The 1,153,433-nt window shown below is 37.0% G+C and overlaps 3 protein-coding genes and 1 long non-coding RNA gene across 5 annotated transcripts; 3 read left to right on the top strand and 1 right to left on the bottom strand.

Moving 5' to 3' along the window:
* Nucleotides 1-109,905: 109,905 nt before the first annotated feature.
* Nucleotides 109,906-136,217, top strand: TMEM244 (transmembrane protein 244; the record flags this gene model as incomplete). Its single annotated transcript, XM_082668980.1, is given in 9 exon segments — nucleotides 109,906-109,938; nucleotides 127,131-127,216; nucleotides 129,086-129,159; nucleotides 132,555-132,581; nucleotides 132,584-132,676; nucleotides 134,244-134,272; nucleotides 134,276-134,288; nucleotides 136,122-136,144; nucleotides 136,146-136,217. Coding segments are annotated over 9 exon segments (450 nt in total).
* Nucleotides 136,218-226,884: 90,667 nt separating this feature from the next.
* Nucleotides 226,885-358,749, top strand: ARHGAP18 (Rho GTPase activating protein 18). Of its 2 annotated transcripts, none has more exons than XM_082668802.1 (15): nucleotides 226,885-227,042; nucleotides 300,224-300,420; nucleotides 303,846-304,084; nucleotides 307,773-307,836; nucleotides 312,116-312,294; nucleotides 322,342-322,507; nucleotides 324,667-324,758; nucleotides 328,994-329,071; nucleotides 332,705-332,864; nucleotides 335,235-335,317; nucleotides 339,624-339,830; nucleotides 340,879-341,019; nucleotides 351,886-352,010; nucleotides 355,605-355,666; nucleotides 357,239-358,749. In XM_082668802.1, exons 1-15 carry the CDS (start codon nucleotides 226,930-226,932, stop codon nucleotides 357,328-357,330), a joined length of 1,998 nt encoding a protein of 665 aa, XP_082524928.1. In that variant the 5' UTR covers nucleotides 226,885-226,929; the 3' UTR covers nucleotides 357,331-358,749. The 2 variants fall into 2 exon arrangements, with proteins under 2 accessions (XP_082524928.1, XP_082524927.1); XM_082668801.1 differs by having other exon boundaries at nucleotides 355,602-355,666.
* A 907-nt stretch (nucleotides 358,750-359,656) lies between these two features.
* LOC309831558 lies at nucleotides 359,657-415,393 on the top strand. Its single transcript, XR_014297600.1, has 5 exons — nucleotides 359,657-359,974; nucleotides 368,196-368,457; nucleotides 369,390-369,505; nucleotides 414,368-414,574; nucleotides 415,184-415,393. It is a non-coding gene; the product is annotated as an uncharacterized lncRNA (long non-coding RNA).
* LAMA2 (laminin subunit alpha 2) lies at nucleotides 400,175-1,006,890 on the bottom strand. The gene is made up of 63 exons (XM_082668794.1): nucleotides 1,006,701-1,006,890; nucleotides 850,195-850,365; nucleotides 844,056-844,168; nucleotides 799,668-799,910; nucleotides 745,506-745,685; nucleotides 742,504-742,593; nucleotides 740,997-741,114; nucleotides 735,501-735,679; nucleotides 729,418-729,517; nucleotides 719,605-719,765; nucleotides 706,981-707,121; nucleotides 704,450-704,623; nucleotides 659,177-659,278; nucleotides 657,572-657,783; nucleotides 648,877-648,988; nucleotides 643,192-643,305; nucleotides 636,960-637,087; nucleotides 626,952-627,038; nucleotides 618,952-619,163; nucleotides 613,963-614,069; nucleotides 608,445-608,625; nucleotides 605,459-605,595; nucleotides 593,551-593,787; nucleotides 591,598-591,741; nucleotides 589,697-589,876; nucleotides 589,402-589,590; nucleotides 589,185-589,318; nucleotides 585,090-585,207; nucleotides 577,799-577,933; nucleotides 565,849-565,973; nucleotides 559,456-559,542; nucleotides 555,437-555,630; nucleotides 537,515-537,657; nucleotides 534,071-534,169; nucleotides 521,770-521,881; nucleotides 516,817-516,979; nucleotides 515,300-515,510; nucleotides 508,260-508,376; nucleotides 507,400-507,563; nucleotides 505,920-506,058; nucleotides 487,279-487,381; nucleotides 477,994-478,110; nucleotides 476,361-476,543; nucleotides 471,557-471,711; nucleotides 464,843-464,986; nucleotides 463,702-463,835; nucleotides 461,671-461,830; nucleotides 458,567-458,691; nucleotides 454,123-454,285; nucleotides 453,300-453,444; nucleotides 446,867-447,005; nucleotides 441,516-441,636; nucleotides 438,859-439,035; nucleotides 435,076-435,224; nucleotides 430,297-430,473; nucleotides 429,890-430,058; nucleotides 420,223-420,335; nucleotides 419,713-419,902; nucleotides 417,620-417,775; nucleotides 414,914-415,067; nucleotides 412,332-412,462; nucleotides 403,355-403,577; nucleotides 400,175-401,827 (listed from the first exon to the last, which is right to left on the bottom strand). Exons 1-63 carry the CDS (start codon nucleotides 1,006,822-1,006,824, stop codon nucleotides 401,670-401,672), a joined length of 9,363 nt encoding a protein of 3,120 aa, XP_082524920.1. The 5' UTR covers nucleotides 1,006,825-1,006,890; the 3' UTR covers nucleotides 400,175-401,669.
* Nucleotides 1,006,891-1,153,433: the final 146,543 nt, after the last annotated feature.

Below are 1,153,433 nucleotides of genomic sequence, written 5' to 3'. Positions count from 1 at the left end.
TATGCCAATAAAATGGACAACCTGGAAGAAATGGACAAATTGTTAGACAGGTATTACCTTCCAAGACTTAACTGGGAAGAAACAGAAAGTATGAACAGACCAATCACAAATAATGAAATTGAAACAGTAATTAAAAATCTTCCAACAAACAAAAGTCCAGGACCAGATGGCTTCACAGGTGAATTCTATCAAACATTTAGAGAAGAGCTAACACCTATCCTCCTCAAACTCTTGCAAAAAATTGTAAAGGAAGGAACACTCCCAAACTCATTCTACGAGGCCACCATCACCCGGATACCAAAACCAGACAGAAATACTACAAAAAAGAAAATTACAGACGAACATCACTGATGAATATAGATGCAAAAATCCTCAACAAAATACTAGCAAAGAGAATCCAAAAACATATTAAAAGGATCATATACTATGATCAAGTGGGATTTATCCCAGGGATGCAAGGATTCTTCAATATATGAAAATCAATCAATGTGATATACCATATTAACAAATTGAACAATAAAAACCATATGATAATCTCAGTAGATGCAGAAAAAGCTTTTGACAAAATTCAACACCAATTTATGATAAAAACTCTGCAGAAAGTTGGCATAGAGGGAACCAACCTCAACATAACAAAGGCAATATATGACAAACCCACAGCAAACATCACTCTCAATGGTGAAAAACTGAAAGACTTTCCTCTAAGATCAGGAACAATACAAGGTTGTCCACTCTCGCCACTATCATTCAACATAGTTTTGGAAGTCCTAGCCGTGGCAATCAGAGAAGGAAAAGAAATAAAGGGAATACAAACTGGAAAAGAAGAAGTAAAACTGTCACTGTTTGCAGATGACATGATACTATACATAGAGAATGCTAAAGATGTCACCAGAAAACTACTAGAGCTAATCAATGAATTTGGTAAAGTTGCAGGATACAAAATTAATGCACAGAAATCTCTTGCATTCCTATACACTAACAATGAAAGATCAGAAAGAGAAATTAAGGTAACAATCCCATTCACCATTGCAACAAAAAGAAAAAAATACCTAGGAATAAATCTACCTAAGGAGGTAAAAGACCTGTGCTCAGAAAACTGTAAGACAGTGATGAAAGAAATCAAAGATGACACAAACAGATGGAGACGTATACCATGTTCTTGGATTGGAAGAATCAATATTGTGAAAATGACTATACTACCCAAAGCAATCTACAGATTCAATGCAATCCCTATCAAATTACCATTGGCATTTTTTACAGAACAAGAACAAAAAATCTTAAAATTTGTATAGAGATACAAAAGATCCTGAACAGCCAAGCAGTCTTGAGGGAAAAAAATGGAGCTGGAGGAATCAGACTCCCTGTTTCCAGACTATACTACAAAGCTACAGTAATCAAGACAATATGGTACTGGCACAAAAACAGAAATATAGATCAATGGAACAGGATAGAAAGCCCAGAGATAAATCCATGCACCTGTGGTCAACTAATCTATGATAGAGGAGGCAAGGATATACAATGGAGAAATGACAGTCTCTTTAATAAGTGGTGCTGGGAAAACTGGACAGCTACATGTAAAAGAATGAAATTAGAACACTCCCTAACACCATACACAAAAATAAACTCAAAATGGATTAAACACCTAAATGTAAGACCGGACACTATAAAACCCTTAGAGGAAAACATAGGAAGAACACTCTTTGACATAAATCACAGCAAGATCTTTTTTGATCCACCTCCTAGAGTAATGGAAATAAAAACAGAAATAAACAAATGGGACCTAATGAACCTTCAAAGCTTTTACACAGCAAAGGAAACTACAAACAAGACGAAAAGACAACCCTCAGAATGGGAGAAAATATTTGCAAACGAATCAACGGACAAAGGATTAATCTCCAAAATATATAAACAGCTCATGTAGCTCACTATTAAAAAGCAAGCAACCCAATCATAAAATGGGTAGAAGGCCTAAATAGACATCTCTCTAAAGAAGACATACAGATGGCCAAGAGGCAAATGAAAAGTTGCTCAGCATCACTAATTATTAGAGAAATGCAAATCAAAACTGCAATAAGGTATCACCTTACACTGGTTAGAATGGGCATCATCAGAAAATCTACAAACAACTAATGCTGGAGAGGGTGTGGAGAAAAGGGAACCCTCTTGCACTGTTGGTGGGAATGTAAGTTGATACAGCCACTATGGAGAACAGTATGGAGGTTCCTTAAAAAACTAAAAATATAATTACCATATGACCCAGCAATCCCACTACTGGGCATATACCCAGAGAAAACCATAATTCAAAAAGACACATGCACCCCAATGTTCACTGCAGTACTATTTACAATAGCCAGGTCATGGAAGCAACCTAAATGCCCATCGACAGATGAATGGAAAAAGAAGATGTGGTACATATATACAATGGAATATTACTCAACCATAAAAAGGAACAAAATTGGGTCATTTGTAAAGACGTGGATGGACCTAGAGACTGTCATACAGAGTGAAGTAAGTCAGAAAGAGAGAAACAAATATCATGTATTAAGACATATATGTGGAATCTAGAAAAATGGTACAGATGAACTGGTTTGCAAGGCAGAAAGAGACACAGATGTAGAGAACAAAAATATGGACACCAAGGGGGGAAAGTGGGTGGGGGTTGAACTGGGAGATTGGGATTGACATATATACATTAATATGTATAAAATACTTAACTAATTTAAAAAAAAGAATTGTTACTCCAATTCTCTGTTAGAATTAATAAGGGATTGGTAGTAAGAAGCGAGTCTAAGGAACACAGGGAGAGCAGATGTAAGGAATAGCCACTACCCTTGGGGCTGAGACACATGCCCAAGGGAGAGCTCGCACCCCTCAAAGCTGAGATCTAGACCACGTTAGAGAGGGCTCAGCATGGTTGACTGAATGGATGAGAACTCACGTGATGCCAGTCCAGTGGAACTTGCTGGAAACTCGCCCTCTGGAACTTGCCAGAAACCCACCCTTGAGAGTGCTGAGGAAAGCTGGCCATAGGAAAGTGTCTCGCCAGAGGCACTTTGCAGCAAAACCACCTGAGGGGTCTTCCAGGGGCAGCTGCTGGCCACTAGGTGCTGCAGGCTCCCATGCATTGCAAGAGTCTGGTGCGGGAGAAGCTCTGCACGCTGCAGAAGCCACACGCTGCAGAAGCTGCCTGTGCTTTAGGAAGCTGTCCACACAGTAGCAGCTTGCTAAGCTGGCACACCAGAACCAGGAAGCAAAACTCTTTCCTCCTGCAATGCCTCTCCATCGTCCTCCTCTGACATAACATTGTAGCAGCTGGCAAAGGAAGGGTATTTAAAGGGCCTGGCTCCATTTTCATGGAGCTGGCAAAAAGGATGAATTTGGAGTTACATGATAATAAATAAACTGACAAGATTATACCTAGAAGTGTTTCACATGTGTATGTCATACTATTAGGAAAGAATTCTACAGAAAGGAATGATCTCATCTGCTTCCTGGGGCTCGTTAGCAGGCACTATGGGACAGTCTCTTCGGGGCGCCAACGTATGAGAAATTGGCATCATAAGTCCTTAGGTCACTTCACCCAAGAGCCAAACTCCTGGCAGAGAATGGCCTAGCTTGGGTCTGGTGCCTACCTTTTGGTCAGGGTATCATGATATTCATGGTCCCACCAAAATTGCGATAAATGGGCCAAAAGCAAGCTTCCCCCAACTGTCTCCCCCCGCCCCCAACCAGTCAGACATGTAGTTATGGGAAAAATGCCATAGATGCTGGGTAATGAAAACTAACAGGTACCTTCAAGAGCAGGGGCTGGCAAACTCCAGCCTATGTGTCATATCTGGTTTGCCACATATTTTTGTATGACCTGTGAGCTAAGAAGGGTTTCCACATTTTTAAATGGCTGAAAAAAAACTCCAAAAGAATGACAATATTTTGTGACATATGAAAATTATATATATTCAAATTTTAGTGTCCATAAGTCCTGGCATACCTCATTTTACTTAGTTTCACTTTATTGCATTTCACAGATACTGTGGGGGTTTTTTGTTTGTTTGTTCGTTTTGTTTTGTTTTGTTTTGTTGATACTGTGCTTTTTATAAAGTAAAGGTTTGTGGCAACCGTGCACTGTCCGATGACAGTTAACAGTTTTCAGCAATAAAGCATTTTTTTAATCAAGGTATTATGGTTTTTTTAAACACAGGGCTACTGCTCACTTAATAGACTACAGTATAGTGTAAACATAATTTTATATGTACTGGGAGACCAAAAATTTTGTGTGACTCATTTTATTGAGATATTCACTTTATTGCAGTGGTCTTGGTGGTCTGGAACCGAACCCGCAATATCTCTGAGGTATACCAGTGAAGTTTTATTGGAACACAGGTGTATTTCTTTAAGTATTATTTATGGCTTTGTGCTTTCATGCTACAACGGCAGAGTTGTGTAGCCATGACAGCCCCTGTATGGCCCCCCGAGCCTAAAATATTTATAGTCCGGTCCTTTATAGAAAAATTTCCACACCTTACTCTAGAGTCTTTCTACTCAAAGTGTGATGTGGAAACTGGTATGCAGAGTATCAGGTCTCACTCCAGATCCACTCAGTTGAAATCCACACTCTTACAGGATTCCCAGGTGATACGTAGGCACACTGAAGTTAGAGAAGCACTGCCTTAGAGAAGATAAGTTTGATTCTGGGGTGGGGCCTGTTTTGTTATTGTGTTTGTTATTGTGTTTATCAATAGCCAATATATGTGAGGGCTTGTGCTTCACAGTCATTGTTAATTAGGCTCTTTTCTATTTTCACACATCACCAATATGTTAACTCTACCTTAGATAATAGAGGTTTATGGTAAGAATACCCAGGAGGCAAGGAAGAGCAAGATACTAGTTCACCTGGCCTCAGGAAGATGTGTGGGAGCCATTCACTAGAGTCAAAGGTCCAAACGTAGCCCTAGTGGTCACAGGAAGCTCTGGCGATCGAAAAGCTGCTGCAGATTGACAAGATGCTTAAGCCTCAACTACTCCGTCACCCTCTCGACCTTGGGTTTCTGCTTACTCAGAATTTCCACAATCTTTTACTTCTGACCATATGTAGGGGTCCCAGAGGGGTCTAGGTATTTTCAGTAATAGAATAGAATTGGATAGAAAATAGTATGTATTATATATAAAAAGAATAAGATAAGGACTAGTTTCATGGAATTTTGCTGCTGTGTGTGTGTGTGTGTGTGTGTGTGTTCTGGGTCACCGTGTAAAACATATTTCTACTATATTCAAGATGTTTGAAAGCCCTAAGAGACCATCAAGACTAATTCCAAAAGGCTCTACATCTCATCACACAGCCAAGCTCTTGAGATCATCCCTTATTTTTTCTGGGATTCTTACCTACATACAACGCTCTAATTTGGTCCAGTTTTGCACCCCCTTGCAGGTCCATCAACCCATTTTACCCTCCAATACTCATAGCATGTCATCAGTTGAATACTGTATGTCTTTGAACTCTTCTCTGAACCTTCTTTCTCTCACTGTAGCCTGACTCTTCCTTGAGGACTCAGCTTCCCCTAAAACCCTGACAAGTGATGATTGTTTAGTCTCCTGTATTCCACAGATCGTGTGGTCTTGAGGTAGGGTCAGGCATCCCACATCCTTGCTTCCCACTGCCATTTCTGGGAAAAAAAACCTGTTTCTTAAAACAAACAAATATGCAGAAATACCCAAAAAAGCCTATTTTGGGTGAGGCATATGCCATCTGATTCAGGGTTATTATACAGTGTCGTGCAGACAGAACATACACAAGGCTGGAGGACGATGGCTATGGCCAGAGGAAGGGCACCATTTTTAATTTGCACAGAGACATAAACCATTTGCTAAGCCCAGTTTCAGCAAAGCTGCATTTATCAACAGGGTGATTTTCTAATTTCTGTGAAGGCACCCACTGTATGGACAAGCAGCCATCCTGATAGACCACATCATCTCATTATTGTAGACATCTATAGTATTTCCTTCATTCACTGGAAATTTTACCCCTGAATTATTACCTTTCTCTCTACCACTATTGTAGTCATCATTCTTAGTAATATCAGTACCCATATAGGAACCAACTACCCATAATGTAACCACTTCCAAAATTTCAATTTCAGATATCTTGCTGTTAAACCACTCCCTGACACCTTCTAGACCACACCCTTTGGTATGTCTATTTCAACAATTCTTCAAGCCCACCAAGATCTCCCTTCAGTATCCACACCTTGGATGAAACCTCAATTCCTAGTGAAATCTGATTTTCTGTTTTTTCTTCTTTTTCATCCTAGATGCTGAAAGTGGCTAAAGGAAAACTGAGTGACTATACAGACTGTTGTCACTTTATATCATATCTCAAAAAATTCAAATATTCTCCCAAAATGATTTTGCAATGTTATTACATTTCCTTGATCTCTTTACTCCCTAAGACATCTATTTCATGCCTTCTCTTCTGTCTTTAAACCTCCAAAATATCTTCCCCATTTTCATCCTTAGCCTATGACTTTGCTTTACGTTTTATCCAGCAGGTATGTCCTCATTATCCCTTCACCAACCTACATTTCAAGGACTGTGGATGGTCTGAGATCTTACCCTACTTGTAAGCTAACAAGTTAGCTTACCACAGTGCCATGAAAGCCAGAAGACACATGACTCCTCGTCAGAGACAAAGAGCTTTATTACTCGTAGCATAGCAAACAACATGTGCGCCAGCATATTTACTCTCAGTTCCTGCTGTCCCATGTCCCTCACACATGAGCCCAGATGGATGCTTGTGCATGCTATTGGCTGTGTTACAGGAGAGGAGCCCTCAGACCAGGGACCTATATCTTTTATAATAGGCAGCAAGCTGGCCTACCTTCTTCTCCAGAGGGAGACAATATCATTATTTTCCAAGGCTGTTCATTATACCAACACCCTTGAAAAGATATCTGGAAACAAACAAGTCAATGCCTCTGTCTGCAAAATGTGCAAAACCATGAGCAACTCATGAATTGTCTCCCAATACTACTTGGTTCTGGACCATAGTCACTTTCCTGTCTATGTTCTCTAAAGCTTCTCTACAAATTCTCCTCTTACAGAGGGAATCCCATCTCTTTTGCCTACTCCTTGAGGTCTCTCTTTCAAGTTCTTTTCTCTACTGGATCATTCACATCAACTAAATGATGTAATAATTCCTATAATTTTTTTCAAAAGAGAAAGAAAAAAAAACCTCTTGACTTCATGTCTTCCTCCAACATCTGACTCGTTTGTCTTCTCTTCCTCAAAAAGTCATATATACTATCTCTTTCCTCAGTCTCATTTTCTTCACCTTCCACCTCTCATTTTATATTGAATCTACCCTAGTCAAGTTGTGCTCCCACCTCTCCACTGAAACTGTTCTTGTCAAAGCCATCAGTGAGGGACTTCCCTGTTGGCACAGTGGTTAAGAATCTGCCTTCCAATGTGGGGGACACAGGTTCGATCCCTGGTCCAGGAAGATCCCACATGCCACGGAGCAACTAAGCCCGTGTGCCACAACTACTGAGCCTGTGCTCTAGAGCCCGACAGCCACAACTACTGAGCCTGTGCTCCCCAACAAAAGAGAAGCCATCGCAATGAGAAGCCCATGCACTGCAACGAAGAGTAGCCCCCGCTCGCCGCAACTAGAGAAAGCCTGTGCACAGCAATGAAGACCCAATCCAGCCAAAAATACATACATAAAATAAATAAATATTTGTTTTAAAAAGCCATCAATGACCTCCACATTGCTTAATCTAATGGTCAATTCTGAAGTCTTATTTTAACTGACCTCTCAGCAACATTTGACACAGCTAATTAGTCTTGGTCTTCTTGAAACACTTTCTTCACTAATCCTCCCAATTTACCCTCCACATCACTGTCTGTCTGCCTCTCTTTAGTCTCCTTTATTCACTCCCATTGTGATCTCATCCTATGTGATGACTTTAAATACCATCCATACTCTGATGACTCCTAAGCGCATTTCTACTGCCTTACTCTCTTCCCAACCAAATATTCTTATATATGACTGTGTACTTACCTTTTTCTCTTAGATGCTTAAGTTTAACAGGGTCAAAAGTCAAAGTTTTAATCTACTAATTCCCTCCCTGACACCCTCTATAGATCTTAATTCTCCTACAGTCTTGCCTATTTCAATAAGGTCACCACCATTAACAAGGTGTTCCCACCAAAAACCTTGGAGCCTTCCCTGATTCCTTCTTTTCCTCACATTCCCATATATAATCCATCAACAAATCCTATGGATTTTACCTCCTAAATGTATTCAAAATCCACCATCTCCACAAACATTCTATTACAAGCTGCCATCATGTCTTCCATGAATAGACTTCTAACTTGCCCCCTATTCTAATCTCCATGCAGTATTCAGAGTGATAAAAACCCCCAGTGGCTTTCCATCACATTTAGAATAAAATCCCAGGTCCTTGCCATGGTCTACAAGGACTTCCGTAACGTACACCCCACCACCACCTCTCTGACTTCACTCTCCCCCTTCCTCACTACTTTCCAGCTACAGAAAACTCTCCCGGATTCTTCAAACACTTCACACATGCTCTCCCCACAGAACCTTCGCTTTTGAAGTTCCTTCCATGTGGAAGAGCCCTCCCCTGGATAACTGCATGATTCACTTTCTCACTTCTTTCAGATTTCTGCTCAAACGTCTCTTTAATAGAAAGGACTTGCTTGAACACCACATCCCAAAATAGCATAATCTGCCCATTACTCTCTATCCCCTCATCTGCTTTATGTCTCTTTGTGGTACTTAGCACTGACATTATATAGCTACTGAATTTCAGTGACTCTGAGATGTTATCAGTTGAAACATGTGCCATTATTTTATATACCCATCGAGAAAGAGAAATTCTGACAAATAAAATCACATCATCTTTCTTCTCACTTAGAATTTTTATTTTATATTAATTGGAAATGATCTTTTAGAATTATTTAGACTTTTCTTTTAAAAAAAATCATATATCCTTTATACACAGAAAGGAAACTATAAGCAAAATAAATCAATTAAATTCTGTCTAAGACATCTTTACATTCAGCATTTAATATTCTGATATATTCATCCACTCATACTCAATGTCACTGTTTTTCCACACACTATCTCACTAACAAAATGCAACACAGCTTCATCTACTTGTGGGTGTCTTCCTTTCCTAGGACCCATAAAGTAAGAAATATGGAATTGTGGTCATCCTTCAAATAATATTACTTGCTTCTCTAATATCACATTTATGTCTCATTGTTCTATTCCTGAGCCTGGCTGTCTACACAATAACTTTTCTTTTTCAGCTATATAAGAATACCACATTTTGGGCTTCCCTGGTGGCACAGTGGTTGAGAGTCCGCCTGCCGATGCAGGGGACGCGGGTTCGTGCCCCGGTCCGGGAAGATCCCACATGCCGTGGAGCGGCTGGGCCCGTGGGCCGTGGCCGCTGAGCCTGCATGTCCGGAGCCTGTGCTCCGCAACGGGAGAGGCCACAACAGTGAGAGGCCTGCGTACCGCCAAAAAAAAAAAAAAAAAAGAATACCACATTTTGAAGACATTTTCAGTATTTAAAGTGCGTACGTACAGTACCAACAATGCACATAATTCAGTTGTGTTTATAGTTCTAAACAGGTAACTAAGTTCACACAGGAAAACGACTCTGTGACTGCTCTCTGTCCAACTGTGGTTCTAAGATACCAATGACTGTAAAACGCATTCCATTTTCAGAAATTCTAAAATTTGACAAAAATGCATGTCTTCAAATCAATTAAATATAACACATGTTTGTCCCTCCCACCAGAATATGAGTACGAGGAGGGCAGGAAATAGTTTGGTGGTGTTCACTGATTATATTCTCATCATCTAGAAGAGTATTTAGAAAATAGTAGAAGCTCGAGAAGTGTCTGTTGAATAAATGGATAAACTTCTGCCTCCACTACTAAAAAAGGTAGCATTTTACACTTAAAATCCCCAAGACAGAGGATTCAATTGACTTAGTCACCATCCAGTGTCAGGTACCCCTGTTGGGGGGACGTTTATTTCTAGGCACCTCACAGATCGCTGATGAGCCATCTAGTCATTCACATATGTAGATGGCCATCACTGACACAGTCACCCACCTTAGAACCTTGTCTGCATTAACCATGGCTAGCAGCGGAAACCTAGAAAAAGACAGAAAATTCAGCCCTTAGAAATTCGTGAGATTTCATTACAACTGTGAAGCCTTCCAAAAGGTCCATGCAAGGCAAGTACTTCAAAGCCTCAAAGAAAAGTACAGAACAGCTGGAAAGCACCTCATCTGGTCTGCCTGATGACCATTTGTTTTTTCATTTAATCCCCACAACAACCATCTGAAGGAAAATTCTTTTCAACATTTTAGAGATAAGAAAATTAAATTAATAAAATGAATAGGTCTCTTATTCAAAGCAGCACAATGGCATATTTAATGCAGATTGTGTGTATTTCTACTTCATGATGCATCTTCCAGGTGCCAAGCATTGGGCTGAGGGATTTAATGGTGAATAAAAGCAACTGTGGATCCTGAGCTCATGGAACTTAGAGACACTGATCAAGGGAAACTTAGTCCCCATACTCAATGTACAACAAATATCAGAGTTCTCTAAATCTACTTAATTCTGACTGCAAGCATCTAGCCTACATTTCAGTGTCTCTTTTCCTGCCTACACACACTCATAGCCTAAGCTGTACAAAGGTGTTGGGGAATAAGGTTACACCAAGGCATCTGGCAGCCCTTGTACTCATCAGACTGTACTGGTTTTTGTTCAAGATATTCATTATCCCTTGTTCATATGGTCCTCTTCTGTCCAAAAGTTCTACATTTATCACAGTGGAAGTACAGGGATCTTTGTCTAAGCCAGAAACCCATGCCTGGATCCCTCCTCCTGAGGTATAACATGCAGCCACCCTTCTTCAGACCCTCACCACCCCTGAAACTGCCAGGGACCCACAGCCCCCCTCTCATTCACAATCTATAGAACTTCCTCTTCTTCTTGTCAGTCTCTCAAAATCACTTTTCTCCCCTGTAGCCACACTGCAAAATCCTTTCACTGGGCATTACCAAAAAAATGTCGACCTCAGGCATCTTTTGCCAAAATCTCTCATCAAGGAATTAAAAAGCCTGGCTACTTGCATGAAATAGTGTAAGAGAATACAGGTGAACAAATAAATCGGCAGTATGTTGGCAAGACATTATTCTGCCTGTCTTCTCATCCAGTTGTCCCCCAAGATATGACCCAGGTCCCTGTTCCAAATCGGGTTCTTCACATGGTCATGTACAAAGTGACACTTGCCTTGAGACTAAGCACTCGATTTTATTCCTAGCTGCTCAGAGACAAAGCCTCCCCTGTCCTGCTGTTTTACTTTCCTATAGAGTGCAGGTATCTCCAGGCCCAGGGTTATGTAACAATGTGAGAGGAGGAAGGCCAGAGGTACAAGGATTATCTGCGATTTCCTATAATTCTCAAATATTAAATTATGTTTACTATAAGCCTTATAAAGGTAGAAAATGACATATATTTTCATTTCATTTCATTTATATACAGTAGTTCCCGCCTTATCTGCAGGGCATACTTTCTAAGACCCCCAGTGGATGCCTGAAACTGCAGATAGTACTGAAAACTCTATATATACTATGTTTTTTCCTTTACATACAGACATACCTATGATAAAGTTTAATTTATAATTAGTCACAGAGAGATTAACAACAATAACTTAAAATAGAACAATTATAACAATATACTGTAATGATGGTTATGTGAATGTTGGGTGGTCTCTCTCTCAAAATATCTTATTGTACAAATTTTTTTTTTTTTTTTTTTGCGGTATGCGGGCCTCTCACTGCTGTGGCCTCTCCCGTTGCGGAGCACAGGTTCCGGACGCACAGGCTCAGCGGCCATGGCTCACGGGCCCAGCCGCTCCGCGGCATGTGGGATCCTCCCGGACCCGGGCACAAACCCACATCCCCTGCATCGGCAGGCGGACTCTCAACCACTGCGCCACCAGGGAAGCCCTTAGTGTACAAATTTAATGCCTTTTCCATTTTAAACAAGCACTTGTTACTCACTGTGGCCATTTCTTTTGCAGTTTGAGATATGACAGCAAAACTAGCACAAATTTCTTTTACCTTCTTCACCATTTCACGGATAGAAGATTCATTCTTACTGTGGAGTTCAGCAATCTCAGCAAAAGATTTTTTTTTCTTTCCTTATAAAGTCAAGAACTGTCACCTTTTCACTTAAAAGAAGCACTTTACGGCTTCTCTTTGGCGTATCTGAATTGCCAGCATCACTACTCTTGGGCTTTGGGGCCGTTATTAAGTACAATAAAGGTGACTTGAACACAAGCATTGCGATACCAAGGCAGTGGAACTGGTAACGGAGGGGCAGGTGGCTACTAAAGGACTAACAGGAGGGATACGCCGGACTAAAGGGTGATTCGCTTCCTGGGCGGGACATTGCAAGACCGCGCGAGATTTCAGCACGCTATTCAGAACCGCGCGCAGTTTACCATTTCATATTTTCAGACTGCAGTTGACCGTGGGTAAATGAAATCGTGGAAAGCGGAACAGCAGATAAGGAGGGACTTCTCTACCGCCTGATTGCAAAAGGAATTTAAGGCAGCTAAGGAATCTAAGGAAGATATTTAATGACAAACGTTGAAACAAAAGGGGTTGCTCCTTAACCTGAAAATTCAGTTTAGCAGAGTGGTTCATTCAAAATGTTCCAGTTAAGCAAGACTTAATTATGTTTGTATTTACTAATACAACATTTGTTCTTACTCATGCAGTGAAGAGGGTTCTTGAATGATTTGTCAAGCTAGAGAGAAAAAAGGTTTTGTTTTTTTTTTGCAACAAGGTAATTTGTGTTCTCCTGTTACTTTTCTAAATTTTCAGACATTTACTAAGCCACAAAAACTATGAGTGGAGAGGGAAGGTAGGCAATGTAAGTAACATGTTTTAAAATATATTACCTGGGCCAATCGTTTTTAGAACAATATAAACTAAAACACTCTACTTCATGTGGAGAGAATTGGTGCTAACAAGTTTTTTAAAAAGTCTTAGTTTTGGCTGAGGTAACAAAGACCAACAACAAAACAGTGGTTTCTAAAATCTCTGATGTTCTAAGGAAGGGGAGGTGCTAGACCACCCCTATGAAAACAGATTACTTAAACCCCTATTTCATTACCCACCGGAAGGCATAAACTTCTTGAAGTTAAAGATGCAGAGAGAGAGAGAGAATTTCTTTGGAGAATGTTGTTGCAATCTTTGGGGTTTCCCTGATCACACCTTGTGAGAAGGGGAAATGGTGCCTTGTCATTCTCCCTTTACCTTTAGCCAAGCTAGAGAGGGGGCTTTAAGGGAACCACTCAGAGAAGCTGACCTACGCTTTCCAAAGGTGAGGAGCACGAAGGCTGGTGGAAAAGCTGTACCTAGAGCAGCCCAAGGTGGCCAAGCAAGAGGGGGAAAGAGCTGTACTGGGAATTTCCTGTTTTTGCAGCAATAGTGGACACGGATTCATAAGTGGACTACATTTAGGCCATGTGGGAGGAAGCTAGCTTAGACACTTGTTGAATCAATTTCAATAGCAGTTCCTGGAAAGGAGTTCTGGTGATATGCTGGGACTAATGGACGAAGCATATGTAGCCTACAGGATTAGAGGCACTGCCTGTATCTGGGTGACTGCAGGGGAGGCCTCCAGTAAGAAGTGCCTTCAAGGAATCCAGGGAATCACCCCATTAGAGGATGTTACGGTTTGAATGTTTGTGTCCGCCCTGAAATTTATATGTTGAAATCCTTATGCCCACCGTGTTGATATTAAAAGGTGGGACATTTGGGAGGTGCTAGGTCCTGAGAGTAGAGCGTTCATGAATGGAATTAGTGCCCTTATGAAAGAAACCCCCTCAGCGCTCCCTAGCCAGGTTTATCCATGTTGTTGCATGCGGCAGAATGTACTCTCTTTTTTGAGGGAGCCAAATAATATTTCATCATATATACCACATTTTCTTTACCCATTCATCTGTCGATAGACAGTTGTGTGATTTTCATAAATTGCTTACTGTGAATAGTGCTGCAATGAACATGAAATTGCAGATATCTCTTCGAGATCCTGATTTCAATTCTTTTGGATAGATGCCCAGGAATAGGATTGTTGAATCATATGGTAGTTCTATTTTTAATTTTTGGAGGAATCTCTATACTGTTTCTGTAGTTGCTGCACCATTTTACATTCTCACCAACAGTGCAAGAGGGTTCTAGTTTCTCCACACCCTCACCAGCACCTTTTTGTTTTTTATAATAGCCATGCTAACATTTTGCTAAGAGAAATAAGCCATATATATAATGACAAATATTGCATGATTCCATTTATATGAGGAAGCTAAACTAGTCAAATTCATAAAAGCAGAAAGTGCCTGTAGTGAACATACTGTATTGTGCACTAAAAATTGACTAAGTGGGTAGATCTCATGTTAAGTGTTCTTACCACACACACACACACACACACAAAGCATGAGGGGGGGATGAGAAAACTTTTTCAGGTGATATGTTTATTACCTTTATTGTGGTATATGCATATGTCCAAACTCCTCAAATTGTACATATTAAATATATCTGGGGGCTTTGTATATCAATTAGAACTCAATAAAGCTATTTTTTTTAAAAAAAAGAGGCTTACTTAGTGTGAACTCTGCAGACTAATAGGTCACATCCTAATCCCATTCTTTTCATTCATACCAGGGATCTGACATTATCTCCTGGAAGGAATGTCAAAGAGCCTTGAATGACAATGTAACTGTATAATTACTTTCCTTTGTCCTTTTTCCCAGTTAAATGTTTTAGGAGGCTTAGGTTTTTTCCTACACATATTTCTGTCTTTTGTAGTCCTCGTCTTCATACCCTTTGCCACCACAACCTAAAATTTAGATAAATTGTGTTTTTTAAAAAATACTTTAGTTTTTAGAGCAGTTTTAGGGTCATGGTAAAATTGAGCAGAGAGTGCCCATATACTCCCTGAGAATTATACACATATAATTTTGTTATGTGTGTGTGTGTTATATATATGTTATGTGTGTGTGTGTTATATATATATATGTTATGTGTGTGTGTGTTATATACAATGTTTTCAAGATTCATCTGTGTTGTAGCATGTGTCAGAACTTCCTTCTTTTTTAAGGCTGAATAATATACCATTATGTATATGTGCCACACTTTGTTTATAAATTCATCTGACGGTAGACATTTGGGTTTTTTCCACCTTTAGGCTGTTGTGAATAAATTTTGTCACTTTGAGAGTCTTCCACTGACTACTTCCTTCCAAATAACACCTTCCTTAACACTTTCATCCCTCACTATGCCTATTACTGGGCTAGCTTTGGGCTCACTTTGGAATACTTTTCACCACATGACACTTATTAGTTCTTTATTCAGAAACTTTCAATGTTTTCTTAGCTCATCCAGAGTAAAAAATCCAAAGCTTTCCTTTCCCCATAAGACTGTCCACCATGAGATTTCAGAAAAAAGTTAATGTGTCCACAATGACAGCCATCCAAAGTTTCCCTTTATTCTTCACTGTCTGGAAAGGAGGTGTGTGCTACTTTTTAATGACAGAAAGATTCTGCTCTGCCTCACACCCTTTGATGGTTTCTCCTGCTTCTTAGATCCCACAGCCTGATCAGCATGAGTGCTGAGGAAACCCAAGACCACAATCAAGGAAACAACTCACTGTAGGGTATGTTTACTGTTGAGAATCAAATTAGTAGTGCAGAAAATCTACTGGGAAAATGTGTCAGAACACAGAGCAAAATACAAAGAGGTGGAATTAATGACGGAAAAAAAAACCCAGGAGGACAGATCCAGGAAACCCAACAAGGTATTAATTCAACATGTGGGACTTCTGGAACTCAGAAGGAGGCAAATTGGAAGTAGAAATTAAATTATGAGATAAAATTTCCCTGAGCAGCAAGAGACTGGAGGTACAAATTAACAAGGTTTACCAAATTTTAGGAATTTGGTAAACCTTTCACTTCTAACCATGTTGGATTCAGAGGAACCATGTTTACCTTCTCACATTAAATAACTAGAAAACCAGACAATGTATATGCAAACATGATCACTGAGAAAAAAGGAATCAAATGACATGAGCTCTATAAATGTCCCCACTTACACAGTTTGAATATCATATTGAAATTCCTGGAATTTAAGAACAAACAATTACAAGACAGAGAGAACAGAACATGTGGGAGAGTGAGAAAATAAAAACATTCTAATTCCCAGGTATGGGAAGGAGAGAAATAAATAAAGTATATAGGATTAGAGAGAGTTGTTATATTCTCATGATAGGTAAATATGGATTTAGTTATAGGCTTAATCACCAGCAGAATTTAGAGAAGAGAAGAAATTCTACATTACCAAATTTGAAAAAGCAATAAAGAAAATTGTGACATTGACAGAGTACGTAATAAAGAGAAGAAACAATGACAACAAGGTAAAATACCCAGAAAATGTATAATATAATGGAAGGAACACCAATTCTCACGAAATTTTTTATCATGGCCATATTAAAAATAATTTAAAAATGAAACTCATCTAAAGCAGTTGCAAGGAAACATTGAAAATCAAGATATGCGCAAAAGATACAGCAGGTAAATACAAACAGAATGCAGGTGTGAAAATATCAATATACAACAAAACCAAAACATTAAACATGAGTCATTACTTTTTTTCTTAAACATCTTTATTGGAGTATAATTGCTTTACAATGGTGTGTTAGTTTCTGCTTTATAACAAAGTGAATCAGCTATACATATACATATATCCCCATATCTCCTCCCTCTTGCATCTCCCTCCCACCCTCCCTATCCCACCCTTCTAGGTGGTCACAAAGCACTGAGCTGATCTCCCTGTGCTATGTGGCTGCTTCCCACTAGCTAGCATTTTACATTTGGTAGTGTATATATGTCCATGCCACTCTCTCATTTTGTCCCAGCTTACCCTTCCCCCTCCCCGTGTCCTCAAGTTCATTCTCTACATCTACGTCTTTATTCCTGTCCTACCCCTAGGTTCTTCAGAACCATTGTTTTTTAGATTCCATATATATGCGTTAACATACGGTATTTGTGAGTCATTATTTAATGGTGAGAGATACAATTCACCTAGACTCAGGAAAGTTTTGTCCCATAATTTAGGCATAATTTATGCACAAAATAACATATCCATCAATACATAAAAAGGTTTTATAAGTACAACTAGATATTTAAAGAAATATAGTGGAAGAATTTAATATATACCTTTTCTAGAATGTGATGGTTCAAGTAGATAAATAATAAATAAAGACATAGATTATTTTAATAACACAATCAACAAGCTATAAAAAAACGATGTCTTACATCAGAGAACATATATTCTCTGCTTAGATCCGTGGAACATGTATAAAAATTAATCATGTTCTCGGTCACAAAGAAAACAATAAATTCTATAAAGTAGAGATTTTACAGACTACATTTTCTGATAATAATTTAACACAGAGAGAAAAAAATAAATCATCAAAAAATTTAACTCCTTGGAAATGAAAATGTGCTATTTTTTTTAAAAAAAACCCTAAATCAAAGAAGAAATCTTAATTTAACCAAAGGGGGAGGAAAATGATCTAAAAAGAAAAGAACCCATAATACCAAAACCTATAGAACACAGTTAAGACAAAAGAAATGTTATAGTCTTAGAGGCTTTTATTAAAAATAAAAAGGAAGATTAAAGATAAATAAGAAAAGCATCCAACTTATATGAGAACAACAAAATAGCCTGAAAGAAAGCAGGAGGATTCCAAGTTCCATGAGAACAGGAACTTTCTTTTGCTTATTTCAACAAAATGTTCACTTACTTAGAATAGCACTCAGTAATTATCTGTGATATCAATAGAAAGAATAAATAAAAACAAAAGCTTGTGTTTTGTAAAGACCAGTCAATAAATAGTAGGTAAGTGCAAATTAGGACAAAAGGGATAAAATAAATTGTGCAAAATTAAGAATGACAAAGAAGATATAATTAGAGATAGGGATACAATTAAAATGACTATAAATGAATATTATGTGCAATTCTTTGGTAATGAACTTGAAAATCTAGAGAAACTAGATGATTTCCTGGAAAAAATATAACTACAGAAATAGCAGAAAGAGGCTTATTTCTTATACTTTCTTCATGGGCACTGAGACTTCTTGTTATTAGGTTGAGACCATAAGACTGAGATCCAGTCAAAGGAGTGAGAACACAAGTGATGTAAGCCACTTTCAGGGTCTGGCACCTAAAACTATCCTGCTCATTCCTCTAGTCCTTTTATCCGATGATTTTAGAAGACACATATTCCATATAGCATAGCTACAAGCTGAAAGATGGCTCTCTGACCATCTCAAACTATGAAGTGAGCCAGAATAAACTTTTAGCATGTTAAGCTTCTGATATTTAGTGTTTTGTTACTGCAGTGTAGCATAGCCTATTCTGACTAATACATTTACCACATTTGACCAAGAAGTAATAGAAACTTGAACAGAAGAAAAACGCTTGTAAGCATTTGGAAAGATAATAAAACTTAACCATTTGAAAAAGCACTGGATCCATATTGATTTTCAACTAATAGTAACAGTAAAAAAAACAAATATATAATCTTAATACTTATTTTGGTATTAATACGATTTAATTTACTTAATATTTATTTTAATATTAGCATTTGTAAGTACAGGCATACCTCGTTTTATTGCACTTCACTTTATTAAGCTTCACAGATACTGCAGTTTTTACAAACTGAAGGTTTGTGGCTACTCTGCCTCGAGCAAATCTATTGGTGCCATTCTTCCAACAGCTTTTGCTCACTTTGTGTCTCTGTGTCACATTTTGGTAATTCTCAAAACATTTCACACTTTTTCATTATTATTGTATTTATTATGGTGATCTGTAATAAGTGATCCTTGATGCTACTACTATGACTCATGGAAGGCTCAGATAATGCTTAGCATCTTTTAGCAATAAAGTATTTCTTAACTAAGGTACATTTTTTTAGACATAATGCTATTTCACACTTAATAGAGTATGGTAGGGTGTAAGCATAACTTTTATATGCACTGGTAAACCAAAACATTTGTGTGACTCACTTTATTGCAATATTTGCTCTATTGTGGTGGTCTGGAACAGAACCCATGATATCTCCGAGGTATGCCTGTAATAATATTTTTTATTTTTTAATTTAATGTTTAAATTTTAAAATTAATTTTATTGGAGTACAGTTGATATACAGTGTCATGCTAGCCTCCACTGCACAGCAAAGTGAACCAGCCATACACATACATATATCCACCCTTTCTCAGATTCTCTTCCCACATATGTGACCTCAGAGTATTGAGTATAGTTCCCTGTGCTATACAATAGGTCCTTGTTGGTTATCTATTTTAAATATAGTAGTGTGTATATTTCAATCCCAATCTCCCAATTTACTCCTTCCTCCCTACCCCCCGCCTGTACTAATCTTATTTTAACAATGCCAACTAGTATAAAGGAAAGCTTCTCAGTTCATTTTATGAAACTAATTTAAGCTTAACACCAATACCCAATATAGATAGTAGAGCAACAGGAGCAAAAGTCATATAGGCCAAATTTATTAATGAATGTAGATGTAAATTTTCTAAATAAATGATTAACAAATGAAACAGCAGAACATCAAAAAGAATGCTGCACAACCAAGCAGTTTGTTCCAGGATTGTGTGAATGATTCAAAATGAATTTTTTAATATAATCAATACATCAATAACTTAAAGAAAAAAGCCATGAATACATCACAGATGCTAAAAGTGTTTTAATAAAGAACTTCCTAATTTTAAGTGTAAAGTGGGAATTTAAAAAGTTACTGAAATATTATAAAGGTACTTACCGAAACAAACATGACTGTCATCTTAATCATGAAATATTGATGGCAGTTGAAAAAATTGGCAATATTGTAGAAATCTTAATCCAAAGGCCAGTTCCTCTATAATCAATAAATAGTCTCTAAAAGTTAAAAAGCTCAACTAGTAAAGATTCTTAACGTGGTACTCCCTAGGACAAAGACAATGCATACTTTATATATCCTAAATGTATTACTTTGACAGCTTTCAAACATATGTAATTTGTATCCCCTTCAAATTGCCTTTTTCAAATTTCCTAACTTTTGGTAAGGTCTATCTTCCCTGCCCCTTGGGAGCTTTAGGCATTTATCACATGTTATCACATGAAACTGTTGAGTCAGGCTTGATTCCTTGACTTATACAAAAACATCATTATCATATTCCAGCTTAATTGAGAAATACAAAACAGCTTAATATATTAATAGCTAAAATACACAGCATCTATTTTATAAATAAAGGATTGAGAAGACTAGCATAAATAAAGACACAATTTAATTCTCTCATTATTTTTCATTGCTCTAGACATTTTAGTTGTTGGATCTCTCATAACAATGTATTTAAACAAATGGGCTCCATAACTACCTTTGTGAGTTCCACAGGAGACAAATGGAATTTTATGAGTAAAACATAACATGTGAACAGAAGTTATTTATTATACTTTTGTTTTCCTAGATTAATAAAAATATTTAATCATGGTCCTACAAGTGTTCTTACAGAAGTATAAAATCATATAGAGTATCTGACCTAAAAGGGAATGGAGATATATCCAATATTTTTCTGATAACAGTAAGAAAAGAAAAGAAAAGATGCACTTTCTTCAGAGTAAAATTTCTTAGAGGAATCCTCAGGCCTTCCCTGAGCTAGAAACATGGAAGTTTCACTACATTCACTACAATGTTCTTCAGGCATGCTCAGTCATATCTAAATCTCAGTGATAGAAACACTTAGTCTTACACTGACACCATCATAATCTACACACAAAACACAGAAGAGAAAAATTGAAATCACCTATAATAGTAAGCACCAATAACATTTGAGTTTATTTTCTTTGGATACACACACACACACACACACACACACACACACACACACACACACACAATGAGTTTCCTCAAACTACCCAATCTGGAGTTTAATATAGGATCACTTCAGCAGTGTTACCTCTGTTTTGCTGCCTTGTGAAAGAGCAAGACCCCAGACCCTTGGAAAATCTTGCCTTGGTCCCAGTGTGTTTCTATGGTTTCCAGAGGGTGTCTCACAGGTGTCCAGCTGCCTGCCCAGGCAGCTCTGACATGGCAGGCCCCATGCCCCAGTGCTGTTTTGGCAGTGCCTAGCTGCTTTTTACTATCAAGAATTGCCTCGACACACTGAAGCCTTCAAAACTCCAAGCCAGGTGCAGGCCAGTCGAAAGGCAGAAAAGAAAGCACCCTTCACATTTTATCTTACAACTGTTGTGGGCACACTGAAAGTGCCTCAGGTGCTCCCCAAGCTTCACAAAGTCTTTACTTAAGCAGATCCTCCCACCTTTGCATAGAGTCCTCTGTCTCCCAAGACAAGCTCCAAGTCCATGGAGATGGAGCCTGGGCAGAAGCACGGCAGACACCCCTGGGCTCAGAATTACTGAAGCCTCTCACCCCAAGGCTTTGTCTTACAGTCAAATATGTTTTTCACAACTCCGTTTTCACTTAGAATGAATTATTTTCTAGGAGGTTCCTTCATTCCCCCAAGCAGACTGAAAGAAGCCCAGAAGGCCACCCACCAGTTCCTTAAGCCTGCATAGACTTGCTTACATCTCAGAAAGTGACACACAATCCTGGACCAAAACAGCCCTCATACCGCATTCACACTCAGATTCCATTTATTGTTTTTAAAAGTGGGATCCTGCTTATATAAAGTCTTTACCTTGCTTTTTAAAATTTAATACTATGTGACCCATGTTTTCTATGTCATTAAAAAGCCTTTCAGTTCTACATAGAATTCTGTTTTATGAACAAGCCATCATACATTTAACTAAATTCCAATTGCAAGACATGGAAGTTTCCAATTTTCCTGTAAAATGTAATTGCAGTGAGCATCCTTTAATAAAAATTCTTTGTGTTTCTGTGTGGTTATTTCTATAGAATAAACAGCAACATATAGAAATATTTTGTCTTGATCTGTACACCTAGTTGCCTTCCAGAAAGTTTGAAATAATTTTTATTTCCAGAAGTGTGAAAGAGTATCTAATACACTATGCTTTAGCCAACACGGATCACTATGTTTAATTAATTAATGTTTTAATTTTTTCCAATGTGCTAGAAAAAAAGTATCTTCTCTAAATTTATATTCCTTTTAATGTTGAAACTTTGAAAAACAAGTTTCAACATTTTCCCGTGTAGGTATTGGTCAGTTTTATTTTTTTCTTTTGTTAAAAAACATGTTTTTGCACTTTTTAAAAAAACATTGTCTCCAATTTCTCCATTGTTCTCCAGAACAGTTAGAAAAAATATTTAAATATAAGGGAAAATAAAGATGCACATAATTAAGTAAAGACTATCTTATTCACCAGTTTATGCTTTACCTGGTTTGAGAAATTAAAAATTAACAGTAGAGTTACGTCCTCATGAAACCCTCTTGATCACATTCCTCTCCTTCTTGACCCCTCACCCCAACCCAGAGGTAGGGTTTACACACACACACACACACACACACATGCACACACGTGCATGCATGCCCAAAATTCACACATTTACATATTCATGTAACATAAATATTATCATTTTCATAAACAGTATTGTACCTTATATATTCTTGTTATTGAAAATTTCCAATAGTATATAAAGGTTGTTAGAATAAGGAGCCCAGCATGCCTCTTCAACAATTACCAAGTCATTACAAATTTTACTTCAATTATACCCTCGAACCACCCACCCCTCCCCTGGATTATTTTGAAGCAAATCTCAGACAACTGCAAATGTCTCAGAATGTATCTTTAAAACATAAGGACTCTTTCAAAAACACACAGACAATATCACTGTCATACGTAAAAAAGTCAACAATTATTTTTATCAGAAAACATCAAGTATTCCAATTTCCAGTTACCTTATACTTTTTGTTTTTAGTTTCTTTATTGGAATAAAGATCAAGATAAAATCCACACATTGTGATTGGTTTCATTCATATTCTTTTATTCATTTTTATATTGGTGTTTTAATCCTTTTCATTGATTTTTAAGAATTGCTTATATAGTACACCTATTTCCCTGTTACACTGTTAATACTAATGTGCTGTTTGCCTTTACATTTCCTTAAGTTTTTGATTTGTAGAAGTTATTTTAAAACTTTTGATGATCAACTCAACTTCTCCCTTTTTGAGGTGTTTCTTAGGAAGACCCTTTTCACCCCAATATCAGATTTTCATCTATGCTTTGTGCTGATATTTTAATTTTTGTTTGTACATTTAACTCTATATCCAGAACTTAAAATTATGTTTAGTATATTATGAATTAGTGCTGCAACAGGACGATTTCCAAAATAGCATCTTTGTAGGGACATCCTCAATTTTCAGATGAGGAAACTGAATCTCGGAGATATTTTTTACAGAGCCAAATAAAACCTAGAATTTAAACCTCCCCCATTGCAAGCCAAGTCTATTGCTCTTACCTCTTCTTATTTTTCCGTCCAAACCATAAAGAAATGGGTGTGGATATCAATGATCTTTAGAATTTCTCAGCTATAGCGATTTTTTTAACATCTTTATTGGAGTATAATTGCTTACAATGTTGTGTTAGTATCTGCTGTATAACGAAGTGAATCACCTATACGTATACATATATCCCCATATCTCCTCCCTCTTGCGTCTCCCTCCCACCCTCCCTATCCACCCCTCTAGGTGGTCGCAAAGCACCGAGCTGATCTCCCTGTGTGATGCAGCTGCTTCCCACTAGCTATCTATTTTACATTTGGTAGCATATATATGTCAATGCTACTCTCTTACTTCGTCCCAGCTTACACTTCCCCCTCCCCGTGTCCTCAAGTCCATTCTCTATGTCTGCATCTTTATTCCTGTCCTGCCCCTAGATTCATCAGGACCTTATTTTTTTAAGCTTCCATATATATATGTGTTAGCATACAGTATGTTTTTCTCTTTCTGACTTACTTCACCCTGTATGACAGACTCTAGGTCCATCCACCTCACTACAAATAACTCAATTTCATTCTTTTTATGGCTGAGTAATATTCCATTGTACATATGTGCCACATCTTCTTTATTCATTCATCTGTCGATGGACACTTAGGTTGCTTCCATGTCCTGGCTATTGTATATAGTGCCGCAATGAACATTGTGGTACATGACTCTTTTTGAGTTATGGTTTTCTCAATCACACTATGCCCAGTAGTGTGATTGCTAGGTCATATGGTAATTCTATTTTTAGTTTTTTGAGGAACCTCCATACTGTTCTCAGTAGTGGCTGTATCAATTTACATTCCTACTAACAGTGCAAGAGGATTCCCTTTTCTCCACACCCTCTCCCGCATTTATTGTATGTAGATTTTTTGATGATGGCCACTCTGACCAGTGTGAGGCGATATCTCACTGTAGTTTTGTTTTTTTTTTTTTTGCGGTACGTGGGCTTCTCACCGTTGTGGTCTCTCCCCGTTGCGGAGCACAGGCTCTGGACGCACAGGCCCAGTGGCCATGGCTCATGGGCCTAGGCGCTCCATGGCATGTGGGATCTTCCTGGACCGGGGCACAAACCCGTGTCCCCTGCATCGGCAGGCGGACTCTCAACCACTGCGCCACCAGGGAAGCCCCTATTACCATTTTTTAAAAATTGTTTTGGGTCTGTTTTTGTAGGTCTTTTCCTTCTCTTGTGTTTCCTGCCTAGAGAAATTCCTTTAGCATTTGTTGTAAAGCTCTGAGCTATAGTGATTTCAAAAGCAATTTGCTTGAGGTGAACCTCAAACACTTCATCCCAGAAGAAAAGATTATTTTCCAGAACAAGAATATAGTTTTTATCCAGAAAACTGAAGGAATATTCCTGTGTTCTATACCAGGGTTTGTAATAGAGACAAATACAAAACATATAACTTTTTTCCACTATTTGGTAAAACAGAAGAAAAGTCTCTCCAAAATGTAGTTAATAATACTAAGCCTAACTGTTAGTGCTTACAACATGCCAAGTACTATTCTGAGGGTTTTACAAGCACTAATTCACCAGTCTCACAGAGCCTCACAGTACCTCTGTGATGTATGTTCTTTCTTTGAAATCCCCAATTTACAGGTGAGGAAACAGAGGCATGGAGAAAATAAGTAACTTACACAAGGTTTATTAAGAGATGGCAAGCAGTAGAGCTAGGATTTAAACTTTGGCAGCCTGGTTTTAGAATCTGCACAACCTGCTTATTATAGTAATTGTAATATGTGGTCCCAAGGCAGTGGTCACAGGTGCTAATCTGGCAGGAATAGGCTTTGGAGCAATCTTGAGTTCTCCATGCCTGGCAGATGTATTTAGTGGTACCAGCCAGGAAGACATATTCTTATTTCAAACAACGCTATGTCCTCTAACTGCCTGTCTACACCCACACCCTTGTCTCTTAGAATATATATATATATATATATATATATATATATATATATATATATATATATATAAAAATTCAAGGACACATCTGACAACCTCTAGAGAAAGTAGATCTCTAAAGAAAACAATTAGAACATGAGACCTTTAGCTACAAGTGTAGTTAAATAATGAGAGCAAGACTGAGCGAGAAAGAGAAGAGAGAGTAACACATGAAGTTGACAGTTTTATTGTTACCCCTAAGATACAAGGCTTATTACAGGCGATGAACTATATTGGCTTACAGTTTGAATTTTATTTTGATCAAAAGCAGATATTTTCTCAAGCAACCCCAGCCACAGCCTTTTCGGCGGAAAGACCAAATGGCTGGCTCATGTACCGTTGAATGTCTGAGTATGTTTGGGCAACTGAGTGCAATAGGAAAAAAGGCAGAAGTCAGCCTTTTTTGCTCCTGTATCAGCAGAAGAAATGAGTTTACATAATGGGCCCTTGAGATCGATAGGAAGAGCCCAAGTTACAAAGCTGCAGCCCGAGGCCCCATTTTGCATTGTCCCTCCATGGAGCTGCTAAACTTAAAAAACAAGAGAGAGAGATTAGTCACCAAGAGGAGAGTGAAAGCAGTTATATTTTGTAGAACGTTCTAACCACAGATGCCAGGTAGTGCCCACTGAATTTCAAGTTTGGACTAAATTACACATTTCAGAAGGACCCTCTTCCCTCCAAAGCCTGTGGCTGAATTATCTGGAGGAAGCTATGGCTGCTAAAAGCCACAGAGACTGTGATCCATTTATGCATCAAATTCCAACCTGCCATTTCATATTGAGGTAGCAAAGCAGTTTCAATGCTGGGACCTCCAAAAATCTGTGCACAAATACAGCCAGATATAAGGCGAAGGTGGTGGGGGAGGGATATGGCATCAGATAGCATCTTATCCTTTTTATAAGAGTGTTCTGGGAAACTTGAGGAAACCACTTAATTTCTCTGGGTCTTGGCTCCGTACACACACACAGGATAGTTTAACGAGACGTTAATTCATGTCTAGTCAAACTGATGTAGAATATTCAAAGGGATAAATGGGTAATTTCCAAGTACTTAATGCCAATATTTTGTGTTCTGAGTTTGTTGCATAAGGAGAAATAAATAGCTTTTCTGTGTCTTAGAAGTCTTCCTAAAAATATCTCCACTTGGATCTTTGGTGGGAGGTAGTTGGTTCTGCCCAAAATATGGGAGTTGTGGTGGGTGGGAAAGGATGGGCTCTAATGCTTGGACATGAGGGCGATGTATGGTTGGGGGAATGACTCAGTCCTGGGACAGGGTTGGATTCCCAGAGGTTGAGAAGGTAGAGGAGTAGTGACACCTCAAAGTGGTGAAGATCTATATTCTGTCACTACATGGCCCAGGATGTAGCAGAGCCAGCATGTGGATTCCTGGGCCTGAACACTAAGGGCTGTGCCTTCAGGACCACAGCAAACACCATAGTGGTTAGGGGCAGCATAGAGGGAGAGGATGTGGAGAGCAGCAGAATGGTCCAACTTTGATACAACATATGGTCAGTGAATATCTTAAAGGGTTATTAATCAGGTATTAATCAGGCTTCTCCAGAGGGGCAGTAAAACACACACACACACACACACACACACACACACACACACACTCATATGATTATAGTGGCTGGAAAGTTTGACATCTGTAGAGCAATACAACAACCTGGAAATTCAGGGAAGACTTGGTGTTGCAGTCTTGAGTCAGAAATCTCCAGTCTGGAAACTCAGACAGGATTCCTATGTTGCAGTCTTTATAGGCACAGTTACTGCTTCTTTGGGAAACCTCACTTTTTGTTCAGCTGATTGGATGAGGCCCACCGACATTTTGGAGAGTGATCTGCTTTACTCAAAGTTTACTGATTTATATATTAATCACATCCAAAAACAAAAACCCTTTGTAGCAAGATCTATTCTGGTGCTTGGCAAAACAACTAGCCATCATAGCTTAGCCAGATTGACAAAGTAACCATCACATGGACGATTATGATGGAAGGCCAGGAGTCCTCCCCCAATGTTCCCTGTTCTGTGTGTTACCCTGAATCAAGGAAGGGGTCAGCACTCCAAATGATAAAGAATAGATTTTCAACAATCCTAACAGGTTTAGGGCCTAGAAAGATTTGACTGGACTTGGAAAAATTAAGAAATTTTATTTTTTTCTTATGTACAAGGGTCATGGAGCAAATCCACAATAGTTATACATGTATGATGGAACTGAAAGATCTTCAAGGTAACTTCCATCTATAAACATCCCATGATTTCATGATGTTATGCTGCTCTGACAAGCCTGAGATATTCTATTAGGTTGTTCTGCTTTCCGTAGCAGTATTTTCCAGGTAAATTGGAATTATATATCCTATTTTCAAGAAAACAGTTGTTCACTTTTTCAGGTACAACCATTCTAAGTAGAGACTGGTGACAGCCAATTCTTAAAATAATTTAAAATGTTATTGGCAGCTCTTTACTTAATATGAAGTAGATATATTCAATTTTGTCAGAACTTGCAACCTGAAAACACTCCAGATTTCTCATAATAGTAAGAGGAAATTACTGCATATATCAATTAAAGTTTTATTCATAAGATAATAAGCCTTTTCATGAACAATCTCAGTAGGGCCTTATTTATATCATGGGATGTGGTAATAATCCATTAATTCCCATTCTGTGGTAATAATCACCTTCATATTAATCTGCAAAAAGAAGAAGTTAAGCACAAACTTCTAAGTCACAAAATTTATATCTGTAGTTTATGTTACAAGAAAATAGGAAAACATAAATTACAACAAAAGTAAACAAAAATATTTTTGCTAAGTCCAGCTTATCATCCACATAAGGCATATAAATAGCACAATCCCTGGCAAGACAAATAATATGTATTTACCTATGGTAAGATGTTGGGGAACAAATGGATTCAGCTATTAGGTTCAAAGACCCGTGGTTATTATTTTGCTGGAACAAAATAGAAAAGGACAATTTTACCCTTCTGTGGAAAGAAACAATCTTGTTCTAGGAAACCGGTGGCTTGCCAATTCACAGTTCTCCTCAACTCTGACGTTAAATTTTAAAACAACAAACAAACAAGCCCTACACACCTACACACTCCACCGATCCACACACCCACACACAGAATCTAATCAACATCTCTTTCCTTTGGAAAAGCACTAAAGGCCAGAAATGCTAATAAAGTTTACAACATAATGGTATGATCTGCGCTTCAGTTTATTACTCTAATAAGGGACACAAGAGCAAAGGAAGGAGGGGTGAAGCTATTCAAGCTGGTGCCCTAGAGTGGTAATGTAAGAAGTGATGCTTATGTTAGTTGTGAGACAGGGTGACAGTTTCTGCCATTGGCAACTAAAATCAGACTTCTTTCCACTTGCCTTTGTCTAAGCGATTGGAAGAACAGCATTAACAAGGGAAACCCCTTGTCTTAGTCTTGCCTCTGTCTGTGTCAATCTGCACCTAATCCTCCTCCTAATCCTCCTGACTCTCTGTATTTTTGGTTTGTGTGTAAAATAACTTATTCAGGTCTCCAATTAACCGATGTTTCTAGAATGTTTACTGTGATGGAGGCTATGCTATGTACTAAGGTAACAGCACATAGAGGGACACCCTCCTTTTTCTCACAAACAGTGACTTCAACAACAGTAATTCAGGTTTAACTACTGAAACAATATGCAGAGTGACATGAGAGCCTAATTCATTCCTTATTTTGTTCATCAAGTTATTTACGTATTGAAACTATCCTCTTTAGTTCAGTGTAAACAAATTTAAAAGTAGAGACAGGCGAAAAATGGTGGAAGAGTGCACGTGTATACCTTCTTCCTCACTCCCAATCCCTTAAGGAAACGACAGAAAAGATTTCATTTGTTTCTCAAGAATAAATCTATATCAGTGCTGGAAAATGAGAAAGGATATCCAGAAAATTTAAGTTCTAGGAAGACAAATAGAAACAAAATGGAATCAGGTTGATGAAGAAACAAGGTTAGAGAAAACCTCAGGCTAAAACACGGGCAAGAGAATATTTTACAGTGTTGAAGGAATTTCAGTGATTTTTTCCATGCTCAGAGTCAACACATTCTTGAAATAGCTAGGCTAGTTGGGCACCTTCTTTCTCTCTCCCTTCCCACTTATTCTGAGTGGCAGGGATTAGCAGTGTTTGTCCCTGGATAAAATCAGAAAAACCCTCTCTGGAGGATGAATAATCTGCCACAGGAGGACAAGCGTTCCTCAGAGAATTGCCTGCCTCGGAGAAGCCGAGCAGAGCTTGGGGGACTCCTCTGGAACTTTACCACAGATGCAAAGGGAAGAAAAAGGAAACGTGTCTAATGACGCTCATGGGACCCACCCTAAATTAAATCTCTCTTAATTTTGGTAACAGGAAGGGAGAGCTCATCAGCCTCCCTAGCTTCTTCTTGCCTAGAGTAAAACATGGCAGTTGGAATGCCCCACCAACTTCACACAGAACACAAGTCTCCTTTTTGGAGAAGGACTTATAGTTGGGGAAGTAAAGCAACGCAATTCAGAGGGGATCTTAGCCAGTTGCTTAGTTACTAGTTAACAAATCTTTGTCATGTCTGATTAAGATAAAAGTGAAAAGACAAAATTACCAACACAAGAAATGAATAAGGATGACTTTTATATAGTAAATTTGAAAATCTAGATGAAAGGGAAGGTTTTCTAGAAAATACAAAAGGTTATGTTTGACTGGAGAGGAAGTAGAAAACCTGGATAGACCAATAACCATAGAAGAGACTGGAAGGAGCCAAAGATCAATCTTAGAAAAGCACCAGTCTCAGATGGCTTTACAGGTGAGTTTTTCCAATCCTACTATGGGCATTTTTCCACATTTGTCTCTACATTTAATACAATTCCACTAAAAATTCCTACAGAAAGTTGGAAGAAAATTAGGAAAACATCCAAAAAGATTCCTTATGTAATTTAACTGGAAGATATTTAAATTTATCTGTAACAGAAAATTTGAAAAAGGAAAAGTTGAAAAAAGAACAGACACATATCAAAACATAATGTAAAGTTATGGTAGGTTTAACAGTATAGCATTATCCAAATAATAGAAAGGGGTGAGTAGAAAACAAGATCTGGGAACAGACTAATTAGGTATGAGAATTTAATTTATAGGAAAGATAGATTTTCAAATCAGTGGGTAATTATTAATCAATTCCATAACTGACAGGACAATTGGTTATTCATAATAGAGCTAGCTCTCAACATACAACATAGACATATACAAATAATTCTAGACTGTTTTAAAAGTTAAATCTTTAAAAATATATCAATGTATTTATAAACCAGAGAATTTTTTTATAGTCTTGGTGTGGTAAAGAACTTCCAAAACAATGCACAATATCTAGAAGCCATAAAGGAAAAGACTAACAGTGTTGACTGCTTAAAAATTAAAAGTTCATATGATAAAGATGCCATGGCTAAAGTTAAATCTGGGAGTTATCTGCAAAACATATAATGACAGATGAATAAATTGTTCCTACAAATTTATTTTTTAAAATAGGGTAAAAGCTCCAAGAGAAAAAAAAAGAAATATAAATGACAAATGAACAAATAAAGAGATGCCCATGCTCACTAATGAGGAGGGAAACACAAATTACAACAAGAATTTTTTGTTTTACTCTTCACATTGGCAAAAATTAAAAAGGATTGTTGATATCCAGGGTTGGCAAGGTTGTGTGGAAACAAACATTGCATATGGAATGGAGTTAAATTATTGCAGCTTTTTCTGAAGGACTCTTTTGTAATATTTGTTTAATATAGAAAAAATATCCTTACATGAGCATGAAGAAATATATACAGATATATTCATCGCAATATTTTTTAATAGTGAAAAGACTGCAAATAAAAATTTACCAATAGTTCAATTATGATACATCTATAATATGGAATGCTACACAGAACTTGATAAGTCTGTATGTAGTGATGTGGAACTATTTGTAACGTATATCTGTAAATTGAAAACAGTAAAGTTCTGTTTAATCCTTACACTTTGATCCCAATTATGTTAAAAGAAAAAAATCCCAACCTATACATTTTTGTATGAATGTGTATATGTACATAGAAAAAAAATCCAGAAAGATATGTAACACATTGTTAATGGTAATTTTGAGAAAGCAAGTTGGACTGTGGTAGCAGGAGGGTGTTGAAAGGTTATTCTATTTTTTTTTCACTGTGCATATGTATTTTTAAATAACGTTTTGTTAATATATTTTTAAATAATGAGTATACATTTATGCATTAATTCAAGTTGCAAAGCAATATATATAACCATGATACTAGTAAAATAAAAATAATAATAATTCAGGAGTTGTGTGAAACAGAACCTTGACTTTTTCATCCATATGATCTGTATTACTAGAATTTTTTTACAATAAAAATGCATTCATGTATTACTTGTATACTTTTAAAACTTAACTCATTAAAATATATAACCTTAATATATCAATACAAGATATATAGTTAAGTGACAGAACAAAAACAAATTGCAGAACAATACTTAACAGTGAGATTTCTGCAAAGGAAAAGTTCTGGAAGTTTACACACCAGATAAAAGGAAAATGTATTTGTGCACTATTATCATAATTCTCAAAAAAGAAAAAAATAGTAAAAAGAAAATCATACTTTGTACAAATTCAGAACCTATTGCTTAGCTACCTGGTTGCAGTGGGCAAAATTATAAGCATTGTCTAGCCCCTGCCCCAGTAATCAGAAGGGATTCAGAGGTTTTTCCAAGTTGACTCTGTACCCTGGTCACAGCTGATGGGCACAGAATTTGGGACCTGAGTCAAGCTGGGACAATTACCTGGTGTTTCAGTCAGTTTGGCCTGTTATAACAAAACATCATAGGGTAGGCAGCTTAAACAACATTTATTTCCCTCAGTTTTGAAGGCTGAGAAGTCCAAGATCAAGGCACCAGCAGATCCCATGCCTGGTGAGAGCCCGCTTCCTGGTTTGCAAATGGCTGTCTTCTCACTGTATCCTCTCAAGGCTGAGAGCAGAGGCAAGCTCTATGGTGTCTCTTCATATAAGGGCACTAATGCCATATGAGGGCTCCACCCTCATGACCTATTCACCTCCCAAAGGCCCCATCTCCAAATACTATCACACTGGGGATTAGAGTTTTGACTTATGAATTTTGGGGGCACACAAACATTCAGTCCCTAGCACCTAATGAATGGGACTGAGAGAGAATCCATTTCTCCATGTGGCTGAACCGGTGTGTATTTTCCTGTGGGTCTTGGAGCTGCAGGTATCATCCATCTTCTCTCACGCTGTGGACTGTGGAGCAGAGGTTGCTCAGTGGAGAAAGAAGCACGAATCAAGTGGCAGAGAGATGCTGAAATGAGACTTCTGGGAAAGAAGAGGACTTCCTACATTTCCACAAATCTTCGCAATTCTGGTTTCCAAAGTTCTTGGCCCTCAACTGCATTTCTCCTCTTGGGTTGAGGTCTTCGCTAACTTATTGTAAATTTCTCTTCTTCGCTGCTATTTGCAATCAGAGGAAGGTAATGTCATCATTTCCCTGTCTGACCATTTACGTTCCAGTAAATTGGGTTTGTCAGATTTTCCGATCCCTATGCTGTATCTATCCTATATAGATATAATCTGCTATTTGATACTATTTCAAAGTCGAAATAATGGAATCAGAGATAGATTTAAAATGAAAAATGTCCATGTGCAGGGCATTTTCTGGCTATCATTTTCTTCCTGTGTGCCAAAGTAGTAAACAATATTTAAAATTTTACACTATAGTCTTCCTGGGAGATTACTATAAATGCTGAAATATAAGGCAATGGCCCCCCCAAGTTCTCTTTCAGAAGTTATCTGTTTTATGATTGAGTTTCTACAAGAGTTCTCAGTTACTCTGTTCTAGACACACACACACAAAACGTGTTTGGTGAGGGCGAATTAGTCTGAAACATTGATCAATCAATTTTGGATGCTTATAGAAATCACCTGATAAAATCAGTAAAAAAGGACATAAAGAAATTTAACAGTCTTTTAGTCATTATTTTCTGAGCAGGGGGTGGAGTATGACTTCACAGTTGCAAGTTTTAGGTTAATGTGGACAAGACTTAAAAAAAAATAACTTAAACAGGAAGTATGGGATTACATTGTGGATGCCATCGCAGACCTACTACTTACAAAACAAATTTAAAAACTAATTAATGACATGTGAAAAAATAAAGGATACAAAATTAAATTTATAATCTGATACAAAATTTTAAAAACATTTAAAAATAAAACATACAGGAAAGATTGCAAAAATATTAGTCTGCAAATATTAATCTGAAATTAATTTTTCTTTAGATTTTTTCAATTTATTTACAGAAAGCATGTATTACTTTTGTAATCAGCAATTAATTATTAAGCATTAACATAAACTTCTTGAAAATATGATTCTAAGGGAGATTTCTGTGTACCTGATGGGATTAATGTATAACTTTCATACAGCTACAAACATGCTTTTATTTATGAATTTGAATTGAAATATTGAAAGTTATCTTCTTTATCTTCTGTTAGATATTTCCTGTTACCATGGGAACATTCAGGTAAATAGCAATGTTACAGAAAAATAATCTGTCCTAAAAATAATAATAATAATAATAATAATCTGTACTTAATCCACGTTAAGCTTCATTTTTTAAGAAGATTGACATATAGTATTTAAAATGTTTCAGCACACTTTGCAATTCTATACAACACAAAGTATTATTATTAAAATTGAGCCATCACTGGTATTTTCAGAAGTTATGGCATACTAAGTGAATGCTTAATAACTTAATTGGTCAGCAACTTGTTTGTATTTGTATGCCTAATGTAATTGTATTTTTCAAAATAAACCAAGTAGTTTATCTGTATTTAATTCAGATTAAGGTGATTTCAAAAATAAATAGAAAAAACTAATTACTTATTTCATATTAAAGTGGTTTAAAAATTAAGTAAAACAAATTTGAGGGGAAACCATATAGGGTTAAAATCAAACCAGATTTTTGAAATTGGTTTAGGGATCAGATATATTTTGTTGTTGTCACTTAATGGAAGGAAAAAAAAAAAGACTGAATCGTGTGCTAGATCAACTGTGTCCTCTCCAAAATGATGGTGAAGCACACAGTAGGTGCTCAATAGAGGCTGGGTGGTGAGCAACCTGAAATGTCTATAGGTTGCTGTGATCATCCATTCAGTTTCTCATGACTGTGTCTATGTTCATAGTGGCCCTTCAGCCTGGAATACCTTCTACCACCTTCTTGCCCCTCCTCCAAGTTATCCCCATCTCTCCAGTCCTCTAAATCACTTCTTTATCTCCAGGAGGTCCTCTCCCTTTGAAGGTCCCTTCTTCTAAAACCCTATGCTTACCTTTTCCCTGATACTTAGGTCACGTGATACTTTTAATACAGCTATTTCAACCCCCCAAGGGACAGTGGGCACAGAGGAGAACACAGTATAAGATCTTGGTCCCATTACACCTGGGAGTGTCAAGAGAGCAACTCCTATGTGCTCCAGGTATCTGACCTTTCAATGGGGCTGCCTTGACAGTCATTTTGATGCAGCCATTTTGACGCAGCCACTAGGATGCTGCGGTTTTGACTTCAGTCTTTGAAACAGTCCCTTGGGTGCAATGTGTTCCAAGGCAGGGACATTTTGATGAGACATTTAGATGAAGCCTTACCTCAGATTTTTCTTTTTAACAATCTGTATTACTAGGTAATGATAAAAACAAGCCACTTCATGCTATCCTTGGGAAAACTCATCCCATTTTTCCCTCTACGATAGGGCATAGTCTGTGATGGAGGGAGGCCAGAGATGAAAGGGGAACTGGGCTGGGACCGCTGGCAGAAGCACGGTCACACAGTCTTGTTTCCTGCACTCACTCATCTCAGAAAAGACCATCAATTATTCCAAGCAATGCGTCTACTCATCTCTGAGAATTCCCTTGCATCTTGAATGAGCTGCATAAAATGTTCTCATCTCTCCCTTAAAGTTAAAGACACCAGGGAGAAGAACATTTGGTCCACATATATGATCCTTGTTCTTTGGACTGGACAGCACAATAATGCTCAATTTCTGACATTCCTCTAGTAATACTAATAAAGCATAATTGCTATTGTAACAATTTATTATTAATCATAAATTTGCATTATTATTTCCTTAGAAGTTAACCCAATTCTATCATATTATAGGGAAAATATTTTTCATTTATAAAAGTAATACAAACCTGTAAACATTCAAATTATACTCAGTGAAGTGGAAAACGTAAATCTCTTATAATCTTGGTGAGCCTCGGGAGCAGAGTAAGGTTTAGGGGTGTTACATGCACTGCTCGGGAAAACAAGCAACAAAACCATGATTTCACATCTCTCCTAGGGCCAACCAAAAGTGTCCTCTGAATCAAAGCAACCTTTAAGCTGTATCAACATATCCAGCTTCATGAACAGTTCCCATGAAGATTCTAGGCTCTTCTCTTGCTTCACTCCACCCGTCCCCCTATACCTCTACCCTTTGTCATTGTCCTTGGCTTCTGAAGTTACCAGGGTACGTCTCACCTTAGGGCAGCTGGTGTCCCGGATGAGAACAATGGTGTCAATGTTGAGATGCTACCTTTCAGGGCTCCCAACTCCATCTCAAGGAGCATTGTTGGGTTCCCTCTCCCAGACACCAGGTCACCTTTGGCCACTCAAAGGACCTAAGAAGCACTGTGTGTGCTCCCCATTCCTTCCTTCTTCACTGTTTCTACTTGTCTCATGGAGCCCTTTGCTAAAACAGCTTCTTTGGCTTCTGACTGCTGTTCTTCTCTCCTTAAGACTCTGGAAAGAGTGCAGATAATCATTACAGAGAGAGAGGAGCTCTGGAGCATACTGCCTGGGCTTACATCTTGGCTATGACACCTGGGGCTGTGTGATCTTAGTTAAGTTCATTAATCTCTCTGTGCTTCTGCTTCCTCGTCTGCAAGATGGAAATAGGAGTTACAGCGCTTACTCCAACCACAGAGTCTGTCTCAGTGTGCTAGTTGTTGGGATGGGCTCTTGTGAAAAATAAACCAATTAAGACCACACAGAGTCCCTAGAACAGTGTCCAGACATGGGCAAACACTTAATAAATGTTAATTATTATTTTAAAAGGAAAAAAAGAAAAAAATCTAGTGGCCAGCGACAAGAATCCAGGTTGTCTCAGTCCTCACTTATCAAATTTGTTGTGCACCTGTGCACAACACGTGGTCCCAACAGGCTACCTTATATAATGAGACATCAGCCAGGATCCAGGTTTTACGTTTTCCTCTCCTCAACCAGGGCCATCCTGCTACATTATTCAGTTTCTTTTTATACCTCCCCTGCTAATCACAGAAAGTGTAATCTACCTTTCCCATCCATGTTTCCCCAGCACCGCGGCAGCAATGGACACACAGCAGTGCTGATAAGTGGATGAATGAATGGGTGGATGGATGGTGGTGGTGGTGTTTATATTGAAGCCATGAGTGCTGCCTCAAATACCTTCATCCAAGACTGCTCGGTTCCTGAAGTATATTTAAATGAATTTCATTTTATGAAAATTGTACTGGATCTAGAGTAGAATAAAAATAAAACATACAAGAGAACCTTCTTTTAAATGAGAAACTGAAAGGAAGAATATAAGGAAGATAATGAATAAAAATGCACATGTTTTCCCCAGAAAGACTGAACACCCAATGAATACTTTTTCCTCTTTAGGGTTTTGTTTCAATGTCATTATCCCACCATTTAGAGGATATGATGACTTATGGTCTTAAAATGAAACAGTATATCACTTAAGTCTTATTTTCATGAAGATATTTTCTTCTAATTAAATTCAATACCATCCACTAGAAGAATAGCTTATTCAACATGATACATAGAAACGCTTTTCCATGTAACAGAGAGCTCAAATAAACGGTTCATGTTTTTACTGCGAATCAAGGAAAAACACACTCTGGTTTTATAGGCTTTCTATAGGCAAGCATCTTCTCTTAAAGGAACAGTTTGGGCCTTATTTCACCAAGTGGAAAAGAAGCCTAAACCTGATTAGTTTACCATGGCTCATGATGAAACATAATCAGAGGGATGAAAATGGTTTTCAGTGAAAAAGATAGCGACCACCATTCTTTTAATTAGTGGCACAGAAGCCCTCTCAAACAAAGCAGGCAAATAAAATAAATAAATAAATAAATGAAAAAGAAAAAAACCCTTAGACACGCTTAAATTATTGATGGTAGGCCTCACCATGTTCTAGGGGTCTCTGTAATTTATTCAGCTAACGTCTAGGAAACCCGTGGATTGTGTCAAGCACAAGCTAAGCCCTGGAAATGTAAAGATGATGGAGAGAACACACAGGTGCTACTTTCAAGCGAATCACAGTCTAGTAATTTTGCACATTTCTTCTAGAAATGTGATCCAGTAAGAAACCTAAAGGGAAACACCTGTATGCATATATACACATAGCTCTGTTTATTCACTACAGAAACATATCTGTTGGCTGCTGATTTAGTCAAAAGTAACATAGTGAGAAAAATTGCATACGTAATCTATAATTTTTCTCCAGAAAGCTTCTATCCTGAATTCGTATCTGAGAGTGACAAACTCTACAGATAGTGATGGAGTAGTGTTAACGTAGCAATCATCTAAAACAACAGTTAGCCAGAGTGACACAAGTCTTGTTATCCAAACTCATCCTTAAATTTTCAAAGCTTTTTAAAAAATCATCTCAATTTTAAGATGATTAAGACATGGAGAAGGAACTATTTATGCAAAAACATACAGAGGAAAGATTCAAAGATTGGGATTGACATATATACACTACTGATACTATGTATAAAATAGATAACTAATGAGAACCTACTGTACAGCACAGGGAATTCTACTCAATGCTCTGTGGTGACCTAAATGAGAAGAAAATCCAAAAAAATGCGATATATGTATACGTGTAGCTGATTCACTTTGCTGTACAGTGTAGACTAACACAATATTGTAAAGCAACTATACTCCAATTTAAAAAAAAACAGAAAAAAATCACCTCAATTTTAAGATGATTAAGACATGGAGAGGAACTATTTATGTAAAAACATACAGAGGAAAGATTCAAAGTTAAAAAAAGTCACATCTAGTGCCCAGATCTTGGTTTCTAATAACATTCTCCAATTTAAAGAACCAGAGCTCCTGGGAGAGATGGCTGATTCTAACACTGGGGCAGGAAATATACAGGATGAACTTGGAGCATGTTGTAGTGCCAGAAAGTAAGGAAGTGTTCCAGAAAAAAAAAAAAAAAAAGGTTTTTTTTGTGTCAAAGAGACACAGAAGCCAAACTGAAGGCACTCGCCAATGGCCAAAACTGGAAAAATGCGAGCATCAGAATAAATAACAAAGTATTGGATTATAACCCAAATATAAAATAAATACCCGTGAGTCCCTATGAAATAAATAAATGTCTGATAAATAAACAAATGGAAGAGAAGAGACAAACATCTCATATAGAAGAATTCCAAATAATTTGTGTGCATAATTACCACTTAAACAGGCTAAGTATTAACTCCCTACCCTGTAAGTATGGGCTCTGCATGGTGACTTCCTTCCAAAGAATACTGTACGGAAAGAGAGGGAAAGTATAACTTTACGGTGAAGAAATCTGTTAAACACCACTCTGGCCAGGTGATCAAGGTCAACATCAACAGTGATAAGTTATGTGGATAGTATGTACCCTTGATGGGATATTATGAGGATGACACTTTCCCTTCGTGGTCTTCCTCTCAAAAAACCATAACCTCATTTTAATCATGAGAAAAACATCAGACAAACTCAAACTGAGGAACATTTAACAAGATACCTAACCAGTATTCTTTAAAACCATCGAAGTCTTCAAAAACAAGGGAAATCTGAGAAATTGTCACAGACAAGAGGAGCGTAAAAAGACGTGATGCCTCAATGTAATATGTAATCCTGGATGGGATCCTGGAACAGAAAAAAGGACGTTAGGTGAAAACTAAGGAAACTTGCATAAGGTATGGACTTTAGTTAGTAATAATGTATCAGTGTTTGCTTTTACATTCTGACAAACGTGCCAGAGTAAAGCAAGATATTAATGGAGGAAGCTGAGTACAGGGTACATGGGAATACTCTGTCCTACCTTTGCAACTTGCCTGTGAATCTGAAACTATTCTAAAATTTAAAATTTACTTTAAAATAAACAAAAATCAAATACCTAAAGTCAGTAAAGACTTAACACAATTATTTTCAATCAACAGTAATAGACCCATAAGTGCTAGAACAAGTAATAAAAATTGACATTATCCTTTATTCTATTTCCCATCTCGTTACTGGATTGTGTAATGTGCTTCAGTTTAGCACATGTCCCAAATATTTTGAAAACTAAATGATAATACAGAATTCTAATACAGTGACTTGTATCTTAGTACCTAAGTCTTCCCTGCATTTTTCTGGTCCCCACCCCACCTCCACGATTTCAGGGACTTTAGACATTTTGAAAAAGTTTTCTAGCCATATAGATGCTAAAGCTACTGAATATTTTAAATACACTTTCATAGCATGAATAATTTTCTCTGATTACTGTATTTTTTCCGTTTTCTCATGTGATTGACTACTATGGTATGGTATAGAAAGAATGTTAGAGGTCAAAACCACTCTGACTATAAAGAATGTGGTCACATTTTATGCAGACTTGAAATAGTGCAGAATAAGCACGTTTATGAGTTCCAAATTCATGAGCATAATTTGAAATGATGTTAATTCCTCAGATTAGAAGTCGATGAAGAATCATAATTCGAAAGCTGATGGATCGAATGCATTTTAAACTGTGTTTACATTACTCCCACATGGTGGCGCCACATCAGCGGTGTAAAGCATTGGCAAACCCTGAATTAGTCTTGAACTGACCGACTTTTGAGTTATATGACTTCATCAGGAACACAGCCTATAATCTAATTCTAGCCTTCATTTTACAGATGAGATAACTAGAGTCCAGAAAGGCAAATTACCTCCCCAAGTTCGCACAGCCGTATACTACTGAGCCGGGAATAGGATAGAATGTACTTTCCATTACTTGGTCCTGTACCATGTATATATATATTCACCTGCAGATTAATTTCTACAACAAAATTTTGTGGGGGAAATGTACTTCTTAATGTCACTATAAAGTACATGCATGTAAATAAATGTCCAAAATATATTCACTAAAATCATGACTAAGTACCATTATACTTCTTTAGGTTCCTGAAAGTTTCTATACTGTGGCTTTTGCTTAGCAAACTTTTGCTAATGCAAGGCAATTTAGGAGCCACTAAAAGAATGAAATAGAACTATACAAACTGACTTGGAGAGATTTTCACAAAGTATTGTCAAGTGAAAATATAAAAAATTTAAAAAATATATTAGCTTAATCCTACTTTTATAAACCAAATAATAATAAAAATTAAAATACCTCATATGGTATGTATATAAGTATACATGTCTGAAAATTATGTCAGTATAGAATTATTTGAATACAGTGAAAAATGTGGATGCTATATAAAGTCTTTAATATGAATTACCTTTGCAGGGAAAAGAAAGAGACTCACATGAGGGGAAAGTAGAAGAGAATGAAGAGAACGCCCAACAAAAACAAAAAAAATTTAGCACAAAATTCTTATATATGGTCACATTTATTCATTTATATAAAATTATAATTATGTGAATATATATATAAATATATACACTTAAATACTTTGTTTTAGAATAAACAAAAGTTACTTTAAATAAGGAAAAAGAAAAATGAAAACCTGGAAAAACTTTTGTGATAAAAATGACAGCTAAGATAGCTAATATCCTAAAAAATAAAATAAAAAACCTCCTACAGAGCAATGAAAAATACAACGAAAACAACAGCCTAATAGAAAAGTTGATAACCTAATACCTAAGACCACAAGAAAGCCATTTACATAAAAGAAAAATACAAATGCTTTTACATAAAAATGCTTATTCCCATTTGTAATCAGGGAAATGCAAATGAAAACCACAATGAAATTTTGTTTCAAATTCATCATATTGGCAAAAAATTTATATATCCTAATGCCACATTTTGGCAAGAATGAAAAACAACAGGAACTCTTCTATACTGCTGATGGGAGTATAAACTGGGGCAATCACTTCCAAAGCAATTTGGCAACGTGTAAAGTTGCAGATGCCAAACACTATGGCAGATCCACTCCCAGGTCTGTATATGCCATTACATGCGGATGAAGAGACATTTACAAGAATGGTTATAGCAGGATTGTCTGAAAGAGCAACAATTGGAGAAAAACGTAAATGAACATCAATAGTAAAATAAATTGTGATGTATTTATTCAGTGGAGTACTAAGCACGAAGATAAATGAATGGATTTGAGCTACATAGATGTCATGAATGCATTCTCACAAAATAATGTTGAGGATAAAAAACACACTGCAGAGGCATACATGCAGATAATACTGTATGACATTTAAAAACATGCAAACAAATTATATACACATACATGTAGTTTGGGAGCACATAAATGAGTTGTAAGACATTAAAAACACTAAATTCAGGGCAGCAAATGCTGCTGAAAAGAAGAAATAGGGAAATTCATCTAGAGAAAGGCACACAGTTGTCTTCATCTGATTGATGATGTATTTTTTAAAGCCAAATGGGATGTGCTTATGTTATTTTTTATTATCATTATATTTATATTTCTTATGTTTATAAGTATTTTACTAATCATATTCATATTACTTATTAACATTACTTTACAGTATTTTTAATACTCAACTCCCTCATAAGAGGCGTACTTATTAAGATGACACTGAGAAACTATTTTTCACTTATCACAATAGTAAAAATAAGCATTTTGATAATAAATTGTTCTGGAAAGGGTGCAGGGATACTAGTACTTTCAGGAACTGTTGGGAGAATACATTTGTAAAACTTCTATCTGTGAAACAATTTGACAATATTTAGCAAAATTAAGGGCATATACCGTACCATTTGACCTAACTCATTCACTGTTAGGAATGTACTCTTTAGAGACACTCAGGAAAGTACACAAGGACATGTATACAGAGCTATCCATTGCCTCATTGTGATAGCAAATGGCTAGAGACAACCCGAAGAACCTTCAGAACAGGCTGGTTAGAAAAAAATGATTCATCTAAACAAAGGATATTATGCAGGAGATGAAAAAGAACGAGGAACCACTGTATAAACTGATGTGGAATAGTGAATGGGGTGGGGGGAAGAGAAGTAAAGAACACCTCTCTGGTAATCTACCTTTTGGTAACACTGGTGGTCTCTACTACTTGAAACTGGGGCTTGGGGACAGACAGGAGAGACTGATTTTTCAATATTTCCATTCGTGTTTTGAATCTTGCATCTCATGTGTGTATTACCATCAAACTTCAAAAGGTTCAGAAGCACAATATTTTTTAAAAAAGATTAAAAATGAAACTAAAAACAAGAGACACCACTCATCCACTTCATTTCAAAGACAGCAATGGCACTTAAATTTTAATACTATCATGAAGGGGCATCAAATGTCTTATATCCAAGGCCTAAGGTTTCAATTAATTTAGAGTAAATGAGTAACAAAAGGAGGAAAGCTTCCTTAAAAAGTGGCATTGGTTGGCAAGCGCCAGGCCCAAGGGAGGAATCTCTTACCAAAACAGCAGACTTTCAACTCCTTCTCAGAAGGGAGTAGGGATCATAACTTTAATAATTCAAGCATAAACTTTAGTAATTTGAGTGAGGTCCTGCTATCAGAGTTTTAGAACCAATTAATTAAGCTAAATACCTGCTGTTCTGAAAAGACTTAACATCAACTTACAAATAATCACAAAATACACCATGATTCAATGAATGAAAAATAAGTAAGAAAATGAGGCATATATACATGTATTTTAAAAAACTTTTAAAATATTTATTTCTATACCATTTTAGAGGTTACTTTCCACTTATTAAAAAATATTGGCTATCTTTGCTGTGTTGTACAACACATCCCTGAGCCTATCTTACACCCAACACTTTGTACCTCTCACTCCCCTACCCCTATATTGCCCCCCCCACTGGTAACCACTAGTGTGTTCTCTGTATCTGTGAGTCTGCTTCTTTTATGCTATATTCACTAGCTTGTTATATTTTTTAGAGTCCACATATAAGTGATATCATACAGTATTTGCCTTTCTCTGTCCGACTTATTTCACTTAGCATAATGCCCTCAAATCCATCCATGTTGCTGCAAATGGCAAAATTTCATTTTTTATGCCTGAGTAGTATTCCACTGTGTGTGTGTGTATATATATATCATATATGTATGTGATATATATATACATACATATATATATGTATATATCACATCTTCTTTATCGATTCATTTTTTGATGGACACTTGGGTTGCTTCCATGTCTTGGCTATTGTAAATAATGCTGCTATGAACATTGGGGTGTATGTATCTTTTCGAATTAGTGTTTTTGGTATTTTCAGATATATACCCAGGAGTGGAATTGCCAGGTCATATGGTAGTTCTATTTTTATTATTCCTTTATTTCTTCTTATAGTTCTTATTAATTTTTAAAGGTGATTCTTCTCAAGAATATTTTTCACTTTAAAAGAATCACAGCTTTAAAATAAAAAGCTTTAGAAATAAATGCATTAAGAAACAGAAAGAATAATAGAAATACTAAGTAAATCTAAAAGTTGATTATTTGGAAACAAGAAAAGAAAACAATAAAATAAAGAAGACATTAGCTAATGCAACTAAGATAAGGGGAGAAATACACCATTAGGAAAGAAAATGGGAAAGTAATTCAAATAATTGTAAGGAGTTATTTTGCTCAGCTGTATGAAAAATAATTTGAAAACCTCTGAGAGACAGATTAATCTATAGGAAAATATAAATTATTAAAACTAACCACAGAAGAGGTAGAAAATGTAAATAAAAACAGAAAATGTAAAAAGAGCCCTCTTCTTCTCACTCTCCTCCCCCAAATCGTGCAAGGCCCAGGTATTTCATCAGGGTATTTTCTGAAACTTTAAAGAACAGAGAACTCCAATCTAATTAAACTGTTCCAGAACACAGACAAATTGGGAAAACTTCAAAATTCTTTACAAGAAACTAGGATAATATCATAAACCTGACAGAGATACTAATGGGAAACAACAGATCTATTTCACTTATCAGAACTGATTTTTTTTTAATTCTAAAAAATTAGTAAGTAAAATTGATCATTTTAAAAAGTAGTAATAGATCTTGACTAAATATGGATCACATCAGAAACATAAGAATGTTTCAGTATGAGCAAATCTAATAATATATTTCACTATATTGATAAATCAAATGAGAAAAATAATATACTCATCTTCACAGACGCTGAAAAAATATTTGATAAAATGTTAACATTTGTGATAAAAGTTCTTAATAAAATAAGACTAGATACATTAATTATTTTTTACTTGATAATAAGATAATTCAGCAAAGTCCCTGGGACATATCCTTTCTATAGACAAAGAGTAACCAGTTTGAAAATGTAATAGATAAAACGCAATAGCAACAAAAACATAGAATACTTGAGAACAGACTTAATAAGAAATGTGTAAAACTCTGTAAGGGCAAGCTTAAAATGCTACTAAAGGACCAAAAAGGCAGAAAGATGCACAAAGTGTACTCTAGTCTTAAAGAGAAAGACACATTATAAATATCACTATTGTGTCTAAAGTAATCTATCATTTTTTCATGATCTCAATTATATACCAATAAATCTTTTTAACTAAACAAGCTAGTAAACATCATATGTGAAGATAAGTATATGAAAATAACTAGGAAAATTCTGTGAAAAAAAATTTAGCCTTGGGGCAAGATTACCTACCAATTATAGTAATTAAAACAGTGTTGTACTGCCACATGTACACACAAAGAGACCAATGAATCCCCAAATAAAATTCAGTAAGTGATAGGAGGTGAGATTTCACATCACTGTGGAAAATTAGAATGTTCAATAAATAATTCTGGGATAACTGATATTTGAAAAAAGTAGTTGAATTTTCACCCCACCCCTTACATCAAAATAAATTTCAAAATGGGTCAAATATTCATAAATTAAAATAAAACTGTGACATTATTATAAGAAAATGGAAGGCCCTTTATGTAAACTCAGAGAAGAGAAAAACCTGCACGTCAAAATTTCTTTAGCCAAAATTCAAAGATATATACAAACTAGGAGAAAATACTTGTGTCATGTTATAGACAAAACGTTAACAGCTTCACATTTAAAAAGTTGCTACAAACGAATCATTTAAAAAGACCTTTAAACACACTAGAAAACAGAAACAGTCCAGTAATGAAAAAGAAAATACTTACAACTATTAAAATGTGAAAAGAAGTTCAATACCACCAAAAGAAACTTGCTAGTTGAAATGAAAGTGAGCTGTTTCTCATATTTCACCCTTATTCTGCGCAAGATCAACAGATTTGATAATACACAGTTTTGGCAAGGGTGTGGAGAAACCCATACACTGTTGTACAGACTCTCTGGAGGCTCTAGCATCCATTAAAATAAAAAATGTGCATGCTCCTTGGTACATCATTTTCATTTCCAATAATTATTTTTACGGGTATATTTGCACATGGGGACAATGAAATATGTACAAAGATAGTCACTGCAGCATTGTTTTTACCAGCAAAAGTCTGGAAACAGCCAAAATGTCTAACACAGGTGGACTGTTCAATAAATTGTGATACCAGAGTTCAATGAATATTTTAACTGAATGAGACAACTCTATGTTCGTTATGAAATGGTCCACAAAACACATTGTGACAATTTGTCTTGAAAAAAGTTTAATTCATATATGTAAATAAATTTGCGTAGGAGATCATATGTTCCTAGACTACCTCTGGAAGTCTTCAAAAGAAACTGGTATCAGTCATAGCCCTTGGGGGAATTTTGAGAGGCCGGGGGTTTGTGTCAGATGGAGAATTGTCTTTTATATATTATTTGGTATCTTCTGAATTTTGTACTATGTGTATGAATTGCACATTCAAAAATTAATGAACAGTAGATTTTTCAACGTATTCAAGAGCAGATAGGATTAGTATTGATAAGTAGAAGATTTTTTTCTGATCTCCTTATATCAAAGCACACGTGGTTTACTGTCTACTTTATTTGGATCCTGAGGAGTTAGTATCAGGAATAAGACTAGAATTATAGTACAAATAAGCATTGGGGAAAAATGTCAACTAGGAAAGGGCTTTGGAAATTCTGGAGATCCGTACATTGTTAGCTGTCATTATCGCCATTATCCTTCTTTAATAAAATACTTGATGGCTTTTATTATGTAACTTTAAAAAAGGAAACCCGTTCCCAAGTTTTCTGAACTCTTGAGTTATCTGATTCCAGGCAATTGTGGTTTTAAGTGCTAACTGAATTTTCTTCTCAGACCACATTAAGAAATCAGCAAAACCAGTCACCAGTAGATTCAGAAGGCTAGGAAGATAGTGGGGCATCTAAAAATCATGCCAGATGAGAAATGACTGAAGAAAATTACTTTTTTTTCTGTATAGCTTTAGAGGAAAGAGCTAGGATCAGTGAGTGTGGTTATAGGAAGCAGACTCTGACTTACTGTAAGATAGACATTTCCAGTGATGAGAACAATTTGAAAATTTACTGGACTCTTTTATCATTACTTGAGTTCGTTCCCTCTCTAGAAATGCTCAGACAACAGTATAGCAAGAAATTCCATGCACTTTATCAGTATCACCAGTCCACAATACAATTGTGTCTTTGAGCAAGACTTTAAAAAGAAAGTCCACTCCCTGCCCAATGTTTCTTACTCTATTACCTCATCTTCCAGGTCAAGGTATCCAGAATTATGACAGTTCAGCAATGAAGCAAATGTTTATCTCTTGTAAATTTAATTTACTCCTTTGACCTAAAAGATTCCTGGATAATGCTGTTACTGACACCCTAGAAGTTCAAAGATGTGGTCAGCACTATTTGTTATTTTTATGCTATGACCAAACTTCCTGAGGTTAATGGGCTTAGAAGACAGGGCATCATTTACCTAAACTTATTTAGCAAAAAAAAAAAAAAAAAAAAAAAAGGAGTGGAGGGTTAAAATTTATTCCCATTTGAAATTGTTTAATAGATAATCTTTTCATTCACTGTTTAGCTACACTCACAAAGGAAGAATGTCCCGAAGGTCCACATTTATAATTTAGTCTTGCCTCAGGAATGATCTCTATCCACTTACAAGAAAATCCAGACAGAGTATCTTCACATTACTCTCTAAAGATCAATAACCTGACTCACCATATCTCATAAAACTGGCTCTCCTATGTACTTTACTTATTTTGGCTATGACATCACTTTTCTTCCAGATGTCTAGGCTTTAAATCTAAACTTCCATATAGCCAGTTGTCAAGCTAACGATGAACCACAATTGATAAGATATATTTTGAGGCATCTGACGCTTTCCCCCCAATCCATCACAGCTACCATGATTCCTATCCTGTACCTGTTAACTGATTCCCAGTCCACCCAGGCACTGACCTCAGTTGTTTAGAGAGATGTGGTCCACCCTCATCAAGGACAGCCCAGGCACAGATTAGCCAGAGATGTGGGGAGTAAAAAACATCTGGGCCAATCAGCCATCACTTGCAGGAATTTTAGAACTAGAAAACCAACAGACTATTGCCAATTAGCTAGGGAAGCGGCAGCTGAGGGCTCACATGGAAGAGTCAGGGCTGCAGAATTCTGAGGCGTACGTGCAAGTTAAAGTTATGAGCTGGAAAACTCTGGGCAAGTACAGGAAGATGATCAAAAAGGCTGGAGAAGGAAGCAGACCTGCAGAGAGATGCAGAGGCAAGCAATGAGGTATCTCTTCAGACCCATGAAGAGCAGCCTTGGGACAAAGGTGGGTTTCCAACTCTAACTTCTAGAAGACCCATCTGAATTAATTATAGCTCTCTTCTTGAATTCTCAGCAATTGTTTGTATGCCTTCAGATACTCCTGCCCACCTTTGTTTCGGCTAGCTTAAATGGCTCTCTCCTCCTAGCAACCCAAAGAGTCCTAATTAAAACAATTTCTTTCACAGGATCCCAACATTTCCTTTCTATGGCCATCACTCTAGTTTAAGCCATCATGATCTTTCATTTCACCAAAACTATTGTAATAACCTCAACACTATTCTCCTAAAGACTAACAAAACTTTTTGCATCCATTTCCCTGTATCCTACCTCCAGGTTGATCTTCAAAAAGCCCAATTCCAATCACATCACTCCCTTGATCAGAAACCTTCCAGGGCTCTGTAGCATCTAGCAAATGAAGCAGAAAATACTATCATTAGTAGTTTTGTCTTCTACTACTTGTTAATACTCGTTCCTGCTCTCATTTGATTATCTGTTTTTGGTGTCTGGACAACAAAAGTACACTATTGTGGGTCTGGTCCACTTTATAGGATATACATATGTTCACTGTGCTCCATGGCCTACAGAAGTCTCTCATATTATTCTCTGCTTTTCAAGAGTACAGTGATATATTTCATGATTTCAAATGGCATAAGGATATTTATATATCTTCTAAGTCACTGCTCTTAAAAAGAAGTGCCCAAAATCTTTAAGTAACATTTGATTAGAAAATAATATAAGCTTTTTTAGATTAGCTATTGGCAAGTCATCTGTCAGTAAAATCCACCCTAAATTTTGCCTTTTCTTTGAGATTTTCCAGATTCATGAAGTTAGCTCGGATTTCTCTATCTACTAAATTCCAGTGTCTTTTTATCTCCTATGATACTTATTCCTCCTTACCTTATGCTTATTTTCACACTCATCCTAGCTTTCTTCTTAGGTTGTAACCTCTTTGAAGGCAGGCCTTTTGTTTAATTCACATTAATGGCCCCCTAAGAACCTAACATAGTTCTCTGTCCATAATAGTAATTCAATAAATAATTTGTGTTTAATTTTTTTAAACCTACATTGATCAAATAAATATGTCTGAGGAGTACACTGTCAATAACAAAGTTGATGCATCTACATCTATAGGGATTAAAATCTACTACTTAACAGAATGAACACACCAACTAATGTCAATTAGAGCACAGTGCTTTCTAAGTATGGCCAAGCCTTTAAATGGTATGGAGAAAAATTATTTGGCTCATAAAATCATTTTAATAATATTCTTCAAAGCATTGTAGAGTACTTGAGGGCAGGACAGAGATTCCTTCTGCCATCAGATGTCTTTCTGCTTGACTGAACTGCACCTGTGGTCCTTGAAGAATACCTTACATATTGGGGATTCTTCTAAAATGAGAATAAACGAATTACTATAAAAAAAATATAGAGCACTGGAGCCTGAAGGCTCTTTGGTGGGGCTAATGGCAGACTCTGGGAGGGTTCACACCAAGGAGTACTTCCCAGAACTTCTGTTGCCAATGTCCCTGTCCCCACAGTGAGCCACAGCTGTCCCCCACCTCTGCAGGAGAACTTCCAACACTAGCAGCTATGTGACTGACAGGGGTTTGGTGCTCTGGCCTGGTGTCAGGCCTGAGCTTCCAAGTTAGGAGTGCCGAGTTCAGGACATTGGACCCCCAGAGACCTCCTGGCCCCGTGTAATATCAATTGGTGAGAGCTCTCCCAGAGATCTCTGTCTCAACACAAAGATGCAGCTCCACCCAAAGGCCAGCAAGCACCAGGGCTGGACGCCCCATGCCAAACAACTAGCAAGACAGGAACACAACCTAACCCATTAGCAGAGAGGCTGCCTAAAATCACAATAAGGTCACAGACACCCCAAAACACACCACTGGACGTGGCCCTGCCCACCAGAAAGATAAGACCCAGCCCCACCCATCAGAACACAAGCTCCAGTCCCTTCCACTAGGAAGCCTACACAAGCCACTGAACCAACTTCACCCACTGGGGGCAGACACCATAAACAATGGGAACTACGAACCTGCCACCTGTGACCAGGAGACCCCAAACACAGTAGGTTTTAAAAAATGAGAAGACAGAGAAATATGCAGCAGAAGAAGGAGCAAGGTAAAAACCCATCAGACCCAACAAATGAAGAGGAAATACGCAATTTACCAGAAAAAGAATTCAGAGTAATGACAGTAAAGATGATCCAGAATCTTGGAAATAGAATGGAGAAAATACAAGAAACGTTTAACAAGGACCTAGAAGAACTAAAGAGCAAACAAACAATGACTAACAACACAATAAATGAAATTAAAAATTCTCTAGAAGGAATCAATGGCAGAAAAACTGAAGCAGAAGAATGGATAAGTGACATGGAGGATAAAACAGTGGAGATAACTACCACAGAGCAGAATAAAGAAAAAAGAATGGAAAGAATTGAGGACAGTCTCAGAGACCTCTGGGACAACATAAAACGCACCAATATTCTAATTATAGGGGTCCCAGAAGAAGAGAAAAACAAAGGGTCTGAGAAAATATTTGAAGAGATTATAGTTGAAAACTTCCCTAACATGGGAAAGGAAATAGAAAATCAAATCCAGGAAGTGCAGAGAGTCCCATACAGGATAAGTGCAAGGAGAAACACGCCAAGACACATATTAATCAAACTATCAAAAATTAAATACAAAGAAAAAATATTAAAAGCAGTAAGGGAATAACATACAAGGGAATCCCCATAAGGTTAACAGCTGATCTTTCAGCAGAAACTTTGCAAGCCAGAAGAGTATGGCAGGACATATTTAAAGTGATGAAAGGGAAAAACCTACAACCAAGATTGATTACTCTACCCAGCAAGCATCTCATTCAGATTTGACAGAGGAATTAAAACCTTTACAGACACAAAAATTAAGAGAATTCAACAGCACCACACGAGCTGTACAACAAATGCTAAAGGAAATTCCCTAGGCAGGAAACACAAGAGAAGGAAAAGACCTACAAAAACAAACCCAAACCAATTAAGAAAATGGTAATAGGAACATACATATCAATAATTACCTTAAACGTAAATGGATTAAATGCTCCAACCAAAAGACATAGACTGGCTGAATGGATACAAAAAAAAGACCAGTAATTATGCTGTCTACAACAACCCACTTCAGACCCAGGGACACATAGAGACTGAAAGTGAGGGGATGGAAAAAGATATTCCATGCAAATGGAAATCAAAAGAAAGCTGGAGTAGCAATTCTCATATCAGACAAAATAGACTTAAAATAAAGACTATTACAAGAGACAAAGAAAAACACAACATAATGATCAATAAGGATCAATCCAAGAAAAAGATATAACAATTGTAAATCTTTATGCACCTAACATAGGAGCACTTCAATATGTAAGGCAAATGCTAACAGCCATAAAAGGTGAATTCAACAGTAACACAGTCATAGTAGGGGACTTTTACAGCCCACTTTCAGTAGTGGACAGATCATCCAAAATGAACATCAATCAGGAAACCCAAGCTTTAAATAACACATTAGACAAGATGGACTTAATTGATATTTATAGGACATTCCATCCAAAAACAACAGAATATACTTTCTTCTCAAGTGCTCATGGAACATTCTCTAGGATAGATCATATCTTGGGTCATATATCAAGCCTTGGTAATTTTAAGAAAACTGAAATTGAATCAAGTATCATTTCTCACTGCAATACTATGAAACTAGATATCAACTGCAGGAAAAAATCAGTAAAAACTAAAAACACATGGAGGCTAAACATTATGCTACTAAATAACCAAGAGATCACTGAAGAAATCGAAGAGGAAATCAAAAAATACCTAGAAACAAATGACAATGAAAACACAACGACCCAAAACCTATCGGATGCAGCAAAAGCAGTTCTAAGAGGCAAATTTATAGTAATACAATCCTACCTCAAGAAACAAGAAACATCTCAAATAAACAATCTAACAGGGCTTCCCTGGGGGCACAGTGGTTGAGAATCTGCCTGGCAATGCAGGGGACACGGGTTCGAGCACTGGTCTGGGAAGATCCCACATGCCACGGAGCAACTAGGCCCATGAGCCACAATTACTGAGCCTGCGCCTCTGGCACCTGTGCTCCGCAACAAGAGAGGTGGGGGCTGGTGAGAGGCCTGTGCACCGCAATGAAGAGTGGCCCCCACTTGCCGCAACTAGAGAAAGCCCTCACACAGAAACGAAGACCCAACACATCCATAAATAAATAAATAAATAAATAAATAAAATTAAAACAAAACAATCTAACCTTACACCTAAAGCAATTAGAGAAAGAAGAACAAAAAAACGCCAAAGTTAGCAGAAGGAAAGAAATCATAAAGATCAGATCAGAAATAAATGAAAAAGAAATGAAGGAAACAATTGCAAAGATCAATAAAACTAAAAGCTGGTTCTTTGACAAGATAAACAAAGTTGATAAACCACTAGCCAGACTCATCAGGAAATAAGGGAGAAGACTTAAATTAACAAAATTAGAAATGAAAAGGAGAATTAAAAAGTGACACTGAAAAAATACAAAGGATCATGAGAGATTACTAAAAGCAACTACATGCCAATACAATGGACAACCTGGAAGAAATGGACAAATTCTTAGAAAAGTACAACCTTCCAAGACTGAACCAGGAAGAAATAGAAAATATAAACAGACCAATCACAAGCAGTGAAATTGAAACTGTGATTAAAAGTCTTCCACCAAACAAAAGCCCAGGACCAGATGGCTTCACAGAAGAATTCTATCCAACATTTAGAGAAGAGCTAACACCTATCCTTCTCAAACTCTTCCAAAATATAGCAGAGGGAGGAACACTCTCACACTCATTCTACGAGGCCACCATCACCCTGATACCAAAACTAAAGATGTCACAAAGAAAGAAAACTACAGGCCAATATCACTGATTAACATGCAGGCAAAAATCCTCAACAAAATACTAGCAAACAGAATCCAACAGCACATTAAAAGGATCATACACCATGATCAAGTGGGGTTTATCCCAGGAATGCAAGGATTCTTCAATATATGCAAATCAATCAATGTGATACACCATATTAACAAATTGAAGGATAAAAACCATATGATCATCTCAAGAGATGCAGAAAAAGCTTTTGACAAAATTCAACACCCATTTATGATAAAAGCCTTCCAGAAAGTAGGCATAGAGGGAACCTACCTCAACATAATAAAGGCCATATATGACGAACCCACAGCCAACACCATTCTCAGTGGTGAAAAACTGAAAGCACTTCCCCTAGATCAGGAACAAAACAAGGTTTCCCACTCTCACCACTATTATTCAACATACTTTTGGAAGTTTTAGCCACAGAAATCAGAGAAGAAAAAGAAATAAAAGGAATCCAAATCAGAAAAGAGGTAAAACTTTCACTGTTTGCAGATGACATGACACTATACATACAGAGTCCTAAAGACTCTACCAGAAAACTACTAGAGCTAATCAATGAATTTGGTGAAGTAGCAGGATACAAAATTAATGCTCAGAAATCTCTTGCATTCCTATACACTAACGATGAAAAATCTGAAAGTGAAATTAAGGAAACACTCCCATTTACCATTGCAACAAAAAGAATAAAATACCTAAGAATAAACCTACCTAGGGAGACAAAAGACCTGTATGCAGAAAACTATAAGACACTGATGAAAGAAATTGGATGATGCAAACAAATGGAGAGATATACCATGTTCTTGGATTGGAAGAATCAACATTGTGAAAATGACTACCCAAAGCAATCTACAGATGCAATGCAATCCCTATCAAACTACCAATGGCATTTTTTACAGAACTAGAACAAAAAATTTCACAATTTGTATGGAAACACAAAAGATCCTGAATAGCCAAAGCAATATTGAGAAAGAAAAACGGATCTGGAGGAATCAGGCTCCCAGACTTCAGCCTACACTCTAATGCTACAGTAATCAAGACAGCATAGTACTGGCACAAAAACAGAAATATAGATCAATGGAACAGGATAGAAAACCCAGAGATAAACCCACACACATATGGTCACTTATTTTTGATAAAGGAGGCAAGAATATACAATGGAGAAAAGACAGCGTCTTCAATAAGTGGTGCTGGGAAAACTGGACAGCTACATGTAAAAGAATGAAATTAGAACACTCCCTAACACCATACACAAAAATAAAGCCAAAATGGATTAAAAACGTAAATGTAAAGCCAGACACTCTAAAACTCTTAGAGGAAAACATAGGCAGAACACTCTATGACACAAATCACAGCAAGATCCTTTTTGACCCACCTCCTAGAGAAATGGAAATAAAAATAAAAATAAACAAATGGGGCCTAATGAAACTTAAAACATTTTGCACAGCAAAAGAAACCATAAAAAAGACAGAAAGACAACCCTCAGAATGGGAGAAAATATTTGCAAACCAAGCAACTGACAAAGGATTAATTTCCAAAATTTACAAGCAGCTCATGCACCTCAATATCAAAAAAACAAACAACCCAATCCACAAATGGGCAGAAGACCTAAACAGACATTTCTCCAAAGAAGGTATACAGATTGCCAACAAACACATGAAAGAATGCTCAACATCACTAATCATTAGAGAAATGCAAATCAAAACTACAATGAGGTATCACCTCACACCAGTCAGAATGGCCATCATCAAAAAATCTACAACAGTAAATGCTGGAGAGGGTGTGGAGAAAAGGGAACCCTCTTGCAGTGTTGGTGGGAATGTAAATTGATATAGTCACTATGGAGAATGGTATGGAGGTTCCTTAAAAAACTTAAAATAGGACTACCATACCACCCAGCAATCCCACTGCTTGGCATACACCCTGAGAAAACCATAATTCAAAAAGAGTCATGTACCACAATGTTCATTGCAGCTCTATTTACAATAGCCAGGACATGGAAGCAACCTAAGTGTCCATTGACAGATGAATGGATAAAGAAGATGTGGCACATATATACAATGGAATATTATTCAGCCATAAAAAGAGACAAAATTGAGTTATTTGTAGTGAGGTGGATGGACCTAGAGACTGTCATACAGAGTGAAGTCAGAAAGAGAAAAATAAATACCATATGCTAAAACGTATATATGCAATCTAAAAAAAAAAAAAGTTTTTAATGAACCTAGGGGCAGGACAGGAATAAAGACACAGACGCATAGAATGGACTTGAAGATGGGGAAAGGGAAGGGTAAGCTGGGACGAAGTGAGAGAGTAGCATTGACACATGTACACTACCAAATGTAAAATAGATAGCTAGTCGGAAGCAGCCGCATAGCACAGGGAGATCAGCTCGGTGCTGTGTGACGACCTAGAGGGGTGGGATAGGGAGGGTGGGAGGGAGACACAAGAGGGAGGGGATATGGGGATATATACATACACATATAGCTGATTCACTTTGTTATACAGCAGAAACTAACACAACATTGTAAAGCAATTATACTCCAATAAAGATGTTTAAAAAAGAGAAAGCATTGTAACTGTCAGGAAATGAGTATAGTAGATTTCAAAGAATATGATCTGATCAACAGAGCTAAAGATTAGTTCCGTATCTCCTCTCAAACCTTTGCAGAAAGTGCCCTCCTTCACCAACTCCAGAATATTTGCATTTTGCATGCCAACAGACCCCTTTCTTTTGTGCCTGCCAATTAGAACCGTGACTTCTTGGCCATTGAAATATTTGTAATTTTGAACCATTTAAAAAATATTTATTACCTAGCAACTGTTTACAAAGCATTGGGTTAGATCCTGTGCTGAATACAAAACATTCAAGATATCTGCTGTGTGCTAAAGAAAGGTGAAGCCTAATTGGGGAAACCAAATATAGGTAGCTGGAAAGATTGTATTATAGCATAGCTGTATGATTGTTCTATTACTGCAAAATAAACCACCTGTTATATGAATAAGCCAAAGACGACCCCTGTAAATTGGCCCCTATGTTGTTTACTTCTTCACAGCAGGCTGACCATTAGCTCAAAGCCTACTGGCACTAAACTCAAATTTTACACATCAATTAAAAATTATGTAGCCCAAATGAGCATAGTTTTAGCCATTTAGAGCCTGCTGCTTGGCATAAAATCCATGAACTGCACCCAATATCCGTTAGCCATATATAAGACAAGGCAAGGGGCTATAAAAGAGCCCAAGCTATTACTGCCCTTGTGAGCAGCTCACAACATTACTTAAAAGTGTAAGCCTGCTCTCTGATTTCCCTGTCCCCTAGAATTTCCTGTGTCCTCTTTCCCTTCTGAGTGGTGGCTTCATACCAGCTGCCACTGAAAGGTCCCCTGCCCTGAGGGACTTACACCTCAGTTTGTCAAAACACTCCCACCCCAAATAAAGCTTGTGTGTGCTATTGCCACCACATGGTCTTGTTTTTTTCTTGATGAGCCCTGAAATTCTCAAACGCACTACACCACCACAAAATGCAATGGTTTAAAAGAACAACAACATTTGACTCAGTCTGCAGTTTGGATACAGTGTAGTGGGGTGGCTTCTCTCTGATATACTTGGCTCCAACTGGAGGCTGCCAACCACAGGTCCCCTTGCGAGATGGATTCTTAACTCACATGATTCTGTTCTTCTCTCTCTTTTTCTACACATTGTAGCTCATCCTCTAGTGCTTTGCCACGTGGATTGGGCTACTTTACCTCAGGGCAGTCTCAGGATTGTCAGTCTTATTACATGGTGGCTGGCTTCCCTAAAACAAGCGTTGGAAGAGGCCCAGGAGAAAGCTACAAGGCTTCTTCTGACCCAGCCTCGGGATTCCCAGAATGACACTCAAGCACATTCTGTTTGTCAAACAAGTCATTAAGGACACCTCCAACTCAAGGAGAGGAAAATTAGACTCTACTTTTCAAAGGAAGAAGTAGCAAAGAATTTGCTGCCATCTTGAATCCACCACTGATTATTTATGTATTAATGTACAGTAATACAAACAAGAATTGCTTACATTCCCACCCAGGGTTTGGCAAGCTACAGCCTGTGGGCCAAATCTAGCCCATTTTGCTTGTTTTTATAAATAAAGTTTTATTGGGACACATCCACACTCATTTGTTTACATATTCTCTATGGCTGTTTTTGTGCTACAGCCACATAGTTGAGTAGTCCAAATCAAGACCCTGAAACTTGCACAGTCTGAGATCTAGGCCTTCACAGGATAAATTTGCTAACTCTTATATTCTAACATGTAGTTATGTCCTGCTAATGCATGATTTGAATTGCCTTTTTTTTTTTTCCAGGCTGCACCGTGTGGCATGAAGGATCTTAGTTCCCCAACCAGGGATGGAACCCGTGCCCCCTGCATTGGGAGTGTGGAGTCTTAACCACTGGACCACCAGGTAAGTCCCTGAATTGCTTTTTTAAAGTGTACTTGTTAATTACAGAAACTCCTCAGGAAAGGTCAATGACAAACTTGTAACTTCCACACTGCCAGAGGTGCACACAGAGCTACTGTCTGGAAAAGCAGTGAGTCAGTTTTATCTGTCATCAACAGATAGTGTCAACAGTTGTGCTTGTCCCTTTAGTCTTGACTACTCTCCTTGTGAGTTTACTGTGTGTTTGCTGAATGTTTGTTTAAAATGTTTTCAGCAATTACCCTATTATGACCAATGAGTGCAAAAAAGCAGTAAGTGTGTTAAAAGTGTAAGTAACAAGCTGTACACCAGAAATTAACACAACATTGTAAATCAACTATATTCCAATAAAAATTTTTTTAAAATGTGTAAGTAACAAAAGTGACACGTTTATGACAAAAAGTAAACATAATTTTAAAAGGAAAAGTGATACGAAAATGCATTTGCTATCTGTGCATACGGAATAAATCATTAGAAAGATATATTCTCAGGAAATAAGAGTGAATATTGCAACATGTGAAAAGTGCGTTGCTTTGTGATTGGCAATAACCAGCAGGCAAAGTGTAAGGATGGCACAATGAAAAAACACAGGTGAGGCTAAAGGAGCAATCTCGGAGCCTTGTATCTGTTAGCCTAACGTTTATTCTGGACATGATTTGTAGGGTTTGAAAATTTGAAGGCCAGCTAAGCACAGTGAAAAGAAAGGTCTTCAAACTTTGATGAAAGATATAATCCCATAGGTGCAAACCCCCACTGAAATCTGCACAATGTCAAAGTGAGGAGAGGGGTGAACATCACAAAAACAATTCTCTACATTGGCAGAGATCAACAAAGGGGAATGTTTCCCACTTCAGCAGACTTTCTGGGTACTCAAAACTGTTTGTTTTTTTTAAAAAAACCTATCTGACAGTATGAACGGGGTCAAGGAGGAAAAAAGAATGCCTACTTTCAAGCTACGAAGAAGCAACCGGCTTTCATTTGGTGAAAATCCTTCCATGAACTACGATGTTTTTTAGGACACCTGATATTCAACGTTTAAAAAAAATATATTTTCTGAATTTCAAGTCCTGTAGTTGAAACAAACAAGGAAACAGACAAGCAAAACACCACCACACTCAAATGTATGATATATCACATTTTGACCCAGTGACTTCTGAAAACATTAACTTTCACTGCAAACCTTGGAGTACATTTTTGATACAATTTGTGATTTGTTGTAATTTTATTTTTTTTAGGCTCCTTGCTTTCTTTCTTTTTTAACATCTTTATTGGAGTATTATTGCTTTACAATGGTGTGTTAGTTTCTGCTTTATAACAAAGTGAATCAGCTATACATATACATATATCCCCATATCCCCTCCCTCTTACATCTCCCTTCCACCCTCCATATCCCACCCCCTAGGTGGTCACAAAGCACCAAGCTGATCTCCCTGGGCTATGCGGCTGCTTCCCACTATCTATTTTACATTTGGTAGTGTATATATGTCCATGCCACTATCTCACTTCATCTCAGCTTACCCTTCCCCCTCACCATGTCCTCAAGTCCATTCTCTACATCTGTGTCTTTATTGCTGTCCTGGGCCTAGGTTCTTCAGAAGCTTTTTTTTTTTTTTTTTTGATTCCATATATATGTGTTAGCATATGGTATTTGTTTTTATCTTTCTGACTTACTTCACTCTGTATGACAGTCTCTAGGTCCATCCACCTCACTACAAATAATTCAATTTCATTTCTTTTTATCGCTGAGTAATATTCCATTGAATATATGTGTCACATCTTCTTTATCCATTCATCTATCGATGGACACTTAGGTTGCTTCCATGTCCTGGCTATTGTAAATAGGGCTGCAATGAACATTGTGGTACATGACTCTTTTTGAATTATGGTTTTCTCAGGGTATGTGCCCAGTAGTGTCATTGCTGGGACGTATGGTAGTCCTATTTTTAATTTTTTAAGGAAACTCCATACTGTTCTCCATAGCGACTGTATCAATTTACATTCCCACCAACACTGCAAGAGGGTTCCCTTTTCTCCACACCCTCTCCAGCATTTATTGTTTGTAGATTTTTTGATGATGGCCATTCTGACTGGTGTGAGGTGATACCTCATTGTAGTTTTGACTTGCATTTCTCTAATGATTAGACATGTTGAGCATTCTTTCATGTGTTTCCTGGCAATCTGCATATCTTCCTTGGAGAAATGTCTATTTAGGTCTTCTGCCCATTTGTGGATTGGGTTGTTTGGTTTTTTTCTATTAAGCTGCATGAGCTCCTTGTAAATTTTGGAAATTAAATCCTTTGTCAGTTGCTTCGTTTGCAAATATTTTCTCCCATTCTGAGAGTTATCTTTTCGTTTCTTTTATGGTTTCCTTTGATGTGTAAAAGCTTTTAACTTTCATTAGGTCCCATATGTTTATTTTTGTTTATTTCCATTTTTCTAGGAGGTGGGTCAAAAAGGATCTTGCTGTGATTTGTGTCATAGAGTGTTCTGCCTATGTTTTCCTCTAAGAGTTTTAGAGTGTCTGGCTTTACATTTAGGTCTTTAATCCATTTTGAGTTTATTTTGGTGTATGGTGTTAGGGAGTGTTCTAATTTCATTCTTTTGCAAGTAGCTGTCCAGTTTTCCCAGCACCACTTATTGAAGACGCTGTCTTTTCTCCATTGTATATTCTTGCCTCCTTTATCAAAAATAAGTGACCATATGTGTGTGGGTTTATCTGTCGGCATTCTATCCCGTTCCATTGATCTATATTTCTGTTTTTGTGCCAGTACCATGATGTCTTATTACTGTACCTTTGTAGTATAGTCTGAAGTCAGGGAGCCTGATTCCTCCAGCTCCGTTTTCCTTACTCAAGATTGCTTTGGCTATTCAGGGTCTTTTGTGTTTCCATACAAATTGTGAAATATTTTGTTCTAGTTCTGTAAAAAATGCCAGTGGTAGTTTGATAGGGATTGCATTGCATCTGTAGATTGCTTTGGGTAGTATAGTCATTTTCACAATGTTGGTTCTTCCAATCCAAGAACATGGTATATCTCTCCATTTGTTTGCATCATCCAATTTCTTTCATCAGTGTCTTATAGTTTTCTGCATACAGGTCTTTTGTCTCCCTAGGTAGGTTTATTCTTAGGTATTTTATTCTTTTTGTTGCAATGGTAAATGGGAGTGTTTCCTTAATTTCACTTTCAGATTTTTTCATCGTTAGTGTATAGGAATGCAAGAGATTTCTGTGCATTAATTTTGTATCCTGCTACTTCACCAAATTCATTGATTAGCTCTAGTAGTTTTCTGGTAGTCTTTAGGACTCTGTATGTATAGTATCATGTCATCTGCAAACAGTGAAAGTTTTACTTCTTTTCCAATTTGGATTCCTTTTCTTTCTCTTCTCTGATTACTGTGGCTAAAACTTCCAAAAGTATGTTGAATAACAGTGGTGAGAGTGAGCAACCTTATTTTGTTCCTGATCTAGGGGAAATGGTTTCAGATTTTCACCATTGTGAATGATGTTGGCTGTGGGTTTGTCATATATGGCCTTTATTATGTTGAGGCAGATTCCCTCTATGCCTACTTTCTGGAAGGCTTTTATCATAAATGGGTGTTGAATTTTGTCAAAAGCTTCTTCTGCATCTACTGAGATGATCGTATGGTTTTTATCCTTCAATTTGTTAATATGGTGTATCACATTGATTGATTTGCATATATTGAAGAATCCTTGCATTCCTGGGATAAACCCCACTTGATCATGGTGTATCATCCTTTTAATGTGCTGTTGGATTCTGTTTGCGAGCATTTTGTTGAGGATTTTTGCCTGCATGTTAATCAGTGATATTGACCTGTAGTTTTCTTTCTTTGTGACACCTTTGTCTGGTTTTGTTATTAGGGTGATAGTGGCCTCATAGAGTGAGTGTGGGAGTGTTCCTCCCTCTGCTATATTTTGGAAGAGTTTGAGAAGGATAGGTGCTAGCTCTTCTCTAAATGTTGGATAGAATTCTTCTGTGAAGCCATCAGGTCTGGGTTTTAGTTTGTTGGAAGATTTTTAATCACAGTTTCAATTTCACTGCTTTTGATTGGTCTGTTAGTATTTTCTATTTCTTCCTGGTTCAGTCTTGGAAGGTTGTACTTTTCTAAGAATTTGTCCATTTCTTCCAGGTTGTCCACTGTATTGGCATGTAGTTGCTTTTAGTAATCTCTCATGATCCTTTGTATTTCTTCAGTGTCACTTTTTAATTCTCCTTTTCATTTCTAATTTTGTTAATTTAAGTCTTCTCCCTTATTTTCTTGATGAGTCTGGCTAATGGTTTATCAATTTTGTTTATCTTCGCAAAGAACCAGCTTTTAGTTTGATTGATCTTTGCTATTGTGTCTTTCATGTCTTTTTTATTTCTGATATGAGTTTTATGATTTCTTTCTTTCTGCTAACTTTGGGGTTTTGTTCTTCTTTCTCTAATTGCTTTAGATGTATGGTTAGATTGTTTGAGATGTTTCTTGCTTCTTGAGGTAGGTTTGTATTGCTACAAACTTCCCTCTTAGAACTGCTTTTCCTGCATCCCATAGGTGTTGGGTTGTCATGTTTTCATTGTCCTTTTTTCCGAGATATTTTTTGATTTCCTCTTTGATTTCTTCAGTGATCTCTTGGTTATTAAGTAGTGTATTGTTTAGCCTCCATGTGTTTGTATTTTTTACATTTTTTCCCCTGTAATTGACATCAAGTCTCATAGGGTTGTGGTTTGAAAATATACTTGATACGATTTCAATTTTCTTAAATTTACCAAGGCTTGATTTTTCACCCAAGATATGATCTATCCTGGAGAATGTTCCATGAGCACTTGAGAAGAAAGTGTATTCTGCTGTTTTTGGATGGAATGTCCTAAAAATATCAATTAAGTCCATCTTTTTTAATATATCATTTAAAGCTTGGGTTTTCTTATTTATTTTCATTTTGGATGATCTGTCCGTTAATGAAAGTGGTGTGTTAAAGTCCCCTACTATGATTGTGTTACTGTCAATTTCCCCTTTTATGGCTGTTAGTATTTGCCTTATGTATTGAGGTGCTTCTATGTTGGGTGCATAAATATTTACAATTGTTATATCTTCTTCTTGGATTGATCCCTTGATCATTATGTAGTGTCCTTCTTTGCCTCTTGTAATAGTCTTTATTTTAAAGTCTATTTTCTCTCATATGAGAATTGCTACTCATATGAGAATTGCTACTTTCTTTTCATTTCCATTTGCGTTGAATATTTTTTTCCATCCCCACACTTCCAGTCTGTATGTGTCCCTAGGTCTGAAGTGGGCCTCTTGTAGACAGCATATATACAGGTCTTGTGTTTGTATCCATTTAGCCAGTCTGTATGTTTTGGTTGGACCACTTAATCCATTTACATTTAAGGTAATTAACTATATGTATTTTCCTATTACCATTTTCTTAACTGTTTTGGGTTTGTTTTTGTAGGTCTTTTCCTTCTCTTGTGTTTCCTGCCTAGAGAAGTTCTTTTCGTATTTGTTGTAAAGCTGGTTTGGTGGTGCTAATTTTTGCTTGTCTGTAAAGGTTTTAATTTCTCTGTCGAATCTCAATCAGATCCTTGCTGGGTAGAGTAATCTTGGTTGTAGGTTTTACCCTTTCACCACTTTAAATATGTCCTGCCACTCCCTTCTGGCTTGCAGAGTTTCTGCTGAAAGATCAGCTGTTAACCTTATGTGGATTCCCTTGTATGTAATTTGTTGCTTTTCCCTTGCTGCTTTTAATATTTTTTCTTTGTATTTAACTTTTGATAGTAGGATTAACATGTGTCTTGGCGTGTTTCTCCTTGGATTTATCCTGTATGGAACTCTCTGAGCTTCCTGGACTTGATTAACTATTTCCTTTCCCATATTAGGGAAGTTTTCAACTATAACCTCTTCAAATATTTTCTCAGTCCCTTTCTTTTTCTCTTCTACTTCTGGGACCCCTATAATTCGAATGTTGGAGCATTTAATTTAATGCATTTAACGGACCCCGGCCCGCCCCGGCGGGTGAGCAGACAAGCCTCTCGGGCTGGTGAGTGCTGGTCGGCACCGATCCTCTGTGCGGGAATCTCTCTGCTTTGCCCTCCGCACCCCTGTTGCTGTGCTGCGCTGTCCTCCGTGGCTCTGAAGCTTCCCCCCACAAGCCCCCATCTCCACCAGTGAAGGGGCTGCCTAGTGTGTGGAAACTTTTCCTCCTTCACAGCTCCCTGCCAGTGGCGCAGGTCCCATCTGTATTCTTTTGTCTCTGTTTTTTCTTTTTTCTTTTGCCCTACCCAGGTACGTGGGGAGTTTCTTGCCTTTTGCGAGGTCTGAGATCTTCTGCCAGCATTCAGTAGGTGTTCTGTAGGAGTTGTTCCACATGTAGATATATTTCTGATGTATTTGTGGGGAGGAAGGTGATCTCCACGTCTTACTCTTCTGCCATCTTGAAGGTCTCTCAATTCGTTGTTATTAAAAAGAATTTTATTAACAGCATCTACCTTTTTATTTTATAAATTGACATTTTTCTCGGTTTGATGCAACCAAAATAAACTACAGAAATATTTTGAAATCTGAAGACTTTCAGTGTCAACCATAACACTCAGACTTTCTTTTTGTGTGCATCAAAATAGCCTCATGGTTTTTATTGAATGACTTTACCATAAGTTCTCATAAAATATTATCTTCATCTTTTTTTTTAACATGGGGATTCCACATAATGTTTCCTTTGGGGAAAAGGTGTTCTACTATTTAAAGGCTTAAAAATCATGACTACAAATTACAGAAACTGTTGAAGATTTTTGAGCAGGAAAGTTACATAATGAAAGTGGTGTTTTGGGAATATATTAATCTGGTTCTATGTCAGATGGACTGCCCAGAGACCAGTTAAAAAGATACTGTGAACAGCGTCCTGTGAAGATAACCATTATAATACAATAGAAAGTTGAACTGAGACCTTTTATATCTATTGGAAATCATGAGAGGAATAAAACAAAGTGGTTGAAATATTATGTTTACGTACCAAATAGGCATACTGAAAGGCTTTTTCACCTTCAAGCTCTATGATTTCCTTTATTTTTACTTCAAATAAAAAATGTAAAGCAAGGAAAGAATTATACTGCAGAAAGTGTTCAGATAGATTCCTAATAAAGGGAAAAAGGACTTAGCAATTGTTACCCTACTTCATCTAAAATGCCTCCGGTTGGTTGAAGAGCACTGACTAGATATGAGAGCTTCTTTGAACTTTTTCTTTTTTTTATACAGCAGGTTCTTATTAGTCATCCACTTTATACACATCAGTGTATACATGTCAATCCCAATCGCCCAATTCATCACACCACCATCCCCACCCCGGCCGCTTTCCCCCCTTGGTGTCCATACGTTTGTTCTCTAACATCTGTGTCTCAATTTCTGCCCTGCAAACTGGTTCATCTGTACCATTTTTCTAGGTTCCACATATATGCATTAATATATGATATTTGTTTTTCTCTAGATATGAGAGCTTCTTTGAACTTTTAACAATGAAATTCTCCCCGGCTCCATTTTTAACCTCAAAAGTATTTTTTCTTGACTTTATAAAATTATTTTCAAAGATAACAAATATTCAAATATTCGATGTAGAAAAATTATAGAAATACATAGAAGCAAGCAAAAAATAAAATTACTTGTAAATTTACAGCCTAGATAGAATGGGTTTGGAAGCCTATATGCTTTTTAGTATATAGTCTTTTCAATATTATTCTATATAAATATATATGAATAAGGAAATAAGGTTCAAGTAAAATAGGATTATACTCTACGTTCTGCTAAATGTTTCAGGGAAACAATTGGCAACCAGGAAATAATTATTTGATAATTATCAATGCCCACAAATCTAACATGTGATTTTAAGCAGACTACCTTGGAATTTAAATTTAACTCAAATTATTGTCATAAGATGTGTAGGATCTCCAAAATAAAATAAAGTTCATTTGTATCTAATCATAGATTTTGAAGTTAAGTGTTTACAAACACCAATCCCTTTTTAACTTCAACACTGGCTTGGCCCCAATGTAACCAGAATTTGGTATCACAGGGTCCATCTGAGCATCTCCCCACATTGGAACGGAAATGGAGTTCCAATAGAGTATGTCTGTTTCCTCCCTCCAGATCATCACTAGTCCGTATTTCCAATTGCTGGTTTCAGCCAGGCATAGTTTTGCTGTCTCAAATCGGTGTCTTCTCCCACAATGCCCCCTCCTTGGTCACAGTCATCAAAACTTTGTTTCTCTCCATCCCAGTATTCTGCTTACCGATACTCCTACCACATGAGGCTACTGAACTCCTAGTGATTCAGTGACTGGCTCAAAGCACCTGATCAGTTACTGGCAGATCCAGGGCTTGACTCCTTGCTCCTGCATCTTTCTCCTGGCGTATGTTCAAGGGCTCTCACCACCACAACAATACCTTATATACTAAAGGGCCAACAATACAAATCCTGGAAATCCTCATTAACACAGTTCCACCTACAGCACTGATTTTGTGACATAAGACCTGACGACTGTGTGTGGCAAAGACACAAATTACATTAAAAAAAACCCAAAGCTCTTTTGAGTGATTCAAAATAGCACGTTATCTCTGTGAATTAAAACCAGACTATACTAGCCAACATCATTTTTTCAATTATCAGCTTGGCAATAATCAAAAAGTTGAACAACATTCTGCTTCCTAGACTATGGGGTGATAGGTATTTTCATACACTGCTAGTTGAAGGACAAAAGATACAACCCCCATGAAGGACATTTTGACAGTATTTTTAATAGTTACAAATGTATTTACCCTTTGACCCAGCAATCTTACTTCTGGGAATGTATCTTACTGACACATCTGCACACATCAAAATGATTTATGTCCAAGGTTATTCAATATTGCTTTGTTTGTAAAAGGAAAAGATTGGAAACAACCCAAGTTATCTATCAGCAGAGGAATGGTTAATTAAACTATGGTACATATGGTACATACACACAATGGAATATTAGGTATCTGTAAAAAACAGTGAGGAAGCAGGAGATGCACTGGTAAAGAAAGATATCCAGGAGGTATTGTTAAGTGTAAAACCCAAGGTGCAGAAGAAGGCCACATTTTATATAAGAAATGGAAGAAATAATATCAGCAGTTGATACAAGTAGTTAACCATGGGGGGGGGCATTGGGGAGTAGAGTGTGAGGTAGATGATGAGAAGGTGGTAAAAAATCTCAGTGTACACTTTGTTAAACTTTTCTTTCTTCATTTTTAAAACTCATTTGAATGTATTACCTATGAAAAATAAAAACTAAACACATTTTTGGTTTCACTGTTTTAGTTCAATGCAAGATCAGGAAGAGTCCCCTAATTTTTTTCTGGTTTAATCACTTTGAATAAGAACATTGAGGTATCTTCTTAGGTGAGCTTTCCTGGTACAAGAAAAAGGTAAAGAAAAGTATTAAATCAATGTACTGATAAATTCCCATGAAAATCATTTAGTAGTTTGCTTCTTTATGGCATTAAGAATCTAAGAAAATTCTAAGCTACTCTGACTTTTCTCACTTTTCTGTCTTTTCTGAAAAGAGTGGTAGGTCATCAAAGCTTCCCTACTCCAAATACACCTATGTTATGTCTTAAAAGAAGGCAAAACTAGTTAAACTTTGATATGGATAATCATTATTTCAGTAAATACCACAAAATAAGCAGGAAACTGTGACATGATTAAGCTGAGATGCAGAGAATTGTCAGATATATAAGAGTTTGTTTCTAAAAAGCTTGTTTATGCATCAGAGTAAAGTAGTAGCAATTTGAATAAAATAGATAGTTCAGATAAAACAGACATAATTCATTAACCTGATGGGATAATTTTCAAATTGACATTTTACATGTGACTACATTGATATGTTTTGCCTCTCACGGTAAGATTTTTCTAGTAGAATTATGAGTCCTGCTTCAAAGTAAGATTTCTTTTTTGTCCCATTTAGTTGTCATCTAATAGTTACTGGAATAGATGCTTAACTGTTATTGCTCAATTAACAAATCTCAGCACGGTATATAAGGAAACAAAATTAATTTGGGGCAGGATTTACACTTACTTTAAAGCCTGACACAAAGGCTTCAACAATTCAGTTTAGTGAGACTGAAAAACCAACGCAGGCCCCTTAGTTTGGTACTTGGTGTGCTCGAGGGGGAAATCCCAAAACCCTGGTATAGAACTGTAAGTTTAACAGAAGGCTACCTCCACCAGTCTCCCTCCCTAGCCACCCCCCACCCCAAATCATTTGTAATGCATCAGCTCTGGAGGCAAGGGTCATGGGATTAGATGTAGTCTCTTCCTACAAGTGCAACCTTCGTTAAGACACTTCGGTTCTCTGAGCGGCAGTACCTCTTCTGCGAGGCGGACGCGGTGAGACAGAAAGAGGATTCTCTAAATGAGTACTACCAGCATAGATGTTAAGCACCTAACAAAAGACCTCCAAGAGCCCTGGAGCTACCAACCACTTTACCTAACATTTCCAGCCCACCAGCCTCAATCAAGCCCCAGGACCCCAGGCTTGGGGGTGACAGACACCAGTGAGCCCCGGATGCAGTGCCCACACCCCCCTCCTTCCCCCAACCACGTGCTCCCCAGCGGTCATGGCCTCCTCACGCGGGGCAGAGCCGCACCTCCCTTGCCCCCAGCAACCAGCCGAGGCACTGGGGCCGAGGCTCGGTCGAGAGCTCCTGACCCTGAGGACCGAGGACAACGCCATGCTCAATCCATCCTCTCGTCCAGAAAGGAGGCCCAAGCCTCCTCACACCCCGAACCCACAAAACCTCCTGCACCACCAACCGCGGCGCTCAGCCTCAGGCACTCGCCTGGAATCAGAAGCCTACCAACTCACAAAACCCCAGAAAATAATTGTGCCCGGGGCTCCACCATGGGCCCCGCGTAACGCCGAACCCTCAGCCGGTCGGTTCCACGTTACCTCAGGCCCTGGGCCTCGGACCGCTGCCGCCCCAGGCTTCAGGCCGCCCCTCCTTCCCAACTCCCTCCGTGCTTCCGGCTCGCCCCTCCTGGGTCCCCATCCTGCAGGCGGCAGGACCCCGTCTGCTCGCTTCCCACTCCCTCAGGCCTCCAGCGTGCTTAGCTTTCCTCGCTAACCCAGGCCTCAGTGGGATCCCGCCCCCCCACCAAAGCCTGCAGGCCCTGCTCGGCCTCGCTCCAACACCCCAGCAGTTACCGAAAAGATAGTTCTGGGGCCTCAGGGGGCTCATGTCCATGTCCATCGAATCTTCCATGGGTTGGTAGCACGCACTTCGGTGGCAGAGAAAGTGGACGGAGATAAAAGACTACCGTTCGAAGGTACAGTCACGCAGGACGGAATCAGACCAGGGAAAGGACGCAGGCTCCCTGCGTACATATACAGCAACCTGGAGATCTTGCGAGAGCTCCTTAAGTCCCATCTCGGCACCTGTGCTCCAGAGCCCCCCTCCCCGCACGGTCGCCCTCCCGCGCAAGCGCTCTTCAACCTCACTCCTTTCTACCTCGCCCCCCACCTCCTCCAGGTACTTCTTGGGCTCCCACCGAGCATGCGCACTCGTACCCCGGCCCCACCCTTCCAACGCAGCCGCCGCCTGTGCGCACGCGTGCTTCCCCCCAAAGTAAGATTTCTATAATAAAATTGAAGCAGGGAAACACAGAGACATTAGACTGGAGATAGCATTAATGTTATATTTTCAGGATTATACATTATTATTAGCCATATTATTATTTAAAAAATGAAATGGAATGACCTATATGCAAAAAGAATCTAAAAAAGAGTGGATATATGTATATGAATAACTGATTCACTTTGCTGTACAGCAGAAAGTAACACAACCTTGTAAATCAACTATACTCCAATAAAAAAATGAACACTAGCTGTGTAATTCTTCAAAGGTCACTTAACCATCTCTGAGCCTCAGTTTCCTTACTTGTTCATGGGATGATAGTAACACCTTGTTCATAGGGTGCTGTAAGGAATAAATGAGATAATGTATTTGAAGTGGTGCTCAGACCATGCCTGGCATACTGTAAGTCCTCACTAAGTGGTACCTATTATTTTGATCTTATTTGAATGTCAACAATCCTATAAGATGGAATGTATTGGTTTTTACCATTTAGTCATATGTATGTATTACTAAACATATATGTATATATATATGTATCATTTATGATATCATGACATTATTGTTCTAATAACATAGAATAATACTTATAATTTGATAATTGTAAAATCGGGTTATGAAATTTAATGAATACTATGATAAAAAATGCCTAGTAAAATAACAGCAAGAAATATATAAGCATATTAACAGTGGAAATATTAGAGTAGTAAAACTGTTATTATCCTTTTATTTTCTCTATTTCCTAAATGTTTTGTAATATTTTTATAACTTTATAATGACAATAAAGGTAAACACAATAAACTTGCTGGGGGCAGAAATAAAGAAAATAAATTGTCAGAAAAAGAAATACCTTGATTCAGGTTATAACTGAGTGTCCAACCCCACCCCACCCCAAAACAAATATCCTACATATACTACCACAGCTGCGAGTAAACCCTTTAGGTTTGGGTATATAAAATGTACTTCTAGGGCGAGAGAGTGACTGTATCAGAAAATGCAAGGGAATATATAGTAGGAAGAAAGAAAAAAATTTACTATGTGTCAGATACTGCCAGTTGCCTACCCAACCTCTTTTCTTCTCTAGTGATAGAACCCCAATTATGTCATGATGGCAATGTAGTGTTAAAAAATACCTTCCTAGATTCCTTTGCAGCAAGGGCTGCCCATGTGTCCCACTTTATACAATGAAGTATAATTACAAGTCATTTGGACAGACTCAGTGGGCCTGCTCTCTTGGCTTTCTGCCCCTTCCTCCTTCTTCCTGCTGGCTATGCAGATATGTTGCCTGGTCACAGCAATCATTTTGCAATTGTGCTTATTAAAGTTACAAGCTAAGTATGGCAGGACAAAAAGTTTAAGTTTGGGTCCCTGTCAGCCTCATCAAGCAGTTGCACCTTCCTGGACCAGCCTTCTTGTTAGGTGAGAAAACTGAGTTCCTGAATGTGAAAGCTACCACGAGAATGTCCTGCTTTTTGCAGCCAAATAAATACTAATTGATACACATGAATTTCCAAGGATCAGAGGGAAAGACATCCTTTTGGGGGCGGGGCATAGTTGCTTTACAATTTTATGTTAGTTTCTGCTGTACAACGAAGTGAATCAAATATATGTATACATATATCCCCTCCCTCTTGGACCTCCCTCCAACACCCCCCATCCTACCCATCTAGGTCACCACAGAGCATCGATGCCCTGAGCTCCCTGTGCTATACAGCAGGTTCCCACTAGCTATCTATTTTACACGTGGTAGTGTATATATGTCAATCCTAATCTCCCAGTTCACCCTCCTCCCGTGTCCACACATCTGTTTTCTAGGTCTGCTTGTTTATTCCTGCCCTCCAAATTGGCTCATCAGTATCATTTTTCTAGATTCCTCATAAATGCGTTAACATACAATATTTGTTTTTCTCTTTCTGACTTACTTCACTCTGTATGACAGACTCTAGGTCCATCCACATCTCTGCAAATGACCCAATTTCGTTCCTTTTTATGGCTGCAAACCCTCTTGCACTGTTGGTGGGAATGTAAATCGATACAGCCACTATGGAGAACAGTATGGAGGTTCCTTTGAAAACTAAAAGTAGAACTACCATATGACCCAGCAATCCCACTTCTGGGCATATACCCAGAGAAAACCATAATTCAAAAAGACACATGCACCCCAATGTTCATTGCAGCACTATTCACAATAGCCAGGACATGGAAGCAACCTAAATGTCATCGACAGATGAATGGATAAAGGAGATGTGGTACATTATGCAATGGAAGACATCCTTTTTTGAACCATGGCTTACAAGAGGCAGAGTCAGAATTCAGATGAAACTTGAAATAGGCAACATTAGCTCTACTTTTTCACCAGGCAGCCTTTCATATGTGTGTGGGCTGTGTTTCTGCAATGTCATCCAGGACCCACTGTATTTGTGATCTTTTTTTTTAATGTAGAAAAGCCTACATTAGAAAGGCCCCTATGTGACATGCATTCTTTAACACCCTGAGTCTTGGTTTCCATGCAGCCCTGGATTGTGTGTGTGAATGTTAATCAGCCACGACTTGGGTTGCTTCAGGCAGAGGATGGTGTTCCACAGTGTAACACAGGAAGTAACACAGAATCAGTGATTTTTGCCAACAGGAAGACATACTTTCAAGGAATATTCTACCTGGAAGCTGTCTTCTTCCCCCCAAATTTATACTGGCCTATAAACACCCCCCGACTACAACAGAACAGAGATAGCTCAAAGAAAACCCCCAAAGAAAGAAGTCATTCCTGAATATAAGGAAACTGTGACCCGCCTGTTACAGAGGGACATCCTTCTGTTAGTAGAGTTAGCATTAGTGTTGGTGTGAGGCTGTTGTGAACAATTATGTGGTAAGTGAGAGTTAGAACTCACATCCAGGTGTACCTGACTCCCATGCTCCCACCACTACACACCATGGCTTCATTCTCCAACTGTTGACTAGGTTAAGGGTGAATCTCAAGCAGTTGTAGATAAGAGATGAAGAACTGTCAGCACAGCAATAGGATATGGCCATCCAACACAGACCTGAGGTCTAGAACACCCTCCCTTCAGCACAGCAGAGCAGAGAACCAAGGTGTCACACAGAGTCATATCCAGACCAGTGGATAATGAAGGACCACAACCTGCATTAGGAGAAATCTCACGTGGCAGAGCTGCCCCGTCTCCCCCTTCTTCCCATAGGTATGCATTCTCTGAGTTTGATCAAGTCATGATTGCTTAGTGAGAGAGACAAGAACGAGAATAACAAGCACAATCCTTTGCACAGAAATAAATGAACATGCACAGACAGCTCAACTGGAGAGGCATCATCTAATGTGGTAATGGGGGAGCCTCACATCATTTACCAGTCAGGGTCCTGGCAGGTAATAGATGGCACAATCACACTGAGTCATTTGCAGAGAGTTTAATAAAGGGACAATAGGCAAAGATGTGGGCAAGGTTTAGGAAAAACAGGAAGGGATGGAACAACAGCCTGAAACTTAAAGAAATCAGGAGCCTTCCACACTTCAGGTCTAAAGGGACAAGGGGAGACAGTACTCTGGACATAAGTGTGAACTTCCTGACAGGACCTAACTCCTTTGGGGGGAAAAGGCACTTGTTTGAGACAACCTGGTAGGTAGCAACTTGAGACAACTTGGTAGCTAGAGACAGGGAATAAATACCATGATTTCCCTTTTCTCTTACTCTTGATTTCCTGCTGTTATTTCCAGCACAAAACATGGTGGAAAAAGGTGGAGTATTATTCTTGAAGGACTAGCAGAAGATACCTGGTATATTCCAAATGGTTCTAATGAAGAGACTTCTAATGAGAACAATTACAGAGATTTCAGCAAGGTTAAGAGACATAAGACAGATGTTAGAGCAGCCAGGAACCAGCAACATTACCTCCCCTAGAGCTGAAGAAAACTTTTCCACAGTCACATAAACACACACTCCAATTTCCCTTGGCTTTATATCTCTCTCCAGCTATGGCTATCTCTTTCTGCCCCTTCCCATCAAACTTCTTAAAAACGTTTTCTTTACCCACAGTTTCCACTTCCTTTGCCACCACTCACTCCTTAATGCTTTCACCCATAAAATTGATCAATACTGTTCTTGCTAACATCTTTATGTCACAAATGCAGAGGACACCCATTAATCTCAGGGTTTGGGGTTACTACATGGCTGTGGTGATTGATCCTGACTATCAAGGACTGCTCTGCTACACCACAGATGTAACAAAGAGTATGTCTAGAATGCAGGAGATCCTCCAGGGATGCCTCTTAGTACTTCCATATCCTGTGATTAAGTCAATGGAAAACTACATCGACCCACAATACAGGCTGGGCTACTGATGGCCCAGACCCTTTAGGAATGAAGGTTTGGGTCATTCTGCCAGGCAAGGAGCCATGCCCATCTGAGGTGCTTGCTGAGGGCAAAAGGGAGAGAGAATGGGTATCAGAAGAAGGTAGTTATACCTACCAGCCATGACCATGTGACAGGTGCAGAAACAAGGACTGTAGTAGTTTTAAGTATTTCTTCCTTAATTAGGGGAGCTCTACCAGCTCCCATAATTGCACAAGACATAATCCCCATAATAAATCACTCAGAGTGGCTCTGATTCTCTGGTCAAGCCTAGAACCATATACCCTATATACTTGGGCATTTTTAAAAAATTCAGAAACAATCATTCAAAGTGTTTAGTTGACATGTATCTTTATTTATTATTTATTTATTTATTTATGGCTGCGTTGGGTCTTCATTGCTGTGCACAGGCTTCTCATTGCGGTGGCTTCTCTTGTTGTGGAGCACGGGCTCCAGGCACGCGGGCTTCAGTAGTTGTGGCGTGCGGGCTCAGTAGTTGTGGCTTACAGGCTCTAGAGTGCAGGCTCAGTAGTTGTGGTGCATGGGCTTAGTTGCTCCGCGGCATGTGGGATCTTCCCAGACCAGGGATCAAACTTGTGTCCCCTGAATTGGCAGGCGGATTCTTAACCACTGCACCACCAGGGAAGTCCCGACAAGTATCTTTAGTCTCATCAGTCTAAAGCAGCAGTTCTCCAGTTCTTTTTTTCTTTGGTCTTTCATGACACTGACATTTTTGAAGAATGTGGGCCAATTGTTTTGTAAATCTTTAACTTGGTTAGGTTATTCTTTCCTCATGAGTAGATTTTGGTTAAAGTTTTTGGCAGATGTACTGGATGAAAGGTACTGTTCTCTGCTCAGTGCTCACCTCAGGACACACTTGATCTGATGTCTCATTATTGATGATGTTAAGTTTGATCGCCTCATTAAGGTGATGTCTGCCAGATTTCACCTTTGAAAAGGTATCTTTTTCCTTCGAAATTAATAAATAACCTAGTGGATGACATTATAAGATTGTATGCACAACCTGTTCCCTATAATCTTTCACCTAATGATTTTAGCATACTAATTACTATAGAGGTTGCAAAACAGTGATTTGAAATTCCATCATTCATTTTTTATTAGGTGGCATTCTTTTGTGAAAAGCTTTCCATTCTCCCCACCCTCCTTTTAATGTTTTTGCTATCAGTATGAACTCATGGATTCTTTTTTTTTTTAATGCCATCCATTATAGTCCATTATGTCATTTTTCATTTTGTGCTCAAATTATCAAAAATTTAACCAGTAGGTGTTCCTTCACGAAGCAATTGTGTTCAATAATGTTCTATAAGTTTCTTTGAGAGAGTGTATACATCTTTTAATATATTTAATTCTAAATACTTCCATGTGTGTATTATTTAAGTGATATATTTTAATTTCACTTCGGTATGATTATTGCAGATATATAGTTATATAGCACACAATTTTGCATATATATTCATCAATCATTCTACATTCTATTATTAAGTTTAATAATTTGTACCCAGATTATTTTGACTTTCTGTTTACCCAACTATATTTTCTGAAAATGACAGTGATGTTAGTTCTTTCTAAGACTTATATATTTAATTTCATTTTTGTCTACTTGTACTGGTTAAAGTCTCTAATAAAATGCTGAAAAGAAGTGCTAGCAGGAATTCTCATCGAATTTCCAATATTAAAGAGAAAGATATTAACCTTCCAAGACTAGGAATTTTTGCTGTAGGGTTTGGTAGATACCCTCTATTGGATTAGTGATTTTCACTTCTATTACTAGTTTGTCAGGACAATATATTTTTTTAAATTATAAATGGATGTTGAATTTAATTAAACATTTTTAATCTGTTGAAATGCTCATGAGCTTTTTATCCTTCAATCTGTTGTTTGTGATAAATTGCATTAATTTATTTCCTAGTGTTAAACAAGTCCAACTTTAGTGGGTTAAGCCTAACTTATTGATATCTGTTATCTTTTTAAAGATTTTGTAACTATGTTCGTGAGTGGAATTGACCTTTAATTTTCCTTTCTGGTAGTGTGCTGGTCAGGTTTTTCTATGAAGGTTATGTTAGCCTACTAAAATGATTTGGGGAATCATTTTCATACATAAAATTATGTTTAAGAAGATAAGGACTTCTTCAAATATTTGATAGAACTCACATTTGGAGTCATACAGATCTGGGGATTTTTTGGTGTGGAAAATTCTTTAGTGATTCAAATTCCCTAGAAGAACTATATGAGAACTATTTTAGTTTTCTATTTCTTCTCTAGTCAATTTTAATAAGATGCATTTTTTCTAGGAATTTGTCTAAAATTTCAAATTTATCAGCATAAAATTGTTTATATTTTCTTATTAACTTTTTAATACAGCTAGTAATATGTCCCTCTTCCTTCCTGATAGTAATAATTTAATTCCCACTCTCTTTCTGTCACACACACACACACACACACACACACACACATTCAGTAATAATAGAATTTTGACAGTTTAATTAAACTTCTTGAAGAAACAACTTTTGGCAGAGTTTGTCCTCTTTATTGTGTTTTCTATTTAATTAATTTCTGTTCTTATCTTTATTATTTTCTTCCTCTTTTGAATTTATTTTGCTGGGTTTTTTCTATCTTCTTGTAATAGATTCTTAACTCATTAAATTTCAGCCCCTATTTTTCTAATATACACATTTAATGTTATACATTTTCTTCTAAGAACTACTTTACATTCTATAAGAATTAATTAGAAGTGACCCATGGGTTTGTTTGAAGCATATTTCTTAATTTATAAGCATGGGAATATTTCAAATACTCTTTAAAAAATGATTCCTAGTTTAACTGGATGTGATTAGAAAATGTACTTTTAATTATTTGTCCTTTGAAATGCGATGAAACTTATTTATTGCTCAATATATGGTAAATTTTTGAAAATATTTCATTTGTTCTTAAAAAGACTGTATTAAACAATGGTTGAATTTTTTTTTAGGTCAATTTTACTAATCTTATTTTCCAAATCTTATATAATCATATTTGTATTTTTTATCAATTGCTGAGAGAAGTGTGTTAAAATCATGTGGTATAATTGTTGATTTCTCTTTTTATTTCATTTAATTATTGTTTTTGAATAATAGAGTTTGAAGCACTATTATTAGGTGAAGACAAATATAAAATTGTTATATCATCCTGGTAAGTGAAACCTCTTAATAAATAAGAAGTAGTGATCTTTTCTCTAGTAATGTATTTTGCTTTAAAATTTGTATTATAAATGCTTCCTGGTATTTCTTTTTGCATCCCTTCATTTTCAATCTTTTGTATACATATGAGTTATGTTTTTTACCAACATCATGCAGTTGTATTTTTTATTCTTTCTGACAATCTCTGTCCTTTAAATGGCTCATGTAGTCTACTTACATTTGAAATAACTACTGTAGATATATACCTGGTGTAAATTTAGCATCTTATTTTGTACTTTCTATTTGTCTTACATATTGTGTTTACTTTTCCTTTTCTCTGTTTTCTTGAAATTGATTGTGTGGGAATGTGTATTTAAATCACTTTGTACTCTTTTTGTAACTTGAGATTTATTCACTCTTTTCCTTTAGTGGTTACCTCAGAAATTTTAAACTGTGTACTTAAAATCAACAAAAAATTAATCACTACTTTTACCTTCCTTACAGACAATATAAGATCCTTAGAACATTTTAAACTCAGTTTACTTCATCCTGATTCACATATTTTAGTTGTCATTTTTTTTACATTTACCTTTAGAAATTCCACTATTATTATTAGTTATACTTTCAATGCTCATGTAGATTTATTCACATATTTACCATTAATCTACATTTTTCATTCTTTTCAGTACCTAGGCCTACTTTCCTTATGCTGAAGTACATCCTTTAGAATTTTCTTTAGCAAATGTATACTGGTAGCAAGCTTGCACTGCATTTGTCTGAAAATGAACTTATTTTGCCTTTGCTCTTAAAAATCTATTTTCATTGGCCTTAAGTTGGTAGTCACTTTCTTTCAGCATATTGAAAATATCATTTCACTATTTTTCAGCTTCTGTTAATACTATTGAAAAATCAGTCTACCATTGATCTTTTGAAAATAACCTAACTGTATTGGGTTTAATGGTGTCCCTTAAATGTTCATCCAGAGCCTCAAAATGTGACCTTATTTGGAAAGACGGTTTTGCAGTTGTAATAAATTCAGGAGCTCAAGACAAAATCATCCTATATTTGGGGTGGACCCTAAATCTAGTGACTTTTGCCCTTAGAAGAAGAGGAGAGGACACACAGAGCCACAGAGAGGCAGATGCCATGTGAAGCAGGAGGCAAAGATTGGAGTGATGCAGCTCAAGCCAAGGAATGCCACAAATTGCTAGCTACCATGGGGAGCTAGGAGAAGGGCACCAAACAACTTCTTTCTTGGTGCTTCGAGAAAAAAGTCAACCCTGCCAACACCTTAATTTCAGACTTCTGGTCTCCAGAATTTTTGGAACTGTGATGGAATACATTTTTGTTGTTTTAAGCCACTCAGTTTGTGTCAATGTGTTATGGCAGCCCTAAGAAAATATGCTTTTATTTTTATGATTGCTTTAAGAATTATTTTCCTTTGTCTTCGGTATTCTGCAGCTTCACTGTGTTATATCTAACTGTGGGCTTCTTTTGATTTATCCTGCTTGGAATTTATTGAGTTACTTCTCAGGGTTCCCATTTTTTATTTGGTTTTGGTCTGGAAGTTTCGTACTCAGTTATTGTCCTTTCAGCTTTAAAGAGATTTTAAAAGATTTTTTTTTCTAGATGTTTTGACAGTTTTTAGTGGGAAAGTTGGTGTAATTATGGAAGAGAAGTCTGCCAGAGTGATCTTTTAATAACCAAATCAGATCATATCAATATTCTGCTTAATAGTCTCTAATGGCTATTTATTATGTTTATGCTCAAACCCCAAATCCCACCCCAGACCCTGGTGATCATGGAGGGGTCAAGTTCTTCCTTCTCCTCCTGGAACATTCTCTCCCCGGCAAGCTCTGCTCCCTGCCATGTTCCTGCAATATCTGCAGTGTGGCTGCAGAGGCTGTTCCCACTGTAGGGAGTCATTTCTGTTCTCTCTGTTATTATTTTCCCAGCTAAATCTTAATCATATTTCATCTTTTAATATTAGGATTCCAGGAGAAACAAAAGCTTTTACCAAAGGAATTAAGAATAACTGGTAGAGTTAATATTCACGTCAGAAAAGTTTCTCTATCTCTCACATCACGTCATGCAAATATAACTGTTTCTACCTCATTCAGTAAGTTAATTTCAATACATACTTATTGAGCACCTCTATATAACAAGTATTGTGCAGGAACTGGGGGTTCAAAGATGAATACAAAATGACGGTTTCACTTCAAGGGCTTCACAGTTTGTTGGGAAAGACAGATGATAAGCAAATAATTTTAATAACTTTTTGTTCAATAAAGGTCTGCAGAGAGAGTTGTGGATGCCCAGGAGAGGGGAAATTAGCCAAGCTTGGAGTTTTAAGGAAGAATTTCTCAATACCTTTCCACTAGGTCCTTTGCAGTCAACATCCCTGGAGTCTAGAGAAGAGTTTGTTCTGACTATACTGGGTAGCAGGAAAGGTAATTTTAGAACTAAAGATGGTTTTGTCCTTTGGCAAGAACATAATCATTTATATTACTTAATTTAGCCAAGAACTTTCTTTTTACACACAATAACTAATGAGTTGTCCATCCTGTCTCAACAGAGCAACTTGTAAAATAATGAAATTATTCGGTCTATTGACTGGCAAGTGGACTTTGCTAAACTTGTAAAGCAAAGTCGCCTCCATCTATCTCAGAAAAGAGTTACTCTGCTGACAATAGACCACTGATCTTCAAATTGGAGTTTGTGTGCACCTGGGAGCACCTGGAAACTTTCCAAGGCCCAGGAATAGAACTGTGATTTTTAAGGAAATCAGTTTCCAGATCTTCAACTTCCATATGTATGCTCTCCAAAAACTCTCTTCTGTGCTTTCCCATTTTCCATGTCTCCTTTTATCATCCCCTTCTCACACTTTCTGAAAGAAAAGTAAAGGACTCAACCTTTCCTGAATTGAATTTTGCTCTATTGTATTTTTCTTGGCTGAAAAACTTCACCAATAGAAAAGGAAGGGACAATTCCAAATATTGGTGAAAAGGTGAATAACTCAAATGATTGGTTAACAAATCTGTCTAAATAGGAGTTTCCTTAAAAAATTTTTTTCATCAAAATTAAATGAGACTCTAACAGAGTTCCTAATCAATAGATCATTAAAAAGTAATTTTTGATGATAGATCACTATGGATACAGTATTTGTTATGTAACTCACGAGTTCAAAGAATTGAATAACAGGGCCATAACAAATTCCCTTCCAGTTCTGTCTACTTACTTAACTGAAGTGTGTTTCTCAGTGCTTACATCTATAAAAATGAAAACTGGAAATATAAATTTACTGTTTTAATAATAAGTAATATTCATAGATATATATGATCTCATTTATCTCATTAAAAGATGTATTTCTGAGAAATTTTTAATGTTTAATGCATATTTATCAAAATTTATAATAAATGTTGTTTTGATCATTTTAACACTAATAATCAGAATGATAACTCAATCCAGATGGAATTTTTAACAGAGTTTCTGTTCACAAAATTTTTAAATGCAAACTGTACACATAAAGTGTTATAGACTAATAAAAGAATTCCAAGTATAAATATGCATCATAAATATATATGTTAAAGTTCTCATGAGGGAATTAGAAATATGTTTTGGAAGAGAAAAAGGAAAAAAACTAGATCTCTTACATTTAAGGAACACTTTGTTTGTATTTTTTTACATTTATATGGGTAGACAAAATTGCTTTGGTAAAAAATATTCCAATTAAAAGCAAAGCAAAAGGTCAGTGATCTCATATGAATACTATATCCTCTGCACTTTTGAAAAACTTTTTTAAAAAATTATTTTATTTATTTTTGGCTGCGTTGGGTCTTCGTTGCTGCACACGGGCTTTCTCTAGTTGTGGCAAGCAGGGGCCACCCTTCGTTGCTGTGCGCAGGTCTATTGTGGTGGCTTCGCTTGTTGCAGAGCACAGGCTCTAGGCACGCAGGCTCAGTAGTTGTGGCTCGCGGGCTCTATAGCACAGGCTCAGCAGTTGTGGCACACGGGCTTAGTTGCTCCGCGGCATGTGGGATCTTCCCGGACCCGGACTCGAACCCATGTCCCCTGCATTGGCAGGCAGATTCTTAACCACTGAGCCACCAGGGAAGCCCTGTCTTGTACATTTGAAAGTAGCTAAGAGAGTAGATCTTAAAAGTTCTCATCACAAGAAAAAAAACTTGTTAACAATGTATGGCGATGGATGTTAACTAGACTTACTGTGGTGATCATTTTATCATACATACAAATACTGAATCATTATGTTGTACACTTGAAACCATAATGTTGTATGTCAATTATATCTCAGTTAAAAATGAAAATAAATATAAAGTAGAAGAAATACTGAAAAAAAAGAGAGGGGGGAGAAAATGTTCACTCTCTTGATAGTGTTTATGGTTTTTAGCAGGATATGCATATGGGGAAACTTGTCAAAATGGATACTTTAAGCATACACAGTTTATTATATGACAATTATATCTCCATAAAGCTGCTAAAAAGAAAACTAAATAAAAACTTATTGACTAAATAAATAAATAAATGTGTTTGAGAGGATAGAAATATTTTCAAAATCGGCTAAGGACGTCCATGAGCAAAATCTTTGAAGTCCCTGGAGTAAAGGATGCCTCCTGACATGTTCCTTGCTTCACCTTGAAAAAGTCAAGCTTTCCAGGTACTGAAACTAGGTGCTGTATACAGTTCTCATCTTTTTAATATCCGAAAACTCTTTTGGTTAATAAAATGAAGTGTTTCTGCTTGTCTTTACACTAAGTATCAAATTCTGGAGGAAACAGATAGGAAGGTCAAGGGAACCATTTTTTCGAGAAAGTGTAACTCAGATCCAGTTTATATTTTAGTATGTGCTTATTTCTGTGACTTAGAAATAAAAGACAATCAATACGTTCTTTAAATCTACTCTATTATTCTAGGCTGAAAACATTTAATGCTACAAATATATCTGCACTTTAAATTACTCTTAGTGGTAATGCAGGTAAGACCTCACAAATATCAGTGTTTAAGGGAAATAGAAATTAAAAATGGAGTAAAGGATTATTTGGAGAAATGTCTATTTAGGTCTTCTGCCCATTTTTTGATTGGGTTGTTTGTTTTTCTGTTATTGAGTGTAATAATTCATTTTTATTGTATTTCCTGAAAGTATTAGCCCATGACTCATTAGGGGGAAAAAGCACACCAAAGAAAAAGTCCTTAGCCACAAATTATTTGAGAATCACTGAATTAAGAGATTTTCTGAGCCTCAGTCTCATCTCCTATGAAATACGAACCTCAATACTTTAGAAATATATTGTATGATTAAATAAAATCATAAGTAAAACCTTCTTAGACTATAGCAGTCATTCAATAAATGAAAGCTCTTTTTGTACATACATTTAGACTATTTAAATAATGATGTCTAACCACTATGATGCAAAGTACTGTCCTATATTCTTTAATTTATTAACTCATTTAATTCCCCAAGCCCTATGAGAAGGGTAATGTTATTGGCTTCATCTTATAGGTGAAGAGACTGAGGCCCAAAGTCATTGTAATAGTTGGTCTTCACTAGGTAATGCTGTGATAACAAACAACCTCAAAATTTCAGTAGCTTAAACAATACCTACTTATATCTCACTAATATTATATTCTGCCAGAATATAGCCATTTTCCTTAGCTCTTTTTATGAGTCTTCTCAGTCCAGGCTGAAGGAGTAGCCAGTTCTTACTGAGGACACATCATTTTCTTGGTAGAGGGAAAGATCAAGAGAAATGGTGGAAACCTACAACAGCTTTTAAAGCTGCTTGCTAGATATGGTATACATCATGTTTCCTCACATTCATGGTCAATCCCGAGATCAACAGTGTGAGGAATGGATTATCCTCTTACAGGAAGGGGAAATTATTATTTGGGAAGAATAATACAATCTACCACAGTTATACAACTTGTAGTTAGTTGTGCTAATATCCAAACCTGGCAGTCTAGCACCAGAGTCTGCATTCTTCAACATAACATCATATTTCTTATTTCTAAGAGGGTCAAATCAAATGGAGAAATAAAAACCCTAGGAGCACTTTTCTCCTTCTATTTTCAACATGCTATAGAAATTGATAACCATATAGAATACATGAAGCCAGACAAGAAGCCCTAGGACAAGTTCAAGGTCACTCAGGGCTATAGTGTTTTACCATCAATGTATCTTCAACCATAGAGAAGTGCCTTACTTGGAGAGCACAGATAAGGTACAGTATATGTCCATGTGCCAATTCCACAACAATGACAAATGTTAGGTTTTAAGACCAAATATCTGCTATCTTCATTGTTCAAAAAAAAAAAAGATTTCACTTAAGACGAAAGAAAGCTCAATTTCTCACCAAGTGCATTTGTCACTCTTTGTACCATTAGGCTTATGCTTCCTTAATACATAGATGATATTGTATTAACCGGATATTTTGCACTGTCTAGTGTAATATGCATATATGATATAGTGTATTTATAATTTTCTCTTTTGTATAATTCTATGTGTAGATTGTTTGCCACCTCGTGGCAGTTGTTTTCAATTCAAACATTAATATTCACGACCAATTTTAATTAGTTTGGCAATGTGCTTTTTTTTTTAAGGAAAGATCCCAAAGTCATAAAATGCTTAAAAATGTTGACAATGACATTATTCTGCTCTAGCAAACTTAAAAAAATACCTTGCAAATTTGGTTCATATTTAATCCTTGACAATGACAGATGAGGCAGTGTATTCAGAAGTCATTTCCTGTTGCAAGAAGAATGTAGAGAATGATAAAATGAACATTTCAATTTTTAATAAATAATGATAAGATGTTCTTTGGATGTGGTGGTTTTCTGTTTTGCGTTCAACATTGCTTAGCAAAATATACACACACAGTTGCAAAATTCATTGATTTATCACATGCACATTTTGGCCTATGTAACTCTAAGGATTTAATCATTGCTCCTGGTGATCATGTTTAAACTTTTAATATTTTATTAAAAGTTTTTATGCAGTCAAAATCTCATACAATCTGGGGCATCAGGGTTAGAATAATTCTCAAAAAATTGCAAATAAAAATAAGATATTAATTCACATCAATCAGACTAGCAAAAGTTAGTATCTGGTTAGTGAAAAATGTTGTGCATTGCTGGTAGAAATGTAGATCAGTGCAGACATTCAAGCCAGCAATATGACAACACTTAAGTATATGTTTATTCTAGCTTTTGCACAGCAAAGGAAATCATAAACAAAAAGAAAAAAAAACCCTACAGACCCCGAGAAAATGTTTGTAAACAATGTGACTGACAAGGGATTTCCAAAATATACAAACAGCTCATAAACTCAATAACAAAACAACCCAATCAAAAAATGGGCAGAAGACCTAAATAGACATTTCTCCAAAACAGACATCCAGATGGCCAATAAGCACATGAAAAGATGCTCAACATCACTAATTATTAGAGAAATGCAAATCAAAACTACAGTGAAGTATTACCTCATACCAGTCAAAATGGCCATCATTGAAAAGTCTACAAACAATAAATGCCAGAGAGGATATGAAGCAAAGGGAATCCTCCTACACTGTTGGTAGACATATAAACTGATGCAGCCACTATGGAAAACAGTATAGAGGCTCCTTAAAAAACTAAAAATAGAGTTACCATGTGATCCAGCAATCCCATTCCTGGGAATATATCCAGAGGAAACTCTAACTCAGTAAGATACATGCACCCCAATGATCATAGCAGCACTATTGACAATAACCAAGATATGGAAGCAACCTAAATGTCCATCGACAGATGAATGGATGAAGATGATGTGGCATATACATGCAACGGAATACTACTTAGCCATAAAAAGAATGAACTAATGCCATTTGCAGCAACATGGATGGACCTAAAGATTATCATACTAAGTGAAGTAAGTCAGACAGAGAAAGACAGTTAATACCGTATGATACCGTTTAAATGTGCAATCTAAAATATGATACAAATGAACTTATTCACAAAACAGGAACATACTCACAGACATAGAAAACAAATTTATGGTTACCAAAGGGGAAAGGGGGTGGAGGAGGGATAAATTAGGAGTTTGGGATTAGCAGATACAGACTACTACATATAAAATAGATAAACAACAAGGTCCTACTATATAGCACAGAGAACTGTATTTAATCTATTTAAGTAGAATAGAATAGTTGGGAAAAGAAGATGGAATTGGGAAATGGATATAAAAAGGAACAAGTGAAGGGATGAATTAATAACTCAACTAATAGGAAAGGGCCTTGCAGGGATCAGTGATGATAATGTGCCTTAAACTGAGAACCAGTGATGATGAAGATCAACTCAGTCTCTGAACATGAGGTCAAAATAATAATGATGCTTGTGTCAAATTTAAGATCAAATTTAAAAAACAAAATTTTCTCTTCGAAGCCAAGGAGATATTTCTCTCAGGTAGAAATGAATTTTATTTTAGCTGGATGATTTTTGTTTTGGGTTAACTGTAGACACCTGAAGCTATTTATATTTTAAGTTCACTGGGCAGTGAGATTTTGAATATAGTTATTAAATGAACCTTTTTTTTTTTTTTTTTTGCGGTACACGGGCCTCTCACTGTTGTGGCCTCTCCCGTTGCAGAGCACAGGCTCCGGACGCACAGGCTCAGCGGCCATGGCTCACGGGCCCAGCCGCTCTGCAGCATGTGGGATCTTCCCGAACTGGGGAACGAACCCATGTCCCATGCATCGGCAGGCGGACTCTCAACCACTGCACCACCAGGGAAGCCCATGAACAAAGTTTTGAGCTTAAGGGTAACAGTCTGATACAAACACTTGGTGGGGTATAGTGGGAAGAGAATAAAAGGGAACAGAGATAAAAAAATAGAGATATTTAAGGAGAGAAAGAGTTTAGGTCAGCATTTCTCAAAATTTGAGAGTCCTCTCTCGAGTGGAAAACCAATGCTGGGCTCGCTCTATAGAAAAAGATGGTGTTGTCAGAACTACATTTACTCTCTGCTTTGCAGACTCGCAGGAAACAGGAGCACATCTGCAAAGATATCCTGTGTTAAACAAATAAACCTGTTGACTTCACCTAACTTAGTGCTTCTCAGACCTACTTGACTAAGTCATCTTTGTTTCTACGAAAGAAAGCCATTAACATCTGCCAAATGTGCCTTTCATGGCCACTTGGGAAAACACTAGCTTAAGCAAACTCCCTACCACTATCCCTTCATTTTAACCTGTATTTTCCATTTCACCAGTCTTTGTAATGCTTATAACTTATACCGGTTTCCTTAAAAATACACACACACAATGGTAAAAGTACATGCTTATTGAAAAATGTTAAACAATAGAGAAGTAGATTTTGTCTCAAAAATGAGATCATACCATACATCCGGAGCTGTATTTTCCTTTTTCCGTTCAGTAGTAGATCCTTGTCAGTATATTCACACCACGTATTTTGTGCTTTTTCAACAGCCACAGAATATTCCAGAGTAGAGATGTAAATGACCCGAGGGCAGGTTTTAGTACCACGACGGGGAAACGGGGCAAACCCAGCTCACACAGATAGCCCTTTAGGGTAGGGACCCGGCAAAAGCTGCACCAGGCTAAGGGACATGTGGCCCTGGACAGCGAGAGAGAGTCACGAGGCAGCTTTAAACAGGAGGGAGGGGGAGGGTAAAGCTGTGAAAAAGGCAGTGAAATGAGAAGCCATGGATATTAGGAGTAGATCAGGGAGGAAAATGATACATGTATAGAAGCAAAACAACATTAAATATAGTTTTTGAATATTTGCAATATACCAGGTACTAGGCTAGGTGCTTTACATATATATTTTTTCTTAAATCTTCAGCACTCCCCCCTCAACCACATCTTGTGAGATAGGTATTAATATCTCCATTATACCTATGAGGAAACCAAGGATTCGAAAATTCAAGCAAGTTGGTGGAGGTCGTGATGCTAGCAAATGGCAGGCAGAGGTGACTCCCGAGTCTGTCCGACTTGAGCAGGCAGGACCCCACTTATTACCGCGTAGCTAGCACACACACCAGGGGAGAGAGGCTTTGACTGCTCCTTCTTGGTGGGGAGGGGCTGGAGTCACCGCTCAGGACCACACACGAGATGCGGGTGAGGGGTGTTAATATAAAGGTGGGAAAAATGCCTGATGCCTCTTTTCCTGCGCCTAGAGGTGGTTTTCTAATCTCTTTCCTTCCAAAGCCAGCTGAAGAATGTTACAAAACCATGTGGCTTGAAATTCTTTAAACTCACATTCTTCCGGTGTCTTCTCTACACTCCCTCACCAGCTTTCTCACCCTTCCGCAAAAAATAGTCACCGGCCTGCTACCTTCAGGAGGGTACTTTCCCTTCTCCAGCTTCCCATCGCGTGGAGCTCTCTCAGCGGCACCATCGGGACGGCCCCTAAGCATCTTCATCTCGTTAACCGTGAGTTCCTGGAGAGCGGAAAGAGCGACCTACTTTCTGCACGTAGGTGCAGTGCTTCACCTTGCTCTGCTTGGCACAGTGAGTGGCACAAGGGCAGGGCTCAGAAATGATTGTTGAATGGACGGTAAGACACCTGGCCACATTCAAGGCTGGAGGGGAAACAGGTGCGTGAGATGCTCTTCCTTGGTTTCCATGGGAATGACGTGAATGGGAAAGGCAAAATGACAGGAATGGACATAATGCTAAGATGATTCTCCAGGAAAGCAGCTAGAACGTGTGCAGCTCACTTTACAAAGTGAAAGAAAAATAACTGAAGTTGTCTATTTTCAAATGTTTTACTCAATGTTAGCCATCAATAGGTCAGGTATAAAGTAAAAGTGCAACCATATACCCTTTATATATACATATACATACATGCATTTGTACACATATACACATACAAATACATATAATCTTACAAATGGAATAACTATATATAAATATCTATATGTAGGGCTTCCCTGGTGGCGCAGTGGTTGAGAGTCTGCCTGCCGGTGCAGGGGACACAGGTTCGTGCCCCGGTCCGGGAAGATCCCACATGCCGCTGAGCGGCTGGGCCCGTGAGCCATGGCCGCTGAGCCTGCGCGTCCGGAACCTGTGCTCCGCAACGGGAGAGGCCACAACAGTGAGAGGCCCGCGTACCGCAAAAACAAAAACAAAAACAAACAAACAAACAAAAAATATATATATATGTAAACATCTATATAAAATATACTCTATAGGCCTCTAAGAAGCTTAATCATCTGTGTAGAAAAATCTAGCTCTAACTAGTATATACAGTTATAGTCATTGACATATCATGGTTTTATTTTATGAAACACTTCATCATAAATTAGTCCCTTCCATCTTGAGGGAAGATTTCCCACATTGGTGACTCATGTTACTTTGGTTTTATAACCTTTTGAGTAATATGATAATAGTAATGCTTAATTTGTATGTGCCTCTACAGACCTCTGAAAATCACTTAGGCAGTGTGGAACAGCAAATAGAGGCTTTATAATTTTAATTCCAGCTATGCTATTTCTGAAGTATGTGCATTTGGGTAAGTGCTAAGCTTTCATCTCTCTCTGTGTGAAGTATCTACCTTAAAACAGCCATTTTGAGGATTAAAGCAGGTAATCAACCAAAGAACCATACTACGCTCTCAAACGTTAGGGGTATTTCTATCCTCCCGCTTTTCTTCTCAATGACAATGAAAGTGTTAGGAACTAGGCATTGACATTCAATTAAGTTAAACCACATGGATTTATATATTTTGGCCTATTTTTATTGATTAGCAAAGTGAAGCTAAGATCGGTTGCCCAATTAGATGGTCTGTGTTGAAGTCAAGACTTGAATTTGTGTTTATTGTCGAGGGTCTTCTGTGCTGTATACTCTGACATTCAGCCTGCCCTGTGAGGAGAGGCGAGGAGAGGATGAAAGCAAGGAGCATTTTGAGGCTTGACGTGTCACAACATCTTTGGGGGTAGATCAAACTGTGTAGATGACAAAAGCGAGGCACAGAGAAGTCAAGTTAACTTGCCCGAGGTTATAACAAAGTTGGAAAGCACGAGTGGATAAAACTGGAAAGCCAGTTTTTTATATTCCAGAACTCTCTGTGGCTTCCTGTTATTGTTGTGACTTGTTTGACTTCCTATGGTTTGTATGCTGTAGCGATTTGCAACAATCCAGGGAAGATAAATTGAAGGCCTATCTGTGCCAACCTCCAAATATTTCAATTCAACCAACACTTCCTGAGCCCAAACAGCAAATGTTAACTCTCATTGTTTCCTCCATTCTACTCAATGCTCTCCTTACTCTCCTTCCTGATTACTGAAAATCTACCACTGGAAATTTAAACTTTGGATTAATGGTTAGCTCCTTGTTAAAATGCAGACATTTTTTCCCACATCAGTATCTTTTTTTTTTTCCCTCCGTATCAGTAATTTGTGCCTTAAAGTGAATTAGCTTGCCAGATCCTTGCCTGCATTGTGACAATGACAAGAAAGGAGTGCCACAGGCCAGTAAAAAATGAAAGGGAAGGTTGTGGAAACATTTTACAGGTCTGCCTCAAAGGACACCCTGACTTAATTCTCTGCTCAACTAGGCCTGTGTAGTCCCATAAAACATTTCGGGAAAGGATGTGGTGTGTGTACTTGGTAGAACATTGTGCAGTTGTTAAAATGATATTTTCAAAGAAAATTTAATGAAATGATAGAACACTCCTAATTATATCATTAACTGAAAAGAATAGAAACAAAAAATTGTGTTTACCACATGCTCGTAATTTTGTAACATGTGCATGTGTGTGCACATATGTGTCTGGGCATGTGAGTGTATGTGAACGTGTGTGTGTGTGTGTGTGTGTGTGTGTGTGTTAGTATTTTGGCTGAGTCAGAGATGAGACAACGTGAGCTTGGCTTGCAGTGTTCAACCCACCACCACCTGGCAGAAGTCCTCTGTGAGTTCAGGGCAAACCAGTCTTCTGCCTGTCATGAAATCTTCTAGGAGCTGTTGCTGATGAAATAGAAATAAAAGAACTCGAAACTGTACAGATGGGTGAAGATTAAAGGGCTCTGAGACCATCTACCTCCTTTCCATATCCCAGAGGTAAACTCAACATTTCTTGGGGTGACTTCCAGAAATGTATCCTCATGCAAGGATGGATCCCACCCCTATCATTTTTTTTAGATATATGGAATTATACTGCTCTGCATCATTTTACTTTCTACTCCATGGACTCATGGACTTTAATTTTTCATATCAGTATTTGTTTTATTTCACAAAAATTTTTATAATGCTTTCCATGTGCCAAGCCATCACCTAAGCACTTTGCAAACATTGAATCCTCATAACAACCTATGAGATGGGTACTGTTCTTGCGTCCATTTCGTAGACAAGCAAAGTGAGACATATAGAGATTATGATACCTGCTATAGATAACTTCAGCTGTAAGTGGTGGGGCCAGGTTTCAAACCCAGGTATGGTTCCAGAGTCTGCACTGAGCCTCCAGAATCGATTTCTAACCACCAAGCTAAGCCTCTGTTTGGTATGCACAGTGTATATAAATCTTGGTGTATATATAGACGTCATCCTTCTTAACAACTGGGTGATGTTTCATTGCATGAACAGCCACAATCTATAAATCTAATCTCCTATTTATAAGTACTTTAGTTGTTTTCAGATTTTTATTATTATAAAAAGTGTTACCAAAAAATCATTGCATTTATCATCTATCTCTGTATAAACGTGCAACGTAGCCTCAGGATAAATCATTGGCAGTGATGTTGCAAAATCAAAACGCAAATTGTTTAAACATTTGATAAATAATGCCAAATTATTTCAGAAAAATTTGTTATCAATCTTTCTCTTATTAACAGTCTATGAGGGACTTCCCTGGTGGCGCTGTGGTTAAGAATCCGCCTGCCAATGCAGGGGACACGGGTTTGAGCCCTGGTCCAGGAAGATCCCATGTGCCGTGGAGCAACTAAGCCCGTGCGCCACAACTACTGAGCCTGTGCTCTAGAGCTTGAGAGCCACAACTACTCAGCCCGTGTGCCACAACTACTGAAGCCCACGTGCCTAGAGCCTGTGCTCCGCAACAAAGAGAAGCCACTGCACCGCAATGAAGAGTAGTCCCCACGTGACGCAACTAGAGAAAGCCCGCGTGCAGCAACGAAGACCCAACACAGCCAAAAATAAATAAATAAATTTATTTAAAAAAAAAAAGTCTATGAGAATGCTTATTTTCTTCACACCCAAATGCTCTGGTTGCCAGTTTATCAACAAGGAAGGGGTGGAAGCTGAGATTGGTTTCTCACTATTTGTACTTGCATTTTAAAAATTACAAGTGAGTTGGGCATATTCTGTGTGTTTATTGAACAGATAATATTTTTCTTTCTATGAACTGCCTTTTATGTATTTTATCCCTTGCCAATTTCTCCAGTAAGTTCTTTTCTTATTGAGTATCAACTGCTTTTTGTTTTTGAAGGCTATTAGCCTTTGTCTGTCATACATAGTACATATATATTTACCCAGGTTGGAGGAAATCAGTGTCAGCCAAGTGAACATTGTGGAATTAGTAGTTTGAACACTTCCAGCAACATGGCATCAAGATGGGCAGTAACACATAATGAAGAAGTCATGGTGGCCCCCAGCATGTAAAAGTGCAGAGCTGAATATGTGCAGCAAGGCATCATGCCCAACCCTCCCAGAAGTTCCCAGAGGGGCTATGTCAGAGGTTCATCTCAGAAAAAGATTGAGCTTCCAACAAATCAAGTACGTTGAAAGAGGTTTAAGTACACTGAACATAGAAGGGTTTCTAATAAATGTGAAACTTGTTCTCAGTGGTAGCACAGAGCAGTGGCAAGACACATACTTTCAAGTCAGTCTGCCTAGACTGAAACAAGAGCTTAAATATTATTAGCTCTGGGCCAGTTATATAGTCTCTCCGTGTCTCAGTTTCTTCACTCATGGCTGGTGGGCGGAGGGTAGTTCCCACCCTAGATTGTGAAGATGATGTGATAGTGTATGGGAACTGCCCAGGTCAGGGCCTGTACCTTGGGAGTACTCAGTAAAGGACGGCAGATAGCAGCAGGGGAGGCCAAGAGGTCCATCTGAGGCATATTCTTCATGGAGACAAGATATTAAGGAGAATGACACCAAAATGTTAACAGCAGGTGTCTCCGGCTACTGGGATTGTGGGAATTCCATTTTCTTTTTTTAACTTGTCTGCATTTTCATTAGTGAATAAACATATACTTTTATCATCTGCATAAAATATTACTTTTAATAATCTTTTCCCTCCCGTAGACTTTGTTTATTGACCTCAATCAACTCTGATTTCTACCATGTTCCTCAGATTTATCAATCATATCTAGCTAGCTAGCTGCCTCTCCAGCCATGACCTTTGTCTACAAATAATTTATTAAATTCTAAACCGAAAACAGGTCCAGGGGAGGAAAAAAGAGAAAACAATGAAAAATACATGTAAGTATGTCCTAAGATCCAACAGAGCTGTTATATTTTGAGAACAGTTTTGGCTCTGAGCTTCCAGGAAGACAGAGCAATAAAAGAAAAAAGAAAGATTTTATTGTCTTTAGAGGAGAAAAAAAAAAAGTTCCCTGGGGAACTTTTCCCAGTTGAAGAGGCAGTAGGAGATAAAGCAGTCACTATTTTCAGAAATGGCAGTTCATACTAGTATTTCTTGAAATGTCTCTCAGTGAAAAGCAAAGTAACAACAAAACCCAGTTAAGACAATTGTGTAAGTCAATAAAATAGCATGGCCCAAGAACATGGCTTTTGGATAGTCAGAAATGATTAGAATGAGACTCTATAGTGACATGGAGACATTACTTGTCCTTCAAAGAAACCCACATAATTAGCATATTGCAACTCCTTCACCATAATGTTTTCATCTTTCTACTCTTGAGATATTGGCTTGAACCATAAATTTCATATATGTATGAATTATCTTGAGAACAAAATTATATTTTCTATTTTTGTTTTGTTATACCACACATAATACATTCAGCAATTTATATCTCACTAACTGCTTTGATCCAGCATCATATATATATTCCTTTTCATCTTTAGCTGTCGATATATGAATTTCAAACACAGTTTATTTTTAAATTTAGTTTTGATAGAATCAACTTGACGGTTTGAATCACATAAAGCTTTATGTGAAAATGTTACAGGTAAGGTCCTTTCATTGCATGAAATTCAGAAACGCTTTACTATCAAAAATTGGGATTGAAGTGTTCCTTTAACTTATGTCTTTTAATCACTTTGCATATTTAGTAAACACTTCAAATTGATGAGGTGCTGTCCTCATCAGATGTTTGATGTTAAAATTTAGTTATTGCTCTGATTTCCCTACATTGTGTGTTTTAAATCTGAAATTTAAAATAATCCCCAAGTTTACTTAGATATGATAAGAAGGGAGTTAAAAATACACAAAATCACCCCTTTTTACTTTCAGTTTGAAGCAAATGATCATAAATTACAACTACTTCGGTAACTCACCTAAATAATGAACATTACAATATTTTGAAGAAAAATCTATTCGTCCCTAACCAAGTGGGGGCAGGGAGGATTGATTTTTTTCCAGGAATGGTTTTATTGTTTTTACCCTGATATAAATCCAAGAAAAACCACAACTTCCTAAAATACTGCAAATTTGGGAGAGTGACACATTTATCTTTTTATCTCTGGTATAATTAGATAGATAATGATAGAAGATAGATAGATAGATAGAGGTGAAAGAAAGATGAAAGACAGAAAGAAAGACAGACAGAAAGAAAGAAAGAAAGAAAGAAGAAAGAAAAAATAGATTTCTTCTGTATCTATTTTATTAGTTGCCACTCTTTCATCAACTCGAATAATGGAGCCTTTTAATGCCTTATATTACGGTTTTCTTTTTTTCCAAATAGGTCTTAAACCTGCTCTCTAAAATGTAGAAAGAAAGTTACAACAATGTACTACACCTAGTAAATACTTATTAGGTTTGTTAGTGCCTTGTATTATTTTAACATATTTCCTCTTGACGTGGAAGAGTATTCCACCATCAAAATACTATAACCTGTGCAGGGCCGTATCTGAATGTATATTGACAGCTTGTTATTTAATTTGACTTTTATCACATGAGAACTGAAGTAATTTAAGATGTGGCATGAAATTTTGGATACCAATACAAATTCTTTTTACATTAATAAAATTTCTTTTTACACTAAAGCCTTGCTTCTTAGTCCAAGTGCCCTCTGAGAACAGCTGAGGGACCCCTTCAGGGTGAATCATGTTGTAATGAGGCTTCTCTGCCTTTCTGACAACTAACCTCCCTTGGAGGCTGACCCGAATGTAGTCACATAATGTTAAATTTCACTGTAGTAGACTGTGTGGTCTAAATTGTTATTAACAAAATGTCTGATATGAATCAAAGTAATTTTTTAAAACTAAGGTACAAATTTTAGGCTCTCATGAAATTTGAAGCACATTTTAGAAGCTAATTGAATAGCTGTATCATTAATACAAGCAACTTTTTCAGTGTTTTTCTGAAAGCAGCTCTGAAACAAAACTAAGATGAACTAAAGCCCTCTCTAAGTAGAAGAAGTTAGAAAATGAAGCAAATTTAATGAGACATAAACAAATCATTACTGCTAGTAAAAATACCAAGCTAGACTAAATAGCACTCAAATAGATGCAATAAAAACATTAGTCCAAATAATTCCTAAACTAGATGAATTGAAGGGTCTTATATAATAAATTTCTACCACTCTATGATGAGTATATATACTGACAGCTAACGGTTAGTGGGTGCTTGCCAGATGGCACACAAAAACCATATCATTGAATTCTCACGTAAACTCTCAGAGGTAGATGCTATTATATTCATGTTTTACGGGTGAGGAGACTGACATACAGAGAGGTTAAGCAAATTTCCCAAAGGTATGTGGTTATTAAGTGGTATACAGCCAGGATTTGAACCTGTAATCAGGCATCGTCGTCAAATATCTTAATCACCATATAGGCTAACCTGGCTCCTATCTATACTAATTAGTGGTATTTGCTTGCTGTAAACATAACTTACTACATGACAAACTAAGTAACTGTGGACCAGAAAGGTTAAGGGAATCATCCCAAGTCTTTTTTTTTCTTTTTCATCGCAAGTTTTTTGATTAGTTAGCAGCAAAGCCAAGCGTCCTGGTTTCCCTGTTCAGTGTGTTCCTCAAAACTGTGCTGCCTCCCAGTTATATGATATGTGAAGAAAACAGGAAAGTAAATTCAGAAAGATAATCTGTAAAATGACCACAGAATAATTAAACGTCACCAAAGTGAATCAATCGTTTCAATTTACATTGGCTGTCTGGGTGCTGCCCCACGCCCCCCAATCCGCACCCTGGTTTTCTATTCATCAGGACATTTTTAAAAGTCTCAAGATACTGATATGATTGAATTTCTTAGACATGTGTAATTCTGCCACAGTCCTGAGTTATGGCCATGGAGCGGACACACTTGCAGCTCACTCGTGAATGATTTTATTAGAAGTATGTTATTGTTTGGATCACAGATTAAGAAGGTAGGAGGAGCCTTCTGAGCTATTCATCTGACATCTTTTATTAATTTTAAATTAACGTAGAAATTAAAGTGAGTTGCTTTTATTAGAAAGAAAAATTGGTTTGGTAATTATCTGAATAGTCACTGGCTTGTGTTTTATTCTCAGATCATGGCTTGAGTTGTTTATATAACCTTCAGAAAGTCGATAAATCTCTCCCGGTCTAAATATAAAAATTATGAAGCTTAATTTCATCCTGCTTTCTGCCACTTAGCACTGCCCAACAGTTCTCCTGTGTGTAATGTGTTCCCCTTATCCGATGATATGGGATAAGCAGAGAAATCTGAGGAAGCATGATTGCACACAAGTTTAGCGGGGCTTTCCCCTTCCCACCCCAAATTCTAGGCCTTGGGTACTGTCCCTTTAAGACCCAGTGAGGCACAATTACAAACAATGGGGCTGAGACCTTGAAAAAGGACCCACCTTGCTACATTGCTGGTTATCAGTCACATAATCTTTCTATGATTATATGATTCTGATCTAGATTTAAATGTGCAAACCCATAGGCCTAGCAATTCCACTTTTAGTAAGTCACCATATACAAAGATTTATTCACAATCATAAAAGAATTCAAATCACAGCACCACTTAAAATAGTACAAGAGCAACAATTCCAACCAAATCTGTATATGGCAAAAGTCTAGCAATAAAGGATTTAAGTAAAATGATACTTCCATACTATGCAGTATTTTATAGTCATTTTAAATATAGTTGTTGGCACATGAAAACGGCAATAAATAGTTCACAAAATATCATCTCTATTTTTAAAAATGTTGTATTAATACTCTGAAATTTAATGAAGATTATAGTTGAGGGGTAAAATTATTGGTAGATTTTACTTCCTTCTTTGTGAATTTCCATATTCCCTTAATTTTCCTAAATGAATTTGACATATTTCCCACTCTTATCTCTAAGTACTAACTGAGTTACCACTAAATTCAGTTCATTTCTTGTCTAGATTCCCATCCTGGCCAGGTGCTACTGCCATGACATCTGTCATAGGTAATGGTGACCCATCACTCTTTCCTGGTCTCAGTTTGGCCTGTTTTGTTTGGGTTTGGTTTTGGTTGCCATTGTTTTGTCAATGTTCTCTTGGTAACGTCTACGGGAAGGCCGGATTGAAACCTTTTTCCCTTTCAGTAATTCTTGAGCATCTTACTCACCACTGTGAGTTAAGTGATTAAAAATTTATCCAAAGCAAAACTTTGGAGTAACAGAAAACAGGAGAAATCTTTCTCAATCAATATTACTAATGTTATGTATGTCAGAGTACATCATGTCACAGGGATGATCAGGTCTGTGAATGAATATTTATATAAACATTGACAAAGAAAGTGGTGTGTATAATATGATGACTTTCTCCAAAGTCTCCTTCTTACATAATAAATGTGCTCCCCAAACTAAGCAAGCATAAACAACAAATGGTGACCTTGTAATTGCAAGAAGGGACAAAAAGCTTCTTACAAGACAAATGTCCATTTGTAAAGTTTCTGACTGATAAGTTTAAGTCTCACATATACTAAACATTTAATGTCTTAGAGAAGGGTATAGGCGAGCTCTCTTGGAGGAAACTGTTTATCTGAATAGCTTCAGTTTTGCATGGGTTCAGTTTCATGCAATCAGGTTTCACTTCCTGTAAGAGATTGTTATTTTTTTAACCCATGATGAAAAAACTATGTCAGTTTATATCATAGCAATTTGTTCAAGCTAGCCTAATTTAATTAACATATCAGACCTGATCACACCTGGGGTTTTTATGCAGAACTTCAGATCGCCCAGGAATGTCATTGCCATGTGCAAACATAAATGTCCTGTGTTGGCACAAAACTTTCTATGTAAATTTGTATATATTCAACAGTGCTCAAGAGCTATTATGATTGAATTTCACAAGAACACCAGGCTGGAAATGCAAATACAGAACTTGTGGACTTATTTATGGAACACCTGTCTGCAACGTGGCTGTCTCCAACAGTATTATTGAATGGTTCTTTTCATAAATTTTGAATATGCTCAATTCTGTAAGATAGTATCTATTATAAATCCAGTAGTAGTTTGGGCTCATTTATTTCCAGGTAGTTTTCAAATGCTTCAAATTTGGTAAAACTCAAAAGAACTTCACCAAATATCCCCTACTCCCATCCATCTGGAAATACTCTTACCTCGAAGGGTAACTGAACCCTTCTACAGATACTTGCTAAATCTGTAATCAAGTTATCAGGGTGTTGTTTTATCTGCACTATTTAATTTCTAAGAAGCTGCAGAACTTATTTCTCAAACTGCTGCTGCTGTTTCTCCTCCTCTCCTTCTTTCAAATTACTGGAAAGATGTTCTCCCCAGTGTTAGGCAAAGCAAAATCTGGAGAGATCTGGAAAATTTGCTTTATTCCAAACTTAGATTCCATGAGGCTTTGAATGGGCCTAAATTTGGTCAAACCTGTTCTCTCATTCCTACCGTCAGCTTGTTTCAGAGTCATCTGGACTTGATTTTCAGAGAAGAACCTGGAGATCAAAGTTCAGCTGCACAACTTATGGTCAACCTAGTGCTTTACAGGGTTGTGCATACGCATGTGGGGTGTGTGTGTGTGTGTGTGTGTACATGCTAGGATGTGTCTTTAAATCAAAAACAAACTATACATTAAAACTAGTGATTATTCAAATCAAGTTTTAAGGCTCCTATCCCACCTCCCTTACTAACTCTGGGTTTGCACTGGAAGGAACAGTGGAAAACTGTCAGGAAATGGGTCTAAATGTTCCAAAAGTTTTTTTGGAACTATTTTTTAAGGCAGCAATCTATGCAGAGTCATTCCTTTCTGTAATTTCTTGGTCAAAGCAGCAATACCTTTACTGGCCTAAGTTACTTTTGAAAAGAGGATGACAAAAATCATTTTTTCACAGCTGCTTTTGCAGCACTATGTATATAGCAGTTATTCAAGAAATTTTAGTAAAATGAATGCTTGGCTAAATGAATGAATGATCTTGTCTAAAAAGATACTTGGAATTTTTTATGATTAGTACAATTTTGTATTCTTGTATATAATTAGACATTTTCATTTTAAAAATAAAATTTTATTTAAAATTTTGAAAAATTATACAAAATATTTTTCAAATTATATTACTGATTGCTACAAGTGATTCATTTTCCTTAACTTTAGTCATGGAAAAAAATTCTTTTGGTCCCTGGGCATCCTCTAAGCATATTATCTACCCAAAATGCTAATATTTAATGATATTTGCATTAGCAAGCCTCCAAAATGGCCCACAATCATCCACATCCCCTGGTATTCACATCCTTGGGTCATCTTCTCTTGCAATGAATCCAGGCTGGCCCTGTATCACCAACAGAGTTCAGAAGTGACAGTGTATAACTCTCAAGGTTGTCTGATCTCTCTTGGATCACTCACTCTGGGGGAAGCTAGCCACATATTATGAGGACACCAAAGCAGCCCTGTGGAGAGGCCCATATGGAGAGGAACTAAAGCACCTGACCAACTTGTCACACCTGTGAGGGAGCCACCTTGGAAGTAGGTCCTCAAGCCACAGTCAAGCCTTCAGATGACTGTTGCCCCAATCTGACTCCAGTTACAAAAGAGCTCTAAGTGACATCTAACCAACAGTGCCTTTCTTGAATTACTGACCTAGAATTTGTGAGCATAATAAATCATTATTTTATGCCATTAACTTTTGTGGTAATCTGTTATACTGTCATAGTAACTGGAACAATATTTAAATGTACACATATTCAGCAAATTTATAGATTTAATTCTCACTTTTAAGAGTATAGAAAATCGAAAGAAATTCCAAGATCAAGCACACACTTTAATCTTCCAACAATCTTCTATCGAATTTCTCTTCTTAGAAGAGTTTCTATAGGAAATGTATTCAATTCTGGACCATTTAATTCCTGGATGGGCTTTTCTAACCTTTAACTGCTTTGGTGCACTTACTTCTTATCCCTCTCTGAAGACATGCCCCTTTTTCCATCAATATCTATTGGCGCCCTTGGGTGTGATGAACTACATCTACTGAGTGAATGAATAAACGGATTAGTGGATAATGGGTGATAATATATAAACCAATGAGCAGATTTGGGTTCCTAATATGTGTCAGGTACTGTGTTAAATGTTTCACATATTATGTTCCATGTTTCCACTTCCATTACCCTTTTGTACATGTGCAGTCATTTTTGCAGTATTTCACATGCACTTCACCTTTCCAATAATCCAATGTATTCAGGGAACAAAAAGGACTCTCATGGACAAAGGGAGTTTGTTAGCATTTAGAGTCTCCCTGACATGATTTTCTTTTTAAGGATGTAATCAGCTTTTGGTTTGTGGAAAGAAAATCTGAGAACTACCCATTAACCAAGAGCTTCCACTTCCCCAAGAGACACAGGCTCCTTCTCTCAAAGAGCTTCATGCTTATGAGGAGACTGACAATGAACAACCAAAAGGAAAATTAGTACAAAGCAATGACTTCCATGCAGAGATGCAAAAGAAGAGAGATGGCTGCGTTAGAGGACGGATATCCTAAGATCTGAAAAATGTTGGCATCAGTGACAAAAAGCATGGATCTCTTTAAAGTGATATCTCGAGACAAAGATGGATATAATCAGGCATGCTGAAAGCAACAAGTTTTAGCCTCAGCGGTTTCTCAATGAAATCTAAAGAAGTCAATGGTGTATTCAACATTGAGAATACAAGAAAATTAAAGATTGTATAAAATGGATTAATGTACTGTTGAAAATTCTTTCCGAGAAAAAAAGAGGAAAAGAAAACATTACAGGCAGAAGGAGCACAGCATTGAGGCCACAAGGTAGGAAAGAGCTTGGCATATTGGGGACAAAATGAAGACCAACAGGAAAGAGAAGAGTGCACAAGGATGGTGTAAGATGAGGTCAGAGAGGTATACTGGCCCAGTCAGGGAGGCCTTTGTGCAACAGAATAAGAAATCAGAATCTTTTTTCTAAAAACAATGAAAAGCCAATGAGGACTTTTAAGCCAATGACATATTTCTAAAATATCCTTCTGGCTGCTCTGTGGTAAGTGGGATACTCTGCGGTGGGGGGTGGGGGGGGAATCAAAGCAGGGGTTGTAAGGAGACTCGTACAGCAGGATCGGGAGGGATGATGGTGGCTTGACCGTAGAGGCTGTAACACGGAGGAAAAGAAGTTGATCTATGCGAGGCATGCTTTGGAAGAAGATTCCGAGGAACTAGCTGATGGATTGCATGTGGGGGTCTATTGCTGCCTGCCAAACCTCAGCTGTTTTGGCACCGTCACCTTTCTGGCCTCTACAGCACTGTTTGTACAATCATTTAAAGCTTCACTGACCTTTCCCTTATTATTTTATAAAATAAAAATTGGAAAAAATGAAAAATGTTGCTATTAGTGATAAAGAGCATGCATCTTTTTAATGTGATATCTCGAGACCAAGATGGATATCATTAGGCATGCTGACAGTAACAAGTTTTACTCTCCACTGGTTTCTCAATGAAAACTAAAGCAGCCAACAGTGTATTCAACGTTGAGGAATACAAAAAAATTAAAGACTGTATGAAGTGGATTAATGTATTGTTGAAAACTGTTTCCAAAAGGTATATTTGTACTTTTTTGACCTCTCTATCATGTTTAAGTCTATTGCTCAACATTTGTACATTCTTGATAGCATTCATGTTTTCATGCTTTCAAATGTATATAGCCCTTGAGTAAATATCACATCCTAGTAAAAGACTATATATATTGATTATTACCCAAATACATTTATTCATGTATTAAAACTTCCTGAGTTTCTGCCTTGTTCTGGGCACTTTTCTATGTACTTCAGTTATAGAAATGAATAAACGAGGTCAAACACAGTCCTTGCCTTCATGGGGCTTATAATCTATAGTATATAAAAATAAGTAAACAGGCAATCACAATGGAAAGTGACGAGAGCCATGATGGGCAATGTTCAGGTTGCTGTAGGAACACAGGTAGAAGCACAAGCTAAGAAGGTGGGCCACTTGGGGTAGGAGGCAGCATTGGAAAATCCCCCTAGAGGAGGTGACCTCCAGGCTGAAACCCCAGTTCTCATCAGTAAGAACTGGTCACCTCCCTAAGAATGAGCCCAGCCATTCATTCAGCAGCCACAACTCAATGTAGCATCTTTTCTTCCCCTAACATGGCACATGTGTCTCATGTTAGACACTTCTAACATGGTAAAGAGACAACAATTGTATTTATTTTTAAAAACAGGCCCTGGAAAGAAAGTCAATTGTCAAGGCCAAAGATGGAGGTACAGATGAAGCAAACTGGTATAAGAAATTCATGGCTTTTAGCCAAGACAGAGAAATCTCTGCTATATTGAAAAGTGGTATATTGGGGTTCACAACGGCTCTGCTCTACAAGGCAACTGAGTTCCCTGTTGAGCTCTACATGGAAACACATAAAAGCAGACTGTAGAACAGATTCAGAAAGTACCAGAAACAGTAAAATGTACTTATCAAGTGAGAGAGATAAATCGCTACGTGTCTGAAAAGGTACATAGATGTTCACTTGTGGGTTTGCTTTTGTTTTGTGGGAAAATAGTATATTATGGTAGAATTTGCAAATTTTGACATTCACCGAGGGCTCAGGCTCTCCTCCTTGGAACCAAAAGGCCTTTATCCCCTTCAACTGGATATAATATTTCCTCTAAAGAAAGACTTATAGAAACCCAGCATTTGCATCTTCGGTCTCTCTTCCATCTTCTGAGTGAATCTACCTACTTTTGCATTGTTTGTCATCTCCAAGTTCCCCTTCCCTGCATATGATATGATATTACTAGAGTTAAGAAGCCAGAGGGACTGACTTTCAAATATTTCAAATGTTATTTATACAACTAATTTAGTTTCCCTAAGTAATAATGTACACACCCAGCAGGATCTGCTCTGTAAATGACTCCCCAGTTCACGTTGGATCCCACTTAAAAGCTGCCCTTATTACTAGCTTATTAGTCAGAAAGTGAAGAGCTTACGATAGATTTTATTATGCTCACAGGAGCTTTCCTTCTGGGGAGTTAGAACCCATCTGCAAAGTAAGAAAAAGTGAGTGTACTTACCCGGGGTCAAGAGCAAATCTGGAGGAAGTGAAGGTTTCTAATGTCCTTGCTTGTTTCCACAGTGTAAGTTTAAATTTTAGGTCTGTGGATTAAATACTACAAAGATTATCATCCTTTCCAGTCTCCATATTCATAAAAGCTCTCACTATGCATTCTATTCCTCTTCTTTACCTCTCTTTACAACTGAACATTGACTATTTAGAAAATGTCTGCCTTTATATAGTAGTTACTTCCTAAGCTATTATATGAATGTAGTTATTGAATAGGATCTTATATGAGTCCTGTATGAATGGGATGTTAGGATTTGATCCTCCAGAAAAAGGCATGGGGAAAAAAATGTTACACTAAGAACTTTGATAAGGCTGAAAAATATTTAATACAATGAAAACAACAGAACTGAGATTTTTTTCAATGTATTTTCCTCGTAAATCATTTTGTTGATGACTTTAAATGCTTATAAAGCAACTTGAAGCTTATTTTCACTTGTTAAAGTGCCAAAGTTTATATAAATCTGGCTCTGTCTTACCTGATATTAGAAGTGCCAGAAGGCTCTTAACTGCGATCTCAGCCGCAGAGTATCAGTTTACCGACATGCTGTGTAAGAAAAAGCCAAAAAAACCAAATAAACAAAAAGCGAGTAATGCACACAAACAGGCATTACAGTGTGTTTTTCTTAAAATAATATTTTAGTCATTGTTGTTGTTGATCTTAAGTTCCTTAGGTGAGTGAGAAAAATGGCCAGCAAATAATGCATTCCCTCCCCAGCCTCACCTCGTGCTCTGGCTGTATCTGTGGGCCTAGAGCATTTGTAGTCTGCAGAACTATTGCTCCTGTTTGATTGAGATTTGTGCTTAAACACCCATAGCCTGATCTCTTAAAACGCTGCTGCTTATCTGCAGAGCTTGCTAGTTGCTGTACAAGCAGTATCCCATGTCTTCGTTAAATTAGTTAGGTCATTTTCTTTTCTTTTCTTTTTTTTTTTTATTGTAGTGCAGTTAATAAAAATGAAAGAATTTGGCACTGTTTTGTGTCTACCAAAGCACCTCAGATTATTTCTCGAATGTTTTTGGTTGGATAAAATCTCAAATGTATCTTGCCAAGTGCCCTTTTCTCCATGACTTCCAAATCCATGCAAATTTCAGGGAAAATTTAGTCCGTATGTTTCTGATTCATTCACTCTTAACTCATCATATTGTTGTTTTCAAAAAACAATTTTATGTCCAAGAAACTCTAGGGGCATTTTTTTTTTATATATAATCTGTTTTTAGTCAAATTTCTCCCCAATTGGAGCATGGAAGTTGTGTATTTTCAAGTATTAAGTATTGAACTTGAACTTCCATCCACCCCCCCATTTTAACTTCAAATTATTCTTGTAAGAGGTAAGTTGCAATCAGAATATGGAGAATGTAAAATGACTGCACATTTCTGCCAGCAGCTGCCTTGCCAGAACCGAGGCTGACTCAATCAGCCAGAGCCTGCTGAACAAAGCCAAGTTCACCCCTGAAGTCTCAGGCGAACTTCCCTCTGCTGAGTCACCCCTTAAAGAGTTGCACTTGTGGATCTGAACCTGCCATTTTGTAAAAAGTGCGAGCTTAGGCACGTCTGAACCCTTTTGGAACAATGGAGTATCACAGTTGGTAACCATTATCTCTGGAAGGGGGAAAAGGTCTTTTTATAAATCATGTACTCTGCATCTACCACAGTATTGTTTGTTTACTTTTTTTTTTTTTTTTTTTTTGCGGTACGCGGGCCTCTCACTGTCTTGGCCTCTCCCGTTGCGGAGCACAGGCTCCAGACGCGCAGGCTCAGCGGCCATGGCTCACAGGCCCAGCCGCTCCGCGGCATGTGGGATCTTCCCAGACTGGGGCACGAACCCGTGGCCCCTGCATCGGCAGGTGGACTCTCAACCACTGCGCCACCAGGGAAGCCCTGTTTACTTTTTTACACACCATTTTAGGGTCATCAAATCACACTACAGAGGACTTTAGGTTTCATGCAAAAACACCAAAATGCTGAACACATTAACAAGTAAATAACAAATACATGTTTATGCATTGACTTCTAGTTGAAGCAATCTGGTTGGCATTTTCTCAAGGGAGTTATTTAAATTTTAAATGGAACAATATCTCATTTAGAGTTCTGCAAATATGCGAGGGCACAGAAGTAATTTATATGTACATGAAACTCTTCACTGAAGCACCTGGGTACTTGACAATAATTAAAATACAAAGTAGACTTATTAACTTTTCCTTTTAACTTTCTACCTTTTTGCTTCTTCGGGGAGAGTGAAAGGAAATTTCTAGGGTAGTCTGTCAAGTACCTAGAGGTCCTTTTTCCTACCACCACATAATGCCTGACGGCAGTTTGCACCTCCATCTCTTTCTGTTGCATCCTTCAGAAGCCCTGCTGTGATCTTCCCTTACACACTCATTGTCTATTTTCAGAATCAGTGTTTTTATTTCTTAAGCTATCAGTCCCTTTTCCCCAACTGCCAGAGACAACATTTATTTCACTTTAATGTCAGCAATATAATTAAGGAAACAGATGATAGAGGGTATAAAAATGATGGGAAGTGCTATAAATCAGAAATTTCCACAACATAGTTTCAACAATGACCTGGGTATGGATAATTCCCATACTTATATTGTTGGCCTCAGACCTCCACCCTTACCTCCATCATCATTAATTGTCTATGAGGACATGACTTACATAAGTGGCTCTCAAAGTGCAGTACCCAGAAACACAAACACTGGGTTCATCCCCAACCTGTGGAATCAGAAACTCTGGGAGTGGGTCCCAGCAATCTGTGTTTTATTAGCAAGACTTCCATGTGATTCTGATGCTTGCTGAAGTTTGAACTGGCCCTGAAACTTAATGTGTTGAATCCAACAGTTTGCTTCTCATTTCCTATTTTCTTAACCTCACCATTTTTATCAATAGTATCACAATCACCTTAACTTGTTGCCATCAAAATCTTGAAGTCACTTTTACTTTTTCATTTTGCCTTCTTTTCTAGTCCTCTATTATGAAGATGGCCCACTTCTGTACTCCAGGTGTTTTTAAAAATCTATTCCTTCTCACTTATTCTAGGCCCACAAAAATCAAATCCCAAGCCTTCTCCAACAAGCTAACCAACATTCTCTCTGTGGTCTTTTATTCTATCCTGCTATTAAAATAATTTTCCTCATATGATGATTTCATCTGTCACATCACTGCTCAAGAACACAGCTGTTTTATTTTGAACCAAAATACAATTCTCTTGTCTGTCTGTTGAGGCCTCCACCAATAAGCGGTCCTCCACTACCTTAGTCTCATTCCTCAGTTTCTAGCAAAGTAGATCTCACTGGCTTGTTCGCACTTCCCTTGTGCTTTACATTTCTCTTATCTGGAATGCTCTTCCTCTCTTTCCCACCACTCTGTGTTCTGTTCGTATTGGAAATCTAATTCGCATTCTTTGAAACAGGACTCTAATTTTATCATTCAGTATTTATTTTTACTCTGTGATCATTGTATTAAATTTGCCCTAACTTGTATGTTTCTTTCCCAGGCATTGCTTCAAATTGATACGATGTATATACTCTTCAGCTCTTTTCTATAACCTCTTCATGTTTATCCACCCTGTACTGCCCATTTCAGGTCCAGAACTATGGCTAACTGGATTAAAAGTAGGTAAAGTGAGATACTAAAACTCAAGTGTCCACATTTGCAGTTATTAGTAGCCCTGGCTTAGGTTCATGGGAGGGAGCATGAAAGTTACCATCTAATAAGGGTTTAAATATTCGTAACTAATTGGCCGTGCCAACTGTCTTTGATTCTGTGCCATTACTGTTTAGATGTACTGTCCCTTATTGTGACTTTATCTTTCAAGACACAATTTATTACTCCATAAATCTGAAACAATGAAATCAGTGTGTACTTGTATGTGTAGACATATATTTTCTTTTCAGCATGGACCCAAACCTAAAGGAAACTCCATTAAGACTATAAACAGAAAAAATTCACCTCAGTTTTGATGGGTATTTCCACGGCTTCCTGAAATAAAATAGAGCCTGTTTGTTCTTAATATTTTTTATGATTTAGTGATAGCCTGTAGAGTACTATATTTTAATTTCAAAAAGGCAGTGAACAACAGATGTGGTAGAAGGCGAGGAAAGGGAGAAATGGGTTAAAAGAAGCAGTCAAAACTAAAAATATACAGCACCGGGCTTCCAAAGCAAAGCCAACTATAATAAGAGGAACAGAAAGCATTAGTGGGAAACCGGTTTCATTCAACCCTGGCACAAGAGGCAAAGAATTTTACTTTTTACTTCTTACAGATAATTTGACTTTGTTAAAGCACACCTTTATCTTCACCATATCATTTAAAATTTTATTTGGAGTTCTATCATCAACACCAATCTTCAGATTCTTATGATTAAATTTGTACATCTCTGTAGTTTGTTAGCTATAGATCCAAAAATCTAAAAAGTTCTGAAAGCTAATTATTTTTCCAACTCTTACAGTGGTAGAAAATTACCTGACCTCAATTAATTTGGTGGCAAAACCTTACCTGAACTGACATAAAATTATTTACTCTTTTTATTTATCCCGCTTGAAGTGAATATTCATACATTTTGCTGCTCAAACAATGCATTTGAATACAGAGTGAAGTTCCAGTCCTCTTGGGAGTGTGATGTAATATATTATATGGATACTATTATCTGCCTAAAATTCAAATTTTTCTAAATTTGGAAACATATCTGGCCCCAGAGACTTAGGATTGCTGATTGCAGACCTGAATTAATTTTCTCTTCTGAATTTCTCCTCTGATTTCTCAGGAAGAAGTTTTAAATTATTTACTATTATCTTGAGAATATCTCTTTAATAACTTGGGTTTTTTTAAAGGTCTCTGCTATGAAGGAAGTAGCTAAATTAGGTTTTAACAAGGAACTCTGGATACAAGTTATACAAAGGGATAAAAACACTTTAAAACAAGATCAAATGTCAAGGGGCACAATTTAGAACCCAAGAGTGTAAAGAGTTTTCCATATTTTATTTCTTAACTTCCATATGGGTGTGCTGAATGAAAAGAAATATACATATGCACATGTACATATATACACACATACATATACACATACAATAGGTACACATGCATATATTTTATCAATCTAATGGCAAACTTGAAAAACAGAATTAGAGCTATTAAATGTGTGTGTATGTGCGTCTATATAATGCCATATTCTCACAACAGATCATATCAGTAGTTCAAATAAAAGATATTGTTGCAAATGCAACCACACACACACACACACACACTTTCCATACAATGTACTCTATTGGTCACTTAATTTTTCTAGTATAGTTGTAAAAAATTAGTACTTTTCAATATTTTATCCAGTGGGATGGTTATAATAAAATTAGTATTGGCTCCCAATGTATAGTGCCAACTTCCTGAGGGGATAGGTTTGGGGTGGATACTACTGAACTAAATAACTCCGATGGAGTCTGAGTTGTACACAAAACACTCTGAATGTGTTGGGAGTAGAGCAAGTGAGCACAGGGCCTTTGCTCTGCACTGGGTTATGACTCTCTGCCCTCTTTAGGGAGAAAGGCTGGCCGGCTGCTGTTACAAACAGGGCAAAGCTCTGGATTCAAACAGTGAATCAACATTTACTGAAGGTCCACCATTTGTCAAAATCTGAAGCAGATACTGGGAGCTGTTCCAAAGCTACCAGCAGGCATAAGAGCCTTTCTCTGCAAGAACTCACAATGTAAGTAGAGATTCAGGGCAGCCACATATTAATGCAATTATCTAAGACATATTAATAAGAGAGCACTGATAGTGTTATTAATATGCATTATGACAGTCAAACTTAAAACATTTCCAGAAAAAAAATATCAAGTACTGGGCTTGCTAAAGATACTCTTTTCACCTTTACCAGAGCCATACTCCTACGTATGGGGATATGTATTGCATTATGTGATCTATACAGAGGTTAAGAAGATACCGTAATGGGAAAAAAACTACAGAACACAGTTGAATTCCCATCTACAAGTGAGCACCAATCAAAAGATGGGGGGGTGGGGCTTCCCTGGTGCCGCAGTGGTTGAGAGTCTGCCTGCCGATGCAGGGGACACGGGTTCGTGCCCCGGTCCGGGAAGATCCCACATGCTGCAGAACGGCTGGGCCCGTGAGCCATGGCCGGTGAGCCTGCGCGTCCGGAGCCTGTGCTCTGCAACGGGAGAGGCCACAACAGTGAGAGGCCCGCGTACCGAAAAAAAAAAAAAAAAAAAAAAAGATGGGGGGATGAAACGTGGTAAATGCAGGACTGGTTATGGAGCTTTGGGGCACAGAGAGACATGGAGTTCCAGTACTGACTGCATCTTGGCAGTTCTTAAAAACATTTCACTGACTGTATAAAAGCCATTATTGGGGTTTCCCTGGTGGCGCAGTGGTTGAGTCCGCCTGCCGATGCAGGGGACACGGGTTCGTGCCCCGGTCCGGGAGGATCCCGCATGCCGCGGAGTGGCTGGGCCCGTGGGCCATGGCCGCTGGGCCTGCGCGTCCGGAGCCTGTGCTCCGCAATGGGAGAGGCCCCAACAGTGAGAGGCCCGCGTACCGCAAAAAAAAAAAAAAAAAGCCATTATTTTGGAGCATAAAAATCCTTCCGCTCCCAACAGAAAGTGAGAATTTTTATACTGCTTTGTCATGATGTGAAAGGGAGTAATGATGTCTTTCTCCATCAGTCTCTGATCTTTGCAAATGAAACAGAGAGGACAGGTCATGCTTTAACATGGATGGCAGCAGCCTCCTCTGGAGTCAACCTCAGGACTTCCTAAGTGAAAAGCCATGTCTCTAATTTAAGTATGAGACAGTAATTACTCTCACAGCCAGGGAGAATTTCAAGTCCCTACCTATTTGCAGCCCTGTCTAAAAACAATCAACTCCCCTTTCAAACTTGACCAAACTACAAATGGTATGAGAACTCAGTCACCTAATAAAGATGTTCATTTTGGCACTCAGTAGCTTATGCGTGGTTCACAGATGGCGTGTGTCTCATTTTTTGTGTAATCCAATCATCCTGAACTACTGAGTCTCACAGTCTTCAGGAGTAATTGCAAAGCTCACCGTGACAACTGTCTCTTCTTCCAGATGTCGATATAAGGAGTGTGGCTTTCACCACCTCTTTGACATAGAATGTGTACATGGCTCTCCAGGTCAGAGTGGCACCCAGCAAGGTAAAGAGAAATGACTTCTTTGCATTGCCTTTGAGTTACTGCCTAGCACTGGTATGAGCAAATATGTTCTATAAATGGCCTCTCTGTCTGTAGGCAACTTGTTTCACTTTTGGCTGGGTACCATGCAGAAAACATTCTGCAGTACTGCTCGCATTGTGTGGTAATGGTGGCAATATAGAGGCACCCGTGCCCAAGGAAAGATTCAAAAACATTTAAATAGGGGCTGTTACGGAGGTACCATTTTACTCACAGGCAAACTTTCTAGTATTAACACTTGCACTTCTGCTATCATTTTCTGAAATCATGACAGTTTGTCCTCAGTCTTTTTTTGGCAGGGGGTGGCTTTTACTTTTCCAACTTCTAAAGGATACAAGATTTTAAAGGCAAAATATTGAAACATTTTAAGCTGTAGGTTTGTTAGTTTCTTTTTCCCTTGAGGCTGGTGTTAACAGTTGTGTTTTATTTCAGTATAAAAATGCCCCTTTAAAAAAAAAATCAAAGCACCTAAAACAAGGAAATATGCAAAGCCTCAAAACAGCTGTGTAAATTCACATAGGCTTTGGGCCTATAAACATTCAGCCTTAAGGGAATGACACTCTGGAAAGTCTGATTTTTACTTAAAAATTGAATTATGATTATGAATTAGTGCTACACTCATTTCAGTAAAATATCAGCGCTGTGTGTATTTCCTTAAGCTTTTTCTGCTTACTGCCATCATCATAACATAGATCATCAGTAAGAAATGTTAAGTGTGGCAACAGCTAAGAAAAATCTTCTACGTCAGTAAAAACAATATGTTAGGCAAAGTCTTTTTTAAAAACTTATTTTTAAGAGGATTTTAAACTGTTCATAATTTATGCATAGTTTTGGATTTGAACTAGCAATAATAACTTTGCTGTAGAGATAAAAATTAAGACAATATCCTTTCCCTTAAGTAGCTTACATAAAGAATGAAGACTCCATATTTAGTCTGGGCTCACACACACACACACACACACACACTCTCTCTCTCTCTCTCTCTCTCTCTCTCTCTCTCTTTCCAGGGGAAATATCCAGGTAATTGCTGCAGTTCTTCACTCTTTTAGAATCCCAGAGCTTTATACGTAGAATCACAGCCTTAGAACATTAAACCAATAGTGAATACGTTCAAAATGGGAGAGTTGTTGAAAATCCAAATTCTCATGATAGATTCCTGTAAATTATGAGTTAACTTTTCTTAAGTCCTTGTTCACCGTCAATATTATCAGCACAGGAATTACTGATATGCTCATAAATTAATAGTAATAGCAAAACTGACCTTCATCTAAAGAGAATTCCAAATCTCAACAGACATTTATGGAGTGCGTGCAATGTGCCAAGCATTGGGCTAATTAAATCCCTCCTATCTCTACACTTTAAATGAGAGAAAAGCTGACTCAAGGGAAAGAGTTATGGCCAAAGGCTATTTAATTAATTTGTTGTCTGGGGAAATAGCACAGGAACTGGGAAGAAAGCCCAGGTATGAGAACTGCTAAGTTGTTGTTCAGGATACAACACATTGTTTTTCAGAACTCCAGTGGAAGACACATTTCAAAACTATATTCAGCTAATGTGAAACTATAATTCTAAAACAAATGTTGCATGTAAAAAGTCTCAGAGGCACAACACATGGCCTGCATTTCCTTATCGTTGTTGACCCCAATTGGAGAATTTCATCCCTACAGACATTTTCATAGTGAACTACCATCAGTAGGCTGGATACTGTGCTTTGATACTACAGGCAAGAGAGAAATCTCATGATTTCTCTAGGAATTGTCCAAAGAACCAAGCAGCAGGCTTTCACGTGGGGACAAGTTATTACCTGTTGAGCACATATAGTACTTAATGCTAGGAATCTTGTGTTCTGAATACAAAACCCCTATGAGATTTTACCTATATTTTAAAGTGGGCTTTCATTGTTTTTTTTTCCTTTTCTTCATTATTATTCAAAATATATTTCTTGAACACTTACCAAGGGCTAAGCAATATTTTGTGGCTGAAGGATCAAACATGAATAAATTGGTGTCTCTGTCTTTGAGAGTCTAGAGACATGGTCACCTCCATAAATAAGTATGCTACAACACGTGATCAAATCTGTAAGACATATGCATAATGCTATGAATGTAAAAGAAATAAGGAGGGGACTTCCCTGATGGCACCATGGTTAAGAACCCGCCTGCCAGTGCAGGGGCACGGGTTTGATCCCTGGTCCAGGAAGATCCCACATACCATGGAGCAACTAAGCCCATGCGCCACAGCTACTGAGCCTGCACTCTAGAGCCCGCAAGCCACAACTACTGAGCTCCTGTGCTGCAGCTACTGAAGCCTGTGCACCTAGAGCCCATGCTCCCCAACAAGAGAAGCCACAGCAATGAGAAGCCCACGCACCACAACGAAGAGTAGCCCCTGCTCACCACAACTGGAGAAAGCCCGCGCGCAGCAACGAAGACCCAACGCAGGCAAAAATAATAAATAAATAAATTTTAATAAATAAATAAATAAATAAGGAGGGATTGATTCTGTCCTTGAGTGAAGGGTGGAGTGTGAATATGATATATGAGCGAGATCTTGAAGAATACATAAGACATTTGCTCTGTAAAGCTGTTAGTTGGTTGGAACATTCTGCTTTGCAGAATCACATAACGTCTTCCAGTTTTCATAGAATAAATGGGGAAGGTTATTATAAAAGGACTAGGCCCAGTTTTCACAAGGGAATCCCCCTAAATCTGCAAAGATAGTATACTCTCAACTTACTTAAATTATTTCTGAGTATAGAAAAAGAAGAAAAGCCACAAGATACTTTTATGAAACAAGAATTATATTGTCATCTAAACCTTATAAAGATAGCACAAAAAATAAACTATAGATCAATCTCACTTATGAGTATGGAAATAAAAATCTAAATAACATATGAGCAAATAGAATCCAAGAATTCATCATAAAAATTAAATAGCATGACCAGGTGATATTATTCCAAAAATCTAAGAGGAAAATCATATGATCATCTTCACAGATGTTAAAGTGGCCTTTGACAAAAATTAACAACCATTCCTCATTATCAAAACATTGAATAAAATGTTGAATAGGAGCTGAACAATTTCTTCTTTAGTGTTAATATATGATTATAACTACACACACACATACACACACACACACACACACACACACACACAAAATGCAGTCCTAAAGTCAGTATGTTACTTACTAGCGAAGACTAGAGGCATTCACATTAAGGCCAAAAACAAGTCATGGATACCCACTAACTCCACTACTATTTAAAAATATATTAGAAGTGGCTGGTGTGTGTGTGTATGGCAGGGGCGGGGAATCAGTGAACCGCTTCGGTGGACACCCGAGACCTGGGTGGGGCTGCTTCCCAGGCGGCTCGTAGGCGTGCAGCAGGAAAGGAGGAGGAAAAGAATAGGACCAACCTCTGCGCCTTTGTAGGAGCCGCGACTCCCGCCTGCTGCTCTCCCGGCTCCGTACCGACCCTCCTTCCTCCAGGGACCTGAAGGCGGCGCGTGCCTTTTGCACGCGGTAAACAGAGGCTCGGAGCGTAGGTCAGCCGAGGTCACGCCCCGACCAGGGCCAAACGAATGGGGAATCCACTAAGCTTGAAGGCCCCGCCCAGGTCCCGCCCAGTTCACAGGGTGGGCGGGCTACAGTGAGCTGGAAGCTGGTGAGTGGGTGGGCTTCGGGCTGCCAGCCACTGGGAGCCTCGTTCTACTAGCCTCCGGACCCGGATGTAGAGGTTGCTGTCGTCCTAGGACTTTTCGCCTTCCGCTCTCTCTGCCTTAGAGTTTGGGGTACCGAGAGGTGAGTCATTCTTGGCCCTTGGTCCTCCTTAATCGAGACCAGGGATTGTGTGGAGCGCTTCTAATTTCTGGAACCGTACAGTAGGATGAGGTAAGGAAGGGCTTCCAGGCACAAGAACTAGCATGTGCCTATGCTTGGATGTGACACTGAACTGAGAAAGTTCTTGAAACCGCCAAGTCTAACTGTGTCTCTTGGGACCAGAGAGCAGGTGGGCGGGCATCAGCTGTGGAATGGCACCTGAGGAGCTGGGCCTTCTGAAGGTGGTGGGAGCCATAGAAGGTTTTTACTGAGGAGGGAGGTGGCCCAGCTCAGGTCTTTATAGCCTCTCTCTGGCTGCAGAGAGGAAAACAGACTGTGGGAGTGAGAGCTGATTGTTTCCCTAGTGTCCACTCAGCCATTTTTTCCTCTAACAAAATTCAGTGATGCATATTTTATTATTTTTACTTTTTTCTGGATTTAATTTGCTATATATTTTGTTAAGAATTTTTTCACCTGTATTAATTAGGACTATAGTCCTGTAATTACTATTTTTTTGTATTCATTAAAATTTTATATCAGTAAATAAATAATAATAAATAAAAGTGTAGTAGAGGCACTAGGCAATACAATCAGACTCAAACAATAGAGCCACGAGAATTAGAATAGAAGAAGTGAAACTATCTCTATTTACAGATGATATTGCAGTATATTTGGAAAAATACAAGACTGAAAACACTAATATAATTTTTAGAAATTCAGTAAAAGTAACAGAATATTAAACTAAAAACAAATATCATAAGCCTTTTTATACACAAACAGTAGCTGATTAGGTGATGTAACAGAAGATAAAACTTCAGTTTACATTAGTAGCAAAAAGAGAATTCATTTAAGGATAACTTAATAGAAAATGTGTAAAATCTATGTGAGGAAAAATTAAAATACTTTTGAAAAATATAAAAGAATTTGCATAACTTTGGGGATTTTTCTTGTTTTTGGATAGCATGAGTAAACATTATAAAGCTATAATTTATTCCCACCTTATTAATAAATCTAGCATGATCGTAATCAGAAAAACAAAAGATTACTTTATGTAGCTATTCAAATAGATTTTTGAAGTTTATATGGAAAAATAAACATAAAAATAGCCATGAGAACCCTAAAAAATGAACAATGAGGGATGGCTTTATTAAAACATACTATAAGCTTCTGTAATTAAAACTGTGATATTGAGGCTTCCTTGGTGGTGCAGTGGTTGAGAGTCCGCCTGCCGATGCAGGGGACAGGGGTTCGTGCCCCGGTCCGGGAAGATCCCACATGCCGCGGAGCGGCTAGGCCCGTGAGCCATGGCCGCTGAACCTGCGCGTCCGGAGCCTGTGCTCCGCAACGGGAGAGGCCACGACAGTGAGAGGCCCGCGTACCGAAAAAAAAAAAAAAAAAAAAAAAACTGTGATTACCGATCCTTGAATAGATAGAAAGAGAAAGTAATGGGAAAGAATAGAAAGCTCACAGGCAGATGAAAAATCACATGGAAATATAGTAATGAAAAAGGCAGTATCTCATTGGAATGTCAGATTGTGAGGGAAAGCAAAGAAGTACAAATAAAATGATGGGGATACATAAAATGAACACTGGAGCTATAAGTGCTCAAAGTGGTCAAATTTGGGACAGTTTTAGCATCAACAAAAATCATGGTATTAATGCATTTTAACATACTGAAAATATAAAAAAGAACATGTTACCAAAAATAGATGAATAATAAATACATAAGTTCAAGGGTAAGAAAGGAAATTATAGACGAGTGTGTACTAATATGTAGAGGAAAAAATAAAATGAGAAAATCACCATTTACAACACCAGTGTAAATAATTGATTCAGACAAGGTCTATCAATGGATGTGAAAAACTAATGGGTAAAAAGTTTTGAAGAAGCAGGGCATTCACATAGTCTCAAGTGCGGCCGTACAGATTACTTATCAACTGCAAAAGATTAACTGTACAATTAAAATAGGGAGATCTGGCAGACATCACCTTTACCAAGTGATCAAATAGACCACCACTAATAATGAGACAAAGTGATATTATGTATCTCCTCATGGGACACTTGGGAAATACACAATGTTACCTGTGTAGAATTCTTCCCCAGAGACTCTAATCATGAGGAAACTATCAGACAAATTCAGAATATGACACTAAAGAGCTATGGCAACCAAATGTAACATGTGAAAATTTAATTGATTCTAGGTTCTTCAGATTTTGAGGACAATTGGAGAAAGTTCAGTGTGGACTCTATATGAATCATATTTTGTATCCATGTAAAATTTCTTGTGTATGATAATAGTTTTGTGACTATATAGGAAATGTCCTTGCTCATCTGAGAGTTTGGGAAAAAAATACTTAAATTCTTTGAAAATTTTATTTTTACTTTTTACCATTGAGAAATAAATGTTTCAATTTCACTTTACCCTCTCATATTAGACCTAGTCATCTTTTTTGCAAAGGCTGTAGTTAAGTTTTGAGCCATTTAAAGGGGAAAATATGAATATTAATATAAAAAAAGATTTATTTTGAAAATATATTTTTGTGAAACACAAAATACGTTGGTATAATATAGTTTGAGATCTGTGTGCATAGATGAATGTTGTGCTACGTCCCAGTATCTATTGTTTAGCATATGAAATATCCCTATCAGGAATCTGCACTTGAAGAGGTTATCAGGCAGTTCAAAAATTACTATTAAAACCTATCCCAAAGACTTTGTTAATGAACATAAGAACAAGTTATTTTTTCCACTGGTGAAATGAGTGTTGTCAAAATATGCAAAATTGAGCACACCTCGCTATCCTTACCTGAACAAGGTTATGGAATCTGGGAAGTTCAGTAACCTAAATACCATCAGGGAAGCACCAGGATCTAGAGCTCCATGTTCTTGTATTGTACCCCTACTTCCTGGAGGAATATGTCAACTGATCTGGCCAGGGGAGGTATTCTGGCTTCAAGATGTCACTGTGACTGCCTCAGAGTAAACCCGACAAACCCAAGGTGTTTGTCAAAGAGACAGAGAGTGGAACTTCCCCAAGTTTTCAAAACAGGTTGCATAAATATCTTTTGTTTGTTTGCTAATAAATGCCAGTATATTTGGCACAGTTTTAAGAAGGACTTGCTATTATTGTAACATACAGAAATCTGGTTTTTTTCTTTCATTAGAAATTTATGAAATACAGAAAAGGGAGAAAGGAATACCCATGATTTCCACATCTAAAGACAAACACCATTAAGACATTCACGTTTCCTATCAGATTTATAGTTTTTAGACACTGAATTGAGGATATGGGAGAGAGGCCTAAAGCCTCCACTGACTTCCAATCACTGTAAGCTACAGATGTTGACCAAAGGAATTGATAGCAATTTGTTGTTGAATAGCAATTTAACCTAGATTTGTTTGAATCATGAATTATGGGGTTGTTTTTTTTTTGTTGTTGTTGTTTTGCTTCATGTTATTGTTTTCCAAATTTTCCACAATGACTCTTAGGTTGACAGTCAGATTTGTTTATATTTTTACCAAATACTTTGGGGACTGAATTAATGAATGTATATTATTTAAATAATCGCTAGAATTTAGAAAATCAAAGAGGCAGCTGGGGCCTCTTTAGTATTTTTGAACCTTTTGAACTTTAGAAGCTAGGAAAGAAATTGTGAAGGCCTGAATTGACTGAAAACTGCTAACCAGTACATGAAAACAAGAGAATTTACTTCATCTTCCCCTACCTGCCAGAACTACCTCAATCTTGGTAACCAACACTATCATATAGTTTTTTAAAAGTCTATATCGAACCTTGTTTTCCAGATGTTTCTCTTACTAATAGTGTAACAGCAGCAAATACATGAGAGGCCTGCTGGTTACTCTGCCTATTTCTGGGAAGTATTCTAGATACTGTCCCCATTTGTGGGGTACCTTTTACATAGGTTGCCATGCTTCGTATGACGTGAACTCTATAATTGGACATGCCTGTTTGCTTTAGAGAAGTTCATTTGACTCAAAGACAACCCCATCCACAGCCCAGCCAACTACCCACTGTCCATCAGCACCTGCTGATAACGGCTCAATCCAACCAGGCTGCCATATATCAGATAGTGATTGGTTTATCTAGTCAGATTTTCTCTCTCTCTCTCCCTCCCTCCCTCCCTCCCTCCCTGACACTCTCTCTCTCTCTCTTTTTGTATTTCCGTGAGAGGGAGTTGATTAGTTGAGAGAAGCGTTAAAAGGAAAAACACAGAGAGAAACAGAGACCAGAAGAGTTTAGTCCTAAGCATGTATTGGGTCTCCAGTGCCACTGTGTGCTTATCTTCTGAGTTGCTGTAGGTCCTGAATGGTGGCAAAGTATAGTTGAGCAGCTACTAAAAGTTTTCTCAATTGATTCTGAAAGTTTTTCAATTATAACCATTAAGAGGGCATGCTCTTTCTGTTACCTACAACTAGAGAAAGAGCGTAATGAACATATTGAAATTTGAAATATAATTTAAAATACTATCCTACAAATAATATTTATATAGCTTGCAGCATCTGCCATAGTTGTTGATATGATGAGTAGGTTGATGCTTTCTTTACTTCTTCAATGGGGATGGGGATGATATTTCCCCTACAGAATTTTAAATGCACTTAAATGACGCCTGTATAGTTAGAGTTAGAATTATCCTTCAAGATTAGGAATTCTTAATCTGGGATCCACAGTGGGCTTCTGAGGTTCTTAACAACATTGAATTTGCACACATTTTTTTTTGTGTATACGTGAGCATATCTATTTTTCTGCATAGTCCATAGTTTACATTAGCTCTTCAACAAGATAATGAGTGCAAAAGGGTTAAAAACACCACCACTTAATTTTACAGATAAAATATCACTCTGAGTAATTTGCCACAATCTAGCAATCTGTAACTGCTAGAGACTAGGTTTCTTACGTTCTTTCATTAAAACTTTAAAAATACAGTAATAAAAGAAGAAATGCTTTTACCATGTAAAGACAAACACCATTCAGACTTTTTATTTCTTACCAGAAATATATATTTGGGTTCAGAATCACAGTATGTATTTTGAAAATACATATTGATATATTGCTTTCTAATAGACTTGCACTAAATTCCACTCACATCAGCAGTCTAGAACAGTGAAGATTTTATTCACCAGAACAAGTTATTCTTTTTCAAAAAAGAAAACTATTTTGGCTGACTTGGTAGGAGCTCAGTATCGTCTCATTGTTTTAGTGTGCGTTTCTTTATTATTAGTGAAGTAAAAGATTTTATTTTTTTACTTCCATTGGAAATTTGTCTCATGTCCATCTTGTCCATTTACCTCAGGAATCCAGTTTTCTTAGCTGTCCATCCAATTCCCATTAAGAAATTCTGCCGCAGGAGGAAACTACAGGAGAAAGCTAGGTTTCTGTTTATCACCTGAGCTCGTTCCTATGTCCTCAGTAGATCTTTGCATTGGGATCATCTGAGAGATTTGTTAAAATGCAAGCACCTGGGTCCTATCCACTATCTACAGAATCCGAATATATAAGGTATGGGGTATGAGGAATTTGTACTTTTCACATGCAAACACTTTGTATTTCTTAAGAACAATAAAATTTGAGGACCACTTAAAGGACAGGTAGGCTGATATTAAATATGAAGAGTGTGGACCATTATGATTCTTACAGTCTATATCTTTATGAAACCTAGGTTATCTCTCTTCTGTGAGGTAGTTTTGCCCTTATAATCATAACCATAAAGTTTAATTTCTGCCTCAGAGTTAATAAACTTGGTATAAAATTGCAACTCTACCAGTGACCAGCTTTGTGAATATCCTTAATTTCTCTGAACCCCTCTTTATCTATAAGATTATAATCCTACCTCATGTGTTTATTTTGAAGGGTGAGCTAATGTATACAGTACAAGTATACTTTAAATGGTCATATAAATGTTGGATATACTTGCTTGTTCTAATTGTTTATGATAATTTTATCTGCCTCACTTCCTTTGTAATGCCAGAATGTCTGAAACAGCTTTGGGCACAATATCAGCACTTGATAATCATCTGCTGATTGATTACTATCTCGTTGTACTCAAAGATTGCTGTTATACGAGGCGGTGTTCTTTGCGGTCTGGGCTCTGACTAATAATAATGGATACTCCTTAAACAACTCGTGTGCAGACTGAAAGTCAGCCATGCTTCTATTAACCCTAAGACCATAATGAGTCATTCAATTCATTTCCTTGAGTACCTACTATGTGCCAGGAACCATGGCAAACACTAAAAATACATTAGTGAGCATAATGGACACATCCCTTCCCTCCCAATCCCTCCTAGATGAAATGGGATATCGTAGAGCAATTAGGTATCGTATCTTTTAGCAATTCCTTGAAGAAATTCCATAAAACAGCATGTGGAAGACATCCCATCAGAGTGTTATCAAATGGACAATAAGAGAAATTTAAGAGACAAATGAAGAGAAGAGTGAAAGGTGGCTATCAGTCGGAAGGATGGAATGAGTAGGTTTTCTTTTTTGAATTATTCCCAGTCAAACCAGTATAGGATCTGGCAAGACAGTTGAGTGAGTTATGCAGTTAGAGCGCTCAGGCTCCACTGATGTCCTCAGGGAGCCACCTGCACATACTCATACTCTGCCTGGTCCCAGTCTAGTCCTTACAAAGACACTGGTCCTGGTCTGGCAGGATTCTGAAACCTCAAATGAATACAACTTTCCTCTCTTAAATCTCCAGTTACAGTCAATTGCTACCCATATTCACACTAATGAGGGCTATGTTAGGGACAAAAGAGTGTTAGAGAGCACCCAACAGAGAATAATAAGCCAGGGAAAGCTTTTTGGAGGAACTGAGGTCTCAGCTGAGACCTGACAAGATGAGTGGGAGTTAGCTTTCCAAAGAGAGGAGGAGTTAATTTTAGACAAGGGGATATCATTGGACTTCCCTAGGAACAGAAAGTATCGATACTTAAGTATGGCTAGAGTGTCAAAGAGGAGGTGAACACAAAGGAAACAGCAGTACCTAAGAGTGACCTTCACAAAGGTACAAGACAATATTGAGAAATGAGTGTGTGTGTGTGTGTGTGTGAAACCGAAGAATTAGGTTTGCTGTAGCAGGAATGCAACCAAAAGGAAGATACAACGTTTAGCTAAATGCCTCCTGATTGATTGCCTTGGAGAATCCAACAGAACGACATGCCCTCCAGTCCCTGGGACTTTGCTGAGTCTGTGGAACTGCCCAGTGACTCTCTTCCCCAGGTCTCAATGGTCCAGAGTACATACTCATAAACCCCCTGAAACCGTGGTGTCCTTGACCCCAGAGGGGCACACAAGGCAAAGCGCCAGCATTTTTTTTCTTACCATAAATTATGGATAAGACTTCCTAGTGGGCAGTGTTGTGAGGATTAAAGGAAACGAGGTTTGCAAAGCCGCTAGCTCGGCTCTTGGCACATATAGATATTAAACAAGGGTGACCCCCTACACCATCCCCTAGGGAATAGGGATGTTCCTCAGTTTTTTTATTAATAAAATAATATTTTTAAAGTCTGTATAGATGTTCACTGGTTAAATAAATTTATTGAGAACTTTTTACAAAATTATTATGAACAAATAAGTGTATTAATGCAAATGTAAAAATAGAATGAATTCCATTTATCCATCACCTAGCTTCACAATTATCAACCAAATTCAATCTCGTTACATCTACACCCCCACCTATTCTCCCATCTTTTACTTTGAGGCTAACTCGGAAATCATATTATTTCATCTGCAAGTATTTCTGTATATACCTCTAAAAATAAGGACCCCCCAAAAAAATCACAATACCATGATAACACCTTAAAATATTAACCAGACTTCTTTAACATCAAATAGCCAGTCAACTTCAAATAGCCAAAAGTCACATAAATATATTTTTAATAGTTTGATTCAGGATCCAAATATATATTTTAAAAGAATAGGGCTTCCCTGGTGGTGCAGTGGTTGAGAGTCCACCTGCCGATGCAGGGGACACGGGTTCGTGCCCCGGTCCAGGAAGATTCCACATGCCGCGGAGCGGCTGGGCCCGTGAGCCATGGCTGCTGAGCCTGCGCGTTCGGAGCCTGTGCTCCGCAATGGGAGAGGCCACAACAGTGAGAGGCCCGTGTACCGCAAAAGAAAAAAAGAATAAATAAAAATTTTGGCACTAGCTATATATTGAGACTGCCACAAATTCTGGTTCTTATATATTGGATTTTCCTAAAGTGCGCTAATAATATTTGTACCAGAATGAAGTTATGTGTTCAGTCATTTGGGCAGCACTATTAAGTGCCTTTCCTTTGGTAATTCAATACCATTTTTTTCCTAACCCATCTCTGGCACTAAATAATGGTATGACTTTGGGCCATTCACTGAACCTATCCAAGTCTCAGTTTCCATAATTTTAAAAAGAAAGTGTTGAACTAGAATTGATTATTCAACATGCTTTTATTTCAAGCCTACCATGTGGAAGGCAGGACAGCCCAGGGTGAAGAGAGTTCTGATATCCAGCAAATCTGCACTGGAGCCCTGACACAGGCTACATGAGCTGGGATAAATTTAACCTCTCTTTGCCTCAGTTTCTAAATCTGTGAAATACAGATGATAGTTACCCAAATCCATAATGGTGGGGTAGGGGGAGGGGTGGATAAAATGAGAAAATATGGGTACAGTGCTTGGCACATAATAATCCCACAATAAATAGTAAGTGTAGTTAGACTCTCAAGTGTTTGGGGCAGGGTTGAGGGGTTAAGGCTGGAAGGAAAGGCAATGGTTAGAGCCACATTGTCTAATACAGTACCGACTGGCTATGCATCGCTATGGAGCACTTGAAAAGTGACTAGTTCAAGTTGAGATGTGTTGTAAGTAAAATCCACTCCGGGATTCTAAGATGTACTGTGAACAAACAAATAATAATAACTTTTAATATTTAAAATATATTGAAATTATATGTTGGATATATTGGGTTAAATAAAATGTTATTAAGATTAGTTCCATCCTTTATTTTTTACTTTTATGAAAGTGGCTAATAGAAAAATTTAAATGACATACATGTGGCTTGCATTATAAATATCTATTTATTTATGGAATATGTATGATTTATTTATAGATATCTGTTGGACAGAATGGGGCTAGATCGACTGCCCCTCTCCCTTAACCTCCACAACTTGTTGATTCTGTTTCCTCACTAGCTCGCACATTTGTCTTCTTCTCCATCTCCACCACTGGCTTAGAGTATTACAAACACATTTACTTTATTTTATGTTTTGCATTTTTAATCGAGATATAATTGGCATACAACACTGTGTTGGTTTAAGGGGCACAACAAGTTGATTTGATATATTTATATACTGCAATATGATTACCACCGGAGCATTAGCTAACACCTCTATCATGTCACAAAGTTATTTCTTTCAGTGCTTAATGGCCCCTCTCCAGTCTATACTGCTCCTTCTTAAATCTTTCACAGTCTCTCCTTGGCCTTCAAAGACATTGGAAGTTCCTCATCACAGCGTAAAATTCCCTTCATGATCTGACCCCAACTCTTTAAACTCTCTCCCTACCCTCCCCACCACCACCTCTTTGCAGGTACTCTCCTGCCTCAAGCAAAACCCCTCACCGTCATCCCAGCATAATTGTGAAGAGTTAGAGAGCAGGCTTTGAATCCCAGCTCTGCAATTTACTGACAAACTTTGAAAAAGTAACTAGACCTCTCTGAGCCTCATGATTCTTCTCTCTAAAAAAAAAAATAATAATAGACTTGAACTAAATGAATAGACTTGCCTTTCAGAATTTTTATGAGGATTTCATGAGAATGCATAGATGGTGCCAGGTACATAGCAAGCCCTCAATGAACGTTACTGCTGAACATTTTCTCCTGGAGAAGTATTCCTTGCTACCCCGCCTCCACACATACTAGTGTCTCCCTGGGGTTTCCACAGTACTCTGTACACTCCTCACCCCCAACTTTTCTCTCAGTGTTTTAGCTGTTCACCATTCTTGCCTCTAGATCAGTGGTCCTCAAAGCTTCATCTTAGAAGCAGCAGTGCTAGCATCCCCTGGGAAGTTGTTAGAAATGCAAATTCCTGGAGCCCACCCCAGAACTACCCCGACTCAGAAACTCTGGGGCTAGGGCCCAGAAATCTGTTTTAACAGGCCCTCAAGGTGAGTCTGATATTTATACATTTGAAAAACACTGCTACACTGGGTATGTATGCCTAAGACCACATCCAATTCATCTTACATTGCCACCCAGTCCAGTGACTATTTGTCAAATGAAAAAATGGATGAATGAATCCTGATGACAGGGTGAAGCCATCGAAGGATAGCCAGCAGGGGAATGTCATGGTCTGATTGCCTTTTAGAAAGTTACTTTTGTAGGCTGTGCAGAATACAGATTATAGGCAGAAGTAACCAGAGGCAATTGAATTTGCTTATAGGAAAATTATGATTTGAAAATCTAGATTTATTATTCAGGCAGAAAAAATAATTATTTACAAAAAGAGTGCCTTGTTTTTCAAAATATTCCTTTCAAAATAATTTTAAAATGCATTATTATATCATTCTATTTATATGTAGTCTTTTATAAATTTGTTGGGAAAAGTAGGTATATCTATATGTTGAATTTGTCAATAAATACATTCTCCCACAAATTATGATTCATTAAAAAAAATAGTTCCAAATATCTTACACAGATTTAGTATTTGTGGGTTTTCAAAGTATGTAGCACAATCCTCTGCTTGGATTATGAAAGCAAAATTCTATAGCAAGTGAGTATATTTAAAAATTAAAATGTTATTTAAATTTCAGTATTAACAGAAATAAGAATAGTTTCATGTTTGTTTGACCATATATTAGTATAGAGATTATGTATTATTTATCTTATTTTGCATGGAAATGCAATAAGCAATCATCTAGAAATATTTCAACTAGAGGCTATTAAATGCCCAAATTAAAAGAAAAACACATTGATATTAATGTACAGAATAAAGAGTAAGCAAACCAAAGACGTGTGACCCTCCAGCAAATTATTAGGCTGCAAAAGCCCCAAGGTTGCTCCCTGTCACAATACCATATTCCTTCAGCAGATTCTCACCTCAATAATTGGGCAGGAATTCATCCAACTTAAATATGGGCACAGTATCTGGACTTCCAACTCAGGTAAAGCTTTCATAGTTTCTCTTGACCTCTAAATCATCTTCTCTACAAGTGAGGGCTTTTTGTTATTTCCATTTTGATTCCTCTGCCTGGAGGACACTGTTAGTTGCCCACCCCACAGCAGCCCCCTCTCTTCTTTCTTCTTTGCTAAAAGAACTAATTTTTATTGTATTAAGGCAGTAGGTGCCTATCTCTGAGAGCAAAGTTCCCATGTTCGAAGCCTATCATGGTAAACTGCTTTTCCCTTTGCCTGTGGTAGTTCAGGAAGTGAGCACGTGACGAAGTGGAGGTCACTGAGACATCATGGAACATCTGATGGGGGCTTCTAGGAAAGATTTTTTATCCTCTAATGAAAGACAGAGAGCTGTGGGAAGAAGGTCTCCTTTACACTCATTCTTTTACTTCTTCCCTTAAAAAGCGTTGTGTCAGCTATCATGAAACCACAAGGCTATACAGGTCTTAAAAAATAAATGGGGTGTTGTTTAAGGGTACACATTTACAGCTAATAGTAAATAAGTCCTAGAGATCTAATGTGCAGGATAGTGAATATAGAATCATATTGTATTATAATTGTCATACTTGAAAAGAGACCAGATATTAATTATTCCAGCTACACACACAGAACTGATAATTATCTAACATGATAGAGGTGCTAATTATCACTACAATGGCAATCACATTACAGTATGTAAGTGTATCAAATCAACACGTATACACCTTAAATGTACACATGGTTAAATGTCAAATATATTTCAAGAAAAATAATAGTAAAATAAATTTTAAAAGGAAAGAATGAGGATAAGAGGAGACTAAGGATCATGAGGGAGGAAGGAATAGGGACAAGGAGTGGGAAATACTAAAGAGCAAAGGGAGGATGAGAATGATGGGCAGAGAGAGAAGGGACTTGCTGAGCAAAGGGTAGGAGGGGCTAAGAATGACGCGGGGATGGGGAGAGTGGGAGTGGGGTTCTGAAGGTCTCAGAACCCTGGAGTCTGGGTTTCTTATGGCCCTCTTAGGCCTAAGAGACAACCCATTTTTATAGTTGGAAGAAGTGAGTTCTTGGTAAAGCTGTAAATTTAGTCCATTCAGCCAGTTGGTTGCGGTGTACTCTGTGCTAACTTTCTTCTCTTCTAGCCTGTAGTGGAGGGCTCCATCTGTACCCCGGCCAATTAAAAGACTTGGTAAAGTTGGTGAATTGGTTATTCAGAGAAAATGAATAATTGTAAAGTGTTGACAAAACAAGATGACTTTTTAAAAGATTCAAAAGGAAAAAGAATAAACTGAAAAATTCCGATGTGAAATGCTAACATATTTATTATATTCACAAGACTGTATTTTAAAAGATTAATAGTGAGGTCCAGCACATTTTCAATTGCTCATTGGCTTTTAAAATGTTTATTCGCATGAACTGCCTGTTTATATACTTTGTCACTTTTTTCATTGGTTTTTCTGTCTCTTTTATGTTCGTATGTGTTTATATATTGTATTGAATAGATATCAGTCCTTTGCCTGTGATATATGTTGCAGATATTTTCTCCTGTTCTGTTTCTTGGCATTTAAGCCTTAAATTCATTTGAGGTTTATTTTGGTGTCTCGTGCAAGACTGGAATCTAATGGGATTTTCTATCTAGAAGTTAAACAATTTTCACAACACTATTTGTTGAATAATTCCTCTGTTCCCCATTCATCTGCGAGGTCTCCTTCTTAAGTCTCATATGTGGTAAGATCCATTTCAGGACCATCTATTGTGTTCTAGCCAATTACTCTGTAAATTCTTGCACAGGAGTTTAACTGTTGCTGTGTAATTTTATGTTTATACTTTTCAAAATTTCTTAGCCGTTCTCATATTTTTACTATCATGGCAGCTGAGATTTGGAATCATTTGGTCAAGTAAAAATATAAGTATTGGCACTTAGGAACTTGGTTGTGGTAGATGGAGAGCAGGTGGTGTGGGTTTATGTACTGCATTAATCCTTGCTACAAATATGTACTATGCCAGCCTCTCCCATCAGCAATACTTTCATTGTGTACTTTGAAGTCCTTCCCACCCCGTGGGTCTCCAAGCAAAGCAAGCCTAGCCAACGCTATCTAGCAGTCATTCATCGTCTTTTGTTTGTCAGACTCATTACCAACAACCATGTGAAAAAGCCCAGGCTATTGGAGCTCACCCCTGTGTTCTCTTCAGGTTGTTTCGCAGAACTTTCTCATATGTGTCATCCTCTTCTACACTGTGTACTACGTGGCTCTGGGCAGGTACTGGGTGATGCTCAAGTAAGTAGCACATCGCCTTCAAGCAATTCAAAAGTTCAGATACAATATGAAAGGAGTTCATACTGAATACTCAACATGTCTTTATAGAATAAATGATGCAAAATTTTTTAATGGTATATTTTCTTAATTTTTTTTAAAGTAAAATAAGCAAATGTGTCACCTTTGAAAATGGTAAAGGTAACAATCATGAAATGAAGTGAGTAGAACCAGGCAGGATTGTTCCTCTTACCTCTGGAGGATGATCATAGAAAGAAAGTGAAGCTATTACTCCCTGGGCTGATGTTGAATCAGAGGACGTTTGAACCAGAAGGGAATTTAGAGATAATCTACATCCAATTTAAATATGTTCTGATATATATTGGAAATAGCTTTGGACTGCGAGTCAAGAGATCTGCATTCCGGCCCACGTTCTCACTAATTTCCTGGATTATCGTGACTAAGCCAGAGAGCTTCTCTTACTTCAGTTATCTTCATTTGTCAAATGGAGGTAATAATCCAAAAGAGGGTTATCATGAGGACAAAGTAATACATGTATTTCTAAAGATACTTTTATGTAAGTGTGAGGCATGTTTACAGGTAATTTTTCTTGTCTTGCTATGGTTGAATTTTATTTTACAAATTTAGCTTGCCAATATGTTGATTTCCTTGAAATACATTATGTGTAGCTTCAAAGAGTTGCCTAGAAGTCGATTGTTTATACAATTGAATTTTATTGTGTAAGCAGGGAATTGGGGCCTTTCAATTTCAATGTGCAAATTAGGGCCCGGAAATGATGATACTGACTTTCGCAATGGGAATAATGTTATGAAGCTTGCTTGCAGGCAAACCCACTGAGGAGGAGTCTGGTTTTCACCCACAGTTTCAGCTATTGCCTGGGACTGGAGATGGCGAAGACAGTACCCGGAGCAGGGAGGAGCTGAGAATATTCAGGGTTCTCTGAACATGGGATTTCAAGAGTTTGTAGTTAATGGGAATCAGAGGTGAGAAATTTGAAGTAATCGGGCCTTAAAGCTCCAGGAGGCAGCTGACTGACCAGCTGCACGCAACTACAAACTCAGGCAAGGTATGAGATATGTAGTTTACAGATTCAGATTTAATTTTCATTTTCCTCTATTCTTAAATCGTTTTATTTATTTTTTTATTGAAGTATATAAAGTTGATTCACAATGTTGCGTTAGCTTCTTGTGTACCGCAAAGTGATTCAGATGTATCTATTTTTTTCAAATACTTTTCCAATATAGGTTATTACAAGATATTGAATATAGTTCCCTGTGCTATACAGTAGTAGGTCCTTGTTGTTTATTTTGTATATAGTGTGTGTATCTGCTAATCCCAAGCTCCTAACTTATCCCTCCCCCACACTTTCCCCTTTGGTAACTATAAATTTGTTTTCTATGTCTGTGTAGACTCAGATTTTAGAACAGGAAGGGATCTCAGAGATCAATTGCTTCAAGTTATAGATAAGAAACTGAAGCCCAGAGAGGTTAAGCAAACTGCCCAAGTTCATAGTTAACAGCACTGTCAGGACTAGAACCCGGGTCCTGTTGCTTCCCAGTCTATGCCCTCATCACAGTATTAGTTTTTTACCTCCCACATTTGATAGAAGGTCCCTCCAAGATTACAGCTGAGACCTCAAATACAATGAAGTCCACTTGGAGAACAAATTAGACTTAATTGGACAAAGAAAACAATGTGGATAAAGAGGTCATTTGGCTGCCATTCAGGTCGGCCAGTTTTCAAATGTGCCACAAAGTGATTAAAGCTGATGACTTACCCTTGTGTGGGAAGACTCGACGTGCAAAACCTTGACGTGCAAAGTTATGGACTGCCTCCTCCAGAGTAAACTATGTTCATTTGTAACATCTTCAGGGTGTATGTGTTGGATGTCCTGGCACCGTCTGACTTCAAAACAAATCCCTCATGGCTCAACACAAATTATAAAGGTAATTGGTTTTAGTTTTCCATCTTTGTTAGTTAGTGAACTAAATGCCTCCAAAAATCAAAATAGTTTTTGTTTTATAAAAATTTTAAAAATATCAGGCCTTCTTCTCAGCCATCTGTGTCCTATATCTGACTCCAAACATGTGGAAACGTGCCATCAAGATGTTTTAAGTGACTATTCCTAAAAGATGGGACAGGATGAAACAAGTGGATAGTTTTACTATATGAATTTTTATTTGGTGATATTATGGGTAAATTTTTGGTGCATTAAGTATTTTTCAAAGGAAAGGAGGAAGAATGGCTTAATATACTGATGTAGAAAGATATTTGTGAGATATGAAATGGAAAATGAAGACTACAAGACAGTTTGTATAGTGTAATTATTCATTTTTGTAGAGTAGAGTAAAACACATCATGTCAGTGGTAAGAAATCTGGAGAATTATGCAACAAACTGTTATCTCCCAGCTGGAATGACAGAGGACTTTCATTTTCTGCTTTGTATATTTCTGCTTCGTTTGATTTTTTTTCCTTCCCCAAAATAGTATAAAACTTGTTGCAAAGGAAAAATAAGAAAGAATATACTAGGAAAAAATTAACCTCTTTTAAATTTACCATTTTTGTTGAAGAAATAATTATTCTTAACATTCCGTTAAATTTCTTCCCACCTTTTTAAAAATGAATTGTGGATTCTTCAAACCGTGCAATTCTTTGGAAGAGCACTGGGCATCATTTTTTGGAACAAATATACAAATATACAAAAATTGGGCTTCCCTGGTGGCGCAGTGGTTGGGAGTCCGCCTGCCGATGCAGGGAACACGGGTTCGTGCCCCAGTCCGGGAAGATCCCACATGCCGCAGAGCGGCTGGGCCCGTGAGCCATGGCCGCTGAGCCTGCGCGTCCGGAGCCTGAGCTCCGCAACGGGAGAGGCCACAACAGTGAGAGGCCCGCGTACCACAAAAACAAACAAACAAACAAATATACAAAAATTGCCTGAAGCCAAATGTGACTTGTATAGGAAACTTGGTCAGCTAAAACTACTGAATTTAAATAAAAAGCTTCAGAACAGCCTCCTCAAATGGGTAACCTTGTTTTGTGCCAGTATTGATTCAATTTGGGATAGAGGAAGAGTATGTTAGGACAAGAAACTTTCATTCTAATGAGATACAAGAGTTCTAACATTCTATCTTAAATTTCTCTTCATGCATTTCCCTATTGAAGACTGAATTAACTTTTTTCTTTCAAGCCTATTCACAAATGATAAAGAAATAGTCACAGGAAAGAGTTAAGTATGGGTTGTGTGTGTGTTTGGGGTAGGGGGACAGATTTAAAATCCAACTGTTATTTAACTCTTGCCTTTGAGTCAGTCAGTTAAAGATAGGACAATGACACAGGCTTATTGGAGAAAGCTGTGTTTTGACATAGCGGAGATTAGTGAAGATCCTCAGGATGCCTGGCGCAGTTTATGTCGTTCTTTCCTCTCTCAAAACAACTAACATTTATACAAAGATATCAATAAACCCTTAGCCTATTAGATCTTTAGTTTTGGGCTTGAAGAGATAAGTGCCATAACTCTTCAAAGTTATTACTTTGAGAATCCAGACTTGTTTAATCTTGGAGATAAAATGTAAGAGCAATCTCAAAGCCTTGGGCATGTATTGAGGGTCAGGGCTCTTGTCTGTTTCAACAATTTTGTTACCCAGGAGATCAGGCTTAGCAAGGACACTGGAAAGTATGAGTCCAGTTAAGACATTTGACTACTAATATCTTTCCCGTGCATTACAGAGAATAGATTAAAAACTGCTTTCATCTTAAAATAAAATCCTCTCAACAATTTTTTGAGGTAGTTGAGATAGTACTCCATTTCCCAATTTATAGAGGAAGAATCAGACTAACCCAAAGGTTAAAATCCTGCTCAAGGTCATATCACTCTTAAGCTGTAAGGTGAGACTAGAACACTGGTATCCTGACTTCAAATTTTGGACTACGTCCTTTAAATCATGCTGTCTCTCATATCATAGACAAAGCATAATGCTTCTCTATCAATATATGCAAATACAGCTTGTTCAAGACTTGTTCGCTATCTCTAAGCAGCTGCAAGTTAACCAATAAAATCTGTAAATACTGGTAAAAGAGGCATCTCTATTTCCCTATAATAACATGGAAGCTCTGTGAACCACTGGTGGAAGCAGGAGTGGAAATGTGAGGGGAAGAGCTGGTGTCGATATGATACTGCCGTATAATTCCTTCCACAGCCTTGATTTTAGAGGGTGGACATACTGAAATTGTATTGCCATACGGTAGAAAAGGAGCTAGTATGAGTTCTCCATTCAACTTTTGAAACCTGTTGAGTTGAATTAAATAGAATTGAAGAGGAATAAGTGTGAGGTCTCTTAAAAGGCTGGCACCTGAGACTTGCTTACTTGCTTCATGTCTTACTCACCCACTAGGCAATTGCTGGCATGCCATTAATAAATTACTTATGCACAATAAAACATAATGTGACTGTTTTACTTTTTGCTTTGAAAAATATGGAGTTTGCCTGCCTAGACTGATCAATTCCTAAATTATATGAACATACCAATCATTTGCTGTGTTTTAAAAGGAAAGAAAGGTAATTTTTATGGAAAGTGATATCATTGTAAAGGGACCTTGGTGGGATATCGCATATATTTGTCATTTTAAAGTTTGATGGATCTCATCTTTGGAACCACCATAGTCTTAGAGATCCATATCAAAGTACATGACTCTTCACGTGTTCAAGGCTCTTAGAGATCTGTGGCACTGACCTGTAAATAACTAACTCTTTATACATGTTCAGGGACAGCACTGTGAAACAACTGGTAGATTTAGAAGGGTACCTCCATTCACATGAGTCATTTATGAGACGTTCTTTCATCCATGGTTATCCGTTATGTTTCCCAGATGACTATCTGAACATACTACTTTATTACAAAGACACAAAGGAACTCATTTCCAAGTTAGGCAATAACTGGTACCAAAGAAACGTTATTGTTCAATAAACTCTTTTAACATTTTTTTCTGAAAACCCAGAGCTGAATTTTTCATTAGTTTTTAATATATCTTCAAATGAGATTTGCAATCTAGTTACAGATCGGTGTGCATTGATTACGTTGTAACTTTTACCTTCTAAAATGCTAAGTATAAAGAATATAAAACAGAAATTATGTAGTTATTTTTCTATAAGTTCAACAATTATTCAGAGATGGAATATTTTAAAAGTTCTTATTCAAATATGAGGAGTGTTAAGAGATGGAACATTAAAAATTTCTTACGAAAATATTTTCGCAGAATAGGTTGTAGTGGTTCTGTTATTAATTGTATTCAGAATTATTAGTTGCTCTAATCCCAAATAATTCTATTCTCCTTTTGTTGCACTTCTTTTAATCTCATCAGAGGTCACCTACTTTGCGGATTGCTTTTTGTCCTGGTGGTAGAAGAATGGGTTTGGGATTATGGTATTTCAGTAACTATTCTTCATGTTGCCATCACTTCAACTGGTAAGCAAAATAAAATAAAGGAAACAAAATGTACTCAATCTGGATGTTGTACCTAAATCGATTCATAAGAGTAGAAGTTTGTTGTATGCATAGTGTCCTCTGATGGCTAAATAATAAAAACGAAAGATGAAAGTTCTTCACCTACTCCCCTCACTCCTTCTCCCCCACCAAGTTATTCTACCATTTCCTCAGAGAGGTTTTAATTAGCTACATCTTCCAACTCAAAAGTGTACTGAAATGTAGCAGTTTACTATTCTCCTTTCTCATTCAACTCATCATCAGTTGTACAGGGTTTGCCTCTTTTAGAATACTTTCCCTCCAGATCCTTTCTTGAGCAGAAATTGGCCAAAGGCTGGGACCTGGGACCTGAGGAAACGTGTATTTACAGGCTTGCAAACTTCCCAACAACTATTTTAACAAGAATATCAGGTTCTAAGACTAAAGCGTTTTTGTTTCTACTTGCGATCTTTGAAGTCAGAATAAGATGGATTCAAATTGCAGTCCTAACTTTTTATCAGGTGTGTAGTCTAAGGCAAGGCACAGCATCCCTTCCATTAGTTACCTCCTCTACAAACTGAGGCATACCTAGTGAAGTTTCAGTGAGAGTGAGAAAGTGTCTGACACGGTGTCTAGCCTGTAAAAATTACTAACAGGTAGTTTCATCCATTCCTTCATCCATTTATTCAAAATTTACCCTTCTATTGTAACTTTTTCCCTCTTACTGAATTCCATTATTAAAAAAAATACTAGTCAAACTATAGGTGGTAATCAAGCACAAGTTATAATTCAAAGTTATTACTTATTAACTACTTAAATATCACTCATATTTTCAGTGCCTTGATCTATTGATGGGTATAATCAGTCTCCAACTTAAGAACACACGGTTTTCAAATGAATTGCCACGTCTCAACATCAATGCTATTAGAAAATGCTGGTGTATCAATCTCCTAGCATCAATTTCCTCAGATGCAAACACTTTTAGTAGCTTGGAGAACCATTTAACCCCATCTCAAATTCTCTGTTTTACTTTGGGGCTTAAGTATTCCTGGAAGACAGCCATGGGATATTTGCAAAACGGTTTGGGAGCCTACTATGGCTCAGTCTTCAAAGTCAAGATAGGCAGTAGGTTTTCTGGATCCAGAAAAGTTACAAGTTGATTGTCTAACACCTGGCACATAGAAAACGCTTAACAAATATTGCTCAATAGATCTGATATCAGAGTGAAGTCGCTGAGAGCTCCAAAGAGAGCCAGGCAGTGAGGATTCAGGGCGGTGTTAGGATTATTCCTGCTGCATATTACTTCAAGTCGACTTTGTGAGCTGATCTGAGAACCTGACAATTCATGACCTCATTCCTAGGAGACGAGTTTCAAATACCTGACTTAACAAATGACCTTTCTAGACAATGACTTAGGTACAACTTTGGAGCTACTTGATTTCATGAATATGGGTAAGATTTCTCTTTGTTATGGAGATATGATTTGACCAAACTTAAGTATTTCTTCGTGAGTAAAACAATAATATATATTTTGAAAATGAACAAGACCTTTTTTTTTTTTCTGTTGCAGTTATGTTGGAATCCCCTTTGACATCACATTGATGGGCTGCTTTAGGTGTATATATATTATATATATATATATATATGAGATCCATGTGTTATATATATATATATGATACTTATATAATATAAATATATATTTATATATAATATATTTATTATATATTTATTATATAAATATATATTTATATATAAACTGGGGGCATAAAAATATTTTTATGTGGGTCAGATAATTGGGCCAGAAGACTACTCAAGGGTTTTATCATTCTAAAATTGTAGGGAATAAAACACTGGATATATATTTGCGACATATTCTTTTGGTTCTCTTTCTACATGAATAGTATTACTGTCTTTATAGTAGTACAAGAAGAAGGGAAACTATTTTATCTCATTAATTCTTTTCTGTCCACCAGTTGAACAACTGAATTCATCAATCACATATGTAGTAAGAAAATTAAACAAGTGAAAGTAGGCTTTTCTAAAGCTTTTTCTTTAGATTAAGCCAGACACTGACCACAAAATATTTTTAGATTTCCTCTTTTCAGTAAACTTGGCAGTAGGTTTTATCTAATTATTGTCATGCTTAGTAATGGAAATGCAGCACTTTACCACATTCTTTTCCTAAAGTCGAGTTATCTGTTTTTAGTACCAGTATTATTTATATTACTTACTAGCAGCCTTCACTCGAGTTTAATTCTCCACTTACCTTGCATATCCATAATTCTCCAATATTGTTTAGTGTGTACAGAAAACACTTGTGAACGTAGATGTTTTATTTTGCATAAGGCTTCCCAAGATGTTGATTTTTAATAAATCAGAAAAATGATACTAAAGAGATGCTTTATGAACCCAAGTGGAAATCATCTTTTCTCTATGAAAACAAGAACTTCTCTCTTTTGGGTTTTATTTACAATACCACAAAATTTATTGAGGCCTAGCCAACTAAGTCACATATCAAATGCAACCCTGATGACAAGGCGAGTCAACTTTGGCATAATGAAATAGCTAATAGAATTTGCTAAAATAGTTGGGTAACAATTTCAGTTTCAATAATCAAGTTTGGATTCCTCAGGCGACAGTTGCCAAATGATATCTGAGGTAGCCGCCTTTGATGTTTTTTTGAGTTAACAATTTAAAAATAAGAGAATAGTGGCTAAACATCTTGGAAATTCTATCTTGTGGTCTCACATTGGATGTGCGTCTTTGTATGAGGAAGTGGTCCTGTCAGGCCTGATTCACTAAGGACTCTTACCTCAGGGACTTTTATCTTTCATGGGAGTTATGCAGTTACTACCATGCAAGGAGCAACAGATTTATGGAAGCCCTGTAAGGCCTGACTAATATTTTAAAACAAACAAGAATCACTGGGCCAATGAAATCAGAGCTAAAGGCATTTTTATAAAACCAAATAGCTCAGGTAGGTGGAATTCTTGTTTTCAAAATCTTTTCGATACTCAAAAATATTTTCCACATAAGTAAGCATGTTTTCCTTTTATAATTAGAGGGGGAAAATACCTTATAAAGAGTATTTTAAAATAACAACACAAACAAATGGCAGGTCTCAGGAGCTAAAAGAATTGAAAATTGTAAATTCCTTGGCCTGTGCTTTGACTCCCTGCCTTTGAATTTCTGAGTTTTAAGAGCTCCTTACTATTAATTTGAGAGAACCATGCACCTATTCCCGAAGGAAGTTTTGAATTTCAATAATTTACCAGCACAGAATATATACCTACTCTACTTTAGCTGAATCTATAAACTCCTCTATTTCAAATGCTATGTCAGTTTCAGGAACATTATTTTAGTCATGACGATTGTTCTTATTCATAATCTCACCAATGAATTATTCATTATTAGTAGTTAACCAAAACTTCCCTTTCATTACTTGCAGGATTTGGCTTAATTTCAATGATAATGTGGAGACCAGATTTTAGCATACTGTTTGTTCAAAGATAATCTTATCTATCCAGATCTGGATGATTTTTAACAGAATAGCTGATTCTGTCTATGTTATTACATACATTGTATCCAGGCTCCGGACGCGCAGGCTCAGCGGCCATGGCTCACGGGCCCAGCTGCTCCGCGGCATGTGGGATCCTCCCGGACCGGGGCACGAACCCGTGTCCCCTGCATCGGCGGGCGGACTCCCAACCACTGCGCCACCAGGGAAGCCCCCAGGTAACCTTTTAAAATCTACTTTGTGTTGATCAGTTACTGGTTAGATAATTTAAGCTTCTCGTGCACATGTAAGTATGAAAATAATGGTGCTGTCTCCCTTGCTTCTGCCTCACATTTACTTATTCACACAGACATTTGTTTTCCATCCATTATTCCCATTCTTCCTGTAAATTTCCTTCAAAATGTTTGGTTATAGAAGTATCAAAATCTGTAACATTTAAATCAGCCAAGGGACCGTAAATCTCAATTACCAGTAACGATTTTTTTCGTCTTTAAAGGAAGGCAGGATAGGGTAGCTAGGAAATGGTCAGCATTATGATATTTCATTCCCCAATTAAAACACCATTGACAAGCGCAAAGAAGAGTGTCTTGTTAGTGATACAAAAAACTGAATCTTGCTCTGTGAAAAATGCAAGTATCGAACAAACCACAAATACACTGATGAAAAAGACTGCCCCATATTAGCTCACACTTGGAAGAAATTTACAGAAACATTAAAACTGCCTAAGTAAATTTGATAATTAAAAAAGATTTGGTTGATTAAGCACTTTTTAATATAATGAGAATTAAGTTACACTAGTAAATTAGAATAAGAATGTCTCCAGGGCTTCCCTGGTGGTGCAGTGGTTGAGAGTCCGCCTGCCGATGCAGGGGACACAGGTTCGTGCCCCGGTCCGGGAGGATCCCACATGCCACGAAGCGGCTGGGCCCATGAGCCATGGCCGCTGAGGCTGCGCGTCCGGAGCCTGTGCTCCGCAACGGGAGAGGCCACAGCAGTGAGAGGCCCGCGTATCGCAAAAAAAATAAAAATAAAAAAGAATGTCTCCAGATTCAGAGGACCTTAATATCTTGTCATTCTGTAGTATAGCTTAATTAGCATGTTTATTTCTAGGATTAGGAATCCATCTGCTCAGGTAATTACTATTATATTAATCTTTCTCTTTTTTTTTTCTCCTGATCACAAGAATAATCTGTGGTTTTCTTCTTTTACTCATTAAAATGATTCTCATTATCTATTTGACAACACCACTTAACACACAAAAATTAAAAATACAATTAGGATGCGTATTTTAGTTAAAAAGACTATGCATCTGACATATCAACTAAATATTCACTTTAGTTTTTATTGCTTTATACTATATATGAATTTCTCAAAGGTCAAGAGTCATGCTCATTTACTTCTTCAGTGTTCCACATAGAATCATAAGTTGGTAGAATCCTATCTTATATTTTGATGCATATTTTTCAGGCAAGACTGATACTATTTTCATATTTTAAATGCAATATTTTCTTATAACATTTTCATGAATATGCTCTAAAGTTATTATACCACGGTGATAGCTTATAATTAATTCACATATTTTAAAATAATGTTTTACTTAAAATAATTATTTCTTAAATGAATGAAACTATCTTTACTTTTGCTGACAGTGATCCCAAAATATATATGAGGACTAGATTCACATCTGCAGTCTAAAGATTAAACCCCTATCTAAAATTTTATGGGTTTTGTTCAACTGATTTACCTTAGTAGCTGAACTGATCAATTCAAAAGCTGGTATCACTGTAAAGCTGCAGAGATTATCCTATAGAAGTGAAAACACATATACTATATAATAGAGAATTTTATAACAAACATCTTAAGGTAAAATAAGGGCACTTCCTAAAGTTGTTGCTTCATAAACTTTATATACCTGAATTGCCAGGTAAATAAATCTATAACAGAAGCATCCATAGATGCTTTGTGTAAAAATTTTCAGAAAAGAGAGGAAATACAGTTTGGTTCATATGAAGATAACGTATTCTTCTATAGATTTCCACTGCAGAAAAAGGTCTCATAAAAGATGTAACATTTGGGAATATTCCACATTTTTAATAGAGGGCAATACAGTTATAACTTTTCCAAGTACTATGCCTTAACTTACATTAGCTCTTTCGTTTAGATTTTCCTTTATTCTATTTAAATGTTCCTGATAGTTTAGTAAAACTATCTCTAACCAAATCTTCTTTAAAAACAGAGATAATTACCATCTGACATTCTTCTTGGTGAAGAATATTCACCCTTCCCCATGTGCTCAATACTTCAAACAGGAAGGAAATATTATTCCAATAACTCTCTTAAATGACAACTGCACAAAATATCAGTTTATTAATCTAGCCGGTATTTTCAAAGCTGGTATCATATATGCTTGATTATCACAATAATATGTTTAAACATGTTGTTAATGGCTGTATATATCTCTATAATATAAATGCATTACAACTTATTTAACCATTTCCGTTTATTGATGCTTAAGTTTTGTATAATTTTTTCTCACATTAAGTAGGTAGACATTAGATAGCTCTTCAGATTCTCAGATAAAATGGATCACTAGAAGTGAAATTATTAGGCCATATGGTATCAATATCTTTTAATTATTGAAAAATATTTCCAAATTGCTGTCTACAATGTTCGACCCAAAGTATTCACCCAACAAAAGTATGAGAGTACCCATTTTACCATACCCTCCAACACTAAGAAGTATCATTTTTACACTGTTAATATGCATCTATTAAAATGATAATTTTGTAGCACATATCAACTCCTAGGCACTAGGAATGTTCAAGTGTAACATGGGTAAAGCATCACACCTAGTAGTTGTTCTATCTCTAACTAGCTGTTGTTGGGTAGATGTTGCTGGGTAGGGCATTAAAGGGTAAGGGATTTAAGCTATTTGAAAGCAGGGATATGGTTTTGTTCAATGCTATATATCCAGCTCCTAGAACAGTGTCTGAGTTGTATCAGACATATTAGATTCACAATCAAATGAGGAGGAAAAGCAAATACATTATTTTTCTTGCTTCAAAGCAGTTGGCTACACTCCTTCCAATTACTTGCACATTGGAAGACTCCCCTGGCACACCTGGAAAGGGATTGATTGTTGTACTGATCCAACCAGAGTCTTTAGTATCATAAGGAAAAGAGGAAGCATAGATTGCCCCTGGAGAAAGAGGATACCCAGTAACAAGGTAGTAAAATGTTAAACTGCATATAATTGGACACATTGTACCTTCATCATACTCATATTGAGAGCAGACTCAGCAAAAACATTTTCAACTCCCAAAGCACTGGTGAGTAATGCATATTTTACGCAAGATTTTTAGGAGAGATAGAGGAGAGGGTTGCATTGCACTCACCACAGCACACTTATCTCCTTATCTCCTCACTAGACATCCTGGCTTTCTTCTCTAGCTGCTGCCGCCAGCCGGGTCTCTGTTCTCTTCCTCACTTTTTCTCCATACAGCCTCTAAAAATACCCTATATGTTCCCAGCGAATCAGATTCTGACCACAGCTAATATATACTAGTAATATAAACAAAATCCTTACATTGCCTGAGGGACACCCATTCTTTGTTCTCCCATTATGTCCCTTCAGGGTATCACCCTAACCTATCCCAAATGACTTTCCAAAAATATTTACCTTCCAAAAGATATCTAGTCTCTTCTCAGAGCTAAATTTTGCCACTGGAATGGAAATAACTTTTTGTATGTTCTAGAGCATTTCTATCCAATAGAAGTTTCTTCTGCAATGATGAATCTGTGCCGTCCTATACAGTAGCCACTAGCTATATGTGGCTATTGAGCTCTTGAAATGTGGCTACCATGATTGAGGAATTGAATTTTAATTTAACGTTAATTAATTTAAATTTAAAACTAGCGGCTGGCTTCCCTGGTGGCGCAGTGGTTGAGAGTCTGCCTGCCGATGCAGGGGACACGGGTTCGTGCCCCGGTCCGGGAGGATCCCACATGCCGCGGAGCAGCTGGGCCCGTGAGCCATGGCCGCTGAGCCTGCGCGTCCGGAGCCTGTTCTCCGCAACGGGAGAGGCCACAACAGTGAGAGGCCCGCGTACCGCAAAAAAAAAAAACAAAAAAACAAAAAAAAACAAACTAGCGGCTGCTGTATTGGACAATAGGGGAGGATCTCCTCATTTACCAGGGAAACATGGTACCACCTGCAGATATTATAATTCAGCCCATCAGGCTGAGTTCAGGGCTGAGTTACTTAGTGCAAAAAGATCCACCCTCAAAGAAAGGAAAAAGTGCATAGAAAACCCAGAGATTGTCATCCCAGCCATGATGCATAAAGGCTGTGTGTACACTGTCTAGTAATGCACAGTGTGTTGGTGTCTTTATTTTTTTCACATAAAAAAATATAACTTCTATCTTAGACCTATGACTGAACCTGATTTATCTTCCCTTCATGAGTGTCTAGTATCAACAGATCTTAAATGTGAAAATGTGCTAGTCATGCTTTAAAAAAAAAAGAAAAGAAATTTTTAATCTTGAAACCTAGCCAAAATTTTGCTCATGGGACTCTGAGAGGGTACTCAGTAGTCGGATATGGGATTAGAATATTTAATTCAATATTCACTTATGAATATTGATACAAAAGTGGTACATATTAGCAAAAGAATCTATTCCACTTTTTATAAAATACAGCATGACCGAGTAGGCTTTATTTCAGGAATGCAAGGTTACTTCAAAAGTAGAAAAATTAATTACTATGTTACATAGTATATGGCATAATTACTATGCCATGTTAAAAACTGTAAGAAGAAAAATTGTATACATGATTATCTCCATCAATGCTGGGAAAAAATGCTCTTGAAAAAAGTCAACACCGTTTCCTGATAAAAATGCTTAAGATTATAATAACTGATACTTTCTTAACATGACAAAATATACATTCCTTAGTTCTAAAGCCAGTATCTTAATTAATGGCAAGACACTAAAGAAGAGGAACAAAGCAAAAGTTGGCCATTGTTTCCATTACCATCAACATTGTACTGGCAATGTCAACCAGGCAATTAGACAAAAGAAATCAGAGGCATAGGAACTGGAAAAGAAGAAAGAGAATTATCTCTATTTGCAGACGTTATGATCTTATACTTGGAAAACCCTAGAGAATCAATGATAAAACTCAAACAATCAAAGTATTGTAGCAGGCCTTAAAACTAACATGTAGAAATCAATAGCAGTTAGTTACAAAGTGATAACAGAGAACACAATGGTATAAAAAAACCCATTTACATTAGCAACAAAGAAGATAAAGTACCGGGAGTGGCCAAAGACCCTGAGCTCACCTCCTCCCACAGGCATACAAAAACTGCAACTATTTACAGAGCGATTAGTGATGAGGACAGCCTGAAGACTAGCCGAAAATATCCTCTACAACTAAGCATATAAAGAAGGAACTCCAGTGAGATGGGTATGAGGAGAGAGATGCGGTACAGTGAAGACCCACGTCCCGGGTGGGTGACCCACAAATGGGAGGATAGTTACAATCGCAGAGGTTCTCCCCAAGGAACAAGGAGTCTGAGCCCCGCATCAGGTTCCTCAGCCTGGGGGTCCTGCACTGGAAAGATGAGCCCCCAGAGCGTTTGGCTTTGAAGGCAGTGGGGTTTACTTTCGGGAGAACCAGAGGGATGTAGGAAATGGAGACTCCACTTTTAAAGGGCTCGCACAAAATCTCACACACTCTAAGACCTTGGGCAGATGCAGTAATTTAAAAGGAGCCTGGGTCAGACCCACTTGCTGATCTGGGACGCCCCCCCAGAGAGGCAGGAGGCAACTGGAACTCACCCTGGGGACACAGACAATGGTGGCAGCCATTTGGGGGAACTCGTTCTACCACAAGGACACCGATGCTGGTAAGTGTCATTTTGGAATTGTCCCTCTAGCTTATTAGTGCCAGGATCTGGCCCTGCCCACTAACCAGTTGGCAGCAGTTTGGGGATACCCCAGACCAAGTAGCTAAAGTAGCTAGCTGGACAGGGACCACCCATCAGCAGACCAGCTGCCCTGTTATCTCCTGAGCCCCCAGCCACCCCAGGACCCAGCCCCACCTACCAGTGGGCTGGCATTAGCCCTGGGACCCTGCTGTCAGCTTTTCGGACCCAGCCCTACCCACCATCAGGCTGATGCCAGCTCTGGGAACCCCAGACCCTGCAACCAGAGACCCCAGGACCAAGGTCCACTGACCAGTAGGCTGACAGTAGCCCCAGGACTCAGCTTCACCTACCACAGTGACCCACAGCTAGCCATTTTTCTATAAGTCTGATATGTCAAAATAGAGAAAAATTACTTTTAAAAAAAGAGAAAGAGAGATGGAGAATCCGAGAATTTAAGTGACTTGTCCATACAAAAGAGGCAAAGAAGGTGTCTGGGGTTCAAACTCCTGCTGTTTTCACCACACCTCCCTCTCTCCATGACAACTTTTTCACATCGTAGTAATGCACGTCTAGAAGAGGGAATGATTCCTAGAGAACTTTCTTGAACACTTCTATGAGTCCTGCTGGGATTCTAAGGCAACCAGCACAGGAGGCAGTAGAGTGGCCTGTACTAGAGACAGTCTTGGCAGCATGCCTTGGCCTCTAAGAACTTGTCTAGCTGTCCAAGATACGATGTCTAATAAGGAACAGTTGGACTGTCATTCTTCTAAGAACTCTGATCTGCTACAAGTACCTACCTCTGATCAGGAGCAATATCCACTCATGGTCATGATGGGGGCAGTGCCTTGATTGAAGAGGAGTTCCAGATAATGGTTTTGGATAGAATGACATGGCTCCTCTGCAGGTAGAGAGGAATAGCAAAGATTGACAGGTTGGCAGGCAGTCTGAGCTCAGGCTGCACCCCAGTGCTATTTGGGAACCAGAATACAAACCAAGAACCCCAGGCTGAGGAAGGTGTCCCCCTTCTGTGCTTCCTGTGCAATTTCTCATAATTGTACTTGCTACATTGCACCGCAGGTGTCAGTGTATACGCTTGTCTTGTACACACGATTCAAGCAACTTAAAGGCAGAGTCTGTTTCATTCATTGGACAAAAATCTATTGAGACCTGCACTGTGCCAGGCACTGTTTTCGGTGCTAGGAATAATACATCAGTGAACAATTTTTAGACAAAAATCTGCATCCTTAGGAAATGTACTTTCAACATCACATATTCAGCACCTAGAACAGTACCTGGAACATAGTAGGTGCTCAGCAATAAACAAGAAGATGTTCAGTTATAATGGGAGTTGTGGTGATTAGCATCATGGGCATTTAGGGATCTGTGGATCTCATCTCAGACACCTTGGAAACTAGGCACAGGTCAGAAGACTAATTCCAGTCCCCACTCCGGAGGTGATGCAGTTCCTGGGTCTGATATATTTGTAACTGCCTCTGAATCTGGAAGCTGAGTGTCTAGAGAAAAATTTTACTACCAGTAGTTGGGCAGAGCTCCAAGAAAAAAGGAATTGAGGGACAGTATGCAATATGTAATAGGATTGCTGTAGTTTGCAGAGTTGAATGTGAAGGACAGGAGGGGATTTTCAAAAACATATGGTCAGTCCTTTCCTCCTCCATTCTCCCCCGCCATGTTATTTTTTACTCTCCCTTGCAATAGCTGTTGTGTTCATTTCAGTCATACCTATGACAGGGATCTCACAATTTACTGACACAAGCATTCCATTCTGAGGAGCTGTCATCATTAACAAATTCCTCCTAAAGTCAAGCCAAACTTAATCTTCCTCTAGTTTCCTCACTGGTCCTGTTTCTGTCCTTTGAGACAACTCAAGAATTCTAATTGCTCTTTCTTATAATTTAGATATCAGAAAATCATTCTCTAATAGGTGAAGATGAGCTTAAATTTTCTCTTTATGAAAACATAAATGTATCCATCCTTTCCTCCTTTCCCTCTCTTGCAATGGAGCAAGTTTCCTTTCCCACCTCTGCAGTTCACCCTTCCACTTGTCCTCTGAATTTCATCCCTTCCCACTGGACTCAGTTCCCAGTTACTTTTCAGCCTATTCAGGTCACACTTCCACCCGCATCACACTCTTGAAACTCTTCTAGGGAAACTCAAGACCTCCTTCAGTTGTACACTCACGAGACATTTTTAGCGATGGTTTCATTTCAGCCCTCCATGGCATGGCATGGCATGTTGTGGCAGAGGCGCTGCTGACCACGTCCTCCCACTTGGCTGCCTTCCCTGTTCCTTCCCCCGCAGCTCCTCTTCAGCCTCATGGTGGGCACCTCTTCTTTTAGTCCTTGCGTAAGTATTGACTTCTTCAGGGTCCTGTCCTACACCCTCTTCCCACTCTACACTCTCTCCCTGGGGGATTTTATTCTCTCGCCTCACTTTGCTTCACACTTAATGAGTATAAGCTAATGACTCGTAAATATCTCTCTTCCAAATTACTTTCCGGGGCTCCAGATCTATTTATGCACCTATTTTTTAGACCTCTCCAAGAGAACACCCTACGAGTGCTCAAACTCAACACTTGCAGGATGGAAGCCTCCTGTGTTCCTTGTCAAGCCGGGAACCCAGGTGTCATTCTGGATTCCTCTCTCTTCTTGTCATCCCCTGCCCCACAGATCCACTCATCCCCAGCCCTGTCAAGCATGGGAGCTAAACATCTTGTCAGGCCATTCCACCACGATGGCTCTAGCTTTGATTCCTGCAATAGCCTCCAATGTTTTTTCTTCTCATTGGTCCTCCACTTTCTGTACAGAGCAATTCTTGTAAATGTGAATGGGGCTTCACCCCAGACCTACTGGGGTGTCTCTGCCTGGACAGGAGAATAAAGAGAAAATGCCTTCCTGGGAACAGCAGTACCCCTTAAGACCTTCAGCCTCATTTCCTTCCATTTTTCCATAGCATTTTGTGCTTTATCCATGGTAGTTTCCCAAATGTATTCTAATGTCTCACTTCTAGGTCTTTAGAAATGATGTTCCTTCTACCAGAATGCTTCTCAACAGGCCATGCCTCTTATCTATACCCCACCCCTTCCTAGGCAGCTACGGAGGCTTCTACTTACTCTGCTTGGTCTGAGCTTGGATGTTCCTTCAGAAAGATTTCTTTTATGCCTTCCTCATATCAGATCACTGACAGTATCCCTTCTGTGTATCCACACAGTTCCCTAGTCTTTTGCCATCAGAGCAGCTGCCACATTCCATTGGAAGTGGCTGTTTTCCTTAGCATTCTATAACCTGTGAGGGCAGGAATAAGTCTGCCTTGTTTACAGCTGTGTTCTGGAGTCTAGTACAGTAGTGACCTTAAATAGGTACTGATAATTACTACTAATTGAAAAATACATTTTTTAAAGATCCAATTTATGAACACATTCTCAAATCTCAGAGGAAAGCTTATTAAATTTTCTAAAGGAGTAGTTTTCAATTTACTTCTTGGAACACTGAGGTTTCCATGAAGATGCTTAAGGACTATGACAGTGGGAGAACAGGGGAGGTGGAGTGGCCAGCGTAACTTTTTACTGCTTTGTGTGCTAAAGGATTTTTGGTTTTCTAAAGCTATACTCTCATATATTCCAATACAGGGTATATGCCCATATAGCTGAATCCTCATTTGGGATACATGGTTGATGTATTAGTTTCCTGTTACTGCTGTAACAAATTACCACAAACTCAGTGGTTTAAAACAACACAAATTCATTATCTTGGTTCTGGAGGTGAGAAGTCTGAGATGAGTCTCACTGGACATCTTTGGAGGGCCATTGTTCAGTCTATCATAGATGGACCTCCTCTAAATGGATACGCACACATGCATCTTCTGGATTGTACATTGTCAGAAAGATGAAAGTCTACATCTTTCAGAAATTATCAAAGAAAGTCATGGGCCCTGCTAAAACATAAGTCACATCTCTAGTGAATTTAACTTAAAGAATCTATTTCAAATAACTTATTTACGTACACGTTTTCAGGATCATATCCAAATGCATAACATACTACTAGAGTAGATCAGTGTAAACTTTTGGGAAGGTAATTTGGAAAAAAGTATCAAAGTAGAAAACACATGTATACTTCAATTCAGAAATTCTACTGCTAGGACTTTTTCTTACAGACGTAATAGTAAAATCAAAAACTGCAAAAGAAGACCAGTTGTATGACTCATAGTACATTTATACAATGAGACATGACACAGTTATTATAAAGAATGAGGGTGATATATAGGTGTGCATAGAGAAAGACACTCAAGATAAGTTAAATGACAAAAGAGCAAGACAGGGTGCAAAGTCTGATCTGTCTGTGTAGTTTCAGAAAGGATTGTATATATGCTGGTTCCCAAACTAATTTGGAGGCAGAACACAAGAGAAGCCATTAATAGAGAGGGGGGATGGCAGAGGCAAGGAAAGAAGGCTCTTCAATTTATGCTTCTCCACCAACTAAATTTTCCTTTGTGGGTATGTATTACTTTATTTCATAAAAGAAGGTCAGAGGCAGTTAATACTAATAAATGATAATAACAGTAGAATCAGTAATAATGTTGCCAAGCTTGTCTATGTGCTTCACACAGTTATAAGCACCATACACAGATCCTTTTATTTAATTCTCACACCTCTATGAGATAGGAATCATTATTATACCCACGTGGCAGATGAGGAAATTCAGGCTCATGCAGATTAAGAAAATTGTTCAATGTCACACAGCTAGTAAAGGGAGAGCTCAGACTGAACTGAGGCCTATACGACGTAAACCAGTGTTCTCAACTGTTGCCCCTGTTTTCACTTTCTTGCTTATATTTTTTCATGTTAAAATAAAAATCCTATTAAGTATTATCACATATGTTTTAACACAGGTAAAAACTTTCTCAAATGTCAAAATTAAAAACTATCCTTTTCCCTAACATGTTGGACATCAAAACAGAAATCACTGTATCACAAAGACCCCAGATTTTTGAGGCTTAATTATGTTCAAAATGTGAAAAATATTTGAAAATTTTTAACGAGAAGCATTACTCAAAATGACGACATGGATAAACAGTTATAAGAAGGACAATACAAAGAAATAAAGAGGGGGAGAAATGCAAGCAGGGAGAAGAATAGAAAAAGAATGAGAAGAAAATTTAAGAGATTGTACTAACACGGGTGATTTACAGCTTTAAGGAAATGCGTTATAAAAGTAGTCTAGGCTATCATTTTTGACAGCTGTAATTTTTTTCCATTATATGCGCTAAAGAAATACTCTATTCCCATTACAGACAGAATGAGGTTGGGGTGTTTTTCGATGAGAAGATGATGCCGCTAAGTCGTATACAGCGTGCTTTATTACAATTGCTTCCACCTCCCAGCACCACTATCACTTTTTAGGGAAAATAATAACGAAAATAAATAAGCAACTCATCACCACTCCAGATTTGCATATAATCAAAAATAATTTGCCCAAACCTTTTCCAGGTGAAATTTTTAACTATCTCTGCCCACTCTATTCAATGTTTCATGAAGTTTCCAGTGTGAGCCAGTGTTTAGAGATCATTTTACTTACATGTGCCCTTCCTTTCTGATTTCTTCTACCCTGGCTGAATCTCTTAGGTTAATTTGCTTGCATTGTTGCTTTCCAAATGATCCCAGTGGGGTTCTAAGGGTGGTTATCAGGTAGTTCTCCAGAATCCCTAGGTTAAATTTAGTCTACGGGTGGTTAAGTTAATGGGTTCTGATTTAACAGTTGTTGACTAGTCTCTAGTCCATGGTTAACTACTAAACAGTCTGTGGGAAGAAAACAAATGGTGACCCATATACCACATAACTCAACATTTAAACAATAAAATCTATCAAACTGTTAAATAAAATATGTTTATCCCCCATCTTGACAAAAATATCTTAACAATAAGATTTTTACAAACATGTAAAACATGGTTGTTATATACCTGAAGAGAACAAGATTTCAAGAAAATGTAATTTTATTATTATTGTACAAGTTTGGGTGCTTCATTGATTGAGCTGGTGATGTTTCAGTGAGCAATGAAATGCTCCATAATTATAAATTATTATATAATTATTCCATACAATTTATTTTTCATGTCTTTACTTCAGGAAGAAAAATGCCAATTATGTTGTTAAAATCAGGATTTTCTTACAATTTGTGTTCTATTAACAGCAATGTCAAATTGAGTCACTGCAGTTCCATGACTACATTTAATTAATTTAAATTTGGGGAAACTACCCAGCTGAAAAATACCAAAAAAAAAAAATTAATAAAATTTACAATATACATACTTAGAAATGAAACAAAAATAGTATAAAATTTAAACATTATTAAAGAAAATTTTATGAAATATTTCATTTTCATCATATAACTTATGCAATGACTTTCACCATCTCTTATAGTAATATTTTTATTAAATCTTAATTTATATATAATTGCTGAGATTTTATTTGATTTGTTCAAAGTAGATCTAATAAAAATAATTTTATTTCATTTTCAACGTTTTGGTCAGTAATTAAATCTTTATTGAGTAAAGAATTTATATGTCCTGTTTGCAAATTTTATGTCAGTTATTGTCAATAAAATCTCACTTTTATTTTGAGTTTTTAAAAATTTAAGCAAGCTGCCTCTTTGAACATTTTCCTTTTTTATTATTTTATTTTGAAAATGTATTTATTTTTAAATTTATTTTTGGCTGCATTGGGTCTTCATTGCTGCACACAGACTTACTCTAGTTGCGGTGAACAAGGACTACTCTTTGTTGCGGTGGTGTGGGCTTCTCATTGTGGTGGCTTCTCTTGTTGCGGAGCATGGGCTCTAGGCGTGCGGGCTTCAGTAGTTGTGGAGTGTTGGCTCAGTAGTTGTGGCTCACGGGCTGTAGAGTGCAGGCTCAGTAGTTGTGGCGGATGGGCTTAGTTGCTCTGCGGCATGTGGGATCTCCCAGGACCAGGGCTTGAACCGTGTCCCCTGAATTGGCAGGCAGATTTTTAACCACTGCGCCACCAGGGAGTCCCTGAACATTTTTTATTTCTTTATGCTTTTCACCTTTTTCTCCCTAAGTTCTACTTTTGTATTTTCTATTTCTAGCATACTAGACACATAAACTCATTCTCACTAGCCTAAAGGATTAAGAAATAAAATGTCATTATATTCAAACTAAACTCAGCTTGACCTGTTTTCATTAAAAGTGGAAATTAAAATTTTGTCTATATGTTTTCAAAAATGTTATGTTATAAAGTATTCAAAATGGCATATAAAAACTAAAATGCAATATAAAATTATAATGATTAATACAAAGTTTAGTATAAAATTATTTAAATGAGCCTGAAATTATTTATTTGGGGGAAAATTAATAAAATCATATTTAATACTTTCACAAAAACCAAACTATTTGCAATTGCAGCTTTTAGTGTTCATCTAGTCATCATTTAAAAAATTTAGATTATGCTTTACTCATGTTCTGTCTAGACTTATGTATATGTAGATATAGATATGTACACAAACAAACATAAGAGTGATATAGACTATTTAATACTGCAGAATGTTCCCTGGGTGCCACATGCAATAGCGAATGCAGAAGATGAGGAAAGCAAGAGCATGGATGCTTGATACCACTGGGAAAGGCTATTTCATTCTGCAAGAGTCTAATGCAATAATCTTATTTGAGAGGAAGGATTTCACAAATTGGTTAATTTGCCTTTTCTATTTTCTACCTGCTTCCACGTACAAAATCCTCCCCACACTCAGAAGCAGTGTCAGCGACACGACCCACAAACCTTGACAGCACTCAGTGGTAGCCAGCATTTGTCTAGAGGATATAGGAAAAGAAATGTGCAGTGTTTCTCTGAGGATGAAAAGTGTTACTTCCAAGAGCAGATGTTTAGGATTATGGGTTCTACCACGTCAGCACTGAGTGCTGCACAGATGGCAAGTGACAGAAGTGCCCATGCGCTCGTTCACAGAAATTTGTGAAGTGCCAGGCCGAGGCCTTTCTTGCCCAAGTCCTAGGGGAAGATGGCTGGGAATCCTGTGCCCATGGTCTGACCCAACCATCACTGTGTCCCTAGGGCCTTTGTCAGGGCTGCTGCCCCCAGAGATACACCAGTCATCACGTAGAAGGTGTTTAGGACCAGACGCGATGACACGAGTAGCTCTTTCATAGTGAAAAGGGCTTGACTGGGTTTACATGTGTCTCTGACACACCAGAAATCATGCTTTTTCTATTATGGTAACAGTCTGCCTGCTGTTTCCTGCTGAGAGACCTCGGACAAACTAGTAATGCTCCAGTCTTGGTTTCCTCAGCTATAAAATGAGTTCAGTAAAACTACTTCCTAGAGTTGTTGTGAAGATTAGATTCGTTGATGAATAATAAATTGTCCATTGCCTCATAAATACCTATTTTTATTACTCCCAATATAGAATGTATCCCTCCACTCTCCACCCCACTATTCAACCAGTAAACTCCATCAATTCTCCCTGAAATACCCTCGGATAAGAAAACTAGATGGGTTGTTTTCTAAAGAAAGAAATCCTATGCCCAAAAATGTCACTCTGTTTCTCCCAACTCTGTAGGGAACAGTGACTGCCATTCTATGTCAATCCTAGACAAACTCAGCTTTCCCTCCCTGCCTGCACCCATGCTATCCCCTCACTGCTTGAGCAACTCCTTCAACTCTGCAGGGTACATCCATTTAAATTCCTGGACACAACCTGATCTAGGCCCTCAACCCCACCGAACAATCCAGTGTTATTTCACGTGCTGGCCCAGTGACTATTTCAGGTCTTGCCTGCCTCACTCAAATGTTCCACATCTCCTTATTCTCAGCAGATGACCCTGCTTCTTATTTCACAGTGAAGATAAATTCGTAAGATAGGAACTCTCTCAACCAAGCCTATAAAGTCAATTTCACTGTATCCATCGACATGGCCACCTTCTCTCTTCCTATTTAAGGGCACTTCTCCACTGAGCTCCTGATCCCATTTCCCTCAGTCCCTCGTGGATTTCCCATGATAAATTATTAGACTTCTCTACTTCAATTTCTCCCTTTTCACTAGGTCCTTTTCATCAGTATTTAATTATACTCATGCTTCTCTTTTCTTAAAACTGAAAAAGGAAAAAGAAACTTTCCCTAGACCCGTGCCCTGGTAGCTTCTATGTGATCTCTCCTCTTCTACAAACTCTACTTCTTGAATGATTTATCTCCATTTATTGTCTCAGTTTCTCCAACTCCCACACATTTTCCAAGCCATTTCTACCAGGTTTCACTTCACTAAAACTGCTCTCACCAACTTCTTCAAGGTCAGCCAACTTTTCAAGGTGTTGATTGACCTTGGGCAGTGTTAATATTGTGGATTCCTTTCTGCTTCTGGGAACACAGTCTTCTCATGACTGTCATGGCTTTTCCTTTCCTTTTTTTTCTTTTTTTTCTCTATATACCCAACAGTTTCTTCTCTGTCTCCCCTGCTGGCTTCTCCTCCGCTCACAGTTGTGAGACATGTAAGGTACTCTTCTAGATACTTTCTCTATTTACCCCTCACACTCTGACATGGCAAACTTATCCACTTCCACTCACAAGACAGAACACTGTCGGGACAATCCAGACCATCTTAGGAAGGGAAATTATTGGCTCACATAAGTGGGGAATTCAGAGAATGAAACTTGGCTCAATCCAAGAAGGTGACTAATCATAGTAAGAATCTGTCCTGTTTTCTCTGTCCCTTAGACCTGCTGTACACCGTGTTGTCTTCATTCTCAGCCAGGCTCTCTCCCTGAACAGCCAAGAGAGCCACAGGCAGCTCCAGACTTTCCTGGCCCAGAATTCTAGAAGGAAAAAGATGAACATTCTTCTCATATCCATTCCCACTTTTTCTAAAAGGCGTCTGGTAAACTCACCTCAGTTTACATGTTCATCCTGAACCGAGCACTGTGGCCATAGTGAGGGGGTATTTAGAGGGTCAATCGGGGTCCCATCCTTGCAGTGGCTGTAGAGCAGAGTGAGTCCCAGCCAACACACATGAATGTCCTCACAGGAACTCTGAGGGAGGGAAGGAGTTATTGGGCAAGGAAACAAAATACATATCCATGGCCTTATTTATCACTTTTTATCAATTTTTTGGTCTATAATTCCTAGCTTAATTATGGGTCTTGAGCTCTAGAACTTCATACCCAACAACCTCTCAGGCCTACCTCTTTTGGGGAAATGTATAGGCAAATTAACTGAAACAGTTCTAAAAGTGAACTCAGTATTTTCTCCCCTAAAATTTTCTCCTCCCCCTCAATCCTCTCCTTCAGCAAATGGCAGCACCATCTATCCACTTGCTCAAGCCAGATACCTAGTGTTCATCCTGGATGCCTCATGCTCTCCAGCTGGATATCCATATCTAACTTATTTTGAGATGCTGTGACTTAAATAGTTTATCTGTTGAAATCATTTCAAAGCATCTTTTCTGACCACAATGGCAGAAATCCATTAAATAGTTCATCTGTCCACTTCTTTCAATTTCCTCTACCATGATCCTGATTCAAGACCTCATCATTTTTGCATAGACTTCAAAAAAGTTTCCTAAATGATATGCCATTTTGGGCTCCTTTTTACCCCCCCTTTTTAAATTTAAAAAATGTTGAAGTTAATACATGTACATAAAGTAGCAAAAGATTTCACAAAATTTGTTATGAAAAACAACACTAGTCCCCTACTCATCCTTCCTTCATTTCCCTAGAGGGAGCAAACATCAACAATTTTAGCTGATCATTTAGGTATTTACCTACTAAATAATGAGCTGTATTGCTACTTTTTGATGTTTTCAATTTTAGGCGTTTCCTATTGACTTTCCCCCGGAAACGGTGAGGACTTTCTTTCGTTCTCTCTCTCTCTCTCTCTCTCTCTCTCTCTCTCTCTCTATATATATATATATATATATATATGCCTGTGTCATCCCCCTTTTTTCCAGTATAGCTGTATCATAATTTTGGCTTGATATGTTGGATTGACGTTCAATGTTGTACATTATTAAAACTATATAAAACTATTCACAGCTGAAGCTATTAATGATAGGGTTTTTTTTTCTTATTCCTACTTAATATAGGTCTTTCCTAAGTGGCTTCCTTCTGTTTTTCTTTTCTTTCTTTTTTTGGGGGGTTCTATATCTTTCATATTAGAGGCTCTTCTGAGATGCCTGTTAATGCCTGCTTGTCCATGCGTATTGAAAAGGGAGGGATGATTGGAAGCTCTGGCTCCGTGAGTGGGGCTTGTTATCTGTGAGATTCACTGTCAGGTGATCTGAGTGGGCCATTTAATTGTGGAGTCACTGATGTTGGTATTTTTAGGACTTTCCCCTGAGCCTGGGAATTTTCCCAAAGGAAACCATTCCGCTTTCCTGCCTTAGGAAGAAAGGCAGGCCTGGCTTTCAGCATCCTAGGAGCGGAGAATAAAGTCTCCAGGGTTCAGTATCCAGTCTGCTTACATCTTCTAATTGGCCCATTTTTTGTAGGTCAGGCCTTCTTCCAGACACCCATGCCTGGGTGTCTCCCAGTCAGAAAACTTCTCCCCAGAGAACAAGCCTGTAGTCTTTTCCTGGGTGGGTGAGAAACAGTTGCCCAGCTACGTGAAATGGAGGAGTGGATTTGACGGCTTCTTAAATAGATGTTAGACTAGTCCTTCAGTTTATTGAAGGAACAAATGCCACTTGCATTTAGAGAAAGTACAGCAAAGGGCTAGCCTGAGGGGAGGGGTAACCCTGGGAGAGGGTAACTGGGAGGGGTAACCCTGAGGAGAACGTAGTAAATCAAGACAAACTTATGACAGCAAAATATAAAGGTGTGCCAAAGTTCTGAGTCAGGAGAGATAAAACTGATTGAGAAACACAGGGACAAAGTTACAGGATGAATAGCAAGTTTGTCAGATGGGGAGAGAGAATGTCCTAAGACTCAATACGTGGAATGGGTTAAGTATTTGCGTTCTGCTGCAAGAAGGGTCATATATCTACTTTGGAGGAGTGTGCGATAGTTATAGATCGTGTCTACAGCCTGTTTTACATTTGGGGTTTTTAATAAATTGTAGTATTATATCATTTTTAGTTAAGATGTTACCCTATTCATATTTTTGGGGGGAAATGAGCATATTTTTATATTACAACCAAGAGGAACACATCTGGAAAGTATTTATGAAGGGAGATATGTGCTACTGGAAATAGATACTAATAATACATTTTAGTGGGAACTCATGGACATCTGTATCTGAAATGAATCATGGTGCTTCTTTTCCTATGTGTTGTATCTCCACTGCAGATTCAAACCCCAGGCAGGGAAAGGCTAGATAGTTTGGGTTTCAGTGCCCACCAAAAAAAGGTAGTTCCCCAAATAATAATAATAACAACAACAAAAATAATAGTAATAGTAATCGTAATATGCACCCTAATGCTCCATACATGGATTCACACCTAAAAATGTAACATCAATAAAATGTAAATAAAAACGTAAATTTTAAAAAAAGCGCTACAACTGTGTTTTCTTTTAGATGGGAATTCTCTTAATTACTACTAGAAACTCTGAGTCACCTCAAGCCAGTGTTTCTGTGCTTTATTTGCAAGTCATATGCTAGAGAATAGTTCTCAAGGGCCTGAAGGAAATGTATTTGTGAAATTCACTCTCCTTCCCTGATGTTACACATGACATTAGATGGGAAGGACACCCTCAATGGTTTCCTAGGGCACCAGAAAACTCCCACCTGTAGGCGCAGGGAAATTCTTCACATACGACCTTGTGCCACCTCAGTTTGAGGGCAATTTGTCTTTGGACTCATAGCCATAAAATGTCGGTTGCTATTTTCTTATACTATATTACTTTAGCATGACGAGCCAATGCCTTGCTTACCATTTAGCGCACAATGCCTTAATAAATAATTATCTCATTTCACCTACTTTAGAGAAGTTTATTTAAACATCTGTTAATGAATAGAATGTGCTAATTTTGTAAGTGTTCAATTACTCAGTTATAATACTTATTTCAGCCAAACAAAAAAATCATAGAAATCAAATTACATTTTTTTTTTAAAAGGAAAAATGCCAGGTCATGATGGTGTTGAGGGCCAGTACACTATCTCCGTTCTCGACTTTAGCTGCAATTGTTGTCATCTATATCTAAGTTCTACTCTTTTAAAACTTATATCAATTTTATTAATAAAAATAATTGGGTTCTACTGAATTTTATGAGTTTTTAATGCATTTATTATACATTTCTGAGTTTTACACCCAGACACCACTGACCCCTTCTATGAAAACAGAAGAAAGCTATATAATCAGGAATAGCATTCTTTTGTCAGACGATATAAATGTATTTTTAAGATCTTGTTACATATTTCCTTTTTGATCGTTAGAAAAATAGCACCCATTTACATTACCATCAGCCATAAAAGCATTTACCCTTTTCCTTGCAGCCCTGCCAACACTGAGCTAAATCATTTTTATGTCTCTAAGAACTGATGAACAGTAAACATCCAGAACCATTAATTTGCATACTAGACCTTCAAATTTCTATGCCAGTTTTCTTGTTGGAATTAAGACCTCTTAATACAGGATTTTGCCTGAGAAGAATTCAAGTTATTTACACAATTATACAACTCTGACCATTTCTGTATTCATTGTTTTCTTTAAAAGAAACCATTTGCAAAAATTCTAGATTACTACATTGTTTATTAACCTTTTCAAAGGTTTTTAGTCTTTTCACATGAACCATTTATTGGCCACATTGTATAATTTTGTCCTGATCTGAAGCTATTAAAATACTTTCAAGATTAATATCAAAATATTTTTAGAGTTTGCATAGATGTGGACAAATTAATGTGTTTTAATATCACCTTAAAAAAGAAAAGGTTTTCTTAAAATAGGGCAGTAACTGAAAATCTTTTTGATACAGAATTATAGAAATGATAAATAGAAGACAGCAAACATCATTTTAACATACACAGCTATACCCACAAGAAAGTGAGGGAAGTCTCCAGAGGACAAAAAGGAAAGGAAGGAAACAATACAAAAAGATTGTAAGTTGATACTTCAGCTTTCTTAGAGGGGTATGTGAATCCTGATGAACCAGACGCTTGGAAATTAACTGAGCATAAATCCATGCTGATATGGCATGTAGGGAATTGAGCCTACAAAAAGATAAGAAGTTAGAAATTATATACACATATGGGAAAGGGTAGACTAAAAGTTATCTGTCCCTAACATAGGTAGGTGACAATGAAAATTTCTGGTCTCGGCCAAGGCTCTAGTTGAAAATAGTTAATAATTCCTTGTAAATTTATAATCATGGACCTGATCACACAATTTTGAGGTTTAAATTGACATCATCTCTGTAGTCTGGGAACTACATACCAATAAATTAACATAAATATGCTCCTAGACTTTTTATAATCCTAGGATAACTGAAATCAAATCACATATGATTGCCATACATAAATCCTAGGAAGATAAACTCACATTCTAAAATTATAAGACACACATGGAAAAAGTCTACCATGAAAAAGATCAGCAGAGAAAAAAGATATGACTAGACCCCACCCCCAAGAACAGGATTATCAGACACAAGAATAAAATAAACAGTTAAATGATTAAAGTAGTAGAAACTAAACAAACAAGAACATGAGAAAGATGTTACTATGAAAATTGCCAAGCAAATTTTGAAAAGAAAAAATAAATTTGTAGAAAAGAAATATATAGTCACTAGAATTTAATAGTTATTGAATATATTAAACATAAGATTATATGAACATAGAGTGTTAGTGAATTGGTAGATTGTAATAAGAAAACTATCCTGAGGGCAACATGATAAAAAATAATGTGAAAGAGAAATGAACATACATGAAGGATAGAATGAGAAGGTTCAACATATGTGTAACTGGTACACCATGGGAAGACATTACTGAGAATAGAAGAGAGGCAAATTTTGTAAATGATATGAACATGGAACTCTTTAGAATTTAATAAAGGTAGGAGTCTAAGATTCAAAGTCAAAGCAAGTAGTCAGGAGGATAACAAACCTACATACTTACACTACTGAATCTCAGAAATAAAAAGAAGATATTAAGCAATGGGGCACAAAAAAACCCAGACTTATAAATAGCATCGATAACAGCAAGAAGACAATGGAATAATGTAGTCAAAATATTCAGAAAAAATAACTGAGACTCTAGATTTTATACCCAGATAAACTATCATTTAAATATGGTCTATTAGGATAATCAAGAGGAAATTTAGTTAGCAAATACTGCTGAATGAACTATTAAGGAAAGTACTACTTTCCTTAAGAAAGAACAGTAATTGCAAAAAGAAATAAGAGGCAAGAAGGAAAAAAACTTTTTTACATATTGGTAAACCTTAAAAAGTGGAGACTGAATACAAAAAAGAATAAGAAATATGATGACCAATTTGTAGCTATAAAACCAAGGTGATACGAATATACTGGGCAATATTAGCATGTAAGATATGAGGTGGATTGTTGTAGTTAAATCATTCTTCAGAAGGAGGAAAGAATAAGTTTTTAAAGTATTTTTAATATTTATTTTTAATTTACACAACAAATTCACTCTATTTGCTGTATATTATGAGTTTTGACAAACACACGGAGTCATGCAGCCAAACTACCATCAAGATGGAACAGAAGAGTTCCATTTCTCAAAAAATTCCATCATGACCCTCCTTTGTAGTCCGTTCGTCCCCATACTCCTAACCACTGGCAACCATAGATCTGTTCACCATCCCTGTAGTTTTGCCTCTTCCAGACTTCCATATAAATGGAATCACAGAGAATGTACCCTATTGTGTATGTAACATATACAATTGAGACTCATCCACATTGTTGCATACATCATTCTTCCAGTCTTTTTTATTCCTGAGTAGTAGTTTTGATAATTCCAACATCTGGTTGACTCAGGGTTAGCATCTGTTGATTATCTTTTCTGTTAAGTATTGGTCATATTTTTCTGGTATTTTTTTGTAAATTCAAATGTACCATGGGCATTTTGAATATTATGTTGTGAGAATTTGGGTCCTGTTAAAATCCTGTGGCGAATGTTGACTGATGTTAGCAATCAGGCAACATTCAAACGGAAAGTTCTATCTTGCAATCAGTTGACTGTGGTTGCATTGTCAGTTCAATTTTCAAAGCTTTGCTATACTGTGTTGTGTCTGAACTGCACATGCACCTCTCATGGGCCATTCTTGGAATTGTGTACTGTTTTATATTATGGTTAAGTTCTCAAACTCTTTGCTGTGCTTCTTTTTCCTGTTCTGTACATGCACAGATCAGGTGTAAGCTTGGTTTGTGTCAGGTCACACATATAATTAGGGAGTCCCCTTCCCCAGCTCTCTCATTTCAGGGATTTCTCCCATATTCTCAGGCTCTTAAGGTTCCTCTCTCTCAGTTCCTTTGGCCATAAAAGATGGCTCTACTATGCTTCTACAAGACAATCACATGTTTGTTTTATCTTTTTGTCCTTTGACCTATTATTGGAATTAGACATATTTCCTAATATTGACCTATTTTTGTATTCATCCAATGAACTCTACCTGGTCATGATATTTTATAGCATTAATACTGTTAAATTCAACACGTTAATATTTTCTTTAGGATTTTTGCATTAATATTTTCTCTCGCTCAATACACACACACAAACTGCTATGGATTGAAAATGCACCCCCAAAATTCATATGTCTAAGCACCAACTCTCAGTATCATGGTACTTGAAGATGAGGCCTTTGGAAAGTAATTAGGGTGGGACCCTCATGATGAGATTAGTGCCCTTATGACAAAAGACACCAGAGAACTTGCTCTCTCTATAATGTGAGAACACAGTGAGAAGGTGGCCATCTGCAAGCTAGGATGACAGCCCTCACCAAAACCTGACCATGCTGGCACCCTGATCTCTGCCTTCTAGCCTCCTGTTAGTTAAGCCATCCAGTCTATGGTATTTTGTTATGGCAGTATGAGCTGACTAATATACACATCCTATTGGTTCTGTTTCTCAGGAGAACCCTGACTGATGCAGATGCCTTCCTTCTTTCTCTATGCTCTGAAACAATTTAAATTACATTGAAATTCTCTGTGTTCTGAAAATTTGAAAAAAAATAATCCAAAAAACCATTTTTTATTTGGGGTTTCTCTGATTACTTCTGGGGTTTCTTATGGGGCTGTTCATCTGTTTAGGTTTTATATCTCTTCTGGAGTCAATTATTTTTAAATTTCTGTAAAATCATCTATTTCAGGTTTTCAAATTTGTTTGCATAGTTATGGAAAATATTGTTGTATAATATCTTATGCTTTCTTTTCAATTGTGGTTATTTCTGTCATTACTTTACCCCTTCAAAATGAGTGTATCACAGTGTGATTTCTAAATAATTTCAACTTGCATCTCTGTTCCTGCTCTTCATATCTTTGGTTTACCCCAGATGACATCTTTCAAACATCAATGATGTTACTGTCCTTCCTCCAAGGCTGTTGGTATACTTTTTGCTATTGTTTAATAATTTTTGTGTTTCAAATTAAGTTTTGTACCTCTGTTCCTACTCAGCTGTATTTCTCCAGATATTTCTTTTGTTTCCTTCATTTTTTTTCCCCATTTTTTTTCATGTGTGTGTTTGTTTCTTGGCATATTAGCTACCAATTTGTTTTTTAAAGGTGAATGGTTTTCATCTTTTTAGCAGCCTATATATTAATTTAATAAAACAAGGTAATAGAACCGGTGAAGGCTGACCTTGATCCTCTAACCACTTAACATATTCAGAATAGTTAACACTATTTTATAGTCAATATTAATCAATATTATTATTATAGAATATTCAGCATATTCCTAAATAAAAAATAATTAAAATTTTTGCTTAGTATTAAATATCTCAGATTAGAGAATCTTTGTGTAGTAGAGACTGCTAACTTTCCCTCAGTATCTCTTCTTCCTCTTTTTTAATAATAAAACCCCCTATCAGTTAGAGGCTACATGTCCCATTTTAACTTGCAGTAAGTTGTGCCCACGTGACTATGTTCTAGCCAATGGGATTGAGTGGAAGTGCAACCTCATTTCCTGCAAAGGGAATTAATTACCCTCTGCTTTCTTCCTTTTTTTATGTGGGCTGGAACTGAGAGGTGCTGCTCAAGGCAAAACTAGCATAGAGTGTCTTTGTTGAGATTTAAAAAGATGACCACTCCAGGAAGATAAAGATGTCCTTGCTTTGCCATCGGATTTGATTAAAACACTCACTTTGGACAGATGATTCACAACTTCAGACAAACTCATGACCAAAGCTGCCATTTCTTCCCCTTATCCCTAAGCCAATGCTACAGCAGAGTTTGGGCTAAATTTTGCCAGTGAGCTGTCTTCTACCGTGGGGACAAGAGGACACTCTAAGGAATGCCCAAGCAACAAGAAAGCAGAAACCTGAGTCCCTGGAAGACTTTATGAAGCAGAGCCTACCTCACAGATGTAACATGGGAAAGAAATCGATTTATGTCTTTTTTGAGCCACTGTATTTTGGGGTCTTATTGTTGTAGTAGCTAAGCCTATACTTTATACTTTGATTTCTCTTCTTCATGAAGTATTGATTTGATACTTGATATCGACTAAATAAATTCATCTCTTTATTCAACTCCCAAACTCATTCAGCACAGATAATACCTTCACCAAGAGATGAAATTCAGTCTTTGTCAGAATGTCACAGAAATGGATCTTGTGGACGCGTAGTGAAGCACATGCCTCCTGTTATATATCTGAGTCATTTTTATTTTGTTTTGTTTTTTCATTTTACTAAAATCTATGTGAAATGGGCATCATTCAGCTTACTAGGATAATTGCTTTTTTTTCTCAATGTATTTCTGAGTAGAATATTCTTCCTCTCAAAAGAAGGGAGGATTTTTTGCCCTAGTGATTCATGGAGGATTTCCAGTCAGTCAACCCCAAGGAAAATTCCAAGGGACTGCAAAAAGTTCATTTTTAGAAAATAGTGACTCTACAGATGTACAATGTGTCAATTGCCACTGTTGCAATTTTCCTTCTTTGTGCAAATGATGAAAATAACAGAAATAACTCCCTTCATGCCAACTAAATTTGGGCACACCTAGGGCTTGCAGACCAAGTGAGTTCTTTCAGTGCAGGATGCAATATTTATGTACATGCAGTACCACATTTTGATAAATGTTTGTTAAATACATAATATGAGCCAAACACTATGCTACACCTAAAATATAAAGATTATCCTTACCTTTGAAACACGTATCATCTGCTAGTGGAAGAGACGAATGAGTAAAGAGATAATTTTAATATAAAGTAGTTATTTTGCCAAAAGCGCTGTGCCTGTCAGTTATTAATTTATTGCCTCTCAGCTCCAAATCCATCATTCTTTGACTGCTTGTGATACTGAAATCTTTCTTTCCAGATGGCATGATGTTAAGCTTCGTCAGTAGAGGGCGCTGGAGGGACACTGCAGGAGGTAGGGATGCCTCTCCCTGGTTCCTGTGTGCATTCCAGCATTCGTGCTCCTGCAATGCTGGGCTAACATGCAGGATGTTCAGTGCAGCTCACCTTCAGTGAGTTTCAGCCACACCCCTGTAGAAGTCTTTTCAGTGAGTTCCAAAAGTGCCCCAATAGGATTTCCAGCAGTAAGTGCAGCAGTACTCCCCCAAGGCAGTTTGCAGGTGAGTTCTGGAGTCATCTTAGCTGAGTTCACACATCTTCCCATCTCCAGGCAGCAGCATCTGGAGAGTTCTACAGTCACTCCAGCTTCACATCAGTAAGTTCAGTGGCACATCCTCACGGCTGGATTCAGCTGGGTTCTGTGGGTGCCCAGAGGGTTCAACAAAACCTCTTTTAAAAAAAAAAATTGTATTGGGGTATAATTGATATACAATGTTGTGTTAGTTTCAGGTGTACAGCAAAGTGAATCTGTTATACAAATACATATATCCACTCTTTTTTAGATTCTTTCAACAATACCTCTTGCACGTGGTTCCCTGGCAATTTTTTGGCGAGTCCAGCCAGTATCCAGCCAGCTTCCCAGCCAGTACAACAGCGGCTTCCACAGGCAGCCTCCCAGCAAATCTCATCAGCACCCCAGCAGGCAATGTCCTACCAACTAGCCTCAGCCCACTAGCATCACTGCAGAAGCCTTCCGCCTTGTAAGTCACAGCCCCCCACAGTCCATGCCTGCAAGCCTCAGCTTGCTGACTATGGACCAGCGCTGTAAACTTCTCCACCATCCAGTGGGCAGCAACTACTTCAAAGAGGGCTGAGTCCCAGCCCTGGGGAGAGCCTCCTTCCTTGGATACTTCTTCAGCCTTGGGGTATTCTTTAGAGTTCTCTTTATTCCCTTTTGGTAGTTTTCTCTGAAAATAGTTAATAATTCTTTATATTAAGCCATCTCTTTTCAAATTGCTCTGGGGTTTCCATCTCCTTGCCGGGCTCTGACTTATAAACACTATTATTATATCTTACCCATAAATACACTGATTGACTTTAACAATAATACATAGCAATTCTTGCCGATACTGAATAAAGCTCATCTTTGCTGGAGAAACATCTGGCAGTCCGTTTGTTTTAGGTCAACACATATCACCTGAAAATGAATGCTGAGAAAATAGTGTATCATGCAAGAGAAAATTATTTTCCCTGTCAAGAACTGAAGTACATTATAAATTTAACTCAAAAGCTCGATAATCCACTGGCCTTGGGGATTAAGTTTGTGGAAAATGGAGTATTAAACAGCCAATGCTCAACTTTACTGCCTGACACTGGACACTGAAGTTTCTGAATAGAACTTCTGTGTGGAAACACACAGGCCCACAGGAGTGAGATGGAATTAATTCTTTTTAAAATGATTTTTAAAAAATTCTTTAAAAAATATGAATCATGGAATAGCACTTTCCATCTTCCAGAAGCAAGTTCTCATGGAATTGAGGAGGGCATTATCCCCATTACTTTTGTAAGGAGTTACTAATACTAAAGTTTGAGGTCACACATTCCAGAATTCAGCTCAGTAACACAGCAAATCACTTGGATCCTACCATGTGAAACATACAGTGGGACACAAAGACGAATCCAATTCCTGCCTTTAAGGAGTTTATCATCAGTAAGGAAGAGACTCACGTATATGACAAATAGAACTTAGGAGAAAATGCAGGATGAGGGCAGAGTGGACTGTGGGAGAGCAAAGGATACAGTTAGAGCAAGGAGTCCAGCTCAGCCAGAATGTAAAATGCATGGCAGAGTATAATGGGAGGCAAAGGTACAAACACAAATGGGTCAGGAGAAAGTTCTCAAGTGCTATGCTAAGAAATTGAGTTAATTCATGGACTTCCCTGGTGCCACAGTGGTTAAGAATCGGCCTGCCAATGCAGGAGACAGGTTCAATTCCTGGTCCGGGAAGATCCCATATGCCAGCGGAGCATCTAAGCCCCTGCACCACAACTACTGAGCCTGCACTCTAGAGCCCGTGAGCCACAACTACTGAGCCCAGGTGCCACAACTACTGAAGCCCACGTGCCTAGAGCTCGTGCTCCACAACAAGAGGAGCCACTGCAGTGAGAATCCCACATACCACAACAAAGAGTAGTCCCTGCTCGCCACAACTAGAAAGCCCACGTGCGGCAATGAAGACCCAATGCAGCCAAAAATAAAATAATAAATAAATAAATTTATTTTAAAAAAAGAAATTGAGTTAATTCTTAATCATTTTAACATTTTGATTAAGAAAGTGAAAAAAGCTTATCTCAGGAGGCTTTTGACTGCAGAGAAAACCCTATTTATTTATTTGCTGCATTGGGTCTTCGTTGCTGCACAGGGGCTTTCTCTAGCTGTGGCGAGCAGGGACTACTCTTCGTTGCGGTGCTCGGCCTTCTCATTGTGGCGGCTTCTCTTGTTGCGGAGCATGGGCTCTAGAGCGCAGGCTCAGCAGTTGTGGCACATAGGCTTAGCTGCTTCGTGGCATGTGGGATCTTCCCGGACCAGGGATTGAACCCGTGTCCCTGCATTGGCAGGTGGATTCTTAACTACTATGTCACCAGGAAAGTCCCAGGAAAACCCAATTTAGAGTGACTTTAATCAGATTTCATTAGCTCACATTCCAAAAAGTGAGGTAAGGTAGGCATCTGGATAAATGTGTCAATTCAATGATATTTACCAAAGACCCAGGTTTTCCATCTCTGCTTTTCACTTTGTACAACGTTGGCTTCTTTAAAAGGCTGATCTTCTCAAGGTGGAGTCTTTCTGCTTCCTTTTGGGCTCTGCTATCTTAACAGGGCGTGAGGGCTCCGGAGGAGTGGCTGCAGTCTCCACTGGTGAAGCACTGATGAACTTTGACACTTGACGGTCAGGCTTCAAACCTAGCTCCACCTATTAGCTCTATTATCTTGAGCTCTCAAAGCCTTGGTTTCATCATCAGACATGATAATATTCTATCCATATCCATGACCAATTATTGTTTGTGCCTGTTTTCTTTTGACATCAGCAAACATATTATACACTGTAAATTCGAAGTATAAAATTGTGATAAGTGCTATTAAAAGATGCTTCTTGTGGCAATGAAATGCAGTGTTTGTAAAGAACTTAGCTGTGCCTGGCAGAGAATAAGGTGCCAAAGAAATGATAGCTATGATTTTGTCATCAAAACAGAAATTCTTGGCTTTGATGATTTGGACATCCTGGGTAACCTGTGAGAACCAGCTTTACTGCAATTAATGAATAGCAAAAATTTGTAGGAGGTGAATGAGGGCAATGGTATAAGGAGTCTCTGCTATGAGATAAAATGAGTGGGTCCAAAGGGCCCATGGCAAGGGCAGATGTGCTTCGTTTTCTGTTTCTATTTCTATTCAGGACAAAGATGCAGGGATTAAAGACCATCTGTTTGTTCCACCCTGATTATTTGTACTTATTAGTACTTATTTATACTTATCAGGTTTGTACAAAAAGGTCTGCATCTTCCTTTCCAGTTATGAAATATTTGATTTGGTTATATGAAAATTTTATTTTTCCATCTGGAATCACTTCCCCTAGGAAATGTCCCTAAATTAACTCCACCAATTTTCTAATTGGTCACCCCAATTAGGACTCCCACCTGTGCCTTAATCTAAACGGAAAACAAGTGAAAACCAGTAATTGTGCAGATGTATACAATTGTATAGCCAGTGTTGTCTGTATGCTTAAGGAATTCACAGCTGGTGGTAGGTGGGACCTAATTTAGTTAAAGACAATCCAGAAAGTGTAATGATAAAAGTATGCTCTGGAGAGGCATGGGGGAGGGGAACCAGGAAGGGCTCTGGATTCCAGCAGCACCTGAGTCTTCAAGGGAGTGTGGAGGGTAGTCAGAGGATGGAGGAAGAGAGGGAGAGGGAGAGGAAGGGAAAGAGGGAGAAAGACAGGGAGAGAGACAGATATGGGGTGGTGGGGAGGGAAAGAACTTTCCTGACCTAAGGGATTGGATCAACGGGCCAAGGTGGCACCTGGTAAGGATTCAAGAAACGCCTGACTCCTAGCTCACCCATGTTTCCTGTCCAGACTCTCACAGGCCCAGCTTTCAGCCTATAGCTCCATTTCAGCCATGAAATCCTCTTGGATTCATCCTCCACAGACTTGGGAGAATTGACTTGCTAGAAGTTTTTCAAAACGAAATAACTGTGTTATGTGCAAACCATGGAGAGTCAATGTCCCTGATTTCAACATGATCTGGATTTGGCTCACCTTGGCAAAGAGCATCTTAGGAGGGCTGCAAGAGAGCAAAAGGGGATGGGTACACACACAGCACACAAAAATGAAAATCCTATTTAAAAGCCAATTTGCTTATGCACTGGACACTTATGACAAAAAATTAGCGTCATTGGGCCCAAACTGCAAAGCTGAGGTCAAGTTAGAATTAAGGTTCCTATCAAAATTCAAGAACTTAAGCCTTCCTGTAAATGCTATTTACAGATTAACTAACAAACCCACAATTCATTGTCACACCAGCATTTATGAGCACTTGCCATTCACCAAGCCCAGGAAAGAGGATTTGGCTTTACAATTCACGGATAAGCAACGTTTGTGCTTTCACGGAGCTTGCCATCTGAAAGAGTTAAATTTCAAAATGTTATTATAATATAGGTTAACATTTAAATTTTGAAAATTCCACAGTTTTATAAAAGACTTGTTTTTCTTAAAGTAATTATCTCTAGGCAAATTTCACTTGTGTAGAGTTCAATTAATTCATAGCACTTTGCTAGACTTTCAAATATTGGCAAATCCATACCCAGTTTTTGAGCTACAGCGATTTGCTGAGATTAAAACCCTTTTACTACCTAGACCACACACTTGACCCCAGAGTCAACTTAATTGTGTAGGGAGAGAGTTAAAGACTAAACATTACTGATAGCATTCAAACATCTCCATCAACCTATCAATCAAAAATATTTGCTAAGTGCAGTGCGATGTGTTTTTCTTTCTTTCTTTCTTTCTTTTTTTGGAAGGGGTAAGGTGGGGAGGAGGTCATCTCCCTGTTCTAGAAATTACCTCCATTAAATCTCACCCTCGGCCCACCTTTCGGTTCTCCCTTTCTCAGATCAGGAAAATAAGTTACACGTGCAAGGCCTAGTTGGAGCCTCGGCAGCCGAGCATGCTCAGTAGCTGGGGCCGCTCTGCGCTTATAACCGCGTTTGGCTCGCGCTGGGCTAGGAGGGGGACTGTGGAGGCTCTTGCGGCAGCTGGTCCTTGCTCCTGAAAGGCTGACCTCTGCCCTGTAACGTGCGGCTGTCCGAGCCTCAGCTGCGGCCGCGCAGCCGCGGGCTCCCTGGGAGTCCCGGCCGCAGCCGCTCTGCCGGCTCAGCAGCGCTGGTCTCGTGTTGCTGGTCCTCGTGCCCGCGCTTCAGCCCGATGCTTCTAGCAGCTGCTGGATGGTTGAGCACAAATGACAGGCTGCGGTTCACCGTAAAGGGAGAGTGAGAGCTGCTTCTCTTCGGAGCCAGAGAGAGGAGGTGTGTCAGGGCACCAGCTCCCTGGGAAGATTCTAGCCGCGGCTCAACATCGTCGCTTCCTTTTACACTTCTTGTCATCCAGGCGTTCCGTGCTCTTGACCTGGGAAAGATGGTTATAATAGTAACGAAGCTGGTGCACTGCTTTCATCTCAGGTAAGGAGAGCAGCTTTGAGTGCTTTTCTCTTTCCACTGCATTTAGTATTAGCTCCGAAACCCACAGCTGGGAAAGGTCTTTTAACTACTAGCCTTGTTCTCATGTTACAAGTTTGTTTTTAACGAAGTGTGGGAAAAAAGAGTTTTTGTGTGATTTAAAAAATCCTTTCGGGTTGGGGTTGAAAATAAGCATTAGTGTTCTTTCTTACCTCTGTTATTCTTGACCCTGTCCCTGACCTGTTGGTAAAATTTAAGCCTCTATTTGCAAGATGAGGTTAAGGGTACGTTTTTTTCCTTTTAAAGATGCCTGGGATATTCTAGGGAAGGGTACTTTCCATATAGGCAAACGGATATTTTAATTGGTAGTCTTTTCGGGATGATTATGATTTCAGTTACAGCCAAGAGAGGATAATTATTAATATTAAAATTGAACATCAACTTTGATAAGCATTGAACTTAAGCTGACCAAAGGAAATATTCATACTACGCACAGTCACCTGGTTATTTGTAAAAACAAAACAAGTGTTTGGGGTTTACGCTTGAGAAATAAATAGGAGCCCACAAATTTAAAGAAAAACACAAAATTAGCACCCTTCCTATTCTTTGAGTGTTGAGCAGGAGAGCGTCTACAGAATCGCCGGTTCAAAAGTAAAGAAACATTTTCAAAGTGTAGCTTTGTGGTTGCAAATTAACATTTTTGCTGGAAACTGTGGAGCCAACATCTTCAGATGGCTCTTCATATAAAGAAAAAAGAGGAGGTTTTCAAATGTAAACCCAAAACATTCAAATAAATGTATTTAGCTCAGTGCTACCAAAGAAAAACTATCCAAAACGCCATGTAATAATAGCTAGTTTCAATTTATGTTAATTTAGCTGGAGGTTTTGAGAGAAAGGATCAGTTTTCCAAGTCAATCCCAAATTAATAAGTTAATAGTAGCTCTACAAGTATTGCCTAACATTTGGCAATTATAATCAAATGGGGCAGAAGAATGTTTTCTTTATAATCTGGTGTCAGATTTCTTTATTTCCTGCTTAATCTAAAGATAAACTTATTAATAACAATTCATTTAAAACAGTATATGCTATTTTTCTAAGACATCAAAGGACTTTTTCTTATCAAAACCAAAATTCCCAAATTATAAATCTTGCAGTGATAAAGAGAAAGAAAAGACAAGGAAATACTTGATATTGAGTGGTAAATGCTTAACTGAAAAATAGTTGGAATCTCTGGACAGATTATTGCTTATAAAGTCGTCTTTTTAACATAGCTTAGCGTTTGTGATGCATTCCCTTGTGGGCCCATTTAACTTTGAACAAGTAAGCAGCCTCTAGGAAGAAAGGGTGAGGATTCAGGCTTGCGCAGAGCTAAAAATTTCTATTTCTAGTTTATTCTGGAGGGACACGAACACAGCTGCATTCAGTCAACTGACTTTGTTCTACAGATGGAACCAGGTTCTTTCAAGTCTCATTATTAGCCTTTGTTCTACAGATGGAACCAGGTTCTTTCAAGTCTCATTATTAGCCTGGGAGCTGGGAGAAATCCATTCCTTCCTCCCATTTTGGTGTGAATATCCTGACTGTATGCATTCTTAGCACCCCAAGTTCTGAGCTCTCAGTTGACCTGTGACAAGACATAATCTACCTGGGAACTCTGATGGTGATAGTCTGGTTTCTGACCTTTAGCTGTTCACGCTAGCTGAGTTTGCAGATCCTCAATCCAGGGGTCCCTCGGGCGAATTAACATAAGAAGCACCATTTTTAGAAGCTCCCAAGGACCCAGGATTTTACTGAGAAAAACTGTCTCTTAAGGCCTACTGCTGTTCTTAGTTTCTTTCAATGGATGGTTTCTGGGAAGTCCCCGCCCTCCCCCATTATCAGCAGTGATTATTCCTGTTCTGGTTAGACATTAAGTTTGTTCTAATGCTAAGAACCCCAGTCAGCAGCTGCCTAGAATGATGCCTTAATGATCAAAGAAGAAAACAGGGGAAAAGTCATTCCAACATTTGGATTTTGAGGAATAAGGAGACAGTTCTGTTTCTTTCTCCGCTTCTCTCCCCTCGCCTCCGATGATGACACACAATAAGGAGTAAAAGTCTCTTCCAGTGCAAAGTGAGGATGGTGCTGGGGCCGTGGCATCCTCTGTGTCTGCCACTATCCTGTCCCAGCCCCACTAGCCACCGCTGGTGTCTCTTCATACGAGATAGAAAAAAAAAATGTGAGTTTTACAAACTGCCTTAGAGTGAGTTGGTCTGTGAAACAAATGCTTGAAATAGAACAAATTTCATTTTCCCTTTTAACAGTTGAATAGTTCTAGAACTTCAGTCCTAATACGTATGTTGCCTTGTCTTTTCCTTTATTAAGGAAGAACATATGTCTGTCTCTATTTCTACCACTGTTTTTGAGGTAGACTCAACTAGTGTTTAGGATTAGAGCATGGCTCAGCTGTAGTTCATTCTCAAAGCCTAGATCAGTATATACCCCACTAATTTTTCAATAGAGGGACTACCTGATCAGAAATGTTTTATTTTAATAATAATATAGAACTTTTCCATCTATCCCCCATCAGATTTTTTGTAGCAGTCTAAAAAGAGCTAATCAACTATCTTGTATAGCATAAAAGGTGTTAGTCCTGGTCACTGGTTACTTTTGATTTAATAAATGAATGCCATTAATTAGGATGACTCTTAGCTTTGGTTTTAGCATCTCAAGGAGAGGAAAATTGTACCTATACAGAACTAGAAATACTCAAACAGTAACTGGAGTCTGGGCAGGAAGCCAGAAATATAAAACTTCTGGAGTTGATATATTCGTGTCCAAAATTCCAGGGATTCTGTGTCGTCTTCAAGGGCATAGTTAGTTTTCAGCCCAGCCAGCAACTTTCAGATTGTCACTTCTAGAAATTCAATTTGGGAACATAGGTACCTCCTAAGGTTTGAGGGTAATATTGTTTCTCTGTGACATATTTTCTGCAGAATTGCTCAGCAGTGTGGGGGGAGGACGGGCAGGGAGGAGGTAAGGGGAGTCTCTGCTGATATCTTTTCAAAGGTGCAAGCCTAGTTGGCCTCTGAATGTCTGCATTTCTTGGAACAAATCAGTCTATTTTCCACTCCCTCCTCCTACATCTTTAAGTTGCTTATATCATTGTGTTTGAATGTCTTGCTTTTATCAATTTTTAAAAAGTTGTAAGCTGTTGCAGAGTTAACCTGATGAATCTCTTAGAAACCTTCAGTTCTAAGAGACCCAATAAAGGCGTTCAAAAGAAGAGATGTAACTAAATCCCCATTTTCTGCTTCTACTACTGTATATCACACAAACTGGCAGTGGTGATGCCATGGTATGCTGAGAAGGAAAATGCACAATCTTAATCACTTCCTCAAGCACATTATAAAATAAACTTGAAGGCAATGTTCAGATAAAAGCTTTCCAGCTGATAACTTTTTTCCTCCTCCCTTACGAAAGGTTTATTGATCACCTCATCATGATGAGTGATACTCAGGATACTCATGTGATACTCATGTCCCCAAAGATAGTAAATCATAATCCCACCACCCAAACTTAATCACTTTAATATTTTTGGTATTTGTCCAATAGAAAACTTAGAAAATACAGGGACCTGTCCCCAGAAAAAATAAAATATTCCATAATCTTATCACTTAAATTTACAGATAATAGTTTTGGTATTCTACGAACTCTTTTTGAAGCCAATATATTATTTTTAGAAAACTAGTTTATTCTGGATATGCTGGCAAAAACATCTCTTTTGGCTTTAATCAACCGGAAAATGTCTGCTTTAAGTCTGAATGGAAAAACAAGTTCATGTGCCACAAGGTCACCTTATTAATTCATTAAATATTTTCCTGCACATCAGGGACTGGGGCTTTATGACCTGTGGTGTATGCTCTCTGAATAAACTGTCCCTTCCCATATCCCACATGTGTACCACTATATTCCTTGGGGTTAGCAAGGCTACATTTGACCCTCCGACCTAATATGTGCATTGTATTGTTCACTATACCTGCTTTCACAAAGACTTGGGTACTAGATCTCTCTTGTGTCATTTGTGGAGTCTTTCACTAAGGGTAGCCCAGTGAATGGCTAAAACGGCTAGGTTTGCCCTGGCCTGGAGAGGACCTAGAGAAACCCTGGGGCTGGGAGGACCAAACATTTATTTTTTTCTAAGTTTTGCCCTTAGGCCTTCAAGTTCACAGAGGTACTTATCAGTAAGGGAAGAACTGGGCTTCCTCCAGGCAGTGGATACCAGAAACATGAAAGGGAGAGATTTTGCAGTGGTCTCCAGTGAATCCCTGAGAATGTTCTCACTGCACCTCTTACTCTGTTTTCAGAATACATTTTATAGTGTGTCATATCTCAGTTATTAAAACTATTAGTACTTTTTGTTTGCATTGTATTTTCAGACTTTCAGGGTGCTGTCATATAGGTTACTCTATTAAACATTTGAGAACTATACTTCTTTATCTTCTCCCAAACACCTGAAATTCAACACAGACACAACAGACTAACGTTTATCTTTGCATTCCAAGCTTGCTTCTCCTGCTGTAATTCCTGACTTTATCTGGTCTAAAGTCTCCCAAGTGAGAAAGGGGAGAATCTCGTTTAGCTCTTTCTTCTCCTTCTGATTGGAAATAATGTCTATGCAAGTTCAGAAAAGCCTCTCAAATCTTTTCCTCCCATCCATTCTACTGGTCTCTGTTTTGGTTCAATCAACTCCTTCCATCTTTCCCTGGGTCTGTTAAGCATTCTCCTGTAATACTCCCCTCTTTGGTCCTCTGTGCTGCAGCCAGAGTGATCTAGTGGGGCTTTTTTAAAATTTAGGTGTTTGACCATGATGGTTTCCAGATTGTATGATACAGTGCTACATATCCGGATCATCTGTGAATTTCTCAGACATACAAGGTACATCTCAGTTTGCCTTCATTTTCTAAGTTTGTCGCCTTCCCTTTCTAATTGTTTTACCCCATGGTCTAGCTATGTTGATCTTTTCTTTTGTTTCTTTAATGTGTTAGTCTTGAGCCTTATACCTCTGTACCTGCTGTGTCCTGTACTGCAGTATCTTTCTCCTTTCTCTCCAAGTGTTGTATCCTATTCATTCCTGAAGATCCAGACCTAATTCATCTGTTTCTTAGCTTCTCCCGAAACATCTTAGCTTCTCCTGAAACAATCTGATTAATATTAAAGCCCTTTCTTGTTTTTCAGTAGCCACTCAATTAATGGTAGTTTATTCATTTCGTGTTAATACGCAATATATATTGTGTGCCTTCCACTTGCCAGATACTACATTAGTTCTTGAAGATACAGGAATGAAAAAAGATATGGACTTGTTCTCCATGAATATACAATCTAATGGCAAGACACCTCCAAAGTGAGAGACTCGACAGGGTCAAAGCAGGATGCTGTTTGGGGTCATTATTACTATTGTTATTACAGAGTTTGGTCCTTCTTTAGACCAGGCTTCTTTCTTCAGCCCTGTAGGCAATTAGTCCACTTAATCCTGAAACCGTTTGCAGAGGTCAGTGGATTAAAGGGCTAGATAGTGTGACTTATTGGAATAGAACTATCATGATTGGAACAACAATATAGTATCAGATGTCTCACTGGCATTATTTTTACATTCTAAGATTGCTCAACCAATAGTCCTATCAGATCTCTTTTCTCATTACCTGCATAGGGAATACTGTTTTTGTTTGTTTGTTTTAATAGACTTTCTTTTAGAGTACTTTTAGGTTCATAGCAAAATTGAGATGATGATACAGCCATTTATTTCCCATGTACTTCCTGCCCTGGCACATACGCAGCCTCTCCCATTATCAACATCCCCCATCAGAGTGATACATTTGTTACAATCGATGAACCTACATTGATACATCATAATCACCCAGAGTCCATACTTTACAATGGAGTTCACTCTTGGCGTTCTACTTTCTATGGGTTTGGACAATGTATAATGACACATATCTTATTATGATATCATGCAGAGTATTTTCGCGGCCCTAAAAGTACTCTGCGCTCTGCTTATTCATCCCTTTCTTCCCTCCCACCAACCCCTGGCAACCACTGATGCTTTTACTGTCTCCAGAATTTTGCCTCTTCCAGAATGTCATATAGTTGGAATCATATAGTATGTAGTCTTTTCAGATTGGCTTCTTTCATTTAGTAATACTCATTTGTTTCCCATTGTCTTTTCATGACCTAACAGCTCATTCTTTTTAGTGATGAATAATATTCCATTGTCTGGCTGTACCATAGTGCATTGTTTCTTTCTAATTATTTTTATTTTTTCTGCTGTTGGACTTGAGTCTCTGGGGGCGAGGGCTTTGATGTTTGGTTCCAGGCACATGGTATGCACCTAATTAACAGTTACTGTGTGAATAAGTGACGGGCACAACACTTTCCTCTTTCTCTCCTTTTCCTCATAGTCTGTCCTGCACCTGGAAGCAGCTTTCAGAGTGGATAAGTTTGTGTTCTTGGGAGAGAGTGCATTTCATTCTGTTTTTTCTCACCTAGTCTGCCATCACTTCTTAAACCCAGCAGTCAGCAAAGTACAGCTCTTGGGCCAAATCTGGCCTGACACCCGTTTTTGTAAATAAAGTTTTAATGGAACCCAACCACACCCATTCATTTGTGTATTGTGAATGGCAGAGGAGTGGTTGAGACAGAGACCATTTGACCTGCTGTGCAAAAAACATTTACTATCTGGCCTTTATAGCAAAAGTTCTCTGACCTCTGTGCTCACGTGGGAAGGAGCTGGTGGCTGAGATCAGGGTGGCAAAAGTGATTGCTTGTAGGAACTTTTCCAAAGTATCAGCTGTTAGATCCTTATATGGAGTAATATGTTTTTGAGATTTATTTCGACTTGTGTGTTGAAGGTAGAAACTGTTAAAAAAAAGAAGTCTGGTGATAGGTTTGGTAGCTTTTAGTGATCACAAGACAGATGGTTTTGACCTAAGCAATTTTTGGATTAAACAGCTATCCTTAAACTTTAACATGAATCAGAATCACCTGGAGGGCTTGTTAAACTGCAGAGTGTTTCCCCTCCCCCAGTGAATTCCTAATTCAGTAGGTCTGGGTGATGTTCCAGAAACTGCGATGAAACAGGTGCCCAGATGTTGCTAATGCTGCTGGTCTGGGGACCATACTTGGAGAACCACTAGTTTAGAGCAATATGGTTCTGAGCCTTAGTTGCATCTCAGAACCACCTGGGGAGTTTAGAGATTTTTATCTTAAAAACAAAACATGCTTGGGCCTCACCCCAGACTTAGCAAGTCAGAATTCCCAGAGCTGGTCTGTATTTCAAAAAGAATAATTCTGAAGACTACTTAATCGTCTTTCTTTTAGCACTGTCATATGGGCTTTGCTGGTTAAGGTGTACATGAGGTGTTTTGATAATAACATAAACTTATTTGACAGTAAGTTTAAAACAGCAATTAGATATAGATGTTACATTCTTAATTTTAAGTAAAACCATAAACTGGAATGTTGTATATGTATTACATTTTTCAGTGGACTGCAGAAAAACTATAGTCCAAAATGTACACTGAATTCAGCAAAATTATTTTTTTCTTAGTAAATTTGGAAAGTATTTGTAAATTTTGTTTTTTCACTGTGTAAAATTAATTGTAATTCTATACTTGATAATCTCCCTTTTCACTTTTCTTAAAAGTGTGTGGGGATAACCAGCAAGAACCTACTGTATAGCACAGAGAACTATACTCAATATTTTAATAACCTATAAGGAAAAAGAATCTGAAAAAGAATATATATATATATATATATGGAACACTTTGTATATAAGACTGAGTCACTTTGCTGTACGCCTGAAACTAACACAACATTGTAAATCAACTAATACTTCAATTTTGGGTGGGGAGTCCTGAACAGCTCACATTCTGCCATTCCTTCCATGGTTTCACTGTAGCAAATCTGAATGTTCAAGCGCCTTCTAAAAATGGCTAGAAAAAGCACAAGAGAGGTCTCCTTTCCTGGCTTTTCCTCCTCTGTCTTCAGAGAGAAAATATCCCTTACCATCTAGGTAGGTATCTTTTAAACAAAATAAAGCCTTGTTGCTCTGTACATGCTTTTGTTTAGAGATTTCGATTCCCCTCTACTGCCATTTCCGCATACTCTAGAGCTGTGTTCATTTTAATTTTGTTGATTGCTATTTGTAATGTTCTGAAGCTGAGTATTATGTCAGAATACAAATAAGGCAAAACAACCATGAAATAGTAAATGTCTAAGAACCACATCTTTGGCACTTTGGCTGCTAATGTAGTAGCCTCGCCAATCAGGAGCCGCACAAAGAACTCTTAAGCCCTGTGTTTAGGAAGGGCGAGCATTTCAGTCATGCCTTTGGCCTGCACTTAAAAAAAAAAAATCCCTTGGCCTTAAAAGGATAGGAATAAATAGCAAGATTCGGATTTATAGATCCCCAAAAGATACAACAAAATAGCCATCAACTTCTTTTTTTTTATTGAAGTATAGCTGATTCACAATGTTGTACCAATCTCTGCTGTACAGCAAATTGACTCAGTTATACACATGTATACATTCTTTTTTTGTATTCTTTTCCATTACGGTTTATCACAGGATACTGAAAACATTTTCCAGTGCTATACATTAGGACCTTGTTGTTTATCCACTCTCAATGTAATAGTTTGCATCTACCAACCCCAAATTCCCAGTCCATCCCTCTCCCTGCTCACCCCCTGGCAACCACAAGTCTGATCTCTATGTCTATGAGTTTGTTTCTGTTTTGTAGGTAGGTTCATTTGTGCCATATTCTAGATTCCACATATAGGTGATATCATATGGTATTTGTCTTTCTTGAAAGAGAAAGGGAAATAAAAGAAAATAATAAGTCAGAAATGACTTATTTCACTTAGTATGATAATCTCTAGTTGCATCCATGTTGCTGCAAATGGCATTATTTCGTTCTTTTTTATGGCTGAGTGGTATTCTGTTGTATGGCATCTTCTTTATCCATTCATCTGTTGATGAATGGATAAATAATTTTTTTCTGTTGATGGACATTTAGGTTGTTTCCATGTTTTGGCTATTGTGAACAGTGCTGCTGTGAACATAGGGATGCATGTATCTTTTTGAATTATAGTTTTGTCTGGATGCAGTCAGCTTCCTAAATTACATAATTCTATATTATAGAATCATGATGATTACTAACATGAAGTGTCAGAAGATGAATTTGACAAGTGGCTTAGCAAGAATCATGTTCCGAGGTATGGAAGAGCTCGTTTATTAAGGCATTTGGATTAATTCAAGTTTCAAGTCAGCTGTCTTAAGTGAAAATTTTCACACTCTTTTTTTTTCCATTTCATGAGAAGATTAGGGTACTTAGGAGCCATTGTGAGTTATGTAGAAATGAAGAACTTTTATTCTTTCCTTTTCATGAACCCATGGATGTCACTTGCGTATGCCTCAATCAGCTCTACAAAGTGGGCTTTTATTTGTAAGGACTCATTGTTACAGCCTCTAGAAGGCAATAGTGTCCAGGAGAACCCCAAAGTAATAATGTTAATTCATTATTCTATGTTCTTTTTGTTTAAGCACAGTCATTGGAAGAGCAACGGCTAGTTATTCAACTAGAAAAATTGATTAAAATAGAGACTCTTAATGATAATAACTTTTCTTAATGATGATTTTTTTATTACCTCATTACTTTTTGCCTTTTTGAACTTCATTTCTCAAGTGGAAATGTTCTAGATTCCTGCTTTATACATAAGCAGGGCCACTGTCATGGGCGTAGCTGAGGGCTCTCCTTGTTTTGAGAGCAAAACAAAGTACTTCTTGTTGCTTTTTGTTCTTGTTCATAGGAACGTTGTTTAGGTCAGTCGGCTCCCAAAATGAACATGCTTTGCCCACGCTTAGATGGGCCCTGTGCTTGGTTTAATGCTCTGCTGTCACCGTCTTTGAAGTGCTTAATATTTTCTGAGCAAGGGGCCCCATGTTTTTATTTTGCACTGGATCCCGTAACTAATGAAGTCAGTCCTGGCAACAGGAACTGTATCTTACTCATCTTTTATTTCCCTGCAGATTTTCAGCATCGTGCTGGGTGCACAGATGAGTAAATGAATGAATGAATGAGTGCTCCCTTTGTTCTGAGAGGAAAGCAAAGTAGTTCTTGTTTCTTTTTGCGTTGCTGATAGGAATGTGGTTTAGGGAAGTCGGTTCCCAAAGTGAATCTGCTTCAGACGTTGTGAGGGGGATGTTTGAGGCGTTGGCAGAAGTGGCAGTAGTGAATAAACTTTTAAAGAATACAGATTCTCTGGCCTCACTCTTCATCTTCCTGAGTCAAAATTTCCTGAGAATAAAGGTCAGGAATCTGTGCGTTTAAAAAACTCCTCAGGTCCTCTCGTACCTGGCCTGGACTGTGCTCTTCTCCCAAGGCTCTGCAAGGCCTGTAGGTCTGTGCCCAGTCGTGGATGTGGGTTTCTGGTTTGTCAAGGCTGTCAAGAAAAAGGCCTGTTTCAAGTGACATCAAGTATCAGTACAATTTAGGAGACAGTGGAGGATAAACCAGGCTAAGAATTAGCACAACACACCCAAGCTCAGGATGATACTGTGTGATAGCAGCGGGGCTACCATTTGTCCCATTGCTTATGTCCCATTGGAAGGGGCATGAGAGTCTGTGCAGTTTATGCTCACCAGCTCCCAAAGCATGAGGTGAAGGTTGGCGTTACAAACCATGCTGTAGCGTAAAGGACCAGCCTGTTACAGCCTGCTGGCCTTCTCTCAGGTTTGGCAAGATGAGATTTAGTTCCAAGTAGAGGTAACCAGGTGAATGCAGTATGGAAAGGCCAAAGAAATGGTCAGTCTAGTGCCTTCATGTGCAATTTGGACGTGGGCCTGCCCAGAAGTACTGTAGCTCTGGGGAAGGGGTGGTAGGGGTGGTAGGGGTGGAGCAGAGGGTGTCTAAAGGGGGCTGTGGATGTAGCCTTGTCCCTCCCTCACAGCATTAAATGATTCCCAGGTTTTTATTTAGAAGGCAAGGCTTCAGTGCAAGAGTGCATCTTGTGGATGTCATGATCAGAATGGGGCAGATGGGCTTCCCTGGTGGCACAGTGGTTAAGAATCTGCCAGCCAATGCAGGGGACATGGGTTCGAGCCCTGGTCCAGGAAGATCCCACATGCCGCAGAGCAACTAAGCCCGTGCGCCACAACTACTGAGCCTGTGTGCCACAACTACTGAAGCCCATGCACCTACAGCCTGTGCTCCACAGCAAGAGAAGCCACCGCAATGAGAAGCCCGCACACCACAACAAAGAGTAGTCCCCACTCACCACAATTAGAGAAAAGCCTGCGCGCAGCAACGAAGACCTAATGCAGCCAAAAATAAATAAATAAATAAATAAATTTAGAATGGGACAGGTGATGTGCATCTCGTAATGAAAGATGAAGTTGCTTACGAGACACAAGTCTCTCAATACATAAAGAACCTTGTAACTCCAGACGTGATGGAGATGTACAAAGCTCATGTTGCTGAATGAGAGCATCTAGTCTATGAAAAAACTCCTAAGAAAGAAGTTTCAAGAGGAGAGGTAAAAGGTGAAGTGTCTCCTGCCCAGGAGGAAAGTGGTGCCCTTTAAGAGCAAGCATCCTCAGAACTCAAGGGAGGCCCTTAACAGCTCAACATCAAACCATCCCTGTCTGCCCTTGACTATGAAGAGTTTTCACATTAAGAGATACTTGTTAGCTGAGGCAGGAGGAGATTGGTTATAGTGGGTGGAGTGGTGGACAAGACAACAACTAACAGCAAGGGATTAGGGATAAAAATTATCCAGAAAGAGAAAGTCATTTTTCAACTACCTGCATAATTTATTTTTATTACTTAGTAAATATATTTTCCCAGCACCTATTTTGTGTCAGATACTATTCCAGGCACTAGGATACAGGAGTGAGAAGAAGCGTTAATTCTTGATGTCATGGAACCTGAATTTTGATGGGATAAGAGAGACAGTTACTAAACATGTCAGCATTATGAGTGCTGTGAAGAGAAAGTGAATGGTGTGGGTGGAAGATTATGGACCTCACAATGGGTGGGCAGGGATGTGGGTGTGTCCTCCTCTCCCTTCCATGCCAAATGTAGTTGCTACACTAATGTGTTAACTTATCAAGAGCTCAGTTCCCTTATCTTAGGAACTAAGATGGAATTCACCTTCAGTGGCCAGGCCATTGAACAGTTTGGTTGTACAGGTTGACTTATGGGGGCTTAGACTGACTTTAGTGCTGTCTATCATGTCAGTACTATAATAACAAGTACCTTTCCAGTTGTTGGATGTGTGTTAATTGAGTGCTAAGAATGAAAAAGTGAACTAATATTACTGTCTTCCATTTTCTAATAAATATGTCTGGCTGACTTGAGGAAAATAAAAACAAAATGCCAAGCAGGTGATGTTTTTGTCTGCTAATATTTAGGCTGACTTTTGGCAGATTTCTCTCTTGTTTTACATTTACTGAAATACAGAAATTGAGACTGGCCAAATGAGTAAATGGTTAAAGTGATGACATTTTTAACATTAAATATTTAAATATTATAGGCTAAGAGAAGAATATGTAGAATTAATCAACAAGCGAGTTTTATAATATTGGATATTTTTGTTATAGATTTAAAGCATTGTATACTTTTATTGAGAAGTTAGACCCTGTGGGGTGATTTTTTTTCTTTACTCTAGACTTGTAGAAAATTTAAGCATCATTAAAACGACCAAATAGAATTAATATGTACATAAGAAGAGATATTTTTATAGCTCTTGAATAGAGAATTAGATAATACCAAAGCAAACTTTCGTTTATATGTAGATGATTTATTTATAATTTTAAAAATTATAGATGATATGGATGATTTATAATTTTTAGAACACTAAATAATTAGAGAATCCAACAGAAAAATCATAAGTAGATGTATTTTAAATTTTTTAAAAAACCCTAGATTTACCAACAAGATTCATGAAGTGGAAATATTTGTTTTAAACTCTGTAGAGTTTTTAGTATCTTGGACCATCTGATCTGATCTGATCACTCTCATTTTATATCTAGGGAAAACTGAGACTTAGATTAAACAATTTAGCATCTGGGGACTATTTCACTTTGAAGTGTTTACAGGACATGGTTTCAACCATTCGTAAGTGGAGAGGCCATTTAATACAGTAGTTATAAACATTCCTGGATTGGGATTGTGGTTATTGTTGTTTTCTCATACATGCTATAGCTCTGTGAACTTGGGTAAGTTACTTAATTTCTCTAAGGCTTCAGTTCCTCATCTGTATAGTTGGGAAAAATGGGGCATGCCGTCCTCCTTCCTTGGAATTAGGTGACAGAATGACCACAAGCACACAGCACAGTACGGGGCTTAGAGAAAGAAATCAGGGGAAATTGTTGTTATTGGTTAAACTAAAACAGAAATACTTCTGTCAAAAAGGGTCTTTCCGAAAGGTGACATTTTAAAACAATATATATTAGAAACACCAAAGATATAGACGTTTTCTTAGTTCTTTCTGATTAAGGAAATCAACTGTTATATTGTAGCAATCTTTTTCTTGAAAATTTAGGTTTATTTGAATATCAGTTAGTAGATCTACAAGTGTTATTAGTACTTAGGCCAAGTGGTTGACTTTTGCTTTAATTTACAGCTAATACTTAAATAACAGATAAATTATATAGCATTTGCTATGTGCCAGGTACATATATCAACATATTTAATCCCCACAAAAAACCCCCAATGAGATAGGTAATTATCACGATCCCTATGTGAGAGATGTTGAAACTTCACCCCACAGAAGTTAAGCGGGAAGTCTGGGGTCACTGGTCTCTGTGTGGAGAAGCTGGGGTTTGAGCCCCACCTATTGGCACTAGAGTCACTACTCTCACCCATCACACTGTGAGCACATCACAGGAGGAGGATTGCTAGTAAGGAGAAAGCAAGGGTACTCCAGTTACTGTACAAATCTGTGTTTGATTTGCCCAGGTGGGTTCTTATCCAACCAAGTATTGACTTCTGAGAACTCCATTCTGTGGGGATGCTCATACAATGGTAAAAGTGGCTGCCGTTAATTGACTGCTTACACGGATCATAAACTCTAATAGGGACTTTACATATTTCTTTTCTTTAAAATTCATAACAGCCCCCTGAGATAGATATGATGATGATACATGTGATGATGTCCATTTTACAGGTGATGAAACAGAGTCTGAGTGAAGTATGTAACTTTCTCCAAATCACAACTATTTGTCTCACTCCAAAGCCACTGTTATACTTAAGTTTCCATGATGAATATTGTGTATACCTCAGTTCTATGTCCCTGAAACTGTTAGTAAATGATGATGATTATGAACAGTAAATAGAGTAAGTCAACAGGGTGTTATGGAGAATGTCCCCCACTATCCCAGAATAATATATAATCCCATATCTAAGGATATTCAGTAATTATCTGTGTTACCTCCAGAAAGCAACGAGTCGCCTTCATATGAAAAATGAGGGTAGGGCTTTGGACTAGATGATCTCTTTCCAGAGTAGCCTTTCATCTTCCCAGCCAGGATGAGAATTTAGCTAAATATTCCCTTAAGTAACACTAGACGGCGCATGAGAACAAAAGAGTTGGGAGCCATTTATAGGATGCATGTAATCCCTATTTTGAAATAGAACAGAATTTATTTTCTGAAGTGAATCATTGATGATTTCAGTCTACTGATACCTAATGTAAGGAACACCTGACCTGATATTCTGCCAATATAACACTCTACCTTGTCTACAATTTGGAGCAGAACTTTGATAAATCTAAGCAGAAAGCCAATTCTTTATTTTCGGCAGAACATTAACCAAACAGATCTCCTGGCATTATTTCTATAAAGTAATTCTGGCCCTACCATAGCAAATTAAAGGAAATTGAATATCTGAAAGAGATGATACAGTCAAGGAATATTCCTATGAGCTCTATAAAATGAATTTTTATGCTTTCTTGGACATTGCAATGTATGTTACCAGGAATGCAGGCTTGTGACATTATGCAAAAGACACAAAGAAAATAGCCAAAAAGGGTACACATTTGTTCTCTAGAGGTATTTGTTTTTAGGTCATGAAACTTCCATACTTTGGGCTCTATTGATTCAATTTATTTGTTTTCAACTATTACTCATAATCTTTTTTTGAAAATTTCTTTTTCTGGTCATTGTGACTTCTTTGAGGAGTTACAGAGCCTAGTGAGACAGAGTAAAGCAAAAGGTAGAAAACAAAAGAAAGAAACTACAAGGGTGGAGACAAAGGATTCAGTATTCAGATGAGAAGCTCTAATGCAACCCAGGTCAATATAATTTCACATCATTTTCTGAATGTCTCTGAAAAAAATAAAAAATAATGGTGGATAGATGTGTTAGTTTAAGCCCAGTACTTTCAAATTAAAAAAAAAAAAATTGAAAGCGACACACTAGCCTGTGTTAATTTTTAAAAACAGCTTTCCAGGAGAGAAGAAAATAGCATCCTTAAGGAAATGCCTCATGAGTATCTTTGCTGTTCACAACTGCATAAACCATTAAGAGCTAACCAGCTGATGTAAAGACAGGTCAGTTGTTTTGAAGCAAGCTTAACAGTTAATTGATTGAGTGCTTACTGTGTGCTTAACATTTGCTGCTGTTTATTTGTATTATCTCATTTAATTTTCCCAACTGTTCTTTGAGGGGGGATTCATTTATTATCCTCACTTTGGGGATGAAAAGACTGAGGCTTAAGGGGGTAAGGTAATAAGCCCAGGGTCTTGTGGCTACTGATGGGAGGAGCCTGGTCTGTCTGATTCTTAAGGTCCAACTTTGCGCTTCCCTGGTGGCGCAGTGGTTAAGGATCCGCCTGCCAATGCAGGGGACACGAGTTTGATCCCTGGTCCGGGAAGATCCCATGTGATGTGGAGCAATGTGGAGCAACTAAGCCCATGCACCACAACTACTGAGCCTGCGCTCTAGAGCCTGCAAGCCACAACTGCTGAGCCTGCGTGCCACAACTACTGAAGCCAGTGTGCCTAGAGCCCATGCTCCACAACAAGAGGAGTCACCGCAACCAAGAGTAGCCCCCCCTCACCGCAACTAGAGAAAGCCCGTGCGCAGCAAGGAAGACCCAACGCAGCCAAAACTAAATAAATAAAATAATATATGTATATATATAAAAAATGATAGATACAAGTATACAAAATCAGGGCATGAACATGACTTGATAAATTAAGTAGGCTTAATTTCAATACTGCAATAAGAGGGACCTATTCAAATTCTCACCATTTGTTTCACACTCACACTTCAAGGGCATTTATGATCTCTCAAAACTGATCAGTTTTGTGCAAATAAACCATGTTTCTTTTAAAAAGACTTGTGCACTTGCCCAGGCTCAAAGATATTAAAATCTAGCACATAAAGCCCATTAGTAGAGGTAGAAATATAGGCAATATACTACTACAGCAACAACCATCAATTACAGTTAAGAATTTTTCTGTAACAACCAAATGGATAATCAAATATTGTAACAACTCAAGTATTACTAAGCAAAGTGCATTTCTACAGTATTCAGTGTTGCTATTCAGTTTCTAACTTAAAACAGCCTATGGTAACTGGTAGCAAAGAAAGTCCTTGCGATAGACTGCCTCTGCTTGGGAACTTATGATGTAATTATTGCATGCTGCTAATGTACCATCCAAATATGTTAGTATGATCTTCCCTTGAGAAAAGTGTGGCATGAGAGCCAGACTTATGCCATATTGTGAATTAATTGAAATATTCTTTAGATATCCTCTCCACGTTCTCGTCTTTCTCAGTCATACTCCAGTGTCTTCACCACCACCCCCAGCACAGGCCCACTGTTTCCCAGAGAAGCTTAGGCACCATGGGTCACTTAAAAGCTATTTCACCAGTGATTGTGATCCCTTGCGGGAAACATGATGCTTGAACTCAGGTTCTAATGTTACTAGCCAGATAAAGTGAACTTCCTTTTGATGTTTAGGGGCTGCTCTCTTGATTTGAACACAGTTCATTTTATTTTATTTATTTTAAATGAAAGATTTATTATTCATTTATTATATTTATTTTTGGCTGTGTTGGGTCTTCGTTGCTGCGTGCAGGCTTTCTCTAGCTGCGGCAAGTGGGGGCTACTCTTCATTGCAGTGGTGTGTGGGTCTCTCATCGCGGTGGCTTCTCTTGTTGAGGAGCACGGGCTCTAGGGCGTGCAGGCTTCAGTAGTTGTGGGTCGCGGGCTTAGTTGCTCTGCGGCATGTGGGATCTTCCCGAATCAGGGCTCGAACCAGTGTCCCCTACATTGGCAGGCGGATTCTTAACCACTGCGCCAGCAGGGAAGCCCACACCGTTCATTTTATTCAACTCCAAAACTGTATGCAACTCTCATGTATTGGTGATTAACCTGATCTTGATTACCTTAATTTTGAGAGGATGACATGAACATAAAAAATCTCAGGAAGGAAAATATATTTTGCTTAGGCTCCCAGATCACCCATGATATGGCAGCAGAGCCATGCCCACCAACATGCTGGCCTTGTGTCTAAGGAAGTTATCCATAAATAAAAGTTTTTTAGTCACTTAGGGGGTGAATGGGTGGAAGATTATTATGAAATATGTTATTTTGGCACAAGCTCAAGGGAGGCCTCGGAGAACAGGATGTGGTTCATTGTATGCTAAATCTGCTTTGAGATTAGCTAGGTGAAATCATGCAAGTCTCTTAACCTCTGTAGTCTCAGAACCTCATCACTAAAAGGTGAGGTGTGGGGTTTGATGTACTTAACATCTTTCTAAGCTCTAACCTTCTAGGATTTTTTTAGACTCCACACTTGAAGAGAGTAATCAAAAGTAGGGCATGCGATTTTAATCAAAGCCCAAAATTATTTCAGGACAGTGTTGTTATAATTAATATTCAGAAGTTCTTAGAGATACTTAGATGAAAGCTCAAAAGGAAAAATGATTATGGTTTAGCAAATTCAATGAGTAATTAATTGCAGATGACTAACGCTCTCCCTCCCGCTCTCCTTCCCCTTCAGGGGCACAGGAATAGGATAAGCAATAAAAGTGACTCAGATTCTTCCTGGCATGCCTGAAAGAGCCGAAGGAAATTTCTGACATGATTTAGCATGTGTAGTCTTCTATCCTTGTTAATTATTGTGAAATAGAATCTGCTTAATATCTAACAGTCCTTCTAACCTCATTTGTAATTCTGAACAGTCTAATAACATCCTTTGTCAACAGTGTCAAACAACCACAAATTTCATTTCACAGAGAAGTTGGTAGTACTCCATCTCTCCTGCTTCCTCAGTTCTTTATGGCGTCTGTATGATCTCACTTTTATGTGGAATCTAAAAAAGATGGAACTCATAGAAACAGACCAGATTTGTGGTTGCTGGAGGTGAGGGAAATGGGTGAAGGGGGTCAAAATGTACTAACTTCCCGGTATAAGATAAGTGAGCCCTAGAGATGTAACATGCAGCATAGTGGCTATACTTAATAATACTGTATTGTATATTTTAAAGTTGCTAGGGGAGTAGATCTTAAAAGTTCTCATCTTAAGAAAAAAATTGTAACTATGTGAGGCAGTGGATGTTAACTTATCATGGTGATCATTTACTGTATATACGTGTATCAATTCATTATGTTGTATACTATAAACTAATACAATGTTGTACGTCGGTTCTATCTCAATAAAACCAGGGACAAATTAGAGCAGTTGTTTGCTCAGTCTTAGAACAATATGATCTTCTTTTTCTAATGGGAGTGCTAGACAATGACAACAAAAATTCACACTTAATCCCAGTAAAAGTTTTAAGTAGAGCAGCATCGTCAAAAGCCGGATCAGTGGGTCCAAAATGGAAACTAGAATGAGAGGGGAGTGGACTAGAAGAGGTCTTAGCGGTTATTTGTTCATCTTTCTTTTCTTTTCACATATAAGGAAACTAAGACTAGAGAAGTTAGGCATTTGTTTATGGTCACATGACAGGTTAGTGTTAGAGCCAGAATGAGAACCTGGGATTCCTGACACCAAAGTTGATAATTCCCCTTCCACACTATATTGACTGTCTTTGCAGTAACTGGATACAGAGAAGAAAAATGGAAAGCAGATGATCTGCAAACTCTTTAATCCTGCTGAACTAGATGATTTTCGTGTTTGATTGCTGCTTTCAAAACCATAAGACTTAAAGGTCTGGTTTTGTGCATTACAGTGTGTATAGCATCTGAGTAATCTAATTATTACTTTCAGGAGAAACGATGTATGGAATTAACCATATTTTCTTCCTCGTGAGAAATAATTGTATTTTTAGATGTAGAATACTTGATGTTGACATTAATATTAAATAGAGTAATAACTTCTAGTGATACATTTGTGTGGTATGTGTGTTTGTGTGTAAGTGAAAGTAAAACCAAATGAATTATTAAGACAGGATGAGAACAGCCATGAAGTGAGACAGGCAGGCTCAGTGTCAGGACTCTAGCATAAGCCAAAGGCAGCAGTGCTAAGATGCACTCCGATTTCTACCTGCAGGCAACTTTTAATAAAACGGGAAACAGCGTCCGTTATAGTCTGGTATGAACTATAGGACCACATAAGGAAGGTTTCTTCTTAGTCACCATGTTTTTAACTCAGAGTGGATAGATGAGTTTTTGCAGTGGACCTGGTAAATTGGTGTCAGTCTGCAATAGCGTGAGAATACTCTATTTTTATCTCTCAAATCATCCTGGGGAAATTTATAGACAAACAGCTCTAGATCCCAACCAAGGTGATGGAACCACTGCAAAGTAAACCTCATCTTATGGAATCTACCCTAAAGGTAGATTTTCATTAATTAAGCAATTAGCAAAAATGGAGGATTGGAGGATTCATGTCCCTGTCTTGGGCACATTGTACCTGCTCTCACCTGGAATCCAGGAGGTTCCAGATGTGTCTCAATCCCAGTTTTACCACATACTCTCCATATAGAAATACCCACGTGTTTGGTAACTTCTCTGAGCCTGAATTGCCCCTATGTATGAGTTAGCATTAGGTAGAGTACCTGATGCACACCATAAATGTAAACCTGTCTAATGAATAATCGAATTAGTAGAGAAGAAAATAGACTGTGTAGAGGATGGCCTTTTTTTTTTTAAAAGCAGTACTGAAGTCTAAGGAATGAGCTTTATTGGAAAAGGGAAAATGTTGGAAAAAAGTGTTCAAGAATATGTGAATGTTCACTTCTCAAGATCTCCAAAGAATTGCTGGAACATAGTAAGAAGAGCTGGATTCTTTCAGGTCCCAGATCTTGTTGAATTATTAGTTTGCGCTGTAGCAAAGTTATCATTTCTTTTTCAAGAATTTGTTCCCTATGAAATTTTCCCTTAAGCAAAGCAGACGTTCTTAAAAAATCAAGATTTCTTTAGGACTTTTCCCCCTTGTATATTTGGGACTATATCATTGGAACTTAAAGTCCCCTAACCCTTGCAATTAACACCTTCCCATCTGATGTCCCCTATCTATTGGGAAGCCAAAGGCTAATGTGTTGCCCTTACAAATAAACCATAACCTGTGACATGCATTGCTTGAATGAAGCACTGGCCCAGAGTTAAATATTGAAAATCCACCAGTAGGCAGGCTGACTAGGAGTTATAAGTAGGTCTACGGGACATAGATATATAAAAGGTGATGCTAATTTTCTATTAAAACAGTGCAGACAAAGATGGAGAAGAAAGTATGGAAATAAGGCCAAGTGTTGCCAACTGAGAGTATGAGGTTTGAAAACAGCAGATCCTTTGACTCCCTGAAGAATGAAACTTTTGGTTATAGAAATTGGGTGGAGCACGGGTGATTCACTGCAGTCACTCCCCTCTTGTGTAAAAGCAGGTCATCAAGGATCAAAAGTCATTTTCATGCAATGTCTAGTCATTGATTTTTCCCTAAAATTAGTCCCATGGTCTCTTTTCTCTCTTTTTTTAATAGTAAAAAAATCCAACATGAAAAAACTAGTTTCATTTTTCTTGTGATTATGTAAAATACTGCTCATTGTAAAATATTCAAACGTAAAGAAATGTATGAAAGCTAAAATTGTTTCAAGATAACCACCATTACTATTTGAATGACCATCCTTTCATGATTCTCTTTATATCTGATGTTACTTGTTGTGTAACTTTTTTCTCATGGACAATCTTTTTTCCCTCACCTCTCCCCCAAGCCGTAACTGCTTTTGAAACAAAATAATACAGAAACAGGAAACCCATATTTACAGCCTGCTGTGTACCTTTCCATATCTGTCTTCATGCTCATCTAATCATATAGAAACATAATGGGCATAATGTATTTTGAAGTGTGTTGTTTTATAAAAAAATAAAAATCTTGTAATCCTAGAGCTTAAAACCTCTCCACACGTGAGTATAGAATGCTAGATTTTTATACATTTCTCTTTAATTTTTTATAGTTACCTCACTTGCACCCAATTCAACAGCATTTTTCTTGGCAATTTGCCTTTATAAAAGATTCCCAAGACTTTCAACTTAGTTCTCATAGAAACAATTATTTTTGAACTCATATTTTGTCAGTTTGAATAATATATAGTTAAATTACTTAATATAATAGGTCCAATTAGCCTGAATAGCTTCCTTATTCTTAGTAAACATATATCATTCAAATGGTGAGAGAAGAGCTCCATCAGCACAGACAGAAGCCTACAAGTTTCAAACCTTCTGCTTCTACCAGTGGGTTTTACATAGACCTGGGAGAACTCCTATTCTCCCAACACGTTTGGCTTTTGCTGAAGTGACAAGAGACCATACATGCTATTCTGTGTCTCCCCCCTAACCCTCACCCCTGTGGTATTATCCAGAGGTTCTTTTAAATTTGTGATTATATGAACAAGATTTGTTGAGAACGACCAAACACACTCTATTTACTATTTTCGCATACTTTAAATAATATACAGTGTTCTTTAAATAATGTATAATCTGATACCAGTAACCAATTTCTCTTCAGTTATGTTTTGATGATAAACCTTATTCAGTGGATCATGTATTATAGTTCTATTGACTCTCTTGCATGTTTCATAATTTGCTAATAAGATCTAATCTTTCCCTTGGTATATGTCACTCACTGAATCAGAGTCCTTATGATCTAGTCTGAGTCTTTGGCTACGGCACATGAGTCTCTTCTCCTACCTCCCAGAATAGCTTGAAGAATTACTGCAAAGTAACTTCATACCCATTATTTTGTGGATTATCCAGTCTAGAAATTACAATTAAAGTGGCAGGCCAGGGGTGCCAGTGTCTGGAATTGGGTCAGCTAGAAGGTAGGCTGGTTGGTATCTAAATCTGGCCTGTCAGAAGTGAAGTTTGGGGGAATTGGGCTAAGTTGTGAGGGACAGGCAGGGACACTGTCAACTCCAAGAAATCAACAGAAGGATGAGTCAGAAATTCGAGCTTAGAATCCTGTGGAGGGACAGTCATGGACCCAGGCAAAGAAAACTGCACAGTGAGGAAGCTAGAAGATCATTTTAATGAGTCCATTTTGTCAGAATCTAAACACTCGGCCTTAGTAGTAAATCAAGTAGCAGCGAAATAACGGCATTTGGTACTTTATTCGTTTGGAGAAAATTATGCCCTCATAATGAAAGGGCATGGCAAATCATGCAGAATTGTTTAAATAGATTTTACTTTATACTCCTCTCCTTAGTCATTTAGGTACCAGCAGAATTTATCTATTTGGTCCAAATCTTTACAGGAAAAGGAAGTGAGAAACGGAAGTGAGAGGTGTGTTGATGTCCGTTAATGTCTCTGTAGCTCGACTGTTTAGTAATTGCTCAGTGGGATAAAGAGGAAGCAGCTGATGGCTGCTCAGCCCCACTCGCTCATGCTAGATGAACTGGCTTCTTCTAATTTATGATCCTGGATTATCTGTCTACAAAAAGTAAGGGAAAAAAAATAGATCCATTAACTCGGTGTAGCCTATAACAGATCGTGGGGTAAAGTTTAAAAGTACAAAAATTCCTGGCCTTAGTTTCAATAAAAATAAGGTGATAGAAAAGACTACATTTATTGTCTCCTGCCAAATCATGATAGTAAATGGATCCTTTTTTCTTTATCTTTTTCACATTTGATTAACAAAAACAATAGCTATAAGATATGAACAGAGAAAATTATAGGAGGATTTTTTTGTGTTTGTTTTACAAAGTTGTTATTAATGCTGTTTACCTGCTATGCTGTACCTGTTTCTAGGAAAGTATCTTTTCTGTTTTAGGTATTAATTTCTTCTTCTTTGATCATTTTTCATCATAGTTACATGCTGCCTTACTTACAAGGGAAACCTGGAAAATCTTAGTTAAGCCAGTTAAAAAAATGCTTTAATTTTAAGGATGACAAAGATAAAAGTACCAGAATGTACTGGTCCATGTATTTATAAGTCATGTGAATGATGGATCAAGTTTAAATGTAATTGGTTTTTCGGCATATCTTATAAATACCAGAGCTTTTGATTGAGGATCTAGAATAAAGAAGCAGCTTGCCTATAAAGTTACGACTCCAGATTATTCTAAAACAAACCAGAAATGTTGTCCCCTTTGAAGAAAATTTATGAGGAGTAAACGCCTTAGGGATCTGTTGTTACAAGTATCTCTCATGGATCAAAATCTACTAGGAACCCCTCTACTGGGATATCTTTAGGAACAGGCTTATGAGCTACATAAAAATCTCTCTCACAGACAGTTCTTATGTGGTATGAGAATGTGTTTTATTGTAAACCAGTTAACTAACTTTATAGTCACTTGTGAGCTGTAAGCTGTCCCTTGCAATTTAAGTGGTACTAATGGGGATATAATTTGCAGCAATGCTTCTCTATTATCTGTAATTAAGGGGCTCTTTGTGTTTCAATTTCATAATAGAAACACGTGTCTTTTATAACTTTTTCACTTGTTTACTTTTTTTTACGCTCAGTTTTGTTTTCAGTTTCAGCTCAGCACATTTTAAAATTGCTCGTCTGTTCAAAGAAATTGGTTAAAAACGATTGTAGGTACTGTATTACTCTACTGTGCCTCCCCCCACCCCCCAGCAATCAGAAAAAAACAAAAAAACCTTCTAAATGTTTCTTGTATCCATTTGCTTTTTAAAAATTGTGGCAAAATATACATAATATAAAATTTATCATTTTAAACATTTTTAAGTGTACAATTCAGGGGCATTAAGTCCATTTGCTTTTTCACCTGGTAACAAATGGGGAAATCTGGAGTCATTCAGAAATACACTTTTAGTAAGAATTCTAATACCATAGATTTGTGGATAAAATAAGAAAATGGGTATCTTAATTTAACGGCTATTCCATTTCGGCTCACCTCCCTGAGACGTGCTTATATTATTTATTCATTCATTTAACCATTATTTGTTAAGAATCTCCCATCTGCCAGTCTACCTTAGTGCAAGACCAAAAGGAAAAAGTCCTACCCTCCAGAGATCTCACTTAGACCTGTGTGTAGGGAGTCACAGAAGAAGACAATCATAATATATTGAAGAAATGTCTAGAATGGAGAAGATTGGAATGTAAATGGAAGCCCTAGAGGCAGGTTTGCTCAAGCTTCCCCAGCAGAGCAGGTTTTACTCTAACGTGAAGGATGAGTAGGCACTGACCAGCTAGGGAGGCCAAAGACAGCAGGGTATTTATGCTGAGGAAGCAGCACGTGCCACGGCGTGGAGCCTGCGAGCCACCAGGGCATCTACGGGGATGGCAGTGGGCTTGCTGTGGTGGCAGACAGGTGTGTCTGTGGCAGAACATAGAGGTAGGATTAGACGGCTGAGGGGGACCGTCATGAAGGGCGCTGATCTGCTGGTGTTTCCAAAGAGTGGTCTTAGTTTGAGATGTTCTTAGTTGTTACTTGAGTTGGGAGTAGAAGAAGAGGGGCTTAGGTAGCCAAATCAGTTTGGGAAATGTTCGGTAAAAAACAGGTTTTTGTTTTCCATTTTAGGACTTAGAGCATTACTTTACTATGTGAATTCTGATTTTCCTAGGGTAAGAAATGGCATGGCCTGTTTCCTAAATACACAGACCATAGAACAACTGACCTCTCCCCAACCCTTCGTTGGGAAATGCTGCTGTAGTCCTTGGGGACCCATTAGAACACTTCATTATTTAGACTGAATCTGTTTCCACCCTACTTTCTCTGTAAGGCTATGGATCCTTTATGTATTGACTGTTTCCAAAAACCAGTGACTAAAATCAGGGATGCTCAAGGCTAAACACCCCCATCAGACTTAGTTATATTTTTCAATGTGATTGAAATGTACTTTGTAATTGTTGGACAGATCCATATTCCCTTTATTTCTTGAAAAAAGTCATCAAAAAAAATGTGTCTCAGTTGAGTTTCTTGTTTTATTGTTCATTTTGTTTTTTAATGAAAGATGAATTGATTAGAGTGCAATATTTTCTATGTTAAAGTGATCCTAGAATTTATGCTTAGAAATTCCTTGTTAAGTTGGATACAGCTCAATAGTAGAACAAATAAGTTATTTAGCCAATATAAAAAAAAATATTCTCTGTGGTTGGATTATGGATAATTAATTTTTTTGTGCTTATTTGGAAATTCTACATTTTCTACAATGAACAATTACTGCATGTGTATTAATACACATTAAGCTGTAATAAAAACTAGAAGTCAACAAGGAGTGTTTCTGCAAGGTTGCCATTCAGATTATGTCACTCGTCATATATTTTACTTTGGTCAAAAGAAGTTTGCAATCACAGTATGTTATTCATTTTACTCTTTATCACACAGTGTTTTATTTACTGCTTTATCTTCAGTACCTGATGGTAGACTTTCTTACGAAAATGCTGCAGGTTTTTTCTTTTAACTTTTTAAGGCATAGTTTATCTATAGCAACATGTAAATGTGTTAAGTGCACAGCTTGATGAATGTATACACGTGTATACATACACCTGTGTACCCATCAATAGGGATCAAGATAAAGTATATACCCATCATCCCGGAAAGTTCTCCTGTGCCGTTTTCAGATCCTGGTCCCAAATCGCCACGATTCTGACTTCTATCACCATATATTATTTTTGTCTATTATTAAACTTTATGTAAAATGGAATACATGTATGCTTTTGTGTCTGGCTTGTTTTCTGTATCTGGCTAGTATATGTTGCTTTTGAGATTCACCTGTATTGTTTCATGTAGCAATAGCTAAATTTTTTTTTTTTTTTTTTTACTGTTCATCATATGGAAATACCACAGTTTGTCCATTTTTCTGTAACTGGGCATTTGGATGGTTTCCAGGTTTCGACTGATATAAATAAAATGAGGGTCTCATCTAGATTTAGATTATTCAAGAAAGAAAAAAGACAATCAAAAGGAAATATCAGAGGCAAAATTTTTTTTCATTCACTCAGCTGATTTATCAAGGAGGAATGTAGTTTTAGAGGGTAAGGTTTTTTGGATACAAAGTGAATTATATCATTTCAACAAATATTTTTTGAGAAATTATTTTCATACTGCATGAAAACTTTATACAAATTTATTGTCTAGTATAGATAAGGCTAGTATACCAAACATCCATAATGTAAAATGCATGATAAATGCAATAAAAGAAACATATTCCGTTAAGGATTTAGAGAAGGAAACAGTCATATTTCTTAAGAAAATGGTTATATCATTTACTAAGATAGTGAAGTTGGGGGAAAATGGGGAATAGGGAGAAAATTATTTATTTGTTTTTATTATAAAATAGAGTGAGAAAGAGCAAGAGTGAGGCGGGGGGAGAAGAAAACATAAGAATAAGAATTGAGTAAACAGGAGTTAGTGAGCTAGAGGTGAGAACAGCATCATAGCACCTTCTGAAAGGTTGATCTCTGATTGGACTATCTTAGCATATGGTCCCGAAACCTGAACCCTTTAATGGATGGAATTCAGTGTGTCTGTGAACATGGACAGACAAAATTACAAATTTATTTTCACTAATGTCTCACTGAAATTGAATGATTTTTTAAAAATTTATTTATTACTTTATATTTTTTATTTTTGGCTGTGTTGGGTCTTCGTTGCTGCGCGGGGGCTTTCTCTAGTTGCGGTGAGCGGGGGCTACTTTTCGTTGTGGTGCGCGGGCTTGTCATTGCAGTGGCTTCTCTTGTTGCAGAGCACGGGCTCTAGGCACGCGGGCTTCAGTAGTTGTGGCGTACAGGCTCAGTAGTTATGGCTTGCGGGCTCCAGAGCACAGGCTCAGTAGTTGTGGCACACGGGCTTAGTTGCTCCGCGGCATGTGGGATCTTCCCGGACCAGGGCTCGAACCCGTGTCTCCTGAATTGGCAGGCGGATTCTTAACCACTGTGCCACCAGGGAAGTCCGAATGATTCTTTTAATTAAGAATGGAAGTAATAAATTATAGTAGTGTTAGTAGAACCTGTTATTTTGTCACCAGTAGATATGGCAGGTATTTTCATATCACATAACTGTTGCAAATATCTTAAAGCTTTTTGTGCTTATCATTACTTTTAAATTACGGAGATTGTAAGAACCATCATTAGATCTTGTTATTGAATGTACTGGTAAAGAAACAATTGTTACAATATCACAATTGTTTTTAACATTTTGATAATCGTCTTTTAAAGGGATTGATTTCATTTGTTATCCTGTTGATTTTATGTATTTAAAAAGATTATTCTGAGACAGTATCCAGAGATTTCATCATACTGACAGAGGGGTTCAAGGGTACAAAGTTTGAGGACCTCTGATTCAGAGACCATTCCTTGTGGGTACTTAGAGGCCATTGTCCTTTCAGAGCCTAATTTATTCTAAATGACACTCATGGAAGACTGAAGTAAAGATCAGAATGCCAGTTCATTAATTTGCAATAAGGGATAACTACCATGTAAAATTTACAGGGTTACAAGGAGAAATGCACAAAACTACAACCATTGTGGGAGAAGTTAACGTATCTCTCTGGGTAACTAATAGAATAAGCAGAGAGAGAAAAAACAAAAAACAAACCAGAAAACCAAGTAAAAATGTAGAGACTTTGAACAGCATGATTAGCAGCCCTGCCTGAACAAGCATATATGGTGCCCAGCAACAGCAGCATACACCTTCTTCTCAGCATATGCAAGACATTTGTTAAAACTGACTATATACTGGATAAAGGAGACGTTTCAACAGATTTCAAAGGATTGAAATCCTACAGAGTAAGTTCTCTGATCACGATTCAAATAAGCTAGAAATTAACAACAAAAAAGGGTATCCTCCTACACTGTTGGTGGGAATATAAATTGATAGAGCCACTATGGAGAACAGTATGGAGGTTCCTTAAAAAACTAAAAATAGAATTACCATATGATCTAACAATCCCACTACTGGGCATATACCCAGAGAAAACCACAATTCAAAAAGATACATGCACCCCAGTGTTCATTGCAGCACTACTTACAGTAGCCAGGTCATGGAAATAACCTAAATGCCCATCGACAGACAAATGGGTAAAGAAGTTGTGGAATGGAATGGAATATTACTCAGCCATAAAAAGGAACGAAATTGGGTCATTTGTAGAGATGTGGATGAATCTAGAGACTGTCATACAGAGTGAAGTAAGTCAGAAAGAGAAAAACAAATATCACATATTAACGCATGTATGTGGAACCTAGAAAACTGGTACAGATGAACCGGTTTGCAGGGCAGAAATTGAGACACAGATGTAGAGAACAAACATATGGACACAAGGGGGGAAAGCAGGGGAGTGGGGTGGTGGAGGGATGAATTGGGAGATTGGGATTGACATGTATGCACTGATGGGTATAAAATGGATGACTAATAAGAACCTGCTGTATAAAAAAATAAAGTAAAATTCAAAAAAAACTAGAAAAATCCCTATGGTTGGAAATAAATACACTTCTAATTAATTCTTGGATCTAATCTAAAATCAGGTAATACTTTGTACTGCATAATAATAAAAATACTGCATATTACTATTTGTGAGATGCAGTTAAACCTAAGGCCTGTTTAGAAGGCAACGTATGGCTTGGTATGCATATGTTAGAATAGAAGAAAGTCTGAATTTCAATGAGCTAAGCATCCCATGTGAGATACTGGAAAAAGACTAGCAAATTTAGCCTAAAAGCATAGAAGAAAAAAAGAGGATAACAGAAATTAATGACATAAAATATAAAAATACAATAAAGAACAATCATATATCCTAAAGCAGATTCTTTAAAGGACAAATGAAATGGATAACCTCTTGGTGAGTCTAAGATTAAGAAAAGAGAAGGCACAAGTAATCAATATCAAAGAAAACATGACATAACTATAAATCTTAAAGGTATTATAAATATAAGGGGATACCATGAATAACATACAAATTGAAAATTATACAAATTTGAAAATTTAGTTGAAATTAACATATTCCTAGTAAATGTAACTTCACAAAAGAAATAGGATATTGTCATCATCCTATAATTATTAAATAAGTTGAATTTGCTACTAAAACCTTTACACAAAGTATACCTTTAGCCCAGATAGCTTCATTGATGAATTCTACAAAACACTTAGAAAAATTCTCGTGTAATTTTTTTTAACTCTTGAGACAGTAGAAAAGGAGGGAACACTTGACATTTTTTATTAGATCAGAATTACCTTGATATCAAATGCTGAGAAGTTTATTACAAGAAATTGATATGATAATTTCTTTGCTTTTCTTTGTAGAATTGCCACCTAAGCACATGTGATAGTTTTCGACTGTGACTGTAACTAATTACAGTGAGTTTAGTGGCTTAAAACAATACAGATTTATTATCTTACAGTTCTATAGGTTAGAAATCCATTACAGGTCTCACTAGCTTACAATCAGTGTGTTAGTGGCCACATTGCTTTCCCGAGCTCTAGGGGAGAAACTGTCTTTTCCAGCTTCTAGAGGCTGTCAGCATTCCTTAGCTCTTGGCCCTGTTCCTGCTGCTCCAAAGCCAGTCAACAACAGCAATAGAATCGTTATCCACTGTGTCATTCTGACCTCCTCTTGTGCCTCCTTCTTCCACTGTTAAGGACCTTTGTGGCTCCAGTGGGCCTACCTAGATAATCAAGGATATTCTCCGTATTTGAAGGGCAGCTGATTAGCAAGTTTAATTCCATCTGCAGCCTTAATTTCCCTTTGCCGTGTAATGTAACATATTCCCAGATTCCAAGGATTAGGACACAGACTTCTTAGGAGGAGGACGTTCTTCTACCCACCACCGCATACATTCTTATCTGATTTATGACACTCGATACAAACGTCCTTGACAAAATTGCTAGCACACCAAGTCTGGCAACATATGAACAGGATAATGTGTAACAATCGAGTTGGGCTTACTCTAGAGATGTAACATTGGTTTACCATTTAAAGACAGTCAATCATTATAACTTACTACATTAACAGAAAAAAGGAGAAATATTATTTGATTGTCTATATTTGATAAAACTCAACTCTATGATTTTAAAAGTTTTTTTCACCTAGCAGAGTCCAGCTGACTGACCATACCAAGTGTTGACAATAGTGTGGAACAGTGGGAACTCACCTATACTGCTGAGGGAAGGTAGAGGTAGAAGACCTTTGGTGAACTGTTTGTTTGACATTATCTAAGTTGAAGATATGCATGTCCGTGACCCAGAAAAATATACAAAACAAGAATCTATTCCTCTGTGATTTATCACAATGCAAACATTCAAGTAACCACTACCGCGGTTAATAAATAGGATACTGCCGGCCCCCAGAAACCTGAGCCCTTTCCTTCTCACTCACCACCCGCTACTTGCTAAACTTATATGATAACCAATTCATTGCTTTTTTTTGGGTAGAACTGCCATCTAAGCACACATCCTTACAACCATGGTACAGTTTTACCTTTTCTTCTGCACTTTCTATGAATGTAAAGATGCAATATGTATTCTGTACTGCCTAGCTTTTTTTTTTTGCTTATAATTTATGCTCACCAGATTCATCCACATTGTTCAAATAAGTGTAGTTTATTCATTTTCATTGATGTACAGTGTTCCATTTTATGGAGAAACATAATTTATCCACTCTACTGTAAATAGAAGTTAGGGCTGTTTTCAATTTTTACCCATACAAATAATGTCTACGGATATTCTTGTATGTCTCCTGGTTCACTTGTGAACACATTACAATTGAGTATATTTTTCTTCTTGTGTATTATATTTGACTGGTTACAGGAACTGGAGTTTTCAGTAGACATGATCAATTCATACTCTGTAAAGTCAACTCAGAAACCATTTAACTGGCATGTTATTAGGGATCAGTGACACAGAAATAGGAAATTCTTGAAAGTCTGATTAACACAGTATCTCCTGGGCAGACCAACATGTGAAGCCATGCGAAAAGGTTCGTCAGCAAAAACAAGGGGTGCTAGAAGCATTAGGCTCGGGATGTCTCTCTGTGTGATGCGGTCTAGCCAACCTCCACGGTCAGCTGCTAAGGCTCTAGGCCCCCTGAATATCATTTGGATAGAAACTGCCATTTCCTATGCATCTGTCGGCTCCACCTGCTTTGCTCGAGCCTCTCCTCTCTCACTCCTTTGATCATTCTTTAGATATGTTAATAGGATTATAAATTTGTCCCACTGGCAGGGTCCTGCTGTCCTGAGGTTACTTTGGATCAGCAGACTTCTTGTTGCTGTCATTTTGTAAAGTCCTTTGAGATACCTTTCTGTAATCTTCACAGACTGATAGCATTGGCACATGGAGTTAAGATGTTGAAGGGATGCCCCAAAGAGAGAGATATCCAGCAGTAGACAGAATGCAAGACTGGCATATTAAAATGGAGAGAAATTGAGACTAGAAATCAAGGCTGCATGTCATCTCTACAGAAGTGATGATTTAAATTTTAGAGTAGAATGGCTACAACATGGATTTTCTATCAGTGTCTTTAACTTTTTAAAATCATACTCTTAGTTTGACAGAAAAACAATTTGCCATTTAAAACTTTTATATTTGCGAATGGATTATTCTAATATTGTTACCATGAAATTTTTTGTTGGTTATGGATGTTTTAAAACATTTTTCATTAGCGCTGTCAAATTATAGTGTAAACTGTTTGAAATCACTAAAATTATTTTAGTGTTTAGGGGACTCAGAATTTTACTAGTTCTTTTGAAGGACACTGCCTTGAATATGGGGGGGGGGAAGAACCGAAGGTACACAGAGTATAATTTTAGAATTTTATTTTATTATAAAAGTTGAATTCTGAGTCTACTTTTGGCCCTACTCTACCATTAGTAGTAGTATATCAAAACACAGCTAAAATGTAGATGTATTCAACATTGAACGAGTGAGTTTGAGATCTATGTTTTCATTCACATATTCTCTTATTCTGTAAATCTCCGTTTTATTCTTGAGCAGTGCCATAAAAATCCATATATTATAGACGGTCTCTCAGTAATCACATTCATTCTAGTTCTGTCATCTAGAGCAACACAAAATTCATTCTCTGTTCAATAAACTTTCAAATATTTGGAGTTATGTAATTTGAGCTATAAGAAAATTCAGTGGTCATCCCAACTCTTGCTTTGCAGATGACAGAAGAGTGATGCACTGAGATGATATTTTACCTAAAATCATATTCTCAGGTGGTAGCAGCCAACCGCTGCCAGAACCCCAGCCTCTACAATAGAGGCTGGGCTGTAGTCTGTTACACTGAGGCCATTGTAGCAGACTGAATAAGGTGTTAGGCTTTAAATGTAAGGCAGACCTGCAGAATGGTTTTACCTTCCCCATTGTCAATAATCTTGGGTGAGTATTTCCAGTCTTTGGTTTCTTTGTCTGTAAAATATAATATTACTTACCTCAAATGGTGGTTGTAAAGATTAAATGAGATAATGCACATAAATTATTTAGCACAATGCCTGGTGTATAATACACATTTGGTAAATGCCATTATTATTTTTTTGTTTAATTGAGATATAATTGACGTATAGCATTGTGGAAGTTTAAGGTGTACAGCATAATGACTGCTATTTCTGGATGTTTTTGTCCTTCTGAGGACAAGCATCCCTATTTCCTTCCACATTTTCTCGTATGATCTATTTTGGGAATTTCATACCATCCCAATCCTCTCTAGATGCACATTTTTCTTGAAATGTGATATTAGAGCAAATACAGTTTATTTAGCTCAGGGACAGAGCATGATATATCTGTCTTTAAGTCTTTAAGCTACTGGCAATGATTATAAAATATTTTAGGGCTTCTCTGGTGGCGCAGTGGTTCAGAGTCCGCCTGCCGATGTAGGGGACACAGGTTCGTGCCCCGGTCCGGGAAGATCCCACATGTTGCGGAGCAGCTGGGCCCGTGAGCCATGGCTGCTGAGCCTGCATGTCCAGAGCCTGTGCTCCACAACGGGAGAGGCCACAACAGTGAGAGGCCCACGTACCACAAAAAAAAGAAAAATTTTAGAACAATGAAAATTATAACTCACTTGTAAAATTCTCTGTGGAGTCACCTACATTTCCCAGTGTATGCTTTTCCTTTCTCCACTTGCATTATTCTTTGTCTTCTTTTCATAGTCCTAATAAAGGAAAACAAACACATCATGCTCTGGTTTAAAAAAAAAAAAAAAGAAAGAAAAAGGAAAACATGGAGCCATACAAGTATTAATGTCCTGAGAAATGGAGTAAAAAGAATCAAAGAAAAAAAATTTGTCAAAATTTTTTAGGTCTATTCATGGGTGACCATTAGCCATGATTTTGTCTTTCTCATTCTGGGCAGGGTAATTTCCAGATCTGTCTATCTCATTATTCCCACTACCTTAGTGTCAATATTTTGTTTGATTAGTGGTAAATACTAGTTATATTTTCCAATTATGGCTGTTTTAGATGAATGTGAGATGTGCTTATTAAATAATAATGGTGATTCCTCCTAAAACTTCTAGGTAAAACTTCATCTGAGGATGATGATTTTGTGTGGGTGTTAATTCCATGGGATGTATGGAGTGAATTGTGACTCGTGTATCTTTCCAATTGACTCCAGAATGTAAAACTGCCCTTTGAATTTGCCCCAGAAATTGATGATCATTCTAATTTGATAAACCATGTACATCCTGTAAGTGGGAGTTCACATGCTTCTTCAGAGCATAGAGGCTGAGATGTCTAGTTAGTCACTCTCCTCACCTACAGAATTGTTACTTTGTGTCAGGCCTCTCTTGGAGGCTGGGCATCCAAGACAGAAGAGGAGTTAGTTCACAGATGGACGGGTCTGGAAGTAACTCAGAGCCTCTAAGCAGCCTCACTTGGAATACGCCCGCTCTGTAGTCATTGCTGCTACAGGTTCTGTTCCCAATAACCTGACCTTGAACTTCCTTAGGTGACACGGATGAATATTCTTTATGCTTGTTGTATTCTGTATGCTTGATGTTGTATCATTGTTATTTTCAGAAGCAACATGATGGTAGTAGTTGAGAACTGGACTACTGGTTAGAGAGCAAGTTCCACTTCTGACTACTTGACTGTGCAACATCTGATAAGTTAACTGACCTTTCTGTTCCTGCGCTTCTTTGAAATGAGGGCAATCATACTTCTCTTAGAGGCTGCACAGCCTGGTCTTTAAATATCTGAACTGTGGAGCAAAGTGCGTGGGTTTGAACACCACCAGCTTAATCACTTAAGAGATCTGTGTGGTTTTAGGCAAATTGTTTACCCTTGCATGATGGATAAAAGGGAGATTAAAGAGACCAGTTGTCTCATACCATTATATGAAGATTAAGCACTTTACATATATTAACTAACTTAGAACAGTGTCCGGTACACAGTTATCACTCAAACACTAGCCATTGTTCTTTTCAGTGGTAGTGCCCCTCAGAGACAAAAGAAGATGGTGGATGAGAAAGGGGCTTTGAGCACTGAAGCTTTTGCTTTTATATTGGTATCTGGCCAACTAGATTGTGGGCTCCTTGAGGCCAGGAGCCTGGCTGTGTCTGTGCCACACGGGCACCCAGTACACTGGTGGCCATGAAGAGATGGGTGCGCAGGTGAGAGTTTCCTAAATGGACCAAAGACAAATACCCAACCCTCCTTTTTTCAGACTTTTTTGCTGAAGGGCTGAATGTTTGAAATTTTAATGTAAAATGTATTATTTTTTTCTGAACCCCTGAAATTGCTTTTATTGATGGCTGTCATGGTATTCTCATTTTCCCCTATTTTGACTAATCTCTGATGCTCTTCTTGCCAAATTTATGAAGTATTTATCTGGCTTGTCTCTGCGTAACTTGTGAACTACCAGGAAGGCTTTGTGACTCTCCTTGGTGAGTTGTAGCTCTGCTCCTAAGCCTCAATCCCGCAGTCTCTTCTGTGCAGTGTAAGATCACTCGGACATACCATGGTTGAGAAGAATAATGGAGTAAATGGAAAGAGTATGCATTGATGATGATGAACCAGGTCTGGGTGAGACCTGGTTTTGAATTCGTGGCCGCTTTTTGGTTGTGGAGTCTGAAGCCAGTTAAAATGGTGTTACTGATATTTAGGCCAGTCACATTGTTTGGGGCTGATTAAATGTAATGGTAGGCCTCCCTGGTAGCCCAGTGGTTGAGAGTCTGCCTGCCGATGCAGGGGACACGGGTTCGTGCCCCGGTCCGGGATGATCCCACATGCCGCGGAGCGGCTGGGCCCGTGAGCAATGGCCGCTGAGGCTGCGCGTCCGGAGCCTGTGCTCCGCAACGGGAGAGGCCACAGCAGTGAGAGGCCCGCGTACCGCAAAAAAAAAAAAAAAAAAATGTAATGGTATATATGAAGTACCTAACGCAGTACCTGGGAAAAAATAGACACATTAAATACTATTTCCCTTCTGCTTTAGAAATTAACCTGATGTCACCCAAACTTGCTTTGCTGATGATAAAGAATTCATTTGTTTCCGTTTGTCCTTCTGTGCTTCCAAGCTTCCTGTGCTGCAGAGGGAAGATTTTTGTCTTTTGGCCAGCAGGTGGCAATCACATTAAAGCTAAAAGTTCACCTCATTTTGGTAACTGGTAAGAATGTTGCCTCTTCATATTAATGCTTAATGGAAATGACATGTGGATGGAACACATTTGGCTCTGCAGTCACTCCTGGTGAAGGCATTTTTAATGCGAGGCCCCAGATCTAGAAGAATCATTTTCTTAAGGCTGCTTTTGATTTGAGTACCAGAGTACTACGGTCATACATCTCCTCAGAGGCTTGTCAGAGGAATCATCCGGATTTATGCAATATTGTGTTGAAAATAATGAATCTGTTCACTCGATTTGGCAGTTTAAAAAGCAGAGTAAAAAGCAAAGCCATCAATTGATAAAATAGAGCGGTTGTAAAAAGTCTATTTCATTTTATTTTTAATCTAGTTTTATGTGAATTTTGGGGGGTTTGCCCACTGTGAAATTGTGTGATTTTTAAATAAAGCACACCTTTTGACTAAAAAGACATGAAAAGGTATAAGCAGGATAGAACCCTTTGTAAATCCTGTCTTTGAGTCTTTGTTTTGTTTTACCTGTAAAGTGGGGGTAAAATTGCCATCACATATTGTTGGAAGGATTAAAGTAGAGGATGTATGAAAAGCACTTAGTAGGGTGCGTGGCACACAGTAAGCAAGCATAATAAATGGTACTACTGGGAATTCCCTGGCGGTCCAGTGGTTAGGACTTGGTGCTTTCACTGCAGGGGCCCAGGTTCGATCCCTGGTCAGGGAACTAAGATGCCGCAAACCTCGAAGCGTGGCCAAAAGAAAGGTACTATTTAGATGATTTATGTCATTATCACAGAAGGACTAAAGGTAGAAGGGATCCGAGGCCCCCTGTGATCTAACTAACCTTTTCTTTATACGGTGAGGAAACTGAGGCATAGAAAAGGTACCATGCACAAAGTCACAGAGATAATTAGCATTAACATCAGTTCTGGAAACCAGATCTCCTGAAGGCATTGTTTTTAACACTGATCGCTAGGTGAGTCATTAGCTCGTTCCGGCTGGACATGGATGCTGTAGAGAATGGCTGTCTAGGATTAGTTACTTCTTTTCTAGGGATTGTGGGCAGGGTAGTGGGCATGGCAGATGCTGCGATGGACTGCCTTTAGAAGAGAGGTCATGATCAAAGCACCGTCATGTGATACATGCGGCTGCTATCCTTTGAGATAAAGTCGACTCTAAACAGTAAGATAAACCCCTAATACCAGCTTCCTTTTCCAAAGCAAGTCCCTGCTGTGCCCGCTTTCTCTCAACAGGAAGACCAGACGTACTGGCCATTGTCTTTGAGGCATGTTCAGCATCCTGGGATTGTCAGGAATGGCTAAGTGTCACCACCACCACCTGTGTTCCAGGAAAAAGAGTTAGGAACACTAGTGGCTAAAGCTGCTATCCTGTGGCTCCCCTTAATGATTTGCAGTTTCCTGTAAAAGGGGCAAAACACCTGCCCCCTTATTTAGCTTGCTGCTCGCCACTCTTAGCCATCTAGTATCTCTAGAGGTCAGGGATTTGGGGACACTGTGCCTTGAATCAGTTGGTAGCTGTCACCATCGTATCTGTATAACCTGCCAATGTGGGAAGTGTGATCCGTCACACTGTCAGGGAAGTTCACGACATGATGTACCCTAGACCAATCGTGTCGGGGCTGGAGGGAGCACAGAGGTCCCCATGTGCCATGCAGCCCTTCGTTTTCTAAATCAGAAAATTCGGCAGGACTTCGCTGGGCTGTCACATCCAGAACGACTGCAGTTGTTTCTCCTTCCGTTTTTTTCCCCCACCAGTCCTTATACCTGGCAAAGATAATACTTTGGGCATCTTAATTCTAGCTGGAGATGTTCAAAACCCAACCAAAACATAAATGATGGTGTTTCAGAGCTGGCAGTAAGGGACTTAAGTACTCTGTCATGCGCTTGTACATATTCTGTAGTGGACTTGTTTCTTCCTTTTCCCTGACGCTTTTCCCATTTCAGGGCTGTCCCTCAGGTTTTTGTTAAACTGACAGAGCTTGGATTTACCACATTTCCTGAGACTATTCACATCAAAAATCACACCAAGACCACAGGGGAACAAGTAAAAGAAAATCTGAAACCCCTGGGATGTTACAGTTATAAGTAGAAGAGAGATTTGGGTGGGTAGCATACAGTTACCTTCTCAGAGATGCTCAACTCTGAATACCAGATGGATTGCTGCCCAGGATCCCTATAGACCTGAGGAAAGGATCCTGACTCGTGTAGTGTTTCTAGGCCAGATTCATGAGGCAAGAATGCATGAAGGATGTTTCTGGCTCGGGAATAATTTGCAATAGCTAAGTTAACATCTCTAATGTCTAGGCTTTACAAAGCAAAGGTCTTCTAAAATTAGATACTTGTAATTTATAATTAGGCTTAATTATAGTTGTTGATTAGTGAAGCCAGTGGTAGTTGAGTGCTGTGGGGGAATTACAGGCTTTGTGCTCTTCTCTTGATGTGTTTTTCTTACGTATCCTGTTGCTCAGTAAGATAAAGACAGATTGAGACTGTTGACAAATTAGTCAATTCTAGTATGATAGTGATTCTGGTTTCTTTAGGAAAGGGGAGGTGGAAGAACAGAGTGAAAATGGTTATTTTTCCTTCGTATTTCAGAATGCATCGTTGACACTGCTTCACAGGTGATATAGGGTTGTATTAACAATGATTGATTCAATAGAATAGCTTATTCTCACCACAGCATTTATCTTATCAGCCAAGAAACTGTTCTAGCAGGGATCCAGGTCTACTGCATTTCTCAATTATGCTGTTCTCAGGGTTTGCACTGACCCATCCATCCTCATCTGTGGGGAAGCAGGACTCTTGAGGCTTTTGTGTCCTGAGCCAGACCAGTGGCTTTGACATGGGTACTTCGGCATATTCAGTCAATAAATACTAATGAGTGACTGTGTCCAGACATTATATTGAAAGTATAGAGATGGTTAGAACTTTTTGCCCTCAAGGACCATATAATCTTATAGAGTCTTCGTGTGTGTTGCGTGTGTGCGTGTGTGTGTGTGTGTGTGTTGGGAGTGAGGGGGAAGGGGGAGTTACCAGAAATAACTTCAGTATAACAGGATGAGAGTTAGAATAGAGGACCAAGCATATTCTATGGGAACATGTTATTGGTGAAATTATCACATGTTGAAGTGTTGTTCATACTTCAGTAATTCAGCCTTTCTTTAGAATGTCCAAGGGAGATCTAAGTTACTGCCTAGAACTTCCTTGTGAGAAATAAAGGCTTTCACTCTTTAAAATGCTTGGCAAGTATGTGTCTTAATGGTACACATTTAACTAAAATGCCTGGAAAAAACAGCCTCAAATCCCTCTTATAGTGGGACAGGGTGCAGAGAGAAAAGGAAAGTAAGCAAGTAGGGCAAATGCTTGCTACGTAGCTGACTGATCCGGGGGATTTAGTTATTGGCACCAAGTATTATCTCACGGTAAGAGTAAGTCACCTTTGGAACAATCCTTTGTTATGAACCTAGAATTCATTATAATAAGATTCCAATGACTATATTATAACTTTAACACATACAAAGGCTGAGAAATATTAGTAGCTTAACTTTTCCCTGGAAAGAATAAGACTTGCTCACTACAGAGGGAATGTGTACAGCACTTGTATGATGAAATATGGGACCATGGTATTTCTCTTTCCAATGAAAATAAATGTGAGGGCGTCTTGTCTATTTAATTGTAAGACATACTAGTGTTCAGAGTACTGTAGCTCTGGTACTATGCTCAGCTGCTAGTAACTTGTGCTCCAGGTTTCCGTTAATGACACAACAATGCTCAAACTGACACAACACAAATCTGCTTGAGATTGGAACTTCTAACTGCACCATGATATTCCTTTTGACAGATGCCATGAGCAATATGCCTTAGTATAAAAAGACTGTATGATTGATTTAAAGTCAGGAGACATGGGTTCAAATGTGAACCCTTCTGGTTCTCTCTCTTATAAATTCCTTACTCTTTCTAACTAATCTTTCAGTTTCCTCATTTGTCAAACAGAGGCAAAGAAATGAGGATTAATTGAAAAGGAGTAAAATAGCACAGAGCAGCATATAATTGGCATTTAATAAATGCATTTTTTTTTCAGCTGGGGGAATCTAAGAATTTGCGCCCACTAGCTTTTTGTAAGTTGCTTATTTCATTCTTATTTAGCAATTTATTACCATCAACTACTACAGTGCCTGGCACTAGTAAGTGCATGGCAAAAGTATTTGCCGAATGAATAAACTGATGAGTATCCAATGAACATAGTCTCACAGAAAAATAAACCAATGAACTGGCAATAATTATGCCATGAGTGATCTTTTTTTTCTTTTTCATCCCCACCCCACCGGGGTTTTCCCCCCTTGGTGTCCATATGCTTGTTCTCTACATCTGTGTCTCAACTTCTGCCCTGCAAACCGGTTCATCTGTACCATTTTTCTAGGTTCCACATACATGCGTTAATATACGATATTTGTTTTTCTCTTTCTGACTTACTTCACTCTGTATGACAGTCTCTAGATCCATCCACATCTCAACAAATGACCCAATTTCGTTCCTTTTTAAGGTTGAGTAATATTCCATCGTATATATGTACCACATCTTTATCCATTCATCTGTCGATGGGCATGTAGGTTGCTTCCATGACCTGTCTATTGTAAATAATGCTGCAATGAACATTGGGGTGCATGTGTCTTTTTAAATTATGGTTTTCTCTGGGTATATGCCCAGTAGTGGGATTGCTGGGTCATATGGTAATTCTATTTTTAGTTTTTTAAGGAAACTCCATAGTGTTCTCCATAGTGGCTGTATCAATTTACATTCCCACCAACAGTGTAAGAGGGTTCCCTTTTCTCCACAACCTCTCCAGTATCTGTTGTTTGTAGATTTTCTGATGATGCCCATTCTAACTGGTGTGAGGTGATACCTCATTGGAGTTTTGATTTGCATTTTCTCTAATAATTAGTGATGCTGAGCAGCTTTTCATGTGCTTCTTGGCCATCTGTATATCTTCTTTGGAAAAATGTCTGTTTAGGTCTTCTGCCCATTTTTGGATTGGGTTGTTTGTTTCTTTAATATTGAGCTGCATGAGCTGTTTATATGTTTTGGAGATTAATCATTTGTCTGTTGATTTGTTTGCAAATATTTTCTCCAATTCTGAGGGCTGTCTTTTCATCTTGTTTATGGTTTCCTTTGCTGTGCAAAAGCTTTGAAGTTTCATTAGGTCCCATTTTTTTATTTTTGTTTTTATTTCCATTACTCTAGGAGGTGGATCCAAAAAGATCTTGCTGTGATTTATGTCAAAGAGTGTTCTTCCTATGTTTTCCTCTAAGAGTTTTATAGTGTCTGGTCTTACATTTAGGTCTTGAATCTATTTTGAGTTTATTTTTGTGTATGGTGTTAGGGAGTGTTCTAATTTCATTCTTTTACATGTAGCTGTCCAGTTTTCCCAGCATCACTTATTGAAGAGACTGTCTTTTCTCCATTGTATATCTTTGCCTCCTTTGTCATAGATTAGTTGACCATAGTTGCGTGAGTTTATCTCTGGGCTTTCTATCTTGTTCCACTGATACATGTTTCTGTTTTTGTGCCAGTACCATATTGTCTTGATCACTGTAGCTTTGCAGTATAGTCTGAAGTCAAGGAGTCTGATTCCTCCAGCTCCATTTTTCATTCTCAAGACTGCTTTGGCTATTCGAGGTCTTTTGTTTCTCCATACAAATCTTAAGATGATTTGTTCTAATTCTGTAAAAAAATGCCATTGGTAATTTGATAGGGATTGCGTTGAATCTGTAGGTTACTTTGGGTAGTATAGTCATTTTCACAATATTGATTCTTCCAACCCAAGAACATGGTATATCTCTCCATCTGTTTGTATCATCTTTAATTTCTTTCATCCGTGTCTTATAGTTTTCTGCATACAGGTCTTTTGTCTCCCTAGGTAGGTTTATTCCTAGGTATGTTATTCTTTTTGTTGCAATGGTAAATGGGAGTGTTTCCATAATGTCTCTTTCAGATTTTTCATCATTAGTTTATAGGAATGCAAGAGATTTCTGTGCATTAATTTTGTATCCTGCAACTTTACCAAATTCATTGATTACCTCTAGTAGTTTTCTGGTGGCATTCTTAGGATTCTGTATGTATAGTATCATGTCATCTGTAAACAGTGACAGTTTTACTTCTTTTCCAATTTTTATTCCTTTTATTTCTTTTTCTTCACTGATTGCGATGGCTAGGACTTCCAAAAGTATGTTGAATAATAGTGGTGAGAGTGGACATCCTTGTCTCGTTCCTGATCTTAGAGGAAATGCTTTCAGTTTTTCACCTTTGAGAAGGAAGATTGCTGTGATTTGTCATATATGGCCTTTATTATGTTGAGGTAGCTTCCCTCTATGCCCACTTTATGCAGAGTTTTTATCATAAATGGGTGTTGAATTTTGTCAAAAGCTTTTTCTGCATCTATTGAGATGATCATATGGTTTTTATTCTTCAGTTTGTTAATATGGTGTATCACATTGATTGATTTGCATATATTGAAGAATCCTTGCATCCCTGGGATAAATCCCACTTGATCATGGTGTATGATCCTTTTAATGTGTTGTTGGATTCTGTTTGGTAGTATTTTGTTGAGGATTTTTGCATCTATATTCATCAGTGATATTGGTCTGTAATTTTCTTTTTCTGTAGTATCTTTGTCTGGTTTTGGCATCAGGGTGATGGTGGCCTTATAGAATGAGTTTGGAAGTGTTCCTTCCTCTGCAGTTTTTTGGAAGAGTTTGAGAAGGATGGGTGTTAGCTCTTCTCTAAGTGTTTGATAGAATTCACCTGTGAAGCCACCTCGTCCTGGACTTCTGTTTGTTGGAAGATTTTTAATCACAGTTTCAATTTCATTACTTGTGATTGGTCTGTTCATCTTTTCTGTTTCTTCCTGGTTAAGTCTTGGAAGGTTATACCTTTCTAAGAATTTGTCCATATCTTCCAGGTTGTGCATTTTATTGGTATACAGTTGCTTGTAGTAGTCTCTTAGGATGCTTTGTATTTTTGCATGTCTGCTGTAACTTCTCCTTTTTCATTTCTAATTTTATTGATTTGAGTCCTCTCCCTCTTTTTCTTGATGAGTCTGGCTAATGGTTTATCAATTTTGTTTATTTTCTCAAAGGACCAGCTTTTCGTTTTGTTGATCTTTGCTATTGTTTTCTTTGTCTCTATTTCATTTATTTCTGCTGTGATCTTTATGATTTCTTTCCTTCTGCTAACTTTGGGTTTTGTTTGTTCTTCTTTCTCTAGTTCCTTTAGGTGTAAGGTTAGATTGTTTATTTGAGATTTTTCTTGTTTCTTGAGGTAGGCTTATATAGCTATAAACTTCCCTCTTAGAACTGCTTTTGCTGCATCCCATAGGTTTTGGATCATCGTGTTTTCATTGTCATTTGTCTCTAGGTATTTTTTGATTTCCTCTTTGATTTCTTCAGTGATCTCTTGGTTATTTAGTAACGTATTGTTTAGCGTCCATGTATTTGTGTTTTTTATGTTTTTTTCCCTGTCATTCATTTCTAATCTCGTAGTGTTGTCCTCAGAAAAGATGTTTGATATGATTTCAATTTTCTTAAATTTACAGAGGCTTGATTTGTGACCCAAGATGTGATCTATCCTGGAGCATGTTGCGTGTGCACTTGAGAAGAAAGTGTAATCTGCTGTTTTTGGATGGAATGTCCTATAAATATCAATTAAATCTATCTGGTCTATTGTGTCATTGAAAGCTTCTGTTTCCTTATTTATTTTCATTTAGGATCATCTGTCCATTGGTGTAAGTGAGGTGTTAAAGTCCCCCACTATTATTGTGCTGCTGTCGATTTCCTCTTTTATAGCTGTTAGCAGTTTCCTTATGTATTGAGGTGCTCCTATGTTGGGTGCATAAATATTTATAATTGTTATATCTTCTTCTTGGATTGATCCCTTGATCATTATGTAGTATCCTTCCTTGTCTCTTATAACCTTCTTTATTTGAAAGTCTATTTTATCTGATATGAGTATAGCTACTCCAGCTTTCTTTTGATTTCCATTTGCATGGAAAATCTTTTTCCAACCCCTCACTTTCAGTCTGTATGTGTCCCTTGGTCTGAAGTGGGTCACTTGTAGACAGCATATATATGGGTCTTGTTTTTGTATCCATTCAGCAAGCCTGTGTCTTTTGGTTGGAGCATTTAATCCATTCATGTTTAAGGTAATTATTGATATGTATGTTCCTATGACCATTTTCTTAATTGTTTTGGGTTTGTTTTTGTAGATCCTTTTCTTCTCTTGTGATTCCCACTTAGAGAAGTTCCTGTAGCATTTGTTGTTGAGCTGGTTTGGTGGTGCTGAATTCTCTTAGCTTTTGATTTCTCCTTGGGTTTCTCCTTGGATTTATCCTGTATGGGACTCACCGCGCTTCCTGGACTTGGGTGGCTATTTCCTTTCCCATGTTAGGGAAGTTTTTGACTATAATCTCTTCATATATTTTGTCTGGTCCTTTCTCTCTCTCTTCTCTTTCTGGGACCCCTACAATGCGAATGTTGTTGTGTTTAATGTTGTCCTAGAGTTCTTTTAGGCTGTCTTCATTTCTTTTCTTTCTTTTTTCTTTATCCTGTTCCGCAGTAGTGAATTCCACCATTCTGTCTTCCAGGTCACTTATCCGTTTTTCTTCCTCAGTTATTCTGCTATTGATTCCTTCTAGTGTAGTTTTCATTTCAGTTATTGTATTGTTCATCTGTGTTTGTTTGTTCTTTAATTCTTCTAGGTCTTTGTTAAACATTTCTTGCATATTCTCGATCCTTGCCTCCATTCTTTTTCTGAGGTCCTGGATCATCTTCACTATCATTATTCTGAATTCTTTTTCTGGAAGGTTGCCTATCTCCACTTCATTTAGTTGTTTTTCTGAGGTTTTATCTTGTTCCTTCATCTGGTACATAGCCCTCTGCCTTTTCATCTTGTCTGTCTTTCTGTTAATGTGGTTTTTTCCCCACAGGCTGCAAGATTGTGCCATGAGTGATCTTTTAGGGCCAATCTAGTGACCCTCACATTAATTCAGGAAGTGAATAGTTAAGAGAGAATTTTGCAACTATCACAAGGTAGTTAGATTAAAAAAAAAAAATGAAATCTTGCCATTTGCAGCAACATGGATGAACCTGGAGGGTGTTATGCTAAGTGAAATAAGTCAGCCAGAGAAACACCAATACTGTATGTTATCATTTTTATGACAACATCTAAAAAACAAAACAACAAATAAAATGAAACAGAAATAGGCTCACAGATACAGAGAACAAAATAGTGGTTGCCAGAAGAGAGAGGGGGTCGAGGGAGGGGTGATAAAATAGGTGAAGGGGATTAAGAGGAACAAACTATTAGTTATAAAATAGGTGAGTCACAAGGTTGTAATGTACAGCACGGGAAATATAGCCAATATTTTATCATAACTTTGGTGTGTAATCTATCAAAATATTGAATCACTATGTTGTATACCTGAAACTAATATAATATTGTAAGTCAACTGTACTTCAATTAAAAAAATGTAGTTAGGAATTTTCTTCTTATATTAATTAATTTAAAGTTTGCTGTATCAATTAACAGGACAGGTTATTGGCTTTGGTGTTAAGGAAGAAATGACTGTGTTTCTACCCGAAATCTGTCAGGCTACAATAAGTTCACTAGCTGGTATGAAACAGAAATCTGAAAGGAAGTAAACCATGTCCAGGACTTCCCTGGTGGTCCAGTGGTTAGCACTCAGTGCTTTCACTGCGGTGGCCTGGGTTCAGTCCCTGGTTGGGGAACTAAGTTTTGCAAGCTGCACAGTGCAGCCAAAAAAAAAAAAAAAAGTACACCATGTCCTTGCCAGATTACCCAGGGCACATCAGGTGGTTGCCAGGGCTTCCCTGGGGGTTCATGCACACTCCTAGAGAACAGGGAACCTTGTTCCAACAGGACTGACTCAGTGACAATGCTGGGGTGTGGGTCAACCAAAAGACGATCCCAAAGCCTTTCCAGGAGCCCAAAAACCAAACCAGGAACGTGATAGGTGTAGGAGGTGACATGCAAGGTCTGGAAGACTCCAGGGCAGCCTGGGGCAGGTTCCAATTAAGCCATGCCCCATTGCAAGGACTTCTGTGCCACTCTGAAAGGCCACAAGTCTTCTTTTTAAAGATGAAGAAGGATAAACAGATAACTCCGACTCTAGATTTCTTTATTTGGTTTTCATATTAAAGTTGGGAGTTTTGCATTGGAAGTCAGTCATTTGAAAGAGAGACAAGAGGTAACCACTGCAACTAACCAGCCTTTGTGTTCTGCAGAAGAGACTGAGGACTTGTCTCTGGAAGAACTGACTACTCCCTGCTTTGTGTTGCCTCCTGCCTTTGCAGTCTTCTGTCCTCATACCCAGAGCACTTACTTGATTGATATTTTTGTTGTTGTTGTTAACATTGATATTTTCTGGTAGCATGTTTGGTGACTTGATTGTTAGTTTTTGATAACATGGTCTTGAGAGTTGAGGCAGTGTTAAGCACATAGTAGTTAAATAAATATGTAATTTATTGACTGAATAATTGTATCAGTATCAAAGTTTTGTAATACTTGGCAAATCTTAAAAGAATCAAATTTGTGACCTTTTTGATGTAATTAAAAAAATAGTTCTATGAAATTGGGTCATTTGTAAAGATGTGGATGGACCTAGAGACTGTCATACAGAGTGAAGTAAGCCAGAAAGAGAAAAACAAATATCGTATATTATGTGGAATCTAGAAAAATGGTACAGATGAACTGGTTTACAAGGCAGAAATAGACACACAGATGTAGAGAACAAACATATGGACACCAAGGGGGGAAAGTGGGCCGGGGGCAGGGGGTCGGTGGTGGGGGGCAGTGGGTGGATTAAAAAAGAAAAAGGAAAAATGGTTCTACTTGGTCGTTCTATTTCTGTACTTTATTCTAAGCTGTATATTTGTTTCATTTCATTCACATTTGAACATCTGTGAAATTCTGATGCAACTTACAATTGGTGGTTTTCATAATATTATTGGCAGTATTTTTCTTTACTAGTGTTTTGCAAACTAATGAATGATGAATCTAAAAAGGAATATATTTCTTAGATTCGCTAAACTATAAAAATAATATATAAACGCATCTTAATAATGCATGTGCTGCCATATGCTCAAGATAGAATAATGGAAAAATGGGAAGAGCATGGATTTTACGTCACAGGAATTTTGTGAATCCTGGCTTTGCCTTTTTTAAAAATCTGAGCAGAGTTTGTCCTGACATTAATCTTTGAGTTGCAGTGTTCTCAGCTGTGCGATGGGAGTAATGCATTCATATTAGGGTTCTGTGCTAAATATATATTCAATGAGCAAATTCAGCAAATTCTTCCTTTTTTCTCTCAACCTCCTCCACCAGCTTGTTTGTGCTTTAGAACATCCCTGTCAGGTAGGAACACGTAACTTCCATTTAACTGGTTCAGAGACACAGGCTTAGCAGCATGAGTGAGTTAAAAGAAGGACCTCCCTGGAGCCTTTAATTTCCCACTATCCCTCAGTGCTCCATCAGACTTCTCACAGGTGACTATCCACATAGGTGAGAGCTTAGCCACTTTTTTGATAAATTTCCTTAGACAGCCTGTGTAACAGTTTTACACAATACCTTAATAACAATATCACACACTACTTCCTTTTTGGAAAGGATTTTACCTCTTGCCCTCATCCTGTAAACAAGGATGGGCCTCTATTTAAAGAAGAGGAAAAGGAAGAGGGAAGAGGATATTATATCACCTGGCCGAGCAATTTTTGAGCCAGATGTTTTCCTCATCTCATTGTTCACAGAAAATTGGTTCAAGGTGGTATAAACCACATATGCAAAAATTCGGATTCATAAATCAATTCACAGTATTCTTTGTTTGGATAGAGCAAACCTATGAGGATAGATTGAAATTAAAGATCAGTAATAGAACCTCAGGGCTTGGTGCAAAACCCAAAGCAAGTTATCAGGACTATACTATGATAGACCAATAGACTAATAGCCAATGGATATTAGACCTTCAGGCCTTAAAGATCCAGGGTGGAATCACTGGTAGGTGCTGTGGAAATTGCTTTTATATTTTCTCAGTTTGGTCTGAAAATATTCAATTATAAGATTTTTTTTTAGCCTCAGCATTTCCTTTTCTATTTGGTAATCACATTTTTAATTACACTGCAAATGGATCAAAGAACAAGGAAATTGACTTAGTTCAGTAATCAAATGTTATCAAACCAAAATGAAAAGAAAGTTGTGAGTGCCTTTTGTTTGAAATTGCAGTCAGGTTTCTGAGTGAGCCTAGCCTGCTTCCAGACTCTACCAAGGGCTAGCTCTGTGACTTGGGACACAGCTCAGATACATCTTAAACCTTTAGTGCCCCTGTGTATAAGATGGCAGATTAAGAGAGAACTTTTTTTTTTTTTTTTTTTTTGCGGTACGCGGGCCTCTCACTGTTGTGGCCTCTCCCGTTGCGGAGCACAGGCTCCAGACGCGCAGGCTCAGCGGCCATGGCTCATGCGCCCAGCCGCTCCGCGGCATGTGGAATCTTCCCGGACCGGGGCACGAACCTGTGTCCCCTGCATCGGCAGGTGGACTCTCAACCACTGCGCCACCAGGGAAGCCCAAGAGAGAACATATTTGAAAGGGCCTAACAAGTACCTGAAACTTGATAGTTGCTCAGAAAAGTCACCTTTCCCATCTTTCTTCTTCTCTTCCTTTTTAATCCCTCACTCTTGATTGAAAACTTTCATTGTCTGAAACAGTTTTGAAGGTTAACGGATCTAAGTGGACTCCCATTGTGGAAGTTGAGCATCCTTGAGAAATGGGTAAATGCTGCTACTCACCAATGAGGCAGGCACAAGAAAAACCCTTTGGGTAACCAGGGGAGAGTGGGAGAGCTGGCTAGAGACCCAAAGCTTTCCCTCACCTCCCAGCTGCCACCAGGTACTTCATCATCACATGTTGCCCGAGGCCTTCCTGCTGTGGGGACATGCCAGAGCTGTCCTCTAAACAACTTTGTTTTTAACCATTTGTATCTAACATCTAGTCTCCATTCATCTAGATTAGCACCCATAGGGTAATTTGGGACCCCTTCCTCTTCCACTCCCACTTCCACGTATCCACTGGTTCCTGATTCTGCTGCTGCAGTATCTGTGCATTGCCACTGCTAGAGGTGGCACGGATTAAGAAGGAAGATGAAGAACAGATAGGTCTGCCGCTGCTGTAATACTACAGCACCCTCCTAACTGATAAGCTCTACTATGATGGCCTAGTGGGTCTCTCTCTCCATCTTTTTCCTCCCATCCCTGCTATTTACAGCTACCATAATGTTCTTCCTTCTAGTATAGGTGATTTCGATACTCTCAGTAAACTTTGATTAATCCCCACTGCCTATGGGATGTAGACTAACTAGTTACAAGGTACTGGAAGTCCCTAAACATCTGGTGGGATTTATATATTTTTATGTTTAATCTTCCTATCCTGTCTCCCTTTTCCCATTTGCATTCTTCACAGCACTTGGGCTGTGAACACACCTTGACTTTGTACAAGCAGTCATCCAGGACCTGTGCCTTCGCCTCTTTTGTTCTATCTCCTTGTAAAAAGCCATGTTTTAACCCACCCTAATTCAAGACCTAATGGGTTGTTATTACTTGATGTGTGTTTAATACTATTTTCTTTGATTGTAAAGTAATCAATGTTTAATACAGAAAGCTTGGGGGAAAATGTGCACATTAATTGTGCCCTCTTCTTTGAAACCTTAATAGATCTTGGAATTATTTACCTCCTGTGAGTTGTTCCCTTAGCATTTGGGTATGCTTTATTTTTGCATTTACTATACAGTACACGTTTGTCCATCCTAGCTAAAAATGAACTCCTGGGGGCTGGGTTGTGTCTGACTCATTTATACCTCTCTTAGGTTATCTATTTGAAGGCAGCCAGTGTCTATGCAGTATAACCCCACATGTGACTTTAGTGGTGAAACCATGGGCTGTTGGAGAATTGTATTTCTTTTAGAGGCAGGCCTGCTAGTCTTCTTCAAAGTTCCCCAGCAGGCCATTGCTGGTGTCTAGTACCTGCTCTTGGGACATTTGAGGAGTCTCTGTTGGGCTCATTTTGTGCCTCTAGTTCACATGGAGGTGGTAGAATGTCTGCTCTGGACTAAAACCTTTGAAAAAGTCTTTTTAAGTGTTTGATGGTACCTCTATCAAGTTTCTTTTTATTATCCTCTAATATATGAATGCTTATAACAGACTGCATGGCAGTCTCTCTTGAAAGAAGACAAATCCTAGAGGGCTCTAACCATTTCGCTTTGTTTTCTCTAAGTGTTTACTTGTTCACCACAGCTTTATTTTGATGATCTTTGCAAGTATTACTTTTTTTTTTTTTTGCGGTACGCGGGCCTCTCACTGTTGTGGCCTCTCCCGTTGCGGAGCACAGGCTCCGGACGCGCAGGCTCAGCGGCCATGGCTCACGGGCCCAGCCGCTCCGCGGCATGTGGGATCTTTTCGGACTGGGGCACGAACCTGTGTCCCCTGCATCGGCAGGCGGACTCTCAACCACTGCGCCACCAGGGAAGCCCCCCAAGTATTACTTTTGAGAGGGGCAGACTTGCAGTAAGGAGAATTCTGATACATGTCTCATTTTTGTTACCAAAGTGTGACTCTGTTGCCTTGACTTGAATGCTTGATAACTTACAGTGGTAGAAATTTCAAGAACATCAGAGAGTGTGATTTAAACTCAAGTCTTAGAAGGTTATATTCAGCTTCTGGAAAAAAAAGAATTCTGTTTAAGAGGAAGAAGCAGTGTGATATAGGGTGTGTTAGAAAGAATAACCTACCTTTGTCACACTCTCTTCCTGCTTTTCTTCTGGCATGCCAATTTGTGGTAAAAGCTGTTTTTCATGAATATATGCAGTCTACAGTGTTTGTGGGCATTTGATGTATATGTAAAATGTATTGTGACATACTTGGAAGGATGATGACTGGAGGGAATTTTATTATATTTATTGTTACTTATTAATCCATACCTGCAGGAATGTGACATATCTAATATTAAACATATAATTTCACTATCGGGAAAGAAAGAATATGTATCTTACATACTTTTTTTTTTTCTTCTTTCTCTTCTTACATACTTTTACAGAAAAATACATAAATGAAATATAGTTAGCAGGAAGACAGGTTGATGACGGAAAATAATGTATTTTGTACTTTATGTAGTGGAATTCCAATTTTTTCACTATTTCAATTGTAGAGAACCTTCTGGATTTTGGGGGGTGGGCAGGTGGGATAGGAATTTTAAAGACATTATTTAGGAGTGATTCACAAGAACCAGATGTCAGTTCTTACAATCGAGACGTTTTGATTGAGCAGGGAACTGTGTCTGAGGCAGTGTCTGAACTTGAGCAGTTTATACTGTAAGAAAGTATATATTCTGGTGGCAGGATATGGCATTTTCCTCAATTGTTAGAGCCCTGAGTCTGTAATCATCTGCCTGACAGCTTTTGCCTAACCTTTTGTTCCATAGCAGCTGCTTTTATAACAGAAGTAGTTTGTAGTAGCTATATATAACCTCTGGACAACCTCAACACTGTAATTTTGAGTCTGTTTTAAAATTTCAGAAAGCCCAAATCCCCATGATTATAGCTATGTTCTTTGAGCCTTTGTAACAAGTCAGCTAGCCAAATTATTAAATAGAATGAAGGCAAATAACTCTCTTAGATATTTTCAGAGCATGTTTCAGGTGCACAAACCATTTGGGGCTAGGATGTTATGTGAGTAGCGCTTTCTCAATTAGCATTTGGATGAAAATCATTTATAGTAATGTCTAGAGCAATGGTTCTTCATCTTTTTTGGAGGCATATTGAGAATTCTGGAGGCATATGGACTCTGGTTCCAAAAAAAAAAAATCAGTATACACAATTATACTACAGTTGTTTTAAATAATTTACTTATTTCATTGGAAATTTATTCTTTCACAGCGAAGTAAATTTCCAATGAAATAAGCAAATTATAACCAACAAAGAAAATTCATTAAACCCAATGCAGTCAGTATATTATACCATAATTTTGCAGAGACAGAATGCTTTATTTCAATGATTCTAGATTGCATTAAGTGTAAAACAAATCAAGTTAATAGTTTTTTTTCTTTTTTTGGAAATAAATGTCTTGTTACCATATAAAAAGTCTGATTTCAAGGTAATACTAATTTTAAAAATGTTAAAATCTGTTTCTTAAAATTGAGGGAATATGGTCTAAACTTTTTTTAACCAGGAACTATGACTCACTTATTTGGAAAAAAAATTAATGGTTATTTCCAAAAAGCAAAAACAAAATCGCAACTGGTCAAACAAGAAACAAAGCAAATTCTTCCCAAAATAAATTTTAATAAAAAGACTGCTTTTCTACAAAGTAATGCACATAATTTCTTTTATATATAATTCCTTTGATTTTATTTTGATAACAATTCCTGAAAACTCTGGTTCTCAAAGGCATGTGGTAGCAGCATAGAAAATTAGAATTCATATAACTTGCTTTGCTGGACACAGGCCTGTGTCAAGACAGGCCTATCAAGAATCCTCTGAGACCCTGAGTTGGAGTCGTGTTAGGAAGTCAAGAATCGTTAACTCTGATTCATCTGAGTAGAAGTAACTTGAAAAAGAGTTCTCCTGAGATTTTTGCTTGTAGAGAAATTGAGAAGTTGTTGTCCTTCTCTATATCAGCATTCAGTTATGGCATTCAAAAATTTGTCTAGTATTTCAATTTCTGACTGTGGACATGGTGCCTACTTGTCCAAAACAGCTCTGCTTGTTCTACAGCTTTAAAAATGAAAATATTTGCTCATTCCACTGACCAGAAGTAATTACTTTTAAATGAGCCAAACTCCCTGATTAAATTCCTCTATGAGATTATCCTGAGGGTTTTCCTTTTCTCTTAAAACAAAACAAAACAAAGAAAAACTTCCCCATGAAATACAGTCAAACATGTCTAGACATTGTGTGGAAAACTAGTGAAGCCCTGTGTAATCTAAAGGATGGTAATATTTTTCTGTTATTTCTTGACACCCCCCTTTGAAAGGTTAGTGGGCAATGTCCACGCTCTGGTGATGTGGACAATTTACATGGTTCTAGAAATTTTTTGCCACCATTGTGTGCACATGTAGAGAGCAGTAATCCATATTGACATATGAATCTAATTTCTTCACCCCAGAAAGCAAAACCAGGGGTGTTGCCCAACATTCTATGTGCTCCTTCTGTAAACTAATCAATAGGACATTTTTTTCCAGTAAAATTATGCTTTACCATTTTTGGAGATATTTCTAACCTTAGAAATTTCCCAAAGGGCTTACAAAATAGAAAATTCTTCTCTGATAGCATCTGTGCAGTTTTAGCTAGTATTTTGGTCAATAAAGAGAATATAACTACTCCAGGACCTACTCTAAAACTTTAAGAAATAAAATTAAAACTTAGTAATTTTAGTTAAAATAAAAACTAAAACTTCAATAGAACTATAGTGCTTTCCTTAGATATTCAGCTTCCCCAAGTCTTCCCCAATCATTAGGACTTCTTTTACTTGACAAGGAGATAAACATTCTTTGTAATCTACTTCAGGACAAAGCTTTTGTACTGGAGCAAGTCTAAGTACTGCTATACTTCTAGATATTTCAAATTGAGTCTTGTTAATAAGCAAAATACTACCTTTCCAGAGTGTACCTACCTCCAGAATACACTTCACTCTTCTTGACTTGGTGCTCCTAAATGCAAGTGTTTGCAACACGGGTCCCATTGTATTCAGCAATGAAGAGAAAACCAAAGGAAAGTTTAGGGTCATTGCTTTTACTTATCGTGGCTAATTTCCAATTGAGGCTAGTTTTGACGTGAGGTTGGATTCACCATGAAGCTAAATGAAGTTAAACCTCCAGTCTTGCCCTTGCAAACCCCCTTCCAAAGCCCCGTGTCTAAGAAATTCTATAACTTTAGGGCCTATAAACTTAGATCTGTCTTTGCCTTAAAAAATTTATTTAATTAAAAGATAAAGGATGTTTATAATCATAACGGCCAAAGGACTTTCATTTCTATCAACGGAAACAGTTTTAGATATGATAGCATAATGGTGATGACCTTGTACAGTAGGATGTACACTGTGTCACAGTCCTCTAGTAATTTGACATAAAAAAGAAGTTTCGCGCTTCCCTGGTGGCGCAGTGGTTGAGAGTCTGCCTGCCGAGGCAGGGGACATGGGTTCGTGCCCCGGTCCGGGAAGATCCCACATGCCGCGGAGCGGCTGGACCCGTGAGCCATGGCCGCTGAGCCTGCACGTCCGGAGCCTGTGCTCCGCAAAGGGAGAGAGGCCACGACACTGAGAGGCCTGCGTACCGCAAAAAAAAAAAAAAAAGTTTCAAAGTACCGGGAAATAACTAATATGTTTGAGTCTGTTTGAATGTTCATCTCCACAGCATTGCATTTACATCAGTATTCCATTTGGTTAAACACTTCACATGTGCTGTAGATGATTTTACCTGCTTAATTATCCATGTGGAGTTTTTCATAAACAAAAGAGTCAGTTCCAGGACACCTGTGACCTTTACAGTGTTTAAGCCCTCAGGCTCAATGGTCATATAAACTCAGGTTTACATGTCCTAGTTCTGCCCCCTACTAGTGGGGTGACCTCACATTTCTCATCTCTAAAGTGGACAGAATTCTAATATTTATCTCTCAGGCTTGTTGTGACGATTAAATCAGAGACTGTGTGTACTACCTCTAGCAAAGAGCAAGCATCCGAACGTTAGGTGGTATTATTTATTGGTAGTAAACTCTTAACTGTAGGATCTTTTCCACATGTTTGCCAAGAAGCCTAAATTAGCCTCTGGCAATAGCAGTTAGAAATCATTCCAGGCATGGCTAGTATTTTCTCCCTGGAGGAATAGTTAAGAAAATAACTTTGAGAATAACGCAGAAATTTTTAGACCTGTCCAGAGGGAGGGAAAAGGCTTTTTCCTTGTTGCTCCAGAGACAGAATTAGTAATAATGAAGGCAATTTCCAAGGCAGTAAGTTTACATTCTGTGTACAGAATAATTCTCCGTCACAGCTCCTTAGTACAGAATTGACTTCCTTGCAAGCTCACAGAATTATTCCTACAAAAGCTTGATATCACATCAGGTAGGAGGTATTAGAACACGCCCTCTTCTTTAGTTAATAATGCTGTATGAATCTAGGTTTTATCACCTATGTAAAACTTTAACTTCACAGTTGATGATTAAGTTATCCAAGCTCTTGTTATATTATTGTAAGTTGAGTTTAGCCGTGCGGATTGAAAGGTCAGTTTTCACATTGCACTGTGTCCCTATACAGGCTTCCAATGATCTTATAGTGTTTGAGTATAAACATTCGCTTTAGTTAATTCCATTTAAAGTGACAGAAACCAATTAAGAAAATATTAGATAAATATGTTCATCTGTTGCAGTTTTGGTACCCTGCAAATATAATTCCATACTACTAAGTAGGCTCCTAAATCAAAATATGAAAACTAGTTAACACATTCTGTGATACTACTAGCTCTGAGGCTAAGAATTTTTTTTTTTTTTTTTTTTGCGGTACGCGGGCCTCTCACATCTTGCGGCCTCTCCCGTTGCGGAGCACAGGCTCCAGACGCGCAGGCTCAGCGGCCATGGCTCACGTGCCCAGCCGCTCCGCGGCACGTGGGATCTTCCTGGACCGGGGCACGAACCCATGTCCCCTGCCTCGGCAGGCAGATTCTCAACCACTGCGCCACCAGGGAAGCCCAAGAATTTTTTTTTTTTTCATTACTTTGAACATGGCTGTCAAATTATCTGAGGCTGCAGTGCTATCTCCACCCTATTTTTAACAACGGATTTGGGTATGTAAATTACAGCTTCCTTTTTCCTCCCTAGGTCATCCAGTTAGTCCCATTTGAAGGGAATGAATGAAATGAATGTTTAAACTGTCTTGATGTTGTTAATTACTTTGTGAGACATTTCATAACAGGAAAGTCTTTGGCATGCAGTGAGTGGCTTGGAATATTAACATCTTCAAGGACATTAGATTCTCAGTGTTTGTTTAAAGTGGTTGCAGAAGAGAGTAAAATAATACCTTTTTTTTGTTTTTTTCATAAAAGGTATCTCTATGAGGAAGGGTATGAGGGACAGACTAGCAAATTCTTGGTAGGGTTTTAGGTTTGAAACAGGAGTAGCCTTTCAAGAAAGCATTTAAAAAATAAATTTATATATTTTATTTATTTTTGGCTGCATTGGGTTTTCGTCACTGTGCGTGGGCTTTCTCTAGTTTCAGTGAGCGGGGGCTGCTCTTCGTTGCGGTGCACAGGCTTCTCATTGCAGTGGCTTCTCTTGTTGTGGAGCGCGGGCTCTAGGTGCGCGGGCTTCAGTAGTTGTGGCTTGCGGGCTCAGTAGTTGTGGCTCGCGGGCTCTAGAGCGCAGGCTCAGTAGTTGTGGCGCACAGACTTAGTTTCACCGCAGCATGTGGGATCCTTCCGGACCAGGGCTCGAACCTGTGTCCCCTGCATTGGCAGGCAGACTCTTAACCACTGTGCCACCAGGGAAGCCCCTCAAGAAAGCATTTTGGTAGTAAGGTTTGTGTCCGTGATGGTCATAAGAAAATTCTGAAAGTGGTTTTTCATCTATTGAATACTTGAGCCTATATTTGAAGCTAACTACACCAGGGTAGAAGCCTGCCAGCTGTCTCCCTGTGACAGACAACATTCTTAGACCAGTAACAACTGGGCTTATTAGGAGGAAAGGAAGAGGAGTCCAGAGGATTTCCATGTACCTGAAAGTTAAATTAGCAGGATTCAAATTTTATGTACCAAGCTATGTAAATCAATTTGTGCCACATTTTATTTTATGCCTCACAAAAATTAAAAAGCTTGGCTACTATGAACCCAAGTATTACTTTGAGCTAGTAAAATAGTTTCATTTTGATTTACACATTGTGATTTATTATTAAACAAATGGAGAGACTGTAGTCAGGCAAAGATATAACTTAATCATCATTTTGGTTAAGACTGGACAAAAGCTCCCTGTATCATAAATTGTCTCATGAGAGCTGGCAGCGCTCATGGCTGTCAACGGGCATGTGTGACACTGACTGAGGATATAGCAAAGGAAGAAGGAAAAATAGAAAAATAAAGAAGGTAAAAAGGAAGTCCAGGGAAGTAAGGGAAAGGATGGTGTGGGATGGAGAGAAAAACAGAGAGTAAAGAGTTTTTAAAAGCTAGAGTGTATGGCCTACCAGTAATTGTAGAAGGTAGTGATTCTTGGTTTTGTTTTGTTTTTTTAAATCTCAGAGCAGCTACGTAAAAAAGAAGGGTGAATGTGGGAACATTAATCATTTTTCCACATAAAGACATTAAAAAGAAATCATACACTCCAGTCAGCTTACCTTTTGCCTCTCTTCCTGTGCTTCTCATCTTGCCTGAACTGGTAAACATCGCATCATAGGATCATACTGGTATGTCCGTGGGGATCACTTGTCTAATATTACCAATTTAACTAAAAAAAAAATTACTGTACTTTCTAAGGACACATTAAATTCATTCAGTTCTTTACCAATCAGCATTCACTGAACATCCACTATGTGGAAAGTAAGTTAGATGTGGAAGGCCCAGAAAGGAATGACAGGGGGACCAGAGGGAAGGGTGTCTGGCAGAAGAGATGGAGAGACTTGTGTGGGTAAGGGAGCAAGAATGTTCAGTACTGTACACAAAGGTTTAGAACTGGTTCTGTTAGCAGTGGGGAACCAGTGGAAGTTTCATGGGGAGACATCAGTAGGGCTGTGCTTGGGTGTGCTAATAATGTGCCATATAACTTAGAGGAGGAGGCAGGAAAATGAGTTAAAGCGTTGTAAGATTGGAGTTAAGATCGAATTACAGGGTACAGAGAGGATTTAGGTAGTGGGGACGGAAAGGAGACAATGTGTAGAGCCCAGTGGAGGTATTAGTTGATACGCAAAGGTTGACCAGCTAATTGTGGAGTGGGGAGGGAGGAAGCTGTAATAAACTCTTTTTTAAGAAGACTTGTAAATGGGAGTTCACAGCAGATACCAAAGAGGATTTAAAAAAAATAATTTTTTGATACCTTAAGAGTGTGTAAGTGTGAATAAAGTATTTATTTCTCATGATCATTTTAAATAATTAAAAAAGTACAAACAGTATGTTTATGGAATGATGACGTTGAAAACTTATTTATGAGGAGGTTTAGACACAAATACTGATAGACCGTAAAAACCACCAACAAAACCCACTTCCGTTCAGGCTACTAGATATATAGAGGAGTGTAGAATTTTTTAGAGGAGAAAGGACGGAAACATCTCTTATATTTTTCATAACTTTTGCACTTGTTTCCTTATCTGCAGGACAAAGAACAGGATGGTGGTTAAAAAGAATGGAATTTAGCCTAGAATTCTGGGCAAATCTAGCTTCTGGCACAGAACAATTGTGTTATCTTAGACAAGGTACTTAATCTGCCCCTCAGCCTCACTTTCCTGCAGATGAGAGTGATACCCGTGTTATAAGGTGTGTTTGTGTGCGAGAGAAACAGATGGAGGGGGGAGGGGGAGAGGAAGAAGGAGGAAGAGGGAAGGGAGGGGGGGAGAGAGAGAGAGAGAGAGAGAGAGAGAGAGAGAGAGAATTCAACTGAATTGAATGAGATAATACATGTAAAACACCTGTCACAGAGAGAGCCTGGCATATAGTAAGTGCTCAACAAGTAACAGTAAGTACTTTTTTTTAAATTCTCAGCAGTGCCATTTAACAGTTTTGGTAGATGGGTCTCTTTTTGGTACTGAAGGGTATTTTGTTAAAAACAAAAGGTAAACTTGGCATTTGCTATGTGAAAGAAGATGGTATTCTAGGTACACATCTTTTTTATGAAGACATGTTAAACTCAACACAACATGTAGCCTTTCTCTTTTTTTTTTTTTTTTTTAATATTTATTTATTTAGGCTGTGCCGGGTCTCCCTTGCGGAGCACGGGCTTAGTTGTGGTATGTGGGATCTTAGTTCCCTGACCAGGGATTGAACCTGGGCCCCCGGCCTTGGGAGCTCGGAGTCCTAACCACTGGATCACCAGGGAAGTCCCCAGGAAGCCTTTCTTGTCACCTGTATGGCACAATTTTGCTGGGCAGGTTGATTGGGTTTTGCTATGGTTAATTTTAATGCTGACCTTGAAGGGATTAAGAAGAGCCCTTACTCCCGTTACATGAAGCGGCAGAAATTACCAGATGGAAACAGGAATTAAGAAGGGAAAAAAAGGCTCTGCAGTAATTCATTGTTTCCTAACCAAGACGGCTTGTGCTTACAACGTTGAGAGGCGGCTGCAACGTGGCTGTTTAATCAGATCAGAATAACTCGGGGGTGGGAGCAACTAGTACCCCCGCCACCCCCCACCCCTTAACTGCAACCTTTCGGACTGGGGTTGTCCCCGGGCTGCTGCCACGCTTTGAGTCACCGGTCTCCCCCTTGGAGAGTCGGCGGCCCCGCGCCGGAGAGGCCCCGCCCCTCCCTTGTGAATCGCTGGCCTTGGTGGGAGGAGCCGGCCGATGCTAATGAGCCGAGTTGCCGGGAGAGCCAGGAACTTCTTTCCCCTCCGCTGTGTCAGGATCGCAGAAATTATGCCCCTTCTCTCACCATGAGCTGGCTCTCCAGTTCCCAGGGAGTTGTGCTCACTGCCTACCACCCCAGCGGCAAGGACCAGGCCCTGGGGGGGAACCATGGCAAGGGAGGGGAGGAAGCCACCACGAGGTAAGCCCGGGCACCTGAAAGCTAGAGAACAAAACAAAGCCCTCTTACCTGCTCCGGGGAAAAAAGTGACAGGGAAGTTAGTGTGGGGAGAAAGGAACCAAAAGCCACAGGTCGCGCTAACCTCGTGCAGCAGCAGAAATCTTCGGCTGGGGTTTTCTGTACTTTGCACCTCACCTAATCCTGAAACCGCCTCTATGATGACTGGTGAAGACGGATAGGAAGGAACTGGGGCGATGGCTGTCAGGCTCCTTGCTCAGCAGGTGCATTTGCAAATGCTGAAAGATCAAATAACTATATTTGAAACACTTCCTGTGAGATGGAATTCTTGAATGGGCTCAAGGCCCAGCCACTGGAACTGCTGCTTGGGAACGGCGCCAACAAGCAGGAGGGCTGTTCGCTGTATTCTACAATCTGCTGTTGTTACAGTGTGATTCTTTCCCCCCTTCTTCTGGCTGAAAGCAAACTTCTTAGGCAGAGAGCCCAAGACACTGGCCTGGGGCAGTAGGTTTCACATTCTTTGGCGTATGTAGATTGTTTGTTGGTGGGGGAGCTTTCAAAAAGGTTTTGTCAGGAAGTAGTACTCTGCTGCTAGAGTGACCTGTGGTTAATGCTAAATCACTTTATAGGCAGATAGGGCGAATGTTCTATAGACCACTGAGGTGCAAAGAGTACCGTGTATCTGTGTACTTTGTTCTGTTTTTCCAAGCCTCCCCCCCCTTCCTTTCCTTAATGACCTTCTCACTAGCTGAACATTTTTACCTCCTGTCTTAGATAGAAATTGTAAATATTGGCCTAGAAGCTTGCAAACAGCAAATGCTAACCTAATAGGGTAGGATACTAAATTAGTTATCAGTAAGCACATTTCCTCCTTGATGTTTAATGTGATAATAAAACCTTCTTTGTTCTTTTGTGACTTATGCTTATGCCTTAAGCTGGAATAATGCCTTCTTTCATTTGTTTTAAAATCCCCAGATGTGGAGGAGGGGAATAAAAATCAATGGAACGGCTGTAATACTCTGCGCTAGATTCCCAGGCTGACCAGAATTTTTTCTCACGTTGCAACCACCATATGTATTCCATTGACTTAATTCATTTCCAAAGATAAAAGGGAACTGCTGCCTGTGCTTTGGATGTGTTATCATTTTATTTTGTGTGAGAGGGTCATAAAGTGTTCTCATCCATTTTTCTGTAGCACGCTAACGAGATAGTAACCTTTGAGCAGTAAGCAGACTGCAACGCCAACGCCTTACTGTCTGTAACTTGGACTCCCCTTGACGGTCAAAATGGCCAGAATTATGCAGACTTAGCACATGCTCCAGAGACTTTACTCTGGGATGGCCTGAGGATCTGAGCTGAATTTTGGGTCTTGATTGTGAGAGTGAAAAGAACCTTAGGGACTTTGAGTCCTGACCTCTCATTTTTACCTTGAGGACTCAAACCTCAGGGATTAGGCTGCTGCAAGGTCTGTTGTCGTAGGGCTTTGCCTGGGGCTGCATATTGAGATATGGAGCCTTTATCCGATGTTTGTGGTTTTGCAGCCTGTTGTGGGTGGCCTATACTTGAGTGGGTTGAGAGAACAAAAGAGAGGAACAGCTCATTCTCAACCTTGGCCAGAGCAGGATCATTCTCAACCTAGGCTAGCGCAAAATCGAGAGGGTGTAGGGTGGGCAGCTGCTCATACAGTGAGCGCACTCCATGGCGTGGTAGTGCCAGACCTGTTCCCAAGTGCCTCCCCCACTGGCTGCCATACTGCTTGCCCATACTGGCCCCAAATTCCTACCACTGAATTAGAGTCCTAGGCTGGAGAAGACGGGAGCCTTGGTTTGAGGGCTGGGGGGGAAGGAGAGAAAAGGGACAGTCCTTATTGGCTTTTACCCTTAAGCATGGAATCATTTATCAGATGACCTTAGTGTTTCTTTGGGAGGCACCTTCTTTAGCCTGGAGAGGTTGAGATATTGCTGTTGGGGCGGGAGGGGGGTGGTGGTGGGAGGAGGGATTTGAGGGTGGGATGGGATCAGGAGCCAGCCTTTAAAGATGGTGGTGAGGGGGCGGGGCCCAGGGCTTGGCTCTGGCCCGAGGTTGTCAGCTGTACTTGAAGCATTGGCAGGCAGCCCTGAGGTGCAAGTTTGGTGGTTGATGCCTATTTTAAAAAGCTCTTCAAAAGTCAAAACCAAACCAAAACAAACTGTGAAAAAGACAAAAGTTAGACTCTTGTGTTCCCATCTACCTATTCAGCAGTTGTTGAAGGGAGCACAGAAGTCTAACTTGGCTTATTGCAAGACTTTTTCTCCTAAATAATATGCACTTTGATGAACTACTTAATCAAATGTTTAGTTCAATAAGATGAACTCCTCTATATGCCATTTGAAAAGTATAAAGGATTATGTATATGATTTAGGATATTTATAGAAAGCATTTGAGTTTTAGTCCTATGTTACCAGGTCCTTTTTTAATTGTTGTTTTGGTCTTTGGGGAAGCTGCGATAGTCGGGAATTAATATTTTTGTAAGTTATCTGTTAGTCTAAAATTCCCTCCATTCCATTCCATTATCCCTCTTTATCAGGACACATTCATTGGATACCTGATTAAGGAATTCTTCCTACTCATGGTTAGACCGTCTCAAATATTTACAGAATTCTGTTTTCAATTTGTTTTGTTATATTTCTTCTTGAAAACATTAGGATTTGAAGAAATACGCTGACATTAGTTGTTCTGACTGACTTGTGCATAGTCAAATGTTTCCAGAGGAAACCACTTTTTATGAGTAGCTATATTTATAAGACTTTATTTACTTGTTAATTTTCAAGTAGGTTTCTTAATGTTTACTTTTGGAAAGCAGTTTTTCAAAGAATACTGCGTTTTGTCTATTCTTACTGTTTTCCCTTGACTTTCCCATCATTTTAAGAAAAACTATTGTTTGCTTCCTATCAGTTTTTGCTAATATTTGATAAACATTAATGTCAAATGGTATTTTTCTTATTAAACCTTTGAACTCTAGTTTCGTCTGAGATATTTTTATGTCTTCTATGAGTAAATGTATAGCATTCATCATGTAAGATCTTGTTTTGTTGACCCCGTTTGCCATTGGTGTTGGGCAAGCAGAACCGAGAGGCTTGGTTTATGTCATGATGACATAAACCCTGAAAATCTGGGCTCGGGGGCCAGCCTGCATGGGGTCACATCCCGATTGATTCTCCCACTCATTCTCAGTGTGGCCTTGGAAGGGTTATTTAAATCTCTACCTGTAAATTGAACTTCATATTAGCGCTCAGTTCACTGAGAGGATTAAGTGGAATGATCTAAAGCCCATAGAACAGTGCCTGGTTTATGGCTAGCTGCTGCTTGCTCTCACGCTAGATACAGAAAAGGAAAGAACTTATCGAGCTTTGTGGCATATCACATATTCTTCCTCATTTCAGAAGCATTTTCACAAATATCATTTTGTCACATGTTAAGAAACATGGGCATGATCCTTATGCTTAACTAAAAATGGCATAACTGAAAATTAACCATTGTGTAAAAGTTCAGGCCTGGCAGAGGGCTGCCATCGTCTAATGTCTTTCTTTTACGTGAATTTACAGCATTTTAAAAAACCTATGTACTGTATCATGCATAGAGTTCTTTCCGTCTGAATTTGTGTGTTATCTGAAATTTTATATATTTTTGGTGAAGGAAGGATGGCGAAGAATTGTTATATTGCAATTATGTCATAAGTGAACGACTGTTTCTTTTTATTTTTCCTAGCCTTATCATTGAAGGCGTGATTCCTCATTCTAATTTTGCAGGAGTTACTGACCAAATACATTTTTAACCTGTCCATATGGATAATTGTTTTCTAGATCAATCTAGTCCTCCGTGTGCTGGCATAAGAGTACTTTCTAAAAACTGATTTTTTTTTTACTGTGTCATTTAGAAGCCCTATTCATAACTTTCTCTTGAATTGTTAAAAGACACACCCAGTATTCTAACTGGGCAGGTCTTACCTTTATTTAGAGTTCTGTGATATTTGCCTTTTAACCGCCCTCATCTGTGAGGCATGTGATTTTTGTGGGCCTGTTTAAAGTTATCTTCATGGGACTTATATTAGGTGTATGCCTTTCAAGTATAAGGATTTATAAATCACAAGAACCCTACCTTCTTAAAAAAAAAAAAAAAAAAAACCTGCTGAAAACTTTCCTTGTCTTCCACGGTACTCTTACTTCTTTCATCACCTGCCTTTGTTTTTCTTTTCTAACGGGGGCTAGTGCTTATTTGAAGGTTTATGATTGCTCTTTTGGTGTTTAAGTTCTTAGTACTTGTCTTGTTTTTGAGAGTGTTGCAGCATGACGAACTCACAAAAATTGATGCTTTTAACGACGCACACGATGGCTTCTGGATTGCCTGGTAATTAGGCCTAAAGAGTTTTTAATGATTGGCCCACCAAAATGAATTATTTTTTCTCTTGTTTTAAAATTCCTCACTATCTGTACACCTGAGTATCATTTACAGGTTAGAAAAAGGACTCAGCATCCTAGAGGCCAAGGCCACACTTGTGTCAAGTGGAAGTCCCCTGTGCTCTATGGTCGTGGATCTGTGAGGTCTCACTCCCTTTGGTGGCCTTTGCTCTCCTACATCTTCTTGATTTGAATGCTGCCCAAAGGTCCTGAGAAGCCTCTCTACTTGTCACCCTTGTGGTGTCCCTGTGAGAGAGCTTGGAACAGCAGAAACTTGAGGCTTCCAGGCTGTTGCTTGGGTGGTGATGGAGTAGGGGATGGGAGTGGGCGGAGTTAGCAGCATGGTGTCCAAGCTTGGTTTGGGGAAGAAGGTGTGCTAGGCTGGGTGTGATGCCAGTCCTCTCCTGAACTCTCTCCTTTAGGTGATTACTGTCCTGACCTAAACCTTTCATTTCATACAAATACTCCGAGATGAAATGGTTTGTTGTCAAAGTTTTAGTCAGTATTGATTCTTTAATGACTTTGTTTTACTTTTGATAAGAGGAGACAGAAAATAAGAAGTTTTCTTATTTGAGGAGAGTGGGGATAAGTAAAGGTGTTGGGGGTGGATTAGGGAAGAGGAAGTAGAAGGGATGACGTCTGGATAATTCTGAAGACACATTCTTTTGACTTCTGTGTTTGTTGCTGTGAGCTGGCCAAGTTTATCCCTTTTTTTGCAGGAAGTAAACAGAAACCATGGAGATCTGTGTGGCCAGTTACTACATCTGGAGTCTTTTCTCTACTCAAGCCCACTAAGTATCTGAATTTTTGTGTTGGAAAAAATTGTGAAACGTCATCCACTTGACACATGCTCTTTCGGTAGTTGCTTTTGCAAAGAACACTTGTGTCTTTAGGGAAAATGACGTTTATTGCAGGCATCTGGGTCATAAGGAAGAGACCATATCCCCTGTCTTCTTCCCTCAGGACTGGTCACATGGCATGTTGCTCTCTTTTTGGGACTCTGTTCTTTTCTGTCCACTGGCTTTATAATCTCCTCATTTCGAGCTTGACCTTGGCTCTCAATGGATACCCCACCCTCGTCGCCCTCTATCATCTTACATCTCATAGCAAAGGGACGGACTAATTTCAAATTTTTGAAAGGGGATCAGGTTTGCCCAGTTAATTTTTTTGAACTGTCCCAGGAAGCCTATGATTTGACCATCTGGGGTCTTTTTAGAGAAGCAGAGTCTGTAGGCAGGGCAATTTCCCTCCAAAGGCAATGTGGCATCTTTGCTAAGCTGTTCAGAACTTACTTGATTCCTCATCTGTGAAATGAGTGTAATAATGCTCGGCTTCACAAGGTTCACTTTAAAGATCAAATGTGTAGCTTTTGAAAGGATTCAAAAAAAATGTGAACATCAGGAATATTATTACTAAATCCTTTTCAATACAATATCTTATCTTTTCCTTGGACATTTTGCTGAACCAGAATTGTCATATCGAACTTTTGGGTTTAATTTGCACTTTCCTTTTATGCTGTGCATTAAAATGTAAGTTCCTTGAGGATGGAGATCTTGCCTTATTTTGTCTCTTTACCTGGGTTTAGCAAAGTGCTTGACCTACTCTAGGCAGGTAATAAAAGTTTGAATGAATGAGTGTGAGAGGGAGTAGGGTGCAGTGATTACACCTACTTTGTGTAATCACTTTGGAACTGGACTCTCTGGGTCAGAGTCCTGGTTCTGTCATTTAATAGCTGTGTGATCTTGGGCAAGTTATTTAATGTCATAGAGCCTCAGTTTTTTCTTTTCCTTCTGCAAACTGGGCATAGTAATACCTAACTCAAGAGTTATTATGAGGATTGAATGAGTTAGTATATGTAACGTACTTAAAAGAGTGCTTGACATAAAGCACTGTGATTGTGATGATGCAGGGCAGTCAAAGACCTGTGGGTGAATTAATTTGGAAATACTGTTAGAAAGCATTTTTGAAATTGATTTGTAAGTGGTTCGGGAAAAGGATGCTTGCTTTAATACATATGCAATATAACTTCTTAATTTGAAAAATAATATTGTGGAATTAGTTTAAGATATTTATAAAAATATCTCAGATTATATTAATGTTAATAACTACTAAGAATACCAAAACAGTATCTTAAAAAGGGCTTAAAGGTATTGAACCCCTGTTAGGCACAGGTGACTGTTTTAAACAGCTTTGTGTAGTTTGGGTGGATATAAATTTCTAAATCGTTTGTGACTCTTAATAAGATGGAAAATCATCTTGTTTAGAGCAAGGAAAAGTTATTTTCTCATGTTCCTCAAAGACCGAATTGACTTTAGGTTATTTGAACACTTGTAGGTAAAAGTACTAGTATATCACCATACCTAAAGTTTTTGAAGACAGGATAATTTTTACGCTTTTTCTCCCTTAAAATATATTTGTGTAGTTTCTGAACAACTCTCTTTTTTTTTTTTTGCCCACGCCCTGCGGCTTTTGGGATCTTAGTTCCCTGACCAGGGATTGAAACTGGTTGGGAAACTGCCCCCTGCAGTGGAAGCGTGGAGTCCTAACCACTGGACAACCAGGGAAGTCCCTGAACATCTCTTGATCTTATAACCTAAAAGTGATGTTTCACGGAGCAGAGCTAAGCTGAGGGTGTGATATCCATGGTCCAGATCGCCACCCAGTTCCCCCGAGCCCCATCCCCTTTCTCATTTAGTGCGCACATTTAAAGACTATACTGTTGGTTTTTCTCTTCATCATATTATTATACATAATACATTAACTTTAAATGCCTACTGTGCACTGGGCCTACGCTAGGAAACTCTGTCCCCTTAGCCAGTTCTTCTCAAATCCCTCTCATACCTGCCTTTCAAATTGCTATTAGCTCGGTAGCTCCTGCTTACGAATGGCTCACAGGATCAGGCTGTTTTGCTTCCACCTCTAAGAGACTGGGGACTTTTTTGGTGGGAGTGGGAGTAACTGGAGGAAAGAAAGAGATAGTGAACTGGAGGGAGGAGGGAGATGTATGCCAGTGAGTAATGCAGTAGCCATTTTCCATAGGGGGAAAAACAGCATACGTGGTAATCAAATCCCAGAGAGCTGTAGATTCTCCAGTCGTGCCATTTTCTGGATTCGCGGAGTTCTTTTCACCTGCTGGAAAACTCAAAGCACCATATATTTGTGGCATTGTTGCTATGGGAGAATGTGTCCTGAGTTCCCAACAGCAGGTTTTGAAATACATTTTTCAAAACTAAATAAAATTTTCAAGTAACTTGGGGGTGACTGTTCTCTGTTGCCTCTTAGGATCTTTGTGAATTGAGACGTGACAGTGATGCTTTTTTCTGCTGCCTTTAGTTTCGTCTTACTCTGGTACGGTGTCCTTCTCAAGGTACATGAGAGCCCTGCACATGCCGATACGATATGTCTTTCCACAGGCCCTTAACATGTGCCCGTCTTCTGTTAGGGGGTATGCACTTGTCTAAGTTTGTCATTTATTTGGAAGATTTAGGAACATGGAAATTGATATATGTTCTTGTGACACTAGTTGAATCAGATTAGAACTGTAAAATGTAATTAACTTAATAAACTGGGAAATGCTTTAACATCATGCTACTGTGAAACTGAAGCTGTGTAGAAAAATATTGGAATTCACACTAACAAGAATTCTTGAAGTTTGGGTGGGTTGGCTGTAGAGATCTGGTTTATCTCTGAATGCTAACGTCTGTCAGATATCGTCTATGTTTTGGGAAAAAGAGTAAGAATTATTTATTGTTGATGAGCAGCATAAAATTGAAATCCTACCTAGAATGAGATTTGGGTAACTTAGAAAGGCATTAAAAATATGTAAATGTAGAATGTCTTAAAATTTAAATTATTTAAAAGAATCCTAACATGTATTTTAATAAACAACCATGAAGATTTTTGCTGGATGTATATGATAAGCCTAGAATAAAATAAATGTAAGAATTCCTGCCCTGAAGGAGCTTGCATTGTAATACAGATGGATTCTGAAACAGCGTTTTCAGTATCATATTTAGGAAACCATGGCATGGTTCCCGCTTTTGAGGTATAAAACTTTAAGATAATTTGTTATTGAATAATTAAGATTTGGTTTGAGTAAGAAAAGGTGAGCTGGCAACTGAAAGTTGAAAGGAACTTTGGCTATTTATAGGTGGTCTAGAAACATGTAACTCGATCAGCTTATTCTATAATTAATGTTTTGACTAGAGTTACTAAGTGTGTGTCTTTTCATTTCTCTCTGGTCCAAATAATACTGTCAAAGCCATGGCCCATCATCTTGATTGAAGTTATTTAGATCAAGGTAGAAGTAAATTTGAATGATGTCTTTATTTATTTTTAAGTAAATCATTGTTATTTTTAAAATTTATTATTAAAAATGGGGATATATATGCTTCAGTATATCCAGGCTAAAATTCTTTTGATTTATGGCATTTTTGAATCATTCTGGATTATAGTATAACTATATGATATCATCAGACTGGATATATTTAGGTAATTGTATAAGTGTATTAATCCCTTGCTCCCATTTTTTAGAGAAAGGTTTCTATACTTAAGGACCAATAGGGGCCTGGCAGGTTATATAATAAGTGAAGTGGATGATTGGAAAGTGCAGGCCTCAGAAGAATGTGGGTTTTGTTAGAAAATGTTAGCTAGAATTTTAAAAATACTGAGTAAGCCCCCCAAAATCCTGTCTGCAGGTTCGATCTGGCCCCGGTACCACCATTTGTGACCCCTATCCTGAAGGTCAAGGTGACTGTTTCAGTCGGCTGTTGCTGTGTAACATACCACCCCAAACTTAGTGACTTAAAATAACAATTTTCTCTCTTGATTCTGGAGGATCACAATCAAGTTCTTTCTTGGGGTCTGTCAGGCAAGATGGGCTGAGGCAAGGGGATCATCAGAGGCGTCTTCATGCACAGGTTTGACACCCGGGCTGGTGGGTCGTCTTTCTCCTTGTGCAGCTTCGCCACATGACTAGCTTGGGCTTCCTCATAGCATGGCAGAATCAGAGTAGTCAGACTTCCTACATTCTTGCTGGCTTATCCCAGAGTGAGCATTCTAGGAAGTCTAGGTGGAACCTGCCAGGTTTCTTGGGGCTTGGCCTCAGAAGTTACTCAATGCCACTTGGCCATATTCTGTTCGCCAATTAATCATATCCCGTCTCAAATTCAAGAGCATGGAGGAATAGGCTTCACCTCTCAGTCAGGGAATGGCTTACACAGCTTGGTAAAGAGGTCATCTTTGGCAATAAGCTACTCAGTTATTATTCCAGTCTCTCTGTATCTGGCCCTACCTGCTTTTCTGGTCTTATTGCCAACTCCTCTTAGAAACCTCTCTTCCCTGGAGCTTGGCTTTAAAATTCTCCATTAGTAAGTGTACACATCCTATGTGCGTTTATCCTTCTGCCTTGCTTTATTAGGCAAGTTTATATTGTAGAAATTTTTCTATTTACTAAGAACATAAATGCCTCAAGGGTGGGCTTGATTTTTTTTTTTTAATCCTAAGCACTAGATGGATTCAATACCCTGTATATAATAGGAATTCAACTATATTTGTGCATTGATAGATATTTTATATTTTGGAACGGTTGGGTTTTATGTTTGCAGGACAATTTAGTATAGAGCCTTTTTTTCTTTCCACCAGAAACAAAAAAAAACCTTAATTCTCAAAAACGTTTTTCACAAAAATGCTAAATTTGAATTTAGGCACAAGTGAATTTGAATTTGGAAAGAATAGAGTCCTGAGAAATGAGATCTTCCTTGTATAGAACATGTTCCCTCTATTTGATAGCAGCAGAGTTGCCAAAGGCCCTTGTTTGTTTACATCCAATGATATTTACTCTAAGGGACTATTGGACACAGATGTAGTATTTTGGAGTACGTAATCTTTTTGAGATCACATAGTACATATGGAAAACATCCCAGAGGCTATATAAAAATTAATTGCCAGTATTTGAGTTGCTTGCTTTTTCTACTCCCAGAATGTTAGTTAAATTTAGCAGTCGTCCAATAATTCTTATCATTGCGCCTTAGCATACCTAAATAGCATCACTGTAGGGTATCCTTTCTTTCTTGTTTAGAGACATTGCTTTACTATACCAGTTACTTAAATGGATTTGTCTCTTGCCACACTTCCTTCAAAGCAAAGAGGAAAATAAGTGGCTAGGACACCCTCTGAACTCTGGGTGGAGGTGGGGGGAGTGTTTTTCCCTTAAAGGAAGGAAATTTTTTAAAATTAGTACTTGAAGATTAGAATATGTATCTATTTCTTTAAAAATACTTTGTGTCTCCAGCTTAGAGCTGCCCCTGTTTTTGTGAGAACCTGCTGCATAAATTTTAGTTATTTGTCTATAGCAATGATGGTCATGTTTTATTCATCAGAGCACTTAATTCCTAAGATTTTAAGGTCATTTAAGAAACACATTTACACCAATTTTCCCGTCCCTATACTATTGATCGGAAATCATATCATCTCCATTTTGCAGGTAAAGGAAAGAGACTAATCCCTTTTGAGCTTAGTTTGAAGCTTGAAGCTTGAAAGCCAAGGCCAGGCTATGTGTCTTTAAAATGAAAGGCTTGTCCTAATAGCTTTTTACACATTTCAGGAGAGACTAATACTTTGTTAATCTGCTTAAAGCAAAATTTCTTTAATAAATAAGTGAAAGGAATAGAGCTCTGTTTCCCAAATTGTGTGTGAAATATTGTTACTAGGTGTTCTGTTGAAAAGGAGTTTCGTGGTCCAATATTTTAGTGTAAATAAAGTTTACTGCAAGACGCCTTGTAGCATATAATATTTTAGCTAGTATTTATGAATTGCTAAAAAAACCTGGTAGCAAGAAGCATATTTTAAATATTCTAAAGTTATTTGACCTAGGAGCCTCTTTTATTTTTTAATAACACTTGTTACCAATGTTCCAGGGAACACAATTTGTGAAATCCCAAAATATTGCTGTTTCTTTATAAGTGGAAAAATGTTCAAAAATTGTATACTTTGGAGTTAGGGACATATTTTGGGCTTTTTCTGTTGTGTTGGTAGTAGTGGTAGTAATAGGTTTTTAAAAATTACCCTTCTTCTGTGGCCACTATCTGTTTTATTGATACAAGCATACCTGTAAAAATCTCCCCTTGGTGAACATATTTCCACAGTAAGAATGTTTATTGCTTTTTAATACCCAAGCTTTATAGAATATACATCTTTTAATACAACATTTTTTAACTTATGTTTTTATAGAGAAAATTTATACGTATGCCTCCAAACCCAATAACGAAATTTTAAACACAAATGTGGAGGAAATAGCTCGAGTTACATTTTTAGTATAATGGGGACATCTTGAAAAACATACCCAGTGTCAATCAAGAGGATATATGCCACGTCACTGCTTGGAAATAACACTTAATCTTACTAATAGTTTGATCTTCAGTAAACAGCACTTAAGCATTTTACATTCAACATGATAGTTTGTTAATTGTGTATTGGAGTATTGCTGTGTGTTTTGTTTTGGAAAATGGGTTGAGGGTCCGGGGTAGATGTGTTATATGTTACTTTTTCTCCTTGAAAGAAGAGGACAACACCAGTGTTTTTTTCAGGGAAGGATTGCTGCCACTAAATTAGAGAGGCTATCTTAACTTATTTAACAGCCCAAGCAGGTAGGTGATATTACTCCCAGTTTACAAATGGAGAAATGGAGGTGGGGAGTGGTAGAGAACCTCACTTGAGGTCCTAGAGCTAAGTGGCAGGACTGGGATTTGAACCTGGGCAATCTGCTATCAGGGTCTTCACCACTGTGCTGTTTATAGAAATTATTTGTTTCCAACTTTTGTAAGCTGAATATGGTTTCTAGAAGTATATGCAGAGCAAGTTAAATTACAACAGAATGTTTGGTTGTCTGGTAGTTCGTGTGTGTGTTTATATATATTTATATAATAAAACTCTGCTGTCTTCATATTGAGAGAAGCTTCTGTGAATCTGGATTCTCAGCAATTCACTTAGGAGTAAAATAGGCACCTCGGGAGATAACCTTAACTGCTTTCAAACCCCAAGATACCATTTACTGCAATGAAGTAGTAAATAGTTTTACTAAATTCTGCTATTTAAGTAAATAATTTTGTGTGGCCTTGAGGTATCTCCTGGCATTTTGTGGTCAGCTATTCATGCAACTGGTGCAAATGGTATCACGGAGGAAAAGAAAAACAAATATTTATTGAGTACTCTCTGTTCAAAGCCCTTTAAAATGGACTTTGTTTAATCTTCATTAGGTGAGAATTACCATCCACATCTTAAGAAAGACAAAGCTCATGTACACAGAATAACTGGTCTGAGATCGTACAGCTTGTATATAGATCAATTGTGATTTGAACCTTGGTCATTTTCATCCTACTGACTGGTATAGAATAGGGGCCATTATCGTTTTTCTCCCTTCCAAGCACATGTGTCTGAATGACAGTGGGGCCTCAGTTCAAGGGTGGGATGTGTTCTGTGGCAGGCCCTGATCTGGGTCTTTCAGAGCAGCAGTCTGGACGTGCCGTGCTGCCTTGGGGGCCGCAGGAGCCATGGGGAAGTAAAGGAGAAAGCCCCAGGCCGGGACCTCTCTTCTCTCTCCATCAGTAGGCATTTGTAAACTGGAGACTCTCTTCACATGCATTGAAAAATCTCCCGACACCAGCATGACACAGTAATAAGATGTACCTTTAAAATACTGCCACCAAGACTTCCTTGGTGGCGCAGTGGTTAAGAATCTGCCTGCCCATGCAGGGGACACGGGTTCGAGCCCTGGTCCGGGAAGATCCCACGTGCCACGGAGCAACTAAGCCCTTGTGCCGCAACTACTGAGCCTGCACTCTAGAGCCCGTGAGCCACAACTACTGAGCCCTTGTGCCTAGAGCCCATGCTCCACAACAAGAGAAGCCACCGCAATGAGAAGTAGCCCCCCACTCGCCGCAACTAGAGAAAGCCCGCGCTCAGCAAGGAAGACCCAATGCAGCCAAAAATAAATAAATAAATAAAATTAAAAATAAATAAATAAAATACTGCCACCATCACCACTGTCATTGCTATTAGGTGGTTGTATTTTTCTATAAGGGCTCAATAATCAGATTTTCCTTAGTGCTAGAAAAGTAAGACAGTAAGACAGCTGTGAGGCTACATTGTCTCCAGGTCTTCCCCAACAGTCTAGGTGGTCTCAATACCCTTTCTGTCACATGAGAATTTTCCACTGAAATCCAAACGAGCCATTTTCTTTAACTGGGAAAGTGTGGAAATGTTGCAGTTGCTAATGAACAGCTCCTTTTCACTTAGTAAAGTCATCCAAACACTTCAGGGGGCTGCAAGGACATTAAAGTCTTGGCCTACCACAGACCCAAAAGTCTCAAAATAAAATGACCTATTTGGAGCGTCAAAAGCGCTTTTGATTAAATTACTGAAAATAAGGTGGTGAGGGCTGGCTGACTGGACAGTATATACTTAGAACTATCTTCTAGCCATGGATATTTTTCATAGCAAATAGATTTTCTTAGTTTATAACTACTAACCAAGTGATCAACTCAACCACAGCTCTTTCTGGAGCTTCTCCACGTTTAGGCAAAGTAATTTGAAACTTGTCCGAAAGCCAAAGGTTGGGGATTACCTTATTCTTGGTCCTAAACCTAGACCTGTTCTATAAATAGATTTTGATTTCCAGGCCAAGCTGTCCCTGCATGACATGTCCCCGTAAATGTCCCGTTGCCACAAATTGCTAATCTTAGCAAAAATAGAATTCTTTGTCCACTCAGAGCTTTCCTGGGATGCCATCTCAGTGCTGCTTTACCACACGGGAAAGCATGCACACATCACCCAAAGAAATCGATTTGTCTCCTAAGATTCTCTGCCTTCTAAAGCTGTCAGTACTTGACATTATACCCTTTCTCTGTACCCAGGCAAATGGTTTGCATGGAGCGATCTTCCAAAGCAGCCAAGTCTGCAGACCCAGTGCAGGGAGGAGAGGGAAGGGGGAAGGAAAATATGAACCCTGTGCTGCCGAGGAAACCAAGCATGATGGGATAGTCTTGAGAAAGGGGCCTGCTCAGGCAGGCTTAGCTCCATGGGCAACCTGCCTCTTTGGGGGAGAAGGAAGGAAGGAAGGAAGGGAGCATGCAGTTTGAAAAGAGTAAACCATTTCACAGTGTGAAAATTTGACAGAGAAGCCCAGGCTGCCCAGCCCTTCCTTGTCTCAGGCCAGTGGGTCCAGAGGCCTCAGGCTAGGGTAGGAGGGGTGCCCTGGGCTTCAGGGTCAAGAACAGAAAACTGGGCCTAGGCCTGGAAGAGGAGGAGAGCAGTTAAGGAAGTATGCGGCGATTGCTCCTGTGGCCTTACAGAGGTGCTGGCTGGCAATAGAGCTGGCCTGCAGGAGAAGCCAAGAACCCAGAAGGCCACGTGGGCTGACCAGGAGTGAGAGCATTAGGCTGCTGGGCAGAGCAGTTACCAGGGCTCTTGGCCACAGGGAAGTGTGTATGCAGCCTCTCAACAGCCTTTTGGGCAGAAAACAGACGATGGGCAGGAGAAGATTCCCGCAGTGACATGGGCCAGGTATTCACCAGAGACTATTTATTTGTGCCTTTGTAGGGTAATTCACATCTCCTCAATTACGCTTCCTGGGGACGTGGCCAGGGAAGCGTCTCTTCAGGTATACCTTTTATTTTTAATTGATAGTACTGAAATTTTAAACTATCTCGTAACATTTTGTTCTGTGAAGCATTAGCCAGTCACTTTTAAAGCTTGGAGAGAGTTGGTCTTTAAATTTCCACCTGGAATCCTAATCGTCCAAGCATCTTGAAGAAGTGATCGAAAGAGTGAATTTCATTAGGACAAACTAGCTTCCTGAGCAAAATGTTAAAATGCACAAAATTCATTGAAGGTTAGATAGATCTTTCCATGGAGATGGCTAAAGCAAAGATCTGCCTGACTGTGTCTCCCCGCCCTGCTCCCGTCCCTATCTGCTTGCTCTTTAAGGGGAGTTCCCCAGGCTTCTAAGGACCCCGTGCTGATAAGAGATGTGGCCAAAGTCTCTTTAAGGATGTAGTCCTTTGTCAAGGACTGGTTTAGGGAAAGTTTTAGTGTATTTGTGTTGCAGGTGACCATTTCTGGGTCATTGACTCCCTCTCCCTCACACACACACACTACTTCTTTCCTCATCTCATTTTTATTAATGAACTAAATTAAGGATTAAATAACCTGTTAAATTGTGAGGATTTTGTGCGCTGCTGTAACATGCCTTATGTTACTCATCAAAGAACAGCTTAAACTGAGCCCCATCTATAAATGACCAAGATGTAATGCAATTGTTACACTGCGTTTTCGTGTACCACTAGCATCTTTTTTCTGTCATTCAAGTAATTGGTATTGCAAAAATGATGATAGCATTGAAGTGAATTTACAATTTCAGAGATTTTAAGAAAATGTCCAAATATTGTGAAGCATATAAGATTTATCTGATCTCTCATGAATCTTCTAACTTGCGACGTATGTTTTTAAGCTCATAGCATGCAAAGTTTTCCTTCTTTTTCAGAGGAATATTAAATGCTACAAATCTACATAATGCTGTGTTATTGATATATCTCCTGGGACTTCCCTGGGGTTCTGCGGTTAAGACTCTGAGCTTCCATTGCAGGGATGTGGGTTCGATCCCTGGTTGGGGAACTAAGATCCCAGATGGTGTGTGGCGTGGCCAAAAAAAAAAGAAAAAAGATATATATCCTTTTCTCTATGCATGAACATTTTTTTAACATATAGACGTATTTATTTATTTTTGGCTGTGTTGGGTCTTCATTGCTGCTTGTGGGCTTTCTCTAGTTGCGGCGAGCGGGGGCTACTCTTTGTTGCAGTGCGTGGGCTTCTTATTGCGGTGGCTTGTCTTGTTGCGGAGCACGGGCTGTAGGCACGCGGGCTCAGTAGTTGTGGCTCGTGGGCTCTAGAGTGCAGGCTCAGTAGTTGCGGTGCACAGGCTTAGTTGCTCCGCGGCATGTGGGATCTTCCCAGGCGAGGGCTCAAACCCATGTTCCCTGCACTGGCAGGCAGATTCTTAACCAGTGTGCCACCAGGGAAGTCCCTGTGCATGAGCATTTTAAAGTGTTTATACTATTTAATATTTTATTTGCATTACGTCTTGGATAAAAAGTAAATAAGGACTATAATAATTATTTGTTTGAAAGCAAACCTTATCTATAGATTCTAAAATTATACTTGTGAGTAATGTAAACAATCAACTGTTTCTTTACTGTCTGAATTATCATCATTTTATTATATTTAGAACATGAATTCTTTTACACTTGGAGAATTTTATATGTTGTATGTAATGACAGGTGATTTGAGCCGAGGGTAAAATCTACCACTTTTGCTCAATCCACGGCAGATATTTAAGAGTTTTCCATTTTAAGTATAACATTTACAGGAATATATCTGATAAGCATGTATTTAATTCAGCAGTGATTTGATGCATTTTATTTTATTTTATTTTATTTTATTTTATGTTATTTTTTGCTGTATGTGGGCCTCTCACTGTTGTGGCCTCTTCCGTTGCGGAGCACAAGCTCTGGATGCACAGGCTCAGCGGCCATGGCTCACGGGCCCAGCCGCTCTGCGGCATGTGGGGTCTTCCCGGACCGGGGCACGAACCCGTGTCCCCTGCATCGGCAGGCAGACTCTCAACCACTGTGCCACCAGGGAAGCCCCGATTTTATGCATTTTAGTGGCATGTACCACTTTAGACGTTGCACATATATGAAGATAATATTAGTGCTTCATGAATTAGTCATTTGGTTAATTTTTACTTATAATTTCCGTATCAGTGATTTCACATACACACATACACATGAGTTTACATGGGCAGGAAATTTGTATTGATTTTGTGATTAATAAAATGTTATTAGGGACTTCCCTGGTGGTGCAGTGGTTAGGAAACCTGCCAGTGCAGGGGACACGGGTTTGAGCCCTGGTCTGGGAAGATCCCACATGCCGTGGAGCAACTAAGCCCGTGCGCCACAACTACTGAGCCTGCACTCTAGAGCCCGCAACCCACAACTACTGAGCCCGCGTGCCACAACTACTGAAGCCCACGTGCCTAGAGCCTATGTTCTGCAACAAGAGAAGCCACTGCAATGAGAAGCCCGCGCACCTTAATGAAGAGTAGCCCCCGCTCACTGCAACTAGAGAAGGCCCGTGGACAGCAACAAAGACCCAATGCAACCAAAAATAAATAAATAAAATTTCTTTAAAAATAAATAGATAAATCAAATGTTATTAATTGGACTGTTTAGCCAAAGCAGTCTGGTATGTTTGCTTATTAGCATTAGATTCATAATTTAAATTTATGAAATTATTTTAAAAACAAATTAACTGGCCCCCTTTTAAAATTAAATGGCAAGTTGACTTAAATGGTCAAAACTTCTTTGTAATTTCAGAATTCAGAATGAAAATCTGAAGGCTGGGATGACAGGAGTGAGGGCGGTAGAAAAAGAATTGTTTTTCCAGGGATGCTGTTTTCTCAGGTCCTCACGAAAAGCAAATGGAAAAATGTATGCTTTTTCCAAGTGATGAAAAAGAGGAATAGAAAGATATCTGTATGTATATATTTTGCCTTCACACTTGCACTGATTTCTGAAGTTACTCCAAAAGGACATCTTCATGCAGAATAATGTGTAAGTGGATTATCGTTCCTGTATCTTTCATGGAAGTACTCTGGTACTTTCAAATGCAAAAACAATAGCTGTCCATTTCTCCTTCCTGGGAGGAAGCTCCTATCTTCATCTGATAGGAGACCTGTTGCCTCTCACTGCCGGGTTTCTCCTTGTCTTTCATGCTAGAGATTGATAAATTTGTCCTAAGCTGCTGATGAGGCCTCAGAGGTCTGGCTGGGGAGCCATCATTAGTGATAACAGCTATTAATTCCTCTAGAAATTTAAAATTAGCCCCCTTGGTTGTGTTTGTTCAATAAATTTTAGACAAGGAAGGGTAACAGCAAGTACATTTTTGGATGTTGAAGAATTAGAATCTGCATCTTCTTGGCCTTGTGACATTGAGATCTTCAAGGAGATAGAAGGAAAATAGAAATTTTTATATTAGACAGTACTTAGATGCAGCACACTTAGAATCAGTTTCCTGAATCTCCAAAAGATGGAATCATTGTCACTGGTAGCAGCTCTATTTGTTTTCATTACCCAGTGTAGCAGCTGTCAATGATGAGACATCTTTAAAAACAAAAACAAAAATCCGTACTATGTTAACTCTTCTGTGAAGTGTGTTGAGCAGGTACTGTGTTCTGTCCTATGCTGGGTACACTGTGCTATTCAGAGAGAAAACCCTGTTGCGGAGTTTTCAAATTTCTGCTAAGGATGACGAGCCGTGTCACATGTTACAATCACTATAGGAAGTTACAGTCACTATAATAGAGGTTAAAACAAACCAACCAATAACCCTGCTATGGATGTCTGCAGAGGAAGGACATCTCACAGTCAACTAAGGACCCAAGAGAGTTTCAGGTTTCATCTTGTTGGAGTGGTTGGGTAGGATTTGGCTTTGGGGGAAGAAAGTAAATATATTGCGAGGAGAGAGAGGTTCAGATGGGTGTTAGTTCTATGAGGATTCTAGTTTGGCTAGAGGACAGGAGGTGGAAGGAAAGGCAAGAAGGGGAGGTTGAGGCCAATTTGTGGCAAGCCTTAAAGGTCAACCTTGACTGGGGAGTTGGGATTACTTTCAGTCAGTGGCTGCGTGTAACCTGCCCACTTTTCAGAATAGCCAACTGCTCCAGTATAGACCCTTGGTTCCCTTAAGCTGGGACAGATGTAACGGAATGGCATTGTGGTGAAAAGAAGGAGCTCGGGATTGTGAGACAGCGTGGTTTCATACCTTGAACCCATCACTTACTAATTATGTGACCTTGGGCAAGTTAACCTCGCTGTGTTTCAGTGGCGGTATGAGGATTAGATGAGGTAAACCACAGAAAGCGCACAGACCCATTGCAAATAACTGGGAAAAAAATAAAAGAAAAAGTTTGGTCGCTACTGTACCTCTTATGGCATCTTAGACAGTCTCCTCCCCTGTCTGTCCTATTATGAGCATAGCTCACAATAAGTCTGTCAGTGAATCCAGAGAGAGACAAAGTATGATGGGGAGATGGGGGAAATAGGTCAACACAGGTAAGATGTAGGTAAGAAGAAAGTATGGCATTTTGTATGAACTATCAGTAGTTACCTTTAGGTTCATTTCCTATAGTGAAGTCTGACTTCCTAGAACAAAGATGCTTGTCTGTCTCCTTCCCATATTCAGGGAAGAGAATGAAAGAAGTATCCTCAGGCTGGGGCGGCTTTGGTGGGCTTTGAGCCTGAGCTCGAACGTCCTGGTGAGTCCTATTGGTGCCTGAGTAGAAGATAGAGGTTATGGCTTGTCAGCCCTAGACAATCAGAAAACACTTTCTTGACTGTGGGATAAGGTCTCAGCTACAAGCTCTGTCAGTAGGTCCTCAGACCCCTAGTATTTCCAGAACTAACATTTGTAGTGTCTGTCGCTTGCAGTAACTTGGACGGTTGGAAACTGTGGTTGTTTAGAGTTTCTCTGAGATCCATGAACCTGAGTTGCAAGTCCTGAAGATATGGTGTGTAGAAACCAGGCTCTAACAAGAGCGGGGAATACCTGCCCGGCACCTGCAACCAATTGTCTTGAAGTGATGAAGCTGTGTGCTTATAAAGAATAGTTTTTTAGGGAGACAGTTTAGTGAAAGTTGACATGGCGACTCCCCTGACTTCTGAAAGAAATGTGAATATGGAGAAAGCCAGAAGTCTGTATAAATATTTCTGTGGTTGCAATTCTGAGGATTTTGGAAGCGTTCAGCTCATATCCAGGTGGTTGGCTTCCTTAGTATCCCAGGGAAGAGGCTGAGCTTGGAAGACACTAGCTCCCTGTGAGGGGCCAAGGAAATTCTGCGTAAGCCTCTGGCACTTGTCAGCTTACCTGACAGGGAACCTTTGGCCTGGCATCTTATTGGTGGAGTGCCAGGCTAGAAGCTACTGTCATTGGCCAGATTTTGAGGTGGGGTGGGCCTTCCAGGGCTCCTTGATAATCACCTGTGGACTGCTCAGGGAGCCTTGTGTGAATGGCTGAGAAGAGACAAGCTCACTAGGAGATGAGCAGGCCAGGCTGCAGAGGGCAAGTGCAAAGGACAGAACCAACCACTGGTAGTGGGGTTTGGCTCTAGTGGGAGTTAGTATTTCAGTTTGTGATGGCCCTTAATACACAAATGGACAAGATTCATTATCTAGAGAGGTGACTTGAAGAAATACTCAGGAGTTGAATTCTGAGAGGCTGCACTGCTCTGCAGGAGAGCTAGTTATTATAGCTTTTTGTAAAATATATGTTTACTTAATTTTCCTTTAGCACAGACTTTTTTTTTTTTTTTTTTAAACAGTGAGTCAACTTGTTTTTCATTTTGAAAGTTGTTGCCAGCATACTGGATTGTTGAGTCAAAGACGTTTCCTTGGTTTCCTAGGGAAAGGCTTGAGCAGGGAAGAGCATGACACAGTGGGGACGAAAACATCTCAGCCTCTCACTCTTGGGTTACTGTTACTTTTGAGGAACTCTAGTGTGGGCTCTATTAATCTTTGTATATAGGTCAGGGAGGGAATGAGAAGAAGTGGGAAGGAAAGAAAGCAACTTTGTATTTTTGAATGTGGCCTGACTGTATCAAAGGGTCACCAACAAGATTCCCACAGTTTATGGTTGCATGTAAGTATAATTCTTGGGAAGGCTGAGCTTTTTCAACGTATTTCAATAATATTTATTATGAAAAATAAATAATAGCTAACCTTCCCACGGTGCCCTGCGTTTGCCTAGTGCTGTCCTATCTACTTTACAATATCCTGTATGTGAATGTTGACTCCTGTACTTCACAGTACTGTGAGGGTCAGTATAATTTTGTCTCTGTTTTGCAATGGAAGAAGCTGCGGCACAGAGGCTCAGAAACTTGCTCGAGATGACACGCGAGGAAAGTAGTAGAGCAGAGCTGGGTTCAAAGCATCCTGGCAGTCTGGTTTCCAGAGTTTGTTGTCTTAGTGACTGCACGATGTCCAACTGTCCACAGACTGAGTTTGAGGCAGGAATGATGACTATTCTGTAGTCCCTTGCATACTGGATTTGCCCAATTTACTTTGGAAGTACCCATTCTACTTCTTTATGACCAGAAAGTGCCTTATTTAATAGTAGAAAATCTTAGTGCTGATATCCTCTGTACTTCTAAGAAGTACTTCTTACAGATCTCAGTGAAAAATGCCTCGCAGTAGTAGCTCTTGGCACTGGCAGGCGTTAGGTTGAATATTAGGCTGACATTCCTTGGCTTTCATGATGAGCTTTGGCTGAAGTGAGACCAATCTATGTGATGTATGTTAAATGTGAAAGTCACCAGATGGCAGGATGATCCAGCGTTGGGTATGTGAGTATGATGGGTGTGTGAGTGATAAGTTGGAGTTGCCCTAGTATGCTAAAACCTCCATAATGCTTCAAGTAGGTGGACACGTTTTGTGTGTGTTCCATGTGTGTCCATGAAGCTTACAAAGTAACACAGCATGGTAACATGCTCAGTTACGAAACCTCAAAAATTCGTCCAACAAAATAGCATTCTCCTTAGAGGAAACTTGGAAAGATAAATAAGACTGCAAAGAAGGAAATAAAGGTCACTTATACAACTACTCCAGAGCCAGCCACTATTGAAGTTTACTTTCCCTTTTTTTTTTTTTCCTGCACATGCATTCCTAGACATGCTCTCTTAAAGCAACAGTTGGGGTCATTAACATGTTGTTATTCTCCCAGTTAAATTTTAACCAAGGTGTAGAACGCAGGATGTTTCGCACATGCATTTTTGCCGGAGAAACCACAGCTATGTGACTATTTATAGTGTTTCTTAGCTATCTCATGCATCATTTCCTCTGGTACTTCCTCAGTGTCACTGGCAGTCCTGCTGCTGGTCTGTCTGTTCTCCACTCGTGACATCTGAGTCATCACTGACATCCCTCTCCCCAGGCTTCCTCATGGAGCCTGTTGCTGAGCTTGGCTATTTTCCTTCTCCCTGAAATTTCTCAGATCTGTACTTTATTTTTCAACTGCTGCCCCCCAGCCAGCCGTCTCAGTGCTGTCCAGTGCCTGTTTCTGGGCCTCAAGCTGCTTCTCTTTTCAATCCACACTTTAAAGTAATTTTCTCATAGCTGTTTTCTCAGCATCCTGTTCTTAGCAGAACTCCCACATGATAACACCTCTCTATTAGTTTCTGGTTGTCTCTACATCGTTTTCAGATTCTCGGTGACATCCTCCTTCACCTCATCCACTCCGTGCCAGGCAAAGACACACCTTGGTCCTTTGTTATTGCATTGTTCAAGGTAAACTGTGCTGGCCCTAGTGGAAATTGTGAAATAAGCAAAGTCTTTGCCATTTCCACCCTCTATTCTCCATTACATTTCTGACCCACAAAGGTTTTTCTTTCCTCCTACGTGTCTTTTGGTTTTTCTTCTTGTTCTATAATTCACACTTCTAGTCAGATATGAAAGGATCTGATATTGGTGGTTGATACTTGAATGAATGTGATCACGTATTTTTTTATGTGATCAAGTGTCTTTAATGAAATAAAGCTAGTGCAAGTAGATATAGTTTATTAAAAAAATGTACTTGGCTAATAAAAAGTTTGCAACTCTGTGTTGATACTCTCCACCCCAAATTAAAAACAAATTTTTTTTTCTAGTATACAAGTCTGGGAATAACTACTTTAAGCTATAGCAGTAAACAAGAAAAGAAGCGGAAGGGGGAGAGATAAAGAAATAAGACAGCCAGTAAGAGATAATAATATTAGCAAGCTATGTCCTTTGATAAAAGTGCATTATTATGAGTATGTTTTTCTTTGATAAAAATGCATGATGTGTGCTAATTAAAAAAAAACACATTCTCTTTGTGTTTTATTGTGTAGTCCTTCATTTCTTTTTTTTTTAACATCTTTATTGGAGTATAATTGCTTTACAATGGTCCTTTCTTTCTTCTCAGCTACATGTATATATTTATTGTATGCATCTTAGAATAATAACCATAACAGCATTGAGCCTGTTGTTTTCTTTATCCCTGAATATCAACGTCTAGTTAAGGCCAGGCATTCTGTGTACAGTCAATAAATGATTGCTGATTATACGACAGTGTTTTGGGACAAAATGATCTTTCTTTGTATCTCCAGTGTTTTAGTTTATTTTTACCCAACAGAATGAAAGGATTTGACTCTGTAACACCCGTATCAGAAATCCGTGTTTCAACAACTGCCTACAAAAAATGGTACCCAGTTGTTCACGAGGAGATTTCATTTGCAACCCGTACTGGCGGCAGCTAGGGGTTGATTCCTCTTGTTCTGATACTTGGCTTTAAGACCTCGTCTTTTGCTTTGGGGACTGGGCTAAAAAGGGAGCTAGCCTGAGACCACATGAAATGTGCTTCAGCGGCTATGTCAGTTTGCTGGCTTGGCAAAGAGAAATTGTATGGGTGGCTTTATATTCCAAAGCTGGAGCTATCTCTTTGTCCCTGGCATGCCTTCATACTCATAGACACCAATATTGTCCTTTCCTTGGTTCAGCCAAAACTGGGGAAGTGGGGAGAGGGGTGGAAGGACTTTTGTTTAGAAAGTATGTTGGGGGTTGAGGCAATGTCTGCTTTCAAATCCTGGATCTTCAGTGACCCTTTCTTTGAAACATTCTATGATTCTATAATTATGGTGTGCTCTATCGGTACAATTGTTGCATTATACATTTAATAAGTTAAAATGATTTCTATAAGAGAATATAGGTTTTTCACTGTAGTGGAAGGAGATTGTATGATAAGACAGTGGAGGAGAAACAATAGATGTATTATGTAGCTGCCTGGAACATCTACTTCCTGAAGGCAAGCCAGTAAATGAGGAAGGATAGCAGATTGCCAACCCATGGGCTTGCCCACTATGCTCTTGGAAAACAAGAAGGTGAAATTCAATGTTTTATGTCTTTGGATTGTCCCACAGTGATTGCCCTGCATCAGACAACACTTGACTAATAAATATCCTGTGGGTTTTAGTTTGTTATTCATTTTACATTTGCTTTCATGTTGTTGTTTTTTAAGCTAATGCAACGATGAAATGAATTGTTTTATTTATTCTGTTTATAAAAGCAATGTTAATAGCTCAAATAAAATGAAAATATGTTTGTAATGGCATCATAGCGTGTAAGGTAGTGTTTTTATTTTTGCTCCAGAGGCTAAGGACTGTATTTATGCACTAGTGCAGATCTGGAGTGAGAAGCAAGTAGGTGGAGCTTGTGTATAAGCAATTGTGGTTCATGTTACATTTTCTACATCAGGATGTTTTCATTTTTAGAGCCCACCCTTATTTATTAACAGTATTAAGAAATACTTCTGAAGGAAAAAAAATAACAAAACAAAGCAAAACAGAAAATATAAAAAGAAACAAAAAAATACTTATGAGTAAGAATTTTAGCTAAGGATCACTGCTTAGTGGACTGTGGAAGAGTAGAAATTCTCCATGTCCAGGTCACTAGAGAATGAGACAAGTCAGGATTATGATGGTCTATCATACGGTTCTACTCAAATAGCTTGGTCAGGAAAGCAATGATGTGGCCTATCCTGTGTTATTGCAACTGCTGAAGTGCAAAAGGCAGAAAGGTTCCTCAGTGATTTGCCTGGAAATCTTCAGTTTCTCTGGACCGTTCTTCTTGTCCATACAGTTTTGGCCTTAGACTTCTCAGCGTCTTTAGTCAAGACTTACTTTTGTAATTAGGGAAAAGTGACTAAGTAGATTGTCCCCAGAGTGAATTGCCATGCCACTTTTCCCATTCTGGAGACTAGAAAGGTTCCAGCTTGAGAGTTCCACCAGACCAGGCTTTGGCTTTGCCCAGGTTCACCTCTGGTCCTACAGACTCCTGAGGACCGGCCCTGTGTTGGGTTGCCTTACTGAACTTTTTTGGGCTCTTTCTTCCCATACTCAGTGTAGTGAAAAATCAAGCCACGTCCTGAAATGGGTAAGTGAAAGGTACAGGAGCTGTTTTGTAAGGATATTGGAGGTTATGGCTGAGGAGGCAGAAGAGAGGGAAAAAAAAACTAATATTACTTTGAACTTGTATGGTGCTTTCTAATCTGATGTAATTAAATTCTCACCATACACACATACATATAGCAGAAGAGTAAACCATCTTCATTTAGGGACCTGTATAGAGGCAGGTAAACTTGTTATCTAGATGTGTTTGGAGCAGATCTGTAAATGCTCTGGTTTAGTCACTTGGCTTTTTGCTTGTTGTGCTTTTTCACTCTTAGACTTTCTAGGTAGGTGTGGTAGTCAGATTTATGGTCTTAATTCCTGGAATCTGTGAAATTTTTTTTTAACATCTTTATTGGAGTATACTTGCTTTACAATGGTGTGTTAGTTTCTGCTTTATAACAAAGTGAATCAGTTATACATATACATATGTTCCCATATCTCTTCCCTCTTGAGTCTCCCTCCCTCCCACCCTCCCTATCCCACCACTCTAGATGGTCACAAAGCACCGAGCTGATCTCCCTGTGCTATGCGGCTGCTTCCCACTAGCTATCTATTTTACATTTGGTAGTGTATGTATGTCCATGCCACTCTCTCACTTTGTAACAGCTTGCCCTTCCCCCTCCCCATATCCTCAAGTCCATGCTTTAGTAGGTCTGTGTCTTGATTCCCGTCTTACCCCTAGGTTCTTCACGACCTTTTTTTTTTTTTTCCTTAGATTCCATATATATGTGTTAGCACACGGTATTTGTTTTTCTCTTTCTGACTTACTTCACTCTGTATGACAGACTCTAGGTCCATCCACCTCACTACAAATAACTCAATTTCATTTCTTTTTATGGCTGAGTAATATTCCATTGTATATATGTGCCACATCTTCTTTATCCATTCATCTGTTGATGTTTGCTTCCATGTCCTGGCTATTGTAAATAGGGCTGCAGTGAACATTTTGGTACATGACTCTTTTTCAATTACGGGTTTCTCAGGGTATATGCCCAGTAGTGGGATTGCTGGGTCATACAGTCATGTTTTTGTAGTTTTTTAAGGAACCTCCATACTGTTCTCCACAGTGGTTGTATCAACTTACATTCACACCAACAGTGCAAGAGTGTTCCCTTTTCTCCATACCCTCTCCAGCATTTATTGTTTCTAGATTTTTTGATGATGGCCATTCTGATCGGTGTGAGATGATATCTTATTGTAGTTTTGATTTGCATTTCTCTAATGATTAATGATGTTGAGCATTCTTTCATGTGTTTGTTGGCAATCTGTGTATCTTCTTTGGAGAAATGTCTATTTATGTCTTCTGCCCATTTTTGGATTGGGTTCTTTGTTTTTTTGTTATTCAGCTGCATGAGCTGCTTGTAAAATTTGGAGATGAATCCTTTGTCAGTTGCTTCATTGGAAATATTTCTCCCATTCTGAGGGTTGTCTTTTGGTCTTGTTTATGGTTTCCTTTGCTGTGCCAAAGCTTTGAAGTTTCATTAGGTCCCATTTGTTTATTTTTGTTTTTATTTCCATTTTTCTAGGAGGTGGGTCAAAAAGGATCTTGCTGTGATTTATGTCATAGAGTGTCCTGCCTATGTTTTCCTCTAAGAGTTTGATAGTGTCTGGCCTTACATTTAGGTCTTCAATCCATTTTGAGTTTATTTTTGTGTATGGTGTTAGGGAGTGTTCTAATTTCATACTTTTACATGTACCTGTCCAGTTTTCCCAGCACCACTTATTGAAGAGGCTGTCTTTTCTCCACTGTATATTCTTGCCTCCTTTATCAAAGATAAGGTGACCATATGTGCGTGAGTTTATCTCTGGGCTTTCTATCCTGTTCCATTGATCTATATTTCTGTTTTTGTGCCAGTACCATACTGTCTTGATTACTGTAGCTTTGTAGTATAGTCTGAAGTCAGGGAGCCTGATTCCTCCAGCTCCGTTTTTCGTTCTCAAGATTGCTTTGGCTATTCGGGGTCTTTTGTGTTTCCATACAAATTGTGAAATTTTTTGTTCTAGTTCTGTGAAAAATGCCAGTGGTAGTTTGATAGGGATTGCATTGAATCTGTAGATTGCTTTGGGTAGTAGAGTCATTTTCACAATGTTGATTCTTCCAATCCAAGAACACGGTATATCTCTCCATCTATTTGTATCATCTTTAATTTCTTTCATCAGTGTCTTATAATTTTCTGCATACAGGTCTTTTGTCTCCTTAGGTAGGTTTATTCCTAGGTATTTTATTCTTTTTGTTGCAATGGTAAATGGGAGTGTTTTCTTAATTTCACTTTCAGATTTTTTATCACTAGTGTATAAGAATGCCAGAGATTTCTGTGCATTAATTTTGTATCCTGCTACTTTACCAAATTCATTGACTAGCTCTAGTAGTTTTCTGGTAGCATCTTTAGGATTCTCTATGTACAGTATCATGTCATCTGCGAACAGTGACAGCTTTACTTCTTCTTTTCCAATTTGGATTCCTTTTATTTCCTTTTCTTCTCTGATTGCTGTGGCTAAAACTTCCAAAACTATGTTGAATAAGAGTAATGAGAGTGGGCAACCTTGTCTTGCTCCTGATCTTAGTGGAACTGGTTTCAGTTTTCATTATTGAGGATGATGTTGGCTGTGGGTTTGTCATATATGGCCTTTATTATGTTGAGGAAAGTTCCGTCTATGCCTACTTTCTGCAGGGTTTTTATCATAAATGGGTGTTGAATTTTGTCGAAAGCTTTCTCTGCATCTATTGAGATGATCATATGGTTTTTCTCCTTCAGTTTCTTAATATGGTGTATCACGCTGATTGATTTGCGTATATTGAAGAATCCTTGCATTCCTGGAATAAACCCCACTTGATCATGGTGTATGATCCTTTTAATGTGCTGTTGGATTCTGTTTGGTAGTATTTTGTTGAGGAGTTTTGCATCTATGTTCATCAGTGATATTGGCCTGTAGTTTTCTTTCTTTGTGACATCTTTGTCTGGTTTTGGTATCAGGGTGATGGTGGCCTCATAGAATGAGTTTGGGAGTGTTCCTCCCTCTGCTATATTTTGGAAGACTTTGAGAAGGATGGGTGTTAGCTCTTTTCCAAGTGTTTGATAGAATTTGCCATCTGGTCTTGGGGTTTTGTTTGTTGGAAGATTTTTAATCACAGTTTCAATTTCAGTGCTTGTGATTGGTCTGTTCATATTTTCTATTTCTTCCTGGTTCAGTCTCAGCAGGTTGTGCATTTCTAAGAATTTGTCCATTTCTTCCAGGTTGTCCATTTTATTGGCATAGAGTTGCTTGTAGTAATCTCTCATGATCCTTTGTATTTCTGCAGTGTCAGTTGTTACTTCTCCTTTTTCATTTCTAATTCTATTGATTTGAGACTTCTCCCTTTTTTTCTTGATGAGTCTGGCTAGTGGTTTATGAATTATGTTTACCTTCTCAAAGAACCAGCTTTTAGTTTTATTGATCTTTGCTATCGTTTCCTTCATTTCTTTTTCCTTTCTTTCTGATCTGATCTTTATGATTTCTTTCCTTCTGCTAACTTTGGGGTTTTTTTGTTCTTCTTTCTCTAATTGCTTTAGGTGCAAGGTTAGGTTGTTTATTTGAGATGTTTCCTGTTTCTTAAGGTAGGATTGTATTGCTATAAACTTCCCTCTTAGAACTGCTTTTGCTGCATCCCATAGGTTTTGGGTCATCGTGTCTCCATTGTCATTTGTTTCTAGGTATTTTTTGATTTCCTCTTAGATTTCTTCAGTGATCACTACGTTATTAAGTAGTGTATTGTTTAGCCTCCATGTGTTTGTATTTTTTACAGATCTTTTCCTGTAATTGATATCTAGTCTCATAGCGTTGTGGTCGGGAAAGATACTTGATACGATTTAAGTTTTCTTAAATTTACCAAGGCTAGATTTGTGATCCAAGATACGATCTATCCTGGAGAATGTTCCATGAGCACTTGAGAAAAATGTGTATTCTGTTGTTTTTGGATGGAATGTCCTATAAATATCAATTAAGTCCATCTTATTTAATGTATCATTTAAAGCTTGTGTTTCCTTATTTATTTTCATTTTGGATGATCTATTGGTGAAAGTGGGGTGTTAAAGTCCCCTACTATGATTGTGTTACTATCAATTTCCCCTTTTATGGCTGTTAGTATTTGCCTTATGTATTGAGGTGCTCCTATGTTGGGTGCATAAATATTTACAATTGTTATATCTTCTTCTTGGATTGATCCCTTGATCATTATGTAGTGTCCTTCTTTGTCTCTTGTAATAGTCTTTATTTTAAAGTCTATGTTGTCTGATATGAGAATTGCTACTCCAGCTTTCTTCTGATTTCCATTTGCATGGAATATCTTTTTCTATCCCCTCACTTTCAGTCTGTATGTGTCCCTAGGTCTGAAGTGGGTCTCTTGTAGACAGTATATATACAGGTCTTGTTTTTGTATCCATTCAGTCAGTCTGTGTCTTTTGGTGGGAGCACTTAATCCATTTACATTTAAGGTAATTATCAATATGTATGTTCCTATTCCCATATTCTTAATTGTTTTGGGTTTGTTATTGTAGGTCTTTTCCTTCTCTTGTGTTTCTTGCCTAGAGAAGTTCCTTTAGCATTTGTTGTAAAGGTGGTTTGGTGGTGCTAAACTCTCTCAGCTTTTGCTTGTCTGTAAAGGTTCTAATTTCCCCATCAAATCTGAATGAGATTCTTGCTGGGTAGAGTAATCTTGGTTGTCGGTTTTTCTCCTTCATCACTTTATATATGTCCTGCCGCTCCCTTCTGGCTTGCAGAGTTTCTGCTGGAAGATCAGCTGTTAACCTTATGGGGATTCCCTTGTGTGTTATTTGTTGCTTTTCCCTTGCTGCTTTTAATATGTTTTCTTTGTATTTAATTTTTGATAGTTTGATTAATATGTGTCTTGGCATGTTTCTCCTTGGATTTATCCTGTATGGGACTCTCTGTGCTTCCTGGACTTGATTAACTATTTCCTTTCCCATATTAGGGAAGTTTTCAACTATAATCTCTTCACATATTTTCTCAGTCCCTTTCTCTTTCTCTTCTTCTTCTGGGACCCCTATAATTCGAATGTTGGTGCATTTAATGTTGTCCCAGAGGTCTCTGAGACTGTCCTCAGTTCTTTTCTTCCTTTTTTCTTTATTCTGCTCTGCAGTAGTTATTTCCACTATTTTATCTTCCAGGTCCCTTATCCGTTCTTCTGCCTCAGTTATTCTGCTCTTGATCCCTTCTAGAGTATTTTTAATTGATTTATTGTGTTGTTCATCATTGCTTGTTTCCTCTTTAGTTCTTCTAGGTCCTTGGTAAATGTTTCTTGCATTTTCTCTATTCTATTTCCAAGATTTTGGATCATCCTTACTATCATTATTCTGAATTCTTTTTCAGGTAGGCTGCCTATTTCTTCTTCATTTGTTAAGTCTGGTGGGTTTTTACCTTGTGCCTTCATCTGCTGTGTGTTTTTCTGTCTTTTCATTTTGCTTATCTTACTGTGTTTGGGGTCTCCTTTTCTCAGGCTGCAGGTTCATAGTTCCCGTTGTTTTTGGTGTCTGTCCCCAGTGGCTAAGGTTGGTTCAGTGGGTTGTGTAGATTTCCTGGTGGAGGGACTAGTGCCTGTGTTCTTGTGGATGAGGCTGGATCTTGTCTTTCTGGTGGGCAGGTCCACGTCTGGTGGTGTGTTTTGGGGTGTCTGTGGCCTTATTATTATATTAGGCAGCCTCTCTGGTAATGGATGGGGCTGTGTTCCTGTCTTGCTAGTTGTTTGGCATAGGGTGTCCAGCACTGTAGCTTGCTGGTCATTGAATGAAGCTGGGTGTTGGAGTTGAGATGGAGATCTCTGGGAGATTTTTGCCATTTGATATTACGTGGACCTGGGAGGTCTGTTGTGGACCAGTGTCCTTAAGTTGGCTCTCCCACCTCAGAGGCACAGCCCTGAAGCCTGCCTGGAGCACCAAGAGACTGTTCTCCACACGGCTCGGAATAAAAGGGAGAAAAAATTAAAAAGAAAGAAAGAAAGAGGATAAAATAAAAATAAAGTAAGATAAAATAAAGGTTATTAAAATAAAAAATAATTATTAAGAAAAACATTTATAAAGTAAGAACAAACAAACAAACAAACAAAACCAACGGACAGAATGCTAGGACAAATGGTGAAAGGAAAGCTATACAGACAAAATCTCACACAGAAGCATACACATACACACTCACAAAAAGAGGAAAAGGGGAAAAAATAATCCATCTTGCTTCCGAAGTCCACCTCCTCAATTTGGGATGATTCGTTGTCTATTCACATATTCCACAGATGCAGAGTACTTGAGGTTGATTGTGGAGATTTAATCCGATGCTCCTGTGGCTGCTGGGAGAGATTTCCCTTTCTCTTCTTTGTTCGCACAGCTCCCGGAGTTCAGCTTTGGATTTGGCCCCGCCTCTGCGTGTAGGTCGCCTGAGGGCGTCTGTTCTTCGGTCAGACAGGATGGGGTTAAAGGAGTCGCTGACTAGGGGCCTCTGGCTCACTCAGGCCGGGGGAGGGAGGTGCACGGAGTGCGGGGCTAGCCTGCGGTGGCAGAGGCCAGCGTGACGTTGCACCAGCCTGAGACACGCCGTGCGTTCTCCCGGGGGAGTTTTCCCTGGATCATGGGACCCTGGCAGTGGCGGGCTGCACAGGGTCCCCGGAAGGGAGGTGTGGATAGTGACCTGTGCTCGCACACAGGCTTCTTGGTGGCGGCAGCAGCAGCCTTGGCGTCTCATGCCCGTCTCTGGGGTCCGCGCTTTTGGCCGCGGCTTGCGCCCGTCTCTGGAGCTCTTTTAAGCAGAACTCTTAATCCCTTCTCCTCGCGCACCAGGAAGCAAAGAGGCAAGAAAAAGTCTCTTGTCTCTTTGGCAACTCCAGACTTTTCCTGGACTCCCTCCCGGCTAGTGGCGCACTAATCCTTTCAGGCTATGTTCACGCCGCCAACCCCAGTCCTCTCCCTGGGATCTGACCTCCAAAGCCCGAGCCTCAGCTCCCAGCCCACGCCTGTCCCGGCGGTTGAGCAGACAAGCCTCTCGGGCTGGTGAGTGCTTGTCGGCACCGATCCTCTGTGCAGGAATCTCTCCGCTTTGCCCTCCGCACCCCTGTGGCTGCGCTCTCCTCCGTGGCTCCGAAGCTTCCCCCTCCGCCACACGCAGTCTCCGCCCGCGAAGGGGCTTCCTAGGGTGTGGAAACCTTTCCTCATTCACAGCTCCCTCCCACTGGTGCAGGTCCTGTCCCTCTTCTTTTGTCTCTGTTTATTCTTTTTTCGTTTGCCCTACCCAGGTACGTGGGGGAGTTTCTTGCCTTTTGGGAGGTCTGAGGTCTTCTGCCACTGTTCAGTGGGTGTTGTATAGGAGCAGTTCCATGTGTAGATGTATTTCTGATGTATCTGTGGGGAGGAAGGTGATCTCCGCGTCCTACTCTTCCGCCATCTTCTCCTGTCTCTGAAATTTTTTCTTTTAATATTTATTTATTTGGTTGCACCAGGTCTTAGTTGTGGCACGTGGGCTCCTTAGTTGCAGCAGGCAGTCTCCTTAGTTGTGGCACGTGGGCTCCTTAGTTGTGGCATGCATGTGGGATCTAGTTCCCTGACCAGGGACTGAACCGAGGCCCCCTGCATTGGGAGTGTGGAGTCTTAACCACTGTGCCACCAAGGAAGTCCCAGGAATATGTGAATCTTAATCTGTGAATCTTATTTAGGAAAAGGGTCTTTGGAGATGCAATTAAGTGAAGGATCTTGAGATGGGAGATTATCCCAGATTATTCATTTGGGCTCCAAATGCAATCACAGTCATCCCTATGAAAGACAGAGGGAGATTTCATGCACACACACACACACACACACACACACACACACAGAGACACACACACACACACACACACACACACACGGCATGTGAAAATGGAGGCAGAGATTGGAGTCAACAAGGCCACGAGCAAAGGAATGCTTGTCCCAACAGATGCTGCAAGAGGGGAGGAATGGATCCCTTAGAGGCTCTGGTGGGAGTTCGTCTCCATTGACACCTTGACCCCAGTGATCCTGATTTTGAACTTCTAGCCTCTAGAATTATGAGAGAGTAAATTGCTATTACTTTAAGCCACCAAGTTTGTAGTAATTAGCAGCCACAAGAAACTAATACAGTAGGGAAAGGACGTATAAATGAAATGGAAAGCAACTCGGTCAGGACTATACCATCAAATTTAATTTTTAGAAAGGATCCGCTTTTATTACTTATGCAGAATATACACTTTGAATGCAAACCTGGTCTAGTTTATTTTAATCCTGCTCATCAGATTAGCTTTGCAAAAGCAATGCCCTAATTGTGTCATGCTTGCTTGTCTGTATTCCCAACATGACTATCAATTTGGGATCCTGTTTGGCTTGTTTATAATTATTTCCACATTGCTTGACACATAGTAGTTTCTTAGTAAATATTTTCCAAATGAGTACATGCTTAAGTATGAGTATCTTTCTAATTAGGGCTCCAGTCTGCTTTTCAGGCTATATTTCTCCACCTCCCTCCCTCTCTCCTTCTCTCTCTCTCTCCCTCTCTCTCTCTCTCTCTCTCTCTCTCTCTCTCTCTCTCTCTCTCTCTCTCGGTACGTGTGTGTGTGTGTTGTGAAAAGCAAGTTGGGGAGATATAAATAATGAATAATAACTACAGTTTTCCTTATGAATAATAACTGTCCAGATGACAGATGGCACTGGAATAGACTGATTGTACAATATTAATTGGAACATTTTGTTTCATCTTTAGGAGAAGGAGGCAAATTAGGACAAATCAAATGTATATTAAGGATTTATTTTTAAAATGTACTTTAAAGTATATTTTTAGTAGCAGTATAGGTAAAACCCCATGTCTCCTATGCCTGCAGCATTCTGCAGAAGCAGTGAATGTTCAGAATAATGTCAGTGAGGCACTGTTCTTTCAAAGATAGGATGGTTTTAAAACATTTAAAAATAAACATTGAAACAAAGGTTTAGAGTAAAACTGTTGTACTAAGTTGAAATTAAAAATTCACTTGGTGAATTCTGAAACATTGCCCATCATCTGAAAGTAGTTTTCTGCTTATAGATTGTTGAATTTCATACTCAGGACCACATCCTGTCTAAGATGATCAAGTGGACTAGATGATTGATTTTGTTTCCTCAAATTTTATTGCAAAATATTTAAGCACTTAGAACTGTTTTTTTTTTTTTTTTTTTTTTTTGCGGTACACGGGCTTCTCACCGCCATGGCCTCTCCCGTTGTGGAGCACAGGCTCCGGACACGCAGGCTCAGCAGCCATGGCTCATGGGCCCAGCTGCTCTGCGGCATGTGGGATCTTCCCGGACCGGGGCATGAACCCGTATCCCCTGCATCGGCAGGTGGACTCCCAACCACTGCGCCACCAGGGAAGCCCTAGAACTGTTTTAAAATGGATTAGGATACACGTTAAGTCTTACATCCGGATTCAAAGTTTTAATTTAAAAAAGTTTAAAATTCCAAAGCTCAGGCCACACTCCAGACTAATTAAATCTCAATCCCTGGATGGCTCAGAGACGCCAGTAATTTTTTTTTTAAGCTCCCAGGTGATTGCAATGTGCAGACAAGTTTGAAAACTACTGTAAGATAATTATAGTCTAATATATGATCTACATTAAGGTTTCCACAGTATTTCCCTGGATGCCCTGTATAGCTGTTTTTGTTTCTAAACTATGATGTATTTGGTCGCAGTGTCTCTGCAAGGACAGGAATTTTTGTCTGTGCTGTTCATTGTATCCCCAGTGCCTGGAAGAAAGACTGGGCAGAGTCGGTCATTGAGAAATATTTGTAGATTTCATGAGCTTAATCCATGGCTCCTGTGTCTGGCTGGGCATCCACTGAGTGTGTTGTATATGACGGAGTGATGTCTTTAACTGTCTGGTTTTGCTTGAGCAAAAATGTGTCACACTGGATTTAGAAAAAGATTAATGGACCCATCTGGGTCCCTGGGGTTCAGTGGGGCACAGTTTGAAAAAAACCCCAGCTGCCCCTCCCTCAGGGTGAGTTCATATTCTTGTATGCACATTATCACCTTTCTTTCTTTCTTTTTATTTTTTTCCTGTACCAATGGGTTTAATTCATCTTTGTGAAAACTTGAAGCCAACATGGTAAAGAAAACATGGATGGCACTCAGTACACAAGTTTTATTTTTGACCTTTCAGCTATTGCTACCTTGCATTCCCTTTTCCCTTCACACATTAAAATTACTCATAAGTTTGATGGTGGTAGTATTACTGTGTGGGAAGCTTAAATTCTGGCTGATGGTAAAAGTGGTGAAATTTGGAAGCATAGGTTTTTGCAAGGTCAAGGAAAACGTGATGATACTTGGAAGAAGCTACTTGTGAATGGATTAATAACAGACAGGAAGATCGGGGATGTGTGTCCAGGCAAAAAGCCAGTGAACTTTTTAATGTACTCCTAGTGGTAACAAAATTCTAAGAAATATTTTAACCATTGTTATTTTGTGTCTGCCATGGAGTATTCCCCAAGCATCAATGTTCAATTTTAGGACAGCTCCGGGAGTTTGACAAATAGCACACCAAAGTCTAATCTAACCAAGAGGTAGAATCTAACTGGCTTGAAAATGGTACCTTATTTCTTTTAGAGCCAGAATTCTAAGTTGTCATGCTTCATGAAAGTAAGAGTTCACCAAACTGCCTAAAACTAGCTACTCATAATCATAAGCAAGTATGATTTTTATGAACAACACCAAAAAATCAGAGAAGACTATATGTCAACAAAAGTAACTTTATTTAAACTTGACCTTTGGCACTAGGACCCTGACACTCTCTTAATTTGCAGTTTTATTTTATTTTATTTTATCTTTTGGCCATAACTCGCGGCACATGGGAATCTTAGTTCCCCGACCATGGACTGAACCCACGCCCTCTGCAGTGGAAGTGTGTAGTCTTAATCACTGGACCGCCAGGGAAGTCCCTTAATTTGCAGTTTTAGATCTGGCCTTGTGATTTACTTAATTTAGGTTCAACGATATAAAAATTCAATGGTGTTATTCTCTCTGAATATCCTGTTTTCCTTTTTTTTTTTTTTTAGGAAAAATGTATAAGCAACTCTTCATCTGTTTTCAGATAAATCACTGATTCTTAGATAATTGTCGAGAATAATACTTTTACCTTGTAATCACAGATTTTTGTGTTTAAGGGAATTCAAGTGTCAGTTGGTCTAAACTCTTTCTTTTACACATGAGGAGATGGAGGTCAGGAGAGGTAAACCCACAGCCAGCTGGTGGTGGAACCAAGAACAGAACCTAGAATCACTGATGGATGTTCAGTGGATGCTGAAGGTTTCCAGCTGATGGTGGAAAGAACAGAGCCTGGAATCCCTGATGAACTTTGTTAAGTGCCTGCTGCAAGCACTTTGTTTTCCATGCGTTTGAAAGAGTATTATTGCAACAATCTAATATTGAAGTTCTACAAAGTGTAGCATTTATACATGGATGGGTAGAATGTTTTCATTCCGTCTTCATGAAGGATGGAAAAGGAGCGTTTTTAGCGTGAGCTCTAACAGAGTTGCTAAGGGTATGGAAACTCATAAACCATGCAGTGTGCATGGCACACACACCCCTTCTTAGAGGGTCATTGGTTGGTTTTGGATAGTTTGGTGGTTTCATTTGTGAAAATTCAATGACTAATACCTTTAGCTATATTTAATGGATTACCCAGTGATGTAGGTGCTATGGTGTTATTTGACCTGTTGCCCCCTCTGCAGTTCATGGGGGTCATTTAACCTTTATGAGTGGTCAGAAAGCAAAAGTAACAGTCCTTACCACTTTCACTTGTAAGAAGACATTGACTGCGTTTGCCACAGATTTATTACTTTCCTGTCTACTGCCGGGACACTGACCAACTGCGTCAGATGTGAGGACGCTTGGCCACATCTGCTCTCCCCGTTCTCTCCCACTTTTCTCACCATTCTGTAGCTTCTTCTGGAAGATAGCCAGGAAAGAGTCAGAGTTGAGTACTTGATGTTCTAGGTCAAGTGCTTGATCCCAATGACACTAACCAGGGTTTTTTCAGTGGCTCTGCTTTACATTTTCTGCAGAAATAAGAGCTGGCATTTAAACTGATCCCTGGCTACTTATTGGTCAGTCCTTCCACGAGATACAGTTGCTCCTCCGGTTGTTGGCAGGCATGAGCAGAGTGGGGTGGAGTAGGGCGATGTGAGGTGACTCTTGGTTGAAGGTGGAGTGGGAGTTGGGCTGGAATGGAGAGCTGTTTGATTGGCAGCACAGGTAGGCAAGGGACAGAGGGAGGGGAATTGATTACATGCCTCGTCCAAGGAACAAGGGGTGGGGAAAAGCAATTGAGTCTCTGCTTCTTATTCTTTCTGAAATACTTTCTCATATCTCTTATGGCTTTGAACCAAGGCTGTTTCCTTGGTTATAGATTGATTTCTGAGAAGTAGGACAGAGGGCAGGTGACTGTGCTATAAGAGATGCTCCAGAGAGAGATGCCGGTCTTTTTAGATGTCTATGTAAATACTTGTGTGGATTTTCTAGATTATAACACCAGATATCGGAATGCCAAAGCTGCTCGAACAGCCATTCTCATGGTAGATGTGGAAAATGAATTCCAGAGGAATGTATCTGGTTAGTGTCAGACTGAACTAACCTTCCTGTTGCCACTCAGCCTCTTACTTAGAGGTTGTAAGGTAAAGACGTTAGCCACCCGAGTGAGCCGAAGGTGGATTGCCTGGCGTCCAGATGCAGCTCTCCAACCTATGGTGTCATCTTGTCAAGTTACTTATCCACTTTGTCCCTCTGTTTCTCAACTGGCAAATCAGTAGCTAAGGTTGTTGTGAGGAGTAAATGCACAAACACCCGTGCAGATGTTTAAACAAGTTCCTGGCTGATGGTGATGGCTCAGTGAGTGCGAGCTACTGGGATTGTTGTTACTGTTATTCCTTATTGGCTATTTGACTCTCTTACTAGCAATTTTGTCACCATTTTAAAAATGAAAAGTAGAAGCGACATCTTATGAAAATAAAACTTATGAATTATTTATAGATTCAGTTGGCCACACATAATATGTGATAATGAGCTGATGTTATAAACAAAAAGGATTCATAGTTTAGGTCTTAGGCAGTGCCTCTACTGAGGGCCAACAATGCGTGTGTGTGTGTGTATATATATATATATATATATATACACACACACACATATATGTATGTATGTATATATACATATATAAATACATATATTTAAGAAAAACATATTTTCTTCATTTAGGCATGTTATAGAGAAATGTCAATATTATTCTTTTGTAATTTCCTAGAACCATAAAACTTAAAAACTTAAACAGATACTTTGTTCGCATTCTCTGCTCCCTTGATTTACAAGTAAGGAAGTAGGCCAGAGACAGAAGTGCCGTATTCACAATTACATAGTTAATAATACAGGCAGGCAGTTTCTGGCCTCTCTCCTTTAAGTCGTAGACATGTGTATACAGATCTTCACGTGTATCACTTGCCTAGCTAATATCTTACACTGCTTCAATATTGGATGGTTGTAATAATGAGAATTTTACTGAACACTTTTCATGGAGATAAAAATAGTTAATTGAAATTTTTAGACAGTTTATAAAATACTTCAATAAGGTATATTTCCTTAATGATGAAAGAGGAGTTAAAAGCCTGAGGCAGAGTTGGGAACAAGCTAAAAACAGACCAGTGACTAACAGCTTTTTCAAAGAGAGGAGTGTGTGTGTGTGTGTGAATTACTCTATCGGTCTAGAGATTAAGATACTGAGCCAGTATCTTTGAAACCTTTCCCTATTTTGTCGTTCAGGTGAATGGCTTTGGGAGAATATCTGCTTCCTTTTTTCCACATTTTGATTGTGTTTAAAATAGAGTAAAAAGTAACTTCAAAGGAGAGAAGTTTTTCAAAGGATAGAAACATCAGATTTTCAAGGCTGGTGAAGTACATTCAGTACAGTAGTGTGTACCTGCAGGTGTGAAATGAGTTAGCATTCTGGATTCTGACTCTGGTCTTCTCTTCAGATACCATTAAAAAGAGTCAAAGATAACATTAAAAAGAGTCAACGGGTGGTACATTAATGTAAATGAAGCAGATAGTAAAAATAAGTGTATGAAAAGAATGTAAATAATCTAATCTGGTGATTTAAGACATTTACCACCCAAAAGTGAATTTACCACCTAAGTGATTGAGGACTGAGAAATTGCAAGACGACAGATAACATGAGCTTGAAGACTGTGAATCATTGCTGATTAATTAACAATAGTTAAGGCATGTAAGGCACACTTCAGAAGTGTAAGAAATGATTGCAAATGAAATATTGTGATTTTTAGTTACTCTGTCCTTTTATATAGTCATAAAATAAAAATGAAAACCACTTGTAAAGTAAACCTGATTTGAAACCGAAATGCTATAAAACTTAAAAATCTTCATTTGAGATGTTTATTTGGTGGCCCCGTTTAAGGCTTTTTGGCAAGGCTAGAAAGCAAACTGGAGATGGTTATTGACTGAAAAAAACCTGAAATGACCAAGGGAAATAGGAACTGGATATTTGCATTAAATTTCCATTTAGTATGAAAATATGTTGCCAATAAAATATTTCCATTTTTAAGTACTGAATGAATGACAGTATGAAGCATAGTAGAATTATCCTTCTAACATTTGTCCAAAAGCATGTTTTTCAATATTATCAAAAGCATGTTTGTAAATATTATCAAATTACTCACTGGGCAGGAAGGGAGAGACCTGAGTTGCAGCCTTGTCTGTAACCAGTTACATGACCAGAGACTCTTCCCTTGCTTCTCTGGATTTCAGTTCCTTCATCTGTAAAGTAAAATGATTTGGCTAGGTCATCTAAAGATTTCTTTCATTTCTGTAAATCTATCATTGTTAATAATTTGAGAATTCAAAGATCAATGTGGGCCAAGAGTTTGAAAGCTTTGTTGAGGATATTAACAGGGACCAGATTTTGGAGGAAAGATAAAACTTGGTTTTTCAGAAAGAAGGCAGTCCACTTGGACATGCAGCATGAACAGAGACGTGATTGGAAGGGGCATCTTCATAATTTACTGCCTGATTATTATAAAAGCAGAATAGGTGGATTGAATCAGGGATTGACTCAGCAGATTTGGAGCAGCCATTTAAAGAACTTTTTAAGCAGCTAGAAGAAACTACATTGAATAGAATTATATTGTAGCTGATGAATATGAAATAACACAGGTCTGCTTAGATATGGAATTTAACATACTTACACTTCTGTGCAGCAAGGATTAAGGACAAAGCTGACAGTGGGGCATTAAAGCAAGACTTAACAGATGTATGATGGGCAGTGCTGAGGGAGCAGTGTCGAAAGTGTTCTGGTTGCTGAGAGAATGAGGTGTGTAGACGGAGGGACTGACATAATGGGCTGGTTGGGAACTGGAAGGTCCCAAAGACAGTCAGGAGGTTGGTTATGGTCCAAGAAGGGGAACACTGGGCATGTTCCTTGTGATATGAGTTAATAAGGCTCAGACTGTGACCATGCTAATGAGACTTGATGTGCAGTGGGAAAAAGTCAGCATACACTATTTAGGAAGAATGCAAGAGGTGTGGGGTCAGAGTAACACAGATGTTTCAATTCTAAGGGTGATGATTGCAGAGGGCAGGGGTGAAAAATCTGAGCTAGGAGTGGCAGGGGCAGGGGTTTTGTGTGTGTGTGTGTGTGCATGTGTGTGTTGATTATGAGTCTCATTTCTTTTTTTTTTTGAATTTTTTCTTATTAGTCATCAGTTTTATACACATCAGTGTATACATGTCAATACCAGTCTCCCAATTCATCCCCCCCCCCCCACCACTTTCCCCCCTTGGTGTCCATACGTTTGTTCTCTACATCTGTGTCTATTTCTGCCCTGCAAACTGGATCATCTGTACCATTTTTCTAGGTTCCACATAGATGTGTTAATATACGATATTTGTTTTTCTCTTTCTGACTTACTTCACTCTGACAGTCTCTAGATGCATCCACGTCTCTGCAAATGACCCAAGTTTGTTCCTGTTTATGGCTGAGTAATATTCCATTGTATATATGTACCACATCTTCTTTATCCATTCATCTGTTGATGGCATTTAGGTCGCTTCCATGTCCTGGCTATTGTAAATAGTGCTGCAATGAACATTGGGGTGCATGTGTCTTTTAGAATTATGGTTTTCTCTGGGTATATACCCAGTAGTGGGATTGCTGGGTCATATTGTAATTCTATTTTTAGTTTTCTAAGGAACCTCCATACTGTTCTCCATAGTGGCTGTATCAATTTACATTCCCACCAACAGTGCAAGAAGGTTCCCTTTTCTCCACACCCTCTCTAGCATTTGTTGTTTGTAGATTTTCTGATGATGCCCATTCTGACTGGTGTGAGGTGATACCTCATTGTAGTTTTGATTTCCATTTCTCTAATAATTAGTGATGTTGAGCAGCTTTTCATGTGCATCTTGGCCATCTGTATGTCTTCTTTGGAAAAATGTCTATTTAGATCTTCTGCCTGTTTTTAGATTGGGTTGTTTGTTTTTTTGATATTGAACTGCATGAGTTGTTTATATATTTTGGAGATTAACCTTTTGATGATTCATTTGCAAATATTTTCTCCAATTCTGAGGGCTGTCTTTTCGTCTTGTTTATGGTTTTCTTTGCTATGCAAAAGCTTTGAAGTTTCATTAGGTCCCATTTGTTTATTTTTATTTCCATTACTCTAGGAGGTGGATCACAAAAGATCTTGCTGTGATTTATGTCAAAGAGTGTTCTTCCTGTGTTTTCCTTTAAGAGTTTTATAGTGCCCGGTCTTACATTTAGATCTGTAATCCATTTTGAGTTTATTTTTGTGTATGGTGTTAGGGAGTATAGCTGTCCAGTTTTCCCAGCACCATTTAAAGAAGAGACTGTCTTTTCTCCATTGTATATCCTTGCCTCCTTTGTCATAGATTAGTTGACTATAGGTGCGTGGATTTATCGCTGGGCTTTCTGTCCTGTTCCATTGATCTATATTTCTGTTTTTGTTCCAGTACCATACTGTCTTGATCACTGTAGCTTTGTAGTATAGTCTGAAGTCAGGGAGTCTGATTCCTTCAGCTCCGTTTTTTTCCCTCAAGACTGCTTTGGCTATTTGGGGTCTTTTGTGTCTCCATACAAATTTTAAGATTTTTTTGTTCTACTTCTGTAAAAAATGCCATTGGTAATTTGATAGGGATTGCGTTGAATCTGTAGATTGCTTGGGTAGTATAGTCATTTTCACAATATTGATTCTTCCAACCCAAGAACATGGTGTATCTCTCCATCTGTTTGTATCATCTTTAATTTCTTTCATCTGTGTCTTATAATTTTCTGCATACAGCTCTTTTGTCTCCCTAGGTCGGTTTATTCGTAGGTATTTTATTCTTTTTGTTGCAGTGGTAAATGGGAGTGTTTCCTTAGTTTCTCTTTCAGATTTTTCATCATTAGTATATAGGAATACAAGAGATTTCTGTGCATTAATTTTGTATCCTGCAACTTTACCAAATTCATTGACTAGCTCTAGTAGTTTTCTGGTGTCATCTTTAGGATTCTGTATGTATAGTATCGTGTCATCTGCAAACAGTGACAGCTTTACTTCTTCTTTCCCAATTTGTATTCCTTTTATTTCTTTTCTTCTCTGATTGCCGTGGCTAGGACTTCTAAAGCTATGCTGAATAATAGTGGTGAGAGTGGACATCCTTGTCTCTTTCCTGATCTTAGAGGAAATGCTTTCAGTTTTTCACCATTGAGAATGATGTTTGCTGTGGGTTTCTCGTATATGGCCTTTATTATGTTGAAGTTGGTTCCCTCTATGCCTACTTTCTGGAGAGTTTTTGTCATAAATGGGTGTTTAATTTTGTCAAAAGCTTTTTCTGCATCTGTTGAGATGATCATATGGTTTTTATTCTTCCATTTGTTAATATGGTGTATCACATTGATTGATTTGCATATATTGAAGAATCCTTGCATCTCTGGGATAAATCCCTCTTGATCATGGTGTATGATCCTTTTAATGTGCTGTTGGATTCTGTTTGCTAGTATTTTGTTGAGGATTTTTGCATCTATATTCATCAGTGATATTGGTCTATAATTTTCTTTTTCTGTAGTATCTTTGTCTGGTTTTGGTATCAGGGTGATGGTGGCCTCATAGAATGAGTTTGGGAGTTTCCCTTCTTCTTCAGTTTTTGGAAGAGTTTGAGAAGGATGGGTGTTAGCTCTTCTCTAAATGTTTGATAGAATTCACCTGTGAGGCCATCTGGTCCTGGACTTTTGTTTGTTGGAAGATTTTTAATCACACTTTCAATTTCATTACTTGTGATTGGTCTGTTCATCTTTTCTGTTTCTTCCTGGTTAAGTCTTGGAAGGTTATACCTTTCTAAGAATTTGTCCATTTCTTCCAGGTTGTCCATTTTATTGGCATAGTGTTGCTTGTAGTAGTCTCTTAGGATGCTTTGTATTTCTGCCTTGTATGTTGTAACTTCTCCTTTTTCATTTCTAATTTTATTGATTTGAGTCCTCTCCCTCTTTTTCTTGATGAGTCTGGCTAATGGTTTATCAATTTTGTTTATCTTCTCAAAGGACCAGCTTTTAGTTTTATTGATCGTTGCTGTTGTTTTCTTTGTTTCTATTTCATCTGTTTCTGCTCTGATCTTTATGATTTCTTTCTTCTGCTAACTTTGGGTTTTGTTTGTTCTTCTTTCTCTAGTTCCTTTAGGTGTAACATTAGATTGTTTGAGATTTTTCTTGTTTCTTGAGGTAGGCTTATATAGCTATAAACTTCCGTCTTAGAACTGTTTTTGCTGCATCCCATAGGTTTTGGATCGTCATGTTTTCACTGTCATTTGTCTCTAGGTATTTTTTGATTTCCTCTTTGATTTCTTCAGTGATCTCTTGGTTATTTAGTAACGTATTGTTTAGCCTCCATGTATTTGTGTTTTTTACGTTTTTTTCCCTGTAATTCATTTCTATTCTCATAGCATTGTGGTCAGAAAAGATGCTTGATATGATTTCAGTTTTCTTAAATTTACTGTGGCTTGATTTGTGACCCAAGATGTGATCTATCCTGGAGAATGTTCTGTGCGCACTTGAGAAGAAAGTGTAATCTGCTGCTTTTGGATGGAATGTCCTATAAATATCAATTAAATCTATCTGATCTATTGTGTCATTGAAAGCCTCTGTGTCCTTATTTATTTTCATTTAGGATGATCTGTCTATTGGTGTAGGTGAGGTGTTAAATCCCCCACTATTATTGTGTTGCTGTTGATTTCTTCTTTTATAGCTGTTAGCAGTTTCCTTATGTATTGAGGTGCTCCTATGTTGGGTGCATATATATTTATAATTGTTATATCTTCTTCTTGGATTGATCCCTTGATCATTATGTAGTGTCCTTCCTTGTCTCTTGTCACATTCTTTATTTCAAAGTCTATTTTATCTGATATGAGAATTGCTACTCCAGCTTTCTTTTGATTTCCATCTGCATGGAATATCTTTTTCCATCCCCTCACTTTCAGTCTGTATGTGTCCCTCAGTCTGAAATGAGTCTCTTGTAGACAGCATATATATGGGTCTTGTTTTTGTATCCATTCAGCAAGCCTGTGTCTTTTGGTTGGAGCATTTAATCCATTCATGTTTTAGGTAATTATCGATATGTATGTTCCTATTACCATTTTCTTAATTGTATGGGGTTTGTTTTTGTAGATCGTTTTCTTCTCTTGTGATTCCCACTTAGAGAAGTTCCTTTAGCATTTGTTGTAGAGCTGGCTTGGTGGTGCTGAATTCTCTTAGCTTTTGCTTGTCTGTAAAGCTTTTGATTTCTCCAACGAATCTGAATGAGATCCTTGCTGGGTAGAGTAATCTTGGTTGTAGGTTCTTCCCTTTCATCACTTTAGGTATATCATTGCACTCCCTTCTAGCTTGTAGAGTTTCTGCTGAGAAATCAGCTGTTAACCTTATGGGAGTTCCCTTGCGTGTTATTTGTCATTTTTCCCTTGTTGCTTTCAATAATTTTTCTTTGTCTTTAATATTTGTCAATTTGATTACTATGTGTCTCGGCGTGTTTCTCCTTGGGTTTATCCCGTATGGGACTCGCTGTGCTTCCTGGACTTGGGTGGCTGTTTCCTTTCCCATGTTAGGGAAGTTTTCAACTATAATCTCTTCAAATATTTTCTTGGGTCCTTTCTCTGTCTTCTCCTTCTGGGACCCCTATAATGCGAATGTTGTTGCATTTAATGTTGTCCCAGAGGTCTCTTAGGCTGTCTTCATTTCTTTTCATTCTTTTTTCTTTATTCTGTTCCGCAGCCGTGAATTCCACCATTCTGTCTTCCAGGTCATTTATCTGTTCTTCTCCCTGAGTTATTCTGCTATTGATTCCTTCTAGTGTAGTTTTCATTTCAGTTATTGTATTGTTCATCTCTGTTTGTTTGTTCTTTAATTTTTCTAGATCTTTGTTAAACATTTCTTGAATCTTCTCACTCTTTGCCTCCATTATTTTTCCAAGGTCCTGAATCATCTTCACTATAATTATTCTGAATTCTTTTTCTGGAAGATTACTTATCTCCATTTCATTTAGGTTTTTTTCTGGGGTTTTATCTTGTTCCTTCATCTGGTATATAGCCCTCTGCCTTTTCATCTTGTCTGTCCTTCTGTGAATGTGGTTTTTGTTCCACAGGCTGCACGATTGTAGTTCTTCTTGCTTCTGCTGATGAGTCTCATTTCTGAAACCAGCTTTGTCATTGTCAGTAATCTGCTGGGAGTGTAATCACTTAACCTCTCAGGGCCTCTATATTGTCAAAGGCAAAATGAGGGGGAACAGTAGAACTGTGTCAGTACTTCTCAGTGGGGGCAGTATTATCCTCTTAAGGGCGTTTTGCAAATTTGTGAGGGTGTTTTATGTTGTCTTATTGTTTGTGGGGCAGGTTCCAGTTGTGTCAGACATCATACAGTTTCAGGACAGTCCTGCCAAACGAGGAATTATGTGGTGTCCGTCATTCCTTTAGAATGACCCAGTTGGCGTTCCTGAAGGATGTCATGTAAAAAAGTCTCATCTCTGCTTATCTTAGAAGGGTGAGCAGCTTAGTAGTCCACAGCAGAGCAGAGCAGTGGGGGGAAGGCCTAAAAAAGTAGAAGTTATAACTTCACACTCATTGTTCTTAGCTGCATCTGGATGATCCTCCTTTGGATGGGAAGTAGGTGGTGTAGGAGGCTTTTCAAACAATTTAGCTACCCACCAATGTGTCCCTCTCTTCTAGAAGTTTATTTTGTTATAAAATTATGACACAGTGCCATCACCCATCATTCGTGTGAAGGTCCTCTATCAGAGTACAAGAAAAATTGACCCGTGATGCGCGACCTTCCTTTTTATTTCAATAGGTGCACTGTTTGCCACTTTGGTTTTTAATTGGAGAGTAGCTCTATCTTTCAATTGTAAGCTTGTCTAATATATTAAAGCATATTGAAAATATTAAAACTGAAGTGATTATAGACATCGGCCATATGAGAAAATATGAATGTCAAAATAATGAGACATCCTTTAAAATGTAATGTGGGATTTCTTAGGTTTACATATTTTTAAATTTTTTTTTAAAGTTGGTTTTAGACCAGAGAAAGTTTGAACTTAACATCCAATATTAATGCTCACTATGGGCATAAATGAAATTCTGAGGGCATATTTTGGAGTCAAATTGAAGGGAAATTTTAATAAAAACTGTCCTTATTTCAGCCTAGAAAAGTGCTTTATTGGAAGCATTATTGCTTAAGTAGAAAAATTACAGAAAGTTTGAAAGAGAGATGTAAAATCAAGTGAAAATCAAGTTGTTAATGTAACTTGTATTTGTGGTGCTTAATGGGGACTGAGACTAAAATTTTGGTGAGATATTGAATACATTTGGCATAACTTTAATAATATTTGTTCAGTCTAGAAAATTTACTTAATATTGGAAAGCACAAATAAAAAAGCCCAATAAATTGCCTATGAAACCAGTGCCTGAAGATAGTTACATTAACATTTTGGTGCATATTATTTTAGTCGTTTTTTTTTTTTTATTGCTCTTTATAAACTGCCAGTTAAACATGAAGCCCAGTAGATGGGCTCCCGGGGGAGAGGAAGGATTGGACCTTCCTCTCCAGGAGCCCACAGCTTGTACTGCAGCCCGTCGTGTGATTGCTTTATTTCTCTGGACTTGAGCCACTCGCAGTGGTGGTGGTGGTGGTGCTGGTGTTGGTGGTGTTGCTATTTGTGGAATCATAGTCCTCGTTTCTTGAGTATCTACTCTTTAGTATTCGGCCCTTTATGTAAGCTATTTCCAGTCCTTATAGTAGCCCCGCAAGGTAGGTATTGTTATTTCATTTTACAGATAAGGAAAGGGATGTTCCAAAAGGTTAGGTGATTTGGCCAAGGCTCCACGTGCAGTGAGTGGCAGGGTTTAGACTCAAAGCCTTCATTTGTCCCTGCAGCGCCAGACTCTCAGGGCAGGGGTCCCATCAGAGGTGAGGACTGCTGGTGGGCCTTAGGGAAGGTAGGGAGGGTGTGAGGTTGGGTGGGGACTATGTAGATGAGGCTCTTGGGGCGGGAAAGGTGCCTGGGCTGAGGTGGGCTTGGCAAGCCAGTACTGTTCGGATGGGTTGGGTCCTTGATGACAGAAGTGGGAGATGGGCCTGAGGCCAGGTGGGGAAGACAGATGGGGCAGAGCTCAGAGGGTCTTGAGTGACAGCCTGGAGGGCCTGGGGACCTAATGAACGAGGCTACTCCTGTACTGTCTGATTTTATGGTTTACAAAGAGATTTAAAGGAGAATTTGGAGGTGATGAGACCTGTTGAATTCACAGAAGGTTTTTGTATATTTATTGGTGAATATTTGGATAAACTGATGGTTGGAGACTAACAGTTAAAGGTGCTTGTACATTTACACTTGCACATGCAGTGATAACCTTCTTCAATAAAAAAGGTGGTTCTGAAATAAATGACCACTGAAAACAGTGGGTTGATACCACGTCCCGGCTTGGGAAGCACAATTCTCTGTTTCTAGTAAAAGACTATTTGAATGAGGGAGAATGAATAGAAGCAAAACCAAATAAGCTTGTCACACGATGATAATTAACAAAAGGAAGAAAGGTAGTGTGACAAGGGAACTTCAAATATCTGTGGTATTCGTAAGTTGCGGACTTGCTTGAATTCCCAAGGTGCATATGAAGTACATTGGAGAAAAGAGATGGGCACTGTTCTGAACCTCATTCGTCATATTTCGTTTTTTTTTAAGATGTTGGGGGTAGGAGTTTATTAATTAATTTATTTATTTTTGCTGTGTTGGGTCTTCGTTTCTGTGCGAGGACTTTCTCTAGTTGTGGCAAATGGGGGCCACTCTTCATCGCGGTGCGCGGGCCTCTCACTGTTGTGGCCTCTCCCGTTGCGGAGCACAGGCTCCGGACGCGCAGGCTCAGTAGTTGTGGCTCACGGGCCTAGTTGCTCCGCGGCATGTGGGATCCTCCCAGACCAGGGCTCGAACCCGTGTCCCCTGAATTAGCAGGCAGATTCTCAACCACTGTGCCACCAGGGAAGCCCCCTTCCTTCTTCTGGATGGAAAGGGTACCCCTGACGCTATTCCTCCTCTTGCTTTTCCATTGTTCCTATTGTTCTATTGTCTCACCACCCTCCTCTCCCTTCTTGTTTCCAGCTTGTTCACACTCGCATATTTCTGACTGCCTGCTAACCCTCCTTCTCCTGGCTGAGAGCCCAGGCAGCATTATCAGCCCCCCGGGCTTCGCCAGGAGCCTGCCGGGAACCACTGAGGTTCTTGTCAGCTTCTCTTGCCCTTCACATATGTATTGCCTTCCGCTTGCCTGATCCTGGCCAGGGGATAACAGCCTGTACCGTGCTAGATACTCTGGATCTCAGTAACTGTTTCCTGAAGGAGTTCATTACTCACTGGAAGAAGAGAACCCTTCATGGGAGGACTTCCTCTTTAGGTATCTCTGGATTCAAAAAAATATCTATATGTATATTTTTCATTTCTTTTTCTGTAGACCTGGTTGATGCCTGACTCAATATTGTAGGCTTATAATTATTTTAAATTTACAAGTGTTCTGTGCAGAAAGCATTTATTAAAGACATATTAAGACTTTTGGCTTATGGGCCAAATAGGGTGGTAGTTCAATTCTGTCTATCCCTGAACAGCATTAAGAGATATCAGAGTTCTGGGCTTTCCTGGTGGCGCAGTGGTTAAGAATCTGCCTGCCAATGCAGGGGACATGGGTTCGAACGAGCCCTTGTCCGGGAAGATCCCACATGCTGTGGAGCAGCTAAGTCTGTGCATCACAACTACTGAGCCTGCGCTCTAGAGCCCTCCAGCCACAACTACTGAAGGCCGCGCGCCTAGAGCCGGTGCTGCACGACAAGAGAAGCCACTGCAGTGAGAAGCCCGCGCACTGCAATGAAGAGTAGCCGCTGCTCACCACGACTAGAGAAAGCCCGTGCGCAGCAACGAAGACCCAATGCAGTCAAAAATAAATAAATAAAATAAATTAAGAAAAAACAAAAAAGGAGATATCAGAGTTCTGAAAACGTCACCATGAGTTTTGAAAACATTGAGCAGTAGTGCCCACAAGATGGGGATGTTATTCCATGGCGGCAGTGGTGGGGGGAACCAGCTTTTTTTTTTTCTTGGTAAAATTGGGGTAGTGTCGGATTCCCCACTTTTCGAAATAGGAAGATAGTGGGGTTTTTTTTTTAATCTGAAAATAAGGAGCAATAATGCTTCTATAAGATGATTTTAATTTGTAAGTGCTTCAATATTTTGTGAAATTTGTTGGCATTGGTAACTTTCCCCATTCTATATGGGAGTTTGAATCTGTTTTTCCTAACAAAGGAATATTTGTAGATGAATTAGGTATTTGACCCGCAATATAAAAACTATGTGTCATCCCAGATTTAAGAGAAAAGGTATTAAGCATTGGCAAAGAACAGGAAATAGGCTTCTAACAGGTTTGGGAGAAAAGGATGGTGTTCCCTGTCAACAAAGAATTATAACCCCATTTGTGGGTTGAGATATACACACATGAAATGATTAGTGAGCCAGGCAGTGTTATTTATAACCGTATATGCATTTGTTTTTAATCTCTACCCTGTGGATTCCACAAAGGATTTGTGTCTGTTTGTATATGAGTATGTATAGACAGTGTGTACATCAATTTGTAATGAGGTGCCTTGTAAGAGAATTAGCGGGAGAAGGGAGGAAGCAGGCATTGGAGTCAGGGGGGGAAGGCTTCCCAGAGCAGGGAGCCTTCCAGGATGGGGCTGAACTGCCTGGAGAGGGCTGGGGCCTTCTTGGTGAGGGAAGACACATGAGCAAGCTAGCAGATGCTCCAACGGATATATATACGAGTGACCCTTGACCAACACAAGTTTGAATTGTGTGGGTGAATTTTTTCAATGGTCAATACTACCTGATCTGCAGTTGGTTGAATCCAAAGAAACAGAACCATGGTTACGGAGGAACCACAGATATGGAGGGCTGTGGCTATACACAGATTTTTCATTGCACGGAGGATCGGCAGCCCTAACCCCTGCTGTTGTTCGAGGGTCAGCTGTACAGTCGTAGTGGTGCGGTTGGACACCTGTCATTCTCTCGGCTGCCTGGCATCTGAGTTCCTGTCTGGTTTGGGAAATGCTTTGCTTTCTGAGCTTTGCTTGGAGGCAGAGCCCTCCTCTCGCTGAAAAATAGGGCAGTGCCTTGTGCTGCAGCCCTTGGTGGTGTGAGCTGCGTGGTCTGCTCTTGCACAGTGTCCCTGGGCCACTCCACGGCATGATCTGGGGCATTATTCCTGGCTGTTGGTCATTCTGGGAGCCACCTACTGGGTGACTTTTAATAAAATTCTCTTCTGCTTTGTCAGAGTTGATGTCTGTAACTTGCAGTCAGAAGCCCAGATAGTAATATGCAAACATCATTGGGCACTTCCCTTCGTGCCAAGAGAGTTTCATGTGTTTTATGGACATTCAAGTCTCACCACAACTCTGGAAGGAGGTAATGTTGGTCCCCAATTATAGCTGAAAAACTTGAGATTCAGAGAGGCTACGTAACTTGACCAAGGTCACAAGCCAAGCGGAGAGCTGGGATGTGATCCAGGCTTTTCTGACACGGAGACAGATCTTAACCTTTGTGATCTGTCTCCCACCCTCTGAGGAAAGCAGATCGTAACCGTTAACTACCTGTATGTATTTTGGAGTACTCTGTTATGAAAAGATTTTCCTCAAAGCACAGTTGAGGAAGGATTTGTCTCTCTTACCTGAGTATCAAAAATAGGATATGACAGGTACGGATTGTCATGGGTTAGAACATGGGATTAGAAGTGAGGTTTTCTCACCCATGGTCTGCTTTGCTTTGAGATGTTTGGTACTGGTATCAGGGCAGAGGGCAGACAGTAGATCCTGAAGGGCACGCATGTTTGGAGGAGGGACACGGGGAGGGAAGGGGTGGAAAGGAAAGAAGCTTATCACAAAGACTTTGTTAGGAGCTCTGCTTGTCACATCTTTAAATTTTTATAACTGCTGGGTATTCTGCCTAGAACAACCTGTACCCAGATATCTGCATGGCTAAACCTCCTCTACCCCCCACTTATTTCAGGTCTCTGTTCAAGTGTCTTATCAGAGAGATCTTCTCCTCCCGCCTCCCTCATTCTCTTAACCCACTTAATTTATTTTCATAGCACTTCTCATCACCTGACAGATGACACGTATTTTTATTTTCTCTCTCCTAACTGCTAAAATGTAAGCTCCATGAGAGCAGGGTCTTTGTTTTGCTCACTGCTGGATCTCCAGAATTTAGAAGGTACCTGGCATATAGTAGGTGCTCAGTAAATCATTTTGAGTAAATTAATGAATGTGAGGAAACTGAGGCTTTGAGAGTTTTATATAACTGGCCTAAGATCTCATGGAAAATGATGGAACTGTGTATTAAATTCTAGTCTATGTGACTCCTGAAATCCCTCATGTTCCTTCGTTTGCTAATGACTTTTGCTAATCTGGGAAGATGCCTATATTTGTACATGATTGAGGAAAGAGACATTGCACAGGATTTTTTAGTTAGCAAAGAAAATCTTAGGTAGCTAGCTAACTTTCCTCTTTTACAAATGAAGAAATGACCATGATGCATTGAGAGTTGGTGACATGATCAAAGTAATTCCACTATTTACTGATGGAGAAAGACCAGAAGCAAGATACCCCATCTCCTTGTTCAGTCCTATCCCCCTACACTCGCCTGCAGCATTCACTTTCTTCTTGATAAAGTGAGCCCTATCTTGATGCAGAATTCAGATATCATTCATTGGTGATGGGTGTGAAATAGTGGGTCATGTTAATTTAATGCCATAATATTAATGCAGTAAAGCAGAGACTGCAAACCAGATGCCTACAGGGACCAGCAGACAGCATAACAGTCAAGTGGGACCGGTGGGAACTATGGCAAACTGCCTGCCCAGAGAAACATGTTACAAGAGAAAAAGGTGGTAAACCAATCTAAAAATGTTTGAAACACCCTGCTGGCCAAACAAAACATTTCTGCCAGCCAGATCTAGCCTGCAGGCTCCCAGTTTGTGACTGCTGAAGTTTTAGTGTAAGTAGCTCTTTTCTTTCCAAAGGAGTAAGTTTCAATAAGTGGGGCGATGTCGGAGAATATGTGAAGTGGTGTCACTGTGGTTAATTGTTCTTTAGCCTAGCCAGAGGATCAGTGGGTTGGGCTGTCAAAGTTCACAGAGAGAAAATAATTATCAATAAAGGAGTAGTTATGGCCCGTCTTTATTACCCTGGTGATAAAGTTGAAGAGTAATGTGTTTTCTCTGTCATAATACCATCTGTCCTAATGGAAAGTACTTGGTTATGCTATTTACTGATTGAGAATCAGGAAATCTTCTTAGTGATTTGGCAGGGCTGTGAACTAGTACCTGTATGTCACTGGGCAGATCACCCAATTTTCTACTTTTTCTAATTCAGTATTCATGTCTGAATAATTAAGGGCTGGACTTTATAAGGCCTAGGAAAGAAAGAATTCAGAAGATCTCATGCAGGACTTAAACCCAGTTCTTTATCTTTGTCTCTAAAACAAACAAAAAACAACAACGGCAACAAAAACCAGTGTTGTCAGAGAGAAGAGAGACAAGAGAGACAGGGATTGGATGGTTTGTATATATCACTTATGTCTTTAAGCACACTGATAATAGCAGGGGATTTGCTGTGGTTCCTCTCACTTGCCAGCTGTGAAGCTCAAACAGATTGAGAATGATATGACTTGGTGATCTGTAGGGTCATTTCAGCTCTAAACTCCATCATAACTTGAATTAATGTTCCTGAGGACAGGTTTCAAAGGCTTCTACCATGTAGAGCATGGGTTCTGGAGCTACATGGCCTAGGTTGCAGTTTCTCTAAGCCTCAGTTTCCTCATCCTTAAAATGGGGATAATAGTGGTGACTACCTCATAGTCTTGCTGTTGTGATCATTGTTCTGGCAAATTATCAAATGCTCCTTTTATTCTTACCATGGAGCAACTGTATGGTGTAGATAGTAAAAATCAAATTTAATTCACATTTACATTTGAAATAAAGTATAAGAATTTCCCCTTTTTCCCAGCAGATATAGGGCTTTTAAATTTCTTGGTAGAAACTGATATGTGTTGGAATTAAAAGTTGGCAAGGTTATTTGAACCTTGATATGAGGGCAGTGTGGGTATGAGCTCTCGGTATTGGATTGGTACCAATTGATTAAGGCACAGAGGTAAAGATGAATGAATCTTGTATAAGATGGGTGTAGGTCCTGATGTTAACAAAAGAGTTAACTTTTGGATGTGTGGCTGGGTAGATGTGCCTGTGACCCCTCGCACAGTGAAACGGAAAGAAGGCTTGCACGTGTGGTTTTGGTATCCATCTCAAAGGAGATCATCTGATGCAACTTTGCAGTGAAGGGATGAGTTTATTACAGGAGAAGATGTTTTAGTAGCTTTCACGTGCTAATGCGAAGGGCCTCTGCACTGGAAGAACAAGTACACCTCTCCAGATCCATGCTGGAGCGTAATTAAGGCAAGAAGATGACAATAGACAAATTGCCTCTACTTCAAAAGGAGAGTGCGGGTTTACACTGAGTATTTGTTCCAAGGAGGCAAGAAGCAGGCATCGTGCCCTGAAGGTCCTTCATATCGGGCTGCCCTGGCTACTGAAAGAGCATCCTGTCCTCATCTGCTGCACTTTCATCTTCTGCCACGTTTGTATTCATGTGCGCAGTCCGCCACGTAAAAGCACAGCTTGTTATTCCGGGCTCTGCTTCTGTGACCTGAGGTAAAGCCAGATGAGAAAAATATATATATTGTAAGGCTTTTACGTGGAATGGTAGTCACGCACCCTGGTTTTGAGTCGTTTGGCATCTAGCAAGGAGCCTTCAGAGGGTCTTCCGCCTCAGGGAGCAGCAGCCTGCACTGGGTTTGAGAGGGACTCTCTTGGTTGCGGGTCTGGGTATGCTGGTCCTGTATGTGGCAACACCAGGCAGCGACGTCAGCGTCGCCTGGGAAACAGAGGGCACAGCAGACCACGTGGTGGACTTGAAATCAGCTCTAAACAGCTGTTGGATTCTGAACAAAACTTCAGGAAACTTGTTTGCTGGGTGAGCTGGTGGGATGAGGCAGTTGCGATAGGCGGAGGGTGGGGAACAGAGCATTGCTCATCCTGTTGTCAGGGAGTGCTTGGAAGCAACAAATGAATCTCACCTTCCTACTTAGCCACAGCTGGAAACCTCCTTGGAAGAGAGTGTCTTACTCTCAAGCCCCCTCATTACACAGCTGAGGAGACCGTGGCAAGTAGAGGGGAGATGCCCTGCCTGGTGTGAGGCCAGCCTAGAATCCAGACCTTCTGCTTCTGTCCCAGGTTCTGGTTACCTCTGCCCCAGCAAGCAGTGGCCCCGAAGTTTCCAGTGAATTCTGCTTCCACTCACGTCAAATTTGTTTTTCAGCATCTCTGAACATTAAGGCACGTCAGTGCAAATTTATCTGAATCATAAATAGAAGTTCTTTATAGCTTTACTGTGGATTCACCATTGTGGATCTTTCGTTGTTTTTAAAGGTTTTGTTTCCTTATTCTCTTCTTCCTCTTCTTCTTGAAGGTTCAGTTTTTATTTAATGTACTTAGCAAGATATCCTGTTTAAAGTTCTTTGTTTTCTGAGAGTAAGCTCTCATAGTCTTTAACTCTCATCTCTATGCTGATGACTTCTAAAATTATCCTGCCTTCAGTCAGTACCTCTTTCATGAGCTACTAATCTAGATTTTCAAATACTTTCAGCAGTTCTTTTCTAATTTGAATGTGCAAAAGGGTCACCTGGGAATCTTGGTAAAACGCGCATTGGGATTCAGCAGGCCTGGGATAGGGTCTGAGATTCTGCCTTTCCCACAAGCTTGATGCCACTGCTGCTAGTCCCAGGAACACACTTTATACCCAAAGGGTCATTAATTAAGGCACAGAGGTAAAGACAGATGAATCTTGTATAAGGTGGGTGTGAGCTCTAAGTATACAGTGTCACCCAAGGGTCTCTAACATAATTTCAAATTTAGCAGGTCCAAACTGAACTCATCACATTCTCTGTCCAACCTGCTCTGTGTTCTATATTCCCTCTCTCAGTTAATGATTGTCATGTATCCATCCAAGAACAAACTGTGGCATCATCTTGGTTTCTTCTGTGTCCTCCATCCTCTTTATCTGACTGGTCACCAAGGTCATTTGAGTCTACTGGAGAAAAGCTTCTTAAATTTGTCCTTTCACTTCTGTTTCTGTCAATGCCCTCTGGATTCAGATTCTCATCATCTCTCTGGAATCCCCTCACTCCAGAGCATCACAGCTCCAGGCTGTCTTACTATTTATTCTTCTTAAAAGTATGTTTCTGAAACACTAATTTGGAGTGACATTTGCTTGTTTAGAAACCTTCCCCTGTCGCATTCCAAGTGTTTCAATATGACAGGCAAGGTCCAGCACAATTTGGCTTCCTGCAATGCCTAACACCATCTCCCCCCGCCCCCAGCTGGTTGCAGTTCCCTGGAAGTCAGTATAATCCGTCTATATCAATCCACTCACAGTTCCCCAGGCTCACTGTGTATCTTTGCTCATATGGTTGCCACTGCCTTGAATGCCTTTCTCATCACGTTCTACCTAGCAGAATCCTGCTCAGCCTTCAAGCCCCAGCTCTTACCACTCTTCTATGAAGTCTTGACCACGTCTCCTCCTTAGAGCTTGTGACTTTTCTAATCTCTGCTTCCATAGCAGTTACCACTTGCAATATTGTTTTGGAGTTCATTGCACAGGTCTTCGTTGCCTCCTAAGTCGTAGGCCTATCTTGTCTGAAATACATCTACATTCCATAGTTTAGCATAGTGTGGAATAAAATAGGTTTTCCCTAAATGTTTGCTGAGTCACTGAAAAAGCAAATATCCTGTAGACAGACATGAAATTTTGCATGTTGGAAGTAGGAGGGAATTACATCACTCATACATATTGGGCTCTTTGAGGAGAACCTGCCTGCTGCCTCATTCTTCTGTAGCTGCGCTGTCAGTACAGTAGCCACCAGCCATCTGTGGCGACTGAGCACTTGAAATGTGGTTGGTCCAAACTGAGCTGTGATGCAGGCATAAGTTACAGGATTTTGAAGACTTAGAATGAAAAGAAAGCAAAAGATCTCTTTAACGTTTTTTTTTTTGTGGTACGCGGGCCTCTCACTGCTGTGGCCTCTTCCGTTGCAGAGCACAGGCTCTGGACGCGCAGGCTCAGCAGCCATGGCGCATGGGCCCAGCCGCTCTGCAGCATGTGGGATCTTCCCGGACCAGGGCATGAATCCGTGTCCCCTGCATCGGCAGGCGGACTCTCAACCACTGCGCCACCAGGGAAGCCCTCATTAACAGTTTTTATGGTGATTACATGTTGCAATGATAATATTTTGGGTATATTGGGTTAAATAAAGTATACCATTAAAATTATTTTTACCTGCCTCTTTTTTAATGTGGCCACTAGATAAATTTAAATTACCACTGTGGCTTGCCTTTTATTTCAATTAGATAGCACTGTTGTAAAATAACGATCTATTGTCACATTCAAAACAACTCAGGAAGGTTTCCTGCCACCCCCTCCCCCCGATTGTGCTTTTTATTTTTTTTAAACATCTTTATTGGAGTATAATTGCCTTACAATGGTGTGTTAGTTTCTGCTTTATAACAAAGTGAATCAGCTATACATATATCCCCATATCTCCTCCCTCTTGCGTCTCCCTCCCACCTTCCCTATCAATTGTGCTTTTTAACATTCTGTCAAGTATTTAATATTTATGGTTAAGTTTTCAATTATGAGTTACTGATTTAAAAATAAAATCATTTTTATGAAACTACTACCACTGAGTTCAGTTTTCCAAGTTGTAGTGTCTTTTGAGATGATTCTTTTGATTCTTACTGAGCTACTAAACTAAACCTCAGGAACTTTACCATATCTCACCTATGTTAATGTCACAAATCAATAAAAACTCAGAATGTTTATTTATTTATTTACCATGACCTATGGAGTAATAAGAAATGGGAAATGAGAAAGTTTATTATAAAATTTGTAATCCACGTCTTTAACCCTACTGCCTGCATAGTTTCTCAGTACTTCTGCTGGTTCAAAATCACATCCCTTACCATCATAAAAACCTCCTGCTTAATTAATTTTTCAGTGTTTAAAGCTTAAGGATTCCATAAAAGTTTTTTTTTGAGATGCCTGAAGCACTTGTTTTTCTAATTTTCTGTAGCCATAGAATCCTCTTGCAGTACATTCTTAAATGGATCTCCAAATAACGTATTTATCAAAGTGTCTATGGTTGAGGGGAGGGGTAAGTGGGGAGCCCAGACAGGCCCTTTCCATCACCTTAGTTTCTCTTTCTTTAAAAAAATGCACCTCTGGGAGTTCCCTGGTGGTCCAGTGGTTAGGGTTTGGCACTTTCACTCGGGTTCAATCCCTGGTCAGCAAACCGAGATCCCGCAAGCTGCAACGTGTGGCCAAAAACAAACAAACAAAAGGCAACTCCAAGGCAAAGCGGCTGGCTAAATTAAGACATTATACATGAAAAATCAGTGTGAACAGATGAATAGATTAAAATTATGTAATTTTTAGAATTGGAAGAGACTTGAGGTATTCTTCTTCTTGTTATAGGGTGAATTTTATGTGATGCTTACACAGTGAACAGTAGGGCTGGAGATAGGCCAACTTCTTCCATCTTCCAGTAGAATCTTCTTTTCTATGCTACCCTGCGATAATAGCCTAAGAAATACTCATTCCTGGGACATTAGTATGGCCAAACAGTGATGATAGCACCTGTGGTGGAGGGTAGGAACCTGTTGGAGATAAAGTGAGGGCATATATACCATGATTTCATGGAGCGGTAGCCCAAAGTGAGGATTAGGTGACCACTTAGGAGGTAGCCGGTAAATGTCAGTCTCTCTTCCCTCTGTACTCATTCCATAGCTTCTTGCAATTCACTGATTAGCGTTTAAAATGGCGCAATGAATTATGCAAAAGCTGTTTCTGCAGGAGGGACTGTCTTGCAGCCTAATGCAGCACAGATGGAAAGATCCTCTTTTAATCATTGTTCCCACAACACTTGGAAGCTTTTTGAGGAATAAGCACTCAGAAGTGGAAGTGAATGGGCTTCAACAGTAAGTGAATTCCTTCTGCAGAGAGGAACTGAAATGTATTTATGATGCAGAAGGTTGCCCTGTGTTTGAATGCTCATCCTTGTCATCTGAGATTCATGCTTAGAAGCCAAACGTCTCTTGAAATACTTGGGTTCGAGATGCTTCCACTGGAGGAATTACTTCTGCCCAGGCTGGCCCAACATGTATTATTATTTTTCTTCAGAAATGGTGGCGAGTATTTAAATACCAGTTCACTCCGTTCATGAAAATATGCAAATTACCTCTCTTTTTCTGATCTTTAGTCACTACTGAAGAGACTGAATTAGTTAGCATCCCCTTGCTTTTATTAGCATAATATTAATGCAGATCATTAGCAAAGGCTTTTTAAAAAAGAAAGCAGAAGCATCCATGGGAAGCAATTCACATGTAAAGCAACAGTGTTTAAGTCCTCAGTGAGGAAGAAGAAACATTTATGATTAGGTTTCTAACTTTGGTATCTGTGCCAAGGGCCACCCGCCGCAGCCCAAACAGGCACTTGCTTCTAAAATCACCTTCCCCTTGGAGATTTCACTTGCAGAGCAAGAACCAATTGGAAAAAGCCCAAAGGGAAAATTTCAGAACAAAGGTGATACACAGTTACCTGTATTATGATTCAGATGCCATTAAGAATGTGTACTATAGAGTATATTTCTAAGACACTGCTTTTTAAAATATAGGAGGAAAAAGTAAATGAATGTTATTCATTGGCCAATTCAAGATATGGTAAAGGACCGACTTAAAACTATTCCCAGCAAAGGGGTTAATATAAAGAGGACACTGGTTAATTCCTTCTTTGCTCAGAGGAAATGGGCTTAAATTAGAGGGAAGTAAAGTTGAATCAAATAACAGGAAGACATTGTTGGCTCTGGGGAGAGCTTTATAAAATTAGAATGAGGTATAGCAAGAGCCTGGAGTCTCCCTTCTTACCTCCTCTTACTGTGTTACAAACATTTTGTACACTTTCTGGCAACTGTGTCTGCCTGTGTCTAACTGGAGTGAGCACTACAGGATCTGCTGTCTGCACCAGTCATTTGCATGGAGCCCGTGCTGCCCTAGCTTGTTGTTTTCCTACGTGTTTTATCTCTTCTCATACCATGTAAGCTCTCAGGGATCAGAGTTGAGGCCCTGTGCTGCTTTGGATACCAGCATGTATAGTACCTTGCAGTGAATGAGGAGCCAGTATTTGTTGAATGAATGTATGAATCACAACTTGGTTACCTGTTTATTATTATCAAGCAAGAACCTAAGCTCTGTGGCATCATTCCACCAAAACACTGAAGTGTTGACTTCATCCCAATTCCACTGTTTTTTCCAGTGTCCACTTCATTACTTGAAATGGAAAATATACTTCATTATGTAGGTTAATTTCATTGTTAAACTATAACCACAATGATTTTTTAAAAAATGAAATTTAAGTAGGAAATTCTGCCCAATATCATAATGAAGACTGAGGATTAAATGTAGGCATTGTTGTTCAGTGAAACTTTCTGTTCACAAAGCTATTGGATTAAGAAATTTATATTCCTGTATTAGATTGGTTGGCATATGCTTAGAGTTTCACAATATTTCTAATAAAAGCTGCATATTTTACTTTATAGAACCAGCTTCAGCAAAACTAAAGTCCTTTATGAGGTGGGAACCCTTAAGAGTTGGCCCTCAGACACCTGAGTTGAAAAAGAAAAACAAAGAGCAAGAAAAAGTTCTAAGTCTTGGATCTTTACTGTGGAGTATCTGACAACCTAGGTCTTTCCGACAGCTTACCCTGACAAGATAGTAAAGGAAGTTCATCTTTTTTTAAAAAAATTATTATTATTTTATTTTATTTTTAAAAAACATCTTTATTGGAGTATAATTGCTTTACAATGTTGTGTTAGTTTCTGCTGTATAGCAAATAAAGGAAGTTCATCTTTGATCCCATCATCCTGCCTGGCTACCATGCCCTTGGTGCCCTGCACAACTACCACCTTCTGCCTTAGGGGCACTACATCCTCTTAGTCCTTTCATCTCCTCCTTGTAGTACTTACTCAGATTCTGTTCTGGTCTCAAGAGGCTCTGTTCTGTAGTCAGTGGCCCAATGGCTAATCTCTTCTGCAGTGTTAGCTTCCTGAGACAACACCTCTTTCTTCCACCTCTTCTTTCCTGGCAAGGAAGGGCATGGGTAACACACTTGGCTGGGATGTGAGTTCCTGGGAGCCTTGGCCAGTTCAGAATGTGGGAGTCAGGAAGGCAACTCAGCAGGTGACCTTTGGGAAAGAATTAGGTATCACTCTGTCTGGATTGTTTCTTTGTTGGGACTGGGCAGAAAGGAGAATCCATGTAGAGCAGTGGGGATAGCAGTAGAGAGCAAGAGGGGTGGCAGTGGAAAACTGGAGGTGGACGTCCTTGAGCTGGACCTTGATTTAGCGTCAGCTTTTTATAGAGAGCCAACAGCTTGGGTCGTGGCTAGGGAGGGAACTCTCAGGGACACTGGCTTCTTGTGGACTTCTTAGCTTGTTTCAAATTCCCACATGGAATGGCATTTTGGAACTGGATGCCATATTGCTTTTGGCTAAGTGCTGACATTGCTGCCCCATGTAAGTAACAGGTCAGTAGTAGGCGAGCATAAGCTCGGTGATAAGCTGGAGACGGAGGAGCTTCCTAAGAGGACCAAGGTAGGAATTCAACTGGGACAGGTTCATAAACTTCCAGTTTGGAGGATTTAATCCTCCCAGAATTTGATGTCCTGTGGGTGGCATTTACCAGAGCTCAGTGTGCCCGTAACTATGCCAGATGATGTGGTAATGCTAAGGAATAGCATTAGTTATGTTTTCTTATTAATATGTTTTCTTTCCCTTCTGCATTTCCTCCCCTCATTGCCTGTATGTTCCCATAATTCCTTCCCATAAAGCCCTTGCCCATCCCTCATGGTCACCTTAGATCTCTCTGCCCTCTGAGACCTGTTCCTGTCCTCTAAACAGAGCTTGGTGGCTTTGAGTGAAAACACTCGTTTTTGTGGGATTTTTGTTTTGTTTTGTTTTTCCTTCAAAAGTTAAGGTTAAAGCCCCCACCCCCAGGCAGTACTTTACCATTGGAAATTGCCTTTAGTTTCCCATGTTTTATTTTATATTTCATGTCTCTTTTAGGCTACTTACGTTCATATCTGACTTGTGTTGGGTCAGCTCAGATTCTAAAGCATACTAAGAAAAAAGAGGTCTCAGATAATCTCATTTACGAAGGAAAATTTATCCTGTAATATTCACATCGTCTACTTTGTAACTGACTCCTGAAGACATTTAGTGGAAAATATTACAGATGGATTGTTTCTAAGCTTGGCTAAATTATTTGAAAAGCCGGAAATTATTTCTTCACCACCCCCCTCCATCTCCTCAGTAGAGCTGACTTTTAGGACCTGGCTTATAAAAATACTTCCTGGCCTTCAGTACTTATCGGTGGAGCATTATAGCCTTTGAAGGTCACTTGGAGCTATCCATAAAATTACACTTTGCAGCCTAAGTGAAGTAGCTTTCTGTTTTCCTACCCAGGTATTTGCCACACTGTTGCTGCTGTTTTAAATTGTTCTGCTCTTACTACTCACCAGCATTACTTTGAAATGATGTAGAAGTGTGTATCCTCTCCCTTTTCATTGTGTAACATAAACACAGACATCTTTTCACTTTTAACATTTTTTTCCAGTGTTTGTCTATAGCGTTCCTTATGCTGTCTGGTGGAAGCTTGGTTTCATGCCCCTGGAGCCCCACTGAGATAGATGATTTCTCTACCTTATTGTAACAAATAATCACAAAGAACCAAAAAGAGTTTAATAATAATGCCCGCATCTTTTCCAAAGTATGTGCCCATGCATTTAGCTTCAGTTATTATCAAAAGGTTTTTTTTTTTAAATCCAACTTTGCCTTGTGTCCATGTTTTTATTGGCATAGGAAAATCGATGTTACTATGTATATAAAGTCTTACAGAAGGGCAAGAGGTTGGCCCGTAGAAATAAGTAAAACCAATATTTTATTCAACACTATTCCAATATTAAATTTAAAAAATATTAATGTTCATAGTTTTGTGTCTTATCGACATATATTTTGTTAGTACCTATATGGTGGCATTATGAATCAATAGCAACCTACTTTATGAATTGGAGGGGGATATCAGAAAACTGTAATTTGTCAATATTTAGTCAGTCAGCGCCCAGAATGAGATTCCTGGCCAACAGTTAAACATCTATCCTGGATCCTAGATCCTGAAGTATATTGTTATGTCTTGTATGTGAGAGAGTTGCACATTGATGAAAATTTATCTGTTTGTATTAATGTATTTTTAAGGCATATTGGTGAACTGTAATGCTGAGATTCTAAGCTAATAGAAGGCATGATGGGGACTTTGTGAATGACGAGTTCAAGCATATTAGAGAAGATGGGGAAGACTTTTGGTCTTCATTAGTGAATCCCTTTCTTCATTTCACCTCTGAAAATGTGTTGAGAACTCGATGAATTCCTCAGAAAGAGAAAAGCACAGCCCTGAAACCAAAAAGACAAAAATTTGATTTGTCAAAAGCAAAAAAAAAGAAAAAAAGGATAAAAGGTTGATGACAATTTGGGGTGCTGATAGCTACCTTTGAAGCCTCATGACTATTGTGAAACAAGAACCAGGCATTAGACGATTGTGGTGAGAAAGCTAGACTCCATCTCGGGAAAGAACAGCCTCAATTTTGGACCAGTGAGTGAGCTGCAGACAAATCCAGGAGGACTGTGACAAACAGTCACGGGCAGAAGGAGGGATCGCAGGATGGGCTGTGGAGGTAACCTCAAATTGTTGAGCTGAGTCTATGCAAATGGTTGTTTGGGTGGAGGGTGAGCTGGAGGTGAGTGGGTAGTGACAGAGAGGAAAGGAAATTCTTTCTGAGGAAGGAATGGTGAACCACAGCAGGGCTTGAGACAATGCTAAAGCATAGGTCATGACCCAGAGGCCCATGCTGGAGAGCTGTCTGGGCCGCTGGTTCAGTGAGGAACTGGAAAATTCCACGCATGCCTAGTTTCAGTGTCATTTATAATCTATTTCAAGATAAAGGCTTGAGTAGGTTGGTTGAACAGACATCTCTGATAAGGTGCCCAACATACACCAGGCATTCAACAAATATTTTAAAATTTATTTTAGAGATTAAGTTGACAGGATGAAACCAGGGAATGTGGTGGGCTTAACAAAATGTATGCCAGTGCTTGTTTGTGACTTAATATTAGGTACAGTATGATATGAAATTGGCCCTTTCTTTTGTATGTTTTTATTCCCTCATAAGGAAGGCTGCTTTCAAATTAAACACCCAAGAGTTACAGAGGCATAGAATAATTACCTATTAATTACCTTTTAGGGTTTCCTGATGACTGATTTCTTTACTGTCTACTTTTCATGTCCTTGTTTCATTCCTTTGTAGTTTTGTGCAATTAAATGAGAAACACCTTAGAAATTAAAAGGATGTTGTTGTTTCAGAAGCAGCCATAAATCAGTAATTAATAATTGAACAGTTCCCAAGCATCTGCTATGGCAAATGGATGGCTAAACCCAGGGATACCCAGATGAAAAAACAAACAAAAACCCCCAAACAAACAAACAAACAAAAAACTCTGCAGATCCTTGCAGCAAGGAACATACAGTGGAGTGGTAGAGATACAAGCATGAGTATCACAGTGCAGGATGTGGTCAGGATCGTGGGGAGACTGAAGGAGCGTGGATATGTCTTTCTTTATTCCAACCCCCATGGAGAAAGACACCAAGATATGAAATTGAGTAATGACAGCTGGAAAACAGATCCAGCTGGAGAGCCTATGCTCCGAATGCAAAGTGGCTGCTGGTGTTGAATCTCCAGATGGCTTGAAACTAACCAGAACAAGGAAAGGAGAGAGTTCTGGAGAAGAGCTGTGTCAGGTACATCCAAGTGTCGGGTAGATACAAGTCCTGGCGATGGAGAATTGAGTGGAGTGCATATGCAAACTCAGTTCGATATGCTTTGAACCAGTCTTCCAAGGTCTTGATATTTCATGTCAAGTCCCACTGCTGATCTCTTTACCCTCGTCTTGGAAAATGACTTAGACATTCAGATCCCTGGCTACCATTTGGCTACCTGTTGTTGAGTCTTGATGCCAATGGAGGAGGAAAAACTGCCTCCTGAGAGAGATTGCGGGAGCTCAAAACAAAGAGGATCTCACTTCTACCCAGAACCAAAGCTCGAAAATAAGAAAGACCGATGTCTGGTGGCCGGTGTTAGCCCATAACTTCCCCTTTACATACCCCACGTCTATACTTAAAAGGGAAGGGAGTTTTTCCAATTTGCTTTGGCTGCCTCATGACTCTCCCACATGCCCTTCTGTCTTGTGCCTTTTCTCCTTTCTTTCTACTAGACTTGGTGGTAGTCATTGCTGCCTATACCCCTATTCTTTTTTTTTTTTTAACATCTTTATTGGAGTATAATTGCTTTACAATGGTGTGTTAGTTCCTGCTTTATAACAAAGTGAGTCAGTTACACATATACATATGTTCCCATATCGCTTCCCTCTTGAGTCTCCCTCCCTCCCACCCTCCCTATCCCACCCCTCTAGGTGGTCACAAACCACCTAGCTGATCTCCCTGTGCTATGCGGCTGCTTCCCGCTAGCTATCTACCTTACGTTTGGTAGTGTATATATGTCCATGCCTCTCTCTCGCTTTGTCACAGCTTACCCTTCCCCCTACCTATATCCTCAAGTCCATTCTCTAGTAGGTCTGTGTCTTTATTCCTGTCTTACCGCTAGGCTCTTCATGACATTTTTTTTTCTTAAATACCATATATATGTGTTAGCATACGGTATTTGTTTTTCTCTTTCTGACTTCACTCTGTATGACAGACTCTAGGTCCATCCACCTCACTACAAATAACTCAATTTCGTTTCTTTTTATGGCTGAGTAATATTTCTCCATTGTATATATGTGCCACATCTTCTTAATCCATTCATCTGTCGATGGACACTTAGGTTGCTTTCATGTCCTGGCTATTGTAAATAGAGCTGCAATGAACATTTTGGTACATGGCTCTTTTTGAATTATGGTTTTCTCAGGGTATATGCCCAGTAGTGGGATTCCTGGGTCATATGGTAGTCTATTTGTAGTTTTTTAAGGAACCTCCATACTGTTCTCCATAGTGGCTGTATCAATTTACATTCCCACCAACAGTGCGAGAGTGTTCCCTCCCCTATTCTTTTAGTGATGTTCACATATGAATTGGTTCTACCATAGTTTTCTGTAAAAGTGAGAAAGCCAAGTTTTCATAGCTCTCTCTCAGCAGCGTCACTAATGGGCTTCTCTTCTCAGCTTTACTTAGGCAAAGTTAAGTAAATAGAGCATCATCAGTTCATTTGCTCATTGTTTTGCTGTGTGTCAAAATTGGGCGGACGCTCTGTGAAGACTACAGCAATGTGCTAGACGTATGTTAAGTGACGTTTATTTTTAAAGAAAAAGAAAGCTGAAAGAAATAATGGGTAAGTTTTATCCTTCCCCCACATGAAAGGGGTAAAATATGCAAAGGGTAAAAGTAAGTTTACTTGAAACGTGAAAACTAACTAATATATTTTAAAAATAATAGCAATTGGGTCAGGTCGAAGATGTGAGGAATCCTTTCCCTGGGCTCCGGAGGCTGCCTGGGAGTGGGGAGAGTGTGGGATTGCTTTCCAATCAACTTCTTACTGCCTTAAGGCACTGTCAGTGTTCTTTCTTTCTGGTGTCAGAGCCACTTCTAATAATTACTGCTTTCAGCTAAACAATAGTAGGCATTCACTTCCCAGGGAAAAATGACTTGGGTCATTCATAGGCCACAGCTCTTCATAGTCATTCAAATTCAGTGTAGGCTTATGGACAGGCCATTACGAGTATTAATAGCTTCACCATCTCACGATGGCAGTGATTACTTCTTTAATATCACTGACAAAAGAGAAAGATCTACACATCAGAAACACTTTTTTTACCCCCAGCCTAGAGATAATGTAGCTGGAGAGACAGAGTGAATTTTTAAAACATTAAAAAAATTTTAAACATCTTCAAAACAAAACTTTTTAAAAAATGGGTATATTTGAAGTTGTGCCCCAGCGTGGCACAAACCACTCTTTATAAAATGCATTGGAAAAGAATTCTCATGCATTTTAAAGAGGTATGATTTGACTGTTAAATGTATTTTTCTCTAGATAAGTGTAGTGGTCATTTTAAAATGTTAATTATAGACTGTGTGAACAAGATCACTCTTGGTTTTGCTGTGTGCAATATAAACTCACAAAGACTGGAGCATCAGACGTGAAAAAAGTAAATTCTGCCCTTTCTAGTCTATTTGGTATAATAGACCGAAAAAGAAATGAGGACACTAATCTTGGTTCAACCATCACTTTGCTGAGATTTTGAAGAAGACTTAACCCTGGCGCCTCATTACCTCATCTAGAAAATGATGGGATAGGTTTAAATCTCTAAGGTCTAATACCATTCTAAAATTTACACTTCAATAAATATGGCTTTATCTAAAATATACTTGGTCATTATGGTTTGATAAGTAATGATCTCAATAAGAACTTTTTTTTGGCACATTAAAAACAGAACAAAAAAACAAAACAAAAATAACCTTATTCTCTTATATCTCTCAACCCAGTCACTTCTTTTCCCGTGTTGGAAGTAAAAGTAGAATAAGGAGCATGAGAGTGTACGTGTAAGGATCTTGTAAGGAAAGAAAACAAATAAACAAAACCAAGTCCTAGCATCAAAGGACTTCACGAAAGCAGACTTGGGGCCACAGAAATGCCCGGGAAGGAGCAGGACCAGGAGACAGACTGAATATAAGTGTAGCAATATGATTCTTGATGGGGCAGGGTACAAAAAGTAGAGATTGCATCAGATTGTTAAATATGAGTTCAAAGAAATGTCCTAGTTCCAAATAAATGCCTTGAGATAATTGTAGGAAGAGGTACAGATCGATGACAAAGGAGCATTAAAGAAAATACATATTTTCAAATACACCGGGCAAAAGGGGAAGCTTAGACAGGATTTCTGCCCATTGTACATGGCGGATGAAAGCAAATGATGGGGGACTTCCCTGGTGGTGCAGTGCTTAAGAATCTGCCTGCCAACGCAGGAGACACAGGTTCGAGCCCTGGTCTGGGAAGATCCCACATGCTGCAGAGCAACTAAACCCGTGCGCCACAACTATTGAGCCCACATGCCACAACTACTGAAGCCTGGGCACCTAGAGCCCGTGCTCTGCAACAAGAGAAGCCACTGCAGTGGGAAGCCCGCGCACCGCAAGGAAGAGTAGCCCCCTCTCGCCGCAACTAGGGAAAGCCCGCACGCAGCAACGAACACCCAACACAGCCAAAAATAAATAAATAAAATAAATAAATTTATAAAAAAAAAAAGCAAATGATGGAAGACATTGGCAAGGTAGGGGTTTTTAAATAATGCTTTTATTCTTTGTCATTGTAGTATGAATTAAATATGGATATATCATTGGAATGAGTCCCAGTCTTGATGAAAGGCTGTAAAACTAAACTAAAATAAACAAAGAAGTAGGTCAAAGGTCATTAGGAAAGCATGTCTGTTTCTTTCAGTAAGGCTTTCTGGAGTGTTGCCCACAGAATTGAAAAGTGCTTTTTCAGATCCATTTGGTGTTTTTGAGAAATCCTGGAGCAGTGTTTTCAAAGTGTGGTTGTGGAACACCTGAGGCCCTTGAGACCCTTTCAGGGGTCTGGGAGATCAGAACTACTTTCATAATAACACTGAGATGTTACTGGCCTTTTTCATTCTCATTCTCTCCTGAGAATACAGTAGAGTTTCCCAGAAACTACATGACTTACAATATCTCAGAAGAGTAAATGCAGAGGCAGATGTGAGAATCCAGATGTTTTCTATTAAGCCAGACATTAAAGACAGTTTCAAAAATGTAAAACAATGCTACTTATCTCACTATTTTTTTGTCTTGGTTTGGAAAACATAGGGCTTCCCCCCTGCCCCAAATGTTATTTAAGATATTTATTCTTCTTATTCTTAAATTAATGAGTGTTTACATTTTTTTTGGTTTTAATATCTAATAGTGTCCATATCAGTGGATATATCTATCTCAAAAACACTCTGGAAGCAAGCCCTTGAAAATTTTTAAGTGTGTAGAGGAGGTCTGAGACCAAAGGTTTAAGAATGACTGTCCCTAGAGGATAAGTAATTTCTCTGAACCTTAGAAGAGGGCAAAGGTGACCTTATTAAACTATGGGAGTGGCAGTTATCTGTAGTTAGCAGTTACACAAATGTTAGCAATGATGCTAACTTGAGTGCCGCCTTCTTGGTTACCTCTGAGACACTTTAATAGGAATTCTTATTTGATAACTCACAACAGACAAAGCAGTGAAGGCTGTTGGCATTCTTTCCATTTTATAGATAGGAAAATGTTAGAATCAGAGAAGTGATTTTCCAAGGATCATGAAAAAAAGTTGAGCTGGAACCATTTGGTACTTATGAATCCTAGTCCTATGTGTTTTCCTGTTGTTTCACTGACTGCATTGGTGCTAGGACGAATCAAGAAATTTTCTTCTAGTGGACCACAGCATGGTGCATGGCAAACTCTTAACTCCTTGTGGAGGACAGCTTGTGTCAGATCACTTTAAGATCCTCTGCGACAAAAAAAAATAACAGGTATCACTAACACCCTGATGATATCAGTACATTTGAAATTCACTGGCCAGGTGGAAAAAATATTACAGAAAAATGGGATAAAATATACCTGGGGAAAATATAAGGAAACAAAACTCCAGTTTTTATCAACACAGCACGAGGACATGTCAGCAAGATAACACACCATGAAGGCCCATGGGGAGTCTGTAAAGTTGAGTATTTGCTGGTGATGCTATAGTGCCCATGGGAAAAAAGCCCGAGTGATAATACTGTGATGTATTAGAGCAAGACTTGTACAGTGGACTAGGAAGCATCTTCTCTTAGAGGACAGTGTCTAGTTCTGTAGTTATAGTTGTAAAAGGTGAGAAATGGGGGAGTTTTGGAAGAGTGGTCATGGATGTTTAGCACATGGGATGCTGGATGGGGAGTGAGGAAAAGCGAACAGAGAACCATCATTTGCTGGTAAGTCAGGCGGAGGTAATTAGTAGTTGCCTGTGGGGCAAAGCGTGTGTTTCTCTGATTTGAGCACCATGTGTTGCCTGGGATCTTTTGGAAATACAGAATATTTCTGCTGCATACTTCATTATGTCTAGCAGATGTTGCTTTTATGTTTTTGAGCCCAGTTTGCAGAATGAACATGGTGTCGTAAAACAATACTCCTAAAAACAGAAGAGAGGAAACTAGTTAACTGGCCTCTTACCAGGACAGTTTTAAGAAGGGCCAGACTTTTAGCCGTGGCCTGTCTGGAGTACAAAAGTGAGACTATTCTAAGAAGAAAAGCAGTGTCATGACATGTTTATTGATGTAAACTGTGAATAAAGAAGGTTCAGTCACATTTTTAGAGAAAATATAAACTATTCGGCAGCTGACTAAGGAGGGGACTGTCACTGGACGGTTGCCTCCTACCTACACTCCATCCCCTAATATTTAAAAAAATTGTTTTCTTGCAGCATTTGCCAGTGATCCAAAAAAAGGAAAAAAAAAATCCTCCTTTTCATGACTCAGTGTCTTCAGGTTGTTACAACAAACCTGTTCAGCTTTTGAATCTTATTAAAGTCAAAATATTGAGTTGATTCATCAGCACTAAGCGATTAGATTTTCGCTTTATGCGTGTTTTGAAAGCAGGGCTTGCTATAGAAGGTATATTTACATAACAACAATGTTGCTCAATGCCCTTGCATTTTTCTGCACATGCTCTTATCTTAATGGAAATTTACTGGAAAATTCTTGCCAGAATAAACACATTCCTTCAGGAGTGAAAGGCTTAATGTACTTTTCGTTCAACAGCACCACTTTCCTGTGAGCAGATAAACCAAATTATTTGGCATTAGTCATTATACTTCACACATTCCTCAGTTCTCATCATGATCTCCCGTGGGGCTAAGGGTTGTCGAAAATAGCAATAAAGTAGACAATCTTACATTATAATGAGAGGTAAAACAAAAGCAAGGAAGGGCGTCTATATATTTGACATGAAATAAACCAAAAATGAATCCGGCAAACACTGTAAATTAGCTTTAGCTATCCTGATAAAGCAGGATTAAGGAGTATGAACCAGAGATCAGTTGAGCTGGTGATCACAGAAATGAAAAATATAATTTACTTTTCATTTTTAAGAGAAAAGAGAGCTTTCTCGTTCACACTGTAACTTAAGAATCAGGAGTGTAAACCCTAAACTCGGGTGGTATCATGGCCACAGGGTGGGATACAAGGATGTAAACAGGAGTTGGGGCAGGGAGGGAGGAAGTGTCCTTTGAATTAAGGGATGGGGGCGGCAAACAATGGACAATGGAGGCTAGAGGAAAGAGATTCACACAAACATGTCTAGACTTCCTGCTGTTGGCCTTCATTCTAACGCCCACCCATCACCAGGCCAGGATTGCTGCTGGGGTGAGATTATAGGGATTGTTCCATCATTCATGCCACCAGCATTAATAAAGTATGTAATCAAGGCAGAGAGAACCATCTTTAAAGGGATAAAACTGGCTGATTAGCGCATTACGGTTAAGTAGTCAGTTATATTGCATTTATTTGCAACAATAGGAAATTAAGTTCTTTGACTTTTACTAAGTCAGTTAGAATTAAACTGCTGGGTAGATTCGACCAGAGTTTAGTGACCTTCTTCCTTATGCTGTATTAAATCCTACTATTTTAAATAACTATGGGAAAGGCCAGTTTAAATGTGAAAATGTTCACACACTATTAAAGAATTTTGTTTTGTTGCATTTCTTTTTATTTTCTCTATGTGCAGTAAGTAAAACCAGTCTAGCAGAGTATTACTTCCTAATGTCTTCTTGGGAGATAAAAAAGCAATTTGATATTAGAGTAACAAAACACTCATTCACTAGTTATTGTCTCCACTCAAATTGTATTTCTGAAAAATTATTGAATATAAAGGGGAAAAACCATAGCTGAAAAATTTCCTTCTTCAAGTAATAAGGCTTTTCCCTATCTCAATATAAACAATAATGAAGCAATTTAATATTTCTATTCTATATGGGTTTTTTTTTATTATTAGGCACTTTAATTCAATGTTAGTAGTAGGTAGGATATGACTTACAAAGAAAAAAATACAGTTGAAGTCATTAAAAAGTTTATTCACTTATCCTTTTCTTCATAGATTATATTTAACCAAATGTTTACAAGGTAATTCCTAACTACTTATTCAGAATTGCCAATAAATACATTTTTTACCATGTTTTAAAATATATGTAAGTAATGGGTACATTTATAAGTGTAAATATTAAAAGTTGCTTTCTAAAATAGAGTGTAACAGCAAACTTAATATACCATCCTTCTATTGATGTTTTGGTTCCAAAAAACAAACTTAAAATTCAAATGGTGCCTCATTCATTGATTGTGGATATTTGCTATGTAAGGGGTGATTGAGTTTGATTTTTAGGTATCAATGATAAATATGAAATACTGTGTAAAATTCAATCCCAATTTAATTAACCTCTAATCAAGATTTAACCTGTTGCTTTCTAAGAACAAATTTTCAGGTTTAAAGAAGCCTTAAAATAATTTAAGTGAAATGGAAATGGAAGAATATTTATCCCATTGCTGTTTGTTCTTTGCCATGCTTTTCCATAGAGGATAAAACTGTTCATTCTACAAGCGTATTATAATCAGTAGCCTCTCAAGATAAACAGTTTCAAAATACACATTTCTTTGGTTTTGTTTAGGAGAACTTGAGTTTCCAAATTCTCCAGCTCAGTACTGTGATATTTTAGAAATTGTACTACTTCCTCATGTACTAAGATGAACCGTGTTTTCTTTTGAATTTATAGTCGCAGATATGGCCAGTATACCATGAACCAGGAAATCACCAAAGTTATAGAAAGACCTCCATTTGATCGATCAAGTTCCCAGGATTCTTTGGATGAACTATCTATGGAAGATTATTGGACCGAGCTAGAAAATATCAAGAAATCCAGTGAGAACAGACAAGAAGATCAAGAGGTGGTGGTTGTCAAAGAGCCTGATGGTAATAATGAAATTAACAAAACTTTTTTCTCTTTTTTTCTTTTTCTCTCTCTCTCTTTTTTAATATGTATAGATGGGAAATGAATACATGGAAAGGAAGAGGAGGAAAAAAAATATTAAAGCTAGGAAAACCAGAAAAAGATAAATGGTAGCTGCCTTTCAACTTGAAAATGACTTAATTGTGGCAGATTTATAGATGCAGCTGACACATATAAGTGGCATAAGTAAATTCGCTTAGTTTTGGATGTGGCTAGAATCTTGTTGGCTAAGCTTGCTGTTTCATAGACTCTTAGAGTTAGACTAGAATTTTGAAATCATCTAAGCTTTATTTAAATTCCTTCTTTGATATCCTAGCCACATGGTCATTTGGCCTCTAGTGAGTATAGATGCTGATGATATGAGTATAGATGCTGCTTTTCCGTCAGCTTGAGCTGTTTCGGTGTTCTTTATTTTATTGATTTGCAATCTGCTCTACACTACCTTTTACTCACTTATTGTAGATCTGCCTTCTGGAAGATCAGAACAAGTCTGTTTTATTTTTTGCATGATAGCCTTTCAAATGGTTGAGGATAGTTGTCTTGTTACTAGCCAAGCAACTTTTTCTAGAAGGAAAGATTCACATAAATCCATCGTTGTTGGTGATTTGCAGACCTGTCCCAGTACTGGTCATCTTATCTTTCAAAGTATCATCCTCCAGATTGGCAGCAGTGCCACAGTTTAGCCAGCTAAGCTCAGGGTACAGATTCGGACAGTGGAAGATGGTATTAGCATTCTTAGCCTCCACATTTACTTCTTGTATTTGGTTCATAATTTCACTCAAGTCTCTTTCTAGCCGCATTTCCCACAGTCTCCACTACTGTATTTCATATTCTGGAAGAAGCATGTAAAACTTCACTTTTTTTTTCCCCTTAAATTTCATGTTTTCTTTTTTTTTTTTTTTTTTTTTTTGCTAATCTATTAAATTAGACACTAGGTTTCTGATGCCCAACTCTGGCATCCATTATATTAGCATTCTTTCTATGCCTTGTGCCAGCTATAAGTTTGTAAGTCAGTCTTTGGTGTATAAATTGATACAAATGCCAAGAAAGTAAGAGCCACAGTTAGTACCTTGGGACCCCACTGCTAGTAGTGACCTGTTTTTCAACAGAAGACTTTTTTTTATATATATAAATTTATTTATTTTTGACTGTGTTGGGTCTTTGTTGCTGTGTGCGGGCTTTCTCTGGTTGCGGGAGTGGGGACTGTTCTTCGTTGCGGTGCGTGGGCTTCTCACTGCGGTAGCTTCTCTTGTTGCGGAGCACGGGCTCTAGGTGCGCGGGCTTCAGTAGTTGTGGCTCGCGGGCTCTAGAGCGCAGGCTCAGTAGTTGTGGCGCACGGTCTTTGTTACTCCGCGGCATGTGGGATCTTCCCAGACCAGGGCTCGAACCCCGGTCCCCTGCATTGGCAGGCAGATTCTTAACCACTATGCCACCAGGGACGCTCTCAACAGAAGACTTCTTAATAATGCTAAATGACTTAGCATCAAGTTGTTTAATACTGAAATCTATCAATACATAAATAGGCTTTTCTCCTTTGCTATACCATTTGTTGAAAAAAAGCAACCGATAATACTTGAAAAAGAAAAGTTAGAGATTTTCCTTAATTTAACACTGATTTGTAAAAGAAAATTATAACCAACTCATTCTTTTATTTGGGTTCTCTTTCATTTTACTCTCATTCTTTCTCACTTTACCAATCCAGTTGAGCTTTTTGTGGTAATAGTGTCTCCCAACATTTCTGTCTCAATGTTTCAAGATGGCAGCAGCATACCAGCGGCCTGCTGAGTAAGGAGAAAACATTCTGCAGAAAGCAGCACTCGAGCCTGTTGCATAGCCATGTGTCCTTAGCTATTTCATAATTCTCCAAGGCTAAAATGGATTCATAGTGTTGTGATTATCAAGAAGAATTGGGACTGTTTCTATACACCCATGCCTTCTTTTTGACTTGAAATTGTTTGAATTTTACCTCTACTTTTTAATGGAACAAGTGACTCTATACTGTAATCTTGTTTACTTCCCTTATCATGGCAATATCAGCTTTTTTCTGGCCATTTGGTTTGATACACGTATACCGAGTTCTGCCTTAACAGCATTAATAGTCACGGCTGACTTTTTATGTCAGTAAACAGTTTTTGTTGTCTGGCATGCAGAATGCCTGGCACTGCCTTATGTTTCTTGAAGCCAAGGTTATTAATACTTTATTTCTGCCCTCATGGAGTTTAGATAGTAGAGAGGGATAGATGGGCACACCAGTCAGGGCTCCATCATGTGATATGGACTATAATAGAGCTCTGCAAAGTTCTTCCCATGTGACATTCTCACATGTGGTTATGAGGCACCCAGGGCAGCTGTGGTTTAGTTTACAGATGAGAAAACAGAGTCAGCTTGAGGCTAAGTGACCCGGCCAAAGTGACATGGCCATCAAGGTGCAGAAATGGGGTAAGGACACAGGTCTTTTGTGTCTCAAGTCCTTGATCTTTCAATTTCCTCTATAAACATGGAGCTTGGAGTGAATCTATTCTAGTTATCATTCAGTTTTTCTGTTAATCATCAACAGATCTTCCTTTTTTTTTTGGCCGCGCCGCCTGGCATATGGGATCTTAGTTCCCTGATCAGGGATTGAACCCGTGCTCCTGCAGTGGGAGCACAGAGTCTTAACCACTGGACTGCTAGGGAAGACCCGAATCGTCAATAGATCGTATACAACATTTGCTTTACTGTTTACTTCGTTTCAGTGTTTTGAATGGATTCAGTTGTTTAATTGGTTTCCTATAATAAGCTGTTTTGGTCTTTTTGCTGAAAATAGTGTGCTTTAAAAACAATTTGTGAAAAACATGACTTTGATGGGCTGACCTGGGGGGGTTAAAAAAATTAATTTGAAATTGATTAGTTCCTGATGTCCAGATGCTCTTTACTTCTTTTCCACACTCCCTGTCAGCTACAGCGAGCAGAGAAAACAAGCCTTTCCATCAGTTAGGGTTGGACTCGGGTAGTGCTGAATTTAAGCCAAGAAACAGGGCTTTAATGGCCATCCCCAGCATCGACTTCCTTCTGTAACTCGATGGAAGTAAGTTATCTTTTCATGGCTTGCTCATCTCTGGAAAGGGAACAGTATTATCTTCCCCTGGTTAATCTGCAGGGAAGTTATAGAGGTTAATCACATGTGAAGTCATTTAAAACTTTTAATTGAGTGTATATGAAATGGATCTAAAATTTGATATCTTTATGCCTGGAGTTTATGGCAGTTGTCCAAGTTTCAGATGATGATTCTTAGCACTGCGGTTTGGTTGTGATATAAGAGTTTCAGTAAGGGTTTTTAAACAGCTTAAAAAAATGTAAACGTTCTCATATTTTGTGATTTAAATACCATTCTTCTCTATTGTCTTAGAGGGAGAACTGGAAGAAGAGTGGCTTAAGGAGGCCGGTTTGTCCAATCTCTTTGGAGAGGCTGCTGGAGATAACCAAGAAAGCATGGTGTTTTTATCAACACTGACCCGGACGCAGGCGGCAGCTGTTCAGAAACGAGTAGAGACTGTCTCCCAGACCTTGAGGAAAAAAAACAAACAGTACCAGGTTCCTGACGTCAGAGACATATTTGCTCAACAGAGAGGGTCAAAAGAAAGGGAGGTAGGTTTTCTTTTTTGATAAAGCAAAGGAATAATTGCTTAGAATCAATTGAACCCATCCAGTTTAATTCAGATCATTAAAAACTTAATGGGCATGCGTATGCAAGGCGCTAAAGCTCCGTGCTCTCCATGGTCAGGAGGGACTTGACCCCTGTCCTTCTAGAAGTCATGCTGATGGGGCAGAAAATGAAACAAGTTACATTTCTCTGTGACAGTCCCTGTGTTAGGTGTCCTTGGAGCGTTAGGGATGGCCCCAACCTCCTAGGCAATGTGACGGCTAATTGTTACTTACAGAAAAGTCAGAGGTAGAGGATTCTTCCTTCTACGTTAACTCTTTTAGGAAAATTTGCTTTTTTTCTAGACTCACGTGGGGATGAATGGAAGTGGAACGTGAAGGAGCTAGTTGTAGCTGAATTATAAAGCAGGAACCCTGAACATGAAATAACTTCCCCTTTGCATCTAGCACGTAGCACGGTGCCTAGCACATAGAAGATTTGAGTAGATATTTGCTAAGATGATGAATTTATTAGTGGAAGCTGTTGGAGTCTGGTAGAGACTCTGGGGCTGATGGCTGTCAGGGGAGGCCTGGTACAAGTAGGAGATCTGTATGGCGTAGAACAGTGTGGCTCAGTACAGCCAGTTGGTAGGCTGCTAGTGGCTTGTCCAGGAGGACCTCAAGAGCTTGCACAAAATGTAAATTAATATCATCTGCTCCTTCAACAAGAAAGTCTTGCTACAAAGAGGAAAAAAAGGTCAGCTGAACTTAATGATGTTCTTAGGGTCAAAGTTGATCTATACTCTGGACTGTTCTCTGATGAAGTTGGAATAGCTCTGGTCTAGAAGACCCAGTTGGATGATTGGAGTGAGAACAAACAGAATGGATGTTGAACGATGATTGCAGTGATCATAATAGCAGTTATATTTGCTGCTGCCACTACTGAACACCTACTGTGCCGACTACTTTCCATGCGGTATCCCATTTCATCCTTAGAGCTGTCCTGTGAGTGAGGTATCATCGTTTCCGTTCTACAGGCTCATAGACTTTAAGGCACTTGCTCAGTGGTCCTGTAGATAGTAAATCCAGATTTGTCAGACTCTAAATAAGTGCTTTTAACCACTGTGCATCCTGCTACGTTTGGCTTTACATATAAGATTCTGATATTAGTAGTCTCAGTAAATACATGAGATGTATTTACACTATAAATAAAGGGTAACAAAAATCTTTAAAGGATGAGGGACTAAAATGGACTTATATTTAAGGTATCTTTCTGTCATATAGAGGTTTTTTGCTTTTTGTAGACATTTCATTCTTCCAAGAAATCCTTTATAGCTGCAGGTTCCTGCTCTATTTGCATGGTCAATTGTAGATCAAATCCAGTCCATTTTATAGGAGTTTTGGGGTGACTGGATTGCTCTAGGTAGGTCTCTGGCTGCTGTGAGGCAGTTACGTGCTTGCATACCACCCAGTCATTATTTGGGACATCCACTGGGGTTGAAGGACTGGACTTGGTTTCTAGCTGTAGGAAAATGAATAGTAAGGAAATATAGTATTATGACATTTCCTTCCCAATTAAAGAGCTCTCCCTGAGGGAGTTAAGAGGAAACAAAAGGGGGGGGGGCGCAGAGAGCTGAGCCTAAGCAAACCATGTACTGTGGGATTCCTGCCAGTCTCTAAGAGGATGTTGCTACTCAATGCTTCAAGCAACATTTTCCAGCAAATTCTTGGTAATGTCTAAACCACATGGTTTGAGTTCAAGGTAACTGGTGAGTTGTATCATCTGATGGAGTCAATAAGAGAGAAATAGCACAAGTAAATTAAAATAATGTTAACTTGCTTACACTTTATGCCTTTAATCGAAACACTGCCACCCATTAGAAATATGTCCCCCATCCCTCAAGCAGACATGGGCCAGCTATCTTTACTTGCAGTTCTTCTATTCTCAGATAAGTACAGTGGGCCCTCCATATCCCTGGGTTCTGCACCTGTGGATACGGAGGGCCGACTATACTGTGCCATTTTTTATAAGGGACTTGAGCATCCTCCAATGTTGATCCGCAAGGGCAGGGGTGGGGGGTGTCCTGGAACCAGTCTCTCACAGATACTGAGAGATGACTGTCCATATTCAGCTCTTCCGTTTCAAATGCTTCCTCTTGAAGCCCTTGCTGACACTGGGAAATATAATACAGAAATGAATACCATCTGCACTGTTATCTTCAATTGCTTAGGAAAACAATTCCAACCACATGCTCCAAAATACGTGTTCCTGTGTAAGATTAGAATTACTCACTGTGTGCCCTGTGCCGTGGAGTGCTGGCCTCCTGCAGGCTCGTGGGCGGAGGGAGGAGGATGGTATTGCCCTGCCTGAGGGGGACTGAAGTAGTGCCACGACTCTTGTACCACTTCTGTGATTGGTAGTCGCTCTACACTGACCTGGGTACCTCTAACCTCTAAGTAGAGCACCTCTGCGTACCTGCCCCGGTGCTTTTCTAGACTCTTCTTGGACTGCAGGTGGAGAGGGGAGTTCTCCTCTGCTAACACCTGAGTTGAAGTATGTGGGGAGGGGACTACAAAGGCTATCTTCTTTTGTATAGAGAGGAAAATCCAATGGAATGAGTATTTTAAAGACAGTTCATTCAAATAGACCTCTGTGTATGATTGACCTAGACTCCCCTTCCTGATTCCTGAATTCCTCCTGAAGCCTTACTTGGAAAGGAGGAAGTACAGCCTGGACACACTTACTGGTGAGAGGAGCCAGCCATGTTTTCCTGTGTCCATAAACCCTTGGAGGGCTGCATTCTTCAGGTGTCACTTCCCCAACCCCTCGAAAAAGGAGTTCCTTTGAATATCTAAGCTCTTATCACCTGCTTGGTAATTTAGTTTTAGTTGATCTCACATTTATTACTAGCTTTTTAAAAAAATATGAAGAATTCTATTTTATTACCTACATGTCAACTTATAATTTTATTTTATAACAGCGTTATTGAGAGATAATTCACCAAGTCGCCCACTTAAAGTTTACAATCCAGAGGTTTTTTGTGTAGTCACAGACTCACAACCATCCTCACCATCCATTTTAGCACCTTTTCATCATCTCCAAAAGGAAACCCATACCCGTTAGCAGTCATTCCTCATATTCCTCTCCTTACCCACTAGGCAACCACTAATTTGCTTTCTGTCTCTATGACTTTCCTATTCGGAAGATTTCGTAGAAATGAAATCACACAGTATGTGGTCCTTGTGACTGATTCCTTTCACTTAGTATAATGTTTTCAAGGTTCATCCATGTTGAGGCATGTACCTGTACTTTGTTTCCTTTTATTGCAGAATAATATTTCATTGTGTGGGTGGCTCACATTTTGTTTATCTACTCATCTGTTAATGGATATTGTTAACTTTTTGATATGTTTTCTTTTCCCTTCAATGTATAGCGGCGTTCTTGATGGCAGGGACACTCTTGATGTTGCCCTTATTCCCCACAGGGCTTAGCAGTGTGTCTTACAAGTTGTGGGTGATCACATGTTTATTGGATGATTGCTTGTTGATTATACCTGTAGTCCTTTTTTTCTGTGATTGATATAATTCTGAGTGCATTTCTTGTACTCTGAAGGTTAGTAATAGAGTTATTTCACAGTACCGTTTCTCTGGTTGTGAGGTGGAGATGACTAAATGGCCCATGTTCTATCTTTAGCCTCCAGATGGTGCAGAATCACAATCAGTCAGAACAGACGAAAACAAATACCAAGGAAAAGATGGTAAGTTGGACCCGTTCTCTTGTATTTTCTCATTTATTAGTATAACAAACAGATAAGACCTTTTAAAACATTCATCTTCAATTCTGGTAAGCAAATTCTATTCAGATACTCATATAAAGTACCCAAATAGATGATTACATAAGACTGAGCATATAGTTGGCCTTTGATTTTTTTTAAATACTTGTCTATGTCTATCTGTTCTAACATCTCTGTACATAGTCAGTTTTCCCAAATGCTTACCATGTGCCAGGTACTATGCAGAGATATTTACCTAATTTAATAAACTCAGGAGCTCTATGTAGTAAATATTGTTCTTAACCCATTCTACAAATGAGAGAAGTGAGGTTTACAGATGTAAAGTTACTTTCCCAAGGCCACACAGCTAGTAAGGGGAGCCAGTGAATTTGGAACCTCATTTTCAGATCTGAAGTTCTTAGCTCATAAATGGATTGCTTTTCAGAAAGTTTAGAAAAACTTTTTTTAAGTTAAGATTTTTTTTGGGGGGGGTCATTGATTACAACTCTCCTTTTCATTCCTTTTTCTGTATCTGTTATTTCAGAAATGGATTAGAAATTCAAGGCATGGATGAAAATAAATAGTAAGACTTTATTAGTACTTACCAAGAAAGAATTTAAAGCTATTTCATGGATTTACAAAAAGGAAAAATTTCTAAATTAAGGTCACAGATTTAATCCTCAGTGTGCTGTTACTTAAAAACTATAGCAGAGGTGGTTGGTGGCTGCCTGAATCCCGCTTGGGACTTTTCTTTTGTTTATGTCCTTAAGACCTGGCACCTGGAGTGTTCATGGCATTACTTGTGTTGTGTTTGGATTGGAAGTAGTGGAGGAAGAGTATCAGGTAGACTGTGGAGGCCTGGGAAGTGTTCCCAACCTTCCTATAAAAATCAAAGGTTAGTCCAAAATTACTGTGTACGGACATTTTGGAGTCTTGGAGCATCTAGTATCTTTATCCTTCCTTTCATACTTTTCTCAGAACTTCTCTCCTGCACCCCTGCCTTAAAATATATACACACACACGTATATGCATATATAAGTGTGTGCATGCGTGTGTATAGACACATACGTGTCTATATATTTATGTCTATAAAAGCACTTGATTTTTACTGTTCTGTGGAGATTTCTTTAGTTACATGTTTTATATCAGAATGAAATTACTGGATGTTTCCCTAAGTCTGTGTGCCAGTAGGCACTGAAGTGGCAAGCAGGCTGGAATAGCCAGTGCAGGCGGGCTAGAGAGCTGGGTCGTTAAGAGAGACAGATGAACCTTTTGTGCCAATATCAATATGCTTTGGGCTTTGGGGAAGAGCGACTGGCAATTGCTAAATGAATACTGAGGAAAACATTGTCCTTTCTTGGTGTTTTCCTCCTTTGCCAGAGATGGTGATGTAGGCTATATAAACAGAAGTTCTGGAAGACAAGTTCATTATAGCAGTCCCTTCCAGCCTAGCTTGCAGCAGCCGAGTGGAATGTGACAAACTTGCTGCCTGATTTACATCTGCTTTTGCTGGAATGCTATGAAGTGGGCATAGAGCCTCCAGTCAGAATAATAAGAGAATGTGTATAATGCCATCCAAGTCACTGAGTATTTACTACTGCACCTGTTCTGGGCAATGCCATGCTCTTTTGCTAGCCAGTGAATTAACCAGTGTTATGCAAACATTGAAAGGTTCTGAATGAAATGCATGGAAAATATTGTCTGGAGTTCAAAAGTGGAGCTCTTTCCATTTGAAATCTGTAAGTGTGAGCTACGTAGTCTATTTTAAATGTTTTCCCTACACTTAGGCTTTTACGCATGTTCAATCAAAGTTACTTACTCTAAATGAAAAATAAAATTTTAATGTTGCAAGCATTGTTGAATTTCAAATTAATTAATCTACTGCTAAGTATCAATCTTAACTTTTCATCAAATTATACAACTCTGTGTATATGAAAGTCCAATGTTTAATACATACATTTAGAAATACTAATAATGCCGAAATAACTTTTGAAACTTTTGTGTTATGTTTTCTTTTCCGAGTTCCAAAGAGGAGGGGAAATTATTTTTTAAAATAAAGATATGGATTATTTTGGACAATTGAAAAACTTTGAGTTTTGTAAAATATTTGTAACTCAGTGCTATTATCCACTTAAAAACCAAAGGAGAATAGATTAAATAAATTATATTATTTACACTTTTGGGCTTTAAGAGCCAAAAGGTTTATCTCAGCATTCTCTGTTAACGTTTCTCTTTGAGAGTAGATAACTGATTCATAGATACTTTTATTAATCAGTTAACTATTTCTTTTAGCAGTGCTCCTTTATCACCCCTGAAACTGTTTTTCCTGCTATCTGCCTTAACTGGAGTTACCATTTGATCCTTGAGCCTTTTCTATATTGTGTTTTTTATTTTTGCAAATTTTTGGAGGAACTTCATATGTATAAAATGTATTCTAACTTAATTATAATTCTTCTCCTCAGTTTTGAATTCAGCACAGAACATTTGTTTGTGTGTGTGGGGAGGTGGTATTTATTGTAGCTCTGACATGGGGCTGTTAAGGAGAAAAGGGAGTCGTTTTAACATTCTTGACCATAAACACTCAGCTTTTAGAAAGGTAGCTTCTAATTTAAGAAAATTTTCCTCTTAGAATGGTTTCCTAGGAAACCAACATACATATTCACAATAAAACATAAAGCAGTGTAAACCAGTGGGAATGTAAAACTCACATTGTGCTTTGACATTTAAGTTAATACTTTAAAAATTAATGGGAGAGAGGTCTAGTTATCCTAATTACAAAAAAGATTGTCACAGGCTGTTGGAAAAGCATAATGTGGCATAGATGGCAGCAGATAAATACAATCAAAGAGCTTTAAATTTTCTCTTATTTTTGGAATTCACATAGGTCCATTTTACTTACTTTCTTAACTGTGAGATGTCACCAGGGCCAGCTATGTAATTTGCAAGGCCCAGTGAAAACTGAAAATGTAGGGCTTCTTGTTCAAATTGCAAGACAGCAACAGTAGAACGTTAAACCCAACCTGGGGTCCCGCTGAGCACTACCTAAGTCCTACAACCACGAAGCCCGCACTGCTTACTGAATGAGAGTGAAAAAGGCTAGATTTAGATTTATCCGTATTTTCTTTTGAGTAAAACAGTTTTTCTGTGTGTTTTTGATTTAAATGACTATAAGTATAGAAAATATATAGAAGATAATACAAATACATTTTCTGAAGGCATCAGACTTTTAATAATATACGTATATATGACATATTTATTCAATTTTAAAATTAACTTTACCCTCCATCACCTTGCTGTGTTAGTATATAAGCATTTGAATGTACTATGTAAGCTTCCTGATGTAATCCAGAGCTGCCCACCATGAATTAAAGGTCTGCAATCAGAAAATAACAGTAATCCTGTCATTGATTCCAGGTTTTTATCTAGTGTGAGTTGTGTTAAAAACCAAAAACTTACCAAATAGCCAAATTTAGAAGTGTTTTCTTCCAAGCTTAAAGCCGACATTTTCAGCAAATAAGTTTTCAGGTGTTAATTTTTTTCCTGGAGGATTAACAACAAACAAACCAAGAAAATAATGTTAAATTTATTATAAACTGTTGATGTAAATACATGGAACTTATTTCATTAGATTTATAGTTGTAAGAGAGCTGTTATAATCTTTGTAATAATCTGGTGCAAAACCTGTTGCTTCTGGTACCAGATACCTCCAGACCTGACTCCCACAGTGCACATTGTTGGTGCTAACTTTTGTTTTGGAATTTTTACTATGATAGATAGGTAACATTCCAGAAAGGACATGCAGGGCATGGAAGAAATCTTTTTCAGGAATCTGTTCCACTGTAAGGAAATTAAATGGTATATCATAGTTTTAAGAGAGAGTAACACTAACCTCCTTCTCTTCTTTTTTTGCTTTTACTCTCCGAGTATAAAATAAAGCAATGATTAAGTCTACTAAATTTTTGTGAGGTTTTTCATTCAGAGCTTGAGATCACCCGTCAATGTTTTGGAACTGGACTCAGTCTAAGAATTGTGACCTTAGAGAAAGATTCCACAATTCAACTCTGGCTTTCTAGTCACCACCTTCTCTCCTCTACACCCCCATTCACCATTGGTAGAATTCCTTGAATATACTTTTTACTATTAAAATAACCGTTAATTATTGCTTATAGTAAATAGTACTTTTCCCAAAGGTTTATATGGTTGATGTATTAGAAGTTAAAAAAAGAAGTAGCCAAAGCACTTGAATCTTTTGTCTTTTTCCCAGATCAGGCATCTAGCCTAGTTGTTGGCGGAAAGGAGCTGACTCCATTGGTGCCTGAAGAGGCACCTGTCTCTGAAACAGACATCAACCTGGAGGTATCATTTGCAGAGCAAGCTGTCAATCAGAAAGAGAGCTCCAGAGAGAAAATCCAGAGGAGCAAAGGAGACGATGCCTTGTTACCTGTACGTAATACACTATTCAGATGTCATTATCAGAGTATATTTTTCATCAGCTTTTTATTTGGAAAATTTTAGGTCCTTAGAAAAGTTGAAAGAATAGTATAGCATACACTCCCAGCCTTCCTGTAGATCCATTTAACATTGTACAACCTTTACTTTCTTTTTACATCTATCTATCTATCTATGTATAGGTTATACTATAGACATATACTCACTTTTTTTTTTAGCCTAACAAAAGCATACAAAACAAAACACAGTTATAATGCTTAAGAAATTGAACATTAAAACAATAATTATATTTTAATATATGATCATATTAAAATGTTCCCAATTGTCACAATATTGTCCTTAATATCAATAGCTTCTCCCTTACTCCCACCTGGGATTCAAATGAGGGTCATGTGTTGCATTTAATGTCATATTTTTTTGGTTTCTTAAATCTAGATCAGATCCCTTGATTTTTCTTTAATATTTTGAAGAGTCCAAATCAAATTTCTGATTTTGTCTGTTCTTGGTGACTGAATTCACATTAAACATTTTTGGTCACACTACTGCCTAGATGATGTTTATGCCTCTCATTGCGTCATCAGAAGAGGGGCATGACATCAGATGGTCCCTTTACTGGAAATGGAATTTTGACCACTTGGTTAAGGAGACGTTCACCGGTTCTCCCCATCATAAAGATACCTTTTCCTATGTACAATTAATACTAATTTGCGATCCTTGAGACCGAGGGAATATCCTGCCGCCCAGTGGCTTCACCATGCATTTGTAATCCTTGCCTGAAACAATAATTAGACTAGTGTTTGAGAAACGGTGATTTTTCTCATTCTATTATTTCTTCTATATTGATTGGCTGGCAATCTTCCATAATAGTGCTTTTCCTCCCTTTTTTTTTTTTGAATATCACTATTCAAAAACTTCCTTTTTTTATTCAGTGTTTTATAACTCATTATTGTTTTTCTTTGATGCTTAAATTTACCCAGATTTGACAAAAGGGAGCCCTTCAAGCTGGTTCCTATGCCATTTAACATGTCCTCATTCTCTTACTCCTTTGCTTTCTAGTACAAGATGTTCCAGGCTCACCTTGTACTTTTCTCCTCTCAGATTAGAAGTAATCTGTTTCTTCAAGGAGTCCTTGTTTTTTCAGTAGCAGATTGTGTTTAGAAACCAACCTCTGTGTACTGAGTGTTCTCATTGCTACCGAATGTCTTATATTTTTAAAAAATACATTTACTGGTATAGATGAACGGGTTTGCAGGGCAGAAATTGAGACACAGATGTAGAGAACAAATGTATGGACACCATGGGGGAAAGCGGCGGGGGTGGTGGTGGAGGTGGTGTGATGAACTGGGAGATTGGGATTGACATGTATACACTGATGTGTATTAAATGGATGACTAATAAGAAAAAAAATACATTTACTTATTTTGTAGGATTTCACCACACAAAAGTTAAAAAGCATAGTATAATGAACTCCCCAATACTCACCACCTAGCCTCAACATTCATTTTCCCATGACTAGTCCTGTCCTATACATACCCCCAACCAGTTCCCTACTCTGTGTTACTTTGAAACACATCTCTGAATTATATTTTGCCATCTATAAATATTTCAGTATGTGTTTCAAAAAGATAAAGAAGGTTTTTTAAAAAACACATATCCAGGGCTTCCCTGGTGGCGCAGTGGTTAGGAATCCGGCTGCAAATGCAGGGGACACGGGTTCAAGCCCTGGTCTGGGAAGATGCCACATGCCATGGAGCAGCTAAGCCTGTGCGCCACAACTACTGAGCCTGTGCTCTAGAGCCTGCGAGCCACAGCTACTGAGCCCGTGTGCCACAACTATTGAAACCAGCATGCCCAGAGCCCATGCTCCTCAACAAGAGAAGCCACCGCAATGAGAAGCCCGTGCCCCGCAATGAAGAGTAGCCCCCGCTCGCCGCAACTAGAGAGAGCCCACGCAGCAACAAAGAAAGACCCAACGCAGCCAAAAATAAATAAAATAAATGAAAAAAAAACACCCCAAAATATATATCCATATTACTATTATTGTACCTTAAAAATTGCTAATAATTCTTAATTTCAAATATCTAATCAGTGTTCAAATTTCAAATTGAATCACAAATTTCATGATTTTTTTTTTTTTTAGTTTGTTTGAATCAGGATCCAGATAAGGTTCATACATTGCAGTTGGTTGATAATGCCTTTCAAGACTCGTAATCCCTTCCTCCCTCCCTCCTTCTGTCTCTGTGTGTCTCTCTCTTTCTCTGCCTCCTTCCCTCTCTCCCTTATTTCATTACCCTCCCTCTTTTTCCTTATCCTTTCTTCCATTCCTTTCTCCCTTTCTCCCTCCCTCAAAATTTGTTTGTTGAAGAAACATGGTTATTAAGTTTCTTGTTCTGTCCCCATGTTCTTCTGCTTCTTGTAAGTTGGTTGACTCTAGATTGATCAGACTCAGGCTCATTTTTTGGTCAAGACTACTTCATATGTGATCATGTATCAAGAGATTAAAAATATCTGGTTGTCTTTTGTGAAATTAGCAGCTGCTGCTGATCAATGCTTGGATCCTTTTGTTTATTGATGGTTACAAATTGATGTTCTAATTTCTTTTTTTCCTTTATTAATTTGAATACTTCTATTAAGAAAAATGTTCTCAAATGGGTTACTTCTTACTTTCATTTACCAGTCTTCAATTTTTTTTTTTTTGTTCCCTAGCATCTTTCATCAGTGACCAATTAGTGTTGTTTCATTTTAATTTTCTTGTAAAAATAGTATCTTAACTCATGGATGTAGACATATATATGACATGACCCTAGAGAAAATTTCTCATATGTTTCTGGTATATTTTCTGCTTCAGACTTAGAATTGTCTATTTCTGCAAGAAACTCTGATTCCATTTAGTAGGAATATACTTTTGTGACTATGTTCAAGACACTAGGAATGTTCCTTTCTCTGAGTTGGTCATTGCTTAAAGCCTTTTCAGAGGACAGAAGTACATCTGTGTCTTCTTTCTTCCATGCTGAGAATAGTGGTTTTCAGGATACAGCAGATAATACAATTAGAGTATCACATAATTATTTATGTGTTTTATCCTCCGTTAATGCACAGCATATCAACAATGTGATTACTAAGAAACAGTTTAAGCTTGTTTTTCTTTTCCTCAGTTGCTTGTATCCTTGGGATACATCCCAGAAGGACTGTAATAATCAAATTACTCTGCTTTAGGTCGTTTAGGATAGTGATTCTCCATATGGTTATGCCACCAACTGCATACCTGGTTGGGTTAATTAGTTTCATTTCATATTCAATGTTTAGTGATTGCTGTTTTGAAACTTAATTTTATTTTGTAAACATGTAAATTATTTAAGTGGTCCAAAAGTCAGAATTAAAAACAAGGTGTATAAGAAGTCTCACTTCTATACTTGCGCCATCACCCTCTTCTCTCCCTGCCCTTCACAGGTAAATTACCTTACAGGTAAATTTCTTTTAATTTTATGGTTTATCCTTCCATTGTTAGATAAATGGTAGCCCACTATACACACTTCATTATTTATTTACTTATATTTGACTTAGCAGTATGTCTTGGAGATCACTCCATAGTAGTAGAGAGAAATATTTCTTATTCCTTTTTATTTATGCATTGTACCCTGCTGTGAGGATGTATCGCAGTTTATTTAACCAACCACCTGATGGTGGACATCTAGGTTGTTTCCAGGCTTTATCATATATTTTTAAGAATCTATTTCTACGCCTTTTGGGAAAAGTAAAGGAGTATGCATGCATCATGTGGCCTAAAGAGATGATCCAGGCTCCAGACCATCCTTAGCAAAAGTATCTTTTAAAAGTGATGGTCTTCTGGGCTTCCCTGGTGGCGCAGTGGTTGAGAGTCCGCCTGCCGATGCAGGCGATGCGGGTTCGTGCCCCGGTCCGGGAGGATCCCACGTGCCGCAGAGCGACTGGGCCCGTGAGCCACGGCCGCTGAGCCTGCGCGTCCGGAGCCTGTGCTCCGTGGTGGGAGAGGCCACAACAGTGAGAGGCCCGCATACAGCAAAAAAAACAAACAAAAAAAAGTGATGGTCTAATATATCTCAACAGATGGAAGGGGGTTTAAGTGAAGGATGGTAGAGTCTAATTAAACAAGATGAAGACTTTGTTGACTTCTAAGTTGTTGATTCGAACAGTGGAATAAACTAGGAATTTTGTTCAGAAACTTAAAGACAAAACTTCCTCTCTCATTTTATTCTCTAACAAACTAATTTTTGCTCACCTGCTTTCTAGATTTTATTCACGTTGTGCCCCAAGCTTAAAATGACCTTCCCATTTCTACTTGTCTGTAGTTCCGTGTTTATCAAGGAAGCCTTATCCCATCCTTTGGGGTCTAGCTCAGTATCTAGCTTTACTGTTAGTGCTTTCCTGTTTGTGAACTTACATTAGATAAAATTTATAAAATCATTCTTTAAACTGTTAAGGTGCCATGCTTTTGATAATTATTGTCAATGTATCCATGTATTTATTTATTTTAATTTTTTTAAATTTAATTTTTATTTATTTATTTTTGGCTGTGTTGGGTCTTCGTTGCTGTGTGCGGACTTTCTCTAGTTGTGGCAAGCAGGGGCTACTCTTCGTTGTGGTGTGTAGGCTTCTCATTGTGGTGGCTTCTCTTGTTGCGGAGCACAGGCTCTAGGCGTGCAGGCTTTAGTAGTTGTGGCGCGCCGGCTCAGTAGTTGTGGCGCACGGGCTTAGTTGCTCTGCGGCATGTGGGATCTTCCTGGACCAGGCCTTGAACCCATGTCCCTGCATTGGCAGGTGGATTCTTAACCACTGCACCACCAGGGAAGCCCCTCCATGTATTTATTTATGCATATATGCTTCAGTTCATCTATACAACCATTTATTTATTTGTATACCTTCTAGAAGGCATGCGCATACTGTAAGCTTTCTACAGGTCATCAGCACGATTGGTGAAGTAAATATTTATACTCGTCACTCTGAGGTGAGAGTCTAAGCAGATAAAACCTCAAATTCCATTTCTACTCCATGCTCTCCTGCTTCTGTAAATAAGCAGTAGGCTTTATGTAATACATTGTTCTCTGTTGACCTCATTTTACATTCACTTCCTTTTTCTTATGGCATTGGGCAATCTTTGTTAATTCCTTATGATCTCTTACAGCAGATTCAAATTTCTCTCTTAAATTTGGAGATCAGGTTTTATAACCTTTAATGTGTGTGAAGATGAAAATTTAGCTGTTACTTATTGTTTTTTGTGTACCCATGATATCTTAGAAAGTATGCTCTGTAATTATTTTGTTCATTTATCGAATGATCTCTATGAGGTGGATATTATGATTCTTTTTCATACAAAAAAACAGGTTAGAGAGATTACATGGCATGCTAAGGCTTGGCTTCAGTGACTAAGCCTTTGAAGCTGGAGTTTTTCTGGAAGATCATGATGACATGTGCCCGCAAGGTATATGTGCATTTAATTTAGGTGTGAGTTTGTGTCCTTGTATTGGTGCTACTGACAACTTCTTCAGGATAGCTTGGGATGTTATACAAATAAGATTCTGGTTTGTTGAGTCCTTCATATACAATAGAAATTTAGTAGCACTCCTTTATCCTATCTTGGGAGACTAAAATCAGTAAGGCTTTATTTAGCAATTTTTAAGATCATAGCTTTGAAATGATAACTATGGTGAAGCCTATATTCTAGATGCATGCCTATATTTTCTTAAGTCTTTAGTGTCTTTTGGATTCTTACTGAATTATGTTTAATTCAAGTAAATTCATGTTTTATGGCAACTTTGGTTGTCTGGTAACAAAGCTCAGTGCATACTGAAGGCTAAAAACTTGCATGGGGGCTCAAGTTGGGGGTTTGTTAGAAAATGGAACATCTCTGGAGGAAGCAGAAGGACAGTGAAAGACATGTTAGTTCGGAACAGGGTGAGGAGACTGAAAACCTAAGGCAGACACACATTTGTACACAATGCAAAAGTAGGTGTGTAGGATCGTGATCCAGAATTGTCATGAGAAGTTTAAATTATGATTATTGCTCTCCATTTAAAAAAATAAATTTAAAAAACTGTGAGTTTGAAGTTTTCTAAAACTTCATTTATCTAGAAAAGTATTCATTCCCTAGGATGACAATGACTGAAACACTGTAATAAAATCCCATTTTTACACATGGAAGAATCTTAGATAAGAAATGAATTTCCTAGCAGATGATAAGAAGTCAGCTGTGGAAATTGACCGAGTAAGCGTAGATTCTCTTGCTTTCTGAATTGAAGCTAGAGTGACTTGATGAGTGAAAAAGTCTAGTCCGTCATTACTGATAAAGTGTCTAATGGGCCCCTCATACCTCAAGGCCTACAGAAGAGGGGTGCAGCCTGGGTGAGCTGCCTGATTAATTTATGGTAATGCATGGGAGCCAAGGACCTTATATGTTTTGAAAAATTTTATTTCATTCCTTTTTTAAAGCACACTTTTCAAAAGGTGAAGAGCTTTTCTTTTGCTGAAATCGCATTGCCTTCTCTTAGCCAACGAACTGAACCATCCAGTCTATTAACTAAACAAAAACGACGTGAAACTTCATAAATATTTAAAGCTGCTGCTATGAATTAAACATTGGGATAAAGAACTAACTCCTTTCATTAAGCACAATGTTAAATCAATAAATAAATAAAGCTCATGACATATTGCTAGGTAAATCCAATGTTTGAACTAATAATATTTCAGGTTTCTTTACACATTTACTTTGGGTAATGCTTTAAATAATTATATTACGTGTATTTGGTTTATTACAACAAAACCAACTGATTTTAATGAAACATTTAGGGCTTTTTCTAAATTAATAAATGGTTGGTAAATGGAATTGGTTCAGCCCTTAAGAAAACAAAACAATTAGCAGAACTCTGGGGCCAGGCGAGAAAAAAATGGGAAGAGTTTTGTGTGATTTTAAAAGTGAAGCCCAGTACAAATCCCAAAAAATTGGGGGAGCACCGAGCCAGTAACCCTGTACCTCACTGAGCTTGATTCTGTGCTTTTCTCCCTGTCTGGTGTGTGTCTTCATTCATTGAATACACTGGGACAGAACACCCGCAGTGTGTCAGGGCTGTGGTATAGCAGGGATACAGAGGTGATTAAGACATGGTTCCTGTCCTTGCGGGGTTCACAGTCCTACATCAACACTGATCAACCTAGATTCCTCCCTGCCTGCTGTGGGGGGCAGGGAAAATGGAGCAGAGCAGAATGGCCACTGAATTTAGGATTTAGAAGGTCTGAATTTGCTTCCATATATCACTGGCTATGTGGGCATTTTTAGTCTCTTAAAGAACCTCAGTTTCCCAACCTAGAATATGCTGTAATAATTTTTATCCCGTTGGAACTCTTGCAGAATAGAATGACAAACCATTTATGAAAGATGAGTGTTATTTTTGTCTTACCTTGCAGTAATAGTTAAAAGTCCAAACTGTGATATCTGGCTGCATGTTCTCGTTCTCAACCCCTAGGCACTGTACCATTAATGCTGGAAATTTTGCTGGAAATCCACTTTGGCTGCATATTAATGATATCTACTGCTGTTCTTTTAATATTCTTATAGGGAAAATGTATTACAAAAAGTTAAGAAAGATTTCTTTTCTCCTATAGTGGACTTTCTTGAGACTATAGCAGATTCCAAAGAAGGTTCTGTAGGAGGTTCTGTGGAGAACTTTAGAAGATTCTCTCTTGGAGCTGAGTTTGCTTGAAAGGAATTAGCTGCTCAACTGCCAAAAGTTGTAGGTTTTAGGAAATGCTCTAGGACAGTGACTCTCAAACATTTTGGCCCTATAACCCCTTTAGGCTCTTAAAAATTATTGAGGACCTCAAAAAGCTTTTGTCTTATCAGTCAGGAAGGATGTTGGTGTTGAGAATAACTACCACAGCTTCCAGTGCTCTGAAGAAACCTCAGACGCATGGCCTTCTGGCCAAGAATCTGTGATTTCATACTGTTGGAGCATTTGCTGTCTCCCTGGGGACTGCAGCTCTCTGTGTTTACTCTGGCTGACCCAAGAAAGAAGGCATACACAGATTTCTACGGGAGCTGTGATCCCATGGAAGATTTTGAGGAGACGAAGAAGGCTGGTACAAAGTGATTTTGGAATGTAAAGAATTTCTTTGGATTGAGTTCCATGGAAGTTGGTCACTGACCTGTGTTCCTGAGCTATGAAACGTGAATAAGTAGGCTAAGGAAAAGTTTCTCTTGATAAATAATTTAAAATACTGTGTATGTGAGGAGGGAGAGCTTTTCTTTATGTCAGTTATACCCATGGATATTTACCATGTTAGAAATTAAAATTGAAAAAATTTTAAACTATTAACCCATTTAAAATATATTAGTGTTATGGTGAACATAAATAACATTTTTATGCAAAATAGGCATATTTTCTAAAACAAATTATTAAGAAGTGTGCCATGGTTTTTCATTTTAGCAACTCTCTAATGTCTGGCTTGAGTTGACGTTAGTTGGATTCTCATATCTACTTCTGCGTTCAGTCTGTTGGCAATAACATGTCTTGTGAAAACTCTGGAAAACTCCACTGTGCATCATGAGAGAATGAGAGTGAAAAAGGCAAATAATGTCTTAGTATTAATTATTAAAATAGTGTTGACCTCTTAGACTCCTTGAAAAAAGTGTTGGGCACCTCTCTGGCTCCCTGGAGCACACCTTGAGAACTGCTATTTTAGGACACGTCTTTTGCAGTAGGTTTTAGACTATGAAGTGTTAATGATATGGCACAAAAATGAGCAAAGTAAAGGGAATAAAAGGGAATCAGTTGAATATCCTTGGCCATTAAATTAGGAAATCAAGGGCAAACCCAAGAGATACAACCTTCATAATAAGATTTTTATCAAACTATTAGAGAATGATCGTTGTTTTAGTAATTGGTAAATACAATGGGGCTGTCATTTGTAGTAAATACATTAGAGAAATTCATGTTCTTACTTTTTTTTCTTATTTTAATATATTTAATATTAAAAGAGGCTGAATAGGTAGTAGATAATATTTGAGAAAGGCACAAAACTACGAGAACACCACTTCCTTGCCTGTGATAGTGGTATATCTAAGTCTCAGCTTATTTATTCAGTGGTGAAAGTAATAGTAGCAGCAACCACGTAAAAGTGTTTGGGAAGTGCCAGGCCTTTAAACCTCACAACAGCCCTCTGAACTAGGTGGCCTTCCCCCTCCCCCTCCCCCTTCCTTCCCCTCTTCCGCTCTCGCCTTTCCCTCCCCTTCCTCTTTCCCCCTCCCCTTCTCCTTCCATTTCCCCCTTCCCTTCTCCCTTTCTCCTCCCCCTCCCCCAGCCCCCTCCCCCTTTCTTCCTCCCATTTTACAGAAAGGATGGTTAAAGAGTTGCCAGAAGTCAGACACAACTAGGCAGTAGCTAGATGACCGGTGGGCATCCTGGCTCTAAAGTCTTGCTTTTAGTCTCCCCTCTGCTCTCCCGCTCTCCCCAGTGCTATACAGCCCTTCTTCAGTACCTGCCTTATTTGGATTTTTATGACAGTATTACTATATATATCATATATCTGCATATATAATATTGTATATATAATGCCATGTATTACATATATAACAATGAATGATAATGTATATAAAGGGTACCTGGCACACACCAGTGGTTGCTCCTACTCTCTCATCTCCCACCTCCTCTCCGTCTTCCTCCTCATGGTTTGTCTTCACTTCTAATCTTTCTTGTCTCTTGAAGGTCAGTTAACTCGAGTTTTTTTTTTCTCCTTTGGTTTTTATTGTCTCTTGTTCTCTTGGCCACTGGTATTCACACTCCTGGCACATGGTCTGGTTCGTTGTCTGTCAGACTTCACATATTGACTCCCTGCAGGTTTGGGATCATCATCACAACAGGATTGTTCTTCATTCTGACCGGAGAAATTCTGCCAATTTCATTGTCACCACTCTGAGAATAACTTCTTTCTATAGTTACAATTTTGTTGTGTTCCATTAAAGAACGGGTTAGATACTGTAAATCCTTCCTATATTAATGGCATTTATTTTAGAGTTTCAGATTGCCAAAAGACAAAACAGGCACCACCAAGATTGGTGACCTGGCGCCCCAGGACATGAAGAAAGTTTGCCATTTAGCCTTAATTGAGCTGACCGCCCTCTATGATGTATTGGGTGTTGAACTGAAACAACAAAAAGCTGTGAAAATCAAAACAAAAGGTAATTTTGAAATGAAAAACAGTTGGATTTACTCCTGAAGTAGTAAGAATGAGCTTGGCTTTTTAGAAGTATTCTTCTGGGGAGTGGGAAACGCCTACAGAATAAACCAACACACGAATACATCTAAAGTTCAGACTCTAAAACATTCCCTTCAAAATTTTTGTAACTTGATAAAAATGCACTGTCTCCTTGATTATAGAAAATAAAGACACAATCAAATATTTAATTATCATAGAAGGAAATTAGAAGGAAATTCTGAATCAAGGATTCTTAACTCAAATGCTCTCTCCTTTGAAAACTGTATGTAAAAAGATCTGGTACATATACTTACTTATTTCTAAAACTGGATCTTGAAAAATGACTTTAAGATGGTTAATCCTGATCAATTACTTTTGCTTATTTATTTCATGGCAAATACATAGGCAGTTAGTAGTCTGTCCCTTTGTTCATTTGCATTCTACTTTTAACTTTTCTGCAAAAAATATTCTTCCCTCTATTAAGAAAATAATGCGACTGTGGCACACAATATCACTAAATTGTGCTTCTCACAGGTATGTGTAGTTTTTTTTTCCTTTGTAAGCAGCTTGCTTTACCCATTATATAAATAGACTTTATTTTTTATAGTATGATAGAGAACAGACACTTCCTCAGTTTCTGATTTTTCCAAGATTTTATTTGTCTGGAAATCCAGATAATTTTCTGTTGACACAGCTTTTCTGTTTAGGAATCTCTGACATCTCATTTAACTTTAAAGGTATCTCTTAAAGGGAAACCAAGAATGGGGATTATTGAGTTGCTATGGTAACAATAGCAAAGACAAGTATTCACCTGATTTTAAGTTTTAGAGGCAATTTCTCTGTAGGATTGAAGTGTACCTTCCCTTCAGGTCCTCTCTCCCATGCTGGGCCCCAGAAGACCTCATTCTGTGTTCTGTTCCTTTGAGTATTTTAGCTTAAGGCTTGGGATGGTGAATTTCTGAGTCAAATAGTTCTTCTGGTTTTCCACAAGTCCATTATAGATAATGAAGACTTCAGATGCTTTTTCAGAAGCTCATCACAAAGTCTTCTCCAGATACAAAATAGAAATATAAATAGTTGTGACTCAGTGTTCAAGACTTTAAAAGTGGCTTAAAGAGGTCTTTTAATTTTATGTTTTAGAATTGCCTCCTAGCAGAGAGAGAGATATGAAGCCATTCTCATTAAAAGCATCACTATTAATATTATAGATTTTCTTTCCATCTTTTTTATATTTTATCTAAGATATTTATCTTATAAACTAGACTTTTGACATTCTTAAAGATCACATTTTTCTTAGTTCCTAAACTAAAAGTTATTTACTGGGTTACTAGCATTCTGCTGAATGTCATCTCTATTGAGTGTCACAGTTTCCAATGTCTATTTTCGCATCACAGGATAATCCCCCGTTCCATGTTCACAAATGATTTATATCTCCCCTGATAATGTGTGTTACACTTCTGAGCTAACTATTCACTTAGTGATGGACGTGGGGTAGGAGGTTCTGGGGAGAAGCTATGCTCACATCAGACTGGAGGTATATAATTTTAATTTAGAAAAATTATCAATTATTACCTGTCATTTCTTCTGGAGTTATTCCCAAATATATAAAACTACAAATTTAAATTCACAAAGACCAAGTATAAACTATATTTTCTAAAGGGAAACATTTGTAGAACAAGCCCATAATGTTGGCTGATTTCTCAAAAAGCCAATATTTATATTTTGCTGTATTGTATTCAATAGAATGTAGAATGTCAGTTAAGTATGGAAGAGATGAGTGATATTTATTTTAAGCCAGAACTTTTGATTACATTTAGTAAATTATTTGCATATTTTGCATACTCCCACAGCACTCTATTTCTCATGTGTAACAGTTTATACTCTTCTAATTATTTTGGTGATGATTTGTAATCATTTGTTTAGTTGTCTTTACTTGCTAGATTGCTTTATAAGGCAGGGGCAGAATTTTCCAATTAGGTTGTGTGCACCTAATTGGTAGACAGTGTCACTCAGTCATTCACTTAGGTGCTCAATAAATAGTTGTTGGATCGAGTGACAATATCAGGAATCTGAAACCTTAACATTTTTTCATTAATATTTTATAGGTTGATGAAAGTGAAGAAATTTTATTTTTTGTTGCAGATTCTGGCCTTTTTTGTGTTCCATTGACAGTGCTGTTAGAACAAGATCAGAAGAAAGTACCAGGAACTCGAATACCCTTGATATTTCAAAAAGTAAGTAGGCCTGAATGGGTCAGCATAGAGAGAACATACTTGAGCTAATAGTGTTTTGGTTTTGTTCTTTTTGCATTCATACTATTTTAATATAGTTTTCCAGTTGTTATGCTCTTTTATTTTATACTTCGATTTTTCTATTCAGGAAACAAATTTGTTTCAAGGGCTTATAATTTTTATTTCATGGTGATGATTTCAGTGTTATTACTTGTAACTGTGATTACCTGGCATCATTTTTCTGTCTTATATTAGCTGGCTTTGTATAATTGAGATTTCAGTTCTATAATACATAGGAGTGGGAACTGCTGGTAAATTTCTAGGGAATTGAATCCTCATGAATATTCCACGCCTGTATGTATTTTCTAAGCTTTCCTATTTACAATGAGGATGTCCAATTTAATTTACTAGTGCCTACTTCGAAAGTAGACAAAGAAACCATAAAGTAGAATTAGAAAATGATTGCTAAACTATGAATTCACTTGTGTAGTCAACACTCAGTTATTCATAAGACAGTTATCTATGACAATATAGAAACTTCAGTCTAACCTCTGAGCCATCACTGTTTAGAAATACAGATTACATTTGATAAAAGACAGAGAATGCCCATGAGGAAGGTAGGTCAAATCAGTTATGGGCTACCCAAGATGCGGATTTTTGCAACAGCCCAGACATCTCACAGTTCCTGAAAGTTCTGGGGTAGCAAGAATGGCAGTGGGAACTTTCACAGTTGTTTGGCTCAACAAACTCATTCAATACTCAAGCTCAATCTACCTGGCACTAATTCTTCCATTATTCCAAGACAGTCATTTACTGTCTTACCTACTAAGCTCTGACTTCTTCAGTCCTCATATTCACCATTACATCCAAACCCGTGTCTCAGTGTTTCTCCTGATGGACCTTGTTCTACACAGCTTGTTCTACTCACCAGCTTCTGCCAGTCATTGTCTGCAGAACCTGTGTCTGTGTGGATAGTTGTCAGCGGTGTCTGTGAAAACAGAGAGATGCTAACAAACGTAGGCCATATTTTCAAATTCTTTTAATGGCAGTAAAAGGTGCGAGTTACTTATACACATGGACAAAGCAGGGATCTCAGCGGGATCCTTTCCAAGTGTATTTGGGTCCTCCAGAGAAACAGAACCAATAGGAGATTTTATCTCTTATCTGTCTGTCTGTCTGTCTGTCTATCTATCTATCTATCTATCTATCTAGAGAGATTCATCTTAAAGAATTGAGTTCTGTAGTTGTGGGACCTGGCAAGTCTGAATTATGTAAAGCAGGCCAGCAGGCTGGAAACACGGGCAAGGGTTAATGTTTCAGTGTCGAGTCCAGAACCTGCAGGCTGGAAACTCCTGTAGGGTTTCTGTGTTACAGTCTTGAGGCAGAATTCCTTCTACTTTGGGGAACCTCAGTCTGTGTTCTTACAGCCTTCAGCTGACTGGGTGAGGCCCACCCACGTTATGGAAAGTAGTTTGCTTTACTCAAAGTCTACTGATTAAATGTTAATCACATCTAAAAATACCTTCACAGCAACATCTAGACTGGTGTTTGACTGGTATTTGACAACTGGGCACTGTAGCCCAGCCAAGTTGACACATCAGATTCACTATCACATCAGCAAAGAGTAAGCTTTGGTCTTAACAGAAGTCAATGTTGCCTCCTGATCAGGCCCAGGATTGCATCCAGCCCCTTATCACTTTCTCTTGAAATTGTTTTCGTATTTATTTATTTATTTAGTTAGTTATTTTACATTTCTGGTCACTTCAACATTCTGGAGACTCAGACTGCCCACCAGTTTGAAGTCATTAGATAAGAGCCTTAAAGGTTTTTGGTTCATATAAAAAATAAAAGGGAACATACAGAGTTGTCTATTAGATAACACTCATCTGTTTGCATTCCCTCTGAATTATAAGCAAAAAAATCAGTGATTTATCATGAAAAATATTTTTTGATTTATCAGCTGACAACTCATTTAGGTATTCTGTTAATTTTGTAGAAAGGAAAGAATTGGAAACCACTGACTGGCAAACATGCTTATTACCATTCTTTAGAGGATTACATTTTCTCCGTTATTGAGAAATATACTTCAAAAGGGCTTTAACAAAGCTTATCTAATATCTGTAAATTGTATCTGTTCCTTTTTTTCCCTACTTAGAGGCACATTGTTTAAACCATATTCTCAGAAAGGGTTGGGGAAATAGAAATATTGTTAATTTTTATCTACGGCAAAATTCTGCCAAATTAGCAAATCCTATTTTCACCATCAAACTAATCAGCCAAATCAAAGATACTTTGTATCAAAAAAGTCTGACTTCATATTCATTAGTTCATAAATTCATATAAGTGTGTATTATCTATTTGGGGAAAGCCTGTGAACATTACTGATAAATTTTACACTGTATCTTATAAGATAAATTACTAACAGCAGCATGATTAAAATATATAGATCATTATAGTTATTCTCCATTTTTAAGTCTTGAAAGTAAAAGGAAAGCTGTAAAGCATTATTTATATTTTAACAATGACAATATAATGTGGTAGCAAAAAATGTTATTTTCAAAGTGAGAAATATGGGAAAACACCTGGCATTCCTTCAATGTATATATATATCTGTATCTATTGAATGCTGGTATTCAGCATTAGAGAATAATAAAAAGAATTCAAATATAAGAATGCAGAAAGTACTCTCATTCAGTTATTTAGAAATCATCAAATTTTCCTGTGTATTTAATAAAAGCAAAATTTATATACTGCTAAAAACTAATTTGGTCCAGCTACTAGCTAGCATACAATTTTATTTTTTGTTAATAGAACGTTTTAAACATTTTATAAGATGAATTAAAACAAAAATTACATGTACATTGAATAAATGTTGCTTGGTATTTTTTGATAAATTTGGTTTTAACTACTTTATTAAATAATGCTCATCTAATCTAAAATAATTCATGTAAAGATTTTTGCTGTGGGTTTTTATCCAGTGTAACTTGAAAAATGTCTTAGAAGTCATTCCAATTGAATATTTTAAAATCGTGTACTGCTTTGGTCAAAGATGCTTCTTTTTTCAGTTAATAATAAATCTTTGGGAGAATTTTGAGACTACTCTTTGCTTTATTCTTACCTGACTCCCTTAAGATCAGTGCATTCTTTGGCCATAATCCAGGGGTAGGAGAGGTGGGGTCATTAAAGAAAAATTGCCCTGTCTTCCAGTGCCTACATGCTCTAAGAGCCTTGGTAAATCATTAAAGGAGGTTTCCCTGAAACCTCCTCCTTATTTTAGCACTCTGGAAGATTTTATGCCTTAGAATATGCAGAGAGTATTATAGTAAGTTTGGGGCTGAGTGAAGAGTAGGTTTGTCTTTCTGAAGAAGGCAGTTGTGAAAGGAGGGGAATGGGTGGTAGGAAGGAAAACCTATATGATGCTAGGAAATGCTATATTTAAACTGAGGACAAAGAAATTATTTCTTTAAAATAGCAGAGCGCCCCCTAAAAAGCCTTTGTGTACTGCCCAGGGAATGCACATTCCAATTGGAAGTCTGCCAAGAAAATGACCACTTCTTTTATTATCTTCCTGGCGTCCAGTGTTATGTCATTTCTCCATTTGCCTCTTCTTGTGTGTTTCTGCTTTATTTTAAAACAAACAAACAAACAACCTTTGTTATTTTAATGGGGTTCTGGAGATAGAGAGATCTGTATGTATTCATCAGGCATTGGCTATGATTTAGAAGCCCTATACAAGAACTGTTTTTTTAATTTAAGTTTACCACCAAAAGCTTAAAGCTTAAAAAGGAATATTTGCAAGCATTTTTTTCCTTCATGTCATAAATAATTCTTTCTTTGAACAGACTAAAAAAGGGATGTAAATATGCAAATACTAGAATTTCATAAGATTTATTTGATGGCAGAACGTGTTTCTGGAAAAGCAGAAGAAATGCATGGTCTTGGTTGCTTTGAAGCAATGAACGTGGGTCAGTGTCTGTTTGGGATAGCACAGCTGTTGTGTGAAATTATACACTTTTCTTCCAAAGGACCCAACTTTTTCTAAATTACGATTAAAGTGTTGGGATGCATTGGCTTAAAGGATGGGTAGTGGTAGTGCAATAGCATTCAAAACTTGGTGAAATCCAGTTTACACGTCACTGTAATCAGTTTTCCTTTATTTATATATGAAATAGATGTTAAATTTGGGATTGTACCTGTTAAGAATGCCAAACTCAGAACGTTCTTCTGTTTATACACAGCTGATTTCTCGCATTGAAGAGGGAGGTTTGGAAACAGAAGGCCTCTTAAGGATACCTGGAGCTGCTGTTCGAATCAAGGTAATTTCTTGGTTCTAGTCATCTAAAACTTGTTTGTTTAATTATATTTTTTTAGAAGACAAAATAGACCAAAAACCTCTTAACATTCAGTTTATATTTAGTTTTTCTACAGGCTCTTCTGATTTTTGATTTTTTTTTTCAAAATCACCCTATTACCTGTAATATTACTGTGATGAGTAAAGAGACAAATGATTTTAATCTCTCTACTGTGCAGACGTAAAATAGGAACGAAAGTAAACAAGCAAAAGACAAGGGTAGGGCTTCCCTGGTGGCGCAGTGGTTGAGAGTCCGCCTGCCGATGCAGGGGACACGGGTTCGTGCCCCGGTCTGGGAGGATCCTACATGCCGTGGAGCGGCTGGGCCCGTGAGCTGTGGCCGCTGAGCCTGCGCGTCCGGAGCCTGTGCTCCACAACGGGAGAGGCCACAGCAGTGAGAGGCCCGTGTACCGCAAAAAAAAAAAAAAAAAAAAAGACAAGGGTAGTTCTGTCCTTCTGATGAAAAGAGAGCATGGTGAGTCAAAATATTAAGAGCGGGCTGGTGACAGATTTAGTCAGCGTGAGTAACAGCAAAAGATGAGTTGTTGTTGTTGTTTTTTTTTAAGGGCAGGATGATACACTCCACCAGGTGAGCAGAGTAGGAGACTTGACATTAGTTCCCCTACATTATCAGTCTTAGTGAACTGGCAAAATGAGACTGTCTAAACCACTCTCCTGACTGCTGCAGTTCTTTGGCTCACTGGATCCAAGGGTAGCCTGAGTCCGGCTTGTGAAAGAGGCAAGGGGATTCCCAGCCTTCCCAGTTGGAGTCCCCTATCTCCCTCCCCTGCTTTCTTTTCTCTCAAGATGACATTTCCTTCCCACTGTCCATGGATGCTGTGTACCTTCCTCCTTTCTCTGCTCCCCAACTCCTGTGCTAGGGAATAAAGTATCCAATGAATGCATGGTACAAGTAGAATTACCCTACAGATGATGCATACTTTGTACGCCTCCACAGGGTTTTGCAGTGTACAGGGGCCGCATACTTGGAATTGTAGCTCTATCTGGAAAATGTATCCAGGGAAAATTTGTGGTTAGCAGTCATTAACAACCTCCTTTATCCTTATCCTCCAAATTCAGCTCCAGCTCTAAAAAGGTAACACTTATTGCTGCCCACATCCCATATTTCCTCGTCCTGAATTTGTAAATCCAAGAAAAAATACGATGGGGGAAGAGATGTTCTCTGTTGGTTTCCTGAAGATATATTGTGTATGACATCTTTAGAGCTGGATCGGGAAGAAATGACTCTTGGTGGTTGTACACTCTCCTCGCCTGTGACTGTGGCTGTGATGCGTCCAGGACTGGATTACTGTTCATAGGTTCCACAGTTTGCATCACCTGCTGATTTCAATAAGCTTCCTCAGTTTAGGCGGACAGTTTCAGCCTACTTGCCTCTTACTACATAGTGATCTCAGTTTAATAGGATTTGAGTAACCTGATATATACCCTGCTCACAAATGTCATTCAGCTTGTGTCCCCTGGATCTGCTGTCTGGTGCACAGAGGTCCCTGAAACTGTTTTGGTGCTCTTGTAAGTTTGATACGTGGCCACTGTCTCACTTCATTTGCTGATACCTGCGGCAGTTTCACCACCAGTCCATCAGGGACATTGTGTGTGATTGGGAGATGAGTTCTGTTGAGAAGTACATTCTCTTACAGAGCAAGAGTCCCTCAGAAACCAGTAACGTGACTTCATACTACCCATCTCAGCAAGAATACCGCCTCTCAGGTCACTGTTCACGGCCCACATTAGCAGAATGTGATGGCCAACTCACAAGAGTCATAATCACGTTTACTTTGCCATACAAGAGTGGATATAATGCGGATTTTACATTTTGACCAGTTAGCTGGCAGAGGGATGAGTTCAACTATATGTACTTTCTTAGAAGGTCAATTAAGTGGATTCATCTGGCTCAACTCTTCAACACAGCCTCTTGTCACAGACTGAATGATGCCGCAGCTGGTCTGTTATAAATAATTTAAAGATAATGTGCAAAATTTTGGGTTGTCTTTCCTCTCCCCTCCCCACCACATTTCTTGGACTCTCCTGCCTCCCTCCCCCTCTCCCCTCCACCTCTGTCCTCCTGTCCTTCCCCTTCCCTTCTCTTTCCTCTTTTCCCTCTCCTTCCTTCTCTCTCCCCATTTCCCCTGCTCCCTCTTCCTCAGGCCTTCTCTCCTTTCCTTTCTTCCTTTCCTCCCTCCCCCTGCACCTTCTTGCATCCCTTTCTCCTTCCACCTTTCTTTCTCCTACCCCCAATTTCTGGGTTCACTTTCTTTTTTTTGCGGTACGCGGGCCTCTCACTGCTGTGGCCTCTCCCGTTGCGGAGCACAGGCTCCGGACGCGCAGGCTCAGCGGCCATGGCTCACGGGCCCAGCCGCTCCGCGGCATGTAGGATCTTCCCAGATTGGGGCACGAACCCGTGTCCCCTGCATCGGCAGGCGGACTCTCAACCACTGTGCCACCAGGGAAGCCCCTGGGTTCACCTTTTGTATTTCACCAATTACAAAAGTAATTGGGGTAGAGGATGGAATTGTGTTGGGAAGGGAAAGCGTAATAAATTTACCTTACAGGAAAAACAAAGAATGTTCCTTGGGAGAACAGTTTCAAATATTAGAAGGAAGTGACAGAAACTTGGAAGGACTTCTAACGTAATAGGATTTATGCCACAGTGAAAAAGCATATAGAAGGTAGTAATTATGAAACGAAATTGATTTATTATTAATAATTTGGCAAATTTTGTAGCGTCCCTGAGGTAAATGAACTATAGGTATTTCTAATTCTGCAAGGACTCCAGCTGCTTTTGGCAGCTGGCAGCAGCATGGCTGGGTCACTGACAGCCTGTGCATTTCAGACAGGTATACTGATGTATTTTCATGCCTCATTTGCTATAGAATTTGGTTTTCCATTTCCCAGAGGTGACTAATCAGAGGTGGCCTTCTGCTTTAGGTCCAGAGATTGATTATGTATTTTGTTACGTAACGTACTTCTAACTAATTTAAAACATAGACTTGTTTTCTTAATGATGTTTTAAAAGTTGGTGAAGGGCTTCCCTGGTGGCGCAGTGGTTGAGAGTCCGCCTGCCGATGCAGGGGACGCGGGTTCGTGCCCCGGTCCGGGAAGATCCCACATGCCGCGGAGCGGCTGGGCCCGTGAGCCATGGCCGCTGAGCCTGCGCGTCCGGAGCCTGTGCTCCGCAACGGGAGAGGCCACAGCAGGGAGAGGCCCGCATACTGCAAAAAAAAAAAAAAAAGTTGGTGAAAAATTATAGTATCTAAGTAAAGCCCCCAAATGTAAAGGCTGTTTTAACTAATATTTTAATTCAGTCTTTACTGCCTAAGGTTTGGTGCATGTCCAGGAACATGTGTAAAGTTTCAGAATTTTGGGCCTTAGGTATCATTTTCATTGGTGAAGTACACTTGGGGTGGGAGGAGGAGTATTTTTCTGAGTAATAGAGAAGTGTTGACCTTTAGTATTTTCAAATGTCTTTTCAAAAGAGTAGAATCTCTTATAAAGTGGGAAGTATATCAGTCTCAGAAGGAAAAAAAAAACACATGCACTTACTGGTAGTTTTTTTTTCTCTCTCTCTTCTGCCTTTCAGAATCTTTGCCAAGAACTGGAAGCAAAGTTTTATGAAGGGACTTTTAATTGGGAAAGTGTTAAGCAGCATGATGCCGCCAGCCTGCTGAAGCTCTTCATCCGGGAGCTGCCCCAGCCACTGCTCAGTGTAGAATATCTCAAAGCCTTTCAGGCTGTCCAGAGTAAGTGCTATCCCTGTTTGAAGCAGTCCTTGTGCTGGTGCCATCCATATTAATTGCTTTAGTGATACTTTGCGTCGCAAAGATAAATTTGGATAGACGTATTTACTCACTGATGTCAGCGAGTACTCAAATGCCACGTGATGTTTTCCTTTTCTTTTATAAATATACATCTCTGAGTAAATAGATGACAGAATGTTCTCTTTGGGTACGGATTAATTGCATGCCCTTTAAGCAATACAATATACATATTTTCATGTTAAAACCTGGAAACTTCACACTTCTTTTTTAATAGAATGAATCCCGTAAGCTCTGTGATACATTTTTCTTTCCAAGTGTTAAAAGCAACACTTACTGGAGAAGCTGTGGATTAACAGTTATCATAAAAGCACAAGGAGATACGGCAGAGTCTGTGATTATTTCCTGAAAAATTAACTTCTGAAATTGTCATGCAGAAACATGGAACAAATCATTTGGCTGCCTCATTGGTCAGGGGGCAACAAATTTCTCATGTCTTTACATTCTGTGGCCTTAGGCAAGCTCCAAATTAATGTCTCGAGTAGTTCTCAATTCCTTTCCAGTGAACAGAGAGAGCTGATGAGGTTCTTGTACTGTCATAATTATACCTTTTAGTCAGAGAGACCATCAAAAAAGGAAAAGTGCTGTCACCACATTCTAGTGACCAAACCATACTTTAAGTTCCAAATTGGAACACTTTTGAGAGTAAAAGGGAGGCACTATTAATGATTAGGCTGAACTAAAGTGTCAACCAGAACTGTTCCAGGCTATTCTTTTATTTTTTATTGAGGTATAATTGACATACAATATTATATTAGTTTCATATGTACAATGTAATGATTCGATATTTGTATATATTGCAAAATGATCATCATAATATGTCTACTTAACATCTGTCACCATACATAATTACAGAAACATTTTTGTTTGTGATGAGAACTTTTAAGATCTACTCTTAGTAACTTTCAAATATGCAATATAGTGTTATTAACTATAGTTGCCATGCTGTACATTATTTCCCCAGGACTTATTTATTTTATAACTGGAAGTTTGTACCTTTTTTTTTTTTTTTTTGCGGTATGCGGGCCTCTCACTGCTGTGGCCTCTCCCATTGCGGAGCACAGGCTCCGGACACGCAGGCTCAGCGGCCATGGCTCATGGACCCAGCCGCTCCGTGGCATGTGGGATCTTCCCAGACCGGGGCACGAACCCGTGTCCCCTGCATTGGCAGGCGGACTCTCAACCACTGCGCCACCAGGGAAACCCGGAAGTTTGTACCTTTTGACTCCCTTCACCCATTTCCCCCCGATCCCCACTACCTATGGTGATTCAGGTTGTTCCACCAATCTGTTCTCTGTATCTATGAGCTGTTTTGTTTTTGTTTTAGATTCCACATATAAGTGAGATCATAGGGTATTTGTCTTTCTCCATCTTATTTCACTTAGCATAATCCACTCAAGTTTCATCCATGTTGTTGCAGATGGCAAGATTTCATTTTTTTTAAATGGCTGAATGTTATTCCATTATGTTCCAGGCTATTCTTAAAGCATGTCGTATTGAGATGTTTCCCATGGGTTATCTCATATCATAGCATTTATTCAGAATTTTTAGGGAAACATGACTGAAATCATCTGTTTAAAATATTTTTTTTAATGGTTAAGTTGTGCTATTTTGCATGTATATTCCTTGGATGTGGATCAAAGGACCAAATTTATACCTGAAAAACAAATGCCAGAATGATTGCAGATATCCATGAGTATTACCTAATGGGATAAGGGCTACTGAAAATAAGAAGTATCAATGAAAATAATGTACCTCTTCAACTCTTCCATTGCTGGTTGGTCTTCTAGTTCATTCCACAAACATTTATTGAACACCTGTTGTGTTCTAGGCTCTGTTTTACATATTCCTGCTGGAATTGATGGACTCTTACCATGTACACCACGTAATTTGTTAACTCACCATTATACCAAACAAACTTCACTGTTGTGGGTCCACCCTGACACCATATCATAGAAGATCTGATCTCCTATGTCTTTACACTGGGGAATAATTATCACGTGGAAGTTAAAATTATTTCCAAAGCACTGTTGTGTGTCTGCAAACATAAGGCTGCCCGTCATACACTCATAGTTGGAAGTGAGCATTCTGAGAGAGAGAAAGCTCTATAGCAACAGCTGCTTCTCCTGATCTCCCCCAGACACGCTCCCAACAAGGCTTGCTGCTCAGGCATTGTGTCTCACATTTCACAGTGATGTTTATGCCAAAAAACTTTTTTCTTACAAAATGGAAAAAGAAAGTAAAGAGAAATGTTTGGTAAAGACATGCGTTCAGATGTATTTAATCTGTCTGCAGATCTTCCAACCAAGAAGCAACAACTACAGGCTTTGAACCTTCTTGTCATCCTCCTGCCCGATGCAAACAGAGACACACTCAAGGTCAGCTGGATTCATTTATGTTAAATATCCCTCAGAACTAAACAGAGTAATTTTTCATTATTTGTGGCAAAACAAAACGATGTTATCGTGGAGATGTTAGTAGTTGTCTATAAGGAAAAGACCTATTTTTAAGGGCAGATGGTGAAAGTCTTTAACTCTTTATTAATTTATTAACCAGGTTAGTCATGTTAATAGTATCATTAGGCGTTTTTTTGATTTTTTTTCAATTATAACATTTCTTCTACCAAAACAGGTGATTGAGGTTCATTTGTTAATAAAAACATGGGTGCCTTTTGTTTTTTTCTTCTTTCTATTTTCCTGCATTTTCCAAATTTTATCTGGTGAGCATATACTAGTAAGGTGAAAATTGAATGTTTTAAAAGAAAATTCTAAGGCTCATCAAATATAGCCCACCTAAAAAGGTTACATTTGTTTGTAGTTCCAAGCAGTAGAGTTTGAAATGTTATAATGATGATTTTGAAATGTTTGGTTAGCCAAGAGATAGGCCAACTCAAATAAATTCTAGTTATTTCTCTAATGGATTACCTTGAGTTTCTGATTTATATCATCATTTCAAAGTGATTTGGTCTGATATTCATATGATTAAATACCATTTACTGTGTATTGTCAGAGGCTTTCATAATAATCAGTGGATTGTTCCACATTGATTAATTTTCCTTAATGCAACCATTTATATAGTAGTTAGAAAAGGTTTAATTATACACTTTTATAAAAGAGAAAGAAATTTTCAAAATATAATTTAGAAAGAACATCTCCCGTATGTTTTGTTGTTGCCTTAAAAAAATTTTTTTTATACAGGTAAGGGTGAAACCCTTGCCCATTTACCCCCGATGGTTCTTTCTATGTAAAACGAAAAAAAATCATGTCAAAAAATTTCCTGTCAAGAAAACAAAACCACCCGTTGGTAAATCTTGGAAATGTCTTTCTGTACCTCATTAAGACTCCCTGAACTGAAGCTAGGTGAGCGAATTCCATGCCCGTGGAATGAATGTTAATACTCAACTTTTCTGGCTGAAGCAGTTGGTGAGGATTGCTGGAATAAAAACACTGCATTGCTGCAGGAGAACTTCCAAAGAGTTAGTTAGTCCCTTTACTAAGTCAGAAAATAATCTTTCGCTTCACTGATTAACTGAATGAATAACTGAGAAGGCAGGTTAGGTTTGGTTTTGGAGACAGAGGCCAACTCCAGAAAGGGTTGCATTCAAACACTGTGTGACCAGGGCTGCTGGGTATGGGTGTGTAGACTGTGGCTGAAATAAGGACCTCTGGCCCAGGATGAAGCGGGGACCGATTTTCAGTCTGTTCTCTGCTTGCCAGCCGTGCCCTTGACACAGGGCATCAACTACCTAGAAAGAGGAATTTAATCCATCTTTTTCTTTTTCACATAAAGGTGCCTGTCTGTGTGATGGCCCTGTGAATGATCAGTATAAGGTAGAAATTGAAAGACATGATTTACTTAAAATATGCCTGCATTCAGATGAGTTCAAGTAATTGTGGGAGGAAACGCTTATTTCGATATGGTTACTGTTGGGCGAGGTTCTAGAACTCGTTCTTGGATTTTGCCTTTAAAGTCCCAGGCACATTCTTTTAAGACAAAATCTGTTTAAAAGTGTACTTTTTAAAATTTTAAAGTAGTTTTAATTTTAGCATATAAGGTTACTGGGAGCACAATTGTATAAATAAGGTGGAAAATACTTTCTTGGGGTAAAAAATTGGAAAATGCCAAACAAGTAATTTTACTAATTTACTTAAGCTTTAGTAGCTTAATTAGCCAGCTCTGATGAAGGTTTCAAACAAGATTTCTAATAACAGAAGCACCAAAACAAGTATGCCATATATAAGAGAATAAACCATCTAAATTTAGTTCTCTAAAAGAGAAAGGAAACTTCATCACAAGGTAATTTCAGGAAGCTTAATGTGAACTTCCTCAGTTTTCCCAGTCCTATTGCCACTTTTTCCGTTGCCATTTGGAGGGATGGGATCATGTACATGACTTGTGTAGACTATTTCTACAGCATATCTAAGGGTTTGGAGGGACCATGTTAAATCCCATGTCCTGGTTTAAGTCTAGAGCAACAGCTGTCTTTAGGCAAGTTGCTTGACCAAGATTTTTTTTTAACCTTGGGTTATCGTGCATTTTGACCAATGATCACACCTACCCTTTGACTTGGAGGAATAACAAAGACTAATGTTAAGATATCAGTGGGGAATTCATGTTAATATAATTATTGGCATGTGTTTATCCTTTTTGTAGTTTTAAGAAGTTCATTGTATACATTTTCTTGCTTAATCCTGGCAGGCTAGGAGATTAGAATTCCCATTAAAATTCTCATTAAATTAAAACTACTTTAAAATTTTAAAAAGTACACATTTTATGAATGAGAAGACTTTAAAGAACAGGGATGCCAAAAAGGTTTATCCCAAGATCACACATAGCTAATAAGTAACTGTGCTAAGACTCAAACTGAGTTTTCAGAGAGTGGGTCCGGTGACACTTACATAACACCAGACTGGTGATAGATACATTTTTTTTTTTTTGTCCACACCTCGTGGCACGTGGGATCTTAGTTCCCTGACCAGGGATCAAACCCGTGCCCCCTGCATTGGAAGCACAGAGTCTTAACCAGTGGACCACCAGGGAAGTCCTGGTGATAGATACTTTTAAGAAAGGACAGTGCTTATAGATCAGATGAAGAGACAGTATATCCAAAGATGAAGTTCTTTCAGCAAAGGCTAGGTTAACATTTTATTAGTTTCATATCTACATATACACACACATATTCTAATATCCTGATAGTAATATTTTGAATAACTTTATTGTATTATGTACCCCACATTTAAGTGGTTTATTACCTAATCTCTGCAATTTATGCTTGTAAAGAAAGAGATACACTGGTCCCTGAATAATTATTCTGGTCTCTGGAATAAAATTAAATATTTTTTCCAAACCTTACCAATTAATCTTTTGTCCTCATTTGAGAAGGTGTTGTTTCTATATAACCTTATGCTTGGATTACAGTTTAACTTTGTGAGCACTGGACCAGAAATTAGATACATAAATCTCATTGTTAAATAGGCTATGCCTTTAGTTTGTTTCAAACTTTGAGGGTCTATATAGTATTAAACTGGACTCAAGATCAAGTTGTTAGAGCTTATAGGAATATTTTTTCCCCTGAAATCCTGTGAGAGATGAACAAAGTTTTTTTGTTTTTGTTTTGTTTTTCCATTTTGGCATAGTTTGTTTGAACTTTTTCAGGTAGGAGTTTTAGGCTAAGTATGATAACATGCTTCTTTTAATAGTTAAGAGTTCAGAAACAAAGCCAGATAGACAGGCAATTAAATTCCTTCTCCACCATGTGCTTGCTCTGTGACCTCTGGTAAGTTACATCCATTCTCTTAGACGCTATTTTCTCATCTGTATGATGGGGATCAATTACGGTATCTATTTCCAATCAGGATTAAGTGAGGTGATCTCTATGAAGTTCTTAAAACAATGCCTCGCCTGTAGAGATCATTGAATATCTGTGCAGTTATTGTTGTTAATGTTTCGGACCAAAATTGATTCAAGAAAGAAAGCAAAAGAAGAACTTAAAGCTTTATGCCCTAGCAGAAGGAGGGTGATCTAAGCTGCCGTGGCTTTTGTGGAAGGGCGCTCAGAGGACACATAAGTGTTGTCCATGGAGGTGGGAAGTGGGGGGGCATCAAACTGAGCATAAACTAGCCTGTTCTGGTGAAAAGCTTCTTTTCGTTCATTCATTTTTTTGAAAAAAATTATCTTCTCTTTGTCTCTATTTCCCCTTCCCCCCATCCCAGTCTCCATTCTTTTTGGATTTCAAGTCAGCCAGCTATTGAGTCCCTTAAAACAAACGCAACTGAGATTGAACGAGCCTTTTTAATGGATTTTTTTTTTAATATTTAGAGATAAAAGTACAGCACTTCCTGCAGCAAGTGAATACTTGTTTGATATTTTGAACTATTTTTCAGTGCTCCATGGCTTTGATAGGCAGGCGGTCTGACGCTTCTCCATCCCTCTCCCCACTGCCCAGCTCAGATGTGTGTCCTCTTGCCTCATTCCCCAGGGCCATAGTCCACAGCGGAAACACAGCACCAGCTCCGGGTGTGTTAAGCAATGGAGCAGCTTTGAGGACAAGGCCCACTGGATGTGGCTGGCTGACTGTGGTTATGCACAACTTATTATTTTTTTTAATAAACAAAAATCCCTGCAGTGCCTTAATCTCTTATCTTCATGTCTAACACAGGTCTCAAAGCGTTATTTCTGTTTCAGGCCCTGCTTGAATTTCTCCAAAGAGTCGTGGACAATAAAGAGAAAAATAAGATGACGGTCATGAATGTAGCAATGGTCATGGCCCCGAATCTCTTCATGTATCATACATTGGGTTTGAAGTCCAGTGAACAGCGAGAATTTGTAATGGCAGCTGGGATAGCTAATATCATGCACTTATTGATTAAGTATCAAAAACTTCTGTGGACAGTAAGTATATATTTTCAAGTTCTGTTAATGAGTGATGATATCTAGATTCTGAAGTCTTTTTATTGTTATAGTCTCTATAAAAAGGTAACCAATATAGGTGATTTCAAATGCTGTTAAAAAAATTGATGTCTACTTTTAAAAGTCTCAGTTTTTAAAATGCCTACATTAAGTGTTTCAGTTTGGTAACTTCTAAAATATTTTATTTTTGCTAATGGAATTTCTGAGGATTATTTTTTCCTGGATTATTGCTAGGTACCGGTCAGCTCTTGTTTATTGGTGAGTTTTTCTTTCTCTTTTGACAGGAGAGGCTAGCTGGTTATTAGAAGGGTATAGGTTAGTTGGAGGCTAGGTTGTAGATAGGTGGCTGCTAAAGGGACTAACTGCTGAGTTCGTGGTGCCTAATGCCCGTCACCTCAGGCAGTCTCCAGTCCTGGCGTAGAAGATGGTCACTATGTCCTTGAACTTCACCAAACCTCTCTTTTAAAATTAATCAATTAATTAATAGTTTGGCTGCGTTGGGTCTTCGTTGCTGTGTGCGGGCTTTCTCTAGTTGTGGCGAGCAGGGGCTACTCTTCATTGTGGTGCGCAGGCTTCTCTTGTTGCAGAGCACGGGCTCTAGGTGCACGGGCTTTAGTAGCTGCAGCACGCAGTCTCCCTAGTTGTGGCTCGTGGGCTCTAGGGTGCAGGCTCAGTAGCTGTGGTGCACGGGCTTAGCTGCTCTGTGGCATGTGATATCTTCCCGGACCAGGGCTCGAACCTGTGTTCCCTGCATTGGCAGGCGGATTTTTAACCACTGCACCAGGGAAGTCCCTAAGCTTCTTTTTGAACCTTACACAGTGGGTGGTAATTATCATCACCTGGATGCTCTGTACACATGGTAGGTAAGATGATGAATTTTTTTCCCACAGATTTAATGAATGGCATAGTCTTATCAAATAGACAGAGTCTTTACTTCTCTCCAAATATAAGAAATAAAGATAATTATTTCTATAGTTTAAAATGGTACTACTTCTTTTTCCTCCCCAAACTTAATTTCATTTCTCCATAGATTCCCAAGTTTATTGTCAACCAAGTGAGGAAACAAAACACTGAAAATCATAGAAAAGATAAAAAAGCCATGAAGAAATTGCTGAAGAAAATGGCTTATGACCGGGAAAAATATGAAAAGCAAGATAAGAGTGCAAATGATGTAAGAAAAACTTGAAGATATACGTAGTTATACAGATTGCAGTACTGTTTTTAATATCTTAGATACAACAAAGAGTTTTGAATGTTTTTGTAGGATGAATTTCTATACACTTAGTAGGCTCTGGTACTATATATAAGTTAAAGGCGTCAATAATGGTAGCTACGCTCCTATTAGTACTAATGATGAATACGGATAGTTGCACAGGTCTTGGTGACTCAGCATGTGAGCTGTTGTTAAGGAACAAAGGAAGATAGCAAGACAGGATTGTCTCAGCACACACCCACCCACACATAAACACACAGAGGACTCTGGAGATTCCAGTTGCCCACTAAATGTGTAATGTTTAGTAATTAAACAGTCCCTTGTGTGAACCATTGACCTTTTTTCCTTCAATTTTCTCATCTGTAAAATGAGGAAAAAAACTAACCCAGATAAACAAATAGGTCAATATTGGTGTAGTGCCTGAGATCTTTCCTAGACTTCAGTAAGTCCTTAAAGTGTCTTAACTGGAACTTAAGAATTTGGAGAGAGTTATGTTGGAATGCAGAAAATTAAACTGTTTCAAAAAAGGGATATTTAACTCTTAGTATTCATAAACTTCTGTAAGAGTATAGTAAGAACTGGGTTTACAATAATGAAATATACATGAAAACACATTCAGAAGAAGTGAGTTACCAAAGCTCTAACTTAAGATCATGAAATGCAAGGGTTTCTATTGTTCTATTTATGGTGAAGACACCCCTCCACCACCATCACCACCATAGAAGTTCCTCAGTTACATGCTGACATCTTGTGGAATAATGTGGAAATGCAATTATCAGCCTTTGATTTTTCTGCTTTGGCCTACCTAGGGATCCAGTAATCACACAAAATTTTTTTTTCTCCTTTATTTATTTATAGCTCTCACTCTTACAAAATAGCATTCTCCTGGCATTAAACTTTTTTTGGTCAATTTCAAAGTATCTTTAAAAGCATAAAATTTAATAAGTGGGAATTGTACATAGTGTTTATATTTTTTGAGAAATGCTATACAGGTTAGAAAGGATTTTTGAGATATCATTTTTGTTTAACTGAGAATGTTCTATTACCTCTAAAGATTATGAATACGTGAACCTCTTTTGTAGCCCTGATTATTCACATTAACTTAGGTGACTTTATATCCTTGTCTTTTTAATTAAGACCGTTATAATGTGATACTCTGAGGAACAGTGTGTATCTAAGAAAACAAAATCTGTGCTGTACCTTTTTAATAATAAGTCCTGAGACAAAAATTAAAATGTTACTTTTTTTGAAGATGGAACGTTTAAATTATTTTGTCATTTATAGAAAAATAGCATTAACTTGGATTTCTTTAGTTGGTACTTTGGGTTAAATAGAGGAGAGCTGGTCTGAGAATTCTGTCTGGACTAGTTAGAAGCTGTATTGTCAGTTTAAGGCTTGGGATTTAAGCCTGGATTTAACTCTCAGTTTCATCATGTATTAGGTGTCACTTAATCTTCGAGTTTTGGTGATCCCTTCTGAGAAATTCAGTGATGATTCTGACAAAATACTACTAAGAGCCTCCTTGGTGCTGAAGCCCCACTTCCTGTTAGGTCTTCCGAGGAGATGGGCCTGCTGCCCCCCTACAGGGAGCCAGAGAGGGATGTAGGAGGGTTGGGCTCAGAAGTGCTAGAGGTGTGTGATGGAGCCTGACCTGGGGACCCTGGGCTATCAGACAGGAAGTGGGCATCAGAGGGGCTTCACCAGAGAGTAGAGCAGAGGCATGAGAAACACATGTCAGGTGTTAAGTCTCCCTAGCAGAGGAGCTTCCTGGTAGAGTGGTCACCATCGGTGATGGTGGCCCACAGTGGAGGTCATGTACCTTGTCATTTCGGTTGAAAAAGTTTCATCAGTTGCCAGAGGTTTTTTCCAAGCTGCTATCATTTTCTTAGGGAGGAAAAATGTACCCAGGAAACAATTACAGGACAGCAAAGAAAGTAGAAGATAATGTCAAATACTATGCTTATGTGGTGAGTCACCAACTAATCAGTTTTCTACATAGGCTTCCATCAGTTGCCAGAATGTTAACTCGAAAAGATTTAACATGAAAGTCTGGACTTCCATCTTGACTTGACAGTTTGGAGGTGGGAGCATCCTCATGTCCCCTTGCCGTAGGGGACCTGTTTCCTGCAGGGTAACAATTGCCTGGATCCAAGTAGCAGCTCTTCCCTTTGGGTGGAACGTGAGCCATCTATGTTTCGATAAACTATCCCCTCCCACACTGTCCCCACATTTTTCCTGTTGGTTTGTGTTTTTTGACTCTCCCCACAAATCATTTGAATGAAACTGGCATGTTTTTTATTTGTTAAACAACTCTTTGATGTGTGGAATTGACACTTAGATAGGGAAGATAATAATTTCAACGTAGAGCCTGTTGAGTGTGAGGTGTGTGTTGGATATCTAAGTGGGGAGGACTGAGGGTGTTTGGAGGGAAAATTCAGTCATCCTGGCCAGTGAGGTACATGGAGGGGCAGGGGCAGAAGGAAGGCGGGAATGGGGCTCAGCAGGGAGCCAGGCTTCTCTTCTGTATGTGGCAGGGAACTGCCGAAAGCTGTGACCCCAGCAGTTACATGATTATATTTGCATTTTAGAACAGCTGTTACGATGGCAGGTGAGGGATACATTGGAGGAGTGTGAGAGAGGAGGTTTGGTAGGAGATGCCAGCTAATTTTATTTTTGATGGGAATATATAAACTGGTAGAATCCCTCTGGAGAGCAGTTGGCATGTGGCAAAATCTTGAAAACCATGCTCCTCATTGGACTTAGAAATTCCTTCAGAGGGGATAATCAGACGAGCATGCAAATAGTTATGCTTAAGTTCATTGCCATTTTCTGTATACCGGCCAAAATTAGAAATAATCCAAAGGGAAAGAGGTGGTTAGTTAAATATGTTATGGCATATCTATATAATGAAATACCATGAAAATGGACAAGGGTATATATTGGCATTGGAAGATATTTGTAATATGTTGAAAGAACAAGTTACAAATCAGTGAACAGTTCATTGCTGTATTTGTAAGGGGTAATAATTATCGTTATTTTGAATGCTCACCAGAGGCCAGGTATGCTGCTAAACATTTTACCAACATTTTATTTAATATTCATAGTAGTTTAGTTGGAGTTTATTATTAAAATAGTCTCTTTTTTTTTTTTTTTTTTTACAGATCAGGAAAGTGAGGCTCATCAATGTTAAGTAACTTACTTAAGTTTATCTAGATAGGAAGTGGTGGAGCTGTAATTTGAAACCAAGTCTATATGACTTTAAATCCAGGTCTCTCTAGTGTTATCCTCTCTTTCCCCATAGAGCACAGAAAAACTCCATCCCCAAATCCTGGGCTTATGTATAGTAATAAAATTGAACATATATTACTGCCATTATTAGGTATGTTTAATATATAGCTTTAAAAACAGTTCTGGGTTGAGCTAAGGCCCAGCAATGGGAATGGAAAGAAGTGTTGAATGTGAGCCAGTAAGACCCATATCAGTGAGATGGTGAAACTGATTAGATGTAAGGAATGTGCAAGAAGAAGGAATCTAGAATGACTTGCTGATTTTACTTTGGGTGATTTTATCATCAAGATAAAACATCCAACGAAAGGAACAGACTTTGATGAGATAGTCAGTTTTTGGCATTTGGGGTTGACATGCCTTTGTGAAAGTTGGCTATGTGGGCCTGAAGCTCAGAGGGTGGCCAGAGCTGGAGGTGTGCATTTGGGACCAACATAGAGATTGTAGTTGAAGGCACAGACTGGTTCCTGTTACACAAGTGGATATATGGGGTAAGAAATCAAAAAGGCAAAAACCCCAATGTTTAAGTAGTGGGCCATGGAAACGGAGCTGGTAGAAGAGGGCAAGAAATAATAGGAAGTAAGAGAAAGTTGAAAACTGTAGTGTTTTAGCCCCCGGGGGAAGAATAAAGTAATGGAGCTTGATCCGTAGTACCAAATGCTACAGAGAGGTTGAGTAAGGTTAGCCTTGGATAAGAGGTCCTCTAGATTTTGCATTTGAAAGGTTAGTTGTGACTTTCTCCAAAGCATTGTCTGTGACTATTGATGGAAGAAACCATGCTTTCTAGGGATTGAAATGTGAAAGACAAGAGATTATAGATCATGAGAATTCATCAAGGCAATATTTTTTTAAAGCCCTCTGTATGCTATTAATGTTAACTATATATAATTGGGCATTCATGTTATTAAGACATGCTTGACTAGGTAAATTAATAGTTTGAATCAGGTTGTAAGGAACACAATCTACTTAACAAGACCAATGTTTATAATGACTGCAGCATATTAATTATTTGGTACAAGTGTGAATTTCTTAAGTACTAATGAGACATCTATTAATTACAGCAAGAGGAAACACTTAGTGAAAAATAACATAATTGTAGACTATTTGAAAATAACCATTTTCTGATAGCCTTCAACTTGTAGTTGGGAATGCTATCTCTCTCACACACACACACACACACACACACACACACACACACACACACACACACACACACACACACACACACACACACACACACACACACGTATATACACATACGACATCAAACACCAGGAGTCATTTGGCTTGATATAGCCCTAGCTTTGCCGTTAACGAGACATTAATGGCAAATCATTTTCTCTCTCGGGGTCTCAGTTTCTTCTATAAAATGAGAGTAAGACCAGATTAATGGTGTTTAACCAGAAGTATACAATAGGGGCTTCTGTGCTATTATTTTAAAAAACAAAAAGCAAAAAACCATGCCTGTGCTGCTTCCCAGACCCACTGAATCAGAATCTCCCAGAGCAGTACCTGTACATGTGTATGTATAAAAACTGTCAGGGTAATTTTCCCCCCATTTGCTGTATATGTGTTTGTGTGCACATATATTTAATTTTATTATGGAAGTTTTCTAACATACACAAAGATAGAATAGTATATGAACCTCCATAAACCCATCACCAGCAATCACTCATATTTTTTTAATCCTGTTTCATCTTGTCTTCCACACCTTTTTTCCTTTTAGTATTTTTAAGGAAATCACAGACCTTTCATCATTTCACCCGTAATTACCTCAGACTGCATCCCTGTCTAAAAAGGCTCTAGGGCAGCTTTGATGAGCATCTGGTTATGAATTGCTGAATCATGCAGGTTTCAAGTCCATTGTGGACTTAGATCTGGGTGAGTTTTCTTCTGTCATTTAAGCTTACCTCTGAAAGTAAAAGGAAGCTGTACATTTATGAGAGAGCGTGAGCACAAAGTGGGGCTCTGTGAGATTCCGTGAAATAAGCCAGGCTGCTCACCACATCTGCCCTCATTGTAGAGGGAACAAAAGTTCTCTCTTCCTAAGGTGAGCTTCAGTGTTAACTCAGGATGATCTGCTGGTCACACCCTTAATTAACAGTCGAGAGCTTGAGCTTTAGAGAGCTTACAAGACTCTCTAAGAATTCCAAAATGATCTGGTAACGTTTTTAGGGTTTTGGACATGGAAAAGAAATCTGTTTCTCTCATCTTCTGCCATTCTCCAGAAGAATCCTGGAGTTGGCAGCAGTGCGGTGGAGACTCTGGGTCGTTTGTGGCCGAAGTTGTGTGTCTAGTCACAGCTCTGTTTAGAATTCCATCTCTGGTTTCACTTAACAGCTCTGACCCAGAGCATTGTCGCAGGTACAGTTTCAAGCATCTGCTTTAGGTCTGGAAACAGTGTCTGGATCTAGTTGGGGACTCATGTGGAAAATCAAATTACAATATCAAGCACAAAATCTTGTTTCTTTTTCAGACATTCTCTGATTTTTTTATAGTACTTAAATACCATATTAAAAGAGAAAAATATCACAACTTATTTCATTATCAATTAAGTGATTATTAATTTTGGAAGTTACTTCAGGCCCTTCTTTAATGTTCTCTGAATCTGTAAGTTGGATAAAAGTTTAAGCATTTGGATAACAAAAGGCCAGTTATAGTCAGAGCAGACAGTTCAAGACAACAGAAAACGACTTCTGTATCTCCACCTCCAAGTGAGGAATATGCCATTTTAGTTTAAGATACCCTGCTAAAATGTCCTTGTTAAATTTTCTAAAATGTGTGTTATATCTGGCCTTTATTTGAGAAAGTTATATGTCCAATTTGCCCTTTTGAACGTAAAAGGTTTTTTTTGTAGTATTAAAAAATGTCAGCTTTACATTTAAATTAGCTTTTAATTTAAAAGAAGAAATTAACATTTCTCCTGAGGGTCTGACATTAAATTTATGGCCTCTAGAGTGTAAAAATATGAGCAACACAGTATTTATCTACACCTTTTGAGAAAATACTAAAATCATTGTTTATTTTACCGGATAGTAAGAACTAAAATCCTATTTTTAAAAATATACTTTCGTTCAATGTGTAAAACATGTGAGGGCCGTATGAGATCATTTTCTCTATTTTAACAGTCTTTGCATGCATAAGAAATTAACTAACATTTTGTAAGTTGTAAAATCCTTTGTGACTAATTTTTAATGGCATGTTAGTCAGATACTGCTCTTCTCCAGTCCTGCTGTACATCATAAAACTTCAGCTCCCAAGCACACCAAAGAAATTTAAAAGTAAGGGACAGAGTCACAGCTGTTAAGGCAAAAAAAAAAAAAAAAAAAAGTGAAATAGGAAGGTTACAAAGATTATACTACTCACAGACTTAGTTATTTTTACGGCTCAAGCTAAGAACAGACGGTTTGGCTTAATGATCAGGCATGTTGCGTCTATTCAAAGCCTGGCAGCTCAGTGTAATTAGCATACTAATAGCTTTAGTATTCGATACACCATGATCCTGGAGCTTAATAGTAGTCGTCATACACTATTTAAATGAGAGCTTTGACATCATTTATTGTTTATCATCTTTAGTAAATATCATTTGGCCACCCTTGTCAAGAAATCCAGGGAAAACTTTCCAGAAACAACTTCTAAACACTTCATCTTTAACCATTGCACGTTACCAGTTAAACTAATTTCTCCTCCCACAGCAAAAGGCAGGGTAGATTCAAGTTGAGTCAGGCTGTTAATCTTTTTATTGTTGTGAGAATTTAGATGGGATGTATTACCACAGAAATAAACACTCTGAGAATTGTTACTGTTTCTCACACACAAACACACACACATACACGTGCACCGAGGGGAAGGGTGTGGGAAATGTTTAATTTCATAGCCATAAGAAACCTGTACACACGCCACTCCCCATATGCTGGCAAAAGCCAAAATACAGCAATTACCTGACTTTTCACATATGCATGAGAACTCTCAAGTGCCCTCAGAAGCTGGTACCTGGGCCTCTTCCTTCTAAACTAACAATCAGAGAGACTCTGGATTCCTGTGTCAGATGTGGTGCTATTGGGTACAACCCCTGACACCACCCTGATTTCAATGTTAGGTTTTATAAGAAATTATGGCCGTACTCTCCAAAGTATGATCCCTGACCTCATTTAGAAAGTATAGGCCATGGTCATATTGTTAGGGGTCTTTAGTTGTTCATGAGATGCCTTGGGGGAGAAGTGGCTGCATCCCCAAGCAGGTGCAGCTAATGTTGGTTACTCTCTGCAGGACCAAATGACTGAATTATCCCTTGTAGCATCTTTAAGTCCTTTCTTCTGTTCTCTTTCCCTCCCTGTCTTTTCCCAGTAGCAAGGGGAGTAGTAGTACCATGTGGTAGATAGAAGCAACTTAACTTGTTTCTTTCAGACAATATTCCTAAGACTATTTTCTGCTATTAAGGAAAATACTCATTGGTATAGTTTATTTTATTCTGGAGAAATTTTACTTTTATTAGCATACCATTTTTAGAGAGAAATTATATGTGTGTGTGTGTGTATATATATATATATATATATATATATATTTTTTTTTTTTTTTTTTTTTGGCCGTGCTGTGCAGCATGCGGGATCTAGTTCCCCAACCTGGGATTGAACCCATGCCCCTGGCATTGGGAGTGCAGAGTCTTAACCACTGGACCGCCAGGGAAGTCCCCAGTGAGAAATATTTTTGAGTGACTCATGTAATCAGTAAACATTGATAGATGCCTACAGATGTCACTCAGATATGTGTCATGTAACTAGAATACAGGTGTCATATATTAGAATCTCCATCATAAAAGAGATTCAGTGGAAAGAGGAAATTCCTCTTGATTCTATGGAGTCAGAAACCCTCCACGGAGTGTTTCATGCAGTTTGAGGTGTGTGAGCTGGGCCTTGAAAAATGGATAGGTAGCAGGGGATATTTCAGAAGGGGAGGAGAACATACGTCAAGATAGGAAAGCATGGTGTTTGTAGTGAATTTTGACTGTCCTTTTTTTATCCAAAGAATGGAATATGCCACAAGGAATAGTGGGGGAGGCAGGGAGCAGAGGAAGGTTGTTATATTCCTGAACTCTTTACAGCAACATATTATTTTTCTGGATCATTTTGCTTGTATAACTCATTTATTGTAGACCTTCTATATATAAAAACTTAATCATATCAACTTACTTCACTTTAAATGTCAGCATACGTTTGCCTGCCGTTTTTGATATTCTAGGGTTGTATAAGATGTAATTATGGAAACAGTTTTTGCTGCTATTACTTTCACCAAAGAAAGCCTCTGTGTAAGGATATTTGGCACTATGACTTGAGCAGAATTTCCTAACGTTTAAATCAGCATAAAGTAGATGTCGATCTGCAAACCCCAACCTGCTGTTTAGGACCCTCCTATAGTATAGTTATAACAATAGACTAACAGAATCCAAAATACTGGTACTTGTTTCCCTGAGTAGGCAAGGTGGATTGGATTTTATCAATACAGACTCAGTGCTTCAACTGTTGCTATTACAATTTTCGCTCCACCGTTCAAGTTGTCAGGCCCAGCTTATTGTTTTTCACCTCCTATGAGGAAACAGTTGAGGCCAGGACAGCAGGCAGAATGGCCACAGCAGGATATAAGCTAGAGATGAACCCCAAGGGAGAAGTGCATGTAGCGTAATCCCTGAGTTATAAGATACTTCATTGATTGAATAACTGCTTTGGAAAAAGGTAACAACACTACCACGTGAAATGCCCCATCCATTGTAAGAAGCAGCTCATTTTCCAAAATGCTACAGATGAAAATAAAATCTGTCTTAGAATCAAGGGAAAAGGCAAATTAGACCTGTAAACTAGAGGTGAGGTGGAGGTCAGAGACTAGGTAAGGTATCAGGCCAAACTACAAGCCCCAGAAATGGGAAGTCAACAAACCAAGCCAGGGGTCCAGGCTGGATGGGAGAGAGAGAGCAGGAATTGAGGGGTCTGGGCACAGGTTGGGATCAGGACGTCCTTTAGGGCTTGAGCTCAGTATCCCCAGGGAGAGGAGTCATACAAGGCTGCTAGGAATGCAGTCCCTCATCTAGTCTAGCAGAATGGTGAGCGGGCAGTACCACATGCTTTGTCTTTGACTGGCTTGGAGAGAATGCACCCTTTGGGGCTTCACCGAGTGGTCAGGTGAGGGCACAGCCTGTCTCTACAGGTTGAGCGTGTGTTTGTAGCCTCCAGGGAACGAAGCCATTGTCGTTCCGGGCACGCAGGCTCAGCGGCCATGGCTCGCCGGCCCAGCCGCTCTGCGGCATGTGGGATCTTCCCGGACCGGGGCACGAACCCGTGTTCCCTGCATCGGCAGGCGGATTCTCAACCACTGCGCCACCAGGGAAGCCCCTTTTGTCCCTTGATGGTCCTATGCAGTATTGCTTTTCTTTGTTATTCCTGCACTACATCTCAGATGTTACTGAGAAGCAGTCATATCTTTTGGGGGCACCTGCGTTTTTATGCAGCCTGATCTAAAAATCATCTTATTTTTGTTAAACGTTGCAAAGAATCACATTAATTCCATCTGTGATATATTTATACTTTGTTTAAAAAAAATACAAGACCATATACATTTAAAAATGATATTATGAGCACAAAAATAATATTGTGCAGGAAAGACTTGTGTCTTATTTATTTACTAGGTAAGTAGACTTAGCACAATGCCTGGTACTCAGTAGATGTTTAGTAAATTTTGGTTGAATTAAACAGGGTGTTTGTAGTGTTTAAAGCATTATGTTTAAACATAATTTGTGCGTGCTGTTTGGTCTAAGATCTGTTCAAGAACATATGGTTATAAATAATGAATTAGTATTTATTTTAGCAGAGCCGTTCGGACTTAATTAAGCCTAATATTTTGAATGCCATCGTTGATATTTTGGTATTACAATCCTCAAAATCTTTCTCTGATAACCTTCCAAATACATAAAATGTTCTTAACGTCTGTGGGCAAAGGATTTAGAGTGGGTCATCTCAAGTTCAAAGTATGCGGTCACAGTGTATGCTCGTCAGCCACGTGAGGAGCAGACACAATACAAATGTATTAGAAAAGTATGTTTCATTTATTTTAATACTCTCAGGGACAAAAATTTTTGTGAAATTTTGTGAATGCGCAGAAATGTTTTTTAAAATGCTTACATTGCAATAGCATGCAAAGTAACTTCTTTCTGATTCAATTTCATAAATTGCTACATGAAGAAGCACCCTCTAGTAGATAACACTCAGAAATCAGCACTTAATATGGCAGTAATGGTTATTGCTGTCATTCTTTACATCTTTAAGAATAATTAAGCATTACTGCACAGGCATTATGAAGTTCTCCTATCACCATTAAGAGGATATTTGAGGTTTGATGTAATTTAGCAAATTACATTATATAGTAGTTAAGGTTTTTATGTAGTGAAGTAAAATGCATAGTAGTTAAGCACACTTACCGTATAATGCATTGTACAGAGTTACATGTTCCAGCTGCTGCCAGCTTTGTTCCAGTGTCATTATTGCCTTGCAGGCTGACGTTCCTCAGGGAGTGATTCGAGTGCAAGCTCCCCATCTTTCGAAAGTTTCCATGGCAATACAGCTAACTGAAGAACTCAGAGCCAGTGATGTACTTGCCAGGTTTCTCAGCCAAGAAAGGTAGAGGCCTGTTTCGTTTTAATTATTCCATGGTATAATTCACTTGCTCTCTCTTTCCGTCCCCTCTCTTTTTTTTTTTTTTAAACTATGGCTGGTGTGAGGGCTTATTAATGTTGTCTTCCCGGCAGAAAACAAAAGCAGACTTAACAATTAGACTGTTGGAATGAGTTGAGTTCATTGGGTGTAGTTTGTGTTCAAGTGGAGCCTGTTTCGAACAGGAGGTCTGCGCACTCCTTCACTGTGCCCGCTGTGGGCTTGGTCCATGACGCCACTCAATATTCTCTCCAGAATATGGTGATTGGAGGTTAATTACTGTGTGTAGGCTGTTAGGAAAATCACTAATTAGGATACAGTGGGATTAAAAAAAACAAAAGGTACAACTTCTTCTAGGAAATATAATGAATACAAAGAAATGCTTAAATTTTAAAACAGAAGGTATAAAGACTTGAGAGGGGACAGCCGGTCCCTGGAGCTCTGAAGTCAGTAGGACAAAGCATTCTATCCTCAGTAGGAACGACCAAGCCTTCCCCTCTGTGTGCAGCTGGTGGGGCAGGAGTAGTCCTCTGAAGGTCATTGGCATCCCTCCCATGTACACTTGCAGAGACATTTTGCGATATCTTTTCTTGAATTTTAGGGGTTCGAACAGGGTATAGGCATTTCAGTGTTCAAATTCTTATTTTTAGCTAAAATTATATTTTAATGCTTCCCCCGCTCATTTCCACTCATTGAAATAAACGAATCTAATTTTTTTTTTCTTTTAAAGACAGGGACATCAGGGACGTTGGCCTCTTAGCTTCTGTCTACTCTGTCTCCCATAGAATTTCATCTCCTCAGTCTAACATTCAACTTTTTCTGCCAGAACTTCTCCAATTTTAATACAGAACCACATTATTTAATACGTGTCTGCTCTGTCTACAGCTCTCTGCTAGATGTTGGAAGGGTTATAAAAAATACTTTAAACTGTCTTCCCTCAGGGTTTGTAAATTGGGAGAAGAGATGAGCCCGTGCAGTTAACAGATGGTGATGAAATAAAAGAGTGTCTTAGTGCTAATTCTGGGCTTTCAGTAAGCCAGCATAAACTTCCCTTTCAACCATGCTCTGAAGGAAGTATTATCGTACTTCTGTTATACTGATAAGAAAACCAAGACTTTGCAAGGTCATGCGTTACATAGGTGGTGGAGTAGAGCTGAGTTCTAAATCTGTGGTTTCTGTCCCCCAAGGATGTCCTTTAACCCCTCTCCATACTGGCTCGAGCGCCTAGAGGCTATCATGAATCTGGAGGCCATTGGTGCAGAGTCTGGGACTAGATGGACTTTGGGGGGATTGAAGTCCTGGGCCAGTTGGAATTTTGGGGGATTAAGTTCTGGGAGCAGTTGGAATGTCTTGGATGTCTTTGCTCCCTAAAAGTTCTCTCCACTTCAAGGGAGTCAGTCCACAAAGGGTGTACTTGAAGATCTGGCCAGACTTCAGATATAAGCAGCTCTTCCAGGCTAGACATGGTTTAATTTACACAGCATTTACTTGCAGGACCCAAGTGCTCAATTTAATCTGTACTTGTGTTCCTCTACTTGTAGATGACACAAGGTGTGACTCTGAAGTTGTATGATATATTCCACTCTGACTTCAATATTTAGGGTAGAGTAGGATAATAGTAGGCATACTCTTATAAGAAAGCACCAGTTTTGTGACAGTTGCCATTTGCATATTTGGATTTTCTGCTTGTGGTGCTTTGCTACCCCCTTAAGTGGAATCCCTTCTTCTACCTCCCCCCTTCTTGCCGTCCTGCTTCACCCAGAGGGAAGTCTGGTAAGCATCTTGGTCCATTTGCCCTTTCCCCCCCAGTCCTCAGCCCTTTCCCTTATGCTTGGGGTTGCCGGAAGCAGATGATCTGGATCCAAATACCAGCTTTTCCTGAATCATCTTAGGCTAGTTTTTATAATCTCTCTAAGTCTCAGATTCCTCATTGTAAAAGTGGGCCTACATTATAGCCTTGTGATAATTAACTGGGAAAATGACCGTGAAGCACATAGCATTATCTGTCTGGGCCATCTAATAAGTGAAATTCTCAGTAAGTGTTTATGTGTATCTTCTTTCACCACTTTCCCCTCCTCCCATTTGCATTCCACTTGTATAGTGACAGTGGGAAACCCTACTTCCCTCCATCCTTTTCTTCCCCTTCTTCCTCTACTGAAGCCCAGAACACATGAGTGACATAAAATAAGTGCCCAGTGACTTCACCAGTCTTTGATAACGACTGTTGTCTTTTCTGTATGGATTTGTTGATTAGTATTAAGTGAAAGCTCATGTGTACCAGGAAATCCAGTTCAGGTTTCTTTAAAGTGGCATAAGAACATAGATACTCAAGAAGCAAAATCTGAGAACAATATCTGACTAGAATTTTTTTTTAGTCTGCCAAAACATTCCACTTGGTTTTCATGAAATAATGACTCTTTTTATACTCATAGTTTATTGGGTTATGTACTATATTTAAAATGAAAATATAATTATTACATTATTTAATTTCAAAAATAAGCATACGCCAGTTTGAAAACGAAGTGAATTGTCTCTTGGTCAGGATACAGCTTAGCAGGGCAGATCTTAAGCATGAGGACTCCCAGAGCCCTGAGCAGTCAGTGTGTCATGGACAGCAGAGTAGATGGAGCTGGATAACCAGATGAGCCATTAAATGGTTGATTAGGAAAGCCTCTATGTACTCTTTTTTTCTAATGGTTTGGATAAAAGTCAGACCTGGTTTTCTCTTCTCAATTCCAGGGAGTGTGTCCTCAGGGTCTTCTGTCAGTGGTTCACAAATCTTTCTGAGCATCAGAGTCCCACTAGAGAGCATTTAAAAACCACATTCTCGGGTTCATGTAGACAAATTAAATCAGAGTTTCTAGAGCCCTGGATCTGATTTTTAGCAGGTTTCCCAGATATAGAGATTTTTGTAAACCACTGAATTTTACCCATTTTTATTGTTTGAACCTAATGCTCTGGAGAGTTGATTCTTTGAAGAGTATAAACCTGTACGTGCGTCCTACTTGTAAAGTCTTCATAATGAGTATTTGCTTCTGTTTTGAGTGTATGTACCTCCCGTATTTGGACGGTCAGCACAGGGAGGTTTATGAACCATGTCCTAGTCTTTATATTCATCTTGCAGACTATTAGAGTGGTCAGCACAGCAAACCCGTGATAAATACCTATTGAATAAATACAATGTGAAAATTAAGGTGGAAACGTTACTTCTTAGAGTTTTATGAGGACCTTTTTGGTCCCTGTGCAAAATAGATGACCATATTAATAATTTTATTGGCAGCTAAAATGTTACTTTTCTTTTTAACTTTACAAATTTAGGTACTGATTTATTATTTCACCTTCAGGTGTACAGTTCCATTTGTTTATTTTAATTTACAGGCGTGACATTTTTATTACCTATTCAGCGCATTTAACAGATGGGAAAATACAAACGTGTAGATAATTACAGTATGTCTAAGTTATGAATTTTCCATACAAGCTAGAATTCCCCAAGGACATTAAAGTGATTTACTTGCAAGCTGTCTGATGATGCAACTAATCAGTTTGTTTTATCCCTAGTAGTGGGGTTGCCCAGACTCTCAAGAATGGGGACGTTTTTTTGTATGAAATTGGAGGAAATATTGGTAAGCGCTTTTTTGTTGTTGCTATTTATTTATTATTTTATTATTTTTGGCTGCATTGGGTCTTCGTTGCTGTGCGCGGGCTTTCTCTAGTTGCGGCGAGCAGGGGCTACTCTTCGTTGCGGTGCGCCGGCTTCTCATTGCAGTGGCTTCTCTTGTTGTGGAGCATGCGCTCTAGGTGCCTGGGCTTCGGTAGTTGCAGCATGTGGGCTCAGTAGTTGCCGCACGCAGGCCCTAAAGCTCACGGGCTTCAGTAGCTGTGGTGCACGGGCTTAGTTGCTCCGCGGCGTGTGGGATCTTCCCGGACCAGGGACTGAACCTGTGTCCCCTGCACTGGCAGGTGGATTCTTAACCACTGCACCACCAGGGAAGTCCCGGTAAGCACATTTTTTAAATCTTGCATTCCATATGCTGATTTGACATTGCCAGTGGTTATTATTTATGTCTTTGGGAGAGAAAAAGAAATTAGAAGTAAAATATAGCAAGCTGTAGATAGTTGATGAATATTGTGGATTTCCTTTTAGTGGTCTCACCTTTCTGTTCTGGCTCCTTAGAGCTTCTTTGTACAAATGCCCATCTATGTGGAACCTGAGCCAAAGGCAGGTTCTCTAAAACAGGAATAACTCCTAAAATGGTTAATGCAGTTTTTCAAAACTTTTTTCTTTTTTATACACTGATGGCACATCTTAATAAAGGAAGTAATTGAGCTCATTTAAGACCAAGATGACACTTTTATTATGGTACAGTACTAGATATATTTAGCGAAAGCAGAAGTTATTTTTGCCATTGTTGATTGCCTACTAAATAATATACATATGCATACATAAACATATTGTTAGCTTATGAAATAGAAATAAGATAAATGGATTCGTTTTGACCATGTCTCATATTTTATTTTCCCACGTGTAATTATCAATGGGTTGTCCTCATCTTCTTATTAAAATTCAACATAAACATTTTCTCTTATTTTGACCTTTAAAAAGGTAAGAGTGAAATTGTCAACAAATAAATGAAATGGTGTTTAATTCAAAAGAATAATTGAAAATATTTTAAGATACGTTTTTAGAATTTTTTTCTAGGACTTAAAAATTTTAGTAAATATTGAAAGTTGAATGCAAGAGTGTGACGACTCCTAAAAATTTAAATAAACCACAACTCCACTAGAACTCTGTATTGTTACCTGTATTAATCAAGATTATTAGGAAAAAAAAGATTAAGTATTAGTATATTTGATTTTGCATTTTGCTATTAGATATTGGGAATTAAGCATGGTTTCTTACTTAGGTCAATTCAAAACTGTTGCCACTCTTAATAAAGGTGAATAAGCTTTTAAGGAACCATTTAAAAGCCCATCACAGAATTTTCAACTTCCTAAATTAATTTGAAACCTGCACATTTAGGGAACTACTCAATCGACTTTTCCAGTATTTGGCCAAGCCTTATAATATTATGGGAGACAGGAAAAAATGAGAACTATTTCGAAGCGTAAGACTTGAGTTAAACCACTAGGCTTAAAGTTAAAATTGCATCCCTATCTCCCCACTGTATTAAACTGATGCAACATCTCTTTACTAGGGGAACGCTGCCTCGATGACGACACTTACATGAAGGATTTATATCAGCTCAACCCCAATGCTGAATGGGTTATAAAGTCAAAGCCATCATAGAAGTCTTAACGCTGCAAATAACCACAAGGACTCCCTTAGTCATATTTGCTGGGTCAAGAGTGTAAATAAAAGAAACAGTGGGACACTTTTATTATTCAAATGTACCTGACTCTTGAATAGTGACACACTCAAGCTTTAAAAAGTTATAGATTTGTGCTGCTGCCAGATTATGTTAATTATTTTTATTCATATTATCATTAGAAAACATCTCTGGAGTGAGAAGAAAGGGGCTTATTTAGCTTGGAGGCTATTTTCATACACTCTGTGGAATGTGTCCAGAAGTGACATCATTTTCTTTAAATGTGAAAATATGCTCTCTTCCCTCTCTTTTTTTCTCCTAAAATAATACATACAGTAATATATGCTTTTTCACCTTTCTCTCCTCCTGCCATCTGCCTTCCCCCAAATTGGTTTACTTTTCAACCAAAAAGGTAACAAATACCAGGTATGGCAAGTTGTAAGGGCAGTACCTGTTAAACCAGACTGAATTCAACAGTATTCCTGTCTCTATTGAACGTTAATATTTATCTCTTTGAATCATTTGTTCAAACAATAGCATCCCACTTCTTCCTGCTGTATCACATGAAGTGATTTGCATTTTTTTTCAGTTTATCTGACATATGTGCACAGAACTGTATCCACTATCAAGAAAATAGAACTGTCAGAAACTGCCAATTATTACTGCACCATTTAAGACTTACATACTCAGAATAAATAAAAAAATCCACGTGGAATAACTGGATTATGGATAACAAGAGAGTGAAAGCCAGATCACTTCACATATGCTGTAGTCTTCTCAATGAAACTTAAAAAGTCATAGCTGGCTTTACCTGTTGTCATATTAACAGTACAAATATGCATGATTGTATGATCCAGTAATTGTTGAGAATGTATTCTGCTGAAAGGGGAATTTTTTTTTTAACTCATAAATAAGTCAACAGTAAGAGTTATTCTTCTGGGTATGACACAGTCATATGAACAAGCTTTTGTTTGTGTCCTTATTTAAAATAATCAGAGCAAATTTATTACAATGCGGTGGAAAGGACTATTCCCAGGGATTTTAATGCACAAACCATATTGTGAAAAGAGATGAGCCTCTGTATGTAGATAAGAGGAATGAAGTGACAGAGAAATGTTCAATATTTTTTGAGTTTAGAGTGTAGTAAATAAAAGGTGATGTAAATAAATATTGCACAACTGTGTTTATGATACTTTTATTAGGACTTTAGGAAAAATTGCACATTCTCAGAAGCTCTTGATGTCACTCTAATTAGGAGGGAAAAACGCTGCTAATGAGAACAGTCGCAAATTTTAATTATAAGAGCAGCCTGTGGATATGATCACTTAAATATCTTTGTGGTGATTTGTGCCATTGCTTTTTTATTTAAAAAATTTTTATAATTAAATGCTTTTTTCTAAATTATCTTCTCTTGGAATTATTACTTTTAACCCTATCCGTTCATGAGTATAATAATGGACCATTTTTGTTTTTGTTAAAAGTCATTTCTACTTTTACTGTTCCTATTTATTGTTCCTGTGTAATTTTTAAAGTGGGAAGACACGTGGGAGATTTAAACTTGTTTCCTTTCTTTTTTTTTCCTTATGCAAATTTCTGTTCTTTAGGATTTTTCAAAACACACTGTATTCTATTTCTGATTTTGACAGTATATATTAATTTCTCAGTTAGTAAAATGTTTTATTAATATTTTCATTTAATGAAGACAATTAACAATATAAAAGCAAAATCAAGTGCTTAAAGCATTTTAGGGGTGCCCAACTTAAATAAAAGACAGGGGTGAATATGATTTAGATAAATGGCTGCGTAAAGCATGTGTCAACTAATTGTCACCACATTTACTACTCACGGCAGGGAGTGGGGAGACACAAGAGGCTTTTGATAATGAAAAAGTAGCAGATCTTGGTAAATAAACATGAAAATGCCACTTTATTTGAGTCCTTCTTAGAACTCATGACCTGCGTTCATTGACATTGAACAGTAAGTACTGCATTTAAATAACCAAGAAAAATGTCTATCTACACTTATAAAAGAGGAGAAACTTTATAGTGTATAATCTTAAATATAAATGCCCTTGCATTTTCCCAAATGCCTTTTCTGTAATTTTTCTTCTAGTGAATTTTAAATCTCTGGGTAGATTAGTTTTTATTCGTTTGTATGTGAGGGAAAATAAAAACAACAAATATATTTGCTTTGCCTCTCAAATATCCTAATTCTTAAGTTACTGGTGAAAAACAGAGAGCTGGTATTTATAGAAAACTGGTTGCCCTGTTAATGTTTTGGAAGTGCTTCCTCTTTTCTGGAGGGGGTTATTATGAGTCTTTACAATTGCACAATATTTGCTTACTCCTGCTGTAGAATTCAGTGTAAACTCCTTGCTAGCACTCTTTGGGAAAAGCAGTTTATTTTACTGACTTTATGGGATTTTTCATTACTATCTTTTCCTACTTTTTCAGATTACACTGGTTTGTACTTTCTTCCTCACTGTCCTGATTTCTCACCTATTGATCAGTAGGTGGCACTATTGGTCAGGAATTCCTTCGCAGCTAAACTTGGAAGTTTTGAAAGAGAACCTGAGTTCAGAGTATGCGGTTAAGACTCAGTGCCAGGCATCTGCAAGACAATTAGGTAAGAACAGCATGGATCTCTCTCAGATCACTGATTGTGAAAATTGTAAATAATAATTCCAGGGTTTCTATGTTCAGTCTGTTAGTCTGCTTTTATCCTTAACTTGTTGAGTGTAGAGGGAGGGTGGGAGGAGGGTTATCTGAGTCACAATTAAACGTTTTTTTAAAATTAATTAATTAACTTTTGGCTACATTGGGTCTTCGTTGCTGCACGGGCTTTCTCTAGTTGCAGTGAGCGGAGGTTACTCTTCGTTGCACGGGCTTCTCATTGCAGTGGCTTCTCTTGTTACGGATCACCGGCTCTAGGCGCACGGGCTTCAGTAGTTGTGGAGTGTGGGCTCAGTAGTTGTGGCTTGCGGGCTCTAGAGCGCAGGCTCAGTAGTTGTGGTGCACGGGCCTAGTTGCTCTGAGGCATGTGGGATCTTCCCGGACCAGGGCTCAAACCCGTGTCCCCTGCATTGGCAGGCAGACTCTTAACCACTGCACCACAAGGGAAGTCCCACACAATTAAATGTTTTGGCAATGTCTATTTCAAGCAGAAGGATCATGATAAGAGGAAGACAGTGAACCAGGAAATTAAAAAGAGAGATGTCTAAGAGGACATAATAACCTCTGTCTTTAGTGTATATGTGCTCGTTTCTTCATTCAACAAATATTTATTGGGTACCTACATGTATGTGCCAGACAGGCTCTACCCTTGAGGTACATCAGTGAGGAAAAGAGCTCTGCTCTTACGTTCCAGTGGAGGGAGACAAATAATTAAATAAAATGAATTAATAAGTACAGTCAGCCCTCCATATCCAGAGGTTTCAAGGATCAAAAATATTTGGATGTTTTCATGAATCCTCTACACGTTTGAGTCAGGAGAAGGCAGGGAGGCAACTACGAGAAATCTGCCTTTTATTCAGCATCTGAGGACTGCAGCTGCAGAGGGAAATTACTCAGTAAGGCAGAGGGCGTGTCCTGGCTTAGTAATAAAACAGTTTAGTAGTAAAGGCTCAGATATTCCATACATAAAGTACTCCAAGCAAGGTTAATGGGCAAGTGTAGACGCATTTAGCAGTGGACTGTGACGCAGAGCTACAGGATGAAGATTTGATCCAAATGAGAACAGATTCAGTTATTACAGGTAGGAAAACCTCAAGAAATTATCTTTTTGCAAAAGAAATAGTAAACGATTTAACAGTCTCCATATATGTTAGTGTTGCAAATGTATCATAATATGTAACATAATTGTGTAACAAAAATATCTACAGTAAATCTTTCAGTATTAAATGAATATGTATTTGGATAAAAAAAGAATCCAGAAGTTCCAAAATGCAAAATAAATTTGCACACTCTGGCAACTATTTACACAGCATTTTTATTGTAGTAGGCATTTTAAGTAATCTGGAGATGATTCAAAGTATGTGGGAGGATGTGCATAGGTTATATGCAAATACTGCACCATTTTATATAAGGCACTTGAGCATCCATGGGTTTTGGTATCTGCCAGGGTCCTGGAACCAATCCCCCGCCGATACAAAGGGATGACTGTAAATAAAATTACATGGTATGTTGAAAGCATGGAAATACAGTGGAGACAGAAAAAGGATGAGCAGGGAATGTGACAAATAACGGAGGGATAGGCTCATTCCAGTAGTAAACAGGGGGTCTCACTGAACATCTAAAAACTGAGCAAAAACTTGAAGGAAGTAAGGAACTTGCCACATGGATATCTGGAAGAAAGCATTCCAGACAGGGTATAACCAGAACAAGGACCCAAAGGCAGAAGTGTGCCTAGCTCACCAAAGATTAGCAAGGATGCCATCATGGCCGGAGTGGAGTGAGAGCCTGCGAAAGTAATGGATGAGGTCAGAGAGGGAACACCGGGGTGAGCGTGGGCGTGAGACCATGGAGGCCTTGTATCAGGGCGACCATAATTTATTCAAATTAAAACATTTTTGAGAGTGAAACAGGGCACTGTTGGTGAGGGCAGTAGCTGTGGAGTGATGAGAAGTGATCAGATTCTGCATATATATATATATATATATATATATATATATATTTTTTTTTTTTTTTTTTTTTTTTTTGCGGTATGCGGGCCTCTCACTGTTGTGGCCTCTCCCGTTGCGGAGCACAGGCTCCGGACGCACAGGCTCAGCAGCCATGGCTCACAGGCCCAGCCGCTCCGCGGCATGTGGGATCTTCCCGGACCGGGGCACGAACCCGTGTCCCCTGCATCGGCAGGCGGACTCTCAACCACTGCGCCACCAGGGAAGCCCTCTGCATATATTTTTGAAGGTAGAACCTGCCGGGTTTCTAGTAGGAGAGAGAAGGAGGATGCATTTTCAATTGAGAATAACCACAAGATTTTTGACGCGAGCAGTTGGAAGGATGGAGTTTCCAACTACAGAAATAGGGAAGAAAAGGGTAAATCAGGTGTTCTGAGGGAAGAGGGATTCAGGAGTTCATCATGGATGTATTGAATTTGAGGTGCCTATTGGACATTCAAGCAGCAATGTCAAGTAGGCAGTTATCTGTGCAGAAACTCAGGAGAGAGGTCTGGGCTGGAGTTACCGGCTTGTAAATGGACTTGAACCATGAGCTTGCGTGAGATCACCAAGGGAATGAGTGTGCATACAGTAGAAAAAATAACCAGGAGTGGAGCTTTGGAGCTACCCAACATTAGAGGTGAGAAAAAGAAGGAACCAAGAAAAAGATTGAAAAGAAGAGACCGTTGAGATAACCAAGAGATTGAGATGTGCCAGCAGCCAAGTGAAGAAAAGCTGTTGGGGAAAGGGGGTGATGCTGATGTCAGAGGCTACTTATGGCTCAGATGCAATAAAAGCTGGGAAGAGACTCCTGGACTTACCTATGTGAAGGTCATTGTTGACCTTGCTGTGCAGTTTAGGTAAAGTGATAGGGATGAAAGACTGATTAAAGTGGCGTTGAGAGGGCAGCTGCAGAAGAATCAAAGCCTGTGCGTATGGACAGCTCTTACAAGGAGTCTGCTACATAGGAACAAATAAATGAGATACTAGCAAGCAGAAGAAGTAAGAGGTGGTATAGAGAGGGCCTCGAATGCTGGGCTAAATGGTTTGGGGAATTTAGGCAGTTAAATACCGTTTGAAGAGGTGACATAGATACTGGAGCCAGCCTACCTGGGTTAACGAATGTGACCTAAGTAAGACAAGCTCCTTCCTTATGCCTCATTTTCTACTTTGTATAATGAGAATAAAAGGAATGTTTACTACTTAGAAGCTTACTAGAATGAGTCAATCCATATAAAAGGGCTCAGCAGTGTATTTTTGCCTGATAGTATTCAATAAAACTTGTATTTTTATTAGTGGTATTATGATCAGTATGATCAGCTGTCAGTCTTATTTGGGGTTATTGGTTTCAATGTCATAAAAGTTTTCCACCTGGAAATCGCTGGCGGTAACTCTTCCTCAGGGTATATAGGGCACTGTAAAGGGCAGAGAAATAATTCCAGAGCATCTTTTCTCTACTTGAAGTGAGTTCAGCTCCATTTTAAATATGATTTGTTTCATTTAAGGTAAATGAACTGGCATAAGGGACAGAGTTCTCTCCCTGCATCTGAGACCTAGATGCCCGGGAAGAAAACCGACCCTTAACTGGTTTATTTTCCATACTTGATACCTTGTTCACTCCTGCGACTGTCCTGGGCATCTTCAGTTGGTGTTCACTGCTCCTGCAGACAGAGGTCCTGCTACATTTTCTTGGCTTTTCTGGGTCTGTGATTTCTCAAATTTCCTATTTAATAAATATAGCAATGAGAATTTTCCTTCCATTCCAGTTGGCCTCACATCTTAGAATCTGGCTTTGGCATCTAGCTGGTTTGTTTTGTTTTGTTTTTTCCACTTCTGGCCTAAAGTATTGCATGGGGTAACTTGGCTCTGCTAGAAAGGGTTTCATATGAAACACTAGTACCCCCTCCCTCCATGTAATCATTTCTTAAACTCCTTAAGATGTCTTTGAAAGTTTCCATGGGCTGTTTCTGCACGTAGCTGCATACTGTATAAGAGAAGCAGATTGGCTGCAGAAAAGCTTCTTCCATGATCTTTCCGACTAAAGCCAATGTGCACTGGCTTTGTCACAAGCAAGCTTTTTATCTTGAGATTTCCAGTCTTGATTTCTCAACCAAAGGAGTTCAGATAAGCTTCAGAGAAAGCAGCCCCACTCTCTTCCATCTTTACTCCTCTTTTAATGTTCACCCCTTGTTGCACCAAGGCAGCTCAGTTCTGTCTCCTGTTGCATCTCCTATAACCTTTAGAAACTTATGGCTTTCATGTCATCTCTGCCTTAAGTCACTACCCCCTCCAGCCAGGGCCAAAGTGAACAAGGAATTTCCCAGGAAGGCAAGTTCATAAGGAGACTCACAGAGAGTGGCCCAATTCCAAACAGTCAGTTACAATTTTCTCTCTTTCATCGGACAGTTGCCTTGTCACAAATTAAAAAAAAAAAAAAAAGAGTGATTTAATCATTACTTGTTCCTTTAAAATGCTCATTTCAGTGGGAGGAATCTTGGGGCATCTTAGCTTTGGTTGCTTGTATCACCCAGTTTGCATTCAGCAATTCTACCGAGAATTCTACTGAGAACAAGAAGAATTAATCAACTATTGCGAGATTGTGCGTCACTTCTGTCCAAGAATCTTGAAACACATTCTAGGGACATGCATCATTCATCCTCATTCTTGTCTTCATGTTAAGGCGAGGGAAGCAATGCACATTCTTCATCATTAAGAAATGATTAGACATTACTAGATAATGCCTTAAAGCATACTATGAGTTCATTAGAAGATGTTATTATGATAAGGAATACTTTAAAGTTTCAGAAAGAACTGTAACTATTTGTTCCTCTTTCTTCTCCTTTCCTTTGCTTTCCAAGCATTTTAATGCTTGCTCTTGCTGCACTGTGGTTTATATTGTGGTAATGTGAAAACCAATCACACGGTATGATGCATTTTCACAGGAGATTACGTTTAGATTTGTGGGGAGCATTGATACAGGCTGGTGATAGGGAAGGTATTCTCAGCAAATGAATCTCTGATCTGAGGGAGGCAGAAATGGATGCAACTAACTCTATATTTTATTTATAGATAAAATATACTGGGGAGCATAGAGAAAGGGCACCGTTAATTGGGTAATTGTTAATGGAGGTCATGGTATTTAAGCTGGAAGCCCAGTTAGGATACCAAGGATTAGACCAGGCCTGAAAGGATGAGATTCAGAATTAGGCCTATGGCAATGAAAATGGGTGAGAATGGGTTATATTGATGTTGCAGAGTTGGGGTCAAGAGAACTGGATGATTCCACTGGATGGGGAGGAGATAGGTTTCCTAAAGACCCCTAGGAGTATTCTAATTTCATTCTTTTACATGTAGCTGTCCAGTTTTCCCAGCACCACTTATTGAAGAGGCTGTCTTTTCTCCACAGTATATTCTTGCCTCCTTTGTCATAGATTAGATGACCATAGGTGCCCGGGTTTATCTCTGGGCTTTCTGTCCTGTTCCATTGATCTATATTTCTGTTTTTGTGCCAGTACCATACTGTCCTGATTACTGTAGTTTGAGTATAGTCTGAAGTCAGGAAGCCTGATTCCTCCAGCTCCGTTTTTCTTTCTCAGTATTGCTTTGGCTGTTCGGGGTCTTTTGTGTTTCCATACAAATTGTAAAATTTTTTTGTCCTAATTTGAAAAATGCCATTGGTAATTTGATAGGGATTACATTGAACCTGTAGTATAGTCATTTTCACAATATTGATTCTTCCAATCCAGGAACATGGTATATCTCTCCATCTGTTTGTGTCATCTTTGATTTCTTTCAACAGTATCTTAAAGTTTTCTGAGTACAGGTCTTTTGCCTCCTTAGGTAGGTTTATTCCTAGGTATTTTATTCTTTTGTTGCAATGGTAAATGGGATACATAATACACAAATATAAACTCAAAATGGATTAAAGCCCTAAATATAAGGCCGGACACTATAAAACTCTTAGAGGAAAACATAGGCAGAACACTCTTTGATGTAAATCACAGCAAGATCTTTTTTTGACCCACCTCCTAGAGTAATAAAAAATAAACAAGCGGGACCTAATGAAACTTAAAAGCTTTTACACAGCAAAGGAAACCATAAACAAGAGGAAAAAACCCTCAGAATGGGAAAAAATATTTGGAAATGAGGCAACTGACAAGGGATTAACCTCCAAAATATACAAACAGCTCATGCAGCTCAATATCAAAAAAAACAACCCAATCAAAAAATGGGCAGAAGACCTAAATAGACATTTCTCCGAAGAAGACATACAGATGGCCAAGAGGCACATGAAATTACTAATTAGTAGAGAAAAGCAAGCCAAAACTACAATGACATATCACCTCACACCAGTCAGAATGGCCATCATCGAAAAATCTACAAACAATAAATGCTGGAGAGGGTGTGGAGAAAAGGGAACCCTCTTACACTGTTGGTGGGAATGTAAATTGATACAGCCACTATGGAGAACAGTAAGGAGGTTCCTTAAAAAACTAAAAATAGAACTACCATATGACCCAACAATCCCACTCCTGGGCATATACCCAGAGAAAACCATAATTCCAAAAGGTACATGCACCCCAGTGTTCATTGCAGCACTATTTACAACAGCCAGGACATGGAAGCAACCTAAATGTGCATCGACAGGCGAATGGATAAAGAAGATGTGGTACATATATACAATGGAATATTACTCAGCCATAAAAAGGAACGAAATTGGGTCATTTGCTGAGATGTGGATGGATCTAGAGACTGTCATACAGAGTGAAGTAAGTCAGAGAGAAACAAATATGGTATGTTAACGCATGTATGTGGAATCTAGAAAAATGGTATATACAGATGAACCTATTTGCAAAGCAGAAATAGAGACACAGATGTAGAGAACAAATGTATGGACACCAAGGTGGGAAGGGGAGGATGGGATGAATTGGGAGATTGGGATTGACATATATACACTACTATATATAAAATAGATAACTAATGAGAACCTACTGTATAGCACAGGGAACTGTACTCAGTGCTCTGTGGTGACCTAAACAGGAAGGAAATCCAAAAAGGAGGGGATATAGATATATACATATAGCTGATTAACTTTGCTGTACAGACAAACTAACACAACATTGTAAAGCAACTATACTCCAATTAAAAAAAAAAAGAAAAAAGACACCTAGGAGGAAATGGTGGTGCTTTGCATTGAGTCCTAGAAGAAGGTAAGTACTGGTTTGGGATGAAGGGATTGGGGCAAGAGAGAGGTGTGTATTATGGGTGTAGAAGGGAGAGAAAATGAGGATATGTTGAGGTGTGTGAAGAGCCTAAACAGTTGGAAATGAAACATCTTTTAAGTAAGATGTCTTTAAAAGGTGTATATTTAGAAAATGTGTGCATCAAGGTGATAGTTCAAGCCATTGAGGTGTACAGTCCTGAGGGCGTAGGGCCAAGAGAGGGCTAAGAACAACTTTGGGGTATACCTCCTTCCACTTAAAGGATCGTAAAGGAACAGATGCTTTGGAAGGAGCAGTTCAAACCATAGTAGTAGTAGTGTCAGAAGAGGAAGATCATTGGCATCAGGGAAGACAACAGGTCTAACAAGGAGGAAATGGTCACCTCTGTCAGATAATTGAAGATGAAGATTGATTAGAGACAAAGATTGGAGCTAAAGTTTACAAGTTCAAGGTTGACCTTCTAGAGGGCAGGTAGTTTTGAAGTGATGGGAACAGAAGCCTACTGGAGTAGGCCAAGATGTAAATAGGACTTGGAAGCTATGAGTTTAGTTGGGATTATTGAGGGGAAGGGAAAAAGGAAGACATTTTATCAAAGTTTTTTTTTCTCCTTTAATATTTTGCAGAGGAGAAACTTGATCATAAAATAGTTTTCACACATAATTTTCTAATATCTGATATTATCTGTATTTCTATACTTAGTTAATTCAAAAGCTTCTTGGTCCCTGTTATCTAAAATATTGCTCAAGTAATTGAATAACTTTCGAAGAAAACTGTACTAAAGGTGGAAAATTCCCCAAGAACTTTGCCAGTCCTTGGGAGAGATTATTTTTATTTAATTTTGATGATTTTTAAATTTAAGACTCTTTCCCAAGTTTAAAATCAAATGATGTTAAAGTAAGCATGTTTGGAAGCTCTTGTTAAAGGGGCTGATAACTCTGATATATTAAAGCTTGTTCCACATTAACAGCTCTGTCAAAAGTACCCTTGAGGACTTCCCTGGTGGCACAGTGGTTAAGAATCCGCCTGCCAATGCAGGGGACATGGGTTCGAGCTCTGGTCCGGGAAGATCCCACATGCCGTGGAGCAGCTGGGCCCGTGAGCCATGGCCGCTGAGCCTGCACGTCCGGAGCATGTGCTCTGCAACAGAAGAGGCCACAGCAGTGAGAGGCCCACATACCGCAAAAAAAAAAAAAAGAAAAAAAAAAAAGCATGACAGCTCTACATTAATAGTAAGATATTTTAAATTGTTTGTTTTTTCCTTGAACTTCTATTTCCATTGTACTTTCTCCTTATAAATTTATCCTAAAGTAACCTATTCAGTGGTACAGATTAATTCCATTTCTCTGCAACAAAAAAGTATATATATATTGAAGTTGATCAAACAACAAAACTATATCACAGATTTCGAGTTAATAAATACAAAATTTAAGTTTTATTGAAAATGGGTTTCTTAATGAGAAAAGGATTTTTAGTTTTTTTCTGTTTAATTATCCATGAATAGATATTACTTATTCCTAATAAATTTAGCATCTTCTTTCAAATATATATATATATATGTGCACTGAGAAACTTGTTTACATACAAATGTAAATTGGAATTTAAAAAATTAGTTATAGCAGTGACAGATTTTTAACTCCTTTAAAAGTTTATCACATGCCAAAAATCATAGCGATCTATCAGCAAAATTATTTGTAACGATCCACCAGCTAATAGGTCCTTCTTTATATTTATTGAAAACAAACAATTTGAAATAATCTGACTTGTGTATGGATTTGTTAGTCAGCTGTTATGGTAATTCATTCTGTCAATTTCTGAGAAATATGGCAGAAAAATTATTACTGAATCAAAGAGTATAAGAATATTTAAAGCTCTTGTTGCACATATTGTCAAAGTGAGGATGAAGAGGCATTTGGGTAGAAGTAAACTTGTATATGTATTTGAGATGTAAAAGGGGTTTCTCAAACTTTTACACCAAATATATGTAAGTACGAGATATATCTAAGTGTAATTTTTATGGAACTGTCAGTCGTTTGGCTAGGAAACTACATATGAGATAATAATAAAGAGTAAGAAAAATTAACTTATCTAGGTAGAGAAATGCAATGACTAAGATTCCAGAGATATATGGTTAGTAAAAAAAAAAAAACCCCAAATCTTTCAGTCCCAGGACAACATACAGTCAGCCTAGAAGGATCCTTTGGCATCTGACCTCAGACTGTAAGAAGGACTTGCAAATTTCTGAATGGGTGCAAAGGTGGCAGATGACTTTCAAGGATGGTAAGTACAAAGCCCAGGATTTGGGAGAAACATTAAATTCAAATTTAAGACATAAAATACATTACTAAAATGTACTACTCTAGGTCTGAACCTATAGTAGAAGCTTGGTAGACCTTTTGTGGGTTGTTCCATGAAGACAAAGACCTAGTGACCTGTTGTGACCAAAAAGCATATTGAGCATTTAGGCTTATCAAAAGAGATGCTAAAAAACAACAGACTACACCCTATGGAGCTTTAGTAAACTAACCTGTATGAGAAGTCTGGATACAGTAAATGAGGTAAGTTATAGGAACAAACTCTTTAAAGTGTACCCATCATTTTGTGAAAATTAGTTATGATGATGGCAATGGTGATTTTAATGGAACCAGAGCAAGTCCAGAGTAGGACTCGCAGCGATGGCCTGTGGGATGCTGTCAGTTGGAAAAGATTATGATTCTCAAGTGTGAATGTGTAGACTGAGAAGTGAAATCGTTATAAATCATAAAGTTGTATAAATTGTGGATTTGTGAACATGAAGTGAGCATCAAACTAAGGGTTAAGTTAGATAATGCGTCCAAGAATGAGATTGTCTACACACTGAGAACAGAGTATTTTCTCATCTGGTATCTGCAGTGTGTAATGTAGTAATTCACACATGGTAGGTGCCCAGTGAATGTTCATGATTGTTGATCTAAAACCAAGACTGCCAGTTATTTCTCCAGCAAAAATGGGTTTATTCGGGGTCAACAAAGAATTGTAATTCAGGGTTTGCAATCATGGTGAGCCCCATACAAGTTCCTAATGAAAATGGAAAGGAGAACTCTATTAAAGAGGGGAGAAATAAGTTGGGAGGGTTACAGAGTCCATTGAGGAATTGAGGGTTGGAAGTACAGTGGCTTTTTATTGGCTGAGTTGTGACAGTTTCTCATTGGCTGAGCTCTTCCCAGCAAGAGGAAATCTTTTCTTCTTCCTGTTGGGCCCTTCTATTGTCCTTGGGTGTGAGAGCTCCCCCTTCTGGTGGCCTTACTCTATTTTCATTGAGGTTTTGTTTATTAATTTTTACGTGACTAACAAACACTTAGAGATTACACGTATGTAATATAGGAGAATTCTAAAAGGATTCAAAGAAGGCAGGCAAGTTTAGCCATGGCAGGGACATAATTAACTAAAAGATGCTGGTATCTTTGTCATGTTTCAAGTTGTTGTTGGTGAAGATGTCCATGTCATCCCATTAGGCATTTGACAGGACTCGACCTGGTGGCTGGAGGCATTGTCCTGGAGTGGCCATTTTCTATTTAATTTATTTATTGTTCTTAGATATAAGCAATGTACTCAAGTATGTAAGATACAGTCTGTTTCTTCGAGAAATAATAGTGATGTTATTAGCCTTTATTGGGTAGTTACTTTGTACCTGGCAGTATATTATGTTTTATATACAGTGCAATCTAATTTTCACACCACACCTAAAAGTGATATTTTTATAGCCTATTTTACCAGTGAGGAACCTTCTCCACCAGGTCAATTAAGTGGCTGTACAAGGATTCAAACTGACCACAAAGCACATATCACTCACAGTGTGCAAAACGTTTACAGCCTGTTGCAGGAGATGAAACCAAATGCTCTGGGGATGAGAGAGAGGGATATATTACATTACCTGGAAGGGTAAGAAAGATTCCTCATGAGATGGCGCTGAGTTGGGTCAGTGACGAGGCAAAGCCTGTCATGCTCAGTACCTGCAGGCCCTGTAGCTCTGCAGATAAGTGATCACTCGTGACTACTTGCCTTTCTGCGACTACGTGCATGAGGCTTAGTTGATATGTCAACTGGGATTAACTCAACAATATAGCTGTGATGTTGTGATTTCTGATAAGAAATATACATTTGGTCTTCATTCCCATTTCTGGCACAGAGCTCCTAAAAACCCTTGAATTCCCTAAGGATGAGAGCCGTGAAGGTGTCTTTTGTTACGTTAATGAGGTGAATTGGAAAGCAGCAAGGGAGGGTGCTGGTAGCCAAGGGAACCAATCCTAATTAGAGGTTTGGAACTTTCAGTCCCACCCCCAGCCTCCAGGGTGGAGAGCGAGGCTAGGGATTCAGTTCAATCACCAATGGCCAGTGATTTTATCAATCATACCTATGTAATGGATCCTCCGTGAAAACCCAGAAGGAGGTGGTTTGGAGACCTTCCAGGTCGGTGAACCGGAAGGCTTTCCTGTGCCACTGTGACAGGCCCCAAATTCCATGGGGACAGAATCCCCTTTGTTCGGGACCTCACCCTATGAATCTCTTCATCTGGCTGTTGATTTGTACACTTTAATATCCTTTGTAAGAAGCAGGTAATCTAGTCAGTAAACTGCTTTCATGGTTTCACTCTAGCAAGTTAATCAAACCCAAGGAGGGGGTCTTAGGAACCTCTAATTTATAGCCAGTTGGTCAAAAGCATAGGTAACAACCTGAACTTGCAGTTGGCATCTGAAGTAGGAGTGGGGAGCAGTGTTGTAGGACTGAGCCCTTAACTGTGGGATCTGATGCTGTCTCCAGGTAGGCAGTGTCAGAAGTAAACTGAATTGTAGGACACCCAGCCGGTGTCAGAGAATTGCACAGTGGTATTGGAAAACCTACACATTGGAACTGGAGTTAGAATAATAATAGTATTGGTGATCTTTTTGAGGCAATAATGCTATGATTTCAAAGTGACTGGCTGAGGTTGAAAGAGACTCCAGATATCACAGTACCAGGCTTCTGTAACGTATGCCAACATTCATACATGTTCCCTGGTAAGGAATGAGCACAGACCAGAGTCTGAATAACCCCAACTTGATGTCATCTTGTAACCTTAACTAAGACCCGTACCCTTTACCATAGTAAAATACAATTTGTTTAAGACCTGTGAATCAGTGTGAATTCTGAACGGTCTCCAAACCCAATCCTTGAAGTTTGTGTTTGATTTCTTTTTCTAACCGGTAATCTCTAGAAAAAGGACATTCTACCCTGAGGAAAATCACAAGGAAACCCAGAGGAAGGATGTGGAAGAAATGGCAAACTGATTAATGTGTCTGAGTCTAGGGCACAGAAAATGAAGAGAGGGGCAAGGCAGACTGGACACACTTCTGGCATGTTTGTAATGTATGACCTGTCATGTCTAATTGGACCAAGGGTGGACACTTGAGATGGACATTCAGTTTTCCTGGGAATTTAGAATTTAGACTGAGCGTTCTCTTGTTAGTCTCCACACCCAGGTGGGATTGCATCTGGGACATTCAGAGTTTCCTTATCCCATGATGGGGACTGAGCAGAGAAAGGGAAGGTTTTCCAAAATCAGGAGAAGAGTATGTAATTGGTAGGCAGTAGAGAGCCACTGAGATCTTTTTTATTTGACAATGACCTGTAATCAGTCATCTAGTCTGCCAGAGACATCTAATACTTCTTAGTTCTGAAAATTGCTAAATTCACTGTGTGAAAGCTATTCTAAGGGCCTGCTCTAGCGTACTTTGCTGAGATGAAACCCAAGTACTTTTTTTCCACGGGAACTCAGCCTGAGTTCATGAGGCATCCAAAGGGAAGAATGACAGCCACGTGACTCTCCTACTTCCCTCCCTTCTGAAAAGGCTCAGTCATTTAAACACCTCTTCATTTGCTTATCCTGGACCTGGACTTATGCCTTGGCTTTCTTAAAATTATATTATTTCTTTGGTTTTTTCTTGACCATATGCAACTTACAAACCGTGGCTGTCCAAATCCATTGGAAAGCTCAGCAGCATGGGCCCTCTTAGGCTTGATAATATCTGAGATTGTCTTCAGAGCTTTATTGTTGACAACAGCAGTCTTGTTATTTATTTATTTATTTTTTTGCGGTACGCGGGCCTCTCACTGTTGTGGCCTCCCCCGCTGCGGAGCACAGGCTCCGGATGCGCAGGCCCTGCAGCCATGGCTCACGGGCCCAGCCGCTCCGCGGCATGTGGGATCTTCCTGGACCGGGGCACAAACTCGTGTCCCCTGCATCGGCAGGCAGACCCTCAACCACTGCGCCACCAGGGAAGCCCCGTGTCTTGTTATTTTTAAGGGGTTCTTTTTCATACACTGACAATGCCTTCTGGAGAAGGTTGCAAACAGCTTCTTACCACCTTTCACGTAAAGAGGGTTAATATGCCTATGTTTTCGCAGAGAGGGCAGCTGCGTCCCAGAGAGCACGGCCAGTGTTCTCATTTATCCTCCTCCTCCTAGTGTGCTTTCAGATTTCTGACGATAGGGAGCCCAGCACTCTGGGAAATGAGCTTCTCCTGGCACATAGGTACTGTCATTCTCTCGCGCCTACCTACTACCTACTTCTTCCCTTACGTGCTCTTAGCCAGCTCATTGTAAACACACTTCAATCCTTGCTTGATTAAGATTACTTGGTATTGACCTAACATTCCCTGTACTGTTTCCTTGCTGGCCTCTTTCCTGCTTCCCTCACCTTTTAAGATGCTATTTGCAATTCCTTGAAAGTTATTGAACTGATAAACATATAAGGAAAAAAGGCTGTAACAATTAATAACGTTAATAATAACAATAGCAACCATTTGGGTACTTAATCTGTGCCGTGAACTGTGTTAGCACTTTGTAAACATTGTCTCATTAAATTCTGACTAAGGCTCACAAGTGAGGTATTTCTATAATTATCTCGATTTTCAGAAAGAGTAGCTGAGACTCAGAGAGTTCAAGTGACTTTCCTAATGGTAAACCTAGTAAGTGACAAAGCCAGGACTTGAATCTACTTGTCCTGCCCAAGTCTATGCTTCTATACACAATACTATTATAACTCATTGCTTGGTGATACGAAATCATTTCTGAGAACCCTCAACATTGTTCATTTTCATAATATTTAGTCTTTGGCAGCCAAAATTCCCAGTGGTGATTTTGTTTCTCCTTGTTTTACTGTTATTGAAATCTGGGATCCAAGTTCTCTCCAAGCTCGTGGTCATCTCTTACTTCCTTTACCAGGAGGTATTTACAGACATGTTTTCTTTACCTAATCAGGCAGTGCAGAGGCCAGTGATTATGTCAATGTTTTATTGGTTTTTAAATACCTTGTGTTAGATGTAATTGAAACCTTACTTCCTTTTAAGCAGATTAGTGTAATTTTGTGTTAGGACCAGATAGCTAAAATCTGATTCAGAGTTACAACGCCAGTAACCAGCACAGCATATATGCTCTTTGCAATGCTTTATGTGTATTCTCATTGATTCATTGCAATAGCCAGGTGAGGTTGATAACAATTATGAGCTTCATTCTGCAGAGAAGAAGCTAAGACTCAATATAATAGCAAGCCACTATCACCTAGATTACTGCATCATTTTCCCAACTTGTCTTTTCACATATCCTCTTGCTCTCCCATTTTTTTCCCACATTATGTTTTAAAACTGTAAATCTGATCAGGCCATTTCCCTATGTAAGTCCCCTCAGTTGTCTCCAATTTTCCTTAGAATCCAGTCTGAAATCCTTAATGTGGCTTAAGAGAATTTCCACGTCTCACCCCTGACCAAGTTCTCAGCCTCATACTCACCTCTTTGCTCAAAGCTTATCTGACCCAATACTACTGGTTTTTATTCCATCTCCAGTATGTGCCTATTTAACAGAAGTTGTATGTCTGTCTCTCAAGTTATCTGAACAAAGCTCGATCTCCTATTGGCGTACTGGCAAATACAGTAGTTTCATCTCTTCAGTTGTTGCCTACTTGTGCTTCACATACTCCACCCACAAAAGTGTTTTCCACATGAGGTAGGCTGAATCATGGCCTCCCAAAGATGTCTGTGTCCTAATCCTCAGGACCTGTGAATGTTAGTTTATATAGCAAAAGGGACTTTACAGATGTGAATAAGTGAAGGACCTTGAGATGGGAAGATTGTGCTGGTTTATCTGAGTTGGCCTGATGTAATCACAAGGGTCTTCATAAGAGGAGGCGGGAGATTGAAGCAAGTAGTAGATGTGACAAGAGAAGCAAGAGTTTGGAGTAATGAGAGGAAGGGGCTGTGAGCCAAGGAAAGTAGACAACCCCTAAAGGCTAAAAAAGGCAAGGAAACATTCTCCCTGAAGCCTCCAGAAAGAACACACCCTGCTGACACCTTGATTTTAGACTTCTGACCTCCAGAACTATAAGCGAATCAGTTTGTGTTGTGCCACTAAGTTTGTGGTGATTTGTTAAAGTAGCAACAGAAAACTAACACACCACATAACCCAAATTTCAAGATTCTGCATAACTGAGAGACTGAAATTATTCACTCAGCAAACATCCATTCAGTGCCAGACAGTCTAACTAGGCTAATGCCCTTGTGGTCTTTATATTCTAATAGAGGGAGACAGAAAACAAAGAATAAATATCACATTGAAGTGATAAGTGCTATGTATTTAGAGAGAAAAAAAAAAGGAGAGCGCAATTTTAAATAACGTGGTCAGTGTGGTCCTCACTGAGAAAATGAGTAATGTGAAGGAGTTAGATATTTGGACTTAGGGAAGGGCATTCCCCAGGCAGATAGACAAAACAGTACAAAGACCATTAGAAGGGAATGCTCTTGGCATGTGCGTGGATGGGTAAAAAAAAGCCAGCGTGGCTAAGGCGGAGTGAGCCAGAGTAGAGTTGTAGGATGATGAGGTCAGAGAGATAATAGTGGAGCCAGTTCATGTAAGGCTTTTCCTTGAATAATATGCGTTAGTCTTGGAGGGTTTTGAACAGAGCCATAAGATGCATTGATGTAGGTTTTAAAAGAATCACTCTGTTGCTGTTTTGAAAATAAACTCAGAGCTGGGGGGTAAGGATGGGGATAACAAGAATGAAAACAAAGATCAGTGAGAAGGCTGTTGAAATAACCTAGGCAAGAGATACTGTTGGCTCAGACCAAAATGGTAGCATGGGATCAGTGAGAATTGGTCAGATTCTGGATGTATTTTGAAAGGTAGGGCCAATGAGATTTCTTGCCAGAATGGATGTGGACATGCAGCTACAAGATTTTTGGTCTAATCAAAGGGAGAATGGAATAGTCATTAACAAGGATTGGGGAAAACTATGTGTACAGCAATATTGAGAGCAAAGATCGGGAGTTCAGTTTGGGGCATGTTAATTTTGAGTCATGTTAACATCTAAGTGGAGGTGATGAGTGGCAGTTGGATATTAAAATCTGTCCATCAGGAGAGGTATGGGCTGGAGATACTTGTTTGGGATTTGACAGCATGTAGATAGCATTTTAAATGATGAAGCAAAAGAGAGTCCTAGGAGATGGAGGCAGGATAAGGGATATGCAGAGGCCTCCCCATAGGGATTGGAGTACAGGAAACAGAGTAACTGGGAAGTGTGAATTAGAAATGATTGCAACGTGTGTTGGGGAAAATCTATCTATATTACCTTAGGAAAATTAGTTGTCTATTTTCACATAGAGGGAGCTAGTGATTGTCTATGAGAAAAAAACACAGTTTTGCATCAAATCTTTTGCTCCCTTTTCTGATGAACTCTACCGACTGCAATATAAGGAGCCCACTTAGGTATCAGTCTTTGCATTTCTTATGCTTACAGCAGTAGTATCATTTTCCAGAGCCCCGTAAATCTCCACACGTCGTATTCGAAGATGTCTGTTCGTTAAGCAGTGAAACATCAGCACAGTGACTTGAAACGGGGATAATTTTGTGGTTCGGGGAATGGAATTCCTAAGTGCACGTTTTGTAGTCTCCCTCCTCATCCGACAGGTTGTTCTGCTCTGCTCTTTGGCTGGAATTGGATGATAGCACTTACCTTGTGTTTGGCACTTTATAGATTATGAAAATTTTTCATGTATACTCTCATTTATTCCTCCCAACAGTCTTAGGAAGAAGATAATACTATTCTCATTTAGAGATGAGGAAACTTAGGCTCAGAGGGGCAAAGCAATCTACCCAAGGTCATTGAGCAAATTTTGGACTTGAGTCAAACATAGAACCACCAGTTCTTCTCCTACTTCATTAAGATACATGAGAAGCTTTCAATTTATTAGCTTTTTTAAAAAAATCAGTTCAGAGTAAGAAAGAGGGCAAAGGACATTTTCTGGGCTTGTTAGAAATGGGTTTTACTAGCCATTAAAAAATGACGTGAGGTTGTATAAAATGTAATCTAAAGATAATTAAGCTATTATAAATTTCTTCTAGGAAATTACTCTTTCTTAGGTCTTGTGTGCTTCTCTCTTGCACAGATTAGTTAGCATATAGGACATAACTTTTCCTTGATTGTTCCCAAGCTGCCTTGAGATTGGTCGAAATTGGAAAGCATCATGAAAGAAGAAGAAGGAAGCCAGTGAAGAAGACTAGCTGTATGCCCCAGTTCACTGAAATGGGGCTTGCTAATGGTCTCCATTTTGTCCAGAAGTTTCCATCACTCTTACCTCTCATGTTTGCTAAAGTCTGTACTGTGTGAATTCCTCAAAGAAAACTAAAAAGCAATATCTTAAGTATTCTTGGATACATTTTCTGAGTATTGCTGATAAGGAGAGAGAACAGTAGATAAGGAGGGAGAACAGTACCAGAAGTGAGTGATGACCATTTTTGTTATAAACAAATTGCCATGGGGGCAGGTTTCCAACTTGATTATTTGCTGCCATGGATGAGAAGTTTGGCTTCATGAGGAAGAAGTGTGGGACTAATTTAGAGTATGAAAGAAAGGGGGAGGCTTTGGGGAGCAAAAGGGACATGATAGATAAAGCTAGTCCCGATGGTTGGGAACACTGTATGTGGAAAACATTCAAGGATGACTCCAGAAGGAGGTGGGGATATGGAAATGATACATTTATTAATAAGGTACATATGTAAGTGGAGATGAAACAATATATCCCAAATGACAGCATCTGAGTATATTTAGTTAGATGCTTGCATGTAAAAGAAATGAGATGTCAAGAGAGTTTGGTGATGGCATGACTCAGGAATAACCATTACAGAGAACAATTTGATAAAAATCGGCTGGTGGAGGGGGAACATATAGAAACTCAAAGAGAATTAAATTGAATATTGTCAACTTCCTATCCCAACTTCCACTCCCCAACTGTGTAAAGTTGTATTCAAGGTATTTATGGATTTGGAGAATATCATTGGTTTAGTGTAACCAATACGCCCAACTGAAATCAAGTAGGATATTCCTGAAATAATGAAGTGGGCATTCCATGGCACTTATAGTCGCCAAGGAGCCTACACCTATTTTACTATGTTTCCTAGGTTTATCTGTGACTGAAAATAATGGAAAACTGGTATATATTATACTTAGGTTAAGTTGAAAGATAGTGGAAGAAGATAATGGTAGCAATTAAAATTTCCATACAAATTTGTTCTATTATAAGAAACAGGAAACCAAATCTTAAGCTTTAGATCTAATATTTGGGAGAACACTGACTTAGAAATTAGAAGACAGCTTACTCCCAATGATTAGTTTGATGATATTGACCAAATCATTGAGTCTTACTTTTGTTATCAGTAACATGAGGATAATAAGCCTGCGTCAGTGAGTCAACCTGTTCAACAAACATCTCCTGGGCAAGCAGTGTCTGCCAGGCCCCGTGTTAGCCTTTGGGGATGCAAAGCGGTCTCTGCCCACAAGGACTTCAGGGTCCTCTGAATGATAGGATTGTTGTAAAGAGTAAATAGGTTTAATGAGATGCATATAACAACACTGTGCACATGGTGAGCCTCTGTGTAAATATAAGATAGTAGTATTTGTGTCAATGAGCCTTCATGAAGCATTGAATGTGATAGATCGTGTTCAGAACATAATGTTAAACCATTACAAGAGATCTTTGTTTCTAATTTTTCTTCCTGTTAAGTGTTTGTGTTTCTAAGCATAACTTCCTTGAAAACAAAGACATTCTAAAAAGCAATTAGAGTTTCATGCCCACGTCATGCTCTCTCTCTTTTTCTGTTATTTTGAAAATACTCACGCTGAAGGCGAGAAAGTGCCAGGAGGAAGCGCCAGGCAAACATCACAGCTGCCACGTACACAATGGCAGAAATTCACAGGCAAAATGCAACGCTGGGTATATTTTGAAGGTAGAACAAATAGGATTTTCTGATGGATTGGATATGAAGTGTGAGGGAAATATAAGATTCAAGAATGGTTCCAAAGATTTGGGCTTGAGAATCTAGAAGGATATGTTTGCCACCATTTAAGATGGGGAAGACTTCAGGGAGAGAAGGTTGGGAATAGACAGTGGTAGAGATCATATGTTTCACTTTGGGATATGTTAGATTTGAGATGTCTACTGGCTTCCAAGGGGAGACATTAGTTAGGCAGTTAAGACAGGCACATCTGAAGTTCAGGAGAGAGGTCTGGGTTGGAGGTCTTTTTGTATTTTTTTTTTTTTTTTGCGGTATGCAGGCCTCTCACTGTTGTGGCCTCTCCCGTTGCGGAGCACAGGCTCCGGACGCGCAGGCTCAGCGGCCATGGCTCACGGGCCCAGCCACTCCACGGCCTGTGGGATCTTCCCGGACCGGGGCACGAACCCGTGTCTCCTGCATCGGCAGGCGGACTCTCAACCACTGCGCCACCGGGGAAGCCCCAGATCCTTTCACTTTAATGTCTAATCTATCTATAGGTTACTACACTAGACTAGAGTCTTAAACTGCATTTCCTTTATTTATAGTCATCATGGGAAGTCAATTTGTCACTACTCTGGTCATGCACTGGAAAATTATATAATGAACACTGATTTTCTGTGTGCCATGGTGGAGGTGGATTATAGTGTCAAAATCAGGCCACTGATTTTGGTTGTGATACTGTCCAATGCAATTCAGAAATTCCTGATTGACCTTCACGTGATGAACTAATTTTTGCTGTTTCTCAGCATGATTTTCCGGGACTTTCACTAATTTGGCAATTTGAAGGATTGATCAAGTTAGAGTTCTATTCAAGTATCTGCTACAAAATATCAACTTGTGAATTTTTTTTAAAGGTCAAGGTACAGCTTTTACCGCAGTACACTTTATATAGAAATTAAAGTGATTCTTTTTACTTACCCCTCTTAGAGGTATCTAAGATGGCCAGAGATTTGGGGAAACTCTGTGAGTGAGGGAGGTGGAGCCTTTGAAGGGCCAGCATTCAGTGGGTTTAAGCCAACGATCACCATATGCAGAGAGCAGCCAGTGGCGGCAAGAGTGTTGTTAGGAAGATGGGCATGTGAGGCAGAAAAGTCAGGGATGAAGCAGCTCTTCTTTATGGGAAGCTCTGAGAACCTCTCTCTCTTCCTTCCCACCGAGGGGCTGTGTCAGGGATTGGTCCAACAGCAAACAGAAAACACACCAAAAAATTGAATAGAGGAAGTTTAATATAAAGAATTACCAGGGACTTTTGGGAATGAGGCATTGACTAATTCAAGCCACGAGAATGCTAACAAATAGCAAGAATAGCAGATACAGTAGCAGACATTGCCCCTGGTGCTAAGATGGGGCACCCCAGAAGGTGCCGGGTCTCGGAAGTCTGCAGGCTGCAGGGGCCTGGGATGCCGTAAAAGAGGAGATGCCAGGCCCACCAACTCTTCACGGAAAGGTGCTAAACAGTGGCCCTCCCCTAGGAAGCTCTCGGTGGTGGGGGCTTGGTGTGCTGAGAAGCCAGCCTCAGAGATGACGGCTCAGACACACCATCCTGGACCCTCAGCTGGGACGTCTCCTGAAGGCCGTATGCTGGGGAAGCTGCCACAGATAGGGGTCACTTGCTGCTGGCTGCTAGGCATTGCTGAAAAAAAGTCACACACTCTGCAGGAGCCCAACAAGCTGAACATGGTGGACCAGGCAGAGAAACCTCGTCCTCTTCTCCTGACAGTGTTGAACACCAGGCCACCCGGCAATGGAGAGAGATTTGCAGAATTCAGCCCTGATATTGCAGAGCATGGCAGGAAAAGTGAATCTGGAGCTGAGAGGTAATAAATGGATAGCTAACACTGCACTCTAGATATCTCCCCACCACCTCTCATCCCCTAAATGAGGGTGACCCTGTGCTCTTTGCTTTCTGAGGAAATTCTATTTAAATGAAAACATTTGCTGCAAGGTGCCTCTCATAGTGCTTAAAGCCTACTATGAGATTCAAAGTCTCTTAATGAAGAAAAAGACTTAGTGCACAGCCTAACATGCCCTGAACATAAAACAATTCCAGCTCTGTGCCAGGTGTCATTACTTTGGACAAGCCCTCACAACAATACCTAGAGGTTGAGCTGAGGCTCTGGTAGAGAACAGCAAGAAAGCAATTTAGAAAAGCAATAATAAAATGGATGGTGGCAGCCAAAGGCTATTCACAGGGAATTACCTTAAATATATTTGCCATTTTAGTTTTCTGGAGGGTTTTCTTTGTAATTACATGGAGGTCTCTAAGGACCTCTAGTTTCTTTATCAGCTCCTTCAAATTACATCTGTAGAAGACAAGGCGAATAGTTATTTAGGTCAGCATAGTTTTTGTATTTATTTTCTGCATATATTTCTTAACAAACAACATGAAAGAAAAGGAGCTTAGTCTTAACACAGAAAAGCTGAAATCTAGTTTTTAAAATAGGATTCTAGGCAATTGAAATCAAACCAGAACCTACACTTCTTCATCTACTTGGGAAAGAGATTACTTCTTCGGCAGAATTGGTAGATTTGCTGGTTTGTTATTTTCTGAGCTAAAGGTTCCTGCTCTCTGCACCCTGTTCCAGCACACTTACATGCCCACAAAGCAGTACAGCTATCGTAGTAACTACCCTGACAAGAAACCTGCACAAGCAGACAGAGTTAAGGCACTGTGTAGTTCAGTGCCCAGAAAGGATAGCAAGGAGGCAGTCAGAGCTGGAGATCATGGTTCCACATGCACTGGGATTCTCTGGTCTACACACAGTGATTGACTTGTCCACAACCCTTGCTTTCACTACTCCTGAAGGGGATGAAGAAGATAATCCAGGATGAAGGCAGAAGAAGCAATTTCCTCTTTGTTTAGAAGGGAATTTGGCTAGCATCTTTCAAACATGAAAAAGGACCCATAAGGGAGTTGTTCAAAATAATCAGCATGTAGCAATGGACAAACGGTAGTCTTTAGCAACTAAAAGAATGGTAAATTTGATGTTATATATATTTTACCAAAAAAAAAGCAATCAAAATGTAGGCAGCTAAAAAAAAAAAAGTGATTTCCAGGCAGTTAATAATAATGTCATTTTTCTGGAGTTTGTGATGTTTGTGGTCTTGTCAGCATCTTTTAATCTGTAATGACTTCTCATTCTAAATATTCACTTTATTAAGAGAAAGTATGGATTAAACACCACCCAGAAACTAAGAAACAGATTTTCCTTATATGAATAAATGAATATAAAGTGAAAATAAAATGAAAGTTTGGAATGAGGGAGGTTTTGGAGACATGAAAGGGACATCGCAAGAGTGAAGACAACCAAAAGAGAAGTCTGGTAGGTTTTACAGCCATTTTTTCTTTAAGGCAATTATATAAAGGGGAATATAACAAATTCTAGAATTTATATACACACACAGGAGACCTGTGTGTAACATCTTGAGTCACTGAATAAAAGAATCAAGTTTTTAGTACCCATTAAGCTCATCTTTAGGGAGATAATTCATTTAATAGATACTATCATCTCAGATATCCACCTGGATAACATCCTTCAAGAGCTTTTGAGAGATGAGTAATCTGATACTATATCTCTTATCATGTCTTATTTTGCTAGGAATTAGAGTGTGCTGATTTTTAAAAGCTCATTGTATATAAGACTTTTATAATAATAATTATCATTATTATCACTATTATTATTTGGCATAGAATGACAGGACTGCTTCAGGAACTAATAATCAACTGAATTACTTTTAAGATTGCCTGGTACAAACATTCCCAGGCTGGTAGTGACCAAAGCCCATTACTGTTGAACAGTTGTACAACAGACCACCATATTTATGTTTCCCTAGACTCAAGCCTGAAACAGGAAGAATTTTCTGCCTTGGGAGCCGCCTCTCTCTGATCCTTAACTTTTCCATAATTGTTTGCTTTTTCCCTAGCTACCTCTAATTTTTGTTGTTTTGCTAAAGTCCTGCTGTGCTATCATTACATGTGCCATGAAACTTGATCACTTAGCAGAGTTGGTTATAGCATACTCGGTACTAGGAGAGAAGGCATAATCAGAAATGTGTGGAATCAGCTTCCCCTACTGCATTAGCTGTTCCCCCAAAGGCAGTTAGACTCATTGGGAGCCTGTAATAATCCAGACCACCAGGGTACTACTTCATAAATTACTATTTCTTCATGGTAAGCTTTTCTCTTTGGTTGCAATTTCCGGGGCTGCTAGTGGTGACTGCTTGCAATATCCAAAAAAGAGAGAAAGTGGGGCAATGATAGGGAAATAATAGAAGCAGGATCCAGAGCTTGAAATAGCTTTAGGACAGCACTGCTGACTGTAAAGCATGGTCTACTGAGTGGAGTAATGTTAGATCTTTTATCCATCCATCCATCTGTTCACCCAGATGGCAGAATAAATAGTCTAAAAAAAACCTTGGCCATTATGGAAGGAAAGTTGTAAGATTAAATGTAAAAGGGATATATGTATATATACCCTAAATTGAGGTGTAAAAATTAATCATACAGTTACAGTACGGAGCACCCTACCTTAAGCAAATATGTGCATGTATAAATAACAGGTGATTAAAAACTCGACGTTACTCAAATAGCTGTTAAAAAGCTCTGTGATCATGTAAACAGAGTTAGAATCTCTATCTCAGTGTTTAAGAGTCATGTTTTCCTCAGGGATGTTTGATTTACATCAGGCCACTTGGTTCTGAAACCACATTTAAGAGGAGCATTGTACACTGGAATTCTCAAGCTGAAACTGGTCAGAAAGCTGTTGGAATGCGATACTGGGAGCTCTTGGTGGCTATCTTTCCAGTTTATGGAGATACTTTTCTGCAATATGAAAGACTAAAGCTGATAAATATAGAGACAGATATGGTTAGTCAGTCTTTGAAGTACCTTCATCAGGAATCCACACTGTTACAGGTGGAGGCTTAGCATTTTCAATATTATCAAAACCTTCATCCAAGAGATTGTTATTAGTTTAAGGGCCATTGGAAACACCTTCTTGGTGAAATGTGTCACGTTCAAGATAGATGTTTGGTTAGGAACATTGTACATACAGGTTCAAGGTACAGAAGTCCAGGTATCTCCGAAGACTTCTGCAATTACTATTGTGCTTGAGTTCTACAGTGCCATTGGACCTATGTTCCTCCAGTTCATGAGGAACCCAGCCACCTAAACTGGTGATAAGTCTAGGTAGTTTTGCCATGAGAATACTGTTTCTGTACTGGAGCAAGGTTTTCATGCAAGGTGCTGTGCGTCAAAGACCTCAGCATGCAGTTAGAAAGTTCTTGCTAATAAATGTTTGTCTTCTCTTCTGTGGGAGACTGGTGAGCAGCATTTGGCTCATGACTTGCTTTCTTTGTGATACGCCATCTGTTATTGAGGTTATATCTGTGTGGTATATGTGCTTATGTGTGGTATCAGCTGCTACCTACCTCAAGCCGCAGGAAGATAACATTTACCCCCCAAATCTGCTATTTGCTGAATGATCAAATTGACCCACATCTTTCTGCAACAAGGGGATGGGGTTTTAATACCAGGAGCAGAGATGGTGTTGAGGCTGCAGGCACCCTGCGTGGCAGGGTGCCAGAACTGGGCTCTGTTCATAAAGGTAAACGGGAAACTGCCCCATGGGGATGCCTTCCTAAACCAGGGCACATAAGACTCTCACCATGATAAGCGCTCAGTCAAAAACTACAAAACACTCAAGGCACTCTACCACCCTGAGATTGTTAGCTGGCACATAAATTGGGAGCATTCCTCTCAAAGAATTATAGATAATAGAGAAACTTAGAATAAGTTAAAATATGTGTCTTTAAAATGCTTAGAGATTCAGAAGAAGTTGAATACATAAAACAAGAAGAGGGTATTTTTTTTTAATTACAGGAAGATGTGATAAACAACAAAATTAAAATTTCAGAAATAAAAAGGCATTGAAATGAAAAATCAACAGATGAGATAAATGGTAGACTAACTTCACTGAAAAGAAAATTCATGAAACACAAAATAGAAGCTGAAGGAATCAGAATACAGTGGAAAGAAATAAAGAAATGGGACAGGTAGAGACAGATTTACCAGATTTATAAGGAAATAATGATGCTTATGTCTAGGCCCTTGCCCCTTCCAATAATATGCCCCTCTTTAGCAATGTGTTCATTTTAGTATATGTTTGTATAAAGTTTGCAGAAGTGAGATTTTAAACTGCAATTGGTTAATACTGCTATATCTTTCCATTCCAATTAGCCTCTCTCACACTTCCCTCATATTGGGAAGCATTGGAGTAGTTATGTACATTTTTGGGAAAGTTGACTTGGGAATATTTGGCTTGTGTTTGGTGGGATACACTTGTGTAGTTTGCAGCAACTTCTCTGTGTAGCTGAGTTACTGCAGGCATTCCTAGTTCCAGGATTACTCCTGCCACCACTGTGCCAAAATACCTAGGATCATGTCACTGAAAAACAGGGCCAGAGATGATTTCACGACAGAAAAAGGTCCTCTAGCCCCTGGCACTGGGACAGTAAGGATAATTAAGAAGAAGCAAGATTTGATATATGTGGAGTCAGAAGGTGGTCTTCCAGTTTATATACGAAAGAAACGTGCTAGCAGTTTTCCCCATATTTGACAACAATCCTAGACACAGATACTACTAATGATGAGTTGTGGCACTACAAGAAAACTGCTTAAAAACAAATTATCAACAATAAGAATCAAACTAGAGAACAGCAGACCAAAATATCCTTCTATTCCTTCAACTGAAAAAGATACTACATAATCATTGTCATAAAAGGATATGCAACCAAAAATGAAAGAGAAAAAATTATTATGGAGGTATTCCAGCAGTTAATATACAAATTATATTTTTCTAGAGTTTATTATGTTTGTAGTATTTGTCTGCTTTGTTTCGATTTATAATTTGTGTGATTTATTTTTTCATTATAAATAAATATTCACTTCATGTTCAATTTTCTGTTCATACTTCGTATTCTTTTTTAAAAAAAGACTCCCAGATTGTGGAAATTGCAGGTCCCCAAAACCTGGATCTGTCCGTATAAGTATGAAAGACTGGTTGAGCTGTGGAAGATAAAATGAGAAATTCCAATTTAAGTGGGATTCAAATGGAGAGAATAGGAGAATTTGGAAGAGGCAATATTTAAAGAGATGTGTTGGAGAATTTCCTCAAATTGCAAGAAAACTTAAGGCTTGTATTAAAAGGTACATTAAGTTCTGAACAGCACGAAGAAACCAAATCTTTACCTAAGTACGTTACAGTGAAACTACAGAATATCTTCAAAACCATCAGAGAGGGGGACTTCCCTGGTGGTACAGTGGTTAAGGATCCTCCTGCCAATGCAGGGAACACTGGTTCGAGCTCTGGTCCGGGAAGATCCCACATGCTGTGGAGCAACTAAGCCCTTGCGCCACAACTACTGAATCTGCGCCCTAGAGCCCGCGAGCCACAACTACTGAAGCCCATGCTCTTAGAGCCTGTGCTCCGCAACAAGAGAAGCCACAGCAATGAGAAGCCTGTGCACCGCAACAAAGAGTAGCCCCCGCTCGCTGCAACTAGAGAAAGCCCGTGCACAGCAATGAAGACCCAACGCAGCCATAAATAAATAAATAAATAATAATAATAAAACAATCAGAACAGAAAGAAAACTTACAAAGATGTCAATCAGAATAAAAACAGACTTCCCATCAGTGATAATTGATACAGAAGGACAATGAAATTGTATCTTCAAAGTGCTAAGGGAAAATGTTAACCCAGAATTCTGTACCCCAAACTATCATTCAGTGTTAAGAGTGAAAGAAAAACATTTCCAGACATTTAAAAACTAAGATGTTTACTTTCACTGAGCTACTTAAATAATATTCCTCAGCAAGAAAAACAAAAGAATCCAGAATGAAGAGGTGAAAGCCATGAAGAAATGGTAAACAAATGTTTTTAAACTAACGTATTTATTAAAAAAACAAACCCAAAACAACAACAGAGAAACAGCAACAGCCAATTTTGATGGATTTAAAAGCAAAATGGAAGTAAAACACTATACAGAAGTAACATAAAGGTGGAAAGGATGAAGATGGAACAGTCCAAGTTCTTTTAGACTGCTTTTTTTTCTAAATTAAATTTTGAGTTGAATATATTAAGGTTAAAGAATTAACCTTACATTTTAAAAATTAAGAAAATAAATTAGAAAGTATAATTGCAAAACCGTGGGAAATAAGAGAATTATTTATTCAACATAATGCAGGAAAAAAGGAGGGAAAGATGCAAAACCAAAGTCTGTGTGTCAGGTAAGCAGAAGGTATTATTTTTATTTAGAAATGAGACAAATGAGGCTCAGAGAGTTTAAATGATTCATCTAATATCAGACACCTAAGTGGTGGAAACCAGACTCTCATCTGCCTTTTAGGTAGATTATAGTTCTATCTCACTAAGCTATGTCTCTCCTTCACTTCTAAGAGGAACACACTCTGTAATATCTCTGACACATGGTTATATTTGAATACTTCCAAAGTAGCCCTCAGAGCAAATGTTCCCATCAAATATTTTCTTTCCACCCAGTCATCTCATCTCACACTCGTTGGTTTTGGTTGACACAGCCTTCTGAATACTTCACACGAAGCAGGAAATTTGTCCATTGTCCCTGTATCCTAACCTGCCCCAAATACAACTCTCACCTCCTGACCTTAGTAAATTACCTTACCATTGAAGCAAAACAAGGAGGAATTGAAATGATGTCAAGTAAGGCCTTTGCTTATAAACTCAATTTTATTTATGCTTTTTGGGTTTACCCAAAGAAATTTTTGTTGGATTTTGTGGTCGTTGGAGTTTCCTAAGAATAGAGCCCTCCAGAATTCAACTGTCAGGTGTTCTTTCCAGTAGAAGCTCAGCTTGCAAAACAGTGTCAGTGGCCTTTCCCCTTTCTGCAGCCACCTGGTCTTAAAGGGCGCTCGCTGCTCACCTTTGTGTCTGTGGTGTGCGGGTGAGAGGGGAGAGGCAGCGGGAGGCTGTGCTTAGCAGTGCTGGTGCTTTGCACCTTATTCAACTTGCTCCTTTTGTCTGCTAGACTCTATTACATTATCTATATTTTTATCTTTTACTTTGAGATTTTATCTTGCTTGATTTTATTCTACTCTATTACATGTATAAAGTTTTATTACTTATTGATGGCTGGAGAGTGATTTATTTTAACTGAATTATTTAAGCTCTAGAAATCTGGAAACATTCTGCTTTCTTTGAATTCCCAAATTGCAACCTGGCTAAGAGTACCTGGGTAAGAGGGCATATGTGATCTGATTAGTTAGTGATCTCTCAGTTACTGGAGCTGCATCTCTCTGAGAGCCAGTGCCTTTTTTGGAGTCATATAAGCTTGTTTAATGGACCAGTATGTTTTATTGAAATTGTGTGTGCACACATGTGTTCAAATAGTTTAATGATCTTTCATTCTACTCCTTTGGTGTGAGTGAGGCAAGTTTATATGCAAGCCATTGGGCTGACACAAAATAATCCCTTTACAGAAAAATAGGAAATACTTAATGTCTATAAATGCTCTCTATTTAATTCTTTGTTTCTCCTTCACTGTTCAAACCACTTCTTCCTTCACCAATCTACAGAAATAGCTTTTGTTGAGGTCATCACGTTGTCTACCGAAAGACTATCTTCTTTATCTTTCAGAAAAAACACATTCAGCACATCTCGAAACACTCTCCTCTCTTGTCTTTTCTGACATCACATTTTTTAAATGAATTTATTTATTTGGCTGCGTTGGGTCTTCGTTGCTGTGCGCAGGCTTTCTCTAGTTGCCGCCAGCGGGGGCTACTCTTTGTTGTGGTGCACGGTCTCCTCATTGCGGTGGCTTCTCTTGTTGCGGAGCACGGGCTCTAGGTGCACAGGCTTCAGTAGTTGTGGCTCACGGGTTTAGTTGCTCCGTGGCACGTGGGATCTTCCCGGACCAGGGATCGAACCCGTCTTCCCTGCATTGGCAGGCAGATTCTTAACCACTGTGCCACCAGGGAAGTCCCATTTTTCTTTAATTTTTAGTTTTTATATTTTTGGCCATGCCATGTGGCTTGTGGGATCTTAGCTCCCCAACCAGGGATTGAACCCAGGCCTTCGGCAGTAAGAGCATGGAGTCCTAAGCACTGGACCACCAGGGGGTTCCCTCTGACACCACATTTTCCTGAAATCTTTTTCTGCTCCTCATTCTACTTTGTTGACATCACCACTTCCGTGTCCAGCCTCTAAATGTGTTGGTTCTTCAAGCCTGGTCCTCAGTATCTCTGTCTCTGTTTCTCTCTCTCTCTCTCTCTCTCTCTGCTCTCTGCCTAGGAGATCTTACTAATCTCCATAGGTCCTTGAGTCCTTGCCTCTCAAATTCATATATCTTGCCCAGATCTTTTTTTTTAAGTGTAAGATTCACATGTCTAACTGCCAATGACTGACATATTCATGGGATGCTTCATATCTCAAATTCAACATGTTCATAAAGGAACATAGTTATTTTCCTCACCCATTATAGATACTGTTAGCCACCCATACATCTCTATCTTACATTTCCTACTGGCAGAATGCTGACTTTATTTTAACGGACAATTTTTAGAGCAATTTTAGGTTTACAGCAAGATTGAGTAGGAAGTACAGAGAATTCCCATTATGTCTTCTTCCCCTGCTCCCACCCTCCTCACCCCATACCGCCACACAATTTCCCCTGTGATGCGCATCTTGCATTAGAGTGGTACACTTGTAACAGTTGACGTAATGATATTAATAAATGATTATTAACTGAAGTACATAGGTTATATTAATGTTTATATTTGTGTTGGCTTTGACCAATGCATCATGTCATTTATTTTATTTTATTGCATTACTTACCTCTTTCTCCCCAAAGAATGAAAGAGACAAGGGAATCCATCCATATTATTCAACATAGGGTCTCCAGCACGTAGCCAATGTGTTACATGTAGGAGGCACTCAGTAGTAGGTGCTAGATGAAAGAGGAGCGATAAACTTCACTTTTTCTTATTTTTAATAGTCATGTCCATTGATCTTAATTTGGCATTCACCAAGATTAGATTTTTTAAATGAAAGGGTGACATAGTGGAAAGGCAGAGAAAGGGGGAGAATCAGAGAAAGAGAAAATGGTGGAAAAGGCATTTAATAATTTATCACACTATGAATATTACTACCTCATTTTAGAATGTTTGATCTAGAAAGCATACATGAAGGTTGTTATATGAGTTTTACAATTTTTATTCCATTTGGGAAAACAATCTACTTTAATTCAGTAGAGATGACTGTGGGTCCAGTGACCATATCCACTTGTATGTGTTCATAAAGTGTTTGCTGATAATGAGAAAGAGGTTACTGGGTTACTCTTCACTCTTTTTTTTTTTTTTAATTTCTGTATTTATTCATTTTTGGCTGGTTGGGTCTTCTTTGCTGCGCACGGGCTTTCTCTAATTGAGGCTAGCGGGGGCTACTCTTCATTGTGGTGTGTGGCCTTCTCATTTGCAGTGGCTTCTCTTGTTGCGGAGCATGGGCTCTAGGCACGTGGGCTTCAGTAGCTGTGGCACATGGGCTCAGTAGTTGTGGCTCATGGTCTCTACAGCGCACCTCAGTGATTGTGGCGCACAGGCTTAGTTGCTCCGTGGCATGTGGGATCTTCCCGGACCAGGGCTCGAACCCGTGTCCCCTGCACTGGCAGGCAGATTCTTAACCACTGTGCCACCAGGGAAGTCCCTACTCTTCACTCTTGAGAGATGTTTTTATTTAATATCTGTCTTACTGCCATGAGGAAAAGTAGCTTCATTAATTTTTCAGAAATACATTAGATTGAGTCAATTATAGACATTCTGTTAAGTAAATTCATTTTTTTCCTTCATATTTGCACTATGTGGACTGCAATAAACACAAACCAAGCATTTTGAGTAAACCTTTAAGTTATGGAGCAATTTAGATTGATTTATTTGGCAGGTGAGGTTCTTTAAAAGCAGGGGCAGATAGGATTTTAAAAACTCATTATCATTTAATCAGTGACTAAATATTTTTTGGTTGTGGTGATAAAACTTTCATTTATTTCATTTATCATATGTTTTTTGGAAGGATTCTATGAGACACTGCATAAATCTTATAATTTCTTTGGGAATATCAAAAAAGTGGTAATTTTAACATGCCAGTTTTTTTTTTTCAGTGCCTGTTTCTGTTGTTAGATATATTATCAAAATATGATCCTTTCATTCATCAGATCACATTCTGTAGGAGTCCAGGTTTCAGATCTCCCTGTTTGGATTACCTTTCCTTCCCTGAAAATCCCTCAAGGCCAAGTTCAAGTCTGTGATATAGTGATTTACCAATATTTACATATTTGGTCTTTGTCCATTTCTGGCACAGAGCTCCTAAAACCCTTGGAATTTCCCAGTTGTGAGAGCAATAAAAATTGTCTTTTGTTATGTTAATGAGGTGACCTTTGGAAAGCACCTAGGGACGGGGGCTGGTTGCCCAGAGAAACAAACATGTGATCTGAGGGTTGAAAGTTCCAGTCCCATATCCACCATCCTCGACCCCACCTCTGGGTTGGAGAGAGGAGATGAGGTTGTATCTGGCCAACAGCCAGCGATATAATCAATCATGACTATGTGATGAAGCTTCTATCAAAACCTAAGATGATGGGGTTCAGAGAGCTTACAGGCTGATGAACTCTTGGAGATTTGGGGAGAATGGCATGATCAGAGAGCATGGAGGCTTCATACCTCTTACCCCATACCTTGCCCTATGCATCTCTTCCATCCGTCTGTTCCTGAGTTTTATCCTTTTATAATAAACTGGTAATCTAGTAAGTAAAAGATTTCTCTGAGTTCTGTGAGTTGCTCTAGCAAATTAATTGAACCCAAGGAGGAGGTGGTCGGAACCTCTGAATCACAGGTGACAGCCTGGAATTGCGATTGCCATTTGAAGGGGATTGGGGTAGTTGTGCGCCGCTGAGCCTTTAACCTGTGGGATCTGACACCATCTCTAGGTAGATAGTGTTAGAACTAGTTAAATTGTAGGACACCCAGCTGGTGATATGGGGAAAAAAACCCACACATTGGACTCGGGTGCTGAGTCGAAGTTGGTGATCAGAAGTTGGATCAGAGTCAGAATTCCACCAGGGACTCAAAGCCTCTCCTAGCAGCCCCACAGAACCCCCTCTCCCCTGAACTTCTATGTACTCTAAATTTAGCACTGACTTTGTCTTGCTGCTGTGTGATAGTTGAACAGTTTTTTTTGAGTTTCTATGTAGTCAATCTCCCTATTCTCTGGGATCCCTCCTGCCTCAGCCACTGGGGAGGGTTATAAACAGGTATATTTGTCCTCTCTGATTCTTCCCATGGCCACACTGATTTGATCATAAGCGGTCAACACTGGATTCATGCTTAGCCAAAAATGCTTTCTGTTTAGGGAATTTCAAATTTGGATCAAGAGCATCTAGTCCTTCTCTGTGGGGTCCTTGAAAATGACTTTTGTAATCAGAAGTTGTCTATGTACAGGCGGCCGTAGCAGGGTATCCCATCTGGAAAGAGGGAAGAGTGAAGCAGCGACCCAGTGGGAAGCAGAGATGGAGGCAGAATAGCTGCTGGGGAACCTGAGGGTTTTCAGTCCTTGACCGCACGTCCTTATGAGGGGTCAGGCTTCTGTTGCTTCCTTGGTTTCCATGAAAACCCCTGATATTGTGATAATACACACCCTTGTGTTGCTTTGGCTGGTTTAATGGATTTACTTACACGCTAAAGAAACTTGGATAAGATATATGCTTCTCATTTCAACAGTGCCTGTATGTTTTAGGAGTTAAAAATGTTTGTGGAAAGAAAGATCTGGAATGATAGCTTTTCTCTCTCTTCTCAATGAGAACACTCCTAGGCTCACAATAACTACTTTTCAACTTAACTCGGCAAGTTCTATTTTTTAAAAGGCAATATAAACGTAAGAAAATAATAATCTACGACTTTACTTTCAGAAAGTATTGAACCTAAAATGAATATTTTCAATATAAAATCAGTGGTTCCAGGACTTCCTGGCTGGGTGACTTTGGACGTCACTTAATTATTTTAAGCCTCTGTCTTTTTCATATCTAAAACGGGGATGATGACAGCACTGCCATGAAGGGCTGCTGAGAAGACTAATTTGGAGATTGTGTTGTGCCCAGCACGTAGATGACGTGTCTGTTAGAACCGATTGTTCCAAGTGAGAGAAAACTCTGATAATTGGCTTTAACAACAGAAAACTGTCGTGCCACACGTAGTTGAAAAGACCAGAGTTACGACAACCTTCAGATGAGGTTTTACTCACTGACGATACGGTTTCTCCACTCTCCTTCATGCATTACCAGTCCCATCCTCAGATTCCATCCTGTGATCCCTCGGCAGATCTGGGCTCTCCTCTCATGTTAGCAAATTGGATGCAACAGTCCCAGCTATCACAGCCTTGTGCACACTATGCCTTAGCTCAAGAGAGAGGTTGTATATTTTCAAATGGGCCTAACAGAAAGCTCATTGATTCTCACTGGATTTCTTATCATCCCAGTCAATGTAAGCAGGAGAATGGGATGCGATTCACTGATGAATCACCCAAAACTAGCACCTATTTCTTCAGTAGGGATAGTGGGAAGGGTAGGTCCTCAAAAGTAAGAGGGATAGATTTGAGGCAGATGTCTTCTACAACTCAGCACATTCAGTAAATGTACCTTTTTTTTTTTTTCACCTTCAAAAGGATTTTAAAAACCTACACAAAATAGACCATATTATCTTCTCCAATATTTTATTTTGTATGAGTTCTCACAATTGTGTAACTTTCATTAGTTTGTATCTCAGTGTGGTTTTTAGAAAGGCATCCTAAGAAATATTTTATTCTTAATTGAAAGGTTGATCTGAACAACTTATTATTTGGCCTTTTAAAAAATTTCGGTAGGGTTTCTACTTTCCAGAGTCTTCTAAGAAAATGGAATTTTTGCAATTTTTTTTTTAATAAATTGATTTATTTTTGGCTGTGTTGGGTCTTCGTTTCTGTGCGAGGGCTTTCTCTAGTTGTGGCAAGCGGGGGCCACTCTTCATCGCGGTGCACGAGCCTGTCTCTGTTGCGGCCTCTCTTGTTGCGGAGCACAGGCTCCAGATGCGCAGGCTCAGTAGTTGTGGCTCATGGGCCCAGTTGCTCCGCGGCATGTGGGATCCTCCCAGACCAGGGCTCGAACCCGTGTCCCCTGCATTGGCAGGCAGATTCTCAACCACTGCGCCACCAGGGAAGCCCTTTGCAATGTTTTAATTAAAAAAAAATAACTCTTCATATTAATGTGCCTAATGTCTTTGGTTCCTGTTATATTCCTGTTCAATTATTCCTTCAAGCACTTTGTTCTCCCATGACTCTTCCTTTTTGTTACCACATCTTTTCAGAGATGAGCTTCTGGATACAACTGAACCTCTTGGTATCTGGTACCAAGAGTCAGAGCAGTCACATCTGGGAAGCTATTTATTAAGCTACACTTTTAAATATTCTAATGTAGTTTAAGAATTCAGTTTAATAGTGTACATTACATTGGCTTAAACCGATATAATTTGGATTAGTACCTAATTTTTACAAATTTGTTATTCTAATCTCCCTGAAAAAAATTTCCTTATCCCCATTCTTCTCTTCCCATTTTATCCTCCTATTTTATTGTTTCTGATCATCTCTACTTCAAATTTTTAAACTCGTAACCTACAGAAATACATTTTACATATACTTTACATTATGATCCAGCATATATACATATTCACACATACATATGTAAAACAAGTTTTACAAAACAATACTTACCGTACAATTCAACTTGATGTTGTCTATTCTGTTCTGTTCTATTCCATTCAACTTTATTATATATGTTGCTCCTTTATAATCCTGTTATTTGACCTCATGATCCACTGATGTGTCTCAACAATATAACTTGAAAATTATTGCTAAAGCAGTACTTCCTCACTGGGAGATTTTTACCCCACAGGGTTTTTATGATTGTACTCAAAGGAATTTTGTCTCATAAAGGCAAAATAGCAAATATTTCTATTCCCACTTAAAAGGGCATTATACAAAATAAAATAATTATTGAAATGTTTCCCTTAACTACACAGTTGAAAGCCCACTGGAGCACATCAAGTGACAGTACATGCCAGTAAATGAAAACCAGATAAACGTTATAATGATTCAGTTACACAGTTGTTTTACTACCCAACAGAGCAATTCTGGGTACCTTGATGTTTTGACTATTATGAAGTTAATTTTGGCAAATTTGCATCATCAGATGCATGATTTATATTCATCTGATAAAAATTTTTATATGATGCATTGTAATTGTCTCTAATATATTAGAAACCAGTTATGAGTGAAAATAAATTATTAAATTGTATCATTTATTTTTTATTTACTGGGACTAAACTATTCACAGTAACAATGTGTTATTTTTGAGAAGTGCCTGCATGGAGTAGTGTAAAAATTCCTCTTTTGATTGTCATTGAGAAACAAAAAATATCAAAATTAACCAATTGATATTTTAAAACACAAAAATATAAGAATTGCAAACATCAGATCATAGTTTTGACCCATTTCTGATGCTGTAACACATTACTAAAATTTCAAAGTATTTGTGTGCATTCTGTATATTGAGACCAAACAAAAGGAATTTATCAACAAATTTGCTGTTGCTTATATACTTATTTTTTTGTTTCTTTTTTGTTCACTAGGTTGTTGTATTTTTTAGATTCCACATGTAAGTTATATCATACAGTATCTGTCTTTCCCTGTCTGACTTATTTCACTTAGCATAATACCCTCCAAGTTCATCCAAGTTGTTGGAAATGGCAAAACTTCATTCTTTTTTGTGGCTGAGTAGTATTCCCCTGTATATATATATACTACATCTTTATCTACTCATCTGTTGATGGACATTTAGGTTGCTTCCATATCTTGGCTATTGTGTTGAATATAATGCTGCTATGAACATTGGGGTGTATGTATCTTTTCAAATTAGTGTTTTTGTTTTCTTTGGATATATACCCAGGAGTGGAATTGCTGCGTCATATGGTAGTTCTATTTTTAGTTTTTTGAGAAAATTCCATGCTGTTTTCCACAGTGGCTACACTAATTTACATTCCTACCAACAGTGTGCAAGGGTTTCCTTTTCTCCACATTCTTGCCAACATTTGTTATTTCACAAGAAATGTAGCAATGGAATCATAGGGTTAGGGAATTAAGAAAACTCAATTATAAATGAACAAATTGTGTGACCTGGATTTTTTAAATTAAGCTGGTTCCTCTTCCCCTGCTACAGTATAGTTTTCAAAAGGTTAAATATTCATGACCCTCAGGCAAATATAATGTGAACCCATGTCAAAGATTTTATTTAATTCATTAATTAATGAGGAAACCAGTAAGATGTTAAAACTGGTCTAAAGAGCATTTGAGAAGCTACAAACACCCACATAAGCAAAGGAATATTAGGATAAGATTTTTCAGTTAGATACAAAATTGTTACCTTTGGGGTTATCTCTGCCACCAAACAAAACAAACTATTTACATCTCTACTAGACAAAAATCTGCAAGAAATCTTTGACCCTATAGAGTTGTAAAATAGCCTAGTCAAAAGAAAGACAAGCCTGGTTCTGCACTGAAAGAACACTTAGCAATTTCTTTTGCCTATTGTCAAGTTCTGCATAATTTTTCTGACACCTGTTCTCTCAATATTTTTAATGTTGGAGTGTCCATAATCCTCTGTCTATACTCACTCCCTTAGTGAACTCAGTCAGTCTAGTGGTTATAAATTATATAAACATTTGGATGACTTCCATAGTTATATCTAAGTATAAATATTTAGACCTCTTTCCTCAACTCCAGACTTGTATATTCAACTGCCTATAGTACAGTGCTCTTAGATATCTAATGGACAGCTTAAATTCAACACATCTAAAACTAAACTCCTGCTTTTCCTTTCTATAAAAAGGCTATTATACCTATATCCCCTATCCCCCAATATTGGCTACTCTATCCTTTCAGATAAGCAGAAGTTATCAGTACCTTATTTTCTCACATTCTATAGGCAATCCTTCAGGAAATACCAATCCACCTTCAAAATATATCAGAATCTACTTCTCACCACCTCCACTGCCACCACCTCATATATCATTAGGTATGTCCCTGCAGAAGGGCTGAGCTCCAGGGAGACAACTTTCCCAAATAAAGCAGAGCTTTGATTTGTTCAAGGGCAAATGAATAGTTCTCTAAACCTGAATATACAAACTGGCTCTCCAGAAAACCTATTCTCCTGAAAAGTCCAGTAAGTGGTGTTATTGAATAGAACATTATTTCTGTGATTTATAATTGCTATCTAGCTATTCCTAATATCCCCAAGCATGTATAAACCAACTTCCTCTATTTAAGTATGTTGTGAAAATTCTTTTATATTTTTTTAAGTCTCGATTTTTTTTTTTTCTATTCACTTACATAAGTGATAATAGTCACTGTTCAAAACAATTGATTTCTCTGATGTACATGTCACTCTTCAGGGAACCTGAAATGTGCTGATGCTGTAGGTATGTACTTGTGTGTCTGTGCAGAAAGGCTTTGTGATAGCTTTCTGGGACTACCATAGCAAAGTACCACAGACTGGCTGGCTTAAACAACAGATATTAATTTTCTCACAATCCTAGAGGCTACAAGTCTCAGTTCAAGATGTCAGCAGGGCTGTTTTTTCCCTAGAGGCCTCTCTCCTTGGCTTATAGATGGCCCTCTTTTCTCTGTGTCTTCACGTGGTCTTCTCTCTAGCCCTGTCTGTGTCCTGATCTCTCCTTATAAGGACATCAGTCATGTTGGATTGTGGCCCACCCATTTGACTTCATCTTACCTTAACTACCTCTTGAAAGAACCCATTTCGAAATACAGTCACATTCTGAGGTACTGAGGGTTAGAACTTCAACACATGAATTTCGGAGGGAGATAATTCATGCCACACTTTCACTTCAGTAATGGGCACAGATGTCATGTTAACTTAGATAACTGGCACAAAAGCAAAAGAGAGATCTGAGTCACCAGCTTGCGTGTCAAGATTCCAAAATAATGGCATTCAGGGCCCAGCCTGGGGCATCCCTTACCTTCATGTGCCCTTTGGTTTGTGGTACCTACTAATCTCAGGTCCAGCAAATGAGTACAGTATATTTGTTTGTATTTCTCTCTTGACTCAACACAGATAAAAAGATTGAAAAACAGAGATAAAAAAGTTGCATCAGTAACAAGTCATATCTTTGCAAATGGTAGTGGAAAAGAAGACTACCTTCTGTACTTATGAAGACTGAGTATTGTGTTTTGTTTTCACGTTAATTGTAGATACCAATTTTATATACAAAATAATTCACTAACTCACATAAAATCAAGGGATTTTAAAATTTGTCAAAGTAGTCTTTTTCTCTGTTGTTAAGCAGAAAACCTAGAAGAGTTCTGTAGTTGGAGACAATAGGCTAAATCAAAGAAGGAGAAAACAGTTATGATTTTTAAAACCACTGAAGCTTTAAGTGTCTGCCAGTGTTCTGGTGATTTGGGGCTGAAATCTGCTCTGTTCCTTACTTTCCTTTGTCAGCAGTGTTCACCATGGCAACTTCAATAAAACTCCCCTCACAAATGTTTTTCTTCTAGAGTGCAAAGCACCTTTTTAAAGAAGGCCGACAACCTGGTAGGAATGGGTGTTCAGAAAAAATCAAATGAAAAGTATTCTGCTTTCTTCATGATTGCTGTAGGTGGCAGGAGGTGAGGACATTATACAGGGGATAAAGTTGGGTGAAAAAACATTTTACCTTGTTTTGAAATAAAAATTGTTTTTTTTGAGGTATAAAATTAGTTTAAAATATGTTAGAGAAACTTTTCCCTTTCACAACATTTCTTTATTTCTCATCTTAGAATTTGGACAAGCTTTGTCCATACAAATTCATGAGCCACTTTCGAATGTGGATTTTGTGTGGACAACTTTAGCCAATTACCTGATTTAGTGAAAGCTGCTCGGGTCCAGATCCATTTCTTGGGACTACTTTGGTAAACTTAAGTAATGTGGGATTTTGAGCACACCATTAAATCTCCCTGGGTGCCTTAGAATCACATTAGAATAAAGTGGAAATGTTTCGAAAATACCAATGCTAGGGCCTTACCCAGAGATGATATTTTAAGGTCTAGGTGATACTCAGATGTAAGATTTTTTCTTTTTAAGTACCCAAGGCAATTTTAATGTCTAGCTAGACTTAAGAATCACTGTATTTATTGATCTCAAAGAATCCTTCCAACTACATCTTTCTAAGGCACTGATGTACAAGTTGACTCCGGCAGGGCTTGACTTTGATAGGAGTGCTGATTAAGTACCTTTGCTTTCAAATTTATGTATCTTTTGTTTCAAGATTCAGGAAAGAATGGCATTAGCTTTTAATTTAGTAGCCTAGCATCTTTATTCCTGCTTCTCTATTCATTATCCAGAATAAGCCCAAAAGTCATGTCAGTGTCCAGTGCAGAAGTAATACCTTCACTTTCAAAACACATTGGTTTTCAAAGGATTTTATTGCTTAGAGGTTGGTCAAAAGGCATTAACTAGATACAATATTACATTATTTTCTTCTGTGTGTGAAAATGGCCAAGACAAAATTAACAGCAGATTTTTCAAATGACTCCACAATTCTTTGTTGCCACAGTGGATACCTTTTCTCTTAGAACAGTGGGTCTCAATCCTGATGGCCCTTCAGAATTGCCTGGGAAGCTTTTTAAAAATCTTCATGCTTAGGCTATCAGAATCGCTGGACCAGGCACCAGTTCTTTGAAAGCTTGCCTGGTAATTACAAAATGGAGCCAGGGCTGAGAACTGCTTGCTCTAGAATGAAGTTGTGTGGACAAATTGGGTCAAGCAACTGGCCAGTGATGAAATGCTAACAGTGTGTTAGCCATCTCCTTGATTAGAAACAGCACCTCCTTTTCCCCTGTGGATAACACTGTCAGAGATGATTATTCTTCTTTTGCTAAAATTACCACTGTGAGGAAAATCTATTCCTTTAAATGTTCAGCATTATTAGACTACAACTATTTCTACTGCAGGTGGCAAATGAAACGTTTCCTTAAGTTGATGAATAAAATCTAGGCCTGTCTTCTCACAGATCCCTTTGAAGATGATTGAAATAGTGGGTAAAAGAAGGAGAAAACACAGCAGTTTTTTTAGGACATTAATTTGTTAGGTTAAATTGCAACTCAAAAAGACCCAATGGTGTATGCCTTTTAAGTTTCAGCTTTGTTGTTTCCTCATAGGTAAAAACTGCATTTCAGCATTATTCCTCTGTGATTTTCCTCTGTAAATTGTGATAGTCACTGGAAACTTAAAGAGTCCAGAGCCTCAGTACTGTAGTATCAAATGTGTGCTAAATTGTCATTCTGGAGCTTGGTTCTGGTGTCTCCCCAAAGCCTATAAGTCATCATCAAACAAACAAATCAAGTAATTAAGCTCTCTGGCCTGAATCTGATCTATACTCTCCACCTTAAGCCTAAAAAGGTATCCATTCATGTAGCTAGTTAAATCCTCCAATAATGAATCTGGATCAGGGAAATGACTTGCTAATGCTTTTCGCAAACACGGGGAAAGGGAGCTCATTTCCTCCCATCACGCATCCGAAACCCACTGTGTTTTCAGTGGCCCGAAAGAAAGCCAAAGCTGACCTACATGGAAAAAGGATGACAGAAGTATTAATAGGAGTTAGTAAAAAAAGTGTTGCCTTCACAAATTACATCTGAGCTCTTCTTGAGATGACTCCAGGGCATGTTGCAAATTCAACAATTTATGATCAGTTGCCTTTTATCCTTAAAATCACGCAAAACAAGCAATTATTTAGAATGCAGTAAATGGTTTAATATTTATGGACTTGAGAAAGAACTTGAATTAAAATTCAGTCTGGGGTCTGAATTAGCACCATCAGAATACAGAAGGAATTTAATACGCATGCACAAATTAGTTTTAATAACATACATAAGTAAAATACATTTGTTTTACTTGATACGGTTGTTTTGGAGGACGCTTCTTGGAGTTGAACTTATTTTTATTAGTTGGCTGGGCATGATACAGGTTGAACACCCCTTAGTTCCAGGGCCTTGGCGAAATTTACCTCCAATGGCTTTCCCGTGCCTTTGGTGAGCCTTAGGGATCGGATGCAACCTCGGAAACGAATGTTGGTTGTCAGGCCAAACTGGTTGAGGCCCTCTGAAAAACCAAGCAGGGAGGGCTCAGTTTTGAAATTCAGCTACTATGTTAAGAGCATGCTTCAAAGTCAGCTGTTAGCTTAAGATGCAATGGGAATGCTATTTTACGTAAAGTTAGTGATTTTGTTCTTAGCTTTACTAACAGTTAAACTGGTAGAGAAACATCAACTTTTTTATAGTTATGTATTATGAAATATGGAGACATCTATAATTACACATTTGAAGACATCAAAGAATTTGGTTTGGAAGGGACAAGTTTACAGTTGTGAATTAAAATTATTAAATTTTATTTAATGAACCAAAGTAACTGATCAAATACTTTAAGTACTGAATTAGGACATGGACTTTTAATGGTGACTTTTTTACTTTCTTCCATTGTAAAGATAAATCCCAAATGGTTAAGTTTGTTGTGAACTCACACAAAATCTTTCTCTTCTTAAGGAGAGAGTCCCTTCTTTTAGCAGGCCTACTAGGTGCTAAGATCCCATTTCGTAGACTGTAAATGGAGAAGTATATTACCTCCTTCATAATACCTTGGGGTTTGTCCTGATTGAAGCAGGAGATATTTTCTTTTTGTCCCTGAATTTTTTTTTTTTTTTTTTTTGTCTGCGCCGTGAGGCATGCAGGATTCTAGTTCTCCGAGCCACCAGGGATCGAATCCATGCCCTCTACATTGGAAGCACAGAGTCCTAACCAGTGGACTGCCAGGGAATTCCCAGAAGGAGATATTTTCCAAAACCCAGGAGCAATTTTGGAAAGAGGAACTCAGAATTGGTCCCCATGACTTCTATATCTTTTCCATCATCAACTGCTGCTTAATATACATTTTGCTTGTTTTGTTAAGGAGAGGAGCTCTATATAAATGGGGACAAAGGTTTCTCTGGCCAAAATATTGAAAGACCATTCCAGCAGTCTCCATTACTACAGTATTTATTAAGAGGCTGTTAGCTTACTTCTTATCAAGTTGGGCACTCTTGTTTATAGGCACTTTGGGTAACTCTCTGTGGTTCACATGCTATATTTAATGTGCTGGAGAGGTATTTCTGAATGCAGATTTATTGCTTGGGTTTCTTTGTAATATAAACTCTATAATAGCCTAAGGGGGAAATTAGCTATGTTTAACCCAATGATTTCCAGAACTTGAGGAAATAAGTTCCATAACATTTAATGATTCCTCTGGTATATTAATTTTTAAAAAATGAGAAAGAACACCGATTCTGGCCCTGATTGCTGTTAAATGCCTCATATCTTTATAAGCCAAATGCATTTCCTCTAGCCTCCATCTCCCACGAATGAAATTTTGGAGGCAATCATGAAAAGTTCAGTCCCATGTGGTTTATGTAAGTAAAATGCTCATTTTACACACTAGAAATGTCAGATAATGTATTATTTATTGGAGCAGATTCTAAAGCTAGGAAGCAAGTATACTTAAGCACACATTCTTGAATGTATTTATAGAATATAAATGTGTTCAAAACCACTAACAAAACAGAGCAAAGATATTCTTGCTGGGGTAGGCAACACTCACCTGGGAACCCTCCAACAAACACGGGGTCATTTGTATCAGCGGATGTAGATGCTCGATTTGGGCTCTGGGCTTCCACCTGGTTCCCATCTACTGTCAGCTCGATTCGGTGCTTGACCTTGTTGGCCGTGACTTTATGCCACTGTCCGTCACACAAATGCCCTGGGATCCCAGCATCATAGACAGCAGTGAATCGGCCGGCGCCATTGTCCACATGAAACATAAGCTAGAAAGCAGGAAATTGAACAGCCACAGATGGTTTCATTGGAAGGGTGTCACGGTGGTTCACAGAGTAAAAATTATCTCTAGAAAAGTCATTAGCTGAAATAGTTTTAAATGAATAACTTAGGCATATTAAATTAAAAAAAAAAAACTTGACAGAAATTAAAATGCAGATTTAATGACCAGGAGTCACAAATTATGCTCTTTACTTTCGGACACTGTTGGGAGCAATAGGCAAGACCTATGAGGCTGGTAATAAATAACTCTGCTTTCAGAAAATGTGAAATACAATTTGAGGCTGGGTGACAAAAAAAGGATGTAGTATACACTGGGAAAAATTCTACCACAGATCTTTTTAGAGTGTGGGAGTTCTTAGGAATCTGGTTTACAAATTCATTTGAAAGGATGATTTTTTTTTTAAGATTTTGATGTTTTAATTGTATATTTTTTCCTTCACGGAATCTGTTTTATATATAGGATTGAGAGTTACATAAATTACATTTTGGGGCAAGTTTCATGTCACAGTTACTAAAGACTTTGAGCCAGAAGGCCAGTTCAATTCTTAACAATGAAGAACTTAGACTAGGAGTTCTTGTCTAAATGAGAAAAATCTGTTTTTAGTAACACAGAATGGGCCCTGAAACTTGAGATTGCAGAATTCTTTTGAAGCTGATGAAGAAAAGAAACATATTGAAACATTAAAAACAGTCAGTTTGGCAAAACATTTGACAAGGTAAAAGAAAAGAAATAGGGGTTTTAAAAAGAAGATTAAAAGTGCAAGTAAATAGGTGAAAAGTTTGTAAACTATACAGTGATGTAAATATTAGTTAAGATTTTGCTATATTCGGTGAAATTTGTAACAAGGGAATTTGGCATATAAAAAGAGCTTGGTGAGAAATCCATATGCATTGTGATGGAACTCAACACCCTGACAAGTTGCAGGGAACTGTGGTTATAATCAGGTGAAGAGCAACACTGACAAGATGCATTGAAACTGTGTGTTGAAAATCTGGCAAAACTATTATTTTTTTTTTTTTACATCTTTATTGGAGTATAATTGCTTTACAATGGTGTGTTAGTTTCTGCTTTATAACAAAGTGAATCAGTTATACATATACATATGTTCCCACATCTCTTCCCTCTTGCGTCTCCCTCCCTCCCACCCTCCCTATCCCACCCCTCTAGGTGGTCACAAAGCACCGAGCTGATCTCCTGTGCTATGCCGCTGCTTCCCACTAGCTATCTACCTTACGTTTGGTAGTGTATATATGTCCATGCCACTCTCTCAATTTGTCACAGCTTACCCTTCCCCCTCCCCATATCCTCAAGTCCATTCTGTAGTAGGTCTGTGTCTTTATTCCTGTCTTACCCCTAGGGTTTTAATGACATTTTTTTTTCTTAAATTCCATATATATGTGTTAGCATACGGTATTTGTATGACAGACTCTAGGTCCATCGACCTCATTATAAATAGCTCAATTTCGTTTCTTTTTATGGCTGAGTAATATTCCATTGTATATATGTGCCACATCTTCTTTATCCATTCATCCGATGATGGACACTTAGGTTGTTTCCATCTCCTGGCTATTGTAAATAGAACTGTAATGAACATTTTGGTACATGACTCTTTTTAAATTATGGTTTTCTCAGGGTATATGCCCAGTAGTGGGATTGCTGGGTCATATGGTAGTTCTATTTGTAGTTTTTTAAGGAACCTCCATACTGTTCTCCATAGTGGCTGTACCAATTCACATTCCCACCAGCAGTACAAGAGTGTTCCCTTTTCTCCACACCCTCGCCAGCATTTATTGTTTGTAGATTTCTTGATGGCCATTCTGACTGGTGTGAGATGATATCTCATTGTAGTTTTGATTTGCATTTCTCTAATGATTAATGATGTTGAGCATTCTTTCATGTGTTTGTTGGCAGTCTGTATATCTTCTCCGGAGAAATGTCTATTTAGGTCTTCTGCCCATTTTTGGATTGGGTTGTTTTTTTTTTTCTTATTGAGCTGCATGAGCTGCTTGTAAATTTTGGAGATTAATCCTTTGTCAGTTGCTTCATTTGCAAATCTTTTCTCCCATTCTAAGGGTTGTCTTTTGGTCTTGTTTATGGTTTCCTTTGCTGTGCAAAAGCTTTTAAGTTTCATTAGGTCCCATTTGTTTATTTTTGTTTTTATTTCCATTTCTCTAGGAGGTGGGTCAAAAAGGATCTTGCTGTGATTTGTGTCATAGAGTGTTCCGCCTATGTTGTCCTCTAAGAGTTTGATAGTTTCTGGCCTTACATTTAGGTCTTTAATCCATTTTGAGCTTATTTTTGTGTATGGTGTTAGGGAGTGATCTAATCTCATACTTTTACATGTACCTGTCCAGTTTTCCCAGCACCACTTATTGAAGAGGCTGTCCTTTCTCCACTGTACATTCCTGCCTCCTTTATCAAAGATAAGGTGACCATATTTGTGTGGGTTTATCTCTGGGCTTTCTATGCTGTTCCATTGATCTATATTTCTGTTTTTGTGCCAGTACCATACTGTCTTGATTACTGTAGCTTTGTAGTATAGTCTGAGGTCAGGGAGCCTGATTCCTCCAGCTCCGTTTTTCGTTCTCAAGATTGCTTTGGCTATTCGGGGTCTTTTGTGTTGCCATACAAATTGTGAAATTTTTCGTTCTAGTTCTGTGAAAAATACCATTGGTAGTTTGATAGGGATTGCACTGAATCTGTAGATTGCTTCGGGTAGTAGAGTTATTTTCACAATGTTGATTCTTCCAATCCAAGAACATGGTATATCTCTCCATCTATTTGTATCATCTTTAATTTCTTTCATCAGTGTCTTATAATTTTCTGCATACAGGTCTTTTGTCTCCTTAGGTAGGTTTATTCCTAGATATTTTATTCTTTTCGTTGCAATGGTAAATGGGAGTGTTTTCTTGATTTCACTTTCAGATTTTTCATCATTAGTGTATAGGAATGCCAGAGATTTCTGTGCATTAATTCTGTATCCTGCTACTTTACCAAATTCATTGATTAGCTCTAGTAGTTTTCTGGTAGCATCTTTAGGATTCTCTATGTGTAGTATCATGTCATCTGCAAACAGTGACAGCTTTACTTCTTCTTTTCTGATTTGGATTCCTTTTATTTCCTTTTCTTCTCTGATTGCTGTGGCTAAAACTTCCAAAACTATGTTGAATAAGAGTGGTGAGAGTGGCCAACCTTGTTCTGCTCCTGATCTTAGTGGAAATGCTTTCAGTTTTTCACCATTGAGGACGATGTTTGCTGTGGGTTTGTCATATATGGCCTTTATTATGTTGAGGAAAGTTCCCTCTATGCCTACTTTCTGCAGGTTTTTATCATAAATGGGTGTTGAATTTTGTCAGAAGCTTTCTGTGCATCTATTGAGATTGACCATATGGTTTTTCTCCTTCAATTTGTTAATATGGTGTATCACGCTGATTGATTTGTGTGTATTGAAGAATCCTTGCATTCCTGGAATAAACCCCACTTGATCATGGTGTATGATCCTTTTAATGTGTTGTTGGATTCTGTTTGCTAGTATTTTGTTGAGGAGTTTTGTATCTGTGTTCATCAGTGATATTGGCCTGTAGTTTTCTTTTTTGTGACATCCTTGTCTGGTTTTGGTATCAGGGTGATAGTGGCCTCATAGAATGAGTTTGGGAGTGTTCCTCCCTCTACTATATTTTGGATGAGTTTGAGAAGGATAGATGTTAGCTCTTCTCTAAGTGTTTGATAGAATTAGCCTGTGAAGCCATCTGGTCCTGGGCTTTTGTTTGTTGTAAGATTTTTAATCACAGTTTCCATTTCAGTGCTGTGATTGGTCTGTTCATATTTTCTTTTTCTTCCTGATTCAGTCTTGGCAGGTTGTGCATTTCTAAGAATTTGTCCATTTCTTCCAGGTTGTCCATTTGATTGGCATAGAATTGCTTGTAGTAGTCTCTTTGGATGATTTGTATTTCTGCAGTGTCAGTTGTTACTTCTCCTTTTTCATTTCTAATTCTATTGATTTGAGTCTTCTCCCTTTTTTTCTTGATGAGTCTGGCTAATGGTTTATCAATTTTGTTTATCTTCTCAAAGACCAGCTTTTAGTTTTATTGATCTTTGCTATCCTTTCCTTCATTTCTTTTTCCTTTCTTTCTGAACTGATCTTTATGATTTCTTTCCTTCTGCTAACTTTGGGGTTTTTTTGTTCTTCTTTCTCTAATTGCTTTAGGTGCAAGGTTAGGTTGTTTATTTGAGATGTTTCCTGTTTCTTAAGGTAGGATTGTATTGCTATAAACTTCCCTCTTAGAACTGCTTTTGCTGCATCCCATAGGTTTTGGGTCATCGTGTCTCCATTGTCATTTGTTTCTTGGTATTTTTTGATTTCCTCTTTGATGTCTTCAGTAATCACTTCGTTATTAAGTAGTGTATTGTTTAGCCTCCATGTGTTTGTATTTTTTACAGATCATTTCCTGTAATTGATATCTAGTCTCATAGCGTTGTGGTCAGAAAAGATACTTGATACAATTTCAATTTTCTTAAATTTATCAAGGCTTGATTTGTAACCCAAGATATGATCTATCCTGGAGAATGTTCCATGAGCACTTGAGAAAAATGTGTATTCTGTTGTTTTTGGATGGAATGTCCTATAAATATCAATTAAGTCCATCTTGTTTAATGTATCATTTAAAGCTTGTGTTTCCTTATTTATTTTCATTTTGGATGATCTGTCCATTGGTGAAAGTGGGGTGTTAAAGTCCCCTACTATGAAAGTGTTACTGTCGATTTCCCCTTTTATGGCTGTTAGTATTTGCCTTATGTGTTGAGGTGCTCCTATGTTGGGTGCATAAATATTTACAATTGTTATATCTTCTTCTTGGATCGATCCCTTGATCATTATGTAGTGGCCTTCTTTGTCTCTTCTAATAGTTTTTATTTTAAAGTCTATTTTGTCTGATATGAGAATTGCTACTCCTGCTTTCTTTTGGTTTCCATTTGCATGGAATATCTTTTTCCATCTCCTCACTTTCAGTCTGTATGTGTCCCTAGGTCTGAAGTGGGTCTCTTGTAGACAGCATATATATGGGTCTTTTTTTTGTATCCATTCAGCCAGTCTGTGTCTTTTGGTAGGAGCATTCAATCCATTTACATTTAAGGTAATTATTGATATGTATGTTCCTATTCCCATTTTCTTAATCGTTTAGGGTTTGTTATTATAGGTCTTTTCCTTCTCTTGTGTTTCTTGCCTAGAGAAGTTCCTTTAGCATTTGTTGTAGAGCTGGTTTGGTGGTGCTGAACTCTCTCAGCTTTTGCTTGTCTGTAAAGGTTTTAATTTCTCCACCAAATCTGAATGAGATCCTTGCTGGGTAGAGTAATCTTGGTTGTAGGTTTTCCTCCTTCATCACTTTAAATATGTCCTGCCAGTCCCTTCTGGCTTGCAGAGTTTCTGCTGGAAGATCAGCTGTTAACCTTATGAGGATTCCCTTGTGTGTTATTTGTTGTTTTTCCCTTGCTGCTTTTAATATGTTTTCTTTGTATTTAATTTTTGACAGTTTGATTAATATGTGTCTTGACGTGTTTCTCCTTGGATTTATCCTGTATGGGACTCTCTGTGCTTCCTAGACTTGATTAACTATTTCCTTTCCCATATTAGGGAAGTCTTCAACTATAATCTCTTCCAATATTTTCTCAGTCCCTTTCTTTTTGTCTTCTTCTTCTGGAACCCCTATAATTCGAATGTTGGTGCATTTAATGTTGTCCTGGAGGTCTCTGAGACTGTTCTCTGTTCTTTTTATTCTTTTTTCTTTATTCTGCTCTGCAGTAGTTATTTCCACTATTTTATCTTCCAGGTCACTTATCTGTTCTTCTGCCTCAGTTATTCTGCTATTGACCCCTTCTAGAGTATTTTTAATTTCATTTATTGTGTTGTTCATCGTTGCTTGTTTCATCTTTAGTTCTTCTAGGTCCCTGGTAAATGTTTCTTTCATTTTCTCTATTCTATTTCCAAGATTTTGGATCATCTTTACTATCATTATTCTGAATTCTTTTTCAGGTACACTGCCTATTTCCTCTTCATTTGTTAGGTCTGGTGGGTTTTTATCTTGCTCCTTCATCTGCTGTGTGTTTTTCTGTCTTCTCATTTTGCTTATCTTACTGTGTTTGGGGTCTCCTTTTCACAGGCTGCAGGTTCGTAGTTCCCATTGTTTTTGGTGTCTCTCCCCAGTGGCTAAAGTTGGTTCAGTAGGTTTTGTAGGCTTCCTGGTGAAGGGGACTAGTGCCTGTGTTCTGGTGGATAAGGCTGGATCTTGTCTTTCTGGTGGGTCCGTCCACGTCTGGTGGTGTGTTTTGGGGTGTCTGTGGACTTATTATGATTTTCGGCAGCCTCTCTGCTAATGGGTGGGGCTGTGTTCCTGTCTTGCTAGTTGTTTGGCATAGGGTGTCCAGCACTGTAGCTTGCTGGTCGTTGAGTGAAGCTGGGTGTTGGTGTTGAGATGGAGATATCTGGGAGATTTTCGCCGTTTGATATTACGTGGAGCTGGGAGGTGTCTTGTGGACCAGTGTCCTTAAGTTGGCTCTCCCACCTCAGAGGCACAGCACTGACTCCTGGCTGCAGCACCAAGAGCCTTTCATCCACACGGCTCAGAATAAAAGGGAGAAAAAGTAGAAAGAAAGAAAGAGGAGAAAAGAAAATAAAATAAAAGTAAAATAAAATAAAGTTATTAAAATAAAAAAATAGTTATTAAGAAAAAAATTTTTTTAAAAATGTAAAAAAAAACACGGACGGATAGAACTCTAGGACAGATGGTGAAAGCAAAGCTCTACAGACAAAATCTCACACAGAAGCATATACATACACACTCACAAAAAGAGAAGAAGGGGAAAAAATAATAAATCTTGCTCTCAAAGTCCAACTCCTCAATTTGGGATGATTTGTTGTCTATTCAGGTATTCCGCAGATGCAGGGTACATCAAGTTGATTGTGGAGATTTAATCCGCTGCTCCTGAGGCTGCTGGGAGAGATTTCCCTTTCTCTTCTTTGTTCTCACAGCTCCCAAGGGCTCAGCTTTGGATTTGGCCCCGCCTCTGCGTGTAGGTCGCCTGAGCGCGTCTGTTCTTCGCTCAGACAGGACGGGGTTAAAGGAGCCGCTGATTCGGGAGCTCTGGCTCACTCAGGCCGGGGTGAGGGAGGGGTATGGATGCGGGGCGAACCTGCGGCGGCAGAGTCCAGCGTGACATTGCACTGGCCTGAGGCGCGCCGTGCGTTCTCCCGGGGAAGTTGTCCCTGGATCCCGGGACCCTGGCAGTGGCGGGCTGCACAGGCTCCCGGGAGGGGAGGTGTGGATAGTGACCTGTGCTCGCACATAGGCTTCTTGGTGGTGGCAGCAGCAGCCTTAGCGTCTCATGCCCATCTCTGGGGTCTGCACTGTTAGCCGCGGCTCACGCCCGTCTCTGGAGCTCCTTTAAGCAGCGCTCTTAATCCCCTCTCCTCGCCCACCAGGAAACAAGGAGGGAAGAAAAAGTCTCTTGCCTCTTCGGCAGCTCCAGACTTTTTTTTTTCCTGTCAAAACTATTAAGTGTTGCTTATTCCCCCTTTTGTCTCTGTGCTCCTGGATCTTTTTGCTTTACTGCCTTTGAGGATGGTTTGAAGACTGAGAGGAAGGAGGGAAGGGGATAAGGAAAGCGTATTTTAGGTCAGTGTGTGGTTTTTCTTCTTGGGAGGCAACGGCACCCTAGGATTGGAAATGTGAACAGAGCTGAAGTATGATTCCTGTTGCAAAGGCAAATAGGAAACTTGTGAAATTGCTTGCTTTGCCTTCTTCTTTTTACCTGTGCCCTATAGTACAAAGTATATGAAAACTGGTTATCTCACTGCAGGCAGGGACAGAAAAGGCAGTTAGAATTAGATTATCCATTGTGAGTAAACCGGCACAATACTTTATATTCTACTAATATAACTTTATTATAAATTTGTTCTATTGTGCAATGGTATGTGGATGCTTTTAAATAAATTGAGCAATCAATATGTCAGCTAGACATCTTCATTTCTGAGAGGTGCCTACCCTAAGAGGCAAAGACTGATTTTAGACAATCTAAGCCCTTTTTTTCCCCACTGGAATTGATAGCTTCATAGAGCATGTATTCATAAAGAGGAGAATAATTTTACTTTTAACCACACAGTAACTAGCTTGAGATCCAAAACCACTTCGGCATTATTAGCATAGTTGGCTTACCATAGAATTAGCACATTTAAAGTTTACACTGGTCTACAAAATAAGTGTGTTGAAAACACACAAGAATTGAGATAATCCAGAAGGATGAAAAGATCCAATCTAGCTTTTTCCCAACAAAGACAAGAGCAGGGCTTCAAAATAGAGCAGACGTAGAGAATGGACTTGAGGACACGGGGAGGGGGAAGGGTAAGCTGGGACGAAGTGAGAGAGCAGCATTGACATATACACACTACCAAATGTAAAACGGATAGCTAGTGGGAAGCAGCCGCATAGCACAGGGAGATCAGCTCGGTGCTTTGTGACCACCTAGAGGGGTGGGATACGGAGGGTGGGAGGGAGGGAGACGCAAGAGGGAGGAGATATGAGGGTATATGTATACATATAGCTGATTCACTTTGTTATAAAGCAGAAACTAACACACCATTGTAGAGCAATTATACTCCAATAAAGATGTTAAAAATAAAATAGAGCTTTCTACATGTAAACGACAATATCGTGAAGAGAGCAGAAATGCTTAGACTGCTGATGCTTACCTTTTCAGCGATCATTTCAATACCCATTCCATCCATTTTCTGGCTGCTGATTCCCAGAAGAACTCCAGTGGTTCTAGTTGTGCGGAATTCAAATTCTACAAGAAGGTCCAATCCTACTTTGAACCCATCAACTGTAAAATGAAAACATTTTTAAAAAATTGTGGATTCGAGTTTAGGAACTGTTAATTCAAATTTGTACAATGCCATGGTTTTATTAGCTTTCAATTCATGTGTTAGACAACTATAAGTTCCAGACTTTCGTATGGCCTACACCTCCACCATTTATAGTTATTGCTTATTTTCTTGGCTGCCTTCCTTCCTAGAATATAAATTCTGTGAGGGCAAGGACTTTTCCTATATTGCTCACCATTTTATTTCTGTGCTCACCAAAGTATCTGACACATGGTGGAGGTCGAATATATATTTGTTGAATGAATGAATGAACACAGACTAAGATTGACTCAAAGAATCTCGCAGCCAGGTGTGATTGTCAGAAGTCTTGTTGCTGGATGAAGTCAAGCATTTCAGTGATTATTCAGTAAAATTTCACTGGGGCACTCTACATGGTACCACGATGATCTGAAAGGGCTCAAATATCCCCAGACATTTTATTTATAAAGAAAGGAATTACAAATACAATTTTGAAGGATAAGATTCTGGGACATAAATAGACTTTTCTAGTTCATCAAGTTAAGTCTTTATAATTTTCCATATTTGATTCATTGGTTTATTTAATCTTTTAGCAAGTATTTAAGACATGCTTCTTAGAAACAAAGTGATCCATTAAGATCAGGCTAGACTAGACCTGCATGAAATATTAGAGGAAAACTCATGGTAATTTTTTCCAGGTCTTCTATTTATTAAGCAAGAAATAAATGCTATGTGTAACCACAACTATCTCCAATGAAGGGAGGCAGCTGTTATGTGAAAGACTTTTTTCTTCTACTGAGAACCTTGATGAGTTTGAATGGACAAAGACGGGCTTAGGGCAGATTTTAAGAATAAAGGGTAGAAGAAGCTGGAATTTTCTGCAAAAGAAAACAATGATTTTGTTTCTGTTCCTCAAAGGAGGATAAGGAAAAGAGAGAAATAACATGAAGCCATTCAGCAGAGGATAGGGGGAATGAAGAAGCTATTAAACCCCCAGAAACTGGGTAGCTGGAAAGCTTTTAAGGACAAAGGTGTCAAAGGTTTAAATTGAAGTCGTATATTTTCCAGTAATGTAACCTCCTCTGACCACCCAAGTCTTATATAGATTGTATTACACTGTGTGTTGAGGTGATGGCAGGAGTTATTGGAAACTGGGGAAGTGGCTAATTTTCTGGTCCAGTTTGATCTCGAACCAAAAAAGCCCAGGCAGGATGGTAAGTTAATCTGTTAACTGCAGAACTTGAAGCTGAAGCTTGCCATCAATTTGACGAAGCTAATGCCAGCTATCTGAATTTGCAGAAAACTTGAGAAAAGCTTTGGGCTTTCACAGAACATGGAATTTGGGGTTCAACATAACCTCCAACATTTCAATATTTAACATACCCTGTGTTTCTCTGTTTTCTGCTTCTGCACAGGGGAAATTTCCCATGTATCCCCTGTTGGAGGGCCCTGCTCTTCCGTCTCCAACCTTTGCATGTGTGTTCAACTCATCTTTTAAACCTACCTCAAATGTCAATTCCTCCACAAAACCTTTCCTGATTTCCCCAAATTAATGTTTCCTTAAAATATCCACAGAACCTTGCTTGTGTGTCTTCTACAGTTTCTAGTTATTTTTTACTTGTCTTCTTGTGATTTCTGAGATAAAGAATCTTATCTATTGATAGCATGTTCTTGAAGGAAGGGAATGACATCTTATTTACTTCTGTTTCCCATGTTAACTTCTACATATTATGTACTCATTAATTTTTTTTCTAACCAGCAAATGCATGTTCCTATGGTAACCATAGGACTGATTCTATCTTAGAGTATGTTAATGTCAGATTTTTTTGTTATTATGTACAAGTGATTTCATATTTTTTCTTTCCAAATTGTACATTCACTGTTAGTGATCCAGACCTGCGCTGAAAATGCTCACTGGAACGGGGGGAGATACTTAAAGAAAGTCAGGGAAAGGTGCCAGTCATCATCTCCATCAGCAAGAAATGGGCACCAGTATGTGTACATTGTGTGTGAGGGGAGAGCATGAAATGGAGCCTTGCAAGGAACTGAAGAGAGGAAGCAAGGAAAATGCTGTCTCATCTCCAGAAAGAAAGGTAGATGGGGAAAACTAGAAAGTAGATACATTACATAATATAAACATATGAACCTTCTTGTAGAATTACATTTATTTTGCTATAATTGATCTCCAGGGAAGGAGATGGAATAAACTCGCCAGATAGCCTTTTACTTTATTTCTTCTATTCGTTCTTATCAGAATCGGACGTATTAATCTTTAAGAGGCATTTTTTTTATTACTTCTAAAAGTTTTAATTTCTGGTTTAAACAAAGGATGCTAGTTTCAGACCCCAGGGACTTTTATTTTCCCACACAAACAAGAAGTCAATATTTGGACCTAGTTAATATTCAACAGAAAGGATATGGAAGCACCTCACCTGCTTTGGCAAAACCCGTTCCGTCAAAATATGTTCCTTTCTGAGCATTTGCAAAACACGTCCCGACACGGTAGCTGGAGGTTGGCTGTTCAAGATCGGCAGGGGCTTCTGCCATCTGAAGATTCCTGATGCAGCCATCAATGCTGTAGGTCACCTAAACATTCAGGTCAGAAGAAACACATATCGGGTTTTAGCAGAAGTTTGCCTTTATGTGGAATGCAATCATTGGTAGGGGGTTCTGTGTGTATAAACATCTGCCGATTGTCCTAGGCCATCTCCAGAACTGCCTGGATCGGCACCATCAGCCCAGGCTTCAGAGCACAGGTGCAGAGAATCCGGTGTTGTGCTTCGCAACTAAGACAGCGGTCCCCATCCCCCAGGCGGCGGACTGGCCTGTTAGGAACCGGGCCGCACAGCAGGAGGTGAGGGGCGGGCGAACGAGTGAAGCTTCATCTGTATTTACAGCTGTTCCACATCGCTCGCATTACCACCTGAGCTCCGTCTCCTGTCAGCATTATGGTGAGTTGTATAATTATTTCATCATATATTATAATGTAATAATAATAGAAATAAAGTGCACGATAAATGTAATGCGCTTGAATCATCCCCAAACCATCTCCCCTGCCCCACGGTCCGTGGAAAAATTGTCTTCCACGAAACTGGTCCCTGGTGCCAAAAAGGTTGGGGACCGCTGAACTAGGATGTATCTAGCCTGGAATATGATTGTTTAGATATTCTAAATACTGCACACTACGTCTCTAGTGGGACCACTGGTTTGACAGACTCTGGGCCCCTATGGAAATTGTAACGTTTAATTAGTCTCTTATGTTTCTATTTCATGTTTCTAGTAACAGTTTATTAACCTTACTATATATACATTTTTTTCACAATCTATGTTCAAATTCTACTTGAAAAGATAATTAGGTTCGGTTCAGTGCTTCTTCCTTATGAAAATCTAAGGAAAGCAGTGGATACTTTCCTAAGAAAATGCACATACACATGAAACTTGAAAGCTTGGGTGACACATTCAAAGTTTAGGGATTTTAGAAATAAATCAATCATACTCTGCTTCATTGTATCTCATCTGGGTTAAGGGATGCAAGTTAATCACTCTTGCGACTCTCTGTTCAGAGACTCTCACTTTGATTGGCCTGCGTAGCACAGCCAATAGCTGTGAAGGGGAAGTAATATTGAACATCCACAAGAGGCGGCAAATACTGAGAACTGTAACCATCATGGACAATTGTCTTTGATGAAGAACGATGCTGCATCGTCACGTGTTCTGATTTGAGCATAGACATGAACCACACTCGTGTGTAGTGCATTTTCTAAAAGCACTAATCCCCTGTGCTTCTTAAAAGAGTGCTTTCCAAAGCCAACCAGGACACATGGTCTGACAAAAAATTATTTTGTGAATACTGATTGATTTACAAAATTTGTGAGGACTTTAAATTCTGACTCCAGTATTGGATAACAGTACTCTATATCAGGGATCCCCAGTCCCCATGGTACTGGTCTGTGGCCTGTTAGGAACCGGGCCGCACAGCAGGAGGTGGGCAGCAGACGAGTGAGCGAAGCTTCATCTGTATTTACAGCCGCTCCCCATTGCTTGCATTTCTGCCTGAGCTCTGCCTCCTGTCAAATCAGCGGCGGCATCAGATTCTCATAGGGGCGCGAACCCTACTGCGAACTGTGCGTGCGAGGGATCTAGGTTGCACGCTCCTTAAGAGAATCTAATGCCTGATGATCTGAGGTGGAGCTGAGGCAGTGACGCTAGCACTGGGGAGCGGCTGCAAATACAGGTTATCATTAGCAGAGAGGTCTAACTGCACAGAGACCGTAATAAATCAGCTGTTTGCAGACTCATATCAAAGCCCTAACAGTGAGTGGCAAGTGACAATGAAGCTGCATCTTACGGAGTAGACTGGACATAAGCAACATGCTTTGGGTGTCACTGTCTCCCATCACCCCCAGATGGGACCATCTAGTTGCAGGAAAACAAGCTCAGGGCTCCCACTGATTCTGCATTATGGTGAGTTGTATAATTATTTCATTATATATTACAAGGTAATAATAATAGAAATAAAGAGCACAGTAAATGTAATGTGCTTGAATCATCCCCAAAACAACCCTGTGCCACTCCACCTCCCCGCCCCGGGTCTGTGGAAAAACTGTCTTCCACAAAACTGGTCCCTGGTGCCAAAAAGGTTGGGGATCACTGCTCTAGATACTGCATCTCTCAATATTTGCTAAATGTCTAGTCCCGAAACAATACCATCAATATCATCATTATCATCTTCCTTGTTGTCTTAGTGCTTTCTGTATACTTGGTATTTTTCCAAGCACTTTAAGTATATTACCTCATTTAATCTTTCCATCAACCTTGCTTGTTTGGTTATTATTATTAAACTATTTTACAAAAGAGGGAACTTTTCAAAGAAAAATTAAGTAAGTTGCTCAGGATCGCACAGCTACTTAACAGTTAAGCACATATTCAAACCAAGGGAGTCTGGCTCCAGGGTCCACACTCTGTTTTGTAATATTGCCTCTCATAGTCAGATCTGTCTAGAAAATTTGTCACTTCTCAGAAAAGATGATTTCCTATTCATCTATAATTGGTCATGGGCCAATGTGACCTAATAATTCAAAATACATTCATGACTCAGGCAGCTGTTTAGGCCACAAAGAAACAAATTAGACACTCACTGGACCAATTCTTCGGGTAGTGTAGTTAATGGGTAGCCCGCCAATATACAGCATTCCCACAACATCCAGAATATCAGCTTTCTTGGGACTGATGGTTCTGTTGGAGGCACCGTCTACGTAAATAATTCCTTCTTGCTTAATTCGAACAATCTTAATCTACCAAAAGAAGAGGAGTCATTAACACCAATCATAGATAAATTTCAAATATGCAGAGTATAAAGCATAAGAACTTTTAGGATATTCCTTAGGAAAAAGTGAAACAACTTACTGAGGGCCTAATATGTGCTAAACCCATAATATAAGTGAAATTAAATCTGTTTACAGAATGTCTCAAAGTCTGTCTTTTCCATGAGTACCATCTCCAAAAGAGGAGAGAATCTTCCTGGGTGAGTTTTAGATTGAAGACTCTTCTGTAGTAGCCAAGTGAGCATCTGTATCAAGAGGTATGCTTGTTGTAAGGAAACTTGCAGATTGAGAGCCCTGTCATGAATTAAGTGGGCTGCAAAATTCATGTCCAAATTCAAAAGTTCATTGGTTTGATTGAGCAAAGCCTGGTCTTCCCAGCACCATTTCAGATATGCTACATCCCTCTGCTTAAGAGGCACTTCTCGTGCAGAACTGCAGGAATGCAGTGCATCCGGGCTTCACTGCCATTTCTGCAGCAGCTGATTAGTACAAAGTCAGGGAGGAAGATGGAAGGCTGACTGGGCTGAAATGACAGCAGCGGATTGAATTATTTTCTGGGGCAGAGTGAAATAAAAAGTGTGGAGACTAGCTTGAGCATAAAATCCTTGAGTCTGAATTTAGGAAAAGGAGCCTGTAACCCTGTGAAATGCTGGAGTACAATAATGGTTTAAAAACGAATCTACATCAGGATTAGAGTAATTTAAGACCTTATTTTACACTGATCTATTCTGGTTTTGGAAATAACTTTCTAAAAACCTGCAAGGATAAAATCCCTCCTTAATTTGGCTACTTAGCGTAATCCCAGCCTCATTGTAGCTCAACAATATGTCTTTTTCTCAAGTGTCATATTTATTATGCTATTAGCCAGAGATGAGAATAAACCTTAATGAGAGCTCCTGCATAAAGTATTTGCTAGTCATAAGCTCCCTAGAAAATTTCTTATTTCTAGATAACAAGTTAGTTGACTTTGCGTTTATATTGTATTTTTTCAGGTTCCTTGGCTTTCTATATGATACGACAAGTCCAAATATGTTAATATATAAAATCCAATATCTAATAATATCTTACTCTAAAAATTAAACATTTAATTTGTCCACCTAGGGAAGCTTTACTTGATAGGCTACCACAGGTGCAGAGACAAATTCCGAGTTTTCGTTTTAATCAGGCAGTATATTATCTACTTGCAGTCATGCCAAAGAGGACAGTAAGCTGGCAGGTGAGCCTTCTGTGCCCATAATAGTACTAGCTTCTGGGTGTAAGGCCAACGTTTAAAAAGTTGTTCCAAATGACTGTTTGTGGAAATGATACCCCAGAGGCCTTTAAACGGGAGGTAGCAGATTCTCAGACTCTTGGTGTGCTCAGACCACTATGGGGTGGGAGAGGGGGGAAGGCACAGGCATAGGGCCCATTTTAGGTTGCCAGCTTTTAAGCTGGTCAAATATTATTTCATAAAGAGAGGTTATTTTAGCACTTTAAAAATAGGAAAATATAATCTTAGAAGAAATATTATTCCTTTCAATTGAATACGTAGAGCTTTATGATTAACACACTCCATTGTCCCATAATAATAATAATACTTACTTAGAGTACTGGAAATGTCTTCAATTGCCTGGCCCTAGTTTGTGGACAGATGTTTGGGAACCACAGATGTACAGCAATGATGGAATCTTATAGCACCATGATGAGGCATGTAAGTGGTCGACTATAAACCTACCCAGGTTTGATCACGTCTTCCTAGGTTGGGCAGTTGTATATGGCACTTACTGTATTTTTGGCCTCGGCCACGTTCCAGTACCGCCAGAGTCAGTGTCTGCACTGGCAAGATAATACTGGCACCAGGGGAATGCCGATGGCTGCCACCCAGTAACCCCCTCGTAGGGCACTGCCAACATCCTGGGGACTATTACCTTGTGCCAATGGCCATTATTGATTTTGGTGGGGATCATGGTGTTGGTGTCACCACTTCCCAAGTCATAACTGAAGTAGGGCAATCCATTTCTCAGCTGAACTGTAGCAAAATCAGCATGATTGATCCGGGCCATGTAAAAGAGCAAGCCTGATTCAGCTTCGGTTCGCACTTCGAATTCAATGGTGAGACTGTGAAATAAAAGTATGCGAAGTAAAACAGAAGAATAAGAACGTTCTTATTCTAGGATACAGTGGCATCCGATCGTGGTGCTTTTTCATAAAGGATAGCAAAACCTTTTCCAAGGTGAGGACTATCTAGGTCTGCTGAGTTCCTCAGCTGGCTTCTCAGGCTCAGACAAATATTCATATAATTCTATTCTTCACAGTATTCAGTGAACTAAAAAAGCTCATCTCATTTATTAATAAATATAGTTAATTAAACTTGAATAAACAAATACTGAGTACTTCCATTTATCGGTTCTTGTCTAATATCTCAGAATAAATCATACCGGTTTTTAACTTTGGTGTCATCAAACGCGATTGCAATGTGACTGTTTCTCGAAAGCCCAAACTGTTTGCTCCCTGTCAGGAGAGCTGGTTCCGATTCTGCAGCACAAGGAGCCTGTAAAATACCAAGGAGAGAAGGAACAGAGATTTTGGACTCCATTCTTTAAAAATGTAATGCTGCTGTCTAATGGTTTCTTATATTTTAGTTTAATGTTCTTACAAAATCTCGTTTAAGTTCCTTAGAAATGAAAGCTGTCTCTTATTCATCGCTGTACTCTACTACATAGCAGGTACTTACTATTTATAGCGTACCTTTGCATTGCCAAAGGAATGGTGCTCAAAAATGTTCATTGATTAATGCATGTTTTCATTATCCTTTAAGGAACTCTATTATTTATATTTCTGAGCAAACTGGAATTTCCTTCTCACTTTTACTTCATTTATGAAGAGTTATATCGTTAGAAGATTGAACAGGGAAAATGACAAGCTTGCCACTGGGTTACAAGAGTAGAAAAATGTGTCCTTCTTGTCCTCCCCATTTCTCTCTCCCACCGGCTTACTTTTTCTTGAAAATTATCGGTGCTAGAAGGTTTCCATGAATTTAGACTTTCAAGCTGGTGTATCTCAACTTGCAAGTCAGCCCATTCAGGCTTAGCCCGTTGCTAGGCAACCCAGCACACTTTCTAATGTAACCTGCCATACACCATTTCAACTGCCACTGTTCAAAGATCAACTTCCTAGGGTGCTTACAAGGTAGAGCTCGCTGCAGGGCTAGCTTCAGAGGCAGGCTTCCTGTGTAGTCACTGAGCTTAATGCTCTGCTGTCACCATTTTGAAATTCTTAATAATTTTTGAACAAGGTACCCTGCATTTTCACTTGGCCCTGGGCCCTGCCAATTACATAGCCAGACCTGACTGGGTAGACCTTACTTGGCTACTGTAACCCTCAGCTCAATAGTTAATCAAGGCTCCTCAAATTACCAAAACCACAATTCCTTTCCTTGGTCTCTATTTTCACAGAAATAGCTCCGAGTACAAGCTGCTTAAGAAGTCTTTTACAACACAAAGTACGTGAGAAAATAAATAACCTGCCTGCTCTCAACAACACATCTGTTTTTAAAGATCTGCACTTAATAGCTGTGGAGCCACTGCCCCAGTGCGCGCTGACTCAGCAGAGGTTCCCAAACAGCCCAAGGCAGGCTTTCGATGCCGCATGCTCTCCCCAGGGGGTACCTTGGAGATGACTCCTCAGCGCACAGGAAATTTTTACTTGATGAGGAAAAGCCTTGCCCTCTTTTCTCTGGAGCTTAGTCAAATGGAGCACTCTGCCACAGCAGGTAAAAAGCTTTAAGTGTTTTGAAATGCTGTAAAATTGGGCTTTATGGAAGTATTTCCCTTCTTGCTTCCCAGGAGATGGTCAGTTACAAAGAGCAGACTGTGGCTGAAATTCACACAGATATGCAAAAACCCAGCGGGTAGAACAGGAACATGCTACTTATTCATACAGCTGAATGGGCCTCTCTTGGAATCAACATGTGACACCTTTCTTATTACCCTGACTGCAAAAAGAGCCCAAATGGAAAGGCCTTGGTAGCTTAATGTCTCAGCCTTCAATGATGCTATTAATAGAACTGGGAACATTTATCAACCTCTCACAATATTTCCTGTAGAGAGGACCGTCACAACACACGTAAGTAGCCTGCAGAAATCTCGAAGAGAATCCAACCTGCTGGGAGTCCATCAGGGGCAGAATTTAGCTAAAATATCTCTAAACCCTCAGCTCTGAAAAACTGAGGGATTGAAAAGGTCACTGGATGTGGAGGAATTAGGGAACTATAATGCATAGCCTAAAAGGAAACCACCAGCAGGTTATTTCTGTGTTCTTGTTAACATTGTCTAGTGGCTACATATATATGTTAATATAAAACAACTTTTCTCACGTAATTTTTTAAATTATGAAAGTGGCTATTGTAAAGAGTAGGTCTTTTATGGGTAGCAGCTATTTGTCGTGGAGACCTTTTGTCTTTACATGTTTGGGGTGTTGTGGCCTGAACACCATGCTAACCTTGCTTGCTGGTAGACTGGACACGTGATTTCCAACCCTGGTCTTGAGCTGAGCGGCTCTGCTACACGTTATCAGATTTTCTAGATGAAAAAGGCCCTGCTTACATTGTTTTAGAAAAACCTTTGACTTCCTAAGGGTCCTGTTTAGAAGCGTTACATGCTACATACACCCGCTTGAAATTCAGGAAGAGCAGTGTTACCCGGAGAGGCTTCTGCTTCACTTTTACAACAGGTGGATCCTGAGAAGCAGGTGGAAAACAGTGGCTAATAAAACCGTGTTCTCAGATTGGCCAGTTTTATAGAAGAGATGCATCACTCTATTAGGTAAATGCAAAGTATAAAGCCGTTATGTAAGTTCATTGTTCTTTAAGGACATCCGAGTTGACATTTACTGTCATCAATTTGCAGTGGGATGGATATTATGGAAACAGTTTAAATAAACTGTCTATCACCTTCCTTTACAAAACTGGCAGTTGAAAGAGGGCAGAGAGGTTCCAGTGTAAGAGGATTTTCTGTGTATCTACTTTAGGATTTAAATGGGAAGACAATTCTCCAACAGTCTCTGATCTGGTAATGTTTTTGGTGCAAGCCTAGATGTCTCCTCTCACTTGGTTAAGGGGAGGCGGGATGGATTGTGTCTGCTTTGCATCACTTTCCCTTGGGTGGATCTGAAACAAGGCCCGACATTCCCAGCAGGTTTGCCTGTTTGTTGTGCCTCTTCTTCCTTGTCCCTCACACCCCGCAGAGGGTGGAGCTCCTCACCTGGCCACTCAAGCAGCTCTTTTCCTTCTAATAGCATTTTTTTTTTTTTTTTTTTTTGTGGTACACGGGCCTCTTACTGTTGTGGCCTCTCCCGTTGTGGAGCACAGGCTCCGGATGCACAGGCCCAGTGGCCACAGCTCACAGGCCCAGCCGCTCCGGACCGGGGCACGAACCCATGTCCCCTGCATCGGCAGGCGGACTCTCAACCACTGCGCCACCAGGGAAGTCCCTAATAGCATTTTAAAGAGTGACCATGTGAGATGGAATAGAAAATGCCCCAAGGTTTGCACGACAATAAAATGATCTTGTCATTAAGGACATTTTCAACCCTGCTTCCCATAGAAATCTAAGCTAAGAGGAAGGATCTTCTAATGAGGTAATTTTAAGGAACCTTTAAAGAATGGCTGTTGAAAGATGAGTCGTCCTTCTCCAAGCCAGTGTGAGCTCGAGGGGAGGCATTGTCTTTATGGATGTGATACATGACCTGTGCTATTTTGGAAACACTTATCTCTGAAATGTGTTAAAACAATAATACAAATAGCAGTGGCTCATCAATCTCAGCATGTTACAATCCTGCCACCTTGTGGGGACTCTTTAAAGTACATATGGGGGAAAATAGAGGGCAGGATGTGCTTGCTCCTTATTTGTCTCTGCTTGGCAGGTGACAAGATGTGGGCAGACAAGACTTGGGTGGGGAGTCTAAATGTGGCCCTGCACCTGTTGCTGAGAACAGGGACACAGCTGGAGAGGATTCTGAAGGAAGCCATGCTGCCCATAGCCATGCTTACGCAAGTGGGCAGAGCCGCAGGTTAGTAATGGAGCTTAACATTTTCACCCTCATATTGTTAACTGATTTCAGATCAGAATAAAGCATGGTCATTTCCAACTGCTGATTGTTGGCTGACGTTTGGAAATGAGTTACTGGATTCAGGATGGCATATGATTGGTGGATAAGCATTCCTTGACTCTAGATTGGTGCAAAGTAGAGATTTCAGTTGCATTGATCAAAACTGGCATCTCTGTCCTTGAAAGCACCAAATGATGAATGATATAAAAATTGCATCATTGGAGTATAATCTGCAAAAATACTGGTTCACTATGCTGTACACCTGAAAATAATGTAATATTGTAACTCAACTATACTTCAATACAAAATTAATTTAAAATAGCATCATTTTCTTCTTTCATGAGTCAAAAATCCTCTAACAAATGTGGGCTAACATGACATCTGCGAAGTTGGGTGCTTCTTTGTGATGCTCTTTCAGCATGAATACTAAGCGGAAGATACTTTTTACGGCACTGACTTTAATATTCTGAAATACAAAATCCCTATTCAAGCTGTTTACTGAGAAACTGAGTTTAACTCCCTGCACATTAGCTTTTTTGCTAAGTAGTGGGCATTTGCTAACTCCCTGCATATAAGCTTTTTTGGTAAGTAGTGGGCATTTGCGGCACTATTTACACACTAATGCCTGAACAGTAATTCTTTGCAGTATGGAAAATGTATGTTTCCCCTTTAAATACATATCAGTATCCAACGGATTTATCCTTTGGCCGGGACTGTACTTAGCTTTTAAAATCACAGCATTCAATCTGCTGGAGGAAGAGCTTTCTTTTGCTCTATTCTTTCCTTCTCTGCTCCCTTCTTTCCCCCAACAACTCCGCAAGAGCCCCGAACAGCACAGGGACTCTTCCTGGCTGCTCTTCTTAGTTATTCACGTTTTAAAATTTGAAGTTCAAAGTTCAACTTTCCAATAAACTTCAAGTAAAAAAAACAAAAAACATGCAGCCAGCTTACTGTATACAAATCCACACAGGCCACGCTGGTTGTAAAGACTTGGTATAAACGCCGTATATACCTGCTGAGAACCTGTCACATTTTGACAATCTTCTGTAATACTAGAAGTCCACACGCTTAATCCCTCCCGTCCTCCACGAGAAACAGCCACAAATAAAACATGTAGAAATGTTTTATGCAGCTCTAAATGGGCTGAAGAATAAAAAGTATAAAGAGAAGACAGGGTATCACACTATCAAATGAGATAATACGCATAAAATATGCTCTCTGATCTGTGATGTTCTGGCATGTATTAATAATAGGATTGACATAATCCATTTCACAGGGCAGGGCTTTCTCAAGATACTCTTAAATTGCCCTGGAGGAGAGTGAATGTCGTCCTGTTGCTGTAAGCTGCTGGTGGGGAGGGGTACGATGGCATAAAGAAGAAAACTAAAGGAACTGAGAATAGGAGAGGGTTTCTGTCCACTGTGCTAGAACAAATAAAAACATATAGATAGGTAGTTCCCACTTCTGGAATTAGTGTGTAAGTCTTAATTCTTAAAATTCTGAATTCTGATCTTAAAAAAAGAAAAGAAAACGGTGAGAATTGAAAATGATAGGAGACTTGAGAGATAATAACCATATCATGTTGGAGTTTGTTTAAAAAGGAATGCTCACCCTCCTTTTCCTAGCGCTTGATCTCACCCTAACAGTGTGAAAGGTTAAACTAACTAGTTCCCTTAGAAGAAGAATGATGGAGTGTTACTGTGAGCCGGGCATGGTGCTGGGTGCTTTGCACACAGTGTATATAATTTAGTCCATGGTAATCCTCAGGGTAGATAATTATCCTCATTTTTCAGTGAGTTTACTTACATTTAGAGAGGACAGTAAGTTATTCAGTGAGCCCCCCTGAGTTCACTGAGTAAAGGTAGGTGGGTTATACCAAGACAGGCAGGCAGACCCGCATCGTGGATAACTTGGATTAAAGAAGACCCAGTTTATTTCCTCAGTGACTCTCAATGCAAAGGAGCTGAGAGGGGATCACGTACCATGTCCCTCTTCCCCAGTGAAGAAATCAGCTATATAACTGGATGTTGTGGAGGAATCAAGGTTGAAAGACCACTGCTTTTGTCTTTTTAAACATTTATGAAAGCAAAACACATTTAAGAATGTTTTTTGAAATGATGAAAATCATCTCTGGACCATATACCTCTGCTGTTAGCATCTGATGCATTTCTTGGAAAGGCTTTTCTTATGCATTTTTCTAGGTATTGATATAGACATGCTTATGCAGTATACAGAGTTTTATATCCTGTTTTCCCTACTTAACATAATGTCATAAGTATGTCATCCTCATTTTGTTTCAATTGAAAGATTTTAAGAGTATGGTGGCATATTAAAATTTGCATTTCATGGACCAGTTTTCACACTTCTAGGTACCACTACCCATTTTGTTTGGATGGAGTTTAACGGTGTCCCCTGCCATGCTTCTAATTTTCAGTCTTGGAAGCCAGCAGGTTGTGTTTGCAGCCCATATTGGCATTTATCCTGACTGACCTCTACACATATTTGCTTACTGTGGTATTTATGTTAATGTCTACTTTCTCAAATATGTCTCTCAGTTTCTCTTTCTTCCTCTTTCTCTGGTAGGCTCTTAATAAATATTTTTCATAAAATAAATGTCATAAATGTCTTATTCATCTTTGCATTTAGTAGCCTTTTAATAAATATTTGTCATGAAATAAATTGTCAAACCTTTAAGTAGCCTTTAAAAAGCCGACACTTCTCTCCACACACACGAAAAATAAAGAATGAAGATAAGGGAAAGAAATCAGATTAAAAGAGGAGATCTGTATGGTTTCATGATCTGAAACCCTGAAAATACAGTACAGCCCAATAGAGATGAAAAATTCTAAAATATGTAATTTTGACCACATAGTCATACATAATTATAACGTGCAAGATCTGATGTTCTATGAGTCTTTCTGTACCAATGCACGGGACCACTACTCAACCTCTCTCTTGCTTTTGTCTTATCTACTAAGTGGAATGCTCTTTTTTGGAGAAGTTAAAACATACACTGCTGAGAGAAAATGGAAACTGGAATGAGAACAGAAGGTTATAAGAAAACGTAAATGAGTTAAAATCTCCAGTCCAGATGGGAAAGTACCTTTGTTTTCAGAAAAAGGGAAAAAATGTGATCTCTAGAAACCACAGAAGGATATGCTTGAGACCTCCTATAAAAGAAAGTTTGTGTTTTAGAAATATAACGAAGAAAAGAAAGGTGATCACTGAGGACCAGCAGTGTTATTCACCAATAAACCAGACCAATTCAATGTGGACTGGCTGAGGGACCTGATTCAAGAGAAGTTCAAGTGATACAAGGGCCCTCAAGGTTTTGGTTGACCGAACATGGTACCTAATGATGAACTAATGGCATGATCCATCCGTGTAAAACATTAAAACATTCCCAGGTATATTAGTAGAATATGGTGACAGACCAGTGAAAGGAGCAACCCTGCTGTTCTCTGAACTGGGCACTCCACTTTGAGTAGTATGGTCTATTCTAGGTGCCATATTTTGAAAGAGATATTTCAAATGTAAGAATATTATCAGTGTGAATATGGGAATTAGAAATTAATTAAGGAGAATGCTTGAGATAATGGAATATTCAGCGTGGGAAAGGAGAACACTTAGCTGTTTTCAAATGCTTGAAGGGGTGTTTGTTAGAGAAGATATAATGTGTTTGGCTACAGAAACACAGTCATTACGTAGAGGTTATAGGGATGCAGTTTTACTTCATTATAACCAATGGCTTTCTAACGACTACAGCCTGCCTCATCATAACACTGGAAAATCCTCGTCAATGGAATGTTCAAGCAAAGGCTGTAAGTCCACATCAAGTATCATATAAAAAGATTCATGTATTAAGATGGAGATTGGACCAGCTGGTCTCTAGGGCTTCTGCTAATTACAATTTATAATTCTAAGTCAGTTGTTCAGAATTTAGGATCCACTTTCCTATAGAATCCAAATGGACATTTGGATCCAAGGTCAAAAACGTTTATTTTAACCATGGCGTTTTTAAATGCTTCAGTTGAAAACACTTTCCTGAGTCCAGGGAACAGACACGAGGGATAACAGTCTAGAGAACAGGACGTGAGGCAGAAGGGAGGGAGGATCATTAGCCTTCCCTTTGCTGGGGGAAATCGAGCATAAGGCCACGTTATGAAAGAGCTAAGGAGACATTCTACAGTCCACGTGGCAGATCTCAGTGAGGTCTTAGGAGAAAATCAACTCCTTGAACTAATCCCCATATGACTGACAGCCTTTCACTTGCTAGCTGTGCTGTGTGATTGTAGGTATTTTCTTCTGTGAACTGGGGCTAATAATACGTCCAATGATATAAATAAACATAAATAAAACAATAGCTTGTGAGAATCAAATGAAATAATGGACATACAGTGCCCGGCAGAATGCTGGACACATACTATATAGTTACTTAGTAAATGCAGGGATTCCTCACAGTATCTATGTGTGTGTGCTTCCTTCACTTTTCAAAGAAGTTCCACGTGCATTACCTCATTTGATTCTTACAATAATCCCATCGGCAGGCAAGGTAGGTGTAATACCCACATTTTACAGAGGAAGAAATGATGCTTGCAATAAATGGCCGGTTTTCCTAAAAGATGATTATTTGGCTTCACAAAGTGTTGCAGTGATAAGGAACCAGATTGTATAATCAGACCCACTGGATCAAAATTCCTATCCTGTCACTTACTGGCCGTGTCTGGGTGTATTACTTAGGCTAGCTAATTCTTACTAACTCAACTAAAAATGGGATGATCGTATATAGGTATATATTTTACACAGCTGTTGGGAAAATTACAATAATATTGGATAGAAATTGTTAAAAAGCAGTCATTAGGATCATTACTGTATAGTAATTATGCCATTTACTAAATGCTTAGTATATGCTAGGGGTTTAACAAGCATTTTTTAAAATCCTCATAATGACTCTGATATATGTGTTGTTAGTATATTCATTGTACAGATGAGGAAACTGGGGAATAGATTAGCCAAGTAGCTTTCCCACATTCATACAGATGGTAGGTTAGAGTGCTGGGATTTGAACCCAGGCAGGCTGACTCTGGAACCCACGCTCTAATCAAGGATATACTACCTCCAGTGCTATGAAATATTCTGTGTGTGTCTCTCTGTCACACAAACACATATACGTGTAATCATATTAGATACGCACATTTGCATAATGTTTAGAAACAATTTTAATTATGTATTACTGGTTTTAAAAAATAGAATACCAAATTGTATGCATGATATGCGATCTACTATGCAAAATGCAAATAAAAGGGGCTGAAAATCAATATGGTTGCCTCTGTGTGGTGCTATGGTAGGTGGGTTTTATTCTTGATTCTGTAGACATTTCTGTGCTAACTTTTCAACTGAAAACATGTGCCATTTTATAAACAGGAAAATTAAAGGAGAATAGATATATAAAAGAAAGTAATCCAAGGAAGATGTAAGGAGAAAAGGTTTTCATAGACAGGTGACTGTAAGGCCAGCAGGTCCGGGGAAGGGCCCAGGGAGCCAGACGGAACCCTGCCAAAGTGGCTGATGCAACCGACACCTGACATTGCCACACCACTCGGCCCCGGTCTTCCCGCTCCCCGAGGGGCGGAACCAACGGCTCTGAGCCTGATGTAACCGACACCTGACATTGCCACAACACCCGAGAGATTACCAAAAAAGGGCTGCTTCATACAGCAAGCGCCTCCCCTGCGTCCACCCCTATAAATTTTGTTCGCGCCCGCATTCGGGCGCGACTTCTCTGGCCCCTTTCTCTCGGACCAGTGAACCTCGCCCAGGAGCATTCCCAAATAAAGCTTGTTTAAGCTCTCCTCCGTTTCTTGGTGCCGTTCCTTACAGTGACCCTTCCTCTAATTCTAGCAGTAGAGTATACTAGATATCCTGAATAACCTTCATTCTGAAAATGACTAAAAACACAGCGTTAAAATGAGAAAGCAACGGGATATAAACACTTACATATGCCAGAACTGGGGTGGGTGCAGGTACGGCTGGGGTGGGAACTGGCTCTGGCTGGATAACTGTTTCAGCTGGAACTGCTCCATCTTCATCCTCAGGTGGTTTCTGATGGGCACAGCGACCGATGTCTGCATTTTTGAAGGATACAGGCTGTGCAAAGTCCATAGGGCTATGGGAATATAATTAAAATTCAATACTTTCTCCTATTTTTCATTGTCCTGCTTCCTTACCATGACATCAAATTTCCCCTTTCCCATTTTAAAGGTCATCAGTGCAATTAAAAAAAAAAAAATCTAACCTGAAGATCTTCACTGTTTCCTTCCCCCTATGGTTTTAGATAGTGTAGATGCAACAGTGATGCTCATACCAAAAAAAAAAAAAAATTAGTAACAAGGAGATTCACTTACACAGAGTTTATAACGAGGTTCCATATGCAGCCTTCAAAAGGAGGAATATTTCTGAGCGGGGAAGGTTGAAATTCAGGTGGAGCACCCCCGACGAAAAGCTTTTTAACTTCTATCGCCTGTTCTACTGTCAGATTTTGCACATGCCTTCTGTCTTCATCCACTTGAACAGTAAAGATGCTGATAAAACATTGAAAATAAACAAGTATAAAACACACAACGTCCAACACAACCAGAAATCCAACTCTTTCCTGCCACCCCGCACCCCTCCTTCCTGAAGCTTCTAAGACAGCCAAGTTTGACGATTAGGGATTCGACACTAAGCACACAGTACTGTTTCTCAGGATCTCATCCCTCTGCCTCCCTTGTAAACTCTCCTTGAGAGTTTCTGGAAACAAGGCAATGGTGCAGCTGCAAAACTAGCCTCTGGTGGTGGTTGACAACAGCGGCCTTACACGTGAGCCTGTGGAGCAGAGGCTTCTGTAAGGGGTAGTAATGTCTAAACGCAGGAGGTTCAGTCGGTTTAGCACAGCATGGGGTCACGTTTTGTTTCGCTCTTTCTTTCTTGCTTTGTGCTAGCTCTTATCTCCTTGCTAGGGAATAAACTGTACTCCCAGAGCTTAGATTGCAGGAATCAACAGCACACACTTACAGGATGTTTTATAAAGAACATAGCTGCTGGCTTTTGAATAGAAGAGGCAGGCCAGAGTACCATGCTAACTGTTCTCGGCAATGATTTTCCTTAGTGGCTGTTTCATTGATTTCCCTAATTTGCTTATGAGAGAGAACTCACACATTACTAATTGAACACCTCATGCTACTTATTCACTCTGTGGATCCTGGGGCACAGAATCAGGAGACAAAGAATTCTGCTGATGAAAATGACCAAAGGCATTTTCTCTTTTGTTCTAGAAGCAGGTTTTAAACTTTAGTCCCAGTAGTCAGCATGGGGCTCTTAGTCATAAGTGTTAGTCAATAGCCCGAGGATCATGAATGGATTGCTGAAAACTTATTTCACATCTGGGGAGAAAACCCTAAGTACTTAGGTGGAAAACTCAGTTCTAAAATGCCATTTTACTTGATTTTAGAAAGAAGAAAAACCACATGTCAAATTAGAAACAATAAACTAGGGCAAAGGTGCTCTGAAATGGCACTGAACAACTGGCCCACTTTGGGACAATTCAAATGTAAGAGAATAAGACAAAATAGATATTGTTGTGGCTCAAAATGTCATTATTCAGGAGGTGTAGAGGGAGCAGGTTGGGTTTAGTTTCAAAGGCAAAATAGGGGAAATGATACATTGATGTTTTGCCAGACTCTGGGCCAAGGACCATAGCAATGGTCCTTTCTTCCTGGATCATAGGGTGGAGATGTAGAATGAGCCTGAGCTTTCAGAAGGAAGAGACTGGAAGTAAGCACTAGTATGGAAGCTTACTAGCTGTGTGACCTTGGGCCAGTTACTTAATCTTGCTCAGTCTCATTTCATTCATTTATAAAATGAGGATAAGAACACCTATTTCGAACCATGGAAAGCATTAACTAAGGCATTGCGCTGAGTCTGTATTACTTAATAAGGGCATTGCTAGAAGACTATAGCTGAATCCAGTTTGTATTTTACATCCTAGGAGCATCAAATCTAGGTCATTTATTTAGTTCTTTGTAAATAGGGATATTACCTACATGTCCTCTCTGATTCTGGTGCATTTCCTTTTTAAAAAGTATTTATTCAAAAACTCTTTACTGTGGACCTACTATGTGCAAAAAGCATTATAAGAATCATTACATTACTATTAGTATTGTGATAGGTCAGCTGAATTTCCTTAAAATTTCAATAGTTGATTCTTGAAGTTTTATAATTAAATATTTTATTACTTAAATTCTATTTATTTGTATGGAATATTGATCTAAGATTTTTTTCAAACCACCACCAAATGAACTGCATACATGGTAAAAGATATTAAGAGAAGTGCCCTGATATTTGCAGTTTACATGAGAAACAAAATCTGAAATTTTTTAAGTTGATGGTAAGAAAGAAATATTTGGGTTGCACTGTCCAAACCATGATCCCTTTCTGGAAACCTCAAGTTACTCCTGAAATATTCGCTACAACTGTGTGGTCTTTAGCCTAATTCTGTACCTGTGTGTAGAATGCTTTCACGTAGGAGAATACCTACTTGCCTAAACGTCTACTCCAGGCTCTTAGGGTTTACTGTTTTCGTCCAGTTAGAACTACTGGCCACTGAGGTGGACTCCAGGTGGAAGATCAGAGGGCCAAGCAGTTATAAAAGGCAGAGGTCACTGGAGTACTAGGAAATTAGATACCAAAGTGAAGGGAGTGGAATTTTTGCAGAGGAAGGGGTAGAAAAGGAGAGAGAATGTGGGAGGATGGGTAAAGAGAGGCAGAGGGAGAGAAAAGGGCAAGAGTAATATTGAAAAGTTTGCCTCTCTGTTATGAGGTGGTATTAATGGTATTAAAATTGCCATCTTATCCAGAGTTTTAAGAAAAGAAATAACAGTTGACATTTATGGTCTAAATAGTGTTGGAAGAAAGCAAATATTTCCAAGTTAACAGGAGTATCATAATCAACATGAAGTAATACAAATCTCTGAGGTCACAAAAAGGGTAAGAATAAATAGCGGGTGAGCACAGATGGGGGTGTTAAAGTCAAGTATATCTGGGTTTAAATCCTGCCTCTGTTATTTACTACCTATGTGATTTTTGGCAAATTAGTTAATATATCCTCATCTGTGATGATATTAATACAGATCTCACATACATTTAGAATGACTAAAGGACATAATCTTTGTTTAGTATTTGACACACAGCATGCCATAGAATTGATATGAAGCATTAAAATATGTTTCTGGGAGATGTTCTTAGGGTCATTAGTGATCTCTAGTTAATCAGCTAATTGAAGTGCTCGCCTAAAGGATAGGTGATGATTGTTTTTTGACCTCAGAGTGCTGAATGAGACATTATGGTGCAAATGAGTTCTTGCTTTGCCACAGACTGCAGTGACAACCCACTAATATGTCCAATACATTATCCTTTAATTAACAGCGAATAGTAAAACTGTTTGTTTATATGGCCAATTAACTGAATGACCAGTTTTCAGGGGATGCACTATACACTGAGCTTAATCAAATAAAGGTTGGATTGATGGCCAACAGCTGTGAAGCTGGCATAATAAAATACCCTTCTTGAAGAGACACACCTGTTAAAAGGACACCTTAGCATAACATCATAATGCACTTGAGAATGTCAGAATTCTTTCTCTACAAAATAACATATTTGGGTGATTTTTTTTGTCAACTATATTTGTCAGATCTGCATTTGCTTCTTGAAGTTATTTAAAATTTAAAGACTTTAGAAAGTCTTTCCTACAATGAGAAGGACTAACATTTGGCAAAGGACCTGAAATCTAGTCTAGAAGACATGTAAAATCAGTATTCTAGAGCATTCCCTAAGATCCAAATGAGAAAATTCAGTTTGCATTCCTCTTCAGAGACCATGACTGCAATATGTGCCTATAAGATTAGTAAAAGTTCTTAGTTAGTCCAAATACTGATCCCTCATTTGTCTTAATCATGGTTTCTAAACATCTCAGTTAGAAGATATCTGCAAGAAGGCTTAGTATCAATTCATCCCACAACCTAATGCTCTATGTAATAGAAAAACATGAACCAAGGAGAGCTTCATCACTTACTTAGAAGAAAAGGCATTCTTATTACTTATTTAAACTGTTATCCACACAAGAGGATGATTAGAAAATGGAGGTCTTTAAGTACAGAATAACATCTGCTTACTTGAACTTTTGCTACATATTCATACTGCTGTTGTGTTTAAAAGTATTCTCTGTGTTTTGAGGTTTCATCAGATTTGCTTTCCAGTTCTCTTCTATTTCTTCAGTCTAATAAAATGGATTGTGGGTCTGGAGGTCTGAAGTCTCTGGGTTTCTGTTTTCTTTTTCTCTAATTGTTCTAAGTTCATTACCTCTCTGAGTTGTCATACAACATTTTTATGGAAAAAAAACCCAAATGACTTCCCCAATAAAGTAAGTATGAAGTACTGTAGCATTCTGAAGAAATGAGAAATCAGCTTATAACACTAATAAGCAATTCCCTGACTCAGGGCTGGGAAGCAGGTGCTCTGGTGGATCAGCAGAAAGGCAGCCACCGTGCACGGATGGCAGGACAGCAGCCTTCTCCCTTCCCTCTCTCAACTCTGTTCCCTCACGGAGCCGTCCCGCAGGGACCCAGCACACCTTGGCGGTGGGTGCGGGGGTAAGGGCCGGGGCCGAGGCATGCGCAGAACCGTGCTCCGTGGGTCCTGCAGCCGCGGGCCGCGCTCTGTATCTGTGACAGATTTTTAAGCAGCCGCCATAATTGCTTTGGAACCTGAATGAAACAGCAGCTGTCAAAGGCTGGCGGCTCCAGGGGAGCTGTTCTGTGCGTTTCACCACGCGCATGCCCTGCTTGAGGAGAGAGTATTCGAGAGGTGAGGAGGGAGTTTTCTCATCTACGCTTCAGAAGATGCATTTGGTTTTCCCAAAGGTGGAGAGGAGAACCACCCAGCATAAAAACGTTACGAACAAAACTCCTAAGGGTCAAGGGAAATGAGGTTCCCGAAGTATGAAATATAAAGAAGATGAAATTAAACTACTTGATAGTTTTGCAATGCATCGTATGTCCATACACACAAAGGTCCAGTAAAGGACTAAGGCGAGCAAAGGAGTTCGCGTTAGTTATGACAGTACAGTCAGTCGTTAGGACTATTGTTACCCTCTAGTTCTCTCTACATGAACAGAATGTTCTCTCCCGTCGTGAAACAGACTCGGCTCTGGTTTGACGGCAATTTTCCTCATTGTTCGTGCCCCTGTGGAGAGATGCACTTCCAGACGACCCTTGTTCAGGAATATCGCATAATAGGCCTGCAATAGCAAATGGTCATTGAAGATTAAAGAGGAGTCTCATCTATGACTTAGCTTAGTTCCCTGACAGAACTGCATATTCATCCGCTCTGAGATCTTACCTGAGAAGTTAAGACTCAGTATTTTCTTAAAAAGAGTATTTAAAGCAGCTGGAAATAGCTTTTTAATCATTTACCATTTTTGCTTGTTAGATCATGTGGCAAGTGGAGATAGTAACATAGCAGTCTCTGCAAAGCAGATCTGCAATGCTGAAAGGAACAGTTGTGCTGGCACTGGGCTTCTAACTCACAAATCCCATCAGGAAATAAAGAGTGTCAATAAAATCCCTCTCCCTTGTATTCACAAACAGACAGCTAGCTTCTGGGAATGAGGTCTGACTCCCAACCTCATGGCATTCTGAGTGTTTAGATTTCAATTCGTTCTCAGGGCTGGTGGAATAGATTGCTATCCACATGTAACTTGTCTCCCACATTTAGAAAGAAGGAAGACAATTTTTCATCCACAAACAGGACTGCTTTCTTTTTTCCACTGTTACTATAGAAACAGTATGGTTTTGAGATCAGTTTATGAACCCCAGGGAGCTTGAATGCAGTCCTTGTCCCCAAAGCTGACGCCACGCTTGCTCCCTTTCTTGTGGAGCAGGGGGGTGGCACCTGATACACGGTGATCACTTGGTCCTCTGCGAGTCACCTGAGGTAGTGGAGATGGTTTCATTCAAACATCATAACGTCTCCAATAACTTACAAAATCGTCTGTGCCGCGTCGTGTCCACCACAAAATGGCCAGAGGATCTGGATTAGTGCTTGCCATTCATCAAAAGGGGCAGCTGCCATCTACTCAATTACAATTTTTTTAGCTGACTGAGTTCTCAAACCCCTTTAGCAGAACATAATCACAAATGACCCTATGGGTATCAAAACTGGTAGCTTTGAAAACTAAAGTACGTCATTTAACCAGTATTGATTCTACGACAGACATGAACTGCTTAACATTGTTTCCTCTTTCAGATAGCATTGACAATGAGATTTTGAAAACTAGATACTCATTATCATTAAAATGTTGAAACATTAACATGTTATTTCTAATTTACTGTGTACTATAGTGCTTAATATTTTCTCATTTTAATTGTTTGAATGGGAACATGTTTTATTTTAAGAACTATCCTGAAAGCTGATGACTCAAGTCCATTTATTTAGTTCTGATGAGGAGAAATCTGGAAACGATGGCTGGTGCTCAATTATTTGACTGTGACCTAGGAAACACATATCCTTTAGTGAAACCTATTTCAGAATGTTTGATCTGGCCCTCTTATTATAACTAGCTTATCATTTGTAGCAGTGAGAAAATAATTTAATTTTTATGATTAAAACATAAAGGCTTTAAGAGAAGTTATATTTTATATTTATTCAGTGCTTATGCATAGTAAAAAATGAGATAAAATACCACTTTTTCTCCCTCTACTCTTCAAAAAATATTTTTTGTTTTTTTTTTCTTCCCAAAGAAATCCTTTTCTTCCCTAAGGTCAAAGGTTATCCTTTTATATTTTCTTCTAAACTTTTAAAACTTTTTTCCTTTCCTATGTAAGGCTTTAATTCATTGGGAATTTATTTTTCTGTCTGGCATGAAGTAGAAATTAGTTCATTTTTTTCTGTATGGATAACCAATTGCCCCAGAATCATTCACTGAAAGGGCCACTTTTTCCCTAATGATGTGCAATGCCACCTATTGCCAAATGTTGTTTCCATCTATACTTGGCTCTCTATTCTGTTCCACTGACACAGAGTTATCCATGAATTAACACCATACTCCCATGGTTCAAAACTCTAGCTTCTAATGTGCTGATATCTGCTAGGACAGTCCACCAACTTATTCTTCTATTTCAGGAGTTTCTTGGGCTTTCGATCTTTGATATAAATTTTAGAATTAGCTTGTCCTGATTTACAAAAAGATAAGGGTATTTTCATTGAAGGTGAATCTACATATCACTTTGTGGAGAACTGATATATTTTTAACACTGAGTCTTTCCATTAACATGTTGACTTTAATAAGTAGTCTGATGTAATTTTTCAATAAGTTTTGTAATTTTTTCCATATAGGCCTTACATTTGTTTTGTTAGATTTATTCTTAAATTATATACTTGTTCTTGTACTATATTTACTTGTTCTTTTGTTATTGTATTGGCTAAGACTGATACAGTGATAATATTCATCTTTTCTTGGGCTTGATTTCATAGAAAATGTTTATAATGTTTTCCTATCAAGAAGCCCCATCCTGTTCTTAGTTTATCAAGTCTTTTTTTGTTGTTGTTTTTAATCAGGAATGGTTGTTAAGTTTTACCAAAAGTTTTCTCTGCATTTATCAAAATGATTATATGATTTTAGATTTTCTAATATCAAGCCACATTTGTATTCCTGAGATATTGCAAATTACTCATGGTAATGCATCTTTGGATTTTATTTGCCAATACAGCTGACCTTTGAACAACACGGGGCGCTGACCCTCCGCACAGTCAAAAATCTGAGTATAAATTATAGTCAGCCCTCCTCATACACAGTTCCTCTGTATCAGATGTTCTGCATCCTCAGTTTCAACCAACCTCGGATCGTGTGGTACTGTTATATTTACTATTGAATAAAACCCGTGCATATCTGGACCTGTGCACTTCAAACTTGTGTTGTTCAAGGGTCAACCATATTTTGTTTAGTGTTTATTTTTTTTTGTGGGGGAAGAAAATGGTATTATTACATGACTACCCATTACTAAATTTTAAATGCTAAAAGTGATTTTAAAAAACGTATAATTACAAACAACACAACCTGATTTACAAGAATGCATGCATATTTAAGGCTATATTTGTAAAGCACTCTGTGCTTTGGCCATGGCATACTGGTAATTCCCAAGAATGCTTTCACTGAGAAAAATGAGATTAAATGGAAAAATGTATATCTTTAAAAATGTGACTGAAAGTATTGGAGGAATATCCATGCAGTAAAGAGTTATGGTGCCTAGATCAGGACAACTAAGAGACAGCTTTTAACAGAATCAAATGGCTAGGGGGTATGAAAACTAAAGCTCACAGCCCTACAAAACAGACACTGTGTAGGCTTTATTTTAATGTCACTAGTGTCCATGCCTGTGTTGGTTGTGTTCTCTTCACCTTCTCCTGCCCAGGTCCATTCTCTGCCTTCTCTCTGTCCAGAGAGGGTGCAGCAGGTTAGGCTCCAACAGACTGCATCACATTAGCTAGTGAAAATGGGAAGCTGATCCTAAAAAAATTAAAATTAAAATTTAAATTTAAGGGACTCCATCTGGTTATCTACAGATCTGGTAGGAAATTGGATTTAGAGAGAAGATTAACACAATGTGAATGTATTTTAAGCTTTCTCTCTTTATATATGCAAAACCCATATGAAATATGGATGTAAATACAGGTGTGTCTGTACCTAGAACTGACCAACAGGAAAATCCTAGTGGAGATAATTGTCCTAAGAAGATGCTAGTGGAAATAAATGATGCAAATCAAAAAATATAAAAACAATTTATAAACTGTAAATGCTTCACCTGAGTCTCTATAAAATAATCATTTTATATAAGCATTAGGGAAAATGCATTATTAGCTAGGTGTGAGGGTACCTGTCCAGTTTGCCTTCGTTTTCTCCTAGGTGGCGCTGGTGTCCCTCCACTTCCCAAGAGAATAATACCAGACTCATTCTTGGTGCTGAAGGACAGGTTGATTTCTGTTCCTACATCAATAGGCACAGGGGACAGCTCTACAAAACCAGGCTTCGGGAAGCTAACTGTGTAAACGTTCTTTGGGTAAAAGGAAAGAAGGGAAGAAAGCATTAGAAATGAACATTTAAATTAATTTCTCCATCTCACTCATCCTCCTCAATGCACTCAACGTTACTATGAAATACAGTGTCATTTTAGAACACATAAAAACCCACAGTTACATGGAGAGCTTAAGAGCAACCAAAGAAATATTATTTCTAGCTGTAACTGAATTTTCTGAGCAGTCTGAGTCAAAATAAAAATTTGGGCCTCTGCTTTTATTCTAGAACTTTTGATTTGAAATATAAAAGGTTATCACTGACAGGTAACATTTTCTTTTGGTTTAAATCTGTCTTGCTAAGTCTCCCTTGAAAACTCTCTAACTGATCCCTGGAATAACACCTACCAACTAACTGCTTATGTTTTATAGCTGAGTCTGACCATGGTCTCTGTCTGCATTCTTCCTCAGTGAAGAGCCCAAGGTAAAGATGTTTGCTGCTCTCAAGCATATAAAGACACTCTAGCGGAATTTTAAAAAAATCAGATACAATCTATATCTTAAAAATAAATAAACCAAATATTTCTTAGTCTGGTTTTCTTCTCAAAATGAAAGTAGTATCATTGTCCTTGCTGATAATAAAATTAAAACAGTAACATTTTAAACGGTAACAAAGTGCAAAAGGGAGAAAGTAAAAATCACCCCCATTCCAAAGCTGTGTAGAAGCATATAGCTTTTTCTAATCCATTCATTCACGCATGCATGCATGCATGTTTTCATTCACTCACTTTATCTTTTATACCTGCCCTCTTCCTCTCTCCTCCTGTCTATATTTAAACTGAATCATGACAGGCACGTTCATTTGTAACTTCTCTTTCTCACTTCACATGTGGAGGATATCTCTCTGTCAGTAAACACAGATCTCATCATCACTTATAATGGCAGGAGGTCATTCCATTGTATGAATGTGCTAGGACTTATTTAAGCATGGCCATGGAGTCGGGCATTTAGAGTGCTTAAAACATTCATTTAAAAAGTCCTGGATTTGGCTGGAGTGAAAACAAGGGATCCTTTAATGCAGGTTATTTCCCTCCACAGTGTTTCAGGCCCAGTTAAATGTGTTGTAAAAATGTATAATCTGTTTTTGATTCCAATTTTCAAATCATAGAATTTTGGATACTTCAGATAAAACTACTGTGCAGACTTTTCAATATTTATCAAATATTGAACTTTCTGCATCGTATTTTAGTTGCAAACAATTCCCAGTTATTGAAAAGTGCCTTTACAGAATCATCATTTCCACACATACAGGCTATCCATTTTCTGGACAGTTTTCCATCCTCATGCATATATCTTTTGCATGTGGACGAGAGTTAGGCTTTGGAAGATTAAAACTCTGAGTAAAAAGAGGCTAGTATGGATTCTTAGAGATTTGATTCTGTATGTACTTCCTTTTTCCTCATTCCCAAGCTTCTCAGTGTGGATGTCTATGGCTAATTCCAACTTGGAGACTGTAACTAGGCACAGTGAAGACCCTGAAAGTTCTGTTTCAGTCTTTAACCTCATGGCTCAGTGGTGATTTACTTTTTCTTTTTCCCCAAATCCCTTCATCTCCTATCACAATGCTTTAACATAATCTTAATTGGAGGAAGCAGCTAAAATGAATAGTTGTGTCACATCAGGGTAATTAAAAATTTGTAAGTATGATATATTTAACATTTTCTTTTTAAAACAAACTCATCACTTTTAGAATTCCCATAAAACTTTTACTAATATTTGCTGATGACGGTTGGATCTTGTTTACAGATATAATAAGAGCAGCGCTGTGACCTGTGTTCCTCTCTCCTGTGGATCAGCCTCTACTGAAGAGTCAGTGCAAAATAGTCACGTGGTATCAGGAAGCTTCTGGGCTGCTTTGGCAATAAAGAAAAGATACTGAAGATACCTGATAACAGGGTACTTTGCAGTCCCGTCAAAGCCAAGTCTTTGTAGATGGTTCCCACTATGTGCCATTTTCAAAGAAAAGGAGGTTTGACTTCTAAGCTGTGAACAAGATTCTATGCACTAATGATCATGGTGTAAACTATTACTTGCTATTTGTGTAAACTCCTAACACATTTCAGAAAAATAATTTAAGGCTACTAATAAAGCTATATAAAATACATGAAGATAAACTAAATCTAATGTAGATGACAAAAATGAGGAAAAGAGATAAGTAGTGTGGGAAAGGAAGAAGGAACCAGAAAAGGGATTAATATTAAAAATACATGCTATGAAGTGCTGTACGTGTGGGAAACTTGTTCACAATTTGGGGTCTCTATAATACTGTTCTCCTAAGTTCAGTTGATCATGAAAACTTATAGAAGTACTTCCATCTTGCTTTATCATTTATGCATAGCTAAGACTAGGGTCAGTAGGAATTGAAAATATATTAACAAGGACTGGTCCCTGTAATAGACCCAACCTAAGTAAGTGAAATCCGATATGAATGTATTTAGGAAGATATTAAGAAGAGACCAACCTCCAGTGAACATCCTTTGGTAACACCAACATAATCAGGGCTGCTAAGTATATTATATGGAGTTCTTGAAATTTCAATATCTCTGAGGCAGCCAGAATATTTCTTCAAATTTACTTCCGGCCTGTTGAAAAGTTAAATGGAAAACAAAAGCAATATCATTAGGGCAATGGCGGTATAGTGTGTGTGCCTAGTGGATGAAAGCCACATGGAGCAAAGTGCTGCACAGGCAGGCACGTCTCTCAGACTGTGCACACGCACACACATGCACCCAGCAAACTATGCTTCCCAAATTGCTGCACAGGCAGGCACGTCTCTCAGACTGTGCACATGCGCACACACGCACCCAGCAAATTATGCTTCCCAAATTGCTGCACAGGCAGGCACATCTCTCAGACTGTGCACACGTGCACACACGCACCCAGCAAACTATGCTTCCCGAATTGCTGCACAGGCAGGCACGTCTCTCAGACTGTGCACACGCACACACATGCACCCAGCAAACTATGCTTCCATTAGCTACTGGTTGGATAAGTGGATATGAGCACCATCCTGCACAAGGAGTCTTTATGTAGTTCTTCTTCCTCTCCTTTTAAAAAATAATCTCACCTATTGCATTTAAATACAAGGTACAGGAATTAACTGACTTCTTATGAAGTGCTTCATATGCATAATGAAATGTGTTTCTTTTTTTCCAACAAAGGGCAGAACTTGTATGGGACAGCATAATCAAAACTACATACTGACACAGTTAAATAAAATCTTGCTCAAAATTAAAAAAATATCTGGAAACATTGATTTTGAAAAGATAATATTTTCATTGAGACTTTTTTTGGGGGGGTGGTTAGCTGAAGAATAAGATAATGTCATATTTCTCTTTAAAGATTTTAAGTCAAATAAAACCTGAGAAACATTCTTTTGGATTACATAGTCTAAAAAAAAGATACTTTAAGATTAAGTTTACAGATTGACCCTAAAGTCCTTATTCTGTATTGCAGCAGTAACAAAATAAAGCAACCAGAGTCACGAAACATACATTTAATTTTTCCAATAAAGTTGAAAATGGCTTCAGTACCCAAATGACACTTGAATGTTTACTTTTTGCTCACTACTTCTTAAAAAGGGATAAACTTGCTAGCACGTAGTAAGTGCTCAATAAACATAAGCTAGCAGGATATTAATGGTGATGACACCTCTTTCATCTATAGCAGCACTATCCAGTAGAACTTTCTGTGATGATGGAAATATTCTTTTCTGCACTGTCCAAATCAGTAATTAGTAGCCATATATGGCTGCTGGCACTTGAAAAGTAGCTTGTGCCAATGAGAAACTGACTTTTTATTGTTATTTATTTATTTGGCGGCACCGTGCGGCATGCAGGGTCTTAGTTCCCCGACCCGGGATCAAACCCGTGCTCCCTGCATTGGGAGTATGGAGTCTTAACCACTGGACCACCAGGGAAGTTCCATTTTTAAAAAAATTTTCTTTAACTTAAATTTAAATAGCCACTGTGGCTAGTGGTTACCGTATTGAATAATGCAGGTCAACAACAATAGAAAAAGTAACACTTTTTTTTATGTTAATAAGCAACTCTAAAAACTGTCCAATCAACACCAAGATATTATATTTATTTGGATAATGGTTAATTCTCTCCTCACTGTCCCATGATGGCAGGATTCCTTTTTTTTGTCTTAATAAAAAACACATGACATGAGGACAAACAGGTAGGAAAGCAAATCAGACCCTGGGAGTGTGTATCAGGTGATTTATGTCATGCTGGGTATTTGTTCTATTTGTTTCTCTCTCTCTGGGACTGTTTTATTTTCTTTGATCATTTCCACTTGTTCCCAAGGTCTTCCCCTTCTGTTCAATTAGCTGGTTATTACAAAAAACATGCCAACTGGAGAGTGAGAATCTTGCTTATATTCTTCTTGTATAAAGTAAAGGAAATGGGTGGACTTCATTCTCAGTGTTCATTTGCTTCCATGTTTGCTTAGAGGAAGACTGATTTATCACAAGTTTCTCAGAGGTCTTATCAATCACTCCTACACAAAATAAATCACTCCTACAAGTTAGACACTTCATTGTTTCAGGGAAATACAAAGAATCATTTCAAAACACAATGATTTAGCAAGCTCGACATTATGAAAATCACAGGGTATAAGTAATCACATATGGTGATCAGATTCCTAATGAAAACCACAGGCCACTGTTTCCTCTGTTTGCCTCAGAGACAAAATTACAAAGCTACACAATGTCATTCCAGAGTTTTATTAGCATATATTTTCACTGAAAGCCAACCTCTGCTTTTCAGCCATCTCAGCAAACAGCACTTGATTGGTCTTATAACTGTATCGTGATTAAACAGCTTGGATTGTTTTTTTCACACTTTCATTTCTATATAGTCTGGTTTCTGGTATTAAAAGTCTAGCCTTTGCTTTAAAAATTTCTTAGATCAGCTCAGCTTCATTATGTCCTTTCGGGAAATTTGGCACCATTAGGTTTTGAAATACCAAAACACTCAGCTGTAGCTCTAGCCAGAGTTTGATCAGCCACTTACAGAGGGCCTGCTGCTTACAACGTCCATGCTAAAACCTCCTGCCTACAAATAGGAACTGAAATGCTCCTGAGAAGCTAGGATGACTGTCCGCAAGCTTCCTCGTCATTAATGCAAACACTTGTTTTACATATAGTATTTCCAGAGAAATACTGACTCCATAGCTAAATTCTAAATAAACATGGCAAGAAAGAAGCAGCTTTGTCAAGAGGTGCAAGGGCCATGTTAACGCTTGCATATTTGCAGGCTTGCAAAAAGCAACCAGGCAGTAGTACGCATTTGGGAGCACAGGTTGATTGTTCAGCAGACAGTACGGCACCTGGGAGACCAGAGTCTGAGGTTCAACCCAAGAGACCAGTTTGTTCCCCGGAGCTAGATTTCGCCCATAAACCTGTCCAGCTGCCCTTAGCGTGTGCTGCTGCATGTGTGCACCTGGCGGCGCTGTGCGTGGGTGGTTGAACAAATAAGCAGAGCAACTTTGTCATCACGGCTGGTGAACAAGTCAAATTGCAGTGATGGTGGGGAAGCAGCAGCATTTTTATAAGCAAAGGGCAGCATGAGAACTATCTCAGAATGCACTACTTGTTCGTGAAATGTACTGTGAATAAAGCTGCATAGGTGTCACTCTGCTTCTGCATCACTGCTTTATCTAAGAAGCCACATTTACCCAACCCATGCACTTGAAGAAGGCATGCATAAATTTAAATTTTACCTTGCTTTCATACTAGGTCAAAGGGAAGAGAAAAAAAATGATTTACTTATAATTGCATTTTCATTTAGTAAAACAATAAACTTAATCATAAATCTTTTAAAAAAGAAAGCATTTCATAGAGATCTACAAAGGAAAGGAATATAAAACATGAACAGAAAAGAAAACAGACATATACCCTTGACTACAGTGAAAACAGAGTCCAACGGTGACCATCTCCCACACTATTCTCTTGGAAATTTTTAATTTTGGAATTGAATTTAAAGCACTCATATTTATCATTCTTACAAATGGGAAAATGCCCAAGTGCTGCTATGCTGTAGTGTTCATGAGTAGCCTGTAAGGAGAGCTTATTGCCTCTTTGAACTTAATTTGAACTTAATATACATAAAAATAATTCATGTTCATCACATCTTTCGTACTTTATCATATTAAGATCCTGTTTGTAGGCAAAATTACAGCTAACTATGAATGCATGGCTCCTTGACTAGTCACAAATATATGTCTAAAGGCTGTTTTGAACTAATGTGCCCTGCCATAGAAATATTATAATTATGAAATGCTGTACTGTGAGAGTAAAAATACCTTGGCAGTAAAGACTCATCAGGTATGTAGTCTGCAAACTAATAATAAACCCATCTCAATGAAGTTAACATATACACTTTTGTAGATAATTCCTAAAAATCACTTTATGGTAATTAAAGCTACATTATCACAAGGATAAATGAAGCCACCTTTGGATAGCCTTATTCTGGGTACATTTAGTTCACTCCTAGAGAATTTAGTTAGTGATCTTGCAAAGTAAATCTTAGCCGTGAACAATTTGCTGGATCCCTAGTATTTAAATAGTACCTGAAACATAGTATTGATGCTCATCAAACACCTGTTGAATGGATAAATGGACTTTGGAGTAATAACTATGCCACTATTCAAATACATTTAATCTGCAGTGATTTCTCTGACCAGACACTTTAAATCTATATTCCTAATACAAATGCAATATCATGTGGATGAATGCAGAGCCAGGTTATCTGCACCATTAAAGCTTATCAGCTTATACCCTGATAGACTGGTAACTGGACAGGTGCCTGGTTTACGAGTTTAGATACAGAGAGGAGCAAACCTCTGTCTGAATACTCACTATCATAAAATGAGACTGAATTTCCACTGCTCATTTGAGAAATATGAAAATAATTGACCACCGTACTTTTCAGTTATTCTGAGACACTTCCTATCGTAATGTGTCTTTTTAGAGTAGAAACACCTAGACAGGACTTTTGCAACCATCAAAAGGTAACAAACTAAACAAAACAAAAATTAAAAACATGGTGGTCTGTATTTATAGTAAACTCTTACGGGTTAGCCACATCAATTCATCCCATTCTAATTAGATTTAATTAACATTTATTGAGCACCAAATACTCTATAACTTGTATTTATTATAGGTTGTTTTATAACAAGAAGGAAACTAATTAAATACCGCATGAAATATTTTCTGACACTTTTTAGTTACTTCTATTAATTTTTCGAACTAGTTAAACTACGAGCTAAATATATCTCCCTATCTGCTCTCTAAAAAACATACGTGAAATTTTAAAAAATGTTGACATGGGCACGAGAATAACTAATACCACTTTAGCATCAGGCATATGGAAAAGTTCCAAAATTATTATCATTGCTTGTGCTTAGCCATAAAATAGGTTATACTCACAGTGTCCTGGAACACTGACTAATTTTCAGAACACTAAGCAATGTCAGTGCACCGTTATCTCCAGTGAATGTGCAAGGAGAAAGGCAATTACATTCAACTCCAGTTTCTACCTTTAATAACTTTTATAATTCTTTTCATCCAGTGACTGTAAGGGAAACAGTAATTCCCATACATCTCTTCAACAAAGATATCAAATTAATCTTTAGTTTTTAAATCCTGGTGGTGTTATTGTAACATGCAACATGAATTTTTAGATTAGGCCTTTCTGCAACTAAAGGTTATGACATTCCTGTTGTAATTAAACTTCAGAACTCTAGTGAGCATAGTGGCCATTTAATTAAAACTTAATCCTTAGCTCTAAATATACACCAAATTACCTCAAATTTCTCAGTGTTGGCAGACCACCAAAATATATTTTGTCATCTGCTTTCAAGTCAAGACCGAAGTTGTTTCCAGGAGATGAAGTTGCTATGTTCTCCTCCTGGTTAGTATCTATATCTACAATTGATATGTTGGCTGCAAAGGAAAGAGGAAGTTTCACTTTTTATTTGCACAATACCAACCACATCTATATCATCACTGTTCCTTCAAGATAAATTTACTTTAATTCTCAAATTAACATTGACTTTCTCAAGCACATATACTATATGCAGCTATTTAATAATTGCAGAAACGACAATAACATCAATAAATACGTTGTTAAACGATCCACAAAGAAAGCACGAAAATAACAGCCTGAACACCAGTGAAGGTAAACTAATCAAGTTAAAAGAAAGAAGTGTAGATGGACAGCAGAGAAACAGTTGACATAGTTTTCCATAATATAGATAGGTAGTTAGAAAATAGGGTAATATAATTAACTAATGCTAAGATAAATATCTAATTAGAAATTAGATTATTCATTAGAAATATACAGAATTTGTGGTTCCTTCTGTAAATTTCAGTATCCACAGAAGTACTGGGGTTTAAGTTCATCCACAGAGTGATGTTGACAAGATGGCTGTGCATGGAAGTGAAGAGATGGGAATGTTTGTTTTGCAAGATAATGGGATCCACGTCCATTGTAAATTACATTTTAGTTGGGGGATGCTGCGTGTTTTGAGAGAGGTACCGTCTTCATGCCTTACTGCTTTTCTCTCAGGTGTCTAAAGGTTCTTCCAGTAGGATAAGAATTCAGAAACAGAAAGGAAAAAGGAAAAAAGAGAGGCTCTTCTCTGTTTAAACTGCTTTGTTCAGAGAGCAGATGGGAACACTTTATCTCATTGATTTTACCCTCTTCATTCTTAAGAGTCAAGCTAGGCTCCTTCTGAATTATGTGCTTTCTCACCATAACATTTGCCTAGGCCCAGCCTTTAGCTGCTAAATATATTTTGGATCCTTGATGCATACTGAGGCATTCGTTCATTAACATGACAAATTTGGCCTCTAAATCTTTGCCTGATATAAGATCTGGATTAGCAAGTGTCTAAAGATGGCCACTTGAACCAATGGATTATAAGGGCATTTCTAAATGTTTATTCTTTGGAACACTAGTTTCTTGGATGTTCCTGGGTCAAATAAATATGACAATCACTGGGTTAAGCAAAATTAAACATATGTCTTAATTTTATAGCTGCCCATATCTTTCAACATGCTAATATGTAATGGGACGCTCCAAAAGAGGGACACAGAGCACCAAGTATTTCCCAAGTTTGTTTGACCCTGGAACATTATTATTTTCTCTCAACTCATCATCTTTTAGAAGAGCGTTCTTTGAAAAATAAAAGAACTATCAAACCTGAAAATTCCATTGTAATCTGTAGTCCTTCCATTTCAAAAGAAGTATTTTCAATGAAACCAAACATAATTGCCTTATAAAAAATGTCCAAAATAAAATACCTAAACCTATTAACACCTCAAATCCTCAAAGCAGAATTTTGTAAAAATAAACAAACAAAAAATACCTCAAAAATAAGTTCCCAATTAAAAAAATATTCAGCAAGTTAAGATTTAAAAAATTAATTACTTTCTAGCACATATTAATTTCATACACACATATCTTTTTGACCAGACTGGTGGCTGAAATAAAAAATTTTTCATACATATTCTTTCTTATCCAGATCAGCAAAGAAGTTTTCATATAGGGCTGTTGACTGGAACATGAAAATAGCCTTTTTTTCTACAGACCTGGTATGTATTTTAATGGTGTCTGTGAAAATGAGATTCTCTCTCTATCACAGGCAAGCCAGAGACTGGAGGTAGCTTTCCTTCTTATCCCTGAGTGAATATATGCATTTTTAGAAATCATTCTAAGAAAAACTGATTAAAAAGCAGAAACACAATTGAACTGAAACTCACTGGCCCAAGTGTTAGCTTTGATAGAGAGACAGAGGATGGCATATTTTTACTGATTTAAAGGAAGCACTCTACCCTATCCTTTATGAGTGATAGCAATGAAGTGGGTTCTGCTATGGAATGCTAATACTTGCTTTTATTTCTTGCCCTATTTCTTTCCCTTATAGAATAGCCATTAACATAAAATTTTAGAGTTGATGAGTTCAGACATCATTTATGGGTAAGCAGGGAAATAAGGGTTTTATTAAATACTAGACACAGGGGCTTAACAAGTATTTTATAATCAATGCTATAAAGGAGTTGTTATAAAGGAATTGTTTTTACTTTGGTAATTCTTTTCTTCTCTCTCTTAGTCCACTGAAAATCTAAATGATCAATCTTGCATCCATATCAATGCACTTGAGGGGATAGGAAGCACTTCTATTAGTGACTGTGGTTCCACTAACTGTCTCTCAGGGAAGGTGGGGAATCCCTCCTGAAGGAGTGGATTTGAATTTCAAGGGACAGTGGCTTTTACAAACTAGCTGAGAATAAAGCAACTAATCTGGTATCTGAAAAGGAGCAATGGCCTTACTTGAGTTCCTGTCCCACTATTCCATGGATTCTGATCTTGCTAAAATCCAGTGCCCTCCCTACAACCAAACCCAATGGGGTCCTTTGATCCTTATCTTAATCCATATCTATGCAGTATGTGAGGTTAAAATTTCCATCCTTCTAGAATTTTCTTCTTTGACTTCCATAATGCCAACTTCTCCAAGCTTCTCTTGCCTTTCCAACATCATTCTCAGTCTCCTTCCCCTGGACCTATTTCTTTGAACACTTCTGAAACGCTGATGTTCCCTAATGTGCTTTCATTTGGCCACTTGTCAGGTTTCAGCTCTCGGGGTAGCTCAAGTTTATATTTACTTACCATATGTTGACAACTCAGAAATATATATGCCTGGACCTGATTTTTGCCTAAAAATCCACATTCAACAGGTGAGTCACTATATACATCCCCAGTTGATATTCCAAATTAAAATGGTTCTCTTTTTCCTCCCAGATCTGTATTATTTATTTTATTTGGTGGCACTACGACTCCCACCCAACCTCCTAAATTAGAGTCATCCTTTCTCCTCACCATTCCACATCTTACCAATCAACAGCCCTACTAATTTCATCTCCTAAATAACTCTAATAGCTGTCCTTCTTAAAATTTTTTAAATTTATTTTTTCTAATCTTCAATTTTTATTTTATTTTTGGCCACGCTGCATGGCTTGAAAGATCTCAGTTCCCCGACCAGGGATCGAACCCAGCCACGGCAGTGAAAGCCTGGAATCCTAACCACTAGGTCACCAGGGAACTCCCTCTGTCCTTTTTTTAAAAAAACACTTTTATCGAAGTAAAATTGACATAGTATAATTTGCCCATATTTAAAAATGTACAATTTGACAAGTTTTGAGATCTCTATACATCCATGAAATGATCACAGTCAAGAAATGAACATATCCATCACCCCAAAAGTTTCCTTTTGTCATCCTTCCTTCCAGTCCCTCCCTACAAAACCCAGTCAACAAATATCCTCTATCGGCTTCCTGTGACCATATGTTAGTTTATGTTTTCTATATAATTTCACATAAATGTACTTTTTTGTCTGCCTTCTTTTACTCAGAAAACTTATTTTGTTATTAATCCATTTTGTGTGCAAATTAATAGTTCATTTTTTTTAACCACTAAATACTATTCCATTGTGTGCATGTACAACAATTTGTATATCCATTCACCTGCTGATGGATGTTTATTTTTTGTTGTTTTGAGTATCACAAATAAAGGTGCTATGAACCTTCTGGTACAAGTCTCTGTATGGATATATGCTTTCACATATCTTAGGTGAATACTTAGGAGTGGATTGGTTGTTTCATGTGACAGGTCTATATTAAACTTTTGAAGAAACTGCCAACCTGTTTTCCAGTGTGGCTCTACCAATTTACATCCTCGTCAGCAGTGTATAAGAATTCCACTTACTTGACATCCTTGCCAGCCCTGGGTATGTTCAGTCTTTTTAATTTTAGACATTCTAGTAACCGTATAGTGGTATCACATGTGGATTCATTTTGCATTTCCTTACTGTCAAGTCCCACTGCAACTCTTATTTCAAGCCATCATTCATCTGTCTGAACTACTATTGTACCTAATTGGTCACCCTGCTTCCAGTTTAACCTGAAAATTTCCATTTCTTATTTCTCCTTTCTCTGATTATCTCCTTATAGCTCCCTTTGTGGGCTCTTCCTTTACTATACTGCTTCAATATTACTGTTTGCTCAAGGGCTTTGGATCACCTTATTCTAGATATGACTGTTTTGTTTTTCTCATCTCTATTAAGGTACAATGATTTAAAACATGAGGATGCTTTGTAGCTATCCATCTCTGCCCCAGAACTCTGCTAATCCTCAGATACACGTAACTAATTGCCTGTCAATTACACAGCTTCTCTAGGTTGCTAAGGATACTAAGAGTACCTTTAAAACAGCACATCCAAAATAGAACTCAGCATCTTTTCTAAAAAACTATGCTGCATTTTTCCTGTATCCAATAGCTTGGTAAATGGCACTGACATATTCTTTGTTATTTTAAGGAAAAAAAAAGGAATCATTTTTGATATCCTTTTTTAAAAAATCTTACTCTCTGCACTGAGTATATCATAAAGCTCCTCAATTTTAAAATGCTTAATATCTTTCAACTCCATTCTTTCCTATCCATTCTCATGGTTCCCTTCTCCTTGCTCCTCCCCTCGTTTTCCTGCAGACTGCAGGAGCATCTGAAATTGTCACCATCTACCCTCCAGTCTGCTGCTAAAGAAACTTTACTAAAACACAAATCTGATGGTGTCACATTCTTGATTAAAACTCTTAGTAGTTCCCTATCGATTTCAGGAAGACTTAAACTCATTAGTTTAGCTCATATGGCCCTTTATAAACTGACTCTGTATTCTCTCCAGCTTCATCTGATAATTTTCTGCCAACATTCATCCTGTTAGCCTATGGATTGACTTGTAGTTCCTAAAGCATTTCCCAAAGTGTGTTCAGCCAATGCTACTATGGCATGGAAAGATTCTGGTGATCAAAGAAGTCTGGGAAGTGTTGGATCAAACAAAGTTAAACATTCTTCTTAACTACTGTGCCGAGCCTCTAACATGCAAATGTAACTTACTCGGGAACAATGTATACAGACAACAGTATTCCAATTTATTTTATGAGTGCAAAACCAGTTTTTGTCCAAACTGAGGAGTTTCTCCAGGGTTTCCTGTTCCAAGGAAAAGCAGTTGGAACAAGATGTATAATGATGTATTATGCTCACTGAGCCCTTGAGGCTTTCATACAATGTTCACCTCTCTGAATTGTCCAAAGGTGCTTTTCACCCAGAGTACTCCTCAGCCCCTGCTCATGCCTCAGGGTGCTTCCTTGGGGGCTGACCTCTGGGTTTGACTTTGACGTTTCTCTCTTCTGAGATTCCTAGCCTGCTCTGCAGATCTCTACATGGCAATTAGATTTCTACTCTCTAACCGTTGACTCACTTGTCCATCTCCCCCATTAGACTGCAAGTTCCATAAAGACAAGGACTTACAGACTTCACTTAGTTCTTGCAGAGTATTTACTTGGTTCTTGGCAGATATATGTTAAGTGCAGGAATGAAAGACGGTGCAAAGTTATACCTAAATTTTCATGAAATGTCACACTGGCATGTTCAAAATGAATGAAGTCTAATTATATAAACAGAAGAATCTAAGTTTCACTTGCAGATATTGGTAATGCCATAGTACATAGAATTAGCAGAATTATACTAAGATAAAAATAGCAGTCCGCAAAGACCTAATAGGCTCGGATTTCTGTCTTGGTTGTGAGATCTTAGGTATATATGTCTGGGACCACATATAAGTTGGAGTCTACACTTTCCTTTCTGTAAACCAGAACAAAATACCTGCTTCAAGAGCAAATGAAATAATGTTTGTGAAAGTGTTTTGAAAATGTCCTGGAATCATAAAAATGTTACATTATTATTAATTATTAACTTGCACACACACAAATTTTTGGCATTTTCAAAAAATAAAGAACTGGTAGCTGTGCTCTATCCCCGCTACAAATTCTACCTGTGGGCCACTCTAAAGGAAACATCTTGGCAAAATGGGAAGAAAAGGAAAGCACACAAGATTTTCAAATCTACTACAGGATATAATTTTACAAGCTGTAAGACAGTTTTATGCTTTCAAATTAAGCTCTCAGTTTCAAAAGAAAATGACAGAGAACCATTTGGCTCTTCAATCAGTCATGTCTAACCCAAACCACCTATAAGCTAAGCCAAAGAAATGACTGTATCAATTTTTCACAGAATTTGTGAGTACCTAAGATAACAGACAGGGTCTTCCTCGTGATTAGGTACGTGGGAGCTTTGGATAGCATGATTAAGGCTCTGAGTGCATTATTACTATAGAAACTCACCTTGTTTTTGAGTTCTTGACAAGGTGAATGATTTCCATTTCCCATCATTATGGTTTTGATTGCTGACAACGGAAGCCATTCCTGAACCCAGATCATAGCTGACTTTTATGTGCCCATCAGTGAGCTCTACACTCATGAAATCTTTCTATTAATAGAGTAAAAACACACCAGTGATTAGATACACAGAGAAATATATGAGTATTCATTTTCTTTGTGGAGTTTATAATAGGGCTTTATGGCTAAATTACTGACTGTGTTGATCTGTAATTGAAATCCATTTTTGGATACAGAATTGGTGTTACTATTTTGTGAATGTTTGTGGGTGTGATATTATGGTGCAAATGGTCACAACGAAATTACTAGGATGTGTCCTTTTATGACAGGAGTAAAATTGGGTTCCTTTGAAAACATATTAAGCAAACTAAAGAGTACATTTCCTGAAAGAATTTACTAAGAAATATTGACCTGGAAAAAATAATGAGGCTCTTTAGAACAACCTTTTGACTTAGGTCTCTAGAAGAAGACTAAGGAATAGTTTTTCTGCTGCATGTTTCCATACCGGGGGAATCTTTACTGGGTGCTTCTCTTAAAGGATTATAAGGGAGTTATACTGAAAATAAATAAAAATTAAATTGTATCTGTAATTAAAGTTACTGATGGAAATACATAAACACTATGCACCACTCTTGGGTATTACATAGCCATCCCAGACTCCTTTGAACAATAACTGATAATTCAACAAAAGTGATAACTGCATTGGAACCTTACAGAAAAGAAGCAAGCATATTTTCAGTCATGAAAGATCAGCTGTGCAAATCTTTACCAGGTCTCGTGTGGCAAGGTACATCAGGAGAGCATTTGAAGAAAATGTCCTGAACTTGAACATGACAGTAGAGATGTTGGGGTACCAACGAATGGGGCGGCTGACTAATGCATAGCCTTCTCCATCAAACTGAATAGTCCCCTCACTATCTTCTACCTGCGGACTGAAGAGAGACATTTCACGTGAATCAGACGATGTCTACTTGGTCCATCAGTATTCAATATATCACACTGTCTTCTGAGACTGGACTGTAGGCTGTTGTAGGGCAGGAACCATCCCAGATACATCTTCCATCCTCCCCCTTCTCTCCAGCTCTACTGCCACCATCAGACCAAGTAACCACCATCTCTCACCTGACTTTATTAGGTGTTCAATAACTAGGTCACTGATGTTTTAACTACTTTTGCTGAAGTGCTTGGTGGCTAGTTATGTTAGTGTTTAAGTGTATTTTAGTGGTGTGAACTAGTGGGATTTTGGAATGGGCTGAGAATGCATTATTACATTTCCCAAATACATAACATAATAGGGAGTAGGGGTTGGCTGAAGAGTGAAGGTGGTTGAAAGGTACTAACTTAAAGTTGTAAGAAAAAAAAAGCCGTACCAGGATATAGGCTTCTATTCTCTGAACTCTTGCTATGCAGTAGGATTTTCTGGGACAGATTAGATTCAGATAATGAAGGGTTCCTCTAACTACGTGTGTTTGTTGATCTGTCTTCTTCACCAGGATGTAAGCTCTATGAAACCAAGTAGAGATTATGGGCCAGGCTCCATGCCAGGCACAAACTCAGAATCTAGTGTGGTACTTGGCTAATAGCAGAATCTGGTAGATATTTGTGGAATGAAAGGGATATTAGTAAAGCAAATTGCCTCACAGAGAATATATGTTCAATCAATATTGGTTGAATAATTAATGAATATCTAAAATAAGTCTTGTAAATATAACATTTAAAAAGATTTTTTTCAAATGAAAACTTATCATCTATCTATCTTATCTAATTGATGTTAAAAGAGTAAGTTTTGATTGTGGAGATATTTTTAAACTTTAAATATCTGCGTATTAGCTTATATTTGAATCTGTGAAATTGGAGTGTTGTATTAACTTGAGAAGAGAGGAGATATGAGAAATATTATAGTAATCTCATAAAATAACAAGAGGTTAGAATAGTATTTGCATGCAATCTTGGCTAATGAGAAAAATAATAGGGTATAAACATTAATGGCCTTGAGGAGGAGGAACTGTTACTCATTTTAGACAAGTTGGCTTTCTCTCTGTTTCTGGAAAAGGAGAAATAGAACTCTGAAGACAAAAGGAAGGGAAGAGTCTTAACTGTGCGTTTCACAGTCAGGTTTTTGTAAATTTAAGATACATCTAAATAGGTATAAGATCAGATGATGCCATATATTTTTTTTTCTAATGTACCCTTAAAAGATGCTTTTTCAATATTCATGAAACATGTTCACTGAGAGGTTGAGGGACTAAATCAGCCTATTAACAATATAATTTATGTGAATAAATCAGCTGAATAATTTTGGCCTTCCTTCATCATTATAACAAATCCATCAAAATCTAGAGCACCACATTTGAGGTAAGAAAATGTAATGTAGCATCTACTAAGGAGAAGTTCCATGAGGTTCTCAAATCCTAGGATTTTGCATGATATACTGCCATGCTACCAGTGACAATAGGGTGCGAGAGTCACCACTGACACTTTCCCGAGTGCTTTGGCCCAGTGCAGTGTTACTCACAAATTGAAGAGAAAAAAATACAAAACTTCGTATATAATGTCAGGAGAGGCACTGGAATAAAAAAATATATATCACATTTTATTTTCCTTGTAGGGAAACCCTGGGATATTTGTATCCTGGTGTTCTCATGCCCTTAATCTATTAATTTCCTCAACACACAATCGAAAAATTAGCAGAGTAGATGGCAGGTACCCTGGAGTCTGACGTGGAATTTCAGAAGTCACTTTAACACCTCAGGTTTCAGTGTCTCCACTCTGAGACGAAAGGGTTAGATCTACTCCAACTCTATTAGAGCTTCTACTCAAGCAGCAGGCAAATCTTCGAGCAAGAGTTTTGAACAAGAATAGCAAAACATACAGATGAAAATCAGCCTACTTCATTTAATTCATTAGCTAAAACCGGTAAATCTGGCTTCAAATTGTTGACTTGGAGGTGGGGGAAAAATGAATCTTTCCAGGTATAGACTCAATATTTCAACATCTAACATTATGCTAGAGTTTTCCTATTCATTTTCAATGCATTTACCAGGAAGAGTGACAATTCTTTTCTAATTAATAAATGCTAAGCTTCTTAACTTGCCTTTTGTTTCTCTTTTGAACCTGGATTTCTGGTCAAGTTAGGAAAGATTAATTATGCTATTTGGAACAGCCATGCTCTTCCATGTAAAGCTTGTTAACCATAGAACTAGATGAATATTGAAGTTTAGTATATTAATATTTCATCATTGTTTCAGTGTTCAGCTAAATACATTTTACTAGTAGCAGTTTTTTCCCTATTTTTTAAGAAAAATAAGATACACTTTTTTTACAGCCCTGACAGATATTCCTTTCTAAAACATTACAAAAATTATATCCTTTCTACTGACTACTGAATAAGTGCAAATTTCTAAAACTCACATTCCAAGATTTTCTACAAAATGTTCCTAGTCTGTGTCTTGTAGCCTTGTCTATTTCATCTCCCCCACTTTACCATTTCTGCTCTAAAAGTGCAACCATTAATTTTATGTTAAAATGTGTTATATGTTCTCCTGAAAAGAAAACAAACACCAGGAGTTCTAAAACATTTTTCCTAAAATTACCAAGGCTTATGGAAAAATAGGGCTAGGGCAAGCCACTCAAAATTTATGTGACTTTGTAATCAGAGCACTCACAAAAACAGTAACATTCTTGATCAAAATAGTAGTATAATTCAAAAACGTATATTAGAAATTTTTAAAATAAGGAATTATTTCAGTAAATGTAGAACTTTAGCCTATTATAATTATATTAATTCATATAATACTTTATATAATGAAGGCCCAAGATCTTTGCAGAATTGATAATTAGTGATGCTACAGTCTTAACACATAATATACACTGCTGAAAGGACATTTAAATACTTTAGACGTTTGTTTGATAATAAGCTTTGGAAAATCCTACTTAGAAATTTACCAAAGAAATGTTTACGGAAAAGTTGGTGTTGATTTGTGAGTAGTAGAATATTAATGTAGAGCTCATTGTCCTTGTATTGAAAGAATTTTACATACAACATTCTATATTAGATTTTATTGAAGATTATTAACAAAACCACTTTAAACTATGAATGGATCAGGCTTTCAAACTGTCCTCAATGCCATACTGAAAAGTCCATGATGACACAAAAAAAGTAGAAAGCTGAAAGTTAAAACTTTTGGAGAGGGAATATTTTTGGGCTACTTTCTTCTATAAAACTCTAGAGATGTTGAGAAGAAAATGTGAAGTATACTCTGCTACATTAATGGAGAATTTAGGTCCTAACAATGTACATGTTCCCTTTATACTGGAAATAAAAAATATAAACTCCTTAGCACCTAATGACGTTAGAGTTACTATGTATATATATTAAGCTTCCAGGTATTTAATTTAAATTTTATAGCTTTAACTAAGTATAATTAAAATTGTTGTAGGCTCAGATGATCAGTGGGCTTTAAGTTTTTTATGCAGAGAAATCCTCTATTTCTTCTTAATTGTTTTACATCCTCTATTCAGGTTTATATAAGAATATTTATATATGCTTTATATGCTTTTTAAATATCTTTGAATTCCAACATTCTAACCTCTATCTTATAATTGGTGATGTTTATTATGAAACTTTCTCCTGGTTTATCTTGACCTCTGCTTCTTAAGCAGAATCTTCAAGTCCCATGGGTTTCCACTTGAAAAGCACATACATGATGCTGTGTGTCATTTGAAAAATCCTGTGGGAGATAAAACCTGCAGTATCGTTCTGTATTTTCTTGTAAACACAAGCAGAGTGAATCCAGGCTCTGAGAGGCCTGAAGCTTAATCAGTTTAGGGAGACCTTTCCTTAAGTAAAAATAAATGATGACTACAGAATAGCCACAGACACGCAACACCTCCTGAACATGAAGGTAAGCTGGAGTGGAAGGAGATAGTAGTCTTAACTGATCGAGGCTAAAATGTCTTACCTTTGCAAATTTCACAAAAACACATGACCATGTCAAAGTACTAGGATACTTCCCAAATCCTTGGAAAGTGCCTGCACAAGTGAGGGAGGGGACTTAAAGTTTCTTAGCTTCCTGGTAAATCCACCTCTGAACACAATCACTTCAAACTTGTTGTATATCATCGACATGATAATAGAACACTGCACAATAAAATTAAAGCTTTTGTGATACACAGGCCTGATAGACCTTGGAAGAGTCCTCCTCTCCACTAACCTGACGGTACATCCTTTGCAGTCACCTTCTATCTCTCGGAAATTCCACAACCCTATAGGTTTGCTGTCAAAGTATGCTTCTCCCATACAGCCAGTGAATGTAATCACACGTACAGCATCAGCCTTCTGAAGAGAGAAACATATTTGTTAGAATTTAGAATTTCACAGAAAAATTAAGAGTACCCATGAGAGTTATTAGATGAGCAGCAGAATCTGGAGTAGTTATTACCTACTCTTTGTGAAAGTCTTGGTTGTGTACGTATCCATCTTTTAACCATATAATATCCTCATGGATCCTGGTTATTCTGTGCTTTACCAGTTTATCACCATTAGTAAGTGAACACTCCAAGCTTCCGACCTTAGGTAAACTGCTTATTCTGAGATTCTATTTTTTTTATTGGTCTGTAACATGAGATTATTAGGAGAAATAACTAAGAGAATTTATTTATGGTACCACATTCAGTGCCTGGCACAGAGAAGGTGTTTCATAAAAGTAAGTGTTCCTATCCACTAAGGAGATTTACGAGAAAGGGTACATACTGACTACATAAAGAGGAAAAAAGCTTGCATATTGATTACCCTATGATACTGCTGTCCCCAATTTTTCATTTCCTTTTACACCCAAGTAGGTTTCTAGGGCAGGAGAATGAAGGGACAGAGTAAATTTATAAGAGAAGGGTCCCTGTTGTTGTTGTTTGCAGGCATACACAGCACAGAGCCCGACATCGAATAGGGGCACAATAAATATTTGTTGAATGACAACTCTGGTGTCATTCTCACAGGGAAAGGTCTTTTATAAATTTTTATTTTATATTGGAGCATAGTTGATTAACAATGTTGTGTTAGTTTCAGGTGTACGGCAAAGTGATTCAGTTATACATATACATTTATCCCTTTTCAAATTTTTTCCCATTTAGGTTATTACAAAATATTGAGCAGCATTCCCTGTGTTATATAGTAGGTCCTTGTTGGTTATCTATTTTAAATATAGCAGTGTGTACATGTCAGTTCTGGGTATTTAGCAGTCAAGAAGGAGGGGAATGATCTGATCCACTCTAGAGAACCTTGCTGTAATTTGAACAACTATTCCTTTTAGCGTCAATATGTTACAATTCTACAACTTTAGAAGCACTTTGCCAAGGCGAATCCACATTTATCTGAATAACCTGGAAGGAGAAAGTGAATTGATATGTTTGGATTTTAGAAAAAATAGAAGATAGTCACTGAGTAGTTAAACATTTATAGTTATAATTTTAGGTTAAACTCATCAACACATACATCTTCCTACCGTTATGATCAAGTGGGGCACTGCCATGGAGAAGGAATGTTGTCAGACACTGACAAATACAAGTCAGGAACAGTCCTTGGAATTCTCTGTCATCTGTGGAAGCTTCTCTTAATTTTCCAGAGGTTGATTATCCTACCTGCGAATTGTATTTGCTTTTTGCTTTTCCTTCTTGCATCATAAAAACTATACTTGGGATATTTTCCTGCTCCTTTGAATTTTCACTAGCATGTTGATTTAATTACTTGTTTTCAGTTTTTTGGTTCATATTCTGGTATGGCAGAAGCCTTGAAACTCTTGGCCAAAATGATGAAGATTTTCTGTAGATTTCATTTGCTTGTGTTTTTTTTCCCCCTCAGACTGGCATAAATAAGTTTCTTTATGTCTAGTGACATCTGAATAATAAGAAGAATTATTTAAGGTGCAATTTAAGGTGTGACTACCGTATCTCAGGCATGTAATCTCGCTATTCATTGAGGTAGTAAAGGGTGGTGATTAAGAGTAGAGATTCTTGTGCCTGGTAACGAGTGTTCAAGTCCCAGTTCCACCACTGATGGCTGTGTGATCTTCGGTGAATCATTTAACTTCTCTCTTACTTAGAGTCCTTAACTATAAAATGAGGAGGATATTATCTACATTTTTGGGTTGTTATGAAAACTGTTAATTCATGTAAATTACTTAGAACATTACTTAGCAAATAGTAAGGGTTATATAAATGTTATAGAAGTTTATTATTGTATCCTACAATATGCAAGCAAGGTAGATACTTTTATCTCCCTTTCTAGTTAAGGAAACTGAAGCCCAAGAGGTTAAGTGACTTGCCTAAGGTCATATTTTCGTAAGTGATAGAGCAGGGAATTCAACCTGGATTTAATTTCAAAATTCATGTTTTTTTTGTATTACTCGGTGCTATCCCTATATTTATCTTTCTGAGGAGGAAAGAAAGTTGGCAGTATGACTATATATTACGATGTACCATATATATTTATATGCAGCTCTAAGAAATGAGGATGATTTTAGTGTGTAGCTGTGGAAACCATTCCAGTACTTTAGAGTCACATCTCATACACAAAGCAAATAAAACAACCTCACTCTATATGAAGGTTGAGTTCTCATAAATTTGGGGTCACCCTGGCTTTTCACATTTTCTGACTAATCTCATCCCAGGATGATTCCGCCAGACCCAGGATTACACATTGTACTTGGCTGTGCTCTTACATCTCACCCACAGGTCGTTTTCCAACACCTAACTCCACTTAATCAACACGAGCTTCTTTAAAATGCAGGCACTTTGCAATCTGAAATGCATAAGGACCTGTCACAAAGCAATTATGAATATTAAGTGCATTACTCGGTAAGAATGAGAAGAGCAACTTGAAAACTTTAAAAATCGGATCATGATCTGAAGGCTTATGGCTCCTGTGATATTTCCCAAGGTATTCATAAATCTTTTAATTAGATGTGAGTTTGAACTTTATAGCACTTTATATCAATAAATCATAAATTGATTCAGAAAATGAGGTATCTTTAGAAAACACTTTGCTCTTGAGGCAACTAAAATATCAAAAAATTGATGCCACAGATGAGGGCAAAACAACTGTTTAAGTAAATACACATAGGTTTAAAAAGACTGTGCTTCCAGATTGCATATTCAAGGAAGAAAATTCTTACTCAAAATATATTCATGTTTTCATAAAAACAAATTAAGTAAAAAGTGGTCAAGTTTTTGCAGTGCTTTATCATGTCTTTGCCCAAAGTCATCATGCCAGGAATTGTCTGCAGAGATTAAATAAACAGAATGGGGAAGAACAACACATTACCTTCAATTTCCCAGTCAAGCCACCAACAAACAGCATTGCGTTTGCGTCCACATCTAGAATAGTGTACCCTGGAGGTGACGCTGAATGGTATGTACTGGGCATAATGCTGGCTTTGGGTCCATCCAGAGCTCTCACGGAAATTGTTCCATTTCTCCCAGTTCTTCCAGGGTACGTGTTGAAATGAAATGAAAGAAAATACAGAAAATGAAGTAGGTATCACATTTCTGGTCACTTCAGATTTAAAAGATATAAAATGTAGAGATTTGTTTTGGAATATTTAAGAGATAGCTGGGTGTTTAGCTTCAAACATTCCAGATTCATTAAGCTGAAAATCAAAACCCAGAATCTGCTCTCTGCTATACGTTTACCATCAGATTCAACCAGGACCACTGAGCAATCTACCCTGATTCTGAATGTGTCCAGTGATAGATAGGAAATGACACAGCAACAATTAGCTGATGGAATTGCTGTTGGTTAAATGGAAAGTCTTTTTCCTCTTGCTTTACAAAACAATATGCTATTTACCTACATGGACTATTTAAACAAGTTTATATTACTTCATTCAGTCTAATTTAATTCAGCAAGTGAACCCCAAATAAGCCACGCTTCTGCATTATAAACTGCATAATTTCTCCTAAAATCCCTGATTATCTTGGATCCAAATTTGCTGAAGTAGTCTTCCTGGAATCATGCATCACTGATTGTTTGGCACACCATCTTAATGTGTACACTATAAAATCCAGGCTACAGAGTTGTGTATACAAATTGTACAGAAGAACTTCACATTTAGATTCAGTTAATAGACTTTTGGAAGCTATTATTATTGTATTTCATTTTCTTTTTTTAAATGATTGGTTCCCATGAGTTATTAAACATGAAAATCTGATCTTTTTCCGGAGACAAGCAGTCATAACAAAACTTTGTCATATTTCTCTCCCTACTGTCTCATTTTGGTAATCTTTTTATCTTTGAGGGTGCAGCATTAACTGAAATATGTAGAAACAATAGAATGAATTTATAAATAAGGTTCTTCTTTAAAAGAATACATCTTTTCTAATAGAAGAACTGTACTTTGCAAATATAAGTATTCTTAAGCCCAATAAAGTACTTAATCCCTCCCCCACCATCACACATGTAAGCATTTTATCTGTTGCTCTCTCCTCTCTCTCCCTCACACACACACACACACACACACACACACACACACACACTTTTATTTAAGATCTTAAAAAGGAATTGAAGATATTTCTTTTCATTAAGTTTTTTTTAAACTTTTAATTGTGAAAAAATTAAACATGTACACCCATAGAATGAAACTCTATGTATCTATCACCTAGATTCAACAATCACCAGATCTTCAAGTCTTCTTTACCCATCTCTGATCAACTTCCCTTGGCCTTTAACAAAACCTCTTGACTGTTAGCTGCTTTGTGTTTAGTAGGTAGTTGGGAATTAGAAAAAGAAGAGGAGAAAATGAAGAGGAAGTATTGAGGACAAGAATGGATTCTACAAGTAATCTGTACACTGTTAGAAGTTAATTAAATTAAAGCATCAAGGATAGAATTAATCAATTTCCTATTCCTTCCCACAAGTAGTGTGGACCTGACATATTTTATATTCATGCCAGCATTTAGATACTGCACCCACCTGTAGCCAAGACTGCTGTGTAGACTAGAAGAGGCACTTTGCACCAAAGACAGATACCAATGGCACCTCTTAGGCTCTGGATTGTACTGAATAAGGGCAACAGAAAACAACTTAACCTCAAAGTTTCTACAGGACAACCAGATGAGGAGGCCAAAAAGGACCGGTCATTCTGTTCAATACCTTGAAGATCTGTCAATTCCTAACATGTTCTACAAAGGTACCATTCACACACACTTATACATGTATATAATATATAACGTTCGTATATATGTGTGTGCGTACCTACATAGCTACCTTCTTGAAACAGAGATAAAATTTTTCTTATAAACTAGGAAACTACTTCAAAATTCTGTCAATGATCTTAATCTCTATTGAGTTAGTTACCTTGATGCCTCAATACGGTACCAATATGAGTCATCAATAGTCAAATCTGGATACTCGACACGTCCAACCCCGGATCCAACATCCCAGAGGAAGCTTACTTTGCCTTTACGCATCTCTATAGCCAGAAAGTCAATCTAGTGCAGAGAAACACAAAAACAATAGATATCAGATGTAAGGCACCCTGAAAGAGGAAGCCAGCCGAGTCTTTTCAACAGGTACCATTTTCAGATATATGAAATAATTAGAAGCCTCACAATAAAGATTCCCAAATAATATGATCTATTATTTCTACGATTAAATAATACTTTATTATTGTATCTTTACAATACAATGTCCATACACATGTTCATAGTGCTGAGGCAAATGTGTTAATTCAACCAATTCTAATTAGGTCTAACATTGAGACAAATGTCTTTTCTTGCACTGATACTTGTGGTAGAGATAAACACAAATATTTGGGTTCAGAATTCATTGTTTTCACCATGGGCACTGACGTTTTTGAGGGGCCAGGTATGCTTTTTCACCCAAGGTGATCCAAAATTTCTCACCTGATTTCCAAGTATTGATTTATGTGATAAGTGGTCTGTTGAAAAGTCTTGTTCATTTTGGAAGGTCTCCATGTGTATAAAGTCAAATGGGTCAAATGAAAGGAATTAGAAGTTTGAGGTGAGCTCTTTTAGATGCAATTTCTGTTATTTCAGTTTGAGTCATTAATTCAACATGAATCAGAAGAGTTTTCATTGGTAAGAAATAGTACACAATTTTCAGTTTCATTTCACATGAAAGTTCATTGTAATTTCTTAGTTAGAGAAAAATGTTTAAAAAGCCTCATTCCTATTAATCTTTCTTCTTAAATAGCTGGATCTGAAAATATACTTCAAAAATAAATGCTGGTATACTCACAAATGAAAGCAGATATGCCTAAACACTGTAAAAAGTTTTCATTTCATTTGCCTTCTAACTTCATTTGACACTTCAGAACTTGGTGAGGTAAGATTCTGAGGTTTTCGAATCTGAAAGGCTACCTTATTCAATTTTGGGACCATTATATTAGACTCTATACATGTCCCACACTACCAGGATTAACCTCTGACTATACACATACACAGTAGGCCAAAGAAAGGCTGAATGTTAGACTTACAAATTTGGCACTTCCAAGATAAAAAAGGAGGTTGTCCGCGACAGCCGTCTTTACGTTGACAATGATATTATTGTAGCTTCCTTTCTTGATTTCTGGCTTGTATGTTCGAATGCAGTCACCTCCCGAAGACACAGATACTTTGATCTTTAAGAAAAACGAGGTACAAAGAACCAAGACTAAATCTCTCAGAAAGTTTGAAGTAGCTCCCAATCACAAAGCCATCATCTTCTCTTCTTTGAAGTTATTTTTTCCATCAGCAAATGGTATCATTAAATGCCCATATGCAGACCCCATTATACTCATTAATGAGGGCACAGAAGAGCACCTTTCCACCAGTATTTTGACAATGAGCTGTTCACAGTCTCTCATGGCTTGTTAGCACGCCACTACTTTTTGAAGCATGCAACTAACAAATTCTTGCCTTCATAACTTACTCCTTTATGAATAGGGGAACATTCTCAAGAGGTGATTTTATATGAAGCTAATGGTATAGATCTTCATTCAGGTTGTTTAATGAAATTTTACAATTCAAATTTCAGTGATTTTGGTATCACTTAAAGTAGGAAACCATTTTTCTTTTAGGTTTTGAGAGGAGGTTACCTACCCTGCCATATTCTTACAGTTGAAAGAGGCCAACTAGATTTTGTTCCAGATGTTCTAACAATAAGAAGAATTATCATTCTACTCAGAACATACATTTCAGAATAAATTATACCTTTTTATTAAGTCACCAGGAAAAGGAACAGAAACAATTTCCAGTGACTATCATTACTAATGTATTTAACAGCTCCTTTTTCTTTTGACTAGTACTTTAAAAATTACTATAAATTGCTAAGATAGAAATTCCTATGTGACTAGAGCTGACACTGTTTGTACCAATTTGTACTTACACTTAGGGAGCCTTTCTTCAATCACAAATAACACTAGGTGATTATTCCATTTAATTTTCTTTGGTTCATGTATACTATCAAAAAGGTACTTTCAGGACAGCAATATTGTTGTTTGGACTCAGAGAGATTCTGTTACTTTGTTAGTGATAGTGTTCAAAGTAGGAGGCGGAGACACATACAAAACTTCTGTCACTGATTCAAATTCCTGGCTTCAGGCTTCAGGAAGCCTCTTGGCCCTCACTAGGGGTGAATTTCCATTTTCTCATCACTTATAGCACCTTGCACACTTTGGAGAAAGCCAACGGCTATTATTGTTACCTCCATAAAAGGGCTGTGCAAACTCCAAACAAGATAGCCTAGGACACCAAACCCGTCTCCATCTTATGGTGAGACAAGGAGGTGTCTTGAAGAGTCTAATAAGAGAGTAGGTGTTAGGCAGCGCCAGCACCCCTCTCCAAGGGTGGTACAGACTACACAGAGGACGTGCTGGATTCAAAATTGGTTGGATTCAAAAGAGAAAGCTAAGGAGAGATTTTTGGTTCTGACAAATATGTAAATTCACCTATGTTTGAGAACTCCCGGGGATATAGCAGATCTGTTGAATCTCCTGCGGATCCTGTGTAAGTCATATACTTGTACTGTTTCCTCGCCTAATCTGCTATCCAAATTGCATTTCCAAGCAAAGAAAACAGTGTGCTGGAAAGAAACAGGGGCTCACCCTAACGGAGTTCTGTGTGGGGCTGGGGCTGGAATAATCTAGGACGACTGCTGCTTAGACTGCTCTCCCTGTCCTTTCCTTCCCTCTAAGGGTGGGACCCAGACTGCCAACTGAGGAGCACAGTACTGGTCACCAGAGTGTTTGCTCTCTGCCCTGGAGAGTTAGTCTTCCTGCTTGTGTGCTTTTCAGTTAAGAAGGTAGCTCTTTGTTCCACAAAGGTAAGATAGGATTTCCCTTCTACATAAAATGCTAAGAGTAGATGAATCAGAATGACTTGCAAAAGAACACAGATCAAGTCCAGAAGGCTTGACAACAGATTTGTATCAAGGAATTTTTTCCCCTTTTCTTAATGAATTTTATTAGAAGGAATAATCTCAAAATAGAACTGATAATGGTTAAAATATCACACTGTACAATTTATTAGAGATTTTAAAAAAGATCAAACTGACTTAATAAAATTTATTTATTTATTTTTAACAGGAAAAAAAAAATGACTTGCAGAGAAACAGAACCGGGAAAGGTATAACTCATTTTTGTTATTTGTGATTAAACTAGCCATCATATGTTATTTTGGTTATTTCTTTTGTTATTACAAATAACTCATATGTGTTATAAAGAACACAATGTAGTAATACTCCTCGGTTACTGTTTAGAGAAGAAGTGACTGAATATGGGTGGAATGCATGACTGATCAGGATGTTTCTGCCCTTGCTTGGGTATACCTGGTAAAAATGGTAGGGGATTCCATGACTGGAGTGTTGAAAGTGGGGTTCTCAAAGCGTTGTAGACAGAGCACCAGTACTGAAGCCTAATTCAACTGATGAGACTCCACTGGAGGACTGAAAGTCTGAGTAGCCATTTTAGAACTAAGGGTGTTTAACATCTCTAGGAGTTAAAATTACTCTGCCTTATGGCATACTTTACATATCAAAAATATATGGATCTCTGAACAACATGGCATTGTTATACCCAATATGCCAGGAATTAATCTTGTAAAGTAACCTATTGCTCAACTCTTACACATTTTTATAAAAACCCTCTGGATTTTCTGTTCTCTGGCTTACAGTTTTGAATATATCCTCAGTATCTGAGATATTCAGGCAGCCCAAACTATCTGTAACCAGTCAATAGCTACTAATCTCTCTGTTTAAATACCTTGTGTTTTGTTTTCCAATTATATTGTTTTATATACCTTAAGACAAGTAAATCAAAGGACAATATTTATAAATTTCTCTAGAAGAAACCTCTGACATACAATCCTCTCATAAGAGGGGAGAGATTTCTGAAATACAAACATCCTCTTAAGATATTTGTTGCTATCAATTATTGTTATTTCTTTTTTGTGTGTGAATTTTTGAATTTTAATAAGCAGGCTCTTATTAGTTATCCATTATATACATATTAGTGTATATATGTCAATCCCAATCTCCCAATTCATCACACCACCACCCCCGCCACTAATTATTGTTATTTCTAATGTGAACTGTTAGTAAGACTTCTAAACAAAAATCACTAAGAAGTAGGTCTCTCTGACGCATTTCTCATACAACATTATTTACCAATTCGTCATCATGAACTCAAACATTATTGAGGATCTCATTATTATATCTATTGAATTTTCACTGCAGTTTTTCATCCAGTTAACTAGGTCATTCATTTAAAAAGAGTATCAGCCACTCAATTTCAGAGTCAACAACAAGGGGAAATCTACTTTAAAATAAATGTCTTTAATTTCTTGGTCATATTGAATATGTGTTAGGGCCACGTCCAGACACTCATGCCAGATTACAAATATATTTCTAAAATCGGGCAAATGTAATCTTCAATTAGTACAAAACCCATTTGAAAAAAACGTTGGCTGCTTACAAATTTATAACATCTTACAAAAAACAAAGAACTTTGTTGTAACTTCCATTTCTAAAGGTAGTTACAAATTTCCTTAAAAGGCACAGACAATGATTGTTTTTTCAAGCATGACTTTTATACCTTTCTTTCATTTTGTATTTTGAGACAGGTTTTATATATTTACATGCCAGAATTTTACCCTTCTTTCCAGGGGGGTAGGGGTGGGAAGAGGAAGCATTTATAACTGATGAATATATAGGCATATATTTAGATTTCTTTACAATGAAGAAATAATGAAAATGTACAGATTTCCCTGCTTGGTAACTAAGTCAGAAAATGTGGCTAAGTGTGGAATTCACAAGAGAACAGTTACTATGACTGCTTCTTCAAACTTAACATGGCAAAATACAGGAGGGATACATCAATCTCTTTCTTTCTCTTACCACTGCCACTGCTACAGTTGGGTCTCTTATTAAATTTGCTTCCTTCTTTCTAGTTTCTCTCATCTATCCCACAAACTACTTCTGGATTCATATTCAAAAATCACCGTTCTGATTATATTGCATTTCATGTTCAAGAACTTTCAGCTTCTCCTCACCAATGAGGTTTATCTCAGGTACAATTGTGGCTAAAAGAAACTGTTTAACTTACCATTCAACTTACCTGAGAAAACCTGGCCTCCGTTGAATTTTCTAGTTTAATGTTCACTCTAACAATAGTCTTGGCGAATTAGATTGTTCTGTCATGAAATGACCCTGAAACCTCCTTTTCTCACTGCCTTGGCTGAAGTCATTCCCTCTCCTCAGAATGTTCTCCTTCTTCACCTTCTCATCCCATGACCAGCACTATTCCATTTCAGAGCCTGGCTCATCCTTCCCTTCAGGAAATCTTCCCGCCCTGACTAGAGGTGATCTTTCCTTTCAGAAACTTAATAGCACTTCCCAGCGCTCATGGAATGTAGCACAATATTCTGCCTTATCTTAGAGTTATTTGTGTACATATCTTATTTCTTCTATGGTGTTGTAAACTATTCGAGTGGAAGAACATGCCTCACAGCATGTGACCTTGTGCATAGGAGATGCTTTTTCTGCACTGGTTAAATCTTTAAAAATCCAAACCTTGGAGTAACATCTGATTTCTTTTCACCTTGTGCTTCACATATACAATGCTCACCTGTCATCCTTACTGCCTGCAAGGTTCTCATATTGTAGTTCAATGTATGTCTTCTCAACCCTATCTGCTTCTTTTACTCTGAGTTTATGTACTTCATCTTCACTAATCTTTCTGTCATTTTCTAGGTTTCTCTTCAATTAGTCATGAATTCCTTTTCAAGGTTCAACCTGAACTTATTGTCTTGACCTGGTTTAAAGATATCAGGTATGTATAAGGAGGGAAAAGAATATACTGTCACTTGGGCATCATATTCTTGGCCACTTACTAAAAAAATAAGTTTATGGATTAAGAAAGGTTATTTCTGGTCATTTTGGCTTCACAGTTGCTTAAAAATAGAACTTTTTAGAACTACCATATGATCCAGCAATTCCACTCCTGGGTATATATCCGAAGAAAATGAAAACATTAATTTGAAAAGATACATGCACCCCAGTGTTCAGAGCAGCATTATTTACAATAGCCAAGATTTGGAAGCAAGCTACGTGTAAAGAAGATGTGGTATATATATTCAATGGATTATTACTCAGCCATAAAAACAAATGAAATTCTGCCATTTGCAACAATGTGAATGGACCTAGAGAATATTATACTTACTGAAATCAGACAGAAAAAGACATATACTCCATGTTATCACTTATATGTGGAATCTAAAAACTAAAACAAATGAATGTATATAACAGAAACAGACTCACAGATATAAAAAACAAACTAATGGTTACCAGTGGGGAGAAGAAAGGGGAAGGGGCAAGATACAGGTATGGGATTAAGAGATATAAACTACTATGCATAAAATAAATAAGCTACAAGCATATATTATACAGCCCAGGGAAATATAGCCATTATTTGTAATAACTTTAAATGGAGTATAGTCTATAAAAATATTGAATCACAATGTTGTACACCTGAAACTAATATAATACTGCCAATCAACTATATGTCAATAAAAATAAATAAATTTTAAAAATGGAATTTTTAAAATTGAAGTACAGTTGATTTACAATGTTTATTAGCTTCTGATGTACAGCAAAGTGATTCAGTTATATATGTGTGTATATATATACACATATATATATTCTTTTTCAGATCCTTTTCCATAATAGGTTATTACAAGATATTGAATATAGTTCCCTGTGCTATATAGTAGGATCCTGTTGTTTATCTATAATACATAAAATCATGCATATCTGTTAATCCCAAGCTCCTAATTTATCTCCCCTTTCCCTTTTGGTAACCATTAAGTTTGTTTTCTATGCTTGTGAGTCTGTTTCTGTTTTGTAAATAAGTTCATTTGTATCAAAAAATGGAATTTTTGAGATGCAAGGCTTGGGTATCTAAAAAGATTTCAGTTTAAGCCTGATAACATGAAAACTGTTATTTTTTTTCATTCTATTTCTACAAAGATCATAAGATGACTTCACAAGGTTAAAGTTTCATATTGGCATTTACAGTTCTGTCCTGGTTCATTAAGATGCTACCTTCTAGAAAGTTTTGCCTCTATCCTTATAGTCTTCTAACTGGGTTAATAAAGAGAAAAATTTTGAGACAAGTGAAGTATTTCCTATTCTTCCTCCAAAAAATTGTAGAAATTGTAAGCAAAATAATTTTTGGTTGCTTGTACTCAGACAAAAGAATATATAGAAAATAATAGTTCCTCTATGCTATTATTCCTTATAACCTTGTCCGTTCATTCCTTCTAACCTTGTCTGTTCATTCCTTCTACAGCCTCACTGGTTGGCCTGTTTTGCTTTCATTAAGAGCAAGGCTCTCTCATCCATGCCTTTTTAGTACACAAAAACCAGGCTTTCATTCTTACAGTTTGTATTAACTCTATTCAAACAATAATAAAATGTATCAGAACTTTCATTTCTAAAATAGTAAGTAGTGATTACTCTTCTCAAGAAATGTCTTTTGAAATTTATGGGAAAAATATCTAATCTTCCATTCCCCACCTCACCTGCAAATAGCTTCAAATTAAAGGAAAAGAACCAGAGATCATTCAACAGGATACACTGAAGGAAGGTATTCCTTCTGGGAATAACACCAAAAATTACAATCATTTACTGATAACTGAAAGCAGAAAGAGCTTACAGAATTGGCCTGCTTCCGGGCTTGGTTTATCAGTTCTTTTATCTCAGAGATGTTTTTCTTCAGGTTATCCTCAAGTTCCTTGATGGGTTTGAGTTTATCTATCAGTCGATCAGCTTCTTGTTCTAGATTTTTTACAGTGGCATCTGCATCTGCAACTGCATAGAACAAGATTAGCGCATACCATGCACTCACACGCATACACACACACAGACACAGACACGCATGCACATGCATGCACACACAGACACACATACACAGAAATGAAAATAGCAGTATGCTTAAGTAAATAATGGAAAAGATTTCATCTCATCCACACGACAAAAGCAAGCCCATGACAGTTGAAGCAGTTTGTGATGGCAAATGGAAATATTTTAGTTGGGACTCAAGCAGACCAGAGGAGGAGATGTTAGAAAAAGAAGGCCAACACTTTGGTTTCGTGATTGAGGTGAAAATTTGCATTGAAGATTGAGAATATGATGAATTAATTCAATGCTTAATTTCTAGCTTCAGCCCCAAAGCTAACCTTTATAGCATAGAACTTTAGTCATAGAATCAAGGAATTGGAGAAGCATCTGTAAAATGTCACCTAGTCTGTCCAAGCCAGAACTGTATTTAAATCAGGGTTCTCACACAAAATTGGTTTTCCTTCTTTTTCTCACTGTCTTTCTTTGTACATCTTAACGAGAAAAGCTATAAAAATGTCTTCTGAAAAACATCTCAATGTTGAACAATCCTTTGACTGAAGGCCTATATTATATTTTAATTAAATCTTTCATGCTGCAGTTCATTTTCATTTTGAAGAACAGTTGATTCTCCTGCTCTTTACATTAGGTTGAACCACATTAAACTGTCACTTTTGTAGTTAAAATTTAAAGAAGGTTGAATATTGACAATTTTAAAAGGGGTTTAACCCTAAAATAATTGAAGGTTATCACTGATCCTTAGACTTCCAGTTTGTGCTTTTCATAGGAGGGCAAATGACACATGGAAAATCAATTATTCTGTCCCTAGGATGCTGGCAGTCTTATCCAAACCATGTCATTAATTATCTGATCAAGTGTGTATTGTTCTGTTTTCTGTCACTGCGACCCTGATGAAAAAGAGAAACTGCTTAAGGTCCAAGGCTTTTGGCTCTGATGAACTATGAACGATCTGGGAATTAATCCTTAGGAATGAATCAGATGTGCTAGAAAGGAAGTAAGTTATTTTAAAACTCGGTTTTGAAGTAAGTATTTTGAACTCATGCTCATAAATATGAGTTATATAGTTAGTGATGTTTAAAAAGAACTTGGTCTATTATTTTATTTTATTTTATTTTAATAAATTTATTTATTTTATTTATTTATTTTTGGCTGCATTGGGTCTTCATTGCTGGGCGCAGACTTTCTCTAGTTGTAGCAAGCAGGAGCTACTCTTCGTTGCAGTGTGCGAGCTTCTTATTGCAGTAGATTCTCTTGCTGCAGAGCACGGGCTCTACATGTGTGGGCTTCAGTAGTTGTGGTGCAGGGGTCTAGTTGCTCCGCAGCATGTGGGATCCTCCAGGACCAGGGCTCGAACCTGTGTCCCCTGCATTGGCAGGCAGATTCTTAACTACTGCGCCACCAGGGAAGGCCCATGGTCTATTATTAACTTCAACTAATAGAGTTGCTAGATCAAGAACTGACTCTTCTGAAATGCAGGTTATTGAGGTCAAAGCTCTTGTTACATAACTGTATAGGTATTCAACATAAAGACAGTTACCCCTCCGTTTTTACACTTTAAATAAACCATTTATCCATTTTCTCCCTTCCTTTAATATTCCCCAATATTACTCTGATATTCTAAAAGTTATTCTAGAAGTGAGAAAAAGTGATTTAGATTTAGATTCATGAGAATGAAAAAAGGGCTATGCAGGGACTACTTAGACAAGTAATGGATCCTTTTCGTCTAAAGCTCCCAGAAGCTTTTATCAAATGTTTCAAAATGGAACCTGGAGGTCCCCCCATTCCCTACTTTTTTTCCCCCTCTATCTTCTGTAGCAGTCGAAGTCATATGGAAATTATCTTCTTGAGGTTTTAAAAATAAATAACCTGTGATATTGAGTCTGATGCTCTCTTGTGCAGTAGTTTTTGAAAACTTCTCACTTTCTTCCATAATTATTTGTGTGGATTTTAAAATCATGGCTGAAGACAGATTTTAATAACAATGTTTTACTAGAGAATTATCTATCTCTTTTAGGCTTTACAATTTATTAGCCTAGAGTTTTGCTAAGTCTTCTCTTACCTGCTAAATTTCTTCCCTTATCTTGTTATATCTCCTTCAGAACTTTGCCTATTTGTGCTTTATTTTTCTTTATTAAGCCTGTCAGGCATCTAAAATTTTTTATCTTTATATTCCTAAAGATATACCACTTGAATTTATCACATCTATTATTTTCTGTCTTCTAATTCATTAACTCTTTTTTATCTTCTTTCTTTTAGTTAATTTTATTTTGTCTGACTTAGAGTTGATTGCCTAAATTGTTTATTTCAATGCTTTTTAGTAATGTCATTGCATTCATTTTCCACTGAGGACCGCCTTCATCGTATTTCTGAGGTTTTGATATGCTGGATTTTATTATTACTATTTTCTATTTTTCAGTTTTATTTTAGACTTGGAATTTAAACTATGAAATTGTTTAAGACAGAATATTTTTATATTCCAGTGATTGCTCACTTGTTAAGATCTGATTTTATTAATTCCGTTTTATGCATCTCCAAATATAATGCTCTTGAAGTTGAGAATAATTACTTGTAAGGGGAGGAGTGAGCTTCAGGGGGGGACAGCAACAACAGCAATGTAGATTTTAATCTATTTTAATCCTGCTAGAAGGAAGTCATTTGGACTTCAGTGGCTGCATATATGTTATCAGAAGCATCATAATTTAGCTGAATCTGTGGGAGAATTCAATTTTCTACTTTTATATGGATAACAGATATTTCACTAACTTTTCAAACGCACAATTAAAATATTTATGTCAAATATATTCACATACTAACTTTTTGTAAGGAAAGATTCCTTTATTAATCCAGCATTAATACTGTGACACTGGAAAGAATAGCTATCTGATGTGTAAAGCAATACTAAAACATTGGAAACATGCAAAGCTGAAGCTTTTTGCAATAGGCAACCAAGCATAAAAATTACTAAAAGGTATGCAAGTAAACATATACATACTGATTTCTTCAGGTAATTTCATATGGAAGTAAAACAGAAAAATAGAAAATTCATGAGAAAATATTTTTAATAGGTATTATAAAGTAGTGATTATCAAAAAATAGAACTTTTCACAACAGGTGCTAATTACAAATTCACCCCATTTTAAGTCAAACTAGCGTCATCAAGTAAAAGTCCACAAAAACATGGCATTTAGCAGCCATTGTTCATATTAAAGGGAGCTTTATTATAACGTTCTAATAAGATAGAAACAGACCCAGTTTAATTAGTGTTTATAGATATTAACTATTTCTTTTGATAGATGATAGAATCATAAAAGTGAGATAAATATTATAAAAAGGCCACTCTCAGCTGAGAATCAATCTGAAAATGAATGAAATGATACCTTAACTTACAGAATAAAAGAGAGAGTGACATTTACTTTAAAACTTATTTTCATTCATTTCTTGGGGGGAAATATTGTGATTTGGCATGACTCTGAACCAGTTATTCAGATGGTATCTTTGAACTACAGGGGTAAGCTAACTCTGGGCTTACACAAGAAATAAATTTAAAACTATATATCTCTTCTTTTTTTTCCCTGAAGAAGTGAGGAGTGAAATCCTTCTCCCTAGCTCTGAAGTGCATGTCAGCTGTGTTTGTACTCTTCCTTGCTCAGGAAGGAGTCATGCTAGTTGTATCTATTATTTCATAGCATCATTAGCCTTTGATCTGAGGCAAAGGTGCTGAAAAATCAGGTTCCACTCCCCCGTCGAACAGCATCTGGATTATACAGTGTATAACGCCAATAACTGTGGTTTTGTTATTACACTCTACAAATGTTTTAATTCCCAATAAATATATTGGTGCTATATAAAGCGAGCTAATCTCTTGAGACTGACAAGTACAAAGAATCAAGCATCTCCTTTGGTGAAATCACATACTAAGATAACATTTTATCACTTGAAAGAATAAAAAATATTAGAAATCATAACGTTTATTGAGTATAATTAATAAATTATATTTAGTTCTCCCACATTTTCTTGTAAATCCTTGTTAACTCAATATAGTTTAATGCAATATACAAAAGATGTAAAGAAATATTCTTCTTGATAAACTAGATAAAAATTTTAATTTCCTGATAATGTTAACTAACCAGAATCTAAGTAATAAAATAATAATATTTTCCAATTTGAATGCATTTCAAATTGATCCCATTTAATATCCTGTTCTAACAGGATTGCTAATAAGACTGCTCCTTGACCTCTAGGTTCTATGGAATTTCACCAACTCCGAGGATATAATTTCCCAAGTATAACTACTTTCAATTACACTAAAGGATTTTAAAATATTTGGCATCGCTATACCAAATATCATGTAGATTTGAGAATTCCTAATTTCCTCTCAATTGGACGAAATCTGAATAAGATAAGCTCTAGTGCAGAGCTGGGAGTCTTGGATTCTGTGTCTGGAGCTGCACGCACTCAATTCCTGAGCCCAGTCTATGAAGGGAGGAGGGCAGACTACACCACTATGAGGGTCCCTTCCTGCTCTAACAGTTATGAGTCTAGGATACTTTTATAGTGTGAAGAAATAAATGACATAATCAAAGTGAAAAAGCACATCTTACTGTTCTTTGAAGGATCTTTTACCACGGCATTTGTTTTGGCTACGCTGTCTGCCAGTTGATTGTAATTTTTCTTCAGGCCATCAAGATTCTGGTGGAGATCTTTAATCTGTGCCAGTACATCTTTAGCTGTGTCGTTGGCTTGTCTTGCTTTGTCCTTAACAGCTTGCAGTTTAGCGGCTGTGTCTGTCAGCAGAAGATGGTATGAGAAACAAAGGGTCTGGAGTTATTGGCTTAATCCATGCTTGTCAAAGAGAGGCTGTGGCTGGCTGACCTCAGGGACACAGGCACAGAGGGAAAGGCTGAACTTTGTCTCATTCAGTCATAGCAAATGAAGTACATTTTTAGCTAAATTGAATTCTCTCAGGGACCTTTGCTATGAATACCTGATTAGCTCTTAAAATAGCAACATGATTGTTCTAAATGTTCATTGTGTAAGGGTATATTGTGATTTGCTGCTGAACATATTAAAGAGAGAAGTTTATCCACATGAATCAAACAGCTTCATCAAAAGTAGGTTTAATCTGCATTTCTGAGGCGGGATGGGGAGGGAATGAATGTGTTTCAATTTTAGTATAAAGAGACTTTTTCAGATATATTAGACCTTGTGTTTGTGTATTTTTATTTGTTTTCAGCATTGGAAATTTTCTATGTACATCTTTACTACTGAAGAGGTGACATGAAAATCGGGAAAGTTACTTAGAATTTTTAATGTTAAAAAAGTAAAAATCATTAAGGTTTTAATATTTCCTGTTTTCTGTAGATGTATGTGTTTCTTTCACCATAATTTGTATAAAAAACATATATATGTGCCTAATAGTATGTTGTAGATTAGTGGTTAAGACCACAGCCTCTGAAGTTAAACTGCGAGGTTCAAATCATATATGCCTCTTTTAACAATGGCCCTTAGTATCCCTAAGTTTGTCCCCTATAAACTGGAGATAACAATGCTATTTACCTTGTAGGATTAGTATGAGGATTACATACACTTAACATAAGCATATTGAATAAGCACTCAAAAAATGTTAGCAACCCTTGTTATTGTTATATCATGCTACTAAAATATAAAAATAGTATCCCTAAAAGAATAGTGCTTTCAGGAACTAATACGAAACATTAACTCCAAGTACGTGTAATAGGTAGAAAGATATTACAGACATGGTTCAATTCTTAATGTCAATGTTTTTGAAAGCTAAAACATTTAAGTAACAGAACTTTGCCAGTAAAGATATGCTGAAAGGCAGTTGGCTCTACGTATTACTGTAGGTACTGTAATAAGCTGCAATTGTGTACATCAACATTGTAGAGAATAGTGTTTGTATGATTTTATTTTTCCCACCAATATAAGATTTCCTGGGTCAAAACATGGAAGGACAATACAATAATAAGATGTCTATATTTTCCTTTTTGTAATTTATTCCAACGAATGTCAGCTAGGGTAACAAATGATAAATATCACAGTGTAAAGTACGATTTAGTTTCTCATTCTCACAAAGAAGAATTCATAAGTAAGAAAACTGTTATTGAATAGCCTGACAATGGTACAAATGTAGTGTTAGGGAAAAAAGGCATAAGTTAGAACATCCTTTAAGAGTTCATATCCACTGGCACGGTTTGCAGTGTCCTGAATGCTTACCATTTGGAATGGCTGATAACTTTTCCAAAGTGTCATTCAGAGCTCTCAGGAGATCCCTGTTTCTGACATTGGCATTGTCTAATCTGGTTGTCAAGCCATTCAGATGTTCATCATTTTCTGTGAACAGAAAACAAAAAAGGATGAAATAATTTTAATCATCTCTGAACTGATACATGGATATAAAATTTCAGGTTATTTTAATAAAAATTTAGTTAAAAGCAAGAAATTGATTTACTTTATTGGCATCTGTCCAAAAATATATTTCAGACCAGAATATAAAATATGTGTTTAAATGACCATTTGACACTTCAACATGTTCAACAATTACATTTTCTTCTTGGTATCTGATCTTTATTTGACTTAATTTGATGGTTTTCTATGGAGAAAAAACTTTGACAGATTTGGTCTTTTATTGCATTTATAATGATGCCCTCTTGACATCACTTCCATTATGTCATTATTTTAAAAATTTTATTACCAAAATGAATCACTGAATTAGCTTTTAAAAATCTCAAATAGATATGATTCTGCAATAGATTGCAGAATCTCCCAACTTTACTAAACATCACTTATTAACATTTATTTGAAAAAAACAAAAATCAAAAGAATGAATAAATAGCTTCTAGCACATTTCCAATTTTTTATAGAGAAAATAATATTTTATAAACTACTTCAAGCAGGCTTTATATAGGTCTTTTCTTGCTACTTTAGCATGCTTACTTTAAAATTAAAATATATTATTTACTATTACTAATGTAATATTACTACTGTAAATTTTCCAGCTTCTCTCCACTGATTTTTAACATGTCTGAATTTTAAGTTAGTTTGTATATAATGTATTTTATAGCAGATAAAAACTAGGAATGGAACAAGTAAGGCAGTTAATGATGGTGTGAGCGACAGTGTACTAAAATCTTTCATTTTATACCTGTTTGTGCTGGTTAAATCGTTTTCTCTGTGCAAATATTTTTGCTTTTTTATCTAAAACAGTAAAATAAATAAGCAACTTGGACTGGGGAGGACCGTTATTTGCCAACACCGAGACTGTTGTTTTCGTCATTTTCCTGGTACCCAGAGTGGGCAGACCAGGAGAGACTACATCTCACAGAACAGAGCCAGAACAGTGTTGATTTGATTGTGTGTCCACCCTTGTAGAGGTAGTGCATCTGGCTTCTTGCAGGAACCAAACAAGCCACTGGCAGCTTAGGGAACAATGCTTGCCTTTATTGGCCTTCATCTGGGAAGAATAGCAAAGGGAAGGGAATATAGATGGAGGATTCTTAACTGTCAGTGTACTGGGTGTGAAAAAGAGTACTGAACATATTAATTAATGATCCACTCCATTTCATATCAGGGTTTTATAGGCGGACAAATTACACCACTGTTATACTACAGCAATATAAGTACATAATATTGTTTGAGGCATCTGCTTTTAGGTTCCAAGCCAAAGGCCTAACATCACTGAAGAACAAAGCATAAAGTATTCCAGCAAAACGTGGCTCTAAAATATCAATATGTCCATTTCAGTCACTAAGATATTATTATTTTCAATTCTAGTCCTTCAAAATATACTTTCCAAGTAATTAGATTTTCTCCTCTGTCAATCACAATTCACTTTTCTTTTAATACTTCTGTTACTTTCACTGCACTAAAGTAAAATCTTTGACTAGGTTATGGAAAGAATACTTTCTGAAATAAAGACAGTATGATTATGACTGTGATAGCTATATGAATCCCCTAAGAATAGCTAAAGGCCGCTCTTTTGATATTAATTTAGAAGTCTTCATCAATTAAGGAAATAGAACGGTACAAATTTCATTTCTTAGTTTCTTGATTGTATTTGACTTTTTAAATAATGAAACATTTAAAATGTCCTGGCAAGCAAGATATACATGTACAGTTGCAAAAATCATTAATTTAAAGGGTATCACTTGGTTTACACTATTTTATGAATTCTGAATGCAAATACTGGCAGAATAATCAGGCCAATTATTCAGAAGAACGACTGATCTGAAGAACATTGTTACTGCCGTCCCTCAAGTTTCAAAGCAGTGATTTTGTTCCTCTTTTTCTGTACTAGAAAGTCAAGATGTGAATATTCTGAGCCTGTTCTGATTTCTTTGTTTCAGCTATTTGACTCTATTTTCTTGTTAATTTATCCTTTCTTACACTCTGGTCATTTTTTTCTGAAGTACTTTTTGGAATTTCTCAAACCAAGTCTAAACACTTTATAGCTTTGTCAGTCTAATTCTTTAGATGAATAGAAGTTGTATGCAGAAAAGAATTACAGATTTTAAAATGGAAAACTTACAAAATGTTAGCCATGAAAACCTAGAAAATAAGCACTCCAAGGCTGGCTTTAAATGCAAAGATATACGAGGCAGAGGTATCTATAATCAAAATGTAAGGAAGAACGCATGTGGTCCAGTTAGAATGGTAACATGGCCAAAGAAACAGAATTATTGGTAGTTAAAAAAATATCCAACCCAATTCTTTACTTGTAATTTTTGGAGAACAAGAAAAGGATCCAAATTATAATCATAGTGCATTTTCCGCTCCTTATCTCTTCAGTATTCATACCCATTAGCTGTAGCCAAGTCATTTATCTTCTCTCTAGATATCACACCTAACTAACCTCAAAGGTTACACACATGCTCCAGCTTTGGCTCTCCCTTTCTCATCCTCTCCTCCCACATCAGAAGACAAGTGTCCAGGAATGGGTTCGTCAGAGACAGAGCTCATAAAGTGAGGGGAAGAAGCAGAACAGCCAGGGTAGACTGTGAACATGCCTGACAATATCATTCCTCTTTGTTGCATAACCATTGACATTGAACCAGGTAGACATATTCAGAATGAAAATCACTAGACAGAGTTATATGTTACTTCCATTAATAATATGCATTTACTTATGTTGACCTCATTCCTTGTACTGTGCTAAATATATTAGAGTTTAGTTTACTTGGAACTGCTAACACTGAACTATGCTATGTAATATCTCAAAATAAAGCTATTACAAGTAAATCAGTTATACAGCAGAAACTAACACAACATTGTAAATCAACTATATTTCAATAAAAATTTAAAAATAAATTTAAAAAGCTATTACAAGTATTTCTTTGATCATTAATAATGCATTCTTTTACAAATTCTAGCCATTAGAGAAAGTAGTGTGGTGCAATGAAATTATTACAGGACTTGGAGCTGGAAGCTGCGTGTTCAAATGTCATTTCTATCCATTTTTACATGTGTAAAATGAAGATAACAACTTCCTTCATATGACTGATATGAGAAATAAATTGAAGGATGTATGAGAAAGTACTGGATTTATCACGGGCAGTTACTAAATAGTAACAAATAATTCATGTTGGTTTGATAATTTACATTGGTCTGATAATTGCCCTGGTCTGTTTGCCAGTTTTCAATAATATTATTTACGATTTGCTTTCTTCTTTGTTTAAACCGCATCATCCAGAAACTAAAGCTGTTAATTTTTCTATTATACGTTTTTAATATATGTATATAGCTCTCATTTTCAACTAAATATAAGAATGATTTTTATAGATTTTAATGGGAATGTTCTATTTTCACTGTTCACACCCATCTAGTTAAGTTCCTCAAATGCAATTTTTTATTTTTTATTAATATGAACAAAGCACAAATAAATACCTTGAGAGAATCCCTCATTCACAAGGGTGAAGTTTGTAGAAATGTTTTTAATTTTGAAGGGATCTAGTTAAATGGAATCTACTGCAAAATTACCATATAGATAACATTTTGCAAGAACAATTTTCATTACTGTGACATTTGTCTTATGAGCTACTTCTTGTACTCAATATCACTTCTGACTTTGCTCCTTTAGCAAAAAATGGAGAAATATCCTCTCTTTAAGATTTCTTTGTAAAAAAATTTTACAAGGCTACAAACCTGTTTCATCTTTTGTTCTAGAGGCTCCTTCTGAATTAGAGAACAGGTTAATCTCTGCAGTGCTTCTATCTGCAGTTCCGAAGCAGAAAGTTTGGAATAGGTAAGGGATCTGTATGAAGTCAGGTGGAAACCTTGATTTTGACCTTTCTGGTAATGAGAGATTCCTGCTACTCTCTTCCATTCACTCATTCTATATCAAATATTTGTTAGGGCCATGAGTTTTAACGTGTCACCTCTGCACCATGGCGAAAGCCCAGTTTTTGTCCAGCAGTGGTTAAAAGCATCAGCTTTGAAGCCTGACTAACTTGTTAAATTTTTGGCTCCACTATATTTATGAAGTTTATTCAATCTGTTAGTATTTCTTCGACTTAAGTGATTTTGCTTTAAATATCAAAGGGGGCCAACCGTACTAAATTATATAATATGTGATTGCTCTGTACAATTTATTAATTTTATTACATTATGTTTTTTTGGTTTTGTTTTGTTTTGTTTGCGGTACGCGGGCCTCTCACTGTTGTGGCCTCTCCCGTTGCGGAGCACAGGCTCCGGACGCGCAGGCTCAGCGGCCATGGCTCACGGGCCCAGCCGCTCCGCGGCATGTGGGATCTTCCCGGACTGGGGCATGAACCCGTGTCCCCTGCATCGGCAGGCGGACTCTCAACCACTGCGTCACCAGGGAAGCCCCTGCATTATGTTTTTACCTTTGGATATTTTAAGAACATAAGAGGTACAATTTCCCTCAAGTTACTTTACTATAATTTTTCATCCACTTATATAGTCCTTTGTCTTCTTAATATTGAGATTTCTAAGAACCTGCCCCTAGGTCAACCCCATGACTGAGTACAGGATCCCAACACCTGTGCAGAAGGAAGAGCAGCTGTGTAAGGAAGAAAGCTGGGTGAAATTCAGAGCCCTATTCCTGTCCCTAGCATTCTGTTAATTGATTTGATGAGGTTGCTACACCCAGTCTTTCCACTTTTGGGTACACCTAGCCTTCTTTCATGACATTATTCCTATGCTTCCCTTTCCCCAGTTGCTGTCACAAGTTTGCAAAGTGTCCTATCTCTGATTGCCTCTTTTGTCCAGACGTGCACCAGTGACTGTGTATGGGAACTTCTAAGATCACTTAATGGAGCCTGCGTTTATAGGAAGGCATATTACCGATAAACTTTGTCCTGATCTAAAAGTTCCAAGTCAGCTCTTGTTCAGCATGGGCACCGTGCTTTCTAGGTCCTCAACAGCTGTTAGCTGCAACTAACTGCACAGGCTCTTCCTCCCCACTACAGGGTTGTAGTAGAAGCCCAAGGAGAGGAGGAAGGGGAATTTGCCTGGTGGCGAGATCTCCAAAGACTTAAGATATCAGGATAGAGGGAGTCATCTCTTCAGCCAGTGGAATGAGAAATCAAAAGGACCAGATATCGAAAACTCCATGTGGTTCCTTTAGGGCAAGCTCTAAAGCCTGACTGTGGGCTTGCAGGCTCGTTTTGTTTTGGCCAGCAAGATATTCTAAAAGAAATGGACTTTAAACAACTTTAAGTAAGACAAGTACTCTCTCTGGTTCTAATAGTTCCTGCCCTTCTATGTTTGGCCACTATTTTGCCCCTTTTCCTTTTAACTCCTAAACCAAGCCCAACTTGGTTTTAATTTCTCAATTTCCTCTATTCACAAGGCTAAGGAGGAATAAAAACTCTGTATGAGGGATCAGCAATATCTACAGGAAAAGTCTGCTTTGTTCTTCAGACTACAGTAGGCTAGGGGATCCAGGCTTGGTTTTGTCCATTTAGTCCAAAATTATTTTTTGTCAGTGGAATGGATTTTGTTTCTTTTTCATATGCCTACCTATGGGAAGGCTGATTCTGGCAAATGGTAGTATGCAAATTCAAAAGGAGTATATATATGTATATTTTTGGCTGCGCCACACGGCTTCTGGGATATAGTTCCCCGACCAGGGATTGAACCCGCACCCTCGGTGCTGAAAGCATGAAGCCCTAACAACTGGATCCCAGGGAATTCCCAAAAAGAGTATATTTTTAATAATATAAAAATGCTTTATTTACTTTTTTGGGGGGGCAAGGAATAGCGACTTTATTTGGAAAGCCAGCAGACTGCGAAGACTAGTGTCCCACAATGTTTAACTCCTGAGTCATACTTTGGCTTAACATCACTGCAATATTCCTGTTTATTCTCTTTTTTCTAATCTGAGATAATAACATAGATTCTTAACAGGTTAGTAATTGCAAGTGTTATTATATTCATGATCGCAAAACCATTCTGATACACTTGTCTGGATTTAATGACTCAGTGTCTGGAGGATCAGAGTACAGAAGAAAAGTATGGATTAATTTGATTAAAGTAAATGTTTGGAATAATTCTGGCACTGCTCTGTAGTTTGGACAGCATCACATGTCATACAATTCACTGACTCCATATTCTTGGGCTTGGAAATAGATCTTTTTATTCCATATGCGTGTCGTCCATTTTATAGAAGTGTTATCCATTTGTTCATAAGTAATTAAATAATTTCACTTATTTTGGGCAAAGATGAAAAGTAGGGATAAATTAAGAAGTAAAATAAAGTTTAAAAGTTACTCTATATAAGGTATATAATTATAGAATCTTAGTATTTTCAGACTTCTAATGTACCATCCTCAGCTTCATTCCTTGCCTTGTACACATTCCATGAGAACCTCAACTAGCCCTTTTATTGACAAAAATCTTTTGTCAATCTGTAAAGTAGTATTAATTCACCCAGTGGCATTAATTTATCTTCTAACTCTTTCAATCATCAATTTGTACCAAGCCCCATATCCATCAACAAAACAATTTTTATCTCCATGGACGTTCAATCAATTCAATGTAGAATGGCTTCAAGTCTCAAATGCACAGAAGGGCGAATTTACTTTTAACAAATGTACATTCAAAAATTAAAAAGCAAAACAAATTGCTCCTGGAAAGTTCAGGTTCCCTCAAGGCACGGACAGCACAAAAATGGCAGGGAGAAGCTCTAAGTCATTCATGACTAAAGCTCATGAGCTAACTGGATTGTACTGAATCGAACAAGGAACAACTTAGAAATATGGAGTGCGTACTGGCCTCACCACTTTTATTCCTTCTAAGTCCAGGCACCATAGAGAGAGAAATGACTAAATCTCTATTTTTAATAGCTGCTGTAAAGTATTTTGCTCTGTAGGGCCTATTTCAGCAGTTCCTGGTGGTAATATATGGCATTTCCCTGATTAACAGCCATTTTATAACTTGTGTAATTGGCCACAAATCAGGGGAATGTCATAATGTAGCAAGAAAACATTCCTGTCTCCGTCAGAGCCTTGGCTTGGATTTCTGGAGGAATTATTACTTGAGTAGTTTGTGGGTTTTCATTACTTTAAATAATGTACTACCTGAAGTACAAAAAAAGACATTTAAACTAATGAACATTTCTGTCACCTAACCCCTTCTACCATGCCTGTCCTTAGATTTCTTTCTCCCTTGGAAAAAATTTCTTAAAAATCGGATTCTTTTTTCATTTTTATAACACCAGTATTTGTGGGGAAAGAGAGGCAAGGGCAGGGCTGGAAGTAGGGTGAGGTGACTCAGGCACTCCCCCCAGGTGTGAAATTCAAAGGGGCACCAAAAAATTCAGTGATCAAGGTAAAAATGTTTTAATGCAGTATTTTTTAAAAAATCAAAAAAGATCAATGATGAGCAAATATTAACATTTAAAATAAAAACAGGACCTGGGCTTCCCTGGTGGCACAGTGGTTGAGGGTCCGCCTGCCAATGCAGGGGACATGGGTTCGTGCCCCGGTCCGGGAAGATCCCACATGCGGCGGAGCGGCTGGGCCCGTGAGCCATGGCCGCTGAGCCTGTGCGTCCGGAGCCTGTGCTCCGCAGAGGGAGAGGCCACAACAGTGAGAGGCCCGCGTACCGCAAAAAAAAAAAAAAAACAAAAACAGGACCTAACTCTGCACTTGCATGGCTCAACCTCTCTCACCTCACCCTGATCCCAGCTCCGGCCAAGGACACTGGAGATGAAGGAGTGATGGCAAAGTAATGAGATCAACTCAACTTGCCCAAAAGAAAAATAGGGTTGACTCTATAGTTACTGTTCAGGTTGTAATAAGTGCAATCTCCTGCATAGGATTTTATATATATATAAGGGGTTGTATTTCATCTGTGATACGTAATCCAAAGCATTTACTATCAGAGTGCCATCTATAATGGAGAAAGAACGTGTAATTCCATACCAGCCTCTATTGGAGACTCTTCGTTTAAAGCATGACAAGTATAAATGATGATAAAAGCTCTTTTCTTTCTAAGATTAGTAAAGACCAACACCATTCTTTTATTTAAAAATATGCTTATTTCCTGATTTGAGATAGTCATTGTGATACTATACACTAGAAATACAAAGTTAAGAAGAAGACCCTGTGACTGTCCTCAAGAAGATGGAAGCCAAGTCCATGGCTGCAGTGATTTGATAAGTCTATGAGAAAGGGACGCACAGAGAAGAGGCATGTAATTCAGATGGGGTGCTAGGTTTCCCAGAGAAGATGACATTTGAGCTAAATCTTGAAGGTCTGGTAGAAGGCAGTTGGATGAAAAAGAAAGAAGGATGGTGAGAAGTTCCAAAGAGAAGAATGAACACTGTGGAATGTGGAGGCTTGAAATGGTAGCATGTTTTCAGAGGACATGAATGTTTCAGTAAGGTTGCAGAGCTGGATGCAAGACAGAAAAGGGTGAGTGAGACTGAAGATAGAAACAGGAGGCAATTAAATGAGAACAGGAGATATTCGAATGAAATAAAAATATAATAGCTTACCTAGAGTGTGGCTGTATTGAATAATACATTTTTAATGCAAAACCCATAATATATCAGGGTAGCTATATTATGCACTTTGATCCTTGAATTAGGAATAAAATACCTAAAAGTGTATTTAAAAGGTGAAAACTTTTCGAGACGTGCCCCACTAAATCGAAAGTTTCCCAAGGATATTTATATTACATCTGCCTGATTGATTCCTTTGTGACTATGATTTCTAAAGTCGAAAAAAAAAAAAGGTGGGGTTTGGTGCTCTTTAAAATTTATCATACATTAAAAGTTTCTATACTCTATATACAGATGAAATGATGCTATAGAAATTAGGTTTAAAAATTATGAAGTATTGCCCAGTGCAAAATGAGGTGTGAAGGCAAAATACTGTAAAACTGATGAGAGAGTTTACTTGCACTAAATCTAGATAGTAAAAACAATCATAAAAATTATGCTGCAACAATTACACTTTTCCAATAATGTGATAAAATATCCTACCAATTACAACTACAATTAAACTTAAAATAATAATAAAAAGTGGTCACACTAACCTTTTACATCATTTGCTAACTTCTTGGCTTCATTAAGAAACCCGAAGCTTTTCTGAAGAGAGCCTTTGGCACCTTCCTGTAATGAACCCTGAGGACCTGTTGCCTGTGGACAGAAAAAGAAGTGTCACATATCTAAAACAAAAGAATTATGGAGTAGAGATATCTAGCAGGCAATTGGTACACAGAGTTTACCTTCAGGAAAGCATTCCGGGCTACATATGCAGAATAATAAATTATCAGCACAGATTTGTGATTAAAGTCAGGAGACTGTTTATTGGGAGATGAGAAGAAAGCCTAGAATAGAACCCTTAGGAATCCCAACATTTAAAGGTAGGTACAGAAAGCTGGGCTGGCAAGGTGATTGAGATTCCAGAAAGGACAAAGAGAACCTAGGAAAGCATGATATTATGGAAATCAAGAGATACAGAAGTAGCTCAGAGTATGATGACTTGCTATGTTGCAAGGTCAAAACTGGTCAGTACTATCAAGTGCTGTCGAATGCTCAAGCAAATTAAGAACTAAGCACATCCTTGACTTTATCCCTAAGCACATTTCATTCAAGTTGTGGGGTAAGTCGGGAAGCATTTTCTGTCCCCTAGGTGTTGAAATGAGGAAGAACACTGCTTCTGTTTTGAAATGCATCTCAGAGTACTAGGGCAAAACAAAATCTTCTAAATGAAAATCTCTGAGCCACAGTCATCTCCTAGCAAAGATGGATTTGTTGAACCTTGGACTATAAGAGGTGACACAAAGATAATAGAGTGATATGGGAAAACGATCATTTAAATTGAACGTTTAGCTATCCATTTTAATAGTGTTTGCTCTTCAAGAATCATTACATAGTACGTTAATACCAAAAGATAAATCAAATAGGATCTTACCTGTAAATTTTAAATTGGAAGAGTATTTCAGGGTGCAAGACGAGCTAGAGAATGCTAAATAACTTACTGTTGAAGTTATAGATCTGAACTCAGGTTAGCCCAGACATAATATTCTTCAAATACATCTCCAGTGCCTTAATAACATTTTTTATCAGTCATATGATTTAAACATTAAACTAGGAGAGATTACAGAACTTGCTACTGTAGTGGCAAAATTTATTTTAAGGTGTTATTCCAACAGTTTTAAATAATCTATTGTTCATAGAACAGATTGATTATATAATACTATGACATCTACAAAGGGACATATAGGAAACATCTACATAAACAAAAAGAGACATTGTGCATTTATTTCTAGCACATGCAAAAAGAGCTGTGTGACAACCCTGACAAATTATTCTATGGGAAATGGACACTCTCTTCAACTGAGAACACATAAATTCTTAGTCCTGCAGTTTCCTGTGAGAAATTAGGTACAGTGACACCACATAAGTGTAATTTATTTTGAAAAAAAAGGAAGAGTGTCAACATAAATGGCACAAATCCAATGTACCTTACTCAAAAAAAATAAGCCTCCATTACCCACTCAGGTTCTATATTTGTTCCAAATTTATATGCCGTTCTTACTCCCTTGGTTATAGGTTTCCTGAATCAAAACAGATTAGAGAAAGGAAATTACAAAGAAAGAAGGATGAAGATTCTCTAAATAGGCACATGAAAACAGCCGAAGTGACAGCTGACAATCTATCTGACAATGAGGAAAGAGAAAACCAACAACTAGAGAGAAGAGTTTTTAAATCTCAGAAATCCACATCGATAAGGATGAAATAGGTTTCAGTAGATGCCAATATTATTGTAGTAAAATAACTAATGTTGATAATGATGATCCTGAACCATCAGGATAACACAGGTCATTCACAGTACAAGATGAAACCAGACAAAGCAAGCTTTCCCCATAGCCTTAACGTGTGAATTCCTCTCCACAAGAACATAATCTGGTGAGTGTCTAACAACCAACATCTTAGAGCTAATCTTGGATATGCAAAGTGAGGCATGGGAGTAAAGGAGGGAGAGAGAGTTGACTTGCTGTCCATGAGAAAATTAAAGAAATGAGGTAAGAGAGTAGAGAAGGGCCAGACAACATGTAAAGAGGCTAAAGTCTGAGCCGTGGAAATTGTGGAGGGATTAGGAACAGTGATGGGCAATATTTATTTTTTTCTACTTTCTTACACTCTTCAGCAGTTTTATTGAGGTATAAAAAAACTTCACATATTTAAAATTTACAATTTGATAAGTTTTGACATTTATTCACCCATGAAACTGCCAATCAAGGTAGAGAACATACCCATCATTTCTTTTCAATCCCTCCCTTCCACCCCTCCTTGTCTTCCCCCATCTCCACACACTGACCTGCTTTCCATCACTATTAGTTTGCATTTTATAGAATTTTATACAAATAGAATCATCTGGTATGTACTCTTCTTTTTGTCTGGCTTCTTTCATTCAGTGTAATTATTTTGATGTTTATCCATGTTGTGTGTGTATCAACATGTGATCCCTTTTTTATTTACGTGGATATGCCCCAACCTATTTATTCATTCATCTCTTGATGGACATTTGGATTATTTCCACCTTTGGCTATTCTAAATAGAGTTGCTATGAACATTTGTGTACACATCTTTGTATGAACATATGCTGATTTCTCTTGGAGTGGAAACCTCTAAGTGGAGTGGCTAGACTATCTGGCAGATGTATGTTTACATTTTTTAGAAACTATCAACATGTTTTCTAAATTATTTGTACTATTTTAAATTCTCACCAGCAGTGTATGACAGTTGTGTTTGCCTACATCCTTGTCACTACTTGATATAGTCAGTCTTTTAAAATTTTAGACATTCTAATAGGTGTGTACATCATTTGGTTTTAATTTGCATTTTCCTCATGACTAATAATGTTGAGCATCTTTTCCTGTGCTTATTTATTTATTCTTTGGCTAAGCATTCAAATTTTTTGTCCAAGTTTTAACTGGGTTTTTTGTTCTTATTGAGTTTTGAAAGATATTTATGCATAATATGACAAATCCTTCGTCATATATGTAATTTGCAAATATATTCTTCTAGTTTGTACCTTATCTTAATAAATGGTTGGATTTGATTTGTTTTAACATTGTCCATAATTTTTGCATCTATGTTCATGAGGGATATTGGTCTATAATTTTCTCATTTTTTTGGTAATGTCTTTGTCTGGTTTGTATCATAGTAATACTGGCTTCTTAGAATGAGATAGGACATATTTTCTCCTCTTCAATTCTCTGAAGAATTTATTATTTCTTTCTTAAATATTTGGTAGAATTGAATGACCAGTGAAGTCATTTGGAACTGAATTGTGTGTGTGTGTGTGCGCGCGCGCGCGCACGTGCACACATGTGCATATATGTGAGGGTTTTTAAACACAAATTTAATTCCTTAATGAGTATAGGGCTATTCAAGTTATTTATTTATGGATGAGTTTCAGTAGTTTGCGATTTTCAAAGAATTTGCCTATTTCATTCAAAATGTCTAATTTTTGGCATAAAGTTGTTCGTAATTTTCTCTTATTATCCTTTACTGTATGCAGAAGTTGCTGTGATTTCACCTCTTTTATTCCTGATATTGGATATCGGTGGCCTTTCTCAAGTTTTCTGATGAGTCTGACTAGATGATTATCAGTTCAATGGTCTTCCATTGGACCTTTGCACCATCATCCAGCAACACGACTGAATCCTGACTGAAGTCCATATGCTGATAAACTTCCCTGCTGCCAATTTCTTATCTTGCATTTATGAGTGTTGCCTACCTTTTGCTTCCAGACCTCTTGTCTTTCCTGTTTTTCAGGAGGCCAGTGATTTCTTCCTGGATTCTTAGTCAACTACTCCTTGCTCAGATGTAAGGAGGTGGGTGGTATACATGGGGGTGTAGGAGATATTGTAGCAACAAGGTAAGGAACAACAAGGAGACAGGGAATTTTGATGTGTGGATGGGAGAGCAAGTATTTCGGTTGCAAAGGACTGTAGATTTTATGAAGGGCAGTGTTAAGAAGTAAGGCTGTTAGGTAGTTTGGAGTCGGTTTCTGGAAAGTTTGAACGTTAGACTAAGGAAACTGGACAATAAGCAACATGGAGCCGTTAAAAGTTTCTGAGTAGGAATGTATGCTCAGAGCAATAGTCCAGAAGAGGAATTGGGCAGCTGTGTGGGACGAAAAGGAGGTATCAGTTGACTATTGTAATAGTATGAGCCAGAGAAAATAGAGTTGTAACCTTAGGCAAGGGCATTGGAAATGAGGTTTGGGTTCAAGAGATGTGGAGGAATAAGACACGTTTCAATGTTTCAAGAAGCACTTCAAAATATTAAAGTAAAGAGCTGATGGAGTACAACTGTCAGCTATAAGCAGTGTACTAACAATCCAGGTTTAAAAGACAAGTCTTTCATATGATAACAGAATGGAAAACACTAATACGTTATGGATGAACAGAACTGTTTCAATTCATTGGAATTTGGAGAGTTCATTTTCCAACATTGCTTAGTAAGTCACTGAAGCACATCAGCAATATCAGGACAGGTGATGAAGCAGCATTTTCCAAGCTAATTATACTTCATGCATATTTATAAGCATCACATCTGAGTTTCTGGGCTGTGTCTACAGCATATGTGAAATATAAATGAGGTTCTTAGACTTGCAAGATATTTTGTTACTTGCTTTTTAGAGACTGTATTTTTATAAATAATAAGTTCTTCTCTGTGTATATATACATATATGTATTTATAAATTATCTAAAACCTTTTATTATATCACACAAAATAGGATCTATTATTACATGTAGGTTGCTATATGTTTTATTAGCTAATAATCATTTATAGAAAATGTGAGATAATTTAAAACATCAGAGAAGGAAAGATACAGGAAAAAGGAAAATGATAAAGTCTACAAAGATTTAACAGAGGCTTGGCACTTAATTGGCTTTTAACACATGTTAGTTTTCTTCTTCCTACTATTTGTTAAGTATTCATAGTGACTTGTTTAGGCACCATGTCATTGACTAATAGATGAATGAATTGACTGATTTACCCAATAAAAGTTTTTAGCTCTCTCAAGCACCAGAGTAAGCTCTGATTATTCAAAGATCGAAAGACTCTGCCTTCTCTAATGGAACTGGAGTGGAGAGACAAACCAAAAAATCCTTATAAAGAAAATGATGATTGCCATAATGGAGTATGGAAATATCTAAGTGTTTTGTTGTCAGAGGAGGCTCTCTTAGGGGGAGGAGATGTGCAGGTGAGACCTAAAGTTAAGTTTATCAGGATGGTATACCCACACCCCACTGATGCATTATTTAAATAAGCAAATTTAAAAGTTATTGTTTATATTTCTTTCTATATTACATTTTTATTATTTTTCTAAATGTTCCTCTACTAACTTCTTTATTAGAGATAAATTTTCTGAATTCATTGAAAAAGTTGGTGCTAAGGAGAGATGCATAATTGTTTTTGTTTATTTTTATTTTCTAAAGAAAGTACTAGCTGAAAATTCATCAGCGTGGTTTACAGCCTATTCCATTACTTCCTCTTTATGAAATAATTTATTTTAGAAGACAAGTCTTGCACATTTCCAATGGGGATAATGTGTCAAGATAATATGTGACTTAGATGATTTTAAATTCAATATCTTTTTAATAAAGAAAACTGTTCAAAATGTGCAGAGGTATATGTAAGGGCTGATAATTAGCTGCAGTGGGTTTATGTAAAATATTTATCAGAAGAAATTTATATTTGGGCATGTTAGGCTGTTGTTAAAAATCGGGGAAAAATTTCTTACTATAATAAAATAAATTCTTAGAAGAAATGGTGGAATGTAGCCCTATATACATTTTAAAAGACATAACTTTTGAGAACACTGAAAAATGTGCAAGTGATGTTACTAGATATATTAAGCTACAAAACAGTTATGTAAAAATTACCCATTTGTACAAAAGCTATTTGCACAGGAAAAAGTATGGACAGATAAACAACATTATAAAAGTCGTTGTCTGCGGTTGGTGAGATTACACACATTTTACATTTTCTCCCTCTTGCTTGTCTGTATTTCCTATTTTGTTTTATAATGGACATGAACTGCTTTTGTAATAATTGAAAAGAGCATACACAATTTTTAAAAAAGAAAATCATTGTGTATTGATTTTAAAGGTGTTTTAATATAACCCATATTTTAAAAATCTACAGGATACTAAAATGAAATTATGAATCAAAAATGAGTTCAGAAAGAACCCAAAGAATGACTTTGGTCAGAAATCTGGTGAAAGAAAGGTTGTAGATCCTAGTATTGCATAATATCCTAAAATGGGACAGGGGTTAGATGAGTCTCTGGAGGACTGGAAGCAACTGAGCACACAAAGGAGACCAAGGGATGAAACAGAAAATCTCCAAAACTACTCATGAGAATTTAGAATTCATGACTGCGAATTTGCAGCTTGAGAACACCAAGAAAGACAATTGAGAGAGGATTTTAAAGTATATAACTAATTGAGAACAGGTTTTCACCAGTCACAGCATGAGAGCCATTGCTCCATCACCCTTGGGTGCCACTGGCTTGCTGCTGACAAGCTGTTGAGGGTAGGATGGGTGGGTACCACAAGGAGTCTTGATTTTGAGTACAGACAATGGATAAAGGTCTATTGAGTTAGAAAACCTCCTCAGAGGGCTTATTGCTTTCTTTCCATTTAATGTCCAGAATCAAACTCAACATGGCAATTTCAAACCTTGATTATTCATATATTTATTATTGTATTTATTCCTACTGGTGGAAATCTCAAATACCAGGTCTGAGAGCATTGCTGCCTTGAATAAAATTAGTTTAAATTTATATTGCATTATAGCATCACCCCAAAGAGTTTCTGTGTTGCTGACTGATGTAACAAACTTTTGATTTCATTTTTAATACTTTATGCCCTCAATTTTTAAATACGCCAAATTCTGGGTAATCAAATAGAAGTTTGTTATTCTGCTTCCAATAGATTTTCTTAAAGTTATTGATGCAAATGAGTGTATCATGTACAAAGAAAATCACTAAAGTCAGCTGGCTTGATGAATACCGTTTTCACACACAGATTCAATATTTTTCTACGTAACTTAGATCCTCACTGACTTTTTCATATTTGTTCTTGTGTGAATCAGTTCTTATATAAGTTGCTGAATTGCTGATGGAGAAAAAATGTTCACCAGTTTTATTGACAGATTCAATTGTCATACCTATTATGGATTATACTATTTCTCCATTAACACTACACTGGTACAAATTTTAAATCCCAATGATTATAGATATTAATAAGAAGTCAAAATTACTGTTTGAATGACTCCTAAGTAATCACTGGCAGAATAAAATACAAGATATATGAGAGTTAAAGTTTAAAACTTGACTGACACTATATTATATTGGGCCTTTTGAATGCAATGTGTATTCTGCCAATATTTGCACACTTCTTTATGTAGGAAATAAAAACTCAAAATGACCTTGCAAGTATTCTTTATGTATTTTGATTCATCCAATTACACAAAGCAAATATTAAATAAGACAGACTGAAAAGACGATATGACCACATTTCTAAATAGATACTCATTAGAAATACCTTAATGTTTACTCCTATTGTAAGATTCACAGTGTTTAACTATGTGATGTATTGACCAATAGCAGTGATATCAAAAGACTCTGGCTACAGATTAGGAACCAAGATGGCAGAGTAGAAGGACGTGCTCTCACTCCCTCTTGCGAGAACACCAGAATCACAACTAGCTGCTGGACAGTCATCGACAGGAAGACACTGGAACTCACCAAAAAAGACACCCCAATCCAAAGACAAAAGAGAAGCCACAATGAGGTGGTAGGAGGGGCACAATCACAGTAAAATCAAATCCCATAACTGCTGGGTAGGTGACTCACAGACTGGAGAACACTTATACCACAGAAGTGCACCCACTGGAGTGAAGGTTCTGAGCCCCACGTCAGGTTCCCAACCTGGGGGTCCGGCAATGGGGGAAGGAATTCCTAGAGAACCAGACTTTGAAGGCTGCTGGGATTTGATTGCAGGACTTTGACAGGACTGGGGGAAACAGAGACTCCACTCTTGGAGGGCATACACAAAGTAGTGTGCACACCGGGACCCAGGGGAAGGAGCAGTGACCCCAGGGGAGACTGAACCAGACCTACCTGGTAGTGTTGGAGGGTCTCCTGCAGAGGCAGGCAGTGGCTGTGTCTCACCGTGGGGAAAAGGACACTGGCAGCAGAAGTTCTGGGAAGTACTCCTTGGTGTAAGCCCTCCCAGAGTCCACCATTAGCCCCACCAAAGAGCCCAGGTAGGCTCCAGTGTTGGATTGCCTCAGGCCAAAGAACCAACAGGGAGGGAATGCAGCCCCACCCATCAGCAGTCAAGGGGATTATAGTTTTACTCAGCTCTGCTCACCAAAGCAACAGTCAGCTCTACCCACCACTAGTCCCTTCCATCAGGAAACCTGCATAAGCCTCTTAGATAGCCTCATCCACCAGAGGACAGACAGCAGAAGCAAGAAGAACGACAATACTGCAGCCTGTGGAACAAAAACCACATTCACAGAGAGATAGATAAGATGAAAAGGCAGAGGGCTATGTACCAGATGAAGGAACAAGATAAAACCCCAGAAAAACAACTAACTGAAGTGGAGATAGGCAACCTTCCAGAAAAAGAATTCAGAATAATGATAGTGAAGATGATCCAGGACCTCGAAAAAGAATAGAGGCAAAGATCAAGAAGATGCAAGAAATGTTTAACAAAGATCTAGAAGAATTAAAGAACAAACAAACAGAAATGAACAATACAATGACGGAAATGAAAACTACACTAGAGGGAATCAATAGCAGAATAACTGAGGCAGAAGAACGGATAAGTGATGTGAAAGAGAGAATGGTGGAATTCACTGCTGCAGAACAGAATAAAGAAAAAAGAATGAAAAAATGAAGACAGCATAAGAGACCTCTGGGACAACATTAAATGCAACATAATTCGCATTATAGGGGTCCCAGAAGGGGAAGAGAGAGAGAAAGGACCCAAGAAAATACTTGAAGAGATTATAGTCGAAAACTTCCCTAACATGGGAAAGAAAATAGCCACCTAAGTCCAGGAAGCTCAGAGAGTCCCATACAGGATAAACCCAAGAGAAACACACCGAGACACATAGTAATCAAACTGGCAAGAATTAAAAACAAACAAAAATTATTGAACGCAGCAACGGAAAAACGACAAATAACATACAAGGGAACTCCCATAGGGTTAACAGCTGATTTCTCAGCAGAAACTCTACAAGCCAGAAGGGAGTGGCATGATATACTTAAAGTGATGAAAGGGAAGAACCTACAACCAAGATTACCCTGCAAGGATCTCATTCAGATTCGATGGAGAGATCAAAAGCTTTACAAAGAAGCAAAGGCTAAGAGAATTCAGCACCACCAAAACAGCTCTACAACAAATGCTAAAGGAACTTCTCTAAGTGGGAAACACAAGAGATGAAAAGGACCTACAAAAACAAACCCAAAACAATTAAGAATATGGTCATAGGAAGATACATATTGATAATTACCTTAAACGTGAATGGATTAAATGCTCCCACCAAAAGACAGGCTTGCTGAATGGATACAAAAACAAGACCCATATATATGCTGTCTACAAGAGACCCACTTCAGACTTAGGGACACATACAGACTGAAAGGGAGAGGATGGAAAAAGATATTCCATTCAAATGGAAATCAAAAGAAAGCTGGAGTAGCAAAATCATATCAGATAAAAACGACTTTAAAATATAGAGGGTTAAAAGAGACAAGGAAGGACACTACATAATGATCAAGGTATCAATCCAAGAAGAAGATATAACAATTATAAATATATATGCACCCAACATAGGAGCACCTCAATACATAAGGCAACTGCTAACAGCTATAAAAGAGGTAACTGACAGTAACACAATAATAGTGGGGGACTTTAACACCTCACTTACACCAATAGACAGATCATCCAAAATGAAAATAAACAAGGAAACAGAAGCTTTAAATGACACAATAGACCAGATAGATTTAATTGATATTTATAGGACATTCCATCCAAAAACAGCAGATTACACTTTCTTCTCAAGTGCGCACAGAACATTCTCCGGGATAGATCACATCTTGGGTCACAAATCAAGCCACAGTAAATTTAAGAAAACTGAAATCATATCAAGCATCTTTTCTGACCACAATGCTATGAGATTAGAAATGAATTACAGGGAAAAAACCGTAAAAAACAGAAACACATGAAGGCTAAACAGTGCATTACTAAATAACCAAGAGACTGCTGAAATAATCAAAGAGGAAATCAAAAAATACCTAGAGACAAATGACAATGAAAACACGACGATCCAAAACCTATGGGATGCAGCAAAAGCAGTTCTAAGAGGGAAGTTTACAGTTATACAAGCCTACCTCAAGAAACAAGAAAAATCTCAAATAAACAATCTAATGTTACACCTAAAGGAACTACAGAAAGAAGAACAAACAAAACCCAAAGTTAGCAGAAGGAAAGAAACCATAAAGATCAGAGCAGAAATAAATGAAATAGAAACAAAGAAAACAACAGCACAGAGCAGTAAAACTAAAAGCTGGTCCTTTGAGAAGATAAACAAAACTGATAAACCATTAGCCAGACTCATCAAGAAAAAGAGGGAGAGGACTCAAATCAACAGAATTAGAAATGAAGAAGGAGAAGTTACAACAGACACCGCAGAAATACAAAGCATCCTAGGAGACTACTACAATCAACTCTATGGCAATAAAATGGACAACCTGGAAGAAATGCACACATTTTTAGAAAGGTATAACCTTCCAAGACTGAAGCAGGAAGAAATAGAAAATATGAACAGACCAATCACAAGTAATGAAATTGAAACTGTGATTAAATATCTTCCAACAAACAAAAGTCCAGGACCAGATGGCTTCACAGGTGAATTGTATCAAACATTTAGAGAAGAGCTAACACCCATCCTTCTCAAACTCTTCCAGAAAACTGCAGAGGAAGGAACACTCTCAGCTCATTCTATGAGGCCACCATCACCCTGATACCAAAACCAGACAAAGATACTACAAAAACAGAAAATTACAGACCAAAATCACTGATGAATATAGATGCAAAAATCCTCAACAAAGTACTAGCAAACAGAATCCAACAACACATTAAAAGCATCATACACCATGATCAGGTGGGATTTATCCCAGGGATGCAAGGATTCTTCAGTATACGTAGATCAATCAATGTGGTGGACCATATTGACAAACTGAAAAATAGAAACCGTATGATCATCTCAATAGATGCAAAAAAAGCTTTTCACAAAATTCAACACCCATTTATGATAAAATCTTTCCAGAAAGTGGGCATAGAGGGAACCTACCTCAACATAATAAAGGCCATATACGACAAACCCACAGCAAACATCATTCTCAATGGTGAAAAACTGAAAGCATTTCCTCTAAGATCAGGAACAAGACAAGGATGTCCACTCTCACCACTATTATTCAACATAGCTTTGGAAGTCCTAGCCATGGCAATCAGAGAAGAAAAATAAATAAAAGGAATACAGATTGGAAAAGAGGAAGTAAAGCTGTCACTGTTTGCAGATGACACGATACTATACATACAGAATCCTAAAGATGACACCAGAAAACTACTAGAGCTAGTCAATGAATTTGGTAAAGCTGCAGGATACAAAATTAATGCACAGAAATCTCTTGCATTCCTATACAATGATGAAAAATCTGAAAGAGAAACTAAGGAAACACTCCCATTTACTACTGCAACAAAAAGAATAAAATACCTAGGAATAAACCTACCTAGGGAGACAAAAGACCTGTATGCAGAAAACTATAAGACACTGATGAAAGAAATTAAAGATGATACAAACAGATGGTGAGATATGCCATGTTCTTGGATTGGAAGAATCAATATTGTGGAAATGACTATACTACCCAAAGCAATCTACAGATTCAGCAATCTACAGATTCAATGCAATCCCTATCAAATTACCAATGGAATTTTTTACAGAACTAGAACAAAAAAATCTTAAAATTTGTATGGAGACACAAAAGACCCCAAAGAGCCAAAGCAGTCTTGAGGGAAAAAAGCAGAGCTGGAGGAATCTGACTCCCTGACTTCAGACTATACTACAAAGCTACAGTAATCAAGACAATATGGTACTGGCACAAAAACAGAAATACAGATCAATGGAACAGGACAGAAAGCCCAGTGATAAATCCATGCACCTATAGTCAACTAATCTATGACAAAGGAGGCAAGGAAATACAATGGAGAAAAGACAGTCTCTTCAATAAATGGTGCTGGGAAAACTGGACAGCTACACTCCCTAACACCATACACAAAAATAAACTCAAAATGGTTTAGAGAGCTAAATGTAAGACCAGGCACTATAAAACTCTTAGAGTAAAACATAGGAAGAACAGTCTTTGACATAAATCACGGCAAGATCTTTTTTGATCCACCTCCTACAGTAATGGAAATAAAAACAAAAATAAAAAAATGGGACCTAATGAAACTTAAAAGCTGTTGCACGGCAAAGAAAACCATAAACAAGACGAAAAGATAACCCTCAGAATCTTCTGCTATCTTCTTTCCACAGCTTGATTAGGAAATTCTGGCACACCACTTGAACCTAATTCTAATCAATAAAAAAATCCTACAAGGCATCTACATTCAAATAAATATTCATAGATGATCTCAAACTAAGTAGGGAAAGAAAGTAATTTTATTTTTTCTTTGAAATTTTCTTCTCTATTCAACTTTCCTATCTCTCTTGGCAGTGTATATATCTTGTTCATTCTGAAAATCTGGAGCATCCTAACCTTTCTAGATTCCTAGTATCAATGTTTGGAGATGGCAGGGGGCAATTTACATTTAGTGATCAGCTACTATACACCAAGTATTACCTATATGAAAATCATGGAATATTACTTGTGAAATAGTGCAAATGAAATTCTCACGGAGTTATTCATGCTTCTGTCCCCTCAAGGTCTATTTTCAGCTTAAAATTTAATACTGGAGACATTATTTTCTGGTAAAAGGAAGTAGGAAGAGGAAAACACCACAGTCACTAAGCTGTGAAATGGTGGCAGCAGGCCACGGGAGCAGAATGCCCAGAGTAGAACGCAGGCAGAGATGCAACATCTTTCAAAGCCCCGGATGCTGCGGCTGTGCAGTTGGCATCTGACCCAAAGACTTTTCTCCCTAATTATTTTAAGATTTTGTTTTCTTTTTCTCTTTAGTTTCTGTAGTTTAACAATGATCTTTCCAGGTGTGGACTTATTTTATTTATTGTGATAGGCTTCCTTAACTTGAGAAATCATATCATATCCTTCACCAGCACTTGAAAATTTTCAGTATCTCTTTTACTATTACTATTCCCCATTCTCACCCTTTTCAACTTCTGGAACTCCTAATAGATTTGCGTTTCATTTTTACAATCTATATTCCTTGTTTCTTACACTCCTTTTATGTTTTACCATACTTGTTGCATTCTAGGCAATGTATTCAACTCTTTCTATTAACTCATTCTCTTTTCCTATATATTTTATTTTTAGAAATTTTATTTGCTTCTGTTACAAATTTCTGTAATCTTCTGTATTTTTTCTTTTTATCACTCTTTTCTATTCTTTTTAACATTTCAATACTTTTAAACACGTTTATTGTATATTCTCTTTCAGATTTTTGAATAACTTCAGGATCATGTTACATACTTTGCCTGCCTACCCTCTTTCCTACTTGATTATTTATACTGTATCTAAACAGACCACTTTCCTGTGTCCTTCTAGATGCTCTAGAGGTTGCAAGAACCAGGATCAGTTCCCTCCTCTCCCCATTAAAATTTTTAGCTTGGAAAGTCTTGTACCATATGGACTTCAACCCATATATAAATATATACAGTATAAATTTGGACTTCAATCCACAGGCTTATGGTTTTAGCAACTTATGAGAGACATTTTTCACCACTGGAGGCATGAAAAGTAACAAGGCTCCTTGGCATGTTCTGGGCTAGAAGGAGTGTTTGTTGATGAGAACAATTGTTTCCAAGTCTCACGGTTTTGCATACTTTCGATTAGTCAAAAAAGACTCCTTCTTTTGTAGGTTTAGGATGATATCTGTGATGTCTTCTCTCCCTGCCTGGGCTTTAAAATCCCAGTCCCTAGACATATGATCTATATTTATGTTCCAAATTCATTGAGTCACCAAGCTGCCAGCTCTAGAATGTGCTATTCTGTTTTACTCTCGTTTTTATTTTTAGATTTTCTTCTGTTTCCTCTTTTTTTTTTTTTTTTTTTTTTTTGTGGTACGCGGGCCTCTCACTGTTGTGGCCTCTCCCGTTGCGGAGCACAGGCTCCCGACGCGCAGGCTCAGCGGCCATGGTTCACGGGCCCAGCCGCTCTGCGGCATGTGGGATCTTCCCGGACTGGGGCACGAACCCGTGTCCCCTGCATTGGCAGGCGGACTCTCAACCACTGCGCCACCAGGGAAGCCCCTTGTTTCCTCTTTATAAAATAAAGTATGAGTTAAATTTTGGGGAGTTAGAATTTACCTAGCATTTCTGTGAATTTCTCACATTAGGATGGATCTGAATTAACTCAGACTGCCATGTTATCAGAGCTCCCTGACTTTTCTTTCTAGTACCCTTATTTTCTATCAGGGTTTTTCGCCCCACTGATCTGTCACATAAGAGTGAATTTACAAAAATCCAATTTATTCTGTAGACTCGACCCTAAAGCAAGAAAAAACTCCTTCAAGTTTTCTGAAGAAAAAACTTTGAGTTTCTATGGATTTTTACTCCCCTCATACTAAGGAATCAACAGTGGGAAGTCACTTACACAGTTCACGTATTTTTAGGATCAGGTGTCTAAGGCTTTAAACTTACTTAATTTTAGGTATATTTTCCTCCTGTCTAATATTTTTTTCAGAATTTCACCCCTCTCTTTAGTTCATCTAAAGCCTACATATCACTTACACAGCACTGTTCTTTACTATCTCTCACTATTATTGTTTCTATGAGAAAATGCATTACTTACAAATTGCGCTCACTTTCTTCTGTATTTTATATTATTTTTTCCTAGATGTGCCTGAGAAAGATCATGCCGAAGATATTTAGACTTATGGCTCCCAGGAGTGATGGGTAACTGTAGCAAGTGACAGAACTTGAATTTGGAGAATAAAGAGGAAGACCACATTGTGTACTGGTGTTGAGAGCAAGTATAAATTCTTCTCAATTTCTAGTGCTGATTCTTAGTGAAGATCAGACTAAACACTGAGACTGAGACTAATTGAGAAAGAGGATTCTGGATTAGAGGGTATTAAGGAATTTTGTTGGTGTGTGTTGGGATGGGGAGAGAGAGAGAGAGAGAGAGAGAGGGAGAGTTTCAGACAATAACAATGATTGCAGTGTAAAGAAGAGGGTATAGAAGAAAAAAGAAATCTTCAGGTGCTGTGAGAAGTGAAAAAGTGATTCTTTTTTTTTTTAATGGAAGATACCTAGGGAAGGTGAGGACTGCCTACATTTTCTACACTGAAGTATATATCACAGAGCACATTCTATTCACCTTGACAAAGGGAGAGAGGGAGAAAAGAAAGAAATGAAGGAAGGAGGAGAACATTTCAGAATAGATGGAGATTGTGTGATTATTGTTGTGTGATGATTCTTCAGGATCTTAAAGAACCAGATCTAAGGAATCCATTCTACATTAGACTTCCTTTTTGTTCCTTCCTTTTGTTTGCCATTTGGATATACCAGATTTAAGTGCAGAGCATCTAAGAACTTCCCAGTGAAAAGGGCAAAGGGTCTCATCTCCCAGTGCTACTGACACCGTGCCTATTGCCTCTGGTGGTCATCCCAAGGACCCAGCAGCACATAAAATCTACTTTTCATCTACTTCTAAAATCTGATCTGCTTGATAACATAGGTTTTAAGTTCACCTATGATCTGGAAACATTTTTTAAAGGTTTAATTCTCTGTTATTTTAGAGTCTGAGGACTTTTTACAGCATCAAAGCAATAAAGATTAGAAAAGAATTACTGGATCTTCATATTCTATTTTCTAAACGGTGACATATTTCCTTTCTCTTTCTCCTTGTGCCCACCAATGAGAGGCACAAAATGAGACGTTATCTTGGAGATCATGTGTAGGGAAAACAATCTTTTGTACCAATAATATAATAATAGTATTTATCTGCCTAGCACTAATAGAAATATAGTGTTTTTTCATAATGTCTGTTCCTAAAATAATATTTCATTTTGATATTTAAATAAATTATATATACAAGGGGCTGTTACTCTTCACATAGGAACTATACTACAACCTTGAATTGTTTATAACCTCCACCTGCTTATTATTTAATTAAAATAAAGGATCAACTTTTTTCTCATTCATATTTTCCTTTCAATTCCATTGTTGATTATGTGTGCACTACAAATAGGTAGACTTAAGCAGATTTTTAAAAGTGAAGTGGCTTTACAAATGCTGTCAATTATGCTTTGAGACTATTCCATATTCATTTGTTTCTTTCCCTATGGTATTTTCAATGCTTTTTTTCTTCTCACATTATCTTATGTCCATCTTCTTCACAGTAGTAACTGATTGCTTTATTGCTTGTCTAATATGTCTTTTTTCTCCTTGTATAAATTCCTGCTTTGTTTCTTTGTCCTTTGCTTCTAATTCATTGAAAACATTCTTCCTGCTTTGCAGGACTAGACTCAAATGACTCTTTCATACACAAATAATAAACTTAATCTTACTCTTCTGTGTTTATCTATAGCTCTAGCAATAATACCAGCTCTAACATTTATGGAATGCTAGTACTATCTAGGTAATTGTTCAATTTAATGGCAAATATATTTCTTTTCCAGTATAATAGAACTATATTATAATGAATTATTAAAATTAAAACTTTATTTATTCTGTTCTTGAAACATGGTCCAACAAACTTTCTGGCCAAATCAGTCTTCTGTGTGTTTGTTGTTAGCCACTTAATAAATCAGTGATTCTCTTTAGCTTTTACTTTGTAATTTTTCAGACACTTAATTATTTTTACATGGCTCATAGAGAAGGAATAACAATAACAAGGGGACATGCTGTAATGCAGTAAAACTTGTCCTAATTAAAACAAAAAACAACAACAAAAAACTTGTCCTAGCTCTATGTTTGAGTTTGGCTAGCCTATCATGTATAAGCATCAGTGTTGAGGAAAAGTGAATATTTCATGTTGGCCTGAATATGAGAGTCTCCTGAGTATAAAGTGATAGTATTAAATTTGGGTGAAAATAAACAGGTCTTTAACATAAAATGTTAGAAGTTCATAAAAATGAAGCAATGACAATAGTGAGGATTTTATTGGTACAAAATGTTGTAAATAGGTATGAAAAATGTCAATTAGAATGACATTCATTCATTTACTCACGAGTGTCTACTCTCTGTCAGGTACTGTGCTAAATGCTGAAAATGGTGATCCAATAAAACATGGGTCAGATGAAAATGGTGAACTTGAAGACTAGGATCTTTAAATAGATTTGAAAAATGGTTCCTTTTGAAAGGATAATTGAACATAGGGAAGTTTCTGTAATAACTGTGCCATGATTTTGAATAAGAAGTAAACAGAACATATGGTATTGGTAGAGCTCATTCCAGAGAAACCAAAACAGTACTAACTGCTGATGGAATATGATGCATCATTCACCATGACCATAAAATAAACCTGCTAAGAGTGTGGCAAATACCTCCAATACCCCTGAAATCCATGAAAGCATTGTGCTCAATACCAAAGCAAAGAAAATAGGGATCTGTTTCTTCAACACCCACTATTTATGCATATTTCATTCACAGTCAAGTGTCCAATCAAATTCTTTTTCTCCTGAAATTCTGATGTATTTGGGGGATTCTGTGTGAAGCCAAAGGAGTAAGTGATGGTTCTGAACATTTTAACTCACCACGTGCTTCCTATGAAATGAAATTTGACCTGAAATAGTATTACCAAGGTTTATCACATAACTTGGTTACAAAATGTTGCTCTACATGTAAAGGAAAAAGATTTGTTACTATTGAAGATACTCAGATAATGTGCTATACTTAGAACCCGAAAACTCTAAAATATTAATTGCAAATTTATTTTGAACAATGACAGCAGCCAAAAGTAGCTTTGAAGGTAAACATTTCAACTGGTAAAAACAGTATAATAGTTTAGAAATATATGATCTGGCGTATTTGTAAAATGTGCACCTTATAATCAAACTTTACATAGAATCAATCTGTATGTGACTATAAGCACTGGTGTTAATTTCCAAGGCACTTTCTTCCTGAAGGCATATGGAATAATAGTGATAAATTTCCCTGTTCAGAGTCTTATGTTTGACTGTTTTTCCTTTGCGAGTTGGTGGCACAAACTATTTGGCATCTGCGATAATTTCAAGACCCTTATTAATAGTGGAAATTAGTAGGTGACTGAGAAAAGAGTTTTGCTATGACTGAGAATTTATTTAGGATAAAATTTAAAAGGAGCCTTTGAAAATAATACAAAACAAATATTCTAATTTACTAGCATTTTCCAGAGCTTTGAGAAATTTAGTTCAGGTACTTATTCAAACAGATTGACCTCCATTCTCAGTACATAACGCTATTTGTTTCTTACCAGTTCTGTGGCTTCATGTGCAAGATCTTTGGCTTCTTTGGCAATTTTCTCAGCTTTATCAATATAGTCCTTAATATTGCTGTAAGCTTTGAAGGCTGCAGTGGCATTGAAGGAGATGTTTTTGGCCTCATCAAGGATTCTGTTGGGATTGCCCCCCAAAAGAACATCAGAGCAGTTGGTACTCAAATGAAGAACATCTTACTTATAACAAATATGGCTTCCAAATGATCATGGTCAGTATAATTATGTTAATTCCAAACCATAGTGAGGTATCTACTAATTGTATTATATTGTAGTTTTCAGTTTAAACTCATATTCCTAAATAATTAAGCAGTGAAATGCTGCCAACATATTTTTAAGTACCCATAGCATCCTCCAGAAGTTTCTGCAACCATGAGCACCACGCAAGTATGAGCAGTGAGACGATTCTTTATGTTATTTGTGAAGCACGCACAGGTTTCAGAGCACTTGTTCTATATTATTGGAATGAAGTTCACAAAATCTCTTTAGAGTAGGTGCACTTCTCAGATGAGGCCAAATGAGTCTCGGTTAAATTGCTTGTCTCAGGTCACATGACCAACATGTCACTAATTAGCTAATTAAGGACCTGGAGCCTGCCTCTGTTGACTTCTAGCTTACTGCTCCATTTACCACCCTTCATGATTAATTAGCAAAATGTTAAAAAATGTTGTAAAGTTGTTATAAAATGAATTGTATATAAATTTTTTCCAGGGTCTTCAAACATTAATATTTTCCTTTGTATCAAGAGTATTAAGTATTGAAACAGAACCTTACACATGGAGTATATTAAATACAGATTCATTTAGGAAAATTATTCTTGGGGCTAATACACCTATTTTGTTATGACAACCCTGAAATTGTAGGGGAAGCACACCAGTTATACCTAGAAGGCTGTTTACGAGTCAAACACACCTCACCAGTTGCCCCTCCCTCACTGACCCGTATAAGAATCCCAGTTCTAATGAGCTGTTATTTCACAGGGCAGTATGTAGTGCCTCCATGGAATGTGAAAGAAAAAACAAGACTTAAAGGCTATGTATGGAGCCACATTTTCAAAAGCCACCCTTTTAACAATAAATAGTTTGATTTCATTAAAAATATAAAACTGAAATTTGAAGCAGAATGTGTGTTTATACATTATTATTTAAAATGCTAATAAGGAAACTGCTGTGCTCTCCAATAAAGAACAGAAAATATTTTTTCTAAGTGTAGCCTAAGGCAATGTTCACTCCCCACCATGCCATATTTGAATCTACTTTTAACTCAGACTTTTGATGCTGCTCCAGTAGAGCTTTGCCCAGACCCTTCTAATTAGGCTTTTCCACAGAAAGGCCATGTAGCTCGTATGTGCATAATTACAGAAATCAAGCTTTGAAAGCAACTCTCTACCATTTCTGCTAGTCAAAACTTCTGGACAAGTGTCAAGATACATAGATATTTCCAACAACAAATGACATACCTATCAAGGACAGCAGATGAATCATTTAACTGAGCCGCATGGCTCTCAGCCTGGGACACCTTCTCAGCAAGCTTCCTGTCCTTTATTTCTTGGGAGAGATCATCTATTTTACCTTTCAGATCCTCAGACAGGGGTGGCAATTTAGTTTGAATGTCTTCAACATACTGATATGTAGAGAAAAGAAGGTATTTTAAGTAAGTGAATCCAAGCCTCCTCTCACTTATTAATTTCTCTTGGAGATCTAATTATACACACTTAGGTTTTTATGAAACTTCAAATTTACTAACCTAGCAAAAAAGAATAGAAAATAAAAGCTATTATTTAATGACAGAGATTAGAAAATATATGAAGGCAATTTATACCAAGAAGAACCTGACAATCTTTTTTAAAACATGCTACTCTGTAGCATAAATAATAGCCATTGGGATCTTTTACACTATTTGCATTTCTATTACCATTCATCACCACATATCAGTATCTACTGCGTTAGACAGTATGTTAAAAGTCTGTTTGCAGCTTTACATTTCTCTTTAAACTAATATTCTGTGAATACTGAAGCAGATTGTAAGTGCTATCCTAGGAACAAGAAATGCCCTTCATCACTGTGAAAAAAATACAGGTTGCTGTGAGTGTGTGAGTACCCTCACCAGACATTCACGTCTACTGAGAGAATAATGTGAAGTCCTAATTGTTACCAATGGGTGAGCACGGTCACAATAGAATAAGGCAAAAACAACTTTATACCCACAAGAAACTAACAGTATTTGCTTATACTACTGAGATTTCTCATTGATTCCCATTTATGAGAGCTTGTATCATTATCATCTTTCTTTTAACTTTGGGTTTCACCAAATACTCACGTCTATGACTGAGTTGATTTCATCTGCAAGACGGTTGGCTTCATCAAGTATGTCAGTGCCTTCTTTTAAAGTGTCCTCAGTTTGTCGTTTGCCACTTTCAATAGCCTCCTTCTTTTTCTGTAGGACAGTATAAACAAAACATCAAAATGCCCTTTGGGGAAAACCCTATCCAGCCCTGTATTCCTGGCTTTCCTAAGCTGTCTAAACAAGGCTTTGCAAACAAGATATGTCACGTTGACTGTGAGACTACATGAGAGTGCTATAGACTACCCAGCCAGCCCTCCAAGAGTTACTTTATTTAAATACCTGTACAGGTACTTTCTTCCTCCTATTGTGAGAAAGTCATGCAAGAGAAGAAAAGTTGTGTGATGGTAGCTGAGGAATTAAAAAATATTTTTAAAGTGAGATGCACATCCATTTTAACTGAAATGTAAGTACTGAATATGCATTGCTGAGCATGTGGTAGTACACTGAATTACATTGGAATGAGACATTAAATTCCAGAATCTATGTCCAAATGAATGTTTTGTGAGCATAAGTGTAAGCAGATTTATTCTATGGGAGTTCTGTAAAAATTGGAAGAAGTGGGATTTTATTTCTTTTTATTTTTAAAATAATTAATTAATTTTATTTTTGGCTACGTTGGGTTTTCGTTGTTGTGCGCGGGCTTTCTTTAGTTGTGGCGAGCGGGGTCTACTCTTCATTGTGGTGCACGGGCTTCTCTTGTTGCAGAGCATGGGCTCTGGGCGGGCAGGCTTCAGTAGTTGTGGTGCATGAGCTTAGTTGCTCTGCGGCATGTGGGAGCTTCCCGGACCAGAGCTTGAACCCGTGTCCCCTGACTTGGCAGGCGGATTCTTAACCACTGTGCCACCAGGGAAGCCCAGAAGTGGGATTTCAAAGGAAACTTAGGGAAAGTACTTTCCAAAAAAAAAGAGAAACTCTCACATGGAAGAATAAACTTAATGGACTGTTCCATAAAAAAGAGAGCAGACTCTAATTTTTCTTTGAAACTGATAGCTTGTCTCAAACCACATGAAACTCATTCCTAGTCTGGAAGAGTAAAATCAATGAGAAAGATATAGTGTTATTTCTCCGTTTGGAACATAATTTTGCCTTTTTTTTCTTTCTATTTCTGACTCATTCTTTCAATTACCTTTTTACCTGTGGATTTAACTGCATCAATTATAATTTTAAGCCTTTGCCACTTACGCTTTTTATATAAATAATAATGCTAGTTTATATATTCATTTAGATTTCAGTATGTGCCAGGTAATTTATAAGCTTTTCTCATTTAATTCTAAACTAACACACGTCCTGTGTTTATCACCTTTTAAATGAATAGAAAATTAAACAAGTTAAGTGATTTACCCAAGGTCACACAGTTAGTACAGTGTAGTTAAGATTTGAATCCCAGTCTACCTAATGATAGCGCTTCGGTCTTGAGGTGTGAAAGCACTGACTTTCCAATTGTGGAAATCACACTTCTTATTTGCACTGGATAGTGCTAATTTCACACCCTACTTTCCCTACCTCTTCACCAACCACTTCAATCTGCTGCCAGTACACACATCTTATTCCTGCCTCTGAGCCTTTACAGTTGCAGTTGCCTTCACCATGTGCCCTTCCCCAGTTCCTTGCCTTGTTTCCTCCTCCATTTAGCTTCATGTAAAATGCTTATTCTCTCAATACTCAAAATATGGCCCATTGACCAGCAGCATTGGCATCACCGGGAAGCTTCTTAGAAATGCACAATCTCAATGCCTTTTTGGGAACTACCAACTCAGAATCTGCATTTAACAAGAAGCCTAAGTGATTGATATACACAATAAAATTTGAGAGAAATTGGTTTAGAACACAGCCTGGCACACAGTGAACACTACAGAATTGTTAACTATTATAATTACCTTATCTTCTTTTCCCTAGAACTCATTTATCTGAATTGTATTTTATAGGGTGGCCATCGATTATAGAAACATAGATAATACGATTTTACTTTTTGTATAGATGGAACCATCTTGATTGCTTCTTCTAAGAGTTGCTAAAAGCACAGGCTATTTAATGATAAGCAGACACCAGTTCATCACAAGATGCATGCACAGGGAGGAGAGAAAATGTACAGCCCACTGAGCTGGACCTCGTGGACGAAGGATACCATTTAATTCATCAGGCAATACACTGAAAACAAGTCACTTATTATGCATATTAGCCCATGCTCCAGACTTTATGGCCATATTATATTCTTATTTATTGGTTTAGTGACTATCTTTCTCACTATAATATAAATTCCATAAAACAGTCTTTGTATCACTTTATCTTCAGTACCTAGAAGAGTTTCCTCAATAAATAGTTCTGTTTGCACTGGTGACTCTTGGTTCATTCAAAACTATCAATTTTAGCCCTTAGCTTTTTTTTTTTTTTTTTTTTTTTTTTTTTGTGGTACGCGGGCCTCTCACTGTTGTGGCCTCTCCCGTTGCGGAGCACAGGCTCCGGACGCGCAGGCTCAGCGGCCATGGCTCACGGGCCCAGCCGCTCCGCGGCATGTGGGATCTTCCTAGACCGGGGCACGAACCCGTGTCCCCTGCATCGGCAGGCGGACTCTCAACCACTGCGCCACCAGGGAAGCCCTAGCCCTTAGCTTCTGTATGAACTGATTTAAAATTGACCCTGGACAGACATTCAAGAAACTTTCTTTAGCATGGCTTGTTTGCATTTATGAATCAAGCTAACAAAATGCTGTATCAATAGGAGGGAGAATATTTCCACCTATATGTGAGGTGAAGAGCTACATTCATTTTGGTTTCAATTAAGCAGTGAGTTAGAATCTTTATAAAAGCTCTATTTGAGTCACTTTAAGGAATCCATTGTTATGCAAAGATCAAAATGTGCTTTTTTTTTTAAATCACACTGAAGCAGAAATGATGTAGGGATTAAAGAGATTTTCAGTGGTGGCTAGTTTCAGATTAGACACTAATGAAATCTAGGTTTGAACCAAGGAAAGATGAAGATTTGGAGCTCCTAAATATTGATAAAAGCATCGATATAACATTTATCTGTGTTTGCTTTATAGTACTTTCTTCATTGAGAAAGAACACTTCTGTTCTGTCTTGTGCCAGGTACTACTCTGCCCTGGAGATACAGTGGGCCAGAAGACATGTTTCTCATGGCTTTCTGGAGGGAAAAAAATTGAGTGAATATATTAATGTATACTTTTAATGATGAGTGCTATAAAAATAAATAAAGACAGGGAATGGATAGAGAAGGATGTAGGATATAAAATACTTAAAGATAGGAAGCTTTGAGGAGCAAACGGGGGGCTCATGTTTAGAGAGAATATTCTCCAAGTGTATACCACAAGCATAATTGTTAAGTGATTCTGATTAGACACCAAAGTTGTTGTATTTCTACTTTTAACTTCTAATTAGATCTTAATACATTCCAGACCTTTGTAAGTTTAATACCTGTTTTTTTTTTTTTTTGCTGAGGGGTGTTGCTGGGGGGTGGATTAAGAACTTACAAAAGTTATCTTCCTGTCTGTCTCTATCTAGCAACTCATTCTTCCCTTTCTTCCAGCTCCTTCCTGTTCAAGGTCATAATGGTAAACTTGGGGACAGACTGCTCAAAACACATTACTTTGCTTGATTGAATTGCTCATCTTCTCTTTGCCCCTCAGCCCACAGTTTCCTCTGCCTTTTCTCCATTGCTGGAAATGGCATTCTAACCCTGTCCCGCTCTAGAAAGTAGCATTCAAAGCCTTCTGTGATTTGGCTCCAAAGCCCCATTTTCAGAGCCATCTTCTGCTACAGACTTACGTAGCTTATGAACAAGTATCACTGCTCTATTCGACATTTCCTAAGATCATACTTGCAGAGCTCTGTGTTTCTGCTTATGCTGCTCCATCATTTCTATCAACTTCTATGATGCCATCATTTTGGTGTTTGATTCTCCCAGCCCATATTAATCACAGTGTTACGTATAATGAAAGGTTAAAATCCCTGAATTTTCAGGCAATCATAAGTTCTCTGAGGCCAGAAATCATTCCTAGTCAGCCTCTAACACCCTGGTTACCAATAGCATCTTGATAATGGTAGGTGTCTAACAGACATCTGCCTATTTTTCCTGCCTGCTTTCCTAGCCTTATATCACACTATTTTCCAATACAAAACCAATCCTCCAGTTTACATGAACCACTCAGAAAGTCCCCCAAATATAATTTTAATTCATGACTCCAATATTTCAATTGCTTCTGACAGATTTCAGGATAAAACCAAATTCCTCAGCTTCGTTCTCAGAATGCAGTTCTCTTATAACTCAAGGTCTGGACCCTCTCTGTCTTTGTTGGCTTTCTATCCCCTCACTAGTTCACAGGCAGTCTTTATTCCAATCCTATCAAATCACTGACATTTCTCCAAAATGTCTATATGTTTGCATGTTTTTTTTCTTATTTCTGGAATGTTCTTCCTCTTCTACTCTGACTCACTAGAGCTCACCCTTCAGGACTTAGCATACGTGTCAAGTCCTCTATGAAGCCCTTCCTAAATCCAGGGGTGATTTCGATGCCCTTCCTTTGCATACCTCCATGATAACTCCTGGAGTGTACAGACTAGTTTACTTGTGTGAGCCTCCCGCTAAATACAGGTCACCTGACATCATCAGAGGTGGTGTTTTATTTTTTATATCAGTGTCTTTAAAGCTTAAGGCTGCATCTGAACCATGGGTAGGATTTTAAGAACACAGGTTGCTCCCAGTTTCCGAGTTGATAGGTTTGGGGGGAACCTGAGAATCTGCATTATTAACAAGTGTCTAGGGGATGCTAACGCTGCTGTTCCAAGGACCACGCCATGGGGACCAGTGTTCGATATACTCGGTTTTGGTTTAGTACATTTCCTGAACTTAGGAGGGGTTTGATAAATGTTTTTAATAATAAACATTACATGCTTACTTCCTTAAATTAAAAAAAATGAGTTGGGTCTTAATAATATCACCTTTTTGTGGGCACAGGCTCAATGAAGTCATTTATTGAAAGCACAACTAATTAATCAAATGGATACAACATATCAGTTCTTTTAAATCTATATGTACATCAGATTAACCCAGGGGATGTTTTAGAATATGGACCCTGGACCACACCTCAGACCAGCTACCTCAGATTCTGGGTGGGAGCCCAGGGGATGCATCTGTTTAGCAAACTCTAAACAGGCGATGCTTTATTGGCCAGTCTAGCATCAACCTTGGCAATCAACCTTAATCAGCCTTGGCAAGCAACCTTAAATAAGCTCTGCCTTATTCATATTAATTTAGTCAGTTTATCTATTTATTCTAGTAAGTTTTAAACAAGCCTTTAGTTAAGCATCACGTGTAAAATGAAAATACAAGAAGGACAACTTACACTTCAATACTGACTACATAAGCTCCAGGCTTCTCTAGGGGTACCCAAGAATGATGGCTCTTGGTTTTAAACATCACTAAAATGAAGGAATAGCTAAAAGCACCATTTACTGTGCCACTACAACTCTTCTTGAAATACTTCCCAGATGCTTATTATAATTTCCACACAGGTTATTTTAATTTCTTAAACTGTTGCCATAAAATGGAGTGGTGCACCTCCGGGTAAGTTACACCACTGGTGTATCACCGAGCAAGATGAATCATGCGGAAGCCTGTGATATGAAGGCAGCCTAGCATCCTGCCTAACAAGACAGTGCTTCTTCTTTAATATTGCCAGCATGTCAGTAGATTCCAAATTGGTTAAGATTAGATACATCAGTGAGTCTCCTCAATCCTCTATCAAAATGACAAGGCTAAGTCCCAGGAGAGGGATCCAGAAAACAATTCTTTTAAAAAATTAATTCATCCTTTTGCTTCTTAATCCAAAGGAAAATGGAAAGAAACGAATGGATAAAAAAAATCCAGATTCTTTTTATTCAACTGTCATTCCATGAACAGTTTTGAGAGCATAATATATGCCAGAGAGTGTTCAGTTATAGCTGCAGGTAAAATTTTATGTTAGAAGAAATAAAGGTCTGCCACTGTTTTCAGATCTGTTGGGGTCAAATACTTTGAAAAGAACAAAGGTAAGTTTGTTTCTGGTGAGGAAGTTTAGTTTTTTTTAAATGCTAAATACAGGTTTGTGCCATCATATGAGCTGAATTCACTGTAGGGAGAAGTGATCAGTTTGCCATGTTAAATATTAAGAAAGAAATGAGAGAGAAAGGGAGAGAAAGGAAGGAGAGAAGGAAAGAAGGGAAGTAGGAAGGAAGGGAGAAAGGAAGGAATGGATGGAAGGCTCTGTTTTAGTTCTAGCTTCATTAACACTCTAAAAAAGGCAGAAGCTGCCTATCATTTCTTGAGGAGAGAACTCTCTCTTGTCTGAGGAAAAGGAGACAAAAATAACTCAGACTTGATCTGCTCATGTTAGTCCGTTGTAAAATATCATTTTCATAGAACATGTTGCAAAGAAGAAGAGAACCAAAATTTTCCCAGGCTCTGGTCTCTCAGTGAGCTGTTTCCTCTGTGCCCCAATTCCATTAGAAAATCCTCGGCACTTCTGTGATTTATGGCAGCCGGATGTCTAAACCCTGGTTTGTGGATCAGGTTGGGTGGACTGTACAATCATATGGTATTAGTATTTGAAGAAACTCTAGATATGCCCTAGTGTAATGCACTCATTGTATAGTTGAGAGACTGATGCTTTGAGACTTTAACTTACTCACACTAGTACTTCTAGTTAGTGGCACAGTTGTCGTTAAGACCAAGGACCCCTGACTCCCAGTAAAGATCTCATTCCACTGTACCATTCTGCCCTTAAAAATCTTAAATAGTTTAAGTTATCTAAATTGTATTTGATTATATGGGCAATGATCATTCATTAAAAAACAAAAAGAAGGCTCATTCCCCGTTCTGCTTCTTAGAAGTCTCCTTTCAGAGCTGTCACACTTGATTTCATGCGTGTGCATCAACTTGCATCAACTTGACTTACTCCGCCATGGTCAAACTCCCACCCCCTGCTCCCAGATTCAGATGAAAGAGCCTCTAAGACTCACCTCCAAAGCAGTCATGTTTTTCTGGTTTTCTGCAGATAAGCGATTAGCTTCTTTGATTTTATCTGTGGCTTCTCTCAACAGGTCCCAAGCATCATCAACCTTGCTTTTGTAGTCTGCCAGTTTCTCCCGGAGATCCTTCTCCATTTCTTCATTTTTCCCTCGGGATTCTCCAAACAGCTTCTTCACTTTCTTCAGAAGGGCTTCTGCAGCTCTATAAACACCCCAGCCCAATAAGAGACAATAAGCCCTTGCCACTGCCTCAGGGTTTATTGGTATTAAACAGTGTTACAAAGAAATGCTAACATTAAAAGTATGGAAAAATTAAAAACAATATTTAAGGCAGATTGACTGTGTGCTAAACCAAGTTGAAAACTGATAGCTGAAAAGTGGCAAGAGCATTTATAATTAAAACTAAAGAAGAAAAAACTCCACACATTTAAAATTGATTAGTAATATAACATTTTCACTTGGAAGGGATCTCATGTTATTCTCATAATCTGGCTGATGAAATCAGTTTTATGATTACTTCACACACCAAAAATAAAATCTACCTGATTAACCATGAGATATTTTCACTGTTACTTTGAATATAAGATATGAATATTGATATGTTTGGTTAGAAACTGAATATAGCGCCATGCTGTTGACATGCTAGTATGATATAATTTTGACCTACTTTTCTTTTCCTTTGAACTGAGTGTTCTGGGAGTTTCCTGGATTCAACTTAATGGTTTTCCTAAAGTGATAAGATCTGAGCCCTTTAAGGAAGGCTAAATATTTGAAGAACAGTAGTTCTCAAACTAAAAGGCATCATAATTCCCTGAAGAAGTTGCCAAAACAGATTGCTGGGCCCCATCCCCAAAGTTTCTGATTCAGTAGGTCTAGGGTGGGGTTTGATAATTTGTATTTCTAACAAGTTCTTAGGTGTTGCTAATGTTGCTGATTTAGTATGTACTATTTGATTATTAATAACACCATCACTTTGAAGTTAGCTGACTATGAATGTAAAAATGTATTTTTTTATTGAGTGTACGGTGACAGGAATTCATTGGCATTGTAAAATCACTATCATTAGTCACAACCTCAAATTCCCAAACTTTATTTCATAGTATTAGGCATGTATTATTTGACAAGTCTTCTAGTCAGTATTTCCTAAGATGACAAAATGTATAGGATGGCCTGTTAAATTCATAACTTTATTTATCCAAAGATATTTTTATTAAAACAAAAATAATTAATAGTTCTAAAGGCCCTAATAATGGAAATTAATAAAGCAAGACCATTAGCCTAATTGCAGAAGGGACAGCACCAAAAAAAGATCATTTACTTGATTATATATAGGTATAAACATGCCTTTGATCCATTTTAGAGCAAGACAAATGATAACTAAGTAGATGAAAAATAAATAAAGAACAAAGTATCTCCTACTGATACGTGATGGAAAATTTAGAAATCTCTAAACAACAATTTGGAAAGCTCAGTTTATCAAATGAAAAAGTAATAGAGCTTCTACTCACACCAACTCATCTTCAGCAACTTCCTTTTGTGTGTCTAGATTTTTCCTCCTCAGTTCTGTCATCATCTTATCAACTTCATTCTGAAGCTCTTGCAAATTTCTCTCAAAGGCCTTGTCTTGAATTCCTAGAGTTTCATTTAGTTTTACAGCTTTTTCACTTACAGCTGCAGGGGGTAAAACAAATTTTGCAAATTAGTAAACTAAATGCCACATGCAAAAATGGCACCCAGCATCTGCTCTTCCCCACCATCTCTAAGAGAAATGTTGTTTGTCATGGGTGTTCCTGCTGGGAAACAGAGAGGCAGTTGCTATAACAATCCATAACAAACAAGGAAATGTGACATATTTCTTCATATTACATTGCTTTTAGGGGACACAGTAATTAAAACACAGTGTTTCTACCCCAAAAGGAAGAAATAAAGTAAACAAATAGCTCAAACCTTCTTCAGGTAAAAGGTAAAAAATGAGACATGTAGCATAACACTTGGAAGCTGAAAATGCAAGGTCTGCATTGCTGATAAGACACAATCATATTCAATTTTAAAACCCTGAGTATAGAAACACTATCAGTGATGAGATCTCTCAAAACGAACCTGCCCTTGTACTTCCACGCAGTTCTGTGTTGATCTGTGTAAAGGAATGAGGAAAGGAGCCCCTATCTACGGACAGGCATTATGCATTAGGGCTCACAGATACCCTCCAGCAATAACAGCCGTCCTAAGAGTCTGTGTTTATTATACACTAAACAGGTTTTCAAACTGTGCTCTTTGGAATCTTAGGATTCTCCAGGCGCTTCAGGTATTCTACAAATGATATCTCTTCTGTCAAGAATCTGTTTTATAGGTTGGTGCTCTGGGCAAGTTTTCATTTGAAAAAAGAATTCTATGTCAAATAATAGTTTGAAAAATTGGTGAACTGAAACAGGTACACAGTTCTTAGTTTTAGACCAACTTTTCCTGAAGCGTGTTCTATGGAGCATTAATTTAGCAAGATGAAGAGAGGTGTTTTTCTGAACTCTTTTATCTTCTGAACACTATTTCTATTATATAATATTACCTATGAAAATCCCCAGAAAAAAGGCTATGGGTTGGCCAAGAGACATTTTCTACCATTCAAAGCTGTATCCTAAGACCTCTTTAAGACCTAAAGAATTTTCAAAACTCATTTCTATACTTGGAGAAACTTTTCTGATTAACACTGGTGGGAGCTGTTCCAAGGGTCATATGAACAGAGCTCCTGAAAAAAGTGCACATAGTTAGGCAAAGTAGACCAGCCATGGGGATGTGACATGGTGGGTTAGTACAGCGGTTCTGAAATGTGGTCCCCAAATTAGCAACCTCAGATCACCTGGGAACTTGTTAGAAATGTATATTCTCAGGTCCCATCACAGATCTATTGAGTCAAAAAGTCTGGGGTGTGGACCAGCAATTTGTGTTTTTAACAAGCCCTCCAGGATCTTCCGATGCACCTAGAGTTTGAGAATCTTGGGTTAGTAGAAGAAATTGAGTTTCAATCTCTAATTCTACCCTTTCCAAAATGCATCTTTCTAATTCTTTTTTAATTATAAATGTCTTTGGTTAGAAAATTGCTGCAGTCAACCTGTTATTTCTGATAACCATAGTTTAATCTGCAGAACAATCTAAATCAGGTCTTTTAAAGAACAAATATGGCCATTCTTAGCCCTGTGGTAGAAATTATTGCTCAGGTGCTATTCTTAGAAGTAGGTGAGGGTGCCTACTTTCTGGCTGACTACTTCATAGTCATCCCTTGACATATGCCAAAGAACCTTCTTAAGATTCCACCACTATGATTAGTAAGATATCACCTAGGCCATGTCATTCTTGTTAAGGAAACATGGTAACCATGGACTATTGATTGGAAAGCTCCTTGGTCCAGCAGACTATGGGGAAGCCATGCTAGAATGTTGATGATGAAATGTAAGAAGGTTTCTACTCTTTAGATTTCAAGAAAGGTAGTAGTAGATTTGGCTCTACTGATGATACAGCCCCATCCTTTGGTCTGAGTGCATGCCTATCTGTACAGTTGATTTTAACCAATTGTAGCATGTAAGTAACCAATGACATCATTTGTCTTCACATTTTTTTTTTAAATGAAAGGGATAAGCCCCACTTTCTAACCTGACAAAGCTGTATGTTTTTTCATTATTAAATGAATACATAAATGAACTTTGCTTAAAGACATTTTTGGAAATTTGATGGAATTTAGGTCCTGGGCCTAGGTGGTACTGAGGAAGGAAGGAATGTGAGATGCAGCCTCACTATTTCTTTTGTGGTCTAATCTCACAGCTAAATTTCTACAGAGAAGAATTTGGTGGAAAAAGAATGATGGAGTGAGAAAAGGAAAAGATGGATTGCATCATTTCTTTTAAATGAAAGCAATATGTAAGCAACCAGAAGAAATTATTAGGGTACACAAAAACTGCTTTAGCAAAATGATGCTATATTAAGAAAGCAGCATTATTTTAATAGAAGAGGTCTGATTGCTCCTTTGCTTCTATACATGGAATTTGGAACTTCTCTGAGTACTTTTAAACTAAAGATAAATGTGTTATGTAGTCTACTATTCCAAGATATACACTATCACTTCAGTATGTTTTCAACAGTATTAAAAATACTTGCAACATAAACACATCTTTTAAATTTAATTATCTTTTCTTTCTAACTTATTACAAAGGGAATTTAAAGTCGTTTAAAAATATCTTTAAAACAAGATAAAATAAATATAAAAGGAAATGGAGCAAAGATAAAAAAAATTAATGTAAATCAGGCAAAGAGTTACTAGACAGAAATGCATATGCTGGAACGCCCAGGGCAGTGGATCCTACATCTAGTGTTAAGCAGCTCAGTAGCCAATGCATCAGGATAAAAAGGAGTATTTTAAGAGGTATACAGGATCTATAACATACAAACTAAATAAATAAATTCCTCAGGAGAAGCAGAGCTGTTTTTAATGCTGAACCTGAGAAAAATATCCTATAATGGGTAAATTTATCATGAATGACTAATACTATTGAGACCTGAAGAACAGGAAAGAAGGGTGTCCAGCATTTCTTAAGTCTTATTATACATCAGAACATATGCTAATGGTTTATACAGACATCCAAGCCTTGTTATATATATGTAAACGCTTTATGATTTAACTCTGGCATATTCAAATTTGAATTTTCATGAAATTTTAATAGTTAGATTAATTCTGTCAAAGTTCTTTTACAAAGAGCTGTGGTTACCATTTTTGTTATCATTTACGTTAGTACCTGGTGGAAGAAGAGAGTAGTATTCATTTTGTCCTCGGGTATAGGATCACAGCTGTCCACATGGTACTTCACATGAATTAGAAAAAGGTGCCCCATTTGGACAGACACAGCCAGACCACCTGACTGATGCACAATGTAGGAAATGGGAGACACCTTTGATGACATAACCCCTTTCTTTGATAGACAGATTGTGGATGGTGAGCCAAGCCTGGGTTAAATATCATCTCCACTCTGCGCCATGCTGGTGCCTTTGTGGCACGCACAAAGATGTAGATACAGTAGGCAGTGCTGATACTGGAGTCTATCAGAAACGTGTATTAGGATTTATTCTTATGTAGCAACGTTTGATTGAAATGATCAAGATTAGTTCCTAGGATAGGCTGCTGGGTGTTAGTGTTTGAGACTGAGTTGGAAGGAAAAGGAAAGTCCCTGGAGTACTGACTAATGTCTTCAGGGATCCAGGTAGAGTGAATCTGTTCTAGCTGCAATGGGATTTTTTTGGTGGGAGGAAGGGAGGGTGGACACTTTCAAATAACATTACTGGAAAATAAAAACAGGGAAAGGACAACAACTTCATCTAGCAGAGGAGAAACCACAACGAGTTAACTGAGATTTTTTTGGTAGGAGTAACTTCTGTTTCGGATCCTGACACGTCTTGCCTGAGATTATGCCTCAGATTGAAACTCTGTTGTTTCTTGCTGTGGGGAATCTTTGGAATTTTCTGCCTCTTCTTGGCCAGTGATTCCTAAGACTGACCTGTCAGGATATGCCTTGAAGGTTCTCACGTCCTGATTTATTTGGCTATATTAGAAAGCAAAGTATCTAAAATGTATATACATTTTAGAAAGCAAAGTATCTAAAATGTATAGAGCAATAAAAATGTTTTATTTTTAAAGCAAAAAGAAAACACTTTTTCCTATTTTCTCAACATGCATGCATGTTTATCATATATTAGTAGATATTTAAGAACTAATGTTTTGTTGTTTTGTTTTTTGAGGGTTTTTTTTTTCTTTCTTTTTTCTTTTCTTTTCTTATCTGTTTTCTTTGGGTTTCTTAATCTGGGCTTTTGCCTAAAAATGGCTTCCACTTTGATTCTCAAATCAGATTGGTAGATGCCAAGAACTAACCCCTTGAGAATTGTGGACTAAATGCAGTAGAGCTTCTGGTAAGGTAGCACATCCAAATCCCAAGCAACAGATGTTCATTAAAAACTGGTACCAAGTATTTAAAAGCCATTTTGAGAAATTAAAGTGCTGCTTTAAGGCACTGAGCAGAACAATAAAATTAACTTTTTTTAAAAAATCAAGGACCTTTTAAATAGTTCTGAATACAAAAACAGCACCATAGCAGAAGATAAGTTGCCCATTAACTAATTTAATCATATTTGATCACAATAGCCATTCCTCAAGGATCAGAGCATTCATAAAGGAATGCATTCAATTTACTGCTATTTTGTACTCATAATTCCTAATTCACTGACTTCTGTCACAAATTTAACACTGTAGGCTGTAGATTCTCAGTTGATAATGCCCTTGAATATCTTGATCAAAAAACTTTTTAAAAATCCAACCCTCAAATTTAGAAATGTCATCTCTTACTAGAGAAATTCCAGTCCTGTGCAATCCTTTTTTTCTTTTCTTGTTAGGAGAAATAATGATTAAATTGTGAGTTTTCTAATACCTTCTGCGTGCTGGGCCAGGTCCTTAATGAATTCTCCTAAGGAGTTTGCTCTCGTGTTGGTCCTCTCTGCATCCTGTCCAGTTTGCTCGCCATCTGCTGTCACTTTGGTAGCCTAATGAACCAAATTCGGGAAAAGCATAATTAATAGAGATGATGAAGCTACAGCTAGATAAGCTCTCACCGGCTGCATTTTCTTTCAAATATTACTTTGAGCCAAAGGAAATTGATGAATTATTGATCAGATGTACTGGAAATGACGCCCGTGCTCAAATATACAATTAAACTTTATTACTTCTTCCATTAAATGGAAATCAGAGAGCTGTATTTGGTCTTTTTAAAACCCTCATTGTACGCAATGGCACAGTAGAAGCCATAAAGCAGAATTATTTTTGAAATATTTTGAAGGTACTATTGCCAAAAGTCTTTAATGGATTCTTCAGCCTGCACATGTTGCAGTTTTGTCCATATTTTATTTACTGAAAAAGTGTGGAGTGTAGCAATGATCTCTCGAAAGAGGCACAGACAACCTGTCTCAATCAGCTTGATCCTATAGATTCGGTTTAGATCAATACATTAATTAAAGAAACAAAGAAAGGGAATGCTTAGCTACTAAGTAGTAAATGCTTGTTTTATAACACTGTAAAGATCTAGTAAAATGTTAAAGAAGAATAAATGTTAACTTTCCCCATATGACATCACCAAAAAAGATTCCAGTAATCACAGGACCATATATTACTATCAACAAAATAGAACAGAACTCTACAACAGCCCCACCTCCCAAAGAATGTCCTCATATTGTTTCACCCTTATTCACATTGAAAGTATCACTTGACACAATGGAATCCATTTAATGTGTTCATAGTTAAGATATACCATATGTAATCAAATGGCATGTGTAACATTACAAGTTTCAGATACTACAAGGCTTAGAGCACCTTGTAATAGGTTTATACTTCGTTTTTTAATGTATATGCATATGCTAATAAATATGACTTCCTTTTCTAAAAAATAGGGATAATCTAACTACAGAAAATGAATCAAAGAATCACAAACTGCCTCAATACAATTTAAATAAAGGTTCAAGCTGGCAGAGTATTAATACTCCACAATCTTGTACCAGAGTGCTTGCATTTTAGACATGCCCAGAGAATCTAAGTTGTTTTATACGTAAACGGATTTTAAATAGAACTTAAGATAGAACTAACTGTCTGGCCAGCACAGAACATGGTAGGAGGTGCTGCAGGAATTATAGTGCATTTTATGATTTCCCAGGGGGCAATAAGAGGTTTACTCCAAGAAAGTTTTCAAGGTTTTAAATAAAAGGTAGAATATAAAGTCCAACCATTATCATCTAATTTCTCAACCTTCAAATATTACCACCACAAATAAAAGAATGAAAGGAAAAGAATCCAATGGAAGTTTAAAAAATTCCTCTTTATAGTTTCAGTATATATACAAAATGATTTGGCATGTGTTAATCAATATATTAGAATGCTCTGGATTAACTCTTCCACAACATTAATATTGGAATGATTTTCACTTTTAAATTCGAGGTCCAGTTGGGTCAAGAAACTCTACACATACACACCACACAAATGTATGCTCACATAATTTTTTAAATGTTGCTTTTGAATTACTAAGGTCAGCTGCTTAAGATGTTGGTCATCTAATCTGCTTTAGATGTTTGTCTAGACTGGATTTTACTGTGTTCTATAATATCTCTACTAATTTCACATATCACAGAATACTATAAGGGATTTGATCTACATTATTATCATCTTGCAATATCTTAAGAATTAATATACCACCAGCACTAGTATCACTTACTATACAGAAAATATACATTATAATTTGAACTAAAATTTATTTTTTGCTTCATCAGTATCTTATTTACATTACTAAAAGGTAATAATTCCCATAAATCTCATACCATCGAGCTTTCCAACTCTTGTATGCTCAAAGCATCTAATTTCTTGAAAATAAATGTATACTGATACACTCTCCTTTTAAAATTCTGGATGATCAAGATAATATTCATTGCCTTGACTTCTATTTATCAAGTTAATTTATAGAAAAATGTGTGAGAGTCATTGTTAACACACTCAGTACCAATAACATGAGTACTCCAATATTAAGATGTGAAGAATTCTACATGACCCATGGTAAGAAATAAGTCAAAAATGTTATAATTAAGACCCTATGCAATCAGCTTCCCTGGCTTCCTTTTATATGTAATATGCCAATCTCTTCCCTTCTTAGGGTCTTCTCATATTCTGTTGTCTTTGCCTGGAATGAGCTTCTGCTCAACACTTTAGTGGCTGGATCCTTGTCATCCATCAGCTTTCAGTTTAATAAGTATCTCTTCTTGGTGTGGCCATCCCCAGGGCACCTATCTAGGTTTCTCAGCTTCCTGCAGAAGAATATTTCCTTCATAGCTCCATGCATTTTAGAATTACTATTTACGTGTTGGCATACCTATGTAATGGCTACCTGACTAAAAAGTAAGCTCTAAGAGGACAAAAACTTGGTCTGTTTGCTCATCACTTTATATCCAGCTTCTAGTATGATATCTCACTTACAGCAAATATTGAATGAATGTTGTTAAATATATGACTAAACAATTTCCTAACTAATCTTGTCAACATTATTGCCATTCTTATTGCCTACTTATTGCCTACCTTTCCAGAAAAAGCTTTGTTCACACTACTGCTCCCTAACTCCTCTCCAATTATCCAAAATAAATCCAGCCCCCAAGATGATTCGCTTCCAACTTCACCTTCTCTGTGAAGGCATTCCCAATGATTTTGACCCATACACTCCTTTCTTAGATTTTCAAAAACCACTATCATTACCACTATTCGTGACTGTTGTGGGTAATTATTTTTTTAGGTGTTTCGTCATATCTATTGAATCGCAATCCTTGGGGGCTAGGGTTATATCTTATCTCTTTTGTATTCCTCCGAGTGCCAGGAACAGTGCCTGGCAAACTGTAGGGGGTCAAGGATGTTTGGTGATTGACTGATGTAGTAATAATCAAACAAACTATTCCTTTGAAGTTCTAAAGCCTGGTGGAGAAAGAAAAATCTCTTTCCATATGCCTTTCTGATACCATTCAAACTGGCCATATGCCTGGTTTTGCTTACCAGTGAATGTGGATGGCTGGGCATTTTTTCTGGACATTTTTCACAGCCTTATAGGAAGCTGCTGCTGAAGGGCTACAGCTGAGTGCTTAGGAGGAGAGCCAGGCCTGAGTGCCTCTGGTCCCAACCACACTCCATTCTAGTTAGTGGCCTTCTGATAATTCAAAACTAGTCTGCGATTGCACACCAAATACCACGCTGGTGGGGGTGAGTGGAGGTAGGGGCCGGGGGTGGGCAGAAATCTTTATGGCCAGCACAGTACTTACTAAGGGAGAAGATAGCCTTCCTTCTGCACAAAAAGAGCTTCCTCTCTTGGCTGCACTCCAGGAGAGGAGGAGATGTGAGATTCCTGGACCAAAAGGCATTGACTTATGATATTAGCCCTCTAAGAGGCGGGTTACACAGTCAGGCTCAGCTGTACCCCAGATTGATATGCGTGTTCAGAGGGCTGACAATACTCTTGTGTTTCGTTTACTCTTCCTGCCTTTAGAGATACATAGAGGGCATGATCTCTATTTTCACACTGGTGAGGATGAAGGTATAAAGAGGTTAAGTGACTTATCTGAACTCACACATATAGGAAATAGGGGACAAGACACAAATTTTCTGTCTCACAGCCTTGTATGCTGTCTGTATTAAACATTAACTTATGTTTGGCTAACATTCAGGAGGACTGGGAAGATACTTGAAAAAGTTAAGCATTCTGGGTGGGAGGAGGGACACGGCTCCAGCTTTTATGTATTTTAAGTGCATAAGCTTTAGGGTTTAGTAAACATATTTAAAAATCCATATCAGAATATCATATAGATACATTAAAAAAAAAATCATGTCCCTGGTGGCCCAGTGGTTAAGACTCTGCATTCCAGTGCAGGGGGTGCAGGGTTGATCCCTGGTCAGGGAACTAGGATCCCACATGCTGTGCGACGTGGTTAAAAAAAAAAAAAAAATCCTGTCTCATTACACAGTAATGAAGTTGAAGAGTCACCTTGTCAAAACCACCCAGGAGAGACTCCATAAAGGAAGGCAATTACAAATACACTATCACCTATGGGGAGTGGTGATAGATTGTAAAAAGTGAAATTTACAAAAATCAGTTTCAACCAGGACAGGCTATTGATAATGTTACAGATGAAGGCTACATAGTACATGATAGGAGCTGTCTGCCTGATTCAGTTTGGCTCTCCTTGTATTTTATTAACTTGCCATCCCCATCCCTTAGTCAGCTTCCTTCTAACTCACTATTATCTTGTCCTTTGAGTATTTGACAAATGTTTTCTCATTTATCCTAATATGTTGTACAATCTTCCTTTCATTCTCTATCTTAGATTTTCTTATTTTTACTTTCTCTTACCTCTGTTCTACATATTTCCAGTGTTCCTTTGTAAATGATAGCTCACACACTGCTTTGCATGTATCTCTCTTACCTTTGATTATCTTTTTTTACATTCAAGTTCACTCAACTAGGTATTTTTTCCTTTTATTTTTCTTTTATTTTCTTTGTGGGGTTTTTTTTTTTTTTGAGTATTTATATCTAGGCAGCACGCATTACCATTAGGCACACATTCATTTACTTCTGAACAATGTAGCTATTACTTTCTTACTTTAGCTCAAGCAGTTCTCACTGTGCCTCTTGAAATATGCACATAATTTTCTTGGTTGGATATTACTAGTGTCTTTCATTTTCCGCCTTCTTTATGTTAAAACTAGAACCTAATGGAGCAAATCTAACTACTGAGTAGACAACATTGCTTAGATGTCATCCACCTTTGCATTTGCAGAGGTTTTCTGCTGAATTTAAGTTTGAGATCTAATCATTTACATGATATTCTTTAGGGTCAACTTCAAACACTACCAGTTCTGTATATCCAAGGGTCAGTGAAGTACTAGGACAAGCTACTAGGACAGACAGAGCACAAAGATAGAGACAATCAACTGACCCTGGGGAATGATAATAAGTCAGTTCTATGTGAAATTTCTCCTTAAATATTTCAGGCGTCAGTTTTGAAAGTTCCAAATAAACAAATGTGATTTGTTATACATTATCTCTCTCTCTTTTAAAAAAAAATATTTTATTTACTTATTTTTTATACAGCAACTTCTTATTATCTATTCTATACATATTAGTGTATACATGTCAATCCCAATCCCCCAATTCATCCCACCACCACCACCACCACCTCCCTTGGTGTCCATACGTTTGTTCTCTACATCTGTGTGTCTATTTCTACCTTGCAAAACAGTTCATCTGTACCATTTTTCTAGATTCCACATATATGCATTAATATATATTTGTCTTTCTCTTTCTGACTTACTTCACTCTGTATGACAGTCTCTAGGTCTATCCACGTCTCTACAAATTCTCTCTCTTTTACAATATAACAGCAGAAATGAAAAACATTGTTGGAAACTTAAACCTTTTAAAACTATAAATAAGGCATTGTAAATATATATATGTGTGTGTGTATGTGTTTATATATATATATATAGTAGGCACTTAAATCATTTAAAAACTAGTTTCATCATTTTGGAAATGCCTCATCTTCATTTAAATTTGATTTTCAATATACAGTAAGAGACAAGGTAGATAAAGCTAAATTTTGATATTTTATATAGTTCAGTCTATTACATTGCATTTACCCCTTATGAAATATAAACAGTTAAGAGATGTTTATCAAAGAAAGCAAAATATTCAACTCAATATAATTATATGCCTGATTTTAGTGCATTTTAGAGAAATTCAAAATTAATGCTTATTGTAGGTTTCTATACCTTTCATTTATTTTTATGCTATTTTTAAAATTATTCACAATTAGTTAATTAATTAATTAAACAAATATTGACTGAACACCTCCTATATACATGATACTGGTGATACTGTGGTAAGGGGGAAAAAACCCCACACTTCCTGCTCTTTTGGAGTTTATAGTCTGGTGGGATAGAGAGGTATTTGTTTAATGATCATGAAAATAAATTATAACCACAAACTGAAGAAAAAGCACAGTGGTATAACACAATTATAAGAGGAATCACATCACACCTGGAATATCACAGAAGACTTGTGGTAGACTTCGAGGAGCTGAGCTTCAGAAAGTGAATTGGAATTAACAGAAGTTAACAAGATGTAGGAGGAAGTGATTTACTTCAAGGCTAAAGACAACATGTCCGGAAAGGCTCTGCGGGACAAAGTAATTGAAGGACACCGTGGCTGGAGTACAGATGGCCAGGGTCAAAGTGGTGTGAGATGTGGCCAAAGTGAGACTTTGGCCTTTATCTGAAGAGCAATGAGAAGCCAGGGGGACGAGTTTAAGCACTAGGGTGCCATGTTCAAATTTGGGGTAGCAAAAGTGCATTCTGGCTATACCTTGGAGAACAATCAAAGGAAAATAAGAATAAAAGCTGGACAAGCTAGAAAGCTAATCCCAAACTAAGGGCTGGATGAGAGTAGGGTAGTAAAGATGAGATCTATACACAGAAGTGGAACTCACTGTATTTGGTAATGGGTTAAAACTTATTTTTTAAGGAGGATGAGAAGGAAGAAAGTGGCATCAAAGAAGATTTCTAGGTTTCTGGCTTACATGTTCAATGCATCAGGGTCCAGATAACCAGAGCATGAGTTGGGGAAGAGATGAGGCTGGGGAATTAAGACCATGAGGAAAGAGCATCACATGTCAATGAACAAAATGGAGAATTTGAAGGAGGAGAGTGATGTGATCAGATCTGTGATTTAGAAAGTTCACTCTGCCGTAGGAATAATAATTGTTTGGAGTTAGATAAAGTTTAGGAAGAGAGGTAATAGAAGACCTCTGAATTGGGTTGGGGTAGAATGAAGAGCAACCATTCAGTTCTATTTTGGGAGACTGGTAAATATTGGAGGATAAATCATTGAGGTGTTCTAAACAGAAGAAAGTATGGGTTTTAAGAGGAAGACGGTGAGTTTAATTTGAGATGTCCAGTTGATAGTTAGGTACATAGGACTGAAACAGGAGAATGAAGTCTGTCTTGAGAATACGGACTTATTAATCATAAACATATATGTGGCGATCAAAGCCAAAAGAGAGGGTTTACAAAGTGAGAAGAGGTGTGGACTGAGGACTGGACCCCAAGAAAATCGACTTTTGAGGGATGGGCAGAGGAAGAGCTTGAAAATGAAAGGTCTGAGAATTAAGATAAAAGCAGAGAGGAGAGTATGTTAAGAAGGAAGATAGGGTCAAAAGTGCCAATTGCTGTAGGAAGTTCAAGTAAAATCAAGTTTCCACTGGATTTAGTGACCAGCTTGTCATTGATTACCTAGTTGAAATAGTTTTAGTAGCAGGCTGGGAGTGGAAATCTAGACTACAGTGGAGTGAGAAGTGAAAGCAGACCAAGTCTTTGAAAAAATTTGGCTGTGAAATGGAAGAGGGAGGTAAGGACAGTAGCTACAGAGGTATATGGAGTTGTCATCAAAAACATCTCAATATTCCACACTAATCATACTGTCTGACAGTATGAACATGTAACATATGATTGTCGTATTCAAAAAACATATTCCAAGGGGGAAATGGAATGACAATAAATTAAAATACATTGAAAAGGATACATAATTATGCAACATTTTGCATATGTAATATTTGACATTAAATTATATAAAATAAATGTTTAAAATGTTAATCTGGGGGAGGAATATTATTCTCTTTACCAAGGGCTATCAGAGAACTAAATTGCTTCATGAAAAAGATAAGCACAAAATATACAAGCACTTGCAGGACAGAAGGCAGCTCACACCAGCTATGCAGGATCAGACTCGCCAGATGTTTTAACAAACATAAAGAATGTACTAGTCGGGCTTCCCTGGTGGCACAGTGGTTGAGAGTCCGCCTGCCGATGCAGGGGACACGGGTTCGTGCCCCAGTCGTGGAAGATCCCACATGCCGCGGAGCAGCTGGGCCCGTAAGCCATGGCCACTGAGCCTGTGCGTCCGGAGCCTCTGCTCCGCAACGGAAGAGGCCAAAACAGTGAGAGGCCCGCGTACCGCAAAAAAATAAATAAATAAATAAATAAAGAATGTGCTAGTCATAAAATGACTCGCCAGCTAACAAAGTAGAGAAAAGGATTCTCAAAAAGATTGGCTGTAGCAGTGAAAGCACTTTCCAGAGGAAAGGGAACTGGAAGAACCGGGTACCTCTAGGCTCACCATAGTTTTCAATCTTAGCCGACATCGGAATCATCTGGAAGCTCTTGAAACTCCCAATGCTCATACTGTGCCTCAGACCAAATACATCACAACCTTTGTGGGTGAGACTGGGCACCACGTAACTCTAATGTGCACTCCTAGTTTAGGCACTATCTCCTCTAACGTAGCCATGGATAATAGGAAGTCATGGCCCCTGCACTTATACTCTGGGCCCAACTGCTGAATCATTCATGGCTGTGAGATAAAGGTACTGGGGGTCTCAGCCAATATTAGTGGATATTTATGTCATCTAGTCCTCTAGTTATGATTACATGTGTATCAATACACCTTTTGATTATCACGCTGATTGACCACAGGCAAAGAAAGAATTGATCATTTTGAATATTGAAGGTCTCCATGACAATCCTGTTTCTGGTGGGGACAAGGTTAATAAATAAGCAAGGATTTCTATTTCCTCCCCATCCTCACTTTATCAAGGAGATACTTACTTTTAGAAGTCTTATTTCTAGGCTTTCTATGTTACAAAATCTGAAGAATGGTCAGATAAAAATGGTATTGAAGTGTGGAAAGGCGGAAAAAGAGTAATGTTCCAGTGGAGAAATCTGGCAAATGCTACCTCAGTCAGGTGATCAAGATCAACATCAACAGTAATAAGACATATTGATTGCACGGGTTCTTAATATGACGTGATAAAATGATACCTTATCTCTGCGGTCTTCCCTACAAAAACCTATATGTCTATTCTGATCATGAGAAAAACATGAGGCAAACCCCAACTGAGGGACATCCTACAAAATACATGAACTTGTCAAAACTATCAAAATCATCAAGAACAAGGAAAGTCTAAGAAACTGGCACATTCTAGAAGCCATAGCCTAAGAAGACACGATGACTTAATGTAATATCCTGGATAGGATCCTGAAACAATACAAGGACATTAAGTAAAACTGAAGAAAAAGCAGAGTCTTTAGTTAATAATAATAATCAATATTAGTGCATTTGTTGTGATAGATAGATCATACCAAGATATTAGTAGGGAAAGTGGGTACGGAGTATATGGGAAATCTCTGTACTATCTTTGCAACAACTTTTCTGTAAATCTAAAGCTATTTAAAAATAAAAAAGTTTATTAAAAAATAGTATTGGAGGGCTTCCCTGGTGGCGCAGTGGTTGAGAGTCTGCCTGCCGATGCAGGGGACACGGGTTTGTGCCCTGGTCTGGGAAGATCCCACATGCCGCGGAGAGGCTGGGCCCGTGAGCCATGGCTGCTGAGCCTGCGCGTCCGGAGCCTGTGCTCCACAACGGGAGAGGCCACAACAGTGAGAGGCCCGTGTACCGCAAAAAAAAAAAAAAAAAAAAAAAAAAAATCTCAACATAGTATGTCACTAGGGAATTGTAAATTAAAACTAGAATGAGATATTACTACATACCTACTAGAATGGCCAAAATTCAGAACACTGACAACACCAAATGCTGGTGAGGATTCGGAGCAATAGGAACTCTTACTCATTGCTGCTGGGAATGCAAAATGGTACAGCCACTTTGGAAGACAGTTTGGAGATTTCTTACAAAACTAAACACACTCTTCCCATATGATCCAGCAATTGCACTCTTTGGTTTTCACACAAATGAATTGAAAACTTATATACTTGGATGTTTATAGCAGCTTTATTCATATTGCCAAAGCTTAAAAGCAACGAAGGTGTCCTTCAGTAGGTGAATGGATAAATAAACTTGGTACATCCAGAAAATGGAATACTACTCAGCACTAAAAAGAAATGAGCTATCAAGCCATCAAAAGACATTGAGGAAACATAAATGTATACTACTAAGTGAAAAAAGCCAATCTGAAAAGGTTACATACTGTATGACTCCAGCTATATGATATACAGAGACAGTAAAAAGATCAGTGGTTGCCAGGGGTTAAGGAAAGGGAGAGGTGAATAGGCAGACCATGGAGGACTTTTAGGGCAGTGAAACCACTCGAAATGATACTATAAAGGTGGAGACATGTCATTAAACATTTGTCAAAATCTATAGAATATACAATACCAAGAGTGAACCCAAAAGTAAACTATAGGCTTTGAGTGATGATGATTCGTCAGTGTAGATTCATCTATTGGAACAAACGTATCACTCTGGTGGAGGATGTTGATAATGCGGGAGGCTGTGCTTGTCTTGGGGCAGGGGGCATATGGGAAATTTCAGTATTTTCCAATCAATTTGGCTTTAAACTTCTCAAAAATACAAAGTCCATTTAAAAAAATTCAGTATGTGAGAGTCTGCTGGAAAGATGAAAGGATGCCGGTTAAGAAGTTATAAGGTAATAATAATAATAATATTAAAAGCTCAGATCATTTGGCTGTAATCAGCTCAGTGAGAGCAACAACAGTGTCAGTTTTGCTTATACCTCTTTCCCAGTGTCTGTCATTCTGTTATAGTGTCTAGAATATATTTGACCCTTAGTAAGGATTAATTAAATGAATGAATGAATGAAAGGCCTCTGTTCCATGGAATTTTCCCTAGTTACCCTTAACATTAAATTAATATTAAATTAATCCATTTGTGTGTATTTCTCAAGTACATTCCTTTATTTTATTTCATGCTGTGTTACATATTTACTTGCATTTGTCCCATATTACCCTCCACATACCTAAATACTTATATACACACACACACACACACACACACACACACACACACACACTCGAGATTGCAACCTCCTTGAAGACAGACTGAGCCTCATTTTTATCTTTCATCTGCCAACACTTAGCACTTGGGCTTTGTATGTGGTGAACATTCATATGTGCTGTTGAATTGAGATTACTTTGGCATGATCTGTTTAAAAATTCTTATTTAGTATTCACATAACCAATACAAAATTGTTAATTATTGAATTGATATGAGATAATTTGAACTCATTAATCAGATTAATATCTAACTACATTTGGCAAGAAACTCTGTTCTGTATTTGTACATTCCACATTGCTGGTAGGAGATTCTGAAAATGTGTTTAGTACGCTATTTGTAACATTAGGGCCATTGTTTAGCATCACGTGCTCAGAATCCCATTTGATTTCCCTGTGGAAATTCTCCTAAGCCAGCAGCAGCTTAGGTGGAAATAGTACTGGGTCAGTGGGAATCTGGAATCTGGGTCCTACTTAGCTCCTTGAATTTGGTGAAGTACGCGGCCATTGCTAATTCATCTCACTATCATGGCCTGAGGGATTTCTTCTTTAAAAAATGGACTAGATAATCTGTAAGAACCTTCTAGCTCCAATATTTTTTGTCATTTAAAGTTCTTTGATAATCAAACTGGATCCCTAAATTCCAGGCCAGTTTTTCAGTTCATGCATTTTTCTGGCCACAAGATGGCAGACTTTATGCTGTTTTCTTCATTCTGTATCAGGGAAAAGAACCTTAACCCTCTTGCAGTTTTGAAAATTAAAAACTCCCAATATCTTAAAAAGTCTGATAAACGCAACATGGACTTTACATTATGACTCTAAAAAGTGTCTTGAATGCTTTGGATTTTCATGATAAAGGACATTTCCTCTTTTGTGGGGGGATAATGATTTAGGCTGTATTTCTATACAAACACAAAAATCTTATGATGAGATCAAAGAGACTACAAGTATTTTCATTTGTTTTTCTTTTTCCTTACATATCAGAGCCAGGGCTTTGGGAATCCAGAATCAATAAAAACTTTACCATGGAAGCTACTGGATAGAGTACTCAAAATATACTGTCATTCTGATATTTTTAGCCATTGTCCTTGACACTTCCCAAGTATGTATCCCAATCTTTTCTTGTGCTACTGGGTTCTCAGATTTTATCTGTGGCAGAAGTAGCAAGTCAAAAATACATCTATTTCATGCACCAAATTGGGATTTAGGAAGAACAAGATTTGCATTTCAGAAATTTGAAGTAATTTTCCTTAATTATACATAATCTATCTGCTTTAAGAAGAAGCATGATTTTGCCAACTTACCCTGGTCAGAAGTTCATTCATTTCTGTCACCAGTGTGTTCAGATTGCCTTCTGCCAACTGAATGAGCCTCTCTGGGGCCCGCTGAGGTGAGAGCAAATGCTGAAAAAGATTTCATTCCATATGTTTTAGAGTAAATGGTCTTGCAGCGATCATGGGTTGAACATTTAACAGAACACATTTTTTCTTTATATACAAAGAACTTAGCCTTCTCACCTTCAGAGAAGAGAGAAAGAAACTATTTCAGCTGGGCACTTACAAAGCACCGTGCAGAATAATCTGGCAAATACTACAAACTGCTGCAATTTATTGAGACATTACTATGTTCCAGGTCTTTTTGTTTTGTTTTGTTTTTCATTGAGCTCTTACAACAGTTCTATGAGATAAATGCTATTTCATTTTGTATATAGAAAACTGTGGCTTAAAGAGACTTAAAAATTTATACAAGATTGCACAGCCAGTAAGGGGTAGAGTCAAGATGAACCTTGTCTGAGTCTTTAAGGCTCCCATTCTAATCAACAGAGATACAGTTTACAGGTTTATTACCTCTTTCTTTGAGGACAGGAGCCCTGACAGAAGGACCTGGCCAGACACTAACGAACTGCATGGCATCAATGTTGTAGGAGCTGCCCTGGCACTCACAGATGGGCCATTTTCCTCTCCTATTAAACATAATCAATCTCACCAAACACTAACAGTAGACAGCATCACTCTGTGAGAGTTATGAATGAAACAAAAGATGAGACCACTCCATAATCTTATCTAAATGCAGACGAAATCATGGTCTCTGTGCAGACCACAAAAGTACCTCAAATCCCATTTTCTGGCTAATATGAGTGACCACTGCCTCCTTATTAACTGTAGCTTTAGCCTCCCTTTTCTTCCCTCCTTCTAGATAAGATTCATTAGAATACTTAATTATGGAATTATTCCCACTGCCTAATAGTACCCAGTCCAACACAAACTCCTGCTTCCTTGAATCTGCCCCCAAATTCCCTAGCACAAACCCCCAATACTCTAAGTGATTCCTAATGCCCTGTTATTGAGACAGCCCCAATTCCCCACACTGTGTAGTGCCCCTTGTTGCAACAAGTTAGTAAACCCAACTTCGTTCTATCACATGTGTGTTTCTGGTCATCTCTGGCTGGAACCCAGGGAGCACTGACACAGTTAAAGGAACTGAACAAAGAGGGCACATGACTTGCTTAAGGATTTAGAATATCAAAGTGGGGTTCCAAATATCCAGATATTAAACAAGTTATGGAAGAAGAACACAAACAGAATCAAGAAAGACTGGAATTTAAGGAAAATCAAGGTCATTCTGACCAATACCCAGCCATAAGGAAATAGGTGACTGAACCCCAGGCTTGGTTGATGTCCACAGATTGGAACCTCTTTCAGAGGGCCCTTCAGTACTTCATCCACTGCTTAAGTTATTACTTTAAAATTATTTTACGTCCTACTGAAGTATTTGCTTCTCTAGTTTAATTTTCTTTCTTTGTATTCCTTCCATACATGATAACTGGTCAGCATTTTCTTTATTAGAACTCTTTGCACTCCTGAATGCTGGGCCTACAAAGTGAACTCGGATTCCTCTGCCTGGCTTTCATGATTGTCCTTCATATCACCCAGCCCCACTGAGGTCTCCAGCCTTATCTTTCACTAGCAGGCCTGACTTCTAATGTCTGCTGGACAGGCCTCGCTCATCCACACCTCTGCCTCTGCGCACGTGGCTCTCCTAGATTCAGTGGCAAGAGTATGTAAGGATGGGCTGGGGGTCAAGGAGACCTTGCTGCTGGTGGACTGAGCCCTTCTCTCTCTGAGCTGTGTGAAGGTAGTTTCATTCTTACAGGCCCTAAAGTTAAACTACCTCCTTCCACGTCCAAGCTCTGTACCTAGTAGCCATGTGACCTTGTCTCTGTGCCTCAGTGTCCCTACCCGGCTATCTGAGACAAACATAGCTAATACAGTACTCCTTTCCTACTTCTTGGAGTTTCTGTAAAATCTATGCATGATAATTCACAGAAGACTTTAGTCAATCGTCTAGCACAGAGATACTCATCAATAAATGCTATTCTTGCTATCATTATGATTGGTTTCTTCTTCTGGTAAATAAGGATAACAATACTTACTTTGAAGGCTGTGGTCTAAATTAAAGAATATATTCCCTAGAAGAATGTCCGCCAGTGCCTAGTGAATAAATCTTAGGTTTCTTCCTCCAGTCTTCACCAATAATTCTCTGCCTATTGAAATTGTTTCTATCCTTCAAGTTCTAACACAAATTACACTTTCATTAATGATGTATTCCCTGGTTACTCTGGATCTTATCTATTTCTCCAGTCTTTGAACTCTATTGTATGTCAAATGTCTATAAAGCACGTAGTAATTATGTATTTTTGCTAATTGTTTAACTATTTTTAAACCACATAGACTCTACGCTTCCTAAGGGTAGTGACTGCATTATAGGGGTCATGAAACCCCTGGGGAACCAAGTGCACTATTGGGGCTTTCCAGAGTTTCTTAATAAATATCCAGTAATTGACTGATAGCGTATAAGGAGTCACTTTTCACCTTTTTTTTTATTCAGGTGAAACAACTTCAATTTCCTTAACATTTCCTCTTTATCCCATTAACTACTGAAAGCTTTAAGGATGTCTTAGAATAGTGTTTCTCTTACAACAAAATTACTTCTTGTTGAAGTACTTTCAAAAGTCTCCTCATTCTCTAGTACAAAATTTTCACCTTGTGCTTTCATTTTGACAGTAAACTTAAATGTTAATGTAAGCATTTCTGGAACCCAGGCTGGGCACCTGAGAGACGCACTTGATCTTAGCACCTACATTTGCATGCCTGCTTGATCATATGGCAGATTGAGCACATAAATCACTTGTCAAGTGATGCTAAATGTCATCTCAGGACCCCTCACAAAGGGTTCTCTAGTTCAAATTGTGGAAAGGTAGGAGAACCGAGTTACCACATGTCACATGCTGATGAAAGAACCTATGTGGAAGTAGTCAGTGTGATATTCTTGTTGCAAGTAGCAATTTGCTTTCAGCAAAAATCATCTGTTATTTTATATTAATGTTTTTAATTTGAATTTCATTGGTTCTTTAGGCTTTTGTAAAGATTAATTTGTTTTGATTTTATAGAGCTATTAAGTATAAGGAGTTCATATCTGATTTTATGTTTGCACATATTTAAGGAACATAATAAAATTGATTCAGGCCAAACACTGGGGGTACATGAGCCTCTTTTTCCATAAGAGCAATCAGTAAATTATAGTTCTCAAGTTTGAAAAACACTGGTTTAGAAAGTCTTTGAATTTCCCTAATGGCTGCCTGCCTTGATTTGGGACAAAGGGAAGAGCATTTACCAATTATGGCAATTACCCCTTTGGAAGCTTCTGTCATTTTTACCCTGGCTCTTGCTGTTACTGCTCCAACCTACCTTGAGTTCCTGAGTCATATTTTCAAGACCATACAGAATTTTATAAGGAGCAGGCAGTGGGCCAGTGAGGTTGATGCTTGTGGCCATCTGTTCCAGGCGAGCCAAGTCACCGAGAAGAAGGCCGGTGCATTCATCTCCACAAACTGTGAAAGGGAAACAGCAAAGAATATTGACTTCTGCTAAGCATCCCAGGCAGATGTGCAAAGAGTTCAGCTATGAAATGTTTTATGGCCTAAGTATTATCCTGTGAAAGATGATGTTTCTCATCTCAGATAATTAATGCTTTCGAATGGATGACGGTTGATAAAAGATGAAAAGAACAACAAAAGAGCAGACATTCCTGTTGCCCAGAACCTGAAATAGGGATGATGATATAAACTGAGAAACCAAAGAGGACGAACAAATGGATTTTGAGGGTAAATGAGTGTACTGCCTAAGTACTAAAGGAGAGGTAAAACATGGACTATAACATTATAAATGCCCCAGAGAGTCGCACATGAACAATCTAGAGGAAATCTGTAATTGGCAATAAAATATGCTTTGGAATCTAAAAATGTATACATTGCCCCATTAGATTGCAATGTGGAGTGTCTATAGCAATTAGGTCTCTACGTGCTTCAGGTATTACATATTCAAAAACTGTATGACTCTTTAGCTTGACATCTATTGAGAAGAGTATTTTTAAAAGTCAAAAGAACTCTTCTTTTTACAATTTTTTTGTCATGATGAAATGTATTTATTTATTACTTACTCGTTCACTTACTTATGCATTTGCCAACTCTACCTCTTTAACTATTCAGCACATTATCACTCATGATTAGATGCAGTCCCACAAATTCCTACTTTGATGACTAACCTAATCCTGTTTTGTGGATAAATAATTGCCAAAAGGCAGGAAAACTTTATTCTTGAAGTAGCCAAGAGTGCTAGTGTTCTACCTACATTTTTTCAATGATTAGAAAGGGGGACTATTCAAATTTAGTGGTGGTGGAAGGGTGTTGGACGGTAGTAGGGTGGTGGAGAGAAACAATGGTTTCTTCACCATTATCACTTGAATCTCATAAATAGTAAAATTTCTAAAATTAAAAGACATTGATTCTTTTGGAGGCTTTATAAAATATACCTATTCAGTTTGGATTTTTAGTTCAAATTTTTTTTTTTTCACTCTTTGCATCAGAGTAATGAGATGTAGCTCTCCATGCCAAGAAGCACGTGCTACCACATTTATGATATGCGTTCGTGCATACAGTTCTAGCTTACGTTCTGCAGATAGAGGTATAAAAACTATACACGTGTTAGAAGAGAGGAAAATATATAACATGAAAAATACTGAGACCTGGAGCAGCTTTGGATCATGCCCCAAACTGGCAAGAATTCAATTAGTTCTCTAAACAGGACTCCCCTGAGCTGCCTAATGGAGAGAAAACCATTAACTGAAGCTTGTAAACACAGAGAAGTAGTACAGAGAGTGATTCTGTGATGGGACAGCAGTTAGAGGTGAGTTACAATATCCCTTCACAGGGATTAAACTGCCCCAGCAGGGCTTTTAATAAATCAGCTCCTTGCAGGTGACACCCGTAAGTGTTGAGTGTCACCTGCAGGGGCGCTGTAAGCTCCTGATGCCTTGCAAGCTGAGCGAACAAAGAGGCTTTGGGAGCTGGAGGTGGAATCTGAAACTAGAGCTGGATCTCTTCCTCTTCTAGCCAGAACGAAAGAGAATTTGCTCTGCATGGAAACTAAGTAAAAGGAAAAGAATGCTGTGGCTTCAAACCCTCAGTTCAATGCAAGTGCTTGAGAAGCTTCAACAGACCTCTTGACATGAAGTAATTGTAGAAAACACAACCTGGAACACAATTAGGTACCAAATTGACTATGTCTAAACACCAAGACCCTGTCTGATTCTCACACTTGAGTGGGTTTCAGAATCATCTGAGGGCTTTCTTAAATCACAGGAGGCTGGGCCATACCCCTAGCAGTTCTGATTCAAGAGGTGATCGAATCACCTGGTTTCTGATTCTCTGACTGATCACGTGCTTTTCCAACAAACTCCCAGGTGAACACTAATACTCTGGTCTGAGCACCACACTTTGAATAACTACTAGATCAACAGCAATGGCATGACCTGGAAGCTTGTTAGAAATACATAATCTTGGGCTCTATCCTAGATCTAGTGAAACAGAATCTGTGTTTTAGAAAGATTCCCATGTGACCTATGCATGTTAATGTTTGAAAAGCACTACTGTAGGTCAGTGGTTCTCCATCTTGGCTGCATACAAATCATGGCGATTTACAAAATACAGGTATCTAGGTGTTTCCCCTACCCACCTCCAGAGAATCTGATTTGATGGGTCTGTGGTGAGGCCCAGGCAACAGTATATTTAAGAGATTCCAGATGATCCTATCATATAGCCAGAGTTTAGAACCGTTGGGCCAGATAACAAACTTTAGGGATGCTCTATCCTAAAGGGAGCAAGGATTTGGAAGAGGTCATTTTACTTGCTGTCTCCTCTGCCGAGAACACTTCTTTCTTCATCTTCACCCATGTGACTCCTGGAGATCTAGGTCAAGTGCTCAAGTGTTACTTCCTCGGAGGAGAAGGCCCTGATGACTATGAAATTACTGTCCCCACCAACCACTACTGTATTCCCTTTGTCTTTTTATCTTAACACTCATGCACGTATAGGCTATCTTTTCATTTTATGTGTTTATATATTGTTTCTCTCTCCTCAGAGAGGGACCTTAATCAACTTTGGTCACAGTGCCTAAGAAAGTGTCTTGCACATAGTAAATAATCAATAAATATTTGCTTACTACTATCTTTGTGAAAGGAGAGCAAAAAATATTTTGGAGAAGATCAGGGAGTTACAAGGAGAGGACTGAGAGAAGAATAGAGAGAGGGAGAGAAAGAGACAGAGAAATAGAGATAAAAATATTGGCCAAATAGGAAATGTCTGAATGTGAGAACACTATACATGATACGAAATGAAGAATCACACAGATATGTGAAGAACAGAATAGTATAAAAACTATAGTTTTTATAGTTATAAAACTATAAAACATAGTATAAAAATGGCCAGAGAGGGAAAACTGTCTTGTGATTGGAGAGGCAGAAACTGACTCATGTCAAGGAGATGATTGCTATGATACCTGCATGAGGTAATATTGACACAGGAATTGGAATGGTATTGGAATGGAGGAATGGAGGGGAAGAAAAGATATACAAAACGTTAATAAAAGAAATGACACAGTTGGGTTACCGGCCAGATAAAGATGATGCTCATTTCTGGGGAGGAGGAAGGGTTAAAAGTGTTTACCATTTCTTTGCCGCTCCTCCCGTTAAGAGGTGGAGTCTATTCCCCCGCACATCCCCCTTTGAATCGGGGTTGGCTTTATGACAAACTCTGACCATCAGAATGCTTCAGAGGGACACTGAGCCTTAGCTTCAAGGAGTTTCGCAGTTTCTGCTTCCACACTTCTGGAATCCTGCTGCCTTGTGAAAAATCCCAGGCTAGCCTTCTTGAGGAAGAGAGGCAACATGAGCAACAGAGAGGCAGATCCAACATTCTAACTGAGGTCCTACCATGTGAATAAGGCCATCTAGGAACCCACACCACCGCATGATAACAAAAGAAGTATCCAAGGGGACCCTGTTCAAATTGCCAACCTACAGAATAGTGAGGATATATATAGTTGCTGTATATTCTCAACAACTATTAAATTTTGGAGTAGTAGCAATAGATAACTGATAAACTTTGTCAATTTTCACATGTGTGATTTAGAATGTGAATTCAGCTTAGAGACTTCAAGTTGCAATTCATAGGTTAAAAAGTATTAACAACAGTTCTTAATTTTATTAAAAGTTAAGAAGAATGTGAAGGTCCCTTTCCCACTGAATTCAAGTTCATCACTACTTTAAAAGTTCCATTCAAAGCACTGTGCTCTTTTTTCACTTTCAAGATCTTGAAAGATACTTGATAATATGACATCTCACTATGCTTTTTAGGGTAGGGTACGCTTCAGAAATACTTTGCTAGCTCTTTCTCTAATTTATCTATAATTCATAACCTACCCATTTCTAAGAGGAATTGAGTCAGCTCATTGATAATGGTATGGCTAGAGGCTCCTTACTGATGGTTCCAGAAATTTTCAGGGAAATGTTTTCTCAGTACTCTCAGTTTTCACTTCAGACAAGCAGAAATCAGGGACTGGAATGCAGAACTAGATCTGATTTACTGTAATACACTACAGAGTAAATTGGTGAGCTAAACTGATGCCAAGAGGCATGATGGATACGGAGTTTTCTGTCATTTATTCTACCTCCTGCCCATCTGTTTTGGTTCCTCATCTTCAGTTGTTGAAATGAAAATGTACTTAATTGCTCTTTCAAGGACTCATAATTCCATTTTATGTCTCTGTGTCCAAAGGTCTATTATTATCCCATGTCTTATGGTCTCCGTATCTGCTTTTGGGGGAACAAAGTACAAGCACATTTCCATAGATGAAAGGTAAGTTTTATAGTATGCTCCAAGTAATACACTAACATCTGTCCAAATGGGTCAGAAAGACTTATGAATTCGACAGCCATGGGATTTTTTTCAAAGCTTCTGTACAAGTCTAGTTCATGCAGTTATAAGATAAACACATGGGGAAGTGTGCCCTTTACATAATGGTTTGCTATTTTATCCTGACACAAAATATTTAACTTACACCACAAGCTACTTTTATTTGTCCTCAAAAAGTCTGAAATGTCTGGCAACAAACACTGGAAATGGGATGCAAATTAAAACCACGTTTAATTCACTATGATAGGGAAGATCTGAAGAGTGTATAGAGACAAGGAATATTCACATTATGTAAACAATTGTTCTTTGATAAGGGTGCAGTAACTGCTCAGTGTAAATTGACACCTATCTTATAATCAAGACCCCCAAGGAACCTCTCCAAACCATTCTCCTATTCAGCAATAGAGATAAGGTTATAAAATGAGATTCTGCCTGAAATGCATGGGAGCAAAAGCAAATATTTCAAGACTATGATTATATTTTACATGACTAAATGTTTTTGAGGTTTTGCTTATAAAAGTGTCAGGATAAATTTGTGTCTAATACTAGCAAATGCAATACTACATTCAGGTTGTTACAGCTGGGCACATGTAAGGGGCAAATCATGCAGCTTATATTACAGATCTTTCCGTTAGCAATTAGTACAAAATACTGCATTTCTACCAGAGTCCCCCATGCATAATAACTACTGGCTTACCGTCACAAAAAATTCACACACTGTATCCAAACCAAAGAAGCCAAAGCTGAAATGAGTGCACTGCATGTTTTTAAGAAGGCCAAACCTATTAACCAATTTTAGGTAAAGATACATAAATTGTCTGGCTCTAATCAAAAAGGGATCAAATGAGTAAATATACATTTCTAACAAAAGATAAAATTTGTGTGTTAATGTGTGTGTTTTAATTTAATTCTTCTACATTAAGGCCATTGATAATTCCTTGGGTATGGACTGTATATTTCTGTTTCCTCTTTCTTCTTCAAGAAGAAAGTTTTAGATTAGCATTTATTTAGGGCTTATTAAAATGGATTCAGTTATTCCATATTATTTATAGATAAATATCTTCTAAAATAAAAATGTGGTTTCAGACCCATTAAAAAGGCTTTTTTTTTTTTTTTTTTTTGCCTGTTAGTTCTTTGAATAGAGGGAAAGACTTTCTGTAGGTTTAGGATGAGGCTGATGAATTTATTCATGTACCAAGCAGTTGTGATATATATACATATATAAACATTAAATAAAATTATGTATATAAATATATATTAAAAATAAGTTCGATATGGTTCAAGTATGGTATAGCTCTTCAAAAAACAAATGGAAGCTTTGAAAGTATTATAAGTAATAATTGGACAGTAGCTTTTATCTATACAATATTCACTACATTGAAGACAATATGTTGTGTCTTGCCTTCATTATCTCATCTAATGTTTACAGCAATTCTATGAGATAAGTACTATTAATATCCTAATTTTAAAGATGAGAAAAAGAGTTACAATCATAGTGTTTATGAATCTATAAATAATGTATTTGAAGAACTTTAAGAGAAAACAAAAATGTAAGGTCACCGTAAAAGGGGTTTTCAGCGACTTGAAAAGCTAAGAATTATTAAAAAAAAAAAAACAGAATTTAGCCTAACCTAAGTATCTCATCAAAAACTGCTTCACTCAATGACCAGCAAGCTACAGTTCTGGACACCCTATGCCAAACAACTAGTAAGACAGGAACACAACCCCACCCATTAGCAGAGAGGCTGCCGAAAATCGTAATAAGGCCACAGACACCCCCCAAAACACCACAAGACGTGGACCTGCCCACAGGAAGACAAGATCCAGCCTCATCCACAAGAACACAGGCACTAGTGCCCTCCACCAGGAAGCCTACACAACCCACTGAACCAACCTTACCCACTGGGGGAAGAAACCAAAAACAACGGGAACAAAGAACCTGCAGCCTGCAAAAAGGAGACCCCAAACACAGTAAGATAAGAAAAATGAAGAGACAGAAAAACACACAGCAGAAGAAGGAGCAAGATAAAAACCCACCAGACCTAACAAACGAAGAGGAAATAGGCAGTCTACCTGAAAAAGAATTCAGAATAAGGACAGTAAAGATGATCCAAAATCTTGCAAATAGAATAGAGAAAATGCAAGAAACATTTACCAAGGACCTAGAAGAACTAAAGAAGAAACAAGCAATGATGAACAACACAATAAATGAAATTAAAAATACTCTAAAAGGGATCAATAGCAGAATAACTGAGGCAGAAGAACGGATAAGTGACCTGGAAGATAAAATAGTGGAAATAACTACTGCAGAGCAGAATAAAGAAAAAAGGAAGAAAAGAACTGAGGACAGCCTCAGAGACCTCTGGGACAACATTAAACGCACCAACATTCGAATTATAGGGGTCCCAGAAGAAGAAGAGAAAAAGAAAGGGACTGAGAAAATATTTGAAGAGATTATAGTTGAAAACTTCCCTAATATGGGAAAGGAAACAGTTAATCAAGTACAGGAAGCACAGAGAGTCCCACAGGATAAATCCAAGGAGAAACACGTCAAGACACATATTAATCAAACTATCAAAAATTAAATACAAAGAAAACATTAAAAGCAGCAAGGGAAAAACAACAAATAACACACAAGGGAATCCCCATAAAGTTAACAGCTGATCTTTCAGCAGAAACTCTGCAAGCCAGAAGGGACTGGCAGGACATATTTAAAGTGATGAAGGAGGAAAACCTACAACCAAGATTACTCTACCCAGCAAGGATCTCATTCAGATTTGATGGAGAAATTAAAACCTTTACAGACAAGCAAAAGCTGAGAGAGTTCAGCACCACCAAACCAGCTTTACAACAAATGCTAAAGGAACTTCTCTAGGCAAGAAACACAAGAGAAGGAAAAGACCTACAATAACAAACACAAAACAATTAAGAAAATGGGAATAGGAACATACATATCAATAATTACCTTAAATGTAAATGGATTAAATGCTCACACCAAAAGACACAGACTGGCTGAATGGATACAAAAACAAGACCCATATATATGCTGTCTACAAGAGACCCACTTCAGACCTAGGGACACATAGCAGACTGAAAGTGAGGGAATGGAAAAAGATATTCCATGCAAATGGAAACCAAAAGAAAGCTGGAGTAGCAATTCTCATATCAGACAACATAGACTTTAAAATAAAGACTATTAGAAGAGACAAAGAAGGACAATACATAATGATCAAGGGATCGATCCAAGAAGAAGATATAACAATTGTAAATATTTATGTACCCAACATAGGAGCACCTCTATACATAAGGCAAATACTAACAGCCATAAAAGGGGAAATCGACAGCAACACATTCATAGTAGGGGACTTTAACACCCCACTTTCACCAATGGACAGCTCATCCAAAATGAAAATAAATAAGGAAACACAAGCTTTAAATGATACATTAAACAAGACAGACTTAATTGATAATTATAGGACATTCCATCCAAACACAACAGAATACACATTTTTTTCAAGTGCTCAAAGAACATTCTCCAGGATAGATCATATCTTGGGTCACAAATCAAGCCTTGGTAAATTTAAGAAAATTGAAATTGTATCAAGTATCTTTTCCAACCACAATGCTATGAGACTAGATATAAATTACAGGAAAAAAAATGTAAAAGATATTAACACATGGAGGGTAAACAATACACTACTGAATAACTATGAGATCACTTAAGAAATCAAAGAGGAAATCAAAAAATACCTAGGAACAAATGACAATGGAGACACGACGACCCAAAAACTATGGGATGCAGCAAAAGCAGTTCTAAGAGGGAAGTTTATAGCAATACAATCCTACCTTAAGCAACAGGAAATATCTCGAATAAACCACCTAACCGTGCACCTAAAGCAATTAGAGAAAGAAGAACAAAAAAACCCCAAAATTAGCAGAAGGAAAGAAATCATAAAGATCAGATCAGAAATAAATGAAAAAGAAATGAAGGAAATGATAGCAAAGATCAATAAAACTAAAAGCTGGTTCTTTGAGAAGATAAACAAAATTGATAAACCATTATCCAGACTCATCAAGAAAAAAAGGGAGAAGACTCAAATCAATAGAATTAGAAATGAAAAAGGAGAAGTAAAAACTGACACTGCAGAAATACAACCGATCATGAGAGATTACTACAAGCAACTCTATCTCAATAAAATGGACAACCTGGAAGAAATGGACAAATTCTCAGAAATGCACAACCTGCCAAGACTGAATCAGGAAGAAATAGAAAATATGAACAAACCAATCACAAGCACTGAAACTGAAACTGCGATTAAAAATCTTCCAACAAACAAAACCCCAAGACCAGACGGCTTCACAGGCGAACTCTGTCAAACATTTAGAGAAGAGCTAACACCTATCCTTCTCAAACTCTTCCAAAATATAGCAGAGGGAGGAACACTCCCAAAATCATTCTACGAGGCCACCATCACCCTGATACCAAAACCAGACAAGGATGTCACAAAAAAGAAAACTACAGGCCAGTATCACTGATGAACACAGATACAAAACTCCTCAACAAAATACTAGCAAACAGAATCCAACAACACATTAAAAGGATCATACACCATGATCAAGTGGGGTTTATTTCAGGAATGCAAGGATTCTTCCATATAAGCAAATCAATCAATGTGATACACCATATTAACAAACTGAAGGAGAAAAACCATATGATCATCTCAACAGATGCAGAGAAAGCTTTCGACAAAATTCAACACCCATTTATGATAAAAACCCTGCAGAAAGTAGGCATAGAGGGAACTTTCCTCAACATAATAAAGGCCATATATGACAAACCCACAGCCAACATCATCCTCAATAATGAAAAATTGAAAGCATTTCCACTAAGATCAGGAGCAAGACAAGATTGGCCACTCTCACCACTCTTATTCAACATAGTTTTGGAAGTTTTAGCCACAGCAATCAGAGAAGAAAAGGAAATAAAAGGAATCTGAATCAGAAAAGAAGAAGTAAAGCTGTCACTGTTCGCAGATGCTACCAGAAAACTACTAGAGCTAGTTAATGAACTTGGTAAAGTAGCAGGATACATAATTAACGCACAGAAATCTCTGGCATTCCTACACACTAATGATGAAAAATCTGAAAGTGAAATTAAGAAAACACTCCCATTTGCCACTGCAACAAAAAGAATAAAATATCTAGGAATAAACCTACCTAAGGACACAAAAGACCTGAATGCAGAAAATTATAAGACACTGATGAAAGAAATTAAAGATGATACAAATAGATGGAGAGATATACCATGTTCTTGGATTGGAAGAATAAACACTGTGAAAATGACTCTAATACCCAAAGCAACCTACAGATTCAATGCAATCCCTATCAAACTATCACTGGCATTTTTCACAGAACTAGAACGAAAAATTTCACAATTTGTATGGAAACACAAAAGACCCCGAATAGCCAAAGCAATCTTGAGAACGAAAAACGGAGCTGGAGGAATCAGGCTCCCTGACTTTAGACTACACTACAAAGCTACAGTAATCAGGACAGTATGGTCCTGGCACAAAAACAGAAAGATAGATCAATGGAACAGGATAGAAAGCCCAGAGATAAATCCATGCACATATGGTCACCTTATCTTTGATAAAGGAGGCAGGAATGTACAGTGGAGAAAGGAGAGCCTCTTCAATAAGTGGTGCTGGGAGAACTGGACAGGTACATGTAAGAGTATGAGATTAGAACACTCCCTAACCCCACACACAAAAATAAACTCAAAATGGATTAAAGACCTAAATGTAAGGCCAGAAATTATCAAACTCTTAGAGGAAAACATAGGCAGAACACTCTATGACATATATCACAGCAAGATCCTTTCTGACCCACCTCCTAGAGAAATGGAAATAAAAACAAAAATAAACAAATGGGACCTAATGAAACTTCAAAGCTTTTGCACAGCAAAGGAAACCATAAACACGACCAAAGACAGATTGGAGAAAACAGTTGCAAATGAAGCAACTGACAAAGGATTATCTCCAAAACATAGAAGCAAATTATGCAGCTCAATAACAAAATACAAACAACCCAATCCAAAAATGGGCAGAAGACCTAAATAGACATTTCTCCAAAGAAGATATACAGATTGCCAACAAACACATGAAAGAATGCTCAACATCATTAATCATTAGAGAAATGCAAATCAAAACTACAATGAGATATCATCTCACACCAGTCAGAATGGCCATCATCAAGAAATCTACAAACAATAAATGCTGGCGAGGGTGTGGAGAAAAGGGAACACTCTTGCACTGCTGGTGGGAATGTGAATTGGTACAGCCACTATGGAGAACAGTATGGAGGTTCCTTAAAAAACTACAAATAGAACTACCATATGACCCAGCAATCCCACTACTGGGCATATACCCTGAGAAAACCATAATTCAAAAAGAGTCATGTACCAAAATGTTCATTGCAGCTCTATTTACAATAGTCAGGAGACGGAAGCAACCTAAGTGTCCATCATCGGATGAATGGATAAAGAAGATGTGGCACATATATACAATGGAATATTACTCAGTCATAAAAAGAAACGAAATTGAGTTATTTGTAGTGAGGTGGATGGACCTAGAGCCTGTCATACAGAGTGAAGTAAGTCAGAAAGAGAAAGACAAATACCGTATGCTAACACATATATATGAAATCTAAGAACAAAAATGTCATGAAGAACGTAGGCGTAAGACAGGAATAAAGACACAGACCTACTAGAGAATGGACTTGAGGACATGGGGAGGGGGAAGGGTAAGCTGGGACAAAGTGAGAGAGTGGCATGGACATATATACACTACCAAGTGTAAAGTGGATAGCTAGTGGGAAGCAGCCACATAGCACAGGGAGATCAGCTAGGTGCTCTGTGACCGCCTGGAGGGGTGGGATAAGGAGGGTGGGAGGGAGGGAGACGCAAGAGGGAAGAAATATGGGAACATATGTATATGTATACCTGATTCACTTTGTTATAAAGCAACAAGTAACACACCATTGTAAAGCAATTATACTCCAATAAAGATGTAATAAAAAAAATTATGAATTTAGTCTTAATCATATCTATGAGTAAAAATTTTACTGTTATACTTTGCCTCTTATTTTTCTAGTCAGTTCTTAACTTCAATTTGGAAAGGAAATATACTTGTCTAAATAGATTTGGCTCAATAAAATTACGCTCATGTTCAGAATTTCGAATTTAAAGAATAAAAGTGTTAAAATATTAAAATTAAATGAGCATTAAAATAATCTTCCTTATTACTGGTGAAACTGAGGGTAATCACAAGTTAGAGTCATTAAACTATTACTTTCTGAATCAATAATAAACTGTAACCTGCCTAAATTAAAAACAAAAACTGAGGAGCTACATAAAGCATCATGCTTTTGAAAAAACTGATCAAATAATAACCATGGTGATAAGAACAGCTAAAATTTATTGAACATGTATTATGCTTAGACACCACCTAATGTACATAGGACTTTATTTCCACTTTACAGATAATAAAATGAGGTTTAGAAAAGTTAGTTAATCGAATGTCACACAACTTTTATGTGGCCAGCCAGAATTCAAAGCGTCTATACCCCTTCACTATAGCATGCTTCCTTGCATTAGGAGATGGTCTGTTTCAAGGACACCACCGAACAGAAGATGATTAGACTACCTCATTTATAAGACTTCCAACTTTAAGGTGATGTGATCTATTTTTCTTCAAGGTTAATAAACTCCCTGGATTCTGCAGAGTGCAAATTGCAATCAAGTAGAGTTTACTCTCAAAATAAAGCCTGACTGAAAAGAAAAGAAATAGTGATCAGCCTCTTCTACACACAGTTCAACAGCACAAGTCCTTAATCTATTAATGGAACGGCTTTCTCAATGTGATATACAAACCACTGAGACTGATGGCCAATAAGAAAATTACCTGGAATCAGAGTGATAGTTGCTGTTCTACAGCATTGCTAGCCTTGACCAAGGCCGAGAAAGTTGCCAACAAGAAACTCAAAGCACCTTTCACTAACAAAATAGATGTGAAAAAGGTGTGAGGAGGGTGAACAGAAGTTACTTTTATAGCTATCCTGATGCCTGGATTTGAACAACATACCCCAGTTTAGAGTTGTAGAAAACTATAATAGCCATACTGGGCTTTGAATAGGAACTAGTACCTGGGGATTAAATGCGGACAGAGAGAGGATGGTGTTTAAAGGTTAGGATGGCGCTTCCCTGGTGGCGCAGTGGTTGAGAGTCTGCCTGCCGATGCAGCGGACACGGGTTCGTGCCCCGGTCCGGGAAGATCCCACATGCCGTGGAGCGGCTGGGCCCGTGAGCCATGGCCGCTGAGCCTGCGCATCCGGAGCCTGTGCTCCGCAATGGGAGAGGCCACAACAGTGAGAGGCCCGCGTACCGCAAAAACAAAACAACCAAAAAAAAGAGGTTAGGATGGAGTGTGATCACATGTCCAACAGAGCCTCACTCATTAAATAGCAAATGGAGGTCAACTGATGTTTTTTATCATCTTTTATTATAGAAAGTCCCATTTTCTTTACAGCAATCAACCACATTCCACTATTTTGTTCCTGCTCTCATATATAGGGGACAATAACTGCCATTAGTAATTATTTTTGATTATAAGAGTACTGCAGGGTTCTAGTGATAATACATAAGGGCCTCTGCATTACTGTGATAGATCTTTGTTGGCAACTGGCTATTGAAAACAATAATCTATATAAAACAGATAACTAACAAGGACCTACTGTATAGCACAGGGAACTATACTCAATATTTTGTAATAACCTATAAGGGAAAAAAATCTGAAAAAAAATATACATATATAAAATGGAATCACTGTGCTGTATACCTGAAACTAACAAGACTCTGTAAATCAACTAGGGTTCAATAAAATTAAAAAAAATAAAAACAACAATCTAGACTGTGTCTCTGCAGGTCAGTATGAAGTCAGGGTAAAACTTCAAACCTTGGGTTTTATCAAGTGTCTAGAAAGTGCACATTTTACAGAGTTAGTGCACTACCACATTTAGTTAGGCTTACCTTAGGTTACAGGTAAAAAAACCACAGTTTATGATTGCTTTTGCAACATTAGCAAGAAAAGCATCTTCTAAAATGTTATATTTTAGATAAATTGTGACTATAAATAATAAAGCTGATATATACCTAATATTTCATATGCTTTGAATAAAAATAGAAAGCATCAATATGATATTTATAAAATGATATTTCAGGCTCTCTTTACAGAATGACATCCTGCCAACAGCTACTAATTTTAAATTCTGTTCTTTAGGAGAATAATATATTTTACTACGCCACTCATAATCTATTTTAAACATTGTACAAATTGTTCAGTGTTAACTACTAGTCTGTAGAAAATAGGACATGAAAAAATCCAAGTTTTGTGCTTCCCAATACAAAACTTTACTATTAAATAAATAATGCTTTTCTTGCCGAGTCTCAGATTTCAGAAAGGCAGGTGGTTGTTCTCACTTCATAAAATGACTTGTAAATTATGAATGAGGGTTGAAAGAAGAAGTTGGATTTGTATTAACCTAACTTAGTAAGAAGTCCTGATTTGGGAAATCCAATAAAATAGCTACTCAGAACTCATCAACATCTGTAAAGAAAGAATGCATTGCAGAGCTCTCTCCAATTATCCCCACAAGAAAAAAATGAAAAGGCTTTGGAGGAAATCTGAGCACCCAGTTAGTGTGTCTTCTCATCTGCACAGAGGACAGGACTCCACTTGACCATCTCTGATGAATAAGAATCTATCATAACTACCATAACGTTTTTTTGGTTTTTTTGGCCGCACCATGTGGCTCATGGGATCTCAGTTCCCCAACCAGGGATCGAACCTGGGCCACAGCAGTGAAAGCTCTGAATCCTAACCACTAGACCACCAGGGAACTCCTGATAACTACCATAATGTTTTAAAACTTAGAGGAAAGAGTCTTAATGGTTAGCAGAGGGGAAAAAAAAATGTATGTACCTACTGACATTATACACATTAAATTTTTTTCATTTTTTAAGCCCATTTTATCTTTCTTCTTCATAGAGGTAAGATGGGCTCTAAGCCCAGAAGAAGTAAATGAATTAAGAACTGAAATAATTAATGTTGAATATATTGGGAAAACCATGTTTTCTTTTTGTGCCTTGCATTAACAGTCAGCATAGGGGTTAAGAAAGTAAGATTTTCAAGACAGATCTAGGTTCAAATCACAACTCTTTTGAAAAGTCAGGGTGAACCTTGGAAAGGTGACTTAAATCACCTAAATTCAGTTTTATTTATTTATTTATTTAAAATGTAAAAATTTTTGTTGGGGTATAGTTGATTTCAGTTTTTTTTTTGTTTGTTTTTTTTAAAATCACACTGTGGACATAATAATGTATGGGGACGTGGCAAGAATGAAAAGAACAGCATATAAAGCACTTAACATCATTTCTGACAAATGGAAGGCTCTCAACACGGGTGAACCTTTAAAGAATTACTACTGTGATGAATCCTGTGTGGCGGAAGGGGCTGTAGGGGATGCCTGGGATTGAAAGCAGATACGTTGGTCAGGTGTGCCCAGGCACTGAGTTGGTTTGGCGGGGTTGAGAACGTTGGTGGTTTGAATTTGGCTAACTATGAGAGACTCTTGTATCTAAATATTTCCTACTAAAGGCACAGACTATTCGTGTAAATTCTTCATGATAGTAATGGAATGCCCATGTATAAAAAGCCTGTGTCCTGCAAGAAACTCACTATTTTGGATCCAATAAAACCCTAGCTTGCTCTCTGGCAATTGTCCGTGGCAGCTATTAGTTTCTTTTAGAAATGTAGGTGGTCAAGAAAAGTTCTTTCATGCTTTCTGCATTTTCTCTGTGTCCTCTACAGCACAATTTAAAATTATTTGTTAAATAAATTAAGAGCATAAACTAACTATACATGGAGACTCCTTCCACCAATATGCAGCTCACCTGAGATACTGCAATGATCATGCCAATGTCATTTATCCTACATTTTTGGGGGGGTATACATATCCATGATGTAGGCCAAATTAAACTGTGTTTTCTAGAGAATGAACCAAAGAGAGAAGAATTAACTGTACAATACATGCTCCAGGCTCCAAAGAAGCTTTTCTCAGAAGACATTTCTCTGACTATATAAATATTCTCTTGCCAGAACCAGGCTACTTTCATCCACTCCCACTCACGGGCATTATAAAATTCTACTATAGGCACACGTGACAAAACAGGCCCTGCAGATCAAATGTGCTGGGTCAATCCATTCTTTGGTTTCTTGCTCTAAGTTAGTTTAAGGATATAGAAAGATAGAAGGAAAAGAAGAAGTAAAACTGTCACTGTTTGCAGATGACATGATGCTATATATAGAAAACCCTAAAGGCACTGCCCCAAAACTATTTGAACTCATCATTGAATTCAGTAAAGTGGTAGGACACAAAATTAATATACAGAAATCTATCGTATTTTTATATACTAACAACAAACTATTAGAAAGAGAAATTAAGAAAACAATCCCACTTACAATTGCATCAAAAAGAATAAAATACCTAGGTATAAATCTAACTAAGGAGGTAAAAGATCTATACTTGTAAAACTGTAAGACACTGGTTAAAGAAATTGAAGACAACACAAACAAATGGAAGGATATACCGTGCTTATGGATTGGAAGAGTATTGTTTAAATGACCATACTACCTAAAGCAATCTACAGATTTGATCTAATCTCTATCAGAATACAATGGCATTTTCCACAGAACTAGAACAAATGATTCTAAAATTTGTATGGAAAAACAAAATACATGAAAGAGCCAAAACAATCTTGAGAAAGAAGAGCAGAGCTGGAGGAATCAGGCTCCCTGACTTCAGACCCTACTGCAAAGCTACAGTTATCAAAACGGTATGGTACTGGCACAAAAATACACATATAGATTAATGCAACAAGGTAGAAAGCAAAGAAACCAACAAACTCATAGAAAAAGAGATCAGATTTTTCTGATCTCACCTCTAGAAAATTAATTACTTTAAAGTTCAAGGTCCGTTAGATTAGCATTTAGGTTAGGAATATCTATATATTACTTAGTTAAATATTTCCATATTAATAATTTAGTTTCAATAATATTAAAACTAGTTGGAGTACATTGGAAGTCCATTTCAATTATCATTAAAATATGCCATTTTACTTGAGAAGAGTGAATATGTATACACCAATAACTGAATACGATAACGTAAATGTATATTACATATTACACTTCATCTCTCCCCTCCCATCAACCTTGACACTTACTTTTATTTTAAATGCAATACACTTTCATCAAAGATTGTTGAAATACATAGAAAAAAAGTTTAAAAAGTTATATTCCCAAACATACCCAGTCTTTACCTTTTGGCATATCTAAAAAGCCAGCCTTAGCTTTTGAGGTAACTCATCAAACTAGAGCACAAACAAAAATTCTAGTTAAAAGGTTAAGCTTCAGACACACATAAGGTATTAAAACCAGAAATACTGGCCTGTGTAAATACATTAAAATAAATAAATATTGAAATAAAAGACACTTAAATAATTTCCATTTCTATTTGTTAGAAAGAATTAAGACCACTAATGTAAATTCCCTCAAGGAAAAGAATACCATAATATAACTGTCCTCTCTAAATTTATAAATAACTGTTTTAGATTAGAATTTATATAAGATCCAAGAATTCTATTTAACTACTGATATTCGATGTATGTTCAGTATGGCATTACTGAATCCAGAAGCAGTTATTAAAACAAAACAAAACATATGAGTAAAAACACCTGAGTTCATTGTCACTGCTTCCAGGTTCTGTAGGGCAAGAGAAAGTTACGAAGCAGGATGCCCATGGATTTCTGTAAAAACTCGGAAAAGAAAAGTCAGTTGTAATTCAAGCCTTACAGTGTCTGTCCAGCTGATTACAAATTCAGGAGGACTCTAAAAATATTTAATAAACCCAGACCTTTAATCTGTCACAAAGGCAATGTCAACTTTAGGTAAAACTGCAAACTCTGAGATGGGCAAAATAAAATAAAATCTGCCTCCGGGAGCTTTGCTGTAGGTCTTCAATGAACTGACTAAAGCATGCTGAGGATTTTCTCAGCTGTTCTCGGCTCAGGAGGTGGCGACAAAAACAGCAGGCAAACAGAAGAAGGTGGATAGATAGTGTCAGAGAAAATGAAGAGTAACACTAGCTATTGCAGAATAAGAAAAAAAAAAGTCAGTCTTTCCCATTGGAAATGAGATAGAAATGGAACCAAGGCCCCCAGAACTAATAGCTAAGTTAGTATACGTACAAACACACTCCATGCCCTCGCGCGCATGCCAGTGTTTGCAGCCGTCACACTTCTGCCCCGTGGCTCCGGGTCGGCACGTGCAGATCCCTGTGACAGGGTCACAGGGGACAGGCAGTGAGCCATGGGGGTCACACTCACATTCTTGGCAGGAGCCTCCGGGGCTGCTTGGGCTGCCGGTATAGCCAGGGGCACACCTGAATTTAAACAGTGACAAAGCAAAGGAGATTAATAGTAAGTCATGTCTCGAAATTGTTGTTGTGTGTGTGTGTATTGTTTGAATGAAACAAAATTGATATCAGAAGTCAATAGATCAGGGGTTAGCAAACTTTTCCTGTAAAGAACCAGACTGTAAATATTTTAGGCTTTGCAGGTCAAGAGGCAAAATCAAACTCATGCAGTGAAAGAAATTTTCAAACACTGTTGGTTGATGGAATTCAAAACATAATAATAGAATATAAATTGTTTTATAATAATAATCTACTAATGGAAAACCAAACTAATAATGAGAAAAATGGGATTCTTGTTGAGGTATCAAATTTACTTAACTAGGGCTCAAATTTACTTAACTAGGGCTCAAATTTATTGCTCTCTGTCATCAAAGTTTGCCCATAACCGCCATTCCCAGCTTGAGTGCCATACAGGATTAGTCAATGGGCCAAATTTTGTGGTCCATACTCTGCCCACTACTGCTCTAGATAATAAACTTTTTTTTGAAGGTTTCATTTTTAAATTAGAAATGAATAAAATTTTCTATTTACTCCTGGGCTTTCCTAGAAGCATGCATTTTAGAGATCAAAATGACCAAGGAATTCAACCCATTAATTTTACTAATGAGCAAAAAGAAGCAAGTGGCGATAAACTACTACATTTTCTATTTAATTCGACTGGTCTTTCCTTTCTACCACATCTTCCTCAAGATGGATTTTTCATTGTGTATCTCTGGAAGTGGGGTAATGTTATGCCAATAAAATATGTAACACCGACTTGAGAAATTAGAAAGGAAATCCAACTGGATGAAGCCAAATTGCCATCCACTCTCTTCTACCCGTCTGTGCAACCATTCATCTACGTATATACCACTGTCGGTTATGTTACTGGAAGTCTGATAACTTCACAAGATGCTGGCAAAACCATACGCTCTGGTTTACCCAGAATGGTCCCAGTTTGCCTGTTGTCCTGGCTTAAGTATTAAAAACATATTCTGTCTTTCCCTAGAGTATCCTGGATTGGAAAATAAATTATACACATAGCCTAAATATAATCAACGGTAAGAATTTTTGTTCAAGAGGAAAATATGGGAGGAAGCTGAGAGACAGTAGGAAATTGAAGGCAAAAGTTGTAAACACTAGCCAGATAATCCTGGACCATCTTTAGTGGCCTGGGATTGTAGAAACTTGCAGGCTTGTGAAAGTTAGTTCATCCCATGCTGGTTAGAAAAAGCAAAGCAAGAAGAAAATGATCTGTAACGTCAGGTTTTTATAGATTTATGGTTTTAATATTTTATTTCCAATGTGCTATTACAAATGCTCAATAAAAGTATCATTTAAATAAGCCCACTTAAATGGTTTCTTAACATTTTCAGGTGAAAGAATTCAATTCTAAGCAGGTTCAGAATGATTAAATGTTCAAAGAGTTTTAGTTACAAGAGTAACGAAGACAAAGCATGGGTAGGGGTTTCTACAATACAGTGACACTCAAGACATTTAAGCAGTTTTAGACCTGAGCTGATGAGTTTGGGCAGGTCATAAGGTGATTTAAATGATTTAAGAAGCTCTCAGAAGTGAAACAAATTTATTTGGAAGGTTACAATAAAAATTTAAGCAAGACCTTTGGATTAATTTAGCTGAATAAAAGCAATTTTTCAGGGAAATATGACCTGATCATTTATGTGTTAGAGATGATGAATGTGGAGCTGTAACAACATTTGAGAACTGCAAAAACAATTCAAGCCATTCCCATTTGATAGTGTATGACCCTGCTCATCTCTATGCTATATAAACTGTCACCTCTTATTGATTAAACATTTATGGATGTTAAAAAAGTAATTTTTCTATAATCACTCTGCCTTATGACAATAACTGTCATTTCAGTGTACCCTTCCAGTCTTTTCTATATACATGCTTTTATAGATAGTGGAAACTCCAATTTACAAATGTAGCTATAGTATCAAACATTTTTTCATAAATTATGGCAGATAATCCCCTTGGCATCCAGGGATGTTTTAGTCATCATCCTACTGGTGTTTACAAGGGCATGAAATGAATATTAGCCTAAGCATGAACACTAAAGCACGCTGGCTGACATTAAAATATACATATTCAAATGATGTATATATCTCCACAACAAATGGAAATGTTTTTGGATTTTGTACTGCTTTTAGTTATCTAATTGTTACAAATCTCTGTTGGCATGGAAATTGTGAAGGTACTGTTTTTTATATATATATATATATATATATATATATATATATATATATATGCAAGTAGTGGATATTGTGTTTAAAGTTACCACATACAGAATTATTTAGAAATATATTTTGCAAACTTATAGAAACAGAATTGGAATTTATAAAACGTGTTTAATTACTTAGTTACCTATTTATTTCCATTATTAACACAACCATTGCTGGTTATATTAAAAGACGATTCTTAAATTGATGATGATAATATTGGTTTATATTTGCAAAGAGACTCGTAATTTAAGGAAGTGCTCCTAGAAGAATCCAGCAAAGGAGTGGGTGAAGCAGGAAATGGAAAAGAAAGAATCCAGGCAATGGTGTGATTCCAGGTGAGGTCCCAGTCTTAGCCTAAGTCCATGGAAATCTCTGGAGCATAAATAGCATCTCAAGATTTGTTCAGCTTTCGGGCAAAGGAGCTGGACCTTTGTACTCCCACACTAGCGAGTCATTAGATCTGGGCCACTGGAGGAAGGCGTGGGGGGTAAATTCTCAGGCTTTTTTGCCTCTCCTATGGGAGAGGAGACCTCTATGTAGGTACTCAGGCAGGGTATCCTCCATTTACCTGATCTTCATAATGTCAGTGGAAAGTAGGTACAGTATCAGCTATTCTGATGTTATAAAAGAGAAAAATGAGACCCAGCAGTTTGTGGAGCTCAGCTATGTCCAAGGGTCTTTATAGAACTTTATACTGTTATCAATTACACTAAAATTATCATGTGTGTTTAATGTTAATAGTTAATATCAGTTGCTCTCCATTACCTTAGAAAGAATAAAAACCTACTAAAAATAGTGGTGATAAGCTTGAGTATCCAAGATACTGATCTTATAGAAAATATGCATCCAGAAAAATATAAATTACAACCTTCCTAGACAGTCAGTCTGGAATTCTGTTTCTTAACTTACCATTTGTATTACATGTTAGCATTCAATTTAATAACTACATACATGCATTATCAGAATTTGTAAAAAATATGGTGAGAGGAGGCATTTAAATACTATTGTTTGCGTGTTGAAAAGGAGAACCAAATAACACTTTAATGTTTCGTGGTTTTAATTAAGAATTCCTGATACCATTTATATTCTGAATTACGTGTATACTTGCTGATGTAGTGCCAGAGTGCTCAGAACAGTGATGTGCATGCAGTTAGTGCTAGCCAACAACTTCCAGTGAATTAAAATGAGAATTATGTGTGGCCAACTTTTTATTACTGTTAACTACAGATAAGCTTTTGGAAATTATTTATTTGTTCTTGTAAAATGCTCCCTCCCTCTGTCTCTCTCTCCCTCTCTAATCTATGTTGGAGTATATACATATATATATGCTAAAATATAAATTAGATAATTGTGAAATAATTTGGAATCTTAGAAAAAGTCTAAACAGATGGAAGTAAACAACTTTCTTTGGATAAAGTCTAAAGATATAAAAATACTTTTGAAAGCATATAAGCTACTAGAGAATATGAAAATAATGACATAAAAATAATGAATACTTTTCTACTATGATCTTTTATTATATGATCTCTATGCATCATTGCTCTAAATGTATCATGACTGTTCCTACCGTTCGCAGTACTGGCCTTCGTATTCTCGAGGGCAAGCTGTGCAGCGGTAATCATCCAGGCCTTCCGCGACACAAGAAGGGCTGAAACTGAATCAGAAAAGAAAGATTGCAAAAAATCTTTTGACTTATTTATTTTATACATTTAAGCAATTCTATCTATTAACTAGATGATTGGAACTATTTTTTGATGGTTAGAAATGGCATATTTATAATTATAAGTTTCTATTCAAGGGTAGGCTATCACAACTAAGTACTACTAATAATAGTCAGCAAATAAAGATGGTTGTTTTTTGATGAATTAACAATGCATCTCACCGACCATGTTAAAACTTTGAAATTTTAATAATTATGTGACAACCAGGAAAATATTAAACACCCAGAGAAAGTGTACTATTTTTCATGAATCAGAAGAAAAACATGATGAGAATTCCTGCATATTTGTCAGATAGTAGAATAAGTATTATTGAATATCTTTCAGGTTAAAAAAATGGGGACATAAAAGCTATATAATTTTTTTTCTAAAAAGCCCAAATTGCCACTGGCATTTCAATGCATGACGTGTGAATAGATGTTTCACTTAAAATAAAAGAGTGCCTTTTCTAATTTATATACAGATTTCAAGCTACATTTTACTTTAAACACAAAATAATGTGATCTAGTGTGAGGCAAGAAGAATGGAAATCTTTCTGCATGAAAATGAATAAGCTTTTCTGACAATTTTATAATCTCTTCTAGTAAGTAGGTCTCATATAACATGCCCTGTTTTCACTACAACACTGACAGACCACGGCCAGTCAGCCCTTCTCCAGGATTCTTGATCACCTTACACCACAAAAGAAATACTAGACAAGACTTGAAAACTAAACTATGCTAAAACGTAGTTTTGTATTGTTACAAACCTCTCTCAAATACAAGTAGTGCTTCATTCCCACTGGACAAAATGCATGGTACACTGGAAATTTAGGAAGAAAAGACACATATATTCGTTGCAAAATGGTAATGCTGCAAACACCATTTTCCTTTTTGTTGGTCTGCAAAAGCAGTTGATGCTGAAAAAGCAATAAAGTATATAGACCAGAGCTGCAACTCCTATTGGTCAGGTGCCATTAGGACACTATTTCAATTTTCTGTCTAATGCATTAAATCAATAGTACATGAATGAGTAATAAACTCTAACCTTTGCAAAATATGTGAACAAATTGATCAACTACTCACAACATCATTATTCAACAAATTATTTTTTTTGCCTTCACAAAAATAGACCCACAAATACATAATTGACACATTCTTGCAAGCTTCTAGCTCTTTTAACTCAGCTTGATGCTGAGTTCATCTGCGCGCGCACACACACGTGCACACACAAACTCATATACATATATAGGCACTTGGAAACAGATTTTTAGACATTCAAGGGAAATTCTACAGAGCCAACATAATTAAATTATATTCCTTTATAGTAACATATCTGTCTCAATTACTATGCAGGAATGTTATAATTCTCCTTGGATAGTAGATATAAATTTTTTTGAATTATGACATTATGGTGGACTAAACTTTTTCCTTACATCATATATAAGGACTTATGAAAGAGGAAGTAGGAATTACACCTTACTTGAGGTTAGAGTTTATTCTTTATGCTCCCAAATCCCTCATCTCCTCTCAATTTTCATACTGTCTGCAGGACCACTCAGAAATCCGACTGTTTTTCCTCTTGTAGGCCATCTTTTACATTCCGTTAGATTTGTTAATTCCAAGGTTGCTTCAACAGAATTTCTGAGATTTAGAGTCTGCTGCTCTGTGTCATCCCCTGTGGAGTCTACTGCAATGAATTAGCTTCTGGGATCCCACCCCCTTATCCCAGTTCACTGATTGCTCCTTTTCAGTCTCCTTTGCTGGATCTACATCATGTCCTTGACCTCTTAATATGCTTCACAGTTCAGCCTTTAGGTTTCTCCTATCCTGTCCTGTCCTTTCTCCCCTAAATGATCTCATTCAGTATTAAAAGGCTCTAAATACTGCATCTATCCTAACAGATCTAAAACTGAGCTCCTGTCCTCCAAAAAATACCGCTAACCATTCTATCATTTTCCCTGTCTCTGTCAATGGCCATACTTTGCTTACTTTGCTTCCATTTGCTCTGCCATAAACCACAGAGTCACCTTTGTCTCCTTTCTCTCACATTCCATAGGTATTCTATCTGCAAATGCTGCTGGTGTCACCATAATTAATTCATTGCATTATCCTGTTCTAAGCCACCTCTTGCCATTGGCAGATTTTTAGGCTTCAGGACGTTTAGTTACTCACTGGAGTTTCCCTGACTCCAACTCCTGTCACCCTTCCCCTGTCCCCATTCGCTCTGCTCCAGCTGCCCTGGATCCTTGCTGCCTACTAAGCGTGGCCTGTCTCCAGGCCAGTGCACTTATTTTTTCCTCTGGCTGGTCTGCTCTTCCTCCAGGTAGTCAGGTGACTCTCTCCATTACGTCATTCAAGGCTCTGAACAAGCCTCACCTGTTTGTTTGTGAAGATCTTCATCAAGCACCCTAACTAAAAGGGTACCCCATTCACTCCAGATTCACTGAGGCTGCTCTATTCTTTCCTGGTAGCACTTTCACTATCTCATATTACATTATATATCTATTTGTGATTTTTCAGCTTTATTAAAGTATAACTGGCAAAAAAAATTGTAATATATTTAAAGTGTACACGTGATGATTTGATACACGTGTATGGTGTGAAAGCATTCCCACCATCTAGATAATTAACATATCTATCACTTCATATATGTACCTTCCTTTGTGTGAGAATTCACAAGTTCTACTCTCCTAGTAAGTATCCATTACACAATAACGTATTATCAACTGTGGTCACTATGTTATGTATTAGATCCTTAGACCTTATTCATTTTATAACTGAAAGTTTGCACCCTTTTACCACCCTCTCCCAATTTCTCCCGTTCCCTGCTCCCTGGCAACTATCGTTGTACACTGTTTCCAAGAGTTTGTTCGTTTTTAGATTACACCCATATGTGAAACCATGCAGCTTTTTCTTTGTCTGGCAAAAACTGCTGAACACATTTGGAGAAGAAAAGCTCCGAGAAACTCAAACTTGGCCTCATTGTAGAAGGGAGGAGAGGGCATTGAGCCTGGAAAGAGGGGTCAGATTGCAGAGAGTTTCTAATACTCTGCTAAAATATCTGAGCTTTCCTTGGTAGGCAGTGGAAAACCCTTGAGGGTATGTGAGCAATGCTGTACTGTCACAATGGTTAAAAGTTTATTGTATTTGTTTTGGTAAGAGATATTGGAGACTTGAACTAATATGTGGGTGAGTTAGTAATCACTTACTCACCATCCTCCATCTATGAAGAGGGATATCTCAGCCTCCTCCATCTATGTTTCAGAATCTTTTTTTCTTATCTCAGGGAGAAGTGCTTCTCTTCTCATCATACATAGGTCTTTACTTTGTTAATGAATGTTCCAAACTTTATGTGATGACCTTAGGGGGTCACGAAATCACTTTAGTGGGTTTTGGCTAAAGTTTCTTCTAATAATACAAGAAAATAAAATTGAATAGAAGTTACAGTATATATTATATATGTATAGCTAGCTAGCTAGTTAGTTCGCTAGCTAGCTAGCTAGCTATATATCCACACACACATTTTTTGTGTTCTAGCTTATGATTAAAAAAAGGTTTTCTTACAGTGGTTGCAATCAATAAAGTTTGAAAGCCACTGAACTAGCCACTTTGATTTCATACTTGATTCTTACAGTGTCCTTTGTATAAAAATATACTTAAATTACGTAACTCATATAAAACAAAAGTGAAACAGATATGAAAACACTTTTTGTTGATCCTGCTAATCAATCGAGGTAGTACTATTTCTTTCCCTTCTTCACATTTCTTAGAGCTGTGCACTCACACCCACGTGACCTAATGTCTGCTTCCACTATTGATTGCCAAAATCCATCAGGGACCTGCACAGTTAATTGCCACTGAATGTACTTAGTCTCCCTTGGGAGAGCAGCATCCAATGCTCATTCTCTGCTGCTCTTTTCTCTCACTGTGTCAGTGGCAGTGTGGCCTTGGTTCCATTGCCTCCCTCACAGCTCTTGTCCTGGGTCTTCTTTCTCTTCTGACTTCTCTAATGTACATAGTCTTGTCTTTCCTTCTTTCCATGTGCTCCCCTTGAGTAACATGACCCTGGGGAATCTTATCTATAATTCATTTATTAACATATCACTTCCTTCATCTGCCCTCCCAATTTTCAGGTTTTGATTTCTTGTGGCTATTTGCATATTTCCATTCAGATAGACCTTTCATATCAATTTAACTTACTTGAAACATAAATTGTCTTTCTTCTATAGCAGCTCTCTCCTGGTTTCTATCTCACTTAATGACCCCACCATTTTGGGGGGTCAACCTGGCTACAAATCCCTGGCTTCAAATCCTGCTTTGCCTAAACCTGTCGTATCTAATTAGCTATCAACCCTGTAGAGCTGCATTCAACAATTTTCTCACATCCATCTCCTTGTCTCTATTCTTGTTGCTATTACCTACTTTCAGGTTCTAATTATCTTTTGCCTAAGCTAGTGCAATAGCTTTTTAATCAGTCTCTTTGCTTTTCTTATTTTCCTGTTTCAATTCATTACACTCAATTCCATCATAATAGTCTTCCTAAAGTGTGGCTCTCATCACATTAATCTTTTTTTTTGAATAAAAATGTGTAATGTTTCCTCATTACATAGAAAATTAAATAGCAATTTCTTAGACTGGTATTCATGGATTTCTACACTATGGCCTCCATTCTCTCATTCATTTTCTTCTGTAATTATGAAATTCTATTTGAACCCATGCTCCAAACTCTTAACAGTTCTTAAACATGATTTGAGTTTTCTGCTGCTAAGCTTTTGCTCCTTACATTTTCTACTATCTCCACCAGTAAAAACCCTCCAATCCACTGTAAATTTAATAATTTAAATACATTTTAAATTTATTATAAATACTCCTACTTCTTTAAATATGTTCTTTAAGTTTCCACAGTCAACTGTGGTACTTTGTGCCTTTGAATTCTCTTTATATCTCAGTTGACCTCTCTGAAGACACCCATTTTACTGTGAGCCTCTCCAAGAGGTGTTATGCTTCTTTTCTATATCTCCTGGAGCTTTTGCTATAGTCCGCCCAACAGGAAATTATAAAGTAATTATTGAATCTTTCTAATCCAGATCATTTATATTTTAATAAACAATAAACAGCATTCTCTTGTTCAAAATCTGGTCATCAGAGGTAGATTAGGGAAAGGAAAATGATATTTTTCATACACCTACCACTTGGTGCTTGGATGAACAAGAAGATCATGTATTTTATCCTCATCAATACACCACTTACCTAAAAATTTACATTTGAAACCCTATGCAAAACTTGTGACTCTGTTCAACCAAAAAGAGGTAATTACAGAGGAAAGGGAAACAATTACGTGAAAATGTTTGCAGAATGTAAACAAAGCCAGAGATGGAAAAAGAAACTTAGTGAGTATAGGTGGAAACAGTTCTTCATCTGAGTTGCTTTGTGCTTCTTATACACTCAAGATAAGGTGTCCAGGATTCTAATTCTGAACAAAGTGCCCTACATTCTTTTCAAAAGCAAATTCTTAAGAGAAATAAATGCCCTACAATGTAGAGATTGATGCCTATAAATCACTTAGCAGAAAGTATAGATAGCCTTAGCAAAAAGGTAAGTGAAAACACCTAGGGGTTTTCATCAATACATAAACAGTGCAGAATGTTCTGACAGCACTAAAATAAAATATGCCAGCGTTTGTTTCCCCTTATGGCTGTGTTTCCATGGTACCAAGCTCAGACTATCTTAACAGAAAGGGGGTTGTGATTCTGGGAGATATTGACTTACTCTGGAGTATAACAGTAAGTCACCCTGCTTTAACAACATTATTTTTCAATTATTTCCTTGATTATTCTTTACCAATCATGAATTAATAAACACATAAAATGAATGGAAACAGCTACAAAATTTATACAATATGCATCAAACAATCCTTCATAGCTGAATTTATGGCAGAACTATATGCAAACACTAGACCTTTCTAAAAATTTATAAAATTATGCACATTTGTACATATATTATTTATTTCATAAATATAAGTTAATGTTGGTATTTACATTTTAATTAATAAGCATTATTTACTTGGGACAGAGTTTTAAAAGAAAAATGAACCATAGAGTATTATGTGCTCACTTTTGTCATGTTTTTATATTGTTTAAAAACTCTATCTTAAATTGAGACTTTTGTCTACATGAAAAGAATAGCCAAATCATAGAAAGCCCATGTGCTACACAGATGGTGTTACTGATTGGGAAACATGGTAATATTTCACAATCTTACTTGTTGCTGGAAGAAATCAGAGGGCAAGCACATTGCTGACAGTCATCTGGCAATCCCTTGACAATGCCATAATATCCAAGAACACATCGTTCACAGAAGTCACCAGCAGTGTGATGTTGACAATTCTGTAAAGGAAGAGGGATGTTTGTTTTTAAATTAATGAAAGAATGTAATTTATCATACAGCTCCCCACCTACGCGTTTGTGTGCTCCTGTGAACACACATGCGCATGTGCACACACATATCATTGAGAGAGAACTCAGCTCTTAAACATATTGATACATACTTTTAAAGAAGCTCTTTGATTTGAGAAACGAATACTGGGCTGTTGTAGCTATACTGACAAGAGTTTCTGTTCTCTTTTCCCTACATCAATCTCTGCATTAGTTTTTCTCTTACTCTAATCTGGGGAATAGACTCACAAATTTCTAAAATTTATTGTAGCATCTGGCTATTTACATTTCTTCTCTACAAGGTGTTTAAAAAAAAGTGCTAAAAATCCTGGGGCCTTGGTGCATACCCATCAGCGGGCTTTTTGAAACCAAACCAAGGTGGAAAACATAAATATTTTAAGAGGCAGGAATAGCAAAAAAAAAAAAAAAGTCAGCCTAGTTACCACATTAAGAATGTTATTCACCTAATTCTTGCCAAATGTTGATCATTCTTTATAGATAGGAGGACCCAACCTAAAACCAGGGATCTCAAGTCAATATTTTCTTTTTATGTTTGCATAGTAAGAGGCACTTGGGTAATATGCTTTAAGACATTTCCACAAGAAAATGAGAACAGTTTCAGAATATTGTGTAAACAGTTTTGAAATTAAAATTCTCACAAAGTGGAACTTTATTTAACAATATATTTAGCAATTATTCACGCAATAAGGACTTAGGAAGAGCTACAAGCCAGGTACTGAGAAAGGCACCAGGAGGAATCAAATGAGGGAAAAGGTAAAATAACATTCTAACCTGTAAGAATTTATTTCCACTTTTAGAAAAATTTTTAAAAATGGCAAATAAGAAACATGGCAAATAAGAAATGTGGAATTTACTGGAAATGGGACAGTTGACTTTAGGAGTTGAGAAAAAGGAAGAAATAGAAGGAATTTAGAGTTGGATTTTAGCTTGATTTTATAAAACCGCATTTGGAATGGTCAGAAGGGTAATTTCTTATAAATAGTATTTTTTAAAAGGTTAAGAAGCAAAAATGTCAGTAACAAAATACATGTATATATATGCTAGTGAACCCATCTCCTGATCAGCTCAGCTGGAACCACATGGCCACCTGTGGGCTCTACAGTAAATTTTCCATATGCTGTGCTCTTTGCTTTATTCAATTAATCTAGAAGAACATATTTATTTCTCATGTGTCATCTAATGGCCAGTGTTTGGTATGGTATGTGTGGTCATTCACCACAAACAATAACTGAAGTCTTTTCCTCTGACTTTTTTTATGTTTATGTTACTCTCTGGGGAGAAACCATGCCATTATCACAATGAATTTTAGAATACCGTGGGTTTTTTTTTTTTCATTATTTGTTGTTATATTTGAAAACACATTGTGTTACTTACAGATAGATTTTATAATTCACTCTTAAATGGATCCAGTTTTCTATATGATAGGATGCAAATCTCAAATCTTCTAATTCCCCACCTCACTCTCAGCAGATGTTAGCCCTCTATTTTCAGGGAAAAGCCAGCCCTCATTGGGTGTTCCCTTAGCTTCCTGCCAAACAGCACACCATCTTGTCTGCATTACTTTCCATCCCTTCGACATTTAGTTCTGTCCACAAGAAGTGGTGTGTTGTTCTCTGTCTAAAGCTTCTCTCTTCCTAAACTCTGGTTTAGGAAGAAGGCCCTCCTGTCTCCTATTTCCTCCAGCACCTGCATTTTCTCCTTCTTTGATGGCTTATTTCCATTGACAGTTGAGGCTGGTCAAGCTTTTCTTATCTTAAAAAAATCTCTGGGGTTTCTGGACAACTTCCATCCTATGTTTGATAGGCTTCCTAAAAGCATTGTTTACATTGCTGGTCTCTACTTCCTCATCTCCCTTTCACCTATTCATTCTTTAAACAGGTTCTCTCTCTCTCTCTCTCTCTCTCTCTATATATATGTATATATATTTATATATGTATATATATATTCTTTTCCATTATTGGTTATTATAAGATATTGAGTATGGTTCCCTGTGCTATATAGTAGGTCCTTGTTGTTTATCAATTTTATATATAGTAGTGTGTACATGTTAATTCCAGACTCCTAACTTATCTATTCCCCTCCCCCAAACAGGCTCCTGATTTCACTATTGAAGGATAAGTCCAGACTCATGCATAAGATCTTTGTTGCTAAATCAAAATTTACTGACAATAATCAGTCCTCATGATATATGAATTATCTGCAGCAGCTGATATTTCTGGCCACTCTTTATTTGAAATTTTCTCTTCCTATGGGTTCTTTAATAGTACAGTATGTAGATTGTTTTCCTACCTCTATGGCTACTCTTTCTAACCCTCCTTCATGGATTCTTCTTCCCTTTTCTGTTGAGTAAGATTGGGGTCCTTGATGCTAATTTTGGCTCTTATCTCTTTTCTTTCCTACATTTTCTACCTTGGTGATTTTAACCGTTACTAGAACTTCAGCTATCTTCTATGTACACCAAACTCTAAATTTTATATATATTCTGCCTAGATATCTATCTCTAATGAGTTCCAGACTTACGTTTCTAATTGCTTCTTAGCTAGGTCTTATTGCATAATGCAAAAGCATTTGAATTTGAGATGTCAAAAATCAAGCTCATCTCTTTTAAAACCTGCTAATACTCCTGCATTTCCCATTTCATTTGAGGTCACTATCATCTCTCTGGCATGGCAAGGAAGACCTTTATAATCTGGCTTCTGTTTACCCCTCCAGCCTTCTGTCTAGCCACTGCAAACTTTGCACTCTACGCTAAACCCATATGCAGCCATCCAAAATTCTCAAATTATGCAGTGTTCTCTCTTACCTCTAGGACTTTTCATATGCAAATCCCTTGTTCTGGAATGCTTTTCCTCCTCTTGCCTGGCTAACACCTATTCATTCAGCTCTCATTTTCACTGTTGCTTTCTCTAATAAACATTCCCTGATGCCCCAAGTCTGGGCTAAATGCTCCATCTAGCTCAACACAGTGACTGAAATATGTTGACATTCAATGACCATTTTGAATGACTGCATAAATGAATGCATGTTCTAGGTATTATAGAGGAAACTGGTCAGGCTTCTTAAGACGAAAAAGGCCAAGCTTTAAGTCTGATGACTTTGCAGAAAGGTGGTTAGCAGGGAAAGAGGATTTGTCGTATTTGGATATTGATTTAAGTACCATAATCCTCTCTTATTCAATCATCCAAAGGAACCACTGTATTTTAGCAATAAAATAGCCATTCCATATTTAACAGTAGCATGGTGAGCGATAATGGTTCCAAGATAAAATAATTATCTATGAATTGCAGTCTCAAATCATTCAGCAAGGTGCCAAATGATGAATAAGTGTCAACTGGGGAGTGTTTTAAGAACATACTTTATAGTTACAGAAATGAACATGTGCCCCGAAATACATGGAATCTAGAACATGTCAGCTTTTGCCTTTGGAAAAAAGCTAACTGCATGAGTTATTTTATGTAACCTCCTATAACATTGATAACTGAATCAAAACAATAATGCTAATCATTACTAAAAATACAGAGGTTGAAAAACATGGTTTGCCTCTTTTATATCTACAACTCTGTATAATTTCTTCACAGAGAAAGCAAATATTTTAACTTTCTTTGGACAGTCAATCTTTCACAGGGTTGCTGACATACTAAACTTGGTTAACAGAATCAAATGTCCCTGTTAGGTCCACAAACACAGCACATAAATCATGATGCTATTTTTGAAACTTTTTGACATCGACCTTTCGTATGACTTTCCTGTCTGCTCTGAAATAGTGGACATAATATTTCTCTTGTATAGATATTAATCTTTAGGAACAATTTTTATATTTTAGATGCCTAATGAGAAGTTTAATTATCTCAAGATTAATATGTGCTACTATCTTTTCAATAGTAGATTAGAATATATGGCATTTGTTTTTATTTTTTGTACATGGGAAAACTGGTGGTATATACTTTTCCACTAGATCAAATGAATATTATATTTATATTTGGAATCTTAAAACTAAGATGAGAAGTTACTTAACCTTCTTTCCTTATAGGGATGCCTCTACACATTCCTTGACATATTATTAAATGCATGGATTCTTATAAGGCAGCCCTTTTCATCTTGTATAACTACAAGCTATAAAGTTTTTCCTTATGCTGAATGAAAACTTGTTTCACTCTAATTTTTAGTCAGTGATCCAAATTCAGCCTTCTGAAGCTATGCAGATTAAGTCTAATTCTCATTTCCTGGGGAAAGTCCTCAAATATCTAAAGAACACTATTATTTCCTAAATCTTTTTTCAATCTAAGTATCTTTTTTTTCCCCAAGCTAAACAGCTAACAACCCTGGTTACTCAGAATTTCTCTTAAAATAGAGATTATAAAATTTGCAAATATATTTAATGTACTTCCTTCCTTGATCTTGATCTTGTACAAATGAATCTGTAGTCAAGTAAGAACTCCTATTTCACAGAAATTGCTACTATGTGTCATTTCCTTTGTTCTTTCACTTAAACACTAGAATATAAACTCCTAGAGGGCAATGTTCACACATTCCTCATCATTATTCTCCCAGCACCCACCACAGTGCCTGAACTTTGGAAATACTTATTAACAAATGCCTCAAGGATGGATAAACAAGTGAGCCTACCTAAGTTCAAAACCTATTCTATTAATTTCATCTCGTTAATTGTAGCTCATAGTTCCACCTGCTAGGCTCTTTTTGATTCTTGACCACCATTCAACACAGTAGGTATAACTTCTAGCTTTACATCATCTGAATATTTGATAGATCTCATCCAAATCACTGATACAGATTTTGAACATGACAGGGTCAAGCACAAATCCTATGCCTCATTATTGGAGACATCTCTAGAGCTTATTCGAGGTCAGGCTGTTCAGCAACTTCTAACTTCTGTTAACTGATTACCACTTGACCCATATTTTCAACCATGTTTGTGAGGATATAATGAAACATTCTATCAAATGCCTATTTAAACAAACCAGAGTTTGAACCATAGATCTAACCCTTATAGGCTTATGACTTAAGCAAATTATACAATTTCTCTCAGCATCAGTTCATCAACTGTATTAGAAGGAATAATCCTGTCTGTCTCATAAATTTACTGTAAGAATAAATGAGAAAAGATCTATCTACAGTGGCAAGCCCTGGTTCTGGTACATATATAAGGTTGGACACATGGTAGCTGTTACCATTTTTACTAAATTTGACATATGATTTATCACACTGTCTGATGAATTTGAAACTATACTGAGATTCAGGGACCTAGAGTCTCAGATATTATATACATAGTAACTCTAGCAATTAGTTTGATATGTTTTGTTTTGAGGGAACCTATTCTGATTCCTAATAAGCACTGTTTATGTTTCACTGGAGATCGAAATCAATCTGTTTCTCATATTCTACAATACTTTCCTTTATAAAACCTGGAGTGGGGCTTCCCTGGTGGTGCAGTGATTGAGAGTCCGCCTGCCGCTGCAGGGGACACGGGTTCGCGCCCCGGTCCGGGAAGATCCCACATGCCACGGAGCGGCTAGGCCCGTGAGCCATGGCTGCTGAGCCTGTGCGTCCGGAGCCTGTGCTCCGCAACTGGAGAGGCCACAACAGTGGGAGGCCCGCGTACCGCAAAAAAAAAAAAAAAACACAAAAAACAAAAACTTGGAATGACATTTCACTGCTTTCCATCCTGTGACAAATTTCATATTTTCATGATTTTGCAAATATTTTTCATATATGGCTCTTAATCACACTGCAGATTCCATCAGTATTCTAGGGTATAATTCACCTGGACCTTCAAATCAAACTCATTTAATCAGCTAAAAGTGTGATTACTCTCTCTCACAATCTCCAGGTACCATTTTGCAGTGGATTTGAAACCCGAGTCTAATGCTTTTTAGCCAAGGCACTGTAAGTTAAATTTTTTTAGGATTAATTTTCAGAGTTATAATGAAATGCTAATAATTCCTATCTTGGTAAGAGGTCAGATAGATTAAATAAGATAAGGTTTATAAAACACCTCATATACAGTAGATTATAGCTATGAGATTATTTACTGAGGATATAGCTAATTGATTAACCACAGATACTGACAATGTTACAGACAACAGGGCAGATCAATGATAGAGATTTATTTTATCCTTTTCATTTTAAAATAAGAATTGTGATAGAGTGAAAATAATATTTCCACAAAGTATTTGGTCTTGAGAAGTTATTTGCACTAGCTGGGACTTCAATTTTCTCACGTAAAATATAGGAGAAATAATATTGACTATAGAGCTATAGTGATAATTAAATGAGAATATATATGTTTATAAATAAATATAGGCATAGATGTGTGTGTTATATAAACTCTGAAAACTCTATCTATCTATCTATCTATGTGATTGTGTATGTGTGTGTATGTGTGTACTGATTAGTATTAATTCACCTACTTCTTCTCCCCCTTCTGGCTTGGGGTTCAATATCATGTAGGTTTTACTCCTCCATTTTGAAGAAAATTTTCCTTAAGGGGTAATGGTCACTGAGCTATTGGTAATCACATGCCTACGTGTAGGATTTATTAGCACCTACAAAGAAGCAACAGCTCTCTTGTAAGTGTCATGAGGAATTATGAAGAGAATAGTTACAAAATGATGTGGGTTTTATTTAACAGTTGAAATGCCTAGCCTGTGAAGTTTTCTATAGTTTCCTTTCTTCTCTACCCCTTATTTTTGAAGAAAGGAATAAAGAAAAAAGAAGAAAAAGTGAGAAAATCTAGCATAGCGCTGGATATAACGGTGGTTTTTACATTAATTTTTGATTATTTATCATCTGATTGGTTCTTAGACTATAAATAGTGGCTAACATGTATGGTAATGATCATCTTTATCATCACCAATCATCATAGCTATCACTTCCACTATAGAGCTTATCACAAGCTAATTAATGTTCTAAGCCTTTTATCTAGTATTTCACTGAATCCATAGAAAAACTCTGAGTAGGTATTATTCTTATCTTCATTTTATAAATGAGGAAATTAAGACACCACTGAGGCTAAATAAATTGACTAGGCCCACACAGCCCAAAAGGGATGAAGCCAGGATTTGAATCAAGGCAGTCTGATCAGAGTCATGCTTATAACCACTATACCAACATAGAGGGCATTGCACTGTGTAGTGGATATGATATTAAACTGGGAAACACAGTACAAATAGTAAAGAAATCAGTATGCTTCAGTTGCCTCAGTTATAGCATCGGAGTAATAATAGCTATTTTCTATTTGCCTCATGGGGCTGTTTCAAAGATAAACAAAGTTGTCCAAATTCAGAAGTTATAAGTTCCCTGAAGGAAAATATAAAAATTCAGAGCACGGCAATTTATACTAGCTGTGCATGTGTGATGCACCTATGTATTTATTTTTTACTTCATCTAGGGATATCTCAGAAAATAGACCTCTAATAAGGATCCTTAAGGCACAAAAATAGATATAATAGCCTATTGGTCAAAACAGGACAATATAATGACAGCAAATTTTTATCCTAAATAAAAATGAAAGTAAACTGTATATTTTGTGAATGCTTCTAAATTATTCATATGGAGTGACATTACTATTAAAAATTCCAGCGACGATTGCATAAGAAAGAAAAATGCATTTAATTTCCACTTAAGAATGCATAAGTTAACCACATTCCTGAAATTATCTATTGAATTTTACAAGCCAGTAGATTGGTGAAAAAAATGCTACACTTAAACCAAATCATGATTATTTCAAGAATTTAAGGATGGGTAAGACCTTCACCTCCACTCCAGTCCTCACAAATAAGCATATGATAAATTTCCATACTCTGCCTTGATTGAAAGAAGGTTCTTTAAGAAGTCAGGAATAAAAAGAAGTTTTCTTAACATGATAAAAAATATTTACCTTAAACTAATCACCAGCAACATAGTTCGCGGTGAAAGACCTGAGGCTTTCGTATTAAAATCAGCAATAAGATAGGAAGCTGACTACCCTCCTATTTAACATTTTTTGGGAGACTTAATCAATGCAAAAAATGAAATTATTATACTAGATATAGCTCTGGCAAGGAAGACACAATTATAGCTATTGCAAATATTATTGTTGTAAATATAAAAATAACTGTAAGAATCAAGCAAGAAACTTCTAGAAGTAGAAAAAAAGTGGCTGGTATCAAACACATGTAAAAAATATATTTTGTCAATATTTACCAGTAATGACCAGTTAATAAATACACTGAAACAAAAAAATGTAATGCTCACCATTAAAAAGAAAATGTAAGATAAATGGCAATAATTTTAACATTAACAAATGCATAGCCCATACGGATAATATTAAAAACTGTGAGACATAAAATGTTTGAATAGAGAAGAGTATCATTCCTGGGTTTAGGGAGGATAGCTGAATAGTGTAAAGATAGCAATTCTTTACAAACAGCTTTAATGCATTTTCAATAAAAATTCCAGTAATATTTTTTGGGGAAGAGATTAAAATAGTGAATCAAAATGTCATTTGGAAGAATATATAAGTACATCAAGTTAAGAAAATTAGGAAAAGGAGAGTAGTAAAGGGTCTTGCTTTACCAGAATTTATAGTGTACTATAAAATGAAGGTAATCAGAACATTATAATAGGAAATAAAAGGTAAGCAGAAAAGAATAGATGATTCTTTAAATATATCTTAAAATGAACAAAACAAACGTGTATATATTCAGATACCATGATGTGTCAAGGAGAAAAGGAAATATTAAAAGATAAATGTTTCTTTAAAGTAACATATTGAAGGAAAATTATCTCCCCACATTATAATAAATTCTGGAAAGACTAAAGAGTTGGATCTAAAATTTCATCATAGAAATAATGGTAAATATTGTGAGATCTCAGTAGATATTGAAAGTCATTGCCTGGGTGAGATCACCACGAGAATGAGTGTAGTCAGACAAGCAAATTGCTCCAAGGATTGGATCCTAGGAATACCAGTATATTGATTTCAGGTAATGAGGAGAAAACAGCAAAGAGGACTGAGAAGGAGCAGCCATCTAGCTTGAAAAACCCTAGACTGTCATGTCCAGAAAAGCAAACTGAACCAAAGCTTCGAGAGGAATGGCTGCTTCAGAGGAGCAAATGCTGCTGATGAATCAAGTACACTGAAGAGCGGAACACCAGTAGTTGGTATGCATATCGTGGTGGAGGAAAAGCCTGATTTTAGTAGTTCAAGGGAGAATGGGAGGAGAGAAATTGTAGACAAGAGTATAAACTCTTCTCTGTGTGAAAGGAGAGGAATGAAGTGGTAAAAATCAAGAGGGGAAGTGGAGTCAAGAGAGATTTATTTATTTGTTTGTTTATTTATGTTTTTTAAGATAGAAGAAGTACCAAAAAGTGATTCAGAAGGGAGGGGAGAATAGGCATGGCCAGAGTGATGTCCTTGAGTGGGAGGGAGGGCTGGGATCTAGAGCATAGGTGGCAGAGTTGGTCTTTTCTACAAACAAGAACAGTTCATCCAAATTGGTGGAAAAACCAGAGTCATTGCACACAGACGCAGAAAGGTAGGTGCATGTGTTAGTGGGAGCTTGGGTTAGTTCTCTTCTGATTGTTTCTAATTTCTCAGTGAAATAAGAAGAAACAAGGCCATCAACTGAAAGTAAGGATGGAAATGGGTCTGGGAAGGGTTTGGGATTTGAAGAGGGATGAGAAGGTAGGAAATTATCACGCAGGAATGTGAGAGAGCCACTGGACTGGAGAAACGTGGCATGATGGAAGAGCAGAATAAAGGTTCCCTTTGAAGTGAGTGATAGTGAACATACGGTGAGACTAGTCAGCATAGTCGACTATTTTCCAGAGCCACTTTCAGATTAGAAGGCATAGGTATTGGAGGAGTAGGATTTAACCGGAGTTGGAATTCACTGAGTAAACGTAAGTAAAGGAGTGGTAATAAGAGAAATGAACATTACAAAGCAGTGATATTAAAAAAGGGTCATGGGACTTCCCTGGTGGTGCAGTGCTTAAGAATCCGTCTGCCAATGCAGGGGACACGGGTTCGATCCCTGGTCCAGGAAGATCCCACATGCCGCAGAGCAACTAAGCCCATGCGCCATAACTACTGAGCCTGTGCTCTAGAGCCCACAAGCTGCAACTACTGAACCTGTGTGCTGCATCTACTGAAGCCCGCGCACCTAGAGCCCGTGCTCCGCAACGAGAGAAGCCACCGCAACGAGAAGCCTGCACTTGCCGCAACTAGAGAAAGTCTGTGCACAGCAACGAAGATCCAACGCAGCCAGAAAAAAAGAAAGGTCATGAATACTAAGCTGGTTAAGAAAGTGAGGGCATGAGAAACATAAGGAATGATAAAAATGTGAGCGTCGATGATGAGACAAAATGTTGACACTGAAGTACTAAGAAGAAGTGAACTGGAAAGAAAAGAAACGGTGGTCAAAGAGAGGATAGTTGACATTGAGGCTATAGAGGCACTCAGTTCCTGGAAATGACAAGTTCTCAGACAGGCTCATGGAGTGAGGACAAGACATGGGAAGAGTCCATTTTATGGGCATCAAAATCACCAGGAATTATGATAGGAGTGGTGCCACAGTGAACGGCAATGATACAAAGGAAAAATCTTCAAGGAATGAGGTGGGTGACCTGAGGGTTAGTAAATGGCTTCAACAAGCAGGTGTAGTGGGCAAATGGATGGAGACCTGAGATTCAAAGCTAGGTGTTGTTACAGAAGAGAAAACAAGGATGACCTGAAAGTGGCAGCGAGGAGCAGGGCCACAGCCCCGCCCTCAGTCTCAGGGAAATGAAGAGTGTGAGAAAAAACAGCGGCTTCCACTTGAGACCGCTGCCAGGGGAGTAGTGTGTTGGGAAACCAGGTTCCAGTTTGAGCAAATAAAGAGGACCTCAAAAGAAGAGGGAGATTACGTAGGGGATTTTGCTGATGTCTGGTCATGAGTTCCACAAAGCTCCATGAAAGAGCTTCAGGAGACAAGGAGAGGTGGGAAATGAGTTCAGCAGAGGAAACACCCGGAGTTGCCTGGGGACTAGAGTCTGGGGACCCTAAGTGGTGACACAGGAAACCTGAATTTCTCCACAGTCCTGATTGTTCCAGGGGTGACAGAGTAGGGTGTTAGCAGGAATGTAATAACAACAACAAAAAAATAAGAGCAGTAAACTGTTTTAAAGAAATGGTTAAATTATGGGATATCAAATCAAAGATAGTAAAGATTTTAGAGACTATTTAACAACCTAATATGCTCACGATATGTACATTTTTTAAAATGCAGAACATAAAACTACACCTATGGTGTCATATAAATCTTCTTTATAAACACATACATAAAATTGGTGGGAAACACATAAAATATTAAAGGTTTATGTTCAATTTTGGGTGACTTTTATTTTTTTCCTTAACACTTTTCTATGATTTCCAAATGTCTTACGAAGAGCTTATTTTTATTTAAAATCAGAAAAAAACCCTCATGTGATTTTTAAATAAATCGTTGTGTTGTCTGGTATTTGTCTACGATGCTGTTGATAATAATATACTATTTCTTGACATGAGCAGTGGTTTTTCCAGTTGTAACTTTTTAATTACTTTAAAAATTGCATAATATGGTAAATGTATTTTTTTCCCACGTTTTGTTTCACACACACACACACACACACACACGTTAAGTCCCCTGCGGGTTAGCTGACCTCTGCACTCAGTATATGAATATGTGTAAAGAGAAATGAGCACATGGGCTTTGTTCAAGAAAGGCTCAGATGAATACCTGGCATATGGAGGTTTCAGGGTCACACAGGCTGCTGTGTCCATGACATTGACATGGAACACAGGTGCCCAGGGCTGGTCCAGGGGTACGGCCACCTGGCTCAGAACGCAGTCGATAAAATCCTGGCATGCATGCCTGAAAGAAAACGAAGGCAATTAGGACAGCCAACTTGGAAATCTTTCTTTAGTAACACTTGGGTTCTTCAGTAGTTAAAAAGAAGGATTTCTTTCCCCTCATCAGCAGTAAAGGCAACACCACTTAGAAACAATGAATGTCACTTTTGATTCCTAATGTGTATTCTGCCTGGTCCATAGAGTATACAAGCAGTGTCTGTGTCATCAGACTTTAGCAAAGGAAAGCTGTCATTTGCAAATACCACTCAGCCTGGACAAACTTCAAATAGTCTTCTTTTTCTTGAAACAAAAGTTTGTTTTTAAATAAAATTGTCATATGGACTGAAGAGAGAATTCCAGTGTCCTTGACAACCTAAAATCTGCTTCCACTGTGCTTGATGGGTAACTAGGAAATGTCCAATGAGACTCAGAAAAACATTAAATAAATAAAAAAGTGTCACGGTCATGTTATTTATATCGGTATAATTAGAAGACTATAAAAGTAAGAAATTCAAAATAATAAAAGCTCTACATGTCTTGGGAATATTAGGCCACCAATAAAATGTATCTTTCCTTGATCAAGTTTTTTCATTTTGCAATAAAAATCTGAGAGCAAACAGGAAACCACTAGCAAAGCTGACATATGCAAAATCAAGACTTCCATCTTCATTTGGGTTTATTATGTAAATGTATCAAGAAACATCTCTGGCTCTTTGAAAGAAAGCCCAGAGCTCTGAAGAGGGAATGAGAACAGTCTTGTGTTTTGGGCTCAGATCTCTCAGTGTGCAAAGCTGCTGCATTTATTAGCCATTGTTTGATTTATGAGTAAGAGATAGGAGTTAGTTTTCCAGATTCCACTGCAGATTATAAAGGGATATTAGCTATGTAAAAATTTTTTCACAGGATATTTTGCTCCCATTGATGAGAAAAGTGATTGCTGAATAAGCAGGGGAAAAAAGTGAATTAAGAACTTCTTACTGCCTTTGCATCCTTTTGGTTCTGGACTAGGTCATCCAGAGTGGAGTACGTAGAGGCTCCTTAGAAGAAAAACGATCAACAGTCAGCACTCTCCTTGTTTGTTTTGATTTGGATAATGTGAGAGCACTTCAGTTAAGCATTTAAGAGTCTCTCTGCTTTTATCTCAGCCTATAAGAAATTCTAATGAGATTTAATAATATCCTGGATTTGAGCAAGCTGATAAAACTGGGAATAGTATTCAAAATATTTTGAGTCCTATTTGTCTTATAGTGGACCTAAGATATTTTAATAAGTTTATTCATATTCTTGAAAATAAAGGTTCATTTTTGCCATTGTTACCAAATAAGGCCTGGAAATTATGGCTGAGGAATTCATTTAAGCATAACTGAAGAAACAATCCAAGGTGTGTTTAAAAATTTTACCTAGTATGGGTTGTTCCAGTCCTGGTGTGTGCTGACTGTAGAATAAAATTGGATTTTCTTTATATAGATTTCATCGCTGGATACCTATATAATTATTGTTATTTTACTGGTATATTTGCTTGAGGTGTGTGTGTGTATGTATGTGTGTGTGTGTGTCTTTAAAAATCACACAAATTGAGAGTTCCTAGCTCTACTTTTTATAACAAACAAAAGTTTAAAAAAAGTCTTAGAAGAAGAATAACATTAAGAAATGGTACTTTTCATTGAGGAATCATAAGAAATTCAATGTTATGGACTGAAATCTGAAGGTGAGCACCGCAGGTAAAGTTTACACCCAGTTTCTCTTATTACTATGGCTCTTCTCTGGAAAGAGTAGGACAAAGTAGAAAAGCACTCCAGTGCGGGTAAAAGTCTGGGCTCCAAGTCAAGCTCTGTGTGGAAGCTTTTAGGCCTGTCTATGTGATTCTCAACCCTGGCTGCACATAGAATCGTCTGAGGAGCTTTAAATACGGATACCTGGCTCTGCCCCCAGAGAGTCTATATAATTGGTGGAGACTAGGGCCAGGGTGTGTTGTAAAACTCCCAGGAGGGTCTAATAAGCAGCCAGGATTGAGAGTCACTGGCACACTCCTCATTCCCTGCTGGGAATGTGTGTCTTTGACGGGCGTACAGACTCTGGTACTATAACATCAATGAATAAGGAAGCCTTGATTTTACTAGTTAGTTTTTCCTGAGGGATACACGCAAGTCGTTTGGTGTCGTTGAGATGTGGTTTCCTCATCCCACAAATGAGCAGATGTATTAACTCAGTTGATTTCTGAAGTTTCTACAGTTCTAACACTCTAGATAAATTTTGTGTCCTTATAAACTTCTGAGTTAGAAAAAAAAAAAGAAAGACTATTCTGCAGCACAAGAATTAGAAACTTCAAACATACTGTAAAGGAATGAGACATATTTATTTCTCTTTAATCTCCTCCTTTCATGGACCCTGTATTTATTTTTTCCATTTTTCAAATATTTGAGGCTATTTTTCAAAATCAGATGTTTTTCTTGTCAGTCAACTGGGGCAAAATTCATGAGAATGATTATATTTGAGTTGGGCAAAAAAGAGGAAAGATAATAGCTACTTTTTAAAGTCCCATCTAAAATTCTTTCTGGAACAAAATAAAGAATTACAGAAAAGCAAGTACATAAACACTGTCCTAATCTTATCCATTTTTTTTTTCCTAACTCAAACTTTTCCAAAGTTCTCTTCTTGCCTTGTGCTGAAATTATTCAGAGCTCAATTTTCTTCTGCTCTCCTTCCATCTTTAATTTGTTTTCATAATATGGTACCCCATCATAATGTTAGAATCAAATTGCACAAAAATGTGGGAGGGAGGAAAGAAGGGAATGGGAGACAAAGAGAGTAAAGAGGCAACACACTCCAGGTGCCGGGTTACATAACGCAGAGTTTAACCATTAAAAAAATAATAGATACTTGTGCTGTTGTCAGTAAAAACACTGTCTTGTATCTTTACATGGGTTTTGCAATCAGACAATCCTAGGTTTAATTCCTGTTTCACCACTTACTACATATGACTTACGCACGTTTTAAATACTGTGGGCTGAAGCTTCCTCACGTGGAATGTAAGGATGTTGTATAACTTACTAGTTGAGTATTAATGTAGCTAGGTTTTTTGAAACAGACTTAGGTAGGTTCAGATTGCTGTTTTCCAACTGTGTGATAAAGGGCAGGTTTCCTAACCTGCCTGAGCTTCCATTTCCTCACCCATAAAATGGGAATTATAATGTGCTTAATGATGTTGGTGTAAGTGTATTAGGGAATGCACTTGACATCGTGCAGGATACAGTAAGCACTCAATAAATGGTCAGTTTTGTGTGTTTTTTTAATAGGGTTGTGAGGATTAAATGAGATGATGTGTGTGTAGTGCTTGAAATACAATAAATCAATATGGGTGCCTCTATTCCAGATAATTTTTTAGATATAGTCATCGAGAATACACTGAAAACAAAGGCAACAGTGATTGTTCTACACTGCACTGGGAAACAAAATTACAATGTACGCCACTTACCCATACCATGTTCTTTAATATTTTAATGTATATGAAAAGAGTCTTTGGGTCTTCCATGTGCAACTGAAGTGGTAAAGAGCATCCCTAGAAATGTGCATGTGTAAGAAAAAATGTTTAGTCTCGCTATTTTGTCTTTTGAGTTTTATGAGTTGATAATAGGTACTGTTTGAGGATTTAAAAAATTATTGTTGATAGCCAATTGACAGCTTGTGAGTGGTGATCCAGTACACACTAGCCATTCAACTGTGAGCCAGAAGCCCTAATAAAACATGATGGAGAGGGGAAACAAGATGAAATGAGCAAAATATCATTAGGAGATCACCTGTGAATTTCTGACTTCCATGATCTTATTGCAGAGAACCACATATTCAGCATTGAATAGTTTCCATTTCTACCTACAACCTAACCTGAGTTTAGGTCAGTTTAGGCAACAATGTTAACCGAGACAACAGTGAGGAGTAGCTTAGGTAAAGTATGGTAAACTCAACGGCTCCCACACCAACATATGTGGTGAGGAAATTGTGTTATTTGACTTCTAAAGACTACTAGTCTCTACTTCAAATCATAAATTATAATAAGTAAGCATTTCTAGAACTGAAATTTTTAATGAACAGGGCTACAGTGTTATAACCCTACAGGTAATAGGCAAGGCTAAGTGTCTTCACAACTGGCTATATTTACAATGGTAACCAACACTTAATTTTGTTTCTTTGCAACCACATTTCTGGATAAAAACATGAAATGAGTAGCTTGTAAATGCAAATGTCTCTAGAATACCTTACATTTGGTGAAAATATTGTAAAGGTATTGCTTTGCGTATTCATGACCCAAAGCATATGTTACTAGAATGGGATGTATTATTTCAAAACTGTCCTTAGTTCTTGCTTTGATGATTAGATTTTATGCCTGAGTAATTACACTTTAGATTCAAGATGAATTATAAATAAGATGTATAATGGATTAGAGGCAATGGGTTGTGGAGAAAACCTCAGGTAGCTTATTATAAGAGATAGGTCTTTATCCCCTAATCTCTCCTCTAAGATATTACTGTAATTATTGTCTGTTAACAGGAGCTTAAGTGAAATTCACAGGACATAGGTGAAGCCACCAATGCAGATAATAGTTTGTATGTGTTTCTAGTTTTTCTTGATTTTCTTCATATATCATTGGCTTTATTTGTATTTGTATTGGCTAATTTATATTTTCATATAATGATGGAAAATTACTAAAATCAATGGGAAAGTATGTTTTAGAATATACTATTTAAAAAGCCTGGTGGTCATAATAAGATGAATTTTAACATTTCAAATCTGGAATGGAAGGTAGATTGTGTTAAAATAATCTGATACTCTGCTAATATTTTGGTTCATAAATGAAGAGTACTCTTTAAATAAATGCAGAAAAATATAGCTGTAGTAACTTTCTCTTCAAGATATCTAAGGTCAATTTTGACTACTTAATATCTTGTATAACAAAATAACATTGCAGAATTAGAGAATGTTAGAACTTCAAAACCCAACCTGTAATTTTATAGATTGGATAACTATATAATAACTAAGGCCTACAGCAATTAAGGTATTGACCAAGGTTACACAGTGAGACAGCAGTACAGCCAAACACTCCCTGGGATAAATAAAATTCCACCTCTTGTCTAGAAAAATCTCCAATTCTATCTTTTATCTTTTTCATGCTCATTGGAAAGGTAGCATATTTTGTATGTGCCTCTGTCACTGCCTCATTTTTCACATCTACAATGTGTGTGCATATATATATTTCACACATATTGGGTTGTGTATATAGGTACAATATATATACTTACTGGTATATGTACAAATGTATACATGTGTATGAACGAGTTATGATTTAATAATGAGATGGAATATTTGGTCATTTATTAGATCAAAATATACACATTCAAATAAATATTGCTGTTCAGAGCAGTCACAAAACTATAAAATTATTCCAAGGATATTTCACAGATATTTGCAGTTATTCTTAGGAAATTTGTTTTCTGACCTGTGTGGAATTCATACAATGGCAACTAAGTTGAATGACATTTCAATTTGCAAAGGAGCTTTTATATGTATGATTTCATTTAAATTAATCCTCATGATGATTCTATGGGTATGAAAACCCCAAAGTTCAGCAACTAAGAGCAAATGTCCTGTTCAAGTGGAGAAGCTAGGGAGGATTCACTGAGACCAAACTCCTTTTTTCTTTTCATTGTGCCATGCCACCTCTCAAGAGATTTATATTCATTGTTTTTTAGTGTACTTCACCTGCCTTGTGAGCCATACTTAATAAAACTTCTCAAATCCTATTTACAAAAGATATACAAAATTACAGTCCTCCCTCATTATCGGCCAGGAGATTAGTTCCATGAGTCTCTGTCAATGCTTAAGCCCCCGAGTCGGCGATCTCATATCCGCTGGTATGGCATTAGTGGATTCAACCAACCATGGATGGAATTTTTGATCTGCAGTTGGTTGGATCTGTGGACTGGAAACCCGTGGAGGGTCCATTGTATATTTACTGAAAAAAATTCATATATAAATGGACCCAGGCAGTTCAAACTCATGTTGCTCAAGGGTCAACTGTATTTATAAATAAATCAATAGTTAGATCTATAACTACTTATTCCATTAATAATATTATTAACCATATTGACTTTGGTTATTATTATTATGACTACTACCAGGCACTGTGATAAGCGCTTAAGTTCTAGTTCACTTAGCCTTCATGTGATTCTTGCGCTGTGGGTACGGGAGATATTAAAAATATCTAACTAGTATGTAGTAGCCACCAACCAATCTGACTAAGGGGAAAGAATCCATGCTGTAGGGCTGGAGCAGGTCCTGGAGGCCCCTCCCAGGCCAGCCTTTATTTGTTGCACTGTGGAGAGGACTATAGGGTCTGCAGGAGAAGGGGTGAGTGTGGTGGCAGTTACTCAGGGGCTTGGAGATTTACCAGCTGAAGCTTAAGCAGGTTTACAAGCTGCACAAGGTCTCAGTCTTAGTATATGATGAAGTAGAGATTCAAATCCAGGTGACTTTTTCAGCAATTCCACCTCTCCCTAGATCATACTCTTCCTATTAAGATTTAATATTTGTAAAATTTAAATTGGTTCCACAAAATAAAGATCTAGAAAATTTACCGATTCTGAAGATAGTCAAAGGAATATACTAGAAAGTAAAAAATGCAGTTTTAAAAATATAATGACTGAGTGACAGTGGCACTATTGGAACAATTTATGTCCTTCTGAGAAGCCTATGTTAAAGGGAACAGTCTGATATTTACTGCCTAAGTTTTGTCATGTTCTATATAAAAACAATCTTTCAAATCCCAATACAATCTTGTCTCATAATCACTGCAGTTTAAATGTCTCTGTTCAGAAAAGATGCCAAGAAAACAGATCAGATACAATAAAGGGGCCTTAAGAAAACATTCTTATTTCCTGACTGTTTCATATTTTTACAAATCTTTTAATTTTTATTAGATATTCCCCTTGAGTTGTGATTCCTACTTCTAGGGAGCAATAACATCATCCTCTTCTTACTGCGTCTCATATTGTGAGTGGGAGATCAGATAAAATAGGTTGAGGGTATGCCTGAAAGTAAAACTGACTGTGGTAAAGGTGGTCCTGGGAGTATTTCCATTTGGCTGGTTGAGTGGGGCTTGAGAAGGTTAGTTGGAGCCAGCTTACCTCACAGGACAAGCCAGAATAGCCCGGGGGACAATCACATCTTTCTATCAAGTGAGCTGGAGGAGTCATTGCTGTGATGCGTCCTGGTTCAGCTATCTCCATTGAGATTTCAGAAATCCTGGAACAGCGAGCAAATTCTTAGATGGGGGTACCAGTAAATTAAGCTTACCCAGCAAACACTCAATCCTGAAAGAAGGGTCTTCTCAAGGTTTTGTCAACAACCACAAACTTGTTCTATTGTTTTGAAGCTGCTAAATTCTAGGGGCTCCGTGTGCCACATTTTATTTCAGCATCTTCGCTTCCTCAAAGGGTGAGATTACACATTAGCAAAATATTCACATAAATCATAAAGCGTTTAGGAAATTAGATGTCTGATGTCCTATTGAGAAGTTATTATAAAGAGTTTTCCTCCCACTTTTAAAAATGTGAGTGGCTTCAGGTAGACATGGCCAATTAGTTAGACATTTTCATTCTTTCAAACAGACAATCCAAGGTCATTCCCTGTTGGAAAATCTCCAGTTGTTACTAGTGAAATTGCTTTTAATTTGCAACCAGTCCCAATTTCTTGCTCTTGAATCTCTGAACGTCCTTTCAAGAACATTAGAAAACCATCTAGGAAACGACTGAGCATAAGCTAGTAATATTGATAACTTTCTGAGGATAAAGAACCTCTCAAATTAGTCTTTTGTTAACTTTATTGAATAAATCCTTCAAGTAACTTAACCCACCCTTCCTATTGGCGGAAAGGTCCTCATAATTGAAAAAAATTATTCACAATAAATTGAAAAAAATTATTCACAATAAAAATGTTGATACCCTTTGTAATAATTTGAAATTATACATTAAAAAATATACACAGTCCATAAACTCACACTATTTCATGACTAACTGGTAACATGAAATGTTCTGCAAATAAACTTTTTTTTTTTTTTTGCAAATAAACTTTTAAACGAGACAATGAATAGTTTTGCTTCAATAAAACACACCTCTAAGAGCTTAAGGAGCTTGAATCATAAACTTTATAACAAGCATAGGTAGGTTTTATTGACACTGAATTATGAAGGCGCATTCTGACTTGGCTCCCATTGTAATCTACAATCTGAAGACCAGCCAGCCTTTATGAAACACATGTTCAGTTAAAATTCAGATTTCATGCTCCCCTCATTATAGGACGCACAGCAGTTGTGATCTGTAAATAAACCACTCCCCTCCTACAAGAAAGACTCTGGGTTCTCTGACGGAGCAGGAAGGTAACTCGGTGTTTGTTGCAAAGTCATCTCTGCTAGTATCTCATGGTATTTTATAACCTGAGGAGTTTCTAGCATCACCTTCCCTTCTCTGGCACGTGCATGCACACAACAGACTAGTGAGTATTTAAAAACCAAGTGAAACCTGAATGGTGTTAGCAACAGACATTTCTGCAACACATCATTATTTTTCCTCAGGGAATCAGAGAGGAACTGTTTTGCTTGAATCAGGGATTTGGCCAAACTCAGGCATCTATTTAAATGAATACTGAAAAACAAAGTCGTTAAGTTCTTCAAATAAATGTAAGACAGGACAAAAGCAAAGAAAAAAGAAAATTTCAGCATTGTAATATGTACAAAGTCAGAACCTCAAACCACATGTATAACAAACTCTCTGCTTCTGAGACTATTTAAATTTGTAACTGAATAAAGATGCAGCGTTATGTGTTAACTGCTTTGAGAGGAAGACTCAAACGTATCTCTGACCTTTGTCAAAATTCCACTGTCTTACAAAATCAAGTGCTGATACACTGCTTTATTTCTTTTTATCGTTACTAGATGTTCACTCTAGTTTTTATTGAGCCTAGAAAAAGTGAAGTATTTACTTACTCTAGTGTTTAAAAAAAGGAACTCCTAAGCCAAAGGATATTATTTAGTGAGCTATATGAAATAAAGTGATAAGAGAAAGAGACTTACGGGGGAAAAAAGCAACCTTACAGCAAAGGAAGGTGGAATCGGTGTGAGAGAGGCAAAGAAAGCGTAATGAAAAATGCATGACAACACTGTTTCTACCAGATCCACTAACAAAATGTTCTGCGTATGACCAAACTTTTTTACTGAAGCATAGAACAATTTCAAAATAACATATTTTCACACTCACAAAGTCACCTGCTGTCTTCTAGAACATGCAAACCTGCTTTGGCTTCTGTCATCTAATTTACATTTGAAATTCTAAAATAATTAACAATATAACTGACAAGATATTTTGGTATTTTTTTTTAAATTATTTCATAATTGGGATTTGGGATTGACATGTACACACTGCTATTATTTAAAATAGATAACCAACAAGGACCTACTGTAAAAAACAAAGAATCTCCTGTTAGAAATGAGAAATGTGAAAAAAAAATCAAAACAATATAGACTTAAAAGTAAACTTTGGTCCTTGATTTGGTCCCTACTTTTGGTACAATCAGAAGAGCAATATGGATCTTCTGCAACAAAGAAAGGATTTTCTGCTACATGTTTAACAGTGTAAACATTTGAAATATGGTATTTTTTTAAGGTATTTTATTTTCTTTATTTTTTAATTTTATTTTTTTAAACATCTTTATTGGAGTATAATTGCTTTACAGTGGTGCTTTTCTGCTTTATAACAAAGTGAATCAGCTATACATATACATATATCCCCATGTCTCCTCCCTCTTGTATCTCCCTCCCACCCTCCCTATCCCACCCCTCTAGATGGTCACAGAGCACCGAGCTGATCTCCCTGTGCTATGCGGCTGCTTCCCACTAGCTATCTATTTTACATAGTAGTATATATAAGTCCATGGTAGTATATGTTAAGTCCATGCTGGGACGAAGTGAAACATGGTATTTTGATATTCATTGGTTTGTCAATGAGAGGGTTCATAATTTTGTTTTCTTTTGTTGTCCTGCACTGATCTACTATTTTGTTATATAAGATTATTTCTAAACATCTATTGATTTCATATTCTTATAGACACAACAGAGAAGCTAATATGCCAGAGAAGTTCAGACTATGTGTATGAACTCAACTCAACTTTCTGCCTCCATGGCATACATTTAGCTACATCTGTGCAGTTCCTCATTTTATCTCATTAGATAAGTCTTCCCTTATACTTGAGGCACATGACCTCAAGTATACTCATGTATACTCATGATGTTGAAGAATCCTGGCTTCTTCATTGTTTATTTTCTCTTTATTCTATCATTTTAAAATTTATATCTTGCTACTAATTCCTCCCCTTCCCCAGCTCCATGGTATATAAACATGCTTACTTCTCTCTCTGATTAAACAATCCTCCCTTGACTTTTGACACGACCTCATTCCTCCCTTTTTATGATTTTGTTCATGGAGAACAATAGTCTACATTCATAATATTAGGTTTATTGCATCCCATTCATTCCTCAAAACCTTGAGACTATTTCTGCCCCAGAACTTCACTAAAACTGGTATTATGAATGTCACCAGTGTGATCCTAGGTGCCAGTTTCAAACAGCCTCCTTTTAATTGTCCTCTTTGGGTCATACGAAAAAACCATACCTACTCCCTTATAGTATTCTCATCCTTTGGCTTTCACGACATTCATTCTTGTTCTTGTTCCGTGTACTTTCCTATTCAATGTGATTCCCAGTCTTTTCACATCATAAGGCACAGGGAAAATGCCAATATAGTGTGGCCCACTGGGGTGAACAGATGAGAATGCATATGGTTGGGAGAGACAGGACCAACTTGGCCCTGCCTGGTTCCCCTGACGGTTGAAGGAGGATACCTTCTCAGCAATCTTGCAACCTATTTATAGCACAGCAGTGAATTCTCTCTACCCTGTAGGACATCTTCTCCTGAACTTCTGCCTGACATCTAAAATTCACCATGTCAGAGATCAATTCAATTTTTCCCCTTAATCTTGCTTCTGATTCTGTTTCCCTTTTGGGGGGAATGGCAGTAATTTCCACCAGATGACCTGGACACCATCCTTGACTAGTCTTCTATCATCACACTCTCAAACCAAACTTTTAAATCTTTCTTGTCTGATGTCTTACTGATCTCTCTTATAGACTCTAGAATAAGAAATTAACTTGGATATTCATTATACTTTACCTGCTTTGTCTCATGATATTTCCATAGGTAGCCTTGATAAGAATATAATGGATATCATATAGTACATCCAAGAAGTCTTCACGGGTCACAGTTCTACTGATTCGAGGATCATCACCATAATATTTCCATTTTTTCTGTTAACAAGAAAAGAAACCACTTTGCCGAAACCGAGTGCAAATCCATTGGCATCCTGGCACCCAACAAGTAACCACCTTACCTCTGTCATTTCAATTTCATGTCTTGTCAACTGGCCAATTAGAGGAGCAGCCATATGCCTGATGATAATTCTCACATGACTAGGAGTCCCACCTCGAATGATAACTTGTGGGTTATATGTAGAGAAACCTGTCTCTTCCCGAGCCTCAAAATAGATTGTGTACTTGAGTTTGCCCCCATAGGCCATCAACTGATAAAACAGAATGAGGAACGATGAGTTAGATAAATCTCCAAATAGCATTATTCTAAAAACATTTTATTTTGTTCTCATGTGACTTCAAAGTTCTTGTCCTTACCTTCTTTCCTTCAAATTGTTCTGGAAGTTTCCAATAAAAAGGTTCCAAATGGAGATCTTGTCTCACCAGATCCATGTGTGCAACAATCTCTGGATGTTGAAAAATGATGCCTCTGGTAGTTGTGTGCTGCAGCGTCTCATCCACCAGGGGCAGAATGGTCTGCTCAGGCTTCAGAGTCACCTGCATGGGATCAAAACACAGCAGGGGGCTGAGTTTAAGTCTTTGGAGGCCTCCTTTAAACTTAACCTCCAAAACTTACAAGCAGCTCATGCAACTCAATATCAGAAAAACAAACAACCCAATCCAAAAAAGGGGAGAAGACCTAAAGAGACATTTCTGCAAAGAAGACACACAGCTTGCCAACAAACACATGAAAGAATGCTCAACATCACTAATCATTAGAGAAATGCAAATCAAAACTACAATGAGATACTACCTCACACCAGTCAGAATGGCCATCATCAAAAAATCTACAAACAATAAATGCTGGAGAGGGTGTGGAGAAAAGGGAACCCTCTTGCACTGTTGCTGGGAATGTAAATTGATACAGCCACTATGGAGAACAGTATGGAGGTTCCTTAAAAAACTAAAAATAGAATTACCGTACAACCCATCAATCCCACTACTGGGCATATACCCTGAAAAAACCATAATTCAAAAAGAGTCATATACCACAATGTTCATTGAGGCTCTATTTACAATAGGCAGGACATGGAAGCAACCTAGGTGTCCATCGACAGATGAATGGATAAAGAAGATGTGGCACATATATACAATGGAATATTACTCAGCCATAAAAAGAAATGAAATTTAGTTATTTGTAGTGATGTGGACGGACCTAGAGTCTGTCACACAGAGTGAAGTAAGTCAGAAAGAGAAAAACAAATACCATATGCTAACACATATATATGGAATCTAAAAAAAAAAAAAGTGGTTCTGAAGAACCTAGGGGCAGGATAGGAATAAAGACGCAGATGTAGATAATGGACTTGAGGACACAGGGAAGCTGGGATGAAGTGAGAGCGTGGCATGGACTTATATATACTACCAAATGTAAAACAGACAGTGGGAAGCAGCCGCATAGCACAGGGAGATACGCTCGGTGCTCTGTGACCACCTAGAGGGGTGGGATAGGGAGGGTGGGAGGGAGATACAAGAGGGAGGAGATATGGGGATATATGTATAGCTGATTTACTTTGTTATAAAGCAGAAACTAACACACCATTGTAAAGCAATTATACTCTAATAAAGATGTTAAAAAAAAAAGTGATAGACTGCATGTCTCTCTGCAGCCCCATCCCCTTCTGATGAAGTGTTCTCATGAGAAACAGAACTCGTGCACAATGAACAGGTAGGAGAGGGGATAAACCCTTCTGACTTGTTTGCATAGTGAAATCCACAACATCTGTGAAAACTGGTCTTTTACACTAACAATAAGTAGAGTTTAAAAGTAGGAAGAGTTAAAGGAAAATTAAGGCAAAAATGAACTTTTTTCCGCCCTAAAGAGTGATGATTCTCTAAGCCTGGTTGGACTAAATGCGCAAGTTCTGGTTTTCATTACTGCATGAACACACATCTATCTTCCCGCTCTGGTGCCCTTGCTCTTCAGAGGGCAGCTTCTTCCCATCCCCAAACATAACATTTCCCTTATAATGTTTTCCTTTTTCACTCGGCATCTATTTCCTTATCCGCAATAAATGAACTCTTTTAAAGGCAGGATAAAAACGATATTTACTCCAACTGTCTAATGGCGCACAGCCCCTCTACCCGTTCTAAACGTGCGCAGGGGAAAAGGTTACTTAAATGTTTTGCCATTTCCTCCTACCCCTCAGTGCCTGGCTAAAAGACGCCAGCAGGAACTAACATTATACCATTACATGGCTCAGCAGTTCCTTACTCACCCACGTATGGATCAGTCCTTTTGCTTCAGAACACTGAGTAGTGGCGCCGAAGCAATAGCAGCTGCTGCAGCCAAGTGGGTTCTTGGCCTCAAGTCCGAATTTGCCAAGCCGGCACCTGTCACAGCGGACGCCTTCCACATTCACCTGAAGAAAGATGAGAGATCCCCAGAGTCCATACGGTGACATGGTGAGAGCAATAAACTCAAGAATGAATAACAGGAGCACATTTTAAAGACAATGAAACAAAAAATAAAAGAATGCTGAATAGCAGACTCACGTCCCAAATAGCATATGCAGTTAATCTCTTTGTTAGCATGGCATGGGTCTAAAAAAATGCTTTATTTATAAATGCATGCATTACTAAGGATATTGTATATTGTTTTTTAAATTTAGGCAGCACATTTCCCATTATTCCACTGTGAGGAATATGAAAGAGTCATAAGAATTTTGAAAGCAAAATAAAAACATTGATTCCTAGACAGTGGTGTGATGCAAAGCTGTAAAAAACAGGCAATATGTTAAAATATAGATTTATATAATTATTATTGAATACTGTATATACACACATATAGCATGTATTAAGTATAATGTATAATCATAATTATAATATGTAATAATGCAGCATCATACTTTGTGCTTTGTCTAGGACTTTTAATGGCAGAATCTTCCATTTTCTTAAATTCTCAAGACTCTTAACAATCACTCCCTAGATTTCATCTTTCTGTTTCCTCTGACTCTCTTTGCATAGACTTTTTCTTGTAAAGATACTTCTGATACAGTCTTTACTGCATTTATCCTGGGACTGATTTTCCAGAAAAATAAGGGAGAAAAAAATCCTTCTTAACCTTTTTTTTAAAAAAATTTATTTTATTTTTATTTATTTTTGGCTGCTTTGGGTCTTTGTTGCTGCACGTGAGCTTTCTCTAGTTGCAGCGAGTGGGGGCTACTCTTCGTTGCAGTGCGCGGGCTTCTCATTGTGGTGGCTTCTCTTGTTGCAGAGCATGGGCTCTAGGCTTGTGGGCTTCAGTAGTTGTGGCTCATGGGCTCTAGAGCACAGGCTTAGCAGTTGTGGCACACGGGCTTAGTTGCTCCGCGGCATGTGGGATCTTCCCGGACCAGGGCTCAAACCCATGTCCCCTGTATTGGCAGGCGGATTCTTAACCACTGCACCACCAGGGAAGCCCTTCTTACCCTTTTTAATTGGCTGTTTTCCTATGTCATTTAACAATATTAATGAGGACTGAAATTTGCATATAGTCACTGTTTGTAATGTCACTGCTTATACGTGATGAAGTTTTACTGAACTTTCACAGCAGTAAATCTATTTTTCAGTGTACAGTGATTGCGGATTAATTTGAGGAGAAAATTTTTTTTAAATCAACCTTATCATTTAGCTGTGATTTTCTCTGATGATGCTTAAGAGAACTTTTTTTTCTCTCCCACGTTATTCTTGTTGAAGCAAAGTGAATATGTAAAGACAAATTGAACTTTACTGTCGAAAATATATCATTTATATGAGCTAGAAAAATATGTTGGGTTTTGGTTGAAAATCAGTTCTTAAAAATCAGTGCTAGGGCTTCCCTGGTGGCGCAGTGGTTGAGAGTCCGCCTGCCGATGCAGGGGACACGGGTTCGTGCCCCGGTCCGGGAAGATTCCACATGCCGCGGAGCGGCTGGGCCCGTGAGCTATGGCCGCTGAGCCTGCGTGTCCGGAGCCTGTGCTCCACAACGGGAGAGGCCACAACAGTGAGAGGCCCGCGTACCGCAAAAAAAAAAAAAAAAAAAATCAGTGCTTATCTGTATGCTAGAATAAAACTGTGTCTGGCAATGAATTTTCATTTGTCTGTCTGTTTGGCCTAATGATGCAGGAATAAATAACTGAATGAAGTTAAAGCTGAGCAATGGAAATAGAACTGAGTAAGGTTTTTCCTTCCTGAATTTCAGCAGCACTTACCTTACAAGTACACTGCCCAGTCTTATCAGTACAGGAGCATTTTTTAGTCTCTAAATCACAGGTTGAGTCATCAGTCCCTGGCAGGAAGCAGTCACAGGGATTGCAGTGAGGGTAGCTCCAGTGGCCTCGATTGCACTCTGTACATTTTGCACCAGAGAATTTGGGACGACAGTTGCATTGCCCCGTGTTTATATTGCATTGGAAATCCAAGGATCCCACCGAGCTGCAGTTACAAGGCTATGGAGGAGATAAAAACAGCAATGATTAACATCATTTCATGGGCAATATCTTTAAATTTTAATTCTAATGTTTCTATGCTTCCATTAAGCACATATTAATCATGTGTCTGTTATATGCTTTGTACTGTTCTAGTTCAGTCGCTTGGGAAACATCAGTGAACATAATGTTAAAATTGCTTCCTGCATTTACTAAAATATATGAGTGTCCAGAAACCATAAAGCTATTGAATAAGAAAGAAACTGTGTTTTCTCTGTCTTTGTGGTGAGCAGGAGTTAGGTATAGGTTTTCTTCAAATACTTCTTACTTCAAAGATTGAAATTTAGACAAAGCCATTTTACCTTATCATTTCATTTTTATAGCATTTATTGTATAGAGACATACCTTACAATCTAATGTACATAAATATAAGTAAATACATAAATATAACACAGTGGAATAAGCATGATGTAATAGGGAAAATGTAAAATGCTATGAGAACGTATAAAAAGCACCAAACCAGATGTGGGGAAGCCAGGGAGAATTTAGAGGAGAAGTGATATCTAGGATGTTGTGTTTTAGAATTAGGTTTGCAGAAAAGCCCAGTCTGAGGTGCTTTGCTGGTAACCTTTTTTCTTCTTCCTAGATATGCATAGGATTTTCTCTTTATATATGTAATTTGAAATTTTGCTAGAATTGTTTTTTTAATGCTCATTCCAAACCTTTTATTTTAAACACTAAAAAAAAAAAAGGTAGGGGCTTCCCTGGTGGCACAGTGGTTGAGAGTCTGCCTGCTGATGCAGGCGACACGGGTTCCTGTCCCGGTCCAGGAGGATCCCACATGCCGCGGAGCGGCTAGGCCTGTGAGCCATGGCCGTTGAGCCTGCGCATCCGGAGCCTGTGCTCCGCAGTGGGAGAGGCCACAACAGTGAGAGGCCCGCGTACCGCAAAAAAAAAAAAAAAAAAAAAGTTTAAGCAATTAAAAAGTGATGAGACCATTAAAAAATTCCTATTGCTAGGGTGATGAGAGGCCCTTGGAAAATTTTAACCTATACAAACAAATAAGACTGGATTAAACCCATTCCAGAGTATTGAAGCTATTAAGATTATTAGGCTGTGAAATATGCTGCCAAGGAAGTGCCAGATCCACCACCTCCTGAGACACTTAAAACTCAACTAACAAAACAGTACAAAATGTATTTCTGGGAAAAGGAAACTAGCACAGAAGGGGATCAAGCTACTAATTAAAGATATCTTTTTGTTTTCCTTCTGATATTCATGTTTAAGCAGCTACTTTTTTTTTTTTTTTTAAGAGGGAGGAGATATGGGGGTTATATGTATACATATAGCTGATTCACTTTTTTATATAGCAGAAACTAATATACCATTGTAAAGCAATTATATTCCAAAGAAGATGTTAAAAAATATTAAAAACATAAAAAATTTAAAAAATAAAATAAAATGATGCCAAGTTTTGCTACAATTTTTAAAAGCTTGAGTCTTTTTAAAAATTAATTTACTGGAACATGGTGAGTTCTTTCAGTTTGAGAATAAAATTGCTCTTTAATTCAGTGCTATTTCTTCAAATTTGTTTTTGATTTTTACTTCTGTTCTAATTTATCAATATTCTTCTTCAGGATCACTTATAATTCTTAAAGTACAACATTTTTGTATGTCTGCCAAATCAATAATATACTACTGTTTTCTGTAGTCATTTCCCTATTTGCCTCTCAAATTTGTTCTCCATTTTGTCCTTTCCATTCTACACCATGAAAATTCTGTTGTATGTATATACCACCAATACTTATTTTAATTACACTGCTGCATTTTTAGCTTCTTTTCAATAATTTCTTTATCTCACCTCATCAGCAATCTTCAATTGCTGCTCATCCACATGTCTCTTCGTCTCCTATTGCTTAAGGCTCTCTGTTTCTGATTTACAGCTCATAGTTCCTTGCATTTTAATTAAAATTCAAGTGGATTTCTAAATGTTATTTAAGGTCTTGGAATACATCATTTTCACAGATCAGCTGTGCCAGTGATTACTCTGCTGCCTCTGAGCTCTAAACTCACTCCTCCTTGCCCTGCTTTGTGATATTGCAGTTAGACCCTGTGGACACCTCTCCCTGGCCAGGTAGCAGAACATTAGGCTTATTCATTAGAAGGCCATAGTGATGGAAAGACATTTCTGTTCTGGGTTCTGGGTCTTCATTACTATTGCCATCATTATTATTTAATTATTTAGCATGGGAGCCCAGAGGCCCAGAAAGAATTCTAGCTATGCCATCAGGCCACTCTCTCCCCTAGGCTGCTTAGGTCTGCACACAAGCTCTGTCCACAACAGGCTGCTTCTATGTAGCTCCAGCATACCCATAACCTCCAGCAATGATGGGTAGCCTCTATAGACCAACACTTGCCCACAAACTCTGGCAAGTTTTGTGTATTATTATTATTGTTTGTGTTTTACCACCAGCAGGCTACGCATTCCTGTAGTAGCCACATTCTTTTCAACTATGTCTGAACCTAAGCCTTGTTGGGAGTGGGGGGCAGGGGGATGCCTTCCCCTAGCCCTTGGTTCCTTTATTGTCCACCACCCCTCAGCCTGGAAGTAGTAGCTACTCTTTTGTACCTACTACTTCAGGACATTTTATATCCCTCTTTTATCCTTTTTACCGGTTAACAATTCTTTATATTCTACTTTCACTGTTTAAACAACTAGTGTGGTTTCTGTCCCCCAAGTGAGTACCACTTGTCTCTGTGTCTGCGTTTGCCACCATACAGGCTTTGTACTTAGTCTATGACCTCTTTTTGGTGACTTTCTATTAATTATCCTTCTCAGATCTACAGCTCTGTGGCATACTCAAATGCATAACAACTTGCCAAATTTCCAGATCCAAGTTTGGCTGGATCTCACTTTGCATTTCTCACACTTTCATTGCTCAGCTTAATTCTTATACCCACTACTACTAGGGCTATTCCTGCTTCTGCTCCTGCCAGCAGTTTACTTATGGGACAACACTTTCCAGGCTGTGATGTACAATCACCAGCTTTCCATCTATTATCTCTTCCCTGTCGAAATGTTTGGTGAAATATTTTCCCAGATTCTGATATTAAAATATCACCTGGCCTTATTTTTGGTGTCTTTCTGGTTCCGTATTTTTCTGTCTTCACTGCTATCCAGTAAAAAGGCCTGCAGTAGGGGATGCTCCTAAAAGGTATTTTAAACTCAAAGATCTAAAATGTGATTATGTATTATACTACAAACATGGCTATAGTTTCCAAAGCATAGAACAAACAACCGCCATCCCCCCCAAGTAACTCGTTCTTATAGAACATCAGATGTAGAATGAGAATTCAAAATAAGTATGACTGGGCTTCCCTGGTGGCGCAGTGGTTGGGAGTCCGCCTGCCGATGCAGGGGACACGGGTTTGTGCCCCGGTCCGGGAAGATCCCACATGCCGCGGAGCGGCTGGGCCCGTGAGCCATGGCCGCTGAGCCTGCGCGTCCGGAGCCTGTGCTCCACAACAGGAGAGGCCACAACAGTGAGAGGCCCGCATACCGCAAAAAACAAAAACAAAAACAAAATAAGGATGACTGACCTATTCCTTTAAATAACTTTTCCTTGACTCATTTAAACAAAACTGACCATAATCAGAAAGAGAAAATTATATGCTATGGAAACTATAATCATGCAATAACTTTAAAAATAGTTTTATGAGATAGAGATACTTAACTAAAATAGATGTCTTAGACTTTATTAACTAAAATAACTGTCTTTAGACTAACTAAAATATGAAATGTCTGCTACAAATTTATTATTATAAAACGAAAGCATTAATACTTAAAGACTAGTCAACAGTACAGATAGACATTTCCTTTCCAAATCAGGGAGTTTATTCAGGAAGTTATAGTAGAGAATAAAAGAGACCATTAACCATATGTTTAGACAGTACTATAGCCAACATGAAATGTAAATCATAATTAGATGTAATGTTTGTTTAGCAATCGAAGATTTATGCACTATTCCCCTGCTAGTGAAAGATGGCAGGCTTTGTATTCTAGTTCAATAAAAGCTCAGATGATGCGTGTGCTCACACCTCAGCACAGAGAAATTATCCATGACACAAAGGAATGAAAGCTATAAATCTCAAATCACTGTTCATTTAGATTATAATCATCCAAGATTTTTAAATAGTAGGATACATGCTTATAAATATTTGTGAGGGCTGTATGAATTTTTTTGTAATTATTCATAATTATGAAGTGTCTAGCTATTCAGAAATTTAGATTTTTTTTTTTTTTTTTTTTTTTTTTTTTTTTTTTTTTTTTTTTGCGGTATGCGGGCCTCTCACCGCTGTGGCCTCTCCCGTCGCGGAGCACAGGCTCCGGACGCGCAGGCTCAGCGGCCATGGCTCACAGGCGCAGCCGCTCCACGGCATGTGGGATCTTACCGGACCGGGGCACGAACCCGCGTCCCCTGCATTGGCAGGCGGACTCTCAACCACCGCGCCACCAGGGAAGCCCAGAAATTTAGATTTTTAACAGTGGTTCAAAGTAATCAAAATATTTCGATCGACTTCAGTCAACATAATGTTTATTCAATGATCAGTAAATATAATGGAATCAAACATACAAATGCTTAAAAATAACTTGGTCTACATTCTATCCTGATTTACATCCTGAACATTAAGCATCAGCTTCAATTTCAGGAGTTTCATTAGAGTTTGGCCACATCATAGGATTTTGTAGATAACATGGAACCCTCTTAAGTTTATGTACAACTTATTCATGAGTCAAGCAATGGGGCAGATGCTTGGATTTGAGGTTGAAAATGCAAAATGTCAGTCATAGAAACTTAAAATGTTGTTCATACTCATCAAAAATCTTTGGAACTCTTGAGAAATTTTTGTTTTGTTTCCAAAAATGTAGCTCTATGGACCTTCAAACTTAATATTGCTATTGGCAATAGAAAAATGAGCATCCTGTCCAGTTTTTAATTTAATCACATGTCTAACTGAAGTCATGTATCTGCACTTCCTTGAACAGTCACCAATACTCTTGTTTTCCTCTAGATCAGTGTATCTAGACGAATGTATTCAGATATTTTATCATATATGTAAGAATGGTTACAGAGTCTACATGTGTGTTGACTCAGTAGAAAATAATAGTTTACATCTCTATAGGGTACTATCATGGAGTCAAACAGGCCACACTTGGTCATTATGTTCCAGTATTTCTCAGTCCAATGTGATCAACTGGAATGGCTCTCACTAACATCAAAAATGCCCTTATTTATTGCTCTTAAATTTAATGGACACAGTTCAGCCCTAATCTTACTTGACCTTTGTGTTGCACTAGGCACTAAAGAATATTCCTTCTTTTTAAACAGTCTTAGTTTTTAGAGCACTTACTGGTTTATCTCCTCTCTTTTAATCTGTTAAACTATAAAACTAAAAACAAAACACATACAGAAATAAAAACCAAGAAATAACTGTTTTCAAACATTGGATAACAGGAAGCGAAGGACTGTGATTTTTGAGAGAAGGAAAACAAATGAGTTAGAACATAAAGGCAGTCTAGTCTGCAACCCAAAGAGGGGAAACCCAAATAAAGCCCAAAACTATAGCTGAATTGAGAAACAGCGTAGAGTTTGGAGAAGCTGAGGCAATTAGAATTTATGGAAGACAAGTAGAATATGTGTCCCAAAAGAAGGAAGTTAGAGAGAAAATTCCAGAGATATGCAGAAGGGTTCCCTTGAGTCGTTGGCTAAGTACTGATCTGTGCATGCATGGAATGAAATTCTACATGGTTGGAGAAAAAATAATTGGAAAGCCTGAGGCTGAAAAATTCCTAGGGTCCACAGAAAGCTTGGAATAATTCATATTCCCAATAGCCAGAGTGAACAGATAGTAATGCACTGGGTAGTGTTCTCAATGTATTTAGCACCTTAGTAGTAGGGCTAAGTGATTCCTAGATTAAAGGCTGCTCTGGACCTTCCCTAATAAAATTTAAAAGCAAGCATCAAAAGGATTCAAGTGATCGGTGAGTAATTAACCTGATAGCCAGGATAAAGTTCAACTCTCTTTAAAGGAATACAACAAAATCTAATGTGCAACAATGAAAAAATGTACAACATCTGGCATCCAAATAAAAATCACCAGTCACGCAAAGAAGAAAATACAGTTCATAACCAGGAAAAAAAATCAACCAGTAAGCATGATCTTGAAATAAAACAAATGATGGAATTAGCAAAAAACTACCTTACAAAAACCAATATTTATAAATATTATAAATAAATATTCTCAAGGATAAATGAAAAATGTGAATATAAGGAGGAAAGAAATGAAAGATATAAAAAGATACAAAAGGAAATTTAAAGATGAAAGATACATATTTGAAATGAAAAAAGACTAGCAACTGGATTAACAACAGATTAGATACTACAGAAGAAAAAAAAATCAGTGAATTTGAACACCTAACAATAGATACTAACAAAAATGAAGAATATAGAAAAAAGAAGAATGAAAGAATAAACAGAATTTCAGTAAGCTGTGGGAAAATATCACGTGCTCCAACACACACATAATGAGTTCCAGAAGGAGACAATGGGGATGAAAAACAAACAAACAAAATTTTAAAGATATAATGGCTGGAAAATTTCCAACTTTGATGAAGTCTGCAATCCCACAGATTCAAGTCCAACTAACCCCCTGAGAAATGAATATAAAGTGACTACAAAAAGACAACATAATCAAATTGCTGAAAAACAGGATTTAGGATTATATACTCAGAAACAATAACTTTGAAAAATGAAGGAAAAGTAGAGACTTCTTGGTAACAAAAATTGAAAGAATCATTGTCAGCAGACCTGAAATACTAGATATAATAATAATAATAATAGAAATTTGGATGTATCCAAAGGAATAAAGAGCACTGGAATTGATATTTATATAGAAAAACAGAAAATAAGTTTTTTCTCCTTTTGAAAAAATAATTGATTATTTAAATCAAAATCATAAGATTATATTGTGGGATATATAATATATAGAAGTAAAATATATGACAACAATAGCATAAAGATAAGAAAGAAAATTAGAGGTTTACCCTTGCAAGTTTCTTATGTTAAATGTAAAGTGTTAAAACATTATTTTAAGGTACATTATGAAAAGTTAAAGACGTATATCCCTAGACAAAGACAAAAATATAAAATAAATAAGTAGAGCTAAGAAGTCAAAGTGAATATAAAACGTAATTATAAAAAATTACTCAGTCCAAAGTGAGGTAGAAAAAGAAGAAAAATGAAGGTAAGAGCAGATAGGGCAAATATAAAGCAAATAGCAAAATGTAGACTTAACCCATTCAGACTGATAATTGCATTAAGTGGAAATGATTTAAATACTTGAATTAAGAGGAGGAAGCATTAAGAAAAACATTAAACTATTTTTAAAAAGAGATGGAATAAATGATAATGTTTAAAAATGTATACGACCACAAAAACACCAATCAGAAGAAAGACAGAATAGCTATATGAATATGATAAAAAGTACACTTCAGAACAAGGAACATTATCATGGATAAACAGGGATGCTTCATAATGATAAAGGCATCAACTTTTCAAAAACATAGATTCATCTTAAATGAGCATACATCTAATATCACTGCTACAAAATACATGAATCAAAACCCGAGAGAACTGAAAGAAGAAATAGATCACAGGTATAGCTCAACATCCTCAGGTATTGAGAAAACATGCAGACATAAAAATCATTAAAGATAACTGACTTTTATAGAAGATTTTATCCAACAGTGCCAGAACATAACACACCTTGTTTTCAAGGACACATGTTAATCAAAATGGATACGATTCTGAGACAAAAAACAAATCTCTATATATTCAAAAGGACTAAAAAAGACAAATTACGTTTTCAGACCAATACAGAACTAGATGACAATAACACAAAGAGATCTTGAAAACTCCCAAATATTTGCAAATTAAAGAACATACTTTTAAATAATCATTGGATTAAAAATAAAATAAGTAAGAATATTTTAAACAATGAAAATTGAGACACAACATATCAAAATGTATGGGATACAATTAAAGTAGTGCCTGGAAGGAAATTTATAATATGAATTGCTTATATTAGTAAAGAAGAAAGATCTCAAGTCAATAATTTAAGTTTTCACCTTAAGAAACCTGAAACGCAAGGGCAAATTAACTTCAAAGGAAGAAAAAAAAGAGATGTTAAAATAAACCTTTGAAAACATTCCTCCATTCAGTTCATTTAATATGTTATCAAATTTATTGTTTTAAGTTGTTCAGATTATTCCCATATTATTCTTTTAATGTCTATAGGATCTATAGTTATGTCCCCTTCTTTATTTATCATTTTATTTGTTTCTTCTCTCTTTTTTTCTTGATCAATCTTCTTAGAGTATTGTCAACTTTATTAAACTTTCCAAAGAATCAGTTTTGGGCTTCACTGACTTTTTTCTAGAGTATTTTTATTTTCTATTTCATTGATTATGTAAACGCTTCAGAAATTATGTGATGGGAATACTTCCCAATCTATTTCATGAGGCTAGCAGTACCCCAATACCAAAACTGGAAAACAACACTACGAAAAATATAAACCAATATTCCTTATGAATGTAGATCCAAAAACCATTTACAAAATGCTAGCAAACATAATCTAAAATAATTCTAAAAGAATAATTCCCCATGATCAAGCAGGGTTTATCTGAGGATTACAAAGTTGGATCAACATTTGAAAATCAATCAATATGATTCACCATATTAAGAGCTTAAAAAGAAAAATCATATGATCATCTCAATAGCTGCAGAAATTCATTTGACAAAATTGAACACACATTCCTGATAAAAGTTCTTAGCAACCTAGGAACATGAGAGACATCCTAAAACTGATAAAGAGCATCTGTAAGTAAAATATAGCTAACATCATTCTTAATTATGTTTTAATTATAAAAGACTGAATGCTTTCTACTTAACATAAGGAATGAGGCAAAGATGTTTGCTCCAACTTCTTCTAGTCAACAATTTACTGCAGTAGGTCAGGAAAATGAAATAAAACTTATATGGATTGGAGAGGAAGAAGTAAAACTCAATTTGCAGATGACACTATTGTCTAGATAAAAAATCCTAATGAATCTACCAAAAAGCAAGTAAAACTAATAAGCTTAGGAAGATTGCAGTATAGAAGGTTAATGTATAAAAATAATTGTATTTTTCTGTTCTAGTAACAAACAATTGGAGACTGAAATGGAACAAATAATAGCACTTGCATCAAAAATATGAAATACAACAGTAAATTTAATAATGCACATGCAAGTCTTGCACACCAAAACCTATAAAACATTGTTGAGGAAAATGATAAAGACTTAACTAAATGGAAAGTTATGCCATGTTCATACACTGGAAGATCTGATGTTCTTAAAATGTCAATTTTTCCCAAATTGACCTGTAGATTTAACATAATCCCAATGATATCTTAGCAGGATTTTTAGAAAGAAATTGGCAAGCTGAGTTGTCAATTTATATGGAAATGCAAAGGATTCAATGTAACCAAATGGTATGGGAAATGATGAACAAGGTTGGAGAGCTTATACCACCTAATTTCATTCCTTGCTAGAAAGCTACAGTGATCAAGACAGTGTGCTGTCAGCATAAGGATAGACATAAATCAATGAAACAGAATAGAGTCCAGAAATGTGTGAACGCATATATGGTCAGTTTATTTTGGCAAAGGAATCAAAGTAATTCAATGGGGAAAATAAGATAGGCTTTTCAACAATTGGTGTTGGAAAAATTGGACATCCAGAAAAAAAGTGAATTTTGACCTTTACTTTATACCGTATATAAAAATTAATATTGAAAATTGAACATGGACCCAAATTTAAGACATAAAACTGTAAAACTTCTTGAAGAAAACACAGGAGAGATACTTTAGACCTTTAAGAAATATAAATTGACTTCCTAGATGGACCATAAAAAGCATGAACCATGAAAGAAAAAGATAATAAACTAATTTTTATAAAAATTAAAGATACTTAGAGGAATTGAAAAGCAAGTCATATACTAGGAGAAAACAGTTGCAGAACTAGATGTATTAAAGGGCTAGTATCCTGAATATATAAAGAACTCTTTCAACTTATTACTAAGTAAACAAACAACCCCAAATAAAAATAGGCAAAAGATTTAAATAGGCATCCAGAAGATATATAACTGACAAAATACCAAAATTATTCCTAATATCATTGGACAAAAAAGAAAAGAAATGCAAATATATGAATACACACCCAATTGAATGCTTAAAATAAAAAAAAAAAAGACTTAGAATCTTGAGTACCGGCAGGGATGTGAAGTATTCTTGTGAAGAGGAATGAAAATGTGTCTACACACTTTCTTTTGACATTTATACACTAATGGTCACAGCAAAATTATTCATAATAGGACCAAACTGGAAATGACCCAAGTCATAGCATATCATACAATGAAAAATTATTAAACAAGAAAAAAGAACTACTGATAAAATATAACAGATGGATGAATTACAAAAGCATTATACTAAGTAGAGAAGCCAAACTAAAAATAATCCCCCAAAACAAACAAAAAACCCTCTAAAAAACAACATGGAATATGACTATATTTATGTGAGTTTGTAGAAATGGCAAAAGTACAGTGATAGAATGAAAAGAGTAGTTTCCTGGTGCTGATTGGGGGCGGGGGGCAGGGGAAGTAGACTGCAGTGGAGCACAAGGGTTGGTTATACAACTGTAATCATTGATCAAAACTCATCACTTTAAATAGGTGAACTGTATTTTATTTAATTAAAGTCTCACAAAAAGCTGACAAAAAGCCCCGAACTCATCACTTTTCCTTTTTGAACTTGCATCTCCTCCTATAATCCCTCTAGCAGTAAATGATACGATCACCTGTTGCAAAGCAAAACCTGGCAGGCATCCCTATGCCTTCTCTTTCTTACCCCCTAAATACATGAGTTCAGCAGGCCATATCAGTCTAGGAGTTCTATAACTTAGCTTGCCGTCTAAATGTCAGTGGATAATTGACTGGGGCCAAAACCTCTGTCAACTCTCACCAACGTTTCTGCAAAGGCCTTACAAGCAGCCTTCTACCCTGAGGCTGTATAGATTTCTCTAAATCTGAGTCTGGTCATACCACTTTCTATGGTCCACTCATGAAAAAAAAAATGGGTAGTTTTCTAAGCTAAAGGTTGTTTATATGACTCTTCAGAATCCTCTCACCTACTTCCTGAAAACTGACACCTAGGTATAAGTTGGGAGAAATTCTTATGGATTTTTGGCAAATTCTTTTAATTCATTCTTAATTTCCTTGTACTTTGCAGATATATTCATTGTGTGTAGGTATGAAGTTATAGATGTTTCCGGTTTTATTTTCGAATTTTTGGTTCTTTTTCCTCCTTTTTTTTTTGGTAAGTATCATGGATGAAGCTACATAAATGTATATTTACTTTATCATCTTTCCCACAAGTAAAATGTAAGATACTGATCAATACCTGCAAGCATGCTATAGTGATAGTCCTGTATTGTTTTGTAATATAATATTGACTTTTGAAATGCCCGACTACTGAGGTCTACCAAAATAGAAATCCTTAAAAGACATTATGAGATGAAATAAAGCAATTCACTCACCTTACAACCAGTGGTAATGCTGTGGCCCCAGGTGTTAGGTACACATTTAGAACATTTCTCTCCAATGGTATTGGGTGGGCAAATGCATCGACCAGTCTTTGGGTCACAATTATTACCCAGATGGGAACAGTCGCAAGCTTCACAGGTGAAAGGATAAAAAAGAAAAAAATAATTTGATATAAAGTGTTTGTGTTCGTTTTTTTTGCGATTTGTGTCATCTTATTTGGTTAAAGATCCTTGAAAATGACTCACCTCATTCATCTTTTATATTATAGTACAGTGTATTTCAGAGGCGTTGTTCAATAAATATATACTGAATTTCATTTAATAATTTTAAAGGGTAAAACATTTTTGCTTTTCGATTAAGGAGAAAAAGAACCGATGTATCAGATTCCCTGTTAACTGTATTCCCTTATATCTGGATACTATCAAGGTTACAATTCTGTTTCTATATTTATTTTAAGTTCATAACTAATGTTTCTGTGCTGTATAGATTAATATTTCCTTCCTGTTGATGACTCAGATTTGCAATAAAAACAATAAGCTTAATAAGCTTCCTAAATTCAGTATATCGTACATTTAATTAAAATGACATCAGGATATTTCAGTTGTGCAAATATTTTTTAAATAGTTGAACTACAGAAATATATTTACATATAAAAATATTTTTTGAGTTTCATTTACCACCTGCATTATTTCTTTTCAATGGATTTTTCATTTTCCTAGCTATGACACTATATATGAAGAGTGCAAACATCCCTATCTATTGCACTTTCTCAAAGAATGCAAAAATAAGATCTGACGGAAAAAAAAAAGATTTGAGAAGATCTTCAAAGCCATTCAAGACAAGGAGTGCATGTCACTTATTAGCTATAGTTGACTCAGTTGCTGAGTATACCTTAGTGCAGCATTTCAAATCAAAAAAGTGAAAGAGAAAAATACCATCAAATACTCAGATTCAAATAGAAGACTAATGTTACGAGAAATCTTTAATTAGTTATATGATGATTAAATCTTTTAAAAAATACATTTAGTTTATTTGATTAAGTTCACTTTTCAAGGGATCACAATGATCATTGCTCACAGCATTCTATCCCGCTGTGGAAAAATGTGCAGCACGATGCTTGACATAAATGTTAGCGGTTGTTTTTATTATTGTTGTTGTTGCTAATTTTAAGCCAAAGGATTTATTTTATATATACCCTTTATTAAGAAGAAAAATATTTTCACATTATGTTTAAACTTATGCGCTAAAGAATGTCTTGGGACAGTTCCAATCTACTTGCAAGTAGAAATTCTCTAAGTAGTTCTTCAATGGAAGCACAACACTGAATAGGAAGACTTGAGTAATTAGCTAGTTTTCCCTACCAAAACAGAATGTTCATCACAATTGATAATACTAATAAACAAAAATGATGATGATGATGAACACTTACATAACACTTTTAGTGCCAGGCATTTCTCTGAATCTTTTATAGCCATTAACTCAACTAATTCTTACAAAACCCCAGTGAGGTAGATACTATTATTTTCCTGACTTAATAGATGAATTTTGCAGAGGGACAGTGAGGCCAGGTCACTCAGTCAAGGTCATATAACTAGTTGCTGGTGGAGTCACTAAACAAATCCAAGCCCTTTGGTGAGAGTCATGCTCTCAACCATAACGCTATCCTGCCTGTCCTGTGCTATATTTTTTTCTGTTCTGCTTCTCCAGGTTCGAATGCTACTAAGTTTGCATTTCTAAAATGTTATCACTGTTTCATAATTTAAAATAATTTTTTTAGTATTTATAATTTCTGGTAGTGGATATATTTGAATGTGTAGTACTTTTTCATCAATTCAGATTCAGTGAAAATGCTAGTGAGAGTTGTGTTTATAAAGAACAGAGTATATTTTAAAATGCAGCTCTATAAATTTTTTAGTATATACAGATATTGCCTTAGAGATCATACATAGATTCTTAGAGGATCTGTAATTATAATATTCAGAATAACTTATAATGGCTGAATTTATGATAAAACCTGTATACATCAGAAGTGGTTGAGAATATCTGAAAGGTACTGGCTTTTAAAAGAACTTTAAATATTATTCCTGCCACTTCTCACATAAATTTGCTACAGTAGTCAATAACAGAATCTTAAAATCTTGCCATGTATTTATTATGGTGCTGTGAGTGTAAGAGTACCATCAATGTTGCATCAGTGAGTTTAGTAAACAAGGGTAATATTCAACCTAGTGACTGTTGGAATAGGGGTCAATTCCAACTTAGTGGCATAAAATTAAGGCAAATGTTCAATCTTTACTTTCATCTGTAGTGTGCTAATTCCTATTTTCTTCATTCAGGATCTGTAGGAAGGCTGTGGCCGGACATAGGAGAACACTGCTTGAGGGAGCCATGGTTAAAAAACCTGGCTTGCAATTTCTCAGGAACTGACAAATATCTAGAGCCAATCTATTTCTCTCTCAGAACATCACAGTTTTCAAGGCACCTGGAAGTAGATGAAAACATTTTTTTTTTTTTGTACCAGAGAAAGATATTAACTTCCCTGATCCTTGTTCCAATTTTGCAATAGGAAGAGTAAAAGTTGAACTGTATTAGCCTGCGAGTAATGTTTAAACTAAGGTAACTTTGGCACCAGAAAAATTGAACATCTGACTTTCAAGCTGCAGTAGCCTTTGAGCGACTGGCTGAATAGAGGTCACAGAAAGGGAGGGAGACAGCAGAACTGGGACCTGCTGATGGATTTTTATTGCAAGCACAGTTATTTATAGGGCAGTGTTTCAAACTGCAATTTATTTCATCTAATTTATTTAAAAAATATATATATATGTTAGGTTAAATATTATTTGCATTATATATCAATACTTGCTTGTTGTCAAAGTGTATTTCCCTTAACTTCTGGGAACCTTGTAGAACCAACTGTTACAAATGCTTAAACACCAAAAGCAGATAATGAATGCATGGAGCTTAGTCTCATTTACAGACCTGTGCATCCTCCTTCTTGAAAGTTGAAATAGCCGTGGGCACAGCGATCACATTTCTTTCCTGTTACTCCGGGCTGGCACCAACATTGACCACTCTCTTCGCAGTCAAATGATTTAGACCCAAAGGAATTGCAGTTGCAGGGAATACACCCCCTTGCTGATTGGAGGCCAAAGGTTTCAGGCTGGCATAGAAGAGGAAAGAGAAAAATTACATTTAAATCAATTAATTCACAATGGCACAGATGCACGGTAAGATCAGGTGGGAAAAGAGGAGCCTGGGGTTATCCAGGTTCTTCAGTGATGTTATGACAACTGGGCTGTCATTTAATCTAACGGACCTTTTCTATAATGTCCAAAAGAAAAGTTCAATTACTTTGAAATTCTATCAAGATTATTGGAAGAATTAGGGCACTATTATTGTCTGTTATATTTTCACCGGCGTTTCCCTACATCTCTCAAGATTCTAATGGAAATGTGGAAATAAGCGAGGGTGGCATTTCTATTTAATTAAAAATTTTTCTTGTTTCATTCCTAATAATCTGAATTGATTATTTTCAGATCTTATTAAGTCCTTTTACTTGGTAAATATGTTTTCAATATTATTGGCCAGCAGTCTAAAGTTAAAATAAATCTTTTTTTCCCTCTTATATTTGATGTAATTTTTGTCGTATATCCATAAATACTTCTAATCATCACTACAGGGCTCACATTATAAATATAACTCTTAGGTTATGCCTATACTGACAAAATAAGTGGTTTGACTGATATCTCGTTTGTTGAGTTTCATTCTAACGATCAAAATTGATTTTTGAGATCACATATCAAAGCACCAGATTAGGTTGAAAAAGGGAAACTTTCATCCTCTGATGAGTGATTCATATGCATATCTCTTATCTATTTATAACAAATAACCTTCCATGGTCAAGCATTACTAGCTTTGGCTGACTTTCTGGAAATACATGTTATCAGACCTAGAGTGACTATGTTAGAAAATGCTGATGGATTAAAAATCACTCCTACCAGCAAAATGAAAAGCACATATCCTACTTAAAGTATGTCAGGGCTGTCTTTTAAACAGAAGTTTGTCATATTAGTATGATATTTTTATCTGGAAACTTAGTCTCAGTAATTACTTCTTTGTAAAACTAATTCCTATTTTGGAAAATTAGACTTAATAATTACTTCTTGGAAAAAATAAATCTTGCTATTTAATGTGAGCCACCCAAAGAGAAATGAAGAAGACTCATTAGGTATTTTTGCCATTACTGTTAACAATATTAAAAATAAGTCCTAGAAAACAAAATCACACTGAAAATTAGTTTCTTAAAATGACTGTTGCTAAGAATAGTTTTGTTTTTTAAATCTAAAATGGGTTACGTTTGATAATCATTTTAATCTTTATATTTCCTGCTGACTTTATTTTTATTTCTAGTTCTATTTCAGCTTTCACTATATAATTAAAGACGGAAGTGTGCATCACTTCTAACAAATGACCTAACACTTGATTTTGAAGTTAAATTAAGTTATAAGAAAAAATGAAAACATATAGTATTTTTATTCATAAAAAGCAATTCAATGTATCCTTCTAATATGTAATCAGAAATTAAGAAAATGGTTAAAGTACAAGCATGCCCATTACAATATTATTTATCATAGTGAGTAACTGTAGAGGCACTTAAATGTTCAATATTAGAGAAAAAGTTGAATAAATTAAATTGTGATACATTCATGTCATGAAATATATGCAATCATTAAAATCCTGTTTTGAAGCAGTTTTAATGATATGAATATACGTAGAATATAGCGTTAAGTAAAATTTTAAAAAGCAGAATACAAAATTATGTACACACTATAATTCTAATTACATATCCGTAAAGATACACATACCATTCAGACACACACTGATAGAAACATATATACATAGAAATAAAAGACTAGATTATATATTAAAAGTTTAAAAAAAGTTGTACTTCGCATTTGTCCTTATTTCCTAAATTTTCTTGACTTAGAATGTGAATTGTAGAGATAGTACTTTACATTCATCTTTATTTCCTAAGTTTGCTTTACTTAGCGTATCTATCTATCTTTAATGCATAAATCAATAAAATATTAAATAAACTTTCAAATTATTAGTTATTTTAAAAATTCCAAAGTTGATTATATGAAGAAATATATGAGAAGTAATGTCCCTATCATACTTTTCTAATATTTAACTAATGTAATTTTAAAGCCTAGGTTATACCAAAACAAATACTACAAAATTTCAGTAATAAAATTTTAATAAATTGGTGATCAAAAATTTATTTCACAGACCAGGGAAAACCCTGTAGTAAACAACTTCAAGGAACAAATATTCTTAGTCAGTAATTGAGATTAATGAGGTAAAACATATATGGAAGAAAGTGCCTGCCTAGTCTCAGTGGAGAGTTTGATGAGCTCCCATAAATTATTCTCATTTGGGGTAATAATAAAAACTATCACTTACGTATTGTACTTGCTATGTACCAAGCACTGTTCTAAAGCCCTTTAAAATATGAATTCATTCAAAATCTCAAGGCAATCCTGGAAGATAGTTACTAGCAATAACTTTTTACAGAGTGGTGAAACTGAGGCATAGAAAGGTCAAGTAATTTGGTTACCAGCTAACCAATTGCGGAGTCAGCCAAATCAACTAGACTGGCTTCAGAGGCTGTGCTCTTAACTCTCACATATACTGCCTCAAAGGAAAAATGGTCTCAGGACAAAACACCACTCCATCATACATCAGTGCTGTAGCATATGTAGGAAAAGGGCATGTATCAGGGTTAAAATTCCATTAAGTTTATATTTTGGAGACATACTGATCATTTATTGTCCTTTTCTTTCACTTTAAATGTATGCATTTATTTCTGAAAAACATAATCTCTTTTAAAGCTTTCTTCATTTAATAACAATAGTAATAATAACAGTAATAATACCTAACATTTACTGAGAACTCTTCAGATGTGTGTCTTATGCACTCTTCTCATGACACCTGGAAACAGCCATGGAGGTGCCTGGATAGATCTCCCTGCAAGAGAGCCTGCAGTGGGAGTGTCGCTGATTGACAAGCCCCAGCTTCCACTCTTGGATCTAGTGGAGGAGCTCACAGCAAGTCACGCTTCTCCAAGTCAATGACTGGTACACTGAAGTACTAGAATCTTTCTGCCCAATCCAAGATTCCTCCAATGGGCAAATTTTGCTGGGGCACTCCCTACTGGCCAGGCTAAGAACTTGAGATTTGGGCAGAATGCACCCAATGAGACTTTCCTACTCAATATTTCCTTCCCTCTCTCCTTTCACATGGTCAGACCCGCATTTCAGTAGAAGGCTCCCTGCATACTGCTCCCTCCTCCATCATCCTTCACTGGAGTTTTCCCCCAGTAAATCTCTTGGCATTTGCTTCTTGGAGGATCTGAGCCAACACAAACCCTATGAAGTAGGTCCTACTATAGATGAAAAAGCTGAATTACAGAAAGATTTAAGAAACTCTCTTACAGTTTTACAGGCAGTGTTGGAGTTGGGATTTGATCTGAGGCAGTCTGATATCAAAAGTAGTTTTTTTTAAATGTCAATAAAGAGCCAAGAAATAAAACCATAAATTTGTTCTGCTTCCTCCCCGCCTTCCTCCTACTCCATCTCCCTTTTCTATACCCTACCCTTAGTTCTCCTGAGCTCTGATTCTACACTGGCAAGTCCTGTCTCCTGGTACTTTGCAACTTGGCCTTGGACCTATTCTTCCCTCCTTCCTCCTCTCTTCCTTTCTCCCCTCTCCCTTCCTAACTTCCTTCCTCCCAACATTTGTTTTGTTTTGCCCTGTGAGAAGGGGGACCAAACTTTTGTAGTAGAAGACATGCTAACTTACTTTGTGTATGTTGTACATTTATAGTGTGTGAAAGTGCGTTTCTTGTGTTTGTTGTATACGTGAACAAAATTGTAATGTGGAAATGTAACAAAATCATTAATTATGATGAAAGGTCAGCCCAATGTCAGATCAATGGGCTAGATTTTCTTGGCTAGATCTCACTTTCTTTGCTAGATTTCCCTTCATTTATTCATTTGTGTGTTCCCTTCATTTGCTCCAAATGATGCCCGAGGTTCCTTCCCCTTCTAAGATTATAGGTTCCTACTAATAAGTTTTTATTATAGTTTTTATTATATTTATTAATTTTTTTTATTATATTCTAAGATTATAGGTTCCTACTAATAAATTTTTCTTTGTTTTCTACATATCCATGATCAATTGAAACTTTTATGAACATATGAACCTGAATAGGCTTTAAAAAAGATATTGATAAAAAAAGATATTGATAGCTATTTTTAAAAGGCAAGACTTCAATCAGGAATTGTCTAATGTTTTCGCATTTGCAATTTGCACACTTAGCAACCTTTATTTGGTAAAATGGCACCAGAGCAGGTCAGCAGCAGCACATGGAACACAACATGCTGAGGCACGAGGCATGCAGCGCCTCTGAGATTACCGGAGCTGGGGGTCGATAGGCTCCCCGAGGACATCCACTGGAGCTGCTGACACCCCACCTCTGGGGAGACCCCAGCACTGGCTGCGCTCTCTGTGGCTGCTCCTTCTGTCGGTGCACCTGCCTGCTGAGGGTGCAATGTTTCCCTACGAAGCCTGATTTACAGACACATCTTCCTGTGATATCACACTGTGGTGTCACAGAGCCAATGGGATTGCAGCCACAGGACACACAGAATCGCGTCTCTGGGTCCCACCACATAGTGGGCTTTAAAGGCCAACAGAAAAATAAAACAAAAACAACAAAAAAAGAGCACATAATATTATTCAAGAGATAGAAGCAAATGATATTTCCAAACTTCCTACAGACGGCCGGTTTGGCACCTGAGAAATGCTTGGTTCTGCTTAACAGTGTTTATCACCAAAATATTACATATATATGTGAAGGAGACAGTGCAAATCCATGTCCTCTTATGGAGGAATCTCAGGTGCTCACCATACTGAAGGCAGGGCAATACGTGCAGGAACAGAGAGCAACATATTTTGATTTTTGTTTCATTTTAGCAAAATGGTATCTAAAAAAAATATTTTGATTTACTTCTCTACTGAAAACTTTTGTTGAGTAGAGTGCTCACTGGAACTTTTAACTGATGGAACTAGTACAAAGTGTTTGATAAGAGCAAAGGGTGTGACACTTTTTTTTTTCTGCCAAAAACATAAAAGCAAAAGAAAGAATACATGACTCGCCATAGACTGGGATTAAATTTGTATGCTGTTTCAGAAGCATCTGAATTACAGTAAATATTACACAAATTTACTACCAGGGAAATATAGGTTGAGGGTCAAATGCTAGTGTATGGTAAATTTTGTTCTATTTTGAAAAAAAATTTCAACGATCACAGTAATTTTATATGTACAATGAGGTATTCCTGAACTTGTCTTTCAATATGCTCAGGAGTACATGAGTGAAAGCCAATTAGAAGTTTGAAGGAAGAAGTAATCATGGTCAGCTCCTACTTCTTACCTTACATTCATCACACTGCCGCCCCTGCACGTTACGTTTGCATTCACACTGTCCCGTCTGAGCATGGCAAACCTCAGAGAAGGAGCCGTTGGCATTACAGAGGCAAGCTGCAAAGAGAAGAGAGATCTGTGATTGGGAAAAATGTTCTAATAGTCTTCATGGGTTTGTTAAATAGTAATATCCCCCAGGTGGTAACACTGGCCACAAAGTTTTAGAACAGAATGTTTTCTGATTGCTAGGGATTCTGTTAAGCATTATATTATTTGATGTTTACACCCACTTTATAAGCTGTAGAGATATTTATGTAAAGCAACAGCACAGTTCCTGGCACATTCATATGCTGTGAAAATACTAATATCACCATTAGTGTTCAAATTCTGAGAATGAAGACACTGAATTTCCACGTAGCCATAACTCAAACAAGGCCACATGATTAGTAGGTGATATAGTTGACTTCGGGTAAAAGGTTCTTTCCACCCGTCCTCCAGCTGTTTTGCTTCTTCATAGATACACTGAGGTAGCACCTAAAATATAATCTCAATATAAGTAATGCATACTGACTCTAGAGCTGAAATAATTTTGAGAAATTATCAAAATGAATAGCACCCATGGCATAATATTAATTCTAAAATTAAGGAAGCAAAATTAATTAATTTTTTCCAATTTAATGATTATTTACAATATGCCAGTTTTTGTGTTAAGCTCAAAAAATGAGCTTGAGGGGAAATATATACATACCTTTAAGATTAGAAAAGTATGTAAGAACGTAGAACCAAGTAGACATTTTTCTAAAGAGGATATCAAAGTGGCCAACAAGCACATGAAAAGATGCTCAACATCACTACTCATCAGGGGAATGCAAATCAAAACCACAATGAGATATCACCTCACACCTGTTAAAATGGCTGCCATCAAGAAGACAAGAGACAACAAGTGGTGGTGGGAATGTGATGAAAAGGGAACGCTTATACACTGTTGGTGGGAGTGTAAACTGGTCCAACCACTATGGAAAACAATATGGATTTTCCTCAAAATGTTAAAAATAGATCCACCATACCATCCAGCAATCCCATTTCTGGATATATACCCAAAATAAATGAAAACAGTGTTTTGAAGAGATATATGCACTCCCATGTTTACTGCAGCATTATTCACAATAGCCAAGATATGGAAACATCCTAACTGCCCATCAGTGGGTGAATGGATAAAAAGATGTGATGTACATACACAATGGAATATTACTCAGCCATGAGGAAAGAGGGTATCCTGCCATTTGGATGGACCTTGAGCATACTATGCTAAGTGAGATAAGTCAGATATAGAAAGACCAGTACTGGGCTTCCCTGGTGGCGCAGTGGTTGAGAATCTGCCTGCTAATGCAGGGGACACAGGTTCGAGCCCTGGTCTGGGAAGATCCCACATGCCGCGGAGCAACTAGGCCCTTGAGGCACAACTACTGAGCCTGTGCATCTGGAGCCTGTGCTCCACACAAGAGAGTCCACGACAGCGAGAGGCCTGCGCACCGCGATGAAGAGTGGCCCCCGCTTGCCGCAACTAGAGAAAGCCCTCGCACAGCAACGAAGACCCAATGCAGCCAAAAATAAAAATAAATTAAAAAAAAAGGAAAGACAAGTACTGTATGATATCACTTATATGCGGAATCTAAATAAGTCAAACTCATTAAAAAAAACAGTAAAATGATCGTTGCCATAGGATGGAGAATGGGGGGATAAAATTATTGCTGTTTAGGGTAAAAAATTGCAACAAGTAGTTAATAAGCTATAGTGATCTAATGCACAGTATAATGAATATAGACAATATTGTACTACAAATTATGTAACAGGATAAATATTGCTACAATGGCAACCATGTTACAATATCTAAATTTATTAAAGTAACACATTGTACACCTTAAATTTACACAATGTTATATGTCAAACATATTCAATAAAATGTATATAAGATAAAAACAACTTTTTCAAGTGTATTAGGAGTACAGCATTATAATTTTTAAACTGAGGAAGATATATACTATCCTCAGTTTATATACTATAAACCTTATTACTATGATAGTATATATTATATACTATCTCCAAAGATAGAAAATGTATTTGGTTTAAGTAACCTTTTGTCATTTTTATGTTACAAAGTTGTCTGATGTTATTCTGAAACATATAATAAATCAGCCTAAAAATTAAGAAGCTTTTTCACAAATAGAACAGTAATTAATGGTTCACTCTGTACTCCACAAGTGTATTTTTAATGGTACATACAATTGCATTGATACAAGAGTAAAAATGTGAGGGGGAGATGACATGGGAATTTAGACTATTCGTAGATGGTTTTTGTAAATTTTGTACAATATTTCATGTCTCTGAATACTTTGATTTGAGCACAACTTATAAATACATTATAAATAGCTACTCCATCACCCTGCACTATTTTTCTGTTCCTGGGGCTGGAAGCACTACTTAGTTTTACTGCTTTCCTAAAAACTGCTTGATTTTTCTTCCAATAGTTTGGTCTTCAGTGTCTGCTAACTTGATACTTGTTGGGTGGCCATTTAAAAACTTGTCCCAGCCAGTTATCTTACTCAGGTAATAGCCTACGGATAGTCTATAGCTGGTGTGTGAGAAGAGGTTGAAGAAAATATTTTCTTTAAATATCCATTTCATTTGGCTACTAGAATTGTTATATATACTTTTAATTTCTTTATATATTTCATATATATATATGATACGTCGATTTTAAAAATCTCAAATAATTTATAAATTAAAAGCCACTTTTTCTTAGAGTGGGGAATACAAGATTAAATTTACTAAAAAGTCATCTTAAAAATAACAAAAGCTGGGCTTCCCTGGTGGTGCAGTGGTTGAGAGTCCGCCTGCCAATGCAGGGGACACGGGTTCGTGCCCTGGTCCGGGAAGATCCCACGTGCCGCGGAGCGGCTGGGCCCGTGAGCCATGGCCGCTGAGCCTGCGCGTCCGGAGCCTGTGCTCCGCAGCGGGAGAGGCCACAAGAGTGAGAGGCCCGCATAATGCAAAAACAAAACAAAACAAAACAAAAAACAAAAGCAATATAGAATTTTTAAGTGGCATTTTTAAATGAAATGTATGACATAGAAATATGTATATAAATTTAAAAAGCAAAATATATTTCTTAGTAGTGGTGTACTTTTCATGAACAGATCCAGAGGCAACTAAAATAATAGTTTATTATGAATTTTCTTTTTGTAAAGGTTTACTAACTATGCATAGAAGAGCTATTATATCTATGAAAAGTTAAAAATAGAAAATAAATGTGTTTTGGTATTTTTATATGCTAAAGAGCATTAAAAACATTATTGTGTCTATACTTCATGGCAAGTGATATAAAAATTGGTGATGGTTCAAAAATGTTTTTATACCATATTCTTCTATGTGTTAAGACTTCATGCCACAGATCCTGAATTTACCACAATAAAAAGAGTGGAACTGTCTCTTCAACTTTATGGAGGGGGTTATTGGAAGATAGAAAATGAGGTCATTCAGCGAGTAACACAGCCTCAGAATTAGTGAGCATCTCTACCAAAGGAGCTACCATGTGTGAGTAGCCCATGCCCCAGGCAGCTCACTAGATACTCTCACATGCTAGATCCTTTAATCCTCATTGAAAATTAGGACCCTTTATGTAAATGAGGAAACTGAATCTCAGTGAGGTCAAACGTCTTGCCCAGCATCACACAGGTAGAAAGTGTAGACCCTAGATGATGAGTTTGAACTGGAGAATTTCTTAAGTTCCTTATGGTTTTACACAGATGCCATAAACCCACAGTGTTTAAAGGCGCTTCTGAGCCTGTTGGAAATTTTGCTTTAAAAACAATTGACAATTTACACGTGATATTAATAGCTGCAGACTGTCCCAGAGAGTGGTTTGTTTTTGATTCAATAAATTGTCATTTTTAAATGACAAAAAGCTGGCACTTATCTTCCAAACTTGTGAGGAGAAAGACACATTTCTTATTGAAATGGGGGACGGGACTAGCAGGTCTTTGGTGTTTACAGCAGAGATACTAACAGGCACAACATTTCCAGTGGTTTCTGTATTGTTGCAGGTCCTGGGACCCAACTGAATGATTGGAAGAGTCCCTTCTTAGATAACGAAGTCTGCAGAAGTGAATATTAAACTGGTATCATAACCTGCTCTGCCTAAAGATTATCACAGCAGGTGAAGTTGATGATGGCAGTGTCCAGCAGTAACGTGGACTAACAAGGATGCTCGTTCCATTTAATTCTCCACAATGAAATCTCTCTTGCATGATATATTACCACTAATATAAATCATTTGTAAATTCTATGCAACACCAAAAAATACAGCTGAAGAGATCAAGATGAGGGTAGGAATGTACTGACTAATATGGATGAAGTCCTACAATAGCTAATTTGTGGAAGTAAAACACAGAAATAGCACTCTGTGAGTAGTCCTAAGGTTAATACCTCAACAGTTACAAATGCCAGTGTGTAAGAATATTGGCAGAATTTTACACCTGCTGTGAAATGCTAGAATGTAAAGTTTACATATGAAAGCATAACAGATTAATACCTACTGACAGGTACTAATGAAATAATACGGACTGATAAATTTATTTCAAGAAAATGGCTAGAAATGTAATAAACAATAAGGATAAATAGGGGCTACCTAATTTTCAAATTCTTCTTTCCTGTCACAGACAGAAACTTATTTAAAAATCTTCATCCCATGTGGAAACAGAGATATGTGTATCATTTGAAAAATGATACTTCAACAATGCAGCAGTTTTGAAAGGATTTAATCTATTAGCACAAAGAAATGTATTAGAATATTCAGACTCTGTGTATAGGCTGTGTATCTATCTATCTTACATGTATTACACATAATTTGCTACCCTCCAATCCCCACTCAAGAACTCATCAGTTACTTTGAGGTGCAATGCATCAATTTTGTCAGGGGCATCAATAGTTCAGGACTTACGCTGACAGTTCTTTGCATCAACTGCGTCTCCAAAATATCCATCAGCACAAAGCTCACAGTACCGGCCTGTTGTACCTGGCTTACATATCAGACAGGAGCCAGACAAGCTGTCACAGCTGCCAGGGATGGAGAAGTCAAGGTTGTCATTGCACTGGCATGGCTGACACGATCCTCCAGGTAGAGAAGGTTGTCCAAAATAGCCTTCTGCACACCTAAGGTGAAAAGTTGCATCAGTGAGTATTTGGCAGGAACTCATGAAACCCTTTGGGGGCAATGTTTATATATTTTTTCATTCTATCCCTCTCCCAGGATATGCTTTCCCTTTAAGCGCTCCTTTTCTCAAATGCAAGGTGATTAAAAGAATGTTTTTCTGTTACTGCAGTGTAGATACAAGATGAAACCCTGCCAGCCCCACTAGTAATTAGATTTCAGCCAGAAAAAAAAAAAAAAACTTGTCACTGGCACTGAAGACGAGACCAAAGCATAATAAGAAACCTGCCACTGGCACTGCGGCAGGATCCAGGTCCACGCTGGAAAGCCTTTGCAGGACAACACATATGTACGCAGCTGGTTGTTTCCTGTACACATATGTAAGGTTTACACGTTTCTGTTGCTGCAGCAAGAGCTTGTTGTGGGGAAGCAGCCTCACAAGGCAACTCAGTAGTGAGAATTCAGAGTTTATTAAATAGAAAATCGAAAGAGCCTCATCATTTGTGTGAGGGCCGTACGTCTGCCTTACTAATAGGCTTTTATACATTTGCACATCCATATGGAGGCAGGTTTCCACTGAAGAGTCTTTACTGAGTAGCAGGCCTGCTGCATATTATGGTAACATGACATAAGGCGAGGCTTAATGGTGCCCAGAACTCTTATTAGCAAACTCCAGTTCTTTTTTTTTTTTTTAAAGGACTAAACACTATTGTACATATTATTGGAAAAACAAAAGTTCATTTATTTGTGAGGCATGGGAGAGATTTTTTTCAATTATAGTATCAAATTTCCCTTTAACCACACCGTTATGTTTTACAATGCTACTTAATGTTACAGATGCACAGATACACCTTTATAGGAAGTACTTATTTATATTCTACTCTGTTTTCTCTTTCAGTTACATTTGCTTATGCTTCATATTAAGCTCCACTTGCCAAAGGAGAAATGAAACAGTACATCTGAAGTCTTATGGTCAGGCTAGCTCTGTTTTCTGTGCCATCTTAGCAAAATAGAAAGTCCTTTACGGCAAGGGTCAAAATTGAAGGGGAATATATCTCAAAAGTACATTATGTTTATGCTCATCTACTTACAGATACGTAGAGAAAAATGCTCTCTACTCTAGAAAGAGAAATGGTTTAAATACAGTACATCATATAAGGATACTTTAATAATATCATGATTGTGGGGCAAAGTCATTAATTTGGTAAGATACATTGATTAGTCTAAGTTTTCTAGAACATTTATAGGTACCATAATAATCTTGTAGAATTAACCTTTTATCATAATTTTTAATGAGATTACTAGTTTTAATTTTAACAAAATCTTTTATAAATTGTGAAAGTCATTGTATAAATATTGCTTGGAAGAATACTGCCACCCACAAATATTAATTATTAATTCTCTGTTGTAAAAATGAACTAATATTTTAGTGCATAAAATTCCTCCACAATCCCTTCAGGAGTGGTAGTCAATAATGATAAGAAGAAAATCCTTTTGAATTTTAATCCGATTCTCCTTGCCTTACTTGATATTCAGAGCTCATGATCACACCCACATATATTCACATCTCATTTTGTTTACCATTAAGAGAGTGACTTTGCTCCACCAGAATAACAATATACAATGATCATTATCACAGATAACAAACCCCCATTATTTTCAGTTCACTTTCCTCAAAATGACTTACTGCCCTCAGGAGAGATGGCGCTATATAACAAGATCTTGTAATTTTTTTTTTTAACATAGATAGCAATTAAGTCCCAAATTCTCCCACACAATAATTTAAAAAAACAACTCAATCCACGAGAAAATAATTACAATTAAATAGAATAACTGAAGAGGCATCTGTCTTTTACTTTTTGTTGTAGGACATGTAAGGAGACTTACTAAATATATATGATACATCATTCATACAGCACTTCACTGAAAGTAAGCATTCAGATTTTATTAGGGGTGTGCAGGTGTGTGTGTGTTTCTATACATAGAACAGTATTCTTAGAGACTTACAGAAATGTTTCAATAGAAATTTTTTAATTAGTTTATTATTTATATATTTTTTAATTGTTTTATTTTTGGCTGCATCGGGTCTTAGTTGCGGCACATGGGATCTTCACTGAGGCGTGCGGGCTCTTCGTTGTGGTGTGCGGGTTTCTCTCTAGTTGTGGCGTGCAGGTTTTCTCTTCTCTAGTTGTGGCACACAGGCTCCAGAGTGCGGGGGTTCTGTAGTTTGTGGCACATGGGCTCTAGCTGAGGCACGCAAGCTCAGTAGTTGTGGCACGTGGGCTTAGTTGCCCTGGGGCATGTGGGATCTTGGTTCCCTGACCAGGGAGCGAATCCCCATCGTCTGCATTGTAAGGCAGATTCTTTACCGCTGGACCACCAGGGAAGTCCCATCAATAGAAATTAAAAGGTAATTCTAGGGTCAGTGAATACAATACCGCTAATCATATAACTTGTATTAATAATAGTGTTTTATAGTCTGATCAAGTTGGATTCATCTAATTAACATTAGTGTAAATCACAGTCCTTTAGACCTTTCCAGCTTCTCAGATTTTCACTCTACCAGAACAAATTGTTAGTTGAAATCTAAAGTCCTCTCATTTTCATATGAAAGGCAAAAGGAAGACATTTGTAAACAGAGAGTTAATTGGATTTTTTTTTGCTAGAGATGGACCTTAACATGACAAAGTCCCTGTTCCTTTGCACATTTGCTAACTTTTTTTCAAATCGAATTGCAATATTTTAGAAAGAGATTCTTTAAATGTAGACAACACATGCAGTTACGTAAGATGACTTAGGAACAATATTAAAGGAAGGTATATATATATGTGTCTATCTATCTATCTAAGTGAGAGTAAGACTGAGAGGGAGGGAGGGAGGGAGAGAGAGAGAGAGAGGAAATGGCAGTGGAGAGAAGCAATAATGAAAAGAAGAAAGGAAATTGGTGAGACTTTTCTCTATTTCATTCTGCTCCATCATTTTTCAACTTTTGGCTAAAATCTTTGGTCTACGTTCTTCCTATCTATAGACTGAAAACAATGCTTCAGTCTCTCTAAGCAAGTTAGAAAAGCTCTTGCTTTTTTTCCCCTCCCACTCTTCCTTAAACATCTACTGAGCACTTGCACATGATACTAATATAAATAAGGAACAGCCTTTATACTACAGTCCATGGAGAAGAAAGATATAGAGTTAAACCTTGAACAACATGGGTTTGAACTGCGTGAGTCCACTTCTACACAGATTTTTGTCAATAAGTACTATAGTACTACGTGGTCCGAGGTTGGTTTAATGTGCGGATACCACACTGTGGATACAGAGGGCCAACTGTTTTCAACCACACAGGGGTCGGTGCCCCTAACTCCCATGTTTTTCTAGGGTCATCTATAGTTAAAAATGTAGCAGTGAACTACTAGAGATATGCAAAAACTGTTAAAGAAGTATAGAAAAGGGCAACCAACTCGAGCTAGGATTCATCAAGGACCCTTTCAGGATGACAGAGCTGAATTTTAAGAGCGTAGCAGAGTTGGTCTCAGGCAGAGGTGGGGGAAGGGCTGCAGTCTTCCAGGCAGAGGAAGCAGTATTGGCAAAGGCACAGGGGAGGGTGGCTGGAGTTTAAATGGGAATGGTTGTGGAACTGCACTGTATTCTTACTACCTCCCACTTGACTGAATCAGCTGAAGACTGAGGAATTGTGCCTGCTTATATGGTGCCTTTCGGCAAATTAAAAAAAAAGATTCTCTCTGGGCAGATGCAGAAAAATGAACAGAAGACTAGACGTGGCTGGGCACCCAAGCACAGCACAGCTAGTGTATTGGCAAGAAGAGGGCACTAGTGTATTGGCAAGAAGAGGGCACTAGTGTATTGGCAAGAAGTGGGCACACTGGATTCGAGCCCCCAGTCTCCCCCTTGGTTGAGTACTTTTGTGCAGTGTACGCACTGCACAACCACAGATGAGCAGCCTTTTGAAACCTCACTTCCAGTCACAATTTTCCTAATGGCACTACTGAGTAAGCATAACTGTCTCTCATCTCTAATTTCTGTAACCCCATGCTCTGCATACAGGACCCAGGGATCAAGGAGTCTCAGCCACGAGTAGAAATTCTCACCATCATAGTGATCAGATGACAATTAGACTTGGTTCAGAGTCAAGATGTTTCTGAAGCAGAGAATATCGAAATTGGATTTTGGAATTGAAATAAAAAAAAAAAACAAAAAGGGGCTTCTCTGACACTGAATATAAATCACGTGGATAAAACTGTAGGTAAATTTTCCAAATACAAAGCAATTGAATCCAAATACCTTCTGCATTCTCTGTGGCAATTGAGAAATTAAAGTTACCTTTGACTTCTCTCTCCTTACTTAGGGAGGACATAAAAAACTGCCCAGCTCAGGAGGGGACAGGGTTTAAGGGGTCCACATAGCTCATTAAGTTTCTTGTGGCCCTATGGATCTCATTGGATGAACTTGTCACAGTCTCTTAAAATATCTGTCTCCATGAAGTGTGATATGTTGCTGAGGCTACAAACTTATTCAGAAAGTAGCTTAGTACCCAGTAGAGCAGATGTCATCAGCATTTAGCTCACTTTTTTTTCTCCATGTTCTTTTTAATTTCACTTGATGCTCTGGCACTCATCCCTTTTTGCCCTTCAAAATATTGTCTCCTTGTTTTTCTATATTTTTCTCTTCTTGTCCAGATAATATCCTAGAATCTTAGCAAAGTGCCATGATGAATACCCAGTTCCCTCACCCCTGGTTCTCTTCTTTTCATTTTGTTTGAAACAGTCCCTAGTCAGAGGAAAGCAGTACTGTCTCAAGGGATGAGCACTTTGGCCCCAAGCAAAAGTTTCTGAAAACTGTAACCAGTGTCCTATGTGTGACAGACTATCAGTCCATATTTTGTCATATCTTGTTTTGCCGTCCTCTTGTTCACAATTTTTCTCCATTCCCTCAATTTAAGCAGCAAGACCATCTGTGCTGCTTGACTGAGTCAAGGGATCTGACAGGAAGGAAAGCAGAAACAAAGGAATCTTTTGGACTTTGCCTTTAAAGGTCACCGTTTCTATGAATGTGGCATCTCCTCCTGCAATTCATCCCCAAACAGGAAATGGGATGGAGTTAGAAAGGCAGATGGAGGAGAAATGATGAGAGTAGGCATGTTGGTGGATCCCAGTTTGGAAAGAAGACAGCAGTATGTGTCCTGTGTGCCCACGAGTGGTAGGACAGTAGTGGGGAGAGTTATTAGACCTGAGGGCAACGGTAATCAGGAGGACAGGAAACAGGAAGAGGTCAGCAGAAATGCATTTGGATGAATTACTCAGAACAGGTTGGCTCTACTATATGTGCACTACCCAAAAAAGTCAGCTATAAGTAAGCTTGTTAGAACTTTGGTTCTAACCAAAGCTAGAGGTGGAAAGTGGGGAGAAGAGAAAAAAATTTAAAAACTGGAACATAATTGACATATAACACTGGGTAAGTTTAAAGTGTACTTGACTGACATTATGTGTCCAAGCCCTCACAGCTCCTACATATAAAGAATTTGATCTCAAAGTAGAAATTAAACTGAGATAAAAATATAAAGTTATAATTCCCGTCTATCTGAGTCTGAGATGCATTCTTGCTATATAATAAAAGTAGGGAATTTATGATCACGTAAGATTAGAAAATGATGAGTTAAACAAGTTGAAGAGATTTTTTTCACTCCAGGACTGGTCAGAACCTTTCACATGCTAATAGATGCTTCCCAAATGTAAGTGATCATAGAACTCTATTCCAAGAACATCTATAACTTGGAAAACACAGCTTCAGTTTTTCAATGCTTATTTTGTGTAGATGATATGCAGAACTGATTACACCAATCACTCACAGAATAGTTTTGATTACAGGATTTTCAGTCCAACCCATATCTCCTTCCTTCCCTGACCCTTATTCTCCCTCACACCCCGGTCTACTTCAGCCTGCACATCCCCAAAAATGCTTCTCCTAATATTTTGGATCCATCTAATGGACTCCTTAGCTCCTACAAACACAAAGAAATGATAGACTCTAAATATTCCTGTAAAACCCTAATCTGTATTCTGGCTAGAAAAATATAATATCACATCTTCCATATAATAATGGATTAAAGTTATTTTTGACTGAAAAACTTGAATGAGAGGTAAGATATGCATTTGAGGCATGTTTCTCTCTTCTTTTTGATCATATTAATAAAGGTTTTAGACAGGAAATCATCCTTTTTGTCAGGTATTCCTTTCCTAGGTGAATTTTATTATTCAGACCAGAATGTTTTCCAGAATATGTTCAAATATTCTCACCCACATTAAAAATGTGAGCTGCTTGAGGGCAAGGATGGTAGGATACATCTGTTTATAGCCTATGTCTAGCCCCATGCACAGCACATGGTAGTTGCCAAACAAATGTTTCTTAAATAAAATGTAGGATTTTAAATTGTAGATGGTTCAGAAACCATTGTCTAACGTACACAGAAAATACATATCATGGAGCAAAGCGGTATAAATACATCAGAAACTAAGTCCCCCTAGATAAATGGATTTAATGGCCTTGTATGACAGAGCAGCTGTCATTTTCCAGTTGCTAAAAAAAAAGGTTGCCTGTAGTGAGCCAGAGGGATTAAGCATTTGATGTAAATCTGTCTTGGCAATGATATGTTCTCCTATTACAGTAAGTAATATGCATGTGTCCTTTTTTTAAAAAAAACACAATCAATGACTTCTAGTTTCTCAACTGCAAATAAACCCTCCTTATTTCAGTTCTGTTCCTCCATTACTAATTTACAGATGCTGCCATACTTACAAACAGTACTTGCTGCCGCTAGGAGCTGTCACGGGCACTGTGTCCACAGACTGCTAGCTGCTGGCTAAATTCTCTCTGGGTGATTGGCTCTTCCTTCATTAACTTTATACAGCCTTGTTGAAATAGGGTTGATGGCTGTCGAGGGGACAGGAAAGGATAGGCAGAAATAGCCCTCTGTGGCATTAGCCTTGGTGATGCTGGGTGAAAGCAGGTTACTTTCTCTGCCTCTCCCCCTACCTTGACCCCCACCCACCTTCTAGTGATGGAAACGAAAGGGACTATTTTCAGTGCTACACCCAGAAGATGCTGTTGTGTTTGTCAATGACATTATGGGAGAATTTTGTACCATTTTCAGTGAGACTGAAATACAGAAGAACCTTTTCCTCCAAAAGATTTTAGGAGGAAAAATAATCACACAAATTACATAAAATAACATCCCTGGCTCCACTGCAGAACAAACTAGTAAAATCAACGGGAATTAAAATACTGGCTTAGAAGTAATTAGAGGAGAATATAGATCATGATAATAAATTACATTTTGTTTCGATTTTCAAATATATTTAAGGTAAATTACGGACCACTTGCTGAACTATGAACTACACACATTTAAGCTACATTTTAAGGACAAAAAGCTAATTATGAAAAATAAATGTTGCCAACGTAGACAGTAAGATAAATCTTAAAGTGTATGACTTTCCACTTGAACAATACTTTCTAGAAAGACTGCAGGTTAATGCTTAACCTTTAAGATTAAAACATTAATCAAACACTCTCTGAGTGAATGGAGATTTATAGAGCAATTTCTAGAGAATAAATAAACTATAAAAATATACCGCATTTGTTTGACAAGTGTGGTGAGAAACTTTATTTCACCTGAGCGTGGCGGCTTTTCTGGGATAGTGAGAAGGATGATAATGCCTGTGGTTTTTATAACTCCCAAGGTGGAAATCACATTGGAAGACAGTGTAGTACGTGCTTACCTCTCACAGTGTGGTCCTGTGTACCCGACAGGGCATTCATCACAGATCAAGCCAAGACTTCGGTCCAAATGGCACGTCGGGCTAAAGCTATGTTGATGTCATTGGGAAACAACGGCGACAAGGAAGAAGCATATACACAAAGTCATTAGCAGCATATTTTCATTTCTCTTCTTCCAATGTTGCTGTGACAAAAGGGTACAGGCTAGTCATTCTCGTCTCACAGACGGAGAGTAGGATCTGGCCAATCCAGGATAAAATGACATTGCTATTTCTGCAGACGTGAACACAGTCCAACGGAAAACAGTATCCCTGTGACATGCTATTAACTGATTTTTGACTGTTCTGGGTCCCTGATCATCAGTAACAAGTGGGACTGTATAGCTGCTCCTGAGGGATTCCCTGGGCCTGGAAAAATACAGTCTCACATACTTTCTCTCTAGCCAAATCCTGATGAATTTGAAGCAACCCAGAGAAATCTGTTAGAGATTTTGGAAAACTCAGTATGTGGTAGTGGAAGCTGTGGTAGTGGTGGTGGTGGTGATGGGGTTCCTCTGTCCAGTACTTCTGTCATGGGCGTGGATGTGTGTGTGTGTGCAGGCTGCTGCCCACGTGTACTCAGGGTTACACTGTTTACACAGACAGAACCCTCAGAAAAGCTTTCAGATGAGATCAAGCATGCATATTCCACCTAAATTTATAATAAAACGAAACAAACCAAAACAACCTTGCCATTTCATATCTTCTGGCATGTTCCAAAGTTTACCTCTCTCTTTGTACATATTTCCATCCTGGGTGTCTGAAGTCACGGAGTTGAACACCAAGTCAGGAGCTAGCAGAGTAATTACGTGCTAGCTTTAGCCTTCAACAACCTGTTCGACTCTGGCCATACTTCTTTGCCTTGTGAGAGACAGCCTTCGCGCATGGACCGTTACCTCAGAAGTGACACATGGGCTCTCTGCAGAGCCATCAACTGTTTGAATTCTGTGACCTCTGCTCCTCTGCTGTTTCAAAGGAAATGCCCCCAACTACTCTTTCTCTCACTATGTTTTCCCTAAATAGATTTATTTTCTATTATATATGACAGGACAATTCAGTAGAGGTTTGCTTGATGGCTAAATGAATTAAAGAGAGAACTACAAATTACACACTGAGCTCATTTTGCTCCTGACACTTGTATGACTTTGGAATACTTTCTTAACTTTTGTGCAGATCCGATCGTGCGTACTATTTTTTTAAATAATCTCCCTTTGGCTTAACTCATAGTAGTCCTGTAAATAGTTAATATTTCTTTTATTTATTTATTTTTAACTGAAGTATAGTTGATTTACAAGATTGTGTTAGTTTTGGGTGCACAGCAAGTGATTCAGTTTTATATATATATATATATTTTTAATTATTTTCCATGATAGGTTATTACAAGATATTGAATAGAGTTTCCTGTGTTATTTAGTAAATCCTTGTTGCTTACCTATTTTATGTATAGTAGTTTGTATCTATTAATCCCGTATTCCTAGTTTATCCCTCTCCCACTCCCTTTCCCCTTCGGTAACCGTAGTTTGTTTTCTATGTCTGTGAGTCTGTTTCTGTTCTGTATATCAGCGATCCCCACCCTTTTTGGCACCAGGGACCAATTTCGTGGAAGACAATTTTTCTATGGACCGGTGGCGGAGGGAATAGTTCAGGTGGTAATGCGAGCAATGGGGAGCGGCAGATGAAGCTTCCCTCGCTGCTCACCTCCTGCTGTGTGGCCTGGTCCCTAACAGGCCGTGGACCACTACCGGTACATGGCCCAGATGCTGGGGACCTCTACTGTATACAGATTCATTTGTATTATTTTTTGGCTTCCACATATAAGTGATAGCATATATTATTTGTCTGACTTACTTCACTTAGTATGATATTCTCTAGGTCCATTCATGTTCCTGCAAATGACATTATCTTATTCTTTTTGTGACTGAGTAATATTCTGTTTATATATATATACCACATTTTCTTAAACAGTCTTCTATTGATGGGCACTTGGGTTGTTTCTATGTCTTGGCTATTGTAAACAGTGCTGCTATGAACATTGGGGTGCACATATCTTTTCCAATTAAGAGTTTTCATCTTTTCTGGATATATGCCCAAGAGTGGGATTGCTGGATCACATGGTAGCTCTATTTTTAGTGTTGTAAGGAACCTCCATACTGTTTTCCATAGTGGATGCACTAATTTAGATTCCCACCAACAGTGTACCCTCTCCAGCATTTATTATTTGTACACTTTTTGATGACCGTCATTCTGACCAGTGTGAGGTGATACCTCATTGTGGTTTTGATTTACATTACTCTAATAGTTAGCGATGTTGAGCCTCTTTTCATGTGCCTATTGACCATCTGTATGTCTTCTTTGGAGAAACGTCTATTTAGGTCTTCTGCCCATTTTTTGTTTGGGTTGTTTGTTTTTAAAGATTTAATAATTTTTATTTTTTGATAGTAGCAAGCTATTAGAACCAAGTAGTTCTATCATTTAAAAAATTTCAACTCAGTGGAACATTTAAATGAATCTGGTGAGGTAAGTGGGGAAAAGTCTGGTCTGGCGTATCTTGAGTTCACAAATCTTACTCAGATAAAAGATTTCACGTTAAGGGGTTCTGGTGGCTGCCACGAGCAGCAGAAGCAAGTTACACCCAGTCTATGGTCTGTGAGAGGGGACCCGTCTTTCAGACAGCAGCCTGTGGTTTGCCACCCATGACCCAAAGGGAGCTCACCAAGGGTGATTTTCTTGGCGGGAGTATGACTGCAGTGAGGAGAAGAGGCACACGTAAAAATGGAAAGAAACAATTGTTTTTTCCTCCTCATGCCGTGATTTGCTATTGTTTTCAGACATAAAACGGAGGACTGGATTTTGACAAACCTCTGGAATGCACGTATGTTTTCTTTTAAAACTGGCATTCTTTAACTACCTCATCATCTACAGAGAAAGTGACCCTTAACTAGAAGCTCTAGGTTTCCCACCCATGTGGGACTACAATGATTGAAAGAAAACCATACCAATTGTTTACTGATCCTAAATTAGTTTACCATAAGTCATGTCAAAGGTTCTTGATAAGGCTTCTGACACTTTAAAACTATTTATAAAATAGATTTCAAATTCTTGAATATACTCATGCCTCAGTTAAGGCTGACAGAAGTAAAATAAAACACACTCACTGTCAGAAATCAATGCATTTTCAGAAAAAAATTAAGCAATAACAATATATCAGATTTGACTAGCTCTTTACATTTTTAGAGTGCTTTTATGCATAATTCTATCACATTTTCACAAAATCCTATGAGCTGGTGGGGGCGGGCATAATTTTTCTTGCTCAAAGTCATATGCTAATTTCCAGGAGAATTTATCACGGGATCCAAAACTTTTGATTTCTAACTTGATGCTCTCTTTTCCCTATAACCATCCAGTATTCAGAATTAAGTGAATTTAAACTTCTAGTAATATAACTATTTGACATGATGAGTCTAAATAAAAGCTCCTCATAAAATATATTTGTATTTGTGCTTCAATACTCCTTAAACAACGTAAACTGAGGGTTCACTCCCTTACTGCTGTAACTGCAGTTATAAGTATGGAGAAGATGGTAGTCAAATACAAACATAAAATTAGAATGAGAAATAAACATGTACAACAAAAAATGTCTATAGAATTCGGATTGGCAAATGCAGCAACTTGACACTGATTTTGGCAAATACAGGAAGCTAACTGTTCTGTGATAGAAAGAGGGAACTGTAAGATCTTTGTTGACTTCAAGTGATTCCAAGATTATGTCATCTAACTCTAGTTGGCTCGCTCTACACCAGCAGAGGCAATATTCGGCTTCCTGGATTATCCACTCCATGCCACAGAAGACACAAGAGATCAAGAATAGCAGGCTTTTTCCACAAACAGGGGGAGGAAGAGAAGCTATTGCTGGAATAAACAGTAAGGAACTACACATAGAAACAGTCTTTTTAAATGGCTGAATGTAAATTTTTATATTTATAAGTAAGTGTATATATGTACATACAAATGAATATGTATGTGAGCATATGTGTATGTATTTAGGTATGTGAATGTATAAATACAGATAAAATTAGCTTTGTTCCAGAATGCATTTAATCTTACCTATCAAAATATGTACATTAAGATAAAATGATGCAATACGATTAAAGAGAAAAGAACTAAAAAATAAGATAAAATCAGGGGTATATTTAGAGTGCAGAATGTGTATTGTAAAAAATGCGTATATATGTGTATATGTATATATTGTACAATATGTTCATTGGATAGTGGCAGATCATATGGATAGTGGCAGATCATATGGCTTTGAACTTTCTCACAGCCAATGCAAGAGGGAACTGAATTGCCTCTTGGTTTCTGTGATGTGACAGGAAATAATGAAGTTTTTCATCACTGGCATAAATTTTCCATCATTAGGGGTTAGACAATCAGGACATGTTCTACGTTTGCATATAAAATAGGAGAGCAGGACTCCTTTTAGCTAATTGTTACCTGGAACACTTGGGTAGGGGAAGACAGACCAGAAGGGATAAGATGCTGCAAAGTGTCGGTGAGTGAGGAAGCTGGGGCTAAGATGGTGTGACTGTCCACGAATAACTGCTAAAGGAGTAGAGGACTGAGAGAAAGAGGAGAAAAATGAAGGGCAAACTCATCTTACTTCATGACTGTGGTTTGGATCACATATATTTTTGAAATTTCTCCATAAGTTTTTTCTTCTTTCAGTTCAGTGATATCTGTTCTCTTTATTCTCAGGAGACCCATTTAGCAAACATATTTCTTTAATTATCTTTAAATAATGTGAAATCTGATGTAATGTCCATAATTGGATTTTGTAATTAGAATTGGGTTATTTTCTGTGTTTCTCTAAACATGAGTTTCTCATTTAGCAAAACAGGAGTATGATCTGAGTAAAGCCTTCATGCTGATAAATTACGAAAGCAAATACTTAGCACAGTGCCACAATAAATTAAGTAATTAAACCTGCAGTTTTTCACCCATCTAGCTCCTTACATTTGAGTTAGCATAGCTGTTGCCAAACACTAGAGTCATTTTTTACAATGGACATTCATAGTTTGTCTAACATTAAGTCCTATTAAATTTTTTTTTTTTTTTTTTGCTTCTCTTCAATGTCTCTGTAATTGTTTCTATTTCTATAGTGCCATTGGAAGAAGCACAGAGAGGTGAATCAGAATATACGGGTTCTAATATTGGTTCTGCCACAAGCAAGCTGTATGATCACGATCCAGGAACTTAATTTCTCTGGAGTTTAGTCTTCCCTCTGGTATATGGGACTAGTAAGATACACGATAATCACCTGTGTGTACATAAAACTATATGTGGGAAAGTGCTCTAAAATACCTAGCACACTCTAAAATTTCTAAAGTTGTTGAAATGAACAGGTCCTTAAATTTAAATTTTGTCTTAGAATATTTATATTTCTCTGTTATAAGTACTAATTTTAACAACAATTCAATGTGGCCCCTTGAGTGAGTCCAAAAGTCAGCTCTAGAAGTGGTCCATCCTTTCACAAATTTAAAGTTTAGCATTTCTGATGTGCACAAAGAAGTAGTATTCACAATGATATTAGTAGACAGAACTTATTCTCTGTTCTCTGTTATTCTCTGTTCAGCTTTGTGCCAAGATTATCTCCAATTTTTTTATATAACTGATGAAAATCTACAATGATTTCAATAATATTATTTATTCAAACACTCCTAAGTGTTCAAGGGCAGACAATCATGTGTTTCTTTCATATCATATTTAATCTATAAGCTGTGTGATGCCAGAAATTAATTAATATAAACATTTGAAATATTTACATTTTTATTTGCATTATTACATAATGTAATGATAACTACATTATTATTCTCTAGAGATAAATTTCACTACCTAGTTACAATCTATAGCTAGAATATATACATCACCAATGTGAGATGGCTAAGCAAACAGTGGACACTGCAAATAGTTGATGAAGTGATATATATATATATATTTTTTTATATATAATTTAAATATTATATGCTTGTCTGTATTCATACATCATAATAATTATACTGACCTATCTCTATCTCCCTACACATTTGATTTATTTTGCAATATTATCTAAGAAATTTGGAGCCAAAATGCTTATGACCTATAAGATTTATGACTGGGGATTAAATAGATAAATCACCAAGGCAAAACTATCACTAAGCCTTACAATTCTAGATGAAGGTTGCAGCAACCTTTAGTTGAATTTTTTTTTTCTGAATAACTTATGAACATTCAAATCCCATCTTCTGAATAATATGTAACTAGTCAAGTTATTCCTCATAGTTTCTAACTCAGATTATAAGTGTAATGACTTTTTAAAAACTTTTTTAAAAGGGGAGTTTCTCTAAGTCATTAAGTATCCCCATTATTTAGTGAATAAAAAAATTCAGGTTATTAGATTAAAATGAATTTTTCTCATCACTATTGTGCAGCTTAACTATGTTAATTTTCAAAGTGTGTTAAATTTAAAAGACCTAATACCTCTGAAAACAAATTTTTAAACAAAGTGGATCATCACTGTTCCCTCTTTCTACTTATAAAAATGCCACTTTTTTATTGAAGTATAGTTGATTTACAATATCATTAGTTTCAGGTGTACAGCACAGTGATTCGGGTTTTTTACAGATTATATTCCATTATAGGTTATTACAAGATACTGGGTATAATTCCTGGTAAAAATGTCACATTTAAAGCTGGCATTTAAAATTGTTTTTTGCCCTCTATTGCCAATTCTAAAGTTAAAATTATTACTTAATAATTTAATAATTATTTAATGTAAATGAAAGCACCTGAAATTAAGAATCTTTAAATATTTGGTGTAACTTACATTGTTATTATTGAATTGTCTTTATTTTAAAGAATCAAGATCTGCATAATATACCGAACTGTAATACAATACTAAAGAACATTTTATCACTGGACACTGGGACCTCAATCCTTTTTAGCACTGACGGATGGTATTGTAACGCTTGCTGACTTTCTCCTTTCAGGAACACAATTAGAATCCATTTTAAAGTAGAGGCACAGTAAACAGAGAAGAATGGGTCATGAATGCTTATAATTACCCAAGCAAAGTTCTCTCCCTTATGGCTCTTCTGCATTTAGAGTAATTGGTAATTAGTTGGTCTAATTTGAAGATAAATTCATAAGGTCTACATATTCACTAAATTACATAATTCTGCAAATATATTAGGCTAGGATTCCCATGGTACTATGAATGGTCAGCTGTGCTGAATTGACAGCTGTGCTAATGCCATTGACATTTTGGCTGAGAAGGAGTGCAATGTAGATGAGTGGCTAGATGCTATCCCTTTGTTTTCCTCACCTCAGTGAAAGTTTTGTATACGTTGGATGGTTCTGGAGAATTCCATTCAGCTACGTGAGTGAGTAGGTTCTCCATTGCTTGATCTGATCCTTCACAAGTACACCAGAGAGCAAGGTTTGTGTCACGTTATGACCAACATATTCATTATTTTCCAGATTTCCTTTTGCCTTCTTCCTCTTCTCTGACATCCCTGGTTACCAAAGGATCTTCAGTTTTGTAACCACCCAGGCTCATGCCCTAAATTCTGAAAATGTTCCGATCACTAATATATAGTTACCCCATTTCCCATTTAAGTCTCTTAATGCTATCACTTAAAATGCAGTGTGATTTTTAAAGAAGCCCTCAATGTAAAACTGTAGAGGAATGGAAAGCACATTGGACTTTAAACTTAAAATTCCAACTCTGATACTTTAATATTTTATGACTGAGCAAAATAAGGCTCACCATGTTCAATCATTGTTTTAGGTGCTTTGTGTATTTTAATTTACGTAATTCTCACAAGAACCCTATGAGAGGGTCCTATTATCACAACTAATGACAAGAGAATTGAGGCACAGAGAGTTTAAGTAACTTTCCCAGAGTCACACAGTTAGAAAGTATGAAACTCAGCATTTAAATCAAGGAATTCTCTGAGAATTGGCACTATAATGCTCTTTTCCCACTCGGAAACTCTTTTCTTAATCTATAAAATAAGACCCACTTATTGAATAGTTTTTGAAGGTAAAATAATGCCAAATATAGTGCTTGAGCCTATGTCTAGAATGTAGTAGGCTGCTTTCATTAAATCTTAGTTCTTTCTCTTCTTTTCCAGTGACTAAGATGGAAAATTCTGAGGAAGGAAGGTTGTCAGGAAAGAGGACAAGGATTTCATGTGAGATGAAGTATAGGAAGCATAGTTCCTATGAGGACTTTTAAATTTAATGACAGAATTATTCTCAAAGTCTTTAGCTTGTAGTATTTATGGACTCTAGTAACAAAAGACCATTTCCATTAGGAATATCTTGGGTAAGACCTCAGAGTATGATGAACTTGATAACAGCTTCACATTAAAAAACTGTAACTGACAGATTTCATTAAAAATCATTAAAAACTTTTGCTCTGCAAGCATTAATACAGCATTTAGAAACAGGTGGAAAGTACATAAAATAATATGAATTTTATTAAGCACTAAGCTTGCTTTTAAGAAAAATTTTTATAATTTCTTTGATTTAAAACTATAGTTTATAATTTTTACTAGTAAAAAGTGTTGATTATTGTTCAACATAATATGCCCCATTAAAATAAAAAACATTTTTGGTTTCAGGGTCTTGCTTACATATTTGCTTAAGGGATGGCTGCTCTAAGGGGAAAGTGAATTAGAGCGGCTGAAATACAGTGTTCCCCTAAAAGGTAAAAGGAAGAGCAGACAAAATATATACTTTTAAAAGTGTGGTACAGAAGGAGAAAAACAAGTATCGTATAATATCGCTTATATGTGGAATCTAGAAAAATGGTACAGATGAATTTATTTGCAAAGGTGAAACAGAGTCACAGATGTAGAGAACAAACTTATGGTTACCAAGGGGGGAAGGGAGGGTGATGAATTGGGAGATTGGGTTTGACATATATACACTACTATGTATAAAATAGATAACTAATGAGAACCTGCTGTATAGCACAGGGAACTCTACTCAGAGTTCTGTGGTGACCTAAATGGGAAGAAAGTCTAAAAAAGAATAGACATATGTATATGTATGACTGATTCACTTTGTTGTACAGTAGGAAACTAATACAGCATTGTAAAGCAACTATAGTCCAATAAAAACTGATAAAGCAAAACAAAAACAAACAAAAATCAAAGTCTGTTACAAAAGGTTATTATTTTAGGTGAACAAACAGAAAATTTTAAAAAAAGACAGAAAGAAACCTGGATGACTAGAAAAATTGTATGAAGTTTGCATTAAACTTTTTCAAGATGTAGTTTATGTAAAATAAGATGCAAATTATTACCCATATTTCAATATTTATATAATTTATCATATAATACAATTATAATTATTTCAATAAGATAAACATATATATATATATACATAATATGATAATATGATAAACCGTGCGCTAAGGGACAGAACTGATGCTTAAAGGTCAACTAACTGATTTCTTATTTTACCTTTTTGAGGGGTTTATGACTTGCCTAAGAGTTACAAATATTGTGTGACTGGGACCCAAATGAGCAGCATTTATATTAGTAGTCTTTTTAGTACAGTATGAAGATATGTGTGTGTGTGTGTGTGTGTGTATGTGTGCGTGCAAGTGCTTGCCTGTGGGCACATGTCTATGTTTGTATAATATATGTCTTCTGTTCTTTGGAGTTGGTTTAGAAAATCTATTTGAGTTCTGTCTCTTAGATATTAAATCCCCCAAACTAGAGCTAAAATACTAAAAAATCTGCGGAATAAATAGCCATAACTTTAAATGTTTTATATTTAGAAAAACTCACAGTATCTTCTTGAGAAATTCATGCATAAATCTATTACTTTTTTATGTGTGACAAGAGAAAGGGTAAATTCTATATCAAAAATGCACTTGCAGAACTGGATTCCCAGCTCATGAGAGAGGTTAAGTTTGTTACTCACTTATTGGATGGGATATTGAGTGGACAGGCACAGGGCTGACAGTCATCAGAGGTTCCTTTAGTAGGATCACCATAGAAACCAGGAAGACATTTATTGCAATATAGGCCACCAGTGTGATCCTTACAGTTCTGAGGAAGAAATGCACATCAGAGTTTATTATTTCAGTCTCAAGCATCAACATGTTACCAAAAATAGATCTACAGAATCATTAGTCTATTCCCCGCCAGAAAGAATAATTTTCCACATTAAATGGTCAATTTTACAGCTGGGAGAGAGCACTGAAAGTTAATTTAATATCTAGCTTATAAACTACACACTAGTTTCAGCATATGCATACTTACAAAAAGATGACTGAAATTCATTATAAATATTTTTCATTATGCAAATAGTATTTCCTTTTTTCTTTGTTGTTTTTTTTAAGGAAATACAAGTGATCGTGAGTGTGTGTGTGTGTGTATAGTTATAGAGTCTTAATAATATATGTTTAATGGAAATTGTACCTGATTTAGGTAAAAATCAATTGTTCAGCTTAAACTGCTGATTTAATGAGAACTATGGCTAATCCTACAAAACCTCTGACACTTTGGCCTTTTACATCAGAGATTAATTTGGACCTCAGTAGGCTCTGATGATGTGGACAATGCACTAATGTATTACAGCTGCGAGGGCCTTGCTTAACTCATAATTTAAAAATGAGAATATTGAAAAATTAAAAATGTATACCAATAAATAATAAAACCACAAGGCACATAAAAATTTCCCTCACACATTGTTTTTTACTTTTTATTTTTTTTTATTATTTTTATCATCTTTATTAGAGTGTAATTGCTTTACAATGGTGTGTCAGTTTCTGCTTTATAACAAAGTGAATCAGTTATACATATACATATGTCCCCATATCTCTTCCCTCTTGCATCACCCTCCCTCCCACCCTCCTTATCCCACCCCTCTAGGTCGTCACAAAGCACCGAGCTGATCTCCCTGTGCTATGCGGCTGCTTCCCACTAGCTATCTATTTTACATTTGGTAGTGTATATACGTCCATGCCACTCTCTCACTTTTTCCCAGCTTACCCTTCCCCCTCCCCATATCCTCAAGTCCATTCTCTAGTAGGTCTGCATCTTTATTCCTGTCTTGCCCCTAGGTTCTTCTGAGCATTTTCTTTTTTTTTTTTAGATTTCATATATATGTGTTAGCGTATGGTATTTGTTTTTCTCTTTCTGACTTACTTCACTCTGTATGACAGTCTCTACGTCCATCCACCTCACTACAAATAACTCAGTTTCATTCCTTTTTATGGCTGAGTAATATTCCATTGTACATATATGCCACATCTTCTTTATCCATTCATCTGTTGATGGATACTTAGGTTGCTTCCATGTCCTGGCTATTGTAAACAGTGCTGCAATGAATGTTGTGGTACATGGCTCTTTCTGAATTATGGTTTTCTCAGGGTATATGCCCAGTAGTGGGATTGCTGGGTCATATGGTAGTTGTATTTGTAGTTTTTTAAGGAACCTCCGTACTGTTCTCCATAGTGGCTGTATCAATTTACATTCCCAGCAACAGTGCAAGAGGGTTCCCTTTTCTCCACACCCTCTCCAGCATTTATTGTTTGTAGATTTTTTGATGATGGCCATTCTGACCAGTGTGAGATGATATCTCATTGTAGTTTTGATTTGCATTTCTCTAATGATTAATGATGTTGAGCATTCTTTCATGTGTTTGTTGGCAATCTGTATATCTTCTTTGGAGAAATGTCTCTTTAGGTCTTCTGCCCATTTTTGGATTGGGTTGTTTGTTTTTTTTGATATTGAGCTCCATGAGTTGCTTGTATGTTTTGGAGATGAATCTTTTGTCAGTTGCTTCATTTGCAAATATTTTCTCCCATTCTGAGGGTTGTCTTTTCGTCTTGTTTATGGTTTCCTTTGCTGTACAAAAGCTTTGAAGTTTCATCAGGTCCCATTTGTTTATTTGTGTTTTTATTTCCATTTCTCTAGGAGGTGGGTCAAAAAGGATCTTGCTGTGATTTGTCATAGAGTGTTCTGCCTATGTTTTCCTCTAAGAGTTTTATAGTGTCTGGTCTTACACTTAGGTCTTTAATCCATTTTGAGTTTATTTTTGTGTATGGTGTTAGGGAGTGTTCTAATTTCATTCTTTTACATGTAGCTGTCCAGTTTCCCCAGCACCACTTATTGAAGAGGCTGTCTTTTCTCCACTGTATATTCTTGCCGCCTTTATCAAAGATAAGGTGACCATATGTGCGTGGGTTTATCTCTGGGCTTTCTATCCTGTTCCATTGATCTATATTTCTGTTTTTGTGCCAGTACCATACTGTCTTGATTACTGTAGCTTTGTAGTGTAGTCTGAAGTCAGGAAGCCAGATTCCTCCAGCTCCTTTTTTCTTTCTCAAGATTGCTTTGGCTATTCGGGGTCTTTTGTGTTTCCATACAAATTGTGAAATTTTTTGTTCTAGTTCTGTGAAAAATGCCAGTGGTAGTTTGATAGGGATTGCATTGAATCTGTAGATTGCTTTGGGTAGTAGAGTCATTTTCACAATGTTGATTCTTCCAATCCAAGAACATGGTATATCTCTCCATCTATTTGTATCATCTTTAATTTCTTTCATCAGTGTCTTATAATTTTCTGCATACACACACTTTTTTAAAAAATTGAAATGGTATTTTTCTGTTAATTAGTATTTTTTGAAACCATGTTCTTTTCAAAAATAAAAAATCAAAATAAAGTAATTTATATCTTGATTTCTTCATATTAATTAAAGTATATTCATAAACCCACTTTGTGTTCACAAAATTGATCAAGACTGGTAAAGGTGAGCAATCAGATAATCAACAAGTGAAACTGTCTATAAAGCACTGATAAGTTTTAATGATGTTTTGGCATCATGTAAACATAACTTCTTCAGTCTCCAATGATACAATAAAATGTATCTAATGCCTATTACCTACCATACGATATGGATTTATTATGACTGAAATACATTTTTAATTTTACAAGCATATAAAATGCTACTTTTTTCTCATTTCCAAAGAATTCATCAGAGCTTGGAGTGCAAAACCTTTAATTTTATCATCAGTAACTAAATAGGTAGAGGAAATGGCTAATAGCCAAAATATAAATTCACTTTAAGCACAAAGTAAAAATTTGTTAATCTGATTGACCAATGGGATAGCCAGTTTGATTCAATGAAAATTCTGAATTATTATTTCTTTTAGTATATTTTTAAGAAGCTCAATTTTAATTACACTTAGTAAATGGATTTAAGAAAAAGACACCCATAAATAAACACTTCTGAACATAGCTTGTTAAATTCCTTCGGGAGAGGGACAGATTCTTTATTGTAGACAACGTTAAATGAAAATCCAGTAATCCACTTGCTTACAATCTGTAAATGTGGGAGTTAAGCTCACAATACATGAAGTTTTCAAGCTCTGAAATCTCATGACAGTTTCATGACAGTGAGTAGGTAATTCTTTAGTATCTGGTGATACTTGAAAATAGGTTTTTCTTTAAGGTATCTAAAATTCTCAAATTTATTTTGCAACTCTCTATGAAAGTAGCAAAGGTGTTAACTTTATTATCCACATTTGTCTAAATAACAGCACATTGGGATGGAAGGTGCAAAACATGGATCAATTTGATGAAAGGCTTTCCTCTTTGATTTCATCTTCATATTAGTTCCTTGCAGTTTTCAAGTTTAAAGTTGTCTCTTACTAAAAAAGTATGTTTTTTGCAATATTCTTTGCATATTGTCATATTGACACAATCAAAATTATATCTTCAAAGACTTAGGGACTTTAAAAAATAAGATTATAAAACTGATTATGTTTTAACCATGTTGAAAATGGTATTTCTAAAACTCAACTGAAAATCTTGCACAACCCCGAGACTATGCTTTTCTTTACTGATTTGAAAGAAAAATAACATGTAGGAGTTTCTTACATTTCCTGATGTCATATTTCAGTTAATGTAAATAAAATTAATCTTAAAACTCAAGTGTTTCTGCAGTTGAAACCATAAAACAATATTAGACAACAATACTATGGAAAACCCAAACTGAAAAAGACGGAAGGTTCGCTCTGATGGGCTGGTTATTTTTACAGGTGTCCTGCTACAAAACTACTTTCCAAATGTCTATTCACATTGCTTATCAAAAGAACAATGACAAGGAACAAGTATGCAATCTTCCCATGTGGCTTGAGTGTTTCCTAGATCACTTCAAAAGTACTTTGAGTCAAAATGACCTTTTAATATATAATAAGTCTGCCCTATAACGGAGGTCTGGATTTTGATCTAATATCAAAAAATATTTCAGTTAATTTCTAATTAGATTTCAAAGCCAAACTAAAAAGCAGTTTATCTGTAAGTTTTGTAAATTTTCTGTCTAGTGCTTGGGGGGGGAAGCATAAATAATAAAAAAAGGAAGCTAAAATGCGGGTCAACTGAACAGTAAGAATGCCTTTGATGTGCAACATTTAAATATTTTTCTCTTTGTGGATCACATTAGAATTAATACACTCAAAATGGAACATCAGCATTTAGTTATTAATACCATTTCAGATAAAGAGAATTTGAAAGTCTCCAGAAATATCTTACATCATCACCTATTTACCAGCTACAGAGGAAACCTCAGAAAACACCCCAGATTCTCTCTCTATCATCAAGATCTCTGTTGTTTCCCTAAGATTCATTGTGTTATTTGAAGTAGCCTATCTCCCTGTCCATGAAACAAAGTCAGTAAACTAGGCTTCATTAGTAGAAGGTCTCACATAATCATTGATCCCCTCCCTTCTTCCTCCCAAAATTATGCTCACATAATTTTCATATGCTCACATAATTTTCATATGCTTCATTCTTAGAAATATTACATAACCAAATGAATTAACAGCATGATTTTAGACTTAATGAATGCAACATGAAATATTACTATTGGGAACATTAAAAGTCTGGTATCATGAAATACTTATTTTTGTCTTTCTAGGTTTCAGTAAAGCAAATCTATATCTGGTTTGGGCTGAATATTTCCTATTGCATGTTAGTAAAGTGTTTAAAGGTAATTCAGTATTTTTTCCAAGGTACATTTTAAAAGACTTATTGTATAATTAAAATGAAAATCACTTAGTCTTTCTATTCATAACAATGCCATTTGAAAAATCTACTGATCCACAAATTAAGGCTATCACGCTTTATACTGCAATGCAATTAAACAAAATCTTCTATACAGAAAACAGAAAGAGCATCAATAAACCTAAATGCCAAATCACATTGAAACAAAAGCCCTGAATTTTCATTTTGGATTTTTCCCAGAAGCTTTTAAGTAGAAGAAAAAGGGTGGGGGGAAGAATGAGCAAGAGAAAGAGAGAACATTAAGAAATACAGATAACAGAGTCTGCCTTAAATTCTACAGGGAAATGAGAGTATGATATCTTCCTAAACTGCCACCATTTCAAATTGTGTTTCTGCAAGACTAATGAAATGAGAAGTGTTGTTTCAAGCTTCATGCCATGTCAGACAATATAAAACTAACATGCCCTTGAGTTAATCAGAATTGTCTATTCAGTGTAATTCTCTAATCCAAAAGCTTCTTAGCAGGATGGAAAGTACTTTGCCTTTTGCAGAGCTTTTTTTTCTGGTTGAAGTATAGACTTAATTGTAAAAGGAGTAAGGAGCTCTGGTGAATATGTATTGCATATATTTATGATTTTTTAATCTATATATGTTGCTTTGTATTTAGTTAAATGCTGACATTTGACAATAAAAAAATGTAGTATTCCCTCATTTTCAAAGTGACAAAAACTGAATTATGCCTGTTACAGAGGTTACATTTTATACTTTTCATATTATGGGGATATAAATTATTTCCTGTTACAGAAATACAGTCTATTTTTTGGTAGATTTATGGAAAGGATTGAAACCATATATATTTGTGGTAGAAAGGTATCCCAGTCATTAGTTATGCTTTATTATGATGTATCTGATCTTAATTCAATTCTTAGACTAATATGAATAAACACTTTCTAATGCTTGTTAGTCAGGGAGACCACGTATGAAAGAACGTTCCCAGCTTCCAACTCAGTTCAATATAAAGAGTGCCATCAAATCACTTCCTGACTCAAGTATTTAAAGCCCCAAAGGTAGTAACTGAATTGCAGGGCCTATTGAGCTGACTTCAGCCCTGTCAATCAGCATCTCCAAAGGAGAAAGCACTTACCAGGCATTCTCCAGTGATATCATCACAGGATTCCGCGTGACCAAAGCACTGACAGGGTTCACAGATGCCACCAAAAATAGTGCCGTTAACTCGTCTGTGCCTAGGCCAACAAGACTGAAAGGAAGATAAGGCTTCAAGTTAGTCTCAGGGATTTTTTAAAAGTTTGCTTTTTGTCTTTATTGGATAAAGGAAAATATTTAGGTAGCAAACCCAGCAAATGTGCTTGTCAAAGCACTGCCATTATGGAAATATTGCTACAGAGCTATTCCTCCTGACATGGGAGCTTCATACTAACCTTAGTGTTATTGGCAGGTATGAGATTAGAAGAAGCATTAGCTTGATGTCTCTTCTGAAACAGCAAAATAAAGCAGAGATATAAAGAACTGAAACATGACAGTCGCAAAGTAAAAAGCACAAAGAAAATGGAAGAAAAAGTACTGAAAAAAAGCAGCCGACAGAAATGGACTCTTCAGAACCTTAGCCTAAGAGAGCACCTAATGTCATTCCAAGGAACATAGATTCTCTGGAGTGACCTCTCTTTCCCACGTACAAAATGCCCATAACTCTGTCACTTTCAGAAAATCTTTGCAGTCATTTGGAAGAAAGGTAGCATCCGCTCTTAACATTTGATCACACACACATATATAATTTATACCTCTCATTCTCAACTTCCTCCATCCTATTATGCTTTCTCAAATTTACACAAAATAGTTTATGATTTATTTACCATATATTTATTCCCTTGATATTTTATTTTATGGCATTATTCTACTAGAACTCTACTTATATCTATCATTTCCTTTCTAAGTGTGAGACACTTTACCGTCCAAAAACAGAATTCTGATTAGAAAAAGGGTATTTGGGCCATACAGTATCTGTGTGTCTGTGCTGGCTTTCAGTTCACGTCATGTTTAAGTTTCTCTTCCGTGCGGGTCACTATAAATTGGACGGGATGCAAAATAAGGGGACAAACTTCACTGCCCTCTAGGAGGTTATGATCTCCATCAAGTTAAAATTGCATTTTGTGGGTTATTTACCATATTTCTGGATGGTTAACTATGACATAATATATCATGAAAAGGCCTTTTTTTCCCCAGTTGAAAGTGGAAACAAGAGAGAAACCACTGAAGTAATAAATAATATAGAATTGTGTTGTGTATTGTTGGAAATGTTCCTTCTGCCTCAGGATATGAGGACTCTTAAATGTGAACATCGATAGCAAACACATTAAAAAAAAAGGATGAGCTGATACTTCATATTTGAAAGGAAAACAAAACAACTTTCCTCTTAATTTGCGCAGTACAGAAAAGGTGTCAATTTTCTAACCTCTTCTAATAATTTCTCCTCATTAAAACTGTTGTCACCCTAGACTCATTATAGAAGAGATTTTGTAATGTAATATATATTTCTAAAAACTGGTGAAGCTACATATCCAGAAGGGGGTAGAAATTAAGGGTGATGATAACAAGGAGAGAACTGATTTACTCTTTTCAGGACAAATATTCATGGAATTGTCATTAATAAGTTATATATATATATATCTGCAAATGTACTACTCCATTTGTACATGTACTCCATCTTCTTTCTTCAAATTTCCCAACTCTTTACACCTCTCTCTTAGCCAGTAATTTCATCTCATTAGTCACAGAGAAAATTAAAGCCATTGGAAGCCAAATTTCCACTACCAAGTCCACAAGCATAAGTGTATATTTCCATTTGTCATATTCCCCTCTGGAACAGGCATGCAGGATTCTTCATGCTCTCAAAGGAATATCACTGCACTTGCAATCTGTATTCCATTATCTATTGTCTTCCCAGTATTTCCTCTCTGTGCTGCATCAGTAATAGCCTTCCTTTCTGTTGGATCATTACTATCGGCTTGAAAATATGATCTAGTGTCTCCATCAAAAATCAGCTAATAGAAAAAAAAGACAAAATTACTTCCTTAATATCCTATAACTTTCAGTTACCTCCCTGTTTTTCTTTTCAGTAAGACTGCGCTAAAAAGAATGGATATATATATATATATGTATGTATAACTGATTCACTTTGCTGTACACCTGAAACTTTCACAACACTGTAAATCAACTATACTCCGATAGAAGTTTAAAACAAGAAAAAAACTAAAAAAAAAAATGTTTTTTCTTCCTCACTTCCCTTTTATGCTTCATTCCATCCTAATCAGTCCTGTGCTATCACCACTTGATTAAAACTGCCCTGGTCCATGCCACCAAATTCCAGGGAGCCAAACCTAATACACAATTCTACAATCAACACCTTATTGTTCTCTCATCAAGATATGGTTTAGTTGATTCCTATCTCCCTCAAAAGTCCTCTTCTAGAAACTTCCATGATATTACAGTCCCAAAGTTTCCACCCCATTTCTTTGCTGTCTCCTCTGCTTCAACCTACTTCTCATTGTCAGGAGCTCCTGGGGGCTTAGTCACTTTTCTTTTTCTTTCCACAGTTTCTCCCAGGTCATTTTATTTAGTCCCCTAGTTGATGATTCCTTCTAAATACATATCTATAGACCAGACAGATATTCTGAGTTCAGGACCTACATTGGACATGGACAATACACTTCACAGCTCTTTCAAACCTAATATTTCCAAAATGGATCATTGATTTCATCCTCCCCATCACAGCTGTTCCTCTCCCAGTTTTCCTCAGCTCAGTAAATGGCACCACATCCAATTGCTCAAGCTCATCATCTGACTCATTCTTAAAACCTTCAGTTTTTTCAACTCTCCCATGGCATGTCTATCAGTAAGTCCTATTGGTTCTACTACCAAAATATATTTAGAATAAACACATGTCTTTCTACATCCTCTGTCATTATACTAACAAACCACTATCATCACTGCATTCTACCACAGTAGCATATTAACCATTTTCCTTCCTACCATTCCTGCCATGTACAATAGGTTCTACACACTGTAGTTATAATGACTTTTTCAAAAAAATATAAAACTCAGATCATGGCATCACCCAGCTTAAAGCCTTCTTTCCATTGCATTTAGAATAAAACCACAAGTTCTTATCATGCATGCAAAGCTCTGAATGGCCAGCCTCCTTCAATCATACCTTGTGCCACTTTCTTACTTGCTTGCTATAAGCTTCAGCCATACCTGCCCCAACTCAGCTCCTTGCCGACTCCAAACTCTGTTTCATTTCCTCCTCAGCTCCTTTACCTAAGCTGACCCTAAACTCAGTTTAGATGCTACCGCCTCAGAAAACCTTCCTGACAACCTCTCATAAAGCAGTCCCTCCCATCTAATCTTCCTATACCCATTCTCAGTACCTCTATCAAGGCACCCTGTTTATTTTCTTCATTGAATTTATCATATTTATCTAAACTTTCTTTGATAGAAGAGGGAACTGAGATTTGAATCAAAACAACTTTTTTTAGTACCCAACTTTGCTTTCACTTCCTCACCTGTTCCACTTGTCAAGTGAAATGAATTACGATGATACTAGGAAAGTATGAAAATATTTGAAAGATGAACTGTGGGGGGATTTATAAGAAGTAGAAATGAGGAAAAAAAAGATTCTGAATCAACATTGTGGACCCAAACAAAACAGAAGAGAACGATTTTATAAGGGAGTTATAGAATGTGTTTTTGGTAAGCTAGAATTAAGACATTGTCTTTGGAGTTTACTCAGCTTTTAAAGGATCCAGGGATATTAGTGATAACGAAACTAGAGTGCCTGGCGTTAGGAACTCAATAAAAAAGCAAATGAATTTACGAAAGGAAAGGAATAGATAATAGTGAGTTTAAGGATAGGAAGTTTCAAAGAAAAGAAGGAATCATTAGAGAGTAGAAAAAACTAAGAAGCCAGAGAGAAACTCCAGAGTTCATTGTCTTCTGATTCAACTAAATTCTTTTATGGATTCCAAAGTAACTTGATTTATCAATTATCATGTGAGAGGCACAGGAAGGTTTTCTTATCCCTGCTCTGCTTCTTTGTTCTGACTCTCCCACACTCGCTTGCTTCTCTCTCTTCCTACCTAATTGTTACCATTATTTAGCATCCAATTTGAGGTTTTTCCACCCTAGGATACTTTCTGTGACGTCTCTCTCCACTGGAATTGCTCATCTCTTTGAAAGATTATTGCACTTATGTTCTGTACCACTTACTGGTGCCTTAATTATATAGTGCTGTGATCCAATTTTTCATAGGTATTTGTTCTGTCTCCCTAGACAGACTGTTAGCTCTTTAAGAACAGGGATTGTGGTGTAATCTTCTTGATAATCCCCTCAGCATCTAGGGCAGAATTTACCAAAGATTCTTAATAAATACTTTTGAAGAAAGAAAAGAAACAAAATGCATAACCAATTAAATAATTCTAATATTCAGACAATTTTAGATTCAATGGGCATTTTAAATTTGTATAAAAGATGATGAGGAGCACTGAGAGTAACCAATGCGGGAATAAGTGCTAAACCAAGAATAGAATCAAGGTATTTATTATTTCAGTTGAAATAAGAACATAAAGGTTCAAAGAGAGCTTTCTGGTTTGAAATAAAAACTGCTAGGCTCTTAATAAAAAAATACTTTTCATCAAGTACAGTATTTATTTTACATGTAAAATCAAATTTGGGTTGACAGAGCTAATTCATTTCCATGATTATTTTTCTCTTCTCTATTTGAATTTTGGAAAAGTGACAGTGAATTACATTTAGTTTTATTTCCAGATAGGTGAATCTGAGCCCAGTTAAAGAAAACACATTTGTCACCAATATGACTCTAAGCCCTGAGTATCCTCTCGTAGCATGCATTATTTTAAAGTACAAGAGAAACGACAAAGCAAGGCCTAGGGTATTTCTGTAAATGGCATAATGGGATAGTGTGCTGAAGTGGAACATCTTGGTACAGTCAGATGATTCCTTAAAGGCACCATTTTTAAAGAATTTAAGTTCCCATTTATCCGCAAGCCATGCCCTCTATAAGGGAAATGGTGTTTATATTTTTTTGACCAGATTTCAAGTAAAATCAATTTTCAAACTACCTAAAGAAAATGCATAAAAGTAAATAAAAATTATTACCTTAGAATGACACACTGTGATATTAAGTAAGGAACATTAATCTTATTATAAATCTAGAATATTGAGACAGCAATAAATATCTCAAACTTTAGGTGCTAGACAAATCAAAGACCTGTAGAAAATTTTCTAGATCAAGGTATTTCTTCCATATATTATGTTCTGGACATTTTAAAGACTGAGCCCTTCAGATGATTGTGATTTGGTTGTATTCTTAGGAATAAAGTAGATTAAAAAATGTAGAAAGGGTGAAAAAGAAAAGAAATAGTGCTAAATTCCTCGTAAGTACTCAGGTGGAAATGAAAGAGAAATATATTGAAATATTATTCCACCATCATTTATCCTATTTCATCAACAGATTAAATCAAAAACAAACACTTAAAGAAACATCAGATTTTTAGCTATATGTCATAATGCAAAATATCTCTACAAGAAACCTGATTTCAAGATGGCATTACATGAGTAACACTATTTGAAAGTCATGACTTTTTCGCAGACGTTGGAGTTTCTTCTTTAGCTAATAATACACTACCATTTGTGCAATCCTTGATGAAAAAACTAAGCTTATTTTAGAATAGTTTATGGAAAATAATGCTGAAGGAACTTAGAATGCACTGAAGCTATATTCTTGCAAACTTACTTCACAGGAGGAGCCAGTATACCCTGATGGACATTGACAAACTTCCACAGCTGCTGCAATGCTTCTGTCAGTAGGATAGGGGACAGCAGATTCAAGGCCAACAGAGCTCAGCCTGGAGTAGAAGGAAAAAGAAATGGTAAATAAGCAACAGACTCCTAGGTGTTACATCCCTTGAGGAATAGTACAGAAACAATGATGTAAATATAAGCAAATTTTTATGTTGAAAAAGAAGGCAAATGAATATCCATAACTTGATGCTCTGGTCATTCATCATATTAGGCAAAGTCAGCCCAGTTAAAAGTGCTCACAACCAGTACCACAATCAAATGTTGAAAAGACAGGACTATTCTTGCTCATTTCTTGGTTTTTGGCTATGTGTTTTGATTCCACTACCCCCCCCCCCCTTTTTTTTGAGATACAGAGTTTAAAATCATAGTTGAAGGGGCTTCCCTGGTGGTGCAGTGGTTAAGAATCCGCCTGCCAATGCAGGGGACATGGGTTCGATTCCTGGTCTGGGAAGATCCTACATGCTGTGGAGCAACTAAGGCCATGTGCCACAACTACTGAGCCTGTGCTCTAGAGCCCACGAGTCACAACTACTGAATCCGTGCACCCTAGAGCCTGCCACGCCGCAACCACAGAGCCCATGTGCTGCAACTACTGAAGCCCGCGCACCTAGAGCCTGTGCTCCCCAACAAGAGAAGCCACCACAATGAGGAGCCTGCGCACTGCAACGAAGAGTAGCCCCCGCTCGCCACAACTAGAGAAAGCCCGTGCACAGCAACGAAGACTCAACGCAGCCAAAAAAAAAAAACATAGTTGAAGGAATTTTTAAAACAGAAAACACTCATATGACTGACTTATTTTTAATATTTAAACTAGATAAGCAGAAGGACATAATATTAATATTCAGTCCAACATTTTAAACTTAAAGAAAAATGGAAGCAAAAAAAAAGAAAAAGAAAGAAAAGAAAGATGGAAATTATTTTGGTTGCTTTTTCTCAGAGATAGATCTTCATGTTGGTAGGTAAAAGTGAAACTTTTTCAAATGCTCAGTTGAATTAGTTAGAACTATTTTCCTAAATTGTTTTGGGCCTAAATTAAATTCACTGTTTTCTGTACTTACGGGCTTCACTTTATTGGCACTTCTGTACAATCTGGTGATTTTAGCACAGAGATTTGGTATCATTCATTATTCCTAGGAAAAGCTGGTTTGGTCAAACTGAAAAATGCTGTTACATAAATAGTATATATGTATAGTGTGTGTATGTATTTCTTTCCAAATATGCAACCAATATACATTCACAATTTAAATAAATGTTATTAGTGTCTTATTGGCTTTTTCCCATTAAAAAAAACAAAATGTAAAATCTTCATTGTTAAGAACACAAACTCAGAAGTCAGACAGATCAAGATTCATATCCTGTCTCTGACATCTACCAGTCCTGTAGCCTAGGAAAAATTACTTAACATCTCTTGGCCTCAATATCATCATCTATGTAATGGAGATAAAACAAGAGTCCATACACGATGAGCTTGATTAAAGGATTAAATGAAATAATGAATGTAAAGCTCTTGATATAGTACATAGCTCATATACGTGGTTATAAAATGCTAGGCATTTTATTAACATATATTGACTGCTGCAACAGGATCAAAATGACTACATGAGTAGTACAAGAAATACTATTTCTATCCCCAAAACTAGATTTTTGTCATTTTAATGTATTAAAATAAATTTTAAATAAACTCTAAGAGCACAAAATTAAATGACTGCTATTGATTCATAATGATAATTATTGTTTTTTAAAATGACTGATAGATCTCCATAACACATAATATGCCATTATTTAACCATAAAAAAGATGTAACTGATTCTTGCTAGGGTATGCATTTTTAGTTGCTTTCTTAAGAGTGGTGGTAGATTTTTATTGTTTGGCGATTCACAATTACCAAAGAGCTTGCCAGTTTGAGAATCTATGTTGTAATCAAGCCAGAGAACAAAGTTAATCAGCTCATTAAATGTATCTTCAGAAGTGACAACCTTTAACCAAGTGGTAAGCTTTTCAGCAACAAGTTTCTAAAATCTTTATTGTTTTTACTCCAATTTTCTTAATCCTACAAGCATTAAAAATCACTGTTTTACAGTGTTCAGGTTACACAGAGATTGAAAAAAAATTTCAAACGGTAATTTTTTCCACCAAATAAACTTGTATATGAAGTGTCACTGGCAATATTTTTTTAATTGAGGTGACATTCACATAACATAAACTAACCACTTTCAAGTGTCATTTAATATATTCACAGTGTTGTACAACCAACATCTCTATCTAGTTCCAAACATTTTCATTAGCCCCCTCCCCCTTCCACAATAAAACCCAGTATCTATCAAGCAGTCACACTCTAGTCCACTGTTCCCCCAACCTCTGGCAACTGAGAATCTGCTTCTGTTTCCATGGATTTACCTCTTCTGGATATTTCATACAAATGTGTCTGGCTTCTCTCTGTTAGCATAATGTTTTCAAGGTTCATCCACGTTATAACACATATCAGTATTTCATTCATTTTTATGGATGAGTAATATTCTATTGCATGAATATACCACATTTTCTTATTCCATTCATCTGTTCATGGATGGTTGGCTATTTCTACTTTTAGGCTATTGTAAATATATTGCTATAAACATTTGTATACAACTATTTTTGAGTGCTTGCTTTTAATTCTTTGGGGTATATAACGAGGAGTGAAATTCCTAGATCTGGCAATTTTTAACACAACATAAGGTTTGGAAGAGTTACTAAAATAAGGATAGTACTTGTTTATGCTAACATGAGTTTATGAGTACTCCTTAAGAACAGAGACCCTGCTGTGTCGTCTCTACCTAGCCTGATCACGTCAATACATGCTCAACACATTTTTGTTGGATGGATGAATCTCTGGATGGATAGAAGGATAGACAGGTAGTGGGCAGATGAATAGATAGGTGGATAAATGGATGGATACAAGACCAAATACATACATAAATGAATAAATAAATGGATAGATGAATGGAATGTAGTTATATTACAAACAATGTGCAACATACTCCATAACAAATGATACACTGAAGCCAGGATCCACATTTCAGATGAATAAAATCAGATAAGTAGAAGAAAACTTACTTGTTTTATCTAACAAAGAAAATAAATTGAAAACTGCTAGCATTAGGACTTGAGGCCAGAGGCCAGAACTCATCTGAATTTATTGTGACATCTAATTGTCTGCAATTAATGGACTGTCGCATGACAAACTTGTATTTCTGATCACTTTAATTTCAGAATTAGATGATTTCATGATTACTATACTAGTTGATTATCATACAAAAGACTTTCACAACTTACTAAACAGCAGCCTGGTCAATTGTATATAGATATAATCCCAGGATTTTCAATATAAAATTAATGAGCAAAACATAAAGAAAGATTACTGGAATGTTTTAAATTAGAAAAATGAGTAATTGACTGCTTTAAGAAACAATTTAAAATAGAACAAAACAAAAACAAAAATATTTTCAACGAACTGCCAACCTTCATTTGTCTTTTGAAACAACAGATGTTCCTCTCCTTAATCTATGTAACCATTTTGAGCTATGAGAAATTTCAACACTCAAACATCTTTCCCAGCAATATCGCACATTAGTATTCACTGAGCAGTCCCAATGTTCATTAGGTTCTGCTATTTGTTAAATGGGATTTTAATGTGTTTAACAGTTTTTAGTGTTACTCATGAAGAAGGCCACAGTTTCTTCTTTTTTTCCCTTCAATACGGTCATTTTATTTTCTTGATACAGGCTGCATTTATTTAAATCCATAATGCTGATAGTAATAAAGTACTAAAGTTTGGAGATGCATGAACTGTCGAAGATTTGTCAACTAAATCAACTGAATCAAATGTTTTATCTGGCTAGTTCTCTTTATTCTCTTTATTATTATGAGTGATGGATGAAGAGAAAAGACATAATTATATAAGCTAGTATTGAAAATATTGGAATCATATAAGAAACACTGTCCTGGAACTGTCTTAAAGATTGTTCTTAATGTTTTTGTTTTCCTATATTTTCCACCAGAGTTAGCTATGTCATGCTTCACACACAAAAAAGAAAAAAACCCAAAGTATTCTTTAAACAACAGGACATTCGATCTTAAAACTCTTTTATATTCTTAATTCACCTTTTTTGTATAGAAGATATCTATTTAATTCTACTTAAACAAATGTTACTTCAGGTTCGTCACCATAAAGATTTTATCGCTGTTCAGGTGCTTTGTTCTATTTCATTTTTGACAAAACATAAGATGATGACTTAGAACTTCCTTTAGCCTCTGTCCTGTGGAAGTTCCACAAAGTACTACTCAATTAGTGAAGGCTGATCATTTTTATTTCATTCCTAAAAAGGCAACAGAATCATTCACTGGTTCATTCAATGTCTGAGTGGGCCATCTGGGAACGAGCTAGACATTTTCTCCAAACATTTTCAATCCCATACCAAGTAAGGAAAATAACTGACAGAATCTGCTATTGTTGCAGCCATTCATCAAAAATATATTAAATGCTAATATAAGAATTCATCTCTTCCTCCCTAGTTCCACCAGGATGCTCTATGCACACTTCCATTGCACTCTTTATTATACTACCATAAACGCTACTATATGTCTGCCTTTCATACTCGACTATGCCTTCTTTGGATTCAACGATCCTTTATCCATCTTTGTATCCTCTTTCCTTAGCCTAGAACTATCACATAATAATTACGGTGTACTGAGTGTCTTCTGTGCACTATCATGGGAACTTGAGACATAGCTCCTTTAAATATCAATGAAACTAATGTGGTAATCATGTTTTTGTCCACATTTACAAAGCCAGAACCTGAAGCTCGGAGAAGTAAAGTGCCTTGTCACTATAATACCATTAGCAAATGGTGCAGCACAGACTCAAACCCAAACCCAATGGCTAGCCTGTTACTCGACATTGCCTCCCAACATATACTAGATAGCAGGTCAGATGTCTTGGATACATCATTTTCTCACCTTAGCATTCAATCTTGAAAGCTAGGTATTCTTTTTGCGGAAGACAGAGCTGCAACTCAAATGCACAGGGAAGGCACTCAGTAAATGCTGGCAGACTGAATGAATCCAATGTTACAGAATACATTTGGGAGGTAGTCAAAGATAATGGGGAGAAAACACATGTGGGCATAAACCCTGGCTGAACCTCTTCCCAAGAGCAAGTTACATAAATCTTTTTAAGAGCCTGAGAGCCCTCGTCATAATAATTTCTTCAAAATGCGATTACCTGTATCATTAATTTCAAAAGGTAGAAGTATACTATCAACACTATTTCCACAAGCCTCAAAACACTCCTCTCTTTATAAGGATTTTTCTAGATTATTTATTATGTAAATTCTGTGTAATATTTTTGATACCCATGCCAAAAAATTTACTATTAAAAGTCACGTGAAAACATCTTGCCTTGGAGAAATTTCGTATTTCTTTTCAAGCAATAAAGACACATGGGTTGCATCACAATAAAGTCATGATGGGCTCAGTTATGCTGTGGTAACAGACAACTCCAAATTCTCAGTGGCTTAACAGAAAACAAAAGTTTACTCATGTGAAATCCTCCACAGGTCTGGGTAACTATTCTGGGTAGCTGACCTATGTGTGCTGTCAATATTTCAGGCTGTTTTGATCTTCTGGTAGCTAAGTAAGCTCCACAGAGTCTCAAACTGGCAATTCAATGCTTTTCCAGGGCTTGGGGGGAGGAGGAGAGGAATAATACATCATTTCAGCTCAGATTTCATTGGCCAAACCAAGTCCTATGACTACATCTACCCTCAAAGGAAATGCAATATTCCAAAAGGAGGAGATTAAAAATTTGATGAACTGTACTAATGTCTACTATAGGGCATAAGAAAAAATATCAAGCTAAATATCAAGGATGCTACTAAAAACAAGGTTTGGTAAATTTAAAGGAGAAAGATACACAGGTTAAGTTGATTTCTCTTACATTCTTAAAGGAAGAATGAAAAATTTTCCATTTTTATCTTCATCTTATCAATGAGGGCAATGAGAAGGAAATCAATTAATTTCATCGTATGGGCCTCTCAGCATTGTCGAAAAGAATGACAGCAAAAATGGTCTCAGTTTTAGAAATATCAGTCCATGCTTTATTCTAGATGTCTCCAAGTCTTAACGGTACTTGGAAAAAATGGTATTCCCTGGAATGATGCAGGTCAGATAGAAAGGCTTCAGATTTGTGTGCTGATTTGCCATTAGCAAAATGCTTTTGCAGTCCTCTAATTCCATTCTCATAGTGACTTTCTGACGTTGGCAAGCAATTGTCCTCATCCTTATTTTACAGATGAGGTGACTGAATCCAAAGAGGTCAAAATGACACTTACGTTTACAACTGTTAAATAGCTAAGTTGAAAACAGAAGTCAAAATCCTGACCTGCAGCCCACTTCTCCCTCTACTATTCAATTCCAGTTCCTCCATAACAGGAGGAACGTAAGCCCATTTGCTGAGAGAACTACCCTGGAAATAAATCTTCCTTAAGTAATTCTAAACATGAATTTCTGTTGAGATAGCTTCAATTTACTTGTGCTTGCACACAAGCTGTATACCAAGTTGGAAGCCTACTGTGCAAGACAAGTTGAAATCAATTCAAATGATGTTTTACAAATATGACTCAATCTACTAGTAGATAAGAGATAAATAAAATATAACAAGCGTACTGACTCGGGATTCATGCTGACTTTCGGCTCACCTGAAGTGGGTAGGAGTTTCAAATAAGATATGGCTTTCACTTCTTGAACCACAGTGCCTTACAAAATGTAGGCCGCAGAAAGCATCACCTACTTGGATTAGTTCCTGTGTCAGATCCCATAGACACACTCTGTGAACACGTTGTTCGTGTATGGGGAAACCTCAGCAGGCCCAAATGAAACTAGTGATTTTCAGATGGGTAGACACTAAAATTATCTGACATGAATCAGGGGGATTCATGTCTTTGGATTAACTAGTCTGAGAAACAATGCTGGCAAAAATAAATAATTCCCCCAGCCACTTTTTGTCAATTTGCTTGTCATTTATTTTGAAATCCAGAGGACTCATCTCATTGTACTTGTTAAACATCGTGGCAATCTCTATTTACTAAATGTGAAAAAACATAATTAATTCCTAAGTGCTGCTTCTCATCTTCATGGCATTTTAACCCAGCTTCTAGCAGAATTGACTCCACAGAAGAGGTACATTGTTTGGCAGTGGTTCTGTTTATGAATCTGCGATACTCTCCTTTGGGAGATGGTAATGATGATTACGCTTAGTTAAAGTACTACAAATGAAAGACAAACTAGGCCATGCAAGCAAATGAAGGAGGTAGGGGAGCATCAGTAATAAAAAAAACCCTTTTGCAGATAAATCAGTATTGGAGACATTGCTTTGATTATGGTTATGCCAAGTTGTCGGTTTGGGGTCACATTTGGTCATCGAATTAACCTGATTTAGGACAAAATTGCCACGAGAGCTTGTGTTATTTACTATTAGAGTAGAAAAGGAGAAAGGAAAAGAGCTCATTTAGACACAAAGTCAAAATTTTGTCAGAAAAATACATCTTTTTTTTTTTTTTTTTTGCGGTACGCAGGCCTCTCAGTGTTGTGGCCTTTCCCGTTGCAGATCACAGACTCCGGACGTGCACGCTCAACGGCCATGGCTCACGGGCCCAGCCGCTCCACGGCATGTGGGATCTTCCCGGACCGGGGCACAAACCCGTGTCCCCTGCATCGGCAGGCGGACTCTCAACCACTGCGCCACCAGGGAAGCCCCATCATTGTTTTAAAAATGAAAAGCACAGCAGCCTACAGTCAGCCCCTTATGGATGTTTGGTTCAAGTCAGGGAGCTCCCTCTTTAAGGAAAAAAAATGGAGAACAGAAAGGAATAATCCTTTGAAAGCGTTCTAGGTAAAGAGCACTTTACATAATTATCACATATAATTTTCACAATGACCCTGAAAGGTAGGCACTGTTTTCTCCACTTCACATTTGAAGAAATCAAGTTTCCACAAGGACCAACCACTTGCCAAAGGTCACACATACAATAAGCAATAGAGCTAATTTAATTCCTAGTCAGGTTACCTCCAAAGCTCATACCTTCCTTTATATCATGCAGCCATTACAGTATTACAGTATTTTTTTTTAAAAAAACCTTGTAGTTACTTAAATGAAGGTGCTTATATTTCTCATCATAAACTATATACTATTAAGTCAGAGACGACTGAATTAATTAATGGAAGAAAATATTTTACAAACCACTTTCTGAATACGGGTATCCTGGAATTGTATCACTTTAGTTTTCCACTATCTGAGTCATCATAAAGGAGACTCTTTTCCAGTATAGCATTTCTCAGTATGGGAATCATTCTTATTGCATGCTCTGGCAGAATTGAAAAAGAATCATCAATACTAAAAAATGACTAAGACAAATTCATCTTGGGTATGTAAAATTTTAAAGCTTAATAGAAACACTTTTCAGAAAACCAGTGCTCCGTTCTTATCTACTATTTGAAGACAGCAAACCTTAGGGATCTTCAGTCACTCAGCACATGCGTGTTTGCCCCAAGGTAAATGTGTGAACGCTGGGAGATGCAGTTCTTGAGTTTACCTGAAGATGGCATCCATCCCAAGGCTGTATGTGATTTGTATAAGGACTCTCTTTAAATTCGCAAGCACGGTCATAAACTCTTTCCTACTGACTGGGAAATTTGTGCCATGTATGGTAAATAAATCTTCTTTAAGTGACAACACATTAATATGTTCTTCAGATGGTTGCAGATACACCTCATCTTGGGCTGTGCTGATTCTCAAGTCATTTCCCTAAAGAGAAAAAGAAAGTATAAAAGGGTAAAACTGTGAAGAAAGGGATTCTCTTCTCTGTGGATTATCCTCTGTAGGCTTTTAATTTCAGGTTAGCTTCCCCTGTCAGTCAGCATATTTCTAGTATGTACAAAAGGCAGAGAAAACAATTCAAATGTTAGCCTTAACCAGATGCATCACAAAGTATAAGCTCCCTGGTTACGCATGGCTTTGCTTCCCCCATTAACTAAAATAATAAATACCTGGCAACTCATAGATATATGTGATTACAAATGTCTCAGTTTTACAGAAGTGTACAAAAATTGCATATTTCAAATATACTATTTTATGGTGAGTGGGGGTTGTATAGGAAAATAGGGAAGAAAACTTAGAACAGTGTATGAAGCTATTGTTTTAAAGGACTCTTCTATCTGGGGGAAAAACAAACAAACAAGAAAAAAACCTGCAGTTTAATGTTCACAATAGGATAATGATCATTACCATTTGGGTTAACATTTTATCTTAGTTCATTCGTATTAATAATATGTAACTTCTCAACATTTTACATTTAGAGAATCCCTTTTATCTCAAAGGAATTCCATGACATACTTCTAGTTTCATACACATACATATGTAATGATATATATATCACCCAGATCACTTCATCTAATACTGGGAACATTCATTTTGGGGAAAGAATTTTTTTAATTGATTCTCATGCATGGAAGTTTCAAGACAAAAAACAACAGAGCCTCGTGCTAAATCAACATAGATCCGTTTGGACTCATAAATATGCATGAAATGTGTGATTCTGTGTGAGCTGAGGGGAGGAGGGCATGTGTTATGTGAAAGGAAGAGTATGAGAAAGGATGGAAGACAGCCTTTGTGATAACTTTAGCCTTCTAGCATTTGGGAACTGCCTACGGCCCTCCAAATCCCGAAAGCAGTTTCTCCTATATTTTTCTTACCTAAATTAGGAGTTTTGAATTCGATTTAACTGCACCTAAATAAATGTTTCCTTTTCCATTTACTTCTACCTAATATAAACAAAGAAATAAACAATAAAATCTACTTGGAAGCAAGGAGAGATGGAAAAAGTACAACTATGTAAATCTGCCATTTGCCCAAATACTCTCAGTATCCTTATATTCTTGGGAAAATGGTCATTAAGTTTTAAATTTAAATTCCAAATCTGCTGTAAAACTCCCATTTACCATTGGAACCCAATGCCTATGCTCAGTCTTTTAGTTATGTCTCAGAGTGAAACATAAGACTGGCATAAAAAAATTCCCAAAATATGATATTTTTTTCTAGTAGTATGTAAATTAATGTTAAACTAGCCAAGTAAGGAGTAACCTCAAATAACGTAAGAGTGTAAAGCAGTTAAATATAAATGACACTTTCCATACTCTACCTCTAAGATGATCATGAGCTGGAGTACGTGTTCTGTATCTTCCTCCTCTTCTTCAAGGTCGTATGATACAGTAAATGTCAATTGTCCTCCAACTGCTGTGAGCTACAAGAGAGGAGATGAGTAATCATTACAGGACTGGAGGTGGGTCATTAAATCATGTTTTAGTTATTATTTTAAAATTATTGTATTGCTCTAGAGGGCAGGATTTGGAAGAAGCAGAAATCATGAGCGTGCAGAGTGAGAATGATAGACACTTCTTTAGGAGTAACCTTTATACGAACCTTACCCATCAACAGCAAGCCTGACACAAATATAAATTCATGTGTTATTTTCCCTGGTATTGCAGGCTTGCTGAAATAGGTTAAGTTCCAGGGAACCAAACACAGCCCCTCCTGTCATTCTCCTAGTGCGTAGCTTGAGCTTTAAAATTCCCAAACAGAGAAGGATCTTTGTTAAAATTGGGAGATTTCTACCCATCCCTGAGGGTCACTCACTTTCTGTGGGTCTGAATGATTTCAGCAAAGACATCACTCCATTTCACAGGCACTCTACCTAGACTATAAGCTAAGCTGGGAAATGTTGTTGGTCAAAGAAAAAGAAGTGTAGCAGCAAATTTTATATCATGATAAAATTCAATCAAAACTCCCAAAGAAGATACACTTTCCCCTGTGCAATCAACTATGCTTAGTTTGAATGAATGCTGTTATCCCTTTTCGTTAAACAAACTTCTTTCCTTCCCACATGCATGCCGAGCCCCATACAATGTATGCTTGAGGTTTACATCCTCTGACATTGACAGTAACCTTGCAGAAAGGATAAAAAAATAGGAAAGCAAGATCATTTACAGGATAGGAATCAACACTGGAGCTTGAGTGACAGACTCGATGCAAATGCTACAGTGCTTTTTAAAAAATTCCACCCCAGCATTGTAAATAGACACTCATAAAACAAAGCTGATGATTTGTATTCTGCAGTTTCCTCCATGCTGACAAACAGACCGAGCTTCGCAGCCCTAGGCTCTTTGTGGCCTCTCACAGCAGACCCTGACCACAAAGCAATTCCCGATCATGCTCTGGATTGAAGAGGAGGAACCCGGATTCCTCTCAGAGTTGTTCCGTAGGGAATGGAACATAGCTCGCCATGGTTGATTAAACAGGGTTTTAAAATTGCAGCTCCTAATGTCTTCTAAGAGCTCATTACAGGGAGCTCTATAAGGAACTAAAATTCAGAAAACTTTTATTCCCCTGCTCCACTGAGAAATAGCCCTATTCTAATGTCTTTTCATATATAAAATAATAAATATCTCTCTGGACTATAGCCCTTGGCATTATTGTGAGTAATGAGGGGTGAATCTATGTAAAAGGTTTTTGGTTCTATTAAGATAAGCTTCCAAAATTTCACATAGCATGCTTGTTCAAAATCAGCCAGACATTTTCTCAATGACAGGAGTCTAGAAAGGCAGCAGAAAGAATGTTTCATATATTTCAAAGAGGACTTAACTATTCAGAATTTCATAAATTAATAAAAATATTTAGTAGGAGGTAGGGATTGAGTTTGGGAAGAACATTGGGACATAGATCTATAATGTCACAAACTTTTGAGCTTCCAAATGTGTTTTGATTATTTAAAATTTGGATTACATGTTATTATTCTTCTGGAATATGTTTCTCTAAAAAAAAAAAAGACCAATGTAAATTAATTCCGAATTTCTTAAATCAATTTGAGAAACTTAGAATTAAAGGTAATTCCCACTTTGCCAATAAAAAGAGCCAAAGTGTGTGTAATTTGAGTATCCCAGATGTTAAGACTTAAGATGAAATACAAAAATGTTTGATCTGTTACAATATTTGATTTGTCAATGTATTTTCCATACCTGCTTATAATCAGTCATATAGTATATGAGATAATATATATGGGAGAGTAATGAGGGTGGAAACGGGGAAAAAAGAACAAATAACTACATAGAAAAAGAGAGGGGCCTTTTGCGGGTCAATGATAATATAAAACATGAACTAAGGAATAGAATTAATTCAACCTATTTTCCTGAGGGCTTATAGTAATAGTAGTAATAATAATAATGAAAAACTGGTTTCACATTTCATAAAAACTTTTTTCCAAACTCTTCCACGCATATTTGATACCCATGCTTTGGCAACATTAGAACCAGTTTTTGAATCATCTAACAATTTTCATGAATGAATCTATTTTGCTTCCACCTAAGTTGTGAAAAACAGGAAATTTTAAATAGATGCATGATACTGTTACCAGGTGTTTTTTCCCCAAACCACAAGTGTTCATTTCTATAATATCAAAATCATTGTCTACTTCATTCATCCTAAGGTGTGTATTTATGATCACCTCTATATAACTACTTAGTCAAGTACTTAGGTAATTTTTTAAAAGACTGTTTAAGATATCATCCTTCAATTTAGAGATTGTACCTCCTAGGAATAATTACTTATTCTCTGTTAAACTCCTTTGCCTCTATTTTTCCTTCAACTCCATAAAGTAATCTCTTCATATGCAATAAGACCAAGCACTTCCTGGTGGTGTTTCCAGCTAATATGTCTTCCCCAAAGAGTACATACCATTGTAAGGTCTTTGTAATGATTCAATTATAAGATAACACCTTCTTTTCTGAGGAATACTGTTTTTTGGGGGAAAAAGTTTTGCAAATACTCAGAATATAAGTTGTCCTTTCATATATGGCTTGGATGAGGAGTTCTGTCTCTTCTCCATCAATGTACTGCTCCATATTCCAAATGCCATTTTTACTTGGCTCCCCCACATGCTTGCTTCTCCACTCTCCTATAATTCCTTCAGTATCCCAATCTTCACTCTCTCCATCAAATCAAATGTGCACAGGGCTGCAAGTCATCAATTAACTTTGTTGTCTCCTCTAGCTGTTATCTCTGGTTATTTGTTAGTTTTGCTGTCAAACTCTAAGATATGTGGTATTACACTCGTTTTCTTTATTTCTACCCATCCACCCTTTTTTTATTTTATCAAGCTGCAGCCTGCTTTCCACCCTTAGTACTTCACTAAAAGTGCTTCTTGAAAGGTCATTTATCAGCTTTATCTAGCAACCACTAATGGGCTTTTGTCCAGTTCTATGTGTCATGTGATAATTCTTAAGATTCTTGACTCCTTGGTCTTCTACTACATTAGACTTTTCTGATACTTCTTCCCCTGGAGTACGACAGAGGTCATAGCTCTGTCTCTGTGATAGATACATTTTTCTTTTATTCTATACTCAGTGTATAGATGTCTCCAAGACTCTTACTCTCTTTTGGTTATCCTTTCTTATTGACTTTCCATTCCTCTCTCATGGATTGAACTATGTCCATACCTGGTTTCTCAATCTGTATCTTCTATCCTGTCCCATGTCCCTGTATTAATTTGCTCCTGGTGTCATAACAAAGGACCAGTGACTGGGTAAACAACAGAAATCTGAGATCAAGATGTCAGCAGGGTTGGTTTTTCTTAGGCCTCTCACCTTGGCTTGTATTATAGATGGTCATCTTTTTCCTGTGTTCTTCCATGGTCTTCCTTCTGTGTTTGTCTCTGTCCTAACTTCCTCTTCTTATAAGGACAACAGTCATAGTGTATTAGGGACCACACTAAGAACCCCATTTTAACTTAATTAATTAATTGGAATAAAAGATCCTTTCTCCAAATACAGTCATATTTTGAGGTTCTGGGAGTTAGGACTTCAACATACAATTTTGGGGAACAATTCAGCCTGTAACAGTTCTGTACTGAATGATTGTTCAGTAATGTATCACACACTCAACATATCCAAAGTTAATCTTATTATCTGGGTCTTCCCAGGAAACAACTATTTTCTTAACTTTCATGAAGCATGGGTCAAGCCAATTGCTTTGTTTCTCTACTGTAATTTGGAAACCATAGGTACAACATAATATTGTTTTCACTTTATTTTCTGTATCAGATTAGTGCCTCAATCCTATTTCTTGAAATGCTTCTTGTCTAACTTTCTGTTCCCATTGCTACATCCCACTCACTAGGTCCTCATCAAGCATTTGAATTCAATTCCCTGACTTCAGTCTTCTTTTTTGGGGAAAGTGTTATCAACAATTACTTCTGTTATTGCACTTGCCTAATGAAGAACCTCTAGTGGACCTGGGATCTATGGTATCATTCAAGTTTCTATGCAGTTTCAATACTCTGTAGGATCTATCTAGCCCCCTGTTCACAAAATCTGTGCAGAGCTGTCCCAGGCACTTCAGTAAACTCACAAAGGCACTGTGGGATGTTGTAAATGTTTGAAGGAAATACAGCAATACTATATAATGGTTGGACACCACACAAACAACTAGCTCTACGTAGTCCACAATTTTAACAGATAGTTCTATATTTCTCTAGAGGATGTTCTCAAAATTTTGAGCTATGTTTTTGTTTACTTGAATTTTTAGCCATGTCATATCTTTGTTAAGCAAAGTTTTCAGTGGATGCTGTGATAAACAAAAACAAAAACAAGCATTGTACAAAAATCAATGTGAAACAGAAAATAAAGGCAGCAATGTCTGATCTGATTCTCGGTTTTGAGAACTTGAATATTACTCAGCAAGAAAGATCCCATTAGTAAGTAATTGTGGTAATTTATGAAGAAAAGAAATTATTATATTGTCTAAATTTATGTGCATTATTTTTTAATGACTGCTAAGTTGTTAAATTACAAATATTTATTAAGTTGTTTAGCCCTAACTACTGCGGCATATTTCAGTTGATCTAGAAGGCATTGTGAGAAAAATATGGAGACACTAAGAATACCACAAATTGAAAAAGTTTCCGAACTCCCAATCTAGCCTCTGTATCTATCCATTCTGCTACTTATGTGTGCTTCAAGTAATTTTCCTGCTGCAATTCTCATTCCTACAGCTCTCTGACCATTCAAATGCTGCTTTTCTTTCTTTGTCTGGTTGATGTCCTGCTGGACAGAAGACTGAGGGAAAAAAGTTCTTTCAGTGATATTCTTAAAGTCTACTGAGAAGTCAGTGGCAACCACAACTAGTAAAAGAACTAAAGGACAGAAGAACAGGTAGAGCTCTGTATAAACCAACTCATCCAATAACATTAAAGAATTCTAACCATACATCACATGACATTGGTAAGTTATGTGTACTGTGCATAACTTTAACTTTCCACAATCTTGGACTTTGTAGACTCTATTAATTTTATATTTGAGGTTTTCATATTAGTCCTTTTTGGGGACAACACTGATTTCTCTAATTTTACAGAGCACTGCATGTACAGCCAATAGAACATTTCATTTTCTCCTGCTATTTAGGAACTAAACTGGCATCGTTCTATTGGCTAGAGAAATATGCTTTTCCACAGGTAGAAATAAGTGCAATTCCAGTTTGCTTTAGGGCCTTTCTTATATTTACTGGATGGATTAGACTATATGTACCAAAGATGAAAATTATATTCCTTTTCAATACAAAGAGAAAGTGAATTTAATGAAAATATTTCATTCCATAAGAGTTCCCAAAGACCTAGCCTTTTATCTTTCCCCTTATCTATTAAGCAAAATTCCCTTTGGGGAGATTCAGATATCAAATTGCGAAGGCGCTGCAAGACAAAGGAGCAGCAGCCATCCATCCATTCCTGGGGATGGTTCAGTGCTAAGCCCTTCACTCTCCTGATCCTCAAATTCACCCCATTAAGAAAAGAGCAATGCAAGTAGCTGTTTCCCTTGAATACCTGTTTTAATTCTACCTTCAGGGGAAAGGAACAGCTTGATTCCAAGTAACATTACAGTTACTATGCAATATATAACCTAATGTCACACTTAATAATGCAGTGTGCATGCAGCACATTGCATTAAAGATCTAATGAGGCAGGAAAGTTTTTCCTCATGAGTGGAAAAGGCTAAAGTTAATTCATAAAGCTAAGCTTTACAAAAGCATTTAGTATTAGGTTTTGTGTGTTCTAGCCTCTCTTTTTTTCCCCCCAATTTAAGAAGTATGGACTGAGGGATGAAGGGTGGATGATCTATGGAGGGCAATATATCTGCAAGGAAATTTTTCTCAGAAAAATAAGCCTGGAATATTTGGTCCTCTGATGTCAGAACATCATCACTCTTACTCCACAAAATGGGGTGTGCAACCTAATATTTGCTTTTCTTATCACAGCAAATATTTCAGAAGAGATATACTAAAATCAAATGAGGAAAAGGCTTTGTAATATTGAGCAGGAAAAGTGAAACAGAGCTGTCAATTTCAATTTCGTATCACAAAGAGGGCAGGTGATTCATCTTTCTAGATTCCAAAGCCCCAGAGTATTAAACTCTGAAAAGGTATCCTCCCATTTAAGTGTTTATTAATGCGTCTATTCATGAAGCTCTCTTTCAAAACAGAAAATGTATTCCACTACAGGTTTTGTTATACTCTTCTGTACATTTATAACATTGAGATAAGTGCATGTTTCTCTCCTTTCAAAACTTGATCATTAGAATAGAACCGATGCAAGGGGATGTTGAATTAGAGAACAGGCAGAATTTATATGGGAGATCTTAAAGTTACATCATCTTTGACGCACAGAAAATGGACTAGGAGTTGTGGGTGTCACATGGGGACAATACGTTCTAGAGATGTTGCTTTGGAAGGCAAGAGGCTACTTTATGCAGTCCAGGAGATACAAAGAAAAAAACTCGAGGAATTTTACTTTCTGCCTGCCTTACTCCGTTTCTTTTCTTCCTCTCTGCTTGCTTTTTCTGCCTTCTTTCCTTCCTTTTACACATCTCCCTCAAACCCTACCCCCACTCCCACCATCTCCTTCTCTCCTCTTTCTTCTGATTTTTTTTTTTCCTTTTAGACTTGGCCACTTCCAACCCGATAAGATAATTTTGCATCCCTCTGTACTTTGTATCATCTAAAGTTCATATGTATCCAAAGCAGTGATTAAAATTGTGAATGCGTCAGGGCCAAGGACAGAGTTTTGTGGCAGCCCACCAGGGATACTCCCTCAGTGTAACACTCGCTACCTGATCATTCAGTGTCCTTGCAGCCCAGTCCTCCAACTGCTTACGGAACTACTCACGCATATTTATTCTTCCCAACTTTCACCATGTTCTTCCAAATTCTCACAACCTACCTCCTAGCTAGTATTCATATACAATGTTTCTTATTCATAATGCCAAGAGATATTCATTACAGCATTTTGGTTGGCAGAGGGAAAACAAAGCAATTGTGAGAGATACATCTAGAGGAATTACGAAGTCAATATGAGATTCCCATATGAATTTTTGTTAGATTAGTTGTTTATTCACTTGAGTAATGCCAACCTATCTCCAGCATAAGCTTTCTGTCTCCTGCGTAACAAAGTGAGGCCCAATTATACTTTCCCTATACTCAGTTATGATTCAAAGCAAATGGAATTATAAAGGTTTGATCAGGTAAGAATGTATCTGGTTGCAACTGAAAACCAGACAATTAGTGGTTCTCATATAACAAGAAGTTCAAAGGTAGACAGATCAAATTTTTTTAAATTACAATGAATGGGTTAATCTTTTTCTATTTCATGTATTTTCTACAAATGCCTAGATCCTTCTGGGGGCACTTAAAAATATAAACATCTCATGAACAGATTTGCTAAACTTTACATAGAAGACGAAGCACTTAGAAGTACAACATCCCATACATAAATTAGTATTTAGTGTTTTCTCTAAGTTCTCTGACTTAGAGAACTACTTGCTACCTTGTGACATGCACTGATCAAATATTGAGTTGAAATAGTACAGTCTCAACAGATGTGAGTAAATGGTAGCAGCCAAATTCTCCAAACTGTTTTTTGTTATCAAGCCCAGACTCAAAAATAGGATTTTTGCAACAGCTGTTTGTCTTCTGTTTACTTTTTATGTTTGGATGGAAGCTTCCATTAGTACTCTTTCTTTGGGTTGGATTAATTTATGAGTAAATATTCAGTACAAAAAATACATGTAGCATATTATTAAACATTGATCTAATCAAATAAACCATAAATTACGGTTTTATATATACGTATGTTTTGTATTGACTAGGGCTTAATTTTTTTAAGTTCTCTGCCAAGAAAACAGAAAACTATATCCTCATGATATACAACATTGATCTGATTAAAATAACAGGACCCATTTTAATCCAAGTTCCAGTAAGTTAAATAGAAACAGACTTACTATTTTCACATAAATGACGAATGAAAACAAAATATACAATCCTTGTGGAAAATTTATGAAAACACTGTAAAAAAGAGTTAGCAGCATTGCTGTTTTCTATGTGAATGAGAATTTTAGTTAACCTTTCTCTTACTGCTTAAGTATTTTGTCTTTAAGTATATTCATTACTTTGGATAGTATATGGCTATTGTATAGCCTTTTCCCCTCACATTGCAAAAGTAGCAACAAGAGTGTAATAAACAGAGCTTTCCTCTTGCCCACAGTCAATTCTAACAGTTTATATCTTTAGCAACACTAAATATGGTTGGAACTGCTGCATGTTTAAATAAGTTCAATTAATTTTAGGTTACATTATTTAAATAGAGGTTATTTTGAAATAGCAGTCAACTTATCTCCCTCAAAAGCAGAAGCCAGAACACATCTTGGAATACTATTCCGATTTGATGCTAAATTGATCTACCACTATTCTCTTTGCTTTCTTTCCTCATTTGTGAACTCTGCTGGTGATTCTTTATTAACAGCAGTAGAAGCTGATTATGAATTTTAGAAGAAAACATTCCCAAATGTGCAATGGAAACTAGAGGAGAATCAACAGGCTAATAATATACATTTAAGTATCTTCTTCCAGAATGAACAGATAAAGGGCTGTGTTAGTTATCTGATGTCTATTAATATAGGGGTCAGATATAAATCACACCAAAGATCAAACCCATTCCTGGAGATCTTCCAGACCTAATTTCAGATCCTGGTTCTGCCTCTAAATTGCTGTATGGCCCTTGGGAAAGTTATTTATGCCTTCAGAGTCTCAGTTGATTTTCACTAAAATGAGCTGAATTACACCTACCTCAGAATTTTGTTCTGAGTATGAAATGAGAAAATACAAGGTAAATTCCTCACCCGGCACCTAGCATATAGTATATAAGTAAAAAATATTGTAAGTTATACTGTTTTAATATATTTTCAAAATTAAATATATACACACTTCACACAAAAAATCTAATCATAATAATATTTATTTCACAATTCTAAATGAACTTTAAAGTCTTAGGTTTTCTGGAAGAGTCACAGTGATGGCAGGATTCAGATCTTATTCATGTTTTAATGTTTCCCTCTGGTACTCTGCATAAGTATCTCACAGATAGTAGATGGTACATAAATATTTGCTGAATTTTAATCAAATTCAACACCATATATCATTTCAATATATGATATTGAATAGATGGAGAAGGCATTAAAAAAACTTGGAAAATTTGTACGACTCCATGAGATAACTTGCAGTTGTTATTAAAGTAGGTCTTTATTGGTCTCTCTATTATTATCTTTATCAGTCCTAAAAACAAACCAAACTAGACATATCTATTTGAGCTTTTTGGTGATTTGAGCTTACCACAGGAACTTACTGTACTGCTGACTGGCAAACTATAAATGCATTTGTTTTAAAATAAGAAGGCTTCAGCACTGGGAAGTTTGATCTGAAGTTGAAGGGAAAAAAATCAATATTTAAGTCATTTAGACATTTACACACATGAAGCAACTATACGCCATTACTTTTCACCAGCTTCTATATGCTAGAATAATAGTGCAATTTCCAGCACTCCCTAATACATATTTTATAAGTCATATGCACATTTTCAATACGTTCTGATACATTGGCAAATAATGTACTCTCTGTATTAAGAAGAGACCTAGCACACAGATTAAAGGAAGCAATAATCCAACTGTAATCACAGCTAGTAAGAGCACATTCTTGATATCACCGTTTAAGAGAGTAGTTGACAAATCAGAGTTCATTCAAAGAGGAATGACCAGGATGTTGATGGCTCTAAAAGCTGAGCAAAAGGTTTAGAAAGGTAATAGGAATCTTTAATCTTAAAAAAGAAAAAACTTAGGGAAAACATGATTGTTTTCTCGAATGTCTGAGGCTCTAGCTTGTACAATAGGAAAAAAACGTGCTCTGTTTGTAGCACAGAAATTGAGCCTATATAAGGAAGTGGGGAGAAGGAGTATTGTTTGGTCATGTGGAAAAATTAACTTCTAATATCTAGAACTGTTGAAAATTGAATGAACTGCCTTGTAGGGTATCCATATCCCTGAAGATGAATAGAGCTTCATCTGTCTAGGATGATGGAGGAGGAATGCCTATATCAGCTGAAAGGTTGGACTAGATCTGAAATCACTGGGCAACTTGAAATTCCACCATGCTAAGTTTTACAGCTACTGTATTATAGTTGGTGACTAAATATCAGGGTAACCCTCTGCAATTTCTATTGTAGAGCCCCAGGATACTATTAGTTTTATATACATCTGCTTTCTGCTCTGTGATTTTAGAGATAAAAAATTTATAGGAAAGAGCAACACATTTTATTAAGAGAAAACTACTTGTATACACAAAGACAGAATGGCATAGTGGGAAAAAGAACATGTTCTGGAGCTAGACTTCTGGGGAAGAAACAGTCAGCTCTGTCTGCCACTTATTAATTGCTTATGACTAGAGTAAATTACTTAATCTCTCTTTGTCTCAAATCTTCATCCGAAATATGGATATGATACAACAGTAAATGCTTTATAGGGTTGTTGTGAGAATTCAATTGAATAATCTAGAATAGTGCTTGACACTTTACAAGTGTTGAATAAAGGTTAGCTGCTATCATTGTTCTTGTTGCTATTATGTAAAACAATCTGCAAAAGTTTGTAACCATCCAGAGCAAGATTCTCTGATTACCACATCATTGCAACAAATCAGTATGATTTGGGTATTTTTAAGTTTGAAAACAAACATTTGTCACATTTTTAAGCAATATATGCATAACATAAAATTACGGTAGGTCTCAAATTAAGGGACCCAATTACTGAGCCTTATATAATCAAGCAAACATTTATATAAAACTTTAGAATTTCAATAGCACTTTTGGCATCATTTTATTTACTCTTGAAAAATCTCGTATTATTAGTATTATATCATATCATATACAGGGGGAAATTAAGGTTCCAAAAGGTTAAATTGTTCAAGGTCACACTTTTACTTTAGTGATATCGAGATGCAGCCTTGATTTACCTTTTTAAATTCAAGACTCTGTATCTCTCCCTCCTTCTCTCTCTCTCTCTCTCTCTCTCTCTCTCTCTCTCTCTCACACACACACACACACACACACACACACTCAGTGTGCATGGTATCTATAATGCAAAGATCCTGTGCTCCAGAATAGGACTGACTCACTTTCCGTTACATTTACTGTGTGACTTTGGACAAACTAATTTAATTCTATAGTATACTTAGTGTTATGTCTAAAAGAAAACGAAAATACCTACCTTGAAGGGTCTTTGTAAAATAATTCATGAGAGAAACTATGTAAAACCTATTCTTCATGTTCTACACGAGGCATATTGAATTTATTCAAACATAGTCTCATTTTCTCTTATAATTATTCTGGGAACTGAGCAAGCTTAAAATAAGTTTGTTAATTTGAGTCTAAGTGTTCATGTAGAAAATAAAATACTGCTGTTTCTTAAACATGAAAATATATTACCTTCATTAATAATGAGAAGAAAAAGTAAAACTTCTCTAAAATACCATTGCTCACTCATTGAATTGGTAAAGATCCAAAAGTTTGATAACATACTCTATTGGTGAAGGGCTTAGGGAAACAAGCACTTTCATGCATTGGTGGTGTATGTATAAAATCTATGGGATCGGGGCTTCGCTGGTGGCGCAGTGGTTGAGAGTCCGCCTGCCGATGCAGGGGACATGGGTTTGTGCCCCGGTCTGGGAAGATCCCACATGCCGCAGATCGGCTGGGCCCGTGAGCCATGGCCGCTGGGCCTGCGCGTCCGGAGCCTGTGCTCCGCAGCGGGAGAGGCCACAACAGTGAGAGGCCTGCGTACCGCAAAAAAAAAAAAAAAAAAAAAAAAAAAAAAAATCTACGGGATCGATTTGGTAATATCTAAAGTACAAATGCATATACACTTTCATATGGCAATTTTTTTTTTTTTTTTTTTTTTTTTTTGTGGTATGCGGGCCTCTCACTGTTGTGGCCTCTCCCGTTGCGGAGCACAGGCTCCGGACGCGCAGGCTCAGCGGCCATGGCTCATAGGCCAAGACGCTCCGCGGCATGTGGGATCTTCCCGGAGCGGGGCACGAACCCGTGTCCCCTGCATCGGCAGGCGGACTCTCAACCACTGCGCCACCAGGGAAGCCCCATATGGCAATTTTACTTCTGGAAATTTATCCAACAGTTATACTTGCACATGTAAGATATAGCTAAGCATGTGATTATTCATTGCAACAATGTTTGTACTAGAAAAGCATTGAAAATAGACCCATGTCCATCAATAGTGATCATTATTGGACATATTAATAATGATAATGGCGATGGCAAATATTCTGCAATGTGGCTGTACGTATATTAACTCATTTAACCCTCAAAATAATATTCATACAGCCTTATGAGATAGGCATATCGTTATCATTGTTACATTTATTTTAAAGATGAGAAAACTGAAGCATTGAGTGATTATATAACTTGCTCAAGGTTATAAAGTTGGTAGGTGGTGAAACCAGGACTTGAACCTCATGACCTAGCACTAGAGTCAAAGTTTAACCTCTTTTATGACTGCTGAATGAATTTGGGTGCATCTATTCAACAAAATAAAATTAACCGGAAGTTATATATATAAGTATATATATATATTTCTATACATGGAGGAGAAAAATATCCCTTAATATGGAATTATTTTCATCACATTAAATAAAAACTATAATGTGCTTTTATAATATGTATGTCATACTACCATTTACATAAAATGAGAATAATTACAGCTATGCATATATTATATATATATATATATATATATATATACACACAAAAAGTAATGTAGAAATAGGGAAAATAAGAGTCAACCCCAAAATACATGGCAGTTACTATTTTGATATTATTTATTCTTAATTTATCAGATGAAATAACTAATAGAATCAGCATCACTAGCTGGGATATCTGAGTAAGGTCAAATATTTGTGATTTAAGCACCTGCAACATGGCCCTGGTAACCAGGGAGAAAGTGCATTTTTATAAAGAATGCTTTGCACATATATTTAGAGGGGTTTCTGGAATAGTGATACTGAAGAAATACAAAGAAAAGGGAGTCAGGAGACTTGAGTGTTAGCTAGCCCTACTCAAACCAGATGTGTAATTTAAAAAGTATTTGTTTCTGAAGAACAAAACCAAAACCAGACTCTGAATATGGAAGTGAAAGAGCTGACATGATGTCTCAGTTCATGATTATTTCACAGAAGTATGACTTCTGTCATACTTATATGACATATTTATCTGAAAAGAGCTTTAAAATCATCATCTTTACTGTGCAAATTTCAATGATTTTCCTGCTATTTTACTGTATTATTTTGAGATTTCTAAGAAGTAATATTAGTATATTTTGGAGACTACATATATGTACATTTTTATTATTTGACACCTTTAGTTCTAAAATTCTCTGACTAAATGACAATAGAAATCTGATACATCAGACTTCTTGCTTCAATAGTGAAACTCTAATGTGCAGAAATGATTGCACTCAAGTAAATATATTACACAGTATTTTAGATATGCCTTGCCCTCTTTTCTTTTCTTTTTTTTTTTTCCCGTTGCAGAGCACAGGCTCCGGACGCGCAGGCTCAGCGGCCATGGCTCATGGGCCCAGCCGCTCCACGGCACGTGGGATCCTCCCGGACCAGGGCACGAACCCGTGTCCCCCGCATCGGCAGACGGACTCTCAACCACTGCACCACCAGGGAAGCCCTCTTTTCATTTTAAGTAGATAAATCATTACACTAAAATATCCTTACCTGAATCTACAAATTTCATCACTTGTATATTAAAAGTACGTCAGACTTTGGACTCCTTAACTCAAAACAAAAACAAAAACCAAAAACCCAGAAGTCAGGGAAAAACAATAGCCAAAATTTTAAGATAAAGCTTAGTATTTCTTGTAAGATATAGGAGAAAACTTGTGATTTTTCTACTAAGTCCCCCAATTCCCATAAACTGTAGGTACGCTTTTATAACAAAGGGAGTATAAATAGTGTTCCTTACTATTTTCTAAGAAAACACAGTTTCTGCCATACAAAGGCAGACAGACCCTTAGGACACTCCATTCTGCTAAGAGTTCAAAAGGCACGTAAAAGCAGCCCCATCAATCACAACATGAAACACACACTTTCTCACACTCTCACAGGGGTGCAAATATTTATGCAGCTTTGGACACTTATTTTCTTCATGCACTTTCACATCAGCATAGCAATTGTATACTTTTTTGCGGGGGGGAACATTTATGCAGTCTTTGAACCTTACCATATTGCACTGAATTTCGTAGTACATACTTTATTTTATATACTATTTCTAAAGCTTTCAACATCTCTGTTATTTCTCTTTCTTCTCAGTCATAACTGAACAACCCTCCCACACAGACCAGCTGTTTCTCCATTTAAAAGAAGGCAAGTGATTTAACATCATAAATACCAAATTGCATCTCAAGGTCAGAGTCAAAAGCTTTTATGTCTCATTAATTTTTAGTCTCCTCATCAGTTTTTCTCGTTGAGCTACCATTTATATTTTGGTACATGGAAAAGCATGGGACTTGTATTATCAGTTAAAACAGAAGGTTAGCTCCAGCTACTAATGACTAATATAAAACATTTCCAATTAAATGTGTAGTACCTCATATACTTTGTAAATGGCAACAGCAAAACTTCATCAGCTTTCTGGTCCATTTAATAGCAACTTCCCTTCCCACTGAGGGAGAAGAAGGAAAACACGTCTTTGAATTAATCCATCCCCTAAGTGCTGAGACATAAAAATATGGACCTTTATCTCTCTCCTAAATCAAATCAGTTAGGCCACTCATATAATTCTTGGAAGTGATAGATTTAATTTTAAAATATTAGATATTTCTTAGAAATTCACTAAAAGTAGGTAATAAAGAAAACCTATATGCATCACTGTCTGATTTTAGCACTCATTTATTCAATGTTAAATAAGCAGAAGTGTGATAACATGAAGAACCTCCCATCGTTTTAGAGTCTACAGCAGTATTTCTGAAAGTAATCATGTATGAAGAAGTTGATGGCAAATCAACTGACTTCATTTATTTCCCCACCTATAAAAGGACTTTTTATGCCTTTTAGCCCCCAAACACTTGTTTTATCATAAGGAAAACATCGGACCAAAGAAGATATGTGATCTGCCCAAAGCCAAAGTGTAAATAATGGCAGAGATTCTGGGACCTGGTTTCAGTTCTGCGTCTCTACATGTGTTCATAGATACTATTTGCTTAGGACAACATGTTTTCTGTTCTATTTTGTTATAATTGTTTTAAAATACTGTCACAAATTCTTTGACACCCATCCCAGTGAGAGTCAATGGGGGTATCTGTCCTCTCTCTTGAATCTGAATGGGTTTGTGATGGCTTTGACCAATGGAATATCGTGTGCAATTTGAGGTAAGGTCATAAATCATCATTATGTTTTGCCTTATTTTCTGGGTACATATTCTATTGGAACTCTGCGCTGCCATGAAGGTTCCTACTACCCTAAGGCCACCATGCTTTGAGGAAGCCCAAACTACATATATTGGTCATGTGTGGGATGCCTGGTCTGTCTCAGGTGAGTTCAGCCTTTGAGCTATTGCATTCCAGGCAATAGCCATGTATGTGAAAAAGCTTCCAATGGTTCATTTCACTCACAACCATTCAAGTCTGCCCGCCTGAACCCCAAGATATTACTGAGCAAAGAGTAGCCGTCCCTGCAATACTCTGTTCAAATTCCTTACCTGCAAAATTTGTGAACATATTAAAATAGCTGTTTTACACTACTAATTTTGAGGTGGTTTGTCACTCAGCAATAGATAACTGGAAAACTCTTAGATCTTAGTTTTCTCCCATATGGGTTAAGCACACTGGCTAGTTTGATACGTTTAGCTATTGCCAGTCAAAAGGTATACTGTTCTATAGCTTAGCTTTTCTTAAATGACCTTTCTTTAGAGCTATAATTCTGCCATCCTTTTGCATATTATTTTTATGAGCATAGAACAGCACTTTTTTTGGTTAAATTTCTTTTTTAAATTTCATTCACTAAACATGTATTGAATATATAATCTATATTTTAAAAATTAATAGATTTCAAACATATAGAGATGAACAGAATAAAATAATTGTTCTCCAGAGAGTGTGGGGAGAGAGAGAGCTGCTGTTTGATTTTTTTGTCCTTATTTTCCTCTTTCTCCTCTTTTTATTTTATAATGAAAGCATTTAGGACTTTAGATTTACCCTGAATACTGCTTTTGCATCATCTGAGTTTTTGCTTTATCATACACTGTTTTCTAGATTATATATAATTGTAATTTAAATTTCTTTTTGCAGGATAGTTATTTTACAGCATGTTTCAAGATTTTAATTCATTTATTACTTTTAATTTATATTTGACCACACCATGATCAGAGACTGAAAACTAAACATTTTCTGGTTTTAGAATTTCTGTGTGTGTGTACACGAGTATGCCTGTGTAGTCTGTCATGAGACTGATTTTTAAAATATTCCATCAGTATAGGCCCTATTTATGAATATAAAATTAACAAAGTGCTATTATTTATTTTTTAATCTTCAGTAAGATTTATCAATGTTTACATCCTCTCTCCTTACCTTTCAAAGATTGAGTCATGTATTAAAGTCTATCACTGCTACAACTGTTTGCTTGCATATCAATAAAATAGTGTCAAGGAATATGCAGTGAGTATTCTTCAAACATAAGAAGAAATTCATGATATACTGGCATAGTTTTTATTCTAACAAAGAAAGCCTGGGGTAAACTAATGATATGTATAGTTTCATATCTATAAGACAACATTTGGAGCATTTCTAACTAGCAAGTAATTCTAAGAAAATATACTAACCATATAATTTATTTAAAATTGTAAATTAAGAATCAAATAATTAAACATAAACAATAAATTTCACAATTTCTAAAACTGTTATCAAATCTGACAATATACTTTGGATGCACTAAGAAGTTCAAAAATGAGAGGAAAAAGAACATCCAGGCAAAGTATTTTTTATGCAAGGTAATTTGCATAATAAATTTATAACAAATTAGTGCCATAATAGACATTTTTAGTGTTACATTATATTTAGCTAATGAGAACTGAAATGTTAATGTGTATCATAATCATCAGGCAAGCACATTCATCATTTTATTAACTTTTTCTGTCTTATTTTATACATCTGACATTCAAGAAAATTTGATCATTTTTCTGGACCAAATAAAATTGTTATAATTTTAGTTATTATCAGGTAATTCAATAAGCATATTTTTACATATGGCTTGGTATTAAGCTTGGCCTTATGCAAAAGTATGTATAAATCTAAGGATATAGCAAAAAGAACCATGTATTTCTATTTTGGTTCAATTTACAAAATGTGAATCCTTTTTAATGTCAAGTTAGAAAGACAGAAAAGCCTGGTAGCTGTGTCAATGGATGAAAAAGGTGGGGTGAAGCAAAGTTTGCTCTTTTGGAGGAGTACTGATTATGCACAGCATGTGAGGGGAGAAAGCAACAGCACCAGGGGTCTCTGAGTCATCTTGTTAAAGCTCATTGGTTCCTCACCATGGCTTGATAAGAGTGAAACAAAACAAACCCAAAGTGTGGATACTCTAGGAGCATAATAATTAAGAAGAACCCTTTTTTTTTGTCCACAAACTCTATACACTGAAATAAATAATGTCTGTTTTCTTCCAGTTCAATTGGTTCTAAGCTTCCCAGTCCCTGTAATTTTCTTGCTTGTCAATCATGCCAATGTGAGCATTCAATTCTGAGTATAAAACATGCTCAGATGAGTCAATACGCTCATGTAAAGGCTGGAATTACGAAATTATCTTTTTAATACTTCAGAAATGTGTTTGAAATTTTACTTCCAGCTTTTAAATCATACATTTTGTCTAAAATAAACTAGAATAAGATAAGATTAACTTAATGTACTGCATTTCGTTCACTCAAGCACACAGGCCACAATTTGTAGTAGGTTAATGAGATGAACTCACTTGAGTCCATTGACAAATTTCTCTTTTTTTCATAGTTTCATAAAGACCCAGAGTCAGTGATCAGTTTTATGCCTCCTAGTATTTGCCTAGGTTGTTTAACACTTGAATACTTAAACACACATTCCATGTAACTGATTTTCTAAATTGCATGAAAGTATATACACAATTAATAATGAGCATATTAACTGATTTATTCACATCAATATGGCTTAATTTTAATAATGCAGTTTTGATTTTTCAACTGTTCATAAGTGTACCCTCCCAAGTAAACATTATTTTGCTTCAATAAAATTTACTCATTTAATTTAAACTAAATTCATGTTAATGGATTTCTTATCACAAAAATAGCTCCAACTTCCCTGGTGGTGCAGGAGTTAAGAATCCGCCTGCCGATGCAGGGGACATGGGTTCAAGCCCTGGTCCAGGAAGATCCCACATGCCGCGGTGCAACTAAGCCCATGTGCCACAACTACTGAGCCTGCGCTCTAGAGCCCACAAGCCACAACTACTGAGCCCGCGTGCCGCAACTACTGAGCCCACGTACCCCAACTACTGAAGCCCACGTACCGCAACTACTGAAGCTCGCACGCCTTGAGCCCGTGCTCCACAACAAGAAAAGTCACCTCATTGAGAAGCCCATGCACTGCAATGAAGACTAGCCCCCGCTTGCCGCAACTAGAGAAAGCCCATGCGCAGCAACAAAGACCCAATGCGGCCATAAATAAATTAATTAATTTAAAAAAAATAGCTCCAGTACAACATGTGTATGGAGCAGAAATACCATTATTACATTCTTTCTTCAATTTAGCTCCCATTTTTGTTATACTTTGAACATCCTGACTCTGTGATATAAGTGAAAAACACGAAAGTCAGCAATAGGTGAGCTCTGAGGAGCTTCTACATAATAACAAACAGCTGGATTGGTAGAATTATTATGATAAATGATTCACTTTTGGGGTTTTAACCTAAATATGTGGCATTATACATCATTTATAATGGCTGAATATGTGGACATTAATTACTTCAGGTTTTTCTAGTGATAAATATAGTCTGTTTTACATGATGCCCATATTCCCAGACCTCACAAACGTATGGGCAGAAATAAGGTCTCACTGACATTGGTGTCCAATAAAGATAGTCTTAGACCCCTTTCATTTCCAAAGGAAATCTGTTTTAGTCTCTCATCAAGACACCTCTTCATTAGGTGGCTGCTGGTGCCCATAGCAGGAACCCAGATTCATGCAAAGCTGCTCTTAACTCTCAGGATATCAAATCTGCTCTTGGTTAGATGTGGGGAAAATGGGCTTTTCCTCTGCTGTGTTTCACAGTTTGTCTCACAAAATTTTCACAAAAATATCTTACTCGTTTTTAGTCCTCCACCTTTTTCTCTATTGTAATGAGGATTCAAATACCAGTTTCTCACGGCCCTTCAAGAAGGTGAGAGGAGAAAAAGGGACAAAAACTATGACATCTTCCCTACTGATTTTTTTCACCCCATTATTTCCTCCTGGTCTTTTGCACAAAATAACTCTCACCTCCTTCTGACCAAAGATACAAGCATCCATATATATTATATTAGTTTCCAATTGCTGTCAGAACAAACTTAGCAGCTGGAAGCAACACAAAATTATTATGTCACAGTTCTGTAGGTGAGAATTCCAAAACGGGTCTCACTGGGCTAAAACGGCTAAATCACGGTGTCAGCAGGACTGCATTCATTTCTGGATTTCTGTTCTAGGGCAGAATCCATGTGCTTGCTCATCAGAGTATTGGCAGAATTCAGTTCTGTGGTTATAGAACTAAGGTTCCCATTTCCTTACTGGCTGTCAGCCAATGCCCATTCTCAGCTTCTAGAGGTCATCCACATTCCTTGGCTCATGGGCCCGTCCATCTTCAAAGACAGCAATAATGGACAGAATCTCTTTCATGCTTAGAATCTCTCCTTCCTCTTCCTCCATTGTCACATCACTCTGACCTTCTCTTCTGCCTTCTGCTTCTAACTTTAAGGCCTCATGTGATCAGATTGAGCCCACCTAGATAATCCAGGATAATCTCCCCATCTCAAGGTCCTTAAACTTAAGCACATTTGCAAAGAACTTTTTGTCATGTAAAGAAAATTTTATAGGTTCTGGGGATTAGGACGTGGACATATTTGGAGGGGTCATTATTCAACCTACCACATATATCAGTCAATATAAAGAAATTCTTGAGGGGTCACTAGTCACCAGCTCTGTAAACAGATCCAGAATTCCAATTTGGAATCAAGAGCTGTGATATTGAAATAGTAAAAATAAAACGTGGGGGAGGGGAAATATGGAGAAAGAAAAAGGGACTTGCAATTATAGATTTTGCTCTAAGATACACAATGGCTGCACAATTTCCATGGAGAAATAGGAGTTAACAGATTAAATCATAACACCCAGAAAAGGAAGGCTTACATTGAGAATTCTGACAGGTTTCTAAGAACAGGACTGCAGCCCTAGCAGACACAGCTATAATAAGACCATATACTTTCCCTATGTATCTAATGACATTTTGCTGAGTTTCAAGCAGGAAGAAGCTGAGATCTCCTTAGAATATAAATCATGTCAAAAGTAAGAGTTAAACTCCAAAATAAATTAAGTAAAACTTAAAGTGACTTTTCTAAGCCTAGCACATAGACACAAATTAGGACCATATTGTACATAAACTGTGTGATGACAATATTCTGACAAACATGAAAATGTCTTCTTTAAATAGACAGCTATATTTTTCAGGATATTGAGCTAAAAAGAAAGAACATTTGTATAATGCAGTTTCAATCAAGGGCGCCTTAGTGACCACTATTATTTCTATATCATTTTTCTGCAATGTGTTTGAAAGTCTATATATATTGTGTTGATATAGCGATGGTGACTACATTGAGGCAGAGGACATGTATTCATTTACAAGTAAATGTCACTAATATCTAATGACATGCCACTCCAGAAGCTGAACATTTTCTTTAAGCAGCTGAATCATTTTATGCTTAAGATGCTCTAAACAATATTTTGGAGGGCATATGTTCCATTGGCTTCTTTTTGTTTAAAAAAATTTAAGCTCTCCATTTTAATCATCAGTGTAAAAAGAAAGAGGAAGGAAGTGCATGGGCAGTTTGAGGAACTAAAGGACAAAGAATAAAGTGTGTTTATGCCTAGAAAAACGGGTGTACTCTACAGTGCTGCCTTAGCAGCCTGAAACTATTCCGTGTCAACACATACGAATGAAAAGTGAACAACCATACATAATATTGCAAAACATTCCTCCGTTCCCCAAGTAATAAGCACATTTTTAAACTGTTTGCTATATAATAAGAATAATGATAATAGATACTTCAGAGCACTGTGAAGGTCAAATCAGATAATGTAGGTAAAACACTTGGCACTGTGTCATGTACACATGTGAACACAAAGTATTTCAGATATACACAAAATTCCTCAAAACATTTCAGTTATTGCTATTACTAATATAATTATGAAATATAACAACTGCTTAAATAATTGGTAAACATTCTTGTGTGCATAGCAAAGTGTTATTTCAAGACATTAACCTATATTTTCCTTGTTGCCATATTTTGTACTGGATATAACAAATAGATGATTGGCTTGTTTTTTGTCTTTGCATAAGTATTTTAATATTATATAAACTAGCTTTGTTTTGGGGGGCATGTAGAAAAAGGCCCATTTCAAAAAAGAAGAAAAGGCACTGAGGTTAAAAAACTGTTCATGATTACTTACTGTTCCCTTAATTTTGGTGAAGTGCTACTGATATTTAGTGTCTGGGGGATCAAGGATACTAAATATTTTATAATGCCTTGCATAGTCCCATAAAACAAAGACTTATTTTACCTAAAATACCAATAGCATTTTAAATTCTTTTTTTTTAATTATTTATTTTTTGCTGTGTTGGGTCTTCGTTGCTGAGCGCGGGCTTTCTCTAGTTGCGGCGAGCGGGGGGCTACTCTTCGTTGCAGTGTGCATGCTTCTCACTGCGGTGGCTTCTCTTGTTGCAGAGCACAGGCTCTTAGGCGCACGGGCTCAGTAATTGTGGCTCTCAGGCTCTAGAGTACGGGCTCAGTAGTTGTGGCACACAGGCTTAGTTGTTTCGCGGCATGTGGGATCTTCCCAGACCAGGGCTCGAACCCATGTCCCCTGCATTGGCAGGCAGATTCTTAACCACTATGCCACCAGGGAAGCCCCTAATAGCATTTTGAAGGAGGGGAAAATGAGAAAATGTTATGATCTGAGACTTTACCGTCACCATCTTGAACTCTGTGGTCAAAAATTTTAATCTCTCCCTTCCATAAATCTCAATTCCCTTGCCCTTCTCTAGTTTCATTGTACTCCCTTGGCTAAACACACCCTAGTTAAATCCAACTCTCTACCTTCTTTGTATCTGCAACTGTTGAGCTGGATGTATTTGAAGAAACACATAACACCTTGTTGACTGACCTCACATCAAATTCATGATCACTAAACTTATGTGACTCCTTAGTACTTCCTGGTCCATTTTTCCTCCTATGTTCTTGCTTGTTATTTCATATTTTCTCCTTTCTTCTTCAAATTCCAAAATCCTCCTCCCATATCCTCATGCTCAACCATTTTCTATTTTTCTAAGAACATAAAAGCCAACAGAAGAAAACTTCAACCCTTCCCACCACTTCAATTCATGTCCAAGCATATGTCTGTATTTTTTTCCTAGAAAGAGAGGTCTATCATTGCTGTCTCCAAATCCTTTCTCCTCATTCTCTCATAAATCAACTCCAGTCAAACTTTTATACCCATCACTCTACTGAAAGTGCACTTTCCAAGGTCACCAGTAACACCCATTGCTAAATTCAATGGTCAATCCTCATTCTGTACCTTATTTGATCCATCAGTAGTATTTGACAGAGTTGTACACTCTTGATTAACTCAACTGGCTTTCAATACCCTCCTCTCCTGATTTTCCTTCTATCTTTCTGGCTATTCCTTCTTAGTCTCCTTTCTGGTTTCTCCTCACTTTCTTAATGTCTAAGCATCGGAGTGTCCCAGGACTCAATCCTCAGATTTCTTCTCTTACCTCTCTTTTCTCCTGTTTGTGGTTATCATATCTAGTTTCCTAGCTTAACCGACATCTGTATTAAAGATTAAAACATTTTTTAGAAATTTAGTCTAGATGCCCTCCCTTCACTACACAGACAGACAGACAGACAGACGCACACACACACTGAACTTCAGACCTGTATGACAATTATCATCTTAACATCTCTCCTTGGATACCTAAAAGGCATTTCTTACTTAATAGAAACAGCTAGGCTGAGCTCCTGATCTTCCTCCCAAAATATGCTCTTCCCTGTCTTCCTCACTGAAGTAAACGGTAACTCTATTCTTTCAGGTGTTCAGATTGATAACTTTGAAGTCATCCTCAACTCTCCTCTTTCTCTAAAATGTTCCACAACCAAACTCTCAACACATCTTTTTGGCTTTACCTTCAAAATAATCTATAATCAAATCACTTTTCATTACCTCCACTGCTACCACTCTGGTCCAAGCCATCATATCTACTGATCCGATGATTACAAAGCCTCTGGTCTCCCTATTTCTGTCCTGTCCTCTTCATTCTATTCTCAATGTAACAATCATATTGACCCTATTAAAATAGTTCAGATAATTACACTTTTGTGCTCAAAGGCTTCCTATTTCATTGTGAGAAAAATCCAAAGACATTATAATGACCTAAAGGTCTACAACATTACCCCATCCCCTTCTACATTCCCTCTCACTCACCACATAATGATTTTTTTTAACATTCCAGGCATATTCATGTTTTAGGGCATTTGCAATTGCCTTACTCTTGCCTTAAGACCCTCTTGCCCAAGATAACCACATAGTTTGCTCCTATATCATTTTGATTTCTTTGAATAAATATTCTATCTAAAATTATAGCATCATCAACCTACCATCACTCTTCCTATCCTCTTCCTTGATCTATTTCTCTCCTTAGCATTTTAAAAATTAATTTATTTTATTTTTATTTCTTTTTGGTTGCACTGGGTCTTCATTGCTGTGCGCGGGCTTTCTCTAGTTGCGGTGAGCAGGGGCTACTCTTCGTTGCAGTACACGGGCTTCTCATGGCGGTGGCTTCTCTTATTGCAGAGCACAGGATCTAGGTGCATGGGCTCCAGTAGTTGTGGTGTGTGGGCTCAGTATTTGTGGTTCATGGGCTTCATCGCTCCACGGCATGTGGGATCTTCCTGGACCAGGGCTCGAACCCATGTCCCCTTCATTAGCAGGCAGATTCTTAACCACTGTGCCACCAGGGAAGCCCTCTCCTTAGCATTTATAACCACCTAACATACTGTATTTTATGTACTTAATCAATTTTCTCTTTTCTAACTAGAAATGAGCTCTAGGAGGGCAGGGTTTTTTCTGTTGTCTTCACTGCTCAGAGACTAGAAGTTTCCTGATAAATGAATATACACATCGGTCATCAAATGGTAATTTGCAATGATAATTCTCTTAAGTGTCTGTCTTGAGTACTTAGATCCAAGTAACAGTATAATTAAGAGGAACAGAAGAATCCTAGATAACCATCAGGAGAATGGGGGCCACAGTTGGAAAGACATTAATTGTGCATGAAAGACAGACTTCATCTATTCCACAGATTTTTCTTAGGGCTGGATTTACTGCATTACTCAATTACCTAGAGCAGGGGTCGCCAGAACTGGTTTTACAATTTTAGCAACAAAAATGCTTTTTAGGGTATATATACACATATATATGAGAATACATATATACATGCATGTGTATTGGGTTGGCCAAAAAGTTCTTTCGGGTCTTCCATAACATTTTACGAAAATCCCAAACAAACTTTTTTGGCCAACGCAATACATACATGTATCTGTACACTCTCTTTTTATATGTCATGAACCCTATGGCAAAGAAAATTTGATATTTCTAATATTTGAAAAAAAACAAACAAACTATGAATTCTGGTGAATTTTGATGATGCAAGCCAGGAGCTTTTGGCATTGGGATTGTGCTGGTTGGCATACAAGTGACAATTATCTCCTCTGTGCATTTCTAAGAAGTAAAGAGAGAAAGACACTTCTTGACTTTACTAGGTTTACCGCTTCTTGACTTTACTAGGTTTACACAGAGTCTTCTGGAACACAAAGTACTGTTTACTGGCCCAAATTTATTTTTCTCAAGGGATTTTTAGAAACATTTTTTGAAATGTGACAATATCTCTTTGCATCTGAGCTTCAGAACTAACTCTTCAAGTTATATATAGAGGCTGAACTGCCCCAAGCCCATAAATATGAAGCTGTCTTCGTCTGTGAATGACAGTCTAGAATAGTTTACATCCTGGAGTCTTCAGAAATTCTGACATTTGTTTAAACTTGTCTTCACTTTTTTCTCTATGAAAAGGTTATAAACCAGATCTCGTTAACAATCTTATTTCAAAGTAGGAAACATCTCATGTTTTAATATGAACAGATTATTTTAAAAGAGGAAAGGTTTGAATTTATTCACAACTTGGTAAGAGATGATCTCCATGGAAAATGCGATGGAAACGTTTACAGGAGAAAGATTGTTGAGGTAAAGTAAGGTATAGTTCTCCATATTACTATGGTAGTCTTACTGAAGGTAGTCTGTTAACATTCTTTTCTCTAGTTTAAAGGGAAGGCTGAATTCAACTCCAAGTAGAGTAGACAATGGCCAAAAAGATTTCTAAGACTGACCAAATGATTTGATATTCACGTGCATTCACATAATTACAAACCTAATAGATATAAACTGATTACAGAAACCAGATGTTGGGACTTGTATATGAAAGGAAGTAACTAAGATTCTAAAAATATGTATTTTTTTATTCAAAACACACTCTTTGTATTTATCTACATTTTAAGAACATAATTATACAGCTTATTTTCCTGCTCCAAAATCTAATTTCAAAACAAAGGCCTTAACCCATGTTTAGGTACAATTTGTATTTCCAATAAGTACAATCTATACAAAGTATTCTCAATAACTTTAAAGTATTTTATAATTTTGAGACAAAAATCATGCATCATAAATGGAATATTAATAATGGCACTTTATATTAATGTTCTTTTATTATTTATTAGGTTAATACTCAGTGTATTAATAAAATGAAATAATAATTTCCATTAAGAGTGAAAATGGATCTCTTATATCCCTCCATGATTCAATAATAACTACCATTTGTCACGATAATACCTGTAGCTGTAATGTAGATTATTATATAATCCGAAGAAAATGTCTTTTGCATTTCAACTATTAATTAATACCTACTTGTAACACAGCATTATTCATTACACATTCCAGAGAAGCAAAAGTCTATTTATTGCAAAACTACCTTAAGGCTATTCAGATAACCATGTGTCTCCATCCTCATGTCAAGGAACATCATTTTAATTATAGGGATTACTTAATATTTATATAATGTGCCAGAATATGCTCAAGGCAGCCCTAATATATGAAAGGCATGTATTGCCCTAAAGGGTATTCTCCTATCCTCAAACTGACATGAAAACAAAGAAGAACAGTTTTCAAAAATTATAAACAATGAAGTTTCTATCTCTACAATGGTGTTTATTCCATAGAATGTAGCTGCAGTTTACTGTAGTTGTACAACTAGAGACTCCATTCGCTAGCTGATTTGTAGTTATTCATCACTTGTAAAACAGGATTTGCTTACTGATTCATGATTTCCGTCATATATTGAGCTCATTTTTGCTCTGCACGGTAGGGCATCGACAACCATTATTGTCCTTGTTCATCCTGAATCAGTAGACAGCAATTTGTTTATGGTCACTGATTCTGTTTCTTCTCTAGATACTTTTTAAAAACCAAAGAGAAAAATAAGTGATAAGCCTCTTCCTCCAGATTAAGTTAGTCAACTGGAATCTATCATATAATTTTGCATATTAAATCAAATTATTTTTATGGGAATATCAAGGGAAACCAAAGGGATAAATAATAATCCAGTTCCTATTACACACCAGATGTTTTATGTATTATTAAATGAAATCACCATGACAATTCTATGAGGTAGCATTTACAATCTCCATTTTATAACTAAAGTGACGAAGGATATGAAGTGAAAGAATTTTTCTAAAATCTCACAGCTAGTAAATGTTAGGTTTAAAAAACAAAATCAGGTCTGTTTGACTCCATCATTTTTGCTATTATACTACACAACCTTGAGAAATGTATATGGGCTGGGTACCCTAGCGTTCTCCAGAAATGCATTATTGTGGCAAGGAGTGGCAAAACGGTATTTCTAGTTACTTCTTACTGAGGACAAAAAAAGACTTATGGATATGGGGGAGTGGTCTAAATCAGAAGCTTTGATATTGGGTTACATTTGCAGCTAGCATACTGTACATAAGCCTTTATGAATCTATTGGGAATAAAAACCTCTAATTTGGATAATCCCTTGGGGTTCTATTCAGTCTTTTACCTCCTGGAAGATAACACAGGAGACAATCTAGATGATCTTAGGTTTGGTAATGAGATTTAAATACAATACTATAGTTATGAAAGAAAAATAAATAAGTGGGACTTTATTAAAATTAAAAATGATCTGCTCTGCAAAAGACACTGTCAAGAGAATGAGAAGCAAGTCACAGTTTGGGAGAACATATTTTCAAAAGACATATCTGATAGAGAACTTATTACAAAACATACAAAGAACGTTTAAATCTCCGCAATAAAAATGTCAACAATCCAGTTTAAAAAATGGGCAAAAATACGAACAGACTACTCACCAAAGATTTTACACAGATAGCAAGAAAGCATATGAAATGATGTTCAGCATCATACATCATTAGAGAATCAAGAATTAAAACAACGAGAGACCACCACACACCAATTAGAACGCCTAATACCTATAATCTGACACACCAAATACCGGCAACAATGTGGAACAACACGAACCCTCTTTCATTGTTGGTGGGAATGCAAAACAATATAGCTAAATTGGAAAGACACTGGCAGTTACATATAAAACTAAACATTCTCTTCCAATAACCTAAAGGGACTGAAAACTTAAGCCCACAAAAAATTCTGTATCCACAGTAAAACCTAGCTGTGGATGACTGCGGCAGCTTTATTCATTTTTGCCAAAACGTGGAAGCAACCAAGATGTCCTTTAGTAAGTGAATAGATAAGTAAGTTGTAGTGTAGCCCCCAAATGGAGTATTTCTCAGCGCTAAAAAGCAATGAACTATCAATTCACCAAAAGAAATGAAGAAACCTTAAATGTATCTTATTAATTGAAAGAAACCCACCAGGAAAGGCTACATACTTATGACTCCAACTACATGACAGTCTGAAAGACAAAACTATGGAGACAGTAAAGAAGAAAATGGCCTATCGCATCTTTGCCGCTTCTTCTAAAAAATATAGATAATGAAAGTAACACGCATATTGTCAAACAGGTGCTGCCAAAGCAGTGTCATGTCTATTCAGGGGATGCAGAGACATAGAAAGACAGCCAGACCCAGGACATCATAATAAACATTAAAAATGCTTTCAAATGCGTACACCTCTCTCCACGAGAATATTTTGGAAATCAGCAGACTAAACAGCACTAAGTCAAACATTTAAATTAAAAGCCACAGCTGACCAAATATTATTGTATCTGTTTATTATCTTGAAAGACAGCTGCTTCCTACGTGAAAGCAAATTAAACTTAGTTAACAAACTTCTTTAATTTGATGGCGTAAACTCAAAACTGATGTTTCAAAACAAATGTCACAATTTTAACTTACCTTGACCATTATGTAAATAACCTGCCCTTTTTCATGTGTTGCATAGGAAAATGGAAAGAGATCTGCACAGAAGTCAGGGGGTCATAACTCTAACGTCAGCCTGGTCTCTGGAGAAGCTGTGTATCTTTGTTCAAGTGACTTCATCTCTCACAGCCTCAGCTTCCATTCCATGCACTCTCAACGTGCAAAATAGATAAATACACCTGGTCTAAGAAGGAAAGGGGCTCCCTGTCTGCTCCATGCCTCCTGTCCCAGCACAGGAAGACCACACAGAACACAGTGTGAAAACCATTTAATAGAATATGGCTCAAATGATTTCCAGTTCTGAAATTCTTTGTTTCTGCGTAAATATTCAAAACAGTGTAACTCCCTCCTGATTCACAGAGAACAAGACTTTTACTCAAACAATGCTACTCAGGCTCATACAATTTGAGGGCTGGAAAAGAATTTGGCAGACTATTCAGGTCATCTGCCTGGCTCTGAATGGATGTGGCCTTAAATGATCCCAGAATTATTTTTTACAATATTTAGAAAATCCAGACAGCCACTTCTGAAGAAATCCCAACCAAGTTCTTTTCCTACAGCTTCAAAACTTTTTTATTTAGGAGAATTCTACCTATATTTCCTCTTGTTCATCTTCTATGGAAACAGAAATAATAACTATTCACATAGAGCATCTATTTATTCACTCTACAGGGGATTATTAAGCTCCTAAACAACAGTAAACAATCTCCTAAGTCCTAGAAGTACAAAGGTGAACAGAAACCAGTTGCATCCAGGAACTCACAGTTTAGGGAGGAATATTTCTGTATGCTGGGTGGTGGGAAGTCTCAGGGAAAGAGCACAAAGGAAGACCTAACTCAGCCTGTCCTGGGAGATGGGTCAGAAAACTTTCCTATAGAAATCAATGCTTGAACTGCATTCTGAAGGATGAATACAAGTTAGTCACTCAGGAAAATGGTACAAGAGAATCTCAGACAAAAGGAAAATGTGAGATAGGAAAGTATGAGAGAGCATGGAATACATATGGGCATTTGAATGGCTGGACCACAGAGTTCCTTCCTGAGTACAAGACCAGAATTGTCTCAGAGACCTCAATGTATCGTTAAGACAGTGTGGTGGACTGAGGCAATCAAATTTGAGTTTTATAAAGATCTTCCTCCATCAGGTATGTGAATAAAGTATTAGAATGGGAAGGCTGGAGGTAGAAAGTTAGATGGCTTTTTCTGTAATTTAGGTAAGAAATGATGTGGGCTCAACACTGACTATTCAGTGTCTTAAATCATTTTAGTTGCTCTGCTCTGAAACCTCCCACATTTTCTATGGCTGGGTGTAGGTATCATCAAGGCATCTGGACATGGACAATAGCTCAGCTGAGAAACACTTGTTTTTTCAATTGGTATCAAGTAGCCTCTTTACCATACTTTGTAGAGTTGTTATTTCATTGTTAGTAGTCAGCTGATTGTATTATTCTGTTTGGTGTTAGAATCATAAAATTTTAAACCTGCAAGAGACTTTCTAATTCATTTGGTCTGTTTGTTTTCATACCATGTTTCTCCAAAACCTAGTTTTCTTTTGGGGAAACCACAGATGAGGCTATGGAATAAAACGCAGACAGAGCTCCTGGCCTTGTCACCCAGTACAACCAGGATCGGCCCTGCCAGCCATTATAACCAGCACCGTTCCTGTCTCCCCTGGTAACCAGCACCAGCCCTGTCACCCACTTGAATGATTTTTCTTGATTTTGTGTGTTCTAATTAAGATTTTGTTTGCAACACAGGATCTGTTGCTAAAGTTATAACCTCTCCCTAACTTCACCAATAAAAAATTCAAACACAAGGAAGTTAAGGGTCTTGCTTGTGTTTATACTTAGCTAGTGAGCAACAGAGCTCAAGTAGCAAAACTGTTAACACATTCAGGAAGAGTTGGAACCTCTTCTAGAACCTGAAACTGTCCCTAATCCCCAAGTCATATTCGATCTTGCCAAGCTTCCTCATTCCGGGTATCCATGGCAGGGCATTTTAGACTTCCTGTTAAAAAAGAACACAGCTTATTTCTAAGAGTCATTTTCTCCCCATGTGAGTATGTATGTTTGTGCGTATTGTGTGTGTGTGTTTCTATTTGTAATGACATGGATATATAGATTTGGATTTACACATTTTGTTGTAGCTAAGAAAATATTATAATAGGGTTCCATTGCACAGGCTGAACTATTACTATTGGGTAAAAAAAGCCAACCTCTGAATTCAGAGTAAAGCATGCGGCAGGATTTTTTTTTTTTTTTTTTTTTTAAGCTTTGGGAAGTTTCACTCTCTGGAATCATCTACAGATACTTAATTCATCAGCAGTAATTTTTTAAAGTAATCATAAAAGAGTGGCTCTCAAAATTTTATGCGTAAAGAATCACTTGGGGAGGTTGTTTAAAAATGTAGATTTCCACACATTTCCCCCAGATCTCCTGACTGAGTGAATCTAAGATAGGGGTCAGTAATGTCCACTTTCAATAAAGACGCCCAGTGACTCTGATGTGGGCCTGAGCACCACACTTGAGAGACTGACGTAGCTCTAACTAGATTTTTAAAAAGGGGTTGATGTAAATGGTTTTGCTGAACCCCTTAACCTGGCTTGTCTCTTTTAAGTAAAATTATCTTACCACACGAGTCAGGGACATGGAACCAAACCCCATCCCTGCTAAGTCTTCCAGGATCAAGTGGTCATAGGGATCATTCTCAGCATAGTTTATATTTTCTTTAGCCTAAATATCTTTCACCAGGCACAAAGTTCATGTGTTTGGCACAACAGAAAGTTATTTCTTGTTCCAAACACTTACTCTATCCTTCATCCTCCAAATATCTGCTAGACAGTGAGATCCATTAAACTGCTGTGTTGTTTCCTGTGTAAAAGTTTCTCATCAAGAGCAGAATTAAGATTAGATATTAACATAATCAAATTTTATCTCTACATGTGTTTTGAAAGAAAAGCAAAAAGTATTCTGACTTTTATAAAAAACCATCACATCTTAATTTAAAATTATTTGATATAAGACAATGCCCCTATTCATTTTTTTCCCCTGTGATGATAAGTAAAAATAAGCTTAAGGCAGTAAATGGCCTCGGAGACCTTCAATGGCCTGCCAAGCTTTGTGCTTGTGGGTTATTTCCAGTTCCATTTCATTATAAAGGACTTATTTCAAGGACACTGGGGCTGATAATCATGTCAAGCCCAGCCTCAGAAGAAAACTGGAAAAAAGGGTATTTACTCAAAGACCAAACCACCTCTTGATAGATTTGGACTAGAAGAGAGAGGTCCCAATAGATAGTTACTTTCTAAATCAAAACATCCTAAAAAATGAAATATATATAAGCAGATTCTTCTTTTCCTTTTCTGCTCTATTTCTCCCTTCCTTCCTTCCGTCCCTCCTTCTTTCCTTCCTTCCTTCCCTTCCTTCCTTCCTTCCTTCCTGCCTCTTTTCCTTTCTCCCTCCCTTCCTTTCCTCTCCTGTCCTTTCCTTTCCTTCCTTTCTTTATGGGTAGTTTTTCTAAAAGTTCAACGAATAATGTCTGACCTCAAAATAGGCCCACTAATACTGAGTGCTTATTATTTATCAAGCAATGTCTTAAGTGCTGTATATGTATTAAATCCTCAAAATAATTCTGCTGAAATGGGTATTAGTATTATCTCCACTTTACACATGAGGAAGCAGTGGCACAAAAAAACTAAATAACTATATTATATGATCCCACAGCTATTGTCTGTAAGAACTAAAGTCAACATAATTCCCTATTCCTATGTTAAGGCCGGGAGCAAGCATAATTTCTAACCCCTATTGCTGAAATACTTATGATAAGAGCTCTAGGACTTGCTTCAGTGTGGTGGAGGGAGGGAGGTGTAGGGGAATAGGTGTGATTATAGTTGAAATAAGATCGTCCATGAGTAGATAATTGTTGAAGCTGATGGTAGGTTCACTATAATAGTCTCACTACCTTGTATATGCTTGAAACATTTTATTATAAAAAGATAAAAATATATGGAAAACTAACTAATTAAATAATTCTGCAAACAAGCTCCAAGAAAACCTGGTTCCTGGACGGTGATCTGTCTCAACCAGCTTACTTATATACTAATAGCATGCTCTTCAACACTTCAAGACTCTTGTGACAAATCCAAAGCTATGGTATCATAAATTCTGCCCACTTGCCTGCAATACGAGATGCACCCTGAAGTCACCCAACCTGTCCCCTACTGGGATACTGCCCACGAGTATCCTCCTCTGATCTTTCCTTTCCTTTTGAGACGCTACTAAGACTGTCAAGGTGGCTGTTGTTTTCCCTTACTTCAGTAACTTCATAAACTTAGTTTTGCTTGGTGAATAAGTTTTTTCAGGATATATTTGGGAGGTTGGCAACTGACCGCTGTCTAGTAATTATTAGGAATTAGAAGGCTGTATTTTGTTATAGACATAATAACCTGTTCTCCTCTAATTCTTCTCAAACCAGAGATATCACTACAGCAGAATAAGGAAATTGATATCAACCTTCAGTAACTACTTAAAGAATTTTTGACATTTCCTTAAAATAGAAATCCAAAAACTAAAGAATTTATGCTTGTGTGATTCTTAAAGAAAGAGCTTTACAAAAGTTCTCTACAAATAATGTCTCTGACTAGTTTCCCTAACTCACACCAAATATAAATTGTGAGATTTAAATTGTGAGGATTAAAATAATTAATTTTTAAAAAAACAGTTGTTTGTATATTACAAGCTTCATTAATGTAAAAAAAAATATTGTTATTCTGAAATTTTACTCAATCAGGAGACCAAGACTGGGCAATTAAAACACCAAAAACAACAAACAAAAACTAAGACAAAAAACAAAACCGGAAAAAAACCTAGTTATCTTAGAATGATGTAGCTTTCCTGATAAAGGAAACGTCACATGGTAAATATTTCAGGTGTGAACACACAAGGCACAAGGAGGTCCGGTTTCTTTGGAAATAGCTGTAAATATATTCATCTGAGTAAAACAATCATCTGTGTCTAGTCATGCATGCTCTCTGCTCCCGTGGCTGTCACTGTTGTCGATCTGAACTTGAGAGGTAATGGCCTCATGATTCAAGGAAACTGCTGAAGTGTGTACTCAGGCTTCAGCTGAAGAGATGGGTTCATTTATCATCATAATAAGCTATTACCATCGAGAGGTCACAACTCATTGAAGAGACAGTCAGTCTAATTGGATCAATTCCGTCAGCTTTCGACGTGCCTCAAGGAGATAAGCACTCTTTCACAGGTAATTTTCAATCACCCAGCAAACTACCTGTTCAATAATTCATCACATTTCAGATTGGGATCTTATCACATAGCTCCTTTTTCCATGTGGCAAATGTTGAATTTTAACTACTTGGAATCTCCGACCTAGGTAATAGAGGGAGAGCTTCAGAAAAAGTAAGGTGAGAGAGTGAGTGTCTGCTTTACTCGGCTACTACTGTTGGAAGTGACGAGAAGACCTCAGTAATATAAATGTAAGCTTTATGCTTCCCCAACATGCCCTGCTGACAACAACAGAATTTCCTGAAACCACCTGGTAAGATAAGAGTGCTATTGGAATCCTTGTGATTAATTAAGCATGACAACCATTTTTAGCTTATAGAATTGAGGCACTTAAGTGATCACATCAAAGCAATAACCTTTACAACAAAGTCTAGAATAGAAAATTAATAGGTTATAATAGATCAAAATAAAAACAGACTGTTACTTAAAATATCTTATTTTACAACTTTGACAATATTACAATCTTGAGTGGGGCAGTAGATAGTCTCTGAGGCAAACTCACCTCAAATCAAATGCTGGCTGTGACTTTAAATAGCTAAGTTACCTTATAATTACAAGCATATTATTTTTCTCCACTATTTTTTACACAAATGGTGGTCATATATACACTATTCTACTTCTAGGTTTAATTACTTAACCATATACCTTGGATCATTCCATATTCGTAGACAAAGAACTTCTTTTCTTATTTACAGTTTTATAGTGTTTGACTGTGTGTATGTACCAAAATTCACTTAATCAGTCTCTTGGTGACAGACATTTTTGTGTTTATCACAAACATTTATAAATGAATAACTTCGCATTTCACACGTTTATACATACCAGTAGGAAAAACTTCCCAGAGGAGAAATATATAAGCACATGTGCATTTGTAACTTTGGTAAAGATTTCTAAATTAGTTTTCTTGGATTGCATCAATATGTATCTCCACTACCAATATTATAAGATCTTTGTCGTTTGAAAATCTTACTAATACTGTGCTATCCATTTTGCCATTTTGTTGTCTTTTCCAAGATAAATGACAATTTCTCAGTGTAGTTGTATTATGAGTCAGGTTGTACATTGTTTCATATACCTAAGAGCCATCTGTATTCCTTTTCTATGAACTGTTCATTCATATCTGTTGCCCATTTCTTTATTGAACTGTTGGTCTTTCTTATCAATTTCTATAACTTCTTTAGATATTAGATTAGCCTTTTGTTTGCTATAAATTAAAACAAAATGAAAATATCAAATTTTAAAAATAATCGATATTTTACTTGATTTGTTTGCTAAGGCTGCCACAACAAAACCATAAACTAAGTGTCTTAATAAACAGAAATTCATTGTCTCACAGTTCTAAAGGATACAAGTCCAAAATCAAGGTGTTGGCAGTGTTGGTTCCTTCTGAAGGCTGTGAGAAAAGGATCTGTTTTAGGCCTCTCTCCTTGGCTTGTAGATGGCTGTCTTCATGTTCACATGGCATTCTCCTTGTATGAATATGTCTCCAAATGTTCCCTTTTTATAAGGATATCAGTCATATCGAGTTTGGGTCTACCTTAATGACCTCATTTTAACTTGGTACATTATAGCTGCAGGGTATTGATGCTGTTTATAATGCCTATAAAATTAACTTCCCTAATCAGTTATTGATGGACAGAAATCTTAAATCCCTTTAAATACTTCAGTAAAGCAGGAATAGTTAGATACTTATCACATCATTTACTTGGAAAGACATGAAGCGATGCTTGTTTGCTTTATTTTGGTACCTTCAAGATAAAGTGCAAAACACTCTGCAGGTTTCTCAAAAATCTAGATAACTGATTTAATTTTTTCACATTTCCGTAAAGCTGCTGTTTAAGTCACATAATCTACTTACTTGCTAAAATTAACTCTCTGTAATTGTCCATTTTTATTTTTAATGCTACCTTATCTTTACCACCACCAGATGCTATATCAGATAGCAATAATAAGCAAGGGACAAAGTGTTTTAACAAGTGTCTTATATTGATACAAAGATTACCTCTGTATAAATTTATACCTCTGTATAAATTCCAATCCTTGACATTTACTGAACAGCTTCTGCATGCTAAGGGCATTTTTGAGGGCTTTGTACTATTCTGAGGAGGTGCTGGAACTCTCAATTTGCAGATATTGAAAGTAAGTCTCAACTAAATAATGGGATGTGTCCAAGATTACAAAACTAATAAGGAAGAGATGCAGCATTTGAATCAGATCTGTGAAAGGCATAAGGATCAAAACACTGAAAATAACTTACCAGAGCCTCCCCATGCATAAATAATAGCTTTCAATCAAGAGCAAGATGGTGGGAAAGGATGGGACACAGATATGTATAGAAAATGAAAATGAAGAAAGAAAATAAGTACTCCTTTGGTAGTCCACAATCAAGATGTCAGCAGGATTGGTCTCCTCTGAGGGCTAGTGAGAGAAGGAGCTGCTCCAGGCCTCTCTCCTTTGCTTACAGATGGCCATCTTCCTTCTATACATATCTGTATTCCATCCTTCCCCACCATCTTGCTCTTCTCCCACTACCACCAATTAAACAGCATACACTGGGTTACATACAAAAACCCAGTAGATAAAACACTCTGGCCATGATAGGTTCAGAAAGGGCATAATACTGCCCTCCTAAACTACAACAGCAATAGTTGGTGGGTCTGATCTACTGCAAGTGGCAGAGGCCAGCACACTGGAGGTTTGTCCCACAAGGACTTGGGCTAGTACATCAGAACCAGCAATCCACTGGTTCCCTATAGCTCTTCACTGAGTTGCACATGAAACATGGGTGTAAAAGTGTTATTGAAAAGGATATAGTAAAAATGTAAAGTTTTTCATTAAGATTTGATTGAAACTTTCATATTGATGGTGGTTTTGCTTTCTTTACTTTTGAGATAAGGAATGGGGGTTTCATGGTCTTCCATTTTATAATTCCAAATAAAAAATTATACAGAGTACCCAAATTTCTATTTTCACCTTGTGTGTTTTGTCGTTCATTTGATAATCATTGTGTTAAGCCCCAAGGCTAAAGAGGTGACCAGCCTGAGGTCCCATGGTAGGTGGCAATCCGTGGAGAAAGCATTATTATTTATCTTTTGTGTTACTCTTAGTTTCTTTTTGTAGGGACGAATTTCATCTGCTATCATATTCCTTTTACTGGAAGAACTGTCTACATTTCTTCTAGTGATATGTTGGTGAAAAAGTATCTCAGCCTTTATTTCTCTGGAATACTCTTTGTTTTGCCTTCCTTTTTCAAAGGTATTTTGGCCTGGTAAAAATTCTAGATTAATAACTTTTGTTTGTTTGCTGTTGTTTCTTTCCCCCCAGTATTTAAAAATATTTCTGTACTGTATTCTGGCTCTTGTGATGTCTAAGAATCTTCTATCTTATCTTTGTTCTTCTGTACATGTTGTGTCTTTCTTTCTCTGGCTGCTTTTAAGATCTTCTCTTTATCTCAACCACTGTTTGTTTTTCTAATAATTTGATTCTGATGTACTTTGACATTATTTCCTTATCATTTTGGGTCTGTTTCTGTTGACTGATTTTTCTCCTGGTTATGGCTCATATGCCCCTGCTTGTTTACATGCCTGGTCATTTTTTATTTGATGCCAGACATGATAGATTTTACATTGTTGGGTGATGAATTTTGTTGTAATTAATTAAGTAGTATTGGATTTTGTTCTGGTATGCAGTTTTGGAATAAACTGGTTTCTTTTAAGGTCAGCTTTTAAGATTTGTTAAGGTGGGTTAGAGCAGCCTGTAGTCTGGGTCTAATTTAGCCCTATTACTAGGACAGTATTAAGTATTTTACTGAAGTCGTCTCTATTATGACACTGTTCCCCTTTAGGTGGTGGGAAAATGAGCTAGGAATTGTTTCTCATTACTTTTTGGTAGTTCTTCCATCAACATTAGATAGGTAGTTTTCTGCCATCCAAGTCAGTATTCAGCCAGGTTGAAAGTTCCCTTTACATCTTTACAGATATCTGGATTGATTCTCTCTTCTCTCTTCTCTTCTCTTCTCTCTCTCGCGCTCGCTCACTCTCTCTCTCTCTCTCTCTCTCATTTTCTCTCCACCTTCCTCTTCCCTAATATTCTGTCCCACAAGTTCTAGCTTCCTGGGCTTCCCTGAACTCCAATCTCCCTCTTTCAAACAACGTTGTTTGGGTTTTCCCTCAGTGCATTTCACCTTGGAAACTACACCCAGGCAACAATCTTGGCAGCTGTTAAGCCTGAACTCATCTATTTCTTTTTTCTCAGGGATCACAGTCCTACACCATCTGCTGTCCAGTGTCTAAAAACTCTTGTTTGACACTTTTTCTCAAGTTTTCTTGTTGTTTAAGAAACGTTTATTCAATCATGGTCAGAAGCAAAAATCCAAGGTATTGTCTTTGAAAAGCTTTTTTAGTATGATTTTTGAAATTGTAGTCTTTGATTCAATTAGAGTTTATTTTTATGAATAATATGAGGTAGAGATGGTTATTTTTTTTCCTCTTTAGATAACCAATGGTACCAGTAGCATTTATTATATGGTCTACCTTATTCTCATTGATCTGCAATATCTGTTTTGTTAAAAATCAAGTATCCATATATGCATGGGATATTTCTGGGCTATTTTTTTCAGCTCCATTGAGCATTTTTAACCCATTTTCTCACCAACAGCACTTTGTCTCACTCATTATTTCTTTTTTAAAATGAGTCCTAAGTCTTTATATCAGGGAAGTTTTGATTAATACTCCATTTCCGGCTTTCTTTAGGATTTCCTTTAATTATTTTTGGCCCTTTGGTTTTCTGTATAGATTCTATCCTTGGTACTTTTATTACTTATCGCTATTATAAAGCACTTCTTTTTTTGTTAAGTTTTTTTCTTTTTAATTGCAGTATCGTTGCTTTACAATATTGTGTTAGTTTCTACCGCACAGCAAAGTGAATCAGCTGTTCGTATACATATATCCCCTCTTTTCTGGATTTCCTTCCCATGTAGGTCACCACAGAGCACTGAGTAGAGTTCCTTGTCCTATACGGTAGGTTCTCATTAGTTATCTATTTTATACATAGTATCAGTAACGTATATATGTCAATCCCAATCTCCCAATTCATCCCAACACCCCGCCCCTTCCCCCTTGGTGTCCATACGTTTGTTCTCGATGTCTGTGTCTCTATTTCTGCTTTGTAAACAAGATGGTCTATATAGAGGACTTATTTTTAAAGTGTTGTTTTAACTGATTTTTGCTGATGTAAAGAAACACAATCGACTTCTATATATTAACTTTGTATACAGTTTCTTTCTTGATTCACCTATTAATAATTTATCTTCTGAGTTCACAAAGCAGATAATCATATCATCTACAAATGACAGTTTTATTTCTTCCCTTTCGATCTCTGTATCTTTTATTTTTTATCTTACTGCACTGTCCAAGTATTCTAGTACAATGTTAAATAAAAGTGGTCAGAGTGAAAATTGTTTGCAATCTTAAAGAATTCTTTCAACATACATGCTATTCATTTTTGTGGACATAATCTTCATCAGATGAAGAAGTGCCTTTCCAATCCTAGTCTGCAAAATTTTTAAAACATCATGAATCGTTATTTAATTTTAACTATTTCTTTTTCTACCTCTATCGAAATATTTTTTTCCCTCTCCTTTAATCAGTCAATATTGTCAATTACTTACACTGACTTTTTGATATTAAACCAACATTGAATTCCTATGATAAAAGTAACCTGGCCAATTTAGTTTTACCATTTTTATACATTATGGATTCTGATTGTTCATGCTTTGGTTAGGATGTTTGCATCTATTTTCATGAATGAGTTTGAACAGGGATTCCCTTTTTCATACCTCCCTGATATCCAGCATATTAAGCCACATAAAACTGCTTGAGGAGTAGTCCTCACTGTTCTGTTCTCTGGAAACCTTCTAAGATTAAAAAAAAAAATTTAAGGTTTGAAATGTGACTGAACAAACTAAACAGAAGTAAACAAAATACTTATTTTATTTATGGGAAGAACTTTTTGGCTACTGATTCAATTGCTTTAATATTCATATCACTTTTCACATTTTTCAGCGTGAGTCAGTTTTATTAATTTTCATTATTCTAGAAATTTGACTTTGAGTCCTCATAGGTAGGCTACTTTTGCATAGTAGACATTACCAGAACTATGGGCAATAAATGAGTTCTTGAATTCTTTTGTTTGCTTTTTAATAATATCTTTCCTCATTTGCCCCTAACAATTCATTTGGTTTATTCTTGACAACAGATCTTCTTCTAGTACTACTCCATTACCAAATCATTTTTTATATGATCTCATTTATGGAATAAAAATTCAATCACAGTTGATTTATCGTATTTACTTTTATGGCCCTACCATTCACCACATACATAATACTTTCTTAATTAATCCATTAAATCTAAGACTTAAATTGAAGGACATTCAGGATGAGGGAGAGAGTTCGACCTTTACTTCTGAATAATTTTGAGGAATGTGGAACAAAGAAGTCAGAAATACAAATTATGCTGCTAAAAGGAGAGTGGATCATGCTTATTAGTAAGTTTTTAGTTTTTTTTAAACCAAGATTGAAATCATCTTTCAATTCTAACTTAAATCCCAACTCAAGAGTCATTTCTGAGCAATCTAATGAAAACTATTCTGTTGTTGTTAAAAATGTAGCATTGATCACAAAATATTTGTGAAGTTCCTTTTATGTAACAAGGCCTACCCTGTCCTGTAAATCTCAAACATCAATCTCCTTCAAATCCACAGCTTTAATTAGGGATCTTAGGGGTAGAACTGAAAGTCAAGCAAACACAGCAAAGAAATACCAGAGATTACTTTTAGAACCAGACACTATTTTGTCCACAGACTCATAATGTGCATCTTAAGCTAAACTATAGGTATTCTTGGCAACTACATGAAACAATTTTAAAGTTTCTCTAAGCTAGAAACAGAAAAAGATAGTATAATGTTGTAGAAAATAAGCATTGTTTTGTAAAGACCACATCACACAAGATTAATTTAATAACACTCAGAGAGAGATTTTCAAACCTTAATCGTAATGCGGGAACAGTAGATAGGCCAAGCCAGATTCTCAGGGAACTTTACGGATGGGAAGAGAATTGCTTTTGGAAGCTGCACTATCTATTTCAGACCACTAGGGTAACCTTAAGTAAATGAGCTTTCAATGTTCCAATAGCACTTAGTTTACTAAAGCAGTAAATTATTCCAACTCTGAAATACCCAAACTGTTTCTCAATAGCTGTAGCCTGTAGCAAATCAGCAGGACTCTTTGTCCTCTAGCTCTTTCCATTCCTGCCTAGTTTCATGCTTAAACAACTGCCCTAAAACTAAGCATTAACATGTGCCAAGTATTTTGAAAATAAGCTGCTGCCTAGTAGAGCCCTGTGGGTGCCTGACTTAATTCTCTTTGAATATCTAGAATGGAGGAGGGCAGGGAATTAACACTCGATTGTGACAATTGTGCTAAATACTCACTCACATATGAGAAAACAAACATTTTCAAGATTGCTGTTGAGGAACCAACTCATAGTTGAGATTGTAATCCAGCAAGACCCTCTGGGGCCTTCTCGGGACAGACCCCTTCCCCCATGTCCTCTGCTGGCCTCTTGTTTGTAGAAAAGCTGTAGGCTCCCAGGCCTCCCCTGAGTCACAAACCCTGGCTCAAGAATTAATGACTGAAAGGATGTGAACACGTAGTGACAAAAATAGCAGTTGGGCCAGGAGAATTGGTAAGAATTTAAACAATAAATCAGCCGTATGACAGTCACAGAATCTTTAGTTCCTCCCTGAAGCACCTAGAGAACTGTATCTGATGCACATTTCCTGAGTTGTTTTACAGATGCTAAAACCCCCACCAAATGGAAGAAGTTAACTACTTAATGACCATAAGCAGGTAGCCCCCAGACCTAGTGAACCTGAAGATTGATAATGTTAAGCCCTGTGACACTAGCCTGTTATCTTGCCATCAACCAATCAGAGAACTGTGCGCAGGCTGATCACACACCAGGCAGCTCCCCTCCATCACTTTGCCTTTAAAATCACTTCGAGGATTTTGGGTCTTTTGAGCGTGAGCCACCCCATTCTCCTTGCTTGGCCCTGCAATAAACCTTCCTCAGCTCCAAACTCTGATGTTTTAGTTTGTTTGGCTTCACTGTGTGTTGGGCACAAAAACTTTCAATTGACAACAAGATCATGGAAATTTTTTAAATGGGTAGTATAAAAATGTGCTACCTTTTTCTAGGCCTCATCCACTATCCACATACATAACTATATTCACTTATGTACTCCTCATTAGTCCATAGAGGAACTGTAGTCAATAAAAATGTTTCTTAAGATGAAAAGTATTCCTTTGCTAAATTGGCTAGTGCTCTTGAGTTTAATTATGATCAGGCAGGTTTCTATGTTAGCAAAGTGTATCCCAAGTGAGAATAGCTTTATTATTTGGGGCTAGGTTACCAAAAAAAAGGAAGACTGGCATGTGGCACCTTCATTATAACAATATGTACAACACATCCCCCTTCCGTTATAAGTGGACTTATAACCAAGTAACTTGGAAAATGTTTGAAAATTGGTTATATAAATATTTAGGAAAAGCTAATAGCATCTCATAAATATATACATTTTTTGACTTAGGAATTAACAATAAAAAGGCAGAGGAGGGACTATGTACCCCCAGCCCCCTGGTCATGGATGTAAACAAAATTCTGTATTTAAGCAGATGTACTAGTTTCTTGATATACTATTTCTGTCAGATTCTGGCAATGGCTCTGATTCCTACAGCAATTACTGGTAAAGAACTTAGCCTCAACTATTTAGAAAAATGGCTTTACTGGATTTACAAACAAGGCCTTACAATTTTCCATTTTCTTAGCAAGATATTAAATCAACCAAGCTAAGCATGTCATCATGCTGTAATTTATGTGATATGACATGACAGTTAAGATGTACTGTGGTAATTTGTGAGAGTTGGCAGTATTATTGTAGTATCAAAAATTTATATGGTTCAGTTATTAAGGCGAATTGTTTCATTCATACTGAGATATCTGACTGTAAACCACAGAGGGATTTCACATTACATTAAAAAATGTCTTCCATATTCAAACAATTTGCACACCCTGTTATGATTATTTTGTTCACTGAATGGAAACTGAAGCACAGACAAGCACAGCTTTTTGATGTGAAAATGATCTGTGGGGGACATGAAGTACTTCGTTGTGGGTGGATATAAGACGCAGTTCAGCCAGGATAAGGGAAGTTATCTTTGGGAACCAACAACTACGAACAGGATGTCCAAATCCTTTGCTCTGATGCTATTTAATATCGCTTTTGCTTGCCTTCCTTCTGTCAGTTTGATTTTCAGCCAACAGAAAGAAAAAGCATATGACCAAAGAAGAAATGATGGAAAATATGGTAAAGAATATTCTATTTAAAAACTATCTGTAAGTAAATTTCTCCATTGTAAGAAAAGTAAGACCTCTGAAACTCATCCAATGGCTCTTCTCTAAACTCCTCAGAGCAGTTAGAAAAAAGACAGTTTATGTATGTATTTATTTTTTTGGCAATTTTAAGCTATAAACATTCAAGTCGTATGTGCTATTTTATTCCTGTCAGGGATTCAGGAAGTTCCTAAATAGAATAGGATAGAATGACTTCTTGTTGGAAAGGGCTTTGAAGTAAAAGTTTAATTGGATTTTATTACAGATAGAAAATTTTATGCAATATACACTGTCTCTTTAAAAATACATATTCAATGAAAATGTGTTTTATTCATTTACACATTTTTCATAATGGTATTCAGAAGCTTGTAAAAATAAGAAACAGGCCACGAATTAAAATGTTTTCAGTCAGCTAAAACCACTAGTTCCCATTCATATGAACTAGTAACGTTTTCTATCTCAATACTCACACGCCACTATTAATATATTTTAATTTATTTAATCAATGAAGATTTCTTCAAACGTAATGCTATATTCTTATAGGTGAAAACTAGGCTTAAATAGCATCAACTTGCTAACGAATTTTTCTCGGACTGTCACAATTTCTGGTGTGATTAGCTGACTTAACTATTAGCTGAAAAGGTATTAAGTTCCACAGACCAAGCAAATATTCCCCCTTAGAATTACTATATCAAATTTTGTTTCCAACAAATTGTTAAGCAAAATAAAATAAAATAAAATGATAAAAGCCAAGGAACCTATCTAGATAAAGTTAATCCACAACAGGCTGGGGGGGGGAAGCACCTGCATTTCTGAGATTGCCACATTTGTTTATCTGTGTGTGTTTTTGTGTGTGTGAGTGGGCTTGGAAACAAACATGTGCTTTCAGTCTGGCACTTCTCTTAGGGTAGTTCTCTTCCTGAGCTCCAGGAAATATGGTGTTTATATAAGCTTCATGGCAAGCATTAAATTAGTTGTGTAATAAATTTCATTTCCAGTTAACATTCAGACGTGGTAGAAAAAGTAGCTCTCTTGAATATCAGTTTTGAAGTGAAATAGAAACGGATGAGAAAAACTTCAGTAAGTATTGCACCATAGACAACTCTAGAAAAACAGCTATTTCAGGTTAACATAACACCGTCTCTTCCAATATCTATAATTTGTTTTGCAAAAAAATATCCTAGAGGCTTCATTAATTTTTTTGTAGATCCAAAATGTGGACACAGAACAGCAACTATGTAGAGTTGTGAAGTAGGCATGCTGCGGCCCACGGGGCAGGGCGGAAATGTCCAACTTAATCTGATTCAGCTGTTTCCAGCAATTCAATACAGTATACATTTGATTTTATCTGTCTTTAAAGAAAGACTAAATAAAACCCATTATTTTTATTGATCAGTTAAAGCAAAGTAGCAAGAAGCAAGCACTATCTGGACTTACTTTGTTTCCCAGATACAGAGCTGGCGCGCTCCAGTAGTAGCTCTGGGGCAGGGCTTGTCGGGCCTTCAGGCTGCTGATGCTGATCTGCTGAGGTGGATCTAAGTCATCCTGCTGCGGAGTCACTCGAATGTGGCCAGAGATGTCAGTCAGATACCAGCCACTCATGTCTTGTATCTTAAAGAAAACACACAACCATCGTTACTTAGGAAAAAACCCCCCACCCACTTCTTTTCTCTTTCATATTCCTGTAGTGTTCATTTTATGAAAATTAAAAACGCAAGAACTATGAAAGTTTAGAAAAAATGAGAGTTGTGAATATCATTAAACTTGTCAGATGTACTCAACTTTAGGTACCAATTATTTTTTTGCTTGATGTTTCTAAGAGTTTGGATGGTATGATATAGTAACCTGCTTTTATTGATCCAATGTGCTTTTTTAAAATTATGATTACAAATGCTTCTTTCTTAAAAATAGAAACTCATTCAAAATTACACATAATGTTATATAAATTATCAAATAGTTGAACTTTGATTGTCATGTTTTTCACTCCACTAGTAATTTCCTGTTTCGTATAGAAAAAATTATTTCAAAAGGTGTTATGCATGTGTTTTAAAGCAGAGGAAGAAAAAAGATATGAAAGGTAGCTTTTCATTTAATATTTCCTTCCTTTTCATATATTTAAATTTAAACTTTGAGGCTCAAGTGCATTTGAATCTACCAGCTCACAATACTGTACCTATTTCTTCCCATGAGGTTGGAAGCGTTGTAGGAACTCCTAGCCTAGATCCTTGGCCCAGAGAAGGGAGGAGCCTTTAAGGGGGAATTAGGGAATACATGATGATTTGCTTTTCCATGTTTATACTCCAGCCATGGGTGGGCACACAGCTACAATTCAAAACCATCCAACCTCGTCAGGACAAAACACTGGATAGTGGGGTTTGAGGCTACCAGGTGCCCACTAGATGTGTGTGAGCTGCTTGGTGCTGTAGGTGATGGGGAGCAGAATGGTAATGGTGATAATATGTGGATGAAATATTTTTTTAAATTTCTTCATGTAGAGGTCATTTGATTCTGCATCTCCCAAAGCTGTGGAATTGCTGGGACTGCCCTGGTCAAAGAAAGAGAGATTAAGTAAAAGCTTATGGGATAGCCACACTACAAGATACACATTACTTCCTTCTCTTCCCTTTCCAACATCATCATCAGACATTCTAAGACAGCCCAGTGAGATTCAGAGAAAGTTGTTTCCAGAAGACCTACTGAAATGCAAATATCAATGGACCTAGTTTCTGAAGAACAAGGCTGAGTTCTACCTCTGTTCCTCTGCTAAACATAAAACTTTAGTACATTAATGCAACAGTCTAGAGGGTGAGGTGCGACTCTACAAACAAAAGAAAGAAGTTAAACTAGATGTTCATATGTCGTTGGTTCTACATAATTTGCTCCAAAAGCTATGCATTTGATAAAGTATGTATAAATTCAAATTTAGGTAAGAGAGTACAATCAGAAACTACTCATAATATTTCAGACTTTAAAAGCAATACAGGCAGAGAAAATTTTCATAGTTGTGTTAAGGATTAGGTAGCTGACTGAAGTTGAAAGGCAAGAGTAGTGTTTGGAAGACAGTTTTATTAAAATAGTGATCTTTGTAAAAACCAACCCTAATCATAACAGTCTCCTGCTAAAATCCTCCAGTGACTCTCCAAGGATAAGAACTCAACTTCTCAGTAAACTCAGCCCTATATGGTATAGTTTCTCATTCACTCTGCAGGTTTCTCTTTCTTTCCCCAGCCTGTTTTCTGTTACTCTGTACTTCTAAGTGCTGCCACACAGGCTATTTGAAATTCCCAAAGGTCCTCTTTTATAAGGAGACAAACCGCTGTCTGTGGAGGGTTGAAAAGGCAATGGGAGTATGGTGAGAAGTGAAGGTGGGAAGGGAAACATGTTTATGTTTATGGTAGAGGAAGAATATCCCAGTAACTACTAAACAGGTAATAATTGAACTTTTTCAAATCAATAAGAATGAACGTATTGTTCAAATTCAGTATCTCGTTTTAACGAAGAAAGGGCCCTGGCAACATCAAATCACGACTAAAGGCTGGTGGGTAATATGTACCATGTATATAGTTATTAAAGGAGTTTTTATTAATGGGTATCCCAAAAATACTGGTGAGTGAAATACATAATCCTTCATAGCACAATCTGATGTTTTCTCTGTGGAATCATCTGCCCTTGAGGCTAAAGCAACATTAATTCCATTATTGCTTCACATAATAATCATGGACACCGGAAAGGCTAGTGTTGACTTATTCTAAGAGGTTCCAGTCTACACATCGGTACAAATAAAATCCTAAAGGCTTTGGTCAAAGAGGCACAACTAGCATTTGAAAGAAAATTCTATCACTTCTTCATGATAAGTTTAAGTAGAAGCTCACTACAAGAAAAAAAATTAATTTCTTATAGAAGGAAAACAACAACAATAGCAAGAAGCCCCGTGGAGCAGCACATAGGATTCAAAGGCTGTTGCTTACATTGCCATAGGTCCAGTAGGAGCTCTGACATCTGTCTGAAACCCCTGAACAGAAACACTCATCACAACCTCTATGATTATCCTCTTGCAAATTGAAGAAGCCGAATTTGCAGCGACTACAGTCTCCTCCTTCGACATTTTCCTATAAATAGAGAGGTGGGTTAGCAACAGAGGTGCCCTTCAAAATGGAGCACTGTCTCTATTTCTGTTTATGAAAAATATAAGCTTTCTATTCTTCATTTTACCTCTTAGCCTTAAAGTATAATGATATTTTAAAAAATCTTCTCAAAAGCTTCTTATTAAGTTATATGCTGTCCTAACCACACTGATGGGAAATAATTTGGATTCTAATCTACTGCAGTAAGTTACAATTTGATCTTCATCTCTGTCAAGGGTATGGAGTAAATGCCACGATAAATACAGCAATAAGTTAGACATTTGGTTTACTATTTACCGTTCTATGCTGTTGAAGTACTTCCTCTTAGGAACACATGATATATGATAAAAATAAAAGACATTAAGCTAATACATGGATGTAGAATAGAACACTGAAATTATACAGATGGTAAAATACTTTTCACTCCACATATGAAAAATACATATATTTGAAGCAAGCGTAAGAATCTGACAGGTAGAGAAACTGGGACAGATAGTTATACTATTTCCCTGATGAGATCCAGTAGGAAGGGAGGAAAATTTTCCCTGGTTAATTTTCAGTGTTTGCTTTAACCCGCTGGTATAGCCAGTTAATCATATAGTAACATTATGGGAAAAAATAGTTCTCATTCAGTGACTGCTCTCCAAATTGGTTTCATTAATCCTAGGCCCAATACACTGAAAAATTATTTGTTTATAGGTGGGATTCAAGCCAGGGAAAGCTGACTATATGATGAAAAGCTGGGAAGGGTGTAATCTCTCAACTTAAAGAATGGTTAATCTTGACTAATGTCTTCTCAATGAAAGTTCCCTGCTTTCCAGGAAACAGATTCTCAATATTCCCCACACACGAAATTGCTCCACATTTTCCCTCTTCCTTGAATTCCCTTATTACTTCAATTCTGAAGCTTTCCTTTTCCTTAGAGAACTAACTTCTCTCTCAAATGTGTTCCCATTGCCCTTTACACATTGCTCTATTCTAACCACAAAAATGTACTGCTGTATCTTCTAAGATTATTCTCTCCAGCTACATACCATAATCTGTTCAGGTAGAACCCTGTCTTACTTACCTCTATAGTACAAGAAAATGGCAGTGTTCCTGGTACAACACTGAGCACTAGCTTAATAAAACTTTATTAAGTTTAAATAAGTCTCTTGGTGGTCATATTTTTCACCTAGTAGATGTTTCATAAAAACACTTTTGAATAAAGCAAGATTGGTCAGAAGATGGGATAATAAAATCTGAGAACATGGGGGAAAGACAGAAGAGGGAAGAACAATAGAGAAAAAATAGACAAATTTATAAAAAATAAACAAAAAAGTTCTCCTTGTATCCAAGAGAATAATTTATTTGAAAGTAACTTTTGGGCTCAATTTCTATGAATTATTTACCACCTCAATCATTTCTACATTGCCGGGAGCCTAAACAAAGAGGCATCTCTAGGCCCGTTTCATGTGTCAAACTTTAGCCTCCCAATATGTACACAGATTTAATGACTGCAATGATATTTTTGCTAGTTTTTGTTTCTAAGGTAAATTTCAGATTTTTTGAGATGGTAGATGTCAACAAAACTAATCAAACTAATTTCAGACCTAAGGTGACAAATAAATCCCCCAAACCCTGAAGTTGAGAGCATCTTCAGAAGAGTACACAGGCAGGAAAGATGAAACATATCCATAATCATAATTTAGTTTATCCTGTTGAAGACACAGTACAGCTGTTCTGTACACTGTGTTCTTACGTGGTTGGTCTAATCTACTTTCATTTACTCTAATTTGAAAGCTTGGAATACCACTTTTCTGAGATTCAGACTGAGTTCAACAATTAGAAAGTTTTAGACATCAGTTACATTTTCTGTAACAACATTTTCGCCTGGCAATATGACCTTGAAAAGTAATGATTAAATAATAGCAATATTCAATTTAATTTAATAAACCGAAGCATCACATTAGGGTAGACATTCTAGGGACTATAAAGATGGGTGAGTCAAGGTCTCTGTTTTTACAAGCCAGCATCTAGAGTTGGGTAAAAAGATACATTTACAATCAACCTTAATGCAAGGTGGAATATGAAAAGGTCATCTCAGGGCTTCCCTGGTGGCGCAGTGGTTGAGAGTCCACCTGCTGATGCAGGGGACACGGGTTCGTGCCCTGGTCCGGGAAGATCCCACATGCCGCGGAGTGGCTGGGCCCGTGAGCCATGGCCGCTGAGCCTGCGCGTCCGGAGCCTGTGCTCCGCAACGGGAGAGGCCACAACAGTGAGAGGCCCGCATACCGCACACACACAAAAAAAAGATCATCTCAGAAATAAATTAAATTATGGCAAAACAGAGGAGGAGGGGCTAGTTTCTGCTATGAAGGCTTGAGGAGGATTTATGAAGGAGTGGAATTTGACTTAAACTTTGGAGCATGGTTTAAAAATTCGACCTGTTGGAGGGGACAGAATAGAGGCCTATGTTAGTAAAGTATTAGGAATAAGAAATAATTCAAAGCTTAGTTTGACTTCTGGGGTTACTGGAGACTGAGTAAATAAGGCCAGTTATATGAGGACTCCATATCTACTTAATTGACCCCCAATAAAAACCCTGGACACCAAGACTTGGGTGAGTTCTCCTGGTTAGTAATACCTCATATGTGTTGTTACATACTGTCGCTGGGAGAATCATGTATGTATGATTTTACTGGGAGAGGATAACTGGAAGTTTGTGCTTGGCCTCTTCTTGATTCTTCCCTTTGCACCTTTTGTCTTTGCTGATTTTAATCTGTATCCTTTTCACTTTAATAAACCACAAGTATAACAGCTTTTCAGAGTTCTGAATCCTTCTAGTGAATCATTGAAAAGGAGTGTTGTCTTGGGTCCCCCAACACACCACCGTAAAGATAATAGGATGTCTACACCTATAAAAACAGGTTAGCCAACTGGTAGTTTTACTTTGTTTATTGTGACAAATCTTTGAGGCAAAATATTTTAGATCCTGCTACAGGTCCTCAAGCTAATCCTATACTCAATTCACTTCAACCCTCTTCACAAGCAATTATCAACTCATAAATTTGCAAAGACCTTATCTAATATTGTATAGCATCCCAGCTGGAAGCCACCGCTTTAAGTTTCTAGACTTCTACTTTTCCAGTCCTGAGTCTATACCATACTTTTTCTTTATTTCATACTTTCTCTAGCTCCTAGTCAGATTGAGCTAGACTCATTCAGTTGAGAAGTTCTTGGTTCTGACTTTTCTCTAGCTCTACTACAGTTGAATATTAAGCCAACACTAAATAGTAAATATGGTGGATATAGTACCTATATGTGTGTCCTTATGGACTGGTTAAAGAGCCTCTTGAAGCTGGTAGGAAAATGAAGAATCAGGGAGAACATCTTTTTAGCTCCCTAGCACTCTGCTCTCTGGACATGTATAGAATTAATTAGTTATATCAAGTTCTACTTCCTTTTTAGTTTTCTAATCTCCCTTGAGAGAGTATATATCTAAGTAATTTCTTATTGAAGGATTGTGTCTCCAGAGTTTTCTTTAAAAAGATACTAGTTTTAAAATAGTGATTACTAGAGGACATTACAGTTTGATATTTAATAAATTTTAGATTTTTAGAGTGGCACAATTCAAACACAGAAGCATGGTGTTCCAGGACTTTTATTGAACCTTCATAGAGACAGAGGTTCCCCACTTTCTAGTAGTTTGCTAATACATGTGATCTTGGAAGCTTGGGTCTCAATTCTTTTTATGGGTTCCCAGGTGCATAATTGCTTTTTCAAAACTTCTTTATGACTCATCAACAACTGTCATCCATGAAGCAACCCCTCATTGTATTCCTAATTTATTTTCAGCTTGATGGGTAAGTTTTATGGGTAAGTTCGTTAAGCATTTTAATTTCCTTTGCTATCAATATCAACTTATTAATAAATGCTCTGTATATCACTTCTCACTGTTTCTTTATTCTCTGTAATTATTCATTCATCAAATCATAGCTGAGCTACTACATATAAGGCATTATATGAAATGCCAGAGGGAATATAAAAAATGCCCTCAAGACAATTATAGCAAAAGAAGTAAGAATGTGGACAAATAAGTATAAGGCACAAGGGAGTTACTGCCCTAAGAGGAGTACTGAGTACGTGCTCTGGATCTGACACCAGATTTATGACCAAAGTTCTCCAACCCCCTGAAGGAAGAATAACACAGAGAAGCCACAAGGCTGAAAGAAAAAGATGTATCCCAAGGTTTGTATGATAGGAGTAAAATAGGCTACTGCAGCACTGTTCTCTTTAATTAGAATGTTCACAGATGTAAGAATGTCTATTGTAGATCTTTTAAATCAATCAATCAATCCAAACAGTAAAACCATCGTTTTTGTTCTTTTCTTGCCACTTATATTACTAAGATCTTCAAAGGCAAATACCTTATAATGTGTCACCATCCAACTCAGTCGCTAAAGCACAGATGTGAAAACAATTGATCCTGAATACCTAATAATGATGGTGAGAGTCTGTGACTTCTAGCCCAAATACTATTTTAGTCATTATGAGACTTCTCTTTCCTTTAGCTATTATTCTATCACTTCTTTGTACGGATCAACTTTAAAAAGAATTGTTAACATGTAATTTAATACAAATTTTAAAAGTTGTTTTAACTGTTGATCTAAACAAAATGGGGTCTAATCTATTCTCTCTCTCAGCATTTCAAATGGATAGCTCTTGTCAATCCAGTATATTTATTTTAATATTTTATTTATTTAGAGTTCAATAGTGATTCTAATTTACAAATTTAATGGTTATTTTTATACCTAAACCTATGAAGTAGGTAATTTCCAGAATGCTCCAGACTTAATTTCCAGAATGCTCAGACTTCCACTCTAGAGATTAACATTCCCTTATATGACCATATTTTCCTAAAAAACAAATATTCTAGTTTTTTCATTTCTAAACCATTACTCTAGTTGGTTATATTAACAAAAATTAAACAGAAACTAATGAGAGTTAATTATTTTTTCATTGTCAAATATTAATCCACATAATAAATATTTTTATTCTCTTATGTATCGTGATAATAAAAAGTGTCACTTCAGACCAGTGGTTCTCAACCTAGTTTTTATTATCTTATCCCTAAGGAGCCTCTTTAGTCATTTTTTTCATAATCATCTCCACCATGAAATTTTAATTCTACAGATACACTGCATGTGCTGATGTACTGTGTGAATATGTTTGCCTTATACATAAAATGGATATGATATTTTTGCCAAGAACAAATTTTCATCCCCTTAGAGAGAAATATATGCTTTATATACATATTTCTGCTGAACATATTTAGCTGAATATCTAATTAGATATTTTGTGGCCTACCCTATAAAAAATATATGTAATAACTGTCCTTTTTGTCTTTAGTACTTTTTTTTCCCTAAAAACAAAGTTGAATTAGAAAAATCTGACTAGGTTCTTTTTTCTTGAAGTGACATATTGTTTGGTTGACATCAGTTTTATTTTTGCTATAGTTTCCTTAGCAGTTTCTCTCTTGAGAAATATAGTCACAATAGGTCCCCTGTATTCTTTCTTATGAAGCCACCTTCTTATAAATTAGGAAAAACTTCAACAGTACATGTTTATCTGTGATTGTTAGCCAACTGGGAATTCTATTGACAAAGTTACCAGGAATATCTCCACTGATATTTAAGTTATTTTTTGTGATAGTGCTTCAGAAATTTTGCAGTCATGCTTGTTTATTGGGGTGTTTGTAGTCAATTACAGATTTTCCTGTTATGGCCTTCATTCTAATGTATCCTAGTATTAAAAGAAGTTAACAAAAGAAGGATAATTAGATAATTAGCATTATTTCTTGAGTGTTTACTCTTTAAATATACTGTTCCAAGGCTAAATAATAAATACTTGGTGGGTTAGAAAGAGAGAGAGAAGAAAATAAATGAAAATTTAGTTCTCACTTTTTACAACCTTAACTTTTAATATTAGAAAAAACAATATTTTTGAACTGTAACTGTTGCAAGAGACAAATTCTGGTATATACGTTTAATGCTAAAAATTTTACATCTGCAATTTAGATTTTGGATCAAATATATAAATCGAATGCCTCTTGTAAAAATGCCCTGGGTTCTAGCCGAACAAGTTAAAGAGGTAATCATTCCTGTACATAAACGGAAAAGAGGAGGGAAACTCAAACCAATAAAAATATTAGCACACACCATAAAAGTCCCATTGGGGAAAATAACGGAAACATCTCTACTTGTAAAAACAATATAAATAATCAAAAAATTAATCCAGCAGGTATTTATGATTATACTTTATATTTGCACAGGGCTTCAATGTTATAATTACACCTACTGAGAGCTGGGCAAGAAAGATTTAGTATCATTTTATGGATTAAGAAATATGAATCAGACAGTTTAAGCAACTGTCAAATCTTCACACTTCTTTTAGTTTTCTCCTTTCCTTCTTTTTTATGTATGAGCCACTGTGTTATCTTCTTATTTTTTAATGACGAAGAAAATATACAGAATTGATGTCATCACAGAGGTGCAAAAGACATTAAATGGATTGCAAATTGTGAAAAGATCATAAAGGAAAAGAAAAAGGTGACAAGTGACTATGGCAGAAGAACGATTTATACCGGGGGATAAAGGATAGCTTTGCTGAGAAGTGGAACTGAGCCTTGAAAAATGCCTAGGTAAGCAAAGGGAAAAGGTCAGAGTGAGGGTTTCCCAGCAGTCTGAATGGAATCTGTAAAATTCCAGAGTTAGAAAGAGGTTGATGACTCAAGAAATTAAGCAAGGCTGGAAGACAGTGGCTGAAGCTCAAGAATATTCTGGCGAGGTAAACCAAGGTCAGATCACATCACTTTGTGTGTCAGTAAGAACTTAATGTAAAGTGCAATAATAAACGCAAAGCAAAACAAGATGAAAATACAGATTTTGATTTCTAGTCTTTTACTTCACTGTTTATCTTTCCATTATGACTTTGATAAAAATAAAAGCACATGTTCCTACCTAGATCAATGTCTATTTATATTATTTATCAGAGCCTGCAATCCAACTGACTTTGGATACATAATATGATGCCAAACTTCAAAAGAGCCAATTTTTAGCATGTAGTACTTAAAATGAACAAATACCAAGAGTCAGAACAGTATTTACATTTACTTGATTTGTCATATATCTGAGATTGTCTTATCTCTTGTAATTTACCAGAAGAGAGAGGAATTTTCAAAATTTTAATAATGCATAACAATTAGTAAATATTTTTGTGTTGCATTGTTTTCATATTTTGAAATATAATTAGGATGGGGTGCTCAGTAATATCATTATCTAAAGAAGGATATAACAGAAAATCTTATGTGTAGAGGTAATAGTATTTGACAGTGTATTAAGTGAGAAATTTTGTTCACCTCTTTTTAAATCAGGAAATCCTTTTTTTCCTTCAATTAGAGAAAGTTTAAATCTGGAATTATTTTAAAGCATTAGAAAAGTACATATAATATGATAATTATCCACTACCCACAACCTAGAGGCAAAAAATATGAATGTTTTCCCAAGTGTGCTTCAGTTATATTTTTAAAGAAATAAAACTTAAGCGCATTTGAATCTCACTTCTCTCACTGCGCTTCTATCCTATTCCTTTCCCTCTTTCTCTAGAGTTAACTATTATTCTGAAATTAGTACACATAATATCAGTGTATTTAAATTTTTAAAATTTATATTTGTGTGCTCACAGAATGTTTTATGTTTTACAACTTTACGTAAATGATAATATAATGGCATTTTTTTCCTTCACTTCACCTGAAATTTATCAGTGTTTTTACAAATAAGACCTATTTCACTCACTCGAGTTGTTTCTTGTACCAGATTACATGAATATATTATAATTTATTTTTTCTTCTTTATGGATATTTAGATTTTTCCTAATTTTCATTATAACAAGTAGGTCTATGTTGAACATCTTGTACATGCTTTTATATGTCTCTTTATACATGTTATATAAGATTCTTTTGGGGTAAACATCTAGATATTGAGTTGCTGGCTGACAGGTTTTTAATATCTTTAATGATACTAGATAATGCCATATTGGCCTCCTAAGTAGTGGTACTAATTCATCCTAATAACAGCATTTCCATTTCTCCAGATTTTCACCAGCACTTGATATTAGCAGCTATCTCCCCATTTTAAATATTACTTTATGGTCTTCAATAATCTTTTAAAAAATACCTGTACTTGAGACATTTATTTCTAAGCACCACATAGTTTTGTTACTATTCTAAATATTTTTATTACATTTCCTAATTGGTTATCACTAGTGTATAGAAATGCTACTGCTTTTTATAAACTGATTCTTGTATTCTGCAATCCAGTGAAACTCTTCTGGGTTCAAAATTCTTTGACTAAAGTACATATATTCTGAAAATTTTTTTCAGTGAAGTTGGACTATTAGTGGGAAACACAATAATCTGATATCTGTCTCTAGTTTTAATATTTTTCTCTTTGTCTTGACTAGTGGGCAGGGTTTCTACTATAAGACCTGCTGGTGGTCTTTTTTTTTTTTTTATCTTCTTCAAAGGATGTATAATTTTAATTCTACATAATTCTTTACTCCTTCATTATTTCTTGAATATTGTTTCTCCCCAATTTCATCTAATCTCTTCTTTGGCCAGTCCTGCTAAATTTTATGTTGTTTTTTTATCATTCTATCAGCCATGCCACTTAGCATCTCACACTTTTATTTCTTTATCTCCCTATGACAATTTACAAGTAATTTCCTCCATTCTGTATTTCTGATTCTCTATCCAGCAGTTTCTAATCTCTTGTTCAACCCATTTACTGAATTTTAAATTTCAATGACTACATATATTTTTATTTCTAGAAGTAAACTACAGTAATGTTTTTCCACACCTGCGTATTCTTTTAATATAGTGCCCTATTTTGTGTTGTTTTTTCCTATTTTTTCTTTCTTTGTTCTTTTATTTTCTAGTCATATTTTTATGACTGTACATTTTCTACATATTTTATTCTATTATTTATATTATAAAAGTATGATTACATATTTTGTTTATATAATTTTTTTAGACTATCCTATTTTTTTAGTGTACAAATATTCTGAATTTTACGGCTTCTGATTCCCTTTTGTAGTTATTTTCCTTTTGTGCAGTATACTGCTTTCCAGTGAGCTCACTGTCAGTTAAGGCTATACTTTCTTTCCTGTGGAAATACCATTTGCTTGACTTGTTGAAGAATTCTAGCACAGAAAGGGAGAATAAAACTGACCCCATTCCCATGTGGCACACAGGTTTGAGGGTTTGACAATGCACTATTTTTACCCACCTAGAGCCCGAAAGGAAAGAGAATGTTTTCTATGCCACTCCTAGCTTGCAGGTGCAATTTTCTCGTGCCTGTTTGTTTCACTGCCAGGGGACATTTCTAGAGTCTAAGCTTAAGTGAATTCAGTTCCAATTTCCCTCAGTGAGTCCAAATCCTAGTGTCAAGTCTCAGAAAAGCCATTAAAACTCTAAACTTTAACCCCCATCTTAGGACTATGACCAGTCTCCCACCCCCACCCCACCCCCCAATGACCTTAATTGCACAGTTTTGCTCGAGTTTGTGCTTAACTCAGACCTCCCTCTTTGGTTTAACATCTAGGAAATTCCCTTTCTTTCCTGAATCTACGTGATTGCAAATTTATTTGCTCTTTTTTATCCAGAATACTTGTATTTGAAATGGCAGAAATGGGAAAAGCGGTGTCAACTTTTCTCAGTACTGCATTTTAATAGAATGTTAGTCATTTAAAATTTATAATAGAAATAAATTTAGGCCCAAGACTTTATGACAAAGTACTTTCTTAAAATGTTTACAAACTTCAGTAGATAATTTTTCTAAAAAAATTATGGAAAACTGTTATATATTATAGTGAAAAAGAATAAATGTGCAAATGTTTACTGGTTAATAGACATTTTGGAGATGAACACTTTTACAGATATCACTTTACCTGAATTTAAGTCTCTAGTATCTTAGCTTCTCAATAATGTTTTACCTGTTAAATAGCATTTGATATATGTTGTTTTGAATAATCAACTGACAATCCTATGTCAAATCATGTTTTTGTTAAACATGCATATAATTCATGACTTTTAAAATTATGTAGATATCTACTGAGACTTGCTTTCTGCAAGTTTTTATCCCAAAAAACATTTAGTTTATAAGAACTTATAGTAATCTATTTAAAATATCACATAGTTGAAGGGTAACTCTTTTCATGATGCTAGTTACTTAATTTTTCATTCTCTTTTATGATTTCTTAATTGCTTATTGTTGTGTTTTAATTGTCTATGTAGAGCTTCAAGTGACTTTGTAGAAGGCATTTTTCTTATTAGGATTATAATCACCCTTAGTGCAATATTGAGGCAGGCAGAGAGCAGGTGGTGGCTCGAGGAACTATCCCTTGGATCTCTGCTAATGGCGACAACTCTCCTGTTCTAGCCTTTCTCTATATAGTTTTCAAGGAAAATGAATGGGGTCTGCCTCCTTTATGTGTTTCTCTTTCCTCGCAAAACTACTGGGCATCTCCCTTCTATATATAGTATGTGTGTAACAATATTCCCTTTCTCTTTTTTTCTTATAATTTTTTTTAAATTCATTTTTGGCTGCTTTGAGTCTTCATTGCTGCGCGCAGGCTTTCTCTAGCTGCAGCGAGCGGGGGCTACTCTTCGTTGCGGTGTGCAGGCTTCTCATTGTGGTGGCTTCTCTTGTTGCGGAGCATGGGCTCTAGGCACATGGGCTTCATTAGTTGTGGCACGTGGGCTCAGTAATTGTGGCTAGTGGGTTCTAGAGTGCAGGCTCAGTAGTTGTGGTGCACAGGCTTAGTTGCACCACGGCATGTGGGATCTTCCCGGACCAGGGCTCGAACACGTGTCCCCTGCATTGGCAGGCAGATTCTTAACCACTGCACCACCAGGGAAGCCCCCTTTCTTTTTTGTCCAGTTTGATTTCCCATATTCTAGAGACTTAGGAGGTTTCTCTTCCATTTTAAGCACAGCTGTGTCTGTACTTTATTTGAGCAAGTGATAAAGGTTAGAGATTTCTGTGGAGTTTTGGAAAAGGAATAAATCACACACAAGAAATATATTTGGTAAATATTAGAGAAGATGCATTAAGAGCCTCTAGGATCACCCCAAAAGACATACAGGATGAAGATAGGTGGTGTCCTTTAAAAAGTGATCACCCACAGACCACTCCAGTCTTGATCTACAAGTGTAAGTCTCCATTTCTGATAATATTAGAATAAAAGGTACTAAATCTAGTTAATTTACTATATTTCAGTACATGGCAACTCTTTACCATGGACTGTACACTTTCTGCCTGTTTATATGGACAGGAGTTTTATTGTTTCAGTGGTCCAAGATAGGTACCTAAATTATCCTTGATAAAACATATACTTATTATATAACTATTATAGTATTTAGCTTCCTATTTCAGACATTCCTATCTCAATAAATGAACACTCAACATCAATACTAATATTTACTTCTTATTTTATGGTCTAACGTTTGTATACATATGCACACTCAAATAACAACTATCAGCATATAATTTATAGCTGCCTAGAGAAGACTAATGAATTAATAAAGGAAAGATTCTTAATAAGATTCCACCTATGTTTGAGAACAAAGAAAAAAAGAAGTAACATTTATTTTTACATCAGTATGGAATGCTAACTTTTTCAATGAAGTGGTTATTTTCTCAGCTAATATAGCTAACACTGTCTGATCTGAACGTTTTGGAACTGATTACTATAGCTAAAGGAAATCAGTTTTATCAGTTTAGACTTGGGCTTGCCTCTATGTTTCCCCTATGTGTATAAGCTGCAGGTGTAATATATCCCTTGGTGTTAACACGATTATCTGAGTGTATACAACAAATAAAGTTGCAATTTCTGAAAGTACTCTTGGGAGGAAATATTGAGCATTTAATCAATTCCACTAGGGTTTCTCACATTATTTGGTAATTACACAGAGGATTTTGAACATGGTATTTTCAGACCTATCTGGGTTCAAATTCAGAAGATTATTTAAAAATCTAGAATAAAACCCTTGACAGAATTATTTTCAGAATTAGATACAAAGCTAAAGTGGTTTTGAGTGTACAGTAGATTTAAAGGATTGCTAGTTTTACTGTTGTGTATTTTCAAATTAACAGACTAGATAGGTAGTGGGGGAAACCTGTTTTTGTTATAAAATAACACATTCTCAAGGTGACTTATCTTCTGTATTTGTAGGTTTTTAGACAAATGGCATGTGTCTTGCTGCAGTGAACCTGGTTCTAAAGACACTTAACAGGAATGCCACCAATAGAATAGAGAATGGAGATATACAGACGTTCCAATTGCTTAATGCCTGCAGATATATGACAGAAACCAAAAAAAATGACCTTTGCTCTAAACAATGGGACATTACTAGAATAAACAACATACCTTGCAGTTACAGGGTCCAAAACAAGGGTCCTCATTTGTGCTCCCTGCACCACTGCAATTACAGGGTTTGCAGTCTGGGTAGCCAGTGTAGCCCCTGGCACACCGATCACAGCTCACCCCTCTGAAGCCAGGTTTGCAATGACAGGACCCAGGTGCCAGACCTAATGGTAGATGAGACACATATCAATATTTTCTAACTGACTCATAACCCCCCTCAGACTATCACAAGATGGGAAAGTGCCTTGGGCATAAAAATATACTACTTGAAAAAAAAACCTAACAACAATCATCTAAGTACAACATCACTAAGTACAACAAAGAAAAAGACTAAGGGTGTTCAACCTAAATGTCCATCGACAAATGAATGGATAAAGAAGATGTGGTACATATATAAAATGGAATATTACTCAGCCATAAAAAGAATGAAATAATGTCATTTGCAACAACATGGGTACAATTAGAGATTATCATACTAAGTGAAGTCAGAAAGAGAAAGACAAATACCATATGATATCACTTATATGTGGAATCTAAAATATGTCATAAATGAACTTATCTACCAAACAGAAACAGACTCACAGACTTAGAGAACAGATTTGTGGTTGCCAAGCGACAGAGGGTTGGGGGAAGGATGGACTGGGAGTTTGGGATTAGCAGATGCAAACTATTTATATAGAGAATGGATAAACAACAAGGTCCTACTGTATAGCACAGGGAACTATATTTAATATCCTGTGATAAACCATAATATAAAGGAACATGAAAAGGAATGTATATATATATATCTATAACTGAATCACTTGGCTGTGATTTACACAACATTGTAAATCAACTATACTTCAATAAAGTAAATTTTTAAAAGAGACTGAGGGTGTTCATGGGAATACATATTTGGGGGATAAAAAGGAATAGAGGAGGGAAATAATAGCCATTTAAGTTTGCTTATTTTAAATAGAGAAATGCAAGAGACAATTTTTATTCTTGTCTTTGATTAGAAAAATAGAAAAAAAACACATGAAAGAATACAAGTTATTGACCTTCAAAATCTGGAAAAATATAAGAGCAAATCAGTAATATATAGTCCACTCAAAAAACAAAAGAACGGAGAAAAAAGCAAGGAAACATTATGCTGAGAAAACATAAAACAATGACAGAAAGAGTGCCAAACATACATACTAACAATACATAAGTTAGTCTTACTCTTTTGATTAAAAATATGTGCATGTAATGTTCACAAGAAATAGACAAAATGACAAGAAATATTAAAAATAAAAGAAGGTAAATATACATTAGGAAAGCATATAGAAAATTAAAAACAGTTGTAGTAATATTAATGATGGCCAAAGTAGAATTCAATTAAAATAAATTCAATAGAACAAGCTCTCTGTTTACATTACTAAAGGTACAATAAAAACATAATTTAAGTTATTATATTTATGCTCCAAATAAGCACTAATTAGAAGTACAAAAAAATACAGACAATGAAAGATACTGGAAATCAAAGGAAAATTGCCCCAAAATCAATGGCTGAGAATGACATTAACCTACCAACTTTAAATATTTACACATGAATTAGTAAAAAGCAAAACACAAAAATTTGAATAATCTAATTATGTTGAATTATATATTAAATGGCATATAAATACTTATTGTAGCTTATCTTTAATCCACAAAAATGTTCAATTTCTCAAAGCAGAAATTATTTAAGGCTTATTTTCTTAACATAAATTGCTACTTCTATATTTGTAACAAATGCTACATTAAATTAGGATTAAATTAATTATGAATATCATACATGAAGATAGAATTTTATGCAAAACTCAGACACTCTAAAAATTAATAAATATTTCTTCCTAATAACTCTTAGGTTAAAAAGAAAATCAAGACTTTAATTGCAGATCAAATAGTTTTTTAAATAGAATATAAAAGCAGTAAGAAAGGAACTTAGCAATGTTCATTGGATGTTGAAAAACTGAAGCCAAACTTTTAGGTTTAAATATTCCATTATTTTAAAAAATGTAAATAAATTAAAACTTACTTCATGTAATTATCAAAAAATTTTAAAAAACAAAATGAACACCTGGGAAAGAAGGTAAATTTGAGACATAAACAAAAAGAAAAGGAAGCAAAAAAAGGAAACTTAGACAAAGCTGATTAAGGATATCAAAAGAGGACAAATGATGAAAGAATTCCCACGAAAATATTTCAGTACCAGTTAGTTTTTACAGTGTTTTCAAAGTTTGAAACTCTTATGGAGCATATAAAAAACAGAGAGGTATGTAATTCAGTTTATTAAGCTAGTGAATACCTGATATAAAAATCTAACAAAGATAATCCAAAATAAACATAACGACTAATATTTAAATAGCATTTATTTTATGCTAGGCATTACAATTTGCTTACACACTACATATATGCTAATTAACATTCAAAATAACAATATGAGGTAGACCCTATTATCTTCCCCGCTTTACAGATGAGGAAACTAAGACACAGAGAAATTTAGTGATTTGCCAAGGTAGCACAGCTGGCAGGTGTCAGAGCCAGGAACAAGTTAACATATGAATCCAGATAAGAAAATCCTAAATAAAATAAACACCAAGCTGAACCCTAAAGTACTGTAAATTAAAAGGACCTTCCATGATGACCTAGTAGAATTTATTTTGGTAATATAAATACCTCATTTTATTTCACTGTTTTATTGCGCTCTGCAGATACTTTGTTTTTTACACATGGATGGTTTGCCCCTGCATTGAGCACATTTACTGGCACCATTTTTCCCACAGCATCTGCTTACTTTGTGTCTCTGTGCCACATTTGGATAATCCTCCCAATACTTCAAACTTTTTCATTATTATTATATTTGTTATGGTGATCTGCGATCAGAGCTTTGATGTTACTATTATAATTGTTTTGGGGCACCACTAACCACACACACATAAAACAGCAAACTTAATCTATAAATGTTGAGTGTGTTCTGACTGCTCACAGACTGGCCATTTCCCATCTCTCTCCCTCTCCTCAGGCCTCCCTGTTCCCTCAAACACAATATTTAAATTAGGCCAATTAATAACTCTACAGTGGCCTCTAAGTGCTCAAGTGAAAGGAAGAGTTGCATGTCTCTCACTTTAAATCAAAAGCTAGAAATAATTAAGCTTAGTGAGAAAGGCATGTCAAAAGTCGAAATAAGGTCTAAAGCTAGTCCTCTTTCACCAGTTAGCCAAGTTGTGAATGCAAAGGAAAAGTTCTTGAAGGAAACTAGAAGTGCTACTCCAGTGAACACACAAATGTTAAGAAAGTGAAACAGCCTTATTGCTGATATGGAGAAAGTTCTATTGGTCTGGATAGAAGATCAAACCAGCCACAACCTTCCCTTAAGCCAAAGCCTAATCCAAAGCTAGGCCCTAACTCTCTTCAATTCTATAAAGGCTGAGAGAGGTGAGGAAGCTACAGAAAAGTTTGAAGCTAGGAGAAGTTGGTTCATGAGGCTTAAGGAAAGCAGCCGTCTCCATAACATAAATGTGTCAGGTGAGGCAGCAACTGCTGATGAAGCAGCTGCATCAAGTTATCCAGAAGATCTAACTAAGATAATTCGCAGAGGTGAGGACACTAAACAACAGATTTTTCAGTGTAGATGAAACAGGCAACTATTGGAAGAAGAAGCCATCTAGGACTTTTATAGCTAGAGAGGAGAAGTCAACACCTGGCTTCAAATCTTCAAAGGACAGGCTGACTCTCTTGTTAGGGGCTAACGCAGCTGGTGACTTTAAGATGAAGTCAATGCTCATTTACCATTCCAAAAATCCCAGGGCCCTTAAGACTTATACTAAATCTACTCTACTTGGATGATAGCACAACTGTTTAAGATGGTTTATTGAATATTTTAAGCCCACTGTTGAGGACTATTGCTCAAAAAAAAAAGAGACTCATTTCAAAATATTACTGATCATCTTGACAACGAACCTGGTCACCCAAGAGCTCTGATGGAGATGTACAATGAAATTCATGTTGTTTCCCTGCCTGCTAACACAACATCTTTTCTGTAGCCCATGGATCAAGAAGTAATTTTGACTTTCAAGTCTTATCATTAAAAATATGTATTTCCTAAGGTTACAGCTGCCATAGACAGTGATTCTGCTGATGGATCTGGGCAAAGTCAATTGAAAACCTTCTGGAAAGGATTCACCATTCTAGATGCCATTAAGAACATTTGAGATTCATGGGAAGAGGCCAAAATATCAACATTAACAGGAGTTGGAAAGGAGTTGATTCCAACCCTCATGGATAACTTTGAAGGGTTCAACACTTCAGTGTAGAAAGTCACTGCAGATGTGGTGGAAATAGCAAGAGAAATAGAATTAGAAGTGGAGCCTGAAGATGGAACTGGATTGCCACAACCTCATGTTATATTTTAATGAATGAAGAGTTGACTCTTCTGGATGGGCAAAGAAAGTGATTCCTTGAGATGGATTCTACTCCTGGTGAAGATGCTGTGAAGACTATTGAACTGACAACAAAGAATTTAAAATATTACATAAACTTAGTTGATAAAGCAGCCACAGGGTTTAAGAAGATTGACTCCAAATTTGAAAGAAGTTCTACTGTGCGTAAAATACTATCAAATAGCATTACATGCTACAGAGAAATTGTTCATGAAAGGAAGAATCAATCCACGTGGCAAACTTCACTGGTGTCTTATATTAAGAAATTATCGCAGCCATCCCAGCCTTCAGCAGCCACCACCCTGATCTGTCAGCCACCATTGACATCAAGGTAAGACCCTCCACCAGCAAAAAATTGCAACTCACTACAGGCGCAGATGATGGTTAGCATTTTTTAGCAAGGAAGTATTTTTTTAATTAAGGTATTGTGTTTTTAGACATAATGCTATTACACACTTAAGAGACTATAGTATAGTGTAAACATAACTTATATGCACTGGGTAACCAAAAATTAGTGTGACTTTATTACAGTGGTCTGGAACTGAACTTGCAATATCTCTGAGATATGCCTGTATCGTTTAACATTAATACATTTATTTTTTTAAATCATATGTATAAGTCAAATGGAAAAGAAATCCGTTCAATAAAGGTTGCAGATGCATTCCCCCAAATTAATATTTGTTTCTGATGTTAAAATCTCCAGACCTTGATACCAAATGTAGAAATACTGTAAGTAATAAACAATGTCTATTAATGTTTGTTTCTGGAAATATTATGAAGTAAATGTCCATAAAGACTTCCTTGTTCAGAACACTTGACTATGCAGGATGAAATTAAAGATAGACAGTTAGCAGAGAGAGATATATATAAAATGGTTGTGCTGTTATGAAATAGAGAAACCCCTTGGAGATCAGAAACTAAAAAAATTACTTTCTAGAGTGGTAAGCCAGTCCTTAAACCAGTGTCTTTCCTGAAGTTGACTAATTCTGATTAACTAGTCTAGAGCATGGTTTTATGGAACAAAAGACAATTTCTAGGTACTACTCAAGATAGGAGGACATATCAGAGAACTTTACATACAAACTCAAGAATCCTGAAAGGGTAAACTAGAAAATACACAGGTATGTGCGCACGCACACACACACACACACACACTCACACACACACACACAATCATGAAACACACAAGAAAACAAGGCCCTGATAAAGACTTAGCAGAAAAATCAAACTGCAGAATCAAATAGATAGCAGAGAATACTGGTAACAGATACAAATTAAAAAGTAAACATAGAGCTGTCCTGTCTTATCTGTGGTTTCACTTTCTATGGTTTCAGTTAACCTATGGTCAAACACGGTCGAAAAATATTAAATGGAAATTCCAGAAACAGACAATTCATTAGTTTAACATCAAGTGCCATTCTGAGTACAGTGATGAAATCTTGCACCATCCCACTCTATCCTGCCCAGGATGTGAATCATCCCTTTTGGCAGCATATCTCATCCCACTGGCACTTAGTAGCCATATTGGTTTTCAGACTGACTGTCAAGGTTTTTCAGTGCTTGCGTTCAAGTAACCCTTATTTTACTTAATAATGGCCCCAAAATATGAGTAGTGATACTGGCAATTCAGATATGCCAAAGAGAAGCCATGAAATGCTTCCTTTAAGTGAAAAGGTGAAATTTTTCAACTTAAGAAAGACACACTGTATGCTGAGGTTGTTAAGGTCTACCATAAGAACAAATCTTATATCTATGAAATTGTGAAGAAGGAAAAAGAAATTTGTGATAGTTTTGCTATTGCACCTCAAATTGTAAAAGTTTTGACCACAGGGCATGATAAGTGTTTGGTTAAGATGAAAAAGGCATGGAATTTGTACAAAAAGATATTTTGAGAGAGAAAGACCACATTCACATAACTTTATTATAGTATATTGCTATAACTGTTTTATTTTATTATTAGTTGTTGTTACTTTTGCTGTGTCTAATTTATAAATTAAACTTTATCATAGGTATGTCTGTATAGGAAAAAAACATCGTATATGCAGGGTTTGGTACCATCTGCAGTTTCAGGCATCCACTGGGAATCTTGAAACATACCCCCAGGGATAAGGGGGGACTGTATTTAAATGTTTAAAGAAACAAAAATAATATTAAATATAGGTGAATTAAAAGAGACTATCAGAAAAACAAAATGCAGTTAGAAACTTTTCTTATAAAATATACCAAAATAAATTCCAGATGGATTAAAGAATTAAGTATCATAAAAAGAAATCAAGTGGTCAAGATGAAAGTGGTCAAAGGCACAAACTTCCAGTTATAAGATAAATAAGTACAAGGGATGTAATGTACAACCTGATTAATATAATGAACTCTGCTGTATGTTATACATGAAAGTTGTTAACAGAGTAGATCCTAAGAGTTCTCATCACAAGAAAATTTTTTTTCCTTTTTCTTTTATTTTGTATCTATACGAGATGATGAACGTTCACTAAACTTATTGTGGTAATCATTTCATGAAGTATGAAAGTCAAATCATTATACTGAACACCTTGAACAGTGTTGTATGTCAATTATATTTCAATAAAACTGGAAGAATAAAAGGAAATAAAAACTAAATAAATAAATAATTTGTGTAAACTTGGAGTAGATAAGAATTTTAGGATTATAAAGGCATGTAAGAAATCCAATAGAAAAATATTGCTATGAATAATAATTTTAGCATGTCATTATTATAGCTAAAGTGGGTTTTCTAAATTTTCATAGGTTATTATATAAAAATTTTAAAATTATATACATTAAAAATTCTTATCTATAATAATGAGACACAAAGAAAATCTAGAAATTGTTCATAACAAATACGACATACTATTAGAGCTCTTACAAATCTATGGAGGGAAAAAAACAACCTTACACCAAAAAGAAAATTAAGGAAACAGAAAATTCACACACAAAATATTTGTTTTTCTCTAGCAATCAGGTTAATGCCAATGAGATAGTGAACATCATTTCTCATGATCTGGTTATTCATTCTGACTAAGAAATCCAAATCATTAGACTACATCTGAGACTGTTTCCTAAAGAGATCATCAGACTAAACAAGAAGAGAAAAATGTATCATGGTTATATGTCTAATTATTCAACTCAAGCCCATACTGAATAAAATGGATCTAATTATAATATTACAAATATTGATTATTGCTTTCAATTTAAAATTAGAAAAATTAATTATTGGCCTGGAACCAAATATCTCTACACAATTTTTGAAAAGGTGAAGATGCAATTGACAGATATTGTCAAGTAGGTTGAAGATCAGGGGAGCATGTAAGGACGGTCTTTTTCTCAGTTTGTGTAGTATGACCTCAAGAGATAAAGTCCAACTTTAATAAATCAAAAACTAGGAATTTAAGCTTTTTATTTAACATGCTAAAAATACCATAGAAGAAAAAAATTATAAAAAGATATGAATGGTAGGAAGAAGGTGATATGAATGAAATGTTTGTGTTCCAAGATGGACAGTCAATAGGCAATATTTAATGGTGATGAAAAATACTAAGAATATTATTCAGATATTGTTTGAAAGATAAGTTCTTCCAAAAGAACTTAAGAGGAGGAAAGGATCAATGTGATTAAATTTGGAAATGAGACTAGGGGTGCATAAGTTGAAGAGGACACTTTGCTGTTTATTTTATTACCTTCCCTACTGTTAAAATTTTATGTGACCATGTGTTGTTTTTATAATAATTGAAAAATCACTATTTTGTACAACTGTAACTTATATAATATTGTACATCAACTATACCATAATTTGGAAAAAAGAATTTAGAGCACAGAGGAAAAAAATTATTGAAAAATATTTATATCCAGAGATCTTCATTAAAGCATTGGTTAAAATATACAAAATTTAGAAACAATCTTAATATCTATTCAAAGTTGAGTACTGTATTCAGGAGCTAAAACCAGATTTCAGAGAAATGAACGGATATGGGGAAAATTCATCATGTAAAGTTAACATACAAATGTTAATAAGAGTACTATGCTGAATTACCACTGCATTGAATACTCATTTTTCTACTTTTTTTTTTTGTAGTCACTTTTTTCAACAACAAAATACCTACCATTTTAAACTCAGGGGATAAAATTAAATTACATTGCTCAAAATAATGTGATTCAGTTGCTACCATAAAAGGATAAGGGACCATAAAATGAAAAGTGACATCAATAATTCACGATTTGAGTTTTTAAATAATCATTTTTTAATCTTTTAAGATTTAGGACTTTAAGGCTTAAACAGATAATCAAATAGTTTTGTAAAGAAAGCAGGTAAGCTAAACTGTGCCAAAGAAATATTGCCAGTCTTTTATATAGAAGGTCTTTCGGGGAAAAAGCCTATAGCATAGCCATGATTTATTTTAGTCTTTCCACAGAAGAGAAGAATCCAGTCTTAGAAATATAAAGAAACAGTTCCAGATATATTCTATGAATTTTCTACTTTGGCAAGCAACTTTCCTGGAAGTAGTTCTTAAACATTTTACATCAAAGAGTTAATTTGGCATTTGATTACTTAATGTTTGGAGTTCATCGTGAATTTCAATCCTCAAAGAAGGTTTTGTCTTAAATTAATGTCAGCCTCTTTCCCTTCATTATCTCATTCCTACTGCCTTTTACAGTCCTTTATGTAGACTTCTCACTTTCTGTATTATTAACTACATCTCAGTCTGTGATCTCATCTATTCGCTCTTCCCATTGTAGCACACACATCCCTCAAAGAACACTGTCATTTCACCCTAGAAATCATACATGCTACAAAGCAATATAATAAATAGCAAGACGTCAAAAAATTACATACACCACAGATTTATAATAGACTAGAAGATATATATATAGATATGTAAATATGTATATATGTGTGTGTATATATATATATATATACACACACGTATACTAATGCAAAACAAATGATTCAACTTTTCTTGCTTTTAAAGTATAATTAAACAAACATAATTATTGAGATGAATTAAAAACTGCTTCCTGTAGGGGACATTGATAGCTGTAAGAATAAATTTATACTGAGTCCATGTGCTCTGCGGCCCACGTGCCGCAACTACTGACCCTGGATGTTTCAACTACTGAAGCCCGCACACCTAGAGCCTGTGCTCCACAACAAGAGAAGCCACCGCAATGAGAAGCCTGCGCACCGCAGCAAAGAATAGCCCCACTCACCGCAACTAGAGAAAAAAGCCCGCGCGCAGCAACAAAGACCCAACGCAGCCAAAAAAAAAAAAGAATAAATTTATTCCATCTTCTGAAAATAATCACACTTGGCTTTAGTTGTCCTTTCATCAGAACAACGGCCTTCTACTATAGCTCTCACCTCGTTGAGCACGTTTTTCATCCTTGACACAGACTTCACTTAAGGAACCAACTGGGTCACAATGGCATGGCTGGCATGGTCTTGGATAATTTGGAGATATCTAAGAAAAATATTAAAATTCTGTTTTAAAAACAGTAAATTTTTCAATTCAGCAAGACTTTAAAGAACATTTTAATAAATAATAATAAATTATATTTAGAAAATGATAATATAAGAAATTTTCTTTATTATATGTTTGCATTTTCTAAAATCCATTTCATCTAAGTGGATACACAGAAATAAAGAGGATAGCATAATAAACTACTAAATATTTGTTACCTAGATTCAACAATTATCAAGATTTTGCTATATGATTCATCACATTTTATTCTTTGCTGAAGTTTTTAAAGAAAATCCCCAATAAAGAGTCTTTTAATCCCTACACATTTCAGTATGCATCTTTCTTTTATAATCACAGTATCATTATCATTACAAACAAAAAGAACAATGTTTGCTTATATAGAGAACATCAGAATATTAGAGAAATATACATTCCATAATAAAATCTTCCTTACTGTTTTATTACAACATAGTTCAAAATTAGTAATTTTTCCCCAAATTAATTTTTCAAAAACTTTTTACATTGATCATGATATAGCTAATTAAATAGAAATGTATATTTGGTGCTTGAAAAAGATGTTAAATATTTACGTTAAAAATTTGACTTTCTCAGGAGGCAGCATAATCTGGGGGGAAACAATGTAGGCTCTGTAATTAGGAAGGCTTGAGCTCATATCCCACTGTGTCCACTTACTGGCTATGTGGCCTCCTGCAATTTACTTACTTCCTGATAATATGAGGATAATAGTAGAAACTTTAGTGATGTTATTAAATTAAAATTAAGAGGAATAAAGCATCTCATAAGATTCCTCACATACATTAAATACACAGTACAACTAGTAGTTTTTAATGTTAGAATATTTTAATTAAACACACCTAGACCGTGCTAATGTACCAAATATACAATATTTATTTTCAAGATGCAATAGGATAAGAACAAAAAAAAAAAATAAACAATTCTTTGCCTAGGAAATACTAAAAAACTCTGAATATATATATAAAATTGTGTATATAAGTATATATATATGTTTCTCCAATAAAATACAGTTTTATATATGTATATATCTAGGTTTAATTGATAAATGAAAACCTGTTTGCTAATATAAGTCAAAGTTTCACAAGTAGAGAAATATTTACATGTCTGATAGAATTCAATCAACTATATCCACAGATCAGTTTCAAAATCATCATTTGTTTAAGACCCCTTCATTCACTTCCTATTATGAAGTAAGGACTGTGCAAAGCACAGATAAGGCCTGATTTCTGCCTTAAAGAAGCTTACAGGAATAGCAGACTTGAAAGATATTGATTAAATAGAATGTGCAAAGTGATAAAACAGACACACAAGCAGCGCGTTCTGGGGCAAAAGAAGAGAGAGTAATAACACAATGAAGTCAAGCAATGTTTCACAGAAAAAGTGACATTTAGACTGGAGCTTGAAGTATGAGTAGCAATTTGAGAGTGGAATTGGGAGGAGGGCTTTCTAACCAAGAGAAAACCAAGACATGAAGAAAAACAAAACAAAACTCTCTGTGGGCATATAGCACTACATTTCTTTAGGATAGATTCTTAGCTCTTATAAATATGATTTATGATTCCAATGATGAGCTTGAGTAAACCAAAGCCTCTTAATTTGTTATCCTTCTTTGTGGTAATTGGGAAAATCTGCCTGAATCAGACTGCTGATCAGGAACAAGTCCTAACATAAGAGATTTTATAAATTAATCTACTTTATACTTGATTTTTAATTTTATTAAAATAATCAGATTACTAATCAATCCTCAAAGTAAGCACTGCTATATGTGTGTGTGTGTGTGTGTGTATTTTAACACTTAAATATATGTATTTAGGAGATAAATCTAAAATTAGATTTTAAGGCAATAATTTTAAGAATATCATAGAGATATGTTATTTAGCTATAAAATTTGCAATGCACAAAACTTTTCTATCTATATCTTCATAAAAGCACACTGAATTTCTACCCAAATATTAAGAACCTGAAAGATTTGAATTTTTAATACAATATAGCATACGTATATTTCTGTGTTAAAATATCAAAATCTAGGCTCAGATTCACTTAATAACTTGTAATAACTTGATGAAGCTTCCAGTTTTAATGATGGCACAGTGTCTTGTATAGGTCTAGCACATGGTCAAATGACAATTATGAATTCTGGACAAAATATAAAAATCAAACATTTGAGGACTTGGGAGAATAATCAAAAGCAGGCAGAAATTAGAAGGATTTGAGATATGAAAGAAGAAAATACAGTAGATGAGATCCATGTTCATATAAGGGTAACAACAAAATTTGCATATCAATACCCCTCAATTCTTAACTGATCCTTTAATTGTACATTAAATCAGGGGACTCCAAGGAGCTCAGTGGATAGCAACAGCTGGAAAGCTAAATGATCTGAGTAAAATTTTCCAGTCTACACACCATAAAGTGAACAGAAACAAGACTTTATCAATCAAGTTGGAAAGGTTAGATAAACACCTGAGCTTTTTATTAATCTGTCCTAACAAGGTATAAAAGCAAGCCTCCTCAGTTTAATAGTGATTAGTCAGTAAGTTGATCACCTATTAAAACAAAATTCACAAATCTTTGGAAGAAGACAACAAAATCTTGTCTCTACACTGTATCATCCTCAATGTCCTGTGTAAATTATAAATTACTAGACACGAGGAGAAAAATGAAGGTGTGGTCCTTATTCAAGAAACAGCAAGTCAATAAAAACAGACCCTGAGGTGTCCCAAGTATTGAAATTAGCAGACAAGGACTTGTACAGGTCTGTATATATGCCCAAGAATATAAAGGAAATAATGTTCATAAGGAGTAAACACATGGATTATTTCAGCAGAGAAATGGAAATTACAAAAAACACAGTAAGTCTGTAAAGCTGAAAATAAAATATCTCAATGAAAAAATTAACTGGATATGCTTAGCAGCAGGTAAGTGATCGCAGGGAGAAAGGTAGTATACCTAATTACAGATAAATAGAATTTAGCCAATCTGAAGAACAAAACAAATCTTAATTACCACAGACTCAATAACCTATAGGACACAGTCCAGCAACCTGATCTGTATGCAGTTGGAGTCACAAAAGGGGAAGAGAGAGCATGGTTCAAAAAAATTTTTAAAGAAATAATGGCTTAAAATTTCCAAAATGTGGTATAAAATCTCAATTTATAATTACAAGAAGCTCAGTAGCCAAGAAGGTAAGCACAAAGAAAGCCACATTTAGATACACAGGGTCCAATTCTGAAATTGGAAAATTTTTTCTGTAACTAAAACTGTAGGCTTTGTAAGGCACATAAGGTTTGTTTCTTCTCTTCCTCCTCCTTCTCTCCTCCACCTCTTCCACCTAGTTCTTGTTCATCTTGTTCTTCTTCTTTTCCTTATTTTTTTTGTTCTTTTCATTTTCGTTCCATCTCCTTTCCCTTCCTCTCCTTTTTCTACTCCCCTCCTTCTCCTCTGCCTCTTTCTTTTTTTTCTTTTAACAAACTTTTACAAATGTAAAAAAAAATTATTTGTTCACAGGCCATATAGATATAGGCCATGGGCCAAATTTGATCTAGAGGTCATAGTTTGCCAATACATGTTTTGGCTGCTAAAAGGCAAATAAAAAGAGGATATCTTGAAATCAGTCAGAGAGTTAAAGACACATTATATATAGAAGAAAAAAATGCAAATGATGGCTGCCTTCTCATTAGAATAAGTGAAATCCAGAAAATACTGTATCTTTATTTTTTTAATAAATTTATTTATTTTATTTATTTTATTTTTGTCTGTGTTGGGTCTCCATTGCTGCGTGCAGGCTTTTCTCTAGTCGTGGTGAGCAGGCTTCTCATTGTGGTGGCTTCTCTTGTTGTGGAGCATGAGCTCTAGGCACGTGGGCTTCAGTAGTGTGGCACGCAGTCTCAGTAGTTGTGGCTCACGGGATTAGCAGCTCCGAGGCCTGTGGGATCTTCCCGGTCCAGGGCTCAAACCCATGTCCCCTGCATTGGCAGGCAGATTCTTAACCACTGCGCCACCAGGGAAATCCAAGAAAATACCGTATCTTTAAAGTACTGAAAGAAAAACAAACATCTCTCTCCATGTAATGAAAATATACTTCAGTAATAAGGGTAGAATAAAGACATTTTCCGATGAAATAAACCTGAGAGAAATTGTCACCATCAATTCTTGCCCTATTTTTAAAAAAAAGCTAAAGGAAGTTCTTCAGGCAGAGGAAATTATACAAAATTAACAAAAGACATGCAAGATCTCTACACTGAAAACACTGATATGAATAATTAAAGAAGACAGAAATAAGTGAAGAGATATACTATATTCATTGACTGGAAGACTCAATATTGTTAAAGTGTTAGTTCTCTCCATATTTGCATTTAGATTCTATACAACAATCCCAACTAATATTTCTGTCATTGAGAAGTTGATTCTAAAATTTGCATGGAAATGTAAAGAAACTACTATAGCCAAAACAATCTTCAAAAGGAAGAATAAAGTTAGTGCACATATGTTTCTGAATTCTAGTTTTATTAAAGCTAAAGTTATCGGGCTTCCCTGGTGGTGCAGGGGTTGGGAGTCCGCCTGCCGATGCAGGGGACACGGGTTCATGCCCCGGTCTAAGAGGGTCCTGCATGCTGCGGAGCGGCTGGGCCCGTGAGCCATGGCCGCTGAGCCTGCGCGTCCGGAGCCTGTGCTCCGCAATGGGAGAGGCCACAACAGTGAGAGGCCCGCGTACCGCAAAAAAAAAAAAAAAAAGCTAAAGTCATCAAGATAGTGTGCCATTAGCAGAAAGATGGACAAATATATCCATGGAACAGAACTGGGGCTCCAGATGTTGACCCAAAAGATCAACTGATTTTCAAAAAATGCCTCAAAACAATTCAAAAGAGAAAAAGAAAGTATTTTTCCAAAAATGGTGCTGGAACAACAGATGAACCACATAGATCTCAATCATTATTTCATACCCTACACAAAGATTAACTTGAGATGGGCCATAGCCCTGAAAGTTAAAATTATACATTTCTAGAATAAAAAAGAACAATTTCTTGACTTGAAGAAATACTTCACAAGAGAAGATATAGGAATAGCCAATAAACACTTAAAATAAGAATTTAATTCATGGGATCTGCTGTAAATTCATAATAGAAGATCTGCTGTAGCACCAAGCATTGATGGGAATGACGTAGTGATTGCCTAGTACCCACTTGCCATACCTACTACACCCACATCTACTAGAATGGCTAATTCAAAAAGATAGTCAAGACCAAATAACAGATAATGTGGAAGAACTAGGATTTACATACACTTTTGGTGAACATGTAAAACAGTATTACTAACTTGACAAAATGTTGTCAGTATCTTATAAAGTCAAACATATATCTATCCTATGAAGCAAGTACTCTACTCCTAGATATTTACACAAGGTTAATAACACATGACCACAAAAAGACTCACATAAAACTGTTTTATAGGAGCTAACCAAAAACTGGAAATGACCCAAATATCCACCAACAGGAGAATGGATTAAAAATTAAGATATGTTCACGCAAAGGACTACTCCTTAGCAATTTTTTTAAAAGAAATAACTACTGATGTGTACAACATGAATAAATCTTAACATGTTAAATTGAGTGAAAGGAAGACCAACAATTTTATATACTTTATGATTTCTTTTTTAGGAAATTCACTAAGAGGCAAAACTAATTTATGCTCTAAAAATCAGAACAGAGTTTGCCTGGGGGTGGTGATTGACTGGAATGAGGCACAATGGGACTTTCTGGAGAGATGTAAATATTTTATATCACATCCTGAAAGATTTATACAGTTTCTACTATGAAATATCTCTAGTCACCTTTGAGAATTTGAAGTCCAATTATTTAGAGAAGCTATCAAAATTATTTTTCCCTATAATACATCTCTGTCTGAAAAAGCCAAAATAACACTTAATGAAAGAAAAAGCATACTTTACCCCTTTGGGTCTGAAGAAACCATCAATGCATGTCTCACAATTTATGCCAGCAGTGTTTCCAGTACAATTAATGCACACACCCCCTCCAATGTACTTTCCATGTATATTTAAACTCAGATTTCTTCTGGCAACATTTTCATCATAATAGCATTCTTCAGCTTTCCCATGACAATTGCAGGCTACATTAGGGAAAAATAAATTTATAGACATTAATTTGAGATATACTTAAAAATAATATTTTGTTACATAAGAGATTTTTATACCATATGGAAAATTATATTACATTATATATGTATATATATATAATCAATACAAAGGTCTCTAGAAAGTACTTAGATTAGACATATTAATAAATTTGCATGTTTTAATGGAACTTGAAATAGTTAAAACATAAATTAAGCTGAAGCATATGAAATTGCCAATATTTGACTGATTTTATCTTATAAAACTGATATTTCATATAATTCACCCTACAATTTCCTATCACGACAAACAAATTACTGAACTATGGTACTGAATGATTAACATCCATGTAATCTGTAATGAATAATTATTATATGTGAACCTCTGTGTTAGATACTACGGGTAAAAAGGATGCTTAGTATATACACTTGACCCTTGAATAATGCAGGAGTTAAGGGTACCAATCCTCTGCACAATGGAAAATTAAAGTATAACTTTGCAGCCAGCCCTCCCTGTCCTTGGTTTCTCATCCCCCAATTCAACCAACCACGGATTGTGTAGTACTGTAGCACTGTTGTCTGCATTTAGTGAAAGAAATCCGCCTGTAAGTGGACCCTTGCAGTTCAAATCCATGTTGTTCAAGAGTCAAATGTTATTCCTTTCTTTTACTACTAATCATAACTAAAACCTAGGGATTTTTTATATGCCACATTCTGTTCTAAATGTTTTATATTTATTACCACTGATTTTAATTCTCCAATAGTTTTGTGACTTACAGACTCTATTAACCTCTTTTCATATATTAGGAATCTCAAGCAAAGAGAAGTGAAATAACTAGTAAAAGTTCACCAAGTCAGTATTGTAAGCCAAACTCTGAAGTCGGGCTCCAGAGTCTGCAGGGCTAACCACTACCACAATCCCTTCAAGTTATCTGATAAGAAAAATTTGTACGATAAGTGCCAAGGTATCAGGACAAGATGAGAGCTGGTTTGCTCAGTGGTGAGATCACGCTATTTTGTGCCAGTCTTGGATTTGGGTGTCCTCTTCACTCCTTAGTAGTCCTGTGAGGTAGGGAACTTCATTTCACTAAGGCTCAGTTTCCATATAAAACATGAATTGGTCAGTAGTAATTACTAGGTAGGGATATTTAAAATGCACGTAAAATCATTAGCATAATGCATTATAAATAAGTTCCCAAATGATTTTCCCTGTTCCACTTCCCCTCATCTTCATCCTCTATGTTTTCGTAACCCCCTTCTCTTCTTCTCCTTTTCTTTTTCATATCACATTACAGGCGTTCAGAGGAATGATAAATTACTTCCCCAGGAAGAATTGGGTAAGGCTTTGAAAAATGGGTAGAATTTATTTTAGGATGGCAACTAGGCAAAAAATATACTATGCAATGTCTTTCCTCATATGTTGAGTTTCTTAGGTGTCCTTGCATTGACTTCCACATCTATACGTGTGTGCGTATGTGTGCATGTGTATGCACGTGCACGGGCCTGTGTGCGGCACACAGCTCTTTAATTCCACAAAAGGGGACATTTATATACTGTTCTGAACTGTCTTTTTACTAACAGTAAATAGCATGGCTCCTTCTCTATTGGTATTATGTTTTCCCTAAGGCTACACTGGGTACTTCTTGATTAATTAGATGCCTAATAGTGGGCAGTTACATTGTTTCCAGATTTCTCCTTTACAACACTGAGTACCTACCAGGAGGGCAATGGAGGTCGGGGTTAGGAGTGGGGGTCTGGTGTTAGACGGCTCCCCATTTGCCAGCTGAGTGACTTTGAGGAGACAGTTCAAGTCTTAGCGTCATTTTGGTACTTAACTCTTAGGTTGTGGTGAGAATGCAGATCATCTAGCAGAACGCCTGAGACAGTAAATACTCAGCCCTGTAAATGTCAGTAGCAGTGGTATTAGCAATTGGGTACTAAAGACAAGGATCATAAAACGTCCTGTACAGCTATCCAAGTCCATCTACAGATTAAATTCCTGCAAGTGCAATTTCTAGTCAAGGGGCATGGGAAATTTTAATTTTAATTAACTTGAAAAAATTCCCTCTGCAAATGCTATGTCAGATTACTCTCCCTCCGATAGATAGGATAAAACTGTTTCCCCACAGCCTCATCAAAACTGTGTATTACCAACATTTTCCATTCGGTGAGCATTCAAACATATGTTGAGTGAATGAATGAACACTTTGGTAAGTTTTAAAAAAAGTACTATTATTGTTTTAATGGATATTTCCTTAATTATAAATAAGTGTGATCATTTCTTTATATGGTTATATCATATTTTTTTCCTGAGCAATGTCTGTTTTGATCCTTGCTCATTTTTAACAGGTTGTTTTGAATTTTTTTCTTATTGCTATGGAAGGTCTCTTCATATAGTAAGGATATTATCTCCTTTTCTTGTTTGTTGCAAATATCTTCTTCACCTTGTTGGCTTTTGATTTAAGATATAGTACTCTTGCTATATTAGTGGAGAGTTTTCAAAATGTATTCTAGGGGACATGTAGTCACAAATAGAAATCACTAGGCATCATAAGCAGTTTTATATCTTTAGGACAATGCACAAGAATTCTCAAAAATCTTGTAAAACTATATTGCAAGAAATAGTCAAGATTTCTGCTACAAGTACAACTAGAGGGAAATACAGAGGAATACAAATTTATTCTCACATTATTTAGAACTAGTATTGCTGACTGTACTTATAACCATGAGCTAATGCAGGTAAAGACTGATGCCTGAGGAGCAGTCCTTTTCACACTCCATGTATGAGGGCCCTTTCCTACAGCCTTGGCTGCTGTTTAAAGGTCCTGGGCCTGCACAGCTTTCATCTATAGCCTTAGAGGACATGGATAATACCTACTCACAAAGAGCCATTTTTCACTCTGTCATCAGCAGTTTGTTATTTCATAGAATGTCCAAGACACATGATAGAAACTGTCTGTTAGTACAGGCTTAGCAATGGAATACATATCCTTTGCACTGTAGAGATATAACCTGCCTCAAATAAGCTAGACTGATAAAAGTCGAAATTAAATTCAAATGAATTAGAAGGCAGTTATTCATTTTATAGAGGGATTTGTCACGTTGCAGGATTTTTCTAAATATTAAGAGGTGAATGGAACACAATTCAACTTGGAAAATAAAATTTTCATATAAGCTTTTACAAATGTGTACATTGCCAAAAGCACAATATTTATACAAGGTTTTATGGTTAAGACCCCTATCTTTAATTTGTGGATTTCAAAAAAAATTATTTTCTCAGTTTGGAAATACAACCTCCCATCTCTTCCACAAAGAAAGATAAAATTGTTTTATAATAACACTATTTTATAAAAATGTATATAGCAGCAAGTGGAAATTTCCTTCTGTGTTGCTTTGTCCATCCCTGTTGCTAATAAGTCTGATCCATCCTTTCTGTTTCCTTGTTTAAACACATACACACAAGTGGAGAGTGGTAAAGGATTCTGCAGAGCCACTTAACGTTACATCATGATAACTTTGTGATAGAATGTTAGAGACAACAGGAAGAATCCCTACCCTCAAATGCTCAAAAGTTCCACGTGTGACTGTTGATATTCTACAAGCAGAAGAGAAATTAATTAAATTTAAGGAAGTTTGAGAAGAGATATTCATGGTGTCATTTAACTTAAATTCAGTCTTAGGAATGAATGTCTGCTCTTGTCGGGACAAGCTGTGGAGATCCTGAGGGATTGTCAGGAATGGGGCTGGGGGCAGATGATAAAAAACAAGGGCTGGGCATCTGCTACCCACCCCCCTTACAACACTGGGTAGTGGTGGCCCATTCCCTCAGATACATCTCAGTAACAATGAGTGATTTCTAAACGAAAATATCTTCACAAGCACTCAGACACAACTCAAAAGGCAAAAGAGATATGTGCAGAAAATGAAGGGACTCAAGACATTGATAGGATAGGCAGAATCTTAAACTGAAAAGAAAATGTATTTTATGTTTGGGGAATATTTTATGATTAAAGTCTGCTACAATTCAATAATTTTAAGGACGTATCTTGTCTGACACATGATACCTGATAAATATTTTTATTCAATAAATACATAAGGTTGGTATTGGTTTAAAATGGCTACCAAGCCTGTTTTGGTGACCACATACACCTACTGAACTGAAAAAATGTGATTAGGACTGATTCACTAAAATATTAATATTTGAATTCAATACAATTGGGCTTTCTGGCTAGTTCGGATTTATAGTTCAGCAGAAGCCTTTGTTTTTAGGTCTCGTCTTGGCCTGAACAGATCTCCAGAAACAGAAGTTTCTCTAGCTTCCCTGTCACTGTGTTGGGACAGTTGGCCATATTAGGCTACAAAGTCATCTGCTACCTTTCTTGGGTACTTCCCTTCAGGGAAAACTTCAAAAGTGATAATATTAAAGTATAAATGAGTATTTGTTGGCAAATGTTTGCATAGCCAGTTCTTTTATGGTTTTTCATTACCGGCTTTTTCTTGGTTGTCACTGTCCAATAATTACTATAGCGTAGTTTATGCTAATGATTGTCACTGATACCATTTCTAATAGTAGCGTTTTATACCGTTATTAATGTGAAACCACACATTTAAAATATTAATGCCTATTATTAAAATAAATATTCTTTCTCCACAAATTTGACTTCTTGCCTTCTCTCTGTTACGTTTTACTCTCCTATTCTTCCCAGCTACTGCCCCCAAACACTACCCTTTAATAAGTATAACTAATGAATCAGAGTCCTTTCTTTCCCAGATAACAAACTGACTCTAACCTGTAGGGTCTGATCTCTTCCCTCTGGTTTTTCTCCATTTATTAGATGATGGGTACTCAAAAGCTATTTACTATTTACCTGAGCTATTTAGGGGAGGAACTACAAAGGGAACAGGCAGAAGGATCTGGAGCTATACTGGTTTCAGAACCATTTTATAAACATACGTGTTTAGAAGGTTAATCTCTATACCCTGTAGGTTTTATTGAATGTTTATTTACATTTGTATATATATATTATGCTGTAAGCTTCAGATTCACCCCTGATGACAGTAAGTGTATACTATGCTTTTATCTATTTCTCATTATTCTCACACAGTGGTAAATTCGTGGGTGTTTTGTAAATATTTGTCAAATTAAAAAAAAACTTGAAAACTCTAAAACAGGAGGGTAAAAGAGCGTACCGGCTACTGTCTTGGATAAATTATATGAACTGGAAATACGCGCTCACCTGAAATCAGCACATGTTTATATCACCTGTGATAGGAAAGGAAGGATTACCCATGGTGCTGGCTTGTCAGAACATACCTTCACATTCAGTTTTGGTCAGAAAAGTGCCTGCTCTCCACGGTTTCTGATGAAATCCAGGACAGCACTGATCACAGCTATCACCACACGTGTTATGCTCACATTCACAGCGGGATTTCTAGTCAAAAAATGGGGAAAAAGCATACTTTCAGCATTCTTTGGAACCATAAATGAGAGGCTTCCCCTGAAAGGCAGAATGAAGAGAAAAGGAAACATCAAGACTATGTACCAAAATCTAAAACTCCCGTCAGTCTGGGAAGGAAGAGGTGCCAGCCTTGGGAGTGGGTATATTTGATCAACACCAGCTTAGGGAGGGAGATCCAGGCTGGCTCTGGAATCGCTGGGCTCAGACATAGAAGAGAGAAGAGCACCAGCTGGAAGTAGTCTAGAAGACTAGAATCCCTTCTCTGATTCCTGAGATCCACAGGTCTTCTGGGTGGGATGTATCCATTTTAAGGATTCCCTCAAAGTACAATTAACATTTGGTGTAGGAAGAGGGGAAAGAGTCGATTCCTAGGCATGGAGGGGCATGAATAGAATAGAAATCTAATACCCCAAGCCTGAATCTCCTGTCTGTGTGTGTTTTGAGTACAGTCTTATTTCATCACATGGAACTGGCCCTCCAAAGCTGCCACCTGATCTCTCAAAGCTTGGGAAATACTGCTCATCAATACCCCTGATAGACAGTGCCCACACTCTGAAGAAAGCAGGACCACAACCTTGCCCAGAAAAATATGCCAGGGGTTTGAATCTTCCCGAGGAGGTAATACTATGATGCATTAGTCAGAAAACTAATACTATTTGAGAAATACCATTTGCATTACAGTTTTAGTAGGAAAAGAAATCTTTACATATGTAGCTACATTCACTGATCTTACTATTGAATACATTTCTTCCATACACTATAAAGTGGGTGATTTTCTATTTCACCAGTTTATTTATGACTGAGAAAAACAGATGCTCATTCATCTTCTTTTTTAGGTTATGTTCATTTAGTCCATTGTCATTAATGAAAAATTCAACCCAAAACCATTCCAGCATTTTCTGACCTGGTGGTTTCAAGCTCTCTTGAATACTCTCTTCCTTCCTGCCCCTGTCCTACCTCAGCCTCCGGTTCCATGGTCATTTAGATTTATTTCCATGTACATTTTTCATTTGTTTGCATTAATTTTTTTGATGAAAATTCTTAAAAGAAAGGGTCAGGTTGATTGATGACAGGAGTTCTTTAAAGCTAAATCATACAGCTGGCTGTCATAGCTAGAAAGGTTTCAAAATATATAGACCAGTTTGGAGCCTTTTTGGAAGAAAACTAATTTGTTTTCTGATACTGCAATGGCTGCCTTCAAAGTCTATCATCCTCCCTGCCAGCTCTATTTCACTCTGGCACGGCTTTCTGTTAAGTGGGGGTCTGATACCCATTCACAGCGTCCCTGTCAGCAAAGCTTCTCATGAAGCATTTTACAGTTCAAAGCTTCATTTTACCAAAGCATCCTATAAATATACATACATTTGTCACTGGATCAAGTGGACAAGCCCTGGCATGACCATAGCAGATGCACATCCCTCCAACCGAAATATCCTTGACCGAGTAGTAATACTGCAAAAAAGCAATCCAGAGAGAAATCCTATTAAGACTACTGCAAGGTGAAAGCAACAAAAGGGAACATTCAGTTAAAAACTTGGCTTTCTGCTTGTATCCTTAGTTTGAAGCACTAGAGAACAACAGAAGGTTCACAAAAGTATCCAGTAACTTCTCACATTGAAATCATAGCCCAGGGACAGAATGCCTCTAATTTATGTTAGGTGGGCATCTTAGAAATTTCTTTCTTACAGACAGTACAAAGGACTGCACAGTACAAATACTCCATGCTGGAGTATTTATTATTGAGAGCAAATTGTTATGGGGCGGGGGAGCAAGGGCACTAATTCTTCATAAAAGTTGAAAGAAAGAAAACCTTTTTTATTATCATTATAGGAACATCAGTGTTCGTGAATCATACGTAGACTGTTTTACTCGATGGATTTGAAAAGAATCAACAAATTTAGGGAAATAGCGCTCATAACAACACATTTCTTAACCATATCAAGAAGAAAATGAAAATTAATTATAAGATTGATTTAACATAATGTGAGAAGTAAACTAGATGTGCAGAATACTTTTTTTTCATTATTATGTTAAAATATCCATGCAATTACTTTCCTATCTGAGTTAACAGGACTGTTTCTAATTATTTTCATCTACTCAGTTATTTTTAAAAGATCATTTGTAATTACAGAGCAGGACTATGTAAAAATTTTACTTAATTTGTATGTAGCATTTTATAGTTGTGAGAGTACTGCATATTACCTTATGGAATCCAAATAACCAACTTATGGTAGACAGTTCTATTATTCCAATTATTTACACTAAAAAAAACCCCCACACATTTAGTGAGAATAAGTAGGTGGACACAAAGTTCCCTGAATACAAATTCCCTTTTCCAATTTACTTCTTTTCTTTACTTCGTTTTAAAATTCTTTTTGTTTGTTTTTGCTATTTATGTATAGTATCTTTTATAATATTTTTGTTACTTTATCTTACTTGATATACTTAGACCTCACATTGTTGTAACTTGCAAGGGAGTTTAGGTGTAGCTTAGACATAAAAAAGTCTGCTTTTCACTAACTTCATCACCTTATAATACAGATACAAACACGGATAGTTGCTCAGAAAGCTGAGACAGTAGTTTTGTAGGTGTTTTTAAAATTGGGGAATTTGCTTTAAATATAAATGTGCAATGCTTCATTTCTGTGTCATGAAGAGGAGCTAAAATTCAATATCTTATTTTTATATATTTAAATTTATATGTAGTGTTTACAGAACTTGAGTACTTTCAAAAAACATATTTATATGTTGAATTTTACTGCACTATTTTAAAGGCTCATGTACAATGAAGTTATAAATAATAGATGTGCACCCTAACCCCTCTCTGCTTTCTGCAAAAGATGATAAAAAGAACACATTTATTTCCATTGATTTTTTTCTTTGATAGATATACTGTCAGGAAAGATTAAATTTCACTTCAAAATTATTCAGTCTTCCTTGGTGTGTATTTTTAAGTCATGCCAAAATTATAATTAAAAATCTTTTTTTTAACAAGTGAAGAATCTAAACATTGGTGAAAAATAATGATTACTGTTGCATAAAACAATTTACAATATACTGAAATATAAGACAAGGTAAAATTATTTCAGGTTTGGAAATAAGGGCACTAACACATCCAACACGTGTTGCATGGGGACAATAAAACTTTAAAAGTTATTTTGCCATGATGGAGAGGTTAGGTGTGAGTAAGTTAAGTAATGAGAAGAGAAAATATGCGAGGGGTACTCAGGAACTGTGAAAAGTACCACCCTTCGGTATTCAGCCAGCCGGTTCAGCAATTTGGTAATTCGTGGCAACCGTCTAACCTTAGTAGGGTCATTCTAGAGCGATGCTTTTTCTCACAATCTCAGTTTCTCCCTACAATCCTCTTTTCTCCTCCGCTGTTAGCATATATTTGTTCTATGGATTTACTGCTGAATTGACTCTCTTGGTAATAGTGTCTTGGCTGTGTAGCAGCATATAAAGGAGATGAGTAAACCAGTGAATACGGTGAGGCGTGGATAGGAGAAAGAACAGTTATCACTCATAGCAACTTGGGTTGATCGTCTATGTCATAATCTCTCAAATTCCTGTTTAACACTGGAAAACAACACTTGGTAGCTCCTACTTTCAATGATCTGTTGAAAGGATGCTATGACCATTTTTTCCTGATATTCAATTCATCAAGGAAAATAAAATAGTATATATGATCACTTTTTTCCTATAGCAGCGCTCTTTTGAACTAGCAGTGCCTTGTGATTCATTAATGAAGCATAAAACTAAATTATTTAATTAGACAAAATGGTCCACAGAACGGTGACATCCATATCACCTGGGAATTTATTAGAATTGCAGTTTCTCAGTTCTGCCCTAGACCTACTGAATCCGAATCTGCATTTCCACATCACCAGCTGATCTATGCACATTAAAGGTTATCAAGATGTCATGTGATGTGTGTGTGTGTGTGTGTGTGTGTACTGAGTCATGATATAAAATGTATTTCTTAGTGTGCATTGCAACCAAAAATGTTTCAAAGCCCATTCTCTTCCTGTAGTAACCACCCCCCCAAAGCCAATTATAATAGTAGTATGGATTACCCAAAGTGTCGAAAAACTAACTTAGGCCTCAAAATTAAGATAATGATCTAGGCATTACGATCTCCATTGTACCAAAGAGGAAATTAAAGTTTAGAAACGTTAAAAAGTTTGATAAATGTTACACATATAATAAGTGGCAGAGCTTAGATTTAAACAAAGGAAGGTCTGTGGAATTTCAAAGTCTTTCACTCCTTCACTGAAAGATATCTTTTAAAACTATTTAACAGACAATTAAAACGATGGGTGCAATATCATTCACGAGTTCCAGTATGATTCACTGTAACTTACTCTTCGTGTGACAATGGGGTCAATTTCTCTTGGGTCTTTGTGAGCAAACATCATCAAATCGGCATTCAAGGTGCGGATCCTCTGAAATCTCAGGCGAATATAGCGGGCGGAGGTAAATTCTAGCAGTTCAGGAGACAGATCATCAGCACTTGGTCTCCCATTGATCAAAGAGATGTGAATCTACGCAAGGTGGGAAATCATTTGACAATTAAAGTTACCAAAAATTAAATATCTGGTTTTAATTTTTCTTAGAAAAATAAAGTTAAGCTCCCTTTCTCCCAGTTAGTCAGGCAGATACAGGTTCATATTTACTTACTGGAATGCAGTGAAGTAATTGAGAAATTTTATGAATGCTTTAGTACATATACATGCAATTTATTTGCTTATATTTCAGGTGTGTTGTATATACTGCAATTACCCATATTTCTCTGTTCCAAGGCAGTGCATCTACTTGACTTTCCTAGGATTTCTATAAATTCTTGTCAGTCATTCTTTTTCTGAGAATTATTGTACCCTAACATTATTTAAGACTGTAGTATACAGTGGGAAACCAGAAAACTTGGTATAATAAAGTTACAAAATATCAGACAAAAGCAAGAAACCATCAGGAGCTTAATTTTTTTTTATTCTGAACTTGAAAGTATCCAATTATATAGCCTTAAAATATGGAGAGCAAAAATGGACACATTATAAGAAAAACTACACAAATCTCCAAGCACAGTGAGAAATTTCAATAAGCTGGTTTTTGTTGTTGTTGTTGTTTGTTTTTTAGTAATTGATAGATCAAGAAGGCAAAAAATTTACCAAGGATATAACACATTCTATGAAAAATATACTCTATGAAAATATATTAAAACCTGGACAGGATGGTAATTTTTTCAGGAAAATAATTTAGTACAATTGACACGAGAAGAAATCAAAGCTAACCATGCCATTTTCCATGTAAAAAGTGGAGAAAAGGTCAAGGAATTACCCTCCAAAGCTAATTTGGAGGCATGGGGCCCACATATTCTAACAGGGATTTCATGAGAGCAGAGAATTCTAATGGGGAATAAACGATTTGATAAAATAAGAAGTACTTCTATCACAGATAAAGGAATTATTTTTCTAATGCCTAAAGAACTCCTATAAATCAACAAGAAAAAATACCAACAACACAAAAACAGACAGAAGATGTAAGAGGACTATTCAAAGAAAGGGAAATATAAATGGCTATTAAACTTTTGATAAGATAGTGAGCCTCACTCATAACAGAACCGTTAATTAAAACCACTCTAAAAACCTTTTCCAGTTTTTCAGGTTGTCAGAATCCTAAAATATTGATAATACTCCCGGATGGCAAGACTAAAGAGGTACAGCAATCCTCACATACTTACAGGTGTGAGTGTAAAGTGGCACAGGCCCTTATGAAGGTGAATTTAGCAATAACTGTCAAAATTACAAATGCACAGAATATTTTACTTAGAAATTCCACTTCTGGGGAATCACCCTATATATATATATCTATATATATATATATCACTAATTAACATGAAATTAATGAAATGTACAACTATATTGAATTCCCACCACATTTTTTGGTAATAGCAGAAGACTGGAAACAATCTAACATCCATCAATGTGAGACTGGTTAAATAAATTATACATCTATACAGTGAATTATATGTACCTTACAAAAGAATAAGGAAACTCTCAATATAATGACAGGAAGAACTACTTTCACTTTTTTGTACTTTGTAAATGCATTATTACCTATGCAATAAATCAAATGAGATTAAAATTGTTAAAGAAACTGAAATTGAGTGGTAAGTTTTGGACTGAACACACACACACACACACACCCCATGTGTACGCACACACAGGAGGCTAAAAAGCAAAGGAAACCATAAGATGAAAAGACAACCCTCAGAATGGGAGAAAATATTTGCAAATGAATCAATGGACAAAGGATGAATCTCCAAAATATACAAACAGCTTATGCAGCTCAATATTAAAAAATGGGTGGAAGACCTAAATAGACATTTCTCCAAAGAAGATATACAGATTGCCAACAAACACATGAAAGGATGCTCAACATCACTAATCATTAGAGAAATGCAAATCAAAACTACAATGAGGTATCACCTCACACCGGTCAGAATGGCCATCATCAAAAATTCTACAAACAATAAATGCTGGAGAGGGTGTGGAGAAAAGGGAACACTCTTGCACTGTTGGTGGGAATGTAAATTGATACAGCCATTATGGAGAACAGTATGGAGGTTCCTTAAAAAACCACAAATACAACTACCATAAGACCCAGCAATCCCGCTACTGGGCATATATCCTGAGAAAACCATAATTCAAAAATAGTCATGTACTACAATGTTCATTGCAGCTCTATTTGCAGTAGCCAGGACATGGAGGCAACCTAAGTGTCCATCGACAGATAAATGGATAAAGAAGATGTGGCACATCTTTGGATGGAATATTACTCAGCCATAAAAAGAAACGAAATTGAGTTATTTGTAGTGAGGTGGATGGACCTAGAGTCTGTCATACAGAGTGAAGTAAGTCAGAAAGAGAAAAACAAATACAGTATGGAACACATATATATGGAATCTGAAAAACAAAAGGTTCTGAAAATCCTAGGGGTAGGACAGGAATAAAGATGCAGACGTAAAGAATGGACTTGAGGACATGGGGAGGCAGAAGGGTAAGCTGGGTCGAAGTGAGAGAGTGGCATGGACATATATACACAACCAAATGCAAAACAGATAGCTAGTGGGAAGCAGCCACATAGCACAGGGAGATCAGCTTGGTGCTTTGTGACCACCTCGAGGGGTGGGATAGGAAGGGTGGGAGGGGATATGGGGATATATGTATATGTATAGCTGATGCACTTTGTTATAAAGCAGAAACTAACACACCATTGTAAAGCAATTATCTTCCAATAAAGATGTTAAAAATAAAATAAGAAAAAGAAGAAAGGAGTCCTGTGCTGGGCTGGGAGCTATTAAGGAACACAACAGTCTGTAAGTGCACTGGGAACTGTGACTTGAGGTCACCCACTGGAATTTTCATCCACTTTTGCAAGACAATATATCATTTGTGTTAATTACACTTTTTGACGGCAGAGGCAATACGTGTCTCCATTCCTAACATTCTGCATTTAGATAATCCCTGAGAGAATTTTACAAACTGACTGCCAATAAACTACTGAGTCACTAGAGGAATAAATACAGCAAACTCTGAGATGAGAAACTAATTCTGATGCCACAAAGAATAGACTCAAAATGCTTCCTGATAAAAATATGAAATGTCCCAGCTAATTGAACCTACCTTGGATACTTAGTAAAGAATAAATTCACTTAAATCAACTTTTGAGGATGATAAAATACAAGGTCTTCTGAAATAATAAATCTCCAAATATTGACTATCCTCCCCATCTGATGTAGAAAATTTTAAGAGTAAGACAGATCTTGTATATTCCACAGTTCTGGCATCTAACAGGTTAGCCAGAAATGTGTTTAAAATCAAGCTGTCTCTATTACTTAAGAAGGTATCCATTAAATGGTAAAGAATGAAAAATAGATGTATGAAGCAATTAAAATGAATTCCCCTTACAGATTAATTTTGGCATCCAAAAATTCACCAGTGCCCTTGAATTCATGCTAAATTTCTGTCTTATCAAGCTCTTACTTGACTGCTCCTAAAAATGCTATTTGAAGGGAGAAAATCAGACCATGTCTAGAATTAAGTTTTCCAAAAATTATTAAGGTTTATTTAGCGTTAATGCTATGGTGAACTGTATTTGTGCTATACATGGAATCAGTAAGTGCCTCATTTAAACATACAGGAACTTTAAAACATGGTGAACATGTTCTCATTTACGTTAATAAACCATATGATCGCTAAAGAAAGGCTTCAGCAAAAGAATACTTCTCCTCACAGCTTTTGTATTTTCATCAGGCTACTCCGCCAAGAGATCTTGTGAGCATAGTTAGTCCCAAGCTGTTTCTGAGACAGAAAACCAGACAGCTGTTTGGCCATGTTTTGTGCAGCTTATTTCCATCATTTTTTTTTCCTTTTTAAAAAAACTCTCCTTCAAAATAAATCATAATATTGGATAAGATATTTCCACTGGAACCTCGCTGTGTAATTCCAACTCCACTGGATAGTTTAGCATACTTCCTGATTTCCTGTGGGGTAACAACTGGAGGGTGTCTATCTTCAAAAAGATGAAAAGCATCATTCCTCAAGACCACCACTGTCTTGCTGAGAGGCTGTGGGAAGTCTGTGGCAGTCTAGTGTCTTCTGAAATGACTTCCATTACAGACATGTTAGTGGATACACGTTCATGCTGTCAAAGGAATTTATTCCAACTGAAAATATCAGCCTGATTAACCACCAGTTTTTTAGATTTAAAATTACACTCTTCTTTGAAATTAACTTTCACAGATAAAGAGAAAAAAAAAAACTCATGAGAGATCATCTCTTTTTACCACTAAACGACTAAATCAATATTACACTCTACTCATCCAAATAAATTATTTTTATTAGTGTAAGGGTACTATATAAATCATGTTTCCCTTGCAGATGGATAAGATTTGAGGGCCTCTATGGCATTTTTACTTTGATAATTAGAATATAATTTAAAGACGTTTTATGCAGCAAATAATCAAAATTCTAGTATGGATAATGGCCCCTTATTATTATGTTTTTCTATTTATATTACTACCTCTGCTTTAGATTACTGGAAAAGCTATATTCCTAACAGCCTCCCCAATGATAGAAGTTTACTGAGTGGATGGATGGGAAAATGAAGGCTACTTAAGGATCATTAATAAGGATAAGAAACTTTGAAATGAGTAGTGGAAGTGGATGGAGTTGACAACTTGACGAACATTTTAAAATCCCCTTTATCAATCTCTAAGTGTGTCAGTGAAATTGGTATAACAATTTGAAAGTAAGGTGACACCAGAGGATAGAACAATAATTTTCAGATGTATAGGATGAGATCAGCTATCTATAGGTGTGGTCAAAGAACATGTATGTAAACGAGTGGTTGAGACTTGTGGAACCCCTTAAATCTAATCATGATTAATGTGATATTTATTCAGAGAGGGAGAATAAGATCACAACGATAACTTTAAAAAATGAACCTAATCACTTGTATTTTACCCAGCATGGGAAAAAAAAAAGAAAGCATACGTTTGGAGAAAGGGGGTGATCTGTATGAAGCTTAGGAAAAGGTGACAGCGCAACAATTTGCCACTGTGTTTCTAGCACAGCACAAACAAAGGCTCTGACTCTGGCTCTGGGTGGTCAACAGGAGCCTCTAAATGATCAATTTTCAGTCTCCACCATACTTGATCTATTAACAGCATTTGAAACAATTGATTATCCATTGATTTCCAGGATACCACACTGTCTTTGTTTGCCTCCAGCTACCCATTCCCAATCTCCCTCTCTACTTACTACTTTCTCTCCTCCCTAACTTTCTAATATTGGAGTACCATGGTGCCCAGTCCTTGGCCTTGTCTTCTGTTCTATCCACACTCACTTAGCGATCCCACCAAAGCTCACAGATTTAAATACCATCTATACCGATGCCTCCCACACTTATATCTCCAGGCTTGATCTCTCCTAAGGTCCAGATACAGAATCCAACTGCCTTCTTGATCCATTTATGCGACTGTCTAATAGGTACCTCAAACTTATATCTCAAACTGAGTTCCCTTTCTTCACCCCCAGTGTTCCCAATCTCATTAAATAATATTATCCTTTCTATTACCCAGGACGAACAACTTGGAGTCATGCTTGCCTGCTCTTGTTTTCCTTCTTCCTACATCCAACTTTTCTGCAAATCTTGTTGGCTTTACCTTCAAAATATATCCAGCATCCAAACACTTCTCACCACCTCTACTAAAACCATCTTGGTCCAAGAGCTTTCATCATCTTGCACCTGTGCACTGCAATAAGGATCTGAACAGGTCTTCCTGCTACAACTCTCACCTCCTTAGGGTCTATCTGCAACATAGCAGCTGTTTTTTAAGTTTTTAGTAAATGTTTCCATCAATTTATTCTCTGTATTCCTTATTAACAAAAATCATAACTTTAATATTAATAATTTAAAATATTATGGACCAAAGAAAGCCAACTCTCACTCATGCTGCAAGTTGGTCGGTGTTTTCTTTATTTCTGTTCGCCAGATGATCTTCAATAATTTCTGCCAAGAGACTCCTCTTCAATAGGTTACATGCAAGAGGTAAAAGCTGGCCATCAACCTTATGAAAATAGTGTAAACCATAGCAAAAGAGGTCCATTCCCATCTCAAACCCCATACCATAATCACATTCACCATTAGAAAACTATACAAAAGTCATTATTTCCTGAAGGTGAGTAAAAGCTTTTATTCCCTCCTCGTAATTTGGTGCCTCAAAAACTGGCTTGCAAATTTTATCAAGGACAACATGTTTCAGGGAGCTCTCTAAATATTCCTTGAAAAATATAACTCTGGTCATGTCATGCTTTTCCTTAAGACCTCACAATGCTTCTCTATTGCACTACCAATAAAAGCCAAAATTTTTACAATGAATTATGAGATCCTATACTATCTGCAATGTCACCGTCCCACTCCTACCCCTTAATACTGCCAAAGGAGAAAGTAATGACTTTTTGGAACTCTTTTCCTACTTTCTCCCTCATCCACGCTGCTCCAGCCAGGCTGCCATCTTTGTTTGGGCATGTGAGATAGGATCTTACCTCAGGGCTTTTAAACTTGGGATCCCTTGCCTGGAATGTTATTCTCCCAGATATTACAATGCTTACTTTCTCATTTCTTTCAAACCTTGCTTAGATGAGGCCTTCTCAGTGAGTCCTTCCATGACTATCTAATTACAGTGCGAACTTCATCCTGGCACTCACAATTTCCTCTATTTGCTTCAGTTTTCTCCACAGTACTTTCCTTCTAACATACCGTGAATATGATTTATTTGCTTTGTTGACTATTCCTCTCCACTCTCTAGAACATAAGTCCCAAGGGTTCATGGATTTTTTATCTTTTTTGTTAACTGACATAATCCCCAGAAAACAGGATAATAGCTAAAAATAACTGAGTGCTAAGTAAAAAATTTTGAATAAAGAAACATATAAATTCTAAATATTTAGCATATTCAACTAGCTTCCTACCTGTAAAGCAATTTCATAGAATAATTAATCAGATTTTTCTGTTATTATATGAGTAAATCTTTGAGTATGGTATTTCCACAGAATGAAATTCAAGTCAGTAATCCTTCATATCACTTTCTACCCAAGCATTTTGGGTTAAGTTGAATTACAGAAAATTAGGCATTAACAGCTTTGATCCACAATTTCCTTATATCTAGGTCTCCTACATTTGTTAATATTAGTTAAACATTAGTTAACTTTAAGTTTCATTTTGACAGGCTATTTTCAGCTGATAAGGACATAGAAATGTCATAAGACATTGTGTTTCAACTTAAGAACTATTCAACTTAATTTCAACCAGAGCAAAGTGGACCTTACCCATTGGTTAGTTCCTTCAATCATATTCTGACTATTTCATAATCCAACCAATAAACTGGATGTGCTATTAGTCACACAAGAGTCCATGAAAACATAATAGAGTATATTTAAATTATAGAGTATATTCCTTAAACACCATGGGCATGCAATAACTATCGATAAAGTTAATTAACAGTTACAGAGTACCTTGCTTCTACAAGAAAAGTTTTTACTAAATGTATTATCATCTTTATGGATTGTCATTAGTTTTATTATATGTAGCTGAATAATTATTGAAAAATAACCTTTCTTACCTTATCAGAAAAGTTTCACTGCAGCTTTTAAAACCTTTCCAAATCAATGCAATATTTTTAAAGTCTTAAAAATATGAAAATACATGAATATATGAAAATTAATTCATGGGTAATAAAAATACACTAGATAAATAATAAAACTTACCCAATATGTCATTTATAATACAAGTTAATAAAATATTTAAACATTTCAGACTAGAGATTTCCCTATCAAGAAACTTTAGGTTCTTAATGAGAAAATGGGGTATTATAAAATGAATCTTTTTCTAGTCCATTATTTCCAGTTATATCAGGCACAGTTTATTGAAGTCCTCTTTTCCTTTTCCTTACATATGGTTATTTCCTCCAACTAATGACTGTTGTTTTATGATTATTTTTATTAATTCAAATACTGTTCATTTGGGGCTTCCCTGGTGGCACAGTGGTTGAGATTCCGCCTGCTAATGCAGGGGACACGGGTTCGTGCCCCGGTCCGGGAAGATCCCACATGCCGCAGAGCGCCTGGGCCCATGAGCCATGGCCACTGAGCCTGCGCATCCGGAGCCTGTGCTCCGCAATGGGTGAGGCCACAGCAGTGAGAGGCCCGCATACCACAAAAAAAAAAAAAAAAAAAAAAATACTGTTCATTTGTACATCCAGAAAATGAAATACTCTGAGGGCTTAAAACACATGCTTACAAAGCTTTATCTCTAGACCACCTCTCCATGCTTCAATATTTCTCATTCATTCATTTAGTCATTCAGTCTCTCATTCATTCAAAAATATTTATTGGATGCTTACTACATTCCAGGTCACTGAATCATTTTCACTTTCCCTTCTGTGTCATGATCTATCTCATCTTTGGGCCTTTGGTCAAACGTGTTTTATGTCTCCCTACTGCTCCCATTAGCACAGATATACTTTATACCTTTCAGGTCTCAGCTAAGATGTCAGTTCCTTCCTTCCATGAACACTTCCATGTCCTGTCTAGGAGCTCTTCCTATGAATTCTCTGAGCTCCACTGTGATCACTGCCTATTTACTTGCTTGTATCTGCTACTAGACTGTAAGCTCAATGAGAGTAGGAACTTTGTCTTATTTACAGTATAGTCTTAGTGATTAATATAGTGAGTAGCATATAGTAGATTCAATAATTATTTGTTGAATGAGTAAATCATTAACAGTGCCCAAATATTATAGACTGTGATAGAATTTCCAATGAATTAACTTTCTTCAAACATTCACAGTTTTTGAATTGTGTATGTCATTTAAATTTTGACTTTGTACATATTTCACCTATATTTTTAATTGCATTTATTGGATGTACATCAAGAATTTTAGCATAAATTTTATTTGACATAATTCAATAAATCTCACTAGAGGTGTAATAATTCAAGTACCTATAAAACATTACAGGCAGATTCCTGTAGCCCCAACATTTGGATAAATCATCCAAAAATTATTTAAGTCACTAATAGAGCCATTTTTGAATATAAAAATAATGCAATATACTTGTATATCCTTAGGTGCCTCAGTATTCCTACTTAACAGAACTGGAAAGATTTTCTTTTCATGCAGAGTGTAGTGTACTGAATTATCTTGGAAGGTCCTTAATAAGCATCACACTATCATCAGAAGTTTATAAGCCCAACCAAAACAACTACTATACTTCCATGGTTGATGACTACTGTGCTGCTGGAAAAGTAATATTTTAACATATAAAATGTCAAAGACTGTGAATGACATTAACTTCCTTAACTAATATATTCCAAGAATATAAGGAAATGTCAGCTTAATGAACTATTTAATAAATATGACTGTATCACTGACACCTGTACCCTGAGCTTAGTCTTAACAGGTCTTTCCGACTCCCATATATATCTCCTTTCTGACACCTACTTGGCTCCAACTGCCCCTAAAACTTAGATTGCTTTCCTCCTGTTCTTTAGAATTACAATTCTTGAATTTGTTATTCCTGGATGAAAACTTTTCCTTCCATGAAATATTTACACAGATTCATCACTGCCAAAGCAATGGTCATTAATAAACTACAGTAGAATAAGAAAATCAGTTTTCTTCAATGAGTATCTGTCATCTTATGTTTTTATTTTTCTCCTCTCTTAGTGAAACTAGTTAAAATATTGTGCTCCAAAGGTTGTGTAGCTTCTCTCTTGGTCAAAGAAGAGAACCTCTCTCTCTCTCTCTCTCTCTGTCTCTAACTCTCTGCATCAGAGTTATTCAGAGTTATTTAATTTTTTGTACGAATACCAGATTTCATGTGGCAGTGCTTTTTAAATCCTATGGAATTAACATACAGAAAGGCTAAGTGGTTTGGAAAGATTAAAAATAGAAGTAAAGTCTTAGCTGCTTTAGGAGTTCCAATTTTCTCAAAGTTTCAAAATTGGTATGGTCCTTCTTTCAAAAAGCTTCTGGTGGTGTTCTTGCTTTGTACAAGCCAAAGCAATCCAGCAAAGCATTTAATTCTAAGCCCTTTGCTCTTAGATTAGTTTCATCTGAAACATGTCCAGATGAGTGACATGTAATCCATCATAATTGAATAGAAGAGCCCACTGGTCATAATGTATGAAAGAAACAATGACAATTAAGTTCCTGAAAGTTTCAAGAAAAGGAAATAATTATTAAATGTAAATATCTTTTTTCCCTCAAAAAGGACCCTGACACATGACCTCATTTTACATCTCTCTAAAACTTTATAATTATTTTCAAATAATAATTTTTAAAAGTACTCCAAGTTGTGAATTTTTCATTTATCATTTGTGTTTTTCTTCCTCCCATTAAAGTATACAATATTTGCGTGGATAAAAGAAGAGTTGTCAAAATAGGTTTTCTCAATCTCTTTTGGGAGCATCTCATTTAAATTTTATCAAATGCAGGTGTCATTACTAAATCTTTGTGCTGTCCAGCTGAGACTATATAGGGATATAGATATCATCTGAAATTCACAGCAAGAAAAGAATCTAAGAGGAGTTGCTCCAGAGCAGACCATGAGGGGAAAATCACCAGAAGAAAAATTCTTTCAGCTCTCCTCCAACATTTGCATTGCTCCAAATTTCGTTCTGGGTGTGTCTCAACCAAAGATAGATTAAGAGAATAAATCATTAGTTACCTATTCCAACCTCATAGCTATTTCAGAAATTTCTCTGCAATATACAGGAGCTTACTCATAAAAACAATAGTGATTATGATTCTGTACTTACTGGATACCAGGCACTCTTGCATATAATCTGTGTGTACTAACTCAAATAGTATTAACTCACTTAATGCTTACAACAACCTCATGAAATTGGTGCAATTATTATCTCCTTTTTTAAGAAGAGAAAACAGACATTGAAATTTTAACAAGGATGGCTAAGTTCATATAGCCAAGACGTGTTCTGATTCTAGTCTGACTTCTTTGGCTGAGTTCCTCAGCTCACCATTTCACTACCTCAAAGAATAGGGGTTTAGTAAGCATCTGTTGAATGAATAATAGCTGGTCATCTAGGCTCTATTTGAAGACTTCTAGCAACATTAAGCTCACCACTGGTGAGACAATCTTCTCCATACACGCTCTCCATTATTTATTTGCCTTACTTCCATTCCAAACCTGTCTGTGACTGACACCAGTATTTTAACTTCAATTTCTCTCTATTATCCTGCTCTTGCTCCTCTGGAATTATCTAGCTTGTTCAATTTCCCCACCTCTTGGCTTTTCTTCTTGAATCTGTGTCAAGTTTATCTCACTAGTTTTATCTGTTCTAGACTTCCTTGAGTAAACTGTTTACCATGCCCCAGGTCACCACTCAGGACCCACCCCCAGGTCAGATGGTGTTCAGGCCTCCTGCAAAGGGGCAAGAATGAAGTATATTAAAGCACAGAGGATCACTAAGGCAAGGGATAGCCGCAGACCTCATCAACATCTCCTGGGATTGATCCATATCAGTAGAGAACTTCCTGGTAAATGGAAGCAAAGCTCTACATTAATCAAAATCAGAACCAGAACCTGTCCAAAAATCGAAGGCTAAAGCACCAATCGTTCTGAAAAGAACCAACCCCTAAGGTCTTACTAACATCATAATAAATGAAATTAGTTATGACAGGTTTAGTACTTAAGCATTTTAGTAAGCGAAAACCACACGCTGGTATGCAAAAAAATTAATTTAAACTTTATGGCAAATTCTACTTAGTAGGAAGTACTAAAATCTCAAGTTATAGAGAGAAGGGGAAAATAATGTGCTAATACCAAAAATAAAGATCTGTGAAACTAACATGTTCTTCCTTGTTGTGGAGAGCTGTTAGAGACAGTTCCGAATAGAAAAAAAGCAACTGAGGGTACAATGACCTACATTAGTAGGATAGAACAATCAGTACACTTGAAAGACATTTAATAACAACACAAAGGAAAACTTAAGCAACATTTTCCTGTTTTGTTTTCAGTCCCTGTGTGGGAACACTTGTTTAAAATTAAAACAAAATCTTGGAGCAAGAGGTCTAAATACAGTGCCAGATCCTGTGTCATTCGATTGGAACAAAACCTAGATGTGTACTTGAAAAAGAAATGCAGTCTCTCGTTCTCATTCTGACTCAAGAGTTCCTCAGAGAGAAGGGTGTGTGTGTCGTGTGTGTGTGTGTGTGTGTGTGTGTGTGTGTGTGTGTGTGTGTGTTGCAAGTATTTAAATGAAAGCTGTAAAAACATTAATTTGATTTTTCTCATTTATATAGAATAGCGTTTGGGGATGGTCATTGGCAATCTCAACTAATTTAAGATTCAGAAAGGTTCAACTTCAAACAACATGTCAGAGATTTTAAATGATCGAGACATACTAATACATACTTAGAGAGGGGTCTGAACATAGCACAAGGTCCTCAAGATTGAGCATGCCCTCTAGGCTTGGCGTATTTCTGATATCCCTGACCTATGTGTGTGCAAGCTGACTGCCGCGTCCCCCACCCTCTGATATGTGTCCCCGGACTGCCCTCTTGCACCAATACAAGGACAGGTTCATTCTTTGAATGTTCCCTTCTTTTGCCACCTTTCTCTCTCTTCTTGTTTTGCTTTCACATTTTTAATTTTTTGGTGTCTTCTTCATATCTTTTCTTATTCTCCACTCACCTCTTATGGTTTTTATTCTTGCCCTGCTTCATTTTATTTCATCTTTAGAGTGAAACTGTCCATCCACAGTTGATCAAGTTTCTATGCTTTCAAGTGAAAACATGTGTTCAATTACTTTAAATATGGCCTCTGGCCTAGCTTTGTAAGAAGAAACTGCAGGATTTACCTCTTTAATCCTAAGATTTTTCATTGCACAGAGTAAAAACAATTAATAAAATAAGTTGGTGTTTTTGTGGAACAAAATTTTATACTTAGATAACTGAGGACTTTTTATTTCAGTGGGCTTGTAAATCTGAGTACCGATGAGTCTGTATGTGAGACTACAAAAATGTTTATCCATATATGCTTTTCTAATTTGGGCTAATACCGTTTCTGGTGCTTTGTACGATAGTATGTGTGGATGTGTGTTGTGTGTTCAGATAGCTAATGACAGCTGAAGACCATATATGTTGAAGCAGACTGCCTGGGATCAAAGTCTGGCTCTGCCGCTTACTACCTGTGTGAATTTAGACAATTGACTTAATATCACTGTGCCTCAGTTTCCTCTGTAAAAGGCAAGTAATAATAATAATACCTACTTATTATGCTGCTGCTAGATTAAAAAAGATAATTCATGCAACCTGAATAGAAAATGCCTGGCACACAGGAAAAACTATTAAGTGTTAATGGTTGTTACTCTTGAAAGAGTAAGAAAACTAACACAAACCGTTGTATGTCTCTTTGCTAAGCAGAATATGCTGTCCTCTTTACCTACCAGCAACCTGGACAGCCTCAGGACAATGGAAGTAGTAGTGATAAAGTTCCCACCCACAATGGAGAGGTGAATCTGGAAATACTAAGAATGTTGAACTTCAACAGGAGATTATGTGTCAGGAAGAAACAGCAGGACCTCTTCCTGCGTTTTGCCTCCTTGCTTATATCCAATTTCACACAAGAATTAAGATAAAGAATGATCAGAGGACTTTCTAGCTCAAACCCCCTCCAGCTCCATGCTGGGACTATTGTTTTGGGGATGGCTTATATTCCCATCCCCTGACATGACAACCTTTGGGCCTGAGGACAGAGTAGGTGACCACGTGCCAACACAAGGACTGCAGGAAGAGGAGGCTGTAGAATTACCAACATCTGGGCAGTAGTTTGTGAGAAGAGAAAGACGAAAAGGAAAAGGATCTGTCGCAGGAAGGGACTCCATAAATGTGCAGTCATACTTAAAATTTCGTTGGAGTCACCAGGTTTGCAACACAGCACTGTGATGTGCACAGATGACTAGATACCATTTGAAAATATCAAGGTTTTAAGGAAGTTTTTCATTTAAGAGGTTAGGTGTTAATTTTACATGCTTTATTGAACAACAAGAACAAATATGATCCATGTCAACAGTAGCCTACGTTCAGGTTCTTACCATTATTCTGTACAGAATTGGACCATAATCATTTATTTACTAGGTTTATAAGATGTTGGCTCCTTGCACCCCTGACATCTGTACAGCACCAACAGATCTCTAGTCCCTTCAAAGAAACAGAATGCACCAAGGGACCTCTCCTCCCACACAAACAGAAGATGAAGTTTTCTGTAGATTGACTGAGTACACAGTGTTCTTGTTCCTTTGCTGGACTCACACTAATAACTGACCACAGGAAGCTGCAGGGCCATGCCCTCAAAGAAGCTCAAATACAGCTCGTGTTGTGGTTAGCTGGTGGGGGTGGGGGGGTGCTGAAATTCAGGGTCTCATTTTCTGCAGGAACCCATGCAGAATAGTGAATATTCAGAAACATTCAAACTTGAGAAAAATGAATAAACGGCTGATTCGAGGTCACTGATCATTATCCTGTTATTTGTTTAAAGTGGATTTTGTTTTGAAACACTCCCTTTTCTCTCTCCTCTGACAAACATGGCGTGAATGAAAGGTAAAGGGAATAAAAAATTTAATCAATCATCTAGAGGCCAGGGCTGAATTGCTTTCTGTTACACATTTGCTGCCAAATTCACAGAATCAGGTTTGTTTTCAATTATTTGTAACATGCTTTCCTAGAAGAATTTATAATAGGCTGTTTAGGGACTGCCCCCCTTTCTATTAATGATAAAAAATACAGCTGTTCCTCCTTAACAAAAAAGAAAAGGAGTTAAATTAGAAAATTGTTATGAATGTCACTGTTGGGCTTAAGAATTTTTTTGTTTGTTTCTCCAATGAGAAATGGCAACCAGACTGTTTCATTTCTTTTTGCCTCTTACTATGTTTATTTTCAAAATAAAAAGCTACCATTAATCTTTTTTGAGATAGTTTATACTAATAATACCTATAAAATATTAAAAGTAAGCATATGTCATGATTATCTATTGATATGTTGCTTCTGTAGTTCTAACAGCTGTGAACTTCATTCCTTGAAATAAAAGTACACTGTAAGTCCAGTGAATATTCACTGACCAGAATGCAATGCTTCCAGTCTCTCCATTTCCAAAATTACCTTTTCTCTCTCATCACACACTTCCCTGTATCTTTTCTCTAGGCCTCCTGTATCCTGACACTATCAGCATCCCTGCCATCTTCTGTCTGATCAAGTGCTTATTAAAGACATAGACTCATTAATAGGAGATGTCATTCCTTATTAGTTGCCTAGGTATGGCAGTCTTTTGAGAGACACAAGTAAGAATCTCTGAAATCCTACTTATAGGCATCCAGTTGGGCTGATTACCTATGTGGAAAGATGACATACAGACTTTTCTTATCCCAGTCATCTCACTCCATTGCCCAGGCCCAGGGACCACAACGGCCATGCTCCAAAGCCCACCTTTATTCACAATGCACTAGAGCTGGTTTTGAAGAAATATGGGGCCTATGACTGCATTAGTATGGACTGGGGTTTATTTGTAGATTTTTCTGAAAATCTGATCAATATTCATTCCCTTCTCTCCTGATAATCCACCTTCTTTTCTGTTTCTCTTTCTTCTCTATCATAATTAAGCCCTTTCACTGGTTTATCTCATGACCTTTCCATCCTCCAGTAATTTACTTTAGGAGAAATAGTCCTGCCTCTTAACTGCTGCATCTATATCCCAGCTTCTTTAAAGTCCCTTTACTGGGTCTCAAAATTATGTCATATTCTAAATAAAATTGAACTAATTTTCTATTTTAATTTACCACCTTGTTTTTACCTGAATCTCTTACAATTATAAATCCCTATTTTCCTACCAGTAGTATATTTAAGAAATGATGGCACTGACAAAGAGAAAGGAAAACATTCTCTTATAAATATCATTACCAATTTATACAATGTCTACAGAAGTGCACATATACCACCAGCAATACCATTTCTTTTTCAAATAAAAATATAATATGTATGTAGGTCAACAAATTAGTGAATAATTTTAAAATAAGTATTCCAGAGTTCATACATTCAAATGAATGCTGCTCTTTCAAAATACCTATTTTGGAGTACTCTGTTTACAACAATAGTGCCTTCTCCTTAATCATTTTAATAGTCCTTGTGTTTTCCTTTATTTCTGAAATTTTTCTTTAAGTGGTAGGAGGAAGACTATTTCAAAAACAAAGGTTATTGGGGAAAGAAAAATAAGTCACAAAAATTAAAGGGCAGGATAGAAATTAAAGAATTAAAATTTGAAATAGAGAAAGGTACAGCTAGTAAAGCCTATGCACATTTTTCCTCCACCACCCAGAATTACAGGGCTTCTTACAGCTCTGGCATTCCTAAAGACTTAACAACGAAGGCTGTTGGGAAATATTAAACGTTTAAGAAAGAAACTGGCAACCAAAGATAGTTTACTGGAGAAATCTTTTCACTCGTCAAATCAAATACTTGTAGCCCACTGAAGACAAATAATCATTCATGATGGAAAGGATTTTACTATGTCAATGACACTTATAAAAAAAAAAAAACCTTAGAGTTAAAAGAAGAAAACCTGACAAAAATATACACTATGCTTGAACCTTAAATGTAATTTATAATTCTGCCTGCTGCTGTTTTCAGTCATTAATATCATTAAAACACAACAAGTTAAATTAATTTCAACACATTATCATTTTAGTATAAATTCTTTTATAAAATAATATACCTTATCTTTATACATCATTGGATGGATTATGTTAATAGTGTTTTTCTCTTTAACTCTGAGAAGAAAACGAAAATTATGGGTCATCTAAAATGTCCTTCCAGCTTGTAGAATGAGTTGTGTTTGTATTTCAATGAACATCTGTTTGACAAATTGTAATGCTAATTATGATTTATCATTTCCATGACACCAATATCAAGGTAGTAATAAACACTGATGACTAAAAATATTTTTCCATTTCACCCAGATGTTTGGCATCACCAAACTTAGTTTTACAAAAAAAAAATAAATTTCTTGAATTCTGGCACATTATGGTGGAGGGGAACTAATATGAATGACGTGGCGGGTGCTTTTTTTTTTTCTCAATATGTAAAATTTGACTGGCAAGGCTTGTAAGATACAGAAATGAAATTGTACTTAAAAATAAATGTCTTGGGGCTTCCCTGGTGGCATAGTGGTTAAGAATCCGCCTGCCATTGCAGGGGACACGGGTTCGAGACCTGGTCTGGGAAGATCTCACATGCAGCGGAGCAACTAAGCCTGTGTGCCACAATTAATGAACCTGAGCTCTAGAGCCCGCGAGCCACAACTGATGAGCCCATGCGCCACAACTACTGAAGCCCACACGCCTAGAGCCCGCGCCCCACAACAAGAGAAGCCACCGCAATGAGAAGCCTGCGCACCTCAATGAAGAATAGCCCCGGCTCGCCGCGACTAGAGAAAGCCCGTGCACAGCAATGAAGACCCAACACAGCCAAAAATAAATTTAAATAAATAAATGTCTTTCAAAGTTTTACCAATGCAGCCAAAAGCCAGAATGAAAAAATAATTAAGTAATTTATATCATAAATTTTTTTCAAAGCAAGTCTCTAAATTCAGAGTTTATCCTTTAGATCTTATTTCAAGAATGTACCATTGTGAGACATCTTTGAATATATGGCATATAAGATCTGATATGACAATTTGGAATGTGGAGCTTGAAGGACATAAAACAGTATACACTAGTTTGTTTGCTTTTGTTTAATGTATAGCAACGCTTGGGCTTTTCCACACCTTTCCTGGAAAACCCTAATCAAGTTCTCCTTTGTGAGCCTGGAGCCCCTTCCCCGATACTGTTTTTTTAATAACAAATAACATTTTAGTTTTAATAGTAATCAAATGGAATTAGCAAATAGTCCATTGTTTATTATATAAATCACACCAAGGTCTGAGTGCACGTTTCCCAAAAGATTATTTTTACATCCTGCAACAAAGAGAATATGTAATGCTTGCAGTATTCCTGTGAGAAAACTCTCTGTCCAAAACTGTTGGTTTGCTCTTTGATTTTGCTGGTTCTACCTCATCTCTCTGACCTCTAAAGGTGGAAATGCCTCGGCTCAGTTCTAGAGCTGTTTCTCTTCTTGGTCTTCATGTACTTCCTGGGTGATCTTGTGCAGTCTTACAGCTTTAAATCTTCAAATTCAGACATTTCGGCAGTATTTCTCATCTGAACTCTAGAATACTATTGAATATATACTGTCTATTCAACCTTGCCATAATGTCTAATAGACATTTCAAGTTTAACATACTCAAAACTGAACGCCTGTTCCTCCTCAGCAAAACTTGCTATACCCACGGTCCTCCCTAACTCGCTTAACTGCAGCTCAGCCCTTCCAGTCGTTCATGCCAAAAACTGTAGACTCATCCTTTGCTCATCTCATTCTCTCACACCTAATGGAAAATCCATCAGCAAATCCTCCTTGGCATATCCACTTGGTCAGGAAATCCTATTGGCACTACTTTAAAAATGTATCTTCTATTCAGACAATTTTCACCATCTTCGCTGCTGCCAGCATGCTCTAAGCCACTATCATTTATCCCCTGGAGTATTGCAAAAGTCTCTTGACTGCTCTCCTGCTTCTACCCTCCCCCTCATGTGTTAACCAACCCAACACAGCCGGGGAGAAGGGGAGAAGGACAGGAATGGGGAGGGAATGGGGAATGACTGTTGATGTGTATTAGGTTTCTTTTTGAGAATGTTCTACAATTAGATTCTGATGATGGTTGCACAACTCTGTGAAGATACGAAACACAACTGATGTGTACACTTTAAATTTTTGAATTTTGTGGTATGTGAATTATATCTTAATAAAGCTGTTAGTATAAACTGTGAAGGATATGAGATTTTCGATTTTTACCTTATTTGCAGGGTAACAAGTTAGACTGACAGTTTCCTGGATGCTGGTGGAACATATGAGACTCCAACAACAGGAAAAAGGGTCTTTATCACTCCGAGTACAGGAGGCAGCATGAGCATCAGCATGTTTGATGCCAGTCCCTGAGCCTCACTTTGCCACACAAAGAGATACAATGAGGACCAGCTGATACTGGCGCTCCAGTGGGCTGTGTTACAGATGGAGAACTCTGAGGGTAATGAACCCAAATCTTTTACTCTGGGGGGAGATACCATCCATATCTTTCAAGGCTATAAGCAAACCTGTCCTTGGATTCACAGGGAGATACTATCCAAGGCTGTTCAGTCTATAAATAGCCTTGAAAAGATAGCCTGGAACAAAAATGATCAATGCTGCTGGTTTCAAAATTTATAACCAATTTATCAAGTTGTGCCATCTGAATTTAGGCATAAGCTTTTTTTTTTTTTCTTTTTGCGGTCTGCGTGCCTCTCACTGTTGTGGCCTCTCCCACTGCGGAGCACAGGCTCCGGATGCGCAGACTCAGCGGCCATGGCTCACGGACCCAGCTGCTCCATGGAATGTGGGATCTTCCCGGACCGGGGCACAGACCCGTGTCCCCTGCATCGGCAGGCGGGCTCTGCGCCACCAGGGAAGCCCTAGACATAAGCTTTTAAATCTCAACTATTAACCAAAATATAACTATTATTTCAAGAAAACACCACATGAATTGGAAGGTTTTAAGTTGCAGTAATTTAAAAACGGGCATTTATATGCTGATTTCATCATTTAAGTTTCTCTCTTTTAATTCTCAGGGTTAGGAAGGAATTACCATGTTCCTCATTTTTGCAGATGAGGAAACAGGCTCAGAGAGGTTAAAGAACTTACCCAAGAGCAAACAGGTTGATAGTGACAGAGCTGGGACAGTCTGACAGTAAATGTGTGTGGTGGGGCTGTGTGGGTAAGCTGGAGCAGGTAACCCAAGCTGAACACACCTGCCACAGACAAATCCTCTGCACAACTCCTGTCCTGCAAATCCAGAGATCGTTCAACACCCACAAAAACAGAAGTTACAAATGTTCACATAAGCACCACTTGGGAAAAATCAAGTTGTAAACCTCATATATAATTTTGCTTTCCAATGTTCTGTCTAGTGCTACTGGGCCTCCCAAAGATTTCCAAGGGCATGAAGCAAAGAACAGCATGAAGGCATTCTGAGTCCCATTTTCTTGAATTTTCACTTTGGACCACAAGTATTAATAAGGATGTGTTTGCAATAATGAGCACATTTTCCCACTGAAGCACCAGGGAATGAAATCCTGTTGCCTAGGGGAAACACAGAAGTCTGTATTGGTATGACCTCAGGAAAGAACATCTGACAAATAGGGAAGCAATTCTGATATAAGATTTTTTTCAAAACCACATTATAAATGTTGATTGTATAAATGTGATTAGGAGAAAAAAAACATTTCCTTCAATATTCTGTTAATCATATATAAATTATCAGTTGATATGATGAAAGTATTGCATAGAGTTAAGCTTAAATTTTCATAGGACATTTAGCTGCGTATTCAAGTAGAGATTAACTGGTTTAGGAAACTTGTAAGTTTTGTTTATGTGTTAAGGAGAGACCAAAACAACGTTTAGTAATCTTTTTTCACACAATGTTGCGCTAACCATAATTTTGCAATAAACCCAGGAATCAGTAATAATCACAAATTTGATTTTTTTCATGCTGGTCTAAGAAGTGAAGCAGCAAATAAGATATCTTTCCTTTATCTCAACTGAAGCGATTACCTCAGAAGGATTTGAGATTCTAGGTAACTTGTAAATCTTTAATGGCTCAAGGCCTCAGAAAATTGACCCTGGTTAATTTTAATTATAATTTCAAAATATATTATTTACAGTTTGCTACTGCCTTCTAATTTCTTTGATCCACAGCCTTTTCCATAGTTTTCAGAGGTTCCAGATATAATTTTCTTAAAATTGATTTATAATGGTTTTTAGAAGATTTAATCTAGAGCTTCACTAAGAAGATGATTTTACTTTTCTAAAGCATACAATGTCCGGATTTGAGGATATTTGTTAGCACTTCCTTCCAGAGCTTTCAGTTTTTACTCCAGGTGTCATGAGGCTCTGTCAGGTCTAATGTGTAAAGTTCAGGGAGATCTTTGGAATAGCAGACACACCATTGAAAACACATAGAAGATACTGCTAGATAGAGCTAGGATGGAAAGTTGTTACTCTACAGGAATGACTCAGGCTAAATTAAAATATCCAAAGTAAGTAAAAATATATGGAAAACAACAGTATTAAGGAGGTTTGTAATAAAAAACTGAAAGTATATTTGCAGAAGACTCTGAGGTCTTCAAAAAGATAGCAAATATTTTTATTAAATTGGCAAATCTCCCAATTTAACAGCCTAGTAGACAAATTTCCCAAAACGGAACAAGCACTGTGAAGAGGTTGAGTCATTTGTTTTCATAAGTGCTCTGTAAGTAATTATTTCTGAAATCCCAGGCCCACCATTGGTGAGGGACAATGGGGAAGGTTTTCATCTTGCACTCAGCAGGGGCCTCTAGACTAATATGTATACACACCCACGATTACCACAGCACAGTTTGTGCAATTTCACTTCAGATATTGTTAATCATTTCAGCATTCAAAAAGTCTCCTTGAAAAGTCCAGCTAAAGGAGCATACTGATTCACATGGCTGAAAAATACCCTTGCAATTCAGAAGTTATTTTTCATTAAAGGCAATAAGGCAGCAGCATGAGAAGATGTTAGGTGCATTTGGATTCTTCTAGAGTGCTCACTTCTACATTTCCCTGTATATTTTGCCTTTATTCTAAGTCACAGCAAATGCAATAGCCAAAGACTGTGGAGACACTTGAGAATACTCATTTCCTTGAAGAAGATTTCTCAACCAATTGGAAAAGACACGCTGAAAGCCTTAGAAAGATCACTTGATGGAGGATAAATAAGCCTTTAAATAAAATAGCACTAGAGACAAAAGTAAAGTCATCTGTGGAGAAAGGTCTGACTTTGAAGGTCATATAAATATCTAAAATCCAGATGTTATCTTTTAGTAAACATTGTAAAACTGTTTCACTTTTCCTGATTTTTCAATCTGAAATCCCATAATTGATTTTATTCACAAAATAATTATACGTTTTTACTCAGTATGATTCTCATAAAATCTTTTCAGTTCAAAATTTTATTAGTCTAATCATATCAGTTTTTATGTGTGATGATGTTTCATGGCACAAAGTTTATTGTTTTAGATCATTTGAGTTTTTTTCTCCTTTTTTGGGTAATAAACTTTTAAAACTTTAAAAATGGTAATCCATTTATGGATTTTCACTAATTGGGTTCAGAAATCCCAAAACATTTAAAACTCAATTTTGAGCTTTACATTACTGTGTCAATGGTGACTCTCTTAAGAAAGAAGGAGAAAGGGAGACAATGGAATTTTGGATATTTAAATAATTTCTTTTGATTTTTTTGAATGTACAAAAATTTGTATCTGAGAGACTCAGGCTCAGACATGCTGAAATCTGCTCTGACAACTTTAAAAAGGCTCTTGACATATTTGACTTTCCTGTGGACCTAGAAGTTTCTGGTTATAAACAGAACTTCTTTATGACATTAATATACGAGTACTGGAAATTATATTTTAAAGTTTCTTAAGTTGGTCATATCACAGATATAATTAGAGCTAATATAAGTGATAATAATACTATTAATAATAATAATTAGCTAATATAACTTCTATATCCCCTAGAAATATCTTTTTATTGGTTATTCACTCAATTCTGTGCCAGTGCATATCAAAATAAAATGTGTATATCCTCTGACTAGTGATTCATATTACTAGATTTATCTACAGAAATATTCGTGGATGAATATAAACATCTTTGTACAAGATGTCCATTACAGCATTGTTTATAATCATTAAAAGTTGGAAATGAAGAACCATCAGTGAGAATATGATTAAATAGATTGTAGGGTACCTACTTTCAAATGAAGTACTGCATCACAATTAAAATAATCAAACAATGTAAATCTACCAGTACTGAAATAGAAAAAAAATGTCTACAACATCATAAGTGAAAAAGCAAATCACAAATACCATGCAGAGGATAATTCCACTTGTGAAAAAAGCAAGAACACATAATATATTTTACACATGTTTTCATATATGCATTAAAAATAATGTCTAGGAAGGATACACACCAAACCATTAATAGTTGTTAGCAGTGGAAAGAAGAGTTGGGGAAGCGAGGACTCTTTCCTTCATCTTGGCCTATTGATCACAGTGTAATTCTCCTAATATAATTACATTATATAATTTTGTACTGTTTATTTTTAAATTGACATTTAAAAAGCATTAAAACAAAACTTTATGTATGTTATAAAACTTTTTGACCCCTTAAGGAATCTTTAGGCTGGATCCCTCAGTCTTACTCATCACCCTAAGGAGCACATCAAGTACCACTACTAGTCCTGGCTTCACTTCTTCCATGCTTGCCGGAAGTAGTGCAAAACAATAACATGCTTTTCACAGTTTTGGGAAGTCTCTCATCGGCTTTTGACTGTTACAGAGAGATTCTGACTCTATATACTTTTGGCATATGTTCCAGTCTATTGAAGTTTCCTCAAAGACAGAATCAGAGTAGTTAAGAACAAATTTACAACAGAAGAAATTGCAACTTTAAATGCCATGAAACTGGCCTATAGATAAGCTGCTTGTCTTTTTTCTTTTTTTAACATGTTTACTGGAGTATAATTGCTTTACAATGGAGTGTTAGTTTCTGCTTTATAATAAAGTGAATCAGTTATACATATACATATGTTCCGATATCTCTTTCCTCTTGCGTCTCCCTCCCCCCACCCTCCCTATCCCACCCCTCTAGGTGGTCACAAAGCACCCAACTGATCTCCCTGTGCTATGTGGCTGCTGCCCACTAGCTATCTATTTTACATTTGGTAGTGTATATATGTCCATGCCACTCTCTTACTTCATCCCAGCCTACACTTCCCCCTCCCCATATCCTCAAGTCCATGCTCTAGTCAGTCTGTGTCTTTATTCCCGTCTTACCCCAGGTCCTTCATGACCTTTTTTTTTTTCTTAGATTCCATATATGTTAGCATAGGGTATTTGTTTTTCTCTTTCTGACTTACTTAACTCCGTATGTCAGACTCTAGGTCCATCCACCTCACTACAAATAACTCAATTTCGTTTCTTTTTATGGCTGAGTAATATTCCACTGTATATATGTGCCACATCTTCTTTATCCATTCATCTGTTGATGGACACTTAGATTGCCTCCATGTCCTGGCTACTGCAAATAGAGCTGCAATGAACATTGTAGTACATGACTCTTTGAATTCTGGTTTTCTCAGGGTATATGCCCAGTAGTGGGATTGCTGGGTTGTATGGCAGTTCTATTTTTAGTTTCTTAAGGAACCTCCATACTGTTCTCCATAATGGCTGTATCAATTTACATTCCCACCAACAGTGCAAGAGGGTTCCCTTTTCTCCACACCCTCTCCAGCATTTATTGTTTCTAGATTTTTTGATGATGGCCATTCTGACTAGTGTGAGATGATATCTCATTGTAGTTTTGCTTTGCATTTCTCTAATGATTAATGATGTTGAGCATTCTTTCATGTGTTTGTTGGCCATCTGTATATCTTCTTTGGAGAAATGTCTATTTAGGTCTTCTGCCCATTTTTGGATTGGGCTGTTTGATTTTTTGTTATTGAGCTGCATGAGCTGCTTGTAAATTTTGGAGATTAACCCTTTGTCAGTTGCTTCATTTGCAAATATTTTCTCCCATTCTGAGGGTTGTCTTTTGGTCTTGTTTATGGTTTCCTTTGCTGTGCAAAAGCTTTTAAGTTTCATTAGGTCCCATTTGTTTATTTTTGTTTTTATATCCATTTCTCTAGGAGGTGGGTCAAAAAGGATCTTGCTGTGATTTATGTCATAGAGCATTCTGCCTATGTTTACTACTTAATAACGAAGTGATCACTGAAGAAATCAAAGAGGAAATCAAAAAATACCGAGAAACAAATGACAATGGGGACACAACGACCCAAAACCTATGGGATACAGCAAAAGCAGTTCTAAGAGGGAAGTTTATAGCAATACAATCCTACCTTAAAAAACAGGAAACATCTCAAATAAACAACTAACCTTGCACCTAAAGCAATTAGAGAAAGAAGAACAAAAAAAAAACAAAGTTAGCAGAAGGAAAGAAATCATAAAGCTCAGATCAGAAATAAATAAAAAAGAAATGAAGGAAATGATTGCAAAGATCAATAAAACTAAAAGCTGGTTCTTTGAGAAGATAAACAAAATTGATAAACCGTTAGCCAGACTCATCAAGAAAAAAAGGGAGAAGACTCAAATCAATAGAATTATAAATGAAAAAGGAGAAGTAACAACTGACACTGCAGAAATACAAAGGATCATCAGAGATTACTACAAGCAACTCTATGTCAATAAAATGGACAACCTGGAAGAAATGGACAAATTCTTATAAAAGCACAACATGCCGAGACTGAACCAGGAAGAAACAGAAAATATGAACAGACCAATCACAAGCACTGAAATTGAAACTGTGATTAAAAATCTTCCAACAAACAAAAGCTCAGGACCAGATGGCTTCACAGGCAAATTCTGTCAAACATTTAGAGAAGAGCTAACACCTATCCTTCTCAAACTCTTCCAAAATATAGCAGAGGGGGCTTCCCTGGTGGCACAGTGGTTGAGAGTCCGCCTGCCGATGCAGGGGACACGGGTTCGTGCCCCGGTCCGGGAAGATCCCACATGCCGCGGAGCGGCTGGGCCCGTGAGCCATGGCCACTGAGCCTGTGCGTCCGGAGCCTGTGCTCCACAACGGGAGAGGCCACAACAGTGAGAGGCCGCGTACTGCAAAAAAACAAAACAAAAACAAAATATAGCAGAGGGAGGAACACTCCCAAACTCCTTCTACAAAGCCACCATCACCCTGATACCAAAATCAGACAAAGATGTCACAAAGAAGAAAACTATAGGCCAATATCACTGATGAACATAGAAGCAAAAATCCTCAACAAAATACTAGCAAACAGAATCCAACAGCACATTAAAAGGATCATACACCATGATCAAGTGGGGTTTACTCCAGGAATGCAAGGATTCTTCAATATATGCAAATCAATCAACGTGATACACCATGTTAACAAACTGAAGGAGAAAAACCATATGATCATCTCAAAAGATGCAGAGAAAGCTTTCGACAAAATGCTTGGCTTTTTAATTGAACTAAAATAACTTGGTACAGCTGAACATTACTTGGATGCATGCCTCTCACCTATGGCAAGTACGTTTGAATGTTGTACACTTGTAGATTGCTTTAGAATCCACAGAGGTATGCATATACAGTATTTTATTTGGTATCATAACAAAGCTGGAAAGTAGAGGGAGCAGGAATCTTTATCCAATTTACGGATAAGAAAATTGTGCTTCTAAGAAGGCACATCAAAGGCCCCAGGAAAAGTAAAGACTAGGAGATTACAGAGACCATGAGTGGTAGAACTGGTAATTAAACTCTTTATTTTTGGTTTCCACTTCAAATCCATTGGAGTGCCCATTAGACCACAACCATTTCCATAAGATGAGCACTCTTTCTGAACCTGAGGCCATGCAGCAGGTTTATCCATTCATTTGGCTATTTCAGGGTACATTTCTTACTTTTTTCATCTCAGCCTGCTGATAACAATGCAATTCTCTTCATAATCAGATACTGGACAGGGAGTCACAATGATGTTCTTTCATGACTAAGGCAAGAAAATTTTAGTTATTACTCCCATTATCACTCACTGATCGTGTCAATATTCCTTCTATATTACATGAAAGAATCTAAAATATCCCTTCTGTCCAGTCCACATGCTAACATAACTTCATAAGTAGGTTGACGTTAAGTTCATGACTGTGGTTTAAGCACACAGGCTGTAATATCACCCTGGGTTCAAATCCTGGCTCTGCCCTTTATTAGCTGTATAACCTTGGACAAGGTGATACTGTCCATCAATTTCCTCATTCGTAAAGTGGTAGCAATGACAATATCGACGGCATTGGCATGAGGTTATTGTGGAAGCTTGAGGAGTTAAAGGATGCAAAGCACTTAGAATGGTATCTGGCATGTGTCAAGTAATAAATAAATGTTAGCTACTCTCACTCAAAATGTTATGTTCGGTAAAATATATTGGTTCTAACCACAGGCCACCTGACAATGCACTTCTGTGTGGCACTGAGCTGGCTCTCCATTGGGCTAGGAGTACATTCTTTTTTTTTTTTTTTTTTTTTTTCTGTACGCGGGCCTCTCACCGCTGTGGCCTCTCCCGCCGCGGAGCACAGGCTCCGGATGCGCAGGCTCAGCGGCCATGGCTCACGGGCCCAGCCGCTCCGCGGCACGTGGGATCCTCCCGGACCGGGGCACGAACCCGTGTCCCCTGCATCGGCAGGCGGACTCTCAACCACTGCGCCACCAGGGAAGCCCTAGGAGTACATTCTTTATGTTAACCACCCAGAAGACTAGGCAGCAACAAAGAACATTGATGCCTAAGTCTCTGTCAAATAATTAAACTCTGTAGATATGCCTGTGCATTTGACATTTGAGACTGACATCAAGATGGATACAGCACCCAACCATCCCTTGCGATCCCTCCTGGGTTAAGTTAGACTGTCAGAAAGTTATGAAATTGATCATATTAACTTAATTCTTCAGGGAAATTTCATTTCTTAAATTGCTTTTAACATCTTTATTCGAGTAAAATTGCTTTACAATGTTTTGTTAGTTTTTGCTGTAAAACAAAGTGAATCTGCTATATGCATACATATATTGCCATATCCCCTCCCTCCCTCCCATGCTCCCTACCCCACCCCTCTAGGTGGTCAGAAAGCACCAAGCTGATTTCCCTGTGCTATGCAGCTGCTTCCTACTAGCTATTTAACATTTGGTAGTGTATATACGTCAGTGTTACTCTCCCACTTCATCCCAGCTTATACTTCCCACTCCCCGTGTCCACAACTCCATTCTCTATGTCTGCGTCTTTCTTTATTCCTGTCCTGCCCCTACGTTCCTCAGAACCTCTTTTTTTAAAAATTCCATATATAGGTGTTAGTATACGGCATTTGCTTTTGTCTTTCTGACTTAAGTCACTCTATGACAAACACTAGGTCCATCCACCTCACTACAAATAATTCAATTTTGTTTCTTTTTATGGCTAAGTAATATTCCATTGTGTATATGTGCCAATCTTCTTTATCCATTCATCTGTCGATGGACACTTAGGTTGCTTCCAGGTCCTGGCTAATGTAAATAGTGCTGCAATGAACATTGTGCTACATGACTCTTTTTGAATTATGGTTTTCTAAGCGTATATGCTCAGAACTGGGATTGCTGGGTCATATGGTAGTTCTATTTGTAGTTTTTAAAAGAACCTCCATACTGTTCTCCATAGTGGCTGTATCAAATTACATTCCCACCAACAGTGCAAGAGGGATCCCTTTTCTCCACACCCTCTCCAGCATTTATTGTTTGTAGATTTTTTGATGATGGCCATTCTGACTGGTGTGAGGTGATACCTCATTGTAGTTTTGATTTGCCTTTCTCTAATGATTAGTGATGTTGAGCATTCTTTCATGTGTTTGTTGGCAATCAGTATATCTTCTTTAGAGAAATGTCTGTTTAGGTCTTCTGCCCATTTTTGGATTGGGCTGTTTGTGTTTTTGATGTTAAGCTTCATGAGCTGCTTGTATATTGTGGAGATTAATCCTTTGTCAGATGCTTCATTTGGAAATATTTTCTCCCATTCTGAGGGTTGTCTTTTGGTCTTGTTTATGGTTTCCTTTGCTGTGCAAAAGCTTTTAAAGTTTCATTAGGTCCCATTTGTTTACTCTGGCTTTTATTTCCATTTCTCTAGGAGGTGAGTCAAAAAGGATCTTGCTGTGATTTATGTCATAGAGTTCTGCCTAGGTTTTCCTCTAAGAGTTTTATAGTGTCTGACCTTACATTTAGGTCTTTAATCCATTTTGAGTTTATTTTTGTGTATGGTGTTAGGAAGTGTTCTAATTTCATTCTTTCATATGTAGCTGTCCAGTTTACCCAGCACCACTTATTGAAGAGGCTGTCTTTTCTCCATTGTGTATTCTTGCCTCCTTTATCAAAAATGAGGTGATAAAGTGGGTTTATCTCTGGGCTTTCTATCCTGTTCCATTGAGCTATATTTCTGTTTTTGCTCCAGTACCATACTGTCTTGATTACTGTAGCTCTGTAGTATAGTCTGAAGTCAGAGAGCCTGATTCCTCCACCTCCGTTTTTCTTTCACAAGATTGTTTTGGCTATTCAGGGCCTTTTGTGTTTCCATGCAAATTGTGAAATTTTTTGTTCTAGCTCTGTGAAAAATGCCACAGGTAGTTTGAAAGGGATTGCATTGAATCTGTAGATTGTTTTGGGTAGTATAGTCATTTTCACAATGTTGATTCTTCCAATCCAAGAACATGGTATACCTCTCCATCTGTTTCTATCATCTTTAATTTCTTTCATCAGTGTCTTATAGTTTTCTGCATACAGGTCTTTTGTCTCCTTAAGTAGGTTTATTCCTAGGTATTTTATTCTTTTTGTTGAAATGGTAAATGGGATTATTTCCTGAATTTCTCTTTCAGATTTTCATCATTATTGTATAGGAATGCAAGAGATTTCTGTGCATGAATTTTGTATCCTGCTACTTTACCAAATTCATTGATTAACTCATGTAGTTTTCATTGATTAACTCAAGCAGTTTTCCTAACATCTTTAGGATTTTCTATGTATAGTATCATGTCATCTGCAAACAGTGACAGCTTTACTTCTTCTTTTCCTATTTGGATTCCTTTATTTTCATTTTCTTCTCTGTTTGCTGTGGCTAAAACTTACAAAACTATGTTGAATAATAGTGGTGAGAATGGACAACCTTGTCTTGTTCCTGATCTTAGTGGAAATGGTTTCAGATTTTCAGCATTGAGAATGATGTTGGCTGTGGGTATGTCATATGTGGCCTTTATTATGTTGAAGTAAATTCCCTCTATGCCTACTTTCTAGAGTGTTTTTATCATAAATGGGTGTTGAATTTTGTCAAAAGCTTTTTCTGCATCTATTAAGATGATCATATGGTTTTTCTCCTTCAGTTTGTTAATACGGTGTATCACATTGATTGGTTTGCATATGTTGAAGAATCCTTGCATTCCTGGGATAAACGCCACTTGCTTATGGTGTATGATCCTTTTAATGTGCTGTTGGATTCTGTTTGCTAGTATTTTGTTGAGGATTTTTACATCTACGTTCATCAGTGATATAGGCCTGTAGTTTCCTTTTCTTGTGACAACTTTGTCTGGTTTTGGTATGAGGGTGATGGTAGCCTTGTAGAAGGAGTTTGGGAGTGTTCCTCCCTCTGCTATATTTGGGAAGAGTTTGAGAAGGATAGGTGTTAGCTCTTCTCTAAATGTTTGATAGAATTCACCCGTGAAGCTATCCAGTACTGGGCTTTAGTTTGTTGGAAGAACTTTAATCACAGTTTCAATTTCAGTGCTTGTGACTGGTCTGTTCATATTTTCTATTTCTTCCTGTTTCAGTCTCGGAAGGTTGTGCTTTTATAAGAATTTGTCCACTTCTTCCAGGTTGTCCATTTTATTGGCATATAGTTGCTTGTAGTAATCTCTCATGATCCTTTGTATTTCTGCAGTATTAATTATTACTTCTCCTTTTTGATTTCAAAGTCTGTTGATTCGTGTCTTTTCCCTTTCTTTCTTGATGAGTCTGACTTATGGGTTATCAATTTTGTTTATCTTCTCAAAGAATCAGCTTTTAGTTTTATTGATCTTTGCTATTATTTCCTTCATTTCTTTTTCATTTATTTCTGATCTGATCTTTATGATTTCTTTCCTTCTGCTAACTTTGGGGTTTTTTTTCTTCTTTCTCTAATTGCTTTAGGTGTAAGGTTAGGTTGTTTATTTGAGATGTTCCTTGTTTCTTGAGGTAGGATTGTATTGCTACAAACTTCCCTGTTAGAACTGCTTTTGCTGCATCCCATAGATTTTGGCCCATTGTGTTTTCATTGCCATTTGTTTCTCGGTATATTTTGATTTCCTCTTTGATTTCTTCAGTGATCTCAGTAGTGTAATGTTTACCCTCAGTGTGTTCATATTTTTTACATTTTTTCCCTGTAATTTATATCTATTCTCATAGCATTGTGGTTGGAAAAGATATTTGATACAATTTCCATTTTCTTAAATTTACCAAGGCTTGATTTGTGACCCAAGATATGATCTATCCTGGAGAATGTTCCATGAGCACTTGAGAAGAACGTGTACTCTGTTGTTGTTGGATGGAATGTCCTATAAATATCAATTACATCCATCTTGTTTATTGTGTCATTTAAAGCTTGTGTTTCGGGGGCTTCCCTGGTGGCGCAGTGGTTGAGAGTCCGCCTGCAAATGCAGGGGACATGGGTTCGAGCCCTCGTCCGGGAAGATTCCACATGCCGTGGAGCAATTAAGCCCGTGTGCCACAACTACTGAGCCTGCGCTCTAGAGCCTGCGAACCACAACTACTGAGGCCCGCACATCTACAGCCCGTGCTCTGCAACAAGAAAAGCCACCACAATGAGACACCTGCGCACCGCAATGAAGAGTAGTTCCCGCTCGTCACAACTAGAAATAGCCCATGAGCAGCAACAAAAAAGACCCAACACAGCCAAAAATTAAATAAATAAAAAAATTAAATTAAAGAAAAAAAAAGCTTGTGTTTGCTTATTTATTTTCATTTTGGATGATCTGTCCATTGGAGAATGTGGGGTGTTAAAGTTCCCTACTATGATTGTGTTACTGTCAATTTCCCCTTTTATGGCTATTAGCATTTACCTTACGTATTGAGGTGTTCCTATGTTGGGTGCTTAAATATTTATAATTGTTATATGTTCTTCTTGAACTGATCTCTTGATTGTTACGTAGTGTCCTTCTTTGTGTCTTGCAATAATCTTTATTTTAAAGTCTATTTTGTTTGATATGAGAATTGCTATTCCAGATTTCTTTCGATTTCCATTTGCATGGAATTTCTTTTTCCATCCCCTTACTTTCAATCTATATGTGTCCCTAGGTCTGAAGTGGGTCTCTTGTAGACAACATACGTACAGGTCTTGTTTTTGTATCCATTCAACCAGTCTATGTCTTTTGGTTGGAGCATTTACATTTAAGGTAATTATCAATATGTGTGTTCCTATTACCATTTTCTGAATTGTTTTGAGTTTGTTATTGTAGGTGTTTTCCTTCTCTTGTGTTTCCTGGCTAGAGAACTTCCTTTAGCATTTGCTATAAGGCTGGTTTGGTGGTGCTGAATTCTCTTAACTTTTTCTTGTCTATAAAGGTTTTAATTTCTCCATCGAATCTAAATGATATCCTTGCCAGGTAATCCTGGTTGTATGTTTTCCCCTTTCATCACTTTAAATATGCCATACCACTCTCTTCTGGCTTGCAGAGCTTCTGCTGAAAGATCAGTTGTTAATCTTATGAGGATTCCCTTGAATGTTATTTGTTGCATTTCCCTTGCTGCTTTGAATATTTTTTCTTTGTATTTAATTTTTGATAGTTTAATATGTGTCTTAGCGTATTTCTCCTTGGATTTATCCTGTATAGACTCTCTGCATTTCCTGGACTTGATTGACTATATCCTTTCCCATGTTAAGGGAGTTTTCAACTGTAATCTCTTCAAATATTTCCTCGGACACTTTCTTTTTCTCTTCTTCTTCTGGGATCCCTGTAATTCGAATGTTGGTCTGTTTAATATTGTCCCTGAAGTCTGTGAGACTGTCCTCACTTCTCTGCATTCTTTTTTCTTTATTCTGTTCTGTAGTAGTTATTTCCACTATTTTATCTTCCAGGTCACTTATCCATTCTTCTGCCTCAGTTATTCTGCTACTGATTCCTTCTGAAGAATTTTTAATTTCATTTATTGTGTTGTTCCTCATTGTTTGCTCTTTAGTTCTTCTAGGTCTTTGTTAAACGTTTCTTGTATTTTCTCCATTGTATTTCCAAGATTTTGGATGATCTTTACTAGCATTACTCTGAATTCTTTTTCAGGTAGACTGCTTATTTCCTCTTCATTAGTTTGGTCTGATGGGTTTTTATCTTGCTCCTTCATCTGCTGCATATTTCTCTGTCTTCTCATTTTGTTTAACTTACTGTTTTGGGGTCTCCTTTTTGTAGGCTGCAGTTTCATAGCTCCTGTTGTTTTTAGTGTCTGCCCCCAGTGGCTAAGGTTGGTTCAGTGGCTTGTGTTGGCTTCCCGGTGGAGGGGACTGGTACCTGTGTTCTGGTGGGTGGGACTGTATCTTGCCTTTCTGGTGGGCAGGCCTGCGTCCGGTGGTGTATTTTGGGGTGTCTGTGAACTTAGTATGATTTTAGGCAGCCTCTCTGCTAATGGGTGGGGTTGTGTTCCTGTCTTGCTAGTTGTTTGGTATGGGGCATCCAGCACTGGAGCTTGCTGGCCATTGGGTGGAGCTGGGTCTTAGCATTGAGACAGAGATCTCTGCGAGAGCTCTTTCCAGTTGATGCTACGTGGAGCCGGGAGGTCTCTGGTGGTCCAATGTCCTGGACTCAGCTCTCCCACCTTGGAGGCTCAAGCTTGACACCCAGCTGGAGCACCAAGACCCTGTCAGCCACACAGTTGTCTCTGCACTGCTCCCCTGCTGAAAGCGTCACAATATGGGGACCAACTCAGCCTCCAAGTTCCCTTCCTCAGGATGGGGATCTTCCAGGAGCTCCATCATCTCAGCAGCACAGCCCTCACACCTGACTCCTCTCATGCCTGTGCACTCACCCCTCCACATATCACTATTGAGTGAAAATTTTAAGTCTGTATCCTTAATGTGGAAGAAATACACAAATAATAGTACTAGTTATTCTTGCACATATTACACTTCCTGCTATCTGAAGTCTTTACGTAAGGATTGCATTAAAATGTTCTCTGAGAATTCATTGCCAAGAAAATGTTTGTCTTGAAAATTTGGAAGCTGTCCTTTGTTAGGCAAGGAAACTGTATAATTTAACATTTTCTCTCTTTTTTTGCCCTAATTATCTGAAAATTCTGAATTAATTGTTCAACTGCAATAACTAACTCATTCCAGATGAACAATAAATGTGCACTTTAATATTTTTCTGGTTCAGTTAAATTTTCTTTTGTCAGTTTAACGTTGTGTTTTGTTATGTATACTACCTTGACACTTTTCTTGGAAGTAAGTGGAGGTACAAAAAGGAACGTCTTTAAAAACGATGGTAATATATTCATTTATTTTATCATCTGTTCATTCATTTGCTCATCTAGTATTATCTAGTATTATTGAGCACCAACCCCGCCAAGTATCTAGGAAAGAATGAAAAATTAGTCTGTAAACCTGTAGCATAAAAGCATGAGGAAGGAAATATTTAAGAAAATTATTGGGTTTTCAGATCATTGTGTGAAACCCATGTTATTAAAATCATTTCTCTGAACCTCTGTTAACTCATGCTCCTTTGAAAACTGCCTTCTAATCTGTGAATGTAAAATGAAGCTGCTAATTTTTTAACAAAGAGATCAAAAAATCTTACAACTAAATGAATGAAAAACACTTTACATTAATTGCCTTGGTTCTACACATATCTCAACAGCACTCAAGAGATTTTTTGAACTCTTCAGAGCTGTGTTCAGAACCTTCAGTAGATTTCTTTGACTAACTTATTACAAAATTTTATCTTTGAAGGTGAATAATGGGCGGGTGAGAATGATGAAATGTCATTTAGAGTCAAGAGTGGTTAATGAAGTCATCAATATAAAAATAATACACTCCAAGAAGATTTCCAAAACATTTTGAAAAACATTTCACTCACGATTATGAACGTGAAACTATTTTTACCTCTTACCATAATAGTTTGAACTTAAAAGATTTTATTTTGGTATGTGAATTCCAAAGCACTGCTTAAAAATTTAAGTTACTTTGGAAGCACACATCATAGCCTGTGCTACAGAAGCTCAGAAAGGAAGTGTTCTCTGGTTTCCTCAATAATGCCTTTATCTAGCTTGATTCTGTCCTTTTCTTTCCACTCAAAAGAGCAACTTGAAAAGATTTAGTCACAGTTCTCAAAAACCTGTACAAATTGCCAAACTGCTGATTATATACATAAAAGCCTTAGGAGGTCAGAAAAAGAAGAAATTCTAACTTGCATTCTGTATACACACAAATAAATGGTAATAACAGCTCCCATTTATTGAGTCCCCAGCTTGGGCCAGATAATCTATATAAATTGTCTCATTTAATACAACCAGTATTAGAAGACATGTATTTATACTTCTCCATTTTGAGATAAGGAAACTGAACTTCAAAGAGTTGCCCAAGGATACATAGCTCTTGGCTGCGAGACCAAGATTCCAAACCAGGCCTGATTTCAAATCCCATGTGCTCAAGGACACCACCTGTTACCATTCAAAACTCTTCCTTCTATACAGAGCGCAACCATTTCTCCCATGGGAAAAGCTGGTAGGAGAGACAGTCAACTGTCAGGACTTTGTATTAAACATGCTTTGTGTTTCCTCAGGAATTTCAGAGGCTGTTACACTCACTTAACCATGTCTTTCTGGAATGAATAAACAGCAGCTGGGAAAATACATTTCTTACAGAAGTATTCTATATGCATCAGACAAGTTAAAAAAAAAAAAAAAAAGACCCTCAATTCCAGATGTTAACATAAAATTATCCAGATGCTACAAAATGATCATCCAGAACACCAGAGGCAAAAGAAAACCGAAGTGGAAATTAATTTCAAAAGAGAAATCAAAGTGGAGACACCAATTTGGTTTTGTGCTAAGTTACAGGAGACTGGTTATTTCTCTGTTTTTTAGAAATTACTCTCTTAAATGATGGAATAGGGTTGCAAATTAAGTTTACTGACTTGAGTAATTAATGCACAGTCTTCAAGATAACATTCTGGGGCCTCTGTAGCATTTTGCTTATGTGTTACTTTTGGATTGAAAAAGTATAGTTCTCTCTTAGGTACCCCCAAGAGATACGATACACAAAATAAAAATTGTCATACAAATATATTTTACCTATTAATATTCCTATGTGAATGTTTAAATTTGAATCAAGAATAATTAATTATCTTTTTATTCTTGATTTTCCTGGGAGTTTGATGTTGTTCTAGCACATAAAAGAATGACACACGCAAATACTAAAAAATTCTAAGGTGTTACTTTCCTGCCGCACTTTTGAAAGTTATGTTGTTCACTGGTCAAGACAGTCAAACTAGATAAGTCAAATCCCACTTTCTACTCCCAGGCAAGAATGATCCGATTCGGCTGTTGGTACGGAAGACCTTACACATATGTCTACATGATGTAAACCGTGGAGTGGGAAAATGCAAAAAGGGATAAATCATATTCCTCTCTCTCATGGAATTCAATAACTTTTAGCAATGCTCAGAAAACAGCAGTATCTTTCAACTACTTAATGATCTATGACAGTGGGAAAAGATTTTATGTTAAATGATCAGATATAAAATACAGAGATACTTTTTAAAAGCAAATACAGAAAACATTTTTTACCTCATCTTCATTCTTGTTATCTGACTTAAAAACAAACAGATGAGCCAATGATATTTGTATTCCTATCTCTAGAAACATCCTTTTGTAGTTTTCCTTTAGGGAATTGTATACGAGGTAACCATATCACTGAGAATTAAGAAGAATTTTGTTGAGTTTTGAGTCTTTGGTTGTTCTTTTACCTTCCAGTCTTCTAATAGGATGACTTGTTTACTTCTGTTTCTGCAGCTGTGAGTTCTGGACAGAGTTGTAGTGACGTTGTTTTTCAAAATAACCCCAAATCCTCATTCCAGACCAGAATATCAAAGTATTCTTTGGTTGGCATATATTTTACTGATTGCTCTTGACTTAATTATTTTATATCTTTTCAACCTTGATTTGCATTTATCTTATGCTTTACAAGTCCCCTCTTTTTAATGGATAAATATCCTATTTGTCATTATTTGATCTGCTTCCAACTTTAGAGTCTAAAGTTCCTGGAGATACTGTTTCTTTTATTATTTTAAAACAAATCTTTGTATATTCTAAGCTGATATCAGCTTCTCTCCATATTCTGCCTTTGTTTCCTCTTTTGATAAAAATCTCATTTGGCTGAAAAGTCACCTGTGCTATTTTCAGAAATGAAAGTTAGGCACCAGCTGTGCTGTTTTTCCAGTGATAGAGATAAAATGCCCCAAACCATCTCTCCTCTCAGTACCAATGTGGAGCCTTAACCAGGGCAAGGCTGAGGGTGACAGATATCCTGGACTCCCCTCCCTGGGGAGCCTTGAAGACACTAGAGAGACTTGGCAAACTTCAGCAGAGTGGCTCTGAGGGTAAGAAGATGGGTATAAGCACGTTACATGCCCTGGATACCATTTCCCCTCATTTTGCTACTGCCCTAATGATTTGGTTTCCTGAGAACACCGTTTGCAATCCTCAGTCCAAGTTTCAATACTCTATATGGTCACAGAGAGTTGTGACCATATAAAGAGGTGTGTTTTTGTTTGTTTGTTTGCCTACATTTAACATCATCTGTGTTAGTATTCAGTAAACATCAGAGGCCTAATGGAATTAACTAGAAGAGACTATGTCACAGCACCCAGACAACACAATGTAAGATGGAAGTGCTGACAAAATGTGTTACAGTGGTCCCTCATATCTGCAGGGCATTGGTTCCAGGACCAACCCCATCCCCGATACCAAAATCAGCAGATGCTCAACTCCCTTCTATAAAATGGCACAACCCAGTCAGAACCCATGGATATGGAGTGCCAACTATAGTACTTTGCTTTGGGCTTTTTTCCCTACAGTTGTATTAGTTCTATCTTTCTATCAGTTCTCTGATGCTTTCAGCTAGCCATTGTCTCAAGAAGCATGTAGACACGTTCCTTAGTGTGGAGCCCTGCTAATGATGAGTACATCCATATTCTACCAACTGGTAGAACCTCTAACGGTAAGTTAGAGGTTAAACATTACTCTATGCTTGTTTCAGGAAATTATTAAAAAGTTACCTCCCGATGGAAAGGCTGATCAGAACACTGAGAAACAATGAAGGACTAAAACATTGCAACTCTAGTAAAAGGTCCCTCACGCTAAAGGGTGAACCCCACATTACATGAGCCTTACTGGAAAAGAATTACAAAACAGGATACATTTTATAAACTAAAGCAAAAAAGTCAAATGCTTTCATTCCTTAGGCTGATAGCATCCTTATTTTTTTGTAATTTAGCAAGCACTTAGCCATAATTATTGTACAGGGAAGAATTCTGCTCCCCTAAAATCCGTTTCTGTGATATGTTTCGGCAAGGCGGGTGTTTGGTTTTTTTCTGGGTGTGGGCTTCAAATCGAATTTTTTCATTCTGAAACTGTTTTACAGCTCAATATAGGCAGCCTTTCTATTGAATTTATTCAGATATGCAGTAGCTGAAATAATCACAGTGCGTCAAAGCAACTGCTATGAGCACAGCCTGTCTCCCATTATCCCCTCCCACATTTTCTACGTGGCACTATTCAGTTCCCTAGACAGGTCACTGCTATTCATTCTCTCTCTCTCTCTCTCTGTCTCTCTCTCTCTCTGTCTCTCTCTCTCTCTCTCTGTAACCAAGACTTTTCTGTGCTACGTATGCCTTTACCACCTTGTCCAAGCCTCCAAGGTGTTTTCCCTGATTTACTGAATCTCTTATCTTACCCTCACCCAAAATATAATGTCCTTTATCCCCTGCACCTAAGAGAGTGTTTGCAACATAGATGGTGATCAGTATTTGTTAATGGAAAAAAATAGCTAAATGTTGAGGACTACTCACTGGCTATATAAACCCATAACATTTATTCATAATATCAAATCATTTGGTGGTTGAACTGAAACTGTATCCTGGCCATATTTTTTTGTCCTATCTTTTTTGGTAATGGATTGGCTTTGTAGTGAATAATGTGTGAACTTCTCTACTGCAGCTAATTCAACACCAAATTTTATCTTGTTATAAGATTAATGGATGCAACATAACAAATTATAAAAAGGAAGAACAAAATGTTTTTTCATCTGCTGATAAAAAGAACAAGTGTAGAGATAAGAAAGCAAAACGGAAACATTGCTATGATTTTTTTCCCTTTAAAAACAAAGTGTTTCTTTTCCCTTTAACATAATCTTCAAGAATTTTCACCAATAATCTTACAATAAGGTAATTCATACTGAAGAGTGGATAACTACTATAAGATGGATGCCAGTTTTTTACATATTTGAAATGCCTCTAAGAAGGTGGCAGCTGTCACTCCTGATAAAACTAACATCTATTTACATGATTATGCTGCACATTTATTGGCACTGGAATGTGTGTGTGTAAAAACACAGATATGCTTTACATTCTATGAACCAAAACTACTCAGCTCCCAAACTTATTCCCAGTAACCAATACACCTTCAACTCCCACGTGGTTCTCCATGGTACCCGATGTAATGCCTGATTATTCACATGAAAATGCTATTTGCTATTCTCCCATCGACCAAAAATTAAGAAACAAATGCAATACAACTCATTTTAGCTTAATATTTACCATATAACTAACAGTAAAAAAAAAAAAAACTTCACTATTATAAATTATTATACTTGTAAATTATCGTTTCAGTGAAGGGACTTGATTTCCTTTTAATGCTTTTGCTAAAATAGTGTGTACAAGTGAGGTTATGCTGAGGACAATTTAAATTTCTGCAAATGTTTCTATTCATGCTTTGGCGTATATTAGTTAAAACCATATGAAACTGCATATTTATTGTCTAAAAATAGTCAAATATTGGCAATTTCATATGGCTCAACCTAAGAGTAAACTTGGTTTTAGAAGGCACTTATCTGCCGAGTAAGAAAATAAATAGTTCTTATAACTTAATGAAGCTGAAGAACAAATTTACCCAAGAGCAATATAATTTTCTTCTAACTTGTAATCTTGCCAGGTTGCCATTCTCCTTTGCAAAATGAGTATCATGGGATTTTTGCTACCTATGATTAGAATTTAAATTGTATGTCTCATATGATTCCCAGGTAGCAGAATTCAGCAGTTACTCATTTAGGTATTTTCAATGAAAATATTTGGCTGCAGTCAGTCTGCCACAGTGCAAACTAGTACACATCCTCAGGCTAGAATGCTTTGCAGTAGATTATTCTCCAGTTTTTATTTCATAGCAGGAGACCTGGTAAAGCAGCTCCTGGTATCTTTTTAAGTTTGCCTGTAAAGTATAATTATAACTATTCCACTCCTGAGTTACTTGTCTCAAGGACTTTTGATGATAGCTCTAGTATTGAAATAGTTTCCCCAAGGATCAGAAGCTTATTTTAATAGTTTTAAGATCCTTTGTTGTATTTTCAAGTATACTTCTGCAATAAAGATAATAGTATATTATCTTTCCTCTGTGAGACTGATTAACTGACACACCCTCAGGTCCTCAGGTTTTTCCCAGGAGAGATGGTGGATGGCATTTAAATACCACACAGTGTCACACAGTCCTTGTGACCAATGGTAAACGCACATTTAGACGATGGCTGATTGGACCTAAGGGTTCAGTTTATGAAGTAGAAATATTATGAGATTTGCCATCAGAAGATTTGAACTGGACCTGAACCAGAGATTAATGTTGAGAATTTACCATTATGTGACCACAAACAAGTTATTTAACCTCCATCAGTAAAATGAGAATGATAAATATTTTGGCTTCAAGTGTCTCCAAGGCTTTGATAAAGATCAGACGGAAGAGTGTATGACAAGTGATTTGTAATCAGTGAAGCACTATATCCAAAATGGTCATTGCCAACATTATTGATAACAATAACAACAGTACCCACAAATCCTCTTCCTACCCATGGGATTTACATTTTAACTGAAGACTTAGTCCCTACTTTGGTAACATGAAAAAAAAAATGCTGACACCATTAAGTATAGTATGACCTGCCATTCTCTCATGGAATGTTTGCTCAGGACTTCAGACTTGATTTTAAAAGCCACAAGGTGAGTTTCAATGGTCTCAAATGCTTCGTATAATGTCCAGTGCATTTAATAGTTCTTTTTTTCCTCTTTCTGTACACAACAAATACAATTCTGTTTCATAATTTTCTAATTTCAACACACTTTAAAGTTGGGTCTCAAAATACTGACAACACTTTCAGAGAATTTTAACATAAGTTTTTCTATTACAAGTTGCAATGAGTACAACAAATGGAACTTGGTTTACCCAGCTTTCTTGAAATTCCTCTACAAGGTGCTCACATAACTTAAAGCTTGTGCACTTGTCTCTACAATATTTATATGGAAGAATAGCATTATTGGATGTATAAGCTAAAGACTGCATATATAATATTAAATCTTATTTTATCCTTTGCAAATCTCCTTATATAATAGTGAGGCTAGCACTGACCAGTCATCTCACATTTAGAGGGGAGCTTAAGCCGATGTTACCTACTAAACCAGAGTATTTACTATCCTATTATATAGGTTACAAGGAGGCATTACCATAAATGACTTAATTTGATCTTTATTATATTTATGTGAATTGGCTGGGGCATGAATTGGGTTGTTACTCATCCGTCCAAGCCCCACGGTTAATCAGTGACACAGCTATACGTGACAGCCATATCTAGCAAACACCCTAAAAGAGAGTAAGCTGTGCCTTTGTGCCCTCTACCACAACCCCAACAAAGCAACAAACAACATACAACAGAATCCCCATAAGGTTAACAGCTGATCTTTCAGCAGAAATTCTGCAAGCAAGAAGAGTGGCAGGACATTTTTAAAGAGATGAAAGGGAAAAACCTACAACCAAGATTACTCTACCCAGCAAGGATCTCATTCACATTTGACAGAGAAATTAAAACCTTTACAGATACGCAGAAGTTAAGAGATTTCAACACCACCAAACCAGCTTTAAAACAAATGCTAAAAGAACTTCTCTAGGCAGGAAACACAAGAGAAGGAAAAAACCTACAATAACAAACCCAAAACAATTCAGAAAACGGTAATAGGAACACACATATCGATAATTACCTTAAATGTAAATGGATTAAATGCTCCAACCAAAAGACACAGGCTGGCTGAATGGATACAAAAACAAGACGCATACATATGTTGTCTACAAGAGACCCACTTCAGACCTCGGGACACATACAGATTGAAAGTGAGTGTATGGAAAAAGAAATTCCATGCAAATGGAAATCAAAAGAAAGCTGCAGTAGCAATTCTTATATCAGACAAAATAGACTTTAAAATAAAGACTATTATAAGACATAAAGAAGGACACTACATAATGATCAAGGGATCAATCCAAGAATATATAACAATTGTAAATATTTATGCACCCAACATAAGAGCACGTCAACACATAAGGCAAATGCTAATAGCCATAAAAGGGGAAATCGACAGTAACACAATAATAGTATGGGACTTTAACACCCCACTTTCACCAATGGACAGATCAACCAAAACAAAAATAAATAAGGAAGCACAAGCTTTAAATGACACATGAAACAAGATGGATGTAACTGATATTTATAGGACATTCCATCCAAAAACAACAGAATACACTTTCCTCTCAAGTACTCATGGAACATTCCCTAGGATAGACAATATCTTGGGTCACAAATCAAGCCTTCGTATTTAAGAAAACTGAAATCGTATCAAGTATCTTTTCTGACCACAATGCTATGAGAGATTAGATATCGATTACAGGAAAAAAAACTGTAAAAACTATGAACACATGGAGGCTAAACATTGCACTACTGAATAACCAAGAGATCCCAGAAGAAATCAAAAACTACTTAAAAACAAAACACAATGAAAACACGATGGCCCAAAACCTATGGGAGGCAGCAAAAGCAGTTCTAAGAGGGAAGTTTACAGCAATACAATCCTACCTGAAGAAACAAGGAACATCTCAAATAAACAACCTAACCTTACACCTAAAGCAATTAGAGAAAGAAGGAAAAAAAATACCCAGTTAGCAGAAGGAAAGAAATCATAAAGATCAGATCAGAAATAAATGAAAAAGAAATGAAGGAAATAATAGCAAAGATCAATAAAACTAAAAGCTGGTTCTTTGAGAAGATAAACAAAATTGATAGCCCATTAGTCAGACTCATCAAGAAAAAAAAGGAAAAAACTGAAATCAACAGACTTTGAAAGGAAAAAGGAGAAGTAATAATTAATACTGCAGAAATACAAAGGATCATGAGAGATTACTGCAAGCAACTATGTGCCAATAAAATGGACAACCTGGAAGAAATGGACAAATTCTTAGAAATGCACAACCTTCTGTGACTGAACCAGGAAGAAATAGAAAATATAAACAGACCAATCACAAGCACTGAAAGTGAACCTGTGATTAAAAATCTTTCAAGAAACAAAAGCCCAGGACCACTTGGTTTCACAGGCGAATTCTATTAAACATTTAGAGAAGAGCTAACACCTGTCCTTCTCAAACTCTTCCAAAATATAGCAGAGGGAGGAACACTCCCAAACTCATTCTACGAGGCCACCATCACCCTGATACCAAAACCAGGCAAAGATGTCACAAAGAAAGAAAGCTACAGGCCAATATCACTGATGAACATAGATGCAAAACCCTCAACAAAATACTAGCAAACAGACTCCAATAGCACATTAAAAGGATCATACACCATAATGAAGTGGCGTTTATCCCAGGAATGCAAGGATTCTTCAACATATGCAAATCAATCAATGTGATACACCATATAAACAAACTGAAGGAGAAAAGCCATATGATCATCTCAATAGATGCAGAAAAAGCTTTTGACAAAATTCAACACCCATTTATGATAAAAACCCTCCAGAAAGTAGGCATAGAGGGAACTTGCCTCAACATAATAAAGGCCGTATATGACATGCCCACAGCCAACATCGTTCTCAATGGTTAAAAACTGAAACCATTTCCTTTAAGATCAGGCACAAGACAAGGTTGTCCACTCTCACCACTATTATTCAACATAGTTTTGTAAGTTTTAGCCACAGTAATCAGAGAAGAAAAAGAAATAAAAGAAATCCAGATCAGAAAAGAAGAAGTAAAGCTGTCACTGTTTGCTGATGACATGATATTATACATAGAGAATCCTAAAGATGCTACCAGAAAACTACTTGAGATAATCAATGAATTTGGTAAAGCAGCAGGATACAAAATTCATGCACAGAAATCTCTTGCATTCTTATACACTAACGATGAAAAATCTGAAAGAGAAATTAAGGAAACACTCCCATTTACCATTGCAACACAAAGAATAAAAGTCCTAGGAAAAAACCTACTTAAGGAGACAAAAGACCTGTATGCAGAAAACTATAAGACACGGATGAAAGAAATTAAAGATGATAGAAACAGATGGAGAGATATACCATGTTCTTGGATTGGAAGAATCAACATTGTGAAAATGATTATACTGCCCAAAGCAATCTACAGATTCAATGCAATCCCTATCAAACTACCAATGGCATTTTTTACAGAACTGGAACAAAAATTTTACAATTCGTACAGAAAAACAAAAGACTCCTTATAGCCAAAGCAATCTTGAGAAATGGAGCTGGAGTAATCAGGCTCCCTGACTTCCGACTATTCTACAAAGCTACAGTAAGCAAGACAGTATAGTATTGGCATAAAAACAGAAATATAGATCAATGGAACAGATAGAAAGCCCAGAGATAAACCTAGGCACATATTGTAACCTTACCTTTGATATGGGAGGCAAGAATATACAATGGAGAAAAGACAGCCTCTTCAATAAGTGGTGCTGGGAAAACTGGACAGCTACATGTAGAAGAATGAAATTAGAACACTCCCTAACATCATACACAAAAATAAACTCAAAATGGATTAAAGACCTAAATGTAAGGCCAGGCACTATAAAACTTGTAGAGGAAAACCGAGGCAGAACACTCTGTGACATAAATCACAGCACGATCCTTTTTGACCCACATCCTAGAGAAATGGAAATAAAAACAAAAATAAACAAATGGGACCTAATGGAACCTAAAAGCTTTTGCACAGCAAAGGAAACTATAAACAAGACGAAAAGACAACCCTCAGAATGAGAGAAAATATTTGCAAATGGAGCAACTGTCAAAGGATTAATCTCCAAAACATACAAGCAGCTCATGCAGTTCAACATCAAAAAAACAAACAACCCAATCCAGAAATGGGCGGTAGACCTAAATAGACATTTCTCCAAAGAAATGGAGAAACTGCCAACAGATTGCCAACAAACACATGAAAGGATGCTCAACATCACTATTCATTAGAGAAATGCAAATCAAAACTACAACGAGGTATCACCTCACACCAATCAGAATGGCCATCATCAAAAAATCTACAAACAATAAATGCTGGAGAGGGTGTGGAGAAAAGGGACCCTCTTGCACTGCTGGTGGGAATGTAAATTGATACAGCCACTATGCAGAACAGTATGGAGGTTCTTTAAAAAACTAAAAATAGAACGACCATATGACCCAGCAATTCCACTACTGGGCATATACCCTGAGACAATCATGATTCAAAAAGAGTCATGTACTACAATGTTCATTGCAGCACTATTTACAATAGCCAGGACATGGAAGCAACCTAAGTGTCCATCGACAGATGAATGGATAAAGAAGATATGGCACATATATTCAATGGAATATTACTCAGCCATAAAAAGAAACAAAATTGAGTTATTTGCAGTGAGGTGGATGGACCTAGAGTCTGTCATTCAGAGTGAAGTAAGTCAGAAAGAGAAAAACAAATACTGTATGCTAACACATACATATGGAATCTAAAATAGAAAAAAAGGGTTCTGATGAACCCAGAGGCAGGACAGGAATAAAGGCGCAGATATAGAGAATGGACTTGAGGACACGGGGTGGGGCAAGGGTAAGCTGGGATGAAGTAAGAGAGTAGCACTGACATGTATACACTGCCAAATTTAAAATAGCTAATGGGAAGCGGTTGCATGGCACAGGGAGATCAGCTCGGTGCTCTGTGACCACCTAGAGGGGTGGGATAGAGAGGGTGGGAGGGAGACGCAAGAGGGAAGAGATATGGGGATATATGTATATGTATAGCTGATTCACTTTGTTATAAAGCAGAAACTAACACACCATTGTAAAACTATTATACTCCAATAAAGATGTTAAAAAATGTGATCCAAATAAGGAAAAAAGTGAATTATGGATTTTATGTGTGTGTAATTCCAATACATTTCAAGTGATCTGTATATTCCAACTGGAGTTGAAATAAGCTGGGGGTTTTTTTGGAGGAAGCCACATAAACCTCATTGTATTGAGGCACTTTCACCTTGTTGCTCCAGGTACTAACTGGCTCCATGTTGGTTAATGCAAGAACTATTTTTAGAGGAAGGAAATCTGAAACCCCCATAAATTATTTCCCTAAATCTCTATTCAAAACCAATACAAATTAGTGATACCCTGATGCTTCTCCTTAAGGGAGCAACTCCAAGGGTAATTGAGAAAGGCTCGTTCCTCATTTCCATCCCTGCCTTTCCACACAAACTCACACATGCAATCATGCCATACCGTGAAAAATATCACATCAAAGAAGGTTCTCAGAAACAGTTTTTTTACACAGTGTTGGGTTTGTTTCTTCATTTTCCAGTATTTGCAATTCTAAGGATCATCATAATGTCAGGTGATATAAAGAGGGAGAAAAAATTCTGTCTGTATATGTGAAATTCTGTCACATAGGAAATAAAAATAATATCAAAGCTCCACACACAGTTTAAAGGAAAAAAAGGTGTCTTCAAGAATTAATGATGGCTGCTCCAGGGAATTTATACAAGCCTGCCATGTTTCAAAAGCAGAATCAAAGTGAATCTAAGTTCCAACTGAGTTGCAGTCCTGAAGAGCTGGGAAGTGTTGTAGTAAAAAAAAGAAGAAATCATATGTGAATAACTTAAAGGTCTCTGTATGAGGAAACTGAAGCAAAAATTAATATGGTAACTATGAATATTATTTAGCAGTCTAGTGACAATCCAAAGAAATTTAAAGCAATAATCCCAGTCACAGAAAGGGGAGAGTCTCATATAACAGAAACACATTTACTACAATTTTAATTCTAGGAACCCTAAAGCAGTGCCATCCATACAGCCCCATTCTTGTCAATATCAATGTGATTCTCCTCTCCCAGCCGCTCCTTTAACCATCTATAACTTAGTGACAGCTCAAAGTTTATTTACTAAACTCAAACTCACCCACAGATTCGGTCCACCAAAGCCAATCATGTTTTCTGTCAGAAAAGTAAGCCTCTTTCTTCAGTTAGAAGGAGTTAGAATGTCTGATACGCTTTCCCTAAATAACTAATGATCTGTTCTTCTCCAGGGTTTGGGAAACCTGGAAATATCTGAACAATGAGCCAAAAGGAGGGGTATCAAAATCACCAGGAGTACTTGTTTAACATATACATAGAGCTTCCTGAGCCTTTCCCAAACCTACTGAATTAAAAACCCTGGTCCCAGAAATAGCTATCTTTCAAATGTTCCCAGTGATTGCCAAGTAGAGCCAAGTTTGGGAGGAGCCATGGCTGCAATCATAGTTCACAGTGGTGCCTCCAAGTGGTGGTTCTTGTTAGCAGTTCTAAATAGCATCCAGGGGCAAGTGCTTTCAGCAGAGGCAGCACTCGGGCTGATAGCAGCTCTGGTTGGAATTGGCTCCCTGTGGCACTGCTGGAGAAGTACATCTTTGCAGCTGTATCCACCAAAGTTTTTGTCTTTGGCTGCCCTCAAAGTAATGGAGGCCCCCTGCGGTCTGTTACTACATACTACACAACTATTGTGGAGCGTAGGATCATTCTCTCAAGGCAAGGCAAGCAGGGTTCCTGCTGAGCCCTCTCTTGGCACTGCTGATGCAAAATCACCTTTCTAAAATGAAACTCTTGGAAAGTTTTGCTCCAAGTTTCCTTCTGTTTACACCCTGGATAACAACATACTAGGCCATACTATTATGACCATTGCCTCCATTGCCCTCTATTATTTTTCCTCTGCCAGTCCTGAGACTTGATTATCTCATAGCTCAGTAAATTTCTCTTCTCCCTTTGGGTGCAAGCCCAGGATGCTAGCCTGCAGGACTACTCTCTTTCTTGGATGCAGTTGAACCCAGTCATCTAGGGGACTGGGTATGTGCCATTCTGGTGAATCCACATGACTAACATTTGTTGATCTCTTGCAGGCAATGTGAGGTGGAGGACAGAGAATGGACCAGGCTAGAGGGTGGAGGCCAAAAAGTGGCGGTGGCTGTAGCAACAAATAAAACTGAAGAAATAAGCAGAGATGATGCTGTTAAGACTCAAGAGGTCAGAAGGAAAGGCTAAATGGTCTCCAGTGATAATATGGACAGAGGAGAGCGCTGAAGTTTGGATACAGATGTCAAAGTCAAGGCTATGATATCCTTGAATTCCTAAGGTATTCACCTAAGGTATCTTTCAGCTCTAAAATGATGTACTTTTCACCTGAAATATGATATCTTGGAATGTTCCAAAAGTTATGGCACATGTCTCTAAAACTCTACAGACAAGTAATAATGTAATAAACCTTAGACTCAATAGATTTGATGTTAGTCACAGAAGACTATTTTCTATTAATGTTCTATACCTATAACATAAGCATTATTACTTAGTGTGTTATAATTGAGACATGTTTATTTCATAATGCCTTGCTGCACAGGTGAGTCTTAAAAATACTCTGCTCTTATTTTTCTTATTCTCTGACTTAAATTTATATTTAAAGGGTATTATGAAGATCTGGAAGCAAATGATCATTCAATGCTTAGTCAAAAATATACATTTCAAATCATGGTGAATATTTAGATATTGCTGTCTAAAATAAAATCCTATCTAGAAGACAGTAAAACTTATAAACCAATAAGGAGGACATAGGAGATGTGCATATAAAAATAAACATGAGTGATGCAATAAGAAAGTTGTTTCACCTCTGTGGTATTCCTCCCCCAAACCCAGTAGCCCAGTCTAATCATGACTCAAAATGACTAACATGTTACAAAAAACTTGACCAGTACTCTTAAAAGTGATTAAGGCCAAGGAAAACAAGAGACGATTAAGAAATTGTCATGGATTAGAAGAGACTAAGGGGACACAATGATGCAATAAACGCAGTGTAGTATCCCAACTTGGATCCCAGAAGAGAAAAAAAAAAAGACATTAATGATAACATGAATTAAATCTGAATAAATCTGTGGTTTAGGTAATAAAGTATCAATATTAATTTCTTATTTTGACAAATGAATGGTAATTATGTAAGATATTATCCTTAGTGGGAGCTGGGTAAAAGGGACATGCAAATTCTCTGTCCTCTTCTTACATTTATGTAAATATAAAATGATTCCAGAATAAAAAGGCTTTAAACAGTGCATATGAGACTATGCTTCTGTTTATAGTAAATTATATAATTAGTGCTAACACTGTCAATGATAACAACTAGACCAACTGGACAAAATATATAAAAACATTTATGTAAAGCCATATGACAGCTATCAGGAAGATAAAAAATCAACTTCTCAATATCAAGGAGAAGACTGATGTCTATAGAGATAATTAGTGTATTGTGACAGCTTTTGTCCTGTGGACATTTCCCTGTTCAGAAGACATGGCTCAGAGACTGAGCAGTGCTTTGACAGTCTTACTGTACTAGGAGGACAAAAGTTGGATTCCAGAACTTGTATGGGTGAGACTTAGGTAAATTCCACACACTTTAGTTTGGACTTCAAAGACAGGAAGCCTAGAATGGGGATAAACTAGAATTAAATCAGCTGTCATGGGAGTACAGCACAGCTTTGAGGCATCTAAGTATCCCAGAAATTGGATTAAGATGATCCATATTGCCATTGCCTGGCAGAAGCATCAGAAAATCCTCATAAAGTAAAGATAATTTCTTAGGCCTAAATTATTTCTACACACAGTTTTTCAAATACAACTTCTGATATGCAAAAATAATCAAGAATGTGAGGATACGATACAGCATAGGAAAGAATCGGCAAATGAAACAGAAATAAAATATATTCACAAAGGCCAGATATTAGAATTATAAAATGAGAACTCAAATAATTGTTACTTTATGCTCAAGGAGATAAAAATAGAATATTGAAAATTTGAATATAATTTTATTATTAAAAATTCAATACGTATATAAAAATTTGATATAAAACTAGATACCAAACTATTTTAAATGAACCAAAGATAAATTCTAGAACTGAAAAATATAATAAATGAAATTAAGAATCTTACGATTGGTTTCAATAGTAGTTTTTACATAGCTGAAGAGAGACATCGTGAACTCAAAGTAAGCAAGAAGAAAATATCTAGAATGAAGGACAGAAAGCCAAAAGGATGACTATAAATAAAAGAGAGTGTAAGATGCATAGTGTATACTGTGAGAAGTTCTAAATTATTCTAAATCATATTTATAGAAGAGAGATAATGGGGAAGAAGCAATATTTGGAGAGTTAGTGGCTGAATTAGTTCTTGAACTGATGAAAGACATCACTCTGCAGATATACCAACCAAATAAATCCCAATCTAGAAAATAGAAAGCTATCATCTACAGCAACACTGCCCAATAGAAGTTTAGGCAATGATAGAAATGATCTATTCTGTGCAATCCAGTGTGGTAGCTGCTAGTCACATGTGGCTATTGAGCACTTGAAGTGTGGCTGTGCAACTGAGAAACTGAATTTTAATTTCATTTGAATTAATTGAAATATAAATTTAATAACCACATATGTCTAATAAAGATTGTAATGGGCAGTGCAGATCTGGAGCATCATAGTAAAACTAGTGAAAAACAAAGATAAAAATCTTTAAAGAAATAAAAGACTTTACAAAGGACAATTATTAAATAGTTACCTTTTCCACATAAACAATGGAAACCAGAAGACAATAAAATATGCCAAAAACAATAAGAAACCTACAATTCTATACCCAATAAAAATATCCTTCAACAATGGAGGTGAAGTCTTGTTATATGTCTAGTTTAAGTCATAGGGCATTTTAGAGATGAATTTGCATATTGCCTTTGAAACTTTTGAGATACTAAGAAGCTTTTGTTTCTGTTTCCCTGTACTCTGAGAATTCATCTTCTCAATGTGGCTCCTTTGGCTCACCCAGATGGACGTTACCACTTTCTGTACACACTTCTGCTGTGGCATTTATACTATCATTTTGCATTTACTGGTTTACATATTTGGTTTTTACTTGAATGTCACTTCTCTGGGAAGTTCTGAACATACGCACCTAGTAATTAGATTTCAGATGGTACTCAAAAGTGAATCATTTTAAAACTGAAATTTAATAAGATTTATTTCATAGTCACTTGTCTGGGAAATATTGGAGACAAGCATCCAAAAATTATTCCCACATGTTATATTGTAGTTGATATCCAAAACTATTACTTTAGAACTGAAAGATGCCTTAGGACAATTTATATATAAAACTAATTCATGTATTAAAGAAATTCAAACTCAGAGATTAAGTGACCTGCCCAACATCCCACAAAAACAAGAGCCAAAAGCAGAGCCCAGTCTTCCAGTCCCATGTACATTCTTCTATATCATGATATTTCAGGATTAAGAATCTTTCTACTTTAATGGATCCAGCATATCTATCTCTGTATCTCTTCTAAACCATTATTTGAGTTTAGCTATTACCAACTTTTTAAAAAAAATCGACTTCCAGTCTTCAGTCTGAAAGAAACACTAACCTAGGAGTCAGGGGACCTGGATTCTTATCTCAGCTTTGTCACCAGTGGATCTGGGAGTCTTGGGAGATTATCACCTACCTTTGCTGGACCTGTTCATTCCAAAAAGTAATACGTTTCACAGCATAATATATAAAATGAAGCAGATATTCTAGGAGAGGTCTGAATTTAATTCATATTCTTAAATATTATCATTCTACATCAAATATTTTGAATTTACTTTCTGTTCCTCACCTCATCCACTTTGCAATGAGAGAAAAATAGACTTAAAAAAGCATGTCACAGAGAAAGTTGAATAAGTTGTTCTTAAAAGTCACCATCAATGATTAGTTTTTAGTGAATGTCTAATACAGCATAGCCAGTTAAACACAAACAAATAGAATGTGTGTTTGTTCCATGTTGGCAAGTTGACACGGTCTAAAGGATGGAGAACCACCATCATTGTAGGGAGAGCATGCTTCAGGGATATACATGTAACTTGTATGTTACACATCTATCTGGGTACATTTTACATTGTTCAACAAATTTCTGAATTAGACCATTTTTTTAAAGGTAAAGAATAGCTTTATAAATATTAGATAATTATTGGTTCTGGGTAAACACTGGATCCAGGAGAAAAATAATACAAATTCAACTCAAATACAGTCTCTCTGCACTCCTCCGTACTCCCATATCCTCAGGCCAATCTGGCCAGGACTTTGGATGCCTCTGGGCACAAAGCAGGTTGAACAGCTGTTTGACTCACTGCTTTTGACTCCTTGTCATTTGGCAGATTGGAATCTCTGCTGAGAGCACCATTTGGATTTCTTTTCGCCCAAAACTGATATTTTTGAACATGAAATTGAAATATAGTGAGGCACTGGTATACATTCATAGAATAATAGTGCCAAAAGAGAGTGTGATAGATTTATGTCAAAACTCTAACTTGCCCCCAGAAGTGTTTAAAGAGATAACCCTAGATTGGTGGAGGTGGGCATGATAGTGTATGAATATGGATTTTCTGAAACTGTGGATATAAAAAATGATACCAGCTTTAGGTGTGTGAACTGGTGAGAAGAGAATATCAGACATGAATATAAATAGAGATGTATACAAACAGGTAGGAAAAAAAGAGCTAGGCCGTATATACTGAAGGGAGACTGATTAGGGAAATATAACTAGAGAATCCAAAAAAAGTCACTAAGTCTAGGTTTGGGTATTTGAGAGAAGGCTACTAATACTACGACTACCACTACCAACAAAAACAACAATCTCAAATAGTTGTTATTATTATTATAACAAGAGCAACAAAAATAGTTAATGCTTACAAAGCAATAGTGTATACGTCTGTCAGCACTGTTCTAACGTTTTAAACATAATAATTCATTTAATCTTCTTGACAATCATAAGAAATAAGAACTATTGTTATTGTTTCCAATTTATGGGAGATGAAACTAAGGCACAGAGAATTTAAGTCACTGATTCAAGATCACACAGCTGGTAGAGGTGAAGTCATGGTTTGACTCTGTGGCTGAAAAGCAATGAATGAATCTAAAATCTTACCCATACAAAAAAAAATGCTACGGAGAAATTGAACGCTTTTGAATTAAGCATATAATAAGCAAAGCCTGAGCAAAGGAAAGGAACCCCACTGCAGCACTATGTGGTGACAGCAGAAAAACATACAAAAACTGACAAAATTTCCTTCTCTTTAGGTCCTTCAGGTGAATTATATTTCTTCCCAAATTTACCTCTTTTGTCCCCACCTTCAGACCAGAGTACACACAGATCTAGGCCTTCTTTTAAGGTCTCAATCCTCCTCCAATTATTAGCAAACCACAGTGTTAGAAAAGTCTCTTTATATTTAAAATTAAAGTCTCTTTATATTTAAAATTAATCACTGACTTTCCAACTTAAGCCCATTTCCTCTTCTCTGATCTTTATTGGAAATGGGAGATAACACACTAGAGGAAGGCAGTTAAAATTCTAATCACTTTCAGTTTTTCTCTTTTATTTAATAAGTTATTTAAAATGTACTTCTGCTAAATCCTATTTTAAAATCTCCCTGACATTATGACTGATATATTCTAGTTTTTATGACAGGCCTATTTTGGCACCTTAAATGTACTGAGGGTGAGTTTTCTCATCTTACCTCTCCGTTTTCTAAGGGGTGTATCTTGGAATAAAATGAAGTGCAGATGACCTCATCGTCTTTGGCGTATGATGGTGGTCCAGTGCGGGGATGAATATTGTAGAGTGTTAGGCACTCTGTGTCCGTCACAGCATGATACTGCCAGGGCTTATAATCAACATCATCAAGTGAGCGTTCCAAAATCCAGTTTCCAGGCCGAGGGGAATTAGCTGCTTTCACAATCACATACGCAATCTGGAACACCTGGGGAAAAGTGACAACAACAACATGTAACTCTGAATTCCAAAGTGTTCTCACTATTACATATCAAATATAAGGCCTACCTAAGGCTACAATAGATTTTATTCAGATATTATTCCATAACCCTATGATATTCTCTAAAAATATTTTTACTGTTACATATTCATATTTCATACCTTATGGCTAAGATGAGATGTTCCATTTTGTGGATTTTAGTTCTCTAATAACTCATTAACATCATTTCACGTAATTTTTGAAGTTCTATTATAATCACAATCAGTAGAAACATTTATTACATACCAATTTACTCACCTTACTCTGTTGGAAATTATAATATATGAGTTAGAAATTCCATGTGTGGATAGTGCTTGATAGATTAGAAAACAGTTACTTATGTCACCTAATCCTCAGACAAGTACCATCCGTTACTGTGGTATAGCAAAAACAACATAGTGATTCAGAGGCACAATCTTGTATTCAAATTGTGGTCCCAGCATTTCTGTGACCTCGGGCAGATTATTTTACTTTGTCAACTCCTAGCTCCCTTATCTGAAAATTAGGATCAATAATAAGTACATTAAGTACACTACTGAGAGACAATTTAGATTAAATGAGATAATGTATGCAAAATACCTAGCAAAAGGCTTGGCTATAAATACTCAATAAATGTCATTTCCTTTACATCCCCAAATAGAAAGTAACGGGGAGGAAATTCTAGTACATGCAGACAACTGTTGGAAACTGGAACATATTCAATGAAGGGTTTCTGTACCTTCTGTATAAGAGGTAAACATGTGTTAAAGAAAAGGAAAATAAAGGCATCAAGTGACCGTAAATCAACAGAGTGACAATTGAGGGAAATATGGCAATCCTCTACGTTCAAATCTACATAATATTTGAAGAGGTAAAAAATAAATATTCTGGATATTTTGCGATGGTCCATATGTGTCTTTACCAATTCAATCCAAAAGAACAATGCACAAACATTACCGAATGACATTTATTTGCAATGTCCTGGGTAGAAAGGTAGATACAAACTAGTTTAAGTTATTGTCCCACCATCTATGAATTGATAATATATTGTAATAATGAGATATATAATGAGTACACTAATAATAAAGCAGTGGTATATCTTCTTTTTAGTAAATTCAGTGAGGTACAAGGAGCTTGTCAACCCTAAGCTCTGGGTGATTGGGGTCATTGAAAGGATACAACTGGAGGACAAATCTGCTAAAATGTGATTAAGGGTCTGCTTAGAAGGGAGCTTGAAAGGAATGTTCTGAAAATAAACCTTACTTGCTACATAGTTTTGACATGAGACTTTCAGGAATACATCTACACTGTCTATGGTACACTTTAAGGGACTTAATTTAAAAATATGAAAGGTTGATATATAAGACGTAAGACAGGAGACCTTCAAGATGGCAGAGGAGTAAGACGTGGAGATCACCTTCCTCCCCACAAATACATCAGAAATACATCTACATGTGGAACAACTCCTACAGAACACCTACTGAACGCTGGCAGAAGACCTCAGACTTCCCAAAAGGCAAGAAACTCCCCACGTATCTGGGTAGGGCAAAAGAGAAAAGAAAAAAAAGAGACAAAAGAATAGAGATGGGACCTGAACCTCAGGGAGGGAGCTGTGAAGGAGGAAAAGTTTCCACACACTAGGAAACCCCTTCACTGGCAGAGACGGTGGGTGGCGGGGCGGGGTGGGTTGCTTCGGAGCCACAATGGAGAGTGCAGCTACAGGGGTGCAGAGGGCAAAGCGGAGAGATTCCCGCACAGAGGATCAGTGGCGACCAGCACTCACCAGCCTGAGAGGCTCGTCTGCTCACCCGCCAGGATGGATGGGGGCTGGGAGCTGAGGCTTGGGCTTCGTAGATCAGATCCCAGGAGAGGACTGGGGTTGGCTGCGTGAACACAGCCTGAAGGGGGCTAGTGCGCCACAGCTAGCTGGGACAGGAAGAAGTCTGGAACTGCCTAAGAGACCATTGTTTCGGGGTGCACGAGGAGACTGGATTGAGAGTACCGCCAAAACGAGCTCGAGACGGGCGCGAGCCACGGCTATCAGCACAGACACCAGAGCTGGGAATGAAATGCTAAGGCTGCTGCTGCAGCCACCAAGAAGCCTGTGTGCAAGTACAAGTCACTATCCACAACTCCCCTCCTGGGAGCCTGTGCAGCCCGCCACTGCCAGGGTCCCGGGATCCAGGGACAACTTCCCCGGGAGAACACACGGCATGCCTCACGCTGTTGCAACGTCATGCCGACATCTGCTACCGTAGGCTCGCCCCGCACTCTGCACCCTTCCCTCCCCCCAGCCTGAGTGAGCTAGAGCCCCCGAATCAGCTGCTCTTTTAACCCCCTCCTGTCTGGGCAGAAACAGATGCCCTCAGGTGACCTACATGCAGAGGTGGGGCCAAATCCAAAGCTGAACCCCAGGAGCTGTGCAAACAAAGAAGAGAAAGGGAAATTTCTCCCAGCAGCCTCAGGAGCAGCTGATTAAATCTCCACAATCAACTTGATGTACCCTGCAACTGTGGAATACCTGAACAGACAACGAATCATCCCAAAATTGAGGCAGTTGCCTTTGAGAGCAACTGTAGACTTGGGGCTTGCTATATGCGACAGACTGGTTTCTGGTTTTATGTTTATCTTAGTTTAGTATTTAGAGTTTATTATCACTGGTAGATTTGTTTACTGATTTGGTTGCTCTCTTCCTTTTGTTTTTTAATGTATAGATATATATATTTATATATATTTTCCTTTTTCTCTTTTTGTGAATGTGTATGTGTATGCTTCTTTGTGTGACTTTGTCTGTATAATTTGCTTTTACCATTTGTCCTAGGGTTCTGCCTGTCCTTTTTTTTGTTTTGTTTTGTTTTGTTTTGTTTTGTATAGTTTTTAGCGCTTCTTATCATTGGGGGATTTGCTTTTTGGTTTGGTTGCTCTCTTCTTTCTTTTTTTTTTAATTACATTTTAATTTTTAATAATTAAAAAAAATCCTTTTAATTCTTTTTCTTTTATTTTCTCCCTTCCTTCCTTCCTTCCTCCCTCCTTCCCTCCATCTCTCTCTCTCTCTCTCTTTCTTTCTTTCTTTCTTTCTTTCTTCTCCCTTTTCTTCTGTGCCATGTGGCTGACAGGGTCCTGGTGCTCCAGCCAGGTGTCTCTGAGGTGGGAGAGCTGAGGTCAGGACATGAGTCCACCTGAGACCTCCCAGCTCCATGTAATATCAAATGGCAAAAGCGCTCCCAGACATCTGCATCTCAACACTAAGACCCAGCTCTGGGCTTCCCTGGTGGTGCAGTGGTTAAGAATCCACCTGCCAATGCAGGGGACACGGGTTCGAGATCTGGTCCGGGAAGATCCCCCATGCTGAGGAGCAACTAAGCCGATGTGCCACAACTAATGAGCCTGCGCTCTAGAGCCCGCAAGCCACAACTACTGAGCCTGCGTGCCAAAACTACTGGAGCCCGTGTGCCTAGAGTCCATGCTCTGCAACAAGAGAAGCCACCACAATGAGAAGACCATGCACTACAATGAAGAGTAGCCCCCGCTCTCCACAACTAGAGAAAGCCCGAACGTAGCAATGAAGACCCAATGTAGCCAAAAATAAATAAAATAAAAATAAATTTTTAAAAAAAAGACCCAGCTCCACTCAATGACCCATAAGTGACAGTGCTGGACACCCTATGCCAAACAACTAGAAAGGCAGGAACACAACCCCACCCATTGGCAGAGAGGCTGCTAAAATCATAATAAGATCACAAACACCCCAAAACAAAACACCGGGCGCAGTCCTGCCCAACAGAAAGACAAGACACAGCCTCATCCACAAGAACAAAGGCACTAGTCCCCTCTACTAGGAAGCCTACAAACCCACTGAACCAACCTTAGCCACTGAGGGCAGACACCAAAAACAATGGGAACTACAGACCTGCATCCTGCAAAAAGGAGACATCAAACATAGTAAGTTAAGCAAAATGAGAAGACAGAGAAACAAACAGAAGAAGGAGCAAGGTAAAAACCCACCAGACCAAACTAATGAAAAGGAAATAGGCAGTCTACCTGAAAAAGAATTCAGAATAATGATAGTAAACATGATCCAAAATATTGGAAATAGAATGGAGAAAATACAAGAAACGTTTAACAAGGATCTAGAAGAACTAAAGAGCAAACAAACAATGATGAACAACATAATAAATGAAATTAAAAATGCTCTAGAAGGAATCAATAGCAGAATAACTGAGGCAGAAGAACAGATAAGTGACCTGGAAGACAAAATAGTGGAAATAACTACTGCAGAGCAGAATAAAGCAAAAAGAATGAAAAGAATTGGGGACAGTGGTAGAGACCTCTGGGACAACACTAAACCCACCAACATTCGAATTATAGGGGTCCCAGAGAAGAAGAGAAAAAGAAAGGGACTGAGAAAATATCTGAAGAGACTGTAGTTGAAAACATCCCTAATATGGAAAAGGAAATAGTCAATCAAGTCCAGGAAGCACAGAGACCCCATACAGGACAAATCCAAGGAGAAACACGCCAATACACATAGTAATCAACCTATTAAAAATTAAATACAAAGAAAAAATATTAAAAGCAGCAAGGCAAAAGCAACAAATAACATACAACGGAATCCCCATAAGGTTAACAGCTGATCATTCAACAGAAACTCTGCAAGCCAGAAGGGAGTGGCAGGACATATTTAAAGCAATGAAAGGGAAAAGCCTACAACCAAGATTACTCTACCCAGCAAGGATCTCATTCAGATTCGACAGAGAAATTAAAACCTTTAAAGACAAGAAAAAGCTAAGAGAATTCAGTACCACCAAACCAGCTTTATAACCAATGCTAAAGGAACTACTCTAGGCAGGAAAGCACAAGAAAAGAAAAAGACCTACAAAAACAAACTTAAAACAATAGAATTCAACACTCAAATCAATAGAATTAAAAATAAAAAAGAAGTAACAACTGACACTGCAGAAATACAAAGGATCATGAGAAATTACTACAAGCAACTATATGCCAATAAAATGGACAACCTGGAACAAATGGACAAATTCTTAGAAAAGCACAACCTTCCAAAACTGAACCAGGAAGAAATAGAAAATATCAACAGACCAATCACAAACACTGAAATTGACATTTTGATTAAAAATCTTCCCAGAAACAAAAGCCCAGGACCAGATGGCTTCACAGGTGAATTCTATCAAACATTTAGAGAAGAGCTAACACCTATCTATCTGAAACACTTCCAAAATATAGCAGAGGGAGAAACACTCCCAAACTCATTCTATGAGGCCACCATCACCCTTATACCAAAACCAGGCAAAGATGTCACAAAGAAAGAAAACTACACCCCAATATCACTGATGATCATAGATGCAAAAATCCTCAACAAAATACTAGCAAACAGATTCCAACAGCACAATAAAAGAATCAAGCCCCACGATCAAGTAGGGTTTATCCCAGGAATGCAAGGATTCTTCAATATATGCAAATCAATCAATGTGATACATCATATTAATAACTTGAAGGAGAAAAACCGTATGATCATCTCAATAGATGCAGAAAAAGCTTTTGACAAAATTCAACACCCATTTATGATAAAAAACCTGCAGAAAGTAGGCATAGAGGGAACTTACTTCAAAAAAATAAAGGCCACATATGACAAACCCACGGCCAACATCGTTCTCAATGGTGAAAAACTGAAACCATTTCCTCAAAGATAGGCACAAAACAAGGTTGTCCACTCTCACCACTATTATTCACCATAGTTTTGGAAATTTTAGCCACAGCACTCAGAGAAAGAAAAGAAATAAAAGGAATCCAAATCAGAAAAGAAGAAGTAAAGCTGTCACTGTTTGCAGATGACATGATACTACACATAGAGAATCCTAAAGATGCTACAAGAAAACTACTTGAGCTAATCAATGAATTTGGTAAAGTAGCAGGATACAAAATTAATGCACAGAAATCTCTGTATTCCTATACACTAATGACAAAAAATCTGAAAGAGATGTTAAGGAAACACTCCATTTTACCACTGAAACACAAAGAATAAAATACGTAGGAATAAACCTACGTAAGGAGATAAAAGACCTGTATGCAGAAAACTATAAGACACAGATGAAAGTAATTAAAGATGATAGAAAGAGATGGAGATATATACCATGTTCTTTGATTGGAAGAATCAACATGACTATACTACCCAAAGCAATCTACAGATTCAATGCAATCCTTATCAAACTACCAATGGCATTTTTCACAGAACCAGAACAAAAAATTTCACAATTTGTATGGAAACACAAAAGCCCCTAATAGCCAAAGAAATCTTGAGAGAAGAAATAGAGCTGGAGGAATCAGGTTCCCAGACTTCAGACTATACTACAAAGCTACAGTAATCAAGTCAGTATGGTACTGGCACAAAAACAGAAATATAGAGAAATGGAACAGGATAGAAATCTCAGAGATAAACCCACGCACATATGGTCACCTTACTTTTGATGAAGGAGGCAAGAAGATACAATGGAGAAAAGACAGCCTCTTCAATAAGTGGTGCTGGGAAAACTGGACAGCTACATGTAGAAGAATGAAATTAGAACACTTCCTAACACCATACACAAAAGCAAACTCAAAATGGATTAAAGACCTAAATGTAAGGCCAGACACTATAAAAGTCTTAGAGGAAAACATAGGCAGAACATTCTATGACATAAATCACAGCAAGATCTTTTTTGACCCACCTCCTAGAGAAATGGAAATAAACAAAAATAAACAAATGGGACCTAATGAAATTTAAAAGCTTCTGCACAGCAAAGGACACCATAAACAAGACAAAAAGACAACCCTCAGAATGGGAGAAAATATTTGCAAATGAAGCAACTGACAAAGGATTAATCTCCAAAATTTATAAGCAGCTCATGCAGCTCAATATCAAAAAAACAAACAATCCAATCCAAAACTGGGCGGTAGATCTAAATAGACATTTCTCCAAAAAAGATATACAGACTGCCAACAAACACATGAAAGAATGCTCAACATCACTAATCATTAGAGAAATGCAAATCAAAACTACAAGGAGGTATCACCTCACACCAGTCAGCATGGCCATCATCAAAAAATCTAGAAACAATAAATGCTGGAAAGGGTGTGGAGAAAAGGGAACCCTCTTGCACTGTTGGTGGGAATGTAAAGTGATACAGCCACTATGGAGAACAGTATGGAGGTTCCTTAAAAAACTAAAAATAGAACTACCATATGACCCAGTAATCCCACTACTGGGGATATATCCTGAGAAAACCATAATTCAAAAAGAGTCATGTACCACAATGTTCATTGGAGCTCTATTTACAATAGCCAGGACATGGAAGCAACCTAAGTGTCCATCGACAGATGAATGGATAAAGATGTGGCACATATATACAATGGAATATTACTCAGCCATAAAAAAAAATGAAATTGAGTTATTTGTAGTCAGGTGGATGGACCTGGAGACTGTCATACAGAGTGAAGTAAGTCAGAAAGAGAATAATAAATACCATATGGAATCTAAAAGAAAAAATAGTTATGAAAAACCTAGTGGCAGAACAGAAATAAAACTGCAGACGTAGAGAATGGACTTGAGAACACAGGGAGGGGGAAGGGTAAGCTGGGATGAAGTGAGAGAGTGGCATGGACATATAAATACTACCAAATGTAAAATAGATAGCTAGTGGGAAGTAGCCACCTAGCACGTGGAGATCAGGTCACTGCTTTGTGACCACCTAGAGGGGTGAGAGAGGGGGAGTGGGAGGGAGATACAAGAGGGAGGAGATATGGAGATATATGTGTATGTATAGCTGATCACTTTGTTATAAACCAGAAACTAACACACCATTGTAAGGCAATTATATTCCAATAAAGATGTTTAAAAAAAACATAAGACAGGTGGCTCTGATGCTGGTCTTTTGAGATCTTTAGTAGGATGTGAGCATTTCTATCTGTGTGCACTACGGGGAGAATCACAAGCCATCATATGACTGAAAGTACGGATGGTATTTGCATCTTAGGCACAGTTGTGGAAATACTGGTAATTAAAATACTGAAATACTTCTGTAGTTGGTAAATCACTGCTGCCCAAGCCTTCCAAATGCCTCCTCTCTCCTGAGATCATCTGGTTAACCTTGGGATAGCAAGGAATAGCCAAGACATCGTCTCTGATTAGTCTGGGCTTTGACCAATTCTAGTTTATTGACTAACACTCCAGGTGGGAAATATTATGAATTTATATTTCCAAACATATATAGATAAGTGTAATTGCAGATATACACACATATATGCCTATGTGTCTATAACTATTGGAATACACTTAGACATTTTGGGGAAGGGTAGATATGGACATCTTAAAGCTGTGACCAATGGGGTTTGGCAATCAAGAGTCAAAGAGATAAGAAGAGCTTTTAAATTTCATCTAATAACCTGCTATATTAATTGCATTAATATAAATGTCTTGGTTTTTAATAGAATTATTTTTAAAATAAAGAAGTATTTTTAAAAGTATTGAAGAAAGGACAAGAGTAGGAGTAAAATGGAATATACTCTAGCAATCATAATCTAAAGTATTTGCTACTTCTGCATTTTTTAGGTGTTATTCATAAGGAATTATTTCTCTTAGACACTCTGTATTCAGTAACTCGTACACATGGAACCTCTTTAAAAAGGAATTCACTGAAGGTCAAACCTATTGATTAATCTGATAGAACAGAGAGATATTTGATCCTATTAAAAATCTGAAATACCCTGTTCCTAATTTCTGGTAATCTTAAATTATTCGTGACAGTCTATAAAATGATAAAGAATATGAATAAATAAATTGTGAGCTCCTAAAGGGCAGAGATGCTACAATCCTTATTATACCTTATTATAATTCTTTTGAAATAGTGTGCATTCAATATTTATTAGTTTTAACTGAATAACCAAAATCATTGCAACATGCTTCCATGTTACTTCTACTAGCTTAACACTTTCTTTTCTGTTTGTTAGAGCCTGAATTTCAGTCAACCAGCATATTTTGTCACTTGTAGGAACTAAGACATACATTGCTTGTAATGTTCGTCCTATTACATCTCTATGAGTTGAAAAAATTTCTTAAACTCTTTTACCCTCTGTTTCCCAGGGTTTCTTTTCCAAAGTCAAAACCATGGAAAGATAATGAATATAAAATACTGCGTGGTCTTTGGAAAAAAACAATCTATATAAATATTGTAAATTAGCAAATTTCTATCCAGAAAAAAGAATGCACAGGTATTTTCTTAGTGGAAAACAAAAAGAGAAATATCAAAGCATAATTAGAGATCACAAGTACAAATAAGAAAAAGATACACTGATGTATGGATAAAGTACTTTGTTTAGAAACAACTCAGCAAGCAAATATAGGAAAAGGCCAAATTGTCTTGGAGCTACAACATGGATTTATGACTTAGGAGTTTCTGTGCTGGCTCTGGAATAATAGATGAAATCCATGAAAAGAAGTTATACTAGAAACCACACAGACTCTTTCTATAATTCAACATAACAGCCTACATTAAGTGACATGGAAAAGCAGTCATTGCCTTTGAGAATATGTCACCCCATTTCAAAACAATATCCTTCTTTCATTTATCTTCTATGGATTCTTTCACATTTCATGCAAAATTAATTAAATTAGGTAGCATGCAGTATTTTGAATAAACTTTTAAAATGTGGTAGACAGCATTATTGGAAAACACAATGAATAGAAGTATTCTTTGAAGGCGTCAGGCAAAGACTGTGAAAATTCTAATAGTGATTTTCTAAGTATGCCAAAATTTTAATGACTTGAATAGAATAATTCTCTAACGTACTCATGCTACTTTTATTAACTCTGTCTTGTGTTTTCAGTAAAAAGGCTCTTCAAAATCAGTAGTTATAAAACCTTATTTCCAGATAGAAAAAAACTCAATCTGTATGGGGTGCAACAAGGAAAGCAAATACCTCATTATAAGTACAAAAATGCTATGATGGCTAGGCTTTTATAAACCGTAGATATCAATACACAATACCCAAATTTTTGGAGGGCACGTTTTACAAACTTGGTAACTAAAAAAAAATCCCAAATAATTTTTGAAATAATACCAAATGTTTGACATTTTACTGTAACAAAGAGAACTTTCTATTTCATATTCCATTTGTGCATCACCTAATAAGATATCATGTAATTATAATCATATGTCACTGATGTAGCATTAAATTAGATGTTCCTAGAGTATTAAGAACCTGATCTCACTTAGGGTGGAAATGAAGAATACAGTCTTTCTGAAGAATCCTTGTCCCAAAGTAACAAGTAACATGCAATGACCATCATACACACTGATGCTTTCTCATCTTTTTCACATTATAGGAGGAGACCTCACAGCCTGAAGTGAACAGCCTAGGAACTTTGGCCACTGTCCTAGGACAGGATATACATTAGCTTACCTGTAATCCATGTGGGTAAGTCTGACCTCCAGAACCAATTTCTAGCACATGCATTGCTGGGTCTGAATTTTTGAAAAATATTCTCTGCTATGACTCTCAGGAACCTACTTTATCCCAGTTCTTTTGTCCTCAGAAGAATCATGGATCTAGGAAAATGCTACCAAAGAGTATTGTGTTTTGGAGATTTTAGTGAGACTTTTGAGTGTCACTGGCACACAGTTAAGAGAGCCAGGCCAAAGTAGGACTCCTTAATGATGTAACAAGGACAGAGGACCTCCGTTTCCTATAGGCTGATCCCCCATGAAAGCCATAAAACTATTAATGAAGGCCACTCTCTGTGGAAGATGGTACTTCAACTTTCTCATAGAGAAAGTTTGTCAAGAGAAAAACACATGGCCATCTAACTTCTGCCCACTGATATGCTCTGCCTCCCTCCCCCCGTTGCTATCTGTCTGTGAACCTCCTATAGCAAATAGTTGTCCACATAACAAAATTGCTTAGTTGTGAAAGAGGCTTTGCAATATGCTACTACCTGCTCTTGCCAATGTTATGGATTTAAACATTTCCACAAGCTGTGATGTCATCTCTAATATGTTTTGAACACTCCTGTGTATTCTTAGTTCTAGTATATGTTTGTCAAATACTCTTATTTATTCATATAGGTATGTTGGCTTTCAGAAAGCAATGAGAGTTATACAATATCACCTGAAAGGATCCTTGGAATCATGAGTTTCAAGCTTAGTACCCACTAGAATAATCGGGGAAGCCTTACAGAAATGTGTGCATGTCTCTGTGTTTGAGTTGATAGATGGAGTTCATGTGTTACCTAATCTTTCACCTGAGATCTAAAAAGAGGATAAATAAATAAATAAGAAACCAATAACAACAAAGATAAGAGCATGAGGAGGGTTCAGTATTTTTCTGGAAGGTCAATGAGAGTCAGCTGAGGAGGGAGAGCAGAGATCATGGCCTAAAGTACTCAGTACTTGCCCTGGGTCAAGTCCAGCAGAAACTCACAAAGGCAAGTCTGACCAGAAGCAGGGATGAGAAGCGGGGCTGAATGTAGGAAATTCATTGAAATTCTGAGTTTAATAGAGGCTTCACTCAAAGATGCGCCCACCCAACCACATGTAACCAAATTCTTACTCCCCAGCAAAAATTTCTGAGCAATCACAGAAAACAAGTGGCTCATTATAATCTTAAAACTTATCTGAATAGATTATTATACAGATTTTGAAAATATTATTACTGGACTTATTGGATCAAGTTCCAACAACAGAAGCTTTTAAATGATGCTTTAAACTTAAAAAAATTAACCTATAAATAACTCTAATCATTACTTTTTGAGTCAGTTTTATGTCCCTTGTAAATTTACACTTACTTCAATAAACCTAGAATAATGTGGTGGCGGGTCCAGAAGGATAGCTCCTTGCCTGCCTGTGCTTTCAGACAAATTCATTTACAATGATTTCAAAGATGGAAATGATTTGAGATTGTCACTCAGTTATAATGTGCAGCCCATTTATTCTCCTCCCCCCAAGTGTACACTACAACTGCTGAGTGTGAATTTAGTGAGTTGCAGGTAAGCAAATGTGCCATTTCACCTCAGGGTAAGTGGCTCCCGAGTCGCCAGAGGAACAGAAACACTCTGCCCTCAATTAAAACAGATTTTTTATACTCACATTAAACTCATGTAAAGTTTATACATTTGAAAATGAATTAATCTACCACTCCAGAATTTCTAAGAAATAATAATCTACCTGGATGACTAATAATCCTTTGAAGATAAAACGTTCAATTATTTGTTGAAAGTTTTTTTTAAGGGTTTTTATCAATGTCTAACTACTCATGGGCAAGTATTTGAAGGACTGCTCCACCTCACTATGCAAGGAAGAAAATCTCAACTTCTAGTTCTGAAAAGTAACAAGAGTTACTTTTTCTGCTCTAAGTTAATACATAAATTTAAAGCAATTTAATTTCTTATTAAAATGTTAGGTTTATTTTCCCCCTAAAGCTGCACAAGTTGATTATAAAGTTGATTTGGAAAAATTAATGAGAAAGAATAGCCAAGAGAACTTGAAATGAAAGAACAACAGATGCAGGGATGTATTATTAAATGAAAAATAATCAACGTCGAGAATATTCAGCTATACTGGATGCTGCTGTTTACTAAGAGGGCCTTTTTTGAAATGATGGATCTGTGGTGGGACTAATGGTCATCATGGCCACTAACGTCCCCAAAAGAGAGAACACAGCACCATCTATAAACACAGCACCACCTATGATTAATCGTGCCAGAAAAGTGAACCCAAATCAGAGTGGATCTCTACATTTTTAACTATCAGTTTACAGGAAATGAGGTATCCAAGGAGTATGAAAACAGCACCACAGGAATACAATTAGCAAAATCCAGAATGTGAGAACCTTTACTAGACAAACCATATCGCTTCTTCCAAAAATAAATTGCAAGAAAATAAAAAATAATGAGGTTATAGATTAAGAAAGCTTAAGAGATATCAAATAAATGCAGTATGTAACTTCAGCTGTTCAAAAAATTCAATCAGCTGTTTAAAAAATTTGGAGGTAAATGTGATGAATTTTGATACTGACTGAATATTTGCTAGTATTAAACAAGTAGTAGTAATAGTATTAATTTTTAGGTGTGACAATGCTTTTGTTTACAAAAGAGCTGTATCCTTCAGAGATACATACTGAATTACAGAGGAAGTAATATGCATGGAATTTGCCTCCAAATAATTTGGTGGGTGGAGTGGGGTATGATAAATGTAGAATTGAAACAAGAAGGGACACAAGTTAATTCTTACAGGTGGGTGTTGGTTACATGTGGGTCTAGGGTATTCTTCTCCATACTTCTGTGTATGTTGGGAAATTTTCATAATGAGAATTTTTAGAAAGATTACTAATACATCTCATTTTGATAAACAAATGATTCTCTTTTACATAATGATTTTTTTTTTTTTTTCTTTTTTGCGGTACGCGGGCCTCTCACCGCTGTGGCCTCTCCCGTTGCAGAGCACAGGCTCCGAACGCGCAGGCTCAGCAGCCACGGCTCACAGGACCAGCCGCTCCGCGGCATGTGGGATCCTCCCGGACCGGGGCACGAACCCGTGTCCCCTGCATCTGCAGGCGGACTCTCAACCACTGCGCCACCAGGGAAGCCCTACATAATGATTTTAACACTATTGGTAATTCAGTGCTTGCTCTTAAAAAGCAAATATTTAATGTATTTTCTTTATTATCTTGATACATGGTTAACTCTGCTTCATGCTGCGAAGACATTGCAGTCTGAGCTCAAGAAATATATCTTAATTCTTTCAAATTAATTATCAACTCTAAAGGGCACTGCTTGTCCAAAATTTTAGTCCCATCTTAAGAAAACTAGGAACACGAATAAATGGAATCCAAAATGCAATGAGTAAGGTCCTCCCTCAGCTTATTAATGCATTTAGTACTCTATGCTTCATTAAATTGCTATCATTTTTAACAATGTTAGCTGCAGGTAAAATTCAGACAAGCATTTTCCTTTTCTTTAGCACTGCCCTTGACATCTGTTCTCTCCTCACATATTTCTCTCTTATCTGAAACAATCTATGGTTTCAAAACATTGACCTGCCTCCTGTGAATGAGCCATTGGCACAGCATGGCTTTCACACCAGCTACTGTTAAAAGAGCAGGTAGGCTGAGTCCCCCACAGAACATGACAGTCCTTTCAATGAAGCCATCACAGAGGACAATATTGGTGTGAATCACAGACAATCAGAAATGTGACGGTTTAAAGCTTGCGTTCTAAAAATTATCCACCCTGGAGAAATACCCAGGATTGCCTTTGTTTTTGTGCTTCTATAGTGATCAGGGTAAGAAGAACCTATACCTTCTCAAATTTATGACATTGCAGACATGAATGAATCACTCTAGTTCAAAGCATTTGGGGAATAATAGCAAAGATTTGTAGTGATGAGAAGAGTTAGAAATATAATGTTAACAGTGGAGAATAACAAATCAAAGACAGATGAAACTTTCTGATCTTGGTTCATGAATTCTTTCAACAGATCAGAGCCACTTAACACTTATTCAATTTTAGCCATTACAAATGAAATAGCATCAGCTATTTTCATGCTTATATATTGCCCCACTTCCTTGTCCGTCTCTAGGGACTTTCTTAAGAGTAGTTTGTATCCTCTTTTGTTTATTACCTTAATACCTCCTCTCTACTTAACCCTCTGCAGTGCATGCAACACTCACCACCCTACCTGAATCACTTTCAGAAGAGTTACAGCAACCCATTTGGAAAATTCATGGTTTTTTCCTCCATCCTCATCTTCTTTGAGATCTCCGCAGCTTTTGACTATACTGTTCCCCCCGCCCCCATCTGAAACTCTCTTTATCTTTGGAAAAATGATATTTATTTATAGTTCAGGGATTTTTTTTAAAAAAGAGAAACATGTTTTCCTAATATGGCTTTTTACTTAAAATGGAAGGTAAACAACAGGAGAGAAGGGAGTGAAGACAAAAGGAATATTCAGAAGAGAGCACTGTGTGGGGTACGCCTGCTGTGGGTCTTTTTAATTCGAATTTCTTTAACAAAGGTGTGCCCCAATGTTCTATGTCCTAATAATCTTTTCTTGGGGAAAGCAGCATTTTATTTAGTGCTTAGTTTTTGCCAGGCACTTCAGCATGAGAAGTTTGTTTCTGTTAACAAGAACCCTATGAGATAGGTAGGTAGGAACTGATTAGAAATTGAAATGAGAGAGTTACCCTAATTTGTGTGGTAGAAAGAATAATAGCTCCTCAAAAATGTCTATATCTTAATCCTTGGAACCTTTGAATACATTCTCTTATATGTCAAAAGGGATTTTGCAGATATGGTTTAGTTAAAGACCTTGAGATGGAATGATAATTCTGGATTGTATGAAGGGGTCCAATATAATCACAAGGATCCTTAAAAATAGAAGAGGGAAGCAAAAGAGGAGGCCAGAGAGATGGAACATGAGAAAGCTTCAACCCATTTCTGGCTTTGAAGATGGAAGAAAAGGCCACAAGCCAAGGAACACAGGTCATCTCCAAAAGTTGGAGAAATCAAGGAAATGAATTCCCCTCAAGAAACTTCAGAAGGGAATGCAACCTTGCCCACACCTGGATTTAGGCCAGTGAGGCTCACGTCAGACTTCTAACCTATTAAAATGTAAGATAATAAATTTGTGTTGCTTTAAGCCACTAAATCTGTGGTAATCTGTTACGATAGCAATGGAAAACTAGTACACTAGGTAACTTGTTCCACTTCACATGACTAGTAAATTATGGAGCAAGTCTATAGATCCAGTTTTGTTTAATTTTGCTTTCTGCATAATACCTTCCATGTCTATGACTATTTCAACTAACTCCTTTATACAGATATGTCCCATATCTCAATTTCTAACCTAACCACATTCTCACGTCCCATTTTATATTTCAAGCTAACAACTGAACATCTCTATGAAAATTTAATTTTGCTTTGTAAAAAATTAATTTTGCCCGCGTTTTACCACCAAAACTGATACAAGTTACTAGCAGTAGAAACTGTAGAATACTCTATAGATGTTTTTTAATGTCTTACACATAATTATCAATTATTTTTTAAAATTCAATGGAATAGGTGATCAAAAATGGAATGCCACCTCTGAAACAATTTAAGGAACCTCAGAAGTAATTTCTATAAGCACCTAAAGTGTGAACCTACCTAGCCACCATTCAACATTAATAAATACAGGTGACACATCCCTCATCATTTCTAATTTCCTTGGGAATTTCTACCAAGGTAACAATCTTAAATATGTCTAAATCACATATTCTTCCTCTGAAATGAAAATCTGCAAAAAAGAGAATTCTGACAAGGTTTGTCAAGCTGGCCTTTACCCCAAATTTTAAAGAGGTGACTTCACTTGCCAGTGAAGTGTGAAGAGTGTAAATGAAATGAAAAATGAGAAAACTGCAGAGCCTGATATCATTCTGGCTAAGATTTTAAAATAAGGATAGGAGATGGCACTCATATAACTGTATAGACATTTTCTAAAGACTGAGTGCCAACAGTTATGACAAATATGCCTGAAAGGTGACCATTTCAAGAGGACATAGGATAAAGTTCTTACAAAACCACGCTACAAGTTCTTTGTTCTTTGTATTCTGCCTAGATTTCTCCTGATTTTTTTATGAGTTCAAAACACACCAAATCATCATAGAACTTTGGTGATGTCAAGTCAAAAATGATTTATGAAGTGCTGAGCTGGATTTCTGAAGCTCCAAAAGAATCCATGGCACACAGATAACACTTAAGGAATTTTACTGTCTCCTTTATGCTGCCTTCACAAAATTGTGTTTTACTCTGTCAGCAAGTTTGACTGCTCGTGGATTTTCCAAACCTCTCCATGCAGGACTAATTAATTGGTTGCACCAAAGCAAAAGTTTTTTTTTAAACCCTCACCCTTAGAGGAAAATCAAGGCTAATCAAATTAGGACTCAGCACAGCAAAGGGGGAGAAAAGCTTAAAAATTGACTTAGAAAACAATTTTCTGACACTGAAATTCACCCAGTTAAGCAGGTTATGAACATCATGAAAAGTCATGGTTATAGTTGTCCTGAAAAAGAGCAAATAAATGTTTTTGGACATTTTCTGTAGTACTACATGTCCTGCTGTGAACATTCTATCAGCCCTGAACATAATTAATTTATGTAAAAGCCTTCACTAGAAAAACCCTACACACATTTCCATTTAAATTATTACAAAATGTCATTGTGCTCTGATTCTGAAATTGCTATCCAAGAGAACATTTGATCACAATGTCTAGAAACAAATTGTAAAGAACAATATATCTTTGGGAAACATAAGTAGTACTTCATCAATATGGGATCAAGCTCTAACTCATTTATGATACCCAAGGCATAAAACAGAATCCATAGGGCTTCTTGAACAGTTTAATTGACTACAATTACTCAACATCAAATAATAAAGCCGCAAAATCATCAAGAGTAAAATCCGACACTATAAACTGAATCTGTCTAAACAGCAGAGAATGGATGACAGCAGAACATCCACACAACTCTACCATAAGCATATATGGAGGGATAGTTGTGAACAGAAACACTATAAACAACACTTTAATGAAGTGCTTCATTACTAAGCCAAGATCCTGTTAAACCTAAACATACGGTGGATTGTTGCAAAATAACTGCAGCTACTAGTAAAGCGCTATGAAAGGTATGAAGGATGAAAGCTTAACTTTTTCTTATTCCAGGCTTCATGTCTGCAGTGGGCATAAATATGGTATTACAAATAGTGACCATGAAAAGCAAGTAGTAAATAAAGTCACTTATTGAAAGTAGACTTTACCACATTTTGTGTGAAGGAGACCTTTTTTCCACTGCTTGCCTGTTCAGTAAAATACATCACAGACAGAAGTGAAGAATAGCCGTGTGACTATTAACATTTTTTAGTCTAATCCTTTTTGTGTCTATGTCACTTTAAAATTATAGTACAAACCAAAAGAAGGTCATGATTTGAATTGTAGATGTTCTTGACATGAACAACATTTTAGACATACATCAAGTGCTTAAAGAACACAACATACTGGAATAACTTCAGATTCATTTTTCCAGACTAAACATAAATGAAATTATTTAAATATGAACAGAATAAATTTAAATGTCTATATTCTCGGTAATCTATTTAGGGAGGTTTAAAAGAATATATTCTACTGGGAATTGGAACAACTCCTTGATTAAGAAGGATGGGAAAGACAGTTATACCTGCAGTCAAATTCGCTTGAGCTAGTGTTACTCTCACCCTTTTGTTCCAAGATTCCTATTATGGATTCTAAAATTCTGTACTCCTGTACATATTTTAAAGGCTCACATAGTAATATATTAATTAGTTCATTTATTCTCCAAATATTATTGAACAACAGATTATTTATTGTGCCAGTCCTTAACATAAGTGTTGAAATATAGCAGTGAGGATAATAAAATTGCTCTTTCATGGAGATTATATTCTAGAAAAACAGACAATACACCAGTAGTCTGCTGGAGCCAGCTTGCACTGACTTTCAAAAGCCAGTTTTGGCAAGGATGTGGAGAAAAGAGAATACTTGTACTCTGTTGGTGGAAATGTAAATTGGCACAGCCATTAAGAAAAACAACATGGAGGTTCCTCAAAAAATTAAAAATAGATCTAGCTTATGATCTAGCAATTCCACTTCTGGGTGTACACCCAAAGGAACTGAAAATAGGATATCGAAGAGATATATACTCTCCCATGTTTATTGCAGAATTATTCACAATAGTCAAGACACAGAAATAACCTAAGTGCCCATCAATGGATAAATGCATAAAAAAGAGGTGATGTATATATATATATATATATATATATATATAAATACATACAATGGAATATTATTTCACCATGAGAAAGAAGGACGTCCTGCCATTTGCAACAACATGGATGACCTTGAGCACATATATTATGCTAAGTTAGAAAAATCATACGGAGAAAGACAAGCACTATATGATATCACTTATATGTAGAATCTAAAAAAGCCAAACTGGTTACAACAGAGAGTAAAATGGTGGTTACTAGGGGATGGGGAGGAAGGGAATAGGACAGATGTGGTTTCAGGGTACAAAATTGCAACGAGTGGCAAATATGACCTAGAGATCTAATACACAGTATAGTGAACACAGATAATATAGTATTATAATCATAAAACTTGCAAAGAGACTAGAACTAATTATTCCAACCATTAAAAATAAATGATAGCTATTAATATGATATAGATATTAATTATTGCTATAATGGCAATCATATTACATTATATAAATGTATCAAATTAACATGTACATATCAAATTTATACAATGTTGTATATCAAATATATTTCAATTTTTTAAAAAGCCAATTGTGTTTATCTCTTCCCAATTCCTTGTTCAGTGACATCATGTTGGTAGCTTGAAATCAGTCCTGATAACGAATATTTACACCACGGAAATTGGCTAACACTATAAATCAGGACTTTTCTTTCACCCCCAGAGAATCAACTGTTAAACATCTGTCAGGACTCCACTGCAACAGACAAGACAAATGAATAAATAATGCAATTTTAGGTAGGGGTTTCTATAATAGATGGTAATCAGGGAAGAATTTTTATTTGAGCAGAGACTTCAGTGACATGACAGAGGAAGCCACGTCAAGATCTGGGGAAAGAACATTTAAGTCAAAGGAAATAGCAAATGTAAAGGGCCTGTTGTAGGAATGAACTTGGTTCATCTCAAGAAGGCCAATGTGGCTAGAATAAAACAGCAGCTACAGATTGTTGTCAGCTATGATTTTGGAGAAGCACACAAGGGCCTGGTCTTGCAGGTTCTACAGGATGTGGCAAGAAGTGTGGATTTTGGCTTCTGTATGTTAGGAAATCATTGTAGAATTTTAAGCAATGAGGTGATAGATCCAACATATTTTTTAAAGAGTACTGTGGCTGCTGTTTGGTGAGTAGGTTATGAATAGGGGATGGGAAATCAGAGAGACTAGACAGGGAGCTATGCTAGTAATCTAGATGAGAGATGGTGGCTTAGATTAGGGTTGTAATGGAGCAGATAAGAAGTTGCCAAATTCAGGATACATTTTGTAGGTCGAGTTTTCAGAACTTGGATAAGGGGTATGAAGGGAAAAGAATAATCAAATATAATTCCCAAGGTTTTTGTTTGTGTTTATCTATTTGCCTGGAAAACTGAATTAAGAGTAGTACTATTACTGAGAAGGTACATGTTTGGATAAAGTAAATCATCAAGACCTCTCTTTTGAACTACAAAATATGTGATGCTTCATTAGACATTCAAGTGGAGTTGCTGGTTGAGAGACAGAGGCAGGGTAGTGTTAAATGGGCTATTGCCACTTGGGAAAGTTTCATAACCTTTCAGTGCCTCATCTTTTTCCATCTGGACAATGGGAATAATAGTACATTTCCATCATAAAGTTGTGAGGATTATAAAACATAATACAAATAAAGTGCTACAGCACTGTCCAGCCCATATTATACACTCATTAAATATTAGTTAGCAATGCTTTCATCCATTTCCTAGCTGATACATAGGCTCTAAATTGTTATACTTTTTAGATAACCTTGAAAGGCAAAGAAACTTGCATATAGAGTTGGCAAAAAAAATCTAGATCTATTTTAAAACTTTTAACTGAGACAGAGACACAGAGCCAAAGAGAAATTAGATTAGTCAATAAATATCTTCAAAGTGGAAGCCAAGTCTACCTTAGCCTTTACTCCTATCTATCCTTATAATTCACATGCCAATAGGCATTTGGGTTTTGGTTGTTTCTGTTTTGTTTTGTCTTGCTTTGGTTTTACTATCGTAATGAACAGAAAATGAAGAAAAGGGGTTGTAAATAATGCAATGGCAAAATACATTTTAAAATTTATTTTATTATTGAGATTTATTACTTGTTTTGAAAGGTCATATTATTTGCTCCAATGATATTGCAGGTAGCATAAAGTTTATGGTTTTCCTAAGATCTGGCTAGGTGTTCTGTCTCACTTACATCATCCTTGCATTCCAGGGAGTCCACAACTTCTAGGAGGTCTGGAAGCAGGAACATAGTCTATGAGACCATGTATTTGCAATTTAATTTTTAAATAGCTAAATTTCAAAGACTACATAATTATATGAGGAAGATGTTCATAATATAATATCCATTTGACAAAACACAGTTGAAAAGAAGATAAAACTTTATGTACAGTATGCTACCAATTTAAAATTCATATGTATTTGTGTGTGCACATATGCATTGGTGTGTGTGTGTAGAAGTAAAAGGAAATAAAACCAAATGTTATTGCTATTAACTAATTTTTATAATTCAATAGAGCAGAATATATATCAAAAAGTTAGTTCATGAGGAAAAAAAATCTGTAAATATAGCTATGCTTCCTATGAAACCTAGGTAAAAAAAATCCCAAGATGTATAAGGGAGAAACAATCAATAGGAAAGTACCCATGGAAAAAAGAAAATGTTTCAAGAATAAAAGTTTAAAGTACTAATTTTAAACCATACTGGATTGAGAGATTGGGACTGACATATACACACTACTGTATATAAAATATATAACTAAAAAGAACCTACTGTATAGCACAGGGAATTCACTCAATACTCTGTAATGGCCTATCTGGAAAAGAATCTAAAAAAAGAGTAGATATATGTCTATGTATAACTGATTCACTTTGCTGTACACCTGAAACTAACACAACATTGTAAATCAACTATACTCCAATAAAAATAAAAAATATATATACTGGAAATAGTAAAATGAAATGATTTTAAAGATATAAAGGAAAAGATGTTTGATGAAGTGTACTTTTATATGAGCATGTAGTTCACAAATTAATTAGGAATTCAAAGTTTTAATGAAAATCAAAAGAATTAAAGATAGTCAATACAGTCAGTATTCAGATAGGGAATAAAAATTATTCCTAGGAAATTGACAATATAGCCTAAATTAGAAAGGACTGTATATGAGTCCTATTTTTTACAATTTACAGTATCATCTACTTCAAGTTTGTTCCCAAAACAGAATCCCCACATTACATAATCAATAGATACAAGTGTTTCTTGTTGAAACTGAACTCTTTTGGAAACTTGAAAGTAGGCATCTACTAGAGAAGTCACATTATATCCTAACTTTATTGGGTGTTTAAAAGACTTAGATTACTGAAAAAATGTGTTAAGACTAAGAGACTGGATTAGCAATTTATGTTATTCTGGAGCAAGGAATAATTTATATAATCATATTATAAAGGAGTGATATAATATAATTAGAAAGTAATGTCATAGCAACACAAAGAAGAAAGTTCAGAGACAAGAAGATTCAGCAAAGCTATCCATTTATTCAACAGCTATTTATTGGGCACCTATTATGTCAGTCACCAGAATCCACTGATGCTAGAAAAGTAATGAAAATCTGTAAAGGAATTACCAAGAACTCTTACATATTTCTACATCTAAATAGTATCATATGCAATTACAGCTTTTAATTCATACATACTTGAAATTTTCAAGTATTCATTCATACTTGAAATTTTATTTCAAGTATAAAATATTATTTTGTCAAAGGTATCATCATGTTTTTAGAACTATTTTGATTGAGATATATGACTTTAAAAAACCCCAGCTATTTGACATACAGACTCAGCAAGTTTATAATAAATCATTGTTTCCTATCAAGTTGTTTTAGCACCTTAACCTTCATTTTCTACATTTGACAATGATATTAAAAAGCATGTAATTTTTTGTGTTTAAAAAAATTCTACTTATTTTCTATATGTTCAGAAATGCTTCTTTTGTAAAATTTAGAGTATGGAACTCTATTTAATGTCTATAAGTACTAAGAATTTTAAAAGCTATGTTGATATGTAAATACTCAGGCAGGCTTTCATTGTGATTACTGGAGAGAAGTTTAAAAGCCCTTCCTTAGGAAAATCAATGAATAACACTAAAAATGAAGAAATAAGGATTTAAACTTCTGGAAATCATTTTAACCAAATTGGATTAATGATAATTTTTCTCAAATCTTCTAGCACAGTGTTTAGTTTATTGCAATTGTAACTGCCCGAAGAATTTTCTTATAGAGGCCCACAAATTCTGCATGATTCCTTAAAAGAAACGTACTTAAACTGAGCAATGAATAGCATTTATTAATGCAATAACTGTCTTCAAAACATTTTGAAAAGACCAAGGACACAGAATATGCACTTAAATAGCCAACTGCATATTTCAAGTTATATCTATACATACATTACATGTTAGAGGTTAGTAGTATTCCTGGTAAATCTTAAATTTGAGGTAGAGTTTTAAAATTTAATACTCTTTTATATTCATCTATTCTTGTTTTTAGTGAGATTATCACAATTATTGGCATGTACACAAGCCATTATACATGCAAATGTATATGGTATACAGAGAAGTCCTGTGCTCTTAATTACTCTAAGATTCAAGTAAGGAATTATACATTGCCTGAATGTCTATTGGGAGTAGAGAGGGCAGGCTGTGAAATCAGAGAGAACTGGGTTTGGACTCTGGCTCTATTGCTTGCCAGTTGTGAAATTTTGATCAAGTTGCTAAATCTCTCATCTTCCTAATAGAGTTGAAAAAAACTCCATAAGATGATTCATGTAAAACATTTTGCCCCGTGTCTGGGAAAAAACAGGTTTACAAAAAGTGCCAGTTAAAACTCCCTAGAGATAAAAGTACCTCTGCTGTATTTCTCAACACAAGTACTCTACATATTATATTTATATTATCAAATTATTTATACTGTAAAAAACATAATTTACACAAATAAATTATGATAAGCAAAATGGTTGATTTCCACTTTGATGACTCAAAGTTATCACAGGCCTCTTTTTGATGACACATTTCCGCAAGTTGAGCAAAACTGCCCAGGATTTAACTTCCTTTCATACAATTCTTTTATCTGCCATGTTTCAAGATTCTCACATTTTACATGGGCACTCTTTACTGCTATTCTTTCCAACAGCATATGGTCTAAAAGTTATTATATATCCCTCTGAATGATTTATCCCAAGTTATCTCAAGAAAGATTAAAAACTGTGAAAGAAAATCTAAACCACTACCACTTCACACCCATTAGGATGGCAACTATCAAAAAAAAAATGCAGAAAATAACAAGGGTGGGCAAGGGTATGCAAACTGGGAAACTTCATGCACTGTTGGTGGGAATGTAAAATGGTGTAGCTGCTGCAAAAAATTATGATAGCTCCCCAGAAAGTTAAAAATAGAATTAGCATATGATCTAGCAATTCCACTTCTGGGTATATACCCAAAAAAGAAACAAAAGCAGGAATTCAGAAAGATTTTTGTACATCTATGTTTTATAAGCATTATTAGTAATAGCCAAAAGATGGAAGCAACCAAAGCCATACTTCCAGAATCATTAATTAGTTAAAGAAATTATTCTCAGCACTGATGGATGGAAAAGCTTATCATTTGAAATGAATTAATTGAGGGAGGTGGCAGTAAGGATAATAATGAAGCAAACATGGAAACTGTATTTAAATATTATTACTGAGAAGATGACATATTCCAGCCCACTACTGCAAGATTTTATCACAGAAATAGTAAATACTATGATGGCAGACTGTTAAATTAAGTATTTACTCTGCATTTGCACGAGTATTCATCTGTGCTTCCCAACCTGGCTTGTTAAATTAATATAATCATAATGACCCAATGCAGAGAGGCAACTGCTCATTAGGGTTTGGGCTGCTTTCCTTGGTTATACTATATTATGATGCTGATTTTTCTTTTAGTTGAGTTCATTGTTTCAGCTAATTTGAGATTAATCTACCATGACCTTCAACAGCAAACCTGGCTGAATACCACATTAAAATATTTGTAAAAACAAACAGAACTGAGTATTTTGACAGGAAACATATTACTTTTAATATGTAGACCCAACCTGGCTAATAAGTAAAGGATGCTAAAATCTATTTTTTTTTCTGTACTTTTTTATTAGCTATCACCTTAATTTGAAAATTATACAATCAACATGTGCATGTTTAAATAAATAAACTGAACACTGATAGGTGTTGCTGTGGTGAAAGCTTCCAAATTAAATCTTGGTGTTTGGAGCCATTCACCCTGTATTAAAGTTTCTCTAATAAATAAATATTGTCACTCACTGAAATTTAATATGGTGCTTTTTTTCTATATTCTGATATTTCCACTACCTGAGTGGTTTAACTCGTCCCTCTTAGCAGCTACATTACCACAGTTTATCGTTCCCTCTTTTTTGATATATTTTATCTTGGCTTCTCTGATTTTACCTTTCTCTCCTTACTCCACTCACCACTAAATTTGAAGTGCCTAGGATTCAATTTCAGGACCTCCTTTTAACTCTATACTTTCTTTCTAGGTGATCTTAAACAGGGCCTTTGTATTAAATACAGTGTTCAAAAATCCAATCATATCTTTTATGTTTCCACTTGGATGGTTACTGTGTTTTTCAAACATAACATGTTAAAACAGAGGCCTTATTTACCACCTAGTATCCCCATCCTGGTCTTTCTTGAGTCTATAACTGTCTCAGTAAAATAAATTTCTTCAGGCCAAAATCCTAGGAGTCAACATCTTTGCCTCACTCTCTTTCTCCATTCCACCAACAGATCTAGTCACATCATCCTCCACAGTAAATCCCAACCTACCACTTCTGTCCATCTGTGCTCCTACCACCACAGTCCAAGTCAACATCATCTCTTGGCTAGAGTATTTCAATGGTTTCCTAACTGCCACCTAGTTTTTAACTCTTGTTTCACTACAATTATTCTCCATTTAGCAGGCACAATAAAATTTCTAACAAAATAAATGAAATCACATTATTCCTTTCTTAAATCCCACCGTAGGTCTCTCATTACACTCAGAATTAAATCTAGCTCCTTATGGTGATTGACAACTCCCTCCTACTCTAAGTAGACCTGGATATGTCCCAGACATCATCTCATAAAACCTTTGCTCTTCAACACTATGCTCTAGCCACATTGACCTTCTTTTAATTCCTCAGCCTACCAAGTTTATTCCTGCCTGGTATAAAATTTACTTAGCATTTTTCATGATTGGCACTTTCTGTTATTCAATTCTCAACCCAAATATCACTTTCTTAAAAATACATAGAGACTTCCCTTGTGGTCCAGTGGTTAAGAATCCGCCTTCCAATGCACGGGATGCGGGTTCAACCCCTGGTCAGGGAACTAAGATCCCACATGCTGTAGGGCAACTAAGCCCATGCACCACAACTAGGGAGGAGCCCAAGCACCACAGTGAAAGATTCCGCATGCCACAACTAAGACCCAACACAGCCAAAAATAAATAAATAAATATTTTTTAAAAACATAGATAAACCATACAAATAAAGTAGCACCTTTTATTACTCTCTATCATATTATCCTGTTTTGCTTTTTCCATGACATTTTCACTATTTTACATTACTTATTTGATTTTCCATGTCCCTTCTCTCTCTGTAGCAACCCTCTCTATCCCTGCAATTACAATGTAAAATCTTGGAAAACAAGGACTTCTGTCTCCTTCATGGCCAGACTTTCAGGCTTAGAACAGTGCCCATCAAGTAGTAGTTACTCAATAAATATTTTTCAAGTGTATTATTGTTAAATGATTTTCTTTATGTATTATTCAGGGCATATACCATAAGGGGCATGGTGCTTCCTACTGAGGATCACATCCCTACTTTGATTAGTATTGCTTTGGATGACAATTTCATGCATCTCAGATTTTTCAGGATGATCCCAGTTTTAAATATGCTTTCTTGCTTTTTTCATAACCCATCAAAATATTCCAATATTTAGTATATTTTAATATTGAAGCAATAATTGAAACTGTTCCTTAAATTCACCAAAAGAACCCCCAAATTCTTATCAGATAATATTCTCATTTTTTAACTATAAACAAAACAAATACACATTTTCTTTCAAGTAGAAGAACTATAAAAGATGAATAAAATACTAAAAACAGCTGTTTGAAGGCATCAGAGAGCAAGCAAAGCAGCCAGACTTGATTAAAGAGATACAAATAAAGATGAGCTGGCCATTTTCCTCTCAGGGTGTTCTTACAGGAAGCTACATCCTAGAGCTTTCATCACTCTCTCAGGATGAGATAATGAACACTGAAGTTCATGGCTATGAAGTCAGCTAGGATGTGAAGGGCCATAAGCCACAGAGAAATGAATCCTACGTTCTTCTCAGCTTTTGACTTCGAGAGATTTGCCAAATTAAGTGGTGAAGGAGCCAGAAGATAAACACCATGCAAAAATTAACTCATAAGAAGTGAAAAGCTAAGCAGGTCTTTCATAAGTCTCACAGAGCTGAGAAGACAAAATTGAAAGTTCAGAGTCTGCCAAGAAAGAAAGAAAAGGCTTTCAATTATGAACCCTGAAGGTCTACCCCTAGAAATAAGGGCAAACCAGAAATAGCCATCAGAATCCCTGATCAAGCCACAAAAATCTAAATAGCTGATTTAATCAAGGCAATCTGGTCCTACTCTAACTCTTGCCAGAATGAAAATAAATTCATTTAAGAGAATTTTTACAAATTTTCAGATACAATGTATATTATTTAATTAAAAAAAAACAAAAACAAAACTACCAAGCCTTCCATGAATCAGTAAACCAAGAAGGGGGAAAAAGAAAATAGAAAAAGACTCACAGGTGTTTCAAATGTTAGTTATCAGGCATATAATTAAAAGAAACTGTGATTAATGTGTTCCAGATGACTAAATAAAGAAGTAGTCTGGAATCTATTTTTTAAAAGAATCAAATGGAAATTCTAGAACTGAAAAATAGAATTATTGAAATTAAGAGTTGAGTAAATGTGTTTAATAGAAGATTAGATCCAACAAAAGAAAGCATTAATATACTGAAAGGTCACCTGAAAATGTATAGACTAAAGAAGCCTTGAGAGAGAGAGAGAGAAAAGAAGAAAATAAGGAAAAGCATAAAATATGTAACTGGAATCCCACAAATAGAAGAGAGAATGTAGATAGGAATATTTGAGGAAATACTGGCTGGGAATTTTCCAAAACCAGTGAAATACATCAATCCATAGAATACAGAAGCTTTTGAATCCCAACCAGTATTTATACAAATCAAATCACTCCTAGACACAGGTGTCTCTGAACACCAAAGACAAAGAAATAAAATCTTCAAAGGCAAAAAAGACACCTTACTTTCAAAGGAGAAGCAATGTCTTTCACTGACCTCACATAAATTATGAAAGCCAGGCAATAATGATATAAAATTGTTAAAGTGTTGGAAAAACTTCCAAATTAGAATTTTATTCCTAATGAATAAAAATAAAGGAAGAATAAACACTTTCAGGAAAAAATTGAGAGAATTTTTCACCAGCAAACTGTCATTGAAAAATAAGTCAGAAGGGAAATGACCTTATACGGAAGTAACTAATAAAAGAATAAACAAAAAGCAACAGAAAAAGTAAAACATGTGTTTAAAATTAAACGAATATGGCCTCTTTATGATGGTAATAGTTACTTCTTATGGAGCTTAATATATACATAGAATTAAACACATCAGAACTATGGGTGAAAATCTGACTGGGACAGGGGAGAGCTGGGGGTGGGTGGAGAGTGTAGAGTTAAAATGTTATAAGGTCTTTTGCCTTGTCTGGGAAGTGATGAAAGTACCAATTTATAGCAAGTTCTGAAATCAAAAATACATGCTATAATATTTATGCTGTAATATTATAATTAATACAAGTAATAAAAGACTGCCCAGAACACATGTTAATGAAAGGAGAAATAGAATAATTAAATGGGGGAAAATCTTTAATATCCAAAAGAACTAAAGTCAGAGGAAAAAATATAAAATAAGACAAATAGAAAACAAATGGGAATATGTCACTTTGAACCCAAATATTAATAATGATATTAAACGCAAATAATTAAATATCCAATTTAAAGACAAAGATCAGCAGACTGGTTAAATAAACAATTCAACTACATACTGCTCAAAACAGGTACTCCTTAAATATAAAGACCCCAAAATAAACAGAAAAAGCAATATTATGTAAACACTAACAAAAAGGAAGCTCGTGAAGCTACAAAAGTAAATCTTAAAGATAGAATTACTGCTAGCAATGGTACTATTAAAAAGAAGGGTTAATACAGCTCAAATCCTAAATTTGTATGCCCTAATAAAATAGCTTCAATATATATAAACAAAAACTTACTCACTGATATATTCATAAAACTGCAGCCAATGACTACAGAATCCACATTCTTCCTAAGTGCACAAATGTCAGTGACCAAATGTTAAATGAAAATGAGTTTCAAAAATTTGAATTTCAAAGAATTGAAAATATAATGATCACAGTGAAGTTAAGTAAGAAAAAATAACAACAGCAAAGAGATGAGAAAAACACTCAATAGTTCAGGAATGAAGTACTTCACTTCCAAATAATCCATATATTATGGGAAATTATAATGGAAATTAGAAAATACTTTTAAATAAATGATAATGCAAAATTTCAAATTTATAATATGCACCCAAAGCCATGTATAGAGACAAATATGTACCCTTAAATAAATACATTTGGAGAAAAGAAAGGCTGAAATATTAATAATTTAAGTATCCATTCAAGAAGATAGAAAAAAAAAGTAAACTAAAATTTAAAAAATTAGAAAGGAAGAAACAAGACACATAAACACAGAATTCAATGCAATGCAGTAATCTAAAAGGAGAGAAAAACAACCAAGCCAAATACTGACTATTCAAAAAGTAATAAAATTATTAAAAAACCTGTTAAAGCTTTAAAAACAGGTTGCACAAACAGTATTTGGAATGAAAAAAAAAAAGAGGCATCACCACAGATCACTTATATATTAAAAAGTTAATACTGGTATATCATTAACAACTTCATGCCAGTATATTTGAAAATGGAGAGGAAATGGATGAATTTTTTGAAAAGTCTGACTCAACTAACCAGACAAAATAAGAAATAAAAACTCTGAAGAGTCCCACATTTATTATAGATATTGATCTATAATTAAAACTCTACCCACAGAGAAAATGCCTGAGGCCAAAGGCTTTCAGCATTGAAAAGAAGTTAGTTAGAATACTGATTATCTTTACAGGGAGAGGGACAGAATGGCTCCAAGAGGGTCCTAGGTTAGTTTCTGGGTTGCTGGTTATCTTGATCTGGGTATTGGTTACTTAGGTAGGTTCAATTTATGAAAATTCATCAAGCTTTTCACTTATGATTTGTCAACTTTTTCATACACATGCTTCCCTTCAATAAAAATGTTAGAAATACACATATACATGGAAAATAAATGCTTCCTTCTAAAATAAAAACATTATCACTCTAGTTAAAACATCAAAATTCAGCTCTATGCTGTCTATAAGAAACATATTTCAAATGGAAAGTGGCAGAAAAGTTGAAATTAATAAAAAGAAAAAAATAAACATGCAAATGATAACAAAATAAAGGGGATGTAAATGAAATAATACCAGGAGGAAAAAGTTTTTAAGAACATACTAGTAATGAATACGTTTACTTCTTAATGATTAAAAATTCAAGTAATCAGGAGGATATAAGAACAACAACAAAATAGTACAGAAGGTGTTAAAAAAAGTTTCATCGCCCAAATGACCCTTTCGGGGCTTTCTCTATATAAATATTAATTTTCATAAAAACTGAATATATATTGAATCAATACTTTATTTAAGTTATAGGCCAAGTGAAACTTATAGGTAACCTTCAAATATGTCAGTAATTAAGCTGTTTTAGAACTATTAAACCAGCTTTAGTTTTGCTTCTTTTTCGGAGATTTTTTTGACGTGGACCATTTTTTTACTCTTTATTTATTTGTTTTTTTAACATCTTTATTGGACTATAACTGCTTTACAATGTTGTGTTAGTTTCTGCTGTAAAACAGAAAGTTATTAAACAAAGTGAATCAGCTATACATATACATATACAGCCATATCCCTTTCCTCTTATGTCTCCCTCCAACACTCCCTTTCCCACCCCTCTGGGTGGTCACAAACATGGAGCTAATCTCCCTGTGCTGTGCGATGCTTCCCATTAGCTATCCATTTTACATTTGGTAGTGTATATATGTCAATGCCACTCTCTCACTCTGTCAGAGCTTATCCTTCCCCCTCCCCATATCTTCAAGTCCAATCTCTATGTCTGTGTCTTTATTCCTGTCCTACCCCTACATTCTTCAAAAATATTTTTTTTTAGAATCCATATGTATGTGTTAGCATACAGTATTTATTTTACTCTTTCTGACTTACTTCACTCTGTATGACAGACTCTAGGTCCATCCACCTGACTACAAATAACTCAATGTCGTTTCTTTTTATGGCTGAGGAATATTCCATTGTATATATGTGCCACATCTTCTTTACTCATTGTCTGTCAATGGACACTTAGGTTGCCTCCATGTCCTGGCTATTGTAAATAGTGCTGCAATGAACATTGTGGTACATGACTCTCTTTGAATTATGGTTTTCTCAGGGTATATGCCCAGTAGTGGGATTGCTGGGTCATATGGTAGTTCTATTTTTAGCTTTTTAAGGAACCTCCATACTGTTCTCCATAGTGGCTGTATCAATTTACATTCCCACCAACAGTGCAAGAGGGATCCCCTTTTTCCACACCCTCTTCAGTGTTTATTGTTTGTAGATTTTTTGATGATGGCCATTCTGACTGGTGTGAGGTGACACCTCATTGTAGTTTTGACTTGCATTTCTCTGCTGATTAGTGATGTTCAGCATTCTTTCATGTCTTTGTTGGCAATCTGTATATATTTTTAGGAGAAATGTCTATTTAGGTTTTCTGCCCATTTTTGGATTGGGTTGTTGGCTTTTTTGCTGTTGAGCTGCATGAGCTGCTTGTATATTTTGGAGATTAATCCTTTGTCAGTTGCTTTGTTTGCAAACATTCTCTCCCATTCTGAGGGTTGTCTTTCATCTTGTTTATGGTTTCCTTTGCTGTGCAAAAGCTTTGAAGTTTCATTAGGTCCCATTTGTTTATTTTTGTTTTTACTTCCATTTCTCCAGGAGCTGGGTCAAAAAGGATCTTGCTCTGATTTATGTCATAGAGTGTTCTGCCTATGTTTTCCTCTAAGAGTTTTAGAGTTTCAGGCTTTACATTAAGGTCTTTAATCCATTTTGAGTTTACTCTTGTGTATGGGTTAGGAAGTGTTCTAATTTCATTCTTTTACATGTAGCTGTCCTCTTTTCCTAGCACCACTTATTGAAGAGGATGTCTTTTCTCCATTGTATACTCTTGCCTCCCTTATCAAAGATAAGGTGACCATATGTGTGGGTTTATCTCTGGGCTTTCTATCCTGATACACAGATCTACATTTCTGTTTTTGTGCCAGTACCATATTGTCTTGATTACTGTAGCTTTGTAGCATAGTCTGAAGTCAGGCAGCCTGATTCCCCCAGCTCTGCCTTTCTTTCTCAAGATTGCTTTGGCTACTCAGGGTCTTTTGTGTTTCCATACAAATTGTGAAATCTTTTGTTCTAGTTCTGTGACAAATGCCATTGGCAGTTTGACAGGGATTGCATTGAATCTGTAGATTGTTTTGGGTAGTATAGTCAATTTCACAATGTTGATTCTTCCAGTCCAAGAACATGGTATATCTCTCCATCTCTTTTTATCATCTTTAATTTCTTTCATCAGTGTCTTATAGTTTTCTGCATATAGGTCTTTTGTCTCCTTAGGTAGGTTTATTCCTAGGTATTTTATTCTTTTTGTTGCAATGGTAAATGGGAGTGTTTCCTTAATTTCTCTTTCAGATTTTTCATCATTTAATGTATAGGACTGCAAGAGATTTCTGTGCATTGATTTTGCATCCTGCTACTTTACTAAATTCACTGATTAGCTCTAGTAATTTTCTGGTAGCATCTTTAGGATTCTCTATGTATAGTATCATGTCATCTGCAAACAATGACAACTTTACTTCTTCTTTTCCAATTTGGATTCCTTTTATTTCCTTTTCTTCTCTGATTGCTGTGGCTAAAACTTCCAAAACTATTTTGAATACTACTGGTGAGAGTGGGCAACCTTGTCTTGTTCCTGATCTTAGTGGAAATGGTTTCAGTTTTTCACCATTGAGGACAATGTTGGCTGTGGGTTTGTCATATATGGCCTTTATTATGTTGGCTGTGGGTTTGCCATATATGGCCTTTATTATGTTGAGGAAAGTTCCCTCTATGCCTACTTTCTGGAGGGTTTTTATCATAAATTGGTGTTGAATTTTGTCAAAAGCTTTTTCTGCATCTATTGAGATGATCATATGATTTTTCTCCTTCAATTTGTTAATACGGTGTATCACATTGATTGATTTGTGTATATTAAAGAATCCTTGCATTCTTGGGATAAGCCCCACTTGATCATGGTGTATGATCCTTTGAATGTGCTATTGGAGTCTGTTTGCTAGTATTTTGTTGAGGATTTTTGCATCTATGTTTGTCTGTGATATTGGGCTGTAGTTTTCTTTCTTTGTGACATCTTTGCCTGGTTTTGGTATCAGGATGATGGTGGCCTCGTAGAATGACTTTGGGAGTGTTCCTCCATCTGCTATATTGTGGAAGAGTTTGAGAAGGATAGGTGTTAGCTCTTCTCTAAATGTTTGACAGACTTCGCCTGTGAAGCCACCTGGTCCTGGGTTTTTGTTTGTTGGAAGATTTTTAATCACAGTTTCAATTTCAGTGCTTGTGATTGGTCCGTTTATATTTCTCTTTCTTCCTGGTTCAGTCACAGAAGGTTGTGCTTTTCTAAGAATTTGTCCAACTCTTCCAGGTTGTCCATTTCATTGGCACATAGTTGCTTGTAGTAATCTCTCATGATCCTTTGTATTTCTGCAGTGTCAGTTGTTACCACTCCTTTTTCATTTCGAAGTCTGTTGGTTTGAGTCTTCCTTTTTTTCTTGATGAGTCTGGCTAATGGTTTATCAATTTTGTTTATCTTCTCAAAGAACCAGCTTTTAGTTTTATTGATCTTTGTTAAAGTTTCCTTCATTTCTTTTTCATTTATTTCTGATCTGATCTTTATGATTTCTTTCCTAATGCTAAATTTGGGGTTTTTCTGTTCTTCTCTAATTGCTTTTAGGTTAGGTTGTTTATTTGAGACATCTGTTGTTTCTTGAGGTAGGATTGTAATGCTATAAACTTCCCTGTTAGAACTGCTTTTGCTGCATCCCATAGGTTTGGGTTGTCATGTTTTCACTGTCATTTGTTTCTAGGTATTTTTTTGATTTCCTCTTTGATTTCGTCTGTGATCTCTTGGTTATTTATGAGCGTATTTTTTATCCTCCATGTGTTTGTAGTTTTTACAGTTTTTTTCCAGTAATTGATATCTAGTCTCATAGCATTGTGGTCAGAAATGATATGATTTCACTTTTCTTAAATTTACCAAGGCTTGATTTGTGACCCAAGATATCATCTATCCTGGAGAATGTTCCATGAGCACTTGAGAAGAAAGTGTATTCTGTTGTTTTTGGATGGAATGTCCTATAAATATCAATTACGTCCATCTTGTCTAATGTGTCATTTAAAGCTTGTGTTTCCTGATTTATTTTCATTTTGGATGATCTGTCCATTGGTGAAAGTGAGGTGTTAAAGTCCCCTACTCTTATTGTGTTACTGTCAATTTCCCATTTTATGGCTCTTAGAATTTACCTTATGTATTGAGGTGCTCCTATGTTGGGTGCATAAATATTTACAATTGTTATTATCTTCTTCCTGGATTGATCCCTTGATCATTCTGTAGTGTCCTTTTTTGTCTCTTGTAATAGTCTTTATTTTAAAGTCTATTTTGTCTGATATGAGAATTGCTACTCCAGCTTTCTTTGGATTTCCATTTGCATGGAATATGTTTTTCCAACCCCTCACTTTCAGTCTGTATGCGTCCCTAGGTTTGAAGTTGGTCCCTTGTAGACAGCATATATATGGGTCTTGTTTTTGTATCCATTCATCCAGTCTATGTCTTTTGGTTGGAGCATTTAGTCCAATACATTTAAGGTAATTATTGATATGTATGTTCCTATTACCATTTTCTGAATTGTTTGGGTTTGTTATTGTAGGTCTTTTCCTTCTCTTGTGTTTCCTGCCTAGAGAAGTTCCTTTACCATCTGTTGTAAAGCTGGTTTGGTGGTGCTGAATTCTCTTAGCTTCTGCTTGTCTGTAAAGGTTCTAATTTCTGCATCGAACCTGAATGAGATCCTGCTGGGTAATCTTGGCGGTAGGTTTTTCCCTTTCATCACCTTAAATATGTCCTGTCACTCCCTTTTGGCTTGCAGAGTTTCTGCTGAAAGAACAGCTGTTAACCTTATGAGGATTCCCTTGTATGCTATTTGTTGCTTTTCCCTTGCTGCTTTTAATATTTTTTCTTTGTATTTAATTTCTGATAGGTTGATTACTATGTGTCTTGGTGTGTTTCTCCTTGGATTTATCCTGTATGGACTCTCTGGACTCTCTGCGCTTCCTGGACTTGATTGACTATTTCCTTTCCCATATTAGGGAAGTTTTCAACTATAATCTCTTCAAATATTTTTTCAGTCCCTTTCTTTTTCTCTTCTTCTTCTGGGACCCCTATAATTCTAATGTTGGTGCGTTTAATGTTGTCCCAGAGGTCTCTGAGAATGTCCTCAATTCTTTTCATTCTTTTTTCTTTATTCTGCTCTGCGGTAGTTATTTCCACTGTTTTATCTTCCAAGTCACTTATCCATTCTTCTGCCTCAGTTATTCTGCTATTAATTCCTTATAGAGAATTTTTAATTTCATTTATTGTGTTGTTCATCATGATTCCTTATAGCGAATTTTTAATTTCATTTATTGTATTGTTCATCATTGTTTGTTTTCTCTTTAGTTCTTCTAGGTCCTTGTTAAACTTTTCTTGCATTTTCTCCGTGCTGTTTCCAAGATTTTGGATCATCTTTACTATCATTACTCTGAATTCTTTTTCAGGTAGACTGCCTATTTCCTCTTCATTTGTTTGGTCTGGTGGGTTTTTACTTTGGTCCTTCATCTGCTGCGTATTTCTCTGTCTTCTCATTTTGCTTAATTTACTGTGTTTGACAAATCCTTTTCTCAGGCTGCAGGTTCGTAGTTCCCATTGTTTTTGGTGTCTGCCCCCAGTGGCTAAGGTTGGTTCACTGGGTTGTGTAGGCTTCCTGGTGGATGGGACTCGTGCCTGTATTCTGGTGGATGAGGCTGGATCTTGTCTTTCTGAGGGGCAGGACCAAGTCCGGTGGTATGTTTTGGGGTGTCTGTGAACTTAGTATGATTTTAGGCACCCTCTCTGCTAATGGGTGGCATTGTGCTCCTGTCTTGCTAGTAGTTTGACATGGGGTGTCTAGCACTGGAGCTTGCTCATCGTTGAGTGATGCTGGGTCTTAGTGTTGAGCCAGAGATCTCTGGGAGAGGTCTCACTGATTGATATTATGTGGGGCCAGGAGGTCTCTGGTGGTCCAATGTCCTGAAGTTGGCTCTCCCACCTCAGAGGCTCAGGCCTGACACCCAGTCAGAGCACCAAGAACCTTGCTCTCGGGAGGCCACGAGCCAGGCAGCTCTTTATTGATTTTGTTACAATACTACTTCTGTTTTATGTTTTAGTTTTTGGCTGCAAGGCATACGGGATCTTAGCTCCCTGACCTGGGATCGAACCCACACCCTCTGCATTGGAAGGCGAAGTCTTTACCACTGGACTGCCAGGGAAGTCCCCTTGTTTTGCTTTTTCAAGTCACTCTCATTACTACTCTAGCCCATTTGTTCTCTGCTCAGCATTATTATCAGTGTAGAAGGCCAGGACCTATTACTTACTGAGTATTAACTACTGTGTAGCAGTGTGCTTGGCTATTTGCCCATATTACATCACTTTACCCTATAACAGTCTTCTTAAGAAAGAAGTGGTGCTATTGATTCCATTTTCCATATGACCATATTGAGGAGTATAAAAGTAGGACAATTTACCTAAGGTAAATGAGCTAATAAGTGATAGGTCAGGAAATGGAAGTGGGCAAAATTATATCTCCTCCTTTCTCCTTAGCCTCTTGCTCATCCTTCTTGCCATTTTAGTATTTTTAAGACTCAGGGTCATACTGAAAACATGTATCATCTACAAATTAAAAAACACATGCTATCACATAACTTAAATATACAGTCAACTTCTAGGAAAAAACTCTAATTTATATGTGCATATGATATATAACTATATATAAGTATAATTATATATATAAGCATATATAAATATAATAAGTAAAAACTTAGACTTCAAGAATAAAATGGGACAATACACAATATTCCACCAACATGAGGAAATACAGTTGTGTTTCATGTGTGAAAGTCATCAGACAGCTGTGAAAAATTGCCCACATTCAGTCTCTTTTAGTCAGTCCTCTTCAGACTTTGCATAACAGAATCAGTATGATTTAAAATTTTTAACAGATCTTTTCCCACAGATATTTAACAGATCTTTTAATTATGTATTATTATTTCTATTTTTAAAAAATTCATGAATTTATTCCCTGGTTTCAAGAATCATTTTCCAGGGTAGTCATCTTGACACCATTTGAAATAGGATCTGCATCTCCAAAACATTTACGTTTTCATGATATTGCTAGAATTTAGTTTATTAGCTATTTATATCAAAATACATAATATCTTTTGTCTAGAATCTTGTTTAAACAGCATTCTGGTGGCACTTTCCCCCTTTTATACTTCTACTTTTTTCAACTGGGAAATTTTTAAATATCAATTAAAAAATTACAGTCCTAGACTTCTCTGTTACAAATGAAGAGTTAAATTGATTAAAATCTGCTTTTCCCAAATAAAGCTATAAATGTGGTAAAGTCACACAGAGAGTGACAAATATGACCGAAGTTTAGAACATGTTTAGTAAAAGGATTAGTGAGAAAATTTACTTCATGCTATTTAGCCGGAGACTTAAAGGAGAAATCATAAATTTGAAAATGCATAGCATATTTTATCATAAGAAATACAGTAAGAATATTTCTTCCTTTGTTTCATTTTCAGCTTTAATATGATTCTTACACTATGAATTGGTGTTTTGATTGTTTATTCATTCAATCATTTATTCATTTAATATAAATCTATAGAGTACCTCTTATATGCTGTGTATTATTCCAAGTGCTTAGAATGCAGCAATTCAAAAAAACAACAAACAACTATCTCCACTCTCATGAAAACTGCATTTTAAATGGGGAGATAAACAACATTCAATATAAATACAGATGGTCTTGGACTTACTATGCTTCACTTCAGATTTTGAATTTGTATCTTTTCCAGGCTAGCAATATGTGGTATGATGCTCTCTTGTGATGCTGGGCAGTGGCCGTGAGCAGCAAGACGCAGTCAGCCACGGGATCAGGAAGGTAAGCAACTGATACACTTTCAACCACTTTGTACCCACACACCCATTCTGTTTTTCATTTTTAGTACAGCATTCAATAAATTATTGGTGAAATATTTAACAATTTATTATAAAGTATGCCTGTGTTAGGTGGTTTTGCCCAATTGTAGGCTAATGTAAGTGTTCTGAGCATGTTTAAGGTAGGCTAGGCTGAGCTATGATGTTTGGTGTATTAAATGCATTTTTAACTTACAATATTTTCAATTTGCAATCAGTTTATTGGGATGTGATTCCATCATAAGTCGAGGAAGAGCTGTAGTAAAATACATGTAGTAAGTTAGACAGCCATGTACTTTATGGAGAAAAATAAAGCAGGGAAATGGGTTAGGAAATAGGGAGGGATTTGTAATTTTCAATAGGATTATCAAGGAGGTCCTTGCTATGAATATGACACTTGAATAAAAATCCAAAGGAAATGAAACAGACTGTATGGAAATTAGGGAAAACAATTCCAACACAAGGAACCACAAGTGCAAAGGACTTCAAGACTCAGTGAAGTAGCCAGTGGGGCAACTGAAGAGGGGAGATTGAGGCCAGGGATGAAAGGGGGTGAGGTAAATTCTTGTGGGTAATTGTGCTTTTTCCACTGAGTGCCATTAGAGGGTTTTAGTGGAAGGAGTGATCTGATCCAATTTGGTACTAAAATCAATGTGAGTGCAGTGTTGAAAGTAGACTGAAGGGGAGAAAATTACAACTAATGCTCTGCACAATACAGACAGTAAAGCTGGTAGTCACCTTTATTAATGATTAAAAGATCAGCACAAATTCATTTAGTGAGAGAGGTTACACTTTCTAATTAACCACAGATCCTACTTGTGACATTGAATCAATGATCTTAAAAAAAAACTAAAGCAGGTAAAGAATTATATTATATTATATTTAATTATATTCTGCTATACTAAACAAGACGTATCATGTAGGACATTTTGAACGTGTAGATTATAATCTCCACTGTAGTTAGTTTTATATTCATCAATTTAGCAGTAATGCAAATAATACCAAGAAAAAATTCAGTGATTTGAAGAGCAACCATGAACCATTCTTTCATCAAATCTGCTGAGTTCCTGCTAGATGCTGAGTGCCATGGTGGGTAGAAACAGTCTGAGAACTCTGCCTTCAAGAATGCTCAATCCAGAAGGACAACAGGGGAATACATCTAATCACCATGCCATGGGCTAAATCCTTCATAGAGCTCTGTCTCCAGGAGACAGATCAAATAGACTGTATTGAACAGAACCATATTCAACCAGAGCTATGTAAATCTTGTTTCGCTTTTTAATATATCACGTGTATCTTCCTTATTTAGATAATGGGTTATTAAATGTAGGAATGTCATTTATACTTCTTTCTACCTGTTGAATATTTAATAATTAATTGTATCTATCTCACTTTTTTCATGCTTTATTATTATATGAGGGATTAATTATTAACAGTTCAAGGAAAAATGGTTTTATGCTATTCACACACATTCCAAAAGTATAACAATATTTGTATAGAAATATTAATTCATCCTCCTCCAAAACACAACTCTCACTTTAAACTGTTAACCTATCTCACTAGATATGTCTCTATAAGGTCAATGAATAAAACATTTAGGTCAAGAACATGTGGAACTTGATCTCTGTAGCTGTAAGACAATTTTTCTTGATAAATGCATTTTTAGTTTTGGGGGATAAACCAGGAAGAGAAGGGAATTATGTATTGAGATAAAGGAGATTCCTACACATGAGCATAACTAATTCCATGGCATACCTGGATTATCCAGGAGTGAATATGACTCAATGTACGTTTTTTAAAGGTCTATTAAAAAGCTGCCCCTCTGTATTTTAACCCACTTGCCAATCAATTTTCTTCCTAAACAAATCAAAGGGAAAGCCTAAGAAAATGGCCAGATTTTTTTTTTTTTTTTTTTTTTTTTTTTGCGGTACGCGGGCCTCTCACTGTTGTGGCCTCTCCCGTTGCGGAGCACAGGCTCCGGACGCGCAGGCTCAGCGGCCATGGCTCATGGGCCTAGCCGCTTCGCGGCATGTGGGATCTTCCCGGACCGGGGCACGAACCCGTGTCCCCTGCATCGGCAGGCGGACTCTCAACCACTGCGCCACCAGGGAAGCCCTAAAAATGACCAGATTTTTAAAAGTAATAAAATGAGATCATATATTATAATATATATTGTCATGAAAATCCGGTTGGAAAGGGACTAAAATGGAATATTTTGGACATCCTATTAACCTTCAATTTCCTATTATTGTCTTTTAAATTTACGTATATTTTTATTTACCACTATACTGGGGTTTTGCCTACACATCATTGGAACAGCTAAGCTTCTCTTTGAGATTATGCTGTAATGATAACTGTAATTGTCAGATGTAATTTAGTTGTATTGCTATTATCGTTATTTCAATTTCTTGCCATGATATTATAATATTTATTTTACTAATCTAGAACTTGGGGCACAGCATGATTAAATTATTTGCTCAAGATATGCTGTGAGTAAATAGTAGTATTGGGAAAAGTTAATAATCCCTTAGTAATAAAAATCTAAAAACCATCTATAAAATAAGTACCTACTTTCTTCTCAGTAAGTTATATTTTTCTAGGGCTCATCTTGAATGATAAAACGTAAAAGAAATTTCCCAGTGTAATCTGTAATGATTCAATCAAGGAAATCCAATGGTGAACTTTATTTAAAATAGTAGCTTATTAAAAGTATTCCACAGAGGAGCCAAGTATATATCAACAACAAAAAACCGGCACTTGTTGAAATTCATGCATCTCAAAATAAAAAGGAGAACTAATAAATGGTCAAACCTCTTGCTGAATGAATGACAAACAAACATTTAGTGATATTTACCTATTCATTATGAAACTACTGCCCTTGCCTCCCAGCTGAATAATAGCTCATATTATGATGAAAAACCTATTAATCCTTCATGCTGTAGGTGAAAAAGACTGAAGTTATGCTGTTTTAGAGATATGCTAAAGTGTAGTAGAAAATGAGAGATCTAGTCCTTGTTTTATGACAAAACAGACTTTGGCTATATTCTCCTGTGTAAGCCAGGAGATGATAACCCAGTATTCCTTAAACCCAAACAATGTATGGACCCCTTGAAATTATATACCAAAAATTCTCCCTAAATTAGGTCTTCCAATCCCAGTTTAGGAAATACTGGCATAGTTTGGCGTCTGGATTCATACAACTCTGGATGAAATCCCAGCCCTGTCCATAAAAGACTTTAGTAAGAAGCCCAAGTCACTTAATTTTTCTAAGTCTTAGTGTTCTTCAACTATTAAAGAGGGGTAATAATACTAGCTGCCTTATCAGCTAATTGTAAGAAGTAAATGATATAATAAGGATGTCCACATTTTCTCTGTTGCCAATGCATTGTAACATGACTTCCTGCAGATTTGCCCCTTAATTGAATAGGTTTAAGAACCTGTTCCACAGTTTGTTCCTCCAAAGCCTGAGGCTAAATAAGAGGTCTAATTCCCCTTTCTGTCTGTGGAATTCCCTTATAAAATCTGATTACAAAATCTGCTTAGCTTTTTACATTATTAAATCACTGACTAAATTAAAATCTTGAGACAAGTAGAAATAAGGATTTATTTTATTTTATAGGCTGTGTTCTGCTTCTCTTAAACACATGATGAGTTGATTTACAGGAGGTAAGAGAGGGCTGAAGTGAATAAGGGCATGGGTGGGTGCCATTCTGGGATATGAGGCCATACGAGGACACATCTGTGCCACTTCCATGAGGTGTACTCCAGACTCTGGAGACCGGTAAACTGATCTTATGAACAGATTCCTGCCACTTGTTATGAAGACTGAACTATAAAAGATGTCTTGAATATTCACACCTCTGAAGGCCATTAAACTAAAAGGGAAGAGGGTTGAGCTCAAAGGATAGTATAAGTGACTTGTGCAAATTATATTAACAATTGAGTCTCCTGCTCCATGTGTGATTTAAAAGAATAGGCAGAAAGTAAACCAGAGCAATGAACCATCACTATTTACTGATTCCCTATCCCAGGAGATGACCCAAGGTAATAGACAGCAGACTCACTCCTGATTGGAAAGTTGGATTGCAACTTTCAATGACCACATGATGGGGGACAACTGCTGTGACTGGCAAAGGACCAAGTTGTCTTTATCCAGAGAGGGATAAAGTCCATTTCGAGGCTAGGATTTTCAGGAAATTCATGCATAAGACTTCATTGAACTAAAGCATAATTGATCAACGTAGTAGTTTGCCTGCTTTCCCTGATTGTGCTCTGAGATTTCCTGAGAAATACTGTTAACTCAAGGCTGACATTCAGCTGCTGGTATGGGTAGAAATAAATACATACCAGTTGGCAGTTTAGCTGCAGCACTGAGTCCCTGCTGCTACCCTGTTGCTCAAGTCCTGAGGAGTCCCAAGTGGGTGGAAAGAGTACCTGCTGTGAGACCCACTAACTGGCCCTTTGCAATTCCTGAATATGTGCACCCTGGCCAAAATGGGCCTCAAACCTGAAGTGGGTAGTTCGTATCCTATTGATGATAAACAGCATCCATTAGGGAAATGCCTGGTGCCTATCTAGCCTCCTGAGAAGGTGACAAACCCCCACTGGCTAGTGCTTTCCTCCACTGTGATCACATGTGGAAACACAAGCTCTGCAGTTACGGTATCTGTCATTAACTATTTTAGCCATATCCTCTCCACTAACCCCAAGCCCCTTTGCTGCTCTGCCTCTACTGGGTCAGGGAGGAATGCCTAAGTACCTTTCCTATGCTATCCCAGAGAGTGAGAGAGGAACAGGTTGAGTTAAAAAAGTCATCTAAGTTCAACATTTCCAGTCTCAGCCTTCAGTCAATCAAATAAATTTTTGTATTTGGAATAACAGTAAAATATGGGAACATTTTTCCAGACTCCATCCTATTTGCAAGCCTAAATAATTCTTGATGAATACTTTCCACCTGACCTGAATACTGTAAACAGAAAGAAGAAAAAAATTAAGGTAGAAGGCACTATACCTACGTACCACAAACTCTAACAACTTCTAACATCAATTTTATACAACTACAAGGCTTGTTACCTCATTACTGGCCCAACTTTAAGAATCAACCGTCACATCTTGCTCAACTCCCAGTAATGAGAGGCAATGTACTCAAGAGTCCTGTTATCCAAGAACCTTTTCACCCACCATGGGCAGAGTGGCAGCACTCTACTATTTTAAAAGTTTTAAAATGGCACTATTATATTTTCTTTATGTAAGATTTCATTGATCAACATTTTTATCATTAACTCTCATTGGCCAGAACAGAGTCAGCTCCTAATTCAGTTCTAAACCTCTCACGCGAATTCATTTTATTGGGCTGGCCCAAAAGTGAGTTTGGGTTTTTCTGTAAGATGTTATGGAAAAAACTGAATGAACTTCTGGGCCAACCCAAATAGTTGTGCTTTAGAAATAAATGCCAAATATTTTTAAATAGCAATTTACTAAATGAATAAGCCCCTTTGTTCACTGTATCAAGAAAACAATGGAGGGTAATAAGAAAGAGTATCCTTTCACCCAAGAACTGCTAACTACACAAATAGCAAATCCAAGATCCAATTTCAAAGTGGAAAAGTAAAAAAAGGCATAATACCTGCTGTAAATCCAGTGTAATTGTCACATAATGGTATTCGATTCCATTCTTAATACTGGGACTCTGCCACCAAGTGTTCTTTCCATCAATAGCATTTGTAATCGGGTGTCTCACTAATGAGTCAGCAGCAGCATGTGAAAGAAGAAAAGATCATATGAAGAATTTATAGCTGTTTTTTTAAAGTAAAAAGTAAAACTAAGTTAAAACCATCATCATGTGAAGGTCAAACATTAAAGTAACATAAAGAGAGAACAATTCATATCTTTAACAGAATTTGGTTACTGTCGACTTTTTCACAGCGCTCCGCAAGGTAGTGTGAAATGGTTAAAGACTATAAGAGAAGAAACTGTGCAGCACTCTGGCCATCAACGGAAACGGGCAACTCTAAAGATAACTATAGAAACTAAGTGTGAAGAAATGAATTTGAAGTCTAATTGGTGTGTCAGTCATTCAAAGAAGCAAAAACTCTACTGTTTGAGGCAGCTCTAGTATGACATCAACTTTTTGAACAGAAACATAAAATCCTGAATTGTGGTTGAAAGGTACTTGAAGATTTGCCCTTCTGACACATACATTATTACCAGGACTTGGGCAATTCAATATGTATCTGGTTTTAATAGAAAATGCTGTCAAATCCATCCTATGAGGCTTTTTGCAGTCAGTCCTCAATCTGCCAACTTTCTATTTAAACCACTATTTAAAAATATAATGAAAGATACTCCAAATCTCCCATCCAGCGATGCCTGTCCCCATAATCACTAACTCAGTGGAGGGGTATGGACAATAAAAGCAAGCAAAGAGAGCTTGGCACATGAAACTCCATCCTACTAACTAAACATGGATCTCCCCTTGTCTTTACTCCAGATACATGAGAACAGGACGTATTGTGAAAATTAAAAAGGAGACTGGCAATAAAAAACAGGAGGTGTGGACGATCGTTGCCACCTCCCCCCACAGTTCCTTCTTACAATCCTCAAAACTCACACATTCTTCATCTCCTCCCACTTAGTTCCATGCATCTCACAACAGCAACCATTACCTCTGGAGTGCCAAAGCTCTTGTTCCTTTTTGGATGCAGTCATTGGTTCTTATCTGCCATCTGTGCTTCTCATTTCCCAAGTAAGGAGGAACAGAACTTGTTCCTCCTCTGATCCGGCCCAGCTCAGGCACGGGTGAGGAAGGCAGGAGGGCAGTTTGCTGGGGATGTTCCTATTTCTATTCCTAGGGCTGCAGTAAGAGTTCTTAACTTCCTAACATCTCACTTGGACGTCAGCCTATTTGCCCACAGAAATGTAAATAGAGTGGAGGTTAGCTCCCCTGCTACTCTGATTAATTATGCTTTGGAGTGTCAGTCGTGAGAACTTTTATAACACTAATTCCTTGGGAAGATGTTTCAAATGAATGGCCTAAGAATACCCCTTTATTAGAACATAATCTTTTTTTGCAAACTGAAGGAATATTTCAAATAATAAACAAGCCATATCACTATGAGGAACAATCATGGACTACTTGCAATCTGTGGACGTAATGTAATCTAGCCAGGTGTTTTAATGATAATGGTGATGAAAGAGCATAAGATTTGAATCATGAAGTGCTGGAGTAGGAGCAGCTGGACAGCCTATCTGCACCCACCATTCAGCACTTAACTGACCACGGGCAAGTCACTTAAACTCTGTGTCATTCTTGAAGTGAGGATAACATAACTCCACTCATAGCACAGGTACCCAGAATCTTAACTCTCAGAAAAAAGTAAAAAAAAAAAAATTAAATGTATGTGAAAGAGATTTGTGGACTTGATACAGGAGTTCTAGCTCTTTATTTCTCAAAGTAATAGCGTTCAGTAGTAGCGTTCAGCCTACTCTTGCTATCATTTAAAATATCACTTATTTCATAAAATGGAGGATATTTAAAAACAACAAAAGTTTTAAAACAACATAATATTAAAATGAAGGATAATTCTTTGAAAGGTATTCATTTTATCTTCATAAAAAATTTGGAATTTTGTTTTCATTTTGTCATTTTGCCATGGACCAGTAATTGGATGGGAACTCTCAACTCACAGGGTTACCAGAGGAACATTAAAACCATTAATATTCTAGCCATTATTATGCATATACATAGAATTAATTATACATCTGTTCAAAATATGCAGGGTTCTGAATCTTTACTGGGGACAAATTACATTTAATAAAATTTTTGAAGATAAAAACCAAGCAAAAAGAAGTCCTCAGTGCAATAGGAGTCTGATAGTAAAGTAAAATCATCTTCAAAAAATTTACAAAAACTGAATATTCATTAAATTTGCTTTTTTCAGATTGTGAACATTTTTATTACATATTAATTTTATTAACATAGTCTGCTATAACCTGTTTAACTGAAAATATAAAGGCTTATATCTTTGATTTACTTATGGTAACATGAGTATATAAGACAGGACAAAAATAATCTATTTTTATTGGTAAATTACTTAATTCAGCTGAACATCTGGATGGGCTTTGTTTTGTACTAAGTCTTATCACATTAGCAGTCCACTGAGATGAGGCACCTTATCTCATTAATGAAAAGTGAAATTGCTGACTAAATTTAATAATTAGCACTAGTTAACTTGTTCTGCTGAAGCTAGGGAAAGTGTTAGGCCTTTATAACATCAACAAATACAAGAAGCATAACTAAATATCAAATAAATGTCCTTGGTGGTATGAGTGGGTGCTGAAATTGGCACATTGGGAATCAGAACCATAAATGAAATATTACTGGCACTGCTTCTGAAGAAAAATAAATATCACAGCAAACATTCCTTAAACATCCTCCTGAATCTTCTTCACAGATTGTGGGTTTAAAATGTGATAGAAAAACACACACACAACCACATTTCCAAATCATACTTGTGGCTCATAAGGTAGTTGTGAGAGAAGCTATCTAATTGGAAATTTTGATATCTGTCACCTCAGGTCAAATTGATATGAGAATTAGTCATGAAAAGGAAGACTGGGAGATGAATCAACAATTAACCATAATCCCCATTATGAAACTTGAATCATAATTAATTTGAAAATACTGATTAATTGTTGGCATACTTCCCTTATTTAAAAAGAGATAGAAACTTATAACATCCTCAACAGGGATAGTGACTCAAGTCAATCCAAAGGCTATGTGCATCTGAAAATTGGCGAGGGAATCACTGATGAAGTAAATCTTTCAAACTGCTATTTTAATTGGAAAGCACAATCTATTAACAGTCAGGAGGTGCAAATTTCCTTTTCTTTGTATAGTACTTAAGTACCAACCTTCCAGATTAATTCTAGCTGTTCAGTAAATCTGTGGAATTTTATCATCTGTTGCTTCAACTTTTACTAAAATATATCCATGTGGATTATTGCTAGATTTTTTATTCTTGTGGGGTATTATTCTTTATAAATTTCTGGTTCCAAAACAGGATTTTGAAATGTAATGAAGCTGGTAATTTGAAATTAAATTAATCAAAGTAAATGTAGGCTGTGATAAGTTTTAAAAACTTACCACAACTAAATAAAATGGGAAATACAAAACATACCTCATATATGTCTTGCTTTACTAAAACAGTTTATTCACTTTTTTGTCCCAAAGTGAAAATATGGGGGGGGATTGCCTAAATACAGATGTCTCCCACTGAAAGACGCTGAATATTGAACTCTGAAGAAGGGAGTGACAGTCACTCGTAGACTTAATTTGGTGAATACATCTCACTGATTTTGCTACCAAGAGTGTCCACTCAATTATTTTCTACCTGAATCACTGCACCTTCCTTCCATCCTGTCTATTTACACATTTCCAGCTTTTTCTCCTTTCCTGGAATGCTTTTCCTTCTTATCTCAGGTAATTCAGGTTTTTAGAGCCCTTCTTGGAACTTTCTCTTGCTACTTCAGTTCCCACTGATGTTTTCCTTCTTAGAAATTCTACATCATTGATAACATGTACCCTAAGGTATAGCCCTGAGTTTACTGCTTAGAATATCTGTTTAATTGTCTTCTATATACCATTTTATGCATATGTATATATAGATAACCATACATATATACACATACATATACGTGTATATACGCACACACGCACACAAACACGCATATATACGATTTTCGTACTTTCTCTAACTCTCCTCTGCCCAGCCCATCCTAAACACACATATACACACTCCCAACCACCCCCATCATTCCCTCCCAGCCATTCCATGCCTCCAGGCTTTCTCACATTCTCTGTGAAATCATCAAGGCCACCAATTCTTGCAACAATGTCAATTTCTCCCTATCAGGCTTCATCTTCTTCTCTAACGAACCTAAAGCTCATAGTCCATCAATTCATTTATTTTTTAATTCATTTTATTTTCATTTATTTACCTCAATTTTCTTGCTTTTGATGTTTCCCCAGGGCTCTGACCTAGGTCTTTTGCCCTAAACGTTTTGTACAAGAACAGCAAACAGATAGGATGTGTTCCAATATTCCCGACTCCTACACCCATAACAATCTACACCATAGAAAACAACCAGAGTCACTTAACAGGCAAGGAAGGTTTCTGATGCTTGCCATCTTTGGTTTCTCAACTTTTTGTTTAACATTCTGTGATATACAAGACCAGCAATTGTATTCATAAAAGTCCCAGTTCTCCAAACATATTAACGCTTTCAGTATCTCTAAATTGTATAATAGAGAAGGGACTATGCATTCTTCCCTTTAACCAGCTCCAAGAAAGAATGCACAGTGCCTCCCGACTTCCTTTTGGGATTAAAAAATATAAACTGTGAGAGAAAGCTTTCTTCGTTTTATGAGCATTATAACTTTTTTTAAAAAGAGAAGAAAAACTAAGTAAATTTTAAAATAGTATAATTGTGAAACTTTATTATAAAGCACCTCATTGACATTATTCACTTTATTAATCTCCCCAATATTTGATGATTTCCCAATGTATCAATATATCTATAAATCAACCCCCATCTCTAGAATTATCTCACACCATTCTCCCCTTCTCCATATAAACTCTTTACTCATTAAACCTAATTACTTATAGTTCTCTGAATAGATCATGCTATTTCATGCCTTCAAGATTTATGTATTTTTTATATATATATAATACTTTTCCCCTTTTCATCTTACTAATCCTTATTTTCTCAGTACATGGTCACTTTCTCCCAGGAATCTCTAGATGTTCCCTTAGCACTCAATTTAGTTTTGTTTCCCCTATTCCCCCCTCCAAGTCCTTTAAGTCAAGGACTATGTATGATTCAACACTCTGCTTCAGTAGAATGCATTTCTAGTAGCTGGTGTTCAAATGCTTGCTGAATAAACGCATGAATGAGTCTGAGATATCAGTGTGGTTCCTAGAGGCCACCCAAGAGGGCTTTGTATGACTCCTCTCCTTGAAACGCTCTTCTTGTGGTGTTTAAGAACCAATAGTCTGATTCCAGCCCTGTACCAGACTCATCCCTACCCTCTGCCCTCTGACATCTTCAGTTGCAGCCATTCCTAACTACCTGTTAGTTCCCTGAGCAAGTACTGTTTTCTGCCTTACTCTGAAACCTCTTCCTGGCATTCCTTCTCTTCCCTCTGTCTCCCCTTTGCCTGCTCAGCTCATATTTGGCCTTGGGTCTCAGTTTAGATGTCACTTCTGGCAAGCCTTCATCTACACCAGGACTAAATTTGTAACCCTCCCCTTTCTCCCTAAAGCCCCTATGCTCATTCTTTCCTTGGTACCTACCACATTACACAGCAATAATCTGCTTTCTGCCACTTCTTCAACTGAGCCAGAGTCCACATCTTATTCCTGTTGGATCCCCAGCAAAGTACCTGGCATATAAGTGACCACTGAATGACTAAAACATGAATTAATAACCACATCTTCAGATAATCTTCTGCAAGTGATAAACTTAAGGACTGCCACAAGTCTTCAGCTAGAAAACTCTCTTCAAGCACCAACCACACCCACTACACATAAGGAATTCCACTAACGGTTGTTAAGTGACAGAGAGGGGCTGTAAGGTTCACAGTGGAAGTAAAGTTCTAGAAATTTGGGGGACCACAAACCCTTTGACTTTAATGCACTTTGACCTCAACATCCTCAATTACAGCTCCTACCCAGTGCCACACAAATTCATCCTAAAATACGTACGGTGTGGATTGCTGCTGTTTTGATGGCAGATCCGACACTGAGGGTTCCTCACGGGCTGCCCAGGGACGTGCTCTACCAATTTGCAATACATTTCAGGTCCTTTTTCTCCACATGTTGCATTTGTGGTGATGAGAGCACTGGAAGCAAGATTCAGGACAGCAGGGAATAAACCTAAAAAAGATGAACAAATGAAGGTGTGTGGGATGATTTTGCTGCATTTTAAAATGAAATTCAGATAGGATGTTTTCCAGAGCATTAAATTAAATGAAAAGGGAATAATCAGTTATAATTAAATATCTGACTTAAGTAAGTACACTACATAAGTAGCATGTGTTATCAAGCAAAACTTTTTTTTCTTTCTGGGTCTTAAATATGAATTCTAAAACTATCTTCTTAATTTTTAACCTCTAATACATAATTAGAAAATCCTGTCTCTAAAACATACTTTTAAAAAAGTCTTCTGTTATCTTCATGTTATTGACACAAGTCTTACTGAAACCTCCATTCTGCATTTCAGCCATTTTGTGAAATTTGTCAGGTTACAAATGTTAAAATAATTCAATCATGCCCAGAACATTACCTCTCTACCTTTAGACATTGTATTCTCTAGGTTGCTAAATGATTTATTATTAAATAAATAAGGTTTCTCTTCTGTCATTCATCATTATTTTGCATTTAGCTATACAATTATTATTTCATAAAATACATGTTGAGCCAACCCAATCCAAAAATGGGCAGAAGACCTAAACAGACATTTCTCCAAAGAAGATATACAGATTGCCAACAAACATATGAAAGAATGCTCAACATCATTAATCATTAGAGAAATGCAAATCAAAACTACAATGAGATGCCATCTCACACCGGTCAGAATGGCCATCATCAAAAAATCTACAAACAATAAATGCTGGAGAGGGTGTGGAGAAAAGGGAACACTCTTGCACTGCTGGTGGGAATGTAAATTGATACAGCCACTATGGAGAACAGTATGGAGGTTCCTTAAAAATAGAACTACCATATGATCCAGCAATCCCACTACTGGGCATGTACCCTGAGAAAACCATAATTCAAAAAGAGTCATGTACCACAATGTTCACTGCAGCTCTATTTACAATAGCCAGGACATGGAAGCAACCTAAGTGTCCATTGACAGATGAATGGATAAAGAAGGTGTGGCACATATATACAATGGATATTACTCAGCCATAAAAAGAAACGAAATTGAGTTATTTGTAGTGAGGTGGATGGACCTAGAGTCCGTCATACAGAGTGAAGTAAGTCAGAAAGAGAAAAACACATACTGTATGCTAACACATATATATGGAATCTAAGAAAAAAAAAGGGTCACGAAGAACCTAGGGGCAAGACAGGAATAAAGACGCAGACCTACTAGAGAATGGACTTGAGGATATGGGGAGGGGGAAGGGTAAGCTGGGACAAAGTGAGAGAGTGGCATGAACACATATACACTACCAAATGTAAAATACATAGCTAGTGGGAAGCAGCCACATAGCACAGGGAGATCAGTTGGGTGCTTTGTGACCACCTAGAGGGGTGGGATAGGGAGGGTGGGAGGGAGGGAGATGCAAGAGGGAAGAGATATGGGGATATATGTATATGTATAACTGATTCATCTTGTTACAAAGCAGAAACTAACACACCATTGTAAAGCAATTATACTCCAATAAAGATGATAAAAAAAAAAACAAAAACATGTTGAGCACATACTATGCCAGATACCATAAAAGGTTTGGGGGTTTGGGAATGAAAATACTATTAAGATGGGCTTATTGTGGGAAGTGATCCTGATCTGAATCTTGGAGGAGAAATAGAAATGTTTTTGATATAGAAGATGAAGAAGAAAAAAACAAACATACCAGGCAGAGGGAATATTATATGAGTATGGACTTTATTCTGAAAGCTTATATGGATGCTAAGTGACTGACAAGAGGACTGAATTTGTAACTGTTCTAATCTGTTAGATTATGTGATCATATATAGATGCAGATATGGATGTAGATATAGATATAGTATAGCTACCTACAGATTATACACAGAGTATGCACAATGGTTCACATGTATATCAACCCAAACCATTACCTGTTTGTCACTGTAATTTTAGTGGGATTTTCTTCTAGGTCTTTAAAATTATAATTTATAGTATTAAAAAAGTAGGTAGTAGGAAGGAAGAAATATGCTGAGAATCCTGTTCTTAAGAGGTCAAAACACCTTGCTGGCCAGCAGGATGAAGTTAGATAGTTAAGCCCCTTCTAGCTTCTTCAAACAAAAGCCACTTTACTTACACAAAAGCCTTGTCAGGCAGGAGCCAATATCTCTAAAACTGCCCCAGGACATTGTCAGTTTTACTCTGTGATCTTTGTCTCCCTCACCTCTGCCTAGTCTTGACCTTGACCCTGACTTTGGGTTCTGTTTTGTAGGTATGGGTGAGACTCCCCATGCCCTGCTTTGGTACAGCCCTGTGAGACCTAATTGGAGCTGGGTAGGCCTGGACTTTCTCAGATCTGAGGAATCATGGGAGGGAGCCGAGATGGGAAGATGGCTGGTGAAAATTATTTTCCTCTATGTCGTATGTTCCAAAATATAGAATTGGATTACATCCCAAATTACCCACAGCATTAAATGAATAAAATGTGAGCAAAATGACATGGTTATAAAAGAATTATGAGTATAGAAGTAACATTAAGAAGCTATTTCATATTCATTAATATGATTTAATCACCAGTAACCCCATTATGTAGATTTTATTAGTCCCGTTTTACAAGTGAAGAAAATGCAGCTCAGAGAAGACAAACAATATGCACAAAGTTATGAATTACCAAGATCAATAACTAAGATCTGAACTCAGCTCTTTAACTCAGAAGGCTAATTCTCATCAGGGCAGGAAGAAAAACCTGGTCCTTGGCAGAGCTTATCAATTTACATACTTAATAAAAGAAATAACTTACCCAGTCACCACCCCTTTGTTGTTTCATAGAGTTTTCCAATCATAAACTAAAGATGTTAATATAATTTACATTTATTTTCTTCCAGTTCTTTCCATTGATTTGTTTCTGTTACATTTATTGATCATGTGCTCAAAATTAACCTTTTCATAATTTAATTGCCTTGCTTTGTGATCAGGGAACAGGTGCCTTTTGAAATTTTATTAGCAATTTTGTTGTTTATTTTAAAAAATCAGTAAAGTGTATTGGTCAGGGAAGTTCCCCAAGTAGTTTCTAACGACCAATTTGAAGAGTCATTCAATATCTGAGCTTCTACTGAATTTTCAGCAGGTTGTATTATAGATTGCAGCCCATTTTCATTATAAGTTAAATCTATTAGACTGTACCTATTTATTCCCATTCAAAAGCAGCAGAGCAATATTTATTGCTATATTCAATATGGGTTACTTGGTTAAGATTATATAAACATTGCAAGTGTAAATGAACTACAAATAGATGGTGAACCTTTATAGAGTATTGACTTACAACCTCTTAATTAAATTCTTAATTTGAGGTCATGTAATGTTAATGACATAAAAGCCAGTCATCGTTACCAATATAATTATGTCTGACATTTTTTTTTCTGAATAGTATCTAGACTAAGTAAATTTAGTTGGATTTGTGGCTTAAAGAACAAAGTCTAAACAAAAAACAAATAATATTTATTCTCCCTATACTATATATTTTATTGGAGATTAGGATATGTATACTATATAGAGAATAATATAATAAATTCTTTTCTATAATATATACATTTAGTAAATAGTCTAGAAAAATTTACATCATGGGAAAAATAGAAATTTTGCTACAATATGGCAAACATTTAAAAATTCACCAAATTGTCACTGTTTTATTTGAATGTTTTTAGACTATATTTGCTTACTCACATACTGTGCTCTATTCATACAATTTTGCATGATTTTGATGATTGCCTTAAAACTCCACATTTTGGTTTTAAATGGCAGAAGCATCTATAAAACCTGCATATGGAGGTTCTACTTTCAGTAATTGTGAAGTAGCTCCTATTAAATTAAATCACTCACAGATAACAGCTATGAATTCTAAATAAAATACATTTTTAAAAATCTCAAATACTTGAAGACATTGAAGAACAACTCAAAACAGTTAAACCAGGAGGATGTGTATTCTTAGAAGGAAGATAATGGATGTGTCTCAGACTGCCCATTCAAGGTGGCTAAAACTCAAGTAGAAACCCACAATTTCACTGTCTTTTTTTTTTTTTTTTTTAACTTTACTGTCTTGAAGAATCAGAAAACAGAACCAAGAATGATCACAGCTGCTGTAAAGTGAGGAAGAAATACTGGAAAAAAGAAAGCCACAGACAGGGAACCTCAAAATATGTGTATAAACTCTTCCCTAATCTCTCATTAATAACAGATATGCATATGCCCTAGGCAGACTCTAAGTACCCCCGATTGGACTAAAAGAACAAAACAGTGATCATAGTTGCTGCATTCCATAGGAAAGACAAGAGTGTTTCAGTCCAGATAAGTTAACCAGTATAACACAAAACTATAAGATGGATAACTATTCTTCAGAACATATCAGAATCCTACCATGGATTGTTCACAACATCCAGAATGCAATTTTACAAAAAAATATTAGATAGACTTACAAGGAAACAATAAAATGCCACCAGTACTTAGAAGAAAAGCAGTGAATGGAGACAAACACTGATATCAACCAGATGTTGGAATTAGTACACAAAAAATTTTAAGCAGCTTTCATAACTATGATGAAAGACACACACACAAAAATGCTTATATTAAAAAATAGAGAATAGAAACTACAAAAAATATGAAATATACATTCTGGAACTGAAAAACGCAATATCTAGAATAAAAAATATTACATGAGATCAGTAAAAAAATTGGAGGACTTCCCTGGTGGTGCAGTGGTTAAGAATCCACCTGCCAATGCAAGGAACACGGGTTCGTCCCCTGGTCTGGGAAGATTCCACATGCCGTGGAGCAGCTAAGCCCGTGCGCCACAACTACTGAGCCTGCACTCTAGAGCCTGCGAGCCACAACTACTGAGCCCGCAAGCCACAACTACTGAGGCTGCGTGCCACAACTACTGAAGCCGACGTACCTAGAGCCCGTGCTCTGCAACAAGAGAAGCCAGCACAATGAGAAGCCCACGCACCACAACGAAGAGTAGCCCCCCACTCGCCGTAACTAGAGAAATCCCGCGTGCAGCAACGAAGACTCAATGCAGCCAAAAAGAAAAAAAAAAAAGAAATAATATATATAAGTATATATCTGTGTGTATAACCATACATACACATATACGCACATACACATATATGTATATATATGTATATATAATTCATGTCACTCTTTGGCTTTTATAAATTATCAATACCAGTAACAATAGAATTTTAATTTGACATTTGTCAAATCAAATGTGTAAAAACTGGTTAGATACTACAGAAGGAAACTGTTTTCAATCCTGTTCAGAATCAGAAGAATGGAGAGAAAGAAAACCCTGAATTAGCAAAACAGCTGAATGTCTTTCCAAGACACCTGCTGGCCAGCAAACAGCAGGTGAATTTATTTTCCTGTACAGCTTTCCAGCTCTTCCAGCTTTTATTTTATAAAAATGAAGAACTTTGACACAGCATCATATTTAATACATGTTTGTCTTTTGAATAACTACAAGTGAGTCACAGAGAAATGCATTTTACATATCAGTAAGTGATCTGCTGTGTGGCACAATTCAGACTCGTTCCTTAGGATTTAGGCAATGTTTCTCTAGGTGAAGAGCCAGAGGGTTGTTATCCAGTAGGAAAAACAAGACTATTTCGAATTTGAGCTTTACAAATGAGGAAAATAACTCCCAGAACCTAAAAGGCACAGCTGATTTTCAAACACAATTACTGTAATCCCAAATAAATTAGAATTAATTTTATCATTAAAGATCCACCCTGCCTCACTCCTCTTCCTGCTCTAAATGAAAATCCTTCTCACCTCCTACATCATTCCTGAGTTCTGTGCCATCTAGTTCTCCTTTTCCCTTCTATATGCACACCCACAGGCCAACTTCCATCGTAGTTTTACAAGTCCTATAATTTATTACCAAATGTTCCTTTTTAAGAAAGCACTCCTTCAACCTGCTTATTGTAATTGAAGCTTTGATTTCCTCTGAAAATGACACTTCATAGATTTCCCCAGTGGATCCCTAGAAGCACTGGGAAAGGAAAAATAGCCTCCTTCTGGCTTCTAAATGCTACTTACAAATCAGTTCCTCTCGTTGGCACTCATATCTTAAAAATTCCAAGTCACCCAACCTTTCTAAGTGCTCACCTCCGTTGACTGACTTCATGAAGACCATCTACAAAAATACTGGTAACTGATTCACAGTAATCTTCATCCCCCAAATCTCTGTCATTCTTACTAAATAGGTGAACATAAACCAGCATTAATAAAATGTTACTCCACAGAAACCAGAAAATGTTAAAAAAAAAAAAGGTACTTTAAGGACAAATATGTCTTACTTCTAATCTTAATTCTAAGATCTCTGCTTCCAATTAATTGTTTTGTCTGCAGCTTAATGTTATCTATCTATCCATCTATCTATCTATCCTTTCAGGTAAACATATCCTATCTGATCTTACATCTAATGCAACAGCACCCATACTAGTCTTCCTTCATGACTCCACTTCCATTCATCTTCCAAACTGCTGGAGAAATTACCTTCCTAAAAATTAAGTCTGATCATATCACCTTGTTGTTTAAAACCTCTGTGAGTTATCTGTTGCCTATAACATAGCAGCCAAATTTCTTGGTAATCTGAACATTTATAATCAGGCCCCTATCTACCTCTCTAAACTCATCTGTTTCCATCCTCTTTCATGCCTTCCTACACATCCAGAGTACTAACATCTTACTGTTTACAAATATATCAGGTGCTTTGAAAATTCTTTGTCATGACATTATCTTGTCCATAGACCATTTTCCTTTTTTTGCTTACATGGTCATCTACTCATCTTTCATGACCCAGCTCAAATATCCACACCTCTGTAAAAATGTTTCCTCAACTTTGCAACACAGAATTGGTTATTACCTTCTTGGTGTCTACATAGTACTTAGTTTATATTTTATTATAACCCTTATCACACTGAAACTTTAGTATCTTTTACAGTGGATCTCCAGTCTATAACATTATTGAGTACGGGGATAATACTAGCTAGCCTATAATAGCACTCAAATTTAAATTTATTGAATGAGAATAAATTCATGCACTTTGTTATACAGCAGAAACTAACACACCATTGCAAAGCAATTCTACTCCAATAAAGATGTTAAAAAAAAATTTTTTTAATTATGTTTCATGATGAAAGTTTCCTTCTAGCTTATTTTATTTGTTTGTTTCCATCGTGCTCTTTATCTTAATTATATTTAACTGTGTGACGTTTGGTGAACCACCATTTTAAAATGACAGTGATATAACTCATATCTTGAAAGAAAATCTTCCTAATGTAGTTTGGCAAAAAGAATTCCTAAATATATTTTTTTGTTTTCATCAGTTAAAATATTAAACTAAATGAATATTGTCGAGTAGCTGTCTTCACTACCTGTGCCTAGCATACTATAATATTTTTCATTAACATTCAGAGATATTGATAGACATGTTAAATATCAATATATGTATTTTAATTTCTCAAATAATGTTTGTTGTTAACATCTACAGTCCAACTCACAAAGACCATCGTTAACATAATTGATAACAGACAGTACTTGGAGACTTGCTATGGGAAAGTCATCCAGTCAATGAATTCTCTCCAATATATTCAATTTTTAAATAACTTTTAAAAATCATCACATATTTTTTACAGTAATACAATACACATTTCTCCCCCCGCCTCCTTCTGTCATCCTAGTCTTGATACACAATATTTCTCTTGCTCGCTTATGCCAAGCATCTCTCCCCTCTCAAACGAATAAGAGGAAACTGTTTGAATGTTTCTGACTTTCCATTTCAGTCTCTAGGTCTGTGGAGCACTTTTAAAAATTCTCATGCAGGCAAACAGAGCTGTTTGCAAGTAATTCAGCATTTGAAAGACAAAAGAGAACATGCCAATTTAAAATGTTCTAAGACATGTCAAGGAAGAAAAGGAGATACTTGTCTGAAATCCTGAGCTATGTGGGTGTGTAGGAACACACTGGTATAAAAGAAAAATGGGACAAAACAACATGTTGCCGAAGAGAATGATTTCCAGCTGTGCACTGCAGGAAGTAAGTTAATGCTCCTAATCCATAATGCAGATGAAGAGTTTTACAGAACTAGAAAATCAGTCCAATGTGAACTACTAGCCATCCAGACACAACCATGTTTGTAAGCTGGAAAAAAATAATGCTGAATCCAGTTGTTCAGAAGAAAAACAAAAGGAGGGCATGTATTCTCATCCTAACAGGCCTTTCCAATATGTCTTGTACTGTTGCTCAGTTCTCCTCTTTTCAGCTTCCAAAATAAAAGGATATTTTTGGAGGCTTAAGGGTTGGTTTGGTCTCCTTTCTTCTTTTCTAATCAGAAAAAGTAGTACAATTTCTACTTAGTACATGTTAAAAATTGTTTAGTTTATTCTAAACAAAGATGAAAATTTAAGTATTTTTATTATTATCAGACACAAAATAAACCAGATGCAAACACACATATTCCAAAGGGTCTTAAGCAAGTTTTGCTTATGGAATATCAACTCTATGTACAGATATTCTGACTAAAATAAGGATTACAAGGGCCATAATAAACTCAAATGCCATCTTAGCCACTTGACCCAACCAGGCGCTATAGGATTTTATTAAATTTCTGACAAAGCATATTATTAATTTTATTAAGACAGGATTACATCATGGATTTTCAATAACCTAAAATGATACATATATAAGAAAATAACTGTCATTATGACATGGATTTCTGGTAAGAACACTAACAGATACACCAGGAAGGACATGACAATACATCTCTATGACAGTGACTCAAAATAAGGCATTTGTACTCAAAGTTCCTCAAACTCCTCAAAATATATATATTTTAAACCAACTCTCTAACTACCGTATGCTCATTAAATTGAACTTGACCACACTATATCTGATCAATAAAGACTTCTTGAGATGGATAAATAAATAAATTCAGCAAAATATCATCTCTAGGGCTAGATTGAATAGATTCTTTTTCAAACTTCAAATTTATATCCCCAAAATACAGATCCCCACTACTCCCACTTCCATTATTTGTTGAGGACCTGGTGGACATTGCCCTGGTCACAAAACTTCCATTCCTTTCAATTTGCGTGGATATCTCACCCACTATCCATTTAAAATTAGTATCTACAAACTGCTTTGTTTTTATTTTAATTTTTTTAATGTTCCACTTGTAGAACAATCGTGAATCATCCTAGAAGTTTTCAAAATCATATGATAAAAAATAATTATTATAGCTGGGGCACTTACTTAGAATATTCTAACATAAGGGTACCCAAAATATTCATTGAGGGGGTGGCAGTTAGGGAGAAATAGACTGTTTCCCAGCTTCCTCCAATCTCACTTCATCCATATCAGCAGAGCATATGTTCATTATCTGCTCTCTTCTCTCCTGCCTGGCTTCCAAAACCAAGCCTATAAACTAGATGTCTCTTTGGCAGGTCTGTCTGCAAACTCAAAATGAGAAGTAAAAAAGGCAAAGGAGAGGAAATGTGAAACAATTTTAAGTCACTGAAAACGAAATTTAGAGCCTTAAATTGGCAATTACCCCACAACAGAGGTGTATAGAAAACAAAATAAAAACTTTGTGTCTGTGTCTGCTGTTGACAATCCAAAGTACAAAAATATAAGAAAGCTCTAAATTAATTGCTCTGCAAAGAGCATGAGCTTATATTTACGGCCCTCAAACAAAACTATCAGAAGGGACTCAAGTAAGCTTTGGTGCATATAATGGCAGCAGGAAAGACGCTGTTCCCCATGGGTCCTGCTCTTTAAGGACTGCTAGACAATTTCTTATTTCTAATGATGAAACAGATATTTTTTAAAACAAAACCAAAAACGCTATTCTACATTGTGCTTCCTCTGGCTTAAAAGATCTAGACAAAAGGAAAAAGAAAAGTCACATTCATTTACTATGATCTTTTTCATTTGTTTTTATCAGTAAGTATTAGACTTCCTCAGGGCTTGATCCTAGATCCTTTTCTTATTTCATTCGCATCCCCAAATAATCTCCAAATAATCCGCAATAATCTCATCTACTTCTAAATCATTTACATACCATCTGCATAGTCAATGTGGAGTTATAGCTCCAGGCCAGATATTTTTTCTGAAGCTCCTGGTTTAATTATCCAAATACCATACTACCTCCACTTAGATGTCTCACCAGCATCTCAAACTTAATCTACACAAAGCAGAGCTTGTGATTTCCAGTGCTCAGGCACCACCACCGTCCCCACACAACCGCCCTGAATTAGCTACTCCTGAGTTATTTCTAGCTCAACACATTTTATTTTACCCACCCAGTGTCTCATACAGAAAGCTAGGAGTCATTGTGGATGCATTCCATCACCAAAAACTATTCTAAGTCCAAAATTAATTTCAGATCCATACGCTTCTCCCCAGCGCCGAGGCCGAGTCACAGGCATTTTTAGCATCTGGATTTTTGCAATAGCTTCTTAAATGGACTTCTGACTACCCTTTGCCTTTCTTCAATCCATTTTTTACAAAATGGATTTTCTTAAGATGCAAATCTGATCAAGTCACTCTTAACATCTTTCAAAGGAGTATAAGTGCACCTAGGTTAAAATTTAAAATTATTATCCTATTTTATATAATATTCTCTCATCACATTCAAAGAATACTACCTTCAGTTAGTTTCTAGAACAAGGCTCTGTTTTTTCCTTCCTCAGGATTTTGCCTAGAAATCCCTGCCTCTTAACTTTCCTCCACTCTTTATACCTTCCTATCTTTCACAAATCTTTTTTTCTTATACCTTAATTCCTCTGAGATCTTTCCTAACCCTTTCTAAACAATCCCCCATTTTAATCCCTAAATATGCCATACTTTGCCCATGTGTAATTTTATTTAATGATTACTTACCCAAGGTCTATCTCCCATACTGGAACAGAAACTCCATGAAGGAAGAAACCATGTTTATTTTATTTACTTTGTTCCACTGTATTCTCAGGGCCTAGCGAGGGCTGGACACACAAAGGTGCTCAAAAATATTCTCTAAGGAGAAATTAACCTTAGAACTCAGGGTATAATTGTATGCCTAGTCTGAAGAAGTGGAAAACTTCCTTTTGTCAAAATATAAAAGAATAAAACATGAAAAAAGCAAAACAAAACCAACACACACAAAAAAACCCCACTGATACATCTCTTTTATTGTTTTAGTGACCTGACAACACAGACAATGTTAGTCTCCAGGGCTAAAACCATTATTTCCTTAAAGTTTATTGTGTTAATTGTCTCTTAAACCCAAGTCCCTAAGCTCTGGGTAGTTTCTTATCTTCTATCTTAGAAAATAAAACTGTCTTTTGTGTTTTATGTGAGCAACTTTGAATTCTCTCTGGGATTAGATTGGTTTGGTTGATAAATCAGAAGTTAGATTTATTGATTGATGTATTTCCCCACACCCTGGTCTATGTCCATCCTCATCCCAAAGCCCCTCTACAAAAAAAAAATTTTGGAAGATATAAATATATAAATGTATGGTTCTAATAAATACAATGTTAAAGTTATGCTCATCACTGGAACTTTATATTGTATTATCCCTTTCAAATTGTACCAGGTCTTAGCCTGATCCATAGGCTGAAGAATTAGAATGAGAGTTGTATGAAAAAATACTTCACAGCTGACTCAAGCATCTAATTCTAGTTTATGCTTTAAAAGCAAATTCTATGCAGCTTTAGTATATCTATGGAAATACTTGTTTTATGGACAAATTTTTTTCAAAGTGAGATTTGACAGTGTTTATAGCAAAACACTTTGTTCTCCAGCAGCTGTTTGAACACACATATAAATATGCAAGAAAACTCACAAATATTCTGTTTGCTCTTGTAAATACTTGAAGCAAAAAATCAGCATTTTACAGTCATTTAGCATAGTGTTGCTAATAATACTTTTCATTTACCAAGCACATATAAACTCTCATATATAATGAGGTTTTTGTCACTTTTGCTTTTGCATTTTTACCAACATTCTTTGACCACTAAACTCTAAGTTCCTTGAGGGCAGAGACCATAATTCATGAATCTTTTTATTCTCAGAGACAACTAGAGTCACTGACATCAAATAGATGCTCAGTTAATATTCATAATATTAATGAATATCAAAAGTGAATGAGATTCGGTGAATTGATTTCATCACATCAGTTCTAACTTCTTTTTAAAAATTCTGGAGTAAGTATATTTGTTCTAGTTTGAACTAAAACAAACAAAAAACAAAACCAAGAACCATGAACTTTCCTTTGTCTCATGGTACGTACTGTTAACATTTGTTTGAGTAATGCAATTCATTGATCATAATAAAAGAGTATTTTTACATGATATTATGAATTTTACAAAGATTTTCATTTATCGCTTGACTCTCACAACAAAACTATAAGATAGATGGTATAGGCATTATTCACTCGATTAAATAGATGAAATAACAGAACATCAATAACGATAGACCATTTCCTAAATATAGAACTTGTGTTTTTCAAATCCAATCCCAGTTTTTCTTCGACTGCATGTAACAAATTCATTGAATTCCTCCAACTCTCCACTCAGCTAGGCAGCGAATTAATACAAGAATGAAAAACACAGGCAAACCTTCCACCTTCACAGAGCTTCAAACTAGTGCCAGAGAATTATATAATAGAATTTTTGCATAAATTGTATTAGAAACGATAAATGAAGGACTGGAATTAGGGGGTGACAGCAGGCAGCAAGGAGAGAATTTCAAAGATACTCAAAGTAAGTCTGGCCAGAGGTCAAGCCCAGAGGGTGTCCTAAGGTAAATATGGCTATAAGCCCAAAGACACCAGATTTAACTAATCTTCACCTTAAATACCTAGGCAAGGACTTGAAACCTAAGTTTGGAGATGCAGAAATTATGGCTATGGATCTCTGAGAAGGGGTCTGATTCTGAGTCAGCTGCTTTCAAAGGGAAAACCTCTGTATTCTAACCTAAAGGCAGAGGTAGCCTTTGCAGTGGGTAAAGGCAAGAAGGCTCTACAATTAGTTGCCCTAGAGATCTGAGGAAAAAGCAACCATGTCATTCCTAAAAAATCCACTTACGATTTTCGAAATTTGAAAATTTCTGAAAAACTGTCAAAATGTTACCCAAAATAGTTTAGTATTGCAGGCTAAAAACATTTTCAAAAATGTCCTTTGGTCTTGTGGGGGCTTTTTCCTAGTTTTTCTCATGATTATTTGGAAGCATGTCTTTTTTCTCCAATTATTAGTAGACATTAAGATAATAACTCATCACCACCAACTTTATGTTCTTTAATAACTTCAGTCACTTTAAATGTTCTAATTTTCTGTAGAGCTCCTACCAAATAAATACAACTGCAAGTATTTCAAAGATCTTCAAAAAGGGTTTTGTTTTTTTTTAAACATCTTTATTGGAGTATAATTGCTTTACAATGGTGTGTTAGTTTCTGCTTTATAACAAAGTGAATCAGTTATACATATACATATGTCCCCATATCTCTTCCCTCTTGCGTCTCCCTCCCTCCCACCCTCCCTATCCCACCCCTCTAGGTGGTCACAAAGCATCGAGCTGCTCTCCCTGTGCTATGTGGCTGCTTCCCACTAGCTATCTATTTTACGTTTAGGTAGTGTATATACGTCCATGCCACTCTCTCACTTTGTCCCAGCTTACCCTTCCCCCACCCCGTATCCTCAAGTCCATTCTCTAGTAGGTCTGTGTCTTTATTCCCATCTTTTCCCTGGTTCTTCACGACCATTTTTTTTTTTTTTTTTTTAGATTCCATATATATATGTTAGCATACGGTATTTGTTTTTCTGTTTCTGACTTACTTCACTCTGTATGACAGGCTCTAGGTCCATCCACCTCACTACAAATAACTCAATTTCGTTTCTTTTTATGGCTGAGTAATATTCCATTGTATATATGTGCCACATCTTCTTTATCCATTCATCTGTTGTTGGACACTTAGGTTGCTTCCATGTCCTGGCTATTGTAAATAGGGCTGCAGTGAACATTTTGGTACATGACTCTTTTTGAATTATGGTTTTCTCAGGGTATATGCCCAGTAGTGGGATTGCTGGGTCATATGGTAGTTCTATTTTTGGTTTCTTAAGGAACCTCCATACTGTTCTCCACAGTGGCTGTATCAATTTACATTCCCACCAACAGTGCAAGAGGGTTCCCTTTTCTCCACACCCTCTCCAGCATTTACTGTTTGTAGATTTTTTGATGATGGCCATTCTGACCAGTGTGAGATGATATCTCACTGTAGTTTTGATTTGCATTTCTCTAATGATTAACGATGTTCAGCATTCTTTCATGTGTTTGTTGGCCATCTGTATATCTTCTTTGGAGAAATGTCTATTTAGGTCTTCTGCCCAGTTTTGGATTGGATTGTCTTTTTGATATTGAGCTGCATGAGCTGCTTATAAATTTTTGAGATTAATCCTTTGTCAGTTGCTTCATTTGCAAATATTTTCTCCCATTCTGAGCGTTGTCTTTTCATCTTGTTTATGGTTTCCTTTGCTGTGCAAAAGCTTTTAAGTTTCATTAGGTCCCATTTGTTTATTTTTGCTTTTATTTCCATTTCTCTAGGAGGTGGGTCAAAAAGATCTTGCTGTGATTTATGTCATAGAGTGTTCTGCCTATATTTTCCTCTAAGAGTTTGATAATGTCTGGCCTTACATTTAGGTCTTTAATCCATTTTGAGTTTATTTTTGTGTGTGGTGTTAGGGAGTGTTCTAATTTCATTCTTTTACATGTAGCTGTCCAAAAAGCGTTTTATCATCACTAGAATCAATGAGTTTAGGACACAGAGAAGAGACGAATAGGACTCTGTAACTTGCGGTGGTTACTAGTTATCCGCATTGAAACTTATTCAGTTCTCAATCTTGCTTGGCAGTCAAGTTGACAGAGGGACGTTAATGGAGTATAGGATATATACCATTGGCCGTGAAAGAGAACATTCCAATCAGCATACAGGATGTTGATGCCTCTTTGGCGTATCATTCTTACTATAAGTATGATATCCAAAATGAGACATTCTTGCTTGAAAGATATTACAGAAGTTGTCTGTGTAACTGTTCTCTAATTAAATATTCCTAATCAGTCTCCTTTTTCAAGAGTATCACTCTACTAAAATTCCACCCACTTCTAAATTTTTATATGCCACCACACATGATACACTCTTATTTATACTCTCTAGTATTTTAATTGCATGGTAGTTAGAGCTTTTCATTGCTGATGTATAATGAGCTCTCAGATCACTATGGTATCACAAGCTATTTTTTTCTCCACACTTGCACACAGTGTAATTTCTTCGTCATCTTGCTTTAGTGTCATGAGATTTTTGCTTACAAAGTAAATTGCTCTTCAGTTTTATATAAGAAACTTATGATTTCTGTCTGCCCACTTCTCTAACTTCTCTCCTTGTATCTTTAATAATATTTAATCTATTTTTGCACTACTGGTTAATTTAATAATATACTACATCATCTAAAATCATATCTAGATAATATGCCCTGAATCACTTTGGAAGTGAGAGATGTGTGTGTGTGTGTGTGTGTGTGTGTGTGTGTGTGTGTGTGTATATATTTGGTGGATTCAGTCATGTCAAGACAGCCAAGGGTTGGTTATTTTTTTCTTGTTGATACTGAATCTCACAACTGCTACCAGATTGGCTTATGGCTAGAAGTTACTGGTCAGAGTAAAATATTCCAAAAGGTAATTATTTTATTCAAAATGTTAAAATAATAACAGTAAAGCATTGATAATACAAAAAGATTAAACTTAGACACACATAGAAGATTAAACTTAAGGCTCCAAAATTTATTCAAAACTCAAGGAGGTCAACTTATTGAACAAAATGTTTTCAGTATATAGATTTATTCTCACAAAACTGTAAACATTAACTGGTCCCAAGCATGTTGAAACAAGAGATTTAAACAACACTTTCAGAACGCTATATATTTGCTTGGCTACAACAAACATGCCCAGTAAAATGTTATTCTTTAGAGATATATATTTTGTCTACCTTGTCAGTAATGAAGCAGGCTTGTAAATCATGCTCATGAAACTGACAGATGGATTTGGGGACCTAAGATTTCTAGGCATTCATAATAGTATTTTTATATTGTCTCCATTCTTCTAAACTAAATTGAAGACTTGTTTAACAATATATTGGGTTGGCCAAAAAGTTCGTTTGGTTTTCCATGGGCTCTTACGGAAAACCTGAACAAATTTTTTGGCCACCCCAATATCTGCTTAATGTAATGCTGGACCCAAGAAAATATTCAAAAAATATTTGATAAATAAATCATTTAATGCATGAATTCAACATAAAAGGCTGGTTTACAATATGAATTAAACTTACACTGCAGAGAACAATACAAATAATTTACAATTTAAATTTGACTGTGTGTCTGTATTTGCATTGTTTTAAAGTGATCTAAGACAATTTCTTCTTTCATCTTTGAATCATCAAATCTTATACTTATTTTTCAAAATATACTCAATATTTACATTATCCTCCATCAGTACTGATGCAGCCTAAATCCCATTTTTGTTAAAAGCAGAGATTATAATAATGTGTTAGATTCCTGTGCATTATTGTTAAAATAAGCTCCAAAGAAGTCCACTTTCTTCAAGTTCTTGCATCACTCCAGATCCTATAATAACTGTCACTGGACTCTAACTATAATTGTTTCATCTAGATATTTCAAGTATTCCATAATCTCACTCTAATCCACCTTTCCTACCTAAATTCCCCTAAAATTATCTTCTATTATTCTCAATTAAAATTCCATGCTCAAGTAATTTCCTTATCTTATTCTGAAAACACTATCTCATTACCCACCTCACCGAGGTTGTGTTAATTTCCCTACCTGAATTATTCTCCATGGGTCTAAATATAATATTTCCCTCAAAATCTTGATTAAAAAAAATTATCCATCCTTTCCCAATCTTTTGCATTAAAAAATCAATGAATCTTTATTAAACAATTTTTCGTTTTAAACAAATTGTTCTTTATTTTATTCTTTTAATGCAAATGTACTTATGAGATGAGAAAAAAAAAATGTTACATACTTGTTTAAATCACCAGAATGCCTAGCATACGAGGAAGTGCATAGTCAGTGCTCAGAAGTTCTTATCAAACTTTCTTTCATTCGCTTACAGTATATAAACATACTTATCACACACACACACATATGTGTGTGCGTGCATGTATCTCCGTGTATTAAAACCTATAAGTTTCTGGGTGAAAATTTCTACAAATAAACAGGTTATTACGTATGGATTCTAACTTGTTCATTCATTCATTCATTCAGCAAATATTTATGGAGGCCTTGCTGTATACAAGACAAGGTCAGCCTTTGGCTAAGTCACTGTCAAGTTATTCATTTCTGTAACTCCCTCTGTGTCTAGCTAGAGCTTTACACACAATTAAATGAAACTCAATCAATAAGAAGATACGGTCTCTGTTCTAAAGGAGCTTATTTATTTTTCAGAGCTATTTAGAAGACATTCACCTTAATATACAGGTTATTACTAAGCAGAAAATATTGCTTTTATTTTTAATATTGAGTGCTAGTTTTATGTTCTCTTATAGTCAAAACTACCTGGAATTTTCCACTTTGAAAAATGTTCAATTTTAGCTATGGCTGAATAGAGAAAGTAAGGCCTGAGCAGATGGCTGTCAAAACACCAATGACTACATACCATGGCTGAGAACTTGCACACAAAAATATGCAACTTGGTACACTGTAGACTTCTTTCATGTAAATACCAAGGGACAGCTGGCTTGAAAACTCTGCAAAATCAATTTGATGCTATTCTATATTTGGTCCGTCTTCCACGAATATTAAATTATATCAGCATCTGCTAGAATCCCTGACAGGAAAGGCTGTGTCCCCAGAACCATTTCAAGCCCTAGTGTTTCACTTTCCAACATCAGAAAATAGCTGGAAGCTGAAATCTGTCTTATGTGAAGTGTATTGCTTACATGAATGGAGTTACTTGGGAAATAGAATTCTTATGTTTGAAAGAATTACTGCATCCCTACTCTAGTGTTTCATTTTCAAGCTCCAGTGTTTCACTTTCAAGCCCTAGTGTTTCACTTTCCAACATCAGAAAACAGCTGGAAGCTGAAACCTGTCTTATATGAAGTGTATTGCTTACATGAATGGAGTTACTTGGAAAATAGAATTCTTATGTCTGAAAGAATTACTGCATCCCTACTCTCAAAGCACATGTATACTAATGGCTTCTAAACAGCTTTATTCTTGGAGTTTCTTTCTAAATTTGTCACCACTACCTTCATCTTTGCTGTTAGATTCAATTTTAGTGCACATTTATGCGACTGTCTTAATGCAAAATATTTTGCCACTGGGCTACTTGCAACTTGATAATATATTTGTTTTAAAACAGTGTATTATCAAGTTGCAAGTAGCCCAGTGGAAAGTTATATAACTTAACAGAGGAATCAATATTCTACAAATTCAGTTCCTACAGTACGAATGTATTTAATTATCATAGATACTTTTTATATCTAGTCAAAGTACCTATTTCCTTCTGCATGATAGAAAGATAATTGTTACCGTGATTTTAATTGCACACAACCTTTCATTCTACTGCATATTATATTAAATAAAAATCACAAATACATCTAAGGTAAAACAGCCGAGAGAGAGAGAGTAAGTAAAGAGCATTTTACTGATGAGATAAAATAATATTCTAACTAAAACATAAGTTCTAGTTGATGGCTAAGTTTGACACACACTAATAAATATATAGACAGCTGGTAAACTTTGACACGTGTGAGCGTTTGTGCAGGTATGTGCACAGCAAGTACATCTATGACTGAATTTGTACTCCCCTTTAAGCGTAGCAAAATTAGAAAATGATTCTGAGATGAAAAAGAGCAAGGACTTTGTTCCACTAAAAAGAAATCACTGTAAATTTTCTTATGGCTCCATAATGTAGTCAGAACATTTCAAATGTAATTTCTTCAAATGAGCAAAAGCTGCCACAGGTTTATTGTACCCTTCATCCCCTCTGACCACAGAGCTCACATCACTGCTGTTCAGCAGCTATGAAATTTCCCATTTCCCATTTAAAATGCATGAATTTGCACATCATACTGAAAGAAGTAAAAATGGTTTCCTTGATTTAAATTTTTTCAATTTAATTTTAATTCTGATATGGTTCATCTTTTTCTCCATGGATCCTTCTTCTTAGGTATGATTTCTCCTTGACCTACTAACAAAGCTACTGATGAAAAGAGTAATCGTGGCTATATTCAAGCAAAATGTGATATTTCTACCTTTATAAAAGAGCAATAACTGTTGTCAGATCACTATTTTAAAAAAATCTTTAATAAAACAAAATTCATGATTTAAGCTTTAATTGTTTTTAAATGGTAGCATTGTCTGAATATGTATTCTTTTCTTTTAAATGTTAAAACAATGTATTTGAATATTTGCACTTTTCTTAGAAATTTACTTGCTACAGATAACAAGCTACCCAGAGAGAGGGGAGGCAAAAAAGACTTTTTTTTCATAACTGGAAGTAAAAGGTCTAATTTATGCAAAAATAGCAGAAATATACATTTCATTTAATTTTTCACATTTTGTAATACCTCAGTTCTCTTTTTTCCCAATGACTCAAACTAAATTACACTCCTCAATAAATTCACTCAGATGTGGACATTTACTATGTGTAATTTTTGTCATTGCAAAATTATTTTCTATGCACTGTGAACCCCAAAACTATGTAGCACTAAATTAATTTTTAAATTTTCAAAAGTTAAAAGAAATTATTTCTTGTGGCACTTGACCTTTTATTTTGACTGACCTTAAGTACACTTCTGCCTAATCAAGAACTGGAAAGATATTTGGACATACCATTAACATCATAACGTAACGTGAATTGGGTTAGACAGATCTACAACTATACAATATTTGGGTTGAATCTATTCCTTGGGCATATTATCATAGAAATTAGAAAATAAGGTTATCATACTTCCTAAATTTTTTCACATAATTTGACTTATTTATCTCATGTACTCTCTATATAATAAATACTTAAGTAGACTCAGCATTGAATTGTATTTAAGTTCTACATTAAATGTATGAATAACCCTGCTTTTAATACAGTCAACTTTCACAAATGCAAGGAAGAAACAGAAAACTTCTCCCAGACTGTTGCTGAAACAGCTGCTGAATGATGCTTCCAATTTCAGTGACTAGCTCTTATCCATGCCCCACTACTCACTCAGTCATTATGAACTGGCTTTGGAGCAGTTAGACTGTATTTATTCACATATCTATTTACCAAAAAAACAGTTATTAAGTACTTATAACAAGCACTATGATATGGAATGAATGACAAATACAAAAATAATATTAATATAGAATTGGTACATATGTTCATTGCAGCACTATTTACTACAGCCAGGACATGGAAGCAACCTAAGTGTCCATCAACAGATGAATGGATAAAGAAGATGTGGCACATATATACAATGGAATATTACTCAGCCATAAAAAGAAATGAAATTGAGTTATTTGTAGTGAGATGGGTGGACCTAGAGTCTGTCATACAGAGTGAAGTAAGTCAGGAATAAGCAGGACAGGAATAAAGATGCAGACGTAGAGAATGGACTTGAGGACACAGGGAGGGGGAAAGGTAAGCTGGGAGGAAGTGACAGAGTGGAATGGACATATGTACACTACCAAATGTAAAATAAATAGTCAGTGCGAAGCAGCTACATAGCACAGGTAGATCAGCTCGGTGCTTTGTGACCACCTAGAGGGGTGAGATAGTGAGGGTGGGAGGGAGATGCAAGAGGGAGGGGATATGGGGATATATGTATACGTATAGCTGATTCACTTTGTTATACAGCAACAACTAACACAACAATGTAAAGCAATTATACTCTAATAAAGATGTTAAAAAAATATATAGAATTGGTACCTAATGAGCTAACAAAGAGCATGACTTATAAGTGAATAAGTAAAATCAAATATATAATAAAAATTGATGTGATATGATAAATGTTAAAAGAGAGGAAGATGAGAGGAGTGGACTGAATGGAGTTGGCAAGACTAGATACAAGACAGCAAATTGGAGTGTTATTCTAGCAATGCAGGTGGGATATAACCCTGTCTGAAGGGTACTGACAATAGGGTACTAAGAAAAAAGCAACAACTGAAGAGATATTAAGAAAGCAAAATCAGTGAGACTGGTAATTCCTTAAATGCAGGGGTAGGAAAGAAGGAGGGCTCCCAGGTGATCCCCAAGTTTCTTTGCTGGCACCCCGCAATGGTATACAGAAAGCACAACAGATCCGGTTGATGGTCTAGACCTGAAAGTCTCCGATATACACTTGGAATGGATGCCAAGGAAATGTGTGCAGATACACAGAGAAACTCTGTGGAACTGAAAAAATGTAGAACATCTGTATATAAGCATTATGCAGAGGAACCTACAGAGTGTCATCTCAGAAGTCAATGGAAGAGGGTTCTCAAAGAAAGAGGGAGTGCTCAGACATGTTAAATGCCACAAAGAATTCAGGGAAGATAAAAAAAATAAATCTTCACTGGATTCGGAAATCAGGGGCTTATTGATGAATTTAATGAGAACTGCTTTATAGAGAGATGGAAACAATGCAGACTGTCACCAGTCGAAGAGTGGATGGATATGAGACAGCAGGTATAGACATGGACGCAGGGGGTAGCGTATAAAATTTTTTTGTTTCACATTTTAAAAGGGGAATAAAAGCAAACAAAATGCTGAAGGGAAAGAAATAATAGGGTGGTATATTAAAAGTATAACTGAGAGTGAAGAAAAAATGGATGGAGTGGGATCTGATTATGGGGAATATTCAAATTCAAGGAGTCGATCAATGTTGGCATGTAGATGCAAACAGAGTTCCCAAATATCTAAACTGGAAGCACTAAACAATTTTAAAACTCACATTACTTTTAAGTATGATAGTATTTTGAAGTTAGTGATTCTGTTTGTTTTGTTGAATTATTATTATTATTTCAAAAAAGTCCTCTTTGAATAGAAAGCTGGCTAGATGCTTTCTAGTTATCAATACTGTTGCTTCTTATTACTGAAAGGAAAAGTCTACAGTTGTGAGTTACCCTAGGAAAAGCTTTTGAAGTATGATGATTTCATGTGGGCACTCCTCATGTATCTATCTATTGATTTTGTCTACGTTTATCAAAATCTAAGAACATGCTGACATTATATGTCAAAGTACTATTTTTGCTAATTGTTTTGGCTAAAAGCGATTAAAGTACAATTTCTTAAGCCCCAAGAAAATTTTGCCACTGAGAATGCATTTATAACATGCATAGCACTGAACACTTAATTTGAGAGTAAGTGAGGGTTTCATGTTGTGATTAATACACAATGAGAGCTTGTCAATGGGCAGAATTTCTTCTGAGTTTCAAGAATAAGCAAAAATGTAGAATAAGCAAAAATGTGCAGCATTATAACATTCCATTTAGGTAAAGCAAAACTGAATCTCAGTCTTAAAAACCTCAAAAATGTATGATATTATCTTAAAGACTCCTGAAAGATTTCTTTTTTCTTTTCTTTTCTTGTCATTGCAAAGTTATATTTATATACTGAAAATCAACAAGCCAAGAAGTAAGCAAATATCCAGAACAAACCATCCAGTCAACAAAACAACAACAAAGCAGCAACAAAACTACTTAGGTTCTACCACCCAGTCATTTCTTGCAGGAGAGATTTTTACTAGCATGGTTGATTTTTTGCTGCTGTTTTCTTTCTAATATTGTTTAAAGCACTGGGGAACTCTCCAATGGATGAAGTATCCTAGAACCTTGAAGTTCATAAAGCTGCCTGGCAGGCCTTATGGCCTATTTTTGGTCCATGGCCTACTTAAAATCACATTCTAGAGGAGTCTTTTTCTTTTGGAAACAAAGGTAAGTAGCATCCCAAATTAGTCCTCATCTTTCTGTAAAACCTGTAGTCCCTAAAGAAATGACCGTATATTTAAGTGGAGGAGCACAGCAAGCTTTTCTGGCTTTCTTCGCTTTGGCTATTTATGAGTCTCTTGTTTCCTTATCCACAAGTTCTTATCAGGGCAGGACACACTTCCAATTACAAAAAAGTCACCTACAGTTTCCTCCTGGGATAATAACACCTGTTCTTCCCTGAGCTATTCAAAGGGATGCTCAGGGCATTCTTTCTCCTACCTTTTCTCTCCAAAACTGCTGCTAATTCTTGCGGCTACAGAACTAAATACACTATATACATGTGTGAGTCTGTGTATGTGTGTGCGTAGCAAATGGAAGAAAAATAGCGAAGTAACAGGGAGAGTTATTTAGCAGCTGAACATTTTTATTTCCAGAATTATGTGCATTTTCTGTATAATTTTAAGAAATAATCTGTGTTACATAGAACATATACTAATTCTCCCAGTTTATAAGTTATTTGAAATCGAGGAAAACGTAATTTCAGCATCTGAATAATTTGCCTTTCTAACATTATTTTAACTTTTATATAAAGAAAAGCCAACATAAAAGAGCCGTCAATTCACAGATGAAATATTTTGGAATAAATAAGTGATACAATGTGCTAAACAACTCAATATTTCGCTCGATGCATGAGATACTATAATTTAGCAACCAGGGCTCCACATAATTAAGTGGACTATAATTCAAAAGCTGGGATTTTCTCAAACACTAAGATTTCAGCCTACTATACATTGAAATGTGAATCCAAAAAGGAAAAACTTCAAAGAGTTACTGGAGAATTAAAGTTACGAAGTTTTCTTCAACGAATCAGTTATGTGAAATAAAAGTTATTCATAAGGTACCACAGTGTTCATTGCAGCTCTATTTACAATAGCCAGGACATGGAAGCAAGTGTCCATCAACAGATGAATGGATAAAGAAGATGTGGCACATATATACGATGGAATATTACTCAGCCATAAAAAGAAACGAAACTGAGTTACTTGTAGTGAGGTGGATGGACCTAGAGTCTGTCATACAGAGTGAAGTAAGTCAGAAAAACAAATACCATATGCTAACACATATACATAGAATCTAAAAAAAAAATCGTTCTGAAGAACCTAGGGGCAGGACAGGAATAAAGACACAGACGAAGAGAATGGACTTGAGGACATGGGGAGAGGGAAAGGTAAGCTGGGATGAAGTGAGAGAGTGGCATGGACTTGTATATACTACCAAATGTAAAACAGATAGCTAGTGGGAAGCAGCCGCATAGCACAGATAGATCAGCTCGGTGCTTTGTGACCACCTAGAGGGGTGGGATAGGGAGAGTGGGAGGGAGACGCAAGATGGAGGACATACGGGGATATATGTATATGTATAGCTGAATCACTTGGTTATAAAGTAGAAACTAACACACCATTGTAAAGCAATTATACTCCAATAAAGATGGTAAAAAAAAAAATCTTACTGGGGAACTAACCTGCCTACTGAAGAGTTAATTACCCAGGGTGGGCGGGGAAGTTATTCATAAGATGTGATTCTCATAAGAGGTATAATTTGACAAAAGTAATGGAAACTTTTCTCTATAGGTGAACACTTCTACTTGTGGCCAAGAACAGCTGTGGCCCCAAATACTCGTAGGTACTTCTCCCCCAGGAAAAAGAATGAAGGTTACCTCTCTAGAGAAATATGATCCCAGAGGAAAAACAACATATTCTTGCATTTGATGCTGCCTCCGCGGAAGAGCTAGCTCCCTGCCTAATCACACCCTGGGCCCTCAGTCCTCTCAATCAGCTCCTCAAGCAGATCATCTTAAGACCTCACAGCACAATATTAACAGGGAATAAAGACAGGCAGTTTTTTTAGTAAAGAGTACCTCATAGAAAAGAAGAACCAAGATTAAACAGTAAAAAAAAAACTGGAAGACAGAAGATTATACAAAGGACTGATAATACCATTTTTGAAAGAAAGAAATTTCTAATTAATATTCCTGGAGGGATATGAGAAGAGAAAAAGAATACAGTAACATGAAAAAGTAATATTACAATTATTTATCTATAATAAAGTTTCAGTACAACTTTTGGAGATAGAGTTAAAGACACTGACTATAAAAAAGAAACAAAAGGAAAACATTAAAAATAGGAGAGGAAAGATGAAAAAGGCCAAATTCGAAGAAAAGGAGCTTCAAAAAATAAAATAGAGAAACTAGATAGAAGAATTTCTACTAAAAAAAAGAGAAATTCCCCAAACTTGAAAAAAATTTTATATAATACAATGACTTAAATTTTATTAAAAGGACTCAAAAAGTTTAGTGTCCATGCAACATTTCTTAAGAAACTATTTGAGGATGTACTCCAGTAAAATGAGAAAGTAAACCAAAAAACAGGAAGGTGTGAATTCCTAGACAAGGTGGATTCAATGTAGGGAAACGTTACAGTAAACCTAGGGAACAATGAATCCAAGTTCAGGCAAAACACAGAGGACTTTGGGCAAAGAGATCTAAAGAAAAGTGGGACTGTTAGAAAAAACTAATGTACTGAAACATTTTTGAGAGGGGAAACAATATAATAGCAAATAGTATAAGAAGTACAAGAAGAATTAGAAATCAGGAAACATAAACAAATAAAAAATAACTCTCAAGACAGGCAAGAAAGATGGTGTGCAAGAAAGTTAAGTTGTGATTTATAAAAACAGAATGTCAATTGATAGTATATAAAATTGACAAATTGAGAAATATGAATATAAGTCTATCAAAAAATATGAGATGAAATTGCCAGAAGTTGTTAACTTTAGACACCTAAGAGTAAAATAACTGGAGAGGGATAGATAAATGTGTTTTGTTTTCTCTCAAGCTTGTTAGTATTACTTAACTTTTTTTTGTATATATATATATATATATATATTTTTTTTTTTTTTTTTTTTTTTGCGGTACGCGGGCCTCTCACTGTTGTGGCCTCTCCCGTTGCAGAGCACAGGCTCCGGACGCGCAGGCTCAGCGGCCATGGCTCACGGGCCCAGCCGCTCCGCAGCATGTGGGATCTTCCCAGACTGGGGCACGAACCCGTGTCCCCTGCATCGGCAGGCGGACTCTCAACCACTGCGCCATCAGGGAAGCCCTGTACTTATATTTTTTATTTTAAAAAACTCAAAATTTTATAATAATAAATCTCATCAATCTTTTCTTTTGAATTGTATATCACTTTTAACATATCCCATCAATTCTTCCTTTTAAGACCCTAGTCATCGTTTCTGATTTTTCTCATGTATGCAAGTTTGCCTTCAGATTAATTTCCTGACATGTTCAACCCTTTTAGAGTTACTGCATATGCCTCTTAAAGCAACATAAAAGATCATCATGTCCTTTCTTTTCATAGATCCTTTTCTAAAATACTTAATTTTTGTTTCTTAAAAGAAAATCTTTTATTCAGCGTGACGCTATTATTTCACAACCAATTCTAACTTGAAATAGCAAAAACACTTTACAACATCCAACACAGTCATTCACTCTTGTTCCAAGGCAACTAGATTTGAAAAAGAAATATTCTCATTCTATTTTTTTCCATGCAAAGTAGACTGGAAAATCCCTTTAAATTTTTCAGATCATGTAATGGAAAAAGATGTCATCAGTAACAGAACTGCTGGTTTCAGGATATTGGTATTTCTGTGCATATATTTAGATCTACAAGATCTAAGGTAGGATAACTGCATTTAGTTTTATCCTCCCTTGGTGCTAACTTCTTTAAAGAATCTTTAAGTATACTGGATGATAGCCATCAAATGATGGCATTCTTCTTTAAAAATGGTCAATTTTCTCTTCAATAGTATAAGTGAAATAATGATTTTAGGAAAATCACTTCACCAATTTTAAGGCAGAAAAAAATTGCTTGTTTAAATTAACTCTCTCTGGAAATATAGGTATCATATGTATTATCGGCCATAGAAGTAAGTGCCCAGCACATGACATATGCCTGGGAAACAGCAGCTTAGTATCACTTTTATCATCCTCTTAGATAATGCATCCCAAGAGATTATGAAAAGTAGTTTTTTTAAGTAATACATTATATATCTGAATAATGAAGTTTTGCTAGACTTTATATTACCAAGTTCAGCTGCCAGATGCCAGGCATGTTTACACAGATCTTCTACCTTTCATAGTGCACTTTTTGAGTAGTCGATAACTAATCCAGAGATTCGCATATGTACTCACTTGCTGAAATCAAGAGTACTCTTATGTACAAAATTTTCTAACTGGGATGCCACGATAGGAACATTTATTATATAAAAACCATAGTGCCTCCCATAGAGTAGGAGCAAAATAAAATGTTTCAACTTAAAATTGAAGTGAATTATTGAACTTGATGAAAATCAAGATGAATTCAACAGACTCTGAGTTACAAAAACTTTAACATTAAATCATGTTAAGTTTGCTCAGAGTTAAAATACTTGAATACTGTTAAGAAAGAAAAACAGTTTTCACTTTAATTTTTTAAGTGGCTAAATGAAATGTAACTAAACTTAGTTCTGTTTTGTGACCCATTAGGGGCCTAAATGGAGTTGCTGAATTGCTTATTTAGCATATTTTAACATATATATGCATACGACTTGTACATAATTGAATTATCTCTAGCGAAAAGGAAATGAAGTATTTTTTATATCCTGAAATTTTTTTCTTCTTTTTAAAGCATTTTTAAAATTGGTACATGCTACATACCAACATATTATATATTATAAATGCCATGTATTATATATATACATGTATCAATATAAAAATGTACCAATATAAAAATGTACACATGTATTATCTTTTCATAATTTAAATGTAAAATCTTTGTGTCCTATACTAATATTATCAATGTACTATCATAAGTAAAAACCTATATAACAATTATCCAAGTCAAGACAGTATTTCCCATGAATCTACCCTCTCAATCCCTGTATCCACCCTCCTTAAAAATAACTACTCTCCTAAGTTCTAACACGATAGTTCAGTTGTATCTATTCTTGAATGTTGTATAAATACAGTCATGCAGTAGATAGCCTTTTATGTCTAATTTCTTTTGCTCAACATTATGTTTGAGGATTTACCCATGCTGTCAGGTATAGGTTCATTTTTACTGCTTTATAGTATCTCTTACATGACTATGCCAAAAAATATTTATCCATGCTTATACTTATGTCATAGGTTAGTTCCAGCTTTAGGATATTATTAATAGTGCTGTTACAAGCATTTTTGGATGTGTGTTTGGTGCACACATTTCTCATGAATACATGCCTACTAATTGAACTGCAGCTTCACAGAGTATGCATTTATTAACTTCAGTAAATAATGCCAAGGAGTTTTCCAAAATGGTTTATACGACATACCTGCATACCTGTTTTTATGTCTAATCTGGATCTTAGAGAATTTTTTGGCTCTGTTTGGTATTCAGATAATGGTTCTTGGTCTACTATGCATAGTAATTTAAAATTTTATTTGGTTTTATTGTTACCCATCATCATAGAGGATACCTTAAACTGTTCTTCAGCTAGACAGAAGTTTTTGTGGCATTCAGCATTTAAGCCACAAGGGGCAAAAGAAAAATCTTTCTGTCAAATACTGTATTCTATGCAGATGACAGGACCTGGTTCTTCTAAACAAACTGAAAGAAAATCTCCTGCTGATTGAAGCACAGACAAGAGTGGTGGTTTTTCTCAGTTGGATGCAAGCTTATATATTGTACCTCACAGTTCTTATTGTCTTCAATCCAAATTTCCACTACAGTCAAAAGCTAGAATACAAAATACAAATGGCAATTTTAAAATGCACACGATTGCAAAAATAAGCAAACCCAAGATGCATAAACAACTTGCAAGATAAAAAGCTGTATTTTTGTGCATCATTTCCATTTTCTTGTGCAGACTACATAAAAGAGATCTTTTGATTAGGAACAATGAGGAATACTATATTTATTTAAAGAAATACCTTCCTTTGACAGTCATAAGAAAACTTTAAAGACTTGAACAAGTATAAAATTCTGGAGTGTTAGGGCATTAAATTTCTTAATAAAGTTAGAATTGACAAGAATAAGGTCAATAAAAATAATTAGCAAAGATGGTGCATTTAATATTATATACTTAAAATGTTTAGTGCCTTTTACGGTGAAATATTTGTGAATATTATTACACTAAGAAAAATATTTTTAAAAAATACCTCTATAATCCATAATACAGATAAACTGTAGGGAGAAGCAAAAGTGGTTGAGATGCTGCATATGTCCTTTTCCTAAGGGGTTCACAAGTGAGGCCCCCTTTTCTGGCTCTCATTTGTCACCAGTGCTTCTTCAATTAAACACATGACTTTGATGATCTCACAGCAAAGACAATCAGCCTAAACTTATACATGTGTTTTTAAGGGAAGTGGGGAAACCCTGGAGATTTGATATGATTAATTAAGATAACTTCTCCTTAATATCCGTTCTTGATTTGTATCTCCAAATAAGATTACAGCAGTTTTTAAACTCTAAATTGGTATCGTTTAGTTAGTATGTTTACATTTTTTTTTTTTTTTTTTTTTTTTTTTTGCGATACGCGGGCCTCTCACTATTGTGGCCTCTCCCGTTGCGGAGCACAGACTCCGGACGCACAGGCTCAGCAGCCATGGCTCACGGGCCCAGCCGCTCCGCGGCATGTGGGATCTTCCCAGACCGGGACACGAACCCGTGTCCCCTGCATCGGCAAGCGGACTCTCAACCACTGCGTCACCAGGGAAGCCCTGTTTACATTTTTAATGATAAATGATCTATATTGAGTTCAATTTCAGACAAGAGTGTTCTCAGCTATTTTGAAAAGTGTTAATTAGTTACCTTGGAGTAAATTTTATTTAATTTCTTATTTGAAGAGATTCCTTAGTTCTATTTCAAAGCATTAAGGCTTGATAATTCTCCCTGACAGAATATAATACCTGATATATTCATGCTTGGTTAGAGTCTAATGACAATATTGAATACTTATTAGCTCACAATCCTAATATCCTTACTTGTTCATATTTATGTTCTGCTCTGCTAGCTGGATTTTATATTCCTTATTTTAAAGATGGTAGGTTAAATAATTCCACCGTAGTCAAACATCTAGAAAGTGTGCACAGGATGAATGGTATTTTTCTTCTGTTTTGTACTCAGAAAACACAACTTTAGAGAATCTTTATAAAACTAATGAGCCATCTGAAGGCAGGTTTTATATGGATTCTTCTGATGCAGCTTAAATCTAGATGATGGAATGATGAAAAACTTAAAGTTGGAATGACTAAATGCAGTATCTTGTACTCGAGAAGCTGAAACTCAATAAATACTTGTTCATGAATGTTGACTGTAAGATGTAGTACCTAAAACCAGACCTGCCCACTGAAGTGGTAAAAGTGCAGAGGGGACACACCCAGCTCCAGGTTTTGCTAGGTAGCCCAGACCAATGTTAAAAAGTACACAGGATCCAAATGTAAGATGATCAGAAAAGGCATAGCTGAGGTACCCATATCTTCTTGCTCTTCAAGCGTACTAGACTCCATCCTCCTCTGCCTTATTTTCCAATGTTGGTCTTGTCTCATACCCCTTCAAGAAATTAGAAGCAATGAGACAGAAACCTTCTCATGTTCACATCACTGTTGCTATAGAGGAAACGACACTCTTATCAAAGACCAAGCTCTCCACATGTGGTCTATAAAGTCTGTATTACAACCTCTCCCACTTTCTCAAGGACCTTGCTCTATTTTGATGTCTAAAAGATGTCTCAAATTAAACTCTTTATTCCCCAGCCTTTCCTCCCTAAAAATCTTGCTCTCCTCCTAATCTATTCCAGCACTTTCAATGACTTCATCATCCACGTAATTGCTCAAGACCAAAATCTAGGATCTATCCTTGATTTTCCTTTCCTAACTACCTTAATTAAACTTTCTCCTTTTTCCCTTATCACCTACATCCAATTCAGCAGAAAGTAGCATTTATTCCGCCTGCCAAAAAATCCCATACACATCTTCTTTTTTCTCATTTCCATGAAATCCACCCTATACAAGCTGCCCTCACACCTGGTTTCCTACAGCCTCTTAGTTCATCTCCCTAGTTCAGCTCTTGCATCCCAATAATAAATTCTCCATATGGTAGCCACATAAATCTTTCTAAAATATGTCAGAAGTAATACACATCTCTACTTACAATCTATTTAAAGTAAAATGCAAATGTTTCTCCTGGCTTACAAAGCCCTACATGTTCTGGCCCTGTCTACCTCTCTGACATTCCTTTCTAGAATAGGAACATTCTATTTCTCTGACCCATACCTTCTATGCTCCAGTCACACCAGCATTCTTTTGGTTCCTATAATGTGCAACTCTGGATTATTTTACTAGGTCTTCCCTGAGCACCTTAATAACTATTTGGTTATTTGTTATCATATTAGCCTATTTATTCAAAAAAAATTAATAAATATCAATATACAAAAAAGTTGAAAGACTAATGATATCTGGCTATACTTGTTTTATTTTTAAAAGTGAGTTTCATATCATAGTCTGATAGCCATAGATAAGACTTCAAGAAAAGATGGGAATTTGTAATATGATTATGTTGAATGAGAAGGGGACATTACAGCACCTTCCTATTTAAGGTCAACATTTTATATCTTATCACATATAGATGGCACATCTGTCACTGACTCTAAATAAAGCCTTTAAGATGTATATACCATAGACAAAAACATAATCAGTTTTTGGGCCAAGCACAGCAGGTTTGAAAATGATTTTCTTTTTATTGTGCTTTAATTCATTTAATAAACTAAAATACATAACTAACATTGTCAATGGAACATTTATTTATTCTTTATGAACCATCACCTTGATGAACCAGAAAAACAGTACAGTATTATTCTTGCCCTTCAGTGAGCATTATTTTCATAGTACCTTTCCACTAGGACAAAACCCCATTATCTTTAATGAAACTGCAATAATTTTGAGAGACATGTAAAAATGATAACTGGCTATTTCCAGTGAATAGCCAAGAAGAAGGAAGTATTCCAAAAGTGAACAAAGTCTTCTTAATATCCAAAATAAGTGTGTATTTTATCCATAGGAGAATGGATAAATCCTTTTTTCATAAATAATTATAACAACTTTAATAATTTTAATTCCAAATTACAGCCGTTTTAAGGAAACAAATTAAGGGTGGTAACAGTACTGGAATCTGGGGTTATTTGCAGATAGAGATAAACAGTTCTAAATAAATTTACAGTGTATAATGTTATCACTGTATTTAAATCAGAACTATAATTATAGTAATAGTGAATGAGTTACAAAAATCAGTAAATTTATCATCTACATTCTGTGTTTAAGAATGCAAATAAATGCAAAATGTAGGTAAAGAAATTTTAAATGTCCCTGCCAGAAATAATAAAAACATATATCCTAAGGGTCGTGGATGGCTGAGTTTTGAACTACAACATTACCTTTGCTTTGCAGAAAGACAAGGTACAGTATGGAACTGTGTGAAATGACCAAAATTAATCCTGAAAGTCTACAGTTGGGCCCTGGGTTGGAGGAAGCAAAGGGAGAATATAAGCCATGGTCCAGGAACCTAGCGCTGCATTTGCCCTCTTTCAATAAATTTTCTGTATTCAACAACATTAAACCTACTCATTTTTACAATTTTTGTATGCTACCAGATAAAATTTATGAAAAAAATAGGATCATAAAAGAGCCTTAGTGCATTTAGAATTCTATCTACTCATTATCTCCCTCCCTTTACCACTTAAAATGAATTACCAGGCACAGGTAAAAAAAGTACCAAAAATAGTTTTGAAAAGGAACCAGATTTGCTGAAAAACTTTCCTCCTGACCCTGAAAGTCCTGAAGTAAACAGCGCTAGGAAAACCGTGTGTTCTCAGAACAGATTTCAAGAGAAATCTCTGAAGATCTTTTCTTTGCTCAGTCTTGATGCCGGGCACACTACTGCCACCTTTCATGCTCGGAAACACTCAGAGATAGATGAACCACCAGGCACAGAATAAGAGCAACTCCTCTCCATTAGGTAGAGCCTGACCTAATTACATAAATGCTCAAAAAGATATAAAAGACAAGTCACAGTAATTTCATAAATGTGCAAAGACATGGAGGTGGGTTCAAGGCTTCCAAATAGAATAATCAGCAGATCTCTTTTCTCCACACAAGGAGCTGGTGTAGCATTTCTTAACCCTGTTACCAAAAGCGCAGGGACCTGATTTTAGAAAAGACTGTGACTGTCAGGTTTGCCACCAAAACGATGTATGTGTTTAAGTTACTTCTCAGAAAGTGGTCTGCATGTCTTGCCTTAGTAGCTGAAGGCTCTATTAGTGAAGGATGAAAAGAAAGAGAAGGGGTAAGAAGAATAGTGAGTGGGTTTACAAAGTAAAATGAGCAAGGTGGGCTAGTCTCCACATAAATAAATGAGATTACGTATAAGTCTGCTTTTCTCACTAATAAAATTTGAATATGAAAAAACGAACACTTGAATTTTTGGTATATGGATGTACACGTATGCACAGATAAAGGCATAGATATAGGAAACAAATATATAAAATAAAAAGTCATATTACATTTGCTTTAGCTGTAGACCATTCACCTCTCTGACAGAACTCCTAAAACATCTTCTGAAATTTTTGAGACTTTACCTTAGGGAAAACACATATTTAGACAATCAGGAATGATGGACTGCATAAAGTATGCATTGTCATGAAAACTAATAAAGTAAACAACTACATTTCTCTCCTTCCTCTTCACCCGTGAATGTTTCTCTCTATTTTGCCTTAATGTGAAATGTCATAATATACTAGGAAGGGAGAAGTCAATTCCACATTATGACCTTAGAGTCACTTTTCCTTATTCAGAATAGGAGAAAGATATGTTGAATTTAAATAGATCATGAAAGTTTTTAAATCCCTTCTCTCTTGAGGAGAGAATTTTCTAGATTAGTGAAAACTGATTTCCTCAAATCCACTATGTCTGTGAGCACCTGCCATATGAAATTCTAATTATCAGAGCTGTATCCTCCATTTCACCTGAACCAAAGGGAAAAAAATTAAAGGAATATTGTAGCTTTCCCATCTTTTCAGGCATGTTTGGTAGGGATACCTTCAATGTTGCTATATTTCTGGGAGAAAATTGTCCTGGCTTCAGTATGTGTATGGTCAGTAGCCAGATTTAGAAAGTATAACTTGGTCCCAAGATATATACAGGTTCATTTGGGTTCACCACTTAGAATTAACATCTTTGATTATAAAAAGACTTTTAAACCCTTTAAACCAATTCAGTAACCAGTTTAAATCTGATTTATTACTGTTGCCACATTGTTCCTGACAAAGAAACCTGCAATAATCCCCAACAGCTGCCGGCCAACAGGTGCTGCCGAATAACACTGAAACACTGAGCCATAAGCTAGAATCAATTTTGTCTCCTTCACTGTTACAATCAAGCAAGCAGAACGACTGGAGCATTTTTAATCTTACCTTTAATATCCTTCAAAAACAGAGGTGGGAAACAGGACCCCACCGCATAATCAAGAAAGCACACTCCCTGTCATGATAATTGTTCTCCAGAGTCATGCATTTTATGAGTTACATATAAAACTTATAGGGAAGGTCATCTTCTGAAATCAGAACACAGCTGGAAGGCGGTAAGAATCACATTGTATACATAAAAAACTCAGTGCCTGAGATATCACATTCAAGGGTTTAAATTTTAAGAAGTGCTCATTTGCAATCTGTGAACATTTATCAAGGCAATTTAAACTATTTTTGTCCTCTGGCCCTGAATCTACATTCATATCTTTTCCTTCTAACTGCTTCTTTTTGAAAATGGACATTTGAGAAGCCACAAAAGGTCAAATATTTAATTAATAACTCTATGCTTTTCAAAAAACTTATTTCTTCATTTTTCTTAAGACTCACTCTAATGTCTGTCTCCAGCCTGGATTTTTGGATTAAGCACGTTGTGATTTTTTAAAAAATAACTATCCCAATTAGAAGTTGTTGTGGAATATTTGGCAAAATTTTGAGGTTTTTGGAAAACTAGTCACAACACAATTTTTAAAGAATCTGAGCCGCAACCTTGACTCTAGTATTGAGTTTTTGTCATTCTTGGCAAGACACTGTGACTCAATTTTACTATCTATGACACATAAATAACACCAGCATGCTTTATCTTCTGCAGTTGTGGTACCCTTGAAAATCTGTGTGAACGGAAGTTGGGAAAATAAAATTACAAGCTCTGAATATATTCGTGGAAAAAAATCAATAAGAAACTGTAAGATGAATCCTTCTGACAAGTGAAGAATCCTTTTATACCTTATTTTGAGAAATAAATTCCAGTTTTAGTATTTTAAAAAATTTCAGCCATAACTCCAAAGTCTTTGGAAGCAAAAAGAGAGAGAATTCCTAATAGTTGAGAGATTGTGGTCTGGGTGGGAAGATAATTAACTTATTTCTACATTGGCTCAAGCATTTTATAGGCAATTTTTATACCAAATGAGTCTTTATTTTACTAAAGAGTTAACTTCTATACTCTCCAAAGACACCCAGTGGAGACGATTGTTTCCTCATCACCACCAGGTGAGATTTCAATGGCATGTCTTTCTTAATTAATTGTAGTTGGTAAAGATACTGGTATGTTTAATATGAATGAAGATATTCTCTTGTAGGAAACTGTTTCATAGTAGAAGTGCTACAATTAGCCATTTCTATCTAGGTCTTTGGGTTAGGCATACCCCCCCCCCAAAAAAAAAATCACAGACCACACTGCAGTAAGCACTCTACATCCTGGGTACAATATGTATTTATGGTCCCTACAATGTTTTCCAGAAGATTAAGTTGATTCTGTGTGAATCATTTGGAAAATTCCTACAAGTGATTCTATCCAAAAAGTCATCTTTCCCCGCCAAAGGTCCTGGCAATAAACAGATCTTGACTCTATCACTATTTAGGGAATACTTTAAGAGGTAGAAAAAATGAAAAGATAAGCTATCTTTGAATGCATATTTTTCTCAGCATTCCTTTACATGTGGAGATAGAATTTTTTTGAATCTAGATTGAACAAACAGCAAGACTTTAGTAAAACAACTGCTTTGTTAGGAGACTCTATATAGTACTAATTAAACCTACATCTTTGGATTCTTGTAGACCTGGGACCAAATACGAGCAAAACTTTTAGTTCTCATTGGTATAATAGGACTAACTATATTTCCACTCTCCCAGTGTTATGATGAAATAGGATGATGGATGTAAATTCTTATGTGGCTTTGTAGTTAATTTTCAGTACTGGAAGAAAATGAGCATCTCTTACCTTCACTAACTTTGAATTCTTTTTTTAAAGTCTGGCAGCCTTATATTACCTTATATCCCAAAGGAGTAATCTTAAGATCAAAAAGATGGACAGCAACGCTTGCATCAGTGAATGCATGCAGGGTTTCTGCAAGCTTTGGCACAAAGATTAATGCCAGCCTCTGAGACAGCATCAGTATCCCATCGTGCAGGTAATGACACCATGTGCAAGAACAAAATAAGCATGTTGTCACTGTCTTCCATTATTTCAGTCCTGAACTATCATGTGTTGTGTACCTTAGTTCTTTTCTTTCAAACTGTACAGCTACTAAAATGGTGAGGGAAATTTCATAGAATGTATTTCATTAGGTTTAAAACTGCCCATAAAATCTGACAATTTGTGTCAGTGTCGCTGCTAGGAAGCCAATAAAGCCAGCACACCACGGCAGGTTGCGTGAAATGCCAGCAGCATCTCCATCACCTGATGAGTCAACTGTACCCCAAAGACAAACTAATCAACACAGACCATTTCACTGACAGTACACTTGTGTTCCCGTATTTCAGAAAGGCAATTTGGGTATACTTGATGTGTAGCAGCTCTTAGGAAAAAATGGCAGCCTAAAATGGAGAAAGCTGGCTGTTAATATTTCTGATGTATTCCTCCATCAGAAAAGCACTGGCCAAAGCGATTCCTTTCACTAAATCTCCCTTAGTGAATAGAATGTTAGAGTAGCTATTCGTGTGTGATTTACATACACGTGGCAACACTTTGGGAATCCTGTTTGAGCCCACATATCTTAATCAAATAGCATGGATCAGACATTTCATTTGGAAAAAAGGATGTATTTTAAATAGATGCCAATGCTACAGAGAAATTATTTTTTGAAAGCAATTTAATACGGTTCCATGAATAGCATCTAGGATCCCCAATTCACTTAACATTTAAGAACCTACTATGTACCAGCAGACAATCTGTTTGCCAAACACCATGTGGTGCTCAGGGGACACACAGATCACAGACATAGCCCCTGTTTTCCAGGAGTTCACTCCATTGTGGAGGAAACTGCAGCGGTGGCGCCAGGAGTTGCTTAGCATCCCTCATACTTCGCCTTTCCTTGGTAATATCTCTGAGCTTCCCTAAAACCATCTCAAATCAGTACAATCTAAGTAAAACACTGTGCTGCCACTGCATCTTAGAGACAAGTCTCCTTGGCCCCCTTCCAAGATTGCTTCCCCTGAGCTCTCCACAGAGCTACCTAAGCCCATGATGGGAAACAGCCACAAACCTTCAGTGGCAATATCATGTGATAAATAACATAAATACAAAGACCTCTGTAGTCCAGAATGGTGACTGTTAAAAGATTAGGACATCAGGGGATAATTTCAGGAAATTCTTAAAAGGTGAGGACATGTTGCCCATGCAAATAATAGGAAGTTTAGGAGAAGGGAGGCAGAAGGGGCAACCTTTGAGAAAGTGTATGCAAGTTCACTGTGCAATAACCACAAAGCACTCAGCATGGCAAGAGCGCAGCGTGTCAATGCAAGGCGTGTCAAAGATTAAGTTGGGCTGATGAACAGGGACCAGATTATAAAGGAGATGCCTGCCTTACTAAAAGTTCCCATATAAACTTTAAATTGGAGACCATGGCATCCTTAGGAGAATATTAAGCAACAGAGATGTGAGAATGGGAGAAGGAAGAAAGGGTGGCAGATGACTGACTAACTTAAGAAGCTGTTCAGAAATCAAAGGAAGAAATATTTAGATTTTGAATGAAGGTAATGGCTGTAGGACTGGAAAGAAGCAGAAGGCTTTTAGAAAGATGTCAGAGGCAATACCCACAGCACTTGGTGGCTGAGTGGATGGCAACTGTAAAAGCGGGCTCCATGGTATGGCTTGTGATGTGGATAATGGGTGAATGGGGCTCTTCATCAAGATCAGGAATATAGAGGAAGAAATGAGAGGTCACAATGACTAGTGCAGCCTCTATGATCGAAACAAGTATGTTTAAGGCAGCCTAAAACAAAGTAAGATTATCACCCATTTCTTCCTAAAAGAAATCTGTTAACACAAGTAGTAAAAAGACACTAAACTCTTAGCAAAAAGCACTTTAAAATTTCACATTAAAATTCTACAAAAGTGTTATGCAGAGAACAATACAATTTCCTATATATGATCACAACCACAAATGACATGTCTCTGGGTTTCAATAATCGAAGATCACATTTTAAACACTTTACAAGTTGGTTCTTACCTAGCCTGTGTTATCTGCTGCCAATATTATATATTTAATTATAGACTGATTAAATACTGATCGTTAGGCATTTATGATAAATACCTAACATTAGGCTTTGCCATCCGAGACACTGATGGGCACTTTTCAATCTTAGGTTCTTTTTTTTTTTACCAAAACATAAGAATAATTATATCACACTTACATATCTTTTCTTTAAAAATACAATAAATCTCAAACAGATAGTTCTGAAGAAAAAGCATAAGAATAGGAAACACTTGAAAACAGGATCTCCCCTAACAAAAACTAGAAATATGGAGCTAATAGGTAGATAAATAAATATAAAAAGGGACAGAAACACAAAAATTATACATACATATACAATTATATATAATATAGATATAGTCTTTCCCTTGAGTTGAGGCATCTTTGGATCAATCTACAGAGCTACAGAATAACTGGAAAACTTTTCTAGAATGAAACTATTGTAATTATTCCTTCAACAACAATTTATTAGTCTCTGTGTATTTAGCATAGGAACTGGAATTAATTTAAATTGTACAATTACTATTAAATTATTGGAAATATTTTAAAGTAATGAGAAGTCAACAAGTTATCAATTACTCAAAAATTTAGTAAAATACCAGTATTAAAATGCTAAATAGCCAGGACATGGAAGCAATCTAAGTGTCCATCAACAGATGAATGGATAAAGAAGATGTGGCACATATATACAATGGAATATTACTCAGCCATAAAAAGAAACGAAATTGAGTTATTTGTAGTGAGGGAGATGGACCTAGAGTCTGTCATACAGAGTGAAGTAAGCCAGAAAGAGAAAAACAAATACCGTATGCTAACACATATATATGGAACCTAAGGAGAAAAAAAAAAAAAGTTATGAAGAACCTAGGGGCAAGATGGGAATAAAGACACAGACCTACTAGATAATGGACTTGAGGATATGGGGAGGGGGAAGGGTAAGATGGGACAAAGTGAGAGAGTGGCATGGACATATATACACTACCAAACGTAAAATAGATAGCTAGTGGGAAGCAGTCGCATAGCACAGGGAGATCAGCTCGGTGGTTTGTGACCACCTAGAGGCGTGAGATAGGGAGGGTGGGAGGGAGGGAGACGCAAGAGGGAAGAGATATGGGAACATATGTATATGTATAACTGATTCACTTTGTTATAAAGCAGAAACTAACACACCATTGTAAAGCAATTATACTCCAATAAAGATGTTAAAAAAAAGACTTGGTGCAGCCAAATAAATAAATATTAAAAATTAATTAATTAATTAATTAAATAAAGTGCTAAAAAAATCATCAGGTAGGATAATCCTCACCTGTTCCTCCTTTTGGAGGGCAGATACAGAGTGAAATAAGTCAGAAAGAGAAGAACAAATGTACAATATCGCTTATATGTGGAATCTAGAATAATGGTACAGATAAACTTATTTGCAAAGCAGAAACAGAGTCACAGATGTAGAGAACAAACTTACGGTTACCAAGGCGGGGAAGGGGGCGATGGGATGAATTGGGAGATTGAGACTGACATACATACACTACTATGTATAAAATAGATAACTAATGAGAACCTACTGTATAGCACAGGGAACTCTACTCAATGCTCTGTAGTGACCTAAATGGAAAGGAAATCTAAAAAAGAGTGGATATATGTATACTTATGACTGATTCACTTTGCTGTACAGCAAGAAACTAACACAACATTGTAAAGGCAATAAAAATTAATTAAAAAAAATTAAAAGTAAAATGCTAAAAAAGCAGGTTTTCTTTATATTATCTTATTATATAAAGCACAATAGGGCTTCCCTGGTGGTACAGTGGTTAAGAATCCGCTTGCCAATGCAGGGGACACGGGTTCAAACCCTGGTCTGGGAAGATCCCACATGCCATGGAGCAACTAAGCCCACGCACCACAACTACTGAGCTTGCACTCTAGAGCCTGTGAGCCACAACTACTTAGCCCATGGGCTGCAACGACTGAAACCTGCGCATCTAGAGCCCATGCTCTGCAACAAGAAAAGCCACTGCAATGAGAAGCCCGAGCACCGCAACGAAAGAATGGCCCCTGCTCGCCACAACTAGAGAAACCCTGGCGCGGCAACAAAGACCCAACACAGCCAAAAATAAATTAATTAATTAAAAAAAAAAAATCAGGCCTGACAGGAAAATGCTGCTGTTATGGCCATTTAAAAAAAAAAAAAAAAAAAACGACAATAGATAACGTTAGTAAATCTTTTTTTTTTTTTATTTCAAGGCCGAGATATTTGAGTGGGCTAAGAATGGAGCAATCATTATCCCCTCCTCCTAGAAGAAAAATGTGAGGTGTGTTATCTATAAAAATTAATGAAGAAGGAAGAAAACAAAGAAAGAAGGAAGGGGGGATGGAGAGAAAAATGAGGGAGAACTTAAACTCACTGCCTTACACAAACCTAACCTCAGCAGCTAACATAAACACTGAGAATAAACTCTGGGAAAGAAACCTTTGCATTTTTACACAAAAAGGACAGTAAATCATAACTTATAGAAGTTTTTATCCAAAATAACACATATTAAAGTAGAATTTTCTTTCCAGTATATTTTTTCTTTCCAAAATAAATTTCTGACAACTCAGCAGATATTTTATAGAAGTTTTGAATGTTACTGAGGAATCTGATAATTCCTTAAGATTTCACTTGAAAATCTGGATCACATAAATTGAAACCAGGGTGAAACTGTGTCAACAAGCACTAACTATAAATATGTCCTGAAATGAGTTTAGTGGGAAATGTGTTAAATTCCATATAACAGATTATGAAGCGTCAAAAAGATATTGTGTTTATAATTTGACAATAATTAGAACGTGTCAAAATATGAGCATATACTATAATAGAATATAAGAAAAAGAATTAGAAATAAAGTCAGAAAATAAGAAAAGTACATTGTTCTTAGTTTGCAAATTAAAATCAAAGTAAGAAAAACAAGAAACTCAGTTTACAATTTAGTCAATTAATTTCAGTCAAACTGTATTTACTAAGAGGACAATATGTTAGGCTCCGATGATTCAACAGTCCACAAAACAAACATGATCCCTGCTCTCACAGAAATACATCCTTGCTAAATTGTTCAGAAATACATATGGGTGTAAAGCAATGAGTATTGAGACATGACTGTATTTGACTGAAAATAACCACCATCATCCTACCTCTGATTTGGAAACCTATTTTTCTAAAATGTTTCAAGACGTAGCAGTAGTTTACATGTCCACCTTGCTCCTCTTTGCTGCTACTACCAAATCAATTTTCTCTTTCCCTCCAGAAATCTCAGCTTATTTGAAGCTTCTATCATCAAGCTATACCACCTACTACATCCCCCACTGCTTTCATAAAACCACCTTCCAGGCATTTTAAAGACATGGTTTCTGATTCATCTTCCTTCCCACCTCTCCTTGTGTAACAGCAAAATCTACACATGTGACTCACCCAGTGTTCAGGTCCTTGACTTCCTCATCAACCTCTTTTATGCCTCTCCATCTCCAGTACCCACCCTCAGGGCTCCTCCCTAGACCTGGAATTCACCACACCACCTCATCCTTTCAGCTCACTTACTCTTGTACCCCATTACAACAAGTCATGGTCCTTTCTCTTACCCATCCTCTCTTTCCTGCCATCATTCCCTCCTCCCAGGCTTAATGATTCCATGATCCATCCTTAAAACCACTGCATTACAAACCTCCTCAACTCCATTTCTCTTTTAAGAAAGCTGCTTCATTCTTTTACTTAAAAATCACTGGAAAATTTGAACATCTTATCACAGGTATGAACTCTTGAATAGTCAGCTTGTACCTACAGTTCCAACCTTGACTCCCTTACTTTACCCTAGTCACACTGGCCATATCTTGAACCCACCAAACCCTTTCTTACTATTATGCCTATCCACTTTTTCACCATTCTGCCTTGTGAGCTTATCTCCCCAACTCTTGACTTGCCAGCCTCTCTCTCATCCTTCTCTCAGCTGCAATGTCACCTCGACATACAGTCTTCTCTGGCCATTTCATCTAAAATAACTTGACACAATGACTTTCTATTACATTGTCTTGTTTATTTCCTTCTTAGAACTAACTGTATATATAGTTATATTGTTTAATTACTTACTGGCTATCTCCTGCATTAGACTTATAAGCTCCATAAGGACAAATGCCCTTATCTGTTTTTTCGCTTTTATATTGCATATTAGCAAATATTAAATTCATACACAAATTAATAGAATGAATAAAAGGGAAGTAATAGGAGAGTAAGGTTTGACTATATACATGTCAAAAATCTAAAAATAGTAAAAAAAAAAAAAAAAAAAAAAACCCAAAAAGAAAGGGGGGGTGGAACTGGATGAAGGCCATCAAAAGGTGCTAAAAGTTCCAGTTATAAGATACATAAGTACTAGGAATGTAAAAATCATGATAAATATAAACACTGCTGTATGTTAAACACAAAAGTTGTTAAGAGAATAAATCCTAATAGTTCTCATCACACTCAAAAATTTTTTTCTATTTATTTAATTTTGTACTTATATGAGATGATGGATGTTCACTAAATTTATTGTTATAATCATTTCATGATGTATGTGAGTCAAATTATGCTGTACACCTTAAAATTATACAGTGCTATATATCAATTAAATCTCAATATAAAGGAAGAAAAATAAATGAACAAATAAAAATTGATTTAGAAAGGAAAAAATAAAGAAAAACAGTAAAAAAAAAAAGTTCAATATTTATTTAGCCATCTATACAAAAAAAAATCAGTGTATACCAAGTCTACTAATTATACTCTTATTTTGGTCAATATAACTAAGAGAAATTAAGGCATATAAATGTATTTTAATGTAAAAACTGGTAATAACATAAAAATTCACTAATCAAAAAAAAGAAAAACCAGTCAAGTGGGTTGTTTGATAGCATATAAGGAAAATGATACCTGAATTCAATTTTTGAAAATTAAAATTAAAGTAGCATGAAAAATATAGGTAGAACCCAGAAATTCATCTATAAGAGAATCAGATTTAAACTATGAAATAACAAAGATACGCTAAATCATAATATTTACAATAAATTCTGAAATTCACAAATATTAAGTAATTGAATATGTCATTGATGAGTCACAAATCTAACGAATCATGGGATTTCTCTACCAAATATCAGGTTCTTATCAACCCTCTTAACTTCATCCTACAGAAATCTTCTTTAACTATCCAGGTAAATACAGTATTATGCTAAGTATAATAGAATTATGTCAAATACATATATTACCTGACATAATATCTATGAGAACTTTCACTCAGAAAATAATTTGTATTGACTATATATAATTCAATGTGATAAACTTTTACATGTTCTTTATTTTCTCTGCCCATAAAACTATACCCATGAGGATACTTTTTAACTATCTCTAAACTTCTATGGGGTAGAAGATTATAATAAATATGTGATCAGGATTTGTATAATAAGTGTTATTTTTAAAAGTAATCTTGGTAAAATATACAGTGGAACTTACACCCAATTTAATCTTCAGTTTCAAAGATAAAACTACATAGGTTCGATCAAATGGTAACAATACAAATAAAAAAACAAAAAGCTCTCAGCTCAATATTGATTCAAACTACCATAAGAAACTCAAAGTGTATCAGACTCTAAATAGATCAGATTCCATCCCTTTAGTATTCCTTTAGCATAGGTATTATAAACTCTGGCCTACTGTCCTGGAATGGTTCCATAACCTTGGTGTGATACACTAAAAACACCTTCATTCACAAATTTGGACCATTCAGCTAGTTGGAAATTGAGTAAACTAATAAGATAACGGATACCCCAAATCCTGGGAGTCTTCCTTGAAATAAAAATCCTTGGTATTCCTTGCTTTTCTCACCTGTCCTTCTCATAGTTACAGGTGTGTAATCATACGACAGAGATTCCTAATCTATCCTTTTGATTTGGTCCATCAATTTTCAGCAGTTTCAGATGTCACAATCCATTATGCACCATTCCTTAAAGCTCTTCTGTCATAAATATCTAATTCTCTGGTTCTTAGCATTGACATAGCATTAACTCTTAAAATTTGATTCACAAAACCACTCCAGTTCTCAAGTATAATACTCCCACTTGAAATTAGGCTACCAGTTTATTAAACACCACAGAGTATTGCTCAAAAAGCCCAAGCTGATTAGTCTTTAATTAAAATAGCCACAGTTTGGACCTTTAATATCTCACTGGATTTAAACTTTCTATTAATTTTTCTCTGAGTCTATTAATCATAGTAATTAAATGAGAGGAACATGTGGAACAAAGACACTACTTTCCTTCATAGATTTCTTGTTTAAAAAACACTGCCTCCCCCCACCCCCGCACGAACACACAAACACACATTGTAAAGTTTATGTTTTTTAAAAAACTATTATTTCTGCATCAAAAAAGCTACATATTTTCTTTCATGTAGCCAGAATAGTCAACCATAACAATGTGTATATTAGGGCTATGTTAATTTTCAAAAGAAGGGGGGAGCAAGGATGCAGGTAAGAGTGTCTTTCATGTATATGCTGAAAAGCTCACACAAAAGAGAAGAGAAATGTACAACTAGCCTGTAATGATGTGTGTAATATATTCTCAATATAATATGTATAAAATCTAACATATATAAATTTGAGTGTAAATTTCCCATCCCCTTTTGAGTTGCCTAGCAACACGAAGGCACCCAGAACCACTGTCAAGACAATGTTACTGAAATTTGTGAGAAGTAACTGTTCACTCATTGTTAAGTCAGGCTCCATCTACATTATATCTAAACTCTTGGTGGATCATTTTCCAGTTTCTGCTGCTAGTAATGTTTTCATATGAAAAAGAGAGTACTTTTCTTCTCTTCAGCTTTCCAGTCAGGATGTTTTTGGCACGATCGATACATGTGCATAAAAATGTGGCTGTTGTCATTTAAAATAAATAATCCATGGCACTCACTGCTGAGGTTCAGTGATTTCATCTGCAGAAAGATTTTGCAGTGTATCTCCGGGATGGTTCTCATTGACAGGTAGAGAAATTAAGTAGTACCAGCGATGTATTTGGCATATGAAACCCAAAATACTTTTATTAAAAAAAAAAACATTCTGCTATCTTAAATGAAATTTCCATTCTACTTTTGGATAGCCTTGTACATAACTGAGAATTGGACCTTACTTTGACACTGTCCCAAATATATAGTTTTCTCTTCACAGCAGTAGATTCAATGAGGTGATACACATGAAGTATCTAAAACAAAACTGTCAACAAACAGTGAAGACAAAAAGGACAAAAGCCATGTGGAAACACTGAAATGTTATTGCACAAAATATTGGTTTCTTCTTACCCTAACCTAGCTAGTCAGGAATTACACTCTTCCTACTCTTCACTGAACATAAATGTAATTGGATACTGTAGAATATAGACGTGTTATTTAAATTTAAATGTGAAAGCATGATGTGTGTGTGTGTGTGTGTGTGTGTGTGTGTGTGTAGTTCTCCTTAAGTGACAATTCCTGGGTCTCATATCCAGATACCCTAAACTGCAAAAAAAAAAAAAAAAAAAGATTTTTATCAAAGATGATAATTATTTGAATGCCTTATAGTTGCAAACTATTTCTAATTTGCAACATTTCTCATTTAATGGAGGGCTACATACCAACTCCTGAAATAATCTGATCACAGAACAAGAAATGTCTCTAACTTCAGTAAAACCATAACATTCTTGAGGGATATATCTTGGGATCACAAATCTCATAATACATAAAAAATTTAAATGACTAGAAGTTGAACTTCTTTTTAGGTACCACTTCCTGCTATGAAACAAAGTTTTTATAACTTTTTAAAAGTTAATATAAGGTGTTAATTAACTGACAACCACACTGCAATGTTGGTACTGTGTAGTCAGCTGGACTCACTTACTGGCTGCCAATAACTGAAGTCAGAGCAAAAATTACTGTCCTTAAAAATTTCAAAGTGTATTACACACCTTGGAGATTTCTCACAAATATCTGAAACTGAAAGATTTGTAACTGTATAGGGTAAATCTATAAATGCCAAGGCTCTATCACTGCATTAAAATTTTTAAACAGTTGATTATGTCAATTATTCTATACTATATGCTATAATATAAAAAGGGTTAAATAATTCACAATAAACATGCTCTGGCCATAGAATACAGTGGCAAATTCATGCTGTGATTTAAAATAATGTGGACATAAAAGAAAATTACTAGACCATGAATGCATTTCTCAAGTTAATATTCAAATGAGCCTAATTCCAGGGTTTTGCTTTCACTGGAAATTAAACAGATGTACAGATGTCAAGAGTACACAGGAAATACTTTTGAAAATTAAAACTTAAATGGTCAGTTTGCTCAAATATTTCACCAATGAATTAGGTATGTAGTTCCAATATCATTTTATTTTATCTTAAAATAGGTTTCATAGCCAACCGTAAGTTTCTCCTGAAGGGTTTCTTAAAGAAGTCAGCAACTGTCACAGACTTTCGTATTCTAACAAAACAGGAAGAGTTTTTTTAAATCGTGCTTTTTGCTTCACTATTTAATATGAGAAGCAGATTGCTTTACCTTCTTCAATTTATTGTGAAGAATTCTAAAATGAATTTTTATGTTATTATACTAACATTACTGTATTTTACTTTGAAAAATTTGTAAAGCAAATATGAAGATGTTTTTGCTTCCATAATAGATTGTAGTATTTTCACCCATTTACATTTTGGGGAGCACTAGTTTTACCAAAATATAGCAATAGAGTGTTTCATATTTCAGGACAGCAGAGGAAAAAGGGCTATGTCAATTGATACAAATTTCTATTTGTAAACCAGTCATCATTATTAGGGGAGAAAAAAAAGTAGAAGGAAGCAAACCTAGGAGAATAAAGTAAGCTTCCTAGCAGGATTCTGCTCTCAGGAAAAAAAATAAACAAAAATCACAAGGTGATTTTTCCCTTTGTACGGGACAGATTGTGCAATACCCCAAATCCCAAGAATTCATTCTTTTTGAACCAAAATTCAACCTAAATGATCATCTCTATGTTTATACTTGTTTAAACTGATTGAATCACAATCTTCTACCCAACATTAAAGAAATAACATTGAAATTGTCCCCTTTATAATGATTAAAAAGCATTTTTAATACCTACATTCTTAGATCTGTAGACTAGTTCTTTCAACCTTTAAATACAGGAACCCATGCTGATTAAAATATCCTCTTTATGCATATATAGAAATATACGATATTGTGTGATTTATGTACTGACAAGTCCTCCCAGCTCAATTAAAAACTAATTTTAGCTCATTTGTTTTAGGTAACAAACAACACACAATGAAAGTATTTCAGATTAAAGCTTTCAACAATGAACTCTCTGATTAAGGCAAGATAAATAAGAGTCAAAGTGGCCTGCTTGAAAACAAAACAAAAATACAAACTAGTCTTTTACCATGTACTTGGCTTAAGGCAAACCAATAAATATTTAATAAGCTCACCACAAAGAAGTCCACTTCTTCCCAGACACAAAACTCTATTGGGTGTTATTACCTCTAGCTGTGGACCCAGAGCTTCCATTAGCAGGATCTATTATAATAGGAAGTTGAAGCACAGAACAACTTATTAGGAGCTCGGGCAGCCAGCCAGGCTCTAAATGCATGTTCATATTTGAAGATATATGTTTTCTTTGTTAGATACACATTTCTGAGATGTTTCACTTGCATCTCATTTGTTGTTGTTTTATTCCTATGAGTTACAATAAAATAGTCCCTAATTAAACCATCAATAATCAATAATTAGAATAATTACACCCTTCAGGGAACCAACAGGAAATACAAAAGAGAATAATATTTTTTCTGAAAAGGACAGGCCGAGGAAGAGCTGAAAAATAAAAAACGCTAACTACATATTGTGTGCTGCGGAAGCCTGATAAACACTTCTCTGAAACAAAGCTATATGAGATATCCTGGCTTGTGCTAGAGCTTTGAGTTTAGTAATATTTCAGCAGTGGCCATAATAAATAGAAAGCATTTAAAAATAATAAACATTTATAACTACTCTTAGTTCTATTCAGCAAAATTATCTAGAAAACTGGCTTTTATAAATATCAATGAAGTTTGATGTGAAGTGAAAAATAGTAAGTTACATTTTATAAGCTCTTATTATGTGCCAGGTCCTTGTATGTATTATCTGTAATTCTTAGGACAGCTCTGTGAGGCACAGATTTAATAGGCAGAGTACCTGAGGCATGAGAGGAAAATGTCTTACTTTCTAGTAGCCAGCTAGCAAAGGTACAACAAGAATTTTGACACAAATTCAAAGGTCTATTCTTACTTAGCCCATGCAGGCTATTTGAATGCTATTTTGTAAACTGATGCTTTATCAACTGAGCATATATGAGCACCATGCATGATTTCACTCACTCAAAAGAAATTAAGTTCACATGATTCTTCTCTGCATTACTCCATCTTCATAATTTATATTTAATTTTTACAGTTTTTAAATTTTAGAACAAATGTTTCACATGTATATGCTTTACTACAATTCAGTTGTTAAAATTTTGAAGGATGGAGCCCTATTTCAGTAATTTAAAATATATGTATAAAGTATCAACAAACTTGTTAACTAAATATTATAAAATTCAAGAAGCCAGGCTCACATAGTCATAATATCTTCTAGATAATCATCATTTTTAAGCAACCTACATCCACACATCACCACCACTGCCATTCTTTATAAAATGTTTTTGTGAAGACAATCCTTTCACTTCTAGAAACTCAATATTACTTTATAGAACAATTTTGTCCTGTTTTTCATTTAATTGACTAGGAAAGGATAATTTCATTTTTATTCCATATCCTATTAATTTGAAGTGAATCTAATAGACTTGATAAATGAACAACTTTAGCATGAAGAAATTTCTGAGTTTTCTAAATCAAATGCTTCAGTTTTAATTTATTTGGCTCAACTCAGATGAAACTTAATCTCCATCAACATAGAAAATAAATGTGGAGAACCAAATTTCTCTTAGTCCTATGATTTCAAAGACTTAAAGAAAAAAAAATATTTCTAATTTATTCTAAATTCTGAGCACTTATGAGAATACCAATCACTATTTAATTGTCCAGGCAATGCTTACGCAGTATTGGGCTCCGTGCCCCCTGATCCCTTCTCATGCCCATGGTAGCATATGTAATGTACATTATTATAGTGCCTTAGTCTTAGGCTGGCCTAGCAGGTTTTGTTTAATACCTAAAACTTCTTTAGTAAAACATTTGTCCATACCTAATGTGTTTATTTTTTATCAAAAAATGCATTTGATGGAGAAAATAAAATGTTACTTGCCCAGGATCACATTTTCATAGCCTGTGCATTGGTTTGGCACTAGCAAGCCTATTTCATTAACAAGTGGACACTTTATTTTTTTTTCCACTAAATTTGCATTGTCATGCCCCCTTTTAAAACTCCTTCACTTGTCCCAACATGGTGCACTCTCTAAATAGACTAACATTTCAAGTACTGATTATCAGATCAAATGTTGAGCAGTACTTGCACAAATAAAAATTATAAAGTAAATAAGCAAAATAAAACCAAGCTATGACTAAACAACAAGGTCCTACTGTATAACACAGGGAACTATACTCAATATCCTGTGATAAACCATAATGGAAAAGAAAATGAAAAAGAATATATATATGTATAACTGAATAACTTTGCTGTACAGCAGAAATTAACACAATATTGTAAATCAACTATACTTGAATAAAATGAATTAAAAAAAACCCAACAAACTATGACTTTGGTTGACAAATGAGTTACACTGGTTCCTGATTTTCCTTTAAAAAAACAAATATAGTGACATAATTTGAAAAAGGCATTTCCAGTTCAAGTTGGTGACATTTTTCTCTGAAAAAAGAGGGCGAATTAATATGAATGTAAATATTTAGGTGAGTATTCAACTTAAGTGAGTACTCTGGTTAAGCTAACTTTATTTCCATCACAGTAGCAAGAGACCAATTAAGGGTCATTCATTTATTCAAAAAACATTAAGTGATCAGTTTGTGCCAAGCACTAATCTAAGCCCTGGGAATACATAGATTGTTAAAATGTGAGGAATCAGTGACCAGCATAGAGAGCAGCGTGCTCTTTTTCTTCTCTACAACTTCAGACTGAGCTCCACTAGAGACCTAAACTCTAAGGCGATGTTTATCACAGTTGCAGGCTGAATTAACCCCCAGGTACTATGAAGAAGTTAGCAGACCACCCACCAGGAGGGTGATGTTTTCAATGGTCTTTCTTTAATTTAGGAGAGAAGATTCTTCCACTAAACTCTTTGAACAACTATAACATTAAGCCACTTCACAAATTGCCTACAGGGTTACAGCCTCTTTTTACTCCTAAGTAGGGTAACTTCTAAGAATGAATGTTGGTGCTACTAGCAGTTGTATCAGGATATGAAGTGTAAACCGGCATGGTCCTGGGCAAACAAGAATATACAGTCATACTATCTATAAGGCACTGAACTGGTTTTGATTTCTTGAACTGAACTTTTTCTTCCCTCAAACCCAAACATCCAAATACATACACACACACACACACACACACACACACACACGCTCATGCACGTACACTTGCAGACTGTCGATTTCAAAAGTTGATTCAACCATAGTAGCTACATGAACTTGTGCAGTCACTAAGCCTTTCTTACCCAGTTTACTTACCTGTCAAATGGGGTTAATCTCTATATTTACAGAGTTTTGTGATAATTATAATTATATAATTTTTAATTCAGGAAAAGTGTTTGGCATGTAAGTTTTAAATGTAATACATATTTATTATTATTTTAATTATTGTTCCACATCGACTTTGGCCTTTGGAAGGGGCACTAGAGATTATCATAACATCTAGGATAGTGGTGATCCTAAAATCATTGCTCAGTAATAGATATCCCCTTTTCTGTTCTCATCAAAACACTGTTAGAAATTTCCAAATAGTTTAAAAAACTCAATTGCTTTACATTTGAAAATTGCATGCTGAGTAACTAATATGATAAGGTATTCTATCATATATTTCATAATATCACCTCATTCAATTGTCAAGTACAAACTGGAACTTGCCATCTACCTCTAAAAGGATTAAACTATGAGCCGCTGCAGCTGCTGACCTTCAACACCCCCTGAAAGGAGTTCAGGGTGGAGATCAGGAGTGAGGCCCTCTGTGCTCTGGGAAAAACTGGCAGAACAGGTCTTCAGATAGTTAGATATATTCAGGATAAGATTTTATAAGCCAAATTCTTGCATCTCCTTGAACCTAGAAAGGCACTAAAATCCTTCATGGTGACGTCTGCTCCTCGTGACTATCAGTAATCTTCACAAGGGTAGCAGCAACCTTCTGCGAAAATGTGTGCTTGATTGCATGCACTCCCCTTTCACAAAAATCACATATATACTGACCTTCCCACCTGCCTCTTAGGAGCTGTTTCTCAGAGCTATCTGAAATGCTATCCCCCGGGCTATAGTCCTCATTTTGCCCCAAATAAAACTTAACTCACAACTCTCAAGTTGTGCATTTTTCTTTCAGTTGACACAGCCTTCACCACAGACCTATGGAACAAATGAAAAAAGTTAACTAACCCGTCTAAAGTCAAAAACGTAGTCATTGACAGGCCAGGAATTGAACCTGGATCTTTTAACTTCAAGTCCAGGACTGTTCCCTTCAAATTGAGTTTTCCCTTTTTCCTCTTCCCTAACCATCAGACATACCCTCAGAAGCTTTGGAACATAAAATTTAGACACATGATTTGTTAGATAATCTGCAGGAAAAATACACTATCATATACTGGTCTTGAGATTGGAAAATGGTCATACCCACACAGAGAGGAATTTGACAATATCTAATTAATTTATATTCACGTTCACCCTTTGACTGAGTAATCACACTTTTAGGAATTTAAATACATAGTGAAAAACATATAAAAGAGACATACACAAAACAATTGCCTGCAATCTACTTGTAGTAGCAAAAGACTGGAAAAAATACCCTTAAGTGGATTCTTTCTAAAAACTATTTTGAGACATTCCCCTCAAAATGTAAAGGTAACCCAAAACTAAAGAAAACGGTGACACATAAGGGAGAGAATAAACAGGATGGATAGACAGAGTCTAGTTTTCCCTGAACATACCTTTATTTCATAGATTTGACTTTGGAACTATGAAAAAGTTCTACATTTTTATGAAAAAAACCAAACTTTAAAAATTGTAATGCCCGGACTTCCCTGGTGGCACAGTGGTTAAGAATCCACCTGCCAATGCAGGGGACACAGATTCAATCCTTAGTCCAGGAAGATCCCACATGCCATGGAGCAACTAAGCCCGTATGCCACAAGTACTGAGCCTGAGTCCTAGAGCCTGTGCACCGCAACTACTGAGCCCACCTGCCGCAGCTACCAAAGCTCGCACGCCTAGAGCCCGTGCTCCACAACAAGAGAAGCCACCGCAGGGAGAAGCCCGCATGCCACAACAAAGAGTAGCCCCTGCTCACCACAACTAGAGAAAGCCCACGTGTAGCGCCGAAGACCCAACACAGCCAAAAAAAAAAAAAAAAAAAAAAAAAAAAGTAATGCCTTAAAGCAAAAAATCACATAAAACAAATGAAGCTGTGATTAGAATTGGTAGCTTAACCACATAAACATTTTTTCAGGTGAATATTTTTTTAAGAAAGGTAATTTGACTGCACATGTCTAGTGGGATGTTTCAGAAGTACAAACTAATGACTACGAATTTTTTAAAAATAATTTCAGTAACTATGTTGTATATGATAATATTGGTATTATTCTAAAAGTACATATACAGACAGAGAGATAGCATGACAGAGCAAATAAATTATTAGGAATAAAAGCTTTCAGTAAATGAGAAAATAGATACAATATAAAATATAAAAAATTAAACATAGCCCCATTATCCTAAATGGACATACCAGCATGAACTCATGATGTATTTTCACTATCAAAAAATACATATTTCTCACATGAGCCGCTGCAAGACCTAAAAACTACCGACATATTAACAGTGAATTGCCCTACAGGCCTAGATGTGGCCTACAAATACCATTTCCCACTACAAGGACCAGAGTTCCTCTGTGAAATGACTGTTTCTAAGAGTAAGACACAAGCAAGACAATCCTGCAACATCTTCATATGCCAGACAGCACAGAAAATAGCAAAGAATATTGAGCTGTAAAGACTATAAAAAAGCCAAGCTGAAAACACTCCCACCAGACAAAGGTGGGGCAATTTAAGCATTGACAGGGATAACTACAATGAATTGAAGGACATCAAATATGTTCAAAATCCATGAATTCAAAAAGATACGTGGAATCTATAAAAAAGGTACAAATGAACTTATCTACAAAATGGAAATAGAGTTACAGATGTAGAAAACAAACACGGTTACCAGGGCGTAAGGGGCAGGGAGGGATAAACTGGAAGATTGGGATTGACGTACACCCAAAATATCAAGTATTTAATCTGTTTTCCTGTGTGAACTCTAGCTGGGGTTAAAAAAAATAGTCAATGATGGAAAGTTTTTCTTTATATAAGTATTCCAGCAAATATATTAAAAAGGAATGTTAGATTATCACTGACTATTTGATGATAAAACATAATTATTGTTTACTTTTTAGTGTATAATGATATTGGGATTATGTTTTTAAAAATAATCTTTGTCTTTTAGAGATGCATTCTTACATATTTGCAGATTACAGATTATATGATGATATCCAGGATTTCCTTCAAAAGAATCCAGTGAGGAAAGAGGATAGTCAGTAGGGTTTCAGATTTAAAAAAAAGACTAGAAGGGTAAGCTGGGATGAAGTGAGAGAGTGGCATGGACATATATACACTACCAAATGTAAAATAGATAGCTAGTGGGAAGCAGCTGCATAGCACAGGGAGATCAGCTCGGTGCTTTGTGACCACCTGGAGGGATAGGATAGGGAGGGTGGGAGGGAGACGCAAGAGGGAGTATACATATACATATATCCCCATATGGGGATATATGTATATGTATATGGGGATATATGTATATGTATAGCTGATTCGCTTTGTTATACAGCAGAAACTAGCACACCATTGTAAAGCAATTATACTCCTATAAAGATGTTTAAAAAAAAGACTAGGTGATGAGTAGTGCTATTGAAGTGACTAATGTGTACTTGAGAAGTTTTTTATACTATATTCTCTATTCTTTATGTTTGAAATTTTCCATAATAAAACATTTTTTAAATATTGGAGGATTAATGTCAGATTCTCCAGTGGGCTCCAAACCGAAGTTTTACTTTGTTTTTGTGTGCCATTTTGTTGACACTTTTAGATCTTGAGTCAAACTTTCTTATTAAAGTCAATCCCCTCCCCACAATCATCCAATGTTTTTGTCTTTATTTTTGCCTCACTTTCCAATAAAATGTCTACTCCTGTCCCAACATCAAAAGAGCAGAATTTTGCCATAAGCACTGAATAGTTTAAAATTGCATAGTGGTTTGAAGTGTTCAGGCTGGTAACAGCACTGTAAACCTTGACTAATCCGTATTATAAAATAGCACCCTTCAAAAAAGCCCAGGAAGCTATCAGTTTCTCCTCAATCGGCACAAGCAACCATCTGACCCACTTTCCTTCAGACAGACCCATTCCACATTCAGGACCATGAACATCATGAACATAAATCTAAAAAGAATGAGGCAGGGGATGAACAAGAGTTTTTTAAAAGCTGTACTTACAAGACACTATATTATGATTTATATCAAATGAATAAAAAGTGATACAGTCTTTGCATAATAAAAATCATGTATTTCAGACCTACTAATTAATTTGTAGAAGATCTACACAGAAGAGCAAGAAAATGATAGTTTCTAATAAACTTTGAAATATTCATGAGTCTATTTTCCATCCTGATTCAATGCAGTCAAGTGATTCCCAAGGTGTATATAGGAAACTTATGTTGTTTTGTAATACAAACACAGCCCCCTGAAAACTACCCCCCTAAGTACTCCACCTCCGAAAACTAAGGAATCAAATAAAATTTAACTAAACCATGTCTGTCACCATCTAAACTGACTATCAAGATTAAATTACAGAGAAATTCAGATGGAAACCCCAGTAAGATTCGTGAGAAACGTCTCTCTTTCCCATCGCAAAAACTTCATTAAATTTTTCATCTCTAGAAAGAAACTTTGTTTCTTCCACAGAAAAATGGTTTTTACTCTGAGAAATTTGTAATTTGATCCTGCAGAATTTGTAGGCACAGCATTTTTCCTTTAGAGGTGTCCAGAAAGTTGAAACAGCCATGTTTTGAACAGAGAAAATGAGAAGTTTAGAGAAAAGGAGAGTAGCAGAGGGAGTTCACATCCAGATACTTGTTTCTAATGATCTTCACGTTTAAATACATGTGAATGGGTCCTTAATGAGAGAAGTAAGTTTTCAAACATCTGCCAGGAATGAGGAGGCATTAGTCAAATCGGTTATACATAGTGACTACAGCACAGCAAGAATGTGAGCAGCTGATGAACAGAAAAAGATCATGTCCGACTAAACATGAGAATTTGCTAGTAGTTCTGAATTGTCCCAGCATCACAGCAGAAAACAAAATAAAACAAAACAGAATGATGTAGCGGTTAACCATATCGGGGCACGGGGAAATGAGAAGGACTGAAAGATAGGAAAGGAAAAGGTGGAATTGGCAAGAATAACTACACTGCAAATTTCAGGTAGTCGTGCATGTATCTATTATATTTATTCACTGTACACTTTTTTGGTTTTTTTGTTTTTTTGTTTTGCGGTACGCCGGCCTCTCACTGTTGTGGCCTCTCCCGTTGCGGAGCACAGGCTCCAGACGCGCAGGCCCAGCGGCCATGACTCACGGGCCAAGCCGCTCTGCGGCATTTGGGATCTTCCCGGACTGGGGCACGAACCCGTGTCCCCTGCATCGGCAGGCAGACTCTCAACCACTGCGCCACCAGGGAAACCCTACTGTACAATTTTTTATGTATTAGCACTGGATATAAAATGATGAACATAGGACAATATTCAATAGGGTTTGATTTCCTTAATTTTCAGTTTAATGAAGGAAAAATAACTATCAGTGGTACATATTAAGTAAATGTCACAACTAATATCTGTATTATGTGCACAAAATACTTACCTGTGTACTTGACCCAAATCCCTGAAATTCAACTTCCTAAATAAATGGCAAGTGCAGTCATTTCTCTCCACTCCCTCTGCTCATTTCAGACCATTACCATTTCTTGTCTGGTCCACTGCAATATTTTTCTAAGCCCTTTTCTTGCTTCCCTACTGCCTTGACCTCCAAAGCATCCTTCAAAGCTCATTTTTTAAAAACCAGCTCTGAAGCTGTTGCTCTTCTAGTTAGAGTCCATCAATAAATTTCCATAAACAGATGATAAAATCCAAGCTTCTCAGCAGTGTGTTCTTCCATCTCCCTCACTGTCCTCTCCTTCTATCATTCTTTCACAATATAATGTTTACTGACCACACTGCCTGCCTATGCATAATAGAATACTCCCACTTCCTCAAGCCTGTGAACATTCACTTTTTCATTCTCTGGGGGGGGGAAAAACATGAATTTACAGGAAATTCAGAGTCAGCAGCATCTGACGGACCAATGGGAAAAAGCTCAATCCATTATTAATCAAAAAGGTAAATGAAGACCACAATGATATATCATTTTCACTCATAAAATTGACAGAAATTAAAATGTATTTAACATTCTACATCTTGACATATTCACTCAGTGTTTTTGAGACCTATACATATGGGCATAATATTAAAATAAAATTGCAAGTAGTATCTTACGGAATGTACAAAACCATTTTAAAAATTGTAAAAATATAAATGTCAATATTGACTATGTATATATAATACATATGTAAAAGTATTTTTAGTGGAAAGGAAAATGGCCACAAACCCATGATGGTGCTTTCCTATAAGAGAGGCAGAAGAGGAGTAGGATTTAGGGTAGAGATAGAGGTGAGTTGTATTTTGTTTTATTTCTTTGGTGAGAAAAAGAAAACACGACATGTCAAAAGTTGTTATTTCTAAGAGACAGGACTGTGGGTATTTCTTTTTTCTGTGTTTTTTAATTTTCTCAGTATAAAAAATAAATAGACAAAGAAAACACAATTAATATCCTCAAAGAGCAAAGCAGTGAAGAAGGCAAGCAAGGAAAACCACAATTCTGATAATGTGTGACATACTGTTGGAGGGCTAGACTGTGCTGTGAGAGCAGAGAGCGTGGGCTGCCTAACTGACCAGGAATTACAGGATGGCTTCCAGAAGGAGTCACTGCCAATTAAGAGATGAGTAGAAGTTGAGGAACTGGGAATTGGGGATTGTGTTTTTGTGTTGAAGGCAGTAAGAATAGCATTTACAATGGAAAGGCAGCAAGAGAGAATAGGATATTCTGGAGGAAGTGGAAGTCATTTTTAATGCCTTGGGTTCAGATGGTGTACAGACAGGTAATAAGAATTGAGGCCAGAAAGGCAGGCAAGAGTGAGATCCTGAAAAGAAGTATTTCCAACTCTCAGGACTTTGAACTCTATCCTGATGGATGGGAAACCACCAAAGACTTTTAATCAGGGGAATGATAACACCAGGTGTAGATTACAGACAGATCACTGCAGGGAGACTGAACATGACCTGCACTGGCAGAGAAACAATAGGGCAGAGGGAGGGGAATCAAGAAGTATTTCGGGACTAAAAACTACAGGACACACTTAATTACATGTGACTTTGAGGAGCAGAAAGAATAAGATGAAGCCAGGCTCTGGCTTAGCCACCTGGATGAATGGGATGTCCTTCATCAAACAGGAGAATATGGGAAAGAGTATCTAGCTTGGTTTGGGGAAACTGGAAGGATAAGAACTAAGACTTTCTAAATACTATCTTTTGTCCAATCCTACATTTGTTCAGTGATTGGTATCCCAAATTTATTTTCATGTTATTAGTACTGGTCCAAAGAAATCTTAAGATATACATATTAAAATCAAATCTACTTTTGTTGTTATTGAAGTTCTCAAGAAGCAAGAAAAAAATAAAATATCTACCCTAACTTTCTAAAACAGACACATAGTTCACTAAGTATTTGTGGAGGGAATATTAGAATAACAATCATGATATTTCAGCTGGTAGAAATATTTTTATACAAAAGTTTCACTATCTCTCTGGCACCATGGAAAAATAAGCTTATTTATTTATAGATGTGAAATTCTTTTAACAGATATGTAGACAGCTTGATAAACACAAGTTTCCTAAACTTAACCTAATATGACCCATTATTCCATGAGAAATGTCCCTCAAAAAAAAAAAGAGAATGGACTTTTTTGGTTAAAAAGAAAAATACCAAAGAGAACCTCTTTAATCAATATGAAAATCTAGAACCTGGCATGTTATTCACATATGTGAAGTGTCATTTCATGTGGGCTATAGTGCGGGAAGTCCAGGGATCTACAGGACAACCAACAAAATATTTTAAAAGGTACAACAAATGTTACTGTGTATGACACCAATCTAGAAAAGTGAAATAACCATTTTTCCCTTACAATGTTCTAATATATGATATGAGAAATGACTGTTGACATCAATTCATAAAATGTTTCTCCTAATAGCAGACAGACCTTTCATTGTTTTGTACCATAACAGCAGTGACAGCCTACATTTATTGGGACCAGACATGACACTAAAGATCCAATCCATTTCCTATTTGATACTCTTCCTATCATTTTATCATATCAGTTACATTGATAGCTTTTGCAAGCCATGACCAAGCTACTCTATCCCCCGTGGTGTCAACACGAGTTTACTTTCTAGGGGGTTCCATATCCCCACGGTTCCAAAGGGGATCCTCTACATATCGACATATAAATATTTAGACTTGTAAACTACCTCTGTGGAGATTATCTGTGGTAGAAAAAGTGGTGCCCTCCAAACATCCCACCTGCTCTTCCATGTCACTCAGATACCTTGCATTAGGTGAGGCCGTGTGATGGGGTTCTGGCCAGTGACCTACAGGTATAAGTGGTGCTTGTCATCCTGGCCAAGAAAGGAGGAGATGCATGGGATTCTCCAGGTGTCCCTACATCAGTCAAGGTGCCCCGCAATTGTCCATACAGTGGAGCACCCATTACTTCCAGTCCTAATGTGGCTACTTGAGCAGAGCTCCTCTTTCTACCTCCCTAGTAATCCAAGTTGGATAAGTAATGTGAGAAAGAAAAAACCTTGCTGTATTAAGCCACCAGAACTGAGGGGTTGCTTATTATAGCAGAATAACCTTGATTAGCATGAACCAATAGAGTAAACCCCCCAAGGTCAAATGCGCCACAATCTCAACTGTCTCCTGCTATTGTGGGGAAAAGGTGGACATTTAAAAAGATTATCCTCAGTTCCTTCTAAACAGTATCTGTATTAAAGAGAAACTTTAGGGCTATAATTTTCAATAGTGATTTTACATCTACTTCGATGCTAATATTACATAGAACTCACATTTCTGAAGACTCTGATGACAAGAAAGAGCACATTATCTTGCATGATCTATTATCAAAGGGCTAGACTAGACAGAAGTCTTCATCCACTTAAATATTTTTTGAGCCCCTCATCGTGCCAGGCACTGTTTTAAGACACTGAATGGAGGAAACTGAACAAAATCAATCACAGTCCCTGCTCTTATGTTGCTCCCTACCAAGTTGAAGAGATAAGCATTAATAAAGCAATTATACAAGCAAATATAAAACTGTGTGTGATAGTCTTGAGTGCTGTTTGCCAAATACTCCAGCTTTCCACTTTCTGGGCATACAGATGGTAAGGCTGTATACCCTGGCCCACTATGGGTGAGTGGGGGCCATTTAACTAGTTCTGGCCAATGCATTGTGAGAAAAAGTAATATGAGTCACTTCTGGGCTAAATATTTAATTGTTCCACAGCTCTCTCTCTCCTTCCATCATGGCCACCAGCAACACTGAGATGATGACTGCTCCATTAGTGATTAAGATTAGTAGAGCCCTGTGCTGACTACAATGAACATATATTGTGAGTGACAAAAAAGTTGGTTGCTTACAGCCACTGAGATTTTGGGGTTGTTTGTCTTTGCAGCATAACCTAACCCAGGCTGAGTAATAAATTTCTTCTAAATTGTGCCTAGTGTTATAATTCCAAAATATTTTAAATATGCTATGTAATTTTGACAAGGATTTTATGAACTGGTCACTTGAGCATAAAAAAGTTTTATGAAATTACTCTAAGAAGTTAGTACCATAATTATAAGGGGAAGTCAAACCCACGTTTTTAAAGTCTTTTTAGCTTTTTCAGATTTCATCTGAACACTTTTATGACAGTACATCATTCTCTACAGCATGAGCACTAAACTCAATACTTCTCAGGTAGAGTCTGTTGTCTATGGAGACCACAGGTGCTGTATATCAGACAAGCTGGAGCACAGCCTTGTAATACAGTTTGTTCTAGCAAGAGGCAAGTTAATGCATGCTTTGAACAAGTTCACCTCCCAAGCGATTTTTGCTTTTCATGAAACCTTTTTAACATTTTCTTAGCACTCATTCCCTCTAGTAATCCAGTTTCTGGCATTTCATTTTGTCTTTTATGCTCTTTCTCTTGGCAGATGAACCAGGCTGTTGCTTTCTTCTCGTGACATGAGTTCAAAGGAAAATCAGAGAAGTCCAATTTTTTTTTTTCTGAACCCAATTTTCAATGTATAAAGTACATTGATGCTCACTGACTATACACTGTTAACGTCCCCCAAATATCCCTGTGCCACTTCCAGTGAAATTTGAAAATAAGGCAGGAACTTTAGGATTTACCTAATTAGGGAGTATGCAAGATACTGCCCTTGATTTTTTTTTGTAAATAAAGTTTTATTGAAACACAGCCACACCCACTCATGCATGTGTTGTCTATGGCTGCTTCTTCCTTACAACAGCGGAGCTGAATAGCTGCCACCATATGTTTATTATCTGGCCCTACACAAAGTAAGTTTGTCTACCCCTAACCTAAATGGTCAATATTACTTAATTAGGATAATGTACCAAATACTTAACGTAACCTTTAAAGCCTTTCTCTCTAAACACCTTCCCCAACCTGCTGCCCCAATTTGCCTGACTAGCTCCTACTCATACTCCAAGAGTCACTTTCTCAGAGAAGTGGCTCATGAGTGCTGCCTGACCTGAAAACCACGTTCTTTGGTGACACACCTTCGAGAACACCATTCCTTATCTTACCTCATGTTCTGTTAGCTTGATTATTTGAGTCTGTTCTCCCATAGGCTGCAAAGGTCTTTAAAGAAACGAGAGGTCTGGTTTTTGTTCAGCGTCTTTGCTTAAGACACAGAGTAGGTGTTCAGAAAAATAACTGCTGAAAAAATACTTGGATTCTTGGGATACACAGACTTAATATTTGAAGTTTCAACTATCCACATACGGTTGCAATAATTTATTACAAATATTCATTGGTAGTTCCCCTCAGGTCCTGCTCTGAATCTCAAAATTGTTTGGTTAAAGTGTGAGTTCATTAGCTAGTCAGTGAAGCTGCTGGCACCCAGGATACTTATTTTATTGCAGGCTTGCTACTCCACATTCATCTTCTCTCATAGAGTAAATCAGGAAATAATTTTTTTAATGGTTTCTTTTTATAAAAGAAGTTCTCCTTAAAAGAAAGTCAACTGACAGTGCTGAAGGTTCTTTTTTGTTTGTTTGGTTTTGTTTATTTATTTTTGGCTGTGTTGGGTCTTCTTTGCTGTGCACAGGCCTTCTCTAGTTGCAGCGAGCGGGGGCTACTCTTCGTTGCAGTGTACAGCCTTCTCACTGTGGTGGCTTCTCTTGTTGCGGAGCACGGGCTCTAGGCATGCGGGCTTCAGTAGTCATGGTACGCAGGCTCAGCAGTAGTGGCTCGTGGGCTCTAGAGCGCAGGCTCAGTAGTTGTGGCGTACAGGCTTAGTTGCTCCACAGCATGTGGGATGTTCCCAGACCAGGGCTCGAACCCGTGTCCCCTGCATTGGCAGGCAGATTCTTAACCACTGTGCCACCAGGGAAGTCCCATGCTGAAGGTTCTTAACTAGAATATATACATTTGGGATTCATGTAAAAGTAAAACATTGATTTTGCAGTATTTCCAATCTGGAGAGGGAATGAATCAAACATATTCTCTGAGGCAAACAAGATAAATTTTTCAAGGTCTTGAAATTGTTTCCATACGATTTCCTCTGCTATAAAACTATTTATCAAAATAGTGGTAAAACTAGATAGAGGTTGAAAATAAATTAACTTTGTGAAGTGAGGACATATTCAGAAAATACTCGTCTCAACAGAAACCTAAATCAGGTGAAATGTAAAGTATATATAATCATTCCTCTGAAGCAAAAGAGGCTGAAAGCAGCATTTATCAAAGTAAAATTTAGTTTGCATAGTTTAAGAATCATTCTCTTTCAAAAAAAGAATTAAGATGACAGGCTGAAAGGTGATCACATAGCCTTGTGAAGTTCTTCCTAACCAAAGGTGATCATAGAGAAAAAGGTTATAGACCAGGAAAGGCATTCATGACAGGTATCACCAGAATAAAATGCATCTGTGAACATATATGAAGAGGAGAAATAACCAAATATGTCTTCTCTTGGTAGCACATAGCGTTTTGCTATATTATACTGGGAACCCCAATTGGGAATTATAAGAATAACTTATGTCCATATATTGGCATTGGGTCACAAGGCTACTGTATGGATCAGTTTTATAAGTGCTATATTTGAAGTATATCTTGCAACACAACCATGAAACTTAACATCTCAGAATTTCTTTGTATTCATATGTACTAAAATGACATTTACAGATTTGAAGGTCCCAAGACACATTCCTCATGAATGCTAACAGCATTCACATCATACACTGTTCATTAGTGAGATACCACTGTACAATAGTCTGAAATATGGAAAAAATAATTTCTTTTGTTATGATGCTTCCCTCAAAGAGAAAAATCAAAATGTAGAGTACACCCTCAAGCAAAGCAGCTTCCTCTCCCACGGTGATGTCTTTCACAGTGTTCCTATCACTCCTTTTCACCCTACCAACTTGTCCTAGACAGCATCTCCCATTCCCCTGGGTTCCAACGACTATTTATACGCTGAAATTTCCCAAATCATTATCACCAGCTAGAAATCTCCCGCGAGCTTTGACTCTGTTTAACTGACGCTTAGATACTTGCCTGTGAGTATCTATCAGGCACGGGAAATGAAAAGGAAAAAAAAATCAAAGTGGAAAGCTCTTGTTTCCTTTTGAAATCTTTGTGTGTTTCTGTTAACCAACTTAGACATCTGAGGGTCATGCCTAACCCCTTCCTCTTCACACTCTACATCTAATCAGTTACCAAGCCTTTTTGAGTCAGACCACTAAGAAAAAAATTCTGCCAGTCCATTCATGCCTGTCCTACTCCACTGCCACCACTGTAGTTCAGGTCATTATCACCAATCCTTTCAATTACCTCAGTAATGTCCTAATGAATTGTCCTGTCCTGACCCCTCTGATTCATTTTCCTCCTAGCTGCCATCAAAGGGATTTCCTGAAACTCTTTATCAAGGCTCATAAAGTGGTTAATGATCAGGTCCTTTTGTATCACTCAACCTTCCCTCCCTCCATTCCCTCTGATCCTCACTTCCTCCTTCTTCTCCATCTTTGTCCCCACACTTAAATTCCGAGCATTCCAAATTTCTCTCTGTTCCTGGAAAAGTAAGTGCTAAATGAATTGCCTGAAACATTCTGCCCCGTCCTCCCATTCCCAACCTCACTGCAAATTCTTTTTAGGTGAACTTCTCCTGTTCATCCTTAAAAATCTTGGGTTAGTTGTTACTTCCTCTGGGAAATCTTCCCTAACTCTTCTGAAGACCTATTTTTCTTTTTTCTGTCATATGTTCCTACAGAATCTTGTTTAATTTACTGTTGTACTTTGCTCACCATATACTATTTACTTTAGTAATTGTTTCTCAATAGATTGTGTCACAAAGCAGAATTCCTATTCAATTAATTTTGATATTCAAAGTTAATAAAATATATTTAGCCCATAAGAGTGACTTGATAAATATATACTGTGTGAATGGATAGATAGATAGATGGATGGATGGATGAATAAATGAATCAGTGAATCCACAGGCTCATTTCCACTAGCTTTTTCTAATTGATTTACTCTGCAAATATTTCTCTGAAAATCAATGACAGTCTAGGACAACACTTCTCAAACTTTTTGAAGGCATTAATACTACTGGCAGAAGAGTCTGAATTAGTACCCCAGAAAATGTATTAATTTGGGGGGGTTATCTGAAAACTGCATACAAACGTTCAGTTATACACCATAATATGTTTGAACATATCCTAATACAAAACAGTGTTTTTCTTACCCCATACCTCAACAAAATCTTTAGGTAAAATTTATATTCCACAAGATGCTAGTACCATGTTCATGCTGTAGTTTTGGTTATCTGCTGACATGCTGTTACATACCCCAATAGATGTGAGTATTTGAGTTTAAGATCCTATCTACCTCCAGGATTGATTTTTCCACAAGTCATGAAGGCATGTCTTCTAGTGAAGATTGGATGTAGCAAATAATAGCAAATATTCTGTGATATCAAGTAACAATTTCTATAGAATGCCAGGATACTTTTTGTCCCATTGTGACCTCTTTGACAGTCTAGTCTATGCGTGATAAAGCAACTAGAGGGTCAACTGGTTAACTGGGCATAAATGGAGTACCCTGAATTACAGGAAAGGCCAGAGGACATACCGTGCACAGCATGCTGGTATCTGACTACTTACCTTGATTGAACTAGCCACTGTGTGATATATTCAGGCCTTTTCAATGCTGCACTAGGTCAGTATTAATATGCAAACTTAAAAAACATTTGAGGAGGGAAATGCATCTACTTGAAATGTAAGTCTGCATTCGTGCTAGAAGGCAGTGCCCAGAACTGTTCATGGAAAGGGGCACCAGCTATAAGATCCCACGGCACTGCCCCCACAAAGCAAGAACTCCATCCACTCCCATGGTGGTTGACCATTTGTAGTGAGTCCCTTAGTTATTTATTCGTGGGACAGGTAAAGAAATAGGGTTAACCCTATACTTAAAGGGTCCTTTGTCTCAGTGACTCTTTCATCTCTTCTTGCAATTTGAAGCTGTGTTCAAAAAGGGAGTTTCTGTTCTTCCTCCACCCACCCCTCCATTTTCCCTCCTTCAACTTCAAATTCCCATGAAGCAAGCCAGCAAACTCGTATCATTAATATTGTCTAGAGATGATTAAACCAAATATTGAGTCATTTAGCTAGAGAAGTATATAGTGAGAAGGAGGATTTTAAAATCATGCCATAAATACTGTTATGGCTTCAATATTTTAAATCATCAGTAGAGCTTCTAAGGGTGTTCTGAAGGAAAGAAAAAGGCAGAAAATACTATATTTTAAATTAAGCTTCTATTTTTAAATAATTTCCTTGTATTTTTTCTGTTTTTTTTTTTTTTGGTGGTACGCGGGCCTCTCACTGTTGTGGCATCTCCCGCCGCAGAGCACAGGCTCCGGACGTGCAGGCTCAGTGGCCATGGCTCACGGGTCCAGCCGCTCCGCTGGGATCTTCCCGGACCGGGGCATGAACCCGTGTCCCCTGCATCGGCAGGCGGACTCTCAACCACTGCGCCACCAGGGAAGCCCCCCTTTTTATTCTTGATTCAAGAATTAGAAAGTGATGCTGGCAGAAGAAAAATTATAAAAATGTCAAACTCTATTATTATCAGTGTCCTTCTCTGTATGGCTACGCCTTTGAGCCAAAGCCAGAGGTAGGAGTACTGCACAGTAAAGAAATCATGAATCTTGCTCTCAAATGAGCTTTAATGTCCTAGGCTCATTAGCAACCGAGCCAAGCTATTAAGAGGTCTGTAACATCTTACAAGGACTTTGATTTAGGATTGCCCCACATAAAAATGACTTCACCTATAAGGGCAGCAATTGTTGAATTACCAGTCTTATTTTTCCACTGCAATATAGTAACTTACTGGTAACTACTTTTAAATTAATAAGCAAGTTGATTACACTGTAGTCCATTATTTTCCTATGTATTCTCAACTCTTACACTCAGTTGAAATTTTATATCTCAACAACAAAAGGATATTAATACTAAACTGAAATACCGATATTATAACTAAAACAATGTCAATACTTTTCATAGAATATTGGAAAGCCATTACAAGAGACATAGAGATCATTTGGAATCAGAGCTATTCTCGAGGTATTACTAAAATAATCTCATTATTAATATATTTTCCTTTGCAATGAATTTCATGGATGCTCTAACATATCAATAAACCATCCTTTTCAATATCATTTTTTTTTCTAATTCAGCATAAAGATTTACTTTTCAATGATGAGGTCAGGGAGGTACCCTATGACACAAAATTTAAGATGGCAGATGCCCAAGGCATCTCATTTCCTCATCCTGATCATAGTCTTTGTCAATAATCCCCCAGAAAGAATCAACAATGGCCCCAAATACCCTGTATTGAAAGAGTAAAGTTTTACTCACTTAGTAAAGCAATAAATGCCATTTGCTGAACATTTACTATGCACCAGGCACTCTGTTGAATGCTTCACATGGATTACTGCTTTAATACAACAAGCTTGAGGCAGACATGATTAGCACATACTGCAGATGGAATCTGAGGTTCAGCATGGTTCAGTAACTCACACAAAACCATTTATACAGCAAGGGACAAAGCCAGAGTCTAAGTCCATATCTGTCTCACTCGATTGAAATCAAGTGCTCTTAATCAATAAACCTTCCTATCTGTAAGGAAGGGAATGACATGGATCTTTTACTAAGTGCACTTTTTTAAAACTGTTATTTCTTCAAAATCCATAAAGGAGCAATAGCTGAAGTTTAATACAGTATTACCAATTAGAAGTCTTGACAAATCTGCATTAATGGATACTGCCCAGTAGGCTGGTCTCATTTCCCACACCTAACACGCTATGCTCCCAACATTAATTTCCCCAGCATAGGACATTCTGCTGATGCCCAGAACCCTTCACCAGGCCTGAGCACCCCTCTCTCAGCTGCACCCAGGGCTGGCTGTTAATGGCTTGCAGCTGCGCCATTCCAGAGACCTGCCCTATGTGGACGAGAGCCACCTGGCCTGCGACACCCAGCAAGTTACATCACTTGCATCAGCCCGACCCCTGGCCTAAAGCCAGTGGCTGACTGATATGGGGTGTAAAACTCTGACACCTCATTCCGTAATGAGGAAACCCTTTCTGTGATGAACTTCTCTCTCTAGACCACACCGTGGGTCAGGCTGAGGCTCCGCTTCTCCTGAAATAACGTCTGTCCAGTTTCTCCCCCATCCCTTTACTGCCTCCCTCCCTCTCATGGATTTCCTCTGAGAGCACTCCCTCAGTAGTTACTCACACTACAGTTCCTGCCTCAGGCTCTGTTCTAGATACTCTGCTTGGAAGACCTGCCACTCTTCTCTCTCTAACCTTTCTCTTATTTAATCCCAACACATCCTCCAAGTCCCAGCACAAGTACACCTCTCCTAGAATGCTCTCTTTGTGTACTCACCTGGCAGTGATTCTCATCCTCCTCTATATTCTCAGATACCTATTTGCCTAAGTTCTCTGTGTTAGAGTTTAATTATAATTTCTTTTTTCTGTGAACACTCATTTCTTTTCTAATCCATAATATAATTATGCAGTTGAAGCTTGAACACCACAGTTAGGGGTGCCAAAAATCCATGAGGATCATGCAGTACTATACAGTTGACCCTTGAACACAGGGGTTTGAACTGTGAGGGTCCACTTATAGGAGGAATTTTTTCAGCAGTAAATACTAGAGTACTACAAAGTCCATGGTTGGTTGAAACCGAGGATGCGGTGGACCCTCAGATAAGGGGGGCGAACTATAGTGGATTTTCAACTATTTGGAGGTCTATGCCCCTAACCCGCACAATCCATTGTTCAAGGATCAACTACAGTATGTGCTTATTGAAAACAATGCACGTGTAAGTGGACCCGCATAGCTCAAACCCATGTCATTCAAGAATCAACAGTACGCTTTCTTGAGGGCAGGTAGCCTACTTCATTTATACCTACAACAACACTAAGCACATAAAAAATATATTAATAACTGCCTGCTAAAAGAACGTGTTGAATTTTCAGTTATCAACAGAGGTATCATGTTAAATTATAAATATAGGTAACAAAATGCTTTAAAATGCTTTCTCCATATAAGAATTTTTTCCTTTAGTTTTCACTGTGCCTTTCCAGTGCCAGGTGAAGGAGAGCAAAGGAGATGGGCTCTTGCGACTGCAAAAGCCCAGGGCACCCAAACCCTCCTGAGTCAACTGAAAGACTGGTCAGAGCAAGAAGAGAGGAAACCATTGCCAGGAAATGAGAGGAGTAGTTTGGGCTCCTATTCTTACCTTCCCACACAGTCACTAGTAAAACCAGCCCTTCAGCAAATGAATCCTGCTTCAAGGAACATGCAAAAGAAAGCTAGCACCTCTCACCAGAGACAAGTTTAGCTACCAAGGTTCACAGCTGTAGGCTACAGTCATTCTAAATTACAACTTAATTCATTGCACCAAAAGACAGCTCACTAGTATAGAAAAAACAATGGGGAATGGTCAGCTTAGTGATGATAACTCTATCACTAACCATCAAACACATTTTAAAAACAAGTATCCTAACAAGTTAAGAGAAATAAATTATCAGAATAAGAACACAATTTCTAACAACTGAATTTTCTATCATGAAATGAAAGTTTATTTACTGATGTTCAGGAATAAATTTTAGAGAAAAGCTGTTTGAGAAAATTTTTAATAGACTGTTTTTTTTAATTAAAGTGTGTTTATGTCTGTTGAACCTTTGAACCTTATCCAACTTCAGTTGTAAGCCCCAAATAAGCATCTTCTTATCCGTACCCATCGGGGATTGGTAAAATCAAAAGCAGCTGCAAAAACTCACGCAGACTCTTAACACAGTACGTCATGTAATATAGAAGAGAACTATTTAAAGTGACGGTATATTTGAAGGCTCGTCACACTCTAATTTCCTCCTTTATTTCTTGAATTCAAACTCTATAATATTCTATCCATACAGAAATTTTTAAAAATAACTTGTAGCATAATAAAAGTCACCATAAGTTTGCATTCTTTCAAGAACTGATTATTAAACAAAACAAAACAAAAAGACTTATGACGAGGGGAGGAGTCAAGATGGCCAGTGGGAAGACACAGAGTTAGCGTCTCCGCACAACTAGGGCTCCTGTCGGTCGCTGGTGGGGAACCCTGACGCCCAAGGAGACAGGAAGAACCCCCAAGTGAACCAGTAGGACGTGGGAGGAATGAGGGGGGGAGGAGAAGTGGAGGTCGGACAAGACCAGTGCCCCTGAGGGGTGGCTGAGAGGGGGTTAGGGGTTCCCACGCCTGGAGGAACCTTCGGGGGCTCAGATCAGGAGGGAGCAGGCCCAGCATTTCCCCTGCCTAATCGGCCAGGGAAGTCTGCCTGGCTCTTGGGCCAGGTCCTACGCCCTCAGAGGCCCCCTCCGGGCTGGGTTAGTCCCAGGGGTATAGAAGGGAGACCAGGAGAGAACAGGAGAGGCAGGTGGGAGGGGCCCCCCAGGACGAGAGGAGGAGCAGAGGGCATTTGCTCCGCCCACCAGGGCCCGGGGAGCCTGCTAAGCTCCCAGGCCATTCTCCCGCTCTCCAAAGCCCACTCCAGGCTCCGTGGGCCCTGAGGGCATGGAAGGGAGGTCAGGGAGATCAGGAGAGGCACACAGGAGGAGCAGGAGAGGGGCAGAGGGCACTTACCCCTTCCATTCAAGCCCAGGAAGCCTGCTAGGCTCCCAGGTGGGGTCCCCCGCCCTCTGAGACCAGAGGTGGGAGGCACCCCTGGGCCCCTTCTATTCTGGTGAGCCTAAGCCCCACCCCCACACACACCCCAGCCCTTTCCATCCCTGTGGGTACTAAGCATAGGCCCTGCACACCACCCAAACCTCACCCCTGCTTAGGCCCTACCCTCCACAGCCAAGGCCTTTTCCACCTTTTTTTCTTTATTCTCCTCCTCTTTTTTACTATTGTGGTTCTGTTTTACCTTCCAGTTGTTGTTTCCTCTATATTTTTTTAAATATATTTCTTAACATAGCTGTTAGCTTTCTGGCCTAATTTTTTTTATTTATTATTTATTTTTGCGGTACACAGACCTCTCACTGTTGTGGCCTCTCCCATTGCGGAGCACAGGCTCCAGACGCGCAGGGTCAGCGGCCATGGCTCACGGGCCTCGCCGCTCCGCAGCATGTGGGATCCTCCCGGACCGGGGCACGAACCCGTGTCCCCTGCATTGGCAGGTGGACTCTCAACCACTGCGCCACCAGGGAAGCCCTAGTCTAATGTTACTTTTTACTACGTCATTGTCCTTTTATTCCCCCCACCCCACATACCTTGCTGGATCTTGGTTCACAAGCCGGGGATCGGACCAAAGCTCCTACAGTGGGAACTCCAAGTCTGAACCACTGAACTAACAGAGAACCTCAGACCCCAGGGAATAGTCATCTGAGTGAGGTCTCCCAGAGGTCTGCCACTCAGCACCAAGACCCAGCTCTACAGAACAGCCTACAAACTGCAGTGTCGGAAGCCTCAGGCCAAACAACCAGTAAGGCAGTAACACAATTCCACTCATAAAAAAAAGGAAAAAAAAATGAGATGTCAAAAAAATATGTCACAATGAAGGAGCAAGGTTAAAAGCTACAAGACCAAATAAATGAAGAGGAAATAGGTAATCTACCTGAAAAAAAATTCAGAGTAATGATAGTAAAGATGATCCAGAATGTCAGAAATAGAATGGAGGCACAGACTGAGAAAATGCAAGGAATGTTTAACAAAGATCTAGAAGAACTAAAGAACAAACAGAGATGAACAACACAATAAGTGAAATGAAAAATACACTAGAAGGAATCAATAACAGAATAACTGAGACAGAAGAACAAATAAATGAGCTGGAAGACAAAATGGTGGAAATATCTGCCAAACAGCAGAACAAAGAAGAAAGAATGAAAAGAATTGAGGACTATCTCAGAGACCTCTGGGACAACACTAAATGAATCAACATTCACATTATAGGAGTCCCAGAAGAAGAAGAGAAAAAGGAAGGGTCTGAAAAATATCTGAAGAGATTATAATGGAAAATTCCTTAATATGGGAAAGGAAATAGTCACCCAAGTCCAGAAAGCACAGAGAGTCCCATACAGAATAAACCCTAGGAGAAACACAACAAGACACATATTAATCAAACTAACAAAAATTAAATTCAAAGAAAAAATATTAAAAGCAGCAAGGGAAAAACAAAAAATAACATAAAAAGGAATCCGCATAAGATTATCAGCTGATTTTTTAGCAGAAACTCTGCAGGCCACAAGGGACTTGCATGATATATTTAAAGAGAAAAACTTACAACCAAGATTACTCTACATGGCAAGGATCTCATTCAGATTCTACGGAGAAATCAAAAGCTTTTCAGACAAGCAAAAGCTAAGAGAATTCAGCACCACCAACCCAGCTTTACAACCAATGCTAAAGAAACTTCTCTAGGTGGGAAACACAAAAAAGAAAAAGACCCACAAAAACAAACCCAGAACAATTAAGAAAATGGTAATAGGAACTACATATCGATAATAATCTTGAATGTAAATGGATTAAATGCCGCAACCAAAAGACACAGAATGGTTTAATGGATACAAAAACAAGACCCATATATATGCTGTCTACAAGAGACCCACTTCAGACCTAGGGACACATGCAGACTGAAAGTGAAGGGATGGAAAAAGATATTCCATGCAAATGGAAATCAAAAGAAAGCTGGAGTAGCAATACTCGTATCAGATAAAATAGACTTTAAAATAAAGACTGTTACAGGAGATAAGGAAGGACACTACATAATGATCAAGGGATCAATCCAAGAAGAAGATACAACAATTACAAACGTTTATGCACACAACATAGGAGCACCTCAATACCTAAGGCAAACACTAACAACCATGAAAGGGGAAATCGACAGTAACACAATAAGTAGGGGACTTTAACACCTCACTTACACCAATGGACAGATCATCCAAAATGAAAGTAAATAAGGAAACACAAGTTTTAAATGACACGATAGACCAGATAGGTTTAATTTATATTTATAGAACATTCCACCCCAAAGTGGCAGAATACACTTCCTTTTCAAGTGCACATGGAACATTCCCCAGGACACATCACATCTTGGGTCACATCAAGCCTCAGAAAATTTAAGAAAATTGAAATACTATCAAGCATCTTTTCTGACCACACTGCTATGAAACTGGAAATCAATTACAGGAAAAAAAATGTAAAAACCACAAACACGGGCTTCCCTGGTGGCACAGTGGTTGAGAGTCCGCCTGCCAATGCAGGGGACACGGGTTCGTGCCCCGGTCCGGGAAGATCCCACATGCCGTGGAGCGGCTGGGCCCGTGAGCCATGGCCGCTGAGCCTGCGCGTCCGGAGCCTGTGCTCTGCAACGGGAGAGGCCACAACAGTGAGAGGCCCGCGTACAGCAAAAAAAAAAAAAAAAAAAAAACCACAAACACATGGAGGCTAAACAGTGTGCTACTAAATAACCAAGAAATCACTGAAGAAATCAAAGAGGAAATTTAAAAAATACACAGAAACAAATGACAATGAAAACACAATGACCTAAAACCTATGGGATGTAGCAAAAGCAGTTCTAAGAGGGAACTTTATATCAATTCAATCTACCTCAAGAAACAAGAAAAATCACAAATAAACAATCTAACCCTACACCTATCAAAGAAAACCCAAAGTCAGTAGAAGAAAAGAGCTCATAAAGATCAGAGCAGAAATAAATGGAACAGAAACGAAAAAAACAATAGCAAAGATCAATGAAACTAAAAGCTGGTTCTTTGAGAAGATAAATAAAATTGAAAAACCATTAGCCAGACTCATCAAGAAAAAAAGGGAGAGGATGCAAATCAATAAAATTAGAAATTAAAAAGGAGAAATCACAACCAACACTGCAGAAATACAAAGGATTATAAGAGACTACTACAAACAACTATATACCAATAAAATGGACAACGTGGAAAAAATGGACAAATTCTTGGAAAGGTACAGTTTTCCAAAACTGAAACAGGAAGAATTAGAAAATATAAACAGACCTATCACAAGTAATGAAATTGAAACTAATTACAAATCTTCCAACAAACAAAGTCCAGGACCAGGTGGCTTCACAGGTGAGTTCTAGCAAGCATTTAGAGAAGAGCTAACACCAATCCTTCTCAAATTCTTCCAAAAAACTGCAGAGGGAGCAACACTCCCAAATTCATTCTATGAAGCCACCATCACCCTGATACCACAACCAGAAAATGATATCACAAAAAAAGAAAATTACAGGCCAATACCACTGATGAACATAGACACAAAAATCCTGAACAAACTACTAGCAAACGGAATCCAACAACACATTAAAAGGATCATACACCATGAGCAAGTGGGATTTATCCCAGGGATGCAAGTTTCTTCAATATATGCAAATCAATCAGTGTGATACACCATATCAACAAATTAGGGAATAAAAACCATATGATCATCTCAATAGATGCAGAAAAAGATTTTGACAAAATTAAACTCCCATTTATGATAAAAACTCTCCAGAAAATGGGCAGAGAGGGAAACGACCTCAACATAATAAAGGCCATATATGACAAACCCACAGCAAACTTCATACACAATGGTGAAAAACTGAAAGCATTTCCTCTAAGATCAGTAACAAGACAAGGATGTCTACTCTCACCACTATTATTCAACGTAGTCTTGGAAGTCCTAGCCACAGCAATCAGAGAAGAAAAAGAAATAAAAGGAATACATATTAGAAAAATAGAAGTAAAACTGTCACTGTTTGCAGATGACATGATACTATACATAAAGAATCCTAAAAATGCCACCAGAAAACTACTAGAGCTAATCACTGAATTTGGTACAGTTGCAGGATACAAAATTAATGCACAGAAATCTCTTGCATTCCTATACACTAATGATGAAAAATCTGAAAGAGAAATTAAGGAAACACTCCCATTTACCACTGCAACAAAAAGAATAAAATACCTAGGAATAAATGTATCTAGGGAGACAAAAGACCTGTATGCAGAAAACTATAAGACACTGATGAAAGAAATTAAAGATGATATCAACAGATGGAGAGATATACCATATTCTTGGACGGGAAGAATCAATATTGTGAAAATGACTATACTACCCAAAGCAATCTACAGATTCAATGCAATCCCTATCAAATTACCAATGGCATTGTTTAACGAACTAGAACAAATAATCTTAAAATTTTTATGGAGACACAAAAGACCCCGAATAGCAAAAGCAGTCTTGAGGAAAAAAAACAGAGCTGGAAGAATCAGACTCCCTGACTTCAAACTATACTTCAAAACTAAACTAATGAAGAGAATATGGTACTGGCACAAAAACAGAAACACAGACCAATGGAACAAGATAGAAAGCCCAGAGATAAACCCACGCACCTATGGTCAACTAATCTATGACAAAGGAGGCAAAGATAGACAATGGAGAAAAGACAGTCTCTTCAATAACTGGTCCTGGGAAAACTGGACAGGTACATGTAAAAGAACGTAATTAGAACGCTCCTTAACACTATACACAAAAATAAACTCAAAATGCATTAGAGACCTAAATGTAAGACTGGACACTGTAAAACTCTTAGAGGAAAACATAGGAAGAACACTCTTTGACATAAATCACAGCAAGATCTTTTTTGATCCACCTCCTAGAGTACTGGAAATAAAAACAAAAATGAACAAATGGGAACTAATGAAACTTGAAAGCTTTTGCACAGCAAAGGAAACCATAAACAAGACGAAAAGACAACCCTCACAATGGGAGAAAATATTTGCAAATGAATCAATGGACAAAGAATTAATCTCTAAAATATATAAACAGCTCATGCAGCTCAATATTAAAAAAAAACCAACAACCCAATCCAAAAATAGGCAGAAGAGCTAAATAGACGTTTCTCCAAAGAAGACATACATATGGCCAAGAAGCAAATGAAAAGCTGCTCAACATCACTAATAATTAGAGAAACACAAATCAAAATTACAATGAAGTATCACCTCACACCAGTTAGAATGGGCATCATCAGAAAATCTACAAGCAACAAATGCTGGAGAGGGTGTGGAGAAAAGGGAACCCTCTTGCACTGTTGGTAGGAATGTAAATTGATACAGCCACTATGGAGAACAGTATGGAGGTTCTTTAAAACACTAAAAATATGGCTTACCTGGTGGCACAGTGGTTGAGAATCTGCTCGCTAATGCAGGGGAAACGGGTTCGAGCCCTGGTCTGAGAGGATCCCACGTGCCGCGGAGCAACTAGGCCCATGAGTCACAACTACTGAGCCTGCGCGTCTGGAACCTGTGCTCCGCAACGAGAGGCCGCGATAGTGAGAGGCCCGCACACCACGAAGAAGAGTGGCCCCCACTTGCCACAACTAGAGGGAGCCCTCACACAGAAACGAAGACCCAACACAGCAAAAATAAATAAATAAATTACTAAACTCCTACCTCCAACATCTTAAACAAACAAAAAAAAAAACACTAAAAATAGAATTACCATATGATCCAGCAATCCCACTACTGGGCATATACCCAGAGAAAACCATAATTCAAAAAGACACATGCACCCCAATGTTCACTGCAGCACTCTTTACAATAGCCAGGTCATGGAAGCAACCTAAATGCCCATCGAAAGACAAATGGATAAAGAAGATGTGGTACATATATACAATGGAATATTACTCAGCCATAAAATGGAACAAAATTGGGTCATTTGTTGAGACGTGGATGGATCTAGAGACTGTCATACAGAGTGAAGTAAGTCAGAAAGAGAAAAACAAATATTGTATATTAACGCATGTATGTGGAGCATAGAAAAATGGTACAGATGAAGCGGTTTACAGGGCAGGAGTTGAGACACAGATGTAGAGAACAAACGTATGGACCAAAAAAAAAAAAGAAAATCCTAAAGATGCCACCAGAAAACTACTAGAACTAATCAATGAATTTGGTAAGGTTGCAGAGTACAAAACTAATGCACAGAAATCTCTTGCATTCCTGTACACTAACAACAAAAAATCAGAAAGACAAATTAAGGAAACAATCCCATTTACCCTTGCAACAAAAAGAATAAAATACCTAAGAATTAATCTACCTAAGGAGGCGAAAGACTTGTACTCAGAAGACTATAAAACACTGATGAAAGAAATCAAAGATGACATAAACAGATGGAGAAATATACCATGTTCTTGGAGTGGAGGAATCAATGTTTTGAAAATGACTATACTACCCAAAGCAATCTACAGATTCAGTGCAATCCCTATCAAGCTGCCAATGGCATTCTTCACAGAATTAGAACAAAAAACTTTACAATTCGTATGGAAACACAAAAGACCCCGAATAGCTAAAGCAACCTTGAGAAAGAAAAACGGAGCCAGAGGAATCAGGCTCCCCTACTTCAAACTATATTATAAAGCTACAGTAATCAAGACAGTATGGTACTGACACAAAAACAGAATATAGATCAATGGTACAAGTTAGAAAGCTTAGAGATAAACCCACACACCTATGGTCACCTCATCTATGACAAAGGATGCAAGCATATACAATGGAGAAAAGACAGCCTCTTCAATAAGTGGTGCTGGGAAAACTGGACAGCTACATGTAAAAGAATGAAATTAGAACACTATCAAATACCCTATACGAACATACACTCAAAATGGTTTAAAGACCTAAATGTAAGACCAGATACTATAAAACTCTTAGAGGAAAACATAGGAAAAACACTCTTTGACATAAACCACAGCAAGATCTTTTTTGACCCACCTCTTAGAGCAATGGAAATAAAAATAAAAATAAATAAATCGGATCTAATTAAACTTGAAAGCTTTTGCACAGCAAAGGAAACCATAAACAAGATGAAATGACAACCCTCAGAATGAGAGAAAATATATGCAAATGAAACAACAGACAAAGGATTAATCTCCAAAATAAATAAACAGCTCATGAAGCTCAATATCAAAAAAAGAAATAATTCAATTAAAAAATGGGCAGAAGACCTAAATAGACATTTCACCAAAAAAGACATACAGATGGCCAAGAGGCACATGAAAATATGCTCAACATCACTAATTAGTAGAGAAATGCAAATCAAAACTACAATGAGATATCACCTCACATCAGTCAGAATGGCCATTATCAAAACATCTAGAAACAATAACTGCTGGAAAGGCTGTAGTGAAAAAGGAACCCTCCTGCACTGTTGGTGGGAATGGAAATTGATACAGCCACTATGGAGAACAGTATGGAGGTTCCTTAAAAAACTAAAAAAAGACCTACCATATGACCCAGCAATCCGACTTGAGCATATTCCCTGAGAAAATCATAATTCAAAAAGAGTCATGTACCAAAATGTTCATTGCAGCACTATTTACAATAGCCAGGACATGGAAGCAACCTAAATGTCCATCGACAGATGAATGGATAAAGAAGATATGGCATATATACACAATGGAATATCAGCCATGGAAAGAAACAAAACTGATTTATTTGTAATGAGGTGGATGGACCTAGAGTCTCTCATACAGAGTGATTAAGTCAGAAAGAGAAAAACAAATACCGTATGCTAACACATATATATGGAATCTAAAAAAAAAAAAAAAGTACTGATGAACCTAGTGGCAGGACAGGAATAAAGACGTAGACATAGAGAATGGACTCGAGGACACGGGAGGGGCAGGGGTAAGCTGGAGTGAAGTGAGAGTAGCATCGACATATATACACTCCTGAATATAAAATAGATAGGTAGTGGGAAGCAGCAGCATAGCACAGGGAGATCAGCTCGATGCTTTGTGATGACCTAAAGACATGGGATAGGGAGGGTGGGAGGGAGGCTCAAGCGGGAGGTGATATGGGGATATATGTATGCATATGACTGATTCACTTTGTTGTACAACAGAAACTAACACAGCACTGTGAAGCAATTATACTCCAACGAAGATCTATTAAAAAAGCAAAGAAGCCTTGTGACTAAAATATGATGTGGGGCTAGAAGATTATTTCAATTTTCATAAGAATTAAACTTGGTAATTTGCAATCATAATATAGTGATTTGCAGCTTATAACTTATACATTTTAAGGAAAATGATATCATACTTTCCCCCTAAAAGCCAAATTCTTTATTTCACTCAAGTTATTTAATCCTGAAAAAAAATTATTTCCACTTACTTTCAACCCAGATTCTAGTTGTTTATTATTCCTTTCTGAACCTCAAAATAACTGCAACACCAGCTGTAATTGTATTTGGTGTTGATCTTCACACAGCCTTAGACCTGAGCCTACCTCTGGGAACACCAATGTCATATCTTCCACTTATAGAGCACTTCTGATTTTCCTTGTCTATACAAATACTAACATTGTTGCTATGGTTTCTGTATGCAGAATATTAATTTGCTTTAAAAATAAAAATATAGGGCTTCCCTGGTGGCGCAGTGGTTGAGAGTCCGCCTGGCGATGCAGGGGACATGGGTTCGTGCCCCGGTATGGGAAGATCCCACATGCCATGGAGCGGCTGGGCCCGTGAGCCATGGCCGCTGAGCCTGCGCGTCCGGAGCCTGTGCTCCGCAACGGGAGAGGCCACAACAGTGAGAGGCCCGTGTACCGCAAAAAAAAATCTATCTATATCTATCTATCTATCTATCTATCTATCTATATATATAAACCCAAGTATTTAAAACTACACAGGAAATTGTAATATAAAAATAAAATATATTCTCAAATAACTGGGAATTCATGTGAACTGCCTTTAGAAATTGGAATGTCAGTGATAATTTAAGATTTCAAAACTCCTGTTAAATTGTACAAATGTGATTATTTTAAAGTGCTATTGCATCCTGTGGAGACCAAAGGAAAAGTTTGTTTTTTTTAAAAAAGGTTTCACTTTGTCATCTTCCCTATAGGTGCATTAACCCTATTCAACTGGCCAAGATGTAAGCCAGAACTAACAGTTGTAATTGGTCCCAAATTTCACCTGCTCAGTTGTCTTGACCTGTAACAAATGAGAGCAATGGAGGAAGAAGCCCTAGTGGTCTCCTTCAGAGTTTGGGAATTATAGAAACTGAACTTGGCAAACTCTCCTCTGTAGTCTTTGACCAGAAGTATCACCTGCTTCCAACTCTTGTCTCCCTACAATCTGTTTTCCAGAGAGCAGGCAGAGTATCATCGTATTAAACAAGCACAGTTTCAAAACCTTCTATTTGTTTCCCATGCACTTATAATAAGGCTCAAACAAAGCCCTACAGTTAAAAAAACCCTACAGGATCGATCTGGCCCCTGCATGTCTTCTGATTTTACCCCATACCACCCTTGCCCTGACTCACAGTACTGTAGCTTTTATGGCTTTGTTTCTGTTCTTTAAACATAAGAAGTTCATCCCACATGAGACATTCATTCACGTCTTAGGATCTGTTAGTCTCTCTGTCCATCTAGAGCCACCTGCACCTTAGATCTCTCATAGCTGGAAAGGCCTTCAGTTGAGCTTCAGCTAACACATTGCCTCTTTTAGCAGAGCCTTTCCTGACCTCCCAGTCAAATTGACTCCCACCCCATGAACTAGCACAACACCCTAACAATGATGGACCTGTGGCTTGGAATCTTAATGGTCTTTAGACACTGAGTAACTTAGAAACAACCTGAGATGCAAAGTTCAAACTCAAATCTGCTTTCTTCAGTAGAGAATGGGGTCTTCTTCCTAGAAGTCTATGCAAACCTTGTGCTCTTGATTGGCAGGGATTCCCCTACACTCTTGAGCAGGAGGGATAGTTTTTTAAATGTCTGACAAATATATTCATCAGGCATTACTCAGTATAGATTCTGGTGGTCTCCTCAGTACAATAGCAGACAGGAGTCACATGTATCGTGAAGAGTGGTGAGAAGTGTGTCTCCAAGCCTGACATATAGCAAGTGGGTGTACAAGCAGAGCACATGAGGTCAATCTAACAGTGCCCACACAGATATTTTGCTCAATGAATATTTAATTAAAAAACTGATATTGACTGTTCTTTGTGTTGTTCTTTGGTACCTTTTAAAAAATATTTCTTTGTTTTCTTTTCCTTCTAAAATTTATTTTGTTAATATTTCTATTTTTATTAATGTTTGATTTAGTATGTTTTGGGGAATGGTAGAGCGCTTCAATCTATGTGTTCATTAGCAGTCAATCAGACAAACCCCACTGGGCACAGGTGGTAATGAAAGCTTCCCTGATGCTGCTTTCTGTCTCAGTGCAAAGAGCATAGCCCTGAAAGCTTTATAGCAGCAAGAATGAATCGAGGCTGTTGACTCCTGGACACATCCCTGTTCCGTATTCCCAATGATATTATGTAAGTTTCTTTAACAATCTGCATAAAGTTTGTGAGCACATTTTCCCACCTACACTTGAGTTAGTCATTAAAATTTAGACCTTCACTAGTTGGGTAATGAGGAAGAATTTTGACCTTGAAATGTGTTTTATGCAATACTTCTACAGTGAAATTTAATTAATCAATTCTAGGTTCAAAACAAAAGGACAGTTTTCCTGTGTACAGTACTTTCATTATCCCAAGTACCTTATTTGCTGAGCTGATCTTTGCTCTTCTTAAAGAGCACAGAATTAACTATTTAATAAAGAAAAGCTCATTTCTCAGCACACTGACCTACTTTTTCCTTAATTTATCTCATTTTAAAATGTGAATGAATAATTTTTATGAATATTTAGCATTGAGACAACAATTGAACCATTAATCAAAATAATAAGGATTTTTCGATCTATTCAGTTAAATGTGGCCTTTAAACACAATGCCTTTCTTAAAAGAGCTGGCACATTCTCTGAGGCCTTGTCCAAGAAAATCCCTTGAGTTCAAATTAGTTTTCCTTGTATTTTCAGTCTTTGTTCTCATGTATTGTTTTAGTTTATTTATTTGAGTTGAAAGGCCTATGTGTTAACCAGGAACAACAGAAGAGACCTCCAGAAGTTGTCCACAGAAGGTAAAAATTACAGAGGAGACTTGTATTTCCTAAAAAGAATTTAACTCAGATATTCAGTTGCTCTTAAACAAGGGTCTAACTTATAAACTTGTACAACTGAGCCTTGAATAACTCAGGGGTTAGGAGCACAGGGGCGCTGACCCTAACCCCCACCCCCACCCCCATTCAGTCAAAAATCTGCCTACTGCTATCTCTGCCTCAAAAACAAAAGAACTGATAAATGACTCCTTAGGGCAGGAAGCTGAACAATTTGAATAGAATCAGGACTCAAACCCTAGTTTGAGTCCACATATTGTGATCTCTACTTGAACACAAACTTTTCCCCAAACTTAAAGGCCCTTAAAACAAAAATACAAGTACCATATTTATTGAAAACAAAATCCACATATAAGTGGATGCATGCAGTTCAAGCCCGTGTTGTTCAAGGGTCAACTGTCCTAATAGAGAACATAACAACAGTTACATTTTAAAATCTATGAACAATTTCTGACCATTGTTTAGCAAAAAAGGAAATCAAAACATTTGCATTTCAGATACCAGGTTGAACCCGATGTGAAGTCCTACAAATTGAAAAGTTCTTTATAAAAAATCTAGTTCTGATCTATTACTATTTAAATATCAAACAAAGGTATTCAAACAAATGTTCTATTCCTGATAAGTTTATCTGTGGATTTCAATCTTTCTTATTGACAATACTATCCTAAGAAGTGTTTTAGGCTAGACTGTTCTAAGAATTTTTTAAAAAGCTGTTTTATATATCTAATCTTCCAAAGAGCAAGCTATATTTCAACAGAAATGAAGAACATGGGAATAGAAGTATAGGCCATTGTTTATTATTTTAATGTAATGTCGATACGCTTAAAAAAGGGAACACTAAGGCTTCCCTGGTGGCGCAGTGGTTGAGAGTCCGCCTGCCAACGCAGGCGACACAGGTTCGTGCCCCGGTCCGGGAAGATCCCACATGCCGCGGAGCGGCTGGGCCCGTGAGCCATGGCGGCTGAGCCTGCGCGTCTGGAGCCCGTGCTCCGCAACGGGAGAGGCCACAACAGTGAGAGGCCCGCGTATCGCAAAAAAGAAAAAAAAAAAAAGGGAACACTAGAATAATAAATGACTTTAAATGGATTCAAATATTGCTATACCGAGGGGGAAAAATATCAGCAGCCATTTTAAAGATTTTTTTTTTTTTTTTTTTTTTTTGCTGTACGCGGGCCTCTCCCGTTGCGGAGCACGGGCTCCAGACGCGCAGGCTCAGCCGCCATGGCTCACGGGCCCAGCCGCTCCGCGGCATGTGGGATCTTCCCGGACCGGGGCACGAACCCGTGTCCCCTGCATTGGCAGGCGGACTCTCAACCACTGTGCCACCAGGGAAGCCCTAAAGATTCATTTTTAAACATTATAAAACAAATGTAACTCAGGAGATACTTTAAAACTGTTTAAAAACAATTTTTAAATACCATAATAATGCCATTGCTATTATTTGTTTGTTTGCAAACACCCACACTCAGAAACCTATACACTTTAAATTGCTTCTCATTTCCTTTAGAGAGCTTGGTCCCTCTGAGCTGAAAGAAGAATAAATGAATGATTCAAATAAACAAGAAACAAGATAGGAGTAAAATAAAAATTGACAAATCCCAATTTTCTTTCACAGTGTTATCTGTTATAGTTTGGCTGATGACCACATTATTAAATTTGATTCATATCTTGAGGCCAATTTTCCTCTAAATATAATATAACAGAGTTTGTGTTTTCCAACGTACAAACTAATATATTTAAAGAGTTCTATCTAACCTGCGCAAGAGAAAAATAAAATGATACTGGCACAGCCATCACTACACCCAAATGTCAAACAGCAAAATATTTCACTCAGAACAGAGATCACTGCCCTGCTTTATTTAGTTTTCTAATATACGGTCAGCTCAGTACTAATAAAAAAAATATAAACTCTTCCTCCCAATTGATATTTACAAAAATACATATATATTTGGAGTAAGATTAATAAATCCTTGAAAGTGTATTTTTTTTCATGATTTAAAGGACCTTAACAACATACTAGTCACTGCAGTTGCTTGTGCTATTGCTGAACTTCATTTTATGATGCTCTCACATAAATTGTTCATGAGGGGACTCCTCTTATAGACTCTTGAAACAAGAATGTATCCTGTACATTTATGTTACAGGTTTATTATGATAGATTGTTCTTGCCACAGAACTGGAAACTACCAAGCCAGTTTATAAAATCTCTTAATAAAAACAGTGCTCACACTAAAGTAAACATTTACCGAGCAACCCCAGCTTACCCAACATATATTCAATTTCCCAAATAAAGAAATGTCCTGCTACGTGAGACATGTGTGTGTAATAAGAGCAAACATTTTTGATTTTTACTTTTCTTATTAAACTTAAATGAAGATGACTTTGATGAAGTACATGTTTTTTGAATTTCAGGTGATACACCTGTGAAACACTAAAGGTTGTATTTTTTTCAACATAATTGAAAGAGACATATGATTTAGCTCACCAAGTGTTTGAATGCCAACGTTCATCTACTCAGATTCAAACCTGTTCTTTAATATTTGCTTCAGCGTACTGAAATTTGAAAGTAGAGATTCTAAACATTGTAGAAATTGTGCCCATGATGAAGCGAATTGGAGTCAAACACAATGACAGCAGAGTACTCTGCAGTCCCCTGTCCTATAAAATTATGCCAACATTCACTATGGGAGAGGTGAACTGTATTTGACAACATATTCCCAGACACTATGTAACGAACCTTCAAACTTCAGTTAGAACCTATCAGAAAGAAAAACAAACACAATTTCACTAAGATGCTGCCTTCATAAGAAAAACAAGCCAGTTGGAAAATATAGCAAGTTCAACATCATTGGCTGCTCATCAGGCATTCCTTTCTGACGTCAGGTATTGCACAAATGCAGATTCTTTTAGTAACAAGAGAGATCACTCCCATTTTAAAAATACAGGGCATTCAACTCACTTGATACCCTTTCAATCAACAACAATTCTATAATCCAGTCTTTAATAATGGTTCTTTCCCACTACTTACACCAAGTATTTTTTTAAGTGCATTGAATAGCACTGTTTATGAAAGGTGATCAGCATATTCAAAGCTCAAAAGGAAAAACACAACCTTCTGGGATACCATGTGTGGAACATATAAAACATCTACATGTTGGTTTAAATTAACCTAGATGAAGAATGTTGAAGGTTTCCCCCCAGATAGATTACATTCTTCAGGGATTTGGATTCAGACTATTCAGATGATAAATTTCCCAGTGCTTCACACAGGTAACATTTCAATAAATGTTTTGTCAGTTAAAATGAAATGGTTTGTCTGTTTTTAACCTCTTTCCTCACCAGTGTTTATTAGTAATTTGCAGAATTTTGGCCGTGGGAAAAGCATTCATGAAAGGACCAAAGTGATGAGTCTAGTTAGCTTATAAACTGGGATAAAAATTCTGCCTTTGCTAATGCATTAAGGGATGAATAGAGTGTTTGGTCGTTCTGAGGTTTCGCTGAGGTTCTTTTGATGAAAGTTTTCCGTTGATGTAACATTTTAATTTAAGATATTATGGCAGTAAACAAAGCACTTGGTAGAAAATACTCAGTGAATTTTGCGTAACATGGGGTCTAAAGATAGCCATATGTGAAAGATCTCAGTCATACAAGACAATATTTTAATTACATTTCGATAATTGGAAGTGATAACTGCCTACTAGGTAAGAAATAAGACTGTGTAAAAAATAGTCCATATCAGGCTTCCCTGGTGGCGCAGTGGTTGAGAGTCTGCCTGCCAATGCAGGGGACACGGGTTCATGCCCCGGTCCGGGAAGATCCCACATGCCACGAAGCGGCTGGGCCCATGAGCCATGGCTGCTGAGCCTGTACATCCGGAGCCTGTGCTCCGCAACGGGAGAGGCCACAACAGTGAGAGGCCCGCGTATCGCAAAAAAAAAATAAAAAAGTCCATATCACCCTTGCATTTTCTACATACCTTTTTACGGTAATCATATGGTCATATGCTATTATTTATTTGTATGTTTGTCAATGATGTGCACCAACATTTTTACCCCTAGAATGTGAGCCAGTTGAAAGCAAGAGTCATTTATGTTAATATCAAAAAGAAAAGAAAGGCAAAATCACAGAACGCAAGGGAGAATAGAAAGAAGGGGGCTTTACCAATCATCTAGTCCTACAGTTACCTGTGGTCACACATCAGGGACTAAATGCATCAGTTAGTGAAAGAACTATACCTGAAAAAGGCCATCTATTTCTCAGGCCAATATTCTTCCCCCAACAGAATCATGTGTTTTGTTTTTTTTTTCCCCAAGAAAAAGTAATAACAATAATAAGACAACAAAGCTACTAAAATAATTAGCATAATCTCTCATCATTAGTTTGTCTTATTCAGTAGGAGGAAAAATATGGGTATTTGTTTGTTGCCCTTTCATTAATAAGGGATGTAGATGACAACTTTCTCTTTGCCATTCCAGAAGATTCTGTTGTTAAATTTAAAAAACAGAGCCATTGAACTTGAAATAACTTTTAATTGATTCTATCTCTGCCATCAGCTAAATAAATATATATAAATTTTTTTAAGTTAAATCTGGACATAGTCTGGATTTACAGACATCTTCAGTAACCAGAGGTCCACATCACACGGATGATAAAGTCTTGGACTAAATCACTCAGGGTGCTTTTCTTTACAAACATGGGCTAAAGAGAAAATTTCCTCCATTGTTTAATAATTAAAAACTACTTCCTAACTTCTAACAAAACTTTTAATGTAGTTATACTAAATTTTCAATGTCCTTGTCACTATGGCAATGAAGAATAACTCATTAGCATCCTCCTCACCATAGTCATGTGATTGAAAAATCTAAGACACCATTCACTTCTGTGCATTAATGAAATACACATAGAATTAGCAAACAGTTTAACACTATTTGTATGTAATTTGATTGAAAACTTAGGGCTCAGAATCATAGGCTCTCAAAAGTAATGGGATAGAAAAAGCATATTCTGTTTGTGCTTCCCATTAAAATACCCATACCTGGGAGTTTGGTTAAAGATGGCCACAAACACACACACTTAAAATACTACTTCACCTACAAAACCTTCTAAAGTAAGGGTAAAGTAATAAAAAGATATACAGTCACTAGATAACTAGACAGAAGATGACAGCTGAAGAGAAATTCACAGAGGATGGAAAGTTAGTGGATTGAGTAAGTGGTCCTAACTCAGAGCAGAGAAGGCTGGGGCGAGGATGTGTCTGGAAGGGTAGGGGATGGGAAGGAATAGCAAGAAGGATAGTTTGATCCCCAGAAAGTCTCTGAAATGTGAGGCATCAAATAATTCATAAGGCAAGAGTAAAAACTGAGGTTACAAAATCTGTCTTTAAAAACTAGTTAGGTCACCAAGTACCCTCACCAACCCCATAAAGTTTAGCTACCATCCCACTGCTGACCTGGCAGCATACAGGGGATTTATTCCCCAGAGAAATTAAATCAGAAAGTCTCCATTCTCCACATAGTGGAGGATGTGGGTGAAGGTAGGTTTCTAAGGAAACCACTGGAAAGTGTTATCCACAGAAAGGTGAGAGTAAAGAGTTCCAGGATGATTGTTTCGGGAAAAAAAAATTCAACTAATAGATTTTGAAGTGTTATTCAGTATACTGAGAGGAGGTTTACAATTCCATCAAAGAGTATACTTCAGAATTAAGGATGTGTCTATAGCAAACTAAGAATATAAAAAGAAAACAAAGCAATTACTAATGATAGGACAAATATACAAGAAAGAAAACATAGGCATAGTGCATCACAGAACTCAGCTGTGAGTAATATTCAAATAGTTTTAATTATGTTAACACTAAATATTTATTTTAAAATATAAGTATATATCAGAGAATATAGGAGAAGTATGTGTACAGGTTGGATGAGAGAGTTCAATCTTTGTCTTCCACAGTATGAAAGGAAAACATAATATCTAAAAATTTAAAAATCAAGATATTTAAAATTTTGGAGTTAAATGCTAGAAGAAACAGCTAAGATAGATCAGTCATGCCTCTCAGAGTGAAGAAGGGATAGACAAATTGCAATTTTTTGTTATCATTTTCAATATTACTTTTTTGCTTTAGCTGGTTTTACTTAGATATGATTAAACTGAATGAAAATACATATAACCTCTTTTAAAATTCATCCAGGAATTTCCCTGGTGGCACAGTGGTTAACAATCTGCCTGCCAATGCAGGGGACATGGGTTCAAGCCCTGGTCAGGGAAGATCCCACATGCCAGGGAGCAACTAAGCCTGTGCGCCACAACTACTGAGCCTGTGCTCTAGAGCCGGCAAGCCACAACTACTAAGCCCACGTGCCACAACTATTGAAGCCTGTGTGCCTAGAGCCTGTGCTCCACAACAAGAGAAGCCACCACAATGAGAAGCCCACGCACCGTAACAAAGAGCAGCCCCCGCTCGCCGCAACTAGAGAAAGCCCATGCACAGCAATGAAGACCCAACACAGCCATTAATTAATTAATTAATTAATTAAAAATAATAAAATTCATCCAACCTGCTTGGGCAAGAGGCAGGTCATGACTGGAGCACATCTATATTATCTGTTATTTCCAGATTACAAAATCTACTGTAAAGATGATGATGAGGGTGAATGTGAAGAATAAACATAAATACCATAATAATTAGCTCAAGTCATTCATGATCACAAATTATAACTTATGACCGGTTCCCTTGAGGAGAGGAGGATAGATGTGATGGTAGTACACAGTGGGCTTCCACTGCACTTGTAATACTTTATTTCTCATTTCTCAACAATGTAATAAACACATGGTACTCAAGAGTCTGCTATATCATTTTTCTGTCTTCAAAAGTTAATGTATAAAAAGATTAAAATGTATTAAACATAAAAACAGTAACTTTAAGAATTTTGCTTTAAGTCCTGAGACTTTAATAGTATCATCTGTAAGTCACAGAAAAATGTATGCTACAGATCAAGAAGACCAACTACTGAAAAATTAAAACCAAAATATATAAATAACTGTAATTATTAGAAAACACTGCCTTGACAATAAGCATAGATTTTTTTTCATAACAATTAGGTACTTTTAAAGTTTGGAATAATTTGAATTCCTTACATAAAAATACAAGAAAATAACCTACCCAAAATGAAAATGCCAAAAGCATGATCTGTCTGAAGCTTATTGACAATTGTGTAACAATGAGAAAAACCAATAGTAAATTTTGGAAGGGGATCTGTTGATAAACTGTTTTAAGTATTACAAAGATCTTTTAAAAATTCACCTGGTAATTTTATAAAAATCACTTGATAATCTTGGAATAAAAGTAACATTCAGATAATAAAAAAATGTAGATGACAGATTGAAAGCCATGAAGAAAGAAATGCATATATAACATGGTAGGTACAGGTGATCACAAATATGTAAAATGTATACTTGCAAATAGAAATATTATAACATATGCTAAATACTAGCAGACATTATTTTTGATTGGTGAGATTACTTGTTTCTGCTCTTATGAAATTTCCAAATTTTAATATAAATATGCAATATTTTATAATCAGGAAAATGAATACATGGCAATGTTTTTAAAAAGCAATAAATAGATTAGAAATAGGAAACAGAGAACAGATAAAAAGAACCAACTGAAGATGAGCTAAATTATCACCTGTATGGGCTAGGAGGATTTTCAAGTGAAACCTCAAATTTGCAGATGACACAGGTTTTCTTGATAGCCAAATACACAGAAATACATTTCAGGAAAAACTGTAAATAAAATAGGCAGAAAACTGGCGTGAAATAGTACACCCTAGGAAAAAATACAAACTCTACTTAAATGAAAACTGAGCTCTGTGCTCTCAGGGACCTCATCCACACTGTGTCAAGTGCTCCTCAAAGATAACAGATCTAAGCCACTGAGACAGTCAGTAAGATCAATAAAACACCAGGCATCCTTGAGAAGGATATTACAAACAAACGGAAAAGTATTATTCTACATTTGTTATCCAAAAAAGCACCCCTCACACAGCTATAAGTAACCACAACTTTGAGAGGACATTGACGTAATGGAAGGTCCAGAAAAAGACAAAACCAATTACTGCAATCCAGGGGCTGCTATAGAACAGATTTTAGAAGATTATATACATTTGAGATCTGCAGAATGACGTAAATACAAAAGACACAGACAGTATATCAAACCCCAACTGAGTACAGGAATACTTCATTTTTTTCGCTTTGTAGATAGTGTGCTTTTTTTCCAAATTGAAGGTTTATAGCAACCCTGCTTCAAGCAAGTCTACTGGCACCACTTTTCCAACAGCATTTGCTCACCTGGTGTTTTGTGTCATATTTTGATAATTCTCATAACAGTTCAAACTTTTTCATTATTACTTTATGTGTCATGGTGATCTGTGATCAGGGATATTTGATGCTACTAGTGCAAAAAACAACTCAATTAAGGCCCAGGTGATGGTTAAGATTTTTTAGTAATAAAGCATATTATTTTTTAATTTTTTTGTCAGAATTATACTTCACTTTAATTAAACACATAATTTTCTTTTCTTGTTAGTCATCTATTTTATACATATTAGTGTATACATGTCAATCCCAATCTCTCAGTTCATCCCACCACCACCCCCACACCCTGCCGCTTTCCCTGCTTGGTGTCCATACATTTTGTTCTCAACATCTGTGTCTCTATTTTTGCCTGCAAACTGGTTCATCTGTACCATTTTTCTAGGTTCCACAAATACGTGTTAATATATGATAATTGTTTTTTTCTTTCTGACTTACTTTCATTCTGTATGACAGTCTGTAGATCCATCCACACCTCTACAAAAAACCCAATTTTGTTCCTTTTCATGGCTGAGTAATATTCCATTGTATAAATGTGCCACATCGTCTTTATCCATTCATCTGTTGATGGACATTTAGGTTGCTTCCACGTCCTGGCTATTGTAAATAGTGCTGCAATGAACACTGGTGTGCAAGTGTCTTTTTGACTTATGGTTATCTCTGGGTATATGCCCAGTAGTGGGATTGCTGGGTCATATGGTAATTCTATTTTTAGTTTTTTAAGGAAACTCCATACTGTTCTCCATAGTGGCTGTCTCAATTTACATTCCCACCAACAGTGCAACAGGGTTCCCTTTTCTCCACACTCTCCAGCATTTGTTGTTTGTAGATTTTCTGATGATGCCCATTCTAACTGGTGTGAGGTAATACCTCATTGTGGTTTTGATTTGCATTTCTCTAATAATTAGTGATGCTGAGCAGCTTTTCATGTGCCTCTTGGCCATCTGTATGTCTTCTTTGGAGAAATGTCTATTTAGGTCTTCTGCCCATTTTTGGATTGTTTGTTTTTTTAATATTGAGCTGCATAAGCTGTTTATATATTTTGGAGATTAATCCTTTGTTGATGTTTGCAAATATTTTCTCCCATTCTGAGGGCTGTCATTTCATCTTGTTTATGGCTTCCTTTGCTGTGCAAAAGCTTTGAAGTTTCATTAGGTCCCATTTGTTTATTTTTGTTTTTATTTCCACTACTCTAGGAGGTGGATCAAAAAAGATCTTGCTGTGATTTATGTCAAAGAGTGTTCTTCCTATGTTTTCCTCTAAGAGTTTTATAGTGTCCAGTCTTACATCTAGGTCTCTAATCCATTTTGAGTTTATTTTTGTGTATGGTATTAGGGAGTGTTCTACTTTCATTCTTTTACATGTAGCTGTCCAGTTTTCCCAGCACCACTTAATGAAGAGACTGTCTTTTCTCCATTGTATATCCTTGCCTCCTTTGACATACAGTAGTTAACCATAGGTGTGTGGGTGTATCTCTGGGCTTTCAATCCTGTTCCATTGATCTATATTTCTGTTTTTGAGCCAGGACCATATTGTCTTGATTACTGTAGCTTTGTAGTATAGTCTGAAGCCAGAGAGTCTGATTCCTCCAGGTCCATTTTTTTCCCTCAAGACTTCTTTGGCTATTCAGGGTCTTTTGTGTCTGTGTACAAATTTTAAGATTTTTTGTTCTAGTTCTATAAAAAATGCCACTGGTTGGGCTTCCCTGGTGGCACAGTGGTTGAGAGTCCGCCTGCTGATGCAGGGGACACGGGTTCGTGCCCCAGTCCAGGAAGATCCCACATGCTGCAGAGTGGCTGCCCCCGTGATCCATGGCCGCTGAGCCTGTGCATCCGGAGCCTGTGTTCCACAACGGGAGAGGCCACAACAGTGAGAGGCTCGCGTACCGCAAAAAAAAAAAAAAAAAAAAAAAAAAAAAAAAAAAAAAAAAAATGCCACTGGTAATTTGATAGGGATTGCATTGAATCTGTAGATTGCTTTGGAAAGTATAGTCATTTTCACAATATTGATTCTTCCAATCCAAAAACATTGTATATTTCTCCTTCTGTTTGTGTCATCTTTGATTTCTTTCATCAGTGTCTTATAGTTTTCTGAGTACAAGTCTTTCGCCTCCTTAGGTAGGCTTATTCATAGGTATTTTATTCTTTTTGTTGCAGTGGTGAAGGGGATTGTTTACTTAATTTCTCTTTCTGATCTTTTGTTGTTAGTGTATAGGAATGCAAGAGATTTCTGTGCATTAATTTTGTATCCTGCAACTGTACCAAATTCATTGATTAGCTCTAGTAGTTTTTTGCTGGTATCATTATGATTCTCTACGTATAGTATCATGTCATCTGCAAACAGTGACAGTTTTACTTCTTTTCTTACAATTTGTATTCTTTTTATTTCTTTTTCTTCTCTGATTGCTGTGGTTAGGACCTCCAAAACCATGTTGAATAAGAGTGGCGAGAGTGGACATCCTTGTCTTGTTCCTGATCTTAGAGGAAATGCTTTCAGTTTTTCACCATTGAGAATGAGGTTTGCTGTGGGTTTGTGATATATGGCCTTTATTATGTTGAGGTAGGTTCCCTCTATGCCCACTTTCTGGAGAGTGTTTATCATAAATGGGTGTTGAATTTTGTTAAAAGGTTTTTCTGTACCTATTGAGATGATCATATGGTTTTTATTCTTCAATTTGTTAATATGGTGTATCACATTGTTTGATTTGTGTATACTGAAGAATCCTTGTATCCCTGGGATAAATCTCACTTGATCATGATGCATGATCCTTTTAATGTGTTGTTGGATTCTGTTTGCTAGTGTTTTGTTGAGGATTTTTGCATCTATATTCATCAGTGATCTTGGTATGTAAGTTTCTTTTTTTGTAGTATCTTTGTCTGGTTTTGGTATCATGGTGATGGTGGCCTCATAGAATGAGTTTGGGAGTGTTCCTTCCTCTGCAATTTCTTGGAAGAGTTTGAGAAGGATGGGTGTTAGCTCTTCTCTAAATGCTTGATCGAATTCATCTGTGAAGTCATCTGGTCCTGGACTTTTGTTTGTTGGAATATTTTTAATCACGGTTTCAATTTCATTACTTGTGAATGGTCTGTTCATATTTTCTATTTCTTCCTGGTTGAGTCTTAGAAGGTTATACCTTTCTAAGTATTTGTCCATTTCTTCCAGGTTGTCCATTTTATTGGCATAGAGTTGCTGTATTAGTAAAGCATTTTAAATTAAAGTATGTACATTGATTTTTTTAGACATAATGCTATTGCACACTACAAGTGTGCAATGGACTACAGTACAGTGTAAATGTAACTTTTAAATGCACTGAGAAACAAAATTTGTGTGACTTGCTTTATTTTGATATTTGCTTTATTGCAGTGGTCTGGAACTGAACCCACAATATGTCCAAGGTATATTTGAAATAACCACTTAAATTGTGTGGCAGGTAAATTTCAGACAGAAAGGAATTCCAGGCACAAATCTACAGGATTTAATGGTTTATAAATTGACACTGACTAAAAATAAAAATAGCCTCAAATGGTTGCCAATGGGGGTAGTGGGGCACAAAAATGGATAAAGGGGATCAAAAAGTACAAGCTTTTATTTATAAAATAAATAAGTCCTGGGGATGTAATGTACAAGTACAGTGACTATAGTTAACAATATTGTATTGAATATTTGAAAGTTGCTAAGAGACTAGATCTAAAGTATTTAGCACAAGAAAAAAATTTTTATAACTATGTATGGTGACTGATGTTAACTAGACTTATTGTGCTGATCATTTCACAATATATACAAGTATCAAATTGTTACATCATAGACCTGGAACTAATATAATGTTATTAGCCAATTATACCTCAATAAAAAAATATTATGACCTTATATCAAAAAAAAATAGCCTCGAGAATAGTACTAGAGTCCAAATACCTTTATATCCAACCAGCAATTAGGCTGGTGCCTGCCACATAAAAAACACTTATAATAAATACTCAATAACTTGAATGAATGTTCGGGAAAACATTCCTAATTTGATGAGATAGGCACCATGAAGGCAAATCGTTTCTTTTCCTGGAAAGTCTTTTGGTTTCACAATCAAAAACAGAAGAGCGGCCTCCATCAAAAGGTTACCATCTTCTGAATGAAAGTATAACTATTAATTTATGGAAGAACTGCACTGCTTTGCTTTTTCCATGCAGTATGTCTTATAGAGCATTTTAGTTTGAATTTCTCTTCATTCTACATACAGTCACACATAAAATCTGGCCACACCATCATTCGATTTCAGTGTTCCTTAAATTTTAAAAAAGTTCCATCATTGTGGCCTCCTGAAACAGTATTACTTGAGAAGTGAATTTCTATGATGTGACAAATAAAATGGAAGCAGTAGATGATAATATTAGCATATGCTGTGATATCTTTACAGAGAACAGTAAAAGTCTATTTTAAAAAGCAATAATTGCAAGGTGAAAAAGATTACTCAATGCACATACTTTTCAATCCTATGCTATATAAAATATCATGTAACTTTAATTTGTATTTATTATATATTATTTTCTCTTTATTTTCTTTCACTAAATAAACTTCATCTATCCATCCTATTTGAGTAACATCGATCAGTACACATAAGGTATATAAAAATTTCCAGCACTGTGTTTCACCTTCACTCTCAGCTTCACAGTAAGTATCAAAAATTTACTAGCAATCTATGGAGAGAATAACTATGGAAAGCCTCATTATCTCAGTGCTTCTCAAACTTTTTTTCAAAATTTTCCTCAAGGTAGAGAAGAATAAATTGGATATACCCTGGGGTCTGGTGGTATAGCCACAACTCTGAAAAATTTTTTGGAGTCAGACTGGATCTTTCAAAAATTCAAATAAATTTTGGTCTACTCATATATATTTTCTTTAAATAAAAATAATGTTTAAAGTTGCTCTTGAATAAAATCGATGGCCCAAAAAGACATGCCACGTTCATGCTGTGGCGTTATGAACTCCACGGCATAGAACTATGCCATGGATATCTTTAGTAGCTACTGCTCTCCACGCTGCAAATGGTGTGAATTTTTTTCTCTAAAAATGGTAGTGAAATTTATAATAAGAATTCTTAACTCATATGAACTCATGTATTTTGTTCAGATGAGCTTTTATTTTTTTCCTTTCTGCCCCCAATTTTTTTTTATTGAATTTTTTACACACTGGAGTTTTTTTAGATATACTAATCAACCACACTACCTACTCTCATCTGAGAAATAGAGGCATTTTAAATGTTTTTGAAATGATTAATTAATGGCTCTACTTAACGTTAAAACTTTGTATGGGTAGCTTGATTTTTGCTCCTCAGATTAGACAAAACTTGCAAAGAGAGATACAGTGATACAATAGGTAGATGACAGATTTATTTAAAAAAAAAACAAATTTAGAAATCCAAACAGGATCCAAATGCTCATAGAGTGGCAAAAGTAATATAAGGATGAAACTATTAAATGTGGGTTTTGTTCTATTCATTTTATTCTATTTTAAAAGTATTCCCAGTTTTGAGTACCTCCACATCTTCTGACCTTTTGTTTTCAAGTTTTGATAAAGCTAGGACTTATCTCTAACTCACCCGCTGTGGTCATAACTCACAGACTAGTGGCTGACAACCCAGATCATACTACCTTTTTACATATGCCCAAATCCTGGATCTGGTGCTTAATAGCTGTGTGGCCTCACTAAAGCTTACTTAACCTCTACCTCTATGACTTCATCTGTAAAACAGGAATAACAATAGTTCCTATCTCATAGCAGTTAGTGAGAAAATAAATTATCTGTAAACACAAGATTTATCACTGCTTTAAATAGAACAATTTCGTTGACTGTCGGATTGAACTTTCTAGCTTTCTAAAGACAGTAGTTTTTATTTGTGTGGAAAAAATATTGTATGAAGTTTTCAATAATATTTTTTGTATACTGCTTTTATAATACAGCCTTGGAAGAAAAAAAGAAAACAAAATCAAAATACACTCAGACAATTTTATCAACTTGGAATTTTTTAGCTCTAGTGAGGTATAATTGACAAATAAAATGGCATATATTTAAAATGTACAACTCGATGTTTTGATAATACATATATACTGTAAAACTGGGAAGACCCAGTGGGCTCTCTATGTGTTACTACCTACAACTGCACGTGAATCTACAATTGTCTAAGTAAAATTTTCAATTAAAAAAATCAAAAGAAATATATTCTCAGACATTCTCATTACATTCCTGCACTGTCACCAGGAAGGGAACTGAGATACATATTAGAAACATAATGTTTAGAAACATAATGCTGTTTGGGCATTGGTATTCTATAAGGTCTTCCATGAAATAATCACATCTTACTGAAGTATAAACACATCTAAATTAAGCTCCTCCTCTGATCCTATAATATGAATGATTAAATAACTATTACCTGAAGATTTTTCCATCCAAAGCTCACACTTAGTGACAAAGTGACACTTAGTGGTTGAAAGTGGATGCCTTGAAGTTAGCACAACTTGAGTTAGAATATGGACGTCACCAGTGAAGAGATCTATAACCTCGTGCAAGGTCCTCACCATGAACTTTCTCTGAACCCCATGCCCACTGGCCACCCCACCACTACATTTCTCCAGCAATCTGTGCTTAGCTCTAACAGCACTCAGGATCCTGTTTCCAACTCCCTGTTCTCTTTCTTCTGATCTCCCCAAGATTATGCTTCATTTATTGTTTCACTAAATAATTTTATTATTTATTACTTCCCTGTGAAGAGTGATTCTTACTCTTAGTACTTTCCTTGCTCACATCTGTTTCTTATAGGTTTATCTAGCTCATAAATCATAATCTTCTTCTGACACACTGAAGAATGCTTATTAATACTGCTGAAATTTAAATTCATGTGGAAAGTACTTAGAAAGATAAAGAAAATTTAGTTGGAACATGCATAGACATCTCACACAATCTACTGTTTGATGGTAGAAAACTTCTGTGCTTTAAACCAAAGGATTGTTTAAAAAGCTCTTAAATTTTTCCCCTTATAAGATTTTGTAATTTTTTCATTCAAATGTGTCATATCTGGCTATGTACTTGAGAACAACAGAGCTTTGCTGTGGTACAGATTTATCCCATATGACAGGTCAGCACTGAGAGTAAAAATTACATCAAGGAATTGGTAATGTAAAATGCCAACAAACCCCCCTTTCATAAAACAACTGTATGTGTTTAAGAAATATTAAATAAAATCAAATATGATGACTGTTAGCAATCTTTTGCTGATACAGATATTCCTTTAAAAGAGCTATAAAAACCAGAATCTTCTTTCACTCAGACACAAAGAATTTCCAGAGCTTGCAATTTCCTCCTGAAATAATATAATACAAAAAACACATCCTAATTTAAATATTCACGTCTTCACTTTATTTAATGGTATGGTACTTTTACTATAGATATTATATTTTAATGTTACATGATGGTTCTTCCTGTTTTAGAAAGCTAAGAGCCACCTTCAAGAGTAATAGATCATCATTATGAAGTTCATATTTCTTTCTTTGAAAAATGTGTTCTGCTCCTAAAAATGACAACACACTGGCACTCAAAATAAAATCTTTAACATGCATACTACATTTTTTAAAACTAGCAAATAATCCACTGGTCTAGGAGACAAACTTCAGGATTCAAGTCTACTTCAAACAATCTTGATCAAACATTCCCGTAGAACTAAAGCATAAGAGACGAAACATGAAATTTAGCAAAACAATAACAAAAAATCTGCAGGATATAATTTGGTCCCTGAACATTTTGAAGATCAAGAAAATTCAGCTGGGATTCAACATTTAAAGGATACTATCAATAAAATATACCTAGAATAATGCAAATGTACTTTGCAGGTTTGTCATTTTGACTAGAAACATCTGAGAAATGAAATTCTTTTAAAATTGTCCTCAGAAAAGGTGGGGTGGCGGGGAGCAAGTTTATCTCCTTTAAACGGCACATCCCAAGTCATCCTTTTATCAGTTTGGAAGAAAGGAAAAAAGAAACATTCAACAAAATTATCATAGAACCTCAATAAGCTAGTATCATACTTTTTCTCTCTTCTCCTTGCGCCTCTCATACATACCACAATGCGTACACACATACTGACACACACACATCCATCTGCACACACATTCACACGTACAAGCATACATACTACAGACACAGGTTTGTTGTGGAGTATTTTTTTAACAAGGGGCATATTTGGAGGTTGGAAAATGGATCATACAGGCTGTCAAGTATGTCAGAATCCAGGAGGCATTAAATATTAAAGGATATTCTAATAGTTTATAAAAACTACGTTTTTCTTCCTTAAAGATTAGATCTACTAGTGAAATCCACTCTGTGTAAAAGCTAGTTTCTTTGTGAGAAGAAAATATTACAGGGCCTTCTTATTGCTTTTATACGAAAACTAGAATAATAGGTTTTCACACAAAATTAAAGAAACAAACCAGGAAGCAGTCTCAATTGAAAGGTACTTTAAGCAGAGACAGGGTGATCTTTCGGAAGGAGCATGGATTCCGATCCCAGCTGATATTGACTAGTTCTGGAATACGTATGAGGCATTTTCACCTATCTGATACTCAGGGAAATGTGACCTAAGCCGGCCAGCTATCTTGGTCCCTATGAACACATGGTTGGACACATGAACCATGCAAGCTAATCAGAGTCTGGAAGTAGGAAGACTTTCTCCTTCTGAGATTTAAAGTGCTGAGGACCACCTAACCCTGTAACTTAGGCATCTTGTAGAGAGAGCCCAAATGAAATTAAAGACGACAAAAAGGAAAACTGAAAGGAGAGAGGGGAGAGCCCCAATGAAGCAACTGCAAGCCCTCATCAACAGGTGGTTAAGTCAGGTCTCCTTTGCACTCTCTGGACAAAATACCAAGAGTTGTCATTAGAGGCTAAATTTTTATTTCCATCACCTGCAACTGAAGACTAACCAAAGAGAAACTACCTATCTTATATAATTCTAGCAATGAATAATCTAGGACAGTACGTAGAAGGTATCTGACAATGCTAAATATTATTATTACTATTAATATAAAAGGGTAATTCTTTTTTCTTTTACAAAGGATGTGCTCTGATTTTGCATTATAAAACTCAACATCTATAAACATCTCCCTAACACAGGATAGATACCTAATCAAATACTGATGAGCAAATGAATAAACAAAGTTGATGGGTTTCAATTTGGAAAAGCTATCTATGGTATAATGTTTTATTTTCCAGCTAGATAGCTAACAATTTAACAAGCCATAGAAGGTGAAGAGCATTAAATTAATATTTCATGTTCATGAAGTAGGGGAAAATATAAATTATCATTCTATTTTCCTTTTTTCCATGGTTAAACAGTAAATCTCTCAACCTTCTTAAATAGTTTAATTTTTGTATCCAATGAGACATATTTATCAAATGTTAACAGAATTATTAGTAGGAAAATCTCAACTTTCAGCAGTTTACAACTTGAGAATTAAAAAGGCAATGTCAAAACTGGATGATAACTTGTAGATAAAGCAAAAAAAAAAGAAGTATAATTATTCAAACTTTTCCATTCTGTTATCATTGAATCCTCTTTTAAATCAATAATTATAGAATAAATAAATAGAAGTTATATGTATTGTAAAGAAAATATTCAGTGTTTGAGTACAGGATTGTTGATTTGTAGTATTATCTTTTCAATCTTGATTTCTACTGCTGCATAATAAATTACCAAAAACCTCATGACTTAAAACAACATGCATTCACTATCACACAATTCCTGTGGGACAGGCGTTGGCATTGCTTAGAATTGGTCCCCTGCTTAGGGTCTCACAAAGCTGCAATCCAGCTGTGGTTTCTTGCTGGTTATCAACCAGGGGCTGTTCTCAGCTCCTAGAGGCCCCCAAAGATCCCTGCCATGTGACCCTCTTACAACCGGGCTATTTGCTTCTTCAAGGCCAGCACAGGAATCTCTCTGAATTCTAGGTGTTCTTTTAAAAGCTCATATGATCAGGTCAGGTCCTCTTAGGATAATCCCCCTTTTGATTAACTCAAAGTAATCTAGTTAGAGATCTGAAGTATATCTCAAATTGCCCCTTGTACTTTGTCATAAAATGGAACTTAATTATGAAATTGATATCTCATCATCTTCACAGGTCCCTCTCACACTCAAGAGGAAGTGATTATACAGGACATGCAATCCCAGGGTTGGGAACCTTGGTGCCCACCCCACCAAAGAACCTAATTGTCCCAAAATATGATTGTATATACACAAAGCCCTCAGACATGCAGACCAGTCACTTAAAAAAACACAATTTAAAATTACCAACTCCAGAGGCTTCCGGGAAGATGGCGGAAGAGTAAGACACAGAGATCACCTTCCTCCCCACAGATACACAAGAAATACATCTGCACGTGGAACAACTCCGACAGAACACCTACTGAACGCTGGCAGAAGACCTCAGACCTCCCAAAAGGCAAGAAACCCCCCGCGTACCTGGGTAGGGCAAAAGAAAAAATAAACAAAGACAAAAGAATACGGACGGGACCTGCACCAGTGGGAGGGAGCTGTGAAGGAGGAAAGGTTTCCACACACTAGGAAGCCCCTTTGCGGGCGGAGACTGCGGGTGGCGGAGGGGGGAGCTTCGGGGCCGAGCCGCGGAGGAGAGCACAGCAACAGGGGTGCGGGGGACAAAGCGGAGAGATTCCTGCACAGAGGTTAAGGGCCGACCGGCACTCACCAGCCCGAGAGGCTTGTCTGCTCACCCGCTGGGGCGGGCGGGGCTGGGAGTTGAGGCTTCGATTTCGGTCTGATCGCAGGGCGAGGGCTGGGGTTGGTGGCGTGAACACAGACAGCAGGGGGTTACTGCGCCAAGGCTAGCCGGGAGGGAGTCCGGGGAAAAGTCTGGACCTGCCGAAGAGGCAAGAGATTTTTCTTACCTCTTTGTTTCCTAGTGCGCAAGGAGAGGGGATTAACAGCGCTGCTTAAAAGAGCTCCAGAGACGGGCGCGAGCCGCGGCTAAAAGCGCAGATCCCAGAGACGGGCAGGAGATGCTAAGGCTGCTGCTGCTGCCACCAAGAAGCCTGTGTGCGAGCACAGGTCACTATCCACACCCCGCTTCCGGGGAGCCTGTGCAACACGTCACTGCCAGGGTCCCGGGATCCAGGGTCAACTCCTCCAGGAGAACGCACGGCGCGACTCAGGCTGGTGCAACGTCACGCCAGCCTCTGCCGCTGCAGGCTCGCCCCACACTCCGTGCCCCTCCCTCCCCCCGGCTTGAGTGAGCCAGAGCCCCCGAATCAGCGGCTCCTTTAACCCCATCCTGTCTGAGCGAAGAACAGACGCCCTCCAGCAACCTACACGCAGAGGCGGGGCCAAATCCAAAGCTGAGCCCCTGGGAGCTGTGAGAACAAAGAAGAGAAAGGGAAATCCCTCCCAGTAGCCTCAGAAGCAGCGGATTAAAGCTCCACAATCAACTTGATGTACCCTGCATCTGTGGAATACATGAATAGACAACGAATCATCCCAAATTAAGGAGGTGGACTTGAGAGCAAGATTTATTATTTTTTCCCCTTTTCCTCTTTTTCTGACTGTGTATGTGTATGCTTCTGTGTGAGATTTTGTCCGTATAGCTTTGCTTCCACCATTTGCCCTAGGGTTCTATCCGTCCTTTTTTGTTTTTTTAAATTTTTTCTCTTAATAATTATTTTTTATTTTAATAACTTTATATTTTATCTTACTTTTATTTTACTTTATCTCCTTTCTTTATTTCCTTCCTTCCCTCCTTCCTTCCTTCCTCCCTCCCTTTCTTTCTTTCTCTCTTTATACTTCTACTAATTCTTTCTTTCTACTTTTTCTCCCTTTTATTCTGAGCCGTGTGGAGGAAAGGCTCTTGGTGCAGCAGCCAGGAGTCAGGGCTGTGCCTCTGAGGTGGGAGGGCCAACTTCAGGACACTGGTCCACAAGAGACCTCCCAGCTCCACATAATATCGAACAGCAAAAGTCTCCCAGAGATCTCCATCTCAACACCAGCACCCAGCTTCACTCACAACCAGCAAGCTACAGTGCTGGAAATCCTATGCCAAACAACTAGCAAATCAGGAACAAAACCCCACCCATTAGCAGAGAGGCTGCCTAAAATCATAATAAGTCCACAGACACCCCAAAACACACCACCAGACGTGGACCTGCCCACCAGAAAGACAAGATCCAGCCTCATCCACGAGAACACAGGCATTAGTCCCCTCCACCAGGAAGCCTACACAACCCACTGAACCAACCTTAGCCACTGGGGACAGACACCAAAAACAAAGGGAACTACGAACCTGCACCCTGCACAAAGGAGACCCCAAATACAGTAAGATAAGCAAAATGGGAAGACAGAAAAACACATCGCAGTTGAAGGAGCAAGATAAAAACCCACCAGACCTAACAAATAAAGAGTAAATAGGCAGTGTACCTGAAAAAGAATTCAGAATAATGATAGTAAAGATGATCCAAAATCATGGAAATAGAATAGACAAAATGCAAGAAACATTTAACAAGGACCTAGAAGAACTAAAGGTGAAACAAACAACGATGAACAACACAATAAATGAAATTAAAAATACTCTACATGGGATCAATAGCAGAATAACTGAGTCAGAAGAACGGATAAGTGACCTGGGAGATAAAATAGTGGAAATAACTACTGCAGAGGAGAATAAAGAAAAAAGAATGAAAAGAATTGAGGACAGTCTCAGAGACATCTGGGACAACATCAAACGCACCAACATTCGAATTATAGGGGTTCTAGAAGAAGAGGAGAAAAAGAAAGGGACTGAGAAAATATTTGAAGAGATTATACTTGAAAACTTCCCTAATACGGGAAACGAAATAGTTAATCAAGTCCAGGAAGCACAGAGAGTCCCATACAGGAAAAATCCAAGGAGAAATATGCCAAGACACATATTAATCAAACTCTCAAAAATTAAATACAAAGAAAACATTAAAAGCAGCAAGGGAAAAACAACAAATAACACACAAGGGAATCCCCATAAGGTTAACAGCTGATCTTTCAGCAGAAACTCTGCAAGCCAGAAGGGACTGGCAGGACATACTTAAAGTGATGAAGGAGAAAAACCTGCAACCAAGATTATTCTACCCAGCAAGGATCTCATTCAGATTTGATGGAGAAATTAAAACCTTTACAGACAAGCAAAAGCTTAGAGAGTTCAGCACCACCAAACCAGCTTTACAACAAATCGTAAAGGAACTTCTCTGGGCAGGAAACACAAGACAAGAAAAAGACCTACAGTAACAAACCCAAAACAATTAAGAAAATGGGAATAGGAACATACATATTGATAACTACCTTAAATGTAAATGGACTAAATGCTCCCACCAAAAGACACAGATTGGCTGAACGGATACAAAAACAAGACCCATATATTTGCTGTCTACAAGAGACCCACTTCAGACCTTGAGACACATACAGACTGAAAGTAAGAGGATGGAAAAAGATATTTCATGCAAATGAAAACCAAAAGAAAGCTCGAGTAGCAATTCTCATATCAGACAAAATAAACTCTAAAATAAAGACTACTGGAAGAGACAAAGGAGGACACTACATAATGATCAAGGGATCGATCCAAGAAGAAGATATAACAATTGTAAATATTTATGCACCCAAAATAGGAGAACCACAATACATAAGGCAAATACTAACAGCCGTAAAAGGGGAAATCAACAGTAACACATTCATATTAGGGAACTTTAACACCCCACTTTCACCAATGGACAGATCATCCAAAATGAAAATAAATAAGAAGACTCAAGCTTTAAATGATACATTAAACAAGATGGACTTAATTGATATTTATAGGACATTACATCCAAAAACAACAGACTACACATTTTTCTCAAGTGCTCATGGAACATTCTCCAGGATAGATCATATCTTGGGTCACAAATCAAGCCTTGGTAAATTTAAGAAAACTGAAATTGTATCAAGTATTTTTTCCGACCACAATGCTATGAGACTAGATATTACAGGAAAAGATCTGTCAAAAATACAAACACATGGAGGCTAAACAATATACTACTTAATAACGAAGTGATCACTGAAGAAATCAAGGAGGAAATTAAAAAATACCTAGAAACAAATGACAATGGAGACACGACGACCCAAAATCTATGGAATGCAACAAAAGCAGTTCTAAGAAGGAAGTTTATAGCAATACAATCCTACCTCAAGAAACAGGAAACATCTCGAATAAACAACCTAACCTTGCACCTAAAGCAATTAGAGAAAGAAGAACAAAAAAACCCCAAAGTTAGCAGAAGGAAAGAAATCATAAAAATCAGATCAGAAATAAATGAAAAAGAAATGAAGGAAACGATAGCAAAGATCAATAAAACTAAAAGCTGGTTCTTTGAGAAGATAAACAAAGTTGATAAACCATTAGCCACACTCATCAAGAAAAAAAGGGAGAAGACTCAAATCAATAGAATTATAAATGAAAAAGGAGAAGTAACAACTGACACTGCAGAAATACAAAGGATCATCAGAGATTACTACAAGCAACTCTATCTCAATAAAATGGACAACCTGAAAGAAATGGACAAATTATTAGAAATGCACTACCTGCCAAGACTGAATCAGGAAGAAATAGAAAATATGAACAGACAAATCACAAGCACTGAAATTGAAACTGTGATTAAAAATCTTCCAACAAACAAAAGCCCAGGACCAGATGGCTTCACAGGCGAATTCTATCAAAAATTTAGAGAAGAGCTAACACCTATCCTTCTCAAACTCTTCCAAAATATAGCAGAGGGAGGAACACTCCCAAACTCATTCTATGAGGCCACTATCACCCTGATACCAAAACCAGACAAGGATGTCACAAAGAAAGAAAACTACTGGCCAATATCACTGATGAACATAGATGCAAAAATCCTCAACAAAATACTAGCAAACAGAATCCAACAGCACATTAAATGGATCATACACCATGATCAAGTGGGGTTTATGCCAGGAATGCAAGAATTCTTCAATATATGCAAATCAATCAACGTGATACACCATATTAACAAACTGAAGGAGAAAAACCATAGGATCATTCAATAGATGCAGAGAAAGCTTTCGACAAAATTCAACACACATTTATGATAAAAACCATGCAGAAAGTGGGCATAGAGGGAACTTTCCTCAAGATAATAAAGGCCATATATGACAAGCCCACAGCCAACATTATCCTCAATGGTGAAAAACTGAAAGCATTTCCACTAAGATCAGGAACAAGACAAGTTTGCCCACTGTCACCACTCTTATTCAACATAGTTTTGGAAGCTTTAGCCACAGCAATCAAAGAAGAAAAGGAAATAAAAGGTAGCCAAATTGGAAAAGAAGTTGTAAAGCTGTCACTGTTTGCAGATGACATGATACTATACATAGAGAATCCTAAAGATGCTACCAGAAAACTACTAGAGCTAATCAATGAATTTGGTAAAGTAGCAGGATACAAAATTAATGCACAGAAATTTGTGGCATTCCTATACACTAACGATGAAAAATCTGAAAGTGAAATCAAGAAAACACTCCCATTTACCACTGCAACATAAAGAATAAAATATCTAGGAATAAACCTACCTAAGGAGACAAAAGACCTGTATGCAGAAAATTATAAGACACTGACAAAAGAAATTAAAGATGATACAAATAGATGGAGAGACATACCATGTTCTTGGATTGGAAGAATCAACATTGTGAAAATGAGTATACTACCCAAAGCAATCTACAGATTCAATGCAATCCCTATCAAACTACCATTGGCATTTTTCACAGAACTAGAACAAAAACTTTCACAATGTGTATGGAAACACAAAAGACCCCGAATAGCCAAAGCAATCTTGAGAATGAAAAACGGAGCTGGAGGAATCAGGCTCCCTGACTTCAGACTATACTACAAAGCTACAGTAATCAAGACAGTATGGTACTGGCACAAAAACAGAAAGATCAATGGAACAGGATAGAAAGCCCAGAGATAAACCCACGCACATATGGTCACCTTATCTTTGATGAAGGAGGCAGGAATGTACAGTGGAGAAAGGACAGCCTCTTCAGTAAGTGGTGCTGGGAAAGCTCGACAGGTACATGTAAAAGTATAAGATGAGATCACTCCCTAACACCATACACAAAAGTAAGCTCAAAATGGATTAAAGACCTAAATGTAAGGCCAGAAACTATCAAACTCTTAGAGGAAAACAAAGGCAGAACACTCTATGACATAAATCACAGCAAGATCTTTTTTGACCCACCTCTTAGAGAAATGGAAATAAAAACAAAAATAAGCAAATGGGACCTAATGAAACTTCAAAGCTTTTGCACAGCAAAGGAAACCATAAACAAGACCAAAAGACAGCCCTCAGAATGGGAGAAAAGATTTTCAAATGAAGCAACTGACAAAGGATTAATCTCCAAAATTTATAAGCAGCTCATGCAGCTCAATAACAAAAACCGAACAACCCAATCCAAAAATGGGCAGAAGACATAAATAGACATTTCTCCAAAGAAGATATACAGACTGCCAACAAACACATGAAAGAATGCTCAACATCATTAATCATCAGAGAAATGCAAATCAAAACTACAATGAGATATCATCTCACACCAGTCAGAATGGCCATCATCAAAAAATCTACAAACAATAAATGCTGGAGAGGGTGTGGAGAAAAGGGAACCCTCTTGCACTGCTGGTGGGAATGTAAATTGATACAGCCACTGTGGAGAACAGTATGGAGGTTCCTTAAAAAACTACAAATAGAACTACCATATGACCCAGCAATACCACTACTGGGCATATACCCTAAGAAAACCATAATTCAAAAAGAGTCATGTACCAAAATGTTCATTGCAGCTCTATTTACAATAGCCTGGAGTTGGAAACAACCTTAGTGTCCATCATCGGATGAATGGATAAAGAAGATGTGGCACATATAACAATGGAATATTACTCAGCCATAAAAAGAAACGAAATTGAGCTATTTGTAATGAGTTGGATAGACCTAGAGTCTGTCATACAGAGTGAAGTAAGTCAGAAAGAGAAAGACAAATACCATATGCTAACACATATATATGGAATTTAAGAAAAAAAATGTCATGAAGAACCTAGGGGTAAGACAGGAGTAAAGACACAGACCTACTAGAGAATGGACTTGAAGATATGGGGAGGGGGAAGGGTAAGCTGTGACAAAGCGAGAGAGAGGCATGGACATATATACACTACCAAACATAAGGTAGATAGCTAGTGGGAAGCAGCCGCATAGCACAGGGAGATCAGCTCGGTGCTTTGTGACCGCCTGGAGGGGTGGGATAGGGAGGGTGGGCGGGAGGGAGACGCAAGAGGGAAGACATATGGGAACGTATGTATATGTATAGCTGATTCACTTTGTTATAAAGCAGAAACTAATACACCATTGTAAAGCAATTATACTCCAATAAAGATGTAAAAAAAAATTTAAAAAGTAAAATTACCAACTCCAAATATTTAATCTATATTTCACTATTGAAATTTACACTCAACTTTTTCTTTTGTGGGAAATGAGTTGGGATTAGAGTTCAAGCTATCGTAAAAACTCTTTTTGGTAACGTGCCTATCCCTGTTTATTAGCACCTGGATGCTGTGACAGAAGGAAAAATATAATAATAACAGCAGCTTTTCTTCATTTGCTGCTGAATTACTGTGATGTGGATCAAATGGATTAGCAGGCAAGCTGGTTGGTCAGTCTGATGGCAGCAATGCTGATTTAAAAGTCCAGAAGGGAGAAGCTTGCTGTAGCAAATGTATCTTTACTGACATAAAATGTTTCATAGGTCTTGGTATTTAAAATTTGAACAGTCATCAGAAGAAAAAGGCACAGTTACATCTACTAAAAGGCATTTTTAATTTTTTTTATTCCATAAGTGTTTACTGAGAGCATTCCCAGCTTCACCACAAATAAAATGAGTGAACATTATAAAATCATACCTCCTCCCTAAAGGCTTCAGTGAAAGGATTTAGGTTGAAAGGATCTAGGTTGAAAGGATGTAGGTTTTTTTTAAGGCTCTGAGTCATCTCGCAGTTAATAAAAATTTTTAGGTAAGTGAGGCCCCCTTATGAATATACTTCTTCTTAATGATATTCTCTCAAATGTCTGAAGACAACTAGTATACCTTTTCTGAGCCTGCTCTGGTATATGATAAATACTTGCCATCACCCCAGGCATTACTCATATGGGCCTTCATTCCAATATCCACTCTTTCCTCAAAAAGTACTGCTTTCCTATATGCCTCTGAGGTATGGCATCTGAAATTTATGTCTTCAGATTTAACTCAGCAAACAAAAGACAGGAGCTATCACTTTTCTATTTTAAATCAGTGGGCTGCAAATTTAGGGGTACATATAAGGATTTTGGTAAACATTCAAATTACTGGACCCAAATCCAGAGATGCTGATTATCTCATTTAATCTGGGTAGGGTCCCTTGAATGTGCATATTTAAACGCTTGGTAATTTGGACTCAGGTGAATCATAAGTCACTATTTGAGAAAATTTATCTCTTGAAATCATGTAAGATTCCATTAGCTATTGTGTAATCTTATCAGAGGACTGACACCTAATGAATTTCCTGTTCACTAAATTCCCTAAGATTATATACATGAGTTCCCATGCAGTGTAAAACTATCAAGTTCAGGGGACAAATCACAAGGGCTTTGACATAGTACTACAGAAGTCCATCATAATAGATGTATCACTCTAACCTTTGACGATCTTCCAAGATCTTGATTTCGTCATACATATATGTACCTAATGAACTTGCCACCATAAATATATTTTATAAGCTGTCTCTCTAAATCTTTATTAAAGTCAGTGGCTTTTTCTTCACAAGGTGCCTCCTATCCAAAAAGCCTCTCATCTGACATACTCTCACAAGGTAGATATGCTTCTCCTCCTCTCCTTTATCTTTACAACTGTTTTCTTCTACATTATTCATGAGAAGTATTTGGTGATTTCTTTTTAATATTATTTCTATTTAATATTATTTCCACTAATTTTCTCTGATAAGTGAGTGAGTAGAAAAAAACTTACGAAACTCTCATCGTTTCCTAGTCATATGGAAAAATGTATTATATACAAACCCACAATGAAAATCATAGTCACTTCCAAAAAGTAGAAACTGTCCAAGACACATTCTCTGATCACACCAAAATAAAAACTATGCCTTAAAAATAAACAGTTTGCACCTAGAGGGATGGGATAGGGAGGGTGGGAGGGAGACGCAAGAGGGAGGAGATATGGGGATATATGTATATGTATAGCTGATTCACTTTGTTATAAAGCAGAAAACAACACACCACTGTAAAGCAATTATACTCCAATAAAGATGTTAAAAATAAATAGTTTGTGTTTAAAAAATATATATTAGCTTGTGTAGAAATTCATGATAATGAGAGCCCTATAGAGCAGCTTGCACAAATGGCACTCTTCCTCATCCAGTAAGCACACTGCCCACAGGTCTCTAGAACAGTCTTTCAGCCAACCTTGCAGTCAGTCCTGCCACCCCAAGTGAGCTCCCTCTGATAAGTACTTGGGCTTAACTGCAACCAAGGCAGTTACCAATGGAACTGATATTTGTTCAATATGCTCCATAATACACAGGTAAAAAATATGTGATTTTTAAAAAATGTTATCCAAATAATACTACATATTAAGAATTCCATTAAGACATATCTTCATTAACTAAGCTTTTAAAAAAATTCTATAAAAGATCAACTAGTCGGCTTAGTCTACAGGATTCTACAGAAACTAACTTTTTTTTTTTTTAACATCTTTCTTGGAGTATAATTGCTTTACAATGGTGTGTCAGAAACTTAATTTTTTTTATTCCACAGAAGCATCAACTAGAAGAAATCTGCCATTTTCAGTATATACAACTGAAAAAAATAATTTTACTCTCCATGACAACAGTGTTCAGACACAAACAAAAACTTTTAGAACCCGTTTAAATGAGTCAACTCATAATTTTAAAAATGAAATTTAAAAAGGTAATAATTTATTCAATGTTTCTGGGTGCTGTCCATATTTTATTACTTTTTCTTTTAAACTGAGCTGGAAGAAAAGGATTTCTTTAGTCTTCAGAGAAGTTTCAATAAACAGTAACTTAAATGACAATGGAACAGACACTTTTAAATGATATTATAAACGTATGTTACTTTAAAAGCACTTGAGGATTTGGAACCAAGATGGCAGAGTAGAAGGACATGCTCTCACTCCCTCTTGTGAGAGAACCAAGATCACAGCTACCTGCTGGACAATCATCGACAAGAGGACACTGGAACTCATGAAAAAAGATACCCCACATCCAAGGACAAAGGAGAAGCCACAGTGAGATGGTAGGAGGGATACAATCACAGTAAAATCAAGTCCCATAACTTCTGGGTGGGTGACTCACAGACTGGAGAACACTTATACCACAGAAGTTCACCCACTGGAGTGAAGGTTCTGAGCCCCACGTCAGGCTTCCCAACCTGGGGTCTGGCAACGGGAGGAGGAATTCCTAGAAAATCAGACTTTGAAGGCTAGTGGGATTTGATTGCAGGACTTCGACAGAACTGGGGGAAACAGAGACTCCAATCTTGGAGGGCACACACAAACTGGTGTGTGCATCAGGACCCAGGGGAAGGAGCAGTGACCCCAGGGAAGACTGAACCAGACATACCTGCTAGTGCTAGAGGGTCTCCTGCGGAAGCAGGGGTGGCTATGGCTCACCGTGGGGACAGGACACTGGCAGCAGAAGTCCTGGGAAGTACTCCTTGGCGTGAGCCCTCCCAGAGTCCAACATTAGCCCCACCAAACAGCACAGGTAGGCTCCAGTGTTGGGTTACCTCAGGCCAAACAACCAACAGGGAGGGAACCCAGTCCCACCCATCAGCAGTCAAGGCGATTAAAGCTTTACTGAGCTCCGCCCACCAGAGCAACAGTCAGCTCTACCCACCACCAGTCCCTCCCATCAAGAAACTTGCATAAGCCTCTTAGATAGCCTCATGCACCTGAGAGCAGACGGCAGAAGCAAGAAGAACTACAATCCTGAAGCCTGTGGAACAAAAACCACATTCCCAGAAGGGTAGACAAGATGAAAAGGCAAAGGGCCATGTACCAGATGAAGGAACAAGACAAAACCCCAGAAAAACAACTAAATGAAGTGGAGGTAGGCGACCTTCCAGAAAAAGAATTCAGAATAATGATAGTGAAGATGATCCAGGACCTTGGAAAAAGAATGGAGGCAAAGATCAAGAAGATGCAAGAAATGATTAACAAAGACCTAGAAGAATTAAAGAACAAACAAACAGAGATGAACAATACAATAACTGAAATGAAAACTACACCAGAAGGAATCAACAGCAGAATAACTGAGGCAGAAGAAAGGATACGTGACGTGGAAGACAAAACAGTGGAATTCACTGCTGTGGAACAGAATAAAGAAAAAAGAATGAAAAGGAATGAAGACAACCTAAGAGACATCTGGGACAACATTAAATGCAACAACATTCGCATTATAGGGGTCCCAGAAGGAGAAGAGACAGAGAAAGGAACAGAGAAAATATTTGAAGAGATTATAATTGAAAACATCCCTAACATGGGAAAGGATATCGCCACCTAAATCCAGGAAGTGCAGAGAGTCCCATACAGGATAAACCCAAGGAGACACGTGCCGAGACACATAGTAATCAAACTGGCAAAAATTAAAGACAAAGAAAAATTATTGAAAGCAGCAAGGGAAAAATGACAAATAACATACAAGGGAACTCCCATAAGGTTAACAGCTGATTTCTCAGCAGAAACTCTACAAGCCAGAAGGGAGTGGCATGATATACTTAAAGTGATGAAAGGGAAGAACCTACAACCAAGATTACTCTATCCAGCAAGGATCTCAGTCAGATTTGATGGAGGAATCAAAAGCTTTACAGACAAGCAAAAGTTAAGAGAATTCAGCACCACCAAACCAGCTCTACAACAAATGCTAAAGGAACTTCTCTAAGTGGGAAACACAAGAGAAGAAAAGGACCTACAAAAACAAACCCAAAACAATTAAGAAAATGGCCATAGGAACATACATATCGATAATTACCCTAAATGTGAATGGATTAAATGCTCCAACCAAAAGACACAGGCTTGCTGAATGGATACAAAAACAAGACCCATACGTATGCTGTCTACAAGAGACCCACTTCAGACCTAGGGACACATTCAGACTGAAAGGCAGGACATGGAAAAAGATATTCCATGCAAATGGAAATCAAAAGAAAGCTGGAGTAGCAATGCTCATATCAGATAAAATAGACTTTAAAATAAAGAATGTTACAAGAGACAAGGAAGGACACTACATAATAATCAAGGGATCAATCCAAGAAGAAGATATAACAATTATAAATATATATGCACCCAACATAGGAGCACCTCAATATATAAGGCAACTGCTAACAGCTCTAAAAAAGGAATTCGACAGTAACACAATAATAGTGGGGGACTTTAACACCTCACTTACACCAATGGACAGATCATCCAAAATGAAAGTAAATAAGGAAACAGAAACTTTAAATGACACAATAGACCAGATAGATTTAATTGATATTTATAGGACATTCCACCCAAAAGTGGCAGAATACACTTTCTTCTCAAGTGCACATGCAACATTCTCCAGGATAGATCACATCTTGGGTCACAAATCAAGCCACAGTAAATTTAAGAAAATTGAAATCATATCAAGCATCTTTTCTGACCACAGCTCTATGAGATTAGAAATCAATTACAGGGAAAAATATGTAAAAAACCCAAACACATGGAGGCTAACCAATATGTCACTAAATAACCAAGAAATCACTGAAGAAATCAAAGAGGAAATCAAAAAATACATAGAGACAAATGACAATGAAAACACAACGATCCAAAACCTACGGGATGCAGCAAAAGCAGTTCTAAGAGGGAAGTTTATAGCTAGACAAGCCTACCTCAAGAAACAAGAAAAATCTCAAACAAACAATCTAACCTTACACCTAAAGGAACTAGAGAAAGAAGAACAAACAAAACCCAAAGTTAGCAGAAGGAAAGAAATCATAAAGATCAGAGCAGAAATAAATGTAATAGAAACAAAGAGAACAATAGCAAAGATCAATAAAACTAAAAGCTGGTTCTTTGAGAAGATAAGCAAAATTGATAAACCATTAGCCAGACTCATCAAGAAAAAGAGGGAGAGGACTCAAATCAGTAAAATTAGAAATGAAAAAGGAGAAGTTACAACAGACACCACAGAAATACAAAGTATCCTAAGAGATTACTACAAGCAACTCTATGCCAATAAAATGGACAATCTGGAAGAAATGGACAAATTCTTAGAAAGGTATAACCTTCCAAGACTGAACCAGGAAGAAATGGAAAATATGAATAGACCAAACACAAGTGATGAAATTGAAACCGTGATTAAAAATATTCCAACAAACAAAAGTCCAGGATCAGATGACTTCACAGATGAATTCTATCAAGCATTTAGAGAAGAGCTAACACCCATCGTTTTCAAACTCTTCCAAAAAATTGCGGAGGAAGGAACACTCCCAAACTCATTCTATGAGGCCACCATCACCCTGATACCAAAACCAGACAAAGATACTACAAAAAAAGAAAATTACAGACCAATATCACTGATGAATATAGATGCAAAAATCCTTGACAAAATACTAGCAAACATAATCCAACAACAAATTAAAAGGATCATACACCATGACCAAGTGGGATTTATCCCAGGGATTCAAGGATTCTTCAATATATGCAAATCAATCAATGTGATACACCATATTAACAAATGAAAGAATAAAAACCATACGATCATCTCAATAGATGCAGAAAAAGCTTTTGACAAAATTCAACACCCATTTATGATAAAAACTCTACAGAAAGTGGGCATAGAGGGAACCTACCTCAACATAATAAAGGCCATATATGACAAACCCACAGCAAACATCATTCTCAATGTGAAAAACTGAAAGCATTTTCTCTAAGATCAGGAACAAGGATGTCCACTTTTGCCACTATTATTCAACACAGTTTTGGAAGTCCCAGCCACAACAATCAGAGAAAAAAAAGAAATAAAAGGAATACAGATTGGAAAAGAAGAAGTAAAACTGTCACTGTTTGCAGGTGACAAATACTATAGATAGAGAGTCCTAAAGATGCCACCAGAAAACCACTAGAGCTAATCAATGAATTTGGTAAAACTGCAGTATACAAAATTAATGCACAGAAATTTCTTGCACTCCTATACACTAATGATGAAAATCTGAAAGAGAAATTAAGGAAACACTCCCATTTACCACTGCAACAAAACGAATAAAGTACCTAGGAGTAAACCTACCTAGGGAGACAAAAGACCTGTATGCAGAAAACTATAAGACACTGATGAAAGTAATTAAAGATGATATCAACAGATGGAGAGATATACCATGTTCTTGGATTGGAAGAATCAATATTGTGAAAATGATTATACTCCCCAAAGCAATCTACAGATTCAATGCAATCCCTATGAAATTACCGATGGCATTGTCTACAGAACTAGAACAAAAAATCTTAAAATTTGTATGGAGACACAAAAAACCCCGAATAGCCAAAGCAGTCTTGAGAGAAAAAAAACAGAGCTCGTGGAATCAGACTCCCTGACTTCAGACTATACTATAAAGCTACAGTAATCAAGACAATATGGTACTGGTACAAAAGCAGAAACATAGGTCAATGGAACAAGATAGAAAGCCCAGAGATAAACCCACACACCTATGGTCAACTAATCTATGAAAAAGGAGGCAAGGATATACAATGGAGGAAAGACAGTCTCTTCAATTAGTGATGCTGGGAAAACTGGACAGCTACATATAAAAGAATGAAATTAAAACACTCCCTAACACCATACACAAAAATAAACTCAAAATGATTAGAAACCTAAATGTAAGACCAGACATTGTAAAACTTCTAGAGGAAAACATAGGAAGAACACCCTTTGACATAAATCACAGCAAGATCTTTCTTGATCCACCTCCTAGAGTAATGGAAATAAAAACAAAAATAAACAAATGGGACCTAATGAAACTTCAAAGCCTTTGCACAGCAAAGGAAACCATAAACAAGATGAAAATACAACCCTCAGAATGGGAGAAAATATTTACAAACGAATCAACGGACAAAGGATTAATCTCCAAAATATATAAGCAGCTCATGCAGCTCAATATTAAAAAAACAAACAACCCAATTCAAAAATGGGCAGAAGACCTAAACAGACATTTCTCAAAAGAAAACATACAGATGGCCAAGAAGCACATGAAAGCTGCTCAACATCATTAGTTATTAGAGAAATGAAAACTACAATGGTATCACCTCACACCAGTTAGAATGGGCATCATCAGAAAATCTACGAAGAACAAATGCTGGAGAGGGTGTGGAGAAAAGGGAACCTTCTTGCACTGTTGGTGGGAAGGTAAATTGATACAGCCACTATGGGGAACATTATGGAGGTTTCTTAAAAATCTAAAAATAGAATTACCATATGATCTTGCAATCGGACTACTGGGCATATACCCAGAGAAAACCGTAATTCAAAAAGACACATGCACCCCAATGTTCATTGCAGCACTCTTTACAATAGCCAGGTCATGGAAGCAACCAAAATGCCCATCAACAGATGAATGTATAAAGAAGATGTGGTACATATATACACGGAATATTACTCAGCCATAAAAAGGAACGAAATTGGGTCATTTGTTGAGACGTGGATGGATCTAGAGACTGTCATACAGAGTGAAGTAAGTCAGAAAAACTAATATCGTATATTAAAGCATATATGTGGAATCTAGAAAAATGGTACAGATGAACTGGTTTCCAGGGCAGAAATTGAGACACAGATGTAGAGAACAAACGTATGGACACCAAGCGGGGAAAGTGGCGAGGGGGGGGGGGGGCGGTGGTGATGAGTTGGGAGATTGGGATTGACATGTATACACTGATGTGTATAAAATTGATGACTAATAAGAACCTGCTGTATAAAAATATATATATATATTATTCAAGTAAAAAAAAAGAGAATAAAATAAAAGCACTTCAGTGAAAACCTTTGCTGATAAAGATTGTTTTTCAAGTTTCTTCTAAAAGAACTCAATAAAAATCAAAGGGGAAAAATAGTAGATGGGATGGGTGAATAACCACAGAAGTTATGGCTATGAACAAAGTTTACTGTCCAAAACAGAACTTGAATAAGGAGCTGTGAAAGTAGAAGTCAAGGGAAGGTCACAGTATTTGTGCTTCAGCTGTTAGGTTTGCTCTTAATCATATATCTTGGAATTGTTTTCTGACCTTGTTTTAATGAGATTGTTTTTGCTGCTCTTTTGTGGTGAAGACCTTTAAACACAGCTAAATTTGGATAGTGTTCTCTAGCCATAATCTTTTCAAGCTAAGATAAACATAGGCCAACAATGTCCTCCTTTATCTTTTGCTTCTGAACTTCTCAGTGACAGAGGTATATATAGGTTATGTGATGACCCCTAGCTACATGGTGTATTTGAAAAATCACTGTCAGTAGATTACAGCACACTGGGCACAGAGCGTAAAACTACCATCTAACACATGAGAATATGTTTGCTTTTAATGGTGTATCTTGTTAATGAAACTCATTATCATGTTTCTCACTTACATATTTATCATCTGGTTAATATTGTTTTTTAGTTCTGAGCTCATCTGTTTGTTCAGCATGTCATGTATTTTTTGTTTGTTTTGAATCTTGTAAACTATATTTTTAAAATCTCTTAAAATGAATGTAAGAGACACAAAGGATTAGTGAAATACAAAGTCAAATTTTACAGTCAAGAGAACCAAACTGAATGAGGATGCACAGAATATTCACAAAAAGCATGACTCATTTATTTGATTTATTGATTCATTCATTCATTCAACAAACTTCCTCCCTATCCCCAATCTCTCAAAACCTTTGAGATTAATCTCCTAACACAAACTTTAATGGTGTACTTTACTTTTCAAGAGCTCACAGTAAATCTCTCCCACCTCATTTTACTTTCCTCCATTTCTCTAGCACCTAGTATTAAATGGCTGGTAACTAGTAGACATTAAGTCAGTGTTCATGGAAAGTTTTACATAAATTCATTCCATCTAAATTACTCTGAAGTTTTTCCATTTACTTGCTCCACTCCAAGCCTTATTTTCCACCATCACCCAAAGAATACCTTCTGCTCAGGCAACTTATCTTAAAAGCCCCAGTCTTATTCCATGTCATTGCCCTTGACTTCTTCCTTTATGGAATATGTGGTTCTGTACCTCTGTAAGTACTACACACCTCTCATTAAGATTTAAAATAGCATTCTGCATATATAATATACCCTCTGTGTTTCCACGGCTTCTAGGTCATATTTTAGGATATGGCACTCCTAGATTTAGCCATGGAGTTAAACAAAATATTTACCACAAAAATGTGATACATTCTTTATTCATTCATGAATGCATTATCTGTTTATTCCCTCATTCAATATTGATTCATTCCAACAAATATTTATCGGGTATCTATCAGTGCCAAACAATGTGCTAAGCATTAATAGAGAGAGATGGTAAGGAAAACAGAAATAGTCCTTTCCCTCTTAAAGTTTACAATAGAGAAAGAAGGGACACTCATCAACTCATTCAAAAAGTCAACAGTTATAATCCATGAGGAGTGCTAAGACAGAAAAGCATAGGAAATGACAGCACCCCCAATAAGGGAGTATGATCTACTTGGGAGGTAGGAGGCAACCTTAAAAAGACTCCTCTAAGGAAGTGATATTTGAACTGAAGTTTGAGAAATAAATAAGCTAGGTGGGGGCTATCTTCTAAAGCAGTAGGAAGGCTCAGAGATAAGGACTTTTAATTCAGCGAAGCAAACAGAACATATTTAAGATATCAAAAGAGTCTAGTATGAACAGACACAACTTGACAAATAATGGCAAAACCCCCTAGAGGCAAGAATGGTGGAGACTTTTTTGGTGTTTCTTACAGGAACAATGGCAGATCACTTCGCTATAACTTTAAAATAGGGGAATGACAAACATCTCTGGCTACTGTGAAGAGAACAGATTGGAGTGAGCAAGAACTGGGGAAGTCTTTTCAGAAAACAATGATGGGGGCTTTGCTCAGAGCATTCAGAGAGAATCAGGAAGGGCAGCTGAACCTGCATAGAAGAGACACCTGTTTCTCAGATGAGGTGTGCTTGAGTTAATTATCTTGTGAGAAGTAGGAGTTGGTCAATAAGATAATGGAGGGGTAGGTATTATAGCCTCTACTCAACCCGAGTGACCATTTCTTTTTTGTTGATCCTCCTTTTCCTCTCTGCTTTTGAGTACGACCCTACACTTTGGACTCTGCTTTCCTACCTGTAACCATGATACCCATCTGCCATCTCTGAGTGAACTTTCTGGATACTGAAATCTTTTTCTCTGCCTTCCTCTAAAATAATTAGGCATTTAACATTTGTTCATTCATATGTTTAAGGCTTGTACTGTGTATCAGATACTCTTCTAATTAGATGAATTAGAAGCAGTTGTGACTCATAAAACTCAAAGTCAAGTGAAGATGTTATAAATGGTTTCATGCTTTCACTCAATGCCTATTTATTGAATAGCTACTGTGTACCAAGCGTAAGGATACAGAAGTGAAACAAGAAAATGCCTGATTTGGTGCTGCTTCCTTCTGGTGAGGAAGATAACATTTGTAACACATTATGCTAAGGGCTATTATAGAAACAGGAACAAAAAAGAAAACTGTTAATATCGAGAGGATAGAAGAGTGGCCATTTTCATGAAAAAGCAACATTTTTGTTGAGTCTTAAAAGATGAAAGAGAGTTTCCCAAGCATAATGGTGGAGGACGGCCTCCCTAGACCAGGTGATGAGCATGTGAAAAATCTGAGTGGGAACTGAGGAGAAATTAAAAGTTGCAGAACCTTTGTTTTTTTAAAAAATAACTGTGGATTTAGGGTAGGGTGGAGGATTGCTTAAAATAAGGAAAGGCTAGCACCAGGAAGATGAGTTGAAAGTCTGTAGTGAAAGTACAGGGAGAAAATACTGAAGTCTGGACTGTAAAGATGTAACAAGCTGTGCAGATGGAGAGAAAAGAGTGGGCTCATTCTGAGGTTTCCAAATAAGGCAGCAGGAGTCATTAACTGAGATTAAGACCACCGGACATGGAGTGCACTGGGGAGTCAAGCTGATAGAATTCTATCCTTTTGGCTGGCTCTTTTTCTTTTGCTTACTCTCAAATGTTGGTACGCCCAGGGATTTCCCTGTGGTATATAATAAAGCACAACAGATGTTTACAAATAAAGACAAACAAAAACAAGCAAAACACAAATAAGTAGGAGGAGGAATACTTCTGAAAAGGACATATTCTGCCAAGTTTGAGTTGGAAATTTTAATGTGCAGTGCCTTAATCCTTTCTTATTTCCATGGAATCCAGGCACTAAATGCATACTCATCTGGGGAGGCAGATGTGGTGGTGAAGTGCTCAGCTTCCTGTGCTGGATGAAAAAACCTGAGGTTTGTATACCATCTCTTCCATATGCTAACTGGCTTAACCTCTCCAAGTGTTTCTTCACCAAAAACATGGCACAACAAAACTTTCTTAAGATTGTGGTGAAGATCAAATGAAATAATCCATGTAAACAGTGCCTAGCACTGTAAAGGCCTCATAAAACATTAGTTTAAGTAATAATAATAAATACTATTGATATATACTGTGCACTGTTCCAACTACTTTTTCTTCCTACTACTTAATTTGATTCTCATAACATCTTAATGAGACAGGCATTATTATCATTATTATTATTATTACAATCATCCCATTTTTACAGATAACGGAATTGAGGTACAGAATTCTATTGATTGGCCTAAAGTCATATAGGTTGCAAGTGCTGAAGCTGTCATTTGAACATGAGAAGCCTGGCTTTGGAGTCAGAAATTTTAACTCCAGGAGATTCTGAAGGATATCCAAGGATATCCTTGCCTGATCCCACAAGCTTTCCGCAAGTACTCACCTACTGACATCTGGCCTCCACGAAGGATTTCTCTCCTATACCATTCATGCTCCATATTGATTTCTCCTTTTACTCCATTCTTTCCACTTATAAGCTGTACATTACAATTTAAAACTTAATCATTTACTTGCACATTTCTCTGTAACGTATGTGAGTCTTGTCTTGAACATAAGCCCTTGAGGCAGGGATTATATCCCATACTTGGTATTCTCTCTAGTAATAGCTTAAGGCCTGAGTATCAGTAAGTTCTCAGTAAATACTTGTTGAGTGATTGATTCTCAGGCTCCAAGGCATCATTACCGGAAGAAACAACAACTGGAGAGATTTGCATAAGGTCTGGTCACCCCTACTAAAGATTTCACATTAGCAAAAGTGCAGTCCATGACACAGATCTCCACTTGTGAGAATATTGCTAAAGGGCCCATAGAGAAGAGGCAAAGCTCTTGGAATTTGTATTGAAGAATGACTTAATCTTGTTCTTTTGTTTATTACTGTGAAGATTACTTTTACAGTATAATATAGAGGCATGTTTAAGTATGATTATGCAGAATAAAAATTTTTAGATTTTTTTCCTTTTAATAATTACAATTAGGGCAATATAGAAGAATATTCATTGGCTCAGTATATGAATATTCATTGGCTGAGAATATTCATATACTCAGAAAAAATGGTTGGTACATTTAAAGCAGTTTGAGAAAAAAATATAATGAACAATTGCTATTTTTTAAAATGAAGTAATAGATCTAAAATGAATATGAACAGATTTTACAGTAACAGACCAAGTGCACTATTTAGGAAGTAACAGCTTGAAAATAAGTTCTCTAAAATAATTTTTATTTGTTTAAATTGTTTAAAAACTGGAGTCATAAAGAAATGCTTGAAAGTCAAATAAGTCAGATAAAAGAGTAAAAGTCACAGTAGACCTTAGGAAAAAATATTTTTAAGAAGATCATTTGAAAGAAAATGACTACCATGGAATTTACATTTTTCTAACAAGCAATATTCATTGCAGCACTTGTCTCGTTGTTGCCAATACCACACGGTTTCTAAAGAGCAAAGTGGCAGTTTTAAATCAAATGTAACCTTAATTTCATGTATTCATTTATTCAATTTTAAGATATTTACTAGGCACCATGAAAGAGAATTTGCAATAATATGGAAGTGAAAGAAGACAATTTCCTACCTGAAAATAACTAGAAATCTACTCAGAATGGTAAGTGCGAGGTGTGAGAGCTATAATGGAGATTCAAAGTCCTTTGGGAGATGTGGGAGTTATCTCTTGCCCCTTATATGCAAGAGTCCAGGAAAGCCCTCATAGAAATGATGGCATTTGAACTGTTACTTAAGAATAGGTAGGGGCAGGACAGGAATAAAGAAGCAGATGTAGAGAATGGACTTGAGGACACGGGGAAGGGGAAGGGGAAGCTGGGACGATGTGAGAGTGGCATGGACATATATACATTACCAAATGTAAAATAGATAGCTAGTGGGAAGCAGCTGCATAGCACAGGGAGATCAGCTCGGTGCTGTGTGACCACCTAGAGGGGTGAGCTAGGGAGGGTGGGAGGGAGATGCAAGAAGGAGGAGATATGGGGATATATGTATATGTAGAGCTGATTCACTTTATTATAAAGCACAAACTAACACACCATTGTAAAGCAATTATATTCCAATAAAGATGTTAAAAAAAAAAAAAAGAATAGGTAGCACTTGGACAGCACTAGAAGGGGATGGCATCCTGGATCAGAAGAACAGAAAAGCAAATGAGGTAGGTGTTTGGTGTGTATGCGTGTAGAGAAGCAGCAGGTTGTTTAAAAGGAAGTTGAGATACATGTGATGTGAGGACCAGAGTGAAGATAACAGGAAATACTGAAAGATTTTAGTAAGGAATTCATATAATTAGACATATTTTAGAAAGATTAATTTGACAGTGATAGAGAATAATTGGAAGGGGCAGAGACTTTGAGTAGAGAACTCAGTTAAGGTATACTATGTCTCAGGACAGGTGGGATGTTGTATAAACAGAAACTCCCAAGGCTCAGTGGATTAAACTAACAGAGACTTATTCCCTGCTCCTGTTCCATGTGATGTAGGGGCCCATAGGGGCCATTGATGCATATTTTCTGCACTCAAGCATCTATTTGGAAGATCATTTGTCTCTACAGCATGGTGAATTGTACACTGGATTTTAAAGGACTCAGTCTAGGAGTAACACATGCCACTTCTGTTCACATTGCATATGGCTATGCCTAACTTCAGGGGATGGGCAAGTACAATACTGCTATGAATCCAGGAGAAGAATGGGAAATATCCACAAACAGCACCAGTGACTACCTCAAGACATGACTGCCATAGTTCAGATAAAAGGTAATAAGGATGTAAGCAATGGGAATTGAAAGAAGTAGAAGAGTAAAAGAAATACTCTAGAAATAGAATCAAGACCTTGCTGACTGATATAATATAGGAGGAAAAAAAGGGATCTAGTATGACTCTAAGAAAGGGATCTAGTATGACTCTAGTATGACTCTAAGGTGTCCTTAGCAGAAATTAGAAAATAAGGAGAAAAGAGTTGATTTGAGGGGTGAAGAGTGGTATAGAGGTGGTATAGAGGATGGGGAACTTCAAAGAGAGAATGCTTACTTGTTAAGTTTAGACTACGTTAAGTTATAAGTCCTTAATAAATATCCTTATTTATACTTTGTAAATAATGATATCCAAAGGAAAGTTGAAAATTAGGAGCTGGAGTTCACAGAAAAGTTCAAATGTGGAAATAAGGATTTTAGACTCATTGACATAGAAGTAATGTGTAATGTTTAAACCTATGGGCTTAGATGAGACTACAAATTTTGCATCATTAGATTGACCTTACCACATTCTTGAGCCAATAGAGAGAATGTTGATCTTATTTTACTGGCTTCATATTCCTGAAGAAAATAAACTACCAATGATAAAAATAATGCAGACAGGAATTTGCAGTTGTTCTGGAGGAAGATACACTACTATTTTAAGTATTAAAATTGGTGATAGTGATGAATTTCAAATCTGTCAGGAGTCTTTTGTTAACACAATCTTACAACTTTTATATCTCATTCCTAGAAGGTCACCATGTAAATGAAAGTGAAGACTGCTAATCTCTACTGGGATAATTAATAAGCACATACTTAAAGATAATCCCCCTCGTGGTGTTTTAACACTTATGCAATTTTTAAAAAGAGAGCTTTCCTTTCCCTTTGCCTTAGCGTGCACAGACATCAACATTTAGTAGAGAGCTAATAAGGTAAACCCTTTATAAAGAATTTCAAGCAAATTTCCTGAACAAAGCTTTGAGCTCACAGAAACATTTTACTTGTCTATGCAGGTAAATATGAAGTGATCCATTACTCAGTCAACACACATTCAATTACTCTCATAGTGAAGTCAAATATATAAAATGAAACACTCTAGGGAGGATTTTTCAAATTGATTTTACGATCTGTGAGTGGATATTTAAATCAAGTTAGTAGGTTAAACCTAGTATTAAAATAAAGAATATCGAGTTAAAATATTGGAGTGCACTGAATTTAATAAGTCTAAGTATTGCTTGAAGACACTTTATGACATTTTCACTGTGTGTGTGTGTGTGTGTGTGTGTGTTAGACAGAGAGAAGTGGTCATAATTTAAATGTATTTTTTTTTTTTACCAAGAAAAAGAGTCTGAAGACCACTGCTCTACAGGAGTAGGGAGACAGGAGGGAGACTGGTGTGTTAACCAGGACATGCTTTAGCTACTTTATTAATTACAGGAAAATACCAGCTATGAATCCCACTTCAATAGCCACAGAACATTCTCAGTCCCTTAAAATCCACCAGGTCTTTGTGTTCTGCTGATTTCAACTTCACCGTTTTCTGCTTGGTTGATGATTTATACCCAAAACTATACCTTAGAGAATGAATGTATTCAAATTGGATGTCAACCTTAATCAGATTCAGCATATACATACTTATTCTCCATTTCATCTTTGTTAGCAGAGCTTAAGTGTACCGGGATTTGTTTCACAATCTTACCGGTAATACTGTAACATTATATCTGTTGAATACTAAAACACCTTATCAACCCTGCACTTGACTACTATACTGAATATTTCTAATTGCCAAAGTGGTCTTTATCTACTTCAAAAGGAGTGAGGGGCTCAGAAGAAAGGCCAAATTTCCTGAACTTATCTCAGAAAAGGATCACCAATTTTTAAAATGAGCATAAATATTCAAAATATCATCTATATTTTATTAATCAAGACACAGTATTAGTATTAAATAAGGATTAGATATGGAGTATCTCACTGTTATTTGGAAATTTCCTTATGTTGAAAAAAGAAACAAGATTTAAGCTGTCTTGGTTTTTTAAGCATTTAGGTTTTGAAACTTTTCCTCCCAATCCTTCATCTTGGGTTCACCCTAAATACTCAGAACAAATAATATTATTGAAGTATAAAATACCTGAGTAACCTCTGAGAATTATAAATTCGGGGTATGATGTGTTCTCAACCTTGAAATTGTGAATTGCTCATATCTAAAGATTAGAGACCTGAAGGAAAACTAATATTTGTACTCTAACCCCTACTATCACCACCACCAAAAAGGTTTTTTAAATAAATTCAGAACAGACTCAAGGCTAAGGCTATTTGAAGAGTTGTAAAAGATGTGATTTCACCTTTGAAGCTCAACATTCCACTCATACCCCTAGATGGATGGATGGATAGATAGATTCTATCTAGGTAGATAGAGACACATAATCTTCAGTAGATAAGGGAATTTGGGAGAAGCAATATGGAAATGGTAGAAGTTGAAGGTAGAAATCCCAGGTCTGGTGGACCACGAAAAAGTCCATCAGAATGGGTCATTAGTGAAGGACTGATGGAGAGTCTCAGTCTAATGAAATTAAGACCACAGAGAACATAGCAGAGAAGGGAATAAGAGGTCACCTCAGTTTGGGCCCAGAAATTCTCTTCCGCCATCTCTCGTAATAGGACTTAAACATTGTTGGACATGCAGAACAAGATTTGCAGTAAGATAATATTTATGTGAAAAACAAAACTAATCAAAGAATAAACCATATATTGCTACATGAGAATATGTGTTTATGTAAAGGCATAAGAAAAACCTCACAACTGAAGAATAAAGACAGTGGTTTTCTCTGGGTAGAGCACTAGGAATGTGTGAATTTTTTAAATTGTGGTAAAATACACATAATATAAAATTTGCAGTTTTAACCATTTTGAAGTGTAGAGTTCAGTAGTTTTAAGTCCATCCATATTGTTGTACAACCATCACCACCATCCATCTCCAAAACCCTTATCATCTTGAAAAACTAAAACTCTGTACCATTAAACAATAACTTCTCCCTGCCCCCTGGCCCTGGCAACCACAATTCTATTTTCTATCTCTATGAATTTGATAACTTTAGGTACCTCATATAAGTGGAATCACACAGTATGTGTCTTTTATGACTGGCTTACTTCATTTAGCATAATGTCCTCAAGGCCCATCTATATCACAGCATGTGTCATAATGTCCTTTCTTTTTAAGGCTAAATAATATTCCATTGTTTGTATATGCCACATTTTGTTGATCCTCTCATCTGTACTTGGACACTTGGGTTGCATCTACATTTTATCGATTATGAATAATGCTACTATAAATATAGGTATACAAATATCTCTTTGAGATTCTGCTTTTAATTCTTTTGGATAAATACTCATAAAGTGGGATTGCTGGGTCATATGGTAATTCTATTTTTAATTTTTTGAGAAACTGCCATGCTGTTTTCCATACTGGCTGCACCATTTTATATTCCCATCAACAGTGTTTAAGGGTCCTAATTTCTCCACATCCTCACCAACACTAATTTTGTTTTGTTTTGTTTTTTTAAGGTAGCCATTCTAATGTGTATGAGGTTACATTTGAACTTTTTACAAGCAAAATATATTCTTATATTACTTTTGCAAACACATATCTTAATGTTGCTAGAGACTTAAGTATGTATATTCTGTAAAAGGCTTTTCAACGTTATTTCCATACCTAAAACAGATGTAATCCTGTAAACAGTAATTGCAACCAGCTTGATACGAAAGGGTAGTTTGGCTTGTGGTGGAGTCAGATAAAGCATCTACATACTGGGTAATAACTCTTCGGTATGAGCTGCACCTACAAATCTAGGGGGAAGTTAGGGGGCACCCTAGACACCTGTGCACTGAACTCTTACAAATATCTAACAGAGGAGTGTAAATTTTTTATGAGTCTAAGAAGAGTGTTGGGTAAAGCTTTAGTTTGTTATGAGAGGAAATTCTTTCCTGAATTCTGATAACTGATTATTCAATTGACAGAAAAATAATGCAAGTAAAATATCAGGATGCTTCTTTTACTCTAAAATCTTTAGTGGATGCCTCCCCTCCCCCTCCCCCTTCCCCCTTCTCCTCATCTCCTTTTTCTTCTTTATTTTTCCCTCTCATCTCCTCCTCTTCCTTCTCCTCCATCTCAGGCTCCTGCTTCTTCTCCATCATAAACATTTCAAACATATTAGAACTGAACATTAATGAATGATTAAATAAGGAATGATTTTGGACAGAGAAGAACTTCATCAATGTTGTCAGTAGTCCTGGCATAGACAAATATAACACTGTGGAAATGGAAGGACGTGTAATAGCTGTATATATGTAAAAAGAAGCCTTTAAAAGACTATTACTAGGATAAAAGGAAACCAAAACTAGGGAGTAGCTGGAATCTTTGAGAAGATAGTGTGATATTCATAGATGTTGAAGACTATTTTCTTTTGCCATTATGATTAAGCAGAGATAGTTTTTCTCACCAAACATTCCTTGTGACCCCTATACTTTTTAGCTCCCTTGCAGTGAGGAAGGGAATATGACTATTTCTTGATAATTACATGTAGACCAGAAAAATGTGTATGACTTCCTAGATGAAGCACTGAAGAACTGGAGGGCCAGTTCTGCCCTCCTCTCACCCTCTGAGACTTTTGCTGAGTTGGAGAAATCACAAGAGGAGGAGCAGAGGGACTCTGAGTCACCGGATGGACCCCTTGCACACTGCATGATTGAGAACTAGACCTCTGTCATGCTCAGCTATTAAGATTTTGAGGTTTATTTGTTCCTACAGCATGGCCTAGCACTGATCAGACTACTACAGTAGATGAATCATTGTGAAATTTTGTTATTAAAAGAATTAGCAGTGGGATTGAGAGCCATAAGAAAGCACAGCACATAAATTAAATCCTAAATAAGTATTCCTCTGATCATTCTACCATTTCTAGCTCCATCTTTTCCATGTCAAATATATTGGATATACTTTTTTTTCTTTTTAAAATAGCTATATTTGTTTCCTAGTACTGTCATAATAAATTACCACAAACTGGGTGGCTTAAAACAATAGAAATTTTGTCTCTTGTGGTTTTGGAGGCTAGAAATCTGAAATCAGGGTGGAAGAATCTATTCCATGCCTCTTTCCTAGCTACTGGTGGTGGCCAGAAATCCTTGGCATTGCTTGGCTTGTACATGCATCACTCCAATCTCTACCTCCATCATCACATGGCCTTAGCCCTTTATCTCAGTGTCTCTCATCCTCTTCCTATAAAAATACCAATCATACTGGGTTAGGGCCCACCCTAACACAGTATGATCTCATCTCAACTTACTACATCTGCAAAGCCCCTATTTCCAAATAAAGTCACATTCATAGGTACCAGGGATTAAAACTTCAACATATCTTTTTGAAGGATACAATTCAACCCACAATAATAGCTTGCAAACAACAGCTTTCAACAATAGCTTACAAACAGCTTCCCACTTTCATTTTCTGGAAGTGAATGCTATAAATTGGACTTAAACAGCCCTTACTTTTAGTCACCATTTCAGAAATTATTTTGTTTTTGTTTACCATAACTGTTACCAACTTTTAAAAGGAGAGATTATCATAGTACAATACTTCCTCAAATTCAAACATAATTACTTTCTGCACTTACTGAAAATTATGTTACTATATATGATGCTCTAATAAGTTTGCGCACTGCAGGCAAAATATAATGGGTTTCAGACTTTTTAAGTGCCCCTACTAAGACAAGCGGAGCAGCAGGGCAAAGACAGGATCAGATGATCAGAAGTGGAACGTACGTGTCCATGCAAAGTGTCAGTTCAAAGCCTCTCAGTTTTTTTTCCATTTGTTCTTTTCTTGATACTCAAGACTTAGTCCCTTTTCTGGTCTCCCTTTCTCTTCTTCTCCTCGTTATAGTGTATAGTCTCTCAACATCTCTCTCATAACATAAAAAGTCAGGAGCAGGTGTCAAAGTGCAAAGTCACCCTAAAATTGTTTTGTCTCATATATTCATTCAGCACATATAAGTATATTTTTAGTAACATCTATGAACAATAAGCGCTTATTAAGCCCGGGTGGGATACAATACTGAATAAACTGAGAGCTCTGTCTTGCCAGAACTAACACTCTGAAAGAAGCACAGAAATCAGATAGAAACCTGGTTAAATGGGAAGAGGTTTTGACTGGGGTGTATAGAGCAAATATGAGTACAGGAAACCTGGGAATTTAAGCTGGTCTAGAGATCAGGAGGTGCTTCTAGCGGTAAGTACATAAATGCAATCATGACAAATTGGCACAAATTAGGCTAACAGAGGGGTATTGCAGGCAGCGACATCATCATGGGCCTGCACTCAGAACTGAGAGATGGCATGACATGTTCTATAAATTCAAAGGACTTCAGGATGGCTACAGCTCAAATTGTAATCTAAAAAGTGGTGAGAGATGAGGCTGGAGAGAAATGCACAGGCCAGTTCATAAGGTGCCTTATAAATAAGGTGATCATATAATTCATCATCCAAACCAGGCCACATGTGAGACTAAAAGGGGCACATTTAATAATTGAGCTGGGGCAGCAGGATAAACCAGGGCTGTCAGAGACCTAACAGGGATGTATGGTTACATGACTTACAAGTTACATTAACGGAGCTTGGATTTTATACTAAGGTCAGTCAGATGTCATTACAGAATTTTATACAGAGAAGTGGCTCAATACCATTAAATTTTATAAACCTTACTCTACAAATGGGAGAGGGTGAAATGAGAAGCAGGAAGATCCATTAAAAGACCGCTGTGATACTTCTACTTGTGAGATGACAGTGGCCTGAATAATTGTAATGATTATGAGTCTGTAAGGAAATTGATGAAGTAATATTAGGTTGAACCACATGAAATTGCTGCCACTCACCATCTTTAATGTACAAAAGTGGCAGTTTCATAAGGTTCAACTAATAGATTTGCAGGAAATAGGCTAGATTGGACTTCATTGGTGAGTGTGCACTAGACAAAGTAACAATTTGAAACGTTAATGTGTTCTGGTTTTTCTCCCATGTGACCAATACTGGCTGAATCTTAGACTATAAGGGCATCCTTTTCCTGGGAGGAGTCTGAGACTGGCAGCAAGAGGAGGAAAAGAACAATAAATAAAGATCTCAAATTTGTGGTTTCTGAACCGAAAAGGTCAGAATTCAAGTGAGAGTTAGTGGAATAGTTGAAAGCAAATGAAATTTGCTCTCCACTGAACAAGTTCCTCCGCAACCCTCCACAACCATCCCCTGGCCTAGATCAGCCCCTGGACCACCGAGGACAAAAGAATTGGCAGAGATGAGAAGAGAAAAGTTAAACATATGGGTGTACCCCACCGAATTTAGGAATTAACAGGACAGACCCTAATGTCATATGACCTGGTTCTGCCACTTAAAAGTTATTTAACCTTATGCCCCAAATTTCTCATCTACAAAATGAGAACAATACTATCTACATCATTATATTGTTTTGAGAATTAAATGAGTTAATATATTTCCAGCACTTACAATAGTACATGGCAAATTTTAATCACTATACAACTGTTACATGATTATAGTAGTAATAGCAGTAATATGAGTACTATTATCAGGATTGACTGACACCAACTGTACATTAATGTTTCAAACATAGAACACTCAAAATTGCTACCTCTAGATATTGGGAGAACAGCTGATGGTGTATGGCTCCTGCATAAACAGGCACAAGCAGGGAATCAATCTGGACAATCCCCATGAGTGCTCCATGGTTCTCAAGGGGGAGGGAGGAGAAAACCCCAACACTCTTGTGGGCCCATCAGTGAGGCAACTGAGGGGAGTCAGTTCATTTGCTAGAGATCACCAGAGTACAGTGCAAAGTGACCAGCTTAGGAGAAAACCGTGGGCCAGATGGGATGTATGGTTGAAGTGAATACTGAAGTTACTATGGGAAAACTGAATGTGTATGAGGAGGGATTCCTGAACGCCACTAGTTGAAGTAATCACAATATACCCTCTATACTGATACATTTAATCAGGATCCAAAATGCACTCCTCCCTGTCCTGACACTATGATGCTACATATGCTCCCTTCACCCCCCACCCAGATCTTATACCAGGACAAAGATCAGGAGGCTGACGCTTGCAATGAGATAGTTTTAAATTGAAAAGTGACCCCAAAAGTACCGGATTGAATTCACATTACCTGAAAACAACTAGATTAAACTGCTTACCCTGAAAGCTCAGAGTTACTAATCAAGTTCTATACTAGAAATATTAAATTTACATTTTTTTGCACAATATTAAATTTACATTTTTTTGCTAAGATTATTCCTGTTATAAGAGAATGTTGGGTATAATGGAGGGGAAGAAGAAAGTGAAGATTAGGAAGACAAAATGTTTCCAGTTGGACAAGAGTTGGGTGATAGTGCTTTTCTAGTGTTCAGTGTAGGAGAGCTGGAAGAGGAATAGAAGACGATAAATGTGCAAATTCTAACTTCCAACATTCTTCTATTTCTTTTTTTAACTCCCACCTCTCTTTAGATAATTCAGCATTATGTAGATTTTTATGATAAAAACATTAAATTTTCAAACACAACCATTACCGGAATGCAAATATACATACATTCATTCCAGCAAGTTTACTTAGATCCCTAAGTGTATGTTTCCAATATTTCTAGAATCAAGTACAGAATTCCTACTTCACTAAACTGAATTATAAGTTCAGAAAATTTACAGTAATGATACCAGTTTTTTGGTAAACATCATCAAGCTGGGGGAATCACTTTTGCTCCCAACCTTTCATTCACAAGAAAATAACAAAACTAACCTTTCTGTCACACTAGGTTGACTCAACCACTTTATAAAAACGAGGTTAAATGAAAGGGAACAAAGAGGACAAATAAGAGATATTAAGATGAAAGGAAGACAGATAGAAGGATATAGAATAAAATAAAGAGAAAATAGATGTAAGAAAATGAAATAACATTCACCATTGTACACATTCAGTAAAGGGGTTGTGGTGGAATTAAAATTCCATGGGGAAGAACTAGTGCTGACGTCAGGCTCTTCTCATTTCTTCTCATTTTCCTCACCTCAAGAACTAAATACGAAAATATATAAATCCTGAAGCAAGCAAAAGGAGCCTCTTTCTCCACTGAAGTTAATAGGCCTTACACAAAGCAAGTAAAATTTAATATAGCTTTTGTGGCATAGAAAAGGAGGAAGGTGAAAGCAAAATAAAAGATAAAATGAATTTTTGAACTGAGAACACAATAAACTCTTAAATAGCTAAGAAAAATTAGGTAAATTATACTTCTTTCTATATAATTATAGTTCTTCAGTGCTTTTGATTCATTTCTAGTTTGGAAAGATGGAATTTTTCTCTTTTTTGCTTATAGTTTCTAATTGTAATGAGTGAGTAATAAGCATATATTACTTTTATTATCAGGTTTGTTTTTTTTTAAGAGGGAGCTTCAATTTCATATTCCACCGTGGAAGGGGGAAGAAAAGAAGAGGCAATGAGATACCAAGGAATAGAGGAAATGGAAAGAAATCCAACACAGGAATGAAAGAAAGAACAAGAATTCGGTGGGCTGAGTTAGAGAAGGGGGAATAGTAAACATAAATGTAAAGATAATGGGGTGGGGGAGGGGCGGTCAACACTCCTCACCTATCTTAAATCTAATGCTTAAAAGGTTCTACTTCCCAAATCTCCACCCCTTCAGATCCACTCTTATCATCTGCACAATAACTTACCCAAATCATTCCTATTAAAACAGAGAAAAGAGCCAGCTTGAGGACCAATGGGTTTACAATTTTATTGGAATACTTGACCCATCAGATGGAAAGGAAGTTGGGCGGGAAAACTTTGGATCACCTCTAGCCATAAGTCATGGGCTGGTCTTACAGCCACTGTTGACAGGACACAACAGCTTCTCAGAGTTGTGTGATGTCCCCACATCACACAATTATATCCACACTATTTGAGAAACCCCATCTTATAAGGAATGGATCTTGGAGTTGTACGCAATCAGATTTTAACTTAAAAAGCAGTCGTTGAATAAAGACAAAGAAATCACAAGGGAAGGAAGAATTAAAATGCCAGTTATTTTACTGAAGCATGATCACAGTGGTGAGACTTTTCAGATTATATTGCTCAACTGCCATGCCCAATTATAACAGCATTGCATACACCATTTCACAAGCAGTCACATAACTAGTGAGTTATTCGTATATCAGAAACTCAGTGATTCAAATACTAACTATTTCAGTTGCTAACCTCAGTACCTACACTTAGTGTTCTCTCTGATCATTGTATTTATTCTGGAGTGCCTACCAACTCACTGAATAGAATACAAATTAACAGAATTGAAGTCTTTCAAAAATTTGCCAAGCACTTTGAACGTTTTGGCCTCCATTCCCATATCTCCATTAGGCAAACACACTCTTTGGTTACCTGGCTATTATTCTGCCCAGCTAGGACCATGAAATCACTACTAAAATTTGCCATAAGAAGCAGGACTATCATCACCCAGGGAGATGGATGGTGACAACCAGCAGCAAAAAATGGCACAGCAATTTGATAATAAATAAGAGCAGCAAAAGGCAGATAATCAGGTATTAGGTACATATGCAATTAAATGTTTCAATTTCAACAAAATTATATTTAGACACTTGAAAACAACAGTGACTTATTAATTATATTATACATCTTATTGTAGAAGTAAAGAACAGGGAAGTTATCTCTCATCACATATACTTGATGGACTATGGCCCAATGACTGAGTTTACAATATTTACCCACAAGGAACAATTATAGTTTTCACTACAGATAAAGATTGGGCTTTTATATTGCGGCCTCAGAGGTGCATTTTTTAAACTACAAATAACTGGCAGACTATTCACTTGCATAAACATCACTCCAACTTGTGATACAACTCTCGTCAGAAAATGTATTTCACACTGTTTAAGTAATACTCCCATCGAGTGGAGTTATGTAAGACACTGCCAAGTTTACCTGCAGAGCAACACACTTCAATAGTTCTCACACAGCGTGAAGGCATTTATCATTGTTTAAATATAGAAGAAAAGGTTCCGATGTTTTTGACACTGTAACTGGCTTGTGGTAAACTGCAGTTAAGCAGTGTTCAGTGGGTTGTACTTATCCTACACAACTGGAAGAGACCTCTCATGCTGTTCCACAAAGTGCTAAGGGAATCAGAAAAGCTCCGGGTAAAATGCCTTCCTTAGCTCTTACCCTGTGCTCCCATAACTCTTCAAAGTCAACCACAGAGTAATCCGAAAAACAGATTAGCAATTAAAAGGGGGAAATATTTATGTGAGTATGTATGTATGTGTGGTCTTTAAGAAAATAAGTACGTTTTTTCCATTATCCTTTCTGTCTTGTTCATGTGAGTGTCCAAGTGGAACGTTTACAAAATGTTTTGACACAGGCAAATATATGCTGATCTTCAGCCCTTGGACAAATATTGAATACATAGCAATGGCATTCCTGGTAAGTTCCACGTAAAGCAAAGTACTTCGAATTAGACCAACTATCTCCCATCTTGACCTTATCTCTATCACCTAATAGGGTCTAGAAACAAACTGCTCCAAGTAGAACTATTCACAAATCGATCTAGCCATTTGTTTTAAGTGTTCTTACTATTACTCAAAATCAGTAATGTATCTGGGGGGAAATGTTTTTATTGTTGTTAGTAAAATAGAAAAAAATTCAAAAGTACCATATATTATGAATATTCTATTGAATTTAGAAATTTGTAAAATACTAAACAATATGAATATCCTACCAAGTTTAAGAACACATTTTTGATATTATAAATTAAAACATATTTAGGTTCAATAGTAATGAATTCAAGAATGACTAACCCATGTTCAATTATCAGTCTGTTTTAAAGAATATGCTATCTTCACCTTAAGGTTCAAGTAAAAGAATTATCTTAAGACTCTTATAAGTGGAAGTGTCCATGAAAGCTGACTTAGTTATCTAACTAGGTGGTACATCTTTAAAAGTAAAACAAATAAAGTAAAATAAAAATAAAGCAAATTCTTCCTTTGAAGTGAGCATAACTATTTCAAAATTAGACATGCTTGAGACCAGACTGGGATATACAGGGCCCAGAAGCTATGGTGAATTGAAGCAAATATTACATACATATGCTATGGAGGATGACACAGCTAAATTACAAAGGTCAGCTCTTATCATCAGTAGTATTTCTCTGTCACTCACTTCACATCTGTTTGCTAATTTCAACATTCACATTTCTAATAAACACGCATATAGTTTCTAAAGTGCATAATCAAATGCACCTAAAGACTATTTAAGCAGCATTTATCTCCCTATTTACACCAGGAAGGCAATGAACACAAACCACTGGTTTGAAGAATCTAATACAACATGCCCAAAACATGTGGCTTTTGGGAGCTGTGACAATTAAACGATGGAAACAAACCTTGAGCTATATAGAGCTATTTTCTAAATAAAAGTAAAATCTCCATTTTTCTGTAACTATTAAGGTTGGAAATTATTTGGGCCAACAACCTTAAGAAAAGAAAGGATGAGGAAGTTAGTTTTCCTCTATTCTTCTAATTTTGTTTCTCTTCCATTTCTCCACAATCCCTTTTTTATTTTTCTAATTTTGGTCTAGGTTTGCCATATATCTGTACCCACAGCAGAAAAGCAGAGCCACATTTAACGGAACCTACGCTTACTCTCAGAGGATACCTAAAACTTCGGCTGTGATATTAAAAACACATATAGTCTATCTAACAGATAAATTTTCCCTTTTCCTGTGCACAAACCTCAATTATAAACTCATTTAATTTAGATTAACCATGTGCTGAGGTAATTCCACTACATAAAAATATGTTTATGCCTGATATCTTTTGACTATATTTTATTGTTAGTAAGCATGTCTAATCTTCTCTGAGAGCTTAACTCTGATTGCTTTATTACTGCAGCTTTAAAATGTACTGTAGACAATGACCACAAATCAGATTCTGGAGGTAGAAGTATGTTGCAATAAGACACAAGTACACAATTTTTAAAGGAATTTTCTATTAAAACACCTCTAGTTAATAAGTTAAAAACCAAATTATTAAAGTCACCTAAACAACTGGGATAAAGAAATAGCTTAAGTTCCTCTGGATGTCTATCCAGTGCGAAAAGAAGCCTGAGTAGAATAAAACTGTCCTTTTTTTTTCATAAGAATGTGTCATTTAAAGAAGAAGTACACCAGTCAAATAAACCATTGTAATAATTGGTTAAATCAATGATGGCATGTTTTTTTCTCTGGCTAGAGTAATCAAATTTGAAAAGTTACTAAAAATGTGAAATTTGAAAGTCTGCAGCCACTTAAAAATGCTAACATCGTGATGACCTTTCTCACACCTTCCAGACTTCATCAAAGCCAATGGCTGGTGGCATCATTTCATCTCAATAATATACAAGGAGACCTCACCTTTAATTTTCATAATCTCTCTGAGTGGGGACATTTTCAAAATTTAGTTTTGAGCTTTCCTTTCTCTCACTGAAAATGAACCTCTTTCCTTAGAAAATAATAAACCTAAACTTCATCCTTTGTTCTCCCAGTTCATCAACTCTGTTTAACTTACCTGCCTCTCTGATCAGCCATACCTCACAACCCACCCTTCACTTTCCTGAACTGTTCTTTTCCTGATCTGCCTATTAAAATTCTTCTCTTCTGTTAGGTTCAGCCAAATTCCATCTTCCCTGTGAAACTGTCTCTACTCCTATGAGACGGAAATCTTTCTGCTTCACTAAGAATTTTACTTTAGTTTTTATTGGAGTATAGTTGCTTCACAATGTTGTTTTAGTTTCTGCTGCACAACTAAGTGAATCAGCTATACGTATACATATATCCCCTCCCTCTTGGACTTCCCTCCCACCCCCCGACCCCATCCCACCCATCTAGGTCATCACAGAGCACCGAGCTGAGCTCCCTGTGCTGTACAGCAGGTTCCCACTAGCTAGCTAATTCACACATGGTAGTGTATATATGCCAATCCTCATCTCCCAATTTGTCCCCCCCTCCCCTTCACACCATGTCCACATTTCCATTCTCTATGTCTTCATCCCTACTCCTGCCCTGCAAATAGGTTCATCTGTACCATTTTTCTAGATTCCACACATATGTGTTAATATACAATATTTGTTTTTCTCTTTCTGACTTACTTCACTCTGTATGAGAGACTCTAGGTCCAGTGACATCTCTACAAATGTCCCAATTTCATTCCTTTTAATGGCTGAGTAATAGTCCATTGTATATATGTACCACATCTTCTTTATCCATTCATCTGTCAATGGACATTTAGGTTGTTTCCATGCCCTGGCTATTGTAAATAATACTGCAATGAATATTGGGGTACATGTGTATTTTTGAATTATGGTTTTCTCAGGATATATGCCCAGTAGTGGGATTGCTGGGTCATATGATAGTTCTATTTTTAGTTTTTTAATGAACATCTATACCATTCTCCGTAGTGACGGTATCAATTTACATTCCCACCAACACTTCTATGGTGTTTCCTTTTCACCACATCCTCTCCAGCATTTATCGTTCGTAGATTTTTTTATGATGGCCATTCTGACTGGTGTGAGGTGATACCTCATTGTAGTTTTGATTTGCATTTCTCTAATAATTAGTGATGTTGAGCATCTTTTCATGTGCTTCTTGGCCATCTATATGTCTTTGGAGAAATGTCTATTTAGGGCTTCTGCCCATTTTTGGATTGGGTTGTTTATTTTCTTGATATTGAGCTACATGAGCTGTTTGTATATTTTGGAGATTAACGCCTTGTCCGTTGCTTCGTTAGCAAATATTTTCTCCCATTCTGAGGGTTGTCTTTTCATCTTGTTTATGGTTTCCGTTGCTATGCAAAAGTGTATAAGTTTCATCAGGTCCCATATTTTTATTTTTGTTTTATTTTCTTTACTCTAGGAGGTGGGTCAAAAAAGATCTTGCTGTGATTTATGTCCAAGAGTGTTTTCCTACGTTTGCCCCTAAGAGTTTTATAGTGTCTGGCCTTACATTTAGGTCTTTAATTCACTCTGAGTTTATTTTTGTGTATAGGTTCCCTATTTCCTCTTCATTTATTTGGTCTTGTAAGTTTTTACCTTGTTCCTTCATCTGTAATATATTTTTTTGTCATCTTATTTTTTTCTGTGGGTGGGGCTGTTTTGCTGTCTTACTGGTTGTTTGGCCCGAGGCATCCAGTACTGGAGTTTGCAGGCAGTTGGGTAGAGCTGGCTCTTGGTGCCAAGATAAGGACCTCCGGGAGACCTCACACCAATGAATATTACCTGGGGTCTGAACCCCTCCCCTCCCCCAGCTGCCCCTCAGGGGTGCCGGTCCCATCCCAACTCCACTTTTCTTCCCCTTCTTCTTCCCTCCACATCCTACCCGGTAATTCGGGGATTCCTCCCGTCCCTTTAGGTGTCCGAGGACGCCTACCAGTGCGCTGTAGTTGCCTAATTGTGAGAAGATGCAAACTCTGTGTCTTCCTACTCTGCCATCTTGACTCTTCCACCCCACTACGAATTTGAAAACATTTTAAATAATTTCATTAAATCCCTTTCCACATACATACTGCCTGTATTAATTTCACTGCATACATACATTTACGTTTTTCTCTACTTATACAATTCTGCAGGAAAAAATTATGTCTTTCCCATCTTTGTATGTACAGTATAGAAAACTTTATTTTACTCATAGTACATGTTCAACACACTCTTGTTTAATGAATAAATTGGAGTTTTTTCTTTTCCCATTAATATTATTATTGCTTTACCCATGATCATAGTACATGTAAAACAGTTAAATAAGATGACGAATAACCTACTTTAAAAGTTAAACAAAGCCTATTTATTCTGCTTTGTATACCTATGTAGAATTTTAAGAAATCTTAAATTTACCAGAGAGCCTCTTGAAAAATAAAATCTTCCTTTTTTTTAATTTTCTAAAAAAAGAGAGAGAAATAGAAAGAAAGGAGAGAAAAATGGTCAATTGTCATATCATTCTTTATCCCAAAATTTAGCTTACCAAACATTTACAGTGCTTGAAGTAAGTAAACATCACTAGATTAAGGTCACGTCTTTGTCTTGGAAAAGTAAAGCAGTACAATCATTTTGAAAAACAATTTTCCCATTTCTTATAAAATTAAATGTATATTTACCATGCAACCCAGGAATTCTACTCCTAGATAAATATGAGAAGTGAAAACATATGTCCATAGAAAGTCTTGTACATGACTCATATACAGCAAATTTATTCACAACAGCTAAAAACTGAAAACTATCTAAAAATCATCAACAGGTGTTAAATTTAAAATTGAGATATATTCATACATTTTTAATTCCTAGCAATTAAAAGGAACAAAATACTGATGAACACAAAAATATGGATGACTTTTACAGAAAAGTTGTTAAAAAAAATAGAGGTTGTGGGCTTCCCCGGTGGCGCAGTGTTTAAGAATCCACCTTCTGGGCTTCCCTGGTGGCACAGTGGTTGAGAGTCCGCCTGCCCATGCAGGGGACACGGGTTTGTGCACCGGTCCGGGAAGATCCCACATGCCACAGAAAGGCTGGGCCCGTGAGCCATGGCCGCTGAGCCTGCGCGTCTGGAACCTTTGCTCCGCTACGGGAGAGGCCACAACAGTGAGAGGCCCGCGTACCGCAAAAAAAAAAAAAAAAAAAAAAAAGAATCCACCTTCCATTGCAGGGGACATGGGTTCAAGCCCTGGTCTGGGAAGATCCCACATGCCGCGGAGAAACTAAACCCGTGTGCCACAACTACTGAGCCTACGTGCCTAGAGCCCATGCTCCGCAAACAAGAGAAGCCACCGCAATGAGAAGCCCACGCACCTCAATGAAGAGTAGCCCTCGCTCACCTCAACTAGAGAAAGCCCACTCACAGCAACGAAGACCCAACGCAGCCAAATAAATTAATTTAATTTAATTTAATTTAAAAAAATAGAGGTTGTGCCTTTATGTCATACTGTAAATATTTTACAGTCATATGAGCCTCACCTTCTCAGCCTGATTCTCTAGAATGGTAACCATAAAACCAGTCCTCAGGGATCTCAAAAATAGTAGAGACAAAGTGAATAAAATGCCTGCCACATAATTGGTACTATCCCTTGGGTAGAACAGGAAAATAGTGAAAGCTTGTGAAAGTTAAATGGAAATAGGTTTAAACTCAACATACATATTTCCCAAAGAAACCTCATTACACACATCTATATAAATGTGTTTAAAATAGATAATTATCAAAATACATATCAGAAAACAACAGTGTTTTAACTGCAAGATGTCATTTAGGCTACGGTTCTAAATAATGGTTACCATGAAGGTTAGTTTTGGAAATAGAGTTGCTTTATCTGGCTCAATAGTTGTACTACAGGAAACCATGCACAGTATAGAAAGATATTGGAAGTTATATGGTTTCTAGAACTTTATAGCACCGTTTAGATGAGTACTTGTCAACCAGTTTCCAATTAAAATTATAAAGTATTTTATTATTTCATTTAGCTCATTAATTGCTTCATCAATTAAAATTTGCAAATAAGCAAAACATACACATCTCAGGAAAGAGATATTATTCTGTTAACTCCCACACATACACAAGAAGGCTAATCTTAAACAGCTGTCTCGTTCTTTAACTAAATTAACAATGCTTATTAGACTCTGGCTTCCAGATGCAGAACAACATTTCACATTAATATGCCTAGTTTCTGACCTAGAAATAATGCTAAGGAACTCAGCAGGAAATCTGGCCTCCAGATACTCTTATCTTGGGAGATAGAAACAAAGGAACACGATTCTCTGAATTACTCTATTGTGGAATTTTAAATGCTCATTAAAACATCATCAAGGGCATCTCTATTTCAAATATGTTACCTAAGTTCAAACACGATGCCCCCAAACCAAGCTGGAAACTAAGACTGTGGGTGGCATAATGATGAAATATAAAGCTGTGTTTTGAGGTGGTTACTAACTGTCCCCACAGAAAGAATAGAAAGAGTAGAAAGAAGAGGAGGTGTGGTAAGGTTTAAGCACAGACATAGCAGGTCATTTTGACCTGGATGAATTTCAAATGTCCCTCCCATCAAACTAGACTGAGTAGAAGTATCCTCAGCCTTGGTATTCCCTGGGTCTCGGACCCTTGAGGAAATGGTTCTAGAATTAATGGCTTTAAGACTATTCTAGGGCAATTTCCCTTTTGTATCTGGCACTCTAAGTGTCCCTCTGAGCCAAAAAAAGGGACTACCTGCAGATGGAAGCCTATGTCTGAGATTTTCTAGGGTAAAAGATGAGGAGGTCTCAACACCAGCCCTCTTAAAACCAAAGTCCATTGTCTTTGTCACCTCCTTCAGCCCAGCCCCCTCCTTCTCCGGCCTCCACAGAAATAGCTCTGCCATCTAATCCAGAAACATGTATCCAGACAAAAGATCCTATTCTCACCAAGCTTTTTCCCCTGAGCTTGAGACAAAAGAAATATTCTAATTTTACTCTTTAAAAGAGAAAGGCATTCTCAGCACTACATAAAATACTTAATTTTCTACAAGAGTTTTCATAATAAAGTATAGAATAAAAGAAAGTTACAAGAGAAAGCCACAATTACAGCTTAAGTTCCACAAAGACTTTATAAAGACCTGCTGTTAGAGAAAACTCATGCAAATATATTTAGAATCCATAAATTTTATCTCATTTTTATACAATAGTTGCAACTAACATGAAGAAATATTTTTGAATGATTTCAGAAAGGAAAAAAAAGCCACCATTAAATCAAGCAATGGAGTTTAACAGAATTCCTCTATACAACAACTATGTAAATCAACAGTAGTTTCTTTGAAACAGAACTGAAAGCACACATAATGCATTTTAATGCAGAGTGTACAAAGACACTAAGATCTGTAATTCTACTAAATGTCAACGATACTGTAACCCACTTATTGTGGAGTCAGATATAATGAAATTCCATTTATAGTGAAGTAGAATGGAAGTTTAAAATTACATCAATGGAATGTAATGCATAAAATATAATTCCAGTAATGGGGAATGTCTTATTAGAAAGAAATCTTAGTGAAATGATGATTTCACTATAAGCCTCCAATATCTCTCAAAGGTGATATTCAAAATAATGTTAGATTTTAACATCAATATTTCACTCAGTGAATAATTATAAAAAATTCAGTTTATAATTCCCCAGTATATGAAACCATATACAAGTCTACCAAGAAAGACAGAAAATACATGTGTATTAATATAAAACAATATAGTATACATATTCTAAGTTGTGTCTGGTCATATTTATGAACAGAATGTAAAAAATGAATTAAACACTTCAATTAAGTTATGGAAGGAATAAGAATTATCTTAAACACAAAGATAAAATGATTGGATGTTTCTCTCTGGAGAACATGAGAAACCATCATTTTTGACTGAATTTAAAAAACCTGTTATAGAGTATCTACAGAGTCAGTTTTCAAAAATCTTAACCCTACCATCCCTAAATATTGTTATAATGCTGCAATTTTCATATTAGCTTCCTCCTTTTAAAAATTGCTACTTTCCATACTAGAAAGAAGAATTTATATAGAACTGAAATGCACGTCTGGGATTTAGAAAATCTGGGATTCTATATCTCCATTCTTATTTTTATCAGGCTAAGTCGTTCATTTTAAGTACTGACCCCAATGTTACTCCAACTGTAGGAGTACACTGATATATACAACAATACTCAAAAGCTTTGTGTGGAGGCACAGAAATGGTGGTGAAACAATAAAACAGCCTAGACACCAGATGCTACACAAATGTAAAGCATATGATAGCAGTATGGTGGAAAATGAGGCTGTAATTAAGGCTATCAGAAAGGATTTGATTTTATCTCTCCATGGAAATCATGATAACTATGTTATGCAGTTACTTAAATTTAGAAATTTAGTTTATAGGATCTGCTCTATCTTAAAGTTATACTAGTTAATCGCTGTACAGAAATTTTTAAAGTGTTTAATATAATTCCCAGTTGTAGCAGAACACCTAACTTGAAAGAAATTTGCTAGTATGTTAATAATTCTATAGTTGACTGCAGAAATTTTTTATTATTTGATTTATATTATCTTTTCAGTCACTTTACTGTTTCTTCATCTATGAATAATACACACCAAGAGAATAATAATTAGAGTGGCAAGCCACTTTTCTATTCCCTTTAAGTAATCTCAGCTGAAAATACTGCCCTTGCCTGGTGAGTTCACGTAGAATTCAATCACTAGTGCTTCAATTGGTATTATATAAAATGAAGAAAACATCTAATTTCAATAGAAATTCCTACCCCTCCCACACTCTCAGCTCATAAACACATAAATGAAGCAAGACAACTAAGAAAAACTTCACATACATAATATGATGAATATTTTTACACTATACGTAATGATATGTGGGACTAACGTTACAGAAGTGATCAGACACAGGTGGATTCATACCTGAGGACTTGGAGGAAACGAGCTTTTAACTCCGTTTTAAAAGTGCAAGAGAATGTAGGGTGTTCAAAAGCAGGGTGTGTGAGGAAAAAGAAAGGTGTCTTGATGGTTCAAAGAGCTTAGTAAAGGCAGAGAGGGTGAGAATTACCTTTTTGCAAAAAATGGGTGAAAACAGATTAATTTGGAAAAAGTAAAAAAAGGAATCCTTTCCAAGCTTGGAAAGTGGAAGAGTTAGGAAGGAAAGAGGTGGGGAGCTTTGAATATTAATGTCTATGATATATCTAAAATGATAGCTGGTAAACATTTTAATTCTTTGTATTATAATTCTCATCCAAAAAGACCTCACATATAGAAAAGTTCTGACCAAGCAAAGAAATATGCATTCCTCATCCACAGCTTAAAAATTGCTCAGCTCTCACTGGAATATCCTTAGGGGAAAAAAATATGCATCAAGAGCAAAATAAAGTACTCTAAAATATTTTATTTATCACCTAAGTGGCATTGATAGCAATACCTTGTATCTGTGCACACTGTGTTTCAGTATTTTTTGAAATGTATATCTTATAAAAATATTCATTTCGACTATGAAAGCATTAGGAAAAATAATACATGTACAACAATTTTTAAAGGCAACTCTTTTAGTCTGTCCAAAAAGAGTAGCTTCTTCATTTTAGAAGTTTTATTGTGTTCCTACTATATACCAGACAAGAGACAGAGCAGTAAATAACAAGACAAAAAGCCCTATTATTATGAAACTTAACATATTAATTTCTAACCATCACATAGCTGAAGATCTTGGAAGAGGAACCAGTTAATTATATGCCCTTCTAGCTTTCTGAAATAGCAATAGCTCTCGAAGTTTGTATAAGATTGGATTGGTTGTTCAACTTATTACACAGCTGAAAATCATAAAACAAGACAGATTAATTATATACATGAACCAATTTTGACCTAATCTATGGAATTACGTTCAGAGAGCCTGAATGCAGTCATTTGTTAATTCAAAAAAAAAAAGGTGGGGGACTTCCCTGGTGGCGCAGTGGTTAAGAATACACTTGCCAATGCAAGGGACACGGTCTGGGAAGACTCCACATGCCCCGGAGCAACTAAGCCCGAGCGCCACAACTACTGAGCCTGTGCTCTAGAGCCCATAAGCTAGAACTACTGAGCCCACATGCCACAACTGCTGAAGCCCAGGCGCCCAGAGGCCGTGCTCCACAACAAAGAGAAGCCACTGCAATGAGAAGCCCCACACCGCGATGAAGAGTAGCCCAGGGCTTCCCTGGTGGCACAGTGGTTGAGAGTCCGCCTGCCAATGCAGGGGACATGGGGAGTAGCCCCTGCTCACCGCAACTAGAGAAAGCCTGTGTGCAGCAACGAAGACCCAACGCAGCCAAAAATAAACAAATTAATTAATTATTTTTTTTTTAAAAGTAGGGATCTCCTAGAATATGGAAAATGGTCTGAGAGGGCAATGTTCTGTCCAAAGGATCTAAAGTTAAAATTTCAGATCCTAGATGGATAGGAACTTTAGGTTAGTGTTGCTTTCTTAGCACGTCTTAGGTAGCACATATTAGGAAGCCTGTGGATAAAATCAGTTCTTGAAAGTTGAGTGAAAAATATTTTATACCAGCTTGAGGAAGATAATAAAGAGAAATAAAAAGCATTTTGAAGAATCTTTAAACATATCATTGTCTGTATACGAAGTGTATCTATAGCTATTTGCAAAACCAATAAAGATAGGATATGCATTTTAAATATTTCCTTTCCATACCAATTCACTTTTTCTGTGTTACTGGGAGATACGTCACAAAAAATGAAAAAAAGAAATAGAAGGAAGATGCGCCACGGTTTTCAATACACAAGAACTAAGTGTATTAAGAGCTACTAAGGGAAAAAAAATCAAAGAAAGGGAGTGAAGAAAAACGTTATAAACCAATAATGCCTTTGACCAAACCTATCATTTATTATAATACAGAGTAGTAGTATTAATAATACTATTTGTATGGAACATTTTATTTAACTCTTATAACAACCCCATGAGATAGATTTGAACATTATGTTCTCATTTTTTAGATGGAAATTGAGTTTCAGAATAGTTAAATGACTGAACTGTTGTTTAAGGGCACAGCTTTAGGAAGAGCTGGAAACAAAACCCGTATCCTGGAGCTCCAATTACAAATCCAGTGATTTTTCCAATTTACCACAGTGAAAAATTAAATAGTTGTACATTACATGTTAGGCATGATTGAAACTTTTTGAATAAGGCCTATAAGAAGTGTTTTGTCTGAATTAATTTTCAAAATCTGATATTCCCAAGTTTAAAAAGCAGGTTTCCCTAGAGATCTGTTGGGGTTACATGATTTCCTGAGGTAGTTTTTGGGTTTTTTTTAGTAATTTACCATTAGACTTAACACATAGGTAGACACAGTAAAAGTTCTCCCTATTCAGGTTGATATTAAATATTGTGTTCTAAGACTATTTTTCACCTTAGTCAATAGAGAGAGTCCAAATAAAGAGGGTCTATCTTGAGAGCTTTTCTACAATCCAATTAGACTTTGCATTGAAGACCATCCTGAAATTAATTTCCATTGTGTGTCAAACATGCTGAATTGCCATCTCTACCCAAGCAGATGTTAATGAAGACAAGCTTCACAGGCTGAAAATAATAACTAATCTTTACGAAGCACTTATTATGTGCCATACATTTTTCTAGCACATTACATATATTAAAAGTCTTTAAAAAGTAGTTTATCAGTCCCTAATAAATTCATGTCCAGAATTGAGAAATGCCTTTAAAAAGTTTATTATATCATATTTGAAATACAAAAAGCCAAAAAGTACTGCTAAAATTTCCATTCTGTTGCCTGTTTAAATCACTTCTCACATTCAGCTACTAACATAACTATTAGCTAATTATAGGACCTTGTGTTTCTTCCTATCTCTATTACTGACTTGTTGTGTGACCTTGATAGAATTCTTCAGTCACCCTGCAGTGACATAGTTTACCATCTATAATCTCTTAGGGTCTACTCAACGAAGCTTTTAGAATATTTTGCTCTTCTTAAGCTAAAGGGGTGTCATCTGCACTGCAAATATCATTTTGAGCTTTGTGATCAAATAAGAAGAAACTAGCTAATATTTACTGATTAACTGCCAAGTATTTTCACAAATATTATCTAGCTTAATTCTATTTTACTAATAGGAAATTTAAACTCTGTCGACTCAGGTTTTTGGTCTCAGTAAAAAAATACTTTCCATCTCCCAAGTTTATACTTCTTCTGCTATTCAAAGTTATCTTCAAAGCAGAGGAATGTATATGGAAATGGAAGACATAAAGAAATATATGTTATAAAGAACAGACTTGTGGTTGCCAAGGGGGAGAGGAGTGGGGGAGAGATGGAGTGGGAGTTAGAAGATGCAAACTAGCATATATAGAATGGATGAATAACAAGGTTCTATTGTGTAGCACAGGGAGCTATATTCAATAGCTGGTGATAAACCATAATGGAAAAGAATATAAAAAGAATGGGGCTTCCCTGGTGGCGCAGTGGTTGAGAATCTGCCTGCCAATGAAGGGAGCACGGGTTCGAGCCCTGGTCTGGGAGGATCCCACATGCCGCGGAGCAACTAGGCCCGTGAGCCACAACTACTGAGCCTGCGCGTCTGGAGCCTGTGCTCCGCAACAGGAGAGGCCACGATAGTGAGAGGCCCGTGCACCGCGATGAAGAGTGGCCCCCACTCGCCACAACTAGAGAAAGGCCTCGCACAGAAACAAAGACCCAACACAGCAAAAATAAATAAATTAATTAATAAACTCCTACCCCAACATCTTCTTATTAAAAAAAATGAATGCATAACTGAAGCACTTTGCTGTACAGCAGAAATTAACACAATGTTGTAAATCAACTATACTTTAAAAAAAAGTATATGTTAATAAGAATATTTTTGTAAGCCAAGCTATGAAGTTCAGAATAGCGAAATACTACAACACAAATTCCAATTAAAATTGAATTCATACATTTGTGTTTTCAAGTATATGAGCAAATACCTTCATAATCAACCTCAGCTGAGTTTGGTATACCACAGTTTTGGAGAAAAAAAGTGCTGATTTAAGCCAGAAGACACCATGACAATTTTTAGACTTAATTCATTTTTCTTGAAGCATTTTGAAAATTCACATTGATTGAGTCCCTAATAGATGCTCTATGTTTTATATACTCCTCACAACAAACGAATGAGATGAAGCAGCTACCTGAAATGACAATTGCACGACTTTGTGTTCTCCTTCATATTTTCAGCCTTATTCAGTAATTGAAAAAGGCATAGCAGGCAATAAGCCAGAAAACTGGGGTAGCTATACAGGCTTGTGGAAAAATATATCTGATGTGGCAAGCTCGACTAACCTTATTTCCTCTTTAGAATAGGACCTTATATGTTACAAGCAACTTAAAAAGAATTACCCTTAGAGTTGTTTTTTTTTTTTTTTTTTTTTTTTTTTTGTGGTACGCCGGCCTCTCACTGTTGTGGCCTCTCCCAGTGCGGAGCACAGGCTCCGGACACGCAGGCTCAGCGGCCATGGCCCACGGGCCCAGCCGCTCCGTGGCATGTGGGATCCTCCCAGACCGGGGCACGAACCCGTGTCCCCTGCATCGGCAGGCGGACTCTCAACCACTGCGCCACCAGGGAAGCCCTACCCTTAGAGTTTTAACAGTACAGCTACCAGACTGAAAAATATAATGATCCCATTTACAGTTTATTCTGTGGTCCACAATCATTTATCAAGGCAACTAGACTTTTCTGCAAATTCAGAATTCTAGAAATTTTTAGATTCCCTTATTCTATACTTCTGTTTATAAAACTGAAAATCTAATGACTAAAAAAACAAATCACATTGGAATATACTAAATATATTAAGTACTGTGAGAGTGTTAAAGTATAAATGGTACATACATACACATCCTCTCAAAATCTAGGAGGTTTGCAAAATTTTCTCTTAACTGAGAGGTTCAACTTCAAATAGAACTCTTTAAATCTTTTTATGAAGATGCCAGTGTTCTACACTTTTTCAGAAGGAATTTTGAGATTCACTCTGCTCTGATTCTTAGGTGTATCTATTTGATTCTTGCTCTTTTCATTCACAGACATACACAGTGACTATGTTTTAAAGAATCTTTTGTATAATAAATATCATTATGTTTCTAGCCTGCTGAAGTAATTTCTGTAAGGTAACTCCAGAAAAGCCAATAATCAGTTAATACTTTCTCACAGTCTAGTGCCCAATAATCCAAATCCTAAGAATTTAAAGACTAAAATTTGATGAATACTTTTAAATTTATGCATAGTTTTGAGTAATGTGTGTGTGTATCTCTGCATAGTTTTAAGTAGTGTGTACGTGTGTTTAAATGAAAATGAGTTTTGAAGACTACACATTTTATTTTTCTTGTTCTTACATAATACCTAGTGAATCTCCAGTTTCAGATTAGACTACTAACATAACTTAGAAATGAAAATACGATTTTTGAGGTGTTTTATAAAAGATAAGAAAGGATCTAAAACTCCAAAAGAGATGACAACTTAGGATCCATAAAAGCAGCAGCAGGAACATATTCTAATTTCTAATTCTAAAACTAACATTGGAACTTGTGTTTGTCCTTGACAAACTTCTCCTTCTATAAAATGAGGATAATTATATTAACCTACTAAAAATTTCTGCTATGTAAATGAATGTGTTAACTCTCACAACGCACTAGATACTATTCAACCAATCTGAAGCATCTGGCACTCAAGATGCAGTTAAACAAAGAGCCTCGGGAAATGGCACAGCCCAGTGGTCAGATGAGAGGACCGTACAAGGCGAGACATAGTTAACATTGCACAAGGTGCCTTTCCCAAGTGCCAGGCACGAAATAGTTGCTCAGGTGTTCATCATTCAGAATTTGCACAGATGAACTTGCTATTTGTATTAGATTAGTCCTGTTACAGAAAGCGGGTGTTATGAGTAATAAACCACTAATAGACTACCCTCTATGATCTTTTTCTAAATGTCATGTGCCAAATAGGATAAAGCTCCCATATTAAAATTCACATTCAAGATGACTGGAAAAACACTATTTTTTATTCATATTATACATCTTTGGCAGGCAACCCCCTAGCTTTAACTCACTATGTAAGTTTAGATTATGTCTCAAAACTATCTTTAGATAGTAATTATCAGTGGCTTTTAATAAGAAGAAAGATTTAAGCAAAGTTTTGCCTTTCATATTTTCTACAAAGTTAAATTTGTTAGAATCATCTCTTCGAAAACCATATTGTATTCACAATCAGGGTACTATAGGAGAAAAGAAGGAAGGGAGAGAAGAAAGGAATGAGGGAGGAAAGGACGGAGAGAAGGAGAGAGATTAGAGAGAGAGAAAGAGGAAGGAGGGAGGAGGGAAGGGAGGAAGGGAGGGAGAGAAGCTATACAATTTTTTTCACTTAAGTTTGTTCTAAATGACAGAACTTAGGCCAAAATTGTGTTACTTTATTCCAAAGGTTACTACAAGACTTACAGAGACCCTTAAAGAAGTTACAAAAATCGAAACAGAGCGTAGAGTAAGTTTCTGATTGTAAAAATAGGTAACATTTCAAAGTCCATTTCATAAAAGAAGTCATCAGATCAATACATCATTGTGTCATTTTTAACAATAGTATCTAAACTTTAGCTCTGATACTGAAATGAATAATAAAAAAGAGAACTCCAAGGTACACACATATCCACGTGGGATTGTGGATAATTTTTGTTTTAACGTTTTTAGTTAAAAACACTCTAAGAAACCTATGAAATCTTTCTAAGAACACTGGGACAAAATAAAAGGATATGTAGAAATTCCTTGCGCTTGAGTAGTTTTGAGGTATTGATATTCTTTTAATCATGGAATGGAAGTGAGATGCCAACAGCAAAAAAAAGAAAAAGAAATTTTACAAAGACACATCTGAGCTTCCCAATGGTAAGATTGTTGAGGTGGAATACTCTGAAATGGAGTCACTTAAATATGCTCTATGAATAAAAGGTTTGGGGCAGGAGATGAATTTAAAATAATCCTACATTTGTACTACTGGTCTAGTCCAACGGATTAGAGTCTGCTTGAGATGAAAAATATTAATTATTATTTCATTCGTTCATTTAATTCTACTCAAAACTCTTCAATACCACCCATCTGACTTAGATTAAAAGGCAAAATCTTTACAATGATCTAGCCTCCCGTTACTTCTGTCCCTTCTAATTGTGCCTTAGACCTTTATAAGCCTGTTCCCTGTGCCCAGAGTACCCTTCAAGCTGATATCTGTATGAATCACTCCCACATCAGTTTCAAGTGTTTGCTCAAGTGTGACCTTCTCAATGAGGTCAACCTTTATCACTATTTAAAAATAGCAACCATCCTTCACTCCTAGAACTCCTGATTCCTCTTACCCTGCTGTATTTGTCCAGAATCCATCACCCTCTACATTCTACACAATATAGGTATTCATTATAATCCTTATTCATTATATATTCATCATATTTCTGTCTCGTCAACTAGAATATAAACTCCATAAGAGCAGGGATACGTGTGTGGAGTTTTTTTGTTTTGTTTTTGGCTCTCTTTTACTCACTGAACATATTCATTCATTAACCAATGAATGAATACACATAGGCCCAACCCCACCAATTTCCTGCTCAAATTCTGACCTTGGAACTCAGTCTTACCAATGGGTACAGCCCAGAATCTGTCTTCTTTCTGTCTGCCTGGCATACACTGAGCCTGGCATGAGTCTTGAGAACCGTGTGCCAATCTGATGCCATCTTTCTCTAACCTCTACCTTGTTTTCTCATTCACTGCAACTAGGCTTCTGCCTTAGGTCCCGCTTAGCTACACATTTCAGAGTTGTGACTCTACACAATCCTAAACCCCAATCTTCTAGATTAGAAACTAAACAATTTGGCCATTGACAACATTTTCTTCCTGATCTTTTCCACTGGGTCTCCAGGTGCTAAATAAGGACCTACTGCAAAATAGACAGATGACCTGGAGTCACCTTTTTTTTTTTTTTAATTATCCCCTTGGAAACTCTTCCAGACATGTTCTACCCACATGACAGAATCCTACTGGATAGCTAATGCTGACTGGACTCAAGTGTGCATTTGATACATCCTTTGGACTCTGCAACTTAGACAGCTAGCTGCCCCACAAATCTTGTTATGCATAGGCTAGGTTGAAGTTAGTTTTCCCTATTCTGAACCCCACTAGACCTCTATTCCTCCTCTTCCATTGTTGCCCACAACTGTAGTTCCATAATTCTAAAACAGATTATGAAAGAAGATATGAGACCTCATATAAAGTTTAAGTGAATTTCTTTTTATATTTCACTGCTAAATATATTTGGATTAAAAGAAAGAACAATGATTCAGTCTCAGAGGTCCACATTGAAAAGCCTAGCACATTAGTCACTGTCAATGAATAAGCAGTATTTATTAAATGTATGAATAGAAAAATAGTGGCAATGATCTGCTTTAGATAAATGGGAATGGAGAAAATACTGGGATGTGAAATCTACCAAAAAGTAAACTATTACAATATAATTGTAAGGTGTCAAAATTCCAAATACTACTTCAGAAATTCTTCTTATTTAAATAAATCCATCCCACAAAAAAACAAATTCATGTTTTTCTTACAGAAGTCATATCTGGGTAGAACTCTTGGGATATCTATTTGAGCTGTTAAATAATTATATCTGAAGAAGGTGAAGAGTGCAGTTATTACAGTGAGGTGACAGTTATCCCATCTCTCAGGAGCTACGGTAACTGAAGTGTACTAAGAAAGAATCGGCAGAGCAGGCACAGTTCTTTCATAATCCCTAGCAACTCTTGATACAGATTCAGTTCATCACTCTGCATGAAATCTTAGAAGAAAAATATTTTAGGAATAAGATATATCAGCAATTGGCATACATTGATATATCAGATTTTTGAAATATAATATACAATGTATGTCATTTTAAAAAATTCTAACACATCCATAATATAATAGTCGATGTTGAATATGTTCTTATTCTTAGCCATACATTTATCTATTATTAATAATTTTTACCAAACTAGTAGGCCAGTAGGTAGTGAACAAGCCAACAAGTTACATGTGTAGCAAAAGAAAATATCAAAAAAAAAAAATCAATTCCAGCTTTACTGCCACAATAAATCCCCTGAAAAGTTCTCTGGTAATTTATAAAGTGTTCTCACATTTTATAGCACGGGATGTTTTAGAACTGTGCAATTTATGGTGATGTGGAAGTTCCATATTAAATTTTTAAGTATTCTTGCCAAACATGAGTGAGGATCGTCTCAAACATGTTTTTATTTTAAATCCCAGAAGACATTTAAAAACACATTTATATTCACTTAATACTTTCTTGACATTTTTTAAGAATTCAGAAGTTCAAATACAAGTATGCATTCTGAAAACAATAGAATGTAATACTAGAATCTTGGACTTGAAAAAGGACTGGAGACTTGATGAGTCTTAACTTCCTCTCTGTAGAGGCATTCAGTCCTAAATCATCTCTGACAACCTGAACATCTGATCACTGCATGGACATTTCCAGAAGCTGGGTGCTCCAGCACAACCCAGATATTTCTGAAGAGCTCAGAATAGGGAAGGGAGAGGAGAGGGAAGAGGTTTCCTCCCATTTTATTTAACTCAAACATTCCTCTTTGTCACACTGTTCTATGGATCCAAGTTCAGGCTTTAGAAAGAATATTTTAGTCTCTCTTCCAAATAACAACCCTTCTAAAAATTCGAAGATATATCTTACGATTTCCTAAGTCTTTCTTTCTCCAAATTAAGTCTTTACTTGGAATAATTCTCCTCTGAAAATCTTTTCAGACTTCTAACCATTCTACTCTCCCTTCTCTGAATTTACATCCATTTGTCAGTGAAGCACCCAAATGCATATTAAACAAACAAACCTACCCGCTTCTGAGTTTTTTATAAAAGTGAGTTAATTTTTCTGTCACCATATCATACTATATGTTCATATTGAACTTGCTGCAATTCAGACTGCCTTTCTCATCCTGTCTTTGTACTCATTCCTGTACATATAAAGGAGAAAACAAATTTCCAGAAGACAGCAAAATGAAATTAACATCTGGATACAAATAATAAAACCAACTCCATGTAGGTTCTATTCATGGACCAGGCTATAGAGACATTTATAGATTCCTGAATCTGATATTCACCAGCTTAGCTACCTGAATCAATTTTGGACCACCTGCAGTTGTCATATGCTTGGATTTTATTTTCCATCAAGCCATTACCAAGACAAATGAACATAAGGAAACCTCTGTCACAGCCCTAAAAACTTCTTTCTGAATTGACCGTGATCCACCATGCAACAGTCTTTGGAAACTGTTTTCAATCACTGGCAGTTTACCTACTATTACATTTCCATTTCCACATATTATTTACACAGATGTGAGGAAAAGATTTTTTCTGCTGCCTTGCTGAAATACAGAACTATTTTGACTACATCGTTTTCCTATTTTGTCAATCTTCAATTTAGTTAAGGAATTTCCTTGGAATATCTTTCTTGCTGAGTCAATGCTATTCATACTACAATACAGTATGTTCTAGAAACTACACAAGATTTCAAATATTTTTTTTTAATTCTGATTAAGTTTCTAACTTAGTTACAACATCTGAAAAAGTCTGCTTCGTGTCAACATTCTTAGTAAACTGGCACCATGCTATAAGGGAAAACAGAACTCATTCTAAACAATTAATTTTTGGTCAGGAAGGTCAGTGCTAGTGTAACTGAAAAGAGAAAATTGATGACAGCCAAGAAAACACCTCTTCAATCAAACTCATATTCAATGATCTTCACTGAGAGCTTGCTTTAACAGAACGGCATTGAAAAGGAAACACGGCCTCAAAAATTAAATGGAAAGAAACTTTGGTACTATAAAAAGGGAACTTTACCATAAAGTTCCTTGTAAAGTTCCCTTTAGCATAAGGTAATACTAGAAGCGCTCTTAGTTGTTAAAAATTAAGTTATTATCATTTGCATGAACTTAAGAGACAGCTACTCCAAGCCCCAGGTTTTAAATTTGTCCAACAATAATAAATAATGGCTGGAGCTGAAATAATCTCACGTATATAAGGCATTTTAAAATTATAAAGCACTATACAAATTTAAGGCATTATGAAATATATTTTATGTAGACTTTTAATATTAACAGGTTTTAACCATTTATCCAGTCTCTAAACATATTGCAAATAATCTATAAAATACACAATAATTGATGTTAGAATGCAGAATATAGCAGTGTATAGTAGACTCTGTGCTATAGTTATTTTGCATAGAATTCCTTATTGTGTGTAATGTTCAAGTTATCTCTCAACAGAATGGCAGTATAAATTCTCCCTTCTGAATTCACTTCATCTTGTGCCTGGACCACAGAAGTCAGAGTTAATTTTACCTCAAATAAACCTGGGGAGGGGGGATGGGAAGGGAGAGAGAAATAAGAGAAAAGGGGAATGGGGAACACTCTATGGAAAACTGTCAGGAACCCACTTGATCCCTACTCGGCATGCTTTGAGCTTCTGCCCACTCCAAGTGAACAGAGGATTGGTGATCTTGGTCTCTTCACTCCCAGCTGCCTAACAGTATTAAAGTATTATGTATTGTTAAAACATATCACATAATTAAGTAAAGTTAATATTTAAAAGTAGTATTTTTAAAAACCAGCTGCCAAAGATATTCTCAAACTCACTCTCATAAATTCTATTAATTAAGCCACATTGACCCCATTTTACTTCTCAAAGAAGGAAAAGCAAAAATAGAAGAAAAAAGTTTATAGTGAACTTAAGGTCATTTTCATTCTAGGAATTTTAATCAAGAGGTTATTATTATAGCAAGGAGCTTAGAGTGCTTTTTCTACTCCTTTTAAAATAAAATAGTAATGTTAGACATGCCAGACTACAAGCAGAAAACCTATCAGAACTGTTAGACGTAGCTTTATCCCAGTTAACTAAAAGAGGGATAAGTATATTTCAAAATTTTGGCAGATTCAGCCTCATCAAAACTGTCAAAAGCACTAATCTCCAGATTTTGTACTCTTGGGGTAAATATTTTGATATTTGAAACCAAACCTTAAATATTTCTTAATTTTTTAAATTTGATACATGTTTTCTAACTTACAGAAAAGATTTCTGAAATTTTGTATTATAAATTATTTTTTAAACGCTGCACATATGCTTCTTTTAAAATTCATGATCATAAAGTAACCCTTCAAAGCCTCCCAAGAGTTCCAGAAATGATATGCATATAAACATTAAGGCGCTCTGAGGAGTATAATTTGAGTTACATTAAGTGCAGCTGTTTTCCGAAGTCCCGTGAAGGGTATATCTGGTCACGGTGGTCTTAATTAAAATACAAATGACATAGAGGTCTCATCTGTATTTAAGCAAGCGGAGACATTTCACTATAATAAAATAGGATACCTAAAATAGGATGTGGGTAAAGAAAAGGTGAGGCTGGAAGCAACACTGCCATGAAAGAAAAAATCCACATACTTAACGCCTTTACAAACCCCGTTCAAAGAGTTGGAAACAAAGTCCTTAAAAAAAAGATGTAACAGCTGCCCTCGCTTAAGTTCCAAGACGTACCACAGATTGGGAAAGCTCTCTATGTAGGGATGGAATCTAATTGGGAGAAACTTTTAAAAAACATTTAATTGGTTAAAAGTTTGCCTCTTGGAGAGATTTCGGAAATCAATTTGCAACATGTATAGTGATAGCAAGTCCTCTTAGAAACGAATGAAAGATGAAAAGCGTTTCGTGTTCTTTTGGGGGAGGTAGGCAGTTCCCCCTACACCGTGAACTCAGGGAGTTGAAAGTGAACTTGCAACAAACTTAGCCTTTCTTGCCCCAAAGCGCACTCCTCAAGGGCAAAAAGCAAGAAAGCGGTTCCTCGCCTGCAACTATGAGAAGAAGGGACCCGTGAGGGGCCGCGGGCCCTGGCAAAGGGTGTCAGCTGGAGCCCGTGCCTCGACTGTACCTCTTTGCTGATGCGCCGGTGGCTGCCGCCGCTGCTGCTGCTGCTGCTGCGGACGCTGCGCCTGGCCGCCCCCGAGGCCTCCGCTGAGCAGCAGGACCAAGAAGACCCCGGCGGCTCCAGGCATTGCGACGGCCCCGAGCAGATCCACTTCTTAGGAGCCGGAGTCGCTGCCGCCCGCTCCCCTGGTCAGAGCTTGTGAGCCGAATGAGCCGCAGCTGCTGGGTAAGGGAAGGAGACAGCCCCCGCCGGCCTCGACTCGTCCGGCGCCGGAGCGTGGGGGTAGAAAAAGGACACTCCCCCTCCCGCCCCCTTCCCGGGCCCTCGCCCCACGGACGTCCCGGCCCAGGCCCTTAAAGGGTCCTCCGTGAAAAAGGCCTTTCCTACGGCGGTCCTTCCCTCTGAGAAGGGATTGGCTTGATCTGTTAGCTGAACTTCCTTTAAGTTAAAGAAAGTAATTGATATGAGAGCAGTTTGTGATCTTTAAAATGCCTCCACATGGAAGGCATTACTTGTGGGAAATCTGCACAGCTAGGGTCTATACCGAAGCTCAGTAGATGCACCTCCTGAGAAAGGCCTGGCACAGCTGTGTGCGAGCACTGTGGATCCAGGTGATCCACGTTGGTGGTGAGACTATCCAAAGGCCCCGTTGACTGCGAAGTTACCAGGAGGCAGAAGGTGGTCCCCGGGATGCTGCAATTAGGCCAGGAGACTTACTGCTTGGTAGACTGCTGGCAAGGCAGCAAAGGGAGGACAAAATAAAACAAGCCCCCTTCATCCACTGCAATGTTTATGACCAATATAAAGGTAAAAATTAAGGTTTTCCGTTCAGTCAGGAAACATTTATTTAAAGAGGATAAAAGGTCTTTTCATTTGTTTCCCTTCAGACTCAAAATTTCATGTTTCCAGTCCCCATTCCTTCCCTTTAACTCAACAGAATTTCTGCAAGTTTTTCTAACACCCCATGTTCAGATGACAGTTCCTTACTAGTTTTTTGTTTCTTTGTGTGTTTGTTTTTTTATGGTCTGTGGTTCTCATAAGGTTTGGAACAGCTCCTTACTGGGGTTTTATGAGAGTTGCAGGATGTCTTTTGGTGTACTCAGCGACTAGGGGTACTACTGGCATCAGTATACAGTGAGGTCAGAGAGCTAGTTGTCCCACAATGGGTAGAACAGTCCCACACCATAAATTGTCCCCCATGCAGGTCTGAAAGGGCTGCTGCACATTCATGTAGGTAAAAACCCTTGCATTATATTTGAAGCCCAATGTAAGTCTGTTTTGCACTCAAGCAAAATTTTTTACACAGCTTTTATTTTCCTGGATGCATCTATTATGTAAATTGAGGAAAGAATATGTCTGTGTTTTTTAACCTTATCAAGATTTGTTTAACCATTTCAGAAAATCAAATAACTGATAACAGTTCTGCTCATGGTATTGACTACAGGACAATAACAATACCCCACCTGTCACATTGACGGTGACTCTGGGAATAGGTTCACACTACTGTTTCATTTTGCCTGCTAAGGTAGTTTTACCCAAGCATTTACACATTGAAATACATATTGTTTTATATAGGTAACTTTTTTCCCCTTTATTTTATACTTGATTTTACATTGATTTTTTTAAATATTATATTGAAGTTAGGTGATATTATCTATGGATTTCCTTTCACTAAAATAAAGGAGGTATTGTTCCTAATAGGATTGATTGAGACCCATTGGCCAAATGGTACTGAAGTGAATGAATATCCCTCAATGTTACCCATCTTTCCGAGTTTTATTAATATTAGTACTAAGAAACTTTAAAATCAACTTTTCTTTATTGTAGAAGCAAAATGGAAAACGGCCCACACCTTGAGAATAAGACTGTGATCTCTGCTGTCAACTTTACTTGTTTGATTCAACACAGGGAAAAAAATACAAAATTATTTAACCAAAATTAAGATACAAAAACAGTACTATTAGAGCTATAATTTTTTTCAAATAAACCTAATTGCGATACAATTTACACAAAATAAATGCATCCATTTGATATGTTTAAAAATGTAAACAACCGTTTGACAACTACTCAATTAATATAGCCTATTTCTATAATTCCCCCAAAGTTTTCTTTTCTGCCCTTTTGCAATAATTTCCCCAACCAGCATCCCTAGAAACAGGCAACCACTGATCTGATTTCTGTCACTATAGATTATTTTAGCTCTTCACAAATTTTATGTAAGTGGGATAATAAAATAATAATCTTTTGTGTCTGTTTTTTTCACTCAGTACAGTGTTCTGCAGGTATAGCCGTGTTGTTACTTTATGTCAGTAGTGTGTTCCTTTTCATTGCTGAATAGTATTCTATTGTATGGATATATCAAAATTTGTTTATACATTTACCTGTTGAAGTGCATTTGGACTGTTCCAGTTTTGAGCTATTAAATATAAAGCTGCTATGAATATTTGAATACAGTGTTTGTGTGGACATATGCTTATATTCCTCAATTCCTGAGAGTGATATTATCGGGAGTTTTGGTAGGTATATAATTGAAATTATGAAACTGTTTTACAGTATGACTGTATCATTTTAAATTCCTCCAGTAGTATATGAGAGTTCCAGATTATCTGCATTTTTGCCAACACCAATAATTAAAATTATTTAATTTTAGTGACTAGTATCTCACTGGCCTTGTCATGTGCATTTCTCTGGTAATGCTGAAAATGTTTTCAGGGCTTACTGGGCATTCCTATGACTTTCTTTTGTGAAATGTCTATTCAGATCTTTTGTTCATTTTTCTAATTGTTTAATTTGCCATACTATTATTAAGTGATAAGATTTAAATATAAATTCAAGAGGAAAGTCCTTTGTCAAATATACTTAATGTAGTGCATATTGTTCTCAGTATGTGGCTTGACTTTTCAATTTCTCGACTACTGTTGAAGGAGGTCATCGGGAGGACGTGACAGCCAGTTGGGCCGGGCAATTGGAGGCTCCTCTCCCCCTTCCCTCTCCTTGGAAAGTGCATTAATGCTGCCTGCCTTCCCTCCACTAGAAGCTGCCTCTAGGACACACCCTTGAAACAGTAATGTGTTGTTGAGATCATCTGGACGGTAGATGTGACTGAAGCCAGCTAAGGCCTCCATATAAACGTTGCGGGCTGGTATGGAGATCTATGCATCTTGCAGCTGCACAAGACAAGCCTCCCTTGCTTGTTAAATCTGCTTGTTAAACCTGCCACCTACAAATCCTCAGTGGTTTGCCTCTTCCATCTCCTCTTGCCCTCCATGCACTGGGGCCAGTTTGTGAGGCTACAACTGCTTTAGCAGAAGTAGTTAATTGTAAATTCCATTTATTAAGCCTTTTCATTTATGCTTAATAGTTTTTGTGTCCCATTTCAGAAATCTTTGCTTTCTCTATTTTTCCCTAGAAATTTTATAGTCTTGGGTTTATGATTTATTAGTGTTTGCTATGAAGTAAATGCCTTAGGTAAGGGCTTTTTTTTTTTTAATGCAGATATCCATTCATTTTAGTACTGTTTGTTGAGAGAATTATTATTTTCCCGTCTGATTACCTTGGCCCTTTTTTTAGAAGTCAATTGATCAAATGTGGGTCTAATTTTAGACTCTCTTTTCATATATCCAAATATATATATATGATAGTTTATGCCAATATCATAGTCTTTATTAGTGTAGCTTTATAGAAACCTCGAAGTTAAGTAATGTAAATCCTACAATTTTGTTTTACAAACAAAACTCTTTTGTCTATTCTAGGTCCTTTGCATTTCCATACAATTATTAAAGTCAGCTTGTCAATTTCCATCCCCAAAAAATAGTGTCATAGGGAGTTTGATGGCAGTTGGGTGGAATCTATAGCTAAATTTGGAAGGAAATTGACATTTTAGTAATACTGTGCTTTCCAATCCATGAATATAGCATGTTTCCATTTATTCACATCTTCAGTATTATAAGCAGTGCTTTTTAGTTTTCAATTTATGTCTTCAACATACTTCCTAAAATTCACCTCTAAATATTCATGTTTTTGGATGCTATCATAAGCAGTATTTTTAAATTTAATTTCATACTAATGGTAATACAAGTGATTTTGGTTATATACATTGGATCCAGCAAAATTGTTAAAATAACTTCAAGAAGCTTATACGTAGATGCCTTAGAATACCCCATGTACAGGATCTCCAAAATAAAAGCAATTTTCCTTCTTCCTTTTCAATCTGTAGGTCTTTTATATGTTTTCCTTGCCATATTGCCCTGGATGTGACCTCCAGTAAAAAGTTGAATAACGTGTTGAGAGTGTGTTTTTTGCCTTATTTCTGATCAGAGGGGAAAGCAGTCATTCATTCACCATTATGGTGATGGTTATTGGTTTTCAGTAGGTGCTTGTTATGAAATTGAAGGAAATTCCACTCTTCTACTGAAAGTTTTTGTGACAAAACAGTATTAAATTTGGGCAATGGTTTTCTGCATCTATTTAAATACACATATTTTTCTCTATTTGGTGAATTACAGTAACTGATTTTCAATGTTAATCAAACTCACAGTCCTGGCATAAACCCCAATTTGTCATGAGAGATTATCCCTATTGTATATATGTTGCTGGTTTCGATTTACTTGTATTTGATTAAGTATTTTTATGTCTGTGTTCATGAGGGTTATTAGTCTATAGTAATTTTTCTTGTAATATTTATATCTGGTTTTGGTATCAGAGTAATGCTGGCCTTATGTAATTAGTTGGAATATCGTCCTTCCTGAAAGAGTTTGTATAGAATTTATACAATTTCTTCCCTAAGTGTTTTATAGAACATACTAGTGAAACCATCTGAGTCCACACTTCTTTTTTTTTTGTTACAAATTCTATGTTTTATGTAGGTATAGAATGATTCAAATTTTCTGTTTTATCTTGAATCAGTTTTGATAATTTGTATCTTTTAAGTAATGTATCTATTTGGCTAAGTTGTCAAATTTATTGGCATAAATTATCTTAATATTTCTTTATTATCTTTTTAATGTCTATGGCATCTTTAGTAAATGACACCTTTTTCCCGATATTGGTAATTTGCGCCTCTATTTTTTTTAAAATAAATTTATTTATTTATTTTTGGCTGCATTGAGTCTTCACTGCTGCACGTGGGCTTTCTCTAGTTGTGGCAAGTGGGAGCTGCTCTTTGTTGCGGTGCGTGGGCTTATTTTGGTGGCTTCTCTTGTTGCAGAGCATGGGTTCTAGGCGGGTGGGCTTTAGTAATTGTGGCATGTGGGCTCAGTAGTTGTGGCTTGCAGGCTCTAGAGTGCAGGCTCAGTAGTTGTGACGCATGGGCTTAGTTGCTCCGCGGCATGTGGGATCTTTCCAGACCAGTGCTCAAGCCTGTGTCCCCTGCATCAGCAGGCGGATTCTTAACCACTGAGCCACCAGGGAAGTTCCTCCTCTATTTTTTTTATATCAGCCTTTTTTCATAGAGGCTTGTCAATTTTATTCATTCTTTCAAAGAATCAACTTTTGGTTTCAGTGATTTTTTTTTATTGCTTGTCAATTTTCTGTTTCATTCGTTTTCCCTTGTATCTTTAAATTTTCCTTCCTTCTATTTATTTTAGGTTTACTTCACTCTTCTTTTGAGCTTCTTATGGTGGAAACTTAGATCACTAATTATAGACCTTTCTTCTTATATAACTTATATCACTATTATAACTTTATATTAATATTTATTAAAAGACTCTTAAAGCCCTGAATTTTTCTCTAAGTAGAGCCTTAGCTACAAATAACAAATTTGGAATTTAAAATTTTTTTAATTCAATTCAAAATATTTTTTTAAATTTCTTTTGTGATTTCTTCTTTGACATGTGTGTTATTTCGAAGTGTGTTGTTGCTATGGTCTCAATGTTTGTATCTCCCCAAGATTTATATGTTGAAATTCTAATGCCTAATATGATGGTATTAGGAGGTGAGGCCCTTGGAATGTGATCAGGTCATGAGGATTGAGCCTCATGAATAGGATTGGTACCCTTATGAAATAGACTTGAGAGCTCCCTTGCCCCCCTTTCACCATGTGAGGACACAACAAAAAGACCTGGAAGCAGGTCCTCACCAGACACCAAATGTGCTGACACCTTGATCTTGTACTTCTCAGTCTCCAAAACTGTGAGAAATAAATGTCTGTTCTTTATAAGCTACCCAGTCTATGATATTTTGTTATAGCAGCTGAAATGGATTAAGACAGTTGTTAATATCCAATTTTTGTAGGTCTTTCTAGATATTTTATTGTCATTAATTTCTAGTTTCAGTCTGTTATTGTCAGAGATTATATTTAAATACTTTTAAATATATTGAGACTTGTTCTTAATTCTAGCACATTGTCTATCTTAATGAATGTTCCATATTCAATTGAAAACAATGGCATTCTGCTGTTCTGGGGTGGAAAGTTCTATAACGGTTAATTAGGTCAAACTGGTTGATAGTGGGTTTTTTTATACTTATTCATTTGCTTTTTGGTCTATCAATTACTAAGAGATAAATATTGAAATCTCCCACTGTAATTATTGATATTTCTATTTTACCTTTCCAGTCTTACATTATCTATTGCTTCATAACAAATTATGCCCACATTTGGAAGCTTAACATAATAAACATTTATTATCCCAAAGTTACTATGGATCAGGAATTCAGAACCATTTATTTGGTGGTTTTCTTCACTTGGGTGAAGAGAGGAAGGAGGAATCTACAATGCTATTTATGACCTAGTCGCAGAAATCACATACCATCTCTTTTGTCAAATTTTATTCATTAGAAGCAGGATAAGTATAGATCACACTCAAGGAATGGGGAATTAGCCTACACCTTTTGAAGAAAGAGTATCAAAAAATTTGTGGGTATGTTTTAAAACAACCACAATCCTGTAAGATTTTGCTTTCTGTAATAAGAAGCTCAGTGTATACACACTAGTATTGTTATGCCTTCCTCAAAATTTAATCTGTTATCACTATGAAATCTCTCTTTATCTCTATTAATATTTTTCATCCAAAATCCATTTTCTTATTATTCATATATCTACTCCATATTTCTGTTTTCTTTTTTTTCTACTCCATATTTCTGATAATTAATGTTTGCTTGGCATATTTTTTCCATCCTTTACTTTTCAATCTGAATCTTCATATATACAGAGTGTCTCTTACAGCCAATATATAATTGAATCTTGTTTTTTCATCTAGACTGATAACTACTGCCTTCTTATTGGAGTGTTTAGACCTACACTGTCTAATGCAGTAACCACTAACCACATATGGCTGTTTAAATTTAAACTTAAATAAATTAAAATAAAATAAATTAAAAATTCCGATCTTCACTCACCCTAGCCATAGTTCAAATGTTCACAAGCCACATGTGGACAATATAGGCTACATGTGGACAAGGAACATTTCTTTTACAACTGAAAGTTCTATCATGCAGTTCTTGTTTAGACACTTTACACTTAATATAATTATTGATATGATTGGGTTAAATATACCAGTTTTTATGTTTTCTATTTCCTCCATCTATTCTTTATTCTTTTTCTCTTTTTCTGCTTTCTTTTTGAATAATTATTTTTAGTATTCTATTTATATCTGCACTATTGTACTATTGTGTATATATGTGATATATACACATATATGTCTAGTACATATATACATTGATATAATAACACTATTATACATCATAATATACATTATTATAAATAATGGTCTACATATATGTACATATATTGTGTGTATATATAAATGGCATGCAATATACAACTTTTAGATGTTTCATTACATTCTAGATTGCATAATTTCTGATGACAAGTCTGTAATTATTCTTCTGTTTCTCTTTATTCAGGCTGATTTTAAGATTATTATATAATCCTTGGTTTGGTAAATTTTTTTATTATGTACCTTGATATGGATTTCTTTGATGTTTATACTGCTTAGGGATCATTGAGCTTCTTGGAACTGTGAGCTTAGAGTTTTCATAAAATTTAGGAAAATTTAAGTAATTTCTTCTATAATCTCTTATGTCCTTTCCCACCCCCACCCCTGTCTGCCTCTGCTTCTGAGATCAGTTCTCATTCTGTTCATTTTTTTTTAATTCTTTTTTCTCTTTGTGCTTCAGTTTGGTTACTTTCTATTGCTGTATCTATGTGTCTTTGTTTAGGCTGCTATAACAAATTATCATAGACTTGGTGGCTTATAAACAACAGAAATTTATTTCTCAGAGTTCTGGAGGCTAGGAAGTCCAAGATCAAGAGGCTGGCAGATTCAGTGTATGGTGACAGTTTATTTCCTGGTTCATAGACCACATGGCAGATGGGTAAGGGAGCTCTCTGGGGTCTCTCTTATAAGAGCACTAATCTCACTCATGAGGTCTCTACCCTCATGACCTAATCACCTCCCAAAGGCACCACCTCCAAATACCATCGCATTAGAGATTAGGTTTTATCACATGATTTTTGAAAGGACATAAACATTCAGTCTATAGCACTGTTACCTTTTCTTCTTCAGCATCTAATCTGCTTTCAAGCCCATTTACAGTACATTTTTTCTGTTTTATATTGCATTTTTTTAAGTAAACAAATTGTTAGTTTTAATTTTATGCTTCCCTTTTCTATTCTTCTTGTGTTCAAATTTAACTTTTAACTTTTTGAAAATATTTACAGTGGATGTTTTGAAGTTCTTATCTGCTTATTCAAACATCTCTGTTATTTCTGATTCTGTTTCTATCAACGTATTTTTTAACGTATTTTTTTTAACCATGGATCATATATTTCTGCTTCTTTGTGTGTCTAGTAATTATTGACTGACTGTTAAAGTGATGAAGTATTATAAATTCTATGTTGTTGAGTATCTGGACTTTGATTTCTTCCTTTGAAGAATAATGTTTTTTTGTTTTGTGGATTAAACGCTTCTTGGCCTTTTGGCTAAGATTAAGTGTTTTGTGGATCAGCATGATCCTTTCAGTGTTAGTTTTTAAGATTTTTTTTAGGGTATAAATACGGTAGCCTTCACTTTAGGTCTAGTTTAGCTCTCCTATTAATGCATCACTCCTCTAAGGTCAGTACAGGATTATAGAATTGTTAAGTAATATCTCTTCATTGTGGCTGGCTGGAAATGACATGTCTTCCAGTCTTGTATGTTCAACTACAACTCCCCTGTAATTCTTTGCATAGTTTCATAGAGTTTCAACTTTTGCTGGAGAAACTTGACATTCAGTCAAAAATACAAGGGGACCCGCAAATAGATTCATGGAGCTTTATCCCTCAAACTCACTCTTCTCCAGTACTCTGCTTTGCGAATTTAAGTTGCCTCCCCAAACTCTGATCTCTAGCTCTGCAATTCAGTGGGACTGCTATAGTTCATAAACTGTCTCCAGCAGAAAGTTGGTTCAATCACTGGCACTATCTAGTGTGTTTCTTTTTTCTCAAGACACAGATTTGCACTGCCTATTATCTAGTGTCTTAAAAGAGCATGTTTATATTTTCCCCAGTTGTTCACATTTTTCCCTAGTTGTTTATATATAGAAAATTCAGTACCTATTAGTCCCTCATGGCTAGGAGTAAATGTCTCGAAGTTACACTCTTTAAATAATTTTTTTTTAAAAAGACTAGATACAAATAATGATAATTCATCCTAATGATTTAAGAAATGTAATGAGCAGAACAATTTTGATGATCATAGCCTGAGACTATTTTATTACTCTTCATATTAATAATATGACCTTTGAAATGGCTCACAGTGTTTAAATTTTTTTTTCAAATTATACTTAACAGCTCCTCACAACCTGTACTTTAAGAAAACATGAGAAGATCAAGAACAGGAAAAATAATTGTGGTTAACCTAATTAACATTTCTTACAAATCTGTAAAATTATGTCAGACTATTTGTTGAATTTATCCATATGAAATAATGGGGAAGTCATAGCACTACTTATTAATAAGCTGAACACTTATTTACCAAAATATATTCTCTAAGTAACTAATCACAAAATATCAGATTGGCAATAAATGTGGGAACATTTTACCCTACAAAGTAGTATTGAAGGTCAGGAAATTAAAGAGTTGATTTACAAAGTAGGAATTTTTTTTTCAAAAAGAGTGTTTTATCTATATACAGTTGACCCTTGGATAATACAAGTTTGAACTGTGTGGGTCCGATTATGCATGGATTCTTTTTTTAATAGTAAATATGTACTACATGATCCACGGCTGGTTGAATCTGAGGATGCAGAACTGCAGATACAGAGGAACCATATATGTAAAGGAACCATGAATATGGAGGTTCAATTATAGGTTATACATGGATTTTCGACTGAATAGAGAGTTGACACCCCTAACCCCCACATTGTTCAAGGGCCAACTGTAATTTAAAAGACTAACTTAAAAAGAAAAATGTATAAGTAAAAACAGCATAGATCTGAAAGGAACAAAGTATAATTCAAGATAAAATTGTTAAAATACTCTGCAAACAAAAAAACATAGAAATACTATTTTATATTTTACTTCAAAGGAATTGATTAAATCATACCATTAAATTGTATGGAAATAAATTTAGTAGTAAAAAAAATCCCCTATATATTATAGGACAAATATGATATAGAAAACTATTAAAAATGAATTATATGGCCAATACACAATTTTAATGTCAAATATGTATGATTTTTAAATTATTTTTATTTAAAGAGGACGAGATATTAAAATGTAAATTTTTAGTGATTGCCACACAGAAACATATAATCTGCAGAAGAGATAATGGCATAAGACAAATCAACCCCACAGGCTAATCACAAAATACAATTATTTTATGTGTAATTTCTATAGCTCTATCTAGAAAAAGATAGTGTTTAACTGTTAAGATTCTAAAATATAGAAAAAGCTAACAATTGAAATTTTAAAATAGAAAAATAAAGGAAATGTATGGAAAAGAGAAAAAATAAAACTTAATCTATGAAAAAAATTAAGTCAAAAACATCTGTGAAGAAAGGATAAGGGTGGGATAGGGAGGGTGGGAGGGAGACGCAAGGGGGAGGAGATATGGGGATATATGTATATATATAGCTGATTCACTTTGTCATACAGCAGAAACTAACACACCATTGCAAAGCAATTATACTCCAATAAAGATGTTAAAAAAAAGGATAAAATCTATACAAATTCATGAGCTTTTTTAAATTCCAAAACTATAGAGAATCATGTTTTTTAAATGCATAATTTAAGACCAAATATGAATTTTAAGATTTTGACCTAGTACTACTGTACATTCAATTCTACTTAAAACCTCATTTAAAGTACATTAAAAGTACTTCTAATTTTAGTTTTTTGAGAAACCGCCATACTGTTTTTCACAGTGGCTGGACCAATCTACATTCCCACCAACAGTGTACAAGGGTTCCCTTTTCTCCACATCCTCGCCAACATTTGTAATTTGTGGTCTTTTTGTTGATAGCCATTCTGACAGGAGTGAAGTCACATCTCATTGTGGTTTTCATTTGCATCTCCCTGATGATTAGTGATGTTGAGCATCTTTTCATGTGCCTGTTTGTCTTCTGTATTTCCTCTTTGGAAAAAATGTCAGTTCTTCTGTTTATTCTTTTAATCAGGTTTGTTGTTTTTTTGTGTTTTTTTGATGTTGAGTTGTATGAGCTGTTTATATATGTTGGATATTAATCCCTTATTGGTCATGGCATTTGCAAATATTTTCTCCCATTCAGTAGGTTGTCTTTTTGTTTTGTTGATGGTTTCCTTTGCTGTGCAAAAGCTTTTAAGTTTAATGAAGTCCCGTTTGTTTATTTTTGTTTTTATTTCTGTTATTCTAGGAGATGGATCCAAAAATATATTGCTGTGATTTATATCAAAGAGTGTTCTGCCTATGTTTTCCTCGGGGAGTTTTATGGTATCCAGTCTTACATTTAGGTCTTTAATCCATTTTGAGTTTATTTTTGTATACGGTGCTCTAATGTTCTAATTTCATTCTTTTACATGTAGTTATCCAGTTTTCCCAGCACCACTTGTTGAAGAGACTGTCATTTCTCCATTGTATATTCTTGCCTCCTTTATTGTAGATTAATTGACCATAAGTGCATGGGTTTATTTCTGGGCTTTCTATCCTGTTCCATTGATCTAATTCTATTTTCATGCCAGCACCATACTGTTTTGATTATTGTTGCATTGTAGTATAGTCTGAAGTCAGAGAGCATGATTCCTCCAGCTATGTTCTTCTTTCTCAAGATTGTTTTGGCTATTCGGGGCCTTATTTCCATATAAATTTTAAATTATTTTTTTCTAGTTCTGTGAAAAATGCCATTGGTATTTTCACAGGGATTGCATTGAATCTGCATATTGCCTTGGGTCGTATGGTCATTTTAATAATACTTATTCTTCCAATCCAAGAACATGGTATATCTTTCCATCTGTTTGTGTTGTCTTCAATTTCTTTCATCAGTGTCTTATACTTTTCAGAGTACAAGTCTTTTGCCTCCTTAGGTACGTTTATTCCTGGGTTTTTATTCTTTTTGATGAAATGATAAATGGGATTGTTTCCTTCATTTCTCTACCATATGACCCAGTAATCCCACCACTGGGTATATATCCCCAAAAAAACAAAAACACTAATTCAAAAAGATACATACACCCCAATGTTCATAGCATCATTATTTACAATTGCCAAGATATGGAAGCAACCTAAGTGTCCATCAAGAGAAGAATGGATAAAGAAGATGCAGTGTGTGTGTATATATATATATATATATATATATATATATATATATATATATATATATAATAAAATACTACTCAGCCATAAAAAAGAAAAAAATTTGCCATTTGCAGCAACATGGATGGACTTGGAGGGCATTATGCTAAGTGAAATATGTCGTACAGAGAAAGACAAATACTGTATAATATCACTTACACGTGGAATCTAAAAAATACAATAAACTAGTGAATATAACAAAAAATGAAGCATACTCACAGATAAAGAGAACAAAATCGTGGTTCCCAGTTTGGGGTGGGGAGAAGGGGAAGTGGGAGGCACAAACTACTGGATATAAAATAGGCTACAAGCAGCTGCACAGCACAGGGAGATCAGCTCCATGCTTTGTGACCACCTAGAGGGATGGGATAGGGAGGGTGGGAAGGAGACGCAAGAGGGAGGGGATATAGGAATATATATATAGATATAGCTGATTCACTTTGTTATACAGCAGAAACTAACACAACATTGTAAAGCAATTATACTCGAACAGAGATGTTAAAAAAAAATAGGCTACAAGGACGTATTGTAAAACACAGAGGATAATAGCCAACATTTTCTAATAACTGTAAATGGAAAGTAACCTTTAAAAATTGTATAAAAAATTTTAAAAATTTTAAAAGATATACCAAACTCCAAAAAAAATACTGCTGTTTTCCTGTTAAAAAAATAGACTAGAAGTAATTTTACCACTTTTTATAGGCTGTGGAAATTGATGTCTATCTTGTACTTATGAAGATAAAGAAAGTTTTTAAACTGGGAAGTAACATGATCAGATCTCTGTTTTTGATAAACAATTCTATCAGTGTGGAGGGTTGATTAGAAGAGATGAGTAAGGAAAGTGGAATCAAATGACGACCCTAATAGAAAGCAATGTGTTCTTCATTCATTCATTCTTGTAATAAATCTTTATAAAGTGCCTCCTATGAGCTAGAAACTAGACATTGTGCCTACTACAGAAAACAAGATAGACAAGGCCCTACTATCATAGCACTTACATTCCAATGAAGAAACAAATAATTAGTAAAAAGTTTTAAATGTCATTACAATTTGTTATAACACTATGAAGGAAATAAACAGGGTGATATAACTGTAACTGTAAAGTGAAGACTCTTTAAAGAGGGTGTCAGGAGAGCCTCTCTGAGGATGTGACACTTAAGCTGAGACTTGACAGAGCACAGGACTCTGATGAATGCAGGGTCAGTAGGGAGAAGAGAAAATATTTTGGAGATGTTTGAGCAAGTGCATTAACAAGACGTGCTAACCAACCGGATATGGGGATGTAAGGATCATTCTAAAGTTTCAGGTTGGAGCAACTGGCTGTCTGGCAGTGTTAATACTGAGATAGGAAATACAGGAAGACTGCCAGGTGTGAGTTAGAAATGTTGAGGTAACTACCATTGGAGATATCCAGTTGGTTATTTTTAGTTCTTCTATCACATTTCACAGTCATCCCATGAACAGACCACACATTCAAGGGAATAGATTTCTCTATGAAGTCGAGGAGTGGGTGTGAAGGGAATAATTAGAAGACATAGCTAGTCTAGAAACAAATGTAAGGGTACAAAATAATTTAGAATAAACATTTGCACTAAATGTTCTACTAGAAAACAAACTCTGAAGGAAACATATTTCTGCTAATGTTTTATTGGGAAGTACAATCCCAGGGAAGCATGAACACTGGGAAAATGGAGTAGAGCAGGGGATGAGATAGAACAAAATAAGGCAGAGTGTTATGGACCAGGACACAGCTTTATGCAAACTGATGGCTGGGTCATGCGAGACATTGTCAGGGAGATCACACAAAGCCACTCTGCCTTTAAAAAGAGGAAGAAGAAAGAATTTATCCACTCACTCCCATCCCCCTTCAGTCAAAGTTCATCTTTCAGGAATTAGCCCCTCAGACTTCCAAGCAGCACATGTGTGGTGCTTAGTGAAACGGAGAGCTGCTGCCCATGTCTTGAAAACCAGTGGCAACATGGAACATAGAAACAGGAAGCAAGACGGGTTATACCCAGACTTTAAAGGGGGAACAGGAGAGGCAGGCACAGGGGCAGCGCCAGTCTAAAGCAAAAGCAGCTGCCGTAGCAGCAATCTGGCTCCAGGCCTGTGGGACACAGCAAGCCGCTACTCTTAAGTAGAAAGCAAGGCAAAGTGCCCAAGTCAGGGGTTGAGTATAGACTGAAGCCAATGCACAGTGGAAGACGGTGAGGGACAGAGGAAGGGGTAGACAAAGTGGTAAGCGACAGGTAGGTGGTGATGGGGCCAGATCATTTTAGCCTTTTTAAGGACATTGGTTTCACTCTGAGTGAAAAGGGCAGCTATTGCTATATTGCTTTTTAAAAAGATGTCTCTGGTTGTTTTGTTGAAAGTAGCCTGTCATGAGCAGGTGTATGCATAAGACGATGACTTAGCTGGCTACTGCAGAAATCCAGAACTTGTGAAGGTGGCTTGAACCAGAGGAGTAGCTGGGGTGGAGAGAAGTGACAGATTTTGGACATATTTTAAAGGTACAGCCCACAGGATTTCCTTGCTTCACACTTTTCACAACATCAAATTTCCAGTGGATTAAGAAGCTAGCTTTTAAAACTGTTAAAAATAAAATCATAAAAGCATTAGAAGGAAATACAGTCAAAGGGAAGACAACATTCTAAAATTCAAAATTTATAAATAGTATCAACATTAAAATAAATAAAATGAACAGATAAACAACAGACAAGTAGAAAATATGTGTAATGTATAAGAGATTAGAGTTTAGTACCTAGAATATATAAAATACCTTTATAAGTTCAACAAGAAAAAGGCAAATTGAAAAGTGGGCAAAGAATATATGGAGGATTTTCACAGAAAGTAAAACGTGAATAGCAATACACAAACAAAAAAGCACTCATCCTTGTTAGTAGGAAAACACAGCTTAAAACAGTTGTCAACCATTAGGTTGGCAAAAATAAGTCAAAACTTTCAAAGGTCGGACAAAACATGATAATGGGGTGCTCATATACTGTCCAGGGAAGTGAAATAAATTGATCACAAAATTTAAAGGTCAATTTTACCTAGGGCTGGTGAAAATAATAGGAAAGTAGACTTCCTCATACTCTGTGGTCAGAAATTCTTATTATGCTTTTGAGGAACAATTTGACAGAATCCACACATTTGAAACATACATTGCCTTTGACCCAATTATTCCTCTTGCAGAAACATATATTTCATAAACACAGTCTGTTTTTACCTCAGCCCATGTTTCTCTAATTTGAATTACTCATACTTGATTCATAAGTAAGGGAGTAGATGCAAAAAACACAGATGCTATGTAGATTTATACATTATATTTTCCAGGCAAAGGAATCAGAGAAAGCAAAAGTAAAAATACAACCTTAAGCAGAAAAGGAAAAGCCCAGAGCTGGGCTGATGATACAGTAGAATCAGGACTCCATTTGGCTTTTTTTTTTTTTTTTTTTTTTTGCGGTACGCGGGCCTCTCACTGTTGTGGCCTCTCCCGTTGCAGAGCACAGGCCCCGGACACGCAGGCTCAGCAGCCATGGCCCGTGGGCCCAGCCGCTCCGCGGCATGTGGGATCTTCCCGGACCGGGGCACGAACCCGTGTCCCCTGCATCGGCAGGCGGACTCCCAACCACTGCGCCACCAGGGAAGCCCCATTTGGCTTTATTTTTAAAAATTAAACATCAGTGCCTGAGCCCAGGCCTCTCCCATGATTGCTCACCCTCAGCCTTATGTCGCTTTCATCTTTAAGGGCAATTTGTATTGCCACCTTCATGGCATCCACCCAGTTTATGGCTACACTTAATCTGTACACCTTCCGCATCACCAGCCCTACTCTTATCAGCATTTTAAGTTAGTAATTTTGTACATTTTTAGTATCCACTGTGACAGCCCCTCCGGCACACAAAGCTCTCTTGCCCTGACTGTCCACATGATCTTCCTAAGTATCAATTTGGTTTTGTGGTGCTCTAGTTTCAAATGTGCATAGGTATTGAGTAGTCTGCCACAACTCTATTTCATGTTCTGGTATTTTAAATGCACTATTTTGAAGAACATGAGGTTTTTAGGAGCTCATACATAGCTGTAGGAAGAAAGCCTATACTTGCACAAGTGAGCAACTAAATATGGGTATACGGATGATCACTGCAGGAGTGACTGCAATGGTACATAATTGGAAACCTAAAGTCTATTCATTGAGAACTGGTTAGATAAATTACGATGTCTTTTCTATAGAATTCCATGCATTTATCAAAACAAGGCATGGAAATTTTACCAAGATATATTGTTTAAAAAGTCTCTAAGCAATATGTATTTTTACATTAAAATCAGGAATAGAAAAGTATCTACTTGTACCAAATTGTTCTCAGGGTTACATATAAGGATGCAAGTGTTATTAATGGAGAATTTTCAAGTTTTAGTAAATATGTTTCTGTATGATTTAAAGCTTTTTAAAACAATATGCATATATTCACAGATCATCTTTGTAGTGATCGTAAATAACCTACTTTAAATTCAAACACTAAAAATCTATAAGAAAATGTTCAGCTCTTAGGAGAGACGAGGATAGAAATGAAAACAGATTAAAAAAGACAAATAACCTTTATTAGTAAATTTCATGTTTATTTTCTCAAAAATTATAAATAAAATGAAAATATAAACACAAACATGAAAAATACACACAAAAGATATAACTGATATAAGTCAATATCTTCATTAACTTAGGAGCACATCAAAAAATATGTGTTTTTCTGAAAATATAGATGCCCTTCTCCACCCCCAGAAATTCCAATTCAATCTGGCAAAGAGGAAGGAAAGCTGGATAAAATAACATGGTATTGTAAAGTTGTTAATCCGTAGATGTAAGTAAAGTGTAGGAGTGGTTAAAAGAGGGATAGATGGTCAGGGTTTGAAGAACAGCAATTTTTTTCCTTGCCTGAATTCAGAATCAATTAAAAGTTAAACGAAGAAGTCAGGCAGAGGAGTAATGGAAAATCAGTATAACATGATAGTACTGTTGGAGAATGTAGCTTAAATGTGTGGCCACAGGTCCTTAAGCCCCAACCCCAAAGTTAGTCAGATACTTATCCACCTACTGACAGTCAACTTTGGGGACCTACAAACACTCCCATGGAGCCCACCCAGATAAAACTGTGATATGGGGCTGAGAACCTGAGCAGGCAGGTAAACACCAAAAGCAGAAAGCCTAGGCTTCACATACCCAATTCCCACTCCATAGTTATCAACCAGATAGTTCTGTCCTCCTCCCATGGAGAAGATAGAGTGAGGAGACTGAGAGGCAGGAATGTCAATCCACATCCCTCACGGAGAACAAGAAGGCAAGTGAAAGGAAGGCCCATCCCTTCTTACAGAGACTAGAAGAGAAAGTAGAGATTTAAATGTGTCATTAGGGGACGTCTACCACAGAAGAGATGAAAAGTTTCTAAGAATAATTCTCATGGCTATTAATGTAAATTATAAAGCATACTATAAAACAGTTTCTACTATTTTAGAGGAAATTTGCTCCTTTCAAGGTTTTTTATGTAACTTATGCTGCAGATAAACTTAAAACCCTTATATGAAACATAAAATGCATCATTAACCTTGACTTAGAATTTTAAAAATATAGAATGATCCCTGAATCAGCATTCTTCTGAGGAGAAAAAATAGCGTTGAAATTTATATTTTAATGTCAAATAATGTTCTTTAGGATTAAATGTCCCACCAGCCTATTTTGCCTCACATTGTATCACAGTTTGAGAGCAAAATATTTCCATGATCTATATGAAGGCAAAAATTATAAAAAAGGAATATATAAAGAATGACAAAGTACTTGTAGGTTTATTATAACTACTGTAGTATTACAGAAAATTTCCACTGAAAGAACACTTACATCAAAAGAGGTATTCAGAAAGAAAATGATTTGACAGACTCTTAATTTTCAGTTAGTGAGCAAAATGCCCTTACAAAATTCAAACACCCTGTTCTTGTCGGGACACATAGTCTCAGAACACTCTTAACCAGAGTAATTTGGGAATGGCTAGAGGTGATACTCAGGAAAAGGTCAATTTTAACTTTCTTACTTCTTTTTTTTTTTTTTAAACGTCTTTATTGGAGTATAATTGCTTTACAATGTTGTGTTAGTTTTAACTTTCTTACTTCTTATTTGATCTTTTCTACTTCTTCCCACACTAGAGAAATAACCAACTTACAAATAAAAGTCTTCTCTCCTTACATATTTTTGATGCAAACCTACAGGGCTTTGTCAAGACCTCTTTTAGCTGTATTTGTGACAAGTGCTGCAAAAGATACTGCCCCTACCCATGGGGGGATTACACCTCCCCACTGTGTTGAACTCAGGCTTGCTGTGTAACTTGCTTTAGCCAGTGAAATGGGAAATGTGATATTTGTCATTCTGTGCTTCACTATGCTTCTCCCCCACTCTCTCATGAGGACTAGCAATGCTCCAAATAAGCCAGGACCATTGCCTGGGTTTTAAAGTGACATGTAGTGTAAGTGAGATATAAACATTTGCTGTTATAAGACCCTGACAGTTGGGAATTGCTGTTGACTGCATTAGAGTATACCTATCCCTAGGTACTAAGAGTCATCCAAGAGAATGGAGAAAAAAAGCCTTCAGTACACTTTCCTCTTCTGGATTAAAAATAAATAAAAATCACTCATTTTTAAATTCATCTTTAAGTCCTTGAATTGACTGATTAAAACAGAAAAACGATCACTTGGTCTAGTAACCTATAGACTTAATCCCTTACCATCTTTATTTCTGTAAAAGCTGGTAACTTCTTACTAAATATACAAGTTTATTTTAGTCCTGCCTTTTACAAAAATTGTCATCTGATAACTGATCTGGAATGAAAATAAAAGAATTAAATTAAATTAAAAGAAAACAAAATAATACCAACTTTTTCCCGTTAGGAGAAAAATGCATTATTCTCTAATTTCTGAATCAAACAAACTTCTATTTATTTTTACTGTGAATAAGCATAGTTTAAATTAATAAGAGAAAAAATAATGATGGCGCTTTTAGAAAATTATGTAATTTCAAATGAAAAACAGTAATCTTAACACTTTCTTGGGCAAAGAAGATTATGCTACAAAAGAGAGCTTGATACTTTCAATAAAAAAAATTATTGAAGAGAGTCTCTACCACCTTTACTTGAATAGTACCTCTGTTGCAAGAGAAAAGAATTGATTCATAAGGAGAATAGTTGCTTCCTACTAATTTTAATCTTTTTACAGCTTTGCCTCTCATGGGATAAACATGAGGACTATGTGGCTTTATAATCAAATCTGAATCTAACCATTCCCTTGCCAGCAGCCGATGAGGTGCAAACACAAATTAAACTAGATTGAGGATTACATTGCTTAGCTGTTTGAAATTTTATATTACTTGCAAAGCACACAAAGAGTAGCAGATGGGCAGTACTGAGCAAAACTTTCTTTCTGGATATTGCCCATCTGTTTTCCTTCTTTGCATTTCTACTTCAAACTATTCTAGATGTCCTAATTTTCCTGTCTTTCTTTCTCTCTTTTTTCATGGTTTCATAAATTAGTTACTTGAATTTTCAGTGGTCAAACGAGTAACATAGAGTTGATGATTTCAACATAAGCAATAATAGTAATTACTAATTTATATGTGTTCTTACTAGATTCCAGTCAGTCTGCTAAAGATTTTAAATGTCTTAACATTTTGCCATAACCACTAAGTAGATACACCTATTATCTCCATTTTACAGATGAGGAAATTGAAGAATAAGAAGTTCAAGACAATTTTCCGGTTCACAGTGCTAGGAAATGGTAGAATAGGGACTTAATGCTGTTTTAAAATATCAAGCCTTGCAAGAAATTAAAAAAAAATTTTTGCTCTAAAGTTAAATGTACTATCTATTATTAACATTTAAATTTTGTATTTATAATCAAACTTAAAATACATTTTATTTAATTTCTCTCAAATTCTTCAAAGAATATAAACAAAATATTTCAAACAATTATTTCAAATAATTGGTAGGATGTTATAAGTGGTGAGATTTTAAGTACCAAGCCATTGAATTTCAGATTTGGAATGGACACAAAACATCATCTTATCTAGTGCTTCTCAAAAGTCTTTGTGCAATGGAATCCTTTCTTTAAATAAAATATGAGATGAAAATTGAACATAGAGAACAAGTGAAGTTAATCTAATATATAGAACCAGATCAAAGTACCTGAATACAATTGGGAGTGGGGAAGAAGGAGTTGCCATGGGAAGGAAGAGGGAAGAGACTTGGAGCCCTGCCACCTCAACAGTTCTCTGTCCTTGTCCCTCTTTTCCCCTTGCACTGGTCCCCAGCACTCCACTTTGGACCTCTAGTGCATCATGTATTCCTGAATAAAACTAACAAAACTCTCTAATGATAACTGCCTAATGAGTAGATAATGTTTATTTTACAGGTCTCAGTTTAACTAGAACTCAACTAACAAAAAAATCTCAAAATGTAACCACTTACCTTTATCCACTGCCTCCATCCTCAGAAGCCAATCTGTGACACCAAAGGAATCTCCAGAAAAGCCTTCAAGTTTTTCAAGGGATCTATGTATTTAGAAATGGAAAAAAGAAGGACCTGTAGAAAGCAGAACAGCTTTGGTGAACCAACCTTGGGAGCAAATATATAGGCAGAGCAGCCTACCAACATGGTGTTTCAACCACCCGAAATGAATGCCTTCTCACTTTTTGCATGCAAATACAGTGCTATAAATATTACTGTAAATTAATTTTTTAAAAGTAGATAATTTTGGAACAAGGATCCCTTTAGATCATGTAGTAAGGTTGGGTCAGCGCTACACTTCAATAACTAGGTTAGCAACTCAAGTTTAGTCAAGGAAGTAAAAGTACAAAAGGATCAATAAGCAAGATGGGAAAATCTGTTTTGGTTTGGTTTGGTTTGGTTTTTAAGACCTAAAGACAGGAAAAGGCTTTTCTTTCTTCTACTGCATTTCATGGCTGTTTTTTCACAGGGCCTAAAATCTACATCTTACTATCATAATATATCTATAGTCTAATGGCTCTAAGTTGGCCTTTGTGGGCTGGCCTAGTAACTAACATGATTAAGAATACAATATGTTTTTGGAGGAGCTTCAAGATGGCGGAAGAGTAAGACGTGGTGATCACCCTCCTCCCCACAAATACATCAGAAATACATCTACATGTGGAACAAGCCCTACAGAACACCTACTGAACACTGGCAGAAGACCTCAGACCTCCCAAAAGGCAAGAAATTCCCCACGTACCTGGGGAGGGCAAAAGAAAAAAGAATAAACAGAGACAAAAGAATAGGGATGGGATGGACCTGCACCAGTGGGAGGGAGCTGTGAAGGAGGAAAGGTTTCCACACACTAGGAAGCCCCTTCGCGGGCGGAGACTGCGGGTGGCGGAGGGGGAAGCTTCGGAGCCGCGGAGGACAGCACAGCAACAGGGGTGCGGAGGGCAAAGCGGTGAGATTCCTGCACAGAGGATCGCTGCCGACCGGCACTCACCAGCCCGAGAGGCTTGTCTGCTCACCCGCCTGGGCGGGCAGGGGGCTGGGGAGCTGAGGCTCGGGTTTTGGAGGTCGGATCCCAGGGAGAGGACTGGGGTTGGCGGCGTGAACACAGCCTGAAGGGGGCTAGTGCGCCACAGCTGGCCGGGAGCGAGACCGAGAAAAAGTCTGGACCTGCCAAAGAGGCAAGAGACTTTTTCTTGCCTCTTTGTTTCCTGGTGCACGAGGAGAGGGGATTAAGAGCGCCACTTAAAGGAGCTCCAGAGACGAGCATTAGCCGCAGCTACCAGCGCGGACCCCAGAGACGGGAATGAAATGGAAAGGCTGCTGCTGCCGCCACCAAGAAACCTGTGTGCGAGCACAGGTCACTATCCACACCGCCCCTCCTGGGAGCCTGTGCAGCCCACCACTGCCAGGGTCCCAGGATCCAGGGACAACTTCCCCGGGAGAACACAGGCGCGCCTCAGGCGGGTGCAACGTCACGCCGGCTTCTGCCGCTGCAGGCTCGCCCCGCATCTGTACCCCTCCCTCCCCCTGGCCTGAGTGAGCTAGAGTCCCCGAATCAGCGGCTCCTTTAACCCCATCCTGTCTGAGCGAAGAACAGATGCCCTCAGGCGACCTACATGCAGAGGCGGGTCCAAATCCGCAGCTGAACCCCGGGAGCTGTGCGAACAAAGAAGAGAAAGGGAAAACTCTCCCAGCAGCCTCAGGAGCAGTGGATTAATATCCACAATCAAGTTGATGTACCCTGCATCTGTGGAATACCTGAACAGACAATGAATCATCCCAAATTGAGGAGGTAGACTTTGGGAGCAACAATATATATATATATTTTCCCCTTTTTCTCTTTTTGTGAGTGTGTATGTGTATGCTTCTGTGTGTAATTTAGTCTGTATAGCTTTGCTTTTACCATTTGACCTATGGTGCTATCTCTCCCTTTGTTTTCTGTTTTGTTTTGTTTTTTAATATATTTTCAAATAACTAATTTTTATTTTAATAACTATATTATTTTATTTTATTTTTATATTCTTCTTTCTTTCTTTCCTTTTTTTCTCCCTTTTATTCTGAGCTGTGTGGAGGAAAGGCTTTTGGAGCTCCAGGCGGGCGTCAGGGCTGTGCCACTGAGGTGGGAGAGCCAAGTTCAGGACGCTGGTCCACAAGAGACCTCCCGGCTCGAAATAATATCAAATGGCGAAAATCTCCCAGAGATCTCCATCTCAATGCCAAAACCCAGCTCCACTCAACAACGAGCAAGCTACAGTGCAGGACGCCCCATGCCAAACAACTAGCAAGTCAGGAACACAACCCCATCCATTAGGAGAGAGGCTGCCTAAAATCATAATAAGGCCAAAGACACCCCAAACCACCACCAGACGTGGACCTGCCCACAAGAAAGACAAGATCCAGCGTCATCCATCAGAACACAGGCACCAGACCCCTCCACCAGGAAGCCAACACAACCCACTGAACCAACCTTAGCCACTGGGGACAGACACCAAAAACATTGGGAACTAAGAACCTGCAGCCTGCAAAAGGAGACCCCAAACACAGTAAGTTAAGCAAAATGAGAAGACAGAGAAACACACCGCAGATGAAGGAGCAAGGCAAAAACCCACCAGACCTAACAAATGAAGAGGAAAGAGGCAGTCTGTCTGAAAAAGAATTCAGAATAATGATAGTAAAGATGATACAAAATCTTGGAAACAGAATGGAGAAAATACAAGAAACGATTAAAAAGGACCTAGAAGAACTAAACAGCAAACAAACAGTGATGAACAACACAATAAATGAAATTAAAAATTCTGTAGAAGGGATGAATAGGAGAATAACTGAGGCAAAAGAACGGATAAGTGACCTGGAAGCTAAAATAGTGGAAATAACTACTTCAGAGCAGAATAAAGAGAAAAGAATGAAAAGAATTGAGGACAGTCTCAGGGACCTCTGGGACAACATTAAACACATCAACAGTCAAATTATAGGGGTCCCAGAAGAAGAAGAGAAAAAAGAAAGGGACTGAGAAAATATTTGAAGAGATTATAGCTGAAAACTTCCCTAATATGGGAAAGGAAATAATTAATCAAGTCCAGGAAGCACAGAGAGTCCCATACAGGATAAATCCAAAGAGAAACATGCCAAGACACATATTAATCAAACTATCAAAAATTAAATACAAAGAACAAATATTAAAAGCTGCAAGGGAAAAACAATGATTAACATATAAGAGAATCCCCATAAGGTTAACAGCTGATCTTTCAGCAGAAACTCTGCAAGCCAGAAGGGACTGGCAGGACATATTTAAATTGATGAAGGAGAAAAACCTACAACCAAGATTACTCTAACCAGAAAGGATCTCATTCAGATTTAACGGAGAAATTAAAAGCCTTACAGACAAGCAAAAGCTAAGAGAATTCAGCACCATCAAACCAGCTTTACAACAAATGCTAAAGGAACTTTTCTAGGCAGGAAACACAAGAGAAGGAAAGGACCTACAATAATAAACCCAAAACAATTAAGAAAATGGGAATAGGAACATACATATCGATAATTACCTTAAATGTAAATGGATTAAATGCTCCAACCAAAAGACAAAGACTGGCTGAATGCATACAAAAACAAGACCCGTATATATGCTGTCTACAAGAGACCCACTTCAGACCTAGGGACACATACAGACTGAAAGTGAGGGGATGGAAAAAGATATTCCATGCAAATGGAAATCAAAAGAAAGCGGGAGTAGCAATTCTCATATCAGACAAAATAGATTTTAAAACAAAGACTATTATAAGAGACAAAGAAGGACAAAATATAATGATCAACAGATCAATCCAAGAAGAAGATATAGCAATTGTAAATATTTATGCACCCAACATAGGAGCACCTCAATACACAAAGCAAATGCTAACAGCCATAAAAGTGGAAATGACAGTAACACAATCATAGTAGGGGACTTTAACACCCCACTTTCACGAATGGACAGATCATCCAAAATGAAAATAAATAAGGAAATACAGCTTTAAATGATACATTAAACAAGACAGACTTAATTGATATTTATTGGACATTCCATCCAAAAACAACAGAGTACACTTTCTTCTCAGGTGCTCATGGAACATTCTCCAGGATAGATCATATCTTGGGTCACAAATCAAGCCTTGGTAAATTTAAGAAAATTGAGATTGTATCAAGTATCTTTTCCGACCACAACGCTATAAGAGTAGATATCAATTACAGGAAAAAACATGTAAGAAATACAAACACATGGAGGCTAAAAAATACACTACTTAATAACCAAGAGATCACTGAAGAAATCAAAGAGGAAATAAAAAAATACCTAGAAACAAGAGACAGTGAAAACACAACGACCCAAAACCTATGGGATGCAGCAAAAGCAGTACTAAGAGGGAAGTTTAGAGCTATACGAGCCTACCTTAAGAAACATCTCAAATAAACAACCTAAACTTATACCTAAAGCAATTAGAGAAAGGAGAACAAAAAAACCCCAAAGTTAGCAGAAGGAAAGAAATCATAAAAATCAGATCAGAAATGAATAAAAAAGAAATGAAGGAAATGATAGCAAAGATCAATAAAACTAAAAGCTGGTAATTTGAGAAGATAAACAAAATTGATAAACCATTAGCTAGACTTGTTAAGAAAAAAAGGGAGAAGACTCAAATCAATAGAATTAGAAATGAAAAAGGAGAAGCAACAACGGACACTGCAAAAATACAAAGATCATGAGAGATTACTCCAAGCAACTATATGCCAATAAAATGGACAATCTGGAAGAAATGGAAAAATTCTTAGAAATGCACAACCTTCCAAAACTGAACCAGGAAGAAATAGAAAATATGAACAGACCAATCACAAGCACTGAAATTGAAACTGTGATTAAAAATCTTCACACAAACAAAAGCCCAGGACCAGATGCCTTCACAGGCGAATTCTATCAAACATTTAGAGAAGAGCTAACACCTTTCCCTCTCAAACTCTTCCAAAATATAGCAGAGGGAGGAACACTCCCAAATTCATTCCACGAGGCCAACATCATTCTGATACCAAAACCAGACAATGATGTCACAAAGAAAGAAAACTACAGACCAATATCACTGATGAACATAGATGCAAAAGTCCTCAACAAAATACAGGCAAGCAGAATCCAACAGCACATTAAACGGATCATACACCATGACCAAGTGGGGTTTATCCCAGGAATGCAAGGATTCTTCAATATACGCAAATCAATCAATGTGATACACCATATTAACAAATTGAAGGAGAAAAACCATACGATCATCTCAATCGATGCAGAGAAAGCTTTCAACAAAATTCAACACCCATTTATGATAAAAACCCTCCAGAAAGTAGGCATAGAGGGAACTTTCCTCAACATAATAAAGGCCATATATGACAAACCCACAGCCAATATCCTCCTCAATGGTGAAAAACTGAAACCATTTCCACTAAGATCAGGAACAAGACAAGGTTGCCCACTCTCACCAGTATTATTCAAAATAGTTTTGGAAGTTTTAGCCACAGCAATCAGAGAAGAAAAAGAAATAAAAGGAACCTAATTGGAAAAGAAGAAATAAAGCTGTCACTGTTTGCAGATGACAGGATACTATATATAGAGATTCCTAAAGATGCTACTAGAAAACTACTCGAGATAATCAATGAATTTGGTAAAGTAGCAGGATACAAAATTAATGCACAGAAATCTCTTGCATTCCTATACACTAAAGATGAAAAATCTGAAAGTGAAATTAAGAAAACACTCCCATTTACCATTGCAACAAAAAGAATAAAATATCTAGGAATAAACCTACCTAAGGAGACAGAATACCTGTATGCAGAAAATTATAAGACACTGATGAAAGAAATTAAAAACGATACAAATAGATGGAGAGATATACCATGTTCTTGGATTGGAAGAATCAACATTGTGAAAATGACTATACTACCCAAAGCAATCTACAGATTCATTGCAATCCCTATCAAACTACCACTGACGCTTTTCAGAGAACTAGAACAAAAAATTTCACAATTTGTATGGAAACACAAAAGACGCTGAATAGCCAAAACAATCTTGAGAAAGAAAAACGGAGCTGGAGGAATCAGCCTCCCTGACTTCAGACTATATACAAAGCTACAGTAATCAAGACAGTATGGTACTGGCACAAAAATAGAAATATAGATCAATGGAACAGGATTGAAAGCCCAGAGATAAACCCACGCACATATGGTCACCTTATCTTTGATAAAGGAGGCAAGAATATACAGTGGAGAAAAGACAGCCTCTTCAATAAGTGGTGCTGGGAAAATTGGACAGCTCCATGTAAAGGAATGAAATTAGAACACTCCCTAACACCATACACAAAAATAAACTCAAAATGGATTAAAAACCTAAATGTAAGGCCAGACACCATCAAACTCTTAGAGGAAAACATAGGCAGAACACTCTATGACGTAAGTCACAGCAAGATCCTTTTTGACCCACCTCCTACAGCAATGGAAATAAAAACACAAATAAACAAATGGGACCTAACGAAACTTCAAAGCTTTTGCACAGCAAAGGAAACCATAAACAAGACAAAAAGACAACCCTCAGAATGGGAGAAAATATTTGAAAACCAAGCAGCTGACAAAGGATTAATCTCCAAAATATACAAGCAACTCATGTAGCTCAATATCAAAAAAACAAACAACCCAGTCCAAAAATGGGCAGAACACCAAAGTAGACATTTCTCCAGAGAAGATATACAAATTGCCAACAAACACATGAAAGAACGCTCAACATCATTAATCATTAGAGAAATGCAAATCAAAACTACAATGAGATATCATCTCACACTGGTCAGAATGGCCATCATCAAAAAATCTACAAACAATAAATGCTGGAGAGGGTGTGGAGAAAAGGTAACCCTCTTGCACTGTTGGTGGGAATGTAAATTGATACAGCCACTGTGGAGAACAGTATGGAGCTTCCTTAAAAAACTGAAAATAGAACTACTATATGACCCAGCAATCCCACTACTGGGCATATACCCTGAGAAAACCATAATTCAAAAAAAGTCATGTACCAAAATGTTCACTGCAGCTCTATTTATAATAGCCAGGACATGGAAGCAACCTAAGTGTCCATCGGCAGATGAATGGATAAAGAAGATGTGGCACATATATACAATGGAATATTACTCAGCCATAAAAAGGAATGAAACTGAGTTATTTGTAGTGAGGTGGATGGACATAGAGACTGTCATACAGAGTGAAGCAAGTCAGAAAGAGCAAAAGAAATACCCTATGTTAACACATATATATGGAATCCAAAAAAAGAAGAAAAAAAAAGGTCCGAAGAACCTACTGGCAAGATGGGAATAAAGACACAGACCTACTAGAGAATGGACTTGAGGATACGGGGAGGGGGAAGGGTAAGCTGGGACAAAGTGAGAGACTGGCATGGACATATATACACTACCAAACGTAAAATAGATACTAGTGGGAAGCAGCCACATAGCACAGGAAAGATCGGCTCGGTGATTTGTGACCACCTAGAGGGGTGGGATAGGGAGGGTGGGAGGGAGGGAAACGCAAGAGGGAAGAGATATGGAGATATATGTATATGTATAACTGGTTCACTTTGTTATAAAGCAGAAACTAACACACCACTGTAAAGCAATTATACTCCAATAAAGATGTTAAAAAAAAAAAAGAAGCCTGCACACTGCAGCGAAGAGTAGCCCCCACTTTCCTCAACTAGAGAAAGCCAGCAAGCAGCAGCAGAGACCCAACACAGCCAAAATTGAATAAATAAATAAATAAATAAATAAATAAATAAATAAATAAATAAAATCTATTTAAAAGAAGAATACAATATATTTTTATTTAGGAATAATCCAAAGCCCATGTAACCAACTATACAGGAATTGTTAGAAATAAATCTCTTTCTATACTGGGGTTGTCTTTGTGCACACACACATACACATGGTGACTGTGATTAATCAAGCTCTCAAATCTAAAGAACAATTAAGGACACTGATCTGATTCTTGGCATATATATTTGCAATCTTGTCCCTCATCTATGTTCATTCTCTCACACATGCTCTATCACAATGTAGCTTGAGGGGACCTGGAACATCTAGACATTCCACAGAACAGGATAATGTTTTCCTATATATCAATGACAGCATCCTAAAGGGGCCACATAAGCAATAAGAGGCAACTAAATCAGAAGCCCTGATTACACAAATGAGCTCCCAAAGGGGAGAAATAAACTACTAAAATTCAGGGGTCTCTGTGTTAGTGAAATCTGGGGGACATGCCAGTAGATCCTTTTGAAAGGACAGGACAAAACATTGTATCTTACATCTCCCAGCATTAAAAAGGAAGCATTGTGCCTTGGTGGGCTTCCTGGGGTCCTTTCAAGTCTTTGATGACGGTTTGATGATGATTAATTCCCCCCAGGGAGAGGGTGTTGCTTTCAAGTTATTACCTTGCTAGGAAGGGAAAGCTCCAGGGCATTTAATTTGGCCCTCCCTACTACAGTAACCTATATTTCATGGTTCAGATGGGTAAATAGGAGGTGTTGCTAGTTATTAAATACATGTATTCTAATAATACACTCAAGATCTGGTAAAATAAATATGGCATGTTGTGGCAGAGTTTATTGTTTGATAACTTAACATCCATGCCCCACTCCATCCTTGCTAATGTCCTCATTTTAATTCAGGAGAGCAATGAGCCCAGCCCAACTGAATGTATCATTACAAACCTTCCTTGTTTTTCCTATACTTTCTTATTGTCAGGGTGAATACATACTACACAATCCTAGAAATGATCTCTTAGCAGAGTCAAGTTGATGTTATTTCTTGGAAAATTATTTGCTTTATAAAAGGGGAAATAGGCAGAAGATTAGCCTTTTTTCCTTACGTTGACCTTGTCTTGAACATGAATGTAGAGGTAGGAACTGCAAGGGTTGTCCTTTGACATGAGGGAATGGCAAAGGGAAACAGAGCCATAACCTCTGACACCACAGAACTATTCAACTCATTGACATCTGCTACCTCCACACCTCTTGGGATAAGTGTAACATGAATGCTTCCTTATTTAAATCAAACTAGTTGGGCTATTATATTATTTGCAGGCATACACAATCCTAATGAATACAGATCGATTTATCTGAGCCTAATGGGAGGTATGCATAGGTCAGAATTCTATTTATCAATAACTTCCTTAAATCTTAACTCTTCCCAGTGGCTCGTCAGCATACTTAGTCCCCTAAAACCAGTGTTCATTCAGGCTGTGGTCCAATCATTCGTGATTCATGTGGGAATTTCTCTTTCCACAGAGCACAAATATCCTGGTTAATGGTATTCTGTGTATTGGGCTGTTACTAAGAGGTCCTCCTTCCACAGACCTAACCTCCCTTAATCCAGGGACTGAGAACCTGTAAATAGACTCAGATCTTATGAGTTCAAGTTGGGCCTCTGTTCTTCAGACCGAGTTTTTGGTACCTATAAATCAAGTAGGGCCTTAAAGAATTGTCCATCTCTTTCAGTGCTAGAAATTCCATAGTCAATTAGCCACTTCAAAACAACAACAAAAGCACAACCACAACACCTGTGTGTATGCCCAACACAGTTTCTAAGATAGTCCTACTAGCTTTTATGGTAACCAGCCCCATTTTGCCTCGGAAAATGAAATATTCCTACAGGCTTCTGTAGATTTACATGGGTGGAGGACGTGACAGACTAGGGAGGAAGTGAGTGCTTCATATACCCTAATTCCACTCCAAAATGTCCAACATCTTCAATACTGAGACTGTTTTTTCTGGGCTATCATACTGGAGGAATTTCTGGCACCTAACATAATGTAGAGTCTGTCACTACTGAGTCTAATGCAAAATAGAAGTTAAAAATTCAGATTACTTCCAACAGCTCAAGCAGCACGTTGGCAGAATTGCCAGTGTGGCCAACCCAAATCAATAAGTCCAGGCTGATTCAAAACTTTGTTCTCTTCTCTTAAACAGGGGGTCAGCAGACTTTTTCTGGAAAGGTCTAGATAGTAAAGAATTTTGGCTTTTCAGGTGGGACAGTCTCTATCACGACAATTAAACTCTGCTATTGTAATGATCAAGCAGCCATAAACAATATGTAATTGAAAAAGCAAAGTTGTGTTCCAATAAAATTTTCTTTATAAACACAGTTAGTTGAGCAGATTTTGTCTACAGGTCACTTCTAATCTAGACCCTCAGAAAACAGTCCCACATATGTTCATTAAATTTTTACTACACAAATTTGCAAGTTCTTACAACTCTTTATATGTTTGTGTGTGTGTGTGTGTGTGTGTGTGTGTGTGCATGCATGTATGCACAAAGCTTTGTAAGATCTGAGTTTGTAATTGTGCCCCAAAGCATGCTGGGATCTAACTTTTCTGATTGATTTAAAGATGAGGGAACTATTGGGATAGGGACATGAGTAGAACTGGCTTCCTGCTGGCAATTCCTTCATTCATCTCTTAGGTGAGACAAGCAAGAGAGGGGCAACCACATCAAAACAGAGGAGTGGTAGCTTTCTGCAGGCAAAGGAGGCTCAGAAAGCATTGGAGGCCCAGGCTTCTCTGAATTTTCCAAACATCTCAATTCCAATGTTCACGGGCACATTTTTTTTTTCAAACAGTGCTCTAACTTTCATCCAAGAAAGTCAGTGGAACAATGAATTCACCCAGTGTAATTCAGCAATGCACAGACTTAAACTTTTGTTTAGTTTTCAATATATTAGCTCTGTGCAACAAAAGATTATAGGGTTTCTTTTTTCTTTTAATACAGACATAAAGATTCTCTTATTTACAGACTGTGCCTTAAGCCAAGAATTTTGAAAATGAGCAAGCCATTCACTTTTTTTAAGATGTCCATGCATTTAGGAAAAAAAATCTCTCATACTCATTGAATTGCCCTTCATACTTCACTGTAATAGCCACTGTTGCCTCACAGCCTTGCTTTGAATTGTTATTTTATAGTAGATAACCCCAAGGGATAATTTAATTAGTGGTTCAGGTACCACATGCCATTGGCCACTAGAGTTCTACCCTTTAATATTTGCTAGAATTTTTCTGCCTTTAGGCCAGTTAACAAATCTCAGACGTTTCAACGTGCATGTGTTCATGTGCTCTTTTCCCACCCCACCCCCTATTTTCCCTTAAGCTTGTTGACTGCAAACATTTCTGGTCCTAATTTTATATGAGGGATCTTCACTGAAAGCAGCAAACACTGACACTGGCTGATTCAAGATAAAATAATGTTTTGAAAGAAATGCCAAGGGGGCTGGAGAACAGACTCAGAGGCCACACAACCAGAGCAGCAGCCAAATCATACCCCAGAAACTGGCCACTTCCTGTGCCGCTATTGTCACTGCTGAACCTTCAAAGCCACAAGAAACACCACTGACAATTCTGGAAGCCACTGTCAGGCAGGACCCCTGCTACTGCCCTGGAAGGTGGCTGTTGCTACTACAGTTGTCTTGGTCTTCTACAGAATAGATTCACTTCTGTGTATATTTCTTTGCATCATTATCTCATAATTTAAAATGTGGGCTACATGCATCTGGTTTCTAAGCCTAAGTACAAAGGAGGCTAGATATGCAAGCATCATAAATACTTGCCATTTGAACTTCTATATAAGACAGTTGACTCTCCCTCTTCCCAAGGGGTTTTAGATGGGGAATTCCCTGTGTATAGGAAGATGGTCTGTATGATAGACAAACAAGAAGAAAGGCAAATATTCAATATAAATTGTTAACATTTACCAAGTTCTTACCATTGCCAGGCACTCTTATGAGCTTTCTATCTGTTAATTTATTTAGTTCTTACATTACTCCATTTTCCCCATTTTTGGAGAGGAAACTAAAATACAGTGAGTTTAAATAGCTTATCTGAAGTCACAGCTAATAAGTACCAGGAAAAAATTCTATTTCAGGTCTGTCAGATGCTAAATCCACCCTCTTAGCTGTTATGGACATTGTTTATAATTGCATAATAAACTTCTCACAAGGTCCAAAAGTATATTGTGATTTTGACATATAATATTGCTTTTTTTTTGGAGAAAACTGATAAGGTGCTAAAGAAAACTCATATGAAAGAAGAAGAATATAAGATTGTGATTGAATTTAAAGCCTGACGCATTCGATTAAGATGGTTGCCATAGGCATAAAATTTCTTAGGATTGTGAAATTGGGTCAGAAGTCTCTAGCTGCAAAATTAGACTTTAGAATATATTGTAAACCTCTGAGAAGACCTCAGCAGACATTTTTTTCTGCTTTAGTACAAGTAGTAAATATTCTGCTTTCTGGATAACATCAGCAGAGACAATAAACAAAGTGATATTGCCAGAGGTACTTTTCCCTTTACTGGACAACAAAATAGCAAAATAATAGATTCTGACACTGATAGAAGCTATATGTTATAGCGGAATACTTACTTTCACAACAATTTTTAACTTAATTTTGTCTTTGTTTATGAGTGTTTTTATATTTTAGATTGATGGTTTTTTTTATATGCATTTTGAGGTAGCTTGGTCAAAAAATTAGAATAAAAAGACTGACATAAGGTTATAGATTTGTATTACTTGTCAGATATAATGGTCTCAGTCCTGCTCAATATAGGACATGAAACATAATAGGTTTAATTGTTTATTGATTGAAGAATGCCAGTACTTTGACTCATCACTAATTATCTATCTACACTAGTCTTATCAGGTTTTCCAAGTCTCTTTTCCACTTCATTCAAGCTTAAACTTTTCTTGCCCCTTTATCTCCAGTTAATTTCCTCTTGTAGTTTATTAAAACAAGAAAGAGCATCTAACATGAACTCTCAACATTCTTCTCCATTTCAATTTTTTCCCTTTTTCTTCTTCTTCTTGTTCTTCTTCTTCCCCCTCCCCCCAATTTATAGAACAGGAAAGTGAGGCACAGAGTGGATAAGCAACTTATCCAAGGTCAGACTACCAAGGCATAGATAGAATTTAAACTCAGGTGGTCTGACAGCTGGGTCAAGAATCTTTGCCACTTCACATGTTAACTCCAACTTTTCTGGGAATGGTTTGAAAGATAAATTATAAATGGAAACCCCAAAGCAACAGAACTCTATAAGAGGTAATACCAAATGACCAGACAACAGATGATAAAATTCTATGATTACAAAAAAAGGAATTGGGATGAATAGTTGAGACCCACTTTTGCAGTAAAAAGCATAGAAGCTTGATGAACAACTAAATGAAAGATAAGAGGTAGAGGGTAGAGTTAAGGACAATTCCAAACTTTCTTACATGGATATCCATGTTAGTGGTGTTACTGAGATAGTAAATTTGAAAGAATACGTTTGCATCCATAAACAATAACGAGTTCTTTTAATATTAATTAATCCATGCATCCTACTAACAGGAGCAAGCAGAATCCTAGTTTTCAGAAATGAAAAGGTGAGAGGTAGATTGGTGGTCATGGTGATGATGTTGAGCTTCAATCTACCGAAAGAGCAATCCTTACTCTTTCTTCCCTTATGGTTAAACCGGATCTAGAGCAAAGTTAATGGAGGTACTGACTGTGAGAAAAGAAAAATTGCAGAGCCTGAAGAACCAGTCCAACCCTGACATCAGTTTAATACTCTAAAATAATACCATTAAAGATGTATGTGTCCTTTAGCAATTCCACAGAAAACAAGATCCATTTTACTTCATGTCTGTTGTTCCAGACAAGGTTCTTGGTTCAATATCTGGAACTAACATTTCTATTATAAGCAGAACAAAGAATATATTGAAAGGCCATTGTATAGCCTTTCATATATTTGAAATTTATGCTACCAAAAAATTTCTACTTAAAATCATCAAAAAACATCAGAACGAGGGCAACAGTAGTCATTTATGCCAACCTATCAAAGACATTCCACGTCTTTCTCATAAGTGAACACTTCTGAAATCTATTGACCTCAAGCAATCTGAAGAATTACTTTCTAAAGTTTTCCAAATGTAATGCTATCCTCCCACGTTATAAAAAAAAGAACCCTGAGTATTCCTTTATTCATTTAATTCTTCACATTTCAGGCAATCAAACTAATCTCTAAGCTTAAAGTAAGAAACTGACTATCATTTACACAACTGACGTTAGAAGTAACTGCCATGGAAACAACGTAGGAGGGACACAACTCTTGAAATAGACAGTGTAAATAAAATATACCATTCTTTGCCTTAAGATTCATTAATCATCTTTGTTTTGTTCATTTGATTGTTTGTTTAGTTTTTTAAGATCAGAGTTAAGAAATAGGCTATTGTCTGCATCCCTTACTAGTACGAAATAATCTTACCAGCAGTACTTCAAATATCACTGGATTATGATTCCATCTGTCTATGAAAAATACTCAACATCCCCACCCAGTTGCCCACCTCTTGTTGTTTGTCTCATACATGCTCACAAATAATTTTCAGGTCTTAGTCCAACATTTTCCTGAAGTTTGCTGTCTACCACGGCTCTCTGAGTGGGCCCCCTCACGCTGCTTCTGCTGTCTGTGACCTTCATGAAAGTATTATTTCAGGATAAGGGTAGCTTCTCTTGTTGCTTATAAAGCTACAGAACCACTAGAGAACAAAATGATACTGCATTTACTTCACTCTTCACTGTGTCTGCTTCATGCTGTGTTGCTCTGAAAAATGAACAAGTGGAATGTGCCTCTCTAGATACATTTTAAACCAAAGCACTGAACTGCTTTGCCGGAGCCACCCTTGGTTTGTGGGGTATTTCATAAGAAGAGTCCATAGGTCTATCTCTGCACAGCTTCACACTACCACCCAACCAGGCACAAACCACCTATAAGTCATTTCTCCTTCATGTAAATAAATTAATGAATGGCCTGACTTGGCAATAATTCATTTAACATATAGTACACAGTATCTTGACTATTGGATTGTTGGCTGAGCCTGCTTTTCTGGAGGATTTTAAGAAATGTTAGAACCATACCTTTCTGGAAGATGTTAAGTATGCTTTAGCCTGAAGATAGTATAGTATTGAGGTGTCCTTCCTAGCACTCTTTTCAATGCTAAATGATGTTTCCTATATCCCTAATCCTTCTAATTCTTTCCTCCAAGACAGTCATATACAAATCCATGTTTATTTGTTCTGTATAGTTGTTACATGTGGTTTAAAATGTATTTTTAAAAAACTGAAGAATTTTGGCTCTAAAACTTTAAAAGACCTGGAGCAAATCCTTATATCTTATTCATTTGAACTGTAAACAGAATTGCTTTTTTCAGTCCCTACAGAACTTAAAGTATCTGTCAACTTTTAACACAAACCAGCCTTAACTTGTACTGCAATATTCGCCTAGTGTTCTCAAGTTTGTTCCAACTGGAGCTTTGCCTCAGCTCACCTGAAGTGATTTGCTAAAACCAAATAGACAGAAAAAAGAATGTTAACTCTTTTTTCCCTCTTCGGACACAGTTGTCAGTCCTGGAAGTCAATTTGAAAAAAAGCGGTGTGGTTATTGCTAGCATCAGAGAAATGGGAGATAGAAAACCATCTACAACTTTGATGTAGCATTTTTAAATCGTTCATTATTTAATCAGATCTATAAAGGCAGTATTTCTCATGCTTCCAGATGAAAAAGTGTCTGAACTGTGCATGATGGAACCACATGACAAGTGTCTTCCAGATGCCATCGAGAGCAAGTTACTGGGAGGTATATTTTCAAAACAAGTGTTCAGTTCCCATATCTGACAATGCTCTTGGTTGGGACACATTACTCAATACTCACAAGCACAGTCATTTAAGACACCTGGATCTCCAGATCCATAAACTTCAACAAAATCTACATAGAAAAGTAAATAAGATTTCTGGGAATAGAGGTTCTATTTAAGAAAAAAAAAGTTAAGGGATTACTGTAATAACTGTAGATATGTTCTTCACATGTGCTTTTATTTATTTCTACAAGTAATGTAAGATGTATAGTTATATTTAGAAAATCCCCAAGATTAGTTTTTATGATTTTTGTCATTCTTTTTGATGACTTTGATCAAAGTGCCTGCAGTGGATCTGCCGGTCACCTAGTCAGCATCTATTGGCTCCTTTATCTTTCCTAAAGGCTTTTTTAATTTCAGTTTGGGTATCTACCATTTCACTATGCAGCCCATATGTTCTGGGGAAAGTTAAATTTGATAGAGTAGCATCTGATTGACCTAAGCCAATCAGCACATTTCCATTCTCTTGCATAGAGATTGGTTCAGACATATGTGACCTTAGCCAATCCAAGCAGAAACTTAATTTTTTTGTTGTTTCTGGGTTTTTTTGGGGTTTTTTGGCTGTGCCATGCAGCATGCGGCATCTTCGTTCTCCAATCAGGGACCGAACTCGTGCCCCCTGCATTGGAAGCAAGGAGTCTTAACCACAGAACCACAAGAGAAGTCCCAGAAACCAAATTTTAAAAAGTAAATTTTAGGACTCTGGCTTAGAACCCTAAGAAAGAAACACTCCTATTTCTGGAGGATGTGTTTATAAAGACTGGAACTGCTGGAGCTATTTTGTTAATATGAGGAAACTTCTAAGGTGAACTTGACAATGGAAGGAAGAAGGAAAAAATAGGGGTCTTTAAAGATATCTTTAAGTTGCTGAATCAAAATGAATTCAGCATGCTTCCAGATTTATATATTTATGAAAGCCAATACATCCTCTTTAATATTTAAACCACATTCACTGGGATTTTTTTTTTTAGTTACATGAAACATTAAAAAAATACAAAACTACAGTATCATATAGTGTGGTATAGTATAGTATAGACAAGACAAGATATATTAGCTATGGAAATGAATTGCTGATCTCTAGAAATTTCTTTTCCTGGAGGTTCTACTTTTAAAATATGGCATTAGGCACAAACGGCTTTAATCCTCTGTCATTGTTATGTGATAAAAGATAAAATAAATATCAGTTACTTTAATTACTTATCTTATATTTTTAAAATATTTCTGCAAATGGAAATAGTAATAATTTCTTTTAAACTTACATTAGAGTTGTTGAAAGCCCACATGATTTTTGCTTTACCTTGGAGATTACATATACCACCTGCTTCACTAGTGATGGAAAGAGCAGATGCAGATGTTAATATGTTAAAATATTTTAGAATTTGACTAGAGGCAAATCCTAACATTTAGGAATTTTTTTCTCCAAAATCTCACCCAAATTTTTAACTTATTGTGTGTTTTGATAAAGAGATGAACTTCTTAATATTAAAACCTTATTTCTCAAAAGTTAATAATAAATTACTTTAAAAAATCAATAATTACAAAAGATAAATATCAAATATTTAAAATATTTAATTTACTGTTATTCTTAGGAATGTCATACATTAAATTATGTAACTATGTCATATTTTAAAGTATGAGAATGTATATTGTATCATGATTGACAATATTAAATTACATAAATATCAAGAGGTTTGATACTTATAAACGCTTAAATCTTTTAATAGATATTTTAAATGTTTATAATTCGAGCTGTTTGTACTAACAACAATAATAATTTAAATTTTTAAATTGCTGCTTAATCAGGAATACATTCTCATATATTCCTCATAATAATTCCTGAAGGTTATTATTCCTTATTTACAAATTAAGAAGCTAAGGTTTATAGAAGTTCAATAACCTGGTCAAGGTAAACAGCTGGCAAACAGAGAGCCAAGGCTGAAATCCACGGAATCCAACTTCAAGCCTATGGGATTACTCACTGAATGATTCTTCCCAGGATATCAGAACTTTTTCAATTTAAAGTTTAGCAATATAAAAAATTTTTAATTACTACAAATATATAAGAGACAGATGATAGGCAACTAAAGAATAGATTTAAATCTAGAAATTTTAAAAGGTAATTATTTTCAGTAGTGATGTATATTTTGTGCAAATGATACACCAAGGAAATAATGAGTTACAAAGTTTGTATGTTCACGTAGATTAAACCTACAAATATTTGTCTGAGGGGATGAAGTTTTAGAAACTACTTAAAAGATGAATTTTCTTGTTAGTCATAATATACTGCATTTTAGAAAGCCAAGAATCTATGCAGAGATGGGTGTAAAGTGATCAGATAGTGGATTTCTTATTTACAAGTGTTCCAATTATTTTGATAAATGATGTGAAAATATTTTAAAAACTATTTGTAGTTTTTGTTGTTTTGTGTTCATAAGTACTTGGTGACTTCCTATCATTCTACCAGGACTCATCTACCTTATCACTTAATACATTTCATGCTCACACAGTGTCCTAAAAATACTATCCAATTATGTTGAATCCAAGTAACATCCAGCTACCTTAGCAGTTTCTGAAATTATACAACTCTTTCCAAAGACAGAAAGATTTTGTCACTCCAGGAATACTGCCAAGATTTTACCTTCAAAGCCTTCTCAAAGAAATAGATTCCAGTAGGGTATATTCACTGCACAGATTGAAAAAAATATCTTACATCAGCTATGGAATTACCATGACTCTGAGTACAAGCTTAGGAAAAACTTAGGCCACCATTAAATAAATTGGTCAATTGATCAAAATTGATTTTTGATAAAATGTAAGTTTGTGACACCCAGTGATCTTTCTCTCTGCCTGAGCCTCCACTTTTGGTAAATGACCTAGCTCATGATTGTTTACTGTTCTTTATAGCTCTGTGATTTTTTGCATATGTTACTTAGTCTTCTCCATAATTTGATTTCAAATGCAAAATATAAACTTTATTTCATAACAATAGTGCTGACATACAAATATTCTTGTTCGTAGATAATGTTAGAATGGCTGTTCTAACTATAATCTCGGGCCCTCTGCAGCCTCTATGCTGGTGATTTGCTATTTCCCCTGGACCTCTCCTCTCCCCATCTATTCTCTTTCTCTGCTAGTCCCAGTAGACCACATCACTCAAGTTCCCTCATTGTTTGACTTCCTGTAGGATTTGGACAAAGGAAAGCACCATCAAAATAGAGAGCAGGAGAGAAACTAAGATGTTTTATTCTAACCACTTCTTTACTTCCTTACTTTGGGCCATGTTTCTGTCACCTCCCACTGTGTGTCACTTCCTTCATGATTTCTCTACTTGCTGGGCTCCATCCAGTACCAGGAATTCCTTACTTGGACCCTTCAGACCTAGGGATGGTAATGGCTAGGCTCTGAGAATCTCTATATACCTTGTCTGTTTCTTCAACCTTGCCCACACCTGGCTAAGTAGTTCTTTTTAGAAGAACCTTCTATTTAGTCATTTGGGGTAAAATTGTTTCCGGATAAGACCATTTGGTCTCCAAAACAGTTCTCTCCAGTATTCCTATGGATAGCTTGATTTCCTTCTGCTATTGCACTTTCACTTTTCAGTTGCCTCCTAGACCACAAGCTCCACTGAAGTACAGATTTGTCTTTCTTACTCAGTCCTGTATTTTAAGCTCTCAGAAAGTACCTTGAACACAAAGTCCAGTAAATGTTTGTTGAAGAATGGATGGAAGTTGCTCCTAAAGATCAAGAAAGAACCTGCTTGCTGCTGTGATTAAAATTGTCCTCATTTTACCACTTGCATCAAGAAAATCTAAATTATATTTCGTCCAAATTGGAATTAGTTTATGTTTGAGTTATACAGTAGTTCAACTTCATTATAGATTAAATAGACTCTTTGAATTTTTCTAGGAAACTGATCTTCTGCCAAAATATTGTTTCTTAAAGATTATGCATCATAATTTGCAAATAGACAAATTTACAAACAAACATGTAAAAATAACCTTCAAAATTGAAGACAAAATAAGCTTTCTTTATTCCTTTTGCTCCCACTATAGTCCTGGAAATGAAGCCTCTTATAGAGGCTGATAGAGGGGCTGATTGTGGGGAAAAGAAAAGATGATGTTTTAGATACAAACTCAGGGAGAACAATTTTAAAGTTGTATCTTCAAAGGTATGTTTTCTTGTAACAACTGTGAGTGTCTTCAATGGGATGAAATGTGTCCACCTAAAATTCATATTTTGAATTCCCAATCCCCAGTACCCCAGAATGTAACCATATTAGGGGACAGGCCTTCAAAAAAGTGGTTTTGTTGAAACGAGGCTTAGAGGGTGGTACCCTAATCCAATATGACTGGTGTCTTTATAAGAACCAGGAATGATCAGGTACTGAGAAAAGGCCATGTGAGGATGCAGTGTGACGAAGGCCATCTGCAGGGCAAGAAGAGAGGACTCACAAGAAACCAACCTTTCTAACACCTTGATCTTGGACTTCCAGCCTCCAGAACTGTGAGAAATAATTTTTGTTGTTTAAGTTGTGGTATTTTTTATGGCAGCCCTAGTGAATTTAGTATCTCAATCTACTATGTATAAGATCTTCAAGGCTACCTTGCTTTTCAGATTTACTGAGGTGGCTTTAAGTTTGATCTATCACATTTTATTTTAGGTCAAATTGTCTTAAGCTGTTAAAGAAAATACTAATTCATTCCCTATAGAAAAAACATTGAGTGATGTAACCATAATGTGGAAACATGAAATTGCAAGTAGAAACTAAACACTGACAATTATTTTGCAATATGAAGTGAACATGGATACCTCAGGATAATTCCCTCCAGTAAAGAAAATGTAACTTCTCTACCTTTTTATTCCCAGATTTTACCACATAGTACTCAAATTTTTATAGAATGGTTGAATTGATAACTGAATAAATTCATATCATATTTCATAGTAGAGGTTCTTAAAGTGTGGTCCCTGGGCCATCAGTTTCAATGCCACCCAAGAACATCTTAGGAACAATCCTGAATCCAACTCTAGACTTATTGAATCAGAAGCTCTGGGGCCCTGCAATCTGAGTTTTAAAGGCCTTCAAGAGATTCTGATACAGGTTAACATTTCAGAACCACTGCTGTCACCACATAAATCCAAGTGTCTCAACAATAAATGAATGACTTTGAAAATGTGTGTGGGGAGAAAGCATTCCTTATCTTATAAACAAATTGAATTATTTCCTCCAGATATTATTTTAATAACAATTGATGTTTATTAAAATGGAAAGTGTTTTGTTAATTATTTGGATTCCAAATCTTGTAATATTGCAAATAACTCATTAGTATAATATTAAATATTGACAATATAGTAATAAATTATAACTTCTTAAAAATCTAAATTGTAAGTAACATTTAAAATATTTATGATGGTCTTTCAAAAACTACACAACGTAATATGTCATACTTATACAGTGTACCATTAGAGCATTTGTCAAACATTAGCAGTACTCCTAGTTCATCCAGTATTACTCACCTAACAATTACATGGTAGGAAAGACTTAAATGAAACATGAATCCCTAATGTTTTCATGTCACCTGTAATTTGATGAATGATTCTCAACAAATTAAGAACTTTTATAAATCTTCAAATAAAATAGTAAAAAGGAATTATCTCTAACAAAGGTATTATCTTTTGCTGCTCTTTATTTTCTTCATCTCCAAATGAAGGAATGATTTTTAACTGACTTAGATTTGTCAAAAGAAATACATTAGAACCCACTTCAAAACAAACACTTCTAAGAATCTTTCACATATGTAAACAGCCTCCCTGTAATCAAGTTTCACTACTATTTTCTCAGCATGGGAATGTTTTCATTTCATAGTACAGTGTTCAAAGGGAGCAGAAAAAAGAAAACCAAAAGAATTATCTTTGTTACTCACAGAATTTAGAACCAGTGAAAAATCCACTACCTAATCTGCTTGTAGTCATAATAAATTACATTAAATAGTAAATACTGTATTTACCTCAATGATAAAATGTTTTAAACTTGCTCGCTCTTTAATTATAGCTTTTGCACTCATTTGTGTTACAAAAGGCTACTGTATTTTTGTAACACAGAGTGAGAATTGAGAATTCTCATGTGGCTTTTTAAGGTCACTATGTCATCACTGAATAATTACTAGCCCCAGGTTTGACCCTTAGTTGGCCAGCCAGTTTTGTGGACAAGAAGACTGTGATTAATTGGAGTCTAGTGGAGTATCTAATAACTACAGTAAAATTTTAAAGTAATCATGAAGGAAAATAATATTTCAAGGTTTCTATAACAACTGTAATATAATATGGACATAAAAATGTCTATTTATGACAAATAGAAATAAAAATCTATATAGTAGTGCTAAATACTTCTGTGGTTTGCTGCCCATATTCAACATGAAAGAAATGCTAAATTTCTGTTAAACATTAGGGAATATAAAGATGTCTTTTTCCTAACCCATGTCATAGAATCCCTGAATTCTATAGATCTGAGACCCTCAGGTTAAGAACTCTGGTGTGGAGGAGTATTATAGAATGCCATGAAGTTATCATCAGTCAAAGGCAAAGTATGGGAAATTCCACGGGACATAACATCCAGTTACTTCAACAAATATTGTGTGTGTGTGCGTATATATATATGAGTTTTAAAAAGACAAATATAACAGATTTTTTTTTAACTTAAGGGACATTCAACCAAATGCAATGTTAAGATTGTAATTCAGATAAACCAATTATAAAACACATTTGGAAAATGTCAGGTAAAAATGAACATGGACTGGGTATTCAACTGAGTTTATTTTGCTAAGTATAACAATTGTATTATGATTAGGTTTAAAAATTCTTATTTCATATAGATATATACTGAAGTTATTGTGAATAAAAATTAATATGTTACCTTGACTTTGTTTTAAAATACACAAAGAAAAAAGAGAGAAGGTATTGATGAAATAAGAGTAGCAGAATATCAGTAGGGATTTTTTTTGAATTTTATTTATTTTTTTATAGAGCAGGTTCTTATTAGTCATCCATTTTATACACATCAGTGTATACATGTCAATCCCAATCTCCCAATTCATCCCACCACCACCCCCACCTGCCGCTGCTTTCCCCCCTTGGTGTCCATACGTTTGTTCTCTACATCTGTGTCTCAATTTCTGCCCTGCAAACCGGTTCATCTGTAGCATTTTTCTAGGTTCCACATGTATGCGTAAATATATGATATTTGTTTTTTTCTTTCTGACTTACTTCACTCTGTATGACAATCTCTAGATCCATCCACGTCTCTACACATGACCCAATTTCGTTCCTTTTTATGGCTGAGTAATATTGCATTGTATATATGTACCACATCTTCTTTATCCATTCGTCTGTCGATGGGCATTTAGGTTGCTTCCATGTCCTGGCTATTGTAAATAGTGCTGCAATGAACACTGGGGTTCATGTGTCTTTCTGAATTATGGTTTTCTCTGGGTATATGCCCAGTAGTGGGATTGCTGGGTCATATGGTAATTCTATTTTTAGTTTTTTGAGGAAGTTCCATACTGTTCTCCATAGTGGCTGTATCAATTTACATTTCCACCAACAGTGCAAGAGGGTTCCCTTTTCTCCACACCCTCTCCAGCATTTGTTGTTTGTAGATTTTCTGATGATGCCCATTCTAACTGGTGTGAGGTGATACCTCATTGTAATTTTGATTTGCATTTCTCTAATAATTAGTGATGTTGAGCAGCTTTTCATGTGCCTCTTGGCCATCTGTATGTCTTCTTTGGAGAAATGTCTATTTAGGTCTTCTTCTGCCCATTTTTGGATTGGGTTGTTTGTTTTTTTTAATATTGAGCTGCATGAGCTGTTTATATATTTTGGAGATTAATTCTTTGTCCATTGATTCGTTTGCAAATATTTTCTCCCATTCTGAGGGTTGTCTTTTTGTCTTGTTTATGGTTTCCTTTGCTGTGCAAAAGCTTTTAAATGTCATTAGGTCCCATTTGCTTATTTTTGTTTTTATTTCCATTACTCTAGGAGATGGATCAAAAAAGATCTTGCTGTGATTTATGTCAAAGAGTGTTCTTCCTATGATTTCCTCTAAGAGTTTTATAGTGCCCAGTCTTACATTTAGGTCTCTAATGCATTTTGAGTTTATTTTTGTGTATGGTATTAGGGAGTGTTCTAATTTCATTCTGTTACATGTAGCTGTCCAGTTTTCCCAGCACTACTTAATGAAGAGACTGTCCCTTTTCCATTGTATATCCTTGCCTCCTTTGTCGTAGATTAGTTGACCACAGGTGTGTGGGTTTCTCTCTGGGCTTTCAATCTTGTTCCATTGATCTATATTTCTGTTTTTGTGCCAGTACCATATTGTCTCTTTTTTTTTTTTTTTTTTTTTTTTTTTTGCGGTACACAGGCCTCTCACCGTTGTGGCCTCTCCTGTTGCGGAGCACAGGCTCGGACGCACCGGCTCAGCGGCCATGGCTCACGGGCCCAGCCGCTCCATGGCATGTGGGATCCTCCCAGACCAGGGCACGAACCCGTGTCCCCTGCATTGGCAGGCGGACTCTCAACCACTGTGCCACCAGGGAAACCCCCATATTGTCTTGATCACTGTAGCTTTGTAGTATAGTCTGAAGTCAGAGAGTCTGATTCCTCCAGCTCCGTTTTTGTCCCTCAAGACTGCTTTGGCTATTCAGGGTCTTTTTTGTCTCCATACAAATTTTAAGATTTTTTGTTCTCATTCTATAAAAAATGCCACTGGTAATTTGATAGGGATTGCATTAAATCCCTAGTTTTTAAAGCTGGATCCATGGGGGTTCTATTACACCATCCATTATAATTTTGTTGATTTTAGAATTTCCTTAATAAATAGATACTAAATGATGAAAAATTGCCAGAAGCCCTTAAGATGAAAGAAATTTAACCTAACTTGATAGGAAATGGAGCTCCTAGAGGGGTTACATCCAACACATCCTTCCACACCTCCCATCCACTGGACCCAACTTTTTATTGCAGCTGTTGTTGCAGCTACCAGCTGTGCAGAGGTTGACACCTGCATCTTACTTCAGCTCATCCTCATCTCTCTCACTTTCTAGCAAGAGGATGATTCTCTATCCCACAGTTGAATTTTCAGTAGGAGTCTATTCAGCCATTCTGATACACAGGCAAATCTGTTAATGTAAGGGAGTTAACACCCCAAGGGCATCCCTTGACCAGTGAGAGACTGGGGATGATGAAAATTACTCCACTTTTCCATTTCTCCAGGAGACAATTCTGCAGCCTCCCCACTGGTCTTTAGTGGAACTTAGTCCCAGTAGCTCTCAGTGGTCATCCTAACTACCTTTGGATTATCTGTTTCACTCTGTCAACTGCCCCATCCTTGTTCCCTAGAATAATTTAGTAAAATTAGCTGTCTGGACATAAGTTCTTGTCTCAAGCTCTGCTTCATAGGGAACTTAAGGAGTAAAAGGGTAATTAGATTATAAACTATGGTGAATTTTTTAAGCATTAAATAAAGCAGTTAAAATATTATGTCAGTTAAGTGCCCTGGGAAGTCATCTCTGAAATAAAAGGCTTTGTTGAGCTATAATGCCTATAAAAGATAAAAGCTGGAGGAAGCAGAATCTTGCAGAGAAAGACTTGAGGTCATGATAGTGAAAATCTGACACTTATGAAAGGAAAAGGAAGCTATAAGAAAGATTGGACAAGGAGATATTCTAACAGTGATGTAGGTTTAACAAAATCTCAGCCAACCAATTGGGAGCTCTGAAGTAAAGACTGTCTCATAGTAGAGTTCTGTATGTATTGAACAGATATGCCAGGACCAGCACCTGTAGTGGGCTCAGTCATGACTATGGGCTGGCTGGGGACAGCATGTATTGTCTCAAAGGCTAAGACAGAGACTGCAATTCTTCCAGCTGTAGATTATGAGATCACTGTATTAACTACAGTTGAACAAAATGTATTGATACTTTCTTGGAGGAAGATTCAAACAGCCCACCTCCATGGCTGCCAAAGGTACATTAAAAAAAATAATAATTCATATATTTGATTACCTCTCTTTTTTCTAACCTTAGTGAAAAGGACTATATGAAGCTGAAGTTAAAATGCAGTAATCATTGAGAAATATAATTATACATTGTTAGTCACTTGTGCTGAAATCAGTGAAGAAAATTTCACCAACTCTGTGATCTTGCAAAGCAGTCTGTGGCTGTGTTCAGAGATGAGTGAGAAAAAGAAGTTTGAATTAATATTCTAAAGGTAGACATGAGGGATGTGCACTCAGAGTCCTGCAGGAGCTTCTCAATGGTAGTGGAAACAGTCACCACAGTAAAAGATTACAAGGGCTCCCAGAGAATGGGAAATTGAAAACATAAGTACATGAACGATATCAGCACCAATGTATTTCTCACAGACTGTGATCCTCCTTTCAAAAAGTCTCTTTTCTGGCCACTTTGAATCCATAAACAGGAAGTCGGCTATTAACAAGGCAATGTGATTATACATTAAAAAGAAGGACCAATCCATAACTATTGAAGAGTTAAGTATTAACAGTTACAAAGCATGTGTAAGTGCACCACAAAAAAGTCTAGACATAAACCTCACATCATCCCATTTGCCATTGCAAAAAACCAACAATCAAAACCAGTACTACATGTCTATCATATTGAATCTTTTTCCTTTTAGAGTTCTGCCTCACCTTATCATATTTAATCAACTTTAAATAACACTTAGGAAGCATATAACTGGTCACTCTTTTTTTTTTTTTTTTTTGGCGCGGGCCTCTCACTGTCGTGGCCTCTCTTGTTGCGGAGCACGGGCTCCAGATGCGCACGCTCAGTAGTTGTGGCTCAGCTCACGGGCCCAGTTGCTCCACGGCATGTGGGATCCTCCCAGACCAGGGCTCGAACCCGTGTCCCCCGCATTGGCAGGCAGATTCTCAACCACTGCGCCACCAGGGAAGCCCTATAACTGGTCACTCTTAAATTGATCTCACCAAGTATTTCCAAACAGTCTTTCTAGTATTAATTTCTAACACTATTCAATTTCAAGATAAGAATCAGTTGAAAGGTATTGAGGGAGCATAGCTGAGGCATTAGACCTGAAGTGCTGTAGCAATGCCCATGGGAAAGGCTTCATTTGCTCACAACTCTCCATGGCTTTCGAGAGACTGCTTTTTGTCTTTGAGAAAGCTTATAACTGGAGAAGAGGACCCTTAGGCAATTTCTCATGGGGATAACAATCACAGATATTCTTAGAGAAAAAATGACTGTCTCTCCTTCCCTGTCACAACTCGGGGAGAAAACTTTTGTTATGGTCAGTAGAAGTAAAAGCACAGCTCTGTCTGAAGAACAAAGGCAGAAAATATATCATCTTGCCTTTCCTAATATTATCAGTTACTCATTAGAAAACTACTACCATAATTCAGTTTATCAAATTTCCAATTAATTGTGTACATGATTCTCATTTGCTACTTAGGATAACTTAGAAAATTATTATTCAGAAAGTTCTGTAGTGCTCGCTTCGGCAGCACATATACTAAAATTGGAACGATACAGAGAATATTAGCATGGCCCCTGCGCAAGGATGACACACAAATTCGTGAAGCGTTCCATATTTTTATGAACGGATAAAGAAGATGTGGCACATATATACAATGGAATATTACTCAGCCATAAAAAGAAATGAAATTGAGTTATTTGTATTGAGGTGGGTAGACCTAGAGTCTGTCATACAGAGTGAAGTAAGTCAGAAAGAGAAAGACAAATATCATATGCTAACACATATATATGGAATCTAAGAAAAAAAAATGTCATGAAGAACCTAGGGGTAAGATGTGAATGAAGACACAGACCTACTAGAGAATGGACTTGAGGATATGGGGAGGGGTAAGGGTAAGATGGGACAAAGTGAGAGACTGGCATGGACATATATACACTACCAAACGTAAAATAGATAGCTAGTGGGAAGCAGCCAAATAGCACAGGGAGATCAGCTGGGTGGTTTGTGACCACCTAGAGGTGTGAGATAGGGAGGGTGGGAGGGAGGGAGACGCAAGAGGCAAGAGATATGGGAACATATGTATATGTATAACTGATTCACTTTGTTATAAAGCAGAAACTAACACATCATTGTGAAGCAATTATACTCCAATAAAGATATTTTAAAAAAAGCTCTGTAATAAGGATATTGAGAGGGATAACAATTTTATATCAGCAGTCTAATTTACTATACTGATTTTTTGTGCAATATTAATATCATTCATAAATGTCCTAATGTTCTTGATTTTTTTTTATCTTTATAGAGCATAAAAAGAAAAGCTCAACCAAGCACTATTCCATTTTTTATTTATATAACAGCAAAATCTGTACGTATCTAATAACTGGTTGACTAACCCAGAGACACTGGAGATAGGTCTATAATTAGTTGTTACATTTATATATAACAGAGCAAAATACAAGCAGCTATTTATGGTTACTGCTTCACCGATTCTGAGAATAAATTTGTAAAGTCATGTGTGCATGGTGTAACCGTTCCGTTTTTGTTATGTTCAATAATATACACAGAACATTCCAGTGATTAGGGTATTGCCATATCACATTACCCCGTGATGAGCAACATCTCTTATTCAGTGATGAATTCAACAAATTCTTTCCATGTTTACCTCATGTCATTTTATAATTATAAATATCTCATAGATGCAGAGCCAAGCAAATCATTGATGGCAGAAGGAAAATAGTAGAACGACAAAAGGCAGGTCATAAAGATGTCTGACAAGGAAGAGAAGTGGAAGAGGCACTTGCCAACACTGAATAATCTGCTAACCACTCCCTGTTAGGAAAGATCCAAGTGTTGTATTGTCCAGAGGTTCAAGAATCCTTCCTCCACCCACACAAAACCTTTCTTTAAGTCAGTAAGCACAAGCACTTAATGAACATCTGCCATGTTCTTACCTTGGAATTTGCACTACGTGGGATTCAAATACACATCAAGTCCTGACAGGTGAGGAGTTTACAATCTATTTGTGATGCTGTAGCTAACACACAAAATCATTAAGGCCTAATGAGTGGGACTTACCTAAAGGAAATAGTAGACTGAATCCAAACAAACTCAGTAGGGCTGAGGGTATCTTCATGGAGTAGGTAGGGCCTGTGATGAGGCTTAAGGGTTGGCCATGATTTTGTGAAACTAAATGAAAAACAATTTCAAGCACTGGAAATAAACACATAGGGTTAAGTTGATGTTACGTATCCTGATAGAAATAATCCTCTGATTTCTAATGGAGTTGATTAACATGGTTATTGGAGAGAATGTGGGTAAGCATTTTAGGGTACAGGGAAAACAGAAATAAAAATTGTCTATACAAAAGAAAAGAAAAAGATCAAACACTAAATGAGAGGTTCAATGATACAGAGCAGTGAGAGACAAATAAATACTTGTGATGACTGAAGTATTCAGTGATATAGGGTAGAGGAGACAAAGGCAACTAATATTTATGCACGACTTCTATGCCCAAGAAATGTGATAAGTGTCTTATTAAACTGTAACCAAATTAGGTATCAATGGCTTTATTGCAGTGTCCTCCAGGTATCCCTGATGGTATCCCTAATATTCCACAGTCAACCAGGACCAATTTATAACTTTGGACATGACTCCTCCTAAAGACTGGGTGAAAATGGAAGAGAATTCTTGAACAGTAAGTAACTTATACTATGATATAGAGTAGCCCAAGCCCTAGGAGCTATTTACCCTGGCCTGCCTCCCCATGTCCATAGGCATCTCAGACCTCACCCCCAAAAACTCTCCTGGCACCTCCAAGCCTCAGAAATGTCTCTGATTGAGGTACCCATTCATACCTGTCTAAACCATATTTTTTAAAGTGTTGAAACTCATTTCCTTCAAGAAGAAAATTTCTTTTTCTTCCAAAGTCTCCATTTTTCTGGATCTTCCATTTTTCTCCATCTTCGTTTTGCTTCCATTATCTCAGCAAACACCCATATCAAATCCTCTACATTTCTGATCCATCTAATGCAATGACTGCTGCCTGCCTCTCCAGGCTCTTCAGACTTCAGAGACTTCATTTCTTCCTACAAGGTTGACAGCCACTACTGGCTGTTGACCAATCAGCCTGCTTCTGTGCCATTGGGCATACTGGTATGTTGTTTGCCTGCCTTTTCTAAAGAATCATTACCTCCATTGTGAAATCTAGCCTAACTCCCCAAGGCAGATTTAATTTTTTATTCTTTTAAAAATTTCTGAGTACTCTTCTAGGCCAATCACTATTCTAGGAACTGGAAATTTAATGTTGAACAAAACAGGTAAGGTCTCTGCTCTTACAAAGTGAGCATCCAATTCTGAGAATTGGAGACATTAGAGCTTTTTCATCAATATTTCATGTATATACCAAGCATACCTCTCCAAAGTACATGGTAATGTACTTTCTTGTTTCCTTGTCTCTTTCTCATTATATTATAAGAAGCTTAATAGCAAGTACTGGGACTGTCACCTGAGGGTCTCTGGTGCCTAGCAAAGCACCCGGAAAATAGTTCTGCTATTCAGCACTCAAGGGAGCATTGTCATCAGTCAATGTCAGTGGAATCACGGAATCACGTTTAATAAACTGAACTTTTCACATATCAAAAGGCTTTTTAACATTATTATTATTATTATTATTATATATGATAGCAGCTTTTCAGAAAACAGCTCTTGCTATTTTCCAAATTTGGAAAGTATCCCCTAAGCCAAATACCAAAGAGTTTATTATTTTTCTTCTAAGGATACATTCCCTCTAAAAATACTTCAAGAATTGTATAAATATCATAAACCTTTTGCTAAATGATTTCTTGTTTAATAAACATCAATAAATGTTTATTTATTGATTAGTTTCAATTTTGCCCTCCTTCTCAAGTGTTTTTCTTCATAAATACATTGAGTTGTTATTGTTGTTGTTTGGAGGGGGGCTGTTGGTGGTGGGTTTTTGCTTTTGCCATTGTTTTGCTTACTATTTAATACATCTGTCTTCCATCTCTGGAAACTGGGAACTGACTGAGAGAAAACAAAGAACATCAGTAATCCTAAAACATGTTCATTCTTTATCTTTTTTATTTTTCACTCTAAGTCAACAGTTTCTGTTTAGCTCTCCTCTAAGGTTTAGATCTTTAGGCTTCGCAAACTTCTGTTTCTTAGTTTATATACTCTAACTTCTGAAAGAAAAAAACGACTTTTACTTATCTAATTGTATCTCCACGAATTTTCTATAACTTAAGCTGTCACTTTCAGCTGCTGAGTAAAAAATATTCTACAGGGAAGATAGCAGCTTCTGCTCATCACCTTTTCTCTATCACAGATGGAGGCCAAATGTGCAAAATATACAGAAAGATTTTAGGACATTATTTTTCTGAGGCAACATGACTGATGTCACTTTGTATTCTTTCTCATCAACTTACTATCTTTTTTTTTTTTTTTTTTTGTGGTACACAGGCCTCTCACTGTTGTGGTCTCTCCCATTGCGGACCACAGGCTCCGGACGCACAGGCTCAGCGGCCATGGCTCACGGGCTTAGCCGTTCCGCGGCATGTGGGATCTTCCCGGACCGGGGCACGAACCAGTGTCCCCTGCATCGGCAGGCGGACACTTAACAACTGTGCCAACAGGGAAGCCCGAACTTACTATCTTTATATTGCAATATGTTTACTATTTTTTTATATTCCAGTATATGGTTATGATATAATTCCTTAACTAAAAATCAGCACTTCCTAACACCCCTTTTACTTTCTAAAGTCTCAGTAATGAGTCTTTATCTCCTTCTCAAATATCATCCTCTCATTGTTTAGACATCTCACTGTACCTTCTAGCTTCCCAGAGTTGCTCCTACTGTATTTAATCTAAACTACCAAACATTTAATATTAGAGCCATCTTGTACCAGTCAAAATGCAGCTGTCCTGGGTCAAATTCTCCAAATATTAGACTAGTTAACTACTTGAACTAATAATTTGCATTCAAGATTCCATTTGTAATTTTTACTGGTAAAACTTCAGCAAATTAAACTGACTTGTCACTATCATATGGTTGTCTCCATTGCACACTAGTTTCAAATTTTATTTTTACTTTGAAGCAACTTCATTTATTTACCTTGAATACCAGTACAGTATTTCTTTATATGACATAAATATAATTTCTTGTCCTCTCCTTTACCCAGCCAAGTATTGCTGTGCTTTTTTTTCCCTTCATGTAACCTGAAGGCACACTCAGAAGCTTTCCTAAATTTTTATTTTAAAATATTTCAGGGATGCCAATCCTCTCAACAACCATATTAAGGAATTATAGGGAAAGCAGTTGTGTTGCCACTTTAAATAGGGAGATGCTGGACTGCAAATAAAAGTGTGTACTTTTTACACAAGTCAGTTGTTGGTCTGGGAAAGGAGCCCAGGAAACTTGCCTCTTATGTTAGCATATCAGTAAATAGACTAATTTTTATTTTCACTTAAGATAAAATCATAAGACTGGAAGGGACTGGTTTCAGTTATAGCCTAGGCAGAATTCTATCAATGCTCTGCCAGAAGAAAGGTTAATTTCCCAAATATTTATAGAATTCTTTGTAATATGCTTCCATAATTTTTTTTTCTGAAATGATAAAGTCAGAGAACTGTAACTCTGTGTCTCAAATTAGAAGCCAGACTAACCAAGAGAAATGGCATGTAATTATTCTTGAAGAAAACAATAGCATCATTGTGATATTCATAAATGCTTTTTTTGAGCATGCTCTCTAAGTCCAAAGCTATCTTGGTCTTAAGCTGTCATTTATTTATTAATTTGTTTTTAAATATTAATTAATTAATTAATTCATATTTTAAAATATTATATGCCTATCCCACTCCTCAAAAACATAAACCACAGTTCCTTCCTCACACAGCTTACAATCTTTTAGAGATTATTTATAGTGTGCTAACTCTTACAGTTGAAAATGTACAAAGCGCAGTAAAAGCACATGGTCAGGGCAACTCCATAAGATTTCAGGGCTCAATGACGTTTTCTAAAGGAAGCAGCATCTTAAAATGAGGCTTGAAGGGTGAAAAAAAGGGACAACACAGTCAAATCGGAGGTAGGGTAGTTAAAGAATATTGTAAGTAGAGCACGTACAAAGCCACAGATGAAAGACAGCATAGCATATTAGATGATCTGTAAGAAGTTTAACATGGGTAGAGTGCAAGAGTGGGAAATGACAGAGATGGGGGTGGTGAAATACCCAGGGCTAGTGTGGAAAATAAAATAGAGCAAGAGTTGACAAACTTTTTGTAAAGGGCCGGTTGGCAAATATTTTAGGATTTGCATGCAGTCTCTTGTCTCAACTACTCAAATCTGCTATTGCAGAGCTAAAGCAACCTTAGACAATATATAAATGAATGTAATCCAATCGCTATATAGATCAATTTGTGGAGATCAAAATATAGAATATAGATCAAAATATTTAACAATATTTAGTTTTTTGATCCATGAACACAGTATATCTCTTCATTTATTTAGCTGTATCATTTTACTGAGCAACGTTTTGTAGTTTTCATTGTATAGGTCTTCCCCTCTTTTTTTTTCAGATTTATTATTTTTTCGTATTTTAGATGCCATTGTAAGTAGCATTATTTTATTTAATTTTCCTATAGTTTGTTGGTAGTATATAGAAATATATTTTTTATATATTTATCTTGTATCCTGCAACATGTCTATATTCACTTATTAATTATAATAGCTTTTTTTGTGATATAATAGCTTTTATAATAGCTTTTTTTTGATTCCAAGGAATAGTCTACAAATCATCATGTTCTATACAAATGAAGTGACTTTCTTTCGAATCTGGATTCCTTTTATTTCTTTTGCTTACCATATTGTACTGGCTGAAACCTACAATATAAGGTTGATTAGAAGTGGTAAGATTGAGGGCTTCCCTGGTTGCTCAGTGGTTGGGAGTTCCCCTGCCAATGCAGGGGACAAGGGTTCGTGCCCCGGTCCAGGAGGATCCCACGTGCCGTGGAGCAGCTGGGCCCGTGAGCCATAGCCGCTGAGCCTGCGCATCCGGAGCCTGTGCTCCGCGACGGGAGAGGCCACAGCAGTGAGAGGCCCGCATACCGAAAAAAAAAAAAAAAAATTAGTGGTAGGATTGAATATCTTTGCCTTTTCCTCATCTTAGGAAGATAGCATTAATCTTTCACCATAAATTTTCGCCTACAAGATTTGCTGTAGGTTTTTCTTGGAAAGCGTTTATTCTGTTAAAGGAGGTTTCCTTCTGTGATGGTTAATTTTATGTAACAACTTTGCTAGGCTATGGCACCCAGTTATGTCATCAAACACCAGTCTAGATTTGCTATGAAGATATTTCTTAGATGTGATTAACATTTAAATCAGTAGACACTGAGTAAAGCAGATCACTTGCCATAACGTGTGTGAGTCTCATCCAGTCAACTGAAAGTCTTAAGATAAAAGACTGAGATCCCTCAAAAAGGAAGGAATTCTGCCTCCAGATTGCCTTCGTACTCAAGGTTGCAACATCAACTCCTCCCTGGGCTTATAGCCTGAGGGTCTGCCTGGCAGGTTCTAAACTTGCCAGCCCCCACAATTACATGAGCTAATTCCTTAAAATAAATACTTTCTTTAACCTCTCCCTTTCCCTCTTCCTTCCTTCTCTCCCTCCTTCAACCTCTCTCCCTTATCAACCCTCCCCCTTTCTCCAGGTAGATAGATAGGTAGGTAGACAGATAGATAGATAATAAATAGAAAGATAAAAGTATAGATATCTTATTGGCTCTGTTTCTCTGGAGAATACTAATATACCTCTATTCCTAGTTTGCTGAATGTTTTTAAAAGGAATAGAAGTTGGAATTTTATCAGTTTTTTCTGTATGTGTTGAGATGATCACATAATTTTTCTCCTTCAATTTTTTCATTTTTGAATCATATCTTTAATTTTCAAATGTTAAATCAAACTTGTATTAACCACGTGAACCTTGGTCATAATACTTTATCATTTATATATATTGTACCTGATTGGCTAAAATTTCTTTAATAATTTTTGCATCTATGTTTATATGGGATATTAATCTATTTATTTCCTTGTAGTGCATCTGTTTGGTTTTGATGTCAGAATAAAGCTGGCGTCAAAGAAAGTATTACTTCCTTTTCAATTTTCTATCTATTTATATATTTTCTAGAAGAGTTTGACAGTGCTAAATAAACTCATTAGATCTAGTAGGCTTTGTTCTGTTTTCTTTTGTAAAATGCATAAAGTTTATTAAGTATACATGTCATCCTTAAATAAAGTTTTACATCTTCTTTTCTAATTTTCCTTCTTGCTTTATTTTACTGGCTAGAAGTTTAATTTCAATGGTGAATAAAAGTGGTGCGACTGATGCATCTATCATTCCCCATAAGGAGACTTTCTAGTCTTTCACCGTTATATGTACTGTTAATTGTAGTGTTTTCACAGATGTCCTCAATGAGGTTGGAAAGTTTCCTTGTTTTCTTGTTTTGGGAAAACTTTTTTAAAAATCATGAATCAGTGTTGAATTTTGTCAAATGACATTTTTGCATCTATTGAGGTGATCATATTTTTTTCCTATGTTTATGTTCTCATTTTGTTCTGTTGAAATTACATTGATTGACTTCAAATATTAAACCAACCTTGCATTCAGGGAATCAAGTGAGCTTGGTCAAGACTTATTATCTTTGTTATATATTGTCGCATATGATTTGCTCATTGCTAGGGCTACCAAAAAGATGTACATGACTAAGTGGTTTGAAAAGAAATTTATTGTCTCACAGTTTTGGAAGCTAGAACTTAGCAACATTTAAATGGTAAACTCTTTTTTTTCCAAGCAATGATCAGTGACTGAAACCTCTTCTAATTTCTTTAACCTCCCAACTTCTGCTTTCCTTTTGGCTCTTTGGAGTCTTGTTTATCATATACACATTTTAGGAATAATCTAAACAGTTGAAGGAAATGTGTATACAGAATTTGGGGGTGGGCATCCTTTCCTTCTTTGCTTCCTCACTTCTGAGGTCTTCCCTAAATTTCCATCTGTTCATGTCTTTTTCAACCTCTGTCTCTTCAGTCCGGTAAGACTGCAAATTTTTATTTGAATTCTATTATTCTGTATGTCTCAGGAAACTGGGGAGTGGCCAGCCGCTCCGCAGCATGTGGGATCTTCCCGGACTGGGGCATGAACCCGTGTCCCCTGCGAGGCCAGGTGGACTCTCAACCACTGTGCCACCAGGGAAGCCCCACGTTGTAGTTTTGATTGGCATTTCTCTAATGGTTAGTGATGTTGAGCATCCTTTCATGTGTTTTTTGGCAATCAGTATACCTTCTTAGGAAAAATGTCTATTTAGGTCTTCTGCCCATTTTTGGATTGGGTTGTTGGTTTTCTTGATATTCAACTGCATGAGTTGCTTGTAAATTCTGGAGATTAATCCTTTGTCAGTTGTTTCATTTGGATTTTCTCCCATTCTGAGGGTTGCCTTTTCGTCTTGTTTATGGTTTCCTTTGCTCTGCAAAAGCTCTTAAGTTTCATTAGGTCCCACTTGTTTATTTTTGTTTTTATTTCCATTTCTCTAGAGGTGGGTCAAAAAGGATCTTGCTGTGATTTATGTCATAGAGTATCCTGCCTATGTTTCCTCTAAGAGATTTATAGTGTCTGGCCTTACCTTTAGGTCTTTAATCAATTTTGAGTTTGTTTTTGTGGATGGTGTTAGCGAGTGTTCTAATTTCATTCCTTTACATGGAGCTGTCCAGTTTTCCCAGCACCACTTATTGAAGAGGATGTCTTTTCTCCATACTGTATACTCTTGCCTCCTTTATCAAAGATAAGGTGACCATATGTGCGTGGGTTTACCTCTGGGCTTTCTATCCTGATCCATTGATCTATATTTCTGTTTTTGTGCCAGTACAATACTGTCTTGATTACTATAGCTTTGTAGTATAGTCTGAAGTCAGGGAGCCTGATTCCTCCACCTCCATTTTTCTTTCTCAAGATTGCTTTGGCTATTCGGGGTCTTTTGTGTTTCCATACAAATTGTGAAATTTTTTGTTCTCGTTCTGTGAAAAATGCCATTGGTAGTTTGATACTGATTGCATTGATTCTGTAGATTGCTTTGGGTAGTAGAGTCATTTTCACAATGTTGATTCTTCCAATCCAAGAACATGGTATATTTCACCATCTGTTTGTATCATTTAAATTTCTTTCATCAGTGTCTTATAGTTTTTTGGATACAGGTCTTTTTTCTCCTTAGGTAGGTTTATTCCTAGGTATTTTTTTTCTTTTTGTTGTAGTTGTGAATGGGCGTGTTTCCTTAACTTTTCTTTCATATTTTTCATCATTAGTTTATAGGAACGCAGGAGCTTTCTGTGCATTGATTTTGTACCCTGCTACTTTACCAAATTAATTGATTAGCTCTAGTAGTTTTCTGGTAGCATCTTTACGATTTTCTATGTACAGTATCATGTCATCTGCAAACAGTGACAATTTTAGTTCTTCTTTTCTGATTTGGATTCCTTTTATTTCTTTGTCTTCTCTGACTGCCATGGCTAAACCTTCCAAAACTATGCTGAATAACAGTGGTGAGATTGGGCAACCTTGTCGTGTTCCTGATCTTAGTGGAAATGGTTTCAGCTTTTCACCACTTAGAACAATATTGGCTGTGGTTTTGTCATATATGGCCTTTATTATGTTGAAGTAGGTTTCCTCTATGCCTACTTTCAGGAGAGTTTTTTTTACCATAAATGGGTGTTTAATTTTGTCAAAAGCTTTCTCTGCATCTATTGAGATGATCATATGGCTTTTCTCCTTCAGTTTGTTTATATGGTGTATCACATTGATTGATTTGCATATGTTGAAGAATCCTTGCATTCCTGGGTGTATGATCCTTTTAATGTGCTGTTGGATTCTGTTTGCTAGTATTTTGTTGAGGATTTTTGCATCTATGTTCATCAGTGATATCAGCCTATAGTTTTCTTTTTTGTGACATCTTTGTCTGGTTTTGGATCAGGGTGATGGTGGCCTCATAGAATGGGTATGGGAGTGTTCCTCCCTCCGCTATATTTTGGAAGAGTTTGTGAAGGATAGGTGTTAGCTCTTCTCTAAATGTTTGATAGAATTCACCCGTGAAGCCATCTGGTCCTGGGCTTTTGTTTGTTGACCAATCTTTAATCACAGGTTCAATTTCAGTGCTTCTGATTGGTGTGTTTATATTTTCTATTTCTTCCTGATTCAGTCTCAGAAGGTTGTGCTTTTCTAAGAATTTGTCCATTATTTCCAGGTTGTCCTTTCTTTTCTTTTGTGGTACGCGGGCCTCTCAGTGTTGTGGCCTCTCCCGTTGCAGAGCACAGGCTCTGGACGCACAGACTCAGCGGCCATGGCTCATGGGCCCAGCCGCTCCACAGCATGTGGGATCTTCCCGGACCGGGGCACACACCCGCGTCCCCGGCATCAGCAGGTGGACTCTCAACTGCTGCGCCACCAGGGAAGCCCCAGGTTGTCCATTTTATTGGCATATAGTTGCTTGTAGTAATCTCTCATGATCCTTTGTATTTCTGCACTGTCACAGTTGTTACTTCTCCTTTTTCATTTCTAATTCTGTTGATTTGAGTCTTCTCCCTTTTTTTCTTGATGAGCCTGTCTAATGGTTTATCAATTTTATCTTCCTAAAGAAACAGGTTTTAATTTTATTGATCTTTGTTAATGTTTCCTTCATTTATTTTTCATTTATTTCTGGTCTGATCTTTATGATTTCATTCTTCCTACTATTCTGGGTTTTTTTGTTCTTCTTTCTCTAATTGTTTTAGGTGTAAGGTTAGGCTGTCTATTTGAAATTTTTCTTGTTTCTTGAGGTAGGATTGTATTGCTACAACATAATAACTTCCCTCTTAGAACTGCTTTTGCTGCATTCCATAGGTTTTGGGCCATCGTGTTTTCATTGTCAGTTGTTCCTAGGTATTTTTTGATTTCTTCTTTGATTTCTTCAATGATCTTTTGGTTATTGAGTAGTGTATTGTTTAGCCCCCATGTGTTTGTATTTATTACAGCGTTTTTCCTGTAATTGATATCTAGTCTCATAACATTGTGGTCAGAAAAGATACTTGATACAATTTCAATTTTCTTAAATTTACCAAGGCTTGATTTGTGACCCAAGATATGATCTATCTTGGAGAATGTTCCATGAGCACTTGAGAAGAAACTGTATTCTGTTGCTTTGGGATAGAATGTCCTATAAATATCAATTAAGTCCATCTTGTTTAATGTATCATTTAAAGCTTGTGTTTCCTTATTTATTTTCAGTTTGGTTGATCTGTCCGTTGGTGAAAGTGGGGTGTTAATGTCCCCTACCATTATTTTGTTACTGTCGATTTCCCCTTTTATGGCTGTTAGTATTTGCCTTATATATTGAGGTGCTCCTATGTTTGGTGCATAAATATTTACCATTGTTACAACTTCTTGGATTGACCCCTTGATCATTATGTAGTGTCCTTCTTTGTCTCTTCTAATAGTCTTTATTTTAAAGTCTATATTGTCTGATATGAGAATTGCTACTCCAGCTTTCTTCTGATTTCCATTTGCATGGAATATCTTTTTCCACCCCCTGCCTTTCAACCTGTATGTGTCCCTAGGTCTAAAGTGGGTCTCCTGTAGACTGCATATATTCAGGTCTTGTTTTTGTATCCATTCAGCCAGTCTATGTCTTTTGGTTGGAGCAGTTAATCCATTTACATTTAAGGTAATTATCAATATGTATGTTCCTATTACCATTTTCTTAATTGTTTGGGGTTTGTTTTTGTAGGTCTTTTCCTTCTCTTGTGTTTCCTGCCCAGAGAAGTTCCTTTATGATTTGTTGTAAAGCTGGTTTGGTGGTGCTGAACTCTCTCAGCTTTTGCTTGTCTGTAAAGGTTTTGATTCCTCCATCGAACGTGAATGAGATCCTTGTTGGGTAGAGTTGTATTGGTTGTAGGTTTTTCCCTTTCATCACTTTAAATATGTCCTGCCACTCTGTTCTGGCTTGCAGAGTTTCTGCTGAAAGATCAGCTATTAACCTTATGGGAATTCCCTTGAATGTTATTTGTTGTTTTTCCCTTGCTGCTTTTAATATTTTTCTTTGTATTTAATTTTTGATAGTTTGATTAATATGTGTCTTGGCATGTTTCACCTTGAACTTATTCTGTATGGCACTCTCTGTGCTTACTGTAATTGATTGACTATTTCCTTTCCCATGTTTGGGAAGTCTTCAACTATAATCTCTTCAAATATTTTCTCAGTCCTTTTCTTTTTCTCTTCTTTTTCTGGGACCCCTATAATTCAAATGTTGGTGCATTTAATGTTGTCCCAGAGGTCTCTGAGACTGTGCTCAATTCTTTTCATTCTTTTCTCTTTATTCTGCTCTGCAGTAGTTATTTCCACTATTTTATCTTCCAGGTCACTTATCTGTTCTTCTGCCTCAGTTATTCTGCTATTGATTCCTTCTAGAGAATTTTTAATTTCATTTATTGTGTCCATCATTATTTGTTGCTCTTTAGTTCTTCTAGATCCCTGTTAAAAGTTTCTTGTATTTTCTCCATTCTATTTCTAAGGTTTTGGATCATCTTTACCATTATTGCTCTGAATTCTTTTTCAGGTAGACTGCCTATTTCCTCTTCATTTGTTTGGTCTGGTGGGTTTTTACCTTGCTCCTTCATATTTCTCTGTCTTCTCATTTTGCTTAACTTACTGTTTTTGTGGTCTCCTTTTTGCAGGCTTCAAGTTCGTAGTCCCCGTAGTTTTTGGAGTCTGACCCCAGTGGGTAAGGTTGGTTCAGTGGCTTGTGTAGGCTTCCTGATGGAGGGGACTGGTGCCTGTGTTCTGGTGGATGAGGCTGGATCTTGTCTTTTTGGTGGGCAGGACCACATCTGGTCCTGTGTTTGGAGATGTCTGTGAACTTACTATGGTTTTAGGCAGTCTCTCTGCTAATGGTTGGGGTTGTGTTCCTGTCTTGCTAGTTGTTTGGCATGGGGTGTCCAGCACTGGAGCTTGCTGGTCGTTGAGTGGAGCTGGGTCTTAGCATTGAGTCAGAGACCTCTGGGAGAGCTCTCACTGATTGATGTTATGTGGGGCCAGGAGGTCTCTGGTGGTCCAGTCCTGAACTTGGCTCTCCCACCTCGGAGGCTCAGACCTGACACCCGGCCAGATCACCAAGACCCTGTCAGCCACATGGCAACTGAGGAACTCCCAGGCAGACGGGAATGTTAGAGAGGCTTCTGAGCCTGATCCGCCATCAGCCACCGAGCTTCTTCTGCCACCACAGCCTCCCTCTACCCTGTAGATGTATTTTTGATGTATTTGTGGGGAGGAAGGTGATCTCTACATCTTACTCCTCTACCATCTTGAAGGTCCCCCCTACTATTTATTATAATAATAAATTTAATACATTTATTATTTATTTTAATAATTAAAATTTGATTTTATGAAGTTTTTAATTTTATAATATAATAAGAAAAAAGCATTTCTAAAAGTAACATTCAATACTATTAGTGAGGCGCAAATATATATTCCTTATTTTTCAACATAATTCCATAATTTTAAATTTTTTAACATAATACTTTAAAATAACATCATATAAGCATAACTTAAAATATTATATGCAAGAAACTCCTTGGTCTGTCCATGTTTTTATTACCATTAGCATCTCCTGTTTCTTTTCCCTGTTTTGTGCAGACAACATGGTAACGTACTTATATTAGCCAAAATTTGATGTAATCAAGAGAGGTACAAAAAATCATTCTGTGTATAGAATCATAAAAGACTAGAAATCAGCCCTAAGAGAAGGTGAAGGTAAAATGAGCTGCTTTTGAGCTAAATTCTATTCCCCCAAAAGAGAGACTTAACTAGTGACTACTGCACCTCTTTTCCTTCCCTCAATTTTTATTGGTACTTTCAACTATTAAGTAGACTTATCTCAGACCCACAATACATAGGACATAGTTGACCACAAACTTAAGAAAAACGACTAAAGAAATTTTTCCTTTTAATATGTAGGACAATTAAATCCGTAATGATTAATTACACACTATTAATGTTTCACCTCTTTTTTTTTAATAGGTGGGAACACAAAATTACAGAATGCTGTTTTGACTTGCATAATACTGAAAATGATGTTCAGCATTGTATTCCCATAAAAACTTTTCAAGAGACTAATATGTTGCCACATTGTGTTGAGTATTGGAGATGTGAAAATGAGCTAGATGTAACCCTTACAAAATATATGGTCATTCAATAACTCATCATTCAATAACTCATCCTCCTTCTCCAAATCTCTCATGCCTATACCTGCCTCTCTGTTCTCATTGCTTAGTCTCTAATATACATTTTATAACAACACCTCTAAAATACAGCTACTTCCTGTGAGGCAGAGTATTATGGTGGAAAAAACATGATCTTTGAAGGCAGAGAGACTTTTAGATTCAAATCTTAACATTAACACTCATGAAATGTATGTTTTTGAAGAAGTTACTTCAACTCTCTTGGCTTAATTTCATCATTTGTAATATATGGGCATTAACACCTATATCAAAGTGTTTTTGCAGGGAGTAAATGAGATAACAGTTGTGCAAGTCTCCTCAGAAATTATCAAGTCTAAATAAGTCTTTATTTCCTATCTTCTACTGGCATTGAGAAAATGGATGTAAACATATTTTATAAACCGTAAATTAATCTAGTAATTTTAATTTTGTTTTGAATCCATCAATCATATTGCAGATAGACTATTCTCCTTAAATTTGCTCTAACCCACAATATGCCTCAAAAACCTTGATCAGCTTTCCATTTTCTTCCTCAGGTAGTCTAGTTCCACCACTCGACTTTCAAGGTCACCAAAAGTTGTTCACATCATCCCTATCCAATCATTTCCCGATTACTTCTTGAGGTCTACTGTAATTTCTAAATCTACTCTGTACAATTTGAACAGGCATGCACATTCTCTCCCTTCTAGTCCTTGGATCTCACTTCTAGGACTTCTAGTCTTTGTTAGGATGGTTTAGCAAACTAATACATGTCATTTTCGAATCTTTGTTAACGTTCCCATAAAACCAGATGGAACACTCAGGGTAGCAAAATCAAACACTGTGGAAAATAGGTGACGATACACACCTCAAGAACAATACCCAAATAGTTTTGTTGGGTGACTCTGCAGGAGGAAGTAGAGGAAAGGCACAGGGATTTTTTAGAGCCATAAGAGCTAGAGAACCCTCAAATTATCAAGCTCTGAAAAGCTTGGGAAGGAAATATGGGAACATTAACTGATTTGGAAAAGAACTTGACAGCTTCCAATTTGTGGGTACAATACAGGAAAACATGGTAAGATCACATGGTGGTGGAGTAGTCTGAACCCTCAAAACTCTATTTAAAAAACAAACAAAACAATCAAAACTCCTTCCAAAATCTGCTGGAGAGTAGAATGAGAAATAAGGGAGGGGCAAAGAAAGAAAAAGTCATCTAACATTGGAGAGGGGAAAAAAGACATAAGATCTCGGAGAGTATGAAGACATATTTTCTCCAACACTTCATTAAACTAACAGAAGAGAGAGGTCTAGAATCATGAAGCTAGGAAATACAATTGTACCCACTTTTCTCTCCTAAGAATACAAGAAAATTAATCTGAAGCATTAGCAATGAAAAGGATTGCAGCCAAATCACAGATAAAATTATTGTAGCAAAACTGAAATTAAGGAGAAAGTTTATGTCCCTACAGACAATGAAAGTGCACTAGAATAATATTCCCACAAAACAGTTACCTAATCATTAAATATTAGCCCAAAGAATTTAAGAAATTTTTACAAACTATGAATTAATAGCTTAACTAAAGAATTATACAAATTCATAAATGTGATGACTAGACAAAAGTATGATTTGAAAGACTGCTGAAAAAAACTTAGAAAGAATTCTAAATAAAAGAAAAAAATCACTTCAGAAATGAAGACTAAACTAGAAGGGATACACATATACATGCGCACACACACACACACACACACACACACACATGCACACCAGCATGATTAATGGCTTAAGAGAAAGAAAAGATGGAAAGGGCTTAATGTTTGAAAAGCAAAACAAAATAGAGATAGGGCTTCCCTGGTGGCGCAGGGGTTGAGGGTCCACCTGCCAGTGTGGGGGACGTGGGTTCGTGCCCCGGTCCGGGAGGATCCCACGTGCCGCAGAGTGGCTGGGCCTGTGAGCCATGGCCACTGAGCCTGCGTGTCCGGAGCCTGTGCTCCGCAACGAGAGAGGCTGCAGCAGTGAGAGGCCCGCATACTGCAAAAAAAAAAAAAAAAAAAAAAATAGAGATAAAAGGGGATTCAAAAGAAAATGATAAACATCACTGGAAGTTAGGCAAGATCCAACATATGAAAACCATGACCATAAAACAGAACAAATACTAAAAACACAATTCAAAAACACTTTCTTGAAAAAAGAAAGGCTGAAAGTACATATTGTAAGGCACATTATATATGTGGACAAATGATCCAGAAGAGGATACACTGTCACATTTAGTAAAAAAAAAATGAATTTTTAAGAAAAAGGAAAAGGGGGCAGGGGGGTAGTTTGAGCAGTTAGGCAAAAACATCAAGATATCTAAAAGGAAAAGAAAGTTAAATTGTTGTTAGACTTTTTGACAGCAGTACTTTATGCCAGAAGACAACTGAAGAAACAGATTTGAGAAACACAATAAAAGAAAATGTAAGCCAATAATTTTTATATTCAGGCAAATTGCCATACATACATACAAGCATACTACATATACAAGCTGAAAAGCGTCCAACTCTTAGGAATATCAGGAGCCCAGAGAATATTACTTCCATGAGCATTCTGAAGGAATCTATTAAAGAAAAAGTTTCAGGCAAGTTAAATAAATTGGGAGTCATCAGCAAGATGTCTAGAAGAAGCTTTAAGGATATATTTATCTGCAGAACTAAAAGTAAATGATGGTTATAAAGAAAATAGTATAGTCACAAAAAACTACATTCTCTAAAAGTATAGATACACTACAATTATTTTACACTGAGTATGGGGAGCAAGAACTGATACTAAATGAGGTAGTCCAACAGATGGCACCCCAAAGTCATTTAAACCTAATTTTAAGTTTCTACATATAAATTCCTGTCTATAGGTAATACTGCCGATAGAGAAACAAGTTAAATGATACCACAGGAAGAAAGGTGTCAAACCCAGAATTCCTCAGGACACCTGATCCAGGTTCTTCAACAAGTCAATGGCATGAAAAACTAAAGGAGGACCATTCAACATTAGAAATAACCTAAAAAACATAATAACCAAGCACAGTGAGAGTTCCTTGTTTGGATCCTAATTCAAACCAACTGCAAAAAGATATTTTTTAGATATTTCGGGACATTTGAATATGAACTGGATATTAGATCATAATAAAAATTATAATTATGTAAGATGTGATAATGGCACTGTGGTTATGTAAGAAAATACCTCCCCTTTTTGGAGTTGCATATTGATGTATTTAGAGGTTGAAACGACATGAATTCTGCAATTTGCTTTGAAATACTTTAGTATAAATAATTGGAGGATAGATGGAGCAAGTTTGTCAAAATGTTGATGATTGGGTGATGACAGTGTTTCATAATAAAAGTTTAAAAAAAGAAAAGAAAAATGGCACCCAAAAGATTCCCAAGTCAAATCCCTGGAACCTGTAAATGTTACCTTATTTAGAAAAAGAATCTTTGCAGATGTAATTAAGGACCTTGAGATGAGATCATTCTGGATTATCTGAGTGTTCCTTAAATCTAATGAAATGAACCTTATGAGACAGACAGAGGAGAACAGACAGAAGAGCAAGGAAGTAATGTGGCCATGGATGCAGACATTGGTGTGGTGCAGCAAAGGACTGCCAAGGAATGCCAACTGCCACCAGAAGCTGGAAAAGGCAAGGAATGTGATTTTCCCTAAAAGTCTCTGGAGGGGATTTGGCCCTGCTGACAGTTTGAGTTTGGACTTCTGGCCTCCAGAACTGTGAGAGAATAAATTTTTATTGTTCGAAACCACTAAGTTTGTGGTAATTTGTTATGGTAGCCCTATGAAACAAACACACTAAATTCATTAATAGTCATAGTATGGTGGGGGAAACTCAGCAAGGCCTAGAGTCCACTCTGTGTCCCATTGTCTCTGCATGGCCCAGCAAACATTTGTTTTTCCATCTCCATGTGAATTGCCTTCTCCCCTCTGTAGTCCCAAACAACTACCCCCAATATCTTTTGTCTTCAGCTGAGAATAATATTTAAGGTGAGAATTTTGGCCTTTGTGGTGAGTTACTCAGTTTTCCTAGGTCTCTCCTATGTATACGTGTTATTAAACTTTTGTTTGATTTTCTCCTGTTAATCTGTATTATGCCAATTTAATTCTTAGATCAGCCAGAAGAACCTAGAAGGGTAGAAGAATATTTCCTCGTCCCTAACATAGGAAACACATTCACCTCTTAAGGTTCTGAAGCAACACATTTCTCACTGAGGAATACTGATCTGGTTCATATACTGGATACCATGAGATACTGCTGTCTTTGACTGGAGCAGATAGGGTATATGAAATGGGTTCAGGCATGCTGTAAGGAGCCTGCTGCTTAGGATATACAAGTTAGTCCATCCTATATTGAAGTGGAAGTCTCAGTGGTAGCTAAAGATAGTGAGGGATTTATGGAAAGCCCCAGTGGGTGAATCACAAGGCAGGCAGCTGGGGTGATGGAGCAAAGTCATGCTATCTACAGTGGAGAATTATACACTTTTTGAAAAACAGTTCCTGGTGGGCTACTGGGCCCTGGTAAAGATGAAACACTTGACAGTAGAACACCAAGTGGTCACACATAAGGAACTGCCTATCATGAGTTGTGTTCTGTTAGGTCCACTAAGTCATGAAGTCAGGTAGACACACCAGCCATCATAATAAGATGGAAGTGGTACATCTGGGATCAAGCTCAAACAAACCTAAAGCACATTAATAAGACACTAAAGCAGGCATCCCATAATCCTGTATCACCCACCATGCTTGCACCAGTGCCATTCCCTCAACCTACACTGATGGTCATATGAAAGGAGGAAGGTCCAATACAAACAAATGAAGAAATAGGAAAAAGGCTGAGTTTGGTTTATAAATGGTTGTGATTGCTTTGTCTTTGTATTTATAGATGACATGATGCAATACGGGAATTTCCTTGAAAGTAATCAGGAGTGGATAGCATAGAGTAATAAATATTGGTCATAGGATGATAATTGTTAAAATTGTATGATGAATACATGGAAATTTATTATATCATTTTCTCTCATTTTTTACGTTTGGCGTTTTCCGTAATAAACATTTTTGTAGTAAATTAAAGGTGATTATAGACAAGAAAATAAGGAAGTCCTTGGTAAATTCCATAATATTAAATCTTCAATATGAAATATAATTTCTTGGAATGATATTCCATATTTTTCCATCACCAAGCCAATTAGCCTACCAAGAAATTTACAGTGATGAATAGCAGTAGATTGGAATGTTGTGGTATTTAAAGGACTATTTTGTATGTAAGGGGTCGTTTTGTGCCTATTGCATTGGCAAGATGCTGAATGATGAACTGAACTGTAAAAAGAATAATGTCTTTATCTTCAAAATCAAGAGCCCACAATATATTTATTGTCCTGTTACTACAAAATGTTCAGTTTGCAATCCAGTTTCTTTTGCATTTTAGTAGAGCAAATCTCTTAATTACACAGTCACATAAGTAGAATCATAGCATTTTAAAAGTCAGAGAAAATTGAAAGATCATTTACTCTAACTCTTGTATTTTACAGGATCTTTTAAAGTTCCCAAAGTACAATATTATTGACTGAGCTGAGACTAAAACCCAGAACTTCTGCCTCCCGACCCAGTGTTTCTTCCACTACCCACCCTAAAAACATGATAAGATAATGTCCCTTTCAAAAAAATCCATTCTGACTGCAACTGATGCAAACTTTCCAGTGAATATTGAAGAAAGGTTTCAATTTCAAAGGTTTCAATTTCAAAGGTTTCAATCAATTAACCTTAATTCGCCAAGATCTATCACAGTACCTGACATACAAGAGGCAGTTAATGAATGTCCACTGGAGAATAAAGGATGTGGCAGATCTACATGTCAACAACTGCAAAACTTCATCTGAAAACAAAATAATTGTCACTTTTTGTCAATGAGATGACAGAGGTGATGTGATATGTTTCTGATATATAGACATAAATAGGTTTGAAGCATTATTGTTGGTGTGGGTTTTTTCTTTGTTTGTTTGTTCTGTGAAGTGAAACAAAACTCACTTCCAACAGTGCAACTTGGTATAAGCAGTATGTAAAGTGTTTCTTGATTTATGTAAGGCTCATAAAAACTCAATATATAATTTTACTTAATCTAAGTAATGAAGAAAAATTAATATAATGTAACAATGTATTAAAGTTTTATACTTCATGATTAGAATATATGCTAAAATCTCATCACTATTTCTCCCAAATAATTTAAAATTCTTTTTAGAGTGGAAAACTATTTTTTAAGTGTCAAAGAAATTAAAAAAAAACCTGACTAAATTCACTTCCATGCCTGAAACAATCTATGGAACAATTTTTAAAACTTAATAATTATTATAAATAAATTCTTATCTGTTGTCTTTTATTTGTAAGGGAAATTCATTTTTTGCTCCTATGCACATAATCTCTAATAATGTAGAAAAGTTCTTTGAGTATGAACATCTCCATGTGAATCCAATAGAAACATTTTACTGCTCTAGACAAATGAGTTACAGCAAATTAAATAGCTGATTCTTGTGTTTATGAGTGCTTCTTAGTGCACCCTTGTGGTCAAGTCATACCTTACAAATGCAACCTTAAAAATTTCAGAGCATAAAGCAAGATGGAAAAGAAGCAACTGTGAGTCATCTGTTTGCTACTTTCAGAAAGCACCAGCCGTTGTCCTACGTGGCTGTGGAGAAAAAAGGTTTAGTGTGACTTTTGTTTTTAGAAAAGGAGATACAAGATAAATAATTTGAATAAAAAGGCGAGGACAAAAAGATTATCTCAAATTAAGTTTGTAAGAAGGCTATTGAAAATGATGTTGAATAATATCAACACTGAACAAATATCAGTAGATTCATTTGCTGCAATTTGCTTGTTCAAACTTCTGTGTTCTGTCATATGAGAAAATGGTATTTGGACAGTGCTTTCCAGTTTCTTTCAATTTGTCAAATCTACTCAAAACTCTTCTCTACTTTTTTTTTTTTTTTTTTTTTAGTGGAACACAAATCCTTGTCCTGGACAGAAATGGATGTTTTCTTCACATCAACTGATAAACCAAGTGAGATAAAACATAGTATTTACCTTTTTTAAACAATTAAGCAAAAGAGCATTGTGCATACCTTTGAAAATAAGACAACAAAGAAAAATATTTGCAGGTTGGACAGCAAATTTGAGATTTCTGACAAAATTAACTTTCAAAAAAAGTATTAATATTACATTTCTAAACATGTGTATTTCACAAGAAATAGAATTTGTCTGGGATACATAAGTTTATATAATAGCAAAACACAGTCTAAAACATTTCTCTTTTTCCTGATAACTTTTAAGAAACTTGTGGTTAACTCAGATAATTTTATATTAAAGAGAATCTCATGCAAAAGTAAACAGACATATATACAGAATATTTATATCAGTAGTGTTTGTAATAACAAAAATTTGTAAACAAGCAAAAGTACACTGACAGGCAAATGGATGACTAAATTATTGTATATTCACGAAATGCAATAATGTCAAATAATGAATGAATAAATGTTACATATAATAACACTAAGGAATGTAAGCAATCTAAATTTAAGAGGGGGAAGGTCAGTTGTTTGATAGGGAAGAGAAGGAGTGAGGGAGTGCAGACCATGTCTTGGCTCTATAACCTTGGTCTCCATGACTGAGGTAACTAGTCTCTGGGAGTGGAACTGACTACCTTGATGGAGAATTATCAACACAGAGAGAGATAGACAAGATGAAAAGGTAGAGGGCTATGTACCAGATGAAGGAACAAGATAAAACCCCAGAAAAAACACTAAATGAAGTGGAGATAGGCAACCTTCCAGAAAAAGAATTCAGAATAATGACAGTGAAGATGATCCAGGACCTCGGAAAAAGAATGGAGGAAAAGACCGAGAAGATGCAAGAAAGGTTTAATAAAGACCTAGAAGAATTAAAGAACAAACAAACAGAGATGAACAATACAATAACTGAAATGAAAACTACACTAGAAGGAATCAACAGCAAAATAACTGAGTCAGAAGAACAGATAAGTGACCTGGAAGACAGAAGGGTGGAATTCACTGCTGAGGAACAGAATAAAGAAAAAAGAATGAAAAGAAATGAAGACACCCTAAGAGACCCCTGGGAGAACACTAAATGTAACAAAATTCGCATTATAGGGGTCCCAGAAGGAGAAGAGAGAGAGAAAGGAACAGAGAAAATATTTGAAGAGCTTATAGTCGAAAACTTCCCTAACATGGGAAAGGAAATAGCCACCCAAGTCCAGGAAGCTCAGAGAGTCCCATACAGGATAAACCCAAAGGAGACACACGCTGAGACACATAGTAATCAAACTGGCAAAAATTAAAGACAAAGAAAAATTATTGAAAGCAGTAAGGGAAAAACAACAAATAACATACAAGGGAACTCCCATAAGGTTCACAGCTGATTTCTCAGGAGAAACTCTACAAGCCAGAAGGGAGTGGCATGACATACTTAAACTGATGAAAGGGAAGAAGCTACAGCCAAGGTTACTCTACCTGGCAAGGATCTCATTCAGCTTCGATGGAGAAATCAAAAGCTTTACAGACAAGGAAAAGCTAAAAGAATTCAGCACCACCAAACCAGCTCTACAGCAAATGCTACAGGAACTTCTCTAAGTGGGAAACACAACAGAAGAAAAGGACCGACAAAAACAAACCCAAAACAATTAAGAAAATGGCCATAGGAACATACATATCGATAATAACCTTAAACGTGAATGGATTAAACGCTCCAACCAAAAGACACAGGATAGCAGAATGGATAAAAAAACAAGACCCATATATATGCTGTCTACAAGAGACCCATTTCAGACCTAGGGACACATACAGACTGAAAGTGAGGGGATGGAAAAAGACATTCTATGCAAATGGTAATCAAAATAAAGCTGTAGTAGCAACACTCATATCAGATAAAATAGACTTTAAAATAAAGAATGTGACAAGAGACAAGGAAGGACACTACATAATGATCAAGGGATCCATCCAAGAAGAAGATATAAAAATTATAAATATATATGCACCCAACATAGGAGCACCTCAATATATAAGGCAACTGCTAACAGCTCTAAAACAGGAAATAGTAACACAATAATAGTGGGGGACTTTAACCCCTCACTTACACCAATGGACAGATCATCCAAAATGAAAATAAACAAGGAAGCAGAAGCTTTAAATGACACAGTAGACCATATAGATTTAATTGATATTTATAGGACATTCCATCCAAAAACAGCAGATTACACTTTCTTCTCAAGTGTGCACAGAACATTCTCCAGAATAGATCACATCTTGTCACAAACCAAGACTCAATAAATTTAAGAAAATTGAAATCATATCAACCATCTTTTCTGACCACAAAGCTATGAGATTAGAAATGAATTACAGGGGAAAGAAATGTAAAAAACACAAACACATGGAGGCTAAACAATACATTACTAAATAACCAAGAGATCACTGAAGAAATCAAAGAGGAAATCAAAAAATACCTAGAGACAAATGACAATGAAAACACGATGATCCAAAACCTATGGGATGCAGCAAAAGCAGTTCAAAGAGGGAAGTTTATAGCTATAAAAGCCTACCTCAAGAAACAAGAAAAATCTCAAATAAACAATCTAAACTTACACCTAAAGGAACTAGAGAAAGAAAAACAAACAAAACCCAAAGTTAGCAGAAGGAAAGAAATCATAAAGATCAGAGCAGAAATAAATGAAATAGAAACAAAGAAAACAATAGCAAAGATCAATAAAACTAAAAGCTGGTTCTTTGAGAAGATAAACAAAATTGATAAACCATTAGCCAGACTCAAAAAGAAAATGAGAGAGAGGACTCAACTCAATAAAATTAGAAATGAAAAAGGAGAACTTACAACAGACACCACAGAAATACAAAGCATCTTAATAGAATACCACAAGCAACTCTATGCCAATAAAATGGACCACCTGGAAAAACTGAACTAATTTTTAGAGAGGAGAACCAGGAAGAAATAGAAAATATGAACAGACCAATCACAAGTAATGAAATTGAAACTGTGATTAAAAATTTTGGGGGCTTCCCTGGTGGCGCAGTGGTTGAGAGTCTGCCTGCCGATGCAGGGGACACAGGTTCGTGCCCCGGTCCGGGAAGATCCCACATGCCGTGGAGCAGCTAGGCCCGTGAGCCATAGGTGCTGAGCCTGCGCGTCCGGAGCCTGTGCTCCGCAATGGGAGAAGCCACAGCAATGAGAGGCCTGTGTACCGCAAAAAAAAAAAAAAAAAAAAAATCTTCGAACAAACAAAAGTCCAGGACCAGGTGGCTTCACAGGTGAATTCTATCAAACAGTTAGAGAACAGCTAAAACCCATCCTTCTCAAACTCTTCCAAAAATATTGCAGAGGAAGGAACACTCCCAAACTCATTCTATGAGGCCACCATCTCCCTGATACCAAAACCAGACGAAGATACTACAAAAAAAGAAAATTACAGACCAATATCACTGATGAATATAGATGCAAAAATCCTCAACAAAATACTAGCAAACAGAATCCAACAACACATTAAAAGGATCATACACCATGATCAAGTGGGATTTATCCCAGGGATGCAAGGATTCTTCAATATATGCAAATCAATCAATGTGCTACACCATATTAACAAATTGAAGAATAAAAACCATATGATCATCTCAATAGATGCAGAAAAACCTTTTGACAAAATTCAACACCCACTTATGATAAAAACTGTCCAGAAAGTGGGCATAAGGGAACCTACCTCAACATAATAAAGGACATATACGACAAACCCACAGCAAACCTCATTCTCAATGATGAAAAACTGAGAGCATTTCCTCTAAGATCAGGAACAAGACAAGGATGTCCACTCTCACCACTTCCAAACATAGGTTTGGAAGTCCTAGCCATGGCAATAAGAGAAGAAAAAGAAGTAAAAGGAATACAAATTGGAAAAAAAGAAGTAAAACTGTCACTGTTTGCAGATGACATGATACTATACATTGAGAATCCTAAAGATGCCACCAGATAACTACTAGAGCTAATCAATGAATTTGGTAAAGGTGCAGGATACAAAATTATTGCACAGAAATCTCTTGCATTCCTATACACTAATGATGAAAAATCTGAAAGAGAAATTAAGGAAACACTCCCTTTTACCATTGCAACAAAAAGAATAAAATACCTAAGAATAAATCTACCTAGAGAGACAAAAGACCTGTATGCAGAAAACTATAAGACACTGATGAAAGAAATTAAAGATGATACCAACAGATGGAGAGATATACCATGTTCTTGGATGGGAAGAATCAATATTGTGAAATTGACTATACTACCCAAAGCAATCTACAGATTCAATGCAATCCCTATCAAATTACCAAAGGAATTTTTTCCAGAACTAGAACAAAAACTCTTAAAATTTGTATGGAGACAGAAAAGACCCCAAATAGCTAAAGCAGTCTTGAGGGAAAAAAACGGAGCTGGAGTAATCAGACTCCCTGACTTCAGACTATACTACAAAGCTACAGTAATCAAGACTGTACGGTACTGGCACAAAAACAGAAACATAGATCAATGGAAAAGATTGAAAGCCCAGAGATAAACCCACACACCTATGGTCAACTAATCTATGAGAAAGGAGGCAAGGATATACAATGGAGAAAAGACAGTCTCTTCATTAAGTGGTGCTGGGAAAACTGGACAGCAAAATGTAAAAGAATGAAATTAGAACACTCCCTAACACCATACATAAAAATAAACTCAAAATGGATTAGAGACCTAAATGTAAGACTGGACACTGTAAAACTCTTAGAGGAAAACATAGGAAGAACACTCTTTGACATAAATCACAGCAAGATCTTTTTTGATCCACCTCCTAGAGTAATGGAAATAAAATCAAAAATAAACAAATGGGACATAATGACACTTAAAAGTTTTTGCACAGCAAAGGAGACCATAAACAAGATGAATAGACAACCCTCACAATGGAGAAAATATTTGCAAACAAATGAATAGACAAAGCATTAATCTCCAAAATATATAAACAGCTCATGCAGCTCTATATTAAAAAAAAACAAACAACCCAATCCAAAAATGGGCAGAAGACCTAAGTAGACATTTCTCCAAAGAAGACATACAGATGGCCAAGAAGCACATGAAAAGCTGCTCAACATCACTAATTATTAGAGAAATGCAAATCAAAACTACAATGAGAGGGGCTTCCCTGGTGGCACAGTGGTTGAGAGTCTGCCTGCTGATGCAGAGGACACGGGTTCATGCCCCAGTCCGGGAAGATCCCACATGCCGCGGAGCAGCTGGGCTCGTGAGCCATGGCCGCTGAGCCTGTGTGTCTGAAGCCTGTGCTCCACAACAGGAGAGGCCACAACAGTGAGAAGCCCGCATACCGCAAAAAAAAAAAAAAACCAAAAAAAACACACAAAACTACAATGAGGTATCACCTGACACCAGTTGGAATGGGCATCATCAGAAAATCTACAAACAACAAATGCTGGAGACAGTGTGGAGAAAAGGGAACCCTCTTGCACTGTTGATGGAAATGTAAATTGATACAGCCACTATGGAGAACAGTATGGAGGTTTCTTAAAAAACTAAAAGTAGAATTACCATATGATGCAGCAATCCCACTACTGGGCATATACCCAGAGAAAACCATAATTCAAAAAGACACATGCACCCCAATGTTCATTGCGCACTCTTTACAATAGCCAGGTCATGGAAGCAACCTAAATGCCCATCGACAGACGAATAGATAAAGAAGATGTGGTACATATATATAATGGAGTATTACTCAGCCATAAAAAAGAACAAAATTGGGTCATTTGTTGAGACGTGGATGGATCTAGAGACTGTCATACAGAGTGAAGTAAGTCAGAAAGAGAAAAACAAATACCGTATATTAATGCATGTATGTGGAACCTAGAAAAATGGTACAGATGAACTGGTTTTCAGGGCAGAATTTGAGACACAGATGTAGAGAACAAACGTATGGACACCAAGGGGGGAAAGCCGTGAGGGGGTAGGGGTGGTGGTGTGATGAATTGGGTGATTGGGATTGACATGTATACACTGATGTGTATAAAATTGATGACTAATCAGAACCTGCTGTATAAAAAAATAAATAAAATTAAATTAAAAAGAAAAATAAATAAATTTAAGTGGGAAAAATAAGTCCAAAACTTAAAATATTGCATAACATTTTTATAAAGTTAAAAAATTAAAACAAAACAATCTACTTGTTAACTACGTCTTAGCAATGACTAAGACATATTTTTAAGAGCAACATAATATCCATATATGATCCAAGATAATAGTGACAGAAAGTGGTGAGACTCAGGTTGGGGTAGAAATAGTAAAAACCAGGTCATCAGATGTTTCATTTTCTAAATTGGGTGTTACGTTAATTGGTACCGGTTATACTACTGCTTACAAACTAAATTAATATATAAAAACAAACTAATAAGATATGCAAGAGCCACTGATGAGTGTGTGTGGTAAAATAAAGATAAATATTAGTCAAATCCTGTTCCCCTGCGATACAAACTTAGAAACACTACGATACAAAGGAAGATAAATGTTAATTAATGTATGTTTCTACAAAGTACAAAAAACATAATAGATATGTAGCATAGTTAGGCATTATAGATGTTGTAAAATTTTGTAGTTCATCCTGAAATCAATGATCTATTCACATAATTTTACATGACGGCAGAGAGCACGTCTTTTGTTGATCCTTATGTGTCCCACATAAGGATCAACAAAGGATCAACAAAGCACAGTGCTTTGCACAGAGCTCTGCTTAATAAATACTTTATGACAAATGGATATATGATTCAAATATTAACCCAGTCTATATTCAAGAAGGCCCCTAAAATAAAAAGCAGGAGAAAATAATTATTTTCCAAAAAACATTATACACATACTTTAAAGTCACTTATATAAAAAATACTCTGAAACACGTTCCAAAGTATATGACAATAATTAATAACATCATCTTTTTATGATAATATTCTCTTGAGGATATTTATCTAAAGTGTAGAAATAAAATTTTGCACTTTATTTTCAACCTTTATTATTTAAAAATTTTTAAATGCCATATTTTCTTTCTAGTTAAATAATTTCTACTTGGTGGTTTATAATGAGACTAGGAATTCTGCCCACCAGCAGTCAAGACAAATAGTCTTTGCCTCATTAGAGAATCTAGTGTGTTATGAGAAAAAGCCAAGGCAAGAAGAACCTGGAACATGAGATAGGCCATGAATATGGCAAAGGATTTTAAGAAGATGCCAGCTGGCTTGGGGAAGAAGTAGAAGAGCCTTTCCTGGAATAAAATTGAATGATCATGCCAACCTAGAATTGGGTGAAATTTGGCACTAAACAGAGAGCCCTGGAGAAAGGCCAAGATGACTTAGTAGGAAAGACGAGAAAAGGGAGCAGGTGGGTAAACTCCATTGCAAACTCAAGTGTTGAAAACAGCCACGCTCATAACTCTTCAGTAGAAATGGAAAGATCTCGAGAATATAAATATTAGTAACTTAATTTTACTTAGAATTCATTTAATTTTAAAAATAAAATGTCCCAGACGTAATTAGTCTATTTTCAACATATCCTTCCCACACCAACCCCCAATAACAACATGCTAAAGGAAATATTTCTTATTTGCCTGTTATGTGCTAAGTATTTAAGTTAAACCCAGAGAAAATATACTTCAAATGAAGAAGTGAAGGGTGAACAGAGTATACCTAGGAGAAGGGGGTAAGGACGTGTGAAGATGTAAAGATGCATGACTATCTCACACATTTGAAGAACCCCAGGTTAAGTGAGGCTAGAGTACAGGGTATAAAAGGAAGAAATGGAAGATACTGGATTGAAATGATTATGGCCAGATTTAGACAGAAGCCCTCAAAATCATATTAAGCTTTAATTAGATTTTATTTTTCATGCTAAATGCTGTGAGAAGTCATGAAGTGTTTTAGCAGAGTTCTTGATCAACTATGTATTTTAGAAGGATTACTCTGGTTGCAGCAAAAGGAATTTATTAGAAGAGAGTGCAAATGAAGGAAGGGAGAGATATAGGAAATGTTAAAGATGTCCAGGTAAAATAGAATGGTGGAACTTACACATCTGGCTAAGAAGGAGTAGCAGGGACTGAATTTACCTTCCTACTTGAAACAACTGAAAAACGAAAAGAAAATATATGAAACATTTTCAATATATCACATGAAGGGCAGTGATTCCTGAGATATGACACTCAAAGTGGTGACTTCTACTACTGTCCCAGCTTACTGCCTTAAAACAATTTTCAGGTGTCTTTGCAGGGAGGGGTCACGAGGAGACTAACAGATTCCCTGGGTAGAGAAAACAGAGCTGAAAACCCAGAAAGACCAAGGTGACAAGAGTCAAAGGAAAGGGTATCAGTGAGAATACAGCTCCACAGAGATTGAACCCCAGAGAACTACTAGGTTCCCCTCTAGTATACAGACAAGTACTCACTGGTGCATTAATGTGAGGAGATCACCCAAGACCAAGGAAAAAAAAACACCTTAAATAAATAAAGGGAGCAGTATCTGGTGCTCACCAAAAACCAGAAATAGTGCCTGTTCCCACAAGCATGACTGGAAAAACCTCGTAGTTCAAGGTGCATTGTGTAGAGTACTCAGAAGGGTCTCAACTCAGTAATGGAGTAAAATTAGACTTAAATGGTACACTTGTCCTGAAAATCAAATTTTAAAAACAGGACCAGAATGAATCAAATTATTTCCAAGTATTAATAACTGCACTGAGAATAAAGATCAAGACTATTTCTAGAAATAAAAAAGTACATAGCACCAAAGAAGTAAAATTTATATTTCTGCCATTCAATTAAAAAAAATCAGCAAGCACCCAAAGAAGAGGAAATTATGTTAGGACAAAAACCAATCAACTGTAACTGACCCAGAATGGGAATGGATGTTAGGATGAGCAGACAGAACATGAAAACATGTTCATCGTTATAACTGTTTTTTATATATTCCAAAGCTAGAAAAATTGAGCATGTTAAGTAGAGACATATAAAAAGATACATAGAGATCACATATCATGATCAATTGGAATTTATCCCAGAGATGCAAGGATGGTTCAATATCTGCAAATCAATCAATGTTATACACCATAGTCACACACTGAAGAATAAAAATTGTATAATCATCTCAATAGATGCAGAAAAAGCTTTTGACCAATTTCAACATCCATTTATGATAAAAACTCTCAACAAAGTGGGTGTAGAGGTAATATACTTCAATATAATAAAGGCCATATCTGAGAAGCCCATAGCTGACATCAGACTCAACAGTGAAAAGCTGAAAGCATTTCCTCTAAGATCAGGAACAAGACAAGGCTGCCCACGCATACCATTTTTTTAAACATAGTATTGGAAGTCCTAGCCAGAGCAATGAGACTAGAAAAAGGAATAAAAGGAATCAAAACTGGAAAGAAAGAAGTGAAATGGTCAGTTTGCAGATGGAATGATACTACACACAGAAAATAATTAAGAGCTCATCAATGAATTCAGTAAAATTGCAGGATACAAAATTAATATGCAGAAATCTGTTGCATTTCTATATACTAACAATGAACTATCAGAAAAAGAAATTAAGGAAACACCCCATTTACCATCACATCAAAAAGAATAAAATACCTATGAATAAACCTACCTAAGGAAATAAAAGAGCTATACTCAGAAAAATATAAGACATGGATGAAAGAAATTAAAGGTAACACAGGTGGAAAGATATACCATGTTCATGTACTGGAAGAATTAATATTGTTAAAATAATCATAAAACCCAAGGCAATCTACATATGCAATGCAATCCTTATCAAAATACCATGGGCATTTTTCACAGAACTAGAAAAAATAATTCTAAAATCTTTATGGAAACACAAAAGACCCTGAATAGCCAAAACAACTTTGAGAAAGAAAAACAAAGCTGGAGGTATCACGTTCCCTGAATTCAAACTATACTACAAGGCTACAGTAATCAAAATAGTATGATACTGGCACAAAAACAGACACATAGATCAATGGAACAGAAGAGAGCCCAGAAATGAACCCACACTTATATTGGCAATTAATCTATGACTAAGGAGACAAGAATATACAATGCAAAAAAAGACAGCCTTTCAATAAATAGCGTGGAGAAAATGGAACAGCCATGTACATAAGAATCAAACTGGACTACTCTCTCACACCATGCACAAAAATAAATTCAAAATGATTAAAGACACATGTAAGACCTGAAACCATAAAACTTCTAGAAGAAAACAGGCAGTACTCTCTTTGACACTGGTCTTAGTAATTTTTTTTTGGATATGTCTCTTCAGGCAAGAGAAGCAAAAGCAAAAATAAACAAACAGGGGGGCTTCCCTGGTGGCCCAGTGGTTGGGAGTCCGCCTGCCAATGCAGGGGACGCGGGTTCGTGCCCCTGTCCGGGAGGATCTCGCGTGCCGCGGGGCGGCTGGGCCCATGGGCCATGGCCGCTGGGCCTGCGCGCCCGGAACCTGTGTTCCGCGGCGGAAGGGGCCGTGGCGGTGAGAGGCCTGCGTACCGCAGAAAAAATAAATGAATTAATTTTAAAAAATAAACAAACAGGACTACATCAAACCAAAAAGGTTTTGCATTGTGAAGGAAACTATCACCAAAACAAATATACCACCTACTGAATGGGAGAAAATACTTGTAAGTACTATATCTGATAACAAGTTAATATCCAAAATATACAAAGAACTCATACAATTCAACATTTAAAAAAAGCTAACAAACTGATTTAAAAATAGGCAGAGGATCTGAATAGAAATTTTTCCAAAGAAGACATACAGATGGCCAACAGGCACATGAAAGGATGCTCAGAATCACTAATCGTCAGGGAAATGCAAATCAAAACTCCAATGAGCTATCACCTCACACCTGTCAGAATGGCACTTATCCAAAGCCCACAAATAACAAGTGTTAGCCAGAATGTGGAGAAGAGAGAGCCCTCCTGCACTGTTGGTGGGCATGTTAAGTTGGCGCAGCCACTACGCAAAACAGTATGGAGATTACTCAAAAAGTTAAAGACCGAACTACCATATGATGCAGCAATTACAATCCTGGGTATTTATCCAAAGTAAACACAAACACTAATTAGAAAGATATATGTACCCCTATGTTCACTGCAGCATTATTTACAATAACCAAGCTATGGAAGCAACCCAAGTACCCATCAATAGATGAATGAATAAAGAAGATGTGGTTGGGCTTCCCTAGTGGCACAGTGGTTGAGAGTCCGCCTGCCGATGCAGGGGACACGGGTTCGTGCCCCGGTCCGGGAAGATCCCACATGCCGCGGAGCGGCTGGGCCCGTGAGCCATGGACGCTGAGCCTGCGCGTCCGGAGCCTGTGCTCCGCAACGGGAGAGGGCACAACAGTGAGAGGCCTGCGTACTTCAAAAAAAAAAAAAAAAAGAATATGTGGTTATATACATACATGTGTTTATGTGCGTGTGCGTGTGTGTATACACACACACGCACACACACACAAAATGGAATATTACTCAGCCATAGAAAAGAAGGAAATCTTGTCATTTGCAACAAAATGGATGACCTAGAGGGCATTAGGCTAAGAAAAATACGTTAGACAGAGAAAGACAAATACTGTATGATTTCACATATATGTGGAATCTTAAAAAAAAAAAGTGAACAAACCCCATAAAACAAAAACAGAGTTATAGATAGAGAACAGAGGTTACCAGAGGGGGTTTGGGGGAAGGAAAGAAATAGGACACAGAGATTAAGAGGTGCAAATTTCCAGTCGCAAAATAAGTGGGTCATGGGATGAAACGTACAGTGTGGGGAACATAGTTAACAACTAAGTAATATCTTTGGTCAAATATCATAGCTAGACTTATTGTGGTGATCATTTTGAAATCTATGGAAAAAAAAATCACTATGTTGTTCAAAAGGATCTAACAAAGAATTGTAGGTAAACTATACTTCAAACATACAAACTCATAGAAAAAAAAAAAGATCAGATTTGTGGCTACCAGGGACCGGGGATGGGGTAAGGGGATTGAATGAAGGCAGTCAAAAGGTACTACAAACTTCCAGTTATAACATGAATAAGTACTAAAAATGTAATGTACAACATGATAATTAACATTGCTGTGTGTTATATATGAAAGCTGTTAAGATGATAAATCCTGAGTCCTTATCACACAAAAAATTGTTTTCTATCTTTAATTTTTTATCTATATGAGATGTTGGATGTTCACTGAACTTTTTGTGATAGTCATTTTCACGACATACGTAAGTAAAATCATTATGCTGCACACTTTTAACTTACTTACACAGTGTTGTATGTTCACTATATCTCAATATAACTGGAAGAAATTAATTAATTAATTTAAAAGTAGAGACATAAATAAATAAATAAATATATATATATATATTACAGTGTGTGAAAATTAGGTAGTGTGATTCCTCTAGCTTTATTCTTCTTTTCAGAACTGCTTGGGCTATTCTAGTTCCTTTGCCTTTCCATACCGATTCTAAGATATATTTGTCTAAGTCTACAAAAAAGATCTTTTTGACAATTTGATAAGAATAGTGATTAATCTATAGATCAGTTTGAGGAGAACTGACATCTTTATTATGTTGAACTTTCTAATCCATGAACATTGCTTCCCTCTCCATTTATTTAGATCTTCTATATTTCTTTTACCATGGTTCTGTAGTTTTTAGCATGCAGACACATTAATGGATTTTCAAGTGCTGAAGTAGCCTTGCATAGCTGGAATAAAATCCACTTGGTTATTATACATAGCATTTTTAATACACTGCTAGATTCAATTTGCTAATATTTTGTTGCTGATTTTAGTGTCTATGGTCATGAAGAAGTAGTTTGTTTTTTTGTACAATCTTCAACTGGTTTTCGTAGTAGGGTCATGCTAGCCTCAAAAAATAGGGAAGTGTTTCCTCCTCTCTTGTCTTCTGGAAGAAATTATGTAAAACTGATCTTAACTATTCTTTAAGTACTTGGTAGAATTCTCCGGTGAAACCATCTGGGAATGTGTTTTCCAGAAGCTTTAGAGATTAATTTTAAAGATTAAATTAAATTAATTAAATTAAAGATTTAAATTAATTAAATTAAAGATTTTAATGTGTTTTCCAGAAGCTTTAGAGATTAAATTAAAGATTAAATTTAAAATTAAAGATTAAATTAAAGATCAATTTCTCTAATATTCACAGAAGTATTCAGATTATCTATTTCATCTTGAGTGAGTTTTGGTGGTTTGCAGTATTTGAGGAATTGGTCTAGTTAATTGTAATTTGCCAATATCTATATCCTGTTTTGGATAACGTACTTTGTAATATGTCACCACTGACAGAAGCTGGAGGATGCATACTGTCTGTACTATTTTCGCAACTCCTAGTGAAATAAATTAAAAGTTGAATAAAGAGAAGTACATGTATTTTTAATAGTAATTGTTAAGTTTTTTATATTGTACAAATTAATTCAACTATTTACTACTATGAGAGTATGAATAAGTAAGAATCTACCATGTGGTTCTTACTTTGTTATTTATTTCTTTGATTGCAACCGCTTCTGGTTTGAAAAGGCAAAAAAATAAAAATAACAAAATAACACTCAGCCTTCTCAATCCTTTAATTTAGTAGGAAAAAAACTCTCAATAGTGCTGTCTGTACTCACTTCTTGTAGGCAGTATACCATACAATCGTGATAGGTAAGCTCTTTCAGACTGGAAGAAATCTTCTAGGATAAGCTGATATTATTTCAGTTGATAGGGAATTATTTTAATTATAACAAGTATTCCCAAGACTCAACAGACTGTGAATTTTTTTTTAATTGAGAGATATTTAATTATAAGTCATAAACCTCTCTCCTCCTTGCCTAAGCAAGAAATAAGCTCCCCTCAACTTGTTCTCCAGGTTTTTTATCTTTTTCTGGAAGTGCTCAAAGAATGTCTCGATTATGCTTAAAACACAGCCTGTCGGCTGCAGTCATCATGTCACATTTATACTCATCTTCAGCTCTCCTTTCAGGTTTAACATAAGTTCACACCCCCCAATTGCAGAAGCCCTTGGAAAAGAGTGGCTGCTTCTAGTAATGAAAACTCCAATGCCCCATGTTGTTGGGCTCTAAAGGACTAGAAGGATGTGTATTCAATGCAGATGTGGGAAGAATAACCTTTTACTAACTTTGGGCTATACTTTGACTGTGAAAATAAACCCTGCTCTGCAGGGCCCCTGGGTGTACAACATCGACACAAAGAGTTCTGTCAAATTTGATCACAATCTCTTGCCTGAATACCACAAAGTTCTTTCAAAGGATGAAGGAAATTAAATCTTTTTACAACCCCTGTGGTTGAGTTTAATTCCCTTTTAAAGGGCTCAAAAGTTGAAGAATCAGTTTCTCTATCCTCTTGCTCTCAAAAAATCTATACTCTAAAATTCTTCCCTCTTTTTCTAATTAGGAAACAAAGATACTTCACACATGTGGATACTGATATTTGTAGCAGGTAGAGCTAGAGAAAAGTGTCAGCAGCATCTTTGCACTATCGTAGCTAGTCAAAACTTTCCTGTTACTAAAGGATATGTGGGAAGAAAGGAAAATGTGAACAGCAACAAACCAGACTTCATAGACACTGAAATACAGTGGTAGCTCTAGCAGAAAATCAGACAAACCTGGCTCTTATTGTTTTATCAGAAGTAAGTGTTTTGAGCCTAGGACTTAACCATTATGGTGAGTTATCAACATTCTGGCTCTCCATCCAGTATTCATGAGATTAAAGACTCCCTCTCAGTATGTTCAATATTCAAATGCCATAAGAGAAAGTCTGGAATTGTTCATTTAATCACCTATTATCGCTATTTGGAAGAACTCATCAGGCAACTGATCATCCATCCTTGGGTCAGAAACTTACCTCTGATGCAATCAGCTACAGAAAAACCTATTAGCACTCTTCAGTGTGCCAAGTTCCAAGAACATAATAGATTCTTCTGAAATTGAGATCTTGGTAGTAGATGGTCATGTTCAATGTCTGAAGTATCTTAAATAAACAGAATAAAACTGTTAAGCCCATCCATTGCTAGCATAAGCTTTGGAGTCAGAGAGACCAAAGTTCTACTATATGGGTGCCTCTTATCTACAAATGTATGTCTGATACATTTTGCCATGTGAGTATTTGTTGATTAAATGAAACAATTTAATCTATGTTTCTGTTTGCTTATCTTTAAAATAAAAATAAATATTAGTAGTACAGCTGTTAGACTGTTTGTGTCCCCCCTAAAATTCATATGTTGAAATTCTAATCCCTAATGTGATGATGGTAAGAGGTAGACCTTTGAGGAGTAATTAGTTCATGAGAGTTGGACCCTTTTGGGTGCGATTAGTGCCCTTATAAAAAAAAGAAATTGAATCTTGCTTCCTCACCCTCTGCCCTGCACCATGTGAAGGTACAAGAAGAAGACAGCCATCTATCTATAAGCCAGTAAGTGGGCCCTCACCGACACAGGATCTGCAAGCACCGTGATCTTGGACCTCCTAGCATTCATAACTGTGAAAAATAAATGTTTTTGTTTAAGCCACTCAGTCTGTGATATTCTGTTAGAGCAACCCAAACTGACTAACACAATAGCTCACATATGACCAGCATTTGTGAACTAGTCAGTGAATGATAAGTGAGTTATTAATAACAAGCTACTAGTAGGTGCTACATTTTTTAAAAAAAAGGATACCAAAGTTAAATCATAATCAAAATCTTTTGGGAGCACTTACATCAAATACTATTCTAAGCACTTGACATATATTAACTCATTCAATCTTCACAAGAAATTTATGAGGCAGTTATTATTATTACCCCCACCTTATAGATGATGAAACTGAGGAACAAAGAGATCAAATAATTGGCCAAAGGTCACCCAACTGGCAAATGGCAGAGTCGGAATGTGCTCTTGAGTTGCCTGACTACAGACTTTGAGCTCCTAACCAATGCACTAAACCACTTTTCAAATAAACTTGGGAATTATTATGCCAAGCAGATTTCTTCAATAGGACATATGAGAGAAACTATTATGTTTAAATTCACTGAATCTACAAGATAAGACATGGTTTATGCTTATTATACTGCATATTATACCATAAAATTATTTGTGTTTTCATGAATCATCCCACAGGATATTCTGTAGTCTTGCTTTAGGACATGCTGCTCAAGGTATAAAACTTCATTCCATAAAAATCAGTCTCATTTTTCCTTTAGAGTCAATTCCCATTTATTAAATTCCTAAAATCTGAAAGTGGAGAAATTTTATGCATGGTACCAGCATTGTGCCTTTACAATGTCTTTCACATGAAGAATACATGTGTCAGTGACATAGAAACTAGTAAGAGGCAAAATTCCAGGAAGCTAACATTAGAGCTTTAATTGTTTATTCACTTGTTTGTTTCAGAGGCAAAGAAACTGTGGTTTGATCAAAGAGAGTATTCCAAGATCCCTGAGACAGGAATAAGTTCTATCAACACCAGAAAGAACATAGGGAAGGGTCATGATATCTGTATCCCAGAAGATAAAGATAATAATGCTGGGGTTTGGGAGGGATAAGGAGAGTGTAAAGTTCCTTCAGAGTGACACATTTAAATATGAGAGTAAGTAAAAATTTCTCAAGAACTAAATAACCAGTGCACCAGACTGTCAGTGACTGTCTAACGTAGGACAGTGTGATAGATATCTACTTGGTTTTTTTCTGCCAATGCTTATGAGTTCATGAAAAGCACAGAAATATACTGTAATGAAGACTTGGATGGATGTGTAAATTTGTAAATGTGATCTCTGTTGCATGCAATCCTCAGTTAGAATTTGTCACAGAGAATTAATCAGAATTTCTTGCAGTTACTTTTAAGGAGTGCAGGGGAGTACTGGGGGGCAGTTTTTCTGTGTTCTCAAATGTTCTGGAATGGCATGCCTAAGTCCCACTTCAACTAAGGAGGAAGCACAGATGATATGAGGGTAAAGGAGGAAGTGAATGATTAGGGCAAGACAAAGTTAAAGATGCCATATGAGTAACATGGCAGGTGAAGCAATAATACTGGTTTGAACTCCTGAGGTACACACAGAAGAGGCATGGTTTCAGAATACCATCTTGTGCTTAAATATCTTTAGTCTCCTTTTCATGATCTCTCTTGTTCCCCCAGGAACTGCTTTCTCTCAAGCACTTAACTGGTTAAAGTTTTTATTTTCTCAGGTTTAACGGAAGCCCAAGGGAAAGAAGCAAATTAAGAGGGACAAAACATAGATCCTTTTTCTCATTGGTTAAAATTGTGGGGCTTCCCTGGTGGCGCAGCGGGTAAGAGTCCACCTGTCAATGCAGGGGACACGGGTTCGTGCCCCGGTCCGGGAATATCCCACATGCCGCGGAGTGGCTAGGCCTATGAGACATGGCCGCTGAGCCTGCGCGTCCGGAGCTTGTACTCCGCAACGGGAGAGGCCACAACAGTGACAGGCCCGCGTACCGCAAAAAAAAAAAAAAAAAAAAAATGGTGGTAACATTCGTGACAATTTTTTTCAGTTCTTAAGATTGCTCGGTTGTCCAGAGAGTAGGCATAGAGGGAACTTTCCTCAACATAATAAAGCCCATATATGACAAACCCACGGCCAACATCGTCCTCAATGGTGAAAAACTGAAACCATTTCCACTAAGCTCAGGAACAAGACAAGGTTGGCCACTCTCACCACTATTACTCAACATAGTTTTGGAAGCTTTAGCCACAGCAATCAGAGAAGAAAAAGAAATAAAAGGAATCCAAGTTGGAAAATAAGAAGTAAAACTGTCACTGTTTGCAGATGACATGCCACTATACATAGAAAATCCTAAAGATGCTACCAGAAAACTACTCGAGCTAATCAATGAATTTGGTAAAGTAGCAGGATACAATATCAATGCACAGAAATCTCTTGCATTCCTATACACTAATGATGAAAAATCTGAAAGAGAAATTAAGGAAACACTCCCATTTACCACTGCAACAAAAAGAAAAAAATACCTAGGAATAAACCTACCTAAGGAGAAAAAAACCTGTATGCAGAAAACTATAAGACACTGATGAAAGAAATTAAAGATGATACAAACAGATGGAGCGATATACCATGTTCTTGGACTGGAATAATCAACATTGTGAAAATGACTCTACTACCCAAAGAAATCTACAGATTCAATGCAATCTCTATCAAACTACCAATGGCATTTTTCACAGAACTAGAACAAAAAATTTCACAATTTCTATGGAAAAACAAAATACCCCAAATAGCCAAAGAAATATTGAGAAAGAAAAATGGAGCTGGAGGAATCAGGCTCCCTGACTTCAGACTATACTACAAAGCTACAGTAATCAAGGCAGTATGGTACTGGCACAAAAACAGAAATATAGATCAATGGAACAAGATAGAAAGCCCAGAGATAAACCCATGCACATATGGTCACCTTATCTTTGATAAAGGAGGCAAGAATATACAGTGGAGAAAAGATAGCCTCTTCAATAAGTGGTGCTGGGAAAACTGGACAGCTACATGTAACAGAATGAAATTAGAACACTCCCTAACACCATACACGAAAATAAACTCAAAATGGATTAAAGACCTAAATGTAAGGCCAGACACTATTAAACTCTTAGAGGAAAACAGGCAGAACACTCTATGATATAAATCACAGCAAGATCCTTTTTGACCCGTCCCCTAGAGAAATGGAAATAAAAACAAAAATAAACAAATGGGACCTAATGAAGCTCAAAAGCTTTTGCACAGCAGAGGACAATGTAAACAATATGTAAAGACAACACTCAGAAAAGGAGAAAATATTTGCAAACGAAGTAGCTGACAAAGGATTACCCTCCAAAATAAACAAGGAGCTCGTACACCTCAATATCAAAGAAACAAACAACCCAATCCAAAAATTGGCAGAAGACCTAAATAGACATTTCTCCAAAGAAGATATACAGATTGCCAACAAACACATGAAAGGATGCTCAATGTCACTAATCATTAGAGAAATGCAAAGCAAAACTACAATGAGGTTATCACCTCACACCAATCAGAATGGGCATCATCAAAAAAATCTACAAACAATAAATGCTGAAGAGGGTGTGGAGAAAAGGGAACCCTCTTGCACTGTTGGTGGGAATGTAAAGTGATACAGCCACTATGGAGAACAGTATGGAGGTTCCTTAAAAAACTAAAAATAGAACTACCATATGACCCAGCAATACCACTACTGGGCATATACCCTGAGAAAACCATAATTCAAAAAGAGTCATGTGGGCTTCCCTGGTGGCACAGTGGTTGAGAGTCCACCTGCCGATGCAGGGGACACAGGATCGTGCCCCGGTCTGGGAAGATCCCACATGCCATGGAGCGGCTAGGTCTGTGAGCCATGGCCGCTGACCCTGTGCGTCCGGAGCCTGTGCTCCGCAATGGGAGAGGCCACAACAGTGACAGGCCCGCGTACCGCCAAAAAAAAAAAAAGAGTCATGTACCACAATGTTCATTGCAGCTCTATTTACAATAGCCAGGACATGGCAGCAACCTAAGTGTCCATCGACAGATGAATGGATAAAGAAGATGTGGCACATATATACAATGGAATATTAGTCAACCATAAAAAGAAATGAAATTGAGTTATTTGTAGTGAGGGTGATGGACCTAGAGACTGCCATACAGAGGGAAGAAAGTCAGAAAGAGAAAAACAAATACCATATGCTAAAACATATATATAGAATCTAAAAAAAAAAAAAAATGGTTCTGAAGAACCTAGGGGCAGGATAGGCATAAAAATGCAGACATAGAGAATGGACTTGAAGACACAGGGTGGTGGAAGGGTAAGCTGGGGCGAAGTGAAAGAGTGGCATGGACATATATACACTACCAAATGTAAAATAGATAGCTAGTGGGAAGCAGCCACATAGTACAGGGAGATCAGCTCAGCGCTTTGTGTTCACCTAGAGGGGTGGGATAGGGAGGGTGGGTGGGAGATGCAAGAGGGAGGAGATATGGGGATGTATGTATATGTATAGCTGATTCACTCTGTTATACAGCAGAAACTAACACAGCATTATAAAGCAATTATACTCCAATAAAGACATTAAAAAATAGTTAATTAAAAAAAAAAAAGACCTGGATGGCATCTCAAAAAAAAAAAAAAAAAGATTGCTAGGTTATTTGCTTGGTATAAAATATGCAAATATAATAAAGCAGTATTTTTAAAACTGGAAAATACTGATATTAGGCTAACATAATTCATAATATTAGCATGGTTATCATTAATGTTATAAAATTTATAGATCATATATCTATTCATTAAGAGAATAACTATATTACTTTTAACATTTGTATAAAAATTAATTTGATCTTTATGAACATGTGAATTCACTGAAGTTAGAGAAAGTCTTATATCACTTTATTCTCTCAATAAATATCCATGTGTTATAGTGTAGATGCTAACTAAGCTCAATAAATGTTTGTAGACTGAATAAGTCAATGAATGCTCAAAGTGAAATCCTTCTAGAGTCAAATGAACAATTTTTCTTCTTTCACATACGTCTCCTGCATTTACGTAAGGTTTTTAATATTTATGTTCCTTTCTGCAAACTTAATTTCAACTGTAGCTTTCATATATGAATTTCTCATATCTCTGCATAATATTATATTCAGTTTTCAAAATTCATACTTTTATTGGAATTTTATTTTATTTACTTAGTTCAATTCAATATCTTTCATAAGTTAACCTTAAAAAATATACTTCTGTTGTTATAAGACTGAATCAAATCAAGTTCTCAATTCCTTAGGTAGACTGTTCATCTTAAACCCTTACATTACATTTAACATTTATAAGTTTAAAATTATTAACATTACTTTGAATTTGTACAAGTTTCTTACTAATAGCTCAGACATACCAGTTCATCCATTCATCTACAACATAGCATAGAGAAAATAAAACTGTTTAAACAAGGAATAGCTTCTTCAGACTAATCTTTCCTTGTTCTTCATCAAATCTAAACACTACTAAACAACTAAGTTCAGAAAAATACATAATTTACCAAAATAAGGTTTAATTATATTTTTAATAAAAGAAGAAAAATTCTGTGGATAAATGACATATTAAAAACAAATATACAATCTCTTATATTCCTATTTTCATCATAGCATATCATACTTAATCAGTTACAAGAAATGAAAGATCATTAGAAGGTATTGCACTACAAGATTCTAAAATATATTTTCAACTTCCTACTATTAAACTATTAGATACTTTCTTAAGTATAAACAAACACACGAATAGCAGGAGAACAGCAAGTCCAGAAAGAGATATAAGTATAAGTAAGAATTAACTTTATGATAAAGTTGATATTTCAAATCAATGAATAAAGATTTAAACAGTGCTTTGAGAACTCATTTACTAATTAGAAATTAAATTATTTGGTCTTCCGGGAAGATGACGGAAGAGTAAGACACGGAGATCACCTTCCTCCCCACAGATACACCAGAAATACATCTACACATGGAACAACTCCTACAGAACACCGACTGAATGCTGGCAGAAGACCTCAGACCTCCCAAAAGGCAAGAAACCCCCCACGTACCTGGGTAGGGCAAAAGAAAAAAAGAAAAAAAAGACAAAAGAATAGGGACGGTACCTGCACCAGTGGGAGGGAGCTGTGAAGGAGGAAAGGTTTCCACACACTAGGAAGCCCCTTCGTGGGCGGAGACTGCGGGTGGCAGAGGGGGAAAGCATCGGAGACGCGGAGGAGAGCGCAGCCACAGGGGTGCGGAGGGCAAAGCGGACAGATTCCCGCACACAGGATCAGGGCCGACCGGCACTCACCAGCCCGAGAGGCTTGTCTGCTCACCCACCAGGGTGGGCGGGGCTGAGAGTTGAGACTTGGGCTTCGGTCGGAGCAGCGGGAGAGGACTGGGGTTGGTGGCGTGAACACAGCCTGCAGGGGGTTACTGCGCCACGGCTAGCCAGGAGGGAGTCTGGGGAAAAGTCTGGACCTGCCGATGAGGCAAGAGACTTTTTCTTACCTCTTTGTTTCCTGGTGCCCAAGGAGAGGGGATTAAGAGCGCTGCTTAAAGGAGCTTCAGAGACGGGCGCGAGCCGCGGCTAAAAGCGCGGACCCCAGAGACAGGCATGAGACGCGAAGGCTGCTGCTGCCGCCACCAAGAAGTCTGTGTGCGAGCACAGCTCACTCTCCACACCCTGCTTCCGGGGAGCCTGTGCAGCCCGCCACTGCCAGGGTCCCGGGATCCAGGGTCAGCTCCTCCTGAAGAACGCATGGCGCGCCTCAGGCTGGTGCAACGTCACGCTGGCCTCTGCTGCCGCAGGCTCGCCCCACACTCCGTGCCCCTTCCTCCCCCGGCCTGAGTGAGCCAAAGCCCCCGAATCAGCGGCTCCATTAACCCCGTCCTGTCTGAGCGAAGAAGAGACGCCCTCCGGTGACCTACACGCAGCGGCAGGGCCAAATCCAAAGCTGAGCCCCTGGGAGCTGTGAGAACAAAGAAGAGAAAGGGAAATCTCTCCCAGCAGCCTCAGAAGCAGCGGATTAAAGCTCCACAATCAACTTGATGTACCCTGCATCTGTGGAATATATGAATAGACAACCAATCATCCCAAATAAGGGGGTGGAATTTGAGAGCAAGATTTATTATGTTTTCCGCTTTTCCTCTTTTTGTGAGTGTGTATGTGTATGCTTCTGTGTGAGATTTTGTCTGTATAGCTTTAATTCCACCATTTGTCCTAGGGTTCTATCTGTCCTTTTTTTTTTTAAATTTTTTTTCTTAATAATTTTTTAATAACTATTTTACTTTATCTTCTTTCTTTCTTTTTTTCTTTGCTTCCTTCCCTCCTTTAGACAATGAATCATCCCAAATTGAGGACGTGGACTTTGAGAGCAAGATTTATGATTTTTTCCCCTTTTCCTCTTTTTGTGAGTGTGTAAGTGTATGCTTCTGTGTGAGATTTTGTCTCTATAGCTTTGCTTCCACCATTTGTCCTAGGGTTCTATCACTCTGTTTTATTTTTTATTTATTTTTTCTTTTTTTTCTCGTAATAATTTTTTTATTTTAATAACTTTATTATATTTTATCTTACTTTATTTTATTGTACTTTATCTCCATTCTTTTTTCCTTCCTTCCCTCCTTCCTTCCTTCCTCCCTCCCTCCCTCCTTTCTTCCTTTCTTTCTTTCTTTCTTTCTTTCTTTCTTTCTTTCTTTCTTTCCTCTCTCTTTCTACTTCTACTACTTCTTTCTTTCTACTTTTTCTCCCTTTTATTCTGAGCTGTGTGGATGAAAGGCTCTTGGTGCAGCAGCCAGGAGTCAGTGCTGTGCCTCTGAGGAGGGAGAGCCAACTTCAGGACACTGGTCCACAAGAGACCTCCCACGTCCACATAATATCAAATGGTGAAAATCTCCCAGAGATCTCCATCTCAACACCAGCACCCAGCTTCACTCAACGACCAGCAAGCTACAGTGCTGGACATCCTATGCCAAACAACTAGCAAAACAGGAACACAACCCCACCCATTAGCAGAAAGGCTGCCTAAAATCATAATAAGTCCACAGACACCCCAAAAAACACCACAAGACGTGGACCTGCCCACCAGAAAGACAAGATACAGCCTCATCCACCAGAACACAGGCACTAGTGCCCTCCACCAGGAAGCCTACACAACCCACTGAACCAACCTTAACCACTGGGGACAGACACCAAAAACAACGGGAACTACGAACCTGCACCCTGCAAAAAGGAGACTCCAAACACAGTAAGATAAGCAAAATGGGAAGACAGAAAAACACACCACAGATGAAGGAGCTAGATAAAAACCCACCAGGCCTAACAAATGAAGAGGAAATAGGCAGTGTACCTGAAAAAGAATTCAGAATAATGATAGTAAAGATGATCCAAAATCTTGGAAACAGAATAGACAAATGCAAGAAATATTTAACAAGGACCTAGAAGAACTAAAGGTGAAACAAACAACGATGAACAACACAATAAATGAAATTAAAAGTACTCTAGATGGGATCAATAGCAGAATAACTGAGGCAGAAGAACGGATAAGTGACCTGGAAGATAAAATAGTGGAAAAAACTACTGCAGAGGAGAATAAAGAAAAAAGAATGAAAAGAACTGAGGACAGTCTCAGAGACCTCTGGGACAACATCAAACACACCAACATTCAAATTATAGGGGTTCCAGAAGAAGAAGAGAAAAAGAAAGGGACTGAGAAAATATTTGAAGAGATTATAGTTGAAAACTTCCCTAATATGGGAAAGGAAATAGTTAATCAAGTCCAGGAAGCATAGAGAGTCCCATACAGGATAAATCCAAGGAGAAATACTCCAAGACGCATATTAATCAAACTCTCAAAAATTAAATACAAAGAAAACATATTGAAAGCATCAAGGGAAAAACAACAAATAACACACAAGGGAATCCCCATAAGGTTAACAGCTGATCTTTCAGCAGAAACTCTGCAAGCCAGAAGGGACTGGCAGGACATATTTAAATCGATGAAGGAGAAAAACCTGCAACCAAGATTACTCTACCCAGCAAGGATCTCATTCAGATTTGATGGAGAAATTAAAACCTTTACAGACAAGCAAAAGCTGAGAGAGTTCAGCACCACCAAACCAGCTTTACAACAAATCGTAAAGGAACTTCTCTGGGCAGGAAACACAAGAGAAGGAAAAGACGTACAATAACGAACCCAGAACAATTAAGAAAATGGGAATAGGAACATACATATCGATAATTACCTTAAATGTAAATGGACTAAATGCTCCCACCAAAAGACACAGATTGGCTGAATGGATACAAAAACAAGACCCATATATTTGCAGTCTACAAGAGACCCACTTCAGACCTAGAGACACATACAGACTGAAAGTGCGGGGATGGAAAAAGATATTTCATGCAAATGGAAACCAAAAGAAAGCTGGAGTAGCAATTCTCATATCAGACAAAATAGACTTTAAAATAAAGACTATTAGAAGAGACAAAGAAGGACACTACTTAATGATCAAGGGATCGATCAAGAAGAAGATATAACAATTGTAAATATTTATGCACCCAACATAAGAGCACCTCAATACATAAGGCAAGTACTAACAGCCATAAAAGGGGAAATCAACAGTAACACATTCATAGTAGGGGACTTTAACACCCCACTTTCACCAATGGACAGATCATCCAAAATGAAAATAAATAAGCTTTAAATGATACATTAAACAAGATGGACTTAATTGATATTTATAGGACATTACATCCAAAAACAACAGAATACACATTTTTCGCAAGTGCTCATGGAACATTTTCCAGGATAGATCATTTCTTGGGTCACAAATCAAGTCTTGGTAAATTTAAGAAAATTGAAATTGTATCAAGTATCTTTTCCGACCACAACACTATGAGACTAGATATCAATTACAGGAAAAGATCTGTAAAAAATACAAACACATGGAGGCTAAACAATACACTACTTAATAACGAAGTGATCACTGAAGAAATCAAAGAGGATATCAAAAAGTACCTAGAAACAAATGACAATGGAGACACGATGACCCAAAATCTATGGGATGCAGCAAAAGCAGTTCTAAGAGGAAAGTTTATAGCAATACAATCCTACCTTAAGCAACAGGAAACATCTCGAATAAACAACCTAAACTTGCACCTAAAGCAATTAGAGAAAGAAGAACAAAAGAACACCAAAGCTAGCAGAAGGAAAGAAATAATAAAACTCAGATCAGAAATAAATGAAAAAGAAATGAAGGAAACAATAGCAAAGATCAATAAAACTAAAAGCTGGTTCTTTGAGAAGATAAACAAAATGATAAACCATTTAGCCAGACTCATCAAGAAAAAAAGGGAGAAGACTCAAATCAATAGAAGTAGAAATGAAAAAGGAGAAGTAACAACTGACACTGCAGAAATGACACTGCAGAAATACAAAAGATCATGAGAGATTACTACAACCAACTCTATGCCAATAAAATGGACAACCTGGATGAAATGGACAAATTCTTAGAAATGCACAACCTGCCAAGACTGAGTCAGGAAGAAATAGAACAGAATATAAACAGACCAATCACAAGCACTGAAATTGAAACTGTGATTAAAAATCTTCCAACAAACAAAAGTCCAGGACCATATGCCTTCACAGGCAAATTCTATCAAGTATTTAGGGAGGAGCTAACACCTATCCTTCTCAAACTCTTCCAAAATATAGCAGAGGGAGGAACACTCCCAAACTCATTCTATGAGGCCACCATCACCCTGATACCAAAACCAGACGAAGATACTACAAAAAAAGAAAACTACAGGCCAATGTCACTGATGAACACAGATGCAAAAATCCTCAACAAAATACTAGCAAACAGAATCCAACAGCATATTAAACGGATCATACACTATGATCAATTGGGGTTTATCCCACGAATGCAAGGATTCTTCAATATATGCAAATCAATCAACGTGACACACCATATTAAAAAACTGAATGAGAAAAACCATATGATCATCTCAATAGATGCACAGAAAGCTCTCGACAAAATTCAACACCCATTTATGATAAAAACCCAGCAGAAAGTATGCATAGAGGGAACTTTCCTCAACATAATAAGGGCCATATATGAAAAACCCACAGCCAACATCGTCCTCAATGGTGAAAAACTGAAAGCATTTCCACCAAAATCAAGAACAAGACAAGGTTGCCCACTCTCACCACTCTTATTCGACATAGTTTTGGAAGTTTTAGACACAGCAATCAGAGAAGAAAAGGAAATAAAAGGAATCTAAATCAGAAAAGAAGAAGTAAAGCTGTCACTGTTTGCAGATGACATGATACTATACATAGAGAATCCTAAAGATGCTACCAGAAAACTACTAGAGCTAATCAATGTACTTTGTAAAGTTGCAGGATACAAAATTAATGCACAGAAATGTCTGGCTTTGACGAAATATCTGAAAGTGAAATCAAGAAAACACTCCCATTTACCACTGCAACAAAAAGAATAAAATTTCTAGGAATAAACCTACCTAAGGAGAGAAAAGACCTGTATGCAGAAAATTATAAGACACTGATGAAAGAAATTAAAGATGATACAAATACATGGAGAGATATATCATGTTCTTGGATTGGAAGAATCAACATTGTGAAAATGACTCTACTACCCAAAGCAATCTATAGATTCAATGCAATCCCTATCAAATTACCACTGGCATTTTTCACAGAAGTAGAACAAAAAATTTCACAATTTGTATGGAAACACAAAAGACCCTGAATAGCCAAAGCAATCTTGAGAATGAAAAACAGAGCTGGAGGAATCAGGCTCCCTGACTTCAGACTATACTACAAAGCTACAGTAATCAAGACAGTATGGTACTGGCACAAAAACAGAAAGATAGATCAATGGAACAGGATAGAAAGCCCAGAGATAAACCCACACACATATGGTCACCTTATCTTTGATAAAGGAGGCAGGAATGTATAGTGGAGAAAGGACAGCCTCTTCAATAAGTGGTGCTGGGAAAACTGGACAGGTACATGTAAAAGTATGAGATTATATCACTCCCTAACACCATACACAAAAATAAGCTCAAAATGGATTAAAGACCTAAATGTAAGGCCAGAAAGTATCAAACTCTTAGAGGAAAACAAAGGCAGAACACTCTATGACATAAATCACAGCAAGATCCTTTTTGACCCACCTCCTAGAGAAATGGAAATAAAAACAAAAATAAACAAATGGGACCTAATGAAACTTCAAAGCTTTGGCACAGCAAAGGAAACCATAAACAAGACCAAAAGACAACCCTCAGAATGGGATAAAATATTTGCAAATGAAGCAACTGACAAACAATTAATCTCCAAAATTTATAAGCAGCTCATGCAGCTCAATAACAAAAAAACAAACAACCCAATCCAAAAATGGGCAGAAGACCAAAATAGACATTTCTCCAAAGAACATATACAGACTGCCAACAAACACATGAAAGAATGCTCAACATCATTAATCATCAGAGAAATGCAAATCAAAACTACAATGAGATATCATCTCACAGCAGTCAGAATGGCCATCATCAAAAAATCTAGAAACAATAAATGCTGGAGAGGGTGTGGAGAAAAGGGAACCCTCTTGCACTGCTGGTGGGAATGTAAATTGATACAACCACTGTGGAGAACAGTATGGAGGTTCCTTAAAAAACTACAAATAAAACTACCATATGACCCAGCAATCCCACTACTGGGCATATAGCCTGAGAAAACCATAATTCAAAAAGAGTCATGTACCAAAATGTTCATTGCAGCTCTATTTACAATAGCCCGGAGATGGAACAACCTAAGTGTCCATCATCGGATGAATGGATAAAGAAGATGTGGCACATATATACAATGGAATATTACTCAGCCATAAGAAGAAACGAAATTGAGCTATTTTTAATGAGGTGGATAGACCTAGAGTCTGTCATACAGAGTGAAGCAAGTCAGAAAGAGAAAGACAAATACCGTATGCTAACACATATATATGGAATTTAAGGGGAAAAAATGTCATGAAGAACCTAGTGGTAAGACAGGAATAAAGACGCAGACCTACTTGAGAATGGACTTGAGGATATGGGGAGGGGGAAGGGTAAGCTGTGAGAAAGCGAGAGAGAGGCATAGACATATATACGCTACCAAACGTAAAATAGATAGCTAGTGGGAAGCAGCCGCATAGCACAGGGAGATCAGCTCGGTTCTTTGTGACCGCCTGGAGGGGTGGGATAGGGAGGGAGGGAGGGAGATGCAAGAGGGAAGAGATATGGGAACATATGTATATGTATAACTGATTCTCTTTGCTGTAAAGCAGAAAATAACACACCATTGTAAAGCAATTATACTCCAGTAAAGATGTAAAATATATATATATATTTTTAAAAAAAACAACATAGCTTGAAAGTCAAAAAGAAAAAGAAAGGATACCTAGTCAAATATAAGCAAAAGAATGTTGCTGTTGCTATATTAATATGAGGCTATTCTTTAAGAAACAAAGCGCTGTCAGGGAGCAAGAGGGTCACTACTAAAGGACAAAAGGTTCATTTTATCAGAAGTACTGTTCTGTTCTAAACTTAAACGCTTATTAACAAAGCCTCATAATGCAAACATTCACCATCTAAGATTTTTAACTTTCTTACTAAATTAATAGATCAAGCTGACACAAATTTATAGAAACTATTTTAGCAATACAATTTATCAGCTTGATTTCTCTACCTCCCAAGTTGGAGAATGCATATTTATCAAGTTTATATTAATAAATAAAGCATCACATTTTAAAGAAAAAAAAAGAAATTAAATTATTTTCTTTTCCATTACATACAATGATTTTTAGGAGTTCTGCTTCTGACCAAGGTAGAGTACCAAAAGCCAACTAGCTCTTTCACCATTCATAATGAAAAATCTGCACAAAAATATATGAAACAACTAAGAGACAGGAAACAAATCAGTGAGACTTACATTGCCCTGGATTTCTGTCTGGAAGCACAGTCCAGATCTAAGTTCATGGGGAAGATTCCAAAGAAAACACAGTGATTTCATTGAATTAAAGAGTGAAAAGCTGGATTGAGGGAAGTTTAGGTAGCTGGAAATTACAGAACAGTATTCTACAGTGAGGGAGCTACACAGAAAAGGAAGTCCAGAAAGATGCACAGTGTTGCCCTTAATTCTTTGGCTGACTATGCAACTACTTTATATATTAAAGACTTCAAAACATTGTAGGACAAAGTTTTGAAATATCTAAAGAAATGGTGAGGTAGACCATGTTCATGAAGTCGTAGACTTCTAATTGTTGAGATAATTCTACATAAATGAAATATAGCTTTAATATTTACAATTCCAACAAAACAAGCAGGCTTTTTGTGATAATTAATAAGTTGATTCTAAAATTATATAGAAATACAAAAGACCAAGAATAGTTTTTAAAAAGAACAAAGTTGAAGAGCATGCACTATTTGACATCAAGACAGTATAAAGCTGAAGAAATCAAGACAATTTATCTTTGGTATAAAGATCAAGCTATGGATCAAAGGAACAAAATAGACCTACACATGTATGGTTAATTGATTTTTGACAAAGGCAATTTAGTGGGAAAAAAATGTAGTCTTTTCAATAAATGGTGCTGGAAAAACTAGATATAAATATGAAAAAACATAAACCTTGACCCTTATCTTACAGTACACAAAAAACTTATCTCAAAGTGGATTATACACATAACCATAAGACTTAAAAATATAGCACATCTATTAAAAAACATAGGACAAAATGTTTGTGATTCTGGAGTAGGCAAAGATAGGGGGAAATAGCATCATCCATTTTAGAAAAATTGGCAAGCTGGATTTCATTAAAATTCAAAACATCTGCTCTTTAAATGACAGTGTTAAGAAAATAGAAAAAGCAATCCACAGACTGAGAAAAAAATGTCCTCTATATGTATATTTGGAAACTCACTTTTATCATCAACATATAAAGAACTTTTACAACTAAATATTTAAAAGACAAAGCACTTCCCCACCAAAATAGACAAAAGACCTAATTAAGTACCTCACAAAAGAAGACATACTAATGACAAACTACATGAAAAACAGTTCAATGTGATTAGTGATCAGTTAAATGAAAATTATAACCACAATAACTTACCATTATGCTGTAGACTGAATATTTTTGTCCCTCAAAATTCTTATGTTGAAACCTAATTCTGAATGAGATGGTATTTGGAAATGGGGCCTTTGGGAAGTGATTGGTTCATGAGATAAAGTCTTCATAAATGGGATTAGTGCCCTTATAAAAGAGACCCCAGAGAGCGCTCATTCTCTTTCTGTCATGTGCAACAAGAACAGTCATCTATGAGCTAGGAAACAGGCCCTAACACTAGCACGTTTATCTTGGACTTTGTATCCTCTAGAGCTATGAGAAGTATTGATACATGTTTGTTGGTTCCCCAGTCTATAGTATTTTTGTTTTGGCAGCTTGAACTAAGACACACTATGCACCCGTTAATATGGCTAAAATAAAGAAGATTAACAATACAAAGTATTTGTAAAAATGGGGAGCCCCTGGAACCCTGATACATTACTGGTAAGAATGTAAAATGATTTAACCACTTTGAAAAACTTTTTGGCAGCTTTTTTATAAAGGTGTACACATTCCATGCAACTTATTAATTCCGTTCATAGTTATTTACCAGTTGAAATGGAAACATCATATGTTCACGTAAAGACTTGTATATGAAGATTCTTAGCAACTTCATTCAAAATAGCTAAAAACTGGAGCCACACAAAAAGTCCACCAGTAGACAAACGTATAAATAAATTTTGGTATATCCATATAACGGAATACAACTCAACAAAACAAAAATAATGAACTACTGATAGATACTAGAAAATATTTAGCTAGACAATTTTATACTAACAAAGGATTCAGACACAAAGAGTACATTGTGTATGATTTCATGCAGGACAAATCTTATTTATAGTGACAGAAAGCATCAGTAGTTGCCTGTGGCCAGGGTTGAAGAAAATTTGTGTTTAAAAAGGAGGGACTGATAAGAAAAAAAAAAAAAAATCCAAAACTTAGAAATAGGCAAATGTATGACTGCATGTCCTTTCAATGTCATGTTAGATCCTTTTGCAGCAGGTTTGTCTAACAAGTATTAGCTAACTCCTAGGGGCATGTACATTTGATTGTGGTATTTTGCAACTCTGTAAAGGTAGGTGTTGGTGAGTATAAAACTGACAGTGATGCGGATGATCCTGTTTCTATAGCAAGGCAGATTAATTTTGTCCTGTAGATATGCAAAATATTTTTATGCCATAGAAACCCTTATATATCCTGTAGGGTATTGAAATTTTTTGTATGTAATTTATAAATCTTAGTCTAGCATTCTTTCTTTCCATGGCTATAAATAATTCTATCTACCCTATAATTTTTTTTAATCAGCTTTACCATTTTATTGATTCCATCAATAATGAGTTAAATATATCTTTGATATGTTATCATTTTTTAAAAATAGCCTTCTCCAAAGATTCCTGTGAGTTAAAATATTCAGATTACCACTTCACTCCTGCTGCCCATTACTGTAAATGTACCTACCTTGTCTCTGATCCTATTTAAGCACTGACACTTAGGTTACGTCATTCTGAATCCCATCACCCTTAATAAAGCCAGAGAATATATCTCACTGGCAGCATCTCCTGTGGTCATCACTAGCCTACAGATTACAGTCATCACTAGGCTTTTTAAGGACACTGGTGGTCAATGCCCTAGTTAAGTGAGGATCTTTTAGGTCTCTTTGGAATATATAAAGATTAGGAAATGCACAGGTCATACACGATAAATATTTCAACACTCATATTTCCTTAGACTTTTGGATTCCTTCCTTTACATTATTCTAGGAAAGTTCCAGATATCAACCTCTTTCAATCTAAGTATCAGTCAACAACAAAACAAATTATTAAAGCTCTTTCCAGCTGTTCAAGTTAATATATAAAATCTAACATAGCTAGCAAATTTACACATTTCAAAAACTGATACAATCTAATGTTACATTCTGTTCTCCTTGGTCTAATACTCTTAAAAGGCACTCCCACATCTAATCCTCAGGCATCTGCAACATACATTAGAAATTTTCTGCAATTTTTTTGGTAAATGAGTTATTTCCTCCCTGCTCAGACTTTGTACCTGGCACTCTGAAGCATGCTGATAAATAACCATAGTTATGAGTCCAGTAGCAACAAGGGTACTTGAAGGGTGTGGTAGGCAGGGTAATGGCCCACCAGTGCTTTCTACATTATAATCCCCAGAACCTGTGCGTATGATACCCTACATGACAAAAGATGTTTCAAGTGTGATTAAGTTAAGGATATTGAGATGATTATCCTGAATTATTCCAGTGAGTCCAATGTAATCACAAGGTTCCTTAAAAGTAGAAGAGGGAGAGGGAAGGGGAGGTCAGCATGATGGGATTTGAGAAGGACTCAACCTCCATTGCTAGTTTTGAAGATGGAAGAAGGGGATCACGAATTGCAGGTAGCTGGAAAAGGCAAAGGAATGGATTCTCTCCTAGAGCCTTCAGAAGAGAATGCAATAAATTATCCTGGATTTTATGAATTATAACTGTAAATATCAAAAAGCATATATCAAGAAAAAAATAAGTCCATTATACAAATTTGAAGAATTAATTTTATACATTGTCTAAAAAATTTCTACTAAGTATCTTTTTCTAATCTTGCTTTTGTCTATTTTTCTGTCTGTACAAGAGTATACTTGTATACTAAGTGGTCCTAGAGTTCTCCTTTCTACTCCCAGGAGCAAAAAACAACAAATCTTTTCCTGCTAATTATAAAGGAGAATTAGTATAACTGATTCACTTTGTTATAAAGCAGAAACTAACACACCATTGTAAAGCAATTATACCCCAATAAAGATGTGTAAAAAAAAAAGGAAAAAATAAATAAAAAAGAAATTTAAAAATTCTCAAAAAAAAAAAAAAAGGAGAATTAAATCAATTTAATTTTTAGCATTTAAACATTTAGTACTGATTTAAAATCCAACCATGGCAGGGAAACTTCTCTATTTCTTTTATACTAGCAAACAAATGGTGAAGTCAGGGACTCTCTGGTAAGATTGACATTTCTTTAAGCTAGTGGATTTTTTAGGCCACTCGCAGTGCCTAAAGCCACTTAAGTAGTCATTGTTTCTGCCTGTCAAGCAAGATAGTTGTTAGCCTCTGTGAATATTTCCCTAATAGCTTCACCAATCATTTTTATCCCTGCTGCCAACCTGAACTTTCATTAGCAAGTGTGAAAAATGCTCACAAAGTAACATAAAGAGGTCCTGGAACAATTCAGTCTTTCTGAGTTTTTACTTATATCCTGTGAGAATTGTTATACTCCTAGGAAAGACTTTGGAAATCAGTACATATCTAATATTATTTTTCCCTCTCAGTAAAATAGTAATGTCTATTTTTCCAGGTTTTCAGTCAAAAATCATGGAGTCATCTTAGTTTTTCTTCTTCTCACATTCCATATCCAAACATCAGCAAAGCCTGTTGGTTCTACCTTTGAAATGGAGTGAGAATCTCACCCCTCTACAGATCCCACATTAGCCCAAGCATCACCATTTCTTGTCTGTTTTATGCTAATAGCCTCCCAATGTATCTGCCTGCTTCTACATTTGTTCCACTATAGTCTATTTATACACCACACACATAGCATTTTTTTTAAAACACAAGCCAGATTATGCCCTTCCTCAATTCAAAACCCTCCAGTATATGCCCATTTTATAGAGAAAAAATTCCAAAGTCCTTATTAAGGCCCACAAAGCCCTGTGTGTCCTGGCTCCTGGCAACACCTCAGACCTCATTTCTCACTCTCCTGTCCCAGTGCTCCAGCTGCATCACTTCTTTGTAATTCCACAAACATACAAAGCAAGCTTCTTCCTTGGTCTGAATTGTTCTTTCCTGAGATATTGTCCTGTCTCACTCTTTCACTTAATCTATGTCTGTACTGAAATGTTACTACATCAGGGAGGTATTTTCTGACTAGCTAAAATAGCAACCCTGTGAATTTCTCTGTCCCTTTATTTTTCATATTAGTTTGCATCACAAAACACACATACATATATATACATTTAAATGTATGTAGACATGGCATATATGTGTATGCACACGTATGTAGAGATACATATATGTGTGGTGTATATACACAAAATCTTTACCAACCAGACTGTACAACTGTAAATTCCAAGCAGATTATAAATTCCATGAGAGCAAAGACTTTGTTTTATTGATTGCTTTGTGCCCACGACCTAGGATAAGGTCTAACACATAGTAGGCACTTAATGAATTTTTTTAAATAAATGACTAGGGCTTCCCTGGTGGTGCAGTGGTTGAGAGTCCGCCTGCCGATGCAGGGGATACGGGTTCGTGCGCCAGTCCGGGAAGATCCCACATGCCGCGGAGCGGCTGGGCCCGTGAGCCATGGACGCTGAGCCTGTGCATCCGGAGCCTGTTGCTCCACAACGGGAGAGGCCACAGCAGTGAGAGGCCTGCGTACCACAAATAAATAAATAAATAAATAAATAAATAAATGACTAAATCTCTACTAAAAGAATATAATCCAGATAAGAGTTTATACACACACATATTTAAGAGAAAAAGAAAGTCCAAGATGCAACAGAAAATAAGAGTATCTTTCAAAGCTCAGACATTAAATTGAAGGACATGAATGAATTTATATAGTGGGTATGTGAATAAAAGATGATGAAATATTTTGATCTGAGTAGTTTGTTTCTGAATTTATGCTCTTGAAGATTCACCCAAGAAGCAGGTAACTTGAGCAGGGGCTGACAGATCCCAGGTACGTAACTATGCCTCTTTTCATCCACTTGTCCTTAGTGCCAGAAAAGGAATATGCACCACTACTGTCTGCTGTCCCCTAAAATTATTCTCCTAGTTATAGTACTGTCTGAACTTATGAAATTAGTGAAACCACAGTATGGAAATGCAAACCATATTGGCTGGATGAGTTAATCAAAATTAGTCATTAGGGCAAGAGCTCTGACATTTTTCATCCTTGATTAAAGATTCTAACAATATGTTTCAAAACCTAAAATAATAAAAGACAAAATATGTTCAAAGACTGGTAAAATTGTCTTGATATCTTTGAGTTTGTCAGGAAGCATCAAACTAAGACTAACTCAGGCAATTCATATTTGAGTATATCTCTTCCAGAGACCCTCTGCTTTACAATATTTAAGGGAAATCAGTTTAAAACAAAAAAAGGAGGTCAAAGAATCCATGTACATTAAATCCATTTGCGAATTAAACTGATAAATCATTACTGACACTAAGATAAGTTTAAGAGGGGTATAGTAAAACACGAGGCATTAAAAACAGCATTGCATTTGGAAATGGGAGACATGGGTTCTAATTCTAACTCTTCACCTAATTTTCCAGACCTAATTTTCTGGACCTAATTTTTTGTTCAGTGTTGAACAAAACTGACTCTCAGTTGCCTTGTTAAAAATATGTACTAGATACAAGCTTTTAAAGGAATGGAAAAGGATACAAGAATTATTCGGAGGATTTTATCAAAGTATCCATGCCCTTCTGTAGTCTCCCACTCCCTCGCCAAGAGGCTAAACTTACACCCTTTTGGGAACCACTCCAGTTGTTACCTATAGGAGTTGGTTGTTTCCATCAAGTGTGTTGAGTAGGGAGAAAAATGGTTGAGGACCACAGGGAAATAGCTCTTTTCAGCTCTAAAATCTCATTTGTTATACAGAAATAAACTACAGATAAGTCTTTAGAATGTACAAAATCATCAAGAAGATATTTATCTTAGAGGGATAATTATAAGGGTTCCTTTAAAAATTGTCCAAAGTTGGTAGCTATCTTCCTTGTTTATACACTCCAATTACAAGTATTCCCCTATATTCAATGTAACCATTGTTTCTGCTATAATTTAAAATCTCTATTATTCCAAAAAAATAAATGTGTACTTAAAATACTAATAAAATTCCTCTTATTTTACTTGAAACTATTTCATAATTCCTTTTTCCATCTCCTCTCCTAATAATAATATTCTCTGGAAGAATCAACCTTAAATCTAAATTTATAAATTAAAAAGTTCCCATTAGTTCCAAATGTAAAAATTCTTATAGTTAGATGAATACTTTAGGTAGCAGTTTACTTTTTTTAATTCCAATTATATTCTATTTTATTTCCTGATTTACTGCTTAATTTAATAATGGGAAAGTTGTGATATTCAGTAAGTATATGTAATCTGGAGAGAAAAAAACACTGGTGAGGAATTTTGTAGGTTTAATAACTGTTTTTTTTATGATTTACCACCAAATTTTTAGAAACCAAGACTATAAGTGATCATTTGAATTTTTTTTTAATTCCAAGAACATTCTTTAAAATATTTTTAAGTAGCAACACCAAAAAAAGATTTTCAATTATAGTTAAGACCACCAATTACAGTTAAATAATCACGAAGTCTAGGTGCTGATGATCCCAACAAGCTGGAAGTGCTTCTTCTAACACAGGTGTAATCAGCAGCCACATTACTGGGCTGCTTTGAAAACCACAAACTTCTTTGTTGCTTCTTGGAAATATCTTTGTCTCTGGTTTGAAATTCCCAGTAATAGAATCACTTATATTGGATTATGACACTGACATCAAAAGACCACTATTACCTTGTGCATATGTTATATGAGTTGAAAATTGGGGAATTAACCCGTTATTATTCACTTACAATGCAGCTCAGTTTTGTCAATTTGCTAATTGTCATCTTGAAAAACAGGAAGAACAATGCTGAGGAAATTATCCTCATGAGAGAAGTAGAATTCAGAGAGAAGGTCTTGGGTATAGGATACAGTGCAATGAAGCTAAACTTGGAAAGTGTTCAACAGTGGGGCTCTGGGCATTCATCCTAGTTGTAATGTGAATAGGGTTGCCAGATAAAATACAAAACATCTTGGTAAATTTGAGCAAATATTGCAATTTGGGACATACTTATATTTAAAAATAATTCCTTGTTTATCTAAAATTCAAATGTAACTGGATGCTTTTTATTATTATTATTATCATTATCATTTTTGTTGTTTAGTAAGTCTGGCAACCATGGTATGAAAGCAATACAACTTTGGGTAAGTGGTTTGAGAAAACAACCATTGTCCATTGTCCTCTTGCCTTTGGATTTATTCTTGTTTGCAACTACAACTAAAGGGGAAAAAAATCTTCAAAATTTACCTTGCCCACAGAAACGCTGCTTTTTCTCATCGAAATTCATCCACATTATTACACTCATTATACATCAACTCCTCCATTGAGTGTATAGCTTGTGTAATGTATTGCACCGAGCATGCACTATGATATAAAGAACGTAAAAAAATTCCTTTCTTTGCTGAACTTACACTCTTGTAGCACAGCAAGAACAAGCATGCAAACTAGCAATGATATAACAATAGCACAGAGCATGTTATAAATATATAAAAAGAGAACTGAAAAGTACTGGCAGGTTTCAGAGGAAGAAAAAAAGTATTTCCAGATTGAGCAAAAGGTTAAAAGCTACATGAAGGCCTAAGAAGTGACTTATGTTTCCTGAGAATATGACATACTAGATATTGTTCAACCACAGAACACCTAGAAATGCGGGATAAAATATAGAAAACAAGCTTTTATAAGCATAATTTATCTCATTTGAGAGTGAGGAAATTTCCAATGGTGGCTAAAAGAGTAAGAGAAGAAAGAAAAGAAAAGAGAAAGCACTGACAACCTGCATAGTATGCTAAAACCTCAGGATGATTCTTCAGGAAATATTTATTGATTTTAATAAACTAAAGGCTTGGATTTTAAGGCACAGATGGAAGTAGGAGACAAGATCTTGGACATAACTATACACTGGACTCATGCAGGTAAAAAGGTTTACTAGGAAAAAAATTGGTCTGACAGCAAACATAGACAATAGGGATAATTCTGTATCTTTAAGAACAGAAAGAACAATATAATACAGTAGAAAGAATTTCTGCTTCTAAGTAGGATGTATAGAAATGCAAAAAATACAGACTTTTCATGGTAGCCACAAGAAAAACGACAAATAACAAACCTATACATAATAGTCTATGGGAATATCAAAGGCTGATGGATTCATGGAAGCCTTGAGAAGCTAAACCCCAGCAAGAAATGAAGCATGCACAGAAAAGTAGTGGGCCAAGATAGCTTCCATGCCTGGGGTGCATGCCTTTTCTGGCTACAAGTGGGCAGTAAGTGGGCTTGTCATAGAAAGACTTGGCAGAAATGAGGAGAAACCAGCTTAGCTTTTTAAAAGTGTACACTGGCAAAGAGGATTAAAATCTGGAAGATCCCCAGATATCAATGTACCTGACAATTTCTCCCAAAACTCCCTGAATTTTGGTGAACACTGGCAGTGGAAGAAGAGTATGAAACAGAATTCATGCAGTGTTATGCCTTCTGGGGTGCAAAGTTTCCAGAGCCCTGCTGAAAATGAATCCTCAGAGTCATACCTGAAAAGGGCATTAAAAGAAAAGAAAATCACAGAACAGTATCTATCATGAATATAGATGCAAAGATCCTTGAAATATAAGCAAACCTAATCCAGGAATATATAAAAAGATAATATATCTTGACTAAATGGAGTTTAACACAGAAATTCAAAGTTGGTTTAATATCAGAACATCTGTCAATGTAATCCACCATATTAACATAAGTCATATAATCATTTCAGTAGGTGCAGAAAAAAACATTTGACAAAACTTAGCACCCATTCATGATAGAAATCCATAGCAACTAGGAATAGATGCAATAAATCTATAACTACTTAAGTAGAACATCAAATGCTTTCACTTGATATATGAAACAAGACAAAGATGCCCACTCTTGACACTTTTACCCCAAATTTTACTGCAGTCTTCAGAGATACAATAAGGCAAGAAAAAGACATTTTTTAAAATAATAACAACATGAAAGCAAAAGGTAAAACTGTGTTTATTCACAGACTGCATCATTATATATAGACTTAATCTATAAAATGAATGACTAGAATGAATAAATGAGTTCAGCAAGGTCATAGAATACAAAGTCAATATCTGTTAAAAATCAGTTTTGTCTCTATTAGCAAGAAACAATTGTGAAAGGAATATTTTTTTAAAATAGCGTTTATGTAAGCGTTAAAGAATACAAAATACTTGGAAAGAAATTTAAAGTAAGAGATACCTGTCCTATATACTGAAAATTACAAAAGTCATCCGAGAGAAATTAAGAAAAACAAACAGGGATATTCTATGTTCACGGAGGAGACTGGTTTCATGAGAGGCTGCTACAAGGGCTTTCTCATTCATCTCTCCAGTGCTGGTGAGGAATGAGATTGTTTCCCTCTCCCTGCTCCTTCCCTCACTTCCTTCAGTACCCTTGCAGGCTATAAAACCGCTTAGCTACAGTATAGATATAAAAAATATCTAAGACATAGTTTTTGCCCCCAAGTAATTTATAATATTCACAAAAGACCAAAATTTCCTTGATTTTAGCAATGAACTGTACATATTAATTTTTCCAGTGTTGGCCCTAAAGGCAAAATAAATACCTCACAGGCAGGTCTTCCTCTACTTTGTCTATTAAAAAAATTCCATTGAATTGAACCTAGAGATTATCGTACTAAGTGAAGTAAGTCAGAACTAAAAAGACAAATGCCATATGATACCACTTATATGTGGAATCTAAAATATGACACAAATGAACTTATTTATGAAACAGAAACAAACTCACAGTCATAGAAAACAAATTTATGCTTACCAAAGGGGAAAGGGGGTGGGGGAGGGATAAATTAGGAGTCTGGGATTAGCAGATACAAACTATTATATATAAAATAAACAACAAGGTCCTACTGTATAGCACAAGGAATTATGTTCAACATCCTGTAATAAGCCATAATGGAAAAGAATATAAAAAAGAATATATATATATATATATAATAAACTGAATCACTTTGCTGTACACCAGAAATTAACACAACATTGTAAATCAACTATACTTCAATAAAAAATAAAATAAATAAAAAATTTTAAAACTCTAGTGTGAAATCAAAAAAAAAAAATCCTGTATTAAACAAGAGAAAAATCAACAGGTCGATTATACTCTTAATGATGATTATAAAGTTGAAATCAATTCATTTGCTATCAAGTTAAAAAAAATGTAACTACCTTACTCAATAATAAATCAAGCAAAATGAACTACAATAAAAATTTACTATGTATTTGATCAGATCTAATTAGCATTTAATATGTTGTTTAAAACTTTTTAATGGTGTCTTTATTGTGTCATACTGGAAGGTGCCTTTTGAACAGGAACTCAACTAGAATGAATGAACTCAATGCATTATAGACACAATATTTCAGCACTAATTTAATAAGGATACTGGAAATGGATAACTAGTAAGAGGTTTTCATTAAATCTAAATGGGTTCTGCAGACTAATAGGAGGCATAAGCTCAGTATGTAAGACTGAGCAGTTTCTAAACAGCCATCTCATTTGATTCTGAGATGCAAATAAATATATCCATGGATGAATGTAATTGTTTTAAATGTTGCTATTTGTAAATTAAAACCTAAAAAGTAGTGCTTCCAGGGACTTCCCTGGTGCAGTGGTTAAGGATCCACCTGCCAATACAGGGGACACGGGTTTGAGACCTGGTCCAGGAAGATCCCACATGCCACGGTGCAACTAAGCCCTTGTGCCGCAACTACTGAGCCTGTGCTCTAGAGCCCGTGAACCACAACTGCTGAACCCTCATGCCACAACTACTGAAGCCCGCACGCCTAGAGCCTGTGCTCTGAAACAAGAGAAGCCACTGCAAGGAGAAGCCCGCACACCGCAACAAAGAGTAGTCCCTGCTCACCACAACCAGAGAAAGCCAGTGTGCAGCAACGAAGACCCAACGCAGCCAAAAATAAATTAGTTAAAAAGTAGTGCTTCCACATTAAATGCTTAGTATAAATAATCAAGAGTAGATATTTAATTTAGATTTAGTATTATAGGACTTTTTTTGTGTTATGTTATTATTGCATCTCACAAAATATGTTCTCCAATTAATTGGGCTTGATACTGCAGTGTGTATCTAATATATGCAAATAGCCTGTGAGTTTGAATTTATTCTGTCAAAATATTCATCTCTCTTCTCTGGAAGTATGGGCTTAGGTCACAAATGAGAAGACCATAATTATCGTTTGTTTCTTCCACTATTAAAGTATGAGTGATTTTGAGAAATTAAGCATTTCAGCACAATATCTTTAATTATACACATTTTTATTTGTGTTATACTCTCCCATGTTTAAGAGGAGCTAGTTTTGAAAGGCTAATCTAAATCTTGAAAGTTTGTATAACTTCAGGACTCTATTGCTATTGCAGGTAGAATTAAATGAGGACTTATACAAGATTCACATATAAAACACTCTCATCAAGACGTTTTTATTTTTAGTGTCTTTAAATTCACTGTGAATAGGTTAAAATTCACAAATATTACTCTCAAGTAAAATGTATTTTTTAACATATGTATCATATAATAGAGTGCGTGCATGATTGCTTTCAGCTTTTACTTATCATTTTAGTGATACATGCTCCTAGATAAGTGATTTAACCGAAAGGTTTTACATAATGGCACAGAATATATGGCATTTCCATTCCCACACAATGGATACCTCATCAACTCTATTTAAATTTGAATGTGGGTATAAAGTTATAGTGATGAGAGGCTTCTGTGACAGGACTGGTTAACTGTACAAAAAAATTCTGATCCCTCTTCACTAATATAAGAGTTCCTGTGGGAAGCCTACCCATCTGAAGTCTAACTGCCACCTTTAGGCAGTGACACCGATGTAATGTGAATCAAAGTGATGTCACCTCAGGCTGAGAAAACAGCCCTGCTTTATTTACACTCTCTTTTCTTATTTACCAACTAAACGCAGAGGACTTCGAGGTCCTAAAGGATGGTGGAAACACAAGATGAAAGGAGCCTGAGGTCCTGAATCACTTAATACAAGGCAAATTATCAACCAAGAGCAACTATATTAGATATTACTTGAGCAAAATATAATCTTCAGTCATATAAACCAAAATTTTGTTTTGTTTGTGGTGTTTGTTAATTTTATAGCACCTGGTTTTATTTTAATTAATATAGATATTAGTAATTTGAAGTGGGATATTTCTTTTAAGAAATATTTTGCAGGGCTTCCCTGGTGGTGCAGTGGTTGAGAGTCCGCCTGCCGATGCAGGGGACACGGGTTTGTGCCCCGGTCCGGGAAGATCCCACATGCCGCGGAGCGGCTAGGCCTGTGAGCCATGGTCGCTGGACCTGCACATCCAGAGCCTGTGTTCACAATGGGAGAGGCCACAACAGTGAGAGGCCCGCGTACCGCAAAAAAAGAAATATTTTGCAGTGTAGCACTGGCTTAGTGATTAGGCAGTAGACAGTGAGGAAATTGATATTAGAAATGGAAAAGATGGATAACTATATTATCCAATAGCGAAATATTTGGTAAAACTATAAACATCAATACGTTGAAAGTTACCCAGCTTGTAGCTCTAGGGAAAGAGGTTAGAAAAAGTAAGAATGTTAATAGCATAGATTGGTTATTATCCCCTCCATATTTTGTATTTTCATGGATTTTAAATCTTCACATATTTTAAGCACCATAAATCATTACTATTATTGTTGTTTTTATGGACTCTCTAGGTTTGGATTTACCCACATATTTATCTGACCTCCTGAATTTCCATATTTCTATCTGAAATTATTTTACTTCTGCCTGAAGAATTCCCTAAGTATTTCTGTTCATTCAGATCTGCTGGTGATGACTTCTCACTTTCTGTTTGTCTGAAAATGTCATTATTTTGTCTACATTTTTGGAGGATTATTTTGTTTGACATAAAATTAATTCAGGCATGTCTTTTCTTTAATATTTTTAAGATAGCATTCTACTGATTTCTGGCTTCCATCATTTTCACTGAGTAATTAACTGTCAGTCTATGAAGATGAAGTGTCTTTTTCATTTTTGCTGCTTTTGAAATTTTCTATTTGTCTGGTTCTCAAAGTTTTGCTATGGTATACCTGGGTATAATTTCTTTGTATGTATTCTGCTAAAAGTTTTCCAGCACAGTTTTTCTTCTAGTCATTCTATGGCATCTTTCATCAATGTTAGTAATTCTTAGTCATTATTTATTCAAATATTGCCTCTGCCACATTTTCTCTCTCCTTCTAGAACTCTAGATCATATCCATATTTCTATAAGTCTCTGATGTTCTTTCTCTTTCAAGGATTCAAATTGGATATTTTCCATTGAATCCAGTCTTCTGTTGTTTCTAATCTTTTATAGAGTTCTTAATTTTAGTCCTAAAATGTCAAAGTTTTTTCAATTTCTAATTCTATAGTAACATTCTCTAACTTTTCATCTTTTCACACATTTTCCTCTTTTTTTTGAACATATTAATTATAGTTATGTTAATGTTCCTATCTGCTGACTCTCGTTACTAGATTCCCTGTGATTCTCCTTCTATTGTCTATTTTATCTCTTAATTCTGATCCCATGATTCTATCTCATAACGTGCCCAGTGTTAATGAAATAGCACAAATTTTGTGTAAAAAATTGTAACTCCAGATAATATTGACTTCCTCTAAGGAGTTTTCTTTATGCTTGTTTGTTTGTTTTGTTGTTTTGTTTTTTTAATTCTCTCTGCCTAGAAAATACAGTTATATGGAGTAGCTATCATCTTAATCTAATCAGGGACTAAGCTAAGTAGAGTCTGATTACAGTTTTGTTAAGACTCCTCTGATTTTTACTCACTCCTAAGGTGAGCCTCTCATTGTTTTCATCTGAGATTCAAATGTGTTTACTAGTGCCTCTTTCTCTGGTGGATCTTGAACACTATTCTTGTATAAGAGAGGTAACAGTAGGCCAGGTCAGGCAGGGACTTACATGCCATTGTATGAACTTTGGCATTTACACTAATTAAAATGGGGAACCAATGGAGCTTTTCAGTAAAGAAGTGACATGAAAATTAATTGTGTTTTAATACATCACTCAGTTACTGTAATGGGAATAAATTGTAAAGAAACCAGACAACAGGTAGGAAGACTATTTAGAAGTCTAATGAAATTGTCTACCTGTGGTGGTTCAAACAGTACTAGTTAGATGCTATATATACTTTGAATTTACTGCAAACAGGATTTCCGGATGATAGAATGTGGGATAAGGGAGAAAGAGAGCAGTCAAGGATGAATTTAGCTGCTTCCCTGGTGGTGCAGTGGCTAAGAATTTGCCTGCCAATGCAGGGGACATGGGTTCAAGCCCTGGTACGGGAAGATCCCACATGCCAGGGAGCAACAAAGCCTGTGCGCCACAACTACTGTACCTGTGCTCTAGAGCCCACGAGCCACAACTACTGAAGCCCAGGTGCCTAGAGCCTGTGCTCCCCAACAAAGAGAAGCCACTGCAATGAGAAGCCTGTGCACCGCAATGAAGAGTAACCCACTCGCTGCAACTAGAGAAAGCCCGCATGCAGCAATGAAGACCCAACGCAGCCAAAAATAAAATAAATTTAATAAATAAATTTTAAAATATTTTTTAAAAAAAAAGGATGAAGTCAAATTTGGGGGCCAGAACAACTGAAAAGATTTAATGATATCAATCAAGATGCAGATGACTTTTATGGAGTTTGAAAAGAATGAGGTGGTGAAGAGGAGGCCAGATTGGGAATTCAGTTTGGGATTCATTAATTTTAAGCAGGTAGATATACAATCTGATATTCAATGGAATGATCTGGCTGGAAAGAGAAATTTGTGAGTGGTATTTAACCACTGAAATTGATATAAATAAAACATGAAGAATCCCTAAATGCATGGAATTCAATTGAAAATTGAGAATATTTTTATGAGATTTTTTTTCCATTTCTGTCATCATTTTAAGGCCATGTTGTCCATAAACAGCTGAGATAACTGCCTAAATTCCAATAAAAAGAATGTGGTTTTGCCAGAAGAAATGAGCTTATCAGCACTCAAATGGGAGAAAATTTGAAACTTTCAACACATATTTTTCAACTGTCAGTAAGGCCCAGGCTAAATTTGATGTGAAAGATGTTCAGAACATTCAAATTTCTATCTAGGAAGATGACTGGATTTTACCACCATAGTACAGTCACTCTCTATTCTGTATTCATTTTAATCATTTCCATCAGTCTTTTTCTTTACATATCAGTTCTTACAACCTAAAAATTTTCAATATGTCTTTATGTCAGTAGAAGACAATAAACTGGTAATGACATAATTTTAAATTGTTTGGAAAGAAAATAAGCTGTTGTAATAGAGATTAGGGTAAAAGACTGAAAATGAAAATACTAGACACCTTCTTATAATTGGGAGTCAAAGATCTAGAGAACAGCTATATATGAAGTTGAATGATTTTGACAACATTGTTAAATAGGCTGGTGATACTTGATTTGTTTTCAATTCCTGACCAGAACTGGCATTTAGAGAAAAGGTAGAAAATGTAAGATACATCTGCAAACATTTCAGAAAGTCAGGCTCCTCATTTCAAATAAGTTGGCGATAAAAGAAAATAAATAAAGTTATTATTAGTTTAAGAAGGCCAATTTAAAAAGACAAAATATATGTGTGATATATGTATACGTATATCATTTTTCTTAACTATGGTGCCTATTTTGAAAATAAATTTTAAAATGAAAATTTAGAATGAATTACAGTATTTCTATAATTAGTAGACATGTTTATGTTCAGGATACTGAGAAATGATACATACAACATAGGCAAGTTCATCTTAAAAACTAATCCATGTACAATCTGTGAAATATATTTGCAATCACCTATCACTCCCACTAAAAAAATGATGGTTTTGTGTGTGAGTGTCAAACAGACTTTCAAAATTTTTTCATGGTAAAGAAAAGTAATAAAATATTTCTAGAAATGTTACAAAGCAATAATAGAATCTGTCCAATTCATATTTCCATCCCACGAAAAGAAACAGAATACTTTTTTAAAAAACACAATAATATAAGTTTAAAGCTCTGCCTTCAAAACATATCCAGAATTCTACCGTGCAAAATCTAGAGTCTGGATCACCATAATTTCTCATCTGTTTTAACAGCCTCCCAACTATTCTTTCTACTTTGTCCTTTCCTCAGCACAGCAACCAGAGTGATCCTTGAGATAATATGACTCTACTGCTCTCACTTCTCTTTCTAATATTCACTTCACTCAGTCACTCCTGCCTCTTGGCCCCCTTGCTATCCTCCATCACCCCAGGCATACTTCTCTTCAGGGACTCTACTAGTTTCCTCTCTCCACCATACAACTTACTCCCTTCCTCTTTCAGGTTTTTGCCCAAATATCACCTTCTCGATGGGGCTTACCCTGACTCCACCATGCCCCTAATACTCCCATCTGCCTACCCTCCTCTGCTTCCTTTTCCATTGTGCATTCTTCTTCCCTACTAGAGAGTGAGCTCTGAGAGGGCAGTAATCTTAGCTGTTTGATTCACTGATATATTCCAAATGCTTAGAATCATTCCTGCCACTTAGTGTTTACAGTAAACACTTCATTAATGAATGAAAAAAAGTTCAGCTTCAACTTGAAGAAATTATCAAAAATATTTTCTGAAAAAGAAGAAAATTTAAAACTGTCCAATATTATCCAAAAAAAAAAAAAAAAACCAATCAAGAGACATCACATAGCATGTTATAGCTATTGCTTTTGGATTCCAAGCTTGTTTCACCACTTAATTCCCATACATACAAGTGATTCTGCTTTGCCTAAAATTGCTGAATGAGAAATCACAATAGCAGCAAAAAGAAAACTACAATTAAGTTGGGTTCATTTTGGTAAAGAAATAGGAAGGAGGCAAAGTTGAAAAAAATAGTGTTTTGTTTACTGACATAGTGGGAGTGTTCTAATGGACACATTATCACATTGTACATGTTTAGTGTTTGTGTTTACATAAAAAGAATCATAGTCCTCTGTTTCTTTTCTAAATTTCCTTATGACATTGCTAAAGTACTAATATGACATAATATGGTATTAAAGTACTGAATAGATTTAATAAATAAGTCATTGAAAAGAAAAAGTTTTCGAACGTTAGTTTGTGGTACTGACAAAAATAGCTATAAGTAAGCATATTTCTTATTAAAATATTAGTTTTTAGATAAAATAATAACAATACTGACATATCAAAATAGGATAAAAACAGCAGCATTTATATTTTCTGAAAGAAAACATTTTCAGCGTGCCAATCAGAAAAAATATATATATACCTAATTGTATTCTTATGCCCCCACATCATAATATAATAACAAATTTACATGAATATTCAGTCTACTTGACTGACTCAACAGAGTAAGCTATTCTCTCCATTTCTACTATAAGGATACTGACTAATGTCCATTGATTCCTGAATGCTGCCAACTATTATCCAAGTGCCCTTACACTTCTGCTCAAAGAACTCATGCTAAAGAAAATCTTCAGCCAGAATGCATACCTTGCTCAAAGTAAAAAAAAGAACTTGTGGTGGATGGCTGAAAAGACTGGTCACATATTTAGCCATATCACATATCTTTTTCAACCTCAGAGAATTAACACTAGAGAAGAATCCTCTGAATGCATTGAATGTGGGAAGGTCCATAGTAATAGCTTCTAACTTAAACATCAAGGACCTCAGGCAGAGGAAGGACCACACACTTGTTGTGAACCTGGGGAAGTGTTCAGGTAGAGAACATCCCTGATTTGTCATAGAGAGGCTATAGTTATTTACTAATAAATATTTATTTATTTTCTAATCTACCTTTCCATGCTGGCAGGGATTCTCATCTGTTTTACTTACTCTCATATCACCAGGACAAAGCTCAGAGCCTGGTATACTAAAGTACTGAAGGAGTTCAGAATATATCACTTTAGCCTATTTATTATTTTGAGCTGAAGGCACTTGAGAAACAGCAGATGCAAGAAGGGGTTTCTGACCTACCACTTTCTACCTAAAAGCAAGTCGTAAAATTTCCCATGAGAAAGATGTGTTTCCTGTACCATAGCGAGAAGAACATTCTTACCACCAGAGACTAGGAATCAACAACAAAATGGATCTATACAAACAAATCTGCTAAAATAACCTTTTTGTTCCATTAGTTTCCCCCGTATATTTCCTAATAACTGTACCACTGTCCTACTTGCCCCTAGCCCAAGACCGTTTGTCTTGTCACATCCTTACAATTTATTATTCTTTATTTAAAGATATATAAGTTTTAAGACCTAATGGCTTGTTTGAATCTTAATTTTTCTTTTAAAAACTCTCATGTACATGTAAAAATATTAAATAAAACTTGTATGGTCTTTTCCTGTTAATCTATGTCTGTTTAATTCTTAGGCCCAGCTACAGACCTAAGAGGACAGAAAGAAGTTTTTCTCTCCTGAATAGTCAGTGAATACTTTTTTAAGTGGATATGCTTCCACTAGTAGAATTGTATGCTTACCAAGATTCAGTTAAATTTCCTAACTGTTTATGCCAGTTGAACTTGTTACTACAATTATGTAATTAAATTAAATTTTATGCAAATTGATGAAATGTGATTGACGATGGGTGTGCTATGTAAACTAAGTTAAATGCTGTGAAAGATTTCATAATTGTGAGTCACTAACACGTATTCTCTGTTGTATGAAGTACAGACAAAACTGTTAAAAGTTGACAGGAGACAAATCTAGAAGGAATTTGCTCTCAATATTTTTTTTTTCAAGGGCATGGGCTCTCATTCTAATTTTAAGGAAACCAAAATCAAAAATTACAGAGTGTATTATAGATATGTTTATATAAAAAGGAAAAAGTAGAACTTCTCTCAGCCATTCCATCAAAGTAAAGATTTTGGATTTCCATCAGCAGATTGGCAAATATACAAACTGACTTTTTAAAATTAAAGTGGAATGTTGAAATATGTATCTATATTTGTTTCTGATATTCAACTTAAAACAACTACTTCAGTTAGCTTTCTACCACTACTCCTGAATTGAGTAGGAGGGATATTGTTACATAATGTATAGAACCTGTAACCTAATACAGACTTTGGAAAGTTTTTTTTGTAATTATTTCATGTTGTTGATGAAAGTAACCAAGGTTTGACCATCATAATGAAAGAGCATAAAAATATTGTAGTTTTACTTCATGCTTTATCTGAGGCAAACTATTAATATTCCTCTTCCTTTGGAAACATTATCTTTGATGAAAACATTGTTTATGTAAATAACTGTTCCAGACAACCCAAATTTCCAAGGAAACATGCTTCAAATTTTTCAACAGAATATGCAAAAGGAGACCTCTGAGTGAGAGACAATGCCTGAAACAATAAGCCAATTTAAAGATAAAAAGAAACAACTGGCAAAGTGACTCCAGTGGCTTTGTTCAAAAGCCATGAAAATCATTCTCTTCTGCTCTACAGATTTTAGTACCCAGTATCAATATTTGTCAATGGGGGAGAGATTAAAAATAAATTGGGTTTAAATGTTCTTGAATTTGCATGGTGGTGCCTTTGCCCCTGAATGATATCCATTCAGCTAGCTGATTGTTGAGATTAAATTGCCTTGTAGAGCAGTTTGTGACAGTTTTTAGCCTTCTTTCTACAGCTGAAATCAATGTGACTTCCCTGATGAAAAATGGAAACAACAGAGACTATAAAAGATATAGAGGAAACTAGAAAGCTCCTGCTACTTGTAACACTGTAAGTTGGTTGTGTATCCAGAATACATTTACAAAGATTTACCATTTGACCAATTAAATAATTATCTTATCACTATACAAAAAGAGGAGGATGAGAGAAAGAGAAGTAGTAGTGCTACAAAACACAACTACCTCTGACTCCTATAAACCAAGCTCTCAACCATACTATCTACTACTCTACTCTTTTAAACTCATAAGTCTAACAAATAGGTCTAATTTTCTATCCCCTAAACACACCATGCAATCACTCCTTTGCTGGTACAAAATGAACCAACTCACAGAATCTATTTTGGAAGAGAAAGTTAAAGCCTTTGCCTATGCCTGCTCCAAACTGCAAAATTGGTTTTAAAGACTACCTTGTGAATCTAGCTTTTTTTTTCTTTAGCTTATAATATTTTGAAAGAGGAATAACAGAAAAAAAAAAAAAATCTAAAGAAGAATCATGTCAAAGAAAACCAGAGCTGGAGAGCAAAGAGTAAAAACATTTTATTCAAGACTATTGCAATAAAGGGAAAGAGACCTCAGTAAAGAACTGGTCTCAATTCCAAATCCAACAAGTAGAAACTGGAATTTATAGTCAAGGAGCTGAGGGTGGCGGGTAGAGCGGCAGTGAGTGGAAAATTACTAAGAGGAAACATGAAGATTACCTAAGGGAGGATTCTAGCTAAACTGACATAACAGGATTCTTGATGAAGGTAGGCCAGGATGATCAGATAACACCTGGGCAATGGCGAGAACTGAAGAACCTGATCAGAAACCAAAGGTGATCAGATACCCAGAGTAGGGGATTCTGGCTAAACCAACTTAACAGGGTTCTTGCTAAAAGTGGGCAATGCAAAGAAGAACACAGAAGTCCAAAAATCAAGGCCTCACTAGACAGTATTCAAAGGAGTCTGACTAGGGACTTCCCTAGCAGTCCAGTCGTTAAGACTTTGCCTTCCAATGCAGGGGGTGCGGGTTCGATCCCTGGTTGGGACCTAAGCTCCCACATGCCTCGCAGCAAAAACCCAAAACATAAAACAGAAGAAATATTGTAACAAATTCAATAAAGGCTTTAAAAATGGTCCACATCAAAAAAAATCTTTAAAAACAAAAACAAAAGAGTCTGACTTAAGTTTGGTTAAAGAGAGACTCTTTGTCAGGCCCTAGGAGTAGGCAAGGGAGAATTTTTTTTATAAACGACACTGGTAGAACTTTGCACCTTTTGCAAAAATAAGGTAACTTCTCTTATGGAGTAGTGAAATAGTCAGCACATAGAAAAAGCAGGCATGAATGTAAAGAGCAAACTAAAATATTCAGAAAAGAGAGCCAAAATGCTGTACCAATATCTACTGTGACATCAAGTAGGAATGGATAAACACTAGTTAGAGTATGTGGACAAGATGGTTGGTATCTGAGTTTGAAATCCCCCTGAAGCAAACCCAGAGAAAAGGGCTAGAATAAGTAATATGCTTGGGAAATGATCCAGGTAAATATCTATAAAAGAGTGGAGAGAAAAGAAAGGAAAGTAAGCCAACAAAATATGTAATACAAGTTACCACTATGGGCAACTGGAACTAAACCCACTAAGTAACTATGGTAGACGGTGTAGAACATGCTTTGGAGTTATCCTAAATGAGGGGCAGGAACCTGTGATGGTTACACACCAAGTCATATCCAATTTTCTGTGGACTGTTTCCAAAGGCACTAACATTCTAGTACTTTTCGTTTGTACTGAATTTAGGTTAAGCAAGATACTACAGCCATAAAGTGCCCTCAACAACTCTTAGGAGAGTGGAAAAGCTTATAATTCAATAGCCAGATACTAAACAAATTTAAAAGGAGCTTACAAAACCTGTAGCTAACTTTCAAAAATTATCACAATACCAAGAAAACAAAACAAAACATGGGTCAGGGCAAGAAAGCATGATGAAAGGGTGAACATTAAGCTGAATAAACATATACACAGGTCAAAATAGTACAAAGGGTACACCCTTTGATAAGCTCCCTTGATTCATAGTAATGACAAATAAAAACAGAAAAACTAAAATGACATAGCCATACTGAAATTCACAGCAAATATCTCCATTGACCAGAAACGGAATATAAATGCAAAACAGTGTGAGAGCTTGATGTTTCAGGACAAGGAAATAGACAAAAAGACAAACAACCTTGTGACAGGAGGCTGAACCAAATTGATCACTGGCTTTGTGAATAGATCTGGTATTCCCAGTATCACCACTGGGCAAGGAAATATTGATTGTCATTACTTGACTTGTTTCTGAAATAGACAATCAAGGACCAGCTAGAAGCAAATTCAACATCCTGGGTGGGGAAGTGTGACAGAGTGGGAGAGAAAGAGAGAGAGAGGAAGTAAAGGAGGGAGGGGAAGAGAAAGGGAGAGAAAGAAAGAGGGACAGTAAAAATAATACACACAAAGAAATATAATGTTAAGAGACAGCCAAGAAAGTCAATAATTAGAAAATAAATTCATTTTAACTGATTTAAGTTTATTGTTAAAAATTGGGGCAAGGATTTAAAACTAAATAAGTTGAAGACTTTCAAGGGAAAAGGGAGACAAGGTTCTCTTTAAAATTTCAAATTTTCGAATTCTTAAATAAATTAAGAATATAGAAAATATTTAAATATACTAAAAATGAAAAATAATGTTAAATTAAAATACAATATATGTAATTAACATAGAAATGGAAACAAATATACAGAACAGCTAGGAAGGTGAGCATAAGGAAGGGTCTCATCCAGAATACAGTTCAGAGAAGGAAAATAAATATGACAAAGCAGTGAAGAAACATGGAGGATGGATTGAAAAGCTAAAATGCTGGTCCCATAGGGAGACTGATGAATATGCAACATTTGAACACATAACTACTTGAGAATTCTCCAGAACTAAAGAAAAGCATGAGCCCTCAGATTAAAAGTACACTCTGATTTGTTGGTAACTTCTATACATAGACACAGTGCACTAATACATACTATAGGGCATCAGGAATAAAGTGACACTCCTGAAAACTACCAGAGAAAAAAGACAAATTACTTACAAATGACAGAACAGATACTTCTCAACTGCAACAAAGCATTTCAAAATTCTATAGAATAATTATATACAAGGACAGATAGATGGGAAAAAAAGAAAACTGCCAAGATAGAATTTATACTTAACAAACTATTATTCAAGAGTGAGAACAAAATAAAGATGTTTCAGACATAAAAATATCTAAGATCATTTCCCCACTAGCCATTCTCTTAAAAAAAATTGAACCATGTATTTTATGGAAAGAAAAGTGAAGAAGGAGGTAAGGTAGGGAAATGATGAGCACTGAAATTTATAAAAATACTCTAGTAAATTCAACTAACTACCCTTCAAAAATAAAAATTTTGTCTTTTAAAGTAGGAAATTAAAATTCTTAGTTAAAATAAAAAGGTGAGGCAGTTTCAGACATTGTTCAATGAGCAAATCGTGCTAAGATCTTTATTGTTGTGTGTTTGAGAAACAGAAGTTCTAAAAAATTATAGATTTGAATTAAAAATTGTAGTTATTTATGTTAATTTAGGATTAAACAAAACAATAATATTTAACTGCCAAATCCATACAGAAAATAATTTAAACAAATATATATATATTCTACTTTTAAGCATCATGCCTCAAACAAAACCACACAGAAAGTTTGAAAATAAAGAGGTTAAAAAGATACAGTGTGCAAACAGAAACAGATACAAAGGTGTTGAAGCAATATTGATAGTAATATAAGGGAAAACAGAATTTTAAGCAAAAAAAATTAATAGGAATAAAGGTTGCTATACAGTCACAAAATTAATAATCATCTTCTGAGAAGAAAAAATAACCATAAAATTGTATGCACTTAACAATACAGGCCTGAAATGTAAAATGTAAAAGTCTGCCTGAATTATAAGTAGAAATTTAAAAATCCACAAACATGATGACAATTTCTGACAAACCTCTATCAGAAATAGATAGAATAAGGATAAAACACATAAGACAAACTATAAAAGATTTTGATAGAGCTATTTAGGATATTTATTAAACATATGGGAGCAGGCACCCAATTAATTTTCCTCAAATTAATTCTTCTCTTCCCCCTTTAAAATAGAATTACCACTTTTTTCTGAGCATACATGAACTAATTGTTTTTGCTATAAAACTCAATAATCAGTAGAAAAACTGAATAAACCAATTATAATTAACGAATTTGATTTTGTAAATATATATATGTGTATATGTATATATATACATTCACACATATTTATTTACTTAATTTTCACTCAAAGAGGTAATTTCCATAAAAAATTCAAGGAACAGATCTCAATCATATGTAAAATGTTCCCAAGATAGAATACTTTCCAACTAATTTTATGAGCCTAGTGTAGTCTTGATGCTAAGACTGGACCAGGACAGTTAGGAAAAAGGAAAATAGACATCAATATCTTTTATAAGCATATTTGCAAAAATTGTAATATTAGCAAGTCACAGTCAGCAGTACCTTACACACATATGCATACGTACACACGCATACACACACACACACACACACACAAACATCTAGTTTGGTTTTACCATAAGGATAATTGAATGTTAATGTAAGATACCATTTTCTCATATCAAAAGAGTAAATCCATAGGTAAACCTCAATAGATAAATACATTTGAGCAAATTCAGCTTTCATGTTTATTTTTAATTATAAAAATAGAAATAGAAGAGAATTACTATATCCTGGAAAAAGACATTTTTAAAAATTTGTAGGAAATATCCTTGACATTGAAGTCAGAAGAACAAGCAGACCTGATATCACTATCCTACTGAAAATCATACTGATGGCTTCAGCCAATTCAAAAAGACAAGAAAATTAGAGAGTTACAAGAATATGAATTGAGAAGATAAAAGTGGACATATTTTCATAAAACATGGTTGTTTAATTAGAAAATCAAAGACAATCTAGACTCATAATGTTAGAAACAATGAGGCATTGAAAAAATTATTATCAGTAATCTTCCATTATAAAATAATAGAAAATGAGATTCAATTTGCAATGTCAACAAAAAGTAATTTATAGTTTCTTTGCAATTCTAAACAAAATCCTGACAGAATTTCATGGAACTTGATTTTATATTCCTAAAATTCATATGGAAAACAATGATTCTACCAATAAAAAATAAAATTTTGAAGAAGAAAAGTGGAGATGCTGCCCTACCATTATAAAAACTATAATAATTATGGCAATTATTACCTCAATTATAAACAAATAGAGAATAGACAGCCTAGAGATAGATCTCCACACATATGGAAAAGATATGCAACAGAGGTAATGCAAATCAGTGGGGAATGATTAAAAAATCCAATACTGAGTTTGTCCAAGTGGTTGTCTGTCAGGATACTTTGAGAGCATCCTTCTCTGTTTATCAGATCAAACTTGTTAATGTGCTGTATTTTTACTATTTATTTTGTCTCCTTGAAATATGAATTCCTGTTTTAAAATCTATTCAGATAGTATATTTGTTCATTTATCATTTAAATGTTTTCATTTTATAGCAAATTTAGTACCTTTTTCATATTTAATAATGCATTTTGCTTAAAAGTCTAAGTTGTCTGATAATAATATAGTTTTGTTTGATTTAGTTTTTTTGGAAGGGTTGTCTTTTTCAATTTTTTTTAATTTTGTGTCTTTATAATACTAAACATGTCATATAAGCAGCAGATATTCTGATTTTTACTCTAGTTTTGATAATTTTTGTGTTAACTAGAAATTCAGTTCAGTCATTTATATTTATTGTGATTATGGCTATGTTTAGATTTACTTGTATCACCTTCTTACGTGTTTTTATTATTGTCCTGTATATTTTTTTCTGTTTCTTTTTTGCTTTTATAAATTTCTAGCTTTCTTTTGGACTAGAATCTTGTTTTCCTCATTACAGTCTCCTATTAGTTTGGAAATTATATGCTTAGAGTGTAACCCATTTATATTTGTTGTAATTACTGCTGTGTTTGAATTTATTTATACCAACTTTTTATGTGCTTCCTATTGTTCTGAATTCTATTTTCCTCTTTTTTACTTTTACTAATTTCTTGTATTCTTTGAGATTGGTTTCCTTCATGCCATTTTTCCTTCTACCTGTTAGAAATTATTCTGTCAGTATACACTTTTTTAGTCACCCTTACAATTTTAAGAGGCATAGCTAACAAAGTCTAACGTGTTGAATCTTATTGTGAAGTCTATTGTTTCATCTGACTCTCTCCTGTGGTCTATTATTTGTGTGTGTGTGTGTGTGTGTGTGTGTGAGAGAGAGAGAGAGAGAGAGAGAGAGAGAGAGAGAGAGAAAGAGAGAGAGAGAGAGAGAGAGAGAGAGAGAATGAGATTTTTTTAAATTTTGCACTCATTTTTGTGAACTTGATGTGAGGAAATTCTTTGAGGACTTTTCTGAAGTTGTATTTCTCCAGAGGAATACAATTGTGTTTGTGTTTGGAAATTGCCTAGAGGCACTAACAATCCTAGACAATTTTAAACTATATTCTCCATTTAAATGTTCTAGATCAACACAGTGTGAATTTGGATCTCAAATCTGCTTGAGGGTTGGTTTTTGGATATGAATTCTCATATTAGGTTTTTTTCCTTCTTCCCAGAACAAAAGTTGAGACAGGAAAATGCCCTTGCTGCCCACTTCAGCATTGTGGTTCTTTTCTCTGTATCTTTATAAAGAGTCTCAGCTTTATGCAAATGTCTCCTATAAGACTCTGCATCCTGCATAAGTTCTAGGCTTTATAGCCTATTCCTGCATCATGTGCCCTTCCAAAGAAAAGCTTCAGATCTTTCAGAGTGAAAGCAAGTTTCAGCTCTTCCTTACCTCCAGAGGTTACTGCTTCCATTTTGTTTGTCCTTTTTCAATTCCTTTCCTTTGTGCCACCTAAGCATTATATTTCAAGATATTTACATATTTTTAAAGCATTGTAATTATTTTGTTTGGGAGGGTCGTTTAAAGTATCTCACCCACTATATTTTTGGAAATAGTAGCAAACCAGTATTATACAATTGAGATCAATTAGTTCTTTTTTACTTTCTTAAGTTCCCAGTAAAAGCTCATATTACATTTTATACATCAAACTCTGAAATAAATTAGACAAAGTGAAATTTCTAGAGATAATTATATTAGTTCCAGTTAGCAGCCTAAATGTGCATTAAAAAAATTACTAAGCAAGTTTCAATACATGGCTTCAGAATAGGGACTAACCCTGCTTGAATAGTTCAGTAAGCTTGAAGTTCACAAGCCAGGACCAGATTTCCCTGTTCTTGATGTTTAAAAGTTGCTAGATAAGATATTCCTGTTTGCCATCCTTAGTTTCAAATAATAGGAGCTGGAGGCAATCTAGTCTTTGGAAATTTATATTCCATCCATTTTGACAAACTTAAAATTTTGTACACATTCTGAGGTGTGTAGTAAAGCCTGGCTTTCTAATCTGAATTTTCTTGAAATAGAGTGGGCAGTCTAAACAGGGAGAAAACTGTGAACGTTGTTTTCTTTCTTCTGCTTTTGACCATATTTATTATTCCTATGGAAATTGGAGCAATTTTCTAAGTCTATTTAATCTTTCCTGTCTCTGAACCTTCATAGCAATTTGCTAGAACTTCTGTTCTTATCCTTACAGTCTGCCTTGAGGTTGAGCTGCTTGTGGGCTTATCTTAGGCCCAGGATGAATGTTAAATTTCTAGACTATAGGGGTCTCTGAATTTTTTTCATACTGCTGGAAACCTTCACAGAATTGCATGTTGTAGATGTTCAACAAATGATGGGTGAATGACAAAAAAAAAAGAAATAATAAATACATAAATAAAATAAAGGTTGCCAGATAAGAAATCATGAGAGGAAACAAATTTAAGTTGAGCTTGCTATTTTTTGACACTTTCAACAATATTTATTTTTTATATTCTGGCCTCATAAACATAATAATAGCAAAAGACCATTTGATAATTATTTCTTGTTAATAATTTATATAATGAAAATTTGTTCATTCTAATTACCATGACAAATTATTCAAAATTAGTCATTTATTTCATTGAAGTTAGGTGTTTCTATCTATGGTTTAATAGATTACTTGTTTCACATTTTAATAAATCCATTTAACTTTGCACATTTGTACTATTGTAATGTCTGGCCTGCCCAATCAATAGTTTTCATTGATGAAGAAGAGTTGCAAAAAATAAATGTAAAAAAATCATCCTTCAGGGCTTCCCTGGTGGTGCAGTGGTTGAGAGTCTGCCTGCCGATGCAGGGGACACGGGTTCGTGCCCCAGTCCGGGAAGATCCCACATGCCACGGAACGGCTGGGCCCGTGAGCCATGGCCGCTGAGCCTGCACGTCCGGAGCCTGTGTTCAGCAATGGGAGAGGCCACAACAGTGAGAGGCCCACGTACCGCAAAAAAAAAAGAAAAATCATCCTTCAAGCTAAGATTGTGAATCTCAATTCACTTATCCAAAAAACAAAAAGAAAAGAACCAAATGTCTTATGAAGATCCTTTTCATATTCCATTAATTTCTGTGAAGCAAGATATTATAAAGGAATTAATAGGAATCTCACCATGGCATTTATTTAGAAATATTGCAATACTGAAATAATGAAAAATTATTAACAGTTAAAACTCAGACTTCCTCTGAATTTCCTGTGTATCAGTGTGGGTATGAAAAACTTACATTGTGAATATGAAATAGTTATCTGTGTCTTTTGTATTTGCTGATCTCTTCCTTAATTCATCTGTTCACCAGTGTTGTTCACTGTGTGAATCTGAGTAGAATGTAGAGCCATTCAGAATTGCTTTCTACTTTGTTTACTCAGTTGATAAGTTTGAGCAAAGTTTGATATGTCAAGAAACAAGCTTATAAAAGAAAAAAAACAACAGACCTTAGAATATTTTGCCAAGACAACGGCACTATCCTTCGACTACTGATTAAAATGAAGTCAAATGAAGAGCCAAATAGAATTCAGTAGCATTGTATCCATATACATTTTGGTAACACATTCGATCTGATTGTTCAAGGTTTAAGAATTTTTCTCAGGGGACTTCCCTGGTGGCGGAGTGGTTAAGAATCTGCCTGCCAGTGCAGGGGACACAGGTTCAAGCCCTGGTCCGGGAAGATCCCACATGCCTCGGAGCAACAAAGCCCGTGCGCCGCAACTACTGAGCCTGCGCTCCACAACCACTGAAGCCCGTGTGCCTAGAGCTCGTGCTCCACAACAAGAGAAGCCACCGAAATGAGAAGCCCGTGCACCTCAACGAAGAGTAGCTCCTGCTCACCGCAATTAGAGAAAGCCCGCACGCAGCACTGAAGACCCAAAACAGCCAAAAATAAATAGATAAAATAAAATATATTTGTAAAAAAAAAAAAAGAATTTTTCTCAGAAAGATGGGAAATGATAATGGTTGAATAGTGGACATGTTATTCACTGGTATCTAACCAACCACTTGGAGGTATGCTAAGTATATAACTCTCTGCAACTCTCTGCATACATGACCAGTGCTCAAACCTGAAATCAAAGGAAGAGACAATAATATAGTACACATGATATTAGAATATCATGTAGAATATAGAATATCACATCTATTATATTATTGTTTCTTGCTGCTGATGAAAATGATAGGTACTAATTAGAGTATTTACTATGAGCCAGGTCTTTACCATGAATCAGTTTCATTTACTTCTCCAAGAGCCAATGGAATAAATAGTGACATTAACTCTATTTTATAGAGGAGGATATTTCCCAACCTATACCATATCAGTCTCCTTAGTTAAAAAAAAATCAGTTTTTAAAAATCATATGATTGATATAATTGTTCTTTGTGATTAAATTATGAGGACAATCTCTTTTTTTTTTTTTCTTTTTTTTGCGGTACGCGGGCCTCCCACTGCTGTGGCCTCTCCCTTTGCGGGGCACAGGCTCCGGATGCGCAGGCTCAGCGGCCATGGCTCACGGGCCCAGCCGCTCCGCGGAATGTGGGATCTTCCCAGACCGGGGCACGAACCCGCGTCCCCTGCATCGGCAAGCGGACTCTCAACCACTTCGCCACCAGGGAAGCCCGACAATCTCTTTTTAAATAATGTAAATCGGATCATTTTATTCATTTTTCCTAACCTCTTGGCCCCTTCATCTAGAGCAAAAAAAAAAAAAAAAAAAAAAAGAGGAAGAGAAAGAAAGTCACCCAATCAAAGTGTCATCCACTTAATCCAATACCAATCATTCTAAGAGGACAATCTTAAAGACACATAATATTCGGCTATCTAAAACCACTGACTCTTAAATTAAGCCAATAAAAAATTATTATGAGAACAGTGGCACAAAAGAAAGAATTTGAATTGTACCTACAATTCAAGAGGAAATACTTTTCTAAATTAAATATTTTCTAATTATAAAAGTAATATTTTTTAATTGGAAATGTACAAAAGTATAAAAAGGAAAAAATAATCATTAAAATATCCCACCTATCCAGGATAAACAACTGATAACATTATGGTACATATATCCTTTCAATCACATAAATATATACATGCTTTTTAGGTTTCTTGTAAAATTGGTTATGTGTTGTTTTGCAATCTGATTTTTTCACTTAATAAAAATATTATAACGTTTTCCTCTGACAGTAAGTATTCTTCAAGATGATTCTGAGATTATTTCTACTATTTGTAATAAACATTCTTGAACATAAATCTGTGGGGATGCCAAGTACTTTTCCTTAGGGTGAATTACTAGAAGTAGAATTTTTAGCTCAACAGATACACATTTTGGCCTTTGATATCTGGATCTTTTTCACTGGTTCCCTCAAAGTAAATACAAACGTGGCTATTGCAGTGTGATAACACAAATTAGGAGGAAGTTTGGTGTTTTTCTGCTTTACCCTCCAAATTATTCCTCCTATAACTGCTGGGCTAGAGGAGTAGAGGGAGGTATCACAGTTCTGTAGTCCCCCTGGTGGTTGCCCTCTAATCATGCAGTCTTCCTGCTCTTTTCCATAGCCGGGGCTCAGCGGCCCTGCTTTCTTCTGGACTTCAGAATACTGGTGCTTTTTTTTGCTTGTCAGCCAACAAGAAAGCTCTCCCCTTTTCAAAACCTTGCTCTTTCACAGGAAATTGGGCCCCGGGTGACACAGTTCTTTCCTTTCATATCCCTGGCCTTTTTCACAGGTAACAAAAACAGGATTGAGGATGGACAGATTTCTGGTTAGTGGATGGTCGAGCATGCCCCATGCATGGACCCTAGGCACAGACTTCCAGCTGAGCATCTACTTCCCAGTTCCCTGCAAGCAGGAAAGTTTGGATGACCAAAGAATGATGACCTCTAGGGGGCAGTATTGCCTAAAACCACAAGCTAGCTTGACAACTGTAGCTGACCCAGACTAAGTACTGCCCTCTGGAAAAAATGGTGCTGCTAGAACGTCTGTGTATTACAGTGGCCATTTCTCCACACGTTTGCCAACACCATTATTTTTCCTTTTTCTTTCTTTTAAACTAATTTGAAAGGCAACAACAGTATCTTATGTTGTTTTAATTTGGATTTCTTTGATTACTAGTAAGGGTGCCCATTTTTTAAATTCTGATTTTTACAAACAAAATGTACCTTTTAGAAAACACACAGCACTTAAAAATACACAAAGAAAGTACAGTCTGTCATAATTTCACCTCCAGAGGAAACCATTTTTATGTATATGCTACCAGAATGTCTCCTATGAAAACATACTTATATACACAGATAAATATCTTTTATGCCCAAACTCACAGACCTAAGCTTACCTCACTATTTTTACTAGCTACTGAAGATTTTACACAATGAATACCATAACTTATTCAGCTACTCCTATACTGATGAACTTTTAGCTTGTTTCTAATTTTTCACATGACTAACAGTGCTACAGTGAATATTTTACATAAACCTCAGTGCACTTGTGCAAGCTCTAAGATAAATTTCTAGAAGTGTAATTATTGGGGCAAAGAGTTTGCACACTAAGTTTGATAGAATGAAATTACGAGAGGTCAGAGATTTTTGTCTATCATGTTCACTGTGTTAACTCCAGTGCCTAAAACAGTAATTGGCACATTTATAAGCACTTAATGAATATTTGAGTGAATGCTTGAAAATATTTTGCCCAATTCTCCAAAAATTTTCACCAATTTACCCAACTGTTTATTAAAAGACCTTCTTGTTACACAGTTCTCATATTAGAGCCTGTTGAACCTCTCCTGAAGCCTTGAGTGCCACAAACAGGATGAGAATCACCGGAGTCACAAAACGTGCACACAGCCTGAGAGCAGAAAGACCTTGGTAGATTCAATGCACAACAATGTGAATGTACTTAGTGCAACTGAATTTTACACTTAAAATGATAAACTGGTAAATTTTTGTTACATATATTTTACCACAATAACCAAAAAAGTAGATTCTGCCATTTACTGAATAGGTGACACTGGGCAAGGATCTTAACCATGTGGACTGTTAGTTCTTTTTCAGCATGTTGGCATAAGTCAGAACTGGTTAACAGGGCATTAAAATTGAACTGTTTTATCTCAGTTTTCTGCTAAAGCCCTGAGACCACATATCAAAGTCAGGTGCAAGACCACCAATGAGATTTGCAGAAAATGGTGAGAGGAACTGATTTTGTGGGTCTTCAACTCCCACCCATACTGAGTGTATAAAAGGGCTGGAGAATTTTGGAGAGTTGGTGTGTTAAGCTTCTCCCCTAGGAAAAGGAATTAGGGGTTCATTTGTCTTAATGTCAAAACCAAAGAGAAGGCCTTTGAAGAAACCATTTAGAGAGAGTGATGTATGTCTAAATATGAAGGTGAGACAGGAACTCTCCCTCGAGGAAACAACTGCTGTGAGACTTTCAGCAATGTGAGGTGAAAGGAGAGGAGTCTGTGAGGAACTCGCAAAAGTGCCTTAAAAGAAATGGGTAGTTTGAAACAACATCAATTCCCAGGGAGCTTAACGCCAGCTCATGAAAACATCAGTCAAGAAAGAACTTTCCTGCTCATTTCTTCTTTTCTCTCCACCAGCTAGCTGAAAGACCACAGGAGGGAGGAAGAAGGATTTACTCAGAGAAAACAGGAAACAGAAAGTCTAAGAGCAGACAGAAGACAATATAAAGTTGGGCAGGTGAATGCTGTCTATGCTTCATCAGTCTTAGAGTTTCTAAACTCAAAAAATACTGAGGGTGAGTGAAAATGCTGTGGCAAACATGGGAAGCTGGCAGATTTCATGACCTGACTGATGGAAGAGCAAACAGCACGTGGGGATGCAGTGAAAGAGATGCCTTAGTGGGCTTCTAGATTGCAAGAGGATGCTTGCTCAGCCCCCAAATCAAGTTTTAGTCAACTCTGAAAATGAAGTGAGGAAAATTTAATTTCCTATACCAAACTCAATTTTGCAAAAGATTATTTGAACCTTACAAGTACAATATACAGACTGCCATCTAGAAATTAACACAGAACAGCTACCTTGGTCCAGCAATGGGACAAGCCTCATCACTTCCCTTCCCTTTCTGGAAGTTCAATTGGGCTTGCTCTCTCTCTCCCTTTCTCCTAATCACCTATATCACCTTCTGTATCTGCCTAGCAAAGCATTCTTGTACAACCCAGCCCCAATTTCTATCTTTTTGGTGTTGAACAATATGATGATAATCTCATATTGAAAAATATGGCAAAGAGTCCTTTAAAAATTGAGAGTTCATTTCTTCACAACCATTTTTTTTAGTTTCTCATATGTCTGACAATGTGATACATATTGGGCATGCTACAAAGAAAAAGACATTGTCTCAGCTTCAGTGAATTTGTAGATTAGGTGCAGAAAGAAGAAACTGAAGACACAATTATCAGGTAATGAGAAAATTATAGTAAAATATATATACAAATTGCTATAGGAGCACAGAGAAAGGAGAAATTTGTTCTTCCTCTGGACTTACGAAAACCTACATGCAGGAAAAAAATAGCTAAAGAACCAATTAAATGTAATTGAATCCCCATTTAACCATTCCCTTTCTTCCAGTTCAGCACACTGGAACATCACTGTGAACAAGCAGCAGGAATGCATCACCTGGCTATTGCCATGGAAACTGCTGGCCCTGTCTAACCACCTGAATGAGACTCTTCCCTCCAAGCTGACATGGCTCCCTTTGTATGGAAAATTTAGGGTTTTGTGTGATCCTCACTGTCCCTAAATAGCTGCCCTACTAATCCCACTACTGGCCAAAATGCCACTATTAGAATCACTCCTCTGAAATTGCATCACTATCTTCAGATGGCTACAGATAATCATACATTTGTTGCCTAATGTTTAAATGTCTCTTTGGGTGTTTCTACATGTGTGCTGTGTAACTGGTATACAATTTTGTGGTCAGCTGGCAAACTTAGCAGAGCCTAGAGCTTAGCAGCATGCTTTCTGCAGTCAGGCAGCCTCAGTTCAGACCCCACCTCTGGCACTCTGCATAAACCATTGTGCCTCAGTTTCTTCATCTACAAAATGAAGATGTTATGAAGACTTAATGCCTAGCACATAATAAGCATTTTTTAACTAAAAGTATTGTCTTTATTATCTGGAAACCCATTTAAAACAAGGAAAAAGGAAGAAGAGGACAAAAGTAAGAGTTTCTAAAGGAAAGAAAAAAAAAACTTAAGACTGTTAAACAAAATTCTTGGAAGAAGAGCACTCTTTGCCATTCTGAGTGATCTCTTTTAGTGCCACTTTATGTTTGAAATATTCCAGAGAGAAACATGCTTCCTAATAAAACTGTAAAACCTATCCTCAAAGTTGAACTGTGGAATAAATCTTGAGGTAATGATTGCTAGTCTGCAACTTCTTTGCATTATTATAAATAGAAATATTCTTTCAAGCAGACACACACACACACACACACACACACACACACCAGAGAGTGAACATTATATAGTTCAGCATATCCTTTATCTACAATTTTATTCTAAGATAATTTTCATAAACCCATAGCTATGATATGCATAATCATTAATTACCTAACTCCTCCCATTTCATTTTATGAAGATATTTGTACTATTTTATTAAGCAACATCATTATCTTATCTATAAGTAAATTATTAAGTGAAAACCTCATTTTAAAATTTAATGGTTTTAAGTAATGCCCTATATATTATACCCTAAAATGCTTACTGTCTTAAGAGCCCTGCTTCAAAGCAACTAAGCAGATTTTTATTCTCAAAATAGTTTTTGCCCAAAAAAGCTCAACAACATTCCCTCATTCATAAAACTCTGTTACAAATTTGGTCTTTACAACAGGGCAAGGACAAGCAGCAAAATTACTAGCACTTAGTGCCAAAAGTCTTTTGCTTTTCTTTACAAAGTTGCTTACTTCCTTCTGAGATTAATGGACTGTCAGTGGGTTCTCAGCAATGACTAAAATTTTAATATAAGGAAGGGTGACCCCTAGTGTTGGCCTTTAGAAACCAAATTCAAGTAAAACCACAAAGCTCCAAAAATGTGGGGAAAAATTCAGTAGCATGCGTTATGCGACAAGTCAAAAGACCTAATTTACTTGCCTTAATTGTCTATTGACACATAAATCATTATTATTTAAGATATTACTAAAATGTTTAAAGAAAATCTTTCAAACAACACAGTTCCTCCTACATAAACTCCCTTTCACCCACTGAAAATGTACAAATTGAAAAAGAATAAAATAAGAGGAAAAGGCACAAGATTTGCTTGAATGAGAAAAGAGAAAACTAGCTAAGGAAAAAATAATGCCCAAACATTAACTCCACATTGCACTGTAGATGACAAATTATATAAGCCACAGCATTAGATTTGTGTGAAGTATTTAGTAAGAAAGTCTTGAGAGAATCATTTACTTCCTTACTAGTTTTTGCATAGAAAGGTTCACCTTCAACAAACACCAGTTCTGCAGAAAAAGGAAAATAATTCAGCTTAAACACCTGTCACTTGTGACAAAATGAAATGAGAGGTCAAAAGTGACTTACTGCGTCCTTTGAACTCATTGTCACTCAACAAGAGAGACTTTGGCAAAAAGAAGACATGCTGGGACAGAGAAACCCTACATGTGAAGGGGAGTTCTTCCTGGAGAAAAAAAAAATGTAGTATGTAGGAAAGTCCTGCAGTTCTTTCCTATTAAGTTTTATTGCCATTATTTACTAAGGTTCTTGACTGGAGCTGACTTCACACCAGCACAGAGCTAAGCAAAAATTAGACATTTAATGCTCTCCTTTTGAATTTCAGGTGCCAAAGTGACATAAGAGTTGCCTAGGCAAAGTTTGTGCTGAGGACAGCACTGCTACTTCCTTTTACTCATATGAACTCAACAAGGAACAGCACAGACTGATGGGGGAAAATAAGGAATAAGAAGGAAATTGAATGTAGTGATGAAATTCTTGATTTAATATGGGAGGTAGAACTTAAAAGGATAGCAGAACTTCTGCTATTAACAATGACTGCTGACACATCACCCATTACTCATACAACACATTGGTTCTTGGGATATGGATTCATTTTCTTGCTTTGTTCTAATGTGTCCATGAAAAGAGAACCTTTTTCTTGGTGAGTGCTTCACAACTAGGACCTTAACCTTTCCAAATGCCAGTTCTATCAGCAAACAATTTCTATTGGTCATTTAAAATCTAAACCTTCCTTAAGTCCCTAAATTTTGTTCAAAGTGGATTTTTCTTTTTATTTTTCTCTTATACCCTCTGATTTTACTCTGTAGGTCCCCTTCACCTTTATCAAGAAAGAAGTACCTTTATGTTTCACATAAATGGTTCCTAATAAACATCTTTTATCTAACTTGTAACTGTAAATTATTTAGATCACACATGCTAAATTAAAATAATGCTTTGAAAGAATTGTATTAACAAAAAACACAATTTTACTCTCTAAGATGATTTAGTACTAAAAGATTTATTTTATTCCTTTTATGTGTCTGATTTCAAACATTTGGGAGAAAGTAAAATACCCTTTTTTAATCTGCATTTTCCATATTTTGTAAAAAGAATTTATGCAAACAGGTGGCCTCAAGTTTCTGTTGTCATTATACACCCACAACCAAGGACTTTCAACTACAAGATATATGTCTCATAAAAAAATTTCATTTACTTAGCAAGAAGGTACCCCTTAATAGGTGCACACATAATTTCATTTTGTATGACTGATTTACCTGCCTACTGATGCTCGTTCTAGCAGAGCCTTAGCACTCTCTGGGAACATTCGTTGCTTGTAAAAGCTGCAGCAATTCCTTCCAGTGACTAATTTCATAAGACACTGAAATGGTTTTTCTGAAGTTCAGCTTTCAAAAATGCTGAAATCCTAGAAAAGAGCTTATGCACATTTTGCTTTCTTTTATATATAACTCCCACCAGGAGCATAGAAAGCTCCTAAGAAAGGTTGGGAAGACAATCTTTCCTTGTCAAATAATAGTACAAAATAATGCCCTATTCAAACACACATATACACACACACACACTCCTAAACCCAAATGCACATGAAAGTTAAGTAGTAAATACAGTGCTTTGGCAAGGTGCTATTCAAGGAAGCATGAGAGTGATGATATTAACAAGAACACATCTTCTTGGAGATGGAGAATCAACTTTATTCAAGATTTGGTGGAATAAATGATTTATTCTATTTCATATTTGAAGCCACAATTTCATATTAAAGTAAGCATATTACGAAGTGGAATTCAGCCAGACTTGAATTATAGAGATAAAACATGGGCCTTCAAAGAAATTCAGTATTTGCTGGGTGCTTTAAGCTATTTTCCCAAGTCCTTTGGGTTTATAGAGATTTTATTTTTCTATTTGGAATATTTCTATGGAAAGGCTTGTGGTCAAGTTCTCTGTTCAAATTTAGACTTTCCTGGGAGGGGTAACAAATAAAGCTGTTAAAGGGAAAGTGTATGTATCATATCCATGTGAAAATCAAGGGCAGCTGCCTATACAGAAAAAAATCGGTGATAGATGGATAAATAGATAGATAGACAGATAGATAGATAGATAGATGATAGATAGGAGAGCAATTTGACAGAGGGTGAGGTCCATATTTAAGGGCTAGGTAGGGAAACAGGGATGGCTATGAGGAAAACTTGGGGAAGAATGACCATACAATGCTTATGGGTGGGATCAGGTTGGAGACAGGGCAACAAAAAGAAAGATAGAAATGTGGGAACATCCCAAGGATAAACAGCTGACATCACAGTTTTGTGAGTCTACCTTTCTTTTACCATCTATATCCTTGAAACAAGGAGACTTTTGATACTAAAACTCAGACTTATATCCTCTCTTTGCTTCTATACAATGAAAACATTTAAGCTATAATTTAGATATATGTGTAGTATGTCATAAAACTAGGAAGACAATATGGGATTTTTTTGGTCTACCAAAAGTTCCCATACCATTTGGATTAGGTGCAGAGAATAGGCTAAATTACCAAATATTATTAAATGAGATCAATGTAAGGTCTTGTGCTTAGATCTAAACTTTTGATTGCAAAAGCGAGAATGTGATTTAGATGAAGGGACTGAATCTGGTTTCTAACACAGATCTGCCCAAAATTATTAAATGGAGAAGAGCCTATATGGAAAGAATTTTTCTGAGCCTAACTTTGTCCCAAAAGTCTATGTCTCTGACTGTAATTCCAAGCTAAGCAACATGTTTATCCAATATCTCTGCCAACCTTATGACTTTTCCTAAGACTCGATTTTTATTTTAATCATAAAAAATTGTGTTCTTGTTGTTTAAAAAAAACCCAGTGTTATAGAACTGTATGCAGTAAGTAGTAAAGTGTCTCCAGTGCCTCATGAGTTAACATTTGGATGTGCATCTTTTGAGCATTTTCCTCTATATATTCAAATATATCTAAATGTATAAATATGGATTCTAAGCAAAACGAAATTAAACATAGTTTTTCAACTTGCTTTCTTCCCTTACTAATATCCCCATCAATCAATCAATATCCACCTCATTGCTAGGTCAAAGAATATGCACATTCCTCATCTAGATATGTAATGCCATATTAGCCCCCCAAAATATTGTAGCAAATAACACTCCCACCAAGCATAACTGAATATGTCCATTTCTTTGCAAACATTGATTAATTTAATTCAAATGAAATTTAGAATCATGACTATTAAAATTTTTATTTGAATTACACTCAATTTATAGATTAATTTAGGAAAAAGTGATATCATTCCATGCTGAGTTTTCCTATCTAAGAACATCCTATATGTTCGTATTTCTCAGGTCACCAATTCTGAATATAAGTAAGTGGTATGGTTTTTTTCTTAGTCCTGTTATAATGATAGTTTCTCTAATGTTTAAGCAAGGTTATACTCCTAGAGTAAACTTTTAACTTTTAAATCATATTTTCTAAGTGAGATTTAACGTGTCTCTGTGTGCGTCTGTGTGTGTGTGTGTGTGTGTGTGTGTATAAATGAGTCCTTTATGTGACAGGTTTTGTTAGCAGTATAATGCTACTATAAATACAGGAATTTTCATCTTGTCCTGTTTTGGGAAGCAGTTTTAAACAACCTAAAAATCTTACACAAGTTAGAAGAATTTATTCATAAAATCATCTAATCCTATTACCTGTCTTAAGTACCATTTTTTTCTGTAATTGTTGCTCTGTTCAGGTTTCCTACTTTATGTGATTAGAATTTCCCAATTTATATTTTCTTAGAGATAAATTCAATTAATCCAGTTTTTCACAGTTATTTTGTCAAATACTTGTTTTAAATATTCTCATATTCCTTCCCATATGTTTAATTAGAGCCCATTTCTTCATGATACCAACAATAACTAATATTTCATATTCTTAATGTATGCCAAGCACTGTATAAACGTAATTCTTACAACAACTCTTGAGATAGGTACCATATTTTTTTCAGATGAAGAAATTGAGGAGTAAATCAGTGTTACTTATCCAACATCATACAGAGAGCCTCTGTAGGGCCTCTGTGGCCTCTCAAGGGTTCAAACTCAAACCCTATGTTCTTAACATGTACACCATAAAAATCTGGCAATTGTTAGGTTCTTTAGGTTGCAAATTGAACTTATTTTTGTGAAAGGAAGAAGTTCTCACCAGATCCCTGCAGCACAAGTTTCAGGAGTTGGTCTTCTCTTTAAAACAGAGGTCATAAAACATTTTGCTTATGTATCTTCATAAGAATTGTTTTATTGAGATATAATAGACATATAACATTTTACGTTTCGGGTGTACAGTATATTGATTTGATACTTGTAAGGAATTTTTAAGTTGAAAATTAAAATATTGTATTGTAAATTTAATTAGCTGCAAAAAGATAATTTTCTGTATGTTATAAATGTATGACTTTAAAAATGAAACTCCTCTATCATTTTAAAATGTATCCAGTGGACTCTAAATACCATAATGATTTGACACCCACCACAATCCTTTTTTTTAAACAATCCATTTCTAAAAAGCTTTAAAAAGTCAAAAATTTCCATCATTCCTTGTTTCCTTTTTTATGTTTCACTTGACCCCATAAAACTTATACCAAGGTGATACATATTTTTATGTTTGAGCATCTTTTATTTATTAACCTTTAAAATTTTTCTTCAAGAAAACTATGCATATAAATTTAGTGTTTAATTTCCTTTGATTATAAGTTTCCAAGTGTTAAATTATTTTTTTTTCTTTTGGATTGAATTATTATTACTAGTTGCTCTCTGTTGAGTTAAACAAGTTCACAAATTTTAACAATTACCAACCATAAAATGTAAACTTCAATTAAAAATGTATTTCTTAGTGAAATGGAAGGGACTAAAGATTTTCTGTCTTTCCATTTATTTTTTATTATTAATTCATATATTTATTGGTGAATGTTAATATTGCTTGAATGAGATAGGGCTCAAAATTCAGATTATCTGTATTTTCATTTTCATAGATTTAAGTGCTGAGAAAGTTTGTTCATATAAATTAATAACTGGTCCTAGAAGGAGTTTTGATATAGTAATGCTTTGGATTCCTTTAACTCATCATCATTTACATGACAAAAATTACATGACAAAAATTACAAAAATTACTTTTGATATAGTAATGCTTTGGATTCTTTTAACTCATCATCATTTACATGACAAAAATTACATCATTTACATGACAAAAATTACAAAAATTTAAAAGATATATCTTTTAAAATTATTATTAATGATTAATCAATGGAAATTCTATTAAGTTCTCCTGAAATTTTATTTAATTCTATGACAAGAAATCTCCTGACTTGCAAGAGGATTTGTTACCCAGTCATTAGGCCTTCACTTCTTCAATACCGACATCAATATTTCCAAATGTTCTTTCTTTGGCACCCTGGTGTTTTTTACATACTGGTGCAATTAACCATTGTAATATTCAAGAAGCCTGAGTGAGATGTATGTCTTTTTTTGTAAAGGAGAAAAGGGATATTGTGAAAATTAAAATGAGAAAAGCATAACTAGAGTGTGAATGGACGATAAGGTTGTGGAAATTGATTCCTTTAATCTATCCATGAGTCCCAGTAACTTTTGGAGAGTCTGCACATATGTGCAGAAGCACAGTGAACCCCAGATGAAGTCTACTTCTCTAGGCTCTAACCATTCTGGATCTTGGTTTCTTACAATTTTAAATGTCAAAATTTCAGGGGGCAAATCATAATTGGTCCAGCTTGGGTGAGTTCCCCAGCTTACTCAGTGAATGATGGCTACTGGGAGAGGATCACATACTACAGACAGGGCCACTAAGAATCGATCACTGTGCTATACAGTAGGTCCTTGTTGACTTCTACTCAATATTATGTAGTAACCTATATGGGAAAAGAATCTGAAAAAGAATGGATATATGTATATGTATAACCAAATCACTTTGCTTTATACCTGAAACAACACAACATTGCAAATCAACTATAATTTAATATAAAATAAAAATTAAATTAAAAAAATGAATCAATCACTATTTATTGGAGGCCAATCCTAGAAAAGGTGAAGTTGTGAGCTGTACCACCCTCACAAAAGTTACCTGCAACAGGTCTTAATGTGTTTTCTCTCTTTTTTTCTCATTCTTCAACTTGCCAATTTTCTCCTTTTCATTTGTTTTCTCAAAGAACCAGTAAGAACTTAGTCTTATTTTATTTATTTTATTTTATTAATATTCAATTCCTGTTTATAGCTTTCTTCAGCCTTTCCACCTATTTTACCTTACTTTCTTAATTACACTTTTGTTTAGCTAAATGTTTAGTTTATTTACTTTCAACAATTTAAGTAGATCATTTTACTGTTATAAATTTCTCCCCAGTATCACTCTACCTATATCCTTTAAGTTTTAATATGTAGTAATGTCATTAATTTCTAAGTAATCTATAATTTCAGTTGATTTGCAATGTCAAGACACAATATCTTATTCTGTACTTGCCTATTGTCAAATTTCAATGGAGTATCTATAATGGTCATGTTTTAAATATTTTATATTTAAAATATAAGTAGTTCATGGCATGCTCTTCTCAAAATCCTACAAAAGATGTTCATCAAGTTTCAAATAAATTCCAGACTCCTTACCATGGCTTAGGTCACTTCCTTGATTTGGCCCTATACCACACCATCCTCACTTGCTATGATTTCATCCTCACTCTCCCAATCTGTCTACTCTGGCCAGTTTGCTTTTCCTGGAGTACAACAAGCTTGTTTCCACATAAAGGACCTTGTAATTGCTGTTTACTTTCCCTGGAATTTTCTTTCCCCAAATTTTCACTGGATACGCTCAGTCACTTCACTAAGGCTTCTGCTCGAATGAGACCTCCTTAGGGACAGCTTCACCACTCCCTTCATTATTTGTATTAAAAGCGGGGAGAGGGGAAGGGATGAGGATAGAATATATATATTATATTTGTTTATATATAGAACATCTCTGGGAGGAGTTAAATGGGGAGCTGCTAAGGGACAGAGACTGTATATGTCCCATGGTAGTATATGTCCCATGGTACCTTCTGAATCTTATACTAAGCGAGTAAATCATCTATTTTAAAAGACTATGTACATGACATTAAGAAAGGGGAAAGATTAACAAGAATAAGAGGAAAAAATTGATAGGGGAATAAAAAACATTTGTTGGGTCATGGAGTTTCCGTAGATTTATGTAAAGTGATGGGAGAGAAGAAGGCATTCCAGGAGATTTAAACAGCATGTATGAAAGCATAGAAGGCAAGAGAAAAATAAGGAACATGCTACTGAATATTTTATGCAAATTTGTATCTTCAGGGCCTAGTTTACTAGAGACAAAAAATATACCTGTCTTGGTAGGGCAGTGGAAGCTTGTTAAGGAATAATGGAAAATATTATTGCCTAGGAAGAGTAGGAACAGATGGAGATTTTAAAATTCAACGGAGAAGCTTTGTTGTGCTAGGAAAATGCAAGCCATTGAAGGTTCTTGAACAAGGATATCGTATGGTCAAATGAGTGTCTAAGGAGGATTATTCTAAATCATTGTAATGAAAGGATTAACAGAGCTAAAACCTGGGGGCAAGATGTCCAAGTAGACTACACTTATAGTTATTCTCAAAGGATATTGGGACCTGATTAGGAAAGTGGATTTGGCTTATAGAAGAAAGTAATAAAGATAAGACATTTTTGTTTTAATCAACAGGATTTGGAAAGTGTCTGTATATGAGAAATGGAGAAGTGATATCAAAGTAAATTCAAACCACAAATAACCACAGGCTTTTTATATAAAAGTCACTCTGTTATTCATGTTTGTTCATGTAATGAACAAAATGCAAAGATGTACAAAATCTGACTCCTCTGTTCAAGCACTTGATTTTAGTCATTATTTACATTTTACCACAAATCTTATAGTTTATAAACATCTCATAGAAAAATTTCTCATCATATCCCACAAATACTCACTTGAATTATAATCCATCCCATTGTATAGCAGAGATAATAAAAGTACTATGGGTTTAGGTGCTATGACCAGGTCACAGCACTGTTAAACCAAGGGGTACAAAACTGGGAACTGAATATTCAAACTCCAGGTTCTGCATATTTTCACAATATTATGCTTTAGGAGGTGATCTTTTGAGTATTTACTATGTTCCAGCTATGTGCATTATTTTCTCATTTAATCTTTTTAAGCACCCCACAAACTAGGCATTATTAGTATTGTTTACCGCTATGGAAAAATGAAGCTTCAGAAAAGTTAAGTGGCTTGCAACAAGTCATCCGGCTTATAAGTGATGGCACGAGGATCAGAATACAGGCCTGTCTAACCCAAGAACCTGAGCTCTGAAAACCACAGTATTCAGCGGTATCAGGATGGGAATAAAAAAGTGCCACAGGAACAAAGAGTTGTGAAAAGGTTCCTAAGAACCCTGGGATCAGGTGAAATAGCATTTTAGTGGGCTTTTGAAGAATGAGTTGACAGGTGATGAAGAGGACCACTGTGATATTGTGATATAATAAGAAATATATATTTGGTCTTCATCCCCAATTCCTGGCACAGAGCTCCATAAATCCTTGAAACTTCCTGAGTGATAGGGATGAGTATGGTCTTTTATTATTCATAGTAAGTCCCTTTCAACTGTATCTGAGTTTATGTTGAGAAGGTGATTCTTGATAGGTCCTTAGATAGCTTCAGGATTGGCGATGGTTGCCAGAGGATCAACCATGTGATTAGAGGGTTGGAACGTTCAGCCCCACTCCCTAACCTCCCTCTGAGGAGGAATGAGGGGGCTGGAGGTTGAGTTAATAATCACAGTGGCCAGTGACTTAATCAATTACTCCTACATAATGGAACCTTCATAAAAACCTTAAACGAAAGTGTTTGGAGAGATTACAGGTTGGTGAATGCATCCTTGCACTGGGAGGGTGGTGTACTCCATGGGGACAGAAGCTCCTTTCCTTCCAGACCTTAATCCATGTGCCTCTTCATCTGGCTGTTCATTTGTATCTTTTACAACATCCTTTAATAAATTGGTATTAGCAAGTGAAATGTTTCCCTGAGTACTGTGGGTCATTGTAACAACGTAAAGAGGTGGTCATGGGGACCTCTGATTTATAGCCAAATTGGACAAAAGTGTGGATAACCTGGGGGCCCTCTACATGTGATTGGTATCTGAAATGGAGGCAGTATTGCGGGACTGAGTCCTTAACCTGTGGCTCCCAGTAGTTGGTGTCGGAAATGAATTAAATTGTAGGCAAGCCAGCTGGTGTCCACAGAGAACTGGAAAATTTCTTAGTGTGAAAAACCCACACACTTGATATCAGAAGTGCTGTGGGTAGAAACAGATCATTGTAGCCACCACCAGATGATAATCCAGGCTAATCGGGTTAGAAGTCTCTATTGGTTAAAATCAAACTTAAGTGAAGATTTTGAACTAAATGACTTGGCTAGTAGTTGTATTATTAACGCCCATAGGAAAGTTAGAAGACACTGGATGGGACAGAAAAAAAAGATTATAAATTTAATCCTGAATGTGTTACTGCACTATATTGAATGCCTAAGTACAATGTATGTCCAGTTGACTTTTGGAAAGTGGCCAGATAGTTGGAAACTGAAAAATATGAATTCAGGAGTCTATAAAATGAGTACAATAATATCAACCTCACGGGTTCATATTGAAGATTAAATATAACCATACAAACAAAAAACTCTTTAAAAATGGGAAGCCATTTTTTTAAAAATAATTTTTCACACAAAAGGGAGAGTTGCAGTTCTGGGGGAGATGGGATCTCTGAGGTGTATTATTTAATAGAGAGCACAACAGAGGAGTGAAAAGAAATATTTGAAAAAGATTGAGCATTTAAGAGATAGGAAGAGGAGAATTTGAGAACTGCAGAGCAATTTAATGTGCTTTCCCAGAAGTCAAAGAAACACAATTTTAAGGAGTGAAATGCATTAAAGAATTAAGTAGATTGAGGACTTCCCTGGTGGCGCA

This window comes from Grampus griseus, assembly GCF_964374135.1.
Source record: "Grampus griseus genome assembly, chromosome: 13".
In the NCBI taxonomy this organism is placed as follows: domain Eukaryota; kingdom Metazoa; phylum Chordata; class Mammalia; order Artiodactyla; family Delphinidae; genus Grampus; species Grampus griseus.
This window is presented reverse-complemented; position numbering and strand designations above follow the sequence as displayed.

Excerpts from the sequence above, each read along its gene's own strand:
- LAMA2 (XM_082668794.1), bottom strand. The coding sequence starts at position 1,006,824 with ATGCCTGGAGCCGCCGGGGTCTTCTTGGTCCTGCTGCTCAGCGGAGGC. Across the intron at positions 735,680-740,996 it reads GACCAAAACTGAATGTGAAG|CCTGCAATTGTCATGGGAAA; the intron begins GTATGTTCTGAC and ends TCCCTAATGTAG. Across the intron at positions 565,974-577,798 it reads CTGAAACCTCCATATGCCAG|AATTGTCAACATCACACTGC; the intron begins GTATTCATCTGA and ends CTTCCTTTACAG.
- ARHGAP18 (XM_082668801.1), top strand. The coding sequence starts at position 226,930 with ATGAGCTGGCTCTCCAGTTCCCAGGGAGTTGTGCTCACTGCCTACCAC. Across the intron at positions 227,043-300,223 it reads GGGGAGGAAGCCACCACGAG|TCGCAGATATGGCCAGTATA; the intron begins GTAAGCCCGGGC and ends TTGAATTTATAG. Across the intron at positions 329,072-332,704 it reads GAGCTGCTGTTCGAATCAAG|AATCTTTGCCAAGAACTGGA; the intron begins GTAATTTCTTGG and ends TCTGCCTTTCAG.